The 1028175-nt window shown below is 37.0% G+C and overlaps 5 protein-coding genes and 1 long non-coding RNA gene across 21 annotated transcripts; 3 read left to right on the forward strand and 3 right to left on the reverse strand.

Moving 5' to 3' along the window:
* Positions 1-7414: 7414 nt before the first annotated feature.
* Positions 7415-26634, forward strand: LOC137250221 (uncharacterized). Of its 2 annotated transcripts, XR_010952873.1 has the most exons (5): positions 7415-7541; positions 8369-8978; positions 9583-10080; positions 24287-24467; positions 24538-26633. It is a non-coding gene; the product is annotated as an uncharacterized lncRNA (long non-coding RNA). The 2 variants fall into 2 exon arrangements; XR_010952872.1 differs by having other exon boundaries at positions 8369-10080; positions 24538-26634.
* A 15078-nt stretch (positions 26635-41712) lies between these two features.
* LOC137250222 (zinc finger CCCH domain-containing protein 13) lies at positions 41713-145513 on the forward strand. Of its 4 annotated transcripts, XM_067782645.1 has the most exons (7): positions 44564-44627; positions 44882-44973; positions 87934-88566; positions 101123-101242; positions 101336-102624; positions 102691-102816; positions 141870-145513. In XM_067782645.1, the coding sequence occupies exons 1-7, from the start codon at positions 44608-44610 to the stop codon at positions 142851-142853; spliced, it is 3264 nt and encodes a 1087-aa protein (XP_067638746.1). In that variant the 5' UTR covers positions 44564-44607; the 3' UTR covers positions 142854-145513. The 4 variants fall into 4 exon arrangements, with proteins under 4 accessions (XP_067638745.1, XP_067638746.1, XP_067638744.1 ...); XM_067782644.1 differs by lacking the exon at positions 44564-44627 and adding an exon at positions 41713-41738 and having other exon boundaries at positions 101123-102624; XM_067782643.1 differs by having other exon boundaries at positions 101123-102624.
* A 48591-nt stretch (positions 145514-194104) lies between these two features.
* On the reverse strand, positions 194105-812982 carry pigs (pickled eggs). 7 transcript variants are annotated; one of them, XM_067782649.1, is made up of 11 exons: positions 812551-812982; positions 811930-812052; positions 705132-705174; positions 603243-603839; positions 375031-375227; positions 322533-322651; positions 297527-297789; positions 241611-241718; positions 228683-228873; positions 198213-198850; positions 194105-196048 (listed from the first exon to the last, which is right to left on the reverse strand). In XM_067782649.1, exons 4-11 carry the CDS (start codon positions 603408-603410, stop codon positions 194817-194819), a joined length of 2916 nt encoding a protein of 971 aa, XP_067638750.1. In that variant the 5' UTR covers positions 603411-603839; positions 705132-705174; positions 811930-812052; positions 812551-812982; the 3' UTR covers positions 194105-194816. The 7 variants fall into 7 exon arrangements, with proteins under 7 accessions (XP_067638750.1, XP_067638749.1, XP_067638751.1 ...); XM_067782648.1 differs by lacking the exon at positions 811930-812052; XM_067782650.1 differs by lacking the exons at positions 811930-812052; positions 812551-812982 and adding an exon at positions 706315-706414.
* On the reverse strand, positions 469088-473614 carry LOC137248149 (uncharacterized). The gene is made up of 8 exons (XM_067779013.1): positions 473531-473614; positions 473368-473449; positions 473048-473274; positions 472866-472988; positions 472603-472806; positions 472208-472545; positions 471992-472145; positions 469088-471923 (listed from the first exon to the last, which is right to left on the reverse strand). Exons 2-6 carry the CDS (start codon positions 473423-473425, stop codon positions 472438-472440), a joined length of 720 nt encoding a protein of 239 aa, XP_067635114.1. The 5' UTR covers positions 473426-473449; positions 473531-473614; the 3' UTR covers positions 469088-471923; positions 471992-472145; positions 472208-472437.
* Positions 812983-817788: 4806 nt separating the features above from the next.
* LOC137248150 (calcyclin-binding protein) lies at positions 817789-818947 on the forward strand. Its single transcript, XM_067779014.1, has 3 exons — positions 817789-817947; positions 818002-818177; positions 818325-818947. The coding sequence occupies exons 1-3, from the start codon at positions 817933-817935 to the stop codon at positions 818821-818823; spliced, it is 690 nt and encodes a 229-aa protein (XP_067635115.1). The 5' UTR covers positions 817789-817932; the 3' UTR covers positions 818824-818947.
* Positions 818948-848124: 29177 nt separating this feature from the next.
* LOC137250224 (interaptin) lies at positions 848125-1013753 on the reverse strand. Of its 6 annotated transcripts, XM_067782661.1 has the most exons (9): positions 1013583-1013753; positions 913676-913824; positions 912518-913443; positions 860009-860787; positions 859838-859936; positions 859649-859753; positions 856194-857282; positions 854421-854489; positions 848125-854359 (listed from the first exon to the last, which is right to left on the reverse strand). In XM_067782661.1, exons 3-9 carry the CDS (start codon positions 912641-912643, stop codon positions 853351-853353), a joined length of 3276 nt encoding a protein of 1091 aa, XP_067638762.1. In that variant the 5' UTR covers positions 912644-913443; positions 913676-913824; positions 1013583-1013753; the 3' UTR covers positions 848125-853350. The 6 variants fall into 6 exon arrangements, with proteins under 6 accessions (XP_067638762.1, XP_067638756.1, XP_067638758.1 ...); XM_067782655.1 differs by having other exon boundaries at positions 912518-913824; XM_067782657.1 differs by lacking the exon at positions 1013583-1013753 and adding an exon at positions 1013462-1013558 and having other exon boundaries at positions 912518-913824.
* Positions 1013754-1028175: the final 14422 nt, after the last annotated feature.

The following is a 1028175-nucleotide window of genomic DNA, read 5'->3' on the forward strand; positions in this document are numbered from 1 at the left end:
CATTAGCGCCAACCACGAGCGCAACAACCACCAGACGTACCGCCACCACCAGCTGCAACGTACACAGCGGGGCCGCGAACATAGGCCTGCGGCCACTAATGTTAACACCTACAACAGGCGGTACCACCGACACCAATACTAGCCGCATCTTTATCAGCTACGACCATAACGGCTACAACAATACTAGCCGCATCTTTATCAGCTACGTCCATAACGGCTACAACAATACTAGCCGCATCTTTATCAGCTACGACCATAACGGCTACAACAATACTAGCCGCATCTTTATCAGCTACGACCATCGGGCTACAATATACCAGCTACAATGACAACCACAGGGCAGCGAACATAGGCATGCGGCCAGGCCAATTGCGACAACGAATATCAGCGGTTAAAGCGGTGAGTTCGTTCCAATACTGAACTAAATATACGTATGTGTAGCCTCAACCTTGTTCTTTAGCAAGCTGCATCCACTTGTAGTAAAGTTCACTTATTATGCCATGCAAAAAAAAAGTAGACGTAACGTAAAGTGAAGTAAGGAGGTTTAATTAACTTAGAAGCATAAAAAAAAAGGAAAAAAACAAAACATATCTTAATGGTCATAGGTAGGCAATTTGTACTGCCCGTGAAACAAAAAAAAAGTTTCAGGTATTAAAAGTTGCTTTGCGTTACAGTAAAATTTTACTATTACTTTTTAATTAATACAATTGTTGCGGATATGTTTTTGGAATGATAGATAGATAGATAGATTGATATTTATTATTAATATGTTTACATATTTTTTGATTTCACAATAAATTTTAAATATCACAAATTCATTTTCAATTCACAGACGTGTATGATATATATATATATTAAGTAATAAAAAGTAAAAAGTAATAAAAAGTATTTTAGCCTCGAATAAGATCTATACATAGCCGTTTAAAATTCATAATATTATTCTCTCGTTTGATATAATCAGGTAACGAGTTAAATATGTTAAGGCCCTTATATAATAATGTGTTTTGGGCTGCAGTAGTCCGCTGTAATCCTAGTCGAAAGTCATTCGCATTCCGCACAGCATATTGGTGTGTATCTCTAACATACTGAATGCAACTTGTTAAATACATCGGCGCCCTGTTCTGTTTAATTTTAAAAATCATTATTAGTGTATTGAGCATCAGTTTTTGCTCAATATTTAGCCATTTCAATGTTTCAAGCATGTGACTTATTGGGGTGTATTTGTGGCATTTTATTATTGATCTCATACATTTGTTTTGTAATTTCTGTATCCTTCCTATTTGTGATTGGTTACAAGATGTGTACAGAATTGTGGAACAGTATTCAAAATGTGGCTTTATGATTGTATTGTATATTTTTATTGCTGTTAAAGTGTCTAATTTATTTCGTATTCTTCTAAAGAAGTAAAAGCAAAAGGTATTGATATTGTTTCTGTAAGGAATAAAGTTTTATTGGTAATTCAAGTTCAATTGCATTATCAGTTAAAACGCATTAAATTTATATTAAGGGATGCAATTAACGAGTAATGCAAATTAACTTACATTACCAACAAAAAAAAATATATACTATTTCTATAATCTTTATCAGTAAACTGCTAAATTTAGTGATAATGTAAGTTACAGTACATGCAAATTGTTATTGCTTACTGCCATCTTACTAACTGCAGCATGCCCGTGTAAATTGTGAATAATTAATATGGCATCTACTTTATTGTTTTTTTTTTCATTATCAACCTCAACTCAAGAAGTGAATGCATTGTCGAGTTTAACTTACAAATCATAAAATTTGCAGTGGAACTTAAATTGCTTCATTCTACATGAATATATGTCAAAAATAAATTTATACATATTAAAGTAATATTATTATATACATACATGAAACCTTACAAATTTGAATTATTTTCTTTGTTCTTTCATTTTATTATTTTAATTTTATTTTTTTGACTGAGTTGAACTAAACACAAAACAATACCAGCACTGACTGGTACAGTTTACGTTTCACCTGAACAAGTAAAACGATTTCATTAATTTCACTATAAATTTAAAAGTTCACTTTTTGCCTGAACATGTAAAACGATTTCGTTAATTTTGCCATAAATTTAAAAGTTCACGTTCTACATGAACAGGTAAATGATTTCGTTAATTTTTCTATGAATTTAAAAGTTCACGTTCTACCTGAACAGGTAAATGATTTCGTTAATTTTTCTATGAATTTAAAAGTTCACGTTTTACTTGGACATGTAAATGATTTCGTTGATTTTTCTGTGAATTTAAAAGTTCACGTTTTACTTGAACATGTGAAATTACGTTTATAACAATTTTCTTAGTACATAGTACATATTAGTGTCATTATACTATGTGTTATACCGAATTGATGTTTTGTTAAACTCAAAATAAGTCTACTACAACAACATATTAATTTTGTAAGGGGGCCCCAATTATCGGAAGTTGTATCCAAACTGTACAGCCCTAAGATAGGTTTGTGAATGAAAAGAGAAAGGGCATTTAACCAAATTTCTACTTTGTATGTAATCTATCTACTATTCATAAGCACATTTATTTACAATTTTTTTTTTTGCACCAAGCGCTTATAACCCTTGTCAAAAAAAAAGGAGGTGACATAATTATAGGTATAGCTTTAAATATTCCTTTCATAGCATACATACTTTAGCAATAATGATATCTGAATAAACTTGTAATTAGAATGGGAATGCTGGTGTCTACATTCGTTTAGAAGGTACTTAGGTAAATCAGGTAAGCGGTCACCGAAATTTAGGTGCGTCGGTGGCCATGGTTTTTGAGGGTGGGACAAGCACCGGGCGTCGCAACAACACCTGCAGCGCCTCCAAGATATATTCGGCCCTTTTATTTATATTTTTATTTTTCAGCCGTTTTTTTTTTTAGTTTGATTTTTAACTGTTAATAACCGGTCATCTCCGGTTCGGTAATTTTTTTTTGCGTTTGATTTTTTTTGAAATTTAAAATTTTTGAATGTTAACGGTCTGTCCGTGACATCCGGTTCGGCCGGATGTTGTTTTATTTTGAATTATAGGCGTTTTGAGTCGGTCTCTGCGCTTCTGTCAGTTTATTTTGAATTTGACAGCTGCTAGTTTCATAGGCATGATAGAAACTTTTTTTCTGTTTATGGCGCAGGAACAGTAAGGTTGGCAAGGACCCGCCCCAGCCGACAATGACTAGCCAATGTGCACCACCACATCATGCCGACCGCCTTCCTTACTGCTTCCACTGTAAATGCGATTCCATAACACTGCTTTTGCTCATATGAGTATTAACTGAATTTTCCGTGGATTCAGGGTTAGTTCTATGGAGCAATGGATGATGGCCCATCTTACATTGATTAATTCCGCAAAGGGTTGTTAACCTACAGGAGTTACTGTGCGGTCGTAAACACCGGCGGCATAGTTTATGTGTACGCACCACCTTCCACTTAGTCGCCCTTGACATACCCTTAAAGGTAGAACAATTAGGAAGTGAGTGAGAATCTGATTTGCAAACGATACATCTTACCATATTTTGCTCTCCGGTGTTCGGACCCATGGAAACTTCAGAGTGCATATTTACCGAGCTGCGTATGCAGTCACCATGAAGGGTACTCGGTACGATAACGGTATTGGCTCCTTGTGCCAATTGGAACAACCATTGGCTAAAATGTTCCAAATTGCTTTCGTTCAATGTTAATTTGTGCATTCTCCAGAACGCTTGGAAGATGCTAGGCAGCTTGCCCACCAACCTTTGTTCCACTTCAGGGTTATTCAGATGAGACTGTAGCCCAGATGCTTTCATGGTTGCGCATACGTTTTGTACCTCTAAAGCAAAGTTTATCAGGGTCTCTAAGTTGTCAGATGTTGGGGGTCGCATGTTTTTAATTTGCTGTAGCAAAACGTGGATGATGAGTTCGGGTCTGCCGAATTTCATTTTTAAAGTTTCAATTATTTGTGGCACGCATTGGACGTGCAATAACAGATTTTTAACTGCTTGCCGAGCAGGACCATCTAGGGCTTTTCTCAGACGTAGGAGGTTCTCGTCTTGTGAAAACCCACAAATTTCTGTAGTCTGGTTGTATGTTGCTAAAAATAAGGGCCACCCTTCCGGTTTCCCAGTAAACTTTTGAAGCTCTTTACCTACACTGGTGCGCGTTGCTAGTTGGTTACGTGTTAGCCGGCGATGTTGAGTTGGTTGTGGTTCATTCCTGCGTATATTGGCTACGGCTGGTTCACAGTTTGGTGGGAGTAAATTTGGTACCCATTGTGGAGGTAGTGTCAGATTATTTAGCTGCCGTGGGTGGTTCCGCTGGGATATTTCATTTGGTCTACCCCTTGGAATGCTCCCTCAAGTTGTCGTGGTTGGAGTCGCTATCGGAGCTTATTTCATCTCTTTGCTCTAAAATTTCCTTTCGTCTATTCAAAAGTTCTTGCCTTTGCCTTAGAATGTCGGCTTCTTCTTTTAAAATCTGTTCTTCTTCGAGCAAACGACATTTGACGGCTGATGAAGGACGCGATGCATTTGATCGGATGGATCTCGTTCTGCTCGGAGGACGTAACTCTTCCAGTAGTAGTAGTAGGCTTCGCAATGGTGATGTCGCTGTAGCAGCCTAGCCCTGAAGTGCTGGTAGGCTGGGAAATAATGGCAATGAGGCTGCATGTGTCAAGCTAGCTTGTTTATGTAGCGATATTTCCAAGTGTTGGTTGTCTACGAACAACTTCGTTGTTTCAATGTGCGCTGCTGTTTCAGTTGTAGTGGTAAGTGAAAGACTTGTATCTGCATGTTCCGGCTTAGTTGCTGATGCGCCATTGGCAGGATTAGCTTTAGAATCATGTGTGACTGGTGCTCTAGTGATCTGGCTGGAGATTCGAGGGTGGAGCAGGTATTGCACACCCATTCCCGTTTACTCACACTTCTGTCGACCTCAGCGCACTTTTTATGATATTTTCGGCTGCACTTCATGCAACGAACCATGTGCGGATTGTCTACTGCTTTGCAAAGACCACAGCTATAGATTTTCAGGCTTGCGCCGCTGCTTTTCTTTTCGTCAGACATTTGTGCAAGAAGAAGTTTTTTAAGATGTTGAAGCGAATAAAAGAAGAATTTCTTTGAACGCGCGGTACAACTGAATTCAAATTTTATTTAAACAATAATATACATATAAGACATTGAAAAATAATTTATTAAGTTATCAACGACGTTAAAAAACTTGTCTTCCTGAGTCTGAAGTTGCCAAAAAAATCCGCTATTTTTTCTTTCGCATGTATATCAACTGTCATGAATTTCAATTTTCTCATTCCTTTCATTGCCCAAGCAGAAATTGCCACGTTGACAGAAGCACGAAGTTTGACGTTCATCGATTACTGCTGACTTGTCAATCGTAGCTTGACACGTTGGCAGGACACAAGTTAAAGCTGGAGACATTGGTGCTTTATCGGTAATCGTATCGGTAACCTTATAACAGCTGATTCGACCAACCTTATGAGAATCAATGCAATCGATCATTGGTGCCGCTAAGGTCGTAACCGTATCGTAGCCAACCAATTGGGTTTTGGTTTACCGTCGTAACGATAAACAGCTGATTACGTTAGGGATACGGATACAGCGATACGACATACGGCACCAATGACTCCGGCTTTATCCGTCATTCATAGCTTGTCACTCACGATGAATAGTTTCCAGATCTTTCTCAACAGACAATATGTTCAATATGGCGGCGCCTATCTTCAGCGGGTGATAGAAAGAAATACAGAATGAGACAGCGATAGTCTATGCAGAAGATATCACACTTAGTTATCATTCACAATGATTGACAGTTTATGTGCGATCGGCAGCAACAAAATACACAGGAGGGTTGCATTTTCACTTCTGCTTCTAGGTAATTGTACCATGGTGCGTGCACACTAAGCGACGCGACAAAATATTCGCATGTATTCTTATAGCTGCGACACATAAGCAGTTTTTCATATAGATGACACAAGCTTATGCATTATGAGTAGATTGCACGTATTTTTATGGAGAACGGTAGAATGAGCGACACTGGCGCAATCTGATATTGAAAAGTAGCCATCTCCCAAATTTTGTTCCAAGTAAATCATAAGAAGAAGAATTTGACATTTGCTTTGGCAAAGGGTGTTGGCACACTTTGCAAGTGAAATTATTTTTCCTACTGGTTGGTAAATTTTCTAACATTTTTCGCAATTAAAAACTGCAATATAATAATCGATTACGACACAAAATATGTTAGCAAGTATTTTTGTTGTATAGGGAGAATGTTTATAACAGTGCTGCGCGAAATTTTGTATGTGAATGGGCAAGGCGTAATAAACTTCAATTGCCAAGTCTGAAGTTCCTTCATATTTACAAACGCAACATCTTGGTTGATTGTGGCGATGTTGTTGGAATGCATAATACTAATTTCACACAGACGGCTTATTGAATAATAAAGGCAGTTTTCTACATTAAGACGCTTATTGAGCTCAATCTTCCCTACAAAATTCGAATCTATAATTATTTCATTAGCAGCTAATCGACTGCCTAATGAAGTCAAAAGCACAATGCAACTCTGTTGGCCGCGTTCCGCTTCTTAGTTTTTGGTGTGTTCAGTGCTTAAAAATGTCATTTGTCAAAGTAAATGTCATTGTCTGCATGGCGGAACGATACAAGGTGGCCGCATCGAACAACTGATTATAACCTTTTTTATTTGATTTGATACATGAACTACGATTTTGACATTTGTCCATCGAATTTACAAGTACATGGATTTTTTTTGTTTGTAGGTATGTCACCATGCTCCCACCTTGTATCGTTCCGCCATGATTGTCTGTCTCATCGTTCATACTAATCGAGCAATTACTTCTGTGTGAAAGCAAAAAATTTACGATTTCATTAGCAGATGAAATGAGATCATTAAGTTTCTGTTTGAAAACAGTATAGCTTGTGTTAAACGCTCTAAATGAAAATTGTCATTGTACCGCGGCCTTTATGGAACCATGCACATATATCGACAGTCGGATGACACGACACGACCAAGTTGACCAATTAAAGTCCGTGCACACTAAGCGACGCGACACGTACCGACAAAATATTCTTTGCATGTATTCTTATGGAACCATGCACACTTAAAGCTGGAGACATTGGTGCTTTATCGGTAACCGTATCGGTAACCTTATAACAGCTGATTCGACCAACCTTATGAGAATCAATGCAATCGATTATTGGTGCCGCTATTGCCTCACCTTTAGTTCTAGGGCAGTGAAATTTTTTATTATATAAACATCGGTTAATTTTGGATACACAGTCTAAGCTTCTAAAACTTTGGTTATGCATTACGGCGTGATATGTTGTGTTAAACTTCAGCAGTTGCCAATTTCTTTTCAGAATCTCCAAATTGTTCACCTCTTACAAAGCTGGTTACCTTGTGGGAGGTAGTTGCCAAATTTAAACTGCTTTGGTGTTTTTTTGAAGAAAGATGACTTGTTATGCTCGATCTACCGCCAACTTCAGTGGTGAATTCAGCTGAGCAAATGTCGCATAAATGTATGAAAGCGAATTCTGCCTTTAAATTTTCGGTTAACGGGCCGATTCTGAGCGTTACCGGTAAAATAATCCCCAGAACATTATGTAACCGAAAATCGTTTCCAGTTCTTTTATTCGCGATTCTGGCCAAAGTGGTAACGCTGTCATCATCGAAAAACTCACCAATGTCTGTGGTGAAATTTAAAAGTTGGTTTTCTTCGCTTTATCCATGGCGGAACGATACAAAGTGGCAGCATGCGACAGCTGAATATAAACTTTTTTATTTGATTTGATACATCAACTTCCGGCGCAGTTCGATTTTGACATTCGTCCATCGAATTTACAAAAACAAAGTACATGGAATTTTTATTTATGTTTGTAGGTATGTCACCATGCAGCCACCTTGTATGGTTCCGCCATGGCTTTACCGAAAATGTGTCACTCGTAGATACGAGGTTAACAAATAAATGAAACGATGTGTATATATGTACATACATGCATAAGATTTTACATAGTTATATTGTAATTTATTCTGTGAAAATACATAATGTAAACAAATATATAATATATAGCAAGAGGCAACACTATTTTACTATTATCTTTACTTATTTCCGCATACAATTCTTCATTTTTCAGTTTTGCCTGTTTCTAAACAACAGCTGTTGTTTGGTTATTTCGATGTAACCATCTACTTTTGTGGGTAAAAAATTATCCGGCTACTTTCGCGGATAGAATACCAAAAGGGTGTAAAAGTTTCCACATGATTTCGTTACCATGGTAAAGAATGTTGTTACCACACTAGAATCGGGGCGTAAATGACATTTTCTTTTTTCCCCACATATTCAAAGCTTTTTTCGCTCTCCACTAACACATCGACGTTTCATGCTGTCATCGAAATGACAGTTCATTAATTATTCCGGAAAACGTTGAAACGCAGAAAAATATCTTTGGTTACTACGAAAAATATCTTGTGCTTTTAGTTGTGACATGTGACGGCAAGTAAAAAATTTGTTGCAGAGAACACCTTTTTGCGTTGGCGGCCTTCCCCAAAATAACATTAAGTTAATTTTAGTTGTGACATGTGACGGAAATTAAAAATTTTGCTGCAGAGACCATCTTTGCGTTGGCGGCCTTCGCCCAAAATAATATTAAGGGTAACGTTGTACAAGACGGTGCACCACCTAATTTAAAAATATCAAATGATAATAAAAACGGAGCTCGAGGCGCGTCTTTTGATTCCACGTTTGATAATTTTTGATAAAAATTACGTGGTGTACCCTCTTTTAAATCGTTACCATATTAAGTTGTATAGAATCGACGGGATGGCCTACAAGGTTTCATGTCATACCAAATCGCTCCCGATATGGTCGGCCTAGTACCTTAATGGTTCCCGGAACGTACCCGATCTGCATCCGGCAAAGGACCAACAAAGTCGATAACGGGGAGTGTCCTTATCGGGTAATAGTCTAGTTGAGGGGTCGACTGCTAATACGCTACCAAAAATATCGAGAGAGGTGTCAAACGACGCGTATTAATCTCGAGAATAATAATCCGAAGGCGGAAAAGAAAAATTTTATCTCTGTCCGGAGATGTTTGAAGTTGGGGATTTCCATGTGGTTGTTGTTGTGTTCGTACCCCCAAAAAAAATTGTGCATCACCGTGGCGGTATCCACGGTTATACCACACACCCGGACGTGGTATGGCGTAGCCCAGGGTTATTTTTTATAATCGCGGCCGAAGGCCGCCAACGCAGAAAGGTGTTCTGCGCAAAAATACTATGGATCCGACCCCCGGTTTCGGAGATACCCGCGGGTCTTTTTTCGGTTTTTCGTTAATGTCTTTTGAACGCGTTAAAATTTTTATTTTCCGCCTTCGGATTATTAATACTGATGTCAAGACGCGTCGTTTGACACCTCTCGATATTTTTGGTAGCGTATTAGCAGTCGACCCCTCAACTAGACTATTACCTCTTTATCGCTACAACAACATTATTTCCTTTCTGATTTTCATTCATATGTATGTGCATTTTTAAATAATAAAAAAAAATTTATATTATTCTAAGAGATATCATCTCCGCCGGGTTGCGAATCAGCTCAAAATATGCCAAAATCAATTAAATGCCGATCCACGTGTCATTTGCCAAGGATACAAGGTACTTTACAAGCAAAATGCTTTGGAATACGGTACCAAACTGGTTGGATGTATTTCCCTAAAAAAGGCTGGAACTACGCATCTTGGTTTGCCAGTATTTGCTTCGGTAATTTATATTGATCTGTAGTGATTAAAAATTGCGATAGTAGATAATGTAATGTGAATTAAAATTGAATATGTACCCGGAGCAAAAAAGGCAACTGATCGGCATGCAACTGTTATTTATGTGGCGCCACCGGGAGCTGCTGCTGCTATCCTAGAAGCATTAGAAGCAGCAATGTCTTTGATTTTTTGCATCACCAAAGGTGTGTCATAACATGATATGGTTCGCGTTAAGCACGCTCTTTTAAGGCAAAAAAAATCGCGTCTAGTCAGGCCCGATTGTCCAGGAATCATCGCGCCAGAAAGGGTAAGTAAATTGGCTACCATATTAAATATATAAGCAACATGTATGAATTTTTTAGTGATAATTTGTCATGCTTTTGTTGATAATCAACTGAAGAATGCAAATACGACAGAGTTCGAAGTTCATGTGAAAAGCAATTAATTTTTTTAATTAGCGTTTGGAGAGAAAAATCCATATATACATACATATATGCATAGAAGGGGAGGAATTAATTAGTTATTATTAGTAGATTTGCAAGATTTCTGTCATTTTCCCTGCATCGCAGTTGTCATTACATTGCGTTAAGAGAGGACATCAACACCTTACTACCAGTTAAAATTTTTGTAAATTTTGCTCTTTTCATCACTGTTTCAAAACGTGGAAAGTTATATATGGAGCATTCCATGGTCATTATTAATATTCAATCCCTAGAAGGTTTAATGTAGTCATATCAATAGTTCCCGAGATGGTGGGGCTAGTACCACAATGGTGCTTGTTTATTTATTTATTTATTATTCTAAAAATTTAACAATTAATCAGACTAAGAACTAAAGACCGGAACGTAGATAGATAGATAATTTATTGAGGATTGCACAGTGACTTGCACATCTCCTTCACAGCACCTCATCCTAGCCGACTTCCTTGATGAACCCCAGCAGTGTTCTTGGCTTGAGGGATTAAATGTGGGAATGCTCTGGCCATGGTGAGCCCATAAACTTAGGTCTACGTCTTGAAATTGCGCCGCAATCTAGAAGGATATGGTCCACCGTCCGCTGATCCATCACAAAATCGGTATGTGTTGTTCGATATTATACCCAGCTTTTGCATGTGACTGTTCAGTCTACAGTGTCTAGTATGAATAGCCGTTAGGGTTCTTAGGTTATCTTTTTTATCGAGTTGTGCTGTAACCCCCACCAGTAAGTTAGATTGACTCAGGCCTGGCATATTGCGCCAATGTTCTCTCTTTTCCCTCCCTTCTGCTAATAAATGCCCCTGTGGGCCAACTGGCAGGAACGGCTCGGGATCGATGGGTCATGCAGTTGCTGCCTCTCTTTCCGTGTTGGCCGCCTGCGACCGATCACAAATTGTCATCAATGTCCTCTACCGGGAGTCCAAAGAAACTTTCTGTTTCAACAGGGGTAGACCATAATGAGAGGAGTGTTAGAGGCATTTGTTCCACAATACAGTTAAAGCGATGGTTGGTGTCATGTGGGGACACATTACAAGCAGGACAATGTTTTGTATGTCGGGGTTGATTCTGGATAGGTAAGAATTTAACCTGTTGCGGTATCCAGATGTTGTTGTTGTTGTTGTAGCAATGCTCGCCCCACCTAATAGCCGCGACCGATCACAAATTGTCATCAATATCCTCTAACGGGAGTCCAAGGAAACTTGCCGTTTCAACAGGGGTGGACCATAAGGAAAGGGGTGTTAGAGGCGTTGGTTCCACATTACAATTGAAGAGATGGTTGGTGTCATGTGGGACACATTGCAAGCGGGGCATACATTTTGTATGTCAGGGTTGATTCTGGATAGGTAAGAGTTTAACCTGTTACAGTATCCAGAACGAAGTTGAGTGACACGCGTTTCCCTGGGGAGTATGCGTTCCTCTTCCGCAAGTTTTGGATAATTTTCGTTAAGTACTGGATTCACCGGGCAATTCCCGGCATAAAGGTCCGACGCCTGTTTATGGAGTTCACCAAGGACCTGCTTGTGTTTTTTCACTTCATACGGCTGGGTTCTCAGGTGCCGTATTTCCTCAAAATGCTTACGGAGATGACTCCTTAAGCCCCTAGGCGGTGCTGGTTCCTCAATCAGATGTCTGTTGGGATGCCCAGGTTTCTGGGTATTCAACAGGAACTGTTTGGTCAGCATCTCATTTCTCTCCCTGATGGGGAGTATTCTCGCCTCATTATGCAGATGGTGTTCTGGGGACATAAGAAGACAGCCCGTGGCGATTCTGAGAGCAGTATTTTGGCAGGCCTGTAGTTTCTTCCAGTGGGTGATTTTTAGGCTTGGCGACCATATGGGTGACGCGTAGCATGTAATCGGCTGGCTAATTGCTTTGTATGTAGTCATGAGCGTTTCTTTATCTTTTCCCCAAGTACTGCCAGCGAGGGATTTGAGGATTTTGTTACGGCTCTGAATTCTCGGAACAACTGCGGCTGCGTGCTCACCAAAATGTAGATCCTGATCAAACGTCACACCCAAGATTTTGGGGTGTCGGACAGTCGGTAGCGTAGTGCCATCGACGTGGATGTTCAAAATGGTCGACATTTGGGGCGTCCATGTTGTAAATAAGGTCGCGGAAGATTTAGTCGGTGATAATGCCAGGTTTCGCGAGGCGAAAAAAGTGGAGAGATCAGGTAGGTATCCGTTTATTTTATTGCATAGCGCATCGATCTTTGGGCCTGGGCCTGTGGCCATTATTGTGCAGTCATCGGCGTAGGAAACGATTGTGACTCCTTCCGGTGGTGAAGGTAGCTTAGATATGTAGAAATTAAACAAAAGTGGGGATAGGACACCACCCTGTGGCACCCCTTGTTTAATTCTCCTTGGTTTTGACGGCGGGAATGAAATGTGCCGAGGCGGATTTAATGACCTTACGGAAGGCACGCTCCCCTTGGCGGGCATCAGTCGGGATAGGGAGGGCAGCTAGGCGGCTGTCTGTAAAGGATTTATATTCTTCCCACTTTCCTTTTTTGAAGTTTATGAAAGTGCGTTTTTCAGTGACGATGAAGTCGGCGTTACGCTCAAGCGAAATAAGTATGGGCAGGTGGTCGGATGCCAATGCTACCATCGGCTGCCAGTTGACGCAGTTTACGAGTTCTGCACTCACGATTGAGATATCTGGCGAGCTGTGACAGCTTCCTACCATACGGGTGGGGGCGTCTCCGTTTATTGTGCAGAACGTCGTTTCTTCTATTTGATCCGCCAACATCTCACCCCTACTGTCCGCCCGCAAGTTTGAATGCCATAGATCATGATGGGCATTGAAATCGCCTAAGATAATGCGATTGTTGCCAGTGAGTAAGGCCCTGATATTAGGGCGGTATCCACTGGGGCAACAGGAGGGATGTAGATGTTGATGATTTCTAGGTTTGCATCGCCTGACCGGACAGATAGGCCTTGACGTTCTAAGACATTGTCCCTGCGGTCGATGCCAGGATCAAATATACAATATTGCACAGAGTGGTGTATGATAAACGCGAGACCGCCTCCATTTCCGCTTTCGCGGTCTTTTCTGTGGACGTTATACCCAGAACAGGTCTGCAATGCAGATCTTGCTGTGAGTTTAGTCTCTTGAATCGCAGCAATGCGGATGTTGTGCCGCTTCATGAAATCGACTATCTCCGTAATCTTCCCAGTTAGTTCATTACAGTTTAACTGCAGAATTCTGAAGTGCATAAGGGGAGACGTCGCCACTCTGGAGGTAAGTGACGGGTGACTACGCCTGGGTTGGGGAAGGCCAGGACACAATTGCTGTTGGCGGGTGGAGAAATAACACGTATTTTAAGCTGTATTACCTTGTAAAATTCATTTAATTCAGGTGTAATTCTGTACAAAGGAAATGATTAACTTATTGCAATTATATGATTGTAAATCTAATTATAAGCGTGGTCGTGATCGTGATCGTGATCGCTAAAATACTTGTGCTGCTTGTCCTCCTTGTTCAACGCCGCCAACGAAAAGAAAAAGAAAAGGCAAAGGATCCAATGCAATGCCTTAACGTCAGTTGAACTCGTGTAGGCGATTTACTTGACATACAGACACAAGGTTGCATTTTGAAGTAGAATAAATTTGTAACTTTAGGTACTCAAGGGCGTACTGGTTTGTTGCGCGCTAACATTCCCCCTTCCGTGAACTTCATGCTCTGGCGTGGGGTTCACCGATTTCAGATCGAGGCGCGCAAGTTTCACCACTGGGCGGGTGACCAAGCTGCTGGAGGTTTTGACCACTGCACTCCTGACTTGCCCGTCAGCGCTGCGTATGACATCTAGTACCCTTCCTCTTACCCATGTGTTCCGCTTTGTGTTCTCGTCTACGATTATGACGATGTCATCTGGAGCGATTGGTATTTAGGGCGTATCGAACCATTTTGCGCGTCTGGTTAGACCCGGTAAGTATTCACGGAGCCATCGTCTCCAAAATCGGTCCGCTAAGTCGCCGGCATTGCGAAAGCTTTCGTTCAGCTGTGTAGGAAGACCTATGTCGATGTCATCCTTTTCTCTTATGCCGCTGGAATTGCCGAGAAGGAAATGATTTGGCGTCAGAGCCTCGCTTTCGTGTGAGTCAAGCGGAATATATGTTAGTGGTCGCATATTGATGATGCTCTCAACGTCAGCTAGGGCAGCTCTCAGCACTTCTTCGCGCAAACCACTTTTTGGTAATATGTCCATCAAGACTGATTTCACCGAGCGAACCATGCGCTCCCATGCCCCACCCATATGTGGCGCTGCTGGTGGTATAAAGGACCATTCGATTTCAGGATATTTTTGTATAATAGCGTCAGACGATATTTTCTCGATCTCTTCCGCCAGTATTCGACTGGCGCCTCTAAAATTGGTCCCGTTGTCGGATAGATTTCGCCTAGGAACGCCTCTTCTGGCAATAAACAATTTCAGAATGAGTAGAAATGAGTCAGTCGAGAGTGATGGCGCAAGCTCAATGTGAACAGCTCGAATGGTCATACACGTAAATATAACGCCCCACCGTTTCTCATGCCTTCTTCCTGCCATCACGTCAAAGGGTCCAAAATAGTCAACCCCTGTGTATGCGAAGGGGTGAGTAAATGCTGCAAGACGATATACCGGAAGTCTGCCCATTTCTGGTGGATTTGGCGTGGCCCGTTGGTTGCGACATTGTTGACAGACCTTTGCAACCGCTCTCACTAATGCACGTAATCCCGGAATGCAGAATCGCTGCCTCATCTCATTTACCACTATCTCGTTGTGATGGTGATGGAATTTGCGGTTGTAGAAGTCTCCGATGAGATTTGTAACGCTGTGATGCCGCGGGAGAATTATCGGTTGTTTTAGATCTGATGGCACTCCCCTTGCTTCGTCGATTCGTCCCTTTACGCGCAGCAGACCGTACTTATCTGTGAATGGAGAAAGTTTGTAAATTGAGCTTTTACGACTTACCCCGCCGGTTCTCAGTTGATTGAGTTCTTCGCTGTAACATTCGCGCTGGCACATACGAAATATCAGAAGCTCGGCACTTGTGCAAGTCGTATCGTACAGCAGCATCTGAGTTATAGGGTTTTTAATCGGAGCTCTTATAGTCAATCGAAGAAATCGGAGAACGCACATCTGTGCTGAACGTAGTTTCTCCCATTTGCTGAATCTTTTGGGATCTGGTGATGCACCCTCTTCAACCGAGATGTCAGCTGCTATGTGCTGTATCGTTTCCAGGGTGGATTGCGATTGTTGTATTTCGGATGTGTGCCAGGTAGTGTCCGGGAGTCTCAGAAACTCCGGTCCCGTAAACCATCTGTCGGCGCTGTTAACGTCGAGTTTGGGATTCCACTTAGTGGCGTCGTCCGCGACGTTGTGCTTTGATGGCACCCACCGCCATTCGTTGACTTGTGATTCTTCTAAGATTTCGCCGACGCGTACGGCCACAAATTGGTGGAACTTTCTGGTGTCAGACCTTATCCAGCATAACACGTCCTTCGAATCGGACCAGAAGATACGACGGCTAATCTGTATAGAGATCTCTTGTTGTATAAATTTAGCGAGCCGAAGCCCAAGAATTGCAGCCATCAGCTCAAGCCTCGGAATAGACAGCGGCTTCAATGGGGCGACTCTGGTTTTTGATGCTACTAGGCTGCACTGAACTTCGCCGATTACGTTGGAACGCAGGAATGCTACAGCCGCATATGCTGATACACCGGCGTCTACAAAAACATGCAGCTGGTTATCGTCACTACGGTTCGCCAAGACATAGCAGCGTGGAATTCGGATGTCGTTAATGTATTTCAGCTTACGCACCCACTGCCACCACGCCGATCGTTCTTTGTTATGCACGGGCTCGTCCCAGGCCACCCCTGACCGCCAAACATCTTGCAGAACTGCCTTAGCCTCGATCACAAAAAAGCCTAGCAGTCCAAGGGGTCGAATATCGTCATCACCACTCGGAGCATTTGCCTCTTCGTTGGTATGCTTGATTCGTCAAAAACATCCGGCTTGAAATTATGTTTGAAGGTTAACTCGTCACTGTTCGGCAGCCACCACATGCCGAGAACCTTTTGGAATTCCGAACTTAGCTCGTCAAAGCACTTGTTTATAGACTCTGATCCTCCCACGAGTGCCTGCACAACTCGCGCAGAATTTGACAGCCAACTCCGCATCTCGAACCCGCCTTCACCGTGGATGTGGCGGACATCATTAGCTAAGCGAATCATCTCATCTTCGTCGTCTACGCTATGCAGCCAATCGTCTACAAATGTATTTTGAACGATTGCTGCCACTGCTTGAGGAAGCTCTTTCTCGAAACGTTGCGCATTTTTGTCTTTTATATAGTTGGCTAAAGATGGGGAGCAAGACGCTCCAAACGTCATAACAGTCATAGTCAATACATCAGGCCGCCGGCTGGTATCGCCATCCCTCCAAAGAAACTGTTGCGCCACCTGGTCCTCTTTCCTTACATGTATTTGGTGGAACATTTCACGGATGTCCCCGCATATAGCCACCGGTCGTTCACGAAACCTCATTAAAACACCCACCATCGATCGTAAGAGGTCAGGGCCTGTAAGCAATACGTCGTTCAGGCTTGTGTTTTGCACCTTGGCCGCCGCATCCCATACGATTCGTCTCTTATTTTTGTTAACATTCATGACGGTGAACATTGGTATGAACCAGGACTTACCTCCTTTAGTGACTTCGTTGGCGGAAAGCTTTCGAGCGTACCCCTTGTCGATGTAGTGATTCATTTTCTCAATGACGAATTCTTTCAACTCGGCGCACTTTTCCATCTTTCTTTCAAGACATTGAAGTCGATGATAAGCCATTTGGAAGGAGTCGGGTAAATCAATTATGTCGTATCTCCATAAGAGGCCAGTCTCCCACTTCTTCTCGCATGGTTTATATTTGACTGTATTTTGCATTATGGTATATGCGCGTTCGTCTGCCTTTGACCTGAGCGGTTTGACGGTGGGGCTGGTACCTATCGATTCTATGGAAAAATATGTTCTCATCAAGCTGTCCACTTGATTATCTCGCGTACAGGGGCATACGTGCAACAAGCTTTCCTCTACTGGATGATCGGAATTTTTATGGCCATATACCGACCAGCCTAACTTGCAACGCGCAGCTACTAGATCATCACCCTCGACTTCGTGTACCTCTATCGGAATGGAGAGCTTTGTGTTATCCAAACCTATCAACAAACGTGCTCTGCAATTAGTGTATGGTACAATAGGCAGTGGTCTCAAGGGATGGTGCTCTGCCAGCTCTTCGGCGTTTAGAGATTGTTGCGGTAGTTCTAGGTTAGTGATGGTGCGCACGTTACGCATACGGTATCGCGTTGAGTTTTCTCCTCTGCCAGATATTTCGCAGCCTACAAACTTCGAGTTAGCCTCTTGTTGAGTGATATCGCCTGTCCATCTCAAACAAAGTTCTTCGCTGGGACCGTCAAGCCCCAAGTGCTCGGCCAAGCTATTATCCATCAGTGTGCACGATGCTCCTTCGTCGATGAGGGCAAACGTCTCTAAAGTTGATTTCGGTCCATAAAGAGTCACCGGAATGTAGCGGAAGATTGTTCTCTTGAATTTGCGCTGATGGAATAGGACTGTGGGCCCGTCATTATTGTTCACCTTGCTGTTGTCAGCTCCAAATGATCGACTATGTAATAGTGGGTTGTGGGCCATTCTACAACCGTCAATTCCGCACTCTTTCTTGGATGCACAGCGCCGAAGCAAATGCGTTTCGAAGCAACGGATGCATAGTTTTTTGTCCTTCACCACCTGCCAACGTTCATTTCTGCTCTTTGCCTTGAAGTTTTGACACTCGGAGAGATTATGGTCGTTGCCACACAGATGACAGAGAGGTTTTGTTCTAGCATGCCCTTTGGAATTACTGTCGTGAATGAGGACTCTTTCTTTGTTGCCCCTTCGTCCCGCCTTTTCTTCCCCAGTCGTATAAGTGGGAGAGCTAAGTGGTGTCACTTGGCTGGCGCACGATGCTAGGCCGAAAAGCCAATCATCGAATGCTATAATGTCGACGCGAGCCGTAGTCATTCGACGGCTACCCCAATCTAGTTTCATATCCCCTGGAAGTTTGGCCAGCAACTCATTTATCAACATTGGATCATTAAGATAGTCGCTAAGACCCAACGCCTGCATCGTTGCCCTATAATTTTGAACGGCCAGAGCGAGATCGATTAGGGTGTGCAACCGATCAGTTTTTACTGTTGGCATTTGTCTCAACTTGCGCTGAAGTGTATCGTGGATTACATCGGGTCGCCCGAAAAGCATGCGCAATGTAGCAATGGCAAGGTGAACGGTGGAGGGCATCATTAGTTTCCCTCTCACAGCTTCTAGAGCCGCCCCGCGTAGTGACTTTTGAAGTCGAATTAGATTTTCCTGTTCAGTGAACCCACAACGTTCAGTTGATTGCTCGTAGTTCGTGATGAAGAGCGGCCACTCCTCTGCTTTTCCAGAGAAGAGTGGCAGATCTTTACTAAGCACGTGTCGTGCTGCCGCTTGCGATGGTGTCAGGCTTACGTCCAGATTGTACCGAGGCTGCGTGTATAGACCACCCCACGTGCTGTCGCTGACGGGCGCTAAACCTCCATGTGGTTGCCCGGAACAGCCGTGCACTGGTGAGACGGGTTGGTGTGGTGCGGCAGCGCCATATGTTCCTATATATGCAGTGCCCACGTTAGCCTGTGATGTATCGAATGGCAATTGCGATGCATGCTGGTCGTTACCCCTTTGAATGGATGTGAAAATGGTACTATTCGGTCCGTGACGGCTCTGACCGTACACGCATCCAGATGGGTGAGCAAACGTTGAGTTTAGCTGAGGTTTACCAATATAAGAGGGTACACCATTATAAAGATATTGGTTATGCAACATATGTGTGCTAGTATAACATGGCTGTTGACTTATGGGTACACCCAGGCCTCCGAGCCCGGCATGTAGCGATGTGTATGGTGACATTTGGTAAGCACTATTCGTGGAAAATATTGCGGACACACTCCCTGGCATTGTGGTAGCAGGTGTTCCAATTGATAAATTACCCGCCGAAACATGTGATTGTGGATTACTGCTGCATGTACCAATAAGCGGAGGTGCATCACTAACAAGGGAAACTTCGGAATTTTGCAAGTCATTCATGGCGTGTTAGCAAATGGCGGATGCGTAGAAACAATATATTTTCCACAACGTGCTTTCGTTTGTCGTTTTCCACAAGTATTTTAGAATGTTGGCGGGTGGAGAAATAACACGTATTTTAAGCTGTATTACCTTGTAAAATTCATTTAATTCAGGTGTAATTCTGTACAAAGGAAATGATTAAGTTATTGCAATTATATGATTGTAAATCTAATTATAAGCGTGGTCGTGATCGTGATCGCTAAAATACTTGTGCTGCTTGTCCTCCTTGTTCAACGCCGCCAACGAAAAGAAAAAGAAAAGGCAAAGGATCCAATGCAATGCCTTAACGTCAGTTGAACTCGTGTAGGCGATTTACTTGACATACAGACACAAGGATGCATTTTGAAGTAGAATAAATTTGTAACTTTAGGTACTCAAGGGTGTACTGGTTTGTTGCGCGCTAACACCTAGGACTGGGCGTCCTTGGGCAAGCATTGGGGTACCCGGATGATTTGGGTTTGCGGCCTGGCAACATGGCGCGATGAAACCCGTCGGGGGGTTGCCGTCGCGGAGACCAGAACATCTAGGGAAGTGGCACCACCCAAGGCAGGAGCTGCATTGGGCGGATGTCGCAAACATATATATTCTGTGCTGGCAAACGGTGCAAACGGAGGTAGGGACTAAGAGTCTGTTTCCCTGACCTACACGATTGCTGCCGGAAAAGAGGGGGGGAGAAGACGGGGGCAGGGGCTGCTGCTCAGCATTGCTTCCGACTCTACAACGAAGATTGTAGTTATGAGTGGTAGCAGCTGTTTGAGTTGTTGGCGCCGTGGGGCGCGAGCAGCAGCGGGTACTTGTTGTGGCTTGCTGAGCAGCGGGGCTGCTGGAAGGTAGTGGGGGGCGCTTAGACGTAGACTACGGGACGCCCTTGGGCGTGAACAGCAAGGAGCCACAAAAGATTTATAAAAGTTACGTGGACGTCTGGTTTTGCGATCAAGCCCAGAACAACCTGTCCGATGCAACCATCCCTTGCACGAGACACACTGAACAGAGTATGACCGTCCTAAAAAGATTCTTTTCCCGCAGATGCAGCAAAACCATTTCTTAGGACCGGGGTCAGGAGACGGACTCGGATTGGATTCGATGCCTTCCCGGAGTAAGAGAATATGGAGCAGTCCTGCTGCAAGGAGCTGCTGGGAGGATGACAATTTGTGGGAGGGACGAAACAAATTAGATGGGGTCACACTGAAATGACAGTCCTTGGTCGGGAAAAATCCCGAGTCGCTCCGGTACATAGAACCGACTGCCTTGGGAAGCGACGGTATCCAGATCGAAGTTGAGAGTGACTACTCGCGTTTCCCTAGGGAGAGTGCGTTCCTCCTCTGCTAGTTTTGTTCTTTGAGAACAGGAATCACCGGCATAGAGGTCCGACGCCTGTTTGTGGAGTTCACTGAAGACATGCTTTTGTTTTTTAGCTTCATACGGCTGTGTTCTCAGGTGCCGTATTTCCTCATAATGTAATGTGAGTGATTCCGATCAGCAACAGTAAATATCGGCTGAAAATACCGAATTCCAGCGAAATTAGTTTTTGGAACTGTTTGGAGTTACAGGTGGCGACCGATTTTCTTTTCCATAGGGCCGGATGCATTGTATTTTGCTGCTTCCAATATTACCATTTCCTTTTCGCGCTCCAGTCTCGGATATATCATGTAAAAAATAATTTATTTAATTTAATTTAATTTATTTATTATTACGGCTGTTTAGGCCTAAAACTTAAACTACTAAGTACAATTCATTATTATATCACTTATTTCTATTGAATATGCTGTTGGAATGCCATGTTATTCCGATCAGCATATTTACTGGCGTGACAAACGGACGAGTCTGGGAGCCAGTCATTTAAGGAAGGTTGGAAAGGACGCGTTTCCAATCCTCCAGTGCTCCCAGCTTAAGGCAACAAAATTTGAAACTTATATTTTTCAAATATATTTGTATTTTAAGCTGTCAGAATGTATTGGTCTCCGATCAACACAGCTAAACCTGTCTTTGGATGTTGGAAATTGAAAATAACGTGTACCCAATCACCCCTCCACTTTGTTTAGTAAAGACGCTGTCGGAATGCATGAAGATTCCGATCAGCACAGCTCAAAATATAATGGGAGGTTGAAAAGGACGTGTTCCCACTCTCCCCTGCTCCAACTTTTGTTTGACCTTATTTTGGTTACACATCATATAATTTTATTGTTATATTAATGCTGTCGGAATGCGAGTGATTCCGATCAGCTACAGTAAATATAGGCTGAAAATACAGAATTCCAGCGAAATTAGTTGTTGGAACTGTCTTGGAGTTACAGGTGGCGACTGATTTTCTTTTCCTTAGGGCCGGGTGCATTGTATTTTGCTGCTACCAATATTACCATTCCCTTTTCGCGCTCCAGTATCGGTATATCATGTAAAAAAATAAAAGAAAAAAAAAACTTTATCTTATTGGAAGGGTTTTACAATGCTCCAATAAACTTTTTTTAAAAGTATTGAAGTTATTACTACTTTTTATGTGATTAGGAAGTTCATTCAAATATTTCAGGCCCTAAAAAGATTCTTTTCCGGCAAACGCAGCAAACCCATTTCTCAGTACTGGGGTCAGGAGAAGGACCCGGATTGGGGTCGATACCTTCCCGGAAGAGGAGAGTATGGCGCAGACCCGCTGCAAGGATCTGCTGGGAGGTTGACAATTTGTGGGAGAGACGCAACAAATTAAACATTGAGTCCGCCTGCTGTTGTTGTTGTTGTAGCGATAAGGTTGCTCCCCGAAGGCTTTGGGGAGTGTTATCGATGTGATGGTCCTTTGCCGGATACAGATCCGGTACGCTCCGGTACCACAGCACCATTAAGGTGCTAGCCCGACCATCTCGGGAACGATTTATGTGGCCACATTAAACCTTCAGGCCATCAGCTTCCTCCCACCCCCAAGTTCCATGAGGAGCTTGGGTCGCCAGAGCCTCGTCTGTTAGTGAAACAGGATTCGCCGCGGATAGGTGAGATTGACAATTGGGTTTGGAGAAGCTATATATTGCGCTGGCAACCTGAAGGGTTGCGCTACATACCCCTTAAATCTGGTAATTTAGTCGCCTTTTACGACAGGCATACCTACCGCGGGTATATTCTGACCCCCTCACGCGCTGGGGAAGAGTCCGCCTGCTCATTACCCTCCACTCCCCTGTGGCCTAGGACCCAGTGCAACAGTACTACGTTGTGTGCTCCTATTGATTCAGCTTTTCTACGCACTGAAGGACCAGTGCTGACTTTATTTCGAACGCCGCAAATGCCTTTAGTGGGGACTGACTGTCTGACTGAGTATGGCAATTGTTTCATTGGGGTAGATCTAGAAGCAGCAAGTGGCTTAAGTTCTAGGAAGCCGCTAACCCTCTGGAGCCATGAGAAGCGTGAGTGCACTTTGGGTGTCCCAAGACAAGTTCCGTACCTGCTCCGAATAATTTGTAGCTATCTAAGCGAAAAAGTACTCCCTTTTGATACAGATGAGGGACTAAGAAAGCATAACACCACGGGCGGTGTCCCTCAGGGATCTGTTCTAGGTCCAACTCTTTGGAATGCGATGTATGGTGGGGTGCTACAAATCGACCTTCCCGGAGGCACGGAAATTGTCGGCTATGCAGATGATATTGTCGTAGTAGCAGTGGCCAAGAAACTTGATCTGCTCCAAGCATTATGTAATGACGCCGTGGGAAGAATAAAGGAATGGTTGAACACGGGGTTGGAGATGGCTAGCAATAAGACAGAAGTGGTTCTGATGAGCTCAAAGCGGACTGTGGATGAGTTGGTCCTAACCATAGGAGATTATCAAATAAATTCAAAGCCCTCCTTGAAATATCTAGGGAGTAATCATTGACTCAAAACTAACTTTTAGTGAGCACTTCAGGGCGGTGGGTGAGAAAGTTTCTAGAGTTAGTGGAACGCTAACGCGAATAATGCCCAACATCGGCGGCCCAAGCGGATCTACCCGTCAGCTATTATCCAACGTAACCAGCTCTATAATATTATATGCAGCACCAGTATGGCACAGATCTAAAATGGTCCACCAAAAAGATATACTAGCAGCCTACCGCATTACTGCTATACGAATAGCATGTGCTGTTCCCACGACGCGATCCATGTTTTATCCAGGAAAATCCCAGTAGATCTACTCTCAGGTGAAATGGCCTATCTGTATGGCATTGGATTCAGCCGACCATCTGAAGATGCTAAGAAAAGCGCAAGGTCACGAACAATAGTTAGGTGGCAAGAACGGTGGGAAGATTCGAGAAAAGAGAGCTGGACCTTCATGCTAGTCTGGAATATAGCGTAATGGTACAAGCAAAAACAAGGCGAACTAAATTACCATCTCACACAGATATTGAGCGGGCACGGTGGCTTCAAGGAATATCTACATAAGCGTGGGGTAGCGTAGTAATTTGACGTTCTTAACGTTAATAAACGAAACGAAATGACTTCGTTTCGTTTATTAGCGTTGATTATCGTAACGAAATGATATCGTTTCGTTCGTTAAGCATGCCTGGATTAAACAGTCATCTGTATTTATTTGTTATTGTAGCACGTCTAATTAATTTACTTCGTAACATAAATCAATTGTCCCTTGTTATAATTTTATGTTCTCTATGAATGCAACAGCAAAGTATCTTTGGGTACCCCTGCCAACGGAAGATGCATAGGCATGGTGGAGGTTCATTTGAAGTTACTTTACCAGGTCCTGATTCTAGTTATCTGAAAATTCTCTTGTGCCTTTTGCCTCTCAGAAAAGAGCTATGTGTGGAGCCCTATTTATGGAACACTTTTCAGCTTATATTAAATACTTTTAATCTATTCTTACTGATATGAGTTTCTTTTTCATTCTAGGTAATTTGATTTTGACGATGTGAGGATAGAAATATCCCAAATATTCCAGCTGTGGCTGTAAGAACATACATTTGCTCAAATTAGAAGAAAACTGCACGGTTGAGCACATCCAGTACCTACGTTTATACAAGGAGGAACACCACACTACTTTCACGGGGATGTAGCCACCGATCACGTTGTTGTAAGAGCTTATTTTAAATATGTTATTCATAAACACGGATTCTAATATTTTGTTTTGGTTTTTACTTTAGAGTCAACCTGTTATATAAGCGTGTCAGCTATGCCTGTAACTTAAGCACCTTCAGATGTAATAGTTACCGCGGGCGCGGTCACAGGAGTAGTTCACTACGTGGGGATTAAACTAATCAAGGACTTTCAATATCGGAAGGTTTTCCAGCACCATAACAACACCAACAATATGTGCAATCACCCGAATAAATTGTACAACAAACGTTAACACCACATCATCAGCCAGCAACAACAACAACAATCGCAACAAGTTGAAACTTCTAAACAATTAATGACTAGTGAACCACCAACATATCCACAATATGCGCAAACATCAACACCAGCTGATGTCGCCTACTTTGCAACACGGTGAAGATGGCCAAGACCATTCTGATTCCAATAAAGGCAAACCATTGGCAAATTTAAAAACTCAAACAGACCACGAAAAATGTTGATAATGGTAAAAATTCTAGTACGGATAGTGAAGAATTTAAACCTAGGAATAAAACTAAACTTCATAAAAACTTAACGGGAGATGACGATGTTTCTAATTCTAATACTAAGGAAGCTGAACCTTTGATCAATATTAAGCTTAAAACAGAGTTATCAAAAAATTACGATGATGATAATGATGTTGATGCCAAGTGCAATGTTGAAAATTATGAAACAGAATCTGAAAATAGTATGAGTGTGGACCTGAAGCAAAACTGTCCTATCCGGTACGACCAGAATTAGATGTTAAGAAAAGAGCCTACATAAAGAGTGCTCAGTATATTTATGAAAAATTTATCATGAGAAAATGCCCAATGTATGAACTTCAATTAAATTCAGCACATTGTTGGAAAAAGGATCTAAACTTAATGCTTCGTCTAGAGAAACCAGAACATTTACAATTTAAATATAACGAACGTGGTGCAAAATGTAAATTGTGTGATTTTCAAACAGCTACACCAAGCTTCAACAAATTATTGGACCATGAGATTTCCATATGCCCAATAGTCATTAGGGGGACTCATGTAACCATATAAATGCCTTATAAAGTGTGTAAACGTATATATTTATCTAGTGCGTAAAAGAGCTGTCAAATTTTGTATGAAAAACCATTTACACAATTTGTATAAATTTACGCGCACATTTCATTGTGTAAACGCGGTAAACTCAAAGGAATACAACTTTGCAGACATTACAGCAGGCATTTTCATCAGAAATCTCCAACATCAGCGTTTTAGTTTTGGGTTTTCACTTAATCTTGGCATTTTTTTATTTGTATAACAGTCAAAAAAATTTTGTTGTGCAATAATACAGCTGACAAACAATCAAGTTTATCAAGAGTATTACTAGGTGCGTTCATATAACCGCGTGTGTAAATGGATATAATTTTACACCTTATAAGTTTATATGCTTTCATGAGTCCCCCTATTATTTAAAATGTAAGTTATGCGATTGGAAGACTAAAATACGTTCAAGTATGAATTTTCATTTACGTGCACAACACCTTGAAACAATTGATGTAACAACGAAAAGTTTAGAATTAACTGTTTGTCCATATTGTAATCAAGAATGTGCATCACAATGGTATTTAAGCAAAATCTTAATACAGGAACATGAGAAAACAGTGGATGAAAGAACAGCATTTCTATGTTTAGAATGTGGTGAAGAATTTAGAACAAATACAAGTTTACGTGTACATGTTTATGAAAAGTTTGCTCATTGTACACCACAAGATTTGAACGGAAATATCTTGAGGGTATTGTTACACCTATGTGGCCTCTACAAGCTATTTATAATGACTAGTATGGAATGAATCCGGATATGGAAGAACACATAGGTGACGAAATGAATCACCATGCTTCCTAATGACATGCTTCCTAATTTCGCTACGTCTGATCTTACTATACCTACCAAACTAATATGACTCTGCAAACTGATGAACTTCAAAACAAGGTTTCGGAAAGGGTACGACTATGAATAGACGTTAATGTATTTATATAGTTTATAAATATAAAAATGCACATATGTAAAAATTACTAGAATAATAGGACATGATTTTAACTGTAAAAACCATTTTAAACATGCATTATTTATGAATTAATATTATTTAAACAAAAAGAACGCGTTTCATTCATATAAAAAGCGAATTGACAAAAGGTAACCGGTACGGGTAACCGATAGGCCAGTTACCCGTGTTGTTGTTGTTGCATATGTTTTGGTTAGCGATAACGAAAACATACCCAATGATTTTTTTTTTTTTTTGGTTTAAAATAGATGGCAAGGAGCAGTGCTCCAACACAGCCAGGTTATCCCTCCTTTTTCGTGATAAATCTCCTAGCACTTCTTGCAGTGCTTGATGTTCTTTCAGTATGTATCATATGATTAAGCCAATTCGGATGTGTTGTCAACTTGCTTGACATGCCAGTGATCAAACCAATATTGTCATGTGCTTTTGCGTGTGTTCTTTTTACTTAAACGAATATTTAGCGCGGTGGACGGTATAAAACCGCACGAAATCAAAATAAAATTTAAAAAACTTAAAAATTAGCTTCAATTTTAATTAAAAAATCTGATAGTTGTGATATTTTGCTGATATCCATGTTGTGAAATATTTCCTTAAAATTATGATTATTAAAAATTTCAAAATCCTCTCTAGCGTTGTTGTGCATGTGGCATTCAAAAACTTTGTGAAAAAAATTGTCTGTTTGGCCACAAATGCATGTATTATTATTGCGAATTTTAATTTTATGTAGATAGGCAGCATCATAGGTGTAACCTACAATGATTCTGTTAAGTATTTTAATTTGTCGAGCAGATAGAGTGCAATTTTTGAACCATGGCTTGACATGAGTATGAGTATAAATGTAGTCTAAAGTGTTAGGTTTATTGTTGGAGAAGTTCTTGAATTCTAAGAACCAATCTCCAAAAATTTGATTTTTAATATGTCTTAACGCTTCATCAATAGTCAACTTGACGTCAACAACATTTTCACACAATGTAGCTTCTTTCGCTAAATGGTCACGTGCTCATTACCTGTGATTCCAGAATGACCTGGAGTCCAGATGATGACCACTTCCTCAAAATTTCCGTTGCTAATGATGTTGTGTATGTCCACAACACATGAGTTTATGGTACTTTTTTGTTCACGAAGACAGCACGAAGACATGCTATCCGTGAAGATTGTAATTTTGTTGTAGTTAAGGTTAGCAGCTATCTCTAGGGCGTGTTTAATGGCATGAAGTTCGGCAAATGTGGAAGAAGTTTTGAAATTGATTTTAAACATGTAGTCATTTTTGTTAGAGAAATTGTAAATGCCGCACCCAGTACCGTTGTCATTTACAGACGCATCTGTAAAGAAGATTTTATGGTTGTCGTGTATATATTTATTAAGCATATGTGTGTATATAGCTTTAATGGCTTCTGTAGGTATGTTATTTTTTTTATCATATAGTGAGTCCTTGATGATGCGCAAATTGGGCGAGTGGACATAGCTACTCACTTCACACAATCTGTCATACACCTCTTTGAACTCAGAGAATATTTTTCCATAACTAGTGTTAATATTAGAATATTTGTATAGTTGGCGGCCACCGTGGTGTGATGGTAGCGTGCTCCGCCTATCACACCGTATGCCCTGGGTTCAACTCCCGGGCAAAGCAACATCAAAATTTTAGAAATAAGATTTTTCAATTAGAAGAAAATTTTTCTAAGCGGGGTCGCCCCTCGGCAGTGTCTGGCAAGCGCTCCGATTGTATTTCTGCCATGAAAAGCTCTCAGTGAAAACTCATCTGCCTTGCAGATGCCGTTCGGAGTCGGCATAAAACATGTAGGTCCCGTCCGGCCAATTTGTAGGGAAAAATCAAGAGGAGCACGACGCAAATTGGAAGAGAAGCTCGGCCTTAGATCTCTTCGGAGGTTATCGCGCCTTACATTTATTTTTTTTTATGTATAGTAAATCTTTGAATGATTCATCATGACATAGAACTTTTGTAACTTCTTTGGCAGTTAACCACTTAGCTCTACTTTCTGGGGGTAGCTCATTAGCTAACGCATAAATTAGTGGAATAGGTGTAGACGGAGTCAAGCCAAGACATCGTCTTAAAAAGTTGTTCTGATAAATTTGTATCTTTGAATTTGTTGTTTTTGGACAGTTGTATGTTGAAGTTCTACAGTACTCAATTTTAGATCTTGCAATTGATCTATAAAATTTGAGGGCAACTTGGGGGTGTAATCCAGCCTTGATGGTGGTAAGGCATTTAAATAGATTGACATTTTTGTGAGATGCTTTGATTACATTATTGTATTGCTCACTGACCATAAGAGACGAGTTAATTGTTCTGCCTAGAAAACGAAGAGCCCTGACTTCTTGTATTAGATTACCTTGAGTAAGAATTTGAATGTTTAAATTATTTGATCTAGAAAGATACAGAATTTTAGTTTTATCTGCATTAAAAGAAAGGTTGATATCCTGACATTTGCTAGAAAACTCATCAATTTTTTGTTGTAAATTTAACGTTGCATTTACTAAACATTTATCATAAGACATAATAAGAAAATCATCAGCATATTGAAAGATTTTTCTTTTGTCATCTTCAATGCTGTGTAGTCCAGACGTATATGTATTAAAGAGAAGTGGGGAAAGACAACTACCTTGAGGCAGACCATTGGTGACTTCTATTTTCTCCTTACCCAAACATAACTTTCTAAGACTCAGGAAATTTGCAATCTACTCTTTGTATGTTTCTTCAATACCCAAGGAATCCAACATGTCGTTCAGTTTGCGTACGCTCACACAATTATACGCATTGCTTATGTCTGTGGAACATAAGATAACCTTGAATCCTTGATTTTTGAGAACAGTTGCATGATGGAGGATATAATTGATACAGATGGGAGCAGACATATTTTTCCTGTAGGCAAACGAGTTGTTAGGCAAAGCCAAGTTTACAGATTCGCAGTTGGTGATGCGTTCTTTAATAACATTATTAAATTTTTCGAGCTCAAGGCCACGCATAAATAAAAACCAAATATTTTATATCTTTCAATAAATATACTTGTTTAATGTTAATCGATATTTCGACCTCAATCTGAGATCATCCTCAGGACTGAAAAGATTACAAACAATAAAAACATCAAAAAGTGCATTTTACGTACATCCTTATAACACAACTTACACTCTTGGCTGTGCCTGATCGACTAATTTTAAAAGATTACATATTAAACGAATATAAACAATATAATGTAAACAAATAAATACCGTAAATATAAACAAATTTTGACAAAAACAACCATGTACAAATTTCTCCAACTGTACGTGGCGCTCAGCATACATATATATGTACATATATCAGCTACAGGTAAACTGTTGTTGTCTAACATTATAATACGAATATTGGTGGGACATTAAACTAACAAATTACTCTCAAAGCGCTTTTTTGTTTCTGCTTATTAGCTGCCTATAGGCCGAAGCACAATTTTCCGTGTCTGTTTTAAAATTTATCCGTTTTTCGCTCTCTATATTGATAATATGAAGCATTTCAAGTATGTATCTCTTGTTATATTGCTTCTCTTGTTGCAAAATTCTCACATTGTCTAAATCTGGACAATGTCCCGTAGCGCTACAATGATGTGTTAAGGCTGTTTTGTTATCGTTCAAATTATTTCTGTTTTTTATATTCGACTTGTGTCCGGAAATCCTTGTCTTAAGCTTAGATTTAGTTGTCCCCACATATACTTTATTGCATAAGTGGGACCCGTCACCATTGCAATTAATTTGGTATATTACGTTGGATTTCTCGTATTTTTCAATCCTGCTTTTCATGTTGCTGTATATTTGTCGTAGAGTGTTGTCGTACGTGAAAGCTATTTGGAACTTGTCCCGGTCATATATATTTGAGTTCTTCAGTCTGTTGGACAAGCCTGGAATGTATGTGGCTGTCTTGAATATTTTCTTGGCATCCTGTCTGATCTCAGTAGTATTCTGTCTAGCGTAAAAAGCTCGTATGTAGCTATTGATTAAAGATAGAGGAAAATCGTTGTCTGTTAATATTTCCTTGATCAGGGCAACATTTTCTTCATGGTAACATGCGTCGCTAATAGATAGAACTTTTCTGACAAAGTTCTTTGCCGTGTTTACTATGATTCTTCTTTCATGCTTGGAATAAAAGTTTATTAATCTCCCAGACGCAGTGGGTTTTTTGTACCATTTGAATGTAAGTTTATTGTTATGTCTTATTACCATCGTATCTAAGAATGGTAATTTTCCGTCAACTTCTATCTCTGACGTGAAATTTATAGACTTCATGTAGCTGTTTAGAGTGGCCACCGTTTCTTGGACTTTATCTGTTTTGACGATAGCAAATATATCATCCACATATTTTGTTAGCAAACGTGGTTTATGTGGAAAATCTTCCATGAATTTGTTCAGCAATTCCTCCATTACAATATCTGCAATGACTGGCGATGCTGGGGATCCCATAGGCATTCCATAGCGCTGTTCATATATTTTGTCTCTAAATTTAAAATACCTGTTGTCCTTTATGCAGAATCGTACTACCCCAAGAAATAAGTCCTTCGTTAACGAAGTGTGGCTTTTTATCAAATCCCACTTATTCTCAATAATTTTCATCGCATGGTCTACTGGAACGCTAGGGAAAAGAGATACCACATCAAAAGAAACTAGACTTTCATCGTCATATATATGTGTCTTTTTTATTTTGTCTTTAAACTCGATTGAGTCTTTTACGTTGAAAATGGAAGATTTTGTTATGTTCTTAAGTATGTTAGTGAGGTATTTACACATACTATATGATGGCGAATTTACTGACGAACATATTGGTCTCAATGGAATTCCTTCCTTGTGGATCTTCGGTAGACCATAGAGTCTCGGCGCATTAGCTGTTTTGCTTAGCAGACGGTATTTTCTTTAATAACTAAATTTATGCATTTTAAAAAAACAGGGATCAGAGCAATTGGTCTAAAATTTCTGAAATCTTCTAAACTTTTGTCCCTTTTAGGGATTGGTACTATTTTAATATCACGCCACCTCTCAGGAATTTGATTGTTTAAAAAGCAATTATTTAAAGCTGACCGTATGTTATTCAGGGAAAGACCAGGATGAGCTTTAAGCATTTTATATGTGATTTTGTCAACACCACCAGCAGAATTGTTGCTCTTCTTTTTAATAGTATCATGTAGTTCTTCAAATGTGATCTCAAGATCATTGTTACTGTTAATTTGGATTAAGGCTCCATTTTGCCTCGTTGCTAGGTACTTCGTTTTTAATCAATTCAAGAAATTTTTGGTCGTTGTCATTGGACCACATACACGTCCATTTTGTTTGAAGTCACCTCTTAATGCTTTTACAAATTTCCATGCTTGTTTACTGGAGGGTTCTTCATTTAACAATGTAATTCTATCTTCAAAGTTTTTCCTTTTGGCATTTTTAATTTTCTTTTTCCAGTTTTTCTTAATGTTAATAAGTTCTTCAAAGTTTTCAGGTGATGGGGTGATCCTACATTTGTGGTAAGCAATTCTAAGAAATCTAAAGTTTTTGGATAAGTCATCATTCCACCATGATTTTGGCTGTCTATTATGACTGATAGCATGAGTAGCTGAGTTAATTTCATCATCTATTCTTAGGTGTATCTCATTTATATATGGTTCAAATTCTAAATTTTGGAGATTATTTAGGAGTTTTTTTTGAGAAAGAAATTTACTAGTTAAAGGGATTTCAACATTTACCGACTCTATGATAATCGGAAAATGATGACTGCCACCTAACCTACAAGGGGCAACTTTCCATTTAAATGATAAGGAAGAGTTTGTAAACGATAGATCCAAAACAGATCCTTCATTTGAATTCCGCTCTCTTTTATATGTGATGGAGCCGTCATTGAGAGGCCTGAGATTGTGATTTTGGATTATTCTCACAAGATTATTCCCTCTGCTTGAATTAAGCCGATCTCCCCATGCCCTTGCTCTGGCGTTAAAATCACCCAACAACAAGACATTGTGGCAGTTTTCTAGAAAAGAAAGAATACGCTCTATTTCATCATTGAAGCTACCAACGGGTAAGTTCGGTGGGAAATATGTGGCGCAAACAGTTAGATTAGGACGAATATTTGTTGTACGTATGATTAATACATCACAGTTGGAAAAAAAGGAGACTTTTTGAAATTTGATATTTTTTTTAAAGCAATGGCTACACCGCCGTAGCCATCATCACGGTTTTTTTCTACAATGTTGAAATTTATGATGTTTCTATGTTGTTGTTCACGTGAAGTAAAAACTTCACTGAAACAAGCTATATCAAAATTATAATTATTTAGATAAAACTCTATATAGTAACAGTTGGATTTTAAAGATTGACAATTGAATTGGAGCACCTTCATACTGATGCTAAGGAGGGTTGAGGGCTGTTCTCGTTAATAAGCCTGACGTCATCTTCGATCAACGTCATCTGATATTGTTGTTTAATTGCTCTAATACGGTCTTGAATCGACCCTATTTGTGAATTGGAAATGTTGTTGGAAAAAACTTTGAAAAGTTCAGATACAATTTTTTCTAATTCTGAAACTTTGTTTTTAAGATATGCTGCGGAATCCAGCACAGAAGTGGACTGATGACTTTTTCTAACGTATGATGGGGTGTTATTTGGGACAGAACGAGCATCATCCCTAATTGCTCTTTTGGCAACATTGTTATATCTTACCTTACGGATTTTGCTGTTCACTTCTTTAATTCTATCTCTGCTATTATCGGTCTCACTAGGGAGAGCAGGGAACTCATCATCATCACACTGCAAAATACTAAAACTGTTATCGTTATTGAAATACGTGTCCAGGACTTCTCTCCTGGAGAGTTTGCGGACTGCCTTAACAAAGTTAATTTCTTTTTCCCAGATACGGCATTTGTTTTTGGCCTCTGCCGAATGATCAGCATCACCACAAAGAAGACAGCATTGATTACATTGGGAGTCATTACAGTCTTGTCTACCACATTTTAGACAGCGTTTTTTTGATTTACACGAAAATTGTGTATGTCCAAGTCTTCCACAATTTTTGCATTGCCTTAAGGGCGGGATAAAGAATTCCACCTTTAAGAACGTGTATTCAAACGTAAGTGATTTTGGAATATCTTTTCCAAGGAAACCAATTTTTATGGACGCAGTGGGTTCGAAATTGCCATTGTCGTAATTTTTTTTTGAGAAGCGCATTACTGAATTTATGGGAATAGCAGAGATAGCATTTTCTTTAATGTAATTTTCAGAAAATTCTAATGGGATGCCCCTAATAACTCCAAAGGACTCAAGAGCAGTACGTGGGATAAAGCATTTTAGTCCCTTTTCCTTAACTTTTTCGTTTAAGACAAAATTGTTTGCAGAAGCCAAATTTTTAAAAGTTATCTTAAAAAGAGTTCTACCTACTAGCTGAATTAGCTCAATGTCATTAACTTTGAAATTTTTAATTAGTTTGTGCAAAGCCAAACCATTCTTGATTCTTTCATTTTTTAGTTGATCACATGAGGAAGAATCAACTAAAACGAAAAAAATGCCTTTAAAATTAGCTGGATACAAAATGGTGTTTTCGGCTGTACCTGAAGCCTTTGAAATATTAGGGTCTGTGTTTGTATTGGTACTTGTGAGTGTATGCGAATTTGAAGCGTTGTCATGTCCATTGTACAGGTTTACAAGTATGATATGTATGAGAGGGAAACAATTTCTTTCCCTTTCTAACACACGGCAGTTTGACATTTCGGTCAGTGTCAAACTAGCGTGGAACCCAGTGGAACCTGCGTGGAACATGAGTTTTGACACTGAACGAAGTGTCAAAATTACCGGGGTTGCTTCGTCGAAAGCGACACAGGGAAGCAAAAAAGGGATCGGAATATCAGATATGGGTTGCTGTGATGGTAAATTTTTTTGAACGAATTTAGTAGGAAATTTTAAGTGCACCCATATGGGTCCTTCAGAAAATTATAAAAAGTCGCGTAGTTATTCCAGTATTAAGAATACAAAGACGGGAGTTAAGTTTTTCTACCCGTTCAAAAGTTCTCCGCGAAAAACAGTTTGAAACCGAGGTCGGCTGCAATAACCCGTCCAAAAAAGCGAAAAGAAAAATGAAAAGACGCGTTTGTCCTGTTATCAATAGTCCAAAAGCGGAAAAGTCTTCGAATTATTGGAAGCGAGGCAAAAACGCGTCTATTAATACCTCCCCCGACGGTTTTGGTCGTATTTTGGCAATCGTCCCCGGTAATAAAGTATCACAATTTGTTAATTAAAATTGTCCAAAACATATGTATTTTAAAGAGAGAAGTAATTAAGCGCTCGTTCGAAAGTAAATAAGGATATTTCTTTGTAATTTTACAATAAAAATTTTACGCAGTTTTCGTTAGCAGCTACTACACTTTTCTTAGACCTAAGAAGTACAACAGTGCAAAATAGCATCCACACAAAAAACGAATAAGAACAAGCATTTTATCAGGTGAGCGTGGCTGTGTATGTGCGTGCTTCTACATATCCTACTTGTAGACCAGGCATGCTTAACGAACGAAACGATATCATTTCGTTACGATAATCAACGCTAATAAACGAAACGAAGTCACTTCGTTTCGTTTATTAACGTTAAGATCGTCAAATTAACGTTAATTTGTCGTTCTTAACGTTAATAAACGAAACGAAATGACTTCGTTTCGTTTATTAGCGTTGATTATCGTAACGAAATGATATCGTTTCGTTCGTTAAGCATGCCTGTTGTAGACCTTTACAATGGTCATGTCTATTGGTATTTGTATCATTGTAATCAGCCATATTGGCGTTGTTTTCACCCATTTTGTTTGGCGAGCTGTAATTTTCTTGTAAAAGTAGAGTTGAACAAGCACCTGGTGCGTCCATGTCCATGTCTGCACCATATGCATCAACATTCATATTAGAAACATTAAAACCGTCACTTTTTATTTTTTTTGAACCTCCCGTGTTTAAATTAAAATTCGCATTTTTAACGCATTCATTATTTTTGTCTCATTTTCACGTTTCATCCTCATGCCTTTGGCAAGGGTGACGTTAGAGAGAATTTCGAATGATGCCTCACTAGCCGTTGGCGTCGTCGACCCTAATCACTAAAAATCAGCAAAATACTCACTCAGATTGTTGAAAGATTTGGTAAAAAAAATTGCAGTTGTTGTTAATTTTATTATGAAATCGCAAAATTTATTTAAAACCACTAAAGAAGTTTCGACAAATGGCACTTCTGTTATATGAACTTATACAAATCAGAAAGATCACCAATTGAAAGAACACGTCCACACACGCTGAGAATTGCCGCGAGAATGACATACCTAATGAAGTAACTAAAAAATGTAAATAACATCGAGCGAGAAGGAATGTCGAAAGCACAATAGGTAAGAGAAAGCGAGTCACACGTACACTATTTTGAGAGAGCGCATGCGTTACCTTTTTCGGGTACCTGTCTTGTAGGGGAGCAAAAATTAATATTGACAGACAACGAGCCGGTATATGTTAAAAACTCTCGATTGCCATACTCTCAACGCGAAGAAATAAATCGCCAAGTAAATAAACTGTTAGACAACGATTTGATTGAACCCAGTTACTCTAATTACAATAGTTCTTTGATTGTAGTCCCAAAGAAAGATACTAAGGGTCAAAAAGCTTATCGTATGTGCGTAGATTTTCGCGCAGTAAACAAAAAACTCATTGCTGATAAATTTCCACTAGCTAAAATTGACGATATTTTAGATAATCTCGGTAGAGCTTAAATATAGCACCAAATTCATTCTCACGAATGATGACAATAGCTTCTTCGGGTATACCACCCAACGTCGCACTTCTGTACGTCGACGATATTATCGTCGTCGGTTGTAGTGAAGCACACCATATATATAAATGCAACTTTTTACGACCAGAAGTTACATTTTTAGGTCACAAATGTTCAGCCAAAGGTTTGTTGCCAGACGACTCCAAAATAAACGCAATTAAAAAGTATACAAAGCCAACTGATAAAGACGCGGTACGATGATTCGTCGCGTTTGCAAACTATTACAGAAGGTTTATACCAAAAATTCGCCTCTAAACCGATTAAGTAGAAAAAGAGTTGAATTCGTTTGGGATGTCGAGTGCGAAAGGGCATTTTTATCCTTGAAAGCAGCATTTCACCAAAATTACTTCAATATCCAGATTTTACAAAACAATTCGTTATTACCGTTGATGCTTAAACAACTGGATCATTGTTTACTATATAGTTTGGCAGCTTAAGTAGAGGTTATGTTGCGAATAGAGTGGAAGGCAGTGGACTAGGCAGTCGAATGTCATATAATGAAGGAATGGTGCTCGGAGTTTTTTCAAAGTTAAAAAAAAAAAATGATAAAAGCTTTAATATAAATAAAACTATTGTTTTAATAACAACAAAAACGCCATATATATTCTCTATACATTAATTGGCAAGGACTATCTAACTTTAAAATTTGAATTAAATAATCTAAAGTTTTTTTTTGAAACTTAGTCGAGAACTGTGCGTGTGAATGTGCGAATTTTCACCGATCAGCTGTTAGTTGCGCTACTTGGTAAAATTTACAATGAACTGGATGTGGCGCTATTTTAAGTCAAGAACAGCAAGGTAGTGATTTACCAATTTGCTTCGCTTCTAAAGCATTTAATAAAGCCGAACAGAAAAAACCAATAATAGAATTGGAACTTTTAGTTATTTAAGGGCCCATTACTGATACTTAGCATAGACTTGACTTGGCTTGAGAACTGTCACTTACAGTTCTGTTAAATGAACATTGCATGTTACTGATTACTCAAAACTTAGCAACACCTAACTTGACTTAGAAGTCTGTTGAATTTTGATTTTCTATGTAAGTTCTAAGTGACGTTTACATTTTGAGATGCCATTTGTTTGTTTCCATTTCATTTTGACATTTTGTCATACAAATTGACATTTATTTAAAAATAAATTTCAACGCTGATTATGATGTCAGGTTGTATGCGCCAAGTGGAGTATAATCGTGGCTAAGTTGCCAAGTTTACGCCAAGTCAAGTCAAGTCTATGCTAAGTATCAGTAATGGGGGCTTTACTATAGTTTATATAAAGGGTAAATCAAACGTTGGTGCTGATGCACTATCGCGTATTACAATCGATGAGATTAAAGAATCGAACAAACAAATTTAGTAGTACAGACAAGATCAATGACAAAACGGCAAAACGACGAAAACGTTCTTAAGAAAACAGACAAAAAAGACGAAAGACAACTTTACCCAAAGATTCGTACTAAATACTTTTGGAAAAACATGACTCGTGACATTGCTAAATTCGTCAAAAATTGCCAAAAATGTTTAGTAAACAAAGTCAAACCAAAAATCAAAGAAAATTTAGTATTGACTCCAACGCCGAGTAAACCATTTGATATAGTTTTTATTGATACAATCGGACCTTTACCACAATCGAGTTATGGTAACAAGTTCGCAGTTACCATCATATGCAATTTAAAAAAATACCTGGTAACAATAGCTGTACCAGATAAAAGCGCAAAAACAATAGCTTCAGCAATTTTCGAAAGTTTTATTTTGATATATGGTCCTATGAAATCCATCAGGTCAGATTTAGGTACCGAATATAAGAATGAAATTCTTGCAGAACTTATTAATCTTTTGAATATGAAACATGACTTTTCAACAGCGTATCATCACCAAACAGTTGGCTCAATAGAACGTAACCATAGAGTATTTAACGAATACCTACGGGCATATCTTAACGAAAACTTCTCTGATTGGGACACTTATTTAAAGTATTTTACTTCCAATACTGTTTTCGACAACAAATTCACTCCATTTGAACTAATATTTGGTAGGAAGCCAGTGTTACCAAATGAACTAAAAAAAGAAACCATTGATCCAATATATAATGTAGAGAATTACCGTATGCAAAAATCACATGCATTGGCAAAAGAGCTCATAAATAAACATAAGGAACGTAATAAATTGTATTACGATAGAAATATACGTCCTTCAGACATTGCATTAAACGATACGGTCCTAGTAGAAAAATAACCGCGCGATAAACACGCAAGCATTTACGAGGATCCGTATGTAGTTAAGCAAATGGATGGCGTAAATGTTACAATTTATAACAGAAAAACTAAAAAATCAAAAACAATCCATAAAATCCGTGTACAAAAAGTAACATAGACCATTTTTCATCCGTACACTAAACGGTACAAACAAATTCTATTTTATTAACTTTCAAAAAAAAAAAAAAAACAATCCACCTTATATAATTATAAGGTTTTCACTTTCTTATTATTATCATAAGCATATATATGCACAACATATAAAATAATTATTATTTAACAGCAAAAAAAAAAAATAAATAAGTAAATAAAAAAAAGAAAGACTATATTATAGTTTATAAAACTTAAAACTTTACAACAAAAACTTTAACCAATAGTACAAAATACATTAAAAAAAAAAAAATGAACTGAATTTTGAATCAAAATTGTATACATAATCTGTATATACAATATATTATATCATATAACTAATATCTGCATAGTGCAATGCAATGCAAAAAAAATATATCTTTTTCAATAACATTGTATAAATAAATCTAATCAGCATTAATTAAAACTCTTTTTACATATTAAATAAGTTCAATAGTATTGTATAAATAAATTGAATTACCACAAGTTAAAACTATTTTACATATTAAATATTAAATAAGCTCAATAGCATTGTACAAATAAATGTACTTATTATTAATTGAAACATAAGCTAATATGTGTGTGAGTTCATCTATTTAAAAAATCTTACACATCAATTGATTTTGGGCAAGAAGAAGCCGGCAGAATTGATCACCCTGCCGACTCCTTCTTTTCCAAAGTAAGGTGATGTAATGGCACCTTTCTCAAACTCAACACATCAAGCACACATCAGCTGATGTCGCTAGTACGGGCAAAATGCAACCCAGTGCGTGAGTGGTTCGGCCATTATAATTTTTGCGACTGAAAGGTAAAGAACAACCTTTTTATATACAGTACGAGCAGCATACCTGTAAAATACAATTTATATACAATTGAGTTCTTGTGCATACATAATAAAGAATGGGGAATATTTTGAATAAGGTGCCACGATTTTCCAACTTTTTTTTTTTTTTTGAGGGGTGGAGGGGGTCCTAAAAATCACAAAATTATCGTCCGCAACTCTAGGAAACTCTTAGTTTATGAAATATAAGCTTTTTAATTTCCAAATTTAGTAAAATTTCAACTTAAGTTCTGCACTTAAAATTCGGGTCGCACATGTCAATAGCGGTATCAAAAGACGCGTATTTAGAATCCGAAAGCAGAAACTATATTTTTTATCTCGTTTAAAAGTTATTCGCGGAAAACCCGTCGATACTATAGTCGCTTTTTTCGTTGTTGCAATTAAACAAACGAAAACAAATGAAGGTGGGGAATAGTGTTGCCAGCTCCGCAACAATATCTTTTTATCTTGGTAGAACATTATAAGGTGGTGGCACGTCGACATAAATGCAAACAAACATACACTATCAATGTATTTTGTTTTTGAAATTCTCTGAATAATTTGAAATTAATGTATTTAATTTAGCGGAACGCGAGATTTTTAAGTAAATATTAAAATTTTTCATGATAAGAATTTAGAAAAATGGGCTTCAGTGCAGAATACATCCAATTGTCAAAAAAAAAAAAAAAAAAATAACAAATCGGGCTTTATAGAGATTTTTATGCCGATTCCAACGGTATATTTCTATTTTGGTGCAAATGAAAGGTGTGGGGGTAATTCCATGTCAAAAGGCGAAATTATGACTTTTAAAATCAAAATATCTCCGAAACTAGTGGATGGAGTTCAAAAATTAAAAAATCGAAAAATAACTTATAAAAATAAATTTTATGTGATGTATATATATCTTTAAATTTTTTGGTCTTTATTTACCAAAAATTTGAAAAAGCTCTTTTTTGGTGGCCAAGCACAGTAATTCTGCGTAGAACACCTTTCTGCATAGGCGGCCTTGGCCGTGCCATGCTAAGTCCGGGTGTGTGGTGGCCACGGTTGTTGTTGTTGTTGTTGTAGCGATAAGTTTGCTCCCCGAAGGCTTTGGGGAGTGTTATCGATGTGATGGTCCTTTGCCGGATACAGATCCGGTACGCTTCGGTACCACAGCACCATTAAGGTGCTGGCCCGACCATCTCGGGAACGATTTATGTGGCCACATTAAACCTTCAGGCCATTCCCCCCTCTCCACGCCCAAGTTCCATGAGGAGCTTGGGGTCGCCAGAGCCTCGTCTGTTAGTGAAACAGGATTCGCCGCGGATAGGTGAGGTTTACAATTGGGTTTGGAGAAGCTATATATTGCGCTGGCAACCTGAAGGGTTGCGCTACACAGCCCCTTGAATCTGGTATTTTAGTCGCCTCTTACGACAGGCATACCTACCGCGGGTATATTCTGATCCCCTAATCCACTGGGGTTGGTGGCCACGGTGATGTCCTTCTGCGTAGTACACCCTTCTGCGTGGGAGGCCTTCGGCCGCACTTTAAAAAAACAACCCTTAGCCGATCCAACACCGGCTACGCCATGCACAGTAATTCTGCGTAGAACACCTTTAAAAAAATTACCCTTAACCGATCCGACACCGGCAACAAGAAAACTAACATAAAAACTCACCTCCAAACAAACCCGTCAAAGAGTTTTACAAAATCAAAACACATATGTTTGCTTGCATATATGTCGACGTGCCACCACCTTATTATGTTCTACCAAGATAAAAAGATATTGTTGCGGAGCTGGTAACACTATTCACCACCTTCTTTTGTTTTCGTTTGTCTAATTGCAACAACGAAAAAAGCGACAATAGTATCGACGGATTTTTCGCGAATAACTTTTAAACGAGATAAAAAATATAGTTTCTGCTTTCGGATTCTGAATCTTGACGCAAATACGTGTCTTTTGATACCTCTATCGACATGTGCGACCCGAATTTTAAGTGCAGGACTTAAGATGAAATTTTACTAAATATGGAAATTAAAAAGCTTATATTTCATAAACAAAGAGTTTCCTAGAACTGCGGATTCCATTTTGGTGATTTTTAGGACCCCCTCTACCCCTACTACTCAACAAAAGTTTGAAAATCGTGGCACCTTATATAAAATCCAACCCGAAATCTATTATTTCGGGAAACATTTGGGATTTCTCATGGTGGAAAGGTAATTTACAAGGCAATTGCAAATATATTATAGATTAAACGAGTAAACGCGGATTCGATGACCTTGCGGAATGCATTCTCACCTTGATGGGTATCCGTCGGGATTGGGAGGGCAGCGAAGCGATTGTCTGTGAAAGTTTTGTAATCTTCCCATTTTCCCCTTTCCCTTTTTGAAGTTGATGAAAGCGCATAATTTATATATAATGATAATATATATGAAAGAAGTATAATTTTAACAAGTATGAAATTCATTATTTTGACAAAAATTACTCCAATGTGCGCAAGGGTTGTAAATATATTTTGTTCTATTCTAAAAATCAGGTAAATCCTTTACGGGGTTTTTCATTCTTTTGTGAAAATTGTTGCCTGCTCGCAACGCAAAAGCGTTACGTTTTTGTAGATAAACACAATTACACAATTGGCGAAAATAAACATCAGCTAACTTTTGTTTACAAATGCGCCATCTTGCATTTGATTGTGGCGCTGTTACTGTCACGCATAAGCTTGTGTTAAACGCATTTATATGAAAAATGTCATTGTGTAACGGCCGTAACACACAAAAAGTAATTCGTAAATATGCCATATAAATACTACTTTATTGCTTGAGTCTAAGGAAAAATTTAAAGAAAATAAATTGTTAACATGAAACCATTAAAACATTCTGCGCATGAGCATTTGTTTGCAAAATATCTTTTCGCAAATGCGCAAATAAACAATATCCTTACACTGTGCTGCTACTCTACTTGTCAAAGATGACTTGATACGAAAAATTTGTTTACGCTCTCATTTTTTTCGCTCTCGCGAGGGATATATCTCAAATTTTCTGGCAGCAATCGCAGATAAATCCCTCGCGCCAGCTGAAGCGGGTGCCAGAACAAAAAATGTGCCAGCTTAAAAGAAAACCGGGCCAAAAAATTGGGTAAACTTTAGTTTGGCCTACAACTTTAGAAATGTGCTAAAAAATTATGGGAAAAAATACAAAGATACTTGTTTTACTGTAAATATTATTAGTTCGAAGGCGGAGGGTAAATATTATTTCCCATTCAAAAGTTATCACTAAAAACAGGTTTTGTTAATATGAAGTCCCGATGCAACCAGTTTAAACAAAAAATGCACTACAGAAGTGGAATTCACTAACTTTTTTAACCACATTTGTCATCGCTTTATTTGCGAATTGATAACTATAACAATTTCGTAACTCAGTAACTACAGCTGTGTTGTTAAATAAGCGGCAAGTAAATTAGCTGCGTTAAAAATCACGAAATTATTATTTCTGGCAATTTTAGTTAAAAAAGAAAATCGGAACTTTTCTTAAATACTTTCAAACATGAAAAGGTGCTTTATATAAATCAAATGCCATTTAAGTACTTGGCGTACGTTTTATCACAAGATGAAGAATTACTAAGCCCATAGCCAGTGGACAGACACCATTTTAGAGAAGTAGACAACCCATTCCACATGAATGCAACGGAGTTTCGAAAGTTGTACCGAATAACCCCAGACTTGGCCCATGATATTATTTCTCAACTTGATGGTCAATTAAGGGCCACAAGAATAACTGCGATATCAACCGAGAATAAAAAAATAAATTAATACCGCATTTACTTATCTTTTGTTAAAATGTGTAAAAATTTGCACAATAATGACTTAAAAGCAGTTAGTATACGGAATTTATTTATTTTTGGCATTCCTTTTGTGCTTTTCGCATCTTTTTGGTTTCGTTAAGCTGTGCTGTGACCTTTCTACTATTAAAACGAAATTTAAATGTCATTTATTTCGCTTCGTTAAATTATGTTAGTGAATACAATAAGGCAAGCGACAAAATCGTTAATTAAATCTCGACAAATTGCATCGTTATTAGTTAGGGGAATTCCACTACATGCTTCGGTATCGGGATTCCCGAGACTCGATCCTTACTTGCGACCAACCACTTTGCAACACTACCAAATGTAAACTAAACAACAACAAAGTAGTAGCCTATAGTTAGCTCTTTTTAGCATTTACGTGGAGATAGTAAATGTCAAAACCGACAAACAGATTGGTACTGGTTGTCAGAGTCCACAAATTTATTTGAGGGATGTGTGCGTAGTGCGGTATAGAGCTGGATTCGATTCGATTTTTTTAAGAATCAATTTTTTCGATTAAATCGAAACGAACAAAGTTTATTTAAATTTTGCTTATTCTTTGTAACAATGTACTTACGTACTTAACCATTTACTCGATTTTCCCCGTTTCGTTGACTGCCGACAAAATCGAAGCATAAAGGAATGCCACATGGGTCTTCACTTGATCCTTTCATGGGAGTGAGATAATTAGTATAGTATATATATAGTATGTACCTAAATGTCATACTTTTTACGCTTTTTTGAATCTTTTATTTCAAAACACAGTATCATACCCATATACATATGTAATACTCCTATATTGCTAATACAATATGCTCGCAATGAGTTTGGATTTCGAAATCAAAACAAGACAGCCTACGAAATATTTGTGATTGTATAAGCATAAATTTGAGAAGAAAAAATTTCAATTTGGGTACATTCGATTTTTGATTACAAAAACAAAAACTTTAAAACAGCAATATATCGTAATACTAAAAATAGATAGACACATTTTTAATATATTGCGCAGAAATTTCTTCATCTTTCTCTCGAAGCCACAATAAACCCAAATTTATAAAAATAATAAAAATTACAGAAATATGTATTTCCTCAAGCGTCCGTAAAGCAGATAGTGATGAAAGCTTCGATGCCTAAAGAATCGAACGATTTTTTTTAAATCGATTCTACATTTCTAAATAAAAGATCAATTAAGTCGATTAAGAATCGAATCGAAATCCAGCTCTAGTGTGGTATTCATTTATCAAAATGTCCGACTTAATTATAAAGTAAGCAAATTTTCCTTTCAACAAATTTTTAAATATTTAATTTTAAGAAAGTTAATAAAAATTAGATTAATTAAGTACGCAAGAGTATTTGGAAACAGAAATATATATCATTGGCTGTGATAAATAGTAAAATTGATTTTAAAAGTCGATTCTGAGGGGGAGGGGGTAGATTTTCGCCAAAGTGTCATTGCAGCTGCTAAAATTTTAAAGCTACATATATGGTTTTCATAAAAAATTTTGCGTATTTTTTTCAGTGACGAATTATTGAATTATGAATTGGGTGATGATATTGATGATCAAGCACTGTATGGAGCTGATGAAGATGAGTTGTTGCTGTCAGACGATGGTAAGCCTGAACATATCTACTATATACTTGTATGAACTTATATACATGTACACTTTTATGTACACATGGCATGGTCAAGCTTGGGAGGGGAACGAAGGCAGGACTAAAAAATGTCCAATGATTGCATGTAGTATATCTAATAATATTGTAGTGTTTTTCACTAATTAAGTTTTTCGTTTACATACGCACTATAATATATTTCGCAATTCTACACGATAGCATAATGCATCCCCCAGCGGGTAAGGGGGTCAAAATATACCCGCTAGTAGGTATGCCTGTCGTAAGAGCCGAATACCAGATTCAAAGGGCTGTGTAGTGCAACCCTTCAGGTTGCCAACGTAATATACAGCTTCTTCAAACCAAATTGTCAACCTCACCTATCCGCGGCGATTCCTGTTTCACTAACAGACGAGCCTCTGGCGACCCCAAGCTCCTCATGGAATTTGGTGGTGGGGAGGGAGGGATCGCCTGAAGGTTTAATGTGGCTATATAAATTGCTCCCGAGATGGTCGAGCTAGCACCTTAATGGTGCTGTGTTACCGGAGCGTACCGGATCTGTATCCGGCAAAGAACCACCACATCGATAACACTGCCCAAAGCCTTCGGGCAGCAACCTTATCGCTACAACAACAACAACATATAATGGAAACACTCATAAAGCATGTTCTGGACCTAGGACCGCGAATCTGAAATAGGAAAGAAACAATTTTGTTTCAGTGGATAGAAATTCCAGAAAACCCGAAAAATTACCCTAACCGCTCAGACACTTCGGGGGATCCATGTTGGTATGTTCAGATGTTGACGCGCAGCTTATGGTGAAAAATACATCATCTTACTCGTACCAAAGAGGATAGAAATAATAGACGTCAAGATCGTACTTTTGGCGATATTTATTTGTAATGTACCAACTTGGCGGGTATTAGAACATTATCTTATACACATTTTTAAGAAGTTTATATTAATATACATTGTGATTGTTGGAAAAGAATGAATTGTTTAATTAATACAATCCCCGAAAACAAACAAAAAAAGCAATTTAAAAATAGCCCGAAAGTTTTACATTAAAAATGAATTTCGCAGAAAGTATATACACTCGGATAAATTACGGACGAAACCTAGAAATCATCAACATCTACATCCCTCCTGCCACCTGTTGCCCCAGTGGATACCACCCTAATATCAGCGCCTTACTCACTGGCAACAATCGCATTATCTTAGGCGATTTCAATACCCATCACGATCTATGGCATCCAAACTTGCGGGCGGACAGTAGGGGTGAGATGTTGGCGGATCAAATATAAGAAACGACGTTCTGCACAATAAACGGAGACGCACGTATGGTAGGAAGCTGCCACAGTTCGCCGGATATATCAACCGTGAGCGCAGAACTCGTAAACTGCGTTAACTGGCAGCGGATGGTAACATTGGCATCCGATCACCTGTCTATACGCACTTTCATAAACTTTAAAAAAGGAAAGTGCGACGAATACAAATCCTTTACAGACAACCGCTTTGCTGCCCTCTATATCCCGACTGATGCCCGCCAAGGGGAACGTGCTTTCGGTCGTTGAATCCGCCTCGACTGGCTTCTTTCCCCCGGTAGAATTCTCGAAATTCGGCCCACTTTGCGGCGGAGGCCGCAAATTTAGCGAGAGAACGTGACCTTATAAGACAGCTCGATCCCGGCGATCCCCAAATAAGGGATATAAATCAACGCATCAGATTGCTTGTCGATGAACACAAGCGAGCGAAATGGGAGGAGTACCTAAGCGCTTGTAACCTCTCTGCCGGTGTAGGTAAACTTTGGTCCACCGTAAAGTCCCTATCGAATCCGTCTATGCACAATGACAAAGTTTCCATCGCCTTTGGCGATAAAGTGCTGTCGGATGCGAAAAAATGCGCGAGCGCTTTCTACCGACAATATATAATGCACTCTACGGTCGACAAAGATAGACGGAGGGCCAACAGACACGCACATAAACATAAATTCAGCGCGTCAGCAATTACCATCACCGCCAAAGAGGTTGAGGGTGCCATCGGTCATGCTAAACCATCCAAAGCAGTGGCATAGCCATGCCGATGCTTAAAAGCCTAGGGAAAGAGGGCTTCAAATAATTAGCACATGTCTTCAATCTGTCTTTTCCACCTTTGTCAAACCCGAAAAATGGAAAATGGCCAAGGTGGTCCCGCTACTAAAGCCTGGGAAACCAGCTAACATAGGAGAGTCATATCGCCCGATATCTCTCCTATCGCCAGTAGCCAAGACGCTTGAAGCCATTTTGCTCCCCTACTTCAAAGCAAATTTGCAGCTAGCCTGTCATCAGCATGGCTTCAGAAAACTCCATAGCACCACCACCGCGCTAAATGCCATTAACACCCAGATGAATTGCGGTTTAAATCAAAACCCCACCATAGAACAGTACTTGTTGCGCTAGTACTATCAAAAGCTTTTCACCCCTGTTCTGCATTTCGACTTGGATTAGAATTTTTTCGATTTGGCAACTTTGGTATTCTGTGTTCCAATTTCTTTCGATCCAACTTCGAATCGTTCGATTTTGTGTATTCTGCATTTCGATCGTAGTTCCGTTTTTCTAAGTTGCAAATTTGTTGGCGGAAAAATAGTTTATTTTTATTTTTTTTATTAATTTATAACAGAATTTTAACAAAAATGTAAGTAAAACTTGTTGAGAAACGCAAAAGGCTTGATGATGATTGTTTTTTATATGTTTCCAACACAAGTGCAGTATGAGACGTTGGCTAATTTAATGGCAACAAAGCGGGATGACTCCTGGGAAGCCAGCCTTCGCATAAAATTCTTGCCTCGCTTGTATTTTCTCTTCACTTTGTTCAATTGTTATCCACTGAGGGCATAATTTTGGTTGCATTACATCCAGAAACGTAGACAGTGACACTGTTGACTCTCCCATTCCTACATTATAATCCGCCCCTATTCCATGTTGTTGTTGTTGTAGCAATAAGGTTGCTCCCCGAAGGCTTTGGGGAGTGTTATCGATGTGATGGTCCTTTGCCGGATACAGATCCGGTACGCTCCGGTAACACAGCACCATTAAGGTGCTAGCCCGACCATCTCGGGAACGATTTATATGACCAAATTAAACCTTCAGGCCATCCCTCCCTCCCCACCCCCAACTTCCATGAGGAGCTTGGGGTCGCCAGAGTGTGTTAGTGAAACATGATTCGCCACGGATAGGTGAGGTTGACAATTGGGTTTGGAGAAGCTGTATATTGCGCTGCAACCTGAAGGGTTGCGCTACACAGCCCCTTGAATCTGGTATTTTAGTTGCCTCTTACGCATACATACCGCGGGTATATTCTGACCCCCTAACCAGCTGGGGGAGCCCCTATTCCATGCTGGTAACTGCCTTCTGCAACAAACCTCAAAGCAGCTACTACAATATTAAGGGCAGATGTCGATGCCGAAGTCCTTGGACGAATTTGCCCCGCAAAAGTATCTAACACATACTTGAAAGCATCCTTATTAAGTCGAAAGTTTTTTTTGAACCTAAATAAGAAAATAAGTCATTAAACTTTACCACTTTTAAGTTCAATTTCTTACAATTTGTCACTCATCTTAAATGGATTACACAAATCTCGGAATATTTGCCTTTCCATTCTCGCCTGGCTATTTTCGTATGCGTTGCTTTCCAACTCCACAAATAATGCCGCGGCCATTGATTCCATTATAATAAACAGCTATAATTTGTGTCTGTTCGTTGGGTCCAGTTATATGCTAAAGCAAGCTGCCGGAGTAGAGGAAGCTGAAGCGGAACCATAAACAATCCTTGCGGAAAGAATAAATAAATCTTTATAAAGTATTTCAGGTCAGTGCAATGAAATTAGTATCCATAAAATTCAGAAAATATGAAATATATTCGTGCAGGAATCCATTTTAATAAAACTTTGTGGCCATGGCAGGGAATTGGCCAAAAGAACGAAAAAAAAAAAAAATTTAAATTATGCAAGCACTTCACTCAAAAAAACATAACACTGCGGCAATATATTCTATTGCTTTTTTTTGTACAAAATGGCGTGGATAATAAAATATAAACGTTTTTCATTGTTTTTTACAAATTTTCTTTAATTTATTTTGTTCCAATGGTCACACATTCCGTACAAACAACTGATTTCGAAAAATCATTTGCTCTTCCTCTTCTCGTTACAATTCTGTCGTAATGCAGAATACCCAACTTTGATTAAAACGGAGCGTAGAACGGGAAAGTAATTGAATGCAGAATAGGGGTGTTTGATACGGTCAACCATGGCACGTTACTGCAAGACCTGGAAGGGTCTACCCTTCCCCCCATGTCTTAAAAGGAGGACCGCAAATTATCTGGGTGGTCGGCAGGCATCGGTGCAATTTAGAAACGAAACAGCAAAACCAAGAAGAATTAAACAAGGGGTGCCACAGGGTGGTGTGCTATCTCCACTTTTGTTTAATTTCTACATATCTAAGCTACCTTCGCCACCAGAAGGAGTTACTATCGTTTCCTATGCCGATGACTGCACAATAATGGCCACAGGCCCAGGCCCACAGATCGATGAGTTTTGCAACAGAATAAACGGCTACCTTCCTGATCTCTCCAGTTTTTCCGCCTCGCGAAACCTGGCATTATCACTGACTAAATCCTCCGCGACCTTATTAACAACATGCACGTCCCAAATGTCGACCATTTTGAACATCCACGTCGCTGGCACTACGCTACCGACTGTCCTACACCCCAAAATCTTAGGTGTGACGTTCGATCAGGATCTATATTTTGGTGAGCATGCAGCCGCAATTGTACCGAAAATCCAGCGCCGTAATAAAATCCTCAAATCCCTTGCTGGCAGTACTTGGGGAAAGACAAAGAAGCGCTCATTACCACATACAAAGCAATTGGCCAGCCGATTGCATCCTACGCGTCCCCTATATGGTCGCCAAGCCTAAACACTACTCACTGGAAGAAGCTACAGGCCTGCCAAAATACTGCTCTCAGAACTGCCACGGGCTGTCTTCTTTTGTACCCAGAACACCATCTACATTCTGAGGCGAGAATACTCCCCATCAGGGAGAGAAATGAGATGCTAACCAAACAGTTCCTGTTGAATACCCAGAATCCTGGGCATCCCAACAGACATCTGATTGATGAGCCAACACCGCCTAGGGGCTTAAGGAGTCATCTCCGTAAGCATTATGAGCAAATACGGCGCCTGAGAACTCAGCCGTATGAAACAAAAAAACACAAGCAGGTCGTCAGTGAACTCCACAAACAGGCGTCGGACCTTTATGCCAGGAATTGCCCGGTGAATCCAGTATTCAAAGAACAGTACCCAAAACTTGCGGAAGAGGAACGCATACTCCCCAGGGAAACGCGAATCACTTTAGCTCAACTTCGTTCTGAATACTGTAACAGGCTAAACTCTTACATATCCAGAATCAACCCCGACATACGAAATGTATGCCCCACTTGCAATGTATCCCAACATCACACCAACCATGTCTTTAATTGTAATGTGGAACCAACGCCTCTAACACCCCTTTCATTATGGTCCACCCCTGTTGAAACGCAAGTTTCCTCGGACTCCCGTTAGAGTATATTAATGACAATTTGTGATCGGTCGCAATTATTAGAACATACCCGCGGTAGGTATGTCTGTCGTAAGAGGCGACTAAAATACCAAATTGATTCAAAGGGTTGTGTAGCGCAACCCTCGCAAGGGTCCAACCCAATTGTCAACCTCACCTACCAGTGGCGAATCCTCTTTCATTAACAGCTGACGTTCTGACGACCCCGAGGTCCTGATGGATCTAGGGGGTGGTAGGGCGGTATGGCCTAGAAGGTTTCCCGTGGTCATACCAAAAGTACCTTTATGGTGTTTGTTACCGGAACGTACCAGATCTGCATCCAGCAAAGGACAATCAACATCGATAGCACTCATCAACAGCAAGAATTCGTGAGTGGTCATGTCCATTGAATGGGGCGTAGCACAGTTAACACAACAACAATACCGCGGCTGCGGGCATATATCAACAAAGCTTGGCGAATTAAAACACAGTGGGACACATCAATAAAACGTACCGATATTCAAGGGTTTGTATAGCGCAATATATAGCTTCTCCAACCCAATTGTCAACCTCACCTAGGAGCAGCGAATCCCGTTTCATTAACAGACGAGGGTCTGGCGACCCCCAGCTCCTTATGGTTCTTGAGGGTGGGGGAGGGAAGGATGGCCTAAAGGTTTAATGTGGCCATATAAAAATCAATTCTATGGGTTTGTAATTCTCCTCGTGCTTTTTATAGGCTCCCAACTCCGTACATATTGTGACGAATATTAGTGACACTAAGTGATACTCACATCACTAATCTGATACTAAGTAAAAAAAGCCACAACAACAATAAAGCAAGCTGTCATACTTGTATGTACGTAAACAAATTAATCATTATGTATACACATATGTCCATATAAGCAGCGGAGAGAAATGCACAAACACATGCATATATCTTATCTGAGATGCTCACAAAAGTAAGCAATCATTTGTGCAAGTATCACTCACATATACACGCGTATATGAGAAGCTGTAAACGCTTCCCAAGGCAGTCGGTTCTATGTACCGGAGAGACTCGGGATTTTTCCCGACCAAGGACTGTCATTTCAGTGTGACCCCATCTAATTTTTTTCGTCCCTCCCACAAATTGTCATCCTCCCAGCAGCTCCTTGCAGCAGGACTGCTCCATATTCTCTTACTCCGGGAAGGCATCGAATCCAATCCGGGTCCGTCTCCTGACCCCGGTCCTGAGAAATGGTTTTGCTGCATCTGCCGGAAAAGAATCTTTTTAGGACGGTCATACTCTGTTCAGTGTGTCTCGTGCAAGGGATGGTTGTATCGGACAGGTTGTTCTTTGCTTGATCCCAAAACCCGACGTCCACGTAACTTTTATAAATCTTTTGCGGCTCCTTGCTGTTCACGCCCAAGGGCGTCCCGTAGTCTACGCCTTAGCGCCCCCCACTACCTTCCAGCAGCCCCGCTGCTCAGCAAGCCACAACAAGTACCCGCTGCTGCTCGCGCCCCACGGCGCCAACAACTCAAACAGCTGATACCACTCATAACTACTACCTTCGTAGTAGAGTTGGTACCAATGCTGAGCATCAGCCCCTGCCCCCGTCTTCTCCCCCCCTCTTTTCCGGCAGCAATCGTGCAGATCAGGGAAACAGACTCTTAGTCCCTACCTCCGTTTGCACCGTCTGCCAGCACAGAATATATAGGTTTGCGACATCCGCCCAATGCAGCTCCTGCCTTGGGTGGTGCCACTTTCCTAGATGTTCTGGTCTCCGCAACGGCAACCTCCCGACGGGTTTCATCGCGCCATGTTGCCAGGTCGCAAACCCAAATCATCCGGGTACCCCAATGCTTGCCCAAGGACGCCCAGTCCCAGGGCCACAACAGCAATTGCGTCCTGGCCTTCCACAACCCAGGCGTAGTCACCCGTCCCTTACCCCCAGAGTGGCGACGTCTCCCCTTATGCACTTCAGAATCCTGCAGTTAAACTGTAATGGACTAACTGGGAAGATTACGGAGATAGTCGATTTCATGAAGCGGCACAACATCCGCATTGCTGCGATTCAAGAGACTAAACTCACAGCAAGATCTGCATTGCAGACCTGCTCTGGGTATAACGTCCACAGGAAAGACCGCGAGAGCGGAAATGGAGGCGGTCTCGCGTTTATCATACACCACTCTGTGCAATATTATATATTTGATCCTGGCATCGACCGCAGGGACAATGTCTTAGAACGTCAAGGCCTATCTGTCCGGTCAGGCGATGCAAACTTAGAAATCATCAACATCTACATCCCTCCTGCCACCTGTTGCCCCAGTGGATACCGCCTAATATCAGGGCCTTACTCACTGGCAACAATCGCATTATCTTAGGTGATTTCAATGCCCATCATGATCTATCGCATTCAAACTTGCGGGCGGACAGTAGGGGTGAGATGTTGGCGGATCAAATAGAAGAAACGACGTTCTGCACAATAAACGGAGACGCACCCACACGTATGGTAGGAAGCTGTCACAGCTCGCCAGATATCTCAATCGTGAGCACAGAACTCGTAAACTGCGTCAACTGGCAGCCGATGGTAACATTGGCATCCGACCACCTGCCCATACTTATTTCGCTTGAGCGTACCGCCGACTTCATCGTCACTGAAAAACGCACGTTCATAAACTTCAAAGAAGGAAAGTGGGAAGAATATAAATCCTTTACAGACAGCCGCTTTGCTGCCCTCCCTATCCCGACTGATGCCCGCCAAGGGGAGCGTGCCTTCCGTAAGGTAATTAAATCCGCCTCGGCACATTTCATTCCCGCCGGGAGAATTCCCGAAATCCGGCCCCACTTCCCGGTGGAGGCCGCAAACTTAGCGAGAGAACGTGACCTTATAAGACAGCTTGATCCAGGCGACCCCCAAATAAGGGATATAAACCAACGCATCAGATTGCTTGTGGATGAACACAAGCGGGCGAAATGGCAGGAGCACCTAAGAGGTTGTGACCTCTCTACCGGTGTGGGTAAACTTTGGTCCACCGTAAAGTCCCTATCGAATCCGACTAAGCACAAAGACGAAGTTTCCATCGCCTTTGGCGACAAAGTGCTGTCGGACGCGAAAAAATGCGCGAGCGCTTTCTGCCGACAATATATAATGCATCCTACGGTCGACAAAGATAGACGGAGAGCCAATAGACACGCACATAAACACAAATTCAGCGCGTCACCAATCACCATCACCGCTAAAGAGGTTGAGGACGCCATTGGTCGTGCTAAACCATCCAAAGCAGTGGGCCCAGACGGCATAGCCATGCCGATGCTTAAAAGCCTAGGGAAAGAGGGTTTCAAATATTCAGCGCATGTCTTCAATCTGTCTCTTTCCACCTTTGTCATACCTGAGAAATGGAAAATGGCCAAGGTGGTCCCGCTACTAAAGCCTGGGAAACCAGCTAATATAGGTGAGTCGTATCTTCCGATATCTCTCCTATCGCCAGTGGCAAAGACGCTTGAAGCCATTTTGCTCCCTTATTTCCAAGCAAATTTGCAGCTAGCCCCTCATCAGCATGGCTTCAGAAAACTCCATAGCACTACCACCGCGCTAAATGCCATTAGCACCCAGATAAATTGCGGTTTAAATCAATACCCCCACCATAGAACAGTACTCGTAGCGCTAGACCTATCAAAAGCTTTCGATACGGTCAACCATGGCTCGTTAGTAGAGGTCGGCAGTAGAGGTTTACGCCGATCACTTAATCGACGGCGGCGGCGGCGTAGGCGGCGCGCCGGCGTACGCCGGTGTTCTTACTTTAAAAGCTTGATTTTTCTATTTAAAAAAATAATATTTAGGAAAGGTTTTGTTTATATGTATTTAAGGAAATCAACGTGTTGGACATTTCGGAAAGATGCGGGGTTTTTACATCAAAATCCCGCAGACCGTTCAAAAATTTTCAGGAGTAGCTCCTTGCGAAGGGATTGTTCCTCGTTCGCTTGCTCCAGAGAGGCTTCGAACCTAACCCCGGTCTTTGGAATTGGTAATGCTACGTCTGCTGAAAAGAAATAGAGATACATAAAATAGTCACACTTTTGCTTGTATATCTCGTGCAAAGCGTAGTTTCACCTAGGGTTAACTCCTAATAATCGTCGCGAACACAATTTCTTTAAAGGCGACTTAGGGTTGCTATTAATGGTCTATTAATACTCATGACTCTCGTGGCACAGGGCGCCTCCAGCTTTTTCGGCTGTTTTTAAGAGCTACAATTCCCGATGTGCGAACAGTAGAAATCCCTACCACCAGTCGCTACCACGCCTCCTGAGCCTCACACCATATGCCAGTAAAGAAGCTATAACCCTGCGACTTCGAACTCATACCTTCGTCGACTTCACTTTCCTAGAAGCTCTAGGTGTAGCTCCGAAGACTTTCCAACGGATGCTTTTGTCGCGCTATGCTGCCGAGCTACACAAGAGAAACACCCTTAAACGTTAGGGAGTGACTATTCGGCCAAGGATGCCGCCCTCGAAATCATAAGCAGTCTAAGTGGATGTCATTGCGTCATGGGTGAAAATCGTATAATCCTCGGCGCATCTACATAATTAAAATTTTACAAGGACCCTCGATAAAATTTTTAAAATGTAGACCAAAGATTGCGAACGTTTGTGTTCACAACATTGATTTCAATAGTCTTCGTTAAATCAAATTTAGAATGAAAGTCGACGGAGTTTAAGTTGAAAGTTGTTAACTACTGTTTCCGGCCTTACGATATAGGAGCTCATTATGGATGACCGCGTAGCTTCAGTTTTCAGACAAGTTCGAATGTCCACTACGTTAGGGTAGTATCACACGCGGTCATTAGTTCCACTCTCTTGGGAAAGCTTTTCGTTCACCACTTTGAGTGTTCTTGCGAAGGACAAAGCCTCACCTGGTAGACATATGTGCCTACGTATTCACATTTGTAAAAGGAGCCGTAACGTGTAGGTGATATTTAAACTTGGTTGATAGGCTATAATCAGTGTGATTCACTCCAAGGGACTAGTTTTGGATAGGGCCGCCAACTTTAGGAAATATCAAACCGGGAGACTAGGGTGTTGAAGGATGAAGTGTGAAAATCAAAATTAACATTTCAGACGCTATTATATAGTTTCGCAAATAAACAACAGATGTTTGAATGCAAGACTTAGTGATTTTTCAATCCGGTCTCATAAGTACATATATCCCCAACTTAAGTATGAGGTAAGAATAATTTCAAAGGAGTGTTTATGCCCCTAGAACCTACTAAAAGATTTTGCATCACTGATTTCGCTTATTCTAGAGGACAATTTAAAAACATGTTCGCCTTGGGCCATTTTATTTGAATTAATTGTTCATTATTAATTTTTTCAAAAATGCAAAGTGAGCATATAAATTTATTATATAACTTTTCTTTTAGTGTTTTGTTTTAATAACTTGCTGAATTGGGTGATGCAAAGTCCGTGTTAAGCTGACATCGAAAGCGCCTGTTATTTTAAATAACTTTTGAATAGTTATAAAGAGTTAAATTTCGCAATTAATTTCTTATAACCTCCAGTGATGCGCATCCGTTGATACCACTTTCGACCATATCCGACCAATTTTCGACATAAACAATAAATGGCCTAAACAGTCTTAAACGAGTAGAAAATATAGTAACGCGCCGGACGCCGCGCCGTCGCGCCCATATTTTTGACATTCGGCGGCGGCGTGCGAAAAACAACCAAAATCGGCGGCGGTGGCGGCGTATATCTCTAGTCGGCAGGCATCGGTGCAATTTAGAAACAAAACATCAAAACCAAGGAGAATTAAACAAGGGGTGCCACAGGGTGGTGTCCTATCCCCACTTTTGTTTAATTTCTACATAGCTAAGCTACCTTCACCACCGGAAGGAGTCACAATCGTTTCCTACGCCGATGACTGCACAATAATGACCACAGGCCCAGGCCCAAAGATCGATGCGCTATGCAATAAAATAAACGGCTACCTCCCTGATCTCTCCAGTTTTTTCGCCTCGCGAAACCTGGCATTATCACCGACTAAATCTTCCGCGACCTTATTTACAACATGGACGCCCCAAATGTCGACCATTTTGAACATCCACGTCGATGGCACTACGCTACCGACTGGCGTACACCCCAAAATCTTGGGTGTGACGTTTGATCAGGATCTACATTTTGGTGAGCGCCCAGCCGCAATTGTTCCGAGAATTCAGAGCCGTAACAAAATCCTCAAATCCCTTGCTGGCAGTACTTGGGGAAAAGATAAAGAAACGCTCATGACTACATACAAAGCAATTAGCCAGCCGATTACGTGCTACGCGTCGCCCATATGGTCGCCAAGCCTAAAAATCACCCACTGGAAGAAACTACAGGCCTGCCAAAATACTGCTCTCAGAATCGCCACGGGCTGTCTTCTTATGTCCCCAGAACACCATCTGCATAATGAGGCGAGAATACTCCCCATCAGGGAGAGAAATGAGATGCTGACCAAACAGTTCCTGTTGAATACCCAGAAACCTGGGCATCCCAACAGACATCCGATTGATGAACCAGCACCGCCTAGGGGCTTAAGGAGTCATCTCCGTAAGCATTTTGAGGAAATACGGCACCTGAGAACCCAGCCGTATGAAGTGAAAAAACACAAGCAGGTCCTTGGTGAACTCCATAAACAGGCGTCGGACCTTTATGCCGGGAATTGCCCGGTGAATCCAGTGCTTAACGAAAATTATCCAAAACTTGCGGAAGAGGAACGCATACTCCCCAGGGAAACGCGTGTCACTCTTGCTCAACTTCGTTCTGGATACTGTAACAGGTTAAACTCTTACCTATCCAGAATCAACCCCGACATACAAAATGTATGCCCCGCTTGCAACGTGTCCCCACATGACACCAACCATCTCTTCAATTGTAATGTGGAACCAACGCCTTTAACACCCCTTTCCTTATGGTCCACCCCTGTTGAAACGGCAAGTTTCCTTGGACTCCCGTTAGAGGATATTGATGACAATTTGTGATCGGTCGCGGCTATTAGGTGGGGCGAGCATTGCTACAACAACAACAACAGAAGCTATAAATGTAGTTTATAGTTGGTAATTTTACAGCTGGTAACTAAGTAGTAAATTCTAGAAACGCCTAGAAGTATGCGAACGAGGAAATCGAAGAGTATAAAAGAGCGCAAGCTGATCAATCATGGAATCAGTTTGATTTAAGCACGCTATTGGTTCCGAAGTATAAGTGTTATTGTGAAGTAGTGTAATAAAGATCATTTTGCATTATTGAATATTGGAGTTATATATTCAACAATTTAGCGATACGAACGTTAGTAGAAGGTTGCAAATAAGCGGAATTTCACTAAACTCGTTACAATATTTTTAAGGTGAAAAAGAACTGAAGTTTTGAGCTATGAATTGTAGCCTTTTTATTTAGAGCGCGGCGGAAAAGCAGCTCACAAAATTGGAAGAGCAGCTCGACTTAAGTTTCCTCGGAGATACGACTTCAAGGGCTTGCTCGAAGATTTCAAGGGTATTAAACTATTACGTTCACATTGGCAGTAAAAGTTTAAAGCTAAAGAGAAAATGTTTATGGATACCATTTATGTATGTATGTGTGTGTACAAATAAACCATAAAATTACAACAACCATTAATGCAAGCATATATAGACAGGATTAAAACTTTTATTTTCCGATTCCGGATTTGCGATCCTGGGTCAAAACTGCGTATTCTGACACTTTAATTTTCAACGTATATTAAGAGTTCCAATGCTATCGTATAGAATTTGCTTCCACAGCACTGCAAGAGCATGCTGGGATGTAAATTGGATCTACTTATTGCCCTTAGCGTCCCATTGGGAACCAATTCCTGTAGCACCTATGTCTATTTGGTCCAATCCTACTCAAACTGCAAGTTGCCCGGGACTTCCGTTGGCCATATCTTAGAAAACTTTTGAATAACGCCTTATTTCAGTACTCGTTTCAAAAATGCCCTATATCAGAATTCGGCGGAAGAACGCCCTATCTCAGAATTTATTTCAAAAACACAATATCTGATCTTATATTCAATACTTTTGGCATTAGCTAGGGTGTTTATGAAAAAAATCATAGATAGGACGTTATTAAACTGAATTGTGGGCTGGTTTTTTTTGGCGGCCACCGTGGTGTGATGGTAGCGTGCTCTGCCTACCACACCGTATGCGTTGGGTTCACACCCCGGGCAAAGCAACATCAAAATTTAGGAAATAAGGTTTTTCAATTAGAAGAAAATTTTTCTAAGCGGGGTTGGCCCTCGGCAGTGTTTGGCAAGCGCTCCGGGTGTATTTCTGCCATGAAAAGCTCTCAGTGAAAACTCATCTGCCTTGCAGATGCCGTTCGGAGACGGCATAAAACATATAGGTCCCGTCCTGCCAATTTGCAGGGAAAATCAAGAGGAGCACGACGCAAATTGGAAGAGAAGCTCGGCCTTAGATCTCTTCGGAGGTTATCGCGCCTTACATTTATTTATTTTTTTTATTTATGTGGGATGGTGCTTTTTAACAAATTCTGAAATAGTGTGCTTTTGAAAAATTTTGATAAAAAAAATGCATTCAAATATCCCAGATGAGTAAAAACGATTTTAAAAACATTGTCCTTTTTAAAGAATTAATGAATCTTCGGGAGAAAAATCCAGCCTAAATGTGGCTATTCCTGAGTAATAATTTATGATTTATATTTTTTTATACACATTTCAATCACCTTTTCATCATATTAGATAATCAAGAAAAGATTGTACTTAGCTTGTTTTGGAAAAAATTTCAAATGGTTCATGATCATATGGACGTGCGTAAAGCTGGCAGACCCAAGTGCTCAAAAGTAAGTTTAAGTTGATTGAGAATTAAGTGCATTTTAGGTGCTATTTAGGGCCACAAAAGATAATTTAGGTGCTCATTTGGTTTTCGAGATATTCGCAAAAAAGTGTGGGTCTGCTAGCTTAACGTCAAGCTAGCAGACCCACAATTTAAATTTCATTTTATTTTAAATAAAAAATATACATATTTATATACATATTTATACTCAGTTGAGCAGATCTCACAGAGTATATTAAGTTTGATTGGATAACGGTTGGTTGTACAGGTATAAATGAATCGAGATAGATATAGACTTGCATATATCAAAATCATCAGGATCTAAAAAAAATTTGATTGAGCCATGTCCGTCCGTCCGTCCGTCCGTCCGTCCGTCTGTCCGTTAACACGATAACTTGAGTAAATTTTGAGGTATCTTGATGAAATTTGGTATATAGGTTCCTGGGCACTCATCTCAGATCGCTATTTAAAATCAACGAAATCGGACTATAACCACGCCCACTTTTTCGATATCGAAAATTTCGAAAAACCGAAAAAGTGCAATAATTCATTACCAAAGACAGATAAAACGATGAAACTTGGTAGGTGAGTTGAACTTATGACGCAGAATAGAGAATTAGTAAAATTTTTAGGACAATGGGCGTGGCACCGCCCACTTTTAAAAGAAGGTAATTTAAAACTTTTGCAAGCTGTAATTTGGCAGTCGTTGAAGGTAACATGATGAAATTTGGCAGGAACGTTACTCCTATTACTATATGTACGCTTAATAAAAATTAGCAAAATCAGAGAAGGACCACGCCCACTTAAAAAAAAATTTTTTTTAAAGTAAAATTTTAACAAAAAATTTAATATCTTTACAGTATAAAAGTAAATTATGTCAACATTAAACTCCAGTAATGATATGGTGCAACAAAATACAAAAATAAAAGAAAATTTCAAAATGGGCATGGCTCCGCCCTTTTTTATTTAATTTGTCTAGGATACTTTTAATGCCATACGTCGAACAAAAATTTATCAATCCTTTTGAAATTTGGTAGGGGCATAGATTTTATGACGTTAACTGTTTTCTGTGAAAATGGGTGAAATCGGTTGAAGCCACGCCCAGTTTTTATACACAATCGTCCGTCTGTCCTTCCGCATGGCCGTTAACACAATAACTTGAGCAAAAATCGACATATCTTTACTGAACTTAGTTCACGTACTTATCTGAACGCACTTTATCTTGGTATAAAAAATGAACGAAATCCGACTATGACCACGCCCACTTTTTCGATATCGAAAATTACGAAAAATGAAAAAAATGCCATAATTCTATACCAAATACGAAAAAAGGGATGAACATGTGACACCTACCATATTAAGTAGAAAAAAATGAAAAAGTTCTGCAAGGCGAAATAAAAAACCCTTGAAATCTTGGCAGGTATTACATATATAAATAAATTAGCGGTATCCAACAAATGATGTTCTGGGTCACCTATATAGAACTAAGCCCCACGCCCTTTTAAAATACTCATTAACACCTTTCATTTGATACCCATATCGTACAAACAAATTCTATAGTCAACGCTTATCCACCTTTATCGAGATATCCCTAAATGGTGTCCACCTATAGAACTACCACCACTCCCTTTTAAAACCCTCATTAATACCTTTAGTTTGATACCCATATCGTACAAACAAATTCTAGGGTCACCCCTGGTCCACCTTTATGGCGATATCTCGAAACGGCGTCCAACTATGGAACTAAGGATCACTCCCTTTTAAAAAACTCATTAACACCTCTCTTTTAATACCCATATTGTACAAGCAAATTCTAGGGTCACCCCTGGTCTACCTTTATGGAGATATCTCGAAACGGCGTCCACCTATGGAACTAAGGATTACTCCCTTTTAAAATACTCATTGGTACCTTTCATTTGATACCCATATTGTACAAACAAATTCTAGAGTCAACGCTTATCCACCTTTATCGAGATATCCCTAAATGGTGTCCACCTATAGAACTATGGCCACTCCCTCATAAAATAATCTTTAATGCCTTTCATTTGATACACATGTCATACAAACATTCCAGGGTTTCCCTCGGTTCATTTTCCTACATGGTTATTTTCCCTTATGTTGTCACCATAGTTCTCAACTGAGTATGTAATGTTCGGTTAAACCCGAACTTAACCTTCCTTACTTGTTTTTATTTAAAATAAAATGAAATTTTAATTCTGGGTCTGCTAGCTTGACGTTACGCTAGCAGACCCACACCTTTTTGCGAATATCTCGCAAACTAAATGAAAACCTAAATTATTTTTTGCAGCCCTAAAAAGCACCTAAATAGCTCCTAATTTTGATATATTTATACCTTTCATGAAAATGAAATGGTATATTAATTTCGTCACGAAACCGAAAATTGTAAGTCCTTAAAGGAAAATAGATAGACCCACCATTAAGTATACCGAAATAATCAGGTTGAAGAGCTGAGTTGATTTAGCCATGTCCGTCTGTCCGTCTGTCCGTCTGTCTGTTTGTATGCAAACTAGTCCCTCAATTTTTGAGATATCTTGATAAAATTTGGTGAGCGGGTGTATTTGGGTGTCCGATTAGACATTTGTCGGAACCGACCGGATCGGACCACTATAGCATATATCCTCCATACAACCGATTTTTCAGAAAAAGAGGATTTTTGTAATATCTCACCCAATTTAACGGATTGAAGCTTCAAACTGCACCATATACTTTCGTATATTGCACATATTTTTGCCTGAAACAATTGATGAGATCGGTCGTATATATAGTATATATCCCCCACAACCGATTGTTCAGATAAGGAACTTTTCGTAGTTACTGCCCTATTTTAAGAGCTAGAGGCTTCAAATTTCAACGAATGCTTACGTATATAGCATATATTGTTGTCTGAAAAACTCATAAAGATCGGTGGTATATATAGTATATATATGGTGGTATATATAGTATATATATATATAGTATATATATATATATATATATTTTCGCAAATTTTAGCCCCATTTTAACAGCTAGAAGCTTCAAGTTTCACCGAATACTTACGTATATAGCATATATTGTTGTCTGAAAAAATCATAGAGATCGGTTGTGTATATAGTATATATCTCATACAACCGATTGTTCAGATAAGAAACTTTTCGCAATTTCTGCCCCATTTTAACAGCTATAAGCTTCAAATTTCACCAATTGCTTACGTATATAGCATATATTGTTGTCTGAAAAAATCATAGAGATCGGTTGTATATAGTGTATATATCTCATACAACCGATTGTTCAGATAAGAAACTTCGCAATTTCTACCCCATTTTAACAGCTATAAGCTTCAAATTTCACCGATTGCTTACGTATATAGCATATATTGTTGTCTGAAAAAATCATAGAGATCGGTTGTATATATAGTATATATCTCATACAACCGATTGTTCAGATAAGAAACTTTTCGCAATTTCTACCCCATTTTAACAGCTATAAGCTTCAAATTTCACCGATTGCTTACGTATATAGTATGTATTCTTGTGTCAAAAAATCATAGAGATCGGTGATATATATAATATATATATGATGGTATATATAGTATATATATATAGTATATATATTTTTTTTTACGATTTCGGCCCCATTTTAACAGCTAGAAGCTTCAAATTTCACCAAATGCTTACGTGTATAGCATATACAGATGTCTGAAAAAATCATTGAGATCGGTGGTATATATATTATATACTTCATATAAACTGTCATTTTTGCCCCTTTTTTACGGCTAGAAGCTTCAAAATTCATCAAATTTCATCAAATAGTTACGTCTACGTCATATATTTTTGAAATACGTGATTCGTAGTCATATTTTTTACATACAGACCACAAAAAACGTGAAGCTTTGCATCCTCACACAGATTACCTACCTATTTTTTATTTTATATTTATCTTAAAAATCGTTTAGATATGTTCAAATTTCACTAAATGCTTACGTGTATAGCATATATTGTTGTCTGAGAAAATCATAGATACCGGTGGTATATATAGTATATATCTCATACAACCGATTGTTCAGATAAGAAACTTTGCGCAATTTCTTCCCCATTTTAACAGCTAGACGCTTCAAATTTCACCATATCCTTACGTATATAGCATATATTATTGTCTGAAAAAATCATAGAGATCGGTGGTATATATATTATATACCCCATATAAACTCTAATTTTTGCCCCCTTTTTACGGCTACAAGCTTCAAAATTCATCAAATTTCACCAAATAGTTACGTTTACGTCATATATTGTTGAAATACGTGATTCGTAGTCATAGTTTTTACACGCAGACCACAAAAAACCTGAAACTTTGCATCCTCACACAAAGTACCTACCTGTTTTTTATTTTATATTTATCTTAAAAATCGTTAAGGTATGTAGATCTGTTCACTATATATTTCTTATCTTATACATCCGATTATTCGGAGATTACGAACGGGATAAGATTATTGTTCAGCCCCATTCATGAAAGGTATGAAGTCATCGGCACAGCCGAAGACAGTCCCGTTCTTACTTGTTTTTATTTAACGTCAAGCTAGCAGACCCACACTTTTTTACGAATATCTCCGAAACTAAATGAAAACCTAAATTATCTTTTTGTGGCCCTAAAAAGCACCTAAATAGCTCCTAATTTTGATATATTTTTTATTTAAAATAAAATGAAATTTAAATTCTGGGTCTGCTAGCTTGACGTTACGCTAGCAGACCCACACTTGTTTGCGAATATCTCAAAAACCAAATGAGCACCTAAATTATTTTTTGTGGCCCTAAATAGCACCTAAAATGCACTTAATTCTCAAACGGCTTAAACTTATTTTTGAGCACTTGTGTCTGCCAGCTTTACGCACGTATCATATGGCCATGATAATAGGGCCATGCTAGAACAACAGACATTTTCGTGTATTTTTTGTCTAGGGGTCAAGCTGCCATAAAGATATGAGTCATTAACCAATGTATGAGTCATTATCCACTATTTTTTATGTTTTACAGTATTCTCAATCGATATTTATGCACATAAATCGTGCTAAGCATATTATTATTGTCTCAGATGACCATTGTGTTTTCATCCTAAAGGAAATTTCAATACTGGAACACCACAATTTCGCCTTAAACAGTAATGGTATGGCAACGCTTTTAGCAAAACAACAAACATTATGAAACTTCAAAAATCCATAAATACGTAAAAAAATTTTGAGTGGAACTACCTTCTTTTTTATACCATGGTATTGAATATGATGAGTCAAAGAAATGTAAACAAATAAGTTAACCCTATGTGGTCCATGATATAAAAAATGGAGTTAGTTCCATTTAGTGTGACGTTATCCACTTGACTTTTGCGGGGACAATGACAATTTCACCAAAAACAAGCTACCAGATTGAAAAATGTTAAGAATTTTTCTAATTTTGAGGGATTTCATATTAACGAATACGACTAAATAATTACTTTCATAGGTATTTTAAATAAAACAAGAAAAAATATGAGCCCCATGCCTTGGAAATATTTTAATACGAAATATCAGCCTAGAAAACAAGGTTTTTAATAAGTTTTTCGAGCTCCCAAAAATTGTTTTGGTGGAAGGAACATGGATCGAAGTATGCAAAACAAGGGAATATAGCCTTCTTAAGTGTTCGTACGTTTGCTCAGAAGATTTTGACAAAACATACACCTTTGTCAATTGCTGCTCAAATGAGGTCCTTATAAACCGACACTGCAATTTCTTCATAAATTGGCTAAAATCCACATTTTTTATTTTTTTATATTTATTGTATAATTCAAGTGTTGCGCTTTAGGAGGGAATTGTTAAACCATTTTTTTAGGGAGAACATTACCTTGTAGCTCTGCAGGTTTGCCACTAGTTATGAGAGTGTTTTGCCCGTTTTACCAGGGGTCACCTTGGGGCAGCCCCGCCTAACACATTCTGTGCCCTTTTAGCATTGACATAGATGTGCAGACTTTGGAGGTACACTTTTTCTCAACATGCCTTGAGAAATATCCACTGTAGGGGCATGATAATAGGGCCACGTTAGAGCAACAGGATTTTTCGTGTATTTTTTTCTATCTAGGGGTCAAGCTGCCATAAAGATATGATTCATTAACCAATGTATGAGTCATTATCCACTATTTTTCAATAAAATTGTACGTTTGATTGTACTCTCAACCGATAGCTATTGCTCGCTAGATATCGTCTTAATCGAAACTGCTTGACAACTCAAATCAAACTGAACTCCAGCGCCTCAACATCTGTCGCCTTTATACTCTTTGACTTTAACATTCGCAGCTTCTAGGCGCTTCCAGAATCTACTAGTCCATTAGCTCTCAAACATCTCAGCTGTAACTACAATTGCACAATTTTATAGTTTTTCTCATTGCATACTTATAGGAGTATCTCAGATATATGCATGTATTTGTGCATTGACTCTCCGCTGCTCGTATACGTACATGGTACATATATGTAGACGTAGTTATTGTTTCGTTTATGTAGATACATGATGATTGAATTATTGATGTGCATTCACGTCACTGCTTAGCATCGGCTTAGAGCTGGCAGCACTCCTTAGTTTTGCTAATATTCGTAACACTGCCCTCCACCTAAGTCTGATCGTCCCGATCAGACAAATCTCTCGATCCAAACGCTGCTAGCATCGCCAAATTTACCACTCTTCTACTCCGTGTTTTCTCAATGCTTTGTATGCGGTAGATGGTATCACTGATCTTCTTCACAACCTTGTACGGGCCTTCCCAACTGCACCGAAATTTGGATGGAACACCTTTCCGCCGGTGAGGGTTGTATAACCGTACCAAATCTCCCGCCAAGAAACCTTTCGAATTATTGTTCTCATGGTACCTGTGTTTCATCGTACTACTCAATACCCTGGTTCGTTCCTTCACACTCTGTTGTTTGGCCGATGAACTACTTCGTAGAGCTTGCGCTGGACGGATTTGCTGTGCATAATCAGTATCGTTCTCACGTTTTCCCACAGTAGTGCGCTCTGGCTTGAAACTACTCTCGCATTCTTTCTCGGAAATTCGTTGCTTCGTTTTCCTGCGTCTTTTAGGTTTTGTCTATGCCAGTGTTTCTCTCACAGGTACTTTTGATTTTGATTTATTTGGCCCATTCGAACTATCAACCTTTGCCTTTGACTTTTGTGGTCTTTGTCGAGTCTTTTCGACCAGTACCCGATTACTGCTGAACCCTTTTTCCAAACTAAAGTTAAGTGGTATGTCCTGGTTCTTATAGCGCATAATTTTTCTCCGCATATCGATCCTGATGTCATGGTCAACCAAGAAGTCCACTCCCAATATGACTTCATCAACGATCTCCGCCACAACGAATTTGTGTAGAATCATGACTTTTCCAATTAATACCTCACATACCACTTCGCCTTGGACTTGATTATACTCGCCTGTGACCGTACGCAACCTTGCTCCAGGTAATGACTTTACTCTCCTGTAGACCAAATCAGATCGAATCAAGGAATGAGATGCCCCCGTATCTACAGTCAGTACACGCTCTTTACCATCCACATTCCCTCTGATGGTAAGACTGCTTGATTTCCTTCCAATCTGCGAGACAGATATCACAGGACATTCAATAGCCGGGGCAAGTTTTCGTTCTTTACATCCAACACGCTCTTGCTCATTTCCGCCAGCTTTGCGTTTACGGCCACCCACATTGTTGGAACTATTAGGACCAAGATCGCAATGACGTGCAATGTGACCTGGGTTGCCGCACTTGAAACATTTAATAACTCCGGCATTCTTCTGTTGAGATCCCTCCAGTGCTTCCAAAATTGTGTCTACCCACTCTGGCCTTTCTACTTCCACACGACGTGCTTTGAAAACTGGCTTACACAGAAGCGACGCTGTTTCCTGAGTCAGTGCATGCGATACCGTTTCAGCAAACGTTAGTTTTGGATTCGCATATGTAGCCCGCTTCGTTTCCACATCTCGTATGCCATTTATGAAGCTCTGGATTTTTACCCTTTCAGTGTATTCCACGGGTGCGTCCGCATTTGCAAGATGAGCCAATCTTTCAATATCTGAAGCAAACTCCTGCAATGTCTCATTTGCTTTTTGGTAGCGGTTTTGCAACTCAATTTGGAATATCTGTTTCCTACGCTCGCTTCCGTAACGTTTCTCTAAAGCGCTCATCAATGTTTCGTAGTTGTTCCGCTCGTACTCTGGGATGGTCTGTAAGATTTCCGCAGCTGGTCCTTTTAAAGCTACGAACAATGCAGCAACTTTATCTTCAGCATTCCAGTTGTTCACTGTTGCGGTCTTCTCAAATTGTAGCTTAAAGACCTGGAAAGGAACAGAACCGTCAAAGGATGGTGTTTTTACCTTTGGATTACTCGTTGAAACTGCTGGGCGATTTAGTTGCAACTGCTCGATACGTCCTCTCAAAGCATCCTCGATTTTTTCTTCAAACTGTAAAATTTTTGAATCTTGCGCCTCCAACTTCGAGGAAATACGTTCTTCTTGCTCTTCCAGTTGAGAAGAGATCTGCGATGATATCTGTGCTGAAATTTGCGCCGACATTTCGGATATCCGTGCCTCTTGTGCTTCAATCTTCGCTGTTATACGGTTCTCCTGCGATTCCAGCTGAGATGACATCTTTGATGTTATACGTCTCTCTTGGGATTCCATCTGTGATGACAGTTGAGATGTTATTTCTGTCTTTTGCGATTCCAGTTGGGATGCCAATTGTGACGACATGTTGGACATTTGTGCCGATATTGCAGCCAACATCATGTTCAGGTCTGTGTTCGCCATTGTCTGCGGTGTTTCATTTTTCTCTCCAATTTTTGCTGTTGTCTCGTCCTCATCAGGATAAAAGACATACTCGTCCACATCAATTCCTTCTGCTTCCATTGCCTCTCGTAGCCGTGCCTGAAGTTCGAGTTTAACGCCGCTTGTATTCAATCCACGGCTCTCCAACTCCTTCTTTAGTTGCTGGATCTTCAATTCACTGAACTTTGCCATGTCCTTGTTGTCCTCTGGAATTTATTCAACAATTCCTCTTCTGACACCAATTGTAACGAATTTGCTTCAAATCCTCTTATTTGCAATCCTCTGCTAAGTTCGAATCACTAAACTGTTGAATAAATAACTCCAATTTGTAATAATGCGAAATGGCCTTTATTAAAGTACTTCACAATAACACTCTAACTGTGCAACGAATAGCTTGCTTAATAGCCAAACTGATTGATAGCTCAAATGAAACTCTACTATTCAAAATAATACTGCTCTTGCTCGCTAGATAGCGTCTTAGTCGAAACTGCTTGACAACTCAAATCAAACTGAATTCCTGCGCCTCTACAATTGCCGCCTTTTATACTCTTGGATTTCAACGTTCGCATCTTCTAGGCGCTTCCAGAATCTATTAGTCCAGCAGCTCTCAAACTTCTCAGCTGTAACTACAATTGCACAATTTTATAGTTTTTCTCATTGCATACTTATAGGAGTATCTCAGATATATGCATATATTTGTGCATTGACTCTCCGCTGCTAGTATACGTACATGGTACATATATGTAGACGCAGTTATTGTTTCGTTTATGTAGATACATGATGATTGAATTATTGATGTGCATTCACGTCACTGCTTAGCATCGGCTTAGAGCTGGCAGCACTCCTTAGTTTTGCTTATATTCGTAACAATATGTATATTAGGGCGGGTCGATTTAAAAATCGCTCATTGCTCTGAAAAGGGGGGACATCAGAATTCGTTTTAGAGGTATGGTTCCTTCGGCAAAGCTTCTTATTTTGATCTCTAGAATATGATTTTCACAGAGCAATGGGCGATTTTTTTGCCTCCCCACAAATCGGCCCGGCCTAATGTATATGCACATAAATCGTGATAAAGCATATTATTATTGTCTCAGATGACCATTGCGTTTTCATCCTAAAGGAAATTTCTATCCCGAAAAACCACAATTGCGCCTTAAACAGTAACGGTATGGCAACGCTTCTGGCAAAACAACAAACATTATGAAACTTCAAAAATCCCCAAATACGTGAAAAAATTTTGAGTGAAACTACCTTCTTTTTTGTATCAAGGTGTGGTGCATGTAGGATTTATCACTTCTGAGAACTTCAAAAGCCGACCGTACTTATTTCAAGCCAACCAAACACACAAGTTCCATATGTCTATCTGACATTATATTAAAAGGGTATTTACTAAAAATAAAACATATCTGTTTACAAAGCATCTAAGCCATTTTTTTTTTGTATTTAATTGCCGAAGATTTATGCTTTTCCGCATTAATTATCTTATCACGTCAAGAAATAATCTTGTTAGGATTTTTAAGTTTATACACCAAGCGTTACTTCCATATATACATATATGTATATAACACAAAAATAAAGCGAATTAAAATCAAAAATATATTCAACAATTTAACCCTAACTTCCATGCAAGGTTTTCAACCTAAGAAACGATTTTACCTGCGGGACCCAAAAGTAATTGCTGTAATATGTATTTGTTTAACCGTGTATATATATTTAATAGCCGTATGCGTGTATTGATATATCTAAATATTTTTATACTCAGTTGAGCAGAGCTCACAGAGTATATTAACTTTTATTGGATAACGGTTGGTTGTACAGGTATAAATGAATCGAGATAGATATATACTTGCATATATCAAAATCATCAGGATCTAAAAAAAATTTGATTGAGCCATGTCCGTCCGTCCGTCTGTCCGTTAACACGATAACTTGAGTAAATTTTGAGGTATCTTGATGAAATTTGGTATGTAGGTTCCTGGGCACTCATCTCAGATCGCTATTTAAAATGAAAAAAGTTTCGAAAAACGGAAAAAGTGCGATAATTCGTTACCAAAGACGGATAAATCGATGAAACTTGGTAGCTGAGTTGAACTTATGACGCAGAATAGAAAATTAGTAAAATTTTGGACAATGGGCGTGGCGCCGCCCACTTTTAAAAGAAGGAAATTAAAATTTTTTAAAGTCAAATTTTAACAAAAATTTTAATATCTTTACAGTATAAAAGTAAATTATGTCAACATTCAACTCCAGTAATGATATGGTGCAACAAAATACAAAAATAAAAGAAATTTCAAAATGGGCGTGGCTCCGCCCTTTTTCATTTAATTTGTCTAGGATACTTTTAATGCCATAAGTCGAACAAAAATTTACCAATCCCTGTAAAATTTGGTAGGGGCTTAGATTCTAGGACGATAACTGGTTTCCGTGAAAAAGGGCAAAATCGGTTGAAGCCACGCCCAGTTTTTATACACCGTCGACCTTCTGTCCTTCCGCTCGGCCGTTAACACGATAACTTGAGCAAAAATCGATATATCTTTACTAAACTCAGTTGACGTACTTATCTGAACTCACTTTGTATTGGTATAAAAAATGGCCGAAATCCGACTATGACCACGCCCACTTTTTCCATATCAAAAATTACTAAAAATGACAAAAAATGCCATAATTCTATACCAAATACGAAAAGAGGGATGAAACATGGTAATTGGATTGGTTTATTGACGCAAAATATAACTTTAGAAAAAAAATTTGAAAATAAAGAAGTTCTGCAGGGCGAAATCAAAAGCCCTTGAAATCTTGGCAGGAATACTGTTCGTGGTATTACATATATAAATAAATTAGCGGTACCCGACAGATGATGTTCTGGGTCACCCTGGTCCACATTTTGGTCGATATCTCGAATATACAACTACAACTACTCCCTTTTAAAACCCTCATTAATACCTTTAATTGGATACCCATATCGTACAAACACTTTATAGAGTCACCCCTGGTCCACCTTTAGGGCGATATCTCGAAAACGCGTCCACCTATAGAACTAAGGCCCACTCCCTTTTAAAATACTCATTATCACCTTTCGTTTGATACCCATATTGTACAAACGCATTCTAGAGTCAACCCTGGTCCACCTTTATAACGATATCTCGAAAAGGCGTCCACCTATAGAACTAAGGCCCACCCCTTTTAAAATATCCATTAACACCTTTCATTTGATACCCATATCGTACAAACAAATTCTAGAGTCAGCCCTGGTCCACCTTTATGGCGATATCCCTAAATGGCGTCCAATGGCCCACTCCCTCTTAAAATACTCTTTAATACCTTCCATTTGATACACATGTCATACAAACACATTCCAGGGTTACCCTAGGTTCATTTTCCTACATGGTGATTTTCCCTTATTTTGTCTCCATAGCTCTCAGCTGTAATGTTCGGTTACATCCGAACTTAGACTTCCTTACTTGTTAATATTATATTCAAGTGATATATACAAACAAGTTAAATACCACATATATATAAAAAAGTATCAAATTTAAACTATCCTTCATGAATTTTCTCAAAATGTTTATATTGGTACTCTTGGTGTGTTTATTATTATTATTATATAGAAAAGAGGTGATAAATCACCAAAATACAATAGAAGGAGCACAAGTAACACAAACCTTCGGCTCTCCTTAAGACTACTTAGTGTTAATAATATTTTATTTAAATCTTATATCATTAATGGTAGTTACATACAGACCTGTTAAATTAGAATTAGCATTAATTAGATGCCTATTTTAATGGCCAATGATTATTTCAATTGTTTTCCGAAAAAAGTAATTACTAATTGATTACCATTAGAAAAAAAAATCATGATTTTTTCCGATTATTGAAAAAATCGAAAAAAAATCAAAAATAATCAAAATGATTACTTTTGATTCTTCTTGATTTTTTCGATTATTTTAAATTATTTTTGATTTTTTTGATTTTTTTAATTTTTTTTGATTGTTTTTCCGCTTTGTTGAAAGAAATTTTTCGTCCCGATCAGACAAATCTCTCGATCTAAACGTTGCCAGCCTTTCCAAATGAACCACTTTCATTTTGGTTACTGCAGTTTCGGGTACAAACCTTTTTTTCGTTGTGGGTTGTATAACAGCACCAAATCTCCTTCCTGAAACCCTTCCGAATTAATTGCTTTATCGTACCTCACTTTCATCTTGTCACTCATAATCTTTGCTCGTTGCCTTACCAGATCGTGTATCTCACTCAGCTCTTCTTCCAAGACACCAGTGGATTTCTTGACATTTCTCTCCGCATCGGCATCTATCCCATACTTCAAATCAGCTGGCAGTCGAAGGTCATTGCCAAAAATTACCTTTGCGGGAGTTTGGGCCGTTGTCTCATGTACTGCCGATCGGTAGGCCATCAAGAATAATGATGTGTGTATATCCCAGTCCTTATGGTACTTGTCTACTACTTTCCTTAAATGCTCCTCCAATGTTCTATTGAAACGTTGCACCATACCATCGGACTGAGGATGCAATGCAGTTGTCCGTGTTTTCCGAATGCCCAACTTCTTGCACATTTCTTGGAACACAGCTGATTCAAAATTCCTGCCTTGGTCAGAATGTAACTCCATTGGTACCCCATACGTTGCAACCCAATTGTTTGTAACCACTTCTGCTACTGTTTCTGCTTCTTGGTTTGGGATTGGGTATACCTCTGGCCATTTACTGAAATAATTCATAACCACCAGTACGTATTTGTTTCTGCGGTTGCTAGTAGGAAATGGTACTGCGACATCCATGGCGCTCCTTTCAAATGGTGCACCTGAAATATACTGCTTCATATGGCCATGACTTCGTGTTTTGGGCGCTTTCGCTCTGTTGCAAACCTCGCAGTTGGCAATCCACTCGGTGACGACTGACGCAACCAACCCAATAGAATCTCTGCTTAACTTTCTCAAGCGTCTTCGTGATTACAAGATGACCTCCACTTGGACCATTATGCAGCTCGCTGAGCACGTCAGGAATCCTCTTCCTGAGAACAACCATCAGTTTCTTCTTGCGATGAAGGCAACCGGATATCAATTTTAAACTGTTCCACTGTGCCCAATATGACTTCGCAATGGGACTCTCTGCTGACACCTCTTCTCTGTTTGGTCTTTCGTTTCGTTCGATCCCTTGCATAACATGTGACAGATCTGTATCTTCTAGCTGACACTTTCTTAGTTGTTCCTTGTCCCATTCATCCGTACACGTTATAGTCATTAGCCGGACATATATAATGTCTTCTTTAGCCTCGGCCTTTGAACAGTGCTTGCGATCCAAACTACATGGTCTTCGTGACATTGCATCAGCATTTCCATGGGTTCTACCTTTTCGATGCTCAATGGAAAAGTCATAGCTTTGTAGCCGCTCGATCCACCGTGCCAATTGTCCTTCCAGATTACGGAACTGCAGAAGCCATTTTAACGCTGCGTGATCTGTCCTGACACGGAATCGCTGGCCGTAGAGGTATTTGTGAAAATGTTTAATGCACTCTACCAATGCCAACAGCTCTCTCCACGTAACGCAGTAGTTCCTCTCTGGTTTTCCAATCGGACGGCTGTAATATGCAACTACCTTCTCCTGTCCATCGACCAGTTGTGATAAAACGCCTCCTATAGCATATCCACTCGCAACTGTATCTAGAATAAATGTTGCTCCTGGAATCGGATATGCTAACATTGGGGCAGTGCACAAACGCTCCTTCAATGTTTGGAAAGCCTCTATCTTTTCGTTCGCAGTGCAGATGCCCTCTGTCGTTACCTTGTGACCCAAATAATTTACTTCCTTTTTAAACAGCGCACACTTGTTGGGACTTAACTTCAGACCAGCGCCAGCTATTCTCTGGAAAACTTCCTCCAAGTTCTTAAGATGTTCATCAAAGTTCTTGCCCAATACGATGATGTCGTCCAGGTACACCAAGCATGTTTTCCAATGTAGTCCTTTCAGTACCTGGTCCATGATCCTCTCGAAAGTAGCTGGTGCATTACATAGTCCAAAGGGCATTACTGTAAATTGCCAAAGACCATCTCCGACGCCGAAGGCTATTTTCTATGTCTTTCTCTTTGTCTTTCTCCTTCACTTCCACTTGCCAGTAGCCGCTTTTCAAGTCCAGTGTGGAAAACCATTTCGTACCAGATAGCGAGTCCAGAGTGTCGTCAATTCTCGGCAATGGGTAGCTATCCTTTTTCGTGACGTCGTTCAACTTGCGATAGTCCACGCAAAACCTCATTTTCTCATCCTTCTTCTTCACAAGTACCACCGGTGAGCTCCATGGACTAGCTGTTGGTTCGATGACACCGCTGTCGCTCATTTCTTGTACGATTTGACTCACAACTTCCCGCTTCGCCAGTGGAACACTACGTGGAGCTTGACGGATCGGCCTCGCATCTCCAGTGTCAATTTGATGTTTCACAACGTTGGTGCGGCCTGGTTTGGAACCATCCTGGTCAAATATGTTTGCGTACTTTAGGAGCAGTTGTTTTGCCTTACTCTGATAGGCTTCCTCTAGCCCCTGCGTCCATGCCGTGATGTTATTTGAAAGATCAGTATTACTAGATGAAACGTATTCCTGGAGCTGTTCACAGTTAATAACTACTTCAGCCTCTTGGCATCTTCCCAAAATAGCTCCTTTGGTTAGCTTGAGTGGTGACTTGAACTCATTGAGTACTCTTACCGGAATACCTCCATCTTGTTTTGGCATAGCCAGGGTTTTTCCTACAAGTATGTTCGGTGTTGATTTGTTTGCTGCTTCGACAACCCACAATTTGTTTGTCCCACAATCCCCATCAACCTTTGCCTACACTGTAAAAATTTTAGTTTACTTTTAATACCAATTTGGCATTTATATATAACAATGCCAGAAAGTATAATATTAAAACCGTGCTGGTTTTATCAAAGAGAGGGAAATTTATTCAAAGATTCTCTCTGAAAAACAAACCATGGGACTAATTTCTATATATTTCGTGGTTTTAAAATAATACTAAAATGGTTTTGGATCTATCCGTGTACCGAAATAGATTTAATAATAACTAGAATTAAAGTTAAGCCAAAATAGAATTGGATGTAGTACATTATTGGTATTAAAATAAACCCATGACTGATATTTTAATGCCAGAGAGGCATTGAATCCAAGGCAAAATTAATACTTTTTTGGTATTGAAATAAGCCCATTAATGTTATTTTAATGCTAAAAAGGCATTGAATCCAAACCAAAAATGTAAATGAATTTAGTAAATTTTTGGTATTAAAACCAACCGGGAGTTTTTCTAAACGTACAGTGGTAACAAAATTATAAGCCCATGCATAGTCCTCTTCATGTAAAATTTAGAAGAAATTCTACCGAAATCTTTGAAATTTGATATTTATTAAAATGAGTATTATTTTGAAGAGTGCTGAAAATAAAAACCCAATTTAATTATTTAAATAGAAATGCATGTTTTATTTATATAAATTATATAAGTAATACTAAATTTATATATAAGTATAACTAAATTTTATTCTCTTATTTCACAGGGCATTAGCAAAAACATTTTCGAATGTATATTGTGGACTTCAAATGGTCTTACATTTTTTAGGCTATATAAACCAACTACTTCTAAATATTCTGCTGAAGAAATTTCATAGCACTCTAAGATGGAATTAAATTTCTTACTGACAAAAATTTCTAAACTTAAGTAAATTTCATTGTCGATAAGATATATTTTTTTTATTTGTCCGAATGTAAGAATTCCGTTTTCTTGTCTTAAATTTAACATAAATTCTGGCCTATAAAAATATCCATATTTACATTTAAACTTTTTTATTATTAATACCTGAGGCATTTTATTTTTATCAAATGTCTTAGATAAAAACTTCTGTGCACTTAAATCTAAATCTTCAAAACTTAAATTACATAGTGGATCACAAATAATTTCATTCTCAAATGTCATACTTTCCCATTTAATAATCATTTTTGTTTTATATCTGTTAGCAAGGGATTTACATATATTTTTGTAATTATTGATAACTGAAACATCCCTGATAAATTCTGATGAATCAGAGGACCCATTTGTTCTAAAACTGAAGGATAGTGGGTCAAAAAGTGATGTTTTGGGAGCAGGGGTTCTTCATAAACTTCTACTATACATTTCAAATGTAACTCTATATCTTCTCTAAGAGATTGTATATGGTGTTGCTTTAAGACGGGAGACAATGTAAGTTTTATTATAAGAATAAGCGAAGTAACCCCATTCCACAAATGTGGCATTATATCATAAAATTTAAAAAAGATGAAAGGCATGTGCAAAATAAGACATAAGTTTTGAGAGGCTGACAATCCAATGTATGTTCGGCATTTTTTATCAAGAGTGATTTTTGATGGGAGGCATGTACTTTGTAAATATCCGAAATTGAGACTTTTAATTTTATCGTTAATATCTGTTATTGAAAGGTATTTGCTTTCCGCAAGCTTCTGAAAAAAGAGTTTTAAAATGAAAGGTAGAGGGCCTTCCAAAATATCGTGCATTACATCAACATTAAGACTCAAAAATTTTGTAGTGAGATAATTTGTAATTATCCCCCATTGAGTATTTACCCTCTCTGTTTTTGACATTGGTTCAATTTTCATCGCTGGAATTTCGCTGTTCATATTTATAGGAATGCAAAGCTTGGAATGTCTACTTAACGAGCTAAATGTATTAAATACTCTTTTACATGTTTTAGGGGAAGCGCCCCTCAACTTTAATCCATGAGACTCGGATAAAATTGTTCATTTTTTAAATGAAATACAACATTTACAACAGTTTAAAATTCTTTGTTACATGAAAAGCAAAACTTTGCCATTGTTAGTTAATGCAAAACTTAATTAAATAATTCCTTAAACTTATTCTCGAACTTTGATTGTACTTCTAGTAACCTAGAACTTGGCTTTTTTTTTGTCGTCTATTTTGTAAATAAATATTGCAACAAATGCCAAAAAGTTCGCCAAAGTAGCATCAAATTGTATATTAAATACGTAAAATGCTTTAAAATAAAGATCGAATACTTGTCTAAACTTATAAGAGGGGGGAACACCTATCGTCTTACCATCAATGGTAATAAAATACTGGCAAATTGTGGCTTTATCTTGTCCAACTGCAATGATGGTGGGCTGACTTGACGCCACTGTAAACTCTGTTATTGAGGTGTTGAGCTGCAAAAAAATAAATTTGTTATTTGTGTTGATTAAGAATAAAAACATTGATTGCAAATCACGTTTTCAAAAGACTAGAAACTATCTACAGATTTTTGGAAGTTTGTTTTTTTTTGGCCACGTCCATTTACAGTAGATGACATCAGCTTTAAAAAAATCAAATAAGGTAGCACTTCAGAGGACCAATCAGTATGGTTTCCCAAATTAGATCCGCCACTCGCATCAATGAAAATATTTTCCACACAGGTTTCATACTTTTCACAGTTTTCTAAAAAACCTTTCGAAATTGCTTCACACTTGCTGTTAGTAACCTTATAAACTGGAAAAAGACGTATCACTGATTCAGCTAGTGCAATTTTTTCCTCACGCTTAGGGTAACTTCCACAATGCTTTCGTAAAAAGTTGGTACACTCGCGCACTTAGGAGCGTCGGTAGCTGTCACTTAAATTGTTTGTTTTTTTTGTATTCCTCAAGAATGCACGAGAATTCTCCACATCGGAGGTAGTTTTGCATTGCCATTAAAATAAACTTTGGCATTTATTCTTATACTTACCTTGTGATTTAAACTCTTAGCAACTGGGATCACCAGTAGATGACTGGCTTCGGATTTTGGTACACAGTAAAAAGTGGAGTCTTACTTTTAATACCAGTTGCTATTGAACATAGCATTTTTGGTATTAAATTTGTGTTTTAATTCTAAAAAGTTTTATTTTAAGACTATGAAATATTATTGAAATAAATTTTAATCCAAAATGGTTTTGAAACAAGACTTTAATCAATGCTGATTGTCGCGTTTTAAAAAATATTAATACTTTGCAGCTTTAATCTAAGACCAAAAAATAAAAAAAATTCGCTCTCTAATATTTTAAGTATCATTGGTTTAAAAACAAAACCAAAAAAGTATTAAGAAATTCTCTCACTCTCAATTATATTAATGTTACTCGGCTCCTTAGTACGACTGGCTTAAAAGTAAAACCAGGAAAGTACTAAGACGTGCTCTCACTCACAAACTTTAATACTTTTTAGCAGGCATGCTTAACCAACGAAACGATATCATTTCGTTACGATAATCAACGTTAATAAACGAAACGAAGTCATTTCGTTTCGTTTATTAACGTTAAGATCGTCAAATTAACGAAATGATTTCGTTTCGTTTTCTGCCATATCAAAACGAAATCAAATCGTTTATGTTGATTATTAATTTCAAACTATGCTGGCAAAGCTGATTGATGGCGGAGTCATTAAAGGTGAAAGCATTATCCAAGCTGATTGCAACTTTTCTCATGAATTTTGACAGTACGAACATTTCTCAGAGCATTTTTGACATTACCACCAACGAATTACACAAACAAATTACATAGAGTTTGTGTGTGTATGTGCGCTCGTTGTTGCCACCTTACGGCTTCACCATGGCTATAGCATTGCCAGCACAATTCAAACATAAAGTATCACGTTTTCTTTAACGTTTTTAACGTTAACGAAAGCTTTTCGTTTCGGTTAAAAACGAGATACAATTTATCTTGATAATTTCTTTATCGATAATATTTCGAAGTGTTTCAACGGAAACGGTGGAAATTTTTTGATAAACGATTAGCTTAACGTTAAGGTGCATCCCTGCTTTTTAGTTTTAATTTGAGATCAGAAAGGCATTAAGATGCTCTCTCCGATATTTTAAGTATTTTTGGTTTTAAAACGAAACCAAAAAAGTATTAAGAAATTCTTTTACTCCGAGTTATATTCATTGCACTCTGCACATTAGTACTATTGGCTTAAAAGTAAAACCAGTATCACTTGTCCGACTATTGGGAAAGCGTTATGTGCACGATGTTTCTGAAAATTAAACACGAGGGACAATTGCATTTCATTAAAATCACAAATCCTGAAAGTCGTGAGTTCTCGACGAACGAAACAATTGTATCAAGTAAGTAAGGTAAATAATTAATTGAATTTTGCAAAAGTAAATTGTATTTCTTGCCAGTTGTGGAGCAATTAAACATTAATATCGATTGTGCAATAACATTGAGAGACCGCGATGGAGCTGAAATTTTTGTGGACGATTTCCAAGAAATTATTTGCCAATATAAAAACTGTAGCTGGTTTTTATTGGAAATAAATGAAAATTTGCCAAAGAAGGGATCACCAGTTGCTAAGAGTTTAAATCACGAGGTAAGTATAAGAATAAATGCCAAAGTTTATTTTAATGGTAGAGTATTCACCAGGAGTTGCAAAACTACCTCCGATGTGGAGATTTCTCGTGCATTCTTGAGGAATACAAAAAAAACGAACAATTTAAGTGACAGCTACCGACGTTCCTAAGTGCGCGAGTGTACCAACTTTTTACGAAAGCATTGTGGAAATTACCCTAAGCGTGAGGAAAAAATTGCACTAGCTGAATCAGTGATACGTCTTTTTCCAGTTTATAAGGTTACTAACAGCAACTTTGGAGCGATTTCGAAAGGTTTTTTAGAAAACTGTGAAAAGTATGAAACCTGTGTGGAAAACATTTTCATTGATGCGAGTGGCGAATCTAATTTGGGAAACCATACTGATTGGTTCTCTGAAGTGCTACCTTATTTGATTTTTTTAAAGCTGATGCCATCTACTGTAAATGGACGTGGCAAAAAAAAAAAAAATTAACTTCCAAAAATCTCTCGATAGTTTCTAGTCTTTTGAAAACGTGATTTGCAATCAATGTTTTTATTCTTAATCAACACAAATAACAAATTTATTTTTTTGCAGCTCAACACCCCAATAACAGAATTTACAGTGGCGTCTAGTCAGCCCACCATCATTGCAGTTGGACAAGATAAAACCACAATTTGCCAGTATTTTATTATCATTGATGGTAAGACGATAGTTGTTCCCCCCTCTTATAAGTTTAGACAAGTATTCGATCAATATTTTAAAGCATTTTACGTATTTAATATACAATTTGATGCTACTTTGGCGAACTTTTTGGCATTTGTTGCAATATTTTTTTACAAAATAGACGACAAAAAAGCCAAGTTCTAGGTTACTAGAAGTACAATCAAAGTTCGAGAATAAGTTTAAGGAATTATTTAATTAAGTTTTGCATTTAAAAAATGAACATTTCTTATCCGAGTCTCATGGATTAAAGTTGAGGTGCGCTTCCCCTAAAACATGTAAAAGAGTATTTAATACATTTAGCTCGTTAAGTAGACATTCCAAGCTTTGCATTCCTATAAATATGAACAGCGAAATTCCAGCGAAGAAAATTGAACCAATGTCAAAAACAGAGAGGGTAAATACTCAATGGGGGGATAATTACAAATTATCTCACTACAAAATTTTTGAAAGTCTTAATGTTGATGTAATGCACGATATTTTGGAAGGCGCTCTACCTTTCATTTTAAAACTCTTTTTTCAGAAGCTTGCGGAAAGCAAATACCTTTCAATAACAGATATTAACGATAAAATTAAAAGTCTCAATTTCGGATATTTACAAAGTACATGCCTCCCATCAAAAATCACTCTTGATAAAAAATGCCGAAAACACATTGGATTGTCAGCCTCTCAAAACTTATGTCTTATTTTGCACAAGCCTTTCATCTTTTTTAACTTTTATGATATTATGCCACATTTCTGGAATGGGGTTACTTCGCTTATTCTAATAATAAAACTTACATTGTCTCCCGTCTTAAAGCAACACCATATACAATCTCTTAGAGAAGATATAGAGTTACATTTGAAATGTATAGTAGAAGTTTATGAAGAACCACTGCTCCCAAAACATCACTTTTTGACCCACTATCGTTCAGTTTTAGAAAAAATGGGTGGTCTGATTCATACGTGGGCAATGAGATACGAGGCTAAGCATCGCGAATTTATCAGGGATGTTTCAGTTATCAATAATTACAAAAATATATGTAAATCCCTTGCTAATAGATATAAAACAAAAATGATTATTAAATGGGAAAGTATGACATTTGAGAATGAAATTATTTGTGATCCACTATGTAATTTAAGTTTTGAAGATTTAGATTTAAGCGCACAGAAGTTTTTATCTAAGACATTTGATAAAAATAAAATGCCTCAGGTATTAATAATAAAAAAGTTTAAATGTAAATATGGATATTTTTATAGGCCATAATTTATGTTAAATTTAAGACAAGAAAACGGAATTCTTACATTCGGACAAATAAAAAAAATATATCTTATCGACAATGAAATTTACTTAAGTTTAGAAATTTTTGTCAGTAAGAAATTTAATTCCATCTTAGAGTGCTATGAAATTTCTTCAACAGAATATTTATAAGGAGTTGGTTGGTTATATAGCCTAAAAAATGTAAGACCATTTGAAGTCCACAATATACATTCGAAAATGTTTTTGCTAATGCCCTGTGAAATAATAGAATAAAATTTAGTTATACTTATATATAAATTTAGTATTACTTATATAATTTAGATAAATAAAACATGCATTTCTATTTAAATAATTAAATTGGGTTTTTATTTTCAGCACTCTTCAAAATAATACTCATTTTAATAAATATCAAATTTCAAAGATTTCGGTATAATTTCTTCTAAATTTTACATGAAGAGGACTATGCATGGGCTTATAATTTTGTTGACCACTGTACGTTTAGAAAAACTCCCGGTTGGTTTTAATACCAAAAAATTACTAAATTCATTAACATTTTTGGTTTGGATTCAATACCTTTTTAGCATTAAAATAACATTTATGGGCTTATTTCATTACCAAAAAAGTATTAAATCCAGTACAATTTTGCCTTGGATTCAATGCCTCTCTGGCATTAAAATATCAGTTATGGGTTTATTTTAATACCAATAATGTACTACATCCAATTCTATTTTGGCTTAACTTTAATTCTAGTTATTATTAAATCTATTTCGGTACACGGATAGATCCAAAACCATTTTAGTTTTATTTTAAAACAATGAAATATATAGAAATTGGTCCCATGATTCAATCACAAGAGGTTTGCTCGACTGACAAATTTTTTGACAATTGCAGCCATTTTGCTCCCAAATCGAATTGACATCCGTTAACTGTGTTGTTTCTTTGCGATTTTTCGAAAAATATTAGTAGTAGAAATAGGAAGGAATCAGCTTACAAATACCCGATAAGTACTGAACTGCATAATTCCTTAGAACATTGATTTTAATTTTATGATGAATTTATTAACTATGCCATGATCTATTAGTGTGGCTGAATATAGGTTTTATGAAAAGTACGGCCACCAAGGAATCGTGCACTTTGGCAAACCTATGAACATACGAAGCCTAAACCAATTCATAGTACATCATCAAAAACTCGACTAGTAAATCGATTCACTAAAAATGTCATTAGTAAATAATGGAGATGCCATAACGAAATGTACTCATTGAGCTCGTTAACTTATTCATTCCGTATGTTCGGAACATTCGTCTCCATTTAAGAATTTGAGGAATCGGTTTATATTTGGAATATTATGTATATTCTGACCTCGTGAGGTAGTATCAAACGAAAGTGTTCCGAATATTCTAAATTAACAGTTTATCCGGAACACTTCCTTGAATACTTAACGTAAAAGAGCTTTCCGAAATTTCAGAATAAAAAGGTGAATACTCCCTGTGTAGCAGGACCGCACAAAAGCTTAACTATTCTGTTAAAGTCAAGGCCGGAATATAAAGTTCTAAGAAACTAAACCATTTTCTTTTATTTTTTTGTGTCAGTTCATTGCAGCTGCTGAGTAGAGTATCACCCCAAGTCGGCTGCCCGTTCAAAACGGTCCTATCTCAAAATATTTTTAAAAAATTTCCCATTTCAGGATTTGTCACAAAAACGCCCTATATTAGAATTAGATTGAAGAACGCCCTATCTCAGAATGCATTAACTCCCTCTTATGTCAAAATGCATTGAACTTATGCTCATATAGGGAGTTTTTGAAACAAATTTTGATATAGTGCATTTTTGAATAAAATTCTAAACCAACATAGATCTTTATCAATTCTCGATAAGGAGTTTTTGAAACAAATTTTGATATAGTGCATTTTTGAATAAAATTCTAAACCAACATAGAGATCTTTATCAATTCTCGAAAGATTTAGTAGAAAATGAATTATTTCCTCCAAAACCTGTTGGCATTTACAAATTTATTATAACTACTAATATGTAGTATAGTAAGGTACTTTTCTACTACAATTTTCGCTAAAGGGGATTGAATTATTACCCGTTTTCCTTCCTTCGTAAAAGCAACCCGTCCAGATTTTTCAATTTGGGAGTGTCAAAGCTCTGTCATCATTGAAGAGCAAACCTCTAGTAATTGAATCATGAATTGGTCCCATGGTTTGTTTTTCAGAGAGAATCTTTGAATAAATTTCTCTCTCTTTGATAAAACCAGCACGGTTTTAATATTATACTTTCTGGCATTTTTATATATGAATGCCAAATTGGTATTAAAAGTAAACTAAAATTTTTACAGTGTAGGCAAAGGTTGGTGGATATTGTGGGACAAACAAATTGTGGGTTGTCGAAGCAGCAAACAAATCAACACCGAACATACTTGTAGGAAAAACCCTGGCTATGACAAAACAAGATGGACGTATTCCGGTAAGAGTACTCAATGAGTTCAAGTCACCACTCAAACTAACCAAAGGAGCTATTTTGGGAAGATGCCAAGAGGCTGAAGTAGTTATTAACTGTGAACAGCTCCAGGAATACGTTTCATCTAGTAATACTGATCTTTCAAATAACATCGCACATAGTGTTCCACTGGCGAAGCGGGAAGTTGTGAGTCAAATCATACAAGAAATGAGCGCCAGCGGCATCTTCGAACCATCAGCTAGTCCATGGAGCTCACCGGTGGTACTTGTGAAGAAGAAGGATGAGAAAATGAGGTTTTGCGTGGACTATCGCAAGTTGAACGACGTCACGAAAAAGGATAGCTACCCATTGCCGAAAATTGACGACACTCTGGACTCGCTATCTGGTACGAAATGGTTTTCCACCCTGGACTTGAAAAGCGGCTACTGGCAAGTGGAAGTGAAGGAGGAAGACAAAGAGAAAACAGCCTTCGGCGTCGGAGATGGTCTTTGGCAATTTACAGTAATGCCCTTTGGACTATGTAATGCACCAGCTACTTTCGAGAGACTCATGGACCAGGTACTGAAAGGACTACATTGGAAAACATGCTTGGTGTACCTGGACGACATGATCGTATTGGGCAAGAACTTTGATGAACATCTTAAGAACTTGGAGGAAGTTTTCCAGAGAACAGCTGGCGCTGGTCTGAAGTTAGCGACTACAAAGCTATGACTTTTCCATTGAGCATCGAAAAGGTAGTACCCATGGAAATGCTGATGCAGTGTCACGAAGACCATGTAGTTTGGAATGCAAGCACTGTTCAAAGGCCGAGGCTAAAGAAGACATTATAGATGTCTGGCTAATGACTATAACGTGTACGGATGAATTGGACAAGGAACAACTAAGAAAGTGTCAGCTAGAAGATACAGATCTGTCACATGTTATGCAAGGGCTCGAACGAAACGAAAGACCAAACAGAGAAGAGATGTCAGCAGAGAGTCCCATTGCGAAGTCATATTGGGCACAGTGGAACAGTTTAGAATTGATATCCGGTTGCCTTCATCGAATATGGGAGAGTGAGGATGGTAAATGCAAGAAGAAACTGATAGTTGTTCCCAGGAAGAAGATTCCTGACGTGCTCAGCGAGCTGCATAATGGTCCAAGTGGAGGTCATCTTGGAATCACGAAGACGCTTGAGAAAGTTAGGCAGAGATTCTATTGGGTTGGTTGCGTCAGTCGGTCACCGAGTGGATTGCCAACTGCGAGGTTTGCAACAGAAAAACACGAAGTCATGGCCAAATGAAGCAGTATATTTCAGGTGCACCATTTGAAAGGATCGCCATGGATGTCGCAGGACCATTTCTCACTAGCAACCGCGGAAACAAATACGTACTGGTGGTTATGGATTATTTCAGTAAATGGCCAGAGGTATACGCAATCCCAAACCAAGAAGCAGAAACAGTAGCAGAAGTGGTTACAAACAATTGGATTGCAAGGTATGGGGTAGCAATGGAGTTACATTCTGACCAAGGCAGGAATTTTGAATCAGCTGTGTTCCAAGAAATGTGCAAGAAGTTGGGCATTCGGAAAACACGGACAACTGCATTGCATCCTCAGTCCGATGGTATGGTGCAACGTTTCTATAGAAGACTGGAGGAGCATTTAAGGAAAGTAGTAGACAAGTACCATAAGGACTGGGATATACACATATCATTATTCTTGATGGCTTACCGATCGGCAGTACATGAGACAACGGGCCAAACTCCCGCAAAGGTAATTTTTGGCAATGACCTTCGACTGCCAGCTGATTTGAAGTATGGGATAGATGCCGATGCGGAGAGAAATGTCAAGAAATTCACTGGTGTCTTGGAAGAAGAGCTGAGAGAGATACACGATCTGGTAAGGCAACGAGCAAAGATTATGAGTGACAAGATGAAAGCGAGGTACGATAAAGGAATTAATTCGGAAGGGTTTCAGGAAGGAGATTTGGTGCTGTTATACAACCCACAACGAAAAAAAGGTTTGTCCCAGAAATTGCAGTGTAATTGGGAAGGCCCATACAAAGTTGTAAAACGGATCAACGATGTAGTGTACCGCATACAAACCATTGGCAAACCACGAACCAAAATGAAAGTGGTTCATTTGGAAAGGCTGGCAGCGTTTAGATCGAAAGATTTGTCTGATCGGGACGATCAGACTTAGGTGGAGGGCAGTGTAACGAATATTAGCAGCACTGACGTACACGCAACAGAGAAGCAACACATGGAGATATCTTATCTGAGATATGAATTATAATTTTAGAAGTGTCGCTCACAAACACACGCGCATATGCGAGCTATACACGTACATCTGTAGTTATAGTTATAGCAGATAACGAACTAGTAGATTCTGGAACAGAAGGGCCTAGAAGATGCAACGAGGAAATCAAAGAGTATAAAAGGCATGAACAATAGAGGCGCTGCAATCAGTTTCGGTTAAGCACGCTATCTGTCGGGCAATAGTAGAGTTATTTATTGTGAAGTACTTGAATAAAGGCCATTTTGCATTATTAAATATTGGAGTTATTGGAAGGCAGCAAAGCGGTTGTCAGTATATATCTTATAGTCACCATTCCCACTCTCCTTTTTTAAAGTTTATGAAAGTGCGTTTTTCTGCGGTGATGAATTCGGCTGGTCGCTTAAGCGAAAGGAGTATGGGTTGTCGGATGCCAATCTTACCATCGGCTGCCAGCTGACGCGGTTAACGAGTCCTGCGATCACGATGGAGATGTCTGGAAAACTATGACAGCTTCCTACCATACGAATGGGAGCGTCCATGTTTATCGTGCAGAAAGGCAGCAGGTGACAGGAGGTATGTAAATGATAATAATTTCTCAAATCGCATCGCCTCACCGCACATATATGCGGTCGCTGTCCCTACGGCCGATGTCGGGATCAAATAGATTATATTGCACTAAGTGGTGGTAAATGCGAGACCACCTCCTTTTCCGCTCTCGCGATCTTTTTTGTGGACGTTGTGCCCAGAGCAGGTTTGCAAAGTAGACCTTGCAGTGAGTTTTGTCTCTTAGATCGCAGCAGTGCGGATGTTGTGCCGCTTCGTTTGGGAGGATGACAATTTGTGGAATGGACTCAACAAATTAAATGTGGTTACACTGAAATTACATCCCTGGGTCGGGAAAAATCTCGAGTCGCTCCTGTACATAGAACCGGCTGACGTGAAAAGCGAAATTCTGCCAGTATTTAAGTATTTTTGTTACTGTTGAATAAACGCATAAGGTACATCAATGTACTGCTTTCAGTGGAAATCCGAAAACACAGTTATTAACGGGATCTTCCTAAATCCGAATATTAACCGAATATCCATGCTTCCCGGATTTTATTCTTGTCAACGGATGATCCGGATATTCGAATATGCGGACACTCCCAGCCCTACTTGTAAGTTTTTATATCATGGCATGACCTGACAATCACGAACAACCAAAAAACAATACTAAATAAACAAATATTTTCCCGTAATTTCAGTTAATTTATTCATTTAAAATCAAAAATGTACACTCAAACATTTTTTTGGACTTTAAAATTAATTTTGAGTTAAAGAATTCAATATTGAGTGAGTTTGAAAAGTATTGCGTGTTTTCAAAGAAATCAAGCAGCAGCAGCAAAACTGCTGCTCATGTATTTCAGTCTTTAATTTTTGATTAGAGAATCCTTTAAAATTTGATCGTTTTTAATCATCTGGCGTATGATATTTGAATATTTTTTAATCAAAATTTTCAAAAAAAGGCTGGCTTGGTTTTAATCAGAGAAATTTAGTGACATTAAAATTCCTAAAAGGCAGTAAGTCAATAGTTTGGTGGGAGAACATTTTTTCCATCATCTTGGATTGTGGGTTCGGGTTCATTTTACATATATATTTATTCATATTATTCATATACATATATAAAAAATATATTGTTATAGTAGATAGTAAAGAAGAACTTTATATTTGATTAAAGAATTGGAAAAAGATGTTACTAAAGAAGTCAAACAACAAATAAAAGCTGAAGCAGAACAGTGGGTTTATGAACGCATCCAAGAAAAAGAAGGTAAACACAACGGTGCTAACCAAGTACTGTCGTCAGCTGGAGGTGGTACCCATTCGAAATCAAACAAAGGCAGTACTATGCCAGGAAGGGCAGATGCAATTGAAGTTACTTCTACAGCTGCAACATATTCTAATGTGAGATCAAAACATGGCTATGTAACAGAACATGTATCTACCAGTGAGAGTTCTTTAAGAACGCATGGGGGATTTAAAGAACCTTCAAAATCACAAGTTGGCAAAGAATCACTTCAGATGTATCCAATTTATACTCCATCCCAAATAGTGAACACAAAAAATGACGAAGTAACATCGAGCAGTAGTAAAGAAACTGAAATAGATCACTCCTCGATGATCAGCTGTAGCACTGGGAATCTAACAGACTCTTCATATCTGCAAAGTTCTCAAGAGAGCTTGATTTTGGCTCCTTTAAGCGGTAGTGATTTTTTAGATCCTAGAGAGGATATGGAGGATGAACGAGAAACACGCACAAATATAAAAACAACAAACGAAAGAGACGTTGAATCTGTACTCAACGAAACGGCAGGTAAATATAAATATTATAATAAGGGAGTTCAGAATTTTGTGTATTTGGTGTTGGAAACGTTGCTACAGCAAATGGAAGCTACGGATCGTGAACAACTTTTTTCGTTTAAAAATTTTTCTTTGCACATTTTGTTTTGTTTTGACCGTTGTTAATTTGCTATTCAAAATTGAAAAAAAAAAAAACTTCGGTTTTTGATGTTGCGTATTTGCCATGACGTAGCAAATGCATAGCCGTATAATTGTTTGGCGTTTTGTGTAAAAATACTACACCAGTTTGCAAATACAATGATGCTGGACCATTTGCATAAAATCCTGAACTCCCCTAAGCAGAATTCTTTTGGCCTCGTTGTTCATTTTCGATCTTTTCACGGGCAAAATTGACTGCGCGCTGCTTCTTGAAAGACTATGCTTAAATACTCCCTGTAGAAACCTCCGCCACTTTGAAATCTTTTTTATAGGGCTGAGTAGAACTGTTTATAACTCAAAAGCGCCTATTAACAGAGCCCTATCAGAAATTAATTGCTTCTCAAGTGTTTTGGATATTGATCTCTCCGACTCAAAATACGCTTTTCAACTTAAACTAAAAAATTACTTAATCTGTAATAATATAAATTCTTTTTGCTAGTGTTCTCCATAGCTTAATATAAGCTGGTCTCTGTAATTTAGTCATAAGTGTCTGTACTAAACATTTGTTACTAGACTAAATAAATAAATAGATAAATAGAATATATATATGGGGTATTCCATCCCATTTCGACCAATTTTGAACCCGACCCCTCTAGAATTGGCTGAAAATTTTTCTTCTTTTTCTAGCTTACGAAAGACGTTTTTCAGAAGTTTTTCAAATTTTTTCATCCAACTCAAAAAAAGTTATGAATTTTTAAAAAAACATCGTTTTTGTTTTCAAAATGCTATAACTTTTTCAAAAATTGACCGTTTGGGATCTTTTTTTTTTTTTTAAATTTGTTTTTAAATGTACTTTTCGGAAAAAATTCAAAAAAATGTTTAGTTTTTTTGTAATTTTTCAGTTTTTCGAGATTTTTCGAATTTCGCCCTTTTTTTTCTCATAAAAAACTTCAATCAATTCTGCAATCATCCCCACTAATCCCGGAGTGGGCCGAGAATTTTTTTTATTTAATTGAAAAAAAAAACTTTACAATTTTTTTTGTATTTTTCCCGAAAAGTACATTAAAAAACATATTAAAAAAAAAAAAATGATCCCAAACGGTCAATTTTTGAAAAACATAGCATTTTGGAAAAAAACACCGTTTTCCAACACCGTTTTCCAACTCAAAATAATAAGTTTTAAATATTTTGAAAAAAAAAACTTTTTCAAAAATTGACCGTTTGGGATAATTTTTTTAAATATGTTTTTAAATGTACTTTTCGGAAAAAATACCAAAAAAATTAAACATTTTTTTTTCAATTAAATAAAAAAAAAAAAAAAAATTCTCGGCCCACTCCGGGATTAGTGGGGATGATTGCAGAATTGATTGAAGTTTTTTATGAGAAAAAAAGGGCGAAATTCAAAAAATCTCGAAAAACTGAAAAATTACAAAAAAAAAACTTTAAAAATTTTTTTGAATTTTTTCCGAAAAGTACATTTAAAAACAAATTAAAAAAAAAAAAAGATCCCAAACGGCCAATTTTTGAAAAATGTATAGCATTTTGAAAACAAAAACGGTGTTTTTAAAAATTCATAACGTTTTTTGAGTTGGATGAAAAAATTTGAAAAACTTCTGAAAAACGTCTTTCGTAAGCTAGAAAAAGAAGAAAAACTTTCAGCCAATTCTAAAGGGGTCGGGTTCAAAATTGGTCGAAATGGGATGGAATACCCCACATACATATATACTAGGGTGGTTTTAAAAAAATCGATGTCGGATTTTTTTTGGTGCACCCCTAAAATGTTCCATTTTGTTTTATTTTAAGATTGCCAAAGTTTAACCGCAATTGGAAGATGTTAACCCGTACCACTGGGTCCTCAAAGCTTGGGGTCGCCAGTGATACAGTATGAGGAAAAAATAGATACATACCTGACTTAAAAAACCATGGGTTCTAAAATTAACGGTATACCATAGCAAACATATTTAAGTATTTGTCCATAATAAGCAATAATAATACAAATAACGCATCTTCGCTTTAAGGGGTACCAAGTACCTAGTCACTTTTTTAGACACATTGGCTTCATTATCTCGAATTCAGTACTACTTACGTATTTTTTTATTGCATATAAAATAGGGCGGGTCAAATTGTATGGGGAAAAAATATTCAGGTGCACATCCAGTTTCTGAATTTATGGGTCATACTGAGTAATACTGTCCATGGGACCATAGGTCTGAAATGTATTTCGAGCCTCCATAATGAAGTGAGAAAATTTTGATATACAATTTTGATATAAGATAAAATTCTGATATGAGAGAATTTTGATATGAGAGAAAATTTTGATATAAAATTTTCTAACAAAATTAGGGAGGCTCGAAATTCATTTCAGACCTATGGTCCCATGGGCAATATTACTCAGTATGACCCATATATTCAGAAACTGGATGTGCCTTTTCAACAATAAATGTGACCCACCCTAATATAAAATATTATTAACATATTAAGGGAATTCAGAATTTTGTGTATTTGGTCTTGGAAACGTTGCTATAGCAAACGAAAATTGCGGATCGTGAACAACTTTTTTGTGTTTTACATTTTTTTTGCATTTTTTGTTTTGTTTTGACAGTTGTTAATTTGCTATTCAAAATTGAAAAGATAAACTATGGTTTTTGATGTTGCGTATTTGCCATGACGTATCAAATGCATAGCCGTATAATTTGCTGGCGTTTTGTGTAAAAATACTAAACCAGTTTGCAAACTTTGTAAACAAAATTATGACTTTTTTTACCTTATGAGATAAAGCCACTCTAATATATACAAATATACATTAAGCTGTTCGCTAAAAAAAAGTTTACTTTAGTAAATTATGGTCTAAAAGCTAATTGTTAACCGTTAATTTGTTAATCATTTAATATATAAAAAGACTTACAGATTTGGATTATGAATACAAAAATTATAAAAATTTTGATCGGTCTGAGGTTTCGCAAAGTTATCAACATTCAAAAAATAAACGCCACTTTTGTTCTATTCAAAAAATCTCCAGTTTTTTATAATATGGAACTACGAAACGATCTTTCGCCATAACATGCCGCCATTCAATTTCAATCATACAAATATCTTAGGAGATATTCAGAGATTTAGTAGCATGTTGCAAATTACCTTAATAAAGAGCAAGTATTTGGTCTAAATTTTGATGTAACAACAAAGCTTAATCAATTCCAGATCATATTTGTTCCAATAATCAACAAATCGGTTCAAAAATGGCAAAGTCATATCAAATTTGGTAAAATGATATGGCTACATTAAGCGTATCGATACTGTAGCGCAATATATAGCTTCTCCACCCCAATTGTCAACCTCACCTTCGAGCGGCGAATCCCGTTTCACTAACAGACGAGGCTCTGGCGACCCCAAGCTCCTCATGGAACTTGGGGGAGGGGAGGGAGGTATGGCCTGAAGGTTTAATGTGGTCATATAAATCGTTACCGAGATGGTCTGGCTAGTACCATAATGGTGCTGTGTTACCGGAGCGTACCGGACCTGTATCCGGCAAAGGACCATCACATCGATAACACTCCCCAAAGTCTTCGGGGAAGTAACCTTATCGCTACAACAACAACAACAACAACATACTGTACAAAACATCAATCGAAAACTTGATACATAAAACCCACACGAGTATTCGTATTAAATTTGTATACAAAAAAGTGTCGATATATCAAATTAAGCTATATAACCAGTGCTGCTCAAAATTTTTTATATTGAAGTGCAAGTGTATTTAAAAATTAAAAATTATTTTTTAAATGTTCAAAAAGCTCAAAAGTTTTAATATATCGATTCCTTAAAACATATTTCATTTCATTTCATTCATGTTTTTGTTTTTTTCTTGTCAGGCTTATGCTGCTACAATATCACAAACATTTTGTAGGCTGTCTTGTTTTGATTTCGAATTCAAAACTCATTGCGAGCATTTTCTATTAGCAATATAGCAGTATTACATATATGCCTTAAAACATTTTGTAAATCGCTATATTATCATAATATTCAAGAGCAATGAAATTTAATTCTCAAAATCCAGCACAACTTCACTCAGCAACGGTTGTTGTTGTTGTTGTTGTTGTCGTTGTTGTAGCAGTGCTTCGCCCCACCTAATAGGTGCGACCGATCACAAATTGTCATCAATATCCTCTAACGGGAGTCCAAGGAAACTTGTTGTTTCAACAGGGGTGGACCATAATGAAAGGGGTGTTAGAGGCGTTGGTTCCACATTACAATTAAAGAGATAGTTGGTGTCATATGGGGACACATTGCAAGCGAGGCATACATTTTGTATGTCGGGGTTGATTCTGGATAGGTAAGAGTTTAGCCTGTTACAGTATCCAGAACGGAGTTGAGCTAGAGTGACTCGCGTTTCCCTGTGGAGTATGCGTTCCTCTTCCGCAAGTTTTTGGTACTGTTCTTTGAGTACTGGATTCACCGGGCAATTCCTGGCATAAAGGTCCGACGACTGTTTGTGGAGTTCACTGAGGACCTGCTTGTGTTTTTTTGCTTCATACGGCTAAGTTCTCAGGTGCCGTATTTCCTCATAATGCCTACGGAGATAACTCCTTAAGCCCCTAGGCGGTGTTGGCTCATCAATCAGATGTCTGTTGGGATGCCCAGGTTTCTGGGTATTCAACAGGAACTGTTTGGTTAGCATCTCATTTCTCTCCCTGATGGGGAGTATTCTCGCCTCATTATGTAGGTGGTGTTCTGGGGACATAAGAAGACAGCCCGTGGCGGTTGTGAGGGCAGTATTTTGCAGGCCTGTAGCTTCTTCCAGTGAGTAGTTTTTAGGCTTGGCGACCATATAGTATTTTGGCAGGTCTGTAGCTTCTTCCAGTGAGTAGTTTTTAGGCTTGGCGACCATATAGGGGACGCGTAGCATGCAATCGGCTGGCCAATTGCTTTGTATGTGGTAATGAGCGTTTCTTTGTCTTTTCCTCAAGTACTGCCAACAAGGGATTTGAGGATTTTATTACGGCTCTGGATTTTAGGTACAATTGCGGCTGCATGCTCACCAATATGTAGATTCTGATCAAACGTCACACCCAAGATTTTGGGGTGTAGGACAGTCGGTAGCGTAGTGCCATCGACGTGGATGTTCAAAATGGTCGACGTTTGGGACGTCCATGTTGTGAATAAGGTCGCGGAGGATTTAGTCGGTGATAATGCCAGGTTTCGCGAGGCGAAAAAACTGGAGAGATCAGGGAGGTAACCGTTTATTCTGTTGCAAAGCTCAGCACTCAATTTTTTTTGACGTATTTGGGGATTTTTGAAGTTTCATAATGGAAGTAGCGTTGCCATATCGTTACTGTTTAAGGCGAAATTGTGGTTTTCGGGATGGAAATTTCCTTTAGGATGAAAACGCAATGGTCATCTGAGAGAATAATAGTATGCTTTAGCACTATTTATGTGCATACATATCGATTGAGAATACAGTAAAACATGCAATTTTATTGAAAAATAGTGGATAATGACTCATACATTGGTTAATGACTCATATCTTTATGGCAGCTTGACCCCTAGACAGAAAAAAAAAAAATAAACGAAAACTCCTGTTGTTCTAGCATGGCCCTATTATCATGCCCCTACAGTGGATATTTCTCAAGACATGTTGAGAAAAAGTGTACCTCCAAAGTCTGCACAGAATGTGTTAGGCGGGGGTGCCCCAAGGTGACCCCTGGTACAACGGGCAAAACACTATCATAACTAGTGGCAAACCTGCAGAGCTACAAGGTAATGTTCTCCATAAAAAATGGTTTAACAACTCCCTCCTAAAGCGCAACGCTTGAATTATACAATAAATAAAAAAATAAAAAAAGTGGACTTGTAGCCAATTTATCAAGAAATTGCCGTCTCGGTTTATAAGGACCTCCTTTGAGCAAGCAATTGACAAACGTGTATGTTTTGTCAAAATATTCTGAGCAAACGTACGGGCTATATTCCCTTGCTTTGCATACTTCGATCCATATTTCTTCCACCAAAACAATTTTCGGGAGCTCGAAAAACTTATTAAAAACCTACTTTTCTAGGCTGATATTTCGTATTAAACTATTTCCAAGGCGTGGGGCTCATTTTTTTTCTTTTTTATTTAAAATAACTATGAAAGTAATTTATTCGTTGTCTTTGTTTTAAAGAAGTCCCAGTTCGCATGTTTCATAAGAAATTTGGGTTTGCTCAAATTTGGTGGTGATAATTATGGGTAGGTGATTACTTCCTTGTAGGTCATCTAATATTTTTTAGTTAGTTGGCTATTGCTATGTCCGTAGATGCGAAAGTTAAGTCGATGTGTGTTAAGGTCTTCTTTATATTTTCTGACAAATGCATATTTTGTTTTTTCCCCATGTTGCACTGTCATGGGGTTCTGAAATATGTTCTCAGAATCTACCTCCACGGGAAATGACTCAATAGCGATTGCAAGATTCCACATGTTGTAGATGGACTTTCTAAATATCTCTGAATATCTCGATCCCTGTCCAATGTACAAAACTCTTTTATTCTAATTATTAAAACCTAATAGGGCCCAAAGTTTCTTTCAACGTTTTAGGTCACTGGGTTATCGGAAACTTCCATAAAACACTAAAGCAAAATTTCCAAGCTCGGCCTATTTCTGCGGGAAGTCCTAGTGCACAGGAAGTTACTCAAATAGCGGTCGCAAGATTCCACATGTTGTAAATTGACTTTTTAAATATTTCGATCCCTGTCCCATCTAGAAATTTCTCTTATCCCAAATATTACAATCTAATAGAGCCCTAAATTTCGTTAAAATTTACTCAAACTAAACTTCCTTAAAACTCGAAAGCAAAAGTTCTAAGTTCGAACATTTTTTTTTTAATTTTCACGGTCCCTGGACCACCTTAAAAATTTTGTTTCCCTAATGTTGCATTGTCATGGGGTTCTGAATTATATTCTTAGTTTCTAGAATCTAGCACTACGGGAAGTAACTCAAACAGCTGTTGCATGGACTTTCTAAATATATCTAAATATCTCGACCCCTGTTTCCATCCCAACAATTGTAACCTTATAGAGTATAGGGGTTCTTTCAAGGTTTCACCTAGCGAAAACCAAAAAAAAAAGTTCCCGCTTTTGCGGTTTATAACTTAATTATTATAAATAGCACCACATTAAGGCGAAGAAAATTTAAAATCGTAAATCAGGAGCCGTTATCACTTTGCAATTTTGAAGAATTATGGTTCATGGTTTTATATTTAAATCTGAGTAAAATTCGTTAACGACAGTGCCAATGTTTTTTTAAACAGTTGCTTCAGGTTTTATGGTAGTGGAAAGTACGAAATAATTAAGCTCTTCACAAAACTTAATATCAAAGTCTAACAAAAGACGATCAAATTTAACAAGATTATGTATTTGCTACGTCATTGCAATTAGGCGCCGTTTACATACAAAACGTTTTGTTGCTGATTATTTTACGTTGTTTTATTTTACTTTAATTTATTTTAGTTAAATTTATTTTATTTTATTCCATTCTATTTTTAAAATTTTTTTAAATTTTATTTTTATTTAATTTTATTTTTTACCTACTATTTTGTAAAAAAATTTAAACAAAACAAGGCGACAGCTGTTTCTATTATACCTTGTAAATCTCTTCAAAGCATTTTTCTCCCAGGAGTGGGATTGGAACCCGCACTAATGTGATGATCGGTCTGTCGACATACACATTTTGTTGTTGTATTAACGATAAAGACGCTACCCGAGGGTTTGGGGAGTGTTATCGATGCCGATGGTCCTTCGCCGGATACAGATCCGGTACTTTCCGATAACAAACCACCATAAAGGTACTAGCCCGATCATCTCGGGAACGATTGATATGACCACATTAAACCTTCTAGGCCATACCGCCCCCACCCCCTATTGCCATGAGGAACTTGGGGTTGCCAGCGACTCACCTTCTAAACATATTTGGAACAGGATTCCCTTCTCGTAGGCGAGGTTGGCAATTGGGTTACGGATGCTTTGAAACTATAAGGCTTAGTAATGCGCTTATCAACCCCTTGAATCCCGTCAACAAACACATCTTGCTGTTATACAACTTTTATCCCAATTGCCTTCAGCTTCATTTATTTACACTGCCATATACAACATAATTTTTGTATGCTTGCTTGTATGACATAAATTACATTCGCGACGGTTCATTAGAATAGGTTTTTTGTTGTATTCAATTTATTTAATTTGTTTTTTAATTTAAATAACATTCGTAAATTTTAATCAGCCCAATTCTAAACAAAAATTCCGTGCGAGTTGTTCCCTTCTTACATTCCTCCTATTCTGAACAATGTTCGAAAAAGCGGAAAACGGTTATGGGAGAAAAGTAGGTTTTATGAATGTGAGGGAGAGGGAGATTTCTGTGCCATTTCACAGGAGTTTTTTCACTTGTTAAATTAAAGGGAATGCATCAAAACAGTTAAAGGAAATTGGTTCCTTTAAGAAAGAACATTTATTTCTACAAATTTGTGGTAAAATATGTACATTCTACTACAATCATATATATTATTTCTAATTGCTGTTTTTATGTACGGGTCCCTTTTTCGCTCTTATTTGGAATCCAAATCTATAAATAAAGTTTTGGTTGTAAAGATGCAGATTCGGGCTATTAGCGAGCTTTGGGCAATTTTGCCCGTAGTGCTTTTGTTTAGCTATATTTTATTAAAATAATTTATTAAAAATAAACGATTGTGAGTACACATAGAAATCTATTTGTACTATGGCCCTAAGGTGAATATTTGCACTGCATTACCGGCAGTTGCTATTGTACCCTAGATGGCAAGCGCAAGCGGTAAGTTTTAATTGATTTGCGGCAATTGCATTATACGCTAGATGGCAGCGCAAGCTGTAAGTTAATAGAACAGCTGATTTCTGTTGATATTTGATAAGAGACTTATATTGGTTGCGCAAGATGCGCACGTGTCAGGCTCGTATTCTTTATTTTAAGTCGAAAAGTATATTGTGGCGAATATTATGATCACTGAGCGATACTATCATCACTAAGCCGATACTAAGCAGCCACTCGTATGTACGTAAACAAATCAATCATTATTTACACACATGCATACAAGGCAGAGAAGAAATACTCACAAACGCATGTCATCATCAGCCGACGTAGTACTCACATATACACACGCATATAGCTACAAACTACAAATATACATGTACATGGTTGTAACCAAGCATGAAGTTCACGAAATTACTAGACCTTAGGAGAAATGGGTGAACGAGGAAACCGAGAGTATAAAAGCAGTGCAAGCTGAGGCATAAGAAGCAGTTTTGATTTAAGCACACTATTGGTTGTGAAGTACAAGTGTTATTGCGAAGTACTTTTATAGTAGTCTAATAAAGACCATTCTGCATTATTGAATATTGGAATTATTTATTCAACAGTTTAACGTTTCGAACGTTAGCAGAAGGTTTGGAATACGCGGAATTCCCCAAAATTCATTACAATTGGTGTCAGAAGAGGAATTGTTGAATAAATCCCGAAGATTTCGAATACAACTTGGACATGGCAAAGATAAGTGAATTAAGGATCCATCAACTGAAAAAGGAGTTGGAGAACCGTGAATGAATACAACCACCAATAAGATCGAACTTCAAGCACTGCTACGAGAGGTAATGGAGTCGCAAGGAATGAATGTGGATGTGTATGTCTTTCATCCTGATGGGGACGAGACATTAACAAAATTGGAAGAGAAGAACGGAAGTCCGAGTCCATTCGCAAGCGGGGAGAATAATGCGTTATTGGTGTTGTTATCGCAGATATCGACAAAAATGGAAACCCAGGAAACACGTATAACAGAAAGTATGGCATCTCAACTAGAATCACAGGAGACTCGCATAACATCGAAGATGGAAGCGTAGGAGGCATGCATCTAAGCTGGAAGCGCGCATGGAAGAGAAAATAACCCAGTTTCATAAAGGTGTCAGTGGCCGACAGAAAAAAATCGAGGCCGAGGTAGAAGCTTTGAGAGTTCGTATACAGGAGTTGCAAATAAATCGCCCAGCAGTTTCAGCGAGTAATTCAAAGGTAAAGACACCATTTTTTTGACGGTTCTGTTCCTTTCCAGGTCTTTAAACTGCAGTTTGAGAAGACCGCAGCAGTGACCAACTGGAATGCTGAAGATAAAGTTGCAGTCCTATTCGTAGCATTGAAGGGGCCAGCAGCCGAAATCCTACAGACGATTACCGAAGGAGAGCGGAACGACTATGAAGCATTGATGGCTGCTGTAGAACGACGTTACGGAAGCGAACACAGGAAACAAAACTACCAAATAGAATTGCAAACCGCTACCAAAAATCTAACGAGACTTTGCAGAAGTTGGCTTCAGAGATTGAAAGATTGGCTCATCTTGCAAATGCGGACGCACCCGCGGAATAAACTGAATGGGTAAAGATTCAGAGTTTTATAAATGGCATACGGGACGTTGAAACGAAGCGAGCGACATCCGCAAACCCAAAACCTACATTCACAGAAACGGTATCACATGCTCTGATTCAGGAAACAGCATCGCTTCTGTGCAAGCCAGCTTTCAAAGTACGCCGTGTGGAGGTAGAAAGGCCATGATTTAAGCACACTATTGATTGTGAAGTATAAGTCTTATTGTGAAGTACTTTTAAATAGTCTAATAAAGACCATTTTGCATTATTGAATATTAGAGTTATTTATTCAACAGTTTAGCGATTCGAACGTTAGCAGACGGTTTGGAATACGGAATTCCGCAAAATTCGTTACAATCTCATAAGCAACCGAAGAGCTCTTGGTATATTTGGTGCAGCCATCCAGAGATTGCGAAAGGATTTTTTAAGAAGGCTGAAGTAGATTTTGGCATATGGCGAAAGGAGAACTCACCTCGACTTGGCCGCCATAAAATTACTTTGCTGAATCAAAGCAGGCAACAACGTCGTCTTCTTCTTATGCATTGTGAATACATACAAGTGAAGAATCTTCCTATTCCTTCATTGCCATACCTACCTGTCAAATAATAGCTGACAGGGAAAGCGGCTGTCGCGAATGGCCAGGGAATGGAAGATAGGTTTGTTTTTTGCTCGCGGTTATTAAATGCACTGCCATGAATTGCTCATTTGTGTCTCAAATCAGCTTTTCTTTTAAATGTGTATCCTGAAAATCAGACTACATATTAATATTAATTTCAAAAATCTAGTTAATAGATTAAATGTGAGGAGCCAGTTAAGCAAGCATTTTAAAATATGTAAATAATGCAATATACCAGTCGTCTACAAAAATGTTTGAAAAACACTATTGAGCAAATGATGTAGGTAATCGAACAGCGATTGAACAGGTGATCAAGGCGGTTTACTATTGTGAACGTGTTTTTCAAACATTCGCCACTTGTATGAATTCACAATGTTCTTATGCTCCTCTGTTGATGTTGCTGTGGCACCAATTCATGTTGTTGTTGTTGTTGTTGTAGCGATAAGGTTGCTCCCCGAAGGCTTTGGGGAGTGTTATCGATGTGATGGTCCTTTGCCGGATACAAATCCGGTACGCTCCGGTACCATAGCACCATTAAGGCGCTAGCCCGACCATCTCGGGAACGATTTATGTGGCCACATTAAACCTTCAGGCCATTCCCTCCCTCCCTACCCCCAAGTTCCATGAGAAACTTGGGGTCGCCAGAGCCTCGTCTGTTAGTGAAACAGGATTCGCCGCGGGTAGGTGAGGTTGACAATTGGGTTTGGAGAAGCTATATATTGCGCTGGCAACCTGAAAGGTTGCGCTACACATCCCCTTGAATCTGGTATTTTAGTCGCCTCTTACGACAGGCATACCTACCGCGGGTATATTCTGATCCCCTAACCCGCTGGGGTGGCACCAATTCATCACTCATTTCAGTGAATACCACATGAAATGCAGTACTGTGCATTGTTTATACTTTATTTCTTAATTTCAAACAAATTCGCAGCAATCATTAAACTTTTCTATTTTTTAAACAAAATAAGAAATATGCAACGAAATTTCAATTGACAAAACAACTGACTTCGAAAATTCGAAATTCCTATTCCCCAATTATTGTTCTCCCTAGGAGAAAAGAATTGGAGGAATTTTTCCGCGGGAATAAAAAAATCCGCGCGAACAAAATTCCGAGGGAATATTTAGAATTGGGCTGAATGAGTTTGAGACGTATTCACAATAATTATTGTAATTTTATGGAAAAATTGAAAGAAATTAATTTAACTTTATTTTACTTTGTTTCATTATATTTTATTTTATGTTTCACTTTTATTCCAATGTGGCCTGAAAATGTTTATAATAAGCTACATTATTTTCTTTTAGAAAAACAAATTAAGCCCGGGGTGTTATTTTACCCGATTGTTCGACATTTTTCCAAAGCCCGGTTTCGAATTATTCAAAAAATATAAGCTTACATTATTTATACTTTCAGACAAGCACCAGTCTCGTTATGCGCACAGTAAACGTGGTGGAAATCCATTGTTACGACCTCATACACTACGTGGCTCATATCATGGTCAAAGACCACTTTTGCGTTATCCTCTATCACATGGTAATTTTTCATTGACAACGCACGTCTTTCCGGCATCTAGAGCCAGTATTGTTTCACCAACACTAACTCATATATCCTCGCCCCTCATTCCAGGTCAATTTCCGTTTCAACAAGCGCCCTTACCTTATGTGCCACTTAACACAACACTTGCCCCATCATCATCAAATCAAGGACCTATGGGACTACAGTCACAAAATCCTAACCCACCCATTCCTTTACACCAACACGATCCAATGAATCCCCTCATACCCCATCGTCCCCGTCATCCATATCCTGGCTATCGTCCTGGTGGACCTATGAATTTTCGCCACCCAAATTCAACGAATATGTATCCTCAAGCGCAGCATGATTATAATGCGGGTAATGGGATGCCCTTCAATCAAAACTTCGGGCACATGTCACATCCATCTCGTCCCATGTTCCGACCTGAACTCGGTGGAGCTCCAGTGCAAGGTGGAAACAATGCGGGTCTATGTCCACCTGGTGTTCCAATGGGATTGCGTCCAAATATGCGTTTAGCACGGCCACCTTTGACAAATTTACCGCCTCAAGGTATGCCACCGAACTTCATAAATAATCCGGCACATAGACCACCGCAACCACAACCATTACAATCTTCAGAAGCGTCACTACACTTACCACAAAGTGGAGTACATACAAGCGCTGGGACAATGCCACCACAAATACCTGGAAATAATAATACTGGATCAATGGCATCGACAACAATGCGCCCTAATAAAGTTCTTATTAATCCAAATTTTAAAGGCGGAGTTCAAGCAGCCACAGATAAGTTTATAAAGGAAACTCAGTTTATGTCAACAATTAGCAGTCATGTTTCTCATCTTCAAAGCGACGATGAGCTTCTTCGTCAACAAGAAGAATTTATTAATAAAAATCGGGAGCATATCGAAAAACGTCGAAATGAACGTTCCCCATTAACTTTACGACGTACTCGTAGTCGTAGTCGATCACGAACACATTCACGTGAGCGAAGTTTTACGCCGCCAAATAAACGAGGTGGTACAGCTACCGGCGGGGCCGGAATGCATTTCGATAGAGAAAGAGAACGTGATCGCGAACGGGAGAGAGAGCGAGATCGTGATCGTGAGCGGGAGCGAGATCGAGACCGATTAGATCGCGAACGAGATCGTGATCGTGAGAGGGAGAGAGAACGTGGCCCAATTGATAGAGAACGCAGTGGTTTTGGAAGCGGAAATAATAACGTAGGACCAAGAGGAAGTCGTTTTCGTCGGGGAAGTAGTCGAGATCGGAACTATGATAAAAGAAATACTTCTAATTATGGTAAACGTAGACGAAGTTTGTCTCCTTTACCTCGGATCGGTGGAAATTCGCGACGTGGTGGCGAACGCGATCGTTTCGATGTAGGTTTTATATCATGTAATTTTTTTTTAGAAAATATGTTACTAAATTATGTTTTTAATTTCAAGGCTGAAGAGGACGAGGAGACACGTGCTTACCGTCTAGAGATTGAAAAACAAAAAGCACTACGGGAAAAAATACTCAAAGATAAAGAATTAAAACGAAGACGCGCTGCAGAAGAAAAACAATACGAGGTAAGGTTTCAAACTTTTATTCAGGGATTTCATGGAGCTCGATTGTTGTCCAAATGAATATTGTTGCCATGAGTTCAAAACATTTTGGTTTGGTGATTGAATTATATTTCTTTTTGGTTCGTAATTCTAATTTGAACATCAAACCGAAAATTTCACAATCACTACGTCTTTTTCAAGTGTACTTCAGAAACAGAACAATGTTGTTCAGATAAGGTAAAATCATTTGTATTTCAGAAACGATAAATTGGGTTTTATAATAGTCAAATGTAGTTTAGAAGTCGTAAAATGTACCTCAGTGTGGTCCATTGTACTTGTGAAAATGTGAAATGTATTTCAGAATAGTCAACTTCAACTCATAAACCGTTAATTGTACTTCAGAATAGTAAATTCTACTTCAGAAACCGGTAATTGTACATGGACTAAATCAGGAAAAACCCCATCACAGGCCGTTGCTCGTGGCACTTGATCTGTCAAAAGCTTTTGACACAGTCAACCACGGCACGCTACTCCGAGACATAGAAGGCTCACACCTTCCCCCTTGTCTAAAAAGTTGGACCGCAAATTATTTGAATGGTCGGCAAGCGTCGGTTCAGTTTAGGAATGAAATCTCAAAGCCTAGGAAAATTAAACAGGGGCACCACAGGGTGGTGTCCTATCCCCGCTCCTGTTTAATTTCTACATATCAAAACTCCCCCACCAGAAGGAGTTACAATCATTTCCTATGCCGACGACTGCACGGTTATGGCAACGCGACCTTGCCTTTCAATAGATGAATTCGTTTCTAAAATAAAGAGCTATCTCCCCGATCATCACCTCGCGCAGCCTGGCATTATCACCGAAAAAATCCACGGCCACTCTGTTCACGATGGGGAAGGAACATATGTTAACGCCGATGGTGTCCCTCTACCGACTGTCAGTCACCCAAAGATCTTAGGGGTAACGTTCGATAATACTCTGACCTTCAAGGCGCATGTCACCGAAATTGTATCTAAAGTACAAAGCCGCAACAATATCCTCAATTCGCTTGCGGGCAGCACCTGGGGAAAAGATAAAGAAACGTTGCTAGCAACGTAAAAAGCAATTGGCCAGCTGCTCATTAGCTACGCATCACCAGTTCGATCGCCTGGTCTTAAAAATACATACTGGAAAAGGCTGCAGGCCTGTCAAAATGCTGCAATAAGAACTGTCCCGGGATGTATCCTTAAGACCCCCGAACACCACCTACATAGTGAGGCCAAAGAGCTCAACATTAAAGAGGACAACGAAATGCTGAACAGGCAGTTTTTGCTAAGCTGTCACAAACCACGACATCCTAGCAGTCGGTTCTATGTACCGGAGCGACTCGCGATTTTTCCCGACCAAGGACTGTCATTTCAGTGTGACCCCATCTAATTTGTTTCCTCCCTCCCACAAATTGTCATCCTCCCAGCATCTCCTTGCAGCAGGACTGCTCCATATTCTCTTACTCCGGGAAGGCATCGAATCCAATCCGGGTCCGTCTCCTGACCCCGGTCCTGAGAAATGTTTTTGCTGCATCTGCCGGAAAAGAATCTTTTTAGGACGGTCATACTCTGTTCAGTGTGTCTCGTGCAAAGGATGGTTGCATCGGACTGGTTGTTCTGGGCTTGATCCCAAAACCCGACGTCCACGTAACTTTTATAAATCTTTTGTGGCTCCTTGCTGTTCACGCCCAAGGGCGTCCCGTAGTCTACGCCTAAACTCACAGCAAGATCTGCATTGCAGACCTGCTCTGGGTATAATGTCCACAGGAAAGACCGCGAGAGCGGAAATGGAGGCGGTCTCGCGTTTATCATACACCACTTTGTGCAATATCATATATTTGATCCTGGCATCGACCGCAGGGACAATGTCTTAGAACGTTAAGGCCTATCTGTCCGGTCAGGCGATGCAACCCTAGAAATCATCAACATCTACATCCCTCCTGCCACCTGTTGCCCCAGTGGATACCGCCCTAATATCAGGGCCTTAGTCACTGGCAACAATCGCATTATCTTAGGCGATTTCAATGCCCATCATGATCTATGGCATTCAAACTTGCGGGCGGACAGTAGGGGTGAGATGTTGGCGGATCAAATAGAAGAAAGGACGTTCCGCACAATAAAAGGAGACGCCCCCACGCGTATGGTAGGAAGCTGTCACAGCACGCCAGATGTCTCAATCGTGAGCGCAGAACTCGTAAACTGCGTCAACTGGCAGCCGATGGTAACATTGGCATCCGACCACCTGCCCATACTTATTTCGCTTGAGCGTACCGCCGACTTCATCGTCACTGAAAAACGCACTTTCATAAACTTCAAAAAAGGAAAGTGGGAAGAATATAAATCCTTTACAGACAGCCGCTTTGCTGCCCTACCTATCCCGACTGATGCCCGCCAAGGGGAGCGTGCCTTCCGTAAGGTCATTAAATCCGCCTCGGCACATTTCATTTCCGCCGGGAGAATTCCCGAAATCCGGCCCCACTTCCCGGCGGAGGCCGCAAACTTTGCGAGAGAACGTGACCTTATAAGACAGCTTGATCCAGGCGACCCCCAAATAGGGGATATAAACCAACGCATCAGATTGCTTGTGGATGAACACAAGCCGGCGAAATGGGAGGAGCACCTAAGAGGTTGTAACCTCTCTACCGGTGTGGGTAAACTTTGGTCCACCGTAAAGTCCCTATCGAATCCGACTAAGCACAAAGACAAAGTTTCCATCGCCTTTGGCGACAAAGTGCTGTCGGACGCGAAAAAATGCGCGAGCGCTTTCTGCCGACAATATATAATGCTTCCTACGGTCGACAAAGATAGACGGAGAGCCAATAGACGCGCACATAAACACAAATTCAGCGCGTCACCAATCGCCATCACCGCTAAAGAGGTTGAGGACGCCATTGGTCGTGCTAAACCATCCAAAGCAGTGGGCCCAGACGGCATAGCCATGCCGATGCTTAAAAGCCTAGGGAAAGATGGTTTCAAATATTTGGCGCATGTCTTCAACCTGTCTCTTTCCACCTTTGTCATACCTGAGAAATGGAAAATGGCCAAGGTGGTCCCGCTACTAAAGCCTGGGAAACCAGCTAACATAGGTGAGTCGTATCGTCCGATATCTCTCCTTTCGACAGTGGCAAAGACGCTTGAAGCCATTTTGCTCCCTTATTTCCAAGCAAATTTGCAGCTAGCCCCTCATCAGCATGGCTTCAGAAAACTCCATAGCACTACCACCGCGCTAAATGCCATTAGCACCCAGATAAATTGCGGTTTAAATCAATACCCCACCACAGAACAGTACTCGTAGCGCTAGACCTATCAAAAGCTTTTGATACGGTCAACCATGGCTCGTTACTGCAAGACCTGGAAGGGTCTACCTTTCCCCCATGTCTTAAAAGGTGGACCGCAAATTATCTGGGTGGTCGGCAGGCATCGGTGCAATTTAGAAACGAAACATCAAAACCAAGGAGAATTAAACAAGGGGTGCCACAGGGTGGTGTCCTATCCCCACTTTTGTTTAATTTCTACATATCTAAGCTACCTTCACCACCGGAAGGAGTCACAATCGTTTCCTACGCCGATGACTGCACAATAATGGCCACAGGCCCAGGCCCAAAGATCGATGCGCTATGCAATAAAATAAACGGATACCTACCTGATCTCTCCAGTTTTTTCGCCTCGCGAAACCTGGCATTATCACCGACTAAATCTTCCGCGACCTTATTTACAACATGGACGCCCCAAATGTCGACCATTTTGAACATCCACGTCGATGGCACTACGCTACCGACTGTCCTACACCCCAAAATCTTGGGTGTGACGTTTGATCAGGATCTACATTTTGGTAAGCACGCAGCCGCAATTGTTCCAAGAATTCAGAGCCGTAACAAAATCCTCAAATCCCTCGCTGGCAGTACTTGGGGAAAAGATAAAGAAACGCTCATGACTACATATAAAGCAATTAGCCAGCCGATTACGTGCTACGCGTCACCCATATGGTCGCCAAGCCTAAAAATCACCCACTGGAAGGAACTACAGGCCTGCCAAAACACTGCTCTCAGAATCGCCACGGGCTGTCTTCTATGTCCCCAGAACACCATCTGCATAATGAGGCGAGAATTCTCCCCATCAGGGCGAGAAATGAGATGCTGACCAAACAGTTCCTGTTGAATACCCAGAAACCTGGGCATCCCAACAGACATCTGATTGATGAACCAGCACCGCCTGGGGGCTTAAGGAGTCATCTCCGTAAGCCTTTTGAGGAAATACGGCACCTGAGAACCCTTGATCTGAGAACTGCTTGATCTAGCCCCGCCTCCACGGGGGTTGAGGGAACATCTCCATAAGCACTATTACGAGATCCGGCACCTGCCAGCACAACCGTTTGATCCAGACAAGCAAAAGCAGGCCCTATGCCAAATCCACACCGAATCGGTAAACGCTTTTGCCAGGACGTGCCCGGTGAACCCCGTTATTAAAATACAATATCCTACCCTTACAGAAGAAGAAAACACACTACCAAGGGAGACACGAGTTACCCTGGCCCAACTTCGTTGTGGAAACTGTAACGGGTTAAACTCTTACTTGTTCAGAATCACCCCTTACATACGTAATGTATGTCCTGCCTGAGATTTGTCCCCACATGACACCAACCATCTTTTCAATTGTAATGTGGAACATATGCCTGTAACACCAATCTCCCTATGGTCCGCCTTTGTTGAAACTGCAAGTTTCCTTGGACACCCTTTAGACGACTTTAATGACAATTTGTGAGGGGTCGTGCCTATTGAATGGGGCGAAGCACTGTTAACACAACAACAACAACAACAAGGAAACCAGTTACACTTCAAAAGTCTTATACTGGGACCAAATCAAAACATCCGTGATCGTATAACTCGTCACGTAAAAACATGATTTTCGGATTATGACATACGCGAACGCACTACTTCGATCGTAATTTTGGATCGCAACATACGTGACAAGTGACCGAACGTACACGTGTCAGAAATTATTTTAATACAAAGTTAATAATATATGATTTATTTAGTCAGGATTTCAATTACAGTTTTTATTATTAAGAACATTACAAAAAAAAAACCACGTTGTTACTCTGCGACTACTCGTTTCTCACTCTCTTTTATGACTGTCGAAATGAATAAGTACGTGTCAACATGGTGGGCATTACGGCATTGCCACCTTAATAAAATTATGTGACAGCTCGGCTTCTCCTGATAATGGCATCGCCCCGATGTCAGCAACCTCGCCATCTTCTTCGTCGGATGAATTATCGTCGATAGATGTATCAAGTTCGCGTGGCATAGAACACCACGGTTTCATTTTGTCTGCCGAATAAACGGATGCAAACTTTTTCTGACTGATTTGCATACCGTCGATATCGGTAAGTAAGTAACGATCTTTACCAAGTATTTTAGCCACCACAAATGGACCACGATACTTTGGTTCTAATATATGGGATTCACCTGTTGCGGAAGGTTCATTTTGAATTACAACTAAATCATGTTCCTTATAACCAGTGGGCGTTTTATGTTTTTTTATCAAAACGCTCTTTCCACAAATTACGTTGTTCTTGAATTGAAGACCAAGCGATGTCACGTTTATCTTGTATAGTTGTTTGTTCATTCTCTTCGTTGACAACTGCAGCAAGTAGTTGATTTCGTGTGATATCGTTTAATTTAAAATCGAATATAAGTTCATTCGGAGTATACCCAGTTGTAGTATTTGTTTGGGAATTTACTGACCATTGTAATTTACGCAAATGGTCGTCCCATTCTTTTGGATTTGAAGACGTAGTACGGAGATATGTTAAAATTAGCTGGTTGGCACGTTCAACCTGTCCATTAGCGCGTGGAGTTCGGACAGCAGTTTTAATATGTACTAAATTGTTGTCAGTGCAATACTTCACGAACTGTTTTGAAGTAAATGCTGAGCCACGGTCGGTGACTATGCGAGCAGGTAACCCAAAATAGCTAGATACCTCGTTCAACGCTTGTATAACCGGTAAAGTTTTAGTACTACGTACCGGTTTCACCACTATGTATTTTGTAAAAGCGTCACTAATCGCAATAATATGTGTATTGCCTCGTTTACTTTTAACAAATGGCCCTAAATGAGTAATATGTAAAAGTCGAAATGGAATTGGCTCCATGGGTTCGGTGTATAACACACCTTCTGGTTTTCCACCTTTCGATTTGGAGTAGCAGCATTCCACACAAGATTCCACGTAGTCTTTTATATACTTTCTCATTTTTGGAAACCAAAAATGTTGAAGAATTCGTCTTATGGTTTTCTCGATACCAAAATGACTAACATCGTCGTGACAATAACGAGCTACACGCCATCGTACTGCCTTAGGAACAACAAACAATAAATTACCATCAATGCGCCGATATAGGCGATTTCGCTGAAGACAGTAATCCTTTCGAATCTGTTTTGATTGAGGTGATTCGTTGTCGCCTTTCAACACTGCTATTACATCTCGTATGGATTGGTCTTTTAGTTGCATTGTCAACAACCAATCATCATCAGCATCATCAATACGAAGAATTTTGTTCGATGGTGCAGGAGCACGACTCATTGCGTCGACGTGGGCCATTCTAGTCCCAGATCTATGAATTATTTCAGCGTCGTATTCCATTAGACGGACTAGCCATCTCGAAATACGTGGTATGGGTGGAGTTTTAGCTTTTAGAGACGAAATCGCAGAACAATCAGTAAAAATTTTAAACGACTTACCTAGTAAGTATATACGGAACCGCTGTAATGCTTCAACAACTGCCAATACTTCGAGTTCATAGCTATGATAACTCGATTCTGCAGGTGTACAGTGACGACTAAAATACATAACCGCTTGCCACTTGTCACCTTCACCTTTCGCTTGCAACAAAACTGCTGCGATACCTACACTGCTTGCATCGGTGTGTACTTGATGTTGCGCATTAAAATCGTACAAAACTAGCACTGGTGAGTTACAGAGTCTGTCAATTAAAGTGGCATATGCCCTTTGTTGACACTCGCCCCACTCAAATTTTCCACTACAAGCTTTCGTTGTTAATTTCGTTAACGGTCGTGCAATTAAAGAATAGTTTTCCACGAATTTTCTAAAAAAAAACCGGTTAACCCGAGGAATCTTCTAATTTCAGTTTGTGTCGTGGGTACCTTAAAATCCTTTATCGCTTGCACTTTTCTCTCACCCGGTTTTATACCATCACGTGATATCTTATGTCCAAGAAAATCAATTTCATCTTTCAAAAATTCGCATTTATCTAAACGTAAAGTTAGACCGTTTTCTTTAACAACACACAAAATATTTTCTAGTTTTCGTATACCCTCTTCTACAGATTGACTTGGAATAATTACATCATCCAAATACGCAATAATGTTCTTCGATTCACACGATTTAATAAGTTTGTTCATAGTTTCTTGAAACACGGCAGGGGCATTCACTAACCCAAACGGCATGCGATTGTATTCGTAGTGACCTTCGGTGGTCACAAATGCAGTGTATTTCTTCGAACCCTCACTCACTTCAATTTGGTGATAACCCATTTTAAAATCTAACGTAGTAAAGAAGTTATTACCCGACAACTGTGCAAAAAGCTCATCAATAATCGGCATCGGGTACGGCTGTTTTACAGTAATCTTATTCAATTGGCGATAATCAACACACATTCGGAAGTTGTTATCCTTTTTTTCCACGAGCACGATTGGAGACGCGTACGGAGAACTCGACGGACGGATTATTTCGCATTTCAATAAGTCTTCGATAATGTTCTTTACAATAGACCGGCGCGCGAACGGAAGTCGATAGGGTTTCACATTAACAGGTATAACTGACGTTAATAATATATTCATTTTTACTATATTTGTTTTACCTACTGTACCCATTTCGTTGCTAAAACACTGTTTATATTTTTGCAACATCTTGCTCAAGTTACCAAATTCACCATCTTTAAGTTTCAATATTTCGTTATTCGGGTTTTCAATAACCCACATTTGATTGCCTTTGAACACGAAATGTTTATCGTTACCATGTATTACGTTGATACCCAGTAGCACCGGATAATCAATCATATTATCGTCTACCACTAACATTTCCGTGTTACATATATTACCGTCTATATTCAACGCAACATTAAGTTTCGAAGTACACTCATATGATGCTCCTCCGGAACCCTTCAATGTTATACAACAATTATCCAATTGTCCAAATTTACACGCCAAAGATTTTCTAATCAACGTACGACAACTACCAGTATCTACGAATGCATTAGTTTTCAAACCATTGACTTCGATTTCTTTAATAGTAAAATCATTCTCAACTTTATTCACAGAATTACAATTTGCTACCGTCGTCTTGCAATTATTCGTGGAATGACCCACCTTCAAACATTTTGTACATCGTTCACGTTTTTGCGGCTCTGAACAATCTCGCGAAAGATGTCCGGGCTTATTACAATTATAACAAATAATTTTCTTCGTTTGATTATCTTTCTTTGCACTGGCCTGAGTTGACTCTTCAACGCGCTTTACCGCATTTGATGTTTTCACCGTATTATATTTGCAATAATTAATTATCGCCCGTAAAAGTTCATTACCTACACGTATTGTAGTTATTAACTGATACACTTCTCTTTAAATCAACGTCATTCATTCCGTTTAAAATGTATTTTATTATAGATGCATCGTCAATATTACCGCGTTGGCCCGTCGCTAAAACTCTATAGTAAAAAGATTCGGCACTTTCACTATAATTTCGCTTTATATTTATTAGTTCCATATGAACATCAGCAGCATTTACAAAACATGGAAATTCATTCAACAATTCATTAGCAAAATGTGACCAATTTAGAAATATTTCTGCCCTGGCATCTATCCACATTTTTGCTACACCCTCAAGTTTTGTTTGCACTGCATACAACAATATTTTATCGTTCCAATTATACACATTTCGTAGTTGTTCGACACGCTTTACAAATTGTTCAGAAGTTAAATTCTTTTTACTCGGGTCGTATGTAGGCAAAATTGCAATAATATCGCGAACATCACCAAAAATCACTGATTTATTTGTATTTGTTTCATTGTTTACATTTCTATACACTTCGTGTGGCAACATTCGTTCTTCTAATGTTGCCATTCCATTATTTCTTATTTCATTGATTTTCGCATTCGTTTGTTGTATTGGATAATCACTCGGTGCTTGATTTCCCCAACAAAAATGTTGACCGTTGCCATTTAAAATTTCGTTTCTACCGAATATGTTAGGCATTCCAACATGTTGCTGCCTGTTCGCGTTGTAGCTATACTGAAGCTCGTTTCTTACCACGTCGTTTCGCTTTCGATCCGCGCTGTCAGCAGAGAACGTCGGCTGCGACATTATCGTTTGCGTACCCCAATGAACATGTCTGTGATTTTCGCTAGCAGCTGAAATTTGAATCGTAGGCTGGCTTAGAACACCAAGCATAGCGTTGTTGTTGTATGTTTGTGCCACAGTTGGTACACTATATACGTTTGTACTTACATTTACTCGACCATTAGCGTCGGCCGATGACATATATATTTTCGCTTGCCCGTGAACGTTGGGCAAAGTGACTGGGCAAACCGGCGCCGCGCCACCATAATACGTCGGCAGCGAGATGCCATCGTTGGTTCCCCAACTACTTTTATATATGTATATGCGTTTGCAAAGGCGCCATAAACGTTGCACCATTTGCCGTTGTGGTAACACACGTATTCGAACTTGAAGGCAACGTCACTGTAACTGGAGACGAGCTACTCAGTGGCCTACCTTCATCATTCGTATGCTGAAAGGAATTTTCTAACTCCTTACTTTCATTAAATACCGCACTATTATTCATAGCACTCGTAAAACGCTCTTCCTTAAAATGTTCACAAAGCTTTTCTACCAATTGCGCTTTATTACCGGCGGCAGATAAACCTAATTCTCGCAATTTCTGACGCAATTGCTCAACTTTTAATTCGCTGAATTTGGAATATCGTATGTACTAAAATAATTTTTACACGATGTTACGAATGTATTTTTGTATGCACGAGTGTATGCACAATCTACCGCTCGACCGATTGTCGTTCATGCGCACGTATTAACAAGAACTTTTCTTTTTTATTTTCGCGTAGGCGCAAGCCAAACTCACTTATGAAAATTGTCAGAAATTATTTTAATACAAAGTTAATAATATATGATTTATTTAGTCAGGATTTCAATTACAGTTTTTATTATTAAGAACATTACAAAAAAAAAACAACGTTATTACTCTGCGACTACTCGTTTCTCACTCTCTTTTTTATGAATGTCGAAATGAATAAGTACGTGTCAACATGGTGGGCATTACCGCATTGCCACCTTAATAAAATTATGTGACACACGTTACGTTCCACTTTCATTCGAACACAAACTGGCGATCGTATACACACAAATTTCATTGAAAATGTAAGTAAATTGTTAAAATAGATGATTAAATAAAATATAATAAAACAACTTCAATATAATAAAAAAACTTTAGAGTGAAGTCGAAATATTGACGATTAATTAATATAAAACAAATTAAATTAAAAATTAAGTGTTTTATTTAATCCGGCCTTGAGCTCAAAATATAAAATAACAGCATATAAAAAAAAAAATAAATAAAATAAAAAAAATATATATATATGTATATATATTGTGACGAATATGAGTGACACTAAGTGATACTCACATCCCTAGTATGATGCTAAGTAAATGAAGTCACAACAACAATAAAGCAGACAGTCACTTGTATCTACATAAACGAATAAAACATTATGTCTTCATATATGTACGTACACGCAGGAGAGAAGAGATGCTCCCAAAAGTATGCAATTGTAATTTTTGAAGTGTCGCTCACAAATACACGCATATGAGAAGCTATATACGTGCATCTGTAGTTATAATTATATGGCGGCAGCTAAGTAAATTCTGGAAGCGCCTACAAGATGCCATGAGGAAATCTCAGAGTATAAAAGCACCAGCGGTAGAGGCGCTATAATCAGTTTTTGATTAAGCACGCAATCTATCGGGCAATAGTAGAGTTTGTTTTGAGCTATCAATCAGTTTGGTTATTAAGCAAACTATTCGTTGCAAAGTATAAGTGTTATTGTGAAGTATTTTAATAAAGGCCATTTTTCCATTATTCAATATTGGAGTTATTTATTCAACAGTTTAGTGATTCGAACTTAGCAGAGGGTTGCAAATAAGAGGATTTGCAAGTAAATTCGTTACAATATATATAAATATATATATATATTAGGGCGGGTCGATTTAAAAATCGCTCATTGCTCTTTGAAAATCGTATTCTAGGGATCAAAATAAGAAACTTTGCCGAAGGAACCATACCTCTAAAACGAATTCTGATATCCCGCCCTTTGGGTCGAACTTTTGGGTAGGGGCAATTTCAATTCTACCTGCTGTGTCTTGTGGTGGCTTAAAAAAAGCAACACAAGCAATTTTACGATCTGCAATTGTGTCACAGTGATAACTTCATTTTTTAAAACGGTTGAATAAAAAACCCACACAGCTATGTTTACGACATGCAAATGCATCACAGTGATGCCTTGGTTTTAAAAGGGGGTTGTAAAAACGCTAATTTCTAATAATTTTTTTTTAATTTCTTTTCTATTACTAAGTTAAATTCATTTTTTCATTTACATATGTTCTGACTAAATAAATTTCTAAAGAGAATAATAAACTCCAAAAAGAAAAAACATAGGCATTTCAAAGTCGGATTTTTCAAAATTTGCCCCTACGACCCAAAGGCGGGGGGGGGGGGGGGGACATCAGAATTCGTTTTAGAGGTATGGTTCCTTCGGCAAAGTTTCTTATTTTGCTCCCTAGAATATGATTTTCACAGAGCAATGGGCGATTTTTCTGCCTCCCCACAAATCGACCCGACCTAATATATATATATAAAAAATATATATATATAATCTAATATACATATATTATAAATGGGAAAGTTTGGATGTTTGGATGTTTCGGATTTTAATGAAATTTGGGACCCAGACAATAGTCTACTAGCGAAATTTTTTTCGAACATGGAAAGGGGGGTGGGGGTCCCACGAACCCTTCGAACAATTACTTTTTAATAATTTTTACACATAACTTTACGTATACTAGCCTTCACCAATATTACAGACTCAATGGGTCAAATAAGTCGAGGGCTTACAAAGTGAGCAGTGACACTCCGGCATCCCGTCGGGGTCATTTCGAGACTTTCGGGATCATTTGGGGTCTCTTCCGGCATCATTTCTGGATGGTTTCGGGATCTGTCCAGGATTCCGTCGGGGTCATTTCGGGACTTTTTCGGGATCATTTGGGGTCCCTTCCGGCATCATTTCTGGATGGGTTTCGGGATCCCGTCGGGGTCATATCGGGACTATTTCGGGATCATTTGGGGTATCTTCCGGCATCATTTCTAGATTGTTTTCGCGATCCGTCCGGGATCCCGCCGGCGTAATTTCGGGACTTTTTCGAGACTATTTCGGGATCATTTTGGGACCCTTCCGGGATCATTTCTGTACAGTTTTCGGGATCCATCCGGGATCCCGTCGGGTTTATTTTGGGACATTTTCGGGACTCTTTCGGGATCATCTTCGGGCCCTTCCGGGACCATTTCTGTATAGTTTTCGGAATCCGTCCGGGATCCCGTCCTGGTTATTTTGGGACATTTTCGGGACTATTCCGGGATCATTTAGGAACTATTTCCCGATCATTTGGGGGCCCTTACGACATCATTTCTAGATGGTTCTGGTGATCCGTCCGGGATCCCGTCGGTGTCATTTCTTGACTTTTTCGCGACTAATACGGGATCATTTGGGGACCCTTTCGGCATCATTTCTGGATTCTTTTCGGGATCCGTCCGGGAGCCCGTCGGGTTTATTTTGGGACATTTTCGGGACTATTTCGGGATCATCTTGGGGCCCTTCCGGAACCATTTCTGTATAGTTTTCGGAATCCGTCTGGGATCCCGTCCTGGTTATCTTGGGACATTTTCGGGACTTCCGGGATCATTTAGGAATTATTTCGCGATCATTTGGGGACCCTTACGACATCATTTCTAGATGGTTTTGGTGATCCGTCCGGGATCCCGTCGGGGTAATTTCTTGACTTTTTCGCGACTAATACGGGATCATTTGGGGACCCTTTCGGCATCATTTCTGGATTGTTTTCGGGATCCGTCCGGGAGCCCGTCGGGTTTATTTTGGGACATTTTCGGGACTATTTCGGGATCATCTTGGGGCCCTTCCGGAACCATTTCTGTATAGTTTTCGGAATCCGTCCGGGATCCCGTCCTGGTTATCTTGGGACATTTTCGGGACTTCCGGGATCATTTAGGAATTATTTCGCGATCATTTGGGACCCTTTCGCCATCATTTCTGGATGGTTTTTGGAATCCGTCCGGGATCCCGTCAGGGTAATTTCGGGACTATTTGGGAACCTCTCCGGGATCATTTTAGGTCTCTTCGCAACCGGTAGTTCAGCACACATGCCTTTTTAAATGATGGGCATCTATGGCCATGGATTTGCTGCACATTATTCGTAATTAAAATTCGGTATGTTTTCTCTTTAATATCTAACACAGCTTTTTCGTTCTATTTTTAATTTTTTTAAATGAATCCTGTAACGAAATGTTATAGCTATAATTACAGTTTTTGTAGTATTTTAACCAACTAAATACCTGAAAAAGCAACACTATTTTCATCTAAAAAATTCTCTTTGGTTTTAGCTAATTGTAGTTTCACTCCTTTGTTCTATGAGTAGTAATTCTTTCACCCCTGTCATATCAATTAATATAACTTAAAAACAAAATGTATTTTTTTTTTTTTAATTCGAAAAAACTGTATTGTACTATGCATGAAAGCGTGCCTTTCAGCTCATTTAGTTATTTTTTTACTCTATTACAAAAATAAAATCCAATAGACAAAAATAATTTTGAAACAGATAACTTGATAAGCAGCCTAACGTGAATACCACATACATATATTTTATTTTCTACTTGCGGACGGGGCCGCGGGCACAGGCTAGTATATAATATATAAAAATCCATTTCAAACTCTTATTATTAACAAAGGTCGAATTCAAACAAGCTTAATCCAAGCCAAAAGGAAATATTGGTGGAGTTCGTGGCGAGACACCCGCTTTGTTGTATCGGCTTTCTTCAAATTTAACTTAATTTTTTATTTTGTATTCATGTAGTGCCAGCCAACTAAAAACTAAAATAAAAGTAAAAACTGAAATAGCTGGCATCACCCCCACATACAACCATGCATGTATGCACTTGGCATTACTGGGTGAGAGAGTCGAATGACGGAGAATTCTGATTGGCTCAATCCTCCGTTATTCGACTCTATCACGCCATCGCATCATGCAATTTTACCGCTATGCACCTTTGGCATAGTGGCGGGGCTGCTTTGAGGCGTCAACAGTTTTCAGTTGAGTTGAGTTTGGATTGAGCCGGCACTCAGCCAACAACGCGACTTTTGTATAAGCGCGCTCGGGTTTGGTGAACTAAAAATGTGTGTACTACAAAAGAATATTTGTAACGCAACTAAAACGAAAGTGTACATATTTTAAAGAAAACTAAAGAGACTAAGTCCAACAAAGCCAAACTTAAATAAACTAATTAAACAAAAAAAAATGGGTTTTTTTATTGTTGTGTGTATGCGTGCGTGTGGCTGTATGCTAAAATAAGTGGCATTCAAAATGCCACTTTACATGGCGACCCTGACCAATATTCGAAGCCAAAAAGATGCCTTTCCATGCTAAAGAAAAGGGAAAATATTATTTTTGAAATTTTAAAGGCACAATTTCAGAATGGCACAAAATGCAGAAGAACTGTAAAATTTATTTTAGTCGGATGACTCGTATATAAACTACATACATTATCATGAACTATAAAACAGTTATGAGAGAATATACTTAGTGGTTCTTATACAGTGGTGTGAAATTATAAAACCACACACAATTTAAAAAAAAAAAAAAATGTTATAACTAAATAAGACGGCATTATTGGACAATATCTAATAACTAAAGCGCGAACAAGTAATAAATAAATGCAATGCAAAAACTAAATAAATCAATACAAAAAAATTGGAATCAAGTATTGATTTCGTACTAAGCAAAATGCTTTCAAATGAACTCCGAAGTTGGAAAAAAAAACCATAACGACTAAGACGTGGATTAATCGACAAAAATAAACTCGCAACTCAAATTTATATTCTATAATAATAGAAATCATTTTTGGAAACGAGCACATGAACACGGCGTCGATACCCAGTGAATTACCTATCCAATATTTTTGTTCTGGAGAACACACGAGGTACGAAGACTCAGTGGAAGTGGACTAACAACATGCAGAAAAGGTGCAAATTGAGCTATCCGGAGTATGCAGAATTAAGTAAGTTATTTTTTTTTATTTTCAAATATAAGCTTTTAAATTTTATATGTAACTAAGGAACGAACGAGCTGCGTAATTTTTCGTATGCTCTACTAAAGAAGTTCGGTTGAAAATTTGGAACACATGTATATTATATAATTGGGCTGCAATCCGCCTACATTTTACAAAATTTTGTATAATTGCATTTGAAAATGCTCTATGCTAAGGCTTTTTGGAAATGGCTCGATCGTTCCCTAAGCGATTTTCTAGTTGGTAGAACAAACTATAGTTTATCGCAAATTAAATTTAAATAAGAATTTTGGAATTTGAATTCGTTTGAAGAGTTTGTTATTAATGAAAACTTATTATAAATGAAAATTTTTATCATTTCATTAATATTATTTATTTTATATTACATATGAAGTAATTCAGAATTTCATGCTCACATTAAACAAAGAAGGCTTGATAAAATAAAACCGTTTAAAAACAGCCATTCCCTCTCGTGAATAAACGTTTATGAAATAATTTGAATTTTTTTTTGGAACTTTCCAAGTTGTAAATTATTGACTAATATTTCCGTGTTTTTTGTAAGCATTAACAATTTACTTACACAGTTGAACTATAATAAACATATCTAAAAATATATGATTCTACAAATTTCAAATATAAAACTTATCGCTTCTTAAATCTTCATAAATCTTTTTAAGCCTCTTTTAAGAAATATTAAAAGCAATGCCTGGTTGCAAATACACCTAACACCTAACAAAAAAAAATTAAAAATTTTATACACATTAGGGCAGTTCAGAGTTTTGTGCATTAGATATTGAGAAAAAAAAAATTTGTGTTTCTTCGTCATTTGGAAACATCTTTTTAGATTTTGTTTTGCATTGACAATGTTGGAAAAATTAGTTTCGGGTTTTGATGTCGCGTATTAGCCAAGACGTATCAAATGCATAGCAGTATACATTTTTCGCGTTTTTTTGTAAAAGTACTACACCAGTTTGTAAACACTATGACCACTTGCACAAAATCCTGAGCTCCTCTATTTTTTTGAATATAAATGCCGTAAAATGAAATTTTTGCCTTTAAACCACGTGAATTTAATAGGGAAAAATTAAAATATTTTCATTGTTTAAATTTTTAAACAAGCGTTTCGTTTGCTTAATAGCGGTGCGTCCGCGATACAAAACACGTTTTTATACTTTCGATATAAAGCGGTGTGGACGTTACAATCGCCGTATATTCGACAAAAAATAAAATTTTGGTTAGGCTTGTGGAAACAAGTGCGGTTTTTTTATATTTTTTTCCTATAGTCCGAAAAAAAATATACCAGCCTGCTTCGGTTTTCCATAAAATAAGTAAAACCGGAACACGCTTGCCTATTTCCTTTTGCAAAGCCCATTCTGGGGGGCGAGAAACCACAGACCAAGTGTCCTTTTTAGGACAGCCTGTCCATTGGTTAGCTAGCGGGGCTAACCTAGTGGGGGACAGTCGGTAAGTCCGACTAAGTTCGGCACGGAAGGGGGTAGGCATTTCTCTAGCCTATAATTTAGAGAAAATCCGCAGACCGGATGTTCCTTGTTTTCAAAAAACAAATTATGTAATTATCTTAACCAGACTTACCATTTTACCAAATTTGTACCAAACGCGACAAATATTAACCGGATTTTCAAATAATACTCGGATTTACAAAATATTTACCTGATTTACAAAATTTTTTCTTTTAAAATAATTTTCAATAAAATTACCCCGTTTCAAACACATGCCCGATTCTGAGGGCAATTCCAGCGATAAATCAAGCTCTAAAGGAAGGTGTTCACTAGCTCGTCAAGAAGATTTTTTAGGATTTAATGACTCAGATATCGCAGAAAATAATAATTCAAATATTCAGTCAGTAACTAATATTATAAACACTCAGCCTTCAGCAAATCAGTCTAATAATTCAGACAACCTACTAACTAGCACTTCCAATTTTCAGTCAGGAGCTGACTTTTCCAATTCTCACTCTACTTCAAATTCTTCTACTTTGCCTTCAACAAATAATTCTTCAGATTTACAATCGAATAACAATATTTCAATCATGGCAACCTCAGAACAGAAAAAGGTGTTGATTACCAGTTGCGCCTCAATTATTAGGGACAACTACAGCGGCGATCCACTGAATCTTTTATCGACAAAATAAAATTAATTGAAGTCTTCTCAGATGAAAATTTAAATAATACTTTTATTGCATTTTTGAAATCCAAACTTGAGGGAAAAGCACGCGAAGCATTACCAACCGTAATAAATTCAGTCGATGACATAAAGACTGCCTTGAGAAATAGAATAAAACCCGACAACTCGAGAGTTGTTTCTGGTAAAATCGCGTCTTTACATGTCATCAATAATAACTACTCAGACTTTGCTAAGCGCGTTGAAGAACTATCCGACGCATTGGAACGTTCTTTGATTATTGAAGGTATGACACAAGCCAAGGCACATGAAATGGCCGTAGAGCAAACAGTGAATGTGTGCAGGTTGAACACTCGTTCAGAATTGGTCAAATCCATCCTGGCTTCAACTACCTTCAGTGATTCAAAAGACGTAGTTGCAAAAATGATAGTCGAACGTAATAATGAGTTAAAAGAAAGACAAGTACTAGCATTCCGTACTCGTGGTAATTGGCAAAATAGTTATTGAGGAAATTATAGGGGTAATAATTTCAATAATAGGTACAACAATCCAAATGCAAGATTCAACAATAACAATAGAAATAACTACAACAATAATAATTATGGGTACAATAATTCTAATAGAGGTAATAATGACAGATATAGCACTAATAGAAACAATCAGCTAGTAGTAACAATAATGCTAATAATAATAATAGACGTTCAAATTCGCGAAGTAATGCCAATATACGCGCTTTAAACGTGAACGAACCTCAGGAGTGAACACTGGGGGATCGGGATCACGATTTAGACAATTAAACGAATCTTCTCCAAAAATATTAAAATCCATCTACTGCTTGAACCTTAATTATTCGGATTTTATTGAACTTCAATGTAGCGATTCCTACAAACCATGTACTTTTCTAGTAGATTCTCAAGCAGATATTTCTTTAATCAAAATTTCAAGTTTATCTCAAAATTGTAACATTAATAGTTACGAAATAACCAACATAACAGGCGTAACACCTGAAACAATTTCAACTTTAGGAACCTTAAAAACCAACTTAATTGCATATAAATTTTTAATACCGCATACCTTACATGTAGTTAACGACGATTTCAATATACCTTCAGACGGAATACTCGGCAAAGACTTTTTAAAATTAAATAAATGCATTATTAATTATGCAAGCGATAGCATAACTATTAATACCGGCTTAAAAACACTAAATATTCCAATTTTGCACGGCACAAGTACCGATTCTTTAGTTATTCCTCCGAGATGTGAAGTTTATCGGTTATTTAAATTACCAAAATGCGATAATCCTGTTTTTGCAGACTCACAAGAAATCTGTAGTGGTGTTTTTACGGCAAAGTGCATTGTTGACACAAATAATCCAGTTCTAAAAATTTTAAATGTTACCGACGAAGTAAAACATGTCAACAATTGCAATATCGTAACGGAAGATATCACCAACTACAATGTCTACAAAATCAATGAAACTTCAAAAGATCAAAAACGCTTAGAGGAATTAACGAAAATTTTGAAAAATCAAATGCCGGGTTATGCTCAAAAACAATTACTAGATTTATGCTTAAAATATGCCGATGTTTTCGCTTTAAAAACTGATCGTATGACTTTAAATAATTTTTACGAACAAAAGCTGCGTTTAACTGATAAAAATCCAGTCTATATAAAAAATTATCGTTTACCATATACACAACGTGAAGAAATTAATAAACAACAAGTCGAAAATTTAATGCGAAATGATTTAATAGAACCCAGCTTTTCTAATTATAACAGTCCTTTAATTTTGGTGCCGAAAAAAGATCCTTCAGGCCAAAAGTCTTAGTCAACAAAAAGCTTATCGCAGACAAATTTCCGTTGGCACGCGTAGACGACATACTCGACAATCTTGGCAGAGCCAAATATTTTTCGACTTTATATCTTTTTTCTGGTTTTCACCAAATACCACTTCATGTCAATTCTAGAGACGTTACATCTTTCAGTACAGATCGAGGAGCTTTTCGTTGGAAAGTTTTACCTTTCGGTTTAAATATAGCACCAAACTCTTTTTCACGTATGATGTCATTAGCATTTTCAGGCATTTCGCCAAATCAAGCTTTTATGTACATTGACGATGTTATCGTCATCGGTTGTAGCGAGACACATCACATCAAAAATTTAGAAAAAGTTTTCGAAACTTGTAGAAAATTCAATTTAAAGTTAAATCCCAACAAATGCAATTTCCTACGTTCTGAAGTAACTTTTTTAGGCCATAAATGCACTTCAAAAGGCCTGCTGCCAGATGACTCAAAAATAGACGCAATTAAAAAATACACTAAGCCTAAAGACAAGGATGCTGTTAGGCGATTCGTTGCATTTGCAAATTATTATAGGCGATTTATACCTAACTTTGCGTCACTGGTAGCCCCTTTAAATCGTCTAAATCGAAAAAAAGTTGAATTTGTTTGGGATGATGCTTGCGAAAATGCTTTCGAAAAATTAAGATTATCATTTATGTCTCCTCAACTATTACAATACCCTGATTTTTCAAAAGAATTTATTATCACTGTAGATGCATCTAAGAGTTGTTGTGGCGCTATATTAAGCCAAAAACATGGAGATAATGATTTACAGATTTGCTTTGCATCAAAATCTTTCAATAAAGCCGAACAGAAAAAGGCAATCATAGAATTAGAACTTTTAGCAATACATTTTGCTATAAAACATTTTCGGCCGTATGTTTACGTTACACATTTCACGGTAAAATCAGACCATAGACCATTAGTTTATCTATTTAATATGAAAGATCCTTCCTCGAAACTCTCTAGAATCAGATTAGATTTATCAGAATACAATTTTACAATTGAATATATTAAAGGAAAATCGAATGTCGTGGCTGATGCTCTTTCGCATATAAGTATAGACGAGATTAAAGATTCGACAAAACACGTTTTAGCCGTTAAAACTTGATCACAGACTAAACAAGAATTACAAAACGAAAAAATAAGTTTAAATGATACGACTTCTAATGATAATAAAGTACAAGTATATGATAAATTTTCATACGATTTTTCAAAAAAGATACCGCGAGTAAAATCAAATATGCAATATAATAAAAATAAGGAGATCTCCAATTTACAAATTTATGCGCATTTAAAACATAAAAAATATAATTTACTTAATCTCGTGACTGTTAACGAAATAGCGAATTTAGATGAGTTACTTTCGAGGCTGGAAAAAGCAGCCGACAATCACAATATTAAACAATTAGAATGGCCAAAAAGCGATATATTTTTCAATAATTTTGCAATTAAAAATTTTAAAACCCGCGGAAATGAAATTTTAAAATCATTACAAATAATATTGACGGACCCTGTTGAGACCGTAACAGACAATGAACAGAAACAAAAACTTTTGACAATTTATCACGAAGATCCAGTGTTAGGAGGTCATTGCGGAACAAAAAGGTTATATGCCAAATTAAGAACTAAATATTACTGGAAAAACATGACACGTGATATAGCGAAATTTGTGAAAAATTGCAATAAATGTCTTTTAAATAAAGTGAGACCAAAAACAAAAGAAAATCTTGTCCTTACCCCAACACCCTGTAAACCATTTGACATAGTAATTATCGATACAATAGGTCCACTTCCAGAATCAAACTATGGTAACAAGTTCGCTGTTACTATGATTTGTGACTTTTCTAAATACCTGGTAACAGTAGCTGTATCAGATAAATCAGCAAAAACTATCGCATGTGCTATTTTTGAAACCTTTATATTAACATATGGTACAATGAAAGCCATTAAATCCGATTTAGGGACGGAATACAAAAATGAATTATTCTCGGAATTAACAAAACTTTTAAAAATTAATCATGATTTCTCAACAGCTTATCATCACCACGAAACTGTTGGTACTGTTGAAACAAACCATAGAGTCTTTAACGAATATTTACGTGCATATCTAGATGAAACGTATTCAGATTGGGATACGTATTTGAAATACTTTACATTTTTACATAATACTACAAGTATTTCGGTTTTTGATAATAAATTTACTCCTTTCGAATTAATATTTGGCAGAAAATCTACAATGCCACATGAATTACAAAAGGAACAAATCGATCCGATTTATAATGTAGAAAATTATACAAAAGAGCTAAAATATAGAATGCAAAAATCTCATAAAATGGCAACAAATTTGATTAATAAACATAAAATTAGAAATAAAGAATTATACGATAAAAAGGCTAAGCCTTTAGATATTGAAATTAATGATAGGGTTTTAGTAGAAACAGAAGCAAGAAATAAACATAGAAATATATATCAAGGTCCGTCCCTACATAATAAAGAATATCGATGGACCAAATGTAAACATTAATAAAATTGAAAAAACTGTACACAAAAATCGTATACAAAAATCAATTAAATTGATAGCTGAAAATAATCTTTAAATATAAACCTACTTTAAGAACATGCGAATGAAGGCCAAACTAAACAAACTGTTAATGTTAATTTTTAATACGGCCTAATGTACAATATTAATATGTTAAATTGAAATACTTAATAAAATATATTTACTCAATTTAACAATAAGCATACATTTTTTAAAAAATAGTACGGCTCACTTCGAACTAAAACATTATATTGTTACATATTTCATTATACTCAGTTGAGCAGAGCTCACAGAGTATATTAAGTTAAACAGAGATAAAGCGACGAAACTTGGTAGATGAGTTGAACTTATGACGCAGAATAGAAAATTAGTAAAATTTTGGACAATGGGCGTGGCACCGCCCACTTTTAAAAGAAGGTAATTTAAAACTTTTGCAAGCTGTAATTTGGCAGTCGTTGAAGATATCATGATGAAATTTGGCAGGAACGTTACTCATATTACTATATGTACGCTTAATAAAAATTAGCAAAATCGGAGAAGGACCACGCCCACTTTTAAAAGAAAAATTTTTTAAAGTAAAATTTTAACAAAAAATTTAATATCTTTACAGTATATAAGTAAATTATGCCAACATTCAACTCCAGTAATGATATAGTGTAACAAAATACAAAAATAAAAGAAAATTTCAAAATGGGCGTGGCTCCGCCCTTTTTCATTTAATTTGTCTAGGATACTTTTAACGCCATAAGTCGAACAAAAATTAACCAATCCTTTTGAAATTAGGTAGGGGCATAGATTTTATGACGATAACTCTTTTCTGTGAAAATGGGCGAAATCGGTTGATGCCACGCCCAGTTTTTATACACAGTCGTCAGTCTGTCCTTCCGCATGGCCCTTAACACGATAACTTGAGCAAAAATCGACATATCTTTATTGAACTTAGTTCACGTGCTTACTTGAACTCACTTTATCTTGGTATGAAAAATGAACGAAATCCGATTATGATCACGCCCACTTTTTCGATATCGAAAATTACGAAAAATGAAAAAAATGAAAAAAATGCCATAATTCTATACCAAATACGCAAAAAGGGATGAAACATGGTAAGGTAATTGGATTGTTTTATTGAAGCGAAATATAACTTTAGAAAAAACTTTATAAAATGGTTGTGACACCTACCATATTAAGTAGAAGAAAATGAAAAAGTTCTGCAGGGCGAAATAAAAAACCCTTAAAATCTTGGCAGGTATTACATATATAAATAAATTAGCGGTATCCAACAGATGATGTTGTGGGTCACCCTGGTCCACATTTTGGTCGATATCTGGGAAACGCCTTCACATATACAACTACCACCACTCCCTTTTAAAACTCTCATTAATACCTTTAATTTGATACCCATTTCGTACAAACTCATTCTAGAGTCACCCCTGGTCCACCTTTATGGCGATATATCGAAAAGGCGTCCACCTATAGAACTAAGGCCCACTCCCTTTTAAAATACTCATTAACTCCTTTCGTTTGATACCCATATTGCACAAACGAATTCTAGAGTCACCCCTGGCCCACCTTTATGGCGATATCTCGAAAAGGCGACCACGTATACAACAACCACAACTCCCTTTAAAACCCTCATTAATACCTTTAATTTGGTACCCATTTCGTACAAACTCATTCTAGAGTCACCCCTGGTCCACCTTTATGGCGATATCTCGAAACGGCGTCCACCTATGGAACTAAGGATTACCTCCTTTTAAAATACTCATTAACACCTTTCTTTTGATACCCATATCGTACAAACATATTCTAAAGTCACCCCTTGTCCACCTTTATGGCGATATCTCGAAAAGGCGAACACCTATAGAACGATACCCATATTGCACAAACGAATTCTAGAGCACCGCTGGCCCACCTTTATGGCGATATATCGAAACGGCGTCCACCTATGGAACTAAGGATTACTCCCTTTTAAAATACTCATTAACACCTTTCTTTTGATACCCATATTGTACAAACAAATTCTAGAGTCACCCCTGGTCCACCTTTATGGCGATATTTCGAAAATGCGACCACCTATACAACAACCACCACTCCCTTTTAAAACTCTAATTAATACCTTTAATTTGATACCCATATCGTACAAACACATTCTAGAGTCACCCCTGGTCCACCTTTATGGCGATATTTCGAAACGGCGTCCATCTATAGAACTAATGCCCACTCCCTTTTAAAATACTCATTAACACCTTTCATTTGATACCCATATCGTACAAACATATTCTAAAGTCACCCCTGGTCCACCTTTATGGCGATATCTCGAAAAGGCGAACACCTATAGAACGAAGGCCCACTCCCTTTTAAAAATACTCATTAGGACCTTTCATTTGATACCCATATCGTACTAACAAAGTCTAGAGTCACCCCTGGTCCACCTTTATTGCGATACCTCGAAAAGGCGTCCAGCTATAGAACTAAGGCCCACTCCCTTTTAAAATACTCATTAGCTCCTTTCGTTTAATACCCATATTGCACAAACGAATTCTAGAGTCACCCCTGGCCCACCTTTATGACGATATCTCGAAACGGCGTCCACCTATGGAACTAAGGATTACTCCCTTTTAAAATACTCATTAACACCTTTCTTTTGATACCCATATTGTACAAACAAATTCTAGAGTCACCCCTGGTCCACCTTTATGGCGATATTTCGAAAATGCGACCACCTATACAACAACCACCACTCCCTTTTAAAACCCTCATTAATACCTTTAATTTGATACCCATATCGTACAAACACATTCTAGAGTCACCCCTGGTCCACCTTTATTGCGATACCTCGAAAAGGCGTCCACATATAGAACTAAGGCCCACTCCCTTTTAAAATACTCATTAACACCTTTCGTTTGATGCCCATATTATACAAACAAATTCTAGGGTCACCCCTGGTCCACCTTTATGGCGATATCTCGAAACGGCGTCCACCTATGGGACTAAGGACTACTCCCTTTTAAAATACTTATTAACACCTTTCTTTTGATACCCATATTGAACAAACAAATTCTAGGGTCACCCCTGGTCCACCTTTATGGCGATATCTCGAAACGGCGTCCACCTATGGAACTAAGGATTACTCCCTTTTAAAATACTCATTAACACCTTTCATTTGATACCCATATCGTACAAACGCATTCTAGAGTCATCCCTGGTCCACCTTTATGGCGATATCTCGAAAAGGCGACCACGTATACAACAACCACCACTCCCTTTTAAAACCCTCATTAATACCTTTAATTTGATACCCATATCGTACAAACACATTCTAGAGTCAACTCTGGTCCACCTTTATGGCGATATTTCGAAACGGCATCCACCTATATAACTAAGGCCCACTCCCTTTTAAAATACTCATTAACACCATTCGTTTGATGCCCATATTGTACAAACAAATTCTAGGGTCACCCCTGTTCCACCTTTGTGGCGATATCTCGAAACGGCGTCCACCTATGGAACTAAGGACTACTCCCTTTTAAAATACTCATTAACACCTTTAATTTGATACCCATATCGTGCAAACTCATTCTAGAGTCAATCCTGATCAACCTTTATGGCTATATCCCTAAATGGCGTCCACCTATAGAACTATGGCCCACTCCCTCATAAAATACTCTTTAATGCCTTTCATTTGATACACATGTCATACAAACACATTCCAGGGTTTCCCTCGGTTCATTTTCCTACATGGTTATTTTCCCTTATGTTGTGACCATAGCTCTCAACTGAGTATTTAATGTTCGGTTACACCCGAACTTAACCTTCCTTACTTGTTTTCTTATAAATTTAAATCTTAATCCTAGTAAAGCCTAAAGAAGAATGTGGCAAGACTGATCACCTTGCCAAATTCTTCTTTTCTAAAGGGGGATGATGTAGTGTCATGTAGTGCCAGCCAACTAAAAACTAAAATAAAATTAAAAACTGAAATAGCTGGCATCACCCCCACATGCAACCATGCATGTATGCACTTGGCATTACTGGGTGAGAGAGTCGAATGACGGAGAATTCTGATTGGCTCAATCCTCCGTTATTCGACTCTATCACGTCATCGCATCATGCAATTTTACCGCTATGCACCTTTGGCATAGCGGCGGGGCTGCTTTGAGGCGTCAACAGTTTTCAGTTGAGTTGAGTTTGGATTGAGCCGGCACGCAGCCAACAACGCGACTTTTGTAAAAGCGCGCTCGGGTTTGGTGAACTAAAAATGTGTGTACTACAAAAGAATATTTGTAACGCAACTAAAACGAAAGTGTACATATTTTAAAGAAAACTAAAGAGACTAAGTCCCACAAAGCCAAACTTAAATAAACTAATTAAACAAAAAAATGGGTTTTTTTATTGTTGTGTGTATGCGTGCGTGTGGCTGTATGCTAAAATAAGTGGCATTCAAAATGCCACTTTACAATTTTTTGGCAACCAATTTGACAGTTCAAAATCCATTGTGAGCAAAAAAACAATCCAACCTAATGATCGCAAAATTCATTGTGATCTGAAAATAATTAAGTCCCGTTTGCTATGTTGTTGTTGTAGCAGTGCTTCGCGCCAATAGGTATCATCAATGTGCTTTAACGGGAGTACAAGGAAACCTGCTGTTTCAACAGGGATGGACAATAATGAGAGGGGTGTTAGAGGCGTTGGTTCCACAATACAATTGAAGAGATGGTTGGTGTCATGTGGGGACACATTGCAAGCAGGACATACATTTTGTATGTCGGGGTGGATTCTGGATAGGTAAGAGTTTAACCTGTTACAGTACCCAGATCGAAGTTGAGCTAGAGTGACGCACGTATGTGTTTATATCACTGAGGACCTGCTTGTGCTTTTTTGCGTCATACGGCTGTGTCCTCAGGTGCCGTATTTACTCATAATGCTTACGGAGATGATCTCTTAAGCCCCTGGGCGGTGTAGCCTCATCAGTCAGATGTCTGTTGGGACTCCCAGGTTTCTGTTTGGTCTGTATTTCATTCCTCTCCCTAATGGGGAGTACTCACGCCTCATTATGTAGATAGTATTCTGGGGACATAAGAAGACGGCCCGTAGCGTTTCTGAGGGAATATTTTGGCAGGCCTGTATTATCTTCCAGTGAGTAACCCTTAGGCTTGGCGACCATATCGGGGCCGCGTAGCATGCAATCGGCCGGTAATGAGCATTTTTTTATCTTTATCCAAAGTGCTGCCGGAAAGAGATTTGAGCATTTTATTACGGCTCTGGATTTTCGGTACAATTGCGGCTGCATGCTCTCGAAAATGTAGATCCTGATCGAACGTCGCACCCAATATTTTAGGGTGAAAGACAATCGGTACCACGCCATCGACGTGGATGTTCAATATGGTCGACATTGGCGCGTCCACGTTGTAAATAAGGTCGCCGATGATTTGGTCGGTGAAAATGTCAGGTTTCGCGAAGCAAAGAAACATTTAAACCCCCATCCGTTTGCTATGTTATAATCCCGTTTTGTTTATACGTTTGCCGTACCACGTAAGTTTCTTTCGTATGGTTGCCGATCCGTAATCGTATGTTGCGAAGCAAGCCCTGGTTTTCAAAAACAGAAAATGCTATTGAAGATATCATATTGAAATTTGGCGAAGCAAGGGTGGGTTTTTTCGAAAGTATAAAAAAAATTTAAAACTGGTTCCTGCCTTCCTTTAAAGATCAAATAGTTTAAATTTGCTAGTTTCCATTAGAAAAAAGTTGGAAGAGAAAAACTGCAAACTCGTCGAATTACAAGCAAAATAAAGTGTGCACTTTCATTTCGGAACAGTCCTTAAGTAGGTATTAAAAATAAGTAGTTAACTTCCGTGAAAAAAGTTCTGATTTGTAAGTGTTACAATTTTAGTTTAGGCAACCAAACGATCATTTCCACTAAATTACAAAAAAATTAATTTTAAATGAAATATAAAGCATGAGCCACGTAGTAATTGTTTGATCAAAGATTTAATTGCTAGTTACTTTCCTACGAAGGTAAAGTTATAATGAAAGTATGAGAAGCGGTCCCAGTTCATTCCGTTAGCATTAAGAACTATTAGGAGCAGAACGAAAACGGTGACGTTGGAACCGATGTGCGGAAAGTACTTAGATTATGGAGGGAATACTTCTCTGATCTCCAAAATGGATCAGCTTTTTTACAAAACATGGTCGGGAAAGTACATGCCTGACGATTGGAATAGAAATGTTCTTTGCAGAGTTCACAAAAAGACCGAAGCCCACCGTGCATAGGCTAATTTGACCTTATCAGTGCGGCTTCAGACATTGTAAATCTACCATCGACCAGATTTTCACTTTGCACCAAATCATGAAACAAAACCGCGAAAAAGAGCTGACATATATCATCTCATTCAAAGCCGCCTTCGATAGCACGAACCCCAGCGGGTTATTGGGCTTAGACAGTATGACTGTCGTAAGAAATCAAAAAATGTAAGGCGCGATAACCTCCGAAGAGATTTTAGGCCGAGCTTCTCTTCAAATTTGCGTCGTGCTCCTTTTTAAGTTTTCCTACAAATTGGCGGGACGGAACCTACTGGTTTTATGCCGACTCCGAACGGCATCTGCAAGGCAGATGAGTTTTCACTGAGAGCTTTTCATGGCAGAAATACACTCGGAGTGCTTGTCAAACACTGCCGAAGGCGACCCGCTTAGAAAAATTTTCTTCTAATTGAAAAATCATGTTTCTAAAATTTTGATCATCGGTGTGGTAGGCGAAGCACGCTACCATCACACCACGGCGGCCGCCACTGTCGTAAGAAGCGACTTAAATATGCAAATCTTTCAAGGGTATGTTTAGCACAATTTATAGCTTCTCCAGCCAAATTGTCAACTTACCTACCCGTGGCGAATTCCGTCTCCTTAGCAGCCGAGGTTCTGGCGACCCCAAGTTCCTCATGGTAGTAGGGGGTGGGGGCGGGATGGCCTTGAAAGTTCAATGTGGTCATATTAAATCGTTCCCAAGAAGGTCGTGATTGTACCTTAATGGAGTTTGTTACCGGAACGGACCGGATTTATATCCGGCAAATACCATCAACATCGATCTTTATCGATACAAAAACAACAACATGTGTTTGGTGTTGAATGAGGATAAAACGAAGTACCTGCTGTCATTAAGCAAAGGTTCAGCGCATTTGCGCTTTAGCAACCACGCCACTGTTAATCCCGTTTTGTTTATACGTTTGCCGTACCACGTAAGTTTCTTTCGTATGGTTGCCGATCCGTAATCGTATGTTGCGAAGCAAGCCCTGGTTTTCAAAAACAGAAAATGCTATTGAAGATATCATATTGAAATTTGGCGAAGCAAGGGTGGGTTTTTTCGAAAGTATAAAAAAAATTTAAAACTGGTTCCTGCCTTCCTTTAAAGATCAAATAGTTTAAATTTGCTAGTTTCCATTAGAAAAAAGTTGGAAGAGAAAAACTGCAAACTCGTCGAATTACAAGCAAAATAAAGTGTGCACTTTCATTTCGGAACAGTCCTTAAGTAGGTATTAAAAATAAGTAGTTAACTTCCGTGAAAAAAGTTCTGATTTGTAAGTGTTACAATTTTAGTTTAGGCAACCAAACGATCATTTCCACTAAATTACAAAAAAATTAATTTTAAATGAAATATAAAGCATGAGCCACGTAGTAATTGTTTGATCAAAGATTTAATTGCTAGTTACTTTCCTACGAAGGTAAAGTTATAATGAAAGTATGAGAAGCGGTCCCAGTTCATTCCGTTAGCATTAAGAACTATTAGGAGCAGAACGAAAACGGTGACGTTGGAACCGATGTGCGGAAAGTACTTAGATTATGGAGGGAATACTTCTCTGATCTCCAAAATGGACCAGCTTTTTTGCAAAACATGGTCGGGAAAGTACATGCCTGACGATTGGAATAGAAATGTTCTTTGCAGAGTTCACAAAAAGACCGAAGCCCACCGTGCATAGGCTAATTTGACCTTATCAGTGCGGCTTCAGACATTGTAAATCTACCATCGACCAGATTTTCACTTTGCACCAAATCATGAAACAAAACCGCGAAAAAGAGCTGACATATATCATCTCATTCAAAGCCGCCTTCGATAGCACGAACCCCAGCGGGTTATTGGGCTTAGACAGTATGACTGTCGTAAGAAATCAAAAAATGTAAGGCGCGATAACCTCCGAAGAGATTTTAGGCCGAGCTTCTCTTCAAATTTGCGTCGTGCTCCTTTTTAAGTTTTCCTACAAATTGGCGGGACGGAACCTACTGGTTTTATGCCGACTCCGAACGGCATCTGCAAGGCAGATGAGTTTTCACTGAGAGCTTTTCATGGCAGAAATACACTCGGAGTGCTTGTCAAACACTGCCGAAGGCGACCCGCTTAGAAAAATTTTCTTCTAATTGAAAAATCATGTTTCTAAAATTTTGATCATCGGTGTGGTAGGCGAAGCACGCTACCATCACACCACGGCGGCCGCCACTGTCGTAAGAAGCGACTTAAATATGCAAATCTTTCAAGGGTATGTTTAGCACAATTTATAGCTTCTCCAGCCAAATTGTCAACTTACCTACCCGTGGCGAATTCCGTCTCCTTAGCAGCCGAGGTTCTGGCGACCCCAAGTTCGTCATGGTAGTAGGGGGTGGGGGCGGGATGGCCTTGAAAGTTCAATGTGGTCATATTAAATCGTTCCCAAGAAGGTCGTGATTGTACCTTAATGGAGTTTGTTACCGGAACGGACCGGATTTATATCCGGCAAATACCATCAACATCGATCTTTATCGATGCAAAACCAACAACATGTGTTTGGTGTTGAATGAGGATAAAACGAAGTACCTGCTGTCATTAAGCAAAGGTTCAGCGCATTTGCGCTTTAGCAACCACGCCACTGTTGGAACACATAATTTCGAAATAGTAAAAGACTTTTTAGGAACTAGCATTAACACAAACAACATCAGGTTTGAAATCCAGCGAAGAATCACTCTTGCCAATAAATGCTACTATGGACTAGTTAGGAAATTGAAAAGTAAAGTTTTCTCTCGGCAAACGAAAATCATGCTCTATAAGTCATTTGTACCCGTACTACCATTTGGTGCAGAAGAATGAACCATGACAACATCAGACGAGGTGGCTCTTAATTATCTAGCGCATGTCTTCAACTTGTCCTTATCTACCTTCGTCATCCCCGAAAAATGGAAAATGGCCAGGGTGGTTCCGCTATTAAAGCCTGGGAAACTTATCGTCCGATATCTCTTCTATCGCCAGTAGCAATGACACTTGAAGCCATTCTGCTTCCCTATTTCAAAGCAAATTTGCGTCTTGCCAATCATCAGCATGGCTTCTGAAAATTACATAGCACTACCACCGCGCTAAATGCCATTAAAACACAGATAAATTTCGGATTAAATCAAAACCCCACCATAGGACAGTACTCTTTGCGTTAGACCTGTCAAAAGCTTTTGATACGGTCAACCACGGCACGTTACTGCAAGACCTGGAAGGGTCACCCCTTCTCCCAAGTCTCAAAGAGTGGACCGCAAATTATCTGTCTGGTCGGCAAGCATCGGTGCAATTTAGGAACATAACACCCAAACCAAGAAGAATTAAACAAGGGGTGCAACAGAAGGAGTTACTATCGTTTCCGACGCCGATGACTGCACAATAATGGGGTGGGCCCAGGCCCACAGATCAATGAGCTTTGTAACAAAATAAACAACTATCTCCCTGATCTCTCCAGTTTCTTCGCCTCGCGAAACATGACATTGTCACCGACCAAATCATCGGCGACCTTATTTACAACATGGATTGAACATCCACTTCGATGGCATCACGCTACCGACTGTCTTACACCCTAAAATCATGGGTATGACATTCGATCAGGATCTACCTTTTGGAGAACACGCAACGGCAATTGTACCGAAAATCCAGAGCCGTAATAAAATGCTCAAATCTCGTGCCGGCAGCACTTGTGGCAGAGAAAAAGAAACGTTCATTACTACTTACAAAGCAATTGGCCGGCTGATTGCATGCTACGCGTCCCCGATATGGTCGCCAAGGCTAAAGGTTACTCACTGGAAGAAAATACATGCTAAACAAACAGTTTCTGTTGAATACCCAGAAACCTGGGAATTCCAACAGACATCAGATTGATGAGGCTGTACCTCCCAGGGGGTTAAGGGGTCAACTCCGTTAGCATTATGAGGAAATGCGGCACCTGAGAACACAGCCGTATGAATCAAAAGAGCACAAGCAGGTCCTCAGTGATATAAAAACAAACATGCGTCGAACCTCTATGCCGGGAATTTCCCGGCGAATCCAGTACCTAAAGAAAAATACCCAGAACTAGCAGAAGAGGAATGCACTCTAGGGAAACGCGCTTCACTCTAGCTTAACTTCGATCTGGGTACTATAACAGGTTAAATCTTACCTATTCAGAATCAACCCCGACATACAAAATGTATGTCCTGCTTGCAATGTGTCCCCACATGACACCAACAATCTCTTCAAATGTAATGTGGAACCAACGCCTCTAACACCCCTCTCATATTGGTCCACCCCTGTTGAAACAGCAAGTTTCCTTGGACTCCCCTTAGAGGATATTGATAACAATTTTCTATTGAATGAGGTGAAGCACTGCTACAACAACAGCAACAGGTGGCTCTGGGAATGTTCGAAGAAAAGTTCTTTACGAAGCTTTACGCGTTAGCGACGGCGAGTACCGAAGAAGACTTAGTAATGGGCGATATGTGTTTTACGCAGATAACGAGCGATTTAAAACGCAGCGGCTACTCTAGGCCATGTTTCGCGAATGAGAGATGATGCTCCGGCTATTGAAGTGTTTTTATGGGAATCCCACTATGGAAGTGGAGGAAGAGGGCGACCCCCACTCCACTGGAAGGACCAGGTGAAAAACGATTTAAATTCCCTTGGTGTGACCAATTAGCGCCAGTTAACCCAGCGAAGAAGCGATTTGCCTCCCCTTGTTGTATGGCCATAACCGTTTTAACGGTTAAGCGCCAGTTAAGTTACTTAGTAAGTAAGGGCAGGGCAATATATGAAAAGTTTAGTCAGATGTATTGGTAATTGAAGCAAAAATCAAAAATCGTATTGCATTCTAGACACAAAATTTAAAACCTAGTGATAAATTGCTTCTAGGTGGGCATACCACGTATTTTTTTGTTAGTTAAAAGATGAACTTTGTTGTTGCATTTTGAATTAATGGTTCAATTAAAAAATAAATATAATTCATAAAAAAATGAAGTCCAAAGCGAAGTTACATATTAACTGTTCATATTCAGTTAGCTTTTTTTTCTTTCTTGTAAAATTTCATTGCATACAATGTTTGCAGCTTTCCCATCAGGAGCCAAAACATATAAATTATCTTTTTTGTTACACGGGATAGAGCTACGTATAATTGCCCATGTGTGAAACATTGAGCTCTTAGGTCCAAACCGGCTACCTTAAGTGTTTGTCCTCGTGCTTTATTTATTGTTACTGCAAAACATAATTTGACTGGAAACTGTAGCCGTTTAAATTGAAATGGGAGATTTGTTGGTACTATCGGGATTCTTGGAATCAAGACATTTTCTCCAGTACCACAACCGGTCAAAATTGAACACTCAATGAAACCTTATTATGAAAAGCTCGGCTAGAACACTTATTTAAATCGTAACAATAAATTATTATTAAAATATTAAACTGCATGGATGAAAGTTGAGGAAAAATTATCTTAATTGTTTTCATTTCCTCTCCTTTCCTTTCTTTTCCCTTTCTCTTTTCCTTTTTTCCTCCTTTCCTTTCCTTCTCTTTCCTTTCTTTATCTTTCCTTTCCTTATCTTTCCTTTCCTTACCCTTCCTTTTCTTTTCTTTCCTACTTTCCCTTCCTTCCTGTCTTTTCAATTCCCTTTTTAATCCTTTCCTTTCCTATCCTTTCCTTTCTCCTCCTTTCTATCCTCTTTTCTCCTATCCTTTTCTGTTTTTCGTTTCCTTTCCTTTTCTTTCATTTCCTGTCCTTTCGTTCGCTGTACGGTCCTATCTTCTCCCTTCCTTTCCACCCTATAATTTCCTCTCCTTTTATTTCCTTTCCTTTCATTTCCTCGGCTTTCCTGTCCTTTCCTTTCCTTTCCTTTCCTTTCCTTTCCTTTAGTTTCCTTTCCTTTCCTTTCCTTTCCTTTCATTTCCTCGGCTTTCCTGTCCTTTCCTTCCCTTTCTTTTCTTTTATTTGTCCTTTCAAAAAAGTTCACCGAAAAATTATACCAAATAATATAGAAAATCGCACTGTATGGTCCTGTATGGTACTCACCTTTGCAATAATATTGATAAAAAAAGCCAAAATTTGTTTTGATTTTCAATTAAAATAAATTATTAGCGCAGCTTACTCATTTAATTTGTCTTTACGATCAGCAAATTAGCATAATATATTGAAGAATTAAATCTCCTTAGTGCACAAATATTAGCATATATACATGCAAAAATACAAAAAAATAAAACTTTTGTTTAAGAATTTTTAGGAAATGTACTAAGTCACTTTTTTTGAAAAATTGTATTTTAATGCAGTTTTAAAACTGAATTCAAAATACATCGATCACAAAAAAAAAATATTTACATTTTTGATTTTTACGTGCTGTGAGCAATGATATGTAAATGTGATAGTCCAGATTCAATTCTTATGACGTGGGCGTCAGCAAGAAGGAATTTGAGATCCCCTTTACGCCATACTCCACAATCGATCGGACATTGATCATCGCCCTCTTATCTATTAATGTGGTACTTTAAATGGTCCATTCATGCGCATTTTTTTTGCACATCAGAAATTTAAGAACAATAAAATGAAAAATCGAAATGTTTTTGTTTTTAAAGTTTGACATTTAAATTTAGGTTGAAAAGTATGTTCATAAAAATTCTAAATTTTAAATTTTCACTGCTTTGCCGACACTTTTCAGTGATTTAGGTTTTTTCTCTATTTAGGTAGCAATTTAGGCAAACTCGCACACAGCCTAAATTATTACTATTGACTGCTCCATACCCTCCTGCTTCGGGAAGTTATAGAACCTAGCCCTGTGGTTCTGCTGCATCTACCTCAGACGGTCATACTTGTCAGTGTGTCACGTGTAAAAGACGGTAACACCGTTCGGTTGTTCGGGGTTAGAATTCAACGTTCGTCGTCCCCGAAATTTCTGAAAAGCTTTTGTGGCTCCCTGCTCTTCACGTATAAGGACGTGACATCAATTATCCGCTGTAGCTCGCGCCAAACGCCGCCTCCACCTAACGGGGCGCTCCAACCCATCATGAACAGAAGCAATGTCGAGCACCAGTCGACGCACGCACTTGGAGAAACAGTCATCAACTCCTAGTCCCGCACACAATGTGCTTCGTATGCCAGCTAAGAATATTTATGATCGCGACATCGGTCCAACGCAGTTCATGCCTTGGCCGATGCCAGCTTCATAGATACTCCGGTCTTAGAAATGGCAACCGTCCGACTGGAGTATTAGTTGCACCGTGCTGCCAAAACACAAGTACCAACCCATCGACACCAGATACTGCAGCAGCAGTCAGACAGCACTCGACAAAGCCTAGATCCTTCAAAGCGTATCTACCCATCTTCAACTCCCAGAGGAATTTTGACTTTTGTATGATTATTAATCGAATTTCACTATTACAATATTTGATTATTTTCGATTATTCGAATAATCGTCACTCTAAGAAGTGTTCTTGCCAAAAAATACGTATACGCCATGCATCTACCACATATTTCTTCTTTGTTTTATCTTTATTAATTTGATCGATTAGTAGATATTGAACTCTAAGAATGGTATATCTCAAATATGGTGTCCCCAAGTAAAATTGTATGAAACTCCAAAAAATTTATCTCATATTTTTGTACATCTTGGATCCAGACACACGTGAGTAATGTATTTAAATGCAATTTGGACCACTTTGCATGTAGAACAAAGGATTGAATTTAAATCCGCCTAATTAATCGCAAAAATGCAAAAGGTTTTTACGAATACATACTTGAGTGACAAGAATCTAAATATGGGGATTAGCAGTTTTTAGACCTGTAGTACTAAATTATTTTGTTTCAATGATATGTCAACGCTAGTTTCACTTTCGAAATGTTTCTCGATAATTTGGGGGATATTACGGAACACTTTCGAGATTTTTCAGTATAACGCTTAAGGAATTACATTAAGGGTTATTAAATACCAGACATGTTCGGCAATATTTATGATTTTTATTACAGTATTGCTTTAAACAGTTTTGAAACAATTTGGGATAAGTTTAGTTCCGCCAATCTCTAAATCTTCCTAGAAATAGACCTTACCTACCATTAAATAATAACGAAAATAGTGACAATAAGTCGGGCACGTCAATGCATCAGTCATGTATGTAGCATTACAGCGACAGTGTAGGAGGCAACACAATTGCAACCTCATATTAATTGGCAATTTAGCTATTTTGTACTATTTATTTGTTCTATTGTTCCGGGGCTGAACACGAAAAGGGCATAAAGCAGAGCCGTAGCTTAAAATGTGAAAGAAATGCTCTGGCTCTACTATGAGCTGTATTGTGGTCTATCTCGGTGCCCTTCCGGGTCAAATCTTGATCGTTTGGGGGTCACTTCGGTGTAATTTCGTGATGACTATGGGGTGTAGTTAATAGTTTGAGGGTCCGGACTAATCGCCACAATCATCGTAAAATCGCTCCCGGAGGACCTCGAAATATCTAAACCAAAATATTCCGAAAAGTACCAAAAACAGACCCCGAAGTGATCCCTAAATTACGCTCGAATGATCTCGAAATGACCTGAAAGTAGAAATAGTCCCCAATATCATCAAGAAATGACACAGGGAAGGCCGAAAAAAGTCTGCAAAAGCATCCTGATATTACCCGGAAGTGAACCCTAAATGACATTAAGAGAATCTTGAAACAGGTCCCAAGATAATCAGGAAATGACCTCGAAATGCTCACGAGAGCCACAAATAGTCGCCAAATGATCCCGAATGATCTTAAAACTACCCATGAACAACCCATTCCGAAATTACCCCAAAGTGATACCTAAAAGACCCAGGAAGAAGCTCGAAATAGTCCCCAAATGATCCCAAAATTGCTAAATAATTCTCCCACAAAAACCAACCTGGAATTGACAAAATCCAGAGTGGCTCCGTTTAATTTGTTGCTTTCGACTTTTTTTTTGTCTGTTTACGACTACGATGGTGTAACGTATCGTCACCCAAAGATCTTACGGGTAACGTTCGATAATACTCTCACCTTCAAGGCGCATGCAACCAAAATTGTATCTAAAGGACAAAACCGCAACGCAGTCGTATGCCGGCAGCTCTTGGGGAAAAGATAAAGAAACGTTGCTAACCACGTACATGTGCTACGCGTCACCAGTTTGGTTGCCTGGTCTTAAAAACACATACTGGCCTTTAAAAATGCTGCAAGTCTCCTTAAGACCCCTGAACATCACCTGCATAGTGAGTCCAAAAAGCTCAACTTTAAAGAGCATAACAAAATGCTGAAGTTCTGGGTACTGTAACAGTCTAAACTCTTACGTGTCAAGAATCAACCCCGACATACATATATACGTAATGTATGTCCTGCACGCGATGTGTCCCTACATGACACCAATCATCTTTTCAATTGTAATGTGGATCCTACGCCTCTAACACTATGGTCCGCTCCTGTTGAAACTGCCAGTTTGCTTGGACTCCCGTTTGAGGACTTCGATGACAATTTGTGAGTGGTCGTGCCCATTGTATGTGGCGAAGCACGGTTAACACAACAACAACGAGGCAAATTGGAAAAGAAAATCGGCCTAAATTTCCATACCAGTAGCAGTTGTTGCGACGTATGAGAAAATGTATTTTATTCAAGTTCTGTGAGGATTTCACACAGAGGATTAATGAAATAAATAGTAAAGTATTCTAAATTAAAGCCCTTATTGAACTTAATCTTCCATACAAAATATAAATTCCTAATTATATCATTTTGCTTTATTGAAACTCTAATGGAGTCAAAAATTAAGTACGTTTTGCTTGATGGGTCGGATTTTATTGTCAATGTAACAAATTACGATAAAAAATTTATTATTTTTAATAATTTACGAAAATTTTAAAAACTTCAAAATGTTATTTTCGCTGCATTTGCAGCAAAAGTCTTTTTTAAAAATTGGCCCATATTTGTTTAGGGGCAAAATCTATGAGTAGTTGTACATTCACTTTGTTTTGATTATCTTTATAGTTTAAGAGGAAACGACTGCTTTCAGTTTTAACAGTTGGTTGTAAAGGCGTAGTATTTTTTTGGTTGGTTGACAGATGAGCGCTTAATGAAGCAAGTGGCCCTGTGTGAAAAGAAAAACTTATTTATTTCATTAAGCAAAATTGTGATTCCATTCCCATTCTGTGTGAAATTGGTATAAAAACTATTGTATTTTGCAGTTCGTTGCAGTAATAATGCCTACCATGTATTTTAATCTACTATATATTTGTGAAAGTATGTCTGTATGTATGTTTGGACTTACAGCCTAAACCGCAGAATGGAATCGAACGAAATTTTGCCATGACATACCCTGTGTGCGTCAATCTATGGTAGGCTATATAAAAAAAGTTTTCGACAAGGGGGCGTGGCACCTCCCATACAACTAGAATTTTACGTAGTCAATATATCTGAAAGTATTAAGGCTACACGACTGAAATTAGGTGAGTGGTTATATGAGACCAATCCCTACCCCTCCAGAAAAACTGGGTATAACGAAAAAGGGGTCGTGGCACCTCTCATATAACTGGAATTTTTCGTTGTCAATATATCTGAAAGTATTAAATCAAGACGACTGAAATTAGGTGAGGAGGTATATAAGACTAATGGGGATAGCGAAAAAGGGGCGTGCATCTCCCATACAAATGGGGGTTGGTATTAGTCTATATAGTACTGCTTTTATTTATACCCGAACGACGTCGGGTACTCTGCTAGTTGTTTATATAGAGCTATATTAGCAGCAGAAATTGATTCTTTAAACAATACGATATACATTATGCATATTTATAATAACGAACATTTTATAAAATATTTTTACAGGATCATCGGACTACGCAGCCCAACAATAATAATAATAGTAATAATAATAGCAGTAACGCAACAAACAGCACCAACAGTGAAGATCAAATGCAACAACAAAACCAAACGCAAAAACTTAAACCGATTGTAGTGACCGAACGCAAAATGATATCGTTAAAGAAGCGCCAACAACAGCCACAATATTATGATGAGGAGTTGCCACGTCAAAAACAACCACAACAAACACAAACGCAGAATCAACGTAAACAAATCCCAACAGCTAAAATAATGCCTGAAGCAAAACGTAATATAAATGAACATTTAGCTCATGCATCAAGTAGCGGAAGTGGTGGTGGTAATAGTGGTAGTAGTGGCAACAGTAGCAGCAACACCGCAATAATAAAGGCAGTTCCAAAAAAAGAAACACGTACACCAACGCCACCACCTGCAGCTGTTTTAAAGCAGTCTCGACGTTTGTCCTCGCCAAGTGCTGATGAAGTTGAACTGGACTATGACGAAGATGAACTAATGCTTGAAATGGAGGATAGATTACTGGCTACTCCAACACCATCCCCTCCACCAAGAAGACCAGTATCTCGAACACCCTCACCGGAGCCACCAGCCCCACCACCACAACCTACTAAGGCAAATTTTAAATCTAATCGCAGTAGTAGTCATGCATCATCACAAAGGTCATCAACTTCGGCAGCCTTCAGTTCAAGCAATCGGCGAGTAGTATTGAAATCGTCATCGTCAACAACAACTTCAACAGGAAGTAGCAGCCGCAAAGAAAGTGATTTGCATTCATCCGATAATAATCGCAGTCGGCACACAGGAGGTGGAAATTCTCGTAGTAGCGGAAGTAGCAATTCAAGAAAGGGTATATTTGATCGTTTGGATTCTAGAAGGCATATGTATGAGAGCGGAGGAAGCAATAGGGAAGGTGGCGGAGCCAGCGATGGAAAGCGCAGTAAAGGACAACGTATGGTTTTAAAACATGATTAAGAACTTGGGACACTCATTGTCCCATTTATTGATATCTTTTAATGTGTATTGTAAACATTTAAGCTACACAATTCTAATATTATTATTCTTAGTAATAGATGATAAATTAAAAAAAAAGAAATATCTGCCATGTCGTTGAACGTTAAAAACGATAAAGTGGTTCATGAAATAATTAAATTACTTACGTGTTGTATGGTAGTCGTCGTTTATTCAAAGTTAAATGATTTTTTGTATTTAAATGCATCAAACTATCTTGGCATATCTCAAGTACATATATAAACTACGTTTATTTACAATGCTTTCTTCAGGCACATACAATTGTACATTCATACCTACACACATGCATATACATACAATATAAAGAAGGCGTAAACACATTCATATGTATTTAAATAATGTTCGTGTTTAAATGAAATAAGAAAAGGAAGGATAAAGTTATAATTTCTGGTAGATATAGATCTGAATAAGCATTTGTATATAAAATTATATTACAATGTTAAATTGTAGGTTTTATTTTAACTGAAAGCATACACAATGATCAGATTTCTATGTATTGGGGCATATGCATAAAATCAATGGAAACGTTTTTAATCGTTAATACTCAAAGTAATTTTGATGTGATTACTTTCAAACACTGAGTTGACTGGCTTTATGCTAACAGTCCATTATTACTCTTACGTAATTGGGTTATGCACCGTTTTCCCATTTTATATTTTTTGGCTATTGAAGTAAATTAATGACATCTTACATTTTTTTAAAGTTGTGCTAAAGCATGTGAAAATTTTTTTATGATTCTCAAAGAAGTTTTTTGATTTTTAAAAAGCCCCATTGAACTCTTCTAATTAGTGTAAGAATAAAATTCTAATTTAAATATCGCACACCTAGATGAAAACAGCGATCAACTCAAGTAATCGCAGTGTCCAGAGAGCACGAAAAACTGACTGCCTCCCCCATATACACCAAAGCAATTTTTATTTTTAAGAATCTTTTCTTGCGGACTTGTGGAGGTATTAGCAAATAGAGTATACAGTTCGGCAGGTGTTGAATTGGGAAGCCCCGAGGCACTCATACATTTGAAATTTCGGGTTTTTGAGTTAGTTCTATTTATCTAGGTGTGCGATATAATCGCTCTTCAATTTCCTAATGCCTTTATACTAACTTAAATTATTAAGAATCGTCACAAACATTTGCTTTCAATCCGAAAACTTGTATATGACAACACTAATAAAACACATAGTATGATGATCTTATTACTAAGTTTTCCAACCGCAAGTCTTAATCATTTCAAAAGAAATTTTGAACAGCTAAATTTATTTATAGATAAGATATAAAGTAAACTATTTAAAGTTTTGCAATAGTGACTAGCTGTTAAGTTCACATGTTTTTGTTATTACGCTCTCATAAACAAACACTCATATATACATATGGGTCGGTACATATCAAAACTGTTTAAGTTCACATTAAATATTTTTTCAGATTCCAAATGAATTACAACGTAATCGATGAAACCAATGGTTTTAAATAAATAATTGGGTAGGTTGAACTGTTCGCACAATAAAGACCTCACATAGATTGACTACATAGTCTTTTGTTTAACACAAAATAATGTGCCTAAAAAATTTCAAAACTATTTTATTTTCTGGAATGAATGGCGTTTTGTCCGACCAACGGCTGTTATTTAAATATAACACCATTGAACTCCGTTGCGCTGCATTGTTTTAATAACAGCAAAAAAGTACAATACTTCCGATCCGATAATTGTTTTTTTTTTTTTTACCTTGAATAAGACAAACCCAAAAAAAGCTCATATTTTCATACTTTTTTCTAGATACATATGTATATTAAGGGGGTTCAGGAAATGGTCTAGCATCATTGTATTGCAAGTTTGTGGGTAGCATATACTACACTAACAAAATACACGGCTATGTATTTGCTACGTCATTGCAAACACGCAACATCAAATCCGGTAGTTTATTTTCTTAATACTGAATGTTTTTGTTGTATTAACAGTGTAATATTGTAATATTGTAACAGTTTAATTTTGAATGTCAAATCAGTAACTGTATTTACAAAAAAAAAAAAGTGGAAAGAAAAAAGTTTAATATAGCAACGTTTCCACCGTCAAATACACAAAATTCTGAACTTCCTAATTTATTGTCTTTACAGTTTGTGCAGTAAAATGTAATGGGAGCAAATTCAAAACAAAAATTTGCAAAAATGATCTTATAAAATACTTAGGCATGATTGATATGTATTAGCTTATGTACATATGTTTATATATATATATATGACAGCAAAATACTATATTTATAATATAATTGACTAAATTTTCCAAAAATCGTTGACTTGACTTTACAATATATAAATTTATTTTACACTTGAGTTTGCTTAATGCATTTAGGCCCTCACTTGACCTTAGTTATTAGTATATATCTTTTAAGCATACACAAACTTCGCCCCATTTTAAATATAAATTAATATATTCGTACATATTTACTTTCCAAAGTAAACAGCCAGTGTACTATTTACAACACTTCATGATTGTACAATCTTTGCTTCTACGCAAAACTTTTATTTTGATATTTTACTCATTCACTCAAAGTAATAAAATTATTTCCCGGTACACTTTTAAGAAATAAAAATGCCGTATTTTATTAAAATGTTTTTGAAATTGTATTTTTGTAAATTATAAATAATATTTGCTGATAATTATTTACAATCATATGTTGAACGTACACAAAAAAATATATATTTCATAATATTTACAGATGTTTTAGAAATTGATATATAAACGATCTGGTTTAATTTTGCCATCATAATAAAATTACAATAATTCAATAAGAGAAATTATTGTGAATACGTCTCAAACTAATTAAAATTTACGAATGTAATTGGTATATAAAAATAGCGCCCAACATAATAAATTACTAAATTATAATGCTAATACAAAACAAAAAAAGATAATTTTTTTCATTATGCATTTGAATGAATTTAGTCAAATTGCACATTGTGTGTATGTAAATGGGTAAAGGAAAAAATGTTATTTATATTAAATTAAGAAAGGCTGTAGTTTTCTAAGACACATTTTTGCATAAACTAAAGCTTTAAGTAAGTGCATACGTTATGTGCACATACATACATATGTATGTATATATAGCTGAGTAAGTTAAGTCGAAAATTGTAGTTTGGAGATAACGCTAGTTTTTAAGCCAAATGTTGTAAATTAGATCAACGAAATAATTTCACCTTTGCATGAAGTACCAGGGATTTACGCCGTTTTGTGTTTTATACAGTCTGACAAAACGTCTGGGAGTTGTGCGTTAAGTTTTTGTTAGCGTCGTTCGTCATTTTGACACGTTAACTAAAAATACCGAGAAGTCTTAGAAATATTTTGAGTCATTCTATTGCGTTGAAATAAACGGTGTAATCACAGTTTCGTCTATTGACTTTCACGCACTTAACACTCTTGTAACTTTGTTGTTGTTTCGCCAAGGAACGATAGATACATACCCTAGCGTATTTGCAATGATGTAACAAATGCATTACCGTACAATTGGTTTGTGTATTATAATGCGAGGCCATTTGCACAAGAGCCTGAACACCGCTAATATATTAATATAAAAATATATTGACGTTCTGCATACCACGAAAAGGAGTTGAAAGGCTTACGCTCTCCCTTGAATAACCGAATCATTTCTAAAATAAAAATTCCTGGACAAATCCACTCCGGACTGTTAGGAATCACTCACACTATGGTTATGGCAATCTAAAAAACGTAAATACCACTTCAATAGATAAGGCGATTGAAGAGAACAAAATTGCTCAGTTACTATTTAATTTTTTGTGTCGACATACATATGTATGTATAAGATTCAATAATGGGTTTGAACGAAATGAACATCGGTCACTTTCCTCCGTGTATGTACCATTTAAATTCAACTTTTGCGTCATTATAGCGGTCATGCTTAGTCAACAGCTAATTTCGAGCACATACCTTTAGATTAAACCGGTTTGAATCATGAAATCAATTTTAAGTGAAAAGTATGTGTTCCTTCTTTGATTTCCACTCTGTGCCCACTTGGGATAACATTTGAAATTTTGACAGGGGACATATATCGTGAAGAAATTTGGCAATTCAACTAGTTTCTAATGGTACCAGTGCTCTTCAAAAGCTCACATTTGTGCGATAGTTTGGGAACTTTGAATCGTAAGTCAAAAATTAAAGTCGCTTCAGTGAAAAGATTTTCAGGTTAAACTATACGCATTGCAGATGCATTTCGGAGTTGACCCTGGAAATCCATTTAATTTGTAGAAACAAAATTTTAATGTAGTCTTAAATTTAAATTTGTAAATATTTGACTTTGCCATTATTCGCCACAATGGTTGCTACCATTGCCTGTGCAATTCGGCTTTTAAAATCTACATTTATCGCATGTTCGAAACAAGCACATATTACTCCATCCGCTGAAATATGGGAAACGGTTTTGACATACGTTATTTCTTATACACGTATTATTAATGGGTGTCAAAGTTCTATGTAAATTTTCATGATTTCAAAAAATAGTAAGATTTGCATTGAAAACGGCTTATAAAAAGAGCGAAAAAATTACCCTTTCAAATAGCTATGTTTTCCAGTTGAAATCACTTCTTTAGTAAATGCAATGAAACGCAAAGACGGGAACTCGGAGATTTCGTAGGCATCGTCTTATATGAGTTTGTGACGATAGGACTCAAGTGCTTCAAGTCTAAGTTTTATAGCTGCACGAAAATGTGAAATCTGCGAAAACTAAAATAACTTAATATAATAAGATAATGGATCACAGATTTGTTATCTATAATAAAAAATTACTTTAAAGTTTTGAGTCCTCCTAACAGATGTAATGTTAATAAAATCTTCGGAGAGGGACTGCTCCATATTATTCAGCTCCGGGAAGTTATCGAACGCAATCCGGGCCAGAACGTGATCCCGGTCCAGAGAAATGGTTTCGCTACGTGCGCCGGAAACGTTTTTTTTAGGACGGTCACACTCTTGCCAGTGTGTCACTTGCAAAGAATGGTTGCATCGTTCGGGGTGTCCTGGACTAGATCCCAACATCCGTTAACCCTGAAATTTGTACAAAATCTTTTGTGGCACCTTCCTGTTCACGCCCTGCCTTGGACGGTGCTACTTTCCTATATGTTCTGGTCTCAGCGAGGGTAACCCCCGACGGATTTCATCGCGCCATGTTGCCAGGCCACACACCCTACTACACCGGGACCACGGTGCTTACCATGGCCCCAAAAGCACTTGCGACCTAGCCTCCCTTAACCTCTTCTTTCGTCCGTTAAAATAAATTATATACGTCACCATTCCTTGCAAATGTTTAGGATCATACCAAAAAATGTTAAAACATTCGATAAAAGAATGTGTTTATGAACGTGTTAAAGTTATTAATATGCGAATTAGATGGAAATGTTAAATCATCTAAAAAATCGGAAAGAAAAAAGTTCATTGAAGTTGGACGCTAATAAATTTATAAATTCAAAACGCATGTTGATATAAAGTTACTAAATATTTCTTGAATGCTGCAGCTTAAAATAAAAAATTCTACTAAAATAAAAATTGTATGTAAAATATATACAACAAACTTTTATGAGTAACTTGCTATTATATGTTCTACAATACGCATTTGCTTAGTAACCATTAAATATTTTATATAGATACCAACTATGTACACAAATATATATAATAAAATCAAATACTAAAAACTTCTTAATTAATTTACATATATCCCCAATTTGATAAAAGTCAATGAAATTATAAATAAAAATATTCGAAAACTTAATTATATACTAACACATATTATTGTAATATTTTAGAAATATATGATCTTATGTAGAAATAAATAAAATACGTATCTATTCTAAATATAATATTTGGATTATACCGAATTGCCCATATAAGAAATTCGTAAATTATTATTGTCAAGTAGGTTTACTTTCAATTTTAAACAGAAAATAATCAAATCAATAACTACATGTATAATTCGTGGTTTCCTGTCAAACCGGTACAAATGAATAGTACAAAAAACTTGACAAGTGATATTTGGTATCTACTAGATGCCATTCTATGTGATATTTTTCAATGTATGTAAATTGTTATTATTTATTTAGGGTTTTTGCCTATTTTTGTAGTGAAACTGAACTTTTGTAAGTTATTTTTAATCAAGAAATTATATTCGAACGGAAAAGTATTTGCTGTCCGCCGTCAGCGACGCTGGAAATACGTACGCCATGTAACAAATTTCAATTCATACTCCTTGAGAAATCATACTGACACGATCCGGAACGGCAAGGAAGATCTTCTACCTACTTCACAATTGTTCGGAGAACAGTAGATTCGTTGTTAATCGTCGTTGGTGTGTTTGACGGTAGACAAAATGCAGTCTGAATAGAATAAATGTCGTCCTTTACATATTTACATATTACATCATAACTTGCCGACATTTACAAATTTTTATGAATGATGTTAATTGAAGTGTGTGTACTTAGTTCCATTTTAGACAATAATTTTGCTTTATTTTAATTTGTGTAGTAATTGGAAAAGACTGAGCTTCCTTAAACTAATGATTTTTTTTTTATATCTACCCTCAAATTCGTAAAAATTTAAATATTTTTATAATAGTGAAACTTGCACCTGGCGCTTTGATTCGTTAGTTGGTCCTTTTTTAATGTGTATTTTAGTTTTCTAAATTAAATTGCATGAAATTAGGTTTTTACCAACCCCCAACTAACGAACAAACCAGTCAGATGTGAATACCGCCAACGCTTATAAGGGTGAATAAAAGTTGAACTTATAAACATATCTTAAAAAAAAAAAAACGAATAATAAAAAATGCAGCAATTAGTGATTAGTATTTGATAACACTTATGATGACACCTATATAGGGCGTTCCCTTTTTACTACACTTTTTTTAATAACCTTTCTTTACGGATATGTTTGTAGGTTTCATTTTTATTCACTAGTAATATAAATCTCATTTTCAATGTCCTTTATATGATTTTCCCATTTGTATATGCATACAAGGCTATTTTATGAATTTGAGGTTAAATCTATTGCAAATATCTCATTAATTTTATCAAGTATTGTGGGGAGAATGTTTATGGTTGAAGTCATGCATAAATGAAGCTGTTATGTTTTACAAGTTATATTAAAACAACCGTTTTACGATTAAGATGCTGAATATAACTTAAGAAAAAGCTCGAAAAATACCTTCACCATTTCCTTTTTTTTAATCTATTTGCTTTTCGCATTATGTAACTATTTTCGAATTAAAGAATGTTTATGTAAGTTGTAAGCAATTCAAAAGAAAACCAAAAATTCCATATAAAGTGACACTCAAGCATTGCTCAGCAAAAATTTCGTTTTTAAAATTGTAGTCATGCCAACCTAAGTCTAAAATTATGGCATAGAGGTTTTATAAAGTGATAAAAACCTCGAATTTCAGGGCCATACATATATTAACATTGATCATTAGATATCAGTAGCACACATATCGTTACCTTAATTTCCAAAGTCCCTTGCCAATCGATTTTTCGAGACTGAGTTTTTGAAGATTTTGGTATTATATAATAAAATAAACCCTAAGTAAAAACATTAAAGTGTTGGTACCAATGACGGAGATATTTGGCCATATCCGCTTGTAATGAATTTTTTTGTATTCTTGTTTATTTAGTAGGTAATATAGTACATATTTTAGGCAAATTTCTTAATTAATTTCTCAAGAAAAATTTTTAAGAAAAACTCCACACGAAAATTGTCTACAGTGTAATAATAAAGCCTGATAACATTCACGACGGCTGCTACAAGGCGATATATGTCCACACATGTTTTTATGAGGGTCGTTATTTCTAGCTGGGAGAGGCGCACGACAATCTTTCACGAAAGGCAATGTTGCCACCTTATCCCTTATTATATTTTCGGCTGGCGAAAGAGTGGCGTCCTTTTTATTTTGTCAATAAAACTAAAATAGAAGTAAATAGCAGTTACATTTTCTGAAGTGAATCCGAACTTTTCGATGAGATTTTGTTTGGTTGAAATAAAAAAAAAACTGTGTTAATGTTCGATTTTTTTCGAAGATACATCACTTTTAGATCCTGATTAAGTTAAACTTTTCTTCATAACTCGTGATGGTGTTGACCGATAATGTTAATTTTTGGCGCAGTCGTTAGTGATTTCCTTTTCTTTCCCCTCCTATTATTAAATGTTCTGAAATAAATGATTTATGAAGTTGTGAGCAGTGCTCGGATTTCGTTGCAAACTGAATACATAAAATATATTCAAAATATATGCCAGAAATATGTAAAATTTATGTCCGTAAAAAATCGTGAGTCCCAAGTACGTGTGAAACATACAAATGTACATCTAAGATTTTGGGCATTTTCGAAAATATAAAAAAAAATGAAAAGATTATTACTTTTCGAGTTTGTGGCTATTTTGAAAAGGGTTTCGGCACTATTTTATGGTCTTCTTCGGGACTCGATCTTTCCAGAATATTGTCCACCTTAAATAATCAGTTTTGAATTTTTTCGAAATAGTTTCGTACTCATTTTAAATCTTTTCGGCATGACTTTTGTATCATCATGGCTGAATTATACGGTTGGCTCATCTCATCAGCTGATTTTATTTTTTTCATTCCACTGGTGTAGGAATTGTCAAAAAGAGATGGTAAACACAAAGTGTAACCAACAAATTGTCAATTATTTATAGCCGCGGTGGTTAATTTTTTATTACACAATAGTTTCACATTGTTTTAAATTATTTTCTTAGTTAATGCATCTAATTTGGCAAATTATTTTCGAGCAACGCACAAGAATTGCAAAGTTTAATTTTTTCTTTCCGTTCCATTCGCTTATCAACAACACGCAGATTTTTATAATTTGCACAAAGGTATGTTGTTGCTGTAGAGATGAGCCAACCATATAGTTGAACAATGATTATAATTCTGTATTAAATTCGAAACCTTTTCCTAATGCATTCGGAACTAGTTTGGATAGCTGCGGATCATTTCGCATCTACTTCGGGACTATTTCGGAAATGTTTTGGGACCTTTATCGGAACCATATCGGCATGGACCATTGAACTTTTGAGAAGAGCTTCATTAGCTCGTTATCGGCAAAACCATAAAAATATAAAAGCGACGATATCATCGAGTTACCGGTTTGTTATTGGATTGTTATTGTCGAGTCATCGGGTCATTGGCTTATTGACTTGATAAACTATTTTCGTATATATAGAAAACCTATACAACTTCGATAATTCGTCGGTAATAAATACATACATGCTATTTTTAGCGATACTGTTCACCACATTCTTTTTACTTCTGTAGAGGTTTTTTTGGTTTCCCTATTCTCAAAAGTTTTGCTTTCATCTGAGCCTACTATCGCTCCATTGGCCGCAACTAAGGCACGTTTTACTAAAATAATGTTCATTGTTGTCTTCGATCCACTTTTGGGTGACACGAGCGTAATGTTCTGGAGCCAAGTCCGTCCAAAATATAGATTAACCATTATAGCGAGGTAAGAATGGCAGAAGACGTTTTTGAAGACACTCGTTCATGTAAATTTCGGCGTTATTGGTTCCCATGTTGTTGTTGTTTTAACAGTGATTCGCCCCATTCAATGGGTGCGACCACTCACAAATTGCCATCAAAGTACTCTAACGGGAGTCCAAGGAAACTAGCAGTTTCAACAAGAATGGACCATAGGGAAGTTGGTGTTAGAGGCGTAGGTTCCACATTACAATTGAAAAGATGTGGGGACACATCAAATGCAGGACTTACATACATTACGTATGTCGGGGTTAAATCTGGCCAAGAAAGAGTTTAACCTCTTACAGTATTTTGAACGAAGTTGGGCCAGGGTGACTCTTGGCTCCCTTGGTAGTGTGATTTCTTCTGCAAGAGTAGGATAGTGTATATTGATAAACGCGTTTACCGATTCGGAGCGACTTGGCCTACGGGCTTCTCATGCTTGTCTGGATCAAACGGCTTAACGCTGTTGGAGCCCTCCTCCTAGATCAAGCAGTTGTTTGCTGGGATGTCCTGGTTTGTGCTCTTTAATGTTGAGCTCTTTGGCCTCACTATGCAGGTGGTGTTCGGGCCTCATAAGGAGACATCCGGTGGCAGTTCTGATTGCAGCATTTTGACAGGCCTGTAGCATTTTCCAGTATGTGTTTTTAAGACCAGTCGACCAAACTGGTGACACGTAGCACATGAGCGGCCGGCCAATTGCTTTGTACGTGGTTAGCACCGGTTCTTTATCTTTTTCCCACGTGCTGCCGGCAGGCAACCTGAGGATTTTGTTGCGACTTTGTACTTAAGATGCAATTTCGGTGGCATGCGCCTTGGTTCCCATCGTAGAGAACGGCGTGGATTTATGCTCACATTCACCAAATCGTTTCTATCAAGGTGGCTTTTTCCGAATTTTCTCGCCAGACTGCAAGCAGTAGAACTTGGTGCCTAACAACTTCCTAAGGTCCATTTTGGAAGACGTTTCTTTGTCCACAATAACAAAAAATTTGTTTCGGGAACTTGGTCTCATAGAGCTCATGTGCAAGGGAAATGCTTTTTGAAGTCTGTCTTACACTTCGTTTGGAAATTTTTTACTTGTGTAGGCTTTAATACCATTTCTCTGCTTGATTCGTGTGACCTGCACATGTATGGGTTTTGCTATTTTGGCAACATCTCTTGTTGACGTGAATAGGTTTTTCCAAATTGGGGATAGAACATATTCTCCAACTAGGCATTTGATGTCCTTCACTAAGCCTTCATTGAATGCACACCCGTTATTGGGGCTGTGTCATAGTGTAATCCTGTGAGTTAGTCAACGTTTTGTAACTAACATTTGGATTATTCGACCAAATGTACACAATTTTTTTTACGTAGCTCCCACCATCCTGAAAATTGTCTTCACAACAGTTCAATGACGGTATAGCATCCTTGGCCAAACGGTCCGCCTTTTTACGTTATTATTACATATATTTAAAAAAAAGAAGTTTCGTGCATCTTTTTATTTGGGATATCCTTTATATTTCTGCTCTCTGTGAAGCGGCGTACTTCTCTGCAAGACACAAAATCAGACCCAGCAATGCATCAAAAGATTGTTAAAATTAACAAATAAGAATTGGAAATCAGCTTAAGTAAAATAAAATGAACTCAACAAGTGAACAAGAACTTTTGCTAAAAAATCTTTAGAAAAAGGTACTTACATAGATGAAAGCATACGAGTTTTTTTTTTTTTTTTGAGAGGTTGATACTAATTGACAAACGAAAATTTTGGGCGTATTTTTATATGGATTTTTCACTTTTATTTTGGTGTGCATAGTGAACTCTATTATTGCACTATAACTTAAATATTAATTTCATAATGGTGTTTTGAAGAAACAATGACATTTCAATCAAATTTAATAAATATATGTATATAGTAGATTTATTCAAATTAATTGAAATTTAATATTTTCCATCTTATGTGTCATGTATCAAAGACTTTTGGGTACACCCAGTTTCATGCAAAATATTTCTTGAGCATTTACTTTTGATCTGCATACAGATGTAAAACCGCAAATATAAAAAAAAACGGCATAACACCTTCATGTATTAATGTTTTCAATTTTAACTGGGGGGATCATTTTGTCTTTTTTATTTTTGTTTTTAAAGTATATTATTCAACGTTTATACAAAACCTAGGAGCATTTTCTTTTGTATGTTGCTTCGTTTGATTGCTCTCAATTTAGTTTTGTATGAAAAGTAAATGTTTTTTAAAGAGATAATTTATCATTGCCCTCTTTTTACTTCTAGCAAAAATTGTTCGTGAATCGAAATAAAAGGATAAATCAATAAATTTCTTACTTTTTTACAGCATTTAATATAAAAAATGTGTTTTATTATTATACAGTAAAATTGCGCAAAAGTTAAGTCTGCAGAAAGTTAATCGCTTGGCTATGTTAACCGAATTTGACAGTCCTCGTACCGCTCTAAAACGTTAACTCATATTTATATTTTCTGAGCTTATCCATTTTTTTTAAAGCTGGATATATGCGTGGCAACAAAAACAAGAACTGGCATTTCAATTCTTTCCGAATATATCATACATTTCTACTTATTTTCCGAATCTCCGTGTGAAGCGAATGTGTCATTTGGGTATGCATTTGCAACCATTTGGAAAAAAAAAAAAATGCGAGACAATACGTCCTGACAATCATCTACGCTACAAGGCGTGCCAGTCGCTATTTCGCTGGGTTGACTGGCGCCAATTAGTCACACCAATGAATTTTAAATCTTTTTCCACGCGGTCCTTCCAGTGGAGTGGAGACCGCCTTCCTCTGCTTCCATACGCGGGTTCCGATAGAAACACTTTCATTGCCGGAGCGTCATCCTTCATTCGCACAACATGGACTAGACAGCGCAGCCGCTGTGTTTTAATTCGCTGGACTATGTTGATGTCTGCGTAGAGCTCGTACAGCTCATCACTAAATCGTCGGTATTCGCCGTCGCCAACGCGTAGAGGTCCGTAAATCTTTCGAAGAACCTTTCTCTCGAACACTCCCAGAGCCGCTTCATCTGATGTTGTCATGGTGTATATGCTTTTGCACCATGTAACAGGACGATAAGTGACTTGAAGAGCACGATTTTCGTTTGCCGAGAGAGGGCTTTACTTTTAAATTGCCTACCTCGTCGAAAGTAGCATTTATTGGCATCTTCGCCGGATTTAAGAGCTGATGCTGTTTTTTGTGTTAATGGTAGTTCCCAAATATACGAAATCTTTTACTTTTTCGAAGTTATGGCTGCTAACAGTGGCGCGGCTGCTAAGGATCAAATGCGCTGACTCTTTGCTCGATGGCAGCAGGTACGTTTTGATTTTGAGATTTACCAGGTCTGATCTGAAACGGTCCACCCGATTCACGGTGTGGTTTAATCTTTTGCACAATACACTTAATACGACCTTATATGCGATATTAAGAAGGTTGATTCACGATAGTTGGTGCATTTTGCAGTATCCTCCTTCTTGTGGACTGGGCAAAGAACACTTAGATTCCAATCGTCGGGCATGCACTCGCCCGACCATATTTGGCAAAGAAGCTGATTCATGCGCCTTATCAAGTTCTCGCCGCCATATTTAAATAGCTCCGCCTGCAAGCCATCAACACCCTTGGCCTTGTTTTTAATCTGGTTATTTATTGCTATTCTAGCTTCGTCATAATCGGTTGGGGGCACATTAATTCCATCATCATTGATTGCGGGATCGGGTTTATCATCTCTGTGCGGTACATCGCCGTATCTATTCAGGAGAGCAGAGAAGTGTTCCCTCCATAAACGAAGTACCCTCTAGACATCGGTTGCACGGTCGCCGTTTTCGTTCTTACAGGAGTTTTCCACGGACTTAAATTTTTCCGTCTGTCCTTAAATTTTTTGGTAGTAAAATTTGCAGGCGTTATTCCTGGTGGCTAGCAGCTCAAGCTCCTCGTACTTACGTCTTTCTGCCTCTGCTATTTCTACTTGTAAAGGCGCCCGATCCCTTTTCAACTCGCGGTAGCGTTCACACACTATTGTGACGAATATTAGTGACACTAAGTGATATTCACATCCCTAGTCTGATGCTAAGTAAATGAAGTCATAACAACAATAAAGCAGACAGTCACTTGTATCTACATAAACGAATCAATCATTATGTCTACACATATGTACGTACATGCAGCTGAGAATCAACGCACAACCACATGCATATATCTGAGATACTCCCGAAAGTATGCAATGAGAGAAGCTATAAAATCGTGCAATTGTAGTTACAGCTGAGAAATTTGATAGTTGATGGTCAACTAGTAGATTCTGGAAATGGAAGCGCCTAGAAGATGCGAACGAGGAAATCGGAGAGTATAAAAGGCGATACCAGTAGAGGCGCTACAATCAGTTTCGGTTAAGCACGCTATCTGTCGGGCAATAGTAGAGTTATTTATTGTGAAGTACTTGAATAAAGACCATTTTGCATTATTCAATATTGGAGATATTTATTCAACAGTTTAGTGATTCGAACTTAGCAGAAGGTTGCAAATAAGAGGATTTGCAGTAAATTGGTTACAATTGGTGTCAGAAGAGGAATTGTTGAATAAATTCCGAAGATTGGGAATACAACTTGGACATGGCAAAGTTGAGTGAATTGAGGATCCAGCAACTGAAAAGGAGTTGGAGAACCGTGCATTGAATACAACCGGCAATAACATCGAACTTCAAGCACGGCTACGAGAGGTAATGGAGTCGCAATGAATTAATGTGGACGAGTATATCTTTTATCCTGATGGGGACGAGACAACAACAAAAATTGAAGAGAAAAACGAAACATCGCAGACAGTTACGAGCACAGACTTGAACATGATTTTGGCTCCAATATCTGCACAAATATCGACAGTAACATCAATGTCGTCGCAAATGTCAGAAATGTCGTCAGAAATAACATCGAAGATTGAAGCACAAGACACGCGTATGTCAGAAATGTCGACACAGATTACATCCAAGGTGGAAACTCAACTGGAAGAACAGAAGACATATATGGCATCCCAACTGGAATCGCAGGAGACACGCATAACATCCAAGATGGAAGAACAAGAGGAGCGTTTATCATTGCAGGTGGCACAAATGTTTTCGCAGTTAGAAGCACAGGAAGCAAGGGTAACATCAAAGCTGGAAGGGCAGGATGCAAAAATCGCTCAATTTCAGGCAAAAGCCGATGATTTGAAGGGTCGTATTGAGAAGTTACAAAAAAATCGCCCAGCTGTTTCAGCGAGTAATCCAAAGGTAAAAACACCATCCTTTGACAGTTCTGTTCCTTTCCAGTTGTTTAAGATTCCGTTTGAGAATACCGCAGCAGTGAACAACTGGAGTGCATAAAGTTGCTGCACTATTCGTGGCATTGAAATGATCTGCTGCTGAAATCCTACAGACTATTCCTGAGGGAGAGCGGAACAACTACGAAACATTGATGAGCGCTCTAGAGAGGCGATACGGAAGCGAACACAGGAAGCAGATACACCAAATAGAGTTGCAAAACCGCTACCAAAAAGCTAATGAGACTTTGCAGGAATTTGCGTCAGATGTCGAAAGGCTTGCACATTTGGCGAATGCCGACGCACCCGTGGAATACACTGAAAGGGTAAAAATTCAGAGCTTTATAAATGGCATACGGGACGTCGAAATGAAGCGAGCCACATACGCAAACCCAAAGCCTACATTTGCAGAAACGGTTTCACATGCATTGACTCAGGAAACTGCCTCACTATTGAGTAAACCAGCATACAAAGCTCATCGTGTGGAAGTGGAAAGACCAGATTTGGTAGACACAATTTTGAAAGCACTGAAGGGATCACAACAGAAAAATGCCGGAGTTATTAAATGTTTCAAGTGCGGCAACCCAGGTCATATTGCACAACATTGCAGCAGCGGTCCCAATAGCTCCAACAATGTGGGTGGCCGTAAACACAGAGCTGAAGAGATGAGGAAATCTCCAAGTCCACTCAATCGTTAAACTAAAGCGAGTCAGCCACAAGGGGCGACAGCTGGCTCCCTCAATTGAATGCCCCATAATCTCTATCTCACAAATTGGAAGAAGGTCAAACAATCTTACTGTCGGAGGACATGTGGATGGAAAGGAACGTTTACTGACTGTAGATACGGGTGCATCTCATTCCATCATTCGAGCGGATTTAGTCAACGAGAAAATAAGACCATTGCATGGAGCAAGATTGCGTACAGCCACTGGAGAAGACACCACGGTTCTAGGATAAGTATCATGTGAAGTCGCAATTGGGAACGTCACGGTAATACACAATTTTATAGTGGCAGAGATTGTTGATGAAATCATAATTGGAGTGACTTCTTAATCGACCAAGGCATCAAGATCGGCATGCAAAGCAAGACGATGAGATATAAGAACATGGATGTGCCACTTAATTTTGGCTACGAGAGAGGCTACAGCAGTAAACGAGTGCTGGTGGAAGATACTCAGCAAATACCACCAAAATCATAAGCAGTCATCTGGGCAAAGTTTGATGGAGATTGTGGGACAAACAAATTGTGGGTTGTCGAAGCAGCAAACAAATCAACACCGAACATACTTGTAGGAAAAACCCTGGCTATGACAAAACAAGATGGACGTGTTCCGGTAAGAGTACTCAATGAGTTCAAGTCACCACTCAAACTGGCAAAAGGAGCTGTATTGGGAATATGCCAAGAGGCTGAAGTAGTTATTAACTGTGAGCAGCTCCAGGAACACGTTTCAACTAGCAAGACTGATCTTTCAAATGACATCACGGCATGGACGGAGGGGCTAGATCAAGATTATCAGAGAAAGGCGAAGCAACTGCTCCTAAAGTACGCAAACATATTTGACCAGGATGGTTCCAAACCAGGCCGCACCAATGTTGTGAAACATCAAATTGACACTGGAGGCGCGAGGCCGATACGTCAAGTTCCACGTAGTGTTCCACTGGCGAAGCGGGAATTGTGAGTCAAATTATAGAAGAAGTGAGCGACAGCGGCGTCATCAAACCATCAGCTAGTCCCTGGAGCTCACCGGTAGTACTTGTAAAGAAGAAGGATGGAAAAATGAGATTTTGCGTGGACTACCGGAAGTTGAATGAAGTTACGAAAAAGGATAGCTACCCATTGCCAAGGATTGACGACACTCTGGACTCGCTCTCTAGTACGAAATGGTTTTCCACACTGGACTTGAAAAGCGGCTACTGGCAAGTGGAGGTGAAGAAGGAAGACAAAGAGAAAACAGCCTTCGGCGTCGGGGATGGTCTTTGGCAATTTACAGTAATGCCCTTTGGACTATGTAATGCACCAGCTACTTTCGAGAGACTCATGGACCAGGTGCTGAAAGGACTACATTGGAAAACATGCTTGGTGTACCTGGACGACATCATGGTATTGGGCAAGAATTTTGATGAACATATTAAGAACTTGGAGGAAGTTTTCCAGAGAATAGCTGGCGCTGGTCTGAAGTTAAGTACCAAAAAGTGTGCGCTGTTTAAAAAGGAAGTAAATTATTTGGGTCACAAGGTAAAGACAGGGGGCATCTGCACTGCGAACGAAAAGATAGAGGCTGTAAAGGATTGGTCAAGACCACAGAACCTACATGAATTGAGAAGTTTCCTTGGGCTGTGCACGTATTACCGCCGATTTGTACCAAATTTTTCCAGCGTAGCCCATAGCCTCCATGAGCTTCCAAGAAGAAAAAAGCTTTTGAATGGAAGAAGGAGCAAGAAGTGGCTTTCCAAACATTGAAGGAGCGTTTGTGCACTGCCCCAATGTTAGCATATCCGATTCCAGGAGCAACATTTATTCTAGATACAGATGCGAGTGGATATGCTATAGGAGGCGTTTTATCACAACTGGTCGATGGACAGGAGAAGGTAGTTGCATATTACAGCCGTTCGATTGGAAAACCAGAGAGTAACTACTGCGTTACGCGGAGAGAGCTGTTGGCATTGGTAGAGTGCATTAAACATTTTCACAAATACCACAAATACGGCTAGCGATTCCGTGTCAGGACAGATCACGCAGCGCTAAAATGGCTTCTGCAGTTCCGTAATCCGGAAGGACTATTGGCACGGTGGATCGAGCGACTACAAAGCTATGACTTTCCCATTGAGCATTGAAAAGGTAGTACTCATGGAAATGCTGATGCAATGTCACGAAGGCCATGTAGTTTGGAATGCAAGCACTGTTCAAAGGCCTAGCCTAAAGAAGATATTATAGATTTCCGGCTAATGACTATAACATGGACAGATGGATGGGACAAGGAAAGCTAAGGAAATGTCAGCTAGAAGATACAGATTTGTCACATGTTATGCAAGGGCTCGAACGAAACGAAAGACCAAACAGAGAAGAGATGTCAGCAGAGAGTTCAATTGCGAAGTCATATTGGGCACAGTGGAACAGTTTAGAATTGATGTCCGGTTGCCTTCATCGAGAATGGGAGAGTGAGGATGGTAAATGCAAGAACAAACTGATAGTTGTTCCCAGGAAGAGGATTCCTGACGTGCTCAGCGTGCTGCATAATGGTCCAAGTGGAGGTCATCTTGGAATCACGAAGATGCTCAGTCGGTCACCGTCAGTCGGTCAGCGAGTGGATTGCCAACTGCGAGGTTTGCAACAGAGCGAAAGGGCCCAAAACACGAAGTCATGGCCAGATGAAGCAGTATATTTCAGGTGTACCATTTGAAAGGATCGCCATGGATGTCGCAGGTCCATTTCCTACTAGCAACCGCGGAAACAAATACGTACTGGTGGTTATGGATTATTTCAGTAAATGGCAGAGGTATACCCAATCCCAAACCAAGAAGCAGAAGTGGTTACAAACGATTGGGTTGCAAGGTATGGGGTACCAATGGAGTTACATTCTGACCAAGGCAGGAATTTTGAATCAGCTATGTTCCAAGAAATGTGCAAGAAGTTGGGCATTCGGAAAACACGGACAACTGCATTGCATCCTCAGTCCGATGGTATGGTGGAACGTTTCAATAGAACATTGGAGGAGCATTTAAGGAAAGTAGTAGACAAGTACCATAAGAACTGGGATATACACATATCATTATTCTTGATGGCCTACCGATCGGCAGTACATGAGACAACGGGCCAAACTCCCGCAAAGGTAATTTTTGGCAATGACATTCGACTGCCAGCTGATTTGAAGTATGGGATAGATGCCGATGCGGAGAGAAATGTCAAGAAATCCACTGGTGTCTTGGAAGAAGAGCTGAGAGAGATACACGATCTGGTAAGGCAACGAGCAAAGATTATGAGTGACAAGATGAAAGCGAGGTACGATAAAGCAATTAATTCGGAAGGGTTTCAGGAAGGAGATTTGGTGCTGTTATACCAGCCACAACGAAAAAAAGGGTTGTCCCCGAAACTGCAGTGTAATTGGGAAGGCCCACACAAAGTTGTAAAACGGATCAACGATGTAGTGTACCGCATACAAACCATTGGCAAACCACGAACCAAAATGAAAGTGGTTCATTTGGAAAGGCTGGCAACGTTTAGATCGAGAGATTTGTCTGATCGGGACGATCAGACTTATAGTGGAGGGCAGTGTGACGAATATGAGTGACACTAAGTGATACTCACATCCCTAGTCTGATGCTAAGTAAATGAAGTCACAACAACAATAAAGCAGACAGTCACTTGTATCTGCATAAACGAATCAATCATTATGCCTACACATATGTACGTACATGCAGCTGAGAAGCAACGCACAACCACATGCATATATCTGAGATACTCCCGAAAGTATGCAATGAGAGAAGCTATAAAATCGTGCAATTGTAGTTACAGCTGAGAAATTTGATAGCTGATCGCCAACTAGTAGATTCTGGAAATGGAAGCGCCTAGAAGATGCGAACGAGGAAATCAGAGAGTATAAAAGGCGATACCAGTAGAGGCGCTACAATCAGTTTCGGTTAAGCACGCTGTCTGTCGGGCCATAGTAGAGTTTTTTATTGTGAAGTACTTGAATAAAGGCCATTTTGCATTATTATTTATTTATTTATTTATTATTTAAAGTCGACGACAAACTATGGTCGACTGCATAATATAAAAGATATATAAATATACAACTCAAAAGATAAAATTTAAGATATATCGAGATTTCAACAATGTTATATTACAAACAAAGAAATATTAATGAACATTATTATTTAATTTCAAAATATAATAATAATAAGAAATATGAGTAGAAATAAGATCTTATGCCGAAATCTTATACTGGCGGAATGCATCAGATTCCGCTCAGCATGATATCGGAATGCAGTGGATTCCAATCTCCCTGTTGGAATGCAACAAGATTCCAATCAGCATGTCATGGAAACCAGGCAGTGCTAAAAGTAGTGTAATGAGGATACGCCATCACAAGGCATAAAAAAGTAACATGACCTGTGTTGTTGGAATGCACCGGATTCCAATCAGCTCAATGCCTGACCCATAAGATTATACTGCCGGAATGCATACGATTCCGGTCATTGACTCATGAAAAAGCATGTTTTTTACGTTGTTGGAATGCACCAGATTCCAATCAACACAGTACTGTCTTGTTCCTTCTTAATGATACATGTTGATAAATGTTCCTCCATCCTTAAGCGAGATAGTTCCTGTTTTTTATCGAAGGAATAAAATGCCGGCAAATTTAATTAGCTTGTATCTCTTAAATTAGATAGGCAAGTATTGCATTACGTATAGTGGCAAAAGTACATTCAAGACTGATGCAGCTATACAAGTCATTGTAGTGCGCGCACCAGATAAGAAGAGGATTATTTTTAGCAAAGTTTCGTCGACAAAGGGGTAAATAGAAAGGAACGTAGTGTCTGGATACTCTAGGGGGAACCGCAAAAAACAAGCGGCTGAGGAGGTCCGCGGAATCAATTTCTCCAATAATGAGCTTAAATATTGGAGTTATTTATTCAACAGTTTAGTGACTCGAATTTAGCAGAAGGTTGCAAATAAGAGGATTTGCAGTAAATTCGTTACACTATTGTTGCGCTCGCTTTAAACGTAGCCAGCATCTTTTCTTTCGGTTCCAACGTGCCATTCTTCATCGTACCAGTTTTCCATGGTCGCCGGTAACCAAGTTTTTTTCTCGGCGGCGGTGCGAAGTGTTTCAAGGGATATGTTCCCACTGCTCCTGCATTCCGTCGGGTTGACTTGTGCTCTCAGAGAGCAGTCGGGACTGTTTATGAAACTATTCAGGGATAAATTTAGGACTATTTCAATATTCTTTCGGGATCAATTTGGTATTATTTCGGGATCACTGCATAACCTTTTCGGGCCTATCTCAGAACCTGGATCTGGATTATTTTTGGGAATATTTCAGAACCAATTCAGAACTGTTTTTGGGCCATTTTGAGATCGATTGACGAATACTTCAGGATCACTGCGGGACTATAACAAACGCGTTTCGGGACTGTTTTCGCAACTATTCCGGTATCAATCCAGGATCGGTGCGGCGCTATTTCAGGAATTACAAGACAACGACCCAAAACATACTTCTAGGTTGTATCTGAGTTATTCAGAAATGCAAATTTGGCAATTGCCAAGCTCATTACCTGATCTTAAGCGGATTGACAGCTTATGTAGTGACCTTCAGAAAGTATTGGCATCCTTCTAGCAGACCCAGTATACATTGCTCTGCCCTTACTTTGGTCTATCTGTATAACTTTTAAGAAATTTTACCTCTTACTTTACTTTTATTCACTCCCTCTGCTTTTCACTTTCCCCCTCTCCATCTTTTCTCTCGTTTCTTCGCTCCATATAACCCTATCTCTATCTTCGTTAAATTCTATCTCTTTCTCCTTCCGTGATTTCCCTTCTCTCAAGTTTTCTTATTCTTATCCATGCCTTATTCCCAGTCTCAGTCCCACTCACAGTCCCATTCCAGTCGGTCCCCGGACTGTGTCCCAGAAAAAATATGCTAATATATTTGCCTATACATCTAATTGCAGGCAAATCGAACCATTAATTGAATTTGTTCAAGTAGATCGGTCCCTGGTCACTTCCCGAACCCAAACAGGGACACTCTTGTGAAGCTATCTTGAAAGTTTTAACAAGACCGACGGAGTGGTTTCGGAGTCCACAAACTGCATACAAAAATACATCCTTCTTTATAAAATTATTGTTTTGATTTTGTACAAACTAGCCAGCAAACATTCGGGGTCAAAAATTAGTCCAAAAGGAGCTCGAATTGGGATCGTTTGCGTTCATTATGAGATCATTTAGGATTCAGAAGTGAATATATTTTCCTTCTCGCGATAGTTGTCCGATATAAGCCTGATTTCATACAAATATTAGCATATCTAACATCACTATGCTGTTAGTAAATAAACACAACGACAGTAAGCCATTTACACACACACATAGAAGACAACGAAGAATAATCAATCAATAAGTTTTGGTTTAACACGCAATAGTGAAGTACGCGATAATTTTAATTGTGAAGTACTACTTCCAAAGTAGTCTAAATAAAGAACGTTTTATTATACTGAATATTTGAGTTATTTATTCGACAGTTCAGAGATTCGAACGTTAAGAGAAGCTGCAAAATAATTATCAGGAATTTCGTGAAATTCGTTACAATACTATATGAGCTCAAATATGAGTCCGATATGACTGTAAGCATTCTCATAAGCAGCTCATATTTTGCCTCCTATATGACTCTTACACAGGACTCTTTCCGATGTCATTTATGTGCCTTATTGGCCTCATCTATACAATTTATGGGTTAGGTTAGGTTAAGAGGGCGTGCGTGGGTATTACCCACACTTCCACTCGGAGCCATTTTTGTCCATTGTGAGTGCCCTCAGTAAGTACACATGGCGGCACATTCGTTTAACCCCATTTCCTCCTAGTGGTCCTCAACGAACCACTTGCTTTCCCTGATGAACCCAAGAAAAAACGAGACTTCCGCCTTCCCAACCTCCGCCGGAAATTTGAGCCTTCTTCTTTGAAGCCCGGACATCGGCAGACAAAGTGGTAGATCGACTCTTCTTCCTCATGTTGTTGTTGTTGTAGCGATAAGGTTGCTCCCCGAAGGCTTTGGGGAGTGTTATCGAAGTAATGGTCCTTTGCCAGATACAGATCCGGTAAGCTCCGGTAACACAGCACCATTAAGGTGATAGCCCGATCATCTCGGGAACGGTTTATATGGCCACATTAAACCTTCAGGTCATCCCTCCCTCCCCACCCCAAGTTCCGTGAAGAGCTTGGGGTCGCAAGAGCCTCGTCTGTTAGTGAAACAGGATTAGCCGCGCATAGGTGAGGTTAACAATTGGGTTTGGAGAAGCTATATATTGCGCTGGAAACCTGAAGGGTTGCTCCACACAGCCCCTTGAATCTGGTATTTTAGTCTCTTCTTATGACAGGCATATCTACCGCGGGTATATTCTGACTCCCTAACCCGCTGGGATCTCTTCCTCATCCTTCTGCAGAGGGAGCTTGTCGGTATGTGCCACCGTGGGAGCTTTGGTAGTACAATGACCTGTGATGACACCCTAAGTACCCTCACCGCGAATTTTTTCAGCTTGAGAACAAAACTGGTGCCTTTCCTATAATAGCATAGCCATAAGGACCTTGAGAACTTGTAGTCAACCCTGTTGGTCCATAACAAGTCCGTTGCCCTGTTTTCATATTCCTCAATTCTCCCCAAGAGATAACCCAGCGGTAGTCGGACCGAGCTGTCCACTTCACTTTTGTACAAATCGAAACCTTTCCTAGCCATCGCATCTGCGAGTTCATTCCCTTCAATACCGCTGTGCCCAGGGACCCAGAAAAGAGAGACATTGAGATGACTTATAGAAGCCAGCGAGACTCGCCACCTCCGCACGATATCAGATTTTATCATGGTGGACTCTAATGCCCTTAAGGCGGCTTGGTTGTCAACAAAGATTGTTACGTCGGTGTCGGAGACCATACTATCTTGAAGCAACTTTGCCGCTCTGTCTATGGCATAGACCTCGGCCTGGAATACACTGCATACGTCAGGAAGTCGGAATGATTGGCTTAACTGTATTTGTGTTGAGTACATCCCACCCCCTTTTCCATCTTCGAGCTGCCGGTGTAGATTGTAATGCTCCTGCCATTGTCTAGGCCTTCTTCCCATTCCTTCCTTGAAGGATATCGTATGTCCAAAAGCACTGTGATGTGGTCGGTTTTGGATGTTAGGTCGGTAATTATTTCGTTTAATTGTCCCTTCGTCATGTTGTCTAGAATCGTCGCGTGTCCGTGCTTAGCTGATTTGCACATGTTGTATTCTCTTAGTTGTAGAGCTCCTCTTGCGCCTGATCTCTGCACGAAGACTTGTAGGGGCGTCATGTGACAGATTTCATTTAGCGCTTCCTGAGGTGCGCTGCTCACGGCGCCTGACATTCCCAGGCATGCCAGCCTTTGTACCTTCCCGACCCTCTGCTGATTACTCTTTATGTCTAGCGCCTTCCACCACACCGAGCTCCATATGTTAGTATCGGTCGAGTGACTGTGCTGTACATGCCATGAATGAATGTGGTGCTAGTCCCCAGTTCCGTATAAAAGCCCTTTTGCGGGTGTAGTATTCTGCTAGAGCTTTCATTGATCTCGTCTCAACGTTCTTTCTCCAGCTTAATTTGGAATCGAGTATAAAGCCAATATATTCGGCTTCCGAAGATAGATTTAACGTAGTGCCGTTTAGCCTCGGTAAGTTAAAGGAGGGTACCATCTTTGTCGTGAACAGGACAAGTTCGGTGTTTGTTGGGTTTACCCCCAACCCCATTTTGCTTCTGATGACCATTTGACTTCTGCTGACAACATACAAACTAGAGATATACGCCACGGATTTCGTATCACCGAATTGACCAAAGTTATTAAAACAAAATACTTAAAGAAGTTATATAATAAATTGAGATGCTCACTTCGCATAATTTTTTCAAAAAATTAATAAAGTACAATGAATTTAAATAAAATGTGCCAAGTCGAACATGTTTTCAAATTGTCCTCAAGTTGTTAAAAAAGCAAGCTACGCGATAAAGGCGAATTTTATATCCCCATTGGCTGAAAAAATAAGCAAAATCCTTTAGTAGGCTCCAGTGGTTTAAATTATCCTTTGAAATGATTCTCAGCTCACACTTAAGTTGCATATATCTTCAACACGTATGAGAAGGGTTTGAAAAATCAATTTATTTGATGAACTATAAAATAGCGTCTGAAATCTTAATTTTGATTTTAACACTTCATCATTCAACACCCAAGTCTCCCGGTTTGACATTTCCTAAAGTTGGCGGCCTGTGGCATTGCCAGAATAGGTCTAGCTTGGAATGCACAAGCAAATGAATTTCACTTTCGACCACACACAAATTACTCATAGCGGCATAGATAAGTTATATTGAACCCAGCGGGGAGCCGTATTCATTTACAGTTGCTTAACCCATAAGCGTCACACTCACTAGCTCACGTGTTGATCAGCATGACTGATCGACAGCGTCAGTTTGTCGGTGCGACTGACCAAACATTATTACATAGTTAGGTAATAAGAATATTCTACTGAATAGGTATATAAAAATATAATGTAGTTATTTTTAGTGTGTAAGTATTATACAAAGTGTTTAAGTATTTATCCCCAACTAGTCCCGTGGAGTGTATCACATTGGATATAGCCTATCAAACATGTTTGAATACGATCTACACGTGACGGCTTCAGTTACATATGTGAATACGTAGGCACATTTTTAACCAGGTTAGGCTTTGTCCTTCGCAAGAACACTCAAAGTGGGGAAGAAAAAGCTTTCTCAAGACAGTCGACCAAATTACCGGGTGTTCTAATACCCTAACGTAGGGGATAGGCGAACTTGTCTGAAAACTCAAGGCGGTCATCTATAATGAGCTATTTTATCATAAGGCCGGAAACGAAGACTATTGAGGTCAATGTATCGAACACAAACGTCTGCAAATTTTGGTCTACATTTCTAAACTATTATCCACGGTCCTTGTAAAGTTTAAATTATATAGATGCGCCAAGGATTATACGATTTTCACCCATGAGTTACGTAATGATATCCACTTAGACTGCTTATGATGCGAGGGCGGTATCCCTGACCAAATTTTTTTTTGTGTAACTCGGAAGCATAGCGCGACAAAAACATCCGTCAGAATGTCTTCGGAGTTACACCTAGAGCTTCTAGGAAAGTGACGTCGACGAAAGTATGAGTTCGAAGTCGCAGTCCTATGTCTTCTGATGTTGTTGTTGTTGTTGTAGCAATGCTCGCCCCACCTAATAGCCGCGACCGATCACAAATTGTCATCAATATCCTCTAACGGGAGTCCAAGGAAACTTGCCGTTTCAACAGGGGTGGACCATAAGGAAAGGGGTGTTAGAGGCGTTGGTTCCACATTACAATTGAAGAGATGGTTCGTGTCATGTGGGGACACATTGCAAGCGGGGCATACATTTTGTATGTCAGGGTTGATTCTGGATAGGTAAGAGTTTAACCTGTTACAGTACCCACAACGAAGTTGAGCAAGAGTGACACGCGTTTCCCTGGGGAGTATGCGTTCCTCTTCCGCAAGTTTTGGATAATTTTCGTTAAGTACTGGATTCACCGGGCAATTCCCGGCATAAAGGTCCGACGCCTGTTCATGGAGTTCACCAAGGACCTGCTTGTGTTTTTTCACTTCATACGGCTGGGTTCTCAGGTGCCGTATTTCCTCAAAATGCTTACGGAGATGACTTCTTAAGCCCCTAGGCCGTGCTGGTTCATCAATCAGATGTCTGTTGGGATGGCCAGGTTTCTGGGTATTCAACAGGAACTGTTTGGTCAGCATCTCATTTCTCTCCCTGATGGGGAGTATTCTCGCCTCATTATGCAGATGGTGTTCTGGGGACATAAGAAGACAGCCCGTGGCGATTCTGAGAGCAGTATTTTGGCAGGCCTGTAGTTTCTTCCAGTGGGTGATTTTTAGGCTTGGCGACCATATGGGTGACGCGTAGCACGTAATCGGCTGGCTAATTGCTTTGTATGTAGTCATGAGCGTTTCTTTATCTTTTCCCCAAGTACTGCCAGCGAGGGATTTGAGGATTTTGTTACGGCTCTGAATTCTCGGAACAATTGGGGCTGCGTGCTCACCAAAATGTAGATCCTGATCAAACGTCACACCCAAGATTTTGGGGTGTCGGACAGTCGGTAGCGTAGTGCCGTCGACGTGGATGTTCAAAATGGTCGACATTTGGGGCGTCCATGTTGTAAATAAGGTCGCGGAAGATTTAGTCGGTGATAATGCCAGGTTTCGCGAGGCGAAAAAACTGGAGAGATCAGGGAGGTAGCCGTTTATTTCATTGCATAGCGCATCGATCTTTGGGCCTGGGCCTGTGGCCATTATTGTGCAGTCATCGGCGTAGGAAACGATTGTGACTCCTTCCGGTGGTGAAGGTAGCTTAGATATGTAGAAATTAAACAAAAGTGGGGATAGGACACCACCCTGTGGCACCCCCTATTTAATTCTCCTTGGTTTTGATGTTTCGTTTCTAAATTGCACCGATGCCTGCCGACCACCCAGATAATTTGCGGTCCACCTTTTAAGACATGGGGGAAGGGTAGACCCTTCCAGGTCCTGCAGTAACGAGCCATGGTTGACCGTATCAAAAGCTTTTGATAGGTCTAGCGCTACGAGTACTGTTCTATGGTGGGGGTATTGATTTAAACCGCAATTTATCTGGGTGCTAATGGCATTCAGCGCGGTGGTAGTGCTATGGAGTTTTCTGAAGCCATGCTGATGAGGGGCTAGCTGCAAATTTGCTTGGAAATAAGGGAGCAGAATGGCTTCAAGCGTCTTTGCCACTGGCGATAGGAGATATATCGGACGATACGACTCACCTATGTTAGCTGGTTTCCTAGGCTTTTGTAGCGGGACCACCTTGGCCATTTTCCATTTCTCAGGTATGACAAAGGTGGAAAGAGACAGATTGAAGACATGTGCTAAATATTTGAACCCCTCTTTCCCTAGGTTTTTAAGCATCGGCATGGCTATGCCGTCTGGGCCCACTGCTTTGGATGGTTTAGCACGATCAATGGCGTCCTCAACCTCTTTAGCGGTGATGGTGATTGGTGACGCGCTGAATTTGTGTTTATGTGCGCGTCTATTGGCTCTCCGTCTATCTTTGTCGACCGTACGATGCATTATATATTGTCGGCAGAAAGCGCTCGCGCATTTTTTCGCGTCCGACAGCACTTTGTCGCCAAAGGCGATGGAAACTTTGTCTTTGTGCTTAGTCGGATTCGATAGGGACTTTACGGTGGACCAAAGTTTACCCACACCGGTAGAGAGGTTACAACCTCTTAGGTGCTCCTCCCATTTCGCCCGCTTGTGTTCATCTACAAGCAATCTGATGCGTTGGTTTATATCCCTTATTTGGGGGTCGCCTGGGTCAAGCTGTCTTATAAGGTCACGTTCTCTCGCTAAGTTTGTGGCCTCCGCCGGGAAGTGGGGCCCGATTTCGGGAATTCTCCCGGCGGGAATGAAATGTGCCGAGGCGGATTTAATGACCTTACGGAAGGCACGCTCCCCTTGGCGGGCATCAGTCGGGATAGGGAGGGCAGCTATGCGGGTGTCTGTAAAGGATTTATATTCTTCCCACTTTCCTTTTTTGAAGTTTATGAAAGTGCGTTTTTTAGTGACGATGAAGTCGGCGTTACGCTCAAGCGAAATAAGTATGGGCAGGTGGTCGGATGCCAATGTTACCATCGGCTGCCAGTTGACGCAGTTTACGAGTTCTGCGCTCACGATTGAGATATCTGGCGAGCTGTGACAGCTTCCTACCATACGTGTGGGGGCGTCTCCGTTTATTGTGCAGAACGTCGTTTCTTCTATTTGATCCGCCAACATCTCACCCCTACTGTCCGCCCGCAAGTTTGAATGCCATAGAACATGATGGACATTGAAATCGCCTAAGAAAATGCGATAGTTGCCAGTGAGTAAGGCCCTGATATTAGGGCGGTATCCACTGGAACAACAGGTGGCAGGAGGGATGTAGATGTTGATGATTTCTAGGTTTGCATCGCCTGACCGGACAGATAGGCCTTGACGTTCTAAGACACTGTCCCTGCGGTCGATGCCAGGATCAAATATACAATATTGCACAGAGTGGTGTATGATAAACGCGAGACCGCCTCCATTTTCGCTTTCGCGGTCTTTCCTGTGGACGTTATACCCAGAGCAGGTCTGCAATGCAGATCTTGCTGTGAGTTTAGTCTCTTGAATCGCAGCAATGCGGATGTTGTGCCGCTTCATGAAATCGACTATCTCCGTAATCTTCCCAGTTAGTCCATTACAGTTTAACTGCAGAATTCTGAAGTGCATAAGGGGAGACGTCGCCACTCTGGGGGTAAGTGACGGGTGACTACGCCTGGGTTGGGGAAGGCCAGGACGCAATTGCTGTTGCCTAGGACTGGGCGTCCTTGGGCAAGCATTGGGGTACCCGGATGATTTGGGTTTGCGGCCTGGCAACATGGCGCGATGAAACCCGTCGGGGGGTTGCCGTCGCGGAGACCAGAACATCTAGGGAAGTGGCACCACCCAAGGCAGGAGCTGCATTGGGCGGATGTCGCAAACATATATATTCTGTGCTTGCAAACGGTGCAAACGGAGGTAGGGACTAAGAGTCTGTTTCCCTGACCTACACGATTGCTGCCGGAAAAGAGGGGGGGGGGGGGGGGGGGGAGAAGACGGGGACAGGGGCTGCTGCTCAGCATTGCTTCCGACTCTACAACGAAGATTGTAGTTATGAGTGGTAGCAGCTGTTTGAGTTGTTGGCGCCGTGGGGCGCGAGCAGCAGCGGGTACTTGTTGTGGCTTACGTAGACTACGGGACGCCCTTGGGCGTGAACAGCAAGGAGCCACAAAAGATTTATAAAAGTTACGTGGATGTCGGGTTTTGGGATCAAGCCCAGAACAACCTGTCCGATGTAACCATCCCTTGCACAAGACACAAGTTCAGAGTATGACCGTCCTAAAAATATTCTTTTCCGGCAGATGCAGCAAAACCATTTCTCAGGACCGGGGTCAGGAGACGGACCCGGATTGGATTCGATGCCTTCCCGGAGTAAGAGAATATGGAGCAGTCCTGCTGCAAGGAGCTGCTGGGAGCATGACAATTTGTGGGAGGGACAAAACAAATTAGATGGGTCACACTGAAATGACAGTCCTTGGTCGGGAAAAATCCCGAGTCGCTCCGGTACATAGAACCGACTGCCTTGGGAAGCGCTTCTGAGGTCTTCTGTGCTGGCATATGGTATAAGGGCCAGGATGCGTGGTAGCGACTGGTGGTCGGGATTGTTACTGTTCGCACGTCGGGAATCGTAGCTCTTAAAAACAGCCGAAAAAACTGAAGGCGCCCTTTGGCACGATCAACAATAAACCAGCATTGATGCTAATCATTAAAACTGTGCCACGAGAGTCATGACTATTAGTAGATAATTGACAGCAACCGTAAGTCGCCTTTGTACGTGAACAGCATAAATTATTTAAAGAAATCGCGGCGACGTCGGGTATTAGAGTTAGCCCAGAACATCTCCTTCGGCGAAACTGCGCTACAAAAGTGTAACCATTTTAAGTATTTCTCCCTCTCTCCGCAAGGAACAACTCCCGAAATTTTTTTGAACGGTCCACGAGATTTTGAGGCAAAAAACGCGGATCTTTCCGAAATGGCCGAAACGTCGACTTCCTTGAATACATATAAACAAAACCTTTCTAAATATTTTTTTTTTAATTTTCGCTTTACAAGACTCCCAGGTACTCATCGGAAAGTTAATGATATTGTCCCAGATCGTAAAAAATACCACTGATGTCAGCAGTATGTTTCCATATTCATTAGTTGTGAAAATATGATACTCTGAAATCCAGCCATTCAATTCAGAGGTTTACGCCGATACTTTGTCGGCGCCGGTATATAATATAGCCTACAAACGGACAGAATTTTCTCATCACGGACCACTGTTGTAGAGCTGCAAAAGTATCGATATAAACATCGATACATCGAGTACTAAGTTCATGGTGCGATTATCGATGTTTTTTTCTAAATATCGATTACTGTATTCCCATTTCTTATTCCTTTTTCTAGCGGCCGAATTACCAGCGTCTAAAACTTTGCTAAGACAAATAAAACATGAATAAATAAAATTACATACGTTATGTCAGATTTGTGTTTATTTTATATGAATACCTAACAAGTTGGTGGCTCTGAATATTGAAAAATTCTTACAAAAGTTCAATGTGAAAAGTACGTTATTTTTTCATATTATATACACATATATACATGTATTCGTATATGTAGATATATATGTAGATATATATATACATGTACATATTGTATTTCTGCCATGAAAAGCTCCCAGTGAAAACTCATCTGCCTTGCAGATGCCGTTCGGAGTCGCCATTAAACAAAGTTGGTCCCATCCAGCCAATTTGTAGGAAAAAAATCGGAGCACGACGCAAATTGGAAGAAAAGCTCGGCCTTAGATCTCTTCGGAGGTTATCGCGCCTTACACTTATTGATTTATTTTATTGTATTTACATAAATTTCTATTATATACCTGATACTGCTTTTAAATTGAGCAAGCGCTTTTCACTATAAAAATAATTCGATATATATCGCGATTTATCGATACCCTCCCTCTTAAATATCGAAAATATCGAGTAACCGGAATATCGATACTTTTGCAGCTCTACACTGTTGCTGCTGATTAGTGTTCTATAAGCAGGGGCGCACTTGTCTGTATCTGCTTTAAAATTCATTCGTTGATCTCTCGGAGTATTAATAATATGATGAATTTCATTTCAAAGGCTGAAAAAAACGTACATTTTGAACCCGACCCCCTCAGAATTTTATAAAATTTTGCATGGAGTTACATCTTACCCACCCAAACACAACCTCATTTTTAGAAATTGCATTTTCGAAAAATTGTGGGCGTGGCAAGGTATCGAAATATCCGAAAATATTAGAAAAATGACGATAATAGGTACTTTTAAAGTGTGATTACTACGGAATGGCTTTACCGATTTCAAAGATCTTCATACCATTAGAAAGGTATTGAAATAGTCTTTCAAAAAAAGTACACTGAATAAAAAAAAATTTTTTAAATAAAATTTAAAACTGAAAAAACACTTCAAAGATCAAGCGATTTTGAAAAATAAAATTTTATTTTAGAAAGGTCTATTTAATATATATAACATATCTGAAAACTAAAATGGGGGTTTTTTTTTAATTTTTTTAAGTAAATGCATCTCTTGGTTACTTTCTCATATTTGGATATCACGCGTAAATTAATCAACCAATTTGAAACATTTTTATACCGTTAGAAAGGTATTAAAATCACCTTTGAAAACATATACTGTAAAGATTCTATATTACCCTGAAAACAAATTTTTTTAAATTTTTTTTCTACATTTTTTTTTCAAACTGGGAAAACACTTCAAAGACCAAGCGATTTAAAAAAAATGTTTTTTAGAAAGGTCGATTTAATATAAAAACTAGAATGGTGTTTTTTTTCTTTTAAAAAAATTTATAAGTAAAACCATCTCTTGTTAACTTTTTTTTATTTTGCTATTATTGTGTGACAAAAATGGTACCTAGCTATACTTTGGAAGTTATACAGATACAGATACTATGACTAAGTATTCTAATAGATTCGAACAAGAATCGTATTATCAAATTTTTCAGACACGCACAATAAATAGACATACACTTGATAAAGTTAATTTTTTATTTTTATTTATTTAGATTTAATATACAACTTTGCGCAGCTCATACTGCTGACTTCCGGAATATTTGCTTACTTACTAGTTTGTTCAGGTAAACTACGCCTGTCCATGCTAGAGCATTTGACGTCCGAAAACTTTGTTTTATTTTTTTGTATATCTTTGCTAATTTTTATCAATTCGTAAGATAAATCATGCCCAAAAATGTCTTTAATTTCCTTAGATGTCATGGTGTTAGGAAATAGAGATAATATTTTTTGCTTATCCAAATTATTTGAACAGTTTTCGATTTGATATTTCATGTTCTCCAAAATTTGTTCGTAGTAAGCTTTGATCTTCTGATAAAGTTGACAGTGAACCACCTCCAAGTGAATCCGAAATACTTTGCGCAATTTGCTGTGTTTTTTTTGCAGTATGAATCCCTTTCTAAATATTTTCGCTCCATTGGCGATGGATGGCTTCCAAGATGATGAATAACATGCTTATTTATATTGTCGACGAGTTCGTTGCGTTCGAGTGATTTAGTATATTCTTGATACAATTCACCGCTAGTCAAGATTTCTTGTGCCTCTTCACTTTCCGTTTCAGTAGAACGCTGATTATCAGCAATCTTGATAGCATTCTTAAGTTTAAAGCGACAACTTTCGCAAATACGGCAACGATGAATGTCGGAGACTGCTAAGATATCAGCGCTGCTTCGTTTAAGCTAATGTTTCGAAGTTGAGAGGAACATTTTCTTGATAGCTGCACACATCTGTATTTATTAGTTGATTCCATATCAATGCCTAGTTTCGTTCTGGGCTGTGTCTATCCGTTGTGTTGTTTTTTATAGTCCATGGGTGCTGTGGCACGTAATGTCAATCTATGTGTCCGTGGTAGGTAACGTTAATATGCGTGTGTGTGTGCGCGGTATTGATACGTCCGAATTGTTACCTTTTCCAAGGGTTGTTTTTGTAGGTATCTAGACATACCGCTTGTTAGCTAAGCGGTAGGTTGAGGTAGGTAGAAATCGGTGATTTTTGCCGTTTGGTAAATTTTTCGTTTTTGCTTGTTCATTGTTACGTGTTTGGTTGCTGTACCTTCTGGTTTGTGCTGTTTTTTTGTAAACTAGTTTTAAGGGTTCAAATATTTCGTCAGAGATAGTGTTGGTTTGTTCGTTTATTATCCTGCCGTCAAATGTTTTTAATTTGTATATCTCCATGTTCTCAAGTACATTGAGCCGCCGACCTTTTCCTTGTACGTGAAGTATTCGAGCCGTTATTTTGATGTTAGCTGGGGTGCACCCCACTGGAATAAAAATTTTTTACAGTGTATTTTTTTCAAAGGTGATTTTAATACCTTTCTAACGGTATAAAAAATTTTGAAATCGGTTGATTAGTTTACGCGTGATATCAAAATATCAGTAAGTAACCAAGAGATGCATTTACTTAAATAAATTAAAAAAAAAAGAAAAAAACACCCTTCTAGTTTTCAGATATGTTATATATATTAAATTTACCTTTCTAAAAAAAATTTTTTTTTTAATCGCTTGGTCTTTGAAGTGTTTTCCCAGTTTGAAAAAAAAAAAAATTTAGAAAAAAATTAAAAATTTTTTTTCTTTCAGTGTAATATAGAATCTACACAGTATATGTTTTCAAAGGTGATTTTAATACCTTTCTAACGGTATAAAAATTTTTCAAATTGGTTGATTACTTTACGCGTGATATCCAAATATGAGAAAGTAACCAAGAGATGCATTTACTTAAAAAAATTAAAACAAAACCCCATTTTAGTTTTCACATATGTTATATATATTAAATAGACCTTTCTAAAATAAAATTTTATTTTTCAAAATCGCTTGATCTTTGGAGTGTTTTTTCAGTTTTAAATTTAAAAAAAAAAATTTTTTTTTTTCAGTGTACTAAAAATTTGTACAGTATATTTTTTTGAAAGCTTATTTCAATACCTTTCTAATGGTATAAAGATCTTTGAAATCGGTAAAGCCATTCCGTAGTAATCACACTTTAAAAGTACCTATTATCGTAATTTTTCTAATATTTTCGGATATTTCGATACCTTGCCACGCCCACAATTTTTCGAAAATGCAATTTCTAAAAATGAGGTTGTGTTTGGGTGGGTAAGATGTAACCCCATGCAAAATTTCATCAAATTCTGAGGGCGTCGGGTTCAACGCATATTGGATTTGATATGAAATTCATCATATGTAGCATCTCTAATGTATATCTCGTGCTATACCCTCTCTCCTGCTGCAGTATTGCTACATTTTCCTAATCCGGAGAATGACCGGTGCTCCGCAATATTGTGTTAAAGCCGTTGTGCAGTCATTAGGGTGGCCCCTATTTTTTATGTTCGATGTATGCGCGGAAATCCTATGGGTATCAAATGAAAGATGTTAATGAGTATTTTAAAAGGGAGTGGCCCTTAGTTCTATAGGTGGACGCCTTTTCGAGATATCGCCATAAAGGTGGACCAGGGGTGACTCTAGAATTTGTTTGTCTACGTCAACTTCTGCATCTACATCAACATCTATTTCTGCTTCGACAGTTTCCGTGGTGCAACCTGTTGGTCCTAGGGAGGTGACTGCCGTTCCGATTGACTGTCGACGACATTTCAAATTATATATTCTCTAAACTTAATATTAATACTACTAGTGTAGAAGTTTTCAAATTTAACTTTAAATATGAAAGGGAAATTTCATCTTTTAAAATAACTGTGCCACACTTTTATGTTGATAGTGTTCTTGACAGTTCTTTTTGGCCGGAGCATTCTGTGGTGCATTTGTACAAGAAAAATACCAATATAGTGCCAAAAAACTCTATGACCTTCACCGCGGGTACAGCAAAAAAGTAGTCACCGACTCACTCTCTATAGTCGTTCATTACCAAAATGTTCGTGGTTTACGATCTAAATTAAATACCTTTTTTCTTAACAGTTTCGCTTTTACAGCGCAGGTTGTTGCTTTCACCGAGACCTGGTTAAACCTGACAATTTTGACGCTGAGCTTTTTTCAAGTAACTACGTCGTTTACCGGCGTGGTCGTATATCTAGAGCAGGCGGTGTTCTTATTGCTGTGGACTCAAGCCTTTCATACGAGTTGCTGTTGTCGGACAACGCATTTGATATTGAGTTTATAGCTGTAAAGATTTCACTGCGATGTTTTAGCTTATATATTTGTTGCTCATATATTCCGCCCCGGTCGGATATGTATGTTTGCAATTGCCATAATTTAGCTATTCGAGACTTGTACTCTCAGTTGCGAGACAAAGATCGCTTAGTTATTCTTAGTGATTTAAACTTACCATCGGTAAATTGGATTAGCTTGAGCGACTCAAACACTTTGACTCCCACCTGTCAGCATGATTTCGTTAAGAATATTTTAGATACATCTCCCGTACAGATCAACAATGTTTTAAATTGTAAAAACAAGATTCTTGACCTGGTATTTGTGGATGAATCAGTGGGTATTGCTCTCAATCATATTTCTCCTTTATCTTTTCCAGAAGATCCTTTACATCCTACGCTTGAAATAGCAATTGATATTGTTCAGCCTCCTAAGGAGCTGTGCTTTATAAAATTTAAATCTCGGTCCCGCTCAAGATGTTTTTATAAGGCGGACTTCATAAAGCTCAACGAATTGATTGCTACTCATGACTGGTCAGATCTTTATTCGAGTAATGACGTCGACTCAGCGACTTCATTATTTTACGATATTCTTGATGGCTTCTTTGAAAGATGTGTTCCCCTTCGATGTGTTAGTGCTGGAACAAGTAAACCACCTTGGTTCACAAGACAACCTATAAGACTCAATAATGTTAAATCTAGGCTTTATAAACGTTTCAAGAGATCAGGATCTTCTACCGATTTTTCTAAATATTCGGTTGCTCGTTGCAACTTTCATTGTCTAATCCAACAATGTTATAAGTTGTACTTAAGCAGTTGTAAATTTCAATTTTTCAACAATCCGAAAAGGTTTTACAGTTTTGTTAATTCAAAGAGGAAAACATCTGGTTTTCCAGCTACCTTTTCTTTTGGTTGCAAGAATGCTAGTTCTGATAATGATATTGCGGAATTATTTGCAGAATTCTTCAAGTCGACCTACTAATCTAAACGTTTTCAACCCGGTCAAGACTCCTACAACTTGGAAAGTTTTAATTGAATTCCTAATCCAGTAATTGATAAGAATACTGTTCTTCAGAGCCTTCTCGGTTTGAAACCGATTTTTTCTCCGGGTCCAGATGGTGTTCCTAGTTGTGTACTCAAATACTGTGCAGTTAACTTATCTGAGCCGATACATAAATTATTCCAATTATCTGTGGAATCTGCCTCTTTTCCATTGATTTTCAAGAAATCATTTATTACACCTTTGCACAAAAAAGGTAGTAGGTCTAGTATCGAGAACTATAGAGGTATAGCTAAGCTTTCAGCTATTCCCAAAACATTTGAGCGAATAATTACATGTCAACTTCAACACATGTGTAGCTCCATATTATCGCCCTGCCAGCATGGTTTTGTGCCGCGTAGATCAACTACTACCAACTTGCTAGAGTTTACTTCTTTTGTAATGGATGGATTTTTAAACAATAGGCAAACGGATGTGATCTATACCGACTTCAGTAAAGCGTTTGACTCTGTCAATCATGAGCTTTTAGTTTACAAACTTGATTTACTTGGATTTCCGAAGCATTTACTGGCTCGAAAGCTATCTCGCGAATCGGACTCAACAAGTTTTGTTTAAAAACAGTCTTTCTAGGTTGTTTGATGTAACGTCTGGTGTGCCTCAGGGTAGTTATTTGGGTCCGTTACTTTTTACCTTGTTTATAAATGACTTACCACAAACTCTCATACATTCCCGAACTCTTATGTATGCGGATGATGTTAAATTTTGTTACTCGTACTTGCCTTCGGAGTCTTCTCGTGTGGGATTTCTTCAGGCAGACTTGGACTCATTTCAATGCTGGTGTACTGCAAATTTACTAGTTTTGAATTGCTCGAAGTGCAAACTAATGACATTTCACCGAGTGAAGCCAAGTTTGACATCGTATACGTTAAACAGCACGCCTTTGGAGCGTATATCTTTCGAAAGTGATCTAGGCGTTCTTTTTGATCCTAAACTGACTTTTAATACGCATATTTCATCAATGGTAAGCAAAGCAACGGGTATAATTGGTTTTGTGAAACGATGGGCTAAGGAGTTTAATGATCCGTATCTGACTAAGACCCTATACACATCGTTGGTACGACCAATCTTAGAGTATTGTTCGTGTGTCTGGTGCCCAGGGTATCAAAACTTTATAAAGCGTATTGAGTCAGTACAGAAGCAATTCATTATATTTGCACTACGTGGTCTTAACTGGGATTATAGTGTACATTTGCCACCATATAGAAATAGGCTTCTCCTTATAAATCTGCCAACTTTAGAAAATCGAAGAACTTTACTCGGGGTAATGTTCATTCACAAGCTCATTATGGGCGCGATCGACTCATCTGATCTTGTTAGTCGACTAAATTTTGCTGTTCCTGGTAGAACGTCCAGGCACTTTGTGCCTCTTTATTTACCACTTTGCCGGAAAAATTTTGCCAGAAATAATCCACTGCGAAGCTAGTGTTCGCACTACAACATCTTGTATAACTGCATCAGTTTTGAATGTCCGTTTTCCGAGTTACATAATTCAATACTGTCACGTCTGGCCTGATATTTTGTACTTTCTTTCATATGTATGGTTGAATTTAATTATTTTTAATTGTAACATTAATTTTATGTTTTATATATTGTAACGAATTTACTTGCAAATCCTCTTATTTGCAATCCTCTGCTAAGCTCGAATCACTAAACTGTTGAATAAATAACTCCAATACGTAATAATGCAAAATGGCCTTTATTAAAGTACTTCACCATAACACTCAAACTGTGCAACGAATAGCTTGCTTAATAACCAAACTGATTGATAGCTCAAATGAAACTCTACTATTCAAAATAATACTGCTCTTGCTCGCTAGATAGCGTCTTAGTAGAAACTGCTTGACAACTCAAATCAAACTGAATTCCCGCGCCTCTACAATTGCCGCCTTTTATATTCTCGGATTTCAACGTTCGCATCTTCTAGGCGCTTCCGGAATCTACTAGTCCAGCAGCTCTCAAACTTCTCAGCTGTAACTACAATTGCACAATTTTATAGTTTTTCTCTTTCAGGAGTATCTCAGATATATGCATGTGTTTGTGCATTGACTCTCCGCTGCTCGTATACCTACATGGTACATATGTGTCGACGCAATTATTGTTTCGTTTATGTAGATACATAATGATTGATCTATGGATGTGAATTCACGTCACTGCTTAACATCGGCTTAGAGACGATAGCATCGCTCAGTGCTGCTAACATTCGTTACAATATCTTAGCAGTCGACCGCATTGTGTCTGTGTCGACTTTAATCCAAATAAATTAAATTAAGATATGGGTATCAAAGGAAAGGTGTTAATGGGTGTGGGCTTAGTTCTATAGGTGGACGCCTTTTCGAGATATCGCCATAAAGGTGGACCAGGGGTGACTCTAGAATTTGTTTGTGGGAAATGGGTATCATTGGAAAGTGATAATGAGTATTTTAAAAGGGCGTGGTCCTTAGTTCTATAGGTGGACGCCTTTTCGAGATATCGCCATAAAGGTGGACTAGGGGTGACTCTAGAATTTGTTTGTGCGATATGAGTATCATTGGAAAGTGATAATGAGTATTTTAAACGGAATTTGTTTGTACGATATGGGTATCAAATGAAAAGTCTTAATGATTATTTTAAAAGGGTGTGGGGCTTAGTTCTATATGTGAACGCCTTTTCGAGATATCGCCATAAAGGTGGACCAGGGGTGACCCTAGAATTTGTTTGTGCGATATGGGTATCAAATGAAAGGTGTGAATGAGTATTTTAAAAGGGAGTGGGCCTTAGTTCTATAGGTGGACGCCTCTTCGAGATATCGCCATAAAGGTGGACTAGGGATGACTCTAGAATTTGTTTGTACGATATGGGTATCAAATGAAAGGTGTTAATGAGTATTTTAAAAGGGAGTGGCCCTAAGTTGTATTTGTGAAGGCGTTTTCGAGATATTGACCAAAATGTGAACCAGGGTGACCCAGAACATCATCTGTCGGGTACCGTTAATTTATTTATATATGTAATACCTCGAACAGTATTCCTGCCAAGATTCCAAGGGCCTTTGATTTCGCCCTGCAGAACTTTTTCATTTTCTTCTACTTAATATGGTAGGTGTCACACCCATTTTGCAAATTTTTTTTCTAAAGTTATATTGTGCGTCATTTAAACCAATCCAATTACCATGTATCATCCCTTTTTTCGTATTTGGTATAGAATTATGACATTTTTTTCATCTTTCCTAACTTTCGTTATCGAAAAAGTGGGCGTGGTCATAGCCGGATTTCGGCAATTGTTTACACCAATACAAAGTGAGTTCAGATAAGTACGTGAACTGAGTTTAGTAAAGATATATCGATTTTTGCTCAAGTTATCGTGCTAACGGCCGAGCGGAAGGACAGACAGTCGACTGTGTATAAAAACTGGACGTGGCTTCAAATGACTCCGACCTTTTTCACAGAACAGTTAACGACCTAGAATCTAAGCCCCTACCAAATTTCACAAGGATTGGTAAATTTTTGTTCGACTTATGGCATTAAAAGTATCCTAGACAAATTAAATGAAAAAGGGCGGAGCCACGCCCATTTTGTAATTTTCTTTTATTTTTGTATTTTGGTGCACCATATCATTACTGGAGTTGAATGTTGACATAATTTACTTATATACTGTAAAGATATTAAATTTTTTGTTAAAATTTGACAAAAAATTTTTTTTTTTAAAGTGGGCGTGTTCGTTCTCCGATTTTGCAAATTTTTATTAAGCATACATATAGCAATAGGAGTAACGTTCCTGCCAAATTTCATCATGATATCTTCAACGACTGCCAAATTACAGCTTGAAAAACTTTTAAACTACCTTCTTTTAAAAGTGGGCCGTGCCAAGCCCATTGTTCAAAATTTTACTAATTTTCTATTCTGCGTCATAAGTTCAACACACCTACCAAGTTTCATCGCTTTATCCGTCTTTGGTAATGAATTGTCGCACTTTTTGTGTTTTTCGAAATTTTCGATATCGAAAAAGTGGGCGTGGTTATAGTCCGATTTCGTAAATTTTAAATAGCGATATAAGATGAGTGCCCAGAAACCTACATACCAAATTTCATCGAGATACCTCAAAATTTACTCAAGTTATCGTGTTAATGGACGCACGGACGGACGGACGGATGGACGGACATGGCTCAATCAATCTATATCTATCTCGATTCCTTTATACCTGTACAACCAACCGTTAACCAATCAAAGTTATTATACTCTGTGAGCTCTGCTCAACTGAGTATAATAACTGCGAAAATCATTCCATAGTTATTCCTAAACAAGCTAAGTACCTGTTGTTGATATAAAATATGATCAGAAGATGATTCAAAAGTCTTTAAAGATATGATTCATAAATGATTATTCAAGAATAATCACATTGAGGGTACATTTTTCGCCCGACGATAGATTATTTTTTAATAGAAAATTCTTTTAAATTTGAATGTTTTTAATCATCGGAGTATAATATTTGATTATTTTTAGATTAGAATTTTCAAGAAATGCTGTCTGGGTATATTTTCATAGTAGTTGCAAATAGAATAATTGTAATATTTAATATATTAAGTATCCCACGTTTTTAGTTCTGAACTTGATTATTCGGTTAACAACTTAAATTTTATTAAATGTAATTTTTATTGAGTAAATTATCTATGGTAAATCATTCCCCCTTTTACTTATGCATATGTATGTTTATATTAATATATTAATATATAAAAAACACGTGTCACAACATTTTTGGCAGCGATGGACTCCTAAAGTACTGAACCGATTTTGAATTTGTTGTGAACCCCGTATGTAGTTTGATCTAACTTAAGAGATAGGATAGGTTTATAGCCGCAATATTATTTTATTCCAAATTTTTTTATTTGTTTATACGTAATAATAAAGTGTTACGTATACGCAGTGGAACTCATATTTTCAGGTGGTGCGGATATACTTCCGTGTAATTGCTTGGTGTTTAATTAAACAACCTGCTTATCAATAAAAATATTATAGCGAATTATATCAAGTATAGCACATCACCAGGCCCGCCGAGAGGGTGGGGGGAGGGGGTTTCTGAGGTGGCACGCGATTTAGAGGTACTATGACATTTTTTTAATTCAGGAGAGTCTTCAGTTGTTTAGAGGGTAATTTTTTATACCATAGGGTCTGGAGATATAGGCCAAAACGTGGGCCAGTGAATGCCTAGACAGTGTTTATACAATATGGCTATCAAATGAAAGCTGTTTATGAGTGCTTTAGTACAGAGAAATATATTATCCAGAGACGGACTAGGACTGGGATTAGGACTAGGACTGGTTTTGAGACGCGGAGTGGGACTGGGACTGAGGCTCGGAGTGGGACTGGGACTGGGACTGGAATAAAATACATACCACCCTCTGGGACAGGCAATAAGGGATGCAGAAGAATGAGAAGAAATTATGAGAAGAGAAAAGAGACAAGGAGAAGGAGATTGAGAAAGAGATAGAATGAGACGAAGATGGAGATAGATGAAGCGAAAAAGACGGAGGGAGGAGTGAATAAAAGGATTAGGAAAAAGTGAAGAGGGGGGCGGGAGGGCAGAGTCAGACGGAAAAAGCTTATTAAAATGTATGTAGATAAGCCAAACTTAGGGCAGGACAACGTCTGCCGGGTCTTCTAGTATTTGTGATAAAAAATTGTTTTCTAATCGAGTCATAATCGCACAAAGGGCTTAACCGACATAAACAAAATCGCTCAGTAGACGCTTTCTAAACGGTTTTATTTAGCTTGACTTAACAGGCACTGGCTGGCTGGTTTGCCGGCACGAATTTTGTGATTGAAATTTAAGTAACTTCCTGATAAGCTACATGCTTGAAACTTGGAATATAGTCCAGAACCTGATGACAATGCAATAATAAGAAAAAAAGCTCCGATAGGTGACGCATGGATCGAAATATTTCAAAAAATGGTAATTGTGATCCGATTTGGTTCATATTTGGAACACATAATACATACCTGAACAGAAAGTGACCTATGGAAAAAATTCGCCGCTAGGTGACGCAAGGATCAAGATATTCGAAAAAATCGTATTTGTGGTCCGATTCGGCCCATATTTGGAACACATAATCCATACATGAATAGAAAGCGACCTATGATATCCGATTTGGCTCATATTTGACGTGTAGTGTTTGGACCCTATAAGATATCTATAATAAAAATATTGACATATTATATGTCGGTACATTCAACTACTGTGTTAGAATCTACTTTGCATATTTGGTATTGCGTCACTGAATTAAATTTGTAACATAGTATGCGGTAAAAGGCACGTTTGATCTTTCCTTTTTTTACTGAGGTATTATTTTGCTAGAAGCAAGGTAGATTAATATTGCTCTTTCGAATGTGGTCCTGAGCGATATTTCAAAGTGAGTTTTATGATGAAAAACACTTGTTGAAATTGCAAAGAGTATATGATGAAAATATATGATTCAGATATGTGGAGTTAGTTGAAATACATGATTGAAATTTTTGAAGAGTTAGTTTTTCTATTGGCAGCAATATCGACACATCGTTCGGGGACTCATTACGCTTCATAAAACAAATATTAATCATAATGCCTTCAGAACATAATCGTGTCACCGAAAGGAAATCAAATGAAAACGTCGATGTAACTCCGACAGCAGAAGTAGGATGGACTTCGTCTCAAGAAAATGAAAGCGACCACTGGCGTTCACTATTGGAGATGCAACACCGTAACTTCCCCCGGACCCGGGGTTTCTCAGGGGGCTCGAGATTTAGAGGTACTAAAACATTTTTTCTTAATTGAGGAGAGTCTTTAGTTGTTCCATGTGCAAATTTTAAGCCGCATTTCAAAAGCAACGAATATTGATAATGAACTTTTGCCGTGGCCTTCCAACAATGAGGAGACAATAAAAACATCAAACAAACATGTATGTTTACATGAATCCGAAATCGTAAAGTTTTCGTGGTGACACTGATGAAGGTTCATCTTCAAAAAGTCTTCCAACAATACCACCTACTCTGTATCAAAGTCCAGATTATTTAAACGACTTCGATATCGGTACCGTGAATAATGAGTTTTTGCGAAAGCAACAAATTTTACAATTTAAGAACGGTTTTTGGCTTTTGTGAATTGTAACCAAAAAACTGGCCAGAAAATCGCTGATCTAATTTGCCATACTCTAGGCAAACATGAAATCCCCTTAAAAGACTGTCGTGCACTTCGTCACATTCTCGACAAAAACTCGAATGCTGATTACTCGCTTTGTGCAACCCACAGTCTCAATTTATGTTGTGTTGATGCTGCAGGCGGCCTCCGTGGTGTGATGGTAGCGTACTCCGCCTACCACACCGAATGCCCTGGGTTCACACCCCGGGCAAAGCAACATTAAAATTTTGGAAATAAGGTTTTACAATTAGAAGAAAATTTTTCTAAGCTCGGTCGCCCCTCGGCGGTGTTTGGCAAGCACTCCGAGTGTATTTCTGCCATGAAAAGCTCTCAGTGAAAACTCATCTGCCTCGCAGATGCCGTTCGGAGTCGGCATAAAAGGAGTAGGTTCCGTCCCGCCAATTTGTAGGAAAAATTAAAAGGAGCACGACGCAAATTGGAAGAGAAGCTCGGCATAAAATCTCTTCGGAGGTTATCGCGCCTTACATTTTTATTTTTATTTTTTTTGATGCTGCAGAATGTTGTACGGCTGTAATTACTTTCTTCGGAGTTGTACAAAAATGTTTTACTATTTTCAGCAGCAGTCTACAACGATGGGACATCCTCAAAAAAATGTACCGAGCTCTCTTCATAGTCTTTCAGACGAAAGCCAAATTTGACTACGCAAGCATACGGAGATGTTACCGGCATTCTCAAGTACATGAACAAGTTCGAATGTATCTTACTGTCGTCAGTTTGGTTCAAAATACTGACTACCATTAATGAAAGAAACGTGGTCCTCCAAGCTAGAGACGCCACCATAGATGTTAAGGTCCGGCAGCTAGATGCCTTATTAGCTGATTTGAAGTTGATTAGGAACCAATGGGAAACAATTTTAAACGAAAGCAAAACAGTTGCTATTCAATTGAACATCTCGCCAAAGGTTCCGGACATTCGTAAGAGAAAACCCAAAAGACGGTCTGAAGATAATTTAAATGAGATGATTACGGATGATTCAGAGTCTGATTTTAAAAACAATACATTCCTGGTGATCGTTGATTCAGAAATCACTGGCATTACTGAACAATTTGCAGCTATGAGAAATTTGAGCGAGACGTTTTCCTTTTTGTGGCAATTTGAAGACATGGATGAAACTACGGTTCGGGCGAGCGCAGCAAAATTTGTCGAAAAATACAAGTCGGACATTTCTCAAGGCTTAGAATGCGAAATAATCCACTTGAAACACATTTATGAAGCAAATTTTGATAAAGGTCTGTCACCATTGGAATTGCTAAATGCCATCTACATATCGCTTCCCCGCTTCAATAATGATGCAAATGTCAATTTTAAAGTTTCGAGATAACGGGCACAAAAGCTTTAAAGAGTACTAATCTTTGCTGTGTATAAATTTTATAATTTTATTACAAAGAGTTTCCGCGCAAGACCACTTGCGTCGTTATTGCGTTCGCACATTTTTCTAGTTGATGCAAATATTGAAACTTGCTTCACCAAAACTTAATATTTTACAATTGCGTCATTATTGAACCGGGGAAGCGATATGTTCAAAATCTGTATACAATATTCCCCAATATTTCTGTTGCTTCGCGTATCTTTTGCACTGTACCTGTCACTGTAGCTAGTGCAGAACATTCCTTCTGCGTCCTTTCAAGAATCATAGATCGTGCTCATCTCAAGAGCGAGTTTCAGGACTTGCCATGCTTTGTGTTGAATACGTTTGAATAATTAAAATTTATAATCAGCATTAAATTTATCAGAAATGTATTAAAATGTTACCAAGTAACTAGAAAAGATTATTTGAAACATTATGTGGCTGTTAAAAGAAAATTTTATTTCTGCGTTACAATAAAATAGTATAAATAGTAAATATTCTGTGTTAATTTTATTTTCAGCCCTTAGTCCAAAAATCATTTACTTGATGTGGCAAAGATTTTTTTTGATGTAACTCATCAATAATGATTCATGAATGTATTAGTGGATTTTTTATAGGGGGCACGTATTTTCTCTCTACGGCCCTGCCTATAAGTATTAACTTTGGAATTACACAGGCAACCAATCTTAGACCAAGTCTAAAGACTCGGGTCTATTCAGTCATTTAATCTCTTTTATACACTTCATGAAATATTTATATGAACGGGGGTTAGGTTAGGTTGAACTGGCCCGTCCATGAGGATCTCACACAGACTGATTGAGTCCGTAGTGTTACCAGAAATTTGTTTTAACGACCAAACTGAAAAACCCCATCAAAAACCAGGACCTATGTTATAAAATAACTCCGTCCTCTTGGCAAATACTAGAAGCATCCTAGGACTTAAGCCACATGCTGCTTCTAGATCTGACACCTGTATCACTCCTAATAGCTGGAGTCTTAGCCAGGCAAGTGCAAGGCTCGATCGTTTCCTCCTCCAACCCGCACTTCCTACATCTCCTATCACTGGCCAAGCCTAATTTAAAGGCATGTGACGCCAGAGGCTGTGTCCAGTCAGAATACCCGTCATGAGTCTACAGTCCTCTCTTTTTAATGATAGAAGCAACTTTGTTAGTCTAAGGTTGTAAGACCTGCCATGAAGTACCATATATGGCACCTCTCGCCTTCGCTTAATCTCGCCCAGTCTAATTGAGACGTCTTCGGAGCAAGCTTCAAGGGATGCGCCCTTTTTAGCTAGTTCGCCCGCTTATATATGAACGGAGACTTTTACAATTATCACCGGGCTTTGCATGCGTTTCATTTATGGGCTCATAAAATTGCCACATTTCACTGCTTTTTTACTATAATTTGCTCTCATTTTTCACTCGGTATTAAAACGGATTTTTAATAAATTAATACAACCAAATTTTGGCAGCCAACCAGATCAAAACGTCGTTTAAAAACATATCAATTCAAAATAACGTCGCCTGAAAGAGCAAACTAGCTAAAAGTAAACACAACCGAGTGAAGAAATATCGCTTCATGAAGAAATATCGCTATTGGCGAAATGCTGCCAGAGGTGATTGTCATTCAAAAGAATCGAATGAAGGAAAATCGCCAATGACTGATAGTATATTTGGATAGCAATAGCTATCTTCGAAATTATCACATAGCATATCCGCCACTTCGTCTGCATTATACCTCTTTCCGCCAATTATATATTCATCCATGACTGAAATAAAATGTACTTACAAAGTGCATTTTTTTATTTGGCTTAGAGCCATGAAGTACCATATATGGTACATACGGAAAAAAGCCAATAAACTATAAATACCGTTACATTTGATTACATTTCATTTTAATTCGCTAAAATAGACACTAATGTACTTAACTGGTATATTTATTTAACACAAAATATATTTTATTGAGGTATAAAATTCCCACTTTGATTTTGTTCCAAATTCAAGTCCTTTTGCCACGTCTGCTCACCGACAGCTAACTATAAATTTCGGAAGGCCGCGATAATATTTAAAAAAGCTAGATTTTTTAATTCCAATCTAGACTAAATAAAAATTCAGTATATATTAATTTGAAGGAGATATGATTAAGTAAACGGGCGTACCTTCTATGGTACGCAATGCATTTAAAGGTTAAATTGAAATGCCATAAATCGCCCATTTGAGTTTCAAAACAGCTCTTCTTTTAAATGTGTATACACAAAATCAGACTACATATTGATTTTCATTTTCAAAATGTAGTTATTAGATAAAATATGAGCAGCCAGTTATGCAACCATTTTAAAATATGAAAATAATGCAATATACCAGTTGTTTAAAAAAATGTTTGAAAACGACTATTGAGCTAATTATATAAGTAATAGAACAGCGATCGAACAGGTGATCCAGGCTGTTTACTATTGTAAAGGTTTTTTTTTTCAAACATTCGCCACTTGTATGAATTCACAATGGTCGTTAATAAGCAAAAAATGTTTAAAAAAAATAGTAAACAACCTGGATCACCTGTTCGATCGCTGTTCTATTACTTATATAATTAGCTCAATAGTCGTTTTCAAACATTTTTTTAAACAACTGGTATATTGCCTTATTTTCATATTTTAAAATGTTTGCTTAACTGGCTGCTCACATTTTATCTAATAACTACATTTTGAAAATGAAAATCAATATGTAGTCTGATTTTGTGTATACACATTTAAAAGAAAAGCTGTTTTGAAACACAAATGGGCGATTTATTGCATTTCAATTTAACCTTTAAATGCCTTGCGTACCATAGAAGGTACGCCCTTTTACTTAATTATATCTCCTTCAAATTAATATATACTGCATTTTTATTTAGTCTAGATTGGAATTATTAACTTACCGTTATATTAGTGGGTTTAAGCCGCTCACTTTTGCGACCATCAATGAACTTTATAAACTTCATATCAAAATATCTCCATTTTGATCATTTTTACTTCCTTTGTATTAGTTTGGTTTGGTGTTTTTCCGTCAACTTCGATACAAAATTGTAGCCTCTTGCAATCCATTTTTGAGTAACTTCACGGAGAGCTAGAGTCTTGAAACTTGAAATACACATCTGTACCCAGTGACAATTTAACGTGAGGGAAAAAAAACGTTGCTAAGTGGTCCCGGGATCGTGTTTTGCTTTCGAGTTTTAAGCAACTTCCCGATAACTCAGAGCTCTGAAGCTTTGAACGAAGATTTGGGCTCTATTAGGGGTTCATATTTAGGGAAAACCAGTTTTCTCGATGGGACAGGAATCGAGATATTTAGAGATATTAAAAAGTCCATTTACAACATGTGGAATTTGCGACCGCTATTTGAGTAACTTCCCGTAGAGCTAGATTGCTGAAACTAAGAACATACTTTAGAACCCCATGACAATGCAAAATGAGGGGTCAAGGGATCGGGAAAATTCAAAAAATCGTCCGAACTTGGAAAATTTATCTTTCGAGTTTTAAGGAACTGCCCGATAACCCTGAGACCTTGGACGAAACTTTGGGCTCTATAAGGTTATAATAATAAGAATAAAAGAGTTTTCTATATTGGATAAGGATCGAGATATTTAGAAAGTTCATTTACAACATGTGGAATCTTGCGACCGCTATTTGAGTAACTTTCCGTAGAGCTAGATTCTTGAGACTAAAAACTTATTTCAGACCCCACGAATATGCAACATCAGGGAAAAAAAATTGTCGCTAGGAGGTCCAGGGATCGTGAAAATGAAAAAAGTCCCCCGGGCTTGGAAATTTTGCTTTAGAGGTTTGAGAAACTTCTCAAAAACCCAGAGACTTGAAACTTTGGACTTTATAAGGTTGTTATATTAAGAATAACAGAGTTTTCTAGATAAGACAGGGATCGAGATATTTAGAGGCGTTAAAAAGTCCATTTAGAATCTTGCGATCGATTTTTAAGTAACTACTCGCTGAGCTACAAACATGAAACCTTACACATAGTTCATGTCACCTTGACAATGCAACAAAAGGAGAAAATAAAAGGAAGATAAACAATTTTCAAGAACTTCTTTTATATAAATAAGCCAAATGAAAAAGTAAAATTTTTTCCAAAAAATACAGTGCGTGTTATCAGCTTGTGCTAAATTAATGCAACATAAAAAGTTAAGAATTCGTGCATTTTTTGAAAAATTCAATTTCGTAAAAAATTTTAAACATTTCATTAAAATTCTTTAGCAAAAGTTCTATTTTTTGGTATGTATATGCTAATGTTTGTGCACTAAGGAGATTTAATCTATCGCTCTATATAAATATAAAAAAGGATGTAAATTCGTATGCAGCTTATGGACTTTAAACCCACTCCCAGATTTTATTCAAATTTGCAGGAGTGTTTCTGTCTAGTTGCTTTCCGGAAGTGGACCAGGGACCGATCGATTCGAACAAATTCTATTCACAGTTCCATTTGTCTGAAATTTGGTATATCGGTAGCCGTTCGCCTATATTAGTGTTTACGAGACTCTTTCCGGGAAGTGGACCAGGGACCATATCGAACAAATTCTATTCATGGTTTGATTTGACTAAAACTTGATATATGGGTAGCCCTAGGACTGGGGCTTTGACTTGGACTGAGACTTTTGAGCTGGGAATGTAACTGGAATGGGGGATGAGAATAAAGACGGGGAAGAATAAGAAGAGGAGGAGTGAATAAAAGGACAAGATAAAGGGCTAGGGAAAGGGGAGTCATTTGCCGGGTCTGCTAGTATGCTTATAAATATAATATTATACAAAAGGAGTTCACAATTCATTATACAAATCGTCAACTCTCGCTTAACCTGGTATTTTAAGGGATTTTGAAACAACCCTTGACATTAATAAAAGGAAATGAATATACGTACTACAGTTTTTTACTTTGCGACATGTGATAGCTGCTTAGGCATGTCTGATTGTGGCAGGTATATTACCCTTATATTTTCGTTCGCCTGGTGCTTTAACCAGAGACAACTAAGATCTCTTGACACCAACTGGAAGTGCAAGATTCGGTTCCTAAAACAAAAAAAAAAAAACCAACATTGCTCAAAAAGTTAGTGAATCGCGCTACAGGTGTGTATTGGAGTATTGGGAGAAGGTCCTTCTAGACATATTTCTGCTCTATAGCTGCACTCACTTGGACTATTCAATTTAATAAAATTTACTAATAAGTTTAGATAAAGGTGCGAAAAAAGTGAGTCATGCACTGAATGAAGGCGAAACGATGTACTTGTTCAGGACTTCGTTGATATGAATAAAATTACCATTTAAACAAAATCGACGGATTGGTTTCGGAGTCCACAAGCTAAATATGTGCATATAAGAAAGTACAACTTACTTACTCAGTCTTCGTCTGCGCATGTCTATAGAATGGCTCTTGGTTTACGTATAGAGGCGGTGCATTTAGAAATACTTTTGGCCCTTTAGACAATTGCAACTGGAAATGTGTAAGTACCGCACTAGGGAACAAACGCACCCTCGTAAAGGCACTTTTTGCGCTGAAAAATAAATAAATTTTTTAGAAGATATGTGTTTTTCGCATATATGAGAAGAGTGGCTTAACGTCAGATCACTGACTGCTCTTCTCACACCTGCGTAACGGTTTTGTTAACACAAAATTCCAAAATTTGTGATTTGAGCAAGAATTCCTACAGAAGAGAGAACTGTTAAGTTTACTATCACTTTTTTTTTTATTATTGTGAATTCCTGAAATCACAATGATGTTTTTGATACCTATCCGTTTTTCGTTCTTTTTACCACTTATTACGAAAAATCTTTGAAATTTAAAAAATTTATAAATTTTTTTAGAATAACATATCACACACGATGTGTATACCTGGGCTGCTGAATTGTATTTATTTTTACAAAAAATTTATATGCGAAACAACAACAAAGCAAACATGATATTTTTAAAATCAAAGCACATACATACGTTGGGCTTTCCCCCCTATTGCGAGTGTCGATTGCAGCAGATAGCCGACCGTGAGCCATAATCGAATATCTTTATAATGGATAAAAATAATGTTATATATGTACATACATACGTCGAAAAGTTAAAAAAATTTCAATATATGTTTTGTATAAAATTATTGTTTATAATGGTCCAAAGATTTGGCGATTAACTTGCATAGTAACAAAATTAAATGGAAAAGATGGAATCGACAAATGGTCGATTCTACTCCGACCGACACTCGCAATAGGACCAAAATAATGAACTTCCAATAAATTCAAAGTGAAATAAATAAATTTATTACCCACAAAGTTTTCATAAAAATTGTACAAGAAAATATATTTGAAATTAATAAAAATTGCTTAAATGACCTAATCTAGGAAACTGATTAATATCCACAAGTGGATGAGCTTTACAACGAACTGAAATTGTGAGTGGAAGAAACTGTGGCTATTATTATTTTTTATTGAATATTATAATTTATTTTTGGTATATTTTTTGTTTCATTAGGTAATTGTGACGTTTTATTGTTTTTTATTTTTCATTATTTTACTAGTCGAACTATGTAGTTAATCTATGTAGATTAGATCGGATATCGTAATACAAGAATACTACTACATATACATATATATGTATGCATAAAGTTATGTAACAAAGAATTTTTAACTTAAGGATATGAGCATTGTCTGCGGAAACTGGACTGCATTAAACTTTAAAAAACAATTTGCCAATTTTGCTTGGAAGTTTTCTAAATAGATCTAAAGCTACGGAATCCATATAAACTATGGTAATATATGTTTTTGCAAAACAAATTAATACGTATGTATAACATTTTAAAATGCTGATAAAAATACATTCGATTATTATTATTATTATTTATGTAAATTGATAGTTAACCTTGTTTTTTTTTCTAAAATTGTCTTTTTTGTTGATGTAACATTATTGCCCTCTGCCGTATTTGCACCATACCGGGCACTTGCATCCTGTGTTAGTAAAGCTCGGTATGCTGACGTGTCGGTGCTGGGATTTTCGATAAGCCCCGATCACGCCGAGGCGACACAATAACCGATGATACGTCACGCGATTGCACACTTTCCGTAGACGAAGCAGCTGAACTACGTTTTGAAAGATTTTTTGTAGGCGGTGAACAACTGCTGGAACGTTCCAAATTACCGTTACTGTGTACCCACGCAGAGGTGAAATCCTCATAAACTGGCTTCTTATTATTGATACTACAGCTAACAGGAGCATTTTTTGTATTTGCCATGCTGGCATTGGCATTATTGCTATTGCAACTTGTGGTTGAATAGCGTGATAGTAATGCTTTCATTTTTTCTAAAATTTGGGAATCATTCTTAGCGCTGCTGGCCGCTTCTAATAATTGTTGTGCCAATGGCGAAGTGTTGTAATTCTTCACAGGTGAAGTTGTTAGGGATGCCGTGCAGCCACGTATGCGACGCCCGTTGCTATCGTACAATATTTGAGAGGAGCGTGTGCGGGTATTCCGTTCAAAGGTGCTGGCAGTTGAAGGCGTTGTAGCGCCTGTATTGGGTGTAAATGTATCACTTTTAAAAGTTGGACGTTTTTTATTAGCTCCCGAACGTCCACTCCATGTATTTGTGACCTCGCGCACCGGCGGTGTCGTTTTGTTTTTGCTCGCTACTATTGTAGAGGGAACATTATCGCTATGCCTATTTATTTCAGTGACTGGTCGACGTACAGATCGATAAGTTGGTTGTCTGCGGTTGAATACGGGCAAGCCGGTGCGTGTAGAAAGGTCCTGCATGCTAGTACTATTGTAGTTGCCATGTTCCAGGCTACGACGACGCTGCGGTAATGGCGAGCGTGGTATTTTGCTAACTGGTTTATCTGTTGCGGATTTTGGATCTTTGTTTGTTGCAGATATAGCGCCATCACCGCCGAATATTTTATTAGAAAACCCTGTTTTCCTTAAACCGGTGGCACTGGCAACGTCAACTGTAATTTCATCATCGGTTATGAATATTCCCGATTGCTCGAAATCATTTAAAAGATTAGTTTGCATAGAATTTAGTGAAGGTGAAGGTAGAATGGCTGGTAACGATTGTGGACCAGCGTCTATGTTGAGCTCTATCGAAGCAATGAAGTGATCTGAAGCCAGGATATCATTTACTTTATTGGATAGAGGCAAATCTTCTATTGGTGAAAGTTGAAAGTCACTGGAAATTTGATCAAGACGCGCTGAAACAGAAGGGGAAAGTTTAGTAGGTATACAATAGACATGAAGTAGAAAGATAAATAGGACTATGACAACGTTGCAGTTGGTGATCGATATCATCTTAATAAATTATTAATTATATTTTAGGAAAGCAAAGAGAAATACTTAATTTTTTAGCTCACTCTCTCTCTTGAACAGGAGTCGAACTACGACAAATGCCGTACACAAATTTTAAAGCGAACAGTCTCATTCACTGTCATTTCATTCTGAACCCACCCAGTAAAAACTGGCAAAAACGGCTATAAGTAATAAGGAAAACGACGGCAGCGCTGCTTTCATTCCTGATAAATGATATCTTGTAATAAGGTAAATATACGCAAATAATATAAATAATATTATCTTGTTATAACGCTTTATCTAAAGTTAAAAGCCTTATTATGAGCTTTAAAGGCGATAGAACATGTCTTATTGTAAGAGCTTATTATAACGTTGTTGTATTCTACCTAATGTCTTATAATAATTTCTTATGTAAACCGTAGGTTATGTCGGCTCTAAGCCTTATGCATAACGTTATCTTTCAGAAAACCTTATGCCTAATGACCTTAGTACAAAAAATAGGGAACATTATAAGGAAGACGCTATATATCTAATATTCCTTGTAGAATTAAGGCGTAATGCAAAAAAATTTGTATGGAGGTAAACATTTTGTGGTGGAATGTAGCGGAATCCGACAGGAGGTCCAAGATGTAGAGTGCTGGCGTGCCATACCTTCAAAGGTTCAAGTCCTAAGACAAGTAACATAAAAAAGGGATTTTACACACATTTTTCTAACTCGGCTGGCTTAACGGAGCGGATTGGAAAGCCAGTGTATATATCTAACATGAGACGACTCTTCTGGAAACGAAATGGCTGGAAATATATTTTCCTGGAACTTTTAGAGCGATATTTATAGGGAATTTGACAAGTGTGGGCGGAACTTTAGAACATTTTGGAATTTGATAACATTTAAAGTGGGAGTTAAAGATCAATTGGCATCAGTATGGCTGCCTTAACCTAAAAATCGTGGAATTTTCATAAAAAAGAAGAAAACGTAAAAAATTACAAACATATACCACAACGAGTAAGGAAGTCTAAGTTCGGGTGAAACCGAACATTACCTACCCAGCTGTACACTAGAAATGCTGTTGTTGTTTGTTTTCTATGCTGTTACAAGGCAGTATAGTGTTACAAGGCTGCGCAATAACACATTACATATGGTTTTTTTGTCTATTCTGAACTAATTTTTCTTCGAGTTACGGCTCCCGAGACATAGAAAACTGCCTAGTCATAAAAGGGGCGGTGCCACGCCCCCTTTTTTAAAATTTGAAGTTTTTCCTATTTATTGTTATAAACCCACTTGGAAAATGAAATACCATTGATATAAAGCCCTTTTTTGCAAAGAAATAGCTTATTTTATTCGTTCACGACCCTTTTAAAAATCTTTTATATATTTATATTTTAATTTTTTTTGTTTTCAAATTTTTATCAATGGTCTCAATATCAGTCCACACGTAAAATTTCAACATTCTAGGTGTATTATTTACTAAAAAATCATCAGGTCGTTTGTGTTTTAAAAAGTGGGCGTGGTTATCATCCGATTTCGCTCATTTTCAATACCAATCTATTCTGGGTCCAGATAAGCTCGTGTACCAAATTTGGTGAAGATATCTCTATATTTACTCAAGTTATCGTGTCAACGGACAGACGGACGGACATGGCTCAATCAAATTTTTTTTCGATACTGATGATTTTGATATATGGAAGTCTATATCTATCAAGATTCCTTTATACCTGTAGAACCAACCGTTATCCAATCAAAGTTATAATACCCTGTGTACAAGTACAGCTGGGTATAAAAAATAAGTCTCTTAGTCAAAACGTATTCAAAACAATAAATAAAATCTACAAAAAGTTAATAAATTCACCAACTTCAATATTTTTAGGTTATGGATATGGCAAAAAACCAAAAACCAATTGGTTGGCTTTCGTATGGTTATAGCTAGGGCGTATGGCACCATTGACTAATTACATTGATTTCCATAAGGTTGGTTGGATCAGCTATTTTAAATGGAATGGAGTCGTCAAACTTAAACGGCCCTTAAAACGGCAACGCTAAATGAGAATCCTAATTCGAATTTTTTTGCTTACCGTTGCTTTCAGCGTCTTCCACCGATGTTTGACTGTGCAGTGATTCTCTCTTTTGAGCATTTGATTGTACGACACCCAAACTACGATAGCCCTCGTCACTGATTTCGCTACCATTATCGCTGATATTGTCAAATTTACTGCTTGTACCATTCGTGCTGCCATCAGAATTAGCACTACCTGTTGTGTTATTCTCTGCTTGTTCCGCCGTATATGTAAGTTCATCAAATTGCACGTGGTTACCAACTATTTCGTTGGTAATAGGCAACGATTTGGGACCGTTGTTTGAATCTAAAGAACTCTGTTTCTTACGCATATCGATTAGACGACGAGGGCTTGGTGACATCGATCGACGAGCCAAACTCGGGGATGTCAAAAGTGTTGTATTTACAGTTGTGTTATTTGTTGATAGTAGTTTTTCAGCATTACTGCTCTGACTGGTGCTGTCCAAAGGATTTGAGGCATTTAGGTGATTAAGATATTTGCGTTGTGGCATTGGACTACGACTATTTTGCTTGTTATTAGAGCCAAAGTTTGGCGACAAATTGCACGAAATATTACCGGGTATGGATGGTGAATGAGTTAGGGCAGCAGCTTGATTATTGAAATTGGAAATTATTTTGCGTGTGGACGGCGGCGACCTGAAAAAAAAATTTATATGATTTTTATGTTAAAATTCAGGGACATACATCATAGTTCTATGCATTGTGGCTACGACTAGTGTGATATCTTAAGCATACACGTCTAAATAACAAACAGAACCGATCACCTGATTTTTAAAGTGATTATCGTTGTGTTTGTTGTTGTTGTTGTTGTAGCGGTAAGGATACTCCCCGAAGGCCTTGGAGAGTGTTATTGAGTTGATGGTCCTTTGCTGGATGCATATCCGGCACGTTCCGGTACCAACACCGACCATCTCGGGAACGATTTGTTATGACCACATGCGATCTTCTAGGCCATTCCGCCCTCCCACCTCCTAGATCCATGACGAGTTCGGGGTCGCCAGAGCATCGGTTGTTGATGAAACGGGATTCGCCACGGAGGTGAGGTTGAAAATTGGGTTTGGAGCAGCTATGTAATGCGCTGGCAACCTGAAACGGCTGCGGCTACACAAACCCCTTGAATCCGGATTTAAGTCGCCTTTTACGACAGGCATACCTACCGCGGGTATATTCTAACCCCCTAACCCGCTGGGGGAAGTTATTATTGTGGTCTCATCCTATTGAATACTTGAAAATTTGATGGATTTCAGGCGTAACTGCGGAGGCCGCAATGTACGGACTCTAATAAGCTAATCGACTGACAGTATCATCTGGGTACTCAGGAAATCGAAAACGAGTTTTCCCAAATAGAAATTATTTTGTACCTTAGACAAGGAATGATTTCCATCGTCACCTGATTTCTGAGAGCAAATTTTCAACATAAAGCTGTATCTCTGTGATCAGGCATTTTGCACCGGCTTGGAGAGGCGGAAAAGTACGAGATGAAAACGTTCTTCATTTGAATGCCTATCGGAACTATGAACAAAAACTCAATGGCAAAATTTGGTGGATGAGGGAGGTGACACTTTTTCTTATTGTCTTAGAGCAAAGGAGATGATGAGCTTGATGAAACATACCATCGGACTATAAAAAAGAAATAGTGGTGCATCAAGCAGATTTTATGTGTTCTTTTTGCTGGGAAAGAGACATATGTCAAATTTCGGCATTTACAAGTTTTTCTCACACTATTCGGGAGTATGAGTATCTTATGTCCAAAACTTTTTGTTCAACAAACAATATCTCATCGTAGAGGTTAACATTTTTTGATGCCACAAACTCAGTTTAAGAGATATAAAATTAATATTTGATGTGGACCTAAAATGGGACCTGTTATTTCTATTCTGAAACATAAACTTTATAATAATGTATGTGTGTATCTATACTGTGTCATATGCCATTTAATGACACCTTATTTAAGGCTTATTTACGCTACAAATAACTCATATCAGTATAGAAAGTTCTGACATTCATATTTACCACGATATATGTACATTAGACTGGCTCGATTTGTGGGGAGGCAAAAAAATCGCCCATTGCTCTGTGAAAATCATATTTTAGGGATCAAAATAAGAAAATTTGCCGAAGGAACCATTCCTCTAGAACGAATTCTGATGTCCCCTCCCCCCCCTTTGGGTCGTAGGGGCAAATTTTGAAAAATCCCACTTTGAAATGCCTATGTTTTTTCTTTTTGGATTTTATTTTTCTCTTTAGAAATTTATTTAGTCAGAACATATGTAAATGAAAAAATGAATTTAACCTAGTAATAGAAAAGAAATTTAAAAAAAATTATTAGAAATTAGCGTTTTTACAACCCCCTTTTAAAACCAAGGCATCACTGTGACACAATTGCAGATCGTAAAATTGCTTGTGTTGTTTTTTTTAAGCCACCACAAGACACAGCAGGTAGAATTTAAATTGCCCCTACCCAAAAGTTCGACCCAAAGGGGGGGACATCAGAATTCGTTTTAGAGGTGGTTCCTTCGGCAAAGTTTCTTATTTTGATCCCTGCAATACGATTTTCACAGAGCAATGAGCGATTTTTAAATCGACCCGCCCAAATGTACATACATATATCGGAATTTTTTACGTAAACACTTGACGGACTTGAGAGCCTATAAAATGTACTGTTAGAATAACAAACTCATAAAATTGATCTTACATAGAATTTCCATTAGAAGCATACGAAACAGATGCTTTAGTATAAAGCTCCACAGTTTAAAATATTTAAATTAAATAGTCTTAAAAAAAATTTGCCTGTGGAAAGGTTTTATTTTGCTCTTTGTTTGTCACAATGCTTGTTACCAATTCTCTTATAATGCGGAATTTAAAACCAAGATTTATCGTGGGCTTGTAACGGCGGCCACGGTGGTGTGATGGTAGCGTGCTCCGCCTACCACACCGTATGCCCTGGGTTCACACCCCGGGCAAAGCAACATAAAAATTTTAGAAATAAGGTGTTTCAATTAGAAGACATTTTTTCTAAGCGGCGTCGCCCCTCGGCAGTGTTTGGCAAGCGCTCCGGGTGTATTTCTGCCATGAAAAGTTCTCAGTGAAAACTCATCTGCCATGCAAATGCCGTTCGGAGTCGGCATAAAACATGTAGGTCCCGTCCGGCCAATTTTTAGGGAAAAATCAAGAGGAGCACGACGCAAATTGGAAGAGAAGCTCGGCATTAGATCTCTTCGGAGGTTATCGCGCCTTACATGTAACGGGAAAAAACTTCCAACATTCTCTTTATCTTATCTTATCTTATCTTGACATATATCTTGACATATATCACCCCTATCCGCGTTACTTATTATTGATGTGTCCAACTGTATTTTAATTTGCTGATGTGTTGATATCTTGCGGCACCTATGTCATGGTGATAGCGTGCTCCGCCTGTCAAAGCGAAGGTCCTGGGTTCAAGTATAGAAACTAGTTTTTTCAATAAGGAAGAACAGCTTTTCCAAGCGGGGACACCATGCTACAAGCAGTCCTCAATTTTTCTAAGCTTGACAGGCCTGATTTTAAGAGGGAGAAGGGGGAGGGTAAACGCAGGACGCGAACTAACCGAAAATGACAGCAACACCACCTCTAAATCTGTAAAGAAGAGTGAAAAGGGAAGTTTAAGTACTGAAAAGCAATGTATCTCAAAAGCTGCAATCTAGAAAGAGGATGGCAATATTGGCAGAACAAGTAAATATGAAAACGTTAATAAGCTAAAGAGAAGGAACGTTCAGACTCCAGCTTGATCGATGATACTAAAGGAGGATACAGCTGAGACTCCAGTTTTCACCGAGAACAAGATGAACGAAGTTGCAAAGCAGTCCCTGACTGTAACGCGACTTAAGAATGGCTGCAGAGAGTTGTTCTAGACCTTCAAAGACAAGAAGGCGCAAGGTTGAAGGTGGTGGATAGAGCACTGATCCCTTGACAGGCCATCCTTTTCAGAACATGCATATATCAGCTTCTACATACCCCTAAAGACTAATGGAAGGGGTTGGGTCTGCTGTTTAATGTGTCGACCCAGAAATAAGTAGATCCTACAGATTACTGCAGCGTTTTTCACGCGGAAGTTATAGCAGTGAAGAAATCAGCAGAAATTCTGAAGGAAGCGAGCTTAAGCTGCAGTCGCGTCAATATATATATTGATAGTCAGGCTGCGATTAAGGTCATAATCTCACACAGTACTTCATCAAGAAGTGTTCTGGAATGCAAAGAAGCATTGGAAAAACTTCGCTTAGGCCAGACCATACATCTTTACTGGGTTCCCGGTCACAAAGGTATAGAAGGTAACAAAAAGGCGGATGAGTTGGCAAAGGAGGGTGCAACATTCGCTGAGTCGACGATAGACGTCCCAATCTGCTTGGGAGAAATCAAAAGGTGATAGGAGTTGCGTATGATCCATCAAGCAGGAAAGGCGTGGACAAAAGCGCGGCTCTGCAAAATTCATTATGTGCAAAGCCTATGATATTAGACTCACAAAGTGGCTCATATCTCTGAGGAGAGAAGGCTTAAGGCTCACGATGGGCATACTGACTGGACACTGCCTTCTGGCGTCATATGCCTAGAAGTTAGGCCTCGTCAGTAACTGCAAGTGTAGGAAGTGTGAACTGCAGGAAGAAACGGTTGAGCACGTTCTGTGTTCATGTCCTGTGCTCGCCAGGTCAAGGCTCCAGCTATTAGGGGCGGTAGAGTTGTAGAGAGTTATTCTATAACGTATGTCCTGGCACCTGATTGGAGTTCTTCCGTTTTGTCATTAAACATATTCTGGTAACACTATGAACATATTCAGTCTATGTGAGGTTTTATTGACCGGCCAGTTCAACCTAACCTACCCCTTAAGACGGTAGAGAAGGTGAAAACCTTTAGAAACCCTAGGACAGCAAACTGGTAAAAATACCAAAACTTTGTAACAGGAAGATGGGAACAAAATTAATCTTATCAAAGGCGCTGATAACTGCTACAACAGAGTTTGTCCTTTGAAAAAATTTAAGGGAAAAGCAAAGCCACAATGATGGATAAAGGAAATGGATCTCCTTAGAGGACAGGTATTTAAGCTGGCAAAAGAAAGCGGGGAGTGCTGTGACGAATATAGAGATCTGTCGAGGATCTATTAAAGTGAAATCAGCAGGTCGAAAAGGGTTTCATACTTCAGCGAAACGTCAAGATTGAGGAAAGTTCTATCGACGGTGAAGCACAGTTCAGCGAGTGATAAAAAGAACGACGGGGAATACAGTAGTTAAGTGTCCCTTTAGACGCTACTTAATAATAATGTTAACACTCCAAACACGGTGCGAGCAGTACTTGGAATGGTGACAGATACCAAAATTGAATGGGCGATAAAAACTTGTAACGTAGCGTTACAATAGTACGACCCCCACTGTAACCCCTTTTCACCTGAAATTATACAACACATAGTACATTAAGAGGAATCCAACAGCAACAATCACATACCGATGCAGTCGAGTGGCATTTGGTGACAACAACAAGGCAAATATCACATTGCGACCCATAGTAAATGACAATTCACTAAAGCGAAAATTTTGCAGAAAATAATCTACTTTCTATGGATGGAACATATGTAAACGCGTAGATTATCTATTCCCGATTTATTGCATGTGTAAACGTGGTCCAAGATATTTGTTACGCGACAGATTAGCAATCCGTAGTCGAGAACATGATTTCTGATAGAAATACTGGAGGAACGTATGACAGATGTCCCAGAATTGAAAAACTGGCTCAAACGGACTAACAATTATGTGAGCCTTGAGATGAAAGTTAGATAATCGAAATTATGGCACATAGTACGTTACTTGGTTATATTATTACTGAAGCACAAGTCACAAGATTCTTTTCAATTATTTCTGACAGCCCAACAGATCTTGAAGGCAATGATTTGTCTTACTGACCTTCCAGCCGCACGATCGTTGTCATTTGGGGATGGTTTTAGGAGATATTCGTGGTCATATCGGGATAGTTGTAGGGGCTGTAAAAATCATTTGGGGACTATTTCGTGGTTTTCCGGTGCGATTGCGAGGACGATTTGTGGTCATTTCCTGATGATCTTGGGGACTATTTCGGGGCTCTGCTGGAATCATTTAAGGATCACTTATGGGTTATTTCGAGATGATTTTAGAGACAATTCCGACTGGGGACTATTTTGTGGTTCTTCCATAGTCATTTCAAGGTCAGTTTGTGGTAATTTCCTGATAATCTTGGGGATTATTTCGAAATTCTCCCGAGGTTATTTAGATATCCTATCAAGGTAATTTCGGCATGGTTTTGATGTCTCTTTCGGATCTCTTTCTAGGCCGTTTTGGGATCAATTTGTGGCCATTTCGTGATGATCTTGGCGACTTTTTCAGGGTACTTACAGGATAATTTTCAAAATAAATTTCTAGAAAAAAATTATGGAGAAATACCATGAAAGTAATAACGAAACTAGCGGTGGTGTATCTCTGAAACAAAATGCATTGGTAGTATGTTATTGGCTATTAAAGCTGCCACTCCCCGGTATATATTTAATTTATTTTCACAGACGTATGTTTTCGTTAAAACCATTTGCATTTTTGTGTTTAATTATACGAATTCATATCTAGCCCAATTTGCTATCCACTGAGTGATCCAAAATGGCGTTAAAATAATTTGCTCACGTATTCCTGGAGCGAAGACGGACAAAGGTTGGGTTAGGTTGAACTGGTCAGTCCATGAGGACCTCACATAGACTGAATGAGTCTTTAGTGTTGCCAGAAGTTTATTTAACGATCAAACTGAAAAACCCTATCAAAAACCACGACCTATGTTATAAAATAACTCTGTCCTCTTGCAAATACTAGAAGCTTTCTAGGACCTATAACACTTACTGCTTCTGGGGCTGACAGCTGTATCACTTCTTTTACCTGGAGACTTAGAATGGCAAGCACAAGGCGCGAGCACAAAATGTGCTCGACCGTTTCCTACTCCAACCCGCACTTAATACATCTGCTATCAATCACCTCACATAGACTGAATGAGTCCGTAGTGTTACCAGAAGTTTGTTTTAACGACCAAACTGAAAAACCCTATCAAAAACCAGGACCTATGTTATAAAATAACTCCGTCCTCTTGGCAAATACTAGAAGCTTCCTAGGACTTAAGCCAGTTGCTGCTTCTAGATCTGACAGCTGTATCACTCCTAATAGCTGGAGTCTTAGCCTGACAAATGCAGGGTACGAGCACAGAACGTTTCCTCCTCCAACCCGTACTTCATACATCTGCTATCACTGACCAAGCGTAATTTAAAGGCATGTGACTCCAGAAGGCAGTGTCCAGTCAGAATACCCGTCATGAGTATACATTCCTCTCTTTTTAATGATGGAAGCAACTTTGTTAGTCTAAGGTTGTACGACCTACACATAATTTTCGACACTTTACAGCCCCGCGCTTGAGCCCGCGCCTTTCCCGCTTGTGCACCTCTCGCCTTCGCTTAATCTCGCCCAGTATAATTGGGACGTCTACGGAGCAAGCTTCAAGGGATGCGCCCTTCTTAGCTAGTTCATCTGCTTTTTCATTCCCATCTATTCCCATATGCCATGGGCCCCAATACAGATGTATGCTTCTCCCTGTCCCGATTCTCTCCAGAGACTGCTTACACTCTAACACGCATTTAGATGCTATGCTATGCGAGATTATTGCCTTAATTCCGGCTTGACTGTCAATATAAAAGTTAACACGGTTGTAGCTTAAGCTATTCTCTTCCAGTGATTCTACTGCTTTGGTTACGGCTAATATTTCCGCTTGGAAAACGCTACAGTAATCCGGCAGCCTGTAGGATCTTCTTATTTCCGGATCAGCACAGTATACCGCAGACCCTACTCCTAGATTTTTGGCCATTTCTCCCTTAGTTTCCAATATAAAAACGTGAAACTTGTTGATATATATTCTAATATATCATAGGAGATTCCCTGTAAAAATCCTTTCGATCGGAGCTATATATAATATAAATCCCATACAACCGATCGTTCAGATAAGGGGGTTTTTTGCCATTTTTATACTCAGTTGAGCAGAGCTCACAGAGTATATTAACTTTGATTGGATAACGGTTGGTTGTACAGGTATAAAGAAATCGAGATAGATATAGACTTCTATATATCAAAATAATCAGTATCAAAAAAAAATTCGATTGAGCCATTTCCGTCCGAAAAAGAAAAATTTCAAAATGGGCGTGGCTCCGCCCTTTTTCATTTAATTTGTCTAGAATACTTTTAATACTATAAGTCGAACAAACATTTACCAATCCTTATGAAATTTGGTAAGGGCAAAGCTTCTATGACGATAACAGTTTTCTGTGAAAATGGGCGAAATCGGTTGAAGCCACGCCCAGTTTTTATACACAGTCGACCGTCTGACTTTCCGCTCGGCCGTTAACGATAACTTGAGCAAAAATTGATAAATCTTTACTAAACTTAGTTCACGTACTTATCTGAACTCAATTTATCTTGGTGTTAAAAATGGGCGAAATCCGACTATGACCACGCCCACTTTTTCGATATCGAAAATTTCCAAAAATGAAAAAAATGTCATAATTCTATACCAAATACGAAAAAAGGGTTGATTCCCATATCGTGCAAACACATTCTAGAGTCACCCCTGGTCCACCTTTATGTCGATATCTCGAAAAGGCGTCCACCTATAGAACTAAAGCACACTGCCTTTTAAAATACTCATTAACACCTTTCATTTGATACCTATATCGTACAAACACATTCTAGAGTCACCCCTGGTCCACCTTTATGGCGATATCTCGAAAAGGCGTCCACCTATAGAACTAAGGCCCACTCCCCTTTAAAATACTCCTTAATACCTTTCATTTGATATCCTTATCGTACAAACAAATTGTAGAGTCACCTCTGGTCCGCCTTTATGGCGATATCTCGAAAAAGCGCCCACCTATAGAACTAAGGCCCACTTCCTTTTAAAATACTCATTAACACCTTTCATTTGATACCCATATCGTACAAACACATTCTAGAGTCACCCCTGGTCCACCTTTATGGCGATATCTCGAAAAGGCGTCCACCTATAGAACTAAGGCCCACTGCCTTTTAAAATACTCATTAACACCTTTCATTTGATACCTATATCGTACAAACACATTCTAGAGTCACCCCTGGTCCACCTTTATGGCGATATCTCGAAAAGGCGTCCACCTATAGAACTAAGGCCCACTCCCTTTTAAAATACTCCTTAATACCTTTCATTTGATATCCTTATCGTACAAACAAATTGTAGAGTCACCTCTGGTCCGCCTTTATGGCGATATCTCGAAAAAGCGCCCACCTATAGAACTAAGGCCCACTTCCTTTTAAAATACTCATTAACACCTTTCATTTGATACCCATATCGTACAAATACATTCTAGAGTCACCCCTGGTCCACCTTTATGGCGATATCTCGAAAAGGCGTCCACCTATAGAAATAAGGCCCACTGCCTTTTAAAATACTCAGTAACACCTTTCATTTGATACCCATATCGTACAAATACATTCTAGAGTCACCCCTGGTCCACCTTTATGGCGATATATCGAAAAGGCGTCCACCTATAGAACTAAGGCCCACTGCCTTTTAAAATACTCATTAACACCTTTCATTTGATACCCATATCGTACAAACACATTCTAGAGTCACCCCTGGTCCAACTTTATGGCGATATCTCGAAAAGGCATCCACCTATAGAACTAAGGCCCACTTCCTTTTAAGATATTCATTAAAACCTTTCATTTGATTCCCAAATCGTTCAAACACATTCTAGAGTCACCCCTGGTCCACCTTTATGGCGATATCTCGAAAAGGCGTCCACCTATAAAACTAAGGCCCACTGCCTTTTAAAATACTCATTACCAACTTTCGTTTGATACCCATATCGTACAAACACGTTCTAGAGTCATCCCTGGTCCACCTTTATGGCGATATCATGAAAAGGCGTCCACCTATGGAACTAAGGTCCACTCCCTTTTAAATGATCACTAACACCTTTCATTTTGTACCCATATCGTACAAACGCATTCTGGAGTTACGCCTGGTCCACCTTTATGGCGATATGTCGAAAAGGCGTCCACCTATAGAACTAAGGCCCACTGCCTTTTAAAATACTCTGTAACACCTTTCATTTGATACCCATATCGTACAAATACATTCTAGAGTCACCCCTGGTCCACCTTTATGGCGATATCTCGAAAAGGCATCCACCTATAGAACTAAGGCCCACTTCCTTTTAAGATATTCATTAACACCTTTCATTTGATTCCCAAATCGTTCAAACACATTCTAGAGTCACCCCTGGTCCACCTTTATGGCGATATCATGAAAAGGCGTCCACCTATGGAACTAAGGTCCACTCCCTTTTAAATAATCACTAACACCTTTCATTTTGTACCCATATCGTACAAACAAATTGTAGAGTCACCTCTGGTCCGCCTTTATGGCGATATCTCGAAAAAGCGCCCACCTATAGAACTAAGGCCCACTTCCTTTTAAAATACTCATTAACACCTTTCATTTGATACCCATATCGTACAAATACATTCTAGAGTCACCCCTGGTCCACCTTTATGGCGATATCTCGAAAAGGCGTCCACCTATAGAAATAAGGCCCACTGCCTTTTAAAATACTCAGTAACACCTTTCATTTGATACCCATATCGTACAAATACATTCTAGAGTCACCCCTGGTCCACCTTTATGGCGATATATCGAAAAGGCGTCCACCTATAGAACTAAGGCCCACTGCCTTTTAAAATACTCATTAACACCTTTCATTTGATACCCATATCGTACAAACACATTCTAGAGTCACTCCTGGTCCACCTTTATGGCGATATCTCGAAAAGGCATCCACCTATAGAACTGAGGCCCACTTCCTTTTAAGATATTCATTAAAACCTTTCATTTGATTCCCAAATCGTTCAAACACATTCTAGAGTCACCCCTGGTCCACCTTTATGGCGATATCTCGAAAAGACGTCCACCTATAAAGCTAAGGCCCACTGCCTTTTCAAATACTCATTACCAACTTTCGTTTGATACCCATATCGTACAAACACATTCTAGAGTCATCCCTGGTCCATCTTTATGGCGATATCATGAAAAGGCGTCCACCTATGGAACTAAGGTCCACTCCCTTTTAAATGATCACTAACACCTTTCATTTTGTACCCATATCGTACAAACGCATTCTGGAGTTACGCCTGGTCCACCTTTATGGCGATATGTCGAAAAGGCGTCCACCTATAGAACTAAGGCCCACTGCCTTTTAAAATACTCTGTAACACCTTTCATTTGATACCCATATCGTACAAATACATTCTAGAGTCACCCCTGGTCCACCTTTATGGCGATATCTCGAAAAGGCATCCACCTATAGAACTAAGGCCCACTTCCTTTTAAGATATTCATTAACACCTTTCATTTGATTCCCAAATCGTTCAAACACATTCTAGAGTCACCCCTGGTCCACCTTTATGGCGATATCATGAAAAGGCGTCCACCTATGGAACTAAGGTCCACTCCCTTTTAAATAATCACTAACACCTTTCATTTTGTACGCATATCGTACAAACACATTCTAGAGTCACCCCTGGTCCACCTTTATGGCGTTATCTCGAAAAGGCGTCCACCTATAGAACTAAGGCCCACTGCCTTTTAAAATACTCACTAACACCTTTCATTTGATACCCATATCGTACAAATACATTCTAGAGTCACCCCTGGTCCACCTTTATGGCGATATCTCGAAAAGGCGTCCACCTATAAAACTAAGGCCCACTGCCTTTTAAAATACTCATTACCAACTTTCGTTTGATACCCATATCGTACAAACACATTCTAGAGTCATCCCTGGTCCACCTTTATGGCGATATCATGAAAAGGCGTCCACCTATGGAACTAAGGTCCACTCCCTTTTAAATAATCACTAAAACCTTTCATTTTGTACCCATATCGTACAAACGCATTCTAGAGTTACGCCTGGTCCACCTTTATGGCGATATCTGGAAAAGGCGTCAACCTATAGAACTAAGGATCACTCCCTTTTAAAATACTCATTACCACCTTTCATTTGATACCCATATCGTACAAACACATTCTAGAGTCACCCCTGGTCCACCTTTATGGCGATATCCCTAAATGGCGTCCACCTATAGATCTATGGCCCACTGCCTTTTAAAATACTCTTTAATACCTTACATTTGATACCCATGTCATACAAACACATTTCAGGGTTACCCTAGGTTCATTTTCCTACAGCACAGTCGAAGAGAGTCCCGTCCTTACTTGTTTCTTGTGTGGCTTTCCACCAAACAAGAACTCCATCGTAAAGAATAGGGCTCACAATCGCTGTAAAAACCCAATGAGAAAGAGAGGGCGATAAGCCCCACGTACACCCCAGCATTCTTTTACATGCATAAAGTGCCGTTGAGGCCTTCTTCACCCTCTCCTCCACGTTGAGCTTCCATGACAGCTTACTGTCTAGGATGATTCGTAGATATTTTGTGCAAGGTTTCTCCTGTAAGGTCAACCCTCCTAACTTAGGCCTGGTCCAATTTGGGACCTTGTACCTCTTTGCAAACAAGACCATATCTGTCTTCTCCGCATTGACTTTCAACCCCATATTAAATGCCCAGGTATGAATATCCCGAAGCGCCCGAACCATCAAAGAACTAATTGTTGGAAGGCACTTTCCACTTATGACAACTGCAACTTCATCTGCGTAAGCCGCAAGTTTTACGGGTCCCTCATCGAATCGCCTGAGCAGTTGGTTGATGACCAGCGTCCACAGCAGAGGTGATAGCACCCCTCCCTGCGGAGTGCCCCTGTCCACAGGTTTCGTGGCCTCATGCAATTCCCATTGTGATGTAATCTTCCTGCAATTTAACATGCAACCGATCCATCTGGTTAAGGCTGGATGTACTTTAATGTTATTAAGACCATTCATAATCGCATATCTACACCCCAGCGGGGCAGGGGGTCAGAATATACCCGCGGTAGGTATGCCATTCGTAAGGGGCGTCTAAAACAGCAGATTCAAGGGGCTGTGTAGCACAACCCTTCAGGTTGCCAGCGCAATACATAGCTTCTCCAAACCCAATTGTAAACCTCACATATCCGCGGCGAATCCTGTTTCACTAACAGACGAGGCTCTGGCGACCCAAGCTCCCCATGGAACTTGGGGGTGGGGAGGGAGGGAATGGCCTGAAGGTTTAATGTGGCCACATAAATCGTTCCCGAGATCGTCGGACTAGCACCTTAATGGTGCTATGGTACCGGAGCGTTCCGGATTTGTATCCGGCAAACGACCATCACATTGATAACACTCCCCAAAGCCTTCGGGGAGCAACCTTATCGCTACAACAACAACAACAACAACAACATCGCATATCTAGAAACATTATTTAAAGCCCCGGCAATGTCCAAGAAGACTCCTAGAGCATATTCCTTATATTCCAGGGATTTCTCTATGCATATTACTACCGTATACAATGCGGTTTTTCATCCACGTTGGACTTTATGTGCACAACTACAGCCTCTCAAAGGTTTTGAGGAGAAATGATGTTAAGCTAATGGGTCTATACAATTTTTTGTTGTTATATATGGGTCTATAGTCTTTGGGATACACGTGACCGATCTTCCTCGACTTTGGTAGGAAAGCTACACGGGCAGTTCTTCAAGAGTGCGGTGTGATTCAGTCTGATGCACCCATGGAATATTATTTTAAGCCATTCCACGACCGGCCTACTTGAAACTTGTAGCATGGCCGGGCATATACCATCTGGGCACGGCGATTTAAACTTAGAAACCGTCTTCACTGCCCATTGGATCTTGGTATCGGTCACCAAGCCCGGCAATACCCGCTCCCTGATCGAAGTGCGAGTGATGTCTGCTGGCTCTTCTAAACCGTCTCCCGATGGGAAATGTGTGTCGAAAAGCACCTTAAGAGATTCCTCACTATTACGTGACCATTCCCCATTCTCTTTCTTTATTAATCCCTGGACTATGTTTCCCCTTGCTAGCACTTTTTTCAACCATGCCGTTTCGCTGGAGCACTTTATGTCCGTTCGCCCTGGAAATTTCACGCTTGTAGATCCTCAGTAGATCTCTTTACTCGTCCCGGCACGGTTTGCTTTCCGCGGCCTTTGCGAGCTTAAGCATTTCTTTTACCTGTCTTCTTAGAAGACTTAGCTCATTGCTCCACTATGGCGGTTTTGCTTTTGCTCTGAATCGTCTTAAAGGGCAAGCTTTGTTATACGCAGTCATAAGCGTCCTAGTTAGGAATTCATTCTACTCCTCCAGTTCCTCCACATTGGCAACCTCTCTGGATTGTCCCAGTTTTGTTTCTACCTGTTCTTGGTATTTAGTCCAGTTCGTTGACCTAGGGTTTCTAAAGGTTCCTCCCTTCTTTACCCTCTTTAGGGGGATGCCGAAGCTGATTTACGCATGGTTGGAGAAGGATGGTCTATCAAGAACCATCCAATCATACCTTGATATATAACGCTCGGAGCTCAATGTAATATCCAGAACATTGCTGGATGTTGGACCAATGTATGTAGGGACAAAATAGAGATTCGTCTCTCTCGTTCGTATCTGCTCCTCCCCACGCATTGTGGTACGCATTTGCATCCGCGGCTATGACCAACCGCCCTTTGCGCCCTTCGTCCTGTACTAGCCTCTTGCACTCCATCGGTGGAACTTCCGCAGCATGGGCCATGTAGCAGAACGCCAGGATAAATGCCTGCTTATTCCTTAGCTCAACGGCCACCACTACGAGGTCCTGAGTAGTGTAATTAGGCAGCATATATGAATGCAGCTGTTTCCTTGCCATTACTACAGCTCGCACCGTCCTTCCGTGTGCGCGTAGTAAACGCCAAACCCGCGCACGCTAAGTCCAGAAACCTTTCTTACCGTTGAGAGCCACGGCTCCTGGATCAGCGCCACGTCAAACGAATCCTCCTCAAGGGTTAGGAGGAGTTCGCTCGACGCCACTTGTTGGTGGTTTATCTGTAGGATTCGCAGCATAATTGGGCTGTTTGTCCCCCTCCAGCACCTTCGTTGTGACGCCGTCGTCCTCCCCTTGCCCTTTTGGTTTTGAGTATTTGAGGTCCCCTTCAGCTGCTCGTAACTGTTGTGCCGGGTGTTCCTCTGTGCGAATCACAGCACCATTTGGCGGTTGGTCCTCTTCTAACACCTTCGTGGTGACAGCGGCTACCTCAACCTGTCTTTTTTCTCTTAGGCTTTTGAGGTCCTTTTCGACATCGCCCACCTCTAGCGTGTTAAGATTTTTTCCTCGGTACTTCTTTTCCGGAGTCGCATGTAAATTTTGCCTGTGCCAAAGGACATTTTGCCAAGCTGCGTGTACAATATATCCTCCGCCTGCTTGTTTATTTGGAAGATGTAGAACTGACCTTCCTCCGTAGGCCGAGATACAGTAAATACCTTCCAATCTTGTGTCGGTATGTTCGGATTCTGATTCTGCAGAAGTCACAGTGTATCCTCCGACTTCATCACGCATGGTATCCATACCTTAAATTTTGGTAACGTGGGGATTTGCGCTTTAGCCACCACCTCCAACCGCGCGTTCGTGCCTTGCCTTTCGACGTTTGGAACCACTTCCTCCAGCCACCGCAAGCTCGCGATGTTGTCGCACGCTATCATCTTCACACCATTATACCATCCCCCCGAATCAAAAGTTGGAAGGGGCTTACTTGGTTGTTCCCGCATCATCTTAAGCATTAAGCTAATAAGCTCACTTTTTACGGATCTCCACCTTTCAGCAGTCATCTGTCCGAAAGTACTACTACGATCAACCAGCGCCACAGTCAGTGACTGCTTTGCCACATCACTCATCTTCTCGGGAAAAGCCAGAGTCTTAGTTTTATATCCCTTTGGTACCTCCGAGAAAGCCGGAGTCTTAGCGTTAACTCCCTTTGGCTTATCTCCTACTTCTGTAGTTGGAAATTCCCTCTGACTCGCAGCTTTCGAGGTGGTTGCTACCTCGCCATTGGGGCCCATCGGTCTTAGAGCTTTGGCGCTACTTGTCTTGTCTATGCGACTGCCCTACCTCGCGGCTCTGGGACTGGGTCCTTTCTGCCTCGTGAAGGAAGGCTTGTCGCCTTCCGCCGAACGTTGCCTCTTCATTCTGCCATTCGACGCTTCTTCCTCCTCGTACCGGTTGCAGAGCCGAGGGTTTCTCGCAGCAAACCTTTTAAACTGTCTTCGACCTACTTCTACCGCCTCATGGGCCCATTCAAAGCACTCGATCTCCAGTTATGTTGGGTCGACCACTGCTCCCAAGCGTTGTACAATTATGAGTGCTACACGGTACTGCGAGAGAGCTGTTTTACTTCCTCTGCTCCGTACCCTTCTCCACTCTTCTACTCCATTTTCATTTGTGTGCTTCTACAACACGGAGTTCATTGAATCAGCACTACTCTCGCTCCCAGAGTCCGATGCATCGCTTAATCCGTATTTGTCGTCCTTGGCTTGCGACTCAGTCCTCCTCTTATCATCGTCCTTATTACAATTAGGTAATGAATCTTTCATCTTGGTCATACGACCACCTGCTCGACAAGGCGGCTTCAGGGATCCAGTATTATATACGGGGAAAGAACCATCCGCCCCAGCAGCGCCCCTTACTGTGGTAAGACAATCAATACGTCCCGAGGTAGCTCGGTATCGGGAAGGCTCCGTTCGAATAAAGCCGAATATATCCCCTGGCTGCAAATCGTCCAATAGGCACGGTTCGCATAACACCCTGGATTAGGGGGTTGGCAGTTCTTGCTCACCGACATCCCGCCGCCCTCCGGCGTAGATGTCCGTCCTAAACAGCTCCGCCTCATAGTTGGGCGCTATGGAGTTCGGCTAAGCCCTCACACCAACGACAAGGTGCCTACCCTAGTGAGAGTACGCAGTTGGTTGCTTAGCCATTCAACAAAAATCTGTTTAAGTTAGCGTGCTTAAATTTAGACATAAAGTGTTTGTGACCTGTTGCCTACCATTATCGCTGCAAAAACACCCAACAAGGTTTAGAGTATAACAGTAAAGAGATTATTTCACATACATGAATATATGTAGTCGGCTGCTACGAGCAGAAGTTCTTACTCACACATACACACCCATATAACTAGAAGAGAAACGTAAATATTAGATACATAAAAGAGACATAAATAAGCAGCTGTTCGCGAAAAGTCTAGACCTTAGGAGAAATGGGTAACCGAGGTATCCGAGAGTATAAAAGCAGCGCAAGCTGAGGAGTGAGGATCAGTTTGATTTTAACACGCTTAAAGTGAAATACGCGAGTATTGTAAAGTCCTACTACTACAGTAGAGTTGTAAATAAAGGAGATATTGCTATACTGAATATTTGAGTTATTTATTCGACAGTTCAGCGATTCGAAAGATAGTAGAAGGTTCAAAATAATTAGAATTTACCTAAAATTGTTACAATGTATTTAGTACAGAAAAGTTTAAGATTTAAGGTATTGTTGTGGTTGCTGTGTTAAAACAACATTTAATGCGGGCGAACACTCATAAATTGTAATTAAAGTTCTCTAACGGGAGTCTAAGGAAACTAGCAGTTTCAAAAGCGATGGAAGATAGGGAGATTGGTTTTAGAGGCGTAGGTTCCACATTACAATTTAAAAGATGGTTGGTGCCATATGGGGGAACACTTGGCATGCAGACATACACTAAGTAAGTCGGGGTTAATTCTGGACAAGGATAAGATATCAGATGAATCACCGGGCGCGTCCTACCAAAGGCGTTTACCGATATGGTGTGGATTTTGCCTACGGCCTCCCTATGCTTGTCTGGATCAAACGGTTTTGTATGCAGGTGAGGGATCGCGTCATACTGCTTATGGAATTGTTCCCTTAACCCTTTTGGAGCCAGGGCTCAAGCAGTTGTTTGATAGGGTATCCAGGTTTCTGACAACTAAGCGAAAACTGTCTGTTCAGCATTTTTTTTTATTTTTTTTATTTTTATTTTGTCTAACTATGTAGATGGTGTTCAGGGGTCATAACAAGACATCCTCCGCGTAGCACATGAGCGGCCGGCTAATTGATTGTGCGTGCTGCCGGCATGCTACTTGAGGATTTTGTTGCGACTTTGTTATTTAGATATAATTTCGATGGCATGCTCTTTGAAGGCGAGAGTGTTATCGAACGTTACCCCTAAGATCTTTTGGTAACTGACAGTCGGTAGCGTAACACCATCAAAGTGAACGACCAATATTTGCGTCATCTATTCCTTCTACGCCATAAACAAAGAGACCGTGGAATTTGACTGGGGAGATAGCTGTTTATTCTAGAAACTAATTCTCATATTGGAGGGCCAAGTCCCGTTGTCATGCTTCTGGTGGGGAAGGGATAGGAATTAATGAGAAGCGGGGATAGGACACCACCCTGTTGTACTCCCTGTTTAATTCTCCTAGTTTTTTGAGGTTTCGTTCCTGAATTCGACCGACGCTGTCAAAAGCTTTTGACAGGTCAAGTGTCACGAGCACTGTCCTGAGATGAGGTTTTCCTGGTTCGCAATCTATTTGGGTGTTTAGCGCGGTGGTAGTGCTATGCATTTTGCGGAAGCCATGTTGATGGGTAGCTAGGCGGAGATTCGAAGTGAAATGAGGGAGCAGAACGGTTTCCAAAGTCTTCGCTACTGGCGAAAGCAGTGGAATCGGTCGATATGACTCGCCTTCGCAAGCTGATTCCCCAGGGATTCAATTTTAGCTAATCGGATTATAAAAATCGAATATAAGAGCATTCAAACCATTCGAATAATTGAATATCACAAGATCTGGTTAACAGCCCGGAATAGAAACGTACATAAGTGCATGTCGCTTATTCTGTCTTAATAAACCAGCACAGCTTGACACTGGGAACACTTAAAAATAACAATATTTTAATTGGGCCGATAAATCCTGGTGAAACTGTTGCATTGTGGCTACAGTTTTATATTCTCATTTCAGAGATCCCAGGGCGAATGACAATGAAAATTATAAGGCAATTAAGGAGTTGGGTGCAAAGATCCCTTTTTAGGTAAAAGAGCTCAATAGGGAGAATAGGTTCAGTTTTATAGCCACAGCAAATATTTTTTACATCTTTATTCATTGATTTGTTATATGTATTTTCTTTTTTGTTTACATAGGAAGTGGGGCACGTAGAAATTTCACTGACGTACCCAGGGCCGGATTAACCCTCAACAGGGCCCGAGGAAATTATCAATTTGGGGGCCCCTTTTTTCACGTCTGTTCCCTTCTTTTTTCGATTGAAAAGTACAAACTTATATCTTTCATAAAAATTTTATTGTCACAATGTAATAATATCAATAAAATTACTATCTACATTTTAAACATGTCGTTTTCTACATTTGTTTTCGGAAAATTCATTAATTATATCATCAATATAGATTTTGTTCAATAAATCTGACTCAATGCAAAGTATGCCTAACATCTCAAGTCGCTCTTGTCGCGTTGTAGATCTTTCAACAGTTTTGATTCTTTTAGTTGCGAGAAGTATCGTTCGGCAGAACAATTTGTGGTCATTAACGTTAAAAAAATCCGAAGAGCTATTGCTGTGTTAAGAAGTACATCGGCTAAAGCATATATGACACTACTTTATTTTTGCTTGGATTCCAAGCTAAAAAAAACTGACGAAACTTTATCGGAACTTCTAAATACAAAAACAATTTCTATCATGAAAAAGCGAGACCACTATTCCCCCATAATTAGTGAGTTTGGCATGTTTTTGTTTATGTTTTACATTTTATTTTTACATTAACATTTTTAACAATAAAAACAATGCAAATGACACGCGCAAATTATTTCGGTCTCTAATGGTTCACTTTTTTCACAAGAAACTTGATTTTAATTGTGTTTTTATGCACCAAATTTTCAAACTAACAACAAAATTTTCATTTGTCAGAAAAAGATAAAGAAAAAACGGCCGAATGTCAAAAAAAACTTTTGAAAAACAAACTGGCTCGTTTTTTTAATGAACTAGGTTGTATTTTTCTTGTATTTCGCTATTTTTTTGAAATATAGCTTATACACTTACACCAGTACTGAAGCCGTATTAGGAGGGAGTGCGATAAAAAATTGAAGATAAAATACAGGAAAAAATACACGAAAATAAAGTAGTGTCATATAGGTATAATTGATCTTCCATTAGAATCGTATACAAATGACTATGGCGCATAATCATAGTCAAAATAAAATAGATTTTAAATTTAGTTGCAGCTTTTTGACATAATTTTCTATGAGCTATCTGTCAAAAAATCTGAAACTAAATTTAAAACCTATTTTGTTTTGACTATGATTATGCGCCTATGAGTTTTTTGTGCATCAGTGTATTTGGAGTTCACGTAACTTTAAAATTGTTTCATTTCAATGGAAAATTCTTTCAAATCTCTAGAATAAAAAATAACTAAGTTAATTAATGCTTCGTCGAGGTCTCCAACACTTGGAGAAAAGTTGATGAGAAATGCAAATATTTCTGAAACTTCCATATACTTTCACTGTAAAGATTGTTGATGATTTTAAGGAAACATTTTGTCATAAAAACATCGCGAAGCGAAAATTCTACTTCTGAAGCATTTCCGTCATTACGTTGTTTTTTTTTTCTACGACGAGTACGTTTTACGATTTCTGTATAACCTACACCAGGTAATAACTGTATTGTTTTTTTCCTCGAAATCATTGAACTTTTCACGGAATGAAACTAAACTAACGATACGTACGAAAAAGCACACGTTTTCAAAACTGCTTTTTCACTTTGCAAATGCAATTTGGATTTAGGTCTGGACTGTCAACTGAAGACGCTCTTCTTGACTTTTGTTCTTCTATTTACAAAGCAATTGACGAAAGGAAAAGCTGTGCTAGTCTTTTTGTAGATATAACAAAAGCGTTTGATATGGTAGATCACAGTATTTTAATGAATAAGCTCAGTTCGGCTGGTTTTTGTGGTAACTTTCTTAGTTGGCTTGAGTCATACTTAACGAGCAGAGTTCAGAGAGTTAAAGTTAATAATATTCTAAGCGAACCCAGATCTATAAACTTAGGTGTGCTACAGGGTTCGGTCCTTGGGCCAATTTTTTTTTTAATTTACATAAATTCGGTATTCTCATTGCCATTAATTGGTAAAGTTACAGCCTTTGCTGATGACCTAGCCATCGCATATGGTTCAGAAAATTCTTTTAATCTTAATGCTGATATTAACCACGATATCTTTTTGTTAAGAACTTGGTTCGCAACCCATAAGCTCGTGGTAAGCAGTAAAGCAAAGTTAATATATTTTAACTTAAATGGAAGGGAACCAGCAAGGAACGATATTATCTTTCATGCTTCCAATTGCAAGAGACACAAATTGTGCGCTAATAATTGTTCTCAGCATAGCACTACACTCAGTTTTAACGAAGCAATAAACTGTGTCAGTAAATGCTTTAAGATCGAAATTGTCTCAAATTTCAAATATTTAGGAGTTATAATTGACCAAAATTTAAGTTGGTCATCGCATATATCTGCTATGAAGGTTTATATGCTGTCAGCCGTACGCTCTTTTTATAATTTAAAAAGATTGTGCTCAAATAGGGTTTTGGCTATGGTTTATTATGGACTATTTCACTCAAAATTACAATATGGTGTTAGTTGTTGGGATGGTGCCTATGCTTGTAAAATTCATTCGCTTTTAATTCTACAAAAATGTCTTATCAGAAGAATGTGCAACGTTGGTCGTCTAACGCATTCTATAGATCTTTTCAAAACACTGAATATTCTTCCCATGAGACATTTATACTATTATAAAGTTCTAAAATTTTTTTTTATAAGGAGCGGGTATGCACAAAGTCCGATCTACAACATTCACAATCTAAGAAGGGCATTGCTGCCTCTAGTAAGAGTTCCTAGATTTCGCACCACACTTTTTCGTAACTTCTACACCGTTGTCTCGTGTAAACTATACAATAAACAACCTGCTCTGATACAGCTTATTGGAAGGCTACCAGCGTTTCTGAGGGAAGTGAAGAAATGGCTTCTTGGTTTCAATCATGAGGAGATAGAAATTCTGCTGCGTCCTATCTCATAATTCTTTGATGTTTATTAAAATCTGATGTACTTTTATGGTAAAAAAAAAAAATATAACTTTATATCTCTAATTATTGTTTGTATTTATAATAGTTGTATCATTGAATCTCTGTACTCATGCTTATCTTATATATTGTACCTTTTTATTGTAATGCGCCCCACAAGCATTTTAAAAAAGCGAATACCGAATGGAAGAAATGGCATTTCCACTGCTCATAATATGAGTATTTAATGTCATTATCTATTTTCTTATTTAATTATTAACTTAGATTGTAATACTGTATAATTATAAATGTTTATAAGAAAATAAAGAAAACAAACAAACAAACAAAAAAAACAAACTTATTCACTGAGCGCATAGCAGTCAAAATACACCCTCTGTACCAAAAAAAAAAATTTTCAAAATAAAAACAATTCTTTTTTATTATTCTATATACTCTCCTTTCACTTCGATACACTTCTTTGCACGCTAATACAATTTGTTAAATGAGTCGGAAATGTCCTTTTTAGGAACATTGTCTAGTTCGTCGGTCGTCGCCTTTTGAATGCGGTCAATTGAGTTTTATTTATTTGAGTAAAAATTATTTTCAGTTCTGATTATATTTTTCTTTCACTCTCTAGAATTTTATGTTTGTAAGAAAATTTTAGAAGTCGTTTTCATTTTTCGGAGCCCCCTAAAAGTGGGAGCCCCAGGCAACTACCTATTCGGCCTACTTGTTAATCCGACCCTATACGTACCACTATTGCTTCTATGTGATACGCAAAAAGATAATATTTATTCCCAATTTATTTCCCATTTTTGGCGAAAATTGTGAAAAATGGATTTGAGCAACAAATACATTGAAAAGATTATATATGAAATATACTATATATTAAGAAAATGTTACAAAGCCTACAACAACAAAAATGCTATATCACCTCAAATGTTTAAAACACGAAAATCTCAAAACTTAATTTTCAAAGAAAATTCTCTTTAGCAACTCCTCAATTATTAGCCCACAACTGTAGGTATAAACTTACACCAATTGAGATAAATGCGATATTAATATTTAGCATTAAATATTTCTAATAAACAGCCTGTAAAAAATAAATTGCAATTAATCAGCGAAATCAAACTCTTAATTAATCTGAACTATACAAAACATTTACTACATATGTATGTACATAGTGCGCACAGTGAAACGGATGAGCAGTTGTGGTGAGCAAAAGTCTAAAATTCGAAATTCGTTAACCGTTCTAAGTTCTACCCCAAATCGATAAATTAAATTAAGTTTCATTAAATTTAATCTAATTTAATGTAATTTATTTTATTTTAATAAAATTTTATTATATTTCATTTCATTTGGTTTTAATTGAATTTAATTTTAGACCTAGTTTTCATATGACGAGATTATCTTCATTTTCGTACTTTAGTCCTAATCGTTCATTATATAACTAAATTTCCCATATAAATTTTTCCCCTTGACAATCGGTAATTATGAATACATTTTAGAGGTGAGGATTTTTTCAAACAAAAAGCTCCAGCTCTAGAGTGTAATCTCTAATTGGAAGCAGAAAATAAAAGAGAAACATGAAAATTTGATAAAAACAATCTAGTTTCGAGGTGTGCAACATATGTAAAACACGTAGATTATCTTATGACGATTTATTGTAGATTAAGGCATGTGTAAGGGTTGTCTTATTTTATTATATTGTGGCGAATATTAGCATCACTATGCTGTTAGTAAATAATCACAACAACAATAACATTAAAGCAGTGGTCGCCAAAATCAAAACTGTGGCTATGTGAGTAAATTTAAAATCATCTTATTGGTAGTGGTTTAGTTGTTAATGAAAAATCAATGAGGTAGGATGTATGTACACATTTTTGTTAACACACAAAAAGTAATGCGTAAATATGCCGTACAAATACTACTTTATTGCTTGAGTCTAAGGAAAAATTTAAACAAAATAGATTGTTAACATGAAACCATTAGAAAATTCTGCGCATGAGCGTTTTTTTGCAAAATATCTTTTCGCAAATGCGCAAATAAAGAATAGCCTCACCCGATGTTGCTACTCTGCTTGTTCAGCGACAACTAAATACGAATAACGACGAAAGAAAATAATAATACGTGTGAAGTGGCGCCAATAATTATTCAACTAAATAGGGACCGCTGAACTACAAATATACATGTATATAGCTTGTAACCAAGCCTGAGATACAATTGTTCTCGAACTGTTCGCGAAATGACTAGACTTTAGGAGAAATGGATGAATGACAAAACCGAGAGTATAAAAGCTGCGCAAGCTGAGAAATCAGTAATCAGATTGATTTAAACACGCTTTTGTGAAATACGTGATATCGAAATATAATTGTACTACTCCCAAGTAGAATAAATAAAGACCATATTGCAATACTGAATATTGGAGTGATTTATTCAACAGTTTGGCGATTCGAACGTTAGCGGAGGGTTTGGAATAAGCGAAATTTTCCCTAGAATTCGTTACAATTGGTGTCAGAAGAGGAATTGTTGAATAAATTCCGAAGATTTCGAATACAACGTGGGCATGGCAAAGTTAAGTGAATTAAAGATCCAGCAACTGAAAAAGGAGTTGGAGAGTCGTGGATTGAATACAACCGGCAATAACATCGAACTTCAAGCACGGCTACGAGGTAATGGAGTCGCAATGAATTAATGTGGACGAGTATGTCTTTCATCCTGATGGGGACGAGACAACAACAAAAAAGGAAGAGAAAAACCAAACATCGCAGACAGTTACGAGCACAGACTTGAACATGATATCTGCTCAAAATCGACAGTGGTATCCCAACTGGAATCACAGGAGGCACGTATAACATCCAATATGGAAGCACAGGAGGCACGCATTTCAGAAATTTCGTCGCAAAGATCATCTCAACTGGCAGATCAGAAGACAAGTATAGCATCCCAACTGGAATCATGTCAACACAGATTAGATCCAAGATTGAAGCACAAGAGACACGAATATCCGAAATGTCGGCGCAAATTTCAGCACAGATTTCATCGCAGATCTCTGCACAACTGGAAGAGCAAGAGAGACGTATTTCCTCGAAGTTGGAGGGGCAAAATATACAATACAAAAAATACGATACAAAGATTTTACAACTCCAGGACAAAATCGATGCCGAGATTGAAACATTTAGAGGTCGTATACAGGAGCTGCAACTAAATCGCCCAGCAGTTTCAGCGAGTAATCCAAAGGTAAAACCTTTGCCAGTATTTAAGCTTCAGTTTGAGAAGACCGCAACCGTAAACAACTGGAATTCGGAAGATAAAGTTGCTGCACGGTTCGTGGCATTGAAAGGGCCTGCGCCAGAAATCTTACAGACTATTCCAGAGTACGAGCAGAACAACTACGAAACATTGATGAGCGCTCTAGATAGGCGATATGGAAGCGAACACAGGAAGCAGATCTACCAAATAGAGTTGCAAAACCGCTACCAAAAAACCAATGAGACTTTGTAGGAGTTTGCTCCTGATGTTGAAAGATTGGCTCATCTCGCAAATGCGAACGCACCCGTGGAATACACAGAGAGGGTAAAAATTCAGCGCTTTATAAATGGAATACGGGCTGTCGAAACGATACGAGCTAAATATGCGAATCCAAAACCAACATTCGCGGAAATGGTGTTACATGCTCTGATTCAGGAACAGCATCGCTTCAATGTAAGCCAGCTTTGAAAGCACGCCGTGTGGAAATAGAAAGACTGGTGAAGCCAGGTCACATTGCACGTCATTGCGGTATCGACCCTAGTGGTTCCAACATCATGAATGGTCTTAAGTACAAAGCTGGAGAAGATGAGCAAGAGCGAGCCAGATGTAAAGATCGAGAACTTGTTCCAGCTATTAAATGTGCTCTGATATCTGTATCACAAATCGGAAGAAAATCGAGTAGTCTTACCGTCAGAGGATATCTGGATGGCAAGGAGCGTTTACTGACTGTAGATATGGGCGCATCTCATTCCTTGATCCGAACTAATTTGGTCAACAGAAGAGTAAAGCCATTGACTGGAGTAAGATTGCGTACGGTCACTGGCGAGTATAACCAAGTACAGGGAGAAATGGCATGTGAAGTCTTAATTGGAAAGGTCACGGTTCTACACAAATTCGTTGTGGCAGAGATTGTTGATGAAGTCATATGTTGAAGCGAAAAATATGGAGGGAGGAGCGAATAAAAAGATTAAGAAAAGGTGTAGAGGGGGAGGGCAGAGTTAGACGGAACAGCTTATTAAAATGATAGACGAAATTTAGGGCAGAGGAACGTCTGCCGAGTCTGCTAGTTTTATTTAAAATTATAGTCGACTCAAAAACAAAGCGGTCGACTGCTAAGAATAATATATTCAATTACAAGAAAAGAACGTACATAAACTTATAAGCCAAGAATTGAAGTAAATTATATATAACTATACGCATTACAATTTCAATTTTAATATACAGAAAGTAACAATGTTATTTAAGGATTTATATAAGTGTGCCCTGTGGGCCATCGTGAGGAGCTGAGAAGGGAGCTTACGCGAGGTGCTCAGAAAGGAGCCAGATGCCCAGTAGGGGGAACACGCGAATTGCATGCGACGAGGTTAATAATTAATTATTTATTTACTTCGTTTAAAATATCAGGCCAAACACAAGAGTATAAATAAAATAAATGTAAGGCGCGATAACCTCCGAAGAGATTTTAGGCCGAGCTTCTCTTCCAATTTGCGTCTTGCTCCTTTTTAATTTTTCCTACGAATTGGCCGGACGGGACCTACTTGTTTTATGCCGACCCGAACGGCATCTGCGAGGCAGTTGAGTTTTCTCTAAGAGCTTTTCATGGCAGAAATACACTCGGAGTGCTTGCCAAACACTGCCGGGTGGCGACCTCGCTTAGAAAAATTTTCTTCTAATTGAAAAACCTTATTTCTAAAATTTTGTTGTTGCTTTGCCCGGGGTGTGAACCCAGAGCATTCGGTGTGGTAGGCGGAGCACGGTGGCCGCCGGAGTATGGCAGTATGTAAAGTAGCAAATGAACATTGGAAGCTAATAGAGTTTGTACAGGTCACTATATCGTGAGCAACAAATCCGCATAGGATTATTTCTGGCAAAGTTTTGTCGACAAGGAGGTAAATGAAAAGGCACAAAGTGTCTAAAAGTCGTAGTAGGAACAGCAAAATTTAGTCTACTGACCAGATCAGGGGAGTCAATCTCACCGATTATCAGCTTATGAATGAAAATTTCACCAAGTAATATTCGACGAGTTTCAAGTGGAAGATGAAGACTTGAATCCCAGTTGAGACCTCGTAGCGGAAAAATTAAAAACTGTTTTTGGACTGACTCAATCCAATTTATATGGTGTTGATAGATTTGAGACCAGACACTTGAACAGAACTCGAGAATAGGACGTACCAACGAGGTATAAAGTATTTTGGTGAAATAAGGGTCATCAAACTCTCAAGCCCATCGTTTTATTAATCCTAGTACACCTTTCCTTTGTTTAAAGCAGTTGAGATATGTAAGATAAAACTTAATTTCGGATCCGAAAGAACACCTAGATCACAGAAATATGATCCAAAGGGGTGCCATTTAATATATAAAATGCCATAAACGGTTTCACACGATACATTTTCATTTGCTTGCATTCAGTGCAATTCTAAAAAGTAAATTTGTTGAATACCAACTTTGAAATGAGCCAAGATCGGCCTAAAGCTGGTTAAAACTGGATGAATCTGAGCGCAAATATGTGTGACAAAGTTTTACGTCATCAGCATACATTAAAGTTCTAGAGTATAACATAACTTGTGGTAAGTCATTAATGAACAAAGTAAAAACTAAGGGACCCAAATGACTACCCTGGGGCACACCAGAAATTACATTAATCGACTTTGAACAATTGTTTTTGAACAAAACTCGTTGAGTTCTCTTTTCGAGATAACTTGCTATCCAAATCAAAAGACGCTTAGGAAAACCCAGAAGATCAAGTTTAAGAAATAAAAGCTCATGATTAACAGAGTCGAATGCTAAATTACTAAAGTGAGTGTAAATGACATCCGTTTGTTTTTAATCCATAAAACCATCCATAATTAGGGATGTAAATTCGAGTAAGTTGGTTATTGTTGATCTCCGGCGCACTTTTCTTATGCTTTATATAGTAATAGCATGTGCTCTTTCAATACTGTAATTTATTTAAAGTGTGCATTAAGAAAATGTCAGAGAACGTGACCTGGCGAGACAACTCGACCCTAGAGACCCCATGTTAGGAGTCTTAACTTGGAAACTATGCGGCTGGTAAATGAACACAAACTTGCCAAATGGGAGGAGCATCTAAAGAACTGCAACCTCTCTGCCGGTGTAGGTAAAATGCGGTCAACAGTCAAATCCTTGTCCAATCCAACAAAGCACAATGATAAAGTAGTAGAAAAGGCCAGACGTCGAGCAAACAGATGAGCATATAAACATAAACATGACATGCACCCCATTACCATCACCCCCACAGAGGCTGAAGAAGCCATCCACAAGACCAATCCCTCTAAATCGATAGGCCAAGACGGAATAGCCATTCCAATGCTAAAAAACCTAAACTACCTAACCCACATTTTCAACCTGCCGCTGAAGTCCTTTGTCATTCCCGCGGAATGGAAAATGGCAAGGATAATTCCACTACTAAAGCCTCGTAAACCAGTTAACGAGCGCGAGTCATATCGACTGATATCACTCCTTTCGCCACTAGCGAAGACATTGGAAACCGTTTTGTTCCCTCATTTCACGGCGAATCTTTGCCTAGCCACCCACCAACATGGCTTCCATAAAATGCCTAGCACTATCACCACGTTAAACGCCATAAACACTCAGATAAACTACGGACTATATCAGGAAAAACTTCATCACGGTGCTCCTGGCACTTGACCTGCCAAAAACTTCAAGACATAGAAGGCTCACACCTGCCCCCTTGTCTAAAAAGATGGAACGCAAATTATTTGAATGGCCGGCAAGTGTCGGTTCAATTTTGGTACGAAATGTCAAAGCCGAGGAAAATTAAACAGGGGGTACCACAGGGTGGTGTCCTATCCCCGATTCTGTTTAATTTCTACATATCAAAACTCCCTTCCCCATCAGAAGGAGTTACAATCATTTCCTATGCTACCGACTGTCAGTCACCCATAGATTTTAGGGGTAACGTTCGATAATAATCTGACCTTAAAGGCGCATGCCACCGAAGTTGTATCTTATGTAAAGAAACATTGCTAACCACGTATAAAGCAATTGGCCGGCCCCTCACGTGCTACGCGTCACCAGCTTGGTCGCCTAGTCTTAAAAACACATACTGGAAAAGGCTACATGCTTGTCAAAATACTGCAATCAGAACTGCCATGGGATGTCTCCTTATGACCCCCGAACACCACCTACATAGTGAGGCCAAATAGCTCAACATTAAACAGCACTTCGAAATACTGAACATGCAGTTTTTGCTAAACTGTCGCAAACCAGGACATCCTAGCAAACAACTTCTTGATCTGGCCCTACCTTCACGGGGGTTAAGCGAACATATCCATAAGCACTATGACGAGATCCGGCACCTGCCAACACAGCCGTTTGCTCCATACAAGCATTAGGAGGCCCTAAGCAAAATCCACACAGAATCGCCAGGACGCGCCCGGTGAACCCTGTTATTAATATACGATGTCCTACTCTTCAGGAGAAGAAAGCACACTAGCAAGGGAGACACGAGTCACCCTGGCCCAACTTCGTTGTGGATACTGTAACAGGTTAAACCTTATTTGTCGAGAATCAACCCCGACATACGTAATGTATGTCCTACATGCGATGTGTCCTCACATGACACCAACTATCTTTTCAATTGTAATGTGGAACCTACGCATCACGCACCAATTTGCCCCTGTTGAAACTGCCAGTTTCCTTGGACTCCCGTTAGAGGACCTTGATGAAAATTTGTGAGTGGTCGTGCCCATTGAATGGGGCGAAGCACTGTTAACACAACAACATCATCTGCAAGGCAGATGAATTTTCACTGAGCAGCTTTTCATGGCAGTAATACTCTCGAAGTGCTTGTCAAATAACTGCCGAGCGGAGTCCCCGCTTAGATCGACTTCCTTCTAATTGAAAAAAAAAAAAATGTTTTTAAAATTCTGATGTTGCTTTGCGTGAATCCAGGTTCCTCGGTGTGGTAGGCGAAGCACGTTACCACCACACCATGTCGGCCGCCTATTAGTGAACTGCAGGTCGAAAAAATAGAGGGACTTATGTTCGTATATGCTTGTAAATATAATGTTGCCTGTGGGCAACACATTTTGTTTGAATGTGTTTTTGTTTGCTCCATACTCACCGTTCGTAAATCACTTGTGCTTTATGCAGCTCAATGCCACCGTTGGTTTGATTAGTGGTGCGTGGTATTAGACGAGCCGCTATAGACGAACGATGCTGCGCTTTGCAACGACAAGGATCATGCTTGTCCAAATAATGCGACAGAGTATCCCATCCACCGCCAACACGTACCATGACATGAGAGCGTAGAATCTAAAGCAGGGTAACAAATGCAAATTCAAGTAAATTATTTAAATAAAAAAAAAAATAAAAAATGTGCTATAAATAGACTATGATTCAATCACAAGAGGTTTGCCCGACTGACACATTTTTTGACGATTGCAGCCATTTGGCTCCCAAATCTTTTTGAAATCTGTACATTTTAAAACCTCTTAATATCTCGATCCCTGTCTCATGCAGAAAACTTTTTCATCCTAAATATTACAACCTAGTAAAGCCCAAACCTTCGTTCAGTTCAGATCTCTGTTATATCGGGAAGTTCCTTAAAACTCCAAAGCAACATTTCTAAGTTCGGATGTTTTTCAGAATTCTCACGATCCCCGGACCACCCAGCAAAGTTGTTTTCCTCGTGTTAAATTACCATCGGGTTCATATTTGTTCCTAGTTTCAAGTCTCTATCTCTCCGGGAAGTAACTTAAAACTTAATTGAAGAAAGAATCGGCGCATTTCCGCCTTGGCAGCTACTTCAATGTTGGCGGATATAAATTCGAGACTGTGAAAAATTTCGTCTATTTGAGCTTTGTCAGCTTAGAATTTAAACAGAGAATAACTCTTGCCAAAAAATGCTGCTTTGGACTGAGAAGGCAATTGAAGAATAAAGTCCTTCCTCGACGAACAAAAATCACGCTCTACAAATCGCTTACCAGTCCTGATGTATAGCTCGGAATCATAGATGGAGTCGAGAGAATATTAGATGATCCTTGGACTTTTCGAGAGAAAATTTCTCCGGAAGACTTATGGTCCTATCCGTGATGCCGACGGCGAGTATTGAAGGAGCCATAATGATGAGCTCCAGTAGATTTACGCAGCGAAGAAAAACCCAAAGACTTGGGGTTGGCTAGGCCATGTTATGCGAATTAACGAAGGCGCTCCGACCAAGAAAGTATTTCAGATAGAAGCAGAGGAGGGGGGATATCTCTACTGAGTTGGGAGAGGCAGGTGGAGGGAGACTTGAACTCCCTTGATTCTCGCAATTGGCGTCAGTTATCGCGAAACAGGGATAGCTGGCGTGACTTGATACGAAACAGCCAAATTGCTTAGGCGGTTAAGTGCCAATTAATGATGATGATGATGGTACCCTCAACGTTTTATCATATTGTAACAAATTTGCTGAAAATCCTTTTATTTGCCCTTTTGCTAGGTTCGTATCGCTAAACTGTAGAATAAATAACTCCAATATTGAATAATGGAAAAATGGCCTTTATTAAAATACTTCACAATAACACTCAAACTGTGCAACGAATAGCTTAATAACCAAACTGATAACTAAAATGAACTGACTTTCAAAATAATACTGCTATTGCTCGCTAGATATCGTCTTAGTCGTAACTGCTTGACAACTCAAATCAAACTCTACTATTGGCCGCCAGATCGCGTGCTTAATCAATAACTGATTGATAACTCAACTCAAACTGAATTACAGCGCCTCTACATCTGTTGCCTTTTATACCCTTTGGTTTCCTCGTTCGCATTTTTCCAGAATCTACTAGCATTGTCCATGAGCTCTCAAACTTCTCAGCTATATGCATGTGCTTGCGCATTGACTCTCCGCTGCTCGTATTCGAACATGGTACATATGTGTAGATGCAATTATTTATTCGTTTATGTAGATACATAAAGATTGAATTATTGATGTGAATGTTTGTAGTTTACAGTCTCTCGCGCGCACATAGGCGTATAAGTAAATGCATCTATGTGTGACATCTCTCAGCTGCCTTATATATGTGTATACATGATTTGATTATTGACGTAAATATCGCTTAGCATGGCCTTAGTGATGGTATAGCTTAGTGATGCTAATATCCGTGACACTGCCCTCCACCTAAGTCTGATCGTCTCGATCAGAAATCTCCCGATCTAACTGCCGCTAGCATCTCCAAATGTACCACTCTTCTAATCCGTGGTTTCCCAATGGTTTGTATGCGGTAGATGGTATCACTGATCTTCTTCACAACTTTGTACGGGCCTTCCCAACTGCACCGAAATTTGGCTGGAACACCTTTCCGCCGGTGAGGGTTGTTTAACATTACCAAATCTCCCGCCAAGAAACCTTCCGAATTAAAGTTCTTGTCATGTCAGTGTTTCATCTTACTACTCGTTACCCTGGGCCGTTCCTTCACACTCTGTTGTTTGGTCAATGAACCATTTCGTAGAGCTTGCGCTGGACGGATTTGCTTTGCATAATCGGTATCGTTCCCACATTTCACAACAGTAGTGCGCTCCGGCTTGAAACTACCCTCGCATTCTTTCTCGGAAATTCGTTGCTTCGTTTTCCTGCGTCTTTTAGGTTTTGTCAATGCCAGTGTTTCTCTCGCAGGTACTTTTGATTTTGATTTATTTGGCCCATTCGATCTATCAATCCGTGCCTTTGACTTTCGTGGTCTTTGTCGAGTCTTTTCCACCAGTACCCGATTACTGCTGAACCCTTTTTCCAAACTAAAGTTAAGTGGTATGTCCTGATTCTTATAGCGCATAATTTTTCTCCGCATATCGATCCTGACGTCATGGTCAACCAGAAAGTCCACTCCCAATATGACTTCATCAACGATCTCCGCCACAATGAATTTGTGTAGAACCATGACTTTTCCAATTAATACCTCACATACCACTTCGCCTTGGACTTGATTATATTCGCCTGTGACCGTACGCAACCTTGCTCCAGGTAATGACTTTACTCTCCTGTAGACCAAATCAGATCGGATCAAGGAATGAGATGCCCCCGTATCTACAGTCAGTACACGCTCTTTACCATCCACATTCCCTCTGATGGTAAGACTGCTTGATTTCCTTCCAATCTGCGACACAGATATCACAGGACATTCAATAGCCGGGGCAAGTTTTCGTTCTTTACATCCGACACGCTCTTGCTCATTTCCGCCAGCTTTGCGTTTACGGCCACCCACATTGTTGGAATTATTAGGGCCAAGATCGCAATGACGTGCAATGTGACCTGGGTTGCCGCACTTGAAACATTTAATAACTCCGGCATTCTTCTGTTGAGATCCCTTCAGTGCTTCCAAAATTGTGTCTACCCACTCTGGCCTTTCAACTTCCACACGGCGTGCTTTGAAAACTGGCTTACACAGAAGCGACGCTGTTTCCTGAATCAGAGCATGCGATACCGCTTCAGCAAATGTTAGTTTTGGATTCGCATATGTAGCCCGCTTCGTTTCCACATCTCGTATGCCATTTATAAAGCTCTGAATCTTTACCCTTTCAGTGTATTCCACGGGTGCGTCCGCATTTGCGAGATGAGCTAACCTTTCAACATCCGAGGCAAACTCCTGCAAAGTCTCATTCGCTCTTTGGTGACGGTTTTGCAACTCAATTTGGAATATCTTTTTCCTATGCTCGCTTCCATAACGTCGTTCTACAGCAGCCATCAATGTTTCATAACTGTTCCGTTCGTACTCTGGAATCGTCTGTAAGATTTCCGCTGCAGGCCCTTTCAATGCCACGAACAGTGCAGCAACTTTATCTTCCGCATTCCAGTTGTTCACTGCTGCGGTCTTCTCAAACTGTAGTTTAAAGACCTGGAAAGGAACAGAACCGTCAAAGGATGGTGTTTTTACCTTTGGATTACTCGCTGCAACTGCTGGACGATTTAATTGTAACTGCTCCATACGACCCTTCAAATCATCGACTTCTGCCTGAAATTGAGCGATTTTTGCATCCTGCATTCCAGCTTTGATGTTACCCTTGCTTCCTGTGCTTCTAACTGTGAAGACATTTGTGCCACCTGCAATGATAAGCGCTCCTCTTGTTCTTCCATCTTTGATGTTATGCGTGTCTCCTGCGATTCCAGTTGGGATGCCATATATGTCTTCTGTTCTTCCAATTGTGATGTTATACGGGTTTCCTGCGATTCCAGTTGGGATACCATATACGTCTTCTGTTCTTCTAGTTGAGATGCCAGTTGAGATGTTATATCTGTCTTTTGCGATTCCAGTTGAGAAGCCACTGTCGATGTTTGAGCAGATATTGCAGCCAAAATCATGTTCAAGTCTGTGTTCGCCATTGTCTGCGGTGTTTCTTCCATTTTTGTTATTTCCTCGCCATCAAGATGAAAGTCATACTCTTCCACATCAATTCCTTCTGCTTCCATTGCCTCTCGTAGCCGTGCCTGAAGTTCAAGTTTAACGCCGCTTGTATTCGATGCACGGCTCTCCAACTCCTTCTTTAGGTGCTGGATCTTCAATTCACTGAACTTTGCCATGTCCTTGTTGTCCTTTGGAATTTATTCAACAATTCCTCTTCTGACACCAATTGTAACGAATTTGCTGCAAATCCTTTTATTTGCCCTTTTGCTAGGTTCGTATCGCTAAACTGTTGAATAAATAACTCCAATATTGAATAATGGAAAAATGGCCTTTATTAAAATACTTCACAATAACACTCAAACTGTGCAACGAATAGCTTAATAACCAAACTGATAACTAAAATGAACTGACTTTCAAAATAATACTGCTATTGCTCGCTAGATATCGTCTTAGTCGTAACTGCTTGACAACTCAAATCAAACTCTACTATTGGCCGCCAGATCGCGTGCTTAATCAATAACTGATTGATAACTCAACTCAAACTGAATTACAGCGCCTCTACATCTGTTGCCTTTTATACCCTTTGGTTTCCTCGTTCGCATTTTTCCAGAATCTACTAGCATTGTCCATGAGCTCTCAAACTTCTCAGCTATATGCATGTGTTTGCGCATTGCTCCCCGCTGCTCGTATTCGAACATGGTACATATGTGTAGACGCAATTATTTATTCGTTTATGTAGATACATAAAGATTGAATTATTGATGTGAATGTTTGTAGTTTACAGTCTCTCGCGCGCACATAGGCGTATAAGTAAATGCATCTATGTGTGACATCTCTCAGCTGCCTTATATATGTGTATACATGATTTGATTATTGACGTAAATATCGCTTAGCATGGCCTTAGTGATGGTATAGCTTAGTGATGCTAATATCCGTGACAATATTAATAAAAGTGAGCATGACAATATCCCGGCAAAAGAAGAATAATGCGTTCAGATTACGACGGACTATCAGCCGAACTGTTCAAACATGTCACCAGATTTTAACTTAAGTATGCTTTGACCAATCCATGTATATAACGTTCTATATAGGATATTGTTCGAAAGACTGAAGCCCAAAGTCAACGAACTGATTAGAGCTTAGCAGTGCCTCTTTAGATATGCTAAAGCTACTATCGATCAGAGTCGGCAGACTCACCTGGCGATTCCACCATGTGTCGATAGTTAGTCATAGATCATAATGCAACAATAAAGGTGATGTCAACAACATAACCTCACTTTTTCGGAGAATCTATTTACCACTATTTATGTGTATTACAAAAGTGATAAATTTTTATTTTTAATTTTTCGTACAAATTCTTCAAAGAAATTATTTTCTGCAAACTTTTTTCTATATTCTGTTATGGAATACAAAGTTGCTTTAATTTTTTTGTCTATAAAATTCTGGTAGCAGCTCGTATATATTATTATATATTTTAAAGCATATTAAAATCTACTCCGCTCGTAGTAGAATTCAAAGGCAGTTGTGTATGATCGACAACCCGCTAAAATATACATGCCGAACTTGGCAGAATAAGGGAAAACGTCAGAGGGGTGAGAACTGTTGAATATTCATTCCATCATAGTCATATATAATCTCATATCGTATTGTAACGAACTTTGTAGGCGTGGGTTCGGATCCCACTTCTGACACCAGTGTGACGACTATGAGTAACACTAAGTGATACTCACATCCCTAGTCTGATGCTAAGTAAATAAAGTCACAACAACAATAAAGCAGACAGTCACTTGTATCTACATAAACGAATCAATCATTATGTCTACACATATGTAGGTACACGCAGCTGAGAAGCAAAGCACAACCATCTGCAAATCCTCTTATTTGCAATCCTCTTGCTAGGTTCGTATCGCTAAACTGTTGAATAAATAACTCCAATATTGAATAATGGAAAAATGGCCTTTATTAAAATACTTCACAATAACACCAAACTGTGCAACGAATAGCTTAATAACCAAACTGATAGCATAAAGGAAACTGACTTTCAAAATAATACTGCTATTGCTCGCTAGATATCGTCTTAGTCGTAACTGCTTGACAACTCAAATCAAATTGAATTCCAGCGCCTCTACATCTGCGGCCTTTTATACTCTCTGGTTTCCTCGTTCGCATCTTCTATAATCTACTAGCATTGTCCATGAGCTCTCAAACTTCTCAGCTATAACTAAAATTGCACGATTTTATAGCTTCTCTCATACCCCATGCTTGTATGTGTGAGCGACACTTCCACAATTATAATTGCCTACATTTAGGAGCATCTCAAATAAGATGTCTGCATATGGTTGTGCTTTGCTTCTCAGCTGCGTGTACCTACATATGTGTAGACATAATGATTGATTCGTTTATGTAGATACAAGTGACTGTCTGCTTTATTGTTGTTGTGACTTTATTTACTTAGCATCAGACTAGGGATGTGAGTATCACTTAGTGTCACTCATAGCCGTCACACTGCCCTCCACCTAAGTCTGATCGTCCCGATCAGACAAGTCTCCCGATCTAAACGCTGCTAGCATCTCCAATTGAACCACTCTTCTACATCGAGGTTTCCCAATGGTTTGTATGCGGTAGATGGTGTCACTGATCTTCTTCACAACTTTGTACAGGCCTTCCCAACTGCACCGAAATTTGGATGGAACACCTTTCTGTCGGTGGTGGTTGTATAGCAGTACCAAATCTCCCTCTCGGAAATCTTCTGAATTATTTTCCTTGTCGTACCTGTATTTCATCTTACCACTCATTTTCCCGGATCGTTCCCTCGCACTCTGTTGCTTGGCCAATGAAGAACTACTTCGCAGAGCTTGATTTTGACGGATTGACTTTGCATCATCAGTATCGTCTTGACGTTTCACAACAGTAGTACGCGCTGGCTTGAAACCACCCTTGCATTCTTTCTGGAAAATTCTTTCAGTCGTTTTAGTGCGTCCATTAGGGCTTGTCAATGCCAGTGCTTCTCTCGCATGTACCCCTGATTTCGCACCACTTGGCCCATTCGATCCATCAACCCTTGCTCGATCCACCCTCCTTGACTTTCCAAACTGAAGTTAAGTGGCACATCTTGGATCTCATAATGCATCACCCTTCTCTGCATATCGATCTTGATGTCATCAACCAAGAAATCCACTCCCAATATAACTTCATCAACAATCTCCGCCACAACGAATTTGTGTAAAATCATGACCTTCCCAATTAAGACTTCACCCCGGACTTGGTTATACTCGCCAGTGACCGTACGCAACCTCGCTCCAGGTAACGGTTTTACTCTCCTGTTGACCAAGTCAGATCGGATCAAGGAATGAGATGCGCCCGTATCTACAGTCAGTACACAATCCTTGCCATCCACATTCTCTCTGACGATAAGACTGTTTGATTTCCTTCCAATTTGCGACACAGATATCACAGGACATTCAATAGCCGGGGCAAGTTTTCGTTCTTTACATCCGACACGCTCTTGCTCATTTCCTCCAGCTTTGCGTTTACGGCCACCCCCATTGTTGGAACTATTAGGACCAAGATCGCAATGACGTGCAACGTGACCGGACTTCCCGCATTTGAAGCATTTGGTAACTTTTTCACTCCGCTTTTGCGATCCTTTCAACGCCTCCAATATTGCGTCTACCCACTCTGGTCTTTCTACTTCCACACGGCGTGCTTTGAAAACTGGCTTACACAGAAACGACGCTGTTTCCTGAATCAGAGCTTGTGACACCATTTCTGCGAATGTTGGCTTTGGGTTTGCGTAGGTAGCTCGCTTTGTTTCGACGTCCCGTATGCCATTTATAAAGCTCCGAATCTTTACCCGTTCAGTGTATTCCACGGGTGCGCCCGCATTCGCTAAATGTGCTAGCCTTTCAATATCCGACGCAAACTCTTGCAATGTTTCACCAGGCCTCTGGAAGCGGTTCAGCGACTCCATTTGGTATATCTGTCTCCTATGCTCAGTTCCGTATCGTCTCTCTAGAGCGCCCATCAATGCTTCATAACAGTTCCGTTCGCCCTCTGGAATGGTTTGTAAAATCTCAGCTGCAGGCCCTTTCAACGCCATGAACAGTGCAGCAACTTTATCTTCACCATTCCAGTTGTTCACTGCTGCGGTCTTCTCAAACTTTAGCTTAAAGACCTGGATAGGAACAGAACCGTCAAAGGATGGTGTTTTTACCTTTGGATTGCTTGCTGAAACAGCTGGGCGGTTTAATTGCAATTCTTGTATACGACCTCTCAAAGCATCCACCTCGGCTTCGATTTTTTTCTCAAACTGCGTTATTTTCTCGTCCATACGTGCTTCGAGTTTTGATGATATACGCGCCTCTTGCGCTTCGAGTTGTACTGTTATGCGTGGCTCTTGTTCTTTCAGTTGTGTCTCCATCTTTGATGTAATCTGTGTCGACATTTCTGCCATACGCGTGTCTTGTGCTTCAATCTTCGATGTAATCTGTGTCGACATTCCTGACATACGCGTTTCTTGTGCTTCAATCTTCGATGTTATGCGTGTCTCCTGTGATTCCAATTGTGATGACATGTTGGTAGATATTTGTAATGACATTTCGGACATTTGTGCCGATATTGCAGCCAATATCATGTTCAGGTCTGTGTTCGCCATTGTCTGCGGTGTTTCTTCCATTTTTGTTATTTCCTCGCCATCAAGATGAAAGTCATACTCTTCCACATCAATTCCTTCTGCTTCCATTGCCTCTCGTAGTCGTGCCTGAAGTTCAAGTTTAACGCCGCTCTCCAACTCCTTCTTTAGTTGCTGGAACTTCAATTCACTTAACTTTGCCATGTCCTTGTTGTCCTCTGGAATTTATTCAACAATTCCTCTTCTGACACCAATTGTAACGAATTTTCTGCAAATCCTCTTATTTGCAGTCCTCTTGCTAGGTTCGTATCGCTAAACTGTTGAATAAATAACTCCAATATTGAATAATGGAAAAATGGCCTTTATTAAAATACTTCACAATAACACTCAAACTGTGCAACGAATAGCTTAATAACCAAACTGATAGCTTAAAGCAAACTGACTTTCAAATACAGCTATTGCTCGCTAGATATCGTCTTAGTCGTAACTGCTTGACAACTCAAATCAAACTGAATTCCAGCGCCTCTACATCTGCGGCCTTTTATACTCTCTGGTTTCTTCGTTCGCATCTTCTAGAATCTACTAGCATTGTCCATGAGCTCTCAAACTTTTCAGCTATAACTAAAATTGCACGATTTTATAGCTTCTCTCATACCCCATGCTTGTATGTGTGAGCGACACTTCCACAATTATAATTGCCTACATTTAGGAGCATCTCAAATAAGATGTCTGCATATGGTTGTGCTTTGCTTCTCAGCTGCGTGTACCTACATATGTGTAGACCAGGGTTGAGTCATTTTGAAATGAAACAAATCAAAATAAAAAATAAAAAATTATTCATCATTTCTTGAATAATGAATAACATTTTCTCGTTTTTCAAAATATTCTGATTGATGATAACCGCTCATTCTTATTTTTGCAAAATTTGAATAAAGAGTTGAGTTATTCCTTATTTACAAAATAAGGAATAACAATAAAATTTTAGTATGATTTTTAATAATCGGGGATTGCCCATATTGCTTTTTTTAAATGTATGAAAACATTTATTTGAAGCAATTTTTTTTTTTTTTTTTTTTTTTTTTTTTAATTTTTATAATTTATTTAATAATTTGGGAAAAATTTGAACAACGTGACATCAGGGCGGACAAGGCGACAGCTGTTTCGATTATACCTTGTAAATCTCTTCAAAGCCTTCATACCTTGTAAATCTCTTCAAAGGCTTTGAAGAGATTTACAAGGTATAATCGAAACAGCTGTCGCCTTGTCCGTCCTGATGTCACGTTGTTCAAATTTTTCCCAAATTATTAAATAAATAATAAAATTTTAGTTTTTATTCAGTTATCCAAAAATAAAAAAATAAACCATCGAGTTGTCCGGAAAATATACCCATATGCGTAACCAGTTCGTGTGTAGTTCTGAAGTTTCTTAGGGTAATATTGAGATGATTTTGGGGAGTATTCGTGGGGTTTTTTGGGGGCGGTTGGGGGGTAATTTCTGGGAAACCCTGCGGATCCTCCCGGGGCCTATTGGGGTCCATTCCAAGGGCTCTCTCGCGATCCGGAAAAAGATTCCGAAGGGTGCTAAGCCTTCATCATCAGTACGCTTTAGGCATGCAGGCTTAGCACCCTTCGAAATGGATCTATCTGCGCAGCTATGGCATGTTGTCTGAAAAATTTTCTACTTACTATTCCAAAAACAAAATACAATTTTTCAAATTTAGAAAAATTAAAAAATAACAATAATTATCATTAGAAAAAAATTATTGTTCTGGCCTTGAGCTCGATTCGAACCTTGAATGATTTATCAATAGGCCGATAAAAACAAAAACAATTGTTAACAAACGATGAGCACTTGGGAATGTCAAACAAAGTAATTGACAATAAACAAAAATCCAGCATTATCAGTGATTTGCACCAGATGGTGCAACACTGAATAAATGTAGTTGGTAAAAAGGAATAGAAGTAGCAAATTTGCCAGTCAAACAAACCACCGCTGTATAGCTAAATGGTTAGCGCAGCATGCCTAAAGCGTATTGATGATGAAGGCTTAGCACCCTTCGAAGTGGATCTATCTGCGCAGCTATGGCAGGTTGTCTGAAAATATTTCTACTTACTATTCCAAAAACAAAATACAATTTTTCAAATTTAGAAAAACTAAAAAATAACAATAATTATCATTAGAAAAAAATTATTGTTCTGGCCTTGAGCTCGATTCGAACCTTGAATGATTTTTGGATAACTGAATAAAAACTAAAATTTTATTGTTATTCCATATTTTGTAAATAAGGAATAATAAGTCAACTCTTTATTTAAATTTTGCAAAAATAAGATTGAGCGGTTATCATCAATCAGAATATTTTGAATAACGAGAAAATGTTATTCATTATTCAAGAAATGCTTGAATAAAAAATAACATGTTATTCATCACTCAAGTTTTCTTGAATAATGAATAAAAATTTATTTTTTATTTTTTCGTCAATGGTTATTCAAATTTGTTGATAACGCCCATCCCTGGTGTAGACATAGTGATTGATTCGTTTATGTCGATACAAGTGACTGTCTGCTTTATTGTTGTTGTGACTTTATTTACTTAGCATCAGACTAGGGATGTGTATCACTTAGTGTCACTCATAGTCGTCACAGTATGTTACCGTTACGTAAGAATCAGCTGTTTTCGTATGATCGCTTAGCATAACGAACGTTCGTTTCGCAAAAGGGAATTGTGACAAGTTCTTCCACAATAGCCTTGTCGCCCCTTCCATCGTGTTTTGCTCAAGAGCAAGAATTATTTTCTAAGAATTTAGTTTAATTCGAAAGAATGTTTATAGTTCTTTCATAGTGTCAAACATGATTCGAACCACCTTTGCTTACGTTTACACTTTGTTCATAATAAATTTAAACCCTTCAGGCCAAAAAAGGGTAGATGGTGTAGAACACATAAAGTTGGTGTAGAATACATAAAAATTACTCCTCTCTGTGGGTGGGACACAACAAATTAAATGGGGTTACACTGTCTTTATCTTTACCCCAAGTACTGCCAGCAAGAGATTTAATGATTTTATTACGGCTCTGGATTTTCGGTACAATTGCGGCTACATGGTCACCAAAATGTAGATCGTGGTGAGAGAGCCGAAATAAAATCCCCAATCCTCTTGCTGGCAGTACTTGGGGAAAAGATAAAGAAACACTCATTACCACTTACAAAGCAACTGGCCAGCCGATTGCATGCTACGCGTCCCCGATATGAAGCTAGAGGCCTCCCACAATACAGCCCTCAGAACCACCACGGGTCGTCTTCTTATGTCGTCAGAACACCATCTACATAATGAGGCGAGAATACTTCCCATCAGGGAGAGAAATGAGATGCTAACCAAACAGTTCTTTTTGAATACCCAGAAACCTGTGCATCCAAACAGACATCTGACTGATGAGCCAACACCGCCCTGGGGCTTAAGGAGTCATCTCCGTAAGCATTATGGGGAAATACGGCACCTGAGAACTCAGCCGTATGAAGTAAAAAAGCACAAGCAGGCCCTCAGCGAACTCCACAAACAGGCGTCGGACCTTTATGCCAGGAATTGCCCGGTGAATCCAGTACTCAAAGAACAATACCCAAAACTTGCGGAAGAGGAACGCATACTCCCCATGGAAGCGCGAGTCACTCTAGCTCAACTTCGATCTGGATACTGTAACAGGTTAAACGCTTACCTATCCAGAATCAACCCCGAAATACAAAATGTATGCCCCGCTTGCAATGTGTCCCCACATGACACCAACCATCTCTTTACTTGTAATGTGGAACCAACGCCTCTAACACCCCTCTCATTATGGTCCACCCCTGTTGAAACTGCAAGTTTCCTTGGACTCCCGTTAGAGGACATTGATGGCAATTTGTGATTGGTCGCACCTATTGGATGTGGCGAAGCACTGCTATAACAACAACAACAACAAATCCTCTCTGTGCCAGTAAGGGGTTTCCTAGGAAATCTCAATAACACAGTATAAACAAGTCCTGTACAATATTCTTTAAAGTTTACTTACTCGTACGAAAATCAAAACTTTGGTATCTCCGATTCTGTATTTTCCCTCCGACACGCGTACCATTGGGAATTGTGATGGGCAAGTACATTTCTCCACCAAATCTTTGACCTGCAAGTGACAGAGAAAACGAAAGTAAGTAAATGGGTATAATTACACACATACATTCATATTTTTAAATAATTTGCGTGCTAAGATATTGCAATTACTTGTCAATGAGATACAATCCCAAACCATACTGTCCTTTCCGAAAAAAAAATAAAACATTAAAAAAAATCGAAATTCGAAACCGATTAGGGTAACGCTTCTTCATTGTACGTACATATATAAAACATGTAACATCATTAATTTTGTGCAAATTACAATTTGTGGTATCGCAAATCCATTATAAGACCTATTCATGCCATCCAACCGACTTATTCGTCGTCCATTTGTGTGCTGCGTTGCGTTGTTATTAACTTAAGAAATCTACTGAGGAATACGGCGATCATGGGGGAAACAGTAGAAAGAAAAGAAAAAACGAAAGAAGCATGCCACATTGCTGCACAAACACCAAAACAGTTGCCACCGTTGAACTGTGATCATCAACATCAATGGCTAATATCAAACGGCGAGCGCATAGCCTATTAGCGATAATGAACTGATGACGCATGCGACTGACTACCTGACTGAATGACGGGTACCAACACCACTAATAACAAACAAAAAGTATTGCGTCAGTAAACAAACAAAAAGTATCGCGCCTCTGTTTGTTTAAACAAATAAATGGACAAATGACTGGTCGTGCAGCATTTACAATGACAGTGGCGAGTACAACAAATACATGCATTTAAAACTATAACCTTTTGACATTTCTATCCATTGTTCCGTAAATCTTTTGCGCACGCGCAGTAACTATCGTTACAAACTTTTTTTTTGCGTTAAATAAACAAATGTGAGGCAAAAGGTTTAGTTTAAACGTGGTTACGTCATATAATAGTCATATCTTTTCATATGTAAGTATATATCTGTGGCGATTCGATAAAGCAACTCGACTCGTCTTAAGATAAATAATAAATAAAAAAATATATATAAAGCGCGATAGCCTCCAAAGAGATTTTAGGCCGAGCTTCCCTTCAAATTTCCGTCGTGCTCCTTTCAACCTTCCTACAAATTGGCGGGACGGGACCTCCTTGTTTTGTGCCGACTCCGAACGGCATCTGCCTTTCATGGCAGAAATGCACTCGGAGTGCCTACCAAATGTTCTTCTATTTGAAAATACTTATTTCTAAAATTTCGATGTAGCTTTACCCGGGGCGTGAACCCAAGATCTTCGGCATGGTAGGCGGAGCACGCTACAATCACACCACGGCGCCTTGTTAAGATAATAGTTTTAAAAAAGCTATCATCATCACATCATTGTGACTTACTGTATTTTGTTGCAGCCATATGGCGCTAAGGTTTTTAACAAATAATGTAAGATTTATCTTAACTCGAGTTAGGTTGTTTTAGCAAAATGCCACAGACGTATTGAAGTGAACTCTGACCGAACTAGGGTATCAGTGCTTGTAAAGTGTTCTATTTTCAAAATAATTAAAATCGATCACCAGAAAATAAAGTTGTGGGGGTTAACAGTAAAATATATTAAAGATTAAATTCTTTTAAAAAATGTTCGCCCTATTGACCTTATGTGAAACGATACCTTCGGTATGATAGACGGCGACATCACTAACATACTACGGCGTTACAATATTTCAGTATAACCCTGAATAAACCTTCACGCCCTGTTCATAAATGGACATGCCGAATAAGCTGGGCGAAATACTGTTACAACATCGTAAGCGGGAATGTGTTCTATGTTTGAAAACTAAACATAATAAAAACAAATAAGGAAGGCTAAGTTCGGGTGTAACCGAACATTACATACTCAGCTGAGAGCTTTGGAGACAAAATAAGGGAAAATCACCATTTAGCAAAATGAACCTAGGGTAACCCTGGAATGTGTTTGTATGACAGGTGTATCAAATGAAAGATGTTAATGATTATTTAAAACGTAGTGGGCCTTAGATCTATAGGTGGACGCCTTTTCGAGATATCGCAATAAGGGTGGACCAGGGGTGACTCTAGAATGTGTTTGTACGATATGGGTATCAATTTAAAGGTATTAATGAGGGTTTTAAAAGGGAGTGGTGGTAGTTGTATATGTGAAGGCGTTTTCGAGATATCGACCAAAATGTGGACCAGGGTGACCCAGAACATCTTCTGTCGGGTACCGCTAATTTATTTATATATGTCATACCACGAACAGTATTCCTGCCAAGATTTCAAGGGCTTTTGATTTCGCCCTGCAGAACTTTTTCATTTTCTTGTACTTAATATGGTAGGTATCACACCCATTTTACAAAGTTTTTTCTAAAGTTATATTTTGCGTCAATAAACCAATCCAATTACCATGTTTCATCTCTTTTTTCATATTTGGTACAGAATTATGGCATTTTTTTCATTTCCCGTAATTTTCGATATCGGAAAAGTGGGCGTGGTCATAGTCGGATTTCGGCCATTTTTTATGCCAATACAAAGTGAGTTCATATAAGTACGTGAACTAAGTTTAGTTAAGATATATCGTTTTTTGCGCAAGTTATCGTGTTAACGGCCGAACGGAAGGACAGACGATCGACTGTGTATAAAAACTGGGCGTGGCTTCAACCGATTTCGCCCATTTTCACAAGAAACAGTTATCGTCATAGAATCTATGTCCCTACCAAATTTCACAAGGATTGGTAAATGTTTGTTCGACTTATGGCATTCTTTAAATAAAGTTAGAAATATTATAGGTGGCGATATATACAGTTGTGTTCACAAAAATAGCAGTGCTTCATTTGCATAGAAAAAATTCGAATAGTGGTCGTATTTAAAAAAAAAAAAAAATAAATGTAAGGCGCTATAACCTCCGAAGAGATCTAAGGCCGAGCTTCTCTTCCAATTTGCGTCGTGCTCCTCTTGATTTTCCCTACAAATTGGCCGGACGGGACCTACATGTTTTATGCCGACTCCGAACGGCATCTGCAAAGCAGATGAGTTTTCACTGAGAGATTTTCATGGCAGAAATACACCCGGAGTGCTTGCCAAACACTGCCGAGGGGCGACCCCGCTTAGAAAAATTTTCTTCTAATTGAAAAATCTTATTTCTAAAATTTTGATGTTACTTTGCCCGGGAGTTGAACCCAGGGCATACGGTGTGATAGGCGGAGCACGCTACCCATCACACCACGGTGGCCGCCATATTTTTTTACATGTATATATATTTGCACTTAGCTTTATATGGAAGCTCAGTATGCATTATGCTCAGTTGCAACTGAAATGTGTCTCTCCACTACTTGCTGCTAGAGGGATCTCCTTAACATTATTTTAGTGATGAGGAGCTTTTTTATACCCGCGAATGCATTTGTATATACGTTAAAAAAAAACAGAAAATAATGCAATGATAATTGTAATACAGCTCGAAGAAGATAACTAATACATAATACTAATTGTTTAATCTGTGTTTTAAACATAAGTCGAATCTCTTGACCTGTTCACCAAAGTAGAGTATATGTTAACTTGGGCGAAAAGCTACCAAATATGTACCAAATTTCAAGCAAATAGCTCAACAAATAATTTTTTTAGGAATAGGCCGGTCCCTGGTCCACTTCCCGGAAAAAGTTTTTGTATTATTAATTCAAGCCATAATCTACCTACATATGTACCAAATTTCAATTGCTCGATAAATATATTTTTTTGGGAAAGGTCGGTCCCTGGTCCACTTCCTACGAAAAAAAATCCTCTAACAAAATCGCTAAACAAAAATCCTTCGCCATCTTAACTAAAATTTTTGCCCTGACTGCCTGTGTAGTTAAACACAAAACTCCTTCGAACTGTACCTGCATTTGTGCCGGCACACAAAGTTTCCTGTTTTGTGTATTTCCATGCACACTCAGAATTTTGTGTAATATTTTGCCGCACAAATACAATACACGAAACCATTTCGTGATTCGCCAAGTATTTTATTATTTTGTGTTCGGTAGTGTGCATCGTAAAGTCGAATACTATACAATTGAATTGTGCTGATTCTGACTGCGATGGTGGAACAACTTAACGTACATGAGCGATCCCAAATTAGGTCCACTACGAACCTGGAATTAAGTGGTCAGACTTTATTTCTTCTTTTCTCTTCACTTCGCATTAAAGGTCAAATATGCCGGACGGAATATAATAAATAATGGTCTAAAAATAAACCGTGCAAATTTACACTTAAATTGGATAACTCTTAGAAGAAAATTTTGAAAACCATATGTATTCAGGGTGCAGCATTTTATATAAACTAATGAAAGTGTGATTTGGCAAACACTCCGAGTGCATTTCTGCTATGAAAAGCTCTCAGTGAAAATTCACCTGCCGTGAAGATACCGTTCGAAAGCGGCATAAAATATGGGGTCCCGTCCCGCCAATTTGTAGGAAAAATTAAAAGGAGCATGACGCAAATTGGAAGAGAAGCTTGGCTTAAAATATCTTCGGATGTAATCATGTCTTGCATTTATTTATTTTTAATATGCGTGCGAACTTCACGTCCGTGACCCAGGACTTGCGCATTCACATATCTTTCCTAAAATTTAGCATATCGTAAAAATGTGGTCGATGAAAGCATCCACTGCCAATGATCAATAGGCACCCTGAAAATTTTAGTATTCATTACTAAATCCTTCCCCTTGAATTGACATATTAGCCGTGTTTTTTAACACGCGTATATCCGTTTACGCTTAAACTTTATATTGACTGCTAAGAGACAAACTATAAATACACCTCTGAAATTGCTGCGCATAAATTTTGTCCTACTAAATTTCAATACGCATTATACTCAGATGTAACTGAAATATGTGTCTTTGTTTCACCCTGTACACTAATTCTATGTATTATATGTGTGTCCACAATTCATCGCAACTGATTCAGCTATATGTTATACCCTATGGCCATCAGAGCGTTGCGTCTCCGCTTTTCGGTACACCCTGTTGCTGTAGCTAGTTGTTTTACCACAGCCGCTAGATGGGTCTCCTAAGCATTATCTAAGCGAAGATAGGCGTTTTTAAAACACGGCTATTAACATTGGTTTAAGCATATTTCCAGTACTTCTGTAACAGCCCTTGCCCTATTGGACACTTGGTATGATAGCTTACTAGACATATGCCATTACGTTGCACGAAGAGTAACCGAATTCATTGCTGGGAGCTGAGTGTTGAATTGAAGTAACGGAAATCAATCACTTCGCACAAAATGTGCGAATGTAGCAATTACTGTTGCCACCGATGCCTTTTACCGATAGAAAGACAACCACAATTGATGATGCTGCCCTGGCCGTGCATCTTTTTAATGTACCCACATACCTATACATACTTATTTGTTTATATGGTTGTATGCTTAGCTCATATTACCACTGCAAACTATTTGTTACGGGTATTGTAAGTCGTTTTTGTTTGGTGATTGGCGTAGTTTGTTATTGTGATGCGGTGTCGGGTGCTGGATGTTGCTATTGTGTTTGTTGTATTTGACGTTATCGGCGGTTAGTGGCGCTTGAACATTTGCACTTCCGTTTTACCTTTTTTCGGAATATTTAATAGCAAAAAATTGACAAATGTTAAACACATGCAACCAAAAACGACTTTGTATAGATCATCGCATGGCTCCACAGTTGCTCCACACCATATACATTGGATTATACATACTTTGTGATCCTCTGACGGCAATTTAAATAGTTGCTGTCGCCAAAGATGTTGTTACTGTTGTTGTTGTCCAATTTGTTTCAACAAGAGTAAAAGTGTTTGGTAGATATTGTATTTGTCTATCGGTTGGACTCTGATCGTGTAGCTTGTGAAATGCTTTGCCTGTGCGCTTGCGCATATTTTATTTGGTGGGAGTGTATGTACATATTTGCAGACATAACATACCAACTATACAATATACATATGTATGCATGCACATACAAATAGCGAATAAAAATAAGGACATAGTTTCGCATGTGATTTGAGACTTGTTGCTGTGATGTACGTATAGCTAAGATAATTTCGTCGGAAAATTTTGCTGCGGGCGTGCGGAAATCTCTTTGATTGCGTGCTGACTTAGTCAAAAACCCGACGAGCTTTATAGCAGCTGATGTTAGCTATATTTGGTGATGGTGGCGGTGATGGCATTTTATGCCTAGAAAAGACATTTCATCTGTGCTTGTCTTGTCAAATTAGTAAGGTTATGCATCGTCTCAGCGTATGCGGACACTTCCTGGGAGGGAATGAAATACAGACGATTCACAAGCGAAATCAATTACGGTAAGTAGTATCGTTCATAGCTGATAGCTATGAAATTGGCGGAAACTGTTTTATACCTAATACGTTTTAGGTTAATTCCAACAGCCGTCTGTCCAGTGTGACTGAAATTAACGGAGTTTAAGAATAACTGAAAGGGATGCTCACGTATATGGATATTCGAGTGACGATTAAATGCTATTTTAGCAAAAACCTTCCGAGAAAAAATTTGGGAGCGTCTGCCTTTTACTCCGGCCTTAGATAAACACTTAATTGTTTGAAAATAACATCATTTTGAACTCGATGGAAAAATGGCTACGAAAGGTTTTCTTGTATAAAAACTACTATATAGTACCTATTTGTAGTTTAGGTTATAGGGTTTACTACCTTTTGCCTGCAGGTGTGTGATGTCGTTAGTTTTTGCTGTAATTTTTGCGGACGTGCAAGATTCGCCATGTCAAAAATGACCATACTCATGCCCTACCAAGAATGGTGCTCGCTCGAAACTAGCGTAGAGCTATCGCATTAAAATGCGGCACTAGCTCTCAATCTGTATTTTCAACTGATATTTTTAAAATTGTAATGTCCTACGATGGGGCAATAACCCGCCTCCACTACAGAACTTGAAACAGTGTTCTTATTGTCTCAGTTGTCGTTGGTTCTTTGATGGTCCCGGCATTTATTGATTAATTAAAATTTTGAACCCGTACTGCGTGAGTATTGTTTTGCAAGATTTTCTCAAATTTGTTTCTACAGGGAGATGACACTAAAAATACAAAGGCTTACATATATACAAATGGGAATTGTTAATAAACAGTTTCTAAATTATGGAAGTCCAGCTAAAAACATTTATAAGAATGCAAAACTTTTAGAAAACGAGCATTTAATATTGTCACGGATATTAGCATCACTAAACTATACCATCACTAAGGCGATGCTAAGGCGATGCCAAGCAGTATTTACGTTAATAATCAAATCAAGTATACACATATATAAGGCAACCAAGAGAGATGTCACACACAGATGCATTTACTTATACGCCTATGTGCGCGCGAGAGACTGTAAACTACAAACATTCACATCAATAATTCAATCTTTATGTATCTACATAAACGAATAAATAATTGCGTCTACACATATGTACCATGTACGAATACGAGCAGCGGAGAGTCAATGCGCAAACACATGCATATAGCTGAGAAGTTTGAGAGCTCATGGACAATGCTAGTACATTCTGGAAAAATGCGAACGAGGAAACCAAGCTGTAATTCAGTTTGAGTTGAGCAATCAATGAGTTATTGATTAAGCACGCGATCTGGCGGCCAATAGTAGAGTTTAATTTGAGTTATCAATCAGTTTGGTTATTAAGCCAGCGAGTAGCAAAGTATAAGTGTTATTGTGAAGTACTGTAATAAAGGCCATTTTTCAATTATTCAATATTGGAGCTATTTATTCAACAGTTTAGCGATGCGAACTTAGAGGAGGGTTGCAAATGAGAGGATTTGCAGCAAAATCGTTACAATTGGTGTCAGAAGAGGAATTGTTGAATAAATTCCAGAGGACAACAAGGACATGGCAAAGTTCAGTGAATTGAAGATCCAGCAACTAAAGAAGGAGTTGGAGAGCCGTGGATTGAATACAAGCGGCGTTAAATTTGAACTTCAGGCACGGCTACGAGAGGCAATGGAAGCAGAAGGAATTGATGTGGAAGAGTATAACTTTCATATTGATGGCGAGGAAATAACAAAAATGGAAGAAATACCGCAGACAATGGCGAACACAGACTTGAACATGATATTGGCTGCAATAACTGCTCAAACATCGACAGTAACATCCAAGATGGAAGCGCAAGAGGCACGTATAACAGAAATGTCATCACAAATATCCACCAACATGTCATCACAACTAGAAGAACAGAAAACGTATATGTCATCACAGATGGAATCCCAAGAGACACGAATAACATCGAAGATTGAAGCACAGGAAACACAAATTTCTTCACAACTTGAAGAACAGAAGACGTATATGGTATCCCAACTGGAATCGCAGGAAACCCGTATAACATCACAATTGGAAGAACAGAAGACATATTTGGCATCTCAAGGAAGCGCAAGAGGCACGTATATCTGAAATGTCGGCACAAATTTCGGAACAGGTATCATCGCAGCTCTTTGTGAAACTGGAAGAGCAGGATGCAAAAATTTTACAACTCGAGGACAAAATTGATGCCGAAATAGAAGCGTTACAAGGTCGTATGGAGCAGTTACAACTAAACCGCCCAGCTGTTTCAGCGAGTAATCCAAAGGTAAAGACACCATCCTTTGACGGTTCTGTTCCTTTTCAGGTCTTTAAGCTACAGTTTGAGAAGACCGCAGCAGTGAACCAATGGAATGCTGAAGATAAAGTTGCAGCTCTGTTCGTGGCACTGAAAGGGCCTGCCGCGGAAATCTTACAGACCATCCCAGAGGACGAGCGGAACCACTACGAAACATTGATGAGCACTTTAGAGAGACGTCACGGAAGCGAGCATAGGAAACAGATATTCCAAATTGAGTTGCAAAACCGCTACCAAAAAGCAAATGAGACATTGCAGCAGTTTGCTTCAGATATTGAAAGATTGGCTCATCTTGCAAATGCAGACGCACCCGTGGAATACACTGAAAGGGTAAAAATTCAGAGCTTTATAAATGGCATACGGGACGCCGAAACAAAGCGAGCTACATACGCAAACCCAAAGCCATGTCACAAGCACTGGTACAGGAAACAGCGTCGCTTCTGTGTAAGCCAGTTTTCAAAGCACGCCGTGTGGAAGTAGAAAGGCCAGAGTGGGTAGACACAATTTTGGAAGCACTGAAGGGATCTCAACAGAAGAATGCCGGGAGTTACTAAATGTTTCAAGTGCGGCAACCCAGGTCACATTGCACGTCATTGTGATCCTGGTCCTAATAGTTCCAACAATGTTGGTGGCCGTAAACGCAAAGCTGGAGGAGACGAGCAAGAGCGAGTAAGAGGTAGAGAGCTAGATCCAGCTATTGAATGCCCTGTGATATCTGTGTCGCAAATTGGTAGAAAATCGAGCAGTGTTACCGTCAGAGGGAATGTGGATGGCAAAGAACGAGTACTGACTGTAGATACGGGCGCATCTCATTCCTTGATCCGATCTGACTTGGTCAACAGGAGAGTAAAACCGTTACCTGGAGCAAAGTTGCGTACGGTCACTGGCGAGTATAACCAAGTTCAGGGAGAAGTGATATGTGAAGTATTGATTGGGAAGGTCATGGTTCTACACAAATTTGTTGTGGCGGAGATTGTTGATGAAGTTATATTGGGAGTGGATTCCTTGGTTGATCATGACATCAAGATCGATATGCAGAGAAGGGTGATGCGTTATGAGAACCAAGATGTGCCACTTAACTTTAGTTTGGAAAAAGGGTTCAGCAGTAATCGGGTACTGGTGGAGAATACTAGACGAAGGCCACGAAATTCAAAGGTAAAGGTTGATAGATCGAATGGGCCAAATAAATCAAAATCAAAAGTACCTGCGAGAGAAACACTGGCATTGACAAAACCTAAAAGACGCAGGAAAACGAAGCAACGAATTTCCGAGAAAGAATGCGAGGGTAGTTTCAAGCCGGAGCGCACTACTGTTGTAAAATGTGGGAACGATACCGATTATGCAAAGAAAATTCGTCCAGCGCAAGCTCTACGAAGTGGTTCATTGACCAAACAACAGAGTGTGAAGGAATGACCCGTGATAATGAGTAGTAAGATGAAACACTGGCATGACAAGAACTTTAATTCGGAAGGTTTCTTGGCGGGAGATTTGGTACTGTTAAACAGCCCTCACCCTCGGAAAGGTGTTCCAGCTAAATTTCGGTGCAGTTGGGAAGGCCCGTACAAAGTTGTGAAGAAGATCAGTGATACCATCTACCGCATACAAACCACTGGGAAACCACGGGTTAGAAGAATGGTACATTTGGAGATGCTAGCGGCAGTTAGATCGGGAGATTTGTCTGATCGGGACGATCAGACTTAGGTGGAGGGCAGTGTCACGGAACTAAACTATACCATCACTAAGGCGATGCTAAGGCCATGCCAAGCAGTAGTTATGTTAATAATCAAATCAAGTATACACATATATAAGGCAGCCCAGAGAGATGTCACACACAGATGCATTTACTTATACGCCTATGTGCGCGCGAGAGACTGTAAACTACAAACATTCACATCAATAATTCAATCTTTATGTATCTACATAAACGAATAAATAAGTGCGTCTACACATATGTACCATGTACGAATACGAGCAGCGGAGAGTCAATGCGCAAACACATGCATATAGCTGAGAAGTTTGAGAGCTCATGGACAATGCTAGTACATTCTGGAAAAATGCGAACGAGGAAACCAAAGGGTATAAAAGGCAACAGATGTAGAGGCGCCGTAATTCAGTTTGAGTTGAGCAATCAATGAGTTATTGATAGGGGTGGGACTATCCGAATAAAAATTATCCGAATAATAAACTCTTTTATTCGCCAGGTATTCGTAATCCGAATAATATTTATTCGGATTTTTTATTCGTTAATCCGGATAGTACTATCCGGAAAATTTTTATTCGGATAGTACTATCCGGATAGTGCGCACTATCCGGATACTTGGAATAGTAAAATAAAAGACATTGCGTTTATGTTACGCTCATCGCTTGTGCAGATGAGCATGCATATATATTTATACGTACATATATTTATGTGTGTATAGATGCATATATGCATATATTTTTGTTTGTTTGGGGTTGCTTTGTTAATATTCATTTATTTAGTTACATATATTTACGTAACCAAAGTTGTGCTTGAGGCTTAAGCTAGAAATAGTTATCGGGGTCGTTTACAACTGTACTGATCATAGAACTTTGTTTATTAGTAAACAGGTGTGGAAATGGTAATATGGTAGGGATTTTTGTTTCCCATATACATACATATATACATATGTATGTATGTAAGTTGTATGGAAAATGTTTGTTTTGATATCGTTTGGTTTGTATAAACATCTAATTGGTCACCATTAAAAAAATAAGTTTACATGTCATTGTCAACATTTTTTGCGAAGTCTGATGGATCAAAAGTTATTTAAGGTCAATGTTAACTTAATGAAAACTTTTGAAAAAATTTCCTAAAATAAAGTTTGAAGCAATCAATTTTAAACGTAACAAAATTCTAGTGGAATTAGTGACTAGTTTCAAAAACGGCTGTCTGTCTGTTTTTGCCGCTCCTTAAAATTTTGATTGTCCTTGAACGCGTTAAACGCTGTAATATAAATACCCAAATGTGCATATAAGCATATTCTAACATATGTACATGTTGTATTCTTGCAGATTCCTTTGAAATTAGATTCATATACAAGTGCAAGTGGGTATCTCTATGTGTATGTATATGTATTCAAGAAAATTCGCAAAGGGTGATATGAAATAAGAATCCCACCTACTTTTACGGTTAGTGTGGGTATTATGTTTATTTTTTTTATTTAATTTTGTTGATGCTTAGACTAGCTGAGTATTTTTGCTTGCGAATGAAATTCTTTTCTTTTAAATCTTTTGCTTGTTGCAATACTTTTATGTGGGCATACTCGTGTATTCTACCTGCTACTGACTGACCTAACTACTGCTACTGACTGATCACAGTCCTACAACCATAAATACATACGTTTAGGTAATTCTAAAATAAATTTGCATATACATAGATGGAAATATTCATTCAAACTTTTCCTTCGGTTTTTAGTTGTGGATTTTTAATCGATTATGTATATGTTCTTTGTCTTTCTTTAAATGCCGCGCTTGGAAATTTCGTTAACAATAAATATTAACCAGCATTGTTCTTTTATATCCTGCATCGCGTAACTTATTCATAAATAAAAAACGAAACAATGGAAAGTATAAAATGAGGATACCATCTTCTTTTTGTTGATGGTGTGGGTACCTATACTCCGTATTGAACAGAAGACAAATCACTTATCACAAATTATCAGTAGTATTTTGAGGCTTATTTCGAGTTATAAGACATTCAAAAAGCAAAAAACCTTAACCTTTGCCCTTCAAAGTGAACAATTTTTTTTAATTTCATGATAAAATTTTATTTATTTATTTCTTTTATATACATACTTACAATAAAAACAATCTTTGCTTAATTATTCATTTCCAAGCGCGGCATTTAAAGAAAGACAAAGAACATATACATAATCGATTAAAAATCCACAACTAAAAACCGAAGGAAAAGTTTGCCTGAATATTTCCATCTATGTATATGCAAATTTATTTTAGAATTACCTACACGTATGTATTTATGGTTGTAGGACTGTGATCAGTCAGTAGCAGTAGTTAGGTCAGTCAGTAGCAGGTAGAATACACGAGCATGCCCACATAAACGTATTGCAACAACCAAAAGATTTAAAAGAAAAGAATTTCATTCGCAAGCAAAAATACTCAGCTAGTCCAAGCATCAACAAAATTAAATAAAAAAAAATAAACATAATACCCACACTAACCGTAAAAGTAGGTGGGATTCTTATTTCATATCACCCTTTGCGCATTTTCTTGAATACATATACATACACATAGAGATACCCACATGCACTTGTATATGAATCTAATTTCAAAGGAATCTGCACGAATTCAACATGTACATATGTTAGAATATGCTTATATGCACATTTGGGTATTTATATTACAGCGTTTAACGCGTTCAAGGACAATCAAAATTTTAAGGAGCGGCAAAAACAGACAGACAGCCGTTTTTGAAACTAGTCACTAATTCCACTAGAATTTTGTTACGTTTAAAATTGATTGCTTCAAACTTTATTTTAGGAAATTTTTTCAAAAGTTTTCATTAAGTTAACATTGACCTTAAATAACTTTTGATCCATCAGACTTCGCAAAAAATGTTGACAATGACATGTAAACTTATTTTTTTAATGGTGACCAATTAGATGTTTATACAAACCAAACGATATCAAAACAAACATTTTCCATACAACTTACATACATACATATGTATATATGTATGTATATGGGAAACAAAAATCCCTACCATATTACCATTTCCACACCTGTTTACTAATAAACAAAGTTCTATGATCAGTACAGTTGTAAACGACCCCGATAACTATTTCTAGCTTAAGCCTCAAGCACAACTTTGGTTACGTAAATATATGTAACTAAATGAATGAATATTAACAAAGCAACCCCAAACAAACAAAAATATATGCATATATGCATCTATACACACATAAATATATGTACGTATAAATATATATGCATGCTCATCTGCACAAGCGATGAGCGTAACATAAACGCAATGTCTTTTATTTTACTATTCCAAGTATCCGGATAGTGCGCACTATCCGGATAGTACTATCCGAATAAAAATTATCCGGATAGTACTATCCGGATAAACGAATAAAAAATCCGAATAAATATTATCCGGATTATTTGAAACGAATAAATTTATCGTTTATTCGAATAACGTTTATTCGGATATAATTCGAAAATAATCCCACCACTAGTTATTGATTAAGCACGCGATCTGACGGCCAATAGTAGAGTTTAATTTGAGTTATCAATCAGTTTGGTTATTAAGCCAGCGAGTAGCAAAGTATAAGTGTTATTGTGAAGTACTGTAATAAAGGCCATTTTTCAATTATTCAATATTGGAGTTATTTATTCAACAGTTTAGCGATGCGAACTTATCGGAGGGTTGCAAATGAGAGGATTTGCAGCAAAATCGTTACAATATTAACACTAAGTATGTACGTAAGGCGGCCGCCGTGGTGTGGTGGTAGTGTGTTCCGCCTACCACACCAAAGTTCCTGGGCTCAAACCCTGGCATACCAACATCTTACCGCGGGCCTACCATTAGGTTGTCACCGAAAAAAGTTTTTTTAGGTGGGGTTGCCCCTCGGCAGCGATTTGGCAGGCACTCCGAGTGTATTTCTCCGTGAAAGCTCATCTCCTTTGTAGATGCCGTTCACAGTCCGCTTAAAACGTAAAAAATTGAAGCTAACGAAAAACACCACATTAGCTTTTAAGTACTGTATCTAATAAATTACAAACAAATCAACTTCTTTCCAACTTTTGATTTGATATGGAGTTACAAAACTGTAAAAGCTAAACTAAGCCCCTTAGATATATTTGCGGCCACTTCAAAATAAAAATCTAACTAAAGTGAAAACGTTATTTGGTTATTTGTTACTGACTGAAACATGCGAATAGTAGGTACATATTGTGACGAATATTAGTGACATAAAGTGATACTCACATCACTAGTCTGATGCTAAGTAAATGAAGCCACAACAACAATAAAGCAGTCACTTGTATCTACATAAACGAATCAATCATTATGTCTACACATATGTACGTACACGCAGCGGAGAGAAAATGAACAAACACATGCATATGTCTTACCTGAAATGCGCTCCAAAGTAGGCAATAATTTGTGCAAGTAACACTCACATATACACGCGCATATGAGAAGCTATAAACGTAGTTATAGTTGGTAACTTTATAGCTGCTAACCAACTAGTAAATTCTAGAATAGAACCACCTAGAAATATGTCAACGAGGAAACCAAACATTATAAAAGCAGCAACAGTTGAGGCACGAAAATCAGTTTGATTAAGCACGCTATCTGTCGAGCAATAGAAGTGTTATTTTGAAAGTAGTCCAATAAAGACCATTTTGCATTATCGAATATTGGAGTTATTTATTCAACAGTTTAGTGATTCGAATGTTAGCAGAATGTTGCAAATAAGCGGAATTTCAGTAAATTCGTTACAATATGTACATACAAGCAAACTTTGCATACAGTTAATAAGACACCACCACCCGATTGGGAACAAAATATTTTATGGCAACGTCACATTTTACGCTTTACTCATGACGACATTGTTTTAATACCCGCTGTACTTGTACACAGGGTATTATAACTTTGATTGGATAACGGTTGGTTGTACAGGTATAAAGGAATCGAGATAGATATAGACTTCCATATATCAAAATCATCAGTATCGAAAAAAAATTTGATTGAGCCATGCCCGTCTGTCCGTTAACACGAAAACTTGAGTAAATATTGAGATATCTTCACCAAATTTGGTCAACGAGCTTAACTGGACCCATAATAGATTGGTATTGAAAATGAGCGAAATCGGATGATAACCACGCACACTTTTTATATATATAAAATTTTTGAAAACATAAAAAACCTGATTATATTGTAACGATTTTACTTGCAAATCCTCTTATTTGCAATCCTCTGCTAAGTTCGAATCACTAAACTGTTGAATAAATAAGTCCAATATTGAATAATTTAAAAATGACCTTTATTACAGTACTTCACAATAACACTTATACTTTGCAACGAATAGCAAGCTTAATAACCAAACTGATTGATAGCTCAAATTAAACTCTACTATTCAAAATAATTCTGCTATAGCTCGCTAGATAGCGCTTAATCGAAATCTCAAATCAAACTGAATTACTTCTTACTCGCCTGCCCCGCTTTTATAGTTTACGCTGCATACTTCTGGGCTCTTCCATTTCCAGAACTTACCAACTATATTCGTGTGTGTATAGTTCTCATATAGTTTCTACTTGTTTACAATTGTCTACTTTTTAGCGCTTCTCAGATGTACATATGTGAGTTTGTAGTTTACAGTCTCCCGCACACACATAAGCGTATAAGTAAATTCATCTGTGTGTGACATCTCATCTCTCGCTGCATTGTATGTAAATGTTGCTCGTCGGAATGTGTACATATGTGTAGACGCAATTATTGATTCGTTTATGTAGATACATAATGATTGAATTATTGATGTGAATTCACGTCACTGCTTAGCATCGGCCTGGAGATCGCAGCACTCCTTAGTTTTGCTAATATTCGTAACAATATTAATAAATAATACACCTAGAATGTTGAAATTTGACGTGTGGACTGATATTGACACTCTTGATATTTTTCAAAATGGGCGTGGCACCGCCCACTTGTGACAAAATCAATTTTACAAATATTATTAATCATAAATTAAAATCGTTAAACCTATCGTAACAAAATTCGGCAGAGAGGTTGCCTTTACTATAAGGAATGCTTTGAAGAAAAATTAACGAAATCGGTTAAGGACCACGCCCACTTTTAAATAAATAGGAAAAACTTCATTTTTAAAAAATGGGCGTGGCACCGCCCCTTTTATGACTAAGCATTTGTCTATGTTTCGAGAGCCATAACTAGAAGAAGAATTAACGGATCATAATAACATTGGGTACACAAATTTTCCCTATAGCAGAAAATATTTCTAGAAAAAATGGACGAGATCGGTTAAACACCACGCCCACTTTTATATAAAAATTTTTTAAAATGGTCGTAGGCGAAAATAATATGCTATATCTTAGCGAAAAAGAGCTTTGTATCAAAGAATTTTACTTTCTAAATCGAATTATAACGTTAAATTGGAAAACAATAGAATTTTTGAAAATGGGTGTGGCACCGCCTCCTTTTTATCTAAGCAATTTTCAATGTTTCGGGGGCCATAACTCGAACAAAAATTTACATATCATAACAAAATTGGGTGCACATATTTTCCTTATAGCAGGAATATTTCTAGTAAAAATGGATAAGATTGCTTAAGGACCACGCCTTTAAAAAGGGTCGTAGGAAAAAGTAATAAGTTAAATCTTAGCGAAAGCAGTTTTATACCAATTGCATTTTTATTGTTCTGTTATATCTTTATTTTAAAATAAACAGTATGGAAATCCCCATATCTGAATGAAAACTGCATTATTACCCACTCAAGGTCATTGGTGTTACCCTCTGTATTCCTTTTTGTTCTTTTAAACGAAAATTACTTCAGAATAGAAGCATATGTATATGTATTATGGCGCAGCCTTGTAACACTATTAAACACACAATACAAACAACAACAGCATTTAAAGCAGGCATGCTTAACCAACGAACCGATATCATTGCGTTACGATAATTAACGTTAATAAACGAAACAAAGTCATTTCGTTTCGTTTATTAACGTTAAGAACGTCAAATTAACGAAATGATTTTGTTTCGTTTTCTGCCATATCAAAACGAAGTTAAATCGTTTATGTTGATTTTTAATTTCAAACTATGCTGGCAAAGCTGATTGATGGCGAAGTCATTAAAGGTGAAAGCATTAGCCAAGCTCATTGCAACTTTTCTCATGAATTTTGACAGTACGAACATTTCTCAGAGTATTTTTGACATTACCATCAACGAATTACACAAACAAATTACATGGAGTTTGTGTGTGTTTGTCCGCTCGCTGTTACCACCTTACGGCTTCACCATGGCTATAGCATTGCCAGCACAATTCAAACACAAAGTATCACGTTTTTGTTAACGTTTTTAACGTTAACGAAAGCTTTTCGTTTCGGTTAAAAACGAGATACAATTTATCTTGATAATTTCTTTATCGATAATATTTCGAAGTGTTTCAACGGAAAAGGTGAAAATTTTTTGATAAACGATTAGCTTAAAGTTAAGGTGCATCCCTGATTTAAAGTGTTCACACTCTAAAACTTTTGTATGAAATTAAGATCAAAATTGGGGTAAATTCCTGTTGAAATAATTTTTTGGTATAAAACCGCCAATTTTTTGGTACGTGTTTAGGTTGAAAATAAAAAAATGGATGATGTTACTACAAAAAAACGTGTAATATTTTGATTTACACCCCAAAAGTACGTAGTTTTACACACGAAGTGTGCAAAAGTATACATGCTTTGTAATTTCACACAACAATGTGTAAATTTCGGTCACTTATTATCGTAAATTTTCATTTGGAAAAAAGTGAATAAGCTTTAAAATATATGTAAATATAAATAAGTTAATAAGATTTACGAATATATTGATGCTGTTAATGCGGCAATTGAGTCTATTGATTGGGATTCGCTATTTGCTGAGGTTGAAGTTACCAGTTGTTTTAATATTTTTAAGAATAATTTAAATTGCATTTGTTGTGAACATATTCCGAGTGTAAGAAAAAAGGTTTGCAAAATTCCTTGGTTCACAAAAGAGTTGAAAAAACTGAAGAATTTGCGAAACAAGTTTTTCAAAAAATTTAAAAAATCTAGGTCTCCTACTTCCAAGGAATTGTATTTAAAATATTTGAAAGAATTTAAATCATTGAGCAAAGTTTTGAAGCGGAATTATATAAGTAAATTTGAAGACGATATTAAAGTGAATCCGAAGGCTTTTTGGCGTTATGTGAAGTCAAAGAGATCGTGTTCTAGTATTCCCTCTGCTGTATTTTACAAAGATACACAAGCGGATTCGGCTTTAGATGCTGCAAATCTTTTTGCAGATTTTTTCAGCACGAATTTCGAGGCTGACCCTGTCTTGAGTAGGGGTGGTTTTTTTAGTGCCTTGGATGCTAGTGGTTTTTCACTAAACTTTGGGGCTCTTGAACTCTCGTTAGATGATATTGAACTTGGGATTCGTCAAATCAAGATGTCGTCTCAGACTGATGTCGATGGGTTGTCGTCTCACCTTTTTAAAAACTGCGCAGCTCTCGCCTACCCGATCTGGCTGCTTTCCAATAAATCCCTTGAGCAAGGCGTCTTCATTGATGCGTGGAAAATCTCCTTTATCACGCCAGTTTTTAAATCTGGCAATAAAAACGATATTTCCAATTATCGCCCTATTTCTAAAATTTCCACTGTCTCAAAACTTTTTGAATGCATAGTGAAAAATAAAATTCTTTTCTCCATTCATCGTCTCATCTCTGTTGATCAGCATGGATTCATGTCTGGGAGATCAACCACTTCTAATTTAGCAGTTTTCTCCGAATACTGCATTGAAGCCTTTAGTAACCGCGCCCAAGTTGACACAGTGTATACGGATTTTTCGAAAGCGTTTGATAAAGTTAACCATCGTATTTTGTTATCAAAGTTACAAAGTTTTGGTTTTCATTCAAATTTTTTAAATTGGATTAAATCGTATCTTTCTAATAGATCATGTGAAGTTGTAGTTGATGGGGTGTCCTCGTATTCTTTTATTGCCTCCTCTGGGGTTCCTCAGGGAAGTATATTGGGTCCGATTCTTTTTGTGATGTTCATCAATGATATTACTACTTGTTTTAAATATTCTAAATTTCTCTTGTATGCTGATGACATGAAGATTTTTAGCAAAATAACGTGTTCCTCTGACTCGACGAAACTTCAGAGTGATCTTGACAATGTTGTAGCTTGGTGTCAGAAAAATATGCTTCCCTTAAATATTAAAAAATGCTCCCATGTCTCCTATTCCAAGTCCCGTACTCTTATCCCTACTTCATATTTTATTGGTGGCTCACAACTAGACATTGTTTCTAAAATCACTGATCTTGGGGTGGTCTTTGATTCCAAGTTTACTTTTCATAGCCATCTTAACTATACCATAGCTAAGTCGTACTCTATGCTGACTTTTGTCAGACGTTTCAGTTCAGATTTCTCCGATCCGTATACTTTAAAGACACTCTTTACTTCACTGGTACGCTCGAAACTAGAATATGCTGCTTTTATTTGGCGTCCGTATTATTCTTGTCATATTGTTCGATTGGAGAGAGTTCAGAAAATCTTTATTAAGTATGCTCTGCGACCCCTTCATTTTGAACTTCCGGTTCCCGCTTATGAGTCTAGATGTTTGCTTATCGGTCTTAAGACACTAAATTGTAGGAGAACCTTCTTATCCCTAACTTTCATTTTTAATTTGATATCTGGGGTGGTGGACTGCCCCTTTTTACTTGAACGTATTTTCTTTGTTATTCCTAATATTTGTTTAAGGAATCATGCCACATTTTATGTGGGGCTGGCGAGGACTAATTATGCTGCCAATGCTCCTGTTGTCAGAGCTCTTAAAGAGTTTAATTTGCTTCCGAAATCTTCAGTTTTGGATTTCTCCTTTTGTGAAAATAGGTTTAAAATGCTACTTAATGACCAGTTAAGTTAGTTGGTATTTGCCTACATTTGTAATTAGTCTGTAAGAAATGTAACAATTTCAAGATTAAATAAATAAATAAATAGATAAATAAATAAATAGATAGAAATGTTTGTGTGTGAAATGTGTGCAAAGAAGTTCTGCAAATTAAGGAGTTATCATTTGCATTGGTATATATGCGCATAGGGAACTGAGTTCCAATTTATTTGAATGTTTGTTTCCAAACTGCAATAAAAAGTTTTCAAGCTACAATGTCTATGCAGTCCATTTTTCAAAAAATCATTTTCCCAAAGACGCCGTGGTACAAGGTGTCTCCACTGTGTACCACAAATCAGTTGTTCGATAGCTGCTTGGGACTTTTTCGCTACAAAAAATTAGGCCCTTAGCGTTTAAAATCGCTCTCTTAGGGTGTAAATATAAGCAACTGGTGCGTACAATTTTAGGCACAGTATTACACATTTTTTGCGTAAAATTCAACAAGAGATTTATAAAAATAAAGATGTGTAATATTACACATTTATAGTGGTTAAAGTGTTGCCTACCATTTTGGTAGTAAATTTACGATTTTCGCTTTAGAGTGCAGCTGGGTATATAATGTTCGGTTTCACCCGAACTTAGACTCCCTTACTTGTTGTCCGTTACATTACTGCGCACGCGCAACTGACTCACAAAAAGTGACAAAGAAGCACTATAAAAACGTATACATACATATGTATAAATAGAAATGAATTGAGAAGAAAAACAAAGACTTCCGTACATAGCCTTTTGGAAATCAATAAAATCAAATTGGCAATAATCCCTGGAGTACTTATGTAGTTTTATGTTGAATTTTTTTCAATTGCTTAGTCGTTTAAATTTTTATACTCAGTTGAGCAGAGCTCACAGAGTATATTAACTTTGATTGGATAACGGTTGGTTGTACAGGTATAAAGGAATCGAGATAGATATAGACTTCCATATATCAAAATCATCAGTATAGAAAAAAAAATTCGATTGAGCCATGTCCGCCCGTCCGTCTGTCCGTTAACACGATAACTTGAGTAAATTTTGAGGTATCTTAATGAAATTTGGTATGTAGAGTCCTGGGCACTAATCACAGATCGCTATTTAAAATGAACGATGTCGGACAATAACCACGCCCACTTTTTCGATATCGAAAATTTCGAAAAATCGAAAAAGTGCGATAATTCATTACCAAATACGGATTAAGCGATGAAACTTGGTAGGTGAGTTGAACTTATGACGCAGAATAGAAAACTATTAAAATTTTGGATAATGGGCGTGGCACCGCCCACTTTTAAAAGAAGGTAATTTAGAAGTTTTGCAAGCTGTAATTTGGCAGTCGTTGAAGATATCATGATGAAATTTGGCAGGAACGTTACTTTTATTACTATATGTCTGCTTAATAAAAATTAGCAAAATCGGAGAACGACCACGCCCACTTTTAAAATTTTTTTTTTTTTTAAATTAAAATTTTAAAAGAAAAGTTAATATCTTTACAGTATATAAGTAAATTATGTCAACATTCAACTACAGTAATAATATGTTGTAACAAAATACAAAAATAAAAGAAAATTTCAAAATGGGCGTGGCTCCGCCCTTTTTCATTTAATTTGTCTAGGATACTTTTAATGCCATGAGTCGAACAAAAATTTACCAATCCTTGTGAAATTTGGTAGAGGCTTAGATTCTGGGACGATAACTGGTTTCTGTGAAAAAGGGCGAAATCGGTTGAAGCCACGCCCAGTTTTTATACACAGTCGACCGTCTGTCCTTCCGCTTGGCCGTTAACACGATAACTTGAGCAAAAATCGATATATCTTTACTAAACTCAGTTCACGTACTTATCTGAACTCACTTTGCATTGGTGTAAAAAATGGCCGAAATCCGACTATGACCCCGCCCACTATTTCGATATCGAAAATTACGAAAAATTAAAAAAATGCCATAATTATATACCAAATACGAAAAAAATGAAACATGGTGATTGTATTGGTCTATTGACGCAAAATATAACTTTAGAAAAAAACTTGGTAAAATGGGTGTGACACCTACCATATTAAGTAGAAGAAAATGAAAAAGTTTTGCAGGGCGAAATCAAAAGCCCTTGGAATCTTGGAAGGAATACTGTTCGTGGTATTACATATATAAAAAAATTAGCGGTTCCCAACAGATGATGTTCTGGGTCACCCTGGTCCACATTTTGGTCGATATTTCGAAAACGCATTCACATATACAACTAAGGGCCACTCCATTTTAAAACCCTCATTAATACCTTTAATTTGATACCCATATCGTACAAACACATTCTAGAGTCACCCCTGGTCCACGTTTATGGCGATATCTCGAAAAGGCATCCACCGATAGAACTAAGGCACACTCCCTTTTAAAATACTCATTAACACCTTTCATTTGATAACCATACCGTACAAAAAAATGCTAGTCACCGCTGGCCCACCTTTATGGCGATATCTCGAAAAGGCATCCACCGATAGAACTAAGGCCCACGCCCTTTTAAAATACTCATTAACATCTTTCATTTGATACCCATATTGTACAAACGCATTCTAGAGTCACCCCATGTCCACGTTTATGGCGATATCCCGAAAAGGCATCCACCTATAGAACTAAGGCCCACTCCCTTTTAAAATACTCATTAACACCTTTCATTTGATACCCATATAGTACAAACAAATTCTAGAGTCACCCCTGGTCCACCTTTATGGCGATATCTCGAAAAGGCGTCCATCTATAGAACTTAGGCCCACGCCATTTTAAAATACTCATTAACACCTTTCATTTGATACTCATATCGTACAAACAAATTCTAGAGTCACCCCTGGTTCATCTTTATGGCGATATCTCGAAAAGGCGTCCATCTATAGAACTTAGGCCCACGCCCTTTTAAAATACTCATTAATACCTTTCATTTGATACCCATATCGTACAAAATAAATTCTAGAGTCACCCTTGGTCCACCTTTATGGCGATATCTCGAAAAGGCGTCCACCTATAGAATTAAGGCCTACTCCCTTTTAAATTTATCATTAACACATTTCATTTGATACCCATATCGTACAAATAAATTGTAGAGTCAGGCCTGGTCCACCTTTATGGCGATATCCCTAAATGGCGTCCATCTATAGAACTATGGCCCACTTCCTCTTAAAATACTCTTTAATACCTTCCATTTGATACAAATGTCATACAAACACATTCCAGGGTTACCCTAGGTTCTTTTTACAACATGGTGATTTTCCCTTACTTTGTCTCCACAGCTCTCAACTGAGTATGTAATGTTCGGTTACACCCGAACTTAGCCTTCCTTACTTGTTATATAATGATTTTCATTGGAAATTTTTAGGAAATGTTCCTCATTCCAAAAGCACAAATTTAGGTACATAGTAATGAGGTTTTACTTGAAAGATCGGAACCCTTCTATGAAAGCAGTGGAAGAGGGCGGCCCCACTCCGCTGGAAGGACCAGGTGGAAAACGATTTAAACTCTCTTGGTTGGCCCAATTGGCGCCAGTTGGCAGAGCGAAAAAGCGACTGGCTCGTCTTGTTGGACGGCCATAATCGTTTGAACGGTTAAGCGCCAATTAAGTAAGTAAGTAATGAGGTTTTATCCAAGCTCAAAAATAAATAAATAAATTTGAAAAAATTAAAATAAATGTAAGGCGCGATAACCTCCGCCGAGCTTCTCTTCCAATTAGCGTCGTACTCCTCTTATTTTTTCCAACAAATTGGCTGGATGGGACCTACTTGTTTTATGCCCACTCCGAACGGCATCTGCAAGGCAGATGAGTTTTCACTGAGAGCTTTTCCTGGCAGAAATTCACTCGGAGTGCTTGCCAAACACTGCCGAGGGGCAACGACCCCGCTTAGAAAATTTTTCTTCTAATTGAAACAACTTGTTTCTAAAATTTTTTATGTAGCTTTGCCCGGGGCGTGAATTCAGGATCTTCGGTATGGTAGGCGGAGCACGCTGCTATCACACCACGGCGGCCGCCAAATTAAATTAAATTTACATTGTATTTATTTAGACGAGCTACTCAATATGTAGTGGCGTATCTTAGAAGCTAAAGAGGGTTCGAGTTAGAATACAAATACAAGCTTCGGATTATTATTCAAAAAATCTAAGTCTTGACTCTATGAAAATTTAAATGGATTGTCCTTTGACATACGCGATGGGAGTACAATTGAATCGTTTATTACTGAAGGGGCACAAGTCCACCTTTGGGCAAAAATAACATTTTTGCGTCACCTATTTATTGTTGAATCGCAACATTTTAACCTATACGATTTTATTGGCGAGCGAATTTTGCGTTTATTTTGAAATTTTGTCATTTGATGTCACTTCTTTGTGCCTGCTGAACAAGTTGAAAATGTGGACACGTGCCCTTTTAATAAATAACGATTTAATGTCCTATGAAATGCAGACCCCTGATCTAAATACCCAAAAAACTATACATACTTAATTTAATTCGAACATTTTGAATTTTATTTTTTCAATCGCGATTCTTGAACTTATGATATATGGTATATTAACAAATGTGACTAACTCAACTCATTTGGTATTACGGATTACAACTTATTTCAGTTGAAGTTGAATTGATGTTGCCAACCTAAAAAAGTGATGATTTGACAGATAAATGAACAGCTGATCAATTTGTGGCGGAAATATAACGAAAATGAAAAATTTATTTTTTTATTAATAGCAAAATTATGAGCTTCTAATGAAGATATGTAAGTAATTTTCGGTTAAGTAAAGAAATATTTTGCTCCTTACTTAGATATTATTGAGGAGCATATTTTTACGAAGTGGATTAAAACCCAAATGACTGCAGAGAGCAAAGTGCTTCAATTTTACTCTAAAACAGGAATCCCAGAAGTAGTGGGTAGTATCGATGGGACTCACGTTCTCATAATTTCGCCTATTTTGGCTGCATCCGAACTGCGGCTTTCCACGTCCAACTGCGGGATTTCGCCACATAAGGTCAAACAGTTTTTCAATGTAATCCTTCTTAAAACCTTGTGTTTTCTATAAATGTGTACACAATTGCTGATTATAGGTTGTTTAAATTAATTTAAAAAAGGATAGCGGGTAATACCATTTTCTTTTTTTTTCCACATAAAATGGCCCCGAGAGGGTCCGAAATATGAGGCCCGATCCATAGTTTTTTGCATAGAGCATCTTTCGGTGGTGGCGGCCTTTGGCCGCAATTTATAAAAATAACCAGGGTGAGTCCAGCACCTTTCTGCATTAGTGTGTGAGTGCCCAACAAATCTGGCAAAAATACAACAACCACACGAAAATTTGAACCGATTTTTTGCTTATATCTTTTGACAGAAGTAAAATTTGTATAAATTGAGCGGGGATTGCCCTTATTGCTTTAAATGTATGAAAACATTTTATTTGAAGCAATTTTTAATTTTATAATTTTTTTTCTAATTTGGGAAAAATTTAAACAACGTGACATCAGGACGGACAAGGCGTCGGCTGTTTCGATTATACCTTGTAAATCTCTTCAAGTAAAATCTTTAATTTTCGCTTTCAGAGGTCGAAGCGCGTCTTTTGATAGTACCTTTGATAAGATTTGATAAAAATTAGGTGGACACCGTCTTGTAAAACGTTACCTTTTTTCCCAAACAACTGCAAAATTTTCCGAGACAACTGCTAGTAATCAGTTATCAGATTTTGATGTCTTTGACATCTACGCCAACACAAGGTTGTAAACGGAAATGCCACAAAAAGTTGTTAGACTAGGCAACTTCAACCGACTTTGTTTTCGACAAGTTGAGTTGTAATCCGTAATACCAAATTGCAAAATTTCAACTGAAATAGAGTTGAGTTGTAAAGCGTAATAGACGCATTGATCAGAAGATCCACCGAAATCTCTTGAAAGTTAAATTCATGATGTATTAAGTGCTTATGTTACCAAAGTATTATTTACTAAAATAAGTCAGGGGATGAACGGTCTTCATACATTGCAAATGACAAGCCATAACTCTAGCACTTCTCTGAATCTTAGGGGGCTGAATTTTAAGGTAAAAACAGAGTAACAATGTTTATCATATTTGGAATACCATTATTTGCGAAGTTTTTACTTTGGGCCACCCTCATTCTCATTCTCAAACGTTCGTTTCGCCTCAGAGACGAATCGCTAGTGTCTTTGCACTACGTTAAACGATGGCAACATATCATTTAACAACTGCTTTCGCCTGCCTGTTTGACATAAAGTAAGAAATGTAAAGGCAGAACGAAAACGAAGGATAATACCTTTGCTAGGCGTAATCGTTTGAAGGTAAACCTTACGTCTGAGCTATCGTTCGCAATACAGAAATAATCCCTTAAATTTGGTGACCACGTTGTAGTTTTTCACAGCCTTACTAATAAATGTTTACACCGCAATATCTATATGATGAATCTCTGTAACGAAATCCAGCGAAAGGATTCATCGATACTAAGCTAATACGTTTACGTGAAAAAGTAATCAGCCCAATTCTAAATATTCCCTCGGAATTTTGTTCTCGCGGATCTTTTTTTGTTCACGTGGAAAATTGCCTTTTATATGGCCAACAGAGGCGCTTAAGAAGAAAACTGCGCGATAACACAAATCCGCTGGAGTTGCCTGCTTCCATTCAGCAAAGCAATATTCTGGCGGCCAAGCCGAGTTGAATTCCTCTTTCGTCATTTGCCAAAATCGACTGAAGCCTTCTTAAAAAATCCTTGCGCAATTTCTGGTTGACTGCATTCAATTTGCTAAGAACTATTCTGTTGCTTATTTATATACTTTTTGACTGTTACAAAGAGTTTTGTGGAAGAATGTTAATGTATTTTAGCACAAATTTGTACAAATTTGTGTTTTTTTCATATAAGAAACAGTAAACTTAAATTATTTTGATGCATTCCCTTTAATTCCACATGTGAAAAAATTCCTAAGACACATTCATAATACCTACTTTTCTCCATTAATCAGTATCCGTTTTGCGAACTTTGTTCAGAATAAGAGGAAAGGAAGAAGCAGTGGCGGATCCAGGCTCATTTTTGAGGGGGGAGGGGGGCATTTCAGTCAGTAATTGTTTCTCCCAATAGCTGATGTGTTTTGAACAAAGTTCACATCACGATACTTTATATGTGAAAATGCAAGACAAAACAACAAGGGAAACGTATAGCAGACCGTTATTTTTTAGGGGTAAATTTATTAGTATTTTTTTGAATCGTTTAATAATTTCATACACATATTTGGTTTCATTTAGTTATTCAAATTAACAATAGTATATCCAATTTTTTGACATCAGTTTTATCTTCTGCATAGTTCATATTCACACAGTAAATTTAATTCTATGCTTCCCTTTTTTTAAATATCTTTCAATTATATGATCAATATCAATCTCAGTATCGAAATGGGTATTTAAAAGTGCAAGACCAGTGAGTCTGTTCTCGGGCAATGTGGATCGTAACCACATTTTCAACCAGCGAAGTGTCGAAAAACTCCTTTCAACACAAGCATTGCTAGCTGAAAGCGTGGCCAGAATTTTGATAAGAGTATTTATTGATGGAAACGCATATTCATTGCAATTTTTTGTGTTGCTTATCAGACCAGCGTTCTGACCACACTTCGTACTCTCCATCTAAATTAAATTTATTTTGCTCCAATAAGAGATGCGTATCGTTTACCAAGATCTTGGAAAAGCTCTTTAGACAAATTATTTTTCTGCAGGGTATTATCTTTGATGATTCGCGATGGGAGTAGCAAATTAAGATTAAAAACTTGCAATGTATCTTCAGGTAATCTACCTTGTAAACCAAGAATAATATGATCAAGAAGAGGTATATAAATTGCTTTTCGATAATACTCTTCAGCGTCTGATGAAGTGTAATTCGCTCGATGTATTTGCTTTTTAGCAATTCGTGGGAGGACAATATCAAACTTCAACTCATCTGCTAAAGCGACTATTTTTTTGTAAAGTCCCGAAAAACGACTTCCTGCTTCAGGTTTATGGTTTTTTAATGTTCGCAAAGTGTCACTCAATGCTTCAGAAGCTTGATTCAAATCTATTGACGGTGTTTGCAAAAGTAAGCTTAGTGGTCCTGTAACAGAAGGTACATTGCTCAAACAAATCATTGAAATCACGAACTCTGTCTCGCAAATAGATTTCAACATAGCACGGGCCTCAGAACTTGTTGTTGAATCTTGCCAAGTAGAAATTTCTTGAAACGAAGCAACAATTTTTGTGATGTTTTCTTCAAACTGCATTATACCATCATGTTTTTCAGACCAGCGCGTTTCACATAATCCACTTAATGATTCCTGCAGATGTTTCTTTGAAAACTATGGTACGTTTCGGAGACTGATTTGGAAAACTGATAATTTTTTTCATCAACGCAATACAATCCTTTGTTTGAAGAACTTTCGACATTTTCGCAAGCGAGTTATTAAAACAATGGTTGAAACACGGACAATGATTAGCATTGGTACATATTTTAATAAGTTCTTGCACAGCTCCCTTAACTTCTGATGTCATTACAGAACATCCATCCGTTCCAATTCCAACGCAATCTTCGAAGGGTAGTCCTAAATTATTAAATCACTATGTGTGCCAAGGCTACACGTGTCAATTTTTTTCTCCTTTAAACCGTCCTCTTCTCGGATCGAATCGTACGCATCAAGGAAAGTTACAAAATCTTCTCTTATATTGCCATCATATAAGATTCTGAATAAACTTTATTCGATAAAGTAAGGTTAGATTCAGTATGATATCAATAACGCAAATATTTCTGAGCATTGGACTGATTTGCATGAGCATTCTTACTACTGAGCGCTAATATTATTTGAAAATTGATACTCAATTAAAGCATGCATACAAAAACTGCATTATGAAAAGTAACGATGTGAAAACTACAGCAGAGCCCAAATGGACTGGAATTATGGAGCTCCTCAAATTCAAAATTATGACATACTATTTTTAAAAATCGGATGTCAAGTAACTAAGTTACAGTAACAGAAGAAATTCGCTGTATTTTTAAGGATTAAAAAACTCAAAAAATCGTCGAGTATTTCTTATCACGCAAATTACCTATTTGATACGACATTTCTGTGAAAATTAGCGGCGGAGATATCGTCGTTGTTTCGAATTTTTATCAGCATTCAGGAAAGACTGTCCTGAAAAGCGAAACGACATTTAGATACGAAAGAGATACAGAATTTGGAAGCTATTTCGATAAGAATAGAAGTTACTATGGGGTTAAGCCGAAAAGTGTCGATCAAGATAATATTTTTTGCACGAAACTAACTGATTCGATAGGATATTTTGGGAAGCTGAAATCGGCAAAGAATATTCATACTGGTGAAAGAAAATCTTTCGACAGAAATGGATATCAACCTAGGAAGCCATTTGAGAGACAAAGAGTGATCTTTCACCTCACTTGACAAAGCTGGGTTAGCAGGAAACGCCTCTGGGAAGTCAAGTAACCCATGAATAAAAGTGCGAAAGAATGGTCTTGCAAATAAATATATTAGAGAGATTTTAGGTTTTGCTCAACTTTTTTTGTCTCATTCACCACAATAAAGTTTTTGTTCCAGTTCAGGAAAGGAAAAACATTTAATTGAAAAAAGAATTCTGAAAAATTATTGAAATAAAGCGAAATTCAAAACGTTACAGCATGGTTCCACTATATTGTTGGCTCATCTCTACAGCGACAACATACCTTTGTTCAGATTGTCAAAATCTGAGTGTTGGTGTTAGGTGAATGGAATGGAGAGAAAACATAAAACTTTGCAATCTTTGTGTGTTGTGGAAAAATAATGCGCTAAATTGGATGCATTCGCTAAAAAACAACTTAAAGTGATGTGAAACTATTTTTTTTATAAAAAATTTACGACCACGGTAGAAAATAATTGTCAATGTGTTGTTTACATATTGCGTTTGCCTTCTCCTTTTGACAATCACTACACCAGTGAAATGAAAAAATTTAAATAAACAGATGAGATGAGCCAAGCGTTACAGTTAACCATGATAAAAACACTTACAAAGTATAATCCACGGCAAATTAAACAGGGCAGAAGAGGCAACTAAAATATTTTGTTTTTGTAGGAGTTCCTACTTCAAAAAATTTCAAGGGGCAATAAATTGTTACATTATACTTATTTTCATACTTTTTTATGGAAGGAACAAGGACTTCGTCTTAGAAAACCCATGAAAACTCCTTTTGCTAACAAATGCTAATTTGAACTGCGGACGTAATTGAGAAGAAAAGTCCTTGTTAGCCGAACAGAGGCCACACTGTATAGAAATCAACATCAGATGATTACTAGCGTATTCGGAAAAGTTTCTTCGAGGTATATTTCTACAGTAACTGCATTCATTTAATTAGTCCCAAAACTTCCATGTCCTTTGCTTTTGTAAATTCGATGGATTAATGTCAAAATCGTACTGCGCCGGAAGATGATGTATCAAATCAAATAAAAAAAAGTACAAATGTGCTGCCATCTTGTATATTTCCGCCATGATTCAGATTTTGTGAATTTTAAAGTTTATAATAAATTTGTTATTCATTTTGTGTTTGCCGAGCCATTGTGCATTTGTGTATTAGTTGGAGTTTTGATTGGCATCTTTTCACATTGCAATTGTTTTTGTGCGCACTGTTTTTCTTTCCTTGCTACTTACCATTTACGCCCCGATTCTGAGCGTTACCGGTAAAATAGTACCCAGAACATTATGTAACCGAATATCGTTATCAGTTCTTTTATCCGCGATTCTGGCCCAAGTGGTAACGCTGTCATCACCGAAAAACTCCCCAGTGTCTGTGGAGAAATTTTAGAAGTAGTTTTCTTCGCTTTCACGGTTGCCACTTTGGTCCATTTGGACCAAAAATGATCCCTTCCAACCCCATTTGGTCCGCTGGTCCCTTTTCTTCAATTTTGATCCTTTTTAGGCACTAGCCACGATTGGTACTTTTCTTTCTTTTTCACTCAGGTAAAAATTCACAAGATTGCCAAAAAATTCGCCATACTTTCGTTAGCCCCATATAATTTTGAATTTTCTTAAATGCAACTCACACCATAAAAAATTGCTCAGTCAATAACATTTCACCTAGGATATAATTTATGCCAGGCATTAAAAAAAAAGTGTTGGCACACACATTATCGTTAATTGTTGATGAAATAACCGAGTAATCAAAAAAAAACTCTTGTTTTATAACAATATTTTTAACGGCTAGATATTTCGATCGGTTATATAACACTATGTAAAATATATGAAAATAAAAATTGCTTCTCGCCTAGCATAGCTTATAGCGAGCACTCTGCCGTGAGCCTAACACTTTCAAAACTTATACAAAGAAACTCTATGCATTACTTCTCGTTTGGCACGTTGATATTTAAATCTTTCTCACCCAGCTCAATGAGTTCAAGGAATTCCAGGACTATTGTGGTGTTAAGCCACGCAAGGTAATTGAAAACTAAGTACCTTGGCACAATAAATATTTTAACTCGAAGACAGGAGGAAGCAAATACAAAAGAGATTTGATTTCGGAAGAAATGTTTTGTATAAAATTATTCCCGTAGGTGCCAGCAGAACCCCTGAGGCCTGGGATCAAAACTCACACTTGCTGAATCTAGGCTCTGATATGAAGTCTAAACGTCAAGGGAAAAAGTAAGCATCTATAAAAATAGCACTAACAAAATTGCCTAGTTTCATTTATGATTTACTGAGCTTTCCACATACATATTTCGGCAACACCAAAACGCAAATTTTGAAACGTTTCTTACTAAAACCTAACTGCACTATACATTTTATTTCATTGCAATCAACAACATAATGCTAGAACCAAGAGCTTTGTGACAAAACTAGGTTCACAACGTTTGGTTGGTGAAAGACATAGACTTATCCTATGTCAAAATATAGTATCATTTTTGGTTGCATGCCCATATATTTGTTTGTTCAGCTTGAATCAAAGGAAAGTCTTCACTATGTTTAGTAAAATTTTATATGGAAACATCCTAAAATTTTGTATGTTATACTAATGAAACAAAACAAAAATTTGGTCCTTTCTTCAATGAATTTTGGTCCCAAATGAAAACATAGTGTGGCAACCGTGTTTGCTTAACGAAAATGTCTCACCTGTAGATACAAGGTTAACGAATAAACGGGACGATGTGTATATGCATATTATGCATGATAAGTTTCTACATAGGTATATTGAAATTTATTCTGTGAAAGAACATAATGTAAACAAATATATATAGCAAGAGGCAACACCTTTTACTATTATCTTTACTTATCTGCGCTTACAATTCTTTATTTTTCAGTTTTGCCTTTTTCAAAACAACAGCTGTTGTGTAGTTATTTCGATGTAACCACCTACTTTTGTGGGTAAAAAATTATTCGGCTACTTTCGCGGGTAGAATACCAAAATGGTGTAAAAGTAGCCACATGATTTCGCTACCGTGGTGAAGAATGTTGTTACCACACTAGAATCGGGGCGTTACTGTCTTCGCAGCTGTTTGCGTCGCTTTTTGAGTGTCAAGTGACAGTGAATTTAAAACTGCTAGTTACCGCTAAGCTCCCAAACTTTCAGAGTTGCTTATTTATATAACTTTCTCGTTCTAAGTGCTATTTCAACAACTGTTTCTATACTCAGCTGAGCAGAGCTCACAGAGTATATTAACTTTGATCGCATAACGGTAATACGTAACGGCATAAACTAATCGAGATAGATATAGACTTCTATATATCAAAATGATCTGGGTGAAAAAAGAAATTCATTTAGCCATGTCCGTCCGTCCGTCCGTCTGTCCCTCTGTCCGTCCGTCTCTATACACGATAACTTTAGTAAATTTTGAGGTATCTTGATGAAATTTGGTATGTAGGTTCCTGGGCGCTCATCTCTATTTAAAATGAACGAAATCGGACTACAACCGCGCCCACTTTTTCGGTATCGAAAATTTCGAAAAACCGAAAAGTGCGATAATTCATTACCAAAGACGGATAAAGCGATGCAACTTGGTAGGTGCGTTGACCTTATGCCGCAAAATAGAAAATTAGAAAAATTTCGGACAATGAGCGTGGCACCGCCCACCTTTAAAAGAAGGTAATTTAAAAGTTTTGCAAGGTGTAATTTGGCAGTCGTTGAAGATATCATGATGAAATTTGGTAGGCACTTTACTGTAACAGCAGCCTTATCAAATAATAAAAATGTCACCGTTTCCAAATTTCTGCAACAACCGTTGTCTACTGTGAACGAAAAACAGGTGTTGGAACAACTTGGAAACAGAGCAATTCGGCTCGGCAGAAAAGACCGGCCATGATTATAAATTTGGCAACTATACATTTCGGACGTGCTCGTCAAAAAAAGTTATTAAAATAAACGTGTGTTAACTTTAAAAGAAAAATTAGAGTTTTTAATTTGTCTCGAATGTGTGCCTGGCGGAAAAGACCGCCCAGACAATCATCATAAACCGTACAAGCTCGACTATATGGATGCGGCGCCCTCCGCGCTAACCTAAAGAGGAGAAGGTAACCCAACTTATTTTTCCACTGAATTTGTGTGTACATGGCCCGTGTAATGGGATGGATTTCCACGGCATAACAGCTAACCTGGGTGAGTGGCGAACGGCTGGCGGAGCCATTTTACGTTCACGATATGGCGACCGTGACTGTTTCCAGCGGTGGTACAGCAGCGGCATGCGGCATTGATACAACGACGATGAGTGCGTGTGGTTTAAAAAAAAATTATAATTTATTTAAATAAATTATAAAATTAAAAATTGCTTGAAATAAATGTTTTCATATATTTAAAAGCGATACGGGCAATCCCCGGTTAACGCATATAAGTAAAAAATTTATAATAATTTTTGTAATATAAAGAAAAAAATGTCCAATAAAAACCTGTGTGTGTGGGTTAAAGACAATTTTTATAATAAAAAGGCTTAAAATTTTCAATAAAAACCAGTCTTAAAGCTAAATTAATTAAAATAATCAAGTGCGGAGATAATAATTAAAATAATAATAAGGCAATAACATTTTTCTAACCAAATTCAATTTGCTTCAAAAATCTAATAATACTACGCAGTGATAATACAAATTTTTCTAACTAAAGCATTTCTACAACAACTCTAATAATTCTAATTAAAAACAATTTTTAAAAAAGTAATAATACTATGCAGAGTTAATAAACATTTTTCTAACAAATGCGGTTTCCTACAAAATCTATTAATACTATGCGGAGATAATAATTCTAATTAAAAACAATTTTCAAAAATCTAATAATACTATGCGGAGATAATAAATTTGTATAACAATTATCAAATTATAATGCAATGCAGAGATAATAAAGTTTTTCTAATTAAATATAATTTTTAATACAACAATACATAACGGAAAAAATGAAACTGTACTAAAACTAAATACTACGGAAATAATAAAAAGAATTAAAATTAGAATATCTCAAAATTTATAAAATAATACAAATTACTACACTCATCGGCATTCATAACGGCATCCAAAAACACACGCCACTCAGACAACGGGATCAGCAACTGTACCACCGCCAGCAGCAACATCAGCAGCAACGAAACCAGCAGCGACTTCGGCAGCAAAAACAACTCGACAGCAGTAGCATTGGCGACATCAGCGGCAGCCATCATTTTAGCAGCAGCGAAGCAGTACAATAAGTATAATATATATGTATATATGTATTTAAAATTTTTTTGCCTACGGGTATTTTTTCTTTAAACCTATATATGTATGTATATTAAAAATTAAAATTTTTTGATTAAATTCGGTGCCTTCGCATTTCAATTAAAATAATTTCGCATTTCATATAAATTTTGGATTTTTGATATAACGTTGGTTTGTGAAAAACCAATTGAATTTTTTTATATAAACGGTGGTTTGTTAAAAACCAATTAACTTTTTCGATATATGCGGTGGTTCCGTTAAAAACCAAGTAATTTTTTTGAAATATGCGGCGGTTCCGTTAAAAACCAATTAACTTTTTTTAATACATGCGGTGGTTCCGTGAAAAACCAACTAAGATTTTTTTTGTTCATGCGGTGGTTCCAAATAAGATTTTTTTAAATAAAGAGGTGCGTCCGTGATTAACACATTTTGAGACTTTTACCAATTAATACTTACATACTCTGAGCCATTTTAAAATCAATTAGTTTTATAGATTTTTCATACTAGTTTACTGCAGTTTAATTAATTCTTCCAATAAATTGTTAAATACTTCTTTAGCGACTATTCACCTGCAAATCAGTTCTCTTATACAAAATTTCTTTTTCCTCAACATTTCAGCTTCAAAGAATTTAGACACTCAAATAGGTACTTCATTAATTTCATAGTTTGAACCGAATTATTTGTGCTATTCTGATAACTACATACATATGTACCTTAGAAGTGGTAAGCAAGTACAAAAAAAATTCAGACTCAGAATCCGATAATTCAGTCTCAAGCTACGAAAGTTAAGCTTCATCTTCGACGAAGTCACAACCAGGAAGAAGTCACAAACCAGGAAAATAGATTTTCTTTGTCAACATATTTTCCAGGCTTCGAAGATTCTTCCAGTAAAAATTCAACTTCTAATGTAGCTTCAAATCTTAACGATTCAAATAGCGCACAATTAACCTCAACTTTTTCTACGTTAAAATCAGAGCTTAACGACTCAAATAGTACAGCCATAGTTAACCCTTCTACTAACTTAAACCAAGATCTTAACGATCCAAATAGTACAAACGTGGTCTCACCTTCTGCTAATTCAGTTTCAGATCTTAACGACCAAATCATGGCAACACCTGAGGAAAAGAGAAATTTCATTAACACATGTGCTAATTCTATTAGAGAGAACTACAGTGGTGATCCTCTAGCACTTGATTCTTTTATAGACAAAATTGAATTACTTGAACAGTTCGCTACTGTAGATTTAACTAATACCTTTATAGCTTTTTTAAAATCAAAACTTGAGGGTAAAGCCCGGGAATCAATACCAAGACAAGTAACTTCAGTCAATGAAATTAAAGTAGCTCTACGTAGTAGGATCAAACCGGACAACTCGAAAGTTGTAGCAGGGAGAATTGTACAGTTGCACGTTAGCAATAACAATTATACAGATTTTGCCAAAAAAGTTGAAGATTTAGCTGACTCACTTGAGCGGCCTCTTATAATTGAAGGGATCACTCAAGCGAAAGCTCATTAAATGGCAGTCGAACAAACTGTTAACGTGTGTCGTTTAAATGCAAAATCAAATTTAGTAAACACCATTTTAGCCTCAACGGCATTTACTGATACGAAAGACGTAGTAGCGAAATTAATTGTAGAACAAAATAACGAAGTGACTGAGCTTCAGGTTTTAGAGTCAAGTTTTAGCTTTTCGATCACGTGGTAACAACACATTCAGAAATTCACGTGGTAGTTCTCGAGGTTTTTACCTAAACCGCAGCTATACTAGTTATAGAAATAATAGCTCATTTTCATACAACGGCAATCGTAACGGCAACAATAGTCAAAGATATAGGAATTATAACGGAAATAGATATCAAAATAGCAGCAATAGTAATACACGTTCAAATACAAATGCTAATTCAAACAATAGTAACAATAGAGGTAACAATTCTAGATCATCCAACGGTAGAGGTAGAAATGCAAACGTTCGCGCTTTAAACGCGAGTGCCCCTCAAGAGCGAACACTGGGGGAGGACGAACTAAGCGAGTAAGCGAAATTCCCTCACCAATAGCCATCAATTGTTTAAATTTAAATTACTCAGATTTCATAGAATTACAACTTAACGAGTCACAAAAATTTTGTTCTTTCTTAGTAGACACTCAATCAGACATTTCTTTAATAAAAGTATCATGTATAGACAGTAACATTTCCTTAAATACAAACGACTTTATTAACATTACCGGTGTCACTTCTTATTCAGTTTCTACCTTAAACCTTAGGTAAAATTACAGCAAATTTAAATTTTTCTAACTTTTCTATTAAACATACTTTACATGTAGTAAATGAAGACTTGAATATTCCATACGATGGCATACTGGGTAAAAATTTTCCGAAAATTAACAAATGCATTATTAATTATGAAAGAAATAGTAATTCCTTTTGGGTAAGTAATGAAAAAGTTGCGATTCCTGATCCTGCACGGAACAGAAAGCGACAGTTGTAACATTCCTCCAAGATGCGAAATATTCAGACTTTTTGATTTAGGAGATTCACGCGAGGCACTATTCGTGGACCCCGCAGGAAGTTGAAAAAGGCGTTTTCACAGCTAGGTGCATTGTTAATTCCAGTAACCCAATAATTAAAGTCATTAACACCACGGATGATGTAAAGTATGTGAAAAGAAAAAGTATTGGGACAGAAAAAATTTCAAACTACAATGTTTATACAATTAACAAGACAGAAACAGAAGAGAAACTAACGAAAAAACTTATTTCAATTTAAAAAAATCAAATACCTCAACATGCTCATAGTAAATTAATTGACCTTTGCATAGATTATGCCGACAGTTTCGCTCTTGACACGGACAAAATGACTTTAAACAACTTCTACGAGCAAAAATTAACATTGACAGACAACGAGCCGGTATATGTTAAAAACTATCGATTGCCATACTCTCAACGCGAAGTAATAAATCGCCAAGTAAATAAATTGTTAGACAACGATTTGATTGAACCCAGTTATTCCAATTACAATAGTCCTTTGATTGTAGTCCCAAAGAAGGATAATAATGGTCAAAAAGCTTATCGTATGTGCGTAGATTTTCGCGCAGTAAACAGGAAACTCATTGCTGATAAATTTCCACTAGCTAGAGGTGACGATATTTTAGACAATCTCTGCAGGGCAAAGTATTTTTCCACATTAGATCTTTTTTCGGGATTTCATCAAATCCCCTTGCATCCTGACTCACGTGACATTATTTCTTTCAGCACTGACCGAGGCGCATTTAGATGGAAAGTGCTTCCATTCGGTTTAAATATAGCACCAAATTCATTCTCTCGAATGATGACAATAGCTGTTTCGGGTATACCACCCAATGTCACATTTTTATACGTCGACGATATTATCGTCATAGGTTGTAGTAAAGCACACCATATTAAAAATCTTTCAAAAGTTTTCGATACGTGTAGGTCTTTGAACCTCAAACTTAACTCAAATATATGCAACTTTTTACGACCAGAAGTTACATTTTTAGGTCATAAATGTTCAACCAAAGGTTTGTTGCCAGACGACTCCAAAATAAACGCAATTAAAAGTATATATAAAACCGACTGACAAAGACGCGGTACGACGATTCGTTGCGTTTGCAAACTATTACAGACGGTTTATACCTAATTTTGCGTCTCTGGCAGCGCCTCTAAACCGATTAAGCAGAAAAAGAGTTGAATTTGTATGGGATGTTGAGTGCGAAAGCGCGCTTTTATCTTTGAAAGCAGCGTTACTTTCACCAAAATTACTTCAATATCCAGATTTTACTAAACAATTCATTAACACCGTTGATGCTTCCACAACTGGATGTGGCGCTATTTTAAGTCAAGAACAGCAAGGTAGTGATTTACCAATTTGTTTCGCTTCTAAAGCATTTAATAAAGCAGAGCAGAAAACTCCCATTATAAAATTAGAACTTTTAGCTGTTTACTTTGCAATCAAGCAATTTCGACCATACGTTTATGGCACCCATTTCATTGTAAAATCCGATCATAGACCTCTAGTATACCTTTTCGTTATGAAAGACCCATCTTCAAAACTTTCGAGAATTAGGTTAGAATTAGCAGAATATAAATTTACTATAGTTTACATAAAGGGTAAATCAAACATTGGTGCTGATGCACTATCGCGTATTACAATCGATGAGATTAAGGAATCGAACAAACAAATTTTAGCAGTACAGACAAGATCAATGACAAAACGGCAAAACGAGAATAACCGTCCTAGGAAAACAGACGAAAAACAACTTACTTTACATGTCTGCGACAAATTTTCATTTAATTTTTCGAAAAAAGTTCCACGAATAAGATCTGCAATTACATACTGTTACGAATATTAGCAAAACTAAGGGGTGCTGCCAACTCTAAGCCGATGCTAAACAGTGATATCATGCACATCCATAGATCAATCATTATGTATCTACTACATAAACGAATGAATAATTGCGTCTACACATATGTATGTATACGAGTAGCGGAGAAACAATGCACAAACACATGCACATATCCTATCTGAGTTGTCACAAGAGAGGGCAATAATTTGTGCAAGATTACTCAAATGAGAAATTATACATCCGTAGTTGTAGCTGAGAAATTTATAACTAAGTAAAATTCTGGAAGCGCCTAGAAGATGCCACGAAGAAATCACAGAGTATAAAAGCATCAGCGGTATAGGCGCTATGGGCAAGTTTCGATTCAGGCGCTATCTAGCGAGCAATGGCAGTATTATTTTTGATAGTAGAGTTTCATTTGAGCTATCAATCAGTTTGGTTATTAAGCAAGCTATTCGTTGCACAGTTTGAGTGTTATTGTGAAGTACTTTAATAAAGGCCATTTTGCATTATTACATATTGGAGTTATTTATTCAACATTTTAGCGATACGAACGTTAGCCGAGGATTGCAAATAAGGGGATTTGCAAGTAAATTCGTTACAATTGGTGTCAGAAGAGGAATTGTTGAATAAGTTCCAGAGGACAACAAGGGCATGGCAAAGTTCAGTGAATTGAAGACCCAGCAACTGAAGAAGGAGTTGGAGAGCCGTGGATTGAATACAAGCGGCGTTAAACTCGAACTTCAGGCACGACTACGAGAGGCAATGGAATTAGAAGGAAATGATGTGGAAGAGTATGTCTTTCATCTTGAGAAAAACGAAACATCGCAGACAATTACCAGCACAGACTTGAACATGATATTGGCTGCAATAACTGCTCAAACATCGACAGTAACATCCAAGATGGAAGCACAAGAGGCACGTATAACAGAAATGTCATCACAAATATCCACCAACATGTCATCACAGATGGAATCCCAAGAGACACGAATAACATCGAAGATGAAAGAACAGAAGACGTATATGATATCCCAACTGGAATCGCAGGAAACCCGTATAACATCACAATTAGAAGAGCAGAAGACATATATGGCATCCCAGCTGGAATCACATGAGACACGTATTTCAGAAATGTCGACACAGATTACATCAAAGATGGAAACACAACTGAAAGAGCAAGAAAGAGGCGCGTATATCATCAAAACTCGAAGCGCGTATGGACGAGAAAATAACGCAGTTTGAAGAAAAATTCGAGGCAGAAGTGGATGCGTTGAGAGGTCGTATACAGGAATTGCAACTTAATCAGCCGGCTGCTTCAGCGAGCAATACGAAGGTAAAAACTCCATCTTTTGACGGCTCTGTTCCTTTCCAGGTCTTTAAGCTACAGTTTGAGAAGACCGCAACAGTGAACAACTGGAATGCTGAAGATAAAGTTGCTGCACTATTCATGGCGTTGAAAGGGCCTGCAGCTGAGATTTTACAAACCATTCCAGAGGGCGAACGGAACTGTTATGAAGCATTGATGGGCGCTCTAGAGAGACGATACGGAACTGAGCATAGGAGACAGATATACCAAATGGAGTTGCTGAACCGGATCCAGAGGCCTGGTGAAACATTGCAAGAGTTTGCGTCGGATATTGAAAGGCTAGCACATTTAGCGAATGCGGACGCACCCGTGGAATACACTGAACGGGTAAAGATTCAGAGCTTTATAAATGGCATACGGGACGTCGAAACAAAGCGAGCTACAAACGCAAACCCAAAGCCAACATTCGCAGAAACGATGTCACAAGCTCTGATTCAGGAAACAGCGTCGCTTCTGTGTAAGCCAGTTTTCAAAGCACGCCGTGTGGAAGTAGAAATGCCAGAGTGGGTAGACGCAATATTGGAGGCGCTGAAAGGATCGCAAAAGAGGAGTGAAAAAGTTATCAAATGCTTCAAATGCGGGAAGTCCGGTCACATTGCACGTCATTGCGATCTTGGTCCTAATAGTTCCAAAAATGTGGGTGGCCGTAAACGCAAAGCTGAAGGAGATGAGCAAGAGCAAGCAAGAGGTAGAGATCGAGAGCTAGATCCAGCTATTGAATGCCCTGTGATATCTGTGTTGCAAATTGGTAGAAAATTGAGCAGTCTTACCGTCAGAGGGAATGTGGATGGTAAAGAACGTGTACTGACTGTAGATACGGGCGCATCTCATTCCTTGATCCGATCTGACTTGGTCAACAGGAGAATAAAACCGTTACCTGGAGCAAGGTTGCGTACGGTCACTGGCGAGTATAACCAAGTTCACGGAGAAGTGATATGTGAAGTCTTGATTGGAAAGGTCATGGTTCTACACAAATTCGTTGTGGCGAAGATCGTTGAAGAAGTCATATTGGGAGTAGACTTCTTGGTTGACCATGACACCAAGATCGATATGCAGAGAAGGGTGATGCGTTATGAGAACCAGGATATACTACTTAACTTCAAGTTGGAGAAAGGGTTCAGTAGTAATCGAGTAATGGTGGAGAAGACTCGACAAAGGCCACGAAAGTCAAAAGAAAAGGTTGATGGATCGAATGGGCCAAATAAAGCGAAATTAAAAGTACCTGCGAGAAAAAGGCCGGCATTGACAAACCCTAATGGACGCACTAAAACGACTGAAAGAATTTTTCAGAAAGAATGCAAGGGTGGTTTCAAGCCAGCGCGCACTACTGTTGTGAAACATCAAGACGATAATGATGATGCAAAGTCAATCTGTCAAGTGCAAGCTCTGCGAAGAAGTTCATTGGCCAAACAACAGAGTGCGAGGGAACGATCAAGAATAATGAGTAGTAAGATGAAACGCAGGTACAACGAGAACAAAAATTTGGAAGGTTTCTTGGAGGGAGAATTGGTACTGTTAAACAACCCTCACCAGCGGAAAGGTGTTCCAGCCAAATTTCGGTGCAGTTGGGAAGGCCCGTACAAAGTTGTGAAGAAGATCAGTGATACCATCTACCGCATACAAACCACTGCGAAACCACGGATTAGAAGAGCGGTACATTTGGAGATGCTAGCGGCGTTTAGATCGGGAGATTTGTCTGATCAGGACGATCAGACTTAGGTGGAGGGCAGTGTTACGAATATTAGCAAAACTAAGGGGTGTTGCCAACTCTAAGCCGATGCTAAACAGTGATATCATGCACATCCATAGATCAATAATTATGTATCTACTACATAAACGAATCAATAATTGCGTCTACACATATGTATGTATACGAGTAGCGGAGAAACAATGCACAAACACATGCACATATCTTATCTGAGTTGTCACAAGAGAGGCAATAATTTGTACAAGTATTACTCAAATGAGAAATTATACATCTGTAGTTGTAGCTGAGAAATTTATAACTAAGTAAAATTCTGGAAGCGCCTAGAAGATGTCACGAAGAAATCACAGAGTATAAAAGCATCAGCGGTAGGGGCGCTATGGGCAAGTTTTGGTGTTTCATTCAATTTATTCAACAACACCTATTAATAATTACAAAGATTAATATAATTAAATTTTAAGTTACTCGACACGTCTGGTCGCTAAGAAAGTATAAGAAGAATAATAACATAGCAAGATACAATGAAATGTCAAAATGTATTGTTGTGGTTGTTCGTTTACTAATCCGTGCTAGGTGGCTGGCAGAGCTGCCACAGTACTCCCCTTTTAATGACGAAGTCACTGTTGGTTCAGGAATCGTAAGCGCCTTGACTTCTCGTATGTTCGAGGGATCGGTTTCGTAGCTGCCTCATCGGAACTGATATCTGTATCTTCACGTATGATGAAAGCTGGCTTTAATCTGTCAACCGATACAGCAACTTTCTTGTTGTTCATCTTCACGTTAAAAACTCTATCAGTGGGACGATCTATAACCTCGTAGGGGCCGGTGTAAGGAGCTTCTAAGGGCTCTCGAACGGCATCTGTTCTCACCAGTACGTGCGAACAGTCATATAAGTTTTTGAGCAAAAATAAACTTTTCTTCGAGTTAGATGAGCAGCTGGAATAGGCCGAGTGTTGCGCATATATTCGCGGTGCTTTTCCAGAAAATTTTGTGGATCGATAGTTTTGTCTAGGCCTTCAAAAAACTCATTGGGTAATCTGATTGGACCACCATACAACATTTCTGCAGTGGAAGCTCGAAGATCCTCCTTGTAGCATGTTCGTAATCCGAGTAACACGGTCGGTAGTAGATCTGGCCATGGAGTTGCTGGGTCACACATGAGCGCTGTTTTGAAGGATCGATGCCATCGCTCTATCATCTCATTAGATTGGGGATAATAGGCTGTGGTGTGTATGCGTTGACATCCGATCATGTTCGTGAGAGCTCTAAAAAGTGCTGACTCAAATTGTGTGCCCTGGTCAGTCGTGATGGTCTTTGGACAGCCAAGCCTAGCGATCCAATGAGTCCAAAAAACTTTTACTATAGTCATCGCAGATATGTCTTGCAGGGGAACGGCTTCAGGCCACCGTGAAAATCGGTCGATCATAATCAAATAGTAACGATAATCGTTTACCTGGGGCATTACAACGATGTCAATGTGCACATGATCAAACCTGTTGCCCCTCATGTCGATTTTATCCGGTAAAATGGAGTTGTGTCTATGAATCTTTGCTCGTTGACAAGGTAAACAAGCCTTTGCCCAAAGCGCCACGTCTTTGCACATCGAAGGCCAAACATACTTTTTTCGTAGTTGTTTTAGGGTTGCCTTACCACCCGGGTGTGAAAGTCCATGTACCGATGCAAATACTGTGACGCAACTCTTTAGGTACGTATAACCTTATATTTACAGTAGAAATGTCGCAGTAAACCCTGTTGCCTTCGAAATGCATGGTCTGTAACTTTAACGAAGTGCTTCCCTGTAGAAGTAGATCAAATCTTTGGCCTGTGCATGCGCAAGCTCCGAATAATTTACGCTGGTTGGCATTGAAATAGCATTCAGACGTGACAGGGTGTCAGCTTACACGTTAGAGTCACCGGATACGTGCATAATCATCGTAGAGAATTGCGAAATGTAGTCCAACTGTCTTAACTGTCGCGGCGACGCTTTCTCGGGCTTCTGCTTAAAGGCGTGAATAAGTGGCTTATGATCTGTCTTGATGACGAACACGCGTGCTTCCAACATATGTTTAAAATACCGTATGGCTTCATAGACGGCCAGAAGCTCTCGATCGTAAGTGCTGTAATTCCTTTCAGTACTAGTAAGTTTTCTTGAAAAAAACCCTAGAGGCTGCCAAATGTCATCGCAAAGTTGTTCTAACGCCGCACCGATCATTATGTCTGAAGCATCACTTACCATTGCAAGCTTTGCATCTGGAGCTGGGTGTGCCAAGATCGTAGCTTCTGCTAAACTACGCTTGCAATCATCAAAAGCTTTGAGAGTTTCACTAGTCCAGTTGATTTTACTTTTGTCAATCTTTCGCATGTTGCGTGTGAACTCGCTCAGTTGCGACTGTAGTTGTGATGCCTTCGGAATACACCGTCGATAGTAGTTGATGATACCGAGAAATCGGCTAAGTTCGCAAACTGTGTCAGGTGGTTTGTAATTCCTTATGACTTCTACTCGCTCGGCGGGTGGACCTACACCATCGCCGTTGATGACATACCCCAGAAAATTTACTTCAGGTTTTCCAAGTTGACACTTATTCACATTAATTGTCAAACCATGCCGCTGTAATATGGAAAAAACTGTGTGAAGGTGATCTTCATGCTCGCGTACTGACGTGGACATTACCAGAATATCATCTATATATACGTACACGAAATCGATGTCTTTAAAAATACCGTCCATAAACCTTTGAAAGGTTTGAGTAGCGTTCTTAAGCCCAAACGGCATGTAGAGAAATTCATAAAGCCCGAAAGGAGTGCATACTGCAGTTTTTTCCATATCCGTTTCGCACATGGGTATTTGATAATATGCGCGCACCAAGTCAATTGTAGAAAAAATTTGTTTTCCATATAATTTTTCTGATAGGTCATGGATGTGGGAAATTGGGTATCGATCTGGAATGGTGATCGCATTTAATTTACGATAGTCCCCACAAGCTCGCCAACCTCCAGACTTTTTTTCGACCATGTGGAGTGGACTTGCCCATGGACTTTTTGATGGTTGGCAAATACCCTGTTCGAGAAGAAAATTAATTTCATTCTTTGCACTAGAAAGCTTATCCCCAGCTAAACGTCGCGGCCGATCGGCAATTGGATTTCCCTTTGTTTCTATATGGTGTCTTACGTTATTACCGCTATTATTGTTGAATTTACGTGAGGGTTTTGTAATCTCTACAAAACGTGTTAAAAGTCCTGCAAAATCGTTAGCGCTGTTAACTGTAGAAATATCAAACTCGGCAGTGTCGACTAATTTTCCGCTTGCGGTAGGACCAGTGGTCCTGTCAATTAGACGTTGTTGATTTAAGTCAATTAATAAATTATAGTGAGTCAGAAAATCTGCCCCAATAATCGCTATATGAGTATCAGCAATGGTAAACGTCCAGTTGAACGCTTGTCTTAACCCTAAATCTAGTTTGAGGATATGGTTTCCGTATGTCTGTATGACTGTTTGGTTAGCAGCATACAGCTGAAGCTGATTTGGTTTTAATTTTAAATTAGTGAATTTACGTGGTATGACGGAAATAATCGAACCTGAGTCTACGAGGAACTGGAAGCAATTGTGACGATCGTATACATGTAGTCTTGTTTCATGAAGTGAATCATCAATCGGTTTAGTTCTGTTGCTGGTCCTGTTATCGCTGCTACCCACCAGCGTGACTGGCAGCAGCGGCTCTAGTTTGACGAATTAGTGTACGAACAATTTGGACGACAGTTGCGTGCTTTATCGCCAATTTTGTTATGAAAATAACATAGATGTTTCCCTCCATCATTACTAGTTGTTGTTTTGTCGGATTATTCTTAATTTTGTTGATGTCGATCTGCAGTTTCTTGACCGACTCAGATAGTGACTTAAGTGTATTGACAATTTCCCCCAAGGACTTGCCGTCGCTCGACAACGCGTTAACTGAAGACGAAGCAGCACTTGATACGTTTCCTTGTACCGCTATCATATTAAGAGAGTTAGAGCTGACTGCTTCTAACATCTTGTCAGCAATAAGCGCTAATTTGCCCAGATTGTCTTCTTTCCATACTGTTAAAAGTGGGCGTATAGAATTGGGCATTTGTCCTAAAAACAATGTTCTAATAACGGCTGCACTGCCTGGGTCCGGTGCGAGGCGCTGCATGTACGATAACATCTCAGACGGCTTCATACCCGCAGTGCCACCGCCTTGCAACAATCGCCGTAATTTACTCTCTGAAGATTCAGAAAATTTCGCTAGTAACCTACCTTTAAGAGTGGTGTATTTATTTTCGTTTGGGGGCTGAGTTACAAGATCTTCTACTGCTAGCAGAATTTCTTGATCGAGATGTATAGTTACCCAGTCAAACTTATCGGCGTCCGAAGTAATGTCGCTCAAATGAAATGATCGATCTAGTTGTGCGAACCATAACTGCGGATTCTGTTTATTGAAATTTGGTACGTGCATACGTTGCCAGTTTACTCTTGTTGACAAAGGCATGTAATTGTTTTGCAGTGATTCAATGCTTGTTTGAACTTGCTGCAATTGTTGCTTTACTTCGTCGCTCAATTCCGCCATCACACTGTCATGAAATAAATCTTCTTCGCTAGAATCTTTATTTGTAGCACTACGCAAATCGTATCGGCCGGCATGCATAACCCTAATTTAGCTTGAGTTAAAAATTGCCGATTGAAAAAAACTCGTTCAACCGCAACATCAAAAAAGATAATGTTCTAGAACGTTCACAATGATCTTCCTACGTTGAATGTGTGCATTCGCTTCTCGCTCATTCCTTGAACGTTGCTTTTAAAAATATTTTGTGCCGACATATGTGTGTATACGCTTCCTCACAAATCGTTGCTAAAACGCTTTGCAAACGTGTCGAAAACTAAAAAATCTTCTTGTTGAAGACCACGTCGGGGTCACCACTTTGGTGTTTCATTCAATTTATTCAACAACACCTATTAATAATTACAAAGATTAATATAATTCAATTTTAAGTTACTCGACACGTCTGGTCGCTAAGAAAGTATAAGAAGAATAATAACATAGCAAGATACAATGAAATGTCAAAATGTATTGTTGTGGTTGTTCGTTTACTACTCCGTGCTAGGTGGCTGGCAGAGCTGCCACAAAGTTTCGATTCAGGCGCTATCTAGCGAGCAATACCAGTATTATTTTTGATAGTAGAGTTTCATTTGAGCTATCAATCATTTTGGTTATTAAGCAAGCTATTCGTTGCACAGTTTGAGTGTTATTGTGAAGTACTTTAATAAAGGCCATTTTGCATTATTACATATTGGAGTTATTTATTCAACAATTTAGCGATACGAACGTTAGCCGAGGATTGCAAATAAGGGGATTTGCAAGTAAATTCGTTACAATACGATAAAAATAATAAAACAACAAGTTTAAGAATTTTTGCGCATATTAAACATAAGAAACTCGAGTTACTTATTTTGAGCTTGTTAACGAAATAATGACTTTAGAGAAATTACTTTCGAGGCTTGAATCAGAAACCGATAAAGAAATTATCAAGATAAATTGTATCTCGTTTTTAACCGAAACGAAAAGCTTTCGTTAACGTTAAAAACGTTAACAAAAACGTGATACTTTATGTTTGAATTGTGCTGGCAATGCTATAGACATGGTGAAGCCGTAAGGTGGTAACAACGAGCGCACATACAAACACAAACTCCATGTAATTTGTTTGTGTAATTCGTTGGTGGTAATGTCAAAAATACTCTGAGAAATGTTCGTACTGTCATTCATGAGAAAAGTTGCAATCAGCTTGGCTAATGCTTTCACCTTTAATGACTCCGCCATCAATAAGCTTTGCCAGCATAGTTTGAAATTAATAATCAACATAAACGATTTGATTTCGTTTTGATATGGCAGAAAACGAAACGAAATCATTTCGTTAATTTGACGTTCTTAACGTTAATAAACGAAACGAAATGACCATGGATTTCCACGGCATAGCAGCTAACCTGGGTGAGTGGCGACCGGCTGGCGGAGCCATTTTACGTCCACGATATTACTCCTATTACTATATGTGTGCTAAATAAAAATTAACGAAATCGGATGACGAACACGCCCACTTTAAAAAAAAATTTGTTCTAAGTCAAATTTTAACCAAAAATTTAATATCTTTACAGTATAAAAGTAAATTATGCCAACATTCGAATCCAGTAATGATATGGTGCAACAAAATACAAGGATAAAAAAAATTTCAAAATGGGCGTAACTCCGCCCTTTTTCATTTAATTCGTCTAGAATACTTTTAATGCCATAAGTCGAACAAAAATTTACCAATCATTTGGTAGGGACATAGATTCTATGACGATAACTGTTTTCTGTGAAAATGGGCGAAATCGGTTGAAGCCACGCCCAGTTTTTATACACAGTCGACCGTCTGTCCTTCCGCTCGGCCGTTAACACGATAACTTGCGCAAAAAACGATATAACTTAACTAAACTTAATTCACGTACTTAACTGAACTCACTTTATCTTGGTATAAAATATGGCCGAAATCCGACTATGACCACGCCCACTTTTCCGATATCGAAAATTACGAAAAATGGAAAAAATGCCATAATTCTGTACCAAATATGAAAAAAGAGATGACAGATGAGAGAGACATGGTAATTGGATTGGTTTTTTGACGCAAAATATAACTTTAGAAAAAACTTTGTAAAATGGGTGTGACACCTACCATATTAAGTAGAAGAAAATGAAAAAGTTCTGAAGGGCGAAATCAAAAGCCCTTGGAATCTTGGCAGGAATACTGTTCGCGGTATGACATATATAAATAAATTAGCGGTACCCGACAGAAGATGTTCTGGGTCACCCTGGTCCACATTTTGGTCGATATCTCGAAAACGCTTTCACATATACAACTAAGGGCTACTCCCTTTTAAAACCCTCATTAATACTTTTAATTTGATACCCATATCGTACAAACACATTCTAGAGTCACCCCTGGTCCACCCTTATTGCGATATCTCGAAAAGGCGTCCACCTATAGAACTAAGGCCCACTACGCTTTAAATAATCATTAACACCTTTCATTTGATACACATGTCATACAAACACATTCCAGGGTTACCCTAGGTTCATTTTGCTAAATGGTGCTTTTCCCTTATTTTGTCTCCAAAGCTCTCAGCTCTCGGGTTACACCCGAACTTAGCTTTCCTTACTTGTTTCTTTTAAATTTACCAACATATCTTTACTTTTTTTATATTCTTATACTATCTTTATTATTATACTCAGTTGTTTTTCAATAAAAAAGATGACTTGCATTTTCAAATACTGTCAGGTAAAAAGCGAATCCGAACGTTTTGTGCGTTGAAAGTGCGCGGGACTGACAGCTAGAGTTGTTGAAACTACCAATGGTGGGGAGAAGGGAGTACGTTGGTCGTATATTAAATGCAGATCAACTGAAATCGACGCGAAATGCGTTTTCCGAAATTGCCAAAGAGTTTTCCATTATCAAAAATTTCAATCAGTACAATAGTTCGTTCAAATCTTTCAAGTGTTTGGATGAGTTACCGCATTGCTTAAATATATATAGAGACAACCGCGATCAGGCCCGACGAGAGGGGGGGTGGGGGATTCCCCCCGGGCCCGGGTTTCTCAGGGGGCCCGCGATTTAGAGGTACTAAAACATTTTTTTTATTCAGGAGAGTCTTTAGTTGTTCCATGTGCAAACTTTAATCCGAATTTCAAAAGCAACGAATATTGATAATTATTTTTTGCCTGAGCCTGAGGAGACAATGAAAACATCACAAAAAAATGTGTTTCTCAGGGGCCCGCGATTTAGAGGTACTACGATATTTTTTTTTAATTCAGGAGAGTCTTTAGTTGTTCCGTGTGCAAATTTTAAGCCGAATTTCAAAAGCAACGAATATTGATAATGATTTTTTGCCTGGGCCTGAGGAGATAATAAAAACATCAAACAAAAATGTGTTTCTCAGGGGGCCCGCGATTTAAAGGTACAGAGACATTTTTTTTAATTCAGGAGAGTCTTTAGTTGTTCGATGTGCAAATTTTAAAAATGTATGTTTAGATGAATCCGAAATCGTAAAGTTTTTGTGGTGACACTGATGAAGGTGCATCTTCAAAAAGTGTTCCAAAAATACTACCAACTCTGTATCAAAGTCCAGATTATTTAAACGACTTCGATATCGGTACCGTGGATAATGAGTTTTTGCGATCTGAAGAAGTCAACGAAATAATTCGTCGAGGTCATCAAAAGTGTTCTGTTATTTTTCCACGTGATTGTCATGACGAGGCATTTCCTACCTTGTTGTTAAACAGAATCTTGCCAAATGGAGAGAAAGGGAGCGTGACTGGTTAGTGTGGAGTGCCAGTATCAATGCTTTTTATTGCCTACCATGTCTTTTAAGCACCAATACTTTAAATCGACCTAAAATTTGTTGTGCGGATATTCGAAATCCAGGTATGGAAGAAGCTATACGATAAAATGCCATCACACGAAAATACTCAAGATCACATTAAATGTTATATTGGAAAGAAATTTTTAATAGAATTTTGGACACTATTTTATTTTTAGGTGAAAGATGCCTAGCTTTCAAAGCGAAAGTATATATCCTGGTGAACGAAACGATGGATATTTTTTGGGCATCTAAGATCCCATAAGCCAATATGATCCGATACTTAGAGATCATTTGGAGAAAGTTAGGATTTCACAACAGCAGCAGAAACGTTTACAAGTTCACTATCTTTCCCCAGACATTCAGAACGATTTTATAGAAATTTGTGCAAACCACGTGAGGGAAACTATATTAGATCAAGGCAAGGAAGGCAACTATTTCGCTATTAGCGTTAATGCTAGGCATGATGCTAGTCACGTTGACTACCTTCATTTCAATTCGAAAGCAACAAATTTTACAATTCAAGAACGGTTTTTGGCTTTCGTGAATTGTAACAAAAAAACTGTTCAGAAAATCGCTGATCAACTTGGTTCGAAATACTGACTACCATTAATGAAAGAAACGTGGTCCTCCAAGCTAGACCACCATATATGTTGAGGTCCGACATTGATGCCTTATTACCTGATTTCAAGTTGATCAGGAACCAATGGGAAGCAATTTTAAACGAATGCAAAACAGTTGCTATTCAATTGAACATCTCGCCAAAGTTTCCGGACATTCGAAAGAGAAACATCAAAAGACGCTCTGAAGATAATTTAAATGGGATGATTACGGATGATTTTAAAAGCAATACATTCCTGGTAATCGTTGATTCGGTAATCACTGGCATTACTGAATGATTTGCAGCTATGAGAAATTTAAGCGAGACGGTTTCCTTTTTGTGGCAATTTGAAGACATGGATGGAACTACGGTTCGGGCGAGCGCAGCAAAATTTGTCGAAAAATACAATTCGGACATTTCTCAAAGCTTAGAATGCGAAATAGTTCACTTGAAACACATTTACGAAGCAAATTTTGATAAAGGTCTGTCACCATTGGAATAGTTAAATGCCATATAAATAATAAAAAATAAATGTAAGGCGCGATAACCTCCGAAGAGATCTAAGGCGGAGCTTCTCTCCAATTTGCGTCGTGCTCCTCTTGATTTTCCCTACAAATTGGCCGGACGGGACCTACATGTTTTATGCCGACTCCGAACGGCATCTGCAAGGCAGATGAGTTTTCACAGAGAGCTTTTCATGGCAGAAATACACCCGGAGCGCTTGCCAAACACTGCCGAGGGGCGACACCGCTTAGAAAAATTTTCTTCTAATTGAAAAACTTATTTTTAAAATTTTGATGTTGCTTTGCGCGGGATGTGATCCCAGGGCATACAGTGTGGTAGTCGGAGCACGCTACCATCACACGACGGTGGTCGGTGACTGCCATTTACATATGTTTAAAATCTGTATAGGATTTTCCCCAACATTTGTGTTGCTTTACGTATATTTGCAATATAACTGTCACTGTAGCTAGTGCAGAACGTTCCTTCAGCGTCCTTTCAAGAATCAAAAACTTTCATAGATCGTGTTCATCTCAAGAGCGAGTTTCAGGACTTACCACGTTTTGTTTTGAATCCGGTTTGGTAAGACAGTTAAATTTTGATATTACATATTATAAAAATTTTGCAGCGAAAAAAGCAAGTAAAGCCACTCCTTGATATCCGAAATTTCTATATTGTATAATTAAAATTTATTATCATCATTAAATTTATCAAAAATGTATTAAAATGTTACCAAATAACTAGAAGAGATTATTTGAAACAATATGTGACTGTTAAAAGAGAATTATATTTCTACGTTACAATAAAATAGTATAAATAGTAAATATTCTGTGTTAATTTTATTGTCATCTCTTAGTCCAAAAATCATTTAGTTGATGTGGCAAAAGTTTTTTTTGATGTAATCCATCAATAATGATTCATGAATGAGACGTCATTTATTCAAGTTAATCAAATGTATTAGTGGATTTTTTATATGCCCGCAAATTGTTTAGTCCGGGCCGGATTTTCTCTCCACGGCCCTGACCGCGATAATAAACAAAAGTGCTATAACGGTGCACCTAACGCTTTGAATCTTAATCCCGCTCAGAACATTTATCTTCCGCAAGTGTTGGAGCTCATAGATTTGGCTTCCTCTAATCCGCAAGCTGCGGTTCCATCCACTTCTACGGCTGCGGAAAAAAACCTTAGAGTCTCAAACTGTGACTTCTTATTCAAAAGCACCGGCTAAGAAGCTGGTTGTAGTCCCGCTGAAAAAATCGATTTTTGTGTTGCGCTTTGACAAAGACACTTCCGTTGAGGATATCAAATCTTATGTCACTTCGAAAATTAAGGCTGGCGGATGACTAATAAAATTTAAATTGAATTACGAAAGAATTCATTTAGAATTGATGTTTACCCAAGATATTTTGATACACTTTTGGACAGCTCATTTTGGCCCACCGGGGCCCTTGTCCGCGAATTTGTGCATAAGACTCAAAATGTAGCAAAAATTCTTCCTCAAAGTTCCGATCTAAAAAAAGCCAGTTTAAAATCTTGCTTAAGCATTTCCCATCAGAACGTTAGAGGCTTAAATATTAAATTAACTGAATTATATTTGAAAACCATTCTCTGTAACTATAATATTATTGCTTTTACCGAAACATGCTTGAAATCTAATGTTTTTAATTCCGCAATTTTTTGCGGTGAGTACCAGACCTATTGAAATGACCCCTTAAATAGAACAGGGATGGTGTTTTGCTAGCTGTACATTCTTCAATTCCATCTGAAGGTTTTAATTTACACACAGTTGATTATATGAATCGTTTATTTTCAAAACCGGCCATCTCCAAAATTTAAATTTTTTAAGCTAGGTATCACATCCAATTCTAAAACATCACCTGTATTTAATATTAAAACAATTTCTTAACAAAACTTACCATATTCAAGTCAAATTACACTATGTAAATTGCCCTTAGCTCCAAAATCGGCCATTTCCAATGGTGCCTTACGCTCAAAGCCGACCAGTGCAATTTTGTTATTACCGCATGTTCTGCATGTCACGACCAACGTTGCCATAAGTGAAGATTTATCTTCAAAATGAAGATTTTTTGAGAATTTTTTTTGTTTTTTTGTAAGAAATCTTCAAATGAAGATTGCCAGACCAAAAAGCCTACTTCAGTAATCAGTGGAACTTTTATAACTTTACTATTGAAGTTGGCAGCTCACATGATGCTTTAACTAAAAACAATGTTCATATTTATTATTGGAACGAAACAGAAAGACCCAAAAGTTCGGACGAAATTGCCATTGCTGTTTTCCACAGATTATGCCAAACAGATTTAACCGAAATTGACACCATCCGTTTGTTTGCAGATAGCTGTGGCAGACAGAGTAAAAATTCTACATTGATGAGGATGCTATCAAAATGGCTTGTATCGTCTGCTCCAGAACACGTGAAAACAGTTCAGGTTATCTTTCCAATTGTAATACCACCAAAGAGGGTATTCGCTCAAATAGAGAAAAATTAAAAAACATGGAAATTATAATCAAACTCGAAGAATATGTAAATATTCTTATAGATCATGGATCCGTTTGGAAAATAAATGATTTAGAAATAAATGATTGGAAAAGTGCCACACTAGAAGTAATAAAGCCTCCAGGACAGTGGCACTTTAAATTCAACCCTTCAAAAAGGTTTATTTTAAAGAAAACCACAAAACCGAATGTCACTATTCGGGGTGAGGAGGCTTACCGTAGCGATTTAGGAAGTGAAAAGTCAGTGGTCAAAAAAGGAAAAACCCTCAATAGTTTAGTTCCTGGAATTTTAACAACTGGGGTGGCTCCAAATGCCAAGAAGATCAAGGACGTTGCGGCGCTTTTGCAAGCGCACTATGGAGAAAACTGGCGAGAGTTGGAAAATTTGAAATTCTATGCTACTGTTGAACAATCTACAGGTAAATCTCCAATTGATGACTTTGTATGTGAGCACATTGAAGAAAGAGAAAATGTTGTCTAATTTACTAAGCAAATGCATATTTAAATCTTCACAGAATGAATATTCTGTGTTTTGAATTTTTGTTTGAGTTCTTTTTCGTATTTTATTTTGTTTCTAATGTAAAAATGTAATGAAAGATTTATTTTTTGTTAAGTTTTGAAATAAAATATAAAAGTGTATACGTTTTCCTTGTATTATTAGTTAATATATGAAAGTATGTTTGGCTTATTACTTTCACCATAATAGGCCAAGGACATCGGCAGGTAATTTCAAAACCGGTCATATCCATATAGGTTAGCATCAAACCCGGCTAACTCCATAGCTTGGTTTCAAAACCCGCCATCTCCAATTTATTTTAATAATTTTTAGGTGTAATATACGGAACAGATTGTTTTCTATTAGTAACATGTATTTACATTATCATCACAAACATAAAAATAATAAACACAAATCGTTTTAGCCTTTGGTTTCTTAAGAGCAGTTTTTTGCATTTTTCTCACAAACAACTTGAGTGGAGATGGCCGATTTTGAAAATAGACGATTCATATCGATTTTAAATGCATCCGAATCTTACTAGGCTGGGGTCATATTTACTTTGCCGTTTGCTATATTTCACCGTCTTCTGAATGATGATGAAACTTTTAACCTTTTTGAACATTTAAAAATTTAATTTAAATTTTTTAAATACAAAACAAAATGTCAGTGTATATACAATTTTTCGCAACTACTGAGTTTTGCACTCCAATTAAAAAATGTTGATCAGCACTGCTTTTATTTATCGGCTTTATATCTGTTTGGAGGAAAAAATTCCGCTGAATCATTTTTTTGTTTGTGAAATGAGTTTACATATGTTTATCGCCTTAGTAACTGCAAAACGTATCAAATTAGTTACTTTTTGGTGATAGGCGATAAAATTATCTGAAAATTGCTGATAGGGATAAGTTTCAACTTTAAGGACGGACTTTGGAAACTTTTCTTCTTCGTATAGGGACTATCCCAGTTTTAGGTACACATATAATATTGATTTCAGCTCACTTACCATCTCATCCAAGCTTTTCAAATCGTTGGTGACAATTTGTGGCTGGGGACCATACATCAGCATTGGGCCATCATCATCATCGTCTTCATTCTCAGAGTCGCTATCAAACATATCGGTTACTGTAGCAACATTATTAGCATTATTAGCAGTTGCATCAGCATTGTCTGTCTGTGTGCCACACCCAATTCCATTTGCTTTGTTTTCAGCGGCGATTTCACGATCAATTTGTCGCTCCATCTGTACCAGCATGGGTGCGAGCATACCTGTTGACGTGATAAACAATTACATATGTAAATGCAAATATCTATTAGGTATGTGGTTATGTGGTTAAGTGCGATCGATAATACGTAAAAGGGGTATGAATAATTCAGTAATATAAATCAAAATCTTTTGTTACCTAGTTGCAAAAGAGCACTCGAGGGAATACTAAAATGCATTTAAAGCAACTACACCAGCTAAAGTAATTCACGATCAAAAATTCAATTCACAAATACTTCTTTGAATCCAGGTAATGAATATTTTTATACGAGGACATATTAAATTATTAATTTTGAGTGGGACGCAAGGTTGCCAAACAATGTTTTAATTCGAAACCGAATTGGTTTTTAACCTTTGGCTTAGTTCTTCGTTGTAAAATCTTAAATTTTATATTGTTTTCAAGATTTCCTAATGTGTTTATGTTAAAAATAACAAAAGGTGAAATACTTATCTAATTCAAACTGCAGAAACAGAAATAAGGTGTATATTTATGTACTATATTTCTCCAATTCTAGGAGTAGCTTATGTCTTTCCTACATATATGTATGAATAGCTTGACACCTTAAATTGAGGTTATGTAGCGCATTGAGTGGACGCCCGTAGATGAAGGCAGTCAAATGGAGTAGAATGAAGAACAGCAGGGAGAACAGTGCTGCATTTCATCAATATACTTTAAATCTTTGAATCAATATTAGAAATAAACTAAAGAACAAGTAAGGAAGGCTAAGTTCGGGTGTAACCCAACATTACATACTCAGCTGAGAGCTATGGAGACAAAATAAGGTAAAGTCACCATGTAGGAAAATGAACCTAGGGTAACCCTGGAATGTGTTTGTATGACATGTGTATCAAATGGAAGGTATTAAAGAGTATTTTAGAAGGGCGTGGGCCTTATTGCTATAGGTGGACGCCTTTTCGAGATATCGCCATAAAGGTGGACCAGGGGTGACTCTAGAAATTGTTTGTAAGATATGGGTATCAAATGAAAGGTGTTAATGAGTATTTTAAAAGGGCGTGGGCCTTAGTTCTATAGGTGGACGCCTTTTCGAGATATCGTCATATCGGTGGACCAGGGGTGACTCTAGAAATTGTTTGTAAGATATGGGTATCAAATGAAAGGTGCTAATGAGTATTTTAAAAGGGCGTGGGCCTTAGTTCTATAGGTGGATGCCTTTTCGAGATATCGCCATAAAGGTGGAACAGGGGTGACTCTAGAATTTGTTTGTACGATATGGGTATCGAAAGAAAAGTGTTAATGAGTATTTTAAAAGGGCGTGGGCCTTAGTTCTATATGTGGACGCCTTTTCGAGATATCGCCATAAAAGTGGACCAGGGGTTACTCTAGAATTTATTTGTACGATATGGGTATCGAATGAAAAGTGTTAATGAGTATTTTAAAAGGGCGTGGGCCTAGTTCTATAGGTGGACGCCTTTTCAAAATATCGCCATAAAGGTGGACCAGGGGTGACTAGAATTTGTTTGTAAGATATGGGTATCAAATGAAAGGTGTTAATGAGTATTTTAAAAGGGCGTGGGCCTTAGTTCTATAGGTGGGCGCCTTTTCGAGATATCGCGATAAAGGTGGACCAGGGGTGACTCTAGAATTTGTTTGTAAGATATGGGTATCAAATGAAAGGTGGTAATGAGTATTTTAAAAGGGCGTGGGCCTTAGTTCTACAGGTGGACGCCTTTTCGAGATATCGCCATAAAGGTGGACCAGGAGTGACTATAGAATTTGTTTGTAAGATATGGGTATCGAATGAAAAGTGTTAATGAGCATTTTAAAAGGGCGTGGGCCTTTGTTCTATAGGTGGACGCCTTTTCGAGATATCGCCATAAAGGTGGACCAGGGGTGACTCTAGAATTTGCTTGTACGATATGGGTAGCAAATAAAAGGTGTTAATGAGTATTTTAAAAAGGCGTGGGCTTAGTTCTATAGGTGGACGCCTTTTCGAAATATCGCCATAAAGGTGGACCAGAGGTGACTCTAGAATTTTTTGTAAGATATGGGTATCAAATGAAAGGTGTTAATGAGCATTTTTAAACGGCGTGGGCCTTATTTCTATAGGTTGTCGCCTTTTCGAGATATCGCCATAAAGGTGGACCAGGGGTGACTCTAGAATTTGCTTGTACGATATGGGTAGCAAATGAAAGGTGTTAATGAGTATTTTAAAAGGACGTGGGCCTTAGTTCTTTAGGTGGACGCCTTTTCGATATATCGCCATAAAGGTGGACCAGGGGTGACTCTAGAATTCGTTTGTACGATATGGGTATCGAATGAAAAATGTTAAATAGTATTTTAAAAGGGAGTGGGCCCTAGTTCTATAGGTATACGCCTTTTCGAGATACCGCCATAAAAGTGGACCAGGGGTGACTCTAGAATGCGTTTGTACAATATGAGTATCAAACGAAAGGTGTTAATGAGTATTTTAAAAAGGAGTGGGCCTTAGTTCTATAGGTGGACGCCTTTTCGAGATATCGCCATAAAGATGGACCAGCGTGACTCTAGAATTTGTTTGTACGATATGGGTATCAAATGAAAGGTGTTAATGAGTATTTTAAAAGGGCGTGGGCCTTAGTTCTATAGGTGGACGCCTTTTCGAAATATCGCCATAAAGGTGGACCAGGGGTGACTCTAGAATTCGTTTGTACGATATGGGTATCGAATGAAAAATGTTAAAGAGTATTTTAAAAGGGAGTGGGCCTTAATTCTATAGGTAGACGCCTTTTCGAGATACCGCCATAAAAGTGGACCAGGGGTGACTCTAGAATGCGTTTGTACAATATGAGTATCAAACGAAAGGTGTTAATGAGTATTTTAAAAAGGAGTGGGCCTCAGTTCTATAGGTGGACGCCTTTTCGAAATATCGCCATAAAGGTGGACCAGGGGTGACTCTAGAATTTGTTTGTATGATATGGGTATCGAATGAAAAATGTTAAAGAGTATTTTAAAAGGGAGTGGGCCTTAGTTCTATAGGTATACGCCTTTTCGAGATACCGCCATAAAAGTGGACCAGGGGTGACTCTAGAGTGCGTTTGTACAATATGAGTATCAAATGAAAGGTGTTAATGAGTATTTTAAAAGGACGTGTTTGTAAGATATGGGTATCAAATGAAAGGTGTTAATGAGTATTTTAAAAGGACGTGGGCCTTAGTTCTTTAGGTGGACGCCTTTTCGAGATATCGCCATAAAGGTGGACCAGGGGTGACTCTAGAATGCGTTTGTACAGTATGAGTATCAAACGAAAGGTGTTAATGAGTATTGTTAATGTTAAAGGGTATTTTAAAAGGGAGTGGGCCTTAGTTCTATAGGTATACGCCTTTTCGAGATACCGCCATAAAGGTGGACCAAGGGTGACTCTAGAATGCGTTTGTACAGTATGAGTATCAAACGAAAGGTGTTAATGAGTATTTTAAAAAGGAGTGGGCCTTAGTTCTATAGGTGGACGCCTTTTCGAGATATTGCCATAAAGGTGGACCAGTGTGACTCTAGAATTTGTTTGTATGATATGGGTATCGAATGAAAAATGTTAAAGGGTATTTTAAAAGGGAGTGGGCCTTAGTTCTATAGGTATACGCCTTTTCGAGATACCGCCATAAAAGTGGACCAGGGGTGACTCTAGAGTGAGTTTGTACAATATGAGTATCAAACGAAAGGTGTTAATGAGTATTTTAAAAAGGAGTGGGCCTTAGTTCTATAGGTGGACGCCTTTTCGAAATATCGCCATAAAGGTGGACCATCGTGACTCTAGAATTTGTTTGTATGATATGGGTATCGAATGAAAAATGTTAAAGAGTATTTTAAAAGGGAGTGGGCCTTAGTTCTATAATTATACGCCTTTTCGAGATACCGCCATAAAAGTGGACCAGGGGTGACTCTAGAGTGCGTTTGTACAATATGAGTATCAAACGAAAGGTGTTAATGAGTATTTTAAAAAGGAGTGGGCCTTACTTCTATAGGTGGACATCTTTTCGAGATATCGCCATAAAGGTGGACCCGCGTGACTCTAGAATTTGTTTGTATGATATGGGTATCGAATGAAAAATGTTAAAGAGTATTTTAAAAGGGAGTGGGCCTTAGTTCTATAGGTATACGCCTTTTCGAGATACCGCCATAAAAGTGGACCAGGGGTGACAATATGAGTATCAAACGAAAGGTATTAATGAGTATTTTAAAAAGGAGTGGGCCTTAGTTCTATAGGTGGACGCCTTTTCGAAATATCGCCATAAAGGTGGACCAGGGGTGACTCTAGAATTTATTTGTAAGATATGGGTATAAAATGAAAGGTGTTAATGAGTATTTTAAAAGGACGTGTTTGTAAGATATGGGTATCAAATGAAAGGTGTTAATGAGTATTTTAAGAGGACGTGGGCCTTAGTTCTTTAGGTGGACGCCTTTTCGAGATATCGCCATAAAGGTGGACCAGGGGTGACTCTAGAATGCGTTTGTACAATATGAGTATCAAACGATAGGTGTTAATGAGTATTTTAAAAAGGAGTGGGCCTTAGTTCTATAGGTGGACGCCTTTTCGAAATATCGCCATAAAGGTGGACCAGGGGTGACTCTAGAATTTATTTGTAAGATATGGGTATAAAATGAAAGGTGTTAATGAGTATTTTAAAAGGACGTGTTTGTAAGATATGGGTATCAAATGAAAGGTGTTAATGAGTATTTTAAGAGGACGTGGGCCTTAGTTCTTTAGGTGGACGCCTTTTCGAGATATCGCCATAAAGGTGGACCAGGGGTGACTCTAGAATGCGTTTGTACAATATGAGTATCAAACGATAGGTGTTAATGAGTATTTTAAAAAGGAGTGGGCCTTAGTTCTATAGGTGGACGCCTTTTCGAGATATCGCCATAAAGGTGGACCAGCGTGACTCTAGAATTTGTGTGTATGATATGGGTATCGAATGAAAAATGTTAAAGAGTATTTTAAAAGGGAGTGGGCCTTAGTTCTATAGGTATACGCCTTTTCGAGATACCGCCATAAAAGTGGACCAGGGGTGACTCTAGAGTGCGTTTGTACAATACGAGTATCAAACGAATGGTGTTAATGAGTATTTTAAAAAGGAGTGGGCCTTAGTTCTATAGGTGGGCGCCTTTTCGAAATATTGCCATAAAGGTGGACCAGCGTGACTCTAGAATTTGTTTGTATGATATGGGTATCGAATGACAAATGTTAAAGAGTATTTTAACTCTTTCGGGGCGGTGGTATGAAATTTATACCACTTATTCAAATATTTTTCCTGCATTTTATGCGCAATGGTATACTTCGTTTACCACTTATGCAGGCAAATTTAAGCTTATATTTTCTAAAAAAAAATATAACAAGTGTGTGAAAGAGATACATATATATGTTTTTTATGTACAAAATGAGTAAAATAGTAAAGTATTGAAGTGTTACTGAGAATTTATCATATTTTGTAAATAAAAGCACGTGCAGCATCGGCTTCCTGCAATTTAAGAAAAATAAAGTGTTTTGAATTAATTACTCAGCCAGTGGAATAAAAATAAACAAAAGTGTTAGCGTGGAAAGTGTTTAAAGTTGCTGGTATAAAAAGTATACCACCGCGCATTATATACGTACTTGAATGACAATGGCTAAAAAACTTAAGCAGGGTGATATATTCAAAATATTGGAAGATTTATCTAAATTTCATGATCCTAGTAAATTTGTAAAGGACCAACAACGCCAAAGCGATGGTTCTCCCAAAGAAATCGAAAAGCCTGAAATAATACACGACTATAACATGCACATGAATAATGTTGACAAGTTAGATCAGCTAAAGAAGTACTACGAGCTGAATAGAAAAAGCCGCAAGTGGTGGCACCGAATATTTTTTCACTTTCTTGATGTTGCAGCAGTGAATTCTTTTATTATTTCTAAAAGTCTAGGGTACCACTTACCCCTTAACGACTTTAAACTTGATTTGATTTCAATACTATGCAGTTCAGCATCACCACCTACTCTTGGAACCAAAAATAAAAAGCAAGATAGAGTCCGCATAAAGAAAAACAAACCCTATGTAGATCCAAGCCTATGATCCTCGTCATCCCACCAACCAGTCAGATCAACCTTACGTAGATGTGCGTACTGCAGCACGACAAGCCACCAAAGAAGGACTCAGTGGATGTGCTCCACTTGTAATGTGCCACTTTGCCTCAGAAATACAAAAACTTGCTTCAATGAGTTTCATAAGTAATCCTCGCATGCTATGCGCGATGGTATAAAAATCGCACCACATCCTTGTGCAAAATCCTGTAAGGATACAATTTTTTTTTTACATTTTCTTCACTAAATGTCTTAATTAAATGAAATAATATAATCTTTGTGTTTAATTTTTAGCGATTTGTTTCAGTGCCCCGGAAAGAGTTAAAAGGGAGTGGGCCTTAGTTCTATAGGTATACGCCTTTTCGAGATACCGCCATAAAAGTGGACCAGGGGTGACTCTAGAGTGCGTTTGTACAATATGAGTATCAAATGAAAGGTGTTAATGAGTATTTTAAAAGGACGTGTTTGTAAGATATGGGTATCAAATGAAAGGTGTTAATGAGTATTTTAAAAGGACGTGGGCCTTAGTTCTTTAGGTGGAAGCTTTTTCGAGATATCGCCATAAAGGTGGACTCTATAATGCGTTTGTACAATATGAGTATCAAACGAAAGGTGTTAATGAGTATTTTAAAAAGGAGTGGGCCTTAGTTCTATAGGTGGACGCCTTTTCGAGATATTGCCGTAAAGGTGGACCAGCGTGACTCTAGAATTTGTTTGTATGATATTGGTATCGAATGAAAAATGTTAAAGAGTATTTTAAAAGGGAGTGGGCCTTAGTTCTATAGGTATACGCCTTTTCGAGATACCGCCATAAAAGTGGACCAGGGGTGACTCTAGAGTGAGTTTGTACAATATGAGTATCAAACGAAAGGTGTTAATGAGTATTTTAAAAAGGAGTGGGCCTTAGTTCTATAGGTGGACGCCTTTTCGAAATATCGCCATAAAGGTGGACCAGCGTGACTCTAGAATTTGTTTGTATGATATGGGTATCAAATGAAAGGTGTTAAAGAGTATTTTAAAAGGGAGTGGGCCTTAGTTCTATAGGTGGACGCCTTTTCGAAATATTGCCATAAAGGTGGACCAGCGTGACTCTAGAATTTGTTTGTATGATATGGGTATCGAATGAAAAATGTTAAAGAGTATTTTAAAAGGGAGTGGGCCTTAGTTCTATAGGTATACGCCTTTTCGAGATACCGCCATAAAAGTGGACCAGGGGTGACTCTAGAGTGCGTTTGTACAATATGAGTATCAAACAAAAGGTATCAATGAGTATTTTAAAAAGGAGTGGGCCTTAGTTCTATAGGTGGACGCCTTTTCGAAATATCGCCATAAAGGTGGACCAGGGGTGACTCTAGAATTTATTTGTAAGATATGGGTATCAAATGAAAGGTGTTAATGAGTATTTTAAAAGGGCGTGGTCCTTAGTTCTATAGGTGGACGCCTTTTCGAGATATCGCCATAAAGGTGGACCAGGTGTGACTCTAGAATTTGTTTGTAAGATATGGGTATCAAATGAAAGGTGTTAATGAGTATTTTAAAAGGACGTGTTTGTAAGATATGGGTATCAAATGAAAGTTGTTAATGAGTATTTTAAAAGGACGTGGGCCTTAGTTCTTTAGGTGGACGCCTTTTCGAGATATCGCCATAAAGGTGGACCAGGGGTTACTCTAGAATTTGTTTGTACGATATGGGTATCAAATGAAAGGTGTTAGTGAGTATTTTAAAAGGGCGTGGGCCTTAGTTCCATATGTGGACGCCTTTTCGAAATATCTCCATAAAGGTGGACCAGGGGTGACTCTAGAATTTGTTTGTACGATATGGGTATCAAATGAAAGGTGTTAATGAGTATTTTAAAAGGGCGTGGGCCTTAGTTCTTTAGGTGGACGCCTTTTCGAGATATCGCCATAAAGGTGGACCAGGGGTGACTCTAGAGTGCGTTTGTACAATATGAGTATCAAACGAAAGGTGTTAAAGAGTATTTTAAAAAGGAGTGGGCCTTAGTTCTATAGGTGGACCAGCGTGACTCTAGAATTTGTTTGTACGATATGGGTATCAAATGAAAGGTGTTAGTGAGTATTTTAAAAGGGCGTGGGCCTTAGTTCCATATGTGGACGCCTTTTCGAAATATCTCCATAAAGGTGGACCAGGGGTGACTCTAGAATTTGTTTGTACGATATGGGTATCAAATGAAAGGTGTTAATGAGTATTTTAAAAGGGCGTGGGCCTTAGTTCTTTAGGTGGACGCCTTTTCGAGATATCGCCATAAAGGTGGACCAGGGGTGACTCTAGAACTCGTTTGTACGTTATGGGTATCGAATGAAAAATGTTAAAGAGTATTGTTACGAATATTAGCAAAACTAAGGAGTGTTGCCGTCTCTAAGCCCATGCTAAGCAGTGACGTGAATGCACATCAACAATTCAATCATTATGTATCTACATAAACGAAACAATAACTGCGTCTACATATATGTACCATGTACGTATACAAGCAGGGGAGAGTCAATGCACTAACCCATGCATATATCTGAGATACTCCTATAAGTATGCAATGAAAAAAACTATAAACTTGTGCAATTGTAGTTACAGCTGAGAAGTTTGAGAGCTACTGGACTAGTAGATTCTGGAAGCGCCTAGAAGATGTATATAATTGTGCAATTGTAGTTTCAGCTGAGAAGTTTGAGAGCTCATGGACAATGCTAGTAGATTCTAGAAGATGCGAACGAGGAAACCAGAGAGTATAAAAAGGCACAGATGTAGAGGCGCTGGAATTCACTTTGATTTGAGTTGTCAAGCAGTTACGACTAAGACGATATCTAGCAATAGCAGTATTATTTTGAAAGTCAGTTTCCTTTAAGCTATCAGTTTGGTTATTAAGCTATTCGTTGCACAATGTGAGTGTTATTGTGAAGTATTTTAATAAAGGCCATTTTTCCATTATTCAATATTGGAGTTATTTATTCAACAGTTTAGCGATACGAACCTAGCAAAAGGGCGAATAAGAGGATTTGCAAGTAAAATCGTTACAATTGGTGTCAGAAGAGGGATTTTTGAGTAAATTCCGAAGATTGGGAATACAACTTGGACATGGAAAGATCAGTGAATTGAAGCTCCAGCAACTGAAAAGGGAGTTGGAGAGCCGTGGATTAAATACAACCGGCAATAAGATCGAACTTCAAGCACGGCTACGAGAGGTAATGGAGTCGCAAGGAATTGATGTGGCAGAGTTTGTCTTTTATCCTGATGGGGACGAAACAACAACAAAAATTGAAGAGAAAACCGAAACATTGCTGACAGTTACGAGCACAGACTTGAACATGATATTGGCTGCAATAACTGCTCAAACATCGACAGTGGCATCTCAGCTGGAATCGCAGGAGACACGTTTAACATCCAAGATGGAAGAACAGAAAACGTATAAGTCATCACAATTGGAATCGCAGGAGACACGCATAACATCGAAGATTGAAGCACAAGAAACGCGTATGGTAGAAATGCCGACACAGATTCCATCAAAGATGGAGACACAACTGAAAAAACAAGAGTCACGCATAACAGTACAACTCGAAGCGCAAGAGGCGCGTATATCATCAAAACTCGAAGCACGTATGGACGAGAAAATAACGCAGTTTGAGGAAAAAATCGAAGCCGAGGTGGATGCTTTGAGAGGTCGTATACAAGAGTTGCAATTAAACCGCCCGGCTGCTTCAGCGAGTAATACGAAGGTAAAAACTCCATCTTTTGACGGTTCTGTTCCTTTCCAGGTCTTCAAGCTACAGTTTGAGAAGACCGCAGCAGTGAACAACTGGAATGCTGAAGATAAAGTTGCTGCACTGTTCGTGGCATTGAAGGGGCCAGCAGCGGAAATCCTACAGACGATTCCCGAAGGAGAGCGGAACAATTATGAAGCATTGATGGCTGCTGTAGAACTACGTTATGGAAGCGAGCATAGAAAACAGATATTCCAAATTGAGTTTCAAAACCGCTACCAAAAAGCAAATGATACATTGCAGGAGTTTGCCTCAGATATTGAAAGATTGGCTCATCTTGCAAATGCGGACGCACCCGTGGAATACACTGAAAGGGTAAAAATCCAGAGTTTCATAAATGGCATACGGGACGTGGAAACGAAGCGAGCTACATACGAAAACCCAAAGCTGACATTTGCTGAAACGGTATCACATGCACTGACCCAGGAAACGGCCTCACTATTGAGTAAACCAGCATACAAAGCTCATCGTGTGGAAGTGGAAAGACCAGATTGGGTAGACACAATTTTGGAAGCACTGAAGGGATCACAACAGAAAAATGCCGGAGTTATTAAATGTTTCAAGTGCGGCAACCCAGATCATATTGCAAGACATTGCAGCAGCGGTCCCAATAGCTCCAACAATGTGGGTGGTCGTAAACGCAGAGCAGAAGGTGATGAGCAAATCTCCAAGACCACTCAATCGTTAAACTAAATCGAGTCAGCCGCAAGGGGCGACAGCTGGCTCCCGCAATTGAATGCCCCATAATCTCTATCTCGCAGATTGGAAGAAGATCGAGCAATCTTACTGTTGAATGACGTAACGAAAAAGGATAGCTACCCATTGCCAAGAATTGACGACACTCTGGACTCGCTATCTGGTACGAAATGGTTTTCCACGCTGGACTTGAAAAGCGGCTACTGGCAAGTGGAAGTGAAGGAGGAAGATAAAGAGAAAACAGCCTTCAGTGTCGGTGATGGTCTTTGGCAATTTACAGTGATGCCTTTTGGGCTGTGTAATGCACCAGCTACTTTTGAGAGACTCATTGACCAGGTACTGAAAGGACTACATTGGAAAACATGCTTGGTGTACCTGGACGACATCATCGTATTGGGCAAGAATTTTGATGAACATCTTAGGAACTTGGAGGAAGTTTTCCAAAGAATAGCTGGCGCTGGTCTGAAGTTAAGTCCCAAAAAGTGTGCGCTGTTTAAAAAGAAAGTAAATTATTTGGGTCACACGGTAACGACAGAGGGCATCTGCACTGCGAACGAAAAGATAGAGGCTGTAAAGGATTGGCCAAGACCACAGAACCTACATGAATTAAGAAGTTTTCTTGGGCTGTGTACATATTACCGCCGATTTGTACCAAATTTTTCCAGCGTAGCCCATAGCCTCCATGAGCTTACAAGAAAAAATAAATCTTTTGAATGGAAGAAGTAGCAAGAAGTGGCTTTCCAAACATTGAAGGAGCGTTTGTGCACTGCACCAATGTTAGCATATCCGATTCCAGGAGCAACATTTATTCTAGATACAGATGCGAGTGGATATGCTATAGGAGGCGTTTTATCACAACTGGTCAATGGACAGGAGAAGGTAGTTGCATATTACAGCCGTTCGATTGGGAAACCAGAGAGAAACTACTGTGTTACGCGGAGAGAGCTGTTGGCATTGGTAGAGTGCATTAAAAATTTTCACAAATACCTCTACGGCCAGCGATTCCGTGTCAGAACAGATAACGCAGCGTTGAAATGGCCTCTGCAGTTCCGTAATCCGGAAGGACAATTGGCACGGTGGATCGATCGACTACAAAGCTATGACTTTTCCATTGAGCATCGAAAAGGTAGTACCCATGGAAATGCCGATGCAATGTCACGAAGGCCATGTAGTTTGGAATGCAAGCACTGTTCAAAGGCCGAGGCTAAAGAAGACATTATAGATGTCCGTCTAATGACTATAACGTGTACGGATGAATGGGACAAGGAACAACTAAGAAAGTGTCAGCTAGAAGATACAGATCTGTCACATGTTATGCAAGGGCTCGAACGAAACGAAAGACCAAGCAGAGAGGAGATGTCAGCAGAGAGTCCCATTGCGAAGTCATATTGGGCACAGTGGAACAGTTTAGAATTGATATCCGGTTGCTTGCATAGAGTATGGGAGAGTGAGGATGGTCAATGCAAGAAGAAATTGATAGTTGTTCCCAGAAAGAGGATTCCTGACGTGCTCAGCGAGCTGCACAATGGTCCAAGTGGAGGTCATCTTGGAATCACGAAAACACTCGAGAAAATTAAGCAGAGATTCTATTGGGTTGGTTGCCGTCAGTCGGTCACCGAGTGGATTGCCAACTGCGAGGTATGCAACAGAGCGAAAGGACCCAAAACCCAAGTCATGGTCAGATGAAGCAGTATATTTCAGGTGCACCATTTGAAAGGATCGCCATGGATGTCGCAGGTCCATTTCCTACTAGCAACCGCGGAAACAAATACGTACTGGTGGTTATGGATTATTTCAGTAAATGGCCAGAGGTATACCCAATCCCAAACCAAGAAGCAGAAACAGTGGCAGAAGTGGTTAAAAACGAATGGGTTGCAAGGTATGGTGTACCAATGGAGTTACATTCTGACCAAGGCAGGAATTTTGAATCAGCTGTGTTCCAAGAAATGTGCAAGAAGTTGGGCATTCGAAAAACACGGACAACTGCATTGCATCCTCAGTCCGATGGTATGGTGGAACGCTTCAATAGAACATTGGAGGAGCATTTAAGGAAAGTAGTAGACAAGTACCATAAGGACTGGGATACACACATATCGTTATTCTTGATGGCCTACCGATCGGCAGTACAGACACAACGGGCCAAACTCCCGCAAAGGTAATTTTTGGCAATGACCTTCGACTGCAATCTGATTTGAAGTATGCGATAGATGCCGATGCGGAGAGGAATGTCAAGAAATCCACTGGTGTCTTGGAAGAAGAGCTGAGAGAGATACACGATCTGGTAAGGCAACGAGCAAAGATTATGAGTGACAAGATGAAAGCGAGGTACGATAAAGCAATTAATTCGGAAGGGTTTCAGGAAGGAGATTTGGTGCTGCTATACAACCCACAACTAAAATAAGGTTTGTCCCCGAAATTGCAGTGTAACTGGGAAGGCCCATACAAAGTTGTAAAACGGATTAACGATGTAGTGTACCGCATACAAACCATTGGCAAACCACGAACCAAAATTAAAGTGGTTCATTTGGAGAGGCTAGCAGCGGTTAAATCGAGAGATTTGTCTAATCGGGACGATCAGACTTAGGGCAGTGTTACGAATATTAGCAAAACTAAGGAGTGTTGCCGTCTCTAAGCCGATGCTAAGCAGTGACGTGAACGCACATCAATAATTCAATCATTATGTATCTACATAAACGAAACAATAACTGCGTCTACATATATGTACCATGTACGTATACAAGCAGCGGAGAGTCAATGCACTAACACATGCATATATCTGAGATACTCCTATAAGTATGCAATGAGAAAAACTATAAACTTGTGCAATTTTAGTTACAGCTGAGAAGTTTGAGAGCTACTGGACTAGTAGATTCTGGAAGCGCCTAGAAGATGTATAAAATTGTGCAATTTTAGTTACAGCTGAGAAGTTTGAGAGCTCATGGACAATGCTAGTAGATTCTAGAAGATGCGAACGAGGAAACCAGAAAGTATAAAAAGGCGCAGATGTAGAGGCACTGGAATTCAGTTTGATTTGAGTTGTCAAGCAGTTACGACTAAGACGATATCTAGCGAGCAATAGCAGTATTATTTTGAAATTCAGTTTCCTTTAAGCTATTCGTTGCACAGTTTGAGTGTTATTGTGAAGTATTTTAATAAAGGCCATTTTTCCATTATTCAATATTGGAGTTATTTATTCAACAGTTCAGCGATACGAACCTAGCAAAAGGGCAAATAAGAGGATTTGCAGAAAATTCGTTACAGTATTTTAAAAGGGAGTGGGCCTTAGTTCTATAGGTAGACGCCTTTTCGATATACCGCCCTAAAAGTGGACCAGGGGTGACTCTAGAATGCGTTTGTACAATATGAGTATCAAACGAAAGGTGTTAATGAGTATTTTAAAAGGGCGTGGGCTTAGTTCTATAGGTGAACGCCTTTTCGAAATATCGCCATAAAGGTGGACCAAGGGTGACTCTAGAATATGTTTGTAAGGTATGGGTATCAAATGAAAGGTGTTAATGAGTATTGTAAAAGGGCGAGGGCCTTAGTTCTATAGGTGGACGCCTTTTCGAGATAGCGCCATATAGGTCGACCAGGGGTGACTGTAGAATTTGTTTGTAAGATATGGGTATCAAATTAAAGGTGTTAGCGAGTATTTTAAAAGGGCGTGGGCTTTAGGTCTATAGGTAGACGCCTTTTCGAGATACCGCCATAAAAGTGGACCAGGGGTGACTCTACAATGCGTTTGTACAATATGAGTATCAAACGAAAGGTGTTAATGAGTATTTTAAAAATGAGTGGGCCTTAGTTCTATAGGTGGACGCCTTTTCGAGATATCGCCATAAAGGTGGACCAGCGTGACTCTAGAATTTGTTTGTACGATATGGGTATCAAATGAAAGGTGTTAATTAGTATTTTAAAAGGGCGTGGGCTTAGTTCTATAGGTGAAAGCCTTTTCGAAATATCGCCATAAAGGTGGACCAAGGGTGACTCTAGAATATGTTTGTAAGATATGGGTATCAAATGAAAGGTGTTAATGAGTAATTTAAAGGGGCGAGGGCCTTAGTTCTATAGGTGAACTCCTTTTCGAGATATCGCCATAAAGGTGGACCAGGGGTGACTCTAGAATTTGTTTGTACGATAAACGTATCGAATGAAAAATGTTAAAGAGTATTTTAAAATGGAGTGGGCCTTAGTTCTATAGGTATAAGCCTTTTCGAGATACCGCCATAAAAGTGGACCAGGGGTGACTCTAGAATTCGTTTGTACAATATGAGTATCAAACGAAAGGTGTTAATGAGTATTTTAAAAAGTGGTGGGCTTAGTTCTATAGGTGAACGCCTTTTCGAAATATCGCCATAAAGGTGGACCAGGGGTGACTCTAGAATATGTTTGTAAGATATGGGTATCAAATGAAAGGTGTTAATGAGTATTTTAAAAGGACGAGGGCCTTAGTTCTATAGGTGGACGCCTTTTCGAGATACTGCCATAAAAGTGGACCAGGGGTGACTCTAGAATGCGTTTGTAAAATATGAGTATCAAACGAAAGGTGTTAATGAGTATTTTAAAAGGGCGTAGGCTTAGTTCTATAGGTGAACGCCTTCTCGAAATATCGCCATAAAGGTGGACCAGGGGTGACTCTAGAATATGTTTGTAAGATATGGGTATCAAATGAAAGGTGATAATGAGTATTTTAAAAGGGCGAGGGCCTTAGTTCTATAGGTGGACGCCTTTTCCAGATATCGCCGTAAAGGTGGACCAGGGGTGACTCTAGAATTTGTTTGTAAGATATGGGTATCAAATGAAAGGTGTTAATGAGTATTTTAAAAGGGCGTGGGCCTTAGTTCTATAGGGGGACGCCTTTTGGAAATATCGCCATAAAGGTGGACCAGGGGTGACCCTAGAATTCGTTTGTACGATATGGGTATCGAATGAAAAATGTTAAAGAGTATTTTAAAAGGGAGTGGGCCTTAGTTCTATAGGTGGACGCCTTTTCGAGATATCGCCATAAAGGTGGATCAGGGGTGACTCTAGAATTCGTTTGTACGATATGGGTATCAAATAAAAGGTGTTAATGAGCATTTTAAAAGGGCGTGGGCCTTAGTTCTATAGGGGGACGCCTTTTGGAGATATCGCCATAAAGGTGGACCAGCGTGACTCTAGAATTTGTTTGTACGATATGGGTATCAAATGAAAGGTGTTAATGAGTATTTTAAAAGGGCGTGTGCCTTAGTTCTTTAGGTGGACGCCTTTTCGAGATATCGCCATAAAGGTGGACCAGGGGTGACTCTAGAATTCGTTTGTACGATATGGGTATCGAATGAAAAATGTTAAAGAGTATTTTAAAAGGGAGTGGGCCTTAGTTCTATAGGTAGACGCCTTTTCGAGATACCGCCATAAAAGTGGACCAGGGGTGACTCTAGAATGCCTTTGTACAATATGAGTATCAAACGAAAGGTGTTAATGAGTATTTTAACAAGTAAGAAAGGCTAAGTTCGGGTGTAACCGAACATTACATACTCAGTTGAGAGCTATGGAGACAAAATAAAGAAAATCACCATGTAGGAAAATGAACCTAGGGTAACCCTGGAATGTGGTTGTATGATTGTGTATCAAATGGAAGGTATTAAAGAGTATTTTAAGAGAGAGTAGGCCATAGTTCTATGAATGGACGCCATTTAGGGATATCGCCATAAAGGTGGACCAGGGCTGACTCTAGAATTTGTTTGTACGATATGGGTATCAAATGAAAGGTGTTACTGAGCATTTTAAAAGGGAGCGGGCCTTAGGTCTATCGGAGGACGCCTTTTTGAGATATCGCCATTAAGGTGGGCCAGGGGTAACTCTAGAATGTGTTTGTGCGATATGTGTATCAAATGAAAGGTGGTAATGAGTATTTTAAAAGGGAATGGGCTTTAGTTCTATAGGTGAACGCCTTTTCGAGAAATCGCCATAAAGGTGGAATGTTTGTACGATATGGGTATCAAACGAAAGGTGTTACTGAGCATTTTAAGAGGGAGTGGGCATTAGGTCTATGGGTGGACGCCTTTTTGAGATATCGCCATTAGGGTGGGCCAGGGGTGACTCTAGAATGTTTGTACGGTATGGATATCAAATTAAAGGTATTAATGAGAGTTTTAAAAGCGAGTGACCCTTAGATGTATATGTGAAGGCGTTTTCGCGATATCGACCAAAATGTGGACCAGGTGATCCAGAAAATCATCTGTCGGGTACTGCTAATTTATTTATATATGCAATACCACTAACAGTATTCCTGCCAAGATTCCAAACGCTGTTGATTTCGCCTTGTAGAACTTTTTCATTTTCTTCTACTTAATATGGTAGGTGTCACACCCATTTTACAAAGTTTTTTCCAAAGTTATATTTTGCGTCAATAAACCAATACAATTACCATGTTTCATCCCTTTTTTCGTATTTGGTATAGAATTATGGTATTTTTTTCATTTTTCGTAATTTTCGATATCGATAAAGTGGGCGTGGTTATGGTCGGATTTCGGCCATTTTTTATACCAAGATAAAGTGAGTTCAGGTAAGTACGTGGACTAAGTTTAGTAAAGATATATCGGTTTTTGCTCAAGTTATTGTGTTAACGGCCGAGAGGAAGGCCAGACGGTGGACTGTGTACAAAAACTGGGCGTGGCTTCCACCGATTTCACCCATTTTCACAGAAAACAGTTACCGTCATAGAGTCTATGCCCCTACCAAATTTAAGAAGGATTGGTAAATTTTTGTTCGACTTATGGCATTAAAAGTATTCTAGACAAACTAAATGAAAATGGGCGGAGCCACGCCCATTTTGAAATTTTCTTTTTTTTTTGTATTTTGTTGCATCATATCATTACTGGAGTTGAATTTTGACTTAATTTACTTATATACAGTAAAGATATTAAATTTTTTGTTAAAATTTGAATTTAAAAAAAAAATTTTTAAAAAGTGGGCGTGTTCTTCATCCAATTTTGCTAATTTTTATTTAGCACATATATAGTAATAGTAGTAAGGTTCCTGCCAAATTTCATCATGATATCTTCAACGACTGCCAAATTACACCTTGCAAAACTTTTAAATTACCTTCTTGTAAAAGTGGGCGGTGTCACGCCTATTGTCCAAAATCTTACTAATTTTCTATTCTGCGTCATAACGTCAACCCATCTACCAAGCTTCATCGCTTTATCCGCCTTTGGCAATGAATTATCGCATTTTTTCGGTTTTTCGAAATTTTCGATATCGAAAAAATGGGCGTGGTTATAGTCCGATATCGTTCATTTTAAATAGCGATCTGAGATGAGTGCCCAGAAATCTACATACCAAATTTCATCAAGATACCTCAAAATTTACTCAAGTTATCGTGTTAACGGACAGACGGACGGACGGACAGACGGACATGGCTCAATCAAATTTTTTTTCGATACTGATTATTTTGATGTATGGAAGTCTATATCTATCTCGATTCCTTTTTACCTGTACAACCAACCGTTATCCAATCAAAGTTAATATACTCTGTGAGCTCTGCTCAACTGAGTATAAAAAGGAGTGGGCCTTAGTTCTATAGGTGGACGCCTTTTCGAGATATCGCCATAAAGGTGGACCAGCGTGACTCTAGAATTTGTTTGTACGATATGGGTATCAAACGAAAGGTGTTAATGAGTATTTTAAAAAGGAGTGGGCCTTAGTTCTATAGGTGGACGCCTTTTCGAGATATCGCCATAAAGGTGGACCAGTGTTACTCTAGAATTTGTTTGTACGATATGGGTATCAAATGAAAGGTGTTAATGAGTATTTTAAAATGCCGTGGGCTTAGTTCTATAGGTGAACGCCTTTTCGAGATATCGCCATAAAGGTGGACAAGGGGTGACTCTAGAATATGTTTGTAAGGTATGGGTATCAAATGAAAGGTGTTAATGAGTATTTTAAAAGGGCGAGGGCCTTAGTTCTATAGGTGGACGCCTTTTCGAGATATCGCCATAAAGTTGGACCAGGGGTGACTCTAGAATTTGTTTGTAAGATATGGGTATTAAATAAAAAGTGCTAATGAGTATTTTAAAAGCGCGTGGGCTTAGCTCTATAGGTGGACGCCTTTTCGAGATATCGCCATAAAGGTGGACCAGGGGTGACAATAGAATTTGTTTGTACGATATGGGTAGCAAATGAAAAATATTAAAGAGTATTTTAAAAGGGAGTGGGCCTTAGTTCTATAGGTGGACGCCTTTTCGAAATATCGCCATAAAGGTGGACCAGGGGTTACACTAGAATTTGTTTGTAAGATATGGGTATCAAATGAAAGGTGTTAATGAGTATTTTAAAAGGGCGTGGGCCTTAGTTCTTTAGATGGACGCCTTGTCGAGATATCGCCATAAAGGTGGACTAGGGGTGACTTTAGAATTTGTTTGTACGATATGGGTAGCAAATGATAGGTGTTAATGAGTGTTTTAAAAGGGCGTGGGCCTTAGTTATATAGGTGGACGCCTTTTCTAGATATCGCCATAAAGGTGGCCCAGGGGTGACTCTAGAATTTGTTTGTAAGGTATGGGAATTAGATGAAAGGTGTTAATGAGTATTTTAAAAGGGCGTCGGCCTTAGTTCTATAGGTGGCCGCCTTTTCGAGATATCGCCATAAAGGTGGACCAGGGGTGACTCTAGAAATTGTTTGTAAGATATGGGTATCAAATGAAAGGTGTTAATGAGTATTTTAAAAGGGCGTCGGCCTTAGTTCTATAGGTGGACGCCTTTTCGAGATATCGCCATAAAGGTGGACCAGGGGTGACTATAGAATATGTTTGTACTATATGGGTATTAAATGAAAGGTGTTAATGAGTATTTTAAAAGGGCGTGGGCCTTAGTTCTATAGGTGGACGCCTTTTCGAGATATCGCCATAAAGGTGGACCAGGGGTGACTCTAGAATTCGTTTGTACAATATGGGTATCGAATGAAAAATATTAAAGAGTATTTTAAAAGGGAGTGGGCCTTAGTTCTATAGGTAGACGCCTTTTCGAGATGCCGCCATAAAAGTGGACCAGGGGTGACTCTAGAATGCGTTTGTACAATATGAGTATCAAACGAAAGGTGTTAATGAGTATTTTAAAAAAGAGTGGGCCTTAGTTCTATAGGTGGGCGCCTTTTCGAGATATCGCCATAAGGGTTCTATAGGTAGACGCCTTTTCGAGATGCCGCCATAAATGTGGACCAGGGGTGACTCTAGAATGCGTTTGTACAATATGAGTATCAAACTAAAGGTGTTAATGAGTATTTTAAAAAAGAGTGGGCCTTAGTTCTATAGGTGGGCGCCTTTTCGAGATATCGCCATAAGGGTGGACCAGCGTGACTCCAGAATTTGTTTGTACGATATGGGTAGCAAATGAAAGGTGTTAATGAGTGTTTTAAAAGGGCGTGGGCCTTAGTTCTATAGGTGGACGCCTTTTCGAGATATCACCATAAAGGTGGACCAGGGGTGACTCTAGAATTTGTTTGTACGATATGGGTAGCAAATGAAAGGTGTTAATGAGTATTTTAAAAGGGAGTGGGCCTTAGTTCTATAGGTGGACGCCTTTTCGAGATATCGCCATAAAGGTGGACCAGGGGTGACTTTAGAATTTGTTTGTACGATATGGGTATCAAATGAAAGGTGCTAATGAGTATTTTAAAAGGGAGTGGTGGTAGTTGTATATGTGAAGGCGTTTTCGAAATATTGACCAAAATGTGGACCAGGGTGAACCAGAACATCATCTGTCGGGTACCGCTAATTTATTTATATATGTAATACCACGAAGAGTATTCCTGCCAAGATTCCAAGGTCTTTTGATTTCGCCCTGCAGAACTTTTTCATTTTCTTCTACTTAATATGGTAGGTGTCACACCCATTTTGCAAAGTTTTTTTCTAAAGTTATATTTTGCGTCAACAAACCAATCCAATTACCATGTTTCATCCCTTTTTTCGTATTTGGTATAGAATTATGGCATTTTTTTCATTTTTCGTAACTTTCGATATCGAAAAAGTGGGCATGGTCATAGTCGGATTTCGGCCATTTTTTACACCAATACAAAGTGAAATCAGATAAGTACGTGAACTGAGTTTAGTAAAGATATATCGATTTTTGCTCAAGTTATAGTGGTAACGGCCGAGCGGAAGGACAGACGGTCGACTGTATATAAAATCTGGGCGTGGCTTCAACCGATTTCGCCGTTTTTCACAGAAAACAGTTACCGTCCGAGAATCTAAGCCCCTACCAAATTTCACAAGGATCCTAGACAAATTAAATAAAAAAGGGTGGAGCCTCGCCCATTTTGAAATTTTCTCTTATTTTTATATTTTATTGCACCATGTCATTATTGGAGTCGAATGTTGCCATAATTTACTTATATACTATAAAGATATAAAATTTTTTGTTAAAATTTGACTTTCACGTCGTTCTCCGATTTTGCTAATTTTTATTGAGCATACATATAGTAATAGGAGTAACGTTCCTGCCAAATTTCATCATGATGTCTCAAACGACTGCCAAATTACATCTTGCAAAACTTTTAAATTACCTTCTTTTAAAAGTGGGCGGTGCCACGCCCATTGTCCAAAATTTTACTAATTTTCAATTCTGCGTCATAAGTTCAATTTACCTACCAAGTTTCAGCGCTTTATCTGTCTTTGGTAATGAATTATTGCACTTTTTCGGTTTTTTTAAATTTTCGATATCGGAAAAGTGGGCGTGGTTATAGTCCGATATCGTTCATTTTAAATAGCGATCTGAGATGAGTGCCCATGAACCTACATACCAAATTTCATCAAGATACCTCAAAATTTACTCAAGTTATCGTGTTAACGGACAGACGGACGGACGGACGGACATGGCTCAATCAAATTTTTTTTCGATACTGATAATTTTGATATATGGAAGTCTATATCTATCTCGATTCCTTTATACCTGTACAACCAACCGTTATCCAATCAAAGTTAATATACTCTGTGAGCTCTGCTCAACTGAGTATAATAACTAAATATTTGAATAGGTATAACATATATTCCAAAATTGGCACAGTTTATGTCTGTTTAATATTTAGCTTGAACTCTCTGAAAGATTTCATTAATATGGAGTCGAGTAATGTTCGTGTGTGTGTGTGCTAGCTTTAAGCGATCAGCTTGGAGTTGCGTTACTTGATAAAATTTTATCTTAGTTTCCGCATTTGATTGAAATAAACTAAAATTTATAGCGCAGTTAGGTTTTAATAGGAACCGACATTGTGTAAAATTGTGGTACACATGGTTATTTCTTGTTGTTATTTGTTATGCTTATCATTAAAAACTTTGATAACTCCTGATGCAGTTGGTAAGATTTATTGGTTTAATTGATTATGCATCGGTACTTTTGCGATATGGGGACGTGGTATATACGTAGGATGCTGGCCTATCATACCGAAGGCCCTTAGTTCAGAATGGAAGAATTAACATCAAAACAGTTTCGAAAAGTTTTTTTTAAGCGAGGTCATCTCTCGGAAGTGATCTGGCCTACCCCCCGATTGTATTCTGTAATGAAGGGCTTTCCATAAATTAAAATTACGCTTTAAGCAGTTATCATTTGAAATCGGCATAGAAAATATAGGTCTCAATAAATCTTTAGAAAAAAATAGTCCCATATCACTAATTGGAAACAAACTTCGCTCAAATGTTCTAAAAGAGCTATGGTATCCAATTATAATCATTTTTATTATTATTTTCTATGTGGTGATTTCTTTTTATGCTCACAACAGCTCTGGTCACGGTGTGACCTTAGGCTAAATTTTGCTTTTTAGGCTTTTTAGAAGGAGTTTTGCGAAATACATAAAGCCATGAAAGGAAATTCCAAATTTTTTCTCTTATCAAAAGATATCAGAAAAACAAAGCAAAAAAGGTCACCACATGACCTTAACGTAACAGAAGGGTTAAGTAGGTTCGAGAAATAATTTAGCAATTATTGAAGTTTCTGGGGTTCTTCTAGCACGGTAATAATTCTACACAAGGCGTTTAAAACCACTTACTGAATCTCTTTTGCATTTGGCTTTAAAAGATGAATAAACAAATTCATTTTTTTTTAAATCGCCATTTTTTATAAATTTGTAAAGTTATCGTTTTCAAGAAATATGTCTGCCTTACTTCCTATAAATAAACATATTTCCTGTGCAAAGGAGCTTGGTTTTCTAATTTATGTATGTATGTATGTATATTAAAATATTTCAAATATTCAATATTTTATATTTCAATCATTAGCTGTGCTTTTTACATCTATGTACATATAAAGTTTAAGCGTATTAAACTTTATATGAACTGCTAAGCGTTAAACTTTTTCTACGTTTTTGAGATTGCTGCGCAGAAAATTAGTACTCCTAAATTTCAATATGCATTATACTCAGATGCAACTGAAATATGTGTCTATGTTTCACCTCTACACTGCCTCTATGTATTACCTCTACAAATGGTGTGTGTCCACTATTCACCGCAACCGAATCAGCTATAGGTTATACACAGGCATATGTACAACAGGGGTTTGTGTGTCCGCTTTTCGGTAAAACATTTTATGTATTATGTAGCTAGTTATTTAACCACTGCCGCTAGATGAGCCCGGTTTTTCAGTAGCTGGTTAAGCTAGCTTAAACTGTAGTCATATTTAAACTCCAGTTAAACTACTGAGCACAGTTTTTCAGTCACAGTTTAAGGCCGCCTTTGGTGTAGGCTTTTTTGTATGGCAACATTGGAGGTGATATCCAACATCATTATCTAGTTATTCTTAAACCAGATAGTTCTCAAGTTGATATATAACTTCATTCTCCAATCACTATCCACCCTTTGAGAAATTTTGTAAAATTTATAGTTCTCGAGTTGATCTCCAACGTCATTAGCATTTTCTAATTATTATACAACCTTTGGGAGATTTGAGAAATATACAGTTCTCAAATGAATATTCAACATGTTTCTCCAGTTGATATTCTATATTAGATATTTAGTTGAGGTGAAGTTGAAAAAAAATCTCCAAGGTGGTACCACCAAAGCCAACAGCTATTTATTGTTAGAAATAAACACCTGATTGATAGCAGTAATGAAGCATAATTTATCAAAAATAAATCATATATATTCTATATATTTTATTTCGTGAAAATATTGTAGTATTGGAATCTTACATTTGAGTGTAGTCAAAGAACCACAAGTTAGGAACTATAATTTTTCAACTGAAGTAATAGCATTTTTAGCTTTATAAAAAATTCCCTCTTTTGCTGAGTACACTATGATTCTTAAGATGAGCCACTGTTTCGTGACAACTGTTGAGATTTTAGAGGTATGCTAGTTATCAACATGGGCTTTAATGGTACTAAAGCACAAATGCTTGTTGGGTATATTCGTCGCCATTTCGAACGAACGCAAATCACCGATATGTTAACTAGAGTTTAACCCTGCCAGATCGGCAGCTTAAGCTCAGCTTAAACTTCAGTTAAAGTAGACTGAAAAACTGCAGAAACACTGACAAACTGAGTTGAACTTGTACTGAAAAACCGGGCCTAAGTGGGAATAAGCGTTTTTTTTTTACCCGCAAACGTAGACGTATATATGTGTAAAAAAACATGGCTATTGTGCCTAGAGTTACTCATCGGCAGACGAACTTTTTCTGATTAAACTCTTTATCTATGCTGTTATTAATTTTTAGAATGTAGGCCGGAAGTATATATAAAATTTTAATTCTATATCTGATATTGAATTTGACAATTGTATAGCAGATACGCCTTTAAGTTCTAGATACCTAGAAGACACTTTCCAGAGTGAGTTAACGAGTAAAAGAAATGCCAAATATCTTGAGTGGATTAACTCCACAATTGTCCTTGAGTTCATTCGCATTGATTTTCTTTGGGATGGAGGAGAAAAATTAAAAATTGATGTGCCGAACGAAAATTAACACTGATACAATTTTTACATACGATTTTTTTGTAAAAAATTTTGAAAGTGTTGCTTATTGTTCACACACTCCAAATATCAACCAAAAGCATATTTTGTGGACAGTGATGGGCATCTTTAACTCGGTGCCTACAGTTTAAAACTGACAAAAATTTGAAAGAAAATGGACCAAGGGACAAAATTAGGTTGGAAAGTACAATTTTTAGTCGAAATTGGCATACGTGAGTAATATTTGTAACGGACTCGTTGTCCCGTCGTAACTCTAGTTTGCAAAAGTTTACAGCTATTTTACACATACATAGATACTTACCAAACTTTGCGCCACGACGCGCTACTTCGAGTAGGCAAAGGATCACATGTTTTTCGTTTTTTCGCATGATTAAATCGTCTGTTTCGAATAATAGGCACTCGATTATTTTAAGGCTTTTCCTGAAAATAATTACATTAAAAGTAATAATAACACAACCCAGTAAAATAAGAAATGCAATTGAGCAATAATGTTATATTTCAAGGAGTAGGACGAGGCTGTCCTCGGCTATGCCAAAGACCTCATACCTTTCATGAATGGAGCTGTACAATAGTCTGATGAAATTTGAAAAATTCATAAAATCTGAGCAATCAACTGTAAGGGGCATATACACATTTTGAGCCCTCTTGATTTTTTCATACTATAACGTCTTCCATATATGTAAGCATTTGGGGAAAATTCTAGCCATCAAAATAATATATATTTGACCTATTACGATTTTTTCTGACCACAATTTGTGCCATATACGTAAGCACCTGATGAAATTTTGAGCTCCTAGCTTTAGCTCTTGGACAAAGAACAAAATGTAGTTTAACTTTAAAGTTAAAAACAGACAAGGCATGTTGGACTATGCGTTTGTTCGGAAAAATTTACCCCTGCGATATCATATTTAAATATCCCTTTGTTGCAAAATTGCTATTTTACATTGTGATTCAAAACCATTTGACAAAGATTGGAAATCATATAGCAGATCTAACAATGAGTATTTATGTATTTAGAGTATCCTGAATTTTATGACAGTATTCTAGTTCTACTTCGGCAGAGCTATGGAGTAATCCGCGAAACTTTTAAAGTTTTATAAGTTTTTTCAAACTTTGGAAACCTCTCGACGAAGGAACATCACATTGTATAATGGCGCGATATCATGGGCGGTGAGGAGAGGAGATAGAATGGCTCCTCCACTATTCAAGAGTAAAGTTCTTCCGAAGATTTATGGCACTTTTCGTGATGCGAACGACTTGTATCAAAGGAGGCTTAATGATGACTTCTTCTTGTAGCAGCATCTAGTTAGACGCTTGCCTTGAAACTACTCGAAACCCATGATGAAACAAATATTCAGGTGTTCTCATCCCGTTGTCGTTTTCCTTATTCTGACAAGTTCGGCATGCATAATTTAGAGGGTTGTCTATCATACAGAACTGCCATTGAATTTTACTACGATCGTAGTATATTTTACTATACGTTTAGAAATATTATAACTAATTAAGCAGTTACAAGAATTGTTTAGTCAAAAGGATTAACTTAACTTTGCATTTCCTAACAGAATATAGACAAACTTTTGCAGAAAACTAATTTATTTGAAGAATTTGTACGAAAAATTAAGCAATCCAAATTTATTACTTTTGAAATACACGTAAATACTGGCATTTAGAGCTGCCGAAAAAGTGAGGTTACGTTGTTGACATCACCTTTATTATTACATCATGCTCGAAACCAATTATATAATAAAATTCAAATGTAAAGTAAAGAAGAGAAAACGAGGTATGCAGGGAAGGCGATGAAAATCTGTTCAACTTTTATATTACAACAAAGCTGCAATATGTTCAATATGTTGCTTTGAAAATCATAACTCAGCACATCATGCGTACACCAAAGACAAGACGGTAGGCATGGCACTGCATAAGGTGGCTATAAATACACAGGCCGACAAAATGAGACCGATTTTTTGACCATAAAACAGGCCATACTTTCCTAAAGGTTTTCGATGCGCTGAATTCAAACCTGGACGCAGAATTGCTCTATCACGTCAGGATTTTGAGATATCCTAACCTAAATGTGCAACAAACACCGTTTTTGCCTATTTTTGAGGTTATATATAAACGACAGATTTTTTTTTTTTTAAAGCACACATAGCATCTTAAAGAAGAAGTCTTTCTCTTACAAATGGCGTTGAGTTTGCTCAAATATCTTTTTTTTTCGCTAAGATAGAGCAATTAGCGTAAGACTTATCGTAAGAGGTATGTGTTCTACTGCATCATACCTACGTTAATTCAGTGGTTTTTCAGCTGTAGGAAAATTTGCAAATTTAAATTTAGCGAAAAAAAAGATATTTGAGCAAACTCAACGCCATTTGTAAGAGAAAGACTTCTTCTTTAAGATGCTATGTGTGCTTTAAAAAAAAAATCTGTCGTTTATATATAACCTCAAAAACAGGCAAAAACGGTGTTTTTTGCACATTTAGGTTAGGATATCTCAAAATCCTGACGTGATAGAGCAATTCTGCGTCCAGATTTGAATTCAGCGCACCGAAAACCTTTAGGAAAGTATGGTCTGGTTTATGGTCAAATTTCTAGTCGGCCTGTGATATTGTTACGAATGTTGGCGGCACTAAGGGGTTCTGGCATCTATAGGCCGATGCTAAGCAGTGACGTGAATTCACATCAATAATTCAATCATTATGTCTACACATACGCGTGCACGCGGCGGAGAAGCAACGCACAAGCTCATGCAGATATCTTATCTGAATGCTCCTAAAGATATGCAATTGTGATTGTGGAAGTGTCGCTCACACATACAAGCGCATGGGGTATGAGAGAAGCTATAAAAATTATACATCTGCAGTTGTAGCTGAGAAATTTATAACTAACTAGTAAGTTCTGGAAAAGCCTAGAAATATGCAACAAGGAGGTCGGACAGTATAAAAGGGCCACAACAGTGGAGGCGAGAAGTTAGTTTCATTTGAGCTATCAATCAGTTTGGTTATTAAGCAAGCTATTCGTTGCAAAGTATAAATGTTATTGTGAAGTACTTTAATAAAGGCCATTTTTATTATTCAATATTGGAGTTATTTATTCAACAGTTTACCGATACGAACGTTGGCAGAAGATCGCAAATAAGGGGAATTGTAGTAAATTCGTTACAATTGGTGTCAGAAGAGGAATTGTTGAATAAATTCCGAAGACTTCGAATACAACTTGGACATGCCAAAGTTAAGTGAATTAAAGATCCAGCAACTGAAGAAGGAGTTGAAGAGCCGTATATTGAATACAACCGGCATTAAACTAGAACTTCAGGAACGACTACGACAGGCAATGGAATTAGAAGGAATTGACGTGGAAGAGTATGACTTTCATCTTGATGGTGAGGAAACAACAAAAATGGAAGAGACAGTTACGCAGACAATTACGAGCACAGACTTGAACATGATTTTGGCTGCAATATCTGCTCAAACATCGACAGTGGCTTTTCAACTGGAATCGCAAGAGACACGTTTAACATCCAAGATGGAAGCGCAAGAGGTTTCAGAAATGTCATCGTAAATGTCATCTCAACTGGCATCTCAACTGGAATCACAGGAGACACGTATAACATCTAAGATAGAAACACAGTTAGAAGAACAAAAGAAATATATGGCTGAGCAGTTGAAAGCACAAGAATATCGCATATCTTCGCAACTGTCAGAACAGGAAGCAAGGGTATCATCAAAACTGGAAGCGCAGGATGCAAAAATCGCTCAATTTCCGGCATAAGTCGATGATTTTAAAGGTCGTATGGAGCAGTTACAACTAAATCGCCCAGCTGTTTCAGCAAGCAATCCGAAGGTAAAGACACCATCCTTTGACGGTTCTGTTCCTTTCCAGGTCTTCAAGCTACAATTTGAGAAGACCGCAGCAGTGAACAACTGGAATGCGGAAGATAAAGTTGCTGCACTGTTCGTGGCATTGAAGGAGCCAGCAGCTGAAATCCCACAGACGATTCCCGAAGGAGAGCGGAACAACTATGAAGCATTGATGGATGCTGTAGAACGACGTTATGGAAGCGAGCATAGAAAAGAGATATTCCAAATTGAGTTGCAAAACCGCTACCAAAAAGCAAATGAGACATTGCAGGAGTTTGCTTCAGATATTGAAAGACTGGCTCATCTTGCAAATGCAGGCGCACCCGTGGAATACACTGAAAGCGTAAAAATCCAGAGTTTCATAAATGGCATACGAGATTTGGAAACGAAGCGGGCTACATATGCGAATCCAAAACTAACATTTGCTGAAACGGTATCGCATGCACTGACTCAGGAAACAGCCTCACTTTTGAGTAAGCCAGCGTACAAAGCTCATCGCGTGGAAGTGGAAAGGCCAGACTGGGTAGACGCAATTTTGGAAGCATTGAAGGGTACGCAGCAGAAGAATAATTATGCAGCCAAATGCTTTAAGTGTGGAAAGCCAGGGCATATTGCGCGTTATTGCAACACCAATCCTAACAGTTCCAACAATGTGGGTGGTCGTAAACGCAGAGCAGAAGGAGATGAGCAAATCTCCAAGACCACTCAATCGTTAAACTAAATCGAGTCAGCCGCAAAGGGCGACAGCTGGCTCCCGCAATTGAATGCCCCATAATCTCTATCTCGCAGATTGGAAGAAGACCGAGCAATCTTACTGTTGGAGGGCATGTGGATGGAAAGGAACGTTTACTGACTGTAGATACGGGCGCATCTCATTCCATCATTCGAGCGGATTTAGTCAACAAAAAGATAAGACCATTGCTTGGAGCAAGATTACGTACAGCAACGGGAGAGGAACTCAGGTAATTGGAGAAGTAGAATGTGAAGTATCAATTGGGAACGTCATGGTACTACACAATTTTATAGTGGCAGATATTGTTGATGAAATCATAATTGGAGTGGGCTTCTTAATCAACCAAAGCATCAAGATCTATATGCAAAGCAAGACGATGCGATATAAGAACATGGATGTGCTGCTTAATTTCGGCTACGAGAGAGGCTACAGCAGTAAACGAGTGCTGGTGGAAGAGAGTCAGCAAATACCACTAAAATCCGAAGCAGTCATCTGGGCAAAGGTTGATGGAGATTGTGGGACAAACAAATTGTGGGTTGTCGAAGCAGCAAGCAAATCAACACTGAACATACTTGTAGGAAAAACCATGGCTATGACAAAACAAGATGGACGTATTCCGGTAAGAGTACTCAATGAGTTCAAGTCACCATTTAATTTGACCAAAGGAGCTATTTTGGGAAGATGGCAAGAGGCTGAAGTAGTTATTAACTGTGAACAGCTCCAGGAACACGTTTCATCTAGTAATACTGATCTTTCAAATGAAATCACGGCATGAACGCAGGAAGCCTATCATAATAGGGCAAAACAACTGCTCCTAAAGTACCCGAACATATTTGACCGGGATGGTTCCAAACCAGGCCGCACCAATGTTGTGAAACATCAAATTGACACTGGAGACGCGAGGCTGTAAAGGATTGGCCAAGGCCACAGAACCTACATGAATTGAGAAGTTTCCTTGGGCTGTGCACATATACCGCCGATTTGTACCAAATTTTTCCAGCGTAGCCCATAGCCTCCATGAGCTTACAAGAAAAAATAAAGCTTTTGAATGGAAGAAGTAGCAAGAAGTGGCTTTCCAAACGTTGAAGGAGCGTTTGTGCACTGCCCCAATGTTAGCATATCCGATTCCAGGAGCAGCATTTATTCTAGACACAGATGCGAGTGGATATGCTATAGGAGGCGTTTTATCACAACTGGTCGATGGACAGGAGGAGGTAGTTGCATATTACAGCCGTTCGATTGGAAAACCAGAGAGGAACTACTGCGTTACGCGGCATTGGTAGAGTGCATTAAACATTTTCACAAATACCTCTACGGCACGGTGGATCGAGCGACTACAAAGCTATGACCCATTGAGCATCGAAAAGGTAGTACCCATGGAAATGCCGATGCAATCTCACGAAGACCATGTAGTTTGGAATGCAAGCACTGTTCAAAGGCCGAGGCTAAAGAAGACATTAAAGATATCCGGCTAATGACTATAACGTGGATGGATGAATGAGACAAGGAACAACTAAGAAAGTGTCAGCTAGAAGATACAGATCTGTCACATGTTATGCAAGGGCTCGAACGAAACGAAAGGCCAAGGAGAGAGGAGATGTCAGCAGAGAGTCCCATTGCGAAGTCATATTGGGCACAGTGGAACAGTTTAGAATTGATATCCGGTTGCTTGCATCGTGTATGGGAGAGTGAGGATGGTCAAAGAAAAAAGAAACTGATAATTGTTCCCAGAAAGAGGATTCCTGACGTGCTCAGCGAGCTGCATAATGGTCCAAGCGGAGGTCATCTTGGAATCACGAAGACGCTCGAGAAAATTAAACAGAGATTCTATTGGGTTGGTCAGTCGGTCACTGAGTGGATTGCGAACTGCGAGGTTAGCAGCAGAACGAAAGAGCCCAAAACCCGAAGTCATGGCCAGATGAAGCAATATAACTCAGGTGCGCCATTTGAAAGGATCGCTATGGATGTCGCCGGTCCATTTCCTACTAGCAACGGCGGAAACAAATATGCACTGGTAGTTATGGATTATTTCAGCAAATGGCCAGAGGTATACCCAATCCCAAATCAAGAAGCGGAAGCAGTAGCAGAAGTGTTTATAAACAATTGGGTTGCAAGGTATGGTGTACCAATTGAGTTGCATTCTGACCAAGGCAGGAATTTCGAATCAGCTGTGTTCTAGGAAATGTGTAAATCATTGGGCATTCGAAAAACATGGACAACTGCATTGCATCCTCAATCCGATGGTATGGTAGAACGATTCAATAGAATATTGGAGGAGCACTTAAGGAAAGTAGTAGACAAGTACCATAAAGTGTGGGATACCCGCATACCAGTATTCTTGATGGCTACCGATCAGCAGTGCATGAGACAACGGGCCAAACCCCTGCAAAAGTAATTTTTGGCAATGACCTTAGACTGCCAGCTGATTTGAAGTTTGGGATAGATGCCAATGCGGAGAGAAATGTCAAGAAATCCACTAGTGATTTGGAAGAAGAGCTAAGAGAAATACATGATCTGATAAGGCAACGAACAAAGATTACGAGTGACAAGATGAAAGCCAGATACGATAAAGCAATTAATTCGGAAGGTTTTCAGGAAGGAGATTTGGTGCTGTTATACAACCCACAACGTAAAAAAGGTTTGTCCCCGAAATTGCAGAGTAATTGGGAAGGCCCATCCAAAGTTGTAAAAGGGATCAACGATGTAGTGTACCGCATACAAACCATCGGTAAACCACGAACCAAAATGAAAGTGGTCCATTTGGAAAGGCTGGCAACGTTTAGATCGAGAGATTTGTCTGATCGGGACGATCAGACTTAGGTGGAGGGCAGTGTTACGAATGTTGTCGGCACTAAGGGGTACTGGCATCTATAGGCCGATACTAAGCAGTGACGTGAATTCACATCAATAATTCAATCATTATGTCTACACATACGCGTCCACGCGGCGGAGAAGCAACGCACAAGCACATGCAGATATCTTATCTGAAATGCTCCTAAAGGTATGCAATTGTGATTGTGGAAGTGTCGCTCACACATACAAGCGCATGGGGTATGAGAGAAGCTATAAAAATTATACATCTGTAGTTCTAGCTGAGAAATTTATAACTAGTAAGTTCTGGAAAAGCCTAGAAATATGCAACAAGGAGGTCGGACAGTATAAAAGGGCGACAACAGTGGAGGCGAGAAGTCAGTTTCATTTGAAATATCAATCAGTTTGGTTACTAAGCAAGCTATTCGTTGCAAAGTATAAGTGTTATTGTGAAGTACTTTAATAAAGGCCATTTTTCCATTATTCAATATTGGAGTTATTTATTCAACAGTTTAGTGATACGAACGTTGGCAGAAGATTGCAAATAAGGGGAATTGCAGTAAATTCGTTACAATATAGAGGGTTTCTATAGTGTTAACTACTTTGTATTCTTTACTTTAATTTTTAAAATAATTTTAATTGAGTTTTCGTGTTAACTTAAAAACTTTTGAATAACTTCAAACAAGAAAATTCTAAACTCAAAAATAAATAAAAATAAATTTTTAAAATTAAAATAAATATTTGGTTTATTACCAAATATATTAGCGGTCCTACCATTGATCCTACAACTTTAAAACGAACTTTAAACCGAACTTTAAAACCAAAGTCAACTTGGATCATAGACGAATATATTGTGCTTTTGTGTGATTTCGCAATATGTAGTAACGTGATGTAATTAAAGAAAACTGAGATCATTAGCGTACATAGCTATCCCTCCATATTTGTTGTAATAAAAATAGCAGAATGCAGTACGCGGTGAAGAGTTAACTAAATCAAAAACAAAAAAAAATTATAAATAGCACTATTGAAATTCTTGTGCATATAATATAACTATGTTTGTGTTCCCTATACATTTGTGGACCGGAAGCAATACAACAACATTCTGTGCAAATTTCCTATAACAGTCGCTGTATTATATATAGGAAACATTAAAACAAAAATAAATGTTGAAAATCAAGTTAAAAATATAAAACGGCGATTGGGTTATCCAAGCCACAACAACAAGAGCTACTGACCAGTACAATACCGCAAATAGAAGTGCAACTTAGTGACGTGCTACCAAAGAAAATTTGTTTTAGTTGCCTGAACCAATTACAAACTATCTACCGGTTTCACCAAATGTGCACACGGTCCTGCTCCGAATCATCACATCCTTGAATAGTGTTTAATATAAATTTCAAAAATTATATTCAGTGCGGCTTCATGCAACAAGAACAACCATTAAAGTTTAAATAAAAAATCAAAAACCGAAATTAACAGGATAAAATACTACCATGAATTTTGTGTTGTTGCCATACTCTAATCACGTCATTATCTTCAACTTTCTCAATTGAATATCTTTTCATCTTCTTTCTGTACTACGAAAACAAACTTGTTTCATTTGCAAATCTACAATATTAACAAATAACCACAATTTCAATTCAGAATTAGTTTCTTCTGCGCAAATTAACAACATTCAATCTCAATATCAATTTATGGGTTTACCTCCAGCATCTATCTACCCTCAAAATTTGTGCGGTACATCTGTTAACGCTAATGAGAAGAGATCAACAATTAAAACAAATATCGAACAGGATGAGTGCCGTTATGTGATATAGAAGAAAGAATCAAAAAAAAATCTTTAAAGCAGCAGCCGCTGGAACTAAACAAAATAACTTAATTAATTGTTAAAACTTTGAGAGAAATAATAAAACAATTAAAAACGCAACAAAAATTGTCAAATATTTAAAAAAAAAAAAAAAAATTTTTTGATTGATTTTTCGCAACACATGGCAACATATTTTTAAGTTACGCAATATAAAAACGCTTAAAACTAGAAGTGGAAATACGCTAAAAAATTATTTTTTTAAAATAAATACCAGATCAAAACAATACTGCCACTGTTACAAATACAACCACAGCTGTAGAAAATTGATCCAGCACTCAGGAAGTTTCATCTACAAAATAGTGCCACTAACCTCTCCCTACATTTCATTCGTATATCCAAGTATTTTAACATTCAACAAGCAACATCGTCATATAGTGTACCGTCTATTGGAACCATTCATGATCTTTAACGTCCTCTACACAAATAAGAGCATCATTATATTTAAAGCCATTGCATATTTAAATTTATCAATCAACTCTTCCATAGTAATAAAATCGTAAATATAAATTTTAAATAATTTTAACTTTTTCTAAAAACAGTTTTTATTTTAATATTAAATTAAAAACTTTTTTCAATTATAATTTAAATTAAAATTTTATTTAAACCTTTTTAAATTTTCAAATTTATTTTAAGATTATTTTTATATTTTAACAATTTTATATAAATTATTTAAATTTACTTATTTTTTTTTATATAAAAATAAATATTTTATTTAAATTGTTAACTCCCTTTCCAAAAAAATACTTAAATATTTTCTAATTTTCAAATTATTCATTTAATTTTTTTTTTATATGGTTCTACGTTTACCAATACGAACCCGTAATTTTACAAATTCGGAAAATCAAAGTAACAACTATACAAATAACACAATGGCTCACAATACAACTCAAAATTCCAACATTAATACAACACAAAACAACATCTCTAATATAACACAAGATACTTCAACGCAAAATAACTTTAAAAATTTTTCTTCTACTAAATCTATTAAATTGCCACAATTTTGGCAAGAATCTCCCAATGCCTGGTTTTTACTTGTTGAAGGACAATTTGAAATTAACAATATCAATGATGATAATTGAAAATTTCAAAATGTTTTAGTTACCCTTCAACGAGATACTATATCTAAAATTTTAGACGTTATCAACCCTCCTCCTTTTTTCAATACATATGATACAATCAAAAAAATTTTATGTGAAAGATTTTCTCTTAGTGAAGAGAAACGATTAGAACAATTATTTTCAAAAACTGAACTCAGTGATCGTTCACCATCTGAATTATTCAGATTTATGAAATCACTTATAGGTACTGACTCCATTGTAAGTCAAGATTACTTTTCAAATTATGGATGCGTAAATTGCCACAAGAAATACAAATCCATTTAACTTTTAGTAACAATAAAAATAAAGGTGAAGTAATTATTTTAGCTGACAAACTTTTTGATTTAATCAACAAGCCGCATTCTTCCAAATCTCTTATAGTTTCGTGTATAAATAATAATATTTTAGAAAAATGCGTCAAAAATTTAACTGACTTAACTACGGCTATTTATCAAAATTTAAATAAAATTTCTAATGATATTCATCAATTACAAATCCGTTCAAGATCTAAAGATAGAAATAGATCTAAATCTCGAAATTTTTCAAGATCACGAAATTTTTCAAACAATCGTAATTTTAATTCACAAACAACTATTTGTTGGTACTGTAAGGTTTATAATTTTACTGTATTTATTTCAACTTGTTAAAATTTAAAAAATAGATTTAAGTTGTTTTTGAATTGTTGCATCAAACGAAGAAAGTTTTTGATTATTAATATTAATATTTTTGGTATTGAAATAAATGGATTAAATTTTTATAAAATCTAAAAATACAAATTAGAATATATTAATGAGTACCCCACAATTGGCAAACCTGCCAGGAGGATTTAACTAAACAACAACTTTTAAACAAAAAAGAATGATATTTTAAATATTTATTGTACGCATAAAAATGTACTACCACAAACAAACATAATTTATTAGTGCGCCTAAAATCAGGCAGAAATTCGAACAAACCAAAACAGTTTAAATTCAGTTCTATAATTTTTGAATTTACAATATATAATTTTTATCAGTTACGCCATATTGTTGAACGACATCGAGAAAATAAGAATTGGCAATAAATATTTAAACTAGAATTACAAAACAAAAGCAATATCAAAGCAGAAATTATAGAAGAAAGGAATATTAAAAACAAAAGCAACTACAACCAAACTGTGTAAATTTATTTGAGTGTTTTTAACAAACAAAATTAATTGATAATACATAAAACTGCAAAACCGCACCGTTTTAAATCTTAAATTGATTACCAAATTTCATCAATCAATTTTGAAGCCATTGCACAATACATTGTCCAATTTCATCAATCAATTTTAAAGCCATTGCATGATATTAAAAGGATCAAATTGAATTTGGAAGAAGAAATAACAAAAATTTTGGAAGAAGAATTTTGAGATTGGTTTGTTTTGTTGCTTAAATAAACAAGCAGTTATTATAAAATATAAGTATTTTTAATATTGATATTTAATTTTTTACTAAATTTGTAAACTCCTTCTTCAATTTAGTTAAAATGTTTCATTCTCCACGACACAATACACACACTTCTACACTCACACAAAATTTAAATGATTCGCCTATTGATTTACAGAATAATTCTTCTCAAGAAGAATTAGTAAATCCATATGCAAATCAAAATAATTCTGAAATTTGTGCTACATCTGTCAAACTTCCACAATTTTGGACTAGTTGTCCAGAAGTGTGGTTTATACACGCTGAAACACAATTTAGCACCAAAAATATAACTCAAGAGAATACCAAATACGAACACATTATAACAGCACTTCCCAAAGACGTAATAGTAACAATTTTCGATTTTATCCAAAACCCTCCCCTCACTAACAAGTTTAGTGAACTCAAAAAAGTTTTAATAGAAAGACATTCTCTTAGTGAAAGTTCAAAGCTTGACAAAATCTTAAATGATTCTGAAATGGGTGATCGCAAGCCCTCTGAGTTTTATCGGTCATTAATTTTGTTAGCCGGTTAAAATTTTAGTGAAAATATTTTAAAGAGAATTTGGTTGAGAAAACCTCCCAAAAATTTAAATGCAATTTTGGCTAGCTCAAGTTCTAATAATATTAATGAATTAGTAAAATTAGCGGATAACATTTTTGAAGTTATGAATAAAAAAGAAATTTTCTCAGTAAATACAATATCAGATACAAAAGTTCAAAATTCGGTTATTGAAAATCTAGTTAAAACCGCCTCTTTGATATGTGAAAATTTTCAGAAACTTTCTTTGGAGTTAGCTGAAATTAAAACAGAAATGTATCGAAATCAGTATAGGTCAAGATCTAATTCTAGGACAAATTTTAGAAATTCTTTTAGGCGTCGTTCTAACTCGCGTAATAATCCAAATTGGTTGTGTAGACTCCACTACAAATTTGGAAATGACGCTCGAAATTGTGAACAACCTTGTTCTTACAATAAAAATAAAGATTCGACAATCTAAATTCGACCGTTGTTGCAGCGGCGAATAACGGGAATTTAGAATTTTCAACTATTCGCTTATTCATTTTTGACAAAGATAATAAACATCATTTTCTGATTGATAGTGGGGCAGAAATTTCGGTATTACCTGCTTCCAAATTTCCTCATACGAAACGTTCAGATATAGTTCTCACAGCAGCTAACGGTTCAACAATTTCTACTTTCGGGAAAATGCTTTTAAATGTAAATTTAGGTTTAAGGCGTGAATTTACTTTTACGTTTTTGATAGCTGATATAGCTAAGCCGATAATTGGGGCCGATTTTCTTTGCATATATGGTTTATTGATCGATATAAAGCATAAATGTTTAGTAGATCCTTTAACAAATCTTTCAGTCAATGTCATATCTTATTTTTGCGATATCCAATTACCAAAATTATTTGCAGTTAACAATAAATTTATAAAATTATTAAAAGAGTTTCCGTCACTTATTGCGGAGCCAGACTATACAAAACCTGTTAAACATACAACGGTACATCGATTTGTAACGGAAGGAAGCCTTCCATTTTCTAAGCCTATGCGCTTAGATCCGGTTAAATACAAAGTCGCTAAAACAGAATTTGATTTTTTGGTTAAGACAGGAATTTGCCGGCCTTCAAATTCTTCAGTGACCAAGGCAGGAATTTCGAATCAGCTGTGTTCTAGGAAATGTGTAAATCATTGGGCATTCGAAAAACACGGACAACTGCATTGCATCCTCAATCCGATGGTATGGTAGAACGATTCAATAGAATATTGGAGGAGCACTTAAGGAAAGTAGTAGACAAGTACCATAAAGTGTGGGATACCCGCATACCATTATTCTTGATGGCTACCGATCAGCAGTGCATGAGACAACGGGCCAAACCCCTGCAAAAGTAATTTTTGGCAATGACCTTAGACTGCCAGCTGATTTGAAGTTTGGGATAGATGCCAATGCGGAGAGAAATGTCAAGAAATCCACTAGTGATTTGGAAGAAGAGCTAAGAGAAATACATGATCTGATAAGGCAACGAACAAAGATTACGAGTGACAAGATGAAAGCCAGATATGATAAAGCAATTAATTCGGAAGGTTTTCAGGAAGGAGATTTGGTGCTGTTATACAACCCACAACGTAAAAAAGGTTTGTCCCCGAAATTGCAGAGTAATTGGGAAGGCCCATCCAAAGTTGTAAAAGGGATCAACGATGTAGTGTACCGCATACAAACCATCGGTAAACCACGAACCAAAATGAAAGTGGTCCATTTGGAAAGGCTGGCAACGTTTAGATCGAGAGATTTGTCTGATCGGGACGATCAGACTTAGGTGGAGGGCAGTGTTACGAATGTTGTCGGCACTAAGGGGTACTGGCATCTATAGGCCGATACTAAGCAGTGACGTGAATTCACATCAATAATTCAATCATTATGTCTACACATACGCGTCCACGCGGCGGAGAAGCAACGCACAAGCACATGCAGATATCTTATCTGAAATGCTCCTAAAGGTATGCAATTGTGATTGTGGAAGTGTCGCTCACACATACAAGCGCATGGGGTATGAGAGAAGCTATAAAAATTATACATCTGTAGTTCTAGCTGAGAAATTTATAACTAGTAAGTTCTGGAAAAGCCTAGAAATATGCAACAAGGAGGTCGGACAGTATAAAAGGGCGACAACAGTGGAGGCGAGAAGTCAGTTTCATTTGAACTATCAATCAGTTTGGTTACTAAGCAAGCTATTCGTTGCAAAGTATAAGTGTTATTGTGAAGTACTTTAATAAAGGCCATTTTTCCATTATTCAATATTGGAGTTATTTATTTAACAGTTTAGTGATACGAACGTTGGCAGAAGATTGCAAATAAGGGGAATTGCAGTAAATTCGTTACAATATAGAGGGTTTCTATAGTGTTAACTACTTTGTATTCTTTACTTTAATTTTTAAAATAATTTTAATTGAGTTTTCGTGTTAACTTAAAAACTTTTGAATAACTTCAAACAAGAAAATTCTAAACTCAAAAATAAATAAAAATAAATTTTTAAAAATAAAATAAATATTTGGTTTATTACCAAATATATTAGCGATCCTACCATTGATCCTACAACTTTAAAACGAACTTTAAACCGAACTTTAAAACCAAAGTCAACTTGGATCATAGACGAATATATTGTGCTTTTGTGTGATTTCGCAATATGTAGTAACGTGATGTAATTAAAGAAAACTGAGATCATTAGCGTACATAGCTATCCCTCCATATTTGTTGTAATAAAAATAGCAGAATGCAGTACGCGGTGAAGAGTTAACTAAATCAAAAACAAAAAAAAATTATAAATAGCACTATTGAAATTCTTGTGCATATAATATAACTATGTTTGTGTTCCCTATACATTTGTGGACCGGAAGCAATACAACAACATTCTGTGCAAATTTCCTATAACAGTCGCTGTATTATATATAGGAAACATTAAAACAAAAATTAATGTTGAAAATCAAATTAAAAATATAAAACGGCGATTGGGTTATCCAAGCCACAACAACAAGAGCTACTGACCAGTACAATACCGCAAATAGAAGTGCAACTTAGTGACGTGCTACCAAAGAAAATTTGTTTTAGTTGCCTGAACCAATTACAAACTATCTACCGGTTTCACCAAATGTGCACACGGTCCTGCTCCGAATCATCACATCCTTGAATAGTGTTTAATATAAATTTCAAAAATTATATTCAGTGCGGCTTCATGCAACAAGAACAACCATTAAAGTTTAAAAAAAAATCAAAAACCGAAATTAACAGGATAAAATACTACCATGAATTTTGTGTTGTTGCCATACTCTAATCACGTCATTATCTTCAACTTTCTCAATTGAATATCTTTTCATCTTCTTTCTGTACTACGAAAACAAACTTGTTTCATTTGCAAATCTACAATATTAACAAATAACCACAATTTCAATTCAGAATTAGTTTCTTCTGCGCAAATTAACAACATTCAATCTCAATATCAATTTATGGGTTTACCTCCAGCATCTATCTACCCTCAAAATTTGTGCGGTACATCTGTTAACGCTAATGAGAAGAGATCAACAATTAAAACAAATATCGAACAGGATGAGTGCCGTTATGTGATATAGAAGAAAGAATCAAAAAAAAATCTTTAAAGCAGCAGCCGCTGGAACTAAACAAAATAACTTAATTAATTGTTAAAACTTTGAGAGAAATAATAAAACAATTAAAAACGCAACAAAAATTGTCAAATATTTAAAAAAAAAAAAAAAAATTTTTGATTGATTTTTCGCAACACATTGCAACATATTTTTAAGTTACGCAATATAAAAACGCTTAAAACTAGAAGTGGAAATACGCTAAAAAATTATTTTTTTAAAATAAATACCAGATCAAAACAATACTGCCACTGTTACAAATACAACCACAGCTGTAGAAAATTGATCCAGCACTCAGGAAGTTTCATCTACAAAATAGTGCCACTAACCTCTCCCTACATTTCATTCGTATATCCAAGTATTTTAACATTCAACAAGCAACATCGTCATATAGTGTACCGTCTATTGGAACCATTCATGATCTTTAACGTCCTCTACACAAATAAGAGCATCATTATATTTAAAGCCATTGCATATTTAAATTTATCAATCAACTCTTCCATAGTAATAAAATCGTAAATATAAATTTTAAATAATTTTAACTTTTTCTAAAAACAGTTTTTATTTTAATATTAAATTAAAAACTTTTTTCAATTATAATTTAAATTAAAATTTTATTTAAACCTTTTTAAATTTTCAAATTTATTTTAAGATTATTTTTATATTTTAACAATTTTATATAAATTATTTAAATTTACTTATTTTTTTTTTATATAAAAATAATATTTTATTTAAATTGTTAACTCCCTTTCCAAAAAAATACTTAAATATTTTCTAATTTTCAAATTATTCATTTAATTTTTTTTTTATATGGTTCTACGTTTACCAATACGAACCCGTAATTTTACAAATTCGGAAAATCAAAGTAACAACTATACAAATAACACAATGGCTCACAATACAACTCAAAATTCCAACATTAATACAACACAAAACAACATCTCTAATATAACACAAGATACTTCAACGCAAAATAACTTTAAAAATTTTTCTTCTACTAAATCTATTAAATTGCCACAATTTTGGCAAGAATCTCCCAATGCCTGGTTTTTACTTGTTGAAGGACAATTTGAAATTAACAATATCAATGATGATAATTGAAAATTTCAAAATGTTTTAGTTACCCTTCAACGAGATACTATATCTAAAATTTTAGACGTTATCAACCCTCCTCCTTTTTTCAATACATATGATACAATCAAAAAAATTTTATGTGAAAGATTTTCTCTTAGTGAAGAGAAACGATTAGAACAATTATTTTCAAAAACTGAACTCAGTGATCGTTCACCATCTGAATTATTCAGATTTATGAAATCACTTATAGGTACTGACTCCATTGTAAGTCAAGATTACTTTTCAAATTATGGATGCGTAAATTGCCACAAGAAATACAAATCCATTTAACTTTTAGTAACAATAAAAATAAAGGTGAAGTAATTATTTTAGCTGACAAACTTTTTGATTTAATCAACAAGCCGCATTCTTCCAAATCTCTTATAGTTTCGTGTATAAATAATAATATTTTAGAAAAATGCGTCAAAAATTTAACTGACTTAACTACGGCTATTTATCAAAATTTAAATAAAATTTCTAATGATATTCATCAATTACAAATCCGTTCAAGATCTAAAGATAGAAATAGATCTAAATCTCGAAATTTTTCAAGATCACGAAATTTTTCAAACAATCGTAATTTTAATTCACAAACAACTATTTGTTGGTACTGTAAGGTTTATAATTTTACTGTATTTATTTCAACTTGTTAAAATTTAAAAAATAGATTTAAGTTGTTTTTGAATTGTTGCATCAAACGAAGAAAGTTTTTGATTATTAATATTAATATTTTTGGTATTGAAATAAATGGATTAAATTTTTATAAAATCTAAAAATACAAATTAGAATATATTAATGAGTACCCCACAATTGGCAAACCTGCCAGGAGGATTTAACTAAACAACAACTTTTAAACAAAAAAGAATGATATTTTAAATATTTATTGTACGCATAAAAATGTACTACCACAAACAAACATAATTTATTAGTGCGCCTAAAATCAGGCAGAAATTCGAACAAACCAAAACAGTTTAAATTCAGTTCTATAATTTTTGAATTTACAATATATAATTTTTATCAGTTACGCCATATTGTTGAACGACATCGAGAAAATAAGAATTGGCAATAAATATTTAAACTAGAATTACAAAACAAAAGCAATATCAAAGCAGAAATTATAGAAGAAAGGAATATTAAAAACAAAAGCAACTACAACCAAACTGTGTAAATTTATTTGAGTGTTTTTAACAAACAAAATTAATTGATAATACATAAAACTGCAAAACCGCACCGTTTTAAATCTTAAATTGATTACCAAATTTCATCAATCAATTTTGAAGCCATTGCACAATACATTGTCCAATTTCATCAATCAATTTTAAAGCCATTGCATGATATTAAAAGGATCAAATTGAATTTGGAAGAAGAAATAACAAAAATTTTGGAAGAAGAATTTTGAGATTGGTTTGTTTTGTTGCTTAAATAAACAAGCAGTTATTATAAAATATAAGTATTTTTAATATTGATATTTAATTTTTTACTAAATTTGTAAACTCCTTCTTCAATTTAGTTAAAATGTTTCATTCTCCACGACACAATACACACACTTCTACACTCACACAAAATTTAAATGATTCGCCTATTGATTTACAGAATAATAAGAAGAATTAGTAAATCCATATGCAAATCAAAATAATTCTGAAATTTGTGCTACATCTGTCAAACTTCCACAATTTTGGACTAGTTGTCCAGAAGTGTGGTTTATACACGCTGAAACACAATTTAGCACCAAAAATATAACTCAAGAGAATACCAAATACGAACACATTATAACAGCACTTCCCAAAGACGTAATAGTAACAATTTTCGATTTTATCCAAAACCCTCCCCTCACTAACAAGTTTAGTGAACTCAAAAAAGTTTTAATAGAAAGACATTCTCTTAGTGAAAGTTCAAAGCTTGACAAAATCTTAAATGATTCTGAAATGGGTGATCGCAAGCCCTCTGAGTTTTATCGGTCATTAATTTTGTTAGCCGTTTAAAATTTTAGTGAAAATATTTTAAAGAGAATTTGGTTGAGAAAACCTCCCAAAAATTTAAATGCAATTTTGGCTAGCTCAAGTTCTAATAATATTAATGAATTAGTAAAATTAGCGGATAACATTTTTGAAGTTATGAATAAAAAAGAAGTTTTCTCAGTAAATACAATATCAGATACAAAAGTTCAAAATTCGGTTATTGAAAATCTAGTTAAAACCGCCTCTTTGATATGTGAAAATTTTCAGAAACTTTCTTTGGAGTTAGCTGAAATTAAAACAGAAATGTATCGAAATCAGTATAGGTCAAGATCTAATTCTAGGACAAATTTTAGAAATTCTTTTAGGCGTCGTTCTAACTCGCGTAATAATCCAAATTGGTTGTGTAGACTCCACTACAAATTTGGAAATAACGCTCGAAATTGTGAACAACCTTGTTCTTACAATAAAAATAAAGATTCGACAATCTAAATTCGACCGTTGTTGCAGCGGCGAATAACGGGAATTTAGAATTTTCAACTATTCGCTTATTCATTTTTGACAAAGATAATAAACATCATTTTCTGATTGATAGTGGGGCAGAAATTTCGGTATTACCTGCTTCCAAATTTCCTCATACGAAACGTTCAGATATAGTTCTCACAGCAGCTAACGGTTCAACAATTTCTACTTTCGGGAAAATGCTTTTAAATGTAAATTTAGGTTTAAGGCGTGAATTTACTTTTACGTTTTTGATAGCTGATATAGCTAAGCCGATAATTGGGGCCGATTTTCTTTGCAAATATGGTTTATTGATCGATATAAAGCATAAATGTTTAGTAGATCCTTTAACAAATCTTTCAGTCAATGTCATATCTTATTTTTGCGATATCCAATTACCAAAATTATTTGCAGTTAACAATAAATTTATAAAATTATTAAAAGAGTTTCCGTCACTTATTGCGGAGCCAGACTATACAAAACCTGTTAAACATACAACGGTACATCGATTTGTAACGGAAGGAAGCCTTCCATTTTCTAAGCCTATGCGCTTAGATCCGGTTAAATACAAAGTCGCTAAAACAGAATTTGATTTTTTGGTTAAGACAGGAATTTGCCGGCCTTCAAATTCTTCAGTGGCCTCCCCGCTTCATCTTGTACCTAAGAAAGAAGAAAACGATTGGCGTCCTTGTGGTGACTTTAGAAGATTAAATAGTGTAACTGTACCCGATCGTTATCCTCTACCCCACATTCAGGATTTTAATATCAACCTTCATAATAAAAATATATTTTCAAAATTAGATTTAGTTAGGGCATATCACCAAATTCCTATGGCTGAAGAAGATATTTATCAAACTGCTATTACAACTCCTTTCGGTATGTTTCAATTCATGAGAATGCCTTTCGGACTTAGAAATTCTGCACAAACCTTTCAAAGATTCATAAATGAGGTAGTAGGTGACTTACATTTTGTATATGCTTACATCGACGACTTACTTATTGCAAGTAAAGACGAAGCACAACATTTAAAAGATTTATATATCCTTTTTCAACGCCTTACAGAATACGGTTTAAACATTAAACCAAGTAAATGTACTTTTGGTGTACCTAGTATTGATTTTTTAGGACATAACATTTCTGGAACAGGTATTCGACCTTCTGATGAAAAGGTATCAGCTATTCGCAATTTCGAACGTCCAAAATCAGTTAAACAGACATAAAAATTTATTGGGATGGTTAACTACTACCATCGGTACATATCAAAATTAGCGGAGTTTGCGTCAAAATTATCAGCCCAATTCTAAACGAAAATTCCGTGCGAGTTTTCTCCCTTCTCCCATTCCTCGTATTCTAAATAAAAATTCCTTGTGAGTTTTTTCACGTCTCCCTTTCCTCCTATTCTGAACAATGTTCGAAAAAGCGGAAACCGGTTATGGGAGAAAAGTAGGTATTATGAATGTGAGGTAGAGGGAGATTTCTCTGCCATTTCATAGGAGTTTTTTCAATTGTTAAATTAAAGGGAATGCATCAAAATAGTTAAAGGAAATTGGTTATTTTAAGAAAGAACACGTATTTGTACAAATTTGTGCTAAAAATGTATTTATATTCTACCACAATATTCTCACTTCTAATACAACAACTACAACCACAATATTCTTTATTTTAAGTTGAAAAGTATATCATAAGCAACGGTAGAGCTCTTGGTATACAAATTTGATGCAGCCATCCAGAAATTGCGCAAGGATTTTTTAATAAGGCTTAAATAGATTTTGGCATATGATGAAGGACGAATTCAACTCAACTTGGCCGCCAGAAAATTGCTTTGCTGAATGAAAGCAGGCAACTCCGGCAGATTTGTGTTATGCGGCCGTCTTCTTCTTATGTTCCGCTGTTGATGTTGCTGTGGCACCAATTCATTACTCATTTCAGTGAATACCACATGAAATGCAATAAATACTGTGCAATGTTTATATTTTATTTCTTAATTTCCAACAAATTTGCAACAATAATTAAACTTTTCAATTTTTTAAACAAAATAAGAAATGTGCAACGAAATTTCAATTGACAAAACAGCTGACTTCGAAAATTCGAAATTCCTATTCCCCAATTATTGTTCTCCCTAGGAGAACAGAATTGGAGGAATTTTTCCGCGGGAATAAAAAAATCCGCGAGAACAAAATTCCGCGAGAATATTTAGAATTGGTCTGTATATGACTTAAGAAATCAAACGAATAAAAGAATTGACAAGACTTTAATTTGGGATGATATATGAAATAACGCTTTCGAGAGCATTAAAGAAAAGTTTGCCTCTACGATATTCTTGAACCATTTCAACAAAGATGCAAAACTTTCTTTAAATGTTATTTATTTAAACATTAAACATTTCAGATACCTTTTAGAAGGGCGAAATTTTACAGTTTTCACTGATCACGAACCATTAATATTTGCTTTAAGTGCAAAGACGGAACGAAGCCCCAGGCAAACTAGACATATGGAGTTTATTGCACAGTTCACTACTGATATTCAGTATATAAAAGGTAAAGAGAATGTTATAGCTGACACATTATCTCGAGCTTTTGAAGTCGAAGCTATTAAAAATACAGAATTAAATTTCCAGTTACAAAAATTCCAATACCTAACAAAAGATTTGAACATATCCATTTAGATATTGTCGGACCTCTGCCTAATTCGAAAGGACATCGTTATATTTTAACAATAATTGATAGATTTACACGTTGGCAACAGTAGTTGCAGATAAATTTGTAAGAGAATACATTTCGCGGTTTGGAGTTCCTTTACAAATCACCACTGATCAACGTGCACAATTTACGTCAAAGTTGTTTTTAGAATTAACAAAATTGCTTGGTAGTCACTATATTACAACTTCTGCATATCATCCTCAAGGAAATGGTATGGTAGAACGATTTCACAGACAATTAATTAAAAGCAACGATTATGGTCAGTAATTGGTATGATGAACTTCCGATAATACTTTTGGGTTTACGATGGATATATAAAGAAAATATTTGAGCTACGTCATCAGAAATGGTTTACGGACAAAATTTACGTCTTCCCGGTGAATTAGTATTTCCTTCTCAAGAAAAGTTTTCTCCCACAGATATTTTAAGTAGTTTACGAGTTTAAAGAGTTAAAAGTTTAAATTCAAATTTAATACATAATCAAAATTCTGATACTGGCATTTATATACCAAAAGATTTAAAAAACATGTTACATTTAATTTATTTAATATTAATTCTTCTGAAGGGGGAGTATTGTAGGGCTTATAATTTTACTGTATTTATTTAAACTTGTTAAAATATAAAAAATAGATTTAAGTTGTTTTTGAATTGTTGCATCAAATAAAGAAAATTTTTGATTATTAATATTAATATTTTTCGTATTGAAATAAATGGATTCAATTTTTATAAAATCTAAAAATACAAATTAGAATATATAAATAAGTACCCCACAGGTATCACAAAAAATTTAATAATAATGCTCTTAAATGTATACCCCCATGCAATTTTAATCAAAATCATAATTCAAATTCCGAACAAAATTTAAACTGAAACGATCCATTATGACGGTGACGGATAATGGAACTATTATTAAACATAGTATTCATATTTGATAAATTCAATAAACTTAATTTTCTTATCGATACCGGAGCAGTTGTATCAGTTATTCCTTTTTCTAAATTTAAAATTTATAAAATAAATTCGGATCTTACTTTGACTGCAGCTAACGGTTCCTCAATTGAAACTCTCGGTAAAAAAACTACTTAAAATTGATTTAGGTTTAAGAAGAGATTTTGAATTTCCATTCATTATTGCGAACAGTGATACACCAATTTTAGGAGCAAACTTTTAGAAAAATTCGGAATTATTGTTAATATTAAAAATAAAGAAATAATGGATTCTACTACAAAAATTAAAGTTGCTGGATCTTCTGGATTTTCTGATAATTTCTCACTCAAAATTCCTATTGTTGAAAATAAATTTTCAAAATTATTTAATGAATTTCCGTCTATTACCTGTGAACCAGATTATACTAAAAAAGTTAAACACCATACGATGCACAGGATAGAAACAAAAGATATTTTACCATTTTCGAAACCCAGGCGTCTTCATCAAATCAAACTTAAAATTGCTAAAGCTGAATTTGAATTTTTAATTAAAACGGCTATATGCAGACCCTCAAATTCTCCTATTGCATCTCCACTTCATTTCGTTCCTAAAAAAGAACCAAATGATTGGAGACCTTGCGGAGACTATCGAAGACTTAATTTTATTACTACACCAGATCGGTTTCCTTTACCACATATCCACGATTTAACAATTGATTTAAAAAACAAACAATTTTTTTTTTCCAAAGTTGATCTTGTGCGTGCTTACCACCAAATTCCAATGGCAGAAGAAAAAAACTGCAATAACTACCCCTTTTGGAATGTTCGGATTCGTAAGAACGCCTTTCGGTTTACGAAACAGTACTCAAACTTTCCAAAGCTTTATTAATGAAGTATTTTCAGATTTCGATTTTGTATTTACATACATTGATGACATTCTTATTGCCAGTGATAATGAAGATGAACATATCGTTAGCTTAATGTGAAAATAGTGCTAAGTCAACTTTAACGAATTTTACAGGAGACGAAAAAAACTGAATAATTTTTGAAATACCCTTCTTTTTTCAAAACTGTGAATGAGGATGCCTTAAGTGCAATGCTTTTGAGTGTAGAAGCTTTGAAAGAGATAAATAAAAATCATGTATGCCATCCCAGCAGCTATTATATGACTTAGCACAATTTGCGCACTCAAAACAAATTTTTTCTCCTGACTTAGCACTTTTTACAATATGTTTTCCCATCACTCCTCCCCTTAAATGATTGAAATATAACACTAAAACTATATATTTCACAAAAAATACTATTTATTTGTCAAACCATTTCTAACGGTTCTGATTTGGACTCTTTTGGCGGATGGTGCGCAGACAATCATTTATTTTTAAATTCAAACAAATGCTGTGTTGTGTCTAAATCCAAAAAAAAAAAAAAACAAGTAAGGAAGGTTGAGTTCGGGCGTAACCGAACATTAAATACTCAGTTGAGAGCTATGGTGACAACATAAGGGAAAGTAACCATGTAGGAAAATGAACCGAGGGAAACCCTGGAATGTGTTTGTATGACATGTGTATGAAATGAAAGGCATTAAAGAGTATTTTATGAGGGAGTGGGCCATAGTTCTATAGGTGGACGCCATTTAGGGATATAGCCATAAAGGTGGATCAGGATTGACTCTAGAATGCGTTTGTACGATATGGGTATCAAATTAAAGGTGTTAATGAGTATTTTAAAAGAGAGTAATCCTTAGTTCCATAGGTGGACGCCGTTTCGATATATCGCCACAAAGGTGGAACAGGGGTGCCCCTAGAATTTGTTTGTACAATATGGGCATCAAACGAATGGTGTTAATGAGTATTTTAAAAGGGAGGGGGCATTAGTTATATAGGTGGATGCCGTTTCGAAATATCGCCATAAAGGTGGACCAGGGTTGACTCTAGAATGTGTTTGTACGATATGGGTATCAAATTAAAGGTATTAATGAGGGTTTTAAAAGGGAGTGGTGGTTGTTGTATACGTGGTCGCCTTTTCGAGATATAGCCATAAAGGTGGACCAGGGATGACTCTAGAATGCGTTTGTACAATATGGGTATCAAATGAAAGGTGTTAATGAGTATTTTAAAAGGGAGTAATCCTTAGTTCCATAGGTGGACGCCGTTTCGAGATATCGCCATAAAGGTGGACCAGAGGTGACCATAGAATTTGTTTGTTCAATATGGGTATCAAAAGCAAGGTGTTAATAAGTATTTTAAAAGGGAGTAATCCTTAGTCCCATAGGTGGACGCCGTTTCGAGATATCGCCATAAAGGTGGACCAGGGTTGACTCTAGAATGTGTTTGTACGATATGGGTATCAAATTAAAGGTATTAATGAGGGTTTTAAAAGGGAGTGGTGGTTGTTGTATACGTTGTCGCCTTTTCGAGATATCGCCATAAAGGTGGACCAGGGATGACTCTAGAATTTGTTTGTACAATATGGGTAACAAAAGAAAGGTGTTAATGAGTAGTTTAAAAGGGAGTAATCCTTAGTTCCATAGGTGGACACCTTTTCGAGATATCGCCATAAAGGTGGACCAGGGGTGACTCTAGAATGCGTTTGTACAGTATGAGTATCAAACGAAAGGTGTTAATGAGTATTTTAAAAGGGAGGGGGCATTAGTTATATAGGTGGATGCCGTTTCGAAATATCGCCATAAAGGTGGACCAGGGTTGACTCTAGAATGTGTTTGTACGATATGGGTATCAAATTAAAGGTATTAATGAGGGTTTTAAAAGGGAGTGGTGGTTGTTGTATACGTGGTCGCCTTTTCGAGATATAGCCATAAAGGTGGACCAGGGATGACTCTAGAATGCGTTTGTACAATATGGGCATCAAACGAAAGGTGTTAATGAGTATTTTAAAAGGGAGTGGGCCTTAGTTCTATAGGTGGACGCCTTTTCGAGGTATCGCAATAAAGGTGGACCAGGGGTGACTCTAGAATGTGTTTGTACGATATGGGTATCAAATTAAAGGTATTAATGAGAGTTTTAAAAGGGAGTGGTGGTTGTTGTATAGGTGGTCGCATTTTCGAAATATCGCCATAAAGGTGGACCAGGGGTGACTCTAGAATTTGTTTGTACAATATGGGTAACAAAAGAAAGGTGTTAATGAGTAGTTTAAAAGGGAGTAATCCGTAGTTCCATAGGTGGACACCTTTTCGAGATATCGCCATAAAGGTGGACCAGGGGTGACTCTAGAATGCGTTTGTACAGTATGAGTATCAAACGAAAGGTGTTAATGAGTATTTTAAAAAGGAGTGGGCCTTAGTTCTATAGGTGGACGCCTTTTCGAGATATTGCCATAAAGGTGGACCAGCGTGACTCTAGAATTTGTTTGTATGATATGGGTATCGAATGAAAAATGTTAAAGGGTATTTTAAAAGGGAGTGGGCCTTAGTTCTATAGGTGGACGCCTTTTCGAGATATTGCCATAAAGGTGGACCAGCGTGACTCTAGAATTTGTTTGTATGATATGGGTATCGAATGAAAAATGTTAAAGGGTATTTTAAAAGGAAGTGGGCCTTAGTTCTATAGGTGAACGCCTTTTCGGGATATCGTTATAAAGGTGGACCAGGGGTGACCCTAGAATTAGTTTGTACGATATGGGTACCAAATAAAAGGTGTTAATGAGTATTTTAAAAGGCAGTGTGCCTTAGTTCTATGTGTGGACGCCTTTTCGAGATATCGCCATAAAGGTGGACCAGGGGTGACTTTAGAATATGTTTGTACGATATGGGTATCAAAAGAAAGGTGTTAATGAGTATCTTAAAAGGGGGTAATCCTTAGTTCCATAGGTGGACGCCGTTTCGAGATATCGCCATAAAGGTGGACCAGGGGTGACTCTAGAATGAGTTTGTACGAAATGGGTATCAAATTAAAGGTATTAATGAGGGTTTTAAAAGGGAGTGGTGGTTGTTGTATACGTGGTCACCTTTTCGAGATATCGCCATAAAGGTGGGCCAGGGGTAACTCTAGAATTCGTTTGTGCAATATGGGTATCAAACGAAAGGAGTTAATGAGTATTTTAAAAGGGAGTGGGCCTTCGTTCTATAGGTGTTCGCCTTTTCGAGATATCGCCATAAAGGTGGACCAGGGGTGACTCTAGAATGAGTTTGTACGAAATGGGTATCAAATTAAAGGTATTAATGAGAGTTTTAAAAGGGAGTGGTGGTAGTTGTATATGTGAAGGCGTTTTCCAGATATCGACCAAAATGTGGACTAGGGTGACCCAAAACATCATCTGTTGGATACCGCTAATTTATTTATATATGTAATACCTGCCAAGATTTTAAGGGTTTTTTATTTCGCCCTGCAGAACTTTTTCATTTTCTTCTACTTAATATGGTAGGTGTCACAACCATTTTATAAAGTTGTTTCTAAAGTTATATTTCGCTTCAATAAAACAATCCAATTACCTTACCATGTTTCATCCCTTTTTTCGTATTTGGTATAGAATTATGGCATTTTTTTCATTTTTCGTAATTTTCGATATCGAAAAAGTGGGCGTGATCATAATCGGATTTCGTTCATTTTTCATACCAAGATAAAGTGAGTTCAAGTAAGCGCGTGGACTAAGTTCATTAAAGATATGTCGATTTTTGCTCAAGTTAACGTGTTAAGGGCCATGCGGAAGGACAGACGGACGACTGTGTATAAAAACTGGGCGTGACGATTTCGCCCATTTTCACAGAAAAGAGTTATCGTCATAAAATCTATGCCCCTACCAAATTTCAAAAGGATTGGTTAATTTTTGTTCGACTTATGGCGTTAAAAGTATCCTAGACAAATTAAATGAAAAAGGGCGGAGCCACGCCCATTTTGAAATTTTCTTTTATTTTTGTATTTTGTTACATCATATCTTTACTGGAGTTGAATGTTGACATAATTTACTTATATACTGTAAAGATATTAAATTTTTTGTTAAAATTTTACTTTAAAACAATTTTTTTTTAAAAGTGGGCGTGGTCCTTCTCCGATTTTGCTAATTTTTATTAAGCGTACATATAGTAATAGGAGTAACGTTTCTGCCAAATTTCATCATGATATCTTCAACGACTGCCAAATTACAGCTTGCAAAAGTTTTAAATTACCTTCTTTTAAAAGTGGGCAGTGCCACGTCCATTGTCCAAAATTTTACTAATTTTCCATTCTGCGTCATAAGTTCAACTCATCTACCAAGTTTCGTCGCTTTATCTCCCTTTTGTAATGAATTATCGCAATTTTTCGGTTTTTCGAAATTTTCGATATCGAAAAAGTGGGCGTGGTTATAGTCCGATATCGTTCATTTTAAATAGCGATCTGAGATGAGTGCTCAGGAACCTACATACCAAATTTCATCAAGATACCTCAAAATTTACTCAAGTTATCGTGTTAACGGACGGACGGACGGACATGGCTCAATCAAATTTTTTTTTGATCCTGATTATGTTGATATATGGAAGTCTATATCTATCTCGATTCCTTTATATATGTACAACCAACCGTTATCCAATCAAACTTAATATACTCTGTGAGCTCTGCTCACCTGAGTATAAAAACTGCCACATACTTTATCTACAAACTAAATGCTAAATCTCTTAATCGTCGTCCAGAGAGTAAACAGTTGGGTGTAATTTTTGACTCCAAACTATCTTTTTCTAGTCACATTAGCTCATTGTTTCAAAATTTGTTGCAATGTTTGGCTTCAGTAGACGTAACACCAGTGACTTTAAGGAGCCTACGACGTTGAATCCACTTTATATATCCTTGGTCAGAAGTGGTCTTGAATATTGCTCAATAATATGAAATTCTTTCTGTGAATCTAACTCCTATAAAATTGAGGGAGTTCAAAAAATGTTTACAAATATTGGTTTACGTATGCTTCACTTACCAGACGGCTCCCCATCACATACCAGCAGGGGCAAATTGCTTGGCCTTCAGGCTTTGCATGACAGAAGAACTTTTATCTCACTCATGCTTGCCTATAATGTAATAAACTTTAGCAAGAATTGCTCTGCTTTATCTAATTTGTTCATTCCATATATTTCACTGCGTGATCTTCGGCATAATAGATTACACAGGCCGACGGCATCTCAGACCCAGGAACCGGACTATATATTTTCGAAGGATTTTAATGCGATGAATCGAAATCTGGCCTCAAAATTGCTCTATCTGCTCGGGTTTTCGAGATACCCTAACCTAAATGTACAAAAAACACCGTTTTTGCCTATATTTGAGGTTATGTAGCCTTGCAGATGTTTTCTTTCACCAAATTTAAAGGATGGCATCTTTGAATACAAGTCTTATACTTTCAAATGGCGTTGAGTTTGCTCAAATATCATTTTTTTCGCTGAGATATCGTACTCTGAAATTTTGTGGTGTGGTAGGAGTGGTTTCTAGGGGTTAGGGGATACGGAAGTTGATGGGTTAAGAGTTAAGTTAGTTAGCCCACTTGTGGTGTGAGATATCTAGATAAATAAGACTTATTTTAGGCAAAAAAATATGCGAGTAAACGCTGTCCCCAGGGTCGGTTAGCCTGCTTGCGGTATGATAGGGGTGGTTTCTAGGTTGGGCTGTGTGTGACTTGGTACCCAAGTGTTAGATAGTGTAGGGGTATGGTGAGTTAGCAATCTTATGGTGTGTGAAAAAATTTTAAGAAAAATAATACTCAATTCAAGAAAATTAATAATCGACTATATCATGTCTATGTTATCTCAATCGATTTTCGGGTGTAGGGATATTTAGAAACATGAAATTTTCAAAATGCGATATCTCAGCGAAAGAAAATGATATTTGAAACTCAACGCCATTTGAAAGAAGAAGACTTATCTTAAAGATGCCATCCTTTAATTTTGGCGAAAGAAAACATCTGCAAGGCTGCATAACCTCAAATATGGGCAATAGGTTAGGATATCTCAAAAACCAGAGCTGATAGAGCAAGACCAGATTTGGATTCAGCGCATCATATACCTTCGGAAATATATAGTCTGGTTTCTGGGTCTGAATAATGGTTGAATTTTGTCGGCCTGTGTTATTTATCGAAATAACTCATAAAACAAATTATACTGTTGTTACGAATATTAGCAAAACTAGGGGTTGCTGCCATCTCTAAGCCGATGCTAAGGAGCGCCTTGCATGCACATCCATAGATCAATCATTATGTATCTACATAAACGAATAAAACATTATGTCTACACATATGTACGTACACGCGGCAGAGAATAGATGCTCCCAAAAGTATGCAATTGTAATTGTTGAAGTGTCGCTCACAAATACACGCATATGAGAAGCTATATACGTGCATCTGTAGTTATAATTATATGACGGCAACTACGCAAATTCTGGAAGCGCCTAGAAGATGCCACGAGGAAATCACAGAGTATAAAAACATCAGCAGTAGAGGCGCTATAAGCAGTTTCTATTAAGACGATATCTAGCGGGCAATAGCAGTATTATTTTGAAAGTCAGTTTCATTTAAGCTATCAGTTTGGTTATTAAGCCAGCTAATTGCAAAGTATAAGTGTTATTGTGAAGTACTTTAATAAAGGCCATTTTTCCATTAGTCAATATTGGAGTTATTTATTCAACAGTTTAGTGATACGAACTTAGCAAAAAGGCAAATAAGAGGATTTGCAGTAAATTCGTTACAATTGGTGTCAGAAGAGGAATTGTTGAACAAATTCCAGAGGACAACGAGGACATGGCAAAGTTCAGTGAATTGAAGATCCAGCAACTGAAGAAGGAGTTGGAGAGCCGTGGATTGAATACAACCGGCATTAAACTCGAACTTCAGGCACGACTACGAGAGGCAATGGAATTAGAAGGAATTGACGTGGAAGAGTATGACTTTCATATTGAAGGCGAGGAAACAACAAAAATGGAAGAGACAGTTACGCAGACAGTTACGAGCACAGACTTGAACATTATTTTGGCTGCAATATCTGCTGAAACATCGACAGTGGCTTCTGGAATCGCAAAAGACAGATATAACATCTCAACTGGCATCTCAACTAGAAGAACAGAAAACGTATATGTCATCTCAACTAGAAGAACAGAAAACGTATATGCCGTCTCAACTAGAAGAACAGAAAACGTATATGTCATCACAAATGGAATCCCAAGAGACACGAATAACATCAAAGATGGAACGCAACTGAAAGAACAAGAGGCACGCATAACAGTACAACTCGAAGCGCAGGAGGCGCGTATATCATCAAAACTCGAAGCGCGTATAGACGAGAAAATAACGAAGTTTGAGGAAAAAATCGAAGCCGAGGTGGATGCTTTGAGAGGTCGTATACAGGAGTTGCAATTACATCGCCCAGCTGTTTCAGCAAGCAACCCAAAGATAAAAACACCATCCTTTGACGGTTCTGTTCCTTTCCTGGTCTTTAAGCTTCAGTTTGAGAAGACCGCAGCAGTGAACAACTGGAGTGCTGAAGATAAAGTTGCTGCACTATTCGTAGCATTGAAAGGACCAGCTGCCGAAATCTTACAGACGATTCCAGAGTACCAACGGAACAGTTATGAAGCATTGATGGCTGCTGTAGAACGACGTTATGGAAGCGAGCATAGAAAACAGATATTCCAAATTGAGTTGCAAAACTGCTACCAAAAAGCAAATGAGACATTGCAGGAGTTTGCTTCAGATATTGAAAGATTGGCTCATCTTGCAAATGCGGACGCACCCGTGGAATACACCGAGAGGGTAAAAATCCAGAGTTTTATAAATGGCATACGCGACGCCGAAACAAAGCGGGCTACATATGCGAATCCAAAGCCAACATTCGCAGAAACGGTGTCACAAGCTCTGATTCAGGAAACAGCGGCGGTTCTGTGTAAGCCAGTTTTCAAAGCACGCCGTGTGGAAGTAGAAAGGCCAGAGTGGGTACACGCAATATTGGAGGCGCTGAAAGGATCGCAAAAGCGGAGTGAAAGAGTTATCAAATGGTTCAAATACGGGAAGACCGGTCACATTGCACGTCATTGCGATCTTGGTCCTAATAGTTCCAACAATGTGGGTGATTTTAAGGGTTTTTTATTTCGCCCTGCAGAACTTTTTCATTTTCTTCTACTTAATATGGTAGGTGTCACAACCATTTTATAAAGTTGTTTCTAAAGTTATATTTCGCTTCAATAAAACAATCCAATTACCTTACCATGTTTCATCCCTTTTTTCGTATTTGGTATAGAATTATGGCATTTTTTTCATTTTTCGTAATTTTCGATATCGAAAAAGTGGGCGTGATCATAATCGGATTTCGTTCATTTTTCATACCAAGATAAAGTGAGTTCAAGTAAGCGCGTGGACTAAGTTCATTAAAGATATGTCGATTTTTGCTCAAGTTAACGTGTTAAGGGCCATGCGGAAGGACAGACGGACGACTGTGTATAAAAACTGGGCGTGACGATTTCGCCCATTTTCACAGAAAAGAGTTATCGTCATAAAATCTATGCCCCTACCAAATTTCAAAAGGATTGGTTAATTTTTGTTCGACTTATGGCGTTAAAAGTATCCTAGACAAATTAAATGAAAAAGGGCGGAGCCACGCCCATTTTGAAATTTTCTTTTATTTTTGTATTTTGTTACACCATATCTTTACTGGAGTTGAATGTTGACATAATTTACTTATATACTGTAAAGATATTAAATTTTTTGTTAAAATTTTACTTTAAAACAATTTTTTTTTAAAAGTGGGCGTGGTCCTTCTCCGATTTTGCTAATTTTTATTAAGCGTACATATAGTAATAGGAGTAACGTTTCTGCCAAATTTCATCATGATATCTTCAACGACTGCCAAATTACAGCTTGCAAAAGTTTTAAATTACCTTCTTTTAAAAGTGGGCAGTGCCACGTCCATTGTCCAAAATTTTACTAATTTTCCATTCTGCGTCATAAGTTCAACTCATCTACCAAGTTTCGTCGCTTTATCTCCCTTTTGTAATGAATTATCGCAATTTTTCGGTTTTTCGAAATTTTCGATATCGAAAAAGTGGGCGTGGTTATAGTCCGATATCGTTCATTTTAAATAGCGATCTGAGATGAGTGCTCAGGAACCTACATACCAAATTTCATCAAGATACCTCAAAATTTACTCAAGTTATCGTGTTAACGGACGGACGGACGGACATGGCTCAATCAAATTTTTTTTTGATCCTGATTATGTTGATATATGGAAGTCTATATCTATCTCGATTCCTTTATATATGTACAACCAACCGTTATCCAATCAAACTTAATATACTCTGTGAGCTCTGCTCACCTGAGTATAAAAACTGCCACATACTTTATCTACAAACTAAATGCTAAATCTCTTAATCGTCGTCCAGAGAGTAAACAGTTGGGTGTAATTTTTGACTCCAAACTATCTTTTTCTAGTCACATTAGCTCATTGTTTCAAAATTTGTTGCAATGTTTGGCTTCAGTAGACGTAACACCAGTGACTTTAAGGAGCCTACGACGTTGAATCCACTTTATATATCCTTGGTCAGAAGTGGTCTTGAATATTGCTCAATAATATGAAATTCTTTCTGTGAATCTAACTCCTATAAAATTGAGGGAGTTCAAAAAATGTTTACAAATATTGGTTTACGTATGCTTCACTTACCAGACGGCTCCCCATCACATACCAGCAGGGGCAAATTGCTTGGCCTTCAGGCTTTGCATGACAGAAGAACTTTTATCTCACTCATGCTTGCCTATAATGTAATAAACTTTAGCAAGAATTGCTCTGCTTTATCTAATTTGTTCATTCCATATATTTCACTGCGTGATCTTCGGCATAATAGATTACACAGGCCGACGGCATCTCAGACCCAGGAACCGGACTATATATTTTCGAAGGATTTTAATGCGATGAATCGAAATCTGGCCTCAAAATTGCTCTATCTGCTCGGGTTTTCGAGATACCCTAACCTAAATGTACAAAAAACACCGTTTTTGCCTATATTTGAGGTTATGTAGCCTTGCAGATGTTTTCTTTCACCAAATTTAAAGGATGGCATCTTTGAATACAAGTCTTATACTTTCAAATGGCGTTGAGTTTGCTCAAATATCATTTTTTTCGCTGAGATATCGTACTCTGAAATTTTGTGGTGTGGTAGGAGTGGTTTCTAGGGGTTAGGGGATACGGAAGTTGATGGGTTAAGAGTTAAGTTAGTTAGCCCACTTGTGGTGTGAGATATCTAGATAAATAAGACTTATTTTAGGCAAGAAAATATGCGAGTAAACGCTGTCCCCAGGGTCGGTTAGCCTGCTTGCGGTATGATAGGGGTGGTTTCTAGGTTGGGCTGTGTGTGACTTGGTACCCAAGTGTTAGATAGTGTAGGGGTATGGTGAGTTAGCAATCTTATGGTGTGTGAAAAAATTTTAAGAAAAATAATACTCAATTCAAGAAAATTAATAATCGACTATATCATGTCTATGTTATCTCAATCGATTTTCGGGTGTAGGGATATTTAGAAACATGAAATTTTCAAAATGCGATATCTCAGCGAAAGAAAATGATATTTGAAACTCAACGCCATTTGAAAGAAGAAGACTTATCTTAAAGATGCCATCCTTTAATTTTGGCGAAAGAAAACATCTGCAAGGCTGCATAACCTCAAATATGGGCAATAGGTTAGGATATCTCAAAAACCAGAGCTGATAGAGCAAGACCAGATTTGGATTCAGCGCATCATATACCTTCGGAAATATATAGTCTGGTTTCTGGGTCTGAATAATGGTTGAATTTTGTCGGCCTGTGTTATTTATCGAAATAACTCATAAAACAAATTATACTGTTGTTACGAATATTAGCAAAACTAGGGGTTGCTGCCATCTCTAAGCCGATGCTAAGGAGCGCCTTGCATGCACATCCATAGATCAATCATTATGTATCTACATAAACGAATAAAACATTATGTCTACACATATGTACGTACACGCGGCAGAGAATAGATGCTCCCAAAAGTATGCAATTGTAATTGTTGAAGTGTCGCTCACAAATACACGCATATGAGAAGCTATATACGTGCATCTGTAGTTATAATTATATGACGGCAACTACGCAAATTCTGGAAGCGCCTAGAAGATGCCACGAGGAAATCACAGAGTATAAAAACATCAGCAGTAGAGGCGCTATAAGCAGTTTCTATTAAGACGATATCTAGCGGGCAATAGCAGTATTATTTTGAAAGTCAGTTTCATTTAAGCTATCAGTTTGGTTATTAAGCCAGCTAATTGCAAAGTATAAGTGTTATTGTGAAGTACTTTAATAAAGGCCATTTTTCCATTAGTCAATATTGGAGTTATTTATTCAACAGTTTAGTGATACGAACTTAGCAAAAAGGCAAATAAGAGGATTTGCAGTAAATTCGTTACAATTGGTGTCAGAAGAGGAATTGTTGAACAAATTCCAGAGGACAACGAGGACATGGCAAAGTTCAGTGAATTGAAGATCCAGCAACTGAAGAAGGAGTTGGAGAGCCGTGGATTGAATACAACCGGCATTAAACTCGAACTTCAGGCACGACTACGAGAGGCAATGGAATTAGAAGGAATTGACGTGGAAGAGTATGACTTTCATATTGAAGGCGAGGAAACAACAAAAATGGAAGAGACAGTTACGCAGACAGTTACGAGCACAGACTTGAACATTATTTTGGCTGCAATATCTGCTGAAACATCGACAGTGGCTTCTGGAATCGCAAAAGACAGATATAACATCTCAACTGGCATCTCAACTAGAAGAACAGAAAACGTATATGTCATCTCAACTAGAAGAACAGAAAACGTATATGCCGTCTCAACTAGAAGAACAGAAAACGTATATGTCATCACAGATGGAATCCCAAGAGACACGAATAACATCAAAGATGGAACGCAACTGAAAGAACAAGAGGCACGCATAACAGTACAACTCGAAGCGCAGGAGGCGCGTATATCATCAAAACTCGAAGCGCGTATAGACGAGAAAATAACGAAGTTTGAGGAAAAAATCGAAGCCGAGGTGGATGCTTTGAGAGGTCGTATACAGGAGTTGCAATTACATCGCCCAGCTGTTTCAGCAAGCAACCCAAAGATAAAAACACCATCCTTTGACGGTTCTGTTCCTTTCCTGGTCTTTAAGCTTCAGTTTGAGAAGACCGCAGCAGTGAACAACTGGAGTGCTGAAGATAAAGTTGCTGCACTATTCGTAGCATTGAAAGGACCAGCTGCCGAAATCTTACAGACGATTCCAGAGTACCAACGGAACAGTTATGAAGCATTGATGGCTGCTGTAGAACGACGTTATGGAAGCGAGCATAGAAAACAGATATTCCAAATTGAGTTGCAAAACTGCTACCAAAAAGCAAATGAGACATTGCAGGAGTTTGCTTCAGATATTGAAAGATTGGCTCATCTTGCAAATGCGGACGCACCCGTGGAATACACCGAGAGGGTAAAAATCCAGAGTTTTATAAATGGCATACGCGACGCCGAAACAAAGCGGGCTACATATGCGAATCCAAAGCCAACATTCGCAGAAACGGTGTCACAAGCTCTGATTCAGGAAACAGCGGCGGTTCTGTGTAAGCCAGTTTTCAAAGCACGCCGTGTGGAAGTAGAAAGGCCAGAGTGGGTACACGCAATATTGGAGGCGCTGAAAGGATCGCAAAAGCGGAGTGAGAGTTATCAAATGGTTCAAATACGGGAAGACCGGTCACATTGCACGTCATTGCGATCTTGGTCCTAATAGTTCCAACAATGTGGGTGGCCGTAAACGCAAAGTTGGAGGAGATGAGCAAGCGCGTCTCAGATGTAAAGAACGAAAACTTGCCCCAGCTGTTGAACGTCCTGTGATATCTGTGTCGCAAATTGGAAGAAAATCGAGCAGTCTTGCCGTCGAAGGAAAGCTGGATGGCAAGGAGCGTGTACTGACTGTAGATACGGGCGCATCTCATTCCTTAATCCGATCTGACTTGGTCAACAGGAGAGTAAAACCGTTACCTGGAGCAAGGTTGCGTACGGTCACTGGCGAGTATAACCAAGTGCAAGGAGAAGTGGTATGTGAGGTATTAATTGGAAAGGTCATGGTTCTACACAAATTCATTGTGGCGGAGATTGTTGATGAAGTCATATTGGGAGTGGACTTCTTAGTTGACCATGACATCAGGATCGATATGCGGAGAAAGACTATGCGCTGTAAGAACCAGGATATACCACTTAACTTTAGTTTGGAGAAAGGGTTCAGCTGTAATTGGGCACTGGTGGAGAAGACTCGACAAAGACCACGAAAGTCAAAGGTAAAATTTGGTGGATCGAATGGGCCAAATAAACCGAAATCAAAAGTACCTGCGAGAGAAACACTGGCATTGACAAACCCTAAAGGACGCACAAAAACGAAGGAACGAATTTCCCAGAAAGAATGCGAGGGTAGTTTCGAGCCGGGCGCACTACTCATGTGAAACGTGGAAACGATACTGATTATGCAAAGCAAATCCGTCAAGCGCAAGCTCTACGAAGTAGTTCATCATTGGCCAAAAAACAGAGTGCGAGGGAAGGATCCAGGATAATGAGTAGTAAGATGAAACACAGGTACGACAAGGAAAATTATTCGGATGGTTTCCGGCAGGGAGATTTGGTACTGCTATACGACCCTCACTGGCGGAAAGGTGTTCCATCCAAATATCGGTGCAGTTGGGAAGGCCCGTACAGAGTTGTGAAGACGATAAGTGATGTCATCTACCGCATACAAGCAATTGGGAAACCACGAAATAGAAGAGTAGTACATTTGGCGATGCTAGCAGCGTTTAGTTCAAGAGATTTGTCTGATCGGGACGATCAGACTTAGGTGGAGGGCAGTGTTACGAATATTAGCAAAACTAAGGGGTGCTGCCATCTCTAAGCCGATGCTAAGGAGCCCCTTACATGCACATCCATAGATCAATCATTATGTATCAACATAAACGAATAAAACATTATGTCTACACATATGTACGCACACGCAGCAGAGAAGGGATGCTCCCAAAAGTATGCAATTGTAATTGTTGAAGTGTCGCTCACAAATACACGCATATGAGAAGCTATATATGTACGTGCATCTGTAGTTATAATTATATGACGGCAACTAAGCAAATTCTTAAGCTACATATCAGTTTGGTTACTAAGCCAGCTAATTGCAAAGTATAAGTGTTAATTGTGAAGTACTTTAATAAAGGCCATTTTTCCATTATTCAATATTGGAGTTATTTATTCAACAGTTTAGTGGTACGAACTTAGCAAAAAGGCAAATAAGAGGATTTGCAGTAAATTCGATACACTATGAATGAACCTATAACTAGGACTATACATCTACATAGCAAATGGATTCAGTAGAGTTATAAATTTTAATAACAGCTTTTATAAGTTTAAGCTTGAATTGTTTTCTATTTTTAACTAATCTGTAAGAAAGCATGTAGTTATCGACATGTAAAAATTGAAGTAGATAATAGTCATCGCAAAGTATTTATCAAACACCAAATGCATGTTTCAATTGGGTGAATCCAATTTCAAGAGGTTCCGTTGGCAACCCTCTCAAGGGGTTCGGGGAGTGTCTTTATCGTTAATACAACAACAACAACAAAGCATGTGCTTTTAGACTGAATTAATTAAATAAGTAAGTAAAATGCGCGCCCAAAGAAAAGACTAGTAATTCAGATTGATTTTACTGACTGGTTGACTTAGCACATTTTTTTTGAACAGCTGACGACTTAGCACATTTACACATTATTGCCCACAGCACGTAAAAATTAAAAATTAAAAATTTTTTTTGTGATCATTGTATTTTGAATTCAGTTTTAAAACTGCATTAAAATACAATTTTTCAAAAAAAAGTGACTTAGCACATTTTCACATTAAGCTAACGATATAACTTATTTAAATTCAGTTTTCAAAAGACTTGACGAATATAATTTAAATATCAAATCTTCAAAATGTACTCTCGGTGTAAATAAATTAAATTTTTTAAGTTACGAAATTTCAGGCGAAGGCATTAAACGATCCTTAGATCAAATTGAAATCATAACAAATTTTGAAAAACCGATTTCTATAAATAAGTTACAAATATATTTAGGTATGATAAATTACTATCACAGATATATTAAAATGTTAGCAACAGAACTTGGTCCTCTGCACGAAATGTTAACACTTGCAATTAAAAACAAACTCAAACAATTAAATTGGACAAATGAAACGACAACAGCTTTCGAAAATATTAAAAACTTTTTGCTAAAAATACTTTACTTACACATTTCGACAAAAATGGTACTTTATCATTAGCAGTAGATGCATCAAATATTGCTATTGGAGCAGTTCCTCAACAAACTAGCTATAATATACTAGAACTTTTAGCTTATTTTTCAAGAAAATTAACTACAACAGAAACTAAATATTCAACATTTGATCGTGAACTTTTGACAATTTATAATTCAATTAAACATTTTAAATATTTCACTTTTTACAATTTATACTGATCATAAACCTTTAATTCATGTTCTAAATTCTAAAGTAGATAGATCTCCTCGTCAACTACGTCATCTTGAATATATTGCTCAATTTACAAATGATATTCAACATATACGTGGAAAAGACAACATAGTTGCCGACACACTTTCCCGTATTCCAGAAATAAATGCAATTTCAACTCAAGATATAAATTTAGAAACTTTATATAAAGAACAACAAACTGATACATTTTTACAAAAAACCATTTCTGATCAAAATTTTAAAAATAATTTAAAAGAAATTCATATTCCAGTTATTAATTTAAATATATGGTGTGATGTGTCTCTACAACCTTTTCGACCTTATGTTCCACACTCTATGAGAAGAATTATATTTGACAAAATTCACTCATTATCTCATCCAAGTATAAGAACAACTAGAAAATTAATCTATACTATAATAAATCTCTAGAAAATCGTGTCTGTACATCCAAGATTTCTAAAAAAAAAATGAGTGTACTTGACGTTTGGAATGTCGTAGAATCCATCGGCACCACTTTTTTCTGTTTGTCTGTTTGTCTGTATGATATCGATAATCTCGGAAACTAAAGAATGGATTTTTATGAGACTTTCACAGATGGATAGCCTGTAATCCAGAAGGGAATCTAGAACTTATTTCATTAAAATCGCGTGAGAAACAAAAAAGATTGTTGTTTAAGCTATAACTAAGCAACTTTTAAGGATTTTTTTTTGAAAAACGAAGGAAAATGTCCTTAGTTTCCAAACAAATATCAAAGAATGCCTTTGCCAAGTTTTTTTTTTCAATTACATATAAATTAAAAATCAAATTCATGAATAGATGCAGTGGCGTACCAAAAAAAAATTATTTTACGCTCCCATATTACGATAATCGGTTAAAATGAGGTTACCTAAAACCTCTAAATATGCGTACAATATGGGCATCAAACAATAGAGGAAGATCACAGGTTTCATATGAATTTTGTGATATTTCGATAAACTAATCGATAACTGAGTTATCGGTCAAAATGTATTTGCTCCAAAATCTATAAATTTACCTACAATCTATCTATCTATCTTCTATCTATCTATACTATAATAAATCTCTAGTAAATCGTACCTGTACATCCAAGATTTCTAAAAAAGAAATGAGTGTACTTGACGTTTGGAATGTCGTAGAATCCATCGGCACCACTTTTTTCTGTTTGTCTGTATGATATCGACAATCTCGGAAACTAACGAATGGATTTTTATGAGACTTTCACAGATGGATAGCCTGTAATCCAGAAGGGAATCTAGAACTTATTTCATTAAAATCGTGTGAGAAACAAAAAAGATTGTTGTTTAAGCTATAATTAAGCAACTTTTAAGGATTTTTTTTTGAAAAACGAAGGAAAATGCACTTAGTTTCCAAACAAATATCAAAGAATGCCTTTGCCAAGTTTTTTTTCAATTTCATATAAATTAAAAATCAAATTCATGAATAGATGCAGTGGCGTAACAAAAAAAAATTATTTTACGCTCCCATATTACGATAATCGGTTAAAATGAGGTTACCTAAAACCTCTAAATATGCGTACAATATGGGCATCAAACAATAGAGGAAGATCACAGGTTTCATATGAATTTTGTGATATTTCGATAAACTAATCGATAACTGAGCTATCGGTCAAAATGTATTTGCTCCAAAATCTATAAATTTACCTACAATCTATCTATCTATCTTCTATCTATCTATACTATAATAAATCTCTAGTAAATCGTACCTGTACATCCAAGATTTCTAAAAAAAGAAATGAGTGTACTTGACGTTTGGAATGTCGTAGAATCCATCGGCACCACTTTTTTCTGTTTGTATGTATGATATCGACAATCTCGGAAACTAACGCATGGATTTTTATGAGACTTTCACAGATGGATAGCCTGTAATCCAGAAGGGAATCTAGAACTTATTTCATTAAAATCGCGTGAGAAACAAAAAAGATATAGTTGTTTAAGCTATAATTAAGCTACTTTTAAGGATTTTTTTTTTTTGAAAAACGAAGGAAAATGCACTTAGTTTCCAAAAAAATATCAAAGAATGCCTTTGCAAAGTTTTTTTTCAATTTCATATAAATTAAAAATCAAATACAGTGGCGTACCAAAAAAAAATTACTTTACGCTCCCATATTACGATAATCGGTTAAAATGAGGTTACCTAAAACCTCTAAATATGCGTACAATATGGGCATCAAACAATAGAGGAAGATCACAGGTTTCATTTGAATTTTGTGATATTTAGATAAATTAATCGATAACTGAGTTATCGGTCAAAATGTATTTGCTCCAAAATCTATAAATTTACCTACAATCTATCTATCTATCTTCTATCTATCTATACTATAATAAATCTCTAGTAAATCGTACCTGTACATCCAAGATTTCTAAAAAAGAAATGAGTGTACTTGACGTTTGGAATGTCGTAGAATCCATCGGCACCACTTTTTTCTGTTTGTATGTATGATATCGACAATCTCGGAAACTAACGCATGGATTTTTATGAGACTTTCACAGATGGATAGCCTGTAATCCAGAAGGGAATCTAGAACTTATTTCATTAAAATCGCGTGAGAAACAAAAAAGATATAGTTGTTTAAGCTATAATTAAGCTACTTTTAAGAATTTTTTTTTTTGAAAAACGAAGGAAAATGCACTTAGTTTCCAAAAAAATATCAAAGAATGCCGTTGCAAAGTTTTTTTTCAATTTCATATAAATTAAAAATCAAATACAGTGGCGTACCAAAAAAAAATTACTTTACGCTCCCATATTACGATAATCGGTTAAAATGAGGTTACCTAAAACCTCTAAATATGCGTACAATATGGGCATCAAACAATAGAGGAAGATCACAGGTTTCATTTGAATTTTGTGATATTTAGATAAATTAATCGATAACTGAGTTATCGGTCAAAATGTATTTGCTCCAAAATCTATAAATTTACCTACAATCTATCTATCTATCTTCTATCTATCTATACTATAATAAATCTCTAGTAAATCGTACCTGTACATCCAAGATTTCTAAAAAAGAAATGAGTGTACTTGACGTTTGGAATGTCGTAGAATCCATCGGCACCACTTTTTTCTGTTTGTCTGTATGATATCGACAATCTCGGAAACTAACGAATGGATTTTTATGAGACTTTCACAGATGGATAGCCTGTAATCCAGAAGGGAATCTAGAACTTATTTCATTAAAATCGCGTGAGAAACAAAAAAGATTGTTGTTTAAGCTATAATTAAGCAACTTTTAAGGATTTTTTTTTGAAAAACGAAGGAAAATGCACTTAGTTTCCAAACAAATATCAAAGAATGCCTTTGCCAAGTTTTTTTTCAATTTCATATAAATTAAAAATCAAATTATGAATAGATGCAGTGGCGTACCAAAAAAAAATTATTTTACGCTCCCATATTACGATAATCGGTTAAAATGAGGTTACCTAAAACCTCTAAATATGCGTACAATATGGGCATCAAACAATAGAGGAAGATCACAGGTTTCATATGAATTTTGTGATATTTCGATAAACTAATCGATAACTGAGTTATCGGTCAAAATGTATTTGCTCCAAAATCTATAAATTTACCTACAATCTATCTATCTATCTTCTATCTATCTATACTATAATAAATCTCTAGTAAATCGTACCTGTACATCCAAGATTTCTAAAAAAGAAATGAGTGTACTTGACGTTTGGAATGTCGTAGAATCCATCGGCACCACTTTTTTCTGTTTGTCTGTATGATATCGACAATCTCGGAAACTAACGAATGGATTTTTATGAGACTTTCACAGATGGATAGCCTGTAATCCAGAAAGGAATCTAGAACTTATTTCATTAAAATCGCGTGATAAACAAAAAAGATTGTTGTTTAAGCTATAATTAAGCTACTTTTAAGGATTTTCTTTTTGAAAAGCGAAGGAAAATGCACTTAGTTTCCAAAAAAATATCAAAGAATGCCTTTGCAAAGTTTTTTTTCAATTTCATATAAATTAAAAATCAAATTCATGAATAGATACAGTGGAGTACCAAAAAAAATTATTTCACGCTGCCATATTACGATAATCGGTTAAAATGAGGTTACTTAAAACCTCTAAATATGCGTACAATATGGGCATCAAACAATAGAGGAAGGTCACAGGTTTCATTTGATTATTTGCTCCAAAATCTATAAATTTACCTACAATCTATCTATCTTCTATCTATCTATCTATCTATACTATACTATAATAAATCTCTAGAAAATCGTGTCTGTACATCCAAGATTTCTAAAAAAAAAAAATTTGTGTACTTGACGTTTGAATGTCGTAGAATCCATCGGCACCACTTTTTTCTGTTTGTCTGCTTGTCTGTATGATATCGATAATTTCGGAAACTAATGAATGGATTTTTATGAGACTTTCACAGATGGATAGCCTGTAATCCAGAAGGAAAATGCACTTAGTTTCCAAAAAAATATCAAAGAATGCCTTTGCAAAGTTTTTTTTCAATTTCATATAAATTAAAAATCAAATTCATGAATAGATACAGTGGAGTACCAAAAAAAATTATTTCACGCTGCCATATTACGATAATCGGTTAAAATGAGGTTACCTAAAACCTCTAAATATGCGTATAATATGGGCATCAAACAATAGAGGAAGATGACAGGTTTCATTTGAATTTTGTGATATTTCGATAAATTAATCGATAACTGAGTTATCGGTCAAAATGTATTTGCTCCAAAATCTATAAATTTACCTACAATATGAAATACTTTTAGCTAAGATTTTAAACCTTTTACACGCGTTAATCAGGGACTCAAACCTTTTGGTGCAATTCGATTTATCTATTCGCTGACAATTGGCGCAAAGTTTTCGTGTGTACTGCGATGCTTTGGTAGGTGTGCGATTGGTTGCCATATACATACACTAAATAAAATTAAAAAAAAAATAAAATAAGGGCCACTTTAATAAAAATACGCATCCCGAACAACGTCGGGTACCCTGCTAGTTATATAATAAAATTCAAATGTAAAGTAAAAAAGGGAAACGAGGTATGCAAGGAAGGCGATGAAAATCTATTCAACTTTTATATTACGACAAAGCTGCAATATGTTCAATATGTTGCTTTGAAAATCATAACTCAGCACATCATGCGTACACCAAAGGCAAGACGGTAGACATGGCACTGCATAAGGTGGCTATAAACATAGAGGGCGTCCAACAATGTCTCTAAACAGGCGAACGTGGATGGTCTTGTGTTTTTTTTTGTCATGGACGTCAAGTGGGCCAATGAAACCTAGCTAATCATGTTCACGAGAACTTTTTTTTTGTTGTTTTTTGTTTTTGCCGAGTCTTTGATGGACAGCGGTTTGTCAAGCGTCGAGATCCGAGACTGCTAAGCTACAGAAGAGATATCATCAGCTAAGCGTAATACTCACATTAATTATTACGAGAGGTGAGAACAGTCTTGTTTATAAATAAAATAATTAAAAAAAAAAATTTTTAAGTTAAACGGTTTTATTGAATACAATACTTACATGAAGTAATAATAATACTAAAAGCTAGAAAATAATTAGGTAGGTCCTAGGTAAGAATCATCACACTCCTCATCCATCTAGGGCGTTGATCAGACAATTAAATAAAAGCATTGGGCGCGTGAAATTTCTAAAAATTTGAGGCGTACCATAACCTGATTAAGGTTCAGTTGGTCTTACTTATGACTATCAATAGAAATTTGACGCGTCCAACGCTTTTATTTAACTGTCTGATCAATGCCCTAGATTGATGAGGAGTGTGATGACTAGTACCTAGGACCTAACTAATTATTTTCTAGCTTTTAGTATTATTATTACTTCATGTAAGTATTGTTTTCAATAAAGCTGTTTAACCTGAATTTTTTTTATATTTATTTTATTTTCAAGTCTTTATGTGTTCCAAATATGAGCCAAATCGGGCCACAAATACGATTTTTTTGAATATCTCGATCCATGCGCCACCTAGCGGCGATTTTTTTATTATTGCATTATCATCGGGTTCTGAAGTATATTAAAAGTTTCAAGCTTGTAGCTTATCGGGAAGTTACTTAAATTTGAATTACAACATTCGTGTCAGCCAGCCAACCAGCCAGCAAACCAGCCAACAAGCCAGCCTGTCAAGTCAAGCTAAATAAAACCGTTTAAAAAGGGAGTCCGAGCTATCAAATATGTTTGAGTGAGAGTTAAAATCTTAGCATAAACAGCGAAAAGGTTCATTTAGTTCGAAATTCATTCTACATTGTTTCAGCAGAAGAGGAAAACAGTTCAAGTCTCGAAGTCCGAGAGAGAACACAAGAGTTAACTTCGTTCAGAAGGAATGGGCTTGAAATTGATCCATTTAAAAGTTTTGTCATACATATTACAACAAGCATTTCCCTTCGAATAGCAGGAGTTAGAAGATTGATAAGCTTTAATCCATTATTATAAGGTGGAAGATTATATAAAGAGTCCCTTTGAAACTTTCTTAAGACAAATAGTAAAATTTGTTTTTGTATTCATTCGAGACTGTCTGCATGTGCTTGATAACACGGATTCCAGATTACTGAGCCTTATTCTAATATTGGCCTAACTAATGCTGTAAAAAGTGATTTAGGTACGTAAATTGGTTTGACCACCGTTTAACAAATGTAAAAACACCTTTGCTTTTATTCACTGTAGCATTAATATTGTTACGAATATTAGCAAAACTAAGGGGTGCTGCTATCTCTAAGCCGATGCTAAACAGTGATATCATGCACCCCCATAGATTAATCATTATGTATCTACATAAACGAAACAATAATTGCGTCCACACATATGTACCATGTACGTATACGAGCAGCGGAGAATCAATGCACAAACACATGCATATATCTGAGATACTCCTGAAAGTATGCAATGAGAGAAGCTATAAAATCGTGCAATTGTAGTTACTTACTTACTTAATTGGCACTTAACCGTCTAAACGGTTATGGCCGGCATTGTCCTTCAAACGTTTGCCATGGTCGTCATCAATAGAGAGTGTATTTATCCGAGGCTTGTTGTTATATTTCATTGGAGTATGGTTTTACGTGGCGGGTCCCAAGCCCAGCGCACAACCCGCTCAGCGGGGGTGAAAATATTACTTGGCACGTTTATATAGCGAGCCGCTTGCTCCAAGACAGCCGCCCGCTTGCAGCCGCATCTAGAGGTGTACAGACGCTGCCGATGAGATCTCCCCCGGCTGGCCCTTAAACCGATTATGTCAGAGTGGCCTAGCCAGGTTGTCGCCTTCTCACATTAGCTCACCGCTAAACGGATGTTTAGCGGCTACCAAGAGGATACTTGGCCGCAAGCGATCAGCAGTAGTGAGCTGCTTGAACCGCATGCAAAATAATCGCTCTGGCCATTCCTAGGTGAATGGCGGTCAGAAGCTTTCCCCACTTTCGTGGACTCCTACACACGGCCCCACCCTCCTCTGATTATGTATGCAATTGTAGTTACAGCTGAGAAATTTGAGAGCTGATGGCAACTAGTAGATTCTGGCAATGGAAGCGCCTAGAAGATGCGAACGTTGAAATCAGAGATTATAAAAGGCAGCAAATGTAGAGGCGCTGGAATACAATTTGATTTCAGCTATCAAGCAGTTTCTATTAAGACGCTATCTAGCGAGCCATAGAAGTATTATTTTGAAAGTCAGTTTCATTTAAGCTATCAGTTTGGTTATTAAGCCAGCTAGTTGCAAATTATAAGTGTTATTGTGAAGTACTTTAATAAAGGCCATTTTTCCATTATTCAATATTGGAGTTATTTATTCAACAGTTTAGTGATACGAACTTAGCAAAAGGGCAAATAAGTGGATTTGCAAGTAAATTCGTTACAATATGAAGGTTGAAACTAAGTTTGGAATCCATCATGACTCCCAAGTCAACAGCATTATTTACAATTTCTAGACTATAAAAACACATGACTTACCATTTTGTAAGATTGAGCGGCATATAATTTACATTGCACCAGATAGTCAAGTGATTTAATTCCTTTTGAAGTAAGGAATGCTCCTCAACCGACGCGTATGATTTGAAAAGTCTTACATCGTCAGCGTACATCAAGATTTTTGAGTATTTTATTGTATTGGATACATCGTTTATGAACAACAGAACAGAATCGGACCAAGATGGCTGCACTGAGGAACACCAGAAGAAACTATGATGACCCCAGAAGGTGTATTTTTATACTCAGCTGAGCAGAGCTCACAGAGTATATTAACTTTGATTGGATAACGGTTGGTTGTACAGGTATAAAGGAATCGAGATAGATATAGACTTCCATATATCAACATCATCAGTATCGAAAAAAAATTTGATTAAGCCATGTCCGTCCGTCCGTCCGTCTGTCCGTTAACACGATAACTTGAGTAAATTTTGAGATATCTTGACGAAATTTGGTATGTAGATTCCTGGGCGCTCATCTCAGATCGCTATTTAAAATGACGAAATCGGACTATAACCACGCCCACTTTTTCGATATCGAAAATTTCGAAAAATCGAAAAATTCCGATATGTCATTACAAAAGAGGGATAAAGCGATGAAACTAGGTAGGTGCATTGAACTTATGACGCAGAATAGAAAATAAGTAAAATTTTGGACAATGGGCGTGGCACCGCCCACTTTTAAAAGAAGGTAATTTAGAAGTTTTGCAAGCCGTAATTTGGCACTCGTTGAAGATATCATGATGCAATTTTGCAGGAACGTTACTCCTATTACTATATGTATGCCTAACAAAAATTAGCAAAATCGGAGAACGACCATGCCCACTTTTAAAAAAAATTTTTTTTTTAAAGTGAAATTTTTACAAAAAATTTAATATCTTTACAGTATATAAGTAAATTATGTCAACATTCAACTCCAGTAATGATATGGTGCAACAAAATACAAAAATAAAAGAAAATTTCAAAATGGGTGTGGCTCCGCCCTTTTTCATTTGATTTGTCTAGGATACATTTAATGCCATAAGTCGAACAAAAATTTACCAATCCTTGTGAAATTTGGTAGCGTCTTAGATTCTAGGACGATAACTGTTTTCTGTGAAAAAGGGCGAAATCGGTTGAAGCCACGACCAGTTTTTATACACAGTCGACCGTCTGTCCTTCCGCTCGGCCATTAACACGATAACTTGAGCAAAAATCGACATATCTTTACTAAACTCAGTTCACATAATTATCTGAACTCACTTTCTATTGGCATAAAAAATGGCCGAAATCTGACTATGACCACGCCCACTTTTTCGATATCGAAAATTACGAAAAATGGAAAAAGTGCCATAATTCTATACCAAACACGAAAAAAGGGTTGAAACATGGTAATTGGATTGGTTTATTGACGCAAAATATAACTTTAGAAAAAAACTTTGTAAAATAGGTGTGACACCTACCATATTAAGTAAAAGAAAATTAAAAAGTTCTGCAGGGCAAAATCAAAAGCCCTTGGAATCAGAGCAGGAATACTGTTCGTGGTATTACATATATAAACAGATGATGTTCTGGGTCACCCTGGTCCACATTTTGGTCGATATCTCGAAAACGCCTTCACATATACGACTACCACCACTCCCCTTTAAAATTCTTATTAATACCTTTAATTTGACAGCCATATTGTACAAACACATTATAGAGTCACCCCTGGTCCACCTTTATGGCGATATATCGAAAAGGCGTCCACCTATAGAACTAAGGCCAACTCCCTTTTAAAATACTCATTATCACCTTTCGTTTGATACCCATAATGTACAAACGCATTCTAGAGTCAACCCTGGTCCACGTTTATAACTATATCCCGAAAAGGCGTCCACCTATAGAATTAAGGCCCACTCCCTTTTAAAATACTCGTTAACACATTTCATTTGATACCCATATCGTAAAAAAATTCTAAAGTCACCCCTGGTCCACCTTTATGGCGATATCTCCAAAAGGCGTCCACCCATAGAACTAAGGCCCAACTTTTAAAATACTCATTAACACCTTTCATTTGATACCCATATCGTACAAATTAATTCTAGAGTCACCCCTGGTCCACCTTTATGGCGATATATCGAAAAGGCGTCCACCCATAGAACTAAGGCCCACCCACTTTTAAAATACTCATTAACACCTTTCATTTGATACCCATATCGTACAAATTAATTCTAGAGTCACCCCTGGTCCACCTTTATGGCAATATCTCGAAAAGGCGTCCACACATAGAACTAAGGCACACTGCCTTTTAAAATACTCATTAACACCTTTTATTTGGTACCCATATCGTACAAACTAATTCTAGAGTCACCCCTGGTCCACCTTTATAACGATATCCCGAAAAGGTGTTCACCTATAGAACTAAGGCCCACTTCCTTTTAAAATACTCATTAACACCTTTCATTTGATACCCATATCGTACAAACAAATTCTAGAGTCACCCCTGGTCCACCTTTATGGCAATATCTCGAAAAGGCGTCAACCCATAGAACTAAGGCCCACTCCCTTTTAAAACACTCATTAACACCTTTCGTTTGATACCCTTATTGTACAAACGCATGGTCCACCTTTATAACGATATCCCGAAAATGCGTCCACGTATAGAACTAAGGCCCACTCCCTTTTAAAATACTTATTAACACCTTTCATTTGATACCCATATCGTACAAATAAATTCCAGAGTCACCCCTGGTCCACCTTATGGAGATATTTCGAAAAGGCGTCCACCTATAGAACTAAGCCCCACTCCCTTTTAAAATACTCATTAACACCTTTCATTTGATACCCATATCGTACAAACAAATTCTAGAATCAGCCCTGGTTCACCTTTATGGCGATATCTCGAAAAGGTGTCCACGTATAAAACTATGGCCCACTCCCTCTTAAAATACTCTTTAATACCTTTCATTTGATACGCATGTCATACAAACACATTCCAGGGTTACCCGAGGTTCATTTTCCTACATGGTGATTTTCCCGTATTTTGTCTCCATAGCTCTCAACTGAGTATGTAATGTTCGGTTACACCTGAACTTAGCCTTCCTTACTTGTTAAAGATAAATTTTTGCGTACGATTACCGAGATACGAAAAAGTCCAACATATAAAACGGGGTTGAAAACCCAGTTGACCGATCTTATAAATAAGTAATGGGTGTGCTTTGTCGAAAGCTTTAACGAAATCGGTGTTAAGGCTTCTTCTAAAACGTGGGTGGTAAATTGCAGTAAATTGGCGATAGCTGATTTGATGGATGTATGCAGCACATTTTTTAAGAAAGTGTGTCGGGATCCTGTCAGGGCCGTATGTATATGATACTTTTAAAGTTTTTAAATAAGATAATACATCTTCTGAAGATATAAATGGAGCTCTGATTAATTGCATGAACCATGATGGTATGGGTATTCATTATGATTTGAAAAATTCCACAAAGAAGCCGGAAATCTCTTGATCATAGCTGGAAATATTATCTTGGAATTTCATGGATGATGGAAACCCTTTCACCCTGCGTTTAGAGTTTACGAATCAGTTAAATGCCTTAGGATTGCAAGCTAAATTTCTTGATTACATTGAAGTATATCCAGACTTAACCAGATGGCTTGGCTGCATGCTAAATTGCAGGGAAACCACTTCACAAAAGAGTTTGTATGAGGCTAACAAACCTGTGGGCAGGAACACCCCGCTGGGCAAGATATTGTCACCTCTACTGTGGACGTTGGTTATCAATCAACTCCTCATGCGATTCTACGAGAGACCCACCAAACTTACGGCGCACGTAAATGACGCCGCAGTTTTCATAACTACAAAGCGCCTTCGGGCGCTTCGGGATATACATACCTGGGCATCTGTATTTACTTACCAACGTGAAGCAGATTGTGAAGAAGGCTTGCTCGGCTAAGAGAATGCTAGGGTGCACATGGGGTCTTCGAACTCTCTCCCTCATGGAGTATTTACAGTGAGTCTTCTACCTCAAAAGGGGGTATGTGGGCTATCAACGCTTAGCATTACGGGAACTCTAGAAACAACCCCGACGGCTGCATTGTATGCCATTCTGCACATTCCACCTGTATACCTGGTGGCAAAGAACAAAATGTTAACAATTGCAACGAAGCTCAATGGGGAGTTCGAGCGAACGAACTGGACGAACGAACTGGACGAACATACTACCTAATTGCGTATCTACTTCGAAGGGGCTCTTCAGACCACAATAGAAGTGGACTGTTGACGCAAGGGTGCCCAAATTGCAGACGAGGCGATATACTTGTACACCGATAGTTCCAAAGTAATGGAAGGAGTAGGGTCTGAAGAGTTTCTCAGGCGGAAGTAGTAGCCGTAACCAAAGAGGTAGAAGCACTGTAAGAAAATAGCTTAAGCTGCAGTGGCATTAACTTTTATATTGACCGCCAAGCAGCAATTAAGGAAAGTATCTCGCATAGCACAACATCCAAAAGTGTGGTAGGGTGTAATCAATCCCTGGAAAGAATCAGGATAGGGCAAATTATACATCTATTGTGGGACCCTGGGCATATGGGAATATATGGGAAGGAAAAAGCGGATGAGCTAGCTAAACAGGCCGCATCTCTCCAAGCTTGTACCGTAAATGCCCCAATAAGTTGGGCAAGATTAATAGAAGGCGGGAGTTGCATATGATCGATCAAGCTGGAAAGGCGTGAACGCAAGTGCTTGGCTAAAAGTCTCGAAGATCATGTGCAGGGGTTACAACCTTAGATTAACAAAGTTACTCTTATGATTAAAAAAGGAAGGACTGATAGTGGTAACAGGCCTAGGAAGTGCAGATCCAGTAGCAGCAAGTTTCATAGGTCCAAGAAAGCTTCTAGTATTTTCCAAGAGGGCGGAGTAACTTTTTAACATAGTTCCTGGTTTTTGATAGGGTTCTTCAGTTTGGTTGATGAATAAACTTGTAGCACTATGGACTCATTAAGCCTATGTGAGATTATCAAGGACCGGCCAGGTTAATCTAACCCAACCTAACTAGCAGTGCAGAATATAGCACTGACCTGATCAAACCCCATAATTTTTATGGTAACTTTTTTTTGGAGTTGCGTCAGCCTTCTTTAGTTTTTTATTGCTTATGATGTAATGCGGATGATTATAAAAAAATTTAAATTACCTGCACCACGTTATGAAATTTGAGACATTGTCACGCGCAAAAAACGTTCCGCTTTTCGCTGCAGGCAAATAATGTACGTTGCCCATGGCTAGAATGGGACCGGCCATTCCGGAAGTCATTGAGCGCGTCATTGATTTGTTGCGGGCCTGTCGGCGAGCCAAGTAATCCTCAGTCGCTTGACGTACATAGTTCGCATGCTGAAAAATTACAAGAAAGCAATGCGATTAATAAAAAAAAATTAAGCTTTAATTAAATTTGATTTGTTAAAACGAACATTGTTGTTGGTAAAAGTGTGATAAAAAGTTAAATAAATTAAAATAAGTGGATACCGAGATTGTATAGAGTATAACGGCTCTTTTTTTCTCTAGTAATAAATTCGTATCTTCTATACTAACGGTGGATGCTTTTGTGTTACTGTTAGAAACATGATTTAGCTAGAAATAATATTTACACTACTTGCTAAATCGAAAGACTTAAGCAACAAACTTTATCATTTATTACTCAGTAAAATTGGAAACATCTCTGCAAAAAAATTTGAGACGAATGCGTCTTTATATTTTAAAATAGAAAATAATACAAAAATATATTTTATCATAACATTGAAAATATTTTACTTTGCAAGCACGCCGTAGCATGCGACCACTCGATTAAATTTACATATACATACACACCCTGAGAAACAAAAAATAAAAATTGCCTTCATGTGTGCTAAATTTTAAATGGACCGCATCCGCCAAGAATTTCACCTCTTCATTGCGTTTTCGGTTGCGTGGTCATCAGCCTCGTCTGACGAAGACGAAACATTTGACAATTGCAGCGTAAAATATTCGCGCGACAAACATTTATTTATATGACTTTACTATTTATTTAGTTTTTTTGAAATACCTGACGCATATATATATATATGAACACGTCTGTGCACTTTAGGGTACGCTTTATTTTCTTATATAAAAACCGAATCAAAAAATAAATCGTTTCGCTTATAATAAAAAAAAGAAAGTGGAAAGTCCTCCAGCCACTTAGTTAATTGCTGTAGGTATTCAGAATTGCCAGAATCTGATGTTGCTGTTCAATAGATGAAACTAAGCGGTTTTGAAGTATTTAAATATAATTTAGGGACAACTTCTGAATCATATCGAGAATATTTAGAAACTATTTTAAGACCATTTCAGGATCACATCGCGATTATTTTACCTATCATGTCGGCAAAATTTCAAAATCATTTTGAGTTTGTTTCGGGATAGGTAGGTAGGTGAAATGGCTGCGACCCTGGTCGCCCAAGTAACTATTTAAAGCCGTTTTGATGCCATATAACTCGTCTAAAAACCTACGAATGTTACGGTCAATATATTACAACCAGCCAGAGTTATTGATAAAATTAAGAATATTCGGGATTGCTATCACAGATAACCCTCTGAGGTCTTCTAGAAACGGCGTTCCAAGGAACCTTAACCTGGCTCTAGCTAAAGCCGGACCTTTCTACTGTCTCCCTGGCATTTGGATCTTTGCAGCTTCTGCAGTAGTCGTTATACAGAATGCCCATCTTTTCCGCATGCGCACCTACTGCCCAATGACCGGTGCAGACTACTATCAGTTTGCGTGTGTTAGCCCTGGATTTGTTCAGAAGACTTCTCGTCTTCTTTCCATCATAGTTTGGCCAAATGGATTTTGATATTGCACAGGTGGTGATGTTATTCCACTTTGTTTGTGCTTTCATCAAGTAGAAGCTTTGGATATTCCCCTTGGCTACTGCTAAGGGTATGCCTACTTCGACACTGGTTATTTCCTCATTCATCTCCGATGAGCCCCTGCGTGCTAGCTCGTCGGCCTTCTCGTTACCCTCTATACCCCTATGACCCGGGACCCAGATAACGTGTAGTTCTAGATTGGTGGTTGCTTACAATGTGTGGCGAGGAAAGCGCATTTATCGCTGCTTGGCTATCCGACAGGATGCAAACTTTACCAGCTATATTCAAGCACTCTAGTGATTTGCAGGCTTGCCAAATCGCGGGGATTTCTGCTTGAAACACGCTGCAGTGCGATGGGAGTCTGAATGATGCAGACAAATCTAGGGACTCAGAAAAGACTCCGGCCCCACTCCCGATTCCATCTTGGAGCCGTCAGTGTAGATTTGGATGTCGTCGACCCATATGCCCACTCGTTCCTGCTTGGAATGGCGGTTTTACAACCGTACTCAAACTTCAGTTTGCGAGGGTAGTAATCTGTCTCGGTACTACATGTACCATCCGGAAGTTTCTTTAGGATACTACTATGCCCTTGCTGAGTATCCTTCCAACACCCAGACTCCCTGAGTCTCAGTGCGGTTTGTGACGATGTACAAAGTATATGCAAGTCGATTGGAAGCAGGTGCAAAATGGGGTCTAAAGCAGCTGTGGGGCAAGTGCGTCCTGCACTTTTTGCAGGCTGGTGAGATTGTAGCTCTTACTTAGAGTTTCCCGCCAGACTATGGAACCATAGGTAAGCACCGGTCGTACCACCGCCTCGTACATCCAAAGTACCATGCTTGGTTTGAGTCCCCATTTATTACCAAACATTGATTTGCAGGCATAGAACGCGATACAGGCCTTCCGTACTCCCTCTTCGATGCATACTTTTCCGAAACGGAAACTTCCTAAATGGCCACTACACCAAGTATTGAAATAGCCACAATCAGTTGGCCTTATGGCCACTTTACATATTCAATTGACCTTAACACCAATTCATAGCCCATAAGCTAAATTGATCTTATGTCCGTTGACATTATGTCATCACACCATCAAGTTATTGACCTTATGGATTTTTTAAGTGGGCATAAGGTTGATCAACCTTATATCCGGGGACCTTATGTCACTCCGGCCATAAATTATTGCATTGTCATTGGTCTTTGATACATTATTAAAGTTTCGACTGACCTTAATGCCTTTAGAAACGTTTATAAGGTCAATTGACCTTATGTTCGTTGATTTTAAGTCATCCGTCCTTGATACGTGCGCAAAATCAAAATTTACATTATGGCCATTTGAAGTGGTCATAAGGTCAATTAATCTTGTATCCATTGACCTTATTTCACCCCACCATCGAATTATTAGTATTGTCATCGGTCTTTGATACGTGTACAAAGTTTGAATTAAACCTGTCCATTTAAAGTGGGTCAAAATCGAGCCCAAAGGAGTCGGTTACATACAAACAAATATACAGGGAAGAAAGGTGAAGCGTGTTAAAAAGGAACGCAAGTATTTTGGCAGCTTAAATTAATGTTATGAAGCGAATTGAGTGGAAGGCAGTATATGAAGGCAGTCGAATGGAGTGGAATGAAGAACAGCGCAAAGAGCAGAGTTGCTTTGCATCAAAATATCTTCAATATTTGAATCAATATTAAAGAAAATAATAAAGAAATAACTAAAAACTTGAATATGAACTGAAACTTTATTTTTTATTGCTACAAACAAGGTAATATAAATGCTATATGTTCCCAAAATTGTCAAAGTTTATGTCTTGTTATTATTTAATTTTAAATTTTTAAAAGATTCTTGTAACATGGACTTCAGTGATGTTTGCGTGTTTGGGCTTATTTTGAGCGATCAGCTGTTACTTGCGCCACTTGATAGGGATTTATTCAAATATGACATGTAACTCATTGTAGTGCTTACAAGACTTACTACATACAAATTTAAGAGGCCTTGGTAATTCCCTAATTGGTTTTTTATTTAAATAAATAATTTTCATTATAAAATATGAATATTTGTTCAAAACATGATTTGTTGTAACTTAGATTGGTCTCATTAAAGACACCAATGTGATCATATTTTGAGTTTCATATTTTTTTTAGCATTTTACATTAAATCATTGCAAAGTGATAAAATTTCGACTGAAAACAGTTAAAGATTTCGCATAGAGGTTACATATTATAAATTTCTTTCGAGGCTCAAAAAACTAATTAATCTATTAATAAATTTGATAGTAAACGACATCACGTATAAATTTTGGGAATGGTAAAGGCGCTTATCTATAAGTGGTTATTTTTAAGAACTACCCTAGTGTACACGCATACGATATTTGTGCATTTAAGTTCATGTGGCTTCACTAGAAATTATTTTGTATTTATTTGCAAGCCACATGATGCATCAACCTAAAAATGTGGCATTCCTAAGGCATACATACTTTCGTATTTTTGGCCTCAAAAGTAGTTACACATTGGTTTCAATATAATAAGCTTTGAACATACTCCGTACACACAATTTGATGTATTAATTTACTAAAGAGCAGTTGCATTCACGGTTGCTACGTTTCTTAAAAACTATACAAAACGAGATAAAACAAGGTGAAACTGACCGGTCAATAACCCTGTAGTCAAACGTACTAGTTGTGTACTAGATGAATACTAGTTTGCCAAAAAGCCCAACTAAATTCAGTTCTGCCTTTTTCCATATTAGCAACCGATATTTTTAAAACGGCGATGTCCTATGTTAAATGCCAGCCATACAGGACATACAAGTCAGTATATGTATGTATCAGAGTCATACCAATGGACATACTACAATTGCCTATATTCACAAGGTGTCCTATTCGCTGTATGTGGGATTTTTTAATCAAATTTTTTATTGGAAACTATGGAAACAACTCAGCTCTTAAGATTTTATCCAGCACTCTTGTGAGTTGTCCAATAGTTAGTTTATGTAAGAAATCAGGGTTATATCAGTTGACATGTTAGGCAATCTAGGCATCAGCTAAATGCCTTTTGATATACTAGTCGGCTGATGTATAGCATCCTACTGTTTAATATACTAGTTTAGGGTACGGAAGTCCTATTCGTGTTAAAAACTCACGCAAAAGTGCTTAATTTTCTAAAATTTATTTTGCTGTCAATTCAATCATAAACTATAAAAGGTGAATACAAAATATCTTCAAAATTCAAGTCAATGAACTATTCAAACACTAACTAGTATGAATAACCGCACAAACTTCTAATCAATGAACTACAATGTTTGCTGAGTAGTTTGTCTATTGTCTGCAGGAACGACATCAGGCATTCTTAAGTTATTAATAGTCTTATGGCAAATACGGTAAGTTTTCTGGAACCAACCATATTCGGTGCATCAAAGAAGAATATATTGGGTCTTATATATAATGAGCATCTTCTAGAATTTATTTATCGATTTATCTAATAAAAGGTGGCTTGCTTGTTTCTTCTACAGATTTTACTTAATAATTCGAGTACGAGCAAGTTAACGCATTTTATCTAGGAGGCACAATATGTCCCATTAGGGAGCTAACTCAATAATCTGAATTTTGGAAGTTATGAGTACTTCGTTGTTTTGAAATTCAGTAGCTACTGAACTGCATATTCGCTTTACCCAACCCAGAAACTCTGATGCTGCGAAATGCTGAACCGTTTTTTCCTGCATCTCGCACTTCCTTTATCGTTGTCACCTAAGAATCTTAATTTATGTACGTGTGGCGAACCCGTCATGAGTACTGCCCTCTATGCTTTTATGGCCTGCTCTGAAGCGCACGAAGGGTCTTACACCGTGCGTTTGCTCTTAGTGCCAAAAACAGGCGCTTAAAACGTTATTATCGTTGTAGAATTTGTTATATCTATGACACCGGCCTCAGCAACGTCACAAATTGGGAGTCAGATAAGTGTGATTAGTATTACCTGCGCAGTTGTAAATGAGTTTCAATAAAAAATCTCTTCAATTTCCTTACCCAACCAATTGCCATTATACTTTTACTTTAAAGTGAATTGAATTGGTCTGAGCTTGTTTCAAGAGCTTTAAATTTAAGAAATTTCGTAATCATCTCATAAATGATAGCACGTTTCAACGCTTCACATTTACCCTGTAGGAAATTCTCGCCTTGAAATAGTACAGATTTTCCTCAGACTTTGTCGCCAGGCGTACTACCCTCCGAATCCCATACAATGTTCTCTGTTATAGACATTTCAGATGTGTTTGCCATTGAAAATCCCCCAGTATGTCTAGAGTTATAGAGCCAATGCCTTATGCTACCAATAGAGACATCAGACCAGTTATTAAATTTTGCGTTTTGTATGTAATGGAAGCGTAAAGGCTTCGTTGAGAATGAGTTTAATATGTCATCAAGAGAGTATTCGGTTACGTGGACAATGTCGTCAAAATGTCGCTAAAATTAATTGGCAAGCTTGTGACCCCTGCCAAAAGTTTCCTTCAGGATACACACCTAACGAAAAGCAATGCTTTCAAAGTCATATATATCGCTAGAAAAATACGCAACACTGAATGAAATTTGTATTTTTTGTATTACATATTTCATCGCCCAGAATTAACAAAATCAATAAATTCGTATACGAAAAATACTTTACACATTTCCCTTTTTTAATTGCAATTACCTTCGATTTTCGATACGCTCATTAGCGCTTAGTACACAATCGAAAGTGTTTAAATAAATAAACTGTGGTATTTTGGTTTGAGGTAGTCACATCTGAAGACATCTTTGGCAGGATCGAAATAGTTTTAATACCAGACAGTATGTTTAATTTTCTTCAGTTTTTTCAGTTCTAATAAAATATAATAATTTTACAAATAGAGTATTGTGAAAGGCGCCTAAAATTCAATAAAAATGTACGAATGCATAAGATGAATAGACAATAAAGTCCAAGGCAAATCTCAGTTGAAATTGCAGCTTTGCCCATCATTTTCTCATCAAAAAACTTTTCTCAAATATATTTTCAGCTCGCGTTTGAGTTGAGAAACATTTTATAATTCTTTTTCGATTCAATTCTTTTCCGGTCAAGGTTTAAGCGGATGCATGATGCAATAACCCAGACAGATGAAGTCATTATTACAAAATGGAGTCGCATTTAACAATACTAGGCCTCATAAATTTAAGCTTCTTGGCCTATCTGAAGCATTGGGTTCTATTTCCTTTTCCTTTCCCATTGTTCACAAATGAGGAATATGAAAACAGACTATTGACGTCAACGAGATGATTGACGATCTGGAACGATGTCATGAATTTGCGGATGAATATCTGGGAGGACTGTAATACGAAAAATCGGGATTGGCGGCACACGGTCCCAAGACCTGATATTTATTCTATGTAAATGAAGCGCTAAGAGGCTAATTGAGCAGAAAAAGGTGGCTGGCTTAAAAATATAGAGCGGCAGAGGTTTAACAGCAACGATGCTTCAAAAAATCAGAGCTTATAGAAATTCATTGATGGCAAAAAAGAAATAGGTGGCTTATAAGAACTTTATTTTAAACATTAAATAGCCGCATGATGAAACGTGACGCAAATTTCTCTACCCTCTGCATGTTCTAGTTCACCTTGATCGGCCAATTCAACTTCCCCATCTCATTCATTCTTCCATAAATCTTCCCATTTTTTATTTACTCTTCCTGCTCTTGCTCTTGTGTAAGTCAAACAATCACTATTACTCTTAATCTTACCCTTATGTTAATCTTACTGCTCCTTTTAACCTCCTTTTAAAACTTTGTCTAGAACCATTACCCTTATTCCTACTTTTACTCTCACTCTTCCCTTTCTTGGTCTCTTTACTTTCCCCTATTCCATCCAAATTTCTCTAACTTTCCTTTGTTTTATCTTCTCTTTTCTTTCATGTCCCCGTTTCCAATGTGAAGCTACATATATCGAGTTTGGCTTGGAACATTATTAAGGTAGTATAAAAGTAGCAAAATAGTACCAACAATTTTACCTCCCTACTACTTTAAAATTCATTACCGGACTGTGAGGACCGTCAAACTTTGTTATTGTACAAATGACTTCAGATTTAATTACATAATGAGCAGGGGCAATAATCTGGAAATTGTCAATACGAACGAGCATTGACATTATAGAATAAGGTAAGTTCTCAAGTTAGTCTATATAGTGGAGAACTAAAGAGCATGGCAACATGATTAACAAGCAATTTGAACTTAGATGTTTCCGTCGAAAATACCCGGGGTAGCATTTTCTTAAAGCAGAGCCTCTGCCCAAGCTTGCGAAGAAGTACTCCTATGAGATGATTGATTTAGTAAAACTTATAGACAATAATCATAATATTAAAACGTAAGTGTTTAGAATTCAATATAGAAATAACAAAAAAACTGTATTTTAAGGAATTTGATATAAAACAACAAAGCTTTTCGGGTCCTGAGCGTTAAACTCGAGTTCATCCGCATTCATCCTAGATGCCTCAATTCACTCAGCCATTTGAACGCCCCGCTGCTGCTGTTTGAAGATTGAAGGAAATAAATTTGTTTGCTCAATTATGTAATTAAACAAAATGGTTTGCCATTGCAAAAGGTGGCAAATTTCAAAATGTTTGCATGAAAAACTAACAAGTAGATATATTATCACATTCGTAGATACTTATTATTGTATTTCGTGTGTGGGTGTGATTTTGCCATAAGTATGAGGATTTGAAAAGTGAAATTTGAACATGCGTTCGAAGGTAACAAAGATATTTGAACAAACAAAACATCAACATTTACGAGTCATTGACCCCAAACATTCATACATACACACACACAAATATGTAAATAAACACACGGAAATACCTGACTTTAAGAATCCGCACATGCTAATGACTTTACATTCACATATGTACATTGTACTTGGAATATGCTCATAGGTACGACTTTGTCAAATACAGCGGCTTATATTATAGGATGTCACAATTGGGAAAAATCTACAATGCCTGAACGAAATTCACAATAAATTGATTTTCAAAATTTAGAACGTCTCAAATTATACAGAATATCAAAATTAGAACTTAGAAATAATTATGCTATTAAAAAAATAATAATAATTAAGGCGCAAGTACCTAGTACTCGTGAAACCTTTGGGCGTTACAAATTTCAATATTGCGATTTTAAAACACAGACCTTCGTCTATCTGATGGATCTCGTGGTGTACATTTAGGATTGAAGGATAATAACTATTTCGCCTATTAGTGTGGAGTGTGAATAATGTTTCTCAACTTCCGGCTATATCTATGTATGTGTAACAAGTTAAGATCTAGCATTTCAGATGTTACTTTAGATGAAGTTATAGTTTATGGATATTTTTAAGAATAAAGAAGTATTTTGAATTAGCTGAAATTTAATATGTAACACATGTGTTTAAGTATATAACAAACAATTATTTATTTTTATGTTAAAAGAAACTAATTTTTTATTTGCTCATAAAATTTGTTCTGAATTCGTTTTAAAACATAGGACTGAAATAAATGTGTTTTGTTAAACTACGCATATGCGTATACGTTACATAAATATTTTGTGAATCTTTTTTTCCTTCAAATCCCGATATCCCGGGATCGCAGAAGATCGTCGAGATTCGATGCCTTAGTAAACATACAGGAGTACGTCGAGGAAACTTTTGTTGTCAAGTTACCTAGAGCTCGCCCAGGGAATGAAGTTAAATCACAAGAGGTAGCTTTATCAGAAACAAATAATCTCCTATACGAAGGTGGTCACAATCCGAAGGTGGAACAAATCGATAACATATTGATAAAAAAACTACAATTTTTCAATTTCAAATCCAAAACTTTTCGATAACGAATTTCTAACTCGTCGCTAATTGAATTTAACTTCATTTAATTTACATTTTTTGTTGTTATATCGGCCCACTGATTTGTAAGATCGCGGGCTCGAGTCGAGCTCAAGGCCTAACAATAATTATTTTATCATTATTATTATTGTTTAAGTGAGTTGTGCACACTTAAATAGCAAATGATATTACTGTCCTTAATTAAACTTTGTCACCTAACCCCACCTGTGACTTGCGATCACTTCTCCAAGTGACTTGCGTTCACTGCACTAGTTATGACTTGCGTTCATACAACCCTGGCGGTAGAGTAGACTGGAGTTGCCGTCCAGTGCTTCCAGTCAACAGTGTTGGAATTGCTTTCCATCACTAATCTATACTATAAATACAAGTACAATGCATTAACTCGCTCTCTTGTTTCGTGGAACACTGAACACCTACCAGCAACCAGCATCATATACCTTTTTATAAAATTTGTATCGGATCATCAACTCCGGCGCGAGTACAACCATCATCATCTACGCCACATCCAACTCCAGGAGAAAAGCAAAGGAAGTATTATCCCAAAATCGTAAGTTATATCTGTCAATATAAAAGCAACCGAGGTAGCACTTGCGCTGCGGTACTCCCCTAACTTAATCTAACCCTTGCGCGGTCATCCCCACCCTTGCGTGAGATTGGGTCTCGAACCCCACCTAGCCCTTGCGCGGCCGCAAGACGGATCAAAATCCCGAAGTATATCCTTCAAATTCACTATTCAAATTTCATTTCATAAAATTTTCGTTCCATTATGGAATTAGTTATCTTTCCATTTTATATATTTGCTGTGTGAAGTATCAGCGTTTAAGTTCCAATTGTTAGCTTTAAGAGTTTAAATTCAATAAATGAATTAATATAGAAATACGCATTTGCGTCAATGCGTTAAACAATTATGATAAATTTTTTCTTAATTGAAAAAGTTATTAAATTAGAATAGAAAAAATAAAAAATTTAGACAACTGCCAAAGCTCGTTGTATAGATCCATTTCGGGAACTGCTAAATTCCTTCATCGGCAACGTTTAGGCGCCGCTGCTATAACCATTCAGTCATCACAGTGGTTTTTTGTTTGCCTTCATTAATCCTACTTCTATTCTGGTTCTTGCCAATTGTATTTCACAACACTGCGACATCTGTTGCAGAATGAATGTGAAAATTGGACTTGTTTGATGGCAGTGCTGCCATAGTGTCATATTTTATTGAAACTTTTTCCCAGTGCTCTGGGATTTATTAAGAATTTTTGTTGTTATATCGGCCTACTGATTCGTAAGATCGCGGGTTCGAATCGTGCTCAAGGCCTAACAATAATTTAGTTCAGTTTAACTAAGTTTAACTGAATTTAATTAATTGATATCAGAGAAAAATTACAAAGTTTACAAACGGCAATGGTTACTAGGTCATGTTTCTGAATTTCCCTTTTTTATCAGCTAGCCTCTCGGAGCTGAGTATTGAACTCGAAATCTATCAATAACAAAAACAATTGTATAAAGCAATTTGAGCATGTCTCGCTAATTAAATACAGTTAATTTAATTTAATGAAAGTTTAATTTTATTTTATTTTATTTTATTTTTTTTTTACTTTTTTTAAATTTTATTTTATGTTTTTTAATTTTGTTTATTTTTTTGTTTTGTTATGTATCTTTTCATTTAATCTAATTTTATTTTATTTTATTTATTTCTTTGTTTACACTTTATTTCACATAAATCTTACCAAATAATGTACAAGCTTTTTACAAGCTTTAAGTTAAAATTTGATTCTTTTAATCCAACCTATTTCCAACAAAGCAGTATTGTTATTGAGGTGTTTGCCTTGAGTTGCTGTGTGGTTCGTTAATATCAACTCTGCCACGCACGGTGTCCTCACATCACAGTGTAGTGACAACACTTACGCTGTCATTCTTGATTACTCCACATAGCACCCCAATACCACACACTACGCCTATGATTACACATTATCTAGTACTCCACACAAGTGACAAGTGGCCTTTGGTCAAGTTACAGCAAATTTCGAAGAGTTACAATTTTGTTTTCCTAGAAAATATTGCTCCCTGTACAAAGATGAACATTTCATACTAACGCTCTCCACCATCAGGTTGGGTAAGGTTAAGTTAAGGGGGCGTGCACGGGAATTCCCACACTTCCACTCGGAAAATATTTCATCCATTGTGAGTGCCCTCAGTGAGTGACGGGTGGCGGTTCATTTGCCCAACTAGATTACATCCCAGTCCTCAACGAACCACTATCCCAACATGGCCATAAGGACCTTGAGACATCGCCGTAGGTATACAGCAAGTCCGTATCCCTATTCTCATATTTCTCGATTTTCCTCAGAAGATAATCAAACGGTGGTCGTATGGAGCAGTCCGCAACTCTCATGCCCATTTCGAATCCTTTCCTGGCCTTTTCATCTTTTCCTCCTGGGCCCCGGTAACAGCAAAGGGAAACATTTAGATGCCTTATTCTAATCGCAGAATCTTCGGTGCCGCCAGGTGGAGCACGTTACCACAACACCACGGTGGCCGACGTATAATGTCTTAAGCTTCTTTGAAGTCGACGTAAAGATTGTGCGTGTCGATCTCTCGTGAAGAAATGCTATTTGAAAAACAATATTGCCTTCCGATCACAAACTACTAGGTGGTAGTTTATTTTGCTCTCTGAAAGCTGGCTAACTTTGGGTTGTGGTATCAAAATAAGCATATTCAGGAATAAGAATCCGGAAATTTATTTTGACCATTTTGAAGTAATGAGTAAATGAGCCAATGCACACAAATTTTCAAAAAATTTAACTTATTGTTTTTACCATAATCCAGTGTTTTTATATCTCATGAAAGCTCATACAAAAATCGTATCATTTCCGAGGTTTTCATGGTTACAAGGCAAGTGCTTGCTTGAGTGAGTTGCCTTAATATGGATGTAACAGGTTAATTTTCATAAGTTTTACTGAAATTTTTTGTGAGTACCCTACTTCGAAAAAACGAATCTGCTTTACCAAGTGCATTCGGCGTTGTCCTAAAATAAGTGGGGCATTTCGGGGAGAAGCTAAGCCCAAATATCCTCGGAGGTATACAGCGCCAAAACACTCAAATTGAAAACCCCTATGCATTAATTTAAAATTTTTTTTTCATACTCAACGTTCACATAGGCCTACCTGTTGCAAATATATTCATATGCAATTTTTATAAATTGTGGTGCTTTCAAAAGAAAATATCGCATTATTGACACAGATTTGCCTAACCTAATCTAATTACCAGGCGGTGCAGTTTGCAACGGCGCACGACTAATAGCGTCTAACTACAATGCACCCGCAATACTCATAAGTTTAAGTATGTAAGTACATACATACGTAATGATTTCTTGTAGCATTACAAACATATATATGTTAAAATACTATATAAACAAATATAAATAGACATATAAACTAACTTCTTGGTCGGGTGAGCAAATTGTTCGCCGACTTCCTACTCTTTTTACCGGCGTTTGTAACCAACTAAAGGTAAAAGTGAAGAAAATAAAACAAAAACAGAATGAAACAAGTAAGGACGGGACTGTCTTCGGCTGTGCCGAAGACTTCATACCTTTCATGAACGGGACTGAACAATAATCTTATCCCGTTCGGAATCTCCAAATAATCGGATGTATAAGATAAGAAATATATAGATGTACATACCTAAACGATTTTTAAGATAAATATAAAATAAAAATGGCAAAAAACCCCCTTATCTGAACGATCGATTGTATGGGATATATACTATATATAGCTCCGATTAAAGTGATTGTTTCAGGATATCTTCTATGATATATTGGAATATATAGAACCGAATTTCACGTTTATACTTTTTAAATTGTGGCAGGAATGATCAAAATCGTCTTATATGAACGATCGGTTGTATGGGAGATATATGTTATAGTGGTCCGATCCTACCGGATCCGACAAATGTCTAATATAATACAAAAATACATCCTTGTGCCAAATTTCATTGAGATATCTCAAAATTTGAGGGAGTAGTTCGCGTTCAAACAGACAGACGGACGGACGGACGGACAGACGGACATGGCTATATCAACTCAGTTCGTCGCCCTGATCAATTCGGTATACTTAATGGTGAGTCTATCTTCTATATTTCTCAACGTTACAAACATCGGACCAAAGTTAATATACCATTTCATGTTCATGAAAGGTATAAAAATAATATATTAAAATGTGGGCATGCGTTTGTTTGCATTTTTGCAATTGTAATAATTGCATAAAGTAGGAAACTTTCTTCAACACAATGCCTTCCTGCACTTTCACATGCCGCAATAATTAATTTTATAAAAAAACGGCAAGGTAAAATCACGCGTACAAGGCAAAAAGGTATTAGACGGGTATTACATATAAAATGTCGCTGAGTTCATAGCGGAAAGGGAAGATGTCGTCGTGTAGTCATACCAAAACTGAAGTTTTAAAATCACTATATGTGACCCGGCCTATGAAAAGTCGCTTATGACGCAAACAAAATTTTTCCACTTTTTTTCAGGTGTCGATATTTTTTTATTTTTAACAGCTGTTTCTCGCAATTTCTTTTTTGAGTCATAAGCCACCTTTTTATAGGCCGGGCCACAATTGTAGTTGCCTTGTTTGTTAGACTCTACATCAAATGTGGTTTTAGTGTTACCAGAACTTTCATACTGTAAGATGTATAAGATCTTCGTGTCAGTCAAAACACACTAACAGTTGGGAGGGAATGCATTTGCATATTCCCTGCTTCAAATGTTATATTATAGTGCTGAAGTGCAGTTATTTTCGGAGCATAAGGTGCCCGTACTTCCATTAGATGTCAAGAAGCTGCTAAAAGCATTGGTTATGTGTAAAAGAACGTCGGGTTTTTGATGTGTTATGCTTGATACGCTAGAGGAAGTTTATTCAGGAAAACTTGGAGGCGTAATTCCAAAATGAGCGGAAAAAGTGAGTGCGGTCGTCTTACTACAGTATCGCAGCATCGGTTTTAACAAAGACTCAGTTTTGGGGATGCCTTAATGTATGTTCAGAATTTCGTGGGCGTAACGTTGATAAATATATCCTTTAAAATTTTTTTTGACATATTTACTGACTTTAAAGACATTAAACTATATGCATTTCATTGAGCGGTTGTGAGAGCTGGGATACACGGAAGCGAGCCTGTGAAGGAATTACTTTTTGGGCAAATGAGCTTCTATCGTTAGTGTGTACTATAGTATCAAGTAATTGATAGTTTGTGGTTGCCCGCAGGGATCCGGACCAGGTCCATATAAATGGACTTCCTTCCATAGACACCTTCTCTTCATGAAGCGCCTACGTTATACACTGTGCGAACTAGAGGCAAACTGAAGGCACTGCGTGGATGTATACATATCGCTGACAAAGATCACGACAATAAACCCCAGCGGGTTAGGGGGTCAGAATATTCCCGCGGTAGGTATGCCTGTCGTAAGAGGCGACTAAAATACCAGATTCAAGGTGCTGTGTAGCGCAACCCTTCAGGTTGCCAGCGCAATTTACAGCTTCTCCAAACCCAATTGTCAACCTCACCTATCCGCGGCGAATCCTGTTTCACTAACTGACGAGGCTCTGGCGAACCCAAGCTCCTCATGGAACTTGGGGGTGGGGAGGGAGGGGATGGCCTGAAGGTTTAATGTGGCCACATAAATCGTTCCCGAAATGATCGGGCTAGCACCTTAATGGTGCTGTGGTACCGGAGCGTACCGGATCTGTATCCGGCAAAGGACCGTTACATCGATAACACTCCACAAAGCCTTCGGGGAGCAACCTTATCGCTACAACAACATCACGACAATAACTGTTTAATAACCCAGGGTGGGCGTAAGCTTAGCACCTGCTAAGCGACTATATATGTATACGATAAGCAAGAGCACAATGGCTACTTCGCCAAAATCAACGATAGCTCTTTTAGTTTGATTTAGATAAATAGTTAGGGTTTCTCTGCTATTTCGCTGTATTGCCATGGAGAGTTGGAGACTGAAGCGTTGTGTAGTTCCTGATAAAAGTTCTGCGCCCACTTACGATTAGTCACCGATATCTTCTAACGAAAGTGAAATGAAACTCGCTGTTTCAATAGCGTTAAACAATAGAGACTTTAATGCTGGAGGCGTTTTTTACAACTACTACTACTTAAGGGGCCGTCATATAGCGTGGAACGATAACGACAGCTCATTGGCTCACTGAGTGTGAAGAAGGTCATGATTATTAGGATTATGTTTGCCTGTGTGTCGCGTCGTATCGACGGATTCACCCTCTCTCGACATGGTGGTCATACAGCGCACTATGTGGACAGTAATGAGGGTAAGCATAAATAAAGTTAGACGCCAATATTTACTTCAACCTATGAAAAATAATATTTACTTCTTACTAAATTTAAATACTTAACTTCAACTTAATATACTTGCGACCTTGTTCGTAGAGCTAGCCACTCATGTGTATCCATTTTGTATCTGTAACCCGGTAAGGTATAAATCATGCAATCTAAGTACCCCGCTCATTTGCTGCAACGTGGTCATAACTCAAAAAAAATGACTTTTGAGTTAATAACATATAAACGTACCCAATATCATGATCCATGTTGTATAAAAAAATCTGGCACGTGTTGTAAAAATGAAAATATGCCTTTATATGCGCAACATATGGCAGTTAAAATCTTTGAATGGCTCTCTTGGAAATTGTGTTTTTTGAGTTAGAACGACGTTGCAGCAAATGAGCGATATATATATAGTACAACCGGACTTAGTTACAGCCTTTCGTATTCTTCTTTTTTTTTTTCTTGGAAAAACTACCAATCTTTCTTGAATACGCCCGTGTGTAAATACAGCATTTTGGGACACACTGCAAAGCATTCATAGTAGCCTGAAAGCTGCTCGTAGTGCCGTCAATTTGAGCTTCACTTAATATTGGAGCTTTTTAAAATTTTGTTTAATTTTTATTTTCTATTCTTTACCTACCCGTTCTTGAATAGAAATATCTTAACTTAAAAATTTTGTTAAAAAGGACGTATCTCAACGAAGTCGTTAATAAAGTCGTGTCTCAGGAGGCCCGTTAAAAAGGTTGTAATTGAAATATAGAACTTTTTGGCAGAAGAGATATGAACTAAATTTAGTTTAATTGCTTTTCACAATTCGTTAAAGACTTAAAATGCTAAACTGTACCATAGAAGACACATGAATCTATATTCTGGTTTACCAACTTGTATCTTTTGCGAATTGTGCATAGGAAAAAAACGATGTTAAATTCGATGCTTTTTTGACAAAAATAATGATTTTTTCAGTTAAAACCTTTTTAACAGGTCTCCTGAGATACGACTTAGAGATATACGCCGCCGATAAACGCCGCCGCCGCCGCCGATTGGGGTCGTTTTTCGCACGCCGCCGCCGAATGTCAAAAAAATCGGCGCGGCGGCGGCGGTGTTCGGCGCGTTACTATATTTTCTACTCGTTTAAGACTGTTTAGGCCATTTATTGTTCATGTCGGATATGATCGAAAGTGGTATCAACGGATACGCATCACCGCCAGTTATAAGAAACTAATTGCGAAATTTAACTCTTTTTAACTGTTTAAAAGTTATTTAAAAAACAAGTGTTTTCGATGTCAGCTTAACACGGACTTTGCATCACCCATTTCACCAAGTTATTAAAACAAAACACTAAAAGAAAAGTTTTATAATAAATAAGCAGAGTACCCGACGTCGTTCGGGTATAAATAAAAGCAGTACTATATAGACTAATATATTAGACTAATCCCATCCCCTTTTTCGCTATCCCCAATTTTTCCCGAGGGGGTAGGGATTAGTCTTATATACCCCCTCACCTAATTTCAGTTGTCTAGCTTTAATACTTTCAGATATATTGACACGAAAAATTCCAGTCGTATGGGAGGTGCCACGCCCCCTTTTTCGTTGTACCCAGTTTTTCTGGAGGAGGTAGAAATTTGTCTCATATAACCACTCACCTAATTTCAGTCGTCTAGCCTTAATACTTTCAGATATATTGACACGAAAAATTCCAGTTGTATGGGAGGTGCCACGCCCCCTTGTCGAAAACTTTTTTATATAGCCTACTATAGATTGACGCACTCAGGGTATGTCATGGCAAAATTTCGTTCGATTCCATTCTGCGGTTTAGGCTGCAAGTCCAAATATATATTTGAGATTTATATGCTCACTTTGCATATTTTTTTTTCAAAAAATTAATAATGAACAATGAATTCAAATAAAATAACCCAAGGCGTTTCAAATTGTTTTCAAATTGCGCTCAAGTTGTTAAAAAAGCAAAAAAGGTGCCGATTTAAAAAAAAATTATATTGCGATTGGCTGAAAAAGAATAAGCCAAATCAGTGATGCAAAATCCTTTAGTAGATTCTAGAGGCATAAACACTCCTTTGAACAGATTCCTACCTCATACTTAAGTTGAGGATATATGTACGAATGAAAAGGTTTTGAAAAATCATTTGGGCTTACATTCAAAAATCTATTGTTTATTTGCGAAACTATAAAATAGCATCTGAAATGTTAATTTTAATTTTCACACTTCATCCTTCAACACCAAAGTCTCCCGGTTTGACATAAAGTTGGCGGCCCTATCCAAAATTAGTCCTTTGGAGTGAATCACATTGATTATAGCCTATTAACCAAGTTTAAATATCACTTACACGTTACGGCTCCTTTTACAAATGTGAATACGTAGGCACATATATTTACCAGGTCAGGCTTTGTCCTTCGCAAGAACACTCATAGTGGTGAAGCAAAAAGCTTTCCCAAGACAGTCGAACTAATGATTGTGTGTGCTATTACCCCGTAGGTGACAGTCTAACTAGTCTGAAAACTGAAGCTACGCGGTCATCCATAATGAGCTCTTATATCATAAGGCCGGAAAACAGCAGTAAACATCTTTCAACTTAAAATCGGTCGACTTTCATTCTAAAATATCGTTTTGATTTAACGAAGACTTTTGAAATAAATGATGTGAACACAAACGTCTACAAATTTTGGTTAGATTAAAAAAAAACAAAAAGGGTATCCAGGGTCCTTGTAAAATTTAATTTATGTAGGATTATACTATTTTCACCCATGAGTTACGCAATAATATCCACTTGGACTGCTTATGATTTCGAGGGCGGCGTCCTTGGCCGAATAGTCACTCCCTAATGGTTCAAGGTGTTTCTCTGGTGTAGCTCGGCAGCATAGCGCGACAAAAGCATCCGTTGGAAAGTCTTCGGAGCTACACCTAGAGCTTCTAAGAAAGTGACGTCGACGAAGGTATGAGTTCGAAGTCGCAGTCCTATAGCTGGCATATGATGTGAGGGTCAGGAGGCATGGTAATGACTGGTGGTCGGGATTGATATTGTTCGCACATCGGGAATTGTAGCTCTTAAAAACAGCCGAAAAACTGGAGGTGCCCTGTGCCACGAGAGTCATGATAATTAATAGACCATTAATTACAACCGTAAGTCGCCTTTGTGCGTGACCGCAAAGGAGCCACAAATGATTTAAAGAAATAGTGTTCGCGACGATTTTTAGGAGTTAACCCTAGGCGAAACTACGCTTTGCACGAGATATGCAAACAAAAGTGTGGCTATTTTATGTATCTGTATTTCTTTTCAGCAGGCGCAGCACTACCAATTCGATAGACCGGGGTTAGGTTCGAAGCCTCTCTTGAGTAAGTGAAGGAGGGGCAATCCCTCCGCAAGGAGCTACTCCTGAAAATTTTTGACCGGTCTGCGAGATATTGAGGCAAAACCCCCGGATCTTTCCGAAATTGCCAACACGTTGATTTCATTAAATACATACAAACAAAACCTTTCCTAAGTACTATTTTTTTTAAATAGAGCTTTTTAAAGTAAGAATGCCGGCGTACGCCGGCGCGCCGCCCCCGCCGCCGCCGCCGGTATATAATAGAGCCTACGCCGCCGCCGCCGATAAAGTGATCGGCGTAAACCTCTAATACGACTGACATGCCAATCTAATAAAATCGCACTGCGTTTTTTTAGCGCACGCAAACAACCGGCGTTTTTTGCCCGAACCCAAATAAGCATGCGTTGCGACAATGTAAAGCATGTGTGCAAACGTCAAATCTAAATGTCGCGCGAAATCGAGTTAGGTTTTCACGCAGCAAATTCTATTTGGGTTGCTCTCATACAAGTTGTATGTGCATGAGACATTTTTGACAGAAAATGACTTGCGTGCGTTTATATTAGGTTGGCATGTGACGTTAATAACGACTTTGCTCAGATACGGATTTATTAACAGATTGTCCTTGTTAACAAAACTTTTAAGTTACGACCTTTCTATTAGTATAAGGCGATATATAAATAATACTCGTTCTGTTATAGGCAACATCGGCAATTAATTTTTTGTTCGCCCAATTTTTTCCCTCATATTTACACATTTGTTCCATATTTTCAACGACTTTATGAAATCTTTTAAATACAATTGTGGCTAATACTTATATTATAAAATGGAATAAATTCTCAATAATTTTTTAGAAATACATCCCAAAAAGCAGGTAAGAGTTTTAAGTGTATGTATATATTATAAAGAAAAAATATATGTTCCAAGAAAACTGACTCCCCGGCCCCTCCTACCTTCTAGCAATATTTAACATCCATCAAATAAGCCAATGTGTTCTCGAAGTCTGATGGAAAAATGTGAAATGCAAGCTGTGCTCTAACTATACACACAAGGTTCACAAATATGTCCTCAAAATCAGACCAAGGTTTACGGCTTGGAGTTGTTTCGTTCGATTTGTAACAATTTTTCTCTGGGTGTAGGTATGAAGATGTAATGCTGATGGAAACTCGCATTCAGCTCGTATATTTACACTAATAACAGCACTATGTTGGAAATCGCTTTTAAAATAATTAGGTAACCTAAATATTGCGTGTACCTGGCGCATAACCAAATGAAATCAAAAAATTGTTTGTTGCAAAATTCACAGAAAATTCAGATGGTTGTTTATATTACAACGCACACATACACCATTATGTTAGATACTTATTAGATGAAATTATGTTGTGCAGTTTTTCAGGTGGGCGAGGAAGCTGCGAAATGAAATTTAGAAATGTTTACGCAATAAATTATCTGGAATAAACAATAGTTAAATGTAAGTATGTATAATTCAGAAGGCTCAAACTCAGAAGGTGTACACTGCTAAATATGATGAATTTAAATCGTTTTCCACCTGGTCCTTCCACCGGAGTGGGGGCCGCCATCTTCCTCTACTTCCATAGGCGGGTTCCAATAGACACACTTTCATAGCCGGAGCGTCATCATCCATTTGCATAACATGACCTAGCCAGCGCAGCCGCTGTATTTTAATTTGATGGACTATGTTGATGTCTGCATAGAGCTCGTGCAGCTCATCGTTAAATCTTCTTCGGTACTCGCCATCCCCAATGCGTAGAGGTCCATAAATCTTTCGAAGTACTTTTCTCTCGAACACTCCCAGAGCCGCTTCATCTGATGTTGTCATGGTCCATGCTTCTTCACCACATAGCAGGGCGGGTACGATAAGTGACTTGTAGAATATGATATTTGTTTGCCGAGAGAGGACTTTACTTTTCAATTACCTACCTAGTCCAAAGTAGCATTTATTGGCAAGAGTGAGTGTGAACATTCACCATTCTCTTAAATGGTCCGAATACTTCACAATTTGATTTGACTAGAGGATTTTAAGTTAATAACTATGCATTTTCGCATATCGTTGGTGAAAGTGCAAAAACGCACACCATTTTTCTGATCAATTTTCCCAACATTAATGTTAAATGTTTGAGGCAGTCGCCATACATATTTTAATTCCTTTATTTTCATTACTGCTATTAATGGAGTATCTAAAGAATAGAACTTGAGTCGAACTTGTTTAGTAATCAATAGTCTTTAAATTACGTAATTTTTGTTACACAAATTATAAGCGGATTTGCACAAAAAGTCTTATGCATAGAGTACCACATAGAATCAGAATGATTAGGCTCCACTACATCAAGCAAATAATAGCCGTGTTTTTTTACACGCGTATACGTTTCGTTTGCGCGTAAAACAAACGCCTATCCTCGCTTAGATAGTGCTTAGGATACCCATCTAGCGGCAGTGGTTAAAAAACTAGCTAAAGCTACAGGGTGTACCGAAAAGCGGAGACATAACCCTCTGTTGTATTTCTGTGTATAACATAGTGTTGGGAACTATCGAATGAAAACTATCGAGTTATTCGATAGTTCACTAATTTTCATTCATTCGATAGTCATTTGAAATTCGTTCATTACTATTTTTTCGAATTACTAGTTTTAGGTATGAATGATTCGTTCACTACTATTTTTTCGAGTTACTAGTTTTAGGTATGAATGATTCGTTCACTACTATTTTTTCGAGTTACTAGTTTTAGTTATGAATGATTCGTTCACTACTATTTTTTCGAGTTACTAGTTTTAGTTATGAATGATTCGTTCATTACTATTTTTTCGAATTACTAGTTTTTGGTATGAATGATTCGCTCATTACTATTTCTTCGAATCGTTCGTTCTATTTAAATTTTTGCTGTGCATATATCAGTGTTAAAAAGATATTAAAATAAATTTAGCATACGTCAACCTAATCGACAAACGTTTTAAGCGTGGTAATTATTAAATATTTTTAACTGAGGAAGTGATTTTAACGATTTCATTTGTGTAGATATTTATAATACGGCCTGAATTGAAGAGATCTTCCGTTTGGGAGTTTTTACCAAAAATGGCAATGAAGTTAAATGCCATATATGCAAAAAAAATTTTAAATTTTCTGGCAACACATCAAATTTAAATGACCATCTACGCCGTAAGCATCCGTCTTCCTCAGAACCATGGTGGAATAACCAGGTGAAGTAAGCCGTCAATTGTCTCGCTCTAAATTCTTCTTTGTTCTATCATTCGGCTATCTGAAAATTTTTCACCAATGTTGTCCCCGAAAAATGTGGTTTTTTTGCATTTTTCAGGAGTGAAATATGGTAGTTTTAGTCATTTTTTCATCTAAACCAGTAGGTGAATATCGATGGACCTTTACCGGATTTAATTACAGAGATTCATATTTGGGTATCTTTGGCGTGGGCTTCCATAAGTAAGGTCGTGCTTAACTATTGCGTTTATATTATTGATGTTTCCATCATATAAGTATGTTTAATTTGTTCCAAAAAAATTTGAAACAGGTCTTTGTTAAAACAAACTATTTGAATTCGCGTCATATCCAACAAGGATTTTCGCCTGTGCAGCGCTACTGAAGACTTTCGAAAAATGTGCAAGAACAACAAAACTATCGTATTACACCTTATTTATGTAAACACTTCGCTAAAATAATGGATTTCTAAATACAATTACGAAAAATTGTTACTCACTATGTTTGTTTTGGCCTAAAAATTAGACCACTATGATAAGAAGAATGTTGCTGTTATGGATTGTAAATTAGAATATATGAATCCGGCTCGCTTGGATTAGCACCTTCTGGTTCTAGGCCGACTCCTATTATATCCCCTGACATATTTTAGTAAATAATAACTTGGGACCATTAGTAATACATCATGAATTAACTGTCAAGAGCTTATGGGAGATCTTCTGATCAAGTTTGTATGATATATTAAAAGGTCATATGTTTTACTTCCAACTCTCAATGTCAAATCAACAGAGCAGATGGAAAGAACAATGGAATTTTAGAGATCGAAACACATTTAAAAGTATTACGATCACTTCCAAGTGTGACTGTAAAACTTTTCATCAAACCCGAAACCCATTTAAGTGCGCAAAGTTCCTACAGTTCAACTATATAATGGATAACACCTCTCCCACTTATGTCCGGTTTTTCGATAAAAGCTTCAACTGAAGTTGAAGTTGAGGTCAGTTTACTTTAGACGCATTCTTGAATTTTACTACTCATCGCAGTTTAAATTTTTAATTTTATTCGATGCCTAAAGTAATATAAGTTCGCACTGGTCTTGTGTATCCCTTTTGTATTGGCATTAGGTTGCACTGATATGCTGAAAAAGAAACAGTCTGTAATGGCTTTCGTATCGTTATCAACAAAGGAAATCTTAGGAAATCATACCTCCCAAAATATAGCTACAGAATTGAAGTTAATATTTGATGAGTGGTCCGTTTTTGACAAAATAGTTACTGTAGTAAGTGATAACGGGGCTAATATTAAAAAGACTATAATTGAAATGCTACAGAAGCACCACCACCCATGTGTAGCGCACACATTAAATTTATGTGTAATTGATGCCATCAAAGCTGTTCCACAAGTTACTGCCAAGTGTCGTGCCATAGTCACTTACTTTAACCATAGTTCTCAAGCGACGGAAAAATTAAAAAATATGCAAAAGCAAATGGGCGTTACTGAACTGAGGTTAAAACAAGATGTCCCTACCCGGTGGAATTCCACCCTTATAATGATGGAGCGCATATGCTTGGTAAAAAAACCACTCTCTGCCATAATAACTTCTTTACCAAATGCTCCTGATTTCCTCAATTCATCAGAATGGGAAACATTGTTGGACTACAATAATCTTTTCAAGCCCGTAGAGGCTATGACAACCGAATTGTCAGGAGAAAATTATCCCACGATGTCACTGGTAGTGCCCCCTGATCAGAAGTCTTCAATACGCAGTACGAAATCGCAAAATGAAAACTGTAGAGGGAGAAAGTTTGAAGAGCAGATTGTTAGAGGTAGTTTGGATACGATTAGGGCAGTTGGAGTCTGACAAAATGTGCGCCAAATCAACATTCCTAGATCCTAGGTTTAAAAAAATTGCGTTCGGTAATGAAATTAATGCAAATAATACAACAAAATGGCTAGTGGAAGGAGTAACTTCCCTAATACGGCAACAAAACACAAGTGTTTCTACCAACACCCCAAGAGAAGCATCGGTCGATAAAAGCGAAGTATCTCTCTGGGACCTTCTCGATGTAAGAGTTGCTGAAGCAAAAACAATTTGTCAAAACGCGCCCAATGTCAATGCAAATATTCAGTTGGAGCAATATCTAAGGCAAAATTTTGTTGATCGCTCAAATAATCCCCTAGACTATTGGAATCGTAGCCAGTCAACATTTCCGGAACTATATATGCTTTCGAAAAAATATTTATGTATACCCGCAACATCGGTGCCGTCAGAACGAGTTTTCTCGAAAGCAGGGCAAATAATTAACGACAGGAGAAACCGACTTAAAGGAGATAAACTAGATATGATAATATTTTTGAACAGCAATTTAAACATTGAAGGTATTTTTCATGTCAACTCGATGTACATACTTGTGTTATTTACTTTACAATCAATTTTTTTAGGGTTTAATAACGCAATCAGTTGCCATCTCTGCGGCGAAAATTTAATATAGACCCTCATGCACTATCCGATTTTGGCTAGAACAACTATAGCGACTTTTAGTATTTAAGTGCTTGAAATATTTGTTTTATGTTTCTTTTATAAGTGAAATTTAATGTGCAATTTTTATATTAATTAAACGTGACCTGAATTTTGAAAAAAAAAAAAAAAACAGTAGCTTATGTATAAGTTAAGGCAATCAATAATGCCTCTGAAACAGATTTGAATAATACAGATAAAAAACCATCTTAAGTAACCCTCTTTCCTGTTGTTGTTGTTGTAGAGGCATAAAATCTCCCCACAGGTTTGGGGAGACCAAAAAACTCAGTGGGTTGCGAACCAAGGTCATTTGCATATCATTCATGCGCTTTGCATAACATGTAACAAAGGCATTTAAATTGAATATTTTCATTATTTACTTGAAGCAAAATTTACACCATTTTAGTCATATTTAACGTTTTTGTTACGTTCCAATGTAGCGTGATCCAGATACGGATAGAAATTTAACATACAAATGCAACAACAAATTGATCCATATGATTCACATTGTTGTCGCATTTGCATGTTAAATCTCTAGCCGTATCTGGATCACGTTTCATTGGAACACGACGTTTTTTGTCTTATATAGGTTTGTTCTTTAGCTACCCCGAGGGGTAACTAAAACAATCCAGAGATTGTTCTTTTGGCTTCTGGCAAGCTAAAGAACAAATCAAATGAATGAATGAATGAATGAAAAAATTCGTTCGATAGTTAAAATCATTCAGTAACTAACTATCGATAGTTGAATTCATTCGATAGTTCCCAACACTAGTATAACATATAGCTGAATCAGTTGTGATAGATAGTGGACGCGCATAGAATACATGGAATCAGTACAGAGAGTGGCACATGGACACATATTTCAGTTACATCTGAGTATAATGCGTATTGAAATTTAGTAGTACTAATTTTATGCGTAGCAATTTCAGAGGTGTATTTAAAGTTTGTCGCTTAGCAGTCCATATAAAGTTTAAGCGTAAACGTATATAGACGTGAAAAAAAACACAGCTAATATGAAATAAAAATAACAAAAGCAACAAACGGGAAAACTGAAGATAGCCACATACAAACAGACACAGTGATAGTCTAATGGTAGGCCTGCGGTGTTAGAAATTTGACGACAGGAATCTCACTCGGGGAGAATATAATTTCTAATTTAAATATACAAAGATATCTGAAGAGATCTTTGGATGGGTCGAAATAGCTATAACATCAGCCAGTAAATTTAATTCATTTCAGTTTTTCCACCATAATAAAATGACAATAATTTAATAAGAGAAATTATTGTGAATACGCCTCAAACTCATTCAATTTACGAATGTATTAAACAATTTTGAAAAATGGTTGTTACAATGCCTACTTGTGTCATGCAAACCTTTCTTAAACTCTTTGCCTTGAATTTTGGTGGCGATTTCTCGAGACCGGTTGAAGATATAGTAATGAAGTTTGGTTCGCATCTTCGATTTTAAAATAGCAAAACCTTGACGAAAAATAATAAAAAGCGATTGATAACGACACCCTTTTTTATAAATATGTGTTTTTACATAAATACATGTGTACATGCGTGGCCTTAGTTGGTGTTGCCTTACCCATTTCACAAAATTGTTTAATATTAATTGCAGCTCTATCTACGGGACTTGTCCTCCAAAATTTTAGCAATATTTTTTTTATAAGTTACATAGACATCGCGACATATATATGTGCCTCCTAAACGCATTTTTTTATATTTATAGAGAAAATGGGCGTGTCTATCTAAGGATTTTTACTGTTTTTTCTGGAACAGATCAACCTTAAATAAGGAGTCTACACACAAATTTCGGAATTTGATCTTTAAAGGTTCTGAAGATATCGCCAGCGAAAGCAAATGAAAATCAATTGTAATAAACATAAATAAACCATCAAAGTAAAACTTAGGCGCAGGTGTTCAGGCATGTCGTTTATAGAATATTGTTCCAGAGTGGTGAAGTTCTGGTGCTTGTACTATTTTCTCCTGCATAAAATTAAAGACATCGGATAGCCCTGTCTTAAACCGCGTATAGTTGTGAACGGCTCGGAGATGTTCTTCCAAATTCTGACTGAGCCGATGTGTTGTTCAACACTATTTTATAAATTTTGCGAGGAAACCAAATTTAGATATACTTAACGGAATATAGACAGCTGCTTTTCGACGAAGAGATGATGTGTGTCGATTATTTTTTCGTTGTTTTTTTCAGGATTTGGCTCGTAGTGTAAATGAGCTCGATGTCAGATTTACCAGGAGAGAAGCCGCACTGATAAGACGTTATAAGCCGATTCTCGTTGGGCTTCAATCTTTCGTACAAAACGCTTGACAGGACCTTATATGCTGATTCCGCGATGTTTGGTGCAGTTTGCAAAATGCCCTTCTTGTGGACTGGGCAAAGAACACTTAGATTCCAATCGTTGGGCATGCACTCGTTGGACCATATTTTGCATAGAAGTTGATGCATGCGCCTTACCAACTACTTGCCGCTCTACTTAGCAGGCAACCCATCAGCTCTCGCGGCCTTGTTGTATTTTAATCTAGAGTATGACTACGTCATAATCGGATGGGGGAACATTATCTCCATTTTCGTCGATTGCGGGTTCGGGTTCATCTTCCCTGGGCGGTATACTGCTGCCTCCATTTTAGAGTGCAGATAAGTGCTCCCTCCATAATCTAAGAACGCTCTGGACACCGGTTACAAGGTCGCCATTTTCGTTCTAACAGAAGATTGCCCAGGAATTAAAACCTTTCGTTTGTCTCCGAAATTTTAGGGTTGCCGGCGCTATTCTTGGTGGCTAGCAGCATAATACTTTCTACGTATTCGTTTCTGGGCTGAACGCAGAGGGCGAGATCGAGAATCCAAACGCTTCTTATTCTCATACAACTACGGGCCACTCTAAAGTACATACAGTGTCTACAAACTTATGCATTTGTTATCAGTTTTCAGGAGTCTTGTCAATTTCCCGTAACTTTTTTTTTTAATTAAAGTTCAGCAATAAATCATAATTATAAGATTATTATGTCGGACTTTAAATAAATACTTTTAACATTTATGCTAATATTTGCTGCTAACAGTCTCTAAGCCCACGCAACGTATTGTTAATCTCTTTCTATATTGTTGAAATATTAAAACAGCATTGGTTATGCATAAAAATGTATTGTTGCGGGATTAATCGATCGTTGAAATTTTTATTCATAAAACTTCACGCCTGCAACGCCCCACAGTAATCGTTGTAATTAATTAAAAAAAAATAAAAAAAAAAAATAAAAAATAGATACCCCAAAGTAGGCTTTTAATAATAATATCGATTTAAGTAAATGATAGACGTCTCTAGTGTTTTATAGTTCTTTTAACCAATTACGCCAACCAGGAAGAAATGTTGATGGTTTCAAGGTAGGTATGTAGGTATAATGGCTGCGACTATGGTCGCCCAAGTAGCTAATAAAAAGCCGTTTTGATGCCATAAAACTCGTCCGAACCTATTGAGTACTAAATGGATATGTTTTACAACCAACCTGAGTTGTTTATAAAATCAAGAATGTTTGCCATCCCTATTTTCGCTAATCTTCCTAGATCCTCCAAAAAAGGGCTCCCGAATGATCTTAAACGGGTTCCAGCCAGAGCCGGGCATTTACACAGAAAATGCTCGACAATCTCTTTTTCATCTGTCCTTACAACTTCTGCAGTGGTCAATGTGCGTTGGTTTCAAAGCCCAATTTAAAATTACGAGAAGGAAATTTGCTTGTAATAATTTTTCAAACTAACAAAAAAAATGCCTGGATGGAACGTCTGTAACGTTGGAAACACCAAATTAGTCATTATTTACTATATAGTTTGGAAGCTTAAATTGAGGTTATGTTGCGAATAGAGTGGAAGAAGTAAAAGAAGGCAGTCGAATGGGGTAGAATGAAGAACAACGGAAGGAGAGGAGTTGCATTGCATTAATATACTGTGACGAATATTAGTTACACTAAGTGATACTCACATCACTAATCCGATACTAAGTAAATAAAGCCACAACAACAATAAAGTAAGCAGTAGAGATATACGCCGCCGATAAACGCCGCCGCCGATCAGGGTCGTTATTCGCACGCCGCCGCCGAAAGTCAAAAATATTGGCGGCGGCGGCGGCGTCCGGCGCGCCACTATATTTTCTACTCGCTTAAGACTGTTTATGCCATTTATTGTTCATGTCTAAAATTGGTCGGATATGGTCGAAAGTGGTATCAACGGATGCGCATAACTGCCAGTTATAAGAAACTAATTGCGAAATTTAACTTGTTCTAAAGTTATTTAAAAAAACAGGAGTTTTCGATGTCAGCTTAACACGGACTTTCCATCACCCAATTCACCAAGTTATTAAAACAAAACACTAAAAGAAAAGTGATATAATAAATTTATTTGCTCACTTTGCATATTTTTTTCAAAAAATTAATAATGAACAATGAATTCAAATAAAATGACCCAAGGCGTTTCAAATTGTCCTGAAGTTGTAAAAAAAACCAAAATACTCAAAAAAGGTGCCGATTTTTTTAAAAATATTATATTGCGATTGGCTGAAAGAATAATCGAAATCAGTGATGCAAAATCCTTTAGTATGTTCTAGGGGCATAAACAGTCCATTGAAATGATTCTTACCTCATACTTAAGTTGGGGATATATGTATGTATGAGAAGGGTTTGAAAAATCGCTTGGGCTTACATTCAAACATCTGTTGTTTATTTGCGAAATTATACAATAGCCTCTGAAATGTTAATTTTGATTTTCACACTTCATCCTTCAACACCCAAGTCTCCCGGTTTGACATTTCCTAAAGTTGGCGGCCCTATCCTAAACTAGTCCCTTGGAGTGAATAAAATTGATTATAGCCTATCAACCAAGTTTAAATATCAACTACACATTACGGCGTCTTTTACAAATGTGAATACGTAGGCACATATATTTACCAGGTGAGGCTTTGTCCTTCGCAAGAACACTCAAAGTGGTGAAGCAAAAGCTTTCCGAAGACAGTCGAACTAATGACCGTGTGTGCTGCTACCCTAACGTAGTGGACATTCGAACTAATCTAAAAACTGAAGATACGCGGTCATCCATAATGAGCTCTTATATCATAAGGCCGGAAAACAGCAGTAAACATCTTTCAACTTAAAATCGGTCGACTTTCATTCAAAAATATCGTTTTGATTTAAGGAAGACTATTTAAATCAATGTTGTGAACACAAACGTCTGCCAAATTTGGTCTACATTTTAAAAAATTTATCCAGGTTTCTTCTAAAATTTTAATCATGCAGATGCGCCGAGGATTATACGATTTTCACCCATTAAACAATGACTTCCGCTTAGATTGCTTATGATTTCGAAGGCGGCATCCTTGGCTGAATAGTCACTACCTAACGTTTCATGGCGTTTCTCTGGTGTAGCTCGGCAGCATAGCGCGACAAAAGCATCCGTTGGAAAGTCTTCGGGGTTACACCTAGAGCTTCTAGGAAAGTGAAGTCGACGAAGGTATGAGTTCGAAGTCGCAGTCCTATAGCTTCTGTACTGGCATATGGTGTGAGGGTCAGGAGGCGTGGTAGCGACTGGTTGTAGGGATTGCTACTGTTCGCACATCGGGAATTGTAGGTCTTAAAAACAGCCGAAAACACTGGAGGCGCCCTGTGCTACGAGAGTCATGAGTATTAATAGACCATTAATAGTAACCGCCAAGGAGCCACAAATGATTTAAAGAAATTGTTTTCGCGACGATTATTATACACACAGAAAAATTTCTTACATTTTTAGTTAACATGAATCATGTTGAATCAACATGAAGAGTTCTAGTACGTAAAGCAAAAACAATTTCGAAATATCAACGCGAACATTTTAACATGAATCGTATGGTTAAAATAACATGAACTATTTCTGCATTAGAATTACATTAGTATGTATCCCTCACCATAAATTCGGTTTGATGTAACATGAACAAGTATTGTTTTCGACCGCCATCTGTCCCCCATCAAAGGTTGTGAACAGAATTTTGTTCTCAAAAGAACAGAAGTTAATTCGTGGTTAGTGTTGCCAGTATTGGTAAAGTAAAATGGCCAAAAGTTCCAAAGTACCAAAGTTCTCTTATCAAAAAAGAGAAACATTATCATATACATCAATTCGATCAAAAGTAATGCGCGAAAAACCGTGCAAACCCAAAAAAAAAAAAACATGTGTTATAAAATATTAAAGGCTTAATAAGTATGTAATAAATGAGAAATAAATTATACTGAAAAATAGGCGTACAAAAGTTTGAAGTAAAGACTGTTACGTTACAAACAACTTTGGGCTCTAGGGTCTTACCTACAAACTCTACTAATAATATAGTTTATATAGACTTGAAATGCTCGAAGGAAATTGATTTTTTCTGGTTTGTTGACATGCTAGATTTTCAAGAAAAAACTATTTTGAATTTTGGACTGTTACGTTACATGAAAAAATGCGATCGAATTCGTTGTGATCAAAAGTACTCAAAACGTTTGTCACCTCGAAATATTTTATCTAGTTATTTTGAATTAACCTAAATCTGCCTGAAAAAGGGAATTAGGGCGTTAGAAATAATATTCCTGAAATGCAACGTACCTTTTCGTTAGGTAATGCAATTTTTAAAAATTGTGTTCTTTAAGAAACACCACAGAAACTATCGTAAATTTTCGAGGAAAACAAGAGGTTGCTCGTTGTCTTCAAGCATAGGTTTCATTGGCATGTGTGTAATCCCAAAACAATCAAAAGCACACAAAATTTGAAAAAATCTAATTTTTTCTGTGGTTTCTTTTTTGGCGATTTGGCCATATATGCAAAAATAGAGCACAAAAAACTAGCTTGACGTTAGAAACTAACTTACTAGTTAAACACGTCATTTTATTATTTAGTTTACATTTTGGATAAAAAATCACTCTGTGGCAACACTGTTCGTTCGTTTTTCAATGCTGCGCTGCATGGCGGATCAAAACTAGGTGGCGTCGGTAAGCATCTGTTTGCTAGTTTTTTTCATAAGATTTGACATAACCTTCTCTAGCGTTGTACGATTTTGACATTACACCAGAGAATTACAAAAACAAAACACATGGATCGTTTGTATGTATGTCGACCCGCGGCCACCTTGTATTGTTCCGCCGTGGCTGCGCTGCCTCTTGCATTATTCCGATTTTAATGTGCAAGTGCACGTGGCGAAAAATTGTGTGAATTTTTAATTATCTAAAACTTTATTTTGTGAAATTGTGCCAACCAAATGTGCGAACAAAAAGATTTTCTTATGCCTCATTTCGACCAAGTGTCGGATGTGTTATTTGTTGAGACCCCAGAAGAAATATTAGTTGATTATTCTCCGAATAAACAAGTGGAAGCTTTACGCGAAATTATTTGCGGTAGGATGCAATTTGATGAACGAGTTTCACAAAGAGTTTTGGGTAAGTAATTCGTGTAATTTTTCGTGTTACCTCGGTATCAATAATCCGAAGGCGCTTCCATGGTATTTATGTGCAGAACAGAGTTTGGAATTTGTTTCCTTCTGTGAAGAGATATTTGCAATCAAAGTTGCAAGTTTTCATGTGGTTGTTGTAATCACAATAAGCAAAAAAATGTTCTGCGCAGAAACACTGGGCATGGCGTCGTTTGATACCTATTCCGACATTTTTAGACGTATTTTAGCAGTTTTACAAATGCTTGGGCAATTTAGAAAGTTTTTAATGAAACCATTTTTGTTTAATTTTCAGATTGTGGCCTAGAAGACACATGCTTCTAAACGATGCTGACTGGGCAGACATTTTCCCAAAGACAGAGATTGCACTAAGAATAAAATTCAGGGAGCGGCTTTCACACTGGCGCCTTATTTTTTTGTTATGCGAGAGCGCGTACACCGAGTGCCACTCAAAGTGTCCATATTTCTATAAAAAAACAATCCTTAATTGAAAATGTCATAAATAAATAAATCGTCGATAAATCGTGTTAATTTAACAATAAAAAACTGTTAAAATAACATGATACATCGTGTTAATTTAACAGTAAAAACCTGTAAAATAACATGATAGATCGTGTTAATTTAACAATAAAAAACTGTTAAAATTACAAGATAGATGGTGTTAGTTTCACATGACATATCGTGTTATTTCAACATAGTATAGTGCTAATTTAACGCGTTCGTTCGTGTTAGAGTAACATGAAATAGTGTTAATTTAAGGAGACAAATAATGTTGTATTAACAGGAAGTCATGTTGATTCAAACGTTTGTGATCATGTTAAATTCACACTGTTCCTTCATGCTGATCTGACATGTAGAACAGTGAAAAAGTAGATTCATGTTAAAACAACCTGAGCGATAGTGTTGAAAAATAATAACCTGAAAAAGTGTTAAAAAAGTGTTGATTCAACATGAAAATTTTTCTGCGTGTAGGAGTTAACCCTAGGTGAAACTACGCTTTACAGGAGATATGCAGACAAAAGTGTGGCTATTTTATGTATCTCTATTTCTTTTCAGCAGACGCAGCAGTACCAATTCCAAAGACCGGGGTTAGGTTCGAAGCCTCTCTGGAGTAAGTGAACGAGGGACAATCCCTCCGCAAGGAGCTACTCCTGAAAATTTTTGAACGGTCTGCGAGATATTGATGCAAAATCCCCGGATCTTTTCGAAATGGCCAACACGTTGATTTCCTCAAATACATACAAACAAAACCTTTCCTGAATATTATTTTTTTAAATAGAAAAATCAAGCTTTTTAAAGTAAGCACACCGACGTGCGCCGGCGCGCCGCCTACGCCGCCGCCGGAATATAATAGAGCCTACGCCGCCGCCGAAAAAGCGATCGGCGTAAACCTCTAGTAAGCAGTCACTTGTATCTACATAAACGAATCAGTCATTATGTCTACACATATGTACGTACATGCTGCGGAGAGAAACGCACAAACACATGCATATATCTTATCTGAGATGCTACCAAAAGTAGGAAATCATCGATGGAAGTATCACTCACATATACACGCGCATATGAGAAGCTATAAATGTGCATCTGTAGTAATAATTTTATAGCTGGTAACTAAGTAAATTCTAGAAACGCCTAGAAGTATGGAACGAGGAAATCGAAGAGTATAAAAGAGCGCAAGCCGAGCAATCATGGAATCAGTTTGATTTAAGCAGGCTATCTGTTGAGCAGTAGAAGTGTTATTGTGATGTACTTTAGTAAAGACCATTTTGCATTATTGAATATTGGAGTTATTTATTCAACAGTTTAGTGATTCGAACGTCAGCAGAAGATTCCAAATAAGCGGAATTGCACTAAATTGGTTACAATACCTTCAATCTTTGTATCAATATTATAGATAAACTAGCAGACCCGGCAGACGTTGTTCTGCCCTAAATTGGGCCTATCTGCATACATTTTAATAAGCCGTCTAACTCTGCCCTACCCCTCTACACTTTTTCCTACTCTTTTTATTCACTCCTCCCTCCGTCTTTTTCGCTTCATCTCCATTTTTGTCTCATTCTATCTCTTTCTCAGTCTCCTTCTCTATTTTCTCTTCTCTCAAGTTTTTCTCCTTCTTCTTCATCTCTTATTGCCAGTCCCAGATGGTGGTATGTATTTTCTTACAGTCCCAGTCCCACTCCGAGTCTCAGTCTCGGTCCCAGTCCTAGTCCTAATCCCAGTCTCAGTCCGTCTCTGGTATACTTCCTGGAAAAAAGTATCGTAGATACTAATATAGGCAAATTTATATACGAAATTTCAGGCAAATCGAATAGGACGTATGTAAATAGGTATGTGGGTATTATTAATTCTTGTATTTATTTCGGCTTCGCATGCATATCTATCAGTTTTTCCAGGTTGATGCGACTAAATCGAATATCACAATGAACTTTAGAGCTCTCAGCAACAGCTTTCATTTGATATCCATAATACACACACATTTTAGGAATATCCGGGTCCATGTTTTGGCCTATATATCGAGGCCCTAGTCACTCAGCGGTGTAAAACTTACTCTGTACTAAAGCACACATTAACAGCTTCAATTTGATACCCATAATGTAAAAGCACATTCTACGTGTATCCGGGTCCACATTTTGGGCTATATCTCGAGACCTTAGCCTCCCAGTTGTATGAAAATGATCCTGTACTATAGCACTCATCAACAGTTTTCATTTGATGTCCATATTGTATAAACACATTCTAGGGGTACCCGGGTCCACGTTTTGGGCTATATGTCGAGACCCTAGCCTCCCAGTTGTATGACAATTATCCTGTACTATAGCACTCATCAGCAGCTTTCATTTGACATCCATATTGTATAAAGACATTCTAGGGGTATCCGGGTCTACGTTTTGGCCTATATCTCGAGACCCTAGTCACCAAGGGGTATGAAAATTACCCTGTACTATAGCACTCATCAACAGTTTTCATTTGATATCCATATTGTATAATCACATTCTAGGGGTACCCGGGTCCACGTTTTGATCTCAAGACCCTAGACACGTAGCGAAAAAAAGGTAGACGTTGGCCGATTCTCAGACCTACTCAATATGCTCACAAAATTTCATGTGAATCGGTTCAGCCGTTTCTGAGGAGTTCAGCCTCTAAAACCGTGACAGAAGAATTTTATATATTAGATGTAGACAAAAAAGCTACGTCATTGAATATAAGCAAACATTTTCTCTTAACTACTGCAAATAAGGTGTCCCAAATGCCATGTTATTTTCTAAAATTATCACAATTAATGTCTGTTTAAAAATTTTACTTGAATTTCCTTAAAGATTTTCGTTATGTGGCCATTAGTGATGTTTGTGTGTGTGTGTGCTAATTTTGAGCGATCAGCTGGTAGTTGCGCTCTTAGTAAACTTTACAATGAATATAGTCTTTAAATAGCTTTACTTCTTGTTTTAGTAGCGATAAATCAAAAACATTTGAAATATGTTATTGAAATTAAGTAAGTGCTCTTGTCTTTGAGAATGATTTTGGATGTAAAAAAGTGGAGAAATAGTATTTCGATATTTGTAAGCATTGTGAATTCATACAAGTGAAAAATCTTTCTGTTCCTCCATTGCCATACCTACCTGTCAAATAATTACTGACAGGGAGATCAGCTGTCGCGAAAGGCCAGAGAATGGAAGAAATATTTGTTTTTTGATCGCGTCTAAGAAATTGAAATGCCATGAATTGCTCATTTGTGTTTCAAACCAACTTTTGTTTCAAATGTATCCACAGAAAATGAGACTACAAAGTAATAATTAATTTTTAAAATGGTGTTATAGATAAAATGTGAGCAGCCAGTTAAGCAAATATTTTAAAATATGTAAGTAACGCAATGTACCAGTCGTCTTAAAATTTTTTTTGAAAAATACTATTGAGCAAATGATTTACATAAGTAATCGAACAGCGGTTTACTAATGTGAACAGTTTTTTCAAACATTCGCCACTTGTATGAATTCACAATAGCTTCGTTCGGGTACTCCAGTTTACTGTTGATTTTGCAAATTTTGCAGGTTCTTCTGTTCGGGTACCCGGCTCTCCAACAAAAAATGAAGAAAAAGGGGAGTAAAGTGACATTTAATTTTGCTGAGAGCTGCCATTTTCTGTTGGTAAAATTTTTGCCAACAGCAATTTACAAACAGAAAAACAGCTGATCGAAAAACTGCTGGTTGTAATTTACGCAAATTGCGAAATTTAATTCAAGTATTGCCGCCGGAACATAAAGCTTGGGAAAGGTATGTGTTAAGGAAAATAATGAGGGCGAACATCTGGATGAATTCGTGACTCTCGCGGAACAGGATGGACAAACTTTACAAGCTTTCCATTTTTTCAACTTTTTATAATTTTTTATACCGCCAAATAATTCATCAAATTGTGATAGTTTTTGATGGATTTCTGTTCGCGTACTTTTTTACATATTTTTCTCTATGAGAGGAAAATAGTTGAGAGGATTTTTCTGTTGGAAAAATACGCGAACAAGGCCAATGTTTGTGAGGTATGCTTAATTTCGTCCTCGCTCACCATGAACGAGACAGTGATGGGCGATACAGCGATTTTGAACTATCCGTGAAAATAGTGATGGCGAAAATAGCTATGGCGATCGCTGTCAATTATTTTTAACTAGCGAATGTGCAATTTGTATTCTTAGATATAAAAACGGAATGTAGATTGGGTGTTATATATTAATTTAGTTTAGTATACGGAATATATGAACCAAAATTGCAATAAAAAGAAAAAAATATGTACCTTTTATTGTAAACTGATGTAGTGAGAAATTATAATTTTCTGAGATATTATGATATAGTCTCGTAGTACATTCATTGAGATGAAAATAGCGGAAATAGATTATGCATCTTTGTTTTACAAATTTTGCTCATTGGAAAATGCTTTAATTTTTAAATGTAAAATGAATCTCTGTACATATATGTAACACCATAAAAACATATTTTATTTACTATTATTTTTATACTACACTGATGTATTCAGAAATACTCCGTATGTATTTATTCTGAAAGTTGTATTTGGCTGCATAATTTTTATACTCAGCTGAGCAGAGCGCACAGAGTATATTAACTTTGTTCGCATAACGGTAATCCGTAACGGCATAAACTAATCGGGATAGATATAGACTTCTATATATCAAAATGATCTGGGGAAAAAAGAAATTCATTTAGCCATGTCCGTCCGTCCGCCCGTCCGTCCGTAAACACGATAACTTGAGTAAATTTCGAGGTATCTTGATAAAATTTGGTACGTAGGTTCCTGGGCGCCCATCTCAGATCGCTATTTAAAATGAACGAAATCGGACCATAACCACGCCCACTTTTTCGATATCGAAAATTTCGAAAAACCGAAAAAGTGCGATAATTCATTACCAAAGACGGCTAAAGCGATGAAACTTGGTAGGTGGGTTGAACTTATGACACAGAATAGAAAATTAGTAAAATTTTGGACAATAGGCGTGGCACCGCCCACATTTAAAATAAGGTAATTTCAAAGTTTTGCAAGCTGTAATTTGGCAGTCGTTGAAGATATCATGATGAAATTTGGCAAGAACGTTGCCCCTGTTACTATATGTGTGTTAAGAAAAAATTAGCAAAATCGGATTACGAACACGCCCACTTTTGAAAAAAAATTTTTTTTTAAGTCAAATTTTAACAAAAATTGAATATCTTTACAGTATATAAGTAAATTATGTCAACATTCAACTCCAGTGCAGTATGGTGCAACAAAATACAAAACTAAAAGAAAATTTCAAAATGGGCGTGGGTCCGCCCTTTTTTATTTAATTCGTCTAGAATACTTTTAATGCCATTAATCGAACAAAAATTTACCAATCCTTTTGAAATTTGGTAGGGGCATAGATTTTATGACGTTAACTGTTTTCTGTGAAAATGGGCGAAATCGGTTGAAGCCACGGCCAGTTTTTATACACTGTCCTTCCGCTCGGCCGTTAGCACGATAACTTGAGCAAAAATTGACATATCTTTACTAATCTTATTTCACGTACATATCTGAACTCACTTTATCTAGGTATAAAAAATGGCCGAAATCCCACTATGACCACGCCCACTTTTTCGATATCGAAAATTACGAAAAATGAAAAAAATGCCATAACTATACCGAATATGAAAAAAGAGATGACACATGGTAATTGGATTGGTTTATTGGCGCAAAATATAACTTTAGAAAAAACTTTGTAAAATGGGTGTGATGGCATATTAAGTAGAAGAAAATGACAAAAGTTCTGCAGGGCGAAATCAAATGCCCTTGGAATCTTGGCAGGAATACTGTTCCTGGTATTACATACATAAATAAATTAGCGGTACCCGAAAGAAGATGTTCTGGGTCACCCTGGTCCACATTTTGGTCGATATCTCAAAAACGCCTTCACATATACAACTAAGGGTCACTCCCTTTTAAAACCCTCATTAATACCTTTAATTTGATACCCATATCCTACAAACCAGGCATGCTTAACGAACGAAACGATATCATTTCGTTACGATAATCAACGTTAATAAACGAAACGAAGTCACTTCGTTTCGTTTATTAACGTTGATTATCGTAACGAAATGATATCGTTTCGTTCGTTAAGCATGCCTGCTACAAACACATTCTAGGGTCACCTCTGGTCCACCTTTATGGCGATATCTCGAAAAGGCGTCCACCTATAGAAATAAGGCCCACTCCCTTTTAAAATACTCATTAACACCTTTCATTTGATACCCATATCGTACAACACATATTCTAGAGTCACCCCTGGTCCACCTTTATGGCGATATCCTGAAATGGCGTCCACCTATAGAACTAAGGCCCAATCCCTTTTAAAATACTCATTAACATCTTTCATTTTAAACCCATGCCATACAAACACATTCCAGGGTTACCCTAGCTTAATTTTGCTAAATGGCGATTTTCCCTTATTTTTTCTCCAAAGCTCTCAGCTGAGTGTGTAATGTTCGGTTACACCCGAACTTAGCCTTCCTTACTTGTTTTATGGTAAGGTTAATGACCTTTAAATGAAAAATGCAAAGCAAAAATATAACTTACCAAAAAAATTTACTTACTACTTACAGTGCCTTTGAAATTATACGGAGAATTCAACCATATTCTTACGAATATTAGCAACACTAAGGGGTACTGTCATCTCTAAGCCGATGCTAAACAGTGATATCATGCACATCCATAAATCAATCATTATGTATCTACATAAACGAATCAATAATTATGTCTAAACATATATACGTACACGCAGCGGAGAAGCAACGCACAAACACATGCATATATCTTATCTGAGGTGCTCACAAGAGGGGGCAATAATTTGTGCAGGTATTACTCACGCGCATATGAGAAGCTATAAACGTAGTTGTGGCTGGTGATTTTGTAGCTAATAACTAACTAGTAAGTTCAAGAATGGAAAGGCCTAGAAGTATGTAACGAGAAATCAAAAAGTATAAAAGGCCGCGACAGTAGAGGCGCGAGAGTTAGTTTCATTTAAGCTATCAATCAGTTTGAGTTAAGCAAGTTATCAGTAAGCGAAATATAAGTGTTATTGTGAAGTACTTTAATAAAGGCCATTTTGCATTATTGAAGAGTGGAGTTATTTATTCAAAAGTTTAGTGATTCCAACTTAACAGAAGGTTGCAAATAAGAGGATTTGCAGTAAATTCGTTACAATTGGTTTCAGAAGAGGAATTGTTGAATAAATTCCAGAGGACAACAAGGACATGGCAAAGTTCAGTGAATTGAAGATCCAGCAACTGAAGAAGGAGTTGGAGAGCCGTGGATTGAATACAACCGGCATTAAACTCGAACTTCAGGCACGACTACGAGAGGCAATGGAAGCAGAAGGAATTAACGTGGAAGAGTATGATTTTCATCTTAATGTCGACGACACAACAACAAACATTGAAGAGAAAAACGAAACATCGCAAACAGTTACGAGCACAGACTTGAACATGATATTGGCTGCAATAACTGCTCAAACATCGAAAGCGGCATCTCAGCTGGAATCGCAGGAGACACGTTTAACATCCAAGATGGAATCACAAGAAACGCGTATGTCAGAAATGTCGGCACAGATTACATCCAAGATGGAAACTCAACTGGAAGAACAGAAGACATATATGGCATCCCAACTGGAAGGACTGGCAAGAGACACGCATAACATCTAAGATTGAAGCACAGGAGACGCGGATTTCCGAAATTTCGGCACAAATTTCAGCACAGATATCATATCAGATCTCCACACAACTGGAAGAGCAGGAAGTCCGTATATCATCGAAACTGGAAGCGCATATGGAAGAGAACCCAGTTTCATGAAGGCTTCAGTGGTCGACAGGATAAAGTAGAGGGCGAGATGGATTATTTGAAATCTCGTATACAGGAGTTGCAACTAAATCGCCCAGCAGTTTCAGCGAGTAATCCAAAGGTAAAAACACCATCCTTTGACGGATCTGTTCCTTTCCAGGTCTTTAAGCTACAGTTTGAGAAGACCGCAGCAGTGAACAACTGGAATGCGGAAGATAAAGTTGCAGCTCTATTCGTAGCATTGAAGGGGCCAGCAGCCGAAATCCTACAGACGATTCCCGAAGGAGAGCGGAACAATTATGAAGCATTGATGCCCGCTGTGAAGAGACGTTATGGAAGCGAGCATAGAAAACAGATATACCAAATTGAGTTGCAAAACCGTCACCAAAGAGCGAATGAGACTTTGCAGGAGATTGCGTCGAATGTTGGAAGATTGGCTCATCTCCCAAATGCAGACGCACCCGTGGAATACACTGAGAGGGTTAAAATCCAGAGTTTTATAAAGGGCATACGGGACGTGGAAACGAAGCGAGCTACATACGCAAACCCAAAGCTGACATTCGCAGAAACGGTATCGCAAGCTCTGATTCAGGAAACAGCGTCGCTTCTGTGTAAGCCAGTTTTCAAAGCACGCCGTGTGGAAGTAGAAAGGCCAGAGTGGGTAGACGCAACATTGGAGGTGCTGAAAGGATCGCAAAAGCGGAGTGAAAGAGTTATCAAATGCTTTAAATGCGGGAAACCCGGCCACATTGCACGTCATTGCGATCTTGGTCCTAATAGTTCCAACAATGTGGGTGGCCGTAAATGCAAAGCTGGAGGAGATGAGCAAGAGCGTGTAACCAAGTCCAAGGAGAAGTTGTATGTGAGGTATTAATTGGAAAGGTCATAGTTCTACACAAATTCATTGTGGCGGAGATTGTTGATGAAGTCATATTGGGAGTGGACTTCTTAGATGACCATGACATCAAGATCGATATGCAGAGCAGGGTTATGCGTTATGAGAACCAGGATGTACCACTTAAATTTAGTTTGGAGGAAGGGTTCAGCAGTAATCGAGTACTGGCGGAGAAGAGTCGACAAAGACCACGGAAGTCAACGGTAAAGGTTGATGGATCGAATGGGCCAAATAAAGCGAAATCAAAAGTACCTGCGAGAGAAACACTGGAATTGACAAAACCAAAGGGACGCACGCAAACGAAGGAACGAATTTCCCAGAAGGAATGCGAGGGTGGTTTCGAGCCAGGGCGCACCACTGTTGTGAAACGTGTGAACGATACTGACTATGCGAAGCCAATTCGTCAAGCGCAAGCTCTACGAAGTAATTCATTGGCCAAACAACAGAGTGCGAGGGAACGATCCAGGATAATGAGTAGTAAGATGAAACGCAGGTACGATGAGAACTATAATTCGGAAGGTTTCTTGGCGGGAGATTTGGTACTGTTATACAACCCTCACCGGCGGAAAGGTGTTCCATCCAAATTTCGGTGCAGTTGGGAAGGCCCGTACAAAGTTGTCAAGAAGGTCAGTGATACCATATATCGCATACAAGCCATTGGGAAACCACGAAATAGAAGAGTGTTACATTTGGAGATGCTAGCAGCGTTTAGATCGAGAGATTTGTCTGATAGGGACGATCAGACTTAGGTGGAGGGCAGTGTTACGGATATTAGCAACACTAAGGGGTGATGTCATCTCTAAGCCGATGCTAAACAGTGATATCATGCACATCCATAAATCAATCATTATGTATCTACATAAACGAATCAATAATTATGCCTACACTTATGTATGTACGTACACGCAGCGGAAAAGCAACGCACAAATACATGCATATATCTTATCTGAGATGCTCACAAGAGAGGGCAATAATTTGTGCAAGTATTACTCACGCGCATATGAGAAGCTATAAACGTAGTTGTGGCTGGTGATTTTGTAGCTGATAACTAACTAGTAAGTTCTGGAATGGAAAAGCCTAGAAGTATGCAACGAGAAATCAAAAAGTATAAAAGGCTGCGACAGTAGAGGCGCGAGAGTTAGTTTAATTTAAGCTATCAATCAATTTGAGTTAAGCAAGTTATCAGTAAGCGAAATATAAGTGTTATTGTGAAGTACTTTAATAAAGGCCATTTTGCATTATTGAAGAGTGGAGTTATTTATTCAACAGTTAGTGATTCGAACTTAGCAGAAGGTTGCAAATAAAAGGATTTGCAGTAGATTCGTTACAATATAATATGACAAAACTTTAATTGTATTCTCTCAAAAAGCTTAAATTTTGGGTTACATATAATAAAACATACGATATATATTTCTATAATTTCTTTATTTTTCCATCAAAAACACAAATTTTATAAAACTGCTAACGGCTGCTACCTACAAGTATTAACTCAGGAATTCGCAGGCGACCAATATTAGACCAAGTCTAAAGAACCCAGGTCTATTTGGTGTCACACAGTGTAATTAAAAATAAAAAAATCAGTCATTTAATCTATTTTATACACTCTATAAAATATTTATATGAACGGGGACATTTACAATTATCAGCGGGCTTTGTTCCAGTTAAATTATTACATATAAACTAAATATGTGCCAATGTAAGTTAAAGCGTAAAACCTAATGCGAAATTCCTGGAAATTCGTTGAGCTTACAAAAATCCTACAAATTAGAACATTTTTAATCTCGTGAGTAAAAATTTGAAAATTTAAGTTTAACAAGTAAGGAAGTCTAAGTTCGGGTGAAACCGAAAATTCCATACCCAGCTGTACACTTGAAATGCTGTTGTTGTTTATTTTGTGTGCTTAATAGTGTTACAAAGCTGCGTAATAATACATATACATATGGTCCTATTCTGAACTAATTTTCCTTCGAGTTATGGCTCCCGAAACATAGAAAATTACTTATTCATAAAAGGGGCGATACCACGCCCATTTTTCAAAATTTTAAGTTTTTCCTATTTATTGTTATAAATCCACTTGGTAAATGAAATACCATTGATATAAAGCTCTTTGTTGAAAAGATGTAGCTAATTTAATTCGACCACGGCGCTTTTAAAAAGCTTTTATATAAAAGTGGGCGTGGTCTTTAACCGATTTCGTTATTTGTTCTTCAAAGCATTCCTTATAATAAAGGCAACCTCTCTGCCGAATTTTGTTACGATAGGTTTGACGATTTTTGATTTATGATTAATACTTGTAAAATTGATTTTATCACAAGTGGGCGGTGCCACGCCCATTTAAAATTTTTTTTTTTCAAATTTTTATCACGAGTCTCAATATCAGTCCATACGTCAAATTTCAACATCCTAGGTGTATTATTTACAAAATAATCAGGTTTTTTGTGTTTCCCAAAATGTTATATATATAAAAAGTGGGCGTGGTTATCATCCGATTTCGCTCATTTTCAATAGCAATTAATTCTGGGTCCAGATAAGCCCGTGTACAAAATTTGGTGATATCTCAATATTTACTCAAGTTATCGTGTTAACGGGCAGACGGACGGACGTACGGACATGGCTCAATAAAATTTTGTTTTCGATACTGATGATTTTGATATATGGAAGTCTATATATATCTCGGTTCCTTTATACCTGTACAATCAACCGTTATCCAATCAAAGTTAAAATACCCTGTGTATAAGTACAGCTGGGTATAAAAATTAACTTATATTTTCTGTCTAATATTTTGACAAATATTAGTTTTCGTTAAGAAATTGTGGAAATAACTTAGCTGAAACCCGGTGGAAATTATAAATACTTAAATATAAAAGCAAAATAGGAGGTTATCGCGCCTTACATTTATTTATTATTTCATTAATTAAGTTATTTCTATGCAATTTAAGAATTAATAGAAAGGGCCATTTGCAAGGATTGATACTACATATTTTCTACGACAGCTACTATATTGTTCTTGTACCTAACGCACCAAAAATAAGGAGGAAGAACTAGCACTCGTATTGTTCGGTACGAGTATATTTAATACATGTAGGTACATATATATGTACAATGTTTAGGAACCCAGCAAGAACTGGCATAAGTGATTGCAAGCGGTTCAATACTGGTTTTACTTCTGATAGTTGCACCTTAGAATAAAGTAAACAAAGCACATCGTCGGTACAATACCAAAGTCACGAATGTGCATTTTTTTTGAAAAAAAAATAATTTTTCATCAAATTAAATCTCTATTAATTAAATCTCTATTTTTAACAATGTCTGTTTCTCAAAACATCAAATATGCACATTCGTGACTTTGGCGTTGGACCGACGACATGATACGTCTTTTAATAACGCCTTACTTTACGTTACAAATAAGCCTTATCCCTAAGGTAAATAAAAAAAAAATAAACATTGCTTAAACTTAAAAGGGATACATTACAAATAAAGGCTAACTATAGTCGATAAACTTTCCTAATATTTTTAAGGAAATTAGATTTAACTAGTTTCAATAAGTACGTCTACTTTTTATCGTTTCAAAAAACAATTAGAGGCGTAAACTTCATATTTGTCTCCGTCTGAGGAGATCTTTTTTGCCGGTTTTTGTAAACGTTTTCATATTTTCTACACACTGGCGGGAGCAAGGATTTATACCGATTCTAAACGAAAACTAAAATAGGCATCTGATAATAAAGAGAGAGATTACCAATCTTTACTTAAATAATATTTTAAAATAGGAGATTGAAGGAAATCAAAGGTAAATATTATCTTATTATATCGCCTTTTGTCAGCCTTATTTTTTGTTCCATAAGCCTCATAAAAGGGTCATTATATTCTGCCTTTTGTAATCATTATTTTATATGGGTCATAAGCCTTTATACATAACGTTATCTTTCAGATAAACTTAATGCCTGATAACATAAGTACAGAAAAATGTTGAGTATTGAAAGAAATATGCCATACAACTTATATTCCATATAGAATTAAGGCTGATGTCTTAAGACTTGTGGCAATATGAAATATGCCTTATATAAGGTTCAAATTTTTTGTTGGGTATTTTCACAATTGTGTTTCTATGTTTCTTTTTGCTAATTTAGTTTTTGTCGATTTATTATAATTATATTTATGGTACATACATATGTGCATATTTTTAACCGACATTTATTGTATGCCGTTTTTATGTTTTGCACTTTTTAACGGTTTATTATGGTCTCGATTGGAGTTACAAGTTCACCCCCATTCCTAAGTTTGGATCAACTTATGCGGCAGTTATGCGGCAGTTACTCACGAACGTACGTACCAAAAACGTGTCAGCTGACACGACCTATCTTATGAGTGTGCAATGTAAACGAAAACTCACCGACGTGCAACGCCCGTACGTACGTAGCCCGGAACGTAGAAATAAAAACAATTTTGATTTTTTCCGTAAGAACGTGTCAGCTGATCGCTCTCTCACTAGACAGAGTTGCCTAGTAAACTTTTGTGCGTTAATTTTTGACCGTTTCCAATTTTATGCAAAAACACCTAATTAAAGTTTGAAAAATTGTGAAAATAATTCGAAATAATTATGTAAAAGTGCAGATTATAAATATGTAATCTATTTATACTTATTTAATATTTATTCCGGCCTTTTACAATATCAAAAATTAAATTGGAAAAAGTTGATGTTTCCATAAGCATACATACAAAATGGTCAATGGCAACAGTGCTTATCTGTAAACAATGCACACACAAATATGTTATGTACATGTACACAGACGCACCCATTGATTCCTACGGGCTTGAGAGTTCGGTCAAACGTGCTTCGTACGACAAACGTCCGTGCGTACCACACACGTCGGTGGGTAACTGCCGCATTACTCACGAACGTACGTACCAAAAACGTGTCAGCTGACACGACCTATCTTATGAGTGTGCAATGTAAACGAAAACTCACCGACGTGCAACGCCCGTACGTACGTAGCCCGGAACGTAGAAATCAAAACAATTTTGATTTTTTCCGTAAGAACGTGTCAGCTGATTGCTCTCTCACTAGACAGAGTTGCCTAGTAAACTTTTGTGCGCTAATTTTTGACCGATTGCAGTTTTATGCAAAATAACCTAATTAAAGTTTGAAAAATTCTGAAAATAATTCGAAATAATTATGTAAAAGTGCAGATTATAAATATGTAATCTATTTATACTTATTTAATATTAATTCGTACGACAAACGTCCGTGCGTACCACACACGTCGGTGGGTAACTGCCGCATTACTCACGAACGTACGTACCAAAAACGTGTCAGCTGACACGACCTATCTTATGAGTGTGCAATGTAAACGAAAACTCACCGACGTGCAACGCCCGTACGTACGTAGCCCGGAACGTAGAAATCAAAACAATTTTGATTTTTTCCGTAAGAACGTGTCAGCTGATTGCTCTCTCACTAGACAGAGTTTCCTAGTAAACTTTTGTGCGCTAATTTTTGACCGATTGCAGTTTTATGCAAAATAACCTAATTAAAGTTTGAAAATTTCTGAAAATAATTCGAAATAATTATGTAAAAGTGCAGATTATAAATATGTAATCTATTTATATTTATTTAATATTAATTCCTTATGCGGCAGTTACCCACCGACGTGTGCCGTACGTACGGACGTTTGTCGTACGAAGCACGTTTGACCGAACTCTCAAGCCCATAGGAATCAATGTGTGCGTCTGTGTACATGTACATAACATATTTGTGTGTGTATCGTTTACATACAAGAACTGTTGCCATTGACCATTTTGCATGCATGCTTATGGAAACATCAACTTTTTCCAATTTAATTTTTGATGTTGCAAAAGGCTGGAATTAATATTAAATAAATATAAATAGATCACATATTTATAATCTGCACTTTTACATAATTATTTCGAATTATTTTCACAATTTTTCAAACCTTAATTAGGTGTTTTTGCATAAAACTGCAAACGGTCAAAAATTAGCGCACAAAAGTTTACTAGGCAGCTCTGTCTAGTGAGAGAGCGATCAGCTGACACGTTCTTACGGAATAAATCAAAATTGTTTTGATTTCTACGTTCCGGGCTACGTACGTACGGGCGTTGCACGTCGGTGAGTTTTCGTTTACATTGCACACTCATAAGATCGGTCGTGTCAGCTGACACGTTTTTGGTACGTACGTTCGTGAGTAACTGCCGCATTAACCACACTGCGTTATTCAATTTACTTAACTTGCTCACAATTTACAAACAACATCAATTCAAATTCGGCTACATATAAGACAAACAAAATCGGTTATAATAAGTTACTTTAAATTATTTTTTTGTTACAAATAGATATATGTATATAGAGTTAAAATAGCACCTATTTGCTTAATATTACAGCGCGGTATTCAGATCGTAAGAAAATGCTCGAGAAATTTTTTATTTTCCGCTTGTTGGCCAAACTTGAGTTTTTTCATTTAAAAATATGTACATATGTTCCTTCTTATTTATTACTCATTTTTAATACAAAACATTGTTCGACGTGTGTTCTGCATGCATCAATTGAAACGTGCAAGGATTTCTTGGGAATTTTTTCAAAGGTCCAAGAAATGCTTGCATGTTTAAATTTAAGATTACAGAAAGCGGACGGATTTTTGTGAAAAAACGAATAATAACAAGTAAGGATGGCTAAGTTCGGGTGTACCGAACATTACGTACTCAGCTGCCAAATTACAGCTTGCAAAATTTTTAAATTACCTTCTTTTAAAAGTGGGCGGTGCCACGCCCATTGTCCAAAATTTTACTAATTTTCTATTCTGCGTCATAAGTTCAACCCATCTACCAAGTTTCATCGCTTTATCCGTCTTTGGTAATGAATTACCGCACTTTTGGTTTTTCGAAATTTTCGATATCGAAAAAGTAGGCGCGGTTATAGTCCGATTTCGTTCTTTTTAAATAGCTATCTGAGACGAGTGCCCAGGAACTTACTTACCAAATTTCATTAAGATACCTCCAAATTTACTCAAGTTATCGTGTTTACGGACAGACGCACGGACATGGCTAAATGAATTTCTTTTTTCGCCCAGATCATTTTGATATATAGAAGTCTATATCTATCTCGATTAGAGTATGCCGTTACGGGGTACCGTTATGCGAACAAAATTAATATACTCTGTGAGCACTACTCAGCTGAGTATAAAATAGGTTAGTACATATTTATTTACAAATATTTGATATTGGAAAGAGGAGAATACAAAATTTCTTGGTTTGTGATCTGGATACCCCACTTAACCTATAAAAATTGCCACTGATGTTGCGAAAAATTTTCGACATATTTTTTGTGTGTATTAAGTTAAACTCTGTGGGATCACCCAATTACAACCAATGCCGAGATAGGGTTGTTGTTGGCGCTATGTTCCTGAACTTAGGTCTGTGTTAGTTACAAGTGGTAACGTCAAATAAGTAAAATCTTCTCTATATTGTTTGGATGAAACCAAATTCCTTATATGGCGCAGATCTAAAGAAAGGGTGGGCGATATATTATCACATCCGCCTACTATATAAAATACAATTTTTCTTATCTTTTACATCTTATATTAATTTTTATTGCTTAATAAATGGATTCTTATAAGTGGAAAGTGCAGAGGAATCTTTCACCATAAAAAAACGAAATTTCTTTATTTTATGTGGATATACATATGCCGTTTTAGCAAATGCAAATTTTCTTCATACAAATATTTGCATATATGTACATACATATTTAGCGGCATAAGACTTTGGTTTTGAAATAAAAAAATTATATATATGTATATTCCATTTGCGCAGACGTAGTGGGTGACAATAAATGGACAAATTAATTCCATTGCCACAAAAGCTTTTTTGGTTTACAAGTAAAAAATAAGGATTTTATCACTTAGTTTTTATACTCTTCTGAGTAAAGCTCACAGAGTATATTAATTCCGTTTGACATAACAATATCTTGTAACGGCATAAACTAATCGAGATAAATATAGACTTCCATACGTCAATATGATCAGGGTCAGCAGTCAGGGGCGGAATAAATATTTACGAGACCCGGGACTGAAATGAGTATGGGGCCCACTTAAGGGGAGCAACATATGATCATTTTGTTTTAAATAAAAAAACTGTTATAATTATTTTTATAATTTATTCTCGCAAATATTTTTTCTTTGGTACTTATATATTAAAAATAATAATAAATTAGTATAGAATTAAAAATATTTTTTTCTTGATTTTGCTCTGGCAAAGTCACTTATCAAATCATCAAAATCAATCGATCGAAGTAAATCAACTTCAATGCTTAACCTCATCAATGCGGACAACCGTTCATCTAATATAGTTGATCAATACATATTTTTTATTCTTTTTAAAACCGAGAATGATATTTCAGATTCGCAGTTTGCTATTGGAATCGTAACCAAAATCCTATAAGCGATGTAGATATTCGAGAATACTTCGATCATGTTCACATTTACAATCCAATTAAGAACTTGCAAAGGAAGGGCACATAATTTGTTCTGTTTCGTTATATAATTTTTCTGTTCTATTAGAGAAAAAACCTTTTGGCGGGGTATATACAGTTTGAGTTCTAATAATAAGTCATTTTGTAAATCATCCGAATAAACTTTTATCAAATTTGTTGCTTTAGTTTTCAATTCATCTGATGTTATGAATAATAATTGGGTAAGGAAACTAAATAAGTTAATAATATGGTTATACGCTTCACTTCGTTTTTGAAACTCGGCAACAAGTTTATCTATAATAACATAAAATGTATTTATTCTAAAATTATCAGTCGCACTTAAACTATCGACTTGTACTTCCTTGTCTGTAAACTTACGAGTGACTTTTCTTTTATTACAAGCAGAATATTCTTGGTTTACAAAATCACTCAATTGTTTAGCTTCTTGCTCAATATCGGAAAATTTATCACGCAAATCTTGAACAAAATCTACTAATGAAAGTAGCATGTTATTAGCAGAGATTAAGTCTACATTAACTTTTTGAAGATATTGAATTAAATCATTGAAAAATGCTATTCCAGAAAATCGCCATAAAATCACTCTCAATCTAAACTATATGATTCAGTAAAGCTAAAGCTTCTTGTCGTGTGTCACGTTTTTGATTAACATCATTTGCTAATATTTCTAAATCCACGTCAATACCATTGTAATTTTTTACTATACGTTTTGTTGCATCGCCACGACATGATCATCTCGTTTGCCATAGGCTTGCTAGTCTAGATTTTTGAGCTAATAAAATGCCCCATCGATGTGTTGATGCACTAAAGAAAATATTTAATATATATTTCGCGAACTAAAACATGCATCGACGTTCGATCGGCTTCTGCGGTAAACCTCCAAGTGCCATCGATGATGTTTTTGTGATAATCTCAGCAAGTGGGTTCAGATTACAATGAGTATATGTCATGATACACTTACTATAGTCCGAACTCTAAACGTGCTTGTCGAGCTCGCGGGGCCCTTCCGATGCTCTGGCCCGGGGCTATAGCCCCTGCTAGCCCCTCCTTTAATATGCCCCTGTCAGCAGTACATGAACGAGATAAAGATAATTTTAGTAAATTTTGAGGTATGTTAATGAAATTTGGTATATGGGTTCCTTGAGACGCATATCGCATTGATATTTTTTATGAGGGAATTCAGACAGCCACCCCCAATTTTTATTTATATACACTTTGGAAAAACCAAAAAAGGGATTTTCAGTAAATAATGTAGCTAAAAATTTCATGTGTAGGTTGATACACAAAAATAGTTTAATTTGTCCTCACAAAACTTGGTTAACTGATTGCCCTTGTCATAAAGAATGAACGGGAAGAAGAAATGAACGAAATTGGGAGAGGGGCATACCCACTTTTTATAAAAGATTTTTTAAGGGATCTCAGGCGAATATAATCGGCAACGTCTTTGCGAAATCTCTTTTAGATCATGGCAATTTTACAATTTTTAGTACAAAGAATAACAAAGAAAAGTAACAAAGAAATAAATAACAAGTAAGGAAGGTTAAGTTCGGGTGTAACCGAACATTACATACTCAGTTGAGAGCTATGGTGACAACATAAGGGAAAATAACCATGTAGGAAAATGAACCGAGGGAAACCCTGGAATGTGTATCAAATGAAAGGCATTAAAGAGTATTTTATGAGGGAGTGGGCCATAGTTCTATAGGTGGACGCCATTTAGGGATATAGCCATAAAGGTGGATCAGGGTTGACTCTAGAATGCGTTTGTACGATATGGGTATCAAATGAAAGGTGTTAATGAGTATTTTAAAAGGGAGTAATCCTTAGTTCCATAGGTGGACGCCGTTTCGAGATATCGCCACAAAGGTGAACCAGGGGTGACCCTAGAATTTGTTTGTACAATATGGGTATCAAAAGAAAGGTGTTAATGAGTATTTTAAAAGGGAGTAATCCTTAGTTCCATAGGTGGACGCCGTTTCGAGATATCGCCATAAAGGTAGACCAGGAGTGACCCTAGAATTTGTTTGTACAATATGGGCATCAAACGAAAGGTGTTAATGAGTATTTTAAAAGGGAGTGGGCCTTAGTTCTATAGGTGGATGCCGTTTCGAAATATCGCCATAAAGGTGGACGAGGGGTGACTCTAGAATGTGTTTGTACGATATGGGTATCAAACGAAAGGTGTCAATGAGTATTTTAAAAGGGAGTAATCCTTAGTTCCATAGGTGGACGCCGTTTCGAGATATCGCCATAAAGGTGGACCAGGGGTCACTCTAGAATGTGTTTGTACGATATGGGTATCAAACGAAAGGTGTTAATGAGTATTTTAAAAGGGAGTAATCCTTAGTTCCATAGGTGCACGCCGTTTCGAGATAACGCCATAAAGGTGGACCAGGGGTGACACTAGAATTTGTTTGTACAATATGGGTATCAAAAGAAAGGTGTTAATGAGTATTTTAAAAGGGAGTAATCCTTAGTTTCATAGGTGGACGCCGTTTCGAGATATCGCCATAAAGGTGGAGCAGGGGTGACCCTAGAATTTGTTTGTACAATATGGGCATCAAACGAAAGGTGTTAATGAGTATTTTAAAAGGGAGTGGGCCTTAGTTCTATAGGTGGACGCCATTTCGAAATATCGCCATAAAGGTGGACCAGGGGTGACTCTAGAATGTGTTTGAACGATATGGGTATCAAATTAAAGGCATTAATGAGGGTTTTAAAAGGGAGTGGTGGTCGCATTTTCGAGATATCGCCATAACGGTGGACCAGAGGTGACCTTAGAATTTGTTTGTACAATATGGGTATCAAAAGAAAGGTGTTAATGAGTATTTTAAAAGGGAGTAATCCTTAGTTCCATAGGTGGACGCCGTTTCGAGATATCGCCATAAAGGTGGGCCAGGGGTGACTTTAAAATATGTTTGTACGATATGGGTATTAAATGAAAGGTGTTAATGAGTATTTTAAAAGGGCGTTGGGGCTTAGTTCTATAGGTGGACGCCTTTTCGAGATATCGCCATAAAGGTGGACCAGCGGTGACTCTAGAATGAGTTTGTACGATATGGGTATCAAATTAAAGGTATTAATGAGAGTTTTAAAAGGGAGTGGTGTGAAGGCGTTTTCCAGATATCGACCAAAATGTGGACCAGGGTTATAAAAGGGAGTGGTGGTCGCATTTTCGAGATATCGCCATAACGGTGGAGCAGGGGTGACCCTAGAATTTGTTTCTACAATATGGGTATCAAAAGAAAGGTGTTAATGAGTATTTTAAAAGGGAGTAATCCTTAGTTCCATAGGTGGACGCCGTTTCGAGATATCGCCATAAAGGTGGGCCAGGGGTGACTCTAGAATTCGTTTGTGCAATATGGGTATCAAACGAAAGGAGTTAATGAGTATTTTAAAAGGGAGTGGGCCTTAGTTCTATAGGTGGACGCCTTTTAGAGGTATCGTAATAAAGGTGGACCAGGGGTGACTCTAGACTTTGTACGATATGGGTATCAAATGAAAGGTGTTAATGAGTATTTTTAAAAGTGAGTGGGCCTTCGTTCTATAGGTGTTCGGCTTTTCGAGATATCGCCATAAAGGTGGACCAGGGGTGACTTTAGAATATGTTTGTACGATATGGGTATTAAATGAAAGGTGTTAATGAGTATTTTAAAAGGGCGTTGGGGCTTAGTTCTATAGGTGGACGCCTTTTCGAGATATCGCCATAAAGGTGGACCAGGGGTGACTCTAAAATGAGTTTGTACGATATGGGTATCAAATTAAAGGTATTAATGAGAGTTTTAAAAGGGAGTGGTGTGAAGGCGTTTTCCAGATATCGACCAAAATGTGGACCAGGGTTTTAAAAGGGAGTGGTGGTCGCATTTTCGAGATATCGCCATAACGGTGGAGCAGGGGTGACCCTAGAATTTGTTTCTACAATATGGGTATCAAAAGAAAGGTGTTAATGAGTATTTTAAAAGGGAGTAATCCTTAGTTCCATAGGTGGACGCCGTTTCGAGATATCGCCATAAAGGTGGACCAGGGGTGACTCTAGAATTCGTTTGTGCAATATGGGTATCAAACGAAAGGAGTTAATGAGTATTTTAAAAGGGAGTGGGCCTTAGTTCTATAGGTGGACGCCTTTTCGAGGTATCGTAATAAAGGTGGACCAGGGGTGACTCTAGACTTTGTTTGTACGATATGGTTATCAAATGAAAGGTGTTAATGAGTATTTTTAAAAGGGAGTGGGCCTTCGTTCTATAGGTGTTCGGCTTTTCGAGATATCGCCATAAAGGTGGACCAGGGGTGACTTTAGAATATGTTTGTACGATATGGGTATTAAATGAAAGGTGTTAATGAGTATTTTAAAAGGGCGTTGGGGCTTAGTTCTATAGGTGGACGCCTTTTCGAGATATCGCCATAAAGGTGGACCAGGGGTGACTCTAGAATGAATTTGTACGATATGGGTATCAAATTAAAGGTATTAATGAGAGTTTTAAAAGGGAGTGGTGTGAAGGCGTTTTCCAGATATCGACCAAAATGTGGACCAGGGTGACCCAGAACATCATCTGTTGGATACCGCTAATTTAATTATATACGTAATACCTGCCAAGATTTTAAGGGTTTTTTATTTCGCCCTGCAGAACTTTTTCATTTTCTTCTACTTAATATGGTAGGTGTCACAACCATTTTATAAAGTTTTTTTTTAAGTTTATATTTCGCGTCAATAAAACAATCCAATTACCTTACCATGTTTCATCCCTTTTTTCGTATTTGGTATAGAATTATGGCATTTTTTCATTTTTCGTAATTTTCGATATCGAAAAAGTGGGCGTGGTCATAGTCGGATTTCGTTCATTTTTCATACCAAGATAAAGTGAGTTCAAGTAAGCACGTGAACTAAGTTCATTAAAGATATGTCGATTTTTGCTCAAGTTATCGTGTTAACGGCCATGCGGAAGGACAGACGGACGACTGTGTATAAAAACTGGGCGTGGCATCAACCGATTTCGCCCATTTTCACAGAAAACAGTTAACGTCATAAAATCTATGCCCCTACCAAATTTCAAAAGGATTGGTTAATTTTTGTTCGACTTATGGCGTTAAAAGTATCCTAGACAAATTAAATGAAAAAGGGCGGAGCCACGCCCATTTTGAAATTTTCTTTTATTTTTGTATTTTGTTGCACCATATCATTACTGGAGTTAAATGTTGCCATAATTTACTTATATACTGTAAAGATATTACATTTTTTGTTAAAATTTTACTTAAAAAAAAATTTTTTTTTAAAAGTGGGCGTGGTCCTTCTCCGATTTTGCTAATTTTTATGAAGCATACATATAGTAATAGGAGTAACGTTCCTGCCAAATTTCATCATGATATCTTCAACGACTGCCAAATTACAGCTTGCAAAACTTTTAAATTACCTTCTTTTAAAAGTGGGCGGTGCCACGTCCATTGTCCAAAATTTTACTAATTTTCTATTCTGCGTCATAAGTTCAACTCATCTACCAAGTTTCGTCGCTTTAGCTGTCTTTTGTAATGAATTATCGCACTTTTTCGGTTTTTCGAAATTTTCGATATAGAAAAAGTGGGCGTGGTTATAGTCCGATATCGTTCATTTTAAATAGCGATCTGAGATGAGTGCTCAGGAACCTACATACCAAATTTCATCAAGATACCTCAAAATTTACTCAAGTTATCGTGTTAACGGACGGACGGACGGACGGACATGGTTCAATCAAATTTTTTTTCGATCCTGATTATTTTGATATATGGAAGTCTATATCTATCTCGATTCCTTTATATATGTACAACCAACCGTTATCCAATCAAACTTAATATAGTCTGTGAGCTCTGCTCAACTGAGTATAAAAATTTTGTGGTGTGGTGGTAGCGTGCTCCGGCTACGAAACCGAAGATAGCCCCGGGCATCAAAAATTTAGAAACAAGTTTTTTTAATTAGGAAAAGAAATTTTTTCTAAGCGGGGTTGTACCTCTGCAGTGATTTTACAAACACTCCAAGTGAACTTCTGCCATGAAAAGATTCTCAGTGGGAACTCCTCCGCCAAATTTTTAGGAAAAATTAAAAGGTGCACGGAGCAAATTCGAAGGCATATCGCCCTGGTATTGATTTATTTACTTTTTTATCGCAAAGCTCCTACGCGTTGATGCAACGTGTTGTGAAAGATTTACTCGGTATTTTTACTTCTGGGGTAAAAAGATACGGAGCTATAGAAGAAGAGTTAGCTCTGTGCAGGGAGCAATAAAAAAATAGCTCGTTCATGCTGTACTATGTAGTGGTTGTTTTATCTAAGTATGTTCAGCGAAAATAATCTGTTTGAAGTCCGCTTTATGAAAAATATCTGGTTACTCTCTAGCAAGAAAAAAGTTATAATTATTCTCACTTGAGCAGAACTCACAGAGTATATTAAGTTTGATTGGATAACGGTTGGTTGTACAGGTATAAAGGAATCGAGATAGATATAGACTTCCATATATCAAAATCATCAGGATCGAAAAAAATTTGATTGAGACATGTCCGTCCGTCCGTCCGTTAACACGATAACTTGAGTAAATTTTGAGGTATCTTGATAAAATTTGGTATGTAGGTTCCTGAGTTCTCATCTCAGAACGCTATTTAAAATGAACGATATCGGACTACCGAAAGACCGAAAAAGTGCAATAATTCATTACCAAAGACAGATAAAGCGATGAAACTTGGTAGGTGAGTTGAACTTATGACGCAGAATAGAAAATTAGTAAAATTTTGGACAATGCGCGTGGCACCGCCCACTTTTAAAAGAAGGTAATTTAAAATTTTTTTTTTATTTTTTTAATTTAAAAATTTTGCAAGCTGTAATTTGGCAGTCGTTGAAGGTATCATGATGAAATTTGGCAGGAACGTTACTCCTATTACTATATGTACGCTTAATAAAAATTTGCAAAATCGGAGAAGGACCACGCCCACATTTAAAAAAAATGTTTTTTTAAAGTAAAATTTTAACAAAAAATTTAATATCTTTACAGTATATAAGTAAATTATGTCAACATTCAACTCCAGTAATGATATGGTGCAACAAAATACAAAAATAAAAGAAAATTTCAAAATGGGCGTGGCTCCGCCCTTTTTCATTTAATTTGTCTAGGATACTTTTAACGCCATAAGTCGAACAAAAATTAACCAATCCTTTTGAAATTTGGTAGGGGCATAGATTTTATGACGATAACTCTTTTCTGTGAAAATGGGCGAAATCGTCACGCCCAGTTTTTATACACAGTCGTCCGTCTGTCCTTCCGCATGGCTGTTAACACAATAACTTGAGCAGAAATCGACATATCTGTACTGAACTTAGTTCACGTACTTATCTGAACTCACTTTATCTTTGTATAAAAAATGAACGAAATCCGACTATGACCACGCCCACTTTTTCGATATCGAAAAATTCGAAAAATGAAAAAAATGCCATAATTCTATACCAAGTACGAAAAAAAAGGATGAAACATGGTAATTGGATTGATTTATTGACGGGAAATATAACTTTAGAAAAAAATTTGTAAAATGGTTGTGACACCTACCATATTAAGTAGAAGAAAATGAAAAAGTTCTACAGGGCGAAATAAAAAACCCTTGAAATCTTGGCAGGTATTACATATATAAATAAATTAGCGGTATCCAACAGATGATGTTCTGGGTCACCTTGGTCCACATTTTGGTCGATATCTGGAAAACGCCTTCACATATACAACTACCACCACTCCCTTTTAAAACTCTTATTAATACCTTTAATTTGATACTAATATCGTACAAACAGGTTCTAGAGTCACCCCTGGTCCACCTTTATGGCGATATATCGAAAAGGCGTCCACCTATAGAACTAAGCCCCACGCTCTTTTAAAATACTCATTAACACCCTTCATTTGATACCCATATCGTACAAACATATTCTAGAGTCACCCCTGGTCCACCTTTATGGCGATATTTCGAAAAGGCGTCCACCTATACAACTAAGCCTACGCCTTTTTAAAATACTCTAACACCATTCATTTGATACTCATATCGTACAAACAAATTCTAGAGTAACCCCTGGTCCACCTTTATGGCGATATCTTGAAAAGGCGTCCACCTATAGAACTAAGGCCCACTCCCTTTTAAAATACTCATTAACACCTTTCATTTGATACACATGTCATACAAACACATTCCAGGGTTACCCTAGGTTAATTTTGCTAAATTGTTATTTTCCCTTATGTTGTCACCATAGCTCTCAACTGAGTATGTAATGTTCGGTTACACCCGAACTTAACCTTCCTTACTTGTTTTGTTGTACAGTTTTGTGCACAGTGTACACATTTAATCTAATATTTACTAGACGTTGACTATTTTTTTGCACTGTAAACATGCAAATAATCATTATTGAAGTGTGAAAAACGATTTATTTATAATTATTTACTACTTGTTCAGGTGTTTATCTATGTGATTATCCCTTTATTTATAAGCATTTATATTGTATGTATATATGGACCTTATTCTGGAATCACCCATATCTGTATGAGTATGTGTATGCACACGCCAGTGCGTAAATGCCAAATTTACATACATACATGCATATCTACAAAATCTTGGAGAGACATACATACATCATGGCTAAGGGGGATAAGCGTAAGTTCCAGGTCCAGGTCGTAAACAAACAATTTTAGTAGCATTCTACAAATTTTAAGGACTACCTTTATATAAATGGACCAAAAAATAGAAGGCAATTTTTCCTTTAATACAGACATAGTCTTGTTGAATTTTGACTAAAAAACTTTAACAATAGCTCTTGTAAAAGAATTTTGGGATTTAAAATTATAAAGGCAGAGCACGTGTTTAAATTTTAAATAATCAATTAGTTAATCCCAAGTACATGGTTTGCCTTAAATTGAATGATTGCACTCCGCCTTTATAGTTTTAAATCCCAAAATCATTTTACAAGAGCTTTTGTTGTCTGTATTAAAGGAAATATTGCCTTCTATTTTTTGGTCCATTTATATAATGGTAGTCCTTAAAATTTGTTTATCATCTTTTTATTTTAAATTTTTTAGTACTGCTTTCAAAAAGGCAATTGCAACTTTGATTAGTAATTTAAGTAATTCCTAAGTGAAAATTCTTATCTTTATTTATTTGTTCAAAATAGCAAGATTTAATATAATTAGTGGAATTTTCGCTGACAACACTGGCGAAAACAACAGAATTCCACCTCGCATCATAACAAGAGAATTCCACTTCGTTTGTCAGCTACTTAATGTACAGCTGAAAATCGTGGTGAAATTCGCATACGCCTGAAAGTCTAAAAAAAACGTGGTGAAGGCCGCGTACGCCTAAAAGTATGCAAGGACGTGCATTGAGTTGGGCCTTCAACGAGGTGGAATTCTACAACGCCTGCAACACTCAGAAGACTAGCCGTGAAGGTATGGCCTAATCTTCTAAATAGTTCCACTTGTTCGTTACGTAGCTCAAATTTTTTGATCAAACATTGTACTTCCACCGAGTTTTGAACTATATTTCAGGTTCCGAGTCTCTAGATATCCAGAAAGTAAGTTAAAAATCGATTGCAAGATTCCCAATTTAAAACTAGTATAGTAATATCTTGATCCATGCGCCACCTACCGGAATTTTCTGGTAAAATATTGCATTGTCACCGGGTTCTGACTAACTGTGTATATGTGGAATAAGAAATTTGTATAAAAGGAAAGGCATTTCTTTAATAAACTCAATTCTATTCAAACGCTAGCCATCGGCGTTTTAATTTAATTATTTTCACTTTTCACCAAGTTTCATGTCTCTAGCTCACCGGCAAATTACTCAAAAATCGATCGCAAGATTCCCTTCGTTTTTTCAGGGATTTGTAGTTATCTCAATTAGCGCGTCACCTAGCGGAACTTTGTTTTCTATAAATTGTATTGTCACCGGGTCTCGAACTATGTGCTAAGTTACAAGTCTCTAGGTAACCAGGAAGTTAGTTAAAAATGGATTGAAAGATTCCCAAATTAAAATTAATTTTCCTAATATCTCGGTCCATGCGCCACCTAGCGGATTTTTTTGATAAAATTTTGCATTGTAACCGGGTTCTGACTTACGGCTCAAGTTTCATATCTCCAGCTCTCCGGGAAGTTACTCAATCTGGATTCATCTGCCACCTGGCGGCATTTTGTTTTCCACGAATTGTAGTGCCATCGACTCGCAAACTATGTGCCAAGTTTCAAGTCTCTGGATTACCGAGAAGCTAGTTAAAAGTCGATCGCAAAATTTCCCTTTTAAAATTAATTTTCTGTATATACGATATGTGCGCCACCTAGCGGATTTTTTTTCACTTGCATTGTAATGTCTCTCAGATCTGAACTATGTTCTAAGTATCAAGTGTCTAGCTCAACGGGAAGTTATCGAAAAAGACTTTTCCGTGGGTCAAAAATTCGTATGGAAATGAGGGGACAAACATGAAAGCGACTTAATATAAAGGTAAAAAATATTATGGTAACCCGCGGATTGAAAGCCTAATCGTTATAAAGGAATTATTATATATTTTTATATTCTTGGCAATTAATAGAATCGATGAAAAAATGCTAGCTAGGTATCATGTAAGCCTTGCCGACTTATCTCAAATGTTGGGGTTTAACCGTTTTTTTCAGTTTTCACTAATTCTAAACTGTTAAACTTTTTGGTCCACCCTACGGCGTACGAACAGAAACACACCTATATATGTGCAAAATTTTGTATGCATGGCGGCATGTGTAAGCGATTGACGTGCGTGACATTAAATGGACAAAGCCGCCAAAAGTCAAAAATATATTTATTTACATACATAAATACACCCCTACATACATATATACTACATTTGTGCCAAAATAGGTAACTCTGCTTGTGGAGAAAAAACGTGACAACTTAATTTTTTTGTTTTTAATGCCAATTTGACGCTGGTTTCAACTTATTTCTTTGGTCGCCTTTTTTTCTTTGGCCTTTGTGGTTGTGCGGCGTAAATGAGTTACGGAGTTTACAATGTGTAAAGCAAAGAAATGAGCGTGGGAATAAACCCGTAATGGCATATGCACAGCTTTCATTTGGCCAATAACCAGCTAACTAATATTTACATATCTCAAAATTCGCGACGATATTTGTATTTTCACTGTTAGTGTTATAAACAAACAAAACAATTAAAAATTATCATTTAAATTCTTATGAAATTTTATTATACGTGCTTTCAACAAACAAAGGGTCAGCGCATTTGCGACTTGGCAACCGCATTAGTGTTGGTAGCTATAATTTTGAAATAGTAAACAACTTCGTTTAGGTATTTGGGAACCATCATTAACACAACAACAGCGTCAGTCTAGAAATCCAGCAACCAATAATCACTCTAGTCAAGAAATGATACCTACTTCGCTCTTAAAATCACTTATTGTATATATGCTGCAGAAGCATGGACCTTGATAAAATAAGATGAAGACAAATCCGCCTCGAGTTCGAGGATGTAGTTCTCCGAAATATTTAAAGGCCTCTACACGTTGAAAAAATTAACATTCATTAACCACCGATGGAAACTTTAGGGTCTTGAGGTCTGCATAAAAAACAGGTCACGTATTTTTAATTTTTTAAAGATATATGTATGTTATACCTCAGTGTTACAAAGTTACATTATTTTTATAATTATTAAGTAAATTAGTTTTAAATACCCATACATATAAGCAAGTATCGCGAAATGGCCAAAAATGGTGTGACGTAATTGCTTTTAATCGCACTATTAGATAGATACTTTTAAAGTAATAGGACATACATATGTATGTTTGTAGGCGCATATACTTGAAACATACATACATATGTATGTATTTTATATTTGTATTATATTTTTATGTAAAAGCATTGACCGACGTCCATATAATTATTCTCCTTATTTAGTTGAATATTATGTATAAACTAAGGTTGCCAGATAAAAATATTATCAAAACGGTATCATTTTGTTCAATGAACAGCACAAATTCACAAGAAAAGTTATAACTATTGTAAGTAAGCTGTCCCAAGGTCATAAAATTATAACTAAAAACACAAGTTGACTTTGAGCCAGCTAACTTACAATAGGTAAAGTTATATGTACAGGGCGCCAAAGACAATTATATCAAAAGTTATAACTTTTTTGAATTGCATGGTTGCATCTTACTGATCTTACTGTATGTTATTATTATTTTTAGAAATTGTTTGGCAATTGCATAGTCATCGTTTGAGTGAAAATAGTTTTCAATCACTGGTCGTAAAACGTAATGATAGTTATAACGGTTTGTTACCCATATTATTATAATTGATTCTGATTGGATTTTTCCCGTGGAGTTTGAATCTGATCTTGGAAATTTCTGATTTGTTCTACACCATTTTCATATTAAAATGAGAAAACTTCAACTTGAAATAAGAAAACTTCATTTGAAAATCAGAATAGACAAATTAAAATGAGAAAGCTTCAGTTTAATGTGAGAAAATTTCATTTGAAAAACCGAATAGTAAATTTAAAATAAGAAAACTTCCATTTAAAATGAGACACTTTCATTTGAAGATCAGAATAGTCACTTCAAAATAAGAATGTTTCATTTCAAAATAGGAAACCTTTATTTGAAAATAAGACAAGCCACTTGAAAACGAGGAAATTTCATTTAAAAATAAGAAAATATCATTTCAAAAACAGAAATTTTTATTTGAAAACGAGAATCCACTAATTGAAAATGAGAAAAAAAAATATTATAAAAATTTGACTATAACTAATTTCCTACATGCATATTTTCTAATGCTACAACATTTGTATCGAAAGAGGATGAGTGTTGAAACGCTTGTGCACAATCACCGCCAGTTATGGTTACTTTAGCTCCGTCCACCAAATTTTCCAAGTACTGCAATGGGAATGGTCATGTGACTCTTAACATTTGTTTTTATCTTAGCCCAAATGGTTTCAGTAGGGTTGATCATGGGCGAATAAGGGCCAAGGCGTAACACCTGCGATCGTCCACCTGAATGGTTACCTACAGCGTTCTCTATTGTAGTGACATAGAGCATTGTCGCAAATTATAACAAACTCGCGTCTGAATTGCAGTAAAGTTAATACTATAGTTCTGCTCTAACCACGAAACCATGACATCGACTTGTTCCCGAGAAAGAAGTTTGGGTTTGCAGCCGCCTCTTGTTTTTGAGTTTTTCTCATAAACTTTTCTTGAACATTCTTCGGTATCTGAAAAATTATATGTATATAAATACATATAGGTATGCAAAGATTTTAGCTTGTCTGCATTTGACCATACCATCTATCAGGGCATTTTTTAAGTAATACGAACGTGGCCAAATGGCCACGTAGTAGTCCGCCGTGGCCACGTAGTAATCATAATCAGGCCACAACTAAATTTCGAAAATGCGTGAACAACACCTAACTGAAATAATGTCAGAAATTTTCTGAACATACATGATTTCCCCAAAATGCCAAAAAATATATAACTTGCTAATTCTAATGAAGTTTTTGGTACTAATCGAAGAAATTTATCAACGAATGAATGATAGTTAGAGATGGGAAAGGGGTAAATACCCAAATGATAAATACACGTTAAATTGGTTATACATGGTAAAAATGGGTAAAGTCCCAAATATTTACCCAAAATAAATACCCACGACGGCCACCGTGGTGTGATGGTAGCGTGCTCCGCCTACCACACCGGATGCCCTGGGTTCAAACCCCGGGCAAAGCAACATCAAACATTTTAGAAATAAGGTTTTTCAATTAGAAGAAAATTTCTCTAAGCGGGGTAGCCCCTCGGCAGTGTTTGGCAAGCGCTCCGGGTGTATTTCTGCCATGAAAAGCTCTCAGTGAAAACTCATCTGCCTTGCAGATGCCGTTCGGAGTCGGCATAAAATCATGTAGGTCCCGTCCGGCCAATTTGTAGGGAAAATCAAGAGGAGCACGACGCAAATTGGAAGAGAAGCTCGGCCTTAGATCTCTTCGGAGGTTATCGCGCCTTACATTTATTTATTTATTTTTAAGGGTAAAAATAATCTTTTGGAAAATATGGGAAACCAACACACAAATTCATTCCAAAATGTATCCAATTTGTCCTATATTGGTGGGTAGTTATCCATTATGCTATCGGTTGAATTAGTTTTAATCTGTAATCCAGCGTTTTTCAAAAATATTTAGCCAATAATGCATGCCGTTGCAAATATTTAAGTTTACCCAGTAAACATTTTGAGTCGAAAAAGAGTCGGAAAAATATCTAAATTGAAGCCTTTACAGCCGGTATGTGCTCATTTGGGAGGCCGAAACCAATGTATTTCCTTCTTGCAATGGTCGTCTTATATGAGCCTATTAACGTAAATCATTTGAGCCTAAAAAAGATGCTTATACAATAGGGCGGGTCGATTTAAAAATCGCTCATTGCTCTGTGAAAATCGTATTCTAGAGATCAAAATAAGGAACTTTGACGAAGGAACCATACCTCTAAAACGAATTCTGATGTCCCTCCCCCCTTTGGGTCGAACTTTTGGGTAGGGGCAATTTTAATTCTACCTGCTGTGTCTTGTGGTGGCTTAAAAACAACAACACAAGTAATTTTACGATCTGCAATTGTGTCACAGTGATACCTTCATTTTTTAAAATGGTTGAATAAAAAACCCACACAACTATGTTTACGACATGCAAATGCATCACAGTGATGCCTTGCTTTTAAAAGGGGGTTCTAAAAACGCTAATTTCTAATAATTTTTTAATTTCTTTTCTATTACTAAGTTAAATTCATTTTTTCATTTACATATGTGCTGACTAAATAAATTTCTAAAGAGAAAAATAAACTCCAAAAAGAAAAAAAAACATAGGCATTTCAAAGTGGAATTTTTCAAAATTTGCAAGTTCGACCCAAAGGGGGGGCATCAGAATTCGTTTTAGAGGTATGGTTCCTTCGGCAAAGTTTCTTATTTTGTTCCCTAGAATATGATTTTCACAGATCAATGGGCGATTTTTTTGCCTCCCCATAAATCGACCCGGCCTATTATACAATAAAAGAATAGGAAGGGTAAAAATAATGTACAAATGTAATTCATTTTGTATTAAAATGAACAGTGATCGTAACAAAGTTTCAAAATTTGTTCCAAACTCGCTGTGACGAACATAAATAGTTGATAAATGATAATTTTTGCATGCAAGATTAGGAGCTTTTAGGCCGTTAAATAAAAGGCAAAAATTAAATTTTCTTTTACCCTCCTACGCGTTTCGACGCTTTTCTGATTCCTATATTGCCCACTTATTTGGATTCGTTTCGGATTCTTAAATTATGAGCGCCGTGAGACTGTTTGTTTGGGTAAATATGTGTCCCTTATAAATATTCTCTTACAGTTCTGGAGTTTAATATGGTTCAAAAGCTTCAAAAATGCTATCACCTTAGAGTCTTTTATGACTCCGATTTGATGAAATTATAAACAAACGAAAAATATTAGAATTAGTAAACTAGGCAGCTCTGGAAAAAAAACTCTGAAATTTTTCTGCGACAATTTATTCTAAATAAATAATTAACTCAACTAATACTTATTTCATTTCTATCTTATCCTCATGTGAGTTTTATGACATTCTCCCCTATGTTTTCCGCTTCGGATATATGTCAAAAATTCTTCCTAAAAGCCCTGAAGTAGTGTCATTAAAAGGCTCAAAATTAGCAGTATATGACGCCAATAAGGCTCATATATGATATCGGAAGAAGGTCTGTATAAGACTTATGTTAGAGGCAAAATATAAGCATATAGCATTCGCTTCAGGTTCCTAAATGAGTTCATAACGAGTGCAAACGATCCAAAGTTTGGACTCCTTTCAGACTAATTGTTGACTCCGAGTGTTTGCTGGGTTGTTTGTTTAAAATAAAAACGAAATTTTTTTAATTTCAAATGCTGAATTGTAATTCCAAGCAGCCTCGATTCAAACGATTTTTAAATACGCAAAAAAAGATACAAAAAAGGAATATTCCGGGTATTTTCCCGGTATTTACCCATAAAAATGGTAAATACCCGGTAGAATCCCAACTCTAATGATAGTTCATCAAATATACTATCAATGAGGATTTATATGGAAAAGAACATAGGTACTCACGACTTCCGTGACATATATAAATTCTACAAATTCTGCACGTGCTCGAGGGTTTTTTGTCAGCATATAATAAAAAAATTTTGGCCAAGTATGTAATAAGTTGGATATGAAAAATAACTATTCCTGGGATTACTTGTTTTATTGCAAATGTTTTGGTATGAGTGAGTCACAACCACGGTTGCCACAGCATGTTTTTTTTTTTTTTGACCAAAAATGGCAATATTCAAAAGCTGACCGGTATGGTCAGTCATGTCGAGGAGATATTTTTCTTTTGGCCACCTAGTGAAAAATCCTTAAAAAATGCCCTGCCATCTATTTCCTGGCGACAAATTGGGCACATTTTGTCATCCCTGTTCAATAGAGACCGGATGCAGTGCTCGTGAATTAAGTGCTTAAATGGTAGAATACGCGAAATCGCTCTCCTATCCATTTTTCAACGCAAATAGAAAGGATTGTCCTGGAACTGCATTATTACTGCTGCTCTGTATTACTCGATTAATAATATTATTATCTGATTTTTCTGTGCCTAAGTACTTGATGTCTTTTTCATTAAAGAGGTGGTGTTGTGCATAGTTGTTTTGATTTAAAACTTAAGCTCATACGATATTACATTCTCATTTTAAAACAAAGCTTTTTTATTTTTTAATTAAAGTTTCTCAATTTCTTTTCTCATTTTAAAATGACTATTCCTATATTCAAATGAATATTTCCTACTTTAAAATGAAGGTTTCTTATTTTGAATTGCCTAATCTGATTTTTAATTGAGTTTTTTTTATTTTGAATCGAAATTTTCTCATTTTCAAGTAAACAATTCAATTTTAAAATGGAGAATTCTCATTTTTAAATGAAGCTTTCACATTCTAAGTTGAAAAGTCTGATTTTGAATTGAAATTTTCCCATTTTAAACTTAATTATCTGATTTTTAATTAAAGGTTTTCCATTTTAATCTGAAAATGGTGTAGTTTTCGCAATATTTGGATTTATAAAAAGTTGTATTTTGTAAATTTTTGTACTTCTGTGAAGCAATAAGTTGCTAAAATATATCTGTATACATGATAGATATAGAAAGACAAAACCATGCTTTTCAATAGTCAAAATCAAAAAATCACGGTCAGAAGTCTGCATAAATTTAACAAAATACTTTTCAACAAGGCCTTTATACGCCCTTATAAACTTTAAACTTCAAATCAGGGGCCGAAACTGTTATTCCTTTTATAATATAATTCCTTGCAAAACTATTATTTTTGGACTTTTAATATATTTGGATCAAGATAAACTTATTTTCGGATTTTTATTTTTTGAGTCCGATAGAACTAGTTAAACTCGGACTTTTAAAAATAAAAGTCCAGAAATAAAAGTTAATTCCGGACTTTTATTTTTTAAGACCAAAATAGAAGTCCAAACAAACATTTTTTTTTAATTCGGATAAGCCGTTGTTATCAAGCCGGACTTTTATTTTGGCCTTAAAAAATAAAAGTCCAGATTTAACTTTTATTCCGGACTTTTATTTTTAAAAGTCCGAGTTTAACTAGTTCTACCGGACTAAAAAAATAAAAATACAGATTTTACTTTTATATGTGGACTTTTATGGAAAAAGTTCGAAAAATAAAAGGTATGCATGATTCGACATGATATTGCTATAGGGATACCTGGGAACTCAAACATTTTCACCTTGGACAATTTTTTGATCAGGACTTTTCGACTACGAAAAAAAAAAAAATTATTATTTTCCGCACTGCTTCAAATGTATTGAAAATATGTAGGCCAGTATTTGAGCTTTCATGTCACCCAATGCTTATTGACATAATGCAAGAATTTATTGCTACAAGAAGTTCAAATTTATCGAAAAAGCACTTTAAGCCCAAATATCGCGAAAACTATAGCGAATCAGAAACTTCGAAAATTAAATTCGAACACGACGCTGTAAATCCTAACAACAACGTCTTTTTTAGGCCGCAAAAACACAGTAACGCTTTGTAATTTTTTGATTGCAGGAAAGTGAAACGATTTTCTGCCTGTAAAATGGTAGCCACCAATATTTGACCATCGATTTCGTATTATATTTTTCATTTACATGAAATATAAAATTAATATTGGCCCAATGCTTGTACGTGTGGCTAGTGACTGCACATCAATAATTATGTTCAAATTATGAGTTGCTTAACGATCTCCGTGTATCAACATGCCCGTCTATCTGTGCAAGTGCTGACTAGTCCCTCATCTTCAAATATATCGGTTTGCCATCTATTATTTATTTGTGAGAATTGTTTAAAAGGTTTAGCAAAGGCGGCGCAGACGAAATTTCGTGCTATTAGCGAGCTTTGGCCATTATTGGTCGTAGTGCTTTTGTTTAGCTATATTTTATTAAAATAATTTGTTAAAAATAAACGATTGTGAGCACACAAAGAAATCTATTTGTACTATGGCACTATTGTGAATATTTGATTAGAACTAACACTGCATTACCGTCAGTTGCTAACATTCGCCAGATGGCAGCGCAAGCGCATGTAAGTTTTTAATGATAGATGATTGATTGATAGAACAGCTGATTTCTGTTGATATTTGATATGAGACATTTATATTTGTTGCGCAAGATGCGCACGGGTCCGGCTAGTGTACTTTTAATGAGAAATAGTGCATGCTCTTTGAAACAGTACGTATGCCAACTCCAATATTTTTATATACATATAAATTATATAAAAAGTATGATTGTGAAGGCGCTTTGTTGGAACAACTCAATACCAATATACATATTCGTACCTAATAATTATCGACATTGGTAGGTGATTCATTGCCACAAGTAATAACAACAATTTGATATATAGTAAAATTGCCATGTTGGGGGTGTAGAGTGAATGCGTAAAAGGTAAGGCAAGCCGGACAACTATGAAAAATTATAGTTAGTAAAGTAAAATAATACTTATAGAGAGATATATGTACTAGGGATGTTCGTAATATCTTATTTTCGACATTCCGGAAGGGTAGTTCGTATTTTACGAAATAATAAGTATAAAAAGGAAATACGGCTATATATAAAAATAGTAGTAATTTGTAATGACCTTGTAGAATCAGCGATATTAGTTTTTTATTCCATTTTAACTTATTTATTTGATCATTGATTTAAATGAGTTATATATTGGTGTAAAGGTATTCACTCAGCGTGCATTTTTTCTTATCTAACTTTTTACGTTCTAATTTATCGACGTTTTCCTATAACCCACACTCTTTACTGAGTATAAGTAGTACAAATACATACTAGGGATGTAACGGAAGTGAGCTTAACGGACCCGCAATCGGGATAGGAGCTTACAAATTTGATTTATTATGTTCAGAAGTGTAAACCAGGTCAATCAATGGTGTTAAAAAATAGTGCACAAGCTTTCTAAAGATTTTGGATTTGATTAGCCAAATGAAAATAAAAATATTTTCAGCGGACAACTAAAAGCGCACTTGTGTAAGTACTGTATGATTCTCTAATTAACATTTTTTACTGATTGGCTTACGTTGTACATGCGATTCCAACCATTCGGAATTGAAATCAGAAGTCTAAATCAGTTGGAAGTTCGACGTATCGGGATCGGAATCGAAGTTCTTATATATCCTTAATACATACATTTTTGCATCGAGTTCAGAATTGGATTGATTTTCATGAACTAGTTATTAATCTCAATTCAAAGCCTTTTTAATGGAAACTGCCCAACTCTGAATCCTGCAATGGTTGTAAATTGCAACGTATCACTAAAAGAATTTGAAAGTGTGCCTCCGTGTTGGAATACTTACTTCGAAGAGATTAAAAAAATTGAAACAAATTCTTGTTCATTACCCTGTAATGGATTATTGATTTGAATGAATCATACATTGTTGTATCGTTATTCCCTCAGGGCACAATTCGTCCGAAGAAGTCATTATCCTGAGGGAATAAACTATCTACCTATTTTTAAACTGTCATTCCCCGGAACAATGGAAAATGGCAATGGCAATTCCACCCACTACTAAAGCCTAGGAAACCAGTTACAAAGGCGAGTCATATTGACCGATATCACTGTTTTCGCCAGTAGCGAATACATTGAAACACGTAATGCTCCCTAATTTCACTGCGAATCTTCGTCTAGCTACCGATCAACATGGCTTCCTCAAAATACACAGCATTACCACTGCGGTGAACATCAGAAACACTCAGATAAACTACAAACTAAATCTTTGGCGGCCACCGTAGTGTGGTGGTAGCGTGCCCCGCCTGCCACACCGAAGATACTAGGCTTAAGCCCTGGAAAAAGTAACATCGAAAATAATAAAAAAGTTTTTTTTCATTTAGAAAAAGGTTTTCTTACGAGGGGTCGCCTCTCGACAGTGATTTGCAAGCACTAAAAGTGTATTTCTGCCTTTAAAAGCTTCTCAGTGAAAATGCATCTGCCTTGCAAATGCCGTTCATTGTCGGCGTAAAATATGTAAGTAATATCCCGCAAATTTGTAGATAAAATTAAAGGAGCACGACGCAAATTGGAAGAGAAGCTCGTCCTAACATCTTTTCGGAGGTCATCGCGCCCTGCTTTTATGTAAATCAGGAAATACTCTATTATAGGATGGTACTTGCGGCATTTGACCTGTCAAAAGCTTTTGACACTGTCAACTACGGCACGTTACTCATGGCACGCTGGACATGGGAGGTTTACCCCGTCCCCTTTGTCTAAAGAGATGGACCGCAAATTATTTGAGTGGATTCAATTTAGGAATGAGACCTCAAAGGATAATATAATAAAATAGGGGCACACCAGGCTGGTGTCCGATCCGCGCTTCTGTTTAATTTCCACATATCAATGCTTCCCCTCTAAAGGAGTTAAAATCCTTCCATGTGCCGTCGACTTCACGATAATGGTAACGGGACCTACTCCTCCAAAAGATGAAATAGTTTCTAGAATAAACAACTACCTTCCCAGTCTTTCTAGTTTCTTCACCTTGAGCAACCTAGCGATCTTACCGACAAAATCCACGACCACTTTGTTTACGACGTGCAACGCATAACGCAAATATTGGACGTTCACGTCGATGCTGTTAAGCTACCGACTGTCAATCCCAAAGATGCTGGGGTAACATTCAATAATACTCTCGCCTTCAAGGCGCATGCCACCGAAGTTGTATCTAAAGTACAAAGCCGCAAAAATATACTCAAGGCGCTTGCCGGCAGCAACTTGGGGAAAAGATAAAGAAACGTTGCTAGCTACGTAAAAATCAATTGGTCGGCCGCTCATGTGCTACGCGTCACCAGTTTGGTCGCCTGGTCTGAAAAACACATACTGGAAAAGGCTGCAGGTCTGTCAAAATGCTGCATTCAGAACTGCCACGGGAAGTCTCCTCATGATCACCGAACATGACCTACATAGAGAGGCCAAAGAGCTCAACATTAAAGAGCATAACAAAAGGCTGAACAGACTGTTTTTGCTTAACTGTCACCCATCTGGACACCTGGCAAGCAATTGATTGATCTAGCCCCGCGTCCAAGATGGTTAAAGGAACATCTCCATAAGCACTATGATGAGATCTGGCAACTGCGAACACAGCCGTGTGATCCAGACAAGCATAAGGAGGACGTAGGCAAACTCCACATAAAATCGGTAAACGCCTTTGCTAAATCGTGCCCGGTGAACCACGTCCCAATATACACTATCCTACTCTTGCAGAAGAAAGCACACCACCAAACTTCGTTCTGGAAACTGTAACAGGTTAAACTCTTACTTGTCTAGGATTAACACCGACATATTTAATGTATTTCCAGCATGCGATGTGTCCCCACATGGCACCAACCATCTTTTCAATTGCAATGTAGCACCTGGGCGTGTGATACCAATCTACCTATGGGCCACCCCTGGCGCAGCTGCTAGTTTCTTTAAACTCCCGTTAGAGGACTTTGATTACAATTTGTGAGTGGTATCACCCGTTGAATGGGGCGAAGTATTTGTAACAAAACAAGACCAACAAGTCATTAACTATTTAGCTACGCCCAGCTTTTATCAACGCTTTCCTAAAAACAGCACCATTTTGTCGAGACATGCATAAGATATCTTGGTCATTGGGCGATGGTCGCATTTAATACATTTTTTTCTTAGTGTTTTCCAGGGCCGTAGCTACCGCCGTATTAGCCGTACCAACTATACGGGGCCCCCAACATGTGTGCAAAATAAATAAAAACTGCCCAATTTTATATTACTACTGAAATGACAAGATGGAAAACAAATTGTTTTTTCCCGTTCAAAAGTTGGCAACACCCTAAACCACATCGGTTATTATCGTTGGCTGCGGGATTTCACCATTTCAGCCATATACTTCAACGGGGATGCCCCCGTAAAGTAATGCGTCTAATCTGCATACGAACTACGGAGAGCAGTGTTTATTGAAGTGTTTAATTTAATTGTCCTCCTGATTAAATAATGTTAATAGAGATTTGTAAAAAACAATGGGTGAAAGGCAAAGGGATTATCCTAGCGGAGCTACAAAAGAAAATAAACAGAAAAGGGAGGTGGTCATAAAAAAGTGCCCAAAATTTCTTCATTTTTTCAGACAACTACTGTAAGTGATTGCAAATGTAAGTATTATCCCTATGTAAAAATTTTATTATCCAACCCATTTATCTCATCTACCTGTGGGATTACTATCCATATTTTTGCGATAGAGATTGAGTTTCCGATGATTGTATTCTATAGTAAAATCATTTACAATCATTGGCAAACGTATATATATGACGCGGCTTTTGAAAATGTGGCTCATGACTCAAAAAAGAAATTGCGAGAAACTGCTGTTAAAGATAAACAATGCATTTCTTCAGTTTCTTAGTAGTAGCAGTTTTTTTTTGTTTAGTCATAAGCCACATTTTCGTAGGCCGGGTAACATATATTTGTTTATTTAAACGATTTTACTATGGAAGACATTCGTCTGAAACTTCGGTTAGATTTTGTCTGAAAAACAACTTTTTTTATGGTAATTGTATAAAAACATATTGTCACGGATATTAGCATCACTAAGTTATACCATCACTAAGGCGATGCTAAGGCCATGCTAAGCGATATTTACGTCAATAATCAAATCATGTATACACATATATAAGGCAGCCGAGAGATGTCACACACAGATGCATTTACTTATACGCCTATGTGTGCGCGAGAGACTGTAAACTACAAACATTCCCATCAATAATTTTTTTTTTTTTATGTATCTACATAAACTAATAAATAATTGCGTCTACACATATGTACCATGTACGTATACGAGCAGCGGAGAGTCAATGCGCAAACACATGCATATATCTGAGATACTCCTATAAGTATGCAATGAGAAAAACTATAAAATTGTACAATTGTAGTTACAGCTGAGATGTTTGAGAGCTAATGGACTAGTAGATTCTGGAAGCGCCTAGAAGATGCGAATGTTAAAATCAAAGAGTATAAAAGGCGACAGATGTAGAGGCGCTGTAATTCAGTTTGATTTGAGTTGTCAAGCAGTTACGACTAAGACGATATCTAGCGAGCAATAGCAGTATTATTTTGAAAGTAGAGTTTCATTTGAGCTATCAATCAGTTTGGTTATTAAGCAATCTATTCGTTGTACAGTTTGAGTGTTATTGTGAAGTTCTTTAATAAAGGCCATTTTGCATTATTACATATTGGAGTTATTTATTCAACAGTTTAATGATTCGAACTTAGCAAAAGGGCAAATAAGAGGATTGCAAGTAAATTCGTTACAATTGGTGTCAGAAGAGGAATTGTTGAATAAATTCCAGAGGACAACAAGGACATGGCAAAGTTCAGTGAATTGAAGATCCAGCAACTGAAGAAGGAGTTGGAGAGCCGTGGATTGAATACAAGCGGCGTTAAACTCGAACTTCAGGCACGGCTACGAGAGGCTGGAAGCAGAAGGAATTGATGTGGACGAGTATGTCTTTTATCCTGATGAGGATGAGACAACAGTAAAAATTGAAGAGAAAAATTAAACACCGCAGACAATGGCGAACACAGACCTGAACATGATATTGGCTGCAATATCGGCACAAATGTCCGAAATGTCATCACAAATATCCACCAACATGTCAACTCAGCTGGAATCACAGGAGACGCGTATAACATCCAAAATGGAAACTCAACTGGAAGAACAGAAAACATATATGGCATCCAAGATGGAATCACAGGAGACACGTATTGCAGAAATGTCGTCAGAAATAACATCGAAGATTGAAGCACAAGTAACGCGTATTTCAGAAATGTCGACACAGATTACATTCAAGATGGAAGCACAAGAGGAGCGCTTATTATTGCAGGTGGCACAAATGTCTTCGCAGTTAGAAGCACAGAATACAAAAATTGTACAGCTCGAGGACAAAATGGATGCCGAGATAGAAGCTTTGAGAGGTCGTATACAGGAGTTGCAAATAAATCGCCCAACAGTCTCAGCGAGTAATCCAAAGGTAAAGACACCATCCTTTGACGGTGCTGTTCCTTTTCAGGTCTTTAAGTTACAGTTTGAGAAGACCGCAGCAGTGAACCAATGGAATGCTGAAGATAAAGTTGCAGCTCTGTTCGTAGCACTGAAAGGGCCTGACGCGGAAATCTTACAGACTATTCCAGAGTACGAACGGAACAGTTATGACGCATTGATGGCTGCTGAGGAACGAAGGTACGGAAGCAAACACAGCAAACAGATGTATCAAATAGAATTGCAAAACCGTTACCAAAAAGCTAATGAGACTTTGCAAGAGTTTGCTTCAGATGTTGAAAGGTTGGCTCATTTGGCAATTCGGACGCACCCGTGGAGTACACCGAGAGGGTAAAAATCCGGAGTTTTATAAACGGCATACGGGACGTAGAAACGAAGCGAGCGACATATGCAAACCCAAAACCCACATTCGCAGAAATGGTATCCCATGCGCTGACTCAGGAAACAGCGTCACTTTTGAGTAAGCCCACACACAAAGCTCATCGCGTGGAAGTGGAAAGGCCAGACTGGGTAGACACAATTTTGGAAGCTTTAAAATGAACGCAGCAGAAAAACGATGGTGCCGTCAAATGCTTTAAATGTGGAAAGCGAGGGCACATTGCACGTTATTGCAGTACCAATCCTAACAGTTCCAGCAATGTGGGTGGCCGTAAACGCAGAGCTGAAGGAGAGGAGCAAATCTCAAAATCCACTCAATCGTTAAACTAAAGCGAGTCAGCCGCAAGGGGCGACAGTTGGATCCCACAATTGAATGCCCCATAATCTCTATCTCGCAAATTGGAAGAAGATCAAGCAATCTTACTGTTGGAGGACGTGTGGATGGAAAGGAACGTTTACTGACTGTGTATACGGGTGCATCCCATTTCATCATTCGATCAGATTTAGTCAACAAGAAGATAAGACCATTGGTAGGAGCAATATTAGGTACAGCCACGGGAGAGGACACCCAGGTAATTGGAGAAGTAGAATGTGAAGTAGCAATTGGGAACGTCACGGTACTACACAATTTTACAGCGGCAGATATTGTTGATGAAATCATAATTGGAGTGGACTTCTTAATCAATCAAGGCATCAAAATCGATATGCAAAGCAAGACGATGCGATATAAGAACATGGATGTGCTACTTAATTTCGGCTACGAGAGAGGCTACAGCAGTAAACGGGTGCTGGTGGAAGAGAGTCAGCAAATACCACCAAAATCAGAAGCAGTCATCTGGGCAAAGGATGATGGAGATTGTGGGACAAACAAATTGTGAGTTGTCGAAGCAGCAAATAAATCACCACTGAATATACTTGTAGGAAAAACCCTGGCTATGACAAAACAAGATGGACGTATTCCGATAAGAGTACTCAATGAGTTCAAGTCACCACTCAAACGGACCAAAGGAGCTATTTGGGGAAGATGCCAAGAGGCTGAAGTAGTTATTAACTGTGAACAGCTCCAGGAACACGTTTCATCTAGTAATACTGGTCTTTCAAATGACATCACGGCATGGACGCAGGGGCTAGAGGAAGCCTATCAGAGTAAGGCAAAACAACTGCTCCTAAAGTACGCGAACAAATTTGACCAGGATGGTTCCAAACCAGGCCGCACCAATGTTGTGAAACATCAAATTGACACTGGAGATGCGAGGCCGATCCGTGAAGCTCCACGTAGTGTTCCACTGGCGAAGCGGGAAGTTGTGAGTCAAATCATACAGGAAATGAGCGACAGCGGCGTCATCGAACCATCAGCTAGTCCATGGAGCTGACCGGTAGTACTTGTAAAAAGGAGGATGGAAAAATGAGGTTTTGCGTGGACTACCGGAAGTTGAATGGCGTAACGAAAAAGGATAGCTACCCATTGCCAAGAATTGACGACACTCTGGACTCGCTATCTGGTACGAAATGGTTTTCCACACTGGACTTGAAAAGCGACTACTGACAAGTGGAGGTGAAGGAGGAAGATAAAGAGAAAACAGCCTTCAGTGTCGGTGATGGTCTTTGGCAATTTACAGAGATGCCTTTTGGACTTTGTAATGCACCAGCTACTTTTGAGAGACTTATTGGGAAACATGCTTGGTGTACTTGGACGACATCATCGTATTGGCTAAGAACTTTGATGAACATCTTAAGAACTTGGAGGAAGTTTTCCAGAGAAAAGCTGGCGCTGGTCTGAAGTTAAGTCCCAAAAAGTGTGCGCTGTTTAAAAAGGAAGTCAATTATTTGGGTCACAAGGTAACGACAGAGGGCATCTGCACTGCGAACGAAAAAATAGAGGCTGTAAAGGATTGGCCAAGACCACAGAACCTACATGAATTGAGAAGTTTCCTTGGGCTGTGCACATATTACCGCCGATTTGTACCAAATTTTTCCAGCGTATCCCATAGCCTCCATGAGCTTACAAAAAAAAAAAAGCTTTTGAATGGAAGAAGGAGCAAGAAGTGGCTTTCCAAATATTGAAGGAACGTTTGTGCACTGCCCCAATGTTAGCATATCCGATTCCAGGAGCAACATTTATTCTAGATACAGATGCGAGTGGATATGCTATAGGAGGCGTTTTATCACAACTGGTCGATGGACAGGAGAAGGTAGTTGCATATTACAGCCGTTCGATTGGAAAACCAGAGAGGAACTACTGTGTTACGCGGAGAGAGCTGTTGGCATTGGTAGAGTGCATTAAACATTCTCACAAATACCTCTACGGCCAGCGATTCCGTGTCAGGACAGATCACGCAGCGTTGAAATGGCTTCTGCAGTTCCGTAATCCGGAAGGACAATTGGCACGGTGGATCGAGCGACTACAAAGCTATGACTTTTCCATTGAGCATCGAAAAGGTAGTACCCATGGAAATGCCGATGCAATGTCACGAAGGCCATGTAGTTTGGAATGCAAGCACTGTTTAAAGGCTGAGGCTAAAGAAGACATTATAGATGTCCGGCTAATGACTATAACGTGTACGGATGAATGGGACAAGGAACAACTACAACTAAGAAAGTGTCAGCTAGAAGATACAGATCTGTCACATATTATGCAAGGGCTCGAACGAAACGAAAGACCAAGCAGAGAGGAGATGTCAGCAGAGAGTCCCACTGCGAAGTCATATTGGGCACAGTGGAACAGTTTAGAATTGATATCCGGCTGCTCGCATCGAGTATGGGAGAGTGAGGATGGTCAATGCAAGAAGAAACTGATAATTGTTCCCAGAAAGAGGATTCCTGACGTGCTCAGCGAGCTGCACAATGGTCAAAGTGGAGGTCATCTTGGAATCACGAAGACACTCGAGAAAATTAAGCAGAGATTCTATTGGGTTGGTTGCCGTCAGTCGGTCACCGAGTGGATTGCCAATTGCGAGGTATGCAACAGAGCGAAAGGGCCCAAAACCCGAAGTCATGGCCAGATGAAGCAGTATATTTCAGGTGCACCATTTGAAAGGATCGCCATGGATGTCGCAGGTCCATTTCCTACTAGCTACCGCGGAAACAAATACGTACTGGTGGTTATGGATTATTTCAGTAAATGGCCAGAGGTATACCCAATCCCAAACCAAGAAGCAGAAGCAGTAGCAGAAGTGGTTAAAAACGAATGGGTTGCAAGGTATGGTGTACCAATGGAGTTACATTCTGACCAAGGTAGGAATTTTGAATCAGCTGTGTTCCAAGAAATGTGCAAGAAGTTGGGCATTCGAAAAACACGGACAACTGCATTGCATCCTCAGTCCGATGGTATGGTGGAACGTTTCAATAGAACATTGGAAGAGCATTTAAGGAAAGTAGTAGACAAGTACCATAAGGACTGGGATACACACATATCATTATTCTTGATGGCCTACCGATCGGCAGTACATGACATAACGGGCCAAACTCCCGCAAAGGTAATTTTTGGCAATGACCTTCGACTGCCAGCTGATTTGAAGTATGGGATAGATGCCGATGCGGAGAGGAATGTCAAGAAATCCACTGGTGTCTTGGAAGAAGAGCTGAGAGAGATACACGAGCTGGTAAGGCAACGAGCAACGATTATGAGTGACAAGATGAAAGCGAGGTACGATAAAGCAATTCATTCGGAAGGGTTTCAGGAAGGAGATTTGGTGCTGCTATACAACCCACAACGAAAAACAGGTTTGTACCCGAAATTGCAGTGTAACTGGGAAGGCCCATACAAAGTTGTAAAACGGATCAACGATGTAGTGTACCGCATACAAACCACTACCAAACCACGAACCAAAATGAAAGTGGTTCATTTGGAGAGATTAGCAGCGTTTAGATCGAGAGATTTGTCTGATCGGGACGATCAGACTTAGGTGGAGGGCAGTGTCACGGATATTAGCATCACTAAGCTATACCATCACTAAGGCGATGCTAAGGGATATTTAAGTCAATAATCAAATCATGTATACACATATATAAGGCAGCCGAGAGATGTCACACACAGATGCATTTACTTATACGCCTATGTGTGCGCGAGAGACTGTAAACTACAAACATTCACATCAATAATTCAATCATTATGTATCTACATAAACTAATAAATAATTGCGTCCACACATATGTACCATGTACGTATACGAGCAGCGGAGAGTCAATGCGCAAACACATGCATATATCTGAGATACTCCTATAAGTATGCAATGAGAAAAACTATAAAATTGTACAATTGTAGTTACAGCTGAGATGTTTGAGAGCTAATGGACTAGTAGATTCTGGAAGCGCCTAGAAGATGCGAATGTTAAAATCAAAGAGTATAAAAGGCGACAGATGTAGAGGCGCTGTAATTCAGTTTGATTTGAGGTGTCAAGCAGTTACCACTAAGACGACATCTAGCGAGCAATAACAGTATTATTTTGAAAGTAGAGTTTCATTTGAGCTATCAATCAGTTTGGTTATTAAGCAAGCTATTCGTTGCACAGTTTGAGTGTTATTGTGAAGTACTTCAATAAAGGCAATTTTGCATTATTACGTATTGGAGTTATTTATTCAACAGTTTAGTGATTCGAACTTAGCAAAAGGGCAAATAAGAAGATTGCAAGTAAATTCGTTACAATATATTTATGAAGATAATCCAAGATAAAAGAAACCGAAGTGCATCCTTCATAACATGTCCATCCAGAAATAGAAGAAACCCAAGCACATTTTTCATCAGATATCATCAGAAAATAAATTCTTCCGTAAATTTAAAAACAGTCAACATAGGGCTTTTTACGATAAGTATAAAGAGTGTGAAAAGAAATTTGCTTGCCTTGATAAATTTTTACACAGAAATTACATTTTAAATTGTGAAGAAAACTTAAAATCAAATCCAAAATCATTTTGGAATTTCGTTAACTCAAAGAAGGCTGTATCTAATATTCCATCATCTGTTTTCCTCGGCGACAAAGTGGTTGATACTCCTGTGTCTGCGGCAAATCTTTTTTCCGAATATTTTATGGCAAATTTTGTATCCGATTCTGGCAATTGTGACGACATTTGTTTTAACACACATCCTGCTTTTGATTTTGGGAACCTTGTGTTGTCTAATGACGATGTCGTTAGGGGCATTTCTCGACTTAAACCCTCGTCAAATACCGATGTTGATGGTTTGTCTGTAATTGTGTTCAAACTGTGCGATACCCTAGCTTACCCACTCTTGTTAATTTTTAACAATTCCTTATCGTCGGGTACCTTTATTGATGCTTGGAAATTAGCTCTGATCTCACCTATTTTCAAGAGTGGCAATAAAAATGACGTTAGCAATTATAGGCCTATTTCCAAACTATCCGCCACAGCAAAGCTCTTTGAATGCATTATTCAAGAGAAACTACTTTTCTTTGTCAAGAATATTGTATGTCCAGAACAGCATGGCTTTTTTCCGGGACGCTCAACTGTGTCTAACTTGGCTATTTTCTCTGATGACTGCATCGCAGCCTTTCAGTCAGGATGTCAAGTTGACACAGTGTATACTGACTTTTCTAAAGCATTTGATCGGATTGCACATTCAATTCTGACTAAAAAACTTGCCCTGATGGGATTCCATTCTGTCTTCCTGAGATGGATTGAATCCTACTTATATAATCGTCACTGTATGGTGGTGGTTGACAATGTTAGGTCTCTCCCGTTCGTCGCCTGCTCCGGTGTTCCACAAGGAAGCATTCTGGGCCCAATTTTCTTTGTCTTGTTTATCAATGACATTTGCTCTTGCTTTTCTACAGTAAGATTTCTGCTGTACGCGGATGACCTTAAAATATATTCTATAATCAATAGCCTTCATGATTCCGAATTGATGCAATTAGATTTGGATAAATTAAGTAACTGGTGTAAAAATAATCGGCTAACACTCAACATAAGTAAGTGTTTTCATATTACTTTTTCGAAACGTATGAATATCATTGATACCTCATATCATATATCTAATACGCCTTTGTCGCGGGTAAGTGAAATTAAGGACATTCGACTCGAAATTTACTTTTGCAAGCCATATTAACCTTTGCATTTCAAAATCGTATGCCATGCTGGCCTTTGTTAGGCGTCATAGCTTGGATTTTGCCGACCCTTATACACTTTTTTTTTTTTTATACACTTAAGCAGTTATTTTCGGCATTTGTGCGTTCCAAGCTTGAGTATGCCTGCTTCATTTGGTCGCCATACTACAGTTGCCACATTGTAAGAATTGAACGCATCCGACTTATGAAGCGCGATGCTTATTGATTAGTTTAAAATCAATGCAGAGCAGGAGAACAATTTTGTCGCTGTCATTCATTTTTGATTTGTTTCGGGGTGTTGTTGATTGTCCCGTGCTCCTTGAAAGGATTCTAATAAACATTCCAGCTAGAGATCTGCGTAGCTCGGAGTTCTTCCATGTTGGTATTTCTAAAGCTCTTTATGTGAAAAATGCTCCAATTACTAGAGCTTTAATTGAGTTCAACAGAATTGCTAGATTTATCGAGATAGATTTTTCAGGTTCGAAAGATCGCTTTTTAAGTTCTTTAACAACTCTTTATAAATAAAGTATTTGAAGTGTTAGAATTATTGTTTAATATATATATATATATGTCTGAATAGCCTATAAGATTTGTATGCTGATTGGCTTAAATAAATAAATAAAAATAAATAAATAAAATATATCCATCCGGAAATAGAAGAGAAATTAAAACTTATAAAAAATTACTTAAGGACTTCAAATGGGACAGGAACGCCACTCGGACCTGTTACTATTGTCTATAGAGGCAGAAACTTTAGAAAAACTTAGGTCATCGTCAAATATAAATGATTTAATAAATCAGTTTGCTGAAAAAAAGGCAAGGAGAGTGAACATAAATTTGAATTGTTTCTTATGTTGAACTGGTCGGTCCATGAGGACCTCACATATACTGAATAAGTCCGTAGTGTTACCAGAAGTTTGTTTTAACGACCAAACTGAAAAACCCTATCAAAAACCAGGACCTATGTTATAAAATAACTCCGTCCTCTTGGCAAATACTAGAAGCTTCCTAGGATTTAAGCCACTTGCTGCTTCTAGATCTGACAGCTGTATCACCCCTAATAGCTGGAGTCTTAGCCTGGCAAGCGCAGAGCAAGAGCACAGAACGTGCTCGATCGTTTTCTCCTCCAGCCCGCACGTCCTACATCTGCTATCACTGACCAAGCCTAATTTAAAGGCATGTAACGCCAGAAGGCAGCGTCTAGTCAGAATACCCGTCATGAGTCAACAGTGCTCTCTTTTTAATGATAGAAGCAACTTTGTTAGTCTAAGGTTGTAAGACCTGCACATAATCTTCGACACTTTACAGCCCCGCGCTTGAACCCACGCCTGTCCTGCTTGGTCGATCATGTGCACCTCTCGCCGTCGCTTAATTTCGCCCAGTCTAATTGGGACGTCTACGGAGTAAGCTTCAAGGGATGCGGCCTTATTAGCTAGTTCATCCGCTGTTTCATTCCCATATATTCCCATATGCCCTGGGACTCAATATAGATGTATGCTCCTTCCTGTCCCAATTCCCTCTATGGACTGCTTATACTCTAACATGCATTTAGATGCTGTGCTATGCGAGATTAGTGCCTTATTTGCTGCTTGACTGTCAATATAAAAGTTAAGACGATTGCAGCTTGGGCCATTTTCTTCCAGGGTTTCTACTGCTTTGGTTACGACTACTATTTCCGCTTGGAAAACGGCAGCCTGTGGGATCTGCTATTTTCCGGATCAGCGCAGTATACCGCAGACCCTGCTCCTTCCACTACTTTGGAAACATCTGCGTACACATGTATGGCCTCGTCCGCTGTTTGAGCACCCATGCGCCAACCGTCCACCTCTATTGTGGCCTTAAGATCGCCCTCGAAGCGCAGATAGGGAATCAGGTAGTATGTTCGTCTTGTGATTGATGACGCTATACTACTAGGACCGTATGGTCGGCACTCAAGCTGCCCCGAGGCACCGAGCCTGGTTGCAGTTGTTAACCCTATGTTCTTTGCTACCAGGTCTACAGGCTACCAGGTAATAGGCTAGATCACAACTTTTTTATTACCAAAATTTAAAGCTATTTTGCATAACTAAAATTAGACAGTATTTTTTTTAAATATCTTTAAAGATAACGAATATATGGACGTTTTAAATCACTGTTAGAAAGATACTGCTATTATTAGAGTGATGACGTCACTATCATATAAACCCATATAAATCTTGTGCACTTTTCAATTGTTTTGTATGAGGATATGTGATCGTGACGTCACAATTCGTTATTCCAGAAACGGATAGAAAACCAATAAAAGTAAACTTTGTAAGGCTATAACTATCTTTGTTAATTTACAATCGATTTTAATAAAAATAAATGATTTTGACAAATTATGAAATATATTTTCCAATTAAAGTCAATATTTTATTAAATTCAAGGTAAGGAGACACGCCTATTATGTATGATGAATAAATATTAATTTTCCTTTAATGATATTTTTTTTTGGAAATCTGTACCCTTCCTGGGGCCCCAAATAAGTTTTTATACGGTGCCCCGCTAAGGCACGCTACGCCACTGGTGTTTTCTTAGGATATTTAGGTGTGATGCGATTAGTTTATATTTATTCTATAGCTGAATGGCCTCCAGCATAAACACACACATTTCAAAAATAAATAAAAGTAATCATAATTTAATTGCCAACTAGCAATTTAGCTAAGTACAAACATTATGTTGAATTTGTCATGTGTCTCAAAAAAAACATCCATCAACAACAATCTTGTGCAACTTGATCTGTCTTAAATGGCGCTCGCGGCAAAATTACCATTTTAGACGTTTCAATTTTATTGCGCACATTGCCTAAATCTGATGCAGTTTGTTTTAATTATTTCAGAATTGCTGTCATTTAATATTATGCAAGCGCTCAATTAGCTGTAAATAAACCGTTCCAGTTAATAAATTATACCTTGTTTATAAATACATACATATACACACCTGTATATTTGCAATTACAGTAATTTTTGTTAATATGTTGATGCGAATAAGTAAGTATTTGAATTACACATCGTCAATGGATTTTTATTGGTTTTGTAGCTGCTCCCAAAGTCTCGAAGTCTCAATTAACTGAACACACAATAAATCACAATTATTTAACGATCACTTCGAGAGAAAAATCATATAATTTTAATATATACATACATTAGACCATTTAAGGAACTTAGTTTTTGTTTTTGGTTTTCAAACAGATTTTATTTGGGTGTGAGATACGGATGTTATCAAATTAAAAAACGGAGCGAAAGTATGCAAGTATTGGAAAAAGTATTGACTCTCAATTTGCGTATCATTTGACACTATACGACTTTGACATTTTAGAGTAAATTTTCGAAAGTGTTATTATTTTAGAGTCACATGAGAAAGGCTTTTCGGACATTAGTCGGAAAATCTTTGTTTGACTGTGTATATTTGAACTCCACATCGAACAAAAAAGCACGTGAAACCGCCGTAAAATATAAATTTTTTGGTTACAAAAGTCTTCAAACATTATACATTATTTCAATAATATGAAAATGTAATCTACTCATCTGTCAGCGTACGACGCTGCACCAAAAATCCAAAGTGTCGGGTCTATTAAAATAGAAAGTGCGCTGCCACATAAAATTCCAAAAAAGAAACCGAAAAATGCTATACAAACGTAGTTTGTAGTTAGATTAAGAACTTACGGTTCAACAATCCCTCAGTGATTGTTTTTCTTTGTAGGCTAATTAATTTTGAATGATTCTGGTATGAAAATGAAGCTCGATGGCATTCAATTTAGGAAAAATAATTTATGTTATTAGTATTGTTACCTAATTTTAGAATAGCAAAAAAAAATTGTATAACTACATGGGTAAACTTTAAGCCCGCTCCTCCACAACTCTTGGGAGTTGCTGTATAAATCATTTGGTTATGATATTGTGACGAATATTAGCATCACTAATTGATACTCACATCCCTAAGGTTATTAAATAAAAGCACAACAATATTAAAGCCGGAGTCATTGGTGCCGTATGTCGTATCGCTGTATCCGTATCCCTAACGTAATCAGCTGTTTATCGTTACGACGGTAAACCAAAACCCAATTGGTTGGCTACGATACGGTTACGACCTTAGCGGCACCAATAATCGATTGCATTGATTCTCATAAGGTTGGTCGAATCAGCTGTTAAAAGGTTACCGATACGGTTACCGATAAAGCACCAATGTCTCCAGCTTAAGGCAAGCTACATAAACACATTAATCATCATTTACAAATGTACATACAAGGCAGCAGAGATATACTCACCATCAGCCGAAGTAGTACTCATAAATAGACACGCATATGGCTATGCGAGAGACTATAAACTACAAATATACATGTACATATATGGTTGGTAACCAGGCATGAAGCTCGCGAAGTTATTATACCTTAGGAGAAATGGGTGAACGAGGCAACAGAGAGCATAAAAGCAGCGAAAGCTGAGTAGTCAGTAATCAGTTTGATTTAAACACGTTGTCAGTTGCGAAGTGAAGTATAATTGTACTACTCCCAAAGTAATCTAATAAAGACCATTTTGCATTACTGAATATTGGAGTTATTTATTCGAAAATTTAGCGATTCGAGTGTTTGCAGAAGGTGTAAAATAAGCGGAGTTTCCCTAAATTCGTTACAATATGAAAACATAATTAAGACTGAATGCATCGTAACAGTAAATCCATATTAATTTGAGCTCGATTTAATATAAAGGCAATTACTTTTTTTTAACGGTTTAATAATCATACAAAAACATACAAATCAACTAAAATGTTGCATTACTGTTATCGCACACAATAACCAACATTAACCAAAAGCAAATGATGAATACGATTGGTTGTGAGCAAAAAAAAAGTATTATGACGAGACGGCCCGGACGGCCAAGACGAACGAATTGTTTGAGTGATCAAGTATGTGGCCGGGAGCAACATATTTGCCACTGTTTGTGCTGCAGGTGCGGAAAAAATTACTAGACACGACCTAAGCGTTAAGGTAAAACCATCAGCTAAGCTGAAATGGGCGGAGCGCAACCAAAGCGATTGCTAGTGGTTCTGGTGTGACCAATGCGCCAAATGTGTTAAATGTGGCTGGCATGTGGTAAATGGGCTTGTTAGTGTTTGTTGTACTAATTATTGCTGGCCAAACTGTTGTTGTGCGCGTTGAGAATTTGTGGTGCTAATAAAGTCAAATTAATATGGCGCTGGCTATTTGAACTCAGTAAACAGTAATGATTTCAAGATAATTAATGAGTTTTTAGTGTAATAGATATGGTTAAGCAACGGCTGCATGCAGGAAATTATTATAGAATTAGGAGTTATAAACTAATTTACACCTCCGTTGATTTAGCATTTGTATTTATGCCATATAAGTAAATAATGTATACATTCATAGGTACATTAAGTTAATTTATTTGGAATTCATTAAGTATATTATAAGTAAGTTAAATAATTAAATACTTGGCGCGAATTACCTCCGAGGAGGCTTAGAAAGAGCTCCTCTTCCAATTTGCGTTTTTTTCTTTTAATTTTACCTTCAATTTGGAGGAACGGAGCCTACATGTTTTGTGCCGACACCGAATGGCAACTGCAAGCCAGAACAAGTTTTTCTTGGCAGAAATACGATCGGCCGAACCCCTGCCGAGGAGCGAACCCACTTACAAAAACTTGTTTCTAATTGTAACAAATTCTTTCTCAATACTTAGTACAAATAAATAGTAAATGTTTGATGTAAAAACTATGCTAAGGATTTTCAACGCAGAACATCAGGGACAGCCTGATATTAGACAATTATTTCAGGAGTTCTATTCTGATCTTAAATGTTTGTGTGTATTTCCGGCCAATAATGACATTCGTAGGTAGGTTTTAACCTAAATCTGAACCTTTTTTGGTCTCTATATATGACCAACTCGAATTTGGTTTCAAATACTTTCAAATTCTTCCTGGAAAAGAGTGCACAGAACTGGGTTTCAATTTGCAACTAGAGATTCTAAATGTGCAGTTATAAAAAAAAGAATTATATAGCTTGCTCAACCTACTGAGCTATCACATCTATGTTAGAAAACATATCAAAACACTTTATACTATATATTTCGGCAGCGGCCGCCGTGGTGTGATGGCAGCGTGCTCCGCCTACCACACCGAAGATCCTGGGTTCACGCCCGGGCAACGCAACATCAAAATTTTAGAAATACGTTTTTTTAATTAGAAGAAAATGTTTCTAGGAAAATGTTTGGCAAGCATCCGAGTGTATTTCTGCCATGAAAAGCTCTCAGTGAAAACTTATCTGCCTAGCAGATGCTGCTCGGAGTCGGCATAAACAAGTAGGTCCCGTCCAGCCTATTTGCAGTAAAAATTAAAAGGAACACGACGCAAATTGGAAAGGAAGCTCGGCCTAAAATCTCTTCGGAAGTTATCGCGCCTTATATTTATTAATTTATTTTTATATTTCAAAATGTTTCGGAAATAATCTATCAGTTGCAGTACTTTTCACAAATGAAAATTTTTATTTTTAAATTTTCAGCACCAAGTTTAAACTCTTAAGGTTTGATACCAGAAGTACATACATATATACAAGTATTTATTTTTAGTGTTGTTTTAAAACAATTTTAAAGTTTTAGACATATTAAATTAAGTTTCAATTGGAACCGAATAAAATTAAAGTTTTTAAAATTGCTTAAACCGATGAATCGCTTAAAAATTAAACTAAAATTTCTTATATTCTAAATAAATTTTCCCATTACAAATTCTTAAATAATTTATCATGGTTTCAAAGTGTCCTGAACCAAACTATCCATCATCTTAGATCAATTATAAAGGAAGAATCTTCCCATCCATATCCATACCAAACATCTAATCCAATCAACCTAATGGAAATCAGAGCAATCGGTTTTTGCCCTACAGCGAGTTCCTTTAGCTCCGAACTAGCTCTGAAATAGTCCCTGCATTTAAGTAATTAATCTAAATTCGTATAGCTCAAAATTAAGCGCTGTTGATACAAGTGTGGCTAAAAACTGTCCTGATCTGCATCCGAATAGCACCAGTTCGGAGGTAGTCATTAATAGAAATAGTTTTCTTTTTTTAGATTCTTTACTCTCTATCAGTATTTTGCCTCAGCGATATATCTGCGCAGCTCACGGTGGAATATAGTAGCCATTGAAAAGGCTTATGTTAGTTTGTCAAAGATTCCGAAATATAACGTTTTCGACGTGTTTAAAATCCGTATCTTATAGGCTCTACTGAACATATTCTGCCGTTTTGTTTCCAAGTTTAGTCATTTTCAAAGACGTCAATTTCGCGTATAAGGAACTCAAATCTGAACTTTTTTTGCATAAATAGAAAGACCACATCTAAATTAATCCAAAATACTCATTTCCAATAAAAACAAGTAAGAACGGGACTGTCTTCGGCTGTGCCGAAGACTTCATACCTTTCATGAATGGGGCTGAACAATAATCTTATCTCGTTCGTAATCTCCGAATAATCGGATGTATAAGATAAGAAATATATAGTGAAGAGATCTGCATACCTTAACGATTTTTAAGATAAATATAAAATAAAAAACAGGTAGGTACTTTGTGTGAGTATGCAAAGTTTCTGGTTTTTTGTGGTCTGCGTGTAAAAACTATGACTACGAATCACGTATTTCAACAATATATGACGTAAACGTAACTATTTGATGAAATTTGATGAATTTTGAAGCTTCTAGCCGTAAAAAGGGGGCAAAAATTAGAGTTTATATGGGGTATATAATATATATACCACCGATCTCTATGATTTTTTCAGACAACAATATATGCTATATACGTAAGCATATGGGGAAATTTGAAGCGTCTAGCTGTTAAAAAGGGGCAGAAATTGCGCAAAGTTTCTTAACTGAACAATCGGTTGTATGAGATATATACTATATATACCATCGATCTCAATGATTTTTTCAGACAACAATATATGCTATACACGTAAGCATTCGTTGAAATTTGAAGCCTCTAGCTCTTAAAATGGGGCAGTAATTACGAAAAGTTCCTTATCTGAACAATCGGTTGTGGGGGATATATACTATATATACGACCGATCTCATCAATTTTTTCAGGCAACAATATGTGCAATATACGAAAGTATATGGTGAAGTTTGAAGCTTCAATCTGTTAAATTGGGTAAGATATTACAAAAATCCTCTTTTTCTGAAAAATCGGTTGTATGGAGGATATATGCTATAGTGGTCCGATCCGGTCGGTTCCGACAAATGTCTAATCGGACACCCAAATACACCCGCTCACCAAGTTTTATCAAGATATCTCAAAAATTGAGGGACTAGTTTGCATACAAACAGACAGACAGACAGACGGACAGACGGACATGGCTAAATCAACTCAGCTCTTCAACCTGATTATTTCGGCATACTTAATGGTGGGTCTATCTATTTTCCTTTAAGGACTTAAAATTTTCGGTTTCGTGACGAAATTAATATACCATTTCATTTTCATGAAAGGTATAAAAATAGGATATGCTGGAAAGCTAGAAATAAGTTAGTTTCAGTATGTCAGTCTCAGTAAATATGTATGTAGATACCCACATTATTTTTTAAGACTGCCGTATTTACTCCAATCATTTCTAATATGTTAAGGTTTTTACTACTGACATTCGATTTCTTTTTTCCAGAAGTAGTTGCAATATATACTTTTCCTCTATGTTTGAAAAAATAATATACTAAGTTGTTTTTCTAAGGGGAGCATGAAAACATTTTTAACACCATGTTCCCAACGCCCAGTCAAAAAATCTGACTCGATTTTGCAGAACCGGGCTAAATTTTCACTTTTAATTTTAATAACTTTCTAATGAAAGCATATAAAGGTCTTGACAGTGTATTAATGCCTTTTACAAATGACTCAATCTAGTTTTGTTCATCTAGGCTATGTCTAGCTTTCCCTGCGTTGGATCCGATCAAAAAAGTATAACCTTCGATTGTTTGTTGTTGTCTTTTACGGATTGGCCCCCGCTGGCGTTGTTTATCTGACTCAAGTTTCCATAAAATTTTCTTAAATAAGCAATTCCAAATCACCGCAAATGACCAAGTCGGTGGTTTGAACGCAAGGGCTCGAACGAAGAGCCAGATGTAATTTTACTTTCCGGCAGTGTATAAAACCCTTTTGAATAATTTAGCGCACCTTTGAAGATTTCCTTCCAGAAAGAATGTAGAAAAAATAGACAGTAACAATACGACCTCTAGACAGAATATTCTATTCGTGTAAGAATATATGGGACATAGCCAGTAAATAGAAAAACTTACGACAAGCCAATTGGAGCCTGTCTAAGCCCTAGCCATACTGTTTTATCTAGATTGGACCCAGGATAAGTGTGGACTTTCCTAGATTATTTTCCAGCCTGTCGTGTTAAATTAAGAATATAGCAAAACTTTGTAATGGACGTATACTCACAGCCAAGCTTAAAGTCTCGCACCTTATTTAAGGATACTGGCCATTGACGACAATTACAATTTAACAACCGCAAAGTAACTTCAGAACGCCGTAAACAGCTTGCAGAATTAGCCCAAAATTAATGCCTAATAGACTCCTAACATTTCTCTCACAGCAATAGCAGTTTCGGAGACACTTTTACGATATCATTTTCATTAAGTGGACTGTAAATTTCGGAAAGTAACAAAATCTTTGGTATAAGATACAACTGATTGACTGCGTGTTCTACTGAATCGCTGTCGCTGCACTCACACGACAGGTAGCCCAACGCCGAATAGTTTTCCCAAGCTCTCGATTGCACCACTGTTCTAGATGTAGGTTAAGAAAAAATTTCAGATTGCAACAAAATCCCATCCAATGATCCAGCATATTTGATATCGAATGATAAGAGGAATATCACACTATCTCGACTGCCGTTCAAAACTCTCCTATCTCAGAAATCTTTTCACATTGGTCGGTTTTTAATAAAAAAAAATATAAATTCGTTACTTATAAAAAATATTTCAGTTAAATGGCATTTACTTTTTGTTTTTTTAAAACACCATTTGGTTACGCTGTGATAGTGATTGGGCGGCAATTGAAAATATCGCATGGCATGTTTTTGACCTAACAAATTCCAAAGAACGCACAAGATTAATGAATGAAAATGAAAACAATAACACCAAAATATACAAATGCAAACAAAAACTAATAAAAAGACAAAGGAATTGATTTGTGTGGACAAACGTGAAAACGAACGCATGATGGTAGCAGAAAACAATAAAAGGCCGGCTACGTTCGATTAGAATGTAGGCAAACCAAGCGGCAAGAAGAAGAATTTACTAACATGGGTCGTGTGTACTTTTGTGTGTTTAAGTCATATGTTAACAAACCACAAACACCACACCTTAAGCGAGAGGCAAAATACCATACTAGACTGCCACATCATCACTCCGGACAACAAAAGCCAGTAAGCCGAGTTCACTGTGCTTATTTTAAAGGTCTACGATGCAGCGAATAAAGGCTGAAGGCCAAATACGAATGACAGCAGATAAAAGACAAAACTATGAAAGATGACGACAATGAACATCAATTGAGGGATTCGCGATTAGCCCAAGGTAAAATAGGCGAAACGTGGATTCGACATCCAATGACGGCACTGCGCCAAAGAAAATAATTAAGGGGAAAAAAATAAAACAAATACCAACTAACTTAGTTGGCTAACGTGCGGACGAGCGAATGCGCTGCAGGTGACCATGCAAAAATTTATTTTGCAATCACAAATCAGTAGCAATTATTTTATTAAAATGGGGGAGAGTTATTTCTACAATCAAAAGAAAAAACCTATCTTATATGCATAGAAATTCATCAGTATTATAAAAATTCATGAAATAAATTGAGGAAAAAGTTTTTTGGCCTGTTGCAAAAAGTCCCTCCATGTTTATCTTCAGATGAAGTTTTTTTTGAGTGTTTATTACATATTTGTTGTTGTTGTTAGTGCTTAAACGTATTTTGCTTACATGTGGCGAATAAAAATTTGGCTTAGAAGTACAATGACAGAGTCTTTAGTACGAGCATTTCTTAGAAAATCGTCAATTTTCGCCGATTTTCGAACTGATCTTTTAAATATATCACACATCAACGTACCAAGGAGGAAATATTTTAAATTAGTGAGAAAAAAAGTTTTAAAAAATCAATTTTTTTATTCCCTTATATCAATTAGCTAAAATAATGCAGAATGTTTGTATCTGAAAAAAGGTTAGGTAAGCCTTTAACTGTAATATGTCAATTTCCCGTAAGATAAGCAAACTGGAATAAATATCCCTGCATAAATATTGCTTTAGATAACCTCTGCACCAATTTTTGTATATAGTATAAGAAAAAATCGCAAGTTAAAAACTGAATATTTTACGTGTCCTGCACAAACAATTTAATTTTTAAACAAAAAATACATTTTTTCGAATAAATTTTTTTGTTATTTTAACAAAACTTTTCAAATATTAATTGCTTCCCTGAAATTTCACCGAACTGACTGTAAATACAAAGTTTGTGAGTTTGTGGTGCCGCGGAAACGCTTATTTGGGATTTTTTACGCACATACACAAATATTTCAAGATCAGGCTTCTATTTTTATTTAGACATGTACCACACAACATTAGTTAGTGTACTAAATAGTTTGTCTGGAAAGGTAATAGTTTTTCCTTCCTTAAGGTCTAAAAATGGAACAAATGTGTCCGATTTGTCCCGTACCGACCGCAGAATGCTCCAGTAGCAATTATTGTGAAGAGCGGGTGGACCTTTATCATCTTCGCTGGGTGCTTTATTGCTGCCTCCGTTTAAGAAGACATAAAAGACTTCCCCCTATAGTCTAAGAACTCTCTGAACTTTGGCTACCTGGTCGCCCTTATCGTTCTGACAGAAACTTGACTCGGACTTGAAACCGGCAGTTTTTCGGAGAATTTTTGGTAACATTTTACATTTTTCCTATACTCTTTACCGTATTTTTCGATTGAGTCACTGCCGTGAAGCTTTATAGATACTATAATGTTTAAAACATGGGAAAAGTGGTAGCGGCTTAGGATATCGAATTTGAATGTATGTGTGTTCTATAGTTGTAGTAGTGGGAGTGGTAATCAACCGATTTTGTGATTCTTTTCTAAGGCAATTCTATTTTGAATAGAAAAGATGGATATTAAATTTCATCGCAACATCTTCAATCGTTCTTGAAGTCGATGCAAGATCTTCATAAAAATGGCCAAGAACAGTTGTTCATCATAATCTATGCACACTTGTTCATAACTTAAGTTCAGCACTATGAGCATGTTTTATGAACAACTGGGCATAGATTGTGAACAACATTTTCATAGATTCTGAACAACTGGGAAAGATTATGAACAACTGGGCATAGATTATGAACAACATTTTCATAGGTTGTGAACAACTGGGAAAGACTATGAACAACTGGGCATAGATTATGAACAACATTTTCATAGGTTGTGAACAACTGGGAAAGACTATGAACAACTGGGCATAGATTATGGACAGCATTTTCATATATTCTGAACAACTGGGAAAGACTATGAACAACTGGGCATAGGTTATGAACAACATTTTCATAGATTGTGAACAAATAGGAACACATTTTACACTTCCTGCTAATATTAAAGAAACAATATTTCATTTTATTTTCAAATGTCTTTATTTCAAAATACAATTGCTTACTAACAAATATTATATATATACATATTAAAATAAAATAAATCATATACTTCAGTATTAACATGTTCATTTTATATAATTTATAAAGTCATTAATTTTTTTTACATTTCTATAAAATTTTTATCATAAAACATAGTTTAGTGCTTAATATTGGATGAAGCTCAAAGGGTTTAGGAAATTCAATATCTGTAATGGATTTTAATACATAATTTTCCGTTCTTTCCCCAATAATATAAGAATAATAATGCAAATCAAAATTTTCAATTTGGTATTCATTAAGTAATAAATATATACCGTCTTCTAATAAAATTATAACGACAATATTATAAACACACTGCTTCATAAAAATATAGTACCCAATTTTGTAAATTATTCCTCTGTAACTTAAGAATTTGAAACATTTAGTTCTTTTTTTGTTTCGAATGGTAGTAGTAATTGTTTAAATGAATATTCTTGAGTTGTGACTGTTTTCATATTATTAATTTGAATGATATTGAAAGGATCCTTATTTACAAGTATTTGATTTGAAAATTTTACACAGAACTTTTTTGCTATTGATAGCTCTAAATTAACTCTCGAATATGAAACTTTGGAGTATTCTTTTAAAATTTTGTTTTTACTTTCATGTCTCATACACCATAAGTCCTTCAAAGGGCCAACTGCTCTTATAATAGAGCAATAATGTGTTATGTTATGGTGTTTTGGCTTTAAATTAGTTTTAAAGCAATCCGTATACATTTTATGGTGCTCAGATATAATGCAAGTCAAACTTATATGTTCTGCGTTACTAAATGAATCTTTCAATAAAAAATCTATCAACTCTTTCAACTTGATAATATACAGCCATAATTTATTTTTTTGAGGAACGAATTCGCCTACGAAAACAGTAAAATAGCGCAAAAAAGAAAATGTTTCTCTGGCTGAAAAATTAAGTTTATTTTGTTTTAAGTGATCTAATTTAATATTGCCAGGAGGCTTGCTTCGAAGCTCAATGGAAACGTATTCAAATGTATTAATTTTGTCATTTAAGACATTGATTGAAAAAAAATTTGTTTCTAATATAAAATATTGTAGAGATTCTATTAAACCGAATTTTACACAACCTTCTAAGCAATCATGCATAAAATCAGAATACATGGAACATTGTTAAAGCATTTAATCGTGAATTGGTTTTTACTCCAGTTTTGCTATAATCATTTGTAACGAGATCTTTATTATAATTTTCCAAATTTCTTAAAAGGCTGCTGTTTTCTACTAATGAATTATTCATTTCAAGTTTAGACATTTTACATATTCTGCAACTGAAATTATGGCTAAAAGATCCAGAAAATCCTAAAAGATTATTCAACGCCAAGTTATCGCCAATTACAAGTCCAACTACGAAATGAACATTAAAAAATCCATCTTTTGTATTTATCTCTATTCCCTTTTCTAAAGTTCTCAATATGTCAATGAATGGAGTCAAAGTTTTTGAGAGGGGAAACTTTTTGAAATAAGCTGTTTTCATTAGCATCGCAACAAAGATATTATCTACTGAATTACAATTTTCAGGCAATGACGGAAAATGATAGTAAAATGCAGCAATGGATTGATTTCCAGGATGACTTCCTAAGGCATTACCCATTTCTATATCATCGTAATACAAAATTATTGGTATAACAATTTGTCCTTGATCGAAGTGTGTTAGTTTATCATTCCATACTGAACCTTGCACAAAATGTCTAATTTTATTTTCGTTAACACTTCTTAACGAATTTATGTAGCTAAGAGTCGTTCTTAAAACATTTTTTTGCTCAAAAAATAGTTTAATTTGATGCTCTATAGGCATTAAAATAAATTCGCTTTTTTTCATCGTTAAAGTACTTCGATTTTTTTTATATATATGTGATACAGAACTATCGATTTCTTGCTTAGTAGGAGGTTGGTATAAACATTTTTGAGCTATAGTGTTCAAAAATAAATATTCTGTGTTAATGCCCTTAAAAGGATCAGAACAGCAATTAAAAAGTTTTTCTATTTTACATTTTTCTTCCGACGGGACTATTGGACATTATGCTTGACAATAATGTAAACATCTGTTTGGTTATTATATCTGTAAAATATGCTAATATTGATTGAATAGCTTTCGTGGTCATATGATTTCCACTGAAAAGATTGCTAACAAATGCTAATGCGTTGTCTCGCATATTTTTTAAAAAAAATTCAATATCTGCCTCATTTATGATTTCAAGTTTCTGTCTTTTTTCAGGGATCACCATTTCTCTACTATTGCTTTGTTGATCACGAATCATGTTATTATATATTGTTGTAGATTTTGCTTCAATTGGAAAATGTGGTTCACTTGTTACCATTTTAACGTGGCAAACACTTAAAATATGTTTTTTATAGATAGAAAAGTGATGAAATTTGCAATGACAATTGGAACATACTAATTGGTTATTCTTTTTGAGGGAGTGTATTAGTTTCAAATGGCTTATTAGTACATCGGCCGATGCGAAGCAAGAATTGCAAAGAAAGCAGTTGAAGTTCATGATTATTAATTTTTTTTCAACAATACTTAAATTTCTTTCTGAAATTATTTATGTTTTAACTGTGTGAAAATATCTAGTTCTGGTGAGTTTATTTTGTGGTTGGTATATCATAAAAAAAATGTTGAACAAAGTTCCAGAAAATTGTGTTTTCAAACGGGTATTCTAGGTTGAAGACGAAAAAACACTTGAAATATATATCAAAAGCATTAAAAGCGTCAGCAAAAAGATAAACTAGACTTTCCACAATTAGAACATATTGATATGAACTGATATCATTTCGATCCTTAAGAATGATCAAAAATGGTTGAAAATTTATGTTCTTGCTCACACAAAATTCTTTGCGCTTGTTTATAGTGCTTTGTATGTCAGCAGCGCTGTTTATTTCAACGACGAAGGAATTCCAAGCGTCGCCTGTGCTAACCTTCCACGTCTGTTTCGCAATTGTTTTTCTTGCCACAGGCTTAAAAATTGCTGCCAACATCTTCGAGACTTCAATTAATTCTAAATCTGGAAGAAAATTAAAAAATTATAATTAAATTAGTTCTTTATTTCATAAGTTTAAATTGTTATTTTACCTTTGTTTGTTGGAAGATTATTTATAATTTTTTTAGCAGCTGGCAATTTAACAATATTTTTGCATACTGCTATGATATTATCCTTCAGTGAATTCCAGTTGTTAAGAAATAAGTTTGACTTTTCCGGGTACAAATTATGGAAGTCAATATCGATCTAAATATAAAAATATAAATTTTTTTATTTATATATTACCTATATAAATTTAAATTTTCTACCAAACGATATCCGTTACTATGCGCATACAGTGGCCAGTCAGAAAGTATAAATTTTAGCGGATGGATATTAATGTCCTGGCGCCGAAGAGCAAAGCTGGAGTTCCATTTCGATTCCACCGTCTCCCAAGGCGAATTTCTTGTTTTCAGCCAAATTTTATCTTCTGAATCGATCCCTGAAACCGAAATAGCACTCACTTCTCGACTCTCCAATTCAAGTTTATTATTTCTTCTTAAGCGGAGATATTTAAAAAAAAACCAGATTTTCTGAAGGCTCTGGACATCGAACGGTATTTGTTGTACAGTTTTCCGTTCCGCTTTTCCTTTTGAAAATAATATTCCTGTAAACAATAAAATATGATCAAACAGTTGTATATGTATTTTTCCTAGTTTTGTACTTTTTTTTCTGATGCAAATCGTTTTACTATGTCTCCTGTTATATTATCGAACATAGCAGAATTCATGGGCACGTCTTTCTCTAAATGATCTCTGACTATATTTGATATCAAAGTCTCTCTGTCTGATGCACCCAATTCATTGTTTGCGTTGTAATTAGCGCAAATTTTTATTCCAACTGCGGAATCCAAGAAATTTTGTAAACTCTGAAATATTAACAATTTGTTATATATCCGATATTTTTTAGAGGAAAAAAGTGTTATACAAATTTGTATGTAGAGCTACCCGACCCTGAAAATGAAGAAATCGAGTCCGACTGACTGATTGAGCCACTAGCTGAAGATTGGTCTGTATGTTGGCAACAACATGTTGAAATTGGGGCCAATTGCTGGGATTAAAAAAATTCAATACATTACACTATAATTCATATAAAATTTGCTTTCTCACATTTGCAAGTCGCCACTCATTGACTAGGCCACGAAACTTTATGCGAGTGCCAATTTCGTCATTAAAAATCTCTTTAATGTCAGCTTCTGTCATGGCCTTGAAGCAGTCGATATTTATTTTGGCATTTGTTAAGGACAAATAATACTCTTCTAGTCCATATTTATTTAATAGATTGAAAAATTCAGAGTCTACTTCTCTTACAGCGACAATGTCAGCGCCTGACAAATCTGAATTAAAAGGAAAAAAAAAATAAACAGAATGCTACATTTCTGAACTATCGCACAAATAACAGCAAATTACATTAAAATACAAATTAATACCTTCCAAACTTGTAGAAAACATATATTCACGGCTTTGTTGACATGCGACGTTTTCCATATTTAGCACTTCAATGTATGTACACTATTTCGTTATTAAAAAAAACCATCGTTAAATGTCATAACTTCAGTGATAATATATGTATGATAATAACTCAACACTTACCTCTAGTTTTCTTAATTTGCACAATTATATATTTCTAAACAATATTAATGATATATAAACACACTTGAAACAACCGGCACTCTTGACACAAAGAACACAAGTGAAACTAAGTCGCAATTAATGCATACTCATTATCCATGTGTACGCATTGTTCATAATCTATGCATAAATGGGCACAACTGGGAACAATACCTGTTTATAGTCACATATTATGCACAATGTTCATATATTATGATCAATTGTGTTTGATTTTCAAATGATTAAGCTATGAACAATGTTCACAAACTGTGCACATTTTTTGGGTATAACTTATGCACAATATATATATATTATGCATAATGTTCATATATTATGCACAATGTTCATATATTATGATCAATTGTGTTTGATTTTCAAATGATTAAGCTATGAACAATGTTCACAAACTGTGCACATATTTTGGGTATAACTTATGCACAATTTTAATAGATTGTGCAGAATTTTTGATTATTAGGCATAATTTATGCGCAAAGTTGCATATTCATGCATGTACCTAAACATTTTATAGTTATGAACAGCTTGTGCATTAATAATGCACAACACTTTTCTCCGTGTATGTACTTTCACTTCAAACCAATTAGTTATCATGTATATTAACCTATTACTTAGCAAGCTTATTTTTACTCGAACCATTTTGTTAGTTCAATAAAACTGTTGATGTCTTTTATGTAGCATTTTGATACCTCTCATAAATCGGACAGCACGAAACCGCATAGGGTTCGTTACCTGATATTAGCTAGGGCTATACACTCGCAGAGGGAATGGGTGACCGTTTCCTTACAACCTTCTTGGCTGCACCTCCTGCGCACTTCGTTGAAGGTTAATCCCCTTCTTTCTGCGTGTGGGCCAAATGGCCAGTGTCCTGTGATTCTGCGTGTCTGCCTAAATATATCTGTCTTAGATAATTTTAGTAAATCCTCAGTTTTTTTTATGATTGTAGTCCGGCCAAATTCTTTTGGTGATCCTACATGAGCCAGTAGAGTATCAATTTTAAATAGCGGTTTTCCAGAAATGGGTAAGAATTTCACTTTTTATGGATCTAAGCGGTCGATTTACACCGACTGCCTGTACTGTTTAACGAGGCACCGGGCTTTGCCAGTTCATCCGCTTTTTTATTTCGACTTCAAGGTACTTAACCGTAGTTGAGAGCGAGAGTTCTGTACCGTTTAGTGAAGACGAATTTGAGGTATTTTGTTTCTGTTCCTGAAGAGTATAAGTTCTGTCTTGCATGGGTTAACATTAAGGCCGCTCGATGCCACCCTGGTATGAATGAAGCCTTTCAACCGCACAAACGAAGTAGCAAGTAATATTGACTGCAATGGACAAGTGGATGAACTAACAAGGACCCGGACACCATTAGACACCCCTAGGGCATTCACGGTGCGCCGTGCACTTACCAAATAAAACTCTACTATCTCGAAAACTGCCAATCAAAGTTAATACTCTAAGTACATCTGTATGATCACCAAATGAACGTGGCCTGTCTACGTTCAGAATAGAACTTCGAGTAGACTGAGTGGGGAAGGAAGGAAACCACAAATAGATGACACTGGCGGTTGGGTCTACAAGCGTAGAGAATGGAAACCTCTTTAGTTTTCGCTGAGGATGGACAGAAAGGGCCGAGTGGTTGGAATTAATTGACCTAATCAAAATTAAATTCGGTTAAAAAGCTTAATAAATAATTGGTGGTAGGGAGAAAATGCATCAAAGGGGTGCTTTGTAAGCTACTTGGGACCGACCTCTCCAGTAGGTCATCACATCAACAAACTAACCAGAAGAGCGCCGACGTAGCAATGCAGCTTATAATAATACTAGCTGATCCGGCAGACTTTGGCTCGCCTGAAAATCAGTTTTCCTACATTTAACAAATGGGCTTCGCTCCCTCTCTTCACTCTCTATCCCACTCTCGTCTATATTATCTTCCTTTTCTCCTTCTCATTCTTTACCTTCCTTTATTCCATTAAACTCCTTCCCACTCCTCTAATTCCTCTCCCACTTCCACTCCTACTTTCACTCCCTCTTCCTTTCTCACCAAAATATCCTCATACATGGAATATCATGGAAAGTCTTGAATACCTGCTTAAAATATTATTATTTTAAATTGTTTCCTAATTGGGGGCACAACCCACTTTTCAAAAATTCGATACAGATAAATGTATAAAGTACCTGCATGTACTCATGTAGTAAGCGTTTGAGCCAAAAATAATCGGATTTTAAGCAAGATGAAATTAATCTTACCTGGGGACGTGGCGCTGCCCACTTTTCCAGCATTTCTGTGATTTTATATTATTTTCACCAAATCGATCGTCGTCTAGGCGGAGCTCAGTGACATAAATACTCACGAACAAAAAAAAAAAATATGTATGTATAAATGTATATTGGATAACATCCTTATACATACTTTTTTATTATAAGGATTAACTATCGCTAATTTATGATCAGCGCCGTAGAGAGAAAATCCGGGCCCGGGACTAAATAATGTACGGGCCCTCTATAAAAAATCCACTAATACATTTGATTAATTTGAATTAATGACGTCTCAGCTATGATTATTGATGGATTACATAAAAAAAAAAAATTTTTGCAACATCAGCTAAATGATTTTTGGACTAAGAGCTGAAAATAAAATTAACACAGGATATTTACTATTTATACTGTTTTATTGTAAAGTAGAAATAAAATTCTCTTTTAACAGCCACATGTTGTTTTAAATAATCTTTTCTAGTTATTTGGTAACATTTTAGTATATTTCTGATAAATATAATGATGATTATAAATTTTAATTATTCAATATAGAAGGTTCGGATATCAAAGAGCAACTTTTCTTGCTTTTTTCGCTGCAAAATTTTTTATAATAATATCAAAATTTAACTATCTTGCCGAAACGGATTCAACACAAAGCGTGGCAAGTCCTGAAACTCGCTCTTGAGATGAACAAGATCTATGAAAGTTTTTGATTATTGCAAGGATCTGAAAGAAACGTTCTGCACTAGCTACAGTGACGGGTATAGTGCAAAAGATACGTAAAGCAACACAAATGTTGGGGAAAATTGTATACAGATTTTGAACATACATAGATGGCATTTAGCAATTCCAATGGTGACAGACATTTATCAAAATTTGTTTCGTAAATGTGTTTCAAGTGAATTTTTTCGCATTCTAAGCTTTGAGAAACGTCCGCCTTGTATTTTTCGACAAATTTTGCTGCACTCACCCGAACCGTAGTATCATACATGTCTTCAAATTGCCACAAAAAGGAAAACGTCTCGCTCAAATTTCTCATAGCTGCGAATCGTTCAGTAATGCCAGTGATTACCGAATCAACGATCACCAAGAATACATTGTTTTTAAAATCAGATTCTGGATCATCCGTAATCATCTCATTTCCATTATCTTCAAAACGTCTTTTGGGTTTTCTCATTCGAATGTCCGGAAAGTTTGGCGATATGTTCAATTGAATAGCAACTGTTTTGCATTCGTTTAAAATTGTTTCCCGTTGGTTGCTGATCAATTTCAAATCAGCTAATAAGGCATCTAGATGTCGGGGTGTCCCCATAAATTCAGAAACACATTTTTTCAGAAAATATTAGTCAGAACCCCTCTTTCAGAAAGACAAAATTCAGAGGTCAAAACTCAGAAGTCAAATCTCAGAAGTCAAATTTTAGAAGTGAAAATTCAAAATTCAAATTTTAGAAGGCACAATTCGGAAGTCAAAATTCAGAAAGTAATCAGACGACAGAAAAAACATTAAATTTTTTTCAAAATTTAGAAACGTTTATTTATTTGGAAGGAATTATGTATAAAGAAAAAGTAGTAAAATCTAAAATTGTATAGTGTGTGCAATAGCAAGCATATAATTAATTAAATCTTTTCGCGTTTATCTTTTTCAAATGAATTTGCAATATTAAAAAAAAGAAGTCTTTATATTTTATCTCGCGTTTCCGATATGGTTCGCCTCCAGCTGAAAATTGCTGCAGTTTTGTTTCTGTTATTGCATGTTAATTGTGTCCCAAACACACTTCGAATGACGTTGTACCACCTTTAGATAGAATTATTTGTACGGACTTTACTCAATTTCTATAATTCGATTAGATATGACGCCTTCTTTCGACGTTGCTGTGTTACATTCTGAACAAATTTTCAGAAGTCAAAATTCAGAAAGTAATCAGATAGCAAAAAACATAAAATTTTGCGCAAAATTTAATGTTTTTTTTGCTGTCTGATTACTTTCTGAATTTTGACTTCTGAAAATTTTTTCAGAATGGAACACAGCAACGTCGAAAGAAGGCGTCATATCAAAATTCAGAAAGTAATCGATAGCAAAAAACATAAAATTTTGCGCAAAATTTAATGTTTTTTTTGCTGTCTGATTACTTTCTAAATTTTGACTTCTGAAATTTGACTTCTGAATATTGATTTCTGAAAACTTTGGCTTTCTGAAAAAAGGGTTCTGACTAATGTTTTCTGAGAAAATGTGTTTCCGAATTTTTGTTTTCTGAATTTATGGGGGGAACCAGATGTCGGACATCAACATTTATGGTGGCGTCTCTAGCTTGGAGTACGACGTTTCTTTCATTAATGGTAGTAAGTATTTTGAACAAAATTGAGGACAGCAAGATACATTCGAACTTGTTGATGTACCTGAGAATGCCGTATGCTTGTGCAGTCAAATTTAGCTTAAGTAATGCGTTTAGTGCTTGTGTTACTCGTGGAACATGGTTTGCGAATGGTCTGATTGCCTCAATTCTAGCCGACCACCTAGTGTCTGAAAGACTGTGAAGAGAGCTCAGTACATTTTTTTGACGATGTCCCTTCGTTGTGGACTGCTGCTGAAAATAGTAAAACATTTTTGTACAACTCCGAAGAAAGTAATTGCAGCCGTACAACATTCTGCGGTATCAACAACACATAAATTCAGACTGTGGGTTGCACAAGGCGAGTAATCAGCATTCTAGTTTTTGTCGAGAATGTGACGTTGTGCTCCGTTGTAAGCTCCTTTCACATTGGCGCCGTTATCGTACCCTTGTGCACAACAATCTTTTAATGGGATTACATGTTTACCTAGAGTATGGCAAATTAAATCAGCGATTTCGTGATCAGTTTTTTGGTTACGATCCACGAAAGCCAAAAACCGTTCTTGAATTGTAAAATTTGTTGCTTTCGAATTGAAATGGAGGTAGCGCAAAATGAACGTAGTCTGTTCAACGTGACTGGCATCAGACGTAGCATCAACGATAATAGCAAAATACTTGGCTTTTTTGCGTTGATCTAACATAGTTTCCCTCACGTGTTTTGCACAAATTTCTATAAACTCGTTGGGAATGTCTGGGGAAAGATAGTAAACTTATAAACGTTTGTGCTGCTGTTGTGAAATCCTAACTTTCTCCAAATGATCTCTAAGTATCGGATCATATTGGCTTATGGGATCTTAAATGCCCAAAAATATCCATCGTTTCGTTCACCAGGATATATACTTTCGCCTTTGAAAGCTAGGCCTCTTTCACCTAAAAATAAAATAGTGTCCAAAATTCTATTAAAAATTTCTTTCCACTTTTGAGTTTCAGTGATTAGCTGGTCATTGATAAGTGTATCAATTGTAGCCTCCTTTTGAATTAGATTTTGTAAAGATTGCCATTGAATATAACATTTAATGTGATCTTGAGTATTTTCGTGTGATGGCAGTTTATCGTATAGCTTCTTCCGTACCTGGATTTCGAATATCCGCACAACAAATTTTAGGTCGATTTAAAGTATTGGTGATTAACAGACGACATGGTAGACAATAAAAAGCATTGCTACTGGCACTCCACACTAACCAGTCACGCTCCACTTCCTCTCCATTAGGCAAGATTCTGTTTAACAACGAGGTAGGAAATGCCTCGTCCTGACAATCACGTGGAAAAATAACAAAACACTTTTGATGACCTCGACGAATTATTTCGTTGACTTCTTCAGATCGCAAAAACTCAATATTAACGGTACCGATATCGAAGTCGTTTAAATAATCTGGACTTTGATACAGAGTTGGTCCTGAGAAACCCCGGGCCCGGGGGGGGATTCACCCCCCCCCCCCTCTCGTCAGGCCTGTTTATGATGATGGCAGGTTGTTTCCTCATACGGAAAACGCCTTCGTCGAAAAAGTCCAAAAAAAACCTAAGAGGACACGGCCTCCCTTACACATTTATGTATTGAGTTTTATGTTTGTTCGCGGGAATTAATTTTTAATATTTATACTCAGCTGGGTAGAACTTACAGAGTATATTAATTTTGTTCGCATAACGGTAATCCGTAACGGCATAAACTAATCGATATAGATATAGACTTCTATATATCAAAATGATCTGCGCGAAAAAAGAAATTCATTTAGCCATGTCCGTCCGTCCGTCTGTCCGTTAACATGATAACATGAGTACATTTTGAGGTATCTTAATGAAATTTGGTATGTAAGTTCCTGGGCATTCATCTCAGATCGGACTACAACCACGCCCACGTTTTCGATATCGAAAATTTCGAAAAACCGAAAAAGTACGATAATTCATTACCAAAGACGGTTGAAGCGATGAAACTTGGTTGGTGGGTTGACCTTATGACGCAGAATAGAAAATTAGTAAAATTTTGGACAATGGGCGTGGCACCGCCCACTTTTAAAAGAAGATAATTTAAAAGTTTTGCAAGCTGTAATTTGGCAGCTGAGTATGTAATGTTCAGTTACACCCGAACTTGGCCTTCCTTACTTGTTTTATTCATTTTTGTGAACAATTAAAAGGTACAAGAAAATCATATAATGGCATACAATTACGTACATAATATAATATAATATACATAATATAAATATACATGTAGGTCCTCTCCCGCCAATTTTTAGGAAAAATCAAAGGGAGCGCGACCCAAATTGGAAGAGAAACTCGGCCTAAAATCTCCTCGGAGATCATCGCGCCTTACATTTATTTATTTAAACGTTAAGGCTTGAGACACATTATACTATATTATTCTCAACCCTTGCTTTCCAACACTGGCTTAACTTGAGCATCATAGCATTCTCAACAAAAATAATTCCTTTTTATATAGCAAGAAAAGCGGTAATTCTCTGCGAATTCTACTCTAAGCGAAAGGGCAATCAATTTCAATTTTTGAGACCCATGATATAGACCTTTTATGGGTTTAGACGTTTTCTCAGGCGGAACCGTCTTTAATCTATATATAGATATTGAAAAAAAAAAATTGTTTCGGCCTATGTAATGTGTTAATATTAGCAACTACATATTTATATTTTTTATTTATTTTTATTCTTTAAATTTTGTTCAATTCTGTGAATACATAGAAGAAGAACATTGATGTGTACTGTGCTACATTATAGAGCGTTTTCCTTGATAACAAGATTAAGTTTTCGTGTGAAACTTTTTTTATTGAAAACAAGAATTTATGTTTGAGAGAACTTACACTGGATCACAAATTCCAATCTTTTTTCAGCACCAGAAACGCCATTAAGAAAATCCTATGTAAAATCACCCCCTGATTCCGAAAATCAAGGTTATTTTTAATTCTATGGTAAAGTTTTTGAGATATTTACGAATTACCGTTTAAAGAAAAAAAAATTGGGTCCACTTAATGATATATATCTCAAGAACTGTGTATACAACACTTTTTGCTAGGCCCTGCAGATTCGAAGATAACGAACAATCATTACGGATTTTTTCAATTTTTTTTGTAAAAATATAAACAAATTTGTACTGTGCGAGGAAGGATCTCGAAAACTTTTTATTTTTTGCAGATTTTTTCCCCCTCTAAGCTCTGTTTTATTACAAAAAAAAATAAGCTTTCATTCAACAAAATCGATGAACTAATACAAAAGTTATAAGCATTCAAGTAAATATATCCATTTAATTCTTAAGTACCCTACTGGTACATATGTGTTAGTATTCGTATATCAGTTAGTTAGCGTGTAGATTTTCGAAGGGTTATTAGATACAAAAAACCCAGGTACATTTCAAGAAAGAGCATATTTTTAAGTCAGGTAGTGTTTTCTTTGTAGCACTAGGGAACCTTTTTGTCCAGCTAGGCTTGAATTTTTACTTGATCTAAGTATAAATAACAGTACATGCGCCTTGCTCCTTCATAATATCTGCAAGGCTCGCCGGATACTGTACAGTTTATAATTGCAGTTTATAAACCGTCATTTACTTAAAAATATAATAAGATTAAAGAAAAAAAAAAAACTTTTTTAAAAATAAGCTTTTATTATTGGTTACTCAAATTAACTAAAAAACAAGTAAAAAAGGCTAAGTTCGGGTGTAACCGAACATTACTTACTCAGCTGAGAGCTATGTAGGAAAATTAACCTAGGGTAACCCTGGAATGTGTTTGTATGACATGTGTATCAAATGGAAGGTATTAAAGAGTATTTTAAGGGGGAGTGGCCCTTAGTTCTATAGGTGGACGCCTTTTCGAGATATCGCCATAAAGGTGGACCAGGGGTTACTCTAGAATTTGTTTGTACGATATGGGTATCAAATGAAAGGTGTTAATGAGTATTTTAAAAAGGCGTGTGCTTAGTTCCATAGGTGGGCGCCTTTTCGAGATATCGCCATAAAGGTGAACCAGGGGTTACTCTAGAATTTGTTTGTACGATATGGGTATCCAATGAAAGGTGTTAATGAGTACTTTAAAAGGAAGTGGTGGTAGCTGTATATGTGAAGGCGTCTTCGAGATATTGACCAAAATGTGGTCCAGGGTGACCCAGAACATCATCTGTTGGGTACCGCTAATTTATTTATATATGTAATACCACGAAAAATATTCCTGCAAAAATTCCAAGGGCTTTGCATTTCGCCCTGCAGAACTTTTTCATTTTCTTCTACTTGATATGGTAGGTGTCACACCCATTTTGCAAAGTTTTTTTCTAAAGTTATATTTTGCGTCAATAAACCAATCCAATTACCACGTTTCATCCCTTTTATCGTATTTGGTATAGAATTATGGCATTTTTTCCATTTTTCGTAACTTTCGATATCGAAAAATTGGGCGTGGTCTTAGTCGGATCTCGGCCACTTTTTACACCAATACAAAGTGAGTTCAGATAAGTAAGTGAACTGAGTTTAGTAATGATATATCGATTTTTGCCAAAGTTATCGTGTTAACGGCCGAGCGGAAGGACAGACGGTCGTGTGTGTATAAATCTGGGCGTGGCTTCAACCGATTTCGCCCTTTTTCACAAAAAACAGTTATCGTCCTAGAATCTAAGCCCCTACCAAATTTCACAAGGATTGGCAAATTTTTGTTCGACTTATAGCATTAAAAGTATCCTAGACAAATTAAATGAAAAAGGGCGGAGCCACGCCCATTTTGAAATTTTCTTTTATTTTTGTATTTTATTGCACCATATCATTACTGGAGTCGAATGTTGACATAATTTACTTATATACTGTAAAGATATTAAATTTTTTTTTAAATTTGACCTAAAAAAAAAATTTTTTTAATGTGCGCGTGGTCGTTCTCCGATTTTGATAATTTTTATTAAGCATGCATATAGTAATAGGAGTAACGTTCCTCCCAAATTTCGTCATGATATCTTCAACGACTGCCAAATTACAGCTGGCAAAACTTTTAAATTACCTTCTTTTAAAAGTGGGCGGTGCCACGCCCATTGTCCAAAATTTTACTAATTTTCTATTCTGCGACATAAGTTCAACTCACCTACCAATTATCATCACTTTATCCACCTTTGGTAATGAATTATCGCACTTTTTCGGTTTTTCGAAATTTTCGATATCGAAAAAGTGGGCGTTATAGTCCGATATCGTCCATTTTAAAAACCGATCTGAGATGAGTGCCCAGGAACCTATATACCAAATTTCATGAAGATACCTTAAAATTTACTCAAGTTATCGTGTTAACAGACAGACGGTCGGACGGGCGGACATGGCTTAATTAAATTTTTCTTCGATACTGATGATTTTGATATATGAAAGTCCATATCTATCTCGATTCCTTTATACCTGTACAACCAACAGTTATCCAATCAAAGTTAATATACTCTGTGAGCTCTGCTCAACTGAGTATAATAAATTGACTGTAAAAAAATATAACACTTTGTAAGTTCATTGTAACCTTTAACGAAAATTAGGCTTCTTCGTCTGCGACAAAAAAATTCCATATTGTACATAATTATATATTTTTAACATTAAAACTTTACACCTAAATTATTAAATCTTACAGTTTATATCACAGTCCTAATTGTTCTAATAAAAGCGTGTTTCATTGTGATAGCAAGAAAAGGAGGTCCTAAATGTTCTTAATTATACCATCAAAATTTAACACGCTTTTATTAGAACAATTAGGACTTTGATATAAACTGTAAGATTTAATAACTTAGGTGTAAAGTTTTAATGTTAAAAATATATAATTATGTACAATATGGAATATTTTATATAATATAATAATCTATAAATCTTATAAAATAAAGTCGCTAAATGCCATGTATGCACATAACTTCACACAGAATGCTCCGATTTTAAAACGGTTTTTTGCATTTGAAAGCTTAGCTAAGTGAGATGGTACAGTTAATATAATTTGAAGATATATATTAAAAAGCTTATTAAAATGTATGCAGATAGACAAAATTTAGGGCAGAACAACGTCTGACTGGTCTGCTAGTGAACTTAGAAAGTGTTATATTTCTTTACATTCAATTTATTTTTTACTTTGTAGTTAATTTTATTAACCAATAATAAAAGCTTATTTTTAAAAAAGTTTTTTTTCTTTGATTTTATTTGTTCTTGAAAAACGAATGACCTGTTCTCAAAACAACAACCTTGTTGTTGAACTGACAACCATTTTCTTGAAAAGAGAACGACTGGTCTTAAAATATGAACAAATGTTCTATTAATGAGAACAATGTTCTTAAATTAAGAACAATGTTCTTAAATTAAGTTCAAGAAAAAGGAAACGGTATAAATCGTGTGCACTACAATGTTAAATACAACATTTGGCACAAGCTATCAAGCAGTTGTAGTGGCCCAGCGGCTTCGATGTTGCGGTTGCGATCGTGTGGCGCGAGTTCGATCACCGTCAAACTCTGAAGTTTTTTAAAACAATTCATTTATATTAAATTTTTTTAACTCTTATCTTTCGTTCAATTCCACTCATATAAGCACAGCTAATTCTCAAACTTGTTATGAAATTGTTTAAGTATATATTCAGATTGCACTGTAAAAAGAAGAATTTCTAAATAACAGAAAGACACGAAAAAAGGCATATTATATGAGAACGAAAAATATTAAAGCTAGCCCAAGTAGTGCTTGAAATGAGCACAGAAGGTTCACGCATCAATACCAAACTGGTCTTAATATACGAACGGTTTGCTTGGAAAAACTGTTCTTAAAACAAGCTCATCGGTCACGAGTTAAGAAAAAATTTAATTAACAGACTTATGTCAACGAATATTCTTAGTTTTGAACTTGTTTCGGTCGTTTTAGAACGATTTTTTCTCTGAGTGTGACTAATTTCTGAAACTGTCTATTTAGGCGACATATGAAATTTTCTACACCAATGAAGTGGAGGGAACCAACTTGGCATTAAACGGACTGCTATATTTGTACTGCAAAAGTACTTGGGGTTGGAAAGTCAAGAAAAGTAACCTATGCCAGCGTATCTACAGTGTCATTACCAGAACTAAATTCAACGGAAACTACATTGACAGAATCAAATTTAACTTTAGTTCCGGCTCCAGTTTCATTGTCAAGAGCAGTGTATCTGATTACGCGGCATCATGTTGTACTGGATTTCAAACGGAAAACGAAATAAACTCTTTGTCACAATCACAACTCAATGATATGATAAGGGATTTGGAATTGTCAAAGGAAAGGCCGAACTACACGCCTCTCGTATGCAACAATTTAAATTTGTTTCATCCGATGTTAAGGTAACATATTGTAGAACTCGTCACGAAGGAGGACAGTGTTTGTTACTGCAAAGACATTGCTGGTCTATTCAAACAGTTTGGTGAACCATATGATTCAAATACGAAGAACATGATTGGAAAATATGTGCCGATCTTAAATCGTTGGAATGCTATGTGGTCTACAAAGTGGATACACAAAATACTGTTGCTTTCTATGCAAATGGGATAGCAGAGCTCGTCAAGACCACTACATCATAAAGGATTGGCCAAAACGAATCGAGTTTTAAGTTGGGGCGGATAACATAAAATACTCCCCACTTATAAAGAAGGAAAAAATAATTCGAGCTCCGCTCCACATCAAACTCGGCCTTATCAAAAACTTTGTCAAGGCTTTGGACAAAGAAGGCGAAGCTTTTCATCATTTGAAGACAATTTTTCCAGAGATTTTAGAAGCAAAAACAATGGAAGGGATTTTTGTGGGACCGCAAATAAGAAAAATGATGACCAATAACCATTTCAAAGAACTATTGTCAACAGTGGAGGCAGTAGCCCCGGGATTCTTTTGAAAAGGTCGTTACTTCTTTTTTGGGCAAACGCAAAAGCCCTAACTACGGGATGATAGTGAACGACTTAATCAAAAACTATGCGGAAATGGGTAAATAAAAAAACATATTTAAGACCGTTTTCCAGTTAACTTTAAACCCTATCTGCCTGATAAACAAAAAATTTGTATGAAAATTTATAAATTTACATGAGAATATATAGCCCTAAATCTGAATTCATCGTCCAGTTCCGAACAAACAAGAACGAGAAAAATGTAAACAAAAAATTTGTTCTGAATTGGAAGATAAATCCAGCCTAAGAAAATTATATACTAATGTGTCACTTATGTATTTATCTAATATACTTTTTTATTTTATTTATTATAAAATAAGATCATAGAGTTAAGCCAGAATCATATGTACATATGCTACTATTTGCAGGGTACTTAAGTTTTGCTGTATGGATATATTTATTTGAATGCTTATAACTTTTGTATTAGTTCATCGATTTTGATGAATGAAAGCTTATTTTTTTGTAATAAAACAGAGCTTACAGAGAAAAAAATGTGCGAAAAAATAAAAAGTTTTCGAGATCCTTCCTCGCAAATTACAATTTTTTTTATAATTTTACAAATAAAATTGAAAAAATCCATAATGATTGTTCGTTATTTTTGAATCTGCAGGGCCTAGCAAAAAGTGTTGTGTACACAGTTTATAGCAAATTTTTTTTTTGCCTTTTAAAAGCTTCCAACAGTTTTGGAATTGCTCAATTCGTTCTTGAGATATATATGATTAAGTGGACCCAATCTTTTTTTTTTTTTTTTTTTTTTTGAAAAAAACGGTTATTCGTAAATATCTCAAAAACGTTACTAAAGAATTAAAAATAACCTCGATTTTTGGAATCAGGGGGTGATTTTACATAGGAATTTCATAATCGGGTCTCTGGCGCATTTTGGCTGTAAAGCAATGTTATTCAGGCCTGTTCTGGATTCCGATTCCGATCAATTTTTTCGGAATCGAAATGGATTGGTGTTCTCAATTTCGATTCCGACCAAAAATTATCGGTTTGAAAAGTATTGCCTCTGAGCAGTCGGAATGAAAATTAATTGGCAGATTATACACAAATGTTGCGATATTTGTCTTTCAAATAATTTTTTTTAAATTCTTCATGTTATTTGGAAGAGTTGTGTGTATTTTTTGTTTAAATTTGAGTTAAATTGGCATAATAAATCTTTCTTTAAAAACTTCTATCAAGAAATCTATTAGGCAAACAAATCGATGCTGATCGAAATGAAGTCGACCTGTTCTGAATTCCGATCCAGCGCATTTTTACGATTCGCACGCACAATAGCACGTATTCTTGCGTCTGCGCATCAAAAACCATATCTGCAGGCATTTTTTAATTAAAATAAAATTTTATGATACTTAAACCAAAACACATAAACAAAAACAGCTGATTAAACTGGTTACCGAATCGGAATGAAAACGATTCGAAATCGACTTCGAATCGATTTCTTACAATCGGAATTGAGAACACCAAATAGGAACCGAGTCGAAATCAATGTCGTTTTACTTTTCATTCCGAGTCGGAATTCAGAACAGGCCTGATTATAATATTTCGTTTAATGATTACACTGGTCGACGGCCAAAATTTACCAGAGACGCCGTTATGAAATTCGTATGTAAAACCACCCCCTGATTTCGAAAATCGAGTTCATTTTTAATTCTATGGTACCATTTTTGAGCTATTTGCAATTTACCGTTATTCGAAAAAACCGAAAATATGGCTCCCTTTAATTCCGCATATCTCACGAACGGGTTGAGCAATGGCAAAAAGGTTTACAGAATCGCAAAGACGATAAAATTTGCTATAAATGCATCATACATTGTTGTTTGCTCAATTAGATAGTTTTCGAGATATTAGCTTATCATTTTAGATTTTTGTTTTTTTTTTATGATAAAATATGAAAAAAAATTACTTTCTGCGAGTGCAGCATTCCAAAACCACAATTTTTTTTCCAGATATTTTTTCTGTACGTAAAGCTCTGTTTAATTAGAAAAAAGATAAGCTATCATCGATGAAAATCGATGCAAAACTACGTAAGCTATAAGCGATCAAATGAAAATACCCAGGTTGCGCAATTTCAACGTATACCTCAAAACGTATGTATGGTATAAAGAAGAGTGAAATATCTAGCTATGCTCTGTTTCTATTTAGTTAAAAGTTCAATTTATGAATGAAATTACCCATATTTTTAACTTTTTTTAAATTTATTTATGTTTATACTATATTCTAACAATCTTTATCTTAATTTAATTTTACTATGTAGTCGAAATAATTATGTGTTCTACTTTGACGCTTATTCAGTTTAGAACCAGTTTCTCTTATGAGAAACGAGCAGTAATCATTGCGACGTCCCAGAATCCTTGATATCGGTTCTCAATTAATGTCATTTGCTGATGAAACCTTTCGCCATGTTCGTCACTTTCGTCGCCAAGATTTGCCGGAAAAAAGCCCAAATGTGAGTGCAGAAAGTGAATTTTTAGAGACATATTTACGCCTGGAAAGAAAATATTAGTTAGGTAAACAAGTTATAGAATTTTGGGAAATCAATTTTAATAAGCCTTTAATATTTACCCATTTTCGCATAATTATTGAATAAGTCGTTCACTATCTGCTCGTAGTTAGGGCTTTTGTGTCTACCGAGAAAAGAAGCAACGACCTTTTCAAAGGATTCCCACGCTGATGCCTCAACTGATGAGAGTAGTCCTTTGAATTGATTATTGTTGATCAACTTTTTTATTTGTGGTCCAACAAAAATACCTTCCTTTATATTGGCTTGAGAAATATCTGGAAAAATTGTTTTCAAATAGTCGAGCCTTCTTTGTCCAAAGCCTTAACAAAGTTTTTAATGAGGCCGAGCTTGATGTGTAAGGGTGGAAGTATGATTTTCTGTTTCTTGACAAGAGGGGTGTATTTGATGTTATCCACACCAACGGTAAACTCGACTCTTTCCGGCCAATCCTTTCTGACGTAGTGGTCCTTACGAGCTCGGCTATCCCGCTTGCAGAGGAAGCAGCAGTGCTTAGTGTAGCCACTTTGTAGACCGCATAGCATTGCAACGACTTTGAGATCAGGGCATATTTTCCAAACATGTTCTTCATATTTGATAAATTTGAGTAGTTTTTGCATTTCCTCGTAGGTTTTCTTTGTATTTACTGCATTTGCGATCGGGATAGAAGGCTTTTTGTTACCAATATGCAATAATACAGCCTTCAAACTCAGTTTATTGCTGTCTATGAACAATCGCCACTCTTTTGAATCATATGTTTGACCAAACTCTTTGAAAAAACCAGGAATGTCGTTGCAGTAGCATATACTGTCTTTCTTGGTATAGTGTTTGGAAAATGGTTCGTGACGAGTTCTACAATATATCACCTTAACATCGGATGACACAAATTCAAATTGTTGCATACGAGAAGTGTGGATCTCGGCCTTTTCCTTGGGTAGTTCCAAATCTCTTATCCAATCATTAAGTTGTGCTTTTGACAAAACGTTTCTCTCGTTTCCCATGCGAAATTCAGTACAACTTGATTCCCCGCACTCAGATATTACTGTTGACAACGGAACTGGATCCGCAACTGCCGTTGAATGTAGTACTGGTAATGTCACTCTAGGTACGCTGGCATAGGTTACTCTTCTTGATCTTCCAACGCCAAGTACTTTTGTTTGACAAATATAACACTCTATTGAATGGCAAGTACGTTCTCTCCATATCATTGCTGTATCAAATTTTATTTGTTGTCCTGATTCCGACTGAATCAATTCTACTCGACACGGTGTATACAAAGTGTTCTGTGTCCATGGTTTTTCAGCATTTTTAGGCTCAATGCAAAAATACTTGGAGTATAAAGTTTTGATATGATCTGAGAACACTCGGCGTCGCCTTATGATAGTATAATGGCCACACATGAAACAGAACATATTTGGATCGTTATTACACTCAAATCCTCGCATCCTTTTACTCATTTTATTTTTTTTAATAAATCACGGTTTTGAAATTTGACTTATGAACGGAACTATCTCCGGCGAGCCTTGCAGATATTATGAAGTTTCAAGGCGCATTAACTCATATTTATACTCGGAACAAGAATTAAATTAAAAAAATCAAATCTTTCCTAGACAGAAAGGTTCCTTTTTATACGAAGCCGGGAAAAGAAAATACTACTTGCTTTAGATGTAGGCTTTAAAAAATTTCTGAGTCTTATAATTTTGAAAATCTACCTGCATACTTACCCATAACTGACGGAAATACATGTTTATAACTACATGCCTACAGCAGGTTTCGAACCCAACCAATCTTCCTTTCGATGCAACCACTCTACCCACTATAAAACAATTCGAGTATTAACAGTACTATTTGATTTATTTAAAGAAAAAGTATTATCATTGTTATGGTGTTATTCGTTCATCCGGATAATATCCAATTTGCACTTTATACCTTTAATATATTGTCACGGATATTAGCATCACTAAGCTATACCATCACTAAAGCGATGCTAAGGCATGCTCAGCGATATTTACGTCAATAATCAAATCATGTATACACATATATAAGGCAGCCGAGAGATGTCACACACAGATGCATTTACTTATACGCCTATGTGTGCGCGAGAGACTCATGAAATATAATAAAAATATGCAAATATTCAAAACATATCAGGGATATAGGTATTAATCCTTCTAAGTTTGTAACTTGGTCTGGGGTTTCTACGACCTCAAGCGAAAATATGAATTTGTACACGAATCCGGCCTCTATTTACCACTTTTCGTTTATCTAAATAAAAAAAATTGTAAACAGCTGTATGCACTTGAAATACATTTTTCCTGTTCTGTTTAATTCGAACTATCTTTTCCAGCATTAGGTACACACGATAGCAGACCCTTGTAATGAAATCATTCCGTTTCGAATGGTTTAGAGAACTAACGGAGCTGTTGATGTAACTCAACGTCATTTGGCATATCAGCTTCTAGTAGGTTGGGCAGTTGTGCAACAAATACAGATTTTTTTTACTATGTCCAAAATTTAAACATATTCGGATAAATTTGACGTACCAGCTTCTTGAGTATATGCAGTAAAATTAATCGATTAGCAGGTGATTCAATAAATAAGTTAAAATTGCATTCTAAGTAAGCCATATGATAACATATTTACGTCTACATAGTATTATTGTACGAATAGACTATTCGATTTTTGTAACTACCACTCTTTAGTATTCATAACACATTTTCACCATACTTAGTCGCGTCCGTCGACGCATAGAATACCGACTAATTTGAAAAAGTGTGGCAGACCGAAACGTGACGTTGTATTTATGACCTGACAAATGACATACCACTTGAACAGATATACATACTTGTTGTCTTGGAAGTAAATACCTTCAGAATATAGCAAAGTTAAATTATATATACACCCATCGAAAAGTTTTGTAGCTTTTATAAGGCGTATTTAATTCGGGCAAAATGCTTCTAGAATGACGTCTGAAAGTTATAAGGAGAATCCGTAGCAACAACTTTTCTTATGCAAGACAATTTTTTTGCTGTGCTGATGAAATGAGACTTTTCTATTTCTCTCCCGCCAGCGCTCCGTATCCCTTCCTCCCTTTTACTTTCCATCTCCACCTCCCACTCAAACTCCCAATTCGACGAGAAAATACCCCTTCTTTGCTGTATTAAAAGTAGATTAAATATAATACCAAGCAATGTTCTATTTAAACTTCACCGCCCATCTTCTTTATTTTTCATAGTCGCTTACACCATTTTTTGTTGGAAATTAGACTACATATACATGTTATTATATAAACATGTATCAAAATTTAAAATAGTCTTAACTAATGCAAGTTGAACATTAGCTTTGCCAGCGTTAATTTGTCCCTCCACTGTCCGTCTGTCCTTTTGCCTACAAAGCAGCCACACCTTAATTCGCATTTAATTTACGAGCACTCTATGTTGATGCCGGCTCTGTTATTTCAATGTTGTTTTTAAGTTTCTGTTATATCCTAAGAAATTCTCGGCTTGTTTTAGCGAAAACCAAAAAAACTGAACAACACACCAAAAACAATTCTAATGCAAACAAACAAGAGCGACCAGCAAATAAATTAAAAAATTCAATGCAAAATCTGAGACAAGGCAGACCTAAAGTGGAGAGACAAAACTCCAGAAAGGTAAAATCCACGCACAAGACATGGAGCTTTTTAAAAAGTGTACTTGGAAAGGTAAATGCATAAGTGAGCTGTGTGGACAGGCAACAATTTTTGTAACAATATCACGTTCTGCAAATTCCTTTGAGTGACTTTTAGCACCGTAGAACGTAGCCGACACCACCCCGCTAATCTTCATTCCACTGTCGATCCTAAGCAAAATTTTTCATTTGCCACCCGCACCGTCAAATAAAATGGACGCCATACACAGGTCCGGCTCAAGAGAATTTGGGGCCCTAGGCGAGTTATTATTTGCGGCCCCTTTCTTCCGTATTTATAGAAAGAAATTGGAGATCAGAAAATTAGAGATGAGAAATATTAAATTCACACTTAGTGTCAATAAAACAAAAAATATTTCTTTTGCATATGAAATATATTTTTTTTCGACAAAGGAATGAAAATATAACACACAAAAGTATTTTTAATTATCTTAGAGATTACTAAAACTTCATGGATTTGGGGTCAGCAAAAAAAGTTTCACTACGCATACCTAAAAAAATAATTTTCGAACCTGCGAAATTTCATTTGTTTTTTACTTTTTTTGACTTTGATTTTTAAGGGTTTTTCATGACCTACTAAACAAATTTTCATATGTATACCTTGTCCGATCCAAAAAAGTCCGCTAAAAACGTTGGTATACATGAAAATTTTATAGTGATCATAGTGTTTAATGTTACAAAGTGTACCACAAATCGATGGTACCGATTTTCTATGTAATTAATGGTGTAATTTTTGTAAATTTTATTTATTTTTCATTTGTAATTTTATCAACCGTCACATCTAAAAATATTACGCCCCTGATGATGCCAAGGAAATTTGGCGAACCGTTGGGCCGTAAGGTGGAATAAACTTTGTTTTATTCGCACTACAACGAAATAGATCAGAATAGTATAAAGGAAACTTAATTTCCGAAAATTTTTTTAGTAGGGCTCGAAAATTATTTTTTTTGGGTAAGCGTAGTGAAACTTTTTTTGCTGACCCCAAATCCTATCGAAAAATCGATGGCGCGATATCGGTTAATAAATCGACCCATTCTAATATATATATTCTAAGTATTACATTTAAATACAATATACAATGAAAAATAATGGAATAAAAACAAATATATATGTTTTCAAAGGCCCAAACGAGTGAAGTGCAATGCAACTGCGCCATAGAGTAGAAAATATCACTTTTTACGGTTATGTTTTTCAGCATAGTTAAAAAAGATCTCTCCACCCCTAACAGAAATAACCTCGATTTTTGGAATCAGGGGGTGATTTTACATAGGAATTTCATAATCGGGTCTCTGGCGCATTTTGGCTGTAAAGCAATGTTATTCAGGCCTGTTCTGGATTCCGATTCCGATCAATTTTTTCGGAATCGAAATGGATTGGTGTTCTCAATTTCGATTCCGACCAAAAATTATCGGTTTGAAAAGTATTGCCTCTGAGCAGTCGGAATGAAAATTAATTGGCAGATTATACACAAATGTTGCGATATTTGTCTTTCAAATAATTTTTTTTAAATTCTTCATTTTATTTGGAAGAGTTGTGTGTATTTTTTGTTTAAATTTGAGTTAAATTGGCATAATAAATCTTTCTTTAAAAACTTCTATCAAGAAATCTATTAGGCAAACAAATCGATGCTGATCGAAATGAAGTCGACCTGTTCTGAATTCCGATCCAGCGCATTTTTACGATTCGCACGCACAATAGCACGTATTCTTGCGTCTGCGCATCAAAAACCATATCTGCAGGCATTTTTTAATTAAAATAAAATTTTATGATACTTAAACCAAAACACATAAACAAAAACAGCTGATTAAACTGGTTACCGAATCGGAATGAAAACGATTCGAAATCGACTTCGAATCGATTTCTTACAATCGGAATTGAGAACACCAAATAGAAACCGAGTCGAAATCAATGTCGTTTTACTTTTCATTCCGAGTCGGAATTCAGAACAGGCCTGATTATAATATTTCGTTTAATGATTACACTGGTCGACGGCCAAAATTTACCGGAGACGCCGTTATGAAATTCGTATGTAAAACCACCCCCTGATTTCGAAAATCGAGTTCATTTTTAATTCTATGGTACCATTTTTGAGCTATTTGCAATTTACCGTTATTCGAAAAAACCGAAAATATGGCTCCCTTTAATTCCGCATATCTCACGAACGGGTTGAGCAATGGCAAAAAGGTTTACAGAATCGCAAAGACGATAAAATTTGCTATAAATGCATCATACATTGTTGTTTGCTCAATTAGATAGTTTTCGAGATATTAGCTTATCATTTTAGATTTTTGTTTTTTTTTTATGATAAAATATGAAAAAAAATTACTTTCTGCGAGTGCAGCATTCCAAAACCACAATTTTTTTTCCAGATATCTTTTCTGTACGTAAAGCTCTGTTTAATTAGAAAAAAGATAAGCTATCATCGAGGAAAATCGATGCAAAACTACGTAAGCTATAAGCGATCAAATGAAAATACCCAGGTTGCGCAATTTCAACGTATACCTCAAAACGTATGTATGGTATAAAGAAGAGTGAAATATCTAGCTATGCTCTGTTTCTATTTAGTTAAAAGTTCAATTTATGAATGAAATTACCCATATTTTTAACTTTTTTTAAATTTATTTATGTTTATACTATATTCTAACAATCTTTATCTTAATTTAATTTTACTATGTAGTCGAAATAATTATGTGTTCTACTTTGACGCTTATTCAGTTTAGAACCAGTTTCTCTTATGAGAAACGAGCAGTAATCATTGCGACGTCCCAGAATCCTTGATATAGGTTCTCAATTAATGTCATTTGCTGATGAAACCTTTCGCCATGTTCGTCACTTTCGTCGCCAAGATTTGCCGGAAAAAAGCCCAAATGTGAGTGCAGAAAGTGAATTTTTAGAGACATATTTACGCCTGGAAAGAAAATATTAGTTAGGTAAACAAGTTATAGAATTTTGGGAAATCAATTTTAATAAGCCTTTAATATTTACCCATTTTCGCATAATTATTGAATAAGTCGTTCACTATCTGCTCGTAGTTAGGGCTTTTGTGTCTACCGAGAAAAGAAGCAACGACCTTTTCAAAGGATTCCCACGCTGATGCCTCAACTGATGAGAGTAGTCCTTTGAATTGATTATTGTTGATCAACTTTTTTATTTGTGGTCCAACAAAAATACCTTCCTTTATATTGGCTTGAGAAATATCTGGAAAAATTGTTTTCAAATAGTCGAGCCTTCTTTGTCCAAAGCCTTAACAAAGTTTTTAATGAGGCCGAGCTTGATGTGTAAGGGTGGAAGTATGATTTTCTGTTTCTTGACAAGAGGGGTGTATTTGATGTTATCCACACCAACGGTAAACTCGACTCTTTCCGGCCAATCCTTTCTGACGTAGTGGTCCTTACGAGCTCGGCTATCCCGCTTGCAGAGGAAGCAGCAGTGCTTAGTGTAGCCACTTTGTAGACCGCATAGCATTGCAACGACTTTGAGATCAGGGCATATTTTCCAAACATGTTCTTCATATTTGATAAATTTGAGTAGTTTTTGCATTTCCTCGTAGGTTTTCTTTGTATTTACTGCATTTGCGATCGGGATAGAAGGCTTTTTGTTACCAATATGCAATAATACAGCCTTCAAACTCAGTTTATTGCTGTCTATGAACAATCGCCACTCTTTTGAATCATATGTTTGACCAAACTCTTTGAAAAAACCAGGAATGTCGTTGCAGTAGCATATACTGTCTTTCTTGGTATAGTGTTTGGAAAATGGTTCGTGACGAGTTCTACCTTAACATCGGATGACACAAATTCAAATTGTTGCATACGAGAAGTGTGGATCTCGGCCTTTTCCTTGGGTAGTTCCAAATCTCTTATCCAATCATTAAGTTGTGCTTTTGACAAAACGTTTCTCTCGTTTCCCATGCGAAATTCAGTACAACTTGATTCCCCGCACTCAGATATTACTGTTGACAACGGAACTGGATCCGCAACTGCCGTTGAATGTAGTACTGGTAATGTCACTCTAGGTACGCTGGCATAGGTTACTCTTCTTGATCTTCCAACGCCAAGTACTTTTGTTTGACAAATATAACACTCTATTGAATGGCAAGTACGTTCTCTCCATATCATTGCTGTATCAAATTTTATTTGTTGTCCTGATTCCGACTGAATCAATTCTACTCGACACGGTGTATACAAAGTGTTCTGTGTCCATGGTTTTTCAGCATTTTTAGGCTCAATGCAAAAATACTTGGAGTATAAAGTTTTGATATGATCTGAGAACACTCGGCGTCGCCTTATGATAGTATAATGGCCACACATGAAACAGAACATATTTGGATCGTTATTACACTCAAATCCTCGCATCCTTTTACTCATTTTATTTTTTTTAATAAATCACGGTTTTGAAATTTGACTTATGAACGGAACTATCTCCGGCGAGCCTTGCAGATATTATGAAGTTTCAAGGCGCATTAACTCATATTTATACTCGGAACAAGAATTAAATTAAAAAAATCAAATCTTACCTAGACAGAAAGGTTCCTTTTTATACGAAGCCGGGAAAAGAAAATACTACTTGCTTTAGATGTAGGCTTTAAAAAATTTCTGAGTCTTATAATTTTGAAAATCTACCTGCATACTTACCCATAACTGACAGAAATACATGTTTATAACTACATGCCTACAGCAGGTTTCGAACCCAACCAATCTTCCTTTCGATGCAACCACTCTACCCACTATAAAACAATTCGAGTATTAACAGTACTATTTGATTTATTTAAAGAAAAAGTATTATCATTGTTATGGTGTTATTCGTTCATCCGGATAATATCCAATTTGCACTTTATACCTTTAATATATTGTCACGGATATTAGCATCACTAAGCTATACCATCACTAAAGCGATGCTAAGGCATGCTCAGCGATATTTACGTCAATAATCAAATCATGTATACACATATATAAGGCAGCCGAGAGATGTCACACACAGATGCATTTACTTATACGCCTATGTGTGCGCGAGAGACTCATGAAATATAATAAAAATATGCAAATATTCAAAACATATCAGGGATATAGGTATTAATCCTTCTAAGTTTGTAACTTGGTCTGGGGTTTCTACGACCTCAAGCGAAAATATGAATTTGTACACGAATCCGGCCCCTATTTACCACTTTTCGTTTATCTAAATAAAAAAAATTGTAAACAGCTGTATGCACTTGAAATACATTTTTCCTGTTCTGTTTAATTCGAACTATCTTTTCCAGCATTAGGTACACACGATAGCAGACCCTTGTAATGAAATCATTCGGTTTCGAATGGTTTAGAGAACTAACGGAGCTGTTGATGTAACTCAACGTCATTTGGCATATCAGCTTCTAATAGGTTGGGCAGTTGTGCAACAAATACAGATTTTTTTTACTATGTCCAAAATTTAAACATATTCGGATAAATTTGACGTACCAGCTTCTTGAGTATATGCAGTAAAATTAATCGATTAGCAGGTGATTCAATAAATAAGTTAAAATTGCATTCTAAGTAAGCCATATGATAACATATTTACGTCTACATAGTATTATTGTACGAATAGACTATTCGATTTTTGTAACTACCACTCTTTAGTATTCATAACACATTTTCACCATACTTAGTCGCGTCCGTCGACGCATAGAATACCGACTAATTTGAAAAAGTGTGGCAGACCGAAACGTGACGTTGTATTTATGACCTGACAAATGACATACCACTTGAACAGATATACATACTTGTTGTCTTGGAAGTAAATACCTTCAGAATATAGCAAAGTTAAATTATATATACACCCATCGAAAAGTTTTGTAGCTTTTATAAGGCGTATTTAATTCGGGCAAAATGCTTCTAGAATGACGTCTGAAAGTTATAAGGAGAATCCGTAGCAACAACTTTTCTTATGCAAGACAATTTTTTTGCTGTGCTGATGAAATGAGACTATTCTATTTCTCTCCCGCCAGCGCTCCGTATCCCTTCCTCCCTTTTACTTTCCATCTCCACCTCCCACTCAAACTCCCAATTCGATGAGAAAATACCCCTTCTTTGCTGTATTAAAAGTAGATTAAATATAATACCAAGCAATGTTCTATTTAAACTTCACCGCCCATCTTCTTTATTTTTCATAGTCGCTTACACCATTTTTTGTTGGAAATTAGACTACATATACATGTTATTATATAAACATGTATCAAAATTTAAAATAGTCTTAACTAATGCAAGTTGAACATTAGCTTTGCCAGCGTTAATTTGTCCCTCCACTGTCCGTCTGTCCTTTTGCCTACAAAGCAGCCACACCTTAATTCGCATTTAATTTACGAGCACTCTATGTTGATGCCGGCTCTGTTATTTCAATGTTGTTTTTAAGTTTCTGTTATATCCTAAGAAATTCTCGGCTTGTTTTAGCGAAAACCAAAAAAACTGAACAACACACCAAAAACAATTCTAATGCAAACAAACAAGAGCGACCAGCAAATAAATTAAAAAATTCAATGCAAAATCTGAGACAAGGCAGACCTAAAGTGGAGAGACAAAACTCCAGAAAGGTAAAATCCACGCACAAGACATGGAGCTTTTTAAAAAGTGTACTTGGAAAGGTAAATGCATAAGTGAGCTGTGTGGACAGGCAACAATTTTTGTAACAATATCACGTTCTGCAAATTCCTTTGAGTGACTTTTAGCACCGTAGAACGTAGCCGACACCACCCCGCTAATCTTCATTCCACTGTCGATCCTAAGCAAAATTTTTCATTTGCCACCCGCACCGTCAAATAAAATGGACGCCATACACAGGTCCGGCTCAAGAGAATTTGGGGCCCTAGGCGAGTTATTATTTGCGGCCCCTTTCTTCCGTATTTATAGAAAGAAATTGGAGATCAGAAAATTAGAGATGAGAAATATTAAATTCACACTTAGTGTCAATAAAACAAAAAATATTTCTTTTGCATATGAAATATATTTTTTTTCGACAAAGGAATGAAAATATAACACACAAAAGTATTTTTAATTATCTTAGAGATTACTAAAACTTCATTTTCCGCGCCTTCAACTCAGAGAAAGTTGATATAATTTTACTTAAATCTATTTTTTGCGCAATTTCCTGCTCTATTGATAGCAATGCTAAACCGACAAGCCTTTCTTGAGTCATGGCCGAACGCAAGTACGTTTTGATTAATTTCAGTTTCGAAAAGCTACGCTCGACACTCGCAACCGACATTGGTATCGTCAACAAAATACTAAATTGGGAATGAGACCAGACAAGTTGTGTTGTAAAATATAACTAAGGTGAAAAAAAATTTTTTTAATGAAACTAAATATAGGGCCCCTACAAAATTTCTTTTTTCTTTTTTTTTTTTTGCAAAAAAGATTTTTAGTACAAAAGCGTTTATCGAATTTGGTGCCCCCTAGAACTTCGAGCCCTAAGCGGTCGCGTAATTCGCGTATATAGCATTTTCAGGTCAAATGAAACTTTTTTCATTTCAAATGAACCTTTTTTTCATTTTAAATGAAACTTTTTTCATTTTAAATGAAACTTTTTTCATTTCAAGTCAAATGAAACCATACTACTAAGGTAATTGTCAATATATTTATATCGTACTTTATAACTGTGGAGAGATCTTTTTTTAACTATGCTGAAAAACACAACCGTAAAAAGTGATCTTTTCTACTCTATGGCGCAGTTGCATTGAACTTCACTCGTTTGGGCCTTTGAAAACATATATATTTGTTTTTATTCCACTATTTTTCATTGTATATCGTATTTAAATGTAATACTTAGAATATATATATTAGAATGGGTCGATTTATTAACCGATATCGCGTCATCGATTTTTCGATAGGATTTGGGGTCAGCAAAAAAAGTTTCACTACGCATACCTAAAAAAATAATTTTCGAACCTGCGAAATTTCATTTGTTTTTTACTTTTTTTGACTTTGATTTTTAAGGGTTTTTCATGACCTACTAAACAAATTTTCATATGTATACCTTGTCCGATCCAAAAAAGTCCGCTAAAAACGTTGGTATACATGAAAATTTTATAGTGATCATAGTGTTTAATGTTACAAAGTGTACCACAAATCGATGGTACCGATTTTCTATGTAATTAATGGTGTAATTTTTGTAAATTTTATTTATTTTTCATTTGTAATTTTATCAACCGTCACATCTAAAAATATTACGCCCCTGATGATGCCAAGGAAATTTGGCGAACCGTTGGGCCGTAAGGTGGAATAAACTTTGTTTTATTCGCACTACAACGAAATAGATCAGAATAGTATAAAGGAAACTTAATTTCCGAAAATTTTTTTAGTAGGGCTCGAAAATTATTTTTTTTGGGTAAGCGTAGTGAAACTTTTTTTGCTGACCCCAAATCCTATCGAAAAATCGATGGCGCGATATCGGTTAATAAATCGACCCATTCTAATATATATATTCTAAGTATTACATTTAAATACAATATACAATGAAAAATAATGGAATAAAAACAAATATATATGTTTTCAAAGGCCCAAACGAGTGAAGTGCAATGCAACTGCGCCATAGAGTAGAAAATATCACTTTTTACGGTTATGTTTTTCAGCATAGTTAAAAAAGATCTCTCCACTGTTATAAAATACGATATAAATACATAGTAGTATGGTTTCATTTGACTTGAAAAAAGTTTCATTTGAAATGAAAAAAGTTTCATTTAAAATGAAAAAAGTTTCATTTGAAATGAAAAATGTTTCATTTAAAATGAAAAAAGTTTCATTTAAAATGAAAAAAGTTTCATTTGACCTGAAAATGCTATATGGTAGAGCCGGCCCTGGCCATACAACGCACTGAATCGGTAAATGCAGAGCTTTGCATATCAATCAGTCTCAGCCGGGTGTCCGTTGATGTGGTCAAAAAATGCACAGCAACTCAAACAGTTCTGGCTGTGTTTGTTCAACTGGAGTAATAAATCTGTCAACGCCAAAATATTTAAAACGTTAGCTCTTAAGAATGCACACTTATACACACAAACACGCACATTTAAGTGCTCCGATGCGATACTGTTTTTGTTCGCTGTCTTTTAAAGTGACACTGTTGACAAGAGCTTTACATTCAATAAAGGTGACAATATAATTTATGAAATAATAACAATAACTCAGAAATAAAATGTGCTAAAATTAAAAAAATATAGCCGTTTTGGTTCGAAACTTATGTACATATACTTACGTGCATAGCTGTGGCTTCCCGGCATAACAGAAAAAGTTTCGAAATTGAGTTAGTGCATGATTTGATATCTGTATATGTTAATCTTTCCAATATCAATTTATCCAGTGTGGCTCAAAAATTTGTATATGGAAATGCGAATCACAATACATGTACAAAATTGTACATATGTGCACTGAAACTTTTTTGTATTTAAAAAATATATTTCAAAATTTTAATTGTTTGAGGTCGGAAAAAGTTGAATATTTGGTTTCAAGTTACAAAATATTTACTGCTTAAAATATTACGTCGATAGTTATATAACCAACATACAAGAGCCAATAAATTTAATTCTGAAAGTAGCGAAAAATTACATTGACCTCTAGCCTCAAGTTTTGTGGAAACATCTAATATATAAAATTCTTCTGTCACGGTTTTAGAGGCTGAACTCCTCCGAAACGGCTGAACCGATTCTCATGAAATTTTGTGAGCATATTGGGTAGGTCTGAGAATCGGCCAACATCTACCTTTTTTCGCTACGTGTCTAGGGTCTTGAGATCAAAACGTGGACCCGGGTACCCCAGAATGTGTTTATACAATATGGATATCAAATGAAAGCTGTTGATGAGTGCTATAATACAGGATAATTTTCATATCCCTGGGTGAATAGGGTCTCGAGATATAGCCCAAAATGTGGACCCGGTACCCCTAGAATGTGTTTATACAATATGGATATCAAATGAAAGCTGTTGTTGAGTGCTATAGTACAGGATAATTTTCATACAACTGGGAGGCTAGGGTCTCGAGATATAGCCCAAAACGTGGAACCGGGTACCCCTAGAATGTGCTTTGTGAGGACCAATTATAGGCCCTTAATTTGGCCCACACAAAACCACCGCCCTGCAACACCGAATCAGTAACATAGACAACGCAACACAAATAAAAATCTAAACAAGAATACGATCAGCAACATAGCCAACACAAACAAGACTCTGAAACATCACTAGCACAGCGAGTTGCCGCAACACTCCATAGCAACACCGTAACCATGGCAACGCAACGAACTATGCTAGCAACATCAAGAGCATTAGCTATGAAAAGAAAAACACAAGAAGTCAGCACGCGGTTGTGGTTGCGACCGGAGCTACTATTGGAGCGCTCTGGAAGGCATATCGGTTTTGACCATTGCAAGCCAGTGCGTTTCATAGGAGAAAGTCGTGGACTGAAGATTGTGGGTAAGCAGGTTTTGACCGCTCTACAACGCTTTAGATCACGCTTGCTCCCTCGTAAGCAAACGTCCTCCACAGCATCGTGATCCCGCGCTCAGCCAAACGTCATCTGCGGCACAAGTACGTCGGCAACCGCAGTAGGAGTGAGTCGAGATGAAACGCAACAACGTGACTGTACCGAGGCTAACGGATCTCACCTAACGGGGGCAAAGTTGCGACTGTCACCTGAGCAGCAATTGAAGGGCATCTGAAAGGCGTATCGGTTTTGACCATCGCAAGACAGTTCCCGTCATAGGAGAGAGCCGTGGGTTAAGGATTGTGGGTAAGCTGGTTTTGACCGCTCTACAACGCCTTAAACTACGCTCGCTACCCGCTAAGCGAAGGCCCACAACGTCACGAGCCCGCGCGCCATCGCCATAAGCCTCGGCGGCAGAGTCACGCATACACACGACGCCAGCAGGGTTACGCATACACACGACGTTGGCCACAGCAGAGTCACGCTTACATACAACGTTGGCCGCAGCAGAGCTACGCAAATATACGACGTTGACCACAGTAGAGTCACGCATACACACGACGTTGGCAGCAGAGCCACCCATAAATACGACGCTGGTAGAGCCACGAATACGCACGACGTTGGCAGCAGCAGAACTACGCGTACATACGACGTTGGGCGCAGCAGAGATACGCGGGCATACGACGCTGGCCGCAGCAGGCTTAGCACTGCCACTAACCATAATAGGAACACGCCGGCGCAAGGCGTCACCGAGACACATTCACACATACCTAGACGGCGACCAGTACGGCGCCCTAACAGAACGCTCCTAACGGGACACAAGGGACCGCTAGCCCATCACGAATTATAAAGCAAGCAATGAAATTAAGTGAATTATAGATACACATTTTATACATTTTATATTATAGTTTAGGGAATTTACCAATAAAGTGAATTTATATGAAAACGATTTGCAAGGTGCCCCGAAATACAAATTCATTGTAAACGAACCTTGGACACGACGAGTATACCCCAGCAGTTACTGAAGAAGCACCGGGGCAAGGAAAAGCTTCGTTACAATTGGCACCCGAGCAGGGACCCTGCAAATCGTACAACGTCAGAAGGAACATTCCTGACTAGAAACCTAACCGTAAAATGGCCGACCAGATTGATACCACGTGGTTAGACAACATTTCAAAGGAGCAGCTGATATCCATCGCACAGGAATTGGGTATTGAGCACACAGGCACCACCCGGGAGATCCGAAAGCGCATAGCAGCTCTGGCTTCGAAAGCAAATGTTGACGCGGAAATACAGGAAAAATTTTTATCCATAGAAGCCGCTTATAAGGGAACTACAGACACGAGTGACTTAAATGAGGTTAAGACACCGATTCCGTCAAACGGAAACCATGAACAACACAGATAGACCAGCAGAGCGAGACCAGTTCGCGTTTCCTCCCAGGAACACAGCACCCCCACAAAAGAACTTATCATCAGGAATAGCAGTACCAGCCAACGGCACCTCCCAGACACCAATCCCTCCGGCCACAGAAGGAACCACGACCGGGGGTCAACCACAGCAGAACACACTGGAATTTCCTCCACGGAATACGCAACGCGCGCAACCGTACTTACCATCAGGGACAAGGGCATCAGCCATAAATTATACGTCTCAGGTAACTCAAGCACCGACCGTTGTGTTCGCATCCATCATCGACCAAGTGCGGAAGTGGTCAGTAAAGTACGACGGTGGACGGGATCCGTTAGCGTTCATCGAGCGGCTAGAGGAGTTAGCCGAAGTGTACGCGCTAAACGTGGATCTCCTACCAAAAACCATGCCAGAGCTACTAGGGGCACCGCGCTACAATGGTATCGGAATAACAATGCGCACTGGGAAAGGTGGACAAGCTTCAAACAGGATTTTTTATGTTTCTTCCTGCCAGTCAGGCATTTCGAGCGTCTCGAGGACGACATACGCCAACGAAGGCAGCATAACAAGGAAAAGTACAAGGATTACGTGCTAGCTATACAGAGCTTGATGAGACACGCAGGGTACACCAGCGAACAGCGGCTGGAACGAATCTTCCGTAACAGCCACCCCGATTACCTACTTTATATCCGTCGGAGGGATTTCACCAACCTCGCGGAACTCTTAACCCTTGCTGAGGAATTCGAGAGCATACATGAGGGCTATCGAGACCATCAGAGGGACATCGCCGCGAAGTTACGCGACACGTCGTAGGTGACGCAACTTTGGTTCCACCACCGCAACCTGTAACCCCATCACCGCCACAACCACCGAACATACCGCACCACTCGCCTCCAGGCAATCAGAGGTTCGACCCCAACAACGTATGTAGGAGATGTGGTGAACAAGGACACTACGCGTATAGATGCCGTAACCCACGGAAAATTTTTTGCTGGGAGTGTGGCCGCAGTGATATACGCACAATCGAATGCTGCCGTCGACGTCAGAGGGCTTCACAAAGAACAAGGCGCAGTGAGCCCAAGGAACCCAGCGCCGAATCGGCAGTAACCATGTACCAAGGGCACGGCCGCCTTTACGCCGTAGCCAGGCTCGGCGCGGAATCAGCCGAGGCAGTCATCGATACAGGGGCGTCGAGAAGTTTCGTTTCGAGCAGCCTTGCAGAACGTGTGGTAAATTCTTGGAGCGGAGAAATGGTGAGAGTGGCCATCAAAATAACGATGGCAAACGGGACTAGCACCACAATCTTCGACGCCATAAGGACTGAGGTACGCCTCGGAGGAGCGTCACACCACACGGTTTTACACGTCATGCCCGGAGCAATCGACGACATAATACTGGGCCTAGATACACTACGGAGCATGGGAGCCACCATATCCTGCGGAGGAGGTCACCTCGCGCTATCCAGGCCAGTCACACAGCATACATTGCCATCAGCCGAGCCGACACAGATCACGGAGGAGGTATCGCCACCAGGTGAGAACAGCAATAGCATAGATGATAGGATCAACAGGATCAATGGGGCCTACGATGAGGACGAGGCGGAACGAGTGCACAGTTTTCTGGCAGAAGAACTCCGAAAATTTGAGGGCATGAGCGTGACGACAATAGCCGAGCACAGGATTATCCTGACGGACGACCGCCCTATCAAGCAACGTTACTTCCCACGCAACCCAGCTATGCAGACCATCATCAACAACGAAATTGACGAATTACTTCGGAAAGGATTCATCGAGCCATCCTGTAGCCCACACAGCGCACCAATCGTACTAGCCAAGAAGAAAAACGGGAAGTGGAGGTTATGCGTGGACTATCGGCAGCTTAACGCCCGATCCGTACCCGACGCGTACCCCTTACCCAGAATACAACATATATTGGACAAGCTACGACGGACGAAGTATATCAGCAGTTTGGATTTGAAAAATGGCTACTGGCAAATACCACTGGAGCCCCAGAGCCGTCCCTACACAGCTTTCACGGTACCGGGACGCGGGTTATTCCAGTGGCGCGTTATGCCGTTCGGCCTACGCTCTGCACCTGCAACGTTTCAAAGAGCACTAGATCAGGTTATTGGACCGGAGATGGAACCCTACGCCTTCGCTTACCTCGACGACATAATCATCATAGGATCTACCTTGGAGGAGCACATTCGCAACCTGAAAGAAGTGATGCTACGACTACAGCGCGCCAACCTCAGAATAAATCCGGAGAAATGCGAGTTTTTCAAGAAAGAAATTCGATACCTAGCACACGTAGTAAGCGACAGGGGAATTCACACCGACCCCGAGAAAGTTGCAGCCATCAAAGACCTGAAACCACCAACGAACGCGAAAGAGGTGCGTCAATATCTCGGTATAGCATCTTGGTACCAACGATTCGTATGATAGCGACAAAACAACAACAAAAATGGAAGAAGAAAACGAAACACCGCAGACAGTGACGAGCACAATATCTACACAAAAATCGACAATGGCATCTCAGCTGGAGTCACGGAGGCACGCATTTCAGAAATGGTGTCGTAAATGTCATCTCAATTGAAAGAACAGAAGACATATATGTCATCTCAACTGGAGGCACTGAAAGGATTACAACAAAAAATGCCGTGTCGTGTTTCAAGTGCGGTAACGCAAGTCACATTGCACGTCATTGCAGCACCGGTCATGGTAGTTCCAACTTGGCTGGTCGTAAACGCAAAGCTGGAGGAGATAAGCAAGAGCGAGTCAAATGTAAAGATCGACAACTTGCCCCAGCTTTTGAATGTCGTGTGATACCTATCTCACAAACTGGGAGGAAATCGAGCAGTCTTACCGTCAAAGGAAATGTGGATGGCAAGGAGCGTGTACTGACTGTAGATACGGGCGCATCTCATTCTTTAATCCGATCCGATTTGGTCAACAGGAGAGTAAAGCCGTTACCTGGAGCAAGATTGCGTACGATTACTGACGAGTATAACCAAGTCCAGGGAGAAGTGGTATGTGAAGTCTTAATTGGGGAGGTCATGGTTCTACACAAATTCGTTGTAGCAGAGATCGTTGATGAAGTCATATTGTGAGTGGATTTCTTAGTTGACTATGACATCAGGATCGATATGCAGAGAAGGATTATGCAGTATAAGAACAAGGATGTGCCACTTAACTTCAGTTTCGAGCAAGGGCTCAGCAGTAAGCGAGTGCTGGTGAAAGAGATTCGACAAAAACCACAAAAGTCAAAAGCAGCAGATGGGGCATGGGTTGACGGAATGAATGGGCCAAACAAATAAAAACCGAAAGTACCTGCGAGAAAAACCCTGGCATTGACAAACCCGAACGGACGCACCCAAATGAAGGAAAGAATTTTCCAGAAAGAATGCGAGGGTAGTTTCAAGCCAGGCGCACTACTATTGTGAAACGTGGGAATGATACTGATTATGCGAAGCCAATCCATCAAGCGCAAGCTCTACGAAGTAGTTCATTGGCCAAACAACAGAGTGTGAAGGAGCGGCCCAGGGTAATGGGTAGTAAGATGAAACACAGGTACGACAAGGAAAATAATTCGGAAGGTTTCCGGAAGGGAAATTTGGTACTGCTATACAACCCTCACCGGCGGAAAGGTGTTCCATCCAAATATAGGTGCAGTTGGTGAGGCCCATACAAAATTGTGAAGAGGATCAGTGATGTCATCTACCGCATACAAACAATTGGAAAACCACGAAATAGAAGGGTGGTTCATTTGGAGAGGCTAGCAGCGGTTAGATCGAGAGATTTGTCTGATCGGGACGATCAGACTTAGGTGGAGGGCAGTGTAACGAATATTAGCAGCACTAAGGGATATTATCATCTCTAAGCCGATGCTAAGCAGTGACTTGATGCACATCAATAATTCAATCATTATATCTACACATATGTACGTACACGCAGCGGAGAAGCAACGCACAAACACATGCAGATATCTTATCTGAGATATGCAATTATAATTGTGGAAGTGTCGCTCACAAATACACTCGCATATGAGAGCTATACACGTACGTCTGTAGTTATAATTTTATAGCAGTAACTAAGTAAATTCTGGAAGCGCCTAGAAGATGTAACGAGGAAATCAGAGAGTATAAAAGGCAGCAACAGTAGAGGCGCTACAATCAGTTTGATTTAAAAAGCCACCTGGCGAGCAATAGTAGTGTTATTGTGAAATACGATATTGTAGTTTAATAAAGGCCATTTTGCATTATTGAAAAGTGGAGTTATTTATTCAATAGTTTAGCGATACGGACGTTAGCAGAGAATTTGAAATAAGAGGAATTGCAGTAAATTCGTTACACTATATACAAATTTTTTTTGCTACTTTTTCGATAGTTACGTACAGGTGGAATAGTGTTGAGAAAGAGGCATACTCATATGTAGGCGCAGCTCGTTAAAGTTTTTTTGTTGATTTTATAACTGAAAATCTAGCTATTAACGAACTTATTTGGCACTCTAGGTCTAGTTCTGAACCAGAATTTTGTATCACTAGTTACTGACTTCCCTTGAGGGTATAATATCATATGAAGTTAGAATAGTCTCCTCTTGTTTTGGTACAATTTTGCTTACATTCTTTGGTCATATTGTTAGTGTAAATTTTTTTATCATACACAAGTGCCTGAGCTTCATACAGGAGTGCTTTTTCTTGGCACTTTCATAAGAAATTCAAGCATTTTCATATGATTCAAAATTATATGTGAGAGCATATGGTGCTATGAAAATTTTTTTATACTCGAAGTGTGAATTTGAATCTGTGCCTATGATTCAGGGCAAAACAAAAGCAAAAGCGCTACAAGTGTATAGGGGTTGAGCAGCTCTGGTAATATCCAGCATTCAGTTTGTAATATCGACATTTCTCAATCAAACAACTGCATTTGTCTTGGCCTAACTCAGCGTTTTCCGGGCCTGAATTTATAAACTCTTCTTCTTAATATTTTGTCATGAAAGTTTTCAACTTTTGACAAACATCGCAAGAACTTCAAGGCTGGTTTCTCGAAAACAGCTGAAAGTTTCTTTTTCGGTTATGCCGGGAAGCCACATATTTACTTACTTACCCAACTGGCGCTCAACCGTTTAAACGGTGATGGTCACTCAACAAGGCGCACCAATCGCTTCTTCACTGTGCTCTTTACTTAATCGTAAAAGAAAACCTTATCAATATATCATCAAAGAGCGGATGCACAAAACCAGGCATGCTTAACAAACGAAACGATATCATTTCGTTACGATAATTAACGTTAATAAACGAAACAAGGTCATTTCGTTTCGTTTATTAACGTTTATAACGTCAAATTAACGAAATGATTTTGTTTCGTTTTCTGCCATATCAAAACGAAATCAAATCGTTTATGTTGATTATTACTTTCAAACTATGCTGGCAAAGCTGATTGATTGCGGAGTCATTAAAGGTGAAAGCATTAGCCAAGCTGATTGCAACTTTTCTCATGAATTTTGACAGTACGAACATTTCTCAGAGTATTTTTGACATTACCACCAACGAATTACACAAACAAATTACATGGAGTTTGTGTGTGTATGTCCGCTCGCTGTTACCACCTTACGGCTTCACCATGGCTATAGCATTGCCAGCACAATCCAAACATAAAGTATCACGTTTTTGTTAACGTTTTTAACGTTAACGAAAGCTTTTCGTTTCGGTTAAAAACGAGATACAATTTATCTTGATAATTTCTTTATCGATAATATTTCGAAGTGTTTCAACAGAAACGGTGGAAATTTTTTGATAAACGATTAGCTTAACGTTAAGGTGCATCCCTGCACAAAACCAGGTACGGTACCGACTTTTTTTGTTGTAAAATGGGGCATCCTTTAGAGGGTTTAAAGTTGGAATTTAGGTTTGGACCTGAACTTTTTGGAACTACTTATGTACTAGTTTAGGTTGAACTGGCTGGTTCGGGGACCCCACACAGACTTAATTAGTCCATACATAGTGTTATGACCTAACCAAATTTGGTTTCAAATTTAGATTATAGCGTGCTTGGTGAAAATGGGTGCGCAGAACTGGGTTTTTATTTTAAACCAAGGAGTCTACACTTCCAGTTAAAAAAAACTAAAAATCAAGCCAACGTTTTCTTAATTACAGTGGTTTGCTCTTTCCATTGAGCTATAATATATGTGTAACAAAACATGCTGAAAACAAAGTTGTATAAGTCCGCCCCTAAATACGAAAATTTTTTTCAATTTTATCTTTCAAAATACAGCCAAAATCGTTTTTTATTGTAACATGATGATTTGACATCCGATTTTTTAAATTGTTTTTTTTTTTTTTGGTCTTGAAAATCTGCATATTTGCCTTTAATGTTGTTTTGAGCTAAGAAGTCGTTTTCACATGAATAGGTCAGCTAATTACGTACCAAGAAAAAATAACAAAACAATTCCAAAGCACCTTCAACATAGGCGTCATATTTAGGGACGGATTTTCACAACTTTTTTTTCAATATTGGGGACCAACCCGGTGTAAGCTAAAACAAAATGGTGTGAAGTGGAATCTATGAGTTGCAGCACTTCACGAATAAGTGTTCTTTGTTTAATTTTCAGCGCCAAGATTAATCTTTTGGGTTTCCTTAAGTCCAGAAATATTTACACCTCCGGAATTTTGAATTTTTTGTTTGTTTTGTTTAACCGAATAAAATAAAATAAAATAAAACAGTAGCGAATTGAGACGTTTCCAATTTAATTTAAAAAAGTTTCAAATATTACTTGAAGCGATGAATGGCATGTAGCTTGCATATATCATACATTTACGTGGAGTGTACCGTTTTTGCCGCACCCTTGTTTGTGTATTTCTTTTTTACGGATGTGTTTATAAATTTCATTTTTATTCACACTTAATATTGTGGCGAATATTAGCAGTTTCAACACGTCAGTATGGTGCTAGTAAATAAATGCTTCACAAAAGCAAAGCCAGCAGAAAATATTTCACACATACTTATTTAAACAACAGCTAAAGTGCCAATTAAACTTCTCTAACCCTAAAGCCATAGTCGTAACCAATACCCATATCTATAACCATCTCCAACGTGATCGATTTATGGTTTCTTAACCTAAAAATCGTGAAAATTTCATAAAAATAAAGAAAACGCAAAAAATCACAAACATATTCCACAAAAAATAAGCCCCTTAGTCACACCGTATCCAAAACAATGAATCAAATCTACAAAAAGTTATTAAATTCACCAACTCAAATATTTTTAGGTTATGGATATGGCGAGAAACCAAAAACCAATTGGTTGGCTATGGTATGCTTATGGGTTCAGTGTTTTGGTATGGCACCATTAATCGATTACATTGATTTCCATAAGGATGGTTCGATCAGCTGTTTTATTTGGTTATGGATAAGCCACCATTAATTGCCATTTAAGAGCGCATATGACCTTACATAAACTACAAATATATGTACATGTATGTAGCCAAACCAATATGAGATGCAGAAACGAGAAATAAGTAAGCAACTATTCGAGACGGCTGTTCGCGAAAAATCTATACCCTGGGAGAAACAAAGGCTTTGGAATACAAAGATATTGCTTGCACGAACTTGAGTGTGAAGCAGCGGAGCGCAACAAAAATCGAATAGGACACTTTCACCACTCCGCACACTTCATTACAATTTTCAACATAATTTAAGTACAGAAAATACACTGGTTGGAGTTTTAGAGAATAAAATTGATAGTTCTGAACAGATAGGCTGCACGAAAAATGTGCAAACAATTGTTAAGTAAAAAATACATACAGGTTGTTAACACATTTTGCTGTGGTGAGTTGTGAATGTGCCCTACTAGAGTTTTGTGAAGCCTGCCTTACACATGTTTTCGCGCATGTAATATCTCTATTTTAAAGAATCTTTGGGAGAAAAGGGGAAATGAGGTAAATTGAGAGTATACATAAAAGCAGCGTAGTACAAGAAGTACTAATACCATAGTAGTGTAAATAAAGAACATTTTGCTCTAGTGATTTTTGAGTTATTTAAGATTCGTTACAATATAAATACTCTTTTTACTGTAGACCGCTCATATCTAATTTTTAATTTTCTAGTAGTAAAGTAACGCCGGATTCATCTTTTCGTGTCCGCATTCAAGATAATTTACTCGCTCAATTCTAAATATGGTATTAAAAAAGCTGGCAATATGGGTCTACATTTTCAGTCAAATCAGAGATATTTGATGGTAGAGAATTTATGTTGGAAACGGGTTTTTCATTAATGCTTGAAACACAATGCCGAACGACGACGATATACGCCGCGTCGGGCGATAACATTTTTCAAATTACGCCCAGACATTTCGTCTACTTAAAACACAATGCCGGTCGAAATTGACGCTATTTATTCAGAGTGGCCCTATTTAGAAATAAAGATGAAAACAATTAAAACTTTTTTAATTCTATGTTTTAGCACTTGACTGCTAAAACACGCCCAAGATGTTAAGAAATTAACAAAACAAAACAAAAATATTAAGAAATTAATTTAAAAATTAAAAATTATATGTAAAGAAAAAAAATTTGTTTTTGGATATTATGGGGATTCTATTTTTGACAGGGCGATGTTCGCCACGTTTATTTCGCGGCGTCAGGGCATTGTGTTTCAAACTTAATGTTCAAACAAATTTTATATTTTATGTCGGTTTTCGATTAACGTCACTGGTACCCAGCAACATATTTAAGAATTTGAGTTAAATTTATTTCTATTAAAATTTTATCCGAAAAAAATTCTGGAAAGAACCCCTACAATAGATTTTAAGATAGTAAAATCTTAATAAAAAGAGATTAGATTTAAGTCATTAAGAGGTCGGTATTGACCGGCCAGTTAAAACTAATCTTAGTCATTACCATCGTAAATATTAAAATCTTATAATAAGTACATATGTATATGGTTAACTATGAGTTTTCACGGAGAAGATTTTCTTCGCAGAGATCACTTTAGGAAATGGTTTTTTAATGGAAAAAACTTTTCTCCAAATTTTTGATGTTACTTTGCCCGGGAGATGAACCCACCCTCGGTGTGGTAGGCGGATCACGCTACCACCACACCACGCTGGTCGCATACATTCCATACATAGCTTTAAAATTTCATAACATGATATGTGAGAAAGGTGGCTCAATCTGTGCCCTCTAGTTCTGGTAAAACTGTTAAGAAAAACGGATTTCGTTTACTTTTCTTTTTAAAATGTCGATCGATAGCGTTTTGTAGAGAAATGATGACATGCAATTTTTGAACTGATAAACTTTGAATAAACCGCTACTAAATCGTTGTTGTTGTTTTAGCAGTGCTTCGCCCCATCCAATAGGTGCGACCGATCACTAATTGTCATCAATGTCCTCTAACGGGAGTCCAAGGAAACTTGCAGCTTCAACAGGGGTGGACCGTATTGAGAGGGGTGTTAGAGGCGTTGGTTCCACCATACAGTTAAAGAGATGGTTGGTGCCATGTGGGAACACGTTACAAGCAGGATATATGTTTTGTATGCCGGGGTTGATTCTGGATAGGTAAGAGTTTAACCTGTTACAGTATACAGATCGAAGTTGAGCTAGACTGACTCGTGTTACCCCAGGGAGTGTGCGTTCCTCTTCTTCAAGTTTGGGGTATTGTTTTTTGAGTACAAGACTCACCGGGCAATTCCTGGCATAGAGGTACGACGCCTGTTTGTGGAGTTCACTGAGGACCTGCTTGTGCTTTTTTGCTTCATACGGTTGTGTTCTTAAGTGCCGTGTTTCCTTACATTGCTTACGGTGATGACCGCTTAACCCCTTGGAAGATGTAGCCTCATCAATCAGATGTCTGTTAGGATGCTCAGGTTTCTGGGTATTCAACAGAAACTGTTTGTTCAGCATTTCATTTCTCTCCCTCATGGGGAGTACTAAATGGTGTAACCCATTAGTGAAAGAAATGAAAAGGTGTGTTACCAAATACTCAGTCAGTACTACGTCGTCCTTATTGCATGAAAACGTCGATTGGATTTTAGAAAACGCTCAAAAGATCAAATTTACTCTCTCTGAAATCCAATTGGTGTTTTTATAAATAAATTTGAAAGAGTGAAAAACAGGCAACTGGATTTAGAAAATTTAAATCGAATTTTAGTAGCGTGAATCCAATTGAGAATTCTAAATCCCAATTAACTCTTTCTAAAATACTGTTGACACTTTCTAAAATCAAACTTGATATCGTTTGGAAAACAGGTTAAGGAATGCATTTCATTTGGAACATTTATTCCTTTAATTGCAGCCACAGAGGGGTTCAATACTATTTTGCAGGCCTTTTTGTTTTAGTTATTATTCGTTTTTGCATTCCAGACTCATTATTCCTTTTTTTATTCCATGGATTACATTCATTGAGCTGCAATATTGGGATAATTGCATTCCGCAATCCTCTGCATTTTTTTGCTTTTCAATATTAATATTCACTTGTGGAATGCTTTCGAATTTTGTGTACTCCATAAGAGGAATACTTTTAAATTTTATTATTCTACATGAGGATTGCAAAAAGGAATAACTAGGCAGGACTAACGAAAAGGTGCAATGGCTAAAAAATGTTGTATTCATAATTCCAAAAAAGGGAATAAACGCTGCAATCCAAAATTATTACTCCAGGAATGAGAATGCGTGGATTACATTACAGGGTGATTGCATTCCTCAACAACTCTAGAAGACCCCAGCCCATATAAAAAGGATAAATTGAAAGCGCCGTGATATGGAGATGGTTTTAAAGTTGTCCGTGCAAGTATTCGACGTTCCGGGAACGCACTTAAAACATATCTAAACTTTCTTCACAGAAGCGGCATATTCGATTAAGAACCCTTTGACAGATGAATCAGTCGTCATATTATAATTAAACAGACTAGTATAGTGAAGGAAAATGAATATCAGCTCAGGTGCTATAACTAGGTGTCGTATAAAATTAGTGCGTCATTCCGAGCACGCTGATTTAGAAGGCATCAAGATTGAAATCATATATGTAACATTCTTAGTATACAGGATGATAAGTCATGGCAGGTATGCCAAATTATAAAAGAACTGGTTTTATATCATACCGAGAACATAACGTGTAAATTAAAACAAACTAAATCGACTAAAATTGAATACTTAACTTATATTTTGTAGTGTGTTCTGTGGCAATTTCTGTAAATTTCGAAAGAATCAAAATGCATTTATTTTTTGCAAGTTTTCCGAATGATGTTTTCCATAACTTTTCGAGATAAATTGAAAAGTATGCCATTTGTGCTATGTCCACTACAGACATATGTAGGTGTCTAACTATTTATGAAAAATTATTTTGCTGATGAAGTTGGGTTTTTAATTTTTACTACAAATTAGTTTTCCACCTCCATGGTTTTGTACTATATCAATCTGCATAGATTTATGGAAAAGCGGAGCCACGTGCTCTACCAAGAATATTTGAAGCCAATATTTGGTGCATAGCTTCTATATATCAGGGAGTTAAATTGGGAGAGTGTGTGTGGGTATGAGAATGGGAAATAGAGATAGAGGGTAATGTACAGGGAATGAGAAAAGGACAGGAATGGGAATGAGACGCGGAATATAAAAAAGAAGGAGAGAGTTATAAGAAGGCACGAAGGACCAATTTTCATATGAAGTCAAGCCAATTTTCGAGTAAATTTTTCCTTGTTATCATTTTATCAAGATTCTCATTATCCATTTTTCACTGTATACGCCACTGATTATTTGCTATGAACTTGAAGTAAGTGTCTTCTCAAACCGTATATTTTCCTGAAAAACTTTTCGTCAGAAGTTCACTTGGTGAGTTTGCCCATGGTTGGATTACGACATTTCGAAGAATATCTAGATAAAGCTTCTCCTTCAATTTACCGTTTTTCCTACAAATTGGTGGGAGCTTCATGCAAAGACAGATTCATTTTTGCTGAGAAATAAACGCACGGCTTACCAAACTACTGGATCAATTCCGCTTAGAAAAAAGTGTATAGGCTATTTCTACAGTTAATTGACCGCGGACTTGAGCCTAGGAGCACAATGCCTTCATACGGTACACTACACTGACTGATCTCAGTATAAGCACCGGATTCACCACCCCTTAAGTATTTTTCTTATGCCGAATTTCGAGCAGTTTTATGTATGAAAGATTTACCTAATTTAAATATGTATGCATATAAGTAAGAACCTAGTCTTGCTTTTACACTAATAAGAGTCATTAATTAAATAATTACAAAAATGCTGCACACTCTAAAATGTATAAATGGTCTTTGAATTCAAGGTCGTAAACGAGTAACATGAATTACTTACAAGTGAAGATGTTTACGAAAGACTTCAAAGTGTAAATATGAATTACAGTCTTACACGGTACGGCGAGTACGAAAACTTAAAAACTAATGGAAACTCATAAACTTGTTTTCTATACAAATTAAGAATATACATATGTACATACACATGTACGGACATTAATTCGAGTATTTACAGTATTTCTTACTTTATGTTTGGCTATTCACTAGCAGTGATTTGAGAAGAAGCACATTGTACCGATGATCATGTCTTAATTACTACACAACACCGGTAGAAGAGGAAGAATAAGGAATGAAATGATTAGGTGCACGAAGATAATTTGTTAAGTTAATAAAGATTGCGACGAGACAGCACTTGCCCATTGAAACAACGTCGTCGTCATGCCGTGTGATCGTAGCAATTTGTTGCTACTTCTATATAAAACAAAAAGAGCAATAAGAAACTAGTTGGCAAATGACAACATAAGACCGATAGTGAATCAGTCGCCAAGCCAACATCGCTCGCAGGTCACGACTTCATAGTCAAAACCAACAACAAAAATAGTTAACTTAAACGAACGAGACGTTTGTATGTATGTATTTATCGTTGAAGCAACAAATTTCGAATGCTGCAACAGCTGCAACATGTTGGTGAGGTAGTGGCAATTATGGCCGTCGCACCAACATGCTGTCAATAAATACCGAGCTGCTGCACAGCACCACATACTGGTAGTAAAGGATATGGCACGTGTTGTCATTAACATCCGATAAGAGACGAAATAGCACCGGTGCAATATCGAAGCAGGCCATTCAAATGGTTTACCCCGTTTTATTTAGTTTTAATTAGTAAGTTTGGTCTAATTTGTTTCCAGAAAATGTCCAGTGTTCGAATAAGACGTTTTGACAAATGTAGCCCGTGACAAATGTGGCGTGTTGAAGATAATTCTTGCTCCACGGACAGCTGTCGGTGTTTCTTCATTGACGCGGGATGCCAGTATTGAAATTATGAAAAATATATTTTTCGAAATTGACATTGGAGGGAAAATTTTTTAAAATTATTAATATAAAATATGTACAGCCCGCTGTGTGCTAATGAATAAGGCAAAATAATGCGATGAAAGTTTAAAACCGCTTATCAATTTTGGAACAAAAAATTACCTTATTTAAATCTTTTTTTCCTTCCTGACGCTATAACTACAGAACGCATGAACCGATTTCCACGGTTTTGCATTCGTTGGAAAGGTCAGAAATTCAGGATCGACGCACAGGGTATCGAGATATAGGCCAAAACGTGGACCCGGGTACCCCTAGAATGTGTTTATAGAATATGGATAACAAATGAAAGCTGTTGATGAGTGATTCACTAGAGGGTAATTTTCATACCCCTGGGTGACTAGGGTCTCGAGATATAGGTCTAAACGTGGATCAGGGTAACACTAGGATGTGTTTTTACATTATGGATATCAAATTGAAGCTATTGATGTGTGATTTAGTATAGAGTACGTTTTACACCGCTGGGTGACTAGGGTCTCGAGATATAGGCCAAAACATGGACCCGGATACACCTAGAATGTGTTTTACATTACGAGTATCAAATTGAAGCTGTTGATGTGTATAGGCGAAAACATGGAGCGGGATACAAGAAGAATGTGTGTGTATTATGGATATCAAATTAAAGCTGTTCCTGAGAGCTTTAAAGTAATTTTCATTGTGATATTCGATTTAGCCCCATCAACCTGGCAAAACATGAATTAATAATACCCACATACCTTTTTACATACGTCCTATTCGATTTGCCTGAAATTTGGTATATAATTTTGCCTATATTAATATTTACGATGCTTTGTTCCGCGAAGTAGACCAGAGACTGACTGGGACTCAGACTCGGAGTGGGACTGGGACTGAGACTCGGAATGGGACTGGAACAAAATACATACCACCCTCTGGGACTGGCAATAAGATATGAAGGAGCATGAGAAAAACTTTAGAGAAGAGAAAAGAGAGAAGGAGATTGAGAAAGAGATAGAATGAGACTAAGATGGAGATAGATGAAGCGAAAAATACGGAGGGAGGAGTGAATACAGAGATTAGGAAAAAGTGTAGAGGAGCGAGGGCAGAGTTAGACGGAAAAAGCTTAATAAGATGTATGCAGATATACCAAATTTTGGGCAGAACAACGTCTGCCGGGCCTGCTAGTTTATTATATAAAACAAGTCATATTTAAAGAGAAAAATCAAAGGTGAGAATAGTTCTATGCCGTTGAAAGAAATACACCTCTCAAGCAAAAATATACGTTTCCGAAACTCCGCTGAAGTGAACTGGTGGATAGAACGGTGCATTCCGCAACGGAGAATGCTGTGGTTGTTGTTGTATTAACGATAAAGACACTCCCCGAAGGTTTTGGGGAGTGCTATCGATATTCATGGTCCATTGCTGGATATATATCCAGTACACTGAAAGAAAAATACTGGTAAAATCAACCGAAATACGGGTCAATTCAACCGAAATTTCCGTCAATTTTTATCCATCGCAACAAGATGTTGAATCAACTGCGCGAAAATCGTTGATTCGTAATTGACCGTTTTAGTAGTCAAATGAACAAAAAAAGTTGTTGCGACAGCTTTGTATGAAAGTACCTATGTTGCCATATAAATAAATAAATGTAAGGCGCGATAACATCCGAAGAGATTTTAGGTCGAACTTCTCTTCCAGTTTGCGTCGTGCTCCTTTTTAATTTTTCTTACAATTTGGTGTGACGCGACCTACTTGTTTTATGCCGACTCCGAGCGGTATCTGCAAGGCATATGAGTTTTCACTGAGAGCTTTTCATGGCAGAAATACCCTCGGAGTGCTTGCCGAACACTGCCTAGGGGCGACTCCGCTTAGAAAATGTTGTTTCTAATTAAAAAGGCTTGTTTCTAAAATTTTGATGTTGCTTTTCCCGAGGTGTGAACCCAGGGTCATCGGTGTGGTAGGCGGAGCACGCTACCATCACACCACGGCGGCCGCCATATCAATACGTAAATATGAGCCGTTTTTTTTGAAAGTGGTATAAGTCATTTCATGTCGTTTAGGTTCAGTGATAATTTGTTTGTATCTCTCCTCGCCTCCAGTTTGTTAGAGTCAAATATCCAAAAGACGCAATTCTTATTATTATTTTATTATTGTAGAACCATCTATATATGCATTCGTTCAAAAATAACAATGCATTTAAGACCATGAGTTGGAAATGACTTATGCCACTTTCAAAATAAACGGCTCATATGTGAATACATAAATACGCATGCTTGCTACATATAAATACATATGAATATAGAAATGAAAATAGTAGTCACAAAACTGATTCTCAATTCTTTCAGTTGCAGCCCAGCTCATTCTCAATTTCTTCTCTCGCATGTAGTTGCCACACTTGATTGTTTCGAACAAAACGTGTAGTATAAATGTTTGACGTAACATTTTAAAAAGAGAACTTGTAAGTTACAGAAAAGTAAAGAATCAAATCGCAGGAAGGTAATTCACCACTGGAGTAACTTTACATGTAATTCGGCAAGTTTAATTTTCGTAACACTTTAAGTTGAAACGATTCCAAAACAACTCAAACTTTTACGGGATGTTGCAAAATTGTACCCGATAAATAGGTGTCCCGGTATATCATTATGTTTTGCACAGTAAATTAAAAAAAGTTTTTTTCGTTTTGTATTGATAACTGAAAAACTAGTTTTTTATTGTTTTCCCATTTTGTGTGTTTCTTCGATTTGATGGTTTTCTTATTTTGGTGTTTTTTTAACAAGTGGCACCATCGCCATAAGTGAAAAGTAGAGAGCGCAGTGAGCGTAAAATTCCCTTTGAAATTTGCTCATGTATTGACAGTTGATCGTCGTTGAAATGACCTGTAAGATCAGTTCTGTTAACAGAAAAATCAGTTGGATTGATTAGGAATCTGTCAATTTCAAAATTTTGTTAACTTAAGAGCGACAATTTCTCCTCTGTTGAAATGACTAAACTAATTTGTTGGCTTGACAAAGAACTCGGTCGAATTAACCATAATTCAATCAATTTCACCGAATCTCCGTTAAGTCAAGAACAACAGAACCGATTTGTTGCTTTTACTAGTACCATTTCTTTCAGCGGTTCCGATAACAAGTGCAAAGTGCAAATGTGCCCTATTTCATGTACATGTATGTACATATATATGTAAAGCGTATTACGTACAACGCTGTGGCGCCTCGTCTTAGTAAACAAAAATCATAACAAAACGCAAAATATCAGTCGTTTGCAGTTTGCAAAAAGCGTTGATTTTCATATTTCACGACTGCTGCTTTTTGCGACTGTTAATTTCTGCGACTATTAAAATCAACACTATTGATTTTACAGCGACTGTGGGAACTGAGGAAAGACGCAGTAATATCAATAATTAAATATACGAAGCTGTGACTGTTTACGGTATTTCATTTCTTTCGCTTTCTGATTTTTGCTTGTACTAGAACTGAAACTGTTGTTTTTCTCAAAAGCGCAAGCACAAGCAAAATCAAATAACATGACAGCTCGCACAGTTTTTTAAACACTGATTTTAACTTAAATTTTCTGCAAGTATGCTCAAGCTCTCGCTCTCACAATACACTCACATTTTAATTTTTGCCGACCACTGATGAGTAATCAATTTTCAGGGAATAAATTTGATATTGCTTTCTTGCCTTAGACAATTGATTTACGGTTTCTTTGGTTGGGAAATTTAAGATGTTAGAAATATAAAACAAATTTTATATTTTTGAATTAATGAGTAAATTGGTATCACAGAAATATTTTGGCATCGAAATTCCATAAAGGCAGTAATGGCCGAGACACAATGAAAGCTTTTCATATATGTAGATGCGTTCAACGCAATCTTATGCATTCCTCTTATGGCTTTCTTGCAACAAAAGTTAGAAGTTGGCTACTTTTTCGTCTCAGATGGCGCCAGTGTCGCTCAATCTGCCGTTCTCCATAAAAATACGTGCCATCTACTCCTAATGCATAAGATTGAGTTAAACGCATCTATATGAAAAACTGCTTATGTGTCGGGGCTTAAAGTGAACTTTACTGGCAAAATAGATTAAAGCTTTTTTGTATTTTTTCTTTCACTTTATCATAAACTATATTATTGCATATATGTAATATGCATTTATACCTTCATACAACAACTGAGTTCTACCAATGTCTCTAAATCGTCCAACCGTTTCGACACCAATTTCCTGCTGCTGGAATTCTGTGTGCCATTGCGCCAATTTTAATTGCCACTTTACGCATTTGTGCAAGCGCTAACTTTACTAAAGCGCATTCGCACGTTGAACTCTTTTTCGATAAGTAAATATTCACTTATTTACATGCAAACAATTGTGAATATGAACTTACATATGAGCCGTTTATTTTGAAAGTGGCATAAGTCATTTCATGTCGTTTAGGTTCAGTGGTAATTTGTTTGTATCTCTCCTCGCCTCCAGTTTTTTAAAGTCCAATATCCAAAAGATGCAATTCTTATTATTACTTTATAATTGTAGAACCATCTATATATGCATTCGTTCAAAAATAACAATGCATTTAAGACCATGAGTTGGAAATGACTTATGCCACTTTCAAAATAAACGGCTCATATGTACATAGCTCTTTTGGTTAAGCTTTTGGCGCCAATGAAACAATCACCCATTGCCAATGGTGAATCGTCAGCTAGTATCCGTCACAGAGTTGCGTTTAGAGTCACAGTGGAGGCCAATGGCAAAACCATTTATTCAGACATTTCGTGATGGAAGCACAGTCAGATGGGTGGGATGCTGTGACGCCCCCGCCGCGTAAGTAAATGCTCATATGTTGTAAGGGGTGTGGAACCAATAATCTCTATGTATGAAACAAAAATTGTAGAGAAAACCGAACACTGCTATTAAAGTATGGATGCAATGCAGATAGTTATTTACTACAAGATTGCAACTAAAAGGGTAATTCAGAAAGATTTTTGTTTGTTTTATTCTTTCAAACAATTATACGCAATTATAAGAAAACATATTTTTCAAATACAACAGAACAAAAATAAGTAGTCTGCGCATATATACGAGTTGAATGGGCCTAAAATTCGTCAAAATACTTGCCGGTTGGCCATCCGTCGACGTCATAATAAGAAAAACTGAACCTGAAGTCTGATTACCTTGAACACCTCCAAAGTCGCAAATAACGTTTGAAAAATCTACATATATACAAAAACAATCCAGTCGAAATTTTCAACTCCTTTTTTGAACGCGTCGATTGGCCGTCTTGGATGAAATATGCACCAATTTGTAGGAAATATAATTCTTCCATGCATATCCCCTGTATTTGCGGTATTTTTTGGGGGCGTGACATCTGATATATAACAACATATAAACATCAAATATGTATCTCTAAAAGTGTTCATACCAGGAAATGATACATGGTATACAGATGCCCAGAATCGGTATTAGAACTCTATTATCATATCGTCGGCTTGGGGTGTAAACCTAGTAAGTACCATTTTTTCAAAAAATGAGTTTTTGATGAAGAGGAGTAAAAATTTAGCGAAACGGACTATGGCACATCTCAAATAAAGATGAATTTGTATGTCCCATGCATAGAAACATACATAAATGCTTTATTTCTGATATTCCTTATCTAGAAATTGGATTGGTCGAATTTTCGACCCCGGGCAATACTAGTAAATAATAGTAATTTGGCGCGATATACTTCTGAGGAAAATTAAGGCACAGTTCTGAAGTAAATCCTCAGACAGAATTTTGAGTTTGGTGACAATACACGTAGAATTTTGAAATTTTAAATTTTTTGTTTATGTAAATGAAAACGGCGGCCACCGTGGTGTGATGGTAGCGTGCTCCGCCTATCACACCGTATGCCCTGGGTTCAACTCCCGGGCAAAGCAACATCAAAAATTTTAGAAATAAGATTTTTCAATTAGAAGAAAATTTTTCTAAGCGGGGTCGCCCCTCGGCAGTGTCTGGCAAGCACTCCGATTGTATTTCTGCCATGAAAAGCTCTCAGTGAAAACTCATCTGCCTTGCAGATGCCGTTCGGAGTCGGCATAAAACATGTAGGTCCCGTCCGGCCAATTTGTAGGGAAAAATCAAGAGGAGCACGACGCAAATTGGAAGAGAAGCTCGGCCTTAGATCTCTTCGGAGGTTATCGCGCCTTACATTTATTTATTTATTTAAATGAATGCTTAACTTTATTTTTTGTTTGCCATCCGATATGTAAGCTTTTCTTAAAAAAAATTTTCTTGGTAAAACTAGATTGTCCTGTGGAATTGTGCCTAAAAATCTTTAGAAAATACTAGTAATTTCTTGAAAACTGCCTTACTGAAAAAGAAACAGACGACGCTCGACGCATTTCTTGCGTATAATTTTTTTAATTTTTTTTTTTTTTTTTTTTTATAGAGATCCATAAAGGCCTAAACACATTCCACCTTGCGTCATTTTGGCGCTTGCATTACGTCAACAGCTGACTTTGAACACACACGTCATCGTCGCTATGTTCCTAACTAAACACAAATAACTAAGTAACACAAAAAAAATTCAAAAATTTTCGATTTTCTGGTGTTGTCGTTTTTTTCTTTGCAGCCTTCCGATTTGGCGCAAATTCGTTTTATTTTCAGTTAATTTGATTCAATGTACAAAGATATTTTCTTTTTTGAATTTAAAAATTAGCTTTTTACAATTTTTGATGACAGATAAAAAAAGTTTGAGTTTTCTTTTGCGTTCATTTTCGCAGGAAAATTTTAAACGTGCTTTCCTTCAAAGTGACGCCAGCGCCAAAAGGACGCAAAAGTCGGATGTGTTCGGGCTATAAGTCTCTTAAGTATTTTAGTGGAAGACTTTAGGGCCGTGTCACACACTTTACGACACACTTTAACCTTGAAAATTGAGAGCTTCAACGCGAGGAGCACAAAGCTTTCACAATCAGTTAGTCAGTAAATTTTCACGAAATTTGTATCCATTAACTTTAATCAAAGATAAAATTGTACGTAAAGTACTATCTGACACCAAATTTAATGCGAACTTGAATCATTATATCTAAATTTTGAATTTGAACTTCATTTAGAACCCCAAATAAGAAAGTTTACAAATTTGAGAAAACCTGAGTGGCACACAGTGGTCCAGAAGCGGAAAAAAGTATAGATATATGAATTGTAAGACCTTTTTTCACCTTTCCGGTTATCAGGGAAATTCGGAGAAGTTGTATGTACTGCTGGTAGTGAACATTTCTTAACAATTTAAAATCACAACTTTGCTTTAAAAAAAAAAAACTGTTTCAATATATTTAAAGCACTTAGGGCACTACACGCCGAAAAAAAATTAACTACAGATTGTTTAATAAATTTTACCATTTAGGGAATAGTTTTAAAAGTATAAAACGATCCTGAAATTGAGAGTATACAAAATATTTTTCTTCTTATTATAATGCTCTTAACTGCGCAGATAAAACTAACTAAAACAAAAAATTGGTTGGGATTGTGTTTAAAAAGCCCTGGAAAAAGCGCTCCACAATACTTTGCAATTACTGCTTTTATTTTTTCCAAATAGATAGTAATATAACTGGCTGCAGATAGCTACAATTTCTTTCTGCTTTTTATACAATTGTCAGCCCTCAAACAATTTTCAACGAAATTAAAAATGATGATAAATGGCCAATTATCCGCATTGATTTTTATAATTTTTCTAAAATTCTTGTTTTCCGCATTTTTCTTAAATATTTATAAATATTATCCATCATTTTCTTTTGATTCAATATGAACGAACCCTGAATTGCCCACTTACTAAATTTCAGATAAATCGGTTTTTTTTTTTTGGAAAACCCGTCCGCCATTCAAAACCTCCATATTCGTAATCAGAGACCTCGAAAACCCAAACTTTTGAGTTTTGTAAAAATATATTACAATAAGGCGATACATTTTGTTGATCAACATAACCTTAACGTTTATCGACCCTGGAATTGGGATTATAAAACAAGAATTTAATTTCGACTTTTACACTTGACACTTACTTAAACACAGAACTTCATGTTTGGCAGCTTCTAAAGTTGGCAGCCCTAGTACTAATACACGCTAATCTTTTAAATTAACTATGTATTCATATGCAATTCTTTTAAGAAATTTCATTAACCTTATTCGCTATAAAATACTTATGTAGTAATGCATTTATGCCTGAAACTCCACAATGTACAAACCCCATTTACTTCCGAGAATTCAATTGAGGGCGTCATCAACTTACGTTCAGTAATTTTGCGTACAACCGCAAAACTTATTTGAGCAGGCTTTTGGGAATAGTCAGAAATTGGCGAATTGTTTCGAATTTTGTTGTCAATGACTTTTTGGTCTCAGACAAATTTATGTAGAATGTGGCAATTTAGCGCTGAGTGCAAAAAAGAGGAGTCAAACTGTGCAATGACTTCAATCTACTTTAGTGGATCAAAATATTTTAGTGACAAAAACAAATGGGAGAACTGAATTATTAACTTATTTTTTTTTTATTTATTTATTGATCAACGCAATTAATACTCATAAAAGATAGCTACAAACAAAAAAACATTTGGGTTGATAGGAGGTTTTATCGTAATTGTGTGTCGATATTAAATATCTATGTATCAGCTCTGAATAATTTATTTTGAAACGCATTTTTAATGCCTGGATATTAATCGGTTTTTGGGCACGGACTACACTAAAAATATTCCACTCGAGCTTTTAAGTCCAATCAGTAAATCACGTCCTTTTTGCTCAATTTTTTATATATGTTTCCTGGCTTATTCCATCTACATATTCCTTAAACGGTGGAAACTCCAGAAGTTTACATTGTTACCAAAACCAAATAAGACCGCCCATAATCCGTCAGTGTATCGACCAATTTGTATGATATACATATAAATCACTTGAGCGCATCATCACCAACCTGATTAATAATAGGGGACTGGCAGGCAGGGAAAAATAATAACAAATGAATGTTTTCAATAACAAATGTGATATTTTAATCAATTTTAAGCATTTGGCATTGATCGGCCTTTATGCTGATATGTATTGCATCAATATATGGCCAAAAAAAGTTTAATATTCAAAAATTCATATTTCGAAAACCACGAGTTTTGGCTAATAAGTAGATATTTACCTAAGGTGAAATATAAACTGTTTACTCGATATAGAAAAAGTTTAAACAAAAAAACAAATTTACTTTTTTTGAAATATTAATTTTTGAAAAAAGTCATAAATTTTTACTAAAGACTAAAAAAAATATTTATTTTAACTATATGCTATTGTTTACAAATTTATATAAAATTAAAAGTAATAATGAACATTTCAAACAAAAAAATCATGAGAATCGGTTAATTTTTGACAGAGAACTTGTATGCTGGTATGCATTGTGCATCGATATATGGGGGAAACAAATGTTTATTATTCAAGAATTCATATCTCGAAAACAATGAGTTTTGGCTAACAGGTATTTGGAAAAGTTGAAATATGGAGTGTTCGCTTAATATAGAAAAAGTTTAAAAAAAATTACCTTTTTTGAGTTTAAACAAAAAAACAAATTTACTTTTTTTGAAATATTAATTTTTGAAAAATTCATAAATTTTTACTAAATACTAAAAAAAAATTTTTTTAAACTATATGCTATTGTTTATAAATTCATATAAAAGAAATGTAATAACGAACATTTCAAAGAAAAAAATTATGAGAATCGGTTAATTTTTGGCAAAGTTATTGACAGTTGAAAAAATAGGTGTATAAAATATCGATTGCATTTTATCGAATTCAATAGCCGATAAATGCGAAAAAAAATTTTGAGGCAAAAAAAAAACACGTGTTTCATTATTTTGACCAAAGAACAACACATTAAATTCTCAGCGAAATCAAAAATCATGTCCTGCGCGGACCGGATGTCGTGAAATGGAATGAGCCTAACCCAACCATCCATGCTTTGCTACGATGTGTGTCACGAATGCAACCGCCGAAAGGTTTTTTCAACATTACGTCGGTTGAAAAGGTGGCTTAGAACGGCAAAGATTGGTCGGTCTGGCGTTGCTGAATATACATTCTGACACTGAAGTGAAACAAAAAGATATCGTCGAACGATTCGCGAATCAGGGAGGATATTGGATGGTTTTATAGTGCGTGTTTCATTTTTAGTGAAAATTTCTGAAACGGATAATTTATTTCTGAGTAACAGAAGTATAATTTGATAGCTGTCGACAATCAAAAAAAGCTTATCTTCGATTTTTCCAAAAAAAATTGTGTCCTTAATAATTGCCATTTGAGTTTTTTGTCCTCTTCCTTTTGAAGTTGAGTAGCAGCCTATAGGCTCCACCGATTTTGACATTTCAAACACCAATTTGTTTGCAATTAAAAACTCTTTAAGAGCACATTTTTTATTTTTGTGAAATAAATTTCTATTTTTAAAATTGTTGCAAAAACCGTGCAAAAAAAATTGTTCTCGACCACATTTTTGCACGCAAGGAAAACCACATACGCGAAATTTTACTCTCTATGATATTCCATTGAGAAAAAAATGGCCCGCAGTATTGATGCTAGATATTTTAATTTGCACACCTTGGACTTAACGATTTTCCATACAAAATTTTATTTTTCAAATACACCTTGGACACCTTGGACTTGAAGATTTTCCATACAAAATTTTATTTTTCAAATACTTTACCGAACAAAAATTAAATATCCAAAGAAAACAAATAGTCAAATGTTCAATACTTAAAGTATTTGAAAAATAAAATTTTGTATGGAAAATCGTTAATTCCAAGGTGTGCAAATTAAAATATCTAGCATCAATACTGCGGGTCATTTTTGTCTCAATGGAATATCATAGAGAGCAAAATTTTGCGTATGTGGTTTTCCTTGCGTGCAAAAATGTGCTCCAGATCAATTATTTTTGCACGGTTTTTGCAACAATTTTAAAAATAGAAATTTATTTCACAGAAATAAAAAATGTGCTCTTAAAGAGTTTTTAATTGCAAACAAATTGGTGTTTGAATTGTCGAAATCGGTGGAGCTTATCGTCTGCTATACAACTTTAAAAGAAAAAGGACAAAAAAATTCAAATGGCGATAATTAAGGAAACAGTTTTTTTTTTGGAAAAATCGAAGTCGAGCATTTGTTTGTATTATCGATAGCTATCAAATAATACCTTTGCTGCTCAAAAATAAATTATGACGTTTTTCGGTGATCACTTTCAGAAATTTTCACTCTGTGTCTTTAAACATAACATTCATTTACATTGTTATTATTACATTGTTTTATTAAAATTATATAAGCATGAAATGTACACATACAGTGATGATAAAAGTACCAAATGAAAAATACAGAAAGTATTTAAAAACAGAATACATACATATTTTCGAAAATACTTGGAAATCGAAAGCTTACATTTTGGTATTATTAAGCGCTGTACGCAGATCAAAAGAAATATTTTGCATTTTTCTTGAGCCTGAAAATAGCAGTAGGCATACAATTTTCGCATTTCACGATGCATGGCAATTTATACATGAATACCGCTTTTATAAAAATTAAACAAAATTTATGAAACTTTTTTATACCATTTCTCATTTATCCATCGCAATAAGATGTTGAATCAACTGCGCACAAATCGTTGATTCGTAATTGACCGTTTTAATAGTCAAATAAAAAAACAAGGTTGTTGCCACAGATTTGTACGAAAGTACCTATGTTGCAATATAAATAAATATAAGGCGCGATAACCTCCGAAGAGATCTAAGGCCGACGTTCTCTTCCAATTTGCGTCGTGCTCCTCTTGATTTTCCCTACAAATTGGCCGGACGGGACCTACATGTTTTATGCCGACTCCGAACGGCATATGCAAGGCAGATGAGTTTTCACTGAGAGCTTTTCATGGCAGAAATACACTCGGAGCGCTTGCCAAACATTATTTCTAAAATTTTGATGTTCCTTTGCCCGGGGTGCGAACCCAGGGCATACGGTGTGGTAGGCGGAGCACGCTACCATCACATCGGTTACTAACCGAACGTCAATTGGCCTTACATCAAATATGCTGGCACACATTAAACATTATACATTTATTTTGTTTTATTAAACGCACTTTCACCAAATTTTATTTAGTTTTATATTTTATAATTTCTTTAATTTACAGTTTTGAACTTCGCTTTGCAAATAGAAATAAAAATAGTAGTCACAAAACTGATTCTCAATTCTTTCAGTTGCAGCTCAGCTCATTCTCAATTCCTTCTGTCGCATGTAGTTGCCACACTTGATTGTTTCGAACAAAACTTGTATAAATGTTTAACGTAACATTTTAAAAAGAGAAGTTGTAAGTTATAGAAAAGTAAAGAATCAAATCGCAGGAAAGTAATTCAGCACTGGAGTAACTTTACATGTAATTCGGCAAGTTTAATTTTCGTAACACTTTAAGTTGAAACGATTCCAAAACAACTCAAACTTTTATTTTGTCGGAAACATCAACATTAAAAAGGGATGTTTTTTTATTATCTTATTAGATTCGTTCTCGTGAGTGAAAATTCATAAAAACTTTAACAAAATGTTACTAACTTTGGAAAAATCCTGACCGTTCAGACAAAACTTTTGCAACAAAAGGGCGCAATTTTGCATTTCGCTTGGAGAAGTTGCAAAATTGTACCCGATAAAAAGGTGTCCCGGTATCTCATAATTATTTGCACAGTAAATTCAAAAAAAGGGGTTTTCGTTTTGTATTGATAACTGCAAAACTAGTTTTTTGTTGTTTTCCTATTTTGTGTGTTTTTTCGATTCGATGGTTTTCTTATTTTGGTGTTTTTTTTAACAAGTGGTACCATCGTCATAAGTACAAAGTAGAGAGCGCAGTGAGCGTAAAATTCTCTTTGAAATTTGCTAATGTATTGACTGTTGATCGATGTTGAAATGACCAGTGACTGTTGATCGATGTTGAAATGACCAGTGAGATCAGTTCTGTTAACAGAAAAATCAGTTAGATTGATTAGGAATCTGTCAATTTTACATAATTTTGTTAACTTAAGAGCGATAATTTCTCTAAACTAATTTGTTCATTTGACAAAGAACTCAGTGGAATTAACCGTAATTCGATCAATTTCATCGAATCTCCGTTAAGTCAAGAACAACATAACCGATTTGTTGATTTTACTAGCACCATTTCTTTCAGTGTAGTGAAACAAATTACAGTGACAAATCCCCACCTAACAATGCCTTTGAGCGGTGCGGTTGACGCGTATTACTATAGTTGATAATATTTCGATGATAAGCAGAACAAATGCAACAATCATTTCAGGAACTATTTGGAATGCAGCTGCATGATCTGAGAGATCGGTTGCGCTGCGGTAGCACAACTAATACAGTCAACTTCGCATCACTGAAATCATGATTACTCAGAACTTATCGCAAGTGTTTACATTTTGCTAGCAAATTAGCACTATGCAGACAAAAACACAAACATTTATATGTATAACAGGTAATACATATGCGGCGTGGATAAATTAACGGCTGTAGTGTGCGACACATTCCGGTATCCTAGTGTACGAACGCTGGTGATCAATGATCGGCCATTACATACCAGTCGCAAGTAATCAGAATAGTCCATTAGTCGCTGGCCATAGGCTTCTGTATATGTAATATACACATTAGTATGTATGTATATGTACTGGACTGGCAATGGCTATGGATTAGCGGTAACGTCACAGCTGAGTATTCATGTCGTTGTGGGCTGAAACAAGTCGGTCACTATCAAATGAATTGATGGTTGTTGTTTGTGTGTGCAATGCATAAATTAGAGATAAATGTATGGTGGAGCCGCACCTGCGAGGGGCTACTACTGTATTAGACGTCGAGATCGGGGTAGGTATTTATTTTTATTAGTAAAGTTCTCATATATCAATGTTGAAAAAAATAAGTATGACAATATGTTTGCATGAGTGCAAGTTTGAATTAGTTTCATATATACATACATACATACAGCGGCGGATCCACGAGGGGGACTTGGAACATTGGTAGCCTCAACCGCTAATGCTTAAAGGTATTTTGCTTATGTGTGGCGAATAAAAATCTGGCTTAGAAGTAGGTACAATGACAAAGTGTATAGTACGAGCATTCCATGAAAAATCGTAAATTTCGAACTGCTCTCCTTATTAATTTTCATTGCCAATATATATTAAATATATCACATCTCAACGTATCAAGGAGGAAGAATTTAAAATGAGTATCAGCTTGAGAAAAAAAAAAAACAATTTAAAAAAAAAAATTGGTATAGAAAAATTAAATAATTCTCAAACAATCCTTTACAACCATTTATTTTATTCTTGAATATTAATTAGGTGAAAAATACAGAATGTGCCTAAGCCTGTACCTGGAATGTGTATGTGAATATGAGTATACTGGAGTAAGGAACTTAGGCCTAGCTTCTCTTCCTTTTGATTTTTCCTACAAATCGGTGGGACTGGTTCTAAATGTTTTACGCCGACTCCGAACTGCATTTGCAAGGCAGATGTACTTTCACAGAGAAATTTTGCAAGGCAGAAAAACACTCGAAATCACTGCCGATGGCAGATTCCGCTTAGAAACAGTTTTCTAGTTAATTGAGAAAACTTGTTTCTTAATTTGTGAAGTTACTTTGCCCGGCACTTGAACCCAGGATTTTCGGAGGAAGTGGAGCACGCTACGATATATAGTATAGGGGAAATCGAAATTTAACAAGTAAGGAAGGTTAAGTTCGGGTGTAACCGAAAATTACATACTCAGTTGAGAGCTATGGTGACAACATAAGGGAAAATAACTATGTAGGAAAATGAACCGTGGGAAACCGTGGAATGTGTTTGTATGACATGTGTATCAAATGAAAAGTATTTTATGATGGAGTGGGCCATAGTTGTATAGGTGGACGCTATTTAGGGATATCGCCATAAAGGTGGATCAGGGTTGACTCTAGAATTTGTTTGTACAATATGGGTATCAAACGAATGGTGTTAATGAGTATTTTAAAAGGGAGTGGGCCTTAGTTCTATAGGTGGACGCCGTTTCGAAATATCGCCATAAAGGTGAACCAGGGGTGACTCTAGAATGTGTTTGTACGATATGGGTATCAAATTAAAGGTATTAATGAGGGTTTTAAAAGGGAGTGGTGGTTGTTGTATAGGTGGTCGCCTTTTCTAGATATCGCCATAAAGGTGGAGCAGGGGTGACCCTAGAATTTGTTTGTACAATATGGGTATCAAAAGAAAGGTGTTAATAAGTATTTTAAAAGGGAGTGATCCTTAGTTCCATAGGTGGACGCCGTTTCGAGATATCGCCTTAAAGGTGGACCAGGGGTGACCCTAGAATTTGTTTGTACAATATGGGTATCAAAAGAAAGGTGTTAATGAGTATTTTAAAAGGGAGTAATCCTTAGTTCCATAGGTGGACGCCGTTTCGAGATATCGCCATAAAGGTGGACCAGGGGTGACCCTAGAATTTGTTTGTACAATATGGGTATCAAAAGAAAGGTGTTAATGAGTATTTTAAAAGGGAGTAATCCTTAGTTCCATAGGTGAACGCCGTTTCGAGATATCGCCATAAAGGTGGACCAGGGGTGACCCTAGAATTTGTTTGTACAATATGGGCATCACACGAAAGGTGTTAATGAGTATTTTAAAAGGGAGTGGGCCTTAGTTTTATAGGTGGACGCCGTTTCGAAATATCGCCATAAAGGTGGACCAGGGGTGACTCTAGAATGTGTTTGTATGATATGGGTATCAAATTAAAGGTATTAAATAGGGTTTTAAAAGGGAGTGGTGGTTGTTGTATAGGTGGTCGCATTTTCGAAATATCGCCATAAAGGTGGACCAGGGGTGACCCTAGAATTTGTTTGTACAATATGGGTACCAAAAGAAAGGTGTTAATGAGTATTTTAAAAGGGAGTAATCCTTAGTTCCATAGGTGGACGCCGTTTCGAGATATCGCCATAAAGGTGGAGCAGGGGTGACTCTAGAATTTGTTTGTACAATGTGGGTATCAAAAGAAAGGTGTTAATGAGTATTTTAAAAGGGAGTAATCCTTAGTTCCATAGGTGGACGCCGTTTCGAGATACCGCCATAAAGGTGGACCAGGGGTGACTCTGGAATTCGTTTGTGCAATATGGGTATCAAACGAAAGGTGTTAATGAGTATTTTAAAAGGGAGTGGGCCTTCGTTCTATAGGTGTTCGCCTTTTCGAGATAATGCCATAAAGGTGGACCAGGGGTGACTCTAGACTTTGTTTGTACGATATGGGTATCAAATGAAAGGTGTTAATGAGTATTTTTAAAAGGGAGTGGGCCTTCGTTCTATAGGTGTTCGCCTTTTCTAGATATCGCCATAAAGGTGGACCAGGGGTGACTCTAGAATGTGTTTGTACGATATGGGTATCAAAATAAAGGTATTAATGAGAGTTTTAAAAGGGAGTGGTGGTAGTTGTATATGTGAAGGCGTTTTCCAGATATCGACCAAAATGTGGACCAGGGTGACCCAGAATAGAGTCTGTTGGATACCGCTAATTTATTTATATATGTAATACCTGCCACGATTTTAAGGGTTTTTTATTTCGCCCTGCAGAACTTTTTCATTTTCTTCTACTTAATATGGTAGGTGTCACAACCATTTTATAAAGTTTTTTCTAAAGTTATATTTCGCGTCAATAAACCAATCCAATTACCTCACCATGTTTCATCCCTTTTTTCGTATTTGGTATAGAATTATGGCATTTTTTTAATTTTTCGTAATTTTCGATATCGAAAAAGTGGGCGTGGTCATTGTCGGATTTCGTTCGTTTTTCATACCAAGATAAAGTGAGTTCAAGTAAGTACGTGAACTAAGTTCATTAAAGATATGTCGATTTTTGCTCAAGTTATCGTGTTAACGGCCATGCGGAAGGACAGACGAACGACTGTGTATAAAAACTGGGCGTGGCATCAACCGATTTCGCCCGTTTTCACAGAAAACAGTTAACATCATAAAATCTATGCCCCTACCAAATTTCAAAAGGATTGGTCAATTTTTGTTCGACTTATGGCGTTAAAAGTATCCTAGACAAATTAAATGAAAAAGGGCGGAGCCACGCCCATTTTGAAATTTTCTTTTAGTTTTGTATTTTGTTGCACCACATCATTACTGGAGTTGAATGTTGACATAATTTACTTATATACTGTGAAGATATTAAATTTTTTGTTAAAATTTTACTTTAAAAATTTTTTTTTTTAAAAGTGTGCGTGGTCCTTCTCCGATTTTGCTAATTTTTATTAGGCGTACATATAGTAATAGGTGTAACGTCCCTGCCGAATTTCATCATGATATCTTCAACGACTGACAAATTACAGCTTGCAAAACTTCTAAATTACCTTCTTTTAAAAGTGGGCGGTGCCACGCCCATTGTCCAAAATTTTACTAGTTTTCTATTCTGCGTCATGAATTCAACTCATCTACCAAGTTTCGTCGCTTTATCTGTCTTTGGTAATGAATTATCGCACTTTTTCGGTTTTTCGAAATTTTCGATATCGAAAAAGTGGGCGTGGTTATAGTCCGATATCGTTCATTTTAAATAGCGATCTGAGATGAGTGCTCAGGAACCTACATACCAAATTTCATCAAGATGCCTCAAAATTTACTCAAAGTTATCGTGTTAACGGACGGACGGACGGACGGACATGGCTCAATCAAATTTTTTTTCGATCCTGATTATTTTGATATATGGAAGTCTATATCTATCTCGATTCCTTTATATATGTACAATCAACCGTTATCCAATCAAACTTAATATACCCTGTGAGCTCTGCTCAACTGAGTATAAAAAGTGAATTGTACACGTGTGCCGTAAACACAATTTATATTTAAACACAATTTTTTTTTTTTTTCAAAAACCATATCTAAATTGTGTTTCTTGTTTTAATAAGCCGTGATACAACTGCTACCAAATGTAGTATTTGATATTTTCTTTATTTTTAATATTAATACTTTCTCCTGATTGACTTGTGACCCGAAAAACGGATGATTTTTTCGATTTTCAAGGGCAGGTTTATACTTTTAATGTACACATGTACCATACAATCCTAATGCACTAAAAACTTTGATTGAAAAAGATATAGTTTTTCTTTAGTTAAGGCCTAAAAATTAAAAAAAATGTGTACGATTTGTCACTTACCAACCGTGAAATGCTCCAGTGGCAATTATCGTGAAGATCGGGTGGAACATTATCAACATCGCTGGGTGCTTCAACCCCACCTCCGTTTAAACAGACGTAGACGTGGACTAAACATTGGTTACCAGATTGCCTTTTCGTTCTGGCAGAAATTTGACCCGTGTTTGAAATATTTCCTATACTCTGTACAGTTTTTAAGTCAACCTTGCTCAGTTGATTATGTATCAATAGCAAACGGTAAAACGGTACGGTTGTGTTTATTTCTGCTCCTTGAATTTTACATTTTAAAATGGTAAAACTATATTCAAATACTTCTTAAGAATAAATAATGTGTGAGACAGAGACTCAAAAAGTGGAAGCAGAAGTTGGTTTCAAGAATATTATACCAAATAAAGTTTGATTTTTTAAATTTAATATATTTGCGAGAAAGTGACTCTAAATAAAGAAAGCAAAACGCATACACTTACAAAGTTTGATACATATATATACATATATTCATTCTATATAAAAAATGGAGAGTAAATGCGACAAGTGCAAAAGTACAATACGTGGAGAAGTGTCAAAAATTCGTTGCGAAGGGGTATGTGGGAGATATTATCATTTAGCACCAAAATGCTCTGGCATAGACCAATACAGTGTTAATAAATTAGACGAATGTGAAATGCTTAGATTTATGTGTAATAATTGTGTGCAGTATGTGCATAACGTAGATGACATTCTAAAAGATATGCAGATGGTAGTGAGCAAAAATGGCAAACAACTATCTGAGTACAGGAATGAATTTGGTAATGCTCTCAAGAAACATGAAAGAGAAATAAAGCAAGTTTTAAAAGCAGTGGAAGTTGCATTTAGCGACAGAATTAAGGAAATGCAAAAAGCGCAAGAATCATGCGAAAAGAGTGTTGTAGAAGTGAACAAAATACGGGAAATTGCTGAAGGCTTCAAGCGAAGCAGCGAGCAGGTCTGTGATGAGTTGAAAACAAACAAGGATGACAATAAGAAAATGATTGAAGAAATAAGTAAAGAGAATAAAAAAATGTGCAATGAAGTAAAGAAAAATGTTAATACTGTTGAAGCCAAAGTGTCATACGCAGCGATAACAAAAAATGATGGACAAAAAAAAGAAGTGTTACCAGACATTAGAAGGAATCATCCCCTAATTGTCAAGCCGAATAAAAAGCAAAATATAGAAATAACCAAAACTGACCTAAACTCGAAAGTTGATCCTAAAGGGCTGCAAATAACTAATATAGTAGCAAGGCAAAGCGGAGTTGTTATTGTTGAAAGCGAAAATGACCATGAGCGTGACAAAATAAAAAATGCCATTGAGAACAATCTGGGAAATAACTATGAGGTTAAGATTCCCAAAAAAGTGAAACCAGCAGTCATGGTGACTGGTATAAATTTTAAATATAGCGACGAGGAACTGGTGCAAAGAATTAAACGACAAAACATTTGTTTAAGTGAAACGGACATCAAAATTGTTAAGCAATATGAAGTGAAAAAGAACGCGAAAAACTATTATAATGCTGTGATAGAAATGAATGTTGAAGCGTTCGCAAATGTACTAGCTGGAGAGAGGCTTAATGTAGGTTGGGAACGTTGCCGATTATATGATGCAGTGCAGGTATTGTGTTGTTTTAAATGCAAAGGCTTCAATCACAAAGCGGCTGACTGCAAGGAAAAGGAAGTATGCACAAAATGCTTGGGTGAGCATAAGCATACACAATGCATAAAGGATGCAGTAAACAAGTGCATTAACTGCATACGAGCAAACAAGCAGCTGAATCTAGGACTTGACGAAAACCATGATACTCTGGATAGAACTTGTCCCGTATACCAACAAAAGCTAGATGCAAGGAAAAGGAAAGTTGTTTATTAGCAACCAAAGAAAATCCTTACAGCAGCGCAAAAGTCAAAATATTATTCAAATCGAGATAGCAATATATACAACTTGGAATGCATTTATCTTAATATTAGTAGTATCATAGCAAATAAAATCGAGCTGGAACGTCTTATTGAAATAAGAAGACCAAGTATTGTGTTATGTACGGAAACGTGTACAACAGAACATATCTTGGATTCTGAACTTAGTATTCCGACATACAAATGCATTCGTTGCGACTCTCAAAGTAGGCGCCAGTGTTGTCATGTATGTGAATGAAAATATACAATTTAGCATATTTTGTAATAAAGCTATCAACATGAATGTGTGGTGCATTATTGTAAAAATAAACAAATGCGCGTTAAAATGGAAAATCGGTGTACTATATCACTCACCAAGTAGCAGTGACTCCACCTTTATTACTTATCTAAATGAAATCATCACTGAACATCTCAAGGAGGCGGATAATAATTTAATAATTGGTGATTTTAATATCAATGTAAATGTATCGTCAACATACTCAAACCAGCTAACAAGTTTATTTGCACAAATGGCAATGATACAAAGGATAAACTTTGACACAAGGATAACAGAGTACTCGTCTACAAGAATTGATTTGCTATTCAGTAACAATGATAAAGTTAAAGCAGTAAATATAGGTGAACATCGCATTTCTGACCATGAGACAATCCACTTCGAAGTGCCAACAACAAAGCTTTGTAAAATGAGAAGGTATGCTACTGTTACATGTTGGGAGTACTATAGTGCTGAAAATCTTTTAACTTTGCTACGAGCATGCGATTTCAGCTTTATGTCAATTTCCGGAGTAGAAACTAAAACTAAAGCCCTAAACGAAGTTTTAACTGTGGCTATGCAAGCACTGACTTATATAAAGAGGACCCAAATACAGATAAGAAATAAGTGGTACGACCGAGAATTAACAAACCTGCATAAAAGAAAAATAGAATCTTATAAAACTGCTCGAAATACTGGATTTTGGGACGAATATAACGTCATTAAGAAAATATATAAAAGAACCATAATTTATAAAAAAAAGAAATACATGGAAGATAGAGTAAATCATAACAATGGCGATATGAAACGTATGTGGAAGTGTCTAAAAGACCTCGTCGAGCTTAATGATGTTAAAAAATATATCACTAAAATTGTAATTAACGGTGAATGCCTGGAAAATGAATATGATATAGCTAATGCCCTAAATAACTTTTTTATACAAAGTATTGTTGAAATTAATGATAGCATCGAAGAAATTGTAAATGGGGATGAAATAAGCGCAAATCATAGTAATCCATTTGAAACATTTAAATTTACTGACATTGTAGTGGACGATATTATTATTATCACAAAATCACTTAAAAACAAATATGGCGGCGACAAGCTTTTATCGGAGGGTGTCGTTAAAGATGCCATGACATATACTGCTAATTTCTACAAAGACATAATTAACGAATCCTTAAACAGCGGTATTGTACCTAGTTACTGGAAAATTTCAACAATAATACCTGTTGAAAAAGTAAAAAATACAATGAAACCCGAGGAACTACGTCCAATTAACACGTTACCTACAGATGAAAAAACTATGGAGACAGTGGTGAAGGATCAACTTGTGGCATACTTAGAGAAGCACAATGTGATTATCCCAGAACAATCGGGATTCAGGAAGAGCAATTCTTGTGAAACAGCGTTGAATATGGTAATTGCAGATTGGAAAGAAGACATGGCGGACAAACAATTTACGGTGTCTGTCTTCTTGTATTTAAAACGGGCTTTTGAAACTGTCGATAGATCTGAGCTATTGGACGTTATGTTTAAAATTGGTATAAGAGGAAAGGCTTTGGAATGGTTCCGGAGTTATTTGGGTGACAGAAAACAGAGAACGATAATTGGAAAGGAGGTTTCATCAGTGGTGGATGTTAACATTGGTTTACCACAAGGCTCGGTCTTGGCGCCAATATTGTTTACATTGTATATCAATGATATCAAAAGATGCTTAAAATATTGTAAAATACGTCCATTTGCGGATGATGCATTGCTTATCATAAGTGAAAAATATGCAGAATGTGCCATGCTGAAAGTACAAGCAGACCTGGACTCGCTATACAAATGGTTATGCCTTAGAAAACTGAAATTAAATGTCGAAAAAACTAAGTTCATGATATTTTGTAAAAACACTAATATCATAAGTAACAATAGTTTAAATAATATTACGCTGAAGGTAAAAAACATGGAAATCCAAAGAGTAGACAAAATTAAGTATTTAGGAGTTTTGATTGATGATAATCTAAATTTTGGAGAGCATGTAACTTATCTGGAAAGGAAGATTGCACAGAAAATAGGCTTCATGTATAGAACATGTAAACATATCAGTCAAAGTCATAAAATATTGGTATATCGTTCAATTATTGAACCACACTTTATTTATTGTCCTACTATTCTGCTATTAAGTAATGATATATATATTAATAAACTTCAAATACAGCAAAACAAGGCAATGCGATTTATTTTAAAATGTACTCCAAGAACGCCAAAAATTGTAATGCTCAATAGATTAAACTGGCTTAGTATTAAACAGTCAGTTAGTTATTTCACATTGAAATTTATACACCAACTTAGGTTAGGAATGTTACCGAATTACCTGAGTAGTAAAATACATTATAATCATGAAATCCACAATTATGGAACAAGAAATTGCAATAATATAAGACTGCCTAGAATAAGAACTGAGTTCGCCAAAAGGTCTCTTGAATATTTAGGGTATAAAATGTATAATGAGTTACCTTCTGATTTGAAAGACTGTGAAAATATTAGTAAGTTCAAAGAAAAATTGTTTTTATATTGTACGTCACTAAATGTGACATGAGTATTTATGTTTAATCTCTTATTTTAACCTAAACTAGGTCTTAAAGACCGTAATAATAAATAAATAAATAAAATAAATAAAATTTTAGCAGTGTAGTTTTGAATTATCACAGAATTTTATTTCTTTTTGAAACGATATTTATTTTTTACAGGTGTATTGATCGCGGTTAGAAAAAGTAGTGTGTTGAATTTCATTAAAATACAATACATTTCTTTAAATGAAAGTTGTTGCAAAAAAAAAAAAATAACCGTGTGATGATGACCCCACTGACAAATAGGCTGACGAATAGACCAATGAATGTATTAGCAATGCTAACATAAACTTATTTTTCCGTTAAGTCTATCGATTTTCCGATTGACTTACATATGTAGGATATAAAACAAATCGCTACGCGCTACCACAGATAAAGAATATGGTGGCAACCGAAAAGTCCCCCCCCCCCCCCCCCCCCCCCCCCCCCCCCAATGCCACTGTGAATCTGCCCATGCATACATACATATATTTGCACTTTACTGCATTCCATGTTGATCAAATTATGTAAAAACAAGTGTTGAACTTTATACATACATATTGCATGAACCTACATTAGACTGATTAAAAAACCTTTCCGTCGGGTACATACTCGGAACGTAAGTTTGCTTTTATAGTCGTGGAGCCTGTCTCACAAATATACCAGAGTTTAAATGCAGATATTTTATTTGGATATCGGTCATAGAAGTTAGTGCAGAGTGAAACAATTTTGGCTTGAAGATTCATTTATTAGTAAATCTTCTGATTCTAGAGTTTTTTTTTGCGACTTCAACTTACCCCCATACTTCGTAGAATATCTTCGGCCGGCAAGAAGGAGGACTCTGCAAACTGCACCAACTTTCGCGGAATCAGCCTACTGTTAAGTGCATTTTGAAAAAGATTGAAGCTGCGAATCGGCTGATTGGACCTTATTAGTGCGGCATCAGATCTGGTAAGTCACCATCGATCAGATTTTCACTATGCGCCAAAATCTCTTCTTCAACTCAAACTCGCCTTCCATAGCACGAAAAGGAGTTGCCTAAGTGCCGCTATGCCTTAAATTGGTTTCCCCTCAAAACTTATACAGCTGTGCAAAATGACGTTGAGCAATAACTACCGTCATCTAAAGAGTCAGCGCCTTTTGCTCCTTGGAAACCATATTACTTTTGGCAGCCATAATTTCGAAATAGCAAAATACTTCGTTTATTTGGGAACCAGAACTAACAGAAAAACATTAGATATGAAATCCAGCGAATAATCATTCTTGCCGTTAAATGCTTTTTTGGACTAGGTATGCAATTGAAAAGTAAAGTCCTGTCTCGGCAAACAAAAATCATGCTCTACAAGTCACTTATGGTACCCATCAGATGAAGTGGCTTTGGGAGTGTTCGAGATAAAAGTTGTTCTTCGAAAGACTTGCGGGCCTGTATGCGATGGGGACGGCGAGTACCGAAGAAGATTTAATGATAAGCTGTACGAGTTCTACGCTGACATCAACAAGGTCTGACGCTATGGCTAAGAAAGCATTTTTATCGGAACTCGCCTATGGAAGCAGAGGAAGACGGCGCTCCCCACACCATGTGGCAAATTATTTAAATTTCCTTATTTAATTCCCAGTTAAACTAGCGCATGAGCGACTGGCGCGATTTGTTGGGCGTTTAAACCAAGGATGCTCGAAGAATTTGAATAACGAAATCATACGACAACAACATCAACAAAATTACAACAACTGCATTCCCGCAATTGCAAAAATTAAATTTTTACAAAAACTTCACTAAAAAGTACAAGAATATCCTTCAAAGAATGACAACAAATAATTCGAACAAAAACGCAATGAAATACAACTACACAGCAGCAACTGCATGCAGATTAGCAGGTAATGAATGTTGATAGATTTCCGTTTAATTGCGCGGTTTTCTACCGAAATCAATTTGCCTTACTGGCCTAAGTAATGAATTTCGATCGTCTTGCTTGTGTTTTGCTTTGTTTTTTAAGGCATGCACAATTTTCCGTGTAACCCAAGTCGATTTGGTTATTGCTGAGAGCCACACAGAGCTAAAATGATGTTGTTGAGAGCCTTCCGGAGCCATTAGACTAGCATCGTTGGTTTGAACGGTTAAGAGGCAATTAAGTATGTATCCGAAAGAAGTTTGGAAAGGTTTTGCGTTTAGCTTATGTTGATGATATATCTCAATTCTTTTTTAAACAGTCTTTGGGATACTATGGCCCGGTTTCACCAACTCGACTTAACTTAGTTAGGTCATATTTTTTAATTTTTCTGTTTCACCACCAATGCTTAGCTAAGTCACAGATAAGCCCACCTGCCAGCTGGCTTATTCTCGACTTTCAACAGTGTTGCTGTAGTACAAATTTTGAGTCGAATTAAATGGCAGTTTTGATACTTATTTCATTATGCAAATATAGCAACCCCGCTATTGTTGACATCTGCAATTTCTCTGAATTATTTTATTTTATTTGTATTCTCGGTGGAAAAATTGTAAAAAATTTAATGGATCTTCGAGACTCTAGTGAAAGTGATTGCGACTTTGAAGCTCTACAGGTAATCATGCTTCGACGAAAAAGAAAAATTAAAGAGCGTCCTGACTTTTCTTTATTATAACGATGCTGACTTTCGCGAACGATTTCGTATGTGCAAAGATGCTGCTTGGTTTGTTTTTTCTTTACTAAAAGACAAAATTTATCTTGGAGCACGGTAAGTTTACATCATATTTTATAAATGTTGCCCTAAATTACTTCTTCGTTTACAGCAACAACGCAATGCAGCCACATCAAATGTTTTTCATCGCACTCCGGTTCTATGCTTCAGGATCTTTTCAGCAAATTTTGGCAGACCTTTCCGGAGTTTTAAAAGCAAGTGCCTCACGTGCAATTACGCTAGTTTCCTACCATCTAGCATCCTTGCGACCAGATTTTGTGAAATTTCCTCAAACGGGAGCGCTTGGAAATAGAGGCTGCTTTTAAAGAAAAGGCAAATTTTCCGCGTGTAGTTGGGGCAATGGAGTGCACCCATGTTAAAATCAATTCCACAGGTGAATATGTGTTAATATTAATTGGAAAACAATATCTATATTAATTTATAAACGCTTCCTAAGGCAGCCGGTTCTGTCCGGCTTCATTTCAGTGTAATCCCATTTAATTTGTTGCGTCCCTCCCACAAATTGTTATCCTCCCAGCAGATCCTTGCAGCGGGGTAAAAGTCTATTTTTTATAAGCGTGGCCGAAGGCCGCCAACGCAGAGGTGTTCTGCGCAAAAATATGATGGATCCTACCCCGGCTTCGGAGGGGCCCGCTGGTAATTTTTCGGTTTTTCATTAATATCTTTTGAACGAGTTAAAATTTTTATTTTCCGCCTTCGAATTAATAATACTGATGTCAAGACGCGTCGTTTGACACCTCTTTAGATATTTTGTGGAGTTCACTGAGGACCTGCTTGTGTTTTTTTGCTTCATACGGCTGAGTTATCAGGTGCCGTATTTCCTCATAATGTTTACGGAGATTACTCCTTAAGCCCCTAGGCGGTGTGGGTCAGCAATCAGAATTATGATGGGATGCCCAGGTTTCTGGTTATTCAACAGGAACTGTTTGGTTAGCATCTCATTTCTCTCCCTGATTGGGAGTATTCTCGCCTCATTATGTAGAGCAGTATTTTGGCAGACCTGTAGCTTCTTCAAGTGGGTAATTTTTAGGCTTGGCGACCATATAGGGGACGCGTAGCATGCAATCGGCTGGCCAATTGCTATGTATGTGGTAATGAGCGTTTCTTTGTCTTTTCCCCGAGTACTGCCAGCAAGGGATTTAACGATTTTATTACGGCTCTGGATTTGTAGATCCTGATCTGTGGCTCTCCCTGTTTAATTCTTCTTAGTTTCGATGTTTCATAATTGCACCGATGCCTGCCGACCACCCAGATAATTTGCATTTAGCGCGGTGGTGGTCGTGCTATGGAGTTTTCTGAAGCCATACTGATGACAGGCTAGCTGCAAATTTGCTTTGAAGCAGGGGAGCAAAATGGCTTCAGGCGTCTTGGCTACTGGCGATAGGAGAGGTATAGGGCGATATGACTCCTATTTTAGCTGGTTTCCCAGGCTTTAGTAGCGGGACCACCTTCGCCATTTTCAATTTTTCGGGTATGACAGAGGTGGAAAGAGACAGGTTGAAGACATGTGCTAAATATTTGAAATCCTCTTTCCCTGGGGTTTTAGGCATTGGCATGTCTATGCCGTCTGGGCCCACTGCTTTGGATGGTTGGCATCTTGGCATCCTCAACCTCTTTGGCGGTGATGGTCATTGGTGACGCGCTGAATTTATGTTTATGTGCGTGTCTGTTGGCCCTCCGTTTATCTTTGTCGACCGTAGAATGCATTATATATTGTCGGCAGAAAGCGCTCGCGCATTTTTTGGCATCCGACAGTACTTTATCGCCAAGGTCGATGGAAACTTTGTCATTGTGCCTAGACGGATTCGATACGGACTTTACAGTGGTTACAACCGCTTAGGTGCTCCTCCCATTTCGCCCGCTTGTGTTCATCCACAAGCAATCTGATGCGTTGGTTTATATCCCTTATTTGGGGGTCGCCGGGATCGAGCTGTCTTATAAGGTCACGTTCTCTCGCTAAATTTGCGGCCTCCGCCGGAAAGTGGGGCGAATTTCGGGAACTCTACCGGCGGGAATGAAGCGAGCCGGGGCGGATACAATGACCTTGCGGAAAGCACGCTCCCCTTGGCGAGCATCAGTCGGGATTGGGAGGGCAGCAAAGCGGTTGTCTGTAAAGGATTTGTATTCGTCCCACTTTCCTTTTTTAAAGTTAATGAAAATACGTTTTTCAGTATTTTTTTTTTTCACATTGTCGGTATATAAATCCAGTCTCATCCCAAAAATCTATTGCATTGATAAAGTGCTACTTTGTGCCAAGGACGCAAGTTAAAAGTAAAATGCTACGAAGAACAGAAATCAAACGGCTTCCAAGTATTCTATAGAAAGGTTATCGAAAAGGGTTTAATGATGTGCTTTAGGCTGATTCGAACATAGCTCACCGAAGCCCAAACCTTCGGCCTACGTGATGTTAAGAGAATGGATGAAAACGATCTGATCAAGAAAGTGTTTCCATCAGCATCCGTAATTTATGAAGAGGAAGGGGAGATCTCCAGTAAGTTGGGAGAAGGAGGTTGGGTAAGACTTGATATCCCAATTGTAGTCAGTTTTTGTGAAGCAGGCAGTTATTAATGATCAATAATATGTTCTTTAAACCGTTATAAATAACTAATTTAAATATTTTGAATTCCAATTTCAGTGATGAACGATCTTCTGGAGCACGCAACCGGTATTTAAAGGCGTGAAGTTTTAGCCAAAGCTGCTGGCAACGATAATACCTTCGACATAAAAGTGTTCAAACGTGGCGCAGGCACCAAAGAAAACCCCAATCTGATACCATCCGCATTTGATGCACGTATTGTTGGTTGCATCTGTGAGTGAAGAATAAATAGCACAAGCGAACAAAAACTATTTTTTTAACATACTAAACAATTATTTTATATTATTTCCAGGCGAAGAAGATCAAACTTATGTGCAATGGATGTGGCTGCAAAAAGGTACATTAAAACGCTGCGAATGCGGTCATTGGTTCAATTTGGTTGAGAAAGCAGCTGTCTAAACTTATTACTTTTAAATAAATGCAAATATCTTTTTATTAAGAAAAAAGTAACCCAATAAATTCCCAAAACCAACAAATGAAAACATGGTGAGATATTTAGTAAATATAAAATGAATATAATTGCTTACAAGTAAGCAACAAATGGAATAGAAAACGTACATTTGTCGAGAGCTGCTTTCAGTTTAGTGCGGGGAGGTAACGCTATGCCCATTTTTGGACATAGAGGGGCTTTCGACAAAACGACAACATGGAGAAGCTGAGGGAGCAGATTCCACTCATCCAACTTCCCACAGATGACACGAGGAAGATAATTAAGTTTGAGAAGCGCTTCAAAATAGAGCTGGGAACAAGTGTAGGTGGGACACCTCCAGGATTGAAGCGCTTCACCAGGAACAAACTATAATATGGTACACCGATGGCTCGAAGACACCGGAGGTCATGGGAGCGGGGATCTTTCGCCCCCGAACCAAAATATCCCTACTAGTTGTCGCCATTAGCTGGTGTGCAGCATGGGTACCTGGACACAGAGGAGTAGATTGTAACGAGCGAGCGGACGACCTTGCCAGGTTGGCAGCGGCCGGAAAGCCAATAGGACCCGAGCCCATCATGCCAATAGAGTCACATACAATAAGGGAAGAGTTTAGACAAAAAGAGGTGCGCCTAAGAGAACAACACTGGCGCGAAAGTCCAGGACTTCGGCAGGCAAAGGCACTAATAGGAGGGTACAACTCCCAAAAAGTAGCCTTAGGATTTTAACAGGTATACTCACAGGCCACTGCAGGCTAAAGAGCCATATGAATAAATTGGGTATATCGTCTAGTTGTTGTTGTTGTAGCGATAAGGTTGCTCCCCGAAGGCTTTGGGGAGTGTTATTGATGTGATGGTCCTTTGCCGGATACAGATCCGGTACGCTCCGGTAACACAGCACCATTAAGGTGCTAGCCCGACCATCTCGGGAACGATGTACGTGGCCACATTAAACCTTAAGGCCATCCCTCCTTCCCCACCCCCAAGTTCTATGAAGAGCTTGGGTCGCCAGAGCCTCGTATGTTAGTGAAACAGGATTCGCCGTGGATAGGTGAGGTTGACAATTGGGTTTGGAGAAGCTATATATTGCGCTCGAAAGCTAAAGGGTTGGGCTACACAGCCCTCGAATCAGGTATTTTAGTCGCCTCTTACGACAGGCATACCTACCGCGGGTATATTCCGACCCCCTAACCCGCTGAGGAGATGTCGTCTAGTAGCCTCTGTCGGTTCTGTGATCGCGAAGATGAGACTGCAGAACACATCCTGAAGGAATGCGATGCAGTCGCGAGACGAAGACTTGGGGTGCTAGCATCATCGAAAGTAGGAAATAGTAACATACACTCTCAGAAGCCGAGAAGCATTCTGGATTTTCTCAGAGAACTCGGCTTGGATGAGGTGTTGTTAAGAGAATGAGGGCAGAATAGACCAATAAGTCGCAAGGGGTTGTGTAGCGCAATATATAGCTTCTCCAACCCAATTGTCAACCTCACCTTCGAGCGGCGAATCCCGTTTCACTAACAGACGAGGCTCTGGCGACCCCAAGCTCCTCATGGAACTTGGGGGTGGGGAGGGAGGGATGGCCTGAAGGTTCAATGTGGCCATACAAATCTTTCCCGAGATGGTCGGGCCAGCACCTTAATGGTGCTGTGTTACCGGAGCGTATCGGATCTGTATCCGACAAAGGACCATCACATCGATAACACTCCCCAAAGCCTTCGGGGAGTAACCTAATCGCTACAACAACAACAGGTCGCAGTGCTTGACCTCACAACATCTATCTATTTAAGTGGAATACGGAGACTGTTATCTTGTCTATGAATGCAACCAGGCTAGAGAGCATCCCATGTCTACAAAGATCTTATGGTGGTAATCGAAAACATCAGAGGCGATTTGAGCTGGTGTCATCGGGCCCGAAGCCACAATATGAGCTGAACGAACTACGAACCCACAATGTAGTACTGCAGGCGCGGGTTTTAGGCCACAGAGGGGTGAGTGGATGGTAATAAGCGGGCGAACGTTCTAGCGAGAGAGGGAGCTACTGTACGGCCTATTGGGCCCAAGCGGCAGCTGCCAGTTCGCTAAAAAAAATAATAAAAATGTGGCATATATTGCTGGTAGACAGATATATAAGAACACTGGCGCACTCTGAACAATCTAAGTTACTGCAGGTGGATGTAGTCTTAATCGCTAGAGGAGCAATCATACGCCTTTCAAAAAATAAAATTAGAATTTTAACAGGTTTCTTAAAAGACATTGCAGATCAACAGCCACATGCATAAATTGGGCAAATAATAGTGATACCTGCGGGTTCTGTGATCGATAAGCGGATACGACTAAAAACATATCCTCCTGGAAAGCGATGCAATCTCAAGAGGGCTAAGTCTTTAAGTTGGGGCGGGGTCGCCCCTCGTGGAAATAAAAACTAAGTGGAACCCGAGGTTTTGTACAGTTATCGTTTAAAAACTATTTAATCAGCCCTATTCTGCATTTCGACTTGGATTGGAATTTCTTCGATTTGGCAATTTTGGTATTCTGTGTTCCAATCTCTTTCGATCCAACTTCGAATCGTTCGATTTTTTGTATTCTGCATTTCGATCGTAGTTCCGTTTTTCTAAGTTGCAAATTAGTTGACGGAAAAATATTTTATTTTTATTTTTTTTATTAATTTATAACAGAATTTTAACAAAAATGTAAGTAAAACTTGTTAAGAAACGTAGAAGGCTTGATGATGATTGTTTTTTATGTTTCCAGGTCAAAAACAACATGTCGATGTCGAAGTCCTTGGACGTATTTGCCCCGCAAAAGTATCTAACACATACTTCAAAGCATCCTTGTTAAGTCGGAAGTTTTTTTTGAACCTAAATAAGAAAATAAGTCATTAAATTTTACCACTTTTAAGTTCAATTTCTTACAATTCGTCACTCATCTCAAATGGATTACACAAATCTCGCAATATTTGCCTTTCCATTCTCGCCTGGCAATTTTCGTATGCGTTACTTTCCAACTCCATAAATAAAGCCGTGGCTATTGATTCCATTGTAATAGACAGCTATAATTTGTGTCTGTTCGGGGGGTCCAATTATATGCCAAAGCAAGCTGCCGGCGTAGAGGAAGGTGAAGCGCAAACGTAAACAATCCTTTCGGAAAGAATAAATAAACCTTTATAAAGTATTTTAGGCCAGTGGAATGAAATTAGCATCATTAAAATTCAGAAAATGTCAACTATATTCGTGCAGGAATCCGTTTTAACAAAACTTGGTGGCCACGGCAGGGAATTGGCCAAAAGAACGACAAAAACACACTTATAATTATGAAAACACTTCACTCAAAAAAATATAACAATGCGGCAATATATTCTATTGCTTTTTTTTTGTACAAAATGGCGTGGATAATAAAATATAAACGTTTTTCAGTGTTTTTTACAAATTTTCTTTAATTTATTTTGTTCCAATGTTCACACATTCCATGATTTCGAAAAATCATTTGCTCTTCCTCTTCTCTTTGCGATTCCGTTGTAATGCAGAATACCAAACTTCGATTAAAGCGTAGCGTAGAACGGGAACGTAATCGAAATGCAGAATAGGGGTGAATATTCATATTTACACAGTTAATAGCATATCCACAATACATAGTTTAGGGTAATTCATTTGAAAGTGGATTCTGCAGCTGCCGAATCCAGACTGCTTTAAAATAGGGTTTCCTTTATAACAAAAATAAAAGAAACTGCCATACGAAGATCTATGCAGTGCTACTAGAATTACAATCCTTGATGGGTTTTATGGCATCAGTGCTTATCCAAATGCGAGAACTTCTTGCGCAATTTATCACGACGTTCTTTCTTCACGCTACGCTAAGGTTTCTCTGTAGGTGACGCACTCATCAAGCTACCATCGCTGGCCAGACGAATATGTGGAAAGTTAGTGCGTCCTTTCACATAAGCTTTGCTATTGTTTGAATCAAAGAACTGTTTATCAATCTCCTTCGAAGCGGGTTTTGAATCGATCTAGAGATTGGAGAAGGGAGATAATATAACAGAATCCAAATTTTACTAAAGTTTTTGCAATGCAAATTTGTGGCGAAGAAATCATATTCATTTTATTCGGATTTACTTCCTTTACATACCGCTCTAAGTCGACGCTGCGAAAGAGCAGTGGATTACGTGCGTCCACAATCTTCACAACAACACCTGAACGTTCGACAACACGCCACAACTTGACGCCAAAGTTCTAAATTAATTTAATACCATAAATTTGCAATAAATACAATAAATTCTAAAATTCACAAATATTCCAGCACGTGCGCAAATTGAGCAGATATTTTTTTTTTCCTAGATGTGCCTAAGCAGCTAACACATGCCGCAATGTAAATACCCGTCGCACAAAAGTTTCCTTTAATATTTTCCTTTTCTTAAATCCAATTTTAGGCAAAAGTTGACAATTTATATAATGCGTTTTGAACTTTATGCACAATTTATTATTTTTATTATAATTTTATCAAAAATTGCCAATACGCAGCTGACAGCCGTAACTGACAATACTTCAATTGTATTGGGTTGCGTGAAACTAAAGAGTAGCAAAAAATACTACTATGTATAAAACAGCTGATAGGGTTGTTGTATGTCAATTTCGTTAAGTAACTAAGTTGGTGAAACCGAAAAAAAACTAAGCCGCAAATCTGGACTAACTTAAGTCACAACTAAGTTTTAGTCGAGTTGGTGAAATCGGCCCTATGACCTCACAAAGACGTTCACCGTCCTTCTACTACTTGTCACGCTGTGGGCCCACCAAACCAAAGGTCCTGGGTTTAGGGCTAGCTAGAAAGAAATTGTCTGAGCAGGGTTTGGCAAACACTGCGAGTGTAGTTCTGCTTTGAAATGTTTTTCATTGAAAATTTATCTGCCTTGGAGTCGACATAAAACATTTATGTCCCGTCCCTCTAATTTGTGACAAAAATTTAAAAGAAGCACAACGCAACTGATGCTCGGCCTAAATCTTCCCATTGGTATATTGCGCCTTGTGTTTTTTATTTTTTTATGAGCTCACCGTTTTGCATTTTGATCAAACTATTTACTGTTTAATTGAAAAGTATGGTCTGAAAGGTAAATCATTCTACGACGAACCACCACAACTCTGGTTCTACAAGAGCTTAAATTACTGCAAAGTGTATATCTCCAAGATGAAAAAGGACATTATAAACGATTTGTTTTAAGAATGAATAAAAGAAAAACTTATGAACATATCCGTCAAAACGAAATTCACAAAAAAAGTTCAGTTACTTTCCATACAACTTTCATATCGCACGTTTTATTATAAACAGATGCAATTTAAAATTTTATTTTTGTTTTTAGAAAACGCGAACAACGTTTTATCTTGTGTATGTGAACATAATCTCACCACCAGTCTGTTTTAGGGTATCATAATATCTCGAAAAACGAAAATTTTGATTTACATCACTTTACACAAAAACGCGCGATATTAGGTTTTAAATGATTTCTCCAATTTTATGTTTTTCTTTTCGTTCACTCAAATTTCTTTTGGGATTGAATAAGGCCCAGGCCCATATCCCCCGCGTTCTTTTCTGGCTTGTAATATATTTTGAGCCACTTCCTGAAACAGTGCCGAACTAATTTAATATATAAAATATATATATATAATATATAAAAAATAAAATTGGCATTTGCACTGTTTTTAACAGAACTATATCTCTCACTGTGCCCCATTTGATATTTCGGGATCGCTTCTCGTCATTCAGACATTCCCCTATCTTTGTTCAATTTTATTCTACTCCGCTGTTTTTTTCTTCACTATAATACTGTAACGAATATTAGCAACACTAAGGGATACTATCATCTCTAAGGCGATTCTAAGCAGTGACTGGATGCACATCAATAGATCAATCATTATGTCTACACATATGTACGTACACGCAGCGGAGAAGAGACGAACAAACACATGCAGATATCTTATCTGAGATGCTCCCAACAGTATGCAATTATAATTGTGGAAGTGTCGCTCGCAAATACAAGCGCATATGAGAAGCTATACACGTGCATCTGTAGTTATAATTTTATAGCAGTAACTAAGTAACTTCTGGAAGCGCCTAGAAGATGCAACGAGGAAATCACAGAGTATAAAAGACAGCAACAGTAGAGGCGCTACAATCAGTTTCATTTAAGCAGGCTATTGGTTGTGAAGTATCAGTGTTATTGTGAAGTACTTTAATAAAGGCCATTTTGCATTATTAAATATTGGAGTTATTTATTCAACAGTTTAGATATACGAATGTTAGTAGAAGGTTGCGAATAAGAGGATTTGCAGTAAATTCGTTACAATTGGTGTCAGAAGGGGAATTGTTGAAGAAATTCCGAAGATTTCGAATACAACAAGGACATGGAAAAGTTAAGTGAATTGTAGATCCAGCAACTGAAGAAGGAGTTGGAGAGCCTTGGATTGAATACAAGCGGCGTTAAACTCGAAATTCAGCCACGGCTACGAGAGGCAATGTAAGCAGAAGGAATTAAGGTGGAAGAGTATGTCTTTCATCTCGATGTCGACGAGACAATAACAAAAATTGAAGAAAAAACCGAAACATCGCAGACAGTTACGAGCACACACTTGAACACGATTTTGGCTGCAATATCTGCTCAAACATAGGCAGTGTAATCTCAACTGGCAGAACAGAAGACCTATATGGCATCACAATTGGAAGTACAGGAGGCACGCATTTCATAAATGTCGTCACAAATGTCATCCTAACTGCAATCGCAGGAGACACGCATCACATCGAAGATTGAAGCACATTTGGATGAACAGAAAACATACATGGCGTCACAAATTGCAGAACAATTAAAAGAGAAAGAGGCACGCATAACATTACAACTCTAAGCATAGGAAGAGCATATCTCAACGAAGCTGGAGGCACAGGAAACAAAAGTCTCATCGCAGCTGGAGGATTTTAGTGAACGACAAGATAAAATGGAGGCCGAGATGGATGCTTTGAAAGACAGCATACAGGAGTTGCAACTAAATCGCCCAGCAGATTCAGCGAGTAATCCAAAGGTAAAAACACCATCCTTTGACGGTTCTGTTCCTTTCCAGGCCTTTAAGCTACAATTTGAGAAGACCGCAACAGTGAACAACTGGAATGCTGAAGATAGAGTTGCTGCACTCGTCGTAGAAAGAACCAGCTGTCGAAATTTTACAGACTATTCCTGAATACGAGCGGAACAACTATGAAGCATTGATGGCTGCTGTCGAGAGACGTTAAGGAAGCGAGCATAGAAAACAGATATACCAAATGGAGTTACTGAACCGCTTCCAGAGGCCTGGTGAAACATTGCAAGAGTTTGCGTCGGATGTTGAAAGGCTGGCACATTTAGCGAATGTGGACGCACCCATGGAAAACACTGAAAGGGTAAAGATTCAGAGCTTCATAAATGGCATACGGGACGTCGAAACAAAGCGAGCTACATATGCAAACCCAAAGCCAACATTCGCAGAAACGGTATCACATGCTCTGATTCAGGAAACAGCGTCGCTTCTGTGTAAGCCAGTTTTCAAAGCACGCCGTATGGAAGTAGAAAGGCCAGAGTGGGTAGACGCAATTTTAGAAGCTTTAAAAGGAGCGCAACAGAAGAATATGGATGCAGTCAAATGTTTGAAGTGCGGAAACCCAGGGCACATTACTCGTCATTGCAGCACCGGTCCTGGTAGTTCCAACTTGGGTGGCCGTAAACGCAAAGCTGGAGGAGATAAGCAAGCGCGAGTCAGATGTAAAGATCGAAAACTTGCCCCAGCTATTGAATGTCCTGTGATATCTGTGTCGCAAATTGGAAGGAAATCAAGCAGTCTTACCGTCAGAGGAAATGTGGATGGCAATCAGCATATACTGACTGTAGATACGGGCGCATCTCATTCTTTGATTCGATCTGATTTAGACAACAGGAGAGTAAAACCGTTACCTGGAGCAAGGTTGCGTACGGTCACAGGCGAGTATAACCAAGTCCAGGGAGAAGTGATATGTGAAGTCTTAATTGGGAAGGTCATGGTTCTACACAAATTCACTGTGGCGGAGGTTGTTGATGAAGTCATATTGGGAGTGGACTTCTTAATTGACCATGACATCAAGATCGATATGCAGAGAAGGGTTATGCGTTATGAGAACTAGGAAGTACCACTTAAATTTAGTGTGGGGAAGGGTTCAGCAGTAATCGAGTACTGGTGGAGAAGACTCGACAAAGACCACGGAAGTCAACGGTAAAGGTTGATGGATGGAATGGGCCAAATAAAGCGAAATCAAAAATACCTGCGAGAGAAACACTGGCATTGACAAAACCAAAGGGACGCGCGAAAACGAAGGAAAAAATTTCCCAAAAGGAATGCGAGGGTAGTTTCAAGCCAGAGCTCACCACTGTTGTGAAACGTGGGAACGATACTGATTATGCGAAGCCAATCCGTCAAGCGCAAGTCTGCGAAGTAGTTCATAGGCCAAACAACAGAGTGCTAGGGAACGATCCAGGATAATGAGTAGTAAGATGAAACGCAGACATAATGAGAACAATAATTCGGAAGGTTTCTTGGCGGGAGATGGTACTGTTATACACCCCTCACCGGCGGAAAGGTGTTACATCCAAATTTCAGTGCAGTTGGGAACGCCCGTACAAAGTTGTGAAGAAGATCAGTGATACCATCTACCGCATACAAACCATTGGGAAACCACGAAATAGAAGAGTGTTACTAAATTTTATATGAGAATAGTGGTACATTTGGAGATGCTAACAGCGTTTAGATCGAGAGATTTGTCTGATCGGGACGATCAGACTTAGGTGGAGGGCAGTGTGACGAATATTAGCAATGCTAAGGGATACTATCATCTCTAAGGCGATGTTAAGCAATGATTTGTATGTACATCAATAGATCAATCATTATGTCTACACATATGTACGTACACGCAGCGGAGAAGAGACGCACAAACACATGCAGATATCTTATCCGAGATGCTCCCAAAAGTATGCAATTATAATTGTGGAAGTGCGCTCACAAATACACGCGCTTATGAGAAGCTATACACGTGCATCTGCAGTTATAATTTTATAGCAGTAACTAAGTAACTTCTGGAAGCGCCTAGAAGATGCAACGAGGAAATCACAGAGTATAAAAGGCAGCAACAGTAGAGGCGCTACAATCAGTTTCATTTAAGCAAGCTATTGATTGTGAAGTATCAGTGTTATTGTGAAGTACTTTAAGGAAGGCCATTTTGCATTATTAAATATTGGAGTTATTTATTCAACCGTTTAGCAATACGAACGTTAGTAGAGGGTTGCGAAAAAGAGGATTTTCAGCAAATTCGTTACAATACTTTTTCTGTTTTGATTTTACAATCTATCTATCTTTATTTTACTTAGCTGCAGACTTTATCTCTGTAGCTGGGTAGCTCTAGATTTTGAATCGGCGAAACAAAAAACAAAAGTCCGCCCTCATGCAGATGCGCCTCCGTGCCGGTTTGCCGGTTCATGGTGGGTAATCAGCGCTGCGCAATATCTGAAACCTTTTTATGATAAACCGCTATCTGACCATTAAGTTCCTGTAAGAGTGTGAGCTTCTATGATTCTAGACTGTGCTTCTATGACTGACAAGACTTCTGAAAATATCAACTTTTTGAAAACGTTTTCATATTTGCGATGTTCTGGCTCTTGGACTTTTTCCATGCTTATACGAACACGTACACTCAGAGAAAAACGCCGTTCTTAAATCCAGAACCACCGGACTCAATTCAAGCTTTTCATGTTCTTACTTTTTTGTTCTTGAAAAACGAACGACCTGTTCTTAAAATAACAACATTGTTCCTAAACTGACACCATTTTCTTGAAAAGAGAACGGCTGATCTTAAAATATGAACAAATGTTATATTAATGAGAACGATGTTCTTAAATTAAGAACAATGTTGCCAAAGAGGTAAGGCAACAGATTTGCCCCTAGTTACCAGTGGCAATACTAACCTTGTCAACAAGCAACTAAATATCTATCAAAATGCATCTGGCATCAGAACAAAAGCGCATGATGTTAAGTCGCTGAGCTCGCAGTTAGAGTACGATATCTTTGTCATTGTTGAAACTTGGCTGACTACAGATTTTTTTGATGGCGAATTCTTCGATCCCAATTTGTTTGTCGTTTTCCGTAAACACAGGGATGCAGAAAAAACTGGGCGTTTGCGAGGTGGAGATGTACTTATTGCAGCTCAACGCAAGTGTACTCCTTCCCTAATTCAGCTGGATAATACCGATTGGCTTCTTGACCAGAGCTGTGTTAATGTTAGTGGCTCTACGTACTCCGCCTCTCTACTCTTGATGGCATCTTATATTCTGCCGAACAGTTCTGAAGATCTTTATAAAGCTCATGCTGATAATATTTCGTCTGTAGTTCTTAATAAGCTTGGTGATAATCATGTATGTATTTTAGGTGACTTTAATCTAAGTGATGTCACTTGGTCTCAGCGTGTCTGTGACTCGGCCCTCATGCCATATAATATATCGAAGTCCTTTGAGACTTATTTTTTAGATAACATGTTAAGCTTAAACTTGCTGCAAATCAATAACTTCACTAACAGGCTTGACAGAATATTAGATCTTATATTCCTCAGTGCCATGCACCATTTGCTCCGTCGGATATTCATCATACTACTACTGTTCTTAAACTTGAGTTTTATGAGTTTTGTGTACCCTCTGTAAATGATGATATCGCTTTTAATTTTGCACGGTGCGACATGCGGAAATTAACTGGGCTGAACTTTTTTCTTACTCTGATGTTAGCATTTGCTATGAAATATTTAGATCAACGCTTTTTGACCTATGTTTAAGGCATGTTCCTGTCTTTAAGAAAAAATCATATAAATTACTTTGATATACTAAGGGTTTAAAAAAATGGAAGAATTTGCGAAACAAATACTACAAAAAGTTTAGTCAGACCAAGGATATGTTCTTTTACGAGAAGTTTCAGCAGTATCTAAAGGAGTTTAACTATCTGGATAAGTTTATTGACAAAACTATATTCTTAGCTTTGAGACAAACATTAAGTCCAATCCTAAAACATTTTGGAATTTTATTAAATCTCAAAGGACCTGCTCCTCGATTCCTGCTTCAGATAATGTAGCTATAAATCCTAATGCGGTAGTGAACCTGTTTACGGACTATTTTAGTTCTAATTTTGCATCCTATGATGATGCCCCTTATTTCGGCTTTGCATCTGATTTAAATTCTTCTCTGGATTTCGGTTCAATGTCAATTTCATGTGCCGATATCTCAAGTTGTATTACTAAATTAAAGCAATCGGTCAAGACATATTCTGATGGTCTCTCAAGTGCCTTAGTTTTGCCTCTTGAGATCCTGTTTAATATGTCACTTCAGTGCGGGGAGTTTATTGATGCTTGGAAACTTGCATCGATAACTCCTATCTACAATTCTGGAAATAAGAATTATGTCTGTAACTACAGACCTATATCAAAGCTCACTACTGTTTCGAAGTTATTTGTATGTGTTTTAAAAGACAATTTATACTTTTCAGTGAAGAGCCTAATTTGTGCCAAGCAGCATGGTTTTGTTGCGGGACGTTCGACGGTCACCAATCTAGTGGAGTTAAGTGAGTATTGTATATCTGTTTTTGCATCTGGATACCAGGTGGATTGTATTTATACTGACTTCTCCAAAGCCTTCGATAAGGTATCACATGAGACCCTTATTAATAAACTTTCATATCTTGGTTTTCACTCAATTTTTCTGCAGTGGCTAAAATCTTATTTAGTTAACATATGGTGTATTGTCTGAATTGATGGTGTATCATCCGATGCATACCTTGCGACTTCCGGCGTTCCGCAAGGCAGTATTCTTGGACCCTTGTTCTTTGTCCTGTTCATCAACGACATCAGCGCTTGCTTTATAAAGTCTTCGCGTAATATGTTCGAACTTCAGTGTGAAATTATTAGTCTCTATTCCTGGTGCGTTAGATCGCACCTTTCTTTAAATATTAGTAAATGCTTTCACGTAATCTACTCTAAATTGCGCTTTAAGTTTAATAGTTCATATATCATTGATAACAATCCACTGCAGACTGTTGATAAAATCAAGGACGTTAGTGTGGTTTATGATACCATATTTTCTTTCAACAGCCATATAAACTTTATCATAGCCAAATCGTATGCAATGCTCGGTTTTATTCGGCGTAAAACTTTAAAGTTCTCTGACCCATATATACTTAAATTGCTCTATAATTCATTTGTAGGATCTCATCTCGATTATGCCACTATCATTTGGCGACCGTTCGAACAGTTTGCAATTAACAGGATTGAGCGAGTTCAAAAAGTTTTTCTTAAATACTGTCTGCGATCACTTAGAATTACTAGCCCTCTGCCCTCATATAATGCACGTTTACTTCTTTTAAATCCTAAACCTTTAGAAGCGAGAAGGTCTATTCTTTCTTTGACCTTTTTATATTGCATCATCTATGGGGATACAGATTTTGCTGCTCTTCTTGAGAAAATTAATTTTAATGTTCCAAGAAGAGAACTTAGAAGCTTTTACCCTCTTTATGGCATTAATAGTAGAACGAATTATGCGAGAAATGCCCCAATTACCCGCGCTATGAGTGAAATTAATAAGATCTCATATTTTATCGAGCTTGATTTATCTTTGTCGAAAAATGGTTTCATTAATTTATTAATGTGTTTTTTAGTTATCAAAACTTTTATATTAGTCTGTAAGTGCTAGTTTTTCATTGACTTGTTAACTTTTTGTATTTCTTAATTGTAGTCTGTTTTTTAATTGTATAAAAATTGTTAGTAGTCTGTAAGAATTTTTTTAATAATATGCTGTATAATTTTTTCATTGGTAGTCTGTAAGAACTTGTGTTCATAGACTTAATAAATAAATAAATAAATATTAGAGGTGTCCCAAGTTTGTCTCGGCAAGTGATATTTGAAAGTAGCAAACCGTAAATTAGAGAAAGAATTCGTTAATAAAAGTTTATATAAATGAACCCCTTTCGATAAATATTTTTATACTCAGCTGAGCAGAGCTCACAGAGTATATTAATTTTGTTCGCATAACGGTACCCCGCAACGGCATAAACTAATCGAGATAGATTTAGACTTCTATATATCAAAATGATCTTGGCGAAAACAGAAATTCATTTAGTCATGTCCGTCCGTCCGTGTGTCCGTAAACACTAACTTGAGTAAATTTTGAGGTATCTTAATGAAATTTGGTATGTAAGTTCCGGATCTATGACCAAGCCTACTTTTTCGATATCGAAAATTTCTAAAAAGTGCGATAATTCATTACCAAAAACGGATAAAGCGATGAAACTTGGTAGGTGGGTTGTCCATATGACGCAGAATAGAAAACTAGTAAAATTTGGACAATGAGCGTGGCACCGCCCACTTTTAAAAGAAGGTAATTTAAAAGTTTTGCAAGCTGTAATTTGGCAGCTGAGTATGTAATGTTCGGTTACACCCGAACTTAGCCTTCCTTACTTGTTTATCTATCATTTTAATCCGGTTTCCAATGCTGCCTCAAGAAGCTATGAAGGACTCAAATAAGACACGACAAAAAATTCAAAAGCAACCAAAAACCTTCATTCATAATATTCCCCTGTTTTTATTACCCTTAACGTCCGATTCGTTATAGCGTAGCGAAAGGATAAACAACAAAATGCAAAATGTTCAACAATTTACTTCCCTGCAGCTTTTCTTTATGCCAGTCAATGCCATTGGCATCCAGTGCCACTTAGTCTTTAAAAACACAAGAAGCAACAATTTGACGAAAAAAAAAACAGGAGTACTTATGCTTGGTTTTTCAGCGCGAGTTTAAACTCTAGTTAAGGTTGACTAGAGTTTAACCTTGCCACTTTGTTCGATAACATAAAATTTTGCTGCTCATCTCAGATTAAGCGGCCGAATTGGCGGTGTAAAACTCTAGTCAACTTTAACTGGAGTTTAAACTCGCACTGAAAAACCGGCCTTAATGTGTTAAATGTTGGTTGAATGGTTGACTAGTTGATTGTCGCAAACATTTATCGAATGCATGTGTGTTTATTACGATATTAAATTTCAGGACATAGGGATACCAAAAATGTCGGGATTTTTAGGAAAAACATCAAAAACTGCAGGGCGACCGAGTATTCCAAAAACCAACTAAAAAGTAATTTTCCTTAAATTAAAGGTATTTATCGAGGAGAAAATCAAAAAATATTTATATAATCCGGGCAGCTGAGCAAATTCTAAAATTTTAGTAAGTAAGGCTATTGCCACGACAATTTTTAAAAGGCCAGTCGCCTTCAACAAAAGATCATGAGAGCTAAAGATGGATTTCGATTCGATTTTTATTCTATTTTGATGGAATGAAGAATATTTTTTTAGAATCGTTCGATTTGTTTAGTCAAAATAAAATAGTTTTACTATTTAGTTGCACAGCTTTGTGACATATTGCTCATAGGAAATTATGTCAGTTTAGAACCATAAACTCTGACCCCGCGCCATTGTGTTGGTGGCTTCGAGTGAAAGGAGAAAGATGAAGAAATTTTACCTTATCGCTATCAATTTGCTCTTAACCGCTTAAGCGATTTTGGCGATACATATCAAGTCACACCAATAATCCCTCTTTCAACATAATTGCGAACACCAAGTGAGGTCAAGTGTTCTTGGTGGAACGTGTTCATGCATTCCCTTAACATAGCCTAGCGGTTGGCATCATGGAGAGGACCATAAATTGTCGACAGAACTTTTTCATCGTACACTCTCGACACGGTTCATGATTCCGACGTTATTGATAAGAGTTATTCTCAGTTTGATTTAAAAGCCAAAAATGTAGAGAAGGCAAAAATTACTGAAGAAATTTCTGCGCACAAAATTGGAATATCTTAAAAACATTGGATACATTGGTATCCGAGGTTGGTTTCTCTACTACTACTATTAATAAATTAAAAAAAAAAAACACAAAAAAATAATATTTTAGTTTCGAACTACAATGGGAGGGCCAAGTGAAGAATCATGTTGCACCGCTTGATGTGACCAATTATCGCCAGTTAACGAAACGAGGATGAAACTGACGAGCTTTATTCAACGGTCAAAGCAGCAACCATCGATTCTAAAAAAAAATCGAATCGAATCCAGCTTACTCAGAGCAAACATTCATAGCGACTCAGGGCAGTTTTCACCATCTTCAGTTAGTAAATTTTCATAAGTTATCGACATTTTAGTTTTCTCCATGCTCGCGTCTCGGTCACAAACTTAATTGGCGCCAAGGAGTTTAAATCGTTTTCCACCTAGCCCTTCCAGCGAAGTGTGGGCGCTGTCTTCATCTGCTTCTATAGGTAGGTTCCGATAAAAATAATTTCTTAGCCGCAGCGTCATCTTTTATTCGCATAACATGGCCTAGCCAGCGTAGCCGCTGCGTTTTAATCGCTGGACTATGTTGATGTTTGCGTAAAGCTCGTACAGCTCATCACTAAATCTTCTTCGGTGCTCGCCGTAGGAAAAAGTGTAAACAAAAATCAGCTGTTTGTGTCGTTTTTGTATTTTTACAATAGATTTTTGCGATTTCTTGATTAAATTCATATTTTCTGATTAATTTTTTCAAGCATCATGTTAAATGGTAGGAGAACTCGATAAACAAGAAAGTTGTGTTCAGAAAAAGTTCCTACATCCATTGATTTTTCGTCTATATTTCCTAAGCTAATACCTACCTGAGAAACGTTCGGCCAAAGTTTAAAATTCTTTTGGACCAAGCTGTACTCTTGCGCCAACCGGTTTGCACTCAGTCATTCTCTCAAACATTTTTTTTTTTTATTTTTTCTTTCAGGGGAAAATCTCCTTTTACAAAAATATAACACAGTTCCTGCGCAAAACCAGAAAATGTTAATTAAGTCCGGAATGCTGGAGCCTTAATTCCGCAAGTCGGAGCAAAAGAATAATGTTCTCGGTATTGAATGCCCTTGCCTACATGTACTATGTATGTATGTGCGGAATCTGTTTATGAAAATATTGCACCACACCGCATTACGCATTATTTATAATCCACCCTTGATTCTCGTTATGCGACAGAGCTAAACATATGCCCACATACTTTATGTTTAAAGAACAAAGAAATATTAAATAATTTGGACATAGAAAGGCGGTTAGCGTGATTTGATGGAATCTCAAATTTCATCTAAAAAAAAAAAAGGAAATAAAAATGTTGACATAACATTATTATTGACCAACATTAGGTATTTACTCAACCCCACTGAGCCCGCTGATAACACTACATTTTTTTTTTAGTATTTGTGCAGAATACCTACCAAATAAATAATTTTCATAATCTTTCTGATCAAGGGAATGTATGGGTCATAAAATATGTTATGTGAAATTCTGACATATGGCTGGAAATAAGAATAACGATGAGGTTTAATTCTAGGATAACTGTTGCACATTAATATTTTTGTTGTGATTTTGGCTTTGACAACAAACACTGCCTGGAATTTTCTGGGAATGCTGTTAGGGAGATATTTTGGTTGAAAGACACGCCAGGCTAGTTATCGGAAAAGGAAAACCAAAAATTGTATGCGGGGAACAAATATTTAAAATAACATAAATATAGTTTAAAAACACTGCGTCGAGTTTTTAATAATTGCCGCTAGATGCTAACTCTTCTTTGTACGCCTAGCCTAGAGATTTACAAACAAGCATACATAAAAGTGAAGCTAATATAAGCGTGTGAAAAATGTTGACCTCTTATTTGAAACATAATGGCGCGTCACAGTGATATTTCTCATGTTCATGAGTTTTGATGCGAAAGCGAACATCGTCACAATCACGCAAAAATTTGCATTTGTAAATATAAACAGCACTTGAGGTTTATCAGATAAAACTTATTTCGACTTGTCCATTCACATAAAAAATTTAGCGAAGCGCTGTTATAAATAATTCCACTATATTAGAAAAATACTTGCTAACATACTTTATTACCTATTCATTTGTTAAAATGCTGCTTTTAATTGTGAAAAATGTTATAAAGGTACCAAGGCGTGGGAATTGCAGCGTTTATTCCTTTTTTTTTTGGAATATTGAAAAAACCTTTTTGGTCATTATACCTTTCTATTATTCCGGACTAATTATTTCTTTTTGCATTCCTCACTTGGAATAACAAAATTTTAAATGATTCCTCTAGTGAATAATTCCCCTAAAATGGGGGTTTTCACATTGTTTCCTGTAAGCAAAAGTGCAAATGAATAATAATTCAGGTTACAGTTTTTCAATGTTTGTTTAAGCTACAGTTAGAGTTTAACATAGCTTTACTCGGTCACTTTGGCCGTTTAAACTAAGATGATTATTCAAATATTTGAAATTGCTTATTTCCCATTTGAATTAGATGATTTTACTTTGCGTTTTGTTGTTACGTTATTGAAAGAAGCAAAGCTTTACATATAAAAAAATCCTACTAAAAGTTGGCGACACTATTTACTACAGCGCAAAACTTATTTAAGTTTTAGTCATCTTAAAGACGGAAACAGATCTGCTGAAATTGGAGTAAAGTTCGAGCCCTGATTTTGAAGTTACATGAAAAAAAAAATTATTTGCTGCGCCACGAATATAAGTTGCATCAAATTATAACGGTTTTGCATAATTAGTTGACAGTACTTTTAAAAAACTATGCTTCATTGGTTGAAAGAAAGATTAATTAACGTTGTTAAATAATTTTTATACTCAGCTGAGCAGAGCTCACAGAGTATATTAACTTTGTTCGCATAACGGTAATCCGTAACGGCATAAACTAATCTAGATAGATATAGACTTCTATATATCAAAATGATCTGGGCGAAAAAAGAAATTCATTTAGCCATGTCCGTCCGTTCGTCCGTAAACACGATAACTTGAGTAAATTTTGAGGTATCTTGATGAAATTTGGTATGTAGGTTCCTAGGCACTCATCTCAGATTTCTATTTAAAATGAACGAAATCGGACTACAACCACGCCCATTTTTTCGATATCGAAAATTAATAAATTTTGGACAATGGGCGTGGCACCTCCCACTTTTAAAAGAAGGTAATTTAAAAGTTTTGCAAGCTGTAATTTGGGAGTCGTTGAAGATATTAAGATGAAATTTGGCAGGCACGTTACTGCTATTACTATACATTTCATCGCAATGATGTCCTCTTTGAATGCTAACAGCCTAATTAAATAGTTGATATGTATGCACGTTAATAATATGTATGTATCTACATATACATACATATATGGTGTAGCAAGGCGCTCACATTTTTCGCTTCAATTTTCCACATTGGCGACGGATTTTAATGAAATAATTATCTTTCACATTTATATGTATGTAGGTACATGCGGCTATACATGGGGTACCCGGGTAATACCGGGTACCGGCAAATTATTTGTGATCGTAATGATTACATGTTACTGAATGTACGGACAGGAAAGGTCCTGGCAAACTTGCCATATCCATGTAAAACAGCTGATCCAACCAACCTTATTTAAATCAATGAAATTGAAAAGAAAATTATACAGTTTAGTGTTTTTGAGTTTGTTTAAAGCGAGCAAGAAGGCTGAAATTACTCCGGATTTTAATTTATTTACACACTCCCCGAAGGCCTTGGGGAGTCTTATCGATGTTGATGGTCCTTTGCCGCATGCGGATCCGGCACGTTCCGGTAACAAGCACCATTAAGGCACCAGCCCGACCATCTCGGTAACGATTTAGTATGACCACATGAAACCTTCAAGGCCATCCCGCCATATCACCCCCTAGATCCATGAGGAACTTGGGGACCCCAGAGGCTCGGCTGCTAAAGTAACAGGATTCGCCACGGGTAGGTGTGGTATTTTAGTCGCCTCTTACGACAGGCATACCTGCCGTGGGTATATTTTAAGCACCATAACCCACTGAGGTCTCATCTTGTAAAGAATTTAATGAACAAAAAAGACTCGTGCTTTAATTTTTCTTTAATAGGGCTGTTGAAACGTGTTCCAAATACTACATTGAAATCAAAAAGCCGTGTTTATGCAATCGTGCTCCAATATTAGACTTCAAAGAATTTAGGATTACTATAGAATCGCGTTTTATGTACCATTTCTCGACTCTTACATTCGTCAATTTCAAAGTCGCTTCCACAAGCACAAATCCATTTTCCAAAGCTTTTGACAGTTATTTCTCAAGTAATAATTCTATGAAGGGAAATGCACAGGACCCTACAGCTTTAATAAAAATTTCTGGATTGTTCCGAAAGTGATTTTGTCTCTGTCGGTAAGTTTTCTTAAAATCAAAATTTACAGGACCCTGTAATTTTCGTTTTTTTTTTTAAGTTATTAATGTGAACGCATTCAAAAATGTAAAAACGTTATTGCGAGTTTTGGCAGTATAGGCCAGATACTACAGCAACTCCAGAACTTTCATTTCCAACTTTAAGAAGAATAAATAACTACTTGACTAATGGGACAAGAGTGTCTCGATGAATATCCATAACCGGATTGATTTGACTGAAGACGAAATCCTGAAAGAATTTTTCCAAAACCTCGAAAGTTTAAAAACGATTAAGTATGGGATGAGGGGTTTTGGAACACAATTGAAATTGTTTTAAATTCATAAATATATTACCACAACTTTTCTTTAATTCTTGAATTGAATTTATTTTTTTATTGTCAAGTTTCAAAGATAACCGAATGGGCGTTTGGATCCGATAATTAATATTTTTATTGTATCGAATTGAAGTAACTAACGAATCTGTATTTGCTGGGAAATCAATAGATGTTATTCATATTGCTGATAAACCAAAAATGTTGTGCCCTTCTTAGGAACTGGGAAAGTAGCACTTTCTGGACTGAAATATCAAAAAGACCAGAGCTTAAACCATGCCAATTTAAAAAGTTTTATTTTAGTAAGATATTGATCATAAATTTAAGTAATGAGCAGATATTTGATATCTATTGTGCTGTGTTTCGTCACGTTGAATTGAAAGAGTCGGCAGGTGTTTTTTAAAACTGTCATATGTATTTCCGCAATCTGTGCCGAGATTATAAAGCTCACTCAAACATAATTGGTAGTACGGAATCATTCTTTGACATTAAACAATCTTTTATTTCCACTCTTAAAATATAGGAATTCACTTACCCTACTAACCTGATTATTCTTTTATAAATATTTATATGCCAGGAGTACTTAACCTCCCTTATTAGTGTTTTACTTAGCTGATGAGTTTAACAATTCTCTGTAGCTAAGAAGTTTTAGATCTCGACCCCGTACCTCATGCGGATGCGCTCCTTATGTCGGTTTGGCGGGCTTTGGAGGGTAAAACCGTTAGGAAATATTATTATTTTTGGCATGCAAGTTACCAGACTTTTGGGCACATAAATGTAAGGCGCGATAACCTCCGAAGAGATCTAAGGCTGAGCTTCTCTTCCAATTTGCGTCGTGCTCCTCTTGATTTTCCCTACAAATTGGCCGGACGGGACCTACATGTTTTATGCCGACTCCGAACGGCATCTGCAAGGCAGATGAGTTTTCACTGAGATCTTTTTCATGGCAGAAATACACCCGGAGTGCTTGCCAAACACTGCCGAGGGGCGACCCCGCTTAGAAAAATTTTCTTCTAATTGAAAAACCTTATTTCTAAAATTTTGATGTTGCTTTGCCCGGGGTGCGAACCCAGGGCATACGGTGTGGTAGGCGGAGCACGCTACCATCACACCACGGTGGCCACACTGCACGGACAATTTCTTAACGCCTGTGCTAATCGGTTATAATTTACTATGATAAGAAATCTTTTTAGGTACCGTGTTGAGAATTTTTTCCAACAGCAGTCTGCAAAAGCGTGAAATTATATTCACTACAGAAATGTTAAACGGACAAAGGTCTCTACTTTACTTACCAATTAGCACTGGGTTTTGTGGGTAACATATACATAATAAGGCTTGCCTAGGTTTCCGCAATACCTAATAGGCAAGTGATGTAATACAATTTATTGGCTGGGCTTAAAATCAAACTGTCCACAATTTAAAGGCGTAGTAAGTTGAAAACTTAATGCAGGAAGTGAGGTTTTACTGTTGAGTATCCACGGCTCCCTCCAGCTTCAAGATCGCTACTGCTGCGAGGAGCAAAATGTTTGGGATATTGACATCAATAGTTTACGTCAGCTAAGTCAGCTAAGTCAGCTAAGTCAGATAAGTCAGCTGCTGGAGATGCAAATATACATACATAGGTATGAATTTATATTAGGGTGAACATTTGTAGTACGAAAGCAAATAAAGTTGCTGGCTTCGGCTCCAACATACCTGCGTATAGCCTAATCAAAAAAGGAATTATTCAGCAAATAATGAACCTATCTAACCTAAAATAAATGAATTTCTTACGGCATCTAATTGTAATTTGTGGAGATTTTTGAAAAGGGCGTGGCAATGCACACTTTCACAAATACTACTACAATAAATCAAAAACAGTTTAAATTGTCTTCAAACTATTCGGATAACGGCCTTATCATTGGAAATTTGTTTGGGAAAAGTATTGTAAAAAGGATGGTGAACAAATATAAACAGCATTGCACTTTACTTTCAAAGTGTCAGCAAATTTATAAAAATTAACAGCTCAAATATAAGGGTGAATAATTCTAGTAAAATTCGAAGAAATTTAGTTCTGCTGCTAGTATTATCTTCTCCAGAATTATGTTAAAGAAATCGTATGAAAAGGAGTAGCCTTGTCTGAAGCCTCGATTGGTTTCGAATGACTCGCAGAGGTGCTACCCAATCTTTACGGAGCTGGTGGTGCTGTTAAACGTCATTTGGCAGAGCTTTTATGTATCATTGGAAGCGTTTTAACGTGGCAGATCCCAATCCTAGCGCACAACGCGGGAAAGGGATGGGGATATTAGCCGCCTTTTACGATAGGCATACCTACCTACCTTTACGTAGGTGGTTTTAGGCTGTCCGGCCCAAGCTAAGTACGTTTAAATTCCATCACTTTCTTGTTCATCCGACAATCACAGTGCAAAATATCGCAATCTCGCGTTCGATTTTTAAGTAACATCCCAATTAGTACGAGATTTCAAATTTGGAACTTAGCTCCAAACACGATGACAATGAAATACGAAGGAAAAAAATTTGCCGAAACTTGGCTCAGATTCTCCCGTAAAAGAACAATTAGAGTCCTGATGAATTTTGATCTTGAAATTTATTGATATCAAAATCATTAAGATTACTTTGTTTAAGAAACAATTGATTGCTGTTTTTTGTTCCATTCCTAATATAATACGAAGACAGTTTTATATCAATTTGTATTATTTTTTATTTGAAAATATTAAAAAAAAATCTGCTATCACAAGCTGCTATCACAACGGCATCCAACAAAGATTGAACGGGTTTTAAAGTAAATATACCTTCGAGAAGATTTTGGCCGAGCTTCTCTTCCAAAGCTATATCGAGGAGACATCTCCGAGCAACTTTTCACTCATTCATTCTGGGCCTTGAACCTAGGACCTTCGGTGTGGTAGGTGAGCACGCTATCCACACACTACGTGATAACTCACTCATAATTGTACTCATGGATACATTTCCTATGTACATATAAATATAATATTTTCGAACCTATAAATGTCTTTATTTACTTGTTGTTTGTTTGTGTTTTTTTATTCCTTATTTAGATATTTACTCTTTTATTTCATTAGGGATTGAAATGAGCGTGGAGGCGCTGTCGGCATCTGTCAACTTTGCAAATTCTTGGAGAGCAGTAAGACTCGTCTAGAGGAGACTTTGTTCATGTAAAGACAATCTAACAACTGGGATGCATGAAAACAAAAGATGTAGCAATCCACAATATATGTGTACATACACACACACGTATGTACATGCATATATCCCAAAGAAATTTTCTTTTGTTTTTATGTAAGTTTTTTTGTTGCCCATCTTTGCTCCAAACGCCTTTTTTGACTTCAATGGATTCGCGAAGTGATGCATTTCGCCTCAACGCTGATGGCGCTGAATTTGCTACAAAGCCAGCCGCAGCATTTCCTTGGCAAATAAAAATCGTGGAGGCTTCTTTGTTCCGATCGTTAGTCATTTGGAATTCAAAACAATACCAAAATGAAATTCTACCATCACCCAAGAGAAAATGGATGAAGTAAAATGTATGTAGATATGTATGTAGCAGGGGGTGCAATATTTTAAAAAATTTACTCGCCAATCTGTGTTATGTTTCCTCCTTTTTTGTTACGATTTTACGAGTCTTGTTAGCGAGTTATGCTACATATTTAATTTTCGACAACAGAACGAAAAAAGTGTCAGTCACAAAAAATTCTTCATGGCGTTGTCAATTGTCGTCCATGCATTACTTTGGTATTAGCTTCCAACCATTTCCATAGCAAGCAGTTCTTTTTATACTCAGCGTGCTTCGCACCCAGAGTATTTTAACTTTGGTAACATAACGCATGAAAAACGGAATTGATATAGCCATGTCCTTCCGCCGTCCGTCCGTCTGTATGTGCACACGATAACTTAATAAATATTGAGATATCTTATTGAAATTTGGTATATGGGTTCCATGAGTGCCATGGAAATTAGTGAAATCGGATGATAACGACGCCCTCTTTTTATATATATAACATTTTTGAAAACACAAAAAACCTGACTATTTAGTAATTAATACACTTCTTTGGGAATATTGTGTGCTTAAAATCTGCCGCAGTAGGATTAGAAAAGTAATTTAACTGAAATGACCTGTTCAATTGAAGCTCGCGCTGAGTATATAATATTCGGTTACACCCGAGCTTAGACACCCTTACTTGTTTTTTTTTTTTGTTTTGGGAATCGTATCTTCCAATTCTAGTTGATGGCAAGATAACTTAGTTGCATCAGGTTAACAAATGTATAAGGGTAATACCTATACTTGCAATATTTAGGAGTGCCTGAGCAATAAAAAACCGGTAGCACAAAGATTGTTTCCTTTTTATTATGGTCAAGGGATGTTTGAAAGTCCCTTATAACACCAGGTTAAGCGATAGTTGACGATTTATAAACTGAATTTTGAACTCCTTTTGGATAATATTAAATTTATAAGCATTTTACAATGCGAGCTCGTAAAGATTTATATGCGTCTATTAGTAGCTTCAAATGACAGCTGATCGAGAAATTAACGCCTACATGTCCTTGTTGTTGTTTCACAAAAATTTAAGCTGCTCTCCAAAAGTATGTGTTGTTCGTTCAAAATTTTGTAAAAGAAGTGTTATACAATTTTTGCTACGGTGGCTCAGATCTACACCCGATACACGCGGGCAGTTCTCATATACATACCTACGTTAGTTGTCAACCTATTCCATTTGAGAGAACTGATTTGGGGTGATCGATTATCGATAACCGATATTTAGAAATATATCTTGACTGTCTCTATTGCATACGGTACGGAACGAGTGACGGAATGATTAGCTCAATAATTGTATTATTAGGGACTGGTTTTCATCTATTGGGTCGTAATATGTTAGAATTCACCATTTCCCTTTTTACAAAGGAAATGAAACTATTTAGTGGGAGTTATTGTTTATATTTTGAATATGTCCTAGGCCTAGGCATTATTCTTTTAAGACGCGTTTGTTATTGGGGAAGGCTTTCAACCAAAGAATGTCATTCTGCAAAATACAGAAAGTATAAGTAATATATACATAGCTTTTTTCTGTGTAACAATTCCGGTTAAAAATTATTAAGATATGAAGTATTCCCACTACTTATATTCATTTTTTTCTGTTTTAGACAATAATTAAACACTATAAAAATTGGTGTAGGAAAGCTTTTTTTTGGTGGAGGTTCATGAACAAATCCAAACAAATTTTTATTTTTTCATAGAGTTCCCTTATAAAAATGAGATTGAAGGGCAGGAACGGCCGCCGTGGTGTGACCGTAGCGTGGTTCGTTTCCACACCGAAGTTACCGGGTTCACGTCCCGTCACGTTTTAGAAACAAGTTTTTTTCAATTAAAAGAAAATTGTTAAATCTGAGTCAACCCTCGGCGGTGTTTGGCAAGAACACCGAGTGTATTTATGCCATTAAAAGCTCTCAGTGAAAACTCGTCTGCCTTTCAGATGCCGTTCGGAGTCGGCATAAATTAAGTAGGTCCCGTCCCGCCAATTTTTATGAAAAATTAAAAGGAGCACGATGCAAATTGGAAGAGAAGCTCGGCCCTAAATCTCTTCGGAGATTATCGCGCCTTAAATGTTGTTTTTTATTATACCTTTCATGAAAATGAAATGGTATATTAATTTCGTCACGAAACCGAAAATTGTAAGTCCTTAAAGGAAAATAGATAGACCCACCATTAAGTATACCGAAATAATCAGGTTGAAGAGCTGAGTTGATTTAGCCATGTCCGTCTGTCCGTCTGTCTGTTTGTATGCAAACTAGTCCCTCAATTTTTGAGATATCTTGATAAAATTTGGTGAGCGGGTGTATTTGGGTGTCCGATTAGACATTTGTCGGAACCGACCGGATCGGACCACTATAGCATATATCCTCCATACAACCGATTTTTCAGAAAAAGAGGATTTTTGTAATATCTTAGCCAATTTAACAGATTGAAGCTTCAAACTGCACCATATACTTTCGTATATTGCACATATTGTTGCCTGAAAAAATTGATGAGATCGGTCGTATATGTAGTATATATCCCCCACAACCGATTGCTCAGATAAGGAACTTTTCGTAATTACTGCCCCATTTTAAGAGCTAGAGGCTTCAAATTTCAACGAATGCTTAGGTATATAACATATATTGTCGTCTGAAAAAATCACAAAGATCGGTGGTATATATAGTATATATATGGTGGTATATATAGTATATATATGGTGGTATATATAGTATATATATATAGTATATAAATATATATTTTTGGCAAATTTTAGCCCCATTTTAACAGCTAGAAGCTTCAAATTTCACCGTATACTTACATATATAGCATATATTGTTATCTGAAAAAATCATAGATATCGGTTGTATTATAGTATATATCTCATAAAACCGATTGTTCAGATAAGAAACTTTTCGCAATTTCTACCCCATTTTAACAGCTATAAGCTTCAAATTTCGCCGACTGCTTACGTATATAGCATATATTGTTGTCTGAAAAAATCATAGAGATCGGTTGTATATATAGTATATATCTCATACAACCGATTGTTCAGATAAGAAACTTTTCGCAATTTCTACCCCATGTTAACAGCTATAAGCTTCAAATTTCACCGATTGCTTACGTATATAGCATATATTGTTGTCTGAAAAAATCATAGAGATCGGTTGTATATATAGTATATATCTCATACAACCGATTGTTCAGATAAGAAACTTTTCGCAATTTCTACCCCATTTTAACAGCTAGAAGCTTCAAATTTCACCAAATGCTTACGTATATAGCATATATTGTTGTCTGAAAAAATCATAGAGATCGGTGGTATATATAGTATATATCTCATACAACCGATTGTTCAGATAAGAAACTTTGCGCAATTTCTGCCCCGTTTTAACAGCTAGAAGCTTCAAATTTCACAAAATGCTTACGGATATAGTATATTGTTGTCTGAAAAAATTATAGAGATCGGTGGTATATATATTATACACTTCGTACAAACTGTCATTTTTGCCCCTTTTTTACGGCTAGAAGCTTCAAAATTCATCAAATTTCATCAAATAGTTACGTTTACGTCATATATTTTTGAAATACGTGATTCGTAGTCATAGTTTTTACATGCAGACCACAAAAAACGTGAAGCTTTGCATCCTCACACAGATTACCTACCTATTTTTTATTTTATATTTATCTTAAAAATCGTTTAGATATGTTCAAATTTCACTAAATGCTTACGTGTATAGCATATATTGTTGTCTGAGAAAATCATAGATAACGGTGGTATATATAGTATATATCCCATACAACCGATTGTTAAGATAAGAAACTTTGCGCAATTTCTTCCCCGTTTTAACAGCTAGAAGCTTCAACTTTCACCAAATGCTTACGTGTATAGATTATATTGTTGTCTGAAAAAATCATTGAGATCGATGGTATATAGTATATATCTCATACAACCGATTGTTCAGTTAAGAAACTTTGCGCAATTTCTGCCCCTTTTTAACAGCTAGACGCTTCAAATTTCACCATATGCTTACATATATAGCATATATTGTTGTCTGAAAAAATCATAGAGATCGGTGGTATATATATTATATACTTCATATAAACTGTCATTTTTGCCCCTTTTTTACGGCTAGAAGCTTCAAAATTCATCAAATTTCATCAAATAGTTACGTTTACGTCATATATTTTTGAAATACGTGATTCGTAGTCATAGTTTTTACATGCAGACCACAAAAAACGTGAAGCTTTGCATCCTCACACAGATTACGTACCTATTTTTATACCTTTCATGAAAATGAAATGGTATATTAATTTCGTCACGAAACCGAAAATTGTAAGTCCTTAAAGGAAAATAGATAGACCCACCATTAAGTATACCGAAATAATCAGGTTGAAGAGCTGAGTTGATTTAGCCATGTCCGTCTGTCCGTCTGTCTGTTTGTATGCAAACTAGTCCCTCAATTTTTGAGACATCTTGATAAAATTTGGTGAGCGGGTGTATTTGGGTGTCCGATTAGACATTTGTCGGAACCGACCGGATCGGACCACTATAGCATATATCCTCCATACAACCGATTTTTCAGAAAAAGAGGATTTTTGTAATATCTTACCCAATTTAACAGATTGAAGCTTCAAACTTCACCATATACTTTCGTATATTGCACATATTGTTGTCAGAAAAAATTGATGAGATCGGTCGTATATATAGTATATATCCCCCACAACCGATTGTTCAGATAAGGAACTTTTCGTAATTACTGCCCCATTTTAAGAGCTAGAGGCTTCAAATTTCAACGAATACTTAGGTATATAGCATATATTGTTGTCTGAAAAAATCACAAAGATCGGTGGTATATATAGTATATATATGGTGGTATATATAGTATATATATATAGTATATAAATATATATTTTTGGCAAATTTTAGCCCCATTTTAACAGCTAGAAGCTTCAAATTTCACCGAATACTTACGTATATAGCATATATTGTTGTCTGAAAAAATCATAGAGATCGGTTGTATATATAGTATATATCTCATACAACCGATTGTTCAGATAAGAAACTTTTCGCAATTTCTACCCCATTTTAACAGCTATAAGCTTCAAATTTTACCGATTGCTTACGTATATAGCATATATTGTTGTCTGAAAAAATCATAGAGATCGGTTGTATATATAGTATATATCTCATACAACCGATTGTTCAGATAAGAAACTTTTCGCAATTTCTACCCCATTTTAACAGCTATAAGCTTCAAATTTCACCGATTGCTTACGTATGTAGCATATATTGTTGTCTGAAAAAATCATAGACATCGGTTGTATATATAGTATATATCTCATACAACCGATTGTTCAGATAAGAAACTTTTCGCAATTTCTACCCCATTTTAACAGCTAGAAGCTTCAAATTTCACCAAATGCTTACGTATGTAGCATATATTGTTGTCTGAAAAAATCATAGAGATCGGTGGTATATATAGTATATATCTCATACAACCGATTGTTCAGATAAGAAACTTTGCGCAATTTCTGCCCCGTTTTAACAGCTAGAAGCTTCAAATTTCACAAAATGCTTACGGATATAGCATATATTGTTGTCTGAAAAAATTATAGAGATCGGTGGTATATATATTATACACTTCATACAAACTGTCATTTTTGCCCCTTTTTTACGGCTAGAAGCTTCAAAATTCATCAAATTTCATCAAATAGTTACGTTTACGTCATATATTTTTGAAATACGTGATTCGTAGTCATAGTTTTTACATGCAGACCACAAAAAACGTGAAGCTTTGCATCCTCACACAGATTACCTACCTATTTTTTATTTTATATTTATCTTAAAAATCGTTTAGATATGTTAAAATTTCACTAAATGCTTACGTGTATAGCATATATTGTTGTCTGAGAAAATCATAGATACCGGTGGTATATATAGTATATATCCCATACAACCGATTGTTTAGATAAGAAACTTTGCGCAATTTCTTCCCCGTTTTAACAGCTAGAAGCTTCAACTTTCACCAAATGCTTACGCGTATAGATTATATTGTTGTCTGAAAAAATCATTGAGATCGATGGTATATATAGTATATATCTCATACAACCGATTGTTCAGTTAAGAAACTTTGCGCAATTTCTGCCCCTTTTTAACAGCTAGACGCTTCAAATTTCACCACATGCTTACATATATAGCATATATTGTTGTCTGAAAAAATCATAGAGATCGGTGGTATATATATTATATACTTCATATAAACTGTCATTTTTGCCCCTTTTTTACGACTAGAAGCTTCAAAATTCATCAAATTTCATCAAATAGTTACGTTTACGTCATATATTTTTGAAATACGTGATTCGTAGTCATAGTTTTTACACGCAGACCACAAAAAACCAGAAACTTTGCATACTCACACAGATTACCTACCTATTTTTTATTTTATATTTATCTTAAAAATCGTTAAGGTATGCAGATCTCTTCACTATATATTTCTTATCTTATACATCCGATTATTCGGAGATTACGAACGGGATAAGATTATTGTTCAGCCCCATTCATGAAAGGTATGAAGTCTTCGGTACAGCCGAAGACAGTCCCGTTCTTACTTGTTTATTTTATATTTATCTTAAAAATCGTTTAGATATGTTCAAATTTCACTAAATGCTTACGTGTATAGCATATATTGTTGTCTGAGAAAATCATAGATACCGGTTGTATATATAGTATATATCCCATACAACCGATTGTTTAGATAAGAAAATTTGCGCAATTTCTTCCCCATTTTAACAGCTAGAAGCTTCAAATTGCACCAAATGCTTACGTGTATAGCATATATTGCTGTCTGAAAAAATCATTGAGATCGATGGTATATATAGTATATATCTCATACAACCGATTGTTCAGTTAAGAAACTTTGCGCAATTTCTGCCCCTTTTTAACAGCTAGACGCTTCAAATTTCCCCATATGCTTACGTATATAGCATATATTGTTGTCTGAAAAAATCATAGAGATCGGTGGTATATATATTATATACCCCATATAAACTCTAATTTTTGCCCCCTTTTTACGGCTAGAAGCTTCAAAATTCATCAAATTTCATCAAATAGTTACGTTTACGTCATATATTGTTGAAATACGTGATTCGTAGTCATAGGTTTTACACGCAGACCACAAAAAACCAGAAACTTTGCATACTCACACAAAGTACCTACTTGTATTTTATTTTATATTTATCTTAAAAATCGTTAAGGTATGCAGATCTCTTCACTATATATTTCTTATCTTATACATCCGATTATTCGGAGATTACGAACAGGATAATATTATTGTTCAGCCCCATTCATGAAAGGTATGAAGTCTTCGGCACAGCCGAAGACAGTTCCGTTCTTACTTGTTTATTTTATATTTATCTTAAAAATCGTTAAGGTATGCAGATCTCTTCACTATATATTTCTTATCTTATACATCCGATTATTCGGAGATTACGAACGGGATAAGATTATTGTTCAGCCCCATTCATGAAAGGTATGAAGTCTTCGGCACAGCCGAAGACAGTCCCGTTCTTACTTGTTTATTTTATATTTATCTTAAAAATCGTTTAGATATGTTCAAATTTCACTAAATGCTTACGTGTATAGCATATATTGTTGTCTGAGAAAATCATAGATACCGGTGGTATATATAGTATATATCCCATACAACCGATTGTTTAGATAAGAAAATTTGCGCAATTTCTTCCCCATTTTAACAGCTAGAAGCTTCAAATTTCACCAAATGCTTACGTGTATAGCATATATTGTTGTCTGAAAAAATCATTGAGATCGATGGTATATATGGTATATATCTCATACAACCGATTGTTCAGTTAAGAAACTTTGCGCAATTTCTGCCCCTTTTTAACAGCTAGACGCTTCAAATTTCCCCATATGCTTACGTATATAGCATATATTGTTGTCTGAAAAAATCATAGAGATCGGTGGTATATATATTATATACCCCATATAAACTCTAATTTTTGCCCCCTTTTTACGGCTAGAAGCTTCAAAATTCTTCAATTTCTTCAAATAGTTACGCTTACGTCATATATTGTTGAAATACGTGATTCGTAGTCATAGTTTTTACACGCAGACCACAAAAAACCAGAAACTTTGCATACTCACACAAAGTACCTACCTGTTTTTTATTTTATATTTATCTTAAAAATCGTTAAGGTATGCAGATCTCTTCACTATATATTTCTTATCTTATACATCCGATTATTCGGAGATTACGAACGGGATAAGATTATTGTTCAGCCCCATTCATGAAAGGTATGAAGTCTTCGGCACAGCTGAAGACAGTCCCGTTCTTACTTGTTTTTGTTTATAAATGTCACCATAATCTGGTCACTTGGCAATTTTTCGAGTTGAATCAGTTTACAATAAATCGTGCGATATTTTAAAGCATTTTTTTCTAACTGACCCAATTGAGAATCATTTCACTCCATATACGATCCTTAAATGCTTTCTTGCGTAATGTCTGTAAAACGGTAAAAGTGCTCTTTAAAATTGTATTTAAGTATCTGCATAAGGGTGGTCCCTAAAATCTAAAGAACGATATATTCATGCTCATCCCTTCAAACGTTAATACAACTGCCAAAGTCATAACAGGTGTCTTCTATCGCCATGGGTAGGACATTAGTAGTCCGTAATATTTCATCTTCGTAAAAGCATATTGACAAAAATAATGGGACACTAAGTTTGTAACACTCCGAAAATTCATTTGCTTTGCAGATGTCGTACGTAGTCGACATTGTAGGAAAAATTAAAATGTAGCACGACGCGAATTGGAAGAGATGCTCGGCCTTCATCTTTTCAGAGTTACTTCGCGTCAAGTGTTCTATTTTAAATTTTTACGAACGGTGCGAAAGAGTTAAAATTGTATCTTATATTGCTTTTGATATTAACATGCATATGTAGGTATATTAAAAAAAAAGCGCATGGAAATATTTTAAATTGATCACATCCCGGTGCAATTGCAAAAAGCTTTTTCCGGTGGATGTTTTTTGGAGTTATGTAGAGCCGAAAACGAATTATGAGTGAACTGAAAATTGTGCATTTAACTAATTGAACTCATTAATCGTATCTAGCTACTATTTTTTTTTAAAGATCGATACATCGATGTTCTTTCCTCAAAAACAGCGAAAAATCTATGTTCATAAACTTCGATGTTTTTCCACCGCTAATTTATTTGTTTCATTGTGTGTTTGTTTTTCTTAAACTTTCGCTCCGATTTCGATAAACTGCAAATAAAAATCATAGAAATAATAGATTTTAGCTTAGTTCACAACTTAGTTCAGAATGCATTATCTCCGAATGAGATGGTTCGCTGCTAAACAATTTGTATGTAATTTGACGTAGTTCAGCAATTAATATGATGTACACGTTGTAGCTAAAAACATATTCACACTACACCTAATTGGGGCGCGAAATAGTTCGCTACATAATTCGTGAGTTTCATTGGACTTTTTTTATACTCAGCTGAGCAGAGCTCAAAGAGCATATTAACTTTGTTCGCTTAACGGTAATCCGTAACGGCATAAACTAATGGAGATAGATATAGACTTCTATATATCAAAATGATCTGGGCGAAAAAAGAAATTCATTTAGCCATGTCCGTCCGTCCGTCCGTAAACACGATAACTTGAGTAAATTTTGAGGTATCTTGATGAAATTTGGTAGGCGGGTTCCTGGGCGCTCATCTCAGATCGCTGTTTAAAATGAACGAAATCGGATTACAACCACGACCACTTTTTCGATATCGAAAATTTCGAAAAACCGAAAAAGTGCGATAATTCATTACCAAAGACGGCTAAAGCGATGAAACTTGGAAGGTGGGTTGACCTTGTGACGCAAAATAGGGAATTAGCAAAATTTTGGACAATGGGCGTGGAACCGCCCACTTTTAAAAGAAGGTAATTTAAATTTAAAAGTTTTGCAAGCTGTAATTTGGCAGTCGTTGGGGATATCAAGATGAAATTTGCACGCACGTTACTGCTATTACTGTTGTGTGCTAAATAAAAATTAGCAAAATCGGATGACGACCACGCCCACTTTGAAAAAAAAAAATTTGTTTAAGTCAAATTTTAGCAAAAAATTTAATATCTTTACAGTATATAAGTAAATTATGTCAACATTTAACTCCAGTAATGATATGGTGCAACAAAATACAAAAATAAAATAAAATTTCAAAATAGGTATAGATTCTATGACGATAAAAAAAATTGGAAAATTGGCGAAATCGGTTGAAGCCACGCCCAGTTTTTATACACAGTCCACCGTCTGTCCTTCCGCTCGGCCTTTAACACGATAACTTGAGCAAAAATCGATATATCTTTACTAAAAAAAGGCCGAAATCCGACTATGACCACGCCCACTTTTTCGATATCGAAAATTACGAAAAATGAAAAAATGCTATAATTCTATACCAAATTTGAAAAAAGAGATGAAACATGGTAATTGGATTGGTTTATTGACGCAAAATATAACTTTAGAAAAAACTTTGTAAAATGGGTGTGACACCTACCATATTAAGTAGAATAAAATGAAAAAGTTCTGCAGGGCGAAATCAAAAGCCCTTGGAATCTTGGCAGGAATATTACATATATAAATAAATATTACATATATAAATAAATTAGCGGTACCAGAAAGATGATGTTCTGGGTCACCCTGGTCCACATTTTGGTCGATATCTCGAAAAGGCCTTCACATATCTGTGGTAGTTGATAAATATACCACTATTTAATTGTACATACACTATTTTATTTTTTATAAAATATATTTATTTTAATGACTCCTAAATGTATGTTACAATACGTTTATAAAATTCATAACCGAATGAAAATTTTTGAAAGAATCATTTTAAAATTGAAGTATAAAAAATTAACAAGAACAAAAATTCAATTTATTTAAAGTAGGTACATTTAAAGTTGAATATAAATATAACCCTCAATACTCCCCCTTCCGGAGATTTAACGTTAAATAAATTAAAAGTAACTTTCTTTTTTGTTTTTGTGTTAGGTATCTGTATTTTATCAATCATTGCTGGTTTTAAACGATCAATAGGAATAGATTTAAATTCATTATTTATCTCAATTTTAAAGTTTTTAATATCTTTTTCAATAACTCTATAAGGACCCTCATACGGATGCTGCAAGGAATGTTTATTTATCATACGTACAAAAACAAAATGACAATCTTTTAAATCTTTTGGAACAAAAATACCGCTAGAATTTTGATGATGTTCCAAATTTGATTTAAAAATTTTAAAATGTTCACGCAAACTGCTTAAAACATCCGCTGAATTTACATTCTCTATAATTGAAACAAATAATTCACCAGGTAATCTTAAATTTTGGCCATAAACCATTTCAGCTGGTGTTGTCGAAATATCTTCCTTAAAAGTCGACCGTAAACCCATAAGCACTATTGGTAACTCTTCATACCAATCCCTGGACCCATTCCTAGCCATTACTGAAGATTTAAGCTGTCTATGGAGACGTTCTATCATTCCATTAGCTTGGGGATGAGAGGAAGAAGTCGTTATTTGATGACTTCCAAAAAGTTTCGTTAATTCTGAAAAGAAGTTTGAAGTAAACTGAGATCACTGATCCGTTGTTATTTCCAATGGAACCCCAAAACGTGAAATATATTCCTTAAAAAATTTATTTACAACCGTAACTGCAGGAATATCTCTTAGCGCGAATGCCTCTGGCCAACGTGTAAATCTATCAATTATAGTTAATATGTAACGATATCCCTTTTAAACAGGCAAAGGTCCGACAATATCTAAGTGAATGTGTTCTAATCTAGTTTTTGGAATTGGAATTTTCACAACTGGATATTTTGTATGACGATGTACTTTTGATTTTTGACAACTTATACATTCTTTGGACCAAATATTGATGTCTTTATTAATTTTTGGCCAAAAATATTTCTTAACTATCAAACGACGTGTAGCTCTACTACCAGGATGTGAAATCCCATGTAACATATCAAATATTATTTTTCTTAAATTGTTTGGAATGAATGGCCTAGGATTTTCTCCTGACACTTCACATCACATATTAAAGTTAAGAACAGCAATTTTTATTAGTTTCAAATTTAAAAATGTTTGCTCTGAGGTAAGTTTGCCTAATTCACTGTCTTGTTGTTGTTCACTTTGTAAAATGTTTAAATTAATGTCCGAATTATTAATCACTTCTACTTTAAGCACACGAGATAACGTATCAGCTACAACATTTTCCCGTCCTTTAATATACCTAATTTAATTCGTAAATTGTGCAATGAATTCCATATGTCTAGTTTGTCTTGGACTGCGTTCTGCTTTTGAATTTAAAGCAAATACTAGAGGCTTGTGATCTGTGAAAACTGTAACTTGACGTCCTTCTAGAAGGTAACGAAAATGTTTAATGTTCAAATAAATAGTTAATAGTTCCCTATCAAATGCACTATATTTAATTTCGGATGGAGACAATTTCTTTGAAAGAATGGAAGTGGTTCTGATTTATTATTAAACGTTTGATGTATGACACCACATATTGCCGTATTGGATGCATCTACATTTAAAGAAAGTTTTGCATCTTTGTTAAAATGATTTAACAATATCGCAGATGCAAACTTTTCTTTAATGCATTCGAAAGCTTTATTAGATGTATCGTCCCAAATTAAAATCTTGTCTCGTTTCTTATTTGTTCTATTAATTAAATCATAGATAACTGTCGTAAACTCTGCTAATTTTGGTTTATATCGATGGTAATAATTAACCATACCAATAATTTTTGTGCCTGCTTAATAGATTTTGATAGATCAAAATTTCTAATGGCTAAAACTTTTTCTTCCGAGGGCCTAATTCCCGTTTCAGAAATATTATGCCCTAAAAAGTCAACATTTGTTACGCCAAAAGTACATTTACTTGGTTTTATATTTAAACCGTACTCCGTGAGGCGCTGAAATAGTACGCGAAGATCTTTGAAATGTTGTTCCTCATTTTCGCTTGCCACTAAGAGATCATCAATATATGTAAAAACAAAGTCTAAATCATTAACTACTTCATTAATAAATCGTTGAAAAGTTTGCGCGGAGTTTCTAAGCCGTAGTGATTGCAGTTTTATAGATATCCTCTTCTGCCATTGGAATTTGGTGAAATCTAGCTTCGAAAATACTTTCTTATTTCTGAGATTCATGTTGAAGTCATGAACATGGGGCAAAGGAGACTGTTACAACGTTTAATCTTCTAAAATCTCCACAAGGACGCCAGTCATTTAACTCCTTCTTGCGTACAAGATGCAAAGGAGATGCTACCGCTAAATTAGAAGGCCTACATATCCCTGTCTTTACTAAAAAATCTAATTCAGTTTTAGCTACTTTGAATTTAAAAGGGTCTAAACGCCTTGGTTTAGAAAATGGCAAATTTCCTTCAGTGACTAGTCTGTGAACTGTTGTGTGTCTAACTGGTTGTCAATCAACTAAGAGACCATATTTACACAGAAAATCAGCACCGATAATTGGTTTGGCTATATCTGCTATTAAAAACGTGAACGGAAATTCGCGACGTAATCTTAAATTTATATTTAAAAGTTTTTTACCGTATGTCGAAATCGTCGAACCATTAGCTGCCGTTAAAATAATACCTGATGACTTTTTCGAACATGAAGATTTTGAAACCGGAAGCACTGAAATTTCTACTCCACTATCTATTAAAAAATTCAATTTGACTTTAGTTTGACGAACTGTTGTTATTTTTAAATTCGCCTGATTACCAAACTTATAATGATACCTACAGAGCCAATTTGGGTTGTCACGAGACTTTGATCGATATCTGGAGGGACTTCAAAAACGATTCCTACTAAAAGATCGGGACCGTGGATAATTTTGACTCATCTGATTTTTAATTTCACTGATCTCTAATGATAATTTTTCAAAATTTTTGCAAATAATGTTAGTTGTTTGAACCAAATTTGAAATAATTGCATTTTCGCTTTTAGAATTTGGAAAATTGCTAACTGAAGCTATTTCATTTTTATTAACAACTTCCCAAATATTATCGCCTAATTTAACCAATTCACTTATTACAGTCGAATTCGAACTAGCAAGAATAACACTTAAATTTTTTGGCAACTTCCTCATCCAAAGCTTTTTAAGAATTTCCTTGCTAAAATTGTTTCCATAGAGTACTAGAGACCGATAAAACTCAGAAGGTTTACGATCTCCCATTTCTGAATCGGATAAGACTCGATCTAACTTGGCATTCTCACTTAATGAGTGCCGTTCAATTAAAATTTTCTTTAATACAGAAAATTTGTCATCTTCAGGAGGACTTTGAATAAAATCAAGAATTGTCATAATTACATCCTGCGGTAGTGCAGTTATGACATATTCATATTTTGTACCTTCCTGAGTAATGTTCTTTCGACTAAATTGCATTTCAGCATGGATGAACCATGCTTCTGGGCAATTAGTTCAAAATTGGGGAAGTTTTACCGATGTAGCAAAAATTTCGTTATTTTGATTCGCATATGGTTTTGGTAAATCATTTTGATAATTTTCATTGTCTAAATCGATAAGCGAATCGTTTATTTGATTTCGTGGTGTAGATGTGTGTGTGTGTGTGGTGAACGAAACATTGTTAATTAAAATACCTATAAAAATTATATTATAAGAAAAATTTCCGGAAAGGAGCGTTTACAAATTCAAAAATCAAGAAAGTTTAATTTATTTTGACATATATACATATACATATACATATAAATAATATAAATTTAAATAAACTAAATGTTAGATACAGCTCACCAAATCCCTTTATTTGTTGTTGATAGTTGTCGCAATTGTATATTTTTTACTGATTTTGAAATAAGGTCTTTGTCCAGAAGACCCAAAACTTCGTAACAAATTTCCTAAATTCCTTCTCCACACGTTCTCGATACTCACGGGCGAGCTGTTGTTTCTATTACATTTGTTGTTGTTGTTGTGTGTTCCTGCTTTCTATTGTAGTTGTTGTAGTTCACTGCTCTTTATTTGAAATTAATTCTTTAGTTAAATTTAGATTGTAGTTTGGAGTTATTGTAATTGTATACAGGATGTTATAATAGTAGTAAATCGCACTGCTTATTGCGTGTATCTAATTTTTGTCTTTTAATAAAACTTTGGCTTAAAATGCACAAGGATTACGCACTCAGCTCAATATGTATTGTTCGCCTCCGACTATTTTGTTTTACTGTTATTTGATATCATATAAAAAATGCAAATTGTGTATGGACCAACGTTATAGCTATAGCTGAGATATTTTCTTGCTGCTACTGCTTTTGCTTTTCTTGCACAGTTTTTGTGTTGTTATTATTTAATGTTTGCTTGCTTGTTTTCTATCTTTTAATACATTCAGCGTTCAGGATCTCAACATTTGTAAATTTTCTGCTAATCTTTTTATATTTGGGGTTGTTTTGTACGCTTTTAAAAAAGGCTGGCTGATCGCCAATGTGGTAGTTGATAAATATACCACTATTTAATTGTACACACACTATTTTATTTTTTATAAAATATCTTTATTTTAATGACTCCTAAATGTATGTTACAATAAGTTTATAAAATTCATAACCGAATGAAAATTTTTGAAAGAATCATTTCAAAATTGAAATATAAAAAATTAACAAGAAAAAAAATTCAATTTATTTAAAGTAGGTACATTTAAAGTTGAATATAAATATAACCCTACATATAAAACTAAGGGCCACTCCCTTTTAAAACCCTCATTAATACCTTTAATTTGATACCCATATCGCACAACACGCATTCTAGAGTCACCCCTGGTCCACCTTTATGGCGATATCCCGAAATGGCGTCTACCTATAGAACTATAGCACACTCCCTTTTAAAATACTCTTTAATACCTTCCATTTGAAATCCATGTCATACAAACACATTCCAGGGTTACCCTAGGTTCATTTTGGAAAATGGTGATTTTCCTTTATTTTGTCTCCAAAGCTCTCAGCTGAGTATGTAATGTTCGGTTACACCCGAACTTAACCTTCCTTACTTGTTTTCAGATTCTATCAATGTTGGAGAAACAATCGAGCGTAGTACGCAATAAATTGTCACTGAATAAAATGGTTCGCTCTCAAAATTTTGTTGGGAACTTGACGTTGCTCGACTAGTAGTTCGAGGCCAAGCGACGAATGGGAGAGAAAACTACGAATGAAAGGTGTTGTGTGAACATCATATAATTTGGAGCTAAAAGGCTAATGGGGCAGTGAGTTACGAATAAGAGTTTGTCATCATTTGACGAACCACCATAATGTGTATAATATGGAGCAGATATATAATTTACCTTACCACCATTTTCAGGACTCAAGAACAAAAATTCAAAGATTTTGTTTCAGTCTGTTTTAGCGCAAAAACAGAAAATTACATAGAGATCTTAGAGCAAAAACGCCATTAATAAATTCAAAAAAAAAAAAAAAAAAAAAAATCCTACAAAAACGGAAAAGGATGTGCGAATATTTAATGAGCGCCATCACTGGAGTGCCAAATGCATCCACCTGCTTCACAAAAGCGTCAGCAACAACCGTGATAGGACAACAAGAATAACAACCAAGTCACCAAATCGTACAGTTAGATATAGCAGACATGTCCTTGTGCGGCATGGCATACTGCCATGTAGCCATAAGCACGCTTGGGAGAAGCATGAACGCTTCAAAATTCATATAATAGTACTCACAAAGTAAACAAGTGTACATACATATACACACATGTTCATATGTGTGTGTGTGCATTTTTATTTATATTCCATTTATAAGCGACAGCAAAGGCAGCTAGCCATATTTATTTAAAAGGATAAGTTTTTAATACGAGGAGGCATGTTTTCACCATACAAAAGAAAATATGAAAAAATATGGTAATAATCGAAAAACCGCAATGCCGCTTTTGTTATCCAACTGCCACCACTTTTTAATTTAAAATCTATGAAAAACTAATCACGATATAAAGATAAGGGAAAAAAGAGAAAACTTAGCGAAATTAGGACACGCTGTCACAGCAAGACAATAAATAAATAACTGAAGACAGGCTACACACTCGTACAGATTCGAACCTATTAACTAAAGACTTTTTTACTTAGGCGCGCCGTGCACTGAAAATCAATCCGATGATGGTAGGATGAGTGTTAGGAGCTGTCTACGAGAGGATAGTTGGCTATGTTCCAAATTGCATGGAAGTAATGGCTGTCATTTATTAAAGAAAAGGGACATAGAAAATGCAACATGACAACGTACAATGGAGCCAAATCAAAATATGGTCATCAAAATATATTAATTTTAGATAATAAGATTTAATTTTGAAGATTTATCTGTCACTTTTATGTCTACTCGTGAATGCAAAATTGAACGGTTTAGTCTCGAATTTTTAAACGTGTATCATTTCACCTTGCCTAATGTTACTCATACGCCCGTCAAAGCGACCACTTCGTTTGAAGAATGGCGGAACGATACAAGGTGGCAGCATGGGCCAGCTGATTACAAACTTTTTTTATTTGATTTGATACATCAAGTTACGGCGCAGTGGGATTTTGACATTTGTCATTTGAATTTACAAAAACAAAGTACATGGAATTTTTATTTATGTTTGTAGGTAATTCGCCACCTTGTATCGTTCCGCCATGCTTTGCAGAATGCCTCTATTTCAAAATTCTTTGTAAAAAGGCCCTAAAAATGTATTGAGTTTATACTCAGATAGTGCGTTGTGTTTTTAGTTTTTCGAAAGACTGTTTTTGAAATGAATTCGGATATAGGACGTTATTTAAAGATATTCCACTTAGCAGTCAATGTACAGTATTTTCCATGTTATATCTTCTAAGTTGTAATATTATTTTGTTTAAAAATTTCATGTTGTATTTGTCAAACACTCCGAGTGTATGCCCTGAAAAGCTTCTCAGTGAAAATAAATCTGCCTTTGCAGCTGTCGTTCGGAGTTGGCATAAAACATGTAGGTCCCGTTCGGCTAATTTGTAGGTAAAATTAAAAAGGAGCATGGCGCAAATTCGAAGAGAAGCTCGGCCTAAAATCTCTTCTGAGGTTATCGCGCCTTACATTTATTTATTTTTTATATAGCAAGCAAGTCAATACTGTTAATATTAAACCAAAAACTCCTGAAGAATAAGAATAAATTATTCGTCCCGAAATTCCATTACACAAGAAACTTTCCAGATAACCAGATAAGTTGAATCAGCAATTTTCATACCAGCGTTCCATAGAAACCCTTTCATTTTGGCAGATTAACAATTATTTGAGCAAATATATGTTTAGTAAATATCTCCCATTTCGATGTACAGAAGTAGAATTATCTAAAGTTAATATGAACTTAAAAAAATATATGTATATAAAAGTAGGGTAAAAACACCAAGATCCTGCACCTACGCCACCCTTAGTTTGTTTAAAAGCAGTTATCTTTATTCTTGAATATTAAATGGCTGAGAAGTTCAAAATGTGTCTTTCTGGCATAAGACTAAGCCTGTACCTGGAATATGTAAATTTCACGTAAAATAAGCAACTTTGTACGTTCTCCATGTATGTATGAACCGAACAAATAATTTAATTTTCACACTATTAGGCAATTCACAAGGTCTCCTAATCCCCGTTTGTGTTATGCTTTAATCCAATTTTATATTGGAAACCATGGCAACAATTAGGTGAGTTTTAGCTGTCCCGTAAATTTACTTTTTTGAGTTTTCACACACATATAAAAATATTCCAAAAACAAGTTTCTATTTTTATTTAAACGTGTACCATACAAAATTAATGTATATTGGATATACTTTACCTGATAAAGTTATGATTTGTCTTTTGTTGAGGACGAAAACTGTAATATTACGTACGATGTCACTAGGACTGTTTGGTTGTGGATCTAGACCCACTGTGCAAACAAAAATAGCTCATGTTTTTATTTGTTCGTATAATAAATTGTTTCGCTTTTATTTAAATAAATTGGAAATGAGACAATTTTTAATAACTACCAAGTGCTTTGCCATTACAATGTTGTGACGGATATTAGCATCACTACGCTGTTAGTAAATAACCACACAACAAATACATGAAGCAGCCACTCTTATGTACATGTACACATTAAAGCTAGCAACACTTATGTAGAAGGCGACGAAGAGCTATCTCACACACAGATGTGGTCATCATCCGAAGTAGTTGCTCACACATACACACGTATATGGCTATAAACTACAAATATGCATGTACTCGTATAAGTAATTACCAAGCAGGAGATACAAGAGTTCTAGAAGGTGAAACGTCTAGACCTTTGGAGAAATATGCGAACGAAGCAACGGAGAGTATAAAAGCAGCACAAGCTGAACAATCAGTGATCAGTTTTGATTTAAAAGCGCTATTGGTTGTGAAGTATAATTGTGATGTACTAATCCCAAAGTAATCTAAATAAAGACCAGTTAGCAATACTGAATATATATGTTGGAGTGATTTATTCAACAGTTTAGGGATTCGAACGTTGGCAGAAGGTTTCATATAAGCGGAATTTCCTAAAATTCGTTACAATATGTAAATAGAACATAATACCCCAAGTGTACGACCGAAAACTATTTGTATCTGCAATTTCGATGAAACTTTGTAAAATTGTTGTTCTATTGGACCTAAGCTTATATGCCAAAAAGCAAGACTAAATAACAACTTGTTGCCAAGATACGGGGCATGAAAATTGTATATTTCTTTTCAATGCACATATTTACGTACATATTGATCGAGTTTTTTTAAATAAGTGCTCTCAGTAGCATTTTTCCGTAGTTTTCAATGAATATTAATAGTGATGGTCTAAAAATAATTAATTTCATCGGAAAATTTTAAATAAGTTATTTATTTAAAAAGAGCAAACTTGTATCAAGAAAAATTCAAAGTTCAGATAATTTTGCAGTGCCAAGAGTTGAAAGTCGATGACATGATTTCCCTATGTGAGCAGAATACTTATCCAACATGCCCGTCGGCATTCAAATATTTAATTCTCACTGGCCGTCATAGAACTTAAATTTATTTGGTCATATTTTTTGGTATATTTGTGTGGGAAATTTGACAATATCTTACAAGACATCTCCATGTTAAAAATACCTTGTGCTTATATGGAAAGAAAATAGTTGGCTAAACAGTATCGTGAGATATCTTAGAATTACTTAGCCTGACCGCAGGTTGATAAGTTGGTCCATTAACCTAGTTAGGATTTTAGTTCGATCACATCATTTAACTATTCTTCATCCAAAAGAACTCACTGAACTCATTTCTTTTGTTAAGCTTATTACTAACTAATTGAAAGAACTAAATCAATTGCTAAATTTCAGCGCTAAACGTTTTCAACTACCTAATAGAAGTTTAGTTTAGTATAGTTTTGTTAGCTGATTTTTCCTACTTACCGAAACTTTGTCCGTGTGCACTTTTGATTTTCATAAGCAATTCTCTTGTTTTGACTTGACTTGTAAATCATTGTATCGCTACTTTTAGTTTTAAACTAAAACAAACTAATACAAAAAATACATAAGTGAAGCTAATACACTAAACGGAAGCAAACGCAAGTCATAAAATATTAAAAAAAAACACAAATATTTCAGTTTAATGCCTGAATGACATCAAAGATCTCTTTCTAAAACCAACATACGGCAGCCAAAAGCAGCAAGTAACTTCAAATCTACCGAATGCATTAGAGGGGACTTGACATGTTTATCCTCACCATTCTATGTACATACATGCATTTGGTCATCTACGACTTTTTTTGTTATTGTTTAGGAAGTAGGAGCATTAGTAAGTTTTATATTTAAATTAAGTAAACTTTGTGCTTAACTCAATATTTACTCAGTGGGTTGCGGCTTTGTCTTTCTAAATATGTGAAATAACTTCAGAGGCATGTACGCAGACCAACCGGCACAGCAACTGGGGGTGGAGCGCTTAAAGTTGACTACGAAAATTACGCAAAGTGTGAATATTTTTACATTATATACATAAATACCTAAAGTTAGCTAAATAAACTTCATTTTGTCGAATTTTGATGTATACAATATTAAAGTGCCTTTATATGTAAATGGACTGGTGAGTCGAATGTCTAAAGATTACGTTCTACACACCCACATCGCTTTTGTGAAGCAACATCTCGACACAGGCAGCATGTATGTAAATCAGTCAAAGTGTTGTTGCAGTTGTCAAAATATTTGTTTCCGTTTGATACGTGCCAGAGCTAAGAGCACAAAATGATATATAAAATGTGTGAAAGTATTTTTTATTATGTTGTAAATGTTATGTTAATTACGTCAGTCAATAAAATTAGCTTTGTCTGAGTCGCACTTTTCTTGGCCTGTCGTTCATCTAGTTTTACTAAGTAGTGCATTACTATGACGTGCTCTATCTATGCATCTACCTTTGTTTTTGTGAAACTTTTTTTTTTTTTTTTTTGATCTAATGAACGATTTTATTAAACTCTTGTTGGTCATTGGGCCCTTGCTTTGTACCCATCAAGAAACTTTTATAATTTGGCTGCCCCAAAAAAGCTTTTGTTTGGGTTTTTAAATTAATTTTTTTTTTGCTACTTCCCTCCTTTATAGTTCATTCTGGGCGATAAAAAAAATTTCCAAACTAACAGCCACTTCCCTATAATTAAGCAATGAGATAATCCTGCTTTGGCAGTCGCCGGATACTGTTTCTACCTTACCGAAGGTTCCTTATTCAAATTATAGGACAGAATGCACTCAAAGTCTTCAATGGTTTGCATTTCTCCCAAGAAAAGCTTTCCAGCAAAAAACACCAAAAAGAAAGTTAAAAAGTAAGGGCGAAATCGCCTTCGGTTGGCAAACGATTTAATGCTGCCTAATTACGGAAGAATTAATATGGCTGAGTGGATAGAGACGTCTGCCTTAACACCAGTACGAAGTATGAATGTTGGAGATTTCGAGTTAACTACTCAACGGCCGAAAAGCTAGTTGATAAAGAAGTGTAATTCAGAAACATGTCCTAGTAACCAACCTCGTGGGTAATAATAATTTTGTAATTTTTGTCTTATATCAACAACAAGCCCAATAAGTTTTAAAAAAATCTAAAAATAGAAACTTTTAGGCGAGTTTCACACGATGAGGTGATGCTGTCAATACTTGACCGGGATCCGTATTGGTAATACATATTGAACTGATGAGTCGCGTGTGAGGTGCTGAACTTGCAATATCTATTGACAAACCGAAACAAATAATTAAGTATTTTAAATTATGTTTGGATTGCATGGAATGCATTTGGAAAAACCAAAAACAAACAAATAGTTCTTCAAAACTGTGCTTTTATGAAGTAATTTTATTATTAGTAATATTTTTATTGGCATTAAATTGCTCGCAAAACATACATAAGGTAATGAAATTAGTTTTTTTTTGCAATATTTTGCCTTTATTTCACCAAAAACTGATGGATCGCGTGTGGATGGATCGCATTTAAGAATAAATATTGTCAATACAGCGATTCATATTGATGGATTTCCAAATGTCTAGATGGTTTTAAAACAGAATCAAAAAGATTAAAAAATCTAAAAGTAAAAACTTGTGTAAACGTTTGGTTTTAAAACAAACCGAAAGAATTTAAACTGGGTGCTGAAAATTAAAAAATTAAAAATTTCGTTTGTAAAAACTACTGCAAGTCATAGCTTTTTTTTTTCAAAACATTTTATTGTAGGTACATATGGCGAGTTTTGATATGTTTTGTTACACAGATGTCTTAGCTCAGTAAGTTGAGCAAGCTGCTGGAGTCTGGGGCACGTCGGTTCGAAACCATGGCCACCGCATTTTTATACTCAGCTGAGCAGAGCTCACAGAGTATATTAACTTTGTTCGCTTAACGGTAATCCGTAACGGCATAAACCAATCCATATAGATCTAGACTTCTATATATCAAAATGATCTGGGCGAAAAAAGAAATTCATTTAGCCATGCCAGTCCGTCCGTCCGGCCGTCCGTAAACACGATAACTTGAGGTATCTTGATAAAATTTGGTATGTAGCTTCCTGGGCACTCATCTCAGATCGCTATTTAAAATGAACGAAATCGGGCCATAACCACGCCCACTTTTTCGATATCGAAAATTTCGAAAAACCGAAAAAGTGCGATAATTCATTACCAAAGACGGCTGAAGCGATGAAACTTGGTAGGTGGGTTGACCTTACGACGCAGAAAATTAGTAAAATTTTGGACAATGGGCGTGGCAACGCCCACTTTTAAAAGAAGGTAATTTCAAAGTTTTGCAAGCTGTAATTTGGCAGTAGTTGAAGATATAATGATGAAATTTGGCAGGAACGTTAATCCTATTACTATATGTGTGCTAAGTAAAAATTAACAAAATCGGATTACGAACACACCCACTTTTAAAAAAAAAATTTTTTAAGTCAAATTTTAACAAAAAATTTAATATCTTTACAGTATATAAGTAAATTATGTCAACATTTAACTCCAGTAATGATATGGTGCAACAAAATACAAAAATAAAAGAAAATTTCAAAATGGGCGTGGCTCCGCCCTTTTTCATTTAATTCGTCTAGAATACTTTTAATGCCATAAGTCGAACAAAAATTTACCAATCCCTGTGACATTTGGTAGGAGCATAGATTTTATGACGTTAACTGTTTTCTGTGAAAATGGACGAAATCGGTTGAAGCCACGCCCAGTTTTTATACACAGTCGTCCATCTGTCCTTCCGCTCGGCCGTTAGCACGATAACTTGAGCAAAAGTCGAAATATCTTTACTAAACTCATTTCACGTACTTATCTGAACTCACTTTATTTTGGTATAAAAAATGGCCGAAGTTCGACTATGACCACGCCCACTTTTTCGATATCGAAAATTACGAAAAATTCAAAAATGCCATAATTATATACCAAATATGAAAAAAGAGATGAAACATGGTAATTGGATTGGTTTATTGACGCAAAATATAACTTTAGAAAAAACTTTCTAACATAGGTGTGCACCTACCATATTAAGTAGAAGAAAATGAAAAAGTTCTGCAGGGCGAAATCAAACGCCCTTGGAATCTTGGCAGGAATACTGTCCGTGGTATTACATATATAAATAAATTAGCGGTACCCTACATATGATGTTCTGGGTCACCCTGGTCCACATTTTGGTCGATATCTCGAAAACGCCTTCACATATACAACTAAGGGCCACTCCCTTTTAAACCCCTCATTAATACCTTTAATATGATACCCATATCGTACAACACACATTCTAGAGTCACCCCTGGTCCACCCTTATGGCGATGTCTCAAAAATGCGTCCACCTATAGAACTAAGGCCAACTGCGTTTTAAATAATCATCAACACTTTTCATTTGATACCCATATCGTACAAACACATTCTAGAGTCACCCCTGGTCCACCTTTATGGCTATATCCTGAAATGGCGTCCACCTATAGAACTATGACCCACTCCCTTTTCAAATACTCTTTAATGCCTTCCATTTGAAACCCATGTCATACAAACACATTCCAGGGTTACCCTAGGTTAATTTTGCTAAATTGTTATTTCCCCTTATTTTGTCTCCAAAGCTCTCAGCTGAGTATGTAATGTTCGGTTACACCCGAACTTAGCCTTCCTTACTTGTTTTTAAGTGCAAGTGTAGACTTTTCGAGTTTAAAGTTGAAACGCAGTATTGACTCAGTGAGTACTCATTTTCACGAAGTATAATATAACTTAAAAAAAGAAAAGGTTTGGTCATACATATACATATGTATGTAGAAGCAAATAGTTTCAGTTTAAGGCTCAAACTTTTAACCGTGCTCAATTTTTACTAAAAAGTTACGTGGCAGACGGAATACTTCCAGCCCGCGAAGAATTTTCGATTCGGTATTAAGGAAGGACAAAACGAACTACCTGCTACCGTCAAGCAAAAGGTGACCAAATTTGCGTCAAGCCAATGACGCAGCCATATTTTCGAAATTGTGAAGGGTTTCGTTTATATAGGAATTATGATTTACTTATCAGTTTGAGTACAGCTAAAGTAGGTATAAAGCTAAGCAGAAGCCAAAGCGTAATACACACATACTTACTACAGTTTTAATACAAAAAGAAAAACAATTATTCTAGAAAAAGTGATGTGGCATACGAACCGGATGATGAGAGTTAAGGGCAATGAACGCGATTACAGCGAACCTCTCCTCTTCTTACGTTATATAATAAAGAGACCTTTGAACACATTTACTCATTAGGGTGGGTGCATAATGCCATGTATGCCATGCAGTTTTCTGACGAGGCTAGCCACGCGCCTTACATAGAAAAATCGAAATGCGCTATATGTTCGAAATATTTGAAGAAGCTATTCAATGTTTGATATAAAGATATTATATAAAGACAGGATGAGAAAAAGCGGTTACGGGAATAAATAGCAAGAGGAAAAGGACTGGATTTTAAAGGCCGGCGAAAAAGCACTGGTACCAAAACTTACTTTCTAAATGCCAATTTAAGACAGAGGCTTAGTGAAATAATTAGTTAGGTTTTTCTGGCAATCAAAAAGAAATTATTTTAAAAAATTTAGAAAAAATAGAAAATTATCAGAAAAATGCAAATTTTTATTTTTTCAGCATTTGCAGCAAAAGGCTTTTTTAAAAATAGGCATATCTTGGATTAGGTGCAAAATCTATGAATAATTACACATGCATTTTATTTTTATGTATTGTCTTTAAAGTTAAATAGGAAGGGGCTGATACACATTTTAACTATTTTTTGTAAAAAACATAATATTTTTTGGGCCGCTGACACCATGTTCGTTAATGAAGCCAAAGGCCCTGCGGGCAAAGGAAAAACAATTATTTCACCAAACGAAAGTGTGATTCCATTAAGTTTCTGTGTGAAATTGGTATAACACATGTATGTATGTATGTACCTATAAGTATTTTGAGGCGTAGATTCAGAATTTTTAGTCAGATTTTGCCAATATACCCTGAAATATCCAATAATTGCAGTTACGAAAATAAAATTAAAAATGTTTGAATTCGATTGAGTATAGATACATATTTCTAATGTTTTTATATAAGGATGAAATGGGAACCTTTATTGGTAGTACGCTTGGTTTCATCTTATGGAAGCGCGCTAAAACGAAAATAAAAGTCAAAAAATTTATTTTAAATGTATTTAATAAGCGAGATGAGCTCATGTTGCTTTATATAATTTTTTTATTATTAATATTCGAGAAAAATTGCCAAATTTTCACATGGCGATGGTTGTTAGGATATGTTTCTGAATTTCACTTCTCCATCAGCTAGCTTTTCGGGTGCGGAGTTTGAATTCGAAATTACCTGCATTCTATTCTGGTTAGAGATTAATTACAAAGCGTCCAGGGGCATTCAAAAGGCCGAATTAACAGAGGTATCTGCCATTTTGGAAATTATCAGGAAGAAGCAATCAGGTTGCCTAACACCACCTGATATTTAATTCGCCTTGAATATCAATAGTAAAATTTAAATGCTCAAGAAAAAATGTATATAAATATACATACATATAATAAATTTTTTTTACATTTAAATTTTTTTTCTTTTTTGTTCTTTTTCTTGTTATGGGTTGGTCGTACAATTATCTTGAGCTAGTTTTTGTTTTGTAAAATGTATTAAAAGGGGCAGGAGAATAAATTAATTTAAAAATTTGCCAATGTCGGACACTTTGCAATAAAAAATGTGTAAAAAATAAATTAAAAAAACCGATCTCAACAATGCTGTTCATTCAAAAGAAAATTTATTGAAATCGGGTAACAAATGAGGACTGGAAGGCGTTATGAACACCAAATTCTAACATTGAAACACTTTGCGGCGAAGCCAAAAGTAAAACCAATAGTGGTCGCTTCCCATTTCATCCTTATACAATCCGAACTCGAATAAAATACAGCCTTTGGATTCCTATTCGGAATACCTTTGTATGTATACAATAATTGTCCTTCAACCACCTTATTCATAAAAGATACAAAAAGTTTATAAAAATTTTTAAAATGACATTTCCATACGAATTTTCAGTTATAAGGAGCTTTAAAACCTTAATTATTGTTTGTGAATTAGTGGTTAAGTAATTTATTGGAAACATTGTTTCAATTTAATTTCGACAACCGCAATTTTATAATCACCTCAAGATTTTGATGGTATATGTATTGCCAAATCTGACTTAAAATTCGAAATAAGCGCCTGGAATTACATATAGGTACATGGGTCTAGCCAAATATGCAGACCATTTTTTTGTTTTCCGATGGTATCCTTCATGTTCTGGAAAATGTCGAATAAAAGATGACTTTTAGTTGAACTGAAAAGACTCTACAGAGCGCGGTTTTATGACCAAAAAAAAAATTGATTTTTAGAAAATAGGATACACTCTAATGTATGCATAAGTAAGTGCATATGCGTGCAAATATTTGTTTACATTCACTTTTGTAAATGTTGCTGTAAAATATAAGGGATAGATGCACTTATTACCACAGTTATCAGTTGCTTCTGCAATACATAGCTGTGCAACTACAACAACAATGCAGCACCGACATTAAATGAACTCGCTTGTTGCAGATAGTCAATAAAACGGCATCCATTGCAACAATAAAAACGCCCCATCTATTGGACAACAAAGCTTTGAGAAAACATATGCTCGTCAACCAAAGCGCCACATGCAGAAGCGGCGTTACCATTTTGGAGTTTTTCTGAGATTTGTGTTGAAAAATTCGGTTTCAATGCTACATTTACACTGTACCAATTAAGTCATTATGGGTGAAAAATTCCAAACGCGACGAATTTCCTTATACAAATCGAATTCCGAAATGAGCGCATTTCATCGCATTCGGCCTGCAAATGCAATCGATACACGCTTTTGACATTTCGTAACTTAAATAAACCCAGCCAACTTCCAATTTTTGTTCCAAGCAAAGCATAAGAAGAAGAATCCATTATTTGGTTTGGATAAGGGTGCTTTCACACTTTGCAAGTGAAATTATTTTTCCACTCGGTACTGTTCTAACATTTTTCACAGTTAAAAACTGCAACTCAACAAATAAATAGAACACAAAATATGTTAGCATATATTCCATTCATTGTTAAGTTGCACTTTTTAACTGTGAAAATTTTAGAAAAGTACTAACAAGTGGGCGTTCTCCATAAAAAAGCGTGCAATCTACTCATTATGCATGCGAATGTGTATAACGCATCTAAGTATATGAAAAAGTGCTGAGGTAACGGGGGCTTTTCGCACCACGCTCGGAGCTATTAAAAAGTTTTAGGGAAGATGCACACGAGACGTAGCTTCATAGACGTGTATAAGACACGGCATAAGAAATCTGTACGCTTTGATGTCGAACACATTTACTTGAATGGAGAGCTGCACACAAAGCGTAAGCTGCACGAAAGCTATGTTGATCGCTAGGCGTACGTACGCTTGAAAAAACGGAAGAACAAGACTTTTGTCTACAATATGCAAATTTGTGTGATTAGTTAGAAAACGGTACTTCAGTCAAAACAAAGTGCGTAACGTGTATATTACCAACGTGCAAAAGAAACTAGAAATCGCTTGTTTTCATTAATCCGCGGAGGTGTAAAGTTGCCTTCCATAATGAATAAAGGCATGGGGATGCACTCAATTTTCGTACACATTTTCCTTTTGTTTCGGGGACGAATATATTTTTATTTTTTATTTATTATTTTTTCAATAATTGTCAGCTTTTGGTAACGAAGATTGAAAGTACTTTGTGTGTAGATAATGAAGGGTATAGGAATCATAGCTGCATGTTAAATATTGTACGCGTCTTTGAAGCTACGCCTCGTGTGCTTCTTACCTTGTAATTTGTTTTATTAAGAATGGCATTTAGCATTACTACTTGGATAGCATATCAATTTTATAAATGAGCCAGGTTTACAAATAGATCTTTTATCGAATAGAATTTATTATTTGAATAGAAAATTACTATCTCGGATAATAAATAAAAATGTATGCAAGGCGCGCTAACCTCCGAAAAGATTCTAGGCCAAGCTTATCTTCCAATTGGCGTCGTGCTCTTTTAATTTTTCCTACAAGTTGGCGGGACCGGACCCACATGTGAGAAGTTTTGCATCGCAGAAATACACTCAAAGTGCTTGCCAAATCACTGACGAGGGGCGACCCCGCTTGGGAACTTTATTGTAATTGAAAAAAATTCTTCTAAAATTTGATGTTATTTTTCCCGGGCGTGAACTCAGGATCTTCGGTGTGGTAGGCGGAGTACGCTACCACCACACTACCCAAAATACATTTTCAAAATTTGATTGAAGAGCGCCCTATCTCAGAATTGGTTTTAAAACCAGCTACATATGTTAACATTAAGTTTGGATAGGGCGTTATTCAACTAAATTCTGTGATAATTAATTTCAGAACCGCAAGTCGAGAGAGTTGTTCAGCCAATAATAAAGAAAGTATAACAACATTATTGGCAGTTATCAATGCAATAAAATTGTGTTGTAAATCAATATCTGGTATTAACTTTTACGATCAGTGACTGAAAACCATTTTTACTCAAACGATAATTATGCAACTGTCGAACTAATTCTAAAAATTATAATGAGTTATGGATCGAACAAGTACAATTTTTCGCTAGTTCACATAGTCTTTAATCCGACAAAACATTTTAGAGCTACTGTGATATAAAAAATTATTTTCGACAAAGGATCGTAAAACGTATTCCCGGCCCAGACCAACAAATTGCTCACGTAGAATAAAATTAAACTGTTTCTAAGCCCCCAAGGGCCGTTTCCTTATATGAACTGTAAAACTTATCTACCCTATTTTAATAAATACTAACATGTACTTAAGAAACAGATTTATTTTAGCTTTTTCAGTGGTTTTGTATTTATTTCAAAAAACTTAGCACTTTCTAGTCTTTTTCTTGTTTTTAGCTCCGAAAAAATTCTTCTGGCACCACTGAGCAGCAGAAGGACAGCCATGAAGAAACAAAGGGAAACAACAGCAAATATACATAGCACATCTTATAGTTTTATTTTTCAACGCACACAAATAAACAGTGGTGGCAAATAAATTAAACTGACATTACTCTAATTGACGCGCTGGGGGAGGGAAATTTGAGGTGGCAGCGACAATGGTTTGAAATTGGAATTTATTGTTAATAAAACTTCATAATCCCAATTTTTTATTCAGAGTTGCCTTTAAATACTTGGCCTAATTTTTTATTATTACATATTTATTTAGTTCAAAGTGCAGTGGAACGCCATATTTGGAATCTTGGTAATTCTCTTCTTTTTGTTAATACATTCTAACATAAGAAAAGTAGTTTAAAACATTTGTATGATTAACTCAAAACAGCTAAGCACGAACACGGGACGATTCTGGACTATATTACGAAGGGGCAATTAAACGGAATAATAACCGTAACATCCAAAACAGACCACATCACAGGGGTTTTGGACTTCCAGGTTCAGAAGGGAGGAATTCGAAGTAGGCCTAGACAACGGCAGGGGCATCACAACATACACCGACGGCTCGAAAATGGAAAAGGGAACTAGAGCTGGGATGTACTCAACACATCTACAGTTACGCCAATCATTCCGACTTCCTGACGCATGCAGTGTATTCCAAGCCGAGGTCTATGTCATAGACAGAGCGGCAAATCTGCTCCAAGATAGTGCGGTCTCCAACGCCGATGTAACAATCTTTGTTAACATCCAAGCCGCCTTAAGGGCATTAGAGTCGTGCGGAGGTGTGCGGATGCGTAGAGTCTCTCTGGCTTCTATAAGTCATCTCAATGTCTGTCTTCCTTTGCTGGGTTCCTGGGCACAGCGGCATTGAAGGGAACGAACTCGTGGATGAGATGGCTAGGAAAGGTTCCGACTTAGGCATAAGTGAGGTGGACAGCTCCGTGCGACCGCCGCTGAGTTATCTCCTAGGGAGAATCGACGAATATGAGAACAGGGCATCGGACTTGCTATGGACCAATAGGGTTGACTGCGAAGTCTCAAGGTCCTTATGGCCATGCTTGGATAGGAAAATCACCAGCTGCCTTCTCAAACTGAACAAATCTGCGGTGAGGCTACTTACGGGTGTCATCACAGGTCATTGTGCTATCGCACCAACGGTGGCGAATACCAACAAGCTCCCTCAGCAGAAGCTGTCAGGATAAGGGGGAAGAGGAGTCGATCTACCACTTTCTCTGCCGATGTCCGGCGCTTCAAAGAAGAAGGCACATATTTCTGGGCTCACGCTTCTTCGGCAGCCTGGCAGAGCTTGGGATGGTGGACGTCTCGCTTCTTCTTGGGTTCATCAGGGAAAGCAAGTGGTTCGTTGAGGACCACTAGGAGGTAATGGGGCTAAACGAATTTGACGCCACCCTGTACTTGCTGAGGGCACTCAAAACAAAAAAACTACAAGTAAAATTGTAAATGTTTTAATTAATTTCGCTTCGTTTATTTCGAAACCATCATTAACAAACAACGCCTGCTAATAACGTATTTTTATAGGAACCCGCATATGGAGGCAGAGAGGTGTGACCAATTGGCGGCAGCTAACCCAACAAATAAGCGACTGGCGCGCCTTGTTGGACGGCCATAAACGTTTAAACGGTTAAGCGCCAATTAATTAAGTAATAAATAATGCCAGGAAAAAAATGTTATTAAAAAGTTTTTCACGTTTCGTAACATTTTTATTACCGGTAACGTAAACTACAAGCAACTTTTACAGCCATTTCGTTGCAATACTTCCCTTTCCTTTGATTTAACAATGCTTAGCCCCGTCCAACAGACTTGGCAATTGTTATAACAATCCTCTAGCGAAAGTCCGAAAAAATTAGCAGCTTAACAGGGTTAGACCATAAAATTTACTTTAAAGCCATTGGTACCAGTACAGTCGAATAGCTTGCTTGTATTTTATGTTGACCATCGCGTGTAGGACATGCGTTACTAAGCCAGGGATGATTCCGCATAAGTAAGGGTTTAACCTGTTTCAATGCTCAGATTTGGGCGAAGCGCGGCTCCCTGGGAAATGTGTACCCTTTTTTCACTAATGGGACTATTCAAAGGATTTTATTATAGTGCTTACCGAGATACCTCTTTACCCATCCTAGCCTCGGCAATTCTGCCTTCTAGATAATACCATTACCGTTAAGTAGAAACGTCGTATCACCAAGCAAAATAGTATGTGTATAGTTTATATATTTGTTTAAAGAAAATTGCATACATTTTGTATCCGTACCAGCTTGCAAGAATTTTCAAATAATATTAGTACTTTTTGCACGAAACTTCATTCAAATTTTTTGATTTTGACAGTATAATACCACGGCAATACAGTAAAAAAAGTTGGTTACAATCCCCGGTGACATAATTGGCTGCCTAAAACATTACCGGTAACAGTTGAATCATAAGAGTAATTGTTCTGAATGAGCTTTAAGTTGCAGTTTTCAACCACTGTGCAGTACAGCCTCAAGTAACATCAACAACAATAACAAAGAAAAACAAAGATGTGGAAGATGCAATTATGTGAAAAAAGTTCACAGCTATGGGGAGCAAATATTTTATGAGCATCGGCATTTGCGTGTATATGTACATGTACATATGTAAGTTCGTGTGGATGTGGGCGCGATTGTGCACTATGTATGTTTAAGTAGTACGTGCAACATGCAACATGCAAGCATCTGAATGTGCTACACTTGTTCATTGTCAAGTGCAACAGTGTATTGCCGCTGGCTGTCAGTTACAAAGTGCAAAGTCGCCCAGACCAATAATATCTGCAATGATGAAATGATGCATTGTGTAGTTATTTTATTTACAAACATTTACATTTGCTTAATTCAAATGAAAGTAAAAGATAAAGTCTCATGGTGCCATTAAGGGTAATTTAATTCTGTATGATTCTATTGTTCAACTCGGAGGAGAAATTCATAAGTTAAGTTTAATAAATGTAGCTTGCTACAAATTATCAAATTAATGAAAGTGAAATCTAATTTAAGTTTGACATTTTAAATACATGCATGCATATGTACATACACAGTTGTGCTTTTCCCCATAATACACCAACAACAGCTATTTACGACAAGATAGACAAAATTAAAATTTTTGCGAGATAACCCCCTGTAGTAAAGTGGCACATAGCACATAGCCCTTTGGTTGTTCAAGCTATCATTAGTTCATTGAATAAAAATAATTCACAACGGTTTTACCCTGCAAAGCCCACGCAACCGACACGAGGGGCGCATCCGGATGACGCACGGATTTGTAGGTTTTGTTTGCCGAGTCGTTGAAAGGCAAGGATTTGTTATGTGTCGAGATCTAAAATTGCTTAGCTAGAAGGTATTGCTAAACTCATCAGCTAAGTGAAACACTAATATGGTAGGTTAAGTACTACTGACATACATATAAATAATTAGAAAAGAATAATAATCAGGTTAGTAGAATAAGTGAATTACTAATTATTAAGAGAGGAAAGAATAGATTGTTTATGCCACAAAGTGATTTCTAATCATTAATTATTGTGGTTTTCTGTTTTTTTAATCAATTTCTAATTAAAAAAAATGTAATTAGGCCCAAATAAACGTGCAGAAATTTTGCATGCAGGGCCGCTTTTTTTTTTTTTTTACTATTTGCTTTGTAGACATATACGGGAGCTCCACGCAGTAATTTAGGAAACATTTTTGTGAATATTTGTTGGGGTTTTTTTTGGGTTTTTTGGTGCCAAACTCTGCTTCTATGCAGCAGACACAAATATGATTTGATTAGTGTAAACAAGTGTCCTTATTTTGGACATAAAAAATTATAATTATTTCTTACTGACAACAATACAAATCAAAATAAAGTTATTAGATATAATTTTAATACGTTTCCCTTAGCCCTAAAGCCGGCGTGTTACAGATTAAACCACCAACAACAAACAATACTAACAAAAGTGTTTTGAACCGCAACTGCCAGTTCTGCAAAGAACTACGTTTACATACATATTTATTGAAAATAAATATTTTTTCCTTTCCTTATTTATATTTTGTTTGTAACCTACCTTGCATAGTGCAACTCCAGTGTCCAGACGATCCATGAAATTTTCCGCATTTATATTTAATTCTGGATAAAGTGTGCTCAACCACTCGGCCAAGTCCTCTTTCATCGCCTCCAAGTATTCTTCGCTCGATTTAAATGGCCGATAAGGCCGGGCTTCGAGCAATGCCATTTTTTTCGAAGAATTAAAATTACTTTTATATTATTTTGCTTAAATATTTTTTATTACTAATCGAAGAGGTATTATGAACTAGCTCGGTTTAAAACTTTATTCAAATCGTGTGTTATTTATTCGATTTTTCTTAATTTATGTTGCATTTAAGGCCAACTTTTCTTTAAATTCAATGTAGGAAAAAAGTGTAGAAAAATTTCTTTAAAATTAGCATTTGCACACCGATTGTCACTTTGGAGTTACATATGTATGTATGACATATGTACATATCTTTTCTCTTCTGGATATTATTTTGTTGATAAATTTGGATCACCTTTGCATAAAAATAACATGAGAGAATATTTTATGACGCTAATTTTGTTACGATTTCAATATAGATTTTGCCACTTTCTGGCATTTACTTCATTTTAGGGCGTTAATTGTAAGTATCTGCAAAGAAATAAAGGAAAAAATAGTGGTTAGTTAAAAATTATAGTAAAAAGGAGTCAAAAAATAAATACTCAAATAGGTTTAGAGAGAAATCGTCGACCCATCTGTGAAGCAGTGGACGAGGCAGGCCGCAATCCGTAAGGACACGGTGGATACCGCAAAGACAAAAAGTTTAGGGCCAAATAAGTATGTACATAGATATGTAGACATATGTATATCCAAAATTTTTTTATTTTTGTTTTAATGTCTGAAGTTAAGTCATTAGTACTGCCAATGGCGATCAAATATCAATTTTAACGATGTAAAAAAAGAAGCAACAAAGGTGTACACTTCTTCGACTACAAATCAGCCACTAAGCGTGCATACACACATACATATGTATATACCAATAAACCCACCAAAAAATGACCCATAGTCTTATGTTATTAGACCTTATTTCTTTAAGAAAAATTATTATTCCTTGAAATACTCCTTATTTTTCTATACCTACATATGTTATCAGGTATAAGGATTTTCTGAAAGATAGCGGTATGTATAAAGCTTATAATGCATGTAAAATAAGGCTTACATAAGGAGATATTATACGACATTAGGTAGAATATAACATACTTATTATAAGGCTTACAGATCAATTACAATAAGGCTCACATAAGGTCTTATAATAAGATACTACTTGCTGTATTATGGCCTTTTATATAAGGTTTATGAGAAATGAAATCAGCCTTCCATACGGCATTGTAAGAAGATAATACAATTGGAGCAATTACTTGATTATAATATTTAGGGAGCATAGAGGATAACAAAGATTATGCAATATTTTAACCTTGTCATGGGCTCAGGCTAGCCTAGGCCTTGTAATAAAACACGGCCTAGATTTATATTCCCTTATTCATCTTAATAATCATCGTTTTCAAAATTGTATTTAAGTATAGATTGCCATTAAATTTGAAAGGCTTTCTAAACTGGGTCACTCCGCGGCAGTAGTTCAACTAGCCAGAAAGTGTAAATCTGCCGTGAAAATGTTCTCAGTAAATTTCATTTCCTAGATAAAATTTCCTGGATATCGTTTGTTCTTTGTGGGTTCTTGGAACAACAAAAAGGAGATATGTATTAAATAAAAAGGAAATTTAGTTTTCGCATTCCAAAAAAACTCATAGCCGATTTTTCTCTAAAAATATTAGGGAAATTTATTGACTGCGGTTGGGTTTTATTCATCATGTATTCTATTTAAGTTTATCTATAAAATAGTGCAATTGTGGCTAAGTATTTTTTTTTAAATAAAATTATTACTTCCATTAAAACTTACGAATTTTAACTAGAATTACTCCAGAGGAGAAATACCTAACTATTGTGTCTCATAAGTACAAACATTGTTAGGCCCTGTGAAAAATAGAGTAAAACAAGTAAGGAAGGTTAAGTTCGGGTGTAACCGAACATTACATACTCAGTTGAGAGCTATGGTGACAACATAAGGGAAAATAACCATGTAGGAAAATGAACCGAGGGAAACCCTGGAATGTGTTTGTATGACATGTGTATCAAATGAAAGGCATTAAAGAGTATTTTATGAGGGAGTGGGCCATAGTTCTATAGGTGGACGCCATTTAGGGATATAGCCATAAAGGTGGATCAGGTTGACTCTAGAATGCGTTTGTACGATATGGGTATCAAATGAAAGGTGTTAATGAGTATTTTAAAAGGGAGTAATCCTTAGTTCCATAGGTGGACGCCGTTTCGAGATACCGCCATAAAGGTGGACCAGGGGTGACCCTAGAATTTGTTTGTACAATATGTGTATCAAAAGAAAGGTGTTAACGAGTATTTTAAAAGGGAGTAATCCTTAGTTCCATAGGTGGACGCCGTTTCGAGATATCGCCATAAAGGTGGACCAGGGGTGACCCTAGAATTTGTTTGTACGATATGGGTATCAAATTAAAGGTATTAAGGAGGGTTTTAAAAGGGAGTGGTGGTAGTTGTATAGGTGGTCGCCTTTTCGAGATATCGCCATAAAGGTGGACCAGGGGCGACTCTAGAATGCGTTTGTACGATATGGGTATCAAATGAAAGGTGTTAATGAATATTTTAAAAGGGAGTAATCCTTAGTTCCACAGGTAGACGCCGTTTCGAGATATCGCCACAAAGGTGGACCCGGTGTGACCCTAGAATTTGTTTGTACAATATTGGTATCAAAAGAAAGGTGTTAATGAGTATTTTAAAAGGGAGTGATGCTTAGTTCCACAGGTTGACGCTGTTTCGAGATATCGCCATAAAGGTGGACCAGGTGTGACCCTAGAATGCGTTTGTAAAATATGGGTATCAAACGAAAGATGTTAATGAGTATTTAAAAGGGAGTAATCCTTAGTTCCATAGGTGGACGCCGTTTCGAGATATCGCCATAAAGGTGGACCAGGGGTGACCCTAGAATTTGTTTGTACAATATGGGTATCAAAAGAAAGGTGTTAATGAGTATTTGAAAAGGGAGTGATGCTTAGTTCCAGAGGTGGACACCGTTTCGAGATATCGCCATAAAGGTGGACCAGGTGTGACCCTAGAATTTGTTTGTACGATATGGGTATCAAATTAAAGGTATTAATGAGGGTTTTAAAAGGGAGAGGTGGTAGTTGTATAGGTGGTCGCCTTTTCGAGATATCGCCATAAAGGTGGACCAGGGGTGACTCTAGAATGCGTTTGTACGATATGGGTATCAAATGAAAGGTGTTAATGAGTATTTTAAAAGGGAGTTATCCTTAGTTCCATAGGTGGACGCAGTTTCGAGATATCGCCATAAAGGTGGACCAGGGGTGACCCTAGAATTTGTTTGTACAATATGGGTATCAAAAGAAAGGTGTTAATGAGTATTTTAAAAGGGAGTAATCCTTAGTTCCATAGGTGGACGCCGTTTCGAGATATCGCCACAAAGGTGGACCAGGGGTGACCCTAGAATTTGTTTGTACAATATGGGCATCAAACGAATGGTGTTAATGAGTATTTTAAAAGGGAGTGGGCCTTAGTTCTATAGGTGGACGCCGTTTCGAAATATCGCCATAAAGGTGGACCACGGGTGACTCTAGAATGTGTTTGTACGATACGGGTATCAAATTAAAGGTATTAATGAGGGTTTTAAAAGGGAGTGGTGGTTGTTGTATAGGTGGTCGCCTTTTCGAGATATCGCCATTAAGGTGGACCAGGGTGACTCTAGAATGCGTTTGTACGATATGGGTATCAAATGAAAGGTGTTAAAGAGTATTTTATGAGGGAGTGGGCCATAGTTCTATAGGTGGACGCCATTTAGGGATATAGCCATAAAGGTGGATCAGGGTTGACTCTAGAATGCGTTTGTACGATATGGGTATCAAATGAAAGGTGTTAATGAATATTTTAAAAGGGAGTAATCCTTAGTTCCATAGGTGGACGCCGTTTCGAGATACCGCCATAAAGGTGGACCAGGGGTGAGCCTAGAATTTGTTTGTACAATATGGGTATCAAAAGAAAGGTGTTAATGAGTATTTTAAAAGGGAGTAATCCTTAGTTCCATAGGTGGACGCCATTTCGAGACATCCCCATAAAGGTGGACCAGGGGTGACCCTAGAATTTGTTTGTACAATATGGGTATCAAAAGAAAGGTGTTAATGAGTATTTTAAAAGGGAGTGGGCCTTAGTTCTATAGGTGGACGCCGTTTAGAAATATCGCCATAAAGGTGGACCAGGGTGACTCTATAATGTGTTTGTACGATATGGGTATCAAATTAAAGGTATTAATGAGAGTTTTAAAAGGGAGTGGTGGTAGTTGTATATGTGAAGGTGTTTTCCAGATCGCGACCAAACTGTGGACCAGGGTGACACAGAACATCGTCTGTTGGATACCGCTAATTTATTTATATATGTAATACCTGCCAAGATTTTAAGGGTTTTTTATTTCGCCCTGCGGAACTTTTTCATTTTCTTCTACTTAATATGGTAGGTGTCACAACCATTTTATAAAGTTTTTTCTAAAGTTATATTTCGTGTCAATAAACCAATCCAATTTTTTTTTTTTAATTATCTTCTTTTAAAAGTGGGCGGTGCCACGCCCATTGTCCAAAATTTTACTAATTTTCTATTCTGCGTCATAAATTCAACTCATCTACCAAGTTTCGTCGCTTTATCTGTCTTTGGTAATGAATTATCGCACTTTTTCGGTTTTACGAAATTTTCGATATCGAAAAAGTGGGCGTGGTTATAGTCCGATATTGTTCATTTTAAATAGTGATCTGAGATGAGTGCTCAGGAACCTACATACCAAATTTCATTAAGTTACCTCAAAATTTACTCAAGTTATCGTGTTAACGGCCATGCGGAAGGACAGACGGACGACTGTGTATAAAAACTGGGCGTGGCATCAACCGATTTCACCCGTTTTCACAGAAAACAGTTAACATCATAAAATCTATGCCCCTACCAAATTTAAAAAGTATTGTAAAAGTAAAAAGTATCCTAGACAAATTAAATGAAAAAGGGCGGAGCCACGCCCATTTTGAAATTTTCTTTTATTTTTGTATTTTGTTGCACCATGTCATTACTGGAGTTGAATGTTGACATAATTTACTTATATACTGTAAAGATATTAAATTTTTTGTTAAAATTTTACTTTAAAAAAAATGTTTGTTTAAAAGTGGGCGTGGTCCTTCTCCGATTTTGCTAATTTTTATTAGGCGTACATATAGTAATAGGAGTAACGTCCCTGCCAAATTTCATCATGATATCTTCAACGACTGACAAATTACAGCTTGCAAAATTTATAAATTACCTTCTTTTAAAAGTGGGCGGTGCCACGCCCATTGTCCAAAATTTTACTAATTTTCTATTCTGCGTCATAAATTCAACTCATCTACCAAGTTTCGTCGCTTTATCTGTCTTTGGTAATGAATTATCGCACTTTTTCGGTTTTACGAAATTTTCGATATCGAAAAAGTGGGCGTGGTTATAGTCCGATATCGTTCATTTTAAATAGCGATCTGAGATGAGTGCTTAGGGACCTACGTACCAAATTTCATCAAGTTACCTCAAAATTTACTCAAGTTATCGTGTTAACGGACGGACGGACGGACGGACATGGCTCAATCAAATTTTTTTTCGATCCTGATTATTTTGATATATGGAAGTCTATATCTATCTCGATTCCTTTATATATGTACAACCAACCGTTATCCAATCAAACTTAATATACTCTGTGAGCTCTGCTCAACTGAGTATAAACATAAATTTTCATACACGGACGGTTTATTTTGAGGTAGTTTTGAATATCGTACTAAATATGTATGTACGTCAGAATTTCATATACAGACCTGCTTATTTTTATTTTCCTTATGGATACGGGTTATAGCGTAAATAAGCTTTAAATACGGCGTTATTATAAGGTGTATGAGTACTTTATTTACCTTATTAAAAGGATATCTATAAGGAATAACCCCAGTATTCGGTATTGTTTACAGCCGCTAATGCAATTTTTGTTGGGAATGTTCAATTATCACCACGATTCTTTATATACATATTTAATCGATTGGGGCTTAGTTAATTACATATACGTAAATACATCAGTATGCGGCAAACGTTTAACCCCTCAAACCACAAACTTTTGGTCTAAGCATTTAACAGCTAATTGAGCGTGTGGACTTGTTGAGGTTGCATTAAGCCTTCTAGTATTACTTGAGGATAAGGACGTGACGCATGTTTGTGGCTTACAACTTTTTTTCGCAAATTTCAACAAACAATTTGACCCTTCACATATGCAACATATTTTTAATCATTCTCCAATAAAAGTTTTGTATTAGTTTGTACAGAAAATGCAAATAAATAAAGCATGCATAATTGTTGCATACTCCAAGGCGTAAAACTTCCAATTTTCTTTCCTGTGGTCTTCCACGCCGCAGGTCTTGGGTTCAAAGCACGGGAAAAGCATTATCCAAATCTTTAGAAAAAAATATTTTAAATTAGAAAAAAATTTCTAACGGGATCGTCCCGAAAAACAAGTAAGGACTCCACGGTCTCATACCTTTCATGAATAGAGCTGAGCAATTATCTGATTAAGTCTGAAAAATTCATTAAATGTGAACCATCTGTTATATGGGATATTACTTACTTACTTAATTGGCCCTTAACCGATTAAACGATTGTGGCCGTTCAACAAGGCCCACCAGTCGCGGGAATGTAAATCGTTTTCCACCTGGTCCTCCAGCGGAGTGGGAGCCGCACTCTTTTTCGGCTTCTATAGACGGGTTTCGATTAAAATACTTTCTTAGGCGGAGCATTATCTTTCATTCGCATAACATGGCCTAGCCAGCGTATGGGGTGTACTATATCATGTGTACGACCTATCGTAACGATTTTTTTTTTTTTAACAACAATGCATGCCTTATATATAAGCACGAAGTCAGGTTTTAAGCTTCTGGCTGTTAAAATGACTAAGAAATGGCGAACATATATCATATCGGGAACATATATCATATACATGAGTGATCTCGAAAATTTTTTCAGACAACAATGTATGGCGGCCGCCGTTGTGTGATGGTAGCGTGCTCCGTCAACCACACCGAAGATCCTGGGTTCAACTCTCGGGCAACGAGCGTCAGAAATTCAGGAACAAGTTTTTTCAATTAGAAAAAAATTTGTCTAAGCTGGGTCGCCTCTCGACAGTGATCTGCAAACACTTCGAGTGTACTTCCGCCATGAAAAGCTTCTCAGTGAATACTCATTGCAATGCCGTTCGGAGTGGACGTAAAATATGTAGGTCCCGTCCCGCAAAGGAAAAATTAGAAAGGTGCACGACGTATATTAGAAGCGAAGCTCGGCCTAAATTTTCTTCGGAGGTATATCGCGCCGCCTTCTTGTCTGAAAAATCAGTTGGTATATATATATTATATATAACCGATCTTGACAAATTGTCAGAACAAAAGATGCCTTATATTTACCCACCCTGTGAAACTTCATGCTTCTAGGTAATACGAAATAGAAGAAACTGCGTAAATACTCTTAGCTGGACAATCGGTTGTATAGGTTATATAAAATATCATGACCCATCTTAAAAATTTTTTAAGACAACAATCTATGGCTTATATGTAAGCATCCTGTGAAAGGTCAAGCTTCTAATTGGGAAGAAATTACGTAATACCTCTTATCTGAACAGATAGTTGTATGAGTTATATATTATATAGTGGTCCGATTCCGTCGGTTCTGACAAACGATTAATCTGGCAACCAAATATACCCAATCTGACAACCAAATATGCGAATTTCATCAATACATCTCAAAAATTGAGGGGCTAGTTTGCGTTCAAAGAGACAGACGGACATGGCTTAATCTACTCAGCTTGTAATCCTGACCATTTTGGTATGCCTAATAGTGGGTATATCTCTTATCCTTTAGGGGCTTACAATTTTGAGATTCGTGCCAAACTTAATATATGATTTCATTTTCATGAAAGGTAGAATTAGCACGACGCAAATAGGAAGAAAAGCTCGGCCTAAATCTCCTCGGATGTATATCGCACCTTGTATTTTTTTTAACCTTTGGCTAACGTACAAACTAAGGCAATGTCGAGAAAAGGCGCTGGTAAATTTTATCGGTACTTATTCCCGAAGCTAAAATGTGTCTTGGTAAGTATATTACTTGTCACTACACATAACAGTACGAAAATGCGGGCTTGCAGAGAGATCATGAAAACAGATTCAAAGTTGGCAAAGCAGCAAGTTAACAGGAGCGACTTATTTCCGACCATTTTTGTTTAAAATATTACCAAAGAAAATGAAAGACAGGATACAGTCATTATATAAAACTAGCTTTACCCGGCATACGTTGTAACGCCCGAGATCGAATGAATGTTGCGTTATTTTTTCTGTTTTGTTTGTTGATAATTTAGTTTATTGTTCTCTAAATTGAACTGAATTTTGTACGCATATTTGGTGAAATTTTCGTTTAAAACATTTTATTATTGTATCTTATTGTAATGCATGTGGGTACACAATATTTTTGGGTTTTTCGTTCGATGCAAAGATAAACTAATTTCTTGGCGTTCCAACTCTACAGCAAGCAACATATAGCTGGCATTGGGAAAAGCACGAACTCTCTAAATTTAAGCCTGCAACAGTAAGCGATTGTCCTTGTGCTTTGTTCATTGTAATTGCAAAAACAAGGCGTACAGGAAACTGTAAGTGCTTAAAATTTAATGGAAAATCTGTAGGAATCATTGGGATCCGTGGTATGAACACATCTTCACCTTTGCTTTTACCGCTGATGATTGTTGCTTCGATTACATTCGGCATTAATTTCTTAACGCAAAGTCTGGTTCCATTGAACAATTTTGGTGGGTCTAAATTCCGAAGAAGCATGATTGGTGAGACAATTTTCAAAGTTAATATATGCGCAGGCATTCCAGGTATATTTCATAATAATAATAAAATGCATAATTCACAATTTGATCTTCATCTGTAAATGTGTCGATCGATTTATATTTCGTTGCTTCACCAGGAATTTGGTTTTGAATGCGGTCATTGATTTTGTTAACATGATCATTTTTGGGAGCTAAGATTGCTCGTGCGCATAGCCAAAAAAAATTAATTTTAAATTCTAAAATCTGAAATATGAAAAACCTTCGTCTTGATCGAATGAACCTATAGCGAAAATTTTGTGATGATTGAAGTTTGGGAAATACGTTTCCATAGGGAACACACACACAGAATTTGATTTTTATAGAAGACTAGCAGACCCGGCAGACGTTGTTCTGCCCTAAATTTGTCCTATCTGCATACATTTTAATAAGCTTTTTCCGTCTAACTCTGCCCTACCCCTCTACACTTTTTCCTAATCTTTTTATTCACTCCTCCCTCCGTCTTTTTCCCTTCATCACCATCTTCGTCTCATTCTATCTCTTTCTCAGTCTCCTTCTCTCTTTTCTCTTCTCTCAAGTTTTTCTCCTTCTTCTTCATCTCTTATTGCCAGTCCCAGAGGGTGGTATGTGTTTTGTTCCAGTCTCATTCCGAGTCTCAGTCCCAGTCCCACTCCGAGTATCAGTCTCAGCCCCAGTCCTAGTCCTAGTCCCAGTCCCAGTCCGTCTCTAGTATACTTCCCGGAAAAAAGCATCGTAAATAGTAATATAGGCAAATTTATATACGAAATTTCAGGCAAATCGAATAGGACGTATGTAAATAGGTAAGTGTAGTTTTGCCAGGTTGATGCGACTAAATCGAATATCACAATGCACCTTAGAGCTCTCAGCAACAGTTTTCACTTGATATCCATAATACACACACATTCTAGGGGTATCCGGGTCCATGTTTTTGCCTATATCTCGAGACCATAGTCACTCAGCGGTGTAAAACTTACTCTGTACTAAAGCATACATCAACAGCTTCAATCTGATACCCATAATGTATCCGGGTCCACGTTTTGGGCTATATCTCGAGATCCTAGCCTCCCAGTTATATGAAAATTATCCGGTACTATAGCACTCATCAACAGCTTTCATTTGATATCCATATTGTATAAACACATTATAGGCGTACCCGGGTCCACGTTTTGGGCTATATCTCGAGACCCTAGCCCCCAGTTGTATGAAAATTATCCTGTACCATAGCACTCATCAACAGCTTTCAATTAATATCCATATTGTATAAACACATTATAGGCGTACCCGGGTCCACGTTTTGGGCTATATCTCGAGACCCTAGCCCCCAGTTGTATGAAAATTATCCGGTACTATAGCACTCATCAACAACTTTCATTTGATATCCATATTGTATAAACACATTCTAGGGGTACCCGGGTCCACGTTTTGGGCTATATCTTGAGACCCTAGCCTCCCAGTTGTATACAAATTATCCGGTACTATAGCACTCATCAACAGCTTTCAATTAATATCCATATTATATAAACACATTCTAGGGGTACCCGGGTCCACGTTTTGGGCTATATCTCGAAACCCTAGCCCCCAGTTGTATGAAAATTATCCGGTACTATAGCACTCATCAATAGCTTTCATTTGATATCCATATTGTATAAACACATTCTAGGGGTACCCTGGTCCACGTTTTGGGCTATATCTCGAGACCCTAGCCTCCCAGTTGTATGAAAATTATCCGGTACTATAGCACTCATCAACAGCTTTCAATTAATATCCATATTATATAAACACATTATAGGGGTACCCGGGTCCACGTTTTGGGCTATATCTCGAAACCCTAGCCCCCAGTTGTATGACAATTATCCGGTACTATAGCACTCATCAACAACTTTCATTTGATATCCATATTGTATAAACACATTATAGGGGTACCCGGGTCCACGTTTTGGGCTATATCTTGAGACCCTAGCCTCCCAGTTGTATAAAAATTATCCGGTACTATAGCACTCATCAACAGCTTTCAATTAATATCCATATTATATAAACACATTATAGGGGTACCCGGGTCCACGTTTTGGGCTATATCTCGAGACCCTAGCCTCCCAGTTGTATGAAAATTATCCGGTACTATAGCACTCATCAACAGCTTTCAATAAACACATTCTAGGGGTACCCGGGTCCACGTTTTGGGCTATATCTTGAGACCCTAGCCTCCCAGTTGTATAAAAATTATCCGGTACTATAGCACTCATCAACAGCTTTCAATTAATATCCATATTGTATAAACACATTATAGGGGTACCCGGGTCCACGTTTTGGGCTATATCTCCAGACCCTAGCCCCCAGTTGTATGAAAATTATCCTGTACTAAAGCACTCATCAACAGCTTTCATTTGATATCCATATTGTATAAACACATTCTAGGGGTACCCGGGTCACGTTTTGGGCTATATCTCCAGACCCTAGCCCCCAGTTGTATGAAAATTATCCTGTACTATAGCACTCATCAACAGCTTTCATTTGATATCCATATTGTATAAGCACATTCTAGGGGTACCCGGGTCCACGTTTTGGGCTATATCTCGAGACCCTAGCCCCCAGTTGTATGAAAATTATCCTGTACGATAGCACTCATCAACAGCTTTCATTTGATATCCATACTGTATAAACACATTCTAGGTATACCCGGGTCCACGTTTTGATCTCAAGACCCTAGGCACGTTGCGAAAAAAATGTAGCATTTGGCCGATTCTCAGACCTACCCAATATGCTCACACAATTTCATGAGAATCGGTTCAGCCGTTTCGGAGGAGTTAAGCCTCTAACACCGTGACAGACGAATTTTATATATTAGATGTAGATAGATTGAAGCTAACAAATTTTTTTAACGGTGGCAGATTACTAAAGGTCCAAAAGGAATAACAGCCAAACTCAACAATGTAGTTAAACTTTAGGTGTTAAAATAACCTTAGTTTGTACGGCATCCGTAGTTCTGACACATTTTTAGGGAAGGTTCCACGCCTCTTTTTTCCCCCAATTCCACATTTTACTGGAGGTGTTAAGACTTAACGGCATATAGCTCCTTACCAAGTTTCATTATCCTACCATTACTATATCCAGAGATATGCAGTATGATATGTTCCATTTGTATGGAAGGTACCACGCCCCTTTTTCCCAATTCCACATTTTCTTGGTGGTGTTAGGGATTGACCTCATATAACTCCTTACTGAATACCTTCAGAGCTATGCAGTACCAAAGATTCCATTTGTATGGGAGGTGCCACACCCCTTTTATGTATCGAAATTATGTTTAGCCTAAAACCTTCGTGTTGAAGGAACCTAGATCCAAAATTTGGTGATGATTAAAGTGCAGGAAATACATTTCCATAGCGAACACACACACACACACAGAATTTGATTTTTATATATACATATATAGATGTAAGAAACGTACTGTATATGAAACGAGAGAATGGTTTTACGGCCTCTAAATTGAAAGTAGCCACATAGGACACATAGCACACTAAAAGTTCGAGTAGATGCAAGTCGTCTGCATTGTAACGTATGGCGCTTTCAACTGACATCAGGGCCGTGGTGTAAAAAAGAACATATTACGACTGACTGAATACAGAATACTTTTACTTAGCAAATTTAGTTCTCACATCAAAATAGTAATATTTAATTTATTTGTTAATTAATACCAATATTTAGATTTGTACAAATATTTTTCATAGACGCGTACTATAAATGGGGGCATGATGTGCAACATGTGTACATGGCTGACGTACATAAAAAGTAGAAAATTAGCAAAGATGACGGATGCGTTAACTGATATGTTGCCTATTTGACCATTGGAATAAGCATAGCTTACTCAGTTGCTTGCATATCCGCTATATATGTGACGTATTGTATCATTATTAATAGTAGGCATTAAGTAACTACTTCCAGGTGCCATAAAGCATCTCTCCCTTCCATGCTTCCCAAAATAAAACTGAGAAACTGGTACACCTTTACTAGAAACCACACCTAACCTTAACCCCTACAAATAAAAATTGCTTCTGGCGGAAGTAGTGACCGTTCCTCCAATACTACTTACAATTAAAAGAAATATTGTTTTGTTTGACGATGTACATACATACCAGCGTTAGTGTACATTTTCAATGTGTAATATATGTATGTATAATCATTGTCTTCGAAATTACATAAATAACACTTGAACGTTTCACTTTCACGCTGGACTGGTCACCGTTCTGAGTACTCAAGCGTCAAAAAAGCCCAGGGACCGAAAAAATTACTTTAATTCGAATTTCAGCAAACGAATTTGTTAACCAGTGTACTGTATGAGCAGCTTCTTTTTCTTTATCAAGCAAATTGTTAAAATATGAGCTGATCTGGTTTCGTTAGCCAATAATAGCCGTGTTTTTTAACACGCGCGTATACGTTTCGTTTGCGCGTGTTAAAAAACGCCTATCTTCGCTTAGATAATGCTTAGGAGACCCATCTAGCGGCTGTGGTAAAACAACTAGCTACAGCAACAGGGTGTACCGAAAAGCGGAGACGCAACGCTCTGATGGCCATAGGGTATAACACAGGCATGCTTAACGAACGAAACGATATCATTTCGTTACGATAATCAACGTTAACAAACGAAACGAAGTCACTTCGTTTCGTTTATTAACGTTAAGATCGTCAAATTAACGTTAATTTGGCGTTCTTAACGTTAATAAACGAAACGAAGTCATTTCGTAACGAAATGATATCGTTTCGTTCGTTAAGCATGCCTGGTATAACATATAGCTGAATCAGTTGCGATGAATTGTGGACACACATATAATACATAGAATTAGTGTACAGGGTGAAACAAAGACACATATTTCAGTTACATCTGAGTATAATGCGTATTGAAATTTAGTAGGACAAAATTTATGCGCAGCAATTTCAGAGGTGTATTTATAGTTTGTCTCTTAGCAGTCAATATAAAGTTTAAGCCTAAACGGATATACGCGTGTTAAAAAACACGGCTAATATTCAAGTAAACGCTTATTACTTTCTTATGGTCGGTCCAAATTTTTGAAAAAGTAAGCGAAAAGCACGCCATGATATTAGGACAAATTGTGATAAAAGGCTTGTAAGAATTAAAATTTTTTTTTTCTAAGGTAGATAAATCTATTTGCTGAGGTACATAAGTTTATCAGGATTCACACTACTCCAAAGCCTATCGTTCGCTTGCTAAAAAGTTACAATGAAATTAAATATCCACTTCGTTTGGGGTATTATCATGACAGCAAATCAATTTGAACTTAAATTTTAGCTGCTGCCGTTGTGAAAAAATGCGTTTTATGCATTACTAAAGTGCGCAGGTTCGTTGCAAGTTATGATGTATAACCAAAGAGGATAAATACAATAAGAGCCGTCACTTGCTATTTTGTGGCGAGTATTTCGCTGGAAATTGAAAAAATTGATGCCGAATGTTTTCTGAGAGGGATATTTTTAATTGTCTCGCATTTATACATGCCGTGTAGGCCCCTTTTGCAACTGTGATTTTTGGAAAGAGAATTAAATAAGTTAGTTAAATACAGTCGGAAAAATAAACACAAATACCCCACGAAAATGTATAGAAGACATTTGTAAACATCTCGCCCAGAAAAAAAGTAGCGACTACCTCTCAGTATACATCGAGTAAATGCCTAAAAAATAACGAGTGACGGCTCTTATTTTATTTATCCTCTTTGGTATAACGTAATAGGGGGACTCATGAAAGCATATAAACTTATAAGGTGTAAAATTATATCAATTTACACACGCGGTTATATGAACGCACCTAGTAATACTCTGGATAAACTTTATTGTTTATCAGCTGTATTATTGCCAAACGAAATTTTTTTGATTGTTATACAAATTAAAAAATGCCAAGATTAAGTGAAAAATCAAAACTAAAACGCCTTTACTTGCTGATGTTGGAGATTTCTGATAAAAATGCCTGTTGTAATGTCTGCAAGGTTGCATTCCTTTGAGTTTACCGCGTTTACACAATGAAATGTGCGCGTAAATTTATACAAATTGTGTAAATGATTTTTCATACACAATTTGACAGCTCGTTTACGCACTAGATAAATTTATACGTTTACACACTTTATAAGGCATTTATACGGTTACATGAGTCCCCCTAATTTATTTACATTTCTCTAAAGGGCAAGGCGAATTCAGTATCAGGTATTGTTATCCCAACAGCTGATTGCTTCTTCTTGATTATTTCCAATACAACGCCTTGTACAGCAATATGTCAGTTAATCGAAGCCAATGGGAATTTTCTTTTGACTAGACATTCTTCTGCACGGCGAACTGGTTGAATTCGTTTTGCCATCACCTTGTATAGATTCGCTTTGCTAAAGGGTCTGCTAGGATTTCAAAATGACATAGAATCCATATGTCGGGGTTATTACTCAGCAAACCATCATTCGATAAGAAGAAGTTTGTATTCCTTAATGATTTATCCCATTTTTGTATTTTCCAAAATTTTAGATTTGAAAAATTGTGAACTCCTACAAGTGGCAAATGTTTGAAAAAACGTTCACAATAGTTAATAGCCCCAAACAGCTGTTAATTCGCTTTTCGATCTCTTAAACTATTTGCATTTTTCAAAATTTTTTTAAACGACTGGTATATTGCAATATTTATTTATGAAAGCTTAGTAACATTTGTTCGGATTTTTACAGTATTTGTTTTTAATACTTCCGCTGTTACTATTATATCAATATGATCATATGTATTTAATTAGCGAGCTTTGCTCATATTGCTTTATACAATGGTTTTTGTAATTGATATTAGAGAAAAAGTGAAATTCAGAAACATGTCCTAGTAACCATCGCCGTTTGTAAACTTACAATTTTTCTCTAATATCAATTACAAAAACCATTGTATAAAGCAATATGAGCAAAGCTCGCTAATTAAATACATATGATCATATTGATATAATAGTAACAGCGGAAGTATTAAAAACAAATACTGTAAAAATCCGAACAAATGTTACTAAGCTTTCAAAAGCACGCCTAAAAATCATATCCACACCATTAGGAATAAACTACATACAGAGTGTATGTGCCTACATGGTGATCAAAAGGAATATAAACAAAAAAGGCAACTCTTAGAGACCAATTGTACAGCGAACAACGGAACATTCATATGGCGTAGCAGCTAAAAGGCTTGCACTGATATGAATGTTGGAGACTCGAGTTCAACGCTCAGCTCCCGAAAAGCTAGCTGATGAAGAAGTGAAATTCAGAAACATGTCCTAGTAACCATCGCCGTTTGTAAACTTACAATTTTTCTCTAATATCAATTACAAAATATTTATTTATTTTAAAATGTTTGCTTGTTTGGATGCTCATGTTTTCAATATTAGCTAGATTTTACAAGCGATGATGATTTTATATAGACACATTTAAAAGAAAAGTTGGTTTGAAACAGAAATAGATAATTTTAATGGCGATTAAATTTATTTACCGCGAACGAAAAACAAACCTTTCTTCCGTTCTCTGGTCATTCGTGGCAGCCATTCTCCCTGTCAGCCTTATTTGACAAGGAAGGTATGGCAATTGAAGAATAGAAAAACCATCGTAGGAATTCATAATTCATGGGTCTAAAAAAATCTGTGTAACAAATTTGATAAATAATAAAAATTTGTGTGCTCAAGCTGTCTCAATTGAAATTATTTTCGACGCCTTTTGATGTTTTTATTCCATTACAACCCACTTTTACGCAACTGAAGTTGTAATGCATTGTGGGTGTACAGCTGGGCATAAAAAGATACAAAAGCAGTTGCATATGTGTTTTGGCATCGCTTATCAGTTATTAGTCTAATCATTAATATTCCCATCAGCCAATTATGTCGGTAAGTGATATATTTTCTGTTTAAACAAGTAAGGAAGGCTAAGTTCGGGTGTAACCGAACATTATATACTCAGCGTGAGCTTCAATTTTACATTTCATTTCAGATAAATTACTTTTCTACATAACACGTGACACCGCTCCACTGTGGGGTATTTGCTCAATCTATATGGCCAAAACTAAAACAGCAGTTATTTCTGTTTAAAAAGTGGTTGTCTCACTTCATTGTTATGAAAGGAAATATTTGACAGTAAATTCCCGGTCTTCCGCGCAGAATTACTATGGATCGTGCCCCGGTTTCGGAGGGACCCGATGTCATTTTTTGGCATTACATGAGATATCTATATCAATATGGATATCAAACGAAAGGTATTTTGCTCCGCATTTCTATTGACACTTTTAAGTAGGGTTGCCACTTAAGGTTGTACCCTCACCTCCTTTTATATATTTCTTTGTCTATCCACCACCATCTCGGAAAAGGCTTAACCAATTTGAATCAAATTTGGTACATCGCTATAGTATTACATTTTAAATCTTTTCACCTAGGTGTTGCCACTGAGGATGTTTTCACATGGTTGCCACCTTTGGCCAATATGGGTATCAGTCCCATACAAAATTGATCACCACTCAAAAAAACGCAGGCATGCGCAGCCGTTTTTGTTATTAAACTTTTAAACAAACATAAGCTTATGTATTGCCAAAAAATTGCTGACATGATATGAAATGAAAAAAATATATATCTTTCTGTTTGCAAGGTTTTTAAAAAATTTAATATTGAAAAGGAGTAGTATTACACGTAGAATAACTCAGTTAAAACATGCGGTATAAACAATCTAACATAAGAATTAAAAACACATTTACCTGTCCTAAACGAAGTGTAACCAGATTTGATTAAGGCTAAACAAGTGAACAAGTATTTAGGTTAGAAGGGTATATTGCTTTTTAATCCAAAAATACATCAAACTGCATACATTTTTTATACAACTTTAGATGTGCGCGGTTAGCTCCGTTGACATTGCAGATGGGTTTTGGAGTATGTATACTATTCAGTGGACATCTAGGAACGCCAAGGAGTACATTTAAAAAAATTGGAACATTTTGAAAAATCGACTTTTGGCCAGCTAGATTGATCAAATACCCCACCGTGCGCTCGTTTAAACAAAATGTCTCTCCATTTCCTCTTACAATAAAACTTGATAAGCGAAATATCATTGATTCAAAATTATTTTTTGCTAAGTTATAGCTTATTATTCTAGTCTACGACCCTTTTAAACTTGTTTTATATAAAAGTGGGCGTGGTCTTTAACCGATCCCGTCCATTTTTACTAGATATATTTTCTGCTATAAGGAAAATATGTGTACACAATTTCATTACGATATGTTAATATTTTTTCGAGATATGGCTCCCGAAATATAGAATATTGCTTAGTCATAAAAGGGGCGGTGCCACACCCATTTTCAAAAATTTTTTTTTTCCAATTTGATGTTATAATTCAATTTAGAAAGTAAAATTCTATTGATATAAAGCTCTTTTTCGCTAAGATATAGCTTATTATTTCCGTCTACGCCCCTTTTAAATATCTTTTATATAAAAGTGGGCGTGGTCTTTAACCGATCTCGCCCATTTTTTCTAGCGAAAATTTGTGTATTTCTTCGAGTTATAAAAGGGGCGGTGCCACGCCCATTTTTTTAAATTTGAATTTTTTCCTATTAATTGTTATAAATCCCTTTGGGAAATGAAATACCATTGATATAAAGCTCTTTTTTGCAAAGATATGGCTCTTTTAAAAATCTTTTATATAAAAGTAGGCGTGGCCCTTAACCGATTTCGTTAATTTTTCTTGAAAGCATTCCTTATAGTAAAGGCAACCTCTCTGCCGAATTTTGTTACGATAGGTTTAACGATTTTTGATTTATGATTATTAATATTTGTAAAATTGATTTTATCACAAGTGGGCGGTGTCACGCCCATTTAAAAAAATTGTTTTTAAATTTTTATCAAGAGTCTCAGTATCATTTCACATGTAAAATTTCAACATTCTAGGTGTATTATTTACTAAATAATCAGGTTTTATGTGTTTTCCAAAATGTTATATATATAAAACGTGGGCGTGGTTATCATCCCATTTCGCTGATTTTCAATACCAATCAATTCTGGGTCCAGATAAGCTCGTGTATCAAATTTAGTGAAGATATCTCAATATTTACTCAATATGTCTCAATCTAATTTTTTTTTTCGATACTGATGATTTTGATATATGGAAGTCTATATCTATCTCGATTCCTTTATACCAATACAACCAACCGTTATCCAATCAAAGTTAATATACTCTGTGTGCAAAGCACGCTGAGTACAAAAAATTTAATTCATTTTACAACAATCGTGTACGCGTTCCGGCCTCTGGTCTTGGAAACACTTGAAAGCACATTTATAATTGATTTCAAATGCAATGTCATGATCAACGAAATGGGTGCGTCCTCGCACTCTGTATTGACAATATTATGGAAGTACGTAGAAAGATTCTGTTACCTTTCTCTAAAGCTTTTTTAGCAAATATACACAGCAGAGTTCTGGTTTCGCGAATAAATATGTGTGCGTCTAATTATTTCTTGAGCAACTGTCCTGTAAGTACACATTCGATTAAATATCAGGCATAACAGTAACTGTATTTATGACTTTTTTATTTTGTTTAGTGTATTCTCTTTAACTTAAGTGTATTTTTAATTCGAATATATTGATTTTAGAAAATTTTCTTGTAATGCTTTCGTGAGTCTCGACTTTCGTATCTTGTATGGAAGACACGCGCGACATAGAGAACAGACCGATAAAGGCACTGTCAAAATTACTTGGCTGCTACTATTCTTCACACAATAAATGTATGCTGAATTTTTTCTTGATCGTTTTTTTATCATGTGCGGTAGCCAGTTACTACACTAGAATGAAATAGATTTTTTATAGATTTTCATCTTTGTTGGTTGTTTGGAAATATTTCCCGTGGTTGGACGTTTGTCGATTCTTTATTCATTTCAAACCCCAGCAGGTTAGGGAGGCAGGTTTGCCTGTCGTAAAAGGCGACTAAAATACCAAATTGATTCAAGTTGTGTAGTGCAACCCTTTCAAGATGTTGCCAGTGCAAAATATTAAACCCAATTTTCGATCTCACCTACCCGTAGCGAATCCTGTTACTTTAACAGCCGAGGCTCTAGCGACCCCGAGTTCCTCATGGATGTAGGGGGTGAGAGGGCTGTATGGCTTTGAAGGTTTCATGTGGTCATACTAAATCATTCCTGAAATGGTCGCGCTTATAACCGGAACGTACCGGATCTGCATCCCGCAAAGGACTATCAACATAAATAACACTCCCCAAGGACTTCGGGGAGTGTCCTTATCTCTACAGCAACAACAACTAGAATAAAATCTGCGGATTTCATAAAATAAATCTGCAGCTTCATTTCAGCTAAATAAAGCATCACAATCATTAATTTTGCATGTGTCATTTACAGTAAAAGGCAAAAGCAAAAAATTTACACAGAAATATGCATTCAAATTTTGTTTGGTTGGCCTATCCGCAACATCTTTGTATTACCCACGGCTATGCGGCGGACGTAAAATTTCACTTTAGCGCCACAATATAAGGCCAATTAAAAGCGCAAGTGTAAATTTTTAATTACAACAACAATAATAAATAATAGCTAAATCCAATAGCTGAATAATAAATAACAACAATTGCTATAAAATTTGCGGTTCAATGGTTAATGGTTGAATGGTCAGAGATGGGAAAAATTTTGCGTGCAAAAAATAAAAAATTATTATAAAAAAAGTAATCAATCTACAAATTCCAGTTTCGGAAAGTTTAAAAATTTGTATAAATTTTGAATACTTTTTTAAAAAATGTGATTTACAATAAAAGCCTCTATCCAAATTATTGTGCAGCCAGGGACTTGCATTTACAGATTCCAACAGCGCTGAGTATCAGCGACGGAATATAAACGCTCTGTCGGTGTTGTAAATATCTCCTAAACAAAACAAAAAAATTTATGAAAGCCGGGTACAAGCGAACAAAAACTAGAAAAATAATTAACAATTGTTTTTGTTTTATCGGCCTATTGACAAATGATTCAAGGTTCGATTCGAGCTCAAGGCAAGAACAATAATTTGTTTTCTAATGATAATTATTGTTTTAATACAGCTAAATGGTTAGCGCAGCGTGCCTAAAGCGTACTGATGATGAAGGCTAAGCAGCCTTCGAAATGGATCTATCTGCGCAGCTATGGCAGGTCGTCTGAAAAATTTTCTACTTACTATTCCAAAAATAAAAATACAATTTTTCAAATTTAGAAAAATTAAAAAAAATAACAAAATTTATCATTAGAAAAAATTATTGTTCTGGCCTTGAGCTCGAATCGAACTTTGAATTAGAAAAATAAAAATAATTGTTAAAAAGCGATTTTAAAAATTAAAGTTTAAATTTTTTCCGTGCCGATGACAGATTTTTTTTTTAATTGTGTTAAATTTTGATGGGGTCCTTTTTTGGTATAAAATTATTCACGACACCATATGAGTCGAAACATATCAATCTTTCCTAAGTCCATCATATGCAAATTTGGGGAGAGGAGTTTTTTGTTTCTTAGCTGTCCATTTGCTATAGCTGTTGCAAAACTATAAAGATGTTTGAAAAATATAACTTTAAAGCATATTGTAAAAAAAGATATGAATAGAAATTTTTATAGTTTATTAATTAAAAAAAACAAGTAAGGAAGGCTAAGTTCGGGTGTAACCGAACAATACATACTCAGCTGAGAGCTTTGGAGACAAAATAAGGGAAAATAACCATGTAGGAAAATTAACCTAGGGTAATCCTGGAATGTGTTTGTATGACATGGGTATCAAATGGAAGGTATTAAAGAGTATTTTAAAAGGGAGTGGGCCATAGTTCTATAGGTGGACGTCTTTTCGGGACATCGCCATAAAGGTGGAACAGGGGTGACTCTATAATGTGTTTGTACGATATGGGTATCAAATTAAAGGTATTAATGAGGGTCTTAAAAGGGAGTGGCCCTTTGTTGTATATGTGAAGGTGTTTTCGAGATATCGACCAAAATGTGGACCAGGGTGACCCAGAACATCAGCTGTCGGGTACCGCTAATTTAGTTATATAGGTAATACCACGAACAGTATTCCTGCCAAGATTCCAAGGGCTTTTGATTTCGCCTTGCCGAACTTTTTCCATTTCTTCTACTTAATATGGTAGGTCTCACAATGTTACAAAGTTTTTTCTAAAGTTATATTTTTTGCGTCAAAAAACCAATCCCATCACCATGTTTCATCCCTTTTTTCGTATTTGGTATAGAATTATGGCATTTTTTTCATTTTTCGTAATTTTCGATATCGAAAAAGTGGGCGTGGTCATAGTCGGATTTCGTTCATTTTTTATACCAAGATAAAGTGAGTTCAGATAAGTACCTGAACTAAGTTCAGTAAAGATATGTCGATCTTTGCTCAAGTTATTGTGTTAACGGCCATGCGGAAGGACAGACGGACGACTGTGTATAAAAACTGGGCGTGGCTTCAACCGATTTCCCCCATTTTCACAGAAAACAGTTAACGTCATTGAATCTATGCCCTACCAAATTTCACAAGGATTGGTAAATTCTTGTTCGACTTATGGCATTAAAAGTATTCTAGACAAATTAAATGAAAAAGGGTGGAGCCACTCCCATTTTGACATTTTCTTTAATTTTTGTATTTCGTTGCAGCATATCATTACTTGGGTTGAATTTTGACATAATTTACTTATATACTGTAAAGATATTAAATGTTTTGTTAAAATTTGACTTAAAAAAATTTTTTTTTAAGTGGGCGTGTTCGTCATCCGATTTTTCTAATTTTTATTTAGCACACATATAGTAATAGCAGTAACGTTCCTACCAAATTTCGTCATGATATCTTCAACGACTGCCAAATTACCGCTTGCAAAACTTTTAAATTACCTTCTTTTAAAAGTGGGCGGTGCCACGCCCGTTGTCAAAAATTTTACTAATTTTCTATTCTGCGTCATAAGTTCAACTCACCTACCAAGTTTCATCGCTTTGTCCGTCTTTGGTAATGAATTATCGCACTTTTTCGGTTTTTCGAAATTTTCAATATCGAAAAAGTGGGCGTGGTTATAGTCCAATTTCGTTCATTTTAAAAAGTGATCTGAGATGAGTGCCCAGGAACCTACACACCAAATTGCATCAAGATCAAAATTTACTCAAGTTATCGTGTTAACGGACGGACATGGCTCAATCAAATTTTTTTTATACCTGTACAACCAACCGTTATCCAATCAAAGTTAATATACTCTGTGTGAAAAGCATGCTGAGTATAAAAATGGTGCCAAAATAAAAAAATTTCTTTGGTCAAAATAATAGGTTAATGAAACTTTTCCTCAAAATCAAATTGGGAACTTGTGGAGAGACCTTAAGAGAAGAAGAGCGCGATCCGATTCGCTTGAATGGACTATGGACGAAACAAATTTTTATCACACTTGCAGTAGGAATTTTATATCTTATTGGCATTATTTATGCAATTTTTTTGTTTGTTTTAAACCATAGAGTTGTTCCGCGTGGTGACATAAGACCAACGGACATATCGTCAATTAACCTTATGACCACTTCAAACGGTCCTGCTTTTCCCGATTTAAACGATTAATATTATTCTTTTCAAACAGTCCAAATAATATTTATTGGAACTTTTTGTTCGTTTATTCGAATAAAATTATTCGACTTCCTTTCCTTCCTTATTTTTCGAATTTCTATTCGAAAAACGATTTGCAAAAAAATACCAACTAATCCCACGCTTATCGCCTGTAAATATGGGCATGCACATGTGTACTAAAATATATTCTCAGCAAAAAATTTTAACCTTAGTAAGGCTTTATTCATATGGCGAAAAGGCGTATGGCAGCAGCCCTTAATTGATTATTTTTCTATACCAATGTATGTCATCAGGCATAAGGTTAATCTGAAAGATAACGTTATGTATAAGGCTTGTAAAATAAATGTAAGGTGCGACAACCTCCGAAGAGATTTTCGGCCGAGCTTCTTTTCCAATTTGCGTCGTGCTCTTTTTTTTTAATTTTTCCTACAAATTCGCGAGACGGGACCTACTTGTTTTTTATGCCGACTCCGAACGGAGTTTTCACAGAGAGCTTTTCGTGGCAGAAATACACTCGGAGTGCTTGTCAGACACTGCTGAGGCGCAACACCGCTTAGAAAAATTTTCTACGAATTGAAAACCTTGTTTCCAATTTTGATGTTGCTTTGCCCGGGGGGTGAACCCAAGAGCTTCGGTGTGGTAGGCGGAACACGCTAACATGGGCTTATAGCCCATATAAAATAAGGCTTACGTAAGGTCTTATTTTCAGTAACAGTTTCTGTATAAAAACCTTTTATATCAGGCGTATAAGGCATTCAAACATACTAGCTGTATACCAGATGAATACTAGTCTGCCAAAAATCCCAACTAGTTCGAGTACTCTCTTTTTCCTGTATTAGCAACTGGCATTTCAACACGCCTATGTCCTATAAAATATCAATTCCCAGTCGCTGCATTAGCATCATACCAGTTACATACTGCTCAGTATTAGCATACCAGTTAGTTTTTGTAAGACCACCATACTCTTTGGTATGCTACTCACTCTATGAATCAGGGTCATATCAGTCGACATGTTAATCGATCATCTGAATGCTTCTTGATATACCAATCGGTACACACATTAGTTTATGGTACGGTAATCCAATTCTTAGGGAAAAATCATCATAAAATATAAACTGTGAATATCGAAATATCCTCAAAATTTAAGTCGTTTGGACTCCGAAACCACTCCGCCGATTTTATTCAAAGTGTTCCTGTGAAGTTTTTTTTGGGAAGTGGACCATGGACTGAGATATTCGAGCATATTCTATTTTACCTTTTATTGTAAATAAAATATTTTATTGTAGTCGAAAACTATTTTTTAATGCTAACAAGTATAGGTTCTCACGCGCGTACATATTGTTACGAATATTAGCAAAACTAAGGGGTGCTGCCATCTCTAAGCCGATGCTAAGCAGCGCCTTGCATGCACATCCATAGATCAGTCATTATGTATCTACATCAGGGCTATTCATTTCATAGCACAATTGTGCCAGGGTTGGGAAATGACATTTCATGAATTGTACTAAATCCACTCGAAAATCGTACTTTTTTCGTGAATTTTTTTGTGTATGGATTTACATATATTGCACTATTACTCATTTACTTTTTTTTACTTTTTAGTACAAAAAAAAATACGTGCTTAACCGTCCTGTTCATGAATAATTTTTCTTCTTAGTTCGCATGGGTGGGTACCGGGTACCGCAAGGCAGTTCATACGTGAGAACTACTAGTGGTACCTGGGTATCTCAGCCATGAGAACTAGTAATAAAAAACTAGTTTTAGTAATAAAAAACTAATTTATTAAATAAACATCTTTATGAATGTATATTTGAAAAAACTTTCTCTCCTTTTTGTAAAAAACTTATTCCCGTCAAAATACATTACTTAAATTAGAATATTAGCTATAGGCAAAATTGTACCAAAAATGGCAGCGTAGTACTGCAGTACTTTTTTGAGTCAAATTGTATCAAAAAAGTACAATTGTATCGAAAAACCCAACCCTGAATTGTGCCCTCTCAATTCACACGCATATGATACGCTCTGTCTTCGTTAATTGTGTTAAGCGCCAAATACACGACACGAACATTTCCGCGAACATTCCGCAATCTTGTTCGCAGCTTTGGTCATACACCATACGAACTTTTGGCCGAACATTAGTTCTCTTTCAGACAACGATGAATACGGACAACAATTGTGCTGCAGCAATATTGCTCGCTGTGGCAATTAAGCGTAAAAAAAGAGAGAAGATCGCAAAAAAAGAATTTGGTGCAAAGAATGGTTTAAAAAACGAGCAGTTCTTGGACAAAGTGAGCTTATTAAAGAACTGAAATTCACGTCACAAAATGATTTTAAAAATTACGTTCGTATGAGCAAGGCAACATTCGACCAACATATTCATCCTCAGCACCAGCACCAGACTTCAAACTATCTCTCTTTTTTTTTTTGATTCACGCCGGTATTGCGCCCGCAAACTACTTATTTTTTTATAACTGTATCCTTTGTGGCATCAGGATCTACTTCTTTTAATTTTTCGATTAAAGTCGCATAATCATTATTCTTTTTAATTCTATTACAATAATCTTTGCTTTTTACTTGCCGCAATGATGGCAAAGATTAATACGTTTCAATAAATTGACTCAGAAATTTTTTATTGTCCATTTTACTTTTCCGCGCACGTCTGTTCCGTTCAGAAATTACTACGATTGTGAGCTATTTTGCCATACACGCACGAACAGTTCGCGCAAATGTTCGCCAGAAATTAAAATATTTTGATTTTTGGCGAACATTTGCGCGAACTGGCAAGCACCACCATACACGAGAGAAAAGGTCGCAGAAACATGACATAACGGGAATGTTCGTGTCGTGTATTTGGCGCTTTAGTCGTCGCTTGGCACTTGGCGTAGCAACATCGGTGATGGGTATTGGCTGATCGGTATCAAAATATTCCTGAAGAATTATGCGCGATACTTATGCTTGTTGTTAGCTCGTTGCTTGCTAGTAAGCGACTAAATGAAAAATCAATTCATCCGCACGATCATCGCGACGATTGCGCTCTCACTATACCAGGTGCACTTTCAGTTTTGAATAGCCCTGATCTACATAAACGAATCAATCATTGTGGCTCAGGGATGCACCTTAACGTTAAGCTAATCGTTTATCAAAAAATTTCCACCGTTTCCGTTGAAACACTTCGAAATATTATCGATAAAGAAATTATCAAGATAAATTGTATCTCGTTTTTAACCGAAACGAAAAGCTTTCGTTAACGTTAAAAACGTTAACAAAAACGTGATACTTTATGTTTGAATTGTGCTGGCAATGCTATAGCCATGGTGAAGCCGTAAGGTGGCAACAACGAGCGCACATACACACACAAACTCTATGTAATTTGTTTGTGTAATTCGTTGGTGGTAATGTCAAAAATACTCTGAGAAATGTTTGTACTGTCAAAATTCATGAGAAAAATTGCAATCAGCTTGGCTAATGCTTTCACCTTTAATGACTCCGCCATCAATCAGCTTTGCCAGCATAGTTTGAAATTAATAATCAACATAAACGATTTGATTTCGTTTGGATATGGCAGAAAACGAAACGAAATCATTTCGTTAATTTGACGATCTTAGCGTTAATAAACGAAACGAAATGACTTCGTTTCGTTTATTAACGTTGATTATCGTAACGAAATGATATCGTTTCGTTGGTTAAGCATGCCTGTTGTGGCTACACATATGTAGGTACACGCAGCTGAGAGTAACGCACAAGCAAATGCAGATGTCTTATCGAAATGCTCCTAAAGGTATGCAATTGTGATTGTGGAAGTGTCGCTCACACATACAAGCGCATGGGGTATGAGGGAAGCTATAAAGAGGTAGAGGCGCTAAGGGCAGTTTCAGTTAAACACCCTATCTGTCGGGCAATCGTTTAGTTTCATTTAAGCTATCAGTCAGTTTGGTTATTAAGCCAACTAGTTGCAAAGTTTAAGTGTTATTGTGAAGTACTTTAATAAAGGCCATTATTCAATATTGCAGTTATTTATTCCACAGTTTAGTCATTCGAACTTAGCAAATGGGCAAATAAGAGGATTTGCAGTAAATTCGTTACAATATGTATGTAAGTACACGCACCCATTTTTTTACATTTTTGTTGCAGGCTTATTCAATATTGTGGGAATGCCCATCACTGTGAGAAAAAGGAAAGAAATCAGGAAACAACTAAAATGGAAAAGATATTGACAAAATAAATAAACAAAATATGTACATAAAAAAACTTACTATATTTTTAATAAACAGTACTGAATGACGTTCACACCAACGTAACTACTTTGATATAAAAACCAAATGAAATATGTAGTTGAAATATGCAAATGTTACAAACGCTAATTGAATTTCAAACTTATAATATGCAGATAAATATATATGTAGCTAATTTAGTGATATAAATAAACAATTTACAAACAAACCAAAGTACATGAAATTTACCTATGTCGGTTAAGGTGGAATGTACTGATCTAAAGTGTGTAAAATCTTAAATTAGATGTGGGTTACATTAAAAAACCAGTAAGAGTGTCTAGGTTCGGGTTTAACCGAACATTATATACTCAGCGTGATTTTCAATTGTACAGTTCATTCCAGATAAATTACTTTTCTAATCCTACTGAGGCATATTTTAAACACAAACTATTCCCCAAAAAAAGTAAGGGAGTCTAAGATCGGGTGTGACCGAAGTTGGATTTACGCTGGTGTTTATTTTACATATTTTAATATTTTCTAACTTTTTTTGTTGTAATCACATTTAGAAAGTAAAATACCACTGATATTAAGCTCTTTATCGTATAGGTATAGCTTATCATATTTGTCCACGACGCACATACCGGTATTTTGACAAATCTAGGCGGGCAAAACTATTTTAACGTTTTTTATAGTCTTTAATACTTTTATTCATCATCAATCAGACAATGGAATTTTTTTATTGAACTATTGTATTATTAACCCTTAAATGACCGTGGTATCTTTAAAGATACAACCATTTTGTACTAGAATAAATAGAAAATGAAATTTTTTTTGGGTATTTATATGTTAAATTATATAAAATAGACATCATTATTAATGTTTTAATTATTTATTTATCAAATGCGAAGTTTCATGGAATGTTAATGCAATACCACAGAAGGTATCAAGTATAATACATTATTTGAACCAAAAAAAAAAAGTATTTAATTCAATCAATAATCTTAAGTCAATAAGTACTAAAGCAAAATGAAACAAATTAAAGGAAAAACTTACAAATTTTCATTATCTGATGAATCAGATTCGTTAGGTTGGGCGGGAATGAGTAAACTTAACGTTTCAGGTAAATATGATTTTAATTTTCCTCTTTTCACATTTCTAGTGCTGCTAAATAAAGGGTCTGAACTTAAAAAAAAGTCGATTAAAAATGTCTCTATTGCAGTTTTCTCGGGAAAATTTTCTTGCGAAGTCTTAGCGATAAGTTCTAAAATGTTTATTCCTTGCTTCTGCAGCCTCCTCCGGTAGTTGCCCAGTAGGCACCAATGCATTTTTTATGATTAATGCACCATGCACAAGTATTTTGTGCATTGTCGGTGTCATCGGGTGCCATGGGTATAATTCAACGTACAACTGAGCTGTGTCAAATGCATATTTATCATACTTCTCCGAGGCCACTTTATGTCCGCATGAAATTGTCTCCAATATGACTTTTAACCGATAAATGAGATCATAGTTGATTCCGGTTATTTCAGCAGCTAACTTTGGATCTTCGAAAAATCTCCTGCTTGTCTTACCATCATTTGTGTTTCCAAAGTTAGCTTTTGGCATATCAACAAGCAAAGCAGTCTCGTTACGGAATCTCCGTTGGATTTCAAGTTTTCGAACAGGCAACTTGTAAGCAAGATGGAGAATACTCTCAAAGAGTCTTATCCTGGCGTGCAAAACAGATAAACCAAACTCAAGGCATTCGTGGTTAGTATCGTGCTTTAAATGCAGCTGATTAAAATCTTTGGATGTAGCGCCACAAATATAGCACTTACTGCTAGAAGTTGTGCCAGAAGCAGCGTTGCACACTTTGCCATCTACCATTGTCATGACGAACACGTGACTGACTTTAAAGGTTAAACTATTTAATTCTAAATCCGTAGCTGACAGAGATTTCAAAGATTCAGTTACGAAGTCAATTTCCTCTTTATTTATGTCCACACTTTCTTCCACAAACCGGAAACTCAAAGGACGGCAAAAACGAGCTGAAGAGGGCGTTGGATTTTCCCAAACAACTTTATCACTTTTTCCACAGACTAACCTTAATGGAACAAAACAGGTTTGGAGGATATTTGAATCACAATCAGTATCACCTTCTTGTTTTTGTTTAAACTGTGACTGCTATGAGCCGTCGCAAACCATTTACAAATAAGTTTCAGGGACAATCTTTCTTGTTCTTTAAGGGCTGAAAGAACTACTTCCAAATAAGTTAATAAGCGTTTCACTGTAACATCGACCAATGCCTGTAAATCACATTCGGCACTAGTGCATGTAATTCTGATAGATTCAGTAGGCGGATACAATTCATTTGTTGCTTTTTGAATAAGTGTGTAGCAGGGAAACATTTTTTTACATGTGTTCCTTATAACTTCGTACTGAGCACTTGTTACATCAGCATCAATCATCATTTTCAATGATTGCATTGGTGATAAAGTGTGGATTTCTTTTTTCCCAGTGTTTGAAAATGCCTTTTTGTATTTTGTCGCACGTGTCGGAGAGTTTTATGTATTTTAATACTTTAGAAGCATCTCTCTTTCCACTTTTGATTAACTCTACTGAAGCAGCATGCATAATTAAGTCTTTGTACTTTACTGTGGGCCTGAGTTCTGCAGTTTTGCGTCTTTTAGATCTTTCACCTGAGTCACTAAAATGTTTCTGAGGACGGCCACATCGTTTCGGTATTGCTGCAACAGTTAATTCAAAACCTCCTTCCAACCAAGACTTGTACTTTGATAGGAAAACATTTTCCTTTTTATGTACTTGCAGCCACTTTTTCTTGATTTGTGATTTAAAATGTGAAAAATTGTGCTTAAGAGCTGATATCTGTTCGTCAGAGTATTTTTCACTTGACAAAAGCTCCTGTTGTAAAGAGTTTAATTTTTCGTCCAAATTTGGTAAATTATGAGCTTGCATGCGGTCGAATATGTATTTTCGAGTCACAATTCGAACCCCTGAAGTGCCTTGAGAACCTTAAACAAACCAAAAAAATAACAAGTATAGAAAACGCTTTTAAAAAAATTGTTCCATGAAACTTTTGAAATTCCACAATTAATTAATCTGCGGTTTTCTACGGCTAATTCTACTTTATTCTACATCTCAAAGCATATGCACACAATCTGAAAAAAAAAATCAAGCTTGGGCGGACTTGGAAGTATAACTTTCAGCTTAATAAATAAAAAAAAATATGTGTAAAAAATGCACTATTTCTCCTTATACAGAATTCGATAAATTACGTTATTAATGAACAAAATCTATTAAAATATTTATTAAATTTGGAAAAAACATACCTGAAGCTTCAATTTCCGTCATTAAAACGAGATATGTATATAATTTTAACTTTTTTGAACATTTGTTGTTTGCCGAACGCCGAACGAGATATGTGTAGTGTGATAAGCAATGAACTTTTGACTGCCAATACGGTGGTAGGGGGTGGAGTGAATACTCTATTGTGTTCTCTTTCTATTTTATTCATTATTAAAATCAATTAATGCATTTTACAAAATTGACTTTCGGCCGCCTAGATTATCAAAATACCGTTATGTGCGACGCTTTAAAAAGTCTTTTATATAAATGTGGGCGTGATGCTTAACCGAAACAGAAAACTGCTTGGTCATGTAGAGGCGGGACTACGCCCCTTTTTCAAAAATTTGAATTTTTCCATTTCTTGTTATGATTCCACTTGGGAAAAGAAAAACCATTGATATAGCAAAGATATAGCTTATTTTATTCGTCTATGACCCTTTAATATAAAAGTGGGAGTGGTCCTTAACCGCTTTCGTTAAGTTTTCTTCGAATCATTTCTTATAGTAAAGGCAATCTCTCTGCAGAATTTTGTTATGATAGGTTTAACGGAATTTGATTTATGATAAATAATATTTTTTAACACACAAGTGGGCAGGGCCACGCCCATTTTCAAAAATGTTTTGACTTTTTTATCAATAGTCTCAATATCAGTTCACACATAAAACTTCAACATTCTAGGTGTATCATTTACTAAATAATGAAGTTTTTTGTATTTTCAAAAATGTTATATTTCGCTACTTTTAAATAGTGATGGACGAGTGCCAAGGAACCTCTATACCAAAATTCAATAAGATACCTCAATATTTACTCAAGTAATCGCGATCACAGGCAGACAGCCGAACATGGCTAAATAAATTCCCTTTTTTCATCCTGAGCATTTTGATATACATATATAAGTCTATTTTTATCTCGAATCGTTTATGCCGTTACAATCAACCGCTTTGTTACCAAAGTTAATATACTCTGTGTGCAAAGCACAATGAGTATAAAAACAGTATGAGATATATGTACGTCGCGATAAACGCTACCGCGGCACAGTGGGATCGCTTATATAATTATAGGTAACATTTTTTCACATCAGAATCGCTTTATCTACATCAAAGCATTTAATCCGAAACCTCTTAACCCATTAGCGGTCATAGATTAGCATCTTGCACCTCTTTTTTTGTTCTGAAACTAAATTACAGCAGAATCGTTCAACCTCTACTAGGGTAGTAAATTCGTAGCATCTTAACCGTTTAACTACCATTTATTAACTCATTAGTGAGCTTTTTTTATTCTGAACTTAGTTGATTATGCTAAGAATTAAATTAATCAGTGAATGAAGCAGTATTACTATTTTAGCATTTTGCAAGCTAGATTTAGCTTTTTTTTTTCTCCGTTTAGCTTGAAAAGTTGCGATTTAGCTTTACGCTTTTTTTCAGTATTTTTTTTCGAAATTTTTTAGCTTTATTTAGCTTTTTTCAAAATTTTAGATAATCTAGATAAACAGTTTTATGTAGATTCAATTTTAAGAACATTGAGTGAATTTGGGGTAGATTTAAATAAAATAATATGTGTCTACCCTCTACACTAATTCTATGTATTCTATGTGTGTCCTCAATTCATCGCAACTGATTCAGCTATATGTTATACCCTATGGCCATCAGAGCGTTGTGTCTCCGCTTTTCGGTACACCCTGTTGCTGTAGCTAGTTGTTTAACCAAAGCCGCTAGATTGGTCTCCTAAGCATTATCTAAGCGAGGATAGGCGTTTTTTTTTCACGCGCAAACGAAACGTATACGCGTGTAAAAAAACACGGCTTATTTCACCTGCTTCGAAACCGCTTCCGAGGGAAATTTAATTTTTAATTCAAGAAAAATTTAACTGGTTTTTTAAGTCCACGTGTAGACAAAAGAGCTATGCAATCATACATATATGCCGCGTAAAAGGACGGACTCCACCCTTTGCAAATCGCATCCACACGAATGGGATAACTCCTTGTTTTTCTGTTCTTATGTGTAAAGAAAACCTTACTTACGTACGGAATTATTATAAGTCATAAGGTAGAATATAACAATTTTATTATATATTATAAATTGTAATACTAGTTTGTGACAAAAATAAGTGCGGAAACCTATAGTTCATTTTAATACAATTGGTTTGCTTTGAAAAGTTCAGATTTTGTGAATTTTAAAGTTTTTAATCAATTTCTTATTATTCATTTTGTGTTTGCCGAGTCACTGTGCATTTGTGTTTTTGTTGCAATTTTGCTTGGCATCTTTTCACTTTGCAATTGTTTTTGTGCGCACACTTTTTGTTTTTCTCGCTACTTACCATTTACTGTCTTCGCAGCTGTTTACGCCGCTTTTTAAGTGTCAAGTGACAGTGACTCTAAAACTGCTAGCTACCGCTAAGCTCCCAAACTTTCAGAGTTGCTTTTATATATAACCTTTCTCATTCTCAGTGCTATTTCAACTGTTTTTTCTTTGTAATTTAAACATATCTTTACCATTTCTATATTCTTATACTAGTCTATTTTCATTATCTTTCTATAAAAAATGACTTGCTTTTTCAAAAACTGTCAGGTAAAAAGCGAATCCGAACGTTTTGTCTCTTGCTGTCTTTGCGATGGGCTCGCCCAAGGAAAGTGCGCGGGACTGACGGCTAGAGTTGTTGACACCGTCAATGATGGGGAGAAGGGAGTACGTTGGTCATGCATTAAATGCAGATCAACTGAGGTTGACTTATTTAAACTGTTTAGACAAACACGAAATGCGTGTTCTGAAATTGCTGAAGAGTTTTCCATAATCACGGAAAAGTTCAATCAGTACGATACCTTGTTCAATTCTTTCAAGTGTTTGGATGAGTTACCGCATTGTTTAAATAGAAATAAAGACAACCGCGATAATAAACAAAACCACTCTGAAGATTCACCTAACGCTTTGAATCTTAATCCTGCTCAGAACATTAATCTTCCGCAAATGGAGCTCATAGACTTGGCTTCGCTAATCCGCAAGCTCTGGTTCCATCCACTTCTACGGCCGCGGATAAAACCTCAGAGTCTCAAACTGTAACTTCTGAAACTGTAACTTCTCAATCTGTGACTTCTTATTCAGAAGCACCGGCTAAGAAGCTGGTTGCAGTCCCGCTCAAAAAATCGATTTTTGTATCTCGCTTTGACAAAGACACTTCCGTTCAGGATATCAAGTCTTATGTCACTTCGAAAATTAAGGCTGATGGCATGACTTTAAGAAAATTTAAATTTAATTACGAAAGAAACATTTCTTCATTTAGAATTGATGTCTACTCAAAAGATTTTGATAAACTTTTGGACAGCGCAGTTTGGCCGCCAGGGGCTTTTGTTCGCGAATTTGTGCATAAGACTATTGAGGTTACTCAAAATGTAGCAAAAATTCCTCCTCAAAATTCCGATCCAGAAAACTTAATTTAATATCTTGCTTAAGCATTTACTATCACAACGTTAGAGGCATAAATACTAAATTAACTGACTTATATTTGAAAACCATTCACTGTAACTATAATATTTTTGCTTTTACCGAAACATGGCTGAAACCCAATGTTTTAAATTCCGAAATTTTTTGCGGTGAGTATCAGATCTATAGAAACGATCGCTTAAATAGGACCGGAGGTGGAGTCTTGCTAGCTGTACATTCTTCAATTCCATCTGAAGATGTTAATTTACCCGAAGTTGATTCCATCGAGTTTAAATGCATCCGAATCTTACTAGGCCGGGGTCATATTTACTTAGCCGTTTGCTATATTCCACCGTCTTCTGATCTATCAGTGTATATGCGCCATATTTCACTGTTACAATCAGTCAGTTCGATGATAAAGCCCACGGACTCAATAATCGTTTTAGGCGACTTTAACCTGCCACATATATCTTGGAATACCGTTGATCACAATATTGTCCACGTATCATCCAAGATGTATAACAATGACTTTTTGGATGGAATTACTGATCTTTGCCTTAATCAGATCAATTTCTTTCCGAATAAGTATGGAAAATTCTTAGACTTAGCATTTGTTGACGACATATCTAAATTCTCTATAAATCGGTGTGAACCTCTTGTTTTACCAGAAGACGTTTACCATCCTTCTCTTGAGATAACCTACGAAATCATAAGCAACGAAGTCGGCTGCACTATCAAAACACGTGTCTCTGCCAGGTGCTTTGATTTTTCCAAAACTAATTTCAATAATTTAAATAAAGAGCTTTCTGAGATAACGTGGCCTCGATATAAAGAGGATGTAGAGCAAAACGCACATTCTCGTACATTGAAGCAGTGCAAGCCTGGTTTACTAAAGATTTAAAAGCTTTAAAAAATAAGAAATCACGTTTATTCAAATTATATAAGAGACCCGGTTTACATTCTGATTATGCACAGTACGCTATTTTCCGTCATAAGTATTTTGAACTTAATAAAAAGTGTTATAAGTCTTTTTATGATTTCGTAAATTCTAAACGCAGAACTAACGGGTTTCCTTCTGCCATGAAGTTTAGAAATAGCATTTCCAGCGACGACCAAGGGATTGCTAACTTCTTCGCTCAATTATTTCACTCTAATTACTCTGCTGTGGTTGATTCATCACCTACAAATTATCCGTATGAGCTCCATTCTAGTAACTCAATATATGACCCACATTTGTTGCCTGAAGATGTTCTACTACATCTAAAGACCCTAACATAATCCTTCAAATACGGTCCCGATTTGATCCCATTCTTAAAAAATGTGCGGAATACATTTACCAGCCCCTTACTGATCTGTTTAACCTCTCTTTAAAAAATGGCATTTTACCGACGGCTTGGAAGGAATCTGTTCATATCCCACTCCATAAAAAAGGAAGCAAGTCGTCTATTGAAAACTATCGTGGAATAGCACAGCTCCCCGCTATCCCTAAGCTTTTCGAAGCAATCGTTACTAATCACCTTACATTTTCGATTTGTACATTGATAGATAGTTCTCATCTTGGCTTTTGTAGAGCCAAATCAACACAACCAATTTGCTTGATTTTACAACTCACGTCTTTAATGGGTTTAGAAACAATCATCATACTGACGTTATATACACTGATTTCAGCAAAGCATTCGACAAAATACTCCACTCATTACTTGTTTATAAACTCGAAATGCTTGGTTTTCAACCTGGCCTAACTCGCTGGATCTCCTCCTATCTTTGCGGTAGAACTCAAAGAGTCATTTTTAAAAACATTTGTTCGAATGTCATCGATGTTCCATCCGGTGTGCCTCACGGCAGCCATCTCCGTCCTATTCTGTTTTTGATCTTTATAAACGATGTTTCCACAACTATAAAATATTCTAAAATTTTAATGTATGCCGACGACGTAAAACTTTTTAAGTCATACGCGTCGGTTGAAGAACGTTCTGTACTCCAGACGGATTTAAATCGTTTAGTTACTTGGTGTAATGCGAATTTTATGCCGCTCAACATAGAAAAATGTACATCCATGTGTTTTTCACGTGGGAACATACAGCCAGCTTCCTACACAATAAATGTCCAAACTCTGGAAAGCGTTGATGTTTTTGTCGACTTGGGAGTTACAAGTAATAAATTTTCCTACCCTTGCAAGTCGTAGAGAAATGCTAGGTGTACTATTTAGGGCTAGACTTTTAAATGGATCGATTTCAAGCCCATTTCTTTTGAACGAATTAAACTTTAATGTTCCATGCCGAGTTTCAAGGCATTATAAACCTAAAATTCTTAAACAATGCAGAAGCAATTTCCAACCACACGAACCTTTTCTATGTTTGTGTGAAGATTATAACTCTCTCACTCGAGAATAATTGATGTTTCGGACTCACTCTTTGCCATAAAAAATACGGTTCTATCTTCTCTTAATAATTAAAATATTATATTTATACTTTTAATCTATTGTATTCTGTGAATCTATATTTCTCAGCTGATGAGTTTCTATGTAGCTGGGCGGTTTTAGATCTCGGCCCTTAAGAAGCACTGCCTATGAAAAACTCGGTAACAAAAAAAATTATAAATAACACATAAATAAGAATTAGGATACAAACAAAAAAAAAGAAATAAAAGTATGTATGAATTAAAAAAAAAAAAAACAGGATTAGCCTGGTTTCATCGGGCCACTTGAGGGCAGTGCGCTGCCACAACGTCCGAAAAAAAGGCTTATGGACCAATTAAATTAAGGCTAATAAGGCCTTACTAAAAGAAACTACTTGGTGTATTAGGACCTTTTATATAAGAAGAAGATCCTGGGTTCACGTCCGGGAAAGTTAACATCTAATTTTAGAACAAAGTTTTTTCAATTAGAAGAAAATGTTTACAAGCGGGGTCGCCTCTCGGTAGTGTTCCTCCCCCCCCCCCCCCTTTGAAATTTCCTAAAATTAAAAAATATACGTCTGTACTAGGTTATTAATTAATTACTCTATTCACTTTTAAAACCCCTGTTAAGAAAATAGCATTAATAGCAATAATGAAAATGCGAAAGAATAAAATTTAATAATATTTCACACTGAGAGAAGTTATTGGTAGTCGCTCCTTTTAAAATATCAAATTTTGCATTATTTTCATGCTCAGTCATCTCATTTTCGTATGTTTTACCTGAGTAAAGCCACGTCAAAACCGGCAATGTAGTTTCATTGATCTCTGGGATTTCAAAAAAGACTACAAAAATATGTAGGAAATGTCGATACAAAAATACACTTGAGCAAGTTTTCGAGATTCCGCTTCGTTTGCAAGATACAGTATTTAAAAAAAAATAAGGAATAAGGCCTTTTGCAATAAATCTATAAAATTTTTTTTGAGAGTAGGCAAATGTTTTGTCTACAAAAAGAATATACAGGCGAGTTATTAACTTTTCACTAAAATGTTCCATTAAAAAAATGTTTTCTTGCAACGAAGAGGACTGTAATTTTGTATCGACATTACCTATACATTTTTGCTTCGTTGTTGAAATTCTAGAGATCAATTAAAAAACATGTGCGGGTTTGACGCGGCTTTACCCACCTCTCAATAAAAATGCAATGAAAGAAATCTCTCATCAAGTAAATCAAATGAAAATATGATCAAGAATATTTTTTTGTATTACGCCATAATTAAAACATAGCAAAACTTTTTCAGGCATTGTTTACACCGATATATAAAAATTGCTGCGACGCTTCCAGTTTCCGTTGCTCCTAGCGAAAGCTCTTTCTTTTCCCTTCGAAGGTTAACAACTTATCTAAGAAATACAATGGGCCAGGAGAGGATGAATGGGCTGGCTCTACTCAACATCCACTCTACTTATGAAGTAACTCATGAAGAAATCCTAAACAAAATGGCAAAACAAACAAGAAAAATAAATATTGTTTTGTAGAAAGAAAGAAAAATTTCAAATAAATAAAAGTATAAATATGTAATATATAAAAATATAAATATGTGTATATTTACAGGTAATTATTATTTACTGACAGCGCATAGAAAGTTGCCTTAAACTTTTAGCTTTTTTTCTTACCTTTAAAAATTTTTGTTTTGCTTTTTTTAGATGCTTATTTTTGTCAATCTAGCTTTTTTTCTGAAAAATTTCTGGCAACACTGGTATGAAGCAGGAAAAGTTACTTCAATAAATATGTATTTACAATGTATACGTATAGATATGGTGTCTTTGTTAAGCTTTTAATAAATAATACTTATATTTAGACCTTATATGGATGTGTTTCAAAATCAAATTCAAACAGGTAAAAATTTAAAAAGCTTTGTTCTTTCTTCTACTATGCATATCCTTATTACTTATGTTTTAAATTTTACTTAACAGGTTTTAGACGTGAGCATTGAAGGCGCTTTTGTGCTACTTAAAGCGGGAGTCATTGGTGCCGTATGTAGTATCGCTGTAGTCGTATTCCTAACATAATCGGCTGTTTATGTTTACGACGGCAAACCAAAAACCAATTGGTTGGCTACGATACGGTTACTACCTTAGGGGCGCCAATAATCGATTGCATTGATTCCCATAAGGTTGGTCGAATCAGCTGTTATAAGGTTACCGATACGGTTACCGATAAAGCACGAATGTCTGCAGCTTAAGGCGCAACGTCAATTTACGTACAAACAATCACTTGAATAATACAATGCACCAACAATACACAAAAAAGCCTTTTTAGGTATACGATTTTCTATTAGAAATATATGTAGCGGGTGTCTAAGTTAAAAAAAAATATACATTAACATACAGTGAATTTATTTACACTCACGGAAAAGTATTGGCACAAGGACTTTTTGGAGTTTTTACATGGTTTTGCTAGAAAAAAAGTTTCGCTCTTTTTTATAAAAACATGAACAAATCTATAAAAATTCAAATTATGAATGTGCATATATGTATAGCTATAGATTGGGTTGCGTCCTAAACGGAACGACCGATCACAACCAGCAATGCCTTAATTCGCAAATATATAAAATTAAAGGAAGTTTAAAATGTGTATTATTTATTTAACTTATTGTTATAGAAATGTGAGTTGAAACCCGCTGGTATAAGCTAATATGTAATACAATCAATATGAGCTAAAGCTCAAGCATGGCGGAACGATACAAGGTGGCGGCATGGTTACATGGCTACAAATATATATAAAAATTCTATGTACTTTGTTTTTGTAAATTCGATGGACAAATGTCAAAATCGTACTGCACCGGAAGTTGATGTATCAAATCAAATAAAAAAGTTTATAATCAGCTGTCCCATGCTGCCACCTTGTATGCTTCCGCCATATGAGCTCAAGGTTTTACACAAAATTCATCCGAGGTGAACATTTTCTTTCATACAAACTGTTCATAAGTAAGAAAGAAATTGCTCAACTCAGCCAGCTGACAAAAAAATTGCCAAAGATAGAGATGTTTGAAATGAAATTTTTAAACTAAATTTTTTAAGATATGCGCACTTTGCTTTTACTTCTGAACTCAAATTCAAAATTATGAAAGATCATATTTCTCTGATGCATTTTTAGATTTTCTAAATTTTTCCCGAATTTAAAAAAAATTTATAAAAAAAATTAAAATGAGGTCGTGTACTTATGTACGTGCGTGAACAGTCATACTTCTTTCTTACAGATCAACTTGAGGATTATATTTCCGCAAAAGTTAATCGATCAATCGAATCAGCAAAAGCTGATAACCATATATTAAAATGTATTTACCTAAACATGAAAAAAGTAACCACAATATAGTAGTTGGTGATTTTAACATCAACATGAATCACATATCAACATACAGTACAAAACTGAATTAAATATTTTCCGTGATGGGTATGGTTCAAAAAGTGGATTTTAATACACGAATAACGGATACAACTGAATCTAAAATTGATCTCATATATTCAAATTCTGAAGAAATAAAGTGTAAATGTTTGCAAGCATACAGAATTTCTGATCATGAAACAATAATGTTCAATGTTCAAATATCTAAATCATATAAGATGAGAGTGATTAAGAAAATAATTGCTTGGGATAAATATAGTAATGACAGTTTATTAAACCTACTTAGGTGCTTTAATTTTACTTTCTATGAAAATTTATTAATAGATGATAAAGTTGAACTAGTGAACCACATTTTAACGCAAGCGATGGAAAATTTAATCTATGAAAAAGAAGTACATATAAAAATAATGAATAAGTGGTACGTTAGAGAACTTGCACAAATAAATAAACATAAATTTTATTTGTATACATGTGCTATACAGACAGGAATGTGGGAAGAATACAAAAATATTAATAAAATGTATAAAAACCTAGTTAAAATAAAGAAAATTAAATACATGGAAAATAAAGTTATAATGAATGAAAAACAACGCCACAAACGCTATCTTAAATCGACGGTCTGCTTGGCGCGGGATAACGATGTTATTAATAAAGCGGCAATCGATGATATATTGGTAGAAGATGAACTTGCCTTGGCAAATGGCCTTAATAAATTTTTTATAAATAGTGTAATAGAAATAAATAACAATATAGAATATTTCGATATAGCACTCAGTGGTAGTCAAGCCAATGCCAATTCTGAATTTAAGTTTCCTAAAATAACGACTGATGAAGTTATAAAAATCATGCAAGTGTTTAAATACAAAATAGGCGGCAGAAACATTTTGTCGGATGGCGTAATGAAGGACTCTATAGTGTATACAGGGTTTTTCTATGCCCAAATAGTTAACAGCAGTTTGGAAGATGGTATTGTACCAGAAAAGTGGAAAATGTCAACGGTGATTCCAGTTGAAAAAATTAAAAAGACAATACAGCCAGAAGAGCTTAGACCCATAAACACCATACCAAGTGACGCTAAAATCCTTGAAGTTTATGTTAAGAATCAATTGGTAAAATATCTATACTCAAACAAAATACTTGTCAATCAACAGTCCGGTTTTAGGAAAAAACATTCGTGTGAAACAGCTCTTAACTTTGTGATATCGGAGTGGAAAGATGATCTAAATAATAAGAAGGTGGTGGTTGCTGTCTTTCTTGACCTTAAAAGAGCCTTCGAAACGGTAGATAGGGAAATCCTTATCAAGAAACTTCAACAAATTGGTATTAAAGACAAAGAGCTTGCTTGGTTCCGCAGTTATTTAAAACGTAGGAAACAGCGAACAGTTACAAAAACAGCAATATCTGATGTATTGGAAGTACCCATAGGATTACCACAAGGCTCGGTACCTAGCACCAATATTGTTGCTAATATATATAAATGATATAGTTAATGCGGATGATGCATTACTTATGATCAGTGATAATAATATTACTACTGCGGTATTAAAAATGCAAAATGATCTCAACAACTTATACACATGGCTATGTGCGAATAGGCTAAAGCTTAATATAAACAAAACCAAATATATGGTCATAACAAGAAAAAATATTAATGATGAGGACTTAAGTGGACTAGAAATAAATAATGAATGCATACAAAAAGTTAATAGCATAAAATATTTAGGGATTATAATTGTAAACAAACTTAAATTTGAAGAACATATAAACTACACAGTTGCGAAAGTCGCGAAAAAGATTGGTGTTGTACAGAGATCAACCAAGTATATACAAGAAAAATATAAAATAATTATTTAGAAATCTATAATTGAACCACACTTTGTGTATTGCCCATCGATATTATTCATAATAGCGGACAAAGAAATTGATAAGCTACAAAAGCTTCAAAATAGATGTATGAGGTTTATTCTTAAAAAACGTAGAGATGCTAGAACGGCTGATATGTTAAAAAAGTTGAACTGGTTGAGTTTCAAACAAAAAATTTATTTTCATACCATGAAATTGATATTTAATAAATCACTTTTTTTCTAGCTGGCTTGAGGTCTGAGTTGAAATAAAAACACAAGGGTTTTTTATATATTACCAATATATTTCGATTACACACGGTAATCGTCTTCAGGGTGAACACTACAAAACATAAAAACAACAAAATAAATAAATAAATAACAAATTTCCTAACATACAAATTTAAAAAAAATTATAACATACATTTTTTACACGTGTGTATCACTTGACGTGGAGTTTATCACTGATCGTTTGTTTGTCAACAAATATCTATAGAAGCTAGCAGAGTTATCTACGTCCGTTTTATAGTTCATTCGTTTACTGGTTGGTGTGTTAATAATGTGAAGCATTTCCAGAGTAAATCGTTTTCTGTAATGTTGTTCTTGTTGAAGAATAGTAGCTTTGTCAAAGTTTGGTGAGTGGGAGTTTTCAGTACAGTGGGTCATAAGTGCAGTTTTTTGGTTTGCAGTATGTTGGCAATATTTGTAATCCGATTTGTGTTGCGCTAGTCTAGTTTTAAGTTTGCCTTTTGTTGTTCCAATATATACGCTGTGGCATGGTTGGTTGTTTTTTCCATTGCAAGGAATTTCGTAAACTATATTGCTTTTTTCTGTATGTGGAATTTTTGATTTTGTTTGATTATATATGTTTTTTAATGTATTTATCGGCTTATGGGCTATTTTTACTTCATCTTTGTTGTAGCAGTCTGATTTGGCCAATCGTTCCGACAATTTTGGCACATAAGCTACTGACTTAAATATTTTCTGCGGTTTTTCTTTTTCTTTTTCTTGATTCTTTTCTTCTTGATATTTATTTAAAAGTGTTTTAATTATGTTTTCAGGAAAATCATTTCTTCTTAACAAAAGTTTTATTTCATTTTTAATTTCTTCGTGGTAAGTGTCGTCCGTAATTTCTAACATTCTTCTTATACAGCCCATTGCTGTATTCATTATCATCGTCTTTGGATGCTTTGAGTAAAAGTTGATGATTCGTCCTGTTGATGTTGATTTCTTATACCACTTTAACTTCAATTCGTTTTTGCTTCTAATAACAACTGAGTCAAGATATGGTAGTTTTCCGTCTTCTTCAAGTTCCATTGTAAAATTTATATATTTATTGAAAGAGTTTAGTGTGTCTAGCGTACTTTTTACATCATCTTCGTGTATTATAGCAAATAGATCGTCGACATATTTTGTGAGTAATCTGGGTACTCTTGCTAATTTCGTTGTTGTGTTCTCTAATAGTTTTTCCATCACTATATCGGCAATTACTGGTGATGTTGGGGATCCCATCGGCAATCCTTTTAGCTGTGTATACAATATATCATTGAATTTGAAATACCTATTTTCTTCGATGCAAAACGTAAGTATTTCCATAAACAGTTTTTTTGGTATATTTGTGTGTTCTTCTATTTTCATCCAATTGTCTCTTATGATCTCAAGGGCTAATTGTGTGGGAATGCTGGGAAACAGGGAAATTACGTCGAAAGATATTAGCTTTTCATTGTCAGAAATGTAGGTGTTTTTAATTTTTGTTTTAAACTCAAGTGTATTTTTAATGTTGTATGCCGAGTTTGCTGTTGCGTTTTTCAATATATCTGCTATATATTTGCATAGGCTATGTGCTGGCGATCCAGTGGCCGAACAGATTGGCCTGAGCGGTGTTCCTTCCTTATGTAGTTTTGGTAGTCCATATATCCTCGGAGGTAAAGCTGTTGTTGTAGATAATTTATTTTTCTCTATTTTTGAAATTAAATCCAATTTATAAAGTTTGTCGACCAGACTGTTATTTTTGCTTTGTAGTCTCGATGTAGGGTCCTGTCTTTGAACCCTATACATTGTCAAGTCGTTTAATATATCGCCCATTTTCTTATTGTAGTCACTTATATCCATAGCTCTGACAAAGGCAACAAAACGGTAGCTATGGATATAAGTGACTACAATAAGAAAATGGGCGATATATTAAACGACTTGACAATGTATAGGGTTCAAAGACAGGACCCTACATCGAGACTACAAAGCAAAAATAACAGTCTGGTCGACAAACTTTATAAATTGGATTTAATTTCAAAAATAGAGAAAAATAAATTATCTACAACAACAGCTTTACCTCCGAGGATATATGGACTACCAAAACTACATAAGGAAGGAACACCGCTCAGGCCAATCTGTTCGGCCACTGGATCGCCAGCACATAGCCTATGCAAATATATAGCAGATATATTGAAAAACGCAACAGCAAACTCGGCATACAACATTAAAAATACACTTGAGTTTAAAACAAAAATTAAAAACACCTACATTTCTGACAATGAAAAGCTAATATCTTTCGACGTAATTTCCCTGTTTCCCAGCATTCCCACACAATTAGCCCTTGAGATCATAAGAGACAATTGGATGAAAATAGAAGAACACACAAATATACCAAAAAAACTGTTTATGGAAATACTTACGTTTTGCATCGAAGAAAATAGGTATTTCAAATTCAATGATATATTGTATACACAGCTAAAAGGATTGCCGATGGGATCCCCAACATCACCAGTAATTGCCGATATAGTGATGGAAAAACTATTAGAGAACACAACAACGAAATTAGCAAGAGTACCCAGATTACTCACAAAATATGTCGACGATCTATTTGCTATAATACACGAAGATGATGTAAAAAGTACGCTAGACACACTAAACTCTTTCAATAAATATATAAATTTTACAATGGAACTTGAAGAAGACGGAAAACTACCATATCTTGACTCAGTTGTTATTAGAAGCAAAAACGAATTGAAGTTAAAGTGGTATAAGAAATCAACATCAACAGGACGAATCATCAACTTTTACTCAAAGCATCCAAAGACGATGATAATGAATACAGCAATGGGCTGTATAAGAAGAATGTTAGAAATTACGGACGACACTTACCACGAAGAAATTAAAAATGAAATAAAACTTTTGTTAAGAAGAAATGATTTTCCTGAAAACATAATTAAAACACTTTTAAATAAATATCAAGAAGAAAAGAATCAAGAAAAAGAAAAAGAAAAACCGCAGAAAATATTTAAGTCAGTAGCTTATGTGCCAAAATTGTCGGAACGATTGGCCAAATCAGACTGCTACAACAAAGATGAAGTAAAAATAGCCCATAAGCCGATAAATACATTAAAAAACATATATAATCAAACAAAATCAAAAATTCCACATACAGAAAAAAGCAATATAGTTTACGAAATTCCTTGCAATGGAAAAAACAACCAACCATGCCACAGCGTATATATTGGAACAACAAAAGGCAAACTTAAAACTAGACTAGCGCAACACAAATCGGATTACAAATATTGCCAACATACTGCAAACCAAAAAACTGCACTTATGACCCACTGTACTGAAAACTCCCACTCACCAAACTTTGACAAAGCTACTATTCTTCAACAAGAACAACATTACAGAAAACGATTTACTCTGGAAATGCTTCACATTATTAACACACCAACCAGTAAACGAATGAACTATAAAACGGACGTAGATAACTCTGCTAGCTTCTATAGATATTTGTTGACAAACAAACGATCAGTGATAAACTCCACGTCAAGTGATACACACGTGTAAAAAATGTATGTTATAATTTTTTTTAAATTTGTATGTTAGGAAATTTGTTATTTATTTATTTATTTTGTTGTTTTTATGTTTTGTAGTGTTCACCCTGAAGACGATTACCGTGTGTAATCGAAATATATTGGTAATATATAAAAAACCCTTGTGTTTTTATTTCAACTCAGACCTCAAGCCAGCTAGAAAAAAAGTGATTCGTTAACAAAAAGGTCGCCAAAATCAAAATTGATATTTAATATAAAACATGGAAATGTACCTGAATATTTAAGTAGTAACGTAGTTCTAGTGGAGCAAACACACAATATAAATACTAGAAATAGACATAATTTTAAATTGCCATTTTTTCGAACAGAAATAGATAAGCAAAAAATTTTTACATAGGCCTAAATGGTTACAACAAGCTCCCATTGGAAATTAAAAACTGCAATGAAATCTTAGTTTTTAAGATAAAATTATATGAATTTTGTAAAACTCTACCTATAAGATAGAATAGTATTATTTGTATCTTGAATTACGCTTTAAGCCGTAATAAATAAATAACTAACTAATACAATAAAATAATAAAACAACCGGAAAAAGATGGTCAAATCAATCAAGTTCAGTTTAAATTTGAAAAATTAAATAAATTAATATTTATTTTCTTGTATTAAGTGTAATATAAATACGCGAATTAATCAAATGTTATTGCTTTTAAATTAGGTTCATTGCCATATCATCTTTGCGTAATGACCGGAATCGGTACATCATTTATCAGTGGCTTATGATAAAAATACCAAATTCCAGGCAAATTGAACCTTGAATAGAATTTGTTCCAATAGATCGGTCCCTGGTTTGCTTTCAGGAAAAAACACTATCTGCGTTACTATGAAGTTACGCTGCAAATTTGGATTAAATCGGCAGAGTGGTTTCGGAGTCCATAAGCTGCATTTAAACGTATGGACATCGTTCTTTATATACATATATAGATAGATTAAATGTCCTTAGTGCACAAACCATACATGTACATTAGACTGGGTCGATTTATTAACCGATATCGCGCCATCAATTTTTCGATAGGATTTGGGCTCAGGAAAAAAAAGTTCCACTACGCATACCCAAAAAAATAATTTTCGACACTGTGAAAAAAAAAATGGTGAAAGGATCAATTTTTCGACCAAAACACTCCCCAAAACCCAAAAAATATTTTTTTTTTTTTTCAAAAAACTGTTATCGCCAACGTTTTTACAAAAGTTTTAAATTTTTGGGTTTTGGGGAATGTTTTGGTCGAAAAATTGACCCTTTGGTAATTTTTATTTCGCAGACTCGAAAATTATTTTTTTTTGGTATGCGTAGTGGAACTTTTTTTTCCTGAGCCCAAATCCTATCGAAAAATCGATGTAGTAACGAAAATCTGTGTCTGCAAGAAGTCTGTTTGTGGATAAATACAAAAAATTATATAACTTTCACATAAAAATCTAAAACAATTTGCACTAAAACAAAAAAATTTCCGCAAAAAAAGGCTTAACCGACACATTCCGAGCACAAAAAAAAAACAAATTATTTTATGCACTTTAGACAAAATAGATTTTCTATAAGTTCGTACCAGTATGTTGTAATGCCAACGAGGATAAATATAATAAGAGACGTCACTCGTTACTTGTAGCCATTTGCTCGATGTTCTCTATGTGGTAGTCACTGGTTTTTTTTGGGCGAAATGTGCATAAAATGCACATTTTCGTGGGGTATTTGTGTTTATTTTTCCGACTGTGTTTAATTAATTAATTCTCTTTCCAAAAATCACATATGCATAAGGTGCCTACACCGCATGGATAAATGGGAGACAATTCAAAAATGACCCTCATAAAAAACTTTAGGCATCAATTTTTTGATTTCCAGCGAGTTACTCGCCACTCGTAGTAGACTGGTGTCTATTCATAAATAATAAAGAAGGAATTTGTACGGAAATGTCATTTTAAACAGATTTATAAGCTTTCTATATTTTTTATGGGTAATTTAATACGTTAATAAATAAATAAAAAAAAAAATTGCAGAATTAAGTTATAATAAATATTTTTGTATCAAAACAGCAACACTATTCTTAACCTTTCGTTCTCGCCACATTGTTTATGGCTTTGGTTTCGACGCACACAACTGTAACTTTTATGCCTCTGTATGTTTAGGCATAACGGCACATGACTTAACAAAAATTGTTCAATATTTTACAGGCGGCTAATCCACTGCCCATTAAACTCATTGAACAGACTTTTGAAGTGACATTTGTCAAGTTATTTTAGGTTGGCTTAATAAGAGAACCTTCAATAATTTCATGACACATAAAACGTCAAACGGTGGAGACACGCCCTTCATAGCAAATGTACATATGTATTTGTAAATGAATCACCCGGCACATATGCACATCATGTTTTCGCAGGACCGTTTAAGGACACAATAGTTGATATGAATGAACTCATCAAGTCCTCCCACTATTTTACTCCTTTTATTTGTACTTATGTACATAAACATACATACGTATGTTGACATATGAAAACTATGCAGATTTACGCAAATATACATCTGCACTTTACTACAATATGAACTTCTATTGTTGTGTTATGTGTTTTTCATCGTTTTTGATGCCATTGGCATTGAAATGCAGACGAAACGTCGTCTGATAAAAGTTTTTATTTGCTCCAATAAATGTTTAAGGTTCATTTTATGCATGCGCTTCGGTGGAGTGATTTTAACTGGATCTTTTGCTTTCTGTAACATTATTTATCGCCACATACTTAAATAGATTTGTACTTAGTAGCGGCCACCGTGGTGTGATGGTAGCGTGTTCCGCCTACCACACCGTATGCCCTGGGTTCACACCCCGGGCAAAGCAACATCAAAATTTTAGAAATAAGGTTTTTCAATTAGAAGACAATTTTTCTAAGCGGGGTCGCCCCTCGGCAGTGTTTGGCAAGCGCTCCGGGTGTATTTCCGCCATGAAAAGCTCTCAGTGAAAACTCATCTGCCTTGCAGATGCCGTTCGGAGTCGGCATAAAACATGTAGGTCCCGTCCGGCCGATTTGTAGGGAAAATCAATAGGAGCACGACGCAAATTGGAAGAGAAGCTCGGCCTTAGATCTCGTCGAAGGTTATCGCGCCTTACATTTATTTTTTATTTACTTAGTAAACACGTAGACCAAACCCAAATTAAATTTTTAGTCGATGTTTTTGGACGAAATGCAGCGGCAGATCCCGAGGCAGCCTTTGTAGGACCGTTCCCTTATATTATGATTAAGAACTGTTTGAGGTTTCCAACGCATGTCAAATAAGAGATGCTGTTGCAAGTAAAAGTATTTCTTGAAACAAACGGGTAGCCAATTAAACGTCAAAAACAACTACCAATAAAGCTCGAACAGAATCTTTGATGAGACCCCCTTTTTGATGACGACCATTGTATACGCTGTAAGGCAGCCAGTCTTTTGATCAAAAATTACGGAACCCACTCGACTACGCAGTGAGTATGCCTGCTTCATTTGGTCGCCATACTACAGTTGCCATATTGTAAGAATTGAACGCATCCAAAAGGTATTTTTAAAATTTGCATTACGCAACTTACGTTTCTCGGAGCCTATTCCGACTTATGAAGCGCGATGCTTATTGATTAGTTTAAAATCATTGCAGAGCAGGAGAACAATTTTGTCGCTGTCATTCATTTTTGATTTGTTTCGGGGTGTTGTTGATTGTCCCGTGCTCCTTGAAAGGATTCTAATAAACATTCCAGCTAGAGCTCTGCGTAGCTCCGAGTTCTTCCATGTTGGTATTTCTAAAGCTCTTTATGTGAAAAATGCTCCAATTACTAGAGCTTTAATTGAGTTCAACAGAATTGCTAGATAGATTTTTCAGGTTCGAAAGATCCCTTTTTAAGTTCTTTAACTACTCTTTATAAATAAAGTATTTGAAATGTAATATTATTGTTTAATATATATATATATATATATATATCTATATATATATATGTCTAAATAGCCTATAAGATTTGTATGCTGATTGGCTTAAATAAATAAATAAATAAATAAATAACTTCACACAGAATGCTCCGATTTTAAAACGGTTTTTTGCATTTGAAAGCTTAGCTACGTGAGATGGTACAGTTAATATCATTTGAAGATATATATTATAGGGGTGTGGCAAATTGCCAAAATGTAGTAAAAAATCATAAAATTTTTGTTTACACAGCTATAACTCATAAACGGATGGATGAATTTAAAAAATTCTACCTTTCAGTAAAACTTTGAAATATTTACCTTCGATCTGCATAAAAAAAAATACTTGATTCCTTTCTTATATCAGCCAAATTGTTTAAAAAATGTAACATTTTTACCAAAAAATTCGTGTGTGTGATTGTTCGGTGTCAACTGTACGCGCTAATTGCTTTTGAGTTAGGTATGATGCGACACATACGTACATATGTACATAGCATTCGCTGCGTTATTTAAATTCGGGCGTAGGTTTATAGGCATGTATGAATGTACATATGTATGTATTTTCATATCGTATCAGCTTGACATAGGTATGTACATACATATTTATTAGGGCGGATCGATTTAACGGCTCATTGCTCTGTGAAAATCGTATTTTAGGGATCAAAATAAGAAACTTTGCCGAAGGAACCATACCTCTAAAACGAATTCTGATGTCCCCCCCTTTGGGTCGAACTTTTGGGTAGGGGCAATTTCAATTCTACCTGCTGTGTCTTGTGGTGGCTTAAAAAAAACAACACAAGCAATTTTACGATCTGCAATTGTGTCACAGTGATACCTTCATTTTTTAAAACGGTTGAATAAAAAACCCATACAACTATGTTTACGACATGCAAATGCATCACAGTGATGCCTTTGTTTTAAAAGGGGGTTGTAAAAACGCTAATTTCTAATAATTTTTTTTAATTTCTTTTCTATTACTAAGTTAAATTCATTTTTTTCATTTACATATGTTCTGACTAAATAAATTTCTAAAGAGAAAAATAAACTTCAAAAAGAAAAAACATAGGTATTTCAAAGTGGGATTTTTCAAAATTTGCCCCTACGACCCAAAGGGGGGGACATGAGAATTCGTTTTAGAGGTATGGTTCCTTCGACAAAATTTCTTATTTTGATCCCTAGAATATGATTTTCATAGAGCAATGGGTGATTTTTTTGCCTCCCCACAAATCGACCCGGCCTAATATTTATGTAACATAAATGGTTAATTGTTAATGCAACATAAATGGTTAAGAATGCATACATCTATTGAAAAATAATCTTTCGTTAATAATATTAAACATTTCCTTAAAATTCTTCAAAAAAGTTTTATTTTTTGGTATTTTTGCATGTATCACTATCACTACATATTATAAAACAAAGTCGCTTTTTCTGTCCCAAGTCCCTTCGAATGCTTAAACCTTTAAAACTACGCAATGGATTTTCATGCGCTTTTTTTTTTACTAGATAGAGTGATTGAAGTTTGTAGATGGTATAATAACATCCATTAAATGAGCCGTTTATTTTGAAAATGGCATAAGTCATTTCCAACTCATGGTCTTAAATGCATTGTTATTTTTGAACGAATGCATATATAGATGGTTCTACAATTATAAAATAATAATAAGAATTGCATCTTTTGGATATTGGACTCTAAAAAACTGGAGGCGAGGAGAGATACAAACAAATTACCACTGAACCTAAACGACATGAAATGACTTATGTCACTTTCAAAATAAACGGCTCAAATAGTGGAGAAATACTGTTATTTTTGAAGTTTCTAATGTGATGTATATATGTACATATATAAGAGAAAGTCGTGTTAGTTACACTTTTTGTAACTCAAGAACGGATGAACACATTTGGCTGAAAATTGGTGGAGGGGTAGCTTAGAACCAGGAGACAGACATAGGATACTTTTTATCCCGTTCTGGATAGGGTCTTGAAATCACAAGGTGGACCTGGGTAATCCTGGGATATGTTTGTAAAATGTGGGCATCAAATGGAAGCTGTTTATGGGTACTTTGATAGGGGGTATTTTTCGTACCCGTGGGTGACTAGGGTCACGAGATATAGGCCAAAATGTGGACCCGGGTACCCCTAGAATGTGTTTATAGAATATGGATAACAAATGAAAGCTGTTTATGAGTGCTTCAGTACAGGGTAGTATTCATACTTATTGGTGACTAGGGTCTCGAGATTGAGGCCAAAACGTGGACCCTGATACCCCTAGAAAGTGTTTATAGAAGAAGGATAACAAATGAAAGCTGTTGATGAGTGCTTTAGTACAAGGTAATTTTCATATCTGTTTGTGACTAGAGTCTTGAGATATAGGCCAAAACGTAGACCAGGGTAACATTAGGATGTGTTTTTACATTATGGCTATCAAATTGAAGCTGTTAATGAGTGCTTTAGTGCAGGGTAGTTTTCATACCTATAGGTGACTAGGGTCTCGAGGTATAGGCCAAAACGTGGACCAGGGTAACACTAGGACGTGTTTTTACATTATGGGTATCAAATTGAAGCTGTTGATGTGTGCTTTAGTACAGAGTAATTTATACCGCTGGGTGACTAGGGTCTCGAGATATAGGCCAAAACGTGGACGCGGATACCCCTAAAATGTGTGTGTAATATGGATATCAAATGAAAGCTGTTGCTCAGAGCTTTAAAGTAATTTTCATTGTGATATTCGATTTAGTCGCATCAACCTGCCAAAACTGATAAATATGCATGCCAAGCGGAAAAAAAGCATGAACTGATAATACCCACATACCTATTTACATACGTCCTATTCGATTTGTCTGAAATTTAGTATATAAATTTGCCTATATTAGTATTTACGATCCTTTTTTCGGGGAAATAGACCAGAGACGGGCTGGGAATGCGATTCGGACTAGGATTGGGACTGAGACTCGGAGTGGAACTGGAACTCGGAACGGAACTGGAACAAAATACATACCACCCTGGGGGACTGGCAATAAGGGATGAAGAAGAATTGGAAAAACTTGAGAGAAGAGAAAAGGGGGAAGAAGAAGGAGACTGAGAAAGAGATAGAATGAGACGAAGATAGAGATAGATGAAGCGAAAAAGAAGGAGGGAGGAGTGAATAAAATGATTAAGAAGAAGTGAAGAGGGGAGGGCAGAGTTAGAGAGAAAAAGCTTATTAAAATATATGCAGGTAGACCAAATTTAGGGCAGAACAACGTCTGACGGGTCTGCTAGTCTATTAAATAAAAAGAAGTGTACATTTTGATTGTCACTCCATAACTCGAGAACGGATAGAAAGATTGCCATGAAATTTTTAGGAGCCCGGAGAGTGTTTGTGAAAAGTTTTTTTCCGGGAAGTGGACCAGGGACCGATTTATTCTAAACTATCGTATATATGGCTCGATTTGTCTGAAATTTGGTATGTAGGTAGCGTTATATCTAGAATACAATTTCGGATAATTTTCCTTCCGGGAAGTGGACCAGGGACCGATTTTATTTGGTATGTGGGTAGCGTTATATATAGAATAAAATGTCGGATAATTTTTCTTCCGGGAAGTGGACCAGGGACCGATTTATTCTAAACTATCGTATATATGGCTCGATTTGCCTGAAATTTGGTATGTAGGTAGAATAAAATGTCGGATAATTTTTCTTCCGGGAGGTGGATCAGGGACCGATTTATTCTAAACTATCGTATATAAGGCTCGATTTGCTTGAAATTTGATATGTAAGTAGCGTTATGCCTGGATTCAAATAACAATAATTTTTTTTTCCGGGAACTGGACCCGGGACCGACCTATTTTAAATAATAATTTTTCTTCTGGGAAGTGAACCAAAAACCGGTTTATTCTAAAATATAATATTCGTAATGCGATTTAGTTGAGTTTTGTAAATTAGTAGCATTTTGTCTTAATTGAAATATAGCATATTTTTTATAGAATAGAGGTCCTAACAAATGTATACTAACTATTGTTTTTCGCACATATACCTATGCCTGTAGTGTTTACTCCAGAATGCATAATTTGCTTCCCCTTCTCTATATATATAAAAAGAAGTGTACATTTTGATTGTCACTCCATAACTCGAGAACCGATAGAAAGATTGCCATGAAATTTTTAGGAAAGATACAGGAAGGAGAGATGATGGTTAGTTGATTTTGAAATCCCAAATCGGTTTAGCCATTCTTGAGTTATGATTTTTTTTTAGAAAAAATTCAAAATTTGAAGAAAAAAAATAAAAAGAAGTGTACATTTTGATTGTCACTCCATAACTCGAGAACGGATAGAAAGATTACCATGAAATTTTTAGTTTGGTATATAAATTTGCCTATATTAGTATTTACGATTGTTTTTTTCGGGAAGTAGACCAGAGACGGACTGTGACTGGGATTAGGACTAGGACTGGGACTGAGACTCGGAGTGGGACTGGGACTGAGACTCGGAAGGGGATTGGAACAAAATACATACCACCCTTTGGGACTGGAAATAAGGGATGAAGAAGAATAAGAAGAACTTGAGAGAAGAGAAAAGAGAAAGGAGAGAAGGAGACTGAGAAAGAGATAGAATGAGACGAAGATGGAGATAGATGAAGCGAAAAAGACGGAGGGAGGAGTAAATAAAAGGATTAGGAAAAAGTGTAGAGGGGGAGGGCAGAGTTAGACGGAAAAAGCTTATTAAAATGTATGCAGATAGACCAAATTTAGGGCAGAACAACGTCTTCCGGTTCTGCTAGTTATGTATATAAGTAAATACATACGTAAATAGGTTAGGCCCAGAATACAAGCATATCCACCCACAACAAGCACAAGTCCAAGACCCAAATACATTTGCATACATACGTCTGTATGTATATATGTATGTATACACGTCTGCTTGAGATTTTTCATAAATAATCCGGAGTCAAACCAAATAGTTCTAAGCTACTTCACAACTGGTATGAACACTCAATCCAACTAGTCAGCCCATAGTCTCTTCGTCATCATAATGACGTAGATACAAGATTGAAGCCCACAGTGAATCGGCTGATTGAACCTTATCAGTGCGGCTTCAGACATCACACATAACTTCGTCATCGATTTCAAAGCCGCTTTAGACAGCACGAAAAGGAGCTGCCTACGTGCCGATATGTCTGAATTTGGTTTCCCCGCAAAACTTTTATGTCTGTGCAAAATACCATTGAGCAACACAATCAGCTCAGTCGAAATTGGGAAGAACTTATCCGAGCGGTTCAAGTAAGGTGACTTCCTATTTTGCTCGGCTGTCATCAAGCAAAGTGTTAACGCATTTGCGCCTTGGCAACCACGCCGCAATTGACAGCCATATTACGAAATGGTAAAAGACTTCGTTTATTTGGGCACAAGCACTAACACAAGCAACAACGCCAGATTTGAAATATAGCAAATAATCACTCTTGCCAGTATATGCTACTTCCGGCTGGGAAGGCAATTGAAAAGTAAATGTTCTTTCTCGGCGAACGAAAAACATGCTCTACAAGTCGCTTATCGTACCTGGCCTGCTATATAGTGCAAGAAGTATGAAACATGAGATTAGTTGGCTCTGGAGGTGTTCGAGAGGAAAGTTCTTCCAAAGATTTACGGACCCCTACGCGTTGGCGACAGCGAGTAGCGAAGAAGATTTAATGGTGAGCTGTAAACTCGCTTAGTGTGACCACTTCGCTTCAGATAACCCGGCGAAGAAGCGACTGCCGCGCCTTATTGAACAGCCAAAAACATTGAGTAGGTGAGTAGTTCAGAAATACAGCGGTTTGTTAAGCGTCGAGATCCAAGACTGCTCAGCTACAGAAACAAACTCGTCCGCTAGGATAGTTTGAATTGTACAAACATCACCACCTCAGGTGGTAGATCAACGTGAATCCGATGTAACAAATTTCTAGAGTGATATATATGTTATAACTTTGCCACAGTAAAAAAATTGGTTGCACAATGCTTAAGGAACAGTGGTTAACAATTTTTTGATGATCGAGAGAGAGAAGAAGGCAGTCATAAAAATAATTCCAAGCATTTCCCTATGTCAAATAAGGATGGTCCTATAAAAAATCTCTAAAAGATGAAAAGTATGAAAGATGTTAGAACATACCAGCACATACAAATAGGCCTGATAAGTCTGAACCGTGTTTTAGGGCCGGCCAAGAACAACTATAAGTTTATAATAGATACTCCGAATATTGTAACTTAAAAACTAGATCTTTGTCTGTATGGTTGCGAATTTCACTCCCGGGTGCTTATGTATGTATGTGTGCATGTATGTTTGCTAGCATATGGAGCCAATTTCCATATCTAATCGATTGTACGTATTTGAGACTAACCAGTTAGTAAATATTTGCCTGTGTGCTGAAACCAGTTTGACATCCCACACACAATATTTTCGCATTTGCCAAAGTAAAATACCGAAATATAACGTTTATTCAAATATTATTTGAGTGTTGTCGGCTATAGCATGGTTCTTAAACACATATTTATTTATACATACATAAAAAGTACGCAAATATGTATGTATGTATGTACATATGTATATTCATATTTGTTGTTAAACATGTCAACGCGTTTCCGTATCTTGCTTGTTTTAATTGCAAAATGTAAATGTTTTTCTGAGACCTAAAAATAAATGAAAACTGTCAACCTTTTGACACTTCAGAGACTTTTTTGGTCTAAATAGAATTTTGCTTGTCAGCTTCTTATAAGTCATACCATATTGGTTGGCTGAGTCGATAGTACTTGAATTTACATACATATTTTATTTTATTGTTCAGTTGTTCTTCACACTTGTACTAACCCATAAACGGGGATGTTAAAAGTACTTTTATGCAGAATATTTCAATAAAAATTACAACATATTATAACACAACACCATTGGCATAATGCACTGAAAGAAAAAAATGGTAAAATGTTGGTCTCAAGTTAACAATATTCTGTAGAAATGACAGATTCTTATTCAATATAATAAATTTTCTGTTAAAAGAGAAACCTCTGTAATATCAACAGACGCAGTTATATTTTAACAGATTCCATTTGAATTTTAGGGTTGCATCAATAATTGAGCAGTTGCGTGCAAAAAGGGAACTTGGTTGAAAATTACGTTTTGTGATTTTCATGTTTTAAGCCCTTGAGGTGATATAGCATTTTTTGTTGTTTTAGTAATTGAAGTGATTGGCGGTCACCGTGTTGTGATGATAGCGTGCTAAGGAGGGCTAACACTGCATCCTGCAGATAAATAAGGAGGAATATACATATGTATGTCGTACTGAGAGCAAAAAGAGGGCGTAGTCACAATGACAGATATGTAATAGCGAGACAAAAAACTTAATGTATGGACGAGTCTTACAGACAAACCTCCAAAACAGTAAAGTTACGTGGTTTTGTGGGTTTACATAAATGCGTAGTGCATGATAACTTCAACTTGTAAGGATATTTACAACCTATTATCAATCTAAAATTTTCGCACCAAACAAGATTTAACTGTGGCGGGCTTGCACCTCTGATTTTCTTTTTGAACATGTTTGGGGAATGCTGCCCAAAAATATTCCGATAATTTATAAAATGTTTTTTTTTTTTAGGAGTACTTTAAACCAAGTTTTGACCCCATTTTGTTTGATTTCGCATTATTTGCACAAAGTTTACAGAGCAAGGTTATTAATTTCTAAAATATGATTAAATAATTTTACTTAGGAACAGCCTTGTAATTTTTTGTAAAAATATCGGTTCTTTGCGGCAAATGTAAGTAATAGAAGCAATGAAAGCAAAACAAAAACCTCATGTTAGAACAATTTTTTGATGTTTATAGACCCCTATGGTAAAACATAATGGATCCTACACCAGGGTTGAAAATTTTTTAAATTGGAAATGCGAGGACTATTTATGTATTTTAACCAAGTGGCATTCATTACTGTTTTAACCTCTGTTAGTTTTGTGTTATTGGGAAGGTAAATTTCCTTGTATTGGTATTAAATGTAACTTTAAAAGCTAGAAAAAAACGTGTTGATTAGATCGGTTTAACACGACGCGGTTCTTGAATGGTTTAAGTAAATTATTAATTTATTGAGACGTTGTTTTTTATTCGAACTTCGCTAGGCATCAAACATGTAAATTTATACAAAAGCAAAACTATTAAAACTATAATTCAGGGACCTCATATATAGCACGGGTCAACACAAAATTTGACTTTGACTTCAAAGCATTAAATTTCAATTCTTTTGGTCGTAATTTGACGAAAAAAAATATATGGCATGAAAAAGCTTGCTTTCCTATTTAGAAAACCGCTTGAACGAATTTTTTCAAAATCTGTGGTTTTAATTTTTATTTGAAAATGAAAAAATTAAAATAAATATTTTTATTAAGTTTTAATATCGAAATAACTTACAAAAAAGTGGAAAATGGTATAAAAGTGTACACTTCTACTTTTTCTTTTATGTTCATAGGTACTATCTCTCAATAAACCCCAAATATAGTCTCCTGGTACTGGTCGTGTCAGATCGTGTGCAACTGGAGCAGAAGAAAATTCAAGATCAGGATATTCGATAGCTTTTGCATTTTTACCTCTACGTTTTCTACTCGGATTCACAATGCAAAAGTAGCAGTCTTTAATGTGGTCTTTTGGTTGTCGCCAGATTTTTGGTGTGGCAAATTTCATAGCTTTTTTCTCACCTCGATAACAACCTAAAATATAGAAAGAGAAATCAATATATCTAGATACTTTATTTAATTTACTATTTAAATAAAATTTGCTTACCTTCCAAACATCTTTTACAATAACTACAAGCAACATGTGGAGCCCATGTCTTGTCTTGATTCCAAATGGACAGCCAAAGTATGCTTCGTAGGCTTCACAGAGGATGAGAGATGTATTTAGTTCATATTTTATATCTCGAACTTTGATAAATTGCCCATATATATAACAAAAAGCATCAGCTCCATGTTTACACTTTCGCGACGACATTTTAGGTTATTCTAGATTTGTACAAAACACCTGAGTATTGTTACTATAACTATTACGAAAGCAAACTTTATACCGAAAAAGAAAATCATGAAATAAACTTTAGGACAAAGAACACATTGTTTTTTTTGTAGAGCCGTGTAATTAGTCTTCTAAAAATAATGTTTAGGTTATGAAGAACTAAAACCGTACTAATACTTGACAGCGTTTGCGTATACAATATATATAGAAACGAAAAATAATTTAACTTATTACCATTTGATTTACGCTTCTGTTGGAATAATTTTTTCCGACGTTATGATTATTAGCATAATAATTACCACTCAAGACTACAAACATTTATATTCCCAGAAGGCAAACGAAAAGTGTCAAAAGTGTTAATCAATACATAGCCCTATGAAATCAATAAACCTCAGTGGCATCTAAAGGCGTCGGACAGCAAGTAATTTAAGCAGCTACATATGTACATATGTAAAGTGATACATTGTTTTTGGTTAATGTCAATCCACTGCCAATGTCATGGACGGGATGCATTCATTAATCACAACTAATTTTATTAAAATGCACTTCTCATATTTGTGCTGTTTTTTTTCGTTACCCGAATAAATACTTAGCACTTTGCCATAAAGGTTTTGTTTTTAATAATTATAAGTACATTTAGCTTTACCTGTGACATTGGTTATTGGCCCCACTCCAACAAAATAGCAAAACACTGTTTGAACGATCAGTCCATCTATGTAGATCATTGAATGAACTCGAAGACTGCCGCTCTCAAATGTCTGACGGCGAATAAATCGAAACTGTACAGATTCAATGAACTTAGCTGTGCAAATACTCGATTACGGCTGACTATGCTAAATGGCCATGGAGGGATAATACTTAGACGCAAAATACGTAACAAGTGATGGATGTGAGCAAATATGTAAGGTTGAATATCACAAGGGGTAGCCAATTTTTATTGTTGTCATTTCTGCAGGAAGGTGACTTACGTTTTCTTTGAGCCATATTCAATAAGTCTATGAGTTCATTCACCGAAAGACCCAGTGCAAATAAACACACTAACATACCTATAACAAGTTCAAGTCTTTGTTTATGATAGTTATATTTAGCTATTATATAGCGGAAAACGCATTTGAATGGGGTTGAAGGTAAAAATAAGCTTTTAAACAATTGCTTCACTTTCATACTTCCCTTTGTGTTATGAGTTGAGTATTGAGTGCGCTTTCATGATGCCTTCTAATGGCAAAAAGCTTTACTGACGCCGTTCTTTGGATCCATAACTGTGCTAAATAGTACCAACACCATTTGCAGACTGCCAAAATGTTGCTGTTGTTATATTGCAGCAGCACCTAGAGCTCAGCCGGTATACCTATTCAAAAATTGTCATCGATATTAGCTAACTGTATGCACGCGGCCGCCGTAGTCCGCCTACCATGCCGAAGATCCTGGGTTCAACTCCACGAGCAAAGTAACATCAAAATTTTAGAAACAAGTTTTTTCAATAAGAAGCAAGTTTTTCTGGTCGGAGAAACCTTTCGAATTGGGCGTAAAGCCAGTTTGTAGGAAAAATTAAAGAGGAGCACGACGCAAATTGGAAGAGGAACTCGGGGAAAATTAGTTTTATTTTTATGCAATATAGTTGAACCACATTCTGGTTAATGTTACATTACTTGTTTCACAGCCCATGTGAGGATATGGTTCGAGTAGAGACCCTCCACACACCTGGATAGGAATGACTTTTACATCTTACAGGATCCATATCGAAGTTCTTTTTATCTTTAGAATAGGTGGTGATGGATCTCATTTGTTTGCTGTTATTTTTGCCACTACCAGAGCAATCCCTTAAGGTTATGTGGAGTCCAATATGAGTAACAGGCCATTGTCATAAATGAATCAGCGGCGGTCGGGTCCTAATACGTTTAGATACTGACATGACTGTCATAGGATACATAGGATACATATATGGAAGGCGGCTCGACGTTAAGCAGTATTCTTCACGAAATATTCCAGTAGGAACCCCACTTAACGTGTGGGCCAGGTCGTCGTGTTATGCGAATGAAATATGACGCTCCGGCTAAGAAAGTATTTTTATCGGAACCTGCCTATGGAAGCAGAGGTAGAGGACGGCTGCCACTCCGCTGGAAACACCAGGGGGAAAACGATTTAAACTTCCTTGGTGTGACTAATTGGCGTCAGTTGGCACGCGAAGATGCAACTGGCGCGCCTTGTTAGACGGTCATAACCGCCAATTAAGTAAATAAGTAAGCTGGTCTAATGGAAATATGTTGCATATTGGATTGTATGTAAGGCCTGGTTAGAGACTTTTTTACATATTATTCTGCATAAGGTCATGTCTCGAGGGATCTGGTTTCAGTAACAATTAATTTTCCGTTATGGACCCCGAAAAAGTATAAAATTATAATCGTCAAAAAACCATATATGACCATTAAGGCATTGAGCCCTGGGAATCCCGTTCCCGAATACCGGGACTCCCGAGCCATATTACCATCCCGAAATCCCGCTATTACATTTAATAAAATCCCGAGATTTCTTCAGGATCTGATATTGCAAATTTAAATAAGTTAAGTAGAGAATGGTGTCCCAGTGTTTTTTTTTAAGTTTCAATTTCAAGCAATAGGAAACCCTCTTTTCCTGGTAAAACACATCCTTTTAGACGTTACATATTTCAATGATCCGATTTCAAAGGAAACGGGAATTTTTCTATTCTCTTCTAGTGTGGAGTCTGATAGATGCTCCTCAATAGTGGGTTATATATGTAAGAAGTTAAGATCCAGTCTTTCAGATCTTACTTTAGATGATCTATTAGTTTATGGATATTTTTTTACAATAAGGAATTTTTTTGAATTGGCTGAAGTTTCATATGGAACACATGTGCTAAAGTGTACAACAAGAAGTATTTATTATGGTTTAAAACGAAATTAATTTTTTATGTTTCTAAAATTGGTTTTGAACTCGTTTTACAACGTAGGTTGAGATATAGGTTTTTTGGTAAACTACTCGTATTTGGATACGTTACGTAATTGTTTCCCCGCGAGGAAATGTATGAGTTTCAGATCATCATATTGTCCGCAACCCAGGAATATGGAAACAGACTGTTGACGTCAATAAGATTGACGGTATACGGTCCCAAACCCAACATTTATCTATGTAAACCAAGCGTTGAAGTAGGCTCATTGAGCAGAAAGGGGTAGCTTATGTAAAAATATATAGCGACAGAAGCTTTACAGTCACGATGCTTAAAAATCAAAATTTCTAAACTTACATAACATAAAAAATTTTGCTTAGCAGAACCTTATTTTAAATGATCTAGCTTAATCTTCCTGTTGCCCTCTTTTTACAACTTTGCCTCAAACCATTACCTTTATTCATACTTTTATTCTCCCTCTCCATCTTCCTCTTGTTCTCTTTACTTTTCCGACTTCCTTCCAACATCCTCTTCTTTTTCTTCGACTTCACTACTGGCTTCATTTGTCTGGTTTTATTGCGTCATAATATGTGACTATAGGATAGATATATTCGCCAAATCAACTTCGAAACAAAATTTCATATTTTTCCTTGTCATCCATCAACGCAATATCTTTTACGAAAATTTGTTCCTGGTCTTTGGTGCTGCCTGTTTTTTATACCTTTCATGAATATGAAATGGTATATTAATTTCGTCACGAAACCGAAAATTGTAAGTCCTTAAAGGAAAATAGATAGACCCACCATTAAGTATACCGAAATAATCAGGTTGAAGAGCTGAGTTGATTTAGCCATGTCCGTCTGTCCGTCTGTCCGTCTGCCTGTTTGTATGCAAACTAGTCCCTAAATTTTTGAGATATCTTGATAAAATTTGGTGAGCGGGTGTATTTGGGTGTCCGATTAGACATTTGTCGGAACCGACCGGATCGGACCACTATAGCATATATCCTCCATACAACCGATTTTTCAGAAAAAGAGGATTTTTGTAATATCTTACCCAATTTAACGGATTGAAGCTTCAAACTGCACCATATACTTTCGTATATTGCACATATTTTTGCCTGAAAAAATTGATGAGATCGGTCGTATATATAGTATATATCCCCCACAACCGATTGTTCAGATAAGGAACTTTTCGTAGTTACTGCCCTATTTTAAGAGCTAGAGGCTTCAAATTTCAACGAATGCTTACGTATATAGCATATATTGTTGTCTGAAAAAATCATAAAGATCGGTGGTATATATAGTATATATGGTGGTATATATAGTATATATATATATAGTATATATATATATATATATATATATATATTTTCGCAAATTTTAGCCCCATTTTAACAGCTAGAAGCTTCAAGTTTCACCGAATACTTACGTATATAGCATATATTGTTGTCTGAAAAAATCATAGAGATCGGTTGTATATATAGTATATATCTCATACAACCGATTGTTCAGATAAGAAACTTTTCGCAATTTCTGCCCCATTTTAACAGCTATAAGCTTCAAATTTCACCAATTGCTTACGTATATAGCATATATTGTTGTCTGAAAAAATCATAGAGATCGGTTGTATATAGTGTATATATCTCATACAACCGATTGTTCAGATAAGAAACTTTTCGCAATTTCTACCCCATTTTAACAGCTATAAGCTTCAAATTTCACCGATTGCTTACGTATATAGTATGTATTCTTGTGTCAAAAAATCATAGAGATCGGTGATATATATAATATATATATGATGGTATATATAGTATATATATATAGTATATATATATTTTTTTACGATTTCGGCCCCATTTTAACAGCTAGAAGCTTCAAATTTCACCAAATGCTTAAGTGTATAGCATATACTGATGTCTGAAAAAATCATTGAGATCGGTGGTATATATATTATATACTTCATATAAACTGTCATTTTTGCCCCTTTTTTACGGCTAGAAGCTTCAAAATTCATCAAATTTCATCAAATAGTTACGTCTACGTCATATATTTTTGAAATACGTGATTCGTAGTCATATTTTTTACATACAGACCACAAAAAACGTGAAGCTTTGCATCCTCACACAGATTACCTACCTATTTTTATACCTTTCATGAAAATGAAATGGTATATTAATTTCGTCACGAAACCGAAAATTGTAAGTCCTTAAAGGAAAATAGATAGACCCACCATTAAGTATACCGAAATAATCAGGTTGAAGATCTGAGTTGATTTAGCCATGTCCGTCTGTCCGTCTGTCCGTCTGTCCGTCTGCCTGTTTGTATGCAAACTAGTCCCTCAATTTTTGAGATATCTTGATAAAATTTGGTGAGCGGGTGTAGTTGGGTGTCCGATTAGACATTTGTCGGAACCGACCGGATCGGCCCACTATAGCATATATCCTCCATACAACCGATTTTTCAGAAAAAGAGGATTTTTGTAATATCTTACCCAATTTAACGGATTGAAGCTTCAAACTGCACCATATACTTTCGTATATTGCACATATTTTTGCCTGAAAAAATTGATGAGATCGGTCGTATATATAGTATATATCCCCCACAACCGATTGTTCAGATAAGGAACTTTTCGTAGTTACTGCCCTATTTTAAGAGCTAGAGGCTTCAAATTTCAACGAATGCTTACGTATATAGCATATATTGTTGTCTGAAAAACTCATAAAGATCGGTGGTATATATAGTATATATATGGTGGTATATATAGTATATATATATATAGTATATATATATATATATATATATATATTTTCGCAAATTTTAGCCCCATTTTAACAGCTAGAAGCTTCAAGTTTCACCGAATACTTACGTATATAGCATATATTGTTGTCTGAAAAAATCATAGAGATCGGTTGTATATATAGTATATATCTCATACAACCGATTGTTCAGATAAGAAACTTTTCGCAATTTCTGCCCCATTTTAACAGCTATAAGCTTCAAATTTCACCAATTGCTTACGTATATAGCATATATTGTTGTCTGAAAAAATCATAGAGATCGGTTGTATATAGTGTATATATCTCATACAACCGATTGTTCAGATAAGAAACTTTTCGCAATTTCTACCCCATTTTAACAGCTATAAGCTTCAAATTTCACCGATTGCTTACGTATATAGCATATATTGTTGTCTGAAAAAATCATAGAGATCGGTTGTATATATAGTATATATCTCATACAACCGATTGTTCAGATAAGAAACTTTTCGCAATTTCTACCCCATTTTAACAGCTATAAGCTTCAAATTTCACCGATTGCTTACGTATATAGCATATATTGTTGTCTGAAAAAATCATAGAGATCGGTTGTATATATAGTATATATCTCATACAACCGATTGTTCAGATAAGAAACTTTTCGCAATTTCTACCCCATTTTAACAGCTATAAGCTTCAAATTTCACCGATTGCTTACGTATATAGTATGTATTCTTGTGTCAAAAAATCATAGAGATCGGTGATATATATAATATATATATGATGGTATATATAGTATATATATATAGTATATATATATTTTTTTACGATTTCGGCCCCATTTTAACAGCTAGAAGCTTCAAATTTCACCAAATGCTTACGTGTATAGCATATACTGATGTCTGAAAAAATCATTGAGATCGGTGGTATATATATTATATACTTCATATAAACTGTCATTTTTGCCCCTTTTTTACGGCTAGAAGCTTCAAAATTCATCAAATTTCATCAAATAGTTACGTCTACGTCATATATTTTTGAAATACGTGATTCGTAGTCATATTTTTTACATACAGACCACAAAAAACGTGAAGCTTTGCATCCTCACACAGATTACCTACCTATTTTTATACCTTTCATGAAAATGAAATGGTATATTAATTTCGTCACGAAACCGAAAATTGTAAGTCCTTAAAGGAAAATAGATAGACCCACCATTAAGTATACCGAAATAATCAGGTTGAAGAGCTGAGTTGATTTAGCCATGTCCGTCTGTCCGTCTGTCCGTCTGTCTGTTTGTATGCAAACTAGTCCCTCAATTTTTGAGATATCTTGATAAAATTTGGTGAGCGGGTGTATTTGGGTGTCCGATTAGACATTTGTCGGAACCGACCGGATCGGACCACTATAGCATATATCCTCCATACAACCGATTTTTCAGAAAAAGAGGATTTTTGTAATATCTTACCCAATTTAACGGATTGAAGCTTCAAACTGCACCATATACTTTCGTATATTGCACATATTTTTGCCTGAAAAAATTGATGAGATCGGTCGTATATATAGTATATATCCCCCACAACCGATTGTTCAGATAAGGAACTTTTCGTAGTTACTGCCCTATTTTAAGAGCTAGAGGCTTCAAATTTCAACGAATGCTTACGTACATAGCATATATTGTTGTCTGAAAAAATCATAAAGATCGGTGGTATATATAGTATATATATGGTGGTATATATAGTATATATATATAGTATATATATATATATATATATTTTCGCAAATTTTAGCCCCATTTTAACAGCTAGAAGCTTCAAGTTTCACCGAATACTTACGTATATAGCATATATTGTTGTCTGAAAAAATCATAGAGATCGGTTGTATATATAGTATATATCTCATACAACCGATTGTTCAGATAAGAAACTTTTCGCAATTTCTGCCCCATTTTAACAGCTATAAGCTTCAAATTTCACCAATTGCTTACGTATATAGCATATATTGTTGTCTGAAAAAATCATAGAGATCGGTTGTATATAGTGTATATATCTCATACAACCGATTGTTCAGATAAGAAACTTTTCGCAATTTCTACCCCATTTTAACAGCTATAAGCTTCAAATTTCACCGATTGCTTACGTATATAGCATATATTGTTGTCTGAAAAAATCATAGAGATCGGTTGTATATATAGTATATATCTCATACAACCGATTGTTCAGATAAGAAACTTTTCGCAATTTCTACCCCATTTTAACAGCTATAAGCTTCAAATTTCACCGATTGCTTACGTATATAGTATGTATTCTTGTGTCAAAAAATCATAGAGATCGGTGATATATATAATATATATATGATGGTATATATAGTATATATATATAGTATATATATATTTTTTTACGATTTCGGCCCCATTTTAACAGCTAGAAGCTTCAAATTTCACCAAATGCTTACGTGTATAGCATATACTGATGTCTGAAAAAATCATTGAGATCGGTGGTATATATATTATATACTTCATATAAACTGTCATTTTTGCCCCTTTTTTACGGCTAGAAGCTTCAAAATTCATCAAATTTCATCAAATAGTTACGTCTACGTCATATATTTTTGAAATACGTGATTCGTAGTCATATTTTTTACATACAGACCACAAAAAACGTGAAGCTTTGCATCCTCACACAGATTACCTACCTATTTTTATACCTTTCATGAAAATGAAATGGTATATTAATTTCGTCACGAAACCGAAAATTGTAAGTCCTTAAAGGAAAATAGATAGACCCACCATTAAGTATACCGAAATAATCAGGTTGAAGAGCTGAGTTGATTTAGCCATGTCCGTCTGTCCGTCTGTCTGTTTGTATGCAAACTAGTCCCTCAATTTTTGAGATATCTTGATAAAATTTGGTGAGCGGGTGTATTTGGGTGTCCGATTAGACATTTGTCGGAACCGACCGGATCGGACCACTATAGCATATATCCTCCATACAACCGATTTTTCAGAAAAAGAGGATTTTTGTAATATCTTACCCAATTTAACGGATTAAAGCTTCAAACTGCACCATATACTTTCGTATATTGCACATATTTTTGCCTGAAAAAATTGATGAGATCGGTCGTATATATAGTATATATCCCCCACAACCGATTGTTCAGATAAGGAACTTTTCGTAGTTACTGCCCTATTTTAAGAGCTAGAGGCTTCAAATTTCAACGAATGCTTACGTACATAGCATATATTGTTGTCTGAAAAAATCATAAAGATCGGTGGTATATATAGTATATATATGGTGGTATATATAGTATATATATATAGTATATATATATATATATTTTCGCAAATTTTAGCCCCATTTTAACAGCTAGAAGCTTCAAGTTTCACCGAATACTTACGTATATAGCATATATTGTTGTCTGAAAAAATCATAGAGATCGGTTGTATATATAGTATATATCTCATACAACCGATTGTTCAGATAAGAAACTTTTCGCAATTTCTGCCCCATTTTAACAGCTATAAGCTTCAAATTTCACCAATTGCTTACGTATATAGCATATATTGTTGTCTGAAAAAATCATAGAGATCGGTTGTATATAGTGTATATATCTCATACAACCGATTGTTCAGATAAGAAACTTTTCGCAATTTCTACCCCATTTTAACAGCTATAAGCTTCAAATTTCACCGATTGCTTACGTATATAGCATATATTGTTGTCTGAAAAAATCATAGAGATCGGTTGTATATATAGTATATATCTCATACAACCGATTGTTCAGATAAGAAACTTTTCGCAATTTCTACCCCATTTTAACAGCTATAAGCTTCAAATTTCACCGATTGCTTACGTATATAGCATATATTGTTGTCTGAAAAAATCATAGAGATCGGTTGTATATATAGTATATATCTCATACAACCGATTGTTCAGATAAGAAACTTTTCGCAATTTCTACCCCATTTTAACAGCTATAAGCTTCAAATTTCACCGATTGCTTACGTATATAGTATGTATTCTTGTGTCAAAAAATCATAGAGATCGGTGATATATATAATATATATATGATGGTATATATAGTATATATATATAGTATATATATATTTTTTTACGATTTCGGCCCCATTTTAACAGCTAGAAGCTTCAAATTTCACCAAATGCTTACGTGTATAGCATATACTGATGTCTGAAAAAATCATTGAGATCGGTGGTATATATATTATATACTTTATATAAACTGTCATTTTTGCCCCTTTTTTACGGCTAGAAGCTTCAAAATTCATCAAATTTCATCAAATAGTTACGTCTACGTCATATATTTTTGAAATACGTGATTCGTAGTCATATTTTTTACATACAGACCACAAAAAACGTGAAGCTTTGCATCCTCACACAGATTACCTACCTATTTTTATACCTTTCATGAAAATGAAATGGTATATTAATTTCGTCACGAAACCGAAAATTGTAAGTCCTTAAAGGAAAATAGATAGACCCACCATTAAGTATACCGAAATAATCAGGTTGAAGAGCTGAGTTGATTTAGCCATGTCCGTCTGTCCGTCTGTCCGTCTGTCTGTTTGTATGCAAACTAGTCCCTCAATTTTTGAGATATCTTGATAAAATTTGGTGAGCGGGTGTATTTGGGTGTCCGATTAGACATTTGTCGGAACCGACCGGATCGGACCACTATAGCATATATCCTCCATACAACCGATTTTTCAGAAAAAGAGGATTTTTGTAATATCTTACCCAATTTAACGTATTGAAGCTTCAAACTGCACCATATACTTTCGTATATTGCACATATTTTTGCCTGAAAAAATTGATGAGATCGGTCGTATATATAGTATATATCCCCCACAACCGATTGTTCAGATAAGGAACTTTTCGTAGTTACTGCCCTATTTTAAGAGCTAGAGGCTTCAAATTTCAACGAATGCTTACGTACATAGTATATATTGTTGTCTGAAAAAGTCATAAAGATCGGTGGTATATATAGTATATATATGGTGGTATATATAGTATATATATATATAGTATATATATATATATATATATTTTCGCAAATTTTAGCCCCATTTTAACAGCTAGAAGCTTCAAGTTTCACCGAATACTTACGTATATAGCATATATTGTTGTCTGAAAAAATCATAGAGATCGGTTGTATATATAGTATATATCTCATACAACCGATTGTTCAGATAAGAAACTTTTCGCAATTTCTGCCCCATTTTAACAGCTATAAGCTTCAAATTTCACCAATTGCTTACGTATATAGCATATATTGTTGTCTGAAAAAATCATAGAGATCGGTTGTATATAGTGTATATATCTCATACAACCGATTGTTCAGATAAGAAACTTTTCGCAATTTCTACCCCATTTTAACAGCTATAAGCTTCAAATTTCACCGATTGCTTACGCATATAGCATATATTGTTGTCTGAAAAAATCATAGAGATCGGTTGTATATACAGTATATATATCATACAACCGATTGTTCAGATAAGAAACTTTTCGCAATTTCTACCCCATTTTAACAGCTATAAGCTTCAAATTTCACCGATTGCTTACGTATATAGCATATATTGTTGTCTGAAAAAATCATAGAGATCGGTTGTATATATAGTATATATCTCATACAACCGATTGTTCAGATAAGAAACTTTTCGCAATTTCTACCCCGTTTTAACAGCTATAAGCTTCAAATTTCACCGATTGCTTACGTATATAGTATGTATTCTTGTGTCAAAAAATCATAGAGATCGGTGATATATATAATATATATATGATGGTATATATAGTATATATATATAGTATATATATATTTTTTTACGATTTCGGCCCCATTTTAACAGCTAGAAGCTTCAAATTTCACCAAATGCTTACGTGTATAGCATATACTGATGTCTGAAAAAATCATTGAGATCGGTGGTATATATATTATATACTTCATATAAACTGTCATTTTTGCCCCTTTTTTACGGCTAGAAGCTTCAAAATTCATCAAATTTCACCAAATAGTTACGTTTACGTCATATATTGTTGAAATACGTGATTCGTAGTCATAGTTTTTACACGCAGACCACAAAAAACCTGAAACTTTGCATCCTCACACAAAGTACCTACCTGTTTTTTATTTTATATTTATCTTAAAAATCGTTAAGGTATGTAGATCTGTTCACTATATATTTCTTATCTTATACATCCGATTATTCGGAGATTATGAACGGGATAAGATTATTGTTCAGCCCCATTCATGAAAGGTATGAAGTCTTCGGCACAGCCGAAGACAGTCCCGTTCTTACTTGTTTTTTTTTTTGGCTTTTCCCGATCGATCTGTAAAGTGTTTGATATATTCGGTGTGTAGAAAAATATGTCCCTTTAGGTTTTCAAGTTGAGATTTTTTCTTCGGCTATGCGCCAGAAATCCGTGTTAGCATGTTAGCATTAAAAAAAGCAAAGTATAAGTCAAAATATGAGCTGCTTATGAGCCTATCAAGAGTCATCTCGGACTCGCTTTTAGGCTCATATGATGTATGGAAGAAAGCTCATGTCGGAGACCACCGTAAGAAGTTAGGTTAGGTAAGATTGAGCTGGCCGGTCAATAAAGAACTCACATTGAAGGGAAATACATTAAATTCGGACACCTATGTGAGCTCATAATGAATGTAAAAGCTCCGAATTGGGACTACCTATAATAAGTGAAGTAGTTTTCTGGCCTCGTAGGAATTCACAAGAAGGAAGCTCGACTTTTCTTAATTTCACACACGCTAATAAAATTGAAATGCAATATCAAGGTACCGTGGCAAATTCTAGCAAAATATATGAGCCCTTGATTTTGAAAGTGGTATAAGTCAAAAATTTTTAAAATCTAATTTGTCAGCTATTTCATATCAAATCCTAATAAAATAACATAATCTGAAGAGATTATGGCAGTATGCCATGAAAATTAACTCAATAAAATATGTTTATTTTTTTGTTAGTGAACGAAATATAGTTGCTGTTTTTTTGATAGTGGTATAAGTCAGTCTGTTCACAAAGTTTGGCAAAATAATTAGTAATTCGGTCATGTTATGTTTTAATGCAAAAACGTACTATTTATAGTTAATTGTAGACATTATACGGCGAAAAAGTATAAGTAAGAAATGGAAACGAATAAGACTATTATCGTCTTCAGATGAATCAGGTCATACTTTAAAAGTGAATTCGGAACCCTTAAAAATGGAAGAAAGTAACATGAAATCAAGAAAGAGGACACGAAATCAACGTAATTATGCACAAAATATAAGAAAAATGAAGAGAAATAGTGGAGAGGAATATGAAACAAAAGAGTCTAAGCATGTGAGTGGTAAACTTTTCGAAAATAAAGATTGCCTTTGTTCCAAAAAATATATAAATGGAATCGGATATGAAGACAGGAAAGCTAATTTTGATTCTTTTTGGAAATTAGCAAGTTTCGAAAAACAGAATTTGTTTCGGAATGGTTTGGTTCGAAAACAATCAATAAAACAAAGACGACCCAGAAAGTACGAAGGATATGTGAGAAAATGTAGTTTTAAGTTTCATCTAAATGTACGGAATTCAAAAGTTTCTGTTTGCAAAACTTTTTTTTTGGACACTTTCAAAATATCAAACGGAAGATTAAGCCGTGTCTTATATGCTAAAAGACCTGGAACGGATGGTCGTGGAAAAATGGCTGGTTCATCTAGAAGAACAGATGAAGAAAAAAGTTAAGTGGTACGAGAACATATTCTGAGTATTCCAGCATGTGAGAGCCATTACACGAAATCACATCACGCTTCACGTCGAAAGTATCTAAGTGCTGACTTAGAAAATGTGATGAAAATAATACCTCACGTGTGAAGGGGTGGACTTACAGAAAAATATTCAATAAGGAGTTCAACTTAAATTTTCATACTCCTCGTTAAGACACGTGCCAAAAGTGTGATTCGCTAAAACTAAAAATTGAAGCATCCAATAATGAAGACGAGAAGATGCATCTTATGGAAATTCATGATTCACATCTTAACAGTGCCGAACAGGCTAGAAAAAGTTTAACAGATGACATACAAAAAACAAAAGACAACCCGAGTGAATATTACGGATTCACATTTGATCTACAGAAAGCACTTTCTCATCCAAAACTTTCTGTTTCGTTAGCTTATTATAAGCGCAACATGTGTGTATACAATTTAGGGTTTCATAATTTCCACAATGAAAATGCTAAAATGTATGCATGGGATGAGACAATCGCCTCAAGAGGATCACAGGAACTTGCGTCCTGCATCTTAAAGCACATTCGGGACATTAACACTCAAAAGCATGTCATAGCTTACAGTGATGCCTGCTCAGGACAAAATCGTAAAATTAACATAGCTTTAATTTGGTTAAAAATTGTTCAGTCATCTGATAATAATGTTGACCATAAATTTATGATATCCAGCCATTCTTTTTTGCCAAATGATCGCGATTTTGGTTTGATAGAAAATAAATTAAAAAAACTAATTATTTATACATCCCTGAGCATTATTATAATTTAATAGAATTATGTAAAAAAAGAAAACCCCATTTTTGGTAGTACAAATGGCTCAAAAAGATTAAATTTCGACAAAACAACTAAAAGAATCAACGAATAATAGAAAGAAAAACACCAATGGATAAGCTGTGTCTTGGCTAAAAATACAATGGATCAGATTTATAAAAAATGCTCCATATAAGATGTTTTATAAAACTTCCTTGCATGACGATTCCAAATTCAAAGTATTAGACCTCTCACCTAAAAAAGGAAGACCTAGAATATAAGAAAATATTGATATGCTTCCATTATACACAACCATTAGACCAATAACAGAAGAAAAACGTAAAGATATGATTCACAACCACAAACACTTTATTCCCCTAAATACTAATAAATAATTTACTTAGTTACAATGGAATGAGATAGAATAAAATGTTAATTACTAATAAAAATTTTTTCTCGATGGTGTAAGTCATTTATAAAGTCATGCAGTTAATTTTGAAAGTGATACAAGTCATTTCAAACTTTCAAAACCACGTGCTTTTAAAAATTTTTATATATTTCACAATCATAATAAATACTTATTTTTTGGCACTACTTTACTGTCGAAAAATCATATTCCATAATACATCGTGTCGGCCACCGTGATAAGGAGTGTGATGACTAGTACCTAGGACCTACCTAATTATTTTCCAGCTTTTAGTATTATTACTTCATGTAAGTATTGTTTTCAATAAAACCGTTTACCTTAAACATTTTTTTAATTATTTTATTTTCAAGTTTTTAGACTTTATTCAATTGCCTATTATTTCCCATTCCATTTAGTTCATTTAGTGACTCATTATTACAAGGACTCTTTCCTGACAATTTGCTACAATCTAAGTCTTCAATACATAATCCTTCCAAAGACTTTACTCGACTCTGCGCCACGTATGCTTGTCCCTCTTCCAACTCCAAAATATTTTGATGTCACTTCTACCGGACTGTATGTAATATTTGTTCCAAATATGAGCCAAATCGGACATCATAGGTCGCTTTCTATTCATGTATGTATTATGTGTTCCAAATATGGACCAAATCGGACCACAAATACGATTTTTGTGAATATCTGGATCCTTGCGCCACCTAGCGACGATTCCTTTTCATAGGTCGCTTTCTATTCTTATATGTTTTATGTGTTTCAAATATGAGCCAAATCGGACCACAAATACGATTTTTGTGAATATCTCGATCCTTGCGCCACCGAGCGGTGATTTTTTATATAGGTCGCTTTATATTCTTGTATGTATTATGTGTTCCAAATATGAGCCAAATCGGACCACAAATACGATTTTTGTGAATATCTCGATCCTTGCGCCACCTAGCGGCGATTTTTTCTTATTATTGCATTGTCATCGGGTTCTGAACTATATTCCAAGTTTCAAGCTTGTAGCTTATCGGGAAGTTACTTAAATTTTAATTACAAAATTCGTTTACAACGGCCGGCCGTGCAGCCTGTCAAGTCAACCTAAATAAAGCCGTTTAAAAAGAAAAATCGTGTGGGCGATGGCCTGGTTTCGAACCGACGCAACGGATTTTAGTAGCTTGCTCTACCTACTGAGCTATCACATCTTTGTAAGAAAACATTTCGTGAACCTCATATGTATAATAAAATATTTCGAAAAAGAATCCATGACTTGTAGCCCTTCTCACAAATGAAGTGTTTTTTTTCAAAATTTCAGCACAAAGTTCAAACTCTTGGGGTTTGTTTTAAAATCAAACGTGAACACAAGTTTCTTTTGTTAGATTTTTGAAGCTTTTTGGTTTTGTTGCAAGCTCAGCAATGACTTCAAGATTTTTGGAACTCGTTTGGTTTTGTTTTAAAACAATTTTAAGATTTTAGACTTATTGTTCAAATAAGTTTTAAATTGAAACTGAATAAAATTATAAAACGATGTAGTAAATTGAGAGGTTTCCCATTTAGTACAAAAAAGTTTCAGATATTCCTTAAACATATGAATGCTTTGAGATTAGGCTCAAATTTCTAACTGTGTACAAATATCATGACAACAAGCTAAGAACAGAACAAAGTTTTCGTCTCTGCAGAGAATAGTCTTCTTTGGGTCGTCAAGTGTTAAAAACTGCTATATCGAACGAAAGTGGTGGACTTAGTTCAATCAATCCACGGTTTAAACTTTAAAGTTTGAGCCTAACCCTAAATTTTTTATTTTTTGCTAAGAACGCTATGATTCTCAAAAAAATCCACTATTTCGAAAGAACTCTTGAGATTTTAGAAGAAGTGCTTGTTGGGCATATTCCACGTCATTGCGAACGAACGCAAATAACTGAAAGGTTAACAGAGTTTAACCCTGCCAATTTGCAATTCTTGTGTGTTGTGGAATAATAATGCGCTAAATTAGACGCATTCACTAAAAAAATAACTTAAAGTGATGTGAAACTATATTTTTATAAAAAATTTACAACCAAATCAGAAAATAATTGTCAATGTGTTGGTTACATTTTGCGTTTGCCATCTCCTTTTGACAATCCCTGTACCAGTGAAATGAACAAAATAAAATCAGCTGATGAGATGAGCCAACCATATAATTGAGCCATGGTTTTTATATAACGATAAAGCATACTCAGATTTGGGGAAAATTTATTGGAATAACGAATAAAAGATAAAAATTTGTTTGTTCGTTATTCAAGAATAAAGATATTTTTTATTTAAAGAATTTTTATTTGAGCGACGAATAAATAATTTTTTTTCTTATTCAAATATTAAATAACTACGAAAAGAAAGACTTAGTTTCTTTCAGTTAACAAAATAGTTTTGTTTATAAAAAAAAATTCAAATTAGAAAATTATTCAGAAATAAGGCTGACGACAGATTGGGAGCAAGAGGCGTTGCTATAATATACAGATAGAAAGCTATGAGTTGTATTACTTATGGAAAATCCTAAAAGATTTCAGAGTGCCACATACGTTTGAAGCTTATAAAATATGTGATAATAAAAATTTCTTCTCGCCTAGCATAGGTTATAGCGCGCACTCTGCGTCAGCCAAAAAATATTTATCGGACATTTAATCAGGAATAGTTTATTCATGAATAAATTAACTTTGAAAAATTTTAATAAATTTGCATTCGAATAATAATCTAAATAAAAATTTATTCGAATAATTCCCAACTCTGTGCATGCTTAAGTCGGCATCAGATAGAACTCACGTACTACTTTAACAGTTAGGTTAAGTCATACGAATTTCGTGAAACACAAAACACAGAATGAATGCTATAGCGCCGATCCACGAACTATGAAATGTTAGGCAACTTCTAACTTTTGATAACTTTGACATCAGCAGTATTTTATTTTCCCTTTATTCGCAGAATTTTTCAAGTTTTAGAATAACTAAATTAAACAGCAAAATATCAACATAAAAATATTTTTAATAAAGAAAACTACAATAGAACATGTTTAAAGCAAATTTTACCAGTGTAAAAATTGTGCTTTGCCGTTCCGATGTGACATAGTTTTTTGCCCTCGCTTTGAAGCACTCAGATATCACATATAATAAAGTGTGGCGTAAAGTTCCATCTGACTGGGCCTTTAGAGTACATTTACATGAACTAGGAACACCAAGATTCATACTTGTCTGTAGTTTATTGCTATTTTCTCTTATATAAATTGATAAAGTTCAAAGCAGACTCTATTTTTACAAGCTTAAAAATGTTAGCAAAAATTATAAAGTAGTAGGCTTGGTCAGTGATTACAGATGTAGGAAGTGCGCGTTGTAGGAGGAAACGACCGAAAACGTTTTGTGGTCATTCCCTGCGCTTGCCAGGCTAAGACTCCAGCTATTAAGAGTGATACAGCTGTCAGATCTAGAAGCACTAAGTGACATATGTCCTAGAAAGCTTCTAGTGTTTGCCAAGAGGACGGAGCTATTTTATAACATAAGTCCTGGTTTTTCAATTCGGTCGTTAAACAAACTTTTGGCCAACACTACAGACTCATTCAGTCTATGTGAGGTACTCATGGACCGGCCAGTTCAACGTAACCTAACCTATAAAGTAATTGTTTAAGCAAACAAATTTTCAAACGTGTTTGGTCTAAATTGGAATTCCTCCCAATTTACTATTGCATTTTTTAATTTTATACAGTCTACTTTCAAAACTTAACTGGACCATAAGGCTAAAGTCTCAAAAATATTTTCAAACGAACCCAAAACTTCTGGTTTTAAAATTAAAGCCAACAGTTTGAAAAAGCTAAAAGTAGAAGCTCTAGGCATTTCTGGTTTTAAAATCAAAAAGTTTGAAAAATTTAAAAACGGAAGATTGTAAAAACTTCTGGTTTTAAAACAAATCCAAAAAGTATCAAAAATTCTAAAATTTAATCCTTGTAAACATTTCAAGTTTTAAGAAAAAAAGTTTAAAAAATGTAATATGTATATGTAAATGTTTGAAGGTATAAAAAAATGATAAATTTAAAAATAGAAACTTTGAAGCGCTTCTGGTTTTAAAAAATGTAAATATAGAAAATTGTAGGTATTTGTGATTTTAAAACAAAACCAAAAGCTATGAAAAATCTTAAAGTATAAAGCTGTAGAAATTTCTGATTTAAAAAAGTGTCTGGAAAACCCTAGAACATAAACAACTTCTGGTTCTATAACAAAACCAAATAGTTGACAAAACCTAAGAAGAGGAACTTCGGGGTTTAAAAAATTAAAACAAAAAAAATAATAATTTTTAATGAGTTGTAGACGCATTTCACAATTACTTTTTTTAAGTAATTCTATTTTATTATGATAGAAAAAATTATAATAGAGCTATTCTGACTCTTCTATAAAGATCTCTTCAGATACCTGTGTATTTTAAGTTATAAATTATTTTCTCCCCGAGTTTAAAAAGTTCTAAATAAAACTTATTGAAAAAAAAGGTCTGCATGCCCATTGTGCAATATTATACGTTTTCGGATACACAGACAAGAAAAAAGCACTTGTCAGCAGTATTCAACCATAAAACTACCTCGATTTGAAAAATGAGCATTTCAGAGCATCAGCACACACGCATAATGAAGCGGTTGGCCACGGGCATGCGTGTTGTTACTGCTGCGATCTTGACCAGAACCAACACGAACTTCACACAAATAAACTTCTGTTATTCATCTTGAATATGAATGGAAAGCAAAAATAAGTACACAAAACTGAGCAGCTCTGTGGCTTGCACTAATAACTTTTAAACGCTTCAAACGCGTTGCGGCGCTCCCTGAGTTGTCCGATCGACAGACTGTTTTGAGTTGTCCGCCCGCCTCTTTGCGCCTTCATTTGAGAATTACATATTTACTACGTGTGTGCTGTCAACGCCGTTGGCCGCTTTTTTTTTACTAATGAAGAGTTAAGCTTAGCTTAAAAGCCCTGCAGCTGCTTCTACCATATATGATTGCTGTTTATGGTCAATATGTTTGAATGCGCATGCGCAACTAAATCTTAGCAGCTAATGGGCGTAAAAGCAAAAAACAAAAAATTTGACCTTGAACTTGTGGCTTTTTCAGTATTAACGTGTACAAACATTTGAATGTAGAAGAACATATTTTTCTCTAACTACAAATATATTATGTACATATTTATGTACATATGTGTGCATGCATGTGGTTTTTTTACCATTTTTTGGTTATGCTGTTTTGTAGTAATTTTTACGGCTACCCACATTTTTATTCTTGTAAATTATATATTTGTATTATACGTTGTATAACTAATGATGTGGTTTTCATCACTTTTCAACTGCCTCCACCTCATCGACTTTGTGATATTTATTCCATATTGAAGATATTGGATCAACAATATGAGATAGTACAACACTTTACTGCGCGATGGTTGCAGTGGCAGACTATGTGGTACGAACCTAAGCACCTTTAACATGGGTTGTTACTCCGCGCCGGTAATGTAACTTTTTGTTGTCCTATTCTCTATTTCTTTACAAAAACTGCTTTTTTAATTGTGTTGATTACTTGAATTTTCCACACAGAGCTAGGAGGTGAGGGATGGGGTAGCCTAGAAAGTTTAAAATCAATGTATCAAATCGTTCTCGGTCGGGCTAGTACTTCCATGGTTTTAGCTACCAAAACGTACCGGACCTATATCCGGCAAAAAACCCTCGACACCGACAACACTCCCCAACTCTTGCGCTACCGGTGAAGAAGTCATAACCACTGAGTTGTACTCAACTTCGTTAGCTAGTTTTCCGGGTATCAGAGGTGGAATTATCCTTGCTTTCTTCCATTGTTCTGCAATGACAAAGGACTTCAAGGACAAGTTGAACACATGCGTTATGTAGCTGACGCCTTCATTGCCAAGATATTTTAGCAGCCACACGGCCATTGCGTGTGGGCCTATTAATTTGGACGGCTTAGCTTTTTGATGGCTTCTTAAATCTATGTGGTGGTGACGGTGACGTGCGACACGTCGTGCTTATGTTTATGGACTCGTCTATTTGCACGACGTCGTAACCTTGTTAAATGAAGGATGCGTTACAAATCGCAGTCACAGAGCCCTCGTTCGTTTCTTCAAGTCCGACAAAGTTTAATGTCTACCTCTTTCTCCACTTCGACATTTAAGATTTGACCCCAAAACTAAGGCACAAACCGCGCCATGGATGTATTTAATAAAGCCAAGTACAGGTGAACAGAGGTGAACAAGCCAACACAGCGAGCCTTTGAAGCGGATATTCTAGCGCAACCCCTATCAAGGGGTAGCTAGCGCAATTTATAGCTTCCCCAAACCAATTGCCCACCATACCTACCTGTGGCGAGTCCTGTACATCTCGCAGGCGAGGCTCCACGTTACACGCAGAAGGAAGGGGTTGGGTGACCTATAAGGTTCAACCCAGTCACATCAAATCGTTACCCAGTGCGGAGCGGACGGTATCAATGTTCGCAAAGGCTCCTTTTTTTCTTCTTATTTCATACGGATTCATTTCTGGTCTACTTTGATCTTAGATGTAGTTGCCGAGTCAGTAGAAATATCGAATCTTTGCCTTATGGAAATTTAGTACCCTCGGGTAATAGAACGGTTTGTGCGAGAAAATTTCATTCGCCACGTCAAGGCTCATAGGAAATTTCATCATACTTATATGTGTCAGCGAAGAAAGTAAGCGTGCTACGATAGACTGTTGGTGTATCGGCCATCAAGTTAACAAAATTTGCTATTCGGGCAACTAATAGAATAATCGAGCTTGGCCATCTACAGAATAAGAAGTTGTCTATCATAGGGACACAACTCCACAAGTTCCAGGTTGTGCATAGATTTTGAAATTCAAAATAATAATTTTCTAATCAATCCCAAATACATATGTATACACCAATCAGCCAATGATATTAAAATTGTTACAGCTAATTATACTTAAGGAGATCGCAGTAAGTATCTAATACTCGAGAGCTTTGTAGAGCTTCGCAAAACTATCCAGACATACTCCACGTAAGCACATACTACTACAAAAAATGTGCATTTGTATTCGAAACTCTGCCGCCATTGTGCATCAATGATCTATTATATACATATTGTTTGATAAAGCGAATTATAAGCTTTTTAGTAACTCGAATTAATAATCAATTTCTATATTTTGTCAGGAATCGAGTTTTGTAACTTTAAAAAAATGCCACAGATATATGTATGTATTTATCTATGTTTTTTTTTAAACAAAAACAAACTTGAGTAACTTTTTTTTTTAATTTTTTAATTTAACACTGCTGCTCAAAATTGTTTTATATTGAAGTGCAAATCACAACACATTTAAAAAATTGTGTGTACACTGGAATTTCCTATTTGTATTTGAAAAAATACAAAGTAAAGTTTCAAATATTTAAAATATTTCAGTTCCGAGATTTGTTGGTAAGATTTATTTCCAATTTTCATTATGAATCACTATTCATTTCAAATTTTTTTCAGTGCCATACATATATGTAATACTCCTATATTGCTAATACAAAATGCTCGCAATGTGTTTTGAATTCGAAAGACAGCCTATAAAATGTTTGTGCTTTCGCAGCATAAGTGTGACAGGGTAAAAATTAAATTTAGGTACATTCGATTATTGAATACAAAAACAAAAACGTTTAAGCAACAATATATCGGCATCCTGATGATTGGGAATGTGCCTAGCCTTTTGTAGCAATATAGGAGTATTACATATATGGTGCCATAATATTTTTAAATAATATTTTGTTGTCAATTTTTTAATGGAAATTTGTTTTTCATACCCAGGCACTTTCAAATGAATCGTAATTATACGTGAGGGCATTTGGGAATGCGAAAAATATTTTTTATATTTGAAGTGTAATGCCTATGATTTAGGGCAAAACAAAAACAAAAGTGCTACAAGTGTATCGGGGTTAAGCAGCTATGTCCTTTAATATTGCGACGAATATTAACATCACTTAGTGATACTACCATCACTAAGCCCATACTAAGCAGCCACTCGTATGTACGTAAACAAATAAATCATCATCTACACACATACGTACAAGGCAACGGGGAGATACTCATAAACACATGTAATCATCAGCCGAAGTAGTACTGACATATCCACACGCATATGGCTATGCGAGAGACTATAAACCACAAATATACATGTACATATATGGCTGGTAAACAAGCATGAAGTTCGCGAAGTTACTAGACCTTAGGATAAATGTGTGAACGAGGCAGCAGAGAGTATAAAAACGGCGGAAGCTGAGTAATCAGTAATCAGTTTGATTTAAACACGCTATCAGTTGCGAAGTGAAGTATAATTGTACTACTCCCAAATTAATGTAATAAAGAGCATTTTGCATTACTGAATATTGGAGTTATTTATTCGACAATTTAGCGATGCGAACGTTTGCAGAAGGTGTAAAATAAGCGGAGTTTCCCCAAATTCGTTACAATATGGAAATTTATTTCTTAATACGTATTAAGATGCACAAAACTTCAAACAAACGTCATGGCCGCCCAGAAGAAAGCGCGGTTACACCTTATAGTGTTTTTTTATTATAGATTTTCCAAAGGCAAATCAAACAAGAAGTGGCAACTGAAACATTTTGTTCTTGTAAAACAAGCGCATTAACCCTTTGTGATGTAAGTATATTTTCGAATACTATATATGTATACTTTCAGTTCAAACACCAGATTTGGTAAATCTTCCAGAGGTATTGAAATAGGTAGACATTTTTAGAGAACAATAAATTATAGCATACTTGTTCATTTTAGCAAGTGTTTTATAGAAGGAACAAGGACTCCGTCTCCTTGGCTGGCAACATTGCCAACCAAAATAATTTTCCCTTGAAAATCCCATGAGAGTAAAAAAAAAAAAAAAAAGTTAAAAAATTGTTTTAAAAAATTTTAAAGTTTAACGGTGATTGAACTCACGCCACGCGATCGCAACCGCAACATAATAACCGCTGGGCCACTACGACTGCTTGATAGCTTGTGCTACGTATTGTATTTAAGAACATTGTTTTCTATAATAGAACATTCGTTCATATTTTAAGAGCAACCGTTCTCTTTTCAAGAAAATGGTGTCTGTTCAAGCACATGGTTGTTTTGAGAACTGGTCGTTCGTTTTTCAAGAACCAAAAAGTAAGATCATGAAAAGCTTGAATTTTACTTACAAAATTTGGACTTATGTGTATTTTGATGTCACTTCTACCGGACTGTATGTAATATTTGTTCAATGAGCCAAAATGATCTCGATCCTTGCGCGACCTTGCGGCGATTTTTTTCATTGGTCGCTTTCTATTCCTGTATGAAATATGTATGTGTTCCAAATATGAGCCAAATCGGACCACAAATACGATTTCTTCGAATACCTCTATCCTTGCGCCACCTGTAGCCGATTTTTTCATGGGTCGCTTTCTGTTTCTGTATGTAATACGTTTTCCAAATATGAGCCAAATAGGACAAAAATACGATTTTTTGAAATATATCGATATTTGCTCCACCTAGCGGAGTTTTTATACCTTTCAGGAACATGAAATGGTATATTAACTTTGGTACGATGTTTGTAACGTTGAGTAATATAGAAGATAGACTCACCATTAAGTATACCGAATTGATCAGGGCGACGAACTGAGTTGATATAGCCCTGTCCGTCTGTCCGTCCGTCCGTCTGTCTGTTTGAATGCAAACTAGTCCCTCAAATTTCCAGTTATCTCAATGAAATTTGGCACAAGGATGTATTTTTGTATTATATTAAACATTTGTCGGATCCGGTAGGATCGGACCACTATAACATATATCTCCCATACAACCGATCGTTCAGATAAGACAATTTTGGTCATTCCTGCCGCAATTTAGAAAGTATAAACGTGAAACTCGGTGATATATATTCTAATATATCATAGAAGATATCCTAAAGAAATCACTTTGATCGGAGGTATATATAGTTATATCCCATACGACCGATCGTTCAGATAGAAAGATTTTTGGCCATTTCTCCCTTAATTTAGAAAGTATAAACGTGAAACTCGGTGATATATATTTTAATATATCATAGTAGATTTTCTGAAAAAATCACTTTGAGCGGAGCTATATATAATATATATCCAATACAACCGATCGTTCAGATAGAAAGATTTTTGGCAATTTCTCCCTTAATTTCCAATATAAAAACGTTAAACTTGGTGATATTTATTCTAATATATCATAGAAGATTTCATGAAAAAATCATTTCGATCGGAGCTATATATAATATATACCCCATACAACCGATCGTTCAGATAGAAAGATTTTTAGCCATTTCTCCCTTAATTTCCAATATAAAAACGTCAAACTTGGTGATATTTATTCTAATATATCATAGAAGATTTCCTGGAAAAATCACTTTGACCGGAGCCATATGTATATAGTATATACCTATCCCAAACAACCGATCGTTCAGATAGAAAGATTTTTGGTAATTTCTCCCTTAGTTTCCAATATAAAAACGTGAAACTTGGTGATATATATTCTAGTATATCATAGAAGATTTCCTGTAAAAATCATTTCGATCGGAGCTTTATATAATATATATCCCATACAACCGATCGTTCAGATAAGAGGGTTTTCTGCCGTTTTTTTATATTTATCTTAAAATCGTTTAGATCTGTACATCTGTTCACTATATATTTCTTATCTTATACAGCGCATTATCTGGAGATTACGAATGGGATAAGATTATTGTTCAGCCCCATTCATGAAAGGTATGAAGTCTTCGGCACAGCCGAAGACAGTCCCGTCCTTACTTGTTTTTTATTGTATTGTCATCGGGTTATGAACTATATTACAAGTTCCAAGCTTGTAGCTTATCACTTACAAAATCAAATCAAGCTAAATTAAATCGTTTAAAAACCAATATTGCCGTACAAAAAAGCCTATCCCTAAAGGCGGCCTTAAACTTAAATTTATAAGGTGTAATATTATATCCGTTTACACGCACTGTTATATGCACGCACGTAAGAATATTCTTGATAAACTTAATTGTCGATCAGCTGTATTAATGTCAAAAAATATTGTGATTATTATACAAATTAATACATGCCAAAGTTAAGTGAAAATCAAAAATTCAACATCTTTACAAAGATATTCTTGTAAATGACTATACGTTATTTATAAGGCATTTATAAGGTATAATGAGTCCCCTATATTTTAAGTTAAGAAAAAAACATTGTTTTTCATTTCAACAATTTTTTGCTTAAAAAAGGAAAAGGTAACTATTTCATAAAAAAATTTATTCTTTAATTAAGCTTTTGCATAAACAAATCAATTCAGATCACGCATTTCCAAATTGTTGCATTTGTGATCGAATTAAGATTTGAAATTTTTCTATTTCTCTCATATTTTGCTACCAGTGTTTGGAATATTTAAAATTGAGTAAACGACTACGCCGGAGTTAAAGTTAAAATTTCGGAGTATATTTTTGAGTCCTTTTTGAAAATTAGGCGCACAACTAACATCAAATGGATTTGGTGGCTTGGCAAACCCTTCGATTATGTCCCTGCCATTAAAAGTTTCTCAGCAGAAAAAGTCACATGCCTTAGAAGAGCGTTCGTAGTCGGCCAAAAACTTGTCAGAGGACCAATTATTTGGAACAACTAACAGCACACCACACACTGGGAGAGAAGCGGGCTTAATCTCCGCGGATGTACAGAGGTATATTGCGAAAAAATATTATTATTATTATTTCGAAAAGGTAAACAGGATCACACTTACCAGTCAGCTCGTCTGCTTGCGGTTTACCATATATATTTCATGTTCTTGGAAATTAGTACATGATTGTAAGGTTGGATAAAATTTTTTAATTTGAAAAAAAAAATAGACATCATCCTCTTCTACTACTGGCTGTACTGTTGTATTTAAGTATCTACATGATATTATTTAGTTTTCAACTAGGCCCAATTATAACTTTGAGATAAAAAATGTAGTAGTAGGTAGGAATGGAGCAAAATACTCCGAATGGCGCTAATTGGCAACATCAAGAGGCTCTTCACTCTGTCCTCTCATCGGAGTGGATTTGTTAGTGTATTCGATACTAAAATATCATACTTTCTGGGTCAAATTTATTTATAGTAGAGAAACTGACCTCCGGTACCAAGGAGCATACAATATTTTTTAAGAGAGAAGTCATGCCTTCTCTGCAATGTTAGTTTAGAAAACAAACGGAAAACAGCTCTTGTTAATAACCCTCTATAAATCTCTCACAATACCTGCCTGCTGTATGGATCGGAATCATAGATCGTTTCGAGATACGATGGGGTGGCCCTTTGGAGTGATCGAGAAAAAAGTCTTGCCGACCGTGATGCCAACCGCTTGGTCATGTTATGGAAATGCATGAAGACAATCCGGCTTAGAGAGTATTCCTATCGGCACCCGTATTTGGAAGCAGACCTCCAACAAGAAGACTTGATCTTCGCTCTATAAGCCATGTTGAAACAAGAATTCCTGACCTGACTTGATACGCAAGGCCAAAATCACCTGGCGGGTAAGCGTCAGGATAGGATAGGATAGGTTAGGTGGTAGCTGCCCTGATAAGGATAGCTCACTTGGACAACACGAAGGTCCGTTGTGATACCACATACACCAAAAATAACGGTGACCTAGATCCAGCTACTTAGAGAATCGTTGGGTAGCAACGATAAAGCTCCGAATGATACCGATCTCAACTTTGGATATATCCTCGGGAGATCCAAGTGAGTCGCGACCGAAGTACTTTCGCCTAATTCTGGCAAAAGCTGGACAATCAAGCATAAAGTGATTTGGTGATTCCACCTCATCATCCTCCATACAGCTGCAGCAGGATGGAGTTTCCAGTATATTGAGACGTACCGCATGGATACCCATGGGACAGTGCCCTGTCAAAACCCCCATGACCATTGATAGGTGAGCCTTAGTGAACCCAATTATTTCAGCAGACCTCCTGCCATCCACTTTCGGCCAGAAAGATCTTGCTACCCTGCAAGACGTGGTATCCGCCCAACGTTTGCTGAGCTGATTCGAGGCCCAGCTATGGAGGAGCAATCCACAGGTGGCCAGCGGGATCCCGAAGTCCCTACAGCCATCTTCATCCGGTTCAGTTGTACCGATGCGGGCTAAGAGATCCGCTTGACAGTTACCCGGGATATCACTATGGCCCGGGACCCAGATAATCTTAATTGTAAAATAATTCGATGCAATCGCAAGCGAGGTCAGGCATTCCCAGACCACCCTCGATCGCACTGTAGTTGAGCTCAAGGCCTTGATAGCCGATTGGCTATCAGAGTAGATGTTAAATTCCCTAACCGTGGTAGCACTGGATAGCATCCATCCACCGCATCCTTAATCGCAGCAATTTCCGCTTGGAATACACTGCAGTGATCAGCCAACTTAAACTTGCGGCTTAAATTTAGCTCTTGACAAAAGACCCCCCCACCAACCTTTCCATCCAGCTTTGACCCATCCGTGAACAAGTTAACCGGTCCCATGCCCCAGATAATTCCTCTTCCCCACTCCTCTCTCTCTGGAATAACTGGGGTGAAGGTTGTATAGGGAGCTGTTATCGGCATACAGTAGTCCGTTCTGTCCGGGATGAAGTCGAAACTGGTAAGAAGGCTAGAGTGTCCGCGGTCAGAAAGTCTATATCCCATATCACGAAGCCTGACCAACGACCTTGCCGCGGCCGCCTTTCCCGCAATATCTACTGGGTATATGTTCAGCATGACGTTCAGTGCTAAGGTAGGCGTTGTTCTGAGAGCGCCACTGATACCGATCAGCGCCGTCCGTTGCACTGACACTAACATTTTGGAGGTGCTCGCCGTGTCCAGTGCTTTCCACCAGACCAGCACCCCATATAGCAGAATCGGTTTGACCACCATCTCATAAAGCCAGTGTACTATTCTTGGCGAGAGTCCCCATCTCTTTCCGATAGCTCCTCTGCAGCAGTACAAGGCAATGGCGGCCTTCCTGGCCCGATCTTCCACATTGGGTCTCCAGGACAGTTTCTTGTCCAAAACAATCCCCAAATATTTAACCCTATCAGAAAGTACCAACGGTACCCCTCCAATCGAGGGAGTTCTGAAATCGGGCACCTTATATCTTCTTGTGAAAAGGACCAATTCCGTTTTTCCCGGGTTGACCGCCAACCCACATGAATCAGCCCACCTAGCCACAGTATCCAGGTAGCCCTGAAGAACATCGCGCAGGGCGCCCAGAAATTTGCATCTGACTAGGATAGCGAGGTCATCTGAATAGGCAACCACCCACCAACCATTGGCTTCCAGCTCCACAAGAAGCTCGTTGACTACCACAACCCAGAGGAGAGGAGATAGGACACCCCCCTGTGGCGTGCCCCTGCACACCTTCCTCTTAATTATGGCCCCTCCCCACTCCGCTGCGACAATTCTGCCGCATAGAAGTTTGCTAATAAATTCAACCAGAGCCGCCTCGACTCCTAAACCCACCACAGCTCTTTCGATTGACCCCGGTAAGACATTGTTAAAAGCTCCCTCGATGTCTAGAAGGGCACCCAGAGCATACTCTTTGTGTTCTAGGGACCCCTCTATTTGCTTTACAATCGAATGGAGAGCCGTTTCCGTCGATCTGCCCTTGCAGTACGCATGTTGTGAAGCCGACAGTAACCCCCGAGGTATCCTTTCCCGTAGGTACAGGTCAATCAACCGCTCAAACGTCTTAAGAAGAAACGACGAGAGACTGATTGGCCTGAAATCCTTAGGTGATACATGAGAGCTTCTGCCGGGTAAGCGTCAACTGATGGTGAAATTTCTTCATCTTTCAGATGTCGCTTTGTAGCCGCCGTCGTGAATGTAATCAGGCTTTTTGACATAATTTCCTATAAGCTAATTGTCAAAAGGCAACTAAATTGAAAAATTGTTTTATTTGGAATGTGAATATGCGTCAAAAAAAATTAGAAGATATGAAATTTTCCTACTGTTACCTTAAGATGATCCAAGCTTCGAAGGCTAAAAAAAATCGAACGATTCGAAAATAAATGGATTGTTCATTCCCTAAAAAAATATCGATTAAATCGATTAAAAATCGAATCACAACCCAACTCTAATGTGCATTTAATTTTATAAGTTCATTTGTTTACTTATGCTTGGTTTTGAAGTGTACAAGTAAAGTCGTGGGCATGCATGTTGCTGTGTGCGATTCTTTGGCAAAGCATCAACACTAAAGTGTGTCACCAATTTCAAGAACAAAAATAATCTAAGTAAATTGTCTTATAACAACAGCAAAAATATGATCGGCAAATTGGTAACATATACTCATATATGTACATAAATGTCTCAAAAGGTAATATTACACATGTCCATCCATATTGGCCGATATTACAATAATTACATACGGAGCCGGATTTATAATCCGGACTCATCGCCGTCAACAGGCAATTGGGGCCCTCAAACCTTTCCTCATTGACTAATTCATATTAAGGGACGTAGGTATATGGCAACTCTTCCAATATTTATTATAAATTTTTAACTCTGCTCTTACAATAATCTCTTTTAACTGTCTTAATTTAGAGATATTTTACCAGGTTTTTATTAACTAAAGTATAAGGTCGTAGTTGATAATTCACACCGCAGGATGTTGAAATGTCGTGTTTCCTAGCAAATCGCCCGAATTATTGTTTGTAATTATTTGAGGATTGAACCAAGAATTACCCTCCGACTTTGTACCATAGTTTAATGTATATATTACTCTCACTCACTCAAGCTAAGCTTCTCTCACATTTTCGCAGGCTCTAAATCGACATAGCATTTGGAATTATAATTCGAATCTGCTAGGAAAAATGATGCCAAAATGTGAATTTTTTCGATTTTGTGTAAATAAATTTATATGGTCGACCATTGAACATTCTATAATATTATATTAAATTTCCGAATACTATTCATTAAATGAAGCCATAAAAATCTAAGTAATGTGAATGTGGAAAAATGTATAGATTTTGTAAAAATATTAGACATTAAAAGGCAATCTTTAAATCAACTGATTCATGTAACGTTTCTAATTAGTGATGTATTATGGGATCTGGATTTCTCCAAATGGTGCAGGCCTTTAGGAAATGGACTGTCTAAAAATAAATAAATGTAAGGCGCGATAACCTCCGAAGAGATCTAAAGCCGAGCTTCTCTTCCAATTTGCGTCGTGCTCCTCCTGATTTTCCCTACAAATTGGCCGGATGAGACCTACATGTTTTATGCCGACTCCGAACGGCATCTGCAAGGCAGATGAGTTTTCACTGAGAGCTTTTCATGGCAGAAATACACCCGGAGCGCTTGCCAAACGCTGCCGAGGGGCGACCCCGCTTAGAAACATTTTCTTCTAATTGAAAAACCTTATTTCTCAAATTTTGATGTTGCTTTGCCCGGTGTGCGAACCCAGGGCACACGGTGTGATAGGCGGAGCACGCTACCATCACACCACGGTGGCCGCCAAATGGACTGTTTAACCCTACATTAAATCCGGCGCTGATGTTGCGAACGGGAACTATGAGTATAAATAGCAGCTTACCCGTAGATAAAATAGACAACGCACGTTTTAACAAACACAATTGCTTAAGCACACCGAACATACCGACAACAGCAACAATAATAATAAAAGTCATAATCACAAAAACAATGAGAGAAACACTGGTGCAGTGTGACAACTGTAAGAATTAGAACAACAGCAAGGAAACGACCTTATTATCAAATACCATTTTCGACACGCTGCCTCACAAAGCGTGACATCTTTCATGCACATCGCTCGCCTTCGACAGCTTTTTATAGGTGAAGTCGAGACAAAGGCTCCAGAGACATAACGAGAACACTATGTACATATGTATATGAATATGTGTAAATAACAGGCATGTAGCCACGCCAAGCACGTCGTTGAATACAGTCGAGCCCAGAATGGATTTGTCAAGAGCAAATACTTGCAAATACTTGCAAATAAACTCGAAATCAGCAAATCTAATGTTGATGCGGACGACGGACGACAGAGATACAGACGTCAGCAACAAGCGGCTCAGTATCAACAAGCAAAGCGCATCCGTAATTGCTCCCCATCATGGAGGCGTGACACAATAGCACACAATCGACGACCCAAAGTATCACATAACCAACGACGACACACAGACGCGACGCGCCACACACGGCCACTTGCCACACGCCGCAAACAAGTGTTAAGGTAGGCAAGCAAGTGAGTACAATGTAAATATCCGAATGTATGAAAGTGCATATGTACATACATAAACGGTGCTGCAGAGCCACCGACGTTGATGACGGTGCAACAACGATGACTGAACTACTTGACTGCATCCAGTGCCACTCCAATGCCATATTTGCAATTAAAAAGTGAAGCTATAGTGACTTGTATATACATACCTACTCGTATGCCCCCGGCACTCTTCACCGCTACGGTCTGGAGCATTTGGAGGACATGACGGCTCAGTGGGGCAAAGAGATGAGCATGAGTTATATGATATCTTTAATCTCCATACTTGGACTTAAAGTTTCAAATTATGTATATAGATGTTTAACTGCGGAGCGGCACAAAGACATGGCTACATACCTTCAAACACATTCCCCATAATTACAGTTATAAAGATTAACTGATTTAGAGGTGTCCGTACTGACACATATTTGACTTGAGCATGAAGCAGACACTTAGCGCGCCTGATGGCTTTGAGGGATTTCCGGCGTTGCCCTTTTTTATTGACACCACAAAGTATGAATTGAATACATCTTGATTGCTGAGATTACTTCAATAAGGAATGTGGAACTCTTTCTTTAATCTTTGTGCTAAAACTAATGCAAAATATATTTTTGCTTTGAAATTGGGGGTATTTTAATAACTGAATGAATTTATTAAACATTCATAACATACCAAACATGATTTCATTTATGTGACGATTGACTCCAATAACCAGATTAAAGATACCTATCACAGCACTGCAGAATTTTTTGACGTATGCGCACTATTATTGTTTCTGTGTTAGTATTTCGCATTTCAATCAAAATCTTCTCACGGTAGTCCATTAAAACTTTTTGTTCCAGTAGAGTTTGACCACAGTGATTCTGCTATTATATGCACTTGTTTCTCTGAGCGCCAAACAGTGGATATGTCCCGAAATGTCCATGAAGCGGTCCCGAAATAGCCGCTAAAGTACACCAAAATGATCACCGAAGGACTTCGAAACAGTCACCAAAACCATCCAAAAATTACAATAAAAATATCTCGAAAATACGTCTGGATAGATCCCAAAGCCAACCCCGAAGTGTTCATGTAATGACCCTCAAAAATTCCCGAGTTGGCCTCAAAATACTTAGTCTCTAAAACATCCCGAAATTACGTACAGGAGCTATATCTATATATGTTAAAAAAATAAGTACTTTGCATGATTTAGTCCGAGGAGATTTATGTCGAGGTCTTTTTTTATTTTTCCTACAAATGGGTGTGCATTGTATGCCGACACCGAACGGCACCTGCAAGGCAAATGAATTTTCAATGAGAAGCTTTCCGTTGCAGAAATACGAGTATACTCGGAGTGTTTGCCGAACCAATGCCAAGGGACGACGCCGCTTACAAAAACTTTTTTCCAATTGAAAAACTGTTTTCATATTTATTTTTACTAATGCTTTGAATATGGGTATATTTTTAAGGATCTTGGTCCATCAAGGATGATTGATGCTTTGCACACAGAGTATTTTAACTTTGATTGGATAACGGTTGGTTGTACAGGTTTAAAGGAATCGAGATAGATATAGACTTCCATATATCAAAATCATCAATATCGAAAAAAAATTTGATTGAGCCATGTCCATATTAACACGATAACTTGAGTAAATATTGAGATATCTTCACCAAATTTGGTACACGAGGTTATCTGGACCAAGAATAGATTGGTATTGAAAATGAGCGAAATCGGATGATAACCACGCCCACTTTTTATATATAGCATTTTGGAAAACACAAAAACCTGATTATTTAGCAAATAATACACCTAGAATTGAGATTTGACGTGTGGACTGATATTGTGACTCTTGATAAAGATTTGAAAATTTTTTTTATTAATGTGCTTGGCACCGCCCACTTGTGATGAAATCAATTTTACAAATATTACACTGGATCACAAATTCCAATTTTTTTTCTGTACCAGAGACGCCATTATGAAATTCCTATGTAAAATCACCCCCTGATTTCGAAAATCAATGTTATTTTTAATTATATGGTAAAGTTTTTGAGATATTTACGAATAACGGTTTTTTTCCAAAAAAAAAAACAAAATTGGGTCCACTTAATCATATATATCTCAAGAACGAATTGAACAATTCCAAAACGGTTTGAATTTTTTAAAAGGCAATAAAATTTGCCATAAACTGGGCCTACAACACTTTTTGCTAGGCCCTGCAGATTAAAAGATGTTGGAATATCCAAGTAGTTCGACTACGCTCAGTACCAAACACCCTTTATAACGAAATGTAACAAACAACAATATGTAACTGTATACTCTTTTCTCTCATTATAACTTTAATATGAAACATTGCTCTTTAATATTCTTTGCAGTCCTTTGTTAACCGTATACCGGAACGCATCGCTTTTTCTATATATGTGCTCAAATAAAACTTTACTTTAACGGCGCTTAGCTGGAATCCACCGTGTTATAATTTCTTATAGGTTATAGGCCCAGCCCACAAGTGCATTAAAGTATTTTAGTCGGACTTAAGTAATTAATTTAAGACGAAAAGTTTTCCTATTTACGCGAGCGGTGATATTAATCAAAAAAAAAAAAAATAGAAATGGCTGGTGTCGTGCGGATCGAGCCGCTAAACGCGGATAATTATGACACGTGGCGACTACAAATGCGGGCAATCCTCGTAAAAAACGACATGTGGTCATACGTTGACGGTAGCAAGGAATGTCCCACTGAGGCTGCAGAAGCAGCAGTGTGGAAAACTAATGACCAAAAAGCGTGCGCTGATATTACGCTAGCCATGAGTGCCAGTGAGTTAGGATTGATTTCCGAATGCGAAAACGCGCGGAAAATGTGGGTAAAATTAGAATCAACGTATCAGTCAAAGGTACCTGCGCGAAAAGCCACGCTCTTGAAGAAAGTTGCGTTGGCACGTATGAAAGAAAGTGATTTGGTTAGAGACCATTTAAATGACTACTTTGACGCTGTTGCTAAATTAAAACAAATCGGAGTTGAAATCGGTGATGAACTTTTAGCTATATTGCTCCTTTATAGTTTACCGGATTCTTACGAAACGTTTCGGTGCGCTTTAGAAACACGTGATGAACTACCAAAACCCCACATACTTCGCGTTAAGATTCTGGAAGAGTCGGAGTCCAGAAAAGCTAAAGATGAGAGAAGTGAAAACGACGTGCTTTATGCCAAAACCCGGCAAAATAAAACAACCGGTTATAAAAGCAACAATACCCAGCATAGTGCATCGAAAAATCGCAATATTGTTTGTTATAAGTGCGGGAAAGGCGGTCACATCGCGAGAGAGTGCAGATCAAAGGTAGATCACAAAATGCACAAGAGAAAGGAAGAAAAATGCCGCGAAAAACAAACTGCTTCGTTAAACGTCACCGAATCCGTATTCTTGTGTCCAAATGGAAAGAAAAAATGGTGCCTAGACAGTGGTTGCACATCGCACATGAGTTCCAACAAAAACAAGTTCCTCGCGATGTCTGAAGTGAATCAAGTGCTCAATTTAGCAAACGAAAATTCAACAGTTATAAACGGTATCGGTGATGTGAGAATGACAATGGACAAAAAAGAAATAACGCTTAAAGATGTACTTTATGTGTCGGATCTGCGCACTAATTTACTATCGGTATCGAAAATAACCGATAACGGCTATGAAGTGCATTTTCGGCAAAACGATGCGTTGGTAATCGATAAAAATAAAAATGTGTTGTTCTCAGCTGAACGTGATGAAAACTTATATTTTGTGAAAAATGTGGCCGAAAGTACAGCTTTCTTGGCAAAACCAAAAAACGACGTCGATTTGTGGCACAGCCGATTGGGCACTTAAATGAACATGATTTAAAAAATATGGCTAAAAATGGCAATGTTCATGGTCTAAAAATTGAGTCCGATCAAAATATGTCGGAGTGTGAAGTGTGCATTAGTGAGAAGTTAACTCGAGATGTTTTTCCTAAAGCGACTGGTAACCGCACAAACGAGTTACTCGAAATCGTATACACGGACGTATGTATGTGGACCAATGAGGCACGCCTCAAACGGCGGTGCAAAATATTTTGTAACGTTCATAGACGATAAATCTCGTTGGTGTGAAATATATTTTATAAAACAAAAATCCGAAGTATTCGAAACTTTTAAAAAATTTAAAGCTGTCGCGGAAAATTTCACGGGCCAAAAAATCAAGTCACTGCAGTCGGATAACGGACGTGAATTCTGCAATAGTCATTTTGACAATTTCCTGCAAACACATGGTATTAAACGGCGTTTAACAGCACCGTACACACCCCAAACAAAATGGGGTGGCAGAACGCAAACCGTACGCTAGTCGACATGGCGAGATGTATGATGAAACAAGCTGGTGTTCCGCCATCGTTTTGGGCGGAGGCCATTAATACAGCTTGCTACATACGAAACAGGTGTATAACAAAGTCGACCGGAGAAATTCCATATAAGACTTGGACAGATAAAATACCGACAGTTATTCATATGAAAGTTTTCGGTTCGAAAGCATATGTTCTAAATAAAGAAAAATCAAATAGTAAATTCGATTCTCGAGCTGAACAGTGCGTGTTTGTAGGTTACTCCTCAGAATCTAAAGCTTACCGTTTGTGGTCGAAAGAACATAGAAAAATAATAATCAGTCGTGACGTTAAATTTGTAAATGAACCCGGTTTCGACAATGATTATGAAGAATTTTTTGAGAAAGAAAAAGAAAATCTAATTGAAATCGAACTGAGAAAGAACGAAAACAAAGAAAATATTAGTAATGAGAATCGTTGTGACAGTGACTTAGGTGTAAAAGAACCAAAACGCGGTAAAGGCCGACCAAAGCTATTGCGATTAGGGCACCTAAGAAAATTTATAATTTCGCCTCTTCCGGCGAAAGCGACACAGAAGAAGATGAATTCGAGGAATGTGAGGTGGCCTGCGTCGGCGTAGACCCTTCGAGTCTCCGTGAAGCACTGATTACGGAAAACACTGCTGCGTGGAAAACAGCAATCGAAGACGAATACTTGGCGCAAATATTCAACAAAACTTGGGATATCGTCCAGCGTCCTTCCCAAAGAAAAGTTGTCAGTAATCGTCTTGTACTCCAAACGAAAAATGATGGGAGAAAGAAAGCGCGCCTAGTAGCAAAGGGTTTCGCCCAGCGACAAGGCGAAGACTTCCAAGATACTTATTCACCAGTAGCACGTTCATTGTCAATCCGTCTACTAACAGCTTTATCAGCGGAAATGGATTTGGAAATTTACCAGATGGATGTAGTTACCTCAATAGCGAACTCGATGAAAGTGTATTCATGGAAGTGCCAGAAATGCTCGTAGAAACATTAACCAAACTTGAATCCGGCTACCCGTTGGGTAGTAAGAATATTACGTATATCACTCAAGATGTCAAAGATACAACCAAAAAATGGCTCGCAGGCCTGCAGAAGTACTCAGATCCAGTTTGCCTCCTAAAGAAGGCGATATATGGTTTGCGTCAATCCGGTTTGATGTGGTACAACAAGTTAACCGAGAAATTACATACTATGGGTTTGAAGGCAACAAAACAAGATTCATGCCTATTTATTAAGCGCGAGGTTATACAAATTTTAATGATCACGGTATATGTAGATGATATATTACTCGCTTCAAATGATAAGGTGTGGCTTAATGAAGTGAAAAGAGAGTTGGGCAAATCATTCGAAATGAAAGACATTGGTCCCGTCAAACGTTGTATTGGTATAGATTTTAAGCAAAACTTAAATTCGCACAATGTATTTTTATCTCAAAAAACCTATACTGAAACAATTCTAGAACGCTTTAACATGAGCCAGAGCAAACCTTCGTGTACTCCAATGGAAATCAATTGCAAATTAACAAAGCCGGAGAAAGCCAACGAAGAGGTCATGGTAAAGTACCCGTTTCAAAATCTGATAGGTGCTTTAATGTATCTAGCTGTAACAACGAGGCCTGACATAGCATATGCTGTTAATTACATGAGTCAGTTCAATACAAATTACAACGACGAACACTGGAAGGCGGCGAAACGAATCCTTCGATATTTAAACGGTACTAAAGATTACGGCTTACTTTATGAGAAAAACAGCAAAGAAATATACGGTGTTGTTGATGCTGACTGGGGAGCAAACCTTGCTGATAGAAGATCGTATACGGGATATGCTTTTGTATTGGCGGGTGCGGCAATCAGCTGGGAAGCGCGAAAACAGCGCACAGTCGCATTATCTTCGACGGAAGCTGAATATATGGCTATCTCCGAAGCAACAAAAGAAGCGCTATATATTCAGGGCATTTTAAATGACCTAGGCGTGCCAAGCCAACAAATTTTACTTTTGAATGATAGTCAAAGCGCGCAAAAACTTATCAAGTGCATAGGCTATCGTTCGCGAACAAAACACATCGACGTGCGTCACCATTTCGTCAAAGAATGCTATCAATGTGGTAAAATCGGTCTGGAATACCTACAAACAGAAGATATGCCAGCAGACGTGTTAACTAAAGGCTTAAGTGCCGTGAAGCATCGCCAATGCGTTACAGCCCTGGGCATTCTATCGATGTAATGTAGTCTCACGACATGGAAGGGAGGTGTTGGAATATCCAAGTAGTTCGACTACGCTCAGTACCAAACACCCTTTAGAAATGTAACAAACAACAATATGTAACTGTATACTCTTTTCTCTCATTATAACTTTAATATGAACCATTGCTCTTTAATATTCTTTGCAGTCCTTTGTTAACCGTATACCGGAACACATCGCTTTTTCTATATATGTGCTCAAATAAAACTTTACTTTAACGGCGCTTAGCTGGAATCCACCGTGTTATAATTTCTTATAAAAGATAACGAACAATCATTACGGATTTTTTCCATTTTTTTTTGTAAAAATATAAAAAAAATTGTACTTTGCGAGGAAGGATCTCGAAAACTTTTTTTTTTTGCGGATTTGCTTTTTTCTCTCTAAGCTCTGTTTTATTACAAAAAAAATAAAATTCCACTCAAGAAAATGGATGAACTAATACAAAAGTTATAAGCAATCAAGTAAATATATCCATTTAATACTTAAGTACCCTACTGGTACATATGTGTTAATATTCGCTAACTAACTGATATACGAATACTAACTAACGCTAACTAGCTGATATACGAATACGAAAACAAAAAAATCTGCAAAAACTATCTAATATACGAATACTCACACATATGTACCAGTAGGGTACTTAAGTATTTATGGGAATATTTACATGAATGCTTATAACTTTTGTATTAGTCCATCGATTTTCTTGAATGGAAGCTTATTTTTTTTTTTTTTTTTTGTAATAAAACAGAGCTTAGAGAGAAAAAAGCAAATCCGCACAAAAAAAGTTTTCGAGATCCTTCCTCGCAAAGTACAATTCTTTTTATATTTTTACAAAAAAAAATGGAAAAAATCCGTAATGATTGTTCGTTATCTTTTACTCTGCAGGGCCTAGCAAAAAGTGTTGTAGGCCCAGTTTATAGCAAATTTTATTACCTTTTAAAAAATTCAAACCGTTTTGGAATTGCTCAATTCGTTCTTGAGATATACATATATGATTAAGTGGACCTATTTTTTTTTTTTTTTTTTTTTTTTTTTTTGTGAAAAAAACCGTTATTCGTAAATATCTCAAAAACGTTACCATAAAATTAAAAATAACCTTGATTTTCGAAATCAGGGGGTGATTCTACATAGGAATTTCATAATGGCGTCTCTGGTAGAGAGGTTGCCTTTACTATAAGGAATGCTTTGAAGAAAAATTAACGAAATCAGTTAAGGACCACGCCCAATTTTATATAAAAGATTTTTAAAACGGTCGTGGATGAATAAAATAAGCTATATCTTAGCAAAAAAGAGCTTTGTATCAATAGAATTTTACTTTCTAAATTGAATTCTAAAATTAAATTGGAAAACACTAAAATTTTTGAAAATGGGTATGGCACCGCTGCTTTTATGACTAAGCAATTTTCTATGTTTCGGGAGCCATAACTCGAAGAAAAATTAACATATCGTAATGAAATTGTGTACACATCTTTCTTAGAGCAGAAAATATTTCTAGTAAAATTGGACGGGATCGGTTAAAGACCACGGCAACTTAGATATAAAACAAGTTTAGAAGGGTCGTAGACTAGAATAATAAGCTATAACAAAAATAGTTTTGAATCAGTGATATTTCACTTATCATGTTTACCTGTAAGAGGAAATGGGGTGACATTTTTTTTTTAAACGGGCGGTGCCACGTGTTATGTAGAAAAGTAATTTATCTGAAATGAAATGTGCAATTGAAGCTCACGCTGAGTATATAATGTTCGGTTACACCCGAACTTAGACACCTTTACTTGTTGTTATTGATATTAGAGAAAATTGCAAACTTTACAAACGGCGATGGTTACTAGGGCATGTTTCTGAATTTCACTTCATCAGTTAGCTATCAATAACAAAAATAATTATAAAAGCATTGTATTTCGTTCAAATATTTTGAGAGAAATTTCGGCCTTGTTATATCAGTATGCTGGGATACTTTTTCGAACCATTACCAGCGTCGATACGGGGCGGCAATATTGGATATCCATGTTGTTGGCATTGCGCCACCAACTGTCCTACACCCAAAAATAGTGGGTGTGGCGTTCGATTGGCACCTACATTTTGGACGCAATTGTTCAGAGCCGTAACAAGTCCCTCCCTAGCGGTATACTACGCGTCTCCGATATGGTCACCGAGCCTGCAAGAAAACACTGGAGGAAACCTGTTAAAACACCGAGCACAGAACTGCCACGGGACATCTTCGTATTTCTCCAGAACGTTATCTGTACTCTCCATAAAGGAGAGAAATTAAATGCTGATAGTAGGTTAAACTCTAACTTACCCACAATCCGCCCGACATACCCAATGTGGGATTCAAGGGGTTGATAGGCGTATTCACAGCTTCCGCAACGCAATTGTCCACCTCACCTACGCGGAGTGAATCCTGTTACAAATATTAAAGTGTCATACACATGAAGGCGAGACTCTAGCGACTACAAGTTCCTCATGAAACTGGTACTTTAATGGTGCTTGTTACCGGAACGTGCCGGATCTATATTTGACAACGCACCATCAACATCGATAACACTCCCCAGAACCTTCGGGGTGTGTCTTTATCGCTACAACAACAACAACAACATCCCCAATGTATGTCCCGCTTGTAACGTGTCCCCAAATCACACCCACCAACCTTTCAATTGAAATGCGGATCCAACGCCTCTCAGACCCATATCTCTTTGGTCCAACACTTTCCAAACTGATGTTGCTTTCCCCGGTATACGAACCTGGAAAAGCCATCCGCCCTCATAACTCATATATTTTGATTAATTGTTGAGAAAACGATATGGGGACTCGCTATGTCTTGTAACGAGCACGAATCGCATGAATACTATACCAAGAGAACGAACAATTGAATAATGAAAAACAATTACTCTTTCGTTTTGTGAGCGGAATGAAAGAATTGAGCGAAATAGGGTTCGGCTTAATTACACGATCTATGTATGTTAAAGTTTGGGCATAAAACAAATTGCAATCGATGCAATAATTTTTTTACGTGTACTTTGTTCTTTCGGTTTTACAACCTGTCTACCTTTTGCAAGACTTGGCGAATACCTTTTTTCTAACTGTAGTTTGCTTATCCTCGCTTAGATAATGCTTAGGAGACGCGTCTAGCGGCAGTGGTTAAATAACTAGCTAAAGAACAGGGTGTACCTAAAATCGAAGACACAAACCTCTGGTGGCCAAAATGTATAACATATAGCTGAATCGGTTGCGATGAATAGTGGATACACACAATTTTTAGAGGTGAAACATATTTCAGTTACATCTGAGTATAATGTGTATTGAAATTTAGTAGTACAAATTTTGTGCGCAGCAATTTCAGAGGTGTATTTAAAGTTAGACGCTTAGCAGTCCATATGAAGTTTAAGCGTAAACGTCTATAGATGTAAAAAAAAACACAGCTATTAGTTAGTTGTTATTGGATTTGTTATTCAGGGCTATCATGGAATCCAAGTCGGTTTTGCGTTTTGTCGGAATTACAAACCAATATTGATTTAAATTGGTGTCATAAAACCGTCTTGGTTTTGCTTCTTTCGAATGTAAATAAAACCGATGTTCGAATCAGCTGTTTTGCGGTGCACCGGCAATTTTGATGTTAATTTTTTTGGCAAAATTTTATAAAATAGTTGTTTTGTGAATTTAAACAGCAATAAACAAATTGATTGACATCAAAATAGCATCAGCAGTTGTAGCATTTATATTATAGGAAGAAGAAAGTTGCTAGAAGGTCAAAAGGAAAATTTTGGAGAGATCGCAGCAATCTATTTGAGATTCCAGAGAGAGCGTAAATAAACTGTTTCTGTGGGTTTCTAGATATGTATAGTGTATTTGCAGTTACATTGCATACTACCGCATAAGCAAAGAGGCTTTCCGAATGATATTGGACACCATTGAAGGATGCGTAACTCGCTCGAAAGTTCTGCCAGTGCTGCAACTAGCAGCTACGTTACGATTTTTAGCTGAAGGACCCTATCAAAGATCAGTTAGCAAGGATTCTAGCATGAGTGTAGGTAGAAGCACGGTGTCAACGATTTTAGATGATTTGCTTTGTGAAGCCCTTCGGAATATCTGGATGTTTCTCCATAGATTCAGTCAAAATACTGTTTTGCATTGAATTTTTATATTTTCCCCTATTAAGAATGAAAATATATGTAAATTTACATTTATTTTTATAAAATACACTTTTATTTACTTACATTTTTCGAAAATACTCAACTGCAAGAGAAATACAACTATGAAAAAATTAAATCCAACAGCATTTAACTGACTGGATTGTTTCCGATAGCAAAACCGATATTATCGGATTCTGTGACACCTAAAACCGACACTAATTCCAATTCGAATATTATACCGATAACATTGGATTTCATGACACCAAAGTAATTATTTTGTCGTTTTTAAATCCGATTCCGACAGCAATTGGATTCCATGACAGCCCTGATTATCTAGTAAAATAAATAACATATTCATAACTTACAAAGTGACAGCAAGTTTTGAAGCGAAAGGTCTCCGTTGTTGTTCTGAATGAAAAATAAGAAACCAAAAAATAGGTAAATATTTTACTTCATAAATATATATGAATGTATTTGTGAATGCATGCATTATTTTAATTGTATTTATAATTAATAATGAAAATACAAGAGTAACGCCTCAGGTAAAATTCTATATGGCGGTGTATTCAAATGTTTAAACAAAAACTACATTAAATTTGTATATTTACATATGGACATAGCGTTGTTCTAAATGAAAACTAGCAAGTTTCAAATTCGCTTGGAAGGCTAAGACGTTTCGTTATGTGCTACACCCTGAAACCGCTGGGCCTAATTTCCACTGTCTGCCTATTGTTCGTACCCGTATGAATAGAGGTTAAACCTAATACCTAACACGCATTTTTCAGCAGAACTCCGTTTTCGTTTTATAAAGTTGTGGCAATTAAAATAGTCTGTATAAAATTTTATGTGTATAGTTGTGTATCTGATAAATGCTCAAATTAATGAGTGTAAGACGTTTTGCCAATTTTATGCTTTTGCTTTGCATTGAAATTATAACACCACTTTAAATGAAATTTGCCGATCTTTGGTTTATAAATTGTTAGAAACTTTTAAAATGTTAGAAACTAACAGAAACACAAAAACACGCAATGACTTATTGAGCAATGAACGTACTCAAGCTTTAAATGTAGTAAAGTTTTGATATTTTAACATTTATAGGGGGCTATTGGAACCCTAATTGAGCTAAAAGACTTTCTATAGCAATTCAGTGAAATATTAATTCAAAAATTAATTCTCTGTTTCTTCTTTTTTCCCACCTTCACACGATTTCTATATCTCTGACGCCCACAAGCAAAGTATGTACATTCGCAAGCTGCCCCTTCCGTCCATGTTCTTGGTCATATGAAATGGCTGCATTGCTATTAGTTCCTTAAGAGTCTTGATCATTTAGGTTAAATCTGATGATATGAAGTGTGTATGGCCATCGCCACCCCTCTATTCAACTTCTCCTAGTTACGCAAAAGGGTTTATTAATTTATTTCATTGTCATCGGTCCTTGAAAAGCCTAAAAGTTGAAATGTGACGTTTCAATGGGGTCACAACCGAGCCTAAAGCAGACACAGTCATTTACTTGCACGTACACCATCCATCGTCTTTTTACTTACTTACTTACTTAATTGGCGCTTAACCGTCTAAACGGTTATGGCCGTCCAACAAGGCGCGCCAGTCGCTCCTTCGCTCCGCCAACCGACGCCAATTGGTCACACCAAGGGAGTTTAAATCGTTTTCCACATGGTCCTTCCAACGGAGTGGGGGCCGTCCTCTACCTCTGTTTCCATAGGCGGGTTCCGATAGAAACACTTTCTTGGCCGGAGCATCATCTTTCATTCGCATAACATGGCCTAGCCAGCGCAGCCGCTGCATTTTAATTCGCTGGACTATGTTGATGTCCTCGTAAAGCTCGTACAGCTCATCATTAAATCTTCTTCGGTACTCGCTATCGCCAACGCGTAGAGGTCCATAAATCTTTCGAATAACTTTTCTCTCGAACACTCCCAAAGCCGCTTCATCTGCTGTTGTCATGGTCCATGCTTCTGCCCCATATAGCAGGACGGGTACGATAAGTGACTTGTAGAGTATGATTTTCGTTCGCCGAGAGAGGACTTTACTTTTCAATTGCCTACCTAGTCCAAAGTAGCATTTATTGGCAAGATTGATTCTTCGCTGGATTTCAGTGCTGATGTTGTTGCTAGTGTTGATGCTGGTTCCCAAATAAACGAAGTCTTTTACTATTTCGAAATTATGGCTGCCAACAGTAGCGTGGTTGCCAAGGCGTATATGCGCTGACTCTTTGCTCGATGACAGCAGGTACTTCGTTTTGTCCTCATTCACCATCAAACCCATCTTTACCGCTTATTTTTCCAGTTTGGAGTAAGCAGAACTAACATCGCGGGTGTTTAGGCCGATGATATCAATGTCATCAGCATATGCCAATAATTGCACGCTTTTATAGTATATTTTTCCAGTGCGGTTAAGTTCTGCAGCTAGTATAATTTTCTCCAGCATCAAATTAAAGAAATCGCACGATAGGGGGTCACCCTGTCTGAAACCTCGTTTAGTTTCGAACGGCTCGGATAGGTCCTTCCCAATTCTGACTGAGCTGATGGTGTTGCTCAACGTCATTTTGCACAGCCGTATAAGTTTTGTGGGGAAACCAAATTCAGACATAGCGGCATATAGGCAGCTCCTTTTCGGGCTGTCGAAAGCGGCTTTAAAGTCGACGAAGAGGTGATGTGTGTCGATTCTCTTTTCACGGGTTTTTTCCAAGATTTGGCGCATTGTGAAAATCTGGTCGATGGTAGATTTACCAGGTCTGAAGCCGCACTGATAAGGTCCAATCAGCCGGTCCACGGTGGGCTTCAATCTTTCGCACAATACACTTGAAAGGACCTTATATGCGATATTAAGAAGGCTGATTCCACGATAGTTGGTGCATTTTGCAGTATCACCCTTCGTGTGGACTGGGCAAAGAACACTTAGATTCCAACCGTCGGTCATGCTTTCGTCCGCCCATATTTTGCTAAGAAGCTGCTGCATGCGCCTTACCAACTCCTCGCCGCCGAACTTGAATAGCTCCGCAGGCGATCCATCAGCGCCCACGGCCTTGTTGTTTTTCAATCTTGTTATTGCTATTCTAACTTCGTCATAATCGGGCGGGGGACATATATTCCATCATCGTCGATTGCGGGATCGGGTTCTTCATCTCTGCGCGGTGAAATGATGCCTCCATTTAGGAGAGCAGAGAAGTATTCCCTCCATAATCTAAGCACTCTCTGGACATCAGTTACAAGGTCGCCGTTTTCATTCCTACAGGAGTTTGCCCCGGTCTTATAACCTGCCGTCTGTCGCCGTATTTTTTGGTAGAATTTTCGGGCGTTATTCCTGGTGGCTAGCAGCTCAAGCTACTCGCACTCACGCCTTTCTGCTTCTGCTTTTTTCTTCCTGAAAAGGCGTCTCGCTTCCCTTTTCAACTCGCGATAGCGTTCACACACTCCTCTTGTCGCGCTCGCTTTTAACGTAGCCTCTAGGCAGCGTTTTTTCTTTCGGTTGCAACGCGGCATTCTTCATCGTACCAGTTGTTTTTTTGTGGCCGCCGGTAACCAATTTTTTCCTCGGCGGCAGTACGAAGTGCTTTGGAGATATGCTCCCACTGCTCCTGTATTCCTTCAGGATGAGTTGTGCTCTCAGAGAGCAGGTGTGAGAGTCGAGTTGCGAAATCATTGGCAGTCTGTTGTGATTGAAGCTTTTCGACGTCTAGCTTTCCTTGTGTTTTTTGTTCCTTGGTTTTAGCCGCGCTGAGGCGGGTGCGTATTTTGGCTGCAACGAGATAATGGTCCGAGTCGATGTTATGTCCTCGGATCATGCGGACATCTAAAACACTGGAGGCATGCCGTCCGTCTATCACAACGTGATCGATCTGATTGCGAGTATTTCGATCAGGAGACAGCCATGTAGCTTGATGTATCTTTTTATGCATGAACCTCGTGCTGGATATGACCATGTTTCGAGCACCGGCAAAGTCAATCAGCCTCAGTCCGTTAGGAGAAATTTCATTGTGTAGGCTGAACTTTCCGACTGTAGGGCCAAAAATACCTTCTTTGCCCAACCCGGTGTTAAAGTCGCCAAGCACTACTTTTATATCATGACGGGGGCAGCGCTCGTATGTGCGTTCTAATTGTTCATAAAAAGTGTCTTTCACCTCATCGTCTTTCTCCTCTGTCGGCGCATGGGCGCAGATGAATGATATATTAAAAAAATTTGCTTTTATTCGGATAGCGGCGAGACGCTCGTCCACAGGCGTGAACGCCAGCACTTGGCGACAAAGTCTCTCTCCCACCACGAATCCGACGCCGAAACTGCGCTTATTCGTATGGCCACTCCAATATATGTCACAATTTTTGATCTTCTTTCTTCCTTGCTTCGTCCAACGCATTTCTGTGATTGCGGTGATGTCAGATTTTGCTTTGACGAGGACATCAACCAGCCGGGCATCTGCACCAATCCCATTCAGGTAGCGGACGTTCCAGGTGCATGCCCTCAATTCATTGTCCTTCAAACGTTTGCCATGGTCGTCATCAATAAAGAGTGTATTTATCCGAGGCTTATTGTTATATTTCATTGGAGTATGGTTTTACGTGGCGGGTCCCAAGCCCAGCGCACAACCCCCTCAGCGGGGGTGAAAATATGACTTGCACGTTTATATAGCGAGCCGCTTGCTCCAAGACAGACGCCCGCTTGCAGGCGCACCTAGAGGTGTACAGACGCTGCCGATGAGATCTCCCCCCGCCTAGCCCTTAAACCGATTATGTCAGAGTGGCCTAGCCAGGTTGTCGCCTTCTCATATTAGCTCACCGCTAAACGGATGTTTAGCGGCTACTCAGAGGATACTTGGCCCCAAGCGACCGGCAGTAGTGAGCTGCTTGAACCGCATGCAAAAGAATCGCTCTGGCCATTCCCAGGTGAATGGCGGCCAGAAGCTTTCCCCACTTTCGTGGACTTCTACACACGGCCCCACCCTAGTCTTTTTACGTCTGCTATTAAATGAAGCCGCATTGTTGATAAGTACAGTGCCGCCAACATATTATAATTTTTTGTGCAACTAAAAAATACATTCTCATATTGATCACGCTCTTATGGAGATCACTGGTTGTTGTTGTTGTAGCGATAAAAATACTCCTCGAAGGTTTGGAGTGTGTTATCGATGTTGATGGTCCTTTGCCGGTTATAGATTCTGTACGTTCTGGTAACATGCACTATTAAGACACAAGTCCGATCACCTCAAGAACGATTTAATATGACAACATTGAACATTCTAGGTCATCCCGCCCACCCCCTACTTGCATGAGGAGCTTGGGGTCGCCAGAGTCTCCGATTCGCCACGGGTAGCTGAGGTTGATAATTGGGTTGAAGAAGCCATAAATTCAACTGGCAACCCCTTGAATGGGTTGCGCTACACAACCCCTTGAATATTTAGGTATTTAAGTCACCTCTTACGACAGGTATACCTGCCTCGGGTATATTCAAAGCCCCCAAACCCGCTTGGGAGAGGGTCGATGATCCGAAGTGTCGGTTAGATATGTTAATGCACGCTCTGCAGCGAATATAGGCGGGAGTCACGCAAAGCGACAGTTTTGCACCAGAGGTTTAATGACAAACTTAGAACTGGTGCTAATCGGATGCAGAGCAGGCAGTTGGTATCCACAATTATACCATCATATGTATTTCAATGGATTTATAAAGGGTTGCGACTATTTAAGAACCACCTACGACTGAACCGGTTAGGAGCGAGTTCAAAAGATGTGCAATAGAGGGCAATTGCTATTTCCCACACAATGCTATAAGTGTCAGTTGAAAGTACTGCGAGGGGACAAAACTAGAACTAGTACCGTCCCTAAAAGCAATCGTTCCGTATTAAAATAGCTTTGCAATGTCCAAAATTAAGGCAATAGAGAATTTGTTCCGGTTTACGATAACAATTTCTGGCAGATTTCATAAGTATTTCTGCGCTGTTTCGTATTAAATAAAAATCTGTATTCAAAAAAGCAATATGAATATAAGTACACTCCAAGAGTAAGAAATTACTGTGGCGAAAAATCATTCCCATTTAAAAAAAAAGGTTATTGAGAGTAGTAGATACCTACAAACACTATAAGCAAAGGATAAAACCCATGAATGTATGTATATTTAACTCCTATCTACATTAGTCTACTATCTACACAAACCTGAGATGATTTTGTTTTGTTTAGTTGATATTACAAAGCCAACTTACTACCAGAGCAAGCTACTTCAAGCCATAGACTTTGACTTCTACAATGCACTGAAGAAGTTAAATTAATACATTTGTGAAATTTGTGAAATTGAATTGTAATTTTCTGAACTTGAATTGGAAATTCTGCACTTTAATTGCAAATTTTTGAACTTCAATTGTAAATTTCTGAATTTAAATTGGAAATTCTGAACTTGAATTGAAATTTTCTGAACTTGAATTGTAATTCTCTAAACTTAAACTGGAAAAGGTGTAGATATTATAAGCAAATTTTCACATTTTTGCCTACTGGTTCACTATTAAGGCTAATTGTTTTTTCAGACCCTACCCAACTTAGAAGCCTGTTCTATTCAGATTTCCTTCTTTCATTGAGCTTCAGCGTTTTCGCCTAGAGCTGCGGTCATTACTCTTAACACCATATTTATTTTTGAGGGTCAGAAGAAGCACGCCCGTTCATTGGGGTTTCTCTAATCCTCTTCCAAACGTGTGTAAGCTTTTGCCATTTTGTTACGACCGGAGTATCGCAACCAACGCCGTGATAGTAGTGACAACTTTCAACAAATTCACTGCATATTTGTAGAACCCAAGTATGTTGAGCTAGACTGAAAATAGAGGCTTTATAAATTCAGACTCATTTTGAATTCAGTTAGTTCCTGTTTGCTTAAGTATTGAAATCGTTAATTGGATATGTAACACATATGTAAATATATGAAAGTGCAGAGATATCTAAATTTGGAATATGTCCCCTTCAGAATCCCTCTGGTTATTTTCCTCGATTGGCATTCATATCTAGGTGTCCAAGAATCCAGCAGGAATATACCATCACAATATTTTAATGAATTTAATTTCTATCTTTTCAGTATAGTACGACGCCAATAATCGAACTCAGTGGCCCAGTCTGATGCTCTCATGTAAGTGAGTTAGCCACCCTCCGTATTGGAATGAGGTATGATGAATTACGGTTATATGCCAAGACGATATACACACGGAGTTTATGTGGAATTTATATTATTCGCATCCAAAGTTGAACGATAGCCACAAAATTATTTTGTTCGCCTAGATTCGTGAAGTGCCTCTTTTCAGGAGGAAATTATGAATGAAATTCCTCTTCACAGCCCACCTTTACTAGTGGTTCCATTTGTATTTTTATTTCGTACAGCTAAAGTAATACTCATCCAAACATACCGACAAATAGTTCCACACGCATTCAGAAACCGGAAAGACTGCTAGTCGCGATCGCACCATTAAACTAAACTTCAGCGCATATGCAGCAAATTTACCTTCAAACAAAAATAGCTACGACCCAATAAACAACAAAAAAACAAATCCTATAAATTTTAAACATTTTTCTAAATATTGCACATGCTTTTTTCCTCGTGTGTGGTGAATGTTACACAATTTACTCGTTGTTTCTGATAATATAACATCAGTAATTGTTGCTTAAAAATGTTAATATCGAAGGCATAAGGACCATCTTAGCTTGCAACAGGAATTCACACAAATTCAATAATACATAATAATTTTTTATACAATTAGAAAACGTTTCATTTGTTGCGCTAGTTGAAAAATGAATATTGCGCAGTGCTGCAATGAGTTGAGCTGGTCTTGCAACTAAAATATAAAAATTATAAATACTTTGGAAAATAAACGCTTCTGGTGCGAGTTTTACCACTTATACTGTGAATTACCAGCACTGTGGAAAATAAATAGTGTGTTTTTATACAATTAGTGCCTTTTTTATACAATTAAAACACATGTTTCATTTGTTGCGCTACATTAAAAATGAATATTGCGCAGTATTTTTGAGCCGTGTATGTCAAAATTTTCATTTGCACAAATTCCGTCGTTTTATATTTGCGCATGATATTGTTTGCCTAGATTCGTGGAGTGCCTCTTTTCAGGCGGAAATTATGAATGAAATTCCTCTTCACATCCTACCTTTACTAGTGGTTCAATTTGTATTTTTATTTCGTACACTTAAAGTAATACTCATGCAAACATACCGACAAATAGTTCCGCACGCATTCAGAAACCGGACAGACTGCTAGTCGCGATCGCACCATTAAACTAAACTTCAGCGCATATGCAGCAAATTTACCTTCAAACAAAAATAGCTACGACCCAATAAACAACAAAAAAAAAAATCCTAAAAATTTTAAACATTTTTCTAAACCTCAAACGTTTATTTTCATCTTGAGCACGAGCAAAGAAACATTTAAAAAGAGCATTTTGATTCCAATATATTTCGATCATGGTTCAGATGAGATTGAGTGTGTGACATTTTTCAAAAAGTATAAGGAACAAAGAGCACACACATCTGCATTTTCATTAGGAAATGATTTCAACATTTATTTTAGAGGCATTTGAGATGTAGCATTCCAGATTTGAGAATACAGTTAAGAAATTTATCATGAATTGAAATAGAACAAAAATGTGTATTGGGTAGTATAAAAACACACATTTTCATAGACATCATCAACGTTAGCATCGTGTCCATTTAGTTCATTTTTGAAATAAACACGTTCTATGTACAATTTCCGGCATGAGTGGGTTTCATTGAGTTCGTTGTTCTTTTAGTATTTTGATGGCGATGCCGAACTTCTCTATGAAGAAGATTACAACTCTTGCGTTGTACAAAGGACAGTCAGAATTTTCTTTGGGATATCATAATTAAAAGGCAACGCTTAGGACTACGTACTTAAATTATGTTTAAAGAAGTATTTACCATGGATGAGATGAAGGGCCGGCAGTAAAAAATAGATTTATATATTTTAAGAGCAAAATAAACTTATAAACATATCCGTAAAAATAAAAAAACAAAAAAAAAGGGTAAAAATTGGCCTCCGTATATAACTCTTATAGAAGGTTTCAATGAGTTGTCCCTTTTTCACTGATATCTATTTTGTAGTTCGTTTTTAGAGATATGTTTATTAGGTCGGCTTTCTTTTCAGTCAGTTAATGTTCAGTCAGTTGACTTTTCAGGTTCAACACAACGCATCTGCAGTTCCTACATTGCAGACTTTGTTAAATGGTGTATATATTTTGGAAATGGATATTCGTTCAGTAAAAACAATTTCTTCGGGAAGAAAAAATTAAGGAGAATAATAGCAAAAAAAATTAATAAAAATACAAATTCGGAATATTTTAAGTATCGGTTGTTGGAATAAATTGAATACACCGCATTAATTCTACTTCCCGAATCCTGACAATGTCCATACACGATCCAGAAAAACTCTGTCATCTAGCTGCCGAATCTTATTTGGAGCAATTCGTCTTCTAAAGGATACCTTTCTGTTTAAAAGCAGGGTCCATAGGCGTTAAGGTTCATGAGGTCTTTTCATTAAAATTACCTGTGAATGATAACTGCCTGATATTGGCTGGTTAATCGCAAATCGCAAAAATCTATTGTGAATGCACGAAAATTAACAAAACAGCTGACTTTTGTTCACACTTTTACCTTACACTTAACTCATTTTCGATGCCTCAGGCGTCTTACATAGCATAAACTCGACTTTACATGATAACTGTAACTTGCTGTTTAAAGAGCTGCGCATGTAACGGATTACTGCACCCTTAGGCACGGGTTTTCAGTTCGATTTGAGACATTTCCCCCCAAAAGGTGGAGAAATTTTATTTTTCAAATACTTTACAGAACAAAAATGAAATATCCAAAGAAAACAAATATTCAGTACTTAAAGTATTTGAAAAACAAAATTTTACAAAAAAAAAGCTTTCATTCAACAAAATATATGGACTAATACAAAATTTATAAGCATTCAAGTAAATATATCCATTTAATACTTAAGTACCCTACTGGTACATATGTGTTAGTATTGGCTAAATAACTGATATACGAATACTAACACACATAACACTAGTAGGATACTTAGGTATTAAATGGATATATTTACTTGAATACTTATAACTTTTGTATTAGTCGAAAAAAAATTTTCGAGATCCTTCCTCACAAAGTACAAATTTTTTTATATTTTTACAAAAAAAATTGAAAAAATCCGTAATGATTGTTCGTTATCTTTGAATCTGCAGGGCCTAGCAAAAAGTGTTGTATGCACAGTTTATAGCAAATTGTATTACCTTTTAAAAGCTTCAAGCCGTTTTGGAATTGCGTTCGAAATCGTTCTTGGGATATATATGATTTAGTGGACCCAATTTTTTTTTTTTTTTTTTTTTTGAAAAACGGTTATTCGCAAATATCTCAAAAACGTTACCATAGAATTAAAATAACCTTGATTTTCGGAATCAGGGGGTGATTTTAGATAGGAATTTCATAATGGCGTCTCTGATGCATTTTGGCTGTAAACCAGTGATATCAACGAATATTTGTAGACCAGCATATGTACATACAAACATGTACATATTAGCGTCAAATACGACGTATTTAAAACGTCAACGCAACATCAGCCATAATCTTGTTTACGCTCACACTCGCCAACGAATCACTAACTCATGGTCAACGGGTTTCGGCCAACAAGTTTTCGTGACAGTTTTATTGAATTAATTTGACGATGTCTTTGCTATTGGTACTCACATTTTGTTTGAGATATACACGAAATATCATTAATAGTTACAATATTTAACTAACAACATGAATAATATATTGAGATTTGATTTACATATGTGACGTTTTATGTATGTATGAGATGTGCGTGGTCAAATTCGGTTAGCGAACAGTTCCGCCTCCTGGTTTAGTTTCGGACACGCCTGAACCTAAAGAAAAGAAGAAAAAATTCGAGTTCGATCGGACAGTACTTGATAGGACACAGATGTTCATTTTGTCGACCTAAGTAAGCCGATGTCGTCGAAGATAGCGTTCTTTCTAACGGATACAATAAAACACAACTTTGGCGGCGTTGCATGATTTCGCAACAAGCCAAAAGTCAGGGGCATGAGTCAAAAATTAGACACTTAACATTAAATCAGTACTTTTATGTAAAAAAACTCACAATGTCTTAGTATGCATAGTACATATATACAAATTATAATAAGTTTTATCACTGTCACTGTTGGGATAAAAAAGACGCTATCCTTTAGTGAAATATACTACAAAAATTCTGCGAATGTATAGAAGTAGCTTGTTTTGTTTAAATACTTTAAGATATACGAACATTTGGGAAATCCAATAGCGTAAAAGTTAGTAATTTTTCATAGATGATTTAAGAGCTATATATATATAATACTGGACCACTGAGCCCGCCTTGTCGGGCAGGTGGTCGTACGACCAAGATGAACGACTCATTACCTGATTGTAATAAGGACGATGTAAAGAGGAGGACTGAGTCGCAATCCAAGGACGACAAATACGAATTAAGCGATGCGTCGGACTCGGGGAGCGATAGTAGTGCTGATTCAATGAACTCCGTGTTGGAGAAGCACAAAATGAAAACGGAGTAGAAGAGTGGAGAAGGGTACGGAGCAGAGGAAGTAAAAGAGCTCTCTCGCAGCACTAAGAATTGTACAACGCTTGGGAGCAGTGGTCGACCCAACAGAAGTGGAGATCGAGCGCTTGGAATGGGCCCATGAAGCGGTAGAAGTAGGTCGAAGGCAATTCAAAAGGTTTGCTGCGAGAAACCCTCGGTTCTGCAACCGGTACGAGGAGGAAGAAGTGTCGAATGGCAGAATGAAGAGGCAACGTTCGGCGGAAGGCGACAAGCCTGCTTTCAAGAGGCATAAAGGACCCGATCCTAGAGCCGCGAGACAGGGCAGTCGCATAGACAAGACAAGTAGGCCCAAAGCTGTAAGACAGATGGGCTCCAATAGCGAGGTAGCAACTACCTCGAAAGCTGCGAGTCAGAGGGAAGTTCCAATTACGGAAGTAGGAGATAAGCCAAAGGAAGATAACGCTAAGACTCCGGCTTTCTCGGAGGCGCTAAAGGGAGTTAACGCTAAGACTCCGGCTTTCTCGGAGGTGCCAAAGCGAGATAACACTAAGACTCCTGCTTTCCCCGAGAAGATGAGTGATGTGGCAAAGCAGTCACTGACTGTGGCGCTGGTTGATCGTAGCAAATGACTACTGAAAGGTGGAGATCTGTGGAAAGGGAGCTTATTAGCTTAATGCTTAAGATGATGCGGGAACAACCAAGTAAGCCCCTTCCAACCTTTGATTCGGGGGGATGGTATAATGGTGTGAAGATGATAGCGTGCGACAACATCGCGAGCTTGCGGTGGCTGGAGGAAGTAGTTCCAAACCTCCAAAGGCAAGGCACGAACGCGCGGTTTGAGGTGGTGGATAAAGCGCAAATCCCCACGGTACCAAAAGTTAAGGTATGGATACCATGCGTGATGAAGTCGGAGGATACACTGCGACTTCTGGAGAATCAGAATCCGAACCTACCGGCACAGGATTGGAAGGTACTTGCTGTACCTACTGGCCTACCGAGGATGGTGAGTTCTACATCTTCCAAATAAACAAGCAGGCGGAGGGTATTTTGTACACGCAGCTTGGCAAAACGTCCTTAGGCACTGGCAAAATTTACATGCGACTCAGGAAAAAAAGTCCCGAGGATAAAAACCCTAACACGCTAGAGGTGGGCGAAGTCGAAAAGGACCTCAAAAGCCAAAGAGAAAAAAGACAGGTGGAGGGCCCCGACGTCACCACGAACGTGCTAGAAGAGCACCAACCGTTAAATGGTGCTGTGACTCGCACAGAGGAACACCCGGCACAACAGTCACGAGAGGCTGAAGGGGGCCTCGAATACTCTAAACCAAAAGGGCAAGGGGAGGACGACGACGCCAAGACGAAGGTGCTGGAGGGGGACAAACAGCCTAATGGTGCTGCGAGTCCTACAGATAAACCTCCAACACAGTAAAGTGGCGTCGAGCGAACTCCTCCTAACCTTTGAGGAGGGTTCGTTTGACGTGGCGCTGATCCAGGATCCGTGGCTCTCATCGGGACGAAAGGTTTCTGGACTTAGCGCGCGCGGGTTGGCGTTTACTACACGCAAACGGAAGGACGGGTGCGAGCTGTAGTAATGGTAAGGAAACAGCTGCATTCATATATGCTGCCTAATAACACCACTGAGGATCTCGTAGCGGTGGCCGTTGAGCAAAAGAATAAGCAGGCATTTATCCTGGCGTCCTGCTACATGGCCCATGCTGCGGAGGTTTCACCGATGGAGTGCAAAAGGCTAGTACAGGAGGAAGGGCGCAAAGGGCGGTTGGTCATAGGCGCAGATGCAAATGCGCACCACAATGCGTGGGGAGGAGCAGATACGAACGAGAGAGGCGAATCTCTGTTTTGTTACATCCCGCAAACCAATTTGCAGATAGCCAACAGGGGAAATGTCCCTACATATGTACATTGGTCCAACATCCAGCAATGTTCTGGATATTACATTGAGCTCCGAGCGTGATATATCAAGGTATGATTGGATGGTTCTTGCTAGACCATCCTTCTCCGACCATGCGTATATCAGCTTCAGCATCCCCCTAAAGAGGGTAGAGAAGGGAGGAACCTTTAGAAACCCTAGGTCAACGAACTGGACTAAATTTCAGAAACATGTAGAAACAAAACTGGGACAACCCAAAGAGGTTGCTAATGTAGAGGAACTGCAGGAGTCGAATGAATTCCTAACAAGGACGCTTATGACCGCGTATAACAAAGCTTGCCCTCTAAGAAGATTCAGAGGAAAAGCAAAGTCGCCATGGTGGAGCAATGAGCTAAGTCTTCTAAGAAGACAGGTAAAAGAAATGTTTAAGCTCGCAAAGACCGCGGAAAGCGAAGCGTGTCAGGACGAGTACAGGGATCTACTGAGGATCTACAAGCGTGAAATTACCAGGGCGAAGAGAAACTCATGGAAAAGTTTCTGTACGGACATAGAGTGCTCCAGCGAAACAGCACGGTTGAAAAAAGCCCTAGCAAAGGGAAACATAGTCCAGGGACTAATAAAGAAAGAGAACGGAGAATGGTCACGTAATAGTGAGGAATCCCTTGAGGTGCTTCTCGATACACATTTCCCATCGGGGGACGGTTTAGAAGAGCCAGCAGACATCACTCACACTTCGATCACGGAGCTAGTAGTGCCGGGCTTGGTGACCGATACCAAGATCGAGTGGGCAGTGAAGACGTTTTCTAAGTTTAAATCGCCGGGCCCAGATGGTATATTCCCGGCCATGCTACAAGTCCCAAGTAGGGCGGTCGTGGAATGGCTTAAAATAATATTCGATGGGTGCATAAGACTGAATCATGTACCGCACTTTTGGAGAACTGCTCGTGTAGCTTTTCTACCAAAGGCGGGGAAGATCGGTCACGTGTATCCCAAAGACTATAGACCCATTAGCCTAACATCATTTCTGCTCAAAACCTTTGAGAGGCTGATAGATGTGTACATAAAGTCCAACGTGGATGAAAAGCTGCTCTCCACAACACAGCATGCGTACACCAAAGGCAAGTCGGTAGACACCGCATTGCATAGGGTGGTAATAAGCATAGAGAAATCCCTGGAATATAAGGGGTATGCTCTAGGAGTCTTCTTGAACATTGCCGGGGCTTTCAATAATGTTGCAAAATGGGCGATTATGGATGGTCTTAATTACATTAAAGTACATCCTGCCTTAATCAGATGGATCGGCTGCATGTTAAATTGCAGAAAGATTACATCACAATGGGGACTGTACGAGGCCACGAAATCAGTGGACAGGGGCACGCCGCAGGGAGGGGTGCTATCACCTCTGCTGTGGACGCTGGTCATCAACCAACTGCTCAGGAAATTCGATGAGGGACCCGTAAAACTTACGGCTTACGCAGATGACGTTGCAATTGTCATAAGTGGAAAGTGCCTTCTAACGATTAGTTCTTTGATGGATCGGGCGTTTCGGGATATTCATACCTGGGCATCTAATGTCGGGTTGAAAGTCAATGCGGAGAAGACGGATATGGTCTTGTTTACAAAGAGGTGCAAGGTCCCAAATTGGACAGGCCTAAGTTAGGAGGGGTGACCTTACAGGAGAAACCTTGCACAAAATATCTAGGAATCATCCTAGACAGTAAGCTGTCATGGAAGCTCAACGTGGAGGAGAGGGTCAAGAAGGCCTCAGCGGCACTCTATGAATGTAAAAGAATGCTGGGGTGTACGTGGGGCCTATCGCCCTCTCTTTCTCATTGGGGTTTTACAGCGATTGTAAGCCCTATTATATACTATGGAGTTCTTCTTTGGTGGAAAGCCACACAAAAAACAACATACCTCAAAAAATTAGAGGGGGTATGCAGACTGTCGATGCTTAGCATTACGGGAGCCCTGAAAACAACCCCGACGGCTGTACTGTATGCCATTCTGCACATCCCACCTGTAGACCTGGTAGCAAAGAACAAAGCGTTAACGACCGCAACCAGCTCGGTGCTTCGGGGCAGCTTGAGCGCCGACCATATGGCCATAGTAGTATAGCGTCATCAATCACAAGACGAACAGACTACATGATTCCCTATCTGCGCTTCGAGGGAGATCTTAAGGCCACAATAGAGGTGGACGGTTGGCGCAAGGGTGCGCAAATGGCGGACGAGGCGATACATGTGTACACCGATGGTTCCAAAGTAGTGGAAGGGGTAGGGTCTGCGGTATACTGCGCTGATTCGGAAATAAGCAGATCCTACAGGCTGCTGGATTACTGTAGCGTTTTCCAAGCGGAAATATTAGCTGTAACTAAATCAGTAGAAACCCTGGAAGAAGCTGCAACCGTGTTAACTTTTATATTGACAGTCAAGCAGCAATTAAGGCAATAATCTCAGCACAGCATCTAAATGCGTGTTAGAGTGTAAGGAGTCTCTGGAGAGAATCGGGACAGGGAGAAGCATACATCTATATTGGGTCCCAGGGCATATGGGTATAGATGGGAATGAAAAAGCAGACGAACTAGCTAAAAAGGGCGCATCCCTTGAAGCTTGCTCCGTAGATGTCCCAATTAGATTGGGCGAGATTAAGCGAATGCGAGAGGTGGACATGATCGACCAAGCGGGAAAGGCGTGGGTTCAAGCGCGGGGCTGTAAAGTATCGAAGATTATGTGTAGGTCTAACACAGTTGCTTCTACCATTAAAAAGAGAAGACTGTAGACTCATGACGGGTATTTTGACTGGACACTGCCTTGTGGCGTCACCTGCCTTTAAATTAGGCTTGGTCAGTGATAGCAGATGTAGGAAGTGCGGGTTGGAGGAGGAAACGATCGAGCACGTTCTGTGCTCGTGCCCTGCACTTGCCAGGCTAAGACTCCAGCTATTAAGAGTGATACAGCTATCAGATCTAGAAGCAGCAAGTGGCTTAAGTCCTAGAAAGCTTCTAGTATTTGGCAAGAGGACGGAGTTATTTTATAACATAGGTCCTGATTTTTGATAGGGTTTTTCAGTTTGGTCGTTGAAACAAACTTCTGGTAACACTACGGACTCAATCAGTCTATGTGAGGTCCTCATGGACCGGCCAGTTCAACCTACCTAAGAGCTATAATGTTAAATGTATGTGTCACGGGTAGCGCACGTTCGTATTAAAAGCCTTTGATGAACTTATTAAAAGTAAGCAAGTAAGGAAGGCTAAGTTCGGGTGTAACCGAACATTACATACTCAGCTGCCATAACACAGCTTGCAAAACTTTTAAATTACCTTCTTTTAAAAATGGGCGGTGCCACGCCCACTGTCCAAAATTTTACTAATTTTCTATTCGGGTAATGAATTATCGCTATCGAAAAATCGAAAAAGTGGGCGTGGTTATAGTCGATTTCGTCCATTTTAAATAGCAATCTGAGATGAGTGCCCGGGAACTTACATACCAAATTTCATTAAGAAATTTACTCAAGTTATCATGTTCACGGACAGACGGACGGACGGACGGACATGGGTAAATGAATTTCTTTTTTCGCCGAGATCATTTTGATATATAGAAGTCTAAATCTATCTCGATTAGTTTATGCCGTTACGGGGTACCGTTATGCGAACAAAATTAATATACTCTGTGAGCTCTGCTCAGCTGAGTATAAAAAACTATTCCATTGGTTAAAAATATGGTTCACATCATGAAATCATTCCATGGCCTTAATAAATTTAAGTCAAGGAAAATTTTAAGAATTTTCACTTTTTAAGGCTTAGACTCAGATAAAAGGACCATGAAAAAACCTACTTCATCGATGTCGTGTTTTGATTAAAATTTTTACTGGACGTTAATTAGTTTATATCTCTATTGGGATTATAAGGCGAATTAGCAATGCCTGCACATTTCTAACAACTGTTTATGCGTACTTGTCACGGGTGGGACAAAGCTATTACTGTTCGATAAATCTAATAATAAGAATATAGGGCTTATATAAAATGGTATTTAACTCAGCTTAACTAAATAAAGAGGAGTTAATCAATTAATCAATCGAATGATAAATCACAAATTGTTTGACAGCTTTTTCAAAACCAGCTTAACCTTTCAAACCAGCTTTAGTTTCAACTTATTGAAATAGTTAAACCAGCACTTTACTTTAAGAGAAATAAAAGATGTTACACTGTCTCCAGTTTTAAAAGAAAAATTATCTCCGCACCAGTATCACTTTCTCATGGAACCTTCCATATATAAATGTTTTACCAAACGCAGCATGCCAAAAATTTTTTCATATTCAAAATCAAACCTGGCGGGAAATTCTTATCTGCTTATAATTTTTACTCTCTTTGAAAAACAAAAATCGAACCCCCCCTCCCCTGCGGCCGGGCCTAGATGGTCCCATTAGTTTATATAAGTATTTTCCTTTCACGTTCAGCTGTTTTAGGTTAGTTCAGTGAGCATATGCATTTTACCAGTTTTTTTACCTATACCTAGCAATGCAATACCCTGCAAAAATTGTTGGATTACGGGTTCCATTTTCTTCATGTTGGAGTACTCTAACAATACTCCTTTGCAATGCGTTTGCGGACCACCATCAGCCGATCATTGCTCGTTTTTAACGACCGTGATCACAACACGATGACGATCGAACAGAGTTGCCAAAAGTAAAATATTGCATACAAATAACTGATGATAAAATTTTACTATGGCAACTCTTATAAAATGCAACAGCGCACTGGTTTTATGTATACATTAGGGCGGGTCGATTTAAAAATCGCTCATTGCTCTGTGAAAATCGTATTCTAGGGATCAAAATAAGAAACTTTGCTGAAGGAACCATACCTCTAAAACGAATTCTGATGTCCCCCAATTTGGGTCGAACTTTTCGGTAGGGGCAAATTTTGCAAAATCCCACTTTGACCCATTTAGAGTGCTCCAATCGAGTCCAAATGTATGACCGACCCCCACCAACTTTGGAGGCCCGACCCACCGATGCCAGTGGCACACCCCCTGGAACCCCCTGGGGGTTCACCATACAAACATTTCAACAAATCGCCGGTTTTGCACTTTACATGAAAAAATCAGCTAAATGGCTATGTTTTTTCTTTATTTTTATTTATTTATTTATAATAATATTTATTATTTATTTATAAAAATATCAATTTTTTCTCTTAAGAAATTTATTTAATCAGAACATATGTAAATGAAAAAATTTATGTAAGTGAGTTATAGAAAAGAAACTAAAAAAAATTATTGTTTGAAGTCTTTTCTACTTTCAAGTCTGGGGAATTTCGCACGGCTCTCTAATGTCGTCGCCATAACAGCCTCTACATTTTCCAGTATAATCCGTTTGCAAACGCTAGCTAGCAATTAAACATGTCGTTCCGTTCCTTGTATGTGCGATGGAATTTTTGGATCATTAAACGGTGGATCATCTTGATTTAAATATTCTTTCAATGTATCGTACGGAATGCTTCGCGTGAATGGTGGTTCAAATACGATATTTATATCATTCAAATTGATCATTGCCGTATAACTTGTGCAATTAAAGTTTATATCTCATCGGTTCGATAGCGTAGAATTTTCTTGATGGCACAGTCGCGCTTTTCTTTGCTATCATCAAACAACATTGATAACAAGATATTTTCCGAATGCGCATAATATGAATTATCTTTAATTACTAGATTGACAATTTTGTGTAAACGAGGTTCTATAAATCGTGGCCAACCAATGAGCTTGAAAAATAATGCACTGCCATACACGACAGAGCTGTAATTCTTGATATTGAAGTACATTGGCACATAACATTTAATTATAAATTCAACCAGAATTCTTAAATTTGCATCTGGATTTTCCGTTGTCACATATAATCGCAATAATCTAGCGGCCTTGGTGAGCCACCGAGAATGTACAATTTTTCCTGGTTTGATGTTAGCCAGATCTACCGGAACCACGCCGCTAGAAATTGCATGAGCCATGTCGTATAAGTACTTCGAATCGGTGGAAAATTCAATTTTTTCTGGAGCAGGGGGCATATTTTGCAACTCAATTTTCTGGAAGCCGTCCACCACCTGAAAATATATAATAATAAAATAATTTAAAATGGTTGACAATTATAATAAATGAGTGATAACAATAAGTTACCGGAAGAGTTTCACAGGTAAAAAATTGTTTCCAGAGATTTTACATACTCTGTAAATTGTTGGGTGTTGTTTCTTCTCTTGATACTTGTCAAACAATTTATTCAATTTATTAAATACACTTTTTTTCATCATTATTTCCATACCAAGTTTTTCCCAAATTCCAATCAACTTATCTTGTACTTGAATAGTGAATGATTTATGGGAAAACTTTTTTTGTTCTGTTTTAGCACGTTCGCTTAAGTAAAAATAATATCTCAAGATATCCAGATGGGTTGGTAAATTAAGATCAGTTAAATCAGTAGACACACCAAAAACAGTAACATCATTCTTGGGTATATGACTCATTGGGTTTTCGATAGTTGTTGATGTAGTTGCTTCTTGCGGTGTAGAGGATGGTGGATTCATTGTAAACTTTTTTGATTTGGAATGGTCACTTCACTTATTATTTTTTTTGAAATATTTTTTTATCTGAAATTAGCACTTCACACTAACGACTTAATGCATTCACAAAAACTGTTGCGTTATATATAGTCTACGAGACGAGGTAATAAGAATGAAATGGTAATTTCAATTCTACCTGCTGTGTCTTGTGGTGGCTTAAAAAAAACAACACAAGCAATTTTACGATCTGCAATTGTGTCACAGTGATAAAAATAAAATAAATGTAAGGCGCGATAACCTCCAAAGAGATCTAAGGCCGAGCTTCTCTTCCAATTTGCGTCGTGCTCCTCTTGATTTTTCCCTACAAATTGGCCGGACGGGACCTACATGTTTTATGCCGACTCCGAACGGCATCTGCAAGGCAGATGAGTTTTCACTGAGGATTTTCATGGCATAAATACAATCGGAGCGCTTGCCAGACACTGCCGAGGGGCGACCCCGCTTAGAAAAATTTTCTTCTAATTGAAAAATCTTATTTCTAAAATTTTGATGTTGCTTTGCCCGGGAGTTGAACCCAGGGCATACGGTGTGATAGGCGGAGCACGCTACCATCACACCACGGTGGCCGCCATCACAGTGATACCTTCATTTTTTAAAACGGTTGAATAAAAAACCCACACAACTATGTTTACGACATGCAAATGCATCACAGTGATACCTTGGTTTTAAAAGGGCTCTAAAAACGCTAATTTCTAATAATTTTTTTAATTTCTTTTCTATTGCTAAGTTAAATTCATTTTTTCAATTACATATGTTCTGACTAAATAAATTTCTAAAGAGAAAAATAAACTCCAAAAAGAAAAAACATAGGCATTTCGCTGATTTTTTCATGTAAAGTGCAAAACCGGCGATTTTTTGAAATGTTTGTATGGTGAACCCCCAGGGGGGTTCCAGGGGGTGTGCCACTGGCATCGGTGGGTCGGGCCTCCAAAGTTAGTGGGGGTCGGTCATACATTTGGACTCGATTGGAGCACTCTAAATGGGTCAAGTGGGATTTGCCCCTACCCAAAATTCGACCCAAATTGGGGGACATCAGAATTCGTTTTAGAGGTATGGTTCCTTCGGCAAAGTTTCTTATTTTGATCCCTAGAATATTATTTTCTTAGAGCAATGGGCGATTTTTTTGCCTCCCCAAATCGACCCGGCCTAGTATACATACTATAGTATAGAGAAATATTAGTTTCTTTATTTACGCAAATGCTAAATAACATAAAAATATTCGTAGTATAAAAAATAAAAGTTGTAGTGCCCCTCTTCATTTACTTTCATTATATATTAAATTCACTCCGATAATTCTTTCCGACAACACAATTCCTCTTTAGTACTTTGGCATATGATCCTCTTTGGGTGCTCCATGGAGTACTACAGTGAAAGTACATTGGAATGTACTCTCACGTATGTACTCTGTGGAATACTCACAAACAAAGCGAGAGTGGGATCACCTACTCCTCTCCTAGGACATCGCAATGTTAATTGGAGCACATTTTTTGTATGAATACAGATTAGATTTGGAGCAATCCTATACTCCCAAAGGAGTATTCCTTACATTATTTATAGAGTATTCGCGTTTTTTGAAGGGTAATATAATGGTAAGGTGACATAAGCTCAAAGGACATAAGGGCAAATTAACGTTATGGCCATTCGAATTGGTCATAAGCTCAATTGGACATTTAAGGTGGCCATAGGGCCAATAAATTTTACGTTAATTTGCAATACCTTTTTACTCGGTTTTCCATTGGAGTCAAATTAGAATATAGGAAAATTAGAGCCGCGGAATTTTTATTTGCAGATTTTCTTTAGGCGCAAACATTAATCAGTGGAACAGTCAAGGTACTTCACTTACAAACAAATAGCCGTACTCGAAAACATGGAAATATTCAAACAAAATTTGGATTATATCCGTCTTCCTGTCGTACGAACAATTTGATTTGACTCCCTCGAATCTTGGAGTTCGTGTCACCTTGCTTGTGTCTTCGAAAGTGGAAAAAGCAAGAGGAAAACGATTTGAAGTACTTAATAAAACATCAACAAGGTACATAGAAATAATTCCAATTTTAATTTATTTTCATTTACACTTTAAAAGCATCTTAATAAACTGCACACAGTGAAACCCCAGCAATAAACGCAGCTCAGCCCCAGTAAAAAAGTGAAATGAATCATCGCGTTAGGCAAGTTAGCAACTTCCTCCTCATGTACGACATTTTATCTTTGTTGTTGTTTGTTGTGTAAGAAGCCAGCAAAAAATAACATTAACGGTTGTAAGCAATAAGGAATGTGACGATATAGCTGCTTGCTGCTATAAAAATAACAAATTTTTCGAAATTAGCAAGGAATAGAGACAAGGTTTTATACTCAGCTGAGCAGAGCTCACAGAGTATATACCCCGTAACGGCATAAACTAATCGAGATAAATACAGACTTCTATATATCAAAATGATCTCGGCGAAAAAATAAATTCATTTAGCCATTTCCGTCCGTCCGTCTGTCCGTGAACAGACAACTTGAGTAAATTTTGAGGTATCTTAATGAAATTTGGTATGTAAGTTCCTGGGCACTCATCTCAGATCGAATATCTTTACAGTATATTAGTAAATTATGTCAACATTCAACTCCAACATTTGTCTCCAAAGCTCTCAGCTGAGTATGTAATGTTCGGTTACACCTTAGACTTCCTTACTTGTTTTCTCAGTGGTTTGATTTATATATATATATATATATATATATATATATATATAATTTTTTGGTGATTGGTCAAAGCGACTGAAGTAAATATATCATACTTTAGATAATAGCTTACTGAATTTTATTTTGATTGGTGCTACAATAATGCCTTATTCTTACTGGGCTATAATTTTATATATGACACGTTTTATGTGGATAATTTCATACAACTGATAGTCCTTACAGAATTCAGGCCTTATGCTATAAACATTTTTAACAAATGAAATAAGCCTTATAAGGGGCCAATTTTTGTGGGGTACGTATAAGCACATATACAACTTTTTTAAAAAGGCAAACATTTTTTCAACTTTGTTTATTTGAATTTGTCTCTAAATCAAAATAAGCCACGCGAATTGACGCTCAGATATCTAACAACAGAATAAAAATAATTATTTATTACTAAATTATTTGCCAAGTTGTTAGTGAACAATAAAGGTGGACAACACAATTAAAATGTATTTGTTTTTAATACTATTTAAGCCAATTTACAAATGTTGACATAATGAAGGTACCCTGTCGGAACTGAGGGTTGGCGGATTAGAATTTTGACCCCGAGTCTCCGGCATTGACAAAGTTTACTTCAGTGTAGATATACATATGGATGTGACGCTTCGAGAGAAACGACCCCTAACTCGAAGGCTATTGATTGTATACGGCGAAAAGTTATTGGGTCGTGTGCGCTAGCTTTCGCATGACTATCGACTTTGACTGCTTATAACTCAAGAAATAACAATGATATATATTCGGATTTTCGATAGGATTTAAGCACAGGAAAAAAATTTCCACTACGCATACCCAAAAAAATAATTTTGGAGCCTGCGAAATTTCATTTTTTTTTTTTACTTTTCATTTGATTGCAAAATTTTCATGTACATATTTCATATTTTTTCTTTTTTCAAAGGACTGTTAACGCCAACGTTTTTAGCGGACAATTTTGGGTCGGACAGGGTATACATATGAAAATTTGTTTATTGGGTATGCATAGTGAAACTTTTTTTCCTGAGCCCAAATCCTATCGAAAAATCGATGGCGCGATATCAGTTAACTTTCGTCCATACAAATCAACCCACCCTAATGTATATATTGATTGTATTTAAATATTTTCCAATAGGAAGCCAATCAGACAATAAAATAAACACTCTTTACTTAATTCCTTAAACTGAAATATACCAATCAGCAAACTTCTGAGTTAGAGAGTTAAGAGTCGTATACAGCTCTAAGGAAAACCAAAGAGTCCATATAAAATGACCTTAAAAAATGCTTTATGCTGGATTAAATATATTGCACCATGGTGAAATTTTTCTGTGGTTAACCATTTGAAATGTTATCGAAAGTTGAAATTTTTTCAAATTTAGAGCACTTTTGATTTTCCTGAATAAGTTAAAATTTTCTTCATACCGGCCGATTTTACTCATTTTTGGCATGATCAGTTTATCAGAAATTGAGAACATTTCAAAATAACTTAAAAAGTTTCCCGTACCAAAGTGCTAATGAATGTTAACATAAAATCATATATTCGAGTGCTTTGTATTTTCGAACAGTTGAAATATCTAGAAAAAGGAATAATTCAAATTTTTTAGCGTTCATTTTAGGACCGCATTGGGGCCCTTAATGAAACCCGCCTTTGCCGTCTTGTTGCAAACATTAAATTTTTGATAATTTTTCGAAACATCAATTAGTTTTTTAATGTCTCACCTGTCACCATAACTTAAATAAGTAATACATAATGTCCGTATAAATTTAAATTATTTTAATAAAATATAGCTAAACAAAAGCACTACGACGAAAAAAACCCAAAGCTCGCTAATAGCCCGAATCTCCATCTTTACAACCAAAACTTTATTTATAGATTTGGATTCCAAATAAGAATGAAAAAGGGACCCGTACATAAAAACAGCAATTAGAAATAATTTATATGATAACATACACTTATCTTTCATTGTATGAAAATACTTTATCTAGTCTTGGTTTTTTAACTAAAATCGAATTTTTTATTAAACGACGCTGCTAAGTGGTTAAAAAACGAACTCTTCGGAGGTGCCAAGAAAATTGGTTTCATGCTGAGTTTCATTAGAAGATATTTCGAAAAACGCGCCGATGAGTTAAGCAATTGCTGGATAGATTTGAAACAACTGCTTTCTTATCATTATGAAAATGTTACATTAGAACTCAAGTTGATAATAGGCATACTTCTAAATTCCCAAGAGTTGTTTCTCAACAACGGCTCAACTTTATTTATAGCTTTTTAAACAAAAAGGGTACTTTTTATATGAAATAAACGCTGTTTCTCAAGTTTGGAAAAAACAGTTCTCAAATTGTAATCTAGTGCGACTTACTAATTGTAATTGTCAAATGTAAGATTCTAATACAGCAATATTTTCATGAAAATAAAATAGAACATGTATAAACTATTTTTAATTTCTGTAAAATAAAAAGCTTTCGGCTTTGGTGGTACCACCCTGGAGAACACATTTATTTTCAACTTTACCTCAACTCGTTATCCAGTATGGGATATCAACTGGAGAAGTGTGCTGGATATTGATTTGAAAACTAAAAGCTTCCCAAAATGTCTCTAAGATTGGAGACTAGTTTTAGAATAAAGATTGGATAATGATGTTGGATATCAGCTATATATGTATGTATCTATATGTCGATGATCGTTGGGAAGAAGTTTGTGTACTTGTACGTACACGTACACATTAGGGTGCGCGTTCTTTATATGGAAACAAACTGGGTTTGAGCAACAAAGGAATATGCCTTTAATTTTGTTCAAGTCATAATAATGTATATGCTTGTTTATAGAAAGTATCCCTTCTTTATGAAACAAAAACTGAAACAGATAATTTAAAACTTGCTGCAATGGCCGTTATTGAGTTTTAATCAAGGTAAGGGAACGAAATTTTAAAATTGTTTGCCAATATATCATAAGTGCTTACTTTATCTTTATTGTAGATAAGTTCTGAAATCCGTTCTCTTGGCAAATATTAGAAGCTTTCTAGGACCCACTAAGTTGCTGTTTCTAGATCTGTTAGTTACATCACTCTTAAAAGTCTTAGTCTGGCGAGCGCTGGAAATGAGCATATAACGTGCTCGATAGTTTTCATATGCAATACGCAATTTATACATCTGCTATCACTGACGATACCTAATCAAAGCATATGAAGCACAGAACGTAATGCCCACCGGGCCCTCTTTTTACTGAAAAGTGTAACTTGGCTAAACTAAGGTCGTAAATCCTTCACAAAGTCTTAGACACTTTGCAGCCTGTGTTTGGTTCCACGCCTTTCCTGCTGAGTCGATCATGCGCAAATCTTGCCTCCTCTTTAGTTCGCCGAATCTAATAGAGACGTCCTCGGTACAAGCTTCAAGGGCTGCGCTCTTCTTAGCTAGCTCATCCTCTTTTTTCTCAATAAAGATGTATGTTTGTCCCTTCTCTGATCCTTTCAAACTATTCCTTAGTGCCCTAATTGCCGCTTAACTATCAATATAAAAGTTGACGTGATTGATGGCCGATTTTCTCGATCATGGGAAGGAAAACGATTCAATCTTCTGCACCCGTAAAATATTATCTTGAGCTATTCCACGATCGATCTACCTGGCGTTTGTAGCATAGCAGGAAATATACCCTGTAGAGAATAGAATTAGTTCCAAACTATCCAAATAAATAGCGCAAAGCTAAGGCATGCTGACACGGTACTAGTTTTAATTCGGTCTCCTAACATTATGATGTCCCACGACTCACCTTCAGATCTTCAGCAGATCCTTATTAGTACTCACAGGACCATTTATTTGTCCGTGGTAATTTACTATGTGGTAAAATTTAAACATTTTCGCGCTTTGTCAATTTTTCGTTTTTATTTTGCGTAGAATTCATATGTCCATTTAAGTTGTAAATTGGGAAAATATTATAAACTGACAGGAACACGAAAACGCAAATAGAATTTTGGAGCAATTGAACGAACTGAAAATTTATATAAAAAACTGCAAAAAATATGTAGATTTTATGTTAAAAAGGGACTGTGAGTACCTACTTAAATACGTTCCACTTTTTCGTATTTTTGATTCGAAAGCTTAATATATAACGTTCATAAGATTTTCGGGAAAATTTTACCCATGATAGAATTTGTATGTATATTAGGGTAGCCGTCACTTTCCAAAGTGTTCGAATTTTCAATCTCACCCCTAGAAATATTGGAATCGCTCTAAAACTTGTATGTGCAACGTTTAAGCTGTAAGCATAGCTATATTTTTTATTCATTTTTATTTTTTGCAATACATCGCCTGTTTACATATTTTCGCGCTTAACATTTACCTATTCATTTTTTCTACTTGGGATGTGGGAGCATTTTGAAGTTCTTATACCCCAAATTTGAAGGTAAAGAAGACAAAAGCTATGGATCCTCAAATGTTAAAAGGCGATATTTTCGTTTAGTGCCATATTTAATAGCTTTGCGTTTTGCCTTGTGTAAAATCATTTTGTTTGTCCTCTGCAATTTTTTTTTTTTTTTTGTTGACTATTGTGACCATTAAGCAACACTGAAACCCAGCATTTTTTCAGACACATTCTTGCTTATTAGATTTCCTGCAAAAGGTGTTGACAGTTTAAATCATTGACCTTTTGCAAAAACTGTAAATTATATTTATGTATGTATGTATATTAGATGGATAAATATATGTATGTATGATTGTTAAAATTTCTTAGTTGTTTATTTATGTAAATTTGTGCACAAATATTTTGAGTAGGCGATTTCACCATAACGTTTAGGAGCGCTGTTAATTATTCATTAGCTAATAAAATATTTGTATGGAGTAAGAATGTAAATGGAGAAACCGACAAATTAGATCAAATATTTACCAGTTCGTGAATAAATACTTTCTACTCTAAAAACACGGATTTGGTTTTATTCGGGTTGGTTTATCAAGGGTAATGACTTTTAAGGCTGAAGGGGGAAATTGGTTTCGCAAAAAGCAATGTACATATGTATATACCTATATATGTAGGAAGAAGCCTAATTCAGATATATTGACCACTCTTGATAACTTCTGCTGGCTTTCATAGCCGCATCATTACTCTATTTGGTAATGTTTACTTCCTTCATATTAGTTTGGGGAACATTGCAATCAATTTTTGAGTAACTTCCCGGCGAGCTAGAGTCTTGAAACTGATGACAAATTAACATGAGGGGATACAAATTTTGCTAGGTACTCCAGAGATCGTGAAAATACAAAAATCCACCGAACTTTGAAGTTTTGTTATCGAGTTTTAAGGAATTTCACGATAACCTAGAGACCTGAAGCTTTGAACGCAGCTTCGGGCTCTATTAAATTTATATATATTGGATAAAAGGATTTGCTAGATAGTACAGAAATCGGAATATTTAGAAAGTCCATTGACAGCATGTGGAATCTTGAGTAACTTCCCGTTGAGCTATATAGATTCTTGAAACTAATTACGTACTTTAAAACGCCAGGACAATGCAACATAAGGGAAAAAATTTCGCTAGTTAGTCCAGGGATCGTGAAAATTCAAAAAATCTTCCGAACATGGAAATTTTGTTTTCGAATTTGAAGTAATGAACTAGTGAGCTGAAACTTGGAACATAGCTTAGGGCCCCATAAGGTTCTTATGTTTACGATAAAAAAAGTTTCTATATGGGGCAGGGATCGAGATATTTAAAAAAGTTTAGAAAATCCATCTAGAACATTTGAAAACATAGGTACGATCGATTTTTGAATAACTTCTTATTGAATATAAGGATTGACAGCCTTACTATTATACTTTTACATAGGACCGAAGAATAACCGGTCGTATCCTCTTCTCAAATCAGCCCCAAAATTCCAATCTTCACTAATGTTAAAACTTCATCGGTAGATATATCTAAAAAAGTATCGAACGAGCAGAAAAATATGCAACATTTATTACCATACGGTCTTAAGGAATAACAGTCTAACTTCTATTTATACATAGGATAGTTTTGGCGATGGTGTTTTTGCGTTATCGAACGTCGGAATTTGGGGCTGATTTGATTATACTTTTAAAATCCCTTCAAAGCCCCGGGAGTGAAGCCGTATAAGAACATATTGCTATATGGATGGAAAATTGATTGAAGCAGAAGGTAATTGGGAAGGAGTTTTACAACAACAAGATTGGGCTTTGATGGGGTGTATTTGTCAACAGTCCGATCAACTCGAAATTGCAATGTATAATCAATATAGCTGTCACTTTTTTTGTTCGTACCAAAAAAGGGAACTATTATTTCGACGGCGCGGTAGATTGTAAATTCGCCCCAGCCTAGCCCACATGTTGTATATAAGAATCATTGTATCTACTTTATCACTTATTCACATACATAGATAATAAAAAACAAGTAAGGACGGACTGTCTGAATGGGGCTGAACAATGATCTTATCCCGTTCGTAATCTCCATATAATCTGATGTATAAGATAGGAAAAATATAGTGAAAAGATTTACATACCTAAACGATTTTTAAGATAAATATAAAATAAAAAAATAGGTAAGTACTTTGTGTGAGGATGCAAAGTTTCAGGTTTTTTGTGGTCTGCGTGTAAAAACTATGACTACGAATCACGTATTTCAACAACATATGACGTAAACGTAACTATTTGATGAGTTTTGAAGCTTCTAGCCGTAAAAAATGGGCAAAAATGAGAGTTTATATGGGGTATATAATATATATACCACCGACGATCTCTATGATTTTTTCCAGACAATAATATATGCTATATGCGTAAGCATTTGGTGAAATTTGAAGCTTCTAGCTGTTAAAACGGGGCAGAAATTGCGCATAGTTTCTTATCTGAACAATCGGTTGTATGAGATATATACTATACTAGCTTTATCAGGCGCACGTTGTAACGCCCGAGATCGAATGGATGTTGCGTTATTTTTTCTGTTTTGTTTGTTGATAATTTAATTTACTGTTCTGTAAATTGAATTGAATTTTGTACGCATATTTGGTGAAATTTTCTGTTAAAACATTTTATTCTTGTATCTTATTGTATCTTATTTTATATTATTGTATTGCTTTTACCGCCGATGATTGTTGCTTTGATTACAATCCGAAGAAGCATGACTGGTGAGCCAATTTTCAAAGTTGATATATGCGCAGGCATTCCTTTTGGTTCTAAGGAGTATAGAAAGTCATAGGGATAATTCACAATTTTATCTTCATCTGTAACTGTGTCGATCGATTTATATTTCGTCACTTCACCAGGAAATTGATTTTGAAAGCGATCATTGATTTTGTTAACATGATCATTTTTGGGAGCTAAGATAGTTCTTTCGCATAGCCAAAAAACAAAAACAAAAACATTTAAATTTAAAATTCTTAATTCTGAAATATGAAAAATTTTCGTCTTGATCGAAGGAACCTCGAGCCAAAATTCGGTGATGATCGAAGTATAGCAAACACGTTTTCATAGGAACACACAAACAGAATTTGATTTTTATAAAAGATGTAGATAGACTGAAGCTAAACAATTTTTTTTAACAGCGGCAGATTACTAAACGTCCAAAAGGCAAAACAGCTAAACTGAACAATGCAATCAAACTTTAGGTGTTAAAATAACTTAAGTTTGTACGGCACCCATAGTTTTTCCCCATTCCACATTTTACTGGAGGTTTTAGGACTTAACGCCACATAGCTCCTTACCAATTTTAATTATCCTACCATTATGACATCCATATATATGCAGTATAATATATTCCATTTGATTGGGAGGTTCCACGCCCCCTTTTTCCCAATTCCGCATTTTCTTGGTGGTGTTAGGGATTGACCTCATATAACTCCTAACTGAATTTCAATGTTCTGGCATGTATACCTTCAAAGTTATGCAGGACCAAAGATTCCATTTGAATGGGAGGTTCCACGCCCCCTTTTTCCCAATTCCGCCTTTTCTTGGTGGTGTTAGGGATTGACCTCATATAACTTACTGAATTTCAATGTTCTGGCATGTATACCTTCAAAGTTATGCATTACTAAAGATTCCATTTGTATGGGAGGTGACACGCCCCTTTCTCCAAATTCCGCATTTTCTTGGTGGTGTTAGGGATTGACCTCATATAACTCCTCATTGAATTTCAATGTTCTGGCATGTATACCTTCAAAGGTATGCAGTACCAAAGATTCCATTTGTATGGGAGGTGCCACGCCCCTTTTATATATCGAAATTATTTTTAACCTAAAACCTTCCCGTTGATCGAAGGAACCCATAACCAAAATTTGGTGATAATTGATGTGTGGGAAATACGTTTCCATAGCGAACACACACACAGAATTTGATTTTTAAACGGTTTTATTTAGCTTGAGTTGACAGGCCGCATGGCCGCATGCACGGCTGCACGGCCGTTGTGAACGAATCTTGTAATTGAAATTTAAGTAACTTCCCGATAAGCTACAAGCATGAAACTTGGAATATAGTTCAGAACCCGATGACAATGCAATAAAAAGAAAAAAATCGCCGCTAGGTGGCGCATGGATCTAGATATTCGCAAAAATCGTATTTGTGGACGGATTTGGCTCATATTTGGAACACTTAATACATGCAAGAATAGAAATCGACCTGTGAAAGATAATCGCCACTAGGTGGCGCATGGATCGAGATATTCGCAAAAATCGTATTTGTGGACCGATTTGGCTCATATTTGGAACAATTAATACATACAAGAATAGAAATCGACCTGTGAAAGAAAACCGCCGCTAGGTGGCGCATGGATCGAGATATTTGCAAAAATCGTATTTGTGGCCCGACTTGGCTCATATTTGGAAAACATAATACATAGATACATGAATAGAAAGCGACCTATGATGCCCGATTTGGCTCATATTTGGAACAAATATTGCATACAGTCCGGTAGAAGTGACATCAAAATATTTTGGAGTTGGAGGAGGGACAAGCATACGTTGCGCAGAGTCGAGTAAAGTCTTTGGAAGGATTATATATTGAGGACTTAGGTTGTAACAAATTGTCAGGAAAGAGTCCTTGTAATAATGAGTCACTAAATGAACTAAATAGAATGAGAAATAATAGGCAATTAAATAAAGACTAAAAACTTGAAAATAAAATAATTAAAAAAAATGTTTTAAGTTAAACGGTTTTATTGAAAACAATACTTACATGAAGTAATAATAATACGAAAAGCTAGAAAATAATTAGGTAGGTCCTAGGTACTAGTCATCACACTCCTTATCAATCTATGGCGTTGATCAGACAATTAAATAAAAGCGTTGGACGCGTCATATTTCTACTGATAGTCATAAGTAAAACTAACTGAACCTTAATCAGTCACATTTTTAGAAATTTCACGTGCCTAACGCTTTTATTTGATTGTCTGATCAACGCCGTAGATTGATGAGGAGTGTGATGAGTAGTACCTAGGAGATACCTAATTATTTTCTAGCTTTTCGTATTATTATTACTTCATGTAAGTATTGTTTTCAATAAAACCGTTTAACTTAAAACATTTTTTTAAATTATTTTATTATATATATACTAGCAGACCCGTCAGACGTTGTTCAGCCCTAAATTTGGTCTATCTCCATACATTTTAATAAGCTTTTTCCGTCTAATTCTCATCAACAGCTTTCATTTGATATCAATATTCTATAAACACATTCTAGGGGTACCCGGGTCCACTTTTTGGCCTATAGCTCGAGACCCTATTCACCCAGGGGTATGAAAATTACCCTCTACTAAAGCACTCATCAACAGCTTTCATTTGATATCAATATTCAATAAACACCCTGGGGTACCCCCCAGGTCCACGTTTTGGCCTATATCTCGAGACCCGAGTCACCCAAGGGCATGAAAATTACCCTCTACTAAAGCACTCATCAACAGATTTCATTTGATATCCATATTCTATAAACACACTCTAGGGGTACCCGGGTCCACGTTTTGGCCTATATCTCGAGACCCTAGTAAACCCAGGGGTATGAAAATTACCCTCTACTAAAGCACTGATCAACAACTTTCATTTGATATCCATATTCTATAAACACACTCCTGGGGGTACCCAGGTCCAGGTTTTGGCCTATATCTCGAGACCCGAGTCACCCAGGGGCATTAAAATTACCCTCTACTAAAGCACTCATCAACAGATTTCATTTGATATCCATATTCTATAAACACACTCTAGGGGTACCCGGGTCCACCATTTGGCCTCAATCTCGAGACCCTAGTCACCAGTAGGTATGAAAACTACCCTGTACTAAAGCACTCATCAACAGCTTTCATTCGTTATCCATATTCTATAAACACATTCTAGGAGTACCCGCGTCCACGTTTTCGCTTATATCTCGAGACCCTAGTTACCCGCGGGTACGAAAAATACCCCGTATCAAGGTACTCATAAACAGCTTACATTCTATACCCATATTGTACAAACATATCCCAGGATTACCCAGGCCCACGTTTCGATCTCAAGACCCTAGCCAGAACGGGATAAAAATTAGCCTATGACTCTCTCCTGGTTCTAAGCTACCCCTCCACCAATTTTCAGCCAAATATGTTCATCCGTTACTTCCTCTTCAATTACTCCTTATCTATTAAAAAAGAGCATCAAAATCCGTTGCGCATTTTTAAAGATTTAAGCATTCAAAGGGACATAGGGACAGAAAAAGCGACTTTGTTTTATACTATGTAATGATGTACATACATACAAACCTATAAACCTACGCCCGAAGTTAAATAAAGCAGCGAATGCTATATACATATGTACGTATGTATGTGTCGCATCAAGCCTCACTCAAAAGCAATTAGCGCGGACAGTTCACAGCGAACAAACAGACATACGCATTTTTTGATAAAAATGTTACTTTTGTTTAAACAATTTGGCTGATATAAGAAAGGAATCAAGTATTTTTTTTTATACAGATCGAAGGTAAATATTTCAAAGTTTTACTGAAAGGTAGAATTTTTTAAATTGATCCATCAAATTGCATGACAATCTGTCGAGCCGTTCTCGAGTTATGGAGTGACAATGAAAATGTACACTTCTTTTTATATATATAGATATACAACCGATCTCTATGATTTTTTCAGACAACAATATATGCTATATACGTAAGCATTCGTTGAAATTTGAAGTCTCTAGCTCTTAAAATAGGGCAGTAATTACGAAAAGTTTCTTATCTGAACAATCGGTTGTGGGGGATATATACTATATATACGACCGATCTTATCAATTTTTTTAGACAGCAATATGTGCAATATACGAAAGTATATGGTGAAGTTTGAAGCTTCAATCTGTTAAATTGAGGAAGATATGACAAAAATCCTCTTTTTCTGAAAAATCGGTTGTATGGAGGATATATGCTATAGTGGTGCGATCCGGTCGGTTCCGACAAATGTCTAATCGGACACCCAAATACACCCGCTCACCAAATTTTATCAAGATATCTCTAGGGATCTGAGGGACTAGTTTGCATACAAACAGACAGACGGACATGGCTAAATCAACTCAGCTCTTCAACCTGATTATTTCGGTATACTTAATGGTGGGTCTATCTGTTTTCCTTTAAGGACTTACAATGTTGGGTTTCGTGACGAAATTAATATACCATTTCATTTTCATGAAAGGTATAAAAAATAGGTAGGTACTTTGTGTGAGGATGCAAAGTTTCAGGTTTTTTGTGGTCTGCGTGTAAAAACTATGACTACGAATCACGTATTTAAACAATATGTGACGTAAGCGTAACTATTTGATGAATTTTGAAGCTTCTAGCCGTAAAAAGGGGCAAAAATGAGAGTTTATATGGGCTATATAATATATATACCACCGAACTCTATGATTTTTTCAGACAACAATATATGCTATATACGTAAGCATTTAGTGAAATTTGAAGCTTCTAGCTGTTAAAATGGGGCAGAAATTGCGCAAAGTTTCTTATCTGAACAATCGGTTGTATGAGATATATATTATATATACCACCGGTCTCTATGATTTTTTCAGACAACAACAGCCGCCAGCTGTTTTGACCGAGACACTTATCTTTCTATCGACACACCTATTTTGTTAACGAATCCCCTACACCCTCGCCCCAGAATACTGACTGATGCGCCAGTGTCTAGCAAACTTAGTGTTTGAACGCCCATGATTTCTATATCCGCGTAAACGTGCGGATCTGCCTCACTTATTTTTTTGACGGAGGCCACTACTTTTTGTCGTAGAAGTTTTCGTTGACGAAATCGTTGCCTAGCCTTTTGTATTCTATAGCCTATATATGCTATACACGTAAGCATTTGGTGAAATTTGAACATATCTAAACGATTTTTAAGATAAATATTGTTACGAATATTAGCAACACGAAGGGGTACTGCCATCTCTAAGCCGATGCTAAGCAGTGACTGTATGCACATCAATAATTCAATCATTATGTCTACACATATGTACGGACACGCAGCGGAGAAGCAACGCCCAAACACATGCAGATATCTTATCTAAGATGCTCCCAAAAGTACGCAATTATAATTGTGGAAGTGTCGCTCACAAATACACGCGCATATGAGAAGCTATACACGTGCATCTGTAGTTATAATTATATGGCAATAACTAAGTACATTCTGGAAGCGCCTAGAAGATGCAACGAGGAAATCAAAGAGTATAAAAGGCAGCAACAGTAGAGGCGCTACAATCAGTTTGATTTAAGCATTCCATCTGTCGAGCAGTAGCAGTGTTATTTTTGAAAGTACTTTAATAAAGGCCATTTTGCATTATTGAATAGTGGTGTTATTCAACAGTTTAGTGATTCGAACATTAGCAGAAGATTGCAAATAAGGGGAATTGCAGTAAATTCGTTACAATATAAAATAAAAAATAGGTAGGTGCTTTGTGTGAGGATGCAAAGCTTCACGTTTTTTGTGGTCTGCATGTAAAAACTATGACTACGAATCAAGTATTTCAAAAATATGTTACGTAAACGTAACTATTTGATGAAATTTGATGAACTTGAAGTTCTCGCCGTAAAAATGGGCAAAAATGAGAGTTTATATGGGTTATATAATATATATACCACCGATCTCCATGAGTTTTTCAGACAACAATATATGCTATATGCGTAAGCATTTTGTGAAATTGGAAGCTTCTAGCTGTTAAAACGGGGCAGAAATTGCGCAAAGTTTCTTCTCTGAACAATCGGTTGTATGAGATATATACTATGTATACCACCGATCTCAATGATTTTCTCAGACAATAATATATGCTATATGCGTAAGCATTTGGTGAAATTTGAAGCTTCTAGCTGTTAAAACGGGGCATAAATTGCGCAAAGTTTCTTATCTGAACAATCGGCTGTATGAGATATATATTATGTATACCACCGATCTCAATGATTTTTTCAGACAACAATATATGCTATATGCGTAGGCATTTGGTGAAATTTGAAGCTTCTAGCTCTTAAAACGGACAGAAAATACGCAAAGTTTCTTATCTGAACAATCGGTTGTATGAGATATATACTATGTATACCACCGCTCTCTATGATTTTTTTACACAACAATATATAATATATACGTAAGCATTCGGTAAAATTTGAAGCTTCTAGCTGTTAAAATGGGGCTGAAATTGCGAAAATATATATATATATTATATATACCACCGATCTTTATGATGTTTTCAGACAACAATATATGCTATATACGTAAGCATTCTTTGAAATTTGAAGCCTCTAGCTCTTAAAATAGGGCAGTAATTACGAAAAGTTTCTTATCTGAACAATCGGTTGTGGGGATATATACTATATATACGACCATTCTCATCAATTTTTTCAGACAACAATATGTGCAATATACGAAAGAATATGGTGAAGTTTGAAGCTTCAATCTGTTAAATTGAGGAAGATATGACAAAAATCCTCTTTTTCTGAAAAATCGGTTGTATGGAGGATATAGGCTATAGTGGTCCGATCTGGCCGGTTCCGACAAATGGCTAATCGGACACCCAATCACACCCACTCACCAAATTTTATCAAGATGTGTCTAAAATTGAGGGACTAGTTTGCATACAAACAGACAGACGGACAGACGGACAGACGGACATGGCTAAATCAACTCAGCTCTTCATCCTGATTATTTCGATATACTTAATGGTGGGTCTATCTATTTTCCTTTAAGGACTTACAATTTTGGGTTTCGTGACGAAATTAATATACCATTTCATTTTCATGAAAGGTATAAAAACCTATGCCAAGAATATAATTCATTATTTAAAGCCTTGTACTCTAAACTTGAAACATTTTTATGTTCTTTTGAATGCGATTCGCTTATCGAAGGTCTCCAAATAATAGTTACAAAATTCAGCACAAATACAGTGTCGTGTAAAACATTTTGAACGGATGTCTGCAACTATGTTAAAATATCACTGGACATATCAGAAAACGGGCGACATGGTACTGACTGAGTTTTTTGTGACACATCTTTACTAAAACTCGAAGACTATCAAAAATCATCAATAATAATTTATAAATCATAATATTTTCAACCAATACTTAAAATTCAACAGGTAACATAAATTTTGAGATCGACAACAGTTCACATTCATATAAACTGTCAAAGTCGTCACTAGTTCACATCTTATGCCATCGTATCTACTATCCTCAATTTCCCCGCAAAACTCTTACGGCTGTGCAAAATTTTGTCGGGCAACACAACGCTAACAGGAAGAACCATCCCGAAACTTTCGAGACTAATCGAGGTTTCAGACAAGCTGAACGTCTATTATGCGATTTCGTGAATTTGATTCTAGAATAAAATATTGTTACCTGGAGACTTCAACCAATTTAGGTAAAAATATTTTTTCGTCTTGACAACCTCGTCACTATTGGCAGCCGTAGTTGCAAAATAGTAAAGGACTTCGTTTTTCTGGGAACCAGCAGTAACACAAACAGCAATGTCGCCTCGAAATCCAGCAGAGAATTACCCTAGCCAACAAATGCTACTTTGGACTGAGTACGAAAATGAAAAATAAATCCGCCTAGAAAAACGAAAATCAAGGTCTACAAGTAACTTATCAAACCCGTCCTGCCCTATGCTGCGGAAGCATAAACCACCGTCCATGGAAAGTTCATTTTAATAATACCAAGCCCGCTTCCGCCGATTTATTTAAGGTTTGGAGATTCGAAAATAGACATACATATGTACACATCGCTGCATTGTAGTCGCATCTGTTGAGTATTTTTGCTCTAGCTTAAAACTGTCTATTAAAAGAAGGACGTCAATCTTTATAATTATCTTCTTGTCGTAAGAAAATCAAATCGTTCATCGTTTGATGATTCAATAAAAAAAATAATTGACTAACAAGTGAGAACTAACTGCCAACAGCTACTGGGCCAATACACCGCTGCCCCATTGAATTCAATGAGCCAAACAAACCATGACAAGTCGTTAGCCAAACAAGTCAAACATGAAAACCTGAATCGGACAGACTCTTTTGATAGCGACCACAAAGTGAGTGCAAATGGGCGGAATATCGAGATAATAACACAAAATTATGCTAATGTTGTGCGTGTATGGTGAATTGCTAGATCGACTTTAATGCTTCCCAACAACAAATATGTGGACGCGCGTGCGACATGCGGTTAATGTGGCGTTAGTTGGTAATAAATAGTTTTTTTTTTGTGGCTATTGGAACGTGCTGGACAAACAGGCAGAACTGACAAGCAATGAGATGGAAGATATTACACACATACTAACTTACGCATGCATCATCCGGCGTCTGGCTGTTGGAGGACGATCACTTATGTACATAAGCTGACGGCTTAACAACCTGATAAATATACAAAAGTGCCGGATATTGGCATTTAGCGTGATCGCATTATTTGACAAATATGTTGAGCGCATCCTCAGCAGGCAACTTGACTGTCAATTGGAAATAACCACCCAATAATGATACCCCAACATCCAATGTGGGGAGCAGCAATTCATACGGGATTAAACATTTAATCCCGATACTGTACATTCACGACATATTAGAGGTTTACGCCGATTACTATATCGGCGGCGGCGGCGGCGGCGTAGGCACTATTATATACCGGCGGCGGCGGTGTGGGTGGCGCGTCGGTGTACGCCGGTGTTCTTGCTTTAAAAAGCTTTTTTCTATTTAAAAAAATAATATTTAGGAAAGATTTTATTTGTATGTATTTAAGGGAATCGACGTATTGCCGATTTCGGAAAGATCCAGGGGTTTTGCCTCAAAGTCTCGCGGATCGTTCAAAAAATGTCAAGAGCAGCTCCTTGCGCAGGCTTCGAACCTAGCCCCGGTCTAAGGGCTAGTACTGCTGCGTCTGCCGAAAAAAAATTGAAGTACTTAAAATGGTCACACTTTTACTTTTGTCTGTATGCCTCGTACAAAGCGTAGTCTCACCGAAGATATTCGTCCTAATACTCGTTATCGACACGACACGCACAAAAGCGACTTACGGTTGCTATTAATGGTCTTTTAATACGCATGGCTCTCATGGCACAGTTTTAACTATGAGCACCAACCCTGGCCTATTGTTAATCGCGCCAAAGCGGGCATCTAGTTTTTTCGGCTGTTTTAAGAGCCATAATTCACGAAGTGCGAACAGTAGCAATCCTGTCCACCACCAGTCGCTACCACGCCTCCTGGCCCTCATACAACATGCCAGCACAGAAGCTATAGGACTCCGACTTCGAACTCATACCTTCGTGAACTCACTAGAAGCTCTATGTATAGCTCCGAAGACTCCAACGATTTTTTTTTGCGCTATGTTGCCGAGCACTACCAGAGAAACACCTTGAAACGTTAGTGAGTAACTATTCGGCCAAGGATGCCGCCCTCGAAATCATAAGCAGTCCAAGTGGATATTATTGCGTAACTCATGGGTGAAAATAGTATAATCCTACATAATTTAAATTTTACAAGGACCCTGGATACCTTTTTTGTTTTTTTTTTTAATCTAACCAAAATTTGTAGACGTTTGTGTTCGAAATATTGATTTCAATAGTCTTCGCTAAACCAAAACGATATTTTAGAATGAAAGTCGACCGACTTTAAGTTGAAAGATGTTAAGGTTATACGCTCAGTTCAAACTGTTATTTTCCGGCCTTTTGATTAAAGAATTCATTATGAATAACAGCCTAGCTTCAGTTTTCAAACTAGTTCGAATGTTCACTACGTTAGAGTAGTAGCACATCCGGTCATTTGCTCGACTGTCTGGGGAAAACTTTTCCTTCACCACTTTTCGAAATATAGAATTTTTGAAAAAATCAGCATTTTTTTCTGGTAACTCGCTTTTTTAACAACTTAAGGACAATTTGAAAACATGTTCGACTGGGGTCTTTTTATTTGAATTTTTAAAAAAATTATGCAAAGTAAGCATTTAAATTTTTATATAACTTCTCTTTTAGTGTTTTGTTTGAATAACTTGGTGAATTGGGTGATGCAAAATCCGTGTTGAGCTGGCATTGAAAGCGCCTGTTTTTGAACGGGTAGAAAGAGTTACATACGCAATTGGATTCTTATATTCTTATAACTGGCAGTGATGCGCATCCGTTGATACCCCTTTCGACCATATCCGTCCAATTTTCGACATGAACAACGACGAAAATCGGCGGCGGCGGCGGCGTTTATCGGCGGCGTATATCTCTACGACATATACATATACATACTTCATATTCTTTTGGCACACCTACCCCGGCCATTTGAGTATGTAAAACTGATTTTAGCTCACCCGGTTAATTAAAATATTTATGAAGTCCTCTTAAGTCTAAAAATTTCAATCTCAGGTATATTTATCATTAACTCTTTTTAATAAATTAGTTAATTTCGAAAACAGTCTTCTGTGCCACCAGCTATCGAATCTTCAAAAACCTTTTCGATATCGTTCGTCCCAAAATTGATGAGGAAAGTTCAGTTGGCCTCAAATCCAGCGTCCATCTCTGCTAAGCACTGTTGTTGTTGTTGTTGTAGCAGTGCTTCGCCACACCTATCAACCGCGACCGATCACAAATTGTCATCAATATCCTCTAACGGGAGTCCAAGGAAACTTGCTGTTGCAACAGTGGTGGACATAATGAAAGGGGTGTTAGAGGCGTTGGTTCCACATTACAATTAAAGAGATGGTTGGTGTCATGTGGGGACACATTGCAAGCGGGGCATACATTTTGTCGGGGTTGATTCTGGATAGGTAAGAGTTTAGCCTGTTACAGTATCCAGAACGAAGTTGAGCAAGAGTGACACGCGTTACCCTGGGGAGTATGCGTTCTTCTTCCACAAGTTTTGGGTACTTTTCTTTGAGTACTGGATTCACCGGGCCATTCCGGCATAAAGGTCCGACGCCTGCTTGTGGAGTTCACCAAGGACCTGCTTGTCTTTTTTTGCTTCATACGGCTGGGTTCCCAGGTGCCGTATTTCCTCAAAATGCTTACGGAGATTACTCCTGAAGCCCCTTGGCGGTGTTGGCTCATCAATCAGATGTCTGTTTGGATGCCCAGGTTTCTGGGTATTCAACAGGAACTGTTTGGTTAGCATCTCATTTCTCTCCCTGATGGGGAGTATTCTCGCCTCATTATGTAGATGGTGTTCTGGAGACATAAGAAGACAGCCCATGGCGATTCTGAGAGCAGTATTTTGGCAGGCATGTAGCTTCTTCCAGTGGGTAATTTTTAGGCTTGGCGACCATATGGGTGACGCGTAGCACGTAAACGGCTGGCCAATTGCTTTGTACGTAGTAATGAGCATTTCTTTATCTTTTCCCCAGGTACTGCCAGCAACGGATTTGAGGATTTTATTACGGCTCTGGATTTTCGGAACAATTGCCCCCAAGATTTTGGGGTGTAGGACAGTCGGTAGCGTAGTGCCATCGACGTGGATGTTCAAAATGGTCGACATTTGGGACGTCCATGTTGTAAATAAGGTCGCGGAAGATTTAGTCGGTGATAATGCTAGATTTCGCGAGGCGAAAAAACTGGAGAGATCAGGGAGGTAGCCGTTTATTCTGTTGCAGAGCTCATAGATCTTTGGGCCTGGGCCTGTGGTCATTATTGTGCAGTCATCGGCGTATGAAACGATAGTGACTTCTTCTGGTGGTGAAGATAGCTTAGATATGTAGAAATTCAACAAAAGTGGGGATAGGACACCACCCTGTGGGACCCCTTGTTTAATTCTTCTTGGTTTTGATGTTTCGTTTCTAAATTGCACCGATGCCTGCCGACCACTCAGATAATTTGCGGTCCACCTTTTAAGACATGGGGGAAGGGTAGACCCTTCCAGGTCTTGCAGTAAAGTGCCATGGTTGACCGTATCAAAAGCTTTTGATAGGTCTAGCGCTACGAGTACTGTTCTATGGTGGGGGTTTTGATTTAAACCGCAATTTATCTGGGTGCTGATGGCATTTAGCGTGGTGGTGGTGCTATGGAGTTTTCTGAAGCCATGCTGATGACAGGCTAGCTGCAAATTTGCTTGGAAGTAGGGGAGCAAAATGGCTTCAAGCGTCTTTGCTACTGGCGATAGGAGAGATATCGGACGATACGACTCTCCTATGTTAGCTGGTTTGCCAGGCTTTAGTAGCGGGACCACATTGGCCATTTTCCATTTTTCGGGTATGACAAAGGTGGAAAGAGACAGGTTGAAGACATATGCTAAGTATTTGAAACCCTCTTTCCCTAGGCTTTTAAGCATCGGCATGGCTATGTCGTCTGAACCCACTGCTTTGGATGGTTTAGCGTGACCAATGGCATCTTCAACCTCTCTGGCGGTGATGGTAATTGGTGACGCGCTGAATTTATGTTTATGTGCGTGTCTGTTGGCCCTCCATCTATCTTTTTCGACCGTAGAATGCATTACATATTGACGGCAGAAAGCGCTCGCGCATTTTTTCGAATACGACAGCACTTTATCGCCGAAGGCGATGGAAACTTTGTCATTGTGCTTAGACGGATTCGATAGGGACTTTACGGTGGACCAAAGTTTACCCACACCAGCAGAGAGGTTACAACCTCTTAGGTGCTCCTCCCATTTCGGCCGCTTATTTTCATCCACAAGCAATCTGATGCGTTGGTTTATATCCCTTATTTGGGGGTCGCCTGGGTCGAGCTGTCTTATAAGGTCACGTTCTCTCGCTAAATTTGCGGCCTCCGCCGGGAAGTGGGGCCGAATTTCGGGAATTCTCCAGGCGGGAATGAAACGTGCCGAGGCGGATTCAATGACCTTACGGAAAGCACGCTCCCCTTGGCGGGCATCAGTCAGGATAGGGAGGGCAGCAAAGAGGTTGTCTGTAAAAGATTTATATTCGTCCCACTTTCCTTTTTTAAAGTTGGCAGGAGGGATGTAGATGTCGATGATTTCTAGGTTTGCATCGCCTGACCGGACAGATAGGCCTTGACCTTCTAAGACATTGTCGCTGCGGTCGATGCCAGGATCAAATATATGATATTGCACAGAGTGGTGTATGATAAACGCGAGGCCGCCTCCATTTCCGCTCATGCGATCTTTTCTGTGGACATTATACCCAGAACAGGTTTGCAGTGCAGATCTTGCTGTGAGTTTAGTCTCTTGAATCGCAGCAATGCGGATGTTGTGCCGCTTCATGAAATCGACTATCTCCGTGATCTTCCCAGTTAGTCCATTACAGTTTAACTGCAGAATTCTGAAGTGCATAGGGGGAGACGTCGCCACTCTGGGAGTAAGTGACGGGTGACTACGCCTTGGACGTGAACAGCAAGGCGCCACAAAAGATTTATAAAAGTTACGTGGACGTCGGGTTTTGGGATCAAGCACAGAACAACCTGTCCGATGCAACCATCCCTTACACGAGACACACTGAACAGAGTATGACCGTCCTAAAAAGATTCTTTTCCGGCAGATGCAGCAAAACCATTTCTCAGGACCGGGGTCAGGAGACGGACCCGGATTGGATTCGATACCTTCCCGGAGCAAGAGATTATGGAGCAGTCCCGCTGCAAGGAGCTGCTGGGAGGATGACAATTTGTGGGAGGGACGCAACAAATTAAATGGGGTTAGACTGAAATGACAGTTCTTGGTCGGGAAAAATCCCGAGTCGCTCCGGTACATAGAACCCACTGCCTTGGGAAGCGTCTGCTAAGCGCTCAAAGCCATGTATACTGACAAGTTGGTAAAGATGCTAATGTGCGATTTTTTCATACGGCCAGACAACTTCTAGTCGGTATTTGGAATGCTAAGCTCGTTCTTGCGCCTATAGAGTTTGACCACGTCGCTAAATTTAGGTTAACTTGTGGATAAAAGGCGAGACAGAACATGAACATAAGTTAAATGACAAGATCAAAACAAAACATTTTTACTTATGTAAGCATGTAGATTTCGATTAACTAACATATTGTTGTACAAAACGTTGTATAGAAATGCACCCTGGTCTTCGACAGGACGGGACAATGCCATAGATAATGCTCTACACTTTCTTTCTCTTCCTCGTCCCTGCAGCATTAGTCATTTGTTTGCATGCCCATATGAACCCCATGGGCGCCCATAAGACAGTGATCTGTTAGAATACCCACTAATGGGCTAATAGAGAGGCGATGCAGAAGTATGACTGATTGCGATCTCTTTTCGTCCAGCTTGGGCCACGTTTGTCTCGACACCCTATATGTTGGTTCCCTGGCCCATTTCGCGTTAGCTTCTTCTGTGAACTGAGATTGCAGCCAGTGCTTACAAGTATTTAGAGGGGGAATCACCCAGCCTGAGGAGATAATTGTTTGCAAGCTGGTCCCTTTCCTTGCTAGCTCATCAGCAGCGCAATTTCCCGAGATGTAACTGTCTCCTGGAACCGGTATTATGCTCAGATTGCACTTATCAGCTAGTTTGTTTAGAGCTTCCCTGGGGTTTTATGGCAGCTTGGATGCTGTAAAAAATGGAAACAAGAGTTATTTAGATAGAGGTGTAATATATTAAATCACACCCGATCTTAAAATTTCCAAGCTTCAGTACAAATAACAACGAAGTTATGCCAAGAAGCTACATCTGCATGGAGTGAATGCGAAATCAGAATATTTTTTCTTAGGGCTTTTATTAAAGGTGTGTGCGGCAAGTAAACAGTTTGTACACATTTGTGGTAATTGTTATACTTGAAACACAATGCCCTGACGCCGCGAAACAAACGCGATGAACTTCGCCTGGTCAAAAATAGAATCCCCATAATTACATTAAGGTGAACACAAAGAAAGCGAAGAGCGAAATTTATGCGACGTCATTTTGCGACGATAGATTTATTTCTATCGTCACCGCCGGGCGATGACGACAAACATCCCAAGGGTTGCTGCTGTTAAATTTTTTTAAGTATAAAAAAGAAAATATAATATCCAAAAAGAAATTTTTTGTTGTTTTTTTTTTTATATAATTCTTAATTTTACTGCCAAAACAGTTCAAAAAAATTGGGAGGGATATCGAAAGACGTGTATCGGTGTCATTATTAATAAACCGCCAACTATTAATTAATATTATTAAAAACTAAAAGGTAATTAGCACAAACATTTGCTAAATTTTCGTTTTTTCAATCAATGTTTTCAAGTAACCGGGTACGTGCGATGTCAAAAATTTAAACCCATGCAAGCTTATGGAAACGTACGTAACGTGCGTCGTAACTGTATTTTTTAAATTAAAGGGTTATAATATTAATGTTCTCCGGATTAACACAGCTCTTAAAATTTTGGGCGTGTTTTAGCAGTCAAGTGCTAAAGCAAAGAATTAAAAAAGTTTTAATTTTGTTCATCTTTATTTCCACTTAATGGCCACTATGAATAAACAGCGTCAATTTCGCCCGGCATTGTGTTTTAAGTAGACGAAATGTCTGGGCGTAATTTGACAAATGTCATCGCCCGACGTGGCTTATATCGTCGTCGCTCGGCATTGTGTTTCAAGCGTTACTGAGTCGCATTCGTTGGGACAAAAAACGTATATAATTTGAAACGAGGGTGCGCAATTTTAACATTCCTCTTAGCACGAATTAGCAAGCAGTAAAACACAAAACCTTCGGGGAGTGTCTTTATCGCTACAACAACATTAAAGCTTCGAGGTGGCGACATAAATATTTCCTGTTCTCCAGCAAACGACCACCTGCTTCGAATCACTCTCTTGAATATCCGGGGAGTGTTTGTGCTATTACTATTAAAGTAGGTGTTAAGGGAAATAGCAGTTTTTTGACAGATACCTCATAGTTATTTTGGATTGCAATATCTGATGAGAGTTTTCTGAGAACCTCGGTAGACAATTCGTTTTCATAAACTTGTTGCTTCAGGAAAGGATAGTACATATAACTTACATCTGTATTGGTCTCCTAGTCATATGGGAAAAGAAATTAATGGAAGAGCGGATGAGCTGCTAAGGAAGGCGCAGCTCTCGAATTGTACTGTAGACTTCTCAGTAAGATTGGCTGAAATAAAAAAGGAGGTAAGAGTTACATATGATAAAGCACGCTGGAAAGGCGTGAAACCATGTGCGAGGCTGCAAAGTGTCGAAATTAAGGTGCAGGTCTATAGCGTCACATGCTTAGTGATAACAGATGTAGGAAGTGCGATTGGCAGAATGATTGAGCACGTTCTCTTTCCTTGTCCTGCGCTCGCCAATTAAGACTTAGAAAGCTTCTAGTATTTGTCAAGAGGACATATGTATTTAGGTCTGGTTTTTGATAGGGATTTTTCGTCGAGCAAATTTGTAGCACTGTGTACACATTTGCTGTGTTTCTTTATATGTATATACATATTCACTTAAATTGTATAAGGACTGCTGAGTGTTTAACTTTATCTAAACTTATGGAATTGGTGCACAGAATATAAGTACTGCTAAATTTCAGAGTGCATTATACTCAGTTGCAACTGAAATCTGTCTCTCCATTTTATCTCTACACTATTCTCCACTTCTATGACCGAAAAAGTGTAGTGTCCACTATCCATCGCAACCGATTCAGTTATAGATTATACACTATGATCAACACAGGTGCGTGTCCGCTATTCAGTAGAACCCGTTTACCACTGCCACGAGTCTTTAATAATTGCCGCCAGATGGATCTCCTAAACATTATCTAAGTAATGAAGAGCGTGTTTTTACCCACAAATGTAGAGTATATACATGTAAAAAAAAAGGTAATTGAGTATATGTAGTTCCTCAAGGACCAGCCAGTTAAACTTAACCTAACTTAAGATTTCTACAATAAGTGAGACCATTATGCGGCAGTAATTTGTCAAACACTCCGAGTGTATTTCTGCCATGAAATGCTTCTCAGTGAAAACTCATCTGCCTTGCAGATGCCGTTCAGAGTCGACTTAAAAGATATTGGTCCCATTCCGCCAGTTTTTAGGAAAGATTTAAAGGGGAACGATGAAAATTTTAGAAAAGGAGCTCGGTCTAAATCTCTTCGTAGGTGTATCGCGCCTTGTATTTTTTTATTTTATTTATTGTAACATACAAGCGGTAGCCGCGGTAGCTCTGACATTCCTAGCCGAAGGACCCAGGTTAAAATCCTGTGAGAATTAGCTAACTTTAATCAATCTGCCTTGGCAGATTCCATTCAGAGATGGTATAAAATATTTAGGTCCCGGAACCTGATTCAAGGGTCCATTCCTAACAGCTTTGTTCGAAAATAAGAATGACCTTGTCCCTAAATCAGGTCCAACCAAAAAAAATTGGCAGTAGTTTTTGCTCCAAGATTTTCCATTTTAACTAGTGCTCCCGGAAGACTTTGTCCTGCTCGGAAATTGATATGCCTACATTTAAAAAAATGAGCTTTCCTTTCTTCTTTCTCTTTACCTTTCTCGTCTACTTTATCTTCCATTTTCTGTCTTAATCTTGTCCATTCCTCATTCTATGTATCTCCCTTAAATCCCCACTCCAACTCCTTCTCTGACTCTACCGTCTACTATTCCGAAAAATTCTTTTTAAACCATCCTTAAACCACAACAAACGAAAAAAAAAAATATCAAGATCGGCAATGATCAGCAGAAATTAAAGATGCAAGTTCATTTTCATATAAGATATCATCAGCAAAAAATATTATACTAATGATGTTATTTTATATTTGTTTAAAACAAAAAAAATCCAAAGAAAAAATATGGATATTTCTCCCTAAGTTGCTTTATTATATCAAAACTCTTCCCATATGGCTCATAATTTTCATCATGTATGAACACATAAGTCTCATATTTCTTACATACTCTAGACTCATTTCGGAGCCTGAAATTACGAGCGCTTCTATAATGTTTGACAGGTATTTTTATATAAACATACATAGAATGTGTGGCTTCGAAAATGGTTTAAACTTTAATTAGACGTTATAGTGATGCTATAGGCGAAAAAGTGTATTTAGTGATGGGTTACTCGAACATATCCTGTTGCCTTCACCCCTGCCACAAATTTTTAAGAAATGTGTTTAAGTAAAAATGTTTCAGATCTAATATCCATATATGTAATATCCCTATATTGATAAAAGAAAATGCTCACAATGAGTTTTGAATTCGAAATCAAAACAATACAGCCTACACAGTTTTTGTGATTATAGCAGGATAAGTGTGACACGAAAAAATCTTAATGTATGCCAGCTTTTTTTTTAATTAAATGGTTATAATATTAATGTTCGCCCACCGGACTAAGATTCCAGGAAACCAAATGTGTGTGTTTCGATGCAGCTCTTAACATTTTGGGCGTGTTTTAGCAGTCAGGTGCTAAAGAAAATGAATTAAAAAAGTTTCAGTTGGTTTCACCTGGCCACTCTGAATAAAAAGCGTTAGAAAATTTCGCCCGATATTGTGTTTTGAGTAGGCGAAATGTCAGCACCCAACGTGGCGAAGATCTTTGTCGCTCGGCATTCTATTTACAGCTCATATATTGTAAATTTTTCCTATAGCGAATGTTCTCAATTAATCACAATTCAATTAATTGAAGTGTTTCTCAACCCAAGGCTGTCACACAGCTAAAAATTGTAAGCCAAATTAAAAAAATCATCGATTTTAGCAATTTTTCAAACCTCCCAAATTTGTTTGTACTGAATTGTAAGTCTCTCAATTTACTGGATCTGTTTTCAATTTTAATCAGTTTATACATTCGGTTAAATTTTAAACTTAATTGCAAACGAAATCTATAGTCTTAAATATGCTTTAAAATAAAATTTAAAAATTTTAAATTGGTTGCTGAAAATCTTACAAATAGAAAATAAATTACTAATTGGTATAATTTCATTCATGAAAGCTGCCTCAAGTCAAAAACTCTTTTCCATAAAATTTTGGTAAACACAAGGACTGTTAAAATATATATGTATTGTTATACAAATGTGATATCTCAGTGGATAGATCACACCGCTCCTATTCGGAACAAACTGTATACTTCTCTGGGTTGAAGTTGAAACCAAGTTCTTCGCACTATTTTTCAGGAAGTCATATGAATTAAATTTTTTGGCTGAAGTTTTTAGCCGTGTACATTTCACTATTGATCATGTTTCAATTAATGCCATAATTCTTGGACATGGAATATGTACACAAACATCGATCGATCCTCATTTCATTCAAGCACTTTGCTGGGAAAGAGACCAACACAAAGTCACTTCAGGGCTACGTTCCTACTATGAATACTTTTTTGTAGTTATCTTATTTGTAAATTTATCAATTTATTAAGAACATAGTCTATATGAAACGAAGAAGCTTTAGTTTCCCCGTTTCCTTATATGGACTCAATTTGCTTAAGTGGAAGTTTCACAACAAAATCGTATGATCATTAGCTATCGCGTTTAAAAACATTGATGTGGCAACTTGTTACACGCACACTGACGGAAAAATTACTTAAGCTTTCAATCAAGCGATTGCAAAATATGGCAGGCATACCTACTCGTTACTCAATCTATATTCTAGAGTTAAACAAATAATAAAATCAGTTTATTTATCGTTCATATTATGCAGTTCTGCCTAGTACCTAAGTACAACTTCTTTAAAATAAAAAAAATTATTTGTTATGTTAAATGTTAAATGGCGCGCAGTTGATCACCACATTATCACGTTGTTGGCGTCAGTAAGTGGTCAGTAAACTCACGCGTTCCATCGTCAAACATTTGATAGCCTACGCACGCGCGTAGTTACCATTAAGTTGCATTGGTATTGTAATGCGATTCCGTCCATCGATAAGCCAAACGACAATTGATTGAAACCAAATAAAGGCATGTAAGGGTGCGACAACAACAACGGATGAAACTGAGTTAAAGCTCGTAAATTAAAACCTATTTATTGACCATTTACGGAAGCTTAAATCAAACAAAAAGATATTACCATTATAATATGTGTGGACTTATTGCTAAGGAGAACACGAAGTTGAGTTGTGCGCTTTCGCTTCAGAGAAATATAAAATCATGAGTTTTCCGTAAGCAATGTTAATAGGTTGGTAATTCATGTGAATAATTAACTAGAAACGTAGGCAAGTATTGACATCATGTCATGCCCTCGCGCCACTCTACTATAAAAACTTATCAAAAAGTCATTACCCAATATCCACAAACTGTCAACTGAGTAAATACGATTCGCCTCACACAATAAGTACACGGTGTTTAGGGTAATTTAAAATCGGGACAGCTTGTTTTCGCGAAATATCTGGCTTTAATTCCCCTGGCAACAACAAAGCAAACAATTTACGCCGAATGTTTTCTCAACGAAGTTTTGGCAGATTTGGTTAACCACATCCTTTATATTTATGCGATGTACTCACTTTGCGTAATTACGATTTTTGGAAAGAGAATTAACTAATTAATTTATTGCATTCATTAAAATAAATTCAAGTAAGTCACGAAAATTTATAGAAGGCATTTTTATAAATGTATCTGACCAAAAAAAAAAACAAAAAACAGCAACTACTTTGGGAAAAATCGAGTAATTTGCAAAGTATCGAGTGGCGGGTCTTAGCAAATAAAAACTCCTTGAATTTTTTTCAAAAGCTAAATATAAAAATAACATTCGTTGCACATTTGTAAAGTTGCCACTTTCAGGAAATATTTCTACCTTACTTCTAATAAAAATATTTCTTGTGCCAAGATACTTAGTTTTGAAGTATCTTGCTCGGCTTAACACCAAAATAGTCCTGGAATTCCTTGTACTCATTAGATGCTTTGAGTTGTGGGAGAAAAATTTAAATATCGGCGTGGTGAGATAATGTGAGAAGGCGACAACCTGGCTATGCCCCTCTGACCTACTCGGCTTAAGGGCTATAAACGTGAAAATAATATTTTCATCCCCGCTAAGCGGGTTGTGCGCTGGGCTTGGGACCCGCCACGTCAAACCACACTCCAATGAAAGGCAACAACGAGCCTCGGATAAGAAGACAACCCTTTACTTATGACGACCGTGGATAACGTTTAAAGGACAAAGATTTGAGAGCATGCACCTGGAGCGTCCATTCCCTGAATGGGATTGGTGCAGATGCCCGGCTGGTTGATGTCATCGTCAAAGCAAAATCTGACATCACCGCTATCCAAGAAATGCGTTGGACGAAGCAAGGAAGAAAGAAGATTAAAAATTGTGACATCTTTTGGAGTGGCCATCAAATAAGCGCAGTTTCGGAGTCGGATTCGTGGTGGGAGGAAGACTTTGTCCCAAGTATTGGCGTTCACGACTGTGGACGAAGGTCTCACCGCTATCCCAATAAAAGCAAAATTGTTTAATATATCATTCATCTGCGCCCATGCACCGACAGATGAGAAAGACAATGGGGTAAAAGACAGAGGAGTATGTGAACGCTAACGCAAGTTAAAAGGGGAAACGAAACGCCTTTTTAGGAAAAAGCAGAGGCAGAAAGGCGTGAGTGCGAGGAGCTTGAGCTGCTAGCCACCAGGAATAAAGACCGAAAAATTTTACCAAAAAATTCGGCGACAGACGGAAGGTTTTAAAACCGGGCAAACTCTTGTACGAACGAAAACGGCGACGTTGTAACTGATGTCCAGAGAGTACTTAGATGATGGAGGGAACACTTCTCTGCTCTCCTAAATGGAGAGAGCAATTTACCGCACAGGGATGACGAACCGGATCCCGCAGTCGATGATAATGGAATAAATGTCCCCCACCCGATTATGACGAAGTCAGAACAGCAATAATAAAAAACAAGACAGCGTGCTCTGATGGATTGCCTGTGAAGCTATTCGAATACGATGGCGATGAGCTGGTAAGTCGCATGCATTTGCAAAATATGGTCGGACGAGTGAATGCCCGACGAATGGATTCAAAATGTTCTTTGACCAATCCACAAGAAAGGAAATACTGCAAAGTACGCCAACTATTGCGGTATCAGCCTTCTTAATATCGCATATAAGGTCCTGTCAAGTGCGAAAGATTGAAGCCCACCGAGAATCGGCTGATTGGACCTTATGAGTGCGGCTTCAGACCTGGTAAATCTGCCATCGACCAGATTTTCACAATCCGCCAAATCTGGAAAAAAAAAACCCGCGAAAAAAGAAGCACCTACTCGTCGATTTTAAAGCCCCCTTCAACAGCACGAAAAGGAGCTACCTATATGCCGCTATGTCTGAATATGGTTTCCCCGCAAAATGTATACTAAAAGTTATAGGCTGTGCAAAATGATGTTGAGCAACACTATCAGCTCAGTCAGAATTGGGAAGGACCTCTCAGAGCTGTTCGAACTAAACGAGGTTTCAAACAGGGTGACCCCTCATCGTGCGATTTCTTGATGCTGTACATACATAATTATACTAGCTGCATAACTTAACCGCTCTGGAACAATATTCTATAAAAGCGTGCAATAATGAGCGCGACCGAAGGCCGCCAACGCAGAAAGGTTTATATATATTTATACATAGTTATTTTCCGCCTTCGGATTATTAATACTGATGTCAAGACACGTGGTTTGACACCTATGCCGACCGCGTTTTAGCAGATCCGTTTTAGACTTTTACCAAAATTTTAGATTTGGACGTTCACCGTCGATGCAACGAGTAGAGCACCATTCTTTGCCAACTCATGGGCCTTTTCGTTACCTTCTATTCCTTTATGACCGGGAATCCAGTACAGATGTATGGTCCGTCCTGAGCGAAGTTTGCATTCCAGGACACTTCTTGAAGTGTGATATTATTGCCTTAATCACCGCCTCACTATCAATATACATATTGACGCAACTGCAGCTAAGCATGCTCCCTCCAGAATTTCTGCTGCTTTCTTCACGGCGATAATTTCCGCCTGAAAGATGCTGCAGTAATCTGTCAGCCTGTAGGAACTAATTATTTCTGAATCGACACAGTAAACAGCAGGTCCAACCGCTTCCGTTAATTTGAAACTATCGGTATACACGTGTGTAGTATGTACTGCCATTTGTGCCAACCCTCCGGCTCAACTGTGGCCTCCAGAGCTCTCTCGAAGCTCAGGCACAGGACCATATATTCCGTTTGCCTGATATTAGATGGCGCTATACTGCTATGGGCATATGGCCTGCACTAAAACTGCCCCGAAGCTTTAAACCTTATTGCAGTAGCTAACGCGATTTTTTCGGCCATTAGTTCTGCAGGCGGAATGTGTAGAATCACATGCAATGCTGCTGTCGGGGTAGTTTTTGGGGCTCCCGCTATGATAATCATTGATATTCTGCATGCCCTCTCTAGTTTTTTGATATACGTCCTTTTTTGTGTGGCGCGTTGCGGGTTAACCCAACTCTAATGCCTGATCTATCAGAGAACTGATTGTTGTTAGGCATCTGCCGCTTATGATGACTGCAACGTCATCTGCATAAGCCGTAAGTTCCACTGGTCCTCAGTCGAACCGCCTAAGCAGTTAGTTGATAATCAGCGTCCATAGCTTGACGATATAACCGCACCCTGCGGCGTTTCTCTATTTACAGAGCCCGAGCTTAACTTAAAAGAAAATATAAGATGTTCTCGGATTTCCCCTAATTTGACCTTCGCTGGGAAATGTCATTTTACAAAAATTTTAAACGTTTTTTTCTATTTTTATGAATGTACATACTCGTGGGTTAATTAGTACAAAATATCCAGCATGCCGGTTTGTTACATATGTAAATATGTATATATGTAATTTTAAGGCCGGGTTTTTCAGTACGACTTTAAACTACAGTTAAAGTTGCCACTTTTTTCGATAACATAAAATTTTGCTGCTTATCTCACCTAAAGCGGCCGAGGTGGCAGAGTTAAACTCTAGTCAACTTTAGTTGGAGTTTGAACTCGGTCTGAAAAACCGGACCTAAAACTTGAACTTAAGCTATCGCCTACGTTGATAGGCTGTTTTGCTTAAACAATTCCAGAAACTACACATTTTTCATACAGTTAAGAAGATATTCGTCATAAAGATTTGAAAATGCTGCTAATAATATATGTGACTCAAGTCATTGGAAGAAAACAAAATTTTTGCATTTAATACGATCAAATGAATATTGCCTCCATATAAAAACAGACAATTTTATGAAGTACATATGTATATACAGCATAAACTATGCAGAGACATTTTATGCTGCGACATGCTTGGAGAATCTATTTACAGGAGCGCTATTCATTGGGAATGCTCTAAATTCCAAATTGGTCTACAAATGCACATAAATGAGTCAAACACCATCTTTGTGCGTAATTTTTCAATTTATCTTAAAGGGGGGATTTGTGAACAAACTCCAATAAAATTAATATTAGAAATACCTAAAATAAATTACATTAAAATGGAAAAAAATAACAAATACGACACTCGAAGCAACAAAGAACCACCACCAAATGAACAGACCAGTAAAATTGTGGAACACCACTGAATGATATGAAATAAATAAATATTATTAAGAAGCTGCAAGCGGAATCTATGGCCACGTGCAAGCAATGTTGCATTCGCCAAAGCGTTTACTTATTGCACGTTCCTTCTATTTAATTAATGGGCCTTTTAGCTTCACATCGTATTGAAATTGTTTTCATCAAAATGTTCATGTTTGTTGCTGACGTTTATGCGGCTTAATGTCGCACAAGACGCGCTGTGGTATGCTGCACTTGGTAGGAGTTAGGGTGTTTCATTTTCGATGGCCACTGTTTTTCATTTTATTCTACCTGAAATTTTATAGAAAAGGAATAATTCCAACGTTTAATAAAATCTTTGATTCCTTACAGGTACAGTTTGTCTAAAAATTTCTGTTTAATGGAGGATATTAGATTTTTTCATGCTCATTAGCAGCCGTTGTCACCAGTGTTGCCATTTTGCTTTTTTTCCTCCCTTTAGCTTGAAAAATTGAGATTTAGCTTTGAGCTTTTTTCAGAAATTGTTTAGCTCTTTTTAGGTTTTTTGCTAAATTATGGAAAATCTAGACAACTAGTTTGGTGTATATTCAATTTTAAAAACATTGAATACATTTGAACTGGATGTTAAAAATGTAAGCGCCTTAAGAAAAGATAATGCTAGTATCACTAATATCTGTTTCGTTCCGGGTGTTTGCCATTCGATTCGATTGGGTCTTTTGTCGGCTTCGAAACTATATCCGAGCGATTGATTTGATTTCAGAAACGTATAATTAGTTTTCTAAGCTCGCATGCAGACAAAAGAGCTATGCAATGCTATATGCTGTCCTAAGCGACACACTCGAACCATTATAAATTGAATCTAATGGGATAACACCGATTCCACAGTTCAGTTTTGGAGACAGGTCCGAGAGCATAAAAATGATTTTGGGAAAAATCCAATTACCAGTCTTTCCAGGTTTGTTTAGTTTGGAGCGAATTTCAATGCTATGAATAACAAGCGGCGAAATAAAATGCAATATATACACAGCTGAAAGGGCAAACATGCCTTCTTTCGGACGATGTATAAGATTTGTTGGTAGACTTAACAGAAATAAAATTACATTATAAAGCCTTTTTTGAAATAAGGAGAAACAATTTAATTCCATCATACACCTAATAGAATGTGATAGAAATAATGTCTGACCACATTAGTTTTCCGTTCGTGCTGGATTTTCCTATATACACGTCGGCAAAAATGTAAAAATTTTTTGCTTAAACATTTTTATTTAGCTTTTTTTAGCTTTTAAATAATAATAATTTAGCTTTTATTTTGGGCTTATCTAGCCTTTTTTCCGAAAAAATGCTGGCAACACTGGTTGTCACATACCCTAGTGTGTATATGGTATATGTATGTATGTATGCACATTAGGGTGGTTACAAGGTATATGGTTAATACAATATACATCGTATATGGTTAATTTTATTTTTGTTCTATCTTTCGGGGCACCCTCCTAAAATTAGGCTTGCCATAATTTTTCCAACTCAATGCCTGACTGTGTGAAATTTTTTAAAGATAAAACTCTCAATTAGAAAAACAACAAAATTCATTCATATATATTTAGCAGTCTTAAATTGCAAGTTACGTGGTATATATGGGGAAATCCGCCAAACTTTGGTTTTTTTGGAGAAAAAATATTTTTTTTTAAACATGGTATCACGCAAATATCTTTTTGTTAGGAACATTGAGGGGTAAATTGGAGCTATAGTGCATCGCGTTACTCGTCTTACATAATGCCTCAAAAAGATATAGTCAAAAGATCGAGCAAAATATATATAAATTGAGGTCGCAATGTTAAATATACATTTATTTCAACACTTCTGTACCGATTATATCGAAATTTTAACAAAATATGGAGATATATGCAGCTGTTAGCTATGTAAAATTTTTTTGGTACAAAAATTTAAAAAAGAAAAAAAAATTTTTTTCTACACTTTTTGACGATTGCCAATTTTTGTCGGAAATTTCGTATATTTGCCCCATGTACAAACATGAATAACTTTCCTTGCGTGAATATTCCAAGATGAGGCAATTGATGGTATTCCACTGTAGTGTAGAGAAAAAATTAACAAACGGGTATGAAGTGATAAAAGTAAAATTGTAGCTGTGCCCACAAAAAACATGCTCCTGAAAAAAATTTACGCAACCAAGTGCTTCCACTTTTCTGCTTTTACCTTCAAAACTGAAAGGGGCACATCGAATTTGAAGTCCCAGTTATTTCTAGTCCCTGATAGGCTATTATCGTGCATTATCCAAATTCTAATACTCAGTTGCCACAAAAAGCTATAGACAAAAAACTGTCAATATTGAAATTGACAAAAAAAAGTATCGCTACTTTGATTGAGGATAATTTTGAGTATTGGAGGGGCACATTAATTTTGCTCATACGTTTAGCAACTCAGTCTCAAAAACATCATTCAGATTAAATTCTATAGCGTTTCAGCGATGCCTCAAAGTTTCATCGAAAAAATTCAAAAAAAAAAATCAAGGGTATCGCTTGAAGAAGTCTAAAAATCCACGTTTTTTACGTTTCGAAGTTCTGCAAAAACTTACTATCAACTTTCTTGATTTTAAAATCATCAAATCGGATAATCAAACTTAATGTCCTTGTACTTTTTTCTGGCCTTAAGTTTTTTGCCCGTGTGTAAAACCCGAGTATCCAAAAAAGTAAAAGTTTTGGGGATTTGCCCATATATAATGTATATTATATGTACATACATACATATATGTATGTAAACTTATCACATCAGAAAAGCAGTTCACTTATTTAAATTAACAAAGCTAAAGAGACTAGTCCGTGGTTCTCCCAAACAGAGTTTAAAGCTTGTATTACAGGTACTGTGATTTCATTTCAAAAATACCGAAAAATAAAATATAGAAAGTAAACACAGCAAACATTTTTTCGTGTTTAAGAAATAAAAGTTGCGACAACATGTCGTTTTTTTCCTTTAATCCATTTTATGATTTTTAGTATCCCACTCATACTTTTCAGCTGAACAGCTCGTTTTAGTAGCTGAATGTTAGTTTTGATATTAAGGTAGGACGCTGAACAGTCCTCGTCACTGCTTAATGTTCAATAACTCCGCCAAAACTGAAATACGTATTCGACCACGTTCTTCGGACCATTGATATTTCGCTAAGCAAAATGTCCGATCCACTGCGGAAGATGACTCTGGAATGCACAAAGCAAACTCCGCTATTTTCAATAAATGTATTATTTTAATATGAGATAGCTCTGCTATCTCAGCTATTCGTATCCATCTGTCTACACAGTTAGTGCTTTCCATTTTTCTGTTCCTTTTTCAGTATTTATAAGTGAAATTTCATCAAAAATTTCGTCGCTGTTAAACTCTTGAACGATGCTATGCTTAGTAATTACATCAATACTAATTTCAACGTCTTACCATTTGATATCTGTATTAATTTTAATCCACCTAAATTTAGATATTTCTTCAAAATTGCTCTGCCAAGTAGTTAAATAACTAATTGCTTTATCATAGAAGTTCAATACAACATTTTTAAAGATATCCTTTTCAGAATCAGGAAACTCACACTGAAACTTTAACCATCTTTGCTTTGCTGCAAAAGGAATATAAAATTCTTTTCTTCAATTTTGAAGTTTTTTTAGTAAGTCTGAGTAAACATAAGAAATTTCGGAAGCACTTATTTCATCAGCTTCAGCAACTAAAATTGCATTCTGAAAAAGGGATAGGCTTCCATGTAGGAACAATGTATATATTTCGTTCATAGGGTTACTAAAATATGATTTAATTACATTCGGACAGTTATTTACTTCGCTAAAATAAATTTTGAGCGCATCATACATTTGCAATATTCGTCCGATTGCCGGTTGTAAACTTAAAAAACCTGTATTCCCAACAGTATCTTCTTAATTTCAGTCTCGTCGCAGATACCTTTCAAAGTAGTATTTCTGACAGTGTAGATATACAAAAATTTGTAAATTTTCACACTTATCAACTCCAGATCAACTGGTAAGCTGTCAGCTGCTACTTGTACAGTATTGTGTATGATGTGCGCCGAACATCCAATACCAACGATGGGCCGTACTAGTTTGGTTTCCAATTTCCTGTAAACATTTTTCTGCCCTTGTCTTGCTACACCACCAAAATTTGTATTAGTATTATCAGCTGATAAAGCAATCACTTTTATGGTAAGATTATATTTCTGTAACGCGGTTGAAACATATTCTGTTAAAATATCCGATATTTCGCCTGGTATGTCCTTCAAATGAAGAAGTTTGATTTTTACACCTTATTTGTTGCGTCCGAAATTCCGAAATGGAAGATTGTTTGGTTACTTTCATGGCATCCTTTTTTTGTTTTTTTAGGCATTTGATTGCATGGAGGAGGACCTTCTTATATTTGAAAGTCCCAGTTCCAGGTTATTGTCCAATGCATAAAATGATTAATTTCTGGATTAACTTTCCAAAGTATGTAAGTAATTTAGGCTCCACTAGTACACAATGGTAATACCAACTGGCCAGAACCATGTGTAGTAGCTTGCTATTTATATTTAACTATGTGCTTTGTAAACTAGTTTTTTCATGGCACCACACCAGGTTATTTTCAAATTATAGTTATATGTATGTTTGTTATTTATAAAATTTGTGTTTATGTCCAATTTAATTTGGTAAAGGTCTTTAATTTGTTGATATTTTCCAAATCTTCATATCACAATAGTTTCAATTTTTGTTAATTTTCAGTTTGAGTTGGTATTTTTGTCCACTTTCTTTGTTTAAATATCACTTTATGGTTGTATGATTCAAATCCAATTTGTATAATCCGGTAAGTTTTAATATAATATATACTGATTCTCTAGTCCATTTAAAGTAGTTTCGTCTTATCAGGTGTTATATTTTATAATCCGGTAAGTTTTAATATAATATATACTGATTCCCCAGTCCATTCCATTGTTGTTTTTGTCCAATTTTGGTAATTATTTTTCGTTTATTTAATTTTTGTATTTTATAATCCGGTAAGTTTTAATATAATATATACTGATTCCCCAGTCCATTCCATTGTTGTTTTTGTCCAATTTTGGTAATTTTCGTCTTATCCGTTGTTATATTTTATATTTATTCCGGTTATGTGTACATGACTGTACATTTTAGTTACTCCGTTAAATTGTCCCGTTTATTTCCGAGAATTTTATTTCCATTTGTATGTATGTATCTGAACATTAATTTTCAGTGGCTTGTTGCCAAGTGTCTTCAATGCTAAATTTGATTTTGCCCGATAGCAATTATATGTATATTTTTGCACAAAGTGCATGTTTTATTTTAAAGTTTTTTCAGTATTTTTGCCCGATAGCAAATGATTATCATTTTTTGCACAATTTGCATATTTTTACGATAGTTTTAATTAATTTTTGTCATTTCGACTCCCGCACTATCCGCCATTTTATTCTCATACCGCGTGAGTAAAGCCCCTTAATAACACGCGGTTGAGTTGTGGGGAAAACCGAACTTGACGTGAAGACGTCAGAAAACGAAGTGTCATGGCATCCTTGTGTTTATTTGATTGCAAATGTCTCTCGATGTCAGTTTTTCCTCTTGACTCAATTGAAAAAACAGATTTGCAAATTGTACATAGCACTTTCGAGTTGCTTTCGCTTTTAAGGAAGCCGTACTCCGATTTCAACTTCTCCATAAATAAGCACTTTCCTTTTGACATTTTCAAAAAACAGTAAATATAAAACATAAACTGCAAATTATGTGATCGAAATATTTAATAAAAATAAAAGCTTACCAATCAGCAATTAATATTTTGTAAGAAATTGCTTACGATCAGCTGATGACATCATCGAACAAAGCATATACTTACGCTGCGTCTACACTAGACAACATTACTGAGTTCATGTAAAATTAGTAAAAGATCTAAGAAAACTAAGTAGAGATGCAAAATTATAATGTACGCAAAATGCCTGGCGAAAGACGATGTTGGCCTGATTGCCTGACAAGGTGTTTAAAGCCGGTGTATCAGGCGAAACCCTGACGTATGACAAGCCTACCTAAAATATGCCAAAAGATTAGAAAATGATTATTAAAAAGTTTCAGGCCAATCCGATAATGTTAACACGTGCCTCATTGAGGTCAATGTTACGAAAATCAGGGATTTTGAGAAAAAATTTTAGTGTTTTGTCAGTAAAAGCGAAACCATTTATAGCAGGACCTTCACTCGTATATCATTCGATAGGTAATTTTATTTGTATTAATTTTTATTTGAATAATATTTTTACAAAACGGTTATTTTGAGCAGTATTTGGCATTTATCCGATCATCTTTATCTTAATGCGGCCACCCTGATCGGATAAATGCCAAATACTGCTCAAAATAACCGTTTTGTAAAAATATTATTCAAATAAAAATTAATACAAATAAAATTACCTATCGAATGATATACGAGTGAAGGTCCTGCTATAAATGGTTTCGCTTTTACTGACAAAACACTAAAATTTTTTCTGAAAAATCGCAGTTTTTCCAAACATTGACCTCAATGAGTCACGTGTTAACATTATCGGATTGGCCTGACACATTGCAATAATCATTTTCTGATCTATTGGCATATATTAGGAGGGTGCCCCGGCAGATAGAACAAAAATTAAAATTCACCATATACCTTGTAACCACCCTAATGCACATATTCTAAACATAGGGTAAATACATACATAATGAGACTCTCAAGTTTTTCCTTTCGTAAATTCCATTAACAGCAAACGCAATTGTAAGGAGACGCCATTATAAATCTCTTGCAGATTCTAGCATTGCATAGCTTCTAATGCTTCGATGAACTTATATATGAGCATATGGGTTTATGTACTATAATAATTCATACCTGCTCAAAGAAATGCCTTGCATTGGTGGCTTTTCAGATGCTCATAATTTTATAAATTTACAAGTGCAAGGAAATTATTTGTGACAGTTCCGGAATTCGTAAAGAGATGCCGTCGACAGGGCAAAAATAGTTACATATCTGAGAGCACATCATAATTTGTGGTAATACACTGCCGATCATTGGAATAGATTTAGTTAAGTTTAGTTTTAGTGTAGGTTACGAATTATGATTGTAGATACATACATACATAAAATTTAAATAAAAAACAAGAGTTGACCTGGCAGTATCCCTCGTCATAGAAAAATCAATTGGGCAATACACAAGAGTTTCGTAACCATTGAAGATTTAAGTTTTTTCCATGGTTTCTAATATACAATTTGATTATAGCATAGCACATACTGCGAATAGGAGACCTTGAACTTACTACAGACAAAGACTCTTTGATAGCTCGTTTAATTCGGTAAGAGCATACAAAAATTAAAGGCACAAAGAAAAGTGTGCCAAGACATACAGTACTTAATTTCCGCATGGCCAAATAACAAATAAGATTTCAGGAAAAAAATCCGATTGTTGTTGTTGTTGTAGCGATAAGGACACTCCCCGAAGTCCTTCGGGAGTGCTATCGATGTTGATGGTCGTTTGCCGGATGCAGATCCGGTAATATCCGGTAACAAGCACCATTAAGTCACCAGCTCGACCATCTCGGGAACGATTTAGTATGGCCACATGAAACCTTCAAGACCATACCGCCCTCCCACCCCTAGTTCCATGAGGAACTTGGGGTCACCAGAACCTAGGCTGTGAAAGTAACAGGATTCGCCACGGGTAGGTGAGGCTGACAATTGGGTTGGAGGTCGGTGGTAGCTCCTAACGATTCTTTCTGATATCGCTTCTAAGGCAACCGAAAAAATCATCAATCATGCTCATTCATTCATCGGTTTATCTGCCAGCTTGCTTGTCCAAGGGGTCTTCCTCACATGATAACTCGACACTTAACGGGATATTTCCGAAAAATTGTATATGATCAACTACGAAGGTTGACTTAAAAACTGTATTTACAAAAAAAAGCGGGTGGTTACGACTACTAATGCTGCTCGAAACTTTTGAAAATCTTGGCATCGACTTCAAAAACGCTTAAAGATGTTGTGATATTATTTATAACAATCTTTCCTTAATCTTTCTACCTTTGCAAGTCGTAGAGAGATGCTTGGAGTAATTTTTACGATCAAATTAGTGAACGGCTTGGTTCTAGTCCGTTTAAACGGTTATGGCCGTCCAACAAGGCGCGCCAGTCGCTTCTTCTCTGCCACCCGGTCACACCAAGGGAGTTTAAATCGTTTTCCACCTGGTCATTCCAGTGGAGTGGAGGCCGCCCTCTTCCTCAGCTCATCTTCTTTGGTATTCGCCATCGCCAACGCGTGGAGGGCCATAAATCTTTCGAAGAACTTTTCTCTGGAACACTCCCTGAGCCGCTTCATCTGATGTTGTCATGGTCCATGTTCTGTACCATAAAGCAGGGCGGGTACGATAATTGACTTGTAGAGTAGTATTTTCGTTTGCCGGAAGAGTATTTTACTTTTAAATTGCGTACCTAGTCCAAAGTAGCAGTTACTGGCGAGAGTGAATCTTCTCTGGATTTCAAAACTGATGTTGTTGTTAGTGTTGACGCTGGTTCCCAAATAAACGAAGACTTTTAATATTTCGAAATTATGGCTGCCAACAGTAGCGTGGTTGCCAAGGCGCATATGTGCTGACAGCAGGTACTTCGTTTTGTCCTCATTCACCATCAAACCCATCTTTACCGCTTCTTTTTCCAATTTGGAGTAAGCAGAACTAGCGGCACGGGTGTTTAGGCCAATGATATCAATGTCATCATCATATGCCAGTATTTGCACGCTTTTATAGAATATTGTTCCAGAACGTTTAAGTTCTGCAGTTAGTATAATTTTCTCCAGCATCAAATTAAAGAAATCGCACGATATGGGGTCACCCTGTCTGAAACCTCGTTTAGTTTCGAACGGCTTGGAGAGCCAAATTCAGACATAGCGGCATATAGGCAGCTCCTTTTCGTGCTGTCGAAGGCGGTTTTAAAATCGACGAAGAGGTGATGTATGTCGATTATTTTTCGCGAATATTTTCCAAGATTTGGCGCATTGTGAAAATTTGGTCGATGGTAGATTTACCAGGTCTAAAAGCGTGCAGTTATTGTCATATGCTCATGACATTGATATCATCGGCCTAAACACCCGCACTGTTAGTTCTGCTTACTGCAAACTGGAAAAAGAAGCGGTAAAGATGGGTTTGATGGTGAATGAGGACAAAACGAAGTACCTGCTGTCATCGAGCAAAGAGTCAGCGCATATACGCCTTGGCAACCACGCTACTGTTGGCAGCCATAATTTCGAAATAGTAAAAGACTTCGTTTATTTGGGAACCAGCATAAACACTAGCAACAACATCAGCACTGAAATCCAGCGAAGAATCAATCTTGCCAATAAATGCTACATTGGACTAGGTAGGCAATTGAAAAGTAAAGTCCTCTCTCGGCGAACGAAAATCATACTCTAGAAGTCACTTATCATACCCGTCCTGCTATATGGGGCAGAAGCATGGACCATGACAACAGCGGATGAAGCGGCTTTGGGAATGTTCGAGAGAAAAGTTCTTCGAAAGATACGCAGACATCAACATAGTCCAGCGAATTAAAACGCAGCGGCTGCGCTGGCTAGGCCATGTTATGCGAATGAAAGATGATGCTCCGGCCAAGAAAGTGTTTCTATCGGAACCCGCATATGGAACCAGAGGTAGAGGTCGGCCCCCACTCCGTTGGAATTATCAGGTGGAAAACGATTTAAACTCCCTTGGTGTGACCAATTCGCGCCGGTTGGCGGAGCGAAGGAGCGACTGGCGCGCCTTGTTGGACGCCCATAACCGTTTAGACGATTAAGCGCGAATTAAGTAAGTAAGGTAGATTTACCATGTCTGAAGTCGCACTGATAAGGTCCAATCAGCCGATTCAATATGTCCACGTTCAATCTTTCGCACAATACTCTGACAGGACCTTATATGCGATATTAAGAAGGCTGATTCCGCGATAGTTGGCGCAGTTTGCAGTATCCCCTTTCTTGTGGACTAGGCAAAGAACACTTAGATTCCAATCGTCGGGCATGAACTCTTCCGACCATATTTTGCGAAGAAGCTGATGCATGCGCCTTACCAACTCCTCGCCGCCGTATATCAATAGCTACGCAGGCAATCCATCAGCGCCGACAGCATTGTTGTTTTTCAACCTGGTTATTGCTTTTCTGACAGCATCATAATCGTGGGGGTGAGGGGACATTTATTCCATTATCATCGATTTTTTTTAATAAATTGCTTTTACGGGACACGTGTGAAATTCAGTTTCTGAATTTCGATTTTCCCTTATACTATATAGCCTATCACACGAAAAATCCTGGGTTCAAGTCCCGGGCAAAGCAGCATCAAAAATTTAGAAACAATTTTAATTAGAGAACTTTTTCTATGCGGGGTCGCCCCTTGGCAGTGATTTTGAGTGTATTTCTGCCATGGAAAGTTTCCCAGTTCATCTGCATCGCAAATGTCGTTCGGAATCGGCGTAAAACGTGTAGGACCAGTCCCTTGACTTGTGGGAAATATTATAAGGAGCACGACGCAAATCGGAAGATAAGCTCGGCCTTCTCTTCGGAGGTATATCGCGCCTTATATTTTATAAAGACAAATCGATGCAGTGGTTATCTAAAGCAGTTTATACATGGAAATTTACTCCAGCTTACTTACTATATTGACATACATATTCCAGGTACAGGCTTAGTCTATTTTCAGAAATGAACATTCTGCATTTTTTCAGCTAATTAATATGAACGAACAAAAAAATTGTTGCTATGGAATTTCTGCGAGTTATTTAATTTTAAAATTTTTATACCCACTGTATTTGTACACAGGGTATTATAACTTTGATTGGATAACGGTTGGTTGTACAGGTATAAAGGAATCGAGATAGATATAGACTTCCATATATCAAAATCATCAGTATCGAAAAAAAATTTGATTGAGCCATGTCTATACGTCCGTCCGTCTGTCCGTTAACCCGATAACTTGAGTAAGTATTGAGATATCTTCACCAAATTTGGTACACGAGCTTATCTAGACCCAGAATAGATTGGTATTGAAATTGAGCGAAATCGGATGATAACCACGCCCACTTTTTATATATATAACATTTTGGAAAAAACAAAAAACCTGACTATTTAGTAAATGGTACACCTAGAATGTTGAGATTTGACGTGTGGACTGATATTGGGACTCTTGACAAAAATTTGAAAAAATGTAAATGTGCGTGGCACCGCCCACTTGTGATAAAATCAGTTCTACAAATATTATTAATCATAAATCAATATTCGTTAAACCTATCGTAACAAAATTAGGCATACAGGTTGCCTTTACTATAGGGAAGGCTTTGAAGAAAAATTTACGAAATCTGTTAATGACCACACCCACTTTTATATAAAAGATTTGCAAAAGGGTCGTGGACGAATAGAATAAGCCATATCTTTGCAAAAAAGAGATTTATATCAATGGTATTTCATTTATCAAGTAGATTTATAACAAGAAATAGGAAAAACTTCAAATTTTAAAAAATGGGCGTGGCACCGCCCTTTTATGATTAAGCAATTTTCGGGAGCCATAACTCGAAGAAAAATTAACGGATCGTAACAAAATTGGGTACACATATTTTCCTCATAGCAGGAAATTTTTCTAGTAAAAAATGATAAGATTGGTTTAGGACCACGCCCACTTTTATATAAATTACTTTAAAAAGGGTGGTAGGCAAAAATAATAAGTTAAATCTTAGCGAAAAATAGTTTTGTGCCAATCGCATTTTGTGCCATTATAACAAGAAATGGCAAAAGTTTCAAATCTTGAAAAATGGGCGTGGCACTGCCCCTTTCTTACAATGCATTTCCCAATGTTTCTGGAGCCATAACTCGATGAAAATTTTGGTGTTTAACAGGAAATATTTTTAGTAAAAATGGACTAAATCGGTTAAATCGCCTTCTTTTATATAAAAGATTTTGTAAATGTGCGTAGATGCAGGTAATAAGCTATTTGTAGTAAAAGTTGTAAAAATTTCATTAATAACCCTGCCCTTTTTTTTTTGTAATAACGCTTTTTAGGACAATGACACTTGCGTGTTTATGTTTATTGTTCTGTTATGTCTTTATTTTTAATTAAACAGTAGGGAAATCCCCATATCTGAAGGAAAACTGCATTATTACCCGCTAAAGGTCATTGCTGTTAGCCTCTGTATCCATTTTGCTTCTTTTAAACGAAAATTAGGTCAGAATAGATCCATATGTATATGTATTATTGCGCTGTCTTGTAACACTATTAAGCACACAAAACAAACAACAACAGCATTTCAAGTATACAGCTGGGTATGTAATGTTCGGTTTCACCCGAACTTAGACTTCCTTACTTGTTTTCTTCTTTTTTAAACCAATTTTTTTTCTCAAGTTTATACTAATTTTAATTTCTTCCTCTTTGGTACGTTGAGGTATGATATCTTTAAACAATATTGACATAGAAAATTAATAAGGAGATCAATTCGGAAATCGACGAAAATTAACAATTTTCCTTGAAGTGCTCGTACTAAATAAAGACTTTGTTATTGTACTTCTAGGCCAGATTTTTATCTGCCACATGTAAGCAAAATACGTTTGAGCACCAGCGGTTGTGCCTACAAATGATTAGCCAAGTTTGATATGCATCGACTCAATTATGTAGTAATATAATAATTAAAAATAATTTTCTCTTCCAAAAAAATATTCTCCTATGAGTCGTGTTAGATAGAACTTTACGCCACAATCAATATTGACAATTGATAGCATCAAAGCAAAGTGCACAAAACCGTTTCACAATCAAGCGCAGTATTGTTAACTTAAAATCAACAGTTACTCTTCTGTTAAAATAACTACACAAATTTGGTTAAAAATCTTGACAAAAAACTTGGTTGAATTAACCTTTACGCCATCGAATTTACTGAATGTCTGTTAATTCAAGAACAACAAGCCTAATTTGTTGATTTTACTACTTCATTTCTTCCGGTGTGTATTAACTCCAAATCAATATTTTAATAAACTTACTTCGAGTTTTTTCCCCTATGTATTTCTCGCTTTCGCTTCATCATCAGGAAGTTTATATTAATTTCAAATAATAACAAAAAATTTTAAATATAGACTTACTAATGATGACGCAAAAGCCTCAAAACGCATAGGAGAAAAAAGTAAAAAAAAGCAGACAACGCTTAGTTTAGAATTTGTCCAAATCAAATATCATTGAACTTCATTTTAATAGATATAAATCTACCAAATAGGAAAATTAATTACAGCCGAGGTGCTTTCTTCAGTTTCGGAGAGACCACAGTATGCATAGTCAAATCTGTTATTGTGGTTAGCTTTTTTCATGCATCTAGAAAGTTCGACATGGTGATATCATATCATTAGCAGGGTACTCGTGCGAGTACTTCGGCGCACCGCATTCATTCCGCATTCAAATTGTAATTTTTCCAGTTAAATATTCTTGCAACACGCAAAGAAAAATACCTGCAAATATGGATATTTGAGCGCCTAAACAGCCCCTCAAATCCGACAATGGCACAATCATGGTCGCCAGCAAAAAAACCTCGACAAATGCTACAATTCAAAGTAAAAGAAGTAGTTGAACCCAAGACTTCGCCATGGTACCGGGCACATAACCAGTGTTGCCATCTTAGCTTTATCAAGCTAGATTTAGCTTGTTTCTCCGTTCAGCTTGAAAAGTTGGGATTTAGCTTTAAGCTTTTTTTCAGCTTTTTCAGAAACGTTTTAGCTCTTTATAGCTTTTTTTCAAAATTTTATAAAATCGAATTAAACAGTTTTGTGTAGATTCAATTTTAATAATATTGAATGAATTTGTCTCGATGTTAAAAATTTGATGGGCTTAGGAACAGCTGGTTGTCAGAAATCGAGACGTAGGACTTTTATTAAGGAACGCCAACCTTATATAATTTTCCTTCCGTGTGTTTGCCACTCGATTCGATTGGCTGATTTATCTGCTTCGAAACTGCTTCGGAGCGAAATTGAATTTTTGATTTCAGAAACGTTTAACTGGTTTCCACATGTAGACAAAAGAACTATGCAATGATACAAATATGCTGTGTTAAACGACGGATTCGTCCCACCTGTTTAGGCGGCTTAGAATATACCCCAGGCGGGTATGCCTGTCTTAAGAGGCGACTAAAATACCAAATTGATTCTAGGGGCTGTGTAGCGCAACCCTTTCAAGGGGTTGCTAGCGCAATATATTGCTTCTGCAACCCAATTGTCAACCTCACCTCCCCGTGGCGAAACCTGTTTCCTTAACAGCCGAGGCTCTGGCGACCCCAAGTTCCCTATGGCTGTCGGGGTGGGAAGGCGAGATGGCCTAGAATGTTTCATGTGGTCATACCAAAACGTTCGCGAGATGGTCGGGCTAGCACCTTAATGGTGCTTGTTGCCGGAACGTACCGAATCTGCATCCGGCAAAGGACCACCAACATCGATAATATTCCCCAAGGCCTTCGGGGAGTATCCTTATCGCTACAACACCAACAACAAGTACAACAACCCGTTGCAAATCACATCCACTCGAATGGGATAACTCCTTGTTTTTCTATACTTATGCCAACAGGCATAAGGATTATTTCAAAGATACCGCGGTGTGTGAGGCTTATAGACTACATAAGCTGTTATAATAACGAGATTGAATAAGGTTTAGTATACCATGGTATAGCCTTGCCTTATTATAAGTTTTATTGCACGTATAAAATTGTTTGGACTTATAATTAGACACCATCTGACTTTAAATTCCTTTATTCATATTCATAATAACCAATTTCAAAATTTTATTTAACCGGGGGTCACTCATCGGTAGTGGTTCGGCCAGCCCAGAAAATGTCATCAAAACAATCCCTCCAAAAATTAATTTGCCAGATGTCATTTCTAAGATATCGATTAGAGTCGGTGTAAAACACAAATGTACCAAAAACTTGAAAAAGAGGTTCTCAGACAGTGTCGAATTTAGAATTTCCATCTTTGATGGGTTCTTTGAAGGGACAAAATGTAGATTTCCTTATTAAAGATAGTTTTATCGGCGTTCTTATTTTGCAAATAAGAAAACCAGTTACCTCACACATATTACGAAAACTTATAGACTATAGCGGAGTTTTATTTATCATGTATCCCTTTTAAGTTAAAGCACAGATAGCATCTGGAAACTGTTTTTTTTTTATGAAATTGGAGTAAAAGTTAATTTAAATTTTTTATTCTGTTATGTCTATTATGAAAAAGATTAATGAAGCGCATAGAAAGTTGCCTAAAACAGTTAGCTTTTTTCTGAAAAAGTTCTGGCAACACTGCACATAACCCACAATTGTACCGCAAGTTGGCCGCCATGCAATCAGAGCGCCCAAGAGTTTTTAGTTTTTAAGAGAGCAACTCATTCAATTTCACTGAGTCAAAGCCATGACACGACATACCTATATTGTATTTTCCTATTAATCATTTTAGTGTGTATACACTCTGATTAACACATTGCTAAATTGTTTAAATAAAAGCAAATGCAGGCATACATTTTACATATTCATAGGCATGTGAACATATGAGTGGGTTTATGCCAAATTTTGCATCCACCCTCAATCAGTAAATGAAAAACAAACAAACGTTACCCAATTACACACTAAAGTGGTGTAGGTCAAGAATCTACACAACGAATTGTCAAAAAGTGACAACACTCCCAAATATCGTCACTGACTATGTATTTGATAATTTAGCGCGAACTAAAAACATATCCACAAACATATACACTAAAGTTAAATACAAGAGAAAGGGTATTCCAAAATTTGTGCGCATATTTATTATTGAATGGAATTATAGTTGGTCTTTTTTCATTGTGACATAAAGAATCACATACCAGCCTTATTTTCCAAACTGAGGTTCATTGTTGTCAAATTTTTTGTTGTTTTGTTCCCTGGACAACTGGCCGTAAACTATATAGTGGGACTCCCAAGCCAATTAGTCAGCAAATTGTCTTTCTGTCCATATAAGCAAATGGTATTTTTAACATGCAGATGCTCTCCGAGATGTCAGCTGTCAGATATCGAGCTAACCAGTCTCAAACTAGTTCAGATTTGACCACAAATATCCTATTTCAAACATGGTAAGTGAAGATAACTTTAGTATTAGTCAGAACTTAGATTTTTTGTTTTTGATACAAGTTTGGTCCAGACAGCAAATTCTATTTATAAACTAAAGTTATTTTATTAACTTTAAGTATGCTGCCATGTTGGATCCCATTGTGCACAAAACAAGTGTGATATCTTTTCCGTCAAGACGGCTACTTTTTAGCGTTTTGACAGGATGTTCAATATGGCAGCGCCCACGGTCGGCTATCTTAAGCGAGTGTTAGAAAGAGATGCAGGATAAAACCACGATAGGAACTTGAATGGTCGGGAAATCCAATCTATTTGTATTTGTGTGATCGCCGGAAATCAAAAGATTGGTACTTTTTTAGTATGATTTGACACTTCAACTTCCGGCGCAGTACGATTTTGACATTAATCTATCGATTTACAAAAACAAAGTACATGGCATTTGTATTTATATTTGTATGTATTTCACCGTGCTGCCACCTTGTACAGTTCCGCCATGGTTATCACATTTGGCTTATCCACAATGTTCCATTTGGCAATGCTTTTACTGCAAGTGTGTTCAAATGCTAGTGTATGCTGATTATATAAATGGATCACAAATTCCAATTCTTTTTCTGCACCAGAGACGCCATTATGACATTCCTGTGTAAAATCACCCCCTGAAAATCAAGGTTATTTTTAATTCTATGGTAACGTTTTTGAGTTATTTACGAATAACGGTTTTTTTTTTCAAAAAAAACAAAATAAATTGGGTCCACTTAATCATATATATCTCAAGAACGAATTGAGCAATTCCAAAATGGTTTGAAGTCTTTAAAAGTTAATAAAATTTTCTATAAACTACGCATACACTTTTTGCTAGGCCCTGCAGATTCAAAGATAACGAACAATCATTACGGATTTTTTCAATTTTTTTGTAAAAATATAAAAAAAGTGTACTTTGCGAGGAAGGATCTCGAAAACCTTTTATTTTTTTGCAGATTTGTTTTTTCTTCTCTCTAAGCTCTATTTTATTTAAAAAAAGTGTTATTTCATTCAACAAAATCGATGGACTAATACAAAAGTTATAAGCATTCATGTAAATATTCCCATATAATACTTAAGTACCCTACTGGTATATATGTATGTGTTAGTATTCGCTAACTAACTGATATATGTACGTATTAAATGGATATATTAAGTATTAAATGGATATATTTACTTGAATGCTTATAACTTTTTTATTAGTCCATCGATTTTGTTGAATTAAATATCACTTTTTTTGTAATAAAACAGATCTTAGAGAGAAAAAAGCAAATCCGCAAAAAAAAAAGTTTTCGAGATCCTTCCTCGCAAAGTACAAACCTTTTTATATTTTTACAAAAAAATGGAAAAAATCCGAAATGATTGTTCGTTATCTTTGAATCTGCAGGGCCTAGCAAAAATTGTTGTATGCACAGTTTATAGAAAATTTTATTGCCTTTCAAAGATTTCAAACCGGTTTGGAATTGCTCAATTCGTTCTTGAGATATATATGATTAAGTGGACCCAATTTCTTTTTTTAAACGGTTATTCTTAAATATCTCAAAAACGTTACAATAGAATTAAAAATAACCTTGATTTTCGAAATCAGGGAGTAATTTTCATATGAATAATGGCGTCTCTGGTGCATTTTGGCTGTAAACCAGTGTTATATGGATAATATTGGCCTTAGCAAACTCGCCATTTCTGCGATATTTGATTTGAATAAGGAGGCGAAAAGGTACATCTTTCGGAAAACGAAGAAAGTACGCAGGCCTTATTGTCAACAGAGAAATAATCGGCTAATTTGCACCTTGGTAGAAACTTCAAACAGTCAATTATTTTAGCTATCTGGAAATAGCGGTAATAGCGAAAGCAATGTCAGCCTAGAAATCCCAGGGAGAATCGTTCTAGCCAGGACAATTGAAAAGTAAAGTTCACTCTCCCCGAAAAAAATGGCGTTTATAGAGTCCATTAGAATACTCAACCTGATGTATGGCTCAGAACTTTAACGATAACGATGGGGTAGCATTGGAGTATTTGAGAAAAAAGTTCCCAGAAAATGTTAACTCTTTCGGTGGTGCCGGCGACGTGTTTCGAAGAAAGCTTAACGATGGGCTGTATGAGCTTACAACAAAAAGTTCAAGAAAAATCTTGGATTGTCAAAAAATATCCACCTCACAACAAAACTCATACGCTTCTTGGCATCTTTTTCTGAAGATTTTTTAGCGAACGAATACAGGGGAGCCCTGGTGTCGCTAAAAAATATATCTGCGTGTCATTATTTCTTGTGCAACGATCCTGTTAGAACACAGTTGGTTAAATACGAGAGATTTATGAGTTTTGTTTTTAAAGGAATTTGCACTTCTATTTGAGCTCAAGTGTTTTTTCAATTCGAATATTATAACTTTAACAAATTTTCTGCTAATGCGTTGCTGAATCTGGGCCCGTAATACGCGATAACTATGCAACTTTCAACCCTTTTTTTTTAATTATAATAAATTATGGATCTAGCGAGTATTATTTGTCGCTAGCTCAAATATGCCATCAATCCTATCCACCATTTCAAAGCTATTGTAATTTAAAAAAATTGTAGGGAAAATCAAGAGGAGCACGACGCAAATTGGAAGAGAAGCTCGGCCTTAGATCTCTTCGGAGGTTATAGCGCCTTACATTTATTTATTTTCAATTTAAACAAGTAAGAACGGGACTGTCTTCGGCTGTGCCGAAGACTTCATACCTTTCATGAATGGGGCTGAACAATAATCTTATCCCGTTCGTAATCTCCGAATAATCGGATGTATAAGATAAGAAATATATAGTGAACAGATCTACATACCTTAACGATTTTTAAGATAAATATAAAATAAAAAACAGGTAGGTACTTTGTGTGAGGATGCAAAGTTCAGGTTTTTTGTGGTCTGCGTGTAAAAAACTATGACTACGAATCACGTATTTCAACAATATATGACGTAAACGTAACTATTTGGTGAAATTTGATGAATTTTGAAGCTTGTAGCCGTAAAAAGGGGGCAAAAATTAGAGTTTATATGGGGTATATAATATATATACCACCGATCTCTATGATTTTTTCAGACAATAATATATGCTATATACGTAAGGATATGGTGAAATTTGAAGCGTCTAGCTGTTAAAATGGGGAAGAAATTGCGCAAAGTTTCTTATCTGAACAATCGGTTGTATGAGATATATACTATATATACCACCGGTATCTATGATTTTCTCAGACAACAATATATGCTATACACGTAAGCATTTAGTGAAATTTGAACATATCTAAACGATTTTTAAGATAAATATAAAATAAAAAATAGGTAGGTAATCTGTGTGAGGATGCAAAGCTTCACGTTTTTTGTGGTCTGTATGTAAAAAATATGACTACGAATCACGTATTTCAAAAATATATGACGTAGACGTAACTATTTGATGAAATTTGATGAATTTTGAAGCTTCTAGCCGTAAAAAAGGGGCAAAAATGACAGTTTATATGAAGTATATAATATATATACCACCGATCTCAATGATTTTTTCAGACATCAGTATATGCTATACACGTAAGCATTTGGTGAAATTTGAAGCTTCTAGCTGTTAAAATGGGGCCGAAATCGTAAAAAAATATATATATACTATATATATATACTATATATACCATCATATATATATATTATATATATCACCGATCTCTATGATTTTTTGACACAAGAATACATACTATATACGTAAGCAATCGGTGAAATTTGAAGCTTATAGCTGTTAAAATGGGGTAGAAATTGCGAAAAGTTTCTTATCTGAACAATCGGTTGTATGAGATATATACTATATATACAACCGATCTCTATGATTTTTTCAGACAACAATATATGCTATATACGTAAGCAATCGGTGAAATTTGAAGCTTATAGCTGTTAAAATGGGGTAGAAATTGCGAAAAGTTTCTTATCTGAACAATAGGTTGTATGAGATATATACTATATATACAACCGATCTCTATGATTTTTTCAGACAACAATATATGCTATATACGTAAGCAATCGGTGAAATTTGAAGCTTATAGCTGTTAAAATGGGGTAGAAATTGCGAAAAGTTTCTTATCTGAACAATCGGTTGTATGAGATATATACACTATATACAACCGATCTCTATGATTTTTTCAGACAACAATATATGCTATATACGTAAGCAATTGGTGAAATTTGAAGCTTATAGCTGTTAAAATGGGGCAGAAATTGCGAAAAGTTTCTTATCTGAACAATCGGTTGTATGAGATATATACTATATATACAACCGATCTCTATGATTTTTTCAGACAACAATATATGCTATATACGTAAGCAATTGGTGAAATTTGAAGCTTATAGCTGTTAAAATGGGGTAGAAATTGCGAAAAGTTTCTTATCTGAACAATCGGTTGTATGAGATATATACACTATATACAACCGATCTCTATGATTTTTTCAGACAACAATATATGCTATATACGTAAGCAATTGGTGAAATTTGAAGCTTATAGCTGTTAAAATGGGGCAGAAATTGCGAAAAGTTTCTTATCTGAACAATCGGTTGTATGAGATATATACTATATATACTATATATATATATACCACCATATATATACTATATATACCACCGATCTTTATGATTTTTTCAGACAACAATATATGCTATATACGTAAGCATTCGTTGAAATTTGAAGCCTCTAGCTCTTAAAATAGGGCAGTAACTACGAAAAGTTCCTTATCTGAACAATCGGTTGTGGGGGATATATACTATATATACGACCGATCTCATCAATTTTTTCAGGCAAAAATATGTGCAATATACGAAAGTATATGGTGCAGTTTGAAGCTTCAATCCGTTAAATTGGGTAAGATATTACAAAAATCCTCTTTTTCTGAAAAATCGGTTGTATGGAGGATATATGCTATAGTGGTCCCATCCGGTCGGTTCCGACAAATGTCTAATCGGACACCCAAATACACCAGCTCACCAAATTTTATCAAGATATCTCAAAAATTGAGGGACTAGTTTGCATACAAACAGACAGACGGACAGACGGACATGGCTAAATCAACTCAGCTCTTCAACCTGATTATTTCGGTATACTTAATGGTGGGTCTATCTATTTTCCTTTAAGGACTTACAATTTTCGGTTTCGTGACGAAATTAATATACCATTTCATTTTCATGAAAGGTATAAAAATAGGTAGGTAATCTGTGTGAGGATGCAAAGCTTCACGTTTTTTGTGGTCTGTATGTAAAAAATATGACTACGAATCACGTATTTCAAAAATATATGACGTAGACGTAACTATTTGATGAAATTTGATGAATTTTGAAGCTTCTAGCCGTAAAAAAGAGGCAAAAATGACAGTTTATATGAACTATATAATATATATACCACCGATCTCAATGATTTTTTTAGACATCAGTATATGCTATACACGTAAGCATTTGGTGAAATTTGAAGCTTCTAGCTGTTAAAATGGGGCCGAAATCGTAAAAAAATATATATATACTATATATACCATCATATATATATTATATATATCACCGATCTCTATGATTTTTTGACACAAGAATACATACTATATACGTAAGCAATCGGTGAAATTTGAAGCTTATAGCTGTTAAAATGGGGTAGAAATTGCGAAAAGTTTCTTATCTGAACAATCGGTTGTATGAGATATATACTATATATACAACCGATCTCTATGATTTTTTCAGACAACAATATATGCTATATACGTAAGCAATCGGTGAAATTTGAAGCTTATAGCTGTTAAAATGGGGTAGAAATTGCGAAAAGTTTCTTATCTGAACAATCGGTTGTATGAGATATATACTATATATACAACCGATCTCTATGATTTTTTCAGACAACAATATATGCTATATACGTAAGCAATCGGTGAAATTTGAAGCTTATAGCTGTTAAAATGGGGTAGAAATTGCGAAAAGTTTCTTATCTGAACAATCGGTTGTATGAGATATATACACTATATACAACCGATCTCTATGATTTTTTCAGACAACAATTTATGCTATATACGTAAGCAATTGGTGAAATTTGAAGCTTATAGCTGTTAAAATGGGGCAGAAATTGCGAAAAGTTTCTTATCTGAACAATCGGTTGTATGAGATATATACTATATATACAACCGATCTCTATGATTTTTTCAGACAACAATATATGCTATATACGTAAGTATTCGGTGAAACTTGAAGCTTCTAGCTGTTAAAATGGGGCGAAAATATATATATATATATATATATACTATATATATATATAGTATATATACCACCATATATATACTATATATACCACCGATCTTTATGATTTTTTCAGACAACAATATATGCTATATACGTAAGCATTCGTTGAAATTTGAAGCCTCTAGCTCTTAAAATAGGGCAGTAACTACGAAAAGTTCCTTATCTGAACAATCGGTTGTGGGGGATATATACTATATATACAACCGATCTCATCAATTTTTTCAGGCAAAAATATGTGCAATATACGAAAGTATATGGTGCAGTTTGAAGCTTCAATCCGTTAAATTGGGTAAGATATTACAAAAATCCTCTTTTTCTGAAAAATCGGTTGTATGGAGGATATATGCTATAGTGGTCCGATCCGGTCGGTTCCGACAAATGTCTAATCGGACACCCAAATACACCCGCTCACCAAATTTTATCAAGATATCTCAAAAATTGAGGGACTAGTTTGCATACAAACAGACAGACGAACAGACGGACAGACGGACATGGCTAAATCAACTCAGCTCTTCAACCTGATTATTTCGGTATACTTAATGGTGGGTCTATCTATTTTCCTTTAAGGACTTACAATTTTCGGTTTCGTGACGAAATTAATATACCATTTCATTTTCATGAAAGGTATAAAAATAGGTAGGTAATCTGTGTGAGGATGCAAAGCTTCACGTTTTTTGTGGTCTGTATGTAAAAAATATGACTACGAATCACGTATTTCAAAAATATATGACGTAGACGTAACTATTTGATGAAATTTGATGAATTTTGAAGCTTCTAGCCGTAAAAAAGAGGCAAAAATGACAGTTTATATGAAGTATATAATATATATACCACCGATCTCAATGATTTTTTTAGACATCAGTATATGCTATACACGTAAGCATTTGGTGAAATTTGAAGCTTCTAGCTGTCAAAATGGGGCCGAAATCGTAAAAAAATATATATATTGTAACGAATTTACTTGCAAATCCTCTTATTTGCAATCCTCTGCTAAGTTCGAATCACTAAACTGTTGAATAAATAACTCCAATATTGAATGATGGAAAAATGGCCTTTATTAAGTACTTCACAATAACACCCAAACTGTGCAACGAATAGCTTAATAACCAAACTGATATCTTAAAGGAAACTGACTTTCAAAATAATAGTGCTATTGCTCGCTAGATATCGTCTTACTCGTAACTGCTTGACAATTCAAATCAAACTGAATTACTTCTTACTCGCTGGCGCCGCTTTTATAGTTTACGCTGCATACTTCTAGGCTCTTCGATTTCCAGAAGTTACTAGTTGTTTCGGCTACAAAATCGCCAGCCACAACTACGTGCACAAATTATTGCTCTCTCTTGTGACAACCCAGATAAGGTATATGCATGTGTTTGTAGTTTACAGTCTCCCGCACACACATAAGCGTATAAGTAAATTCATCGGTGTGTGACATCTCATCTCTTGCTGCCTTGTATGTAAATGTTGCTCGTCGGAATGTGTACATATGTGTAGACGCAATTATTTATTCGTTTATGTAGATACATAATGATTGAATTATTGATGTGCATTCACGTCACTGCTTAGATCGGCTTAGAGCTGGCAGCACTCCTTAGTTTTGCTAATATTCGTAACACTGCCCTCCACCTAAGTCTGATCGTCCCGATCAGACAAATCTCTCGATCTAAACGCTGCTAATCTCTCCAAATGAACCACTTTCATTTTGGTTCGTGGTTTGGTAGTGGTTTGTATGCGGTACACTACATCGTTGATCCGTTTTACAACTTTGTATGGGCCTTCCCAGTTACACTGCAATTTCGGGGACAAACCTTTTTTTCGTTGTGGGTTGTATAGCAGCACCAAATCTCCTTCCTGAAACCCTTCCGAATTAATTGCTTTATCGTACCTCGCTTTCATCTTGTCACTCATAATCTTTGCTCGTTGCCTTACCAGATCGTGTATCTCTCTCAGCTCTTCTTCTAAGACATCAGTGGATTTCTTGACATTCCTCTCCGCATCGGCATCTATCCCATACTTCAAATCAGCTGGCAGTCGAAGGTCATTGCCAAAAATTACCTTTGCGGGAGTTTGGCCCGTTGTGTCATGTACTGCCGATCGGTAGGCCATCAAGAATAATGATATGTGTGTATCCCAGTCCTTATGGTACTTGTCGACTACTTTCCTTAAATGCTCCTCCAATGTTCTATTGAAACGTTCCACCATACCATCGGACTGAGGATGCAATGCAGTTGTCCGTGTTTTTCGAATGCCCAACTTCTTGCACAGTTCTTGGAACACAGCTGATTCAAAATTCCTGCCTTGGTCAGAATGTAACTCCATTGGTACACCATACCTGGCAACCCATTCGTTTTTAACCACTTCTGCTACTGTTTCTGCTTCTTGGTTTGGGATTGGGTATACCTCTGGCCATTTACTGAAATAATCCATAACCACCAGTACGTATTTGTTTCCGCGGTTGCTAGTAGGAAATGGACCTGCGACATCCATGGCGATCCTTTCAAATGGTGCACCTGAAATATACTGCTTCATCTGGCCACGACTTCGGGTTTTGGGCCCTTTCGCTCTGTTGCATACCTCGCAATTGGCAATCCACTCGGTGACCGACTGACGGCAACCAACCCAATAGAATCTCTGCTTAATTTTCTCGAGTGTCTTCGTGATTCCAAGATGGCCTCCACTTGGACCATTGTGCAGCTCGCTGAGCACGTCAGGAATCTTCTTTCTGGGAACAACTATAAGTTTCTTCTTGCACTGACCATCCTCACTCTCCCATACTCGATGCAAGCAACCGGATATCAATTCCAAACTGTTCCACTGTGCCCAATATGACTTTGCAATGGGACTCTCTGCTGACATATCCTCTCTGCTTGGTCTTTCGTTTCGTTCGAGCCCTTGCATAACATGTGACAGATCCGTATCTTCTAGCTGACACTTTCTTAGTTGTTCCTTGTCCCATTCATCCGTACACGTTATAGTCATTAGCCGGACATCTATAATGTCTTCTTTAGCCTCGGCCTTTGAACAGTGCTTGCATTCCAAACTACATGGCCTTCGTGACATTGCATCGGCATTTCCATGGGTACTACCTTTTCGATGCTCAATGGAAAAGTCATAGCTTTGAAGTCGCTCGATCCACCGTGCCAATTGTCCTTCCGGATTACGGAACTGCAGAAGCCATTTCAATGCTGCGTGATCTGTCCTGACATGGAATCGCTGGCCGTAGAGGTATTTGTGAAAATGTTTAATGCACTCTACCAATGCCAACAGCTCTCTCCGCGTAACACAGTAGTTCCTCTCTGGTTTTCCAATCGAACGGCTGTAATATGCAACTACCTTCTCCTGTCCATCGACCAGTTGTGATAAAACGCCTCCTATAGCATATCCACTTGCATCTGTATCTAGAATAAATGTTGCTCCTGGAATCGGATATGCTAACATTGGGGCAGTGCACAAACGCTCCTTCAATGTTTGGAAAGCCACTTCTTGCTCCTTCTTCCATTCAAAAGCTTTGTTTTTTCTTGTAAGCTCATGGAGGCTATGGGCTACGCTGGAAAAATTTGGTACAAATCGGCGGTAATATGTGCACAGCCCAAGAAAACTTCTCAATTCATGTAGATTCTGTGGTCTTGGCCAATCCTGTACAGCCTCTATTTTTTCGTTCGCAGTGCAGATGCCCTCTGTCGTTACCTTGTGACCCAAATAATTGACTTCCTTTTTAAACAGCGCACACTTTTTGGGACTTAACTTCAGACCAGCGCCAGCTATTCTCTGGAAAACTTCCTCCAAGTTCTTAAGATGTTCATCAAAGTTCTTGCCCAATACGATGATGTCGTCCAGGTACACCAAGCATGTTTTCCAATGTAGTCCTTTCAGTACCTGGTCCATGAGTCTCTCAAAAGTAGCTGGTGCATTACAAAGTCCAAAAGGCATCACTGTAAATTGCCAAAGACCATCACCGACACTGAAGGCTGTTTTCTCTTTATCTTCCTCCTTCACCTCCACTTGCCAGTAGCCGCTTTTCAAGTCCAGCGTGGAAAACCATTTCGTACCAGATAGCGAGTCCAGAGTGTCGTCAATTCTTGGCAATGGGTAGCTATCCTTTTTCGTTACGTCATTCAACTTCCGGTAGTCCACGCAAAACCTCATTTTTCCATCCTTCTTTTTTACAAGTACTACCGGTGAGCTCCATGGACTAGCTGATGGTTCGATGACGCCGCTGTCGTTCATTTCTTGAATGATTTGACTCACAACTTCCCGCTTCGCCAGTGGAACCCTACGTGGAGCTTGACGGATCGGTCTCGCATCTCCAGTGTCAATTTGATGTTTCACAACGTTGGTGCGGCCTGGTTTGGAACCATCCTGGTCAAATATGTTCGCGTATTTTATGAGCAGTTGTTTTGCCTTACTCTGATAGGCTTCCTCTAGCCCATGCGTCCATGCCGTGATATCATTTGAAAGATCAGTATTACTAGAAGAAACGTATTCCTGGAGCTGTTCACAGTTAATAACTACTTCGGCCTCTTGGCATCTTCCCAAAATAGCTCCTTTGGTCAAATTGAATGGTGACTTGAACTCATTGAGTACTCTTACCGGAATACGTCCATCTTGTTTTGTCATAGCCAGGGTTTTTCCTACAAGTATGTTCAGTGCTGATTTATTTGCTGCTTCGACAACCCACAATTTGTTTGTCCCACAATCTCCATCAACCTTTGCCCAGATGACTGCTTCTGATTTTGGTGGTATTTGCTGACTCTCTTCCACCAGCACTCGTTTACTGCTGTAGCCTCTTTCGTAGCCGAAATTAAGTGGCACATCCATGTTCTTATATCGCATCGTCTTGCTTTGCATGTCGATCTTGATGCCCTGGTCGATTAAGAAGTCCACTCCAATTATGATTTCATCAACAATCTCTGCCACTATAAAATTGTGTACTACCGTGACGTTCCCAATTGCGACTTCACATGATACTTCTCCTAGAACCCTGCTGTCTTCTCCAGTGGCTGTACGCAATCTTGCTCCATGCAATGGTGTTATCTTCTTGTTGACTAAATCCGCTCGAATGATGGAATGAGATGCACCCGTATCTACAGTCAGTAAACGTTCCTTTCCATCCACATGTCCTCCGACAGTAAGATTGTTTGACCTTCTTCCAATTTGTGAGATAGAGATTATGGGGCATTCAATTGAGGGAGCCAGCTGTCGCCCCTTGCGGCTGACTCGCTTTAGTTTAACGATTGAGTGGACTTGGAGATTTGCTCATCTCCTTCAGCTCTGCGTTTACGGCCACCCACATTGTTGGAGCTATTGGGACCGGTGCTGCAATGTCGTGCAATATGACCTGGGTTGCCGCACTTGAAACATTTAATAACTCCGGCATTTTTCTGTTGTGATCCCTTCAGTGCTTCCAAAATTGTGTCTACCCATTCTGGCCTTTCTACTTCTACACGATGAGCCTTATATGCTGGTTTACTTAATAGGGAGGCAGTTTCCTGAGTCAATGCATGTGATACCGTTTCAGCAAATGTCAGTTTTGGGTTCGCGTATGTAGCTCGCTTCGTTTCCACGTCTCGTATGCCATTTATAAAACTCTGGATTTTTACCCTCTCGGTGTATTCCACGGGTGCGTCCGCATTTGCGAGATGAGCCAATCTTTCAATATCTGAAGCAAACTCCTGCAATGTTTCATTTGCTTTTTGGTAGCGGTTTTGCAACTCAATTTGGAATATCTGTTTCCTATGCTCGCTTCCATAACGTCGTTCTACAGCAGCCATCAATGCTTCATAATTGTTCCGCTCTCCTTCGGGAATCGTCTGTAGAATTTCGGCAGCTGGTCCTTTCAATGCTACGAAGAGTGCGGCAACTTTATCTTCCACATTCCAGTTGTTCACTGCTGCGGTCTTCTCAAACTGTAACTTAAAGACCTGGAAAGGAACAGAACCGTCAAAGGATGGTGTTTTTACCTTTGGATTACTCGCTGAAACTGCTGGACGATTTAATTGTAACTGCTGAATCCGATCTTTTAAAGCATCCATCTCAGCTTCCATTTTATCTTGTCGTTCACTAAAACCCTCCAACTGCGATGATATGCGATCCTCTTGCGCTTTCAACTGCTGAGCCAACTGAGATATCATATATGTCTTCTGTTCTTCCAGTTGCGATGCCATATATGTCTTCTGTTCTTCCAGTTGAGATGACATTTGCGACGACATTTCTGAAATACGCGTTTCTTGTGCTTCCATTTGTGATGACATATACGTTTTCTGTTCTTCTAGTTGAGATGACAGTTGAGATGTTATATCTGTCTTTTGCGATTCCAGTTGAGAAGCCACTGTCGATGTTTGAGCAGATATTGCAGCTAAAATCATGTTCAAGTCTGTACTGGTAACCGTCTGCGATGTTTCGTTCTTCTCTTCAATTTTTGTTGTCTCCTCGCCATCAAGATGAAAGACATGCTCTTCCACATTAATTCCTTCTGCTTCCATTGCTTCTCGTAGCCGTGCCTGAAGTTCGAGTTTAACGCCGCTTGTATTCAATCCACGGCTCTCCAACTCCTTCTTCAGTTGCGGGATCTTCAATTCACTTAACTTTGCCATGTCCTTGTTGTCCTCTAGAATTTATTCAACAATTCCTCTTCTGACACCAATTGTAACGAATTTACTTGCAAATCCTCTTATTTGCAATCCTCTGCTAAGTTCGAATCACTAAACTGTTGAATAAATAACTCCAATATTGAATGATGGAAAAATGGCCTTTATTAAGTACTTCACAATAACACCCAAACTGTGCAACGAATAGCTTAATAACCAAACTGATATCTTAAAGGAAACTGACTTTCAAAATAATAGTGCTATTGCTCGCTAGATATCGTCTTACTCGTAACTGCTTGACAATTCAAATCAAACTGAATTACTTCTTACTCGCTGGCGCCGCTTTTATAGTTTACGCTGCATACTTCTAGGCTCTTCGATTTCCAGAAGTTACTAGTTGTTTCGGCTACAAAATCGCCAGCCACAACTACGTGCACAAATTATTGCTCTCTCTTGTGACAACCCAGATAAGGTATATGCATGTGTTTGTAGTTTACAGTCTCCCGCACACACATAAGCGTATAAGTAAATTCATCGGTGTGTGACATCTCATCTCTTGCTGCCTTGTATGTAAATGTTGCTCGTCGGAATGTGTACATATGTGTAGACGCAATTATTTATTCGTTTATGTAGATACATAATGATTGAATTATTGATGTGCATTCACGTCACTGCTTAGATCGGCTTAGAGCTGGCAGCACTCCTTAGTTTTGCTAATATTCGTAACAATATACTATATATATATACTATATATACCATCATATATATATTATATATATCACCGATCTCTATGATTTTTTGACACAAGAATACATACTATATACGTAAGCAATCGGTGAAATTTGAAGCTTATAGCTGTTAAAATGGGGTAGAAATTGCGAAAAGTTTTTTATCTGAACAATCAGTTGTATGAGATATATACTATATATACAACCGATCTCTATGATTTTTTCAGACAACAATATATGCTATATACGTAAGCAATCGGTGAAATTTGAAGCTTATAGCTGTTAAAATGGGGTAGAAATTGCGAAAAGTTTCTTATCTGAACAATCGGTTGTATGAGATATATACTATATATACAACCGATCTCTATGATTTTTTCAGACAACAATATATGCTATATACGTAAGCAATCGGTGAAATTTGAAGCTTATAGCTGTTAAAATGGGGTAGAAATTGCGAAAAGTTTCTTATCTGAACAATCGGTTGTATGAGATATATACACTATATACAACCGATCTCTATGATTTTTTCAGACAACAATATATGCTATATACGTAAGCAATTGGTGAAATTTGAAGCTTATAGCTGTTAAAATGGGGCAGAAATTGCGAAAAGTTTCTTATCTGAACAATCGGTTGTATGAGATATATACTATATATACAACCGATCTCTATGATTTTTTCAGACAACAATATATGCTATATACGTAAGTATTCGGTGAAACTTGAAGCTTCTAGCTGTTAAAATGGGGCTAAAATTTGCGAAAATATATATATATATATATATATTATATATATACATATATACTATATATACCACCATATATATACTATATATACCACCGATCTTTATGATTTTTTCAGACAACAATATATGCTATATGCGTAAGCATTCGTTGAAATTTGAAGCCTCTAGCTCTTAAAATAGGGCAGTAACTACGAAAAGTTCCTTATCTGAACAATCGGTTGTGGGGGATATATACTATATATACGACCGATCTCATCAATTTTTTCAGGCAAAAATATGTGCAATATACGAAAGTATATGGTGCAGTTTGAAGCTTCAATCCGTTAAATTGGGTAAGATATTACAAAAATCCTCTTTTTCTGAAAAATCGGTTGTATGGAGGATATTTGCTATAGTGGTCCGATCCGGTCGGTTCCGACAAATGTCTAATCGGACACCCAAATACACCCGCTCACCAAATTTTATCAAGATATCTCAAAAATTGAGGGACTAGTTTGCATACAAACAGACAGACGGACAGACGGACATGGCTAAATCAACTCAGCTCTTCAACCTGATTATTTCGGTATACTTAATGGTGGGTCTATCTATTTTCCTTTAAGGACTTACAATTTTCGGTTTCTTGACGAAATTAATATACCATTTCATTTTCATGAAAGGTATAAAAAGGTAGGTAATCTGTGTGGGGATGCAAAGCTTCACGTTTTTTGTGGTCTGCATGTAAAAACTATGACTACGAATCACGTCTTTCAAAAATATATGACGTAAACGTAACTATTTGATGAAATTTGATGAATTTTGAAGCTTCTAGCCGTAAAAAAGGGGCAAAAATGACAGTTTATATGAAGTATATAATATATATACCACCGATCTCTATGATTTTTTCAGACAACAATATATGCTATATACGTAAGCATTTTGTGAAATTTGAAGCTTCTAGCTGTTAAAACGGGGCAGAAATTGCGCAAAGTTTCTTATCTGAACAATCGGTTGTATGAGATATATACTATGTATACCACCGATCTCAATGATTTTTTCAGACAACAATATATGCTATATACGTAAGCATTTGGTGAAATTTGAAGCTTATAGCTGTTAAAATGGGGTAGAAATTGCGAAAAGTTTCTTATCTGAACAATCGGTTGTATGAGATATATACTATATATACAACCGATCTCTATGATTTTTTCAGGCAACAATGTATGCTATATACGTAAGCAATCGGTGAAATTTGAAGCTTATAGCTGTTAAAATGGGGTAGAAATTGCGAAAAGTTTCTTATCTGAACAATCGGTTGTATGAGATATATACTACATATACAACCGATCTCTATGATTTTTTTAGACAACAATATATGCTATATACGTAAGCAATCGGTGAAATTTGAAGCTTATAGCTGTTAAAATGGGGTAGAAATTGCGAAAAGTTTCTTATCTGAACAATCGGTTGTATGAGATATATACTATATATACAACCGATCTCTATGATTTTTTCAGACAACAATATATGCTGTATACGTAAGTATTCTGTGAAATTTGAAGCTTCTAGCTGTTAAAATGGGGCTAAAATTTGCAAAAATATATATATATATATATACTATATATATATACTATATATACCACCATATATAAACTATATATACCACCGATCTTTATGATTTTTTCAGACAACAATATATGCTATATACGTAAGCATTCGTTGAAATTTGAAGCCTCTAGCTCTTAAAATAGGGCAGTAATTACGAAAAGTTTCTTATCTGAACAATCGGTTGTATGGGATATATACTATATATACGACCGATCTCATCAATTTTTTCAGGCAACAATACGTGCAATATACGAAAGTATATGGTGAAGTTTGAAGCTTCAATCTGTTAAATTGGGTAAGATATTACAAAAATCCTCTTTTTCTGAAAAATCGGTTGTATGGAGGATATATTCTATAGTGGTCCGATCCGGCCGGTTCCGACAAATGTCTAATCGGACACCCAAATACACCCGCTCACCAAATTTTATCAAGATATCTCAAAAATTGAGGGACTAGTTTGCATACAAACAGACAGACGGACAGACGGACAGACGGACATGGCTAAATCAACTCAGCTCTTCAACCTGATTATTTCGGTATACTTAATGGTGGGTCTATCTATTTTCCTTTAAGGACTTACAATTTTCGGTTTCGTGACGAAATTAATATACCATTTCATTTTCATGAAAGGTATAAAAATGAGTTTCGATCATGGATCGTAACACGTGATACGGGCCCTGACTTTCGTGTCTTGTAGGGAAGTGAAGCCGGTTCATGGAGAACAGAGAGATAAAGGCAATGTCAAGATTACTTGTTGCTACTATTTTTTACACAAGAAATATATATGTAAATATATGTATCTATATATATATATACACGAAATTTTTCTTGAGCGTTTCCTTTTGATGTAGATAAGGCATTTTATGCAGATATAAAAAAAAATGCAACGAATCGCGCAACGGCTTCGGTCAGGTTATTCGAATTGTTGAACACTCCGATCTATAAAGTCACCTGTAAATATTTGGTACCAGAGTAAAAGTGAAACCTCCGCCGAATTGGAAGGAATAGATGAAAGAGAGCGTGATCTTCTTGCTGTTCTCAATTCATATCACTAGTCCCGAAACAGGGCTGCCTGACGTAGCCTACTCCATAGTGGCCAAAATCGCCTAGGCGATTGAGCGTTAATTAAAAGCGATGATAATGTTAAGTGTAGTTTGTGTACGAAATATGGAACACCCTATAAGTGACGAAATATTTCACATTCCTATTGCGATAATAAATAAAAAAAGTATTTTGGCCATCGTACCAGGGACGCCTTAACACTTTATGCCTATTTGTTGTTTTTGAAAACAATGGGTGTACGATTTTCGTAAAACCACATTATAATGTCAATCATCAACAATCTTTTGCTCTCATATTGTTACCTAAATGGTACAAGTATATTAGTTAACTTTATAGCGACTCTGAGTGTCACATATGACCACGAAATTTTCCATTAATACATCTTTGTTTTTCAACTTCAGTATCTAGGTGCTTTACATATTTCAATATCAACGACAATGGCCTAGCATGTTCTAATTAATTGATTTCCACTGTGTGTGTCTGACTCAATTTTATTTTGATAAAAATGTGGAAGCGAACGACTAATGTGCTGTTGGTCATGAAGAATGTGAAGAAGGAACTGTTCATATTTCGTGCAATCATTGATGATGTCATATCTAAGCGCAAAACGTTAGAGGAAAAGTGGAAAATTAAAAAAAATAAATACATTTTATTTAAAGTGTGTATGCAATGCATTTCATACGTGTAGGTAGATATATTTTGACTGAGAAGCTATTCAAGGCAGAAATACACCCGGCGTGTTTGCCAAACCACTTCCAGGGAGGACCTTGTTTAGAAAGACTTTTTTCTAATGGAAACTTTCCAAATTGTTGATGTTTCTTTTCCAGGGACTTAAACCCAGAACCTTCGGTGTGGTGGGCGGAACATGCTATCACCACACCAGGGAGGCCATACAAGCGAATATTTAAAGTTTATTCAGCTACAAGTTACACGAAATACCTGCTATCATCAAGCAACGACCAGCGCCTTGGCAACCATGCCACTGCTGGCAACCATAATTTCGAAATAGTTAAAGACTTCGTTTATTTGAGAACCAGCGATAAATGCTACTATTGTAGGCTTTTGAAAACTAAAGTCCTCTCTGAAACGAAAATTATGCTCTACAAGTCACTTATTGTAGTCGTCCTGTTATATGGTGCAGAAGCATGGACCATGTCAACATCAGATGAAGCGGCTATGGAAGTGTTCGAGAGAAAAGTTCTGCCAAAGATTTTTGGATCTCTTCCCGGTCGCGACGGCGAGTACCGAAGGAGATTTAATGATGATGGTGTTACGATTTTGCGCCAGTTAGCACAGCTAAGAAGCGACTGGCACGCTTTGTTGAACGGCCATAACCGTTTCAACGGTTAGGTTCCAATTAAGTATGTATGTTTCACGCTCACCGAAACCAAAGCGATGCAGACGGCTGGAATCCAATTTCGACAAAGCATGCAGTTAAATAACTGTCATTCGAATACTGGCGGTCACATGAATTTAATTTTTTATTACAATTTAGAAGATAATAATTGTTTACTGCAAAATGAGTTTGCGGGTATGGAATTCCTTTTTTAATTCCGAGGATGCTAAAAGAACCATATACAAAATATATGAGCTTTAAATATTCTACAATAACTTCACAGCATCTTTACGAATCGCAAAATAAATTTCAAAATTACTGCAAAAAAAATTCGAAGAGTCTGTTATCAAGAGCTCTAGTACGAACATAAAAATATGCAGACACAAAATTTTGAAAACAGTTCATTGAACTTTTGTTGCTTTAATTAAACCCCCAATAACAATAACTCCTCAGTATCTTTAATATGGCATGCTTATGTGGTTCATATTTTGGGACAATTAACATCAAACGGGAAAATGCTAAAAACAGTTTTTTTCCAAACGGGGTCACCACTTGGCAGATATGACGATAGTGCAGCGAAAAAACCCAAAGGCTTCGCTGGCTAGGTCATGTTATGCGAATGGACGAAGGCGCTCCGGCCAAGAAAATATTTCAGTTGACACCGCAGTTTGGAAGCAGAGAAAGGGACTTCCACTGAGTTGGGAGAGGCAGGTGGAAGAAGGCTTGACCTACCAAATGGCTCTCCATTGGCGTCAGCTATCGCGAAACAGGGATAGCTGGCATGACTTCTTACGAAAGAGGCAAAATCGCTTAGGCGGTTAAGCACCAATTCAAGTGGATGATGATGGTTACAACTTGGCAGTGATTTGGCAAATTCTGTGAGTTCAATTCTGGTAAAAAAAGTTTTTTTGTTGTCTCATTTTTACTATTTTGGAAACTTGGTATAGTAATTTCATTTCAAATAGCGGGGGAAATTTTCCCGCCTACCCGAACACCGCAGCGGCTCGGAGTTTTTGCCCGACGAGGGTTATCAGTTCAGTGTCACCCCAGAGTTAAGCGTTCCTGGCACACATTTTCATCCGTGAATCAGCAATTTGCAGATTCCTTACTCCTAGTAGGCGTTGAACCTAATCCCGGTCCAAGGTGCTGTGCATTTGCTTTCTCTGTGTGAAGAAGATACATTTAGGGTCCGCCTAGAGTTGTGTTTTTCCTTTCATTTCAGAGATTCGAATCTTTCGTTCTTTTTCTGATGAACGAACAAGTTGTTCATCCGTTCCTTTTTTTAAGCGAATTCGTTCTCTGCTGCTCGCACCACCCACGAAAAGATCCAACAACTATAGATGGGGTTATATTTAAATGTGTTATGAATAAAGTAAGTTAATATATATATGTATAATTAACTTCAAAAAAGTTACAAATTTCGGAAGATCCAGGAAATTGAAAGAGTACAGACACAAATTGTAAAACTGAACTTTTTAAGTTTAATAAAAGTAATAATTAGCTTCTTACAAAACATTCTTTCATAAATAGTCCATACATATATTCATCGATATTCGTGCCCACTGTGAATTTCTGCGTATGTATGTATGAAATTACAATGTTCGCGAACGAGAAAAAAGAAAGAATAACAATAGATAAAACGAACTAAAAGACCAAATGAACTAAAAGAATAAATAGAACCGAAATCGAAGATCTAGTTCACTTGTTCAGTTGAGAGACCCGGTCAACTAAACAAGTTCAGAACGAAACGACCCAACTCTAGTCCCGCCCCTAAGCGCATTTCTGCACGTCACACCAAGTTGTACTCTCGGTTGGTCGCACATACAACTGCTACCCTTAACTACTATCTTCGCAATACCCTGCTCTTTCCGGTAAATCCGTATTAAATGTAGCGAACATCAGGTGTTGTTAGTTTTCATGAAAAAGCTTTGAGTCATCACAACAAACTGAATACCTATAGTACATACATACATACACAATGCAGCAATAGTCCTGTCCTGCAAAATTCAATTGAATTACAATGCTATGATTCATGAGCGAATACGTACGACGCGTAAGGAAATCTAAAAAAATGCTGGTGAGTCCAGTCATAAATAAAATCCTCACTTGTGCTCCTTGGCCGTGAAATGTGTTTGATGATTTTATGTTATTCATTTTCTCGCATTCCCTTGTTACAACAACCGTGCATGCTAACAGACAGAGGGAAATACTAAAAATTACTTATTTGGCTAATACGCTAGACAAATGGGACACCTAATTTGCATTATCAACATTTTTTTGAATTATTTTCTTCTAAATGAAGTTTTTACAATAATAAATTTTGAAAGTTGAAATATAAAGAAAATCCCCTCAAACATTCTCGTAGTGCTCAAAATTTAGAGATTCGATATGAGCCCGAAATATGTGAAAATATGAGCCTCAGAATAATGAGCATACAGACTGACAGACAAGAGTTAACAAAAGTGGAATATGATTTACAAATGAAATAAGGAAGGATTGAAATCTAGATGTATATGGACAAGGATTTTTTTAACTTTCACGGGGTTTTGCTTCAAATTTCAATATTAAAAAAGAAAATATGCGCCAATAAGTAATAAAAGCAACATAATTTTTGAACTTGCTGTTACAATTTTCTTGAACTATTTATTGGGCACTTTTAAATGGCCGTGGTAGCTTCGCCTACTACACGAAATTTCCTAGGTTCAAGTCCCGGACAAAGCAACATAAAAACCTTAGAAATACGATTTTTCAATAAAAAAAGTCATTTGGCAAATACTCAGTGTGTATTTCTGTCAGTGGAAATTCATCTGTCTTGCAGTTGCCGTTAGGAGTGAGCATGAAACATGTATTTATGTATGTATTTATTTTTTATTTTGAATAAAAGCTTGAGCTCGGTTATAACCCATTTCATAAATATTTACCAAAAATACTTCGTTTTGATAAACTGACTCTTGGTACCGTTGGCAGCCGTACTTGCGCCAACAGCGCCTAAGTCTAAGCTAAATGTAATCGATCAAAGGCAGCGATTATCTCAAATGCAATTAGGGGTAATTATTATTCCTAGGGCATCATAATGATAGCTTTCAGCGAAGGAAAGTGTTAATCAATCGTTGAGTGATCATTGTCTGAATGCACCGTTGAGTATTTTAGCACCACCGTCTCTTAATGCGAAATTTTCGATATCTTAAAAATATACTCGATTATCATTAATTCTCGTCCATTTCCAGTATCTAAGTTCTTGGGGAGTACAAGATACATCAATATCTGCTCAATTTACTGTATCCTCTTTCTAATCCTGAGAATTAGAATCAACCCTTAGCACAGCTGAGTATAAAGGTATATATGTAGGGGTATATGTACTGTTATGGTAAAACTTTTAATTTGCCGACCTTCCCCACAAAAGTGTTTTGGAAAAATCAATTTCAGTTCCAACTCAAACCTCAATTCCTTTCTCCATTAGGAAATCGCTTACTCTGCAGACATGCAATTAAAAAGTATACATATACATACATATGTACACGTGGAAAACCTAACACGAAACTCGCGGCTGGCCTTTTTACAAACATATGAGTATGTACAATTATTTACAAACATTATTTACAAATATATATTTCCATAAAAACTTTTGAAAATATACATACGCATGTAATGTGTTATGTACATATGTACATGTAGTGTGTAGGTGCTCTTTTGAGTATATTTTCATTTTTCTTTGTAATGACTCATGTGCGTGATTTCGATACTATATTTTGTCTGCATATTACAGCAGGAGTACCTTTGGTTTCCAACACCTCCTCGAAGATACCTTCAGAAGAACTTTTTATTTGAAATTGCCAACAAGACCACCATGGGCATGACTAATTGTTGTCAAATAAATGTGTACATTATAGTATATAAGCAAGATATAGACATGATTGTGCATAGGTTGAGCAGGCCGCTCACATCTGTAGGCCTCACTTAGACTAAATGTGTTCATAGTTCATAATATGGACTTCATATGGAGTTAATCTACATTTGTTTATATATATTAGTTATCAGCGAACTATGTACATATATCCCAATGAACAGCTGAGTATGTCTACTAGGGTGGGCGATTATACGATTTTTTCCGAACCAGTTCGAAATAAACGGACTCAAATTTTGAAAGGAAGTCGCCAACTTGGCTGTAAAATCGCCTAATACACCTATTTTCGTTGACTTCAGCAACTTTGTTAAGGCCAATGATATCAATGTCATTATACCCCGTCGCCGAAATTCAGACAAAGCAGAATACAGTCAGCTCCCATTAAAGCTCTCAAAAGTTGCTTCGAAATCAACAAGGAGATGGTGCGTGGCGATTCTCGTGAATCTTCACAAAGCCATATCATACTTATCGTGAAAATCTGGTAGATAGTTGATTTACAAGGCCTGAAGGTGATAAGGTACGCTCAATGATGAATTGAACTTGGCCTTCACTCTGTCTGTTGTTGCGGGTTTGAAAGGGTGGTCCCTGCAACGTTTTTGTAAATAATAATTTTACATTAAGTTAAAAACTTCAGTCCTCTTTTCTATCAATATGTATCGAAATTATGAGTTTATCAAAACATTACAAATCCGTACAATTGACCACGCGCAATTCCTGATTCCGCAGTTTCCCGGAGCTTTACTATTTTTTGCTACTATCACATTGAGGACCATTTTCGCCATCTTCAGTTAGCCCCTTATAGGTGAAATATTTAGTTCTGAGCTTGTAAGCGTTTATTTCATTCGTAATCTCTTCAAATTGCGAATTTAATTTGGCGATGTCCATTATCCTATTATCACCCCCCGTATTACCTTTTCTAAAGTTACGAAGTAGTAGAAATCTAGCCACTATCGAACCAGTTCTTATGTGGTAATTAAAGTCGGTTCTGAACCAGAAAAAAAATCATCAGTATCGAAAAAAAATGTGATTGAGCCATATCCTTCCGTCCATGCGTTAACACGATAACTTGAGTAAATATTGAGATATCTTCACCAAATTTGGTACACGAGCTTATCTGGACCCATAATAGATTGGTATTGAAAATGAGTGAAATCGGATGATAACCACGCCCACTTTTTATATATATAACATTTTGGAAAACACAAAAAACATGATTATTTAGTAAATGGTACACCTAGAATGTTGAAATTTGACATGTGGACGGACATTGAGGCTCTTGATAAAAATTTGAAAAAAAAAAAAATTTTAATGGGCGTTGCACCGCCCACTTGTGATAAAATCAATTTTACAAATATTATTAATCATAAATCAAAAATCGTTAAACCTATCGTAACAAAATTCGGCAGAGAGGTTTCCCTTACTATAAGGAAAATTTACGAAATCGGTTAAGGACCACGCCAACTTTATTTAATATATAAGATTTTTAAAAGCGTCGTGGACGAATAAAATAAGCTATATCTTTGCAAAAAAGAGTTTTTTATCAATGGTATTTCATTTCCCAAGTAGATTTATAACAGTAAATAGGAAAAACTTCAAATTTAAAACAATGGGCGTGGCACCGCCCCCTTTATGACTTAGCAATTTTCTATGTTTCGGCAGCCATAACTCGAAGAAAAATTAACATATCGTAATGAAATTGTGTACGCAAATCAGGCATGCTTAACCAACGAAACGATGTCATTTCGTTACGATAATCAACGTTAATAAACGAAACGAAGTCATTACGTTTCGTTTATTAACGTTAAGATCGTCAAATTAACGAAATGATTTCGTTTCGTTTTCTGCCATATCAAAACGAAATCAAATCGTTTATGTTGATTATTAATTTCAAACTATGCTGGCAAAGCTGATTGATGGCGGAGTCATTAAAGGTGAAAGCATTATCCAAGCTGATTGCAACTTTTCTCATGAATTTTGACAGTACGAACATTTCTCAGAGTATTTTTGACATTACCACCAACGAATTACACAAACAAATTACATAGAGTTTGTGTGTGTATGTGCGCTCGTTGTTGCCACCTTACGGCTTCACCATGGCTATAGCATTGCCAGCATAATTCAAACATAAAGTATCACGTTTTCGTTAACGTTTTTAACGTTAACGAAAGCTTTTCGTTTCGGTTAAAAACGAGATACAATTTATCTTGATAATTTCTTTATCGATAATATTTCGAAGTGTTTCAACGGAAACGGTGGAAATTTTTTGATAAACGATTAGCTTAACGTTAAGGTGCATCCCTGACGCATATTTTCCTTATGCAAAAAATATTTCTATTAAAAATGGACGGGATCGGTTAAAGACCACGGCAACTTAGATATAAAACAAGTTTAAATGGGTCGTAGACTAGAATAATAAGCTATAACTTAGCAAAAAATAGTTTTGAATCAATGACATTTCACTTATCAAGTTTTATTGTAAGAGGAAATGGGGAGACCTTTTTTTTACGGGCGGTGCCACGTGTTATGTAGAAAAGTAATTTATCTGAAATGAAATGTACAATTGAAGCTCACGATGAGTATATAATGTTCTGTTACACCCGAACTTAGACACCTTTACTTGTTAGTATCTAAAAACCATTTAATGAATGTCTCATTCTCTACTATAGCCAAAAATTTTGGAATATCGGGAAATTAAATGATGTTCGATAAAGTTTCCTGATATATGTATAAGTGAGGTTCTTTTTTCATACAAATATTGTTAGCCAAAGTACGCAGAAATATTATGGATAGCGTAGTCTCTTAGGGATCGCCTAAGGGCTATTTTCATTAAGCGCGGGTAAAGGCCACCTACGCAGACAGTTTTTCATACACAAATACTGTGGATCGCGTAGCCTGTTTGCTGGATCAAGGTCACGTTTTGATACATTTTCTTTCTCTATCCGGGGCACTGTACAGTCCTCTCAATCCATTTTTGTTAGAAGAAAATGAAGAGTTCGAAGTCGAGTGTGAATGAAGTTTAGTATTAAATTGAATTGATTTATGTTTATTATATATGTATGTCGTTAGCTTAATTCACAAAGGCGCTAATCACCAAATTTTTTGAAAATGCTTTTTTCACAGATTTTGGTACGATGTATTAAAATACGGCACCGTGGTGTGATGGTAGCGTGCTCCGCCTATCACACCGTATGCCCTGGGTTCAACTCCCGGGCAAAGCAACATCAAAATTTTAGAAATAAGATTTTTCAATTAGAAGAAAATTTTTCTAAGCGGGGTCGCCCCTCGGCAGTGTCTGGCAAGCGCTCCGATTGTATTTCTGCCATGAAAAGCTCTCAGTGAAAACTCATCTGCCTTGCAGATGCCGTTCGGAGTCGGCATAAAACATGTAGGTCCCGTCCGGCCAATTTGTAGGGAAAAATCAAGAGGAGCACGACGCAAATTGGAAGAGAAGCTCGGCCTTAGATCTCTTCGGAGGTTATCGCGCCTTACATTTATTTTTTTTTTTTTGTATTAAAATACACCGCCATCAATATATATATATATATAAGTTGCGGATTGAATCAAAAACCCCACCACAGAACAATACTAGTAGCGTTTATTTATAAAAACCTTTTGATACAGTGTACCACGGCACGTTACTGCAAGATTTGAAAGGGTCCTCATTTCCTCCTAGTCTCAAAAGGTGGACCGCAAATTATCTGTCTGATCGACAGGCATCGGTGCAATTCAGGAACGCAACATCTAACACTAGAATAATTATACAAGGTGTGCCACAGGTTGGTGTCCTATTCCAGCTTCTGTTTAAAATCTACATATCGCAGCTCCTTTCGCTACTAGAAGAAGTACCATTGTATCCTACTATAATGCACACCCATTAAAGAGTTATGTTACAAAATAAACAACTATCTTCCCAACTCTCTAGCTGTTTACCTCGCAAAACCTGACATTGTCACCGACCAAATCATCGGGGACCTTATTTACAACTTACATAAAACAAATGTCGACCATGCTGTCTTACATACAAAAATACTGGGTGTGACCTTGGATGAGGATCTACATTTTGGCTAGCATGCATCCGCAATTGTACAAAGGACTTAAGTAGTCATCTCCGCAAGCATTATGAGGAAATATTGCATCTGAGAGCTATCCACAAAAAGGCGCCGGACCTCTATGCCAGGAATGGCCCGGCAACCTCCCCAGCCACTTCGATCTGGATACAGTAACAGGTTAAACTCATACCTATACAGAATCAACCAGAACATACAAAACATATGTCCTGCTTGTAACGTGTCCCCACACGAAACCAACCATCTCTTCAACTGTATTGTGGAACCAACGCCTCTAACACCCCTCTCATTATGGTCAACCCCTGCTGAAACAGCAAAGTTTCCTTGGACTCCCGTTAGAGGATATTGATGACAATTTGTGATCGGTCGTACCTATTGGATGGGGCGAAGTATTGCTACAACAACAACAACTTTTAAAATAATGTAAAAATAAAATTTATAATTTGTTGGTTAGAGCCTTTGTGAATTAAGCTAACGACATGAACATATTTGAAACTTGTTATATCGGAGCTAAATCGCTAAAATAGTCATATTGAAAGATATGATTTTCCAAGTATTAAACAATTATATCAAAGTAAAGGCAATTAAACAATCTCCGAAGCGGTGCATATTCTTTAAATATTCCACAACTGGAAATAGGAAACACTCATAAAACTAGCGTACTTCTTCCCACCAAAATAAATTCTAATGTTTACTGTTTTAACAAAAATACAAAAAAAGACTGTAGAAATTTCAATTGAAATGGAAATAAATAAAATCTGAAATATTATTAATGCAACATCGTGCAAATGCAAGGAGAGCGGCAAATAACAAAAGTAGCCAACTTTCAACTTTTATTTCAAACAAAGAATAAGAAGAAGAATTGACATTTGTTTTGGCTAGGAGTGCTTTCAGACTTTGCAAGTGTAATTATTTTTCCCACTCGTTAGTATCTACTATACTAACATTATTCACAATTATATGTATGTTGGCAAGTATTTTTCTTGTATAGTGAAAATACTTATAACAGTGCTTCGCGACGTTTTTTTTTATATGAATGGGAAGGCTGAAATAAGTTTCAACTGCTAAGTCTGAAGTTATGTTATATTTACATGGCCGAGCCACCATGAAGTTTTTTATATAGATGCGTTCAATGAATCTTATGCATGCCAGTAACATCGCCACAATCACGATGTTGCTTTTGTAAGTACATATACAGGAACTTCAGACTTAGCAATTGAAGCATATTTCGCCTTGTCCATGCACATACAAAATTTTCCGAAGCACTGTTATAAACATTCTATTATACAAGAAAAATACTTGGTAACATATTTTCTTCTATTCATTTGCTAAAATGCAGTTTTTAACTGTGCAAAATGTTGGAAAAGGACCAACGAGTTGGAAAAATAATTTCACTTGCAAAGTGTGAAATCACATGTCAAATTCTTCTTCTTATGCTTTGATTGCAACAATTGTTGGAGGATGGCTCTTTTTTCATGTCAGATGGCGCTAGTGTCCCTAGATCTGCCGTTCTCCGTATCTATGTACATATGTATATGAAAAAGTTTATTGCGGCTCGGTCATGATCCGCAAGATCAATATAAACCGAGATGTGTATGTATGTACATACAAGGATTGGAAGAAGTACACGAATTTCGTAATTTAAGGAAAATATAAAAATTTGACAAATCATATACATATGTATGCGAAGAAAAATAAATAAAAATTATTATACGATGGCTAGCAAATTGTTTATTTGAAGAACTGTAAATAGAGTTTGAATCAAGCCGAATCCATACCAGGTGGTGGCAAAGCGAATTCAACCAATTTGCCGTGCAGAAGAATGTCAAGTGAAAAGAAAATGTTCATTGATTTCAATTAACTGACATATTGGAGTCAAGACGAATCCATACCAGGTGGTGGTAAAGCGGATTCAACCAATTCGCCGTGCAGAAGAATGTCAAGTAAAAAGAAAATTTTCATTGCTAACTGACATTTTGAAATCAAGGCGAATCCATACCAGGTGGTGGCAAAGCGAATTCAACCAATTCGTCGTGTATTGGAGTACAATGCGTTGAATGGAAAATTATCAAGAAGAAGCAATCAGTTGTTGGGATAACAACACCTGTTACTGAATTCGCCTTGGTTTGAACCAAGTTGGTGGTGTGATGCCAAGGCGAATTCAGTACAGGTGGTGTTATCCCATCAGCTGATTGCTTCTTCTTGATAATTTTCCATAACAAGCCATTTACAACAAAATGTCAGTTAATCGAAATCTATGAAAATTTTCTTTTGACGTGACATTCATCTGCACGGCGAATTGATTGAATTCGCTTTGCCACCACCTGATATAGATTCGTCTTGGTGTGATTCATTCTTTGTTTCAATATCAGTAAAAGTAATAAACATATGCACATGGTACATACATATGTATATGTATGTATACATATATAAACATTTTTGCGATAAGGGAACTCTCAAAATTTACCTATGTATGAATATGTGTTCTATGGCGAGACAGTGGTATACTCACATACATACTTACATATGTACTTACATATTTTTTTCATATTGATAGACGTTCGAGTAACCCCAATCTTTAAAGTACATATATTTTAATCAGCAAAGATACAATTTTTTTCAAGCAGAAGAAATGCTAGAACGGGCTTGTTTAAGTATTACACACCACTTTTATAATTTTTTTTTATATTCTTGAAATCTTACACTTCTAAATCACATATACCGGAACGGGTAGACTTTAAGGCATTTTTACAGACTAGATTCCTCCGTTATGTACCATATATATATATGTATGTATGTTTATCGGCAAAAAACAACAACATACGTCCGGGTATTGATATGTAGAAAAAGTAAAACATGGAAATATAATCACAGAAAGAATTGAAAAATTGCCTTATGGCGTTAAAGAAATTAGCACGACATTAATATTGAAAGCAAATCTGCAAAAAACCGAAAACTTTCAAAGGTATTTCTTTAGTTCACGCGCCGACCATCCGTGTGCGACTTTACGACATCGCAGTTTATTGCAAACTCTCCAGCAAAACTGACTTTGCCTTCGCTCACCTAGCGGCCCTCTTTCAAGAGCTGATTTTTTGCAATAGCAGGTAGACCGAAATCAAAACCGAAAAAAAATAAATAATATTTCTGATAACTGCAATGCAGAGTCATGCGTCGACGAATCTCTTCAAGGCTGACTGCCATTGCATACCGTCCTAAACAAAGCCCAGCTGATTTGGAGGGTTGACAGCTGTCATAGGGCGTTTTTGGACATTTTCATTGCGCTCTCCCACAAGAGAGCACACATACTGCGCATGAATGCAGAGGGGTTGGTGATGAATGGGTGTTGTGTATTGAATTTTAGACGATTTTCATTTTCAGAAAAGTGACCAGACTCCAAGATTGTTTTAAAATACCATTTGGCAAAAACGGTCTGACCAAGACGAAGTCATATTTAAATCTTTGACTTTCAAAAGGTCACATTTCCACATTCGATTTTGGTTACAATGTATAAGTACTTTTTATAAACACCTATTTATTATCGAAACGCCACAAATCCACGTTTACCCTGTACGATTTTTGGGCAATGAAATTTGTGTTATTTTGAAATCGGCTCATTTCATGGCCGTTTTTGTGTCTGCTGAACAATTTGAAAATGTAGGCACGTGCCCTTTTAATAATAAATTACTCAATTATTATAACTTCAGTTAAGGGCCAAAGGAATAATTCTTTATCGTGTAAACTAAAATTTGTTTTATAGGTATACACTTCAGTGAGGGATGTAACCCTGAGTGCCTTTTTAAAATTTTGGTATTACGTAGTAGCGAATGTGAATTAGTCTGGTCTTAGGTTTAAAGTGCCCAGTAATACACGTATTATTATATTCGAATAAAGATTTTTATAAAACCGCCTTATACCAATTTCACACATGAGTTTAGTTAATGGATGTTTAACCTAACCAAATACGTGCTACTTTTTTCTAAATACTTGTTATTCTTTGCTGCAAACGATACAGAAATAATATTTTCTCTTTTTAGTATTTTTACACTGTGTGACAATGAAAATACTTATACTTGTTGAGAGGCACACTTCAAATTCTAGGTGTGGTCGATTATATAAGGCCAGCATATAGGATACCCTCAAAATCTGGAGTTAGGTGTAAAAAACCCCTTTTATATAGGTTGAAGCATACATTTTCTCATTTTGAGTAAACATTTTCTCGACTCTTTTGTTAACCAGTGAATATTTTACATCATTTTAGAAGAAAGCCAAGTCAATTCTGTCATTTCGTGATTTACTAGAAACCATTGTCTTATCCACAATGGTGGAAACATTTGAGATGCTATAGCATTTTTTGTTGTATTGTGTGAAATATTTTATTCATATATGTATGTATGTTTAGTTTATTTCATATGCTATAATCTTTCCAACTTATATGTTTACTAAATAAAGTTTTCACAATTTTCGCCAAAAATGGCAAAATAAATATAGAAGCTATAGTGGTGTGTCAATGACATTTCTATGTGTCCCACTTATTAGATAAAAAGGGTTAATATTCAATTTCAGCGAATTCGGTAGACGTTTACATGTTTTTTCATAGCTTATATGGGGAGGCACACTCTATAGGAGCATGTGTAACTTAATTTTTTTTTAAACAGGGCAAAAAGCTAGCGTTTCAGAGATACATACATATGTATAGAAATAATACCTCGTGTAGGTTTTAAATTGTACCTATTCTTCCCATTGAGCGGCTTTACGCAAAAGGGAACATCGAACCTTGATCCCTTTTTTCTCGCAACTCCTCAATTCTTCGTTGCAGTACAAATATTTGTCGCTTAGACTTATTCAATTTAAAATATTTCAGCCGAACTTCAATGGATTAGTCAAAACCGTAATTTTTTGAACACAGAATTGATTACGGTAAAGTCCACATTTTCGATGTATGTACCTATTTAGAAAATTTGTTTGAGGTTTCTACAGATAAATTAACAACGATTTCCGATGAAGTTGAGAAGATTTGTAAATCGATAAACAGAAAAAAGTTATAGCCCCATATATAATTCAACCTATGGAAAAGACCCCTAACTCGTGATTTTGTGGGTCTATTGGAAATTCTGAGCATGCAGCATTTGTACACTCGATACGATGTGTGTCAAAAATTGCATTCATTTTTCCTTTATATTAGGTCGGTTGAATGTTTGTCCGCATTTTCAATACAAATCTTGCAATCGAATTTTAAGGAACTTCTAATTGAGCCACAAAGGTGAAACTTCACACATACATAGGTTAAGACACCAAGCCAATGCGACAAAGGGGAAAAATCCGTTAGGCGGCGCACGGATCGAAGTAATTAGACGAGAACTTAAACCGGCTTTTAGGTAACTTTTCGATGAGCTAGAGAATTGAAATTTCAAACTTAATTCGGAGACCTATGACAGCATAAAACACATAACAAAAAGTTTCGATAGGGGCGCTCGGATCGAGATATTTATAAAAACTGTACGAAATGGAGGGAATTTTGCGATCAATTTTTAAGGCGCATGGATCGAAATAATTAGATAAGAATTTGGAACCTTGGAATTTTGAGATGGGGGTTTAAGTAACTTCTCGGCAGAGACTTGAAATTCGAAACTTAATTCAGAGGCCGATGGCAGTATAAAAATAAATAATTAGATGGGAATTTGAAAATTTTTCAATTTTGATATAGATTTTTAAGTAACTTCTCCTTAAGCTATAAACGTGAAACTTCACAGATAGGTTAAGACACCGTGATAAAGGGACAAAAATAGAAAAAAATTCCGTTAGGTGGAGCACGGTTCGAAATAATTAGATGGGAATTTGGAATTATAATTCAGAGGCCGAACACAGTATAAAACATACCTAGTACAAAAAGTTTCGCTAGGGAGCGCACGGATTGAGATATTTAGAAAAATCGAACGGAACGGATGGAATCTTACGATCGATTATTATACTATGTTGGGCTTACACAGTTCACAAAATGTAAGGGTGTACGGGGGATTTCGCAGTTGTGAATCTAGGATCTGCGCTTTTCGCCAAAGGCCAGGCCTACGTAAAATCTTTGAAGGGTCTTCGTATAGAAGAGCTCGATTGCGCCTAACTAATGGGAAAAATAAGATGCAACGAGAGGGCTATGCACGAAATGGAGCGATTGCGGCAATTAGAGTATCCACGAGAAAATTACATGTTCTGAAAGCTATTATACTGAGATAGTGAAGCCTCCTTCATTTACGTTAACATATCCTGTGATGCATAAACTGCTTCATTTGATTAAATACAAGTATGGTTCGCATTTCTTTAAAAAAGTACATTAAAGTCCCCGCTTTAACGCAAACGAAGAAGGTAGCGGCTTGGAACGAACAAGTTGGACCGAATCAATGTGTTCCTGCTACCACAACAACATCAGCGTATGATAGCCTAGCCGACCTATATGCCACTTTATATTTTTAATTCTCATACATATTTTTACAATTTCTATGTCAAGATTTTAAAATCAAAGTTCATCAAGAATGCGTATTTATATAAGGACACATTTTTCGCTGATTTTTGTCCATTTATATAAAGGCAATGCTTAAAATTTATTTGTTTTCTTTTTTTTGTCACATCGTATATCAGATGTTAGGTAAATAAATAAACAAACATTTTTATTTTTTTTATCACAACTGCAAAATAAATAAATTATTAACAAGCATGACAATGCGAATATTTTGCGATAGATTGGGATTTTTTCAAGTTCGGGAAACTTGTTTCCAAGCCATAATAACAGATTCATTTCTTCCCCTAATATTGGATCTGGTTACGCCCACGTTACCATTGTGGATAAGACACAATATGCATGTTACTACGCCATCAATTGCAATTCAAATAAATTTTACCAAAAATAAAGAGTGTTGACCAACGAAACGATATCATTTCGTTACGATAATCAACGTTAATAAACGAAACGAAATGACTTCGTTTATCGTTCGAATGCTTAAAATTTATTTGTTTTCTTTTTTTTTGTCACATCGTATATCAGATGTTAGGTAAATAAATAAACAAACATTTTTATTTTTTTTATCACAACTGCAAAATAAATAAATTATTAACAAGCATGACAATGCGAATATTTTGCGATAGATTGGGATTTTTTCAAGTTCGGGAAACTTGTTTCCAAGCCATAATAACAGATTCATTTCTTCCCCTAATATTGGATCTGGTTACGCCCACGTTACCATTGTGGATAAGACACAATATGCATGTTACTACGCCATCAATTGCAATTCAAATAAATTTTACCAAAAATAAAGAGTTTTGACCAACGAAATGATATCGTTTCGTTGGTTAAGCATGCCTGGTTGACAGTGAATTCATGGAACGACACTATCATTTACAACTTTTGCTGAGTAAGTCATACAGTTCTTATAAAACAGCGGCATACAGTCAGAAAGAGCCCAGCAAAAAATGTACTCCTTATATAAGGCCTTTTCAATTACACGAAGTCTGATAAATCTATAAAATTATAAGTTCTATGCGATATTGCTTTTATAACGCCTTGCTTTTGTGAACTGGCTTCACCGGGTATTGTGAATGATTATGGAAATTAAATGTTTCACTAAGGCTCGGTTTTTCAGTACAAATTCACCTCTGTTTGTCAGTTAAACTACGCTTAAACTTATTCTTCAGTTTTTCAACACGCTTAAACTGAAGTTTAAGCTGGGATTAAGCGGCCGATCTGTCAGGGTTTAATTCTAAATTACCTATCAGTTATTTGCGTTCTCTCGCAATGGCGATATTGATAAGTATGATACTTCGAGTTCAAGAGTTGTTTCGAAACAGTGGCTCAACTAGAGATTCTCTCAAAAAAAGAAATTTTTTATAAACCAAAATATAATGTTACTTAGGTTGAAAAAAGCTAGTTCCCAACTTGTACTCAGATGTGGTTCTCTAATTATACCTAAACGTAAGACTCCAATACTATAGTGGTTCTTGAAAATAAAATAAATCATGTATACTTTATTTCTAATTCACATATAAAGCTTCATTATTGCTATTAGACAGGAGTTTACTTCTCATATTACACTGCTGTTGGCTTTGGTAATTCTACCTTGGAGAAGATTTGCTGATATGTATGTCTCAGTTTAATTTCTTTAACCTTTTGCTGAAGAAGATCATTCTAGCAGCAGACGTAAACCGCGGTGGTACAACCTGTCATAACAAACGCGCGGAGGTTTAGTGATGAGCTTTACTCAGACATGAGCATAGTGCAATGAATAAAAGCAACAAGGCTTCCCTAGCTATGGCATGTTATCAGAATAATAGAAGAATCTATTCCCATCGGCATCCGTATATTGAAGAAGAGGAGGTAGAGATCCTCACTGAGTTGGAAAGGGCGGGTGATGGAAGCCTTGAATTCCCTTAGTTCTGCTAATTGGCGTCAGTTATCGCGAAACAGGGATAAGTGTCGAGATTTGTTAGGAATCGGCCAAATCGCCTAGGGGCGAACATAAGGAGTCATAAAAGAGTCAGAAAGGAGTCTTGAATTGGAGCGTTTGAGCTCCAAAATAAACGTATTTCCCTTCTTGCAATGGTCGTCCGATATGAGCATTATTTCATGTATCATAAGCGGGTGAATAGATGTCATATATGTACGACATTTATTGGCATCACAAACAGCTCATTTTCGATACTTATTGGACTCCAAAGACTATTTATGACGTTTTTGGAGTAATTTATGATCCTTGTGTATGCGCTTTTAAATAGCTCTTAAATGACACATATCTAATTTATATTGAAATTAGTACACCGGGAATAGAAATGCGGTCTAAAGATAGATATTTGTTGGCAAATCCATGAAAATGTACTTATACCTATATGTGTTGATAAGAAAACATGAAGGTCCTTTCTTTACGGGTAGGGCATACGAAGGAGCAAATTCTGCTGGCACATGGTTCAACTATATGGTTGGCTCATCTCTACAGCAACTACATACCTTTGTTCAGATTGTCAAAATCTTCGTGTTGGTGTTAGGCGAATGGAATGGAGAGAAAACATAAAACTTTGCAATTCTTGTGTGTTGTGAAAAATAATGCGCTAAATGAAATGCATTTACCAAAAAAAAAAAGTTATGAAAATAAATAAATAAATGTAAGGCGCGATAAACTCCGAAGAGATCTAAGGCCGAGCTTCTCTTCCAATTTGCGTCGTGCTCCTCTTGATTTTCCCTACAAATTGGCCGGACCGGACCTACATGTTTTATGCGGACTCCGAACGGCATCTGCAAGGCAGATGAGTTTTCACTGAGAGCTTTTCATGGCAGAAATACACTCGGAGCGCTTGCAAAACAGTGTCAAGGGGCGACCCCGCTTAGAAAAATTTTCTTCTAATTGAAAAACCTTATTTCTACAATTTTGATGTTGCTTTGCCCGGGTGCGAACTCAGAGCATACGGTGTTGCAGGCGGAGCACGCTACCATCACACCACGGTGGCCGCCACCGCCAAACTTAAAGTGATGTGAAACTATTTTTTTATTTATCATCGTTTGCCATCACCTTTTGAAAATCCCTGTAGCAGTGAAATAAAAAAAATAAAATCAGCTGATGAGATGAGCATTAAGAAATTCTTAAGAAACTATTTAAACATTTCTCTCTGAGTTGCGTTGTTAAATCAGCACCCTAGGAATACGGTCATAATTTTCATAATATCAGAGCCATAAAAGACTCGATCATATATACTTCTGAGTACCATATTTCTTACATATGTATTTTGAGCGCATTTCCGATTCTGCAATTATGAGCGATCCTCGAATATTTGACGGGTGTGTATTGCTCACGTTTTTACTGGGTACTTTCATACATTCACACATAGATATGTATGCCAGTCAGAACCTATATCCGCCATCGAATAAAACGTATAGATATAACTATATAAGTAAACAACAAACAATTGTAATAATACTTTACTACAAAGACACTTTTACCTGCATATCGGACCAACCATTTTAGAGTTTGATATATTAGTAGTGAACCCTCACTCGTTATGTCACGGATTTAGAGCAACTTTTTTGAGTAGCTGTGCCATTAACATTTTTTAATTTTTTTCCAATATCTGCCTTTCGACCTACAATAAACCCGCTTATAAAGGCACCCCTCACCAATTTTTTAGTTTGAAATTGTTTCTTAACCATAGTACTTACTTACTTAATTGGCGCTTAACCGTCTAAACGGTTATGGCCGTCCAACAAGGCGCGCCAGTCGCTCCTTCGCTCCGCCAACCGGCGCCAATTGGTCACACCAAGGGAGTTTAAATCGTTTTCCACCTGGTATATAAAATAAAAAAAAATAGATGACCATAGGTCCAATTTAGAACTTCAAACGCCGTATGGGCGTTAACTTCGAAAAACTGGGAGTTATTATTTAGCTTATCAATTTCTACAATACAAGTTTTTAGATTCAAAATCTAGCCGAGCGTTGTATGGTGTAACAATAAATACCAACAATTGTACGCTGACTGAAAAAATTATTAATTTGCTGCGCCGAACAACTGTTCTGAGTGTTACTACATATTTGTATTTGTTTTCATTCTTCGTCTGCCTTTTTCGTTACTTCTGTTTCTCCTTCTGCTCCTCTAATAAGCTAAGCGACCCAAAACAAATTTTTGATAAGAAATATGCTTGAACAAATGATCGTTCTCAACTCGAGTTACGATCGCTTCCATACATATCCACGTTCATTTATTTACTCTTTTATATCTCTTTTGTAATCGAAACATATGAACACAGATGCATCATTTTATTCTATGATTTGTTTTGACAAACCTTTTTCTTATCATCCGCTTCCTTTATCAACTTTCGGGTACGATATTTGTTTGCGTGTGTGTGTGAGTACTGGACAATGCTTTGCGGTTCCGCAAATTCCGTATCGATAATCACTTGGAAAGTATTCAAAATAATTATTCACTGATTTCAATCACTTGGTGGTATTCATAGCTTTTTTTAGCAAATTTTTAAATTTTAATAGGTACCACTATTTTATGCTCTACGGATCGGTCATTCACAATACAACTTTGAAGATCACTTACATACATATGTATATTTTAAAATGGGTACGTAACGTAATTTTTAAAAATTCCGTAAACCGTGTTAGAAATTTAAAATATAGCAGACGCAAACGTAAATGCAAAAACACCGCAAACGGAGACAAAGACGAAAACCTCGCGACTCACTATCACGTTTAACAATCGCGACGACGATCGCATTTGTTATATTCAAACGCAAATTCAAAGATCAACTTGAGGCCGCGTCGCTGCTACTACGACGATAACAAGCTGCAACAATGTTGCCATCGAAAAAATGATACCCACAAGCATTAACAAGGGAATTGTGGCAGGAAATGGGGAATTTCTTTACGCAATTTAAACAAAAACATAAGTAGATGAAATTTTTAGGGAACGTGTGCTTGATGTGTGTATGTATAGTTTAAGAATAAATGCTTGTGCAAACATTACAACGCTCATTTAATTTGGCTTGTACTAATGTCCAAAATTATAATACGTAAAGCTCATAGATTAATGCAACTTTCAGCCTATTTATTTACCAAATTTCTGATCAGAATTGGAACGAATTATAATCCTTAAATCCTCGGATGATTGTGATTCAAATGCGATAAGGGTGATCAATTTATTCGTGAAGGAGTTTTCAAGAAGCAGATAAAAATAGTTTACACACTGCATGATGCCATAAACATAGCATGGAACATGATTAGAGGTGATACTTACTATTCATCGCCACTATCAGCTATCGGCAGTTTATCGCACTGTTATCGAGAATTTGAATTGACGAGATGTTGAATATGAGCTAACGAGATGTTGAATACATTAATTTCCGCAAAACTTTATTTTTTTTAGTTTAAATAATTACAATTGTGAAGTTTATGGGGTCAAGACCATATATGTAATACTCCTATATTACTATTAAAATATGCTCGCAATGAGTTTTGATTTTTGAATACAATAACAAAAACATTTAAATAGCAACTAGCGGCCCGGTACGTGCTTCGCTACGTATAAAGTGAAATATTAAATCAAACTCATTTATTACAAAAAACAGATATTTTATTATTTGCTAGCTATTTTAAAACTTAATCCAAAACATTTGGATAAACAATATTTTTTGTTTTTCCATTTTGAGCATGAATAAACAAACGGCTGGGTTACCGACTCTAGAACAGGCAACATAAAGTTGGCCATGTGAAAAACATGATTCCTCCAAATTCACACCACAAACGTTAAATGTTTGCCCTTGGGCTTTGTTGATGGACATCGCAAATGAGAAACGCACAGGATATTGTAATCGTTTGAATTCAAATGGCATATCAGTTGGAATCATAGGGATACGCGGTATTAAACAAACTTCTCCTTTTGATTTACCAGTTAAGATCGTAGCTTCAATCAAATTTGGCAATAAATTTTTCTCTGCCAATCTGGTGCTATTACACAGTTTCGGTGGATTAATATTTCGCAATAATATAATCATAGAACCCACTTTCAGATTCAAACAATGCGACGGCATACCAGCCGGTTCTAATGAATTTAAAAATTCAATTGGATAATGCATTGCCTCATCTTGATTCATAGCACTGTCAATTGATTTATATGTCGTGACTACACCTGGGAGTTTTCCTTGAATTTGAAAATTAATGGCATTGATATAAATGTTTTTCGGTGCCTAAATGGCGCGGTCTCTCAACCAATCATGGTTTCTTTAATTCTGAAGAATACTTGGAAAAACACATTCAATCAATTCATCTATCGATTTCGTAATTGTACAAAAATTGTTTGGCACAGTGATCAATCCGTTGGTTCTGTCGATTTGTATTTTGCCATCACCAATTTCTAACAATTGTTTTGAAAACTCATGGGCAGCTGGATCATTGTGTAGGTGAATACGCATATTAATGTTCAGTGTAAATTTTTGTACACATCTCCAAAGAAATGATGACTTTAAACAGGCATTTATTTCATCAGCAGAAGTTGATCGAGGAATGACAGGCAATGTTTGTCGAAAATCCCCTGACAGTAATATCAAAGCACCACCAAAAAGCTGTTGATTGCCACGTTAATCTAGCATTGTTCGATTAAATGCTTCTAGTAAATTTTTATTCGCCATTGTACACTCATCCCATAAAATAATTAGCGTTAATCGCAGAACTTTTGCATAGCAGAATTTCTTGAAATATTGCAAGTCGGAGTTTCAATCACCTGTACATTCAATGGCAATTTTAATGCAGAGTGTGCTGTCCGACCACCTTCTAATAATGTAGCAGCAATTCCCGAAGATGCAAGTGCCGATGCCATTTTCTGTTCCGATCGAATAGTCGCTAAAATCAGTGACATAACGAACGATTTGCCTGTACCACCAGGTGCATCCAAGAAATATAATCCACCTGCATTATTGGAAATGGCTTGCATGATTGTTTCATATACATGTTTTTGCTGAATATTCATTTCGGTTATATTCGATTGTACAAATAAACGCAAATCATTAGAATTGAATTCCTGCTCATGTTGCAATTCACGATCAAACATATCATGCATCTCACGATTTGTGCGATCATACCCAATTGTAGTAATGTTTTATTTGCAATCGTTAGACACATATTTTCAATTATTATCAAAGCTTCGTTGTACATTTTCAAAGTTATCAACAAATCAGGATTTTTTGCATGATGACGCATACGAATTAAAATATCTTCTGCAATATAATGTTTATATTTGTTCCATAATTCAAGTGGATTTTATGGAATACATGTTGATAATATAATGGCAAATAGTATTTGTATTTGTTGAGGATGAGCCGAAATAGATGCATCATGAAGTGTTGAATCCCAATGTGCATCATCCTCCAACAAATGCAAAAGCTGGCATGCTTCACGATATGTTTGACACAAATGACCGTTGACTGTTCTCAGTTCTTGAAATGATTTTGGGCCATTCACGTTAACTAATAACAATCTCAAATAAAAATACTCAACATTGTTTGGATGTGCTGTATATATTCTCCCAATTGCATCTCTTTGGAAAATGCCAGGATGCCCATGAACTGCTGTTCCTTGTTTACGTCTTTGAAATTTTTTCGAAGACACATTCCATGTGTAATACTGAGGCACTTCAGAATATAACAAAGTTATTGCAAATGTATCAGTTTCGCATAATTTAAAAAAAGCTGTTAACGTAGTTGCTGGTGGTTGTGCTGCTCTTTCCAATACATTTGCTACATTAAAATAAACACGTTGGCCATTCTCAAGATGTACAGCCAAGTGAACAACCACAGGATGTCTTTCGTGCATTGGAAACGACATAATCCTCCAGACAGTTTCATTGCTACTAATATAGCGTCCCATTTGATACTGAGTAATTTCATCATTTGTATTATCACCAACAACACCGAAAATTGCCATATCGCTCCCTTTATTTACATACTTGCATATATATTTAATGGATTTTACAGAATTACAATATTCCACATTTATATGAGCATTGAATATTTTCGATAATAATGGACAATACGGAACCACACAACGATTATCAACTTCAACTTCCTGGTTATGCATTCTAATGGTTGCCATTTTGCCATTATCATTAGGTGATCTACGTTGATACAACGGATATCCGTCATTGCCCGTTATTGTGTTTGAAGTAAATTACCTTGGGTATCGTTTCGAACACTTTTCATCAATCATACGTGGTGAATTCACATTTAGTTCACCGCACGGTCCATGTATCATGTTTTTAACGACAACTTGAAATAACTCAGGATCAGCAGTTATAAGGTTATCGATTTAAGGTTATCGATTTGATCTGGAGTTATTTTATGTACCAGCCAAATTAGTATATGTGCGTGCGGCAATCCCCTTTTCTGCCATTCGATGGAGTACATATGGCAACGCACCTCCCCAAATACATATAATTTCACAATTAAATCCGTAAATGCTTTACATTTTTGGTGAAAAACAAAAAACCAATTGGTTGGAAATGGCACGGTTGTGTCTAGGGCGTTATGATATGGCACCATTACATTGATTTCCACAAGGTTGGTGGGAACAGCTGTTTTACATGGATATAGATACGTTAACTTTGGGTCTGGCGAAGTCGAAATAGTCATAACGCCATAGTCGTAACCATATTTTTACTTATCCATATCAACTGGCATCAGTTATTGGTGCCTTGACCTACAAATCGTAAAAATTTCATAAAAAAGAAGAAAATGCAAAAAATTACAAACATATACCAAAAAAAAAATCTCTTAGTCAAAGAGTATCCAAAACAAATTAAATAAAATCTAAAAAAAAGTTAGTAAATTCTCCAACTCAAATATTTTTAGGTTATAGATATGGCGAAAAACCAATTGGTTGGCTATGGTATGGTTATGGCTAGGGCGTTATGGTATGGCACCATAGACCAATTAAATTGATTTCCGTAAGGTTGATTGGATCAGCTGTTATATATATGGATATGGATACGTCAAGTTTAAACGGGCCTTTAATCCCGAGTTAAAGTTGACATAGTCATAACGCCATGGTCATAACCATATTTTTACTTTTCCATACCAAATTGGCATTGGCATCATTGGTTATTGGTGCCTTAACCTAAAAATCGTGAAAATTCCATAAAAACTAAGAAAACGCAAAAAATTAGAAACATACATATACCAAAAAAATAAGCCTCTCAGTCAAAACTTATCCAACATAAAAAGTTAATAAAATTCCCAACTCAAATATTTTTATGTTATGGATATGGCAAAAAACCAATGATATGGTTATGGCTTTAGTGTTATGGTATGGCACCATTAATGGATTACACGATTTCCATAAGGTTGGTTCGATCAGGTGTTTTATCTGGTTATGGTTAAATCTCCATTAACTGGCCCTTTAATGCTGTGTCGTTCTTTTATCTAGATAATTTGTGTTATCGCAAATCGCTTGCATTTTCGAAATAAAATGGGGATAGCAACCCTCCTTAGTAAGTTTTCATATTTTTAAGTACACCCTGTACCTAGTTTGATGGTTGTTGAGCAACAAAAGTGGTATTCCAAAGAATTATCGCGAACAAATTAGAAACAACAGAAAGTAATTTTTAAAAACACGTTTATTATTGTTATTCTCAAAATTGCATTGTTCTCTTTAGTGTAGCAGTACTGAAAATGTCTATGGAAGAAGTAAATTTTAAAGTAATAATTGATGGACCTTGATTTAAAGTAGATTTCTTATAGTTGCAGAAAGATATTGCTGAGTTTAGCAAACTTATTAATGAGGCCGAACGTTCCCGGGTGCGAAATGTGTTAGTTGCGGCTAAGGCAGACGCTGAAAAAGAAATCGTAAACCTTGAAATTAAAGTAAAAATCGCTGAGGAAAGAAAAGCGAACGGAGCAGGATTATTATCCAAAAGGTAAAAATGCGCCCCTTAGAAGGTGAATTTGGTTAAACGTCTGGATGTTTCTATGCATCGGCATTGAACTTCGTTTTCTGTATCTATTCTAAAATATATTACTAGTAGCAATATATATTATTAATCTCTTTACACTTTCTCTAACAGATATTTGGTCGAATTATCGGAATATGCTTGGGATCAAAGTGATAAATTTGTTAAGTTGTTTGTTACATTGGACGGCGTCAAAAACATTGACGAATCAAATGTTGGCGTCACATTCAGTGAACGGTCGATGGTGTTGCACGTGAGCGATCTAAACGGCAAGGATTATGGTTTGACTATTAACAACCTGCTTGAAAAAATTGTAGCAGAAAAGAGTTATCTCAAAGTCAAAACTGATATGATCGCTCTTTATTTGAAAAAAGCTGTTGAGGGCAAACATTGGGAATGCCTTACATCAATACAAAAGCGAATAAAGCAAAAGTCAGATGAGGAGTTTAAGAACATCGGTAATGATAGCTCGCCAGAAGATGGGCTTGTGAATATAATGAAAAGGATGTACAATAGCGGTGATACAAAAACAAAGCAAATGATAGCCAAGGCATGGACCGAAAGCCAACAAAAGGCCCATATGGGAATGGGTGGACTTCAGGATGGTATATAAACACGCTATTAACAATATGAGTGCTCCAATTGGTTATATAAGATTTAATTTCGAATATGAAACAAAACATTCTTAATATGCGATATTTAAGGTATTCCAAATATATTTATACTTAGAGAATCCACCACATAGTTGACTTATTAAGGGACTTCGAAGCATTGTACAGGTTTACAAGTATGATATGTATGAGAGGGAAACAATTTCTTTCCCTTTCTAACACACGGCAGTTTGACACTTCGGTCAGTGTCAAACTAGCGTGGAACCCAGTGGAACCTGCGTGGAACATGAGTTTTGACACTGAACGAAGTGTCAAAATTACCGGGGTTGCTTGGTCGAAAGCGACACAGGGAAGCAAAAAAGGGATCGGAATATCAGATATGGGTTGCTGTGATGGTAAATTTTTTTGAACGAATTTAGTAGGAAATTTTAAGTGCACCCATATGGGTCCTTCAGAAAATTATAAAAAAGTCTTCAATTGGGGTATCTGAGGACGCGTAGTTATTTCAGTATTAAGAATACAAACACCGGAGTTAAATTTTTCTACCCGTTCAAAAGTTCTCCGCGAAAAACAGTTTGAAACCGAGGTCGACTGCAATAACCCGTCCAAAAAAGCGGAAAGAAAAACGAATAGACGCGTTTTGTCCTGTTGTCAATAGTCCGAAGAGAAAAAGTGTTGGAATTATTGGAAGCGAGGCAAAAACGCGTCTATTAATACCTCCCCCGACGGTTTTGGTCCTGTTTTAGCAATCGTCCCCGGTAATAAAGTATCACAATTTGTTAATTAAAATTGTCCAAAATATATGGTTATTATAAAGAGAGATGTAATTAAGTGCTCGTTTGAAAGTAAATAAGTATATTTCTTTGTAATATAAGAAAAAAAAATTTTAAGCAGTTTTCGATAGCAGCTACTAAACTTTTTTTGGTCATAAGAAGTACAACAGTGCCTAATAGCATCCACAAAAAAAACGAACAAGAACAAGCATTTTATCAGGTGAGCGTGGCTGTGTATGTGCGTGCTGCTACATATCCTACTTGTAGACCTGTACAATGCTTCGAAGAAAGCTATGATGAAATAATGAAGGTGATGCTAACAACATAACCTCGCTTTTTCCGCAGCTCTACTGCTTTCGTGTATGTATTTTAGGGTAGCGAAAAAGGGGAAAAATTTAGTATTTGCGTACTACCTTTTTGGTATTAAATCAGTTTTTGTACAAAAAGAAAAATCGGAATACCCAGTGCAACCAGTAGCCTAAAAAAATATATCTTCGACTATCAAACGGCCTGGGCTAAATTAATGCCCCTATTACCGTTTACAACTCAACTCTGGTTGGGTTGAAATTTCGCAATTTAATATTATGGATTACAACTCAACCTGTCAAAAAAATTTCTGTTGAGTTGTCTAGTCTAACAACTTTTTGTGGCATTACCGTTTACAACCTTGTGTTGGTGTAGTTGTCAAAGACGTCAAAATCTTACAACTGATTACTAGCAGTTGTCTCATACCACCCCAGCGGATTAGGGGGTCAGAATATTCCCGCGGTAGGTATGCCTGTCGTAAGAGGCGACTAAAATACCAGATTCAAGGGTCTGTGTAGCGCAACCCTCCAGGTAGCCAGCTCAATGTATAGCTTCTCCAAACCCAATTGTCAACCTCACCTATCCGCGGCGAATCCTGTTTCATTAACAGACGAGGCTCTGGCGACCACAAGCTCCTCATGGAACTTGGGGGTGGGGAGGGAGGGGATGGCCTGAAGGTTTAATGTGGCCATATAAATCGTTCCCGAGATGGTCGGGCTAGCACCTTAATGGTACTGTGGTACCGGGGGGTACCGCATCTGTATCCGGCAAAGGACCATTACATCGATAACACTCCCCAAAGCCTTCGGGGAGCAACCTTATCGCTACAACAACAACAACAGTTGCCTCATACAATTTTGCAGTTGGTTTGAAAAAATTTAACGTTTTAGAAGACGGTTCACCACTTAATTTTTAACAAAAATTTTCAAAAAACATAATAATTGAAATTCAATTATTATAAGCCGGTGTTAAGCTCATGAATTCTTAAATATAAGTATAAACTGAACACACCATTAAACAAACATACATAAATATGTACAACTGAGCCCGAGTTGACAAAGCTTCTCATTCGCAACGAAGAAGAACTTTACAAAAACAAATCTACATGGAACACAAATCAATATAGAGACAGAATGTCTCAATTGTGTTGTTAGTGTAGAAATGAGAAAACCTGAATTAAGCATGAAAACAAATACCAGAAGGATGGCCTAGTGGTTAAAGGCTACTGCAGTTTCACCATGTGATTCACGGTTCGAAATCCGGTGAAACCTTTGATAACATTACAAAATTGCCTGATGATGATTACGTTGGCGGTTTTCGAAATGGTCCATCGCAATATGCCAGTAAATGTTTCTTTCTTTTCAGTTTCTCTTAGAAAAAACATAATAATTGAAATTCAATTATTAAAAGCCGGTGTTAAGCTCATGAATTCTTAAATATAAGTATAACTTTTTGACTTTATGGAGCGCCACTCCGAAGTTGGACGGGGCTTGCCGCAGTTCGGATGCAACCGTGAGTCCCATTGATACTAATTATATATATGACTCATAGGGTTTTCGATAGTTGTTGATGTAGTTGCGGTGTAGAGGATGGTGGATTCATTGTAAACTTTTTGATTTGGAACGATCACTTCACTTATTATTATTTTTGAAATATTTTTTTATCTGAAATTAGCACTTCACACTTTGAGCTCTTCACAACGACTTAATGCATTCACAAAAACTGTTGCGTTATATATGGTCTACGAGACGAGGTAATAAGTATGAAATGGTAATTTCAATTCTAATTGCTGTGTCTTGTGGTGGTTTAAAAAAAACAACATAAGCAATTTTACGATCTGCAATTGTGTCACAGTGATACCTTCATTTTTTAAAACGGTTGAATAAAGAACCCACACAACTATGTTTACGACATGCAAATGCATCACAGTGATGCCTTGGTTTTAAAAGGGTTGTAAAAACGCTAATTTCTAATAATTTTTTTTAATTTCTTTTCTATTACTAAGTTAAATTCACTTTAAGCACGCTTTTATTAGCTTGGCCTGTATGTAACGGAATCTTTGCGCTTAATTTTCACCGGTTTCTAGAAGTCTGATTAATTTGAAACTTTGCATACGTATCAAGGACCGATGACAATGCATTAATGTGATGGTGTGGTGACATAATGTCAACGGCCATAAAGTCAATTGGCCTTATCACCACTTTGAATGGCGATAAGTTTGATTGCAACTTTGCACACCTATCAAGGCTCGGTGACAATGCATTAATGTGATGGTGTGGTGACATAAGGTCAACGGCCATAAGGTCAATTGGCCTTATTACCACATAGCCATTTAGCTAGTTTTTTCATGTAAAGTGTAAAACCGGCGATTTTTTGAAATGTTTGAATGGTGAACCCCCAGGGGGTGTGCCACTGGCATCGGTCGGTCGGGCCTCCAAAGTTAGTGGGGTCGGTCATTCATTTGGACTCGATTGGAGCACTCTAAATGGGTCAAAGTGGGATTTTTCAAAATTTGCCCCTACCCAAAAGTTCGATCCAAATTGTTCGTTTTAGAGGTATGGTTCCATCGGCAAAGTTTCTTATTTTGATCCCTAGAATCTAATGTATATCATATGCACGTGTATTTGTGACCGAACTCCTCCCAAAAAACTGGACCCAATGTAAGGAATATTTGTGTATATGTTCAAGGAGAATTGTTGCTTTAGATACACAGCTTGGTCCGTTTTCTTTCTTATTTTCTTATGGTGCGATTTCCTGGTAATGTGGTACGGGGGTATTTCCTTGACCAGGTTATTATTTGAGAAACTCTTCTTTCCGGGAAGCGGATCAGTGACCGACCTTGTTGACGATTTTTTCAGACAACAACGCTTGCCACATTGTTAAAACGAGAAATAATTGGCGAAAATCCTTTTTCTGAAAAATCGGTTGTAGGGGGATATATGTCACGGGGTTCGATACGGTCGGTCCCGACAAATGTCGTAAACTGCGTCAACTGGCAGCCGATGGTAACATTGGCATCCGACCAACTGCCCATACTTATTTCGTTCGAGCGTACCGCCGACTTCATCGTCACCGAAAAACGCACTTTCATAAACTTCAAAAAAGGAAAGTGGGAAGAATATAAATCTGCAACAGACAGCAGCTTTGCTGCCCTTCCTATCCCGACTGATGCCCGCCAAGGGGAGCGTGCCTTCCGTAAGGTCATTGAATCCGCCTCTGCACATTTCATTCCCGCCGTGAGAATTCCCGAAATCCGGCCCCACTTCCCGGCGGAGGCCGCGAGCTTAGCGAGGGAACGCGACCTTATAAGACAGCTTGATCCAGGCGACCCCCAAATAAGGGATATAAACCAACGCATCAGATTGCTTGTGGACGAACACAAGCGGGCGAAATGGGAAGAGCATCTAAGAGGTTGTAACCTCTCTACCGGTGTAGGTAAACTTTGGTCCACCGTAAAGTCCCTATCGAATCCGACTAAGCACAAAGACAAAGTTTCCATCGCCTTTGGCGATAAGGTGCTGTCGAATGCGAAAAAATGCGCGAGCGCTTTCTGCCGACAATATATAATGCATCCTACGGTCGACAAAGATAGACGGAGAGCCAATAGACACGCACATAAACACAAACTCAGCGCGTCACCAATTACCATCACCGCTAGAGAGGTTGAGGACGCCATTGGTCGCGCTAAACCATCCAAAGCAGTGGGCCCAGACGGCATAGCCATGCCGATGCTTAAAAACCTAGGGAAAGAGGGTTTCAAATATTTAGCGCATGTCTTCAACCTGTCTCTTTCCACCTTTGTCATACCCGAGAAATGGAAAATGGCCAAGGTGGTCCCGCTACTAAAGCCTGTGAAACCAGCTAACGTAGGTGAGTCATATCGTCCGATATCTCTCCTATCGCCAGTGGCAAAGACGCTTGAAGCCATTTTGCTCCCTTATTTCCAAGCACATTTGCAGCTAGCCCCTCATCAGCATGGCTTCAGAAAACTCCATAGCACTACCTCCGCGCTAAATTTCATTAGCACCCAGATAAATTGCGGTTTGAATCAATATCCCCACCATAGAACAGTACTCGTAGCGTTAGACCTATCAAAAGCTTTTGATACGGTCAACCATGGCTCGTTACTGCAAGACCTGGAAGGGTCTACCCTTCCCCCATGTCTTAAAAGGTGGACCGCAAATTATCTGGGTGGTCGGCAGGCATCGGTGCAATTCAGAAACGAAACATCAAAACAAAGGAGAATTAAACAAGGGGTGCCACAGGGTAGTGTCCTATCCCCGCTTTTGTTTAATTTCTACATATCTAAGCTACCTTCACCACCGGAAGGAGTCACCTGTCGTCGTTCCTACGCCGATGACTGCACAATAATGGCCACAGGCCCAGGCCCAAAGATCGATGAGCTATGCAATAAAATAAACGGCTATCTCCCTGATCTCTCCAGTTTTTTCGCCTCGCGAAACCTGGCATTGTCACCGACTAAATCTTCCGCGACCTTATTTACAACATGGACGCCCCAAATGTCGACCATATTGAACATCCACCTCGATGGCACTACGCTACCGACTGTCCTACACCCCAAAATCTTGGGTGTGACGTTTGATCAGGATCTACATTTTGGTGCGCACGCAACCGCAATTGTTCCAAGAATTCAGAGCCGTAATAAAATCCTCAAATCCCTTGCTGGCAGTACCTGGGGAAAAGATAAAGAAACGCCCTTGACCACATACAAAGCAATTAGCCAGCCGATTGCGTGCTACGCGTCACCCATATGTTCGCCAAGCCTAAAAACCACCCACTGGAAGAAACTACAGGCCTGCCAAAATACTGCTCTCAGAATCGCCACGGGCTGTCTTCTTATGTCCCCAGAACACCATCTGCATAATGAGGCGAGAATACTCCCCATCAGGGAGAGAAATGAGATGCTGACCAAACAGTTTCTGTTGAATACCCAGAAACCTGGGCATCCCAACAGACATCTGATCGACGAACCAGCACCGCCTAGGGGCCTAAGGAGTCATCTCCGTAAGCATTTTGAGGAAATACGGCACCTGAGAACCCGGCCGTATGAAGCGGAAAAACACAAGCAGGTCCTTGGTGAACTCCATAGACAGGCGTCGGACCTTTATGTCGGGAATTGCCCGGTGAATCCAGTACTTGAAGAAAAATATCCAGAACTCGCAGAAGAGGAACGCATACTCCCCAGGGAAACGCGTGTCACTCTTGCTCAACTTCGTTCTGAATACTGTAACAGGTTAAACTCTTACCTATCCAGAATCAACCCCGACATACAAAATGAATGCCCTGCTTGCAATGTGTCCCCACATGACACCAACCATCTCTTTAATTGTAATGTGGAACCAACGCCTCTAACACCCCTTTCCTTATGGTCCACCCTGTTGAAACGGCAAGTTTCCTTGGACTCCCGTTAGAGGATATTGATGACAATTTGTGATCGGTCGCGGCTATTAGGTGGGGCGAGCATTGCTACAACAACAACAGCAACAACAAATGTCTAATCGGACACTAAAATGTCCGCGCTATCTTAATTTCAAGATATCTCAAAAATTGAGGCACTAGTTTGCATTCAAACATACAGACGGATAGACAACAGTTCGTCATTCTGATCATTTCTGTATGCTTATTTGTTTGTTTTTCTCATCTCCTTTAAGGACTTACAATTTCCGAGAACCAGACCGAACATTTTCATGAAAGGTATGTACAAAAAGGAAAAAAAATATTTGAATAGATTTTGCATTATTTTCAAAGGATCCTGATCCTGAGGCTGTACTCAGCATGTTCCATGGTGTGAAGATGATAGCGTGCGACAACATCGCGAGCTTGCAGTGGCTGGAGGAAGTGGTTCCAAACCTCCAAAGGCAAGGAACGAATGCGCTGTTTTATATGGTGGATAAAGCGCAAAACTCCACGGTACCAAAAGTTAAAGTATGGATACCATGCGTGATCAAGTCGAAAGATACACTGCAACTTCTGTAGAATCAGAATCCGAATATACCGACACAGGATTGGGCATTAGGATCTATACATTGCATTATCACCAGGCTCAAGGCTACGATTCTAGCTCACCTGATATATGTTCAACAATTAATTAAAATATTCTCTAAAGAAAGTCCGCCAGGCGCTATCATGGCCTAGAGATAACTTGACTCATATTAGGAATCTCAACTTGAATACTACGCGGCTGGTAAATTAACACAAGCGTGCAATTGGGAAGAGCATCGAAATAACTGCAACCTCTCTTGGGTGTCGATAAGCCGTGGTCAATCGTCAAATCCTTGTCTAATCCGAAAAAACACAATGATAATATATCCATAGCCTTTGGCGATACAACTATGCCGACTCGAAGACATGCGTGAGCGGGTTTTGCCGGCAATTTCTAATGCGTCCTTGAGTAGACAAGGCCAGATGACGTGCAAACAGAGGGGAACATAGACACAGACACGACGTGTGACCCGTTACCATCACCCCACATAGGTTGATGATGCCATGAAAAAAGCCAAAGCTTCTGAATCAATAGGTCCAGATGGAGTAGCCATGCCAATGCTAAAACATCATGGCGCTGAGGGAGAAAGCTACCTGACGTACGTTTTCAAGCCTTGGAAACCGGCTAACGAAGATGAGTCATAACGAACGGTATCTTCCGTTCGCCAGTAGCGAAGACATTGGAAACCTTCCTGCTCCATCAGTTTACTGCGAATCTTCGCCTAGCCACTCATCAGCATGGTTTCCGACAAATACATAGCACTACCAGCGCTGTCAAAAGCTTTTGACACAGTCAACCACGGTACTCTACTCCAAGATATAGAAGGTTCACCCTTTCCCCTTTGTATAAAAAGATATACTGCAAATTATCTGAACCTAGCCGACCAAATCCACGGCCACCCTGTTTTGCGACGTGGGATATTGGACGTTCACGTGGATGGTGTTGCGCTATCGATTTTCAGTCATTCAAAGATATTAGGAGTAACATTCGGTCACACTCTCACCTTCAATGCGTAAGCCATCGAAGTTTACAAACATTTTCTTATGGTCCAAGAAGTTACTATACTCATAAAATCACAGCTTGAATCGCAAAAACATTTTTTACACTAAGAATTTTTCAATTACTTTTGCAATTCCTTTGAGAAATGGGAAATTATTAATTAAATTTGGCATTCCTTGTAATGTAATTGGAAAATTTTCAATTACATTTGCAATTCCTTTTGAAAGTACTGGGGCAGAAATTACATTTGAGCAAAGTAATTTTTTTTTTTTTTTTTTCAATTACAAACAAAAATTTTTTTGTACTTGAGCCTGAAAAAACGAAATTACTTTTGGTATTTTTTTTTTTTTTGAAGAATTGAAATGTAATCAATTCTTTTGCTGTTGAGGAAAGGAATTGATTACTTTCCTCACGTAAAGGCCGTTTTGATTACTTTTGATTATTTTTGATTTTTTCAATAATCGTAAAAAATCATGTTTTTCTTTTAATTATTTTTTTAATCAATTAAAAAGTAATCATCAAAAATAGAAAATAATGCCAAGTAATCATTAAATGGCGTTAAAAGCAAATAATCAATGGAATCATTACCATTAGTAATCATTACTTAACAGGTCTGCCTCACATATAAATTCGATGAATAACAAAAAAAATTAAATACGTTTATTCGAAAAAGAAATTTTCTTTAAAAATAAATCGTTTTTACAGGACACATGCGATATTCAGTTTTCAAATTTCGATTTATCTTTATATTATATAGCGTAGCGTGCTCCGCCTACCACACCAAATATCCTGAGTTCAAGTCCTGGGCAAAGCAACATCAAAATTAAGAAACAATTTTTCCCAATTAGAAAACGTTTTCTAAGCGGGGGCGTCCCTCGGCAGTGATTTCGAGTGTACATATTTCTGCTATGGAAAGTTTCTCAGTGAATACTTTTTTTTTTTTTTTTGAAATTTGGCTGTTTTTTCTTAATTTTTTCTGACAAATGTAAATTTTGCTATTAGTTTGAAAATTTTGTGTATTAATACACAACTAAAATCGACATTCTTGTGCGAAATAATTTTTCCGTGTTATTTGCATATTTTTTATTTTTTATTGTTGGAAATTGTTTTTGTAATTTGACTTTCCGATAAAGTTTCGTCAGTTTTTTAAGCTTGGAATCCAAGCAAAAATAAATTATTGTCATATAAATAAAGGCAATTTTTGAGAAGTATTGTTATTTTTTTTTTTTCTATACCAATTTTTTTCTCAAGCTGACACTAATTTTAAATTCTTCCTTCTTGGTACGCTGAGGTGTGATAGTTTTAAAATATATTAGCATTGAAAATTAATGAGAAAAGCAATTCGAAAATAGGCTAAAATTAACGATTTTTCATGGAATGCTCGTACTATAGACCCTGTCATTGTACTTCTAAGCCAGATTTTGACACGCTACAAAGAAATTGTTTCCTCAATTTACTATATGAATTTTTATGCCTATTAGAAATTAGAAGGTGTTTAATTGTGAAGATTTGTATGGCAGAGATAATATTATCTACATATGCCAAGCTATAATTTTTCAAAAAATTAACCAAAAACATTTAAGTATTTATCAATTTAAAATTTTATGATTGTGGGTTCGAATCAAGCTCAAGGTCTAACAATAATTCTTTTGTCATTATTATTGGTATTGTTATAATCAGGGCTGCTCAACCCCTATACACTTGCAGCACTTTTGCTTTTGCTTTGAATATAAAAAAATTTGCATAGCACTCCCATATGCCCTCACATATAATTTTGAATCATATGAAAATGCTCGAATTTCTTATGAAAGTGCAAAGAAAAAGCACTCCCGTATGAAGCTCAGGCACTTGTGTATGATGGAAAAAAATTACACTAAAAATTTGACAACTAAAAATTATTCAAAAAAATAATAGCACTGAAAAAAATTTGTAATCAAAATTGATTTAAATAAACTGAACTAGAGCTGAAATATATGGGGCATATGACCATAGAATATAAGCAAAACTCTACCAAAAGAATAGGAGCCTATTCTAACTTCATATGATATTAGTTAATTATCCTCAAGGGAAGTCAGTAACTAGTGATACAAATTTCTGCTTCGGAACTAGACCTAGAGTGCCAAATAAGTACTATTTTGTTAGTAGCTATATTTGCAAATATAAAATCGACAGTTTGGATTTTTATATTTCATATTTAACATATATTTAAAAAAGGCCACCAACAAAAATATTGCTACGACTACATATGAGTATGCCTTTTTTCAACACTATTCCACCCGTCCGGAACTATCGAAAAATGCGATAATATCATACTAGAAGCAACATGTAGAATTTCGCTCCGGTTCGGGCCAACGAAATATTATTACCAAGAAGGAACTAGATATCAGCTGTAAGATTTCACACTAGTTCGTAACTATCCAAAAAGTACCAATAAAGAACTAGTTCTAAAGTGGAAATTTGTATATAGTTGCGGGGACAATTTCCATCGCCTACGACATCGCAATGTTAAATTCGCCAGTTGAAAGCATGTAAAAGAGATAGATGGGGAACTATTAGTGGTTCTGAATTCAGTAGAAGAGCACTAGTTTTGAACTAGAAATTCTCTTACGGTGTAATTTCTGTAATTTTGTATTTTATTTCGGCATATTATTTTTCGTGGTTATGAGACATTTTTTGACTGAAAGTGGGGGGAACCATTAAGCAACCCTGCCTATCATTTACTTGTTAAACATTTTTATTAAATTCAGATGGTATTGCAGCAGCTCAGTAATCTCTGTTGCTAATATATGTAATATATATATATATGTAAATTTTAATATATATAAATTTCAACACAAATTTAAAACAAATCACGCGGGGCCTCTAATTAAGCATTGCAAAAGTTTTCAAATTCAATTTCCAATGCAACATTCGCGGAAATCTCCACATTCACTTTTAGTATGATTATTGAAAACAAAATTCCGACGATATACATAAAATATGTTACTACAAAAACTGAGGCTATAGGTCAATGTAATTTTTCGCAACTTTCAGAATTAAATTTATTGGCTCTTGCATGTTGTTGATATAACTATTTACGTAATACTTTAAGCAAACATTTTGTAACTTGAAACCAAATCTTCAACTTTTCCCGACCTCAAACAATTAAAATTTTTGTAATTTATTTTTTTTTAAATACAAAAAAATTTCAATGCACATATAACTTTGTGCATGTATTGTGATTTGCACTTCCATATAAACAATTTTGAGCAGCACTGGTTATGATACACTTTTTCTTAAATGAAAAAAGCAAATTAGAATAGAAGAAACAAAAAAATTTTAGACAACTGCCAAAGCTCGTTGTATTGATCCATTTCGGGAGCTTAACCATTCAGCTACCACAGCGGTTGTTTCTTTGCCTTCATTATTCCTTTTTCTATTCGGTTCTTGCCAATTGATATTCACAGCGCTCCGAAATCTGTTGCAGAATCGATGTGAAAATTGGACTTGTTTCATGACAATGATGCCATAGTGTCATGTTTGTTGACACTTTCTCCCCGTGCTCTGGGATGTTTAATAATTCTTGTTTTTATATCGGCCTACTGATTGTAAGATCGATGAGTTTTGAAAGAATTTTTCTAATTCTGGGTTGCGGTCCAAGTTTCGTGCTTACCGGTGGACAAACAAAAAAATAGCCTAAAATAAAGTTAGCAAAAAATACTCACCATTCAAACCATAAGAAGAAAGCACTTTTTAATTAGTTAATTAAAAATTAAATTTAATTAATTAGTTAATTAAAAATAGTAAATTAATTAATGTCTTTAATATTTATATATGGAATGTTAATAACAATACATTTACGTATCTATGTATGTATAACTATGTTTATAGCAAAATAATAACTTGCAGTTATTAAAATAATTCTCTTTGTTTGTTGTTGCTATTATTAGTATTGGCTTAATTGTATGCGTTTTGCCATCATCTTTTTATTACAATTACAAAACATAAACATTTGCCTGCATACGCAAATCTATGATCTACAATAATAACTTTAACATTTTTTCAGCTAAAAACCGTACATTCAGGTACAACTATTCGTGGCATTTTTTTAAATATATGCTATGTGGTATATGTTATTGTTTCTATGGATTTGTATGTACATATGTACGTGTATATGGATGGTTTGTTTTCACCATCTTTGTATTTGCTATTTCTCTTATCTTTTTTTTTTAATTTTATAACTACGACAGTGCCACAGAAAGTTTCCCTATCTGAATCTGTGCAAGTTTCTTTTTGAAAAGTTTATTTTTTTGTTTTTGAAATATGTCAGTTGTATTGATTCTTTATCAATATAAATATTAGGGTGGGTCGATTTGTATGGACGAAAGTTAACCGATATCGCGTCATCGATTTTTCGATAGGATTTGGGCTCAGGAAAAATAGTTCCACTACGCATACCAAAAAAAAAATAATTTTCGAACCTGCGAAATTTCATTTTTTTACTTTTTTTTCGACTTTGATTTTTAAGGTTTTTTTCATGACCTACTAAGCAAATTTTCATTATTATCGCCAACATTTTTAGCGGACATTTTTGCGTCGTACCCTGAAAATTTTACAATCAAATGAAATTTTTTTTAGCATGCCATGAAAAAAACCTTAAAAATCAAAGTCGAAAAAAGTCAAAAGAAATGAAATTTCGCAGGCTCGAAAATTATTTTTTTGGGTATGCGTAGTGGAACTTTTTTTCCTGAGACCAAATCCTATCGAAAAATCGATGGTGCGATATCGGTTAATAAATCGACCCAGTCTAATAAATATACATATCTTGAGTTTGTGCAATTTTCTGAGCAATTTTTACTTTTTTAGTTTGTTATTAAGTAAAAATTTTGTGTCGCGCATGTCAGAAATTATCATGGTCGAAAATAATAAAATATTGTTAAGAGTCAAGCAATGGGAGTAAACGTCACTTTGGATTTTTGTTCTGATAACCAATAAAATTTTCTAACTGACTTTTAAGACTGTCAACATGTGATCGAAAAATAATTTTGAAAAGAAACCCAAATTTGGGTTAAAATTACGATTATAATGGTCTTCGTGAAAATGGGGTCGCAGGTCTACTGCTAATACGAGTCCAAAAATATTTGAAGAAGTTGAAGTTGGTAATTTTCATTGGGTGTTGTAATTTTGTAAAAAAAAGTTATATGAACCCCACCGAAGAGGTCCGGGGTCATTTTTCGGTTTTCCGGAAATATCTTTTAACAGGCGCAACATTTATTTTTCGCCTTCGGATTATTAATACTAAGGTAAATGCGTCGTTTAACACCTCTTCAGATATTTTTGGACACACATTAGCAGTTGACTCCTGTTGTAAATTATTACCCTCCGCAGAACACGAGAAGTGTACGCGTGCACTTAAAAAGAAAATGAAAAATCTAGTAGACGATGTCAAGGTTTCGAACCGATATGCTCCGGATTATATTAGTATGCTCGATCCACTAAGCTATCACATTTGTATAACAAACCATATCATAACACTTCATATGAGCAGTTCCAAGCCAAAACGCCATAAATGTGGCCAATAAATAACAAGTTCCTATATAAATGAAAAGAAGTGCCCAGTCCTCAATGGAGACACATTTTCAAAAGATATGTATGATACTATGGCAGTTCTGAAAGAATATATATACAGGCAAAGAAATCACTTTTATTGGACAACTCTATTTGAAGCTTAGCCAGATAATTGTGTTTTTTTTTTTTTTTTGTAATTATTGCCTTTTGGTCAAAAAGAATTTATTTATTACGCGTTGGTTTGAAATTCATTGTATTTTGTGCATTTCGGTGTGTACAGTATTTACCATTTATAGAAGAGAGGGTTTGTAACCATTATTTCAGCGACTCCGGAAAAAAAGGTGGGATCATGTGCACCTTTTTTGTCATTTTATTTGTCCAATGTGAATTGCACAGTTCAGCTCTAGCTGGGAAAGTTTCCGCCAGTAGGTGTGACATCTTCTTCATAGACGTCAAAATTACCAGTAGAATGGATCACCTGATTTTTAAAGTGACTGTCGTGATATCATCTGTATCTCTTTCTATCACCCGCTAAAAATAGCCGACTGACCGTATGCATCGCCATAGTGAACATCCTGTCAGGCAGTTGACGGATGGGATATCACACTTGTTTTGTACACAATGGTTCATAGTTGGGAGAATTTATTATTGGCAGAAACAAATTCATGGGAGATGAACTCCCATGGCAATATTCAGAATTGAGCTGACAAAATTTTAGCGTGGGTTTTGACCACACACTGCTTTATCGACTTTCGAGTCGGTGCCACATAGCATATACCGCGTCGCAATGAACATTTCCATATATATGAGTCGAGATCAAGCGACACTAGCGCCATCTGTTATACACAAGTTGGCAATCTTCAACTTTTACTACATGTTAAGCATAAGAAAAAAACTCGACATTTTGCTTTGGCTATGAGTGCTTTCACACTTTGCAGGTGAAATTATTTTTCCCACTCTTTGGTACTTCTCCAACGTTTTTCACAATACAAAACTGTATTACACCAAAAGAATAGGAGACAAAATATGTTAGCAAGTACGACGTAATACCCATATAATTCGGTACATAAACTATTTACCTTTAAATATTTACTATTATACTTTAAATAAAGAGTTGGAAAGTTGGTTTTTAAAACTTATTCTTTAATTTGCCAGGTCAGTCAAATGCACAAAATAATTGGTAAGTTTATATATATATTCTTAAATATTATTATTTTATTGCGATTATTATTTTGACTTATACAACTACCTATGTATATATTTAGATTATATATGTATGTTTTTCGCTTAGAATGAGAAATGTCATATAAATAATCAAATAATGAGTCAGTTTAAACTTTAGTATGTATGTAGGTATGTTTGAATAAAAATATCAGTGCTTGAAAATGTTAAATGCCTACTATGTATTTAAAAAATAATAACCATCGTTTCCTAGGTGCTTTATTTTAGGTCTGGCGGGTTTTCGCAATACTATAAACGGCTTAAAAACAATTTTATTTAAATTTGTTATACATATAAATGTAGTTTATTTTATATAAACAATTTTTTTATTTTTAAGATCTAATTATTTTACTTGATTTGCAAAAAGGCAACTGCAGTTTCACCATGTGATTCGCGGTTCGAATCTCGGTGAAACCTTTGATAATATTACGAAATTGCCTGATGATGAATTCGTAACGGTTCTCGAAATGGTACCATCGCAATATGCCAGTAAATGTTTCTTTCTTTTCAGTTTCTCGTAGAAAAACATAATAATTGAATATTCAATTATTATAAGCCGGTGTTAAGCTCATGAATTCTTAAATAATAAGGAAAATAGGATTTTTAGTTTATGTTGATTCCCCACAAATATAAAATTGAATGCAGTTCTACCCAATATTTACAGCACAAACAATGAGTAAAATAAAAAATAAATAAAATGAAACCATTGATAGAGGTAAAACCAAAGGTTTCCATCTGCGCATGTTTACTTCAGATTTTCAACATTGATCCCCATTAAGAGAATTATGGAAAAATTATTATTATATAATATTCGTAAAAATTAGTGGGATCAAAATTTTTTATGCTTTTTTTGTCGAAACATTTATGACAAAATGACACTCGAAGGTGTTGCCAAACCACTTTCACTAAAGTTTCGTTGATAATACTTTTTCCGGGACCAGAGCATAGGGTTTTGAAAGTAGTAAATCAACACATTATTGCGGCCGCTAATATCCAACGGGATTGTATTAGCTATGTAAAGCAAGAAATTAAAAGTGTCGGTTATAATGCTATGATGATGACCTTCGATGAAAAATTGTCCGCCTTTGTCTCGAGATTGAGGATGGCGTTCTTGAGGCATAAAACTATCCATGGTTTGACATTAGGCGCGTTCGTTCTGTAAAATGTTGACAATCGCAGGATCATCATTCACAAATCAAACGCAGCATAAAACTCTGTCACAGAAGGTTACACTGCTGCAACAACGGCGGCTCCAAAGCTTATTTAAGAACCATTTTTGCATTACTGCCTTAATTATTTTATTAATTTCTGTTTTTCAAGGTTCGATTCGAGCTCAAGGCCAGAACAATAATTTTTTTCTAATGATAATTATTGTTATTTTTTAATTTTTCTAAATTTGAAAAATTGTTTTTTGTTTTTGGAATAGTAAGTAGAAAATTTTTCAGACAACCTGCCATAGCTGCGCAGATATATCCATTTCGAAGGGTGCTAAGCCTTCATCATCAGTACGCTTTAGGCATGCTGCGCTAACCATTTAGCTATACAGCGGTGGTTTGTTTGACTGGCAAATTTGCTACTTCTATTCCTTTTTACCAACTATATTTATTCAGTGTTGCGCCATCTGGCGCAAATCACTGATAATGCTGGATTTTTGTTTATTGTCAATTACTTTGTTTGATATTCCCAAGTGCTCATGGCTTACAAAAACAAAAACAATTGTTAATTTATGTTTTTGATAACGTTTTGAATATGGTTGCTTCACTTTCCCACATGTGTATAAATAAATATGAAATTTGAGCCTAAATTTTAAACAAATTTATCGGTTTAAGCCATTTTTGAAACTTTTTTATACTAAATTAGAAACAACTCAACTAACTGCTGCTTTTTTTAAATTTTATTTCGTTCCAATTTAAAACTTATTTGGACAAGTCTAAAATCTTAAAATTGCTTGAAAAGAAAACAGAACCGAAATGTTTCAAAAATCTAAAAAAAAGTTAATTGCACTTACTGTATTTTAGGAATTTCGATGGTAATATATTTCTGCGACACCAATTCACTCATTAACTTTAAAATTAATCATTAAAAAATTAAAATTTAAAAATAAAATAAGGCTTAAAATTTGTTTTGTATTTCAAATATCTTAAATTTCCCAACCAAATCAAATTTTCAAGGCAAGAAAGCAGTGTAAATAAATATTACTGTTTTTATTTCCTGAAAACTGGCTATACTTAGATATGTTATATTTTAACATTAATTTAGAAATATAATAAAATTTTACTGTAAGAATGATTTCAAAGCATAAAAGCAGTGTAAATTAAACTTTTCTATGAAAAATAAAAAATTAAAAAAGCAGTAAATTTCATTTTACTGCTTTTAGATTTACAAGTCATGAAGACAGGGCGCGGCTAATTTCGGACTCCGAAAATAATTATGTACCAGAATCACATGACATACATATGTCATAAAGTCATTTATTAAGTCATATTTAAAAATTTTCGTTGTGTACCAAATAAAATTATTTAGATAAAACAAACGTAAAGCTTGCACTTTATATTTCACTGATGTCACTTTTTCCACTTTACCACCTCCAACAAATTTTTTTTTTATATATATCTGCAAGTTCTAAACACTCATTGTAATGAAAACCGGTATAATCCACATTTGAAACCAAATTTGGTTTGGCCATATACATATGTAGTACAAAAAAAGTTTCATAACTTAATTTAGACGAGAAAAAATATGCTTGCACAGCGACATCCAGTTATAGGTTAATCAAAGGAATTGTGGTCCAACTAAGGATGATAAACTAAACAATTATCTGAGGTTGCTTTGGCATAAAGCTCTAAATTTGCAGTGCACTAAGCATTCAACTACCACTAAATTACTTAAAATGTGAAATGAAATTTAGTGGTAGAGGAAATGGAAATTTAGCGCATTGTACCCAACTATATATTTTTTTTTTGCATCCGGCAAAAGACCATCAACTCGATAACACTCCTCAAGGCCTTCGTTGTCGTGTTCGAAAAAGATTTCACCTAATCGGCAACTCTTTGTTCGGGCGAAATAAATAGCAGGAAAACCCAAATTTATTCACTTATATTTTACAGGCGAACGAGAGAAAAACAAAATGTAAATAATTTTTTGTTTGAAATTTGACACTCTTATAATTATACATACTACGTACTTTTATTATTAGAAATAAATCAATAAATAATGCACAATAGGAAGCTGAGTGGAAAAAAGTGATATTCCTGTATTGCTAAGTATGTAAATTCTATTTTTTATGACGTATCAGTCGGCCAAGTTATCCATTGTGGACAAAGCAACGGCTGCAAAATGTTGAGCACCTCACTGAAACAAGATTGGCTAAGACCCACTTCACGGTCCTTTCCAACGCCTTTTCCTTATGCGAAAAAACGAAGACATGTACTCAACTTTACACTTGTTGGGACTCGAAATTTTTGCTTCACTGGTGGCAAAGAGTTGTTAAGAATATCTATCAAATGTTTGAATGCCGGCTTGTTTAACCTCTATTATTGCTGAAAACTAATTGAAAAAAAGTAAAATTTTTAATCAAAAGTGCTGAAAATGGAAGTTTTTAACTTCCAGTGGATAACTTAGCTCCAAAAGGTTAGAACAGTCCGTTAATTACCTCCGAATCGCTTTCACATTTATGTTCTCCTCGCGCTCAATCAATACCAACCTAAGTGTAATACTAAACATTTTTTATACTTTTTTATCTCTATTTTTGCTGTATTTTAAAGAAATATGTACAAAATTTACACAATTGCAAGTAAATTATTTGTTCGCTGCTAATTCACAATAGAGAATCAGCTGTTTCGAAGTGAAATTTTGTTCGCCCGAAATTGCCGATAGGCGGAAAAAGTTCACCCGAACAAAAAAAGTGAAGGCGAACACTTTTCCGTGTGAACTTCGCGATAAGGGTGAATATGATTAGAGTTATGTACACAAGTACATAGAAGTAAGTGTCTACGTAGGCATCATGCACATAAGTACAATATTTTTATTTTTATTGACTTTAACATTTGACTCAATAAATTGGCCAATGGTTTTTTGTTTTTGTAATCAGTATTTTAACTAATTGCACTTAAGGCTTTATCTTCTTACTTACTTACTTAATTCGGTTATGGCCGTCCAACAAGGCGCGCCAGTCGCTCCTTCGCTCCGCCAACCGGCGCCAATTGGTCACACCAAGGGAGTTTAAATCGTTTTCCACCTGGTCCTTCCAACGGAGTGGGGGCCGCCCTCTACCTCTGCTTCCATAGGCGGGTTCCGATAGAAACACTTTCTTGGCCGGAGCATAATCTTTCATTCGCATAACATGGCCTAGCCAGCGCAGCCGCTGCTTTATTTTCGCTGATATTAAACAGAAACAATATAATACAGAGACATTGCATGGACGAAAAATCGTGTGAGGCAAGCTTCACAAAATTCTAGTAGGTCACATTCACCACTTACCACAGCAGAATTTGTTAAACTACCACTGTCTGTATTTGTTATTTAACAATTATTTGTACACTTTTTATTCATCTAATGTGTTCAGAATTCACATTTTTACTCTCTAAAACTCCAATCAGTGTATTTCTGTGCTTAAATTATGTTGAAAATTGTGTTAAAGTTTTTGGTGTGGTGAAAGTGACCTACTAGAATTTTGTTACGCTCCGCTGCTTTCCACCGAAGTTCGCGCACGCAACATCTTTATATTCAAAAATTTTTGTATTAGACGGCCCATACATGACACAAAAGCCATGCGCAAATATAAAACGACGGAATTTGTGCAAATGAAAATTTTGACATACACGGCTCAAAAACACTGCGCAATATTAATTTTTAATGTAGCGCACCAAATGAAACATGTGTTTTAATTGTATAAAAAAGGCACTAATTGTATGAAAAAAACACTATTTATTTTCCACAGTGCTGGTAATTCACAGTATAAGTCGAAAAACTCGCACCAGAAGCGTTTATTTTCCATTGTATTTATAATTTTTATATTTTAGTTGCAAGACCAGCTCAACTCATTGCAGCACTGCGCAATATTCATTTTTCAACTACCGCAACAAATGAAACATGTGTTCTAATTGATAAACAATTATTATATATTATTGAATTTGTGTGAATTCCTGTTACAAGCTAGAGATGGTCCTTACGCCTTCGATATTAACATTTTTAAGCAATAATTACTGATGTTATATTATCAGAAACCACAGGTAAACTGTGTAAGATTCACCACACACGAAGAAAAAAGCATGTGCAATATTTGCAGACATGCGTAAATATCAAAATCGTTTTGATTTTAGCGCAGTTCTCTGCGCAAATAGCGCAACCAGTGCACACACCGGGCAAATCCTTGTGCAAATTGGTAATTGGCACAAGGATACTTGAGCCGTGTAATTGGCGTATTAAATAACAACTGTGTTTCTCCTCACATACACATGTACCTACATATATGTATATGAGTGCTATACTCAAACGATAGAAGTACAGTCAATGAGTGAACTTTTGAATAGTTATATTAAATGAATGTAATTATTGTTTATATATATGTAATGGCCATGTCACAATGAACTTTTTTATATAAATGCGTTCAACACAATCTTGTAAGTGATAAGTACATTGCACTTATTTTAATGGTGACCGGCAGATCGAGCGATAGCGCCATTTGACATGAAAAAGTAGCCAACCTCCAACTTTTGTTGCAAGCAAAGCATAAGAAGAAGAATTCGACATTTGCTTTGGCTATGAGTACTTTCACACTTTGCAAGTGAAACTATTTTTCCAACTCGTTGGTACTTTTCTAAAATTTGTCACAATTAAAACTGCATTTTAACAAAATAGTAGGAGACATAATATGTTAGCAAGTATTTTTCTTTTATAGTGAGAATGAAATGAAATTAATTTATTACCAGTCTTTGAAAAAACTGTTCATGATTTATTTATGTAGATATGTATGAATGTATGTCTATTGTCCCGCGCATTAGTCTTTCCAATAGCATAAAGCGAAAATTGATCTATTGGTATCTCCAACGTTAATGGACGTTCCACCCTGGCACACTCTTTTAAGTAAAAAAAAAAACTTTAGCCAGCATTGAATCAGAGAATTTTCATTTGGTACTAACGCTTTATTATTCGTCTATCCAAAACTTTTACAAATATTTTCCATAAGTAATACCCAACTGTTTTGTGGCCAAAAATTTACGATAAATGTAGGCAACATAAGCAAAATAACCGAAATTTTTTAAAACAATAATTGATTTATACCTTAAACTGTATTTTACCATTTTTTGATTAGTATTACTATGCATGGATGTTTTAGTAGGAATATTTTTTTTAAGAATTTAAGAGTTATACGACTAGAAACTTAAAAATTAATTTTTTATTTTTTTAAACTGTTCATAAGTTAATGCATGGTATAAGAATGAACCTGATTACCTTGTCATTTTCGATTAAAAAACTGATTATTGAAGTTCCGCTTGATGTCAACATTTAGCGTAGTGTTGTCCAATCCAATGTATGTATATTGGAGCGGGCAATTTCAAAATATATATTGGAGATTTTATAAAGTTCTTATGCTTGGTATTCATTTTGTCAAAATGACTGACATCGAAAACTGCCTCAAGCTAATCCGCTGGTCATTTGGAGGCAACAGCGCTTCCAATATGTCACATAATTGACTCGACATCGATTTGGCATTATTTATTTATGGGACGACAGTTGGCAATCGAAAATAAAATGCTAACAAGTTAACAAATGACGTTTTCACTTATTGGTTAATTTATGACAGGCCTGTTTCATTGATATTGCCAAGTTTTTGGTCAAATTTTTGCCTATTGAAAAGCAAGCATTGTTCTAAAAGCTTTATTAGTACTTTGTTTTAAAGATTCGTATTTTAAAATGAGGGCATAAAAGGTAAAAAAGAGTATGTTGGGAGAAAAACACTATTTCGGATCTCCCAATTTTTTAAATTCAAATATGTTTATTAAGCCTTCAAAAATGTTTGTAAGTTGACAGCTTTGGTATCAGTTTTTTTGTCGCGTCGCGTTACAGGGTATTGGCCTAGATTTCTGCCAGTGAGAAACCCGTTTCACGAAGCCTAATACTAAAACTTTTTTCTTTGGTTATAGAAGAAACTTTCTTAAGAGTAGATAAACTTGTATTAAAAAAAATTATTAAATGTGCAACTATTATGGATTTTGAGACAAGGATTGATTATTGTTAGAAATATTCAATCTGTGTTCTTGATGAAAAAAAAAATTTATGAAAAATTTTAACTCAATAAACAAAAAGACATATTGTTTATGTCAGGTCAGTTTATTTGCAGTTGAGGTGCTCAACTTTAATTCTTTTTTCTTGCTTTATTCCCTGAGCTAACTTGTGCAAGAGTATTTATTTGTTAAGAGCCGTCAAATTACTAGATTAGGTATAGGTAGTCGCTGTTTTTTTGTCCATACATTTTCGTGGCGTATTTGTATTTATTCGAATGAATGCATTAAATGTATTAATTAATTCTCTTTTCAAAAATTGCAACTACGCAAAGTGACTGTACCGCATAAATATGTATAGAGGATGCAGTTAACCAAAACGTCCTTGAGAAAACATTCTGCATGAATCGGTTGCTTTGGCAGGGTCGATGTTAGTTTAGGCGCTTGTTGTTCTTTAATAGGACGAGAGAAAAGATGTCGGTCAATAAAGCTCTCCTTGGTCAGCAGGGGTTCCCGGTTTTCAGTAGTTAAACACAGCACACAAATTGCAATAACCTTTTTCAAACCAACAAAATATGACAGATTTTCTTGTAGTTGAACCAGAGTGTGCACTCTTACAAAACGGCACAATTCAATTGTATAGTTATACTATGTTCAAACAGAAAAATAAATTGAGGGAAATCGATTTAAATTAAGTGGTGTTCATACAACTCAATTTAGCTTACACAATAGTAATTTGATAGCTGGTTGGCTCATCTCTACAGCAACAACATACCTTTGTTCAGACTGTCAAAATGTGCGTGTTGGTATTAGGCGAATGGAATGGAATGAAACCATAAAACTTTGAAACTTTTGTGTGTTGTAAGAAAGTGTTCAATGTTTTCGTTTCATTTTGAGCTTGCCATCTTCTTTTGACAATCCCTACTCCAGTGACATCTAAATCTACTCAATAAGCACACTTTACAAGGTTGCATTTGCAGTTTGAAACAATTTATTACCGCGGGTTCGAATCGAGCTCAAGGCCTAACAATAATTTTTTATCATTATTATTGTTATGATAAATTTTTTCTTAATTGAAAAAATTTTTAAATTAGAATAGAAGAAAGAAAAAATTTAGACAACTGCCAAAGCTCGTTGTATAGATCCATTTCGGGAACTGCTAAATTCCTTCATCGGCAACGTTTAGGCGCCGCTGCTATAACCATTCAGCCATCACAGCGGTTTTTTGTTTGTCTTCATTAATCCTACTTCTATTCTGGTTCGTGCCAATTGATATTCACAACACTGCGACATCTGTTGCAGAATGGATGTGAAAATTGGACTTGTTTGATGGCAATGCCGCCATAGTGTCATTTTATTGACACTTTTTCCCCGTGCTCTGGGATATATTAACAATTTTTGTTGTTATATCGGCCTACTGATTTTAAGATCGCGAGTTCGAATCGAGCTCAAGGCCTAACAATAATTTTTTATCATTATTATTGTTATGATAAATTTTTTCTTAATTGAAAAATTTTTTAAATTAGAATAGAAGAAAGAAAAAATTTAAACAACTGCCAAAGCTCGTTGTATAGATCCATTTCGGGAACTGCTAAATTCCTTCATCGGCAACGTTTAGGCGCCGCTGCTATAACCATTCAGCCATCACAGCGGTTTTTTGTTTGTCTTCATTAATCCTACTTCTATTCTGGTTCGTGCCAATTGATATTCACAACACTGCGACATCTGTTGCAGAATGGGTGTTAAAATTGGACTTGTTTGATGGCAATGCCGCCATAGTGTCATATTTTATTGACACTTTTTCCCCGTGCTCTGGGATATATTAACAATTTTTGTTGTTATATCGGCCTACTGATTTTAAGATCGCGGGTGCGAATCGAGCTCAAGGCCTAACAATCACCCCTATTACGGTTGTCAATATTGTCAAAAATAGTGTCGACGCTCATGAAATGGTATCGGCGTTGTCAATGTCGATAACTATTGACAGCTGTTGATGCTTTTTTGGTCTTGACTACAACAATATTGATATTCTATTGACGCGTGTCAACATAAAATCTGTCAACACAGTTTTTGGTGACGACAAGCGCTCAATTAAATATTCTGCTGTAAAAATTTGGTAAAATAATTCTGAATTATACCTTTTTACACACTTTATTTGTTTAGCTTTTATTTAATTTAGGAAAATGGATAAAAAAAATGAAAATAAAAAACAGCAATCAATTTGCGCAGCTTGTTTTAGAATTAGAAAAAAATCCTGCTTTATTTCATTAGAAATAATTGTTCGCTTCGCTACTTTCATTGATGGAACGATTTTCTCCAGAAAGAATTTGAAAGCTTCTTTGCTTAGCCGAAAATAATCAACAAATCTGAAATAAATTAAACATAAACACGAAAGGTGGTTGAATAAATTTAGCAAACATCTAACAATTCGATTATATTTTCCATTAGTACACACCGCTCTAGGATGTAGAATCGTTTTTGGTGTACTAATGGGAAATTTAATCATCCACTAATATCTTCACAAAAGTTTAGAAAGAAGTTCTTTATATTTAGCGTGTAATTTTCGCTTGTGCACTAATAGAAATTTCAATGAGCAGTTATGGTACTCACTTCGTATCTGGCAAATTGAATATTTGAGATCTTTGGCGCATTTCGCTTCTTCTGAGGAGCAACATCTCCTTCCTCTCCTCATCGCTTGAGCTCGAACTTTCGTAAAAAAACATCTTTAAATCTTTAAACGAAACTTAAACACTTTTTATGCACAACGAATTGTAAATAAACAATTGTCAAAAGTATAAGGATCGTAGTTTTGCTTTGAAATTATCGATAACACGTCAACGTCAATACATTGACGAAGTAAATACCAGAATTGTATTGACGCGACGTTGATATTCAGGGCTGTCATGGAATCCAATTGTTGTCGGAATCGAATTTAAAAACGACAAAATAATTACTTTGGTGTCATGAAATCCAATGTTATCGGTTTAATGTTCGAATTGGAATTAGTGTCGGTTTTAGGTGTTACAGAATCCGATAATATCGGTTTTGCTATCGGAAACAATCCAATCAGTTAAATGCTGTTGGATTTAATTTTTTCCTAGTTGTATTTCTCTTGCAGTTGAGTATTTTCTAAAAATGTAAGTAAATAAAGGTTTATTTTATAAAAATAAATGTAAATTTACATATATTTTCATTCTTAATAGGGGAAAACATAAAATTTGAATCCAAAACAGTATTTTGACTGAATTTATGGAGAAACATCCAGATATTGCGAAAGGCTTCACGAAGCACATCATCTAAAATCGTTGACAACGTGCTTCTACCTACACTCATGCTAGAATCTTTGCTAACTGATCTTTGATAGGATCCTTCAGCTAAAAATCGTAATGTAGCTCCTAGTTGCAGCACTGGCAGAACTTTCGAGCGGGTTAAGCATCTTTCAATGGTGTCCAATACCATTCGGAAAGCCTCTTTGTTTATGCAATATTATTCAATGTAACTGCAAATACACTATAAATATTTAGAAACCCACATTAAGACATTTTTTTAATTACGCTGTCTCTGGCAACTCAAACGGATTGCTGCGATCTCTCAAAATTTTCCTTTTGACCCTCTCGCAACTTTCTTCTTCCAAATATAAATTCCATAATATAACTGCTACAACTGCTGATGCCATTTTGATGTCAATAAATTTTTTTATTTCTATATATATATATTTCTGTTTAATTGCACAAAACAACTATTTTATAAAATTTTGCCAAAAAAATTAACATCAAAATTGCCGGTGCATCGCAAAACAGCTGATTCGAACATCGCTTTTATTTACATTCGAAAAGAGCAACACCAATGCGGTTTTATGACACTAATTGAAATCAATATTGGTTTGAAATTCCGACAAAACGCAAAACCGACTTGGATTCCATGACAGCCCTGATTGATACGACGTGATGTTGATATTGATACGAAGCGACAGTTGACGTTGACAACCATAATAGGGGTGAATAATTTTTTATCATTATTATTGTTATGATAAATTTTTTCTTAATTGAAAAAATTTTTAAATTAGAATAGAAGAAAGAAAAAATTCATTAATCCTACTTTTATTCTGGTTCGTGCCAATTGATATTCACAACACTGCGACATCTGTTTGCTTTGGCAGTTGTCTAAATTTTTTCTTTCTTCTATTCTAATTTAAAAATTTTTTCAATTAAGAAAAAATTTATCATAACAATAATAATGATATAAAATTATTGTTAGGCCTTGAGCTCGATTCGAACCCGCGATCTTAAAATCAGTAGGCCGATATAACAACAAAAATTGTTAATATATCCCAGAGCACGGGGAAAAAGTGAATAAAATATGACACTATGGCGGCATTGCCATCAAACAAGTCCAATTTTCACATCCATTCTGCAACAGATGTCGCAGTGTTGTGAATATCAATTGGCACGAACCAGAATAGAAGTAGGATTAATGAAGACAAACAAAAAACCGCTGTGATGGCTGAATGGTTATAGCAGCGGCGCCTAAACGTTGCCGATGAAGGAATTTAGCAGTTCCCGAAATGGATCTATACAACGAGCTTTGGCAGTTGTCTAAATTTTTTCTTTCTTCTATTCTAATTTAAAAATTTTTTCAATTAAGAAAAAATTTATCATAACAATAATAATGATAAAAAATTATTGTTAGGCCTTGAGCTCGATTCGAACCCGCGATCTTAAAATCAGTAGGCCGATATAACAACAAAAATTGTTAATATATCCCAGAGCACGGGGAAAGAGTGTCAATAAAATATGACACTATGGCGGCATTGCCATCAAACACGTCCAATTTTCACATCCATTCTGCAACAGATGTCGCAGTGTTGTGAATATCAATTGGCACGAACCAGAATAGAAGTGGATTAATGAAGACAAACAAAAAACCGCTGTGATGGCTGAATGGTTATAGCAGCGGCGCCTAAACGTTGCCGATGAAGGAATTTAGCAGTTCCCGAAATGGATCTATACAACGAGCTTTGGCAGTTGTCTAAATTTTTTCTTTCTTCTATTCTAATTTAAAAATTTTTTCAATTAAGAAAAAATTTATCATAACAATAATAATGATAAAAAATTATTGTTAGGCCTTGAGCTCGATTCGAACCCGCGATCTTAAAATCAGTAGGCCGATATAACAACAAAAATTGTTAATATATCCCAGAGCACGGGGAAAAAGTGTCAATAAAATATGACACTATGGCGGCATTGCCATCAAACAAGTCCAATTTTCACATCCATTCTGCAACAGATGTCGCAGTGTTGTGAATATCAATTGACACGAACCAGAATAGAAGTAGGATTAATGAAGACAAACAAAAAACCGCTGTGATGGCTGAATGGTTATAGCAGCGGCGCCTAAACGTTGCCGATGAAGGAATTTAGCAGTTCCCGAAATGGATCTATACAACGAGCTTTGGCAGTTGTCTAAATTTTTTCTTTCTTCTATTCTAATTTAAAAATTTTTTCAATTAAGAAAAAATTTATCATAACAATAATAATGATAAAAAATTATTGTTAGGCCTTGAGCTCGTTTCGAACCCGCGATCTTAAAATCAGTAGGCCGATATAACAACAAAAATTGTTAATATATCCCAGAGCACGGGGAAAAAGTGTCAATAAAATATGACACTATGGCGGCATTGCCATCAAACAAGTTCAATTTTCACATCCATTCTGCAACAGATGTCGCAGTGTTGTGAATATCAATTGGCACGAACCAGAATAGAAGTAGGATTAAGGAAGACAAACAAAAAACCGCTGTGATGGCTGAATGGTTATAGCAGCGGCGCCTAAACGTTGCCGATGAAGGAATTTAGCAGTTCCCGAAATGGATCTATACAACGAGCTTTGGCAGTTGTCTAAATTTTTTCTTTCTTCTATTCTAATTAAAAATTTTTTTCAATTAAGAAAAAATTTATCATAACAATAATAATGATAAAAAATTATTGTTAGGCCTTGAGCTCGATTCGAACCCGCGATCTTAAAATCAGTAGGCCGATATAACAACAAAAATTGTTAATATATCCCAGAGCACGGGGAAAAAGTGTCAATAAAATATGACACTATGGCGGCATTGCCATCAAACAAGTCCAATTTTCACATCCATTCTGCAACAGATGTCGCAGTGTTGTGAATATCAATTGGCACGAACCAGAATAGAAGTAGGATTAATGAAGACAAACAAAAAACCGCTGTGATGGCTGAATGGTTATAGCAGCGGCGCCTAAACGTTGCCGATGAAGGAATTTAGCAGTTCCCGAAATGGATCTATGCAACGAGCTTTGGCAGTTGTCTAAATTTTTTCTTTCTTCTATTCTAATTTAAAAATTTTTTCAATTAAGAAAAAATTTATCATAACAATAATAATGATAAAAAATTATTGTTAGGCCTTGAGCTCGATTCGAACTCGCGATCTTAAAATCAGTAGGCCGATATAACAACAAAAATTGTTAATATATCCCAGAGCACGGGGAAAAAGTGTCAATAAAATATGACACTATGGCGGCATTGCCATCAAACAAGTCCAATTTTCACATCCATTCTGCAACAGATGTCGCAGTGTTGTGAATATCAATTGGCACGAACCAGAATAGAAGTAGGATTAATGAAGACAAACAAAAAACCGCTGTGATGGCTGAATGGTTATAGCAGCGGCGCCTAAACGTTGCCGATGAAGGAATTTAGCAGTTCCCGAAATGGATCTATACAACGAGCTTTGGCAGTTGTCTAAATTTTTTCTTTCTTCTATTCTAATTTAAAAATTTTTTCAATTAAGAAAAAATTTATCATAACAATAATAATGATAAAAAATTATTGTTAGGCCTTGAGCTCGATTCGAACCCGCGATCTTAAAATCAGTAGGCCGATATAACAACAAAAATTGTTAATATATCCCAGAGCACGGGGAAAAAGTGTCAATAAAATATGACACTATGGCGGCATTGCCATCAAACAAGTCCAATTTTCACATTCATTCTGCAACAGATGTCGCAGTGTTGTGAATATCAATTGGCACGAACCAGAATAGAAGTAGGATTAATGAAGACAAACAAAAAACCGCTGTGATGGCTGAATGGTTATAGCAGCGGCGCCTAAACATTGCCGATGAAGGAATTTAGCAGTTCCCGAAATGGATCTATACAACGAGCTTTGGCAGTTGTCTAAATTTTTTCTTTCTTCTATTCTAATTAAAAAATTTTTTCAATTAAGAAAGAATTTATCATAATAATAATGATACAAAATTATTGTTAGGCCTTGAGCTCGATTCGAACCCGCGATCTTAAAATCAGTAGGCCGATATAACAACAAAAATTGTTAACAATTTATTACGCAATTTTTTTTTAAATTGGCAGTTTGTTATTACAATTTAATATATCATAAATTGCGTAATAAATTGCCCAAATGGTACACTGAAAGAAAAAGACTGGTAAAATCAACCGAAATACGGGTCAATTCAACCGAAATTTGTCAATTTTTATCCATCGCAAGATTTTGAATCAACTGCGCACAAATCGTTGATTCATAATTGACCGTTTTAGTAGTGAACAAAAAAAGTTGTTCCGACAGCTTTGTACGAAAGTACCTATGTTGCGGCATTTGCAAGGCAGATGAGTTTCCGCTGAGATCTTTTCATGGCAGAAATACACTCGGAGTGCTTGCCGAACAGTGCCGAGGGGCGACCCCGCTTAGGAAAATTTTCTTCTAATTGAAAACCTTATTTCTAAAATTTTTATGTTGCTTTGCCCGGGGTGTGAACCCAGAGTCTTCGGTGTGGTAGGCGGAGCACGCTACCATCACACCACGGCGGCCGCTGTATTGACTGTTGATCGCTGTTGAAATGACCAGTGAGATTAGTTGTGTTAACAAAAAAATCAGTTAGATTGATTAGGAACCTGTCAATTTTACGGAATTTTGTTAATTTAAGAGCGGCAATTTCTCTTCTGTTGAAATGAGTAAACTAATTTGTTCCCTTGACAAAGAACTCGGTCGATTTAACCATAATTCGATCAATTTCACCGAATCTCCGTTAAGTCAAGAACAACAAAACCGATTTGTTGATTTTACTAGCACCATTTCTTTCAGTGTATGAATTGCCAATTTGGTGTGTGTTTGTACATAGTATTAGACTTTACGATGCACGCTACCAAACACGAATCACGAATTGGTTTTGTGTATTGTATTTGTGCGGCACAATATTACACAAAACTCTTAGTGTGCATTGAAATACACAAAACAGGCAACTTTGTGTGTCGGGACAAATGCACGCGGAATTGCTGCACAATTCGAGTTTTGTGTTTCACTACACAGGCAGTCAGGGCAAGAATTTTAGTTTAGATGGCGCTTTTCTCCCGGAAGTGAACCAGGGCCGACCTATTTGGGTACATAGGTAGCTTATGGCTTGCGTTACTAATAGGGAAACTTTTTTTCCGAGAAGTGGACCAGGGACCGACCTTTTCCAAAAAATTTATTAACTAAGCGATTTGTTTGAAATTTTGAACATTGGTTGCTTATGGCTCGGGTTAATAACAAAGAAACTATTTTTCCGGAAAGTTGACTAAGGAATTCATTCAACTTGGAATAATTATTCCTTTGATTGCAGTCCCAGAGGATTGCAATACTTTTTTGTTATTCCGGAGTAAAAACCGAAAATTGTAACAATGAATAATTAATTATTCCTTTGCTTATTCTTAAATTTTTTTATTGTATTTCTCGGATTGCAATACTGCAAGGAATGCATTCATTGGTTAATATATGTTTGTTTATACAAACGTAAACCTTTAAGTATAGTTTTTTTTTAGCTGCGAACTATATATGAGAAACCGGTATAATTTGATGGGGTGAAACTTATACTCGTGAACTTGCTAGAACTGTTATTTCATGAATGAGAATCCATGAATTGCCTTGCCTGGTGATTACAACTCTGGCTGGTGGGGTCTTTTGATTTTTCTTGAATGTAAATGTCGCTAGCTTGATTCATAAAGTTCCTTACTAAAATTCTTTTCGAGAAATCTGTTTGTTTGGGTCTATGTGAATGAAGCTAACTATATGTTTGCTTAGCATACGTTCATACAACAGTATTTAAAAGAAAGAAACTTTTATGAATCTAACCCCCCTATTTGGAATGCCGATCGGATGAATCAACTATTTATCGATTCCATCTTATCTATTTAATTTTTTTACCATGCAAATTAATCGCCCAATCTTTGGCCCATTATAAACAGTCATCTTATACGAAACAGATTTTGATGGTTTTTTTTTTAAGTTTTCGATGTATGTATACCTATAACGTAATTTTTATCCATTATAAGATAATCGATTATCGCTCAGCGGTCGATTATCTACTGAAATCAACACTCGCAATAGGGGGGTAAAATATAACTTCAGTTAAATTTGAAATTATTTAAAGCAAAAACAGAGCATCTGAAAACGAACAACGTACTGGTACACTTAGGCCAACTTTCAGAACGTCAAGTTAACTTTTTAACTCAGAGTTAACCTGACATGAGAGGTTAAACTCATACACTTTTAACAAATTTCTAAACTAACTCTGAGCTAAAAAAATAACTTGCCGTTCTGCAAGTAAGCCTTAAGAGAAATGTAAATGCTTTTTTTTTTTGCCTGCAAAACTACTACATTACATACATGGGCAGAATAAAGTTTGTATGGTGCTCAAACGGATTAACTCTATAACCTCATATTTAGGCAATGCACAAGGCATATATGTAATACTCCTATATTGCTAATAGAAAATTCTCGCAGTGTTTTGAATTCGAAATCAACAGCCTATAAAATTTTTGTGATTTTATCAGCATAAGTGTGACAAGAAAAAATTTAAATTTAGGTACATTCGATTATTGAATACAAAAACAAAAACGTTTAAAAAGAAATATATCGGCACTGTGATGTTTGGGAATGTACCTAACCTTTTGCAGAAATATAGGAGTATTACATATATGGCACAAGGTCTCCATTATCTCAAACCTCCCATATTTGATATGTTGTTGTTTTTCATATAAAATTAGAGCAGTCTATGAATAAGGAATTATTTTTTATTTTTTTTATTTTTAGTTTTAATGAATGCAATAAAAGAACGAAAAAATGGTAAGCATGAATATAAATATTAGCAATTGTATTCGACATTTGTAAAGACAAGTGTTCCCAAGTGTCGGTTATAAAAAACACTCCATAGCACCATAGGGAGGTTCCATGAGAAAGTGTGCCTTGGTGCGAGGATAATTTTTCTTTTGAAATTAGAAGAATTAAAATTTTATCTTCAAATGTATTTTCATTACCCTTTTTTCTTCTTAAAGTAAAGTGCTGATTTAACTATTTCAATATGGTTGAAATAGCTTGTTTTGAATAATCTGTCAAACAATTTGTGATTCACCATTAGAGGGATTAAAAGCTATATGTTCGCAGTTTTAATAATATGCATATTTTGACTAATGGACAGCGTTTTTTTTTTTGTTCCCCCCTGTGACAATTATAAAACTTATTGTAATTTGCGAAAATACAGAGATATTTTGAGTTTTTCTATTAATTGATTGGTAATCGTTTCAACATATGTATCTCTTAGAACCAGAAATCCCCAGCTGGTTTTCCAACCCGTGACGATGGAACATCCTAATAAGAGACCGATGAATGAATAATGAACTTCTAGCGACACTTTCTCAATGTCCATTAAAAATCCAATAATATGAATGTAGTAATTAGGTTCATACATTAATGTATCAAGAGTTTCAGATTTATTTCTCATATACTTATGTATGTATATTAGTTTGGTCGTAAAAAAATTCGTTGTACTCTAATAATTTTTATTTTATCTTTTGACTCTATGTACGTACATATGGTCCAGGCTACCAAGCAAAAATGTTGTTGAGGACATCCAAATAATGGCTTGTAAAAATATAAGCTTTTCATTTTAATGTCTACACTTTTAATTTTAATGACCAGTCCATCAAGATTTTTTGCTAAGTTTACTCGAAAAAGTGAATCATGTATAGCAAAATGGGCGCTTGACTGGAACCCACAAGGAACTCGGCGGAGAGGACGACCCCGAACGACATGTATTAGAACTGTTTACGCCGAATGACTAGCCCATACCAGAACTCGGTGGAGAGAGCTCGTTTTTGCTCTATGCTCCTAAAGGAGCGATATCTGTTTTTTTAATTTACTTAACAAAAAAACTCGAATAATCGAGGTTAAAGTTCATCCCTAAATTGCACGTGATTGCTCCATACGATTTGTATGGAAAAACTAAAGTCGGTGGATGAGGATGCCTCTAAACATTAAAAGTAAAAAGCTGAATTTCTTTACAGGTTGTCTTCTCGGATATGAACAATACTTTCACTATACCAGAATGAAAAAAACATTTTTTTTTTTTTTTTTTTTTCAGCCTAATGTACACAAAAAATAACGTATGATAAATCTTTGACCAGAATTTTCGATGGAACTAACAATTTAGACGCTGTACTTCCATTCATACATACGAGTATTAAAAAAAAAATTATAAAACTTACTGAAAACTACGCGGAGTTGCAATATTGCAGTAATAACTATTTAAAAATAAAGTCTTCTAATTTCTTAATGTTTTGTTCAAGGTAGTCTTTCATGTGCATTCTTATGATTTAATTAAGAATCTAAATACTTAAACTGAAAATCCATTACATTGATAGCTTTCTTTACTGTTTACTCTAATTTCGTTATTTTACTTAAGCAAAGTTAGTAAATATTCAGCTGCTTTTTTTATAGATGGCATTTTTTTAACAAATGGAAGCTGTGATTATCGTCATTTAATGACTTTCAGTTGTTTTCTTTTCCAAGCATTTGTTTTGAACATTACAAATTTACTTAACATATTTGTATGTTGTATACTTGTTGTATTCGGTGACAAAAATGGAATGATTTAATCGTAAAGCTTATTAAGGGAATTGTGTGAATTAGTAAGATTAACACTAATAAAGTTATTTTTATCTTCCCTGCGAATACTGTTTTTTTTTTGCATAGGCGTGGTATTGTATGAATCTAATTTTCATTTTTTAACTTACTTATATCTAAATGATTATTTTTTATATTAACAATAATTGTGTCTTTTAATTGGCTATACTACTTCATGTTTGTATACTGCATATAATTTTATAATCAATATATTTTGTTCTTTATGCCAAGTATACATACGTATATTGTATAAACTATATATGTACATATGTACTATAATATGTGTATGTATTATGTCTAGAAAAGAGACTGTCTTGCCACACGCCATCTACAACAACAACAACGCCATCTACCTCAAGATAGGGCGATCGCCACTCGACCTGTATGTTTTTCTAGCTGCAGAGTTTATACGAAGTCATATTCATTTATCCGTATGTTAGTACAGTCAGATACACACTCCCATAAATATGTACACCATGATTCATCGCGTAAAGGCACTTAGAAAGTGTGCACCACCCATATCAAATTGTTGTTCTAAACTTTCCTCAGCAGAATTTGTTGAATGTGTCATATTACCAGCTATGACATTCACTGCCTTCAGTTGATCCATGTCTACCGTCATTGGTGGCTTATCACCCGGTTTCCAGCGACGGTGTATGCCCATGGATTTTAGTTTTTGGCATACCGAAGATGGTGAAATGGGAAAGCCCTTCTCGGCAAGGCGCGCTGAAACCTTCCAATACTGGATATTGCTATCTTCGCGGATGAGCTCAAGTATCTCGCGTGTTATTTCTTTGTCGCGTTGTTCACGTTCGGCCGCTTTCAAACGTCGGCGAGGATGTACAAACTTGACAGGAGCTGGGACGTTAGTACTGGTAGCAGGTGGGGACAGCGGTTGGGACTTTACGCGCTGTTCCCCGTTGTGACCCAGATCTGGAGAATGGTGTTGCTGCTTTTGTGGTGGCTGTTTTTGTAGTTGTTGTTGCTTTTGCATAAGTTGCTGCGCTTTTAATTGTTGTTGCCTCTGTAATAGACGTAAACGTTCTTGTTGTTCCTCTTGTTGTTGCTGTAGAATGCGCTTCTGTTGCAGCTTTAATTGTTGTTGCTGTTGCTGCTGCTGCAATTGTAATTGTTCTTGTCGGTATTTTTCTTGTTGCAGTTGTTGTTGCAATAGCAGTTGGTGTGCCAACTGCTGCGAGTCAACACTATCGTTTACAATATTTCCAGTCGCTTCACTACAAACACTGGAACCATTTGAACCACTAGGTCCGTCCCTTTTGTTGCGATACGAAAGGGGCAGTCCTTTTACAATGGCATCGCGCACTTTCCAGGCTGTCATCTGTGAGACATTAAGAGCACGCGCTATTTCCATTGTAGATGCATTTTGTGCAACCAGCGTTTTCGCCATTGAATATTTTTCGTCGTCAATAAAAACGTTTGGCTTGCGAGGCTTCTTTGCGTGACCTGTCGTAGAATGTGTTGAAATTTGCCTGAGTCAAAAGTACCGAAATATTAATGAACGGGTAAAAATTTAATAAAAAGTATTTTTACCTGTCTTCTGATTCATTGATTTGTGCTCGAAGACTGGAGTGAATGGAGAGATTAACTGGTATCTGATGTCTGGAAAGACCAAGCGCATTTGGTAAATTTTTAATTATGTGAATCGACATGAACCAAATCCCCCCAGAGGGTTGGGGAGTTAGAATATACCTGCGGTAGGTATGCTTGTCGTAAGAGGCGACTAAAATACTAGATTCAAGGATTCGTCAAGCTCCTCATGGAACTTGGGGGTGGGGAGGGAGCGAGGGAGGGATGGCCTGAAGGTTTAATGTGGCCATATAAATCGTTCCCGAGATGGTCGGGCTAGCACCTTAATGGAGCTGCGTTACCGGAGCGTACCGGATCTGTATCCGGCAAAGGACCATCACATCGATAACACTACCCAAAGCCTCGGGGAGTAACCTTATCGCTACAACAACAACAACAACTTGAACCAAATGAGAAATGAAAGAACCTTTTAAAAACTTTGAAATTTAAGGTCTTAAATTCTTTGTGGATGTGTAAAATACTTATATATCTGATTTTGGCGGCTGTAGTGGTAGCGAGGTCCGCACACCGTAAATCCTGAGTTCAAGCCTCTGGCAAAGCAACATCAAAAATTTAGAAACAAGTTTTTCAAAGCGAAGTCGCCCAGTGTCAGTGATTTGGTAAGCACTCCGAGTGTATTTCTGCCAAGCAAAAGCTTATCGGTGAAAACTCATCTGCCTTGCAGATGCCTTTCGGAGTCGGTGTAAAACACGTAGGCGCACGACGCAAATTGGAAGAGAAGCTCGTGCCTTGAATTTTGTTTTTTATCATATCTTAGAAATTTTATTCGCATAGACTTTCGGCAAGACCTAGAAAATAATATCCCTGGAGAAGTACGAATGGTTACTAAAAAATAGTCATACAAGTCAGAGAAATTTTAAGAGTAATGGTTGGTTTTCATTAGGTCTAAAGGACTGACATCCAAAACTGCCTTAAAGAGACCCACTTATTTTGTCATTTGGTGTGAAATGCGTTTCCATTTGGTCACACAACAGACTCGAGAATAGAGATGAAGTCGAAAAAGTAGCACGTGGTTAAAAGCCAAGCTAAATTTCTGTATTCATTTATTTCATAACCCGTTTTATTATTTTCCGACAACTTAACTATCAGTTTTAGGTCAAAACGGACGGCGAATTCATTTGACGTTGTATGACAAGCCGTTTTCATTTATATGACCAGGTTTGCGGTCAAATTTGACCTCATGAAAACTACGTACAAGTACAATGAACAAAACGATGTATACCAAAAAGTTATATTTAAAAGTTGGGTACAGATGGAAGGTTCTAAAGCAGAGGGGTATCTCATTGTTGTTGCTGTAGCAGTGCTTCGCCCCGTACGACCGATCACAAATTGTCATCAATGTCCTCTAACAGGAGTCCAAAGAAACTTACAGTGGAGCATAGTGATAGGGGTGTTGGTTCCACATTACGATTGAAAATATGGTTGGTGTCATGTGAGGACACGTTACAAGCATTTTGCTTTGTATGTCGGGTTTGATTCTGGATAGGTAAGAGTTTAACCTGTTATAGTACCGAGATCGAAGTTGAGCTAGAGTAACGCGCGTTTCCCTAGGGAGAGTGCGTTCCTCTTCTGCAAGTTCTGGGTATTTTTCTTCAAGAACTGGATTCGCCGAGCAATCTCGCGGTAGCTCGGGTCAAGTGCAATATGACCAAGCATTTTTTGTCCTAAGCAAGGGTCGTTTGCCTTTCTAAAAAGCCCAAAGTTTCCAATACTTACATAACAGTTGCTGCGGACGGATATGTTTTGTTTACTGACAAACTCGACTGTTGAACCTCTTTACCCCGAATCACCAAATCACGCTGATGATGCGACTTAAGATTCCTTTGGTTTAAATTACCTACTGTTTCAGTTCCGAGCATCAATTGTTGTGAAAGAATTGAGCTTGTTTGATTTTGTTGTTGTTGTGCTTTGTGATCATTCGGCTGATACTTTTGTTGTAGTTGATGTTGTTTCAATTGTATCTTTTGTGCCTGTATTTCCTCTACTTTGTCAGCATCATTCGTTTTTTCTGCGGTAGTTTCAGTCACTTCAGTCTCTGCATTATTATCATTGGAATCATCATCGTCATCATCGTCGTCGTCGTCATCTTCGTTGTCATCGTCGTTATCATCATCATCGTCATCATTGTCACCATCATTATCATCATCGTCATCATCATCTTCTTCATTATCATTATCGTTGCCGTTTTCATCATTAACATTATTTGCTTGCTGTTGTTGCTTTTGTAATTGCAACAGATGGTGCTCCATCAGTTTGCAATTTTCTGTTAATAGCTTTCGTTCAGTACGTAAGTGTTTTTCCGTTGCCAGCGCGGTCTGCTCTGAATAAATCTGTTCTCGCTGTTCTGGTAGTGCGATTGTTTTTCCTCTTACCGCTTCCATGTGCTCTTGCGACACGACTTCACTTTCTTGCCTACAAGCCATCATTTGAGCTCCACATTCCTCGGACTCTTCATCACTCTCGGACTTCTCCTGTTTCACCATGCGCTCACTATGAACAAATTGTTCTCCTTGTTGCGCCAAAGGATACGCCTGCGGTTGTTGGTCAGTGCTATCTGCTGCCATCGGTTGAGCTGTCGTTTCATCACATTCGTCGCCGTTGGTGTCAATGACGCGTTCGTGCAAGCTCACACCGTTAACAAGACTCTTTCGCAAGCGCCAGGCAAATGTTCTTGAAATGTTTAACTCGTTGGCTATAACGGTAGTTGTGGCTTCTCGCAGAATCAGCTGTTTGGCCAAAGCGATTTTCTTCGAATCTAGTTTAATTCGGGTACGTCCCTTACGTTTATTGTTGGCCATATGAAGTCTTTAAAGAAGAAAATTTGCAAATTATTTTGATATTCCTCAATACATTACAGTGCTTCCACAAAGAATATTGAAGGTTTGCCAACATAATCATATATCTATACTGCACCGAATATTTGCAAGTTCGGCCTATCACATCACACTGGCGTGTGAAATTCTACTACAATTGTTATAGTGAATAAAGAGAAGTTTTACAGAATTTTTGAGTATATTTATTTGATCGTGCAGTGATACGAACCAACAACAAATCAATCGGGGAAATGATCGAAATTTCTCACAATACAAATTAGGTTCGGCTTGTCAGTGCAGCCCCTTAAGCTAAGATGATCAGCAGAATTTACTTACGCACTGAGAACCCAGACCTAAGAGAAAAGTAGCATTCTCGTTCTTATATAAATCTTTTATGAGTACTCAATTGAACTCACTACCTAAAAAAAGTAAACCGTACTAAACTATTACAAAGTATTCAGTATCTTAAAGCTATTTAGTATGTAGAATGTACTCAATAAAAAAGCCCACGAAGTTTCAGCCCCAAAAAAGTACTCAGTAACCAAAAAGTACTAATTTCTCAGTTTCGGACAACTACACCGTCCAAAATATACTCAATCGATACTGATACTCGAAACTTTATGGATGCTGCTGGACAAGTGTCCAATTTTTATACAATATTCCCGAATTGATTATTTCAGGCCACTCTATTTAATTTTGCAAAATTATATATAGAATATGTTGTTGTTGCTCAGTCTTTATTGCTCAATGTATGAAAACATTTTAAAAGCAATTTTTAATCATCGTGGATAAACAATTATGATATCTTCGGCATGGACTTCAAAATAACATATTGACACGCTCACCTGATTAATAAAGTTCCTATCTCGGTCTCATATTGCATTTCTTTCTATCACACGCTAAAGATGGCCAACCGTATTCCCCGCCATATTGAGCTAAAAAGTGTCAGTCAGATTGGCGGATAAGATATCATACTTTTTTCTACCCAATGTTTTTAATTTAAATTTTTTGAATATTTTGGGAACGATGTAAATGTAGACAATGCGACATTTGAACGGACAAGGCCACAGCTGTTTCGATTATGCCTTGTAATCTCTTCAACTCTTGGCAGCTGTGCATAAAGGCTCTGGATGATTTCACTTCTAGTCTATTTTTTTAGGGCTGTGAATCCTTTGGTTCTCGCGCGGCTACTCTGGATTTTAGAATAGACGATAAACCATGAGTCTAGAGTCGTCATAGTTCAAAACTTAATACTTGAGTCTACTATGAAGTTTAACGTAAGCTTTTTTGAGTAAAATGCGTGAAACCTAAAATAATGCTCAACTGCTCCTTGCTGCTTGTTGAGATCCTATAAGGGGGTCTCGATGGTTCTTACATTGAAAAATTGTATCCGATTTCAATGGAATTTAAATAACCTTTGTAAATGTTTCTCCCCTCATTTTTAAGTTGAAGACATCAAAAGGGTTGAAAAACCGTTTGGTCTTATACTCAAGCCAAATTTAGACTTATCTGATTTTCGAAACTTCGTAAATTTGTTCCTGTGATCGCTTGATAAGCTTCAGTCAGCCCGAAAGGCTCGACACATTCCAGCAAACATAATTTCTAATGTTAGAGAACGTTACATTAGAATTCTAATGTAGTTCTCTTATGCATCTCTAATCGAAAAGCAGATTACAGAACTGGGTTAGTACTCGATTAGAGAACGATTTGAGAAACACTAGAAATGCGATGTTTTCACAGTTTTCTATTATTTGTACGACAAGTTGTGTGAAAATATTTTTAGTTGTAAAATATGTTTTTCATTTGAAATAATTAAAATTAGTAAGTGAAAATGATTAAAAAAGTGAGAGGGAAAGTGAGCAAACTGTTGACATGTGTCCTCACCCATACCTCAAATCAACAAGCTAAATACTGAAGGAGTAAGTGACAGCGGAAATTTAAGTTCAGTTAGGTCTTGAAGTATTATGAGAAGCCTTTGAATTATATTCATACTAAGTATTTAAGCTTATAACCCATTAAAAGTATTTGAAATAATAAAACAACGAAAAATAAATTGATTTTAAATAAATGCGCTTCAATTTAAAATTCACATTAGAAACCAATTAGAACTCGTAAGTTAGAAAACGATGTCCAATTTGTAGGAAAAATAAATCTCCTTGGAGGTATATCGCACCTTAGCACTGTGGACTAATTTAGTATATGTGAGATCCTGCTGTCAAACCTTCATATGTGTATCGTACAATGTTGTTTTTTTTTTGAAACCGCACTAAAAAAGTTCAAAATTTTTTTGTATAACTATCAAAGCACCCTATGTACATTTGTCGGTTTTTGTTTAAGGATTCATCATAATTTTCTTACTTTCTGTTGTGCATATAAAGAGCGTTCTCCGGCTTACGTACGCCAACGCGTTTCGGGAAGTTGTTATATTCTACTATATTCTGCTTTAGAAGCTGTTGAAACGGCCTATAAGTAAATAAACAACGTAAATCAATTCACATATTCTTCGAGAACGTAAAATGGTACGTACGATAAAACTCCGAAACTTACATTTTAGCAGCTCGTAACGGACATCCCGTACGTTTATGCCAGCCCAAATGATGACCGGTGGGAAACAAAACATGACAATCGGAGCACTGCATCGGTCGTCTATTGAAAAATAAATATTCAAATACAAACACACAAGTAATCAAAGAAATTATAGTGCAATGATATGCTTACGTCTGATTTCGTCGTTTTTTAACGCAACGACCACGCCTTATATGCTTTTCCAGAAATCGTTTATAAAAATATGTCTTTTTGCAATTACTGCACTCATACACTGGACCCTGGGTACCATGTACGCTTTGCATATGTGCTTTGAGAATCTGTTTCATTTCGAAAATTTGGAAGCAGTCTGGACACTGATAGCCACGCAAGGTAGGTTGTTCGATACCACCGAAAACATTTGGGTTATCGTGGTTACTTCCACTTACCACCACTTCGTCAGACGGTGTTAGAATTTCGACCTCGGGCATGAGTGGTAGTGGATCCTCATCATCCGAATTCGCACCGCTATGGCCAACACTAGTGTCCTTATGCGAACCATTTATTTTACTCAATTGCTGTTGCATATATTCATGCATCAGACGAATCGAATGAAAATCAAATGGTTGCTTGCCATAAGGAAATTTTATTTCACCATCATCTTCTTCAGTCATTGCACCATTTAGCTGACCGCTAGCACTGATGTATGTTTGATTCGGTTGATCTTCATAGTCACTACCACCATAACTGTCCATTGCCGCTATCTCGGGAGCTTGATCCGTGGAATCAACCTCCGGTTGCACGGGTGCAACATTATTAGCTGCCGAGCTCCTGCTCTCAAACTTTTGTATAAGTAGTTGTTGTCGAAAAAAGTTATCGGCATCTTCGCACTTTTTCTTGAATAAACACGCTGATATAGCGTTTTTGGCACATGTCACACACACCTGTTGCGGTAGAGTGTCCCCTTTTTCTATCTGTAACGAAAAGAGGTACAAAACTGTTATTGTAATTGCTGTAGATATTTAAAAGGCCGGCAATAAAAATTGGGTTGAAATATCGAAAAGTAAGGCGCCGCTCACCCTTTCACGGCCAAACTATAGTTCTAGGGCAGAGCCGGCCACACAAATACTAAAACAATTGCATAAGTAAAAATTGAGTGACAATTCCCCACAGTGTGCTAAAAGAAAATGTGGACTGTGAACTTTGAAATTAAAAAGGACTTTGGTTTTTTTAATTTTTTTTTTTTTTTTTGGTTATTTGATTTCAAGCTAATCCTGACTATATTTACTTATATTCGTATAACTAAGAACGCGGAGGTCGAGCTAGTCAGATACAACTTTTGTGTTTATTCATTGCAAAATTTACTTAAAAAAATCACTTTTTCATTAAAAAATAACTATAAAACAAAGTAAATGTAAAGATAGAAATATATATTTTCAAAACAAAGTTATTCAATAAAAAAAAAATTTATGAAAATTAATAAAACTAAGTAGAACGTATAAAAATATATTTATACTAAATTGTCAATATTTATTAATAATTAATTAATTATTATTAATTATTAATATTTAAATTGTCAATATTAATATGTATGTATGTTCAAGGAAACTGAATAATACTAATTAAAACGTATTAAGTCACTTTAACATTGCAGCATATTGTTTTTATTATGTGCCCAAAAAGTAGCATGGACTTTTCCTTTTGCATTCACTGTTGATTTCAGTGAGTGACAAGCGATAGCAAACGATCGTGATCACATATCGTTAGTGTCGGTGTGAAAATACGAACTCAAATTGCACAATGTGCAGCTTTTGGCCGGCTTTGTTCTAGGGCATAAACATTTAGATACATATATATCGATAGGTCTTCTCAAGGAGCTGTGTAGGCAATAACAAATTTCAAAAAAGTCAAATATAGCGGTACAATAATTACATAAGAGAAACTATTGTGAATTCGTCTCAAACTCATTATATTTAACGATTAAATCAATGATCATAACCAACCCAAAGTTCAGGTGACAGTTGCTGCTTACCCAAAAGCGACAACACAAAAAGGCTTTGTCACAGAGTACCATATAGAATCAGAATGATTCAAAGCCCCATCACATAAGCAGTTTTTCATATAGATGCGTTTAACGTAATTTTATGCATGATGAGTAGATTGCATGTATTTTTATGGAGAACGGCAGATTGAGCGACACTGACACCATCTGATATGAAAAAGTAGCCAACTTGCAGCTTTTGTTGTAAGCAAAGCATAAGAAGAAGAATTCGAGATTTTCTTTAGCTAAGAAGGGTGCTTTCACATTTTGCAAGTGAAATTTTTTTTCCCACTCTGGTACTTTTAACAAATTTTTCAGAGTTGAAACTGCAATTTAACAAACGAATAGGACACAAAATATGTTAGCAAGTATTTTTCTTGTATAGTGAGAATGTTTATAGCAGTACTTCGTAAAATTTTTATGTGAATGGGCAAGGCGAAATAATCTTCAATTTTCAAGTATTCTCCTTTATATTTGCAAACACAACACCACAAATGATAAACACGTACATATTTAAACACCCAAGAAACAGTGAAAACAAAAATCTCAAATTGTTGAGAAAAACATTTATTCTCAGTTTGATATTCAACATTATTTATCATTTGAAACAAAATATTTTCTCAACCTTTTCTCAAACGTCGATCTTCAACTTGGCAACATTAAATCTCAGTTTGATATTCAGCATTATTAATCATTTGAAGCTAAATATTCTCTCCACTTTTTCTCAAACCTTGTTCTTCAACTTGAGAATGGTTTGAGATATTCTTGCATTTCGTTCCATTCTGGTTGAAAACCATCGATATCACGAAATATTTTCGTTAATAATAATGTGAATACTTTTTGCGCCAATGTGTCTAAATCTTAAAGTGCATAATAAGAGTTCATGAAACCCAAAAATAAAACAAAACATAGTACAACATGCTTATTTTGATAATTCGTCGATCTCTAATTTGCATACTTTAGCTGGAAATGTAAACAAGCGATTTTATTGAGTGAAGTTGGACATAAAGTGAAAAAATATGGAAGTATTTATACATTTTAATAATATTAATTGATATTGTACTACATTATGCATAAATCTAAACGAGTTAAAAGTGAAGTGAGGCGAATAATAAATTTCCTTACCGAAAGTGGCACAACAGTGGATTCCATTTCTTTCCGCTTTATTCTGGTTTGAGAAAAAGTTGAGAATCCAAAAATTCTCAATTTGAAAATAAAGAAAAATTCCATATTAAAAATGTGCCTTTTAGCTTGAGAATGCTATCAACGGTTATTTGAAATGCATTTGAAAACTAACGTTTCAAATGTGAGAAATGGACTGATTCTCAAACGTATCTCAAACTGAGTATTGACAAAAATGGTTATTGGGTGTTATACTGTTGACACGCACACTACGGACGCTTCATGTGTTGCATAATGTTGTTGTGTTGAGAAACCCAGGAAGCCTCATATAAACAAACTAAGTAATCAGACTAGATCTTGCGAGCCAACTCTTAACTAAAAAATCGTCTCAGAGCGAATGCTCACGAAGAGTGTGTACATAGTTGTTTTTTTGGAAACAAGGATGCTCAACAAACGAAACGATACCAATTCGCTTCGTTAAAAATCAAAATTATGCAATTCGCCGCGAAACGAAACCACATCGTTAACGCTATAAACGTTATGAAACGCTCCCCCTTAACGGTAATTTCACACACAACCGGATGCGTGATATGGCTTTGATAGCACACTTCGTGTTAAAGTTTAACGTGTTTATTAACGTTTCAATATTAACGACATCATTTAGTTTCGGTTAAAAACGAAAATAAATTTATTTTGGTAATTGCTTTAACAATACCATTCAACGGAAACGATTGAAATTTCTTGATCAACTTGAAATTTAACCTTTCGATGCATCCTTCTTTGGAAGCAAGGCGAATTCAGTACCAGGGGTCGAATCGTAACATACGATACGTGATCGAATGCCGTTTTTTAAAACACAATAACTCCGAAATGGTTTATCGGATTAATGAAATATGTGAACTAGGGACAACGCGCACTCAATAGATCCATAATATTGTGACGAATATTATTAACACTAAGTGATACTCACATCACTAATCTGATACTAAGTAAATAAAGCCACAACAACAATACGGCAAGCTGCCACACTTCTATGAACGTAAACAAATTAATCATCATGTACGCACATACATACAAGCAGCAGAGAGATATACGCCAATTACACGGCTCAAGTATCCTTGTGCCAATTACCAATTTGCACAAGGTTTTGGCCGGTGTGTGCACTGGTTGCGCTATTTGCGCAGAGAACTGCGCTAAAATCAAAACGATTTTGATATTTATGCATGTCTGCAATTATTGCACATGCTTTTTTCTTCGTGTGTGGTGAATCTTACACAGTTTACCTGTGGTTTCTGATAATATAACATCAGTAATTATTGCTTAAAAATGTTAATATCGAAGGCGTAAGGACCATATCTAGCTTGTAACAGGAATTCACACAAATTCAATAATACATAATAATTTTTTATACAATTAGAACACATGTTTCATTTGTTGCGCTAGTTGAAAAATGAATATTGCGCAGTGCTGCAATGAGTTGAGTTGGCCTTGCAACTAAAATATAAAAGTTATAAATACAATGGAAAATAAACGCTTCTGGTGCGAATTTTTCGACTTATACTGTGAATTACCAGCACTGTGGAAAATAAATAGTGTTTTTTTTATACAATTAGTGCATTTTTTATAAAATTAAAACACATGTTTCATTTGTTGCGCTACATTAAAAATGAAAATTGCGCATTGTTTTTGAGCCGTGTATGTCAAAATTTTCATTTGCCCAAATTCCGTCGTTTTATATTTGCGCATGGCTTTTGTGTCATGTATGGGCCGTCATACTCACAAACGCATGTCATCATCAGCTACTACTTCGCTCCCATATACACACGCATATGGTTACACACTACAAATACACGCGCGTATGCCTAGTGACCAGGTAGAGGATTCTAGAAGAAGATACGTCTAGAGTTTGGACAAAGAGTATAAAAGCAGCAGAAGGTGAGTAGTCCGTAATCAGTTTGATTTAAGCACGCTATTGGTTGCGAAGTATAAGTGTTATTGTGAAGTACTTTCAAAGTAGTCTAATAAAGACCATTTTTGCATTATTGAATATTGGACTTATTTATTCAACAGTTTAGCGATTCGAACGTTAACAGAAGATTTGGAATAAGCGGAATTTCACGAAATTCGTTACAATATATTATTATTTTTTAAATAGTTGCATAACCAAATTTGTATCGCTTGAGTGAAAATAGTTTTCGATCCGTGATCGTATGTTACGATTCCGTAGCAGATCTTGTTATCCCAACAGCTGATTGCTTCTTCTTGATTATTTTCCATATAGCGCCTTGTACTTTAATATGCAGTTAATCGAAATCAATTAAAATTTTCTTTTGACTTGAAATTCGTCTGCACGGCGAATTGGCTGAATTCGCTTTGCCACCACCTGGTATGGACTAGAGGTTTACGGCGATCACTTTATCGGCGGCGGCGGCATAGACTCTATTATATACCGGCGGCGGCGGCGTGGGCGGCGCGCCGGCATACGCCGGTGTTCTTAGTTTAAAGAGCTTGATTTTTTCTATTTAAAAAAAATAATATTTAAGAAAGGTTTTGTTTGTATGTATCTAAGGAAATCAACGTGTTGGCCATTTCGGAAAGATCCGGGAGTTTTGCCTCAACATCTCGCATACCGTTCAAAAATTTTCAGGAGTACCTCTTTGCGGAAGGATTGTCCCTCGTTCACCTACTCCAGACAGACTTCGAATCTAACCCCGGTCTTTGGAGTTGGTACTGCTGCGTCTGCTGAAGAGAAATAGAGATACATAAAATGGTCACACTTTTGTCTGTATATCTCGTGCAAAAGTTTCACCTGGGGTAACTCCTAACAATCGCTGCGAACACAATTTCTTTAAATCATTTGTGGCTGTTTGGCGGTCATGCACGAAGGCGACTTACGGTCGCTATTAATGGTCTATTAATACTCATGACTCTCGTGGCACAGGGCGAATCCAGTTTTTTCGAGCTAAAATCCCTGATGATTAAGAGCTACAATTCCCGATGTGCGAACAGTAGCAATCCCGACCACCAGTCGCTACCACGCCTCCTGATCCTCACACCATATGCCACCACAGAAGCTATAGGACTGCGACTTCGAAATCATATGTAACTTCGTCAATGTCAGTTTCCTAGAAGCTCTAGGTGTAGCTCCGAAGACTTTCTAACGGATGTTTTTGTCGCGATATGCTGCCGAGCTACACCAGAGAAACACCTTGAAACGTTAGGGAGTGACTATTTGGCCAAGGATGCCGCCCTCGAAATCATAAGCATTCTAAGTGGATGTCATTGCGTAACTCATGTGAAAATCGTATAATCCTCGGCGCATCTACATAATTAAAATTTTGCAAGGACTCTGGATAAAATTTTTAAAATGTAGACTAATGTTTGTAGACGTTTATGTTCACAACATTGATTTCAATAGTCTTCGTTAAATCAAAACGATATTTTAGAATGAAAGTCGACCGATTTTAAGTTGAAGGATGTTAACTGCTGTTTTCCGGCTTTATGATATAAGAGCTCATTGTGGATGGCCGCGTAGCTTAAATTTTCAGACTAGTTCGACTGTCCACGACGTTGGGGTAGTAGCATACACGGTCATTAGTTCGACTGTCTTGGGAAAGCTTTCGCTTCACCACTTTGAGTGTTCTCGCGAAGGACAAAGCCTCACCTGGTAACTATATGATCCTACGTATTCACATTTGTAAAAGGAGCCGTAACGTGTAGGCAGGGCATTTTTTAAGGATTTTTCACTAGGTGGCCAATAGAAAAATATCTCCTCGAACACCCACTACTCTACCGACATACATGCGCGAGTCTGAAAACATTATATGTTGACTCGGAACCTACTGTAGTGTAAGAGAAACGCGTAGAACGGAAACCAGTTGAAAGGAAGAAGGACGAAAAGAGAAAGTCTTCCGAGTCTTCTTAATAGGAGATTTTATGAAATTTATACACGTGAACGAGGAAGATTGCTTTGGAGAAAATTAAAGCACTTATTCTACATGTAGGTCAGTGTAGCAATTTTATGCATTTAATGCAAAAGAATTTTTTTTTCGTAACGTCGATTTTGAAAAGACGCGTATTTTATTTGATATCTGAATCAACGCGACTTTTCAACATATGACATGTGCTGCCAACTACTGTACCCTGCTAAACATGACTGACCACACCGGTCAGCTTTTGAATATTGCCATTAAGAACATGATGGTAAATCATGATGGTGTAAATAGCAGCCATGCCAGTCAGTTGATTAATCAATGCTGTGGCAACCGTGGTTGTGACTCACTCATACCAAAACATTTGCAATAAAACAAGTAATCCCAGGAATAGTTATTTTTCATACCCAACTTATTATATACTTGCCCAAAATTTTTTTATTATATGCTGACAAAAATCCTCGAGCACGTGCAGAATTTATATATGTCACGGAAGTCCTGAGTACCTATGTTCTTTTCCATATAAATCCTCATTGACAGTATATTTGATGATGTATCATTCATTCGTTGATAAATTTCTTCGATTAGCACCAAAAAACTTCATTAGAATTAGCAAGTTATATATTCTTTGACATTTTGGGGAAATCATGTACATATGTTCAGAAAATTTCTGACATTATTTCAGTTAGGTGTTGTTCACGCATTTTCGAAATTTAGTTGTGGCCAGATTATGATTACTACGTGGCCACGGCGGACTACTACGTGGCCATTTGGCCACGTTCGTATTACTTAAAAAATGCCCTGCGTGTAGGTGATATTTAAACTTGGTTGACAGGCTATAACCAATGTGATTCACTCCAAGGTACTAGTTTTGGATAGGGCCGCCAACTTTAGGAAATATCAAAACGGGAGACTTGGGTGTTGAAGGATGAAGTGTGAAAATCAAAATTAACATTTCAGACGCTATTGTATAGTTTCGCAAATAAACAACAGATTTTTGAATGTAAGCTTAAGTGATTTTTCAAACCGTTCTCATACGTACATAAATCTTCAACGTAAGTATAAGGTGGGAATCATTCAAAGGAGTGTTTAAACCCCTGAATCCTACTACAGGATTTTGCATCACTGATTTCGCTTATTCTTTCAGCCAATCGCAATATAAAATTTGAAAAAAAATCGGCACCTTTATTGGGTAATTTGCTTTTTTTTAACAACTGAAGGACAATTTGAAAATATGTTCACCTTGGGTAATTTTATTTGAATTCATTGTTCATTATTTTTTGAATCTTTTGAAAAAAAAATATGCAAAGTGAGCATATAAATTTATTATATAACTTTTCTTTTAGTGTTTTGTTTGAATAACTTGGTGAATTGGGTGATGCAAAATCCTTGTTGAGCTGGCATTGAAAGCGCCTGTTTTTGAAAGGGTAGAAAGAGTTACATTACGCAATTGGATTCTTATAACTGGCAGTGATGCGCATCCCTTGATACCCCTTTCCACCATATCCGCCCAATTTTCGACATGAGCAATAAATGGCCTAAACAGTCTTAAACGATTAGAAAATATAGTAACGCGCCGATATTTTTGACATTCGGCGGCGGCGTGCGAAAAACGATCAAAATCGGCGGCGGCGGCGTTTATCGGCGGCGTATATCTCTAGTATGGACTCGCCTTGGTTGTGCTACACAAGATTTGGGCAAAATGCAATTTTCATTGCTGATTCATTGTTTACAAAAACATGCGAGATCATTCATTTTGGTGGGTTTTTTGTTGGTTATAAAATAAATAATAAAAAATAAAGTAAAACAATATCAAATAGATTAAATGAAAAAACTTAAAAAAAAAACAGAGGAGAGGAAAGAAAGGTAAAGGAATTCAAAATAAAGTAGAGGAAAGACAAAAAATTATAAGGAAAGAAAAAAAGGAAAGCAAAAAATGAAAGCAAAGGTATAGTGGTTGAATTTCAACAAATTTTGGGCCAATCTAAACATAATTTTTCTATAATGCAGTCTTTTCAGCGCTTTTTATTTACTATACCCATGTTGTACAAAATATGTACATATATTTCATAGCGATTTAAGTATACATTTTGGTCGCTATTTTCGAAATCGATTTATGTATCGTGATAGTCTTCGAGGTAGACCGAAGGCCTATATTTGTTCACATTTTTCACAATATCTCCGAAACAAATTTTATTGAAGAACTAAATAACGTCTTTTAATTAATACTCATAAGTCCTATAAAAACAAAATTGGGGACTTTTTGGAGTCCCATTCTGGTTGTTATTTAGGAACCCGGTTCACATATCTTCGCAAAACACACTACTCACTAAAAATCACGGTATCACTTTTCGTTCAAAAGCCATATTGAAAATAAAAATTTTATGGTCCTTTTAAGGTCCATATTTTGGTCGATATATCCGAACGTTTTTCAGGTAAGAGACTGCTGTCAACAAATCGTCCCAGTGTTTTTCTGCTATGAATTACTTGACGATAAAAAAACGTTTGGAGCCGGTATGCATACATTCTGTTGTAGTTCTCGGGAATTCATAAGAAAAATCATACACAGCCAAAACACAAATTGGAGGAGAAGCTTGGTAAAAACTCCTTGGGGGAGTTATTTCGTTTCAAAATTATTATTTTGATATAAGGTGAAGATTTGGTGGTTATATCAATTACAGCATTTCCGCGATATAAACACCGTAGAAAATGCACGAAAATCTGTGTTAATAAGCGGGGAGTGCTTATACAGAAAGAAAATTTTCTCCTGGGATGGCTTCTGCGATTATATGTTCGTGAGTAGATTCTCCGTAGCAGGCAAGAATGCATAGAGTCGATAAATGCAGTAATAATATTAATATGGTTAATACAGTAAATTTAGTTAGAAGCCAAATAAATTCGACATAGCTTTTTTTATTCAGTATTTATAAGCGGGAAAATTACAAAACTTTAGAAAAAAATTGGTGGTTTTAACCGGAAAATGCTTATGACCGGGATGCATATAAGGGGGAAATATTGTATACAGAATTAAAATATAGATCATGCACCGTAACATAGATGAAATAACTTAAGACCAGTTTTAATTGGAGGAGGGGAGACATTTGAAAGTTTACACAATGGCATAACAAATAGGAAATTGGAATGTAGTTCATACATAAAAACATGGCGAAAACTAGGCAATGAATGTTAGGAAAAAAACTAAGCGAAAAAGGAAAAATGTATGTATGTATTAAGGCGTACAGGTTCTAGTAAATACATATGTACGTAGATATTAATTAACACATACAAAGGTATGACCATATGTATATTTGTTCATATTTATATAAATACGTACATATGTACATTAGACTGGACATATTTTGTATTAAAAAAATTTAAGTTAATAAAAAAGCGGTACCGCCCCTCAAATTATTCCTTTGTACGTAGGCAATTAATTTCCAAACTCTTGGGCCGATAACTTAAGGTTAAGGCGTGGCATATTTCCATTGAAAATTTCCAGAATCGGGTTTTTTGTTATTTTCGAAAGCCGACAAGACCTTATAAAAAGTTTTCAATATGCTATTTCTCTTCTAAAGTGTATTTATAACAAATAAATGAACAGCAACAATTTTTGGAAACGGGCGTGGCACCGACTCTTATTTCATCATGCATTGGCTACCGTTTCTGGAGCCATAACTCGAAGACCGACTGCGTTACTTCAATATTTTTAAATGGGTGTGGCAACCTCTTTTGATCTGTGAAGAAGAATGGACCTACTGTGAAGAAACTTTTTACACTTATTTCCTATACAAAGAGGAATAGTTCTAACAAAAAACTTAAAATCAGTAAATAAAGACCCCTATTTCAATAATGCTTAGGGCGAAAAAGCTGAACTAAAAGAACTGTACGACAGATCTCTAGCTGAGTATATGTTGTTCGTTTACATCCAAACTTAGACAACCTTTCTTGTTTTTCTTCCATGTTTGCTAAAACTGTATTATGGTTCTCCATTAATTTGAAAAAGCCACTTATTTGCATCAGGTTGATTCCTAACAGCATTTATTTCTCTTTTTGATCCAACTTTCTCACTTCACACATATTAGCCATCATCCAGTGAGTTTTCTAGCTAGAATGAGGACAAATCAAAGTACCTGCTGTCATCGAGAAAAGAGTCCGCGTAACTGCGCGTTGCACACCACGCTATATAAGCAGCCATAATTTTAAAATAGTAAAAGACTTCGTTTATTTGGGAACCAGCATCAACATTAACAACAACATCAGCTCTGAAATCCAGCGAAGAATCACTCTTGCCAATAAATGCTACCTTGGACTAGGTCAGCAACTGTAAAGTAAAGTCCTCTCTCAGCAAACGAAAATCATACCTTACAAATCACTTAACGTACCCGTCCTGCTATATGGTGCAGAAACTTGGTCCTTGACAACATCAGATGAAACGGCTCTGGGAGTGTTCGAGAGAAAAGTTCTTCGAAAGATGTATGCAACTTTACGCATTGGTGATCGCGAATACCGCAGTAGATTTAATTATGAGCTGTACGAGCTTTACGCAGACATCAACATAGTCCAGCAAATTAAAACGCAGCGGCTACGGTGGCTGGGCCATGTTATACAAATGAAGGAAAATATTTTTATCGGAACCCGCCTATGAAAGCAGAGGAAGACGGCGGCTCCCACTTCGCTGGAAAGAACAGGTGGAAAACGATCTAAACTCCCTTGGTGTGACCTATTGGCGGAGCGAAGAAGCGATTGGCGAGCCTTGTTTAAAAATTTAGTTTCTTAAATTAAATTTTTTGTTATAATGGTATTTTTAAAGTAAAATACGATTGATGTAAAGATATTTTTGCAAAGATAATGCCTTTAATATTGGTCTATGATCCTTTGTTAAAAAAAAAACAATGTGGGAGAAATATACACCGAATTTTAACTTGATACATCAATTGGTCGCCCGAAAAAATGGAAAATGCTGGATTGAAAAATGGGAAGTGCCACGGCCATTTCCAAAAATTGTTTTTAACTTTTTCATTTTCTTGTTATAAATACACTATAGGAGTAAGTGAAACAGCATATTAACAACTTTTTATAAGATTTTGTCGGGCATTATTCCCGAAAATTAAAAAAATGGGAATGTGCCATGCCTTAATCTGCGCAGGAGTTGTAATATTTATTACTTACATACCTTGGAATAATGTGTGTGGGCGGTATAGTCTTTTAGCGGAAAACAAATTTTTAAGACCACTCTAATGTACATACTATCATATACATCTATTTTCATGAGTATTCCCAGCCAGCTTTTTTTGAAAATTTTGATAAAAAAATATTTAAATATCATAACCCAAGATGATTAAAAACGTTCCAATTTAAAAGCATTTTCTGTGCGAAAATTAACGTATCGTCGGGAGAAAAATGTACCATAAATGTGATTATTCTTGAATAATCATTTATGATTCATATTTCGAAACGCTTTAGTTCATATCTAATATCATTGCAAAATTTGGGTTTTAATTGTTTTAGAGTAATATTTGAATGCTTTTCACAGTCATTTTCTGATCATATTTCAATCATTTTGGTTGAGATTTTTGAATCATTTTTGAATGCGATTATCATGCATTTATTCTTCATATCTCATACAAAATAAGATACTACATGCTAATCTTATTTCATCCGGGGAAGAAAGCATGCGAAAGTGAGCTAATTGAACCACAGGTCACTCGCAAACAAACATGACCGATATACACCTGCGACTACAACATCCAACATCAGCTATGATCGTCAATATCTTAAAATACGATACGGTACGGGATGTTGAGGACATCTCCAGGTATGTCAAGAGAGTTTCACTTACCTGGGTCAAATAGCTCAAAAACTGTATTGTCCAATCATTATATATTTTCTTGGAAACCGAAGGTGGAGAAATGATTGGGGACATCTTCGGTTACGAGCCACATTTACAATATATTTTGTATAAATAAAAAAAATTGTATACAATTTTTTCTAACTTCATGATTGAAAAAATGTGTGCACGTGAAAAAATAAGATTTTCAATGAAAAGTAAAATTTTAACAAGTATAAAATTTATTGTTCAGTCAAGAAAGATAGTCGGAAAGATTCAGAAAGCTGATTGAAAAATTATTAAAAATTTTTGATGACCTAAACTAAACACATTTGATTCAAATATGATTCTAAAATGTGATTGAAAAACAATATTCAGTTTTTGATCATCAAAAGTATTCATATTTGATTATTCTCTTTGTTGATTTTTATGAAATATTAAAATCTAATCATCAAAGGACTTCAAAAATGATTCCAAAAAGTGATCGAAAAATGATTTTCAGTTTTTGATCATCAAAAGTATTCATATTTGATTATTTCTTTTTTTCACTTGTATGATAACTCATTATTTAGTCAGAAAGAGTAATCAAATTGTACTGATATGTAGGGAAATTAAAAATTGAATCACCTAAAAGCTGAGTGGGTTAACTCATGTAAATATAAAAAGCACAATTTGATTTATAAAATTTTTATTCAACTCGAGTCGTTAGTGCGGCACATATTTCATGGAACATTAAAAAAAAAGAAATTAAAATGTAAGAAGTTGAATTAATGTCATTAAAATAAAATTTACCAAAAATGGACATAAGAAATTCCAGCACATTTGCAAAGTGTATGTACAGTACAAAAAATTGTCTTATGACGTACGATATATGCACATTAGACCGTTTAAAAAAATATTGATTTTCATTCTTCCAAACAGACATACATAAAATTTTTCTAAGCTGAGTCGCCCCACGGCAGTGATTTGGCAAACTCTCCGAATGTATTTCTGCTATGAAAAGCTTCTCGCGCCTAGCATTTATTGATTTAATGTAAATATTAATATCTGAAGATTTCTTCCGAGCCATTTTTTTCTTTTCTAATGGACGTTGTGACAGTGCGCTGCCCTCAAAAGGTCCAATGAAACCAGGCTAATCCTGTCCGAGTAGTTGTAAGACAGTGGTTTTTTAACCATCGAGATCTAAAACTGCTCAGCTACATTGGAAACCTCATAAGCGGACGATAATAAATGCTGAATTAGTATACATAAATGATTCAAGGTTCGAATTGTACGAGCTTTACACGGACATCAACATAGTCCAGCAAATTGAAATGCAGCGGCTACGCCGGCTAGGCTATATTACGCTCCGGCTAAGGAAGTATTTTTATCGGAACGGATCTATGGAAGCACGGCTAGAGGGCAGCCCCCATTCGGCTGGAAGCACCAGGTGGAAAGCGATTCAAAATCCCTTGGGGTCACCAATTGGCGCCAGTTAGCTAAACGAAGAAGCGACTGGGGTGCCTTGTTGGACGCCTTTAACTGAAACGGTTAAACGCCAATTACGTAAGTAAGAAAGACTAAAGAAGTAATAAGAAGAATAGAATATGTTTATGAATACAATTACTTGCTATAAAGATAAGAAAAAACAAATTTTTTAATGTTAATGTCTGACAGGAAGACATGGTGAATGCATGGGTATCCTATCGAATGTCTTTTAAACGAGCTGTGGGGACTACAAGTAGGTAGAACGTGTAGAACACTACATGCCTTCAGCTATAACACTTATGGAACATCTGAACAAGTCTTTTATCGATTAAGCAGAGCTTAACTCTTCTGGCTACATTAGCAGGGCAAACCCTTTCAGCTTCTTAAATATTCAAAGCAGGAAAGGGCCCTAGCTCAAATAATGGTATCACAGTTGGGCCACTCTGCTTTACTGTGACATGTATCATGATTGGAAATAAATTTATATCAGACGAACTTACCAAAGGTACTAAAAAAACTTGTTTCTAATATTCGCGTTTCGATACTAATGTTTCCTTTGAATTAAAACCTAATACATATGTACTTTCATACCACACACAGTGAAAAATTTTGGTTTCGAATTGTAACCACTAACCCCTCATGGTTTGAACTAGTATGCAAAGTATGGTCGGATGAGCCTATATCCGACTATTGTTATCTAAGTGTTCTTTGCTCAGTCCACAAGAAGTGGGATCCTGACTAAAGCCTAAAGTCAACGAAGTGATTGGACCTTATCAGCGCGGTTCGGACCTGGTAAATCTACCATCAACAAAACCTCTAGGATGCGCCAAGTCCTGCAGCAGACTCAAGATAAGAGAATCGACACTCACCACCTTTTTGTTGAAATCAGCCTTTGTCAGCGCGAAAAGAAGTGGCTCGTATGCAGATACATCTGAATTTAAGCTCCCTGCAAAGGGCTGCAAATGACATTGAGCAACACCACCTGCTCCTTAAGGACTTTGAACATGCCATTCGAAATCAAACGAGGCTTCAGACAAGGTGACGCCCTTTCGTGCGATTTCTCTAATCTAATATTAGCGAAGGTAGTTCTAGCAGTACAACTTAACCGTGATGGCACAATCTTTCATAAGAGCGTACATTTACTGGCGTATGCTGATGATAATATCAATTTATTGGCCTTATCAAATGCCCCGTGAGCTCCGCCTTCTCTGGATTAGACAAAGAGGCAAATAAGTGGGTCTGGCGGGGAATGAGGACAAGACGAAGTACTTGCGGTCATCTAAGAAAGGATCGGCGCATTCACGCCCTGGCCGCCACGTCACCGCTGACGATATAAATTGTGAAGGACTACGTCTATCAGGGAACCGACATAAACAGCGAAACCAATGTCAGTTTAGAAATCTAACGGAAAATAATTCTTGCCAACAAGTGCTACTTTGCACAGATTAGGCAATGGAAAAGTAAAGTCCTCCCTCGATTAACAAAAATCATGCCGAACAAGTAGCTCATCATACCTATCCTGGTATATGGCACGGAATTATAGACGAAGTCGAGAGAAGATGAGATTGCCCTTGGAGTGTTCGAAAGAAAAGTTCTCCGGAATATTTACGGTCATGTCCGTGTTGTGCCGACAGCGAGTATCGAACGAGATCTAATGATGAACTGTATGAACTTTACGCAGATATGAAGATAGTGCAGCGAATAAAAGTCCTAAAGGTTAGCTGGCTAGGCCATGTTATGCGAACGGACGAAGACGCTTCGCTGAAGAAAATATTTCAGTCGACGCCGCAGTTTGGAAGCATAGGAAAGGGAGACCTCCATTGAGGAAGACTTGACCACCCTTCGTGCTCTCAGTTGCCGTCATCGTCGCGAAATATGGATAGCAGGCGTGACTTGTTACGAAACGCCCAAAATCGCTTGGGCGGTTAAGCACCAAATAGGGCTGATTAATTTACTACTGTGTTTTTAACTTCTTAGGATTTATATTGAAATTTCAATAAATCTAAAATCTTAAATAGTTTTAAAGCAAATACGAAATATTTAAATCTGGCTATTGATTTTATTTTTGAACACTACTGCAAGTCATACAGCCCAATTCTAAACGAAAATTCCGTGCGAGTTTTTTCCCTTCTCCCATTCCTCGTATTCTAAATAAAAATTCCGTGAGAGCTTTTTCACTTCTCCCTTTCCTCGTATTCTGAACAATGTTCGAAAAAGCGGAAACCGGTTATGGGAGAAAAGTAGGTATTATGAATGTGAGTGAGAGGGAGATTTTTCCTTCATTTTAAAAGAAATTGTTCAATTGATAAGCTGAAAGGAACGCTTCATAAAAATGTAAGTATATTGTAGGTAAGCCAAATCGGTTTTGCACCACACGGTTATTGAGTTGGTATAAACAAGGTAGATGGCTCGGAATAATAAGCCGATTACAACCCGATTAGTCTACAATAACTATTCGTTATCGATAGTAAGCCGATTATAAAACCCTATGGTTTGTTACCAATAGGAAGCCGACGAAGCTCTTCTCAAAAAGGTCGGAACTATTTGATTCTTGTGAAGTTATCTCTGTAAAAGTTTTAAAAATTATTTTCCAGGAATATCGAATATCACCAGTACTTGGTACTCAAACCTTTTTTTATTCCAGATTTCTCTGGTTTAAAATGTTTATATTTTAAACCAAAGGTTTAAACCAAACTTTTTACCTGGCAATAACTTTTTTCATAAAAACACTTAAAATATACGATAGGCAAAAGCAAATGTTTCAATACCTACAACTTTATAACTTAACTTTTATGCCCAGTGTATATGTATATGTATGTATATGCAGTATGTACTCGTAATCAAATGCTTCTAGCGTTGAACGTTGTTGAATTTATGAAATCAACATAAAAATACCGCCATCATGAAGCCAAATAAATAATTCAAAAACAACATTCGAACGGTAAATTGTATAAAATATGAAAAACATACCCATGTTTGTATGTACTTTGTGGTTTTATAATTAGACAAAATGAGTTTCTAGCGTCTAGCAGTAAGCCGGGTATGGACTTACGGATATCTTAATACATGCAAACATACGAATGTCGAATGATAAAAACAATAAATAAATAAGACTATAGATTAGGCGGTTCGACACAGAAATACTCGCCTGAAATTATGATAGATACAAACAGACACGCACACAAGCGAATAGGTAGATAATATTTTAAATAAATACACACATACACGTGTACATAAATTTATTCAGGGTAAGGTAAGTGAGAATAGAAAATGTTGAAATAATAAAATGTATGTAAACATTGTTACCCACATATGTACATACGAACATATATTTAAAATGAAATGAAATTATACAAAATATAAGAAGGAAAGAATATCTGGCAAAGTAACAAAAAAAAGAGAAAATAAATTACAATAACAAAATAAACGCTTAACACGAAATCAGCCAGTCTTTTCCCGCAGAGAACTCGTCCAAGAAAACAAGGAAACAGTTTTTTTTAAGATAAGGAGTTTACGGCTGTACTTAAATTTTTATACATATTAAAAATATAAATTGGGTTAGGCGATCAGCCGAAAAACTAATCGAACTTTTTCGGAACACATTTTTGTTATTTATAGGTTTCTATAATAGTAAAGATGATTGTAAGCTACCCAACATCACTTTTGGGACAGCAAATATTTCTTGCGGTGAGTTTTGGCATAACGGTGGCTTCACTGTAAAAAAGTATATTAGGTCAATGCACAGTTGTCGATTTGCTACAAATGCGACAGTGTCCCGTATAGTACACAGTGAGCGTTCTTAGGTCCTCTCAGCTAACATTATTGAATTTGGCTGATACTCTCATTGCTGGGAGTATAAACAATTTGGCCTGCCTTTGCCTGAGCACTCAATACAGTGGCGTCTGAACTGATTTATTTTTCAATTAATTATGGCTTCCCTAGAATGCTGCTCAAGCACCCTGCTTGGTTAGGTAGTATGCCTGTTGATAACCTTCATGTCCATGATGCCCGGGAACCTGTTTTGGCTCTCATATCAATTAGGACTCAAATGTATCCATCCTCTAGCTTAGAAGTAATTGTGTTAGACTGCAAGGCAAGTAAGGCTGCATAGCTGTCTGACATAATGTGGATAATCCTCAAGGATAAGCCTCTCATAGACATTCTCTACCGCAAACTGGTATTGTATGGACTTCTGCCTAAAAAAATTGAGCACTCAGAAAACAACCCACACTGCATTTGGATGATTAATTTTCGAATTTTCTCCCATATTAATACAATTTGATTACTCCTTGTTACTAAATATTGAGCTTTCATACAATCGAAGAAAATTGGTAGCGTTTCTCAAACTCCATTATATCTTGATGGAATCGCTCCCCGTGTTCTTCTGAATAAGCTCCCATATTATCTTTGAATTTATCCAGATGTGAATGTAACATGTGCATCTTTAGCGACATTCTACATCCGATGGTGGAAAAATTCGTAATCATGCCAGTTATCAGCTCATAATAATTTGCATCCCTATGATTTCCAAGAAAGCCATGAACTACTGCCTTAAAACTGTTCCACGCCGGGAAAATATCGCAGTTCATAATTTTTTTATTTGAGCGCCAACAAAGACTCCAGCTTTAATTTTCGCCTCCGACAGCTTTGGAAAAAAAGTCTGCAAATGTTTGAAAGCTTCAGACTCAATATTAAGAGCCTTCACAAATTGTTTAATAAGGCCCAATTTAATATGCAATGGCGGCATCAATATATTTTTAGGATCGACAATTGCTTCATGTTTAATATTAAATCTTCCCACTCCATACTCAGTACGTTCAGCCCAATGTTTTTGGCGATAGTGGGCGGCATCATTTCTGCTATCCCATAGGCAAAGATAACAGGAGTGTTTGGTATATCCACCTTGCATTCCAGTAAAAAAACAAACCATCTTGAAGTCTCCAATAACTTCCCACTTGTATTCCGTATATTTGATTGCAGTTAATAGCATTTTAATACTGTCATAATTTTCTTTGAGATGTATGGAGAGTCCATTTTCCTTACTGTAGAAACAAGAAATTTCTTCATAACGCTTTCTTTGCCGAGATATTCGAACATCAGAAGTAAGTAAATTTCGTTGTTTAAGCCGCGATGCTAATAACTCTGCTTTGCCTTTTGATAGATTTAAGTCTCTTATTAAGTCATTGAGATCTTCAGAGTTGATGAGATGTGGTATTCCTGGTTCAAATTCGGAATGTACGGATGCAGATGAACTCGGTGTTTGAAAGCTGCCTTGAGTGAATAGTTGCTTTTCCAACACAGGTGGATCAGGTACAGGATTTTGTTCCGAATGTGGTACTGGAGCGGATGTCGATGGTAGTTCCGGATATATTGTTTTCCTTAAACGTTTGCCTTTCAGTGTTTTCACTACACAAAAATAGCAATCAGTGTCATGATTACTCGGTTCGCTCCAAATCCTCGGCGCTGCGAACTTCATGGCTCTTTTCTCACCCTGGTACCAAACTATAATAAAACGTAAAGCATTTCATAACAATATCAGTTATTATGCAATTATATATATGCAGATATATGTATATATATATGAAACAGTTAGTAAAATAAAAAAGAGAAAATAAACTTACGCTCCAGAATGCTTCTGCAAGAGTTACATGAAACATGTGGAGCCCATTTTTTGTCCTGGTTTTTAACTGGTAGACCGAAGTAGGCTAGGTAGGTCTCGCAAATTCTTGTTTTTAGTTAAATCAAACTTTGCTTGTCTTCTTTTAATACATTCGCCACATATATAGCAAAACGAATTATTAGCCGCCCGTTTACAACTTCTCGAAGACATCATTCCTCTGTGATATGCAAAAACATAGTGTCGCCCACGAAGAGTGACCCAAGAAACTACAGCCTCTTAAAAAAAATTTTACTTACAAAAACGCTATCAGGTAGCTGGCATGCTCTATTGCTAGGCCTGCCAATCTGTCAGTAAAAGTTTCGATGAGTTTCTTAATATTGTCACGGATATTAGCATCACTAAATTATCCCATCACTAAGGCGATGCTAAGGCCATGCCAAGCAGTATTTACGTTAATAATCAAATCAAGTATACACATATATAGGCAGCCCAGAGAGATGTCACACACAGATGCATTTACTTATATGCCTATGTGCGCGCGAGAGACTGTAAACTACAAACATTCACATCAATAATTCAATCTTTATGTATCTACATAAACGAATAAATAATTGCCTCTACACATATGTACGTATACGAGCAGCGGAGCGGCAATGCACAAACACATGCATATATCTTATCTGAGTTGTCACAAGAATGAGCAATAATTTGTGCACGTAGTTGTGGCTGGCGATTTTGTAGCCGAAACAACTAGTAAGTTCTGGAAATCGAAGAGCCTAGAAGTATGCAGCGTAAACTATAAAAGCGGCGCCAGCGAGTAAGAAGTAATTCAGTTTGATTTGAATTGTCAAGCAGTTACGAGTAAGACGATATCTAGCGAGCAATAGCACTATTATTTTGAAAGTCAGTTTCCTTTAAGATATCAGTTTGGTTATTAAGCTATTCGTTGCACAGTTTGAGTGTTATTGTGAAGTACTTAATAAAGGCCATTTTTCCATCATTCAATATTGGAGTTATTTATTCAACAGTTTAGTGATTCGAACTTAGCAGAGGATTGCAAATAAGAGGATTTGCAAGTAAATTCGTTACAATTGGTGTCAGAAGAGGAATTGTTGAATAAATTCCGAAGATTGGGAATACAACTTGGACATGGCAAAGTTCAGTGAATTGAAGATCCAGCAACTGAAAAAGGAGTTGGAAAACCGTGGATTAAATACAACTGGCAATAAGATCGAACTTCAAGCACGGCTACGAGAGGTAATGGAGTCGCAAGGAATTGATGTCGACGAGTTTGTCTTTTATCCTGATGGGGACGAAACAACAACAAAAATGGAAGAGAAAAACGAAACATCGCAGACAGTTACGAGCACAGACTTGAACATGATATTGGCTGCAATAACTGCTCAAACATCGACAGTGGCATCTCAGCTGGAATCGCAGGAGACACGTTTAACATCCAAGATGGAAGAACAGAAAACGTATATGTCATCTCAACTAGAAGAACAGAAAACGTATATGTCATCTCAACTAGAAGAACAGAAAACGTATATGTCATCACAGATGGAATCCCAAGAGACACGTATAACATCAAAGATTGAAGCACAAGAAACGCGTATTTCGGAAATGTCAGCACAAATTTCAGCACAGATATCATCTCAGATCTCCACACAACTAGAAGAGCAGGAAGCCCGTATATCATCTAAACTGGAAGCGCATATGGAAGAAAAACTAACCCAGTTTCATGAAGGCTTCAGTGGTCGACAGGATAAAATCGAGGCCGAGGTGGATGCTTTGAGAGGACGTATCGAGCAGTTACAACTAAATCGTCCAGCAGTTTCAGCGAGTAATCCAAAGGTAAAAACACCATCCTTTGACGGTTCTGTTCCTTTCCAGGTCTTTAAGCTACAGTTTGAGAAGACCGCAGCAGTGAACAACTGGAATGTGGAAGATAAAGTTGCAGCTCTGTTCGTGGCATTGAAAGGGCCAGCAGCCGAAATCCTACAGACGATTCCCGAAGGAGAGCGGAACAACTATGAAGCATTGATGGCTGCTGTAGAACGACGTTACGGAAGCGAGCATAGAAAACAGATATTCCAAATTGAGTTGCAAAACCGCTACCAAAAAGCAAATGAGACATTGCAGGAGTTTGCTTCAGATGTTGAAAGGTTGGCTCATCTCGCAAATGCGGACGCACCCGTGGAATACACCGAGAGGGTAAAAATCCAGAGTTTTATAAATGGCATACGAGACGTGGAAACGAAGCGAGCTACATACGCGAACCCAAAACTGACATTTGCTGAAACGGTATCACATGCATTGACTCAGGAAACTGCCGCCCTATTGAGTAAACCAGCATATAAGGCTCATCGTGTAGAAGTAGAAAGGCCAGAATGGGTAGACACAATTTTGGAAGCACTGAAGGGATCACAACAGAAAAATGCCGGAGTTATTAAATGTTTCAAGTGCGGCAACCCAGGTCATATTGCACGACATTGCAGCACCGGTGCCAATAGCTCCAACAATGTGGGTGGCCGTAAACGCAGAGCTGAAGGAGATGAGCAAATCTCCAAGTCCACTCAATCGTTAAACTAAAGCGAGTCAGCCGCAAGGGGCGACAGCTGGCTCCCTCAATTGAATGCCCCATAATCTCTATCTCACAAATTGGAAGAAGGTCAAACAATCTTACGGTCGGAGGACATGTGGATGGAAAGAAACGTTTACTGACTGTAGATACGGGTGCATCTCATTCCATCATTCGAGCGGATTTAGTCAACAAGGAGATAACACCATTGCATGGAGCAAGATTGCGTACAGCCACTGGAGAAGACAGCACGGTTCTAGGAAAAGTATCATGTGAAGTCGCAATTGGGAACGCCACGGTAGTACACAATTTTATAGTGGCAGAGATTGTTGACGAAATCATAATTGGAGTGGACTTCTTAATCGACCAGGGCATCAAGATCGACATGCAAAGCAAGACGATGCGATATAAGAACATGGATGTATCACTTAATTTCGGCTACGAGAGAGGCTACAGCAGTAAACGAGTGCTGGTAGAAGAGAGTCAGCGAATACCACCAAAATCCGAAGCAGTCATCTGGGCAAAGGTTGATGGAGATTGTGGGACAAACAAATTGTGGGTTGTCGAAGCAGCAAACAAATCAGCACTGAACATACTTGTAGGAAAAACCCTGGCTATGACAAAACAAGATGGACGTATTCCGGTAAGAGTACTCAATGAGTTCAATTCACCACTCAAACTGACTAAAGGAGCTATTTTGGGAAGATGCCAAGAGGCTGAAGTAGTTATTAACTGTGAACAGCTCCAGGAACACGTTTCAGCTAGTAATACTAATCTTTCAAATGACATCACGGCATGGACGCAGGGGCTAGGGGAAGCATATCAGAGTAAGGCAAAGCAACTGCTCCTAAAGTACGCGAACATATTTGACCAGGATGGTTCTAAACCAGGCCGCACCAACGTTGTGAAACATCAAATTGACACTGGAGATGCGAGGCCGATCCGTCAAGCTCCACGTAGTGTTCCACTGGCGAAGCGGGAAGTTGTGAGTCAAATTATACAAGAAATGAGCGACAGCGGCGTCATCGAACCATCAGCTAGTCCCTGGAGCTCACCGGTAGTACTTGTAAAGAAAAAGGATGGAAAAATGAGGTTTTGCGTGGACTACCGGAAGTTGAATGACGTTACGAAAAAGGATAGCTACCCATTGCCAAGAATTGACGACACTCTGGACTCGCTCTCTGGTACGAAATGGTTTTCCACACTGGACTTGAAAAGCGGCTACTGGCAAGTGGAGGTAAATGAGGAAGACAAAGAGAAAACAGCCTTCAGCGTCGGAGATGGTCTTTGGCAATTTACAGTAATGCCCTTTGGACTATGTAATGCACCAGCTACTTTCGAGAGACTCATGGATCAGGTATTGAAAGGACTACATTGGAAAACATGCTTGGTGTACCTGGATGACATCATCGTATTGGGCAAGAATTTCGATGAACATCTTAAGAACTTGGAGGAAGTTTTCCAAAGAATAGCTGGCGCTGGTCTGAAGTTAAGTCCCAAAAAGTGTGCGCTGTTTAAAAAGGAAGTAAATTATTTGGGTCACAAGGTAACGACAGAGGGCATATGCACTGCGAACGAAAAGATAGAGGCTGTAAAGGATTGGCCAAGACCACAGAACCTACATGAATTAAGAAGTTTCCTTGGGCTGTGCACATATTACCGCCGATTTGTACAAAATTTTTCCAGCGTAGCCCATAGCCTCCATGAGCTTACAAGAAAAAATAAAGCTTTTGAATGGAAGAAGGAGCAAGAAGTGGCTTTCCAAACATTGAAGGAGCGTTTGTGCACTGCCCCAATGTTAGCATATCCGATTCCAGGAGCAACATTTATTCTAGATACAGATGCGAGTGGATATGCTATAGGAGGCGTTTTATCACAACTGGTCGATGGACAGGAGAAGGTAGTTGCATATTACAGCCGTTCGATTGGAAAACCAGAGAGGAACTACTGCGTTACGCGGAGAGAGCTGTTGGCATTGGTAGAGTGCGTTAAACATTTTCACAAATACCTCTACGGCCAGCGATTCCGTGTCAGGACAGATCACGCAGCTTTAAAATGGCTACTGCAGTTCCGTAATCCGGAAGGACAATTGGCACGGTGGATCGAGCGACTACAAAGCTATAACTTTTCCATTGAGCATCGAAAAGGTAGTACCCATGGAAATGCCGATGCAATGTCACGAAGACCATGTAGTTTGGAATGCAAGCACTGTTCAAAAGCCGAGGCTAAAGAAGAAATTATAGACGTCCGGCTAATGACTATAACATGTACAGATGAATGGGACAAGGAACAGCTAAGAAAGTGCCAGCTAGAAGATGCAGATCTGTCACGTGTTATGCAAGGTCTCGAACGAAATGAAAGACCAAACAGAGAAGAGATGTCAGCAGAGAGTCCCATTGCGAAGTCATATTGGGCACAGTGGAACAGTTTAGAATTGATATCCGGTTGCCTTCATCGAGTATGGGAGAGTGAGGATGGTAAATACAATAATAAACTGATTGTTGTTCCCAGAAAGAGGATTCCTGATGTGCTCAGCGAGCTGCATAATGGTCCAAGCGGAGGTCATCTTGGAATCACGAAGACGCTCGAGAAGATTAAACAGAGATTCTATTGGGTTGGTTGCCGTCAGTCGGTCACTGAGTGGATTGCGAACTGCGAGGTTTGCAGCAGAGCGAAAGGGCCCAGAACACGAAGTCATGGCCAGATGAAGCAATATAACTCAGGCGCGCCATTTGAAAGGATCGCCATGGATGTCGCAGGTCCATTTCCTACTAGCAACCGCGGAAACAAATACGTACTGGTGGTTATGGATTATTTCAGTAAATGGCCAGAGGTATACCCAATCCCAAACCAAGAAGCAGAAACAGTAGCAGAAGTGGTTAAAAACGAATGGGTTGCAAGGTATGGTGTACCAATGGAGTTACATTCTGACCAAGGCAGGAATTTTGAATCAGCTGTGTTCCAAGAAATGTGCAAGAAGCTGGGCATTCGGAAAACACGGACAACTGCATTGCATCCTCAGTCCGATGGTATGGTGGAACGTTTCAATAGAACATTGGAGGAGCATTTAAGGAAAGTAGTAGACAAGTACCATAAGGACTGGGATACACACATATCATTATTCTTGATGGCCTACCGATCGGCAGTACATGACACAACGGGCCAAACTCCCGCAAAGGTAATTTTTGGCAATGACCTTCGACTGCCAGCTGATTTGAAGTATGGGATAGATGTCGATGCGGAGAGGAATGTCAAGAAATCCACTGGTGTTTTGGAAGAAGAGCTGAGAGAGATACACAATCTGGTAAGGCAACGAGCAAAGATTATGAGTGACAAGATGAAAGCAAGGTACGATAAAGCAATTAATTCGGAAGGGTTTCAGGAAGGAGATTTGGTGCTGCTATACAACCCACAACGAAAAAAAGGTTTGTCCCCAAAATTGCAGTGTAACTGGGAAGGTCCATACAAAGTTGTAAAACGAATCAACGATGTAGTGTACCGCATACAAACCATCGGTAAACCACGAACCAAAATGAAGGTGGTCCATTTGGAAAGGCTAGCAACGTTTAGATCGAGAGATTTGTCTGATCGGGACGATCAGACTTAGGTGGAGGGCAGTGTCACGGATATTAGCATCACTAAATTATCCCATCACTAAGGCGATGCTAAGGCCATGCCAAGCAGTATTTACGTTAATAATCAAATCAAGTATACACATATATAGGCAGCCCAGAGAGATGTCACACACAGATGCATTTACTTATATGCCTATGTGCGCGCGAGAGACTGTAAACTACAAACATTCACATCAATAATTCAATCTTTATGTATCTACATAAACGAATAAATAATTGCCTCTACACATATGTACGTATACGAGCAGCGGAGCGGCAATGCACAAACACATGCATATATCTTATCTGAGTTGTCACAAGAATGAGCAATAATTTGTGCACGTAGTTGTGGCTGGCGATTTTGTAGCCGAAACAACTAGTAAGTTCTGGAAATCGAAGAGCCTAGAAGTATGCAGCGTAAACTATAAAAGCGGCGCCAGCGAGTAAGAAGTAATTCAGTTTGATTTGAATTGTCAAGCAGTTACGAGTAAGACGATATCTAGCGAGCAATAGCACTATTATTTTGAAAGTCAGTTTCCTTTAAGATATCAGTTTGGTTATTAAGCTATTCGTTGCACAGTTTGAGTGTTATTGTGAAGTACTTAATAAAGGCCATTTTTCCATCATTCAATATTGGAGTTATTTATTCAACAGTTTAGTGATTCGAACTTAGCAGAGGATTGCAAATAAGAGGATTTGCAAGTAAATTCGTTACAATATGTACTTAACGAATTGCCAAATCTACCTAAAATCATGTGTATCTGGGACCTTTTATCTCCTTTTTACTGTTTCTCAGCCACATTTTTTTTGGTTTTTTTTTAAGATGAGTATGTTGTGCTTTAAGTAGATCAGGTAGCTACCCGCCGCCCTCTATCGACCGAAATAGCGCGAAAGGACCTACATTAGCCTGGTGCAAAAATGCAAAATTTTCAAATCGCTATAACTTCTACAAAACCAAATATTTTTGATTCGTAATTGCATTTTTTTATAGAATTGAACATAGAATCCCAATATATAGGGAAAACCCCTGTATAAAAAAAAATTTGTTTTGTTGACCTGTGTCATCTGCGGTTCAAACAGCTCACTTCCGGATGCTTTCATTCCCTGACGAAATATGTTTACTGTATAGTAACTAACTATGTTAAAAATAGTATGGAAAATACATCATAATTGTATTCAAAAATGATTCCAAAACATCATTTCATATTATTTAAAAATGTTATTAAATATGATCAGAATATGACTGTGTTCATTAATGATTATTCAAAAAAAATCAAATTGAGGGTACACTTTTCTCCCGAAGATATCTAATTTAATTTTCGAATAAAATATACTTTTATATTTGAATATGTTTAATCATCTGGGGGTACGATACATTGTGGATAACAGAAGTGTGATATCTTATCCGTCAACTGCTCGACAGAATGTTCAATATGGCTACTTTTTAGCACTTTGACAGCGTTTTGACAGGGTGTTCAATATGGCAACGCATAGGGCTACCTTCAGCGGGTGATAGAAAGAGATATAAAATGAGACAGCGATAGTCAATTGAAAATCATTCTATTTTTAATTTTGACGTCTATGCAGAAGTTATCACACTTGTCTTATCCACAATGGTACGATATTTGAATATTTTTTTATCTAAATTTTCATAAAATGAATGGGAACACTTACATAAAGCGAAAAAAATATTGTTAAACAAATTTTTCTTTCAATTGAGTAAAAATTTCAGTGTAATGTGTAAGAATTTCTTATTTTTGAAAATAAAATTTTAATTAATTTGGGGGGAAATCCTCCTTAGATCTTTTCAATCAAGAATACTTGATTGAATATGTCTCACAATATTGGAATGTACGAGTTAGGTCAGTAACAAAGAAATTTATAAGAAAATGCTTCCTATAACCAAGGCTGAAGTTATAAATGGCCAGTATATCATTTTGGGAGGTAGCCCCCATGTTTTGTCATAAAGTCGAGCTCTAGTGCCTTTATTTAAGGTAACATCTACACGAGCACTCCTTTTTTTTAATTATTCAAGGTGAGATGTATATTATTTGAAGAGCGACTTAGAGGAAATAGCTGAAAATGCCTCGACGGCCTGAAGGGGACGTTAAACACAATCTCTCTAAGCAGAAACGGGCTATTTACCTCTTATAAGTTCTACCATAAATAAAGCACCAATCATCTCCCTAAGACTCTGTAACGTAGGCAACTGTATACGTTGTAAGCGGCTGTAGTAGGGGGAAGATTCCTTAACGAATTCCAAAGACTTGGGCTTTTGACAAAGGCAACCAGGGCACGCTACTCCAAAACATAGAAAGTTCACCGCTTCCTCTTTGTCTAAAAGATGGACCGCAAATTATCTGAATTGCCAGCGTCGTTTCAACGAAACCTCAAAACCCAGGGGAATTAAAGCCCCTACAGGGTGCTGTCCAACCCCCGCATCTGTTTAATTTCGTCATATCAAAGCTCCCTTCCCCACCAGAAGGAGTTACTATCACTTTCTACGCCAACGACGGCACGATAAAGTCAACAAAACCTGGCCCTCCAATAGGCGAGTTAGTTTCTAGAGTAAACTGATATCTCCCCAAACTTTTTAGTTTCCTCACCTCGCGCGACCTGGTACTATCACCGACCAAATCCACGGCCACTCTTTTTACGACTTGGAATGAAGAGATGGCGTAAGTATTGAACGTTCACGCCTATGGTATTACACTGCCGACCGTCAGTCACCCAAAGATCTTAAGGGTAACGTTCGATAACACTTAAATCTTCAAGGCGCAAGTCACCGAAATTTTATCTAAAATACAAAACCGCAACAAAATCCTTAAGTAGTTCCCAACAGCACTTGGAAACGTTGGTTATCGTGAGGTCCGGCCAATGCAGCCGTTTGATCCAGACAATCATAAGGAAGCCCTAGGCAAAATTCACACAGAATCGGTAAACGCATTTGCTAGGACGCGCCCGCTGAACCCTGTTTCAATATACACCATCCTACCCTTCCAGAAGAAGAAAGCACACTACCAAGGGAGACACGACTCACCCTGGCCCAACATCGTTCTGGATAGTGTAACAGGTCGAACTCTTACTCATAACCACAATCGGCATACGTTATGTATGCCATGCATGCGATGTGTATCCACGTGACACCAACCATCTTTTCAATTGTAATGTGTAACCAACGCCTCTAACACGACTTTCCTATGGTCCACCCCTGTTGAAACTGTTAGTTTCCTTTGACTCCCGTTTGAGGAGCTTGATGACAATTTGTGAGTAGTCGAACCCATTGAATGGAGCGAAGCATTGTTAACACAACAACATGATAAGTCTCTCAATGTTTTTGGACCGATTCAAATTTATCGCAATGAACTTCGTAACATTATCTCCACGCTAGTGAAGCATATTTTAGGAATGCTCCAAAAAAGGAGGTCAGTGGTGGATTTACGGGAGCGGTTTTCGTGTTCAATGGATATTCAATGAAGCGAGTCCATTCAAACGTTCTTGACTGATTGTACTCCGCAAGTATGATTTTAACCTTTTGAGGGCAGAAAATGTGCGTTCTGGTGCTGCTGTCGAAACTGGTAGAACGGCTAATATGCGCAATATATTATTTACATGTTCGAAAGCATTTGAATTCACCATCTGAAAAAATAAGATAAATACGAAATATAGCATACATATTTTGTAGGTAATAATCAATATTGTACCCACCTCAAGTGCATCAAACACGTTTTTAAAATTCTGACCATCGACTCGCCTTCTCCACATTTTGAATTCCATTGCAAACTCGGTTTTGGAATAATTCACAACACTTTCATAAAATTCATGCAGTTTATTCCATTTTTCAGCATCATTTTTGGGGAACAAAACACCGAAATTTTCGAAAATTAGTTGGTGTTTCATGTAACGCCTCTTGATATGAGTTGTGAATGCATCAAGGAATGGAATATAGAATGCGATTCTACAATAATCTTCGACGCTATCAGTATCAACGTTGGATCTATTTAATTGATGTTTGCTGATGCGTGGCTTCTTGTGTAGCGCAACTCTCTCAAGGGCTTTCCAGCGCATTATATAGCTTATCCAACGCAATTGTTAACCTCAGCTACCCGTGGCGAATCCTGTTTCATTAACAGCCGAGGCTCTGGCGCCCCCGAACTCCTGATGGATCAAGGTGGTGGGAGGGCGGTATGGCCTAGAAGGTTTCATATGGTCATAACAAATCTTTTCCCGAGATGGTCAGGCTGGTACCTTTATTGTGCTTTTTACCGGAACGTACCGGATCTGCATCCGGCAAAGGACCATCAACATCGATAAAACTCCCCTAGGCCCTCGGAGAGTGTCCTTTTCGCTACAACAACAACAGCAACGTTTGGAATTGAACGCTAGAAATAGCAGCTTGAAACTGAGAAGCTTGTGCTGAAGTTTTGTCGTTTTTCCCTTCGTCTATCTCTTCAAAGGCTTCGAATATTGCTGGCTGAAGTTCAATGAAAGTGGATACCGCTTCATGACATTGGCCCATTTTCTTGGGCAGACGCTTTGTAATTTTTATCTTCGACTTTCTTTTTATACCCTGCTGTATTTGTACACATGGTATTATAACTTTGATTGGATAACGGTTGGTTGTACAGGTATAAAGGAATCGAGATAGATATAGACTTTCATTTATCAAAATCATCAGTATTGAAAGAAAATTGATTGAGCCGTCCGTCCGTCTGTCCGTTACCACGATAACTTGAGTAAATATTGAGATATCTTCATCAAATTTGGTACAGGAGCTTATCTGAACCCAGAATAGGTTGGTATTGAAAATGAGCGAAATCTAAAAATAACCACGCTCACTTTTTATATATATAACATTTTGGAAAACACAAAAAACCTGATTATTTAGTATATAATAAACCTAGAATGTTGAGTTTTGACGTGTGGACTGATATTGAGACTCTTGATAAAAATTTAAAAAAAATTTTTAAATGGGCGTGGCACCGCCCACTTGTGATAAAATCAATTTTATAAATATTATTAATCAAAAATCGTTAAAGCTATCGTAACAAAATTCAACAGAGAGGTTGCCTTTACTATAAAAAATACTTTGAAGAAAAATTAACGAAATCGGTTTAGGACCACCCACTTTTATATAAAAGATTTTTTAAAGGGTCGTGGACGAATAAAATATGCCATATCTTTACAAAAAGAGCTTTATATCAATGGTATTTCATTTCCCAAGTGGATTTATAACAATGAATAGGAAAAACTTAAAATTTTTAAAAATGTGCCTGGCACCGCCCCTTTTATGACTAAAATATTTTCTATGTTTCGGGAGCCACAACTCGAAGAAAAATTAGTTCAGTATAGAACCATATGTATATGTATTATTGCGCAGCTTTGTAACACTATTAAGCACACAAAATAAACAACAACAGCATTTCAAGTGTACAGCTGGGTATGTAATGTTCGGTTTCACCCGAAATTAGACTTCCTTAACTGTTGCATAATCTAATTTTTTTTCTGGAGAACGTTTTGCTTTTTTGGCCATCGGTAAAAATCAAAATAAATGCACCCGCCTACATCATGTTACAATGAAATATACGACATAAAATAATGAAGTAAACCCCCCTCCCGGAAGTACAATCCTAGATCCGTCACTGAAGGAGGTGAATAGCGTTTTGGTAAAGGGCCATTGAATTCCTTTGACCAACGTGTAACGAATGTTGTAGCATTTTAGCCCTTTAGTTCGGTTCACACAACTTTCAATATGAGACTTAAAATCTATTGTAACACCTAAATCAATAAAGCTTGTAGACGGCGCAATTAGGTTGTCCCCAAAGGTTTAGCTATATGCTGGTAAAGCTCTCCACGTGATGCACTTGGACTTAAATTTTTATACTCAGTTGAGCAGAGCTCACAGAGTATATTAACTTTGATTGGATAACGGTTGGTTGTACAGGTATAAAGGAATCGAGATAGATATAGACTTCCATATATCAAAATCATCAGTATCGAAAAAAAATTTGATTGAGCCATGTCCGTCCGTCCGTCCGTCCGTCCGTCTGTCCGTTAACACGATAACTTCAGTAAATTTTGAGGTATCTTGATGAAATTTGGTATGTAGATTCCTGGGCACTCATCTCAGATCGCTATTTAAAATGAACGATATCGGCCTATAACCACGCCCATTTTTTCGATATCGAAAATTTCGAAAAACCGAAAAAATGCGATAATTCATTGCCAAAGGCGGATAAAGCTATGAAACTTGGTAGATGGGTTGACGTTATGACGCAGAATAGAAAATTAGTAAGATTTTGGACAATGGGCGTGGCACCGCCCACTTTTACAAGAAGGAAATTTAAAAGTTTTGCAAGCTGTAATTTGGCAGTCGTTGAAGATATCATGATGAAATTAGCAAAATTGGATGAAGAACACGCCCACTTTTTAAAAAAAATTTTTTTTTAATTCAAATTTTAACAAAAAATTTAATATCTTTACTGTATATAAGTAAATTAAGTCAAAATTCATCTCCAGTAATGATATGATGCAACAAAATACAAAAATAAAAGAAAATTTCAAAATGGGCGTGGCTCCGCCCATTTTCATTTAGTTTGTCTATAATATTTTTAATGCCATAATTCGAACCAAAAATTTACCAATCCTTCTTAAATTGGGTAGGGGCATAGATTCTATGACGGTAACTGTTTTCTGTGAAAATGGGCGAAATCGGTGGAAGCCACGCCCAGTTTTTATACACAGTCCACCGTCTGGCGTTCCGCTCGGCCGTTAACACAATAACTTGAGCAAAAACCGATATATCTTTACTAAACTTAGTCCACGTACTCATCTGAACTCACTTTATCTTGGTATAAAAAATGGCCGAAATCCGACCATAACCACGCCCACTTTATCGATATCGAAAATTACGAAAAATGAAAAAAATGCCATAATTCTATACCAAATACCAAAAAAGGGATGAAACATGGTAATTGGATTGGTTTATTGACGCAAAATATAACTTTGGAAAAAACTTTGTAAAATGGGTGTGACACCTACCATATTAAATAGAAGAAAATGAAAAAGTTCTACAAGGCGAAATCAACAGCGTTTGAAATCTTGGCAGGAATACTGTTAGTGGTATTGCATATATAAATAAATTAGCAGTACCCGACAGATGATTTTCTGGATCACCAGGTCCACATTTTGGTCGATATCGCGAAAACGCCTTCACATATACATCTAAGGGCCACTCGCTTTTAAAACCCTCATTAATACCTTTAATTTGATATCCATATCGTACAAACACATTCTAGAGTCACCCCTGGCCCACCCTAATGGCGATATCTCGAAAAGGCGTCCACCTATAGACCTAATGCCCACTCCCTCTTAAAATGCCCAGTAACACCTTTCGTTATTTACCCATACCGTAAAAACAGTCACCCCTGGCCCACCCTAATGGCGATATCTCAAAAAGGCGTCCACCTATAGACCTAATGCCCACTCCCTCTTAAAATGCTCAGTAACACCTTTCGTTTGATTCCCATATCGTACAAACATTCTAGAGTCACCCTTGGTCCACCTTTATGGCGATATCTCGAAAAGGCGTCCACCTATAGAACTAAGGATTACTCCCTTTTAAAATACTCATTACCACCTTTCATTTGATACCCATATCGTACAAACACATTCTAGAGTCACCTGGCCCACCCTAATGGCGATATCTCAAAAAGGCGTCCACCTATAGACCTAATGCCCACTCCCTCTTAAAATGCTCATTACCACCTTTCATTTGATACCCATATCGTACAAACACATTCTAGAGTCACCCTGGCCCACCCTAATGGCGATATCTCGAAAAGGCGTCCACCTATAGACCTAATGCCCACTCCCTCTTAAAATGCTCAGTAACACCTTTCGTTTGATACCCATATCGTACAAACATTCTAGAGTCACCCCTGGCCCACCCTAATGGCGATATTTCGAAAAGGCGTCCACCTATTGACCTAATGCCCACTTCCTTTTAAAATGCTCAGTAACACCTTTCGTTTGATACCCATATCGTACAAACATTCTAGAGTCACCCCTGGCCCACCCTAATGGCAACATCTCGAATAGACCTAATGCCCACTCCCTCTTAAAATGCTCAGTAACACCTTTCATTGGATTCCCATATCGTAAAAACACATTCTAGAGTCACCCCTGGTCCACCTTTATGGCGATATCTCGAAACGGCGTCCACGTATGGAACTAAGGATCACTCCCTTTGAAAATACTCATTAACACCATTCATTTGATACCCATATCGTACAAACAAATTCTAGAGTCAGCCCTGGTCCTCTGAGGTGCGAATAGACATAAAAAGTTTAACGTCATCGGCAAGCATTAAGGAGGTTCAATGGGTCAGAACAGTAGGAAGGCCATTAATAAACAATAAAAACAGTATATGGATGATTCCGGTGAAAAAAATAATTTTGTTTACTACAAAGTGAAACTTTATTTATATCAAGGTATATACATATTATGTATTAAATATATATGTATTAGCCATTCACATGTTATTTGTCTTCTTATTCTTATATAAAAAATAAATAACAGTTTGAAGAAACTAAAAAACTACGCTTTTATATCTAACCGAACAAAGAAATTAGAAAAAAATTATTAATCACAAATGGTTTATGGTACATTAGTAGAAAGTCGAACAATTTGCCATAAATAATTTACTCAAAATAAAATTAATTAAATTAATTAAATTAAAATTTAAGTTATTAACAGAATAACCAAATTCAGATTAAAAGGCGTGGGGTTCATTTTACTATAATTTCATAATATTGTAACGAATATTAGCATCACTAAGGGACGCTATCATCTCTAAGCCGATGCTAAGCAGTGACTTGTATGCAAATCAATAATTCAATCATTATGTCTACACATATGTACGTAAACGCAGCGGAGAAGCAACGCACAAACACATGCAAATATCTTATCTGAGATATGCAATATAATTGTGGAAGTGTCGCTCACAAAATACACGCGCATATGAGAGCTACTATACACGTGTAGTTATAATTATATAGCAGTAACTAAGTAAATTCTGGAAGAGCCTAGAAGTATGCAAACGAGAAATCACCGAGTATAAAAGGCCGCTATAGTAGAGGCACGACAATCAGTTTCATTTAAGCAAGCTATTGGTTGTGAAGTATCAGTGTTATTGTGAAGTACTTTAATAAAGACCATTTTGCATTATTAAATATTGGAGTTATTTATTCAACAGTTTAGATATACGAACGTTAGTAGAAGGTTGCGAATAAGAGGATTTGCAGTAAATTCGTTACAATATGTAGTTGCAAATAGAATAATTGTAATATTTAATATATCAAGCACGCTTTCTAGCGTAATCCTGACTCTCTAAAGAAAAATTATCATAATTGTAGTGCTCATAGTGATGCAAATTTATAATTACTTTTAGTTTAATTGTGATGTGATGGTAGTGTGCTCCACCTACTATACGGAAGATCACCGAGCAAAGCAACATCAAAATTTTAAAAACAAGCGGGGTTGCCCCTCGGCAGTATTTGGCATGCATTCCGAGTGTATTTATGCCATGAAAAGCTTCTCAGTGATAATTCATCTACTTTAAAGATGCCGTTCGAAGTCGGCATTAAACCACTAGGTCCCATCCCGCCAATTTGTGGGAAAAACTAAAAAGGAGCACGACGCAAATTGGAAGTTAAGCTCGGCCTAAAACCTCTTTGGAGGTTATCGCGCCTTACATCTTTTTTTTAGTTTAATTGTAATCATGCAAATTTTGATTACGATTTCATAATGCCACTGTGCTACTAATTATTTGGATGCATTGAGAAAGAAGCCTTCTTCAACCAGCTGCCACCTCGTCTGAAATTCTACATCCTACAACATCTACGTAAGGGGCTCCACTTTGCGTCCCTAGTCCTAGAGCTCAAATTTAAAGTCCACTAAGAGAAAATATTTGCTGCAGGAAGTAACCCAATATTTTAACGCGTACAACACAATATCCATAGTTTATTGAAAACAATACGTATGGCATGTAAGAGTATGTACAAACAAATTTGATAGTAAACCTAGAGCAAAACAATTAAGATCTGCCTCTGATCATTTTTTACATAGATGTCAGTCATATCGCCCTTAATATTGCAATATAGCCATAACACAAGTAAGATTATCCATATTGCGATAAGCACTAGCAGTCAAGATGGTAAGGATGTCAAAAATTGAAACGTCCGAACACTTTTTAAAAAATTTTCTCTTATTTCTTTGTAAATTTATTTGAAACAGAATTTCTCATATCTCGGTGGTAAAGTTGCAAAATAAATTTTGCAAGATTTATTGCAATTTTTGGCATATTTTTGGATATTTACAATAAAATATGAACGTTTCTTATTTGCATGAAAAGTTCAGAGTTTACCACAAACAAAAAATGGAACATCCGAACAGGTTCAATTTCATTTTTGACCAACAAAAAACTTGCTGCAGAGATAAAAGTTATGCAGATATAATCCTTGTATATTCTTTTTTACAATTCCTACAACATTTTAATGCAGCACAAACCGTTTCGCTTAGTTCTAGGAAAATGTTATGTCACCTCAGAAACGTACCTCAGTTTTTAGCACGTCCGAACAGCAAATTTAGAGCGGTATAAAGTAGCTGTGTATCGCTTTCGGAAAATATTTTTATTGTGTTTAGTAGAGGTCAAAGAATGTTTTTTATGACAAAATACAATTTTCGGATCCACTGCCTACTACAGATTTTTAATCCAAAAAAGTATGCCAGCATGCAACGTCCGTTACGTTGGAAACACCCATACGTATGTCTATGTAGCTCTTTGTGCCGAAAATTTATGAAAAGAAATTTAAACGGCAAAATTATTCTAAGCGATATGAACAAAAGTCTTTGTACGGAGAATATTCACAATACATATCAACAAATTGCCCTGCAAAAATTATGTGCCATGTGCTCTTTTTATGTGGTATTGGAATACTTCAAAGTGCTCCTCTACCATGTAGTGTCCCACCAACAAAAACTCCCTCGCGCCTCGTTGGGAAGGTAAAACGAGACAAGTTATAGGCGCTAATGGCACCAATATTGGGACAAAGTTTTATAAGCGGACCTTCGAAAAACAACATTTACTTCAAAAACGAAGATAGGTTGATAGAGACCACAGCCTTTTACCTATACATTGTTTTTAAAAACATTCATACTTTGCAAAAATTAAGTGGAATTATTATTTCTCCTATCTCGTAACTTTTGAAAGTATAAATACATTTATATAATTTTTTATTTTGAATAAATCGAAGAGTTCCATACCTTAAGTACATGCTTTTAAATTTAAGGTAGAGCTACAATTTCTAATTTTTTCTACAAATTTGCGAAAAATATTCATGTTCTCACTCTTTCCCATAAATTAAATATTGCTCATTTTATGTAAAATTTTATTTTATATGGATTAAAAAACAAAAAATTAATAACTTTTTGTGTTATAAATAACAAGAGATTTGCAATAAAATTTTAGAGTAAAAAATTTCAGCAGGAATTTAGGACCATTTAGTAAATTAAGCATACAAACGATTCCAAGTATTTATCTACGACAAAAGTGGGACGAGTAATTGTTAAGGCCCACCTGCAGAAAGGTAAGCTATTCTTTTAGCTCAGAGCTAATTTCAAAAACTTGGCAAAAATGTTTGGGTTTAACCACTCAGGTCGGCTTAAGTCTTAGTTTAAAAGTTAACTTGCCGTTCTGCAAGCGGGTCTAAGGCCAGGTTTTTCAATATGAGTTCAACTCAGTTTGTCAGTTAGGTTAGGTTCAAGTGGCTGCCGTCCACATTGGAGCGGCACACTTAGGCCTTTATAGGCCTATTGTGAAACCACACGGATTTGTTCCTATTCTCCTACTTGTCAGTTAAGCTACGCTTAAACTTATTCTGCAGTTTTTCAGGCTACTTTAACTGAAGTTTAAGCGAAGCTTAAGCGGCCGATTTGGCAGGGTTAAACTCTAGTTAACCTATCAGTTATTTGGGCTTGAGTACCATTAGAGCCCATGTTGATAACTAGGCATACTTCTAAAATCTTAAGTGTTGTTACTCAGGAAAAGAAGAAATTTTTTATATAGCAAAAACTGATATTACTTAAGCTGAAAAAATGTAATTAACAACTTGTGGTTCTCTAACTGGACTCAAATGTAAGATTCCAACTACAGTATTTTCACGAAAACAAAATGAAATATATATAATTAAATGTGAGGCGCGATAACCTCCGAAGGGATTTTATGCCGAGCTTCTCTTCCAATTTGCGTCGTGCTCCTTTTAATTTTTCCTACAAAATTTGCGGGCCGGGACCTACTTGTTTTATGCCAACTCCGAACGGCATCTACAAGGTTGAGTGTTTGCCAAACACTGCCGAGTGGCAACCCCGCTTAGAAAAATTTTATACTAATTGAAAAACCTTGTTTCTAAAATTTTGATGTTGCTTTTCCCGGGGTGTGAACCCAGGATCTTCGGTGTGGTAGGCGGAGCACGCTACCATCACACCACGGCGGCCTACTATATAATTTATTTTCGATGGTGGTTTTGGTGGTACCACCTTGGAGATTTTTTTCCACTCCACCTCAACTCGATATGCAATGTAGGATATCAACTGGAGAAATGAGTTGAATATTCATTTGAGAACTGTACATTTCTCAAAATCTCTCGAAGTTAGGATAATAATTGGAAAATGTTAATGACGTTGGCGATCAACTCGAAAACTTTAAATTTTGCAAAATTTCTCAAAGGTTGAATAGCGATTGGAGAATGAAGTTGGACTCAAGAACTATCTGGTTTAAGAATAATTAAATAATGATGTTGGATATCACTTCCGAAACTAGATATATATTTCGCTGGAGAATTGTTTCTCCATGTTTGTTGGGTAAACAAAATTCAGCTGTTGCCGTATCTACAAATTAGATAATAAAAAAGCATACCCCAAAGGCGGCCTTAAACTGTGACTGAAAAACTGCTCAGTAGTTTAACTGGAGTTTAAAGCAAACTTAGTTTAAGCTTAGCTTAACCAACTACTGAAAAACCGGACCTAAGAGTACAATCTACATCCGTGTATCATCTACTAGCGATTTTTGCAGGAGTTATAATAGAGACGAGCCTTGCGCATCAAATATAAAAGTCTCATATCAAATATCAACAGAAATCAGCTGTTCTATCAATCAAACATCTATAATCTTACATGCGCTTGCGCTGACATCTGGTGAATGCTAGCAACTGCCGGTAATGCAGTGTTAGTTGTAATCAAATATTCACAATAGTGCCATAGTACAAATAGATTTCTTTGTGTGCTCGTTTATTTTTAACAAATTATTTTAATAAAATATATGTAACTAAACAAAAGCACTTCGACTTATAATTCCCAAAAAAATACAACCAAAACTTTGTTTATAGATTTGGATTCCAAATAAGAGTGAAAAACGGGCCTGTACATAAAAACAGAAATTAGAAATAATGTAAAAGATTATATATTGGGCTGGGTCGATTTGTATGGACGAAAGTTAACCCATATCGCGCCATCGATTTTTCAATAGGATTTGGGCTCAGGAAAAAAAGTTCCACTGCGCATACCGAAAAAAAATAATTTTCGAACCTACGAAATTCCACTTTATATATATATATATATATATATATATATATATATATATGAGGGCGGGTCGATTTAAAAATCGGCCATTGCTCTATGAAAATCGTATTCTAGGGATCAAAATAAGAAACTTTGCCGAAGGAACCATACCTCTAAAACGAATTCTGATGTCCCCCCTTTGGGTCGAACTTTTGGGTAGGGGCAATTTCAATTCTACCTGCTGTGTCTTGCGGTGGCTTAAAAAAACAACACAAGCAATTTTACGATCTGCAATTGTGTCACAGTGATACCTTCATTTTTTAAAACGGTTGAATAAAAAACCCACACAACTATGTTTACGACATGCAAATGCATCACAGTGATGCCTTGATTTTAAAAGGGGGTTGTAAAAGCGCTAATTTCTAATAATTTTTTTAATTTATTTTCTATTACCTACTAAGTTAAATTCATTTTTTCACTTACATATGTTCTGACTAAATAAATTTCTAAAGAGAAAAATAACCTCCAAAAAGAAAAAAACATAGGCATCTCAAAGTGGGATTTTTCAAAATTTGCCCCTACGACCCAAAGGGGGGACATCAGAATTCGTTCTAGAGGTATGGTTCCTTCGGCAAAGTTTCTTATTTAGATCCCTAGAATATGATTTTCATAGAGCAATGGGCGATTTTTTGCCTCCCCACAAATCGACCCGGCCTAATATATATATATATATATATATATATATATATATACACAAGGGTGGTCCATATGCGGACATCAACCATTCTAAGCCCTTCAAACGATCATATTAAGGTAAATTTTAGCACAGTAAAATGTTGGCCCCCAATTGAGGTTAGTGGTTAAACTTCAGATGTTGATGTATTGAGTCTTCATAGGGGAATCTGAACTTAGATCTGAACGACACACTCTAACCAAGCCGAAACAACATATGTACATATGTGTTCCTTTTTGCGGGGTGAGGCTTGAAAAAACTATTTTTTTAGGTGAAAGATCCACCCTTATATAGACATTTATGTACATACATGCAAGATGTTTGAACAAAAATTATAATTCATGCATATTCGAACAATATATGTACATACGTATGTATGTATCTAAGTCTGTAAATGTACGTATTTACATAAATTTACTGTATAAGCGCAAAGGGGCACACATTCACACGCATACAAAGCCCATATTAATTGGAAAGAATAATAAAATAATTTAGAAAAATTATTTTGGAAATATACATGTGTACATGAGTGTTTATAAGGGACACGAAAGACTTAAACTGACAAAAGCAAAAGATATTCTGTGTAGAATTAAAAGACTGGCTGTTTGTGATTGTTATGAATGTATGTATGTATGTATGGAAATGCACATTCGTGTATTTTGTTACTAAGTAAATATCACATCTGTATATGTAGGTATACATACATACAAAAAAAAGAAATAAAAAAAATCTCGTAAATAAACCATTGGGAAGTGAATTATTTCGAAAATTTTAGATAAATATTTATGAATGTACCATATATGTATGAATACGTACTGATGCACGACTTTTACGTACCGCATTTCTACTTATGTTTAGGTATTAATACAATGGCATACATTCAATTATACAATAAAACCATTTAACCAAATGTAACTGAGGATTCCAAAAGAAATTTCGGTCGATTTTATAATTGGTCTCCCAAATAGTTTTCCAATGGAAGAAGAATTTTTAATTAATATAAAAATAAAAAACTATAAAAAAATATACTAAATAAAAAGAAGATATAAATTATAAACACTTCATTTATATAAATGGAAATAAAACGCAGCTAAAAATGTGCCATTGAACACAGAATATATATGATTATGGATGAACTTTGAAATTTTAACGACAGCGAGAACTTTTTGTCATATATGTATGTATGTATGTTAAGCTCTCATTGAACTCTGAAGGAAGTTTTAGGTCTCTTCCTCCCGGAAAGTTAGCTAAAACCAATCCTAATATTCCGAATTTCGTTTGAATTTTCTATTAATCTCGATCATTGTGAAACCTAACGGAATTTTTTTTTCCTTTTGTTAAAATGTTTCAAGTTTCTAGCTTAATGATGAGCTCGTTTAAAATCGAACCCCCCCCCCCCCATTCCACACGCTCTGTATGCATTTTTTAAATGTCTAATTATCTCGATCTCTGACGCATTTTGAAGAATTTTTTTAGTATTGCATTTTAATATAACTCTAAGCTATGTATGTACAAAGTTTGAAGTCTCTGGATCTTCCCCGTGATTTCCTTACAACTCGATCGCAAAACATTCAAATTCGAATAACGTTGTTAAATATCACGTTCTCGGCGCACTTAGCGACAGTTTTTCCCTGATGTTTTATTGTCATCGATTTCTAAACCACGTTGGAAGTTTCAAGACTCTGGCTCCACGGGAAGTTAATCAAAAATCGGTTGCAAGATTCATCAATTTTGTACTGAAATTTTTGAAAAAACATGAAAACGAGTAAAATAACATATAAGCATTCACGTTTAGGGTGGTCACTATGAATCAAATAAAATATTATTTAATAACACTCGTTCCAACGGTAATACCAATTTCAAAAATATCGCATATAAATCTTGGTCACGGTTAAGATGTCGAGCAGGGGTCAAAGTTAAGATACTTCTAGATATTCACTAAATAAAAATTTGCTTTTTCCGTATACCAAAAAGCAATAGTACTACAGTAAACGATAGCACATAAATGTTGGTCTCGGTGCGACACCCCCTAACCGTGTCCAAGTATTATGGTTTACTTGCTGTTTAAGGTTGGTTGAATAATTGGCGCGGAAAACGATGTGGACGCCAATTTCTACACAACCTAGCCTCTTGCAAATTTTCGTTAATACTGCTCTATTTCATTGCTCAAATATCAATTCTGCACATGCAATAAGATACAAAAGTTTTGATCTATTCCGTATTAAAGGTTTTGTTTTCCTTTCCTATTGGCACTCCCAACGTTTTTCGTGCCAAGCATTCTTTTATTTTATGTATTAATTAATATCAACTTCAAATAGCTTACAACATTCAAGATGAACCTTCCTGGGGGTCTACTGGGGGTCTGTACCCGGAATAAGTAAACTCCACGTAATATAAGCCAATGGAGATAATCAAATTAAAACTGAACAATTGAGTTTCGTGTCTATTCCGTACAAGCAATTTCATTGTACGATTTGTCTCGTGCCAGCCGTGGAATGCTCCAATAATGATTTTGACACATACTTATGTATCCACAATGAAAGCTGACCCAAGATGAGATTGGAAAACTTAGATTTAGAGGTCGCTTCCCGCGCCTTAAATCTATTTCGAAATTTTACCTGAACTAATGACTTTTAATTGCTTCTTTTTGCAATTTTTTCATAATTAAAATGAGCAACTTTTCCTCATAGGTTCACAATGTTTTAAAAATTTCAAGTCGAGTTCATTTTGGGGAAAAACAATGTTAAAAATGGGACAAGGAGAACCCATGTTACAGATTTCTTTTTGATTATTAAAATGCTCACAGCTGATATTATCTTTTTAGTGCTAATTTCACACAGAGGCTTATTGAAATAATTAGTCAAGTTTTTTTATATTAAAGCCCTTATTGAACTCAATCTTCCATACAAAATACAAATTCTAAATTATCCTATTATTTCTTTATTGAACGCCTAATGTAATGAAAAATCTAGTCGGTTTTGCTTCGTGTTTCGGATTTTATTGTCAATGTAATAGGGTCTACGCAGTGAGTTAGAGTTAGTTTCGATGTTTTAGTGAAATTATTTTAGTATTACCCTGCAAAAAGTCATGCGATTATTCCCTAAAGAGAGTGATCTGCGATTGATATCTTTTGTCTTTATTGAGTATAATTGATCCCCTCAAGTCCTTTTTGGGTACAGTTTGTATAAGTAAGTTTGAAACTTAGGTAGCAAATTTTAAGAAACAATCAAAACGAAACGGAATGTGTAAAATAAAAATAATTAAATGGATATAAAACGAATTATTTCATAAGTATCCGCATACCGAGCTTAATATACCAGTATCCTAGATTTCATTATAGCAGGCTTTGTTTTTGTTATATTTTTCTACAATACCAATACGAAAAAGAAAATAAAAATATTGTTTTGTGGCGAATATTAGCAGTTCTATACATCACTATGCTGCTAGTAAATAAATGCACAACAACAGCAAAGTAAACTGCCACACATACATGTAAACTGCTAAGCTAACAGCAAAAAGAATAATTCACATACAGATATGTAGTCGGCAGCTAAGAGCAGAAGTTGTTACTCACACATACACACGCATATAACGAGAAGAGAAACCTAAATATCAGATACATAATGGAGACAAAAATAAGCGAAAAGTCTAGACCTAAGAAGAAATGTGGAAACAAGGTATCCGATAGTATAAAAGCAGCGCAAGCTGAGGAATAAAGAATCAGTTTGATTTTAGACGATATTAGTGAAGTACGCGAATATTGTAATTGTGTAGTACTACTACAGTAAAGTTGTAAATAAAGGAGATATTGCTATACTGAATATTTGAGTTATTTATTTGATAGTTTAGCGATTCGAACGATAGCAGAAGATGGAAAATAATCAGAATTTCCCAAAATTCGATACAGTATTAAAGTTAAAAAAAAATTATAAAATCGGTAAGAATTCCTGCATGGGTAGAAAGAGGATTTATCCGACAGTACTCGTAGGCGAAGAAAAAGTATCTGTCCGATAGCACCCGTAGAGGTACGAAGAGGACCTGCCCGACAGTAATGAAACAGGGCATCACCCGTTGTGGTACAAAGGGGACCTTCGAACAGTACCTCTTAAGGGTATAAGTCAGAGTATAAAAAGAATATGTCCGCCCGTAACCGTAGGAGTACAAAGACTTTTGTGGTTTTATATTGTTCCTTCACTATCTCTGCTGCATTAACATTTTGCGGTGGATCATTAACACTTGCTTTACGGAGATGTTTTCATTTTTAAATTAACATAGCCATTAGTAATAAATTCACTCATCTTCTGATTGGATCGGGCAAAATATTATATCCCTGCACTAGGTAAAATTTGTTTCTGCCTTCGGATTATTGTATCCTTCTACTACCATTGGTGTTAAAAATGCGACTGGCCCCTATTTCAGTCCTTATTGATACGAAAATGGATTAGTCTTCATATGTGCCCATAAGGGTACAAAGGGGATTGGTCCTATCGATCCCTTTTGAGTATAAATGGGTACAATTAGTCTCTTCATAAGACACGCTCAAACAAAAGGGAACAGTTCAACTCATACACAGAGATCAAAACTGGCATTGGTAGCATACTCCCTTGCGACTTATCCCGGATTCATCATAGACTAATCGCATTGTTTGCAGAGTACTCACACAGATTTGACTCTGACTGACTCGTGAAAATCAAAATGTGTTCGATTTTGATAAGTCAACACGTACACAGCTGACTCGCGAGTCAGACGCACCTGTAGACCCTATACCAAATGACAATGAAAAATTATTTTTTTTTTTTTCAATAATTTGTGAAAAATAGAAAAACGCGAAAAATCAATATTATTTTCGCTGCATTTTATTTTGTTTGTCTTTATATGTCGTTAAGGAGGAAACGGCTACTGTCTATTTTAACTACTTTGATGAAAAAGGACGACGGGGAATGGTCACACAGAAGTGAAGAGTCCCTTGATGCACTAATTAACACACACTTCCCATCAGGAAATGATGCGGAAGAGTTATGTACCAACGTCTTCACTCCTAATACAGAGCGAGAGGTACTAGGACCGGTGACAAACACCAAAATTGAATGGGCAATAAAAACGTTTGCTTCCGTGGAAGAGAGAGCGAAGAAAGCCTCCGCGGCATTGTATGCATGCAAGAAAGTGCCAGGATGCACGGCAGGCCTATCACCCAAAATCTCTCATTAAGTATCTACGGCAATTTTCAAACCCATTCTTTACTATGGGGCTCTTGATTGGCACGTATACCAAAATACTACTGCATATCGCCTACAGATTATCAATGATAATAAAGCATAACGGGAGCCTTTAAAACTACCCCGACAGCACCATTGCATGCCTCTCTACACATCCCGCTGGCAGACCGTATAGCCTAAAATATCTCGTTAGCCACTGCAACAAGGCTTAAGGCCCCGAGGCAGCTTGAGCGCAGGCCGCATGGCCATAGCAGTATAGCGCCATCTAATATCGGGCAAACAGAATACATGGTCCCGGTCCCGTACGTGAGCTTCGAAAGAGATCTGAGGCCACAATTGAGCCGTAGGTTGTTGTTGTTGTTGTTGTAGCGATTAGGTTACTCCCCGAAGGCTTTGGGGAGTGTTATCGATGTGATGGTCCTTTGTCGGATACAGATCCGATACGCTCCGGTAACACATCACCATTAAGGTGCTGGCCCGACTATCTCGGGAACGATTTATATGGCCACATTAAACCTTCAGGCCATCCCCTCCTCCCCACCCCCAAGTTCCATGAGGAGCTTGGGGTCGCCAGAGCCACGTCTGTTAGTGAAACGGGATTCGCCGCTCGAAGGTGAGGTTGACAATTGGGTTGGAGAAGCTATATATTGCGCTACACAACCCCTTGAATCCTGGTCTGGCGCCAGGGTGCATAAATGGCAGAAAAGACTAAACACGTATATGCCGATGGTTCGTAATTAACAGAAGGGGTCGGATCTGCTGTTTACTGTGTAGATCCAGAAAAAAGCAGACCCTACAGGCTGCCAACTTAGTGCAGCGCCTTTCAGCAGCAGGAATTCTGTAGGAAGCGTGTTTAAGCTGCAGTCGCGTCAATATATATGTGACCCGGCCTATGAAAAGGTGGCTTATGACTCGTATGGCAGCAATTAAGCTATTCTAAAACATAAGTCCTGGCACTTGAACGGGGTTCTTACGTTTGGTCGTCAAACAAATTCTAGTAGCAATATTGTGGCGAATATTAGCATTTCGATACATCACTATGCTGCTAGTAAATGCACAACAACATCAAAGAAAGCAGTCACATATACATGAAAACATCAAAGCTAAGAGAACACTTCACATACATACATGCAGTCAGCAGCTAAAAGGAAAGAAGAAAGAAAAACAGCCACACAAGATCTTATCATCAGATAAGAGCGAAGATGACATTACTCACACATATACATGTATATAGCTAAATAACCAACTATGAGATACAACTGTTCGTGAAAAGTCTAGACCAGTGGTCACCAAAATTGACATTATGGCTGTGTTAGTAAGAGTAAAATCAATATGCTGGTAGTGGTTTAATAGTTGATAAAATAGCGATGAGGTAGGACGTATGCATGCATGTTTGCTAACACTCAAAAAATAATTTACAAAATATCTGTTTGGAAACGCGCAATGAACAATAGCCTGGCCTGATGTTGCTACTCTGCTTGTTCAGCAAATACTGGCTTTCGAGGATTTATACATGAGTGGTTCAAATCGTATCTTACTGGAAGAGTACAACGCGTTAAAGTCTGCGGAACCCTCAGTAGCTCTAATCCAATTAAAGTTGGCGTTTCACAAGGTTCCGTCCTCGGTCCTATTTTATTTCTGGTCTACGTAAATTCAATTTTCGACATGCCATTCTTAGGGAAGGTCACTGCATTTGCAGATGATCTAGCGATAGCTTACGGCTCATCAAATACGTTCGACTTGATAAGTAGCATAAATCATGATGTACATGTTTTAAGAACGTGGTTCGCTAAACACAAGCTCGTTGTTAGCAATAAGACCAAGCTAATGTTTTTTAGCTTGAATGCAAAAATAAGACCAGACGTAGACATTGTTTTCCACTCCTCCAGTTGTGAGCGTCTCGCTCTCCACGATAATTCGTGCCAAATGGCTCAGTATGGTATTTTTAATCCGCTCGCTATTTGTAATAACGAGTGCTTTATAATTGACGTTGTTGAAGACTTTCGGTATCTAGGTGTAACTGTAGATCAAAATATGAACTGGGGCATCCACATATCCCGCCTAAAGCATTATCTCCAATATTCGTTACGTTGTTTCTATCATCTCAGAGGTTGCTGCTCTAACTACACCCTTAAAACAGTTTATTATGCGCTTGTTCATTCTAAATTGTTATATGGTATCAGCTGTTGGGGGGGGAGCATCCTTTAATAAAATTCAGTCTATCCTAGTTTTACAAAAATTCGTTATTCGTAAAATATCTAGTGTAAATCGACTGCATCCCTCAAGAGAGCTTTTTAGAGATCTAAGGATTCTTCCAATAAGGGACCTTTATTATTTTAAAGTTTTAAAAATCTTTTTCATTAGGTGTGGTTATCTGCAGAGTATGAGGTCGGAAACTTATAACCTTAGGATAAACTTTCATCCTACAGTTATTGTTCCTCCTTCCAGAACCACACGCTCAACAAAGTTTTATACAATTGTATCCAGGAAACTCTTCAACATACTACCCTCCGAAATTCGGGCCAAGAGGAATGTTCTACAATTTACAAAATGTGTGAAATCCTTTCTTCTGAGTTTCTCACATAATGAAATCGAAGTTTTGCTACGACCTATTCAATAAGCAGCTTATTAACAGAGACTAAAAGCAAATAATAGTAGTAACTTTCTTTACTTTATTTTATATACCTACACCATAATTTTTTCTTTTACTTACTTTTAGCTTTTCCAATAGTAGCATCTTGTAATAAGGCTAAAAATCATATGTAGGTTTTAAAAAAATTATAACTTAATTTCTATATTTAGCAGTCACCCCACTGCACTAATGTTTCAATATTTTTGATAGATATGACATTTGCCACTATGTTAAGCTTAACATAAAAAATGTCTTACCTTTTTCTTATATCTACACGGTCTCATACACATATTATGCATTCGTTAAGTTATACTTCATAATGTTAAACTTTTTTATTTTTTTTTTTTTGCTATTGTAACTTTGCTACATATGTAAATAGATAGGTATAAGAAAAATGCTCAATAAAAATGAAATGAATGAAATGAAATGAAAGAGAATAATAATGTGTGTGAAGTCGAATAATTATTTCACTAGCTGACGGTCTAGACCAGTGGTCACCAAAATGAAAACCGTGGCTGTGTGCGTAAAACTACAAACATCTTAATAGTAGTGGTTTAGTTGATAAAAAAATCCATGAGGTAGGACGTATGTACGCATGTTTGTTAACACACAAAAAGAAATTTGTAAATATGCCATACACATACTACTTTATTGCTTGAGTCTAAGGAAAAATTTAAACAAAATAAATTGTTAACATTAAACAATGAAAACATTCTGCGCAGGAGCGTTTGTTTGCAAAATATCTTTCCGAAAATGCGCAAATAAACAATAGCCTTATCCGATGTTGCTACTCTGGTTTTTCAGCGACAACAAAACGTGAGAGAATAATAATACGTGTGAAGTGGTGCCAATAATTATTTCACTAGCCGACGACCACTGGTATTGACCTTAGAAGATATAGGCGAACGAGGCAACAGAGAGTTTGAAAGCAGTGCAAGCTGAGGAATAACCAATCAGTTTCATTTTAACATGATATAGTGTAGTGCGCGAGTATTGTAATTGTGAACTATGTTCTACTTCTACAGTTCAGCGATTCCAACCATAACAGAAGGTGCAGAATATTCAAGGATTCATAAAACTCATTAAATATGGACAGATTCAATCTGTGTGAGGCCTTTATTGACCAGCCAGTTTAACCTAACCTAAAGAGCTCCAGATTAACTTCATAAAAAATCGATTTACTTTTTTATGGGGTGACATTTCAATGCATATAAGACCGGGTCGAAAGAAAGCTGCAAAATAGTGACCTTTACTGTGAAGCTTGTATGTAGAGGGTCTCGCAACAAAAAAAGTTTCCTGTTGATTTAAAAATTTCTTAATTGACATTCGTTTTCCTTAATTTACATCTCACCATATTGGTCTTGAGAGCTCAAAATTTTATTAGACAGCTTGTCAACTCTAGACTCTCCCAATGCAAGCGTTAAATTTAAGGCTGGTCCTTTGCCATTCTTAAGCCGATGCTAAGCAGTGATTCAAGTCACATCAATAATTCAATCATTATGACTACACAGATGAACGTATACGCAGGGAGAAGCAACGCACAAACACATGCAGATATCTTATCTGAGATATGCAATATAATTGTGGAAGTGTCGCTCACAAACACACGCGCATATGATAGCTATACACGCACATCTGTAGTTATAACAGATAACCAACTAGTAAATTCTAGAAATGGAAGCTCCTAGAAGATGCAACGAGGAAATCAAAGAGTATAAAAGGCAACCACGGTAGAGGCGCTGCAATCAGTTTCGATTAAGCACGCTATCTGTCGGGCAATAGTAGAGTTATTTATTGTGAAGTTCTTTAATAAAGGCCATTTTGCATTATTAAATATTGGAGTTATTTATTCAACAGTTTAGTGATTCCAACTTAGCAGAAGGTTGCAAATAAGAGGATTTGCAGTAAATTCGTTACAATTGGTGTCAGAAGAGGAATTGTTGAATAAATTCCAGAGTTGCAGAGCACAACAAGGACATTGCGAAGTTAAGTGAATTAAGGATCCAGCAACTGAAAAATGAGTTGGAGGCCCGTGGATTGAATACAACCGACAATAAACTCGAACTTCAGGCAAGACTACGAGAGGCAATGGAAGCAGAAGGAATTAACGTGGAAGAGTATGTCTTTCATCTTGATGGCGACAACAACAAAAATTGAGGAGAAAAACGAACCACCGCAGACAATGGCGAACACAGACTTGAACACAATATTAGCTGCAATATCTGCACAAAGGTCGACAGCAACATCCACGATGGAAGCACAGGAGGCACGCATTTCAGAAATGTCGTCGCAAATGGCATCTCAACTGGAATCGCAGGAGACACGTTTAACATCCAAGATGGAAGAACAGAAGACATATATGGCCACTCAACTGGAATCGCTGGAGAACCAAATAACATCGAGATTGAAGCAATCAGCGCAGATCTCTGCACAACTATAAAATAGCGTCTGAAATGTTAGTTTTAATTTTCACACTTCATCCTTCAACACCCAAGTCTCCCGGTTTGACATAAAGTTGGCGGCCCTATCCACAACTAGTCCCTTGGAGTGAATCACATTGATTATAGCCTATCAACCAAGTTTAAATAACACCTACACGTTACGACTCCTTTTACAAATGTGAATACGTAGGCACATATATTTAGCAGGTCAGGCTTTGTCCTTCGCAAGAACACTCATAGTGGTGAAGCAAAAGCTTTCCCAAGACAGTCGAACTAATGACTGTGTGTGCTATTACACTATCGTAGTGGACAGTCGAAATAGTCTGAAAACTGAAGTTACGCGGTCATCCATTATAAGCTCTTATATCATAAGGCAGGAAAACAGCAGTAAACATCTTTCAACTTAAAATCGGTCGACTTTCATTCTAAAATATCGTTTTGATTTAACGAAGGTAAAATAAATGATGTGAACACCAACGTCTCTAAACATTGGTCTACATTTTAAAAATTTTATCCAGGGTCCTTATAAAATTTTAATTATGTAGATGCGCCGAGTGTTTTACGATTTTCACCGATTACGCAATGACTTCCACTTAGATTGCTTATGATTTCGAAGGCGGTGTCCTTGGCCGAATAATCACCCCCTAATGTTTCAAGGTGTTTCTCTGGTGTAGCTCGGCAGCATAGCGCGACAAAATCATCCGTTGAAAAGTCTTCGGAGCTACACCTAGAGCTTCTAGGAAAGTGACGTCGACGAAGGTATGAGTTCAAAGTCGCAGTCCAATAGCTGGCATATGATGTGAGGGTCAGGAGGCGTGGTAGCGACTGGTGGTCGGGATTGCTATTGTTCGCACATCGGGAATTGTAGCACTTAAAAACAGCCGAAAAACTGGCGCCTTGTGCCACGGGAGTCATGAGTATTAATATACCATTAATAGCAACCGTAAGTCGCCTTTGTGCGTGACCGCAAAGGAGCCACAAATGATTTTAAGAAATAGTGTTCGCGACGATTATTAGGAGTTAACCCTAGGCGAAACTACGCTTTGCACGAGATATGCAAACAAAAGTGTGGCTATTTTATGTATCTCTATTTCTTTTCAGCAGACGCAGCACTACCAATTTGAAAGACCGGGGTTAGGTTCGAAGCCTATCTGGAGTAAGTGAAGGAGGGGCAATCCCTCCGCAAGGAGCTACTCCTGAAATTTTTGAACGGTCTGCGAGATCTTGAGGCAAAAACCCCGGATCTTTCCGAAATGGCCAACACGTTGATTTTATTAAATACATACAAACAAAACCTTTCCTAAATACTATTTTTTTAAATAGAAAAATCAAGCTTTTTAAAGTAAGAATACCGGCGTACGCCGGCGCGCCGCCCACGCCGCCGCCGCTAGTATATAATAGAGCCTACGCCGCCGCCGCCGATAAAGTGATCGGCGTAAACCTCTAATATGTATGTATACACATATGTATACCAGAACACATTGGGTATATACTGATCGGTTTGGCTTGAGCTTGGACATCCTTTTTGTTCAAATTTAATTTATTTAATAATTTGAGAAAAATTGAAACATCACATCAGAACGGGCAAGGATATTAAAAACCCCAGTTCACGTGTTATTTAAATGGCAAAACTTCAAGTTTCGTAGAGGGCCTCTAAAAATTAAAGTTAAAAGCTCCGCCTCTGATACAATTTTGGTTTGGACACATTCTCTGATACTTTCGGGTGAGAGCGAAAAAAAAAATATCGTAATTTTTTGACACATCCTAATGTATACAAAGTAGGATATCCACGCAAAAAAATTTAGCTTAATTATTTTATATACCTACACATATACATACATACATACAAATGTATAAATACCTTAACATCAGCTAAAGTTGTGATTTTTTGCCAGAGCGAATCTTCACCAAATATCGAAATCATTTGCGTGCAGCCCACATTCGTCGAGATGCATATGCGGCAAAGTTGCACATTGTTCGCTTCCATTTTGCAGCATGCGACAATCGCAGTAGCATTTGCGTCAATTTATACTCTACGTCCCACTGGCACGATGATGATGCCACAACAAAAACCAGCTGCTGAGCTGCCCCAACTTCAACCAGAACAGTGTATAGAGAAAGATGAGCAGTGTGGTACGCACAAAGTGCCAGAAGAGGCAACTGAGCGAATCTGTTGACTTGCAACTTCTTTACCTCCACAAAATGCTAGTAAGTGAATGTGTGCGTATGTATGCTTGTTTGTATAAATGTATACAGTGCGAATGTACGTTATTGCTGCAGCTGTTTATTACATTTTTATATGAGACTTCGTACCAGCCTGCCTGCTGCTTCTTCTAATTTATTAGAGTCAACGTCGTAGCGTCCAAAAAGGCTGGGAGAATTTCTCAATATAATACAATCGCTCTCATCGTATCATTAAGTCACTTGGTTAAATTCTTATGCCAACGAACGTGTGTGTGAGGCTTGTAAATTTCTTACTGTGCTGCATTAGTGTGTGTACGCCATTCGCAATGTGAAACACTCACGAGTCAACGACGACTAAGTACGTCACAAACGTTCATTCGTTCGTTTGTCATTCTAACCGCGTTGGTGGGTGGATGGGCGCGTATGCGCTCTATTCACCGAAAGTATGTGTATATGTATGTATATAGGACCGCTGCGTTAATTAATTTATATTTGTATAGGTGTATGGGTGCATATGGCTTTTGTAAGCTGCTGCGCGTTTGATAATCAGCAAAAAAATTTTAATTACAAATATGTATATGTACATTCAGCAAACGACTTGCCCTAAATTTTATGTAAGTAATCTAATTATTTTGTCATAAGTTTTCACATTTTTGTTGTATAATTTTTGCTTATTTATTACATGCACTCTCACTATATTCTAATTTGTAGTTGTAACAAATCACTTTTGTGTCAAACATTTTTAAAACACTTTATATACAAACATATGTTTGATGTATGAGGTTCACATGTATACATATGTATATATGTATGCATGTGTATTTGATTCTTCTACATTTGTAATTCTATGCGATCTGATCCGTTTTGATCAATTGCATGCCAATTCGATTCAAGTCAAGGCATTCCAATGAAATCGTGAAAAACCAATCCGTAAAACGCAACGAACCAAACCAATCAACGTACCGGCCGACTCTGACTCTAAAACTGGAAAAGTAGAGAACATAAAACTTTTTAATAAATATACGTGAACATACAAAAACAACTAAAGCAAATAAAACTTTGGAACGGCAACAACAGCATTACAAACAGCTACAACACAACTACTATACATCTACTATAATAAAAGGCAAAATGGGAAAGAAAATAATATACGAACCAGAAATGAAATACTCTTGTACAAAAACGAAACAAACAAAAAAATTACACAAAAATCAACATAATAATAATAAGAATTACAAAGAAACAAGCCGGAGCAAAACTATGAACGAAGAGATAGAGTAAGGTGGGGCGGTAAGACGTAAACAACACAAATATAAGTATTTTAAGCAATATTCATTGTTTTGTTTGCATGTACGTATGTATGTATGCATCTATTTACCTCCACTAGTCTTTCGACTAGAAGAGGCGAGCGGCAATGAAAATTTTACAAATACTTAATTAATAGATACGTACCATTATGAACATAAGCCCGTTTTAAAAAGCAAACATTATTTTAGATACATATTAGAGAACATATATGTTTCTGAATTTCACTTCTTCGTCACTTAGCTCTCGGTCTCTACTGCGAAGCGAGCAGCGGGGCGTTCATATGGCTACGTGGATGGAGGCATCTGCATTTACACTAGTATAAAGTATGAATATTCGAGATTTCGAGTTTAATACGCAGATGTAAACTTTGTAATTTTTCTCTAATATCAATAACAAAAACAATTATATAAGGAATATGAGCATGGCTCGCTAATTAACTAAACACAAATTGTTTTATCTTGAATTCAGACATAGCCGCTTTTTGTGAATGAAGTGAATTAGATACTTACTATGTACCTACCCGGGCCAGCTCTACCATATACGCGAACTACGCGACCGCCTAGGGCACCAAGTTCTAGGGGGCACCAAATGCGATAAAGACTTTTGTACTAAAAATCCTTTTTGCAAAAAAAAAAAAAAAAAGAAATTTTATAGGGGCCCTATATTTAGTTTCATTAAAAAAAAATTTATTTTCACCTTAGTTATATTTTACAACACAACTTGTCTGGTCTCATGCCCAATTTATTATTTTGTTGACGATACCAATGTCGGTTGCGAGTGGCGAGCGCAGCTTTTCGAAACTGAAATTAATCAAAACGTACTTGCGTTCGGCCATGACTCAAGAAAGGCTTGTCGGTTTAGCATTGCTATCAATAGAGCAGGAAATTAGGCGCGAAAAATGAAGTTCTGGTAAACTCTAAGATAATTAAAAATACTTTTGTGTGTTATATTTTCGTTCTTTTGTTGAAAAAAAATATATTTAATATGCAAAAGAAAAGTTGTTTTGTTTTATTGAGACTAAGTTTGAATTTAATATTTCTGGTCTCTAATTTTCTGATCTCCAATTTCTTTCTATAAATACGGGAGAAAAGGGCCGCAAATAATAACTCGCCTAGGGCCCCAAATTCTCTTGAGCCGGCCCTGGTACCTACTTATCTTCGATTATAAGTTCACAAAAATCTAAGAATTAATAAAATAACGTAGAAAGTTTCCCATTTTAATACGCTTATATTAGCTTCACTTGTATGTATGCTTGTTTGTAACTCTCTAGGCTTCGTAATTGGAGATCTTAAATAGTGACATTCTCCTTAAACTATCCATTTATATTATTAGCTGGTATTTCTAAAGTAGATAACAATTGTTTCTCCTTTTATATACGTATATATTATATAGGTGTATGTGCTTATATGTATATGTGTGTAGGTCCCGTCTCGCCAATTTGTAGTAAAAATTAAAAGGAGCACAATGCAAATAGAAAGAGAAGCTTCGGAGGTTATCGCGCCTTGCATTTTTAAACGGTTTTATTTAGCTTGACTTGACAGGCAGGCCGCACGGCCGCATGCACGGCCGTTGTGAACGAATTTTGTAATTGAAATTTAAGTAACTTCCCGATAAGCTGCAAGCTTGAAACTTGGAATATAGTTCAGAACCCGATGACAATAAAATAATAAGAAAAAACTCCGCTAGGTGGCGCAAGGATCGAGATATTTACAAAAATCGTATTTGTGGTCCGATTTGGCTCATGTTTGGAACACATAATACATACAAGAATAGAAAGCGACCTATGAAAAAAATCGCGCTAGGTGGCGCAAGGATCGAGCTATTCATAAAAATCGTATTTGTGGTCCGATTTGATCCATATTTGGAACACATAATACATACATGAATAGAAAGCAACCTATGATGCCCGATTTGGCTCATATTTGGAACTAATATTGCATACAGTCCGGTAGAAGTGACATCAAAATATTTTGGAGTTGGAGGAGGGACAAGCATACGTGGCGCAGAGTCGAGTAAAGTCTTGGAAGGATTATGTATTGTGGACTTAGGTTGTAACAAATTGTCAGGAAAGAGTTCTTGTAATAACGAGTCACTAAATGAACTAAATAGAATGAGGAATAACAGGCAATTAAATAAAAGCGTTGGACGCATAAAATTTCTATTGATAGTCATAAGTAAGACCAACTGAACCTTAACAAGGTTATAATACGTCTCACATTTTTAGAAATTTCACGCACCCAACGCTTTTATTTAATTGTCTGATCAACGCCCTAGATTGATAAGGAGTGTGATGACTAGTACCTAGGACCTACCTAATTATTTTCTAGCTTTTGGTATTATTATTACTTCATGTAAGTACTGTTTTCAATAAAACCGTTTAACTTAAATTTTTTTTTTTAATTATTTTATTTAATTTACATATATACATATGGTTATATCGTACTTAAATTTCGAATGGCTTGCAACAAATCTATGGCCGTCACAGGATAGGCAATCAAGGGAAATATTCGTGGAACACAAAACTTTACTTTATACAATTTCATTAGCCGCGTTTTTTACGTTTGCGCATAAAAAAAACGCTTATCCTCGCTTAGATAATGCTTAGGAGACGCATCTAGCGGCAGTGGTTAAATAACTAGCTACAGAACAGGGTGTACCTAAAATCGGAGACACAAACCTCTGGTGGCCATATGTATAGCATATAGCTGAATCAGTTGCGATGAATTGTGGACACGCACCATTTTATGAGGTGCAGAGGTGAAACATAGACACACATTTCAGTTGCATCTGGGTATAATGAGTATTGAAATTTAGTAATACTAATTTTATGCGCAGCAATTTCAGAGGTGTATTTAAAGTTTGACGCTTAGCAGTCCATATAAAATTTAAGGTAAACGTCCATAGATTTAAAAAAAAAACACAACTATTATAAGGCTAACCAAAAAATGTTCTTGTGAAAAGTTAATCGCAAGAACAGGTACTATGTATCAATTAATTAGCTATTCGTTATTTTACATAGACAAGTAAGATCCGGACATCTTTCATGTCTCAAAAGTCTATATTTTACACCCAAATTAAACTTTTGGTATACAAAAACTAAAAAAAATTTAAACGGTCGAATGTACGCACGTACTTTGTGAAGTCTGTAGTATGTACGAGATGTCAAGTCGTCGCACAGGCCCAAACCAACTATTCAACAATGTTTGCATATATGTACATATGTACGTATGGGGTAAACTCAATTACTATTTACACTCGTATAATAAAATATTTCATTGTTGCTGTATTATTCCATATTCCATTTTCTTTCGCGAGCATTTATATTTTACACCGACAACTTTACTTGCCCGCTTTAGATAATTTCGACTTCAACTTTTAACGTATCCGTTGGTGTGGTTGTATTTACGTATTGTATTATCGTTACCTTAGTGGCTTTCAAAATTTCAATTACTTATTCAGAAATTTTAAAATTCCATTTTGTGCTCGTTTCGTTCCCAACTCATATATACAATTACCCGCTGCCGGCACCGCAAACACTCCCTCATCCATAATAGTAATAATTTTTTATAACAACAACAATCGTCAAAATTATCACCAACAATATATAAATGTGTACATATGTATACGACATCGTGATGGCAAAGTAAAAGACACTAATTTGACATATGAATGAATAGGTCGAGATATGAAGTAAGTCATAAATGTTAATACATACGTAGTATGTGGTCAGTTTAGAGTGTAAACCTGCCATATTTCTCAAAATTTATTTTTTGATGCAGTTTGATATGGAAGGAGCTAATAGTCATCATTCCGTCGTAATGATCCGGAGCCAGATAAACAATTTTGCATGTAAATGCGGCAGCAACGATTTGAGCCAGATAAATCCAGATAGAAGTTGGGTTTAATTCGGTCTTTAGTTTGGCAGAATGGCTTTAATAAACCAATTTTTTTTAAATATATGTCGCTGCTTGACTTTTAGGTGTTAAATGAAACAAACAGCGACATCTGCCTATCACAACGCATGTGTACAATATCACCACCTCTCTTTCCCAAGTCTCCCAATAATTCGGAGCATTCCCGTGAGAATTGAGTGTGATATGGAGCTAGAAAACTCACTGGATGGTGGCAATGCATAACCCAAGCAAAACAGTAGCATTAAATCCACCGCCTTACACAAATTCTGTCCTGTGAACCAAATATACTTTTTCGGAAATTGAAGAAAAAATTTAAATCCACGTGTATCGGCGATTTTCATGTACACGTCAGAACTTTTTTTTCGTGGAAATGTCTGTGTCACGTCAAATTTTTTAAAAAATAGATTTTTATCAATTCTCAGATTTTCCTGAATTTTTTTTTAAATGGTTATCGGTCTTTTTGTAACGGTTCCAGCTCATTAAAATCCGAATTTTTTTTATTAATTTTATTATATTAAAATTAAAAATTGTTACATTAAAAATTTCAATGCTTAGGCCTTTTATTTTGGCGTTTGTAAGCATTTTTCGGGAACATCATCAAAAAGCTCCATTGAAGCCGCTATACGTTCTTCTGGTGAGTACAGAACCGCTGGAATAACCGATTCTACATTAGCGTAGCGAATTTTGCTGCGGCGAAAGTATTGGTACCCTTGATTTTGAGTGAAAGTTACGCAAAAGTAGCATAATTCATTGCAGTGCACCGTACATGGTGACCAAATTGTTAGTACAGCGGTACTTTATTGTTGACCTTCCATCAGTAAACTTGCATAAATTTCTATAGCAATAGTCGCACACGACTTCCGGAGTATACCACAAGTAAAGAACATAAGAAGTCTTGAATATTTTCTGAAACGAACAAACCACTGTTTTCGTAATATTTTTAAAATTTTTACTTGGTGCGAATAATCCACAAACGTAACAAAAGTTATTTCGAGTCGGGCACTGCATTTTTTCTCAGATGAAATGCATAGAAATACGTTTTTGCACAACAGAATTTAAAACAATTGTCAAAGTGCACTGTCGCAACTGTCAGGTGATCGGAACAAACACACAAACGGCACAGTGTTGTATAAAACAATAAATTAAACAAATTTAAATGATGCAATATTGATTGTGCAATTCAATGTTTCATCTGTCATAGCAGTTGTAAGTGTTGTAAAAGTCATACACAGTTTAGTGTTAGAAAGTTACTATTGATAAACTACAAATATATGGAGTAGGATGGGTCGAAAAATATTTTTTTTTCGGAACGCGTTAGTAGTTTAAAAATTTGGAGTCCCTTCAAGTTATGCCGAAAAAAGTGAGAAATTTTTTTTTTTTTTAATTCAGGAAAATCTGAGAATTGATAAAAATCTATTTTTTTTTAATTTGTCGTGATACAGACATTTCCACGAGTCTGCCTGCAAAAATTCAGCTCGATTGGATCACGTAAAAAGGGTTAAAAATCGATCCAAAGTCTTTCACACAGGCGGACACTACGAGCTTTATAATTTATCCATACATAAAAAAAATTCTGAGGTGTACATGAAAATCGCGATACACGTGCATTTTTCAAAAAAATCGGCGCGGCGGCGTTCGGCGCCTTACTATATTTTGTACTCTTTTGAGACTGTCTAGGCCATTTATTGTTCGTCTCGAAAATTGGTCCGATATGGTCGAAAGAGGTATCAAGGGATGCGCATCACTGCCAGTTATAAAAATCCTATTGCGAAATTTAATACTTTCTATCCGTTCAAAAGTTATTTGAGAAAACAGGCGCTTCAAATGCCGGATTTCGCATTACCGAATTCACCAAGTTATTAAAACAAAATACTTAAAGAAAAGTTCGACATATAATAAATTTAAATGCTCACTTCGCATATTTTTTTTTAAATTAATAAAGAACAATGAAATTAAATAAAATGCCCCAAAATGTAGAACACATTTTCAAAATGTCCTCAAGTTGTTAAAAAAGCAAGTTACCCGAAAAAGATGCCGAATTGTATATCCCGAGTGGCTTAAAGAATAAGGGGGAAATCAGTGATTCAAAATCCTTTAGTATGCTCCAGTGGTTTAAATTCTCCTTTGAAATGATTTTCAGCTCATACTTCAGTTGCATGTACATATCTGCAACATGTATGAGAAGGGTTGGAAAACTCACTTTATTTGCTTAACTATAAAATAGCGTCTGAAATCTTAATTTTGAGTTTCACACTTCATCATTCGACACCCAAGTCTCCCGGTTTGACATTTCGTAAAGTTGGTGGCCTATCCCCAACTAGTACCTTGGAGTGAATCACATTGGATATAGCCTATCAACCGTGTTTAAATGTCACCTCCTGTTACAAATGTGAATATGTAAGCACATATATTTACCAGGTGAGGCTTTGTCCCTCGCAAGAACACTCAAAGTGGTGAAGCAAAAGCTTTCTCAAGACAGTCGAACAGATGACCGGGTGTTCTGCTACCCTAACGTAGGGGATAGTCGAGCTAGTCTAAAAACTGAAGGCGGTCCATAATGAGCTCTTGAAATGAAGACTATTGAAGTAAATTTATCGAACACAAACGTATGGAAATTTTGGTCTACATTTTAAAACTTTTATCCACGGTCCTTGCAAGTTTAAATTATGTCGATGCGCCAAGGATTATACGATTTTCACCCATGAGTTACGTAATGATATCGAGGGCGGCATCCTTGGCAGAATAGTTACTTCCTAATGTTGCAAGGTGTTTTTTGATGTAGCATAGCGTGACCAAAACATCCGTCAGAAAGTCTTCGCAGCTACACCTAGAGCTTCTAGGAAAGTAACGTCGACGAAGGTATGAGTTGGAAGTCGCAGTCCTGTAGCTTCTGCGTTCGCATATTGTATAAGGGCCAGGATGCGTGGTAGCGACTGGTGGTCGGGATTGCTATTATTCGCACGTTGGGAATTGTAGCTCTTAGAAACAGCCGAAAAAAAAAACTGAAGGCGCCCTTTGGTGCGATCAACAATACGCCAGCATTGATGCTAATCCTTAAAACTGTGCCACGAGAGTCATGACTTTTAATAGACCACCAGTTGCAACCGTCAGTCGCCTTTGTGCGTAACCAACAAGGAGCCATAAATGATTTAAAGAAATCGTGCCTACGACGGGTATTACAGTTAGCCCAGAACATCTCCTTCAGTAAAACTACGCTACAGAAGTGTTACCATTTTAAGTATTTCCCCTCTCTCTGCAAGACAATTTTCTGAAATATCCGCGAGAGGCAAAAACCGCGAATCTTTCCGAAATGGCCGAAACGTCGATTTCCTTAAATACATATAAACAAAACCTTTCTAAATATTATTTTTTTAAATTTTCGCTTTAAAAGCCTCCCAGATACTCATCCGCAAGTTAATGATGTTGTTCCAGATCGTCAAACATACCATTGACGTCAGCAGTATGTTTCCATATTCATTAGTTGTGGACAATGTGATACTCTGAAGTCCAGCCATTCAATTCAGAGGTTTACGCCGATCACTTTTTGGGCGCGCCGGATACGCCGCCGCCGCCGATTAAGTGACCGGCGTAAACCTCTAGTTCATAGGACAGAACGTTGGTTTTTGTAACGCAGTGATATTAGTCTCACATAAAATACACCCACTTTATTTCGGGTTTTAATGAAAAATTAAAATAGTTTTTTGTTTTCCATATAAAAGTTTTTGACGGCGGTTAGCAGGTATACAATCTAAGCCCATGATATGCAAGTATGCATACGTGCTTTTAATCGCTAATAATTAAAAAGGAAGGGAGTACCGTCAGTTGCAACTGTCTTATAAATGATAAACATCGATTTATTCAAACACTAAAAAGCAAATTAAAACCAATCATTTAAGGTAATAACATAAAAAATAAGTCGCGAAATTCTGAAAGAAATATCTATATTTAATTCGTGAACTCCATAGAGAATGGTAACTTTTGGCCGATTTACTAATTTCTTTCCTGACAAATTTTTAGCAGCAATATATAACACCCTCCATTTACTTATTATTTAAGAATTCATGAACTTAACACCGGCTTATAATAATTGAATATTCAATTATTATGTTTTTCTAAGAGAAACTGAAAGGAAGAAACATTTACTGGCATATTGCGATAGTACCATTTTGAAAACCGCCACGTAATCACCATCAGGCAATTTCGTAATATTATCAAAGGTTTCACCGAGATTCGAACCGCGAATCACACGGTGAAACTGCAGTTGCCTTAACCACTAGGTTATCCTGCTTGAATTTGTTTCTTGGCTTAATTCAGTTTATCTCATTTCTACACTAACAATACAATTGAGACATTATGTCTCTATATTAATTTGTGTGTTATGTAGATTTGTTTTTGTAAAGTTTTGCCGGTGTTAAGCTCATGAATTCTTAAATAATAGGTATAAATTGAACACACCATTAAACAAACAAACCCTCCATTTACATTAACAAAAAACAAAAACAAAAAAATGTGTATAAAAAAAAGACAACAAATAACATAATTCCCTCTAAAAATACTTTGGTTTTATTTCTTAGTCCGAAATAACTGAAACCATTCAGGATGATTATTCGGAATATATGAATTTCACGTAATTTCAGCAACGAGTCTAATATAATATTCATAATAAAATAATTTTAAAAAAATCTTTTAGTTAAACGGTTTTATTGAAAACAATACTTACATGAAATAATAAAAATACGAAAAGCTAGAAAATAATTAGGTAGGTCCTAGGTACTAGTCATCAAACTCCTTATCAATCTAGGGCGTTGATCAGACAATTAAATAAAAGCGTTGGGCGCGTGAAATTTCTAAAAATGTGAGGCGTAGCATAACCTGATTAAGGTTCAGTTGGTTTTACTTATGACTATCAATAGAAATATGACGCGTCCAACGCTTTTATTTAATTGTCTGATCAACGCCCTAGATTGATAAGGAGTGTGATGACTAGTACCTAGGACCTACCTAATTATTTTCTAGCTTTTCGTATTTTTATTATGTCATGTAAGTATTGTTTTCAATAAAACCGTTTAACTTAAAAATTTTTTTTAAATTATTTTATTTTCAAGTTTTTAGTCTTTATTTAATTGCCTATTATTTCTCATTCTATTTAGTTCATTTAGTGACTCATTATTACAAGGACTCTTTCCTGACAATTTGTAACAACCTAAGTCCTCAATACATAATCCTTCCAAAGAATTTACTCGACTCTGCGCCACGTATGCTTGTCCCTCCTCCAACTCCAAAATATTTTGATGTCACTTCTACTGGGCTGTATGCAATATTTGTTCCAAATATGAGCCAAATCGGGCATCATAGGTCGCTTTCTATTCATGTAGGTATTATGTGTTCCAAATATGGACCAAATCAAATCGGACCACAAATACGAATTTTGCGAATATCTCGATCCATGCGCCACCTAGCAGCGATTTTTTCACAGGTCGATTTCTATTCTTGCATGTATTATGTGTCCCATATATGAGCCAAATCGGACCACAAATGCGAATTTTGCGAATATCTCGATCTTTGCGCCACCGAGCGGCGATTTTTTTTTCTTATTATTGCATTGTCATCGGGTTCTGAACTATATTCCAAGTTTCAAGCTTGTAGCTTATCGGGAAGTTACTTAAATTTCAATTACAAGATTCGTTCACAACGGCCGTGCGGCCGTGCATGCGGCCGTGCAGCCTGTCAACTCAAGCTAAATAAAACCGTTTAAAAAGGTGACAACAGCATAATTCCTTCTGTATAGAAGATGGTTAGGTAAGGTTAGGTTGAACTGGCCGGTCAATAAAGACCTCACATAGACTGTAGTGTGTTAGTGTGTTCATAGTGTTACCAGACTTTGTTCGATGACCATGTTTTGTTACAGAATAACTTCCTCCACTTGGCAAATACTAGAAGGATACGAACGCATAACGTGGCCAACCGTTTCTTCCTGCAGCTCGTACTTCCTACTTCTTCTGTTGCTTATGAGGCCTAAATTATAGCATGCCACGCCGAGGCAATGTCCAGTTGGTATGCCCATCGTGAGCCTTAAGTCTTATCTCTTTAGAGATATGAGTTAATTTCTGTCCACACCTCTCCTGCTCGATAGGTCATTGGGACGTCTACCGTCGATTGGTGGAGTGCTGCACCCTCCTTTGGCAACTCATCGGCCTTTTCGTTACTTTCTATCCCTTTATGACCGGGAAGCGAGTATATATGCATGAACTGGCCTGAGCGAGGGTGCTCCAATGTTTCTTTACAGTCTAGGACACCTCGTAAATAAGATACTATTGCCTTGATCGCCACCTGACTATCAATATATTTACATATCTAGCATATAAAAGTACGCTTCCTCAAATATTTCTGCTGCTTTCCTCACGGCTACACGGCGTCCGGCGCGTTACTATATTTTCTACTCGTTTAAGGCTGTTTAGGCCATTTATTGTTCATGTCGCAGATTGGTCGGTAGTGGTATCAACGGAAGCGCATCACTGCCAGTTATAAGAAACTAAATGCGAAATTTAACTCTTTCTAACTGTTCAAAAGTTGTTTAAAAAAACAGGCGCTTTCGATGTCAGCTTAACACGGACTTTGCATCACCCAATTCACCAAGTTATTAAAACAAAACACTAAAAGAAAAATTATATAATAAATTTATATGCTCATTTTGCATATTTTTTCAAAAAACTAATAACACTGGACCACGAATTTCAACTTTTTCTCTTTACCCGAAACTCCGTTATGAAATTCTAATGTAAAATCACCCCCTGATTTCAAAATTTGAGTTCATTTTTGATTCTATGGTACCGTTTTTGAGATATTTGCAATTTACCGTTATTCGAAAAAACCAAAAAGATTGCTCCGTTTAATTACGTATATCTCACGAACGGGTCAAGCAATTGCAAAAAAGTTTTCAGAATCGGAAAGATAATAAAATTTGCTATAAACGCGTCATACGACTGGAACCTAATAAAGGATTTGCATCACTGATTTCGCTTCTTTCAGCCAATCGCAATATAAAATTTTTTAAAAAATCGGCACGTTTTTGGGTAATTTGCCTTTTTTTTATACATCTTGAGGACAATTTTAAAGCATGTTCGCCTTGGGTCATTTTATTTGAAATCATTGTTCATTACACTGGTCGACGGCCAAAATTTACCAGAGACGCCGTTATGAAATTCGTATGTAAAACCACCCCCTGATTTCGAAAATCGAGTTCATTTTTGATTCAATGGTACCGTTTTTGAGATATTTGCAATTTACCGTTATTCGAAAAAACCATCTTTTTGGCTCCCTTTAATTACGTATATCTCACGAACGGGTCAAGCAATTGCAAAAAAGTTTACAGAACCGGAAAGATGATACAATTTCCTATAAATGCATTATACATTGTTTTTTGCTCAACCAGTTAGTTTTTGAGATATTAGCTTATCATTTCAGATTTTGTTTTTTTTTATGAAAAAATATGAAAAAAATTACTCTTTGCGAGGGCAGCATTCCAAAACCACAACTTTTTTTCCAGATAATTTTTCTTTACGTAAAGCTCTGTTTAATTAAAAAAAAGATAAGCTATCATCGAAGAAAATCGATGCAAAACTACGTAAGTTATAAGCGGTCAAATAAAAATACCCAGGTTGCGCAATTTCAACGTATACCTCAAAACGTATGTATGGTATAAAGAAGAGTGAAATATCTAGCTATGCTCTGTTTCTATTTAGTTAAAAGTTCAATTTTGTTACAGAATAACTTCCTCCACTTGGCAAATACTAGAAGGATACGAACGCATAACGTGGCCAACCGTTTCTTCCTGCAGCTCGCACTTCCTACTTCTTCTGTTGCTTATGAGGCCTAAATTATAGCATGCCACGCCGAGGCAATGTCTAGTTGGTATGCCCATCGTGAGCCTTAAGTCTTATCTCTTTAGAGATATGAGTTAATTTCTGTCCACACCTCTCCTGCTCGATAGGTCATTGGGGCGTCTACCGTCGATTGGTGGAGTGCTGCACCCTCCTTTGGCAACTCATCGGCCTTTTCGTTACTTTCTATCCCTTTATGACCGGGAAGCGAGTATATATGCATGAACTGGCCTGAGCGAGGGTGCTTCAATGTTTCTTTACAGTCTAGGACACCTCGTAAATAAGATACTATTGCCTTGATCGCCACCTGACTATCAATATATTTACATATCTAGCATATAAAAGTACGCTTCCTCAAATATTTCTGCTGCTTTCCTCACGGCTACACGGCGTCCGGCGCGTTACTATATTTTCTACTCGTTTCAGACTGTTTAGGCCATTTATTGTTCATGTCGCAGATTGGTCGGTAGTGGTATCAACGGAAGCGCATCACTGCCAGTTATAAGAAACTAAATGCGAAATTTAACTCTTTCTAACTGTTCAAAAGTTGTTTAAAAAAACAGGCGCTTTCGATGTCAGCTTAACACGGACTTTGCATCACCCAATTCACCAAGTTATTAAAACAAAACACTAAAAGAAAAATTATATAATAAATTTATATGCTCATTTTGCATATTTTTTCAAAAAACTAATAACACTGAACCACGAATTTCAACTTTTTCTCTTTACCAGAAACTCCGTTATGAAATTCTAATGTAAAATCACCCCCTGATTTCAAAATTTGAGTTCATTTTTGATTCTATGGTACCGTTTTTGAGATATTTGCAATTTACCGTTATTCGAAAAAACCAAAAAGATGGCTCCGTTTAATTACGTATATCTCACGAACGGGTCAAGCAATTGCAAAAGAGTTTTCAGAATCGGAAAGATGATAAAATGTGCTATAAATGCGTCATACGACTGGAACCTAATAAAGGATTTGCATCACTGATTTCGCTTCTTTCAGCCAATCGCAATATAAATTTTTTTAAAAAATCGGCACCTTTTTGGGTAATTTGCCTTTTTTTTTTATACATCTTGAGGACAATTTTAAAGCAATTTGAAATCATTGTTCATTACACTGGTCGACGGCCAAAATTTACCAGAGACGCCGTTATGAAATTCGTATGTAAAACCACCCCCTGATTTCGAAAATCGAGTTCATTTTTGATTCTATGGTACCGTTTTTGAGATATTTGCAATTTACCGTTATTCGAAAAAACCATCTTTTTGGCTCCCTTTAATTACGTATATCTCACGAACGGGTCAAGCAATTGCAAAAAAGTTTACAGAACCGGAAAGATGATACAATTTTCTATAAATGCATTATACATTGTTTTTTGCTCAACCAGTTAGTTTTTGAGATATTAGCTTATCATTTCAGATTTTTTGTTTTTTTTTATGAAAAAATATGAAAAAAATTACTCTTTGCGAGGGCAGCATTCCAAAACCACAACTTTTTATACTCAGTTGAGCAGAGCTCACAGAGTATATTAAGTTTGATTGGATAACGGTTGGTTGTACATATATAAAGGAATCCAAATAGATATAGACTTCCATATATCAAAATAATCAGGATCGAAAAAAAATTTGATTCAGCCATGTCCGTCGGTCCGTCCGTGCGTTAACACGATAACTTGAGTAAATTTTGAGGTATCTTGATGAAATTTGGTATGTAGGTTCCTGAGTACTCATCTCAGATCGCTATTTAAAATGAACGATATCGGACTATAACCACGCCCACTTTTTCGATATCGAAAATTTCGAAAAACCGAAAAAGTGCGATAATTCATTACAAAAGACAGCTAAAGCGACGAAACTTGGTAGATGAGTTGAACTTATGACGCAGAATAGAAAATTAGTAAAATTGTGGACAATGGGCGTGGCACCGCCCACTTTTAAAAGAAGGTAATTTAACACTTTTGCAAGCTGTAATTTGGCACTCGTTGAAGATATCATGATGAAATTTGGCAGGAAAGTTACTCCTATTACTATATGGACGCTTAATAAAAATTAGCAAAATCGGAGAAGGACCACGCCCACTTTTAAAAAAGTTTTTTTTTTTTTTAAGTAAAATTTTAACAAAAAATTTAATATCTTTACAGTATATAAGTAAATTATGTCAACATTCAACTCCAGTAATCATATAGTGCAACAAAATACAAAAATAAAAGAAAATTTCAAAATGGGCGTGGCTCCGCCCTTTTTCATTTAATTTGTCTAGGATACTGTTAACGCCATAAGTCGAACAAAAATTAACCAATTCTTTGTGAAATTTAGTAGGGGCATAGATTTTATGACGTTAACTGTTTTCTGTGAAAATGGGCGAAATCGGTTGATGCCACGCCCAGTTTTTATACACAGTCATCCGTCTGTCCTTCCGCATGGCCGATAACACGATACCTTGAGCAAAAATCAACATATCTTTAATGAACTTAGTTCACGTGCTTACTTGAACTCACTTTATCTTGGTATGAAAAATGAACGAAATCCGACTATGACCACGCCCACTTTTTCGATATCGAAAATTATGAAAAATGAAAAAATGCCATAATTCTATACCAAATACGAAAAAAGGGATGAAACATGGTAAGGTTTAAGGATTGTTTTATTGACGCGAAATATAACTTTAGAAAAAACTTTATAAAATGGTTGTGACGCCTACCATATTAAGTAGAAGAAAATGAAAAAGTTCTGCAGGGCGAAATAAAAAACCCTTAAAATCTTGGCAGGTATTACATATATAAATAAATTAGCGGTATCCAACAGATGATGTTCTGGGTCACCCTGGCCAACATTTTGGTCGATATCTGGAAAACGACTTCACACCACTCCCTTTTAAAACTCTCATTAATACCTTTAATTTGATAGCCATATCGTACAAACTCATTCTAGAGTCACCCCTGGTCCACCTTTATGGCGATATCTCGAAACTGCGACCACCTATGGAACTAAGGATTACTCCCTTTTAAAATACTCATTAACACCTTTCTTTTGATACCCATATTGTACAAACAAATTCTAGGGTCACCCCTGCTCCACCTTTATGGCGATATCTCGAAACGGCGTCCACCTATGGAACTAAGGATTACTCCCTTTTAAAATACTCATTAACACCTTTCACTTGATACCCATATTGTACAAACAAATTATAGAGTCACCCCTGGCCCACCTTTATGGCGATATCTAGAAACGGCGTCCACCTATAGAACTAAGGCCCACTCCCTTTTAAAATACTTATTAACTCCTTTCGTTTGATACCCATATTGTACAAACAAATTCTAGGGTCACCCCTGCTCCACCTTTATGGCGATATATCGAAACGGCGTCCACCTATGGAACTAAGGATTACTCCCTTTTAAAATACTCATTAACACCTTTCTTTTGATACCCATATTGTACAAACAAATTCTAGGGTCACCCCTGCTCCACCTTTATGGCGATATCTCGAAACGGCGTCCACCTATGGAACTAAGGATTACTCTCTTTTAAAATACTCATTAACACCTTTCTTTTGATACCCATATTGTACAAACAAATTCTAGGGTCACCCCTGGTCCACCTTTATGGCGATATCTCGAAACTGCGACCACCTATGGAACTAAGGATTACTCCCTTTTAAAATACTCATCAACACCTTTATTTTGATACCCATATTGTATAAACAAATTCTAGGGTCACCCCTGCTCCACCTTTATGGCGATATCTCGAAACGGCGTCCACCTATGGAACTAAGGGTTACTCCCTTTTAAAATACTCATTAACACCTTTCTTTTGATACCCATATTGTACAAACAAATTCTAGGGTCACCCCTGCTCCACCTTTATGGCGATATCTCGAAAGCGTCCACCTATGGAACTAAGGATTACTCCCTTTTAAAATACTCATTAACACCTTTCTTTTGATACCCATATTGTACAAACAAATTCTATGGTCACCCCTGGTCCACCTTTATGGCGATATCTCGAAACGGCGTCCACCTATGGAACTAAGGATTACTCCCTTTTAAAATACTCATTAACACCTTTCATTTGATACCCATATCGTACAAACGCATTCTAGACTCAACCCTGGTCCACCTTTATGGTGATGTCCCTAAATGGCGTCCACCTATAGAACTATGGCCCAATCCCCCATAAAATATTCTTTAATACCTTTCATTTGATACACATGTCATACAAACACATTCCAGGGTTTCCCTCGGTTCATTTTCCTACATGGTTATTTTCCCTTATGTTGTCATCATAGCTCTCAACTGAGTATGTAATGTTCGGTTACACCCGAACTTAACCTTCCTTACTTGTTTTCTTTACGTAAAGCTCTGTTTAATTACAAAAAAGATAAGCTATCATCGAAGAAAATCGATGCAAAACTACGTAAGTTATAAGCGGTCAAATACAAATACCCAGGTTGCGCAATTTCAACGTATACCTCAAAACGTATGTATGGTATAAAGAAGAGTGAAATATCTAGCTATGCTCTGTTTCTATTTAGTTAAAAGTTCAATTTATGAATGAAATTATCATAAGTCAAATTTCAAAACCGTGATTTATTAAAAAAAATAAAATGAGTAAAAGGACGCCAGATTTTGAGCGTAATAACGATCCAGATATGTTCTGTTTCATGTGTGACCAATATACTATCATAAGGCGACGGCGAGTGTTCTCAGATCATATCAAAACTTTATACTCCAAGTATTTTGGCATTGAGCCTAAAAATGCTGAAAAACCATGGACACCGAACACTTTGTGTATATCGTGTCGAGTAGAATTGATTCAGTCGGAACCAGGACAACAAATAAAATTTGATACACCAATGATATGGAGAGAACCTACTTGCCATTCAATAGAGTGTTATATTTGTCAAACAAAAGTACTTGGCGTTGGAAGATCAAGAAGAGTAACCTATGCCAGCGTACCTACAGTGACATCACCAGTACTACATTCAACGGCAGTTGCGGATCCAATTCCATTGTCAACAGTAATATCTGAGTGCGCGGAATCAAGTTGTACTGAATTTCACATGGGAAACGAGAGAAACGTTCTGTCACAAGCACAACTTAATGATTGGATAAGAGATTTGGAACTATGGAAAAGGCCGAGATCCACACTTCTCGTATGCAATAATTTAAATTTGTGTCATTCGATGTTAAGGTGATATATTTTAGAACTCGTCACGAACCATTTTCCAAACACTATACCAAGAAAGACAGTATATGCTACTGCAACAACATTCCTGATTTATTCAAAGAGTTTGGTCAAACATATGATTCAAAAGAGTGGCGATTGTTCATAGACAGCAATAAACTGAGTTTGAAGGATGTATTATTTCATATTGGTAACAAAAAGCCTTCTATCCCGATCGCATATGCAGTAAATACAAAGGAAACCTACGAGGAAAAGCAAAATTTACTCAAATTTATCAAATATGAAGAGCATGATTGGAAAATATGTTCTGATCTCAAAGTCGTTGCAATGCTATGCGGTCTACAAAGTGGCTACACCAAGCACTGCTGCTTCCTCTGCAAGTGAGATAGCCGAGCTCCTAAGGACCACTACGTCAGAAAGGATTGGCCGGAAAGAGTCGAGTTTACCATTGGTGTGGATAACATAAAATACACCCCTCTTGTCAAGAAAGAGAAAATCATACTTCCACCCTTACACATCAAGCTCGGTCTCATTAAAAACTTTGTTAAGGCTTTGGACAAAGAAGGCGAAGCATTCGACTATTTGAAAACAATTTTTCCAGATATTTCTCAAGCCTAAAGGAAGGTATTTTTGTTGGACCACATGTAAAAAAGTTGATCAACAATAATCAATTCAAAGGACTACTCTCATCAGTTGAGGCAGCAGCGTGGGAATCCTTTGAAAAGGTCGTTGCTTCTTTTCTCGGTAGACACAAAAGCCCTAACTACGAGCAGATAGTGAACGACTTAATCAATAATTATGCGAAAATGGGTAAATATTAAAGGCTTATTAAAATTAATTTCCCAAAAATTCTGTAACTTGTTTACCTAACTAATATTTTCTTTCCAGGCGTAAATATGTCTTTAAAAATTCACTTTCTGCACTCACATTTGAGCTTTTTTCCGGCAAACCTTGGCGACGAAAGTGACGAACATGGCGAAAGGTTTCATCAGCATATGAAATTAATTGAGAATCGATATCAAGGATTCTGGGACGTCGCAATGATGGGGATTACTGCTGGTTTCTTATAAGAGAAACCGATCCTAAACTGAATAAGCGTCAAAGTAGAACACATAATTATTTCGACTACATAGTAAAATCAAATTAAGATAAAGATTGTTAGAATATAGTATAAACATAAATAAATTTAAAAAAAAAGTTAAAAATATGGGTAATTTCATTCATAAATTGAACTTTTAACTAAACAGAAACAGAGCATAGCTAGATATTTCACTCTTCTTTATACCATACCTACGTTTTGAGGTATACGTTGAAATTGCGCAACCTGGGTATTTTTATTTGATCGCTTATAACTTACGTAGTTTGGCATCGATTTTCTTCGATGACAGCTTATCTTTTTTCCAATTAAACAGAGCTTTACGTAAAGAAAAAATATCTGGAAAAAAAGTTGTGGTTTTGGAATGCTGCCCTCGCAAAAAGTAATTTTTTTAATATTTTTTCATAAAAAAAAAAATCTGAAATGATAAGCTAATATCTCGAAAACTATCTGGTTGAGCAAAAAACAATGTATAATGCATTTATAGAAAATTTTTGCAATTGCTTCACCCGTTCGTGAGATATACGTAATTAAAGGGAGCCAAAAAGATGGTTTTTTCGAATAACGGTAAATTGCAAATATCTCAAAAACGGTACCATACAATCAAAAATGAACTCGATTTTCGAAATCAGGGGGTGGTTTTACATACGAATTTCATAACGGCGTCTCTGGTAAATTTTGGCCGTCGACCAGATTAATGAACACTGATTTCAAATAAAATGACCCAAGGCGAACATGCTTTAAAATTGTCCTCAAGCTGTATAAAAAAAAGCAAATTACCCAAAAAAGGTGCCGATTTTTTAAAAAATTGTATATTGCGATTGGCTGAAAGAAGCGAAATCAGTGATGCAAATCCTTTATTAGGTTCCAGTAGTTTAAACACTCCTTTCAAATGATTCTCACCTCATACTTAAGTTGAAGATATATGTACGTATGACAAGGGTTTGAAAAATCACTTGGGCTTACATTCAAACATCTGTTGTTTATTTTCGAAACTATAAAATAGCGTCTGAAATGTTAATTTTAATTTTCACACTTCATCCTTCAACACCCAAATATCGCGGTTTGACATTTCCTAAAGTTGGCGGCCCTATCCAAAACTAGTCCCTTGGAGTGAATCACATTAATTGTAGCATATCAACCAAGTTTAAATATCACATACACGTAGGCACATATATTTACCAGGTATGCTTTGTCCTTCGCTCACTCAAAGTGGTGAAGCAAAAGCTTTCCCAAGACAGTCGAGCTAATAATCGTGTGTGCTACTACCCCAACGTAGTGGACAGTCGAACTAGTCTGAAAACTGAAGCTACGCGGTCATCCATAATGAGCTCTTATATCATAAGGCCGGAAAAAGCAGTTAACATCTTTCAACTTAAAATCGGTCGACTTTCATTCTAAAATATCGTTTTGATTTAACGAAGACTATTGAAATCAATGTTGTGAACATAAACGTCTGCAAACTTTGGTCTAAATTTAAAAAAATGTATTCAGGGTCCTTGTAAAATTTTAATTATGTAGATGCGCCGAGGATTATATGACCCGTTACCCATTAGTTTCGCAATGACATCCACTTACACTGCTTATGATTTTTCGAGGCAGCATGTAGGTCCATTATGTTTTATGGTGCGCAAGTCTGGGATGTTGATAAGTTTGAATACGTACAGAAACTTCTTCGCTTCTTTTTAAAAAGTTAATTTTTTTACTAGCTAATACACCAAACTATATGTTACACCTTGAATCAGGTTTATCGTCGCTATTCAGTCACACTTACGCATTTACATGCTTTATATTGCGAGTTGTAGCAGAGGAGACAGTGAGACAAGGGTCGTACTGGGTCAAAAAGTGGAGAAACGTTTATGAAAGTGTCGACATGGTGCCTCTGTCTGACTTTTCTTACGCATCGCTTATTTAAAGCGGTCCAATTTTACTAGAGAAATTGATTCAAAAAGAGTTTGCAGACTATGCCGATAGTTCTTTTCAGTCCTCACATGATCTTTACTCCGACTTGCTCCCTGTGTACTCTACCTATTTAACGAAGCTCCTCATGGAACTTGGGGGTGGGAGGGAGGGGAAGGCCTGAAGGTTTAATGTGGCCACATAAATCGTTCCCGAGATGGTCGGGCTAGCACCTTAATGGCGCTATGGTGCCGGATCTGTATCCGGCAAAGGACCATCACATCGATAAACTCCCCACAGCCTTGGGGGAGCAACCTTATCGCTACAAGAACAACAACAACATATCACATAATAACTATACAAGTTAAAAATTCGCATAAAGTGTACCTATTTAGCACGGATAAATATAAATGTACGTAGGATGTACATCAAACCTTCCACATACATATCTATTTATTTAAAACACAAATACCCATATATATGCAGATGTTCACACATATGTACATATATATGTAGCTATAAAACGCACCTGAGAAAATTTTATGTAATTACCATTTAATTTGTTTATTTATACATTCAGCTTTGTAACTTCAATATTTCAGCCAAAGTTGGTTAACGCTCGTTACCTAGCCCACCTCTCCCTCAACCAGTTCATTTCAATCCAAAGCTAAGCTAAGTCACATCCTAAATCTCAACAGATACCACAACTGTTCACACAAAACTTATCTGCGCCGTAACTATTATTTTATTTTTAATATTAAATAGATCAGTTTCCTCCTATAAGTGCTCACATGCATACATACATACCTGCTGTATGTACATGTGTATGAATACCCTTAAAACGTGCCCGCGCACCTAAAGATTGCACGCCAACCATTGGCCTCAAAAGTACTTTAAGTAAAATTAATACATACATAAAAACTTAAGTGCCTACGTAAAAATAAATAATCCCATAGAGATGATATGAAATGGAACGAATAAACGTTATAAACAATCATAAATTTTTACATACTTACTACATAGTTACAATATTCGCATTTATTTTAAATCGGTATGCGAAAAACTAAAATCATAATAAATTGGAAAATGACTTGAAATTGCAGGAACATGCCGTGTTTATTATTGGCTCTCTTAGCAACCTTCGCTCACCTGCCGGTCTCAGAGCAGCACCTTGTCTTTGGAGATGATACAGCGTTGCCACATTTGACGAATTTTCATTGCAATGACGATTGAGCTTATTTTATATCACATTTACACAGCTCCAAATGCGTCAATCAACACACGTTTTTGACATTTTCTTACTAAACGAAACCCGGCAGGAACGTAAAAGATTAAACGACGAGCTGTACCGGAATTATAAATAGCAGTTTGAAAATTGGGGCGGTGCCACGCCCACATCCAATAGAAATTTCATTTTGTAGAAAATTCGAGTCTATTTGCCTCAAACCATTGATAATTTAGTATTTCTACCCTATACTATATTATACTGTTTTCACACAGACGGCTTGTTGAATAATAAAGGCAGTTTTCTACATTAAGACGCTTATTGAGCTCAATCTTCCCTACAAAATTCGAATCTATTATTATTTCATTAGTAGCTAATCGAATGCCTAATGAAGTCAAAAGCACAATGCAACTCTGTTGGCAGCGTTCCGCTTCCGTTTCCACTTCTTAGTTTTCAAAGCAAATGTCATTGTCTGCATGGCGGAACGATACAAGGTGGCCGCATCGAACAGCTGATTATAACCTTTTTTTATTTGATTTGATACATCAACTACTGGCGCAGTACGATTTTGACATTTGTCCATCGAATTTACAAGTACATGGAATTTTGTTTGTTTGTAGGTATGTCACCATGCTCCCACCTTGTATCGTTCCGCCATGATTGTCTGTCTCATCCTTCATACTAATCGAGCAGTTACTTCTTTGTGAAAGCAAAAAATTTACGATTTCATTAGCAGGTGAAATGAGATCATTAAGTTTCTGTCTGAAAACAGTATTAATCTGTAAAGACATTTCTTTTGCAAAGGCATGAAAGAGCAAGCAAACCCCCAGCGGGTTGTCTGTTGGGATGCCCAAGTTTCTGGGTATTTAACAGAAGCTGTTTGTTCAGCATTTCATTTCTCTCCCTAATGGAGAGTACTCGCGCCTCATTGTGTAGGTGGTGTTCTGGGGACATAAGAAGACAGCCCGTATCGATTCTGAGGGCAGTATTTTGCCAGGCCTGTATTTTTCTCCAGTGAGTAATCTTTAGGCTTGGCGACCATATCGGGGACGCGTAGCATGCAATCGGCTAGCCAATTGCTTTGTAAGTAGTAATGAGTTTACCCTAGGTGATGGCGGTAAGAGATTTGAGATCATGCATTTTTCTTAATATTATTCGTAATTACAAAAATGTCAAACATGATGACTAAATTACTTTTGGGAGTTACCATTGAAACGAGCGCGACAATTTTGTGTGAAACTTTTGTAATTTTAACGACAGCTGAATGATTGGATTAAAATATGCAAGAAATATACTCAGGTGATTACAATAAAATGTGTAGTACCCAGATACAGCCGTCTTTCCACATTTAAATTTGAAATTTTTCCTATTAATATGTACTGTAATTAATGTACGCATCTTAAAATCTAACAACAGCGATATGATAAGTTTTTGTAGTGAGTTTTGGTCGATATCTCCCCCAACCTGTTGCTACATACAATTGAAAAGCATCCTATCTTGATAATCTGAACAGCTCCTTTCAGTAATATCCATATTGTTCTTAAATATCTTAAGGTCATCCCGTCCTTACCTTGGGTAATATCTCAAAGACTTGGGCTAACATAGAAAAATGATTAGTGGCACTGAATTTAGTAGATAGCTGTATCTATTTCGCCTCTAACTTAAAAAAATTTTGGACCTAATTATATTGACTTCAGTATTAAATATAATATATTAAATATAATAAATATAACGGGCGCACCGAATACCGAATTTCGTCACTTAAATTTTTTTTTTATTTCCCATAATATAAGAAAATGCGTCTATGAATTTCGTAGCTGAATCTCATAGTTCGTGGTAGTGCATTTAATCTTGATTGCACTCCACTTTGATTAGAATTACACTGTATTGGAAAAACTTTAGTGCCCACTAGTTTTTTTTTCAGCTTAGTGATGGTGCTGCCTTTCTCCACGACGACTCAAAAAATTTATTGCAGTCATTTTATTTTTTCATTACTACTCAGCTGAGTGAAATTTTTTTTTTAATTATTGGAAGTTTTCTATGCTCCGCTCAAATGAGTGAAGAAAGATATGCGTGCACTAAGTTGAAAATATATTCATTGGTAGTATCAGCAGTCCGGTCAATTTAAACATTATCATCTCATTATCATATCAAAATATAAGTATAAACTGAACACACCATTAAACAAACATACATTATCATAGTAAGATAAAAAAATTACGAGAAAAACCAAGTTTTGGTGATCACCTTTACAGCTTAGAAACTATTTGGGGTGAACATCATTTTTGAGACAATGGGGGCCGGGGCAGTTCACAAACATGAAAATATGAGAATTATTTGCCAAAAACGCTTTAAAGATTATTGTTTCTTTTCTTAAATATAAAATCAGTAAAGAAAAAATTAAAAAACCAAATATATTGAAAAAATCGAGTTCAATTCGAACCTACGCACTTTAGGATTATCCACACATAAATGAGAGCGGCCCCTTACCAAGCTCAGCCACAAGACCACAAAACGTTGAGTTGGCAAATGGCAGTGTTATATGATTTATTAAATGTACAAAAGTTATCCGAGATCAAAGGTCAAAATTTCGGTTTTTGAGTTTTTCTCGAAAACGGTAAGTTTTATCAAAAAATAACCCAGACAAAAGTTGTAGATCTCGAAATTCCCTACAAAAATGGTCCTCATGATTTTTTCTGTTAGCATCACAGCAGGCCGTTCTGTTCGAGTGAATATACCTTTTATTATAGGTGTTTACTATTTTAGAGTTTTTCATTATTATTAAAAGAAAAATTTCGCGATTTTGCTTTATTTGCAGTAAGCTTTTAAGTGACGATGAAACTATTGTAGTTAGTCGGGGAATGCAAACTTTAATCGATGCAAGTATTGTGAAGCAGGTAACTTTGTGTGACATGAACTATCTATATTTTCAAAAAGTCGGATTATTGTGCTACATTTCCACTGTAAGTTGAGTTGATCCCAACCATTAACTAAAAAATATTATATTTGTATTGAATTTTAAAACAAAGGATCTAAGCGACTCAGCATGATTCGTCAATTTAACTTTTCCGGGGTTATTTTTTACTGACAGATATTCATCCCAAAGAAATAGAAATTCACCAGTAATTAGATATTGAAAAAAATTAAAGAAAAAAAACTTTTTTAAAAATAATTTTTTTTATTATTGGTTAATAAAATTAACTAAAAAATAAAAAATAAAATTAAAGAAAAGACAACTTTTTTAAAAATAAGCTTTTATTATTGGTTAATAAATTTAACTAAAAAGAACAATTAGGACCGTGATGTAAACCGTAAGATTTAATAATTTAGGTATCAAGTTTTAATGTTAAAAATATATAATTATGTACAATATGGAATTTTTTTGTCGCAGACGAAGAGCCTAATTATCGTCAAAGGTTACAATGAACTTATAAAGTGTTATTTATTGTTTTCTTTTTAGTTAATTTTATTAACCAATAATAAAAGCTTATTTTTAAAAAAGTTTTTTTCTTTAATTTTATTTTTTACTTTTTTAGTTAATTTTATTAACCAATAATAAAAGCTTATATTTAAAAAAAAATGTTTTTGCTTTAATTTGATTTTTTACTTTTTAGTTCGTTTTATTAACACGTAATAAAAGCTTTTTTCTTAAATTTAATTTAAATATAATTTTTTTTTTAATTTTTAGTAGGGCAAAATATTGTTTAAATTAGTTATGTAATATTTACTTAGTTATTTGTAACGTTTCTCATCCTATCCATTTCTTTTAATGCATCAACATTACAAGGCTTCTTCGGAGTCAACTTTAAACAGTCAAGTTATTCGATTCGAAGACCTGCTAAAGACGTAACTCGACTTAAAGCCACATAAGCTTGACCAGCACCTACTAATTTGCAGCCTAGATAAATAGCAGCATGATCTACAGTAGTTCCCTGCATTTTGTGCACAGTTGAAGCCCACGACAAGACAATGGGGAGCATTCTTCTTTCAGCTGTGCCGTGATTAAATTTAGAAGGAAATTTAACTGATTTAGGCTGTATTATGTGAACGCCATCGTTACCAAAGTCTACGCGAACCGATGGTATATCGTTATGGTATAGTTGAACACGTCTGTAATATGGCCATATAATTTCAGTGATGTGACCTATTGCTCCATTTACAAGTCCCTTAGCAGCGTCAACGTTAGATCTCAACATAACTCTAGCACCAACAAATATTTCTAATTCTTTTGGAAGACCTCGTGTTTTGTTAATGTCTGAGTGTATTATATTATTAACATCAATCTGATCATTGTTTTTTGTTCCATCAATTAATTGATCAGCCACCGTGGTGTGATGGTAGCGTGCTCCGCCTACCACACCGTATGCCCTGGGTTCGCACCCCGGGCAAAGCAACATCAAAATTTTAGAAATATGTTTTTCAATTAGAAGAAAATTTTTCTAAGCGGGGTCGCCCCTCGGCAGTGTTTGGCAAGCGCTCCGGGTGTATTTCTGCCATGAAAAGCTCTCAGTGAAAATTCATCTGCCTTGCAGATGCCGTTCGGAGTCGGCATAAAACATGTAGGTTCCGTCCGGCCAATTTGTAGGGAAAATCAAGAGGAGCACGACGCAAATTGGAAGAGAAGCTCGGCCTTAGATCTCTTCGGAGGTTATCTCGCCTTACATTTATTTTTATTTAATTAATTGATCTTGCTAATAATCAGCTATCAGCTGAGTGAAAGAAATTGTGATTTTGAAACGATAACTCAACCCAACTGCCAACAACCAATCGATAAAAACGTTGAGTGAAGGTTAGGTAAGGTTAGGTTGAACTGGCCGGTCCATGAGGACCTCACATAGACTGATTGAGTCCGTAGTGTTACCAGAAGTTTCTTTTAATGACCGAACTGAAAAACCCCATCAAAAACCAGGACCTATGTTATAAAATAATTCCGTCCTCTTGGCAAATACTAGAAGCTTCCTAGGACTTAAGCCACTTGCTGCTTCTATATCTGACAGTTGTATCACTCCTAATAGCTCGAGTCTTAGTCTGGCAAGTGCAGGGCACGAGCACAGAACGTGCTCGATCGTTTCCTCCTCCAACCCGCACTTCCTACATATGCTATCACTGACCAAGCCTAATTTAAAGGTATGTGACGCCAGAAGGCAGTGTCCAGTCAGAACACTCGTCATGAGTCTACATTCCTCTCTTTTTAATGATAGAAGCAACTTTGTTAGTCTAAGGTTGTAAGACCTACACATAATCTTCGACACTTTACAGCCCCGAACGTTGTGTGAATAGAGCAGAAAATTTTTATGCTCACTAATTTCTCGTAAAGTTGCAACTGTGCGTTCCAAGAAGTTATCACTAATCAACTTCGCCAGCAGTTGTGTTTTTGTAATGCGCCCCATGCTTTGTTCAACTCAATCAAATAAATTTGTAGATATGTGCATACACATGTTCACGTATTCTTGCAACAACAAAACGTTAAATACATATATGCATACATATGAATATACAGATTTTCGAGAAAACATATCGTATGTGTTTGCCAAAAGTGGCTTCACTTCGGATATCAGCATCTTCAGTTGTCAGATCTTTCGCGTTCAACGCTAACGCCATTGTGAATGATAACTAAGTGTGATATCTTCTGCATAGACGTCAAAATTCCAAAGTGATTGGATCACCTGATTTGTAATTGACTATCGCTGTCTCATTCTGTATCTCTTTCTATCACCCGCTGAAGATAGACGCCGCCATATTGAACACCCTGTCAAAACGCTAAAAAGTGCCCATATTGAACATCCTGTCAGGCAGTTGACAGATAAGATATCACACTTAGTCATCATTCACAATGGCTAACGCGGTGTCAGGATGAAAAAGACTCTCAACCAAATTACTGATACGAATCGCTACGTTTAAATAAGCCTGACTGAATATGAGTACACGATTTTCTTTATCATGATGCGAATATATTGGGGCATATTCGTACTCGCAGTAAAATGTGACTAAGTTAGTTGAAGCATTTTTAACAGAGAGCACATATAAAATTGTGTCAAACAGTGCTAACTAACTTAAAATCATATTTTATTGTGACTTTGCCTATGTCGCGTTCAGTTTACAACTACTCATTGCAGATCTCTGCTCTGTGGGTTAAATCTGTAAAACAAAATCAAGTGCGCAGAAAAGTATGCAACATTGAGCGATAACAGCCTAACGTCTACGTTCGTTGTATACACAAACAAAGCGAAGTTACCTCTTTCTTGAGGCGCTGTAGGTTACTCACCATCCCTCTAAACAAAGGACTTAGGCTTTTATTCCCCTGTGAACAAATATCTTTACCGATAAATCTGTTATCGATTAATTTAGCCAATTCTCACAAAGTAATATTGCATTGTCATCGGAGTTATACATGTGTGCAAAATTTCAGCTCAATCGGACACCGGGAAGTGTATCAAATTTAACTTGCAAGATTTGATTACAGACAACAGCCAAGTGAAAGTAAATAAAAGCTTATAAAAAGGAAGCGTTCCATAGCGGTACTTCTTATAAGTGTATACATACATACATATGTATATCCCACTGCTTATGGTAAGACCTCTATGGGAACGCTCGAAGGACTTTTATAATGATCTTGTTTGTAGGTATATCAGTTTCAAAAAACAAATTATCAACACAATCTGTTGAATCACTACTTTTAAATCCTTCTGATAAATTGCCTAAAACCGGTTGACAGTATAAATAGAAAGCACTTTGAAAATAGTTACGTGCTTCTGATGAGCATATCTGGGTCGAACTGCTGTTGCATGTTGTATGAAATTTCCCAAAAAGTTCAAAATTCCGCACATTTGGATACTTACCCGCAAAGCGGCAACGCTGCTCTGATTTGCTACACATTTTGGCTCCACACGAATGCTCTCTTCACATTTAATTAAGTTTTATAAGCCAAACATACATACATACACACACATTGTAAATTCATGTTTTGTGCGTTTTACAGCTCTCTGTTAGGCGCTATCCTCTTTCTCCTAATCTCTCTCTTTCTTACATTCTCTCTGCTTAGTTGTAATATTTTGAGACATTTTCTTTTTTCCGCTTTGAATTCTTGAGAAAATCATTCCATTCGGGTTGTCTGTCTAAATATCTTCGTACATTGGCCTTTACGAATCAAACCAACTATACCTAACTTGAAACAAGCAGCCGCGTTTTGAATTTACAGAATGAGGAGTGGAGTAGAATTCAATTAATATCTATGACAGTGTATTAACCTTAGCAGCAAGTAATGTTGCCAACTTGTAGAATGAGTGATAAATACATGTGTACGTTTGTATGTATGTGCATAGATATCGAGCCATAATTGGCAAAACGTCTTAAACGACAAAAAAATTTCAGTCAATTAACTACTAATATTGAAAAGAAATGTTCGCTTAATTCAACTAACTTTAGCCATAGTTCCTCAAAGTTTCACTGAAGTTTTAGCTGGTAATTCTCAATATTATAGGCTAGCGATAAAAAGTGCGTAAAGGTGCATAGAATACATCGCTGGTAAGGGGTTTGAAAGGTCGAAAACATCCATCCCGCGGCAGTCGGAATAGTACCGGAAGGTGGTAGTATCGCAGCAAAAAATAAACAGAGAGAATACCGCAACTTTCGCAGTTAATTCCGGGTATGATCCCAACGGACTTTATATTAAGAGCCCTTGCGTTATATAAACTCTGCAAGGTCCACAACTGAATGTCAGTTTTAAAAATAGTTCTAACTTTTTTCCGAAAACAGTCTCTGAAAAGTTTTTTTTACTTTAAAAAGTTTTTATTATAAAACTTATTGACTTTTATTCTTTCAGTCAGTTAACATCAGTTAAACCAGGCCAAATACTTCTTTTTTCGAAAATAAAAGAAAAGTTTGATGAAACCAATAATCCCATGTAAGTAAGTGTGATACCAATCGATTGCTCTTAATATCTTGAATTTAAAACTATGAAGTTTGTTTAAGACATGGTAGTTTCGTTTTTATGATATAAAACAAAAACTGGAACAAGCAAGTTCATTATATCGAGGATTTCATGTAAAACCGTAAATGCTGGCCGATTTTCTAATTGCTCTCCTTATTAATATTCAATAAACTTTCACACCTTATAATTAAACATTGATACAAGTACTAAAAAAGGTAGTTTTCAGTTTTTCTTTGATTTTCACTGAAATTTCACCTGACACACACATTTACAAATATCTCAGGCTGTGTGGTACAACATTAATGCACTAAATACTGAATCTCATAAAGCAGGGGCCTGCATTTCATAGCACAATTGTGCTTTTATTGCGTAAGCAAGACGGCAACCACAAATTTTTTGAATAAAAGTCGGAAGTAAATGGTTCTTCAAACAATATCTTAAATCCGCGACGCCGGACTATTCGACACTGATGGAATGAGGGACGATTTCTACACATGGAGAAATATTTGTTTAATATCCAGAATTGCTAATAAAAAATGCCAAAAATTTACTTTGTTAGTTCCAACAAAATTACGAAAAGCTGCCAACTTCATATATTTTGAATACATTTTTGTTCTTCCGCAAAATTTTTTTGGATGGAATTAGCAGATTTCACGGCATTGTCGGCGTCGTATGGAAAAAAACTCGAGCTCGAAAACGAAATTTTGCTGATACTGTTTTTTAATACCAGGAAAAAACAATTTTTCGTTCGACAGATAACGTTAAAGTGCTTGAAAAGCAAATAAAAACAAAAATATTTTTATACGTTTTTTGGTAAAAATATCGTTATTATGCAGCCTTAGTCTCCAGCAATAATAGAATCAACGCAAAAAAATTTTGTAAAGATGTTCTCTATCTGTCAATAAAAATTCTTACCTTTAGGCAAGTGGTATATGGAAATCGAAGTTTTGCTACAGGCACACACTTAAAAATTTGAATCTCTAAGCGTTGTAGGCAATTTTTTTTCTTTTCTTTTATTTCATTTCATTTTTTACCTGATGTACATAGTTTGTTTGTTGAGACTTTATAAGTTTTGTTGTGTTTTATCTTTATTCAATATCATAAAGCTTATCATTCATTAAACAGTTCACCTCACTGCATTATTAATATAGATAGAATTGGCATTTGGCGCTATGTTATGTCCAACATATAATGTCTTATGTCTTTAATTATGTTTTATTTTTACAAACTCTATAATATTGTGATTGTGAATTTTAAGTGTATGTAATTAGCGAGACTGGCTCAAATTGCTTTATACAATGGTTTTTGTTATTGATATATAGCGAGAAATTGCAAAGTTCACAAACGGCGATTGTTACTAGGACATGTTTTTGAATTTCACTTCTTCATCGGCTAGCTACACATGGCGAACAAAATGAATTACAACAAAGGCAAAACTTAGAGACCAATTGCAAGGCGATCATGGGCGCATTCATATGGCTGAGTGGTTAAAGGCATCTGCCTTTACCCTGTTATGAGTGTTGGAGATTCGAGTTCAATACTCAGCTCCCGAGAAGCTAGCTGATGAAGAAGTGAAATTCAGAAACGTGTCCTAGTTACAATCGCCGTTTGTGAACTTTGCAATTTCTCTCTAATTATCAATGATTAAATTTTAAATTTATGTAGATATGTATAAGCAAAATTATTAATAAGCTGAACTGAACTTAAAAATCTAGGCGACTGAGAGCTTTGTCCAGCAAGTCACGCAAATCATCATTGGTTTTCAATAACTGAAGCCAATCGGGCACAACAAGTCTTCCTCCAACTGTATCTCTCCTTTTTGCACATATGACGATATGGAGGCCGGAGCATAAGAGCTGCGTAAAGCTTCTACAGCTTCTCAATAAACGCCTTGGATATAAGTCGTTTATGTCTCAAGGACATATTTTCTGTCGAATATCCCAAGAGCCAACCTAGATTCCCTCAACACCCTTCATGCTTCCGCGCTATACATCATGACAGCTAGACCTGGAACTTAAAAACAACAACACCTAATCTAGTAAAATCCATTATGACTAAATTCTTAATTTTATGTGTGTAGTAATATAAACGGTTAAGCGCCAATTAGGTAAGTAATATAAACCTTGTCGAATATAGAAAAATAAAAGGTTTCAATACCTACATATCTCTTTTTAAGAAAATCGTTGTCACTTTAACTGTAAAATTTAGTACGATCGATTTGTATAAAACTTAAAATAAATTTAAAAGCGCCATCCTTACCTTGACCGCTGCAAGTCCGTGTTACTCGTTATTCAAAGCGGGACGAATTTAACTAACCATTTCTTATGTATGTTTGTTAGTGTTATAGCCTGAGACAACCAACTAAGCAAAGTAATAAACAGCGTACCACAGCGAATGTAAACGAACCTCACTAAACAAACTAAATCAACTAAGACCAATTCAATACAAGTTATTGCAGGTTACATTGGCACACCAGATATGATATTGTTTTTTGCTTGGATGCCATCAACTGCCTTTCAACTTGCATACAAGAAAGCAAACTCATATAATGGATAGCTAAATAACCGAACCGATGACTGCACAACAACTAGCTAAGGAATTTTCATAAGCCTACTTTTTCATTTATTTTTTGTCTGCCATACTATCCCGGTTTTCAACAAGATCTTCTATTATACGACGCCAACATCTTAAAATGTGGGTTTAATCTTATCTCTGTTCTCTTTGGCTAGCTGGCTTGCGGGATGATGGTTCTCACTATTTGCTCACCAGCTATTCCCGGTTTTTGCTAGCTCTGCCTCTTCAATGAAGTAAATCAAAAAGGAATAGCGACAGCTAAAACATTTTAAGAAATACAAATATTTTCATTTCACATTTCGTTTCGTTTCAGGTTCGTTTATACTCTTTTTTTCACAAGATCGTCGTTTTACAAGCCGGAATAATTGTACATATGTATGCGTATGCTTGTTATGTGTTTATATTTTCTGATGAGCCTGCTTATGACCAATTCAAAAAAAGGAGGTTATTAACTCGGCATAAATTGTTTTCATGTGTTCTAGGGTCTAGCAGCAACATAGTGGATAGAACGCTTAAGCGATATTCCGGAGAAGATATGGAAAGTATTGGAAAATTTGTTTTCAAAAAGGCAATCGTGTTTCGGCAATCATATTTTCAGCGTAACTACATATCTGCCAGCAAATGATTTAATGACCCGTATGTTGCACATTTATTGGGTCTGAGTATCGCAGGCAAAACTTTATCGAATAAATTATAAAATGAAATCAAAGAATTACCCTCCTAAAAAATCCTTGCGAGGACGAAAACTGGAGCACGGATTAATTATTATTAGGGGGACTCATGTAACCGTATAAATGCCTTATAAAGTGTGTAAACGTATAAATTTATCTAGTTTACGCACGAGCTGTCAAATTTTGTATGAAAAATCATTTACACAATTTGTATAAATTTACGCGCACATTTCATTGTGTAAACGCGGTAAACTCAAAGGAATGCAACCTTGCAGACATTACAGCAGGCATTTTCATCAAAAATCTCCAACATCAGCAAGTAAAGGCGTTTTAGTTTTGATTTTTCACTTAGTCTTGGAATTTTTTAATTTGTATAACAATCAAAAAATGTTGTTCGGCAATAATACAGCTGATAAACAATCAAGTTTATCAAGAGTATTACTAGGTGCGTTCATATAACAGCGTGTGTAAATGTATATAATTTTACACCTTATAAGTTTATATGCTATCATGAGTCCCCCTATTATTATTGTTATTGATATTAGAGAAAAATTGTAAAGTTTACAAACGGCGATGGTTACTAGGACATGTTTCTGAATTTCACTTCTTCATCAGGTATCTTTTCGGGAGCTGAGCATTGAACTCGAATCTGCAACATTCATATCAGTGCAAAGGCAAAATGTCTTTAGCTACTGAGCCATATGAATGTCCCGTTGCTCGCTGTACAATTGGTCTCTAATATCAATAACAAAAACCATTGTATAAAGCAATATGAGCAAAGCTCGCTAATTAAATACACATGATCATATTGATATAATAGTAACAGCGGAGGTATTAAAAACAAATACTGGAAAAATCCGAACAAATGTTACTAAGCTTTCAAAAGCGCGCCTAAAAATCATATCCACACTATTAGGAATAAACTACATACAGAGTGTATGTACCTACATGGTGACTAAAAGGAATAGAAACAAAAAGGCAATTCTTAGAGACAACTCGAAACAAGTAAATCAAGCTTTAATTATATGTCTGTACGAGGCCACGAGTATTCAAAGATGCGTCGCAGGCAGGGTATTAAAACCTCTGTTGCGGTTGGTGGTTATTAACCAACTGATCAGTTGGTTCGACGAAGGATCCGTCAAAATTACGGCATTTGTACGTTGCAGATGGGAAACAATTTTAAACGAATGCAAAACAGTTGCTATTCAATTGAACATCTCGTCAAAGTTTCCGGACATTCGAAAGAGAAAACCCAAAAGATGTTCTGAAGATAATTTAAATGAGATGATTACGGATGATTCAGAGTCTGATTTTTAAAAACAATACATTCTTGGTGATCGTTGATTTGTAATGACTGGCATTACAGAACGATTTGCAGCTATGAAAAATTTGAACGAGACGTTTTTCTTTTTGTGACAATTTGAACACATGGATGAAGGTACGGTTCGGGCGAGCGCAGCAAAATTTGTCGAAAAATACAAGTCGGATATTTCTCAAAGCTTAGAATGCGAAATAATTCACTTGAAACACATTTACGAAACAAATTTTGATAAAGGTCTGTTATCATTGGAATTGCTAAATGCCATCTACATATGTTCAAAATCTGTATACGATTTTCCCCAACATTTGTGTTGCTTTACATATCTTTTGCACTATACCTGTCACTGTAGCTAGTGCAGAACGTTCCTTTAGCGTCCTTTCAAGAATCAAAAACTTTCTTAGATCGTGTTCATCTCAAGATCGAGTTTCAGGACTTGCCACGCTTTGTGTTGAATCCGTTTTGGCAAGATATTATTGGCATTGATATTATTATAAAAGTTTTGCAGCGAAAAAAGCAAGTAAAGCCACTCTTTGATATCCGAACTTTCCATATTTAATAATTAAATGTTTGTATGTTTAATGGTGTGTTCAATTTTTACTTAAGATTTTTAAGAATTAATGAGCTTAACACCGATAAATAATAATTGTTATTCAATTATTATTTTTGGTTTTTATTAGGAAAAACTGAAAAGAAGGAAACATTTACTGGAATATTGCGCTGATACCATTTCGAAAACCAGCACGTCATCATCGTCAGGCAATTTCGTAATGTTTTTATTTATTTCAACAGGTTTCATCGGGAATCGAACCGCGGTCAAACTGCTGAAATCACAATCGCCTAACCATTGGGCTATTGTGTTGTATTTGCTTTCTTGGCTAATGCTAAATGTTTCCTTATTTGCAGTTTTTCCCAATAAAAACCAAAAATAATAATTGAATAGCAATTATTATTTATCGGTGTTAAGCTCATTAATTGTTAAAAATCTTGAATAATTAAAATTTATAATCATCATTAAATTTATCAGAAATGTATTAAAATGTTACCAAATAACTAGAAAAGATTATTTAAAACAATATGTGGCTGTTACAAGAAAATTGTATTCCTACGTTACAATAAAATAGTATAAAAGTAAATATTCTGTGTTAATTTTAGTGTCAGCTCTTAGTCCAAAAATCATTTAGTTGATGTGGCAAAATTTTTTTTTTGATGTAATCCATCAATAATGATTCATGAATGAATAAATTCAAGTTAATCAAACGTATTAGTGGATTCTTTATAGGGTATGTACATATATGTATGTATGTACATATATTCAGTTGGTAAAACAAAAATTTCTGATCATATGCCACTTTGCATTAACTTTGAGGTTGCAGTGAATGAAGATAAGGATCCTCCAAATGCATGTTCTATTAAATTTGTATGGAAGCCGAAGCATGCGCATAGATATACTTATCTTATTAGCTCAATGCCGAGGTATGACTTTGTGCGATCAGACGACGTAATTGAAGTTTTGGGGACTACGCTGATATATAAGACAAAAGCTGCTGCCCCGGATAGTGAGAAGAGACTATACTTTATTTTAGAACTTAATTGGTTTGCCAGTCAATGCTTTAAGGCCCGTAAAAAGATGTTGCAACACCGAAATGAATTTAGGAATAGTAAGTAGCTATGTAGAAGCTCATGTGTCATATGTCTCGCTACGTTTAAGATACTTCCAAGTTTCCCTTGAAAATTTAAAATATCGGTACAAGAAAATTGGCCTTCTAAATACTGTGAAAGATTCGCGAGATTGGTGGCGGGTTGCTAATTGTCGGGTTTGTCATTGAACGATTTTTACAACCAGCTAAGTGAATGTTGTTGGGTACAAAGGAAGTACTTTGGGTACATTGGACACTTTTCTCGATGCCCCGTTTGAAATCCTTTAGCTGCAGCTTGTACTTAAAGGACTCAGAGAAAAGAAGGCACCGAATGAGTTACGAAATTTTTAAGTATACACCACAGTGTCCCTCAACTCAGCTTCTTGCTTTTTTTAAGGTAATATTTCTAAAGAAACAAATCTCCTAATCTTTTCGCAACGCTATTATAACCGCTCTTATCAAAAAAGTTGATCTTGATCTAACATCAATTTACAGGGGCCTATATGCTTGATACCATTTATAAAATTCACGCTGGTTTACTTCTGCGCTGACTTGATTGCAATAAATCCTGCGGTGTGGAAGTTGCTGACACTATAGTAATAGTCCTTATGTACGCCGAAGATATCGTGATTCAGCTGACTTTCCTGCGAGATGAGCTTAACCTCACCAAAGTAAAAAATGTTAGTTTTTTAGGGAGTGCAGCAAGTCAGCTCTGTGAAGTTGGCACCTACTTGGGCGAATAATTAAAAAAACCATATCTCATTCGTTTGTCCAACGTTTGTCCATGTTTGTCCAGGAAAAATTTTTGTTTGTCCACCTTTTGTTAAAAAGTTATTTCAAAAAAAAAAAATCGTGTGTGAAGTTGGCACCTCCATTTGCGAGTATTTAAAAAAACTAAATGCCATTCGTTTGTCCATCGTTTGTCCACGTTTGTCCAGGAAAAATTTTCGTTTGTCCACCTTTTGTTAAAAAGTTATTTCAAAAAAAAAAAATCCTGTGTGAAGTTGGCACCTCCATTCGCGAGTATTTAAAAAAAAACCAAATGACATTCGTTTGTCCATCGTTTGTCCACGTTTGTCCAGGAAAAATTTTCGTTTGTCCACCTTTTGTTAAAAAGTTATAACAAAAACATTTTTTTTCGAAAAAATCCAAAAAATTTTTTGTTTCGCTTTATTGTGCTAAATCGTATGTCCATCGTTTGCCTATCGTTTGTCCATGTTTGTCCACGAAAAATTTTCGTTTGTCCACCTTTTTTTAAAAAGTTATTTCAAAAAAACAAAAATCGTGTGTGAAGTTGGCACCTCCATTTACGAGTAATTAAAAAAACTAAATGCCATTCGTTTTTCCATCGTTTGTCCACGATTGTCCAGGAAAAATTTTCGTTTGTCCACCTTTTGTTAAACAGTTATAACAAAAATATTTTTTTTTTTTTTCGAAAAAAACCCAAAAAATTGTTTGTTTCGCTTTATTGTGCTAAATCGTATGCCCGTCATTTGCCCATCGTTTGTCCAGGAAAAATTTTCGTTTGTCCACCTTTTGTTAAAAAGTTATTTCAAAAAAACAAAAATCGTGTGTGAAGTTGGCACCTCCATTTACGAGTAATTAAAAAAACCAAATGCCATTCGTTTGTCCATTTATTGTCCACGATTGTCCAGGAAAAATTTTCATTTGGCCACCTTTTGTTAAAAAGTTATAACAAAAAATTTTTTTTTCGAAAAAACCCAAACAAATTTTTGTTTCGCTTTATTGTGCTAAATCGTATGTCCGTCGTTTGCCCATCGTTTGTCCATGTTTGTCCAGGAAAAATTTTCGTTTGTCCACCTTTTGTTAAGAAGTTACAACAAATTTTTTTTTTTTTTTTTCGAAAAAACCAAAAAAAATTTTTGTTTCGCTTTATTGTGCTAAATCGTATGTCCGTCGTTTGCCCATCGTTTGTCCATGTTTGTCCAAGAAAAATTTTCATTTGGCTACCTTTTGTTAAAAAGTTATAACAAAAATTTTTTTTTTTTCGAAAAAACCCAAACAAATTTTTGTTTCGCTTTATTGTGCTAAATCGTATGTCCGTCGTTTGCCCATCGTTTGTCCATGTTTGTCCAGGAAAAATTTTCATTTGGCTACCTTTTGTTAAAAAGTTATAAAAAAAATTTTTTTTTTTGGGCAAACGACGGACATACGATTTAGCACAATAAAGCGAAACAAAAAATTTTTTGGGTTTTTTCGAAAAAAAAGTTTTTGTTATAACTTTTTAACAAAAGGTGGACAAACGAAAAATTTTCCTGGACAATCGTGGAGAAACGATGGACAAACGAATGGCATTTGGTTTTTTTAATTACTCGTAAATGGAGGTGCCAACTTCACACACGATTTTTTTTTTTTTTTTTGAAATAACTTTTTAACAAAAGGTGGACAAACGAAAATTTTTCCTGGAGAAACATGGACAAACGGTGGACAAACGAATGAGATATGGTTTTTTTTAATTATTGGCCCAAGTAGGTGCCAACTTCACAGAGCTCAGCAAGTCTCTTTCTTGTTGTTGGAATTATGGAAGTGAATTATTGAGACTCAGTTTTTTTTTTGTCAATGAGTACAAACACTTGGGTGTGCTCTTAAGTTAAGGCCACAGTGAGCAGCACTACACTGCACTGAAAAATATTCTTCGCATGTATTCTTATGAAGCAATTCACATCTAGCGGCAGCAGCAATGCGGCGCGCGGCCATGTTGATCAAATAGGCAACAAAATGAAGCGCAGTGTAATGCAGCTCAGTGTGGCCTTAGCTTTAAACTAAAAGCTATTATTTGCAAACCACTTAAACACAAAACTGCCAGAGGTTAAAACAGGATAAATGCTACATGGTTTAAATATATAAATAATCCTCGCATTTGCGTTTCAAAAAAGGGTAAATTTTTCTACGCCGCATGTAAGTCTATAATGTTTTACGGTGCGCATATCTGGGGTGTTGAAAAGTTTGAATTCGTACAAAAACTACTGCGTTTTTTTATTAAAAAAAAATGTGTTCCCCTCCCATCTAACACAACTAATAACGTTAGACCTATAGTTAGGTGTATGTTTTAATTCTTGAGTAAATTACCCACGGTGTTTGGATGAGGACCACATCAACGTCGCCTTTAGAAAGGCGACTAATGCTCTGTAGGGAAGCCAGTAACTAATGATGCAAATTTCTAGTTCGATAGTAACTAGATTGTTTCTAGTTCAAAAATTAACCCTTTGGGTTTTCATTTTTAATATTTGACAAATACGTTATCTAAGAAAACGCTACTAGATTTAAGGAGCTTCGACTTTGAGTTTGCCTTCTTTCCCCACACTTTAAAGCCTTTCTCATACATAAATTCTAAAGGGGTTTTTATTAAGACAATGACAATCAACTTATTTTTGAGTCAATTCATACTAAACATGCCTAAGTTCTTACGAGGGCAATTTCCGGGTTTTGGGTTTTGTAACATAAAATGTGGAAACAACTACCTTAAAATGGGAGCTAATATTTATGGAGTGGTTCGGAACTATCGAAAAAGGGGATGTAATTGTATTAGAAGCAACATATAGATTTACGTTCTGATTCGGAACCAAAGAAACAGTACAAACAAAAGGACTGGATCTTAACTGCAATTTTGTACACTAGATCCGAACTATCGGAAAATTACCAATAAACGGAATGGATATATACTAAAGATTTTTGAACTATTTGGGAACTATGGAAAAAGTGTCAGTAAAGGAACTAGTGCCAAAGTGGAAATCTGCATCGTTCGGAAATACAGAAAAGGGGGTTAATTTCCACCGCCTAGAACATCGCCGTGTTAAATTCGCATCAGGTTTAACTGGAACACCTTCAACATGAGCTTGCTCAGACTCCCCTGCCTTCAGCATAGTGACGTCGGGACTCTCTCCGTCGCTGATTAGCAGACAACGTTGTAAAATAATGTACTCTATGCGAATGAAATTTAGTTGAGTTAGCCAATAACTTTTGGACTGAAGACTAAAAAAATAAAATGTTGGAGTCTTTTTTGGAGTCGTAACTTATAGGCCGCCGTGGTGTGATTGGTAACGTGCTCCGCCTACCACACCAAAGATCCTGGGTTCACGCCCCGGGCAAAGCAACATTAAAATTTTAGAAACAAGTTTTTTCAATTATAAGAAAATTATTCCAAGCGAGGTCGCCCCTCAGCAGTGTTTGGCCAGCACTCCGAGTCTGCGGTAGAATTTAAATGGCCGAATTTTAATTTCGTTAAAAATTAACTGTTAGTTCTTGAAAAAATTCTGATACCGTCTTAAAGATTACATAAAATCTAATATGAAAAAAAGGCAAATACAGTTAAAATTTTCAAAAATTGGTGTATAAAAACGTGTTTATAAGCGTAATTTTGCCATTCTTAGCTGTTTTTAATCCTATAAACAATAAAATAATTAAAAAAATGTTGAAGTTAAACGGTTTTATTGAAAACAATACTTACATGAAGTAATAATAATACTAAAATCTAGAAAATAATTAGGTAGGTCCTAGGTACTAGTCATCACACTCCTCATCAATCTAGGGCGTTGATCAGACAATTAAATTAAATGCGTGGGCGCGTGAAATTTCTGAAAATGTGAGGCGTAGCATAACCTGATTAAGGTTCAGTTGGTCTTACTTATGACTATCAATAGAAATTTTACGCGTCCGACGCTTTTATTTAATTCTCTGATCAACGCTCTAGATTGAAGAGGAGTGTGATGACTAGTACCTAGGACCTATCTAATTATTTTCTAGCTTTTAGTATTATTATCACTTAGTGAAAGTATTGTTTTCAATAAAGCCGTTTAACTTAAACATTTTTTTTTTTAATTATTTTCTTTTCAAATTTTTAGCCTTTATTTAATTGCCTATTATTTCTCATTCTATTTAGTTCATTTAAGGACTCAATATTATAATGACTCTTTCCTGACAATTTGTTACAATATTGTCACGGATATTACCATCACTAAGTTATCCCATCACTAAGGCGATGCTAAGGCCATGCCAAGCAGTATTTACGTTAATAATCAAATCAAGTATACACATATATAAGGCAGCCCAGAGAGATGTCACACACAGATGCATTTACTTATACGCCTATGTGCGCACGAGAGACTGTAAACTACAAACATTCACATCAATAATGCAATCTTTATGTATCTACATAAACGAAGAAATAATTGCGTCTACACATATGTACCATGTACGAATACAAGCAGCGGAGAGTCAATGCGCAAACACATGCATATATCTGAGAAGTTTGAGAGCTACTGGACTAGTAGATTCTGGAAGCGCCTAAAAGATGTATAAAATTGTGCAATTGTAGTTATAGCTGAGAAGTTTGAGAGCTCATGGACAATGCTAGTACATTCTGGAAAAATGCCAACGAGGAAACGAAAGGGTATAAAAGGCAACAGATGAAGAGGCGCAGAAATTCAGTTTGAGTTGAGCAATCAATCAGTTATTGATTAAGCACGCGATCTGGCGGCCAATAGTAGAGTTCAATTTGAGTTATCAATCAGTTTGGTTATTAAGCCAGCGAGTAGCAAAGTATAAGTGTCATTGTGAAGTACTTTAATAAAGGCCATTTTTCCATTATTCAATATTGGAGTTATTTATTCAACAGTTTAGTGATTCGAACTTAGCAGAGGATTGCAAATAAGAGGATTTGCAAGTAAATTCGTTACAATTGGTGTCAGAAGAGAAATTGTTGAATAAATTCCAGAGGACAACAAGGACATGGCAAAGTTCAGTGAATTGAAGATCCAGCAACTAAAGAAGGAGTTGGAAGCCCGTGGATTGAATACAAGCGGCGTTAAACTCGAACTTCAGGCACGGCTACGAGAGGCAATGGAAGCAGAAGGAATTGATGTGGACGAGTATGTTTTTTATCCTAATGAGGACGAGACAAAAACAAAAATTGAAGAGAAAAATGAAACACCGCAGACAATGGCGAACACAGACCTGAACATGATATTGGTTGCAATATCGGCACAAATGTCCGAAATTTCATCACAAATATCTACCAACATGTCACCACAATTGGAAGAACAGAAAACGTATATGTCATCACAAATGGAAGCACAAGAAATGCGTATTTCAGAAATGTCGTCGCAAATGTCATCTCAACTGGAAGAACAGAAGACATATATGGCATCGCACCTGGAAGAACAGAAGACATATATGATATCTCAGTTGGCTCAGCAGTTGAAAGCGCAAGAGGATCGCATATCATCGCAGTTGGAGGGTTTTAGTGAACGACAAGATAAAATGGAAGCTGAGATGGATGCTTTGAAATATCGGATTCAGCAGTTACAATTAAATCGTCCAGCAGTTTCAGCGAGTAATCCAAAGGTAAAAACACCATCCTTTGACGGTTCTGTTCCTTTCCAGGTCTTTAAGCTACAGTTTGAGAAGACCGCAGCAGTGAACAACTGGAATGTGGAAGATAAAGTTGCCGCACTCTTCGTAGCATTGAAAGGACCAGCTGCCGAAATCTTACAGACTATTCCAGAGTACGAACGGAACAGTTATGACGCATTGATGGCTGCTGTAGAACGGCGATACGGAAGCGAACACAGGAAACAGATATTTCAACTAGAATTGCAAAACCGCTACCAAAAAGCTAACGAGACTTTGCAGGAGTTTGCTTCGGACATTGAAAGATTGGCTCATCTTGCAAATGCGGATGCACCCGTGAAATACACGGAAAGAGTGAAGATTCAGAGCTTTATAAATGGCATACGGGACGTCGAAATGAAGCGAGCCACATACGCGAACCCAAAGCAAACATTTTCTGAAACGGTATCACATGCATTGACTCAGAAAACGGCGTCATTATTGAGTAAACCAGCATACAAAGCTCATCGTGTGGAAGTAGAAAGGCCGGAGTGCGTAGATACAATTTTGGAAGCTCTGAAGGGATCACAACAAAAAAATGCCGGAGTTATGAAATGTTTCAAGTGCGGTAACCCAGGTCACATTGCACGTCATTGCAGTAGCAATTCCAATAGTTCCAACAATGTGGGTGGCCGTAAACGCAGAGCTGAAGGAGACGAGCAAATCTCCAAATCCACTCAATCGTTAAACTAAAGCGAGTTAGCCGCAAGGGTCGACAGCTGGCTCCCTCAATTGAATGCCCCATAATCTCTATCTCGCAAATTGGAAGAAGGTCAAGCAATCTTACTGTCGGAGGACATGTGGATGAAAAGGAACGTTTACTAACTGTAGATACGGGTGCATCCCATTCCATCATTCGATCAGATTTAGTCAACAAGAAGATAAGACCATTGCTTGGAGCAAGATTACGTACAGCCACGGGAGAGGACACCCAGGTAATTGCAGAAGTAGAATGTGAAGTAGCAGTTGGGAACGTCACGGTACTTCACAATTTTATAGTGGCAGGCATTGTTGATGAAATCATAATTGGAGTGGACTTCTTAATCAACCAAGGCATCAAGATCGATATGCAAAGCAAGACGATGTGATATAAGAACATAGATGTGCCACTTAATTTCGGCTACGAGAGAGGCTACAGCAGTAAACGAGTGCTGGTGGAAGAGAGTCAGCAAATACCACCAAAATCAGCAGTCATCTGGGCAAAGGTAGATGGAGAATGTGGGACAAACAAATTGTGGGTTGTCGAAGCCGCAAATAAATCAGCACTGAACATACTTTTAGGAAAAACCCTGGCTATGACAAAACAAGATGGACGTATTCCGGTAAGAGTACTCAATGAGTTCAAGTCACCATTCAATTTGACCAAAGGAGCTATTTTGGTAAGATGCCAAGAGGCCGAAGTAGTTATTAACTGTGAACAGCTCCAGAAATACGTTTCATCTAGTAATACTGATCTTTCAAATGATATCACGGCATGGACGCATGGACTAGAGGAAGCCTATCAGATTAAGGCAAAACAACTGCTCCTAAAGTACGCGAACATATTTGACCAGGATGATTCTAAACCAGGCCGCACCAACGTTGTGAAACACCAAATTGACACTGGAGATGCGAGGCCGATCCGTCAAGCTCCACGTAGTATTCCACTGGCGAAGCGGGAAGTTGTGAGTCAAATCATTCAAGAAATGAGCGACAGCGGCGTCATCGAACCATCAGCTAGTCCATGGAGCTCACCGGTAGTACTTGTAAAAAAGAAGGATGGAAAAATGAGGTTTTGCGTGGACTACCGGAAGTTGAATGACGTAACGAAAAAGGATAGCTACCCATTGCCAAGAATTGACGACACTCTGGACTCGCTATCTGGTACGAAATGGTTTTCCACGCTGGACTTGAAAAGCGGCTACTGGCAAGTGGAGGTGAAGGAGGAAGATAAAGAGAAAACAGCCTTCAGTGTCGGTGATGGTCTTTGGCAATTTACAGTGATGCCTTTTGGACTTTGTAATGCACCAGCTACTTTTGAGAGACTCATGGACCAGGTACTGAAAGGACTACATTGGAAAACATGCTTGGTGTACCTGGACGACATCATCGTATTGGGCAAGAACTTTGATGAACATCTGAAGAACTTGGAGGAAGTTTTCCAGAGAATAGCTGGCGCTGGTCTGAAGTTAAGTCCCAAAAAGTGTGCGCTGTTTAAAAAGGAAGTCAATTATTTGGGTCACAAGGTAACGACAGAGGGCATCTGCACTGCGAACGAAAAAATAGAGGCTGTAAATGATTGGCCAAGACCACAGAACATACATGAATTGAGAAGTTTTCTTGGGCTGTGCACATATTACCGCCGATTTGTACCAAATTTTTCCAGCGTAGCCCATAGCCTCCATGAGCTTACAAGAAAAAACAAAGCTTTTGAATGGAAGAAGGAGCAAGAAGTGGCTTTCCAAACATTGAAGGAGCGTTTGTGCACTGCCCCAATGTTATCATATCCGATTCCAGGAGCAACATTTATTCTAGATACAGATGCGAGTGGATATGCTATAGGAGGCGTTTTATCACAACTGGTCGATGGACAGGAGAAGGTAGTTGCATATTACAACCGTTCGATTGGAAAACCAGAGAGGAACTACTGTGTTACGCGGAGAGAGCTGTTGGCATTGGTAGAGTGCATTAAACATTTTCACAAATACCTCTACGGCCAGCGATTCCGTGTCAGGACAGATCACGCAGCGTTGAAATGGCTTCTGCAGTTCCATAATCCGGAAGAACAATCGGCACGGTGGATCGAGCGACTACAAAGCTACGACTTTTCCATTGAGCATCGAAAAGGTAGTACCCATGGAAATGCTGATACAATGTCACGAAGACCATGTAGTTTGGAATGCAAGCACTGTTCAAAAGCCGAGGCTAAAGAAGACATTATAGATGTCCGGCTAATGAATATAACATGTACAGATGAATGGGACAAGGAACAGCTAAGAAAGTGCCAGCTAGAAGATGCAGATCTGTCACGTGTTATGCAAGGGCTCGAACGAAATGAAAGACCAAACAGAGAAGAGATGTCAGCAGAGAGTCCCATTGCGAAGTCATATTGGGCACAGTGGAACAGTTTAGAATTGATAACCGGTTGCCTTCATCGAGTATGGGAGAGTGAGGATGGTAAATATAAGAATAAACTGATAGTTGTTCCCAGAAAGAGGATTCCTGACGTGCTCAGCGAGCTGCATAATGGTCCAAGCGGAGGTCATCTTGGAATCACGAAGACGCTCGAGAAGATTAAACAGAGATTCTATTGGGTTGGTTGCTGTCAGTCGGTCACTGAGTGGATTGCGAACTGCGAGGTTTGCAGCAGAGCGAAAGGGCCCAGAACACGAAGTCATGGCCAGATGAAGCAATATAACTCAGGTGCGCCATTTGAAAGGATCGCCATGGATGTCGCAGGTCCATTTCCTACTAGCAACCGCGGAAACAAATACGTACTGGTGGTTATGGATTATTTCAGTAAATGGCCAGAGGTATACCCAATCCCAAACCAAGAAGCAGAAACAGTAGCAGAAGTGGTTAAAAACGAATGGGTTGCAAGGTATGGTGTACCAATGGAGTTACATTCTGACCAAAGTAGGAATTTCGAATCAGCTGTGTTCCAGGAAATGTGTAAGTCATTGGGAATTCGAAAAACACGGACAACTGTATTGCATCCTCAATCCGATGGTATGGTAGAACGATTATAATAGAACATTGGAGGAGCACTTAAGGAAAGTAGTAGAAAAGTACCATAAAGAATGGGATACCCGCATACCATTATTCGTGATGGCTTACCGATCAGCAAACAACGGGCCAAACCTCTGCAAAAGAAATTTTTGGCAATGACCTTAGACTGCCAGCTGATTTGAAGTTTGGGATAGATGCCAATGCGGAGAGAAATGTCAGGAAATCCACTAGTGATTTGGAAGAAGAGCTAAGAGAAATACATGATCTGATAAGGCAACGAACAAAGATTATGAGTGACAAGATGAAAGCCAGATATGATAAAGCAATTAATTCAGAAGGTTTTCAGGAAGGAGATTTGGTGCTGTTATACAACCAACAACGTAAAAAAGGTTTGTCCCCGAAATTGCAGTGTAATTGGGAAGGCCCATACAAAGTTGTAAAACGGATCAACGATGTAGTGTACCGCATACAAACCATCGGTAAACCACGAACCAGAATGAAAGTGGTCCACTTGGAAAGGCTGGCAACGTTTAGATCGAGAGATTTGTCTGATCGGGACGATCAGACTTAGATGGAGGGCAGTGTCACGGATATTACCATCACTAAGTTATCCCATCACTAAGGCGATGCTAAGGCCATGCCAAGCAGTATTTACGTTAATAATCAAATCAAGTATACACATATATAAGGCAGCCCAGAGAGATGTCACACACAGATGCATTTACGTATACGCCTATGTGCGCGCGAGAGACTGTAAACTACAAACATTCACATCAATAATTCAATCTTTATGTAGCTACATAAACCAAGAAATAATTGCGTCTACACATATGTACCATGTACGAATACAAGCAGCGGAGAGTCAATGCGGAAACACATGCATATATCTGAGAAGTTTGAGAGCTACTGGACTAGTAGATTCTGGAAGCGCCTAAAAGATGTATAAAATTGTGCAATTTTAGTTATAGCTGAGAAGTTTGAGAGCTCATGGACAATGCTAGTACATTCTGGAAAAATGCCAACGAGGAAACCAAAGGGTATAAAAGGCAACAGATGAAGAGGCGCAGAAATTCAGTTTGAGTTGAGCAATCAATCAGTTATTGATTAAGCACGCGATCTGGCGGCCAATAGTAGAGTTCAATTTGAGTTATCAATCAGTTTGGTTATTAAGCCAGCGAGTAGCAAAGTATAAGTGTCATTGTGAAGTACTTTAATAAAGGCCATTTTTCCATTATTCAATATTGGAGTTATTTATTCAACAGTTTAGTGATTCGAACTTAGCAGAGGATTGCAAATAAGAGGATTTGCAAGTAAATTCGTTACAATATAATAAATACGATTTTTTTTAATATCTCGATCCTTGCGCCACCTATCGGATCCAATATGAACCAAATCGGCCCACAATTACGATTTTTTGAAATATTTAGATCCATGCGCCACCTATCGGAGTTTTTTTGTCTCATTATTGCAATGTCATCGGGTTCTGAACTATATTCCAAGTTTCAAGCTTGTAGCTTATCGGGAAGTTACTTAAATTTCAATTACAAAATTCGTTCACAACGGCCGTGCGGCGGGCCGGCCGGCCTGTTAAGTCAAGCTTAATAAAACTATTTAAAAATGGGCGTGTGTGTGTTTTATAGATGTCCAAAGTACCCAAACGATCTTCACAAAATTTTCAGGGTATGTTCTCGTGGTCACCCGGTACTTTTCTGGCTATATAAAATATTTTAAAAGTGGGTGGTGCGAGTCTATGTGCCATAAACCATTGATAGTTGAGTATATGTACCCTATATATTAATTTTGAAAAGGCCCACGCCCACATATATAGGTATGTTTATGTGTTGTTGTTGTTGTTATTGTTGTTGTATCAGTGTATGTCTCATTTATATATGTTTTGAGCCTCACAGATGATTGCACAGTGGTACAATATAGAAACATATGTTTTGCAAAGAAATGAAAGAGAAAGCATTTTCCTTTATTGTGATTAGTCTATGATGAATCCGGGATTAGTCGCAAAGGAGTATGCGACCAATGCCAGTTTTGATCTCTCTGATTGAGTTGAACTCTTCCCGTTTGTTTGAACTTGTCCTATGAAGAGACTAATTGTACCCATTTATACCCGAAAGGGATCGATAGGATCCATCCCCTTTGTACCCATATGGGAACATATGAAGACTAGTCCCATTTCGGTTCAATAAGGACTCAAATAGGGTCCGGTGGCACAATCGAAGGGTTTGCGAAGCCACCAAATCTATTTTATGTAAGTTGTTCGCCCGCTTTTCAAAAAGGAATAAAAAATATTCTTAGAAATTATAACTCTAACTCCGGCGTAGTCGTTAAGTCCTAGTAATTTAGGTTCGGTATAGGGCTCCGCATTTTTCTTAAATAATTCGATTCAATCACCTGTAATCCTTTTTATTTTACTAACTTCGTTGCCGTTTTTATTAATATTTAAAATGGGGTACATAGATTTCAAACTGAGTAATCACAACTAGAGCTTACAAGCGAGATTTTCGAGACCCGAGGGATTCTCGTGTCTCGAAGTACTTGTAAATCTCGCGAGCTTCTCGACATTCTTACTTAATCGCTGTATGGACAGTATTTATACACTTGGTTTTTTTTTACTTGTAAATTTTTTGTTAATTATATTGCTTCATTGACATTTAACTCAAAACATATTTATTATACATATAATTTTGTTCGCAATATTTTATTTTTCAACGAGACATCAAGAACACGGCTTCTCGCGAGATTCTCGAATTACTCGTAAGGCTCGCGAGATTCTCGAATCTCGACTTTCTCGTAATACTCGCGATCTTCTCGACTTTCAATTCAGTCACTGCATTGGCAATATTCTATACATTTCGCGGTTTTTACATGTGGTTTTGCGAAAATTTTGGCTTGTGCTCCAGAAGAAATCGTAAGCTCTTTATAAAACAGCCAATGAATCGATTAAGTAGAATGTCGAGAAGCTACGAGTAATTCGAGATTCGAGAAGCTCGCGAGCCTTACGAGTAATTCGAGATCGAGAATCTCGCGAGCCTTAAGAGTAATTCGAGATTCGAGAATCTCGCGAGAAGGCGAGACTAGCGAGAAATCTATTCTCGAACATGTTCGAGAAATCGTAATCTCTAATCCCAACTGTACCCGAAAAGGACTAAAGGGGATCAATTATGCCCAAATGTATACAAAAGAGAACAATCGGAGACCAATCTCTTTAGGGATTAAGCGCACGATTTTTTTCAGGGTTATTATAAATAACAAGTAAGGAAGGCTAAGTTCGGGTGTAACCGAACATTACATAATCAGCTGAGAGCTTTGGAGACAAAATAAGGGAAAATCACCATTTAGCAAAATTAACCTAGGGTAACCCTGGAATGTGTTTGTATGACATGTGTATCAAACGAAAGGTGATAATGAGTATTTTAAAAGGTAGTGGGCCTTAGTTCTATAGGTGGACGCCTTTTTGAGATATCGCCATAAAGGTGGAGCAGGGGTGACTCTATAATATGTTTGTAAGATATGGGTATCAAATTAAAGGTATTAATGAGGGTTTTAAAAGGGCGTGGCCCTTAGTGGTATATTTATTTATTTATTTAAAATACACATATAAGACATAGTCTTTTACAGTGCCATATTTGTTATTATTCTTATTACTAGTACAAAGTAAGTTTAAAAGCTAGAAACAAAAATAGAAGTAACATTCAAACTATACAGAATATGTTCCATGGTGGTAAGTAAAAAAGAAAAAGAAAAAGTAAAACACATAAGAATGTTCAGGAACAAAGGGTGCGATGTACAGCTAATTTGAAGCGCTTAGGATTTGATTCTAACTTTACCTTATTATGCAAAGCATTCCACAACTGCACATATGTGAAGGCGTTTTCCAGATATCGACCAAAATGTGGACCAGGGTGACCCAGAACATCATCTGTCGGGTACACCGCTAATTTATTTATATATGTAATACCACGTACATTATTCCTGCCAAGATTCCAAGGGCTTTTGATTTCGCCCTGCAGAACTTTTTCATTTTCTTCTACTTAATATGGTAGGTGTCACACCCGTTTTACAAAGTTTTTTCTAAAGTTATATTTTGCGTCAATAAACCAATCCAATTACCATGTTTCATCACTTTTTCATATTTGGTATAAAATTATGGCATTTTTTTCATTTTTACTAACTTTCGATATCGAAAAAGTGGCCGTGGTCATAGTCGGATTTCGGCCATTTTTTATACCAATACAAAATCAGTTTAGATAATTACGTGAACTGAGTTTAGTAAAGATACATATATCGATTCTTACTCAAGTTATCGTGTTAACGTCCGAGCGGAAGGACAGACAGTTGACTGTGTAAAAAAAACTGGGCGTGGCTTCAACCGATTTCGTCCATTTTCACGGAAAACAGTTATCGTCATAGACTCTATGCCCCTACCAAATTTTACAAGGATTGGTAAATTTTTGTTCAACTTGTGGCATTAAATGTATTCTAGACGAATTAAATGAAAAAGGGTGGAGCCCCGCCCATTTTGAAATTTTCTTTTATTTTTGTATTTTGTCGCACCATATCATTACTGGAGTTGAATGTTGACATAATCTACTTTTATACTGTAAAGATATTAAATTTTTTGTTAAAATTTGACTTTAAAAAAATTTTGTTTTAAAAGTGGGCGTGTTCGTCATCCGATTTCGCTAATTTTTATTTAGCACACATATAGTAATAGGGGTAACGTGCCTACCAAATTTCATCATGATATCTTCAACGACTGCTTGCAATTACAGCTTGCAAAACTTTTAAATTACCTTCTTTTAAAAGTGGGCGGTGCCACACCCATTGTCTAAAATTTTACTAATTTTCTATTTTGCGTCATAAGGTCACATCTACCAAGTTTCATCGCTTTAGCCGTCTTTGGTAATGAATTATCGCACTTTTTAGGTTTTTCGAAATTTTCGATATCGAAAAAGTGGGCGTGGTTGTATTCCGATTTCGTTCATTTTATATAGCGATCTGAGATGAGCGCCCAGGAACCCACATACCAAATTTCATCAACATACCTCAAAATTTACTCAAGTTATCGTGTTTACGGACGGACGGACGGACATGGCTAAATGAATTTCTTTTTTCGCCCAGATCATTTTGATATATAGAAGTCTATATCTATCTCGATTAGTTTATGCCGTTACGGATTACCGTTATTCGAACAAAGTTAATATACTCTGTGAGCTCTGCTCAGCTGAGTATAAAAATGAATGTGTGTATGTGTGTGCAACCTATGAGCGTCCAAAGTACTCAACCTATCTTGACAAAAATTTCACAGTAGGTTCACGTGGTCATTCGGTACTTTTCTAGCTATATAAAGTTTTGAAAAAGTGATGATGGAATAACCAACCAACCCGATTATCAATTGCCACATTAAAAAAACAAAAGTGTCGTGGGCGCTATTCAAATACGACAGCGAGGAGTTGGTAAAGGGCATGCATCAGCTTTTTGCAAAATATGGTCGGGCGAACGCTTGCCCGACGATTGGAATGTTGTTGGTGTTATTGTTGTAGCGATAATGAGAGTTATAGGTAGTGTTGTCGATGTTGATCGTCCTTTGCCGGATGCAGGTCCAGTACGTTCCGTTAACAAGCAGCACCCCCTAGATACATGAGGAGCTTGGGGTCGCCAGAGCCTCGGCTGTTAAAGAAACAGTATTCGCCACGGGTGGGTAAGGTTGACAATTGAGTTGGAGAAGCTATAAATAGCGCTGGCAGCCCCTTAAAAGGGTTGCGCCAGACAACCCCTTGAATGAATTTAGTATTTGAATCGCCTCTTACAACAGGCATACCTGCCGCGGTTATATTCTAAGCCATAACGAGCCATAACAATAAGGGGGACTGTGCGAAAGATAGAAGCCCACTGTGAATCGGCTGACTAGACCTTATCAGTGCGGCTTCAGACCAGGTAAATCTACCATCTAGTAGATTTTTACTACCTGCTAAAAATGAATTGACACACATAACCTCTTCGCTGATTTTAATGCCACCTTTCGATAGAACAAAAAGGAGCTGCCTATATGCCGCTTTGTCTGAATTTGGTTGCCTCGAAAAACGTATACCAATGTACAAAATGACCTTGAGCACAACCAATAATGGGGCCAATTCACATTCTGTGAAGTGATTAAATGAAAAAAACTCATCCAAAAATTTGGTCACATGTATGAAAATTCTTTTTCATTTTATAAATTCACAGAACATGAATTGGACCCCGACTTAGTCAAAATTGGGAAGGACATTTCCGAGCCGTTCAAAACTAAACGAAGTTTCAGAGAGAAAATTATACTAGCTGCAGAGCTTACGGTATTTATATCATTGGCCTGAATACCCGCCCCGTAAGTTCCGCTTTGAAATCCAGCGAACCCGCCTATAGAAGCAGGGGAAGAGAGCAGCCGAAGACAGTCCCGTCCTAACTTCTTTTTGAATGAAACCGTGTATTGTGAACTTAGTAGAAAATCTTAAAGCGCGGTATCCAGATCATAAGAAAACGCTAAAAAAATTTGTTGGTTTTTCCCTTGTAATCCAAACTTGAAGTTTTTTATTTCAAAATAGCTATTTTTTATACTCAGAGTGCTTTGCACACATTATAACACATATTAACTTTGATTGGGTAACGGTTGGTTGTACATGTATAAAGGAATCGAGATAGATATAGACTTCCGTATATCAAAATCATCAGTATCGAAAAAAATTTTGATTGAGCCATGTCCGTCCGTCCGTCTGTCCATTAACACAATAACTTGAGTAAATATTGAGATATCTTCACCAAATATGGTACACGTTCTTATCTGGACCCAGAATAGATTAGTATTGAAAATGAGCGAAATCGGATGATAACCACGCCCACTTTTTATATATATAACATTTTTGAAAACACAAAAAACCTGATTATTTAGTAAATAATACACCTAGAATGTTGAAATTTGACATGTGGACTAATACGGAGACTCTTGATAAAAATTTGAAAAAAAATTTTAAAAGAGGCGTGGAATCGCCCACTTGTAATAAAATCAAATTTACAAATATTATTAATCATAAATCAAAAATAGTTAAACCTATCGTAACAAAATTTGGCAGAGAGGTTGCCTTTACTATAAGGAATGCATTGGAGAAAAATTAACGAAATCGGTTAAGGACAACGCCCACTTTTATATAAAAGATTTTTTAAAGGATCGTGGATGAATAAAATAAGCTATATCTTTGCAAAAAGAACTTTATAACAATGGTATTTCATTTTCCAAGTGTATTTCTAACAGCAAATACGAAAAACTTCAAATTAAAAAAATTGGGTGTGGCACCGCCCCTTTTATGACTAAGCAATTTTCTATGTCCCGGGAGCCATAACTCGAAGAAAGATTAACGGATCGTAATAAAATTTGGTACACAAATTTTCCCTATAGCAGAAAATATTTCTAGTAAAAAATGGACGGGATCGGTTGAAGACCACGTCAACTTAGATATGAAACAAGTTTAAAAGGGTCGTATACTAGAATAATGGGCTACAACTTAGCAAAAAATAGTTTTGAATCAATGATATTTCACTTATAAAGTTTTATTGTAAGAGGAAATGGGGAGACATATTTTTAAACGGGCGGTGCCACGTGTTATGTAGAAAAGTAAATTATCTGAAATGAAAATTGCAATTGAAGCTCACGCTGAGTATATAATGCTCGGATACACCCGAACTTCGACATCTTTACTTGTTTCATTATTAATTTACTTTATAGAACTACTTTCTACATGCGCTCTGCCTGCAACGATAGAAGCCTGAAATGAGGACCGCTTACAGGTTTCAATTTATGGTTGCAGCATAGATCTCGAAAGGAATTTTATAAAGCAATAAAAGATAAGGAAAATACATCTTTTCAAACAAAAATACTTCAACATCCAATTCTTGTGGGTCCAGCGCTTTAGCTTGTAAACCATCGGCACTGGGTAAAGTATCGGAGAACGAGCGGAGGAGGCGATACATGTGTACACCAATGGTTTCAAAGTAATGGAAGGAGTAGGGTCTGCGGTATACTGTGCTGATCCGGTAATAAACAGATCCTATCACTGTAGCTTTTTTCAGGCGGAAGTATTAGCCGTCACAAATCAGTAGAAGCACTGGTTGAAAATAGCCTAAACTGCAGCGGTGTCAACTTTTATATTGATAGCCAAGCAGAAATTAACGCAAAAGTCTAGCATAGCACAGCATCTAAAAGCCTGTTAGAGTGTAAGCAATCCTGGAAAGAATCGGGACAGGGAGAAGGGTGCATCCCTTGAAGCTGGATCCCTAAATATCCCAATTAGATTAGGTGGGATTAAGCGAAGGCGAGAGGTGCACATGATAGACCAAGCGGAAAAGGCGTGGACACAAGCACGGGGCTGTAAAGTGTCAAAGATTATGTGTGGGTCTTACAACCTTAGACTAACAAACTTGCTCGTACCATTAAAAAAAGAGGACTGTAGACTCATGACGGGTATTTTGACTTGCTAATGCCTTCTGGCGTCACATACCTTTAAATTAGGCGTGGGCAGAGATAGCAGATGAAGGAAGTGTGGGTTGGAGGAGGAAACCATCGAGAAAGTTTTGTGCTCGTGTCCTGCGCTTGCCAGGTTAAGACTCCAGCTATGAGGAGTGATACTGCTGTGAGATCTAGAAGCAGCAAGTGGCATATGTCCTAGAAAGCTTCTAGTATTTTCCAAGAGCACGTAACTATTTTATAACCTAGGTCCTGGTTTTTGATAGGGTATTTCCATTTGGTCGTTAAACAAACTTCTACTAACACTACGGACTCATTCAGTCTATGTGTGGTCCTCATGGACCGGCCAGTTCAACCTAACCTAACCTATCGGGGAAATTATCGAGGCTAAGTGTTGATACTTTACCCAGGACTTCGTAAGAAGCATTGGGTACGAAATCCTCGAGTAGTTTTTTGGAAAAGTATCGATACTACTCACTCAGTATTGGTGTTGTTCTATCACTATCTGAGAAGCTTTTCAGGCAGAAATGCACTCGGGTGTTTTCCAAACAACTGCCAAGGGGCGACCCCGTTTAGAATTTTTTTTTAAGATTTTGATGTTGCTTTCCCCGGGCTTTAAACCAAGAATCTTCTTTATGGTAGCCGAGCACGCTCCCACCACACCAAGGCGGCCGCCAAAATTTTAGCGTGCTAAAATACGTCATAAATTTAAAGTGGATTTTTTCTGCTTCCACTTTATAAACAGAGGGCCGACATTGTCGATTTCGAAGTCAAAGTTTTTATTTGCATGCTTCGGATAAAATTGTTGAATTGTTTATCTCTATAGCATTCGTAAATTACATAAAATCGTTGGAAGTAATTTATAAAGATTTCATACTGCTGTGACTGTAACTTGGAATGTGTACGAATAGACTCGACAAGTAGGTATGTATATATGTATATACGTATGTACATATATGTGCATACAACAATCCATGAAATGTGCGATTTTCTAGGTTCATTACTTATTTCCTTTTCCAAATTTTTATACCTTCCATGAAAATGAAATGGTATATTAACTTCGTCACGATTCTCAAAATTGTAAGTTCTTAAAGGAAAATAGATAGACCCACCAATAAGTATACCGAAATGATCACAATGAAGAGCTGAGTTGATTTAGCCATGTCCGTCTGTCTGTTTATATGCAAACTAGTCCCTCAATTTTTGAGATATCTTGATAAAATTTAGTGAGCGGGTGTATTTAGGTGTCTGATTAGATATTTTTCGGAACCGGCCGGATCGGACAACTATAGCATATATCCCACATATAACTGATTTTTCAGAAAAGAGGATTTTTGTCATATCTTCCTCAATTTATCAGATTGAAGCTTCAAACTTCACCATATGCTTTCGTATATTGCACATATTGTTGTCTGAAAAACTGGATGAGATCGGTCATGTACATACATATATAGGGTATATCCCCCACAGATAAGAAGCTTTTTGTAATTACTGCCCCGTTTTAACAGCTAGAAGCTTCAAATTTCACCGAATGTTTACGTATAGAGCATTCATTGTTGTCTGTTTTATAAATCGGTAATATATATAGTATATATCTCATACAACCGATTGTTCAGATAAGAAACTTTTCGTAATTACTGCATCATTTTAACAGCTAAAAGCTTCAAATTTTATCAAATACTTACGCTTACGTCATATATTGTTGAAATAAGTGATTCGTGGTCATAGTTTTTACATGCAGATCACAAAAAACGTGAAACTTTGCATCCTCGCACAAAGTACCTACCTATTTTTATACTCAGAGAGCTTTGCAGACATAGAATTCTAACGAATATTAGCAGCACTAAGGGATAATATCATCTCTAAGCCGATGCTAAGCAGTGACTTGCATGCACATCAATAATTCAATCATTATGTCTACACATATGTACATACACGCAGCGGAGAAGCAACGCACAACCACATGTATAAATCTGAGATAAGCGGGAGTCATTGGTGCCGTATGTCGTATCGCTGTAGTCGTATCCCTAACGTAATCAGCTTATCGTTCAGTTTATCGTTTCGACGGTAAACCAAAAACCAATTGGTTGGCTACGATACGGTTACGACCTTAGCGGCACCAATAACCGATTGCATTGATTCTCATAAGGTTGGTCGAATCAGCTGTTATAAGGTTACCTATACGGTTACCGATAAAGCACCAATATCTGCAGCTATACTCTCGAAAATATGCAATGGTTGTGCAAGTGTCGCTCACACATACAAACATATTCAGATATCTTATCTGAGATGCTCCCAAAGGTATGCAATTATAATTGTGTTCACACATACACGCGCATATGAGAAGCTAAAAACGTAGTAATTTTATAGCTGATGGCCAACTAGTAGATTCTGGAAATGGAAGCGCCTAGAAGATGCGAACGAGAAATCACAGAGTATAAAAAGGCAGCAACAGTGGAGGCGCGACAATCAGTTTCATTTAAGCAAGCTATTAGTTGTGAAGTATGAGTGTTATTGTGAAGTACTTTAATAAAGGCCATTTTGCATTATTAAATATTGGAGTTATTTATTCAACAGTTTAGCGATACGAACGTTAGTAGAAGGTTACAAATAAGAGGATTTGCAGTAAATTCGTTACAATTGGTGTCAGAAGATGAATTGTTGAATAAATTCTGGAGATTTCGAATACAACTTGGACATGGCAAAGTTAAGTGAATTGAAGATCCAGCAACTGAAGAAGTAATTTGAGAGCCGTGGATTGAATACAACCGGCATTAAACTCGAACTTCAGGAACGACTACGGCAGGCAATGGAATTAGAAGGAATTGACGTGGAAGAGTATGTCTTTCATCTTGATGGCGATGAGACAACAAAATTGGAGGAGAAAAATGAAACACCGCAGACAGTTACCAGCACAGACTTGAACATGATATTGGCAGCAATAACTGCTCAAACATCGACATTGGCATCTCAGCTGGAATCGCAGGGGGCACGTTTAACATCCAAGATGGAAGAACAGAAGACATATATGGCATCCAAGATGGAAACTCAACTGGAAGAACAGAAGACATATATGACATCTAAGTTGGCTGAGCAGTTGAGGCACAGGAAACAAAATTCTCATCGCAGCTGGTGGTTTTTAGTGAAAGACAAGATAAAATGGAGGCCGAGATGGATGCTTTGAAAGATCGGATTCAGGAGTTACAATTGAACCGTCCAATCGCTTCAACGTCTACTCTGAAGGTAAAATCCCCAACGTTTGATGGTTCTGTTCCTTTCCAGGTATTTAAGCTCCAATTTGAGAAGACGTCAGCAGCGAACAACTGGAATGCCGAATATACAGTTGCTGCATTGTTCGTGGCTTTAAAAGGACCAGCTGCAGAGATATTACAGACCATCCCAGAGTACGAACGTAATAGCTATGAAGCATTGATGGCCGCTGTAGAATTGCAAAACCTGTACCAAAAAGCTAACGAGACTTTGCAGGAGTTTGCCTCGGATGTTGAAAGATTGGCCCATTTAGCAAATGCGGACGCACCCGTGGAATACACCGAAAAGGTAAAAATCCAAAGTTTTATAAATGACATACGGGACGTGGAAATGAAGCGAACTACATACGCAAACCCAAAGCTGACATTTGCTGAAACGGTATCACATACATTGACTAAGGAAACTGCCTCCCTATTGAGTAAACCAGCATATAAGGCTCATCGTGTGGAAGTAGAAAGACCAGAGTGGGTAGACACAATTTTGCAAGCATTGAAGGGTACGCAGCAGAAGAATAATGATGCAGTCAAATGCTTTAAGTGTGGAAAGCCAGGGCACATTGCGCGTTATTGCAACACCAACCCTAACAGTTCCAACAATGTGGGTGGTCGTAAACGGAGAGCTGAAGGAGATGAGCAGATCTCCAAGACCAATCAATCGTTAAACTAAAGCGAGTCAGCCGCAAAGGGCGACAGCTGGCTCCCTCAATTGAATGCCCCATAATCTCTATTTCACAAATTGGAAGAAGGTCAAACAATCTTACTGTCGGAGGACATGTGGATGGAAAGGAACGTTTTTTGACTGTAGATACGGGTGCACCTCATTCCATCATTCGAGCGGATTTAGTCAACAAGAAAATAAGACCATTGGATGGAGCAAGAGTGCGTACAGCCACTGGAGAAAACACCACGGTTCTAGGTGAAGTAGCATGTGAAGTCGCAATTGGGAACGTCACGGTAGTACACAATTTTATAGTGGCAGAGATTGTTGATGAAATCATAATTGGAGTAGACTTCTTAATCGACCAAGGCATCAAGATCGATATGCAAAGCAAGACGATGCGATATAAGAACATGGATGTGCCACTTAATTTCGGCTACGAGAGAGGCTACACCAGTAAACGAGTGCTGGTGGAAGAGAGTCAGCAAATACCACCAAAATCAGAAGCAGTCATCTGGGCAAAGGTTGATGGACATTGTGGGACAAACAAATTGTGGGTTGTGAAGCAGCAAACAAATCAGCACCGAACATACTTGTAGGAAAAACCCTGGCTATGACAAAACAAGATGGACGTATTCCGGTAAGAGTACTCAATGAGTTCAAGTCACCACTCAAACTGACCAAAGGGGCTATTTTGGGAAGATGCCAAAAGGCTGAAGTAGTTATTAACTGTGAACAGCTCCAGGAACACGTTTCATCTAGTAATACTGATTTTTCAAATGACATCACGGCATGGACGGAGGGGCTAGAGGAAGATTATCAGAGTAAGGCAAAGCAACTGCTCCTAAAGTACGCAAACATATTTGACCAGGATGGTTCCAAACCAGGCCGCACCAATGTTGTGAAACATCAAATTGACACTGGAGACGCGAGGCCGATACGTCAAGCTCCTCGTAGTGTTCCACTGGCAAAACGGGAAGTTGTGAGTCAAATCGTACAAGAAATGAGCGACAGCGGCTTCATGGAACCATCAGCTAGTCCATGGAGCTCATCTGTGGTAATTGTGAAGAAGAAGGATGGGAAATGAGGTTTTGCGTGGACTACCGCAAGTTGGACGACGGCACGAAAAAGGATAGCTACCCATTGCCAAGAATTGACGACACTCTGGACTCGCTCTCTGGTACGAAATGGTTTTCCACACTGGACCTGAAAAGTGGCTACTGGCAAGTGGAGGTGAAGGAGGAAGACAAAGAAAAAACAGCCTTTAGCGTCGGAGATGGTCTTTGGCAATTTACAGTAATGCCTTTTGGACTTTGTAATGCACCAGCTACTTTTGAGACTCATGGATCAGGTATTGAAAGGACTGCATTGGAAAACATGATTGGTATACCTAGACGACATGATCGTATTGGGCAAGAACTTCGATGAACATCTTAAAAACTTGGAGGAAGTTTTCCAGAGAATAGCTGGCGCTGGTAAATTATTTGGGTCACAAGGTAACGACAGAAGGTATCCATACAGCGAATGAAAAGATAGAGGTAGTAATTGGCCAATACCACAGAACTTGCATGAATTAAGAAGTTTCCTTGTGCTGTGCACATATTACCGGCGATTTGTACCAAACTTTTCCAGCGTAGCCCATAGCCTCCATGAGCTTACAAGAAAAAATAAAGCTTTTGAATGGAAGAAGGAGCAAGAAGTGGCTTTCCAAACATTGAAAGAGCGTTTCTGCACTGCCCCAATGTTGGCATATCCGATTCCAGGAGCAACCTTTATTCTAGATACAGATGCGAGTGGATATGCTATGGGAGGCGTTTTATCCCAACTGATTGATGGGCAGGAGAAGGTAGTTGCATACTACAGCCGTTCGATTGGAAAACCAGAGAGGAACTATTGCGTTACACGGAGAGAGCTGTAGGCATTGGTAGAGTGCATTAAATATTTTCACAAATACCTCTACGGCCAGCGATTCCGCGTTAGGACAGATCACGCAGCGTTGAAATGGCTTCTGCAGTTCCGTAATCTAGAAGGACAATTGGCACGGTGGATCGAGCGGCTAAAAAGCTATGACTTTTCCATTGAGCATCGGAAAGGTAGTACCCATGGGAATGCCGATGCAATGTCACGAAGACCATATAGTTTGGAATACAAGCACTGTTCAAAGGCCGAGGCTAAAGAAGACATTATACTTGCCCGGCTAATGGCTATAACGTGTGCGGATGAATGGGACAAGGAACAACTAAGAAAGTGTCAGCTAGAAGATGCAGATCTGTCACATGCTATACAAGGGCTCGAACGAAACGAAAGACCAAACAGAGAAGAGATGTCAGCAGAGAGTCCCATTGTGAAGGCATATTGGGCACAGTGGAACAGTTTAGAATTGATATCCGGTTGCTTGCATCGAGCATGGGAGAGTGAGGATGGTCAATGCAAGAATAAACGGATAGTTGTTCCCAGAAAGAGGATTCCTGACGTTCTCAACGAGCTGCATAATGGTCCAAGCGGAGGTCATCTTGGAATCACAAAGACGCTCGAGAAGATTAAACAGAGATTCTATTGGGTTGGTTGCCGTCAGTCGGTCACTGAGCGGATTGCGAACTGCGAGGTTTGTAGCAGAGCGAAAGGGCCCAAAACCCGAAGTCATGGCCAGATGAAGTAATATAACTCAGGTGCACCATTTGAAAGGATCGCTACGGATGTCGCAGGTCCATTTCCTACTAGCAACTGCGGAAACAAATATGTACTGGTGGTTATGGCTTATTTCAGCAAATGGCCAGAGGTATACCCAACCCCGAACCAAGAAGCAGAAACAGTAGCACAAGTGGTTACCGACGATTGGGTTGCAAGGTATGGGGTACCAATGGAGTTACATTCTGACCAAGGCAGGAATTTCGAATCAGCTGTGTTCCAGGAAATGTGCTAATCATTGGGCATTCGAAAAACACGGACAACTGCATTGCATCCTCAGTCCGATGGTATGGTGGAGCGTTTCAATAGATCCTTGGAGGAGCATTTAAGGAAAGTAGTATACAAGTACCATAAGGAGTGGGATACCCGCATACCATTATTCCTGATGGCTTACCGATCAGCAGTGCAAAAGACAACGGGCCAAACCCCTGCAAAAGTAATTTTTGGCAATGACCTTCGACTTCCAGCTGATTTGAAGTTTGGGATAGATGCCGATGCGGAGAGAAATGTCAAGAAATCCACTGGTGTCTTGGAAGAAGAGCTGAGAGAGATACACGATCTTTTAAGGCAACGAGCAAAGATTATGAGTGACAAGATGATAGCCAGATAACGATAAAGCAATTAATTCGGAAGGTTTTCAGGAAGGAGATTTGGTGCTGTTATACAACCCACAACGAAAAAAAGGTTTGTCCCCGAAATTGCAGTGTAATTGGGAAGGCCCATACAAAGTTATAAAACGGATCAACGATGTAGTTTACCGCATAAAAACCATTGGCAAACTACAAACCAAAATGAAATTGGTTCATTTGGAAAGGCTGGCAGCGTTTAGATCGAGAGATTTGTCTGATCGGGACGATCAGACTTGGGTGGAAGGCAGTGTAACGAATATTAGCAGCACTAAGGGATACTATCATCTCTAAGCCGATGCTAAGCAGTGACTTGCATGCACATCAATAATTCAATCATTATGTCTACACATATGTACATACACGCAGCGGAGAAGCAACGCACAACCCCATGTACAAATCTGAGATACTCCCGAAAGTATGCAATTATAATTGTGTTCATACATACACGCGCATATGAGAAGCTAAAAACGTAGTAATTTTATAGCTGATGGCCTTCTAGTAGATTCTGGAAATGGAAGCGCCTAGAAGATGCGAACGAGAAATCACAGAGTATAAAAAGGCAGCAACAGTGGAGACGCGACAATCAGTTTCATTTAAGCAAGCTATTAGTTGTGAAGTATCAGTGTTATTGTGAAGTACTTTAATAAAGGCCACTTTGCATCATTAAATATTGGAGTTATTTATTCAACAGTTTAGCGATACGAACGTTAGTAGAAGGTTGCAAATAAGAGGATTTGCAGTAATTTCGTTACAGTATTATAGCTTTGATTGGATAACGGTTGGTTGTACAGGTATAAAGGAATCGAGATAGATATAGACTTCCATATATCAAAATCATCAGTATCGAAAAAAAAAATTGATTGAGCCATGTCCGTCCGTCTATCTGTCCGTCTGTCCGTTAAGACGATAACTTGAGTAAATATTGAGATATCTCCACCAAATTTGGTACACGGGCTTATCTGGACCCAGAATAGATTGGTATTGAAAATGAGTGAAATCGGATGATAACCACGCCCACTTTGTATATATATAACATTTTGGAAAACACAAAAACCGGATTGTTTAGTAAATAATACACCTAGAATGTTGAAATTTGACGTTTGGACTCATATTGAGACTCTTGATAAAAATTTGAAAATTTTTTTTAAAATGGGCGTGGTACCGCCCACTTGTTGTAAAATCAATTTTACAAATATTATTAATCATAAATCAAAAATCGTAAAACCTATTGTAACAAAATTCGATAGAGAGGTTGCCTTTACTATAAGGAATGCTTTGAAGAAAAATTTACGAAATCGGTTGAGAACCACGCCCAATTTTTGTTTTAAGGTTTTTAAAAGGGTCGTGGACGAATAAGATAAGCTATATCTTTACAAAAAAGAGCTTTATATCAATGGTATTTCATTTCCAAAGAGTATTTATAACAATAAATAGGAAAAACTTCAAATTTAAAAAAATGGGCGTTGCACCGCCCCTTTTATGACTAAGCATTTTTCTATGTTTTGGGAGCCATAACTCTAAGAAAAATTAACGGATCGTAATAAAATTTGGTAAACAAATTTTCCCTATAGCAGGAAATATTTGTAGAAAAAATGGACGAGATCGGTTAAAGACCACGGCAACTTAGATATGAAACAAGTTTAAGAGGGTGGTATACTAGAATAATGGGCTATAACTTAGCAAAAAATAGTTCTGAATCAATGATATTTCACTTATCAAGTTTTATTGTAAGAGGAAATGGGGAGACATTTTTTTTAAACGGGCTGTGCCACGTGTTATGTAGAAAAGTAATTTATCTGAAATGAAATGTACAATTGAAGCTCACGATGAGTATATAAAGTTCGGTTACAACCGAACTTAGACACCTTTACTTGTTTTATTTTATATTTATCTTAAAAATCGCTAAGGTACGTACATCTGTTCACTATATATTTCTTATCTTAAGCAGCTGATTATTTGGTTATTACATTAGCCCCATTCATGAAAGGTACGAAGACTTCGGCACACCCGATGGCAGTCCTGTCCTTACTTGTTTTAGATGGAATTGTAGTTGAGAAGCAAAAAAACGAAACCAAGCAGTTATGTATTAACGAGTTCATTGAAAAATGTGTATACATATACAACATAGCCCAGCAAAAACAGGCATAAGCTGGTGCATGGCGGAACTATACAAGGTGGCAGCACGGTGACAGCTGATTTGTACTTTTTTAATATGATTTGATACATCTACTTCCTGCGCAGTACGATTTTGACATTAGTTCCGCCATGAGCTGTTCTTAGGAATAAGGAATAATGGTTTCACACCTGACAGATAAACCTTAGAATAAGGAAAATATAGTGCATCATATCACACTACAAATAAACCTTACCCCTAAGGTAAATAAAAACAAGTCAGGAAGGCTAAGGGAGTAACCGAACATTACATACTCAGCTGAGAGCTTTGGAGACAAAAGAAGGGAAAATAACTAAGTAGGAAAATGAACCTAGGGTAACCCTGGAATGTGTTTGTATGACATGGGTATAAAATGGAAGGTATTAAAAGTATTTTAAAAGGGAGTAGCCCTGAGTTGTATATGTGAAGGCGTTTTCGAGATATCAACCAAAATGTGGACCAGGGTGACCCAGAACATCATCTGTCTTAATTTTCTCGGTTCCATACAAATTCGATGTGGCAGAGATTTCTGATGAAGTCGTATTGGGAGTGGGCTTCTTAGTTGACCATGGCATCAAGATCGACATGCAAAGAAGAATTATACACTATAGCGTACCCTTGCCCGCTTTGCTAGGCGATAAATTCAATGATTTGCTGAAAGAGAATAAAATTAATACGAAACAAAGCAAATTCTTTGATACAATTTCATTCGAACTTTATTTTAACACTTTTTGGTAGACAGCGTTTTTGAATTTTCCATCTTTCGCGTAAATGAATAATGGCGATGGTTTGCCTACTCGTGAGCAAGCTAAATACAATTGTCCATGAGAAAAAATTGGGTATTCTAAATTAATACCGCACATTTGTAGAGACTGTACTTGCGCTTTATTAATTGTCATAGCGAAGGCAAAGCTAATAGGGAACTGCAAACGCTTGAAATCGAGTGGTAAATCCGTCGGAATCAATTTAATTCTGGGTATCAAAACGTCTTCTCATTTGTACTTCCCTTTCAAAATTGTTGATTCAATAACGTTACCCATTAGCTTCTTCACAGCGAGTCTGATACCGTTGCAAATCGTGGCACATTAATGTTGCGCAGCATAATAATCGGTGCTCCAATTTTTAATCGTAAATTATGAGGTGGTAGGCCTGGCAAATCGAGTGAGTTTAAGAATTCAGTTGGATAATTTACGACATCATCTTGATCAGTAATAGTGTCCATTGACTTATATGCAAATATGTCACCAGGTATTTGATCCAGAATGGCTGCATTTATATCATTGACGTCCTTATTTTTCCCAGCTAAAATTGCTCTTTCGCTGAGCAAATCATAGTTTTTGTAATGTTGAACTATGTTTCGAAATACACTCTGTATCAATGCCTCTTTAGACTGTGCAAAAGTGCAGAAATTGTTAGGCAATATAATCATTCCTGTTGGATCGGCAGACATTTGGCCATTTCCGATTTTCAGTAATTGCTGTGAAAATTCACCTGCTGACGGATCGTTTTGTAGTTGAACACGTACGTTTGTATTAAGTGTAAGCGTGTTTACATGTCTCCATAGAAACGATGATTTTAAACATGCATTCACAGGTAATGCAATCACAGGTAATGTTTGCCTGAAATCTCCAGCCAATAAAATCATGGCACCTCCAAACACTGTTTGGCTTCCTCGTAGATCTTTCAAAGCCATAGTACACTCGTCCCATACGATGAGCTTACATACTTTAAGAACTTTTGCCATTCCAGATGTTTTCGAAATATTACATATTGGTGTTTCATTTACCTGCATATTCAAAGGCAACTTTAATGCAGAATGTGCTTTGCGGCCGCCTTCCATTAATGTAGCCGCAATTCCGGAAGAAGCGAGTGCCAATGCAACGTCATATCTGATCGAATTGTTGCTAATATCAATGAAATCAAAAAGGTCTTGCCTGTTCCCCCAGGAGCATCCAAGAACAACAATCCACCAGTTCCATGCCTAACATTTTTCATGATTGTATCATAAACATGTTGCTTTTGGTCATTCAATTGCGTTAAATTTGATGTTACAAATGTGTTTAGTTCATTACAATGATAATGGTATTCACGCTCCAGTTCTCGATTGAACATATTGTAACGAATTTGCTGCAAATCCTCTTATTTGCCCTTTTGCTAGGTTCGTATCGCTAAACTGTTGAATAAATAACTCCAATATTGAATAATGGAAAAATGGCCTTTATTAAAATACTTCACAATAACACTCAAACTGTGCAACGAATAGCTTAATAACCAAACTGAAAGCTTAAATGAAACTGACTTTCAAAATAATACTGTTATTGCTCGCTAGATATCGTCTTAGTCGTAACTGCTTGACAACTCAAATCAAACTGAATTCCAGCGCCTCTACATCTGCGGCCTTTTATACTCTCTGGTTTCCTCGTTCGCATCTTCTAGAATCTACTAGCATTGTCCATGAGCTCTCAAACTTCTCAGCTGTAACTACAATTGCACAATTTTATACATTTTCTAAGCGCTTCCAGAATCTACTAGTCCAGTAGCTCTCAAACTTCTCAGCTGTAACTACAATTGCACAATTTTATAGTTTTTCTCATTGCATACTTATAGGAGTATCTCAGATATATGCATGTATTTGTGCATTGACTCTCCGCTGCTCGTATACGTACATGGTACATATATGTAGACGCAGTTATTGTTTCGTTTATGTAGATACATGATGATTGAATTATTGATGTGCATTCACGCCACTGCTTAGCATCGGCTTAGAGCTGGCAGCACTCCTTAGTTTTGCTAATATTCGTAACACTGCCCTCCACCTAAGTCTGATCGTCCCGATCAGACAAATCTCTCGATCTAAACGCTGCTAGCATCGCCAAATGTACCACTCTTCTACTCCGTGGTTTCTCAATGCTTTGTATGCGGTAGATGGTATCACTGATCTTCTTCACAACCTTGTACGGGCCTTCCCAACTGCACCGAAATTTGGATGGAACACCTTTCCGCCGGTGAGGGTTGTATAACAGTACCAAATCTCCCGCCAAGAAACCTTTTGAATTATTGTTCTCATGGTACCTGTGTTTCATCGTACCACTCAATACCCTGGTTCGTTCCTTCACACTCTGTTGTTTGGCCGATGAACTACTTCGTAGAGCTTGCGCTGGACGGATTTGCATTGCATGATCAGTATCGTTCCCACGTTTCCCCACAGTAGTGCGCTCTGGCTTGAAACTACCCTCGCATTTTTTCTCGGAAATTCGTTGCTTCGTTTTCCTGCGTCTTTTAGGTTTTGTCAATGCCAGTGTTTCTCTCGCAGGTAGTTTTGATTTTGATTTATTTGGCCCATTCGATCTATCAACCATTGCCTTTGACTTTCGTGGTCTTTGTCGAGTCTTTTCCACCAGTACCCGATTACTGCCGAACCCTTTTTCCAGACTAAAGTTAAGTGGTATGTCCTGTTTCTTATAGCGCATACTTTTTCTCCGCATATCGCTCCTGATGTCATGGTCAAACAAGAAGTCCACTCCCAATATGACTTCATCAACGATCTCCGCCACAACGAATTTGTGTAGAACCATGACTTTTCCAATTAATACCTCACATACCACTTCGCCTTCGACTTGATTATACTCGCCTGTGACCGTACGCAACCTTGCTCCAGGTAATGACTTTACTCTCCTGTAGACCAAATCAGATCGAATCATGGAATGATATGCCCCCGTATCTACAGTCAGTACACGCTCTTTACCATCCACATTCCCTCTGATGGTAAGACTGCTTGATTTCCTTCCAATTTGCGACACAGATATCACAGGACATTCAATAGCCGGGGCAAGTTTTCGTTCTTTACATCCGACACGCAATTGCTCATTTCCGCCAGCTTTGCGTTTACGGCCACCCACATTGTTGGAACTATTAGGACCAAGATCGCAATGACGTGCAATGTGACCTGGGTTGCCGCACTTGAAACATTTAATAACTCCTGCATTCTTCTGTTGAGATCCCTTCAGTGCTTCCAAAATTGTGTCTACCCAATCTGGTCTCTCCACTTCCACACGATGAGCTTTGTATGCTGGTTTACTCAATAGCGACGCTGTTTCTTAAGTCAGTGCATAGGATACCGTTTCTGCGAATGTGGGTTTTGGGTTTGCATATGTCGCGCGCTTCGTTTCTACGTCCCGTATGCCATTTATAAAACTCTGGATTTTTACCCTCTCGGTGTACTCCACGGGTGCGTCCGCATTTGCCAAATGTGCCAACCTTTCAACATCCGAGGCAAACTCCTGCAAAGTCTCATTCGCTCTTTGGTGGCGGTTTTGCAACTCAATTTGGAATATCTGTTTTCTATGCTCGCTTCCATAACGTCGTTCTACAGCAGCCATCAATGCTTCATAATTGCTCCGCTCTCCTTCGGGAATCGTCTGTAGGATTTCCGCTGCTGGCCCCTTCAATGCCACGAACAGTGCAGCAACTTTATCTTCCGCATTCCAGTTGTTCACTGCTGCGGTCTTCTCAAACTGTAGCTTGAAGACCTGGAAAGGAACAGAACCGTCTAAAGATGGAGTTTTTACCTTTGGATTACTCGCTGAAACTGTTGGGCGATTTATTTGCAACTCCTGTATACGACCACTCAAAGCTTCTATCTCGGCATCCATTTTGTCCTCGAGCTGTACAATTTTTGTATTCTGTGCTTCTAACTGCGAAGACATTTGTGCCACCTGCAATGATAAGCGCTCCTCTTGTGCTTCCATCTTGGATGCCATATATGTTTTCTGTTCTTCCAGTTGAGTTTCCATCTTGGATGTTATCTGTGTCGACATTTCTGAAATGCGTGCCTCCTGTGATTCCAATTGTGATGACATATTGGTAGATATTTGTGATGACATTTCGGACATTTGTGCCGATATTGCAGCCAATATCATGTCCAGGTCTGTGTTCGCCATTGTCTGTGGTGTTTCTTCCATTTTTGTTATTTCCTCGCCATCAAGATGAGAGTCATACTCTTCCACATCAATTCCTTCTGCTTCCGTTGCCTCTCGTAGCCGTGCCTGAAGTTCAAGTTCAACGCCGGTTGTATTCAATCCACAGCTCTCCAACTCCTTCTTTAGTTGCTGGATCTTCAATTCACTGAACTTTGTCATGTCCTTGTTGTCCTCTGGAATTTATTCAACAATTCCTCTTCTGACACCAATTGTAATGAATTTGCTGCAAATCCTTTTGCTAGATTCGTATCGCTAAACTGTTGAATAAATAACTCCAATATTGAATAATGCAAAAATGGCCTTTATTAAAATACTTCACAATAACACTCAAACTGTGCAACGAATAGCTTAATAACCAAACTGATAGCTTAAATGAAACTGACTTTCAAAATAATACTGCTATTGCTCGCTAGATATCGTCTTAGTCGTAACTGCTTGACAACTCAAATCAAACTGAATTCCAGCGCCTCTACATCTGCGGCCTTTTATACTCTCTTGTTTCCTCGTTCGCATCTTCTAGAATCTACTAGCATTGTCCATGAGCTCTCAAACTTCTCAGCTGTAACTACAATTGCACAATTTTATACATCTTCTAGGCGCTTCCAGAATCTACTAGTCCAGTAGCTCTCAAACTTCTCAGCTGTAACTACAATTGCACAATTTTATAGTTTTTCTCATTGCATACTTATAGGAGTATCTCAGATATATGCATGTATTTGTGCATTGACTCTCCGCTGCTCGTATCCATACATGGTACATATATGTAGACGCATTTATTGCTTCGTTTATGTAGATGCATGATGATTGAATTATTGATGTGCATTCACGTCACTGCTTAGCATCGGCTTAGAGCTGGCAGCACTCCTTAGTTTTGCTAATATTCGTAGCAATATGATGCATTGGCTGATTTGCTGCTGGCATGCCCAATTGTACAAACGATTTCTTTGACATCGACAAACAAATGTCGTCAATCCTTATCAATGCTTCATTGTAAATTTCCAACGTGAATTCCAACTCATAATTTGCAGTATTTCGACGCATTTGGTTTAAAATATCATCTGCCTTATACATATATTATGCCATAATTCCAATGGATTAGATAGGGAGCACATTGCAATTATTATCGAAAATAATATTGGTATTTGATGTGGACTGGCTATTACAGCTGAAACGGCAAGCGTATCTTCCCAATGCTTGTCATCCTCCAACAAATTTAATTGTTGACATGCTTCGCGATATATAGCGCACAATTCACCATTAATTGTTCTTAAAGGTTGGAATGATGTTGGTCCACGAACATTAATTAACAACAATCGCAAGTAAAAACACTCAGCATTATTTGGATGAACTGCATAAATGCATCCTAATGTATCTGTTGAGAACACATAAGGATGACCTTGAACTGGTTTCCTTGTTTTCGCCTTTGAAATGTTTTCCTGGATTTATCCCATGTGAAATATTGTGGCACTTCTGCATATAGCAATGTTCTTCCAAAATCGTCCGATTGGCATAAATGAAAAAGGCAGTCAAAGTTGTAGACGGTGCAGTTGTTGCTCTAAGCGCTGCATTTGCAGGAGTAAAATAAACACGTTGGCCATTTTCAAGGTGAACCGCTAAATGAAAGACTCTTGGATGTCTTTCGTATATTGGGAATGAAAAAATTCGCCATATCGCTTCGTTACTGCTTATATAACGACCCATTTGATATTTTTTAATATCGTCGTTGTCATTTTTGACTGCACCGAATACAGCCATACCGCTTCCTTTATTCACATATTTAATTGATTTAACGGAATTTCAGTATTCCACGTTAATATGCGCTTTGAATGTTTTGGACAACAATGGACAATATGGAACAATCCAACAATTGTCATTTTCAACATTATGATTTCCCATCTTAATTATCGTTGATTTACCATTGTCATCAGTGGATCGACGACGATATGCCGGATATCCATCGTGACCGTATCCGAAATTAATGCTGGTGGGTATCGCTTCGAACATCAATCATGCACGGAGAGTTCACATTCAATGCACCGCAAGATCCATGTATCATATTTTTTTGACGACTTCGAAGAAATCTGGATCAATCGTTTCATCCGGTATTTCAGCTGATATCACACTATCAATTTGACCCGGTGTAATTTTATCAACCAATCAATCAAAATGTGTGCGTGCGGCAATCCCCGCTTTTGCCATTAAACGGAATACATATAACAAAGCACCTCTCCAAACACTCTATGTTTGACAATAAAGTCCATAAGTGATTTTAATTTTAGTTTGAAAATACGTGCATTTATGTCGTGTCGATCAATTGGGGATTGGCCAGGAAACGGCCTTTGATGTCACTTCATTGCGGATTGCATGTAAAAGTAATAAACAGATCCGGCCGTACATAAGCGCGAACATACGCCATGGCATCCTGTGCATATTCATGCATGTCTCGCGGGCTACCAGTATATGTTGCTGGTAATATGATCATTCTACCGATGTCATTCACATTTCCATCGTTATTCACTGCATCCCGTGAGTGAATGTATTCCTCAGGTCGTAACTTAGTCTGGTTGAATTTGATATAGTTTAAGCGCTCGGTCTCAATTTTTGCATTCATATCCACGACAAATTGGTGGAACAATATTTTCCATTTCAGAATGTGAGATTCTTCATTTTCACGAATCATTAATCGATATGAATAATAATTCATAGCGCTAACTTTTTTATTCGTTTTTGCGCCTGAATTAAAAAAATCGCATTTGTGAGATTATTATTATAATATGTGAATATTTTTGATGCGTAAACATCTTTGCTCACGGTATGGGGGAATTTTAAATGTGAGATGTAAGATGTAAGACGTAAGATGTAAGATGTAAGGTATGGGTGGGTATGGGTATGTATATGGAGGATGGTATGGATATATCCCCCAGATAAGATGTAGGATGTAAGATGTAAGATGTATGATGTAAGATGTGAAATGTAGGGTATGGATGGGTACGGGTAATAATTTCGACAACGTTTTTGATATCGATTGCGATATCGATAGCGATAACGATTTCATAAATCGAAAAATTCGTATATTTATTCAAAAAATGTTCTACACATGAAATGATCTCGAGACGCTCGTCATCAAGAGAAAAATTACCACTCATCAGCACAGCTTCCTTTTGATACCCAAATTGATATCATATGTGAATATTTTTGATGTGTAAACATCTTTGATCACGGTGTGGGGCAATTTTGAATGTAAGATGTAAGATGTAAGATACAAGATGTAAGATGTAAGGTATGGGTGGGTATGGGTATGTATATATATGGAGGATGGTATGGATATGGGGGATATATGATGTAAGATGTATGATGTATGATGATGTAAGATATAAGAAAAAATTTTTAGCGCTTTTCTAAGTGCATCGTTGAGTTCACGTAAAGTTATATAAGCACCCTCGTAAGAACTGACTTACACTTCTCTGAATAATTGTGGAAAAAATAAGGTTTCTTCAGAAAACTTCTATAAAAATCTACCACCTATTTTTAAGTTTGCGTGGTAGAACTTATATTTCAGGAAAAAAGGTGGTAAATCTACCACTTTATTGGTAGAAGTCCGAACACTACTCACAGTTGAGCGGCATACAAATTAACGGAACATAAGCGTCATTTGTATAACAAATACAAAGCAGTAGAAATGTGACATACGATTGTGTATGTGTGCTGAAGCATCTCTCATAAACAGTGTACTAACCTCGGTGTTTATGTTTACTAACTTACTTACTTAATTGGCGCTTAACCGTCTAAACGGTTATGGCCGTCCAACAAGGCGCGCCAGTCGCTCCTTCGCTCCGCCAACCGGCGCCAATTGTTCACACCAAGGGAGTTTAAATCGTTTTCCACTAGGTCCTTCCAACGGAGTGGGGGCCGCCCTCTACCTCTGCTTCGATAGAAGGCTTCCGATAGAAACACTTTCTTGGCCGGAGCATCATCTTTCATTCGCATAACATGGCCTAGCCAGCGCAGCCGCTGCGTTTTAATCTTCTTCGGTACTCACCATCGCCAACGCGTAGAGGTCCATAAATCTTTCGAAGAACTTTTCTCTCGAACACTCCAAAAGCCGCTTCATCTGCTGTTGTCATGGTCCATGCTTCTGCCCCATATAGCAGGACGGGTACGATAAGTGACTTGTAGAGTATGATTCTCGTTCGCCGAGAGAGGACTTTACTTTTCAATTGCCTACCTAGTCCAAAGTAGCATTTATTGGCAAGATTTATTCTTCGCTGGATTTCAGTGCTAATGTGGTTGCTAGTGTTGATGTTGGTTCCCAAATAAACGAAGTCTTTTACTATTTCGAAATTATGGTTACCAACAGTAGCGTGGTTGCCAAGGCGCATATGCGCTGACTCTTTGCTCAATGACAGCAGGTACTTCGTTTTGTCCTCATTCAATGTCATCAGGATATGCCAGTAATTGCACGCTTTTATAGTATATTGTTCCAGTGCGGTTAAGTTCTGCAGCTAGTATAATTTTCTCCAGCATCAAATTAAAGAAATCGCACGATAGGGGATCACCCTGTCTGAAACCTCGTTTAGTTTCGAACGGCTCGGAGAGGTCCTTCCCAATTCTGACTGAGCTGATGGTGTTGCTCAACGTCATTTTGCAAAGCCGTATAAGTTTTGCGGGGAAACCAAATTCAGACATAGCGGCATACAGGCAGCTCCTTTTCGTGCTGTCGAAGGCGGCTTTAAAGTCGACGAAGAGGTGATGTGTGTCGATTCTTTTTTCACGGGTTTTTTCCAAGATTTGGCGCATTGTGAAAATCTGGTCGATGGTAGATTTACCAGGTCTGAAGCCGCACTGATAAGGTCCAATCAGCCGGTTCACGGTGGGTTTCAATCTTTCGCACAATACACTTGAAAGGACCTTATATGCGATATTAAGAAGGCTGATTCCACGATAGTTGGTGCATTTTGCAGTATCCCCCTTCTTGTGGATTGGGCAAAGAACACTTAGATTCCAACCGTCGGGCATGCACTCTTCCGCCCATATTTTGCTAAGAAGCTGCTGCATGCGCCTTACCAACTCCTCGCCGCCGTACTTTAATAGCTCCGCAGGCAATCCATCAGAGCCCACGGCCTTGTTGTTTTTCAATCTGGTTATTGCTATTCTAACTTCGTCATAATCGGGCGGGGGGACATATATTCCATCATCATCGATTGCGGGATCGGGTTCTTCATCTCTGCGCGGCGAATCGCTGCCTCCATTTAGGAGAACAGAGAAGTGTTCCCTCCATAATCTAAGCACGATCTGGACATCAGTTACAAGGTCGCCGTTTTCGTTCCTAAAGGAGTTTACCCCGGTCTTAAAACCTTCCGTCTGTCGCCGTATTTTTTGGTAAAATTTTCGGGCGTTATTCCTGGTGGCTAGCAGCTCAAGCTCCTCGCACTCACGCCTTTCTACTTCTGCCTTTTTCTTCCTGAAAAGGCGTCTGGCTTCCTTTTTCACTTTTAACGTAGCCCTGTAGGCAGCGTCTTTTCTTTCAGTTGCAACGCGGCATTCTTCATCGTACCAGTTGTTTTTTCGTGCTCGCCGGTAACCAATTTTTTCCTCGGCGGCAGTACGAAGTGCTTTGGAAATATGCTCCCACTGCTCCGGTATTCCTTTAGGATGAGTTGTGCTCTCAGAGAGCAGGTGTGAGGGTCGAGTTGCGAAACCATTGGCAGTCTGTTGTGATTGAAGCTTTCGATGTTTTGTTTTTTGTTCCTTGGTTTTAGCCGCGTTGAGGCGGGTGCGTATTTTGGCTGCAACGAGATAATGGTCCGAGTCGATGTTAGGTCCTCGGATCGTGCGCACATCTAAAACACTGGAGGCATGCCGTCCGTCTATCACAACGTGATCGATCTGATTGCGAGTATTTCAATTAGGAGACAGCCATGTAGCTTGATGTATCTTTTTATGCATGAACCTTGTGCTGGATATGACCATGTTTCGAGCACCGGCAAAGTCAATCAGCCTCAGTCTGTTAGGAGAAGTTTCATTGTGTAGGCTGAACTTTCCGATTGTAGGGCCAAAAACCCCTTCTTTGCCCACCCTGGCTTAAAGTCACCAAGCACGACTTTTATATCGTGAAGGGGGCAGTGCTCGTATGTGCGTTCTAATTGCTCATAAAAAGTATCTTTCACCTCATCGTCCTTCTCCTCTGTCGGCGCATGGGCGCAGATGAATGATATATTAAAAAATTTTGCTTTTATTCGGATAACGGCGAGACGTTCGTCCACAGGTGTAAACGCCAGAACTTGGCGACAAAGTCTCTCTCCCGCCACGAATCCGACGCCGAAACTGCGCTTATTCGTATGGCCACTCCAATAGATGTCACAATTTTTGGTCTTCTTTCTTCCTTGCTTCGTCCAACGCATTTCTTGGATGGCGGTGATATCAGATTTTGCTTTGTGACGAGGACATCAACCAGCCGGGCATCTGCATCTGTTAATGTTTACTCTCCTTCGAAAAAAATTGCAACTTAGCAGCACGACACAAATCGAAAAATTCGTATATTTATTCAAAAGATGTTGTACACATTAAATTATCTCGAGACGCTCGTCACCCAGAGAAAAATCACCACCCATCAGTACAGCTTCCTTTTGATACCCTTATTGAAGTACTCATTAACAGCTTCCATTTGGTACCCATAATGTAGAAACAAATCCCAAGGTTATTCTGATCCGCGTTTTGGGCAATATCTCGAGACTCTAGTCACCCAGATGTATGAAAATTACCCTCTGCTAAAGAACTCATCAACAGCTTTCATTTGATATCCATATTGTATAAACACATTCTAGGGGTATCTGGGTCCACGTTTTGGCCTGTATCTCGAAACCCTAGTCACCTAGTGGTACGAAAAATTATCATGCGCTAAAGCACTCATCAACAGCTTTCATTTAAAATATCATCTGCCATATAATCTTCGAAATTATTCCATAATTCCAATGGATTAGATGGGGAGCACATTGCAATTATTATCGAAAATAATATTCGTATTTGATGTGGATTGGCTATTACAGCTGAAACGGCAAGCGTATCTTCCCAATGCTTATCATCCTCCAACACACTTAATTGTTGACATGCTTCACGATATGTAGCGCGCAATTCACCATTAATTGTTCTTAAAGGTTGGAATGATGTTGGGCCACGAACATTAATTAACAACAATCGCAAGTAAAAACACTCAGCATTATTTGGATGAACTGCATATATGCATCCTAATGTATCTGTTGAGAACACATTAGGATGACCTTGAACTGGTTTCCTTGTATTCGCCTTTGAAATGTTTTCCTGGATTTATCCCATGTGAAATATTGTGGCACTTCTGCATATAGCAATGTTCTTGCAAAATCGTCCGATTAACATAAATGAAAAAGGCAGTCAAAGTTGTAGACGGTGCAGTTGTTGCTCTAAGCGCTGCATTTGCAGGAGTAAAATAAACGCGTTGGCCATTTTCAAGGTGCGTTTGTGTATGTGTGCTGAAGCATCTCTCATAAACAGTCTACAAACCTCGGTGTTTATGTTTACTCTCCTTCGGAAAAAATTTGCAACTTAGCAGCACGACACAAATCGAAAAATTCGTATATTTATTCAAAAAATGTTGTACACATTAAATGATCTCGAGACGCTCGTCACCCAGAGAAAAATTACCACTCATCAGCACAGCTTCTTTTTGATACCCATAATGAAGTACTCATTAACAGCTTCCATTTGATACCCATAATGTAAAAACACATCCTAAGGTTATTCTGATCCACGTTTTGGGCAATATCTCGAGACCCTAGTGACCCAGATGTATTAAAATTACCCTCTGCTAAAGAACTCATCACCAGCTTTCAATTGATATCCATATTGTATAACCACATTCTAGGGGTATCTGGGTCCACGTTTTGGGCAATATCTCAAGACCCTAGTCACCCAGATGTATGAAAATTACCCTCTGCTAAAGAACTCATCACCAGCTTTCATTTGATATCCATATTGTGTAAACACATTCTAGGGTTCCACGGGTCCACGTTTTGGCCTATATCTCGAGACCCTAGTCACCTAGGGGCACGAAAGGTACCCCACATGAAGGTAATCATCAGAAGCTTCCATTTGATACCCATATTATACAAACCCATCGTAGGGTTATCCGGGTCCACGTTTTGACCTATATCTCAAGACCCTAGAAATTAAAAAAATTTTTTTTTGCTAAAAACCTTCCCCTATTTGATCCCTATAATATGAAAAAAGAACGAATAAAATTGGCCTCGTATCGGCCCCAAAACATGGACAGGAAGGAACATCATTTCATTTTCATATATATAGATAAGACCAAGGATGTGCCACTTAACTTAAGTTTTGAGAAGGGGTTCAGTAGTAAGGGAGTGCTGGTGGAGGAGATTCGACAAAGCCCACAAAATTCAAAGGCAGTAGACTGGGGAAAGATTGGTGGAACGAATGGAACACACAAATCAAAACCGAATGGACCTGCGGGAAAAAAAAGTGGCATTGACAAACCCAAATGGACGCACTAAAACGAAGGAAAGAATGTAAGATTGATTTCAAGCCAGGGCGCACCACTGTTGTGAAACGTCAAAACAATACTGATTATGCAAAGCCAATACGTCAAAATCAAGCTCTTCAAAGTAGTCCATTAGCCAATAAACAGAGTGTAAGGCAACGGACCAGGATCATAAGTACTAAGATGAAACCCCCAGCGGGTTAGGGGGTTAGTAGGTATGCTTGTCGTAAGAGGCGACTAAAATACCAAATAGATTCAAGGAGTTGAGTAGCGCAACCCTTTCAAGGGGTTGCAGCGCAATATATGGCTTCTCCAAACCCAATGGTCAACCTCACCTATCCGTGACGAATCCTGTTTCATTAACAGCCGAGGCTCTGGCGACCACGAACTCTTCATGGATCTAGGAGATGGGAGGGCGGGATGGCCTAGAAGTTCGCATGTGGTCGTAACAATTGTTCCCGAGATGGTCGGGCTTGGTACCCGAACGTACCGGATCTGCATCCGGCAAAGGACCATCAACATCGATAACACTCGCCAAGGCCTTCGGGGAGTGTCCTTATCGCTACTATAACAACTACAACAACAGTACTAAGATGAAAGACAGGTACGACAAGGACAACAATTTTCAAGCAGTTGTTCGCTGGGAGTTCAGGTTTGTGACAATTTAGCAAAAACTCTCTGTTCAGCATTTCGTTATATTCTTATACTCACTATGTAGATGATGTCCAGGGGTCATGAGTAGACTGAGTACAGCATTTTGGCAGGCCCATGGCCTTTTTTTCCAATACCAAGCGACAAACTGGTGACGCGCAGCACATGAGTGGCCGGCTAACATCTTTTCCCCAAGTGCGGCCGGCAAGCGACTCAAGGATTTTTTTGCAGCTTTGGACTTTAGATACGATTTTTCTGGCATGCCCCTTGAGGGTGAGAGTATAGTTAACCGCACCCCTAAGTTCTTTGAGTCACCCATAGTCGGTAGCGTAGCATTATGAATATCCATTATTTATTTGCGTCATCTGTGGATTTGGTGGGTGATAAAGACTGAGGAGATAGCTGTTTCTTCTAGAAATTAAATCGTATTGTAACGAATTTACTTGCAAATCCTCTTATTTGCCCTTTTGCTAAGTTCGTCAACAAGTCGATCATTATCACGCAGTTGAGAATGCAAGCTCTGAATAGCTGTTATAAACATGCATATCCGACACTGATGATGGCACAACGCCGAAACCGGTTTGTCTCAAAACCAAATTTGACAAGGGATGACGGAAAATCGTTCCAATATACATCATTTATCCACCCTGTCGGAAAATCAACCAAACAAGATAAGTCAAATAAAAAGAGCCTACGAAAGCTTCACGGCTACAAACTCGATATCGGACGAGTTACCGCAGGACCACAACTCCGATCATATACTCCATTCCACGGCAATAAGGACACCACCTGCTCTGGAAGTACGATCAGATTTCGGGTATACGCCCGGCTGTCAAAAGGCGTGCCGAAGCAGAAGCGAACGCACGCCGGACATCTGTTGGAATGGAGAGAGCAGCAAAAGATTGTGCTGCGAGGGATGTACAGTCTTCCCAGACGGGTTTTGCTACTAAGTAGCGTGCTGATATTAGCGATTTCGTCAATCCGGGGTTAGAGATGGGTGGACACGCCTTGAAGGATTTAGGCTTTGTCGTGAGTGCTGTCCGACTGCTGCTGGAGTACCTGGTGTTGATGGTGGGCTGGTACTTGTGCTTCGGATACGCTTGCCATAACTGAGCCCAGGACCATTTAAAAAGGTGGCAGCAGGCAAGGCATGAACTGTATTATACAGATGTACGAACATACATTAGGAGTTCATGGCTCCTTCTTAAGCGATTGCGTATGCCGGAAAAGGAGAAGCGAAACGGAGGCAGATGTCGGTGCTCGGCATTGCTTCCACCCGGCCCCGTTTTGCGTGAGCAACAATGGGCAGTTAGTGTGGACTGCTGGATAGTGTTGCTGTTGTTGTTGCTGTTGTAGCAGTGCTTCGCCCCAGCCAATAGGTACGACCGATCACAAATTGTCATCAATGTCTTCTAACGGGAGTTCAAGGAAACTTGCTGTTTCAACAGGGGTGGACCATAATGAGAGGGGTGTTAGAGGAGTTGGTTCCACAATACAGTTGAAGAGATGGTTGGTGTCATGTGGGGACACATTACAAGAAGGACATACATTTTGTATGTCGGGGTTGATTCTGGATAGGTAACAGTTTAACCTGTTACAGTATCCAGATCGAGGTTGAGCTAGAGTGACTCGCGTTTTTCTAGGGAGAGTGCGTTCGTCTTCCGCGAGTTTTTGATACTTTTCTTTGAGTACTGGATTCACCGGGCAATTCCTGACATAGAGGTCCGATGCCTGGTTGTGGAGTTCACTGAGGACCTGCTTGTATTTTTTGGCTTCATGCGGCTGTGTTCTCAGGTGCCGTATTTCCTCATAATGCTTACGGAGATGACTCCTTAAGCCCCTGGGCGGTGTTGGCTCATCAATCAGATATCTGTTGGAATGCCCAGGTTACTGGGTATTCAACAGGAACTGTTTGGTTAGAATTTAATTTCTCTCCCTAATGGGAGTATTCTCGCCTCATTATGTAGATGATGTTCTGGGGACATAAGAAGATAACTCGTGGCAGTTCTGAGGGCAGTATTTTGGCAGGCCTGTAGCTTCTTCCAGTGAGAAGTCTTTAGGTTTGGCGACCATATCGGGGGCGCGTAGCATGCAATCGGCTGGCCAATTGCTTTGATGTAAGACAGTCGGTAGCGTAGTGCCATTGTTAGCGACGTCCATGTTGTAAATAAGGTCGCCGATGATTTAGTCGGTAATAATGTCAGTCATCGGCGTAGGAAACGATAGTAACTCCTTCTGGTGGCGAAGGTAGCTTTTATATGTAGAAGTTAAATAAAAGTGGTGATAGGACACCACCCTGTGGCACCCCTTGCTTAATTCTTCTTGGTTTTGATGTTACGTTTCTAAATTGCTCCGATTTAAACCGCCATTTATCTGGGTGCTAATGGCATTTAGCGCGGTGGTTGTGCTATGAAGTTTTCTAAAGCCATGCTGATGACAGGCTAGTTGCAAATTTGCTTTGAAATAGGGGAGCAAAATGGCTTCAAGTGTCTTGGCTACTGGCGATAGGAGAGATATTGGGCGATATGAATCTCCTATGTTAGCTATGAGGCAGAAACCTTACTGACTAAATTTTCAAGTTTGCAAATTAACTTACGCCGTAAAAAAGCTAAGTTAGCATAAGCTTTTGTTATAAGATAGTTAACTTGGTTAACGAAAGTGAGCGAAGAGTCGAAAATGACACCAAGATCACGAAATTCTTTGACCGAGGCAATATATGTATTAGCGATATAGTATGTTGACTAAAGCGCACTAGTAGATCTAGAGAACGTGGTATGCCAACATTTACTACTGTTAAGTCTCAGATGATTACTAAGAGCCCACACATTAAATCTCTCTGTAGGAGCAATGCATCAGATACAGAGGTGATACGCCTAAACAGTTTTAAATCATCCGCATAAAGTAAATAATTTGAATGCTTTAAATGTAAGCCGACGTCATTAATGAAAATAACAAATAAGATTGGACCGAGAATACTACCTTGTGGCACCCCAGAGGTTGCCAAGAATGCATAGGACCTCATATTCTCGATCTCAACAAATAAAATTCTGTTTGTCAGGTATGACTTTAACCATGACAGAAAGGTTGAATGGAAACCAATGTATTCAAGTTTCCGAATTAGCTGTATCAGAACAAACCCTAACATCAGAAATATTAGAGTCAACAACAAAATTAGATTTGAAAAAAATCAGCAAAAAGGTTCACTGTTTCCGCTAAACTGTTTGAACTAATGCCATTAAAATTGGCAGAAGTTGGAATATTGGAAGAACCTTTGTTTGTACGGACAAAGTTCCAAAAGGCCTTTGCTTTAACTGTTCTTCGAAACGGGAGGTGTATTTATTATATAAGAACTTATCAAGTACATTGAACTGTTTCATGTATAATAAGTATCGATCTCTGAAAGAAAAGTCATTGGTTGCTTTATGCAACTTAAAATACTTATTTCTAAGATTTTTAAGCTTTTTTAACCTGGTATTGTACCAGGGTAATTTATGTATTTTACTTCGAAGAAGCGAGAGATTTCTACTAAATATGTCGGATAACTGCAGCAGAAAAATTTCAAAGCATTCAGAGGCATTTTTAGCACAGAAAACAGACTTCAAGTCAATTTCAGCAATACTCGAATTGAGTGCATCAAAATTTGCATCTTCGAAATTGTAGGAGGGAATATTTTGAATGGTATTGTTGTTAGGTACAAATGAACCGCGGGACGTCCTTGAACGCGAACAGCAGGGAGCCACAAGAAATTTTGGGAATGGCGATCGTTCGATTCTATCCTAGAACATCGCAAATGATGCAACCATCTTTTGCACGTGACACACTGGCAATAGTATGACCGTCTGAGGAAGATCCTTTTCCGGCATAGGCAGCAGAACAACATCCTAGGACCGGTGTTGAGTTCAATACCTTCCCGGAGCAGGAGGTTATGGAGCTGTCCAGCTGCAAGCAGCTGCTCCGAGGACCACTATTTGTGGGAGGGACGCAACAAATTAAACGGGGTTACATTTAAATGACAGCCCTTGGTGGGGAAAAAAAACCCAAGTCGCTACAGTACATAGAACCCGCTGCCGTGGTAAGCGGTCACGTTCCATCTAAGTACTACCCCGAGCATCTCAGGAACAATTTAATGTAACTACATTGAACCTTCTAGGCCAACCCACCCTTTGCTTTCATTAGGAACTTGTCGTCCCAAAGCCTCGCCTGCTTAATATGGGTATGACACATTTAAATTTGTAATAGGATTTCCCTCGCGTCAGTAAGGTCGACAAAAAGGTTGCGGAAGCTGTGAATTACACTTATTAACCCCTTGAATCCCTGGATCAAATCCCGTGGTAAGATAGCAAGATGCCTAATTTAAATTTTTAAATAATAATGTGACCCTTCAACACTGGCTGGCAGGCCCCCGATCTCCATTGAAATCTCAAAAAGTATATTCACTTTAGAATTTCGGAGTAAACCCCAACCTCCAATTGAGACTTATCTTTCGCCCATTATAAAGTGCAAATATTGTACTGTTTTACTGAACCGCTTATTTGTATTATACATTTAGTACCGATACTTTAAGTATAGAGTCTTTTTGATTCGATACCCTATAGGGACAATTAATGATGACTTATAACCATAAAACCTTAACCAGATAAAACAGCTGATCGAACCTACGTTATGGAAATCAATGTAATCGATTAATGGTGCCATACCATAACGCTAACGCCATAACCATACCATAGCCAACCAATAGGTTTTTGTTTTCTCGCCATATCCATAACATAAAAATATTTGAGTTGGTGAATTTAATAACGTTTTGTAGATTCCATTCATTGTTTTGGATACGTTATGACTAAGAGACTTATGGAATATTTTTGTAATATACTTGTGGAATATTTTTGTAATTTTTTCCGTTTTCTTCATTTTTATGAAATTTTCACGATTTTTAGGTTAAGTCACCATTAATCTATCACATTAGAGATGGTTATAGATATGGATATGGTTACGACTATGGCGTTAGGGTTAAAGAAGTTTAATTGGCCCTTATACTGGAAGAATGATACCTGTAATCAGTGTTGCCATTTTTCGGAGAAAGGCCACCGTGGTGTGATGGTAGCGTGCTCCGCCTATCACACCGTATGCCCTGGGTTCAACTCCCGGGCAAAGCAACATCAAAATTTTAGAAATAAGATTTTTCAATTAGAAGAAAATTTTTCTAAGCGGGGTCGCCCCTCGGCAGTGTCTGGCAAGCGCTCCGATTGTATTTCTGCCATGAAAGCTCTCAGTGAAAACTCATCTGCCTTGCAGATGCCGTTCGGAGTCGGCATAAAACATGTAGGTCCCGTCCGGCCAATTTGTAGGTAAAAATCAAGAGGAGCACGACGCAAATTGGAAGAGAAGCTCGGCCTTAGATCTCTTCGGAGGTTATCGCGCCTTACATTTATTTATTTTTTTTAACAAAAATAAAAAGCTAAAAAATGACAAATAAAAATGTTATAGGCTAAGTAAAAAAGCTAACTGTTTAAGACAACTTTCTATGCGGTTTATTAATGTTTTTCATAAAAGACATAACAGAATAAAAAATTTTATTTTTACTCCAATTTCATAAAAAATATAAAAAATAGTTTACAGATACTATCTGTATTTTAACTTAATTAGCTTGGGTTGTATGTATATATGTATGTATGTAACGGAATCTTTGAGCATAGTTTCCACCCATTCCAGAATTTTGATTAATTAAATACTTTTCTTACGTATTAACGACCAATGACAATGTAGTAATTTAATAACAGTGTCACATCCCTAGGCGCCAATGCTCTTGAGATCCAATATATTGACCCAGGTATATTTGGAATGTGCTTATACAATATAAATACCAAATGTAAGCCTCTGATGAGGTCTTTAACAAGAAAGTCAACTTTTCGGGATATGTCACCCGACAAGGAGATATAGGCCAAAATGTTAACCAGGTGTAACCCTGAATGCATTTTCACGACATATGTATGTAAGTAGGTATCAAACGATAGGTACTCACTGGTGTTTTAACTACCGATTTGTTTTATTATCTTACTGAAACCCCTAGAATGTGTTTTGCAAATAGTCAGCTAACGGAAACATGTTTGCAACGTATCAATAAATGTAGTCTTCGCTGAAAGCGCCCAAAGCAGCATAATTATCTCACATTATCCCACTTTTATTAGCTGGGGTTGTATGTACGGGAATCTTTGGGCATAATTTTCACCAATTTCCAGAAAATTCATTAACACCTGAGCTCCGTAATTCAGTCTCATATTACTCTCTAAGTTTGGGATTTTCCATTAGAGAGAAATGAGGTGACTTAAAATGATTTCGGTATTCAGGAGTCGACAATTTACTAATACATTGCACTCTCGCAACCAAACATTGTGCGTTGTTGTGGCTGAGCTTGGTGAAACCCAAAGTGCAAAGGTCACCATGTCGAATGTAAAGTATGGATACGGTACTCATTACAAGCAGTGATGCCATTTTGTCTTTTTTCAAGCTAGAATTAGTTTTGTTTTTCTCCGTTTAGTTTGAAAAGTTACGATTTAGCTTTAAGCTTATTTTCAGCTTTTTTTTAGAAATGTGTTAGCTCTTTTTAACTTTTTTCAAATTTTTAGAAAATCTAGATAAACAGTTTTGTGTAGATTCAATTTTAAGAACAGATAATGTTGGCATTATGGTAGGCAGAAATCGAGGCGTAATAACTTTATTAAGGCAACATCAAGATAATTTTTCATTCCGTGTGTTTGCCACTCGATTCTATGACTGTTCCATCTGCTTCGAAACCGCTTCCGAGCGAAATTGAATTTTTAATTTCAGAAACATTTAAGTGGGTTGCAAAACGCGTCCACGAGAGTGGGATAACTCCTTGTTTTTCTGTACTTATGTCAACAGGCGTAATATTGTAACGATTTTACTTGCAAATCCTCTTATTTGCAATCCTCTGCTAAGTTCGAATCACTAAACTGTTGAATAAATAACTCCAATATTGAATGATGGAAAAATGGCCTTTTTAAAGTACTTCACAATAACACTTATACTTTGCTACTCGCTGGCTTAATCACCAAACTGATTGATAACTCAAATGAAACTCTACTATTGGCCGCCAGATCGCGTGCTTAAGCACACTGATTGATAGCTCAACTCAAACTGAATTACAGCGCCTCTTCATCTGTTGCCTTTTATACCCTTTGGTTTCCTCGTTCGCATCTTTCCAGTATGTACTACCATTGTCCATGAGCTCTCAAACTTCTCAGCTATAACTAAAATTGCACAATTTTATACATCTTTTATGCGCTTCCAGAATCTACTAGTCCAGTAGCTCTCAAACTTCTCAGATATATGCATGTGTTTGCGCATTGACTCTCCGCTGCTTGTATTCGTACATGGTACATATGTGTAGACGCAATTATTTATTCGTTTATGTAGATACATAAAGATTGAATTATTGATGTGAATGTTTGTAGTTTACAGTCTCTCGCGCGCACATAGGCGTATAAGTAAATGCATCTGTGTGTGACATCTCTCTGGGCTGCCTTATATATGTGTATACTTGATTTGATTATTAACGTAAATACTGCTTGGCATGGCCTTAGCATCGCCTTAGTGATGGGATAACTTAGTGATGCTAATATCCGTGACAATATTTATTTGAAAGATACCGTTGTGTGTAATGCTTATAGCTCATATAAAGTAAAACTTACGTAAGAAATTATTATAAGCCATAAGGTAGAATATAAGAACTTTATTATAAGGCTTATGGACCAACAAAAATAAGGCTTAGTTACATAAGGCCTCGTTAAAAGAAACTAGTTGTTGTATTAGGACCTTTTATATAACCCACCAAAAATCAGGCTTACTTAAGCTGCTATAATAACGAGGCTGAGCAAGGATTGGTGTACCATAGTATAACCTTATTATAAGTTTTATTGCACATATAAAATTAAAAAAAAAAAAAATAAATGTAAGGCGCGATAATCTCCGAAGAGATCTAAGGCCGAGCTTCTCTTCCAATTTGCGTCGTGCTCCTCTTGATTTTTCCCTACAAATTGGCCGGACGGGACCTACATGTTTTATGCCGACTCCGAACGGCATCTGCAAGGCAGATGAGTTTTCACTGAGAGCTTTTCATGGCAGAAATACAATCGGAGCGCTTGCCAGACACTGCCAAGGGGCGACCCCGCTTAGAAAAATTTTCTTCTAATTGAAAAATCTTATTTCTAAAATTTTGATGTTGCTTTGCCAGAGAGTTGAACCCAGGGCATTCGGTGTGATAGGCGGAGCACGCTACCATCACACCACGGTGGCCGTGCTTGGACTTATAATAAGAAGTGACATTGCAGCCAAAATAAACACTTTTCAGCAAAAAATAAGCAACAGTGCCAAAGAAAAGTTCATACTAAAAACGTCTGCAGACACCAAAAGTTTTCTAAGTAAATATAGAGACGAAATTGTAATAACCAATGCCGACAAAGGAAATAAGACGGTTTTAATGTATAAGGACGAATATGAACAAAAAATGAAAGAGCTGCTAAATGACAGGAACACGTACAAAACTATTAGGAACGATCCCACGCAAAAATTACTGAGGAAGAACAACGCCATTATAAATGACCTCTACAAACAGAACAGGCTCGATACAAAACAAAAATACCAACTGACTTCCTCGGATGCTAACGCACCAAGACTGTACGGACTTCCGAAAATACACAAACCGCATACACCACTTAGACCGATTTGCTCATATACGAATGTGCCATGCTATAAGCAATCAAAGTTCATTGGCAGTATCTTAAAAAATATTGTTACGAATATTAGCAAAACTGAGGAGTGCTGCCGTCTCTAAGCCGATGCTAAGCAGTGACGTGAATGCACATCAATAATTCAATCATTATGTATCTACATAAACGAAACAATAACTGTGTCTACATATATGTACCATGTACGTATACGAGCAGCGGAGAGTCAATGCACTAACACATGCATATATCGATACTCCTATAAGTATGCAATGAGAAAAACTATAAAATTGTGCAATTGTAGTTACAGCTGAGAAGTTTGAGAGCTACTGGACTAGTAGATTCTGGAAGCGCGTAGAAGATGTATAAAATTGTTGCATTTTTAGTTATAGCTCAGAAGTTTGAGAGCTCATGGACAATGCTAGTAGATTCTAGAAGATGCGAACGAGGAAACCAAAGAGTATAAAAGGCCGCAGATGTAGAGGCGCTGGAATTCAGTTTGATTTGAGTTTCGATTAAGACGATATCTAGCGAGCAATAGCAGTATTATTTTGGATAGTAGAGTTTCATTTGAGCTATCAATCAGTTTGGTTATTAAGCAAATTATTCGTTGCGAAGTTTGAGTGTTATTGTGAAGTACTTTAATAAAGGCCATTTTGCATTATTACATATTGGAGTTATTTATTCAACAGTTTAGTGATTCGAATTTAGCAGAGGTTTGCAAATAAGAGGATTTGCAAGTAAATTCGTTACAATTGGTGTCAGAAGAGGAATTGTTGAATAAATTCCAGAGGACTACAATGACATGGCAAAGTTCAGTGAATTGAAGATCCAGCAACTGAAGAAGGAGTTGGAGAGCCGTGGATTGAATACAAGCGGCGTTAAACTTGAACTCCAAGCACGACGACGAGAGGCAATGGAAGCAGAAGGAATTGATGTGGACGAGTATGTCTTTTATCCTGATGGGAACGAGACAACAACGAAAATTGAAGAGAAAAACGAAACATCGCAGACAGTTACGAGCACAGACTTGAACATGATTTTGGCTGCAATATCTGCTCAAACATCGACAATGTCATCTCAACTAGAAGAACAGAAAACGTATATGTCATCACAGATGGAATCCCAAGAGACACGAATAACATCGAAGATTGAAGCACAAGAAACGCGTATGTCAGAAATGTCGACACAGATAACATCCAAGATGGAAGCACAGGAGGCACATATTGCAGAAATGTCGCCAGAAATAACATCAAAGATTGAAGCACAAGAAACGCGTATGTCAGAAATGTCGACACAGATTACATCCAATATGGCATCCCAACTGGAATCGCAGGAGACAAGCATAACATCCAAGATGGAAGAACAAGAAGAGCGCTTATCATTGTAGGTGGCACAAATCTCTTCACAGTTTGAAGCACAGGAAGCAAGGGTAACATCAAAGCTGGAAGCGCAGGATGCAAAAATAGCTCAATTCCAGGCAGAAGTCGATGCTTTGAGAGGACGTATCGAGCAGTTGCAACTAAATCGTCCAGCAGTTTCAACGAGTAATCCAAAGGTAAAAACACCATCCTTTGACGGTTCTGTTCCTTTCCAGGTCTTTAAGCTACAATTTGAGAAGACCGCAACAGTGAACAACTGAAATGCTGAAGATAAAGTTGCCGCATTGTTCGTAGCTTTAAAAGGACCAGCTGCGGAAATCTTACAGACCATCCCAGAGTACGAGCGGAACAACTACGAAACATTGATGAGCGCTTTAGAGAGACGTTACGGAAGCGAGCATAGGAAACAGATATTCCAAATTGAGTTGCAAAACCGCTACCAAAAAGCAAATGAGACATTGCAGGAGTTTGCTTCAGATATTGAAAGATTGACTCATCTTGCAAATGCGGACGCACCCGTGGAATACACTGAAAGGGTAAAAATCCAGAGCTTCATAAATGGCATACGAGATGTGGAAACGAAGCGGGCTACATATGCGAATCCAAAACTAACGTTTGCTGAAACGGTATCGCATGCACTGACTCAGGAAACAGCCTCACTTTTGAGCAAGCCATCGTACAAAGCTCATCGCGTGGAAGTGGAAAAGCCAGACTGGGTAGACGCAATTTTGGAAGCATTGAAGGGTACGCAGCAGAAGAATAATGATGCAGTCAAATGCTTTAAGTGTGGAAAGCCAGGGCATATTGCGCGTTATTGCAACACCAACCCTAACAGTTCCAACAATGTGGGTGGTCGTAAACGCAGAGCAGAAGGAGAAGAGCAAATCTCCAAGACAAATCAATCGTTAAACTAAAGCGAGTCAGCAGCAAGGGGCGACAGCTGACTCCCTCAATTGAATGCCCCATAATCTCTATCTCACAAATTGGAAGAAGGTCGAGCAATCTTACTGTCTGAGGACATGTGGATGGAAAGGAACGTTTACTGACTGTAGATACGGGTGCATCTCATTCCATCATTCGAGTGGATTTAGTCAACAAGAAGATAAAACCATTTCATGGAGCAATATTGCGTACAGCCACTGGAGAAGACACCCAGGTAATTGGAGAAGTAGAATGCGAAGTAGCAATTGGGAACGTCACGGTACTACACAATTTTATAGTGGCAGGTATTGTTGATGAAATCATAATTGGAGTGGACTTCTTAATCAACCAAGGCATCAAAATCGATATGCAAAGCAAGACGATGCGATATAAGAACATGGATGTGCCACTTAATTTCGGCTACGAGAGAGGCTACAGCAGTAAACGAGTGCTGGTGGAAGAGAGTCAGCAAATACCACCAAAATCAGAAGCAGTGATCTGGGCAAAGGTTGATGGAGATTGTGGGACAAACAAATTGTGGGTTGTCGAAGCAGCAAATAAATCAGCACTGAACATACTTGTAGGAAAAACCATGGCTATGACAAAACAAGATGGACGTATTCCGGTAAGAGTACTCAATGAGTTCAAGTCACCATTCAATTTGACCAAAGGAGCTCTTTTGGGAAGATGCCAAGAGGCCGAAGTAGTTATTAACTATGAACAGCTCCAGGAACACGTTTCATCTAGTAATACTGATCTTTCAAATGATATCACGGCATGGACGCATGGGCTAGAGGAAGCCTATCAGAGTAAGGCAAAACAACTGCTCATAAAATACGCGAACATATTTGACCAGGATGGTTCCAAACCAGGCCGCACCAATGTTGTGAAACATCAAATTGACACTGGAAATGCGAGGCAGATCCGTCAAGCTCCACGTAGTGCTCCACTGGCGAAGCGGGAAGTTGTGAGTCAAATCATACAAGAAATGAGGGACAGCGGCGTCATCGAACCATCAGCTAGTCCATGGAGCTCACCGGTAGTACTTGTAAAGAAGAAGGATGGAAAAATGGGGTTTTGCGTGGACTGCCGGAAGTTGAATGACGTTACGAAAAAGGATAGCTACCCGTTGCCAAGAATTGACGACACTCTGGACTCGCTATCTGGTACGAAATGGTTTTCCACACTGGACTTGAAAAGCGGCTACTGGCAAGTTGAGGTGAAGGAGGAAGATAAAGAGAAAACAGCCTTCAGTGTCGGTGATGGTCTTTGGCAATTTACAGTGATGCCTTTTGGACTTTGTAATGCACCAGCTACTTTTGAGAGACTCATGGACCAGGTACTGAAAGGACTACATTGGAAAACATGCTTGGTGTACCTGGACGACATCGTCGTATTGGGCAAGAGTTTTGATGAACATCTTAAGAACTTGGAGGAAGTTTTCCAGAGAATGGCGCTGGTCTGAAGTTAAGTCCCAAAAAGTGTACGCTGTTTAAAAAGGAAGTAAATTATTTGGGCCACAAGGTAACGACAGAAGGTGTCTGTACAGCGAATGAAAAGATAGAGGCAGTAAAGGATTGGCCAAGACCACAGAATCTGCATGAATTGAGAAGTTTCCTTGGGCTGTGCACATATTACCGCCGATTTGTACCAAATTTTGCCAGCGCAGCCCATAGCCTCCACGAGCTAACAAGAAAAAATAAAGCTTTTGAATGGAAGAAGGAGCAAGAAGTAGCTTTCCAAACATTGAAAGAGCGGTTGTGCACTGCCCCAATGTTGGCATACCCGATTCCAGGAGCAACGTTTATTATAGATACAGATGCGAGCGGATATGCTATAAGAGGCGTTTTATCACAACTGGTCGATGGACAAGAGAAGGTAGTTGCATACTACAGCCTTTCAATTGGAAAACCAGAGAGGTACTATTGCGTTACACGGAGAGAGCTGTTGGCATTGGTAGAGTGCATTAAACATTTTCACAAATACCTCTACGGCCAGCGATTCCGTGTCAGGACAGATCACGCAGCGTTGAAATGGCTTCTGCAGTTCCGTAATCCGGAAGGACAATTGGCACGGTGGATCGAGCGACTACAAAGCTATGACTTTTCCATTGAGCATCGAAAAGGTAGTACCCATGGAAATGTTGATGCAATGTCACGAAGACCATGTAGTCTGGAATGCAAGCACTGCTCAAAGGCCGAGGGTAAAGAAGACATTATAGATGTCCGGCTATTGACTATAACGTGTACGGATGAATGGGACAAGGAACAACTAAGAAAGTGTCAGCTAGAAGATACAGATCTGTCGCATGTTATGCAAGGGCTCGAACGAAACGAAAGACCAAGCAGAGAGGAGATGTCAGCAGAGAGTCCCATTGCGAAGTCATATTGGGCACAGTGGAACAGTTTATAATTGATATCCGGTTGCTTGCATCGAGTATGGGAGAGTGAGGATGGTCAATGCAAGAAGAAACTGATAGTTGTTCCCAGGAAGAGGATTCAGCGAGCGAAGACACTCGAGAAAATTATGCAGAGATTCTATTGGGTTGGTTGCCGTCAGTCAGTCACCGAGTAGATTGCCAACTGCGAGGTATGCAACAGAGCGAAAGGGCCCAAAACCCGAAGTTATGGTCAGATGAAGCAGTATATTTCAGGTGCACCATTTGAAAGGATCGCCATGGATGTCGCAGGTCCATTTCCTACTAGCAACCGCGGAAACAAATACGTACTGGTGGTTATGGATTATTTCAGTAAATGGCCAGAGGTATACCCAATCGCAAACCAAGAAGCAGAAACAGTAGCAGAAGTGGTTAAAAACGAATGGGTTGCAAGGTATGGTGTACCAATGGAGTTACATTCTGACCAAGGCAGGAATTTTAAATCAGCTGTATTCCAAGAAATGTGCAAGAAGTTGGGCATTCGAAAAACACGGACAACTGCATTGCATCCTCAGTCTGATGGTATGGTGGAGCGTTTCAATAGAGCCTTGGAGGAGCATTTAAGGAAAGTAGTAGACAAGTACCATAAGGACTGGGATACACACATATCATTATTCTTGATGGCCTACCGATCGGCAGTACATGACACAACGGGCCAAACTCCCGCAAAGGTAATTTTTGGCAATGACCTTCGACTGCCAGCTGATTTGAAGTATGGGATAGATGCCGATGCAGATAGGAATGTCAAGAAATCCACTGGTGTCTTGGAAGAAGAGCTGAGAGATATACACGATCTGGTAAGGCAACGAGCAAAGATTATGAGTGACAAGATGAAAGCGAGGTACGATAAAGCAATTAATTCGGAAGGGTTTCAGGAAGGAGATTTGGTGCTGCTATACAACCCACAACGAAAAAAAGGTTTGTCCCCGAAATTGCAGTGTAATTGGGAAGGCCCATACAAAGTTGTAAAACGGATCAACGATGTAGTGTACCGCATACAAACCATTGGCAAACCACGAACCAAAATGAAAGTGGTTCATTTGGAAAGGCTAGCAGCGGTTAAATCGAGAGATTTGTCTAATCGGGACGATCAGACTTAGGTGGAGGACAGTGTTACGAATATTAGCAAAACTAAGGAGTGCTGCCGTCTCTAAGCCGATGCTAAGCAGTGACGTGAATGCACATCAATAATTCAATCATTATGTATCTACATAAACGAAACAATAACTGCGTCTACATATATGTACCATGTACGTATACGAGCAGCGGAGAGTCGATGCACTAACACATGCATATATCTGAGATACTCCTATAAGTATGCATTGAGAAAAACTATAAAATTGTGCAATTGTATTTACAGCTGAGAAGTTTGAGAGCTACTGGACTAGTAGATTCTGGAACGCCTAGAAGATGTATAAAATTGTGCAATTTTAGTTATAGCTGAGAAGTTTGAGAGCTCATGGACAATGCTAGTAGATTCTAGAAGATGCGAACGAGGAAACCAAAGAGTATAAAAGGCCGCGGATGTAGAGGCGCTGGAATTCAGTTTGATTTGAGTTTCGATTAAGACGATATCTAGCGAGCAATAGCAGTATTATTTTGGATAGTAGAGTTTCATTTGAGCTATCAATCATCGAACTTAGCAGAGGATTGCAAATAAGAGGATTTGCAAGTAAATTCGTTACAATATTATATCCGAAGATCTCAACATAAAAAACTCCATGGAACTCAAAGAAAGTATTAAACATTTCACTATACAAGATGAAGTTTTGATCTCATTCGACGTAATATCCCTATTTACAAACATACCAATACATTTCGCAATACGTATTATAATGCAGAAATGGGATAAGTTGGAGAAATACACGAAAATAGATAAGAAACAATTCCAGGCGATACCTGATTTCTGCTTGCGTGATAATAATTATTTCACATACAATAAAACTTTGTGTCAACAAATTTACGGAATGCCAATGGGCAACCCACTACCTCCAACCATTGCAGATATCGTACTTGATAAAATTTTGGACCACAGCCTCGCTGAATTAAAAAGTAAAGACATATATGTCAAATACATATCGAAATATGTAGATGACATATTCGCTATTGTAAAAACCAAAGACGTGGAAGACATAATGACAATTTTTAACGCACAGCATACCAAAATACAATTTACAAAGGAAATAGAACAAAACAACAGAATTGCCTTCCTAGACGTGGAAATACATCGACGAAATAAGAACTTGATTCTTAACTGGTATGCAAGGACGGTATCATCGGGTAGAATTATTAATTTCCATTCAAATCACCCATGGAAACAAAAAAAAAATACGGCAACCAGCCTAGTAAGAAAAATATACCTCCTAAGCGATAATGAATTCACTGAAGAAAATAAGAAGATAATAAGAAGTATTCTATTTAAAAATAACTACCCCAATAAGTTAATAGAAAATTTACTAAATAATACTACAAAAAAAATGAGTCAACCTAATATTGCAAATGAGCTAACCGAAGCAAATACCAACAAAAAATTCATCGGCGTTACATATGTGCCTGGCCTAACCGGCAATCAAGCGCTAAGAAAAATAATGAAAAATTACGACATAAATTTTGCCTATAAACCGCACAATACACTAAGGAGAATCTTTACAAAAACAAAAGACAGGATAGACAAGAAACAGCAAAGCAACGTAGTCTACGAAATCCAATGCAAAGGCAACAACAACAATGACTGCAATAATTACATAGGCGCAACAAAAAGGGCATTAGTATCGAGACTATACGAACATCAAATGGACGTGAAAAACAACAAAACAACAACAGCGCTTTCTCAACACCTGATCGAAAACGAACACACAGCTGATTTTGCGAACGCTAGGATTTTGGATGTTGAGAGAAGAGAAAAAAGACGGATGACACTGGAAAGTCCCCGAATTCAACAGCAACTCACAAACGTAAAGAATGTTAAAGAAGACGTGGACAACAAAATCAGCGCTTACACAGCTGTCATTAAACATGTAAACAAATAATAATATAAAAACAATATGTTTAATGTTAATATGTGATGTTTTTGTAATTTAAAACATTAGGGGGACTCATGAAAGCATATAAACTTATAAGGTGTAAAATTATATCCATTTACACACGCTGTTATATGAACGCACCTAGAAATACTCTTGATAAACTTGATTGTTTATCAGCTGTAATATTGCTAAACAAAAATTTTTTGATTGTTATACAAATTAAAAAATGCCAAGATTAAGTGAAAAATCAAAACTAAAACGTCGTTACTAAGATATTCTTGTAAATGACTTGCTGATGTTGGAGATTTGTGATGAAAATGCCTGCTGTAATGTCTGCAAGGTTGCATTCCTTTGAGTTTACCGCGTTTACACAATGAAATGTGCGCGTAAATTTATACAAATTGTGTAAATGATTTGTCATACAAAATTTGACAGTTCGTTTACGCACTAGATAAATTTATATGTTTACACACTTTATAAGGCATTTATACGGTTACATGAGTCCCCCTATTAATCAAATTAATGTGAGTAAAGTTCCAAATGTGAATTTTTATGTCTATTGATTGTGCTGTATTCTTATATTTCATTTCGTGTTTTCATGTTTCTGTTTTTAAAATAAATGTAGACCTTCCTGATGATGACGCAAAAGCGCCGAAATGCATAGAGGGAAAAAGTAAAAACTTTTTGGTTTTTCTTTATTAATCTATCGGCCGAAGCAGCTCCTACCCAGCAAACCTTATAATAAGACACCATCTGAAATTCTTTTTTTCATATGCATAATAACCTATTTCAAAACTTTATTTAACCGGGCGTCACTCATCGGCATTGATTCGGCCAGCCCAGAAAGTGTCATGAAAATATTCCCTCCAAAAATTCATTTACCAAATATTGTTTGGAATCGGTATAAAACACATACCAAAAACTTGAAAAAGAGGTTCTCATAAAGTGTGGAATTTAGAGTTTACACCTTTCATTGGTTCTTCAAAAGGACAAAAAGTAGATTTCCTCATTGAAAATAGTTTTATCGGCGCTTTTATTTTGCAAATAAAAAACCATTTACCTCAAACATATTAAGAAAACTTATAGACTATAGTGGAGTTTTATTTAACATGTATCCATTTTTGGTAACGTTTTATCAAAAATTATCAAAAGTTGTATCAATATACGCGTCACAACCTCCATTTTTGGAATGCTAAACAAAGTGTACTAGAAATCGATGGTACCGATTTTATATGTAATTAATGGTGTATTTATTTTCCATTTGTAATTTTGTTTACCGCCACATCTAAAGTAAGTTAATTTTCAGAAGTATGTTGTGATGACTTATATGTTGTAATTGTTCAATCTGTTTCACTGTGTTTTTGTCTGTGGATATATGTATATTCATACACATTTAAAAATTTTATTATTGTAACATTTTGTATTTCTTGTTTTTATTTTATAAAAAAATAAGTTAAATATTACGCCCCTGATGATGCCAAGAAAATTTGGCGAAACGTTGGGCCGTAAGGTGGAATAAACCATGTTTTTATTCGCACTATAATGAAATAGGTCAGAATAGCTTAAAGGAAACTTAATCTCCGAAAATTTAAGTTTTTATTTCTGTCAAAAGATATAAGCAAAAAATCGGTGCAAATTTTCATGTGGTTGTTGTTTTTTGCAGGATTTGTTGTACACACACACACCCTAATGCAGAAAGGTGTTCTGCGCGCATTTACTTTTGATTGCCAAACTGGTGTCGGACCCACCCAGGGTTATTTTTGTAATCGCGGCCGAAGGCTGCCAACGTAGAAAGGTGTTCTGTGCAAAAAAAAAGTATGGATCGGGCCCCATATTTCGGACCCTCTCGTGGTCATTTTAGGGTTTTTTGTGAATAACTTTCGACGGAAATGAAATTTTTGATTTCCGCTTTCGGATTCTTAAAACGGAGGTCGAGACGCATCTTTTGATACCACCTTTGATAGTTTTTGATAAAAATTAGGTGCTACACCGTCTTGTAAAACATTACCCCCTTTTTAAAGCGAGGTAAAAAGAAAAATAAATTATTTCTAAACAATCTCATGGTCTGGATACAGCGCTATAGCTAAGTACATACGCTTTTACAAAAAAAAAAATAAAGTTTAATAATACTATTTAATCGATTTTTTCCCTAAGCGAATCGAATTAGTTATGTGCCGAGTCAAGCTGACTCGAGTACTGTCGAAGTACTCAGGTACTCGAATATGCAAAATTTAGTATTCGGATACACGCGACAGGGGCCCTATTCAGTAACTGTGAGTTTTAATTTGTATGAAAGAAAAATGTACATTTCAAAACTCATAGTTACTGAATAGGGCCTCAGTACTCGAGTACTCATAGAATCTAAAAACGGAGTACTCATAGAAGCCAAAAGCGGATCGCGATTTAGATATCGCAATAAATATTGACTGTGTGACATAGAAAAATTAACTTCCTTTTTATCATATCTATATTTATGTATCATCAGAATTGGAGCTCAATCATTTGCATTACTGACTGGAATTGTGTGTTTCTAAATTGTATTCTTCGGCTACGTGAATTATTTTACTTGCTAATTTCTAACACGCTTCACATGCGATTGAGTTTACAAAATAATGGCCCCCAAACGTTTGTCAGATTTTTGGATGTTTTATAATAAACTTGAAAATAAGAAAGTGGAATGCAAGGAATGTAAATAAACTTTTGTAGATTTTGGAACTACAACAAATTTGTTGAAACATTTAAGAAAGGTGCATTCATTTCTATATTTGACATATACAGAAAGAAACGATATACAAAATCAAACCCCAAACAGTAGTTCGGATTTAAATTCGGTCGCCTCTAGCAGTCAATCACAAGAAGCAGGAGCAAGTCATGAAAATGGAAACCAAGGTCACAGTGATGTCTCTCAAAGTCAGAGAAGACAGTTGCAGTAGAAATTTTTATCAAAAGGGGCAGTAAAGGTCAGTTCAAGGAATGTCAGCACAGAACTTGTAAATATGATATGTGTAGATTTGCAACCACTATCTATAGTTGAGGATGAAGGTTTTCGAAACTATACTTACCAGCTAAACCTCAACTATAGTTTGCCTTGTAGAAAAGTTTTATCTGAAAAATTACTACCTCAACAATATATTTCAACAGCAGTTCTAACTGAAATGTTACAGGGGGTCGATTTTGTAGCAGGTACAACTGATTTATGGACATCTGACAGCAATAAGAATTATTTGACTTTGACAATCCATTTCATTCATCAAAGTCAGTCAGAATATCGGGTATTGTCCACTAAAAAAATGCGAGAGTCTCACACATCCTGAAGACGAATGCAAAGTTTTTGATAAAGTTGTATGCATTACCACTGATAATGCCAGTAATATGAAAAAAGCAGTCATCGAACTGTTGCAAAAAACGTCGTCATTCTTGTGTGGCCTATACTTTAAATTTAACTGTTTCTGATTGCATGATGATAATGAGTCACGAACTGCTTTAACGATGAAATGTCGAGTAATCGTTACTTATTTCAAACGAAGTAATGTGGCGTCATACAAGCTTCAAGAAATTCAAGAACAGATGAATTTGGACAAACTAAAACTACAGCAAGATGTCCAAACACGGTGGAGCTCTACTTTCATCATGTTTTATAGATTGGATAGAGTCAAGATACCCTGTCAGCTGCACTGCCTTCTTTATATTCGTCTCCTGATAACTTGACTAAAGATTAATGGAATGTGCTTCATGAATGTGTTATTATTTTGAGACCAGTGGAGCAAATTACTGCTATTTTATCTGTGCAACAGTATCCCACATTGTCGAGTGTCATCCCGCTTATCCGGGGTGTTCAATTATCCCTCAAAAGCTTTTCGATGTCTACTAACACGGCGATATCTTTACAGAAAAAACTTATGGAAACTATCGAAAAGCGATTAGGTGTTTATGAAACTAATAGCACAGCATCTTAATCTACATTTCCTGATCCAAGATTTCAAAGGGCTGGTTTTGGTAGTGAAAGAAATGCTGAGAATGCTCAGAATTGGGTGATTGAAGAATTAACGTGCCATGAACAAAATTTTGAGTTTTCGTCATATTCTGCTCCGCAACCGGCACAGTCGGGCTTTGACACCCAGTTTTCTCCGTAACCAAACCAACACCAAAGAACTGACAATGAACCATCCAATGATGTATTGTGGAGCTATTTGGATAAAAAGTGCAAGAGCAGTCGGATGTGGCTACTCGCATCTCTTCTGCTATCGTCAAGATGACACAATATGTTCAATTTCCTTACATACGAAGAAATATGGATCCTTGTAAATTTTGGGAGTAGAAAAGTTATTTCCCCGGGCTTGTAAAAAATGTCCCAAAAGTATTTATGCATCCCAGCAACTTCTGTTCCGTCCGAACGAGTTTTTTTCGACAGCGGGGTTGTTATGCAACAACCGCAGAAATAGATTGGAATCGAAAAAGGTAGACCAAATATTATTTTTGAATAGTCATCGTAAAAAAATAAGTGAAAAAAAAACTTAATGAAATTTGTTTATATTATAAAGTTATCAAACCACGTATATACGTGTATTTATTTAAATAAATACCTTAAGAGCTAAATATGAATTTTAAACTTCATGTAGGCCTCATAGAATATTTTTGATTTTATTTTCTAAGTACTTTTCGATTGTACTTTTAAAGTTCGGATTTTTTTTTTTTTACTTGATAACTATAGTTTTTATATTTTTTTGTCAAAATAATAAGCTCTAGTCATACTATGGTCTTGTTGGTTATTTTTTATAATAAAAGATGATAAAAATCTGTAATTTATTATTTCATTATAAATAATTATTCATTGTAAGTACATACATACCTATATATATGTATCTAAGTATTCGATTGCCAGGTAAGAAAATATGTCATTTCGGTAGAATTCGAGTTTATAAGGTATTCGATTCCCGAGCTCAGTACTCGAGTACCTGACTCGATTCTTTTTTTAATGAGTACTCGAACACCCAAAATTGTCCACTCGGCACATCACTAAATCGAATCCAGCTCTAATTCAACTACTTTGCTCAAATTTGCCGCATATGTATTTACGAAAGTATAGTTTAGATGGATACGTTAATACAAAGTAAATAAGTACATACATATATGTGATACATATGTATGTTAATGCATTCAGGCGCTTTTCATGCAATAACAATGGATACATACAAACATACGTGCGTGGATATGCAAATAATAAAAGCTATAAACACACATTTGTCATTAATTGGATCTACTTGAAAATGTTAAAATATGCACATATGTACTTTTTTATGTACTCATTTGGTTGTTGATCACATTTTCTTCAATAAATACTAGAATTCTGTACTAAGTTTCAATGCAAATAAAGAATTGATTTATATAGTTTTCTTTACAAATTTCACATACCTAGTAAGAATTATGAAACTTTCTGCTTGTAGTAAACAAGTAGAAATTTAATATCTTCCGGAATTTTGGAAAACACAATGCACTTCCCATCGATTCAATTAAGCACTGACTGAACACCATTTCGCCCATCACCGTATCAACGCAATGTATTTTATTCCTCTCTAGTGTAATTCTCCATAGCAATAGAGTACGTTCAATACATGGCGGAACTATACAGTGTGGCAGCATACCTACAAACATAAATAAGAGTTCCATGTGCTTTGTTTTTGTAAATCGATGGTCGAATGTCAAAATCTTACTGCGACGGAAGTTGATGCATCAAATCAAATTAAAAAAGTGCAAATCAGATGTCACCGTGCTGCCATTTTGGGTAGTTCCGCCATGGTTCAATATATTCTTCAATTCTATCAGTTAAAGCACGGCTGTTATACTACATTTTTATTCAAAACCAAATTTTGGTATAAAAAATTACCAGCACTTTTTAATTTTCAACACGCAATAAAATATTTGTCAGTTGTTCCTAGCATTAATTATTTGGTCCTTAACCGTTTAGTCAACTTCGGTCGTTGCGTAACAAGTCACATAAGGTATCCCTCTTTCGAGATAACTGAAGCCATTTAGAGTAAAATCAACTCTTCTATCACCTGTCTCTCCCAACTCAGTGGAAGACCTTAGACTCCTTCCCCTGCTTCGAAACACAAGTTCCGTAAGGATAACTTTTTAAGTCAAAGCGTCTTCTTTCATTCGCATAACGTGACCTACATAGCTAAAGATTTGGCCTTTTATTCGTTGTACTATGTTCATATCAACATAAAGCTCACAAACCTCTTTCGATGCGCAACCAAAAGCTTTTATATAAAATACTTAAAGGGTCATCCCATCTTCTCTCGGCACTGCCCAAGATTGTGGTTTTAGTTCCTAGAGCTCTGGTGGTAAAAGCCACACATTGCATTTGTTATTAATAGTCTCGAATTAATATCCATCAAAAGTGACGTAGCTGCCCAGCGCAAATGCGCCGAATCTTTTTTTGACAACAGCAAGTGCTTCATCTAAGCCGGAGAAAACAGGGCTTGCAGCGCGTTTGTTACGGCCAAAGACACCTATAAGTATTATACCTCTATGATACTAGCTTTGTTTAGTGTAATTTTCATGATTTGATGTTCAATTTTGCATCTCCCTTACCCCTAATACGACTTTAGTACTGGTGAAAATCCAGAAGAATCCAATCTTGTTTGCATTGAAGTCCTACAAGCGAAAAATCTTTCTGTTCCTCCATTGGCATACCTACCTATCAAATAATAGCTGATAGGCAGAACGGCTGTCGCGCATGGGCAGAGAATGGAAGAAGTTTGTTTTTTGCTCGCGATAGTTAAGTGCCATGAATTGCCAATTTGTGTTTCGAACGTACTTTTCTTTTAAATGCGCATACAGATAATCAGACTACATATCAATATTCATTTTTAAAATCTAGATATCACAGAAAATATGAGCAGCCAATTAAGCAACCATTTTAAAATATTGTTACGAATATTAGCAAAACTAAGGGGTGCTGCCATCTCTAAGCCGATGCTAAGCAGCGCCTCACATGCACATCTATAGATCAATCATTATATATCTACATAAACGAATCAATCATTATGTCTACACATATGTAGGTACACGCAGCTGAGAGCAACGCACAAGCACATGCAGATATCTTATCTGAAATGCTCCTAAAGGTATGCAATTGTGATTGGGGAAGTGTCGCTCAGACATACAAGCGCATGGGGTATGAGAGAAGCTATAAGAATTATACATCTGTAGTTGTAGCTGAGAAATTTATAACTAACTAAATAATTCTGGAAGCGCCTAGAAGATGCCACGAGGAAATCACAGAGTATAAAAGCATCAGCGGTAGAGGCGCTATGGGCAGTTTCAGTTAATCACGCTATCTGTCGGGCAATAGATCAGTTTTCATTTATACTATCAGTCAGTTTGGTTATTAAGCAAGCTAGTTGCAAAGTATAAGTGTTATTGTGAAGTACTTTAATAAAGGTCATTTTTTCATTATTCAATATTGGAGTTATTTATTCAACAGTTTAGTGATTCGAACTTAGCAGAAGATTGCAAATAAGGGGAGTTGCAAGTAAATTCGTTACAATTGGTGTCAGAAGAGGGATTGTTGAATAAATTCTAGAGGACAACAAGGACATGGCAAATTTCAGTGAATTGAAGACCCAGCAACTGAAGAAGGAGTTGGAGAACCGTGGATTGAATACAACCGGCATTAAACTCGAACTTCAGGCACGACTACGAGAGGCAATGGTAGCAGAAGGAATTAACGTGGAAGAGTATGTCTTTCATCTTGATGTCGACGAGACAACAACAAAAATTTAAGAGAAAAACGAAACATCGCAGACAGTTACGAGCACAGTCTTGAACATGATATTGGCTGCAATAACTGCTCAAACATCGACAGTGGCATCTCAGCTGGAATCGCAAGAGACACATTTAACATCCAAGATGGAAGAACAGAAGACATATATGACGTCACAACTAGAATCGCAGGAGAACCGTATAATAGCGAAGATTGAATCACAGGAGACACGTATCTCAGAAATGTCGTCAGAAATAACATCTAAAATTGAAGACCAAGAGGCACGTATATCAGAAATGTCGACACAAATTTCAGCACAGGTATCATCGCAGTTCTCTGCACAACTAGAATCGCGTATGGAAGAGAAACTAACGCAGTTTCAGGAAGGGTTCAGTGGTCGACAAGATAAAATGGAGACCGAGATAGATGCTTTAAAAGATCGTATACAGGAGTTGCAACTATATCGCCCAGTTGTTCAGCGAGTAATCCAAAGGTAAAAACACCATCATTTGACGGTTCTGTTCCTTTCCAGGTCTTTAAGCTACAGTTTGAGAAGACCGCAGCAGTGAACAACTGGAATGCTGAAGATAAAGCTGCAGCTCTATTCGTAGCATTGAAGGGGCCAGCAGCCGAAATCCTACAGACGATTCCCGAAGGAGAGCGGAACAACTATGAAGCATTGATGGGCGCTGTCGAGAGACGTTATGGAAGCGAGCATAGAAAACAGATATTCCAAATTGAGTTGCAAAACCGTCACCAAAGAGCGAATGAGACTTTGCAGGAGTTTGCCTCTGATGTTGAAAGATTGGCTCATCTCGCAAATGCAGACGCACCCATGGAATACACCGAAAGGGTAAAAATTCAGAGCTTTATAAATGGCATACGGGACGTCGAAACGAAGCGAGCCACATACGCAAACCCAAAGCCAACATTCGCAGAAACGGTGTCACAAGCTCTGATTCAGGAAACAGCGTCGCTTCTGTGTAAGCCAGTTTTCAAAGCACGACGTGTGGAAGTAGAAAGGCCAGAGTGGGTAGACGCAATATTGGAGGAGCTGAAAGGATCGCAAAAGCGGAGTGAAAAAGTTATCAAATGCGGGAAGTCCGGTCACATTGCACGTCATTGCGATCTTGATCCTAGTAGTTCCAACAATGTGGGTGGCCGTAAAGGCAAAGCTGGAGGAGATGAGCAAGAGCGTGTCAGATGTAAAGAACGAAAACTTGCCCCAGCTATTGAATGTCCTGTGATATCTGTGTCGCAAATTGGAAGAAAATCGAGTAGTCTTAACGTCAGAGGAAATGTGGATGGCAAAGAACGTGTACTGACTGTCGATACGGGCGCATCTCATTCCTTGATCCGATCTGATTTGGTCAACAGGAGAGTAAAGCGATTACCTGGAGCAAGATTGCGTACGATTGCTGGCGAGTGTAACCAAGTCCAGGGAGAACTGGTATGTGAAGTCTTAATTGGGGAGGTCAGGGTTCTACACAAATTCCTTGTAGCGGAGATTATTGATGAAGTCATATTGGGAGTGGACTTCTTAGTTGGCCATGACATCAGGATCGACATGCAGAGAAGGATTATGCGTTATAAGAACCAGGATATACCACTTAACTTTAGTTTGGAGAAAGGGTTCAGCAGTAATAGGGTACTGGTGGAGAAGACTCGACAAAGACCACGAAAGTCAAAGCTAAAGGTTGATGAATCGAATGGGCCAAATAAAGCGAAATCAAGAGTACCTGCGAGAGAAACACTGGTATTGACAAACCCTAATGGACGCACAAAAACGGAGGAACGAATTTCCCAGAAAGAATGCGAGGGTAGTTTCAAGACGGGGCGCACTACTTTTGTGAAACGTGGGAACGATACTGATTATGCGAAGCCAATCCGTCAAGCGCAAGCTCTACGAAGTAGTTCATTGGCCAAACAACAGAGTGCGAGGGAAAGGATAATGAGTAGTAAGATGAAACACAGGTACGTCAAAGAAAATAATTCGGAAGGTTTCTGGGAGGGAGATTTGGTACTGCTATACAACCCTCACCGGCGGAAAGGTATTCCATCCAAGATTCGGTGCAGTTGGGAAGGCCCGTACAAAGTTGTGAAGAAGATCAGTGATACCATCTACCGCATACAAACCACGGAGGAGAAGAGTGGTACATTTGGAGATGCTAGCAGCGTTTAGATCGAGAGATTTGTCTGATCGGGACTATCAGACTTAGGATGAGGGCAGTGTTACGAATATTAGCAAAACTAAGGGGTGCTGCCATCTCTAAGCCGATGCTAAGCATCGCCTTGCATGCACATCTATAGATCAATCATTATGTATCTACATAAAGAATCAATCATTATATCTACACATATGTAGGTACACGCAGCTGAGAGCAACGCACAAGCTCATGCAGATATCTTATCTGAAATGCTCCTAAAGGTATGCAATTGTGATTGGGGAAGTGTCGCTCACACAAACAAGCGCATGGTGTATGGGAGAAGTAATAAGAATTATACATCTGCAGTTGTAGCTGAGAAATTTATAACTAACTAAATAATTCTGGAAGCGCCTAGAAGATGCCACGAAGAAATCACAGAGTATAAAAGCATCAGCGGTAGAGGCGCTATGGGCAGTTTCAGTTAAGCACGCTTTCTGTCGGGCAATAGATCAGTTTTCATTTAAACTATCAGTCAGTTTGGTTATTGAGCAAGCTAGTTGCAAAGTATAAGTGTTATTGTGAAGTACTTTAATAAAGGCCATTTTTCCATTATTCAATATTGGAGTTATTTATTCAACAGTTTAGTGATTCGAACTTAGCAGAAGATTGCAAATAAGAGGAGTTGCATTGCATACCATTCATCTACAAATATGTTTGAAAAACACTTATATTTGTATTTGTATTTGTATTTATTAGGCAATTCATCCCAGCACAACAATTTGGCAGTCGGTAAAATGCATAAAATAGCAACAATTTAAACTTGAAACTATGACTAAGAAAAGGTTACAATAAATAATCTATTTAATAAATAATAAATAAATAAATAAACGAATGATAGAGTACATTTACTTAGTCAGAAATCAGTATTTTAATTGTTTAGGTTATTATAGAAACTTGTTAATTCTTTATTAAAGAGCAGAGCATTGCTTATAAGCCTAAGTCTAGAAGGGAGAGAGTTCCAAAGACGTATGGAAGTAATGAAGAACTGGCGATCAGATATTAGCATACGATGTCTGAAGTGGGTAAGGGGAACAGATCTAGATGACTGGAGAAAATTTAGCCTCCGATACAGATAGTCAAGTTCCTTCATATATATTAATTTATGTAGCGTAGTGAGCGTTTTAAGTTTAATAAGGTTATCGAAAGAAATGTTTAGCAACCTGTCAGCATGATGAGAGACGTGGTCACATCTTTTCAACCCATAGACGTGTCTAGCAATGTTGTTATAGACAACATTAAGTTTCCTATTGCATATATAGTCACAATTAGAGTAAATCTCACAACCATAAAGGAGCGTAGGTATTAAGTACGCTTTTGCTATTAGTAGACGAATATGTAACGGAGTAAAATATTGTGTAAGGCAGAGCGTACGAAGCATCCCATACACTTTTTCCACTGTGCGGAAGATGTGATCTTTCCATGTCAAGGTTTTGTTAAAAACTACATCTAGATTTTTAGCCGTGTCAAAGTATTCTATAATAGTGTTGTCTAAAATTAAATTTTCCATTCCACTTTTATCTAGTGACTTTCTATGAATGACTATACATTTCGACTTCTTAGGGTTAAGACATAAGCCGTTCATAGAAGTCCACGTACCAATTTGACACAAATCGTAATTTAAATTATTAATACACGAACTGGTACGATCAATAGGACAGCACATATACAATTGTACGTCGTCAGCGTAAATGTGAATATTACAATACTTGAGAACACCAGGCAAATCGTTTATGTACAAAACAAATAGCAGGGGACCAAGGATTGAGCCTTGTGGGACGTCTCTTAAAACACTGACGAAGTCAGACTTTCTGCTACCAACACTTACTGCCTGAGTTCGGTCGACCAAATACGATCTGATTAGGGCTGTTGCACAGTTGGAGAAATTAAATGGGTTGTCCAGCTTCTTGCAGAGAACGGTGTCAAACGCTTTTGAATGGTCGAGAAGAGTTAGGAAATCAGTAAAATGTTTGTCAACTTGTTCTCGAATATCCTCTATCACCGATAGGAGCGTCGTTTTACAACTACGGTTTGACCTGAATCCAGACTGGGAATCTGTGAGAAGTTTATTATCCTACACATAAGTATTTATCTGGCAGTGCAAAATTCGTTCGACAACTTTGGAAAGGGGATTGGGATTACCTTAGCAACTTTCCAACATTTGGGAAATACACAGGACGTCAGCACAGAGTTAACCAAGTAGGTTAAGTGAGGAAGGATTTTAGGAAGAATTATTTTTAAAAATTTCGGACATATACCATCAAACCCCATAGCATTATACTTTACTGAAAGAATGGCTTGAGCGACATCACAATCATCGACACTAGCAAACTCAAGAGGGCCAAAATCGACATTACCATGACTACAATAATTGTCAGCACATATATTGCCAGTTGAGATTGGCAGATTTACAAAATTTATATTTATCTCGTTAATGTCTACATCAGGGAGGACAGAAATATTACATTTGGATTTTCCGATACCAATATCTTTAATCGACTTCCAAGTTTCCTTCGAACTCAAAGCAGAACTAAACTTGGTATTATAAAATTTCTGCTTAGCTGACCTACTGGCTCTGTTTGCAGCGATCCTAGCTGTTTTGAAGCAGTTATGAGCCTCCAGGGTTTTGTATCTTTTCCATCGTGAGTAAGCAAGGTTACGCTGGTGAATTAAGTGTTCTAGATTGGCACTGAACCAAGGGGTATTATTGTGTGTAGCAGCTTTGAGTTTCACTGGCACATGTTTGCCGAATATAATAATATGGTTCTGTAGGAATGATGCCTGATCATCGACCGTTGTCAGCGTACGAATCAAGCTCCATTCGACCGACTCCACCGCTGCATTAAGAGAACTGTTATATATGCTTCTAAAATCACGATACGTAAAGGAACATTGGCTGTGTGACGTTTGAAAGTTGTAACTATGAAATATCAGATCGTGTTTTGAAAAGCAAGATGCAGACAATTGATCGTAGTGGAGCAATTTCAGGGGATCATTCACAAAAAATAAATCAAAGAAAGAAGAATTTGAGTCAGTAAAGTGTGTGGGTGAAGTTAAATTGGTGGGAAAAAGTCCAAGAGACTCCATACTTAGCTTTAGAGTTGAGTCGACGAGAAGGTTGGAGTTTAAATCCCCAGCGATGATTATATTATCATAGCTTATAAGTAGAGGCTCGAGAAATTCAATAAAGACAGAGAAGTCAACTCCACGATTAGATCTGTATGCACTGCCGATAAGAAGCCTTTCATTATTTACAGAGCACATGTTTACGAACACATATTCGACAGAATCACTTGGACTAGCACTACAGCAAAGTTTACAGGATAAACTACTTTTAACATATATAGCAACGCCACCACCATGACCACGTCTATCAGCCCTGAAAAGTTGATATCCATTTAGTTGCACCAAATCATTTTTGTGACATGAAGAAAACCAGGTTTCGGAGATACATATAACATCTATATCAGAACCTTCAGATATGAATCTCAATTCATCTAGTTTTTTATATAGGCTTTGCGCATTGAAATGGATGACTTTGAGCCCTTTAGCACATTTGCTGAATATGCGCAACAGTGTATGTAAGCAGTCTTTGGAACTAGACAACCTATAGTATAGGACCATCACTATCTATGAGATATAAAGAATGCTCTGCGATGCGTAACAATAAAGACAACATAAATGAATTTTACAAGTATGATAGGGAGGGATAAAGACGAAAACGAAGAGACGGAACAGGTTATCCAGGCTGTTTACTATTGTGAACGTTTCAAACATTCGGCACTTGTATTAATTCACAATGGTCATGGCTATCTGTCAAATAAGTCTGTCAGGAAGAAAGGCTGTCTCCAATGACCAGAGAATGGAAGAAATGTTTTTTTTTTTGCTCACGGTTAATAAATTTAAGTTCCATGAATTACACATTTGTGTTTCAACCCAACCTTTCTTTTAAATGTATTTATAGAAAATCAGACTAGGTAATAATATTCATTTATAAGATCTTATTATTAAGCCCTAAAGTTGACATAGTCATGACGCCATAGTCCTAACCATATTTTTACTTATCCCTATTATTGGTGCCTTAACCTAAAAATCGTGAAAATTTCATAAAAATGAAGAAAACGCAAAAAACATATACCACATAAAATAAGTATTTTAGTCAAAACGTATTCAAAACAATAAAGAAAATCTACAAAAAGTTAATAAGTTCTCTAACTCAAATATTTTTAGCTTAATGGTATGGCACCATTAATCGATTACATAGATTTCCATAAGGTTGGTTCAATCAGCTGTTTTATCTGATTATGGTTAAGTCACCATTAACTGGCCCTTTAGGGAGAATCGTAACATAAGCATATATGACACTACTTTATTTTTGCTTGGATTCCAAACTAAAAAAAAACTGACGAAACTTTGTCGGAACTTCAAAACACAAAAACAATTTCTATCATGAAAAAGCGAGACCACTATTCCCCCAAAATTAGTGAATTTGACATGTTTTTGTTTATGTTTTACATTTTTTTTTTTTTTACCTTAACACTTTTAACAATTAAAACAATACAAATAACACGCGAAAATTATTTCGGTCTCTGATGGTTCACTTTTTTCATAAGAAAGTTGATTTTAGTTGTGTTTTATGCACCAAATTTTCAAACTAAAAACAAAATTTTCATGTGTCAGAAAAAAATAAAGAAAAAACGGTCGAATGTCAAAAAAACCTATTGAAATACAAAGTGGCTCGTTTGTTTTTTAATGAACTAGATTGTATTTTCCTTGTATTTCTTTAGTTTGTTTTTTTCAAATATAGTTTACACACTTACACCAGTACTGAAGCCGTATTAGGAGGGAGTGCGACAAAAAATTTAAGATAAAATACAAGAAAAAATCCACGAAAATAAAGTAGTGTCATATAGGTAATAAGCATAGTGCCATATACATAGGTAATAAGCATATATGACACTACTTTATTTTTGCTTGGATTCCAAACTAAAAAAACTGACGAAACTTTGTCGGAACTTCAAAACACAAAAACAATTTCTATCATGAAAATTAAAGCTTAAAGCTGGAGACATTGGTGCTTTATCGGTAACCGTATCGGTAACCTTTTAACAGCTGATTCGACCAACCTTATGAGAATGAATGCAATCGATTATTGGTGCCGCTAAGGTCGTAACCGTATCGTAGCCAACCAAATGGGTTTTGGTTTATGCGGCAATTACCCACCGACGTGTACCGTACGTACGGACGTTGGTCGTACGAAACACGTTTGACCGAACCCTCAAGCCCGTACGAATCAATGTGTGCGTCTGTGTACATGTACATAAGATATTTGTGTGTGTATTGTTTACAGATAAGCACTGTTGCCATTGACCATTTTGCATGCATGCTTATGGAAACATCAACGTTTTCCAATTTAATTTTTGATGTTGCAAAAGGCTGGAATTAATATTAAATAAAAATAAATAGATTACATATATATAATCTGCACTTTTACATAATTATTTCGAATTATTTTCACAATTTTTCAAACTTTAATTAGGAGTTTTTGCATAAAACTGCAAACCGTCAAAAATTAGCGCACAAAAGTTTACTAGGCAACTCTGTCTAGTGAGAGAGCGATCAGCTGACACGTTCATACGGAAAAAATCAAAATTGTTTTGATTTCTACGTTCCGGGCTACGTACGTACGGGCGTTGCACGTCGGTGAGTTTTCGTTTACATTGCACACTCATAAGATAGGTCGTGTCAGCTGACACGTTTTTTCTACGTACGTTCGTGAGTAACTACGGCTTTACCGTCGTAACGATAAACAGCTGATTACGTTAAGGATACGGATACAGCGATACGACATACGGCACCAATGACTCCGGCTTAAGGTACACTATGATCATGGCGCAATATAAAGCTGCCGGGCAACCATGGCGGAACGATACAAGGTGGCAGCATGGGTCAGCTGATTATAACCTTTTTTTATTTCATTTGATACATGAAATTCCAGCGCAGTACAATTTTGACATTTGTCCATCGAATTTACAAAAACAAAATACATGGAATTTTTATTTATGTTTGTAGGCATGTCACCATGCTGCCACCTTGTATCGTTCCTCCATGCGCACAAATTTGCTTGATGGTTACCGTAGCAACGGGTAGTTGTGTGCGTATCGGGTGATTGTCGCTTGCCCGGCCACCACACAAGCATAAAGCATCAAGAGCCATTTGCATTGAAAATTCGTAGCGTGCGGACATAGTGTACCTATACAAGTGTGTTCACTAAGCGATAAACGTCAAAACTACAAACAGCCTCGCTCACCTGATGGAAATCTCAGGTCTAGAGTCGCATTTTTGGTCTCAACGACAACATTTTTGACTACCAATCGTATCGACTTTTTCAATTTTTCAATCATTCGGCGCACTCGGTAATGTCAGAATGCCAGGCACTCGCTGGATTCGGAATGACAGCGAATTCAAAATGGATACCATTACCGAGTGCGCCGAATGATTGGAAAATTGAAAAAGTCGATACGATTGGTAGTCAAAAATGTTGTCGTTGAGACCAAAAATGCGACTCTAGACCTGAGATTTCCATCAGGTGAGCGAGGCTGTTTGTAGTTTTGACGTTTATCGCTTAGTGAACACACTTGTATAGGTACACTATGTTGTACACTATGCGTGCGGACATGTTATCGGATGACGATTTTTTATTGCTTGTAACTGCAATTGCTTTGGCGGAAAAAGCAGAATATCATATTGTTTATTTTTCTCATCACGGTTGGAATATGCTTCACACTTTATACTCCACAATGCTGGTAAGCATTCGTAGCATTGTTTACTATATAGTTTGGCAGCTTAAATTGAGCTTATGTTGCGAATAGAGTGGAAGGCAGTGGACTAGGCAGTCGAATGTCGTATAATGAAGGAATTGATGTTCGGAGTTTTTTCAAAATTTGCCCGGAATCCAGAATCACAAAACGGGAGTGTAATTAAGTACGAAAATGAAAAAATGTAGTAATGTTTTGCTCCTTTTTTAGCAGATTTTCATTTTAAAAATTTAATATACAAACCAATGTCCATTCTATTACTTTTTTAGCAGCAGATTTTCATTTTAAAAATGAAACATAAAAACCAATGTTCCTTCTATTACTCATTTTATCTATGGAGCTTCACATGCACTTTATAAAAACGTGCTTTTTATTTTTGCGAACGTATTCCTCAAAGAACATAAATGAAACACTTATTAATGTAAGCATTAATCATATTTCTTACTTCTTAAATGTTCTTATTAAATATTATAAATGTGTTAAAAGTAGCGGGACTAAAATAATATTGACAAATCTGATATGTCAAACTAATTTTATATAATAAAAATGATTTCAAAAATTGCATACATTTTAAACATATGCATTATATTTTAAATTTTCTCTGTTTCTTTGGCTATATAAGATAACAATTCCAGGGGCCGTTTTCACCATCTTCGCTGAACGCTAACAAACACTTTATTTTAAAGTGATTCGTCAAATAAGGGTTACTTTAAAATAACGGACGTTAAAAGTTCCCCTGTCACATGAGGAAAAATGAAATACAACTATTTTTATAACATGAAGATAGATAGAAAATTTATTGGGGATTGCACTGCGAATGTTGATCTATTGTGCCCTCATCAGATTGCGTCGCGTCCCAGGAGGATATGTTCCACCGTCTCTCCTGATCGATCACGAAATCGACATGAAAACAAAATTATGTTTTTTATTTAGTTGACCGGTGATAGAAATTCTTATATTTTTCAAGAAATCCACGAAAATTCAAGAAGATCCCTAAGTTTTTAATTATTTGTGTTTCGCTTTGACGTTGGCGGTGCGTCGCTTACAGATTGAAGCAATTAAAGCGCGTGTATTCAAGGTCAGATGTAGACGCTACGCAAGTGCCAAAACGACTCAAAAGTCACCTTAAGCTCAGTTGCTTCATTTGTTATTTATCATTATTAATTAAAAATGTTGGATCTCGTAAGAAGCTAAACTTAGGCAAGATACACACGAGACTTAGCTTCGTAGACGCGTACAAAATACGGAAAGCAGCTACGATTTTCTACGCCTCAAGATTTCTTATGATGTACCTAATACTATGAAGATGCGCCTCGTGTGCATCTTCCCTTAAATTATGTTCAAAGAAAAAATGCTTTGTTTTTTAAACTTTGCTAATATTCACATTCATGTCTACTACTATGGCTGTCGCTTCCATACTACTATTTCATTATTTAAAACAAAAATTAGTTCTGAAAAATGCAACCTTGTCACATGCGTTCTCAAACACGGTTGCCACACCATGTTTTCATTTAGGACCAAAATGCATCGAAAAAAAGACCAGATCTCAAAAAAAGGACCAAATCATATGTTTTTTATTGGTATACAAACAATTGGGATGTTTCAATGGTTTAATATATAAAATTTTAATAAGTACAAACTTGGTTTTAATTCAAACTGCACAAACAAAAATAAAGTGCACCTTTAGGTATTATATGTTCACATTTCTAGGATTAGTCTATGTCTTTCACCAACCAAACGTTGTGAACCTAGTTTTGCTTGATTTCAATGGAATAAAGTGATTAGCGCAGTTAGGTTTTATTAAAGAACGGTTAAAAAATTTGCGTTGTGGCAAACTCAGTAAATCGTAAATAAAACTAAGCAGTGGTGTTAAGGCTACTTTTATAGATGTTTACTTTTTCCCTAACAGTGTGAACTTCATACCAGAGCCTAGATTCAGTAAGTGTGAGTTGGAACTCAGACTAAAAATCAAGCGTCTTAAAAGTTTCAACTGTGTAATAACTGAATACCGATCGAAATATCTAACCACTAAAATAAGTCTTTTTTCTGATAAGTCCGTTGTTTCATCAAAAATTAATGACAATGTGTTTGCCCGAACATTCAACACTTCCCTTTTTAATGCCTTGCCTAAATTATCTACCGGGTGAAATGTCATTGTTCTGCTACATTTTATAGATAGAGCAATTTTCGTGGTAAGAATTCCATTGAAGTGTAAATTGGTTAGGTATTTCAATTATTTTATACGATGTTTAATGATTAAGTTGAAACACGACTTTTCTGTTCTTTAGATTTACCGGAAGTGCCGGCCGCCATATTTATTTTCATATCGATAGTTTTACAATATGGTTGCCTAACTTCTAATAACTTAAGCTACATGTACATAATGGGTTTACAGAAGTAAATTGAAAATTATGTGCGGGTAACAGATTTGCCGAAAATTTTGTTAGCAGTATTTTGAATTTTTGTTTCAGTGAAAAAGAAATAAAAGTACCAAATCCGTGCCGAACAAGAATCAAAATTGAGAAAAACGGACCAGCGGACCATATGGGGTTCAAAAGGGTCATTTTTTGTCCAAATGGACTGAGCTGGCAACCTTAACCAACCAGCTGTATTCAGATGAATACAGACAAATCCACAAAAAAAAAAAAAAATAAGTACTTCGAAATTACGAAATACATTGTCGCGTTGTAAGCCAAAGTATTTTTGCATAAAACCTTTTTGACCACCACAATACCACAGATTAAGTGTAAAATTTCACAAAAATAATACATTTTTTCGAAAAATCACACCGAATAACTGGAGTCCTTGTTTACGAATTTAGAAGCAATGAGAATGGCAAACACGAACGAGTATGAAATATAATGTCAAAACGTATATGCACATGGTTGTATTTCAATGCACGAAAATGCTTTAAAAACGCATCATATTGTTAAATTAAAGTTGAAAAAAAAATGTTAAAAACATTAATATAAATAACAAACTTTTTTTAATAACAACAAATACGCCTTATATATTCTATTTATACATCAATTGGTAAGGTTTATCTCACTTTAAAATTTAAGCTAAATAATCTAAAGTTTTTTTTTTGAAATTGAGTCGAGAACTGTGCGTGTGAATGTGCGAATTTCACCGATCAGCTGTTAGTTGCGCTACTTGGTAAAATTTACAATGATTCGTAGGTTTCAATAAACCGCAACGTAAAATCTTTTTCTTCC

This window comes from Eurosta solidaginis, chromosome 4 (assembly GCF_040869045.1).
Source record: "Eurosta solidaginis isolate ZX-2024a chromosome 4, ASM4086904v1, whole genome shotgun sequence".
Classification (NCBI taxonomy): domain Eukaryota; kingdom Metazoa; phylum Arthropoda; class Insecta; order Diptera; family Tephritidae; genus Eurosta; species Eurosta solidaginis.

Coding starts and splice junctions, on each gene's coding strand:
- LOC137250222 (XM_067782643.1), top strand. CDS start 44,608: ATGTCCGACTTAATTATAAA. Junction 44,628..44,881: donor ATGTCCGACTTAATTATAAA/GTAAGCAAATTT, acceptor TATTTTTTTCAG/TGACGAATTATTGAATTATG. Junction 44,974..87,933: donor GTTGTTGCTGTCAGACGATG/GTAAGCCTGAAC, acceptor ATTTGATTAAAG/AATTGGAAAAAGATGTTACT.
- LOC137248149 (XM_067779013.1), bottom strand. CDS start 473,425: ATGGAAAACGTCGCATGTCAACAAAGCCGTGAATATATGTTTTCTACA. Junction 472,807..472,865: donor GTAGCTCTACATACAAATTT/GTATAACACTTT, acceptor TTAATATTTCAG/AGTTTACAAAATTTCTTGGA. Junction 472,546..472,602: donor GATTTGCATCAGAAAAAAAA/GTACAAAACTAG, acceptor TATTGTTTACAG/GAATATTATTTTCAAAAGGA.
- pigs (XM_067782653.1), bottom strand. CDS start 603,410: ATGGCATTGCTCGAAGCCCGGCCTTATCGGCCATTTAAATCGAGCGAA. Junction 297,790..322,532: donor GCGTCGTGGCGCAAAGTTTG/GTAAGTATCTAT, acceptor TCACGTCAACAG/GTATGCTCGCACCCATGCTG. Junction 241,719..297,526: donor TGAAAAGCTTGGATGAGATG/GTAAGTGAGCTG, acceptor TGTCACTTGCAG/GTCAAAGATTTGGTGGAGAA.
- LOC137248150 (XM_067779014.1), top strand. Junction 818,178..818,324: donor GCAGGATTATTATCCAAAAG/GTAAAAATGCGC, acceptor TTTCTCTAACAG/ATATTTGGTCGAATTATCGG.
- LOC137250224 (XM_067782661.1), bottom strand. CDS start 912,643: ATGGAAGCGAACAATGTGCAACTTTGCCGCATATGCATCTCGACGAAT. Junction 859,754..859,837: donor CCGTTACGAGCTGCTAAAAT/GTAAGTTTCGGA, acceptor ATTTACTTATAG/GCCGTTTCAACAGCTTCTAA. Junction 854,490..856,193: donor CCGTCCGCAGCAACTGTTAT/GTAAGTATTGGA, acceptor TGGTCTTTCCAG/ACATCAGATACCAGTTAATC.